The sequence below is a fragment of the Meles meles genome, chromosome 5 (assembly GCF_922984935.1).
Source record: "Meles meles chromosome 5, mMelMel3.1 paternal haplotype, whole genome shotgun sequence".
NCBI lineage: Eukaryota > Metazoa > Chordata > Mammalia > Carnivora > Mustelidae > Meles > Meles meles.
Window position 1 is genome coordinate 72,710,021 of NC_060070.1, and position 1,153,433 is coordinate 73,863,453.

The 1,153,433-nt window shown below is 37.1% G+C and overlaps 2 protein-coding genes and 2 pseudogenes across 4 annotated transcripts; 2 read left to right on the forward strand and 2 right to left on the reverse strand.

Annotated features, from left to right (window-relative positions):
- The first annotated feature begins 45,455 nt into the window (after positions 1 to 45,455).
- On the forward strand, positions 45,456 to 173,597 carry ARHGAP18 (Rho GTPase activating protein 18). Of its 2 annotated transcripts, XM_046004597.1 has the most exons (15): positions 45,456 to 45,636; positions 113,046 to 113,239; positions 117,685 to 117,920; positions 121,591 to 121,654; positions 126,362 to 126,540; positions 136,188 to 136,353; positions 138,746 to 138,837; positions 143,246 to 143,323; positions 146,446 to 146,605; positions 148,718 to 148,800; positions 153,433 to 153,639; positions 154,471 to 154,611; positions 166,428 to 166,552; positions 170,630 to 170,691; positions 172,082 to 173,597. In XM_046004597.1, exons 1-15 carry the CDS (start codon positions 45,524 to 45,526, stop codon positions 172,171 to 172,173), a joined length of 1,992 nt encoding a protein of 663 aa, XP_045860553.1. In that variant the 5' UTR covers positions 45,456 to 45,523; the 3' UTR covers positions 172,174 to 173,597. The 2 variants fall into 2 exon arrangements, with proteins under 2 accessions (XP_045860553.1, XP_045860554.1); XM_046004598.1 differs by lacking the exon at positions 166,428 to 166,552.
- A 65,805-nt stretch (positions 173,598 to 239,402) lies between these two features.
- Positions 239,403 to 900,482, reverse strand: LAMA2 (laminin subunit alpha 2). 2 transcript variants are annotated; one of them, XM_046006187.1, is made up of 65 exons: positions 900,306 to 900,482; positions 746,720 to 746,890; positions 739,744 to 739,856; positions 685,652 to 685,894; positions 641,752 to 641,931; positions 638,793 to 638,882; positions 637,276 to 637,393; positions 631,130 to 631,308; positions 624,585 to 624,684; positions 604,672 to 604,832; positions 591,439 to 591,579; positions 589,112 to 589,285; positions 533,118 to 533,219; positions 531,485 to 531,696; positions 521,955 to 522,066; positions 516,112 to 516,225; positions 511,765 to 511,892; positions 502,316 to 502,402; positions 493,943 to 494,154; positions 487,351 to 487,457; positions 481,897 to 482,077; positions 478,430 to 478,566; positions 466,519 to 466,755; positions 465,144 to 465,287; positions 464,294 to 464,473; positions 463,999 to 464,187; positions 463,785 to 463,918; positions 460,087 to 460,204; positions 452,209 to 452,343; positions 437,347 to 437,471; positions 430,584 to 430,670; positions 428,103 to 428,296; positions 403,583 to 403,725; positions 399,866 to 399,964; positions 377,333 to 377,444; positions 371,933 to 372,095; positions 370,238 to 370,448; positions 363,046 to 363,162; positions 362,186 to 362,349; positions 360,754 to 360,892; positions 338,321 to 338,423; positions 328,809 to 328,925; positions 326,756 to 326,938; positions 325,177 to 325,182; positions 319,898 to 320,052; positions 312,925 to 313,068; positions 311,792 to 311,925; positions 309,826 to 309,985; positions 306,681 to 306,805; positions 300,885 to 301,047; positions 300,056 to 300,200; positions 292,324 to 292,462; positions 290,216 to 290,227; positions 287,295 to 287,415; positions 284,482 to 284,658; positions 280,828 to 280,976; positions 275,126 to 275,302; positions 274,772 to 274,940; positions 264,499 to 264,611; positions 263,941 to 264,130; positions 261,838 to 261,993; positions 252,750 to 252,903; positions 250,267 to 250,397; positions 248,164 to 248,386; positions 239,403 to 240,343 (listed from the first exon to the last, which is right to left on the reverse strand). In XM_046006187.1, the coding sequence occupies exons 1-65, from the start codon at positions 900,427 to 900,429 to the stop codon at positions 240,186 to 240,188; spliced, it is 9,381 nt and encodes a 3,126-aa protein (XP_045862143.1). In that variant the 5' UTR covers positions 900,430 to 900,482; the 3' UTR covers positions 239,403 to 240,185. The 2 variants fall into 2 exon arrangements, with proteins under 2 accessions (XP_045862143.1, XP_045862144.1); XM_046006188.1 differs by lacking the exon at positions 325,177 to 325,182.
- LOC123941537 lies at positions 382,138 to 382,771 on the reverse strand (annotated as a pseudogene).
- A 165,208-nt stretch (positions 900,483 to 1,065,690) lies between the features above and the next one.
- Positions 1,065,691 to 1,065,846, forward strand: LOC123942598 (annotated as a pseudogene).
- The last annotated feature ends 87,587 nt before the right edge of the window (positions 1,065,847 to 1,153,433 follow it).

The following is a 1,153,433-nucleotide window of genomic DNA, read 5'->3' on the forward strand; positions in this document are numbered from 1 at the left end:
ATTGTAGATTTTAACAAGTCAGATCATGTGGGATAATTGGTGTTTTAAAATTCTGGGCTTATAGAAAACTTGGGTATTATCAAAATGACTAAATACAGAGTTAATATGCCCTATGCATAAGAACAGATATCTTTATACTTTTTGAATTCTGAATTAGATATCAAATTTAAACTTCTGTTGAACCGATATAGATAATTGTTAAAGTTTAGAACACCAATTAGTTAGACAATACAGCAGAAAAATTATGAGTAGATGTATTTTTTAAATTTTAAATAAATACATTTCTAGATTCATCAGCCAGATGTATTAAGTAAAAATATGTGCTTTAAATTCTGGTGTTTCCAGTATTTTGGGCCACCTGATCTAATCATTGTCATCTTATATGGGAGGGAAACAGGGACTTGGAGAAGTAAAACAATTTCTTTAGAATCGGGATTATTTCACTTTGAAGTATTAACGGAAACCGGTTTCAACCATTTCTAAGTAGAAAGGCCGTTTTACATAGTAGTTATAAACATTCCTGGATCAGGATTCTGGCTGGGTTTTTTCATTTGTTTTGTTTTGTTTGTTTTCCATACATACCAGCTCTGTAAACTTGGGTAAGTTACTAAATTTCTCTAAAGGCTTTAGTTCCTCATCAGTACAGTCTGGAAAATGGTCATGCCTTTCCCCTGGAAGCACTGTCCTGGGGATTGAGTAACACAACAGCCATAAGCATGTGGTGTACTTATATTGCAGAGAGGAAGAAAATGGGGGAAATTATTATTATTATTTTTAAAGATTTGTTTATTTATTTACTTATTTAGGAGAGAGAGAGGCAGCGAGAGAGGGAATACTAGCAGTCTTCCCTCCGAGCAGGGAGTCTGACGCAGGGCTCAATCCCAGGACCCTGGGACCATAACCTGAGCCTAAGGCAGCAATTAACAACTGAGCCACCCAGGTGCCCTGGGAAATTATTATTATATAAGACACATCCTTCAAAACCAATCAAAAAAAACCCCCAACCCAGAAATCCTTCTATCAAACAGATCTTTCAAGAGGACATTTTTAAACAATACTATTGTTAAACAATACTATTGTTAAAATATAGAAATGTTCCTAGTTATTTCAGATGAAGGAAATCAGCCTCTATATTAATCTTTTTTTTGAAAAATTAGGTTTAGTTAAATATCAGTTCTACAGCAGTGTTATAGCAGTTGTACCAATTAAATGACTTGTTTTAAGTTATAGCTAATTCTTAACAGAAATTATAAAGCACTTGCTATGTGTCAGGTACATATAGCAACACATTTAATCCTCACAAAAAAAAACCAATGAGATAGGTATTATCATCATCCCTGTATGAAATGTGTTAAAACATTACCACAGAGAAGTCAAGTGGAAAGTCTGAGGTCACTTGGCCAATAGGTGAAGGTGGGGTTTAGACCTACCTGAGCACTAGACCACTAATCTCACACATTATGCTATATGGAGTATACCACCAGAGGCAGATTGCTAGTAGAAAGGATCCTCTAGTTATTCTACAAATCCAAATTTGATTTGCCAGGATGGGAGCTGATCCAATGAAATACTGGCTTCTGAGAAGCCCATTTTGTAGGGATACTCATACAATATTAAAAATGGCTGCCACTGGGGCACCTGCATGGCTCGGTGGGTTGGGCCTCTGCCTTCGGCTCAGGTCATGATCTCAGGGTCCTGGGATCAAGCCCTGTGTTGGGCTCTCTGCTCCCCAGGGAGCCTGCTTCCCCCACTCTCTCTGCCTACTTGTGATCTCTCTCTCTCTCTCTGTCAAATAAATGAATAAAATCTTTAAAAAATGGCTGCCACTTGGGGGCACCTGGGTGGCTCAGTTAATCCTCCGACTCTTGATTTCAGCTCAGGTTATGATCTCAGGGCGGTGAGATTGAACCCTCACCAGGCTCTGTACTTAGCACAGAGTCTGCTTTTCCCTCTTTCTTGGTTCCTCTTTCTCTCTCTCATAAATACAATCTTTAAAAAATGGCTGCCACTAACTGACTACATCCATGAATCATAAACTCTACTAGGGACTGCACCCATTTTTCTTTCTCTATAATAGCTCCCTGAGATAGATGTGATGATAGATATAATGATGTATATTTTACAGGTGATGGAACTGAGACTGAGTGAAGTGTATGACCTTCCCCAAATCAGAGTTATTTGTCTCCAAACCCACTGTAATGCTTAAGTTTCTATTCTGAATATTGTGTAATCTCAGTTGTGTGCCACTGAAACTGTTCATATGATTATGAACAATAAAGTCAGTCAACAGGGTACTATGTCCCCCACTATTCTAGAATAAAATCGAATCCCATATATATCAGCAGTTATCTGCATTTCACTTCCATAGAGCAGGGTGAATGCCTCATGCAGAAAACGAGGGCAGGGCTTTGGATGAAATGGTCTCTTTCCACACTAAGGCTTTCATCTTCTCAGCAAGGACGAAAATTTAGCTGAATATTCCCTTAAACAACACTAGATGGCGCACGAGAACAAAAGAGATAGAAGACATTTGTAGGACACATGCAACCCTTATTTCTAATTGCCGAAGAATTCATTTTCTGAAGTGAATCATTGCGGATTTCAGACTACCGAGAACTAACAGAAGGAACACCTGACCTGATATTTTGCCAGTATAAAACTCTGCCTTATCTCCAATTTGGAGTAGAATTTTGATAAATCTAACAGAAAACCAGTTCTCTATTTTTGGCAGAACATTAACCAAACCAATCTGGCATTATTTCGATTAAGTAACTCTGGCTCTACTGTAGCAAAATTAAATTAAACTGAATATCTGAAAAAGTAGGTATAGTCAAGAACTACTCTTGTGAACTCTATAAAATGAATTTCTGTGCTATTTTGGACATTACAATACATGTTACCAGGAACACAGGCTTGTGACATTATGCAAGGCACAAGAAAATAGCCAGAAAGGGTACACATTTATTTCTAGAGCTCTTTTGTGGGGTCATCAAGCTTCTAGACTTTGGCCTCTATTCAATTTATATTTTTAACTAGTACTAAATTATTATTAGCCTGAATATTAATATTACCAAATTTATTTTGTTTCTCTTTTGATCATCTATGCTTTCTTTGAGGAATTGCAGAGCCTCATGAGATAGAATAAAGCACAAGGTAGAAAACAGGAAAGAAATTACAAGGGTAAAGACAAAGAATGAACTATTCAGGTTAGATGCTCTAATGTGACCCAGGTCGATACCATTTCACCGCATTTTCTGGATTTCTCTGAAGAAATGAGAAATAATGGTGGACAGAAATATGAGTTTCAGCCTTGTACCTTCAAATAAAACATTGGGAAGGGGTACACTAGCATATATTAATTTTAAAAACAGCTTCCCTGGAGGGGTGCCCAGGTGGCTCAGTCGGTTAAACAACCGACTCTTTATTTCATCTTGGCTCATGATTTCAAGGTCATGGAGTCAAGCCTCATGTCGGTCTCTATGCTCAGCCCAGTCTGCTTGACTTTCCCACCACCCCACCCCCAACCTGCTTGCTTGCTCTCTTTCTCTCTCTCAAATCTAATAAATTATTCCAACTAGTCCAGCCTAAGTCTGGCACTCAAATGGCACATTTACCTCAAAGAAGACCACATTGACATTCAAAGCTGGACATTAAGACTCAGACCCGACTCCTCCAATTCAGTAACCATGTGACCCTGCGCTTGATACTCTATATCATTAAGCCACAGTTTTTTTTTCTGTGAAGTGGGGATAATAACTGAATCCCCTCACAGAACTGTTGGGAGAATTAAATGAGCTAATACAAATAGTAGTAATGTTAGGCACATAGTAAGTACTCAATAAGGTAACTCTTAAACATGCTTCAAAATAACTGGACTATCTTTACCCCAAGCCCTCAGCCCTTACTGGTTTATGCAATTGTGAAGAGCAAAAACACTCATGAGGCATGCCTTTAATTCTACTATTTTTCTTCTCTCCAGGAAAGCATTGTTGTTGTTGTTGTTTTTAAGATTTTATTTATGTGAGAGAGGAGGACAGTGGGGAAGGGGGCAAACAGAGTGAGAGGAAGAGGAAAGGAGTCTCAAGCAGACTCTGCACTGAGCAGAGCCGGATGTGGGGCTCAAGTTCAGACCCCAAGGTCATGACCCTGAGGTATGACCTGAGCCGAAACCCAGAGTTGGTCACTTAACTGATTAAGCCACCTGAGGGCCCCATTAATTGGAGTATTTTTTAGATATGCTTTAAGTGATGCCCTATTTCTCTCTCAGTTATACTCTTGTGTCCTTACCTCCCACCCCGGTGGCCTCTTCTTCCCAGAGAACCTTGGGGACTGTAGGTCACTTAAAAAAAAAAATACCAAATCTTCTTCACCAGTTATTGTGACCCCTATCAGATAACCTAATGCTTAAACCCAGTTGTTATGTTACCAGCCAGATCAAGTATACTTTTTGATGTTCGGAGGCTGCTTTCTTGGGCTCAAACGTAATTTATCTCCTCTGACTCCAAAATTATATGCAACTCATCACATGGAGATAATTGACCTCATGGTGATTACCTTCATTTTGAAAAAGTGAGACAAATATCAAACATTTCAGGAAGGAAAAATATGTTTAGGCTCCCAGACCATTCCCACCTACGTGCTGGCCTTGTCTCTAAGAAAGTTATCTGGAAGTTAATTTTTTTAGTAACTTAGGTGAGCGTGTAAAAGATTAATATGAGGTATGTTATTGTGGCACAAGCTCAAGTGAGGCCTTGGAGAAGAGGATGTGGTTTATTGTATGCTGAGTCTGCTTTGTGGCTAGCAAGGTGAAATCCGGCATGCCCCTTAACTTCTGTAATCTTAGAACCTCATCTATAAACGTGAAGTGGGGCCCGATGGGTGTTAACATCTGTCCAAGCTCTAACCTTCTAAGATTTTTTTTTTTTTTTGTAAGCTTCACCTGAAGAGAGTAACCAAATGTAGGGCACGTAATTTTAATCACAGCCCCAAATTATTTCAGGACACTGTTGGTATAATTAATATTCAAAAGTTCTTAGAGATACTTAGATGAAAGCTCAAAAGGAAAGATGATCACAGCTTCGAAAATTCAATGAGTAATTAATTGCAAATGACTAAGGCTCTTCCTCCTGCTTCAGGAGCACAGGAATAGGAAAAGCAATAAAAGCGACTCACATTCTTCCTGGCATGCCTTGCGGAGCCCAAGGAAATTTCTGATGCGATTTAGCATGCTTCGTTTTCCCCTTGTTAATTATTGTGAAATAGAATCTGTTTCATATCAAATAGTACTTCTAACCTCATTTGTAATTCTGAAAAGCCTAATAACATCCTTTGTCAACTGTATCAACGAACCACAAATTTCACTGCACCCAGAAGTTGGTCATTGTCCATCTCTCCTTCCTCAGGTCTCTATTTCTTCAAAGTGCCTGTATGATCTCCCTTATGTGAGAATTCTAAAAAAAAAAAAAAAAAAAAAAAATTTAAATTAAAAAAAAAAGGACTTCAGAAGTGATTGCTGGGGGTGGAGGAAATGGGTGGAAGTGGTCAAAAGATACAAACATCCAAGCATAAGATAAATTAGTCTCGGGATGTGCAGTATAGCATGGTGACTATAGGGAACAGTACTGTATGGTCTACTGGGAAGAAGACCTGGCTAAAATCTTCAAAGTTCCCTTCACAAGAAAAAATATAACTGTGAGGTGATGGATGTTAACTAAATTTGTGGTCATGATTTCACAATGTACACATCTATCAGATCATTATATTGTGTGCCTTAAACTAGGATGATACTGTATATTGATTATATGAGTAAAACTGGGGGGAAGAAAGTAAGAGTAGAAGTTTGGTCAGTCCTGTAAGGGGACTGGTCTTACAGTCCCTTTACAGAGTGGTCTTCTTCCCTCCCCCCGCGCCCTGGCCTCTCTAATGAGGATGCTGGACAATGATAACAAAAATTCCAAATAAAAGTGTCAAGTAAGAAAAACAGAGTTTAAAGTAGGGAAGTATTATTATAGGTTGGGTCATGGCCTTCCACACAGAAGCTAGAATTGGAGAGGGTTAGACTGGAAGAGGTTTTAGAAGTTCTTGGTTTGTCTTTCTTCTCTTTCCCCTTGTAAGGAAAGTAAGGAGAGAAATTAAGGTACGTGTCCGTGGTCCTATGACAGGTTAGTATTAGAGCCAGGACTAGAATCCGGGACTCCTGGTGCCCAAGTTCAGAATTCCTCCCCTCCCCCACCCCGTTGCCTGTCTTTGCAGTCACTTGATATGGGGAAGAAAAATGGAAAGCAGAGGATTTGCGAACTGTGTAATCCTGCTGTATTAGTTATTTTTGTGTTTGACTTCTACTTTTGACACTGAGACTGAAAGTTCTGGTTGCATGCGTTACAGACTGCGTGGCATCTGAATAATCTCATTATTACTTCCAGGAGAAAAGGTATGTGGAGTTAACCATATTTTCTTCCCAGTGAGAAATAATTGTATTTTTTGTTGGGTTTAGAATAATACTCTTGATGTTAATATTAAATATAGCAGTGACTTAATAATACACTTGTGTGGTGTGTGTTTTAGTGTAAGTGAAACTAAAACCAAATGAATTACTAAGACAGTCTGAGGAGAGCCATGCCTGATCAGCGTCTGTCAAGACTCTTGCATAAGCCAAGCAGCAGCACTGAGAGACACTCCAGTTTCTACCGCCAGGAGCCTCTTAATGAAATGGCTTCCATTACAGTCTGGTATGAGCGAAAGCACCCTATCAGGAAGGTTTCTTCTCAGCTGTGATCCTTTTAACTCCAAGTGCATGGATGTGTTTTTGCAGTGGGCTAGGAAAATTGATGTCAGTCCAGCATTGCTCAAGAATACTCCATTTTTATTTCTCAGATGCCCTTGGGGGAAATTTAGAATCAAACAGCTCTAGATCACAACCAGGGTGATGGAACTCCAGCCCAGTAAACCTGAACTTGCAGAATCTGTTCCTAAGTTAGATTTTGATTAATTGAGCTACTAGTAAAAACAGAGGATTGGAGGACTCATCTCCCTATCTTGGACACATTACACCTGCTCTCATGTAGAATCCAGGGGGTTCCAGAGATGTCCAAATTCCAGTTTGACCACTTATATCTGTAACATAGAAACACAAGTTTGATAGTTTCCTGTGAGCCAGAATTCCCCCTGTATATGAGTTAATCTTAGGTATAGGATTTGATACACATCATATGTGTAAATGGGAACTGCTAGGTTACCTACCTAAGAAATAATTAGAGAAGAAAAAATACTGTGAAAAGGGTGTGGGTTTCTTGTATTTTTTTTTTGTTTGTTTGTTTGTTTTTAAGCAGCACTGAAATCTAAGGATTGAGATTTATTGGAAAAGGGAAAATGTTAGAAAAAAGTGTTCAAGAATACATGAATGGTCACTTCCCAAGAACTCCAAAGAATTGCTAGAACATAACGTAGTAAGAGGAGTTGGGTTCTTCTCTCTGGTCCCAGATCTTGCTGAATTATTAGTTTGCATTATAATGAAGTTTTAATTTTTAAAAAAATTCTTTTATTTGACATAGTGTTACATTAGTTTCAGGTGTACAATATAGTGACTCAATAATTCTATGCATTCTCAGTGCTCATAAAGATAGGTGCACTCTTATTAGTCCCCTTTATCTATTTCCTCCTTAGTTCTCCCACTTCCCTTCTGGCAACCACCAGTTCTCTGTATTTAAAGAAACTGGTTTTTGGTTTTGTTTTTTTTGTTGTTGTTTGTTTTTGTGGGGGGGCTGTTTCTTTTTTTCCTTTGTTCATCTGTAAATTTCACATATGAGTGAAATCATATGGTATTTGTCTTTCTTTACAAAATTATAATTTTTCTTTGAGAATTTGTTCCCTATTAGCTTTTTCTTTTAGGTGAACTTTAAAAAAAATTAAGATTTGCTAAGGTGGGGTGCCTGGGTGACTTCGTCAGTTAAACGTCTGCCTTCTGGTTGGGTCATGTACATAGGGTCCTAGGATCAAAGCCCTGCATTGGGCTCCCTGCTCAGCAGGAAACCTGCTTCTCCCTCTCCGTCTGTCTCCATGCCCCCCATCCCTGCAGTGCTCTCTCATGTATGTTCTCTATAAATACTACAAATACAAATACAAAATACTACCAAAAAAAAGACAAATAAATAAAATCTTTAAAAAATAACAGGATTTGCCTAGGATTTTTTTCCTCTTATGTATGTGGAATTCATCATTGGAATTTAATGTCCCCTAACCCTTGCAATTAACACCTTCCTATGTGATGTTCCCTATCTATTGGGGTTGTCAGAGGCTTACAAATAAACTGTAATATCTAATACAGGTTGCTTGAATGAAACAGTTTCAAGGTTAAATACTGAAAATCCACCAGAGGGCAAGCTGACTTGGAAATTGCAAGTAGGGCTCTGAGAGATCTACACACAGATATATATATATATATTAGAAAATGTGGAGCTGAGGCCAAGTGTTGCCAACTGAGAATGTAAGATGTTTGAAACAACAGATCACTTGGTTCCTTGAAGAATGAATTTTGGGTGATGGGAAGTGGATGGTAGAGGTGTGGTTCCTTCCCTCTGCTGTAAGAAGAGGTCAGCAAGGACCAAAAGTAATTTTCATGCAATGTGTCATTATTGATTTTTTCCCCCTAAAATTAGTCTTATGATCTCTTCTCTTTTTTTGATAGTAAAAAACAAAACCAAAAACAAAAACTCCAAAATGAAAAATAGCCTCTTTTTTCTTGTGATTATGTAAAGCTCTCATAAAATATTTAAAAACATAAAGAAATGTTTGGAAGCTAAAATTGTTCCAAGATAACTACTATTAATTGTTTAAGGACCATCCTTTCATGATTCTTTTTATACATAGTGTTTATTGTGTAACTTTTTCCTCATAGCCTTTTTTCTCTTCTCTCACTCCCATGACTGCTTTCAAAATACTACAAAAACAGGAAATCCCTATTTACAACCTGGTATGTAATTGTATAGAAACATATGGGTGTTGTGTATTTTGAGGTGTGTTTTATAAAACTAAGAATCTTATGATACTGGAGCTTAGAATCTCTTCTCAATGTATAATTCTAGATTTCTAGATTTCTATCCATTTCCCTCTATTTTTTTTTTTAAATAGCTTTCTCCCTCTCACCTAATGCACCAGCATTTTTCTTGGCATGCTGCCTTTGTAAAGGATTCCCAAGGCACTGGGCTTGGTTTTTAATAGAAACCATTCTTTCTGAACTTCTATTTCACCAGTTTGAATAATATGTAGTTCAATTCCTTAATTAAAATAACAGGTCCAACTAGTCTGAATAGCTTACTAGCTCTTGGTCATATCATATGTAACTCAGATGGTAAAAAGGGAACTTCACCAACCTATACAGAAGCCTGCAGGTTTCCAGCATTCTGCTTCTGCCCATGGGCTGTATGTGGGTTTGGGAGAAGTGTTGTATACATGTTTGGCATGAAATGGTAGAGACTATCCATGCCATTTGGTGATGTCTCCACCATTACCCTGTGATATTCAGAGATTCTTTTAAATCTGTGATTGTATGAAGAAGACCAAAAGCTTTGGTGAGAATGACCAAACTTGCACCCAATTTACTAATTTTGTATTTTTTTTTAAAAGATTTATTTATTAGAGCAGGGGAGAGGGAGAGGGAGACAAGCAGACTCCCTGCTGAGCAGGGAGCCCAACACATGAGGCTCGATCCCAGGACCCTGAGGTCAAGACCCGAACTGAAATCAAAAGTCTGATGCTTAAGCAACTGTGCCAGCCAGGTGCCCTAATTTTGTGTACTTTAAATAATATACAGTGTTCTGATACCAGTTCCCGTTTGTCTTTACTGATATTTTGATGATCAACCTTATTCAGTATGTCAAATATTAGAGTTCTATCGAATCTCCTGCATGGTTGAGATTTTGCTAAGAAGGTGTAGTCTTCCCCTTGGTATATGTCACTTCTGGAATTGGAGTCCTTACCACAATGCCTGCATCTTTGGTTCCTCCTTCTCGCACCTGCCAAAGCAGCGTGGAGCATTACCGCAAAATAAATGCATGCTCATTATTTTATGGGTTATCTAGTCTAGAAGTCATAATGAGAGTGACAGGCTGGGGGTGCCAGCATCAGGAATTGAGTCAGCTAGAAAATAGGCTGATTGGTCTTAGGTGTCCGGCATGTCAGGAGTCAAAGTTTGGGGCAAGTTGACCAAACTGGGAGGGATGGGCCAGGACCACAGTCCAAGACAAACTGTCAATTCCAAGAAATCAACAGAGAGATGAGTCAAAAACTCAAGTTTAGAATGCTGTGGAGAGAAGGTCATGGCACCAGGCAGAGAAATGAGCAGGGAGGAGGATGGAAGATGTATTTGAGGAGTCCATGTGTCAGCATCTAAACACTAGGCTTTAGGAGCAGATCACGTAGCAGCAATAAAATGGCACTTGATACTGGAGTCATTTGAGGAAAGTTATGTCCCCATGATGAGGGAAAGAGCATGAAAGGTCATGCAGAATTGATAAATACTCCTCTCATTATTTATTTAGATACCTGCAAAGTTTATGTCTCTGGATAGCCTTAGAGGGGTCAGAGCAAGAAGCAGAAATGAGAGGTGGTGATTTCAGTTAGTGTCCGTGGAGCTCAGCTGCTCATTAATTGCTCAGTAGGGCAAAGAGGAAGCAGGTGATGGCCACTTGGCTGTCCTTACTTTTTCTAGATGAACTGGTTTCTCCTCATTTATGAACCTGGATTATCAATCTGCAAAAAGTAAGGGAAAAGATAAAGCCATTAATTCAGTGTAGCCTATAGCAGATTATGGGGGAATGACTAAAAAGTACATAAATTCTTGGCCTTGGTTTCAATAAAAAAGTGACAGAATATACTAAACTTACTGTTTCCTGCGAAATCATGAAAGTAAATGGATTATCATTTTTCTTTGTCTTTTCACATTTAAGAAAATAGCTACGAAATATGAGCAGAAAATTTTAGTATTGTTTGTGTTCTACAAAGTGGTTGTTAATGCTGTTTACCTGTAATGCTTTAACTGTTTCTGGGAAAGCACTTAGTGGTGTTGGTACATTGTATGGGATGAATTGTATTTCTTCATTGATCACTTTTAATTATAGTTACATGTTACCTTCTTATAGGGGAAACCTGGAAAGTCTTAGTTAAGCCCATTTCAAAAGTGCTTTATTTTTAGGGATAGCAAAAGTAAAAGTACCAGAGTGTGTCCGATCTGTGTGTTTATAAGTCATGTGAATAATGGATTAAAGTTTAAAATGTAGTGGCTTTTCTGCATATCTTATAAATACTGGAGCTTTTAAGATTCTAGAATAAAGAAGCAGCTTGCCTATAAAGTTACCATAGATTATTCTAAAACAAACCAGAAGTGTTGTCCCCTTTGAAGAAAAGTTATGAGAAAATGCCTTGGGGTCCTGTTATTACAAGCGTGTCCTGGATCAAAGTCCTCCAGCAACCTCTCTACTGGAATATCTTTGGAATAGGCTTATGAGCCACATAAAAATCTCTCGCATAGACAGTTCTTTTGCAGTATCAGAATGTGTTTTATCGTAAAGCCAGTGGACTTACTTTATAGTCACTTGTGAGCTGTAAGCTGTCCCTGGCAATGTAAGTGGGACTAATGGGGTTTTCATTTGTAGAAGTGATTCTTTGTTTTCTCTGGTTAACGGGCTCTTTGTGTTTTAATTACATAATAAAAACTCGTATCTTCGCTTATTTGACTTTTTCACTTCTGGTTTTGTTCCTTGTTACCCTCAGTTTTGTTTTCAATGTCAGCTCAACACATCTTAAAATTTCTGGTTTCTCCAAAGAAATTGGGTTTTTTGTTTTCGCTTTTTTTAAAAATGTAGTTAATGGTGTTCCTCGCCCAACAATCCGGGGGGGGGGGGTATAAATACTTTGTATTTCCATTTGCTTTTTAAAAATCGTGGCAAGTTATATGGAATATAAAATTGATTGCTTTTTTTAAAAACCATTTTTAAGCATACACTTTAGTGCCATTAAAGCCATTTGCATTCCCACTGGATGAAAAACGGAGGAATCTGGAGCCATTCCGAAGGATACTTTTGGTAGGAATTCTGCCTCCACAAATCAGTTGCTGAAATAAGAATATAGGTACTTTAATCTAACAGTTATTTCATTTTGATTCCCTTCTGTGGAAAGAGCTGGTGTTGTAATCTACTATTCAATTACCGTTCATTGAGCTAATATTTGTGAAGAACCCATCTGCCCGTCTCCCTTAACAAAAGACAAAATATACTCTATTGCGGAAAGGTCCGTGAAGATGTAAATTATACCAGAAGATGGAAGTCTAAAGGAAGGTTTGGCTCTGGCTCCTTAACTAGGCGGAGAGCTGAGCAGCGTGAAGGATGAAAATGCGTTTACCAGCTAGGATTCTGAAGGAGAGTAGCGTGTCCCTACTCTGGAAATGGCGTGTTCCAAGGTGTGGCTTTTGTGGGACACCAAGGTGTCTACAGGGAGTGGTGGTGGCCTTGCTGTGGTGGAAGTTACCTAGGGGATTGTAGAGGTTGGGGTGGAAGGCTAATGGGGATCATCATGATGAACAGATAATGCTAGTGTTTCCAAGGTGTGGCCTTACTCTGACATTCTTAGTTGTTGATGAGTGTTGAGGAGATGAGTGGCTTATGGAGGCAAATAAGTTTGGGAAATGTTTAACAAAAAGAAGGTTTTTGTTTCCCGTGGTAGGACATCTGAGAGTGTCACTCTACTGTGTAAATTTTCCTAGGGTAAGAAATGACATAGCCTGTTTCCTATTTTTTATTTATTTTTTAAAAATTAATTTGGGGGAGGGGAAGGGAGAGAGAGAATCTTAAGCAGGCTCCACAACCAACATGGATTCCAAAGCATGGTTTCATCTCAACCCTGAGATCATGACCTGAGCCAAAATCAAGGGTTAGATCCTTAACTAACTGAGCCACCCAGGTGACTTGAGCTTGTTTCCTCAATACACTGGCCAGAGAATGCCTAACCTCTTTCCCACTCCTGACCGGGAAATGCTGCTGCTGCAGGCCATGGGGACCTACGGAAACACTTTATTCTTAAGAATGACTCTGGTTTTGCCCCATTGTCTCTATAAGGTTGGGCATGAGCCCTTCACATATGGCAAATTTCCAAAACCAGTGACTAAAATCAAGGATCCTCAAAGTCAAAAATGTTTCATCCAACTTAGTGTATTTTTTAATGTGACTGAAACTTATTTTGTAAATGTGCATAGATCCTTATTTCCTTTATTTATTGTGAAAAGCTGTACATAATATCTGTTCCAGTTGAGTTTCTTGTTTTGTTGTTTGTTTCTTTAATGAGAGATGAATTGATCAGAATGGAAAATTTCAGAGTTAAAGGGATCCTGGAATTTATGGTTAGAAACTCCTTGTTAACTTGCACGTAGCCCACAATAGAATAAATAATTTATTTAGCCATTATAAAAAGAGAATAATCTCTGTGGTGGGATTATGGGTAATTAATATTCTTTATGCTTATTTGGAATTTCTATGTTTTCTGAAATGAGCATTTACTACTTGCGTATTAAGAAAATGTACTAATAAAGACATTAATCTGTAATAAAAATAGGAAATCAACAAGGACTCCTTTCGAAAGGTTGTCATTCAGTTACATTAGCTGTGTATTTTACTCTGGTCAAAGAAGTTTAAAATCACAATGTGTTATTCATTTTTTCTCTTCTTTATCACACAGTTTTGTTTATTGCTCTATCCCCAGTGCATGGACTAGTGCCTAGTACATTTTCTTACAAATACTGCAGATAGTTTTTCCTTTACCTTTTGAGGTATAATTTACCAATGGGAAATGGAAGCATATTAAGTATGCAGCTTGATGAATGAGTACAGATGTATGCACCTGCGTAACCATCATCTCAGATTAAGGTAAAGTTAAACCCATCATCCCAAAGGGTGCCCTATGCTCTTTTCGGTCAGATCCTGCCACTACACTCCCACTATTCTGATTTCGATCACCATGGATTATTTTGTCTATTAATGAACTTGATTTAAAATGAAATACATACAAGCTTTTGTGTCTGGCTATCTTTTTGGGTATCTGGTTTTTTTCTTAATATGATGCTTTTGAAAATCACTTGTGTTGTTTCGTATATCAAAAATTAATTTTTAAAATGTTGATTGTATGAAAATACCATAGTTTGACCATTTTTCTATAAATGGGCATTTAGGTGGTTTCCATTTAAAATTTAGATATCCATCTAAATTGGATAATATGAATAAAATCAGGATCTCATCTAGATTTAGGTAATTCAAGAAAGAAATGGGAAAATAAAAAGGAAAATGTCAGAGGCAGTTTTTTTCCCCATTTACTCAATTAGTGTCTAAAGATAAAAAATTTCAGAAAGTAAGGCTCTTTGGCTACAAAGTATACAAATATTTATTGAACACATATTCATACTGCATTAAATACAAAGCTGAGTAAAGCTTTATACTAACTTATCATTTAATAATGTAGCTAAGACTTGGGGCGCCTGGGTGGCTCAGTGGGTTGAGCCGCTGCCTTCGGCTCAGGTCATGATCTCAGGGTCCTGGGATCAAGGCCGACGCGCGTGCCCAGAAGGTCTTGATACCAACTGAAAGTAATGGCCGTATGAAGAAGAGGTCCTGTAGTGCCTGTGGTGCAATGTCCCCTGTTCATCAGAACCTGGAGCTTCACAGGTATCTCCTGTGTATGTGTGTGTTGTGTGCCCTACTGTTGTGGTACTCCCACATGTGCCTTCAATCTATTTGCCTGTGATGGCTCTCATTACCTGTTGTGGGCAGCGTTTTGTCCCTGTGTTGTAAGTAGGCCAGTCTGGGATACCTTGGGCTGGAGTTGGGTCAGACCAGCTGTTTGCCAGAGATGTGGTAGCACTGAACTGCAGGGCACTCTCCCTGTGTTGTTGCCTGAGAAGCTTTATTGGCGGGCAAGCCCTGTAGTCAGAGCAGATGTCTGCCCCAGCCCACTGCTGGGACTGCAGTCTAACTGGTGTATGTGGTCATCTTTGTTTGTTCCTGAGGCAGGAGTCATTTTGGGGTGGTGCTGACGCCATTCAGGGCTGCTTGCATCCTGCCACGCTTGCGGTACTGCTTCAGATGGACTCTTGCCAGTTCCACAGGAGAATGTTGGTGTGCACAGTGTTAGCAAGGTTTGTGCCAGTCTGCTGTGGGAGGCGGCCGATTGGGAGGAAATGGTTCATAGGAGAGCATGGGATGGGGCACATGGCATTAGCAAGTTTTGCACAGGTCTGCTGTCAGAGGGGACTTGGAGCTGATGCTGGTTCGGAGGGGACAGATCTGCTGAATTGTGTGGGGGTTAGCAAGAGTTAGCATGCTGTTAGCAAGGTGTATGGGAGTGTTCACACTGTGCTGCTTCCCTCAGGTGTCTGTGTATCTATGCTGGGACACAGGGGAGGGAAATGGTACCCACCAGCTCATTTGTTCTTGAAGTCTTCTAAAGATCCCCATCCCTCCAGCACAGACACTGAGATTAGCAGACAAATCTCCCTCCTGTACACCCCAGGCATCTTTCAAACTGTTGCTTCGGTACTATATCTCAATGGTGGTGTTTGTTGTGCCATCTCTTCAAGGGTAGGGACTCAGTTTCCCATTGCCCTCTGGATCTCCCATAGCCAAGCTCAAAGATTTTTAAAATTCTAGGTGTTGGGGCACCTGGGTGGTTCAATCAGTTAAGCATCTTTCTTCAGCTCAGGTCATGATCTCTGTGTCCTGGGATCAAGCCCCATGTTGGGCTTCTTGCTCAGTGGGGAGTCTGCTTCATTCTCTCTCCCTCTGTCTCCCCACCACTTGTTTTTTTCTGCCAGTCTTTGGGTAATTTTCTGGGTTATTTACACTGATGTGGGTATCATCTAGGTGTATCTGTGTATGATTCTAAGCCAGAATCTCTAGTCTTCTTCTACCATCTTCCCTTGAAGTCCAGATTTCTATATACTAATTGTGTATCCTGCAAATTTAATGAATTAATTTATTCAAAACTTTTTCATGGAGTCTTTAGGGTTTTCCATATATATATTCAGTATATCATCTGAAAGCAGGGGCAATTTTATTTCTTCCTTAAAAATTTTTTTTTTAAGATTTTACTTAGAGTGAGTGAAGGGAGGAGCAGAGCAAGCAGGCTCTGCACTGAGCATGATCCTGATGTGGAACTTGCTCCCACAACCCTGAGATCAGAAACCTGAGCTGAAATCAAGAGTTGGATGCTTAACCAACTGAGGCACCCAGGCATTCTTCCTCCTTATCATTTTGAATGCCTCTCATGTCTTGTTTGATTGATTGATGGGAAGTCCAGTACTTTGTCGAATAAAAGTGGTGAGAGTGTACATCCTGTCTTGTTCTTAGAGGAAAAGTTCTGTTTTTCACCATTGAGTATGATGTTTGATTTGGGTTTTTCATATATGGCCTTTTATTATGTTGAAGTGTATTCCCTCTAAACCTACTTTGTTGAGAGTTTTTTTTTTTATCGCAAATGGATATAGAATTATGTCATGTGTTTTCTCTATCTATTGAGATGATCATATGGTTCTTATAATTTATTTTGTTAATGTGATGTATCATGTTGATTGATTTGTGTATATTGGCTTGATGATCCTTGCATCCCTGGAATAAATTCCGCTTGATCATAGTGAATCATCCTTTTAATATATTTTTGAATTCCGTTTGCTAATTTTTTTTTTTTGAGAATTTTCACTTCTTTTTCATCAGGGATATTGGCCTGTAGTTTTGTTTTGTTTTTGTTTTTTTTTTTTAATTTTGATTTTTTGTTTTTGTTTGTTTTTTGAAGTGTCTTTATCTGATTTTGGTATCATGGTAATGCTGGCCTTGTAGAATGGATTTAGAAGTTTTCCTCCCTTTTCTATGTTTTGGAATGATTTGAGAAGAATTGGTCCTACTTCTTCTTTAAAGAATAATGGTAGAATTTACCCATGAAGCTACTTGGCCCTGTACTTCTGTTTGTTAGTAATTTTTTGATTACTGATTCAATTTTATTGGTACCTATCAGTCTGTTTAAATTTTCTATCTCTTCCTGCTTTAGTTTTGGTAGGTTATATATTTCTAGAAACTTATCCAGGTCCTCTAGTTTGTCCATTTTTTGGCATATAATTTTTTGTAGTAGTATCCTATAGTCCTTTATTTTTCTGTGGTATTGGTTATTCTTCTCTTTTCTGGTTTTATTTATTTGAGTGTTCTTTTTTGTTGATGAGTCTGGCTAAAGGTTTATGAATTTTGTCTTCATAGAACCAGTTCTTAGTCTCATTGGTCTTTTTTTTATTGTTTTTATTTTCGTTTTTGGTTTTGTTTTGTTTTAGTCTGTTTCTTCTCTGATCTTTATATTTTCTACCTCTACTAACTTTGGGCTTTGTTCCCTTTTTTTCCCCCTAGTTCCTTTAGTTGTAAGGTTATATTTTTGGTGACTTCTTGCTTCTTAAGATAGAGCTATACTGCTGTAAACTTTCCTCTTAGAACTGGCTTTGGTATGTCCTCCAAATTTATTTTTTTTTAACACTTAGTCAACTACATTTTAAAGTAATTTCATGTGTTTTTGTATTTATTTAATGCATTTAAAAACATTGTCCTGAAAAAATGCTCACAGATTTCACTAGAGTCACAATGGGACCCAGGGCACAATGTTTGAGAACCTCTGACTCTTGTGGATACTTGGGCCATTTAGGAGCCTGATTCACTCTATCCAAATAACACTCACAGAAGGCTGAAGTAAAGATCAAAAGGCCAGTCCATTAATTTGCAATAAGAAGTAACTGCCACATAAAATTTATAGAACTGCAATGAGAAATATACAAATCCAGAACCATAGGGGGGATTTTAACATATCTTTTTGAATAACTACTAGAATAAGCAGGGAGATTAAAACACACACACATCATAAATGTGTAGAAAATGTGAACAATATCATCAGCCAAACTGATTTAATAAGAATATATGGATTCCAACAAAGGCAGCATAGACCTTTTCAGTATATGCAAAACATTAAAATTGACTATATGCTGATTCAAGGACAGTTCCCTAAAATTTCAGAGGATTCAAATCCTACTCAGTATGTATTCTGATCACAATTTAAATAAGCTGAAAATGAACAGAAACAACAACAAATACTAGAAAAATCTCTTATATTTGGAAATAAATACACTAAGTAACATTTGGACCTAATCTAAAATTAGATAATATTTTACAATGATAATAAAAATATAATACTAAGTATTGTTTATTTGTGAGATACAGGTGAACTTAAGTCCTTTAGACTTTCCTTTAGAAGGAAATGGATAGCTTGATATATATATGCTAGAATAGAAGAAATGCTGAAAATCAGTGAGCTAGGCATCTAAGGTGAGAAACTAGAAAAAGACTAGAAAATTTGGTCAAAACATAGAAGAAAAAATAAAGCTAATAATATAAATTTAATGACACAAAAATAACATACAATAAAGAATAAAGAATAAAGTCCCTTTGAAGGGACAAATGAGATGTAGTAACTTCTTTGCAATACTAAGATTAAGAAAAGAGCACAAAAAAAACAGTATCAAGAAAAAAAAATGACATAACCACAAATTGTCAGGACATTAGGTAAAGGGATATCATGAACAACTTTATATAAATGTATTTGAAAATTATTTGAAAGAAATTTCTAAAAATATAACCTAAGAATTTTTTAAGCCATTTTCTTAGGTTGTGAGTTTGAACCCTGTGTTAGGTGTATAGCTTACCTAAAAAAACAGAACAAACAAAACCTTCACACAAAGAACACCTTTGGTCCAGATAGCTTCAGTGATGAATTTTACAAAACACTTAAGAAAAAATGAGTATTTTTCAAATGCTTTGAGATAGGAGAAAAAGAGGGAATGTTCAACATTTTGTTTGAGATCAAAAGAACCTTGATATCAAACACTGAGAAGGTTATTGTAAGAAACTAATAGGATAATATGATTATTTGCTTTTCTTTGTGGAATTCCACCTAAGCTCATGTAATAGTTTTCTATTGCAGCTGTAACAGATTACAATAAAGTTAGTGGCTTAATACAAATGAACTTACAATCTTTAGATTAGAAATCCAATTCTGTTCTCACTGGTCTAAAATTGTGTTAGTGGGGTTGCATTTCTTTTTAGAAGTTCTGGGGAGAATCTTTGCATTTACTAGCTTCTAGAGGTCTGCCAGCATGCCTTGGCTCTTGGTCGCCTCTCCCATCTTTAGAGTCAACAGTAACAGTTGAATTCATATCATATTGCATCATTCTAACCTCCTATTACGTCTCCTTCTTTCACTTTTAAGAACCTTTACGATTCCAGTGGGCCCACCTAAAATTGAGGATATACTCCCTATTTTAAGGTCAGCTGATAAGCAACCTTAATTCTACCCATAGCTTTAATACCCTTTCCTGTGTGATGTAACATATTCACAGTTCCAAGGACTAGACTTTGGACATCTTTGGGAGGAGGGTATTATTCTGTCTACTGCAGCATATGTTCCTATTTTACTTGTGACACCAGATGCAAAAGTCCTTAAAGTGCTAGCACACCAAATTTGGTAATACATGAAAAGGGTGATACGTAAAAACAAAGTTGAGCCTACTCGAGAATGGTAACGTTGATTTAATTAAAAAATTCAATCATTAAAACTTACCGCATTAACAGAAAAAAGGAGAAATTGTTGGATAAAATTCAACTTTTTATAATTCCCAAAGTTTACCACCCAACAAATTGACTAAAGTGCAAAAGGCAACACCGAGCGCTGACAATGGTGTGAACAGTAGGAACTCTCCTATAGTGCAGAGCCAATGTATGGGCATGCATGTACCCTTTGGAGAACTGTTTGGTGTGCTCTGCTTAAGTTGAAGGTGATGGCTATTACCTATCTCAGCAGTTCTACTCCAGAGTAGTATTGAAATATTTATACTTCATTTATACTTCACTGAAGTATTTATACTTCAGTGGTAATGTGTTCACATATGCACCAAGAGACATGTAAGTATTTTCATAGCATGCTATTTGTATGGGTAAAAACTGGAAGCAACTTTCAATTCACAGTAGACTGGATAAAGTTTGATCTATCCATGCAACAGAGTACTCTACAGAAGTGAAAATAAATGAGCCATAGTTATTTGAACAATGTGAGTGAATCTGATGAGCATATATTATTATTATTTTAAAGATTTTATTTACTTATTTGAGAGAGAGAAAGGGGCAGAGGGAGAGGAAGAAACAGTCTCTTTACTGAGTGGGGAGCCCAAAGTAGGGCTTGATTTCAGGACCCTGAGATCATGACTTGAGCTAAAGGCAGACCTTAACTGACTGAGCCACCCAGGTGCCCCTGATGAGCATAAACTATAAACAACAACAACAATAATGCCAGACAGTAAAGAATAACTATTATATCTTTAAATTCATATAAAGTTCAAAACTGAGGTAAAACTGAATCATGGTTTTACAATGTATGTGGAGGTGGCCATTCTCAAAAAAAAAAAAAAAAAAGGCAAAGAATTGATCATCATAGACGTTCAGATAGTAGGGTGTAGTGAAGGAAGGAAGGAGCCCAAGGTTTCTGGGGGCTGGCAGTGTCCTCTTAACTGGGCTAGTGGTTACTTGAGTGTTTACATTGTAACATATCAGTGCAACAAGTTGCAGAGATTTTATGTATATTCTGTTTCCTTCATCACAGGATGGAGTATTAAGTCCTGGCCAATTCATGCTCTGTGAGTCAAGTCAGTTAGAAACCATGTTACTGACCTGTTATTAGGGATTAGTATGGACATAAAAATGGGAAATTCTTAAGAATTTGACTAGCACAGGGGCACCTGGGTGGCTCAGTGGGTTAAAGCCTCTGCCTTCGGCTCAGGTCGTGATTCCAGGGTCTTGGGATCGAGCCCCACGTCAGGCTCTCTGCTCAGCAAGGAGCCTGCTTCCTCCTCTCTCTCTCTGCCTACTTGTGATTTGTCTGTCAAATAAATAAATAAAATCTTAAAAAAAAAAAAAGAATTTGACTAGCGCAGTATCTTCTAGGCAGACAAATGTGTGAAGCCATGCCATTAAAAAAGATTTTTTCAGTAAAAACAAGAGGTGTTAGATGCATTAGACTTGAGAGGTTTCTCTCAACGACAAGGTCTATTTAGCTTTCACAACCAGTTGGTAAGGTTCTTGGCCTCCTGGATGTCATTTGGACAGGTATTGCCATTCCCTGCAATTTATTGCCATTTCCATGCATCTGTCTGTTCTATCTGCTTGAACCAAGTCTATCCTCCCTTAGCCCTTCAATCTTAGCTTAAATATGTTCACTCAATAAGATTATAACTTGTTTCACTGGCAAGGTCCGGCTATTCTGAGAGTTGATTGGTCTTTGAGATTACTTTGGATCAGTAGACCTAGGGCTGCTCATTGCAATAATTTTTTTTTAAGATTTATTTATTTATTTGAGACAGACAGAGAGCATGAGTGGGAGGGGCCAAGGGAGGAGGAGGCAGAATCTCAAGCAGATTTTGTGCCATGTGGGGTCCTCCACGGGGCTCAGTCTCACAACCCTGAGATCATGACCTGAACCAAAATTTTGAGTCCGACATTTAACTGACTGCCACCTAGGTGCCTCTTGTTGCAATCATTTCTAAAAGTTCTTTAGGGGAGGAGCACCTGGCTGGCTCAGTCTGTAAAGCCTGAGACCCTTGATTTCAGGGTCCATGCATTCAAGTCCTGCCTGGGTGTGGAGCCTACTTAAACAAACAAACAAACAAACAAACAAAACTCTTTGGAGGCATTTGTCTGTACTCTCCATAGACCAACAACATGGGCATATACAGCATTCAGATATTGAAGGAATGCCCAATAAGAGATATTATTAGCAGGTTGCAGAATGCAAGACTGGCATATTGAAATGGAGAGACTGAGGATAGAAATCAAGACTGCAAGTCATCTCTATAGAATGATCATGTTTAGAGTAGAATGACTATATAACATGGATTTTTCTATAAGTCTCTTAATTTTTTTCAACCATAACCTTAGTTTGATAACAAAATAAATCTGTCACCTAAAAACTTCTGAGAATGTACTGTTCTGATAAATACTCAACATGAAGTTTTTTTTTTGTTGATTATGGATGTTTTAAAACGTTTTTCATTAGCACTATCAAGTTATATAGTTAAACTATTTGAAATTATGGAAATATTTTAGTATTTAGGGGATTCAGAATTTGTGTAAGTTTTTTGAAAGGCACCGCCTTGTGGGGAGAGGAATGCCTGGGTAACTCAGTCAGTTGAATATCCAACTCTTGGTTTTAGCTCAAATCATGATCTCAGGGTTGTGAGATCAAATCTGCATAGGGCTGCACGCTTAGCAAGGAGTCGGCTCGAGATTCTCCCTCTCCCTCCCTCTCTGCCCCTTCTCCCCCCTGCCCAAAATAAATCAATAAATTAAAAAAAAAAAAAAGAAAGAAAGAAAGAAAAGAAAAGTAAGACACTGCCTTGGGACTCCTGGCTGACTCGGTCCATGGAGTATGAACTATTCATGTTGATTGTGAATTCAAGCCCCATGTTGGGTGCAAAGATTACTTAAAAATAAAATCTTAAAAAGAAAAGACACTACCTTGAATAGAGTAAAAATATAGAATGATAGAAATATACATAGAAATACAGAATAAATAGAATAGTAAATTCTATTTAAATAGATAAATTACAAATAAGTAAATAAATAGAAAATACAAAATTATTTTAATTTACATATTCTCTAATGCTGAGATTCTCCATTTTATTCTTGAGTTGTATCAGAAACACCCATATATTCTAGACAGTCACTGAGTCATTTCATTCATTCTAGTTCTGCCATTTAGACCAACACAAAATATATCCTCTGTGAATATATTTTCCAATATTTCAGGTTACAGAATTTGAGCTATAGAAGATTTTAGCAAATCACCCAAACTCCTATGGATGAAAGCAGTCATGTATTGAGGTGATAATTTACCTAAAGTCATATTTCCCAGGCGATGGCCACAGTGATACAAGAAGAGCATCCTCTAAAAGAGAGGCTGGGACATTGTCTCATAAATTGTAGTCACTATAGCAGATTGAACTAGATGTTAGGGTTTAATGTAAGGCAGACCTACAGAGAGGTTTTACTTTCTCCATTTGTCAGCTTGTGATCTTGGGTCAATGTTTCTTTTCTTTTTTTTTTTTAAGATTTTATTCATTTATTTGACAGAGAGAGCACAAGTAGGCAGAGAGGCAGGCAGAGAGAGAGGAGGAAAAAGGCTCTTAGCAGAGCAGAGAGCCCGATGCGATGCTCCATCCCAGGACCCTGGGATCATGACCAGAGCAGAAGGCAGAGGCTTAACCCACTGAGCCACCCAGGCGCCCCTGGGTGAATGTTTCTAATTCTCAGTTTCCTTGTAAAATAATATCTAGCAGGGTAGCTGTAAGAAATAAATGAGATAATGCATGTAAACTCTTTAGCACAATGCCTGGTCTATAATACACATTCAGTAAAAAAAATGTTTGCTATTATTGTTTCTGAATATTTTTTTCCTTTTGAGGACTAGCATCCCTACTTTCTTTTTCTCATACATTTGGGATTTTTATACCATCCCAATCGTCATCTCTAGGTACACATTTTTCTTGAAATGTGGCATTAGTGCTTAAAACAAATACAGTTTATTTAGCTCAGGGACAGAGCATGATATATCTACCTTCAAGCTATTGGCAATGATTATAAAGATTTTTAGAACAATGAAAATGATAACTCACTTGTAAAATTCTCTATGGAATCACCTGCATTTACCAGAGTATACTGTTCTTTTCTCCACTTACATTTTTCTTCCCCCACCCCCTATAGCCTTCATAAAGGCAGGGAGTGGAAGAAAACATGGAGCTGTATAAATATTAATTCCCTGAGAAATTGAATAAAAAGAATCACCGAAGAGGGGTGCCTGGCTAACTTAGTAGAGCATGTGACTCTTGATCTCAGGGTCGTGGGTTCAAGCCCCATGTTGAGCGAGGAGCCTACTTAAAAAGGAAAAAAAAAAGAAACAAATTCCTTTAGGTCTCCTTGTCAGTGACCATCAGCCATGGCTTTGCCTTTCTAATTCTGTACAGGGTATTTTCCAAATTTATCTGTGTATCTTGTTATACATATACAGCTTTCAGTGCTAATATTTTGGTTGGTGGTAAATACTAGTTATAACTGTGTTTTCCAATTATAGCAGTATTAGATGAATGTGAGAAATGGTTATATAATAATGTTATTTCTTCCAAAACTTCCAAGTAATATTTCGTCCAAGAATAATGATTTCGTGTAGGTGTTACTTCTGTAGTGATATTTGGAGTAGATTGTAATTCTCGTATTTTCCCAATTGATTCCAGAATGTAAAGCTGCCTTTTAAATTTGCCCCCAAAGTTGGTGATCAGTTGATGATCATTCTAGTTTGATCATGTAAATGGGAGTTCACGTGCTTCCTCAAAGCATAGGGTCTATCTGAGATGTCTAGTTAATCATTTCTCCCCACAGAATGTTACTTTGGGTCAGACCATTTAGAGCTACCAAGATAGAGGAGGAGTTCACAGCCTAGTGAGAAATCACTCATGGCCTCCAAGCAGCCTCACTTGGAATAGGCCTACCCCATAGTCGTCACCGTTACCAATTCTGTTCCCAAAAGTTGACCTTGAACTACCCTAGTTGATGTGGATGAATCTTCTCCCTGCTCGTTGTATCCTTATTCCTGTTTTCAGGAGAACAGGATGGTAGTAGTTGAGAACTGGACCAATGGTTGGAGAGAAAGTTTCATTTCTGACTGCTTACCTGTATGACTTCTGATAAGTCACCTGAATTTTATGTTCCTGTTCTTGAAACCAGGGCAATCCTACATCTCTTAGAGGCTGTATAGCCTTGTCTTTATAAACTATGGAGCAAAGTGCCTGGGTTTGAACACTGTTGTGTTACTTAAGAGATCTCTGTGATTTTAGGCCAGTTGTCCCCTTGCATCAGTAAAAGAGGTCAAAGATAGCAGTTATCACATGCCGTTATATGAAGATTAAGTTGGCTAACGTATGTGAAGTTAGAGCACTGTCTAGAACGAGCACTCAAAACACTAGCCATTGTTTTCAAGGATAGTGCCTAGTGCTTCTCAGAGGAATGAGATGGTAGATGAAAAAGGGGCTCAAGAAAGGGGCTTAGAGTACAGAAGTTCTCTTTGTATTGGTGTTCAGCCAACTGGATCGTGAGCTCCTTGAGGCTGGGAGCTAGGCTGTATGTGTGTCCCACTGGCACCCAGCACAGGTGGTACCAAGGAGATGGATGTGTTGATGACTGTTTCCTAAATGGATGAATGAAAAATACCCAACCCTCTTTTTTTCAAAAAAAATTTTTGGGCTGAAGGATTGAATATTTGAAATTATAATTTCCAATTCATTATTTTTGGGGGCGCCCAGCTAGCTCAGTTGGTAGAGTATGTGACTCTTGATGTCTGGATTATGAGTTCAAGCTCTACACTGGGTGTTGTGCAAAAACAATGAATACTGTTATGCTGAAAAAAATAAATAAATCTCCAAAAAAAATAAATAAAATAAAATCTTTTTTAAAAAAGTAAAAATAGAATCCACTATTTCTTCTGATCCCCTGAAGTTGCTTTTATTGATGGCTCTCACAGTATAGTCATTCTCCCTTACTTGGACTAATCATCGTTGGGTCTCCCTGCCAAGTTTACAAAATGTTTATCTGGTTGTCTCTTCTCAAACTGTGAAACAGCACAAAGGTTTTGTGACGCTAGGCAGTGAGTTGTAGCTCTGTTTCTAAGCATCAACTCATCAGAATTTTCTTTGTATATAGTATGGGATTTCTTGGAGGTAGCCCTATAGAGGAGAATCACAGCATAATGGAAAGATTGTGGGTTGATGAAGAAAAGCTGATGTCTGAGTGAGACCTGGCTTTGAATTCATTACCAGTCTTCGGTTGTGCAGTCCAAAGTCTGTTGTTTTCTCTAAAAGAGTGTCATTGATACTTAGCTCAGCCACATGGTTGGGGGCTGATTAAATGTAATTATAGATCTCTAGCGTCTCACGCACCGTGAACACTAAATATTAGTTTCCCTTTAGAAAACAACCTGATGTCATCCAAGCTTGCTGGGCAGTTGATAGAGAGTCCGTTTGTTAACTGACACTGGTCCTCAGTAACCAAGCTGGTTTTGTTGTAGAGGGAGGATTTTTGTCTTTTAGCCAGCAGGTGGCAACCAAATTAAAGCTAAAAGTTCACCTCATTATGATAACTGGTAAAAATATTGCCTTTTCATATTAATGCATGATGGAAATGACAGGTAGATGAGAAACGTTTGCCTCTGAAGCGGAGTCATCCCTGGCTAAGGCATTTTTAACACGAGCCCCAGATGCAAGTTAGTTTCCTTAAGGCTGCTTCTGATTCCAATACCAATGCTTCCCAGCCGTACATCTTTTTAGAAGTTTGTCAAGGGAATCATCGAGATTTATGCAACATTGTGTTTAAAATAATGAATCCATTCACTTGATTTGGCAGTTTAAAAAGCAGAGTAAAAAGTGAAGCCATCAGTTGATAAAATAGAGCGCTTATAAAAATACCATTTCATTTTCTTTTCAGTCTGGTTGTATAGGATTTTGTTTGGTTCGCCCTCTGTGAATTTGTGTAAAATTTTTAAACTGGTACACGTTTTAACTAAAAAGACTTTCAGAGGCATAAGCAAGACAGAACCCTTTGTAAACTCTGCCTTCGAGTCTTAGGTTTTTTGTAGGGTTTTTTTTTTTTAATCCATAAAGTGAAGACGATATCGTGCCCTGTTATAAAAAATAAAGTAGGTGAGGGGCGCCTGGGTGGCTCAGTGGGTTAAAGCCTCTGCCTTCAGCTCGGGTCGTGATCTCAGGGTCCTGGGATTGAGTTCGGCGTTGGGCTCTCTGCTTGGCAGGGAGCCCCTCTCTCTCTGCCTGCCTCTGCCTACTTGTGATAGCTCTGTCTGTCAAATAAATAAATAAAATCTTTAAAAAAATAACGTAGGTGAGCTGTGAAGAGCACTTAGTGTGGTGCCTAGCACACAGTACGTAGAATAATAAATGGTGCTATATAGAGGATTTATATCATCACAGAATCACTAGAGGTGGGAGGGTTCTGGGGGGCCTATGTTCTCTAACCCCTTCATCATACAGATCCCCCGAAGCCACTGTTCTTTTTAACACGGATACCCCCAGATTAATCCATCGCTCTGGCTGGAGGTGGATGGTAGAGAGCAGGGCTGCTGATTGGCTACCCCTTTTATAGCAGCTGGGGGCAATGTGGTGGGAATGGCAGGTGCTGTGATAGCTGCATTTACAAGAGACGTCAGGATCAAGTCACAGCCACACGATACATGCTGCTGCTATGCTTTGAGAAAAGTTAACTTTAAATAGTAAGATAAACAACTGTTACTTCTTTTTTGTTTTTTTGTTTTTTTTCCCCAGAGCAAGTCCCCACGTGCCACCTTTCTCTCAACAGCAAGACCATCTAGCCATTGTACTTGACATATGCATCCTGTTCAGCATCCTGGGATGGTCAGGAATGGCTAATTGCACCTTCACTACCCACGTTCTAGAAAAAAGAGTTAGCCGGCACCGGCTTTGCTAAAGCTGCTACCTTGCAGCTCCCTTTAATGATCTGCATTTTCCTCCAAAGGCCTTTGGAGGAGTAGGAGGCCAGAGGAGCAAACCTTTCCTGCTGCTTGTCACTCTCACCATCCAGTAGCTCTAGAGGTCGGGGATTTGGGGGGACACCACCTTGAATCAGTTGATAAGGCACCATCGTTTCTGTGTAACTTGCCAGTGTGGGAGTGCGGTCCATCACCCGGTCAGGGAAGTCCTGCAGTGACACACCACAGACCTGAGAGGTTGAGGCTGGAAGGAGAACAGAGGCCCCCATGTGCCATGTAACCCTTCATTTTCCAAGTCCAGAAACTCAGCGGGACATCACTGGGCTGTCCGATTCTGAATACCTGCCATGGCTTCTCCTTCCTCTCTTCCCCCAGTACTTTCACCTGACAAAGATACAACTTTAGTTCAAACCCAGCCAAAATACAAGTGGTAGTGGTTCAAAGCTAGGAGCGAGGGGCTTACATGTACTCGGGACTCTGCCATGCACTTGGGTATGGTCTGCAACAGGCTTGTCTCCTCCTTTTCTGACACTTTTCTCATGTCAGGGTCCTCCCTTTGTCAGGTCTTTGTTAAACTGATAGGGCTTGGATTTACCACATTTCCTGGGACTATTCGTACCAAAAATCACAGCAAGACCTCAGGGGATCAAGATTATTAAAAGGTACTCCAGGGGTGCCTGGGTGGCTCAGTGGATTAAAGCCTCTGCCTTCGGCTCGGGTCATGATCCTGGGGTTCCGGGATCGAGCTCCGGGGCTCTCTGCTCAGCGGGGAGCCTGCTTCCTCCTCTCTCTCTGCCTGCCTCTCTGCCTACTTGTCATCTCTCTGTCAAATAAATAAAATCTTAAAAAAAAAAGAAAAAAAGAAAAAAGGTAATCCAAAATGGGATGCCTGAGTGGCTCATTCGGTTAAGCATCTGCCTTCTGCTCAGGTCATGATCCTTGGGGTCCTGGGATCAAATCTCGTGTCAGACTCCCTGCTCAGCAAGGAGCCTGCTTCTCCCTCTGTCTGCTATTCTCCCTGCTTGTGAGGTCACTCTCTCTCTGTCTCTGTCTCTGTCTCTGACAAATAAATAAATAAAATCTTTAAAAAAGAAAAAAAATCTAAAACCCAAAGGGATGTTTCAGGTGTAAGAGGAAGAGAGATCTGGGTAGTAGCATACAGTTAGCTTCTCAGAGATGCTCCACTCATACCAAATGGTCACTGCCGCTGACCCCTGGAAGCCCGAGGTAAAGGATGCCAATTACAGGACTGGTTCTAGACCAGATATGTGAGGCAAGAATGCACGAAACTTTTCTTGCCCTGGAATCATTTCAAGTAGCTAAGTTAATAACGTCTCTAATGTCTAGGATTTATAAAGCAAAGGTCTTCTAAAATTAGATACTTGTAATTTATAATTAGGCTTAATTATGGTTGTTGATTAGTGACGCTGGTGGTGGTTTAATGCTGTGCTGTGGGGAATTACAGACTTTGTTCTCTCCCTGAGTTTTTATCACACATCCCAAAGCTCAGTAAGATAAAGACTGGTTGAGACTATTGACAATTTAGTCAATTCTGGTGTGATAGTGATTCTGCTTTCTTTGGGAAAAGGAAGGTAAAGGGATACAGCGAAATGATGACTTTTTTCCCCTTCCCATTTCACAATGCATAGTTGGCATGGCTTCATGGGTGATATAGGGTTGTATTAACAATGACTGATTCAATACAAGAGCTTATTTTTACCACAGACTTCCAGCATTTATCTTATCAGCTAAGCAACTGTTGTAGCAGGGATAAAAATCTATAGCATGTGGTTAGAATGCCATTCTCAGCCTTCACAGTGATGCCTCCAGCCCGTCTGTGGGAAAGCCAGACTGCTGAAGCTTTTACTCGTGTCCTTGGTCAAGCCAGTGGCTTTAACTAGGGTAGTTCAGCATATCCAGTAAGTAAATACTAATGAGTGTCTCTGTCCAAATTTTGAGAGTATCATATTTTTTTTTTTGAGATTTTATTTATTTATTTGACAGACAGAGATCACAAGTAGGAGAGAGGCAGGCATAGAGAGAGGAGGAAGCAGGCTCCCCGCTGAGCAAAGAGCCCGATGTGGGGCTTGATCCCAGAACCCTGGGATCATGACCTGAGCCAAAGGCAGAGGCTTTAACCCACTGAGCCACCAGGCGGCCCGAGAGTATCATATATTGAGAGTACCTCAAGAACCTATAATTGTACAGGACGTGTGTGTGTGTAGGGGAGGGAATTGTCAGGAAAATAAATAACTTCAATGTTAAGAGGATGAGTGGCAGACTCGAGGGCCAGACATCCTTTTTGGGAGCGTGTTCTAGCTGAAATTACCATATACCTCTGTGCTAGTCCTATTTCAGTAATTCAGCCTCTCTACCGACTGTCCAAAGGAGATCTACATTAATACCTCCTAGTTCTTCCCTGTGAGAAATGAAGGCTTTTACTTTTTAATATGCGAGGCTATGTATATGTCTTACAGTACACACTTAACTAAAATGTCTGGAAGAACAGCCTCTACTCTGTCTTAGAGTAGGACAGGGTACAGAGAGAAAAGGAAAGTAAGCAAGTAATCAGGGTTTTGCTACAGAGCTGACTCTAATCCAAGGGGGTTTAGTGTTTGGAACTATTATCTGTGTCAGCGTAAGTCACCTTTGGAACAATCCTTTGTTATGAACCAGGATTCATTGTTAGGAGGTTCCAAGGACTATAGTATAACTTTACATATAGACAAAGTCTGAGAACTATTAATAAATTCACTTTCCCTGGAAAGGGTAAGATTAGCTCACACTTGTGTGATTAAAATATGGATCCATGGTATTTCTTTTGTCAAATGAAAATAAATATGAGAGCTGAATGACATCTTAGTCTTCCGAGTATTATAGCTCTAGTACTATGCTCAGCTGCTAGTAATTTGTGCTCTCAGTTTCCACTAATGATGCAGCAATGCTCAAACCAACAAAATGCAAATCTGCTTGAGATGGGAACTTCGAACAGCACCCAAATATTCCTTTTGCCAGATGCCGTAGGCAACATGCCTTAGTAAAAAGACTGTATGATTGATTTGAAGTCAGGAGACCTGGGTTCAGATGTGAACCCCACTAGTTCTCTCTCTCATAAACTGCTTAATCTTTCTGACTCATCTTTCTGTTTTCTCGTTTGTCAAAGAGAAGCAAAGAAGTGAGGCTATCTGAGATCATACAAATGAAATAGCGCAGAGTAACATGTAATTGGCATTTAATAAATGGTTGTTTGTTTGTTTTTTTTCCAATTGGTGGATCTAAGAATTGGGGCCCATTAGCTTTTCACAAGTTCATTATCTCATTCTTCAGTTTATTATCATCTACAGTTACGGTAGCTGGCCCTAGTAGGTGTGGCCCATAGTATTTGCTGAATGAATAAACTGATGAGTAGCCAAGGAACACATCCTCATAGAACAATAAACAAATGACTGACAGTATTTATGCCATGAGTGATATTCTGGGGCCAATCTAGTGACCCTCACATGAATCCAGGAAGTGGAGAATTAAGAGGGAATTTCACGACTCTACTCAACAAGTATTTAGGAAATTTCCTCTTTTACTAATGAATGTAAAGTTTACAGTACCAATCAATGGAACAGGTAAGTGGCTTTGCTGTTGAAAAATGAATGTTTGTTTCTGAAATCTTTCAGGCTACAGTAAGTTCAGTCTTTGGCATGAACCAGAAATCTAAAAGGAAGTGAGCCGTGTCCTTGCCAAGTTATCCCAGGGCACATCAGACGGTTTCGAGGACTTCCCTGGGAAGCTCATGTGCACTCCTAGAGAACCCAGAAGCTCTTCCAGTAGGACTGGCTTGCAAAATTGCTGAAGTAGAAGTTAGCCAAAGGACAGTCCCAGAGTCTTTGCAGGAGCCCATCCAACAAGCCAGGGAATATAATAGGTACAGATGGGGACATGTGAAGTCTGGAAGATTCCAGGCCTGGGCAGGTTCCTGTGAAACCATGCCCCACTGCAGGGACTTCTATGTCACTCTGGAAGGCCATGAGCCTTTTTAAAGGTGAAGAAAGATAAACAGATGACCACATACATCCAGAGAGGGGTTTTCATCCTAAGGATGAGAACTTTGCCTCTGAAGCCAGCTATTTTCAGAGAGATGAGAAGGTAACTGCTAGCGAGTAACTTAGCCTTCATGTTCCCCGTGAAGAGACTGAGGACTGGTTTCATCCCTGAAAGAGCGGAGGACTCTCGTGCTTTGTGCTCCTGCCCACCTTTGCAATCTTCTACTCCCATGCCCTGAGCACTTTCTTGATTGCTATTTTAGGTAACATTGCTATTTTCTGATAACATGTTTAGCAACCTGATTGTTATTTTTTGGTAGTATGTCTTTGATGGTTGAGACAGTGCTAAGCACATAGTAGTTAAATAAATATATAAATTCATGACTAATGACTGTATCAGAATCATTTATTAACAATTTGAAATACCTGACCGATCTTTAAAGAACCGAATTTGTGATCTTTTGGTGAAATTAAAAAAACATTGGTTCTAATTGATTATTTTATCTCTGTATTTCATTGATTGTAAAATGTGTATTTCATGAACATTTAAACATCTCTGAAATTGGGATACAACTTAGAGTTAGTGGTGTTTATAATATTTTTAGTAGCATTTGTTTTAACCAGTGCTTTGCAAGCTAATGAATGGTGAGTCAAAAAGGGATAGATTTCTTAGATATGATAAACTTATATATATATATGTATGTATCTCACCTTCATAATGCATATGTTGCTTTATACAAGGATAGGATAAGGGGGAAAGCATGGCTTTTATATCAGAGGAATTTTATTGTGAATCCCGGTTCTGCCTTTTTTTCCCCCTTTTATTTATTTATTTTTAAACCTGAGCAAAGAGTTTGGCCTGACATTAATCTTTAGGTTGCAGTGTTCTCAGTATGATGGGAATAAAGTATTCATATTAAGGTTTTGCACTAAAGGCATTCAATGAAGAAATTTAGTTGAATGCCTTTCCTTTTTTCTCTCTACCTTTTCCATCAGCCTATTTGTACCTCGGGACAGCTCTGTCAGGTAAGAATGTGTAATTTCCATTTTACAGGTTTAGAAACAGAGGTTTAGCAGCATGAGTGAGTTAAGAGAAAGACCTCCCTGGAGCCTTTGATTTTCCATTATTTCCCTAGCTCTATTAGGCTTCTCACAGGTAACTATTGACGTAGGTGAGAGCTTAGCTACTTTTTTGTTAATAAATTTCTGGAGGCAGCACGTGTAACAATTTTACACAATACCTTAATAACAATGTCGCACAACTACATCCTTTTTGGAAAGGAATTTACCTCTTGCCCTCATCCTGTAAACAATGAGCTTCTATTTAAAGAAGAGGAAAAGGAAGAGGGAAAAGGATATTATATCACCTGGCCTAACATTTTTGGGAGCAGATGTTTTCCTTGTCTCATTGTTCACAGAAAATTGGTTCAAGATGGTATAAACCAAATGTTGAAAAATACTGTGATCCATAAATCAATTCATACTTTTCTTTTGTTTGGCTAGAATGAAATGATGCGTTGAAATTAAAGATCAATCCTAAAACCTTAGGGCTTGGTACAAAACCAAAAGCAAGTTATCATTTCTGTCCTGTGATAGACCAACCAGACAGTAGATATTAGACCTCCAGGCCTAATCCAGGCTGGAATCACAGAGGAGCTGTGGAAATTGCTTTTATGCTTTCTCAGTTTTGCCTGAGAATTTTCAATTACAGGGTTTTCTTTTCTTTGCCTCAGCATTTCTCTTTCCTATTTGGCAATCACATTTTTAATTAGGTTGCAAATGGATCAAATAGCAAGGAAATAGTCTTATTTCAGGAATAAAATATCAAACTTAAATGAAGAGGAGATGAGTGGGTGCCTGTTGTTGGAAACTGCAGTTGGGTTTCTGAATGAGCCTGATCTGCTTCCAGACTGTTCCATGGCTGCCTGGCTGGCTGGCTGGTTGGTGTGGGCATTGCACTGATGGGTTTTAAAAGCTTGGAGACCCTGTATGGAAAATGGGGGACTGAGAGAGAGAAGCAAATTTAAAGAGTTGAGCCAGTAGACTCTGGAACTTGACATGTGCTCAATAAATTCACCTTTCTCATCTTTCTTCTTCCTTTTTCTTTTCAGTCCTTTATCCTGATTAAAAATATTTATTGTCTGAAACAGTTATCAAGCTTAAGTGTTCTAAGTGGACACCCAGGGCCACTGTGAAATGAGTAAAGGCTACACTCCATAAGGAGGCAGGCACAGGAAGAAACTCTGGGGGCTACTAGTTCTCTTGGGGAGGGCTGGCTAGGGATCCCAAAGTTTAAGTATGGAAACAAAGTTTCCATCATTTTTTCTTGACCTACCTGCTATCTCCAGGTGCTTCATGGCCAAATGTTGCTTTTGGCTTTCCTATTGTGGGAACACATGAGAGCCTGTCTTTGAGTTTTGTTTTGTTTTGTATATGTTTTAGATTCCTTTCTTTCTTTCTTTCTTTCTTTCTTTCTTTCTTTCTTTCTTTCTTTCTTTCAAGAGAGAAAGCAGGCCCTCATGAGCACAAATGTGGGGAGGGAGAGGAACAAGCCAATTCCAGTCTGAGTGCAGAGACTTGCGCTGGGCTATCCCATGACCCTGAGATCATGACCTGTGCCAAATCAAGAGCCAGAGGCTCAATCCCCAAGCCACCCAGGTGCTCCTAGTTATTTTTAACCATTTGTCAGATCTCTTGATTCACCAGGGTTAGCGATGGCGGGTAACTGTGGACTCCTGCCTTCTCCACACATCTACCAGGTTCTTGAAGATTCTCTTGTTCCGTCTGTGTGCATTGCCACTGCCGCATTCCAGTATGGGCTGCGAGCGTAGATGAAGAACACACAGGGCTGCCACCGCTGTAATTCTATAGGAATATTACAGCAACTCCTCACCGATAGGGTCTGAGCACAGATCTCTGTTCATCGTTTTCCTGCCTTCCATGCTATTTACAGCCACTGGAGTGTTCTTTCTCCTGGTAGAGCTGATTATGTTACTATCTTGCTCAGTAGTCTGATTATCCCTTGCTGTTTGTGGAATAGAGACTACATACTTGCAAGGCGCTAGAAGTCCTTAAACATCTGGCACGGATTTATATTTTTGTAGGTTCCTTCCCCCTCTCCTGTCTCCCCTTCCCTGATTTGCATTCCTCCTAGCACTGGGGCTGTGAACACGCCTTGACTCAGGGAAGCAGTCAGCTGGATTCTGAGCCTTCGCTGCTTTTGTTCTCCCTTCCCTGTGGGAAGTCCTGCTCCACCCTGCCGGATTCCAGACCTAACGGGTGGTTATTACTTGATGGCTACTTAGTAGCAAGTTCTCTAGTTGTAAAATAATAAATGTTTAATAGTGAAAGCTTGGGGGGAAAAATCACACATACATATTACTTGGGTCGTGCCCTCTTCCTTGAATTTTTCATAGATCTTAGAATTGTATGCCTCATTTTAGTTGTTCTAGCCGTTCCCTTGCATTCGTGTGTGTGTGTGTGTGTGTGTGTGTGTGTGTGTGTATTTACTTTTGCAGTTATTATGTAATGCTTTCCATTACGAATACATACGTATGTGTCCATCCTAACTAAAAATACCCTCCTGGGGCTGGGTTGTGTCTGACTCACCTGAACCTCCCTCAGGTTATCTGTTTGAAGTGAGCCAGTGGCCTTGCAGTATGACCCCACATGTGACTTCAGTGGTGAAACCACAGGCTTTTGGAAAATTTTGTTCTTTGAGAGGCAACCTACTATTGTCCTTCAAAGGGCCCAGCAGGCTGTGTATGTGCTCTTGGGACATTCAAGGAATCTACAGAGGGCTCCTTTTTTGCCTGCAGATCACATCAAGGTGCTAGAATGTTTGCTCTGGACTGAAAATCTTTGCAAGTATTTTTGTTATGTTTGATGGCAACTCTACCAAGCTTCTCTCTATATCCCTCCAATATGTGAGTGCTCAGAGTGCAGGCAATACTGTGAACATACTCTCTCTTGAAAGAAATAAATTCCTAGAGGGCTCTGCCCTTGTCCCTTTGTTTTCTGTAAGCGACTTAGTTATTGGTTCACCATAATTTTATTTTGATGATCTTTGCAGGAAAGACAAGCATGCATTTTCGCAGGGGTAGACACACAGTAAGGGGATATGCTGATATAGGTCTCATTTTCATGACCAAAAATGGGGATTGATTCGAATCCTTCATCATTTATAGTGGTATAAATTTCCAGAACATCAGAGTGGGATTTAAACTAAAAAACTCAGCAAGTTATATTCACCATCGGAAACATTTTTAAGAACTAATTTCGTTTAGTTTGTTTAGTTCGTTTAAGAATTAATTTCGTTTAAGAGGAAGAGGCAATGTGATAGACCGTGTGTGTGCGGAAATGCTGAAAAAATAATCTAACATTGTCACACTGAGGCACTTCTCTTCCTGCTTTTCTTCTGTCTCATGCCAATTTGTGATAAAAGCTGTTCCTTGCAAATATTTCTAGTCTACACTGTTTGTGGTTATTTTGATCTGGAAGAACGATGACTAAAAGAACTTTTATGGTGTTTGTTGTTACTTAACCTTACCTGTAGGAATTTGACATCTGATATTAAACATATAATTTTATTATCGGGAAAGGAAGGTAGGTATCTTACGTATTTTTAAAGAAATGTTAAAAAATGAAACATAGTTGGAAGATAGGTTGATGCAAAAGAATATATTTTCTACCCTAAGTAGTGAAATTCAAATTTTTTCACTAAAATTGAATGGTAGAGAACATTATGGGGTTTTTTTTGGGGGGGGGATGGGTAAGGTAGGCATTTTGGAGGCATTATTTAGAAGCGATTCAAAAGAGCTAGACATCAGTTCTTACAATAGACACTGTGAGCCAGGGACTGTGTGTTGAGGCGGTCTCTGAACTTGAGCCATTTGGACTGCAAGGAAGTATCCTGGTGCCAGGATTTGTTGTCTTCCTCAAATCTTTGAGTCCTGGCTCTGTTACCATCTGCCTGACCAGCATTTGTGTAACCTTCCTTTCCTTAGAGCAGCTGCTTCTACAAAAGAAGTCATTTGGATGAGATATAGATAACCTCTAGACAACATCAACCCTATAATTTTAGGTTTTAAAATTTCAGGAGACCACAGTTCTTGTGAGTATAGCTATGTTCTTTGAGGTTTTGAAACAAACTAGCCAGCCAAATTATTAAATAGAATGAAGACAAACTCCCGGAAAACTCTCAGAAAATATTTCAGGAACACAAACAGTTAGGAGCCAGGATCTAATGTAAGGAGAACTTTCTCAGTTAGAGTGAGGTATGGGGCATTGGGGTGAAAATTGTTCTCCATTTTTTGTGGAGGCATATTGAGAATGTGTTGAAATTTATGGACTCTAACTGAAAAGAAAAAATCAGTACAAACAATTATACTCAAAAATTTGCATATAATTGACTTCTTTCACTAGAAATTTATTCTTTCACAGAGAAATTTCCAATGAAATGAGTAAATTGTAACCGATGAAGCACATATATTATACCCAATGAAGTAAGTATATTATACAAAAATTTGCAGAGACTGAATATTTTCATGATACTAGATTGCCATTTATTGTAAAACAAGTCAAGTTAGTAGTTTTGGGAAGTAAAAGTGTTGCCACCTTATGAAATAGCCTGGTTGATATCAAAACTATTAAAGTCTGTGTCTCAGAATTGAGAGAATATGGTATAATTTTTTTTAAACCAGGAACCATGACTCACTTACTTGAAAAAAAAATTAATTATTATTTCCAAGGAATAAAATGGTCAAATGGAAAACAAAGTAAGTTCTTCCCAACATAATTTTAATGAAAGGCTGTTTTTCTACAAAGTAATATGTGCATTTCTTTTATAATTTATATATATAATTAATATATATTTGTATATTTTATAAATGTATATATAAATTTATATATATAATTTATTTTATGTAATTTATTTTTATTTCATTTTGAAATTCCTGAAAATGCTGATCCCCAGAGATACGTAGATATAGTAACAGCAGAGAATGTTAGAATTCATATAACTTGCTAGACACCAGCCTATGTTAAGGCAGGCCTATCTAGACTCTTCTAAGGCCCTAAGCTGAAGTCATGTTAGGAAGTCAAAGACTGTTTGTTACTGTCCCATTCATCCAAGTAGAGGCGAACTTGAAAAAGGGTTCTCCTGAGATTTTTGCATGTGGCAAAACAGAGAAGTAGTAGATCCTCTCTACACCAGCATTCATTTATGGCATTCAAAAATCTGTGTAGTATTTCAATTTCTGATCTCGGCTAGCATGATAGCTGTTTGTCTAAAACACTCTGCTTATCTACATCCTTGAAAATGGAAAGATTTACTCATTCAACTGGCCAGCTATAATTATTGTTACATGAGCCCAGCTCCCTGATTAAACACCTCTTTAAAATTATTGTGAGGGTTATTCTTTCTCTTAAAAACTAAAACTTCTCCGGGAAATAGAATTAGACATATATCAACATCCTCTGAAAAACTAGGGAAGCTCTGTGTAATCAAAAGCATACTGATGTTTTTTTATTGTTTCTTCACACCCCTTTCTGAAAAGACAGTGCTTAAGGCCCAAACTCTTATCACTATGAGAACCTGCCTGTTTCTAGAGGCCTTGCTTTTGCCCTCAGGGGCTCACTTACAGACAACATGTAAATCTAATTTCTATCTTGACATTTGAATCTAATTTCTGCACCAGAGAAGCAAAACCCAGGGTTGTTGCTGAACATTTTAGGTGCTCCATCTGTAAGTAAGGTACCAGGGTTTTGGGTTTCTTCCCCCACCCAGGAAAATTATGCTTCATCATTGTTGAAGTCCTTTCTAGCCTTAGCAATTTCCCCAAGGGCTCACAAAATAGAAATTCTTCTTTGATGACATATCTCTGTGCAGTTTTATCAAGTATTTTGGTCAAGAAAAATAGAGTAGTTTCTGGAGTAGTTATACTAACATATTAGAAGATCCGCTTTCATTATGGAGTGGATAACCGCCATTTCTTTTTCCCAGTAGAACTACAGCTTCTACTTCCTCATTTTTCCCCAAGCCACAAATCACCTGAGTTCCTCAGATATTCCGCTTCATCAGGTCTTCCCCAGTCCCACTGGCTTCTTTTACTTTATGAGAAAAATAAGTGTTCTTCATAATCTACTTCAGCGAGGCTTTTGTATTAAGGCAAGCCTGGGTATTGATACAATTCCAGATGTTTCAAATTGATCCTTTATTCACAATCAAAAGACTACCTTTCCAGAACATACCTCCCTCCAGAGAATACACTCCAGTCTTCCTGACGTCATACTTCCTGTTGGAAGTGTATGCAGTATGGGTCTTACTGTATTCAGCAATGAAGAGAAAAACCAAAGGAAAAGTTAGGTTTATTACATCTTCTTTTCTTGGCTAATTTCCAGATTAGGCAAGCTTTGATAATACGTGGATTTATTTTTTATTTATTTTTTAAAGATTTTATTTATTTATTTGATAGACGGAGATCACCAGTAGGCAGAGAAGCAGGCAGAGAGAGAGAAGGAAGCAGGCTCCCCACTGAGTAGAGAGCCTGATGTGGGGCTCTCTGTGGGGCTCGATCCCAGGACTCTGAGCCGAAGGCAGAGGCTTTAATCCACTGAGCCACCCAGGCACCCCAATAGGTGGATTTATTATGAAGCTAAATGAAGTTAAATTCTTAGTGTTTTGTTCTTGCGGGTCCCCCTCCTACAACCTGTTAGATACAACCCTATATCTAACAAATTCTTAAGTTTTAGGTCTGTAAACCTAAGTCCTTTCCTAATATATTAGGAAAAGACATATATATAGATATCTATTTATCTATATATATAATGTTTATAATCGTAAAGTCCAGAGTACTTTTCTTTAATTTTTATCAGTAAGAAATAATTTTAGGTAAGATGGTATAATAATGATGATCTCCTCCAGTAGTACGTGTACTAAGCGGTGCTCCCCCAGTAATTTGACATAAAAAAGAAGCTTCAGAATGCCAGAAAGGAAAATATTGTCTGTGCCTATCTGAATGTAAACTTCCGTAGCATTGCTATTCTATTACATATACTGTTCTATTTGGTTAAACAGTTTAGATATACTGTAGCTTATTTTACCTCATTAATTATTCATGTGGTTTTTTCATAAGCCAAAGACAGTCAGTTCCAGGATGGCTGTAACCTTTACAGTGTTTAAGAGTTCAGGCTCGATGATTATGTACACCCTGGTTTACCTGCCTATTGGCTACGTGACCTCACATTCCTTATCTCTAAAGTGGGCCTAATTATAATCCATCTTTGTTTTTTGATACAATTGAATGAGACTGTGTATGGCCTATCTAGTAAAGAATAGACACTCAAACATTAGCTCTTATTATTTGTTGGTCATAAACTCTTTAACTGTGAGAGTAGTCTTCTCTAGATATTCACCAAGAAGCCTAAACTAGCCTCTGGCAATAGCAGTTACAAATTATCCCAGGCATGGCTAGTATTTTCTCCCAGGAGGAGCAATTATGAAAATAACTTTGAGGGTAGAGAAAGTTTTAGAGTTGTCCGGAGAGAAGCATCAGGATTTTTTTTTTAACCCCTTATTGTTCCAGAGGCAGAATTAGTAAAAACGAATGCAATTTCCAAAGAGTAGGTTTAGATTCTGTATAGGCAATGATTTTCAGTAACAGTTTCCCATTACAGAATTGGCTTTCTTGTAAGCTCACAAGAACTATTCATACAAAGGCTTAATAAAACATCAGGCAGGGGAGATTGGAACACTCTCTTAATTAGTCTGTGCTAGCGTGTAAATCTGATTTTTATCACTTACATAAAACTTTAACTTCACAGTTGATTAATTTATCCAAGTTCTTATTATATTATTATAAATTGAGTTTTACTTGGCCAATTGAAAGGTCAGTTTTTACATGGCCTTGTGTCTGTTTATAGGCTTTCAATAATCTGACAGTGTTTGAGGGTACACATTCACCTTAGTTAATTCCACTTAAAGCAATAAAAATGACTGAGAAAATTTTGGTAAATATGTTGATTCTTTTTAAAAATATTTTTAAAAAATTTTTATTTATTTATTTGACAGACAGAGCACAAGCAGGCAGAGTGGCAGGCAGAGGGAGAGAAAGAAGTAGACTCCCCGTCAAGAAAGGAGACTGATGCAGGACTCGATTCCAGGACCCTGGGATGATGACCCATGCTGAAGGCAGCCGTTTAACCAAGTGAGCCACCCAGGTGTCCCAAATATGTTGATTCTATTTCAGTTTTAATTCCATACTACTAAAAAGGCCTCTAAATCAAAATATGAAAACCAGTTAGTAAACTTTTTCATATTACAAGCACTGAATATAATAGCTTTTCTTTCCATTATTTTTTTAACATAACTGTCAAATTGTCAGAGGTTATGGTACTATCTCCACCCTATTTTTAACAACCTATTTGGTTTGAAAAGTCACAGCTTCCTACTTCCTCCTTATGCCATCTAGTATGTCCCATTTAAAGAGAATGAATGAAATGAATGTTTAAACTGTCTTGATGTTATTAATTACTTTGTAAGAAGTTTCATAACAGGAAAGTGTTTGGCATGCAATCAATAGCCTGGAATATTAACATCTTCAAGGACATCAGGTTCTCGGTGTTTGTTTAAAGTGATTGCGGAAGGGAGGAAAATAGTATTTTTTTTTTTCATAAAATCTGCTTCTAGCAGGAAGGGAGATGGGGTATACGGGAGGACTCTGGTTAAAGCTTGGAAGGGCTTAAGGTATGAAATAAGAAAAGCATTTTCAAGGGGACATATTGATAATGAGTTTTGCTTCTGTGATGGTCATAAGAAAATCTGAAAATCATTTTTTATCTACTTGAGCCTGTATTTGAGGCCATGTGTACTAGGGCATGGTGTGTGTGTGTGTGTGCGTGTGCGTGTGCGCGCCCATACATCTACCTGTGACAAGTAATATCCTTAGACCAGTAAGGACAGGGCTTAGTGGGATGAAAAAAAGAGCCAAGAGGATTTATATGTACCTGGCAGTTAAATTAATAGGATTCAATCTTATGCATGAAACTATGTAAATCAACTTGTGCCACGTTTTCTGCCTCACAAAAATTTAAAAAGCCATGGTTATTAGTAACCCAAATATTATTCTGAACTTATGAAATAGTTATATGTTAATGTGCATATTGTGATTTATTTGTAATTAAACCAGTGAAGAGAATGTTATTAAAGACACAACTTAATCATCATTTTGGTTAAAACTGGGCAAAGATTCTATCATGAATTGTTTCTTGAGAAATGGCAGTGCTCATGGCTATGAGTGGGTATGTGTGACTGACAGCTTGATAATATAGCAAAGGAAGAAAGAAAGGTAGAAAAAATAAAGGAAAAAGATAAAAAGGAGGTCCAGGGAATTAAGGGCAAGGAAGGAGTGGGGTGGCAAGAAAAACAGACAAGAAAAGTATTTCCAAAGATAGAATGTACGGCCTACTACCATTAATTTTAGAAGGTGATGATTTGTCCATTTTTGTATTTGAGGAAAGATAGATTAAAAAAAGAAGGTGACTGTGGGGGTATTAATCATTGTTATATATTTCATGTTATATTTTACATACATAAGGACATTAAAAAAACAAAACTCGTATGTTCTAATTGACTTACCTTTCACCTCTCTTCCTGCAGTTTTCTTTTTGTCTTAACTCTTCAATATTTCATCATAGGTTCAATCTGTTTAGTATTCCCAGTCAACTGTTTAATATTACCATTTTTTTAACTAGGCTCCACACTCAGTGTGAAGACCAACATAGGACTTGAACTCATGACCTGGAGATCAAGACCTGAGCTGAGATCAAGAGTTGGATGCTTAACTGACTGAGGCACCCAGGTGCCTCAATCTTACCAATTTTGACTAAAATGTTCAGTAATCTTTCTTTTTAAAAAAAATTTTGAGAGAGCAGGAGCAAGTGAGCATCGGGGGAGGGGCAGAGGAAGAGGGTGAGAGAGAGAGAGAATTCAAAGCAGACTTCCCACTAAGTCGGAGCCCTGTGCATGGTTCAGTCCCACAACCCTGAGACCATGATCTGAGCTTAAACCAAGAGTCAGATGCTCAACCAACTAAGCCACCAAGGAGTCCCAGTAATCTTCTTAAGGACACAAGAAATTCAGTTTTTTATTCAGTCAACATTCATTAAAGACCTACTGTGGGGCACCTGGGTGGCCCAGTGGATTAAGCCTCTGCCTTCAGCTCAGGTCATGGTCTCAGGGTCCTGGTATTGAGCCCTGCATCGGGCTATCTGACCAGCAGGGTGTCTGCTTCCCCTTCTCTCTCTGCCTACTTGTCATCTTTCTTGCTGTCAAATAACTGAATAAAATCTTTAAAAAAAAAAAGGCCTACTATGTGGAAGGATTCAGTTAGGTGTGGAAGGAAGAGAAAAAAATGACAGTGGGAACAGAGGGAATGGTGTCAGGCAGATGAGATGGAAGGTGTGTATGTGAGTAAGGTAGCAAGAATGTTCAGTGGTCTGCTCAAAAACTTTGGAACTGGTTCTGTTAGCCATGGGAGCCAGTGAAAGCTCTTGAGCAAGGAGAGACACCATCAGGGCTGTGCTTGGATGTGATAATACAGTTGAGCCTTGAACAACTGGGGGTGGGTGGCCATTAGGGGCACTGATCCCACACCCTCATCCTTGCAATCAGAGACTCCCATATAACTTTGACTCCTCTAAAACGTAACTACTACCAGCTTACTGTTGACTTGAATCCTTACCAATAATATAGTTGATTAACACATACTTTTTGTTCTATGCATTATATACTATATTCTTACAATAAAGTAAGCCAGGGAAAATAAAATTAAGAGAATTATAAGGAAAGGGCATCTGCATGGGTCAGTCAGTTAAGCATCCAACTCTTGGTTTCACTCAGGTTATGATCTCAGGGTCATGAAATCAAGCCCCATGCTGGGCTCTGCTCTGAGTGTGGAGCCCGCTTAAGAGTGTTCATTTCCTTCTCCTTCTGCCCCCAACCACACTCTTGCTCACTCTCACTCTCACTCACTTGCTTTCTAAAGAAAAAAAAAAATTCATAGGGAAGAGCCAACTCTATTTGAATAAAAAAGACTAAAAAAAATTATAAAAGAAAATACATTTACTGTATTTCTTGAAAAGACTTCACTTATAGGTAGACCTTTGCAGTTCAAATCCATATCATTCAAGGGTCAACTATAATGTGCAAAATAATTTAGAAGAGAAGGCAAAGAAGTTGCTAAAAGGGCTGTTGTAATATTAGAACTAAGACCTAACTATAAGGGCCCAGAAGGGACTCAGGCAATGAAGACAGAAAGAAGACCGCAGGTAGAGCCTTTGGAGGTGGAAATGCAAAGGTTGTGGGGCGGGGGGGATACAGATATACTTTGTCCCCCCCCCTTTTTTAGGAAGACTCTATAACTAAGAGTTCACTGTAGACAGGGAAGTGAGGGTTTAAAATTTTTTAAAAATACTTTAAGACTGTATAAGTACGAATAAAGTACTTATTTCTAACAATGATTTTAAATAATGAATAAAGTGTAAACAGAACATTTATGGAATGATGATGTTGAGAACTTGCTTATGAGGAAATCTTAGATACACTGACTAATAGATCATCAAGATCAACAACAATCCATTTCAGGCTCCTGGGTATAGAGAAGAGAGTAGCCATATTTTTGAGGGGGAGAAAGAACAGGAACATCCCTTGTATGTTTCATAACTTTTGAGCTTGTTTCCTAATCTACAAGATAAAGAACAGCATGCTGGTTAAAAAGAAGGGAATTTAGAGTTCTGTTCAAAGACAGCCTGTGGCACAGAACAAACGTGTTCTCTTAGCCAACAGAACTTACTTAACCTGACCCCTCAGCTTTACTTTTCTTGGGTGATAGGGTGTGTAGGGTGTGTGTGTGTGTGTGTGTGTGTGTGTGTGTGAGAGAGAGAGAGAGAGAGAGAGAGAGAATGAGTGAGAGAGAAAGAAATAATTGAAATGAATTGAAAGGATAGGACTCGTGAATCACGTGTCACAGAGGGCCTGGCATATGGTAGGTGCTCAACAAATGGTAAGAACGGCTGCTATTCTCAGCTTTAACATTTAACAGAGTATTGGTAGGTGTTTCTTTGTAGCCTTGAAGGGTCTGTTGACAAAAACAAGAGGTAAAGTTGGCATTGGCTTTTTATGTGAAAGAAGAAGACATTCCAGGATACACAGTCATTCCACGTGGACATTTTAAACCAGATGCAGAGGTAAAGCTTTGCTTGTTACCTGTATTGCACACTTCTGCTCCCGGCTCATTGGTTTTTGCTTTGGTTCATTTTGACACTGAACGTGAAGGGGTTAAGAAATGCCCTTATTCATGTTACATGAAGTGGCAGAAATTATCAGATGGAAACAGAAATTGGAAAGAGGGGGCGGAAGGCTCTGTAGTAACTCATTGTTGTCTGACCAAGACGGCTTGTACTTGCATCTATGAGCGGAGCCCACAACCCGGCAGTTTCATCGGAATGATTCAGGGCTGGGGGCGAATTCAATACCCCCCAATACCCCCACCTCTGCACCCCCCCCCGCACCCCCACCCTTCCTTAACTAAAGCCGCCGGGACTGGAATTGCCCCGGGTTGAAACAATACTCTGAGTCACAGCTTCTCTCATTGGAGAGCCAGCCAGCCCGCCCTTCTCCAGCGAGGCCCCGCCCCTCCGCTGCCAGTCACCGGCCTCGAGAGGCGGAGCCGGCCAATGCTAATGAGCGGAGCAGCCCGGAGGAACTTCATTCCCCGTCTCCGTGTCAGGATCGCAGAAATTATGCCCCTTCTGTCACCATGAACTGGCTCTCCAGTTCCCAGGGAGTTGTCCTCACTGCCTACCACCCCAGCGGCAAGGATCAGGCCGTGGCGGGGGACCATGGCAAGGGAGGGGAGGAAGCCACCGCAAGGTAAGCCCTGGCGTTGGAAAGCTCCGGTGCAAAACAAAACCTCCTACCTGCTCCAGGAAAAAAGTGACAGGGAAGTTGGTGCGGGGAGAACGGAAAGGCATCGCACATCGAGCCTAGCGTCCTGCTGCGGAAGAAGTGTTTGGCCTGGGGGGGTTTGTGTACTTTGCGTCTCCTCTAGTCCACGCCTCCAGTAGCCCCTATGACTCCTAGTGAAGATAGATGGGAAGGAACTGGGGCTATGGCTATCAGGCTTGCTGCTTAGCAGGTGCATTTGCAAATGTTGAAAGATCAAATGACTGTGTTTGAAACACTTCTATGACATGGAATTCTTGAATGGGCTCAAGGCGCAGCCGTTGGGACTGCTAGTTGGGGAAGTGTGCCAACAAGTAACGAGGCTGTTCATTGTAGAGTCTGTTGTTAGAGTGCGGGTTTCCACCCCCCCCCCCCCCCCTCGCTGGAAGCAAACTTCTTAGGCAAAAAGCCCAAGACACTGGCCTGTGGCAGTGTGTTTCACATTATTTTGTGTATGTGTGAGCATGGGGCAGAGCTTTCAAAAAGGTGTTTTTTTGTTTGTTTGTTTGTTTGTTTTAATCAGGAGGTAGTTCGCTGGGGCAGAGTGAAATGTGGTTAATGTTGACTCACTTTAGACGCAGAAAGGCAAGTGTTCTATAGACCACTGAGGCAAAAAGAGTAACTTTCTCTCTGTGTACTTTGTTCTGATTTTTCAAGAGCTTTTTTTTTTCTTCTTAATGACCTTCTTCCTAGCTGAACATTTTTTACCTCCAGACTTAGATATAAATAGTAAATATTGGCTTAGAAGCTTGCAAAAAGTGAATGCTTAAGCTAGTAATGTAGCATAACCTCAATTAGTTGTCAGTAAGCATATTTCCTCCTTGATGTTCAGTGTGATAATAAAACCTTCTTTGTTCTTATATGACTTAATGCCTACAGCTGAAATAATGCCTTCTTTCATTTGTTTAAAAACCCTCATATGTGGGGGAGGGGAATAAAAATCAAAGGAATGGCTGTAGTACTCTATTAGATTCTCAGCCTGACCAGAACTTTTCCTCACGTAGCTGCCACTGTATGTATTCATTGACTGAATTCATTTTTGGAGATAAAAGGGAATTGCTGCTTGTGCTTTGCATGTGTTCCCATTTTATTTTCTGTCACTTTCAGTGTTTTGTGTGAGATCATTGAGCACTTTCATTTTTTTCTGTGGTTCACCAGTGTATTAGTGATCTTTTAGCGGTAAGCAGCCTGTTAACACCAGCCTTGTATCTTCTCTAACTGAGAATCCACATCAGAGTCATAATTGCTGGAATAGTACAAACCTAGTTCATTCTGCATTGACTTTACTCTGGAGTGGCCTGGGTATTTGAGCCAAATTTTGGATCTTGGTTTTGAGAGTAGGAAGAAACTTTGGGACATAGAGTCCAAACCTCTCATTTTCCCCTTGAGTCCTCAAGCCCCAGGAATTATTAGGGTGTTGCAAGGCCCATGGTTCTAGGCCTTTGCCAGGGGACTGCATATTCAGTTCTGGAGGCTTTATTCTATATTTGCAGTTTTGCAGTCTGTTGTTGTGGCCTGTAGTTGAGTGGGTTGAGAGGACAAAGACAGGACAAAGTACTCTGAGACTATGCTGAAGCAGAATCTGGAGGTGCTAAGGCAGCGGGGTAGCAGCTGAAGGTGCTGTGAGTGCTCCCTCTGGGGCCGCAGCACCAGGTCCATTCCCACCTGCTTCCCCTGTGGGCTGCCATATTGTTTGTCCATACTGGCCCCAAACCTTTACCACTATATTAGAGTTGTGGGGACTTTTTTTTCTTTTTCTTCTTCTTTTTCTTTTTTAGTAGTCTCCATGCCCAGTGTGGAGCTTGAATTCACAACCCTGAAATCAAGAGTCACAAACACTACTGAGCCAGCCAGCCAGCCAGTTCTTTCTATTGGCTGAAGAAGAAGAGAGGCCTGGTTTGAGGGCTGGGAGGAAAGACCGGAAGGAGGGGGAAGGGACAGTCTTGAATGGAATTTATCATTAAGTATGGAATAATTTAGCTCAGTGTTATTTTGGGCCTGGAGGGGTTGAGATACTACTAGTGGAGGAGGATGGGGTTGGATGGAGGCAGGGAGCAATTCAAGGATGGGATGGGGTCAGGAGTGACCCCTGAAACAGAGGAGCCAGGCCCACAGGGGTTTCACTCTGATCAGATTGGTCACCTGGTGCCTTAAGCACTGGGAAGCTGCTCAGAGGGGCAGGGTTGATGGTTGATGCCTATTTTAAAAAGCTCTTCAAATGCAAACCAAACCAAAACAAATAAAACTCAAAAAGAGGCCAAGTTAGACTCTGTACTTTCCCACCCATTCAACAGTTGGTGAAGAGAGCTTGGGAGTCTAATTTGGCTTATTACAAGATTATGTCTTTTCCAAATAATGGGCACTTTGAACTACTTAATCGAATGTTTAGTTCAATAAGATGAACTCATACATGTTACTTGAAAAGTATAAAGGGCGGGGTGCCTGTGTGGCTCAGTGGGTTGAGCCTCTGCCTTCGGCTCGGGTCATGATCTCGGGGTCGTGATCTCAGGGTCCTGGGATCTAGCCCTGCATTGGGCTCTCTGCTCAGCGGGGAGCCTGCTTCCTCCTCTCTCTCTGCCTGCCTGTCTACTTGTGATCTCTCTCTCTCTGTCTGTCAAATAAATAAATAAAATCTTAAAAAAAAAGTATAAAGGGCTATGTATATGATTTAGGATATTTATAGAATGTGTTTGATTTTTAGCTTTACCTAACCAAGTCTTTCCTACTTTTATTTTGGTCTTTGGAGAAGCTGGGGTCGTAGGGAATTAATATTTTTGTAAGTAATCTCTTAGTCTAAAATTCCTTCCATTCCATTCCGTTCCATTATCCCTCTTTATCAGGATACATTCACTGGATGACTGATTAAGGAATTCCTCCTCCTCCTGGTTAGAGTCTCTCAAATATTTACAGAATCCTGTTTTCAGTTTTTTGTTCTATTTCTTCCTTAAAACATTAGGATTTGAAGAAATATGCTAACATTAGTTGTTCCGACTGACTTATACACAGATATTTCCAAAGGAAGCCACTTTTTATGACTAGCTGTATTTATGAATATTTACTTGCTAATTTTCAAGCAGGTTTCTTACTGTTTGCTCTAGCAAAGCAGTTTTTAAAACTGCATTTTGTCTACTTTTATTATTCTCCTTTGACTTTTTTTTTTTTTAAAGATTTTATTTATTTATTTGATAGAGTAAGAGCGTAATCCGGGAGAAAGAGGGAGAGGGAGAAGCAGGCTCCCCTGACGTGGGGCTGGATCCCAGGACTATGGGATCATGACCTGAGCTGAAAACAACTGCTTAACTGACTGAACCACCCAGGCACACCCTTTTTTGACCTTTTTTTTTTTTTTTAAGATTTTATTTATTTATTTGACAGATCACAAGTAGGTGGGGGGTGGGGACATGGAGAAAGCAGGTTCCCTGCTGAGCAGAGAGCCTGATGTGGGACTTATTCCAGGACTCTGAGATCATGACCTGAGCTGAAGGCAGAGGCTTAACCCACTGAGCCACCCAGGCAGCCCTGCCCTGATTTTTTGAGAAAAACTTACTTGTTTTATCTCAGGTTTTCATCAATATTTGATAAATATTAATGTTAAATGATATTTTCTTATTGAAACTCTTAACTCCAGTTGACACGAGGTATTTTATGCCTTCCGTGAACAAAGGTATGGCATTCATCATGTAAGGTCTTGTTTTGTTGACCCCATTTGCAAACCATTGGAATTGGGCAGAACCAAGGGGCAGTGTGTCATGGTGACATAGGCTCTGAAACCCCGGGCTCGGGCACTAACCTGCCTGGATTCACATCCCAGCTCTCTAGCTCATTAGCAGTATGGCCCCAGAGGGGTCTTTAACTCTCTTCCTGTAAACTGAAATTAATAGTACTTGCTTCATTGGAGGACCAAGTGGGCCGTTCCCTGTAAAGCCCACAAAATAGTCAGTGTCTGCTTTATAGCCAGGTGCTACTCTCTTTAACATTAGGTAAAGTAACAATGGAGCTTTGCAGTGTATGAAGCATTCTTCCTCATTTCAGGAGCATTTTCACGAGTATCGTTTTGTCATGCATTCTGAAATATGGGCATGATTTATGTGCTTAACTGAAATTGGCATAACTGAAAATTAACCATAATGTAAAAGTTCAGGCCTCTGATGTTTGAAAGACCTTGGAAATGACCTTTTGATCTGTAGCAATATTGAGAATTGGAACTAGTGACAGTGGCTTGGAGTGAACCTGCCTTGGGGCATTGATGGGCCCCACAGAAGTCTGTAAACACTGACTTTTATGGCAACATGGAATGTGGGCGGGTCTTCTTTAGGCAGCTGAACTCCTTGCTGTCCCAAACTTCCTTCCTCCTCCTCTAAGAACTACTGCCCAGTGTGCCCAGTGGAAGAGGGTGGCCATCTTCACATGCTTTGTTTAATTCTAGACTTTTTCAAATTCTACCCATTTCTTGGTTCTATTAAATTATGTCCTAATGTAAGCATTTGGTCACTCAGTCATTCCACATATAATTACTAAGCTCTTACTGTGTGTCAGGCAGTCGTCCAAGAGCTGGGGCTGTAATGGGGGAAAAAACCAGACAAACGTCTGTTTGTGGTAGTGGAGTGGGGCACAGAGTAGAAAGTGAAGGCCTTAGCAGGTGAGCCTTGCCAGATATCTGGGGACAAGAGTTGGGGGAAAAGCTTTTCAGGTAGAGCCATGGAGGGGGTATAGAAGCGATGAGCCTGGAGTAAGCCCTAGAGCTAGCCCCCAGAGGAACAAAGAGCTTTACTTAGCTGGAATGGTTGGGAGTCAGTAGCTCTGAGTAGGAGAAAACTTGGTGGTGTAGGTAGATCTATCTGATGGTTTTGTAGACCACTTGAGGAATTTAATTTTTGCAAGAAGGGAGATGGGAAGCCAGCGATTGGGGAGGATAGTGAACATGGGAGGGAGAGAGCATGTTTTGGTTTTGAAGAGTATCTCTGGCTGTTGTGTAGATTGTAGACTATAGAAGTAGGCACATGACTGAGGAGGGTAAGGTGATGGTAGCCTTGGCCAAGGTTTCAGTTTGGGTAGTAGGTCTGGTGGGTGGTGAAATATTCTGAAGGTAGAGCTTTTGCGATTTCCTGATGGTTTTGGTACATGAGGCAATGGGAATAAATTGTAGCAAGTTTTGGGCTATGCAACTCCATTTTATTTAGATGGGGAAGGCTTCTATAGTGGAAAGAGGATGGGCTGGGTAGGATATGAAGCTCAGTTTTGGACCTACAACTTGGAAACTTATTTTTTTTTTTCCGCAAAGAAGTGTTAAGGGAAGAACATGCTTGTCTTTCTTGATGCATTCCGAGTTTTTACGTGAGTGTACGGCACTCAAAAAAATTATGTACTGTATCATAAATAAAGTTTTTCTCCTCTATATTTGTGAGCTATCTGAAATTGTGTGTATTTTTTGGTGAAGAAAAGGATGGTCAAGAATTTTGATAATGCAGTTATGTAGTAAGTGAAATAACATTTCTTATTATTTTTCCCACTTTAGGTTTTAGGGCTTTCCAGTTGCATTTTTAAAAAAATATTATTTATTGGACTGATAGAGAGTGAGAGAGCACAAGTAGGGGGAGCCGCAGAGGCAGAGGGGGAAGAGGGCTCCCTGCAGAGCAGGGAGCCTGATGGGGGATTCAATCCCAGGACCCTAGGACCATGACCTCAGCCGAAGGCTTAACTGACTGAGCCACGTAGGTGACCCCAAATGCATTTTCTACCTGACCATATGGATAACTGCTTCTAGATCAATCTAGTCATCCATTTCATGACATTAGAGCACTTTCTGAAAACTTCTTTACTGTGTAGTTTAGAAGCCTTATCTATAATTTTCTCTTGAATTATTAGAAGACACAACTCATACTCCAAAGGGCTGGTCTCACCTTTATTTAAAGTTATGTGATAGTTGCCTTTTAAAGGTTTTTTTTTTTTTTAATATTTTATTTATTTATTTGACAGACAGAGATCACAAGTAGGCAGAGTGGCAGGAGAGAGGAGGAAGCAGGCTTCCTGCTAAGCAGAGAGCCCGAGGCAGAGCTTGATCCCAGAACCCTGGAATCATAACCTGAGTGGAAGGCAGAGGCTTTAACCCACGGAACCACCCAGGCGTCCCTGATAGTTGCCTTTTAATTGCCCTCATTTGTGAAGTTTGTGATTTCCGTGGGCCTGTCCAAAGTGATCTTCGTGGTACTTATATTAGGTTTATGTCTTTCAAATATGAGAATTTATAAATCTCAAGAACCTCTCCCCTAACCACTTGCAAGACAAAAACCACGACAAACAAAAACAAACAAAAAACCCAAGCCCTGCCAAAACCCTTTTGTTTTCCATGATATACTTATTTTGCTGTCCACCTGCACTGTCTACTTTTGTCTCTCTTTTCTGAGCGGGACTTGTGCTTATGGAAAGGTTTATGTTCTTGGGGCTCCTGGGTGGCTCAGTTGATTAAGCAACTAACTCTTGATTTCAGCTCAGGTCATGATATCAGAGGGTCCTGGCATCCAGCCCCCTACAGTCCTGTCAGGCTCTGCACTCAGCGGGGAGTCTGCCTGTCCCTCTCCTGCTCCTCCCTTGCTCTCTCTTTCTCAAATAAAATAAATAAAATCTTTTAAAAAATAAAGACTTACGTTCTTTTTTTATGTTTTAATTTCTTGGTATTTGTCTTGCTTTCAGGAGTATTGCCACAAAACGACCTCACAAAAATTGATGTGATTAATGATGGACTTAATCGCTACCAGATTGCATGCCCATTAGGCTTTAGTTGTTTTAGCAATTGGACCTCCAAAATTAATTATTTTTTTTTCTCTTTAAATTCCTTGTCATCTGCACACATGAGTAGCATTCACACGTGAGAAAAAAGACCCGCATCTTAGAGGCTGAGCCTGCATTGTCGAAAGTGGGGGGCTCTCTGTGCTGTGTGGTCATGGATTCGTGATGTCTTACTTCCTTTTGCTGCCTTCTCTCATGTTTCTCTCCTGCCTTTTTTTCATCTAGTTCTGCCCAAGCATCCTGAGAAGCCTTTCTGCTTGTCACCCTAGTGGTGTCTCTGGGAGAGAGCTTGGAACAGCAGAAACTTGAGGCCTCCAGGCTGTGAGGGTGGTGGGACAGGGGTGGGGTGAGGGGAGGTCCACAGAACCTTCTCCATGCTTGGTTTGGGGACATGGGGGCACTAGATTAGGTGTGATGCAATTGTCTCCTGAACTCTCTCCTCTAGATGACTCCTGATCTAAATGCTTCCCTTCAAACAAATACTCTGAGAAGAAGTTGCTGTAAGGGTTTAGTGGGTATTGGTATTTCTTGACTTCTTTGCTCTTTCAATAAGAGATAAAGCATGAATCTCCTTACTTGCGGAGAGTGGGGACGGATGAAGGTGTTGGGAGTGAATTAGGGTAGGTGGAGCAGAAGGGATGATGTCTGGATTATCTGGAAGACACATTCTTTTGACTGCTATGTTTGTTGCTGTGAGCCAGCCAAGTTTGTCCCGCTTTTTACAAGAAGTAAACAGAAACCATGGAGACCGGTGTGGCCAATGCAGTTACTACATCTGGAATCTCTTCCAAACTCAAGTGCACTAAGTATCTGAATTTCTGTGCTGAGAGAGAATGTGAGACGTCATCTCCTTTGCTCATGCTGTTTGTGGTTGGCAGAGAACCCTTCAGTGTCTTTAGGGAGATGAGGTTTATTACAGGCAGCTGGGTCCTGGGGAGAGGAGGCTTTGCCTGTCTTTTTCTCTCACTGAGGGGTCATGTGGTATATGTCTGCTCTCTCTCTCTGGACACTCTCTTGTTCTTTTCTGTCTGCTGGCTTTATAATCTCATCATTTTAAGCTCGAGCTTGGATATTAATGGATGCCCAGCCTTGTTGCCCTCTATCAACTTGTATCTCATAGCAAACTGACCATCTCTCTATTGCCTAGTTTCAAAGTTTTGAAAGGGGACTCGAATTGTGGGGTTAATTTTCTTGAGCTGCCTCAGGAATCCTATGATTCTTATGGTTTGACCCCTCAGGGTCTTTTTAGTGAAGCAGGTTCAGTGGGTAGGGCAGATTCTCAGAAGGGATGCGGCATCTTTGCTAAGCTGTTGAGGGCATCCTACCTTTCACTGTCTCCTCCTCTGTGAAATGGGTGTAATAATGCTGTCTTCTTCACAGGGTTAATTATAAAGATCAACTATGAGGCTTTTGAGAGTTAAAAAAAAATAGATGAGGAATATTACTTTAATCCTTCTTAAAACAATATCTTAGAATTTCCCTAGACATTTTACTTAATTAGAATTGTCATATTGAACTTTTTGGCTTAATTTGCTTTTTACTTCTGCTGTGTACTAAAATGCAAGTTCTTTGAAGTTGGAGACCTTGCATTTTTTTTTTTTTCCTTACTTTTATGGTCTCTTTATGCCTAGGCCTTAGCAAAGTGCCTCAGGCAGGTAATGAAACTTTTTTAATGAATGAATGAATGAGTGTGAGAGCAAATAAGGTGTAGTGATTATTCACACAGACTTTGGAGCTACATGGTCTAGCTTGGAATCCTGGCTCTGTTATTTAAAAGCTGGAAGACCTCAGACAAGTTGTTAAATGTCACAGGGCCTCAGTTTTTTCTTTTCCTTTTGCAAACAGGAGAAAAAAATTCCTAACTCAAGAGTTAGGAGGGTTGGATGAGTTAATATATGTAATGTACTTAGAAGAGTGCTTGACTAAATGCACAACAATTTTTCTATGATGATGTAGGACAGTAAAATTATCTGTTGGTGAATTAATTTGGAAATGCTCTTAGAATGCATTTTTGACATTGATTTGTAAATGACTTGGGGAAAGTATATTTGCTTTGGTAGAGAGTATAACTTCTTGATTTTAAAAATAATTATGGAAAAAATTAAAAATAATTGTGGAATAAGTTATGAAAATATCTCAGATTATAATTATTTTAATGACTACCAAGAATACAAAGAATATATTAAGGGTTTAAAGGTATTGAGCCCTTGTTGGGCTCAGGTGACTGTTTTGAGTAGTTTTTTATAGTTTGGGCAGATGTGCATTTCTTCTCTGTATCGTTCCAATTTTAGTATATGTGCTGCCGAAGCGAGCACCAGATGTGCATTTCTAACTCATTTATTACTCTTAATATGTGAAATCATCCCATATAGAGGAAGGAAGACTTATTTGCTTGTGTTCCTCAAAGAGCAAATTGACTTCACATTTGAATACTTACAGGTAAACATATTGATATGTTACTATTAACTAAAGCAAAATTTTTGAGGAAAGAATACTTCTTACTTTTTTTTCCCCTTAACATTATATGTATGTGCTTTATGAACAACTGATGATTTCATAGCAGATGGGGGCACCTGGATGGCACAGTCGGTTAAGCCTCTGACTCCTGGTGTCCGCTCCAGTCATGATCTCAGAGTCATGAGATCCAGCCCCACATCGGCCTCCACGCTCAGCACGAAGTCTGAGTTTCTCTCTCCATCTCCCTCTGTCCCTCTCCACCATGTGCTTGCTCTCTCTCTCTCTCTTTCTCAAACAAATACATGTATTTTTTAAAGATTTTAGTTATTTATTTGACAGACACAGCGAGAGAGAGAGAGAACACAAGCAGGGGGAGTGGGAGAAGTAGAAACAGGCTTCCCACTGAACAGGGATCTTGACGTGGGGCTCGATCCCAGGATCCTGGGATCATAACTGAGCCAAAGGCAGACGCTTAATGACTGAGCCACCAGGCAACCCCAAATAAATAAATAAATCTTTAAAAAAAAAAAAAGTGATGTTTCATGGAGCAGGTCTCTTGAGGGTATGATATCCATGGCACAGATCTGGGGGTGGGGAATGTATTCCCCCCGACTCAATTCCCCCTGAGTCCTGAGCCTCATCCCCTTTCCCATTTAGCACACAAATTTGAAAACTGTTCTGCTGGTTGTTCTCTTCATCTGTGTCATACATAATAATTTTACTTTAAATGACTACTGGGCCTTGGGCCCTAGGCCAGAAACTGTCTTCTTCAGCACTTCTCCAGTCCCTCCCTGCATCTGCATTTCAAATTGCTAAAAACTCTGCAGCTCCTGCTTACCCAAGGCTCACAAGAGCAGATGGTTTTGGTTCCACCTCTAAGAGACTGGGGACTTTTTGGTGGAAGTAGAGATATTAAAGGAAGAAATGGGAGGGTGAACTGGTGGGAGGGGAGAGACGGATACCCGTTAGAAAGGCAGAAGCTGTTTTCCATGGGAAAACGATAGCATAAATGATGTTTAAATTCCACGGGCTGCAAATTCTCCAGTTGTGGCATTTCATAGTTTAGTAGATTTATTTTCACTAGCCACACAACTCAATGCACTATTTATTTGTAGCATTGTTGCCATGGGGAAAATGTGTTCTGAGCTTCCAACAACAGGTTCCCAAATACATTTTTCAAACTCAAATAAAATCTTCAACTAAGTTGGTGGTTATTGCTCAGTATTTTCTTTGGTGCCTCTCAGGACCTTTACGAATTGAGAAGTGAGACTTGCATTTTTAAATTTTATTTATTTCTTTATTTTCTGCTTGTAGATTTGTCTTAGTCTAGTACAGTGTGCCTTGCAAGGCCCTCAGGAGCTTCACGCATCCCTGCAAAAAAAAACTTTCCACATCTCCTATGCATGTGCCTGTCTTTCTTTAGGGATTATGCTCTTGTTTCCATTTGTCATTTATTTTGGAAGAGTTAGGGAGGTGGAAATTGATATATGTTCTTGTGATCCTAGTTGAATCAGGTGAGAAGAAAATATGATTAAGTGGGAAATGGATTAATGTCGTGCTGCTATGAAACTGGAATTACGTGGGAGGATATTGGATTCTTATTAACACGTATGTTTTGGTTTGGGTGGTTGGGCTGTAGAGATCTGGTTTATCTCTGCATGCTACTATCTATCAGATATCATCTGAGGAAAGTCATAGGAATGATACTGATAAGCATAAAATTGAAATCTTACCTAGAAAGATTCAGGTAACTTAGAAAGGTATTAGGACATGTTAATATGCTATATGTTAGTATGTTAATATGTTAAATTTTGAATTATTTTAAACATTTTAATAGATACTTTAGCTAAGCTGTGAAGGTCTTTTTTGGGGTGTAAATGATAAGCCTAAAATAAAATAAATGTAAGAACTCCTGCGCTGGGGGTGCCTGGGTGGCTCAGGTCATGATCTCAGGGTCCTGGGATCGAGTCCCGTATTGGGCTCTCTGCTTAGCAGGGAGCCTGGTTCCCCCTCTCTCAGCCTACTTGTGATCTCTCTCTGTCAAATAAAATCTTAAAAAAAAAAAAAAAAAGAATTAATGCTCTGAGGGAACTTTTGATATAATTCAAATGGATTCTAAAATAATTTTTTTCAGTATCCTATTTAGGAAGTTCTGGCGTGAAGTATAAAACTTTAAAATAATTTGTTGTTGAATAATTGAGATTTGGTTTGAGTAAGAAAAGGTAAATTGGCAACTGAAAGTTGAAAGGAACTTGTGCTATTTATAGGTGGTCTAGAAACATGTAACTCGATCAACTTAGTCTATAATTAATGTTTCTACTAGAGTTACTTAGTGTGTGTCTGTTATTTCTCTCTGATCCAAATAATATGGTCAAGGATGCAACCCACCATCTGATAGAAGTTATTTGGGTCAAGGTAGAAGTAAATTTATGTAGTGTTCTATTTTTTGAAAACAACTACTGTTAACTGTTAAAATTTATTGAAAATGAGTATATATGTATATTTTAATATTTGCAGACTAAAATTCTTTTGAGTTATAACAGTTCGAGTCATTCTGTGTTATAGTTTAATCACACAGTGTTACCACCATGGACGTGTTTAGGTGATTATATAAGTGTGTTAATGCTTTGCTCTGGATTTTTAAGTGAGATTTATATACTTAAGAATTAATGGGGGGGGGCCCCTGGGTGATACAATTGGTTAAGCATCTGACTCTTGATTTTGGCTCAGGTCATGATCTCAGGGTTGTAGGATCGAGCCCTGCACCAGGAAATGCCCTCAACTCAGAGTCTACTTGCCCCTCTCTCTCTGCTCTCCCTTGCCCAATAAATAAAAACAAATAAAATCTTAAAAAAGGAAAAAAAGAATAGAGGGTTGGCAGGTTATATAATAATCGAATGAAGGGGATGACTAGAAAGTGCAGGCCTCAGAAAAATGTGGGTTTGGATAGAAAATTTAACTAGAAATAAAAAATACCAAACCCCCCAAAAATCCTGCCTGTAGTTTGGATCGGACTCCGGCACCGCTGGTTTGTGACCTCTCTCCTAAAAACCAGGTGGTTGTTTCAGTTGTCTGTTGCTCTGTAATACACCACCCCCAAATTTAGTGGCTTAAAATAAATTTAATAGGCATTTGAAGTTTACTAAGCAGGGTGGGCTGAGGGTGGACGTCACCAGAGGTTTTTTCACATACAGGTTTGGTACCTGGGCTGATGGGTCATTTCTTTGTGAGCCTCTCCTCTGCATGACTAGTGTGGGTTTCCTCTCCTGGCAGGGGTAGTAGGTGAATCTGACTTCCTACACTCTTGCTGGCTTACCCAGAGTCAGCCTTCCAAGACATGAAGGGGGAACCTGCCGGGCTTCTTAGAGCCTAGTCTCGGAAATCACTCAGTGCCACAGGGCCATATGCTATTGACCGGTTAATCCTAGGCCAGCTGTGGTCCAAGAGCATAGAGGAATAAGCGTTACCTCTTAGTGGGGCAATGGCTTGCATGCAGGGAGGCCATCTTTGAGAGCAAACCACTCCAATAACATTCCAGTCTGTGCTTGGCCCTCCCTGCCTTTTGGTCTTATTGCCTACTACTCTTACACAGAAATCTCTGTCCCCTGGAGCTTGACTTTTTATAATTCTTCACTAGTATATACACATTCTTTGTGTATTTATCCTTCTGCCTTGCCTTGTTAGGTAAGTTTATTTTAAAGAATCTTTTTATATTCGTAGACTGTGAATGCCTTAAGGGGGAACTTAATTTTTCTTATAGTAAGCACTAGATGGATCCAGTGGTCTGTATGTGATAGGCATTCAGCTATATTTGTGAACTGACTGATATTTGATATTTTGGGAGGATTAGATTTTATTGTGTAGGGGACAATTTATTATATGGGCTTTTCTTCTTTCCGTAAGTACAAAAACAAAACAAAACTCGATTCTCAAAAAGTGATTTTCAAAATAGGATCTAAATTTGAATTTGATTTTAGGCACAAGTGAATTTGAATTTGAGAGGAGTATGTGCTGAGAAATGAGCTACTCCTTGTAAAGAATGTGTTCTCTCTCTTCCATATCGCCAGAGTTGCCAAAGGCCCTTGTTTGTTTACATCCAATGGTATTTTCTCCAAGGGGCTGTTGGGCTCAGATGTAGTGTTTTGGAGTACATAATATTTTTGAGATCACATTGTACGTATGGAAAACCTCCCAGAGGCGCTATTGAAATTAATTGCTAGTGTTGGAGCCACTTGTTTTTTTCTAGTCCCCGTATGTTAGTTACATTTGGCTGTCCAATAACTCCGAACATCGAGCCTTAACATAACCAAACAGCATCGCTGTAGGATTTCTTTTCCTGTTTAGAGACTTTTGCTTTACTAATGTATTACTAAACTCTCTTGGCCTCTGGCCACACTTTCTTCAAAGCAAGGAGGAAGATAAGTGGCCAGGACACCTTATGAACTCAGGGTGTGGAGTGTGTTTCTCTTAAGGAAAAAGATTTTTTAAACAGTACTTTAAGATTAGACAATGTTTCTCTTTCTTTAAAAATACTTCATATCTTCCACTTAGGGCTGCTCCTGTTTTTGTGAGAACCTACTGCATACATTCAAATTACTTGTCTATACAACTGATGGTAATGCTTTATTTGTCAGGTCATTGAATTCCTAAGATTTTAGGATCATTTTGGAGAAATACAGTTTCACCCACTTTCCCATCCCTAGATGATGGATTGAAATTGTATCATTTCCATTTTTTCAGGCAAAAGAAAGAGACTAATCCCTTTTCAGCTTACTTTGCAGCTTGAAACTTGAAAGCGGAGTCCGTGTTAGGTGTCCTTAAAACGAAAAGCCTGTTCTAATAGCTTTTTACACATTTCAGTAGAGACTAATACTTTGTTAATCTGCGTAAAGCAGATTTCTTCAATAAATAAGCCAAAGTGTTAGCTCTGTGTTTTTGAAATTGTGTACGGAATCTAGACACTAGGTGTTCCATTTAGAAAAGGTTTGTGTAGGGGTGCCTGTGTGGTTGACTCGGTTGGGCATCTGGCTCTTGATTTCAGCTCAGGTCCTGGTCTCAGGGATGTGGGATTAAGCCCTGAGTCAGGCTCTGTGCTCAGTGGGGAGTCAGTTTGGAATTCTCTCCCCCCCCCACTCATGCATGTGCTGTCCTCTCTAAAGAAATGAATAAATAAAACTTAGAAAAAATAAGTAGGGTTTGTGGTGGTAATATTTTGGCATAAGCCACATTTGCTATGGGATGTCTTTTTTTTTTTTTTTTAAAGATTTTTATTTATTTATTTGACAGAGATCACAAGTAGGCAGAGAAGCAGGAGGGGCAGGGGGTGGGGGGAGCACACTCCCTGCTGAGCAGAGAGTCTGAGGCAGGGCTCCATCCCAGGACCCTGAGATCATGACCTGAGCTGAAGGCAGAGGCTTAACCCACTGAGCCACCCAGGCACCCTGGTTTCTTGTTTCTTAATATACAAGCTTTACAGAACGCAAGTTTTTTAATACAACATTTTTTAGTTTATGTGTTGATGGGGAAAATGTGTATGTATGCCTCCAAACCCAATATGTCATTTTAAACACATATGTTGGGGAAATATCTTGAGTTACATTTGTAGGATGATGTGGCCATCTTGGAAAACATACCCAGTGTCACCACAGGGGGTCTGTGCCATGTCACTGCCTAGAAACAGCACTTTACCCTACTAATCATTTGATTTTCGTTGAACAGCATTTTAAGCATTTTCCACGTAACATGGTTTGTTAATTATGTATTGGAGGTTTACTGAGTGTTACATTTTAGAAAACCAGTTGAGGGTCTTGGATAGACCCTCATATGTGGCTTTTTCCATTCCAAGTAATAGGACCATCTCCGTGTTTTCTTGCAGAACATTGGTTTTCTTCATGTCAGGATTACTACCGGTAAGTTAGAGAGGCTAGCTTAATTCATTGACTCCTCATAACAACCCAAGCAGTAGGCGGGATTAGCCCCAGTTTACAAGTGATAAGGTAACTTACTTTGGGTCTTGTAGCCGGTAAGCAGCAGAGCTGGGATCTGGACGTAGGCAGGCTGGCGCCGGCGTCTTCACCACTCGGCCATTCGGAGAGATGACTTGTCTCCAACTTTTGTACACGCAATGTGGTTTCTAGAAGCATAGACAGGGGAAGTTAAATTCTAGGAGAACACTTGATTTGTAGTGGTGTGCATGTTTATAGCAAAAACTCTTTCCTTTTTGGTATTGAGATAAAGTTATGCCAATCTGGAGTCAAAGCAATTCACTGACAATAAAATAGCTACTTCGGGAGATCATTGAAACTATTTTCAGGCCCTCAGATACCCTCTGCTGCAATGAAGGAGTAAATAGTTTTACTAAATTCTTCCATTTAGTAAATAATTTTGTGTGGCCTTGAGGTGTCTCTTGGCATTTTGTGGTCAGCTATTCATGTAACTGGGGCAAATTAAATCACAGAGGAAAAGAAAAGCAAATATTTATTGAGTACTCTATGTGCAGAGCCCTTTAAAATGGAATTTATTTAATCCTCATAAGGTGAGAATTATTATCCTTTTCTTACAAAAGGCAGCTCATGTATGTAGAATAACTAGTCTCAGATCACACAGTTGGTACGCAGACCAGTTCCGAGGTGAAGCCTGGTCATTGTCTTTCTACTGAGAGGCGTAGAGTAAGTGCAGTTCTCATTTTTCTCTCTTAAGGCATATGTGTCTGAATGACTGTGAGGCCTTCATTCTTGGGAAGGATTTCTTCTGTGGCAGACTTGATCCGGGTCTTTAAAGCAGCAGCCTGGGCATGCCAGGGATGTAGTAGGAGCCACAGAGGCTCATGGGGAAAGGGAAAGGAAGGTTCCTGTAGATAGAGTAGAGGAGAAAGCCCTGGATGGGAAAGCAGGGGGAGGGGAGGGGGGGCTCTTTTCTCTCTCTCTCAGCGGGTGTTTTAAACCTGAAACTGTCTTCAGGTGCTCTGAAAATCTCCCAGAGGCAGGATGACACAGTAACAAAACATGCTTCTGTTAAAACACCACTACCACCACCACCATGGTCTTTGCCATTAGGTGGTTGTACTTTTTTTTTTTTTTTTTAAGATTATTTGTTTGTTTATTTGAGAGAGCGAGAGAACATGCACAGAGCTCGAGGGAGGCACAGGCTCAACAAGGAACCAGACGTGGGGCTCGATTCCAGGACCCTGAGATCATGACCTGAGTCAAAGGCTGATGCTTAACTGACTGAGCCTCCCAAGTGCTCCTAGGTGGCTGTAGTTTTCTAGAAAAGCAGAATAATCAGTTTTTCCTTTGCCTCAGAAATAGGACAGTGAGACAGCTGGGAATCCATGTTGTCTGTCGGTCTCCCCAGCCATCTAGATGGTCTTAGGTCCCTTTCTATTGCATAAGAAATTTCCTCTGAAATCTGAATGAGCATTCTCTCTAGCTGTGAAAGTGTGGAATTTCTCACAGTTGCTAAGAAACAATTCAAGGCATTCAAATACTTCAAGGGGCTGCAAGGACATTAAAACCTTGACCCACCACAGACTCAAAAGTCTCCAAATAAAATGTCCTATTTGGTGTTTCAAAAGCACTTTTGATTCAATTACTGAAGATATTTAAGACGGTGGTGAGTGAGGGTTGGCTGGCTGGGGAACATATGCTTGTAACTATCTCTTAGCCATGGCTATTTTTCATAGCAAATAGGTTTTCTCAGCTTATAACTATTAACCAAATGATCACCTCCCCATAGCCCTCTCTGGAGCTTCTCCTTTGTAGACAAAGTAATTTGAAACTTGCCAGAAAGCTGCAGGTTTGGGACTGCCTAATCCTTGGTCCTAAACCTAGACCTGTTTTATAAATAGATGATTTCCAGGCCAAGGTGTCCCTGCATGACATGTTCCTGTAAATGTCCCGCTGCCACAAATCGCTAATCTTAGCAAAAACAGAATTCTGTGTCCTCTCAAAGTGTTCGCTCTTTCCTAGGATGCTATCCCCAGATCGCTTGACCAGGGAGAGTTCTTTGGGGGACGTCTGCCTGCTTTCCTATTTGTCTACGAGCAGTCTGTGCCTTTTTGAGCAACTTGACATCACACTCTGTCTCTGCACCCGGGCAAATGGTTTGCACAGAATGGTCTTACCTAAGCGCACAGTGTGCAGATCAAGCGTGGGAGGGACAGAGAGGGGAAGGAAGATGGGAATTGTGTGCTGCTGAGGAGCCCGAGCACGATGGAGTGCTTTTGAGAAGGGGGCCTCCTGAGGCTGGCTTTGCCCCCTCCTAACCTGCCACCCTGGGGAGAAGGAGGGAAGGAAGCCTGCATTTTGTAAAGAGTAAACCTTTGACGATATACAAACAAAATTGACAAAAAAGCTGGGGCGGCCCAGCTCTCCTGTGAGGCTGGTGGGCCCAGTGGTCTCAGTCTAGGGAAGAGAGGTAGGCCTTCAGTGTCTTCAGGGTCAAGAACAAGAAAGCAGGCCTAGAGCCTGGAAGAGGAGAGCAGTTGTGGAAGTGAAGGACAGTGGCTCTTGTCACCTTACAGGGTGTGGGGTTGTGTCAGCCCTGAGGCTGTGCCTGGGGCCCTGGAGGCACTGGAGGTGGGCTGCAGGACCGGCCAAGGACCCAGGAAGGCGGCTGTAGGCTGACCACCTGTAGGAGCATGGTGCTGGTGCTCATAGAAGTTACTAGAGCTCTTGGCTACAGGGAGGCATGTATGTGGCCACTTGGCAGCCTTCTGGGCCTGAAAGCAGACTATGGCAGGGCGGGGGGAGATTACATGGATGTTCACCAGAGACCATTTGTTTGCTGCTGTTGTGTGTGGCGGATAGTTGACACCCCCTCCATTATGCTTCCTGGGTGTGCGGCCAGGGAAGCACCCGCTCTGATGTACCTTCTTTTGTTTTTTAATTGATAGCACTGAGATGAAAAATGTCTCTTATTCGATTTTGTCCCAGGAACCCTTGGCCAGTGAGTTTGAAAGGCTGGAGAAAGCCAGTCTTCCGATTTCCACTGGATAGCCCAATAATCCAAGCATCTTGAAGGAATTATTGAAAGGGTGAATTTCAAAGGAAAAGCCAGCTTACTGAGCAAAATGGCAAGTTCACAGAACTCATTGTAGGGTGGAGAGAGATCATCTCAAAGTGAAGGCTAAAGCAAAGGGTCTGCTTTGTTCAAGGTCTCCCTGCCCCCATCCCCATCTGCTGGCTCTTTGAGTGGAATCACCAGGGTTCCTAGGGCCTCAGCTGATAAGGGCTGGGGCCAAGGTCTGGGCAGTCCTTTATCAACCGGCATAGGGAAAGTGTTGGTATCTTTGTACTGTAGGTGACCATTTCTGGGTCATTCACTGCCTTTCCTCTGCCTCACGTTCTCCCTACTTCTTCCCCCACCTCATTTTTTCTTAGTGAACTAAAGTCATGATTGAACAGCCTGTTAAATTGTGAGGGTTTGTGTAGTAATAGAACATGTCTTACATAACTCATCAAAGAACAGCTTACATGGCGTCCAATACACAGATGTTGAAAGTGCAAAGTGATTTTTCCACTGTGTTTTTGCGTATCACTGGCATCTTTTTCCCCAGTAACTCAGAAGTAGTTTATATTGAATAAATGATAAGTGAATTTACAGTTTTGGAGATTTTAAGAAAACTTCCAAATGTTGTGAAAGCATGTAAGATTGATTTGATCCCTAATTAATCTTCTAAATTGTGACATGTATGAAATCATAGGAGGAAATGTTTTCCTTCTTTTGGAGAGGAATAGTAAATGCTACAAATCTACCTATTGTTTAACTGTAGATACGTTTCCTCTTTCCCATGCGTCAATATTTTCAAGGTGAATTTATGCTATTTAATATTTTATTTGCATTACATCTCCGATAAAAAGTGAGCAAGGATAGTATTAACTTGTTTGAAAATGAGCCTTATCTACAGATTCTAAAATTGTCCTTGAGAGCAATGCAAACAATCAACTGTTTCTTTACTGTCTGATTTATCGTCGTGTTTTATTGTATTTGAAACATGAATCATTTTCTATTTGGGGAATTTACATATTGTATGTAGGGATAGAGTACTTGACCCTAGGGTAAAAATATCCCATTTTGGCATCAGCCATGTCAGATATTTAAGACTTTTTTATTTTAAGTATGTGTCACCTTTGTAGGACTATATCTGGTAAGCATGTATTTAGTTCAGCAGTGGTTTTATTCATTTTAACAGCATGTGCCACTTTAGAAACTGCACATATGTGAGGATGATATTTGTACTTTATGAATAAGTCATTTGGTTTATTTTCATTTATAATTTCCATGCAGATTATTTTGTATACACACGTCCATGTGGATTTACATGCACAGGAAATTTGTACTGATTTCATGATGAATAAAATGTTACAAATGGACTGTTTGGGCAAAGCAATCATGTTTTCTGGTTACTAGCATTAGATTCATCATTTAAATTTAGGTTGGTTGGTTGGTTTGTTTATAGTAAACTCTAGGCCCGATGTGGGGCTTGAACTCAGGACCCTGAGATCAAGAGTCCCACGCTCTATCAACTGAGCCAGACCGGTGCCCCAATTTATGTAATCATTTTAAAAACAGATATTAACGAGTCCCTTTTTAAACTTACATGACAAGTTGACTTAAATAGTCAAACCTCTGCTAGTTCCAGAATTCAGAATGGAAATGTGAAGGCTGGGACATGGTGGGGGTGGTGGGGTGGTGAGGGAGGTCTGGCAAGAATTGTTTTTCCAGGGATTCTGTTTTCTTAAGTCCCCATGAGAAGCAAATGGAAACGTGTGATTTTTCTGAGGGATGACATGGAGGACCAGAAGATGTCTATATGTATGTGCTTTGTTTGCCTTCACACTTGCAGTGATTTCTGAAACTGTGCCAAAAGAAGGCATCTCTGGGCAAAATAATGTGCACCATCCTGCAGCTTTCCTCCAAGTCTTACAGTGATGTTTTTCAAATGCAAAAACGAGATCTCCCCAATTCTGTTTCCTGGGGGCCACTCTCGTCTTCATCAGAGAGGGGAATCCTCCCGTTTCAGCTGTCAGATTTCTCGTCTTTCGTTCATCCCCAAGCTGCTGAAGAGGCCTCGGAGGCCTGGCTGGGAAGCGGGCAGCAGTGAGAAATGTAGCATCTGCCGCTCTGGTTCTGCTTGTGCCGTAAATTCCGGACATAGAAGAACAGCACATATGTTTTTGGATGTTAAGGAAGTACTGAGAATCTACCTCTTTTTGGTCTTGTGACACTGAGATCCTCAAAGAGGTAGAAAGAAAAAAAGATTTTTATATTGCACAGTATTTTTTTTTTAAGATTTTATTTATTTATTTGACAGACAGATCACAAGTAGGCAGAGAGGCAGGAAGGGAAGCAGGCTCCCCGCTGAGCAGAGAGCCGGATGTGGGGCTCCTTCTAGGACCCTGGGATCATGACTTGAGCCGAAGGCAGAGGCTTTAACCCACTGAGCCACCCAGGCACCCCTATATCGGACAGTATCGGGATGCTGTGCACTTCGCCTTAGTCTCCTGAATGTCCGCGAGATGGGATCCTCATCACCGGCAGTGACTGCGTTTGTTTTCATTACCTAGTGCAGCGGTGATGAGGGGACATCTTTAAAATACAAGCAAACAAGCAAGCAAACGGTGCTGTCCTAACTCCTTGATGTTGATGGAAGGGGTGCTTTGCGTTCTGTCTTAAGCTACATGCACACCGTGCTATTCAGAGCTAACCCCCTGCAGGGAGTTTGCAAATCTCTACTAAGGATGACATGCCCTATCACATATCTGTGCTACAGGGCAGGAAGTCCCGATCACTGCAGTAGAGGTTAAAAAAACCCAGTCTTGTTATGGGTACTTTCAGAGGAAGGACATCTTACATTCAACTAAGAGGATCAGAGCAAGTTTCAAGTTTCAAATTTCACCTTGTTAGAGTGGTTTAGGTAGGATTTGGTTTCAGAGAAAGAGCATTCTGAGGCCAAGGAGGTTCCTGTAGGGATCGAGGGCAGCTAGCCTTAAGATGGGACACTTTGGCATAGATTATTTTGAATTAAAAATAACCCCAACCCTGTAGATGCAGGAAAAGCTTTCTACCTCCCCTTGGGCTGCCTGAATTTACTTTGGAAAGAAGAGCCTGTACCAGGAAGGGAGCGATTAACAGACTCCCCTTTACCTAAGGAACTCATCTGCATATTAGGGCAACCTTGTTTTTCTAAACATCTCCTCTTACTAGGAGGAAGTGAGCTAGTGAGCTTTCTCCCTTTGTAACCTCAGGTCCCTACTCCTCTCCTTAGCTCCTGTAAGCTTCCTGTTGCTTCATTGTCTTCAGACTTTCAGGCCTGTGTGGATTCCCTGTATATACACCTATTAAATTTGATTTTCTCCTGTTAATCTGTCTCCTGTCAGAGGAGACTTATTTGATTCTAAGTCCGGCTAAAAGGACTGTAGGTTAGAGGAAAGTTTCCGCTTCGATACTCAGATGGAGGTTGATTGTATGAGGCTTATAATTTGGCTATACAACAGGATGCTGGAGAGAGGTGGAAGGGATGGCTGGAAGGCGAGGTTGAGGCCAATTTGTGGCAAGCCTTAAGGCTCAATCTTGACTGAAGAACTTGTATTTCTTTTGACAGTGTTAGCTTGTGACCTGCCCACTTTTCAGAATACCCAACTGGCCATGGGTTTTTGGATCTACTGAGCTGAGACAGGTATAATGTAATGGCACTGTGGTGAAACGAGAGAGCTCTGTGTTGTGTGACAGCCTGGTTTCATATCTTGAATCCATCACTTCCTACTTATATGACCTTGGGCAAGTTGTGACCTCTGTGCCTCAGTGGTGGTATGAAGAGTAAATTAGGTAAAACACATAAACTCACTGCAACGAAAGAAACACGTTTGGTCCCTGCTGAACTTCTTCGGCTATCTGAGAGAGAAGACTTCTCCAGCTGTCCTAGTCCATCTGTCCTCACGTGAGCTACGTGACCACGCATGAGATGGTCAGCACAGGTAAAGATGGAGGTTAGAAGGAAGGGCGGCTTTTCCTGTGAATGTCAGTACCTACCTACAAGTTCATTTCCTATAGTGAAGTCTGCCTTCCCAGCACAAAATGCTTGTCGACCTCCTTCCCCAGCTCAGAAAAGAGAACGGAAGAAACATCCTTAGGCCTGGCCTACTCTGGTGGGCTTTGAGCCTGTGCCTGGGGTGTCCTGAGGAACACTGCCCGATATTTGAGGAAAGAGAGTAGGGCTTGTCAGTGCCAGATAGGCAGGAAGCGCTTTCTTAACTCCCTGGGAGTGAGGTTTCAGCCGCAAACTCTTGTCAGTAGACGCTCAGACCTTTGCATATCCAGAGTTGGCATTTGTAGCTTCTACCATTCCCAGTAATAGGGAAGATGGGAACTGTGGTAGTTTAGTTTCTCCAAGACCTGTGAACTAGAGTTGCAAGTCCTGAGGGTGTGGTGTAGAGAAGCCGATGCCAAACAATTGAGCCTAATATACCCTTAGCACTTGCATCTTGAAGTGATGAAACAATGTGCTTAGGAAGAATGTTTTTTGGGGGCACCTGGGTGGCTTGGTCAGTTAAGCACCTGCCTTCAGCTCAGGTCATGATCCTAGGGTCCTGGGATTGAGCCCCATGTTGGGGAGTCTGTTTCTCCTGCTTCCTCTGCTCCTTCCATGCCCCCCACCATTCATGCTCCTCTTTCTCAAGTAAATAAATATAATCTTAAAAATCTTTTTTTTTTTTTTTTTAAAGGGAGATAATTCAGTGAAAGTTGACAAGGCAACTCCCCTGACTTCTGAAAGTAATGGGAATCTGGAGAAAACCAGAAATTTGTTATAAGTACTTAAGGGTTGAAAATCTGAGAATTCGGGAAGTTCCTAGGCCGTATTTTGCTGGAATATCCAGGTGGTTGACTTTCTTGGTATCCCAGAGAAAAGGCTGAGCTTGAAAGAATTTAGTTTTATATGAGGAACCAAGAGAATTCTGGGTACGCCTCTGGCATGTGCCAGCTTACCCAATGAGGAAAACTTTGGCCTGGCATCTTACTGGTAGTGTGCTAGGGTAGAAGCTAAAGTCATTGCCCAGACTGGGGGGTGGGCTTTCTAGGGCTCCCAAATAATAGAAAGTAGAATTCTCAGAGAACTTGTATGAATGACTGGACAAAGACAAGCTCCCTAGGAGATGAGCAGCCCAGTCTACAGAGGGCAAATATAGAGGACACCATGGTCTAGGGAGATAGCAGTTACCACTGTGTGTGTGTGTGTGTGTGTGTGTGTGTGCGTGCACGGCTGGGTGTTGGGGGTGTTGGCTCTCATGGAAGTACGTATTTCAGTTCGTCCATAAGTGGATGGCCCTGCTGAGAAAAGATTTTTTATCCCAAGAGGTGACTTGAGGAAATAATCAGAGTGTGGGCTCCTAGAGACTGGGTTGCACAATGGGAGATCTAGTTATGAGAGCCTTTTGTGAAATATACATTTATTTAATTTTCCTTTACTATAGACTTTTTTCCTTTACAGTGAGTCAACTTGCTTTTGATTTTAGAAGTCGTTGTTAACACATTGGGGTTTTGAGTAAAGAATTTTCCTTGGTGTCCTAGGGGAGGGCTTGGGCAGGGAGGGGCATGATATAGCTGGAGGAAAAAAAAAAAAAACCAAACAAACCCATCCAGGCCTCTTACTCTTGGGATGCTGTTAATTTTGCAGAACTCCTGTATCAGATGTGTTCATCTCTGTATGTAGGTCAGGAGGGAAAATAAGAGGAAGTAGGAAGGAAAAAAGTAACTTTGTATTTGTGAATATGGCAAAACTGTCCAATGATTTCCAACATCATTTGCACAATCTTTGGTTGCATCTAAGTTTTGAGAAAGTTTCAGCACCTCACTCTAGGGTGAAAAGATACTGGTCAACTTCTGTACAGTGTCCTGTCATTGCCTAGTACTGTAGTGTGTGCTTCACAATGTCCTGTATGTGAATTTTGACTCCTGTAGATGTCACAATATCATGAAGGTGGGTATCATCATGGTCTCTGTTTACAGTTGAGGATACTGAGGCATGCATGGCGGTTAAGAGATTTGCTCAAGGCAACACACTAGGAAAGTCATAGAGTTAGGCTCAGAATGCTGGCAGTCTGGTTTCCAGAGCCTGTTGTCTTAATCACTGTTGCATGGCCATGGTCCACCGGCGGGGTTTAGGGGAGGAATAATGACCGTTGTCTGTTTCAGTGATCCTGCATATTGGATTTGCCCAATTTTCTTTGGAAATATCCATTCCACTTCTTTGTCACTATGGGGTGCTTTATTTAATACTGGAAAATCTTAAGGGCTGAGATCTGATATAATTCTAGAAGGATTTTTTTTCACAGATCTCAGTGAAAAATTCTTTGTGAGATTGGTCTTTGGGAGTGTCAGGCTTGAGGTTAATAACTCACATAGTGGGCAGAAATCTCTTGGCTTTAGTGATTCGCGTGGCTGAAATATGGTGAATCGGCATACTTCTGATACCTGTGGCGTATGTGAGAGTCACCAGACGGCAGACCATTAACATCTGGGTGTCTTCGTGCTGTTTTGAAGTGCTCCCAGTGTGCTAAAAGCTCTATGATACCTAAAGCAGGTGGATGCGTTTTGTGTGTGTGTGTGTGTGTGTGTGTCCAAGAAACTTACAAATGAACACACAGCATTCTAACCTATTTAGTTATGAAGTCCCAAAAATTCTACTAGCAAAATAGTGTTCCCATTAGAGCAAATTTGGGGAAATAAAAGCGCAAAGAATAAAATGAAAGGTCCTTTATACCACTGCTCCATGGCTAGGCACTACTGAGCTTAACTTTCCCTTGGTTTTTTTTTTTCCCCCTACAGGCACATTCCTAGACATCCATGCTAAAGCAACAGTTTGTGGAAAGCAACAGTTTGTGTCATTAATAGGTTGTTATTTTCCCAGTTAAATTTTAACCAAGGTGTAGAATGCAGACTGTTTCACACATGCCTTCTTGCTGGAGAGACCACAGGCATGGAGCTATTTATAGTGGTTCTTAGCTATCTTATGCATCATTTCCTCCTCTCTTACTTCCTCTGTGCTACTGGCAGTCCTGTTGCTGGCCTGCCTTTTCTCCACTTGTGACATCTGAGTCATCACTGACATCTCCCTCCCCAGGCCTGCTCAAGTAGCTCCTTACTGAGCTTTGTTATGCCCCTCTCCAAAATTTCTGATTGGCACTTTATTTATTAGTTGCTCCAGCCCTAATCTATACTTCAACCATCTCACGCTGTCAATGCCTGTTTCTTGGCCTCTAGCTCCTGCACTTTCCAATCCACACTTTAAAAAGTCATTTTCTCACCGGTGTTTTCTCAGCATCGCATTCTGAGCAAAACCCCTCCCATGGTAACACCTCTGTATTACTTCCCAATTCTCCCAGCATCATTTTTAAGATTCTTGGTGCTGTCCTCCTTCCCCTCATCCACTCCCGGCTTTGCAGACAGAGATATGCCTTGCTTCTTTGTATCACATTGTTAAAGGTAAACCGGGCTGGCCCTGGTGAGAACCTGAAGCAGGGAGCGGCTTTGTCCTCCCCAGCCTGTTCTTCCTTACTTTTTTGATCCCTTAGAGTCTCTTTTCCAGTTTGTTATGTGGTGTCTTCCTTGCTCTATAATGTACACTTCTTTTTACTTATTTTTTTTAAGATTGATTTATTTATTTGAGGGGGGAGGGGCTGAGGGGGAAGGGTGAGAGAGTCTTAAGCAGACTCTGTGCTGAGCGCAGAGCCCCGTGAGAGCTCAATCCCATGACCCTGAGATAACAACTTGAGCTGAAACCAAGAGTTGGATGCTTAACCAACTGGACCACCCAGATGCCCCTATGAGTCACACTTCTTACCAAATATGAAAGGCTCTGATATTGGTGGCTTATACTGAAATGAATGTGATCACCTTCTTTTATGTGATCAAGTGTCTTTGCTGGCATGCAGCTAGTGAAAGCATTTCTGAAAATGCTGTTCTTTGGCAAATAAAAAGTTTGCAACTCTTGTGTTGATTCCCTTCACCCCAAAGTGATTTTTTTCTTTTTTCCTGGAGTATGCAAGACTGGGAATAACTACTTTAAACCATAGGAAGAAGGAAAAAAAGGAAAGGAGTCACAGAGGCAGGAGAGAGAGAAATAGAACAGCCAATAGTAGATAGTAATATTATTGAGCTATGTCCTTTGATAAAAATGTATTATCGTGAGTATGTTTTTCTTTGATAAAATGCTTTATGTGAGCGAGGTCTTCAAGAACACCACATTCTCTTTTTTGTTTTATTGTGTGGTCCCTTGTGTTTCTTCTCAGCTACAGGTGTACATTTCTTGTATGTGTCTAGAATGTTAACCATAAAAGCATTGGACGTGATGTTTTCTCTATCCCCACATCTCCACATCGCGCTAATGTGAGACATGCCCTGTACACGCTGTACAATCAGTCCACGATTGCTGGTTATGTGACAGTGTTTGCGGGCACAGTCATCTCTCTTTGTGTCCCTAAGATGTCAGCTTAATGTGTTACCCAAATATGAAAGAATCTGACTCTCAAACACGTCAGGAAAGTAAGGAACACGTAAGGAACGTGTCAGCGATCCTTATTTTCACGGCTATCCACATATACGGCATGCGGCTGTCCAAGAGATTTCATTTGCACCCTGTGTTGGCGGCAGATCTAGTCTGGCTCCTCTTGTGCTGCTGTTTGGTTCCTAGACCTCCTCTGTTGCTTTGGGGACTGGGCCAGAAAGGGAAGTAGCCCAAGGCCAAAGGGAAGTAGCCCGAGGCCACGTGGAAATGAGACAAGTGTGCATCAGTAGTCCTGTTACTGTATTCTGGCTCAGCAAAGAGAAATTGGACAGGTTGCTTTATATTCCAAACCTGGGGTTCTCTCATTGGTGGTCTGACATGCCTTCACACTTACACCAACATTGTCCTTGCCTTGCTTCAAGTATGATAGGGATTGATGCTGTGTCTGCTTTCATATGATCTCCCGGGGCCCTGCCTTTTTAAAAAAATTCTGTGATTCTGTTATTTCAGTGTGTTCTACAGGCACAATTGTTGCATTTTAAATTTAGTAAGTTACAACGAGTTCTGTAAGAGAATCCAGGTTTTTCACTGCTGGGGAAAGTTGCTGCATGATGAGATAGTGGAGGAGACGCAGTACCCGTTAGGTAGCTAGCTGCCTGTCACATCGGCTATCTGAGGCGAGCCGATAAATGATAATCTATTATCGTATATAGATTATGTAACCTAGGAGATTGCTCACCATACTCTTAGAGCACAAGAGGGTGAAATTTAATTTTTTTTTAATGTCTTTAGACTGTCCCATGGTGCTTGCCCTACACGAGGTAACCCTTGAGTAAACTGTGGGTTTTAGTTTATTGTTCATTTTGCGTTTGCTTTCTTGTGGCTATATTTTAAGCCAATGCAACAGTGAAATGTTTTGTTTATTCTTTTTATGAAAGCAAAAAATGTTCTTAGTTTAAATAAAGTAGAAATACATTTGTAATGGTGTCCTAGGATATGAGGTGTGTCTTTATTCCTGCTCGAGAGGCTAAGCATTTATGTATGGGTGCAGGTCTGGAGTGGGAAGAAAGGAGATGGGGCTCGTATACACACTATTATTGATTCATGTTAAATATTTTACATCAAGGGGCGCCTGGGTGGCTCAGTGGGTTAAAGCCTCTGCCTTCAGCTCAGGTCATGATCCCAGGGTCCTGGGATCGAGCCCTGCATCGGGCTCTCTGCTCAGCAGGGAGCCTGCTTCCTCCTCTCTCTCTGCCTGCCTCTATGCCTACTTGTGATTTCTGTCTGTCAAATAAATAAATAAAATCTTTAAAAAAAATATTTTACATCAAAATGTTTTCATTTTTTGGATTTGACCTTATGTATTAACAATCTTAAATACTTCTGAATGAGAATTTTAGCTAAGGATCACTGGCTTAGTGGATTCTGGAATAACAATTTTTCCGTATCTGGGTGACCAGATAATGAGGCAGGACAGGGTTAAGTTGGTCTGTGCTATTGTTCTACTCAAATGGCTTGGTCAGGAAAGCAGAGATTTGGCCTAGCCTCCAACAGTGGAATTGCTAAAGTACAAAAGGCATAATACCTCTTCGGTTTTTTGACTGAAATCTTTTTTTTTTCTTTTCCTGGAAATCTGGAGGTTTCTCTCTTCCACTCTTCTTGTCCATATGATTTTGGCCTTAGACTTTTTTTTTCCTTTTTAAAGTAATCTCTACCCCCCAGCATGGGACTCAGACTCACAACCCTGAGATCAAGAGTCCTGTGCTCTGCCAACTGAGCCAGCTGGGCACCCCTGACCTTAGACTTAAGTATCTGCAGCCAAGACTTCTGTAGTTATAGAAGAGTGGCTAAAACTAGAATGTCCCCAGCATGAATGCCCATGTCACTTTTCTTATTCTAGAGACCAGGTACGTTCTGGCTGCAGAGTTCCACCAGGACTCTGGTTCTAAAGATTCCCAAGAACCAGCTCTGTGTTGGGCTGCCTTGCTGAACATTTCTGGGCTCTTTCTCCCCATACTGAATATAGTAAAGAAACAAGCCAGAGTCCTGAAATGGGTAAGTGAGACTTAAAGGAGCTGTTTTGCCAAGATATTTGAGGTTATGACTAAGGAAGCAGAAGAGAGAAAAATGGTAAATATTATTTTTAGTATGTATGGTCCTTTCCCATCTCATTTAATTAATTTATCCCTATAAATACACGGATGTAGCAGAGGAGCAAGCAGCCTTGCATTTCGGGACCTGTATAGAAGCCTGCGAACTCTTCAGATGTGTTTGGAGCAGAGCCCACTGTAAATGCTCTGTTTTAGTCAAGCTGGCTTTTCTCTCCTTGTCCTTTTTCTCTCTTTATCTTTCTATGTGAGTTGTGGCCCTCTGATAAAGACTCCTAAAGATTTAAGGCCCTAATTCTCAGAATCTGTGAATGTTACCTCATTTGGAAAAAGGGTCTTTGGAGATGTGATTCATTTAAGGATTTTGAGATGGAAGGATACTCTGGGTTATCCAGGTGGGCCCCAAATGCAATCACCATCATCCTTAGAAAAGACAGAAGAGGGCAACTTCACAGACATGCCCAGAAGGCACGGGACAATGCAGATCCCAACTGAAGTCATGCATCCTGAGCCAAGAGCCAGGGAATGCTGCTGCCAACAGATGCTGGGAGAAAGCAAGGAATGGATCTGGAAGGAGTACAGCTTCATTGTCACCTTGGTGCCAGTGATCACGAGTTTGAATGCCTAGCTCCCAGAATTATGAAAGAATAGATCTTAAGCCACTACGTTGTAGTAATTTACAGCCACATGGAACTAGGACGGTAGGGAGAAGAAAAATGAGATGGAAAGCAGCTGGGCCAGGAGGACTATACCATTAAATTTAGTTTCCAGAAAGAATCTCCTTTTATTGTGTACATTCTACACTTTTGATGCAAGCCTAGTCTAGTCTATTTTAATTCTGATCATCCTATTAACTTTTCAGAAGCAACATTATTTTTTTTTAATATTTTATTTATTCATTTGACAGAGATCACAAGTAGGCAGAGAGGCAGGCAGCGGGGGGTGGGGGGAAGCAGACTCCCCGCTGAGCAGAGAGCCTGATTTGGGGCTCGATCCCAGGACCCTGAGATCATGACCTGAGCCGAAGGCAGCGGCTTTAACCCACTGAGCCACCCAGTGGCCCCGAAGCAACATTCTTAACTGTGTCGTGCATGCTTGTCTGTATTCCCAGCATGACCACATTAAGGATCCTGTTTGGCTTGTTCCTGATGCTATCTACATGGCTGGGTGCATAGTAGGTTCTTAGTAAGCACTTTACAGATGAGTCCAGGCTTAAGTGTGGCTGTCTCTCTAATCAGGGCTCCAATCTGCTTTTCCAGCTATATTTCTCACTATTCCTTTTTATGTTCTTGCCAGGAAAAAAAAATCAAGTTGGTAAGATATAAATAATGAATTACAACTACAGTTTCCCTTATGAATAATAGCTGTCCAGATGACAGATGGCACGAGAATGGACTGATTCTATAATATTAATTGGAACATTTCGTGACTTCTTTAGGAGAAAGAGGCAAATTAGGGCAGATTAAATGTAAAGATTTGTTTAAAAATGTACTTTGAAGTGTGTTTTTTGGATCAGTATAGATAAAATCCAAATGTACTCTGTGCCTCCAGCCTTCTAGAGAAGCAGCCGATACTCAGAATAACATCAGTGAGGCACTGTTCCTTCGAAGATGGGATGGTTTTGAACTAAAACTTTAAAAAACATTATAAAACAAGTGCTGAAACAAAAGGAGTTTATAGTAAAATGATTGTAGGAAGCTCAAATGAACAATTCACTTGGTGAATTCTGAACAGTTCCTGGCCTCTGGAAGTAGTTTTCTGCTTGGGAACTGCTGAATTTTGTAGTCAGGAACAATTGCTTCTCTAAGACAATCTAGTGAACACGATGACTGATTCCGTTTCCCCCACTTTTCTGGTGAAATATGTCAGCACTTAGAAATGTTTTAAAGTGGTAAATGAATACACATAAATCTGACATCTGGATTCGGAGGTTTAGTTTAAAGAAGTTTAAAATGCCAAAACCTAAACCATACTCCAGACTAATTAAATTGCAATTCTCGGATAGGTCAGTGGCATCAGGACTGACTGATTGACTGGCTGAATCTCCCAGCACATTTCAACGTGCAGACAAGTTTGGAAACCACTATACTATACTATGGTCATACCAGCGATAATTATGGTCTACTACGCAATCCATATTAAAGTTTCCACGGTGTTTCCCCAGGTTCCTTTTTATAGGTGTTTCGTTTTCCAAACTGCAGTGTATTTGCTACACAAGGACAGGGATTTTTGTCTGTTGTGTTCACTGCTGTATCCCCAGTGCCTAGAAAAGAGACTAGTGCAGAGCCGGTGATCAGAAGACATGTGTAGGTTGCAGGACTTTCATCAGTGACTCCTGCCTCTTGCTGGGCATCTGTTGAGCACATTGGATGTGTGTGAGCAACATCTTTACCTGTGCAGTTTCTCTTCAGCACACATGCGTCACCCTGGATTTAGAAGAAAGATTGATGGAGAACTGCAGCTTTTCAGCCAATGATACATTTAGGTTCAAATACATGCCCAGAGAAGTAAGGTGGGATTTTATTTCGTGCTTTGTGTAAACATTGCTGGAGAGATGGGAAAGGGCCCACCTATATGGATCCCTGGAGTTCAGTGGGTCATAGTTTGATTCTGCCTTCTCCCCCGCTTGGGAATGCCTTCCCTCCCCCATGGGGAGCCTAGTGTTCTTGTATGCACAGATGACCTTTTCATTTTCTTATCTCCATGGGCTTAATTCTACTTTGTGGAAATGTGAAGCATAATTGGTAAACAAAATATGGATAGTACTCCTACACAAGTTTTTGTTTTGTTTTTATTTATTTCAGAGAGAGTGAGAGAGTGCATGCACAAGCGTGAGTGGGGGTGGGGGGAAGGGCAGAGTCCCTGCTGAGCAGAGAGCCCCATGGAGGGCTCAATCCCAGGGACCTGGGATCATGATCTGAGCCAAAGGCAGCCTGATTGAGCCACTCAGGCACCCCACATAGAGAAGTTTTATGTTTTATCCTTAAGTTGCTGCTAACTTGTATTCCCTTTTCCCTTCTCACATTAAAATTACTCCTAGCTTTGATGGAGTTTTGGAGTTTGGGAGCAAAGGTTTTTGGAGGGACAAGGAAAACGTGGTCCTAGGAAGAAGCAAATCCTGAATGGCATTGGGAAGAGACAAGAAGATGGGGACTGTGTGTCTAGGGAAAGAACCAGAGAGCCTCTCTCTCTTATTAGTGACAAGATTCTGAACAGTGTTTTCACCATTGCTGTTTTTTGTCTGTCAATGAATACCCCCCAAGTGTTCAGCATTCAATTTTAGGCTGGCTCTAGGAGTTTGAAGAATAGTCCACGTACGTCTAATCTAACGAAGAGGTAGGCTCTAATCACGTTAAAACAGTGCCTTATTTCTCTTACAGCCAGAATTTTTAAGTTGTTATGCTTAGTGAAAGTAAGAGTTCGCCAAAACAGCTAAGACTAGCTACTCATAACTAAAAGTAAGTATGATTTTTTGAATTAAAAAAGGTGGTGAATATATTGGCTAATGAAAGTAACTATTTAAATTTGATCTTTGGCACTAGGATCCTGACAATCTCTTAATAGAGTTTCAGATCTAGCCTTGTGATTTACTTATTTGGTTCAGAGATAAAAATTCAGTGGTGTTATTGCCTCTGAATATTCTATTTTCCTTTTTCTAATTTTTTTAAAGTAGGCTCCATGCCCAGTGCGGAGCCCAGTGCAGGGCCCAAACTCATGACCCTGAGTTCAACACTTGAGCTGAGCTCAAGAGTTGGAGGATGCCCAACTGACTGAACCACCAGGTACTGCCCCCCAACCCCCGCCACTTTTGAACTTAAAAAATGCACAAGCAGTTCTTCATCTGTTTTCAGATAAATCACTGTTTCTTAAATGATTTTCAAGGATGATACTTTTACGTTTTAATCCTGGGGATTTCAAATGTCATTTGGCTTAACTCTTTTCCACATGAGCAGACAGAGGTTGGGAGAGCTAAAATGGTGGTTGGAGGGAACCCACAGCCAGCTGGTAGTGGAACCAAGAACAGAACCTACAGCCGCTGTTGAATGTTTATTTTATTTTTTAAAGATTTTATTTATTTATTTGACAGAGAGAGACAGCAAGAGAAGGAACATAAACAGGGGGAGTGGGAGAGGGAGAAGCAAGCCTCCTGCCGAGCAGGGAACCCGATGTGGGACTTGATCTCAGGACCCTAGGATCATGACCTGAGCCAAAGACAGATGCTTAATGACTGAGCCACCCAGGCACCCCAAGTGATGAATGTTTAATGGTGGTCAAGGTTACTCACACATAGCTGGTGATGGAAGAAACAGAACCTGGAATCCCTGATGAGTGTTTTTAAGTAAAGTGCCTGCTGCATGCCTTTTATTTTTCAAGCATTCTAAAAAGTATTACTGCAACAGGGGCACCTGGGTGGCTCAGTTAAATGTCTGACTTCAGCTCAGGTCATGATCTCAGGGTACTGGGATCGAGCCCCATGTCAGGCTCCCTGCTCTGTAGGGAGTCTGTTTGTCCCTCTGCTCTTGCTCCTGCTCATTCTCTCTTTCTCTGTCTCAAATAATAAATAAAATCTTAAAAAAAAAAAGAATATTACTGCAACAGTCTAATATTGAAATTCTACAAAGTGTAGTACTTGTTTAGAACCCCACAGATGAGTCCATCTTCATAACAGATCGTAAAGGACTGTTTTTAACATGATCTCTGACTTGGGAGATGGCAAGGGCATGATAAGCAGGTTCATGGCATGCACACAATTTTTTTTTTTTTTTTTGAGTCACTAGTTGATTTTGGACAGTTTGGTGGTTTCACACACTTGTGAAGATTCAAGGAGTACCTTAAGCCGTATTTAATGGATGACTCCGTGCTGTAGTTTCTAGAGGTAGTATTTGACCTGTTGGTCCCTCTGCAGCTCATGGTGCGGGTGTGTGTGTGTGTGTGTGTGATTGAACACTTATAGGTGGTCAGAAAGCAGGACGAACAGTACTTACCACTTTCATGTGTAAGCAAACATTGACTACACTCGCCAAAGCTGTATTTCCCATCTGCCACAGAAACACTGACCGACTGTGTCAGGTGTGAGGAAGCTTGGCCTCATCTGCTCACTCCGTTCTCTCCCATGTTTTTCTCACCATTCAACAACACCCTCTGGAGTGTAGCCAGGAGAGAATCAGAGCCTCACGCTTGATATACCACATCAAGTGCTTGACCTCAATGGTACCAACCAGGGTTTTTTGGGTGGATCTGTTTAATACTTGTACCAGAAATGAGAGCTGCCATTAAAAATGGTCTCTGGGGGGCACCTGGGTGACTCAGTGGGTTAAGCCTCTGCCTTCGGCTCAGGTCATGATCTCAGGGTCCTGAGATCAATCCCCGTATCAGGCTTGCTGCTCAGTGGGGAGCCTGCTTCTCCCTCTCTCTGTCTGCCTCTCTGCCTACTAGTGAACTCTGTCTGTCAAATAAATAAATAAAATCTTTCAAAAAAAAAAAATGGTCTCTGGCAGGATGCTGGGGTGGCTCAGTTGGTTAAACATCTATTACTCTTGATTTTGGCTCTGGTCATGATCTCAGGGTTATGAGATTGATTCCCACGTTGGTCTCCATGCTGGGTGTGGAGTCTCGCTCCTTCCTCCCACCCCTTCCTTCCCCCACTTGCTTCTGCATGTGCACAAGGGTGTTCTCTCTCTCTCTCTCTCTCAAAAAAAAAAAAAAAAAAAAGATCTATGGCCCCATATTGATCAGTCCTTACATGGGATCTGATTACTCCTTCAGTGGTGGGGCAAGCACAAGCAGAGTGGAGTGGCATAGGGTGGTGTGGGTAGCTGTTGGTTGAACTTGGAGTGGGAATTGGTCTGGCCTTGAGAGCAATTGATTGGCAGTCCAGGTAGTCCTCAGGTCATAGGGAAGGGGATTGATGACCATATCATAAAAGGAGCAAGAGGTATGGAAAAAACAAGTCTCTGTTTCTCATTCCTTCTGAAATACTTTCTCATATCTCTTAGGTCTGGCAACCAAGGCTGCTTCCTTGGTTATAGATCCATTTGTATAAATTAAGGAAAAGAACAGCAGGTGGCTGTGCTGGGAGAGAAGCTCCTGAGAGAAATGCCAGTCTTTCTGGATGTCTGTGGTAAATACTTACATGGAGTTGTCCAGATTACAACACCAGGTTGTGGCGTGCTAAAGCTGTTCCAACATCCATTCTCATTGTCGATGTGGACGTTGAGTTCCAGGGACCCGTAGCCTGTGTCAGACTGAGCTAACCTCCATATTGTCACTCAGCCTCTTTCATTCAAGGTTGGAAGGTGAAGGGGTTCACCGCCTGTGTGAGCGGAAGATGCATGGCCAGATCCAGGTCTTCTACGTAGGGTATAACCTTGTTCAGTTCCTTAACCACTTTGTCCCTCTGTTCCTCAACTGGCAAATCAGAAGAGTAAAGTTGTTGCGAAAAGGAAATGTAAAAATACCATGCAAATGCTGAACCAAGTTCTGCTAACGGTGAGAGCTCAGTAAGGGCAAACTACTGGCGTCATTGTGATTGTTATTCCCTCTTGGCTATTTTGCTCTTTTACTAGCAATTTTGTCAACATTTACACAACGAAAAGTAGAAGTGACACCTTATGAAAATGAAAGGGATTATTTATAGATTCAATTGACCACATTTAATATGCGATGATGTGCTGATGTTATACATAAAAGAGTCATAGTTTAGCTCTCATGAGAGGCTAACTGTGTGTGTGTGTATTTAAGAAAAGTACATTTTCTTCATTTAGGCATGTAACAGAAAAATGTCAATTTGTTTGGTAATTTCCTAGCACCGTAGGGGTTGGAAACTTAAATAAATATGATGTTCACATTCGCTACTCCCTTGACTTATAAGGAAAGAAGTAGGTCAGAGAGGTAAGTGACATATTCAAGATTACACTTAATAACAGAGCTAGGCAGGCAGCTTGTGGCCTCACTGCTTTGTGTCAGAGACATGTTTTACAGATTTTCATGAGTATCACCTGCTTAGTTAGCATCTGACACTAGTTTGCTTCCATATCGGATGGTTGTAATGAGAATTTCACTGAACACTTCTCATGCAGATAAAAATAGGTAATTGAAAATTTTTAGATAGTTTATAAAATACTTCAATAAGGTGCATTTCCTTAATGATGGAGAGATGAAAAGCTTGAAGCAGGGTTGAGAAGAAGCTAAAAACAGATCAGTGACGAAAAACCTCTTTCAAAGAGAGGAGTGAATGTGAGTTACTCTGTGGGTCTGGAGATTAAGAAAATGAAATTTGAGCCAGTATCTTTGAAACCTTTTCCTATTTTGTCATTCAGTTGAGTGGCTTCGGGAGACTATCACTTTCTGTTTCCACATTTTGATTGTGTTTAAAATAGAGCATAAAATAACTTCGAAGGATAGAAGCTCTTCAAAGGATCGAAACATCAGATTTTTAAGGCTGGCGAAGTGCACTCAGGAGAGTGATATTTACCGGCACGTCTGAAATGGGTTGCTCTTCTGGGTTTTGGTTGTGGTTGTCTTCAGATACCATTAAAATGAATCAACAGATGGCCCATTAATTTTAAAAAAGCAAATAGTGAAAAGAAGTTTTTGGAAAGAATGGAAATAATCCAGTCATTTAAGGCATTTATCACTCAAATGACTGAGGGTTGAGAAATTGCAAGGAGACAGCTATCCTGAGCTGTGTGAATCACTGCTGACTAATTAATAGTGGTTAAGGCAAGCAAGCCACACCGCGGAACTTTTAAGAAATGATTTCAGATTAAATATTGTGATTTTCTGTACTTCATCCTTCCTATGTAGTTATAAAATAGAGGAAAAACAAATGTAAAATAAACCTGGTTGGAAACCAAAATGTTATAAAACTTAAAAAAAAAAAAGCTTTATTTGAGATACTCATTTGGTTGCTCCATTTAAGATCACTTGGCATGGCTATATTATCCTTGAAAGCAAACTGGAGGTGGTTTTGACTTCAAACAAACAAACAAACAAAATGAAATGAACAAGGGAAAATAGGAACTGGATATTTGCATGCAATTTCCATGTAGTATGAAAATATGTAACAAATAAAAACATTTCCATTTTAAGTACTGAATGAAGGACAGTATGAAGCAAAGTAAAATAAATCTGAAATTTATCCAAAAGCATGCTTTTAAACAAAAAAAGTTTTGGTTTTTTTTGGGGGGGTGGAGGGAAGATGGGGAAAGTTGTGTAAATGTTACTCATAGGTGTATTTGAAAGAAAGCGGGCAGGAAGGGACAGAATGGAGCTGCAGCCTGTCTGAAAGCCATCAGCTCTGAGACAGGAGACTGTTTCCTTACCTTCATGGATCCCGGTTCCTTCATCTGAAAAATACAATGATTTGACTAGGTCTTCTAAAGATGACGTTCATCTCTGCAAATAATCTGTCATTAATAGTAATTGAAGAATTCCGAGATCAATACGGGCTGGAGCTTGAAGGCTTCCTTGCGGATGTTAACAGGAACAGATTCTGAAGGAAATCTAAAACTCCTTTTTCCTCAAGAGGGTATTTCTTTTGGACATAGAGCATGAACAGAGACATTGGCAGGGGGCATCCTCATAACTTATTGCCTGATTATTGGACAAGCAGTAGGCATTGACTCTGTAGGGGGATTAGATCAGGGATTACCGCAGATTTGGGGCAGCCGTTGAAAGAAATTTTCAAGCCATCAGAAAAAGAACACTACTTTGAATAGAGGTACATTGAAGTTGATGAATATGAAGGATGGCGGATCTGCTTAGGTGTGGACTTTAACATACTTCCCATTTTTATGAAGTAAGGACTAAGGAAAAAGCCCACGGGGTGGGTGGGGCGTTAAAATAAGACTGAAGGTACATCTGCCGGGTTGGGCAGAGGGAGCCGAATGGAATGGGTTCTCCTGGGCGCTGAGAGGGACGTGGGGGAGGAGAGGAGCTGACATAATGGGCTGGCCTGGAGCTGGAAGGTCCCAGAGACTGTCAGGAGGTTGGCTCTGCTTCAAGATGGGGAACACTGAATTAGAAATCTTTGTGATCTGAGTTAGTAAAGCTTAGGCTGTGACCACGTGAACGAGACATGATGTGCAATGGGGACAAGTCAGCATACTGAATTCGGGGGTGGGGGGGGATGTGTGAGGTGTGGGAGCAGAGTGACACAGTTGTTGAAATGCTAAGGCTGATGACTTCAGAGTGCAGGGGTGAAAAATCTGAGCCAGCAGCAGGAGAAAGAGGGGAGGGGAACAAGTGCGGATGCCTTGATTGTGAGACTAGTTTCTGAAACCGGCTGTGTCATTGTGAGTAACCTGCTGTGAGTGTAATCACTTAGCCTCACAGGGCCTCAGTGTTCTCCCAGACGAAATGAGGGTGAAGAGAGCTGAACTGTGTCTGTGCTTCTCCGTGGGGGCAGTATTGCCCTCTAAAGGGCATTTGGGAAATTGGTGGGGTTGTTTATACCATCTCATTGTTTGTAGGGCAGGCTGCCCTTGTGGTAGATATCCTGCGGTTTCAGGACAGTCCTGCCAAACACAGAATTGTCTGGTGGCCTTCGTGCCTTTAGAATGACCCAGTTGGCATTCCTGAAGAAGAATGTCCTGTAAAAATGTTTCATCTCTGCTTATCTTTTTTTTTTTTTTTTTTAAGATTTTATTTATCCATTTGAGAGAGAGAGGAAAGGAACAGGGGGAGAGGGTCAAGAAGGCTCTGCACGGAGTGCGGAGCCCCACATGGGGCTTAGTCTCACAACCCTGAGATCACGACCTGAGTCAAAATCAAGATTCAGGTGCTTAACTGACTGAGCCACCCGGGCCCCCCTCATTTATGCTTATCTTAACTCAAGTATTTAATTCCATGTGCCACTGATCCTTTTGAACTCTTATTTTCTGTTCTGTTGTTTTTTTTTAAGGGGAATTTTTTCTGATCTTGTTCCCCCCTCCCCCAATCTAAACTCACTCATTATAAGCAGATCTAAGCAGTTGACTACTTCCTTATGTCTTTTAATATCTGGACATCCACTTACTGAAATACCTCATGTTTTAAATTTATTTTTCCTCAATATTATGATAAAAGGGCATATGCACATACACATATATCTTATTAAATTTATGATCAAAATTTCTCTCTAGTACGGTAAAGGCAGAGATGATAAAATATGTATTCTCTTAAGAGCAAGTCTGTTAAGTTTGAGAACTACTTAACTGGAGAGATTTCAAGGTTTCTAACTTCTGACATCTCTGAAATACTGTGGCTCTGTGAATGTTATGATTTGAAGAGGTAGGTTTTCTGTACTGGGAAATCTTGAAAACTGACAGCATCAGGATTGGAATTGAGTGGAAAGCAGCCACTCCATGTGAATCCAGGAAGTCCTGAAGAGGTTGAGATCTATCTGGAGGGGAAGCACATGATGGGTCCTTGGGGAGAGAGTGTTTCCTGCTGCTGTAGGCAGATAGGGTGAGGGGGGAGGAGTGTGTGTTGGTTTGGCAGCACACAGCGGGGGGGGGGGGGGGGGGGGGGCATTAAAAAATAGGAGTTACGACTTCACACTCATTTTTTTAGCTTCATTTGGATGATTCTCCTTTTGATATGAAGTACATGGTGTAAGAAGTTTTTCAAGTAATTTAGCTACCCTCCAGTGTGTATCCCTTTCTTCTGCAAGTTTATTTTTTTTACGTTATGACATGGTATCATCACTCATTATTGTGAAGGTCCTCCGCTGGAAGGCAGGAAGAAAGTTACCCATGATATGCAGTCTTTCTTTCTATTTCAATAGGCCCACTATTGCCACTTCAGTTTGAAATGGAGAATTTCTCTATCTTCCACTTGTAAGCTTGAATAATATATGAAAGCATACATAAAATAGTAAAACTACAAGTGACTATAGATACCTGCCATGAGAAAAAATATAAATGTCAAAATAATGAGACCTCCTTTAAAATACAGTGTGGGATTTCTTGGGTTTATTTCCTTTTCTTTAAAATTTATTTCTTTTTTAAGGAATTTATTTAAGAGAGAGAAAGTGAACAGGGGGAGGGGCAGAAGAAGAGGAGGAAAGAAAGTCTCAAGCAGACCGCTCTGAGCACAGAGCCCAATGTGGGGCTTGATCCCATGACCCCGAGATCATGACCTGAGCTGAAATCAACAGTTGGACACTTAACTGAGCCCCTCAGGCAGCCCTTTAATTTATATTTTTAATTTTAATTCCAGTATTGGTAACATACAACGTTGTATTATTTTCAAAGTATGCAATATAGTGATTCAGGAATTCCATGTATTACTCAGTGCTTATCAAGATAAGTGTACTCTCCATCCCTGTCACGTAGTTTATCCATCCCCCAACCCACCTCCTCTCAGTTTGTTCTGTGTAATTCAGAGTCTGGGTTTTTGTTTTTGTTTCTTGGTATGTATCCCCCACCCCTTGTTCACTTGTTTCTTAAATTCCACGTATGAATGACGTCATTTTGCTGACTTATTTTGCTTAGCATTTATACTGTCTCAAGCTATCCATGTTGTTGCAATGGCAGGATTTTATTTTTTATGGCAGAATAATATTCCCTTGTATATGTAGACCACAGCTTCTTTATTCATCCGTCTCTCACTGGACGCTTGGACTGCTTCCATAGTTTGGCTACTGTAGATAACACTGCTATAAACATAGCAATGCACATATCCTTTGGGATTACTGTTGTCTTATTCTTTGGGAAGATACCCAATAATGAGATCACTAGATTATAGGGTAGTTCCATTTGTAAATTTTTATTTATTTATTTATTTAAAAATATTTTATTTATTTGACAGAGAGAGATCACAAGGAGGCAGAGAAGCAGGCAGAGATAGAGAGGAGGAAGCAGGCTCCCCGCTGAGCAGAGAGCCTGATGTGAGACTCGATCCCAGGACCCTGGGATCACGACCTGTGCTGAAGGCAGAGGCTTTAACCCACTGAGCCACCCAGGAGCCCCTCCATTTGTAAATTTTTGAGGAACCTCCGTATAGTGTTTCACAGTGGCTGCACCAATTTGCATTCCTACCAACAGCACACAAGTGTTCAGGTTTATAATATAGTGATTCAGCACTTCCCTAGACACCCAGTGCTCATCACAGCAAGTGTCCTTCTTTATCTCCATCACCCATTTCTCCCAGCCTCCCTCTGCCCCCCACCCTCCTCCTCTCTTGTAAAAACCATCCGTTTGTTCCCTGTAGTTAGGAGTCTGTTTTTTGGGTTGTCTCTTTTTTCTGTTTTGTTTCTTTAATCTCACATATGAGTGGAATCATGGCATTTGTCTTTCTCTGGCTTATTTCATTTAGCATTATACTCTCTAGATCTATCCATGTTGTTGCAAATGGCAAGATTTCATTATTTTTTTTGGCTAAGTAGTATTCTATTCTGTTGTGTATATATAAACCACATCTTTTTTACCCATTCATCTATTGAGGGACCATGGGCTTTTTTTTTTTTTTTTTTAAACTTGGTTTTAAACTAGAGAAAGTTTGAACTTGATACCCAGTGCTCACTGTGATCACAAGTGAAATTCTGAGGGGATATTTTGGACTCAAAAATTTTTAAAGATTTTATTTATTTGAAAGAGATAAAGAGCATGAGCAGGGAAGGGGCAGAGGGAGAGGAGGAAGCAGGCTCCCCACTGAGCAGGTAGCCCCATGGGGGCTGGATGCCAGGACCATGACCTGAGTGGAAGGCAGACGCTTAACTGACTGAGCCACCCAGGCACTCCTGGAGTCAAATTGAATAACAACTATTTGAGTCCAGCTGTTTAATGTAGGTGCTTGAGGAGAAAAATTAGATGAAGTTTGAAAGGATAGATTTAAAATCAAGTGAAAATGGAAACAATTGATACAACTTCTGTTTGTGATGTGTGATGGGGTTGGGGCTCCAAATTTATGGTGAGATACTGAATACACTGAGCATGGCTTTTGTAATATTGCTCACTCTAGAAAATTGAGTTAATAGGGGAAAGCGCAAATTAAAAAAATAAATAAATTGCCTCTAAGTCAGTGCTTGAGGATAGTTATGTTAACGTTTGGTGCATATTATTTTAGTCATATTTTTCTGTTGCTTTTTAAAAAGTGCCATTAAATGTGAAGCACAGTGGGGGTACCTGGATGGCTCAGGCAGTTAAGTATCTGCCTCTTGGTTTAGGCTCGTGTTCCAAGGTTTAGGTTTAGGTCATGTTCCAAGGTCCTGGGATGGAGCCCCACATCCAGCTCTCTGCTCAGCGGGGAGCCTGCTTTTCCCTCTCCTGCTCCCCTTGCTTGTGTTCTCTCTCTCCCTGTCAAATAAATAAATTAAAAAAAAAATGTGAAGCACAGTGCATAGTACCCTAAGTTCACAGAGGGAGAGAAGGGCACTGCCCCTGCTCCCTAAGGACTGAGAGCTGGTACCACAGCCCCTCTTGTGATGGCTGTATTTCTCTGCACTTGAGGCGCTCAGTGTTGTTTCCTTTTTGAATCATGATCTTGGTTGAATGAGTATCTTTTTTTCCCCCCCAAAGATTTATTTATTTATTTGTTTGTTTATTTATTTATTTATTTATTTATTTATTTATTTATTTATTTAATAAAGAGAGCAAGCACAACTGGGAAGGGCTGAAGGAGAGAGAGACAGAATCTCAAACACAGAGCCCAATGTGGGCTTCATCTCATGACCGTGAGATCATGACCTGAGCTGAAACCTGGATTCGGATGCTTAACTGACTGCACCACCCAGGCACCCCTTGAGTCTCTATTGTGTAATATTTGGCCCTTTGCATATATTATTTCCAGTCCTCATAAGCCATGCAAGGTAGATATTTGTGCTTAATTTTACAGATAAGGGAAGGGATGGCTTCAAGAGGTTAGACAGTTTGCCCAAGACTCTCTATGCAGCAAGTGATAGGGTTGTCAGATTCAAGGCTGTACTTGTCCCCATACCACTGGACTGTCTCAGGACAGGACTCCTATCAGAATCTGAGATTGTATCATGTATTCCTGGTGGATGTCAGGGAATGTAGGAGTGTGAGATAGGATGGGGTGTGTGCAGACAAGGCACTTGGGAAAGGAAACGTGCTTGAGTCAGATGGGCTTGGCAAGTGCTGTTGAGCAGAGTAAGGTCTTTGAAGGAAGATGTAGGTTGAGTCCAGAGTGGGGAGAGAAGCTGGGGCAGAGGTCCCCGGGTCTCAGCTCCCAACTCCTGAATGGCAGACCAAAGGGTCTGGAGACCGAATGAGCCAGATTGCTCCTGTACTGACTGTTGTTAGGGTTTCCAAAGAGCGTTAGAAGAGAATTTGGAGATGACAAAACCTGTTGAAATGTTTTTCCATAGTTTGGGGTGAATATTTGGATAAACCGACAGTTTGAGGTTGAATGGTTGAGGCTGCTACATTGATAGTGCCCTCCTGCTCTATCCTGCAGTGATGACTTTGTTCAATAACAAAAAGATTGTTCTCAAATAGATGATGGTGAAAAGCAGTGTGTTGCAATCGTTGTCTTGGCCTGAAAAGCACAATTCCCTCTACCTCTAGAAAAGGACTACTTGAATGAGGAAAAATGAATGTAACAACACCAAATAAACTTTTGTATGATAATTCCAAAAGGATGGTAGGTAGTGACTAGGGGACTTCAAATGTCTGTGGTGTCTGCACGTTGCCTCTGTGCTCAAATTCCCAGGGGTGGATTTGAAAGCCAGCAAAAGAAGAGAGATGGGAACTCTTTTCTTCGCCTCTTTTCTCATTCTCTGTTTGTACTTCTTTTTTGACTGATGTGCATGTCCTTTTTTCCCCTGGAAGAAAGGATACCAATGGTACTTCCTCCTCTTGCTTTTCCGGTGTTCCATTGTCTCTCCACCCGCCTCTCCCTTCTTGTTTTTTGCCTCTTTTGCACACACATATTTCAGGATGCCTGGTGACCTTCCTCCTCTTGGCTAGGAGCCTGGGCAGACATGATCAGTCTCTAGTCCTTGGCTAGCAGCCTGCTGGGAACCACTGGGTTCTTGTCAGTTTCTCTTTGCCCTTCACATATATATTGCTTTGTGCTTGGCAGACCCTGGCTTGATGATAGTAGCCAATACTGTGCAAATCACTCTGGATCTCAAGAGAGGGTTCCTGAATGTGTTTGCGACTCACTGGAAGAAGAGAACCCTTTCATGGGAAGACTTCCTCCTTAGGTGTCTGTGGATCTAAATATATATTTCTTTTTCTGTAGAACTGGTTGATGCCTGACTCGGTATTGCAGGTTTTCAGTTATTTTAAATTTATAAGTGCTCTGTATAGAAAGCATTTATTAAAGTCTTAGGGAACCTCTGGTTTATGGACCAAATTGAGGTTGTAATTGAATTTTATTTACCTCTGAAAACTATAGAGACATCACAGCTCTGAAGATGTCACCATGATTTTTGAAAACATTAAACAATAGTGCCCACAAGATGGGGATGTTATTCTATGAAGGGGAAAAGCTGCTTTTTTTTTTTTTTCCCTTGGTAAAATTGGGGCAGTGTGGGATTCCCCACTTTCCAGAGTGGGAGATAGTGTTTTTTTAAAATCTGAAACTAAGGAGTAAAAATGATTTTTCAAAATGATTATTATAATTTTTGAGTGTTTCGTTATTTTCTGAAATTTATTGACACTGATTAATTTCTCCATTCTGTATGGGAGTTTGAATCTATTTCTCTTTTTCCTTTTTAAAGATTTTATATATTTGTTGTGGGGCAGGGAGCTCACAAGCACAAGGAAGAGGAGTGGGAGGGAGAGGGTGAAGCAAGGGCTCCCTGATGAGCAGGGAGCCTTTTGCAGGACTGGATCCCGGGACCTGGGATCATGACCTGAACTGAAGGCAGAGGCTTAACCCACTGAGCCACCCACGAGTCCCATGAATCTATGCTTCTTAACAAAAGAATATTTGTGTGTAAATTAGGTTTTTGACCCTCAGAATAAAAACTGTGCTTCCGCTCAGGCTTAAGGGAGGAAATATTCAGCACAGCAAAGAACAGGAAATAAGACTTCCAACAGGTACAGGAGGAAAGGATGGTGTTTCCTGTCAACAAGGAGTTATAACCTCTTTTGTGCATTGAGATACACACACATGAAATGACTAGAGCACCAGCTAGTGTTATTTATAACTGCGTTTGCATTTGTTTTTAATCTCTACCCTGTGGGCTCCCCAAAGATTGGCGTCTGTTTGTATATGAGTATTTATAGTCCAGGTGTAAATCAGTTTATAATGAGGTACCTTGTAAGAGAATTAGCTGGGGAAGAGAGGAAGCAGGTACCAAAGTCGGGTTGGAAGGCTTCCCGGAGCAGGGAGCCTCCAGGCTGGGGATGTCTGAGGGGTGCTGGGGGCTTTCTTGGTGAGGGAAGCCATGTGAACAAACCAGTGGGTGCTCCAAAGGGGTTCAGTGGGAATGTAACAGTGGTGTACTGGAACACCGGCCATTCTTTTGGCGGCTCAACAGGGGAGCATCCATTCTGATTGGGGAACTCCTTTCTGAGCTCTGCCAGGTGGGGGGCAGGGTCTGGTGGGTATTGGCGGTGTGAGCTGTGTCACCTACTCCTCATGTCCTTGGACCAGTCCATGGCCTGATTTGGGGTCATGATTCTTGGCTGCAGGATGTTCTGGGGGCCTCCCAGGAGGTTTTTCATAAAATGGTCTTGGACTTAATCAGAACTGACGTCAGTAGCTCATAATCAAAAACTCTATTAGAAATAGATACACATTATTGAGCCCTGTTCTTTAAGCTGAGAAAGTTTCATGTGTTTTGTGGATATAAGCTCACTCTGACTTTGAAAGGAGGTAGTGATGTGGGGCCCCAATTTACAGTGAAAAAATTGAGATTTGGGGAGGCTAAGTAACTTGAGCAAGGTCATACAGGTAGCAAACAGGGAGCTAGGATGTGATCCAGGCTTTTCTGACAAGGAGACTATGCACTTAACCTCTACACTCTGCCACCCGCCCTTTAAGGAGAGCAGATCTTAAATATTTACTACCTGTATGTATTTGGGAATATACTTTATTATGAAAGGATTTTCCGCAAAACGCAGTTGAACGATTTGGTTCCCTGACTTGGCTGTCAAAAAACAGGTTTTAACAGGCATGGGTTGTCAGTGGTTAAACATGGAATTAGAGGGGAGGCTTTCTCGTCCTTGGCCTGCTTTGCTTTCATATGTTTGGTGTTGATACAAAGGATGGCAGCAGGTCCTGAAGACTATGCCCCTGTAGAAGGGGAAGAGATGGAGAAGAAATGAGCTTATCACTGCTCTGGTAAGAGTTCTGCTTGTCACATCATTAAATTTTAGTAACGCCTGTGTGTTTTATCTGGAACAATCTGTCCCCAAATATCTATATGACTAATCATACCCCAACTCCATTCAAGTCTCTGGTCATGTGTCTCATCAGAGAAGTTGTCTCTTCCATCTTTAACATGCACCCTCCCCTCCCCCACCCTCTTAACCCACTTAATTTATTTGCGTAGCATTCCCTCCACCTCCCACCCCTCGCTGATAGGTTATATTTTCGTTTCTTTTCTGTCTCTTTAACACTAGAATGTAAACTTTGTGAAAGTGGAGGCTTGATTTTGTTCACCACGGAATTCCCAGCATTTAGAAAGTACCTAATATGTAGTTGATGCTCAATAAATCACTTTGAGTAGATGAATGAAGGGGAGGAAACTGAGGCTGTCAGAGTTTTAGATAATTTGCCTAAGATCGCATGGAAAATGATATAACATATCAAGCTCTATTTATGTGACTCCTAACATCTTTCATGGTGCCCCTTTTATTAATATCCCTCCTTCTGGGAAAAATTCCTTTATTTGTACACGATCAGAGTCAGAGACCTCTCACAGGATTTTTTTAGAGGGGTGTGGAAATCTTAAGTGGCCATTCCAACTTTCCGATTTTACAAATGAGGAAACAACCATGATCCGTCGAGGTTAGGTGCATTGATCAAAGTGATACTGTACTTTGCTGATGGAGGAAGGACCAGAATCACGATACCCAATCTCCAGTTCATCTCCCCCTCACCCTGTTGCGGTCCCTTTCTTCTTGATAGAATGAGCCCCATTTTGATGCAGAATTCATATATCCGTCATCCATGATGGCTTTGAAATAATGGGATCCCGTTATTTCAGTGCCTTAATATTAATGCAGTAAAATGGAGACCGCGAACCAGATCACCCCATGAACCAGCAGATAGCATAACATCCTGGTAGCACTAGTGGGAACTCCGTCAAGCTGGAAGCATATCCCTTGATCAAAGGGGCCAGCCTCACAGCACCTGCTGCCTACCCAGAGAAACACGCTATAATAGAAAGATGCGGTAAATGAATCTAACAATGTTGGAAACACCTTGCTGACCAAACAAAATATCTCCACCAGCCGGGTCTAGCCTGCGGGCTCCCAGTGTGGGACTGCTGAAGTTTTAGTCTGACAGCTTTTTTTTTTTTTTTTTTTTCCTTTTCAGGCGAGTATGTTTCAGTAAGTGGGAAGATGTTGGAGATTATATGTGAAGTACTATCACTGTAGTTAGTTGGTCTTTAGACCAGCCAAAAGATCAATGGGTTGGGCTGTCAAAGTTCACAGAGGGAAAATAAGTATCAATAAAAGAGTATTTATTGCCCGTCTTTATTGCCCTGGTGATAAAGTTGAAGAGTAATGTGTTTTCTCTGTCATAGTACCATCTGTCCTAATGGAAGGTACTTGGTTATGCTATTTACTGACTGAGAATCAAAAAACCTTCTTAGAGATTTGGCACGGCTATTAACCACCCGTATGCCACTAGACACATCACCCAGTTTTTCTGCTCTGCCATATTCATGTTTGAATCCTTAAGAGCTGGACCTACGAGGCCTAGGAAGCAAAGGATGTGAACTCAGTTCTTTGTCTTTGTCTCTTTATAGAGCCTGTGTTGGGGCAGTTGGATGGCTCAGTCAGTTAAGCATCTGCCTTCTGCTCCGGTCACCGTCCTGGTATCCTGGGATGGAGTCCCACGACAGGCTCCCTGCTGAGCAAGGAGCCTGCTTTTCCCTCTCCCCTCTGCTTGTTTTCTCTCTCAAATAAATAAACAAAATGTTAAAAAAAAAAAATCCCATGTTAGACAGGGAATGGACCATTTCTATATTGTATAGGTCTATAAGGATATTGATAATTATTGGGGATTTGCTGCTGTTCCTCTCCTGTGCTGACCCGGAGGCTTGACAGGTTTGAGAATGATTTGACCTAGTGATTGCTAGGATCATCCATGCTCCAAATTCCACTACAATTTGAATTGCCCTTTTTGAGGACAGGTTTGAGAGGCTTTTATCATGTAGAGACTTAGAGCCTAAGAGCATGGGTGGACCCTGGGGCCTTAAGGCGGGTTGTAGCCTGGCTTTCTTGGTCAAGTTGACCAATTTCACTAAGCTGCAGTTTCCCCAACCCTGAAATGGGGATGATGATACTAGTGACCACCTCATAGTCTTACTGTTGAGATCATTGCTCCTGGCAAATTATCAGATACTCCTTTTTTATTCTTCTCATGGAGCGACTGTGCAGGACGGGTAGAGAATGTTTAATATTACATTTGAAATACAGCGTGAGAGTTATCCCGCCTTTCCTGGCAGATTTGGACCCTTTAAGTGTCTCTGGAGCCGAGATGTGTTGGAATTCAAAGTCAGCAGTTAAACGTGCTGCTTGTGCCCCTCGGGATTGGAAGAACATGGATGGATGAAGGCTGGAGGTAGAGACACATGAGCCTTGTATCAGCGCGGGTGTCAGGTGTGGGTGTCCTGATGTTAACCAAACAGCTGCATTTGGGACCTGTGGCTGGGTGGGTGTGCCCGTGAACCGTGCGCTGTGAAAGCCAAGGCTTTCCGTGTGGATTGGGTGTTAGCTGAAGGAGACCCGCCGAGGCCACCAGGCTGCGGGGAGAAGAGCTTCCTGCAGGACGAGATGCTGCGGTGGCTTTTCTGCTTCTAGTGGGAAGGGTGTTCGCACTGGAGGAACACAAAGCGTCTTCAGATCCATACTGGGGCCTGATCGAAGGCAAGAGGATGACAGAAGACAAATTGCGCCCACTCCAAAAGGAGAGGTTGGGTTTACAGTGAGTGAGTGTTCCGAGTTGCCCAGGAGCAGGCGTCGTGCCCTCTTGGGCCCTGCAGACGGGGCTGCTATTGCTGCTTGGAAGAACAGCCTGTCTGCATCAGCTGCACTTTCATCTTCTGCCGTATTTGTATTCATGGACACTGGCTCCCACATAAAAGCACAGTTTGCTGTTCCTGGCTTTGCTTCTGTGACCTGCAGGAAAACCAAATTAAAAAAAAAAAAAAAAAAATATATATATGTATATATAAAATATATAATTATTATATATTATATAATAAAATATAATAAATTATAAATATATAAAATATATATTATATATAATAATTATATATATGTATATGTATATAAAAGTTAAGGCTTTATATACATGGGCTGGTAATTACACACAGCGGTTTTTAATCATTTGACCATAGCGAGGCGTTGAGAGGAACAGTGGCTGGCACGGGTCTCGGGAGGGGCTCATGGTTGCAAGGCCTTAGCATTCTGGGTACGTGTCTGTGGCAACACCAGGCAGCGACGTCAGTGTCACCTGGGAAACAAGACACAGAAGAGCGCTGGGTGGACTTGAAATCAGCTCTGCACAGCTGTTGGAGTCTGGACAAAACTTCAGGAAAGTTGTTCGCTGGGTGAGATGGTGGGATGAGGTAGTTGGGACCTGCTGAGGGTGGCGAATGGAATATTCTTCATGCTCTTGATAGGGAGTGTTTGGAGGACATAAACAAGTCTCACCTTCCTACCAGTTTAAGTAATAGACAGTTGCAGCCGGCAATCGCTTTAGAGGAGAAGGTCTTGTTCTCAGTCCCCCTCATTATCAGGCTGAGGAGACAGGCATGTTGGGGGTGGGCTGGGGAGGGGGGGGCAGGGCAGGTGTTTGGGGGTGAGATGTTTGCCTGGTGTGGTGGGATCCAGTGAAGCCTGCCTGGAATCCCGGCCTTCTGATTCTGTCACTCTCTCCGGTCACCTCTATCCCAGCAAAAGGTGACCCCAAACTTTCCATTGAATTCTGCCTCCACTCACATCAGATTTGTTTTTCAACAAATTTGTTCAGTATTTTTGAATATTAAGAAACGTTAATATGCTTTTTTCTTAATCATAAATAAAAGTTCTTCATAGCTTTAATGGGGATTCACCATTGTCCTTCTTTCACTATTTTTAAAGGTTTTGTTTCCTTTTTCTCTTCTTCCTCTTCCTCGTGAAGGTTGAGTTTTTATTAAATGGACTGAAGAAGAGAGCACCATTGTTTTCCTTTAAGTTGATTGTTTTCATTCCAAACATGTGGCCTCCTCCTCAGCACACAGCTTCTGTCCTATTTAAAGTTCTCTGTTTTCTGTACGCTCCCTTTCACACCCGTGGTTCAACTCAGGTATGTGCTGCTGACTTCTAAACTGATCCTCCTTTCAGTCAGTGGTCAGTCCCTCTTTCATGAGCTCCTGATCTCAATTTTTCAGATATTCTAGCAGTTTTCCTCTAACTTGATATGCATGGAAATTGCCTGGGAATTTTGGTAAAATGCAGATTGGGATTCAGCAGGTCTGGAGGGGGGTCTGGGATTCTGCCTTCCTGACAAGCTTGCTGCCAAAACTGCTGGTTCTGGGAATATGCTTTGTACCAAAAGACCAGTGAGTAAGGTACAGAGGTGAAGGCAAGTGAAACTTCTAGAACATGGGTGTGAGCCATAGGTATCGTGAGGTTGCCGAAGCGTCTCTAACATTCAAATCCGGCACATCCAAACTGAACACATGTTCTACCAAGCCTGCCCTTTGCTCTGTCGTCCCTCTCCCAGTGAGTGACAGCTGTCCACTGCGTGTCAGAGAACAAACTATATGATCATCTTGATGTCTTCTGTTTCCTTCATTCACTTTACGTTAACTTTGAGTCTCCTTGGAAGAAACTTCTCAACTTTGTCCTTTCACTTCTCTTTCTACCCATACCGCTAGAATCAAATACTTACCATCTCCCAGGGACCCCTGGACTCCAGAGCATTGTAACATCAGGCTGTCTCTGTGTATTTTACTTCTTAAACGTTGTTTTCTAAGCATTAATTTGGTATGGATATTTGCTTGTTTAAAAACCTTCTACCATTGCATTCCACATGCCTCTAGAGGACAAGCAATGTCCAGCACAATTTGGCTGTAGCCTTTTTGCCCCGCAGTGCCTAACACACCCCCCCAACCCTTCCAACGAGTTGCAACTCCCTGCATGTCAGTGTGTCTGTCTGCATTGGTCTACTCAGTTTCCCAGCCTCACTGGATAGTCTTCTCTTGCTTTGTTGACGTGGTTACCACTGCCTTGAATGCCTTTCTGGTCGTGTTCTACCTAGCAAAGTCCCATTTAGTCTTCAAGATCCAGCTCCTATCATTCTGGCATGAAGCATTTACCAAGTTGCCAACCTAGTGCTTAAGACTTTGGCAATCTGTGTTTCCGTAGCAGTTATCACTTGCAATTGTTTTTGGAGATCCCATTGCTCAGGTCTTCGTTGCCTACTAAATTCTAGATCTACTGTGTCTGAGATACTGTGTCTGAACTCTATATCTTAGCATAGTGTGGAGTAAAGTAGTTTTTCACTAAATATTCTGAGTCCATGAAAAAATGAATATTCTATAGATAAACAGGCATTGACTTTTGCATGTGGGAAGGAGGGGGAATTACATCATTTGTATATATTGGGCTATACAAAGAGAACCTGCCTGCCGTCTCATTTGTTCTGCAGCTGCAATGTCCAGAAGCTTGCCACCAGCCACCTGTGACTGTTGAGCTCTTGAAATGTGGCTAGTTCAAATTGAATGCAAATGGAAGTTATAGGATTTTGAAGACTTGGAATGAAAAAAGAATAAAAGATCTCATTAATAATCTTAATATTGATTACATGTTGTAGTGATAGTATTTAGGGATATTTGGTTAAATTAAGTGTACTATTACACTTGCCTGATTCTTTTTACTTTTTGTTTTTAAAGATTTTATTTATTTTAGAGGAGTGAGGGAGAGAGCAAGTAGGCAGAGGGAGGGGCAGAGGGAGCGGGACAAGCAGAGTCCTCTCTGAGCACAGAGCCTGTTGTGGGGCTCTATCCCATGACCCTGAGATCATGACCTGAGCTGAAATTGAGTCAGATGCCTAACCAACTGAGCCACCCAGGTGCCCCTCTCTTTTCCTTTTTTAATGTGGCCACTAGAAAATTTTTAAATTAATTTTGTGGCTTGCCTTTATTTTAGCTGGGTAGCAATGCTTATATAAGAATTTGTGACATTTAAAATAATACAAGAAGATTTCCTACCACCCTCCAACTGTGCTTCCTAAGATTCAGTCAAGTATTTAATGTTTAGAATCAAAATTTCAATCATTATGAGTTATTTAGTTAAAAATAAAATCGTGGTTACCTTGCTGGATCAGCTAGTAGGATACGTGACGCTTGATCTCAGGGGTTGTGAGTTCAAGCCCCATGTTCGGCATAGAGCTTACGTTAAAAAAAAAAAAAAAAATCACTTAAATATACTATTACTGAATTCAGTTTTTAAGTTGTAATGTCTTTTGAGAGTGTTCTCTTGATTCTTTACTGAACTGCCAAACTAAATCCCAGGGACTTTACCATATTTCATCTATATATTAGTGTCACCTATTCATGAAAACTCAATGTTTATTTTTTTACCATTGTCTGTGGAGTAATAAATGGAAAGTGATAAATTTTATTATAAAACTTGCAATCCATGTCCTCACCTCTACTGCCTACATAGTTTCTCACTACTTGTGCTGGATCCAAATCACATCCGTTGCATACCATCATTAAAAACTTCTGCCTAATTAATTTTTCAGTGTTTAAAGCTTAAGGATTCTATAAAAGTTTTTTTAAGACTTGAGATGCCTAGGGCAGTTGTTTTTCTAGTTTTCTGTAGTCATAAAATACTTTTTCTAGTGCATTCTTAAATGGATCTCAAATCAAAGAGACGCCTCTGTGGCTGATGGGTAAGTGGGGGACCCAGAGAGGCCCTTCCCACCACCTCATTTTGCCCTGGTTTGGAAAATGAAACACTAAGGCAAAGTGGCAGGTTCAGTTAAGGCTTTAAATGTGGAAAATCAGTGTGAACAGATTATAGTTCTCTAATTTTTAAAATTGGAAGAGATGTGAGGTATTATTCTTCATGTTGTAGAGTGAGTTACCTGTCATGCTCACAAAAAGAACAGCCGAGCTGGAGATAGGCCGACTTCTGTCTGCTGGTGAATCTTCTTTCCTAAACTGTCCTGTTATAATAACCTAAGAAGTATTCTTTCTTGGGACATTAATGTGGCCTAGGAGTGATGACAGCTCTTCAGGAGGGAGTGAGAACCTACTGGGCGTAAGGTGAAGTGTGTACATACACACACACACACACACACACCCCCCACACACACACCCCCACACCCACCCACCCACCCCCACCCCCCGAATCACAGGTGAGGACTGGGCAAATGCTTAGGAAGTAGCCAGTGAATGTGTTTGTCTTCTCCCTTCTCTCCATAGCTCATTGCAAGTCCCTGATTAGAGTTTAAAATGGCCCAATGAATTATGCAAAAGCTGTTTCTGCCGTAGGGCCTGTCTTGCAGCCTAATGCAGTGCAGATGGAAAGATCTTCTTTGTCATTGTTCTCACGATACTTGGGAGCTTTTTGAGGAATAAGCAGTCAGAAGTGGAAGTGAATGGCCTTCAACAGTAAATGAATTCCTTCTGCAGAGAGGAACTGAAATGTATTTATGATGCAGATGGTTGCCCTGTGTTTGAAGGCTCATCCTTGTCATCTGATAGTCATGCTTAGAAGCAGAATGTATCCTGAAATACTTGGGCTTTCGATGGTTCCACTGGAGAAATTACTCCTGCTCAGGCTGGCCCTACGTGTATTATTATTTCTCTTCAAAAATGGTTATGAGTATTTAAATGCCAATTCGCTCCAATCATGAAAATATGCAAATTACCATTTTCTCTCTCTGATCTTTAGTTATTACTAAAGAGACTGAATTAGTTAGCATTCCCTTACTTTTATTAGCATAATATTAATGCAAATGATCAGCAAAGGCTTTTTTTAAAAAAGCAGAACCATGGAAAGCAATTAATAACAGTGCTCACTTGCCTCGATGAGGAGAAAACATTTATGATTAGGTTTTTAACTTTGGTATCTGTGCCAAGGACCACCCACCTGGGCCTAAAAAGGTTCTTGTTCCTAAAATCAACATCAGTTTGGAGGTTTCAGTTGCAGGGCAAAAGCCAAATCCGAAAAAGGCCCAACAGGAAATTTTTAGGATGATACCGAGTTATCTGTGGGTAGTTCTTCACCATTCAGGTGCTCTCAGATATGAGTGTGATAGGGTGTATTTTTAAGACATGGATGTTTAAACTGTAGGCAGGAAAAGTAAAGGAATGCTATTCAGTGGTATCATCAATGTATATAGTAAGGACTGAAAACTATTCCCAGCAAAGGGGTTTAATACAGAGAGGACACTGATGAATCCTTTATTTGCTCAGAGGAAATGGGCTTAAATTAGAGGGAAGTAAATTCGAATCAAATAACAGGAAGACATGGTTGGCTCTGGGGAGAGCTTTATAAAATTAGAATGAGGTATAGCAAGAGATTGCAATCTTCCTGCTTACCTACGCTCACTGTGCTGCAAAGATTTCTTACACTTTCTGGCATCTGGGTCTTTGTTTCACCGGAAGTGACACAACCTACTAGCAACAACACTCATAGCACGAGGCCAATGTTGCCTTGTCTTATTTGGCTATGCGATTTATGTCCACTGTCAGAATGTGTGTCTCTCAAGGATCAGAGGGGAAGTCCTGTGTTTCTTTGGACACCCGCATGAATAGTGCCTTGCAGTCAATGGGCAGTTGGTATTTCTTGAGCGAATGTGTGGATCACAATGTTGCGATCAGTTTATTATTAATAAGCAGGAACCCAAGCTCTGGAGTATCGTTCTACCAAAACACTGAAGTATGGATTTCATTCCTGTTGCACTGTTCTTCTTAGTATCTACTTTACTACTTCAAATGGAAAATACACTTCATCATGTGGATTGATATCATTATTAAGTTATAGTCACAGTGATTTTTTTTTAAAAAGATTTTATTTATTTATTTGATAGAGAGATCACAGGTAGGCAGAGAGGCAGGCAGAGAGAGAGGGGGAAGCAGGCTCCTGGCCGATACTAAAGGAAGCTCATCTTTGATGCCATCATTCATTCTGAGTGTTTTGGTGTTCAGTGCACAAATACTGCCTTCTGCTCTGGTGGGAGCAACACCCTCTTAATCCTTTCATATTCTCCTTCTAGAACTTACTCAGACTCTGTTCTGGTGTCTAGAGGCTCTATTCTTTGTTCAGTAGCTCATTGGCTAATCTCTTCCACAGTGTTAGCTTCCTGAGACAAGAGTTCTATCTTCCACCACTCTTTTCTGGCAACAGGCATCCTTGGTATAAGACTGGCTGGGATGTGGGGTCTTGGAAGCCTTGGGTAGTGCAGAATGCAGGGTTCACAGAGGCCAGCAGGTGGCCTTTAGGGGGAAAAAAATAGAAATCAGTCAACCTGGATTGTTTCTTTGTAGGGAATATGCAGAAAGGATAACCCAGGACTAGAGCAATGGGGAAGGTGAAGAGACCAAGAGAGATGATAGTGGAAGACCAGAGGTGGGAATCCTCGAGCTGAACATTGGTTTAGTGTCAGTTTCTACAGAGTGCCGGTAGCCTTGGTTGTGTCCAGGGAGGGAACTCTCAAGGGCATTAGCTTCTTATGGATTTCTTGGCCTATTTCAAATTCCTGCATGAAACGGTGTTTTGGAACCAGATGCCATTTTTCTTTTGGTTACGTGGGAATTTTGCTGCCCCACATAAACAATAAGTAAAAAGTAGGCTAGCCTAAGCCTGGTGATGAGCAGGAAACTCAGATTCCTTTCAAGACAGCAATTAAATTAGGCCAGATTCATATACTTGCAGTTTGGAGGATCTAACCCTCTGAGAATTTGATGTGCCTCTGGGTGGCATTTACCAGAGCTCAGTGGGCCCATAGCTCTGCTGGATGATGAGGTAATGTTAAGGAATAGCTTTTGTAATGTTTTCATATTAAATTTTTTTTTCTTTGCCTTCTGCATTTCCTCTGCTCACCTCCTGAAGGTTCCCTTAATTTCTTCTTATAAAACCCTTACCCATCCCTCATGGTCACATTAGGCCTCACTGCCCCCTGAGCTCTGTTCCTGACCTGCAAACAGAGCTCAGTTGCTTTTACTAAAAATACTTAATGTTTGTTAGTGGGATTTTTATTTTGTTTTGTTTTTCTTCAAATGTTAGGCTGAAAGTGCCCCTCTGCAAGCAGTATGTTACAATTCGAATTGCCCTTTAGTTCCCTATGTTCTTATTTCTCATGTATCTTTCAGGTTCCCTGCACTCACATGTCTTGTGTTGGGTCAGCTGAGATTCCAAAACCTACTAGGAAAAAAGGGGTCTTAGATAATCTCATTTAAAGAGGAAAAAATTGCCCCTTAATATTCACATACTCTACTTTGTAACTGATTGCAGAAGACCTGTAGTGAAAACAGTATGGATGGATTATTTCCAAGCTTGGCTAAATTATTTGATTAGCTGGAAATTATTTCTCCACCCCCTCCATCTCCTCAGCACAGCTGACTTTTAGCACCTGGCTTATAAAAATACTTCCTGGCCTTCAGTACTTATCTGCAGAACATTATGGCATTTGAAGGTCATTCAGAACTCTCCATAAAATTACGCGTTGTAGCCTACGTGAAGCAGATTTCTTTTCTCTTACTCAAGTATTTGCCATACTCTTGCTGTTGTTTTCAGTTGTTTCATTACTACTCATTAATGTTCTTTGAAATAATGTATAAATATCCTCTTCCTGTTTATCATATGTAGCATAAACACAAAGATATCCTTTCACTTTTAACATTTTCTTCCAGGGTCTGTGGCCTTTCTTCTACCGGCTGGGGAGGGTTGGTTTTATATTTTTATAGCCTCACTGAAATATGAGATGATTTCTCTATCTTATTTCAATAAATGATCACAACATTGGAGAGCCTGGTGGTTCAGTTGGTGAGGCGTCCAACTCTTGATTTCTGGTCAGGTCATGATCTCAGGGTCATGAGATTGAGTCCTGTGTAGGGCTGTGTACAGGGTGTGGCATCTGCTTAAGATTGTCTCTCCCTCCCCCCTCCCTCTGTACTCCACCCCAGCTCATGTGACCTTGTGTTTTTTTCCCTCTCTCCCTCAAAAATAAATAAAAAAGCAAGAAGAGTTTAATAATAATGCCCACATTTCTTCCAGAACATGCTCCTGTATTTGTCTTTAGTTATTATCAAAAGGTTTTTTTTTTTTTAAACTCCAGCTATGCCTTGTCCAATGGGTTTTTTTCTTTTTCTAAATCCTGCTATGCCTTGTGTCCATGTTTTTATTCGCATAGGAAGCTGATGTTAATATGTATATAAAAGTCTTATGAAAGGCAAGAGGTTTGCCCTTAGGCAGTAAGTAAAACCAATATTATATTCCCTACTATTCCAACACTAAATTAAAACTATTAAAGTTCATAGTTCAGCGTTATAGCAACAAATACTTTGTTAGTACCTGTGTGATGATAGGCACTGTATATCAAGAGCAGCCTACTCTATGAAGTAGAGGGAGATATTGGGAAATTGAAGTCCGTCAACTGGCCAACAGTTGAACATCTCTCCCGGATCCCAGATTCCGAAGTACATTATTAAGTTTCGTATAAGACTGTTGCGTGTTGGTGTAAGGTTTTTTTTTGTTTTTTATGATTTTTTACTTTTTTATTTTACAGAGAGAGAGATCACAAGTAGGCAGAGGCAGGCAGAGAGAGGGGGAAGCAGGCGTCCCACTGAGCAGAGAGCCCGACGCGGGGCTTGATTCCAGGACCCTGAGATCATGACCTGAGCCGAAGGCAGAGGCTTAACCCACTGAGCCACCCAGGCGCCCCTCATTGGTGTTAATCTATCTGCGTGTATTAATGTATGGTTAAGGCACATTGGCACAGCATAATGATGAGATTCTAGTCCAGTACAAGGCTTGCTAGGGAGTTTTTGAATGACAAGTTCAAGAGTACCAGGGAAGATGAGAGGACTTCTGACTTTCGTCAGTGAATCTTCTTCATTTCACCTCTGGAAATGTGTTGAGAGCTTGAAGGATTCTTTAGAAAGCAAAGAGGAGCACAACTTTGAGGCAGAAAAGGCAAAAACTTTGATTTGTTAAGAGTCATAAAAATAAATGGATAAAAATTTGACAAAAACTTGGGGATGCTGGTAACTACCATTGAAATCAATGACTGTTGTACGGTAAGAACCAGGTATTAGACAGTAGTGAGGAGGAAGCTGGGCTCCATCTCAGGAACAGACAGCCTTATAGACAGGCTGTTGAGTGGGTTTCCAGCAAACCCACGAGGACTGTGAGGGACAGAGCAGGAGAGAGAGGGAGGGATACCCAGGATGGGCTATGGAGGTGACCTCAAATTATTGGTTTCTACAGAAATGTTTGTTTGGGGAGTGGTGGGGGACATGAGATGGAGGTGAGCTGATAGCAGTGACAGAGAGGAAGTGAGTTTCTGTCTGAGGAAGGAATGGTGAACCGGATGACCTGAAGCGTGTTAGGTACCGAGCTAAAGCAGAGGTCATGACCCAGAAGCTCATGCTGGAGAGTTGTCTGGGCCACAGGCTTAGTGAGGAACTGGAAAATTCCACCCTTACTTGGTGTTAGTGTCATTTATAATCTATCTCATGACAAATGTTTGAGTAGCTTGCTTGAACAGACATCTCTGATAAAGTACCTGATATATACTAGGCATTCAACAAATATTTTAAAACTTGTTTGAGAGATTGGTTGACAGGATAGAAGTAGGGGATGTGAGCTTAATAAAATGTAAACCAGTGTTTATTTATGATTTAATATCAGGTATAGTTTAATATGAAATCAGCTCTTTATTTCGTAACTTCTATTCCCTCATAAGGAAGCCTCCTTTCTAACAAAACACTCAAGAACTACAGAGGCATAGAATAATTACTTATTAATTGCCTTTTAGGGTTTCCTGATGACTAATTTCTTCACCATCTACCTTTCATGTTCCTGTCTTGCTCCTTTGTAGTTTTGTGCAATTAAATAAAAACCACCTTAGAAATTAAAAGGAGCTGGTGGTTTTAGAGGCAGCAGTAACTGAACAATTAATTAATAATTAATTTATAAGCCTCTACTAGGGCAAGCAGTTTGCAGAATTTAGGGATACTCAGGTGAACAAAACAAAATGAAACACAGATTATCGCCCTAAGCAACCCGCTGTATAGTGGTCAACAGGCAAGGAATGAGCATCACATTGCAGGGTGTGGTAAGGGCTGTGGGGAGACCGAAGAAACTGGGAAATGCTTTCATTCCAACCGAGATAGGACATGGAGGAACAAGTGGAAAACAGACCAGAGTGAGGGTAGTTTCTGGGGACGAATCTCCAGGTGGCTCTACTACTAACTAGAACAGGAAAAGGAAAGCGTCCTGCAGTAGAAATGTTGTGGGTAGATGGAAGCCATGCGGGTAGATAACTGAATGAAGTGTAGACATGAAACTCAGTTTGCTGTGCTGTGCGCCCTTGTTCCAGGATCTTGACATTTTATGTCCAAGCCCCACAGCAAATCTCTCTACCCTTTTCTGGGAAAATGATTTTGGCCTTGAGATTCTGTGCCTCCCATTTGGTTATTTGTTGAGTTGTCCCTCGGAGTGAGGAAGAGGACGTGCCTCCTGAAAGACGCTTGGGGAACTCAGGAACCCAGGGAATCTCACTTCCACACAGAACCAGATCTGAAAGAGGAAAGGCCTGTGTCTGTAACCACGGCCTGTGAGTTCCCCTTTGTATACCCTGCCTGTGTCTGTACTGGAGAAACCAAGAGGGTTTTTCCTACATGCCTTGGCTGACCCCTGACCTTCCCACAAGACTTTCGCTCCTGTGTCTTCACTCCTTTTCACCAGACAGATTGGTGGCAGCCGCCTGTATCCCTGTTCCTTTGGCATCGTTCGCATATGAGTTGGTTTTGCCCTAAGTTTTCTGTAAAAGTGATAAAGCCAAGTTCTGAAAACTAGCTCTTCACAGGGTGCCTGAGGGGGCTTCTCTCCTCAGCTCTGCTTAGGCAACATTGTGTCAATAGAGGGTAATCCGTGCCTTTCACTCCTTGTTTTGCTGTGTGTGGGAATGTGGAGGATGCTCTGCGGAGACTGAAATGTGCTGTACAGATACTGACTCCTATGTTTAAAAAAAAAGAATGCTGAAAGAAATAATGATGAATTTTAACTCCACCTCCCCCTCCAAAGGAAAGGGGTAATATATACAAAGGGGAAAAGTAAATTTACTTGAAATCTGAAATTTGACTTCAATAGATTATTAAAACTATAGCAGTTGGGATGGGTAGAAGAGATGTGGTTGGTGGGATGGGTTCTGAAGGCCGCCTGGGTGTGGGGAGAGGCCCTGGGGTAGTGCTTTCTGATCAACTTCTTACTGCCTTCCGGCATCCTCAGTGTTCTTTCTCCCTGGATGTCAGCACCACTTCTGATAATTACTGCTTCAGCTAAACAACAGTAGGCATTCTCTTCCTAGGGTAAAAAATGACTTGGGTCATTCATAGGCTGCAGCTCTTCATAGTCATTCAAATTCAGTGTATTCTGATGGACACGGCTATCACAGGGTATTAATAGCTTCACCATCTCCTGATGGCAGTGATTACTTCTTCAATGCCACTGGCCCCTTGAAAGAAATTCACACAGTAGAAACAGGGTTTTCATTTTCTTTTCTTTTTATTATTTTTTTTTAACCCAGAGATAATGTAAATGGAGAAACACAGTGAGTTAAACATTTTTGAAAATTTTCCAACTTCTTCAAAACAAAGTGTTTTAAAAACAGGTGTACTTGAAGTCACATCCCAGAGTGACACAAAGCATATTCTAGCAAGTGCCCTGGCAAAGATGTCTCTTGATTTTAAAGAGAGATGATTTGATTGTTAAATGCTTTTTTCTCTAGATAAGTACACTGGTCGTTTAAAAATGTTAATTATAGACTGTGGCAACATGATCACTTTTGGGTTTTGCTGTGTGCTTTACAAAGAGAAAGATTGGAGTGCCTGATGCAAAAAAAAAAAAAAAAAAAAAGTAAATTCTCTGTTCTATTTGGCTATAATAAAATGACTACCGAAGAAGAAGTAAGGACACTAATCTTGGTTCTACTGTCACTTTACTGGGTGACTTTGGGGAAAATTTTACCCTGGGGCCTCATTACCGCATCTAGAAAATGATGGGATAGGTTTAAATCCCTAGGGTCTGTTATCATTCTAAAGTTTATGCTTCAATAAATATGGCTTTATCTAAAATATCCTGGTCATTATGATTAATGGTAAGTTATGGCATAAGAAGTTTTGTTGTTGTTTTTGGTGCATTCAAAACAGAACAAGAAATGGAACAAAAATAAACCTTACTCTTCTGTTTTGTGTCTCCCAGTGCAGTCACTGCTTTCTGTGCCTTGGAAATGAATGTTGGGATAAGGAACATGAAAGAAAGTGTAGTTCTTTTAGAGAGGATCTTGTAAGAAAGTAAAACAAACACAACTGAATCCTAGCATCAAAGGACTTGAAGAAAGCAGACTTTGGGCCATAAAAATGTCTCTAGAAGGGTCAGAACAGGACACAGACGGATGAGTGTAGCAACAGGACTCTTGATGGGGTGGGGGGGTATGGAAAGTAGAGATTGGACCACATAGTTAAATATGAGTTCAAAGAAACATCCTGGTTTCAAATAAATTTGCCTTGAGATGGTTGAGGAAGAGGTATGGATGACAAAGGAGTGTTAAGGTAAATGCACATTTTCAAATGCACTGGCGCAGAGGGAAGCTTAGAGAGAATTTCTGCCCCTTATATGTGATAAATAAAAGCAAATGATGAAAGACTTCGGCAAGGCAGGGGTTTTTAAATGATGTTCTATTTTTTGTCATTGAAATATAAATTAAATATGGTTATATCGTTGGACTAAGTCCCAGTTTTGATGAAAGGCTATAAAACTAAACTAAAATAAACAAAGAGGTAGGTCAAGAGTCACCAGGAAAGCATGGCTCTTTCTTTCAGTAAGGCTTTCTGGAGCATTGCCCACAGAATTGAAAAGTGCTTTTTGAGATCCATTAGGTGTTGTTTTTGAGAAATCCTAGAACGGTGGTTTTCAACGTGTGGTCCTGGAACACCTGGGGGTTTCAAGACCCTTTTAGGGGTCTAGGAGATCAGAACTGCTTTCATAATAACACAAAGACTTTACTGGCCTTTTTCAATCTCATTCTCTCGTGAGAACACAGTGGAGTTTCCCAGAGACTACATGATACGCAGTATCACAAAAGATTGAATGCAGGAGCAGATGTGAGAATCCAGATGTCTTCTATTAAGCCTGACATTAAAGACAGTTTCAAAAAATATAAAACAATGCCACTCATCTCACTACATTTTTTTTTTTTTTTTTGATACGGAAAATAGGTTTCTCCCCCTACCTCCCAAAAGTTATTTATGTTAAGGTGTTGATTATTCTCATTAAATGAATTAGTATTTTACTTATTCTTTCCAACTTTAATAGCTAATAGTGTACACCTCATTAGCTATAACCTATAAAAGCAAAAGCTCCTCGGAGGTCCTTGAAAATTTTTAACTGTATAAAAGAGTCCTGAGACCAGGACTGTTCAAGAATGTCTGTCCTAAAGGTTAAGTAATTTTTCTGAACCTTAGAAGAGGGCAAAGGTGACCTTATTAAACTATGGGAGGGGTGATTGTTTATAGTTAGTGGTTTTACATGTTAACAGTGGTACTAGGTTGCAAGCCCTCTTCATGGTTACTTACCCAGGAGGCATTTCGGGAGGAATTCTCACTCGGTAACTCACAACACACATAGCAGTCAAGGCTACTGGTGTTCTTCCCATTCTATAAGTAGGAAAAGTCTGGGTTAGAGAAATCACATGATTTTCCAAAATCATAGAGATAGTTAAGTAGAACCTGAGTCATTGGTACTTAAGACTCCCAGCCCCATAGAACTGCATATCATTTCTCATCATTGGTCCTAGGGTGAATCATCAATCAGCTTGTTTTTTTCCCAGCAGACCACAGTCTAATGGATGGCACTGTCCGCCTCCCCGAAAAGAACAAACTGCGTTAGACCAATTTAACATTCTCTATGACAAAATAAAAAAGAGGCAGGAATGGTAGTGTTGTGTTTGAAATTCATTGACCGGGGGAACAAGTATCACAGAAAAATATACCTCGGGAAAATAGAACAAAACCGCACTTCTTATAAACCCAGTGTAAGAATATGCGAGCAAGAGGAAAAAGAAGGGACATTCGTTCCATGCAGGCCCATAAGTGTCAGTTAGCTAATAATGTTAGTACCCAGGGAGAAAAGACATGGAGAAAACACTGTGACTAGTGGGAATGCTCACAGCACAGGGCACGAGTCTGCAGCCTGCTGGAAGCCACTTCTTTCAGGTGACGGTGTCTAGTTCTGTGGTTAGAGCTGTCAAAGGTGAGAAATGTGAGAGTCTCTGAAGAGTGGCCCTGGGATGACTGGCACGTGGGATTCTGGAGGGCAAGTAAGGAAGACTAACATAGGACAGTTGTTTGCCAGTAAGTCAGGAGAGGGTAATTGGTAGTTGCCTGTGGTACAAACTGCGTGTTTCTTTGATTTCAGCACCACGTGTTGGCTTGCGTCTTTTGGAAATGTAAAAATATTTCTGCTCTGCACTTCATTATGTCTAGCAGATGTTACTTTATGATCTTGAACCCAGTTTGGAGAATGAATGTGGTATCAGATAACGTCGTCCGAGAAACAGAAGAAAGGAACGAGTTAACGGGCTTGGAACCAGGACAGTTTTAAGAAGGGCCACACTTTTAGCCATTGCCTGTCTGGAGTTCAAAAGTAGAGTACATTCTAAGAAAAGAAGTGACACCACTGGTTTATTGATGTAAACTGTAATTTTAAAACGTTCAGCTGCATTTTTAGAGAAAATGTAACATTTATGGCATGCAAGGAGGGCAGTCTACCACTGAATGCTTGCCTCCTCTCTCCTCCCCATGCTCTAATGTTTAAAAAAGAAAACACTTTCTTCCAACATTTACCAATGATCCAAAAAGAAAAAAAAAAAAAATCCTCCATTCCATGACTCTGTATCATCAGGTTATTATAAAAAACCTATTCAGCTTTGAATCTTATTAAAGTAAATATATTGAGTCTATTCATTAGCACTAGGCGATTAGGTTTTTGCTTTCTGCCTGTTTTGAAAGCAGGGCTTGATATAGAAGGTATATTTACGTAACAATGCTGTTGCTCAATGCCCTTGCGTTTTTCTGCACATGCTATCTTAATGGAAATTTACTGGAAAATTCTTGCCAGAATAAACACATTCCTTCAGAAGTGAGAAGCTTAATGTACTTTTGGTTCAACTGCACCTCTTTTCTGTGAGCAGATAAACCAAATTATTTGGCCTTGGTCGTTACACTTCACACATTCCACAGTATTTATTGTGGTCTCCCACAGAATTAAGGGTTGCAGGAGATAGGAATTAGGTTGACCAGAGTCTTATATTATAATGGGAGAGAAGACAAAAACAAGGATGGGGCATCTACGTATTTGACACGAAATAAACCAAAAATGAATCTGGTAGACATTCAGTCAATTAGTTTAACGATCCTGGTAGAGCAGGATTAAGGAATAGAATGTGTGGATAGATTGAGCTGCTGATCACAGGAATAAAAATAAAATTTATGTTCTTTTTTCTTAAGCTTTTTTTTTTTTTAAAGATTTTATTTATTTATTTGACAGACAGAGATCACAAATAGGCAGAGAGGCAGGCAGAGAGAGAGAGAGAGAGAGAGAGAGAGAGAGAGAGAGGAGGAAGCAGGCTCCCTGCTGAGCAGAGAGCCTGACTCAAGGCTCCATCCCAGGACCCTGAGATCATGACCTGAGCTGAAGGCAGAGGCTTTAACCCACTGAGCCACCCAGGCACCCCTGAAGTTTTTGTTTTTAAGAGAGAGATAGCTTTCCCATTTACATTTTAACTTAAGAGTCTAAATTTAAGAGTCTGATTTATTAAGTCTGAAAAATTAAGAGTCTAATTTAAGAGTCACTAAAATGACAACACTGAAGGGGTGGCCAGTGGGGCAAGGTCAAAGGACCAGGATGGGATATAGGGATGTAAACAGGACAGTTGGGGTAGGGAGGGAGGAAGTGTCCCTTGAATTAAGGGATGAAGGAGGCAAACAATGGACAATGGAGACTGAAGGACAGAGAAACACACTAATATGTTTAGACGTCCTCCTGCTGGCCCTACTCCTGACGCCAACCCATCACCACCCAGACTTGCTACTGGGGAGATAGAGCGATTGTTCACTCATGCAACTTGCATTATTAAAGTCCATAAGCAGGGCAGAGAGAACCATCTTCAAAGAAACAAAACTGGCCTGTTAGCATATTACAGTTCAGTAGTCAGTTACATTGTATTTATTTGTAGCAACAAGCAAGTAAATGTTTTGACTTTTTCTAAGAAACCAGTTGGAATTAAACAGGTAGAAATGAGCAAAGTTTAGTGACCCTGTCCGTTATGTAGTATTAAATCCTTCTGTTTTAAATAATTATGGGAAAAGTCCAGTTTAAATGTGGAAAATGTTCACATAGTATTAAAGAATGTTGTTTTATGGTATTTTTTATTTTCATATGTGTAGTAAGAAAACCAGCGTAGCAAAGTATTATTTCCTAACATCCTCCTGGGAGATAAAAGAGCAATTTGAAATTAGAATAACAAAACTCTAGTTCCCTGATTATTGTCCCCACTCAAATTATATTTTCTTTTAAAAAACTATTTATATATTTGAGAGAGAGGGAACATGAGCAGGGAGGGCAGAGAGAGAGGGAGGAGACTTCCCTGGTGAGCAGGGAGCCCAATATGGGCCTTAGTCTGAGGACCCTAGGATCATGACCTGAGCTGAAGGCATGTGCTTAACCAACTGAGCCACCCAGACCTTTCAAATTATATTTAAAAAAAGGGGGGGGGGGCGCCTGTGTGGCTCAGTGGATTAAAGCCTCTGCCTTAGGCTCAGGTTATGATCCCAGGGTCCTAGAATGGAGTCCTGAGTCTGGCTCTCTGCTCAGCAGGGAGCCTGCTTTTTCTTCTCTCTCTCTGCCTGCTTCTCTGACTACTTGTGATCTCTGTCTGTCAAATAAATAAATAAAATCTTTAAAAAAAAATTGAATACAAAGAGGAAATGCCATAATCAAAATTTTCTTTTTTTAAATAGGCTCCCCATCTCAATATAAAAAAAGATTAGAACAAAAATTTAGTATTTCTATTGTATATGGGATTTTACATATATATATATATATATATATATAAGCTTATTTATTATAGCATCTTTTAATTCACTTTAGTAGTTGGAATGTGACTTATAAAAAATATAGTTAACTTCAAGTCATAAAAATACTTTCACTTATTCAATTTATCCTTTTCTTCACAGATAGTATTTGAGATCAGTGTTTAAGAGGTAATTCCTAGCTATTTATTCAGAATTGCCATAAATGTTTTCTCCTGATAACGTTTTGCCATATTTTAAAATACATATTAGCAATGGACACATTTTCAAATAAAGGTTAAGAGTTGTTTCTATAGTAGGATATAACAGCAAATGTAATATGACATTCTCCTATTTATGTTTTGGTTTCAAAAATAAAAAGAAATTCAAATAGTATTTCATTTATTGATTGCAGATATTTGTTATATAAAGGCTGACTGACTTGTTTGTAGGTGTAAATGACAAATATGAAATGCTGTATTAAAAAAATCTCAATTAACTAATGGCCTCTAATCAAGATTTAACCTGTTGCTTTCTAAGAACAGTTATAGGTTTAAAGAAATCTTAAAATAGGGGCGCCTGGGTGGCTCAGTGGTTTAAGCCGCTGCCTTCGGCTCGGGTCATGATCTCAGGGTCCTGGGATCGAGTCCCACGTCGGGCTCTCTGCACTGAAGGGAGCCTGCTTCCCTCTCACTCTCTCTGCCTGCCTCTCTGCCTACTTGTGATCTCTCTCTCTGTCAAAATTGATAAATAAAAATCTTTGAAAAAAAAAAGAAATCTTAAAATAATTTACATGAAATGAAGAGGAAAAATGGTTTATCACACTGCTTTTTTCTTTTTTTTTTTTTTGGCCAGTGAAAATTTTTGTTCATTCTGCAGGCATATTATAATTACTGGTATCTCTAGGTAAATAGCTTCAAAATACATATCTCTTTGGTTTTATTAAGGGGAACTTATGGAGTTTCCAAATTGTTCAGTCAGTACTCTGATGTCTTAGAACTTGTACTACTTCCTCACATATTAAAATGAAGCATGTCTCCTTTTGAATTTATAGCCGCAAATATGGTCAGTACACCATGAACCAGGAAATCACCAAAGTTCCCGAAAAACCGCCATTTGACCGATCAAGCTCTCAGGATTCTTTGGATGAACTATCTATGGAGCCCTATTGGATGGAAATAGAAAATATCGAGAAATCAAGTGAGAACAGACAAGATCAAGAAGTGGTCGTTGTCAAAGAACCTGATGGTAATAACTAAATAAAACTTCTGTTTGTGTGCATGTTTCTGGGAGATGATACATGGGGATAAAGAGGACGACAGCCTCAACAAAAATTAAAGATGGGACAACCGAAACAAGATAATGCTAGTTGTTTCAGCTTGAAAATTACTTGTTTGCCACAGATCTATGGATGCAGCAGCCACGTTTATGTAGCACGAGTAAATAAATTCACTTGGTCTGAGAGATGGCTAGAATCTTGTTGGCTAGACTTACCTTTTCATAGACCCCCCTAGGATTCGACTTGGTCTTTGAAGTGATCTAACCTTCATTTTGTGGTATTCTAGCCACAAGGTCGATTGTTCTCTAGTGAGTATAAATGTGACTGGAAATCTCACTACTTTGCAGTGATGCTGTTTTTCCGTTGGTTAGTCAGCTTGAGTTGTCTTGATGTACTTTATCTCATTGATTCACGATCTGTCATCCTCTACCTTGGACATTTTGGCTTTTGGAAGATCAGAACAAGCCTGTTCTCTTATTATGGGATAACCTTTCAAATGTTTGAAGATGCTTATCTTGTTCCTCACCATGTCCTTCCAGAAGGAAAAGAAGATTTGCCTACCAGTCCCTCTGGTGGTTTTTGGACCTTTCTCAGCCCTGGTCATTTTGTACCCCTGACTGGATAAACGCTGCAGGTTTAGCCAGCTAGCCTGTGGGTATAGATTTGGACAGTGTATGCCATTAGCATTTTCAGCCTCCATATTTGCTTTTTTCTTCTGTTTGGTCCATAATTTGTCTCCAGTTTCTTTCTAGCTATATTTCCCACAATCTCTATTACTATATTTGCTATTATAGAAGAAACATATAAAACATTTTTTCCCCTTAAAATTTATACTTTTTTTTCAATCTCGTAAATTCAAGCAGTCACTAAATTTTTGATGACCAATTCTGACATCTATCATATTAGCTTTCTTTTTTTTTTTTTTTTTTTTTTTTTTTTAAAGATTTTATTTATTTGACGGAGAGAGAGATCACAAGTAGGCAGAGAGGCAGGCAGAGAGAGAGAGAAATAAGCAGGCTCCTTGCCAAGCAGAAAGCCCGATGCGGGACTCGATCTCAGGACCCTGAGATCATGACCTGAGCCGAAGGCAGTGGCTTAACCCACTGAGCCACCCAGGCGCCCCTATTAGCTTTCTTTTTAAAAAAAATTTTTTTTTTTTTTTTTAATTTTGTTTTTAAGTAGGCTCCATGCTCGGCATGGGGCTTGAACACACAACCCTGAGATCAAGGGTTGCCTGCCCTACTGACCGAGCCAGCTAGTGATCCCATTTTATCTTTCTTTCTCTGCCTTGTGCCACCCATATGTTTGTAAGTATGTTTTTGGGGTGTCAGTTGATCAGCATGCCAAAAAAAAAAAGAGTCAGTGCCTATTAACCCACTAATAGTGATCTCCTTTTCAGCAGAGGACTTCTTATGTAAATGACCTAGCACTGAGCTGTTAAAGAGAATCTACATACATAGATTTTTTTTCCCCTTCCTGTGACATTTCTTTGAAAAAAAAAATACCAATAATACTTTAAAAAGAAAAATAGGAGATGTTTATTAATTTAATGTTTCTTTTTTTCTCAAATTTATTTCATTTTTTCAGTGTTCCAAGATTTATTATTTATGCAGCACACCCAGTGCTCTGTGCAATCTGTGCCCTCCTTAATACCCACCACCATGGTCACCCATCTCCCCATCCCCCTCCCTTCCAAAACCCTCAGTTTGTTTCTCAGAGTCCACGGTCTCTCATGGTTCATCTCCCCCTCTGATTTCCCCCAATTCACTTTTCCTTTCCTTCTCCTAATGTCCTCCATGTTATTCCTTATGCTCCACAAATAAGTGAAACAATATGATAATTGACTTTCTTTGCTTGATTTATTTCACTCAGCGTAATCTCCTCCAGACCCATCCGTGTTGATACAAAAGTTGGGTATTCATCCTTTCTGATGGAGGCGTAATATTCCCTTGTATATATGAACCATATCTTCTCTATCCATTGTCTGTTGAAGGGCATCTTGGCTCTTTCCACAGTTTGGCGATTGTGGCCATTGCTGCTATGAACATTGGGGTACCTATGGCCATTCTTTTCACTGCATCTATTTGTTTGAGGTAAATACCCACTAGTACAATAGCAGGGTCATAGGGTAGCTCTATTTTTAATTTCTTAAGGAATCTCCACACTGTTTTCCAAAGTGGCTGCACCAACTCGCATTCCCACCAACAGTGTAAGAGGGTTCCCCTTTCTCCACATCCTCTCCAACACTTGTTGTTTCTTGTCTTATTAATTTTGGCCATTCTAACTGGCGTAAGGTGGTATCTCAATGTGGTTTTGATTTGAATCTCCCTGATAGCTAGTGATGATGAACATTTTTTCATGTGTCTGTTAGCCATTTGCATGTCTTCTTTGGAGAAGTGTCTGCTCATGTCTTCTGCCCATTTTTTGATGTGATTATCTGTTTTTTTGAGTGTAAGTTTGAGGAGTTCTTTATAGATCTTGGATATCAGTCCTTTGTAGCGTCATTTGCAAATATCTTCTCCCATTCCATGGGTTGTCTCTGACACAAAAGCGAAAATGAACTTTTGGGACTTTATCAAGATAATTTAATGTTTCTTAGATATATAAAATTATAGTCAAATCATTCTTTTGTTTGGGTTCTTCTTTATTTTACTCTCAGTCTTTCTAATTTTCCAGTAAAGTTGAGCTTACTTATGATAATCAGTGCATGGCCCAAATGTTCTGTCTCAGTGTTTCAGGATGGAAGCAGCGTAGCTGTGGTCTGCTGAATAAGGAGAAAATATTCCCCGAAAATAGCATTCAGGTCTGATACATAGCCGTGTGTCATTATCTATTTCATAATTTTCCAAGAATAAAATGAATTTATAGATTGTTGTTCATAGTGTGATTATAAAGAAGGCCCATGCCTTTTGTTTGACTTTAAATGGTTTGAGTTTTACCTCTACTTTTTAATGGGTCAAGTGACTCTGTATTTAGATCTTGTTTTCTTTACCTAGCATGTCAATATCTGCTTTTTTTCTCCCCCCACCCCGGCAGGTTGTTTTCATACATGTATATGGCATTCTACCTTAATTGTAGTCATAATAATGGATGGCTTTTTAATGTCCATAAACAGTTTTATTACCCAGAGTGCAGAATGCCTGGCACTACCTTATGTTTCTTTTTCTTTCTTTTTTTTTTTTTTTAAAGATTTATTTATTTGACAGACAGAGATTACAAATAGGCAGAGAGGCAGGCAGACAGAGAGAGGAGGAAGCAGGCTCCCTGCTGAGCAGAGAGCCCGATGTGGGGCTCGATCCCAGGACCCTGGGATCATGACCTGAGCTGAAGGCAGAGGCTTTAACCCACTGAGCCACCCAGGCGCCCCAACCTTATGTTTCTTAAAACTGAGGATATACTAGATTTCTGCCCTCAAGGAGTTTATACAATGTGGAAGGATACACAGGCTGTAATAGAGCTCCGCAAAGCTCTTCCCATGGAACGTTCTCTCATTCAAGGTTACACGGCAGCCAGGACTGTTATTCTTCAGGTTGCAGATGGGAGAACAGAGTAGGCTTGAGGCTGAGAGAATTGTCCAAAGTCACCTGGCTGTCAACGTGGAGAAGTGGTGTGTAGATGAAGGTCTTTGACGTCTCAGGTCATCAGTGTTTCACTTTCCTCTATAAACTTCGTGCTTGGAGGGAATCTATTCTTGCTATCTTTCTGTTTTTCTATAATTTTCATACATCTTATACAATTTTTGCTTTACTGTTTACTTTCTGCTTTCAGTGTTTTGAATTATTATGTAATTAGTTTCCTGTAATAAGCTATTTTTTTTGTTTAAAATAGTGTGCTTTTCTTTTTTAATTTGTAAAAAATGTGAATCTGATGTGCTTACAATGGGCATTAAAAACTTAATTTGAAATTGATTAGTTCCTGATGTCTAGATGCTCTTTACTTCTTTGCAATAGTCCATGTCAGCTACAGTGAACAGAGAAAACAGCCCTTTCCATCAATTACTGTTGTACTCTAGGGCAGTGTTGAATTAAAGCCAAGAAACAGGGCTTTAATGGATATCTCCAGCATTGACTTCCTTCTGTAACTTGATGGAAGTAAGTTATCTTTTCATTGCTTGCTCATCTCTAGAAAGGGAGCAGTCCTATCTTGCCCTAGTTAATCTGCAGGGATGTTATAGAGGTTAATCACATGTAAAGTCATTTAAAACTTTTAACTGAGTATACACGAAATGGATCTAAAATTTGATATCCTTGTGGCTGGAGTTGATGGCTGTTGTCCAAGTTTCAGATAATGATTCTTAGCACTGCATTTTGATTTCAGTAGAAGAATGTCAGCAAGCATGTTTGGAAAGCTTAAAAAATGTGAAAGTTTTCATATCTTGTGATTTTTAAACCCCATTTTTCTCTACTGCCTTTAGAGGGAGAACTGGAAGAAGAGTGGCTTAAGGAGGCTGGTTTGTCCAATCTCTTCGGAGAGTCTGCTGGAGATTCCCAAGAAAGCATGGTGTTTTTGTCAACACTGACCCGGACCCAGGCAGCTGCTGTTCAGAAACGAGTAGAGACGGTCTCCCAGACCTTGAGGAAAAAAAACAAACAATACCAGATTCCTGACGTCAGAGACATATTTGCTCAACAGAGAGAGTCAAAAGAAAAAGTAGGTTTTTTTTGGTTTTTTTTTTTTTGATGTTAAAGCAAAGGAATAATTGCTTTGAACCGGTTGGACCAATCCAGTTTAATTCAGATAATTAAAAACTTAATGAGCACTCGTATACCAGGCACTAAAGCTCTGTGCTGGCAGGGATCAAGAGAGACCTAGTCCCTGTCTTCTAGAAGTTATACTGTTGGGGCAGAAAATCAAACAAGTTAAAATTCAGTGTGATAATCCTTGTTAGTTGTCCTGACTACTGATTGTTACTTACAGAAAAGTAGGAGGTAAGGGATTCTTCCTTAGTTATTAACTCCTGTTTGAGTATTTGCCTTTCCTGAGACTCATTTGGGGATGAACTGAAGTATGTGTGCATGTGTGTGTGTTGTGGGGGGAGGGTTGGTGAGGGAGCTAACTGAAGTGTAATAAGAAAGCAGGAACCCTGAAATAGGAAATAACTTCCCTTTTGTGTCGAGTCCTTAACACAGTGCCTAGCATGTAGGAGATTTGAATAAATATTTGTCAAGATGGTTAATTTATAAGGAAGCTGTTGGAAATGGCGGGGAGGGGAGAGACTGTGGGGCTGATGGATTGAAGAGATAACAGGGCAGGCATGGTGAAAGTGAGAGACCTCCGTTGCCTAGAACAACCCCTTGGTGGGCTGTTGTTTACTTGTCTATGAGGACGCAAGGAGCTTACACAAAATGTGAACTAGTATCATCTCGTCCTTTATCAGGAAAATCTTGCTTCTAAAAAAAAAAAGCTGAATTAAATGGTATTCTTAGGGTTAGAGTGGATTTACATTCTGGATTATTCTCAGGTGTACTGAATAGTTCTGGCCTAGAAGACCCAGGAGGGTTTTGGAATGAGAACAAACAAAAGGAATCTTGAACGGTGATGATAGTAGTACTAATTTCTGCCACCACAACTGAACACTTACTGTGCTAACTACTTTGCTTGCTTATTTCATTTAATCCTTACAGCTGTCCTGTGAGTGAGGTATTACCATTTCCAGTCTATGGCTGAGGCTCATAGACTTTAAGTAACTTGCTCAATGTCCCGTAGATAGTAAACCCAAATCTGCGTGACTTCGAAGTAGGCGCTTTTAACCACTGGGTGTCCTGTTGTATTTGGGTTTCCCTATATGATTCTGATATTAAGTTATCTGAACAGGAGATCCTATTTATACTATAAATGAAGGGTACCAAAAATCATATGATTCTTAAAAAAGAAAAATACCTTGTACTTAAAGTATCTTTCTGCCATGTAGAGGTTTTCTTTCTGTAGACATTTTATTCTTCCGAGAAATCCTTAATGGCTTCAGATTGCTACTCTGTTTGAATGGGCGATTTTGGATCAACTCCAGTCTATTTGATAGGAGTTTTGGGGTCACTGGATATCTCGAGGCAGGTCTCTCGCTGCTGTGAGGCAGTTAAACACTTGCATACCACCCAGTGGTTATTTGGGACAGCCACTGGGGTTGAAGGACTGGACTAGTTTTCCAGATGTAGGAAAATGAATGGTAAGGAAATGCAGTATTATGACATTTCCTTCCCAATTAAAGAACCCTCCCTAAGGGAGTTAAGAGGAAGTAAAAAGGGGGAGGGGGAGAGAACTGAGTCTAAGTAAAATGTCTGCTGTGGGATTCCTGCCAGTCTCCAAGAGGATGTTGCTACTCATGGCTAGAAGCAGCAGTTTTCAGCAAATTCTTGGTAATATCTAAGCCACATGGTTTGATTCTTAGGTAATGGGCAGATTGTATCATCTGATGGCACCATTAAAAGAGAAACAGCACAAGTAAATTAAAATCACGTTAATTTGTGTACACTGCATGCCTTTAATCAGAACACTGCCACCCATTAGAAATATGTCTCCCATTCCTCAAGGAAACAGGGGCCAAACATCTTCACTTGCAGTTCTTCTGTTCTCAAAGAAGTACAAATTTGGCTCTTCCATTTTAAAATGCTTCCTCACGAAGCCCTTGCTGACATGAGGAAATATTATACAGAAATGAATACCGTTGGCACTGTTATCTTCACTTGCTAAGGAAAACAGTTCTGACCACATGCTCCAAAATATGTGTTTGTATGGAAGATTAGCTCTGCTCCCTGTGTTCATTGTGCTGTGGAGGGCTGGCCTTCCACAGGCTTGTGGGCAGAGAGAGGAGGACGGTATTTGCTCTGTCTTGAGGGAAGCTGAAGTAGCATCACGACCCTCATGCCACTTTTGTGATTGAGTCGTCACTGTACACTGTCCTCTAAGAGCTGCACCAGTGGGCTCATGCTTTTCTAGACTCTTCGTAGGCTGCCGGTGAAGGGGAGAGTCCTTCCTGGTCAACGGCATGAGGTGAAATGAAGGCTTTTGTCATCCTTTCAAACACTTCATTTGACTGGAGATGAAAATCCAATAGAGTGATTATTTAAAAAATAATTCTTTCAAACACACCTCTGTGTATGATTGAACTAGACTGCCCTTCCTGATTCTTGAATTCCTTCCAAAGACTTACTTGGAACGAGGAAGTATTGCCTGGCCACGCTTCCTGGCGAGGGGAGCCAGCCATGTTCTCCTTTGTCTATAAACCCTTGGAGGTCTACAATTTTATTTTCAGGTGTCACTGCCTCAACGCCTTCAAAAAAGAGTTTCTTTGACTATCTGAGCTCATATTACCTGCTTGGTAATTTAGTTTTAATTTAGCTCACATTTATTATTGGCTTTTTTTTTAATTTGAAGAATTTTGATTTTATTTCCTACATGTCAACTTGTAATTTTGTTTTATAACATCATTATCAAAATATAACCCAAGTACCATCTAATTCACCCATTTAAAATCTACAGTTCAGCGATTTTTGGTATATTCACAGATTTATAACCATCACCTCAGTCAGTTTTAGCACTTTTTCATTATTCCCCAAAGAAACCCATTAGCAGTCATCCCTGTATTCCCCTCCTCACCCTGAAGCAACCACTAGTCTACTTTGTATCTGTATCTCTATCTCAGTCGCTTATCCTGGACATTCTGTAGGTAAGGAATCCTGCCTTGTGATTGGTTCCTTTTACTTAGTCTAGTGTTTTCAAGGTTCATCCACATTACAGTTTGTATCAGTACTTCAGTTCTTTTTATTGCTGAATAATATTTCATTGTATGGATAGACCAGTTTCTTTATCTACTCTGTAACTAGATATTACCAGTTTTTTTAAGTTTGTCGTTACCACTCAACTAAATAGTGGTATGCTTGATGGACACTTTTTTTTTTTTTTAAGACTTATTTATTAGAGTGTGGGGAGAGGAGCGGAGGGAGAGTGAGAATCCCCAAGCAGACTCCCCGCTGAGCACAGAGCCTGACAGCCTGAGGTTGGGCTCGACCCCATGAGCTGAAAGCAAGAGTCAGGCAGTTAACCCACCGAGCCACCCAGACATACCCATGGCAAAGACTCTTAATGTTTTTCATGTTCCTTACAGGGATTAGTATTGTGCCTTTACAAATTGGGGGCAACCTAATATTTGTTGGATGATTGCTTGTTGATTATAAATACAGTACTTTTTTTTTTTTTTTTCCTGTGGTGGTTACAATTCTGAGTGTGTTTCTTATACTCTGAAGGTTGGTAATGGAATTATGTACAATACCATTTCTCTGGTTGTGAGTTGGAGATGACTCACTGGCCCACTTTCTATCTTTAGGTTCCAGATGGCATCGGCTCACAGTCAGTCAGAACAAATGAAAATAAATATCAAGGAAGAGATGGTATGTTGGACCTGTTCTCTTGTATTTTCCTGTTTATTAGCATAACAAACAGATACAACCTTTTAAAACATTCACCTTCGATTCTAGGAAAACAAATTTTATTAAAATGCTAATACAAAGTTTCCAAGTAGATAATTATATAAGGCTGGAAATATAGTGAGCCTTTGATTTTTTTTTAAATGTTTGTGCATTTCTGTATAAACATCTCTATGCATAATCAATTTTCCCAACTGTTTACCATGTGCCAGGTACTTTGTGAAGATGTTTATTTTACCTAATTTAATTTACTCAAGAACTCCACATAGTAGATACTGTTCTGAACCCGTTTTACAGATGAGAATATGGAGGTTTAGAGATATTAAGTGCCCTTCCCAAGGACATACAGCTACTGAGTGGAGCCAAAGGATTTCATTCTGAAATCAATAAGTTCTTAATTCATAAGTGGATTCCTTTTTAGAAAGTTTATAAAAACTTAAAACATAATTTTGGGAGCATTTCCTTATCATTCTTTTCATATTTTTTCTCTTCTATACGTGTTATTTCTGAACCGAATTAGAAATTCATGGCATGGGTGAAAACAAGTATTAAGACTTCATTAGCACTTAATCAAGAAAGAATTTGTAGCTTTCTCCCTTATTTGCAAAAAGAAAAAAAATATTCCAAATGAAGCTTAAAAATTTAATCTGTACTGTGTTATTTAAAAACTGTTAACAGAGGTGGTCTGTGATTGCCAGATGCTGGCTCGGGGACTTGTCCTTTTGTTTTGTTTATGATCTTCAGACCTGGCACCTGGAGTGCCCATGCCATTCATAGTGTTGTATTGGGATTAGAGGTAGTAGGGGAGGAATGTCAGGCAGACTGTGGAGGACTGGGAAGTGTTTCCTGCCTTCCCCTCATAATCAGGTTAGTCCAAGATTACGGGGATGTCTTGGAGTATTGGAACATCAGTATGTCTATTTTTCCTACCATGCTTTTCTCAGAACTTCTCTCCTGTACCCTTGCTTTTAGAAATAAGTAAATAGGGGCGCCTGGGTGGCTCAGTGGATTAAGCCGCTGCCTTCGGCTCAGGTCATGATCTCAGGGTCCTGGGATCGAGCCCCGCATCGGGCTCTCTGCTCCGCAGGGAGCCTGCTTCCTCCTCTCTCTCTGCCTGCCTCTCTGCCTACTTGTGATCTCTCTCTCTGTCAAATAAATAAATAAAATCTTAAAAAAAAAAAAAAGAAATAAGTAAATAATTGTGTGCATGTATGTGTATGGACACAGACATGGCTGTGTTTCTGTCTTTAAAAGCACTTGCTATTATGTGGAGGTTTCTTTAGTTGTATGTATTATATATGTACACATACAAATATATATATATAAAATACATAATATAGATATAATATTATATATACGTATATATTACATTTCTATCAGAATGAAATTGCTGGGTGTTTCCCCAAGTCTGTGAACCAACAAACACTGAAGTGACAAGCCAGCTAGAAGAGTCAGTGCTGGCCTGCTGGAAGCTAGGTAATCGAGAGAGACGCACGACCCTTGTGTGCCAACGGCAATATGCACTGGGGAAGGGTGCCTGGCAATTGGTAAATGAATATTGGGGAAAGCATTGTCCTTTCTTGATGCTTGATGTTTCCCTCTTTTGGGCAAGGTGGGGATGTAGGCTCTATACCCCAAAATTCTGGAAGACAAGTTCATTATAGGAGTACTTTGAAGTGTCGCTTGCAGCCACTGAGGAGAACATGACATCTGCTTTAGCCAGAGTGCTATGAGGCAGGCACAGAGCCTCCGATCAGAATCATAAGAGATCTGAGTCGCTGAGGTTTTACCACTTCACCTGTTGTAGGCCACAGTCTTTCTGCGGTCAGCAAAATAGCCAGTGCCGTGTACACACTGAAAGGTTCAGAACGAAGGGCATGGAAACACATTGTCTGGAGTTCAGAAGTGGAGCTCTTTGTGTTTGAAATCGGAAGGTGTGGGTGACCTTGTCCATTTTAAATGTTTTTATATATGTTCAATGAAAGAGATTTATTCTAAATGAAAAAGTCACAGAAGTCTTAATGTTGTAAGGGTTGTCCCATTTCAAATTAATTAATTGGCTAAGTACTATTCTTTTCATTAAATTATAAAACTCTATGCAAATGGCCCACTGTTTTTATACATACACTTAGAAACATTAATAATGCCCAAATAATTTTTCAAATTTTCATCTTAGTATGTATATTTACTTATTTTCTCTTGATTTCAGTGGAGGAGGGATAATTCTTTTTAAAAATAAAGGCACTTTGGAATATTTTGAACAGTTGAAAAACTCTAAGGAGTTGTGTAAAATATTTATAACCCAGGGGTATTGTTCACTTCAAAACCAAAGGAGAATAAAGAAATTATACTATTTACACTTTAGGACTTTAAGAGTTGAAAGATTTATGTCAGAATTCTCTGTTAACTTTTCTCTATGAGAGTAGATCATTGATTCATAGATATTTTTATTAGTCAATTCACCATCTGTTTCTTGCAGCTGTGCCTACAAACGAAACTGTTTTTCCTACTGTCTACCTTTACTTGATCTACCATTTGAACTCAGGCTTTATTTATACTCTAGGTTTTTTGATTTTTGTTTTAAATTTTTGCCATAGTTAGGAGGAAATTCATATATTGTAAATATGTTTTACCTTAATTATAATTTCTCTACTCAGCTTTGAAATTAGCACAGGGCATTTTTTTTTTTTTTAAACAGGGCTACAGGTCTGTGATTCATCAGTCTTCTATGATATCCAGTCCTCATTACAGCACATACTCTCCCCAGTGTCCATCACCCAGTTACCCACCCCTCCACCCCTCCCTTCCAGCAACCAACGCAGGCTGTTATTTTCTATGTGGAGCAGTGGTGATATGGCAGTATTGAGGGAGAAAAAAGAGTAGTTTTAAAATCCTTGTCCATAAACACACTACTTCTGGAAAGGTAGCTTCTAATTTAAGAAAATGGCTAATCATCTTTTTCCCCCCTCAGACTGGTTTCCTAGGAAACCAACATACATATTCACAGTAAAACATACAGCAGTGGAAGCCGGTGGAGAAGGAGAACTAAAATTGTGCTTTGACATTTAAGTTAATACTTTAAAAATTAATTGTAAAATGGTTTAGTTATTCTAATTAAAAGAAATGTCGCAGGCTATTGGAATAGCAACATAAATAATATACAGATGTGCCAAAGATGGCAGCAGTAGGTAATTACCATCAAGGAGCATCACATTTATTCTTATTTTTGGAATTGGCATTGGTTTGTGTTTACTTACTCTTAACTGGGAGATGCTACCAGGCCACTGAGGTAGTCTGCAGGGCCCAGTGCAGACTGAAAATGTGGAACTTCTTGCTCAGATTCCAAGGTGGCAACAGCAGGTGTTAAACCCAGGAGGGTTTAAACCCTCTGAACACAGAGGCCCGAGACTGCACAAGTCACATGCCCAGAAGTCTGCCCTGCTTATCAAACAGAATTAATGAGGCTAGAGTTATGTTTATTCCTAATTTTCTATTGGGTGAAATAGAAACATATTTTTAAAAATTTAAATGACTATAAACAGATTTTTCTGAAGGAAGCGGTGTTAATAACACACACACACATACATATATATATGGCATGCCTTTATTGAATTTTTAAATTAACTTTACCTTCTAGCACCTCGCTGTGTTAGTGTAGAAGCATGTAAATGCACTATGTACGTTTATTTTTATAATTCAGAGCTGCTCACCATGAATTAAAAGTCTGCAATGAGAAAAAAACAAAAAAACAAAAACCAGTAATCCTGTCATTGGTTCCAAGGTTTTTCTAATATGAGTTATGTTTAAACCAAAAACTTATTAACAGATTGTGTCAATTAGAACTATTTTCTCCAAAGCTCTAAAGCTAGTGTTTTGGGCAACAAGGATTTCCAGTGTTAATTTTTTCCTAGAAGATTAACAACAGACAAAAAAATGTTGAGCTTATTATATACCCTTGAAATGTTGATGTAAATATCCAGAATTTATTTCACTAGGTTTATAGTTGTGAGAACCTTAATGGTCTTTGATATAATTGGTTACAAAACCTATTGGTTCCTGTACCAGGTACTACCAGACCCGACTCCCTCTGTGGCAAGTGTTTGGCACTAACTCTTATTTTGGAATTCTTCTTCTGATAGGTAAATAACATTCCAGAAAAGAAACACAGGGTGTGGAAGAAGTCTATTCCAGTAATGTATTTCCCTGTGAGAAAATGAAATGGTGTATCACTAGTTCTAAGAGAGAGCGAAACTAACTTCTTTGAACTCCCCTCCCCCCATCTTTTTTTTTCTTTTGCTTTTACTCTCCCATTGTGAAATAAAACAACAATTAAGTCTACTAAATTTTTGTGAGGCTTCTCATTCGGAGTTTGAGATCATCTATCCATGTTGGACTCTCGACCCAGTCTAAGCACTGTGACCTCACAGACAGATTCCACAATTGAAGTATGGTTTCTAGTCTCCACCTTCCCTCCTATACCCTCCATCCACCATTGGTAGGATTCTTGGAGTAAATGTTTGCCTTTAAAATAACCATTAATTATTGACCATAGTAAATAATATTTTCCCCAAAGGTTTTTATGTAGTTGATTGAAAGAAGTAAAGAAGTAAAAAAAGAAATAAAGAAAATATATTAATTGAACCTTTTTGTTTTTGTTTTTTGTTTTCCCAGACCAGGCATCTAGCCTAGTTGTGGGTGAAAAAGAGCTGATTCCCCTGGTTCCTGAAGAGGCACCTGCCTCTGAAACCGATATCAACCTGGAGGTATCGTTTGCAGAGCAGGCCGTCAATCAGAAAGAGAGCTCCAAGGAGAAGGCCCAGAAGAGCAAAGACTGTGATGCTCCGTTATCTGTACGTAGTACACTATTCAGATTTCACTCATCAGCTTTTTATTTTGGAAGTTTCAGATCCGCAGAGAAGCTGGAAGAAGAGTACAGCAAATACCCCTGCAGGGGTCATGTAGACCTATTTAACAATGAACATTTTATAACCTTTGCTTTTCTCCTTCTGCATCTATCTATTTATATGTTGTGTTGTCAGCTATGTACTCACTTTTTTTTTAAAAGACTGATTGATTTATTAGAGTGTGGGAAGGAAGGCAGAGGGAGAGGGAGGAGAGAGAAACTCAAGCAGATTCCCTGCTGAGCTCAGAGCCGTGGGCGGGGCTCCATTTCCCAGTCCTGAAATCATGACCTGAGCTGAAACCAAAAGTTGGATGCTCAACCAACTGAGTCACCCAGGGACCACTCACTTCTTTTTTTTTTTTTAAAGTAAGCCTTATGTCCAATGTGGGGTTTGAACTCATCACCTGCTAGAGTCCCATGGTCTACCCACTGAGCCAGCCAGGCACTCCCTCCCAACTTTTTCTTTTTTTTTTCTTTTAGCTTAGCAAAGACATATGAACATTGCTGTAATACTTAAGAAATTGAACACCAAAGCAATAATTATATTTTATATATGGTCTATTAAAATGTTCCCAATTGCCACAGTATTGTCATATATATAGCTTCCATCTTTTCCAACCCCATCTGGAATTCAAATAGGGGTCCAATGTTGCATTTGAGTCGTATCTTTCTGGTTTCCTTGAATTTAGATCACATCCCCTGCTTTTTCTTTAATATTTTGAAGAGTGGGAATCAAATTTTGACTTTGTTCCTCATGACTGGATTCAAGCTACACATTTTTGGCCAAACTACCGCATGGATAAGGTTGATGTCTGATTGCATCATCATGAGAGGGGCATGGAGTCACACAGTCCCTTTGTTGGTGATGGAAATTTGACCTCTCAGTTAGGGAGATGTTCACCAGATCTCCCTGTTACAAAGATAACTTTCCCTCTGTGCAGTTAATACTGATTTGTGATCCTTGGGACTGGGTGGATATTCTAATCGTTAGTAACAACCCATTGCCCACTAGTATCACCGTACATTTGTGATCCTTGCCTGAAATGGTAATTAAACTCGTGTTTGAGAAATGGTGACTAATTTTCTTATTCCTTCTATTTTGAGTGGTTGGCAATCTTTTGTAATCATTGATTGCCCTTCCTTTTCTCTTTTTATTTTTGAATATCACTGTGGACAGAGGACTACCTTTTTTCAGTGTTTTATAAATCATTCTTGTTTTTCTTTAAAATTTGTCTAAATTTAACCCGTGGGAGCCCTTCAGGCTGGTTCCCGTATCATTTTAACATGACTTCATTCTTTTACTTCTTTGCTTTCTTGTGTAAGATGTTCCCAGGCTCGCTTTGTACTTTTCTTCTCTCCGACTTGAGGGAATCCATTTCTTCAAGGAGCCTGGTTTCTTTTAGTAGCAGATAGTATTTAGAAACCAAGCTCCGTGTACTGAGTGTTCCTGTTACTACAAAACATGTCTTACATTTTTAAAAAAATACATGTATTTAGGGGCGCCTGGGTGGCTCAGTCATTGGGCTTCTGCCTTCTGCACAGGTCATGATCCAGTGTTCTGGGATGGAGCCCCGCATTGGGCTCCCTGCTCAGCAGGAGTCCACTCTCCCTGCTTGTATTCCTTCTCTCCTTTTCTCTGTCAAATAAATAAATAAAGTCTTCTAAAAAATTCCATATATTTATTTATTTTGTAGAAATTCACACCCTGCAAAAACAAAACAAAACAAAATTGTGTAATGAACTTTCCAGTACTTTCCCCAACATTCATTAATCCCTGGCTAGTCCTCACCTCTCCACATCCCCAAACAGTGCTCCATTCTGTGTTATTTTGAAACACATCTCTGAATTATATATTGTCATCTATAAATATTTCAGTATGTAGTTCTGAAAGAAGGGTTTTTAAAAATGTGCCCAGATTCCTCTTACTGTACCTAAAAAATGCTAACAATTCTTAACTTTCAGTATCCACTCAGCGTTTGAATTTCAAATTGTATCCAAAATTTCATTATTTTTTTTTTTCAGATTTGTTTGAATCCAGATCCAAATAAGGCTTATGCATTGCAATTGGTCGATATGTCTTTCAACACTTTCAGTCTCTCCCTCCTTCCCTCTCTCTCTCCATCTCTTATTCTCCCTCTTTGTCCCTCAAAATTTATTTGTTGAAGAAACCTGATTATTAAGTTGTAGAGAATCTTTCCCTCTAATTCCTCATGTTCTTCTGTTTCTTTTACATTGTTTGACTATAGATTTATCAGGTTCAGTGTGTTTTCTTTATTTCTTTTTAATCAGGATTACTTCATATGTGATCATGTATCAAGAGACACAAAATATCTGATCATTTTTCTCTTTTTGTGAAATTAGCAGCCGCTGCTAATTAATGCTTGATTCATTCATTCATTAATGTTGACAAGATGATGTTTTCATTTCTTCTTTTATTTATTTATTAACTTGAATACTTGTTTTAAGAAAAAGTTTCTCAGAACTGTGTTTATTTTTCAGTGTTCGTTGTTTTGGTTCCTGAGCATCTTTTACTAGTGAACAGTTGGTGTTGTTGTATTTTAATTTTCTTGCAAAAATAGAATTAAGCTCATAGATGTAGCCCTATTTGATGTGACTCTAGACACAATTTCCCATGTGTATCTGCTACAATTTCTGCTCTAGATCTAGAATCATCTGTCTCTCCAAGAGACCGTGGTTCCATTTAGTAAAAGCATACTTTTGTAACTGTGATCAGGAATCTAGGACTGTTCGTTTTCCATGGGTTGGTCATTGTTGAAAGCCTTTCCCGAGGCAAGAAGTACATCTGTCTGTTCTTTCTTCCATGCTGAGTATAGTTATTCTCCGGATACCCCAGGTGATATAATTAGAACACATATAATTACTTGTGTGTTATATCCTCAGTTAATGCCCAGTATTCTCAGAATAACAATGCTACCCCTGCTATCAACAATATCCTTACTAGAAAAACAGCTTATACTTGTTTTTCTTTTCGTCAGTTGTTTGTGTCCTTCAGATATATCCCAAAAGGACTGTAAGAATAAAATTACTGTGCTTGAGCTTGCATAGGATAGTTTTTCTCCATATGGTTAAGCTACCAACTGAATACTGGGTTGGCTTAATGGTTTCATTTTATTTTCAATTTTTAGGCATTGCTTTTTTGAAATTCAATTTTGTTTGTAAACATGTAAAATATTTATGTGGTTCAGAAGTCAGATTTAAAACCAAGATGTATTAAAAGTCTGGCTTCTGTCTTTGAGCCCTCACTCTCTGTTCTCTCCCTCCCCTCACAGGTAAATTTACCTTCTATGTAAACTCCTTTTCATTTGAACCTTATGGTTTATCCTTCCATTCTTAGATAAATGGTAGCCCACTATACACACTTTTGTCAACCTAGAATTTTTTTTTTTTTGACTTAGTATATTCTGGAGATCACTCCGTAGTAATATATAGAAATATTTCTCATTTTTTTTATAGATATGTCATACTCCATTGTGAGGATGCATCAAAATTTATTAAACCATTTCCCTAATGGTAGACATTTAGGTTGTTTCCAAGTTTTACCATATATTATTAGGAATCTATTTATATACCTAATGGGAAAAGTAAAGGAATACATACCATTTGACTTGAAGAGATGACTTACACTCCCAGACTCTCAGAATAGTGACAGTCTGTGTCTTAACAGATGGAAGGGGTTATAAAGGAAGGACAGGAGAGTCTAATTTAAAAAAAAAAAATGAAGACATTGTTGACGTTTAAGTTGTTAATTCAAAAGTGGAATGAAGTATAAGTTCATATCTATTTCAGAGACTTAAGGCTTACTCTCTTATTTCATTCTCTGCTTAACATTTGTGCTGACCTCCCTTCTAGGCTTTATTCATGTTATGCCTCAAGCTTGAAATGACCTTCCCATTTTTACCTCTCTGTTGTTCCCTGTTTACCAAGGAATCTTACCCCCTCTTTTGGGGTCTAGTTCAGTATCTAAGTTTATTATTCGGTTTTCCCTGGCTGTGAATTTACATCAGATACAATATATAAAATAATACTTTAAGCTGTTAAGATGCCATGCTTTCGATAATTATTGTCAATATATTCTTGTATTTATTTATGCGTATATGCATCTGTTCATCTATACAACCATTTATCCATATGTCTTCTGGAGGGCATGGGCGTGTAAGCTTTTCACAAGTCCTCAGCATGGTTGATAGAATGAATATTTATATTCATCACTCTGAGGCAGGTGTCTAAGCAGATAAACCTTAAATTCCATTTCTACTCTATGCTCCCCTGCTTCTGTAAATAAGCAGTAAGCTTTATGAAATACATTGTTCTCTGTTGACTTCATTTTTTAATTCATTTCCTTTTTTCTTACAGCATTGGGTAATCTTTGTTAATTCTTTACGATCTCTCAGCAGATTCAAATTTCTCTTAAATGTGGAGCTCAGGTTTCATAACCTTTAATGGGCTTCAGTTTGAAAATGTAGCCACTGCTTACTGTGTTTTATGTACCCACTCTATCTCAGAAAATATGCTCTGTATTTATTTATCAAATGATCTCTATGAGGTAGATATTTCAATTCCTATTTCTCATACAGGGAAACAGGTTAGACTCTATATGGGATGCTAAGGCTTGGCTTAGATGACTCAGGTGACTCAGCTTTTGGATCTGGAGTTTTTTCTGGAAGACCATGTTGACTCCACTTCATGCGTCCTGAAGGTATAAATGCATTTAATTTAGGTGTGAGTGTAGTGACTCTTATTAGTGCTGTTGACAACTTGCTCAGGATAGCTTGAGATATTATATAAATAAGATTCTGAATTGTTGGGTCCATCATATACAAGAGAAATTTAATAATACTCTTTCATCCTGCTTTGGAGACTGAACATTAAGGGTTTAATGCAGAAATTTTTAAGATCATAGTTTTAAAATTATAACTGGTTAAGTCTATATCCTAGATGCACACCTATATTTAACTCTTACGACTTTATTTAGTGTCTTTTGGATTCTTACTGAATTATGTTTTTTTTTTTTTTAAAGATTTATTTATTTGACAGATAGAGATTACAAGTAGGCAGAGAGGCAGGCAGAGAGAGAGAGAGAGGAGGAAGCAGGCTCCCAGCCAAGCAGAGAGCCCGATGCGGGGCTCGATCCCAGGACCCTGGGATCATGACCTGAGCTGAAGGCAGAGGCTTTAACCCGCTGAGCCACCCAGGCGCCCCCTGAATTATGTTTAATTCAAGTAAATTCATGTTCTATAATGACTTTGGTTTTCTGGTAACACCGTTTCAGAGGCCAAAAACTAGGCATGCGGACCCATGTTGGCAGTTTGCTAGAGAACACAACACCTCTGGAGGAAGCTGAATGACAGTGGAAGAGGTGTTGTTTCAGGATTGAATGAAGACACTGAAAGTCGATAGCAAACACACCCTTGTACACAATACCAAAATAGATGTTTAGGTTATGGCCCTGAATTGTCAAGAAAAGGTTAAACTATGGCTCTTTGCTCTCCATTTAAAAAAAAAAAAAGTTTAAGAAAAATAAAAAGGTAAATTCAAAAGTTCATTTGTCTAGAAAAGTATTCATCCTTTGGAAATAACAATGAATGAAATACTGTCAAAAAATCACGTTTTGCACGTAGAAAAATCTTAGGTAAGAAATGCATTTTCTAGCAGATCAGAAAAAAAAAGTCATCTGTGAAAATTGATCAGGTGAGAAGAGATTCTCTTGCTTTCCAAGTTGAGGCTAAAAGTGACTTAACATTAAAGTCAAGTCCATCAGGGTCCATCATTACTGATGAAGTGCCTAAGGGGCCCTTTGTATTGTGAGATCGGCAAAAGAGGGGTGCAGTCTGAGAGAGCTACCTGATTAATTTATGGTAATACATGGGAACTGATGACCTTATAATTTCTGAAAAATTTTATTTCACTTCGTTCTTGAAGCACATTTTTCAAAAGGCAAAGAGCCTTTCTTTTGCTGAAATTGCATTGCCTTCTCTTAGCCAATGAACTGAACCATCCAGTCTATTAACTAAACAAAAATGACAGGAAACTTCATAAATATTTAAAGCTGCTGCTATGAATTAAACATTGGAATAAAGAACTAACTCCTTTCATTAAAGTACAATGTTAAATAAATAAATAAATAAAGCTCATGACATAGATTGCGAGGGAAATCAAATGTTTGAACTAATAATATTTTAGGTTTCTCTAAACAAATCTTGGCTAATGGTTTAAAGAATTGTATTACATATGTTTGGCTTATGAGATCAATAGCAACTGATTTTAATGAAACATTTAGAACTTAAAAAAAAAAAAAAAAGGTTGGTAAATAAGATTGGTTCAGCCATTTAGAAAACAATGCAATGGGCAGAACTCGGGGGCCAGACCTGAAGAAAACGTGAGAAGTCTTGTGTGATTTTGAACGCGAGGCTCAGTGGGGAGCCATCCAGCCAGTGGCTCCATACCTCACTGACCTTGGTTATGTGCTTTCCTCCCTGTAGGGTGTGTGTCTTCGCTCACTGAGTAGCCTGGGACCGAACACCTGCAGTGCGCCAGGCCTGTGCTCCAGTAGGGCTACCGAGATGATTAAGACATGGCTCTTCTCTTTGGGGGCTCCTGTTCCTCTATCACTACTGACCAATCCAGATTCCTCCCTGCGTGCTGTGGTGGATAGAGAAAATGGAGCAGAGCTGAATGGTTATTGCTGAATTTAGCATCTAGAATATCTGAATTTGCATCCTTATTTTGTCACTGGCTGTGTGGCCATATTTAGTCTATTAGTAAGTCTCAATTCCCCACTGAGAATGTGCTATAATAATTCTCATCTGTGGGGACTTTTGCAGGATACGACCAAAGACCATTTATCAAATGAGTATTATTAGCCTTGCTGTTTTTTTCCTTGCCTTACAGTAATATTTAGGAGAAGAGGAAAGGCATGAAGTCTTGAAATTATTGAAAAGCTCTGTGAAAGAAAGGTAGTAGTAACACTTAACCCTCTCTGAATGGGTTCTGTTGTTATTCCCACTTTACAGGTAAAGTGGCCGAGGCGGCATAAGGGTGATGTAATTTGCCAAAGGCCACCTAGCTCGTAAGTGATGGAGACAGGATGGGCCACCTGCGCTCTGGCTCCATGTTCTCAACTCCATGCGCTGCCCCATTAACACTTATGCTGGAAATTCACTTAGACTGCATGTTTAATGATGTTTATTGCTGTTTTATTTCATGTTCTCATCAGGAAAAAACATATTGCAAAAAGTTAAGAAAGACCTGTTTTCTCCTATCGTGAACTCTTTTTGAAGCTATAGCAGATTCTATAGAAGTTTCTGTAAAGAACTATGTAAAGAGGTTCTCTCTTTGAGTGGAGTGTGCTGGAAAGAATTTAGCTACTCAGTTACCAAAAGTTGTAGGCTTTAGGAAATGCTCTAAAACAATGATATTTAAACGATTTGGTCTCAAAACCCTGTTAGGTTCTTAAAAAGCATGGAGGACTTCACAAAACTTTTGTTTCACCAGTCAGGAAGTATGTTGGTATTGAGAACAGTAACTACCACAGCTTCCAGCACTTCGACAAAACCCTGGATATGCAGCGTTCTGGCCAAGAATCTGATTTCCTGCTGTTGGGGCCTCTGTTGTCTCCCTGGTCTTCCAGCTCTGTGGAAGTGTTTTGTAGCTGAACCAAGAAAGAAAGCATACTCACAGTTCTATAGAAATTAGGATTTCATGAACGATTTTGAGGAGATGAAGAAGACTGCTTTCTGTGATTTTGGAATGTGAAGAATTTCTTTGGATTGAGTTCCATGGAAGTTTGTCACTGGCCTGTGTTCTTGAACTATGGAACATGAATATGTAGACTAAGGAATTATTTCTCGTGATAAGTAAACAACAGAGATAGTGGGAGTAGAGGTTTTGTTTACATCAGTTATACCTATGGGTATTTACCATATTGGAAATCGAAATTGAGAAATTAAAAAATTATTAATCCACTTTACAGTATTACGGTTAGCATAAGTAACATTTTTTAATGAAAAAGAGCCCTATTTTCTAAAACAAATTATTAGTGTGTCATGGTTTTACATTTCAACTTCCTAGCATCTCACTTTAGTAGATGTCAGTTGGGTTCTCACATCTACGTCTGTATTCAATCTGTTGGAAAAGCAGCTATCTTACACCTTTGGAAACCTCCAGTGTGCAGTCATGAGAGAATGGGAGTGAAAAAGGCAAATAATGTCTTAGGATTAATTATTAACAGTTTTGACCTCATAGGCTCCTTGAAAGGGTATTATGTAACTTCTTGGTTCCCTGGACCTGACTTTGAGAAGGGCTGTTTGAAGACATGTCTTTTGTACTAGATTTTAGACCAGGAAGTATTAATCATATGGTGAAAAAATGAGCAAAGTAAAGGGAATAAAAGAGAAACAGTTAAACATCGTTGACCATTAAATGAGGAAGTCAAGGGTAAACCCAAAAGGTACAGCCTTTATAACCCTTTTTTAATCAAACCATTAGAGAATGATCACGGTTTTAGTAACCAGTAAATACAGTGGGACTATAATTTGTGTTTGGTGTATTAGAGAAATTCATGTTTTTACTTTGTGGTTTGTTTCTTTATATTTAATATGTTTAATATTAAAAGTGGCTGAATAGGTAGTAGATAATGTTGGAGAAAACAATAAATTGGCAGAAATGTTGGCAAATATTGGCAGAAAACAAAATACCACTTTACTCGTCTGTGGTAGTAGTATCTCTAAGTCTCTTTATTTAGCGGTGAAAGTAATAATAATAGCAACCCTATAAAGGTACTGGGGAAGTGCCAGGCATTAAGCCCCGCAACAGCCCTCTGAATAAGGTGGCCTTCTTCCCCACCTTCTCCCCATCTGTTTGCCCCTCATTCTTCCCCCACTCTGGTTATGCCCGGCTCCTCCTTCCTCACCCACCCCTTCTGCCATTTTGTAGAAAGAGTAGTTAATCAATTACCAGATTGTTAGTAGCTGGTTGGTAGTGAGATGACTGGTAGGCATTCTGGCTTTAAAGTCCATGCCGTTACTATTCCTTCCATATTCCCTGCCACCCCAATGCTATACAGACCTTCTGGGGTTTTATGATAATGTTATAATATATATTGCGTTATAAATATTCAATATTCCACATCATATTATACATATTTGTGACAGTAGCATAGGTAAAGTGTACCTTGCACATTCTAAGTACTCACTCATAGCTACTATTCCTCTTCCTCTTCCTCCTCATGGTTTCTCTTGACTCCTAATCTTCCTTTATTGTCAAAGTTCAGTAACTAGAGTTCTTTTTCTCCTTCAGTTTTACTGTCTCTTGTTGTGCTCTCAGCCACTGGGATTAGTACGCCTGGTCCACAGCTGGTCCCTTTGTCTGTTGGACTTCATGTACAGACTCCCCTGAACCTTAAGGATCATCATCATGACAAGATGGCTCCTCATTCGGACTGGAGCGATTTTGCCATGGCTTTCATTGTCACTACTCTGAATACAGCTTCTTTCTATAGTAACGGTTTTGTTTTCTTTCACTAAAAATGAGGTTAGACCCTATAAACCCTTACTCTATTAATGGTACTTATTTTAGAATTTCAGATGCCCAAAAGACAAAACAGGCATCACCAGAATTGGTGACCTAGCACCCCAGGACATGAAGAAAGTTTGCCGTTTAGCCCTCATTGAGCTGACTGCCCTCTATGATGTATTGGGTATTGAATTGAAGCAACAAAAAGCTGTGAAAATCAAAACAAAAGGTAATTTTGAAATGAAAAACAGTTGAATTTACTTCAAAAGAAGCAAAGATGAACTTGGCTTCTGAGCAGTATTCTTGGGGAGGGGGGACACCTACAAAATAAACCAACACTTGAATACTTCTAAAATTCAGAATTTAAAACATTGCCTTCAAAAATTTTGTAACTTGATATACATGCACTATTCTCTTAGACTATAAAAAATAAAGAGATAATAAAATATTTACCTTGGAAGGAAATTCTGAATTAAGGATTCTTCTTCTTCTTCTTCTTCTTTTTTCTTTTTCTTTTTCTTTTTTTTTTTTTTTTTGTATTGAGGAATCTTAACTCAAATGCACTTTCCTTTGAAAACTACGTGTAAAAGATACTTTTGGTACATAAACTTATTTCCAAAATCAGATCTTGAAAAATGACTTTAAGATAGTTGATCCTAGTTCATTGCTTTTGCTTATTTATTTGATGGGAAGTACATAGGGTAGTTAGTAGCCTATCCCTTTGCTCATTTACATTCTACTTATAACTATTTTGCAAAAACCTTCTTCAGTCTATTAAGAAAATAATGCCATTGTGGCACATAATACCACCAAATTGTACTCCTCATGGATATATGTAGTTTTTCTTTTGTAAGCAACTTGTTATACCCATTACATAAACAGACTTTATTTTTTATAATCTTATAGAAAACAGACACCTCTTAGTTTTTATCCAAGATTTTATTGGTCTAGAAATGCAGATAATTATCTATTAATTTAACAGAGTTTAACTCTTTCGGAATCTCTGGCCTCTTATTTAAGTTCTCTCCTAAAGAGATACCAAGAATGAGGATTACTGAGTTGCTATGGTAACATTAATAAAGACACATATTCACCTGATTTAAGTTATAGAGGCAAAATCTCTGTAGGACTGACGTATACCTTCTCTCAAGGTCCTCTCTCCCATGCTGGGCCCCAGAAGACCTCATTCTGTGCTCAGCTCCTCTTGAGTATTATAGCTTAAGGCATGGGATGGTGAATTTCTGAGTTAAATGGTGCTTCTGATTTTCCGCAAGGCCATTATGGATAATGAAAGACTTTAGATGTTTTTTCAGAAGCTTGTCACAAAGCCTTTTCCAAATATAAAATAGAAATATAATTTAAATAGCTGTGACTCAGTGCTTAGGACTGTTAAAATGGCTTAGAGAGGCTTTTTGTGTTTTAGAATTGCTTCCTAGCAGAGAGAGAAGTATTAAGCCATTCTCATTTAGAGTATAACTATTAACAGAATAGATTTTCTTTCCATTTCTTAAATATTTTTGTAGCTCCTCTGATATATTCATCTCATAAACTAGACTTGACATTTTTGAAGATTACATTTTTTTGGACAATTCTTTTTTTTTTTTTTAAAGATTTTATTTATTTATTTGATAGGCAGAGATTACAAGTAGGCAGAAAGGCAGGCAGAGAGAGAGAGGAGGAAGCAGGCTCCCTGCTGAGCAGAGAGCCCCACGCGGGGCTCGATCCCAGGACCCTGGGATCATGACCTGAGCTGAAGCCAGAGGCTTTAATCCACTGAGCCACCCAGGCACCCCTTTTTGGACAATTCTTAAGCTACAAATTATTAGGTTACTGGTACTCACTTGAATGGCATCTCTATTGAGTGTCAGTTTTCAAGGTCCTCATTCCACAATATAAAGCCCCGTTTCCTGTTCACAAATGATTTACATCTCTGCTGATGACGTGTGTTACACTTCTGTGCTAACTGTTCATTCAGTGATGGGAGTGAGGTAGGAGGTACTAAGCAGAAGCTATGCTCACACAGACTGAAGGCATATGATTTTAATTTAGAAAAATTTTAAGTTATTACCTTTCAGTTCTTCTGGAGTTATTCCCAAATATATGAAAGTGCAAATCACAATTTAAGAACTACCAAGTGTCTGTAGTTTCTAAAGAAAAACTCTTGTAAAACAAGATCATGAGGTTGACTGATTTGTCGAAGAGCTAACATTTCTGTTTTGCTGTATTGTAGAATGTTAAATGTCAGTTACATATAAAAGAGATGAGTAATATTTGCTTTAGCCAAAACGTTTAATTTGTTACCTTTAGTAAGTTCTTTGTATATTTCACATACTCCCATGGCATTATTTTTCTTACATGGCAGTATAACTTCCCTAATTATTTTGGTGATTTGTTGCAATCATTTACTTAGCTGTCTTTCATTGCTAGATTGCTATATAAGACAGGATCAAGATTTCCTATGGTGATATGGACCTAATGGCTAGACAATGTCATTCACTTAGTAGGTGCTCAATAAATAGTTATTTGTTTGAATGACAGTATCAGAAATCCGATGTCTTAATATTTTTGCATTAATATTTTATAGATGGATCGAAGTTAAGAAGTTTTCTTTTTTGTTGCAGATTCCGGCCTTTTTTGTATTCCATTGACAGTGTTGTTAGAACAAGATCAGAGGAAAGTACCAGGAACTCGAATACCCTTGATATTTCAAAAAGTAAGTAGACCTAAATCGGTCAGCACAGAGAGAACATACTTGAACTAATAGAAGTTTTTTCTTTTTTGGCATTCATAATATTATAATATAGTTTTCCAATTGATGTGCTCTTCTATTTTGTACTTTGATTTTCTATTCAGGAAACAAATTTGTTTCAAGGGCTCATAATTTTTATTTTATGGTGATGTTTTCTGTGTTATTACTATAACTGTGATTACCTGGCATCATTTTCCTGTCTTATATTAGCTAGCTTTGTATAATTGAGATTTCAGTTCTATAATACACGGGAGCGGGAACTGCTTATAAATTTCTAGGGAATTGAATCCTCATGAATATTTCATGCCTGCGTGTGTTTCCCAAGCTTTCCTATTTACAGTGAGGATGTCCAATTTAATTTACCAATGCCTACTTCCAAAGTAGGCAAAGAAACCATAAAGTAGAATTAGAAAGTGATTGCTAAACTATCAAGTCACTGGTGTCATCAACACTCAGTTATTCATAAGGGGATTATCTACAGCAATATAAAAATTTCAGTCTAATCTCTGAGCCATCCTTGTTCAGAAACACAGATGACACATGACGAAAGCCAGGAATGCGCAGTGAGGAAGGTAGGTCAGATCAGTTATGGACTACCCGAGCTATAGATTTTTTTGCAGCAGCCCCAACACATCACACTTTCTGGAAGCTCTGGGGATAGTAAGAGTGGTAGTGGGAACTTTCCCATCAACTGGCCCAAAAAACTCATTCAATACAAAGCCCAAGTTCCTTGGGACTGATTCTTCCACTATTCCAAACCAACGCTCAGCTGTCTTATCTATTAACCTCGGGTCCCATTATTTCTCATGATCACCGTCGCTTCCAAACATGTATCTCATTGTTTCTCCTGATGAACTTCATTCTGTGGAGTTTGTTCTTCTCACCAGCTTCTGCTGGCCACTGCCTATAAAACTTGTGTCTGTATGGATAGTTGTCAGCCGTGCCTGTGATGAGCTGGGAAGTGCTGACAAATGTGGGTCAGATATTTGTATTAATTTAAGTAAATTAAGTAAAATGTAAACGTAATTTACTTAAATCAAGTAAATTTAAGTAAATTAAGTAAAATGTACACCACCACAGATGACTGTGCAAGGCAAGGATCTCACCAGCATCTTTTCCAAGTGGGTAAGGATTCTCCGAAGAAACGGAATCAGTATGGGGTGTGTGTGTGTGTGTGTGTGTGTGTGTGTACGCGCGCGCGCGCACACACGCTCACACATGTTCATAGAAAGAGACTCATTCTAAAGAATTGGCTTGTGTGATTGTGGGGGCTGGCAAGCCTGAAATAGAGCAGTCCAGAGGCTGGAAACTTGGGCAAGAGTTGATATTGCAGTATTGAGTCCAAAATCTGTAGGTTGGAAACTCCTGTGGGTTTTCCGTGTTGCAATCTTGAAGCAGAATTGCCACTTTTTTGGGAAACTTCAGTCTTTGCTGCTAAGGCCGCCAGCCCACTGGATGAAACCCGCCCACGTCATGTAGAGTAATTTGCTTTACTCAAAATGTACTGATTTAAATGTTAATTACCTCTAAAAAAAAAAAAAATACCTTCACAGCAACATCTAGACTGGCGTTTGACCAAAAACCAATGATGTGTCATGCTTGACTTTATCAAATTCACCACCACATCAGTGAAGGGTACGTTTTGGTCTCCACAAAAATTCAGAAATGTCTCCTGGTCAGGCTGAGGGCTGCCTGCAGTCCCATGTCATTTTCTCTTGAAATTGTTGTATTTATGTAGTTATTTTACCTTTCTGGTCTCTTCAATATTCAGAAGACTTGGGCTTCCAACTAGTTTGAAGTTGTTTGGTAATAGCCTTAAAGGCTCTTTTGTTCACACAAAAAATAAAAGAGGGTATAAAGAGTTTACTATCAGATAACACTCATCTATATGCATCCCCTCTGAATGATAAGCAAACACAGGACAGGGATCTAGCATTGGAAAATACTTTTTCCATGGAGCAACTCTCACCTCAATTAGGTATTTCTCAGTTTTGTACAAAACAAAGAATTGGAAATCGCTCATTTGCAAAAAGGTTTATCACCAGTTTTTAGAGGATTATACTTTCTCCTTTATTAAGAATTATACCCAAAAAAGAGCTTTAGCAAAGCTTATCTGAGATCTGTGAATTGTATCTGTTGTTTTCTTGTTTGTTTTGTTTTTGCTCAGAGGCACATTGTTTAAACCATATTCTTAGAAAACGTCAGGAAAATAAAGTACTTTTAATTTTTATCTACAGAAAAATTCTGACAAATTAGCAAATTCTATTCTCACTGTCAGACTAATCAGCCAAATCAAAGATACTTTGTGTCAGAAACTTCTGACTTCATTTTCAGTTCATAAATTCGTATAAGCATATAATCCCTCTTAGGAGATGCTGTGAACATTACTGATAAATTATGCAATGTCTCTTGTAAGATAAATTACTAAAAAGGAGCATGATTAAAATATATAGAACAATATAGTTATTTTCCATTTTTAAGTCTTGAAAATAAAAGAGCTATAAAGTATTTCTTATTTATATTTTAATAATGAAATATAATGTGGTGGCCAAAAATGTTATTTTTAAAGTGAGAAATATGAAAAACCACATGACATTCTTTCAGGCATTATATATACATTTCTCTATTGAATTTTAGTATTCCGCGTTCGAGAGGAATAAAAAGAACTTCAGTATAAAATTCAGATCATACTCTCATTCAGTTGTTTAGAAATCTCCATTTTTCCTGTGTATTTGATGAAAATGAAAGGCATGTACTATTGCTAAAAACTAATTTGCTCTAGCAGCCAGCGTAGAATTTTATTTTTTGCTAATGGAACGTTTTAAACATTTTATAAAGTGAAATAAAAATGAAAATTGCTCAAACATTGAATAAATTTTGCATGGTATTATTTGTTAAGTTTAGTTTTAAACCCTTTATTGAGTAATGCCCATCTAATCTAAAATAACTCTTGTAAGGTTTTTAGCTGTGGGTTCATTATCTAGTGTAACTTGAAAAATGTAGTCTTGGAAAACATTCCACTTGAATTTTTAAAAATCATGCACTGCTTTGACTGGTCAGAGATGGTTCTCACTTTATCTAATAATAAATCCTCAGGAGAATTTTGAGACTACTCTTCGCTTTATTCTTACCTGACTCCCTGAAGATCCGAGCATTCTTTGGCCTTAATCCAGGGATAGGAGAGATGAGGTCATTAAAGAAAAATTGCCTCTCTTCCAGTGTCTACATGCTACAATATATCTGATTTCAGAACATCTAGACAAAGGTCAAAAGAACTCATTTTATGATACCTTGCTTTGCTCCTAATAGACACTTTTATAAGCAAGGAAGAAACAGCTTTATGTAGTTTATAGAGCCTTGGTAAATCATTAAAGGAGGTTTCCCTGAAAAAAACTAAAATAAAATTTTACATCCTTTGGCATTCTGGAAGATTTTATGTCTTAGGGTGTGCAGAGAGATTATAGTAAGTTTGGGGATGAGTGAAGAGTAGGTCTGTCTTTTAAAAAGTAGAAGGCTATGGTGAATGGGGGTGGGTGGTAGGAAGGAAAACCTATGCGATGCTAGTAATTGCCTTATATTTAGCCTGAGGACAAAGAAATTGATTTCCTTAAAATAGCAGAGTACCCCCTATAAAGCCTGTGTGCATTTCCCGGGGAATACATATTTCAATTGGAAGATGACTCTGCCAAGAAACTAACCACTTTTTTTTAATCATCATCCTAGCTTCCAACAGTATGTCTTTGTAATTTCTTTATTTGCCTATTTTTGTGGGTTTCTGCATTATTAAAAAAAAATCTTTGTTAGTTTAGTGGAGTTCTAGAGATAGATCTGTGTATATTCATTGGGTATCAGGTATGATTTAGAAGCCCTCAACAAGAACTATTTTTTGTCTTGGTTTACCACTAAAAGCTGCAAAGCTTAAAAATGAATATTTACAAACAGGTTTTTTTTTTTTCTCCATAAACAAGTCTTTGAAACAAACTAAAAATGAGATGTAAATCTGCAAATAATGGAATTTAATAAGATTAATTTGATTGCAGATTTCTGGAAAAGCAGAAGACATGGATGGTCTTAGTTGCTTTTAAGCAGTGAACAACTTCAGTCTCCATTTATTTGGAGTACAGCAGCTGTTGTGTGAAATGATTACACTTCTGTAACAAAGGAGAATAAGACCCCACTTCTTCTCAATTAGAAGTAAAGTTTTGAGACTTTCTGGTTGAAAGGATAGTGCTAGTGCAGTAGCATTCAAAACTTCGTGAAAACCCGCTTACCCATCATTGTAATCATTTATCTCTATGTGAAGCAGATGTTCAATTTGGAATTGTACCTGTTAGGAATCCCCAAGTCAGAATGTTCTTCTGTTTATACACAGCTGATTTCCCGAATCGAAGAGGGAGGTTTGGAAACCGAAGGCCTCTTGAGAATACCTGGAGCCGCCAGTAGAATCAAGGTAATCTCTTGGTTCAATTACACTTTTGCATTTTAAAAGCCCCCCCCCCCCCCCCCCCCCCCCCCCCCCCCCGCCCTTTAGTCAAGTAGATACAAGATAAAACCTGAAGCTTCAGTTTATATTTAGTTTTTCTGGAGTCTTTGCTGATGGTTGTAAGTTTTCATTTTTCTTCAAAATCACCATATTAGCTGTAATATTATTATGATGTTCGGGAAGCAAATGATTTAAATCTCTCTGCTGTGCAGAGGTAAAATAGGAACAAAAGTCAACAAGCAAAAGCCAAGAGCAGTTCCATCCTTCTGGTGAAAAGAGAACACGATGAGTCAAAATATTCATAGGGGACTGGTGATAGATTTAGTCAGTGTGATTAATAGCAATTGAATTAAAAAAAAATGTGGATGAGAAACTCCACCAGGTGATCAGAAGAGGAGGATGTCACTGTCGTCTCCATACACCAGTCTATGGGAACTGAGGAAATGAGACTTTCCCTCAATTCCTTTCCCGATTTTCACAGTTCCTGTCACACCCACTGCAGGGTAGCCAGAGTCTGGCTTGTGAAAGAGGCAAGGCGATGCCCAGACTTACCGTTCTCCCTCCCGCTGCCACCTTTTCTGGCAAGCTGGCATTTTGTTCCCACTGTCTTGGGATGCTGGTATCTTCCTCCTTTCTCCCTGGCGCCCATCTCCTGCTCTGGGGAATAAAGCATCCAGTAAATGCACGGCAAAGGTAGAATTACCCCTACAGAGGATGCATAATACATAAGCGTCCCAGGGGATTTGCATTTTACAGGGGCCTCATGCTTGGAGCTGTAGCTCTATCTGGAGAAAGCTTTGGTTAGCTGCCATTAACAGCGTCCGGAGCCTCTAAATTCAGCTTCTGAGCCTCTAAACTCAACTGAGGTGGTGCAAATGATTGCCCTCGTCCAACTTATTGTCTTCTTGAATTTGCAAATCCACTTGAAAATAGGACAGGGCAAATAGATTTTTTCTGTTCATTTCCTTAAGACCTATTCTGTATGACATTTTTAGAGCTGGATCAGAGAGAACAGACTGTTGGTGGGTGCACACGCTCCGGGCTTGTGACTGTGGCCGTGGGGCTGCCAGGATTGGAATTACTATTGAGACCTTGCACGGTTTATAGCACCTGCTTATTTTGATGAGTTTTGATGAGTTTCCTCGATGCAGAATGCTAGTTCCCGCCTACTAGGCTCTCACTGCATGGAGCGACTGCTCACAGAGTTCATTCAGCTTGTGTTCCCTGGGTTTGGTGTCCAGTTCACAGAGGTCCCTGAAACCCTTTTGGGGCCCGTGTGAGTTTGGTAAGCTGCCATTGTCTCACTCCACTTGTTAACATTTAGGGAGATTTCACCAACAGTCAAACACAGGCATTGTGTGGGATTCTGAGGTAAGTCCTGTTGAGAGGCGCTTTCGAGAACGAATCCCTCAGAAGCTGGTCACGTGACTTTGTAGTACCCACATGGGCAAGAATACCCCTTCTCAGTCCACTGGTCACAGCACTGATTAGCAGACTGTAAGGGCCAACGTCTGAGAGTCATAAACACGTTTACTTGAGTACACAGTGGTGAACAGAAAGCATATTTTAGGGGCTCGTGGGTGGCTCAGTGGGTTAAAGCCTCTGCCTTCAGCTCAGGTTATGATCCCAGGGTCCTGGGATTAAGCCCTACATCAGGCTCTCTGCTTGGCCAGGAGCCTGCTTCCCTCTCACTCTGTCTGCCTCTCTGCTTACTTGTGATCTCTGTCTGTCAAATGAAATAAAGTCTTAAAAAAAAAAAAAAAAAGAAAGCATATTTTACACTTTTGACTGGATAGCTGGCAGAATCTTGAGTTCAACTAAATGTAATTTCTAAGAAGGTCAATTAAGTGGATTCTGTTGGCTCAACTCTTCAACCTGGCCTGTTGTCACATCCCAAATTATGCAGCAGCTGGTCCATTATACATAATTTAAAGATAATATGCAAAATTTTTGGTTGTCTTTCTCCTCTGCCCCACCAAATTTTTTATACTCTTCTCTCTCCTTCCCCCCTCTCCCTTTCCTTTTTTTTTCCTCTCTCCCCCTTCCCTTCCTTTTCCCCCCTGCCTCCCTCTCTCCCTTTTTCCCTCTACCTCTCCTGTCTCCTCTTTCTCCCTCTTCCCATTCCTCCTTCTCCTTCCCTTCCTCCCCTCTCCCTTCTTTCATTCCCCTCCCTTTACCTCTCTTTCCCCCACCCCCCCCCCATTTCTAGAGTCACCTTTATGTTCACCAATTACAGAAATAACTGGAGGAGGGGGATGGAGTTGTGTAGGGAAGCGAAAGTGTAATAAATTCATCTCACGAGAAAAACAAAGCACAGTCTTTGGGAGAATAGTTCAACATAAGGAAGTAACAGAAACTTGAAAGGATTTCTCACCTAATAGGGTTGATGCCACAGTGAAAAGGCCCCTGGAAAATAGTAATTGTGAAACTAAATTGATTACTAATAGTTTGTCTGGCAGATCTTGTAGAGTCCTTGAGGTAGACAAACTAGGTGTTTCTGATTCTGCATGGACTCACACTGTTCTCTGTGCCACTTAGGGCTTGGGCCCCCAAGACAGGTGTATTGATGTATTTTCAGGCCTCATTTGCTTTAGAATTTGGTTTTCCATTTCCCAGAGGGGACTAATCAAGAGGCAGCCTCCTCATTTAGGCCCAGAGATTGATTATGTATTTTGTTATGTCATGTACTTCTAAATAATTTCTAACAGACTTTTTAAAAGATGATTTTTAGAATCAAAGGAAAATTTACAGCATCTGAAGTAAAGCCCCCACACAGAATGATGATTTTCACCAATCTTTTCCTGATTAAACCTTGACCGCTTAAGGTCTGTTGCAGATGCAGGAAAATGTATGCAGTTTTTGAATTCTGCGGCCTTGGCTATCGTTTGTCACGGAAAAAGTGTACTTGGCCGAGTAGTATTTTTCTGAGTGACAGAGAAGTGTTGGCCTTTAGTACTTTCGGATTCTTTTCTAAAGAGTAGAATCTCTTGGAAAGTGGGAAGTGTATCACACTCTCAGCAGGGAAAAAAAAATGCACTTACTGGTAGCTTTTCTTTCTTGCCTTTTTTTTTTTTTCTTCTGCCTTTCAGAATCTTTGCCAAGAACTGGAAGCAAAGTTTTATGAAGGGACATTTAATTGGGAAAGTGTCAAACAGCACGATGCCGCCAGCCTGCTGAAGCTCTTCATCCGGGAGCTGCCCCAGCCACTGCTCAGTGTAGAATATCTCAAAGCCTTTCAGGCCGTCCAGAGTAAGTACCCGCCTCTCTCTGAGGCAACCCATGTGCTGGTGCCATCCGTGTTAATTGTTTTAATGACACTTTGCCTCACAGAAAGTATCACTGGATATTCGGAGAGACGTATTGACTCTCTGTCAACGGCAGCTCCAATGCCGTACATTGTTGTCCTTTTCCTTTACAAATACACATCTCTGAGTAGACAGATGACAGGGTGTTCTCCTCCGGGACAGATTAATTGTGTGTGCATTGAGCCCTGCAATATACTTTCTTGTTAAAACCTGGAACTTCGCATTTCTTGTATAATAGAATGAGTCACGTAAGATGTGATACATTTTTCTTGCCAAGTGTTAAAAGCAACACTTACTGGAGAAGCTGTGGATTAACAGTTATCATAAACGCACAAGGAGATGAGCAGAGTCTGTGATTATTTCCTGAAAAATGAAGTTCTGAAATTGTCATGCAGAAACGTGGAACAAATTATTTGGCTGCCTCCTTGGAGGAAGGTTACAGACTTCTACCTTGCCATTTTGTGGTATTGCGCAAGCTCCAAATTAATGTATCAAATAGTTCTTGATTCTTTTCCAGTGAACACAGAGATCTTATAAGGTTTGGATACTGGTGTAATTATTCCTTTTAGTCCCAGAGGTCATCAAAAAAGGAAAAATGCCATCACTACATTCTAATGACCATATCTTTAACTTTCCAACTGGGACACCTTGAGGGGGAAAAGGTGCCACTATTGATGATTACGGTGAGTTACAGTGTCCGCCAGAACACTTCTGGGTCATTCCAAATTTTTTTACTGAGAGATGATTGACCTACAACATTCCGTACAACATAATGGTTCAATATTTTTATGTATTGTGAAGTGGTCATCACCGTAAGTCTGGTAACATCCATCACCACATATATTTACAGAATTTTTTTCTCTTATGATGAGAATTTTTAAGATCTACTCTCTTAGCAACTTTCAAATATGCAATATATTGTTGTCAACTGTAGTCGCCGTGCTGTACCTTATGTCCCCATGACTTAACTATTTTATAACTGGAAATTTGTACCTTTTGACACCCTTCACCTATTTTTCCCACACCCCTTCCAACCCTAGCTTCCACTAATTGTCCTGTATCTATAAGCTGATTTTTGTTGTTGTTGTTTTTCTACAATTCCACATATAAGTGAAATCATATATTTGTCTTGTTTTACTTAGTATAATGCTCTCAAGATCCATTCATGTTGTCGCAAATGGCAAGATTTCTATTTTTATGACTTAGTAATATTCCATTATTTCCAGCATATTCTGAGTAATACTCCATTGTTTATCTTAAAGCATGTAATATTAAGATGATTCTCATGTGTCTTCTCATATCATAACATTTCTTCAGAATTTCTAAGGAAGACATGACTAAAATCATCTTGTGTTTAAAATATTTGTAATGGCTAAGTTATGCTCTTTTGCATACATTCTTTGGATATGGATTCAAGGACAAATCCACTCCTTAGGAACAAAGTACCAGAATGATTCCAAATATCCATGAGTATTACTTCCATGGATCGAGGGTTACTGAAAGTGATAACTATCAATGATCATTGTGTACCTCTTTGGCTCAGTCATCACTGGTTGGTTTTCTAATTCATTCCATAGACATTTATCTACCACTTACTGCGTTCCAGGCTCCATTTTACTTCTTCCTGTTGGAATCAGTGGACTCTTAGCTTGTGATTTGTCCACTCACCAGTGAAGAAACAACCTTCACTGTTACAGAGGCACCCTTACACCATACCGTGGAAGGACTAACTTTCTGTGTCTCTTCATTGGGGAATAATTATCACGCAGAAGTTAAAATTATTTCCAAAGCACTGTTGTGTGTCTGCAAACATAAGGCCGCCCGTCATATGATCACAGTTGGAAGTGAGCATTCTGAGAGGAAGCTCTAACGCAGCAGCTGCTTCTCCTGATCTCTCTTAAATACACTCTCAAGAATGCTCGCTGCTCAGTTGTTGTGTCTTAAATTTCACAGGGATGTTTATGCCAAATACCTTTTTTCTTACAAAATGAAAAAAGGAAGTAAAAAAAAATGTTTGGTAAAGAAAAGAGTTCCGATTTATTTAATCTGTCTGCAGATCTTCCAACCAGGAAGCAACAACTACAGGCTTTGAACCTTCTTGTCATCCTCCTGCCTGATGCAAACAGAGACACACTTAAGGTCAGCGGATTCATTTACGTTAAATATCCCTCAGAACTTAGAAGAGTAATTTCTCATTATTTGTGGTAAAACAAGGTGATGTTTTCATGGAAATGTTCCTAGTTAAGTCTCTAAAGGAAAGACTGACTTTTAAAGATAAATGGTGGAAGTTTTTAACTCTTCAATAGTGTATGTACTAGACTAGTCATGTTAATAGTATTATCAGGTGTTTAATTTTTGCTGTAATGCCTCTACTGAAATCAATGAGTGAGGTTCATTTTTTTTTTTTTTTTTTTGATGGAAGTTTGGGTGCTTTTGGTTTCTCCTTTTTATTTTTCTATGTTTTCCAAATTTAATTTAATGAACATGTATTAAGTTGGAAGTGGATGTTTAAAAAGAAAGTTGTAAGGCTCATCAAGTAAAACCTACTTTGCCTAAAGATGTTACATTTGTAGTGCTAAGCAGTAGAGTTTGAAATAAGTCATAATGATGATTTTTGAAATGTTTTGGTTAGCCAAAAGATAGACTCAAACAAATTCTAGTACTTTCTCTATTGGCTTACCCTGAGTTTTTGATTTACATCAGCATTTCAAAGTGGTTTGGTCTATATGATTTAATACCATTTATTATAAGCATTGTTGGAGGTTTTTATAATAATCAGTAGATTGTTCCATATTGATTTATTTTCTTAACAGCAAAAGTTTACAGAGTAGTTGTAAAGGTTTCGTTATAAACTTACGAAAGAAAAAGGAAACTTCTAAAATATAATTTAGAAAGAGTAGTTACCTTAAGTTTTGTCATTGCCTCAAAAAATTGTTTTTATATAGCCAATGGCAGAACCCTTGCCCCTCTACCCTCTATATTTCTTTCTATTTAAAATGAAAAATCATGCCAAGAAATTTCATGTCAAGAAAACAAAGCCAGTTGTTAAATCTTGGAAGTTTTTCCTGTACCTCATTAAGACTCCTTGAACTGAAAACTAGGTGATAGTTCTTTTGTGCCCAAGGAATTGAATGTTAATACTGAACTTTTCTGGATGAAAGAATTTGTGAGGATTACTGGAGTAAAATCCCTGCATTTCTACAGGAGAACTTCCAAAGAGTTATTCCCTTTACTAAGTCAGGGGGAAAAAAAAGGTCTTGTGCTTCACTGATTGTTACATGCTGAAAAGGCTGTGCGTTGGGTGGAGGTGTTTTGAAGAGAGAGGCCAGCACCAGAAAGGGTTACATTTGAAAATTGTGTGACCAGAGTTGGCTGTGTAAGGGTAGATTGTGGCTGAAATAGGACAGCATGGGGACTGATTTCCAGTCTTCTTGTCAACGATGCCCTGACACAGAGCCCTGAAAGAGAAATTTAATCCATCTTTTTCTTATTCACATAGAGGTACCTGTCTGTGATGGCTCTGTGAATGACCAGCATAAGGCAGGCATTGAAAGACACATGATTTACTTAAAACATGTCTGCATTCAAATCAGTTCAAATATTTGTGAGAGGAAACAATTATTTGAATATGGTTTCTATTGGGGCAAGGCTGGTCTACAACTCAATTTTGGAATTTGCCTTCAGAGTCCACGGCACACTTTTTTGAAAATTCTGTTGAAAGAGATACTTTTTAAAATTTTAGAATAGTTGTAATTTTTTCATATAAGGTTACTAGGAGTACAATTGTATGCATCAAGAGGGAAATACTCTTTTAGAATAAAATATTGGAAAATGCAAAAAAATGTAAATTTAATAATTAAGCTTCATTTAAAAGCTTAATTAGCTAGCCTTGATGGATGTTTCAGACAAGAACTCTAATAATAGAAACATTGAAACAGGAATGCCATAGGTACAAGAAAATAAACCATTTACATTTAGTTCAAAGTGAAGGAAAACTCTGTCACAGGATAATTTCAGGAAGCTTAATGCAAACTTCTCCAATTTTTTAACGAGCCTAGTGCCACTCTTGCATTTGCTGTTTGGAGGAACGGGATCAGGTGTATAAACTTTGTAGACTACAGCACACTGAAGGGTTAGGAGGCACCATGTCCTACTTTAAGCCTAAAAAGACAGATGTCTAGACAAACTGCTTGGGGGGGATCTTTTTGACCTTGGATTATAATATATTTGGATCATGATTGTAACTACTTTTTACATGGAGGAACAATGAAGACCAGTATTAAGATATCAGCAGGAGATCTGCGTTAATATAATTATTGGTATTTGTTTGTTTGTTTGTTTGTTTATATTTTTCGGAAGATAGCTGTACACATTGTCTCGCTCAGTCTTGGCAGGCTGGAAGATTAGTATTCCTGTTTCATGAATAAGAAGAGTTTAAAGGACAGAGATGTCAGAAGTTTGCCCTAAGATCTCATCTAGCTAATTAATGACTGTGTTGGGAATCAAGCTGGTTTTCAGGGAATAGGTCCAGTGAGACTTACATAATAGCAGACTAGTGATACTTTTTTTTTTTAAGAGGTGGGGGAGGGAGAGAATCCTTTAAGAGGGAGAGAGAAAATCATAAACTAGGCTCCATGCCCCCTTGTGGAACCCAACGTGGGGCTCAATCTCATGACTTTGAGCTGAAGTCAGGTGTTGGATGCTTAACTGACTGAGCTACCCACGTGCCCGGACATTTTTTGAAAAAAGTCAATTCTTCTATTTCAGGTAAAGAGAAAATATATCTAAAGATGAAGTGCTTTCAGTAAGGGCCAGGTTAACATTTTTTTAAATTTCATAATCTACATACACAGAAATACATACATTCTAATATTCTGACGGTAATGGTTTAAATAATCTTACTGCATATATGCGCCACAATGAAGGTGGTTTATTACCTAATCTCTATAATTTATGCTTTGTAAAGAAAGAGATACACTGCTCCCTGAATAATTATTCTGGTCTCTGGAACAAAATTTAATTTTTTCCCCCAACCCTCAGCAATTAATCTTTTGTCCTCAGTTGAGAAGGTATTGTTACTATCTAACCTTATGCTTGGATTACAGTGTAACTTTCTGCGAGCTATACCAGATATTAGATACATAAATCTTATGGTTAGATATTGAGGTTGTGCTTTTAGTTTGTTTCAAATTTTTGAAGTCTATATAGCAACTAAACTTGATTTAAGATCCACCTGTTAACATAGGAATCCCCCCCCCCCCCCAAATCTTGGGAGAGATGAACAGCTTCTTTTTGTTTCTTTCTTTTTCCACTTCGGTATCATTTATTTGACCTCTTTCTGATTGGGATTTTAAGCTAAATATGAAAACATGATTCTTTTTGTAGTTTTTTAAAAGATTTTATTTATTTATTTGACAGAGATCACAAGTAGTCAGAGAGGCAGGCAGAGAGAGAGGGGAAAGCAGGCTCCCTCCTCAGGAGAGACCCTGATGCGGGACTCGATCCCAGGACCCTGAGATCATGGCCTGAGCTGAAGACAGAGGCTTAACCCACTGAGCCACCCAGGAGCCCCGATTCTTTTTGAAGTTAAGAGTTCAGAAGCAAAAGCCAGAGAGACCTTCTCCACCATTTGCCAGCTCTATGATCTCTGGCACATTACTTAAATTCTCTTACACCTTGTTTCCTCATCTGTAAAAGGGAGATAATTATAGCTTCTCTCTCCAGTAAGGATTAAGTGAGATGATGTCTATGATATGCTTAAAAGCAGGCCTCACCCACAGAGAACATCGAATACTTGTATTGTTGTTGTTACTGGTCTAGACCAAAATTAATTCAAGGAAGAAGGCAAAAGAAGAACTTAAAGCCCTACGTCCTGTCAGTGGGAGGGTGATCTAAGTTGCCTGTGGCTGTTACGGAGGGCAGGCTCAGAGGACCCAGGAGTGTTGGCAATAGAGGTGGGAGGTGGGTGGTATAAAAATGAGCATAAAACAGCCTGTTCTGATGAAAAGTTCCTTTTTATTTACACATTCAGTTTTTTTTTTTTTTAAGATTTTATTTATTTATTTATTTATTTGACAGAAATCACAGGAGAGGCAGGCAGAGAGAGAGGAAGGGAAGCAGGCTCTCCGTTGAGCAGAGAGCCGGATGTGGGACTCGATCCCAGGACCCTGAAATCATGACCTGAGCCGAAGGCAGCGGCTTAACCCACTGAGCCATCCAGGCGCCCCTACACATTCAGTTTTTAAAAAACTCTTCCTTGGTCTCTGTTCACCCCTTCATCCCTCCACATGACAGTCTCCATTCTTTTTAGATTTCTTGTCCTCTAGCTATTGAGTACCTTAAAGCAAATGAAACTGAGGTTAAATGAGCCTTTCTAAGGGGATTTTTTTAACCCCTAAAGATAAAAGCGAAGCACTTCCTGAAGCAAGTGAATATTTGTAGGATATTTGAAACTGCTTTTCAGTGCTCCATGGCTCCCGTAGGCTCTATGTCTGACGCTTCTCCATTCCACTCCCCACTGCCTAGTTCAGAAGGGTGTCCTGTCTGCCTCATTCCCCTGCGCCATAGCCCTTCACAGAACAAAGCACCACCTCAGGGTGCTAACCAAATGGAGAAGCTTTGATGCTGAGGCCCATTGAACGTATCTAGCCGACTGTGGTTATTATGCACAATTTACTTGTTTTTAACTAAGTAAAAAATCCCATAGACTACAGTGTTTCAATCTCTTATCTTCATGAAAACACAAATCTAGAAGAGTCATTTCTGTTTCAGGCCCTGCTTGAATTTCTCCAAAGAGTAATAGACAATAGAGAGAAAAATAAGATGACAACCATGAATGTAGCCATGGTCATGGCCCCGAATCTCTTCATGCGTCCCACACTGGGTTTGAAGTCCAACGAACAGCGAGAATTTGTCATGGCAGCTGGGACGGCTAATATCATGCACTTATTGATTAAGTGTCAACAAGTTCTGTGGACAGTAAGTATATATTTTTAAGTTCTGTTAATGAGCGGTGATATCTAGTTTCTAAAGTCATTTTAGGTTTAGATTTTCTATAAAAAGCAAACCAATAGAGGTGATTTCAAGTGTCATTAAAAAAAAAAAAAAGAATGTCCATGCACTGGAAATGAATATAACACTGCAAGTTAACGACATTGGAATTAAAATAAAATAATGTCCACTTATTAAATCTCAATTTTTAAAATAGCAGTATTATTTAATTGTTTCAATCTTTTAACTCCTAAAATATTTTATTTTTGCTAGCGTAATTTCTGAGGATCAATTTTTCCTAGATTATTGCTAGAACCCTGTTGGCTTTTATTGGTGAGTTTTTCTTTCTCTTTTGAGGCGAGGCTAGCTGGTTTGTAGAAGGGACTGCAGGTTAGCTAAAAGCTGGGTTGTTGGCAGGTGGCTGCTAAAGGGACCAGCAGTCAAGGTGGTGGTCCCTAACGCCCGTCGCCTCAGGCAGTCTCTAATCTTGGCATATAAGGCAAAGAAGGTGGCCACTATGTCCTTGAACTTTACCAAGCCTCTTTTGAACCTCACTTACACAATGGGAGGTAAATTACTTCATGTGCATGCTCTGTACTCATAGTGAATGAATAATACGACGCATTTTTTTGCATATTTAATGAATAGTGCATGTAAAATAGCCTAATCTTATGATATGGACAAAACCTTGACTTCTCTCCACATTTAAAACATAAAGATAATTATTTCCGAAAAAAAAAAAAAAAAGATAATTATTTCCGTAGTTCATAATGGTACCACTTCTCTTTTCTCCCCAAACTTAATTTTATTTCTCCTTAGATTCCCAAGTTTCTTGTCAACCAAGTGAGGAAGCAAAACAGTGAAAATCATAGAAAAGACAAAAAAGCCATGAAGAAATTGCTGAAGAAAATGGCTTATGACCGAGAGAAATATGAAAAGCAAGATAAGAATACAAGTGATGTAAGAAAAACTTGAAGATATGTATTTATGCAGATATCAGTATTGTTTTTATGATCACGCGCACAAGAAAGAGTTTCTTATGTTTCTGTAGTAGGAGGACTTTCTACACACTTACTGGGCCCTTTGCTAATGCTAAGTTAAAGGCCTCAATAAGGGTAACTGTGCTCGTATGAACAATCAGTAGTAACAGTTGCTCAGGTGTTGGTGACTCAGCATAAGAGCTATTAGTGGGGAACAAAGGAAAATAACAAGACCAGAGTGTCTCAACCCCCCCCACCACACACACAAAGGACTCTGTGAAGACTCCAGCTGCCCACGGAATGTGTAATCTCTATGCAGTAAAGAGCCCCTGTGTGAACCACTGATCTTTTTTCTTCCATTGTCTCATCTGTAAAATGGGGAAAAATAACAAACTCAGATCAGCATATAGGTCAGTGGTTGGTTATGCCTAGCATCCTTCGTGGGTTTCAGTAAGTATGGAAACGGTTCCTCGTTGGATCATGTGAAGAATTTGGTGAGATTTGTGTTGGAATGAAGAAAATTAAGATGTTTTAAAAAGAAATACCTAAATACTACCATTTACAACCTGCTGTAAGAATATAAGGAATAGGTTTAAAATAATAAAATATGTGTGAAAACACATTTATGGAACACATTTCCCAAAGCTCTAACTTATGATCCTGAAATGAAAGGGTTTCTATTGTTCTGTTTATGGTGGAGACAACCCCCTCTAGCCACACCACCATTGAGGTTATTCGGTTACATGCTGACATCTTGTGGAATACTGTGGAAGTGCAATTATCAGCTTGTGGTTTTTGTTTTTTGCTTTTTGGTTTTTTTTGGCTTTGGCCTACTTAGAAAATTAATAATTGTAAAAAATATATATAATAATTTATAACTTTAAAATATATACATTATATAAATATAGAATATAAATATATATCTATAACTATCTATAAATATATATTCTATAAATATGGATAGATATGTATCTTATATATATGCATATTCTATATTATGGCTCTCACCATTACAAAATAATGTATTTTTGGCGTGAATATTTTTGGTATATTTTAAGTATCTTTAAGAGCATAAAATTTAATAAAGGGGAATTGTAAACTGTGTTATATTTTTTTGAGAAAGGGCTTGGTATTGTCATGGGTTAGAAAGGATTTTTGGCGAACCATTTTTGTTTAACTTAGAACAGTTTATTTCTTCTAAAACCATCATAAATATGTGTCATCTTGCTTTGTAGGTCTGCTTATTCATATTAACTTAGGTGACTTTATAGCCCTGTCTTTTATAACATGATTCTTGAGGTACATTATTCTATCTGAGGAAACATTTATGGTACTGTACTTTTATTTATTTATTATTTTTTTAATTTTTTTATTTGTTAGAGAGAGAGGGAGAGAGGGATCACAGGCAGACAGAGTGGCAGGCAGAGTCAGAGGGAGAAGCAGGCTCCCCACTGAGCAAGGAGCCCGATGTGGGACTCGATCCCAGGACGCTGGGATCATGACCTGAGCCGAAGGCAGCTGCTTAACCAACTGAGCCACCCAGGCATCCTGGTACTGTACTTTTAAATTATGAAACCATAGACAAAATAATTTAAAAGTTGTATTTTGGAGATGAGATGTTGACATGATTTTGTTATTTACAGAGAATTTGTGTTAACTTGGATTTCATTAGTTTGTACTTCGGGTTAATTAGATGAGAGTTGGTCTGAGAATTATTTCTGTACTAGTTAGAAGCCACATTGCAATTTCAAGGCCTGGGATTTAAACCTGGATTTACTCATGTATTAGGTATTACTCAAGGAGTAAATCCTATAGCCCGGGGTACCTTGGACTACAGAACAGGAAGTGGGCCTTAAAGAGGCTTCCCTGGGAAGCAGAGCTGAGATGTGAAGAACACGTAGGTATTATTTAGGCAGCAAATTGAATAGAGAAGTCTCATTAGCCGAAGAGGCCTCCTGATAGAATGGTAGCCCCTAGGTAATCATGACCCGTGATGGTGGTTCATTGGACCTGTCATTTTGGTTGAAAAATTTTAGTCACTTGCCAGAATTTTGTTCAAGGTACTGTCATTTTATTAGGGAGAATAATAATGCACAGAAAGTGATTATAGAACAACAACGATGTTATTGGATAGAACATGGGCCATCTACTTTGTTGATTAGCTGCCCAATCCCATTCTGTCTTGTTAGTTTGTGTTTCCTTACTTCCACTGCCCCACCCCCCCCCCCAATCCCTTGAATGTGTAGCATGAGATTATGGAGCACAAGACTTCCTGGGATATTTTATTCATTTGCTAAACAACTATTTAGTGTATGGCTGTCATGTGCCAGGCACTGCTCTAGGCACCTGAAAGACATTATTAAACTAAATAGATGAATATTGCTGTTCTTGTGCAGCTTTAATTCTGTAACTAAGAATTCATGAGTAAATACATGGTATGTTAGTATGTGGTAAGTCTCTAAAATAATAAAGATAGCACAGACAAAGAGGACTGAGAGAAGGAGCCCCTTGCAATATTCAGTTGGGTGGTCTAGGTATCATTTGTATGAAGACATGAAGGAGAGACAGAGAGCTGTGCTAGATGTTTTTCTCAGGAAGCACAGAAGGAGTAGTCTGTCAAAAGCCTTTTGGCAGAAACTTGCTCGGGGTATTTGAGGACCAGCAAGGAGTGCTCTGTGACCCGAGTGGAGCTGGCAAGGGGGACGGGAGAATGAGATGAAATCACGGACCATGGACCAATAAATCACATAGGGATGTAGGGGTTGTAGGCCATCTTTTAGGAATTTGAATTTATCCTAAGCGAAGTGGGACCATTGCAAGATTTGAGCAAGGGCTTGAAAATCTGTTTTAAAATGCTCCCTTGGACTACTGGGTTGAGAATAGACTCTAGGAGAACCAGCATAGATGGGGAGACCATAAAAGAGGAGAGACCAGGATGTTCTTAATGTCTTAAACCAAGTGAGACACCAGGATATTAGCAGTAGAGGCAACGTGTTCAGATTCTGTGTCTTTTGAAGTTAGAGCCATTGGAATTCCTTGAAGTTGAAATGATACAAGTTGTAAGAGAAAGAAAAAAAGTGACTCCAAGGTTTTTGGCTCAAGAAATTGGAAGGATAGAGTTGCTCCTTCAACGGGGAAGATCACAGTTTTCAGTTGGGGTGTGTTGAGTGTGAGATTTGTGTTAGAAAAGAAAGTAGGTATATTTGAGGGTGTCTGGTGGGAAAATTAGGTCATAGGGGCCATTGAGGTGCATGGAGGCGCAGGGGCAGAAGGAAGGCCAGAGTGCGTCTCTAGGGGGAGGCAGGCTTCTATGCTGAGGAAAGTCTTGACCCTAGGAGCTGCAGGATTATTTCTGCATTTTTAAGGGCTTTATTTATTTATTTATCAGAGAGAGAGAGAGAGCAAGCACACAAGCAGGAGGAGCAGCAGGCAGAGAGAGAAACAAGCTCCTCCTGAGCAAGGTGCCTGATGCAGGACTTGACCCGTGGACCTTGGGATCATGACATGAGCCGAAGGCGGGCTCTTAACTGACTGAGCTATCCAGGCGCCCCATATTTGCATTTTAAAATTTAAAAATTGCTGTGCTGTCAGATGAAGGAAAGTTTGGAGCAGTGAAAAATAGGAGGTTACATGGGAGATGCCAGCTAATTTCATTGCTGATGGGAGTGCATAAATTGGTAGGATCCCTCCGGAGAGCAGTTAGCCTGTGGCCAAGGCCTGAAAACCATGCTCCTCGTTGTATTCAAAAATTCCTGTAAAGGGATTAATAAGATGTGCAAAGAGTTATGCTTAAGTTCATTGTCATATTCTTTATTCTGTCCAGAATTAGAAATAGTCCCAAAAGGATATGCTTGGTTACATATTTTATAGCATGTCTGTGTAGTGAAATATCACAGAAATACAAATGTATATATTGACATTGGAAGATATTCCTAGTATGTTAAAGAAAAGCTACAAATCCGGGAATATTGCCATATTCGTAAGGGGCAATAATTATCATGAGGTCAGGCACGGTGCTAAGCATTTTGCAAACATCATCTCATTTAATATTTACAGTAGTTTAATTGAAGTACACGGTGTTATTTTCTCATTTTTTATAGATGAGGAAAGTGAGGGTCAGCAATCTTAAATAACTTACTGAAGGTTATCTGGATAAGAAGTGGGGAGCTGGAATTTGAAACCGATTCTGGAGGACCTTAAATCTGGTCTCTTTACTCTTATCCTCTATTTCCTTATGGGGGACAGAAAAACTCTGAAAAGGGTATGTACCCCAGTCCTGGGCTTGTGTGGAGTAATAGAGTGAACATGTATTCTGCCATTACTAACATGTGTTTATTAGATAGCTTGAAACAGTCCAGGGCCATGCCAACACCCAGCAATGGGACTGGAAGGGAGTGTTAAATGCAAGCCACGAGGACCCACCAGATGTGGAAATGAACTGGATATGAGGAATGTAGAATGGGGAGAAATCTAGAATGACTCGCTGATTTTACCTTGGGTACTTTTATCCTTGAGAGAAAGCATTAAGGAAAAGGAACAGGCTTTGATGAGAAAGTCAGTTTTTGACATTTGTGATTGACTTGCCTGCGTGAAAGTACTTTGGCTACATGGGCCTGAAGCTCAGAAGGCAGCCAGAGCTGGAGCTGTGCTTTTGGGACTTAGTATAGAGATTGTCCTTGAAGCCACAGACACCAGTATTTTAGTGGTGGGCCATGGGAGAGGAGCTGGTAAAAGTGGCAAGACATAAGAGGAAGTCAGAGGAAGTGGAAGATTATAGCATCTTTAGAAGCCCAGAGTGGGAGACCAGGGAGGTAAATGAGTTTGGTTAGTAGTACCCCATGCCAGAGAGAGGTTGAGGAAGGTAAACATTGGACAGACTGAAGGTCATGAAAATTCACCAAGGTAATATTTTTTAAAGCATTCTGCATGCTGTTATTCCTAACTATACGTAATCAGGATTCATGCTTTTGAGACATGTTTGACTAGATAAATTAGTAGTTTGAACCAGGTTGAAAGGGACATAATCTACTTAATAAGACAAATGTTTTTAATGACTACAGTGTATTAATTGCTTGATACAAATGTGACTTTCTTGAGTACTAAATACACATCAATTGCAGCAGGAGGAAACACTTGGTGAAAACAAAAAAATAACCATTTTGTGATAGCCTGCGACTTGCAGTTGGGATTGCTCTTACACACACACACACACACACACACACACACACAAGTTCATGTACCCATGCACACACACCACATCATCTACCAGAAGTCGTGTGGCTTGAGGATCTGGTTCCAGCTCTGCCATCAGCAAGACATTAATGACAAATTATTTTATCTCTCTAGGCCTTTCTTCCCTCTATAAAATGAGGGGTAAGGCCAGATTAATGCTGTCTTATCCAAAGTTTGCAATAGAGTCATCGGTAGAAGTATTTTGTATAAAACATGACTGGGCCACTCCCTGAACCCTGAGTCAGAATCTCTCAGAGCAGGACCTTGTATAAAAACTGTAAGTGTGATCCCCCACCATTTGGTATGTATGTGTGTATAAACATATATTTAATTGTATCATGGAATTTTTCTTACCTATACATGAAAACAGAGTAGTATATGAACCCCATAAACCCATCACCAGTGATCAAACCTGTTTTTCTAATCTCATCCCATTCTGTCTCCCACAACTTGTTTCCTTTTAGTATTTTTAAGGAAATCACAGACATTCCATCATTTCCCCCACAATTACCTCAAATTGCATCTCTGCCCAATAAGGGTCTAGGGCAGCTTTGATGAGCATCTGGTTATAAATTGCTGAATCATGCAGGTTTCAAGTTCATTGTGGACTTCGATCTGTATGATTTTTCTATTTCATCATTCAGGCTCACCTTTCAAAGTAAAGGGAAGTGGTACCTTTTTAAAGATTCATTTATTTATTGGGGAGGTGGGGAGAGAGTGAGAGAGAGAGCGCATGACCAGGAGGGTCAGAGGGAGAGGGAGAGAGAATCCCAAGCAGGCTGCTCTCAGCACAGAGCAGGACACGGGGCTTGATCTCACCATCATGAGATCAAGATCATGACCTGAACCCAAACCAAGAGCTGGCGCTCAACTGACTGTACCACCCAGGCACCCTGGGAAGCTGTACATTTATGAGAAAGATATTTTACAAAATAAACCGAGTTTTTCACATCTTCCTTCATTTGTGGAGGGAATGTTCCCTCTGTGGTCAACTTCAGTTTTAACCCAGGATGATCTCATGTCACACCCTTAATTTACTGTTGAGGAACTCAATTTTTAGAGAGTTTACATGACTTGCTAAAAGGTCCAAGATGATCTTAAAACATTTTCACATTTAGGGCTTCGGGCATGGAAAAGAAATCTGTTGCTGCTGCTTTCTGCCATTCTTCTCCAGAAGAACCCCAGAGTTGGCAGCAGTGCAGTGTCTAGTCTGTGTTGTTTATAGCTAGGGGTGCATGGCTTTGGTCACATCTCTGTCTAGAATTCCATCTCTGCTTTCACTTAACAGCTCTGACCCAGAGCATCATTGTAGGTATTGTTTAAAGCATCTGCTTTAGGTCTGGAAAGAGTGTCTGGATCTCCTTGGGGACTCATATGGAAAATCAAATTATAATATCAAGCACAAAATCGTGTTTCTTTTTAAGACATTCTGTGATTTTTTTTTTATAGTGCAAAAAATATCAGAAGAGAAAAATATCAACTTAATTTCGTTGTAAATTAAATCCATCTTACTATAGAAGTTATTTCAGGTTCTTCTTTAACAGTCTTTGAATCTGAGTTGGATAAAAGTTTAAGCATTTGAATGATAAAGAGCGAGTTATCAGGACTTAGGCAGTTCAAGATAGTGGGGAATGCCTTCGATATTTCCATCTCTAATCAGACTAAGGTGATGAATATGCCATTTTAGTTTAAGATACCTTGCTAAAATGTCCTTGTTTAATTTTCTAAAATATGTGTTATATTCTTTTTCTTAAGAAAGTTGTATTTCCAATTGGCCCTTTTGATGATAAAAGATTTTTCTGTAGCATTAAAAATGTCAGCTTTACTTTTAAGTTAGCTTTCAATGACAAAAAGAAGAAATAATATCACTTTTAAAGGTCTGACCTCAAATTCTAGAGTGCAGAAATACAAGCAACGTGGTGTTTCATCTACATGTTACAAAGAAATACTAAAATCATTTTCCATTTGACCAAATAATAATAAGAAATAAAATCTCATTTTAAAAATAAACTTTAGTTCAATATATAAAACATTGGAGGGCCCTATGAGATTATTTTCTCCATTATAACAGTTTTTGTGTTCATAAGACATTATTATTTTGCAAGTTGTAAAATCCTTTGTGACGAATTTGGATGGTGTGTTAGTGAAATATTTCTGTTCTCCAGTCTTGCTATATATCACTTAACTTCAGCTCACCAGCACACCAAAAATAAATACATTAAAAAAATAAGAGAGTCACAGCTGTTAAGTAAAAAAAAAAAAAAAAAAAAAGTGAAATAGGAAGGTTACAAAGATTATACTATTCACAGATTCAGTTATTACTATAGCTCAAGTTAAGAACAGAGTGGCTTAATGATCAAGCATGTTGTTTCTCTTCAAAGCATGGCAGCTCAGTGTAATCACTATACTCATAGCTAGAGTATTTGATACAGCATGATTCTGGAGCATAATGGTGGTTGTCATACACCATTTAAATTGGAGCTTTGACATCCTTTCTTATTTATTGTCTTTAGCAAATATCATTTGGCCACCCTTGTCAAGATTTCTGGAAAAATTTCCAGAAACAACTTCTAAACTCTGTCTTCCATCATTCTATCTATCGGTTAGCTACAGTTCTCCAACAGTGAAGGGCACAGCAGATTCAAAGTGAGTCGCACCCTTCTATGTGTGCACTATTGTGAGAATTTGGATAGGATAGCATTACAACAGAAATGAACACTCAAGAATCATTCCTGGTCTGTACTCTCACACGAATCCACATACACACACAAAATCACACACACATCTTCCCCACTAGAATAGTCTCCTTAGTCATCAGGGAATGTGGCCAGTCAACCTGGAAAGGCGCTCTTTGCCATTGTTGGCCCAGAAGGAAGGTTTCCACAGACACTGATACTCCAGTTCTATGGGAAAGGAGTCAAAATGGCAGTACAGTTAGTAGTTCGGGAAGGGCTAAAGCTGATCCAGAACTGGCCTAGCTTCACCCCCTACTCACTGAGAGGAAGGTGTGAACAAGTGTAGTTTCACAGCCAGAAGGAACTTGGCCCCCATACCTGTCCCCATCTGCTGGCAAGAGCCACAATATGGCGATCCCATGACACATCACACACCCATGAGAACTCTTGAGTGTCCTCAGAAGCTTGTCCCTGAACCTCTTCCTTCCAAACCCTATCAGAGAGACTCTGGATTCCTGGGTCACGTGGACTGCACGTGGGTATAACCCCCAACACTATGCTGACCTCAGTGTGGTGGTTTATGGAGAAGCATGGTTGTGCTCTCTCAAGCACGATCTCTGAACTTATGTAGAAGCTGTAGGCCATGGCCACAGTCCTGGAGGCCTTCAGTTCTTCATGGGGGCCTTGTGGGAAAAGTGGCAGCGTCCTCAAGCAGGTGACTGGTGACTCCTCAATGGTGGGAGTACGTGACTGAAGTATTTCTTATAACACCTTTAATTCCTTCCTTCCTCTCTTTTCTCAGTAGGACAGGAAATACCATGCGGTAGATGGAAGCTACTTGTTTCTTTTAGAAAATGTTCCTAAGGTGGGCTTTTTTGCTGTTTAGGAGATATAAGTTGGTGTATGTTATTTTATTCTAGAGAAATAACTACCGTGTTAGCATCACCATCTTAGAGGTATTCTTGAGAAATAGATCTAATCGATGAATGTTTGCTGGCTGGCTCCGGCTGTGACTCAGCTGTGTGGTGTGTAACTAGCAGGCAGGTGTCGTGTAGTAGAATCCCATCATAAGCGAGCTTCAGGGGAAGGAGGAAATTCTTTTTGACTCCGTGGATCGTGGCAGATTCTATGGAGTTTGATATATTTGAGTTGGGCTAGAAGATATCACAGGAGAGGAGTAGAAAATACATAAAGATAGGAAAGCCTGGGTGTTTGTAGCAAATTTCAGTTGGCCTTTTAACCCAAACCATAGAATGTAGCACAGGAACAGTGTGGTGGGGGATGGCAGGGAGCAGAGATAGGTTATCATGTCCCTCAACTCTGGCAGTATATTATTTTTTCCAGCTCAGTTGGGTTTTGTAACTCGTTTCTTGGGGACCTTCTAAATGTAAAAACTTAATTATTATCCTCTTCACTTTATTTTTTTTTAAGATTTTTAAAATTTTTATTTATTTGACAGAGAAAAACACAGTGAGAGAAAGAACACAAGCAGGGGAAGTGGGAGAGGGAGAGGCAGGCTTCCCCCTAAGCAGGGAGCCCAATGCAGGGCTGGATCCCAGGATCCTGGGATCATGACCTGAGCCGAAGGCAGATGCTTAGTAACTGAGCCACCCAGGCACTCCAACTCTTACTTCACTTTAAATGTCAACCTAGGGTTGCCTGCCTTTTTGATATTTTAGGGCTGGAGAAGATGTAATTATAGAGACAGTTTTTGTCACTTTTTTTTTTTTTTTTTTTTTTGGCCAAAGAAAACGTGTATGTAAGGATACCTGGTTCTATGACTTGAGCAGTTCTCATTCTTAAATGAGCGTGAAGTATTTGGGTGTCTGCAAACCCTAGCCTGCCATTCAGGGCCCTCCATAATGTAATAATAGACTAATAGGATCCAAAATACCAATAACTGTATCTTAATTGAGCGGACAAGGTGGATTAGGGTTTTATGGACACAGACTCGGTGCTTCAACTGTTGATATTACAATTCTACTCCAACATTCGTGTTTTCTGCCTGCACTGTTTTCCACCTCCTAGGAGGAAACAGACAGGTAAGCCCAGGCCAGCAGGTAGAATGAGCACAATGGGATCTCAGTTAGTGATGGAACCCAAGGCAACAGGGCATGGAGCGTGATCGCCGAGTTAGAAGATACACCATTGATTTAATATCGGCTTGTGAAAGAAAAAAAAAGACACATGACCACCTAAAAGTGCCCCATCCATTGTAAGAAGCAGCTCATTTTTCAGTGTTAGAAATGAAAATAAAGTGTCACAGAATCAAAGAAAAGGGGAACTTAGATTTGCATCCTAGGGGAGAGGCAGAGGTGAGAGACTAGACTGTTATCAGACCAAGATATATGCCCCCAAAATGGGAAGTCAGCAAGCAAGCCCAGGGGCAGGGCTGAATGGGACGGAAGCAGGTGTTGAGGGGTCTGGGAATGGGCTGGGATTGGCACGACCTTCAGGGATAGGTTGAGCACGTTACCCCCAGGAAGGGAAGTTAAAGGATATTAGGAACGTGGTCCCTCTTCCACCAGGATTGCCAGCGGGCACTGGAAGCATTGTCGGTCTTTGGCTGGAGGGAATGCTCCTGTGGCCCTTCCCTGAGGGCCCAGGTGAGGACAGCCGAGTGTCACCCATGGGTGTGAGACCCTCTGCCATGTCTCCACAGATTTAAGAGGTGCTTGCGCACTTTGGGGAGCAAAGCCATGGTTTTACACGATCCCATGCTTCCTTGTGTGTCTTGGATGAGTATCGCTTCTTTGTTATTCTTGCACTACATTCCACAGGTTACTGAGAAGAAAGTGTAACCCTTTCTGAGCCATCTCCGTTTTGATGTAGTCTGATTCTAAAGCCATGTTATTTTTATTGAACTTCGAGAGAAATCACCTTAAGTCCGTTCATGGTATATCCATGCTTTATGTTGGGGTGGGGGATAAAAGCAATTCAAGATCATGTACATTACCAAAAAAAAAAAAATGATATTGTGAGCACAAAAAAATAGTGGGTACTAAAAGACCTCTGTCTTACTTATCTCCCAGGTAAGTAGACCTAGCCCAATGCTTGGTACTCAGTCAATACTTGGTAAATTTCAGTGTAATGAAACAGAGTTTTATAGTATTATTCACTTTAAGCAGAATTTGTGCATGCTATTTGTCCTAAGGTTTGTTCATGACATATAGTTGTAAATAATAAATTACTATATATTATAGTAGAATGATTAGGAATTAATTAAACCTGGTATTTAAAATGTCCTAGATGATATTTTGATATTGCAGTCCTCAAAGTCTTTCATTGACATCTCACCAAACACCTCAACAGTTCTTAACATCTATAGGCACAAGATTTGGAATTGGTCATCTGAAGTTCAAAGTGTGTGGTCACAGTGTAAGCCTCACAGCCAAGCAAGAAGCAGACATGCGACAGATGGGTAGAAAGCGTGTTACGTTTTTTTCAAGGACGCTCAGGAACAAAAATTTCTGTGAGATTTGGTCAGTGCATGGGAAGATTTTTTTTTTAAATGCATACATTGCAGTAGCACACAAAGTAACTTCTTTCTGATTCAATTTCATAAATTGCTACATGAAGAAGCACTCTCTAGTAGATAATACTCAGAAATCAGCACTTAATATGGCAGTAATGGTTATTGCTGTCATTCTTTACATCTTTAAAAATAATTAAGCATTACTGCATAGGCATTATAAAGTTCCCCTATCACCATTAAGAGGATATTTGAGGTTTGATGTAATTTAGCAAATTACATTATACAGTAGTTAAGGTTTTTATGTAGTGAAGTGAAATGCATAGCAGTTAAGCACACTTCCCATATAATGCCTTGTACGGAGCTACATGTCCCAGCTGCTGCCAGCTTTGTTCCTGTGTCATCATTGCTTTGCAGGCTGACGTTCCTGAGGGAGTGATTCGAGTGCAAGCTCCCCATCTTTCGAAAGTTTCCATGGCAATACAGCTAACAGAAGAACTGAAAGCCAGTGATGTACTTGCCAGGTTTCTCAGCCAAGAAAGGTAGAGGCCTGTTTTGTTTTAATCATTGCATAGTATAACTCACACGCTCACACGTGCGGTCTCCCTTCCCCCTCTAACACACACATGCACATGCACACACGCGTGCACACACACACACAACTAGAGGTGATGTACTTCATCATTTTGTACTTCATCATTTTGTCTTCCCCACAGAAAAGAAGAACAGACTTAATAATTAGACAGTTGGAATGAGCTGGGTTCATGCGAGGTAGCTGATGGGCACATTGAGCCTGTTGGTCGCAGGGTGTCCGAACTTGCCTTCACTGTGCCTGCAGTGGGCTTGGCACACGAGAGCACTCGATATTCTTTACAGAATGTTTGGATTGGAGGTTAATTACTCTGTGGGGACTGTTAGGAAAATCACTAAATAAGGTACAGTGGGATTAAAACAAACAAAATACAACTTTTTCTGAAATATAATGAATAGAAAGAGATGCTGAAATTGAAAAACAAGGTCTAAAGAATTGAGAGAGGACAGGCAGTCCCTGGAGCTTTGAGGTCTTCTGGACACAGAGCACACCATCCCTGTTAGGGACAACAGAGCCTTCTCATCTGTTCTGGTGCTGCTAGGGTTGGAGGAGTCTTCTGGTAGCCTTTGGCATCCCTCTGATGATATTAGAGCATACGCATTCTTTGACATCTTAAAATAGCTTTTAAATTTTAGAGGTTTAACAAGTATATTGGGTTTTCAGTTTATCCTTCTAATTCTTATTTTTTAATTTTCTTTATCATGTTATGTTAGTCTCCATACAGTGCGTATTGCATGGAGCACTGGGTGTTATACTACATCAGAAACTAGTAATTCTTATTTTTTTAAACTGAAGTTACTATTTTAATGATTTCTCCCCTCATTTCTGCTCATTGAAAATTAATGCCTTGTACTTTTCAAAAGGGATATCTGGGCACTGGCCTCTTAGCTTATGAATTCTCCATCTTAGTCTTCCATAGAATTTCATCTCTGCATTGTAACATTCAAGGGCATCAGTGAAGTTTTCTGCCAAAACCTCTCCAGTGTGAATACAGTACCACCAGTATTTAATATGCCTCTGCCCTGTTTAAGGCCCTCTGTTAGATGTCAGAAGGGGTATAAAGATGTATTTTAAAGTCTCTTCCCTCAGGGTTTATAAATTGGGAGAAGAGATGAGCCTGAGCAGTAACAGATGGTGGGGAAATAGAAGAGAAGCTTATTGGTCTTATTCGGTAAGCCAGCATCAACTCCCCTCTCAACAGTACTGCAAAGTAAGCACTAGTCCTACTCCTGTTTTACTGAGAAGAAAACCGAGACTTTGCAAGGTCATGCATTTGATAGGTGGTGGTGCTAAATTCCAAATACGTGGTGGTTTCCATTACCAAAGGCTGCCCTTTAAACACCCTCCTTACAAGCCAGGGTCTAGCAGCCATCACGGATCTGGGGCCATTGGAGCAGAGTCTCAGAGGAGATGGAATTTTAGGAAATTAAACCCTGAAGCAGTTACGTGTCTTTGCTCCCTAAAGGGTGTCTCTGCTTCATGAAATCAATCCACTTCCTCTCTGCTTCCTGCAGTGACCTAGTAGATACCAACTCTTGCCAATCTGCTCACCAGGGATGACTGCCCGTCTTCTCCCAGATCTTCTTACCTGAAGATCGTCTGGCCAGACTTCAGATGCCTAAGCAGGTCTTTCAGCCTAGATGTAATTAATTTACACAGCATTTACCCAAGTGTTCAGTTGAGTCTACTTTTGTTGCTGTCCTTGCAGATGATGGAAGAAGTGACTATGCAGTCAACTGTGACTATAATATTTAGCGTATAGCATGATTGCTGTAGAAAGCACCAGATTTGTGACAATTATCCTCTGCATATTTAGATTTTCTGCTCAGGGTGCTTTTGTTAAATAAGCATTTGCTGCCCCCTGGAATGGAGTCTTTTTCTCTATCTCCTCCTTTTGCCCTATCCTGCTGTACCCAGATGGACATCTGGTAAACCTCTCTGTCCATTGCTTACCCCCCATCCCGCAAACATTCCTCAGCTCCTTTCTCTATGCTTGGGGATGCCGAAAGCAGAGGATCTGGATCCAGCTTTTCTGGATGTCAGCTTTTCCTGTTTCTTTCTTTCTTTCTTCTTTTTTTTTTTTTAAAGATTTTATTTATTTGACAGATAGAGATCACAAGTAGGCAGAGAGGCAGGCAGAGAGAGAGGAAGGGAAGCAGGCTCGCTTCCGAGCAGAGAGCCCGATGTGGGGCTCGATCCCAGGACTCTGGGATCATGACCTGAGCTGAAGGCAGAGGCTTTAACCCACTGAGCCACTCAGGTGCCCCAGCTTTTCCTGTTTCTTTTTTAAGCTAGATTTACAATCTCTTTAAGTCTCAAGTGTTTTATTTGTAAGAGTGGATCATAACAGGGCTTGCATTATAATCCTGTGATAATGAACCAGGAAAATGACCATGAAGCACATTAGCACTATCTGTTTGGGCCTTATAAGTGAAATTTTCCATGATTGTTTATATATATATATTCTCTTCCACCACGTTCTCCTCTTCCCCCCACTTGCATTCCATCAGCCTAGGGGCATTTGGAAACCAACCCTCCCCGATCCTTTCCCTCCCCTACTTTCTTCACCAAAGACAAGAACACATGAATGACAAAGTGAATATACAATAAATTTCACATTTACTCACCAGTTTTGATAAAGGCTATTGCCATTTCTTTAATTATGGATTTGTTCATTAGCATTGTGCAAAGCTTGTATTTCCCAGGAAATCCAGGTAGTGTGTGTGTGTGTGTGTGTGTGTGTGTGTGTGTGTGTGTGTGTTTAAAGTAGAACAAGACCACAGATACTGGAGAAACAATCTGAGAGCAATATCTAATTCATTCCCACCCCCCCCCCAACAAGTCTCCCAAAACATTCAGCTTACTTTTCATAGAAATAATGATTCTTTTTATACTCAAAGTTTATTGCATTATGTGCTATATTACAAATAAAAATAATTATTATTTAAATTTTAAAATAAGCATACACCGGTTTGAAATAAAGTGAGCTGTCTCTTGGTTAGCACACAACTCAGCAGGTGGCTTTTAAGTATGGGGGCGTATGCAGCCCCAAGTGTCTATCGTGTTCCAGACAGCAGAGTAGTTGAGTTGGATAATCCAGATGAGTCATGGGATCGATGGGTTAGGAGAGCTTCTACAATGCCATATGTAATGGTTTGAATCAAAGTCAGATCTGCTTTTCCCTTCACAGTTCCAGGGAGCATGTCTTCGGGGCCTTACAGAAGTGGTTCACAAACCCTTCCGTGCATCACAGTCTGCTAGGGAGCATTTGAAAAACAGATTCATTGGCTTGATCTAGACATACAAAATCAGTTTCTAGAGCCCTGGGTCTGAATTTTTAGCAGGTTTCTCAGGTAATTTGTATACAGCGTTTTGAAAACCACTGAATTTTACTGACTTTTATTATTTGAACCCAAAGTTTTAGAAGAGTTTCTTCTTTGAAGAGCATAACTCTGTAAATGCATCTCTTCCTTGTGAAACCTTCAAAATGACTATTTCCTTCCTACTTTGAGTGTGTGTAACCCCTGTATTTGAATGGCCAACACAGGAAGGGTTAGGAACCATGTCCCATTCTTTATATTCATCTTGCATACTGGGGCAGTTGTCAGCAAACACGTGATAAATACTTATTGAATAAATGCAGTGTGAAAACCAAGGTGGAAATATTTCTTTTTGTAGTTTTAGGAGGCTCTTTCTGGCCCCTATGCAAAGTAGTTGATCAAATTGATAATTTTATTGGCAGCTATAATGTTATGTTACTTTTCTTTTTGATTTTAAAAATTTAGATGCTGATGTATTATTTTGCCCTCAGATGTATGAGTCCATTTGTTTATTTTAATTTACAGGTGTGACATTTTTATTACCTATTTGGCACACTTAACAGATGGGAAAATACAAACGTTAGATAATTACAGTGTGTCTAAGTTATGAATTTCCCATACAAGCCAGAATTCCCCAAGCACATTAAAGTGATTTACTTGCAAGCTGTTTGATGATACAACTAATCAGTTTGTTTTGTCCCTAATAGTGGGATTGCCCAGACTCTTAAGAAAGGAGAAGTTTTTTTGTATGAAATTGGAGGAAATATTGGTAAGCGCATTTTGTTTCTCTCTGTGTTACATATGCTGATTTGACATTGCCAATGGTTATTATTTATATCTTTGAGGAGAAAAAAAAATCAGAAGTTAAATATAGCATGCTTTAGAAAGTTGATGAATTTTGTGGATTTGTTCAGTGGTCTGACTTTTCAGACTCCATTTGAGCTCCTCCATACAAATGCCCATCTGTGTTAAACCTCAGCAAGGGCAAATGGCCTTAAAATAGTAGCAGCTTCTAGAATGGTAATGAACTTTTTCAAAACTTCTTTCTTTTTTATATGCTTACATCACATCTTAATAAAGGAAGTAGCTGAGCTTATTTAAGGCTAGGATTACATTTTTATTATGGCTCAGTACTAGATATTTTTAGTGAAAGCAGAAGTTATTTCTGCCACTGTTGATTGCCTTCTAAATAATGCACGCTCGCACTCACAAAGACCAACACAGATATACACACATACGAATACAAGCACGTTGGTAACTTAGGGAATAGAAATTGAATGAATGGATTGATTCTGACCATGCCTTGAATTTTAGATGCCCATTTCCAGTTACCAGTCTGTTGTACTCACCTCTATTAAAATTTAAAGTAATATCTTCTCTTTATTTTGGGCCTTGAAAATGGTACAGGTGAAACTTAAATAAATGAAATAGTGTTTAATTCAAAATAATAATTGAAAATATTTTAAGATTTTTAAGTTTTGTGGAGTTGTTTCCTGGGACACAAAAGTGTTAGTAAATACTGAAACTTGAACATGGGCATATGAAGGCTTACTCTTAAAATAAACTGCTGGTGAGTGCTGTGTAGTGTGTAAACCTGACAATTCACAGACCTGTACCCCTGGGGCTAATAATACATTATATGTTAATAAAAAAATAAATAAATAAACTTCAACTCTGTTAGAAGCCTGGAAATGTCAACTCTGTTTGCAAAGTTTATTTAAAAATAATTTTTTTTAAAAAATATATATTTTATATATATATATAAATATATATATATTTATATATATAAAATATATATATATATTTGATCTTGCATTTTTACTCTTAGATATTGGGAATGAAGTACTGTTTCTCACTTAGATAGACCCCAGACTGTTGCCGCTCTTAATAAAGGTGCGTAAGCTTTTAATGAGCCATTGCAGAGCCCTTCACACAAAGTGTTTTCAACTTCCTAAATTAATTCAAAACCCATTCTTTAGAGAAAGCCTACGAACTGACTTTTTCAGTATTTTGGCCAAGTCTTACCATGTTCTGGGAGATGGGAAAGGATGAGACATATTTTGAAGTCTAGGATTTCAAAGTTAAACCATGAGGAGTAAGTTTAATATTGCATCCCAGCCTCTGCACAGTTTCTGCCTCATCCAGTGTCTCTTTGATAGGAGAACGCTGCCTTGATGACGACACTTACATGAAGGACTTGTATCAGCTCAACCCCAATGCCGAGTGGGTCATCAAGTCTAAGCCGTCCTAGGAGACTGAAGCAGCCAAGAACCAAGAGGACCTCCCGAGGCTCCTTGCTGGGGGCAAGAGAGCAAATAAAAGAAACGGCAGGACTCTTCTATTGTTCACATGTACCCAACTTACGAATAGTGACACTCTGAAGCCTTAAAAAGTTACAGATTTGTGCTGCTGCCAGAATTATGTTCATTAATAATAATACGATGAGCAAACAAAAGATCTCTAGAGTCAGAGGAAAAGGGGTTAATTAGCTTGGCGGCTCTTAGACTCTGTGAGAGGTGCCCGGATGTGACAGTTTGTTTTATATGAAAACATACTCTCTTCCCTCTCACTTTTTTTTTTTTTTTCCTAAAATCATATACATGGTAATACGTGCTTCCTCTCCTCTCCTCCTCATGTCTGCCTTTCCCCAACTAGGTTTGCTTTTTAACCGAAAAGATCACAAATACCAGGTATTTGGCAAGTCTTGAAGACAATGTATCTTAAAATAGACTGAATTCAACAGTATTCCTGTCACCATCGAATATTAATATTCCTCCCTTTGAATCATTTGTTCAAACAATAACATCCCACTTCTTCCCGCTGTAACACAAGAAGTGATTTGCATTGTTTTCAGTTCATCTGACATATGTGTGCAGAACCGTATCTGCGATCAAGCAAATAAAACTGTCAGAAACCGCCCATTATTACTGAACTCTTAAATACTTCTATATTAAGAATAAATAAAATATATCCATGTGGAATAACTGGATTATGGGTAACAAAAGAGTGAAAGCCAAATCACTTCATGTTGCTGTTTTCTCCTAAGTGAAATTTATGAAGTCTTAGCTGGCTTTACCTATGGTCATATTAGCATAAATATGCATGATAGTATAATCCGGTAATGATTACGAATGCATTCTACTGAAAGAGGGATTATTTTTTCTTTTTAATTCCTAAAGAAGGCTGCAGGAAGCATTATTTTTTTCTGGGTATGACACAGTCATATGAACAAAGTTTTTGTTTGTGTACTTTAGATAATCAGAGTAAATTTATTAAAATGCTGTGGAAAGTACTATTCCCAGGGAGTTTAATGCACAAACCATATTGTGACAAGAGATGAGCCTCTGAACCGTAAATAAGAGAAAAGAAGTGAGAAATGTTGAATATTTTATGAGTTTAGCGTGTAGTAAATAAAAGGTGATGTAAATGAGTGTTGCACACACTGTGTTTATGATACTTTTAGTAGTATTTTAGGGAAAATTACACATTCTCGGAAGCTCTTGATGTCATTCCAGTTAGGAGGGAAAATGCTGTTAATGAGAACAGTCGTAAATTTTTAGCCTGTAATTATAGGAGCAGCCTGTGGATATGATCACTTAAATAACATTGTGGTGATTTGTGCCATTGCTTTTTTATTTAAAAATTTTTTATAATTAAATGCATTTTTCTAAAGTATCTTGTCTTGGAATTATTACTTTTAATCTATGTTTATGAATTTCCTACATTTTTGTTTGTATTTGTGTTTTTGTTAAAAGCCACTTTTATTGTTCCTGTTGCTCCTGTGTAATGTTTAAATTGGGAAGACATGTGCAAGATAAAAAACTGTTTCCCTCCTTAGTTTTTTCCTTAGGCAAACTTTTGTTCTTTAGGATTTTTTAAAAACACATTGTCTTCTGTTTTTGATTTTGACAATATATATTAATTTCCTAAAATGTTTTAGTAATAGTTTATGTTAATGAGAGCAATTAATGATATAAACTTGAAATTAACTGCTTAATACATTGTAGGGTTGCACAACTTCAAAAAAAGATGAGTGAATATAATGATTTAGATAAATGACTTTCTAAAGCATATGTCAACTAACTTTTTACCATTTACTATTCCCCCAGTATGTGTGTTGGTGGTGGCAGTGGTGGGGTGGGGGCAGACACAAGAGGCTTTTGATGATGAAAAAAATGCCAGATCTTGGTATATAAATACAAAGATGCCATTGCATTTTAAGTTCCTAGACTCATGACCCATAATCCTTGATTTTGAACAATATTGCTCTTACACAATCAAGAAAGAGGTCTCTCTACACTTCTAAAGAGGAGAAACTTATTAGTGTAGAGCCTCAAATATAAATGGCCTGGAATTAACCCAAATGTTTTTTTTCTGTAATTTTTTTTTCTTAATGAACTTTAAATCTTGTGGTGGATTAATTTTTGTTTGTATGTGAGGGACCATAAAAGCAACAAATATATTTGTTAAGAGTTTCAGACATCTTAATTTTTTTTTTTTTAAGATTTTATTTATTTGACACAGAGAGATCACAAGTAGGCAGAGAGGCAGGCAGAGAGAGAGGGGGAAGCAGGCTCCCTGCTGAGCAGAGAGCCCTATGTGGGCCTCAATCCCAGGACCCTGAGACCATGACCTGAGCCGAAGGCAGAGGCTTAACCTTCTGAGCCACCCAGGCGCCCCGACATCTTAATTCTTAAGAGAGTTACTGTTGAAAAGTTGATGAGCTCGTTTATGATAGAAGACGTGTTGCCCTGTTAATATCTCAAAGATGTTTTCTCTTTTCCGAAGTGGGTTATAATTTTTTTTTTTTTTTAGTATATGTGCTGCCGAAGCAAGCACTGGGTTATAATTATTTAAAATCTTTATTCACTGCTGTAGAGTTCAACATAGACTCCCTGCTAGCACTTTTTTGGGAAAAGCGATTTACTTTACTGACTTCATGAACTTTTTCATGATTTTCTTTTCCTCGTTTTTGCTAAACTGGATTTCATTTTCTCTCTTGTACTGATTGCTCATCCTCTTGATCGGTAGGTGGCAGTATTGGTCAGGGATTCCTTTGCGTCTAAACTATGGGAAGTTTAAAAGTGAACCTGAGTTCATCCCCAGGGGTACAGGTCTGTAAAAATAAGTAAATAAAAAAAAATGTAAAAAAAAAAAAAATTGAGGAACTGAAGACATAGTCGTGGTTCCAAAAAATCCTTTAGGACATTAAACATCAAAGGTAACTTTCTTAAATGTATCCAATGAAGTCATAGTAAAACATATTTCTTAATGGGGGAAAAAAAAAAAAGTGAACCTGAGTTCAGAGGTAAGTGGTTGAGACTCACTCAGTGCCAGGCATTTAAAGGCAGTTTGGTAAGAACACCACGGATCTCTCGCTTTAATCACTGTTTTTGGAAAATTGTAAGTAATGATTAATTTCAGAGTTTCTGTGTTTCATTTATTAGTCTGCTTCTATTCTTAACCTGCGAATGGTGAGGGAGAGGTGAGGGGTTTTTTTTTGAACCAAAGATGAGACATTTTGACAATGTCTATCTCAAGCAGAGGATCAAGACAAGAGGAAAGACAGTGAACCAGGAAAGAAAAAAAGACTGTCTAAGAAGGCATAATGACATCTGTCATTAGTGTACATGTGGTTGTTTCTTCATTCAAGAAGCAGTTGCTGGGCATTTACAGATATGTGCCACTGAGATACATCAGTGAACAAAATAGTAAGTAAAAAAAAGAATCGGTAGAATTATCTAATATGTTGGAAGGATATAAGTGGAGTAGATACAGACAAGAGATGAAAAGATGAAAACAAACTGGTTTGAGATGCAGAGAGATTCCAAGTGGAGGGAAAGGTTCTCTGTTGGAGTAAACAGTCTCTCATTGAACCTTTAATAAAGACTTGAAGGAAGTGAGAAAATTGTCATGTGGTGATCTGGGAGAAGAGCATTCCAGACAAAGGGAATAACTAGAACAAAGGCCCCAAAGCAGTCGTTTGCTTGGCTTACCGAAGATTAGCAAGGGTACCAGTAGGGCTGGAGTGGAGTGAAGCAGGGAAGATTAATGGATGAGATCAGAGAAGTAACACTGGGATAGGGATGGGAGATGAGATCAACACCTTGTGCTAGGACAACTATAATTCATTGTTTAAGATATTGTTGAGAATGAAACCAGGCACCATTGGTAAGGGTAGTAGCTATGGAGTGATAAGAAGTGGTCAGATTCTGGATATAGTTTTAAAGGTCGAGTCTGTAGGGTTTCTGGTATGAGAGACAGAAAATGCATTGTTAATCAAGGCAAATCACAACATTTTTTACTTGAGCAATTGGAAGTATGGAGCTTCCAACAACAGAAATAGGGAAGATGAAGGCACATTGGATATTCTGAGGGAGTCAGTATTCAGGAGTTCCATTGTGAGTGTGTTGAATTTGAGGTGCCTATTGGGCATCCAAGTGGCAATGCTGAATAAGCAGTTATTTGTGCAGATGGTAGGAGAGTGGTCTGGGCTGGGGTCAGTGGCATCTACATGGACTTTTAACTTTAACCATGAGCTTGCCTGAGATCACCAAGGGAGAGAATGTGGATAATAGTAGAGAAAATCACCAAGAGGTGAGCCTTGGAGATGTCTGATATTAGAGGTTAGGAAGAGGAGAAGGAACCATCAAAGACACTAAAAAGAGATGACCCTTGAGATAATGAAGAGATTGTGAGGTACCAGAGACCAAGAGAAGAAAGGCAACCAAACAGAGGAGAGAAATTGTCGCGTCAGATGCTACTTACAACTGACCTGAGCAGATGTCTGGGAATTGACCGCTTGGATTTACTATGTGGAGGTCATTGCCAACTTGATGAGCAGTTTCAGTAAAGTGGTAGGGTGGAAGACAGATTATAGCCAGGTTGAGAGAGAACGAGAGAGAAATCCAAGTGTGAGTATTGGACAAATCTTGAAATTCTGCGATGTAAGGGAGCAAACACATGAGACATTAGTTAGTAGAAGAAGTAGAGGTGTACTGAGGGCCTTGAATGCTGGGCTAACTAGTTTTTGGAATTTATGCAATTACATAATACATTAAGAGGTGAGATGGGTACTGGAGCCAGACCACCTGGGTTAGCTAATGTGACCTAAGATAAGTCACTTAGGTCTCATTTTCTACTTTGTATAATGAAAATAATAGGAATATTTACTTCTTGGCAGCTTACAGAAGCAATTCATAAAAAGAGCCCAGGGGGCTCAGCAGCATATCTGCCTGATGGTATTCAATAAACTTGACTAGTTTTATTAGGAGTATAGCAATCAGTATTATCAGATGCAATATTATTTGCTCTCTCATTCGGGAATGTTGGTTTCAATGCCATATTACTTTTCCACCTAGAAATCACTGGCTGTAATACTTCGTCAAGGTATCTGTGATACTGTAAAGGGCAAAGAAGTAATTCCATAATAAGTTTTCTCTAGTTCAAGGTGAATGCAATTTTAAACAGGACTTGTTTCATTTAAAATAATCTGGTCTGGGAGACAGAATTCTCTCTGCATCTCAGACCAGGAAGTCCAAGAGGAAAACAAACAGGTTTGAGATGCAGAGAGAATCCTGTCCCCTTAGGCCAGGTCCCAGAAGAAAACAAATTCTTACCCAGTTTGTTTTTTTTTTTCTTACCTGATACCTTGCTTGCCCACAGGATAATCCTGGGCCTCTGCATTTGGTGTTCGCTGTTCCTGCTGACAGAGGTCCTACTCCACTGTCTTGCTTTTTCTGGGCTTGTGATTTCTCAAATTTTATTTTTAATAAATCTAGCAATAGTAATTTTCCTTCCATTTCACTTGGCCTCACATCTTAGAATCTGGACTTGGCATCCAGTTTCTTTTTCACTTCTAACCTGAAGTATTACATGGGGTAACTTGTTTCTGATACAAAGGGTATGATATAAAACATTAGAATTCCCCTCCCTCCATATATCTATTTCTTAAACTCCTTAAGATTTCTGAGAAGGGTTTCATGAGCTATTTTCACACATAGCTGCGTACGGTAATGAGAGAAACGGATTGGTTGCCAGAAAAGCCACTTCTCTGGTATTTCCAGAGAAAGCCAGTACTGACTGACTTTGTCAAAAGCAAGCTTTTTATCTTGAGATTTCAAGTCTTGATTTCTCAACCAAAGGAACTCGGATAAGCTTCAGCGAAAGCGGTCTGCTCTCCACTGTCTTAACTCTTCTTTTGATGTTCACCCCTTGTTGCATGTGAACATCTCAGTTCTTGTGGCATCTCCTATAGCTTTTACAAAATGGCGGCTTTTGTGTAATCTCTGCCTTAAGTCCCATTCCCCTTCATCCAGAGCCAAAGTGAACAAAGAACTTAACCCTGGACTGAAGGGCATGAGGACAGTCACAGAGAGTGGCCTAGTTCTGAACAGATCAGTTAACGTTTTCTATCTTTCACCTGACAGTAGTCTTTCACAAAAAGGAAGCGATTTAATCATTACATGTGTCTTTAAAACTCTCATTTCAATATGAGAACTCTTAGGGCATCTTAGCTTTGGTTGCTTGTATCACCCAATTTATATTAGGCAAGAGAAAATTCTGAGAATAGGAAGAATTAACTATTGAGAGATTATACATCACCTTTTGTCCAAGAACCTGGAAACACATTCTAGGACATGCCTCTTTCATCTTCAAGCTTGTCTTCAGGTTAAAAATGGGGAAGGGATTAACATTCTTTATTCTTAAATTATTAGGCATTATTAGATAATTCCTTAAAATATACTGTGAGTTCCTTAGAAAATGTTATTATAAGGAATATTTCAAAGGTTCAGAAAAAAAAAAAATAAAATGGTTCTCCATTGGTTCCCCATTTCCTCCTTTTCTTTCCAAACATATCAGTGCTTGCTATCTGCTACACTGTGGTTTATATTTCAGTGATGTAAAAATCAATCATCTGATGCATGACCACAGAACACCAGATTTAGATTTGTGAATACCATTAATATGGGCTGGTGATAGGGAACGTATCCTCAGCAAATGGACTCTGACTGGAGGGAGGCGGAAATGGGTGCAGCTAATGATTGATTACACTTTAGTGGGAGTATAGAGAAAAGATGCTTGTTGATTGGGAAATTGTTAAAGGAGGCTGTGGCATTTCAGCTGGAATCCCAGTTAGGTTGCCACAGAATAGACCAGGCCAGAAACAATGAGACTCAGAATAAAATGAGTGAGAATGGGTTATATTGATGTTCCAGAGTTGGAGTCAAGAAGACTTTTGATGATTCTATGGAATGGAGAGGACTGAGAGAGGGGGGTGTTAAATATTCCTGGGAGGACTGCTTAGTCGGTTAAGTGTCTGACCTCAACTTGGTTGTGATTCCAGGGTCCTGGGTTTGAGCGCCCATGTCAGGCTCCCTGCTCCATGGGGAGTCTGCTTCTCCCTCTTCCTCAGCCTCTCTCCCTGCTTGTGCTCTCATGTTCTTTCTCTCTCTCAAATGAATAAAATCTAAAAAAAAAAAAAAGACTCTTGGGAGAAGATGATAGTGTTTTGCATTATACCCCAGAATAGGAAGTACTGGTTTGGAATGAAGGGATTGGTGCAAAAGAGAAGGGAGTAGTATGAGTGTGGTAGGGAGAGATGACGAGGATATGTTGAACTTGAGATGTATGAAGAGCTTAAAGAGAAATGAGATCTCTTTTAAGAAATATTTCTCTGAGAGATATATATTTAAAACATACTTGCTTGGGGGGTGATGGTTAAAGCCACTGGAGCAAAAGGAATCATCCCCCAAACATGTAGGGCCACGAGAGGGCTAAGAACAGCTTTGAAGTATCCCACCACTTCAGGGATGCAAAATAGAAGAGATGACTTCGAAGGGACAGTTCAATCCAGAAGAGTAAAAATTAGAGGTCAGGGAAGGCAACAGATTCAGCAAGTAAGAAATGGTCAGTTGTGTCAAATAATTGAGAGAAGTGAACCAGATGAAGACTAAGTAGAAACCAGTGAAGCTGAAGTTTACATGTGCGGGGCTTGCTGACCTTCTAGAAAGCAAGTTGTTTTGGAATGATGGGAAGACAAAAGCCCATTGCAATAGGCCAAGATGTACATAGGGACTAGAAGCTATGAATTTAGTTGGGATTGTTGGGGAAGGGCCAAAACAATAAGGTTTATTGTGGTTTTCTTTTCTTTTCTTTTTTTTTCTTTCATATTTTGTCTGGGTGGAAGGGAGAGCCTTGATCATAAAATAGTTTTCACACATAATTCCTGACACTTGATATTACCCATATTTCTTTCTATAGTTAATTCAAGAACATCTTGCCTCCTATTATCTAAAATAATACTCAAAATAATTGAGTAACTTTTGAAGAAAACTGACCATGATAAATGTGAAAAAATGCCTAAGAATGTTGTTTGTCCTTAAGAGATGCCATTAATTTTGTTTTTGTGATTTTTAAATTTAAGGCTCTTTCCTAAATTGAAAGGCAATGATTGTTTTAACGTTACTTCATTTTTTTCATATAGTTTATATGCAATGTTACATTTGTTGCATGTGTACAACATAGGGATTCCACATCTCTACACCTTATGCTATGCTTACCATAGCTGTCGCTAACATCTGTCACCACTGAATGCTGTTATTATATCACTGACCGTATTCTCTATGCTGTACCTTTTATTCCCAGGAGTTATTCATTTCAACAGTGGAAGCCTGGGTCTCCCACTCCCCTTCCCCCTTTGTGTCCCTCTCCCACCTCCACCCGCCCCCCCCGCCCCCCCCCCACCCCCCAGGCAGCCAGCAGTTTGTTCTCTGTATCTATAGGTCTGATTCTTTAAAGCAGATGCTTTTAAAATAAGCTTGCTTGGAAGCTGGTGTCCAAGAGGCTGGTGATTTGATATACTGAGTCTGTCCCATGTTAGCAGCTCTTTGAAAATACCCTTCGTTGGAAGAGATCATTTTCTCTCTCACTGCTTTTCTGCATTGCTGCATGTAATAAGAGTCATTGCTCTGCCCACTATAATCTGTATAGCAAAACCTGGGAAATATATGTTGGATAAATTGGAAAACATGATGCTATCTGAAACAAGATGAAGACAAGTGTTGTAAGCTTCATTTCCAAATCTTAATTTTTGAGAAACAGAATGTGTTGAAGTGATATATAATTCTGTTCAAGTCTTTACTCACCCTCTAAAATGATTTTTACAAAGTACTGCATATTTTTACATAGGAGACTAAAATTTTTATCATAAGCTTAAATAACTGTGAAGGAATTCTAATACTTTAACATGTTTCAGGTAAAATTTAGTCCCATAGTGATTTGATACAGTTATCTGTTTTTTAAAAAAATACATAAAAGCTCTTCGTTAATAGCAAGAAATTCTGCATCATTGCTTTTTTTCCTATTTCCATTGTACTTCCTCCTTAGAAATTTATCCTAATGTAATATATTCAGTGGCATAGATTAATTACATTTCTCTGTAGCACAGTAAGTATATATTGAAGTAATAGTTGATCAAATAACAAAAATTATTACAAATCTTGATAGAGTTAATAAATACAAAATTTCAATTTTATTGAAAATGGGGTTCTTAGTGAGAAAAGGTTCTTAGTTTTTTCTTAACTGTCAATAGGTAAATAGAACTTACTCCTAATAAATTTAGCTCAATTCTATTTTTCAATTTTATTTATGTGTATATATATATATATATATGGCATATATAAATATGTAGGCATTGAGAAAGTTAACATACACATGTAAATCAGAACTTTAAAACTTAGTTATAACAGTGGTACAGTTTTTTAAACTCCTTTAAAGTTTATTACATGCTAAAAAATCACTGTAATCTTTACCAAAATTATTTATGATCTACCAGCTAATTGGTCCTTCTTCGTAATTGTTGAAAGCAAATGATTTGGAACAATTTGACTCATATACAGATTTGTTAACTCAGTTGTTACAGTGATTCATTATGTCAATTTCTGAGAAGTATTCCAGAAAATGATGACTGAGAAAAGAGTATAAAAATATTTGAGGTTCTTGTTGTATATATTGTCAAATAGATTTTTAGGAAAGTTGTACTTATTTTTATACTTCTATGAATGGCAGTCAAGTGATAATCTCAATGTCTTCTTCCTACCACTATTTTCTTTAACTTTCCTTAATTTCATGGTTGAAGAAGTTGTATTTCACTGCTTTAATTTACATTTTGTGGGTAATTATATCTAATTATGTGTCATATATTGTGAATTCACAAAATCAGGAAAGGTAGCTCTATATAGTCTTTGTTCCTCTATTATAGAAATAGGTATGTGTATATATGATATTTAACCTATTTACATAGAATATTTAGATTTATCATATTTTTGTATTAAATGAAAATAAATGTGTAGTAAATATTTAATATAAATATTATAGAAGGGCACCTGACCCATAGTAAGTAATAAAATGTCATTGGCATCGGCGTCATCATTATCACCAGTGGGAAATATTTTCCTTGGTTTGGGTTTGAATAATTTGATTTTTTTAAAACAAGAAATCTTCCTGTTTTTTTTTTCATATTGTTTATCTAGGTGTTCTTGAGTTCTTTTGAACTGAGAGGCCATTATTTAATAAAGACGGCTTCCTTAGAAATGTAGATTATCCATCCTTGGGAAGATAGTGTTTAGAATAATGATGATCCTCTCCATCTCCTTTAACGTGTTGATTTGAGTGTAGGAATTGCTAAAGAGGATTTCCTTTTTTAGGAATTCCTTTTCAGCTATTTTGCATTCAACTTGAGGTTTCCTGACTATCTGTCATTTTCTATAAAGTTACACAATATTTAAAACTGGGACATCCTATATCAAAAATAATACAAATAAACTCATGGGCATAGGAGTGATTCTCAAAGTTTAATCACCAGTGTGGCATGGGGCACTGACGCAGCAGAATGGATATGGCATTTCACTGCAGACCTGATTTTGCATTATATCACCTGAAAATTAGGCCAAATGTGGGTTAAGAAGTGCTTGAGTATTTGGGGAGTAGTATATATATTTGAGATGTAAATGTGGTTTCTCAAACTTATAAAAAACAACATGTATTTAAATGGGGTGTATTTAATGGGGTAAATGGGGGTATATCTGAATGCAATTTTTATGGAACTGTCCTTCATTTGGTTAGGGAATTATGGAGGTAATAATAAAGAATAAGGAAAATGAACTTTTCTAGGTAGAGAAATACAATGACTAAGATTCCAGAGATATGTGGTTAGTAAATTAAAAAATAGTAAAACAAACAAAAAGCACCAAAAAACTCTCAGCCTCAGGACAATATACGATAATTCCGGATTGAGGATCCTTTGGCATCTGACCTCAAACCATTAAGAAGAACTTGCATATCTCTGAATGGGTGCAAAGGTAGCAGATGACCTCTAAGGATGGTAAGTACAAAGACAACGATTTAGGAGAAACATTAATTCACATTTAAAAAGTAAAATATATTGCTCCGGGTCTGAACCTACAGTAGAAACTTGGCAGACCCTCTGAAGATTCCATGAATTTGTTCCATGAAGACAAAGACCCAGGGATCTTTTTGTAGCCAAAAAGCAAACAAACTGAGCAAAAGGTAGGCTTATCAAATACAAAAAAAAAAAAAAAAAAACCCAACACCCAGCAGAGACTATACTCCATGGAGCTATGGTAAACCCGCTTTTATGCGAAGTCCAGGTACAGTAAGTGTGACCATTTCTGTGAATGCACTGTAAATTGTACACATTGTCTAGTGAATAGCAGCTATGTTGATGGCAGTGGGGAAGATGCTGGGGTTTTTTTGTTTTTTGTTTTTTTATATTTTATTTATTTGACAGAGAGAAATCACAACTAGGCAGAGAGGCAGGCAGAGAGAGAGGAAAGGAAGCAGGCTCCCTGCGGAGCAGAGAACCCGATGTGGGGCTCGATCCCAGGACCCTGAGATCATGACCTGAGCCGAAGGCAGAGGCTTTAACCCACTGAGCCACCCAGGCGCCCCAGAAGATGCTGTTTTAATGTAACCAGAGCAAGTCTGCACTTGGGTTTGTAGTGGCAGCATCCCCCGTGGAAGAGATCATGATTCTCCAGCTCGGGAATATGAAGACCAAGAGATGAAAACGTTACAAATCATTACGTTGTATGAGTTGTGGATTGGTGAACATGCGGCAAGCATTAAGCTAAGTGTTAAAGTAGATAATGCATGGAGGAATGAGAATGTCAGCACATTAGAACACAGGCTTCTTTTGCTCATCTGGTATCTGCAATGTTTAATGCAGTAATTGGCAAATGGCAGGTGATCAGTGAATGTTGGGGGCTCATAAACACCTCGAGTTTATGTACATGTAGGTAGAATACGGAAAACGCTTCAAAGAAGACAGGTAGGTTTAGCCACAACCAAGGCATAGTTAGCTTAAAGAAGCTGGTATCTTTGTCATTTTTAAAGTTGTCATCAGGGAAGAGGTCCGTGCCACCCCATTAGGCATTTGGCAGGATTCTGGGTCAGGTGATGGGAGGCATTGTCCTCACGTAGCCATTTTTCTATTTAATTCATTTATTGTTTTTGTACATAGATACAGACAACATACTCAAATGTCAATAAGATACAGACTGCTCCTGCAAGAAATAACGATGTGATTAGCATTTGTTGGGTACTTCCTTCATACTGGGCCATGTGTCAGGTGTTTTATATACATTGTTGTTTAATTTTCACAGTACCTCTAAGAGGATGATATTTTTGTCCCCAGTTTTGTCAGTGAGGAGCTTTCTCCAACAAGTTCAGTGAAGCGGCTGCATCGGGATTGAAACTGATGACAGAGCACATAGGCCATAATGTTTACAAACCAAGCTGCGAGGTAAGACCAGACTGTTTAAGTCCTATGTCGCTTTAGAGGACAGAGAAGAGACGCCCTCATGAGATGGTGCTTGGCAGGCCAAGGCTGTCATGCTTAGTACCTTCAGGGGCTTGAGGCGCTGGAGATAAGAGATCGTTCACAGCCAGCGAGCATTCTGTGACTCTATTTATGAGATATTATGTCAACTGGGACTAATTCAACAATATAGCACTGGTGATCTTTTTTAAGGTAGTAATGCCATGAATGCCTGGCTGGGATTTAAAGAGACTCAAACTACCCTCGTCCCAGGCTTCCATGACACATATGTCAACATCCACATGTGTTTTCTGGTCGGGAACCAGCACATACCAGAGAAGCCCCACTCCGAACATCCCCAAGTGGACATCATCTTGTAACCTTTACTAAGATCCATGTCCTTTCAGCTTCCCATACTAAAATCTAATGTAAGATCTGGGAGTCTGAGCATATATTCTGACCAGTTCCCAAATCAAGTTCTTGAGGGCTGTCTGATTTCTTTTTCCAACAGGTAGATCTCAGAAAAAGGGCATTCCATGCTGAGGAAATCATGAGGAAGCCCACAGAAAGGAAGCAGAAGGAATAGCAAGTGGTGTGATGTGGCCGCAGGTAGGGAACGAGAGAGAGAAAAGGAAAAGGTAAGCTGGACACACTTTAGGATCCCTATTGAATCTCCAGTTTCCCTTCTCTGAGGCATGTTTGTGGTGTGAGACTTACCGTGTCTAATTGGACCAAGAGTGGACACTTGATTTGAGATGGGCAGATCCCCCCCCCCCACCCCGGGAATTTAGAATTTAGAGCAAGCATCCTCTTGTTAGTCTCCACACCTAACTGGGATTGTATTTGGGACACTTAGGGTTTCCTTATCCCATCATGGGGACTGTGCAGAGAAAGGGGAGGTTTTTCAAAATCAGGGTGGGTAATCGGGACGTAAAATCTTTTTCGTATGAGGGTGGCACGTAATGAATCATGTCTAGTCCGCCAAAGACATCTAATCTTTCTTAGTTCTGAAAATTGCTAAATTCATCTTATGTCAGCCATTCTAAGTGCCTCCTTTAAGGATGGCTTAAAAAGGATGGCTGAGATGAAACCAAAGTACTTCTTTTCCGTAGGATTAAATGCACTCAGCTCAGCCTGAGTTTATGGGGCATCAAAAAGAAAGAATGTCAGGTAAATGATTCTTCAGTTCCCCTCCATTCTGACGAGGCTTGGTCATGTAGACATCTTTCTTTTTCTTACCCTTGACTTACACTTACCCTTTGCTTTTGGAGAATTAGATTATCTTTTATTTTATTTTATTTATTTTTGGGGGGGGTCTAATCATGTGTGACTTAAAAGCTGTGGCAGTCCAAATCTTTTGGAAAGCTCCGAAACCTGGGCTCTCTGGGTCTTGATAACATCTAATGAGGTTATCTGCAGAATTTCATTTGTTGACAATGGCAGTCTTGTTATTTTTTAAGTGGTTCTTTTTCATACTCCAACAATGCCCTCTGGAGAAGGCTGCAGACAGCTTCTTCCCACGTTTCATTTAAGGAGGGTGAATGTGCCTATGTTTTCACAGAGAGGGCAGCTGCAGCCCCAAGAGTACGGCCAGTGTTCCCTTTTATCTTTCTCCTTGTGTGCTGTCAGATTCCTGGTGACAGGGAGCCAGACACTCTTGGAGATGAGCTGCTCTCAGCACATCAATACTGTCATTCTCCCCTTGGCTCCCGCCTTCATCTACCCTTGCCTGCTCTCAGTCTGCTCTTTGCTAACGCATGTTGACTGCAACACAATTCCTCCATCCTTGCTTGAGTCACGGGCAAGTATGTTTTGTCTTTGATAAAGATGACTTGGTATTGACCCTAACATTCCCTGTGCTGCTTCCTTGAGGCCTCTTTTCTGCCTCCCTTACCTTGCAGGGTGCTCTTTGCAATTCCTTGAAAGGTATCAAACTGATAAACTTTAAAAAAAAGAAAAGAAAAAAAAAGGACATGGGGTGCCTGGAAGGCTCAGTGGGTTAAAGCCTCTGCCTTCGGCTCAGGTCATGATCTCAGGGTCCTGGAATGGACCCCCACTTCAGGCTCTCTGCTCGGTGGAGAGCCTGCCCCCCCGCCCCGCCTGCTTCTCTGCCTACTTGTGATCTCTGTCAAATAAATAAAAAAAGAAAAAAAAAAGGACAGCAATAAATAACATTAGTAATAACAGTAGCCCTTTAGGTATTTATTCTGGTTCATCTACCATATTAACCCTTGGTAAGCATTTTCTCCTTAAATTCTGATGACAAACCATGGTGAGGTATTTCTATAATTATCTCAATTTTCAGAAAGAGTCGCTGAGACTTAAGAGTTCATGTGACTTTCCCACTGGTAAACCTAGTAAGTGACAGAGACAGGACCTGAAGCCATGTGTCCTGCCCACATCGATGCTTCCACACACAGTACTGTGATAGCTCACTGCTTGGGGACACAAAGAAAAACACTTTGGAGCAAACGATCTACGTTGTTCATTTTCGTAGTATTTGGTCTTCGGCAGCCAAGAGTCCCACTGGCAATTTTGTTTCTCGTTTTGCTGTCACCGAAATCCAGGAGCCAACATTCTCTCTGAGCTCATAATCATGTCTTATCTCCTTTAGCAAGAGGTATTGGAAAGATGTGTCTTCTGGGCCTCATAAGATGGTGTAGAGGTTAGCTACTACCTCACCGTGCTTGTGTCAATATTCTATTATTTTTAAATATGTTGTGTTAGATATAATCTGTACCTTTCCTTCCTTTGAAGCAGTCTCTTTGTAATTTTGTAATGGGAATGGGCAGTTGAAGTCTGACTCAGTGTTAACAACGCCAGAAGCCAGCACGGTCCGCACAGCCAGCTCACTGCTTTAGACGTGTGCTCAGTGGATCATTGCAAGACACAGGAGAGGCTAATCATAATACGATCTTCATTTTCAGAGAAGAGACTATAGCTCATTATAATAGCAAACCTCTGTCACCTGTTATTGTACATTCTCCCAACTGGTCTTTTCTCATGTCCTCACGCTCTCACTTTCTTTTTCCACATTATTACAAGAGTGATAGGCTTTAAAATGCAAATGCACACTTCCTTGTGTAAGTCCCCTGAGGGGTCTCCAGTTTCCCTTGGAACCAGGTCCAGAAACCTGAATGTAGTTTAGGAGAGTTGTTATGTCTCACCTCTGACTAAGTTCTCAGCCTCCTGTGTTATCTCTTTATTTATTTATTTATTCAACGTAAGAGTATTCATTGTTTTTGCACAACACCCAGTGCTCCATGCAAAACGTGCCCCCCCATTACCCACCACCTGTTCCCCCAACCTCCCACCCTGACCCTTCAAAACCCTCAGGTTGTTTTTCAGAGTCCATAGTCTCTTATGGTTCACCTCCCCTTCCAATTTTTTTTTTTTTTTAATAAACATATAATGTATTTTTATCCCCAGGGGTACAGGTCTGTGAATCGCCAGGTTTACACACTTCACAGCACTCACGATAGCACATACCCTCCGCAATGTCCATAACCCCCTCCCCCTCTCCCAATCCCACCTCCCCCCAGCAACCCCCAGTTTGTTTTGTGAGATTAAGAGTCATTTATGGTTTGTCTCCCTCCCAATCCCATCTTGTTTCATTTATTCTTCTCCTATCCCCCTAACCCCCCATGTTGCTTCTCCATGTCCTCATATCATGGAGATCATATAATAGTTGTCTTTCTCCGATTGACTTATTTCACTAAGCATGATACCCTCTAGTTCCATCCACGTCATCGCAAATGGCAAGATTCCATTTCTTTTGATGGCTGCATAGTATTCCATTGTGTATATATACCACTTCTTCTTTATCCATTCATCTGTTGATGGACATCTAGGTTCTTTCCATAGTTTGGCTATTGTAGACATTGCTGCTATAAACATTCGGGTACATATGCCCCTTCGGATCACTATGTTTGTATCTTTAGGGTAAATACCCAGTAGTGCAATTGCTGGGTCATAGGGTAGTTCTATTTTCAACATTTTGAGGAACCTCCATGCTGTTTTCCAGAGTGGTTGCACCAGCTTGCATTCCCAGCAGCGGCTGAGGTCGAGGAGGTTGCTGCCTGCGTTCTCCTCAAGGATTTTGATGGATTCCTTTCTCACATTGAGGTCCTTCATCCATTTGGAGTCTATTTTCGTGTGTGGTGTAAGGAAGTGGTCCAATTTCATTTTTCTGCATGTGGCTGTCCAATTTTCCCAGCATCATTTATTGAAGAGGCTGTCTTTTTTTCCATTGGACATTCTTTCCTGCTTTGTCAAAGATTAGTTGACCATAGAGTTGAGGGTCTATTTCTGGGCTCTCTATTCTGTTCCACTGATCGATGTGTCTGTTTTTGTGCCAGTACCATGCTGTCTTGATGATGACAGCTTTGTAATAGAGCTTGAAGTCCGGAACTGTGATGCCACCCACTTTGGCTCTTTTTCAATATTCCTTTGGCTATTCAAGGTCTTTTCTGGTTCCATATAAATTTTAGGATTATTTGTTCCATTTCTTTGAAAAAAATGGATGGTATTTTGATAGGGATTGTATTAAATGTGTAGATTGCTTTAGGTAACCCTACATGTAAAGGAGCTGGAGAAAGAACAAGAAAGAAACCCTAAACCCAGCAGGAGAAGAGAAATCATAAAGATCAGAGCAGAAATCAATGAAATAGAAACCAAAAAAACAATAGAAAAAATCAATGAAACTAGGAGCTGGTTCTTTGAAAGAATCAATAAGATTGATAAACCCCTGGCCAGACTCATCAAAAAGAAAAGAGAAAGGACCCAAATAAATAAAATCATGAATGAAAGAGGAGAGATCACAACTAACACCAAAGAAATACAGACAATTATAAGAACATACTATGAGCAACTCTACGCCAACAAATTTGAAAATCTGGAAGAAATGGATGCATTCCTAGAGACATATAAACTACCACAACTGAACCAGGAAGAAATAGAAAACCTGAACAGGCCCATAACCAGTAAGGACATTGAAACAGTCATCAAAAATCTCCAAACAAACAAAAGCCCAGGGCCAGATGGCTTCCCAGGGGAATTCTACCAAACATTTAAAGGAGAACTAATTCCTATTCTCCTGAAACTCTTCCAAAAAATAGAAATGGAAGGAAAACTTCCAAACTCATTTTATGAGGCCAGCATCACCTTGATCCCAAAACCAGACAAGGATCCCACCAAAAAAGAGAACTACAGACCAATATCCTTGATGAACACAGATGCAAAAATTCTCGCCAAAATACCTGCCAATAGGATTCAACAGTACATTAAAAGGATTATTCACCACGATCGAGTGGGATTTATCCCAGGGCTGCAGGGTTGGTTCAACATCCGCAAATCAATCAATGTGATACAACACATTAATAAAAAAAAGAACAAGAACCATATGATACTCTCCATAGATGCTGAAAAAGCATTTGACAAAGTACAGCATCCCTTCCTGATCAAAACTCTTCAAAGTGTAGGGATAGAGGGCACATACCTCAATATTATCAAAGCCATCAATGAAAAACCCACCGCAAATATCATTCTCAATGGAGAAAAACTGAAAGCTTTTCCACTAAGGTCAGGAACACGGCAGGGATGTCCATTATCACCACTGCTGTTCAACATAGTACTAGAAGTCCTAGCCTCAGCAATCAGACAACAAAAAGAAATTAAAGGCATCCAAATTGGCAAAGAAGAAGTCAAACTATCACTCTTCGCAGATGATATGATACTATATGTGGAAAACCCAAAAGACTCCACTCCAAAACTGCTAGAACTTGTACAGGAATTCAGTCAAGTGTCAGGATATAAAATCAATGCACAGAAATCAGTTGCATTTCTGTACACCAACAACAAGACAGAAGAAAGAGAAATTAAGAAGTCAATCCCATTTACAATTGCACCCAAAACTATAAGATACCTAGGAATAAACCTAACCAAAGAGGCTAAGAATCTATACGCAGAAAATTATAAAGTACTCATGAAAGAAATTGAGGAAGACACAAAGAAATGGAAAAATGTTCCATGCTCCTGGATTGGAAGAATAAATATTGTGAAAATGTCGTGTGTTATCTCTTAACTCAAAACTTCTCTAGCCCTCTTCTGCTGGGTTGCCTTCTCATCTCTAGTCTATGCCTACTCTTTTTTTTTTTTTTTTAAGATTTTATTTATTTGACAGACAGTGAAAGAGGGAACACAAGCAGGGGGAATGGCAGAGGGAGAGGAAGAAGCAGGCTTCCCATGGAGCAAGGAGCCGGTGGGGCTCGATCCCAGGACCCTGGATCTTGACCTGAGCCGAAGATAGATGCTTAATGACTGAGCCACCCAGGTGCCCCTAGTATATGCCTATTCAAGTAGAAATCATATTGTCTGGCTTTCAAGTTATCTGAAAACGAGCCTGAGCTTCTGTTTGGCTATCGCTTATTGTGCCTGATACACTGGCACATACAGCAGTTTTATCATGTCTCTTAAGCTGTTGGCTGGTAATGCTCTGCTTCACCTACCAACCCAGAAAAGCATCTTCCACATGTGCTAGGTTGAAGGATGACCTCTCAGAGAGGTCCAATCCCAATCCTCGGGATTTGTGAATGTTCCTTTATATAGAAAAAAGACTTTGCAGAAGTGATTAAATTAAGGATCTTGAGATGGGGAGATTATCCTGGATAATCTGGGTTGCCTTAAGGTATCACAAGAGTCTTTATGAGAGGAGGCAGGAGATGGAAGCAAGTGGTAGATGTGACAACAGTAGCAAGAGGTTGGAGTGATAAGGAAGGGGTGAGGAGCCAAAGATTATAGGCAACATCTAGAAGCCAGAAAAAAAAGCATGGAACCAGCTTCTCCCTGAACCCTCCAGAAGAACACATCTGTGCTGACAACTTGATTTTAGACTTCTAAGACAATAAATGTGTGTTGTCTTCTGCGACTAAGTTTATGGTTATTTGTTAGAGTAGCAGTAAGAAACTAACACAGTACACACTCAACTTTCAAGAGTCTTCATAACCGAGAAACAGAAGTCATTCATTCAACAAATACCTATTGAGTTCTGACCACCCTACTTTGGATATTGCCCTTAATGGTCTTTATATTCTAATAGAGGGAGATAGAAAATAAATAATAAATAGTATGTTGGAATTATAAGTGCTTTATATTTAGAGAGAGGAAAAAAGGAACAGGAGAATTATAATTTTAAATAAGGTGGTCAATATGAGAGTCAGTGAAAGAATGAGTAATATGAAGGAGTTAGACATATGGACATATGAAAGGGCATTCTCCAGGCAGATAGACAAACCAGTATAAAGACCATGAAAAGGGATATACATGGCATGTTTGTGGAATGGCAAGAAGCCAGTATGGCTGAGGCAAAGTAGGCCAGAGCAGAGTAGTAGGATAATGAGGTCAGAGACATAATAGTGGAGCCAATTTTACAAGGTATTTCTTTGGATAAAGAGGGTTAGTCTTGAAGGGTTTTGAGCAAAGGCATAAGATGTACTAAAGGGGTGCTTGGGTGGTTGGTTGGTTGGGTGACTGGCTCTTGATTTCACCTTAGGATCTCAGCTCAGGTCTTGATCTCAGTGTTGTGAATTCAAGTCCCACATTAAGCTCCACACCAGATACGGAGACTACTTTTAAAAAATGCATTGAAGCAGGTTTTAAAAAAGAATTACTCTGTTGCTGTTTTGAAAATAAATCCAGAGTTAGGGTGGGGATAGGGATAACACGGATGAAAGTGGAGACACAAGTGAGAAGGCTGTTGTAACAACCTAGGCAAGAGATATTGTTGGCTCAAATCAAAATGGTACCCGTGGGATTGGTGAGCAGTGGTAAGATTCTGGATATGCTTGAAAAGGTGGGGACAACAAGATTTCCTCCCGAATGGATATAGTAGTGCAACTCCAATGTATTTTGTGTAATCAGTGGGGGAATGGAATAGTCTTTAGCAAAGATGGGGAAAACTGAGTAAGTAGGACTGAGGGCAAAGATCAGGGACATGTTAAGTTTGAGTCCTGTTAGATATCCAAGTGGGGGTCATGAGTGGCAGTTTGATAATAAAGTCTGTCCATCAAGAGAGATCTGGACTGGAACTGACACCACGTGGATGGCATTTAAATGATCAAGCAAATGGAAAGCATAGGGGGTGGAAGCAGGCTGGGGACATGCAGAGGCTACCCCATGCAGACTAAAATACAAAAAATGATGGGTGATTGGGAACTCTAGGTTAGAAATGATTGCAACATGTGTAGGAAAATATAATATAGTTTACCTTAGAAAATTAGTTGTCTAGGGGCTCCTGGGTGGCGCAATCACTTAAGCATCTGACTCTTGGTTTTTGCTCAGGTTGTGATCTCAGGGTCATGAAATCAAACCCCGGGTTCCGCACTCAGCATAGAGTCTGCTTCAGATTCCCTCCCTCCCTCTGCCCCTCTGAAATAAAATAAATTAATCTTAAAAAAAAAAAGAAAATTAGTTACCTATTTTTACATAGAGGAAGATATTAATTTTCTGTAAAAACCCCACATTTTTGCATCAAATTTTCTGGTTTTTTTCTTTAATTAACTCTAACAAAATGCAATATAATGAGTCCACTTATGTGTCAGCATTTGCATTTATATTTCTTATACTTATGGCAGTAGTATCATTTTCTAGAGCCCCATAAATCTCCACAGATGATCTTTGAAGATATCTCTTCCTTAAGAAGTGAAAAATCAAGGGCTCCTGCTTGGGTCAGTCAGTAGAGCATGTGACTTTTGATCTTGGTTTGAACTCATTGGGTGTAGAGCTTACTTTAAAAAGGGGGGGCGCCTGGGTAGCTCAGTCGGTTAAAGCCTCTGTCTTCGGCTCGGGTCATGATCCCAGAGTCCTGGGATCGAGCCTGGGATCAAGTCACACGTCGGGCTCTCTGCTTGCGGGAAGCCTGCTTCCTCCTCTCTCTCTGCCTGCCTCTCTGCCTAGTTGTGATTTCTCTCTGTCAAATAAATAAAAAATATTAAAAAAAAAAAGAGAGAGAGACAAAGTAATGTATTCATGGTCACTAGTAAATTTTGGACTTGACAAAAACTTAGAACCACCAGCTCTTTTCCTACTTCATTAAGATACATGAGAATCTTTAAATTATTAAGCTTTTTAAAAAAAATCAGTTCATGTTAAGAAAGAAGGTAAAAGACATTTTCTGGGCTTATTAGATATGGTCTACTATCTGTTAAAAAGCAGTCTAAGGCTATATAAAATCTAAAGAAAATTAAGGTACTATTTCTTCTAAGAAATTACACTTTCTTAGTTCTTGTGTGCTTCTCTCTTGCAAAGATGACTTAACCTATAGGGCATAAATGTTCCTTGATTATTCCAAAGCTGCCTTTAGATTGGTCATAATCAGAAAACATCATATAACGGCCACTGAAGACCAGTTCTGTGCCCTGGCTCCCTAAAGTGGGGCTTGCTAATCATCCTCATTATCCCATTTTGTCTGAAATTTCCTGTCATTCTTCTCTTATGTTTCCTAAAGTCTGTACCATGTGACTGTGAATTAAAAAGCAGTATTTTAGGTATTTTTGGATAGATTTTATGATTTCTGTGAGAAGGAGAAGTAATAGTACTAGAAGTGGATAATACCATTGTTGTTATAAACAAGTTGGCATGGGGGTAGGTTTCTAACTTAATTAGTTGGGGCCATTGAGAGGTTTGGCTTTATGAAGATGAAGAGTGAGACTGCCTTAGAGTACTGAAAGAAAGGGGAGGCTTTGGGGAGCAAAATGAGCAGGACAAATAAAGCTAGGCCTGGTGGCTGGGAACCCAATAAGTAGAAGACATCAGAGGGAGGTGGGGATCTGGAAATGATGCTTATCAACAAGATACATATCTAATTGGAGAGGAAATACCACACCCCACATGACAGCATCTAGGTATATTTAGTTAGATGCTTCCATGTGAATGAAACAAGATGTCAGAGTTTGGTGACAGGGTGACTCGGGAGTAACCATTAAAGAGAACAATTTGGTAGAAGTGAGCTAGTGGATGGGGGGAGCATTTGGAAACTCAGAGTTAACATTGTTATATGATTCCTAGTCTAACTCCCACTCCCCAAATAGATAGTTATATACAGAGTATATATGTTTTCAGAGAATACTATCATTTTAGCATAATCAATATGCCCAACCTAAATAAAGTAGGATATTCCTGAGAGCAGTAAATGGACACTTTATGACACTTTGAGTCACCAAGGAGCCTATACCTTTATTATTGTTTTCTTAGGTTTATCTGTGACTGAAAATAATAGAAAACTGATATTTACTTAGATTAAGCTGGAAGGTAGTGAAAGAACATAAGACTAGGCAACTAAAAATCCTATTAAAAATTTATTCTAAAAGAAAGTTTATTCTGTTATAAAGAACAGGAAACCAAAATTCTAAGAAACTTTAATATTTGGGAAAACACTGATTTAGGAATTAGAAGACCGCTCATTAGTTCCATGATATTGAGCAAGTCATCAGATCTTATTTTTTTCTTCTGTGACATGAGGATAATTGGCCCATGTCAATGAGTCCACCCACTCAACACACATTTCCTGGGCGACCACCAGGTGCCAGGCCCTGTGCTAGCCTTCGTGGGTACAAAGTGGTCTCTGCCCACAAGGACTTCAGGGCTGACTGAATGATAGGGTTGTTGTAAAAAGTAACAGGTTTATGAGATGCATATAACAGCACTGCACATGGCAAGGCACTATATGAGTGTAAGAGAGGATTATTTGTGTCAGTGAACGTTCATTAAGCCCTGAATGTGATAGACTCCATGCAGAACATGGTATTCAACCGTTGTATAAGATCTGTTGTCTTACCCTGCTTCTAATTTTTCTTTCTATTACATGTTTGTGTTTCTAAGCATAACTTCCTTGAAAACAAAGACATTCTAAGAAGCAATTAGAATTTCACACCCACACCATGCCCTTTTATTTATTAGCTTTCTTTCTTTTTTCTATTATTTGAAAATACTGAAGCTGAAGGAGAGAAGCTGCCAAGAGGAAGTGCCAGGCAAGTGTTACAGCTGTCACATACAGAATGGCAGAAATTCACAAGCAAAATGCAACTGTGGGTGTATTATGAAGGTAGAACAAACAGGATTTTTCTGATGGGTTGAATATGAAGCACGAGAGAAATAAAAGATTTAAGAATGCTTCCAAAGATTATGGCTTGGGAATCCGGGGATGATACATTTGCTATCATTTAACACAGGGAAGACTTCAGGGAGAGAAAGTAGGGGAATAAAGTGGTAGAAGTCATGTTTGAGTTTGGAATATGTTATATTTGAGACTTCTGTTATCTTCCAAGTGGAGATGTTAGGCAGTTAAGACATGTGAATCTGAAATTCAGGAACGAGGTCTGGCCTGAAGGTGTAAATTTTGAGTCATCAGCATCTTTATAGCCAGGAGACTGAGTGTGATCACCAAAAGAATTGAGTATGGTTGAAAAGAGATGAGAGCAAAAAATAGACCCAGAACACTTCAGCTTTTAAGAAGTCAAGGAAAAATGAAACAGATGGAAGAAAGTCAGGGAGAGACACCCTAAAGCCATATGAAAAAGTGTAACAACTATGTTACCCTATGAGATATAACCTATCAAATGTTGTTAACAGGAGAACTGACAGTTAATCATTGAACTTATCAACATGGAGATCGTTGGTGATCTTGACAAGAAGGGATTTAATAGCATGGCAGGGAGAAAAGCTGGGTTGAAGAGGGTTTAAGAGAGATAAAGAGGAGAAGAATTAGAGGAGATATGTGAAAATACTTTCAGAGAGTTTTGCTTGTAAAGAAGATAAGAGACGGGGTGATAGCTGGAAAGAGAAGTGGGGCCAAGGGAAAGTATTTTCTCTTTTGTTTTTTAAACATGGGAGAAATAACAGAAAGGACATGACCCAGTAAAGGAGAAATTGATGTTGCAGGTAGGGGGAGAGTTGTTGGAGACATATTTTCCAGCAATGAACTGAGAAGTTTTAAAACAGGCAAATGAAGAGGTCATAAGACCAAGGCAACTTTACTACCTTGGTAGCCTATGTAAGCAAGCCAAAACCTAAACCAGAGTCACTTCCTATAAATGCCTCAGGGTGAATAACAACCACTCACAAACAGCTAACCAGGCTTTCCCAAATAATGTAGTTTAAACTATAACCAATCAAATAATTTCCTTGCTTTGATTGTGTTCCCTATAAAATCTTTGCCCCTGGCTCTCCTCAAGAGTGCTTTTCCACTGCCAGTGAGATGCTGTTCAGCTAGAATCAATGTTTGATCAAAAATTCCTAAAATTTTTAATGTGCTTCAGTTTATCTTCTAACAGAAAGAATGGGATATAGTTCACAAAACGGCTAGATGGGAAAGAATGGGATGTAGTTGGAGAGGGACGGGCTGTGGAGAAGTTCATGGATGGAGGAACAAGTGTTCCTTGGTAGTACTAGGAGGGAAGTTAATGGATGTGAGTGCAGATGCCAGCCAGTGGGAAGGTGGTGGTAGGAATCTGGGAAGTTCTTTTCTGGATGCTAGGTTCTTTCCTAGAACCTAGGAAAGGTTCTAGTGAAGCAGTGGGAACCCAGGTCATCAGTTGAAAGTGAGCAGAGAGAGGAAGTGTTGGAGGTTTAGGCAGTGTGAGTGTGTAGTTGTGAAATAGTCAACAGCAGAGCAGAAGAGTAAATGGATGAGAGAAGTACTGTGGGATCGCAAGGTCCCTAACAAGACCCTTTCTGGTTGGATAACCCACTGTCCCGGTTTGCCCAGGTCTCAGGGGTTTCCTGGGACCTAGACTGTCAGTGCTAAAACTGGGATAGTCCTGAGCAAACCATGATGGTTATTCATGCTAATGTTTCATCATGGATTGAAAGACGTTGATGGGGTTATTTTTCGGCAGTCAGGAACAGCTGCATGAGTGCAGGATTAAATTAGGAAGTGAAAGAAGATCGAGATTTCATCATAATTATAGTTTTACCAAAGAATACAACAAATACTATGAATCAACAGTGCCACTTGGAGGCATATACCCCAAGGAATCAAAAACAGAGTCGTGAAGAGAGATCTGTGCTCCCATGTTCGCAGTGGCATTATTGACAAGAGCCAAAAGGTGGAAGCATCCAATGTGTCCATGAACAGATGAATGGATGAACAAAATACGGTACACATATGAAAGGGAATATTATCCAGCCTTGAAAACAAAGGAGATTCCAACACATGACACAATATGGATGAGCCTGAAGATACTGTGGTAAGACAGCCACAAAAATACCAGCACTCACTGACTCCCTCCCCCTGTATGAGGTGGAATCTGAAAGAGTTAAGAGCCCTAGAATAGTCAAATGTATTGAGACAAAGGAGAATGGTGGTTGCCAGGGACTGGGGAGAGGGGGAAATAGGAAGTTACTCTTTAAGGGGTACAGATACTAGGTTGTTTGGACCAGAGGGCCAGCAAGCTGTGGTATGAAGGACGGCAGATTTTTGAGAAAGCAGGGAGAAGGAACAATGACAGGAACGGGTACCCCTTTGCTCAGGGACTGTTGTTTTTGTGAGTTGCTGCCCCTGTTCACACAGTTTTTTTTCTTTTCCCTTCTGGTAGAAATGGTTTCTGCTGGGAGGACGACAGAATGGCTGCTTCTCAATACTGCTGTCTGGAAGGAGAGGGGATTAGATTTGCCAACTGAACAGCCCTATTCAAAGGGATTTGTAGAAATGAAGTCCTAGATAAAGGGAAGTAGATGGTTAATAGGAGGAGGAACCTGTCCTCTTCCATGGAAATATGAGTCTGAATGGGTAATTTCCAGATTGTCTTTGCCTTCCATTACCATTATCCCCTCTGTGAGACTGCTTTAGTACCTCTGCCATTCCAGGGGCACTCAAGTGTATCTTCTATAAATGGTGCCCTTCGCAATTATGTCAGGTGGGATGCTTCTCTGTGGGCCCTTGGGTAGGGAGAGAAGTGTGAAGACCCTGACGTGCCTAAGGTGAATTGAATTGGGGATCAATAAGAATATAACAGACATAAAAATGAAACTTGTATTTCTAAACACTGCCAAGGCCAAGCCTCAGTACAATATCTGTGTAGACTTCAGGAACCAGATCTTGTGCCATACTCTTAAATGAATGAATTTCATATAAAAACCCAGCTCTGCTCTGCACCTTTTGTGGCATGCTTGGGGAACAGAATCTGGTCATGTATTTCTGCTTTTGGACAAAAATCCTTGTTTACTTCATATTTTATGCTTAGATTTTAATTTTTCAGATGAATTACTTTTTTAGCTAAGATTAAAGTGACCTGAAATATGAAGTGTGCATGCACCCCCACGTTTATTACAGCACTACTTACAATAGCCTAGTAACATAAGTGTATATCGGTGGATGAATGGTTAAAGAGATGGTACAGCCTGCATGGAGCACTGGGTGTGGTGCAAAAACAATGAATACTGTTACGCTGAAAATAAATTTAAAAAATTTAAAAAAAATTAAAAAAAAAGAGATGGTACGGCATATACCACGGAATATTACTCAGCCATAAAAAAGAACAAAATCTTGTTATTTGTGACAACATAAATGGACCTGGAGGGTACTTTGCTAAGTGAAATAAGTGAGACAGAGAAAGACAAATACTTTATTATTTCACTTAAATGTGAAAATTTAAAAAAAAAGAAAAGAAAAAAGAAAACAGAGACAGACTCATAGATATAAGGAACTAACTACCAGTTGTCCAAGGAGAGAGGGGTTGGGAGGCAGACAAAATGGGTAAAGGAGATGAAGAGTTACAAACTTCATAAAATAAGTCATAGAGATGTAATGTACAGCATGGGGAATATAGTCAATAACAATGCAATAACTACGTGTGGTGACAGATGGTAACTAGACTTATTGTGGGAATCATTTTGTAATGTATAAAAATATCAAATCACTGTGATGTACACCTGAAGCTAAAAAAAAAGTTACCTACAACTATAGGAATAACCAGAGCATATTTTTATTTGGGCCAAGAAGATAAAGGCCACTAGGGGTATCAGACCAAAGACATAACGTAGTATTTTTTTTTTTTCAGAATCTCTAACTGTAATGTCTTACTTATCTCTAGACTATTAGACTAGAGTTTTACTATGCATTTCTTTTGTTTATAGTCATCATGGGAAGTCAATTTGTCACTGCTCTGGTCATGCATTGGAAAATGATATAATGAGCACTGACTTTCTGTGTACTAGGGCAGAGATGGATTACAGTGTCAAGATCAGGCTACTGTGATTGTGATATTGTCCAATGCAATTCAGAAATTCTTGACTGACCTTCACATTATGAACAGATTTCTGCTGTTTCTCAGCATGATTTCCCAGGACTTTCACTAACTTGGCAATTTGCAATATTGATCAAGTCAGAGTTCTATTCAAGTATCTGCTACAAAATATCAAGTTGTTAATTTTTTAAAGGTCAGTGTACAGGTTTTACCTTAGTACATTTCATGTAGAAATTAAAGTGATTCTTCTTACCCACTTAGATGTGTCTAAGATGGCAGAGATGTGGGGAAACTTGGAGTGAGGGAGGTAGGAGTCACTAGGAGGCTAGCATTCAATGGGTATAGGCCAGTTATCACAATTTGCTGAGGGCAGCCAATGGAAGCAAGGGTGTTGTTAGCAAGTTGGGTACATGGGACAGAAATGCCAGGGGTAAAGCTACTCTTCTTTCTATGATACACTGAGAGCCCCTCTGAGGGCCAGTGTCCAACAGGAAACCGAAAACAAATTGAATAGAGAAAATTCAACATAAAGAATGAACAGGGGATTTCAGTAATGGGGGATTGGCAAACCCGACCCAAGAGAATGCTAACAAATACAAGAATAGCAGATGGTAGCAGTAGCATCACCCCTGGCATTGAGTTGGAGCACCCAGGGGAATGCCATGCTTCCCAGGGTGGAGATACAGACATTTCTGGAGAGGGCGCTGTCATGGCTCACTGGGTATGTGAAGTTCATTAGACGTATTCTCTCTGGAGTGCTGGGAGAAGCCGTCCTCATGGAGGTGGTGCTGTGCCTCAGAACTATGTAGATTGTAGTGGTCTGGGAAAGCTGTTTAAGGGGAGAAGCCATGTCTGCCAACCCTCTTCTGTGAAGTCTGTCCAGACTTCAGTCCCCCCACAGTGTGGGGAAACTGTTCTTGGAGAGGTGCTAAGCAGTGGCTCTCCCTTAGGAAATTACCTGGGGCAAGGGGAGGTGCTGAAAATCCAGCCTCAGTGAGAAGGACTACCATGGACATGTCTGAGGGGGGTGTGCCAGTAAAGGGGTCACTTGCTTCTGGCCAACAGACGTTGCTGAGAAAATCACACACACTGCAGGAGCCCTACAAGCTCAGTACTGTAGACCAGGCAGAGAAGCGTCTGCCTCGTCCAGCCTCACTCTCTTGACAAACGCTGGCCCAGCTGGCAATGGAGAGAGATTTGCAGAAATCATCTCTGTTATTGCACAGCATGGAAGGATGTGTGGATTTGGAGCTGAGAGGTAATATATTGATAACTCACACTGTGCTCTAGATGTCTCCCTACCACCTCTCATTCTCTGAATGAGGGTGACCCTGTGCTCCCTGCTTTCTGGAGAAAATTCTATTTAAACTAAAATGTTTGCTGCAAGGTGCCCTCTTTTGTGCTTAGAGCCAACTATGGGATTCAAAGTCTCTTAATGAAGAAAAAGACTTAGTGCACAGCCTAACATGCCCTGCACATAAAACAATTACAGCTCTGTGCCAGGTGTCATTACTTTGGACAAGCCCTCCCAACAATACCCAGAGATTGATCTGAGGCTCTGGTAGAGAACAGCAAGAAAGCAATTTAGAAAAGCAATAATAAAATGGATGGTGGCAGCCAAAGTCTATTCACAGGGAATTACCTTAAATATATTTGCCATTTTAGCTTTCTGGAGTGTTTCGTTTGTAATTACACGGAGGCCTCTAAGGGACTCTAGTTTCTTTATCAGCTCCTTCAAATTACATCTGTAGAAGACTAGGCAAATAGTTATTTAGGTCAGCACAGTTTTCGTATTTATTTGTCTTCTGCGTATATTTCTTAACAACACAAAAGAAAAAGGCACTTAGTCTTAACACAGGAAAACTGAAATCTAGTCTTTTTAATAGGATTCTAGTCAATTGAAATCAAATCAGAACCTATACTTCATCTGCGTATATTTCTTAACAACACAAAAGAAAAAGGCACTTAGTCTTAACACAGGAAAACTGAAATCTAGTCTTTTTAATAGGATTCTAGTCAATTGAAATCAAATCAGAACCTATACTTCATCATCTACTGAGGAAAGAGACCTCTTCTTTGGCAGACGCAGTAGATTGGCTGGTCTGTCATTTTCTGAGCTAAAGATCCCCCCTCCATGTACCCTGCTCTGATACATTCCCATGCCCACAAAATAGTGGAGCTATAGTCGTTACTACCCTGATAAGAAACCTGCAGGTGCAGATGTTTGCTACAGCAGGAGGTCCCATGGCTCAGGCACAAGGTTCTCACTGTGTAATACAGCACCTTGGGAGGGATAGCAAGAAGGCCATCAGAACTGGAGCTTCGAGTTCTATTAGATTTGGGCTCCTCTGATCTGCACACAAGGATTGACTTTTTCAGCCTCTTTGCTTTCACTACTCCTAAAGAGGATGAAGAACATAATCCAGAATGAAGGCAGAAGAAGTGATTTCCTTTTTGCTTAGAAGAGAATTCGACTAGCATCTTTCAGACATGAACTAGGAACCATGAGGGAGTTGGTCAGTGTGTAGCAATAGACAAATAGACAATAGACAAATGGTGCATTAGCACCTAAAAGCATGGTCAATTTTAAGTTATGTATAGATTTTATGAAAGAAAAAGGCAAGCAAAATGAAGAAAACTAAAAAAGAAATGATAACCTTGTTGCCAGTTAATAATAATGTTGTATTCTTTACAACATTTGGTTTTGTGTTAGTGATTTCTTTTCTCATTCTGAATGTTCACTTTATTAAGAGAAAGTATGGAATAAATATCACCAGAAAGCTAACAAACAGACTTTCCTTATATGAAAAAGTAAATATGAAATGAAAAGAAAATGAAAGGAAAATTTGGAGTAGGAAGGTTTTGGAGATATGGACGGGACATCCATAGGAGTAAAGACAACAAAAAGAACTCTAGGAGGTTTTATAGCTAATTTTTATTTAGGGCAATTATATAAAGGGAAATATAACTAATTTTAGAGTTTCCATGCAAACACAAGAAACCTTAAAGTTTTGAGAAAACATCACTGAATAAAAAAATGAAGTCTTTAGCACCTGTTAAACCCATCTCTAGGGGGATAATTCATTTAATAGAAATTGGTCTCAAATACCCAACAGAATAACACTAATCCCTCAAGAGCTTTTGAGTGATGAGTAATCTGATACTGTATCCCTTATCACATTTTATTTTTCTAGGAATTAAAGTATACCAATTTTTAAAAAAGATTTTATTTATTTATTTGACAGAGAGACGTCACAAGTAGACAGAGAGGCAGGCAGAGAGAGAGAGAGAGGGAAGCAGGCTCGCTGCTGAGCAGAGAGCCCGATGCGGGACTCGATCCCAGGACCCTGAGATCATGACCTGAGCCGAAGGCAGTGGCTTAACCCACTGAGCCACCCAGGCGCCCCAAGTATACCAATTTTTAAAAGCTTACTGCATGCAAGACTTGAAATTATTATTATTATTACTATTATTTTTTAGCCTAGAATGATAGGGTTCAGGGACTAATAATCAACTGAATTACTTTTAAGATTGCCTGGTACACATATTCCCAGGCTGGTAGTGACCAAAGTCCATTACTGTTGGACAGCTGTACAATAGACCATTATATTTATGTTTCCCTAGACTCAAGCCTGAAACAGGAAGAATTTTCTGCTTTAGGAACTCTCTCTGATCCTTAACTTTCCATAATTGTTTGCTTTCCCTAGCTACCTCTAATATTTGTTGTTTGCTCAGGTCCTGCTGTGATATCATTACATGTTCCATGAAACTTGATCCCTTAGCAGAGTTGGTTATAGCATACCCTGTATCAAGAGAGGATGCAGAATCAGAAATGCATTGAATCAGCTTCTCCTACTGCATATGCTGCTGCCCCAAAGGGAGGTAGGCTCCCTGGGAGTCTGTAATAATCCAGGCCACTAGGGCACCACTTTATAAATTACTATTTCTTCATGGTAAGCTTTTCTCTTCATTGCAATTTTCTTGGATACTTGTGGTAACTACTTTTAATATCCAAAAAGAGAGAAAGTGGGGCAATGACAGGGAAATAATAGAAGTAGGATCCAGAGCTTGAAATAATTTTAGGACAGCATTGCTGACTGTAAAACATGGTCTACTGAGTAGAGTAATGTTAGATGTTTTATCCATCCATCCATCTGTTCACCCAGATGGCAGAATGAATATTCTAAAAAAAAAAAAAAAAAGCCCAAACTCCATGGATATTATGTAGGGAAAGTTGTAAGATTAAATGTAAAAAGATTACACGAAACCTGGAATTTAGGTATGAAAAATGAATCGTAGAAGTACAGTATGGAAGAACCCTACCTCGAGCACTGCGCACATGTGTAAGAACACAATGGGTGATTAAAATGTTAACATCAGCCAAATAGCTGCTGAAAATCTTTGCAATCATGTAAACAGAATTAGAATGTCTGTCTCTGTGCTTTAAGAGTCATGCTTTCCTTGATTATGTTTGCCTTACACCAGGTTACTTGGTACTTTATACCACATTTAAGAGGAGCGTTGAACATTGGAATTCTCAGGCTGAAAGTGGTCCGGATGCTCCTGGAATGCGATCCTAGGAGCTACTGATGACCATTTCCAGGTACTATTCTGCAATATGAAGACTGAAGTCAACAAATACAGAGATGGGTATGGCTTGTCAGTACTTGAAGTATCTTCATCAAGAATCCATACTGTACCTGTGGGTGCTTAGCATTTCAAATATTATCAAATTATTTACCAGAAGGGTTATTAGTTTAAGCAGTGTTAGAAATAATTTCTTAATTGAAAAAATGAGCCATGTTCAAGATCGACATGTTTGATTAGGAACGTTATGAAGGTTCAAAGTATAAAACTTCAGATAGCTCAGGAGACTTCTACAAGTATTGAAGTCCTTGAGGTCTACAGCCCATCAGTTTAAGTTCCAACAGTTCATGGGATCTAGTCATCTTACCTAACTATAAGTCTAGGTGGTTTTGCCATGAAAATATTGTTTCTCTATTAAAGCAAGCTTTTCATGCAAGGTGCTACAAAGCAAAGACCACAAGCATATAACTATTTTTGTACTTCCTAGCTAATAAGTGTTTTCCTTCTCTTTCTGTGGGAGGCTGGTGAGCAGAATTTGGTTCAGGACTTGCTTTCTTGGTGATATACCATCGGTTACTGAGGTTACATACATGTGGTGTATGTTTGCGGTCATGTGTGGTATCAGCTGCTACCTACCTCCATCTACAGGAAGATAGCAGCATTTACCCCCTAAATCTGCTATTTGCTGAAATGATCAACTTGTGCCGTATCTATTTGCAACAATGGGAGTGGGTTTCAATACCAGTGCAGAGATGGCCTGAGGCTTCAGGCAGCATATGTGGTAGAGTGAGCTCTGAGCTCTGTTCACAAAGGTAAACAGAACTGCCTCTTGGGGATGCCTCCATAAGCCAGGGCACATAAGACTCTCATGATGGGCACATAGTCCAAAACTAAAAACACTTAAGGTACTTTACCGTCTTGAGGTTGTTAAGTGGCACAGAAGTTGGGAGCATTCCCACTCAAGGAATTATAAGTAATAGGGAAAATTGGAATAAATTAAAATATAAATATCTTTAAATGCTTAGAAATACAGAAGAAGAAATTGAATGTATAAGATGACCATAGGATACTGTTTTTTAAAAATTAAGGGAATGGGGTGCCTGGGTGACTTAGTTAAGCATATGACTCATGGTTTTGACTCAGTTCATGATCTTGGGGTCCTGAGAGCAACCCCATGTTGAGCTCCTGAGCTGAGCTTGGAATCAGCTTGGGATTCTTTCTCTCCCTGTTCCCCTTTCCCTGCTCTCATGTTCTCTCTTCTCTCTCTCTCTCTCAAATAAATAAATAAATAAATAAAATCCTTAAAAGGTAAATAAAAATTAGGAGAAAGTATGAGAACAACAAAATGGAAATTTTAGAAATGAAAACATTGAAAAAAACTGAAATGAAAAATTGAAGTGAAAAATCAAAATGAAAAAGTGAAGTGATGGGATAAATGGTACCTTCACTCCAACGAAAAGAAAACTGATGAAATGCAAACGAGAAGTGAAGAAATGGGAAATACATAGACTCTAATTTACCAAATTTATCATGAAACAACGGTACTGTAGGCTCTCTCCTTGCATGGGAGAAATATGTCTCTTCTTAGCTATGTGTTCACATTGTTACAGGTTTATATAAAATTAGCAAAAGTGGGATTTTAAACTACAATTGGTTAAGACTGCTGTGTCTTTCCATTCCGCTGCATCCCTGTCCCGTATTCTGCACGTTGGGTAGCACTGGGACGGCTATGTATATCTGTGGGAAAGTTGACTTGGGGATATTTGGTTTGTGTTTGTTGGGATGTATTTATGTGGTGAACAGTAACTTCTCTGTGTTGCTATGTTACTGTGAGGATCTTAAGGAAGGAACAGCTTCTAGGAATACTTACTACCACTAGGACAAAATACCAGGCATCGTGTCACAGAAAGGCAAGGCCAGTGGTTGTTTTATGATAGGAAAATGTCCTATAGCCCCTGTCACTGAGGCACTAAAACAAGCTTTCTGTTTCTTGTATTCTTATTCAAGCATAATTAATATACTGTGTTTTATTAGTTTCAGATGTAAATAGTATAATGATGTACTAATTCTATACATTGCTCGGGGCTCATCAACCCCGTTCACCTACTTCACCTATTCCCCACCTCCAGCTTCCCCTGAAAACCATTTTTCTGTATTTAAGGTCTGGGTTCTTTTTGGTTTTTTCTCTTTTTGCTTTGTTAGTTTCTTAAATTCTACACGAGCGAAATCATATGGTATTCATCTTTCTCTGACTTTTCGCTACTGAAGCTTTGTAATAAAGTCTGGAATTGTGATACCTCCAGTTTTATGTCTCTTTTTCAAGATTGCTTTGGCTATTCAGGGTATTTTGTGGTTTCATATGAATTTTAGAATTGTTTGTTCAGAGTTCTGTGGAAAATGTTGTTGGTATTTTGATAGGGATTGCCTTAACTCTGTAGATTGCTCTGGGTAATATAGACATTTAAACAGTATTTTTTTTTTTTCCCAACTCATGAGCATGGAACATCTTTCCATTTCTTTGTGTCATCTTCAATTTCTTTCATCAGTGTTTTATAGTTTTTGGAATACAGGTCTTTCACCTCCTTGGGTCAAGTTTATTCCTAGATATTTTATTATTTTTGGTGTAGTTGTAATTGGGGTTGTTTTCTTACTTTCTCTTTTGGCTGCTTCATTATTAGTGTGGAAATGCAATGAACATTGATTTTGTATCCTGCAACTTTACTGGATTCCTTTTTCAGTTCCAGCAGCTTTTTGTTGGTCTTTAGGATTTTCTTTCTTTTTTTTTTTTTTAGGATTATCTACATGAAGTATCATATCATCTACATGTAGTGAAAGTTTGACATTTTCCTTATAAACTTGGATATCTTTTATTCCCCTTTCTTAACTGATTATTGTGGTTAGGACTTCCAGTAGTATGTTGAATAGAAGTGGTGAGAGTGGACATCCTTCTTCCTAACCTTAGTGGGAAAGTTCTCAGTTTCTCACCACTGAGTATGTTGTAAGGTGTGAATTTTTCATATATGGCCTTTATTATGTTGAGGTATGTTCACTCTAAACCTACTTTGTTGAGAATTTTTATCATAAATGGAGTTGTACTTTGTCAAATGCTTTTTCTGCATCTGTTGAAATGATCATATGGTTTTTATCTTTACTCTTGGATGAGATGTAGCATGTTGTTGATTTGGGATTATTGAACCACCCTGCATCCTGGTAATAAATCCCTCTTGATTGTGTTGAATGATTTTTTTAAGAATGTTTTTTGGGTTTTGGCTTGCTAATATTTTGTTGAGGATTTTTGTATCTACATTCATCAGAGATATTGGCCTATAGTTCTCTTTTCTTGTGTTGTCTTTATCTGGTTTTGGTATCAGTGTAATGCTGGCCTCATAGAATGAATTTAGAAGTTTTCCTTTCTTTTTTATTTTTAGAATAGTTTGAGAACAATAGTATTAACTCTGCTTTAAATGTTTGGTACAATTCACCTGTGACGCCATCTGATCCTGAATCTTTGTTTTGTTTGGAGTTTTTTGATTACTGATTCAATTTCTTTGCTTGTAATCAGTCTTCAAATTTCTATTTCTTCCAGCTTCAGTTTTGGTAGGCTATATGTTTCTAGGAATTTATCCATTTTTTCTAGGTTGGCCAATTTGTTGTCATATAATTTTTCATAACTGATTGCTATAAACTTCTCTCTTAGAGCTGCCTTTGCTGCATCCAAATATTTTGGACAAATGTATTTTAATTTTCATTTGTCTCCATATATTTTTTGATTGCCTGTTTGATTTCTTGGTTGATCCATTAATTTATTTTTAAGATTTTTATTTATTTGACTGACAGATCACAAGTAGGCAGAGAGGCAGGCAGAGAGAGAGAGAGAGAGAGAGGAGGAAGCAGGCTCTCTGCTGAGCAGAGAGCCTGACATGGAGCTCGATCCCAGGACCCTGAGATCACGACCTGAGCTGAAGGCAGAGGCTTAACCCACTGAGCCACCCAGGTGCCCCTTTTGGTCCATTCATTGTTGGTAGCATGTTGTTTAACCTTCATGTATTAGTGCTATTTCCAGATTTTTCCCTTGTGCTTGATTTTTAGTTTCATTATCAGTGTGGTTGGAAAAGCTGTATGCCATAATTTCAGTCTGCTTGAATTTGTTGAGACTTATTTTGTGGCCTAACATGTGATGTTTTGGAGACTGTTATATGTGCACTTGAAAAGAATGTGTATTCTAGTGTATTGGGATGAAATGTTCTGAATATATTTCTTAGATCCATCTGGTCCAATGTGTCATTCAAAGTCACTGTTTTCCTTGTTGATTTTCTAACTAGATGACCTATCCATTGATATAACTAGGCTATTAATGTCCTCTAGTATTATTGTATTACTGCTGATTTCATCCTTTATGTTTATTAATAGTTGCACTATGTATTTGTGTGTTTATATGTTGGGTGAATAAATATTTATAATTGCTATATTTTCTTGTTGGGTTGTTCCCTTTACGATTGTGTAGTTTACTTCTTTGTCTCTTGTTAACAATCTTTGTTTTAGTATCTATTTTTTTTCTGATGTAAGTTTTGCTATCCCAGCTTTCTTTACATTTCCATTTGCATGATAAATGTTTCTCCATCCTTTCACTTTCAATCTCCAGGCATCTTTAGGTCTGAAAAGAATCTTTTCTAGGCAGCATATAAATGAGTTTTGGGGCTCCTGGGTGGCTCATTCAGTGTCTGGCTCATTCATAAGTGTCTGCCTTTGACATAGGTCATGATCCGAGGTCCTAGGATTGAGCACTGCGTCGGGCTCCTTGCTCAGCAGGGAGTCTGCTTCTCCTTCTCTCTTTGCCCCTCTCCCAGCTCATGCTCTCTCTCTCTCTCAAATATATAAACAAAATCTTAAAAAAAAAAAAATGGATCTTGCTTTTTAGCCAGTCAGTCACTCTATGTCTTTTGATTGAAGAATTTAGCCCATTTACATTCAAATTAATTATTGGTAGGTATATAGCTATTGCCATTTGTTACTTAGTTGTTTGTTTCCTCATCTGTTTCTTTCTTCTGTTGCTCTCTTCCCTTGTGGTTTGATGTCTTTCTTTAGAGATGTGCTTAGATTCCTTTCTATTTATTGCTTGCATCCCTATTAGAGGGTTTTGTTTTGTGGTTAACATTAGGCTTATATGTAACATCCCATGCATATAGCAGTCTATATTAGGATGATGGGTACTTAAGTTTGAACCAATTCCAAAAGCACTAAATATTTACTCCTTCCTCCATACTGCACACAAAGATGTCATATTTTATATCCATTTATTTTGCGAATTCCTTGAATATTATAATTGATTTTCCTGCTTTTGTGCTTTAACCACCTTACCAGTATTTTTGTTTTGTTTTGTTTTGTTTTGTTTTTTTGGAGCATGAGCATTGGTGTGGAGCAGAGGGAGAGGAAGAGAGAGAATCTTAAGCAGGCTCCACACCCAGCAGGGAACCCAACACAGGGCTCAATCTATGACCTTGAGATCACTACCCAAGCCAAAGTCAAGAGTCAGATGGTTAACTGACTGAACCATCCAGGTGCCCCTCCATACCAGTTTTATAAGTGATTAATCTACTACTTTTATTATGTTTGTATGTACCTGTGAATATTTTTCCTTTCTTAATTTTTTTTTGGCTCCTGATTATGACCTTTTATTTTCATCTAAAGAGTCCACTTACTGTTTCTTATAAGCCTGGTTTGGTAGTGATAAATCCAACTTTTCTTTGTCTGGAAAATTACTTATCTCTCCTGCTATTCTGAATGATAGTCTTACTGGACTATCATTTTTTTCCTTTCAGCACATTGAATATATCATGCCACTCCCTCCTAGCCTGCAATGTTGCTGCTGGAAATCAGTTGATAGCCTAGGGGGTTTCTGTTGTAACTATTTTCTCCTACTGCTTTTAAAATTCTCTCCTTGTCACTACTTTTTTTTTTTTACATTTAAATTTATTTATTTTTTCAGCGTAACAGTATTCATTGTTTTTGCTCAACACCCAGTGCTCCATGCAAAACGTGCCCTCCCTATTACCCACCACCTGTTCCCCCAACCTCCCACCCCCGACCCTTCAAAACCCTCAGGTTGTTTTTCAGAGTCCATAGTCTCTTATGGTTCGCCTCCCCTTCCAATTTTTTTTTTTTTTTAATAAACATATAATGTATTTTTATCCCCAGGGGTACAGGTCTGTGAATCGCCAGGTTTACACACTTCACAGCACTCACGATAGCACATACCCTCCCCAATGTCCATAACCCCCTCCCCCTCTCCCAACCCCACCTCCCCCAGCAACCCCCAGTTTGTTTTGTGAGATTAAGAGTCACTTATGGTTTGTCTCCCTCCCAATCCCATCTTGTTTCATTTATTCTTCTCCTATCCCCCTAACCCCCCATGTTGCATCTCCATGTCCTCCGAAGGGGCATGTGTACCCGAATGTTTATAGCAGCAATGTCTACAATAGCCAAACTATGGAAAGAACCTAGATGTCCATCAACAGATGAATGGATAAAGAAGATGTGGTATATATACACAATGGAATACTATGCAGCCATCAAAAGAAATGAAATCTTGCCATTTGCGACAACATGGATGGAACTAGAGGGTATCATGCTTGTCACTACTTTTTGCCGTTTAAATTACTGTATGTCTTGGTGTGGATCTCCTTGGGTTAATTTTGTTGAACACTCTCTGTGCTTTTTGGATTTGGGTGTTTGCTTTTTCCCCCTCAGATTAAGGAAGTTTTCAGCTATTACTTGCTCAAATAAATTTTCTGTCCCCTATTCTCTTTTCTTTCTGGAATCCCTGTGATGCAAATGTTATGCCTATTGATGTCTCTGAGTTCCCATAACCTATTCTATTATTATTTTTTCTTTTTGTAGCTCATCTTAGTGGCTTTATTTTTTTTTAAAGACTTTATTTATTTATTTGACAGGCAGAGATCTCAAGTAGGCAGAGAGGCAGACAGAGCCGGGGTGGGGGGAGCAGGCTCTCTGCTGAGCAGGGAGTCTGATGCAGGGGTCAATCCCAGGACCCTGAGATCATGACCTGAGCCAAAGGTAGAGGCTTAACCCACTGAGCCACCCAGGTGCCCCTCTTAGTTGCTTTCTATTACTCTGTTTTCCCAGTTAGCTTGTCCATTTTTCTGCTTCCTCTAGTCTACTATTTATTCCCTTTACTGTATTTTTAATTTCAGTTACTGAATTCTTTATCTATGATTGGTTCTTTTTAATATTTTCTATCTCTTTGTTGAATCTTTCACTGAGATCCTCCAATATTTTCTCAAGCCCAGTATCTTTATGACCATTACTTTGAGTTCTGTATCAGGCATATGGTTTATTTCCACTTCATTTAGCTCTAGTATGATTTTTGTCTTTTTTTTTTTCTTCCGTTGGGAATAATTCCTCTGTCTCCTTATTTTGTCCAGCTCACTGTGTTTGTTTCTGTGTATTGGGAAAGTCAGCTATGCTTCCTGGTCTTGATAGTAGTGACCTTATGAAGAAGAGCTCCTATAGCACAATGTTCCCTGTTCACCAGACCCTGGAGCTTGAGGGGTATCTCCTGCATGTGTTGCATATGCACTATTGTTGTGGTTGACTTGCACTTGCCTTTAGTCCAGTCAACTGCAATGGCCCTCTTTGTTTCTTATGGGCAAGGTTTGGTTTCTGTGCTGTTAAGGGGTCTGGGACCACCTTGGCTTGTAACTGGGTCAGACCAGATGCCTGGGGCCACCTTGGCTTATAACTGGGTCAGACCAGAAGCCTGCCCTCAGTCTCTTTGTTGGAAATGCAGTTATACTCAACTGCAAGGCACTTGCTGTATTATTCTTTGAGAGGCTTTCATTGGTGGGTAGGGCCCACAGTTAGATCCAGTGTCTGTCCTCAGTCTGTCTGTGACTCCAAACTACAGGGGTCTTTATTCTGCCCCCTGTGAGGTTTTTGTTGGTGGGTGGGACTGGCAGTCAAATCATATACGTGCCCCCAGCCTACTGTTAGGGCTAGAGTTGAGCCAGTGTGTGTGGTTATCTTCCTCTTTCCTCAAGGTGAAAGTCACTTTTGGTGCTGGCCACTACTGGGGCTGCTTACAGAATGAGAGACATCAGACACCACTTTGGAGGTACTACTGAACAGTGGGTCAGGTTGGATGAGGCAAATCCATAGGAGAGTGTTTGAGCGGGGGATGTGGTGTTAGTAAGCTAGGTGGCAAGTGTTCACTGGTTTCTGTAGGTGTCCTAGTATCTAGGCTAGGGATGGGGACTTGGGGGTTGGGGGAAGAGAAATGGTGATCATCAACGCTGTAGTTCTTGGAAAGGTCTCCAAAGGTTTCTGTGCTATATCTCAATGAGGTTGTTTGTTATGCTACCTCTTTAATGGTAAGGACTCAGTTTCCCATCACCCTCCAGTCTCCCAGAGCCCATCCTGATGATTTTCAAAGTACCCAGATTTAAGCCCCACTGATTGTAAAAACTCATGACTTTAAGGCCCACTGGTTTGCAAAGCCAAAGTTATGGGAACTTGTCTTCCCAGTGCAGGTTCTTAGTGCCTTGGGTGCCTGGTATGGTGTCTGTTTCTCTCCCTTCTCCATGTTGTGGTGTTCCTCCTATTTGTGGTTAATCTTACAGGGAGTTTGATTCCTGAGTTTCTGCCTTTCCTGTCATTTTCCGTGTGGCCTCCTCTCTAGGTTAAATGTGGAGAGTCTCTCCTGCCAGTTTTTGAGTATTTCCTGTGTTAGTTGCATTGTTGTGGCAGTTTTCTAGGTGTATTCATGAGACAAGATGCACTTAGGGTCCTCCTATTCTGGCATCTACTCAGGCCCCAAACGAAGAAAGAAGGTTTTGTACATCTAGAGTCAGAAGGTTTTCTTATAGTTTATATATGAAAGTAACTTCCTAGAGGTTTTCCCTAAATTTGATAGTAATCTTAAACACAGATATTACCAATGATGAGTTGTGGCCCTTAAAGGATACCTTTTTAAAGATAAATTATCAATAATAAGACTCAAACTAGAGAACAAACAGTAGGAACAAAATCTTCTCTTCTAGGTTCTTTGGCCGGTCTAATAATTAAATTGACATAACTATAGAGTAACAGGGGGAAAAAACCCAAACTTAATTGCACACATACAGGAGCCAATAAAAATACGAGACTCCCCAAAGTGACCAAAGCAGGCAGCTTTCAAAATTTTTGGACAAGGAAACAATAAATTTATTGTTTTAAGGAAACAATAAATTTACAAAAAATTGACAAAACAATGGGGTTTGGGCTTAGGGTAGCAAACTAGTGAAGCAACAGTTCTGTTTATACACTTTTTTCAGCTGTGGATTCCCTCTCTCTAGTGATAAGAATGCCCTTTACCTTGGTGGTATAGGGAGGTTACCCTCACATGGGAGATTTATTTCCTGCTTTTAAGGAAACAAAGGAGAGTCAGAGTGTCAGTTTTTACACTCATTGAGTAATGAGTTGTTTACAAACAACCTCATTGAGATATAGCTGTTTCTTAAATAACTTTAATTCAGAATAATGAATGTACCGAAGTGGCGTATTTTGGGGGTAGAATATATTGCTGTCTTTCAAGCCCAAAATATCTATTTCCTCAACTGAAAAAAAATATGATATAATTATTGTCATGGAAGAATATGCACCCAAAAATGAAGGAGAAAACAGGTATTATGGAAGTACTCCATCAGTTAATATACAAACTATATACTTTTAGAGTATGTTTTATTTATAGCATTTATTTCAATATACTTGTTTCAATTTGTAATTCGTGTTTTATCTTTCTCATTCAAAAAATTTATTTCGTGTCTAATTTTCTATTCCTATTTTTATTCTTCCTTTATTATTTTTTAAAGATTTATTTTGTTTATTTTAGAGACAGAGTGCAAACAGGGTAGGGGACAGAGGGAGAGAATCTTAGAGCAGACTCCCTGCCGAACACAGAGCCAATGTGGGCCTCTAGACCATGACTCTGAGATCATGGCCTGACCCAAAACCAAGAGTCAGATGCTTAACTCACTGAGCCACCCAGACATCCCTTATAGCCATCCTTTAAAAAACTCCCAGATTTTGTAAGTTGTAGGTTCTCAAAAGCCTGGATATGTCCATAGAAGTAGGAAAGACAAGTTGAGCTATGGAAAATAAAATGAGAGATTATAGTTTAATAAGTAAAATTCAAATGGAAAGAATAGAAGAATTTGGAAGAGGCAATAAAGATACATGTTAGAGAATTTCCCCAAATTGCAAGAAAATTTTCCAATACCTTAACAGTACTTTGAGTTAGGAACAGCACAAGGAAAACCAAAACCTTCACTAAATACACTGTAGTGAAACTACAGATTATCAAAAAAAAAAAAAAAAAAGAAAAAAGAAACAATTTTAAAAACTACCAGAGAAAAAAAGAAAGAAAATTTATAAGGATTCCAATCAGAATAAAAGTAGACTTGGAATCGGTGACAATTGATAAAGGAGGATGGTGAAACTATATCTTCAAAGTGTTGAGGAAAAAATGTTAACTTAGACTTCTAGCATTCAATGTTAAGAGTGAAGCAAACTTAAAAACAAAGAGGTTGACTCTCACTGAATGAGCTACTTAAATAATATTGCTCAACAAGAAAAACCAAAGAAATCAGAAGGAAGAGGTAGAATCCAGGAAGAAATGGTAAGCAAAGAAAAGTTTTTAAACTGAAGTATTTACAAAACAAAACAAAACAAACAACCCAGGTGCCTGGGTGTTTCAAGTTGATTGGGAGTGGGACTCTTGGTTTCAGCTCAGGGCCTGATCTGCTGGGGCAGGGGATCCAGCCCCAAGTTGGACTTCACACTCAGTGTGGATTCTGCTTGGGATGCCTTCTGCCCCTCCCCCAACTCATATGCATGTGTGTTTGCTCTCTCCTCTCTAAAATAAATTAAAAAAAAAAAAAAAAAAGATTAAAAAAACCCCAAAACAACAATTAAAAAAAAAATACCCCAAACCCAATTTTGGTCAGTTTGGAAGCGAAGTAGAACTGACACACTATTTTGTTTGTTTGTTTGGTTGGTTTTTTTGAACTGACACACTATTAAAAAAAACCAAACATATAAGATGGAAAAGATGTGGGTGCTTAGGTGGCTCAGTTGGCTAAGCGTCTCTCAGGTTGTCGTCCTAGGGTCCTGGTATCCAGTTCCTCATCTCATAGGGCTCCCTGCTCAGTGGGGAACCTGTTTTTCCTGCTCTCATTCCTCCTGCTTGTGCATGCTCACCCTCTGTCAAGTGAATAAATACAATCTTTTAAAAAAGAAAAAAAGATGGAAAGGATAAAGATGAGGCATTCTAAGTTCATTTAGACCTTTTTTTTTTTTCATCAAATCAAATTTAGACTTGAGCCTGAATATCTTTAAGGTTAAAGAATTAACTTTAATCAGGATTGTGAGATCAAGCCCTGCACTGGGCTCTGCACTAGGTGTGGAACTTGCTTAAGATTCTCTCTTTTTCTCCCTCTGCTGTTCCCCAACCCTGTTCACACGGGCAGTTTCTCTCTCTCTTAAAGAAAAAAAAAAAATTTTTTTTTTAAAGAATCTTAAAAAATTATGGGGCGCCTGGGTGGCTCAGTGGATTAAGCCGCTGCCTTTGGCTCAGGTCATGGTCTCGGGGTCCTGGGATCGAGCCCCGCATCGGGCTCTCTGCTCTGCAGGGAGCCTGCTTCCTCCTCTCTCTCTGCCTGCCTCTCTGCCTACTTGTGATCTCTCTCTCTGTCAAATAAATAAATAAAATCTTTAAAAAAAAAAAAGAATCTTAAAAAATTAAAGGAATAAAAATAAGAAGTATAATTGCAGAACCACTAGGGAAAAGTATTTTTTCAATATAATATAAGAAAAGAAGAGGGAAAGGGTGAAAGAAATCAAAACCTCTGGGTCAAGCACAGAAGAGGGATATTATTAGTTGTGAATGAGGCAAACGAGGCTCAAGGAGTTTAAATGATTTACCTTAAATCAAACATCTAAGTGGTGAAAAGCAAACTCTGGTCTTCAGCATTTTAGGTAGGTTACTTTTCTATCTCACCAAGCTGTAATGTTTCCTTCACTTCTAAAAGAAACTCTGAAATATCTCTGACATATGGTTATATTTGAATAATTCCAACTGACCTCAGATACTGGAGCTGTAACTCTCTGAGAACCAGTGCCTTTTATGGAGTGCTATAAGCTTGTTCAGTGTGCCAGCATCTTTTATCAGACTTGTGTCAACATACATATGTTCACGTAATTTAATGTTCTTATTTCATTTTACTCCTTTGGTGAGTGGGACAAATTTATATGCAAGACAAAAGGCTGACACATAATAATCTCTTTACAGAAAAACAGGAAATAATTAATTGACTAGAATTCTCTCTTTAATTTGTTTTCAATTCACTGTTCAAACCTGTTCTTCCTCCACCCGTCCACAGAAGCAGCACTTGTCAAGGTCACCATGTTGTCTACTCCGTTTATCTTTGAAAAACATCAACACTACCTGTATCTTGAAACACTCTTATCTTTGCTCTTCTGACATCACATTTTCCTGAAAATCTCATTTTCTGTTCCTTCTCATTCTCCTTTGTTGATGTCAGCTCCTATATGTCCAACCTCTAAATGAGGTGGATTCTTTAACCCTGGCCATAGGAACCCTCTCTCTCTCCTTAGATTTTACTAATCTCTATGGATTCTTGAGTCCCTGCCTTCCAGGTTCATCATCTCTCGCCCAGATCTCTCCTTTCATTGTCAGATTCACACATCCAACTGTCTAACATATTCATGTTATGCTTCCCATCTCAAATTCAAATGTATGAAAAGGAACAAGAGTTCTTTCCCTCCTCCATTATAGACACTATTAGCCACCTGTGCAACTCTGCTCATCTTATATTTGTTGCTGGCAAAACTCTGATTTTATTTTACTTCACTAGATGATTTTTCAAGTAATTTAAGGTTTTGTGAAAGTCTAAGCAGGTACAGAGAGTTCCCATACAGTCCTCCTTTGGCCCCCCACTTGCCAACAGTATTTCCCTACAGTTAAGATCTTGCGTTAGTGGGGTGCATTTATAATAATAGGACCAAAAGTGATAAGTTTTTATTAATGTAAGTCCATAGTTTGCATTCATGTTTGCATTTGTGCAGTACATGGTTGGCTTTAGCCAATGCGTAATGTCATATCCACCATTATGGTATCAAATGATAGATTTACTGCACTAAAAATCCCTAGCATGCCACCTATTCATCTCTCCCTCCCTGACCCCCTGGCAACCACTGAGGTTTTTTTTAAAGTTTTTATTCAAATTCCAGTTAATTAATATACAGTGTAATATTAGTTTCAGGTGAATGATATAGTGATTTGACACTTCCATACAACACCCATTGCTCATCACAGCGTGTTCTGTCCCTTAATCCCCAGCACCTATTTAACCCATCCCTTCCAACCTCCCCTCTGGTAACCACTAGTTTGTTCTCTATGGTTAAGAGTGTGTTTCTTGGTTTGCCCCCCTCTCTCTCTCTCTTTTTTCCCTTTGCTCATTTGCTTTGTTTCTTAAATTCCACATATGAGTGAAATCATATGGTATCTGTCTTTCTCTGACTGACTTATTTCATTTAGCTCCATCCATGTCCTTGCAAATGACAAGATTTCATTCTATTTTATTACTCTCTGTGTGTGTGTGTGTTGCTTTGACAAAGCAAGAAAGTATATCCAGTGGGAAAAAGATAGTCTCTTTGATAAATGGTTTTGGGAAAACTGGACAGCAACATGCAAAAAATAAAAAAAAAAAATTCCACAAAACTGGACCCCTTTATTACACCATACACAAAAATAAATTCAAAATGGATTAAAGGCTTAAATGGGACACCTGAAACCATAAAAATACTAAAATAGAACCCATGCAGTAATCTTGTTGAAATTGGCCATAGCAATCTCTAGATAGGTCTCCTTTGGCAAGGGAAACAAAAGCAAAAATAAACTATTGAGAATTCATCAAAATAAAAAGTTTCTGTGTAGTGAAGGAAACAATCAATAAAACGAAAAGGCAACCTACAGAATGGGAAAAGATATTTGCAAATGATATATCAAATAAAGAGTTAGTATCCAAAATAAATAAAAAGTTTATAAAACTCAACACCTGAACAAGAAAAAATCCAATTAAAAAATGAGCAGAAGACACGAATAGACATTTTTCCAAAGAAGGCATACTAATAGTCAATAGACACGTGAGAAGATGCTCAACATCACTGATCATCAGGGAAACAATAATCAAAACTACTATGAGATATCACCTCATACCTGACAGAATGGCAAAAATCAACAACACAAGAAGCAACAGGTGTTGATAAGGGTGTGGGGAAAAGGGAAGGCTCTTGCACTGTTGGTGGGAATGCAAACTGGTGCAGCCACTGTGGAAGACAATATGGAGGTTCCTCAAAAGGCTAAAAATAGAACCACTGATCTATTTAATGTCTATATAGTTTTACCTTTTCCAGAATGTCACATAGTTAGGATTGTAAGGGCCTACTTAGCTGGAGCAGCCCCACCTTGGTAGAACAGCCATTTTGTTGTTTATGCAGTGAATTTAGATTGACCCTGCCCCCCAGACAAACTCACTTAGAAATGGGTCTGGGAAACTGGTAAAATATGGCCGACCAGCCCCTGATAAAAGACCCCATATACCAGGACGTGTCAGGTCAGGGCGAGATAACAGAGCCCAGAATGCAAGGATAAGTCAGGCCAGGTGGAGACATCCAATCAGTAAAGCACACATACTGTCTCCCTGACTACCAAAGAATGTGGGCCCTACCTTTTGGGTGCCTTTTAGGTGCCAGTTCTGACTAAGGTGATAGGCTAGTTCAAATAACTACTATAGGGTGAATTGTAATTCAATTGGCCACCCGTGTGTGACCTAGCATGACTGTGCAACTTTCTCTGTGTGTAATCTCATTGGCCACCTGTGTGTGGCCAGGCCCAACCACATAGCCTTTGCTCTATAAAAGTTAGTCTGTAAGGCAGGGAGGGGTCGCCTTCTCTGTAAGAGGCAGCCCCCACCGGTTGATTTGGTTCTCAATGCTTGGCACAAAATAAAGCTTTGCTTTACCTTTGTTTTGTATTGGTCTCATCCTTTTGTCCATGGGCCCTTCAAGGATCCCATACTCAGACTGGCTTCTTTCACTAAGAAATGTTAACCATAACATTCCTTCCTGTCTTTCCATAGCTTGAGATCCCATTTCCTTCCTTGACAAATAGTATTTCATTATATGGCTATGCCACCGTTTTTTGGTTCATCAAAAGATATCTTGATTGCTTCTAATTTTTGACAATTATGAATAAAGCTGGTATGAACATTCTTATGTAGGTTTTTGGGTGAACATACATTTGCAACACATTTAGGTAAATTACTAGGTTCTGATTTTATTTTATTATTTGCACCTTCCTCACTTAATTTGGAGACAGGATTCTGCCCTCAGTCTCAGAGAAATATCCTGATCAATACAAAACAATACGGAGATCACTTTCTCCTTGCATACTGCTGGGTTCGGGTGGTCATATTCTGCCCTACTTACCTCTTTCTCCCACAAGAATGGAAGAAATAAAGGATTCCCCTTGTCTTGTTCCGAATGTCTCCAGCACCTAGCCAATGTATTACATATAAGATGCAGTATTCGGTGCTAGATGAAAGAGGAATAATAATAAACTTTTCTTTTATTTAGTTCTAGTCTAATTAACATACAACGTATATTAGTTTCAGGTGTATAACAGTGATTCAACAGTTTTTAACATTACTCAGTGCTTATCACTTAAAGTGTACTCTTCACCTATTTTACCCATTCCCCCTATCTCCCAACTGGTAACCATTAATTCTTTATGAGTCTGCTTTTTGTCCATTTTGTTGTTGTTGTTGTTCATTTGTTTCTTTTTCTTATTTTTAATAGCCATGTCTATTGATCTTAATCTGGCATTCATTAAGCTTTGATTCTTTTTTTTTTTTTTTTTTTTGAGGAGAGTGAGCATAGAAAGGCAGAGAAGATGGGAAAAGATTTAAAAATAAAAGGTAGGTGAGGTATTTTATGACTTAATATGCTATGAATATTAGTATCTTACTTTAGATAATTTGAAATTTAATTTAGAAATTTGAAAATTCTCACTTCTGAGATACTGGATTTAGAGAGAATAAATAAAAGTCATTATATAAGTTTCACAACTTTTATTTCATTTGAGAGGGAAAACAATCTAGTTTAGTTCAATAGAGATGACTGTGAATCCGGTGTCTTGTGTGAGTTTATAAAGGGCTTGCAGATAATGAGAAAGAGGTCACTGGGATTACTATTTGCTCTTGAGAAACATTTTTATTTAATGTCTGTGGTTATTGCCATGAAGAAAAGTACCTTTATTAATCTTTCAGAAATACATTAGGTGAGTCAATTATAGCCCTTCCATTAAGAAAATTAGATTTTTTTTTCATATTTGCACTATGTGGGCTACAATAAACACAGAAACCAACATTTTGAGTAGACAGTAGGCCTTTAAATTATGGAGCAATTTAGATTGATTTATCAAGCAGATGAGGTTGTTTAGAAGCAGGGGAAGAAAGAAGAAGGATTTAAAAAACTCATTATCATTTAATCAATGACTAAATATTTTTTAGTTGCAGTGATAAAACTTTCATTTCAAAACTGGTACCTAGTTTAGAAATTCATTTATCAGCTGTCCTTCTGAAAAGATTCTAAGAAACATCACATAATTCTTAAAAATCTCTTTGGGAATATCAGAGAAACTCTAGTTTCAACATGACAATTCATTTCTTTTCAATGTAGTTTCTGTTGATAAATACTTTATTAAAATGTGATACAGGTTTCAGGTTTCCCTATTAGTATTACTTTTCCTTCTCCATCCCAAATCCCTCATGGCCAAGTTCAAATCTGTGATATTGTGATTAATAAGAAGAAATATACATTTGGTGTTCCTCTGATTTCTGGCACTGAACTCCTGAAACCACTGGAATTTCCTAAGTGATAAGTACAGGAAAGATGTCCTTTCTTATGTTAATGAGGTGACTTTTCAAGGCACTTAGGTAACCTAATGAGGGGTTGTTTGCCAAGAGACCAAACCTAACCATGTGCTTAGAAGATCAGAAGTTTCAGTCCCCCATCCCCACCCATCCCCACCCCTGGACTTCCAGAAAGGAGTGAGGGGCTGGACGGTCAATCCAGTCACAGATGACTGATGATTAATCATCCGTGCCTATGTAATGTCATGTTCAGAGAGCTTCCAGGTTGGCAATCACTTGGAGATTGGGGGAGAGTGGCCCACTTAGAGAAGATGTAAAACCTCGATAATCTTACCCCATACTTTGTCCCATATATCTCTTCCATCTGGATATTCTTGAGTTACATCTTCTCATAATAAAAAAGTAATCTAGTAAGCAAAATGTTCCTAAGTTCTCTGAGTGACTCTAGCATGTTAACCAAACCTAAGGAGAGAGTCATTGGAACTTCTGATCTATAGCCAGTTGGTCAGAAGAACAGGTGACATCCTGGGCTTATGATTGGCACCTAAAGTTGGAGGGACAGGTTGTTGTCTAAGGACTGAGCCCTTAGCCTGTGGTATCTGATGCTATCTCCAGGGAGACAAAGTCAAAATTGCATAAAATCATAGGAGAGCCAGCTGGTCTCTGAGAATTGTTAGCTGGTGTGGAAAAAACCCTCACACACTGAAACTGGGTGTGGAATCATAGTTGTTGATTGGAAATGGAATGAGAGTTAGAATCTTAAAGTCCTGCCAGGGACTCAAAGTCTCTCCTGATAGCCCCACAGAGTCCCTTCTCTCCTGAACTTCTGTGTTCCCTAAATTTAGCACTGACTTTTTCTGGTTTTGTCTTGCTTCTGTGCTATAGTGGAACAGACTTTGGGGTTTCTGGTGTAATCCTACACTCCATAATTGCTCCTACCCCTGGGCCACTAAGGTGTGTTGTTCCTACACAGGTATGTTTGTACTAACCAATCCTTTCCATAGTCATATGGATTTGATCACAAGAGGTCAACACTTTATTCCTGACCAGCCCATCATGCTTTCTTTTTAGGAATTTAACATTTGGATGGAGAACAGCTAGTTCTTCTCTGTGGGTTCCTTGAAAATGACTTTGTAATTGGAAGTTGTCTATTTACATGCCATCCTAACAGGGGATTCCATCTGGAGAGAGAAGACTGGAGCAGCAACATGATGGGAAACAGATGCAGGTGAAAGAGCTGGGGTAGAACCTGATGGTTGTCCTTGATCACATGTCCTTATGAGGTAAGGCTTTTGTTCTTTCCTTACGTTCCATGAAAAACCCTGATATTGTGGTAATAAATACACTTGTGCTGATTTGGCTGGCTTAACAGTCTTAATATACTAGAGAATACACTAGAAAAGATATATGTTTCTCATCTCAATAGTGACTATATTCTAGGATTTAAAAATATTTGTGGGAAGAAATTCAGGAATGATAGCTTTACCTCTCCTCTCAAAGAGAATAGCACTGGGCTCACAATAACTACTTCTTAAACTTAATCTTCAAATTCCACTTATTAAAAATAATATAAGTGTAAGAAAAATAATAATCTAGGACTTTCCTTTCAGAAAGTATTGAGCCTCATGTGAATGTTTTCAGTTTGAAATTCATGGTTCCAGACTTCCTGCCTGGGTGACTTTGGGCAAATCCCTTAATTGTTTAAAGCCTCTGTTTTTTCATATCTAAAATGGGAATGATAACAATGATGCCAGAAAAGCTGTTGAGAGGATTAACTTGGAGAATGTGTATATAGGGTAGCATATAGTTAGCATGTCTGTAAGTAAGACTTGAATGTTCCAAGTGAGAGAAAAACTCTAATATTGGCTTTAACAATAATAATAATAAAAAAATATTCCTAGTGCACGTAACTCTGAATAGGCCAGAGTTGTGACAGTCTTCAGCTGAAGTTAACTCACTGAAGACATGATTTCTCTACTCTGCGTTTTGCAATACCAGCTTCATCCTCGGTTTCCATCCTGAGGTCCCTTGGCAGATGTGGGCACTCTCCACTTAGTAGCAAATTGGACACAACCATCCCAGCTGTCACATCCTTATGCACACTATGCATTAACTTGGAAGAGGGGTATATCTTTTCACACAAGCCTCACAGAAAACTCACTGGTTCTAATTGGATCCCTTAGTATGCCAGTCACTGTAGGTCAGAGGATGTGGTAGGATTTCCTGATTGATTGTTGGCACCTGTTTCTGATGCAGAGGTAGTGGAAGGGATAGGCCCCCAAAGGAAATGTAGGGACTTCTTTTCAGAATCAAGGGGAATAAATCTGGAATACATATCTTTTATAGCTCCATAAGTTCCATAAATGTACTTTCCTTTTACCTTTGGAAGGACTTTAAAAACCTACACAAAATAGAATATTATTTTCCCCAATATTTTGTTATGTATGAGCTTTTACAGTTGTTGCATAAACTTTCATTAGTTTGTCTCAGTGTGTGAAATGGATGCTAAGAAGTAGCTTACTCCTTTTTAAAAATTTTTTTTATTTATTTTAAAAAGTTTTTTTTTCAGATTTTTTATTTATTTGAGAGAGAGAGAGAGAGAGAGAGAGAGAGTACATGCAGGGGGAGCAGCAGAGGGAGAGGGAGAAGAAGACTCCCCGCTGAGCAGGGAGCCCGATGCGGGGCTTAATATCAGGACCCCAGGATCATGATCTGAGCTGAAGACAGATACTTAATTGATTGAGCCACCCAGGTGCCCCTAACATTTCTTTTTTATAAAAATATAGTTAAGACATAACGTTACATTAGTTTCAGGTGCACAACATAGTGAATGGACAACTCTGTGTTATGCTCACCACAACTGTAGCTACCATCATCTGTCACCATACAATGCTCTTACAATACCATTGACTATATTCTCTCTGCTGTGCCTTTTATCCCTATGACTTAGTCATTCCATAACTGGAAATCTGTATCTCCCACTCTCTTCCCACCCCTCCACCCGCTGACAACCAGCAGTTTGTTCTCTGTATTTGGATCTGTTTCTGCTTTTTGTTTATTTGTTTATTCTTTTTGTATTTTAGGTTCCACATATAAGTGAAATCATATAGTATTTGTCTTTCTCTGACTTATTTCAGTTAACATAATATCCTTTAGGTCCATCCATATTGTCACAGATGGTAAGATCTCATTCTTTTTAATGGCTGAGTAATATCCCATTGCATATATATATATATATGCCATAACTTCTTTATCCATTCTCCTATCAATGGCCGGTTGGGCTGTTTCCATATCTTGGTTCTTATAAAAAATGTTGCAATGAGGGGCACCTGGGTGGCTCAGTGGGTTAAGGCCTCTGCCTTCGGCTCGGGTCATGATCCCAGGGTGCTGGGATCGAGCCCCGCATCGGGCTCTCTGCTCAGCAGGGAGCCTGCTTTCTCCTCTCCCTCTCTCTCTCTGCCTGCCTCTTTGCCTACTTGTGATCTCTATCTGTCAAATAAATAAATAAAATCTTTTAAAAAAAATGTTGCAATGAACATAGAAGTATACATATCTTTTCTAATTAGTTCTTTCTTTTTCTTTGGGTAAATACCCAGTAGTGAAATTACTGGATCATATGATAGTTCTTTTTTTAATTTCTTAAGGAACCTCCATGCTAATTTCCAGAGTGACTGCACAAATTTACATTCCCACCAACAGCACACAAGGGTTCCTTTTTCTCCACGTTCTCACCAATACTTGTTATTTCTTGTCTTTTTCATTATAGCCATTCTGATGGGTATAATGTGATATCTCACTGTGATTTTAATTTGTATTTCCCTGGTGATTAGTGGTGCTGAGAATCTTTCCATTTGTCTGTTGGCCATCTGTATGGCTTTTTTGGAAGAGTGTCTATTTAGGTCCTCTGACCATTTTTTAATTGGGTTATTTGGGTTTTTATTCGGTGTAAAGTTGTAGAAGTTCTTGATATATCTAGGATAGTAACCCTTTGCTGATATGTCATTTGCAAATATTTTCTCTGATTCAGTAGGTTGCCTTTTTTTTTCCTTGATGGTTTCCTTCACTGTGCAAAAGCTTTTATTTTGGTGTAGTCCCAGTAATTTTTTTCTTTTATTTCCCTTGCCTGAGGAAACATAACTAGAAAAATGTTTTTGGTGTCAAAGAAATTACTGCCTATGTTTTCTTCTAGGAGTTTTATGATCTCAGGACTCACCTTTATTTTTGTGTATCATGTAAGCTGTCCATTTTCATTCTTTTGCATGTAGCCATCCAGTTTTCCCAGCACCATTTATTAAGAAATTGTCTTTTCCCCATTGTATATTCTTACATTCTTTGTCATAGATTAATTGACCAGGTAAGAGTGGGTTTATTTCTGGGTTTTCTGTTCTGTTCCATTGATCTATTTTTGTGTTGGTACCACGCTGTTTTGATTACTACAGCTTTATAGTGTATCTTGAAATCTGAGAGCTTCCAGCTTTGTTCTTTCTCAAGATAACTTTGGCTATTTGTGTTTTTTTTGTGGCTCCATACAGTAAATTTTAGGACTATTTGTTCTATTTCTGTGAAAAATGCTGTCGATAACTTCATAGGGATTGCTTTAAATCTGTAGGTTGTTTGGATACAATAGACATTTTAACAATATTACTTCTTCCAGTTCATGAGCATGGGAATAATTTATTCTTAGTTGAAATGTTGATTTAAACAAATAGTTCTTTGTCTTTTTATTTTATAAGGGTCTACTCTCCATAGTATTCTAAGGAAAAGGGATTTTGGCAAGTTTAATTTAAAGAAACTCCTTCGATTTTAGTATATGTGCTGCCGAAGCGAGCACACTCCTTTGATTTTAATATCTGGATCCTCATATCTCTGGGTCCTGTTGTATTTTTGTTCAGTTATTCCTTCAAGAAATTTGTTCTCCCATGACTCTTTTTTATTATTACTGTACCTTTTCAGAGATGAGCTTCTGGATGCACTTGAACCCATTGGTACCTAGTAGAGTGAGAACAATCACATTTGTGAAGCTATTTATTATCCTATACTTTTAAATATAATATTCTGGCATGGTTTAGGAATTCAGTGTAATTATATACATTACATTGGTTTAAACCAATATCATTTAGATTATTACATAATTTTCAATAAATTTGTTATTTTAATCTCCCTGAAAAAAAATTCTGTATTAATCCCCTTTCTTTTTTTTTTTTTTTTTAAGATTTTATTTATTTGACAGACAGAGATCACAGGTAGGCAGAGAGGCAGGCAGAGAGAGAGGAGGAAGCAGGGTTTCTGCTGAGCAGAGAGCCTGATGCGGGGCTCGAACCCAGGACCCTGGGATCATGACCTGAGCCGAAGGCAGAGGCATTAACCCACTGAGCCACCCAGGCGCCCCAATCCCCTTTCTTATATCCCCACATTATTGTTTCTGACAATACCAACTTCAAATTTTCAATTATTCAGTAGGTTTACTACCAAATAAAGAGATGCTGGGCACCTTGATGTTGTGACTGTAATGAAATTAATTTGTGCAAATTTTCCTCATCAGATTCTTAACTTATGTCATATATAAAAATTATATATGGTACATCATAATTATCTCTAATATATTAGAAACCAATTTATAAGAAAAAATAAATTGTTAAATTGTGTCTAGTTAACTATTTACTTACTAGCACTAAATTTTAAACTTTTTTTTTCCCACCCATTCTTTCAATTTATTTCTTTTTTCAACGTAACAGTATTCATTGTTTTTGCACAATACCCAGTGCTCCATGCAAAACGTGCCCTCCCTATATTACCCACCACCTGTTCCCTCAACCTCCCACCCCTGACCCTTCAAAACCCTCAGGTTGTTTTTCAGAGTCCATAGTCTCTTATGGTTCGCCTCCCCTTCCAATTTTTTTTTTTAAATAAACATATAATGTATTTTTATCCCCAGGGGTACAGGTCTGTGAATAGCCAGGTTTACATACTTCACAGCACTCACGATAGCACATACCCTCCCCAATGTCCATAACCCCCTCCCCCTCTCCCAATCCCAACTCCCCCAGCAACCCCCAGTTTGTTTTGTGAGATTAAGAGTCACTTATGGTTTGTCTCCCTCCCAATCCCATCTTGTTTCATTTATTCTTCTCCTATCCCCCTAACCCCCCATGTTGCATCTCCATGTCCTCCGAAGGGGCATGTGTACCCGAATGTTTATAGCAGCAATGTCTACAATAGCCAAACTATGGAAAGAACCTAGATGTCCATCAACAGATGAATGGATAAAGAAGATGTGGTATATATACACAATGGAATACTATGCAGCCATCAAAAGAAATGAAATCTTGCCATTTGCGACAACATGGATGGAACTAGAGGGTATCATGCTTGTCACTACTTTTTGCCGTTTAAATTACTGTATGTCTTGGTGTGGATCTCCTTGGGTTAATTTTGTTGAACACTCTCTGTGCTTTTTGGATTTGGGTGTTTGCTTTTTCCCCCTCAGATTAAGGAAGTTTTCAGCTATTACTTGCTCAAATAAATTTTCTGTCCCCTATTCTCTTTTCTTTCTGGAATCCCTGTGATGCAAATGTTATGCCTATTGATGTCTCTGAGTTCCCATAACCTATTCTATTATTATTTTTTCTTTTTGTAGCTCATCTTAGTGGCTTTATTTTTTTTTAAAGACTTTATTTATTTATTTGACAGGCAGAGATCTCAAGTAGGCAGAGAGGCAGACAGAGCCGGGGTGGGGGGAGCAGGCTCTCTGCTGAGCAGGGAGTCTGATGCAGGGGTCAATCCCAGGACCCTGAGATCATGACCTGAGCCAAAGGTAGAGGCTTAACCCACTGAGCCACCCAGGTGCCCCTCTTAGTTGCTTTCTATTACTCTGTTTTCCCAGTTAGCTTGTCCATTTTTCTGCTTCCTCTAGTCTACTATTTATTCCCTTTACTGTATTTTTAATTTCAGTTATTGAATTCTTTATCTATGATTGGTTCTTTTTAATATTTTCTATCTCTTTGTTGAAACTTTCACTGAGATCCTCCAATATTTTCTCAAGCCCAGTATCTTTATGACCATTACTTTGAGTTCTGTATCAGGCATATGGTTTATTTCCACTTCATTTAGCTCTAGTATGATTTTTGTCTTTTTTTTTTTCTTCCGTTGGGAATAATTCCTCTGTCTCCTTATTTTGTCCAGCTCACTGTGTTTGTTTCTGTGTATTGGGAAAGTCAGCTATGCTTCCTGGTCTTGATAGTAGTGACCTTATGAAGAAGAGCTCCTATAGCACAATGTTCCCTGTTCACCAGACCCTGGAGCTTGAGGGGTATCTCCTGCATGTGTTGCATATGCACTATTGTTGTGGTTGACTTGCACTTGCCTTTAGTCCAGTCAACTGCAATGGCCCTCTTTGTTTCTTATGGGCAAGGTTTGGTTTCTGTGCTGTTAAGGGGTCTGGGACCACCTTGGCTTGTAACTGGGTCAGACCAGATGCCTGGGGCCACCTTGGCTTATAACTGGGTCAGACCAGAAGCCTGCCCTCAGTCTCTTTGTTGGAAATGCAGTTATACTCAACTGCAAGGCACTTGCTGTATTATTCTTTGAGAGGCTTTCATTGGTGGGTAGGGCCCACAGTTAGATCCAGTGTCTGTCCTCAGTCTGTCTGTGACTCCAAACTACAGGGGTCTTTATTCTGCCCCCTGTGAGGTTTTTGTTGGTGGGTGGGACTGGCAGTCAAATCATATACGTGCCCCCAGCCTACTGTTAGGGCTAGAGTTGAGCCAGTGTGTGTGGTTATCTTCCTCTTTCCTCAAGGTGAAAGTCACTTTTGGTGCTGGCCACTACTGGGGCTGCTTACAGAATGAGAGACATCAGACACCACTTTGGAGGTACTACTGAACAGTGGGTCAGGTTGGATGAGGCAAATCCATAGGAGAGTGTTTGAGCGGGGGATGTGGTGTTAGTAAGCTAGGTGGCAAGTGTTCACTGGTTTCTGTAGGTGTCCTAGTATCTAGGCTAGGGATGGGGACTTGGGGATTGGGGGAAGAGAAATGGTGATCATCAACGCTGTAGTTCTTGGAAAGGTCTCCAAAGGTTTCTGTGCTATATCTCAATGAGGTTGTTTGTTATGCTACCTCTTTAATGGTAAGGACTCAGTTTCCCATCACCCTCCAGTCTCCCAGAGCCCATCCTGATGATTTTCAAAGTACCCAGATTTAAGCCCCACTGATTGTAAAAACTCATGACTTTAAGGCCCACTGGTTTGCAAAGCCAAAGTTATGGGAACTTGTCTTCCCAGTGCAGGTTCTTAGTGCCTTGGGTGCCTGGTATGGTGTCTGTTTCTCTCCCTTCTCCATGTTGTGGTGTTCCTCCTATTTGTGGTTAATCTTACAGGGAGTTTGATTCCTGAGTTTCTGCCTTTCCTGTCATTTTCCGTGTGGCCTCCTCTCTAGGTTAAATGTGGAGAGTCTCTCCTGCCAGTTTTTGAGTATTTCCTGTGTTAGTTGCATTGTTGTGGCAGTTTTCTAGGTGTATTCATGAGACAAGATGCACTTAGGGTCCTCCTATTCTGGCATCTACTCAGGCCCCAAACGAAGAAAGAAGGTTTTGTACATCTAGAGTCAGAAGGTTTTCTTATAGTTTATATATGAAAGTAACTTCCTAGAGGTTTTCCCTAAATTTGATAGTAATCTTAAACACAGATATTACCAATGATGAGTTGTGGCCCTTAAAGGATACCTTTTTAAAGATAAATTATCAATAATAAGACTCAAACTAGAGAACAAACAGTAGGAACAAAATCTTCTCTTCTAGGTTCTTTGGCCGGTCTAATAATTAAATTGACATAACTATAGAGTAACAGGGGGAAAAAACCCAAACTTAATTGCACACATACAGGAGCCAATAAAAATACGAGACTCCCCAAAGTGACCAAAGCAGGCAGCTTTCAAAATTTTTGGACAAGGAAACAATAAATTTATTGTTTTAAGGAAACAATAAATTTACAAAAAATTGACAAAACAATGGGGTTTGGGCTTAGGGTAGCAAACTAGTGAAGCAACAGTTCTGTTTATACACTTTTTTCAGCTGTGGATTCCCTCTCTCTAGTGATAAGAATGCCCTTTACCTTGGTGGTATAGGGAGGTTACCCTCACATGGGAGATTTATTTCCTGCTTTTAAGGAAACAAAGGAGAGTCAGAGTGTCAGTTTTTACACTCATTGAGTAATGAGTTGTTTACAAACAACCTCATTGAGATATAGCTGTTTCTTAAATAACTTTAATTCAGAATAATGAATGTACCGAAGTGGCGTATTTTGGGGGTAGAATATATTGCTGTCTTTCAAGCCCAAAATATCTATTTCCTCAACTGAAAAAAAATATGATATAATTATTGTCATGGAAGAATATGCACCCAAAAATGAAGGAGAAAACAGGTATTATGGAAGTACTCCATCAGTTAATATACAAACTATATACTTTTAGAGTATGTTTTATTTATAGCATTTATTTCAATATACTTGTTTCAATTTGTAATTCGTGTTTTATCTTTCTCATTCAAAAAATTTATTTCGTGTCTAATTTTCTATTCCTATTTTTATTCTTCCTTTATTATTTTTTAAAGATTTATTTTGTTTATTTTAGAGACAGAGTGCAAACAGGGTAGGGGACAGAGGGAGAGAATCTTAGAGCAGACTCCCTGCCGAACACAGAGCCAATGTGGGCCTCTAGACCATGACTCTGAGATCATGGCCTGACCCAAAACCAAGAGTCAGATGCTTAACTCACTGAGCCACCCAGACATCCCTTATAGCCATCCTTTAAAAAACTCCCAGATTTTGTAAGTTGTAGGTTCTCAAAAGCCTGGATATGTCCATAGAAGTAGGAAAGACAAGTTGAGCTATGGAAAATAAAATGAGAGATTATAGTTTAATAAGTAAAATTCAAATGGAAAGAATAGAAGAATTTGGAAGAGGCAATAAAGATACATGTTAGAGAATTTCCCCAAATTGCAAGAAAATTTTCCAATACCTTAACAGTACTTTGAGTTAGGAACAGCACAAGGAAAACCAAAACCTTCACTAAATACACTGTAGTGAAACTACAGATTATCCAAAAAAAAAAAAAAAAGAAAAAGAAACAATTTTAAAAACTACCAGAGAAAAAAAGAAAGAAAATTTATAAGGATTCCAATCAGAATAAAAGTAGACTTGGAATTGGTGACAACTGATAAAGACCCCAAATTGTGGGGGGGAGAAAGGGGATAAAAAGAGGTTCAGAAAAAAAAAAGAAAAAAATTTAAAAAATAAAACAAATAAAGAAAAAATATAAAAAAGGAAGAATATATATATATATATATGGGGCGCCTGGGTGGCTCAGTGGTTTAAGCCGCTGCCTTCGGCTCAGGTCATGATCTCAGGGTCCTGGGATCGAGTCCCGCATCGGGCTCTCTGCTTGGCAGGGAGCCTGCTTCCCTCTCACTCTCTCTGCCTGCCTCTCTGCCTGCTTGTGATCTCTCTCTGTCAAATAAATAAATAAAATCTTAAAAAAAAAAAAAGAATATATATATGTATATATATATATATATATATATATATATATATTTAGATAAACTAGTCAAAAAACGTTAAAAAAGAAAAGGGTAAAAGTTTTAAAAAATTTAGCAGAAGAAGAAAAAAGAAAAAAGAAAAAAAATTGAAAAAAGAAAAAAAAATTGAATTAGCCGCAAGACTAAAGAATCATGGGGAGAAAGCCATGAGTTCCGTGCTTTGCTTTCTCCTCCTCTGGAATTGCTCTGCTGTCTTAGGAATTGAACCTGCTTTCCCTGATAGATGAACTTCGTCCTGGCTGGATATTTTGTTGATCTTCTGGGGGAGGGGCCTGTTGTACTGACTCTCAAGTGTCTTTGCCCGAGGCGGGATTGCCTCCTTACCGGGGGCCGGACTAAGTAATCCGCTCCGGTTTGCTTTTGGGAGCTTCTGTTCCTTGAACGCTTTCCGTAGAGTTCCGGAGGACGGGAATGAAAATGGCGGCCTCCTAGTCTCCGGCCCGGAGGAGCCGTGAGCCTGGGGCCCCACTCCTCAGTGCGCCCCCAGAGGACAGCACCCAATCACTCCCGTATCCCCAGCCTCTAGCCGTGCTCCGAGCTCACCCAGCCCGCGACCAGTTCAAGGTAACCCCGAGCTGAGAGTTCAGTCCTCGGCTCTGTCTCTGCAGCCGGCTTCTCTGTTCTAATACCTGCGAGCTCTGCGACACTCCGACACCCACAATCCTTCTGTGACTCTGTGGGACCTGGGGCCACGCTGACCACGCGTGGGCTTCACCCTGGTTTAGCCTCTGGAGCAATGTCCCTCAGTGAAACAGACTTTTAAAAGTCCTGATTTTGTGCTCCGTTCCTCCGCCGCTTGCCGGGAGCTGGCCCCTCCCCCCGCGGTCTATCTTCCCGTCGTTTTAGATTCACTTCTCCGCCAGTCCTACCTTTCAGAAAGTGGTTGATTTTTTGTTTCTAGAGTTGCTGTTCTTCTTCTCTTCACTCTCCCGTTGGATTTGTAGGTGTTTGCAATGTTTAGATAAGCTATCGAGCTGATCTCCTGCTACCTGATGTAGTCTCAGCCTGCTAATTCTCCGCCATCTTGACTCCTCCAATTTTAAACTTTTAAGAAGTGATTGCATGTAGTAGTGGAAAACTTTTTTTAATTGTAATTGAGAAATAAAAAATGAAAAATGTTAAAATGAACCAATTGATGTTTTATACTACAAAAATATAAAAATTGCAAACATTAGAGCATATGGTTTTGATCCATTTTCGATGCCACAACACTGCTGAAATTTGAATCAAAATATTAATATGAATTCTGTATATTAAGATCCAACAAAAGGAATTTACCAATAAGTTTACTTTTACTATATATTTAAAGTGGGCATTGCCTTCAAAATGAGAAAAGTCTCAGTCCTTCTCTTTTTCTCTCCTTCTCTTCTTCCATCCCCATCTGTTTATACAGAAAGGCTGGCTGGGTTTATTTGATACCTCTTAGAAGACTCATGACCATCATTTATTTAATTAAATAAATCCTGAGAGTTTTAACCCTGAAAATACTCTATAGAGTTTCCAATGCAAAACACATCTCAATGAAATATTGTCACCTGAAATTTGTAGCATCGTTTGGTCAGTTTTGATTTGGGGCTCATACTTCATATTATGTGTTTTTCTTATTTATCCTGTTTTGTATATGTGGCATGTCTTACTCCATCTACAGTCAGCAGTCTTTAATGTTGATATTAAAGACTTTTTAAAAAAAGGTTTATTTATTTGAGGGGCACCTGGGTGATTCATTCAGTCAAGCATCTGCTTACTGCTCAGGTCATGATCCTGTGGTCCTGGGATTGAGTTCCACATTGGGCTCTCTGCTCAGCACAGAGCCTGCTTCTCCCTCTCCTGTTCCCCCTGCTTGTTAGCATGGGAGTGGTGAAGGGGCAGAGGAAGAGGGGGAGGGAGAGAATCTCAAGCAGATGCCCCACTGAGCAAAGAACCCAACACAGGTCTCGATCCCAGGACCTTGAGATCATGACATGAGCTGAAATCTAGATTTGGGCACTCAGCCAACTGAGGCACCCAGGCCTCCCTGATATTTTAGTTTTAGAGTTGATTTGCCCATTTCTCTAAAGTGCCTATTAGAGTACCTATGATGAATTCTGGGGTTGGTGCATAGCTTAAGTCAGCTAATTCAAAACATACTCTTCAAATTCAGTCAGTCTATTCAGATACTTCTTTTGTGATTTTTACTGGTCGGTTTGATTTCTATTATAGGTAAGATAACGGGCTTTATTAGAAAATATTGTATAATTGTATAAAAGGATTTTAATGTACTGATCTAATTTAAGTGTTTGATTTATCTTACGTAGTTCAAAAGTAACAAAATGATTAAAAGATTATATGCATGTTTTTATGATTAGGTGTTATATACAAGAGTTTGTCAAAAGTTTAGACCACACTTCTAGAAAGGAATTTTATTTTATTTTATTTTTTTAAGATTTTATTTATTTATTTGACAGAGAGAGATCACAAGTCGGTGGAGAGACAGGCAGAGTGAGAGCGGGGAAGCAGGCTGGCTGCTGAGCAGAGAGCCTCTATAAAGGAATTTTAAAATCAATAGTGTATCTGGCCACAAAGAATCTGTTCCTGGCTCCAACATTATTAAATACGTAAGACTGGATGTGTGTGTGTGTGTGTGTGTGTGTGTAAAAATCAGAGGCTGAACTAGCAGGAGAGAGAAATTATCAATAAAAAGTGAAATAAGAAGATGTTAACTGTTTTTTTTTAAGATTTTATTTATTTATTTGACAGAGAGAGAGAGAGAGAGAGAGCGCTCCAGACAGCCAAAGAGCCAGAGAGCAGGGGGAGAAGCAGAAGCAGGGAGCTTGAGGTGGGGCTCTATCCCTAGACCCTGGGGTCAGAGCCGAAGGCAGATGCTTAACCAATTGAGCCATGTAGGTACCCCTGTAATTCTTTTCTTAAGCTTTTTTTTTTTCTCTTAATATCATTTAAGTTTCTAAAGTAATTACTTCCCAAGAAATGTAGCAATGAAAACATAGGGTTAGGGAATTGGGAAAATTCACTTATAAGTGAACAAATTGTGTGACTTGATTTTTGGTTTTGATTTAAACAGGACAGATTCAGCTGGTTCCTCCTCCTCCCCTTCTGCCCTACTAAAGTAAAGTTTTCAAAAGGTTAAATATTTATGACTCTCAGGCAAATATAATGTAAACACATGTCAAAGATTTTATTTAACTCAATGAGGGAAGAAATAAGATGATGAACATGTCTAAAGCACATTTGAGAATTTATACACACACACACATAAAGGGATATTAGGATAAGATTACTCAGTTAGAAAAAAATTGTTACCTTCAACCAGACGATTTATTTACATTTCTATGAGATAAAAACCTATAGGATACCTTTGACCAGACAGAGTTGTAAAATAGTCCAGTCAATAGAAAGTCAAGCCCAGTACTGCACAGAGAGAACAACTTTCTTTTTCCTATTTTTAAGTTCTGAATAATTTTTATGATACCCATACTCTTAATACTCATAATTTTGGTGTGTCCATAGTCCTCTATCTACACTCACTCTCTTGGTGATCTCATTCAGTCATGTGGCTACAAATAACATCAATATTCTGATGACTCCCATGTTTCTATCTACAGCTCAGACCTGTTTTCTGAACTCCAGACTCATTATCCAACTGCCTATGGTACAATGTCCTTCAGATACCTAGTGGGTAGTTTAAAATTAATATATCTAAAACTGATCACCTGGTCTTCCTTTCTGTAAAAAGTCCACTTCAACTACAACCCCCATCTCTGAATAATGGCTACTCTATTCTTTCAGATGATCAGAACTTATCAGTACCTTATTTTCTCATACTCCATAGACAATCCTGCAGGAAACACTAAGCCGTCTTCAAAATATATCAGAATCTAATTACTTCTCACCACCTCCACTGCTACCACCTTTTATATTGTTAGCTATGTCCCTGCAGGGGGCTGAACTCCAGAGAGACAACTTTCCCAAATAAAGCAGGGCTTTGATTTGTCCAAGGGTAAATTAGTAGTTCTCTAAACTTGAATATACAAACCAGAAAAGCTCTCCAGAGAATCCATTCTGCTGAGAAGTTCAATAAGTGGTGTTATTGAGAAGAACATTATTTCTTTGATTTATAATTACTGTGTAACTATTCCTAATATCCCTAGGCACATATAACAACAACTTCCTCTGTTTAAGTATGTTGTGACTTTTATTTTTTTTTTTAGTCTCAATTTTTTTTCTTTTCATTTACGTAAGTGATAATGGTCACTGTTCAAAATAATTGGTTTCTCTGATGTACAGGTCATTCTGAAGGAAACAGAAATATTCTGATGCTATATGTATGTATGTATGTATGTATGTATGTATTTATGCAGAAAAGCTCTGTGTTAGTTTGCTGGGACTGCCATAGGGAAGTACCACAAAATGGGTAGCTTCAACAACGGACATTTATTTTCTCATAATTCTGGAGGCTAGATATCTGAGTTCAAGATGTTGGTAGTGTTGGTTTCTTCTAGAGGCCGCTATTCTGGGGTTAGAGGGCCATCTTCTCTCTGTGTTTTCACATGGTCTTTTCCCTGTGTCCTTTCCCTTCTTATAAGGACATCTGTCATGTTGGAGTAGGGCCCACCCACAAGACTTCATTGTACCTTAACGACCCCTTTAAAGCCCCACCTGCAATACAGTCACATTTTCAGGTACTGTGGGCTAGAACTTCAACAAATGAGTTTGGAGAAGGGGGAGCACAGTTCACTGTGTCATAACACTCTCATTTTGACAATGGGCACAAATTTCCTGCTCACTTGGGTATCTGGCACAAATGCACTAACTAACGTGAATTATCAAGATTCCAAAATAAGAGATTTCCAGGCCCAGCCTGAGGCATTCTTTCCCTGCCAGTACCCGTTGGATCTGAAGTATGTACTAATCTCGGTCAAGCAAATGAGTACAGTACATGTTTGTACCTTTCTTGATTCAACAGAGGTTAAATGACATTGAAAAACAGAGATGACGTTGCATGAAGAGGTCATATCTTTCACAAGTGGTAGTGAAAGACGATCTTTAGCACTTGTGAAAACTATTGCTTTGTTTCCATAATAATTGTAGATACCAGTTCATTCCCAGATATTTCAGCAAATAATTAACATAAAATTGAGATTTTCCATTCTTAAGTAGTCAGTTCCTCTGTTGTTAAGCAGAAAATCTAGGGGAATTCTGTAGTTAGAGATAATAGACTAAATCAAAGAAGGAGAAAATAGTTATGATTTTTTAAAACCACTAATTGAAGCTTTAAGTGTCTGGCAGTGTTCTACTGCTTTGGGGCTGAAATCTGCTCAGTTCCTTATTTTCCTTTGTCAGCCGTGTTCACCATGATAACTTCAATAAAACTCCCCTCCTAAATGTTTTTCTTCTGAAGTGCAAAGCACCTTCTTAAAGAAGAAGGCTGGCAACCTGGTAGGAGTAGGTGTTTGAAAAATAAATGAAAAGTATTCTGCTCTCTTCACGATTGCTGTGGGTGGAAGGAGGTGAGGAAATTATTGAGGGGATAAGATTGGGTGAAAGAAACATTTTGTTTTGGGCTAAGAATCTGATTATTGAGGTAGAGAATTTATTTAAAATATGCTAGAGAAATTTTTCCTGTTCCTAACATTTCCTTATTTCTCATCTTAGAATTTGGACAAACTTTGTCCATACAAATTCATGATCCATTTTGGAATATGGATTTTGTATGGGACACATTTAGCCAAAACCTGATTCCGTAAATTCTGCTTGGTTCCAGATTAGCTTTCTTAGGACTGCTTTGGCGTACTTAACTAATGTGGGACTTTGAGCACGCCATCGGCTCTCTGTGGGTTTCCTCCAGTTCCTCTCCATAAAAAATGGAGGCAGTAGAAACCCGAGTTCTCAGCCTTACTCACACATTAGAATCAGCTAGAGATGTTTAGAAAATGCCAGTATCAGGGCCTTATCCAGAGATTTAAGGTCTGGGGTGATATCCAGATATGATTCTTTTCTCATGTACCCAAGGCAATTTCAATGTCTAGCAAAGTTAAGAATCACTGTATTTGTTGATTTCAAAGGGTGCTTCCAACTCCACCATTTTTTTTTTTTAAAGAAAGTGTAAGTGCATAGGAGTGTGCGGGGGTAGGGAAAGGGGAAGAGAGAGAGAGAACCCCGCAGAATCAATGCTGAGTGTGAAGCTTGACATAGAGTCCAATTCCAAGATCCTGAGACCACTACCTGAGCTGAAACCAAGGGTTGGTCACCCAACCAACTGTGCCACCCAGGCGCCCCCGGACTCTACCATTCTAAGGTAGTCATATACAAATTGATTTTAGCAGGGCTTGACTCTCACAGGAGTATTAATTAGGTACCTTTATTTCAAATTTGTTATATTTCTTTCTATTCAGGCTCCAGGAAAGAAAGGCATTAACTTTTAATTTAGGAACTTAGCATCTTTATTTCTTTTTATCCACTTATTTTCCAGATAAGCCTAAATCTTGTCAGTGTTCAGTGCAGAAGTAACACCTTCACTTTCGAAACACCTTGGTTTTCAAAGAGTTTTATTGTTTAAAGATGGCTCAAAAAGCATTAACTTGATTCAATATTATTTTTTTGTGTGAAAAACTGGCCAAAACAAAGTCAACAATGGTTTCTCAGATGACTCTACAGCTTGAGGCATAGTGGATAATTTTCCTCTTTAGAACAGTGGTTCTCATTCCCGATGGCACTTTAGGATTGCCTGGGAAGACTTTTAAAAATCCTCATGCCCAGGCTACATCCTAGACCAAATCAAGCTTCCCAGGTAATTCCAAAATGGAGCCATGGTTGAGAATCACTTGCTCTAGAATGAGGCTGTGTAGGCAAATGGTAACAAGCAACTGGTCAATGATGAAATGCTAATGTGTTAGATACCTCCTCCGTTAGAAACACCTTCTTTTGCCTCATAGCACTGTCAGAAACGATTATTCTTTTGCTGAAGCTACCACGTGAACTGTTACTTTAAAGGATCGGCATTGTTAGACTCCAACTATTTCTACTGAAGAGGGCAAACGAAACACTTCCTTCTTAAACTGATGAATAAAATCTAGAGTGGTCTTCTCACAGACCCTTTTGAAGATGATTTAAATAGTGGATTAAAGAAGAACAAAACAAAGACATATTTAAAGAAATGAATTTGTCAGGTTAAATTACAACTCAAAAAGACTCAGGGATGTACTGTTATTATGTTTTCGTTTATTGTTTCCTGGTAAGTAAAAATGCATTTCACCTCTGTGATTATGTATATTGTGATATTCACTGCAAACTGAAGGAGCCCAGAGTGTCAACACTGTAGTATCAAATGTGTGCTTAATTATCATTCTGGAACTTGGTTCTGGGGTCTCCCCAAAGCCTATAAATCATTATCAAACAAGAAAATCAAGTAATTAAGCTCTCTGGCCTGAATCTGATCTATACTCTCTAAATATATGCTCAGCATAAAAAAGTATTCACTCATATGGCTAGTTAAACTCCTGTTAATGAACTTGCCTCAGGAAATGATTTGCTAATGCCTTCTCAAACACAAGGAGTAAAGGAGCTGATTTCCTCCCAATCAAACATGCCAAATCCACTATTGTTTTCAGTGGCCTGAACAGAAAGCCAAGACTGACGTACATGAAAAAGGATGGTAGATATATTAATAGGAGTTAGTAAAAATAAACAAAAAAGTTGCCTTCACAAATAACATCTGAGCTCTTCTTGAGATGACTCCAAGTCATGCTGCAAATTCATTAATTTGTCTTTCATTTTTAAAATCACACAAAACAAGCAATTATTTAGAATGAAACAATTGGTTTAATATTTATGGGCTTGAGGAAACTTGAATTTAAATTCAGTCTGGGATCTGAATTAGCACCATCTAAGTACAGAAAGAATTCAATACACATGCACAAATTAGGTTTAATAACAGATATAGGTAAGATACATTTGTTTTACTTGATATACTTGAAGGACCTTTCTTGGAGTTAAACTTATTTGTCTAGTTGACCGGGCATGATACAGGTTGAACACCCCACAGCTCCAGGGCCTTGGCAAAATTGACCTCCAGAGGCTTGCCCATGCCTTTGGTGAGCCTCAGAGATCGGATGCAACCTCGAAACCTAACGTTGGTTGTCAGACCGAACTGGTTGAGGCCATCTGAAAAAAATGAGAAATGGGCTCAGTTTTAAAATGTAGCTTCCATGTTAAAGGTATTTTTTAAAAGATTTTATTTTTTTATTTGACAGAGACACAGTGAGAGAGGGAACACAAGCAGGGAGACGGGTAGAGTGAGAAACAGGCTTCCCTCCAAGCACAGAGCCCTACGTGGGCCTCCATCCCAGGACCCTGGGATCATGATCTGAGCAGAAGGAGACCCTTAAAGACTGAGCCACTCAGGCGCCTCTGTGTTAATGGAATTTTTTAAAAATTTAAAAATTTTAAATCTCTAGTGTAAACATATAGTGTTGCATTGTTTTCAGGTGTACAACCTAGTGATTCAAGAATCCCATATATAACTCTGTGCTCATTGAGATAAGTGTACCCTTAATCCTGTTCATCTGTTTTGCCCATCCCCCTACCCACATCCTCTCTGATAACCATCTGTTTGTTCTCTATATTTAAGAATCTGCATTTTGCTTTTTGACTTGTCTTTTTTCCCTTCTTCTGTGCATTTGTTTTGTTTCTTAAATTCTACATATGAGTGGAATTATATGGTCGTCTTTCTCTGGCTGGCTTATTTTGTTTAGCATTATACTATCTAGATCTATCCATGTTGCTGCAAATGGCAGGATTTCATTCTTTTTTAATGGCTGAGTAATATTCCAGTGTATGTGATATATATATGTAATATGTATATACACACATACATATTACATGTTCTGGCCTCCTTTGTTAAATATTAATTGACCATAAAAAGGTGGGTTTATTTCTAGGCTTTCCATTCTGTTCCATTGATCAGTGGGTCTATTTTTGTGCCAGTATCATGTTGTTTTGATTACTATAACTTTGTAATATGACTTGAAATCTGAAATTGTGATACCTCCAGCTTTGTGTTTCTTTTTCAAGATTGCTTTCACTATTTGGAATCTTTTGTGGTTTTATATAAATTTGAGGATTGTACAAGTTCTGTGAAAAATGCAGTTGGCATTTTGATGGGGATTGCATTAAATCAGAAGATTGCTTTGGGTATTATGGAAATTTTAACAATATTTGTGTTTCCAATCTATGAGCATGGGATGTTTGTGTCATTTTCAATTTCTTAATGTTTTGTAGTTTTCAGAATATATGTCTTTCATCCCATTGGTTAAAGTTATTCCTAGGTATTTGATTTTTTGTGCAATTATAAGTGGGGTTGTTTTCTCATTTTCTCTTTTGGCCACTTCATTATTAGTGTACAGAAATGCAATGGATTTCTGTACATTGATTTTGCATTGTGACCTTACTGAATTCCTTATCCATTCTAGTAGTTTTTTGGTGGAGTTTATCGTTTTCTATATATAGGTATCTGTCATCTTCAGATAGTGCAAATTTTACTTCTTCCTTATCAATTTGGATTGCTTTCATTCCTTTTATCTTACCTGAATGCTATGGCTAGGACTTTTAGTACCATGTTGAATAAAAACGATGAGAGTGGACATTCTTTTCTTGTTTTTTTACCTTAGTGGAAAGCTCTCAGTTTTTCACCATTGAGCATGATGTTAGCTGTGGGTTTTTTACATATGGCTTTTATTATGTTGCTGTATATTCCCTCTAAACCTATTTGTTGAGGATTTTTATCATACATGGATGTTGTACTTTGTCAAATGCTTTTTCTGTACCTATTGAAATGATTTTACAGTTTTTATCCTTTCTCTTGTTGATGTAATGTATTATACTGGTTGACTTGTGGTTATTATATCAAAATTGCATCCTGGGAATAAACCCTCTTGATAGAGGTGATTTTATAAAAATATATTGTTGGATTCAGATTCCTAGTATTTTGTTGAGGATTTTTTTTTTATCATTTTCATAAGCAATACTGGTCTGCAGTTCTCTTTTTTGGTAGAGTCTTATTCTGGTTTTGGTAATTCTGGCCTCATAGCATGAATCTGGAAGTTTTTCTTCCTCTTCTATTTTTTGGAATAGTTTTTTTGTTTTTTGTTTCCTTTTTGTTTGTTGTTGTTGTTTGTTTGTTTTTGGAATAGTTTGAGGAGAGTAGGCATTAACTCTTTAAATGTTTAAATTTTTGGTAGAATTCACTTGTGAAGCTATCTGGTCCTGGATTTCTGTTTGTTGGGAGTTTTTTGTTTACTCATTCAATTTTATTCCTAGTAATTGGTCTGTTCAAATTTTCTATTTCTTCCTGACTCAGTTTTAGGAGGTTATATGTTTCTAGGAATTTATCCATTTCCTCTAGGTTGTTCAATTGCTGGGATATAGTTTTTCATAATATTCTCTTAAAATCCTTGGTATCTCTGTGGTATAAAAATCACTTCTGATTTTGAGTCTTTTTAAAAAACTAATGGTTTATTAATTTTCAAAGAACCAGCTCTTGGTTTCATTGATCTGTTATATATGTTTTTAAAGTTTCTATTTCATTTATTTCTATGATAATCTTTATCACTTCTTCTACTGGTTTTGCGTTTGTTGTTCTTTTTCAAGTTCCTTTAGGTTTAAGGTTATGTTGTTTATTTGAGATATTTCTTGATTCTTGAGACAGGACTATATCGCTATATACTTCCTTCTTAGGACCACTGTATCCCAAAGATTGTATCTGTATCCCAAAGATTCTGGACCATAGTGTTTTCATTTTCATTTGTCTCCATGTATTTTTTTTTTATTTCTTGTTTAATTTCTTGGTTGATTTATTCATTGTTTAATAGCACGCTATTTAACCTCCATGTATTTGTGGTCTTTTCAGACTTTTTCTTGTGGTTGATTTCTAGTTTCAGTGCATTTTGGTCAGAAAAGATGCATGATATGACTGGGATTTTTCTAAATTTGTTGAGACTTGTTTTGTGGCCCAATATGTGATCTATTCTGGAGAATGTCTATGTGCACTTGAAAAGAATGCGTATCCTACTGTTCTGGGATGGAATGTTCTGATTATATCTGTTAAATCCACCAGGTCCCCTATGTCATTCAAACCCACTTTTTACCTTGTTGATTTTCTACTTAGACAACCTGTCCATTGATGTAAGTGGAATGTTAAAGTCCCCCCACTGTTACTGCATTATTATTGATTATTTCCTTTATATTTGTTATTAACTTTTAATGTATTTGGGTATATAAATATTTACCATTGTTATATCTTATTGTTGGATTGTCCCTTTAGTATCATAGAGTGCCCTTCTTTATCTCTTGTTACAGTCTTTGTTTTAAAGTCTATTTTGTCGAATATAAGTATTGCTACCCTAGCTTTCTTTTCACATCCATTTGCATGATAAATGTTTCTCCATCCCCTTACTTTTGATCTGCAGGTGTCTCTAGGTCTCAGATGAATTTCTTATAGACAGCATATAAATATTGTTTTTTTATCTTGCTTTTTATTTTTTTAATTTTTTCAGCATAACAGTATTCATATCTTTTTTTTTTTAATCCATCCTGTTACCCAATGTCTTTTGATTGGAGCATTTAGTCCATTTACATTCAAAGTAATTATTATCTGATAGGTATGTATTTATTGCTATTTTGTTATTTGTTTTGTGGTTGTTTTTGCAGCTCTCTGTTCATTTCTTCCTCTTTTCTCACCATAAGGTGGCTTTCTTTAGTGATACACTTGGATTCCTTTCTTTTTTTGTTTTGCGTATCACTGGTATTTGATTTGATTACTATAGGTTTGAACATAACATCTGCATATGGCAATCTATATTAAATTGATAGTCACTTAATTTTAAACCCATTTTTTATTCGTCTCCTCCCTACATTTTAGGCATATGGTGTCATACTTCACACCTTTTTATTTTGTGAGTCCCTTGACTGATTTTTTTTTTTTTTAAGATTTTATTTATTAGACAGAGAGAGAGATCACAAGTAGGCAGAGAGGCAGGCAGAGAGAGAGGAGGAAGCAGGCTCCCTTCGGAGCAGAGAGCCCAATGCGGGGCTCAGTCCCAGGACCCTGAGATCATGACCTGAGCCGAAGGCAGTGGCTTAATCCACTGAGCCACCCAGGCGCCCCCCCTTGACTGATTTTTACAGATATATGTATTTTTAACTGCTTTGTACTTCCTACTTTTCTTACTCTTACTTATGGTCATTCCCTTCCACTCAGAGTCTCATTTAACATTTCTTGGAGGGCTGATTTTGTGGTCAGGAACTCCTTTAACCTGTGTTTGTCTGAGAAACTCTCTCCTATTCTGAATAATAGCCTTACTGGATAGAAAATTCTTAGATGCAGATTTCTTTCCTTTTAGCACTTTGAATATATTATTCACTGCCTTCTGGCTTGCAAAGTTCCTGCTGAAAAATCTGATAGCCTTATGGGATTTCCTTTTGTATAACTATTTTCTTTTCTCATGCTTCTTTTAAATTTCTCTTTTTATCACTATGTGTTTTGATGTGCACCACTTGGGTTGATTTTGTTGAGGACATTTGTGCTTCCTGGTCTGAATTTCTGTTTTTTTCCCCAGGTTTGGAAAGTTTTCAACTATTATTTCTTCAAATAAATGTTCTGCCCCCTTTTATCTCTGTTCTTCTGAGATCCCTATATTGCAAATGTCCTTACCCTTGATGGAGTCACTGAGTTCTCTAAGTCTATTCTCATTTTGCATAATTTTTTTTCTCTCACCTGCGTAGGTTGTTTACTTTCCATTACTCGGTCCTCCAGGTTTCTGATGTGTTCTTCTGCATCTGCTAATCTGCTATTTATTCCATCTAGGGTACTTTTAATTTCAATTATTGTGTTCCTCATGTCTGGTTCTTTTTTTAATCTTTGTTAAGGGTCTCATTGATGTTCTCCAGTCTTCTCTCAAGTCCAGTGAGTACCTTTATGATCATTACTGTAAATTCTCTATCAGGCATATTCTATATTTCACTTAGGTCTCTTGCTATAATTTTGTCCTGTTCTTTCATTTGGGACATTTTCCTCTGTCTCCTTATTTTGTCTAACTCTCTGTATCTCTGTGTTAGGAAAGTCAGCTAAGTCTCTTGCTCTCAAAAGTAGTGGGTGAGTATGTCCTTTTAACAAGGCAGAGCTGGTCACCTGCCAGAAGGAATGTGCCTCTGTGGCTGTGACCAGGCCAATCTGCCAAATGCAGGTAAGCAGGGTGCAGAGTTTTAACACATCACATATGCCCTCTGTGGGAGGTGACTGGCCACTGCTGCTGGCATGGAGGCCCTGCAAAGCATGAGGTTGGGAGATGCAGTGTTGGCAATGTTTGTGGTGGTCTTTGGAGGTAGGGAGGTCACAGAGCCAAGACTGAAGCAGGCCAGGCTGAAGTGTATGGGGCTTGGTGTAAGTAAGTTAGGTAATGAATGTTGGGTCTGCACTGGTTCCTGCCGGTGGCGGTGTGTTTGTGGTGGGCGGCAGGGGAGAGAAATGGCATCTGCTGGCTTCTTTGTTCCTGGAATAGTCTCCTAGCAATCTCTGTCTCTCTGGGACAGTAAATAACTCCCTCCTCTATGTCCCAGGTGTTTTTTAAATTGCTGCTTCTTTGCTGTTTTTTTTTTTTACAGGCTGTTTGTTGTGCTCTCTCTTTATGGGTGGGGACTTCTTACCATCCTTCTGGCTCTCCCAGAGTCAGGTTTGCTGATTTTTAACATTCCAGGCTTTACGTCCTACTGGTGGTTGTTAAGAACTGACAAAATTTGACCTCTCTGATTTTCAAAGCCAGGTATTATAAGGATTTGTCTTTCCTATGCAGACTCCCCAGTGTGATAGTCTACTCTCTCCTCTCTCCACACCTGTAGCTCCCTCCCTCCCTTCTGCCAATGGCAAACCCAGCTCCTCACTGGGTTTGTGCCCTTCCAACCCTCTTCAATGTGGCCTCTTCTTCACATTTAGTTGTGGAATTTTTCCTTCCTGTCTTCAGTTCATTTTCTGGGTTATTTACACTGATGTGTATGTTATCTAGTGTGTCTGTGGGACAAGGTGAACTTAGAGTCCTTTCTGCCATCTTCCCTGAAGGTTTTTTAAGGGAATTTTTTTTTTTTAAAGATTTTATTTATTTGACAGAGAGAGGTCACAAGTAGGCAGAGAGGCAGGCAGAGGGAGAGGGTGAAGCAGGCTCCTCGCGGAGCAGAGAGCCCGATGCGGGGCTCGATCCCAGAACCCTGGGATCATGACCTGAGCCGAAGCAGAGGCTTAACCCACTGAGCCACCCAGGCGCCCCATTAAGGGAATGTTTTAAAGTCAGCTGTTAGCTTCAGATTAAATTGGAAGGACATTTTAGGTAAAGTTAGTGATTTTGTTCTTTAGCTTTGCTCACAGTTAAACTTATAGCATTTCTATAGTTATGTATTCTGAAATCTGGAGACCTATAGAATTATGTATTTTTTTTGAGAGACTATTCATTTATTTCTTATTTTTTTTTATAAACATATAATGTATTTTTATCCCCAGAGGTACAGGTCTGTGAATCACCAGGTTTACACACTTCACAGCACTCACTATAGCACATACCCTCCCCAATGTCCATAACGTCCCTCCCCCTCTCCCAACCCCACCTCCCCCCAGCAACCCCCAGTTTGTTTTGTGAGATTAAGAGTCACTTATGGTTTGTCTCCCTCCCAATCCCATCTTGTTTCATTTATTATTCTCCTATCCCCCTAACCCCCCATGTTGCATCTCCACGTCCTCATATCAGGGAGATCATATGGTAGTTGTCTTTCTCTGATTGACTTATTTCATTAAGCATGATACCCTATGTATTTTAAGATAGCAATTTGGTTTGGAATGAACAAATTTATAGCTGTGATATATTATGGGATTTAATGAAAGAATTCAATCGACCAAATACTTTACTGAATTAGGATATGGGCTTTTAATGGTGACTTTATTAGTTTTTTACATTGTAAAAATACTAAAGGTTAAGTTGGTTGAAAACTCACAGATTTTGTTTTTGTTGCTAAGAAGACACTCCATTCTTTCAGCAGGCCTTGCAGATGCTAACTAGGATCCCGTTTCATAGACCGTGAATGGAGAAATACACTGTCTCCTTCATAGTATTTGGGGGTTATCCTGATTGAAGCGGAAGTAGGTTCTTTTCAAACTTAGAAGCAATTTTGGAAAAAGGAATTGTGAACTGGTCCCCATTGCTCCTGTATCTTTTTCTCCATTAACCACTGCTGAATATACATTTTGCTTGTTTTGTTAAGTAGAGGAGCTTTACCTAAATAGGAATTTATGTAAAGAGAAACCATTTTTCTCTTGCCAAAATGCTGAAAGACCATTCCAAGAATGTGTTATTACTGTTTGTAAAGAAGCAGTTGGGTTATTTCTCATCAAGTTGGGCACTCTTGTTTATGGGCAATTTTGGTAACTCTCTGTGGTTTCAATGTTATACTTCATGTGCTGGTTAGGGATTTTGAATGCAGATTTATTACTTGGGTTTCTTTGTAATATAAACTCTATAATAACCTAAGGGGGAAATTAGCTGGTTTAACCCAATGATTTCCAGAACTTGAGGAAATACGTTCCATTATATTTTATGATTCCTTTGGTATATTAATTTTCAAAAAATCAGAAAGAACACCAAGTCTGGCCTTCATTGCTGTTAAATGCCTCATATCTTTTATAAGCCAAATTCATTTCCTCTAGCCCCCATTTCCCCATGAATGAAACTTCGGGGGCTATCATGTAAAGTTTAGTCCCATGTGGTTTATATAAGTAATATGCTCATTTTACACACTGGAAATTTCAGGTAAGGTGTTATTTATGGGAGTAGATTCTAAAGCTAGGAAGTGTACTTAAGCACACATTCTTGGACATATTTACAGAAAAATAAATATTTTAAATCCAGTACAGCAAAGAAATTCTTGCTGGAGTAGATGGAACTCACCTGGGAAACCACCAACAAACACAGGGTCATTTGTATCAGCTGATGTAGAGGCTTGGTTTGGGCTCTGGGCTTCCACTTGATTCCCATCTACTGTAAGCTCAATGCGGTGTTTGATTTTGTTGGCTGTGACTTTATGCCACTTTCCATCACACAAATGCCCTGGGATCCCAGCATCATAGACAGCAGTGAATCGGCCGGCGCCATTGTCCACATGAAACATAAGCTAGAAGGTAGGAAAGCAAACAGTCACAGATGGTATCATTAGAAAGGTATCATGATGGTTCACATAGCAAAAATTGTTATGATTCTAGGAGAGTCATCAGCCGGAGAGTTAGAAATGAATATATCTGGGGCATTTTAAAACTTAAAAAAAAAGTTAACCGAAGTTAAAATACAAATTTAATAACCAGGAGTCACAAAGTATGTTTTTTGCTTCTGGGCATTGTTGGGAGCAATAGGCAAGATGTGTGAGACTCATAATAATTCTGCTTTCAGAAAATGTGACATATAATTTGAGGGTAGCCGACCAAAAAAAAAAGGACCTCATATGCACAGGGACAAATCCTACCATAGATCTTTACAGAGTGTGAGAGTTCTTAATGAACCTTACAAAATTTCTTAAAAGATGTTTAGAGTGATTCATTCATTCGATTTACAAATTCATTTTAGAGGATTATTTTTTTTAATGTAAGCTTTTGATGTTTTAATTGCATATATTCTTTTTTCCTTCATGGATTCCATTTTATATGCAGGATTGAGAATAACATCAATTACTTTCCTGGGCAGGCTTCATGTCACGGTGCCAAAAACTTTGAGCCAGGAGGCCAGTTAAATTCTTAACAATGAAAAATTTAGATTGGAAGTTCATGTCTAAATAAGAAAAATCTGTTTTCAGTAACATGGCACAGTCCCTGAAATTTGAGATGACAGAATTCTTTTGAAGCTGATGAAGGAAAGAAACATATTGAAACATTAAAAACAGTCAGTCTGGCAACACATTTGACAAGGTAAAAGAAAGACACAAGGGTTTTAAAAAGATGACAAACTGCAATAGGTGAAAAGTTTGTAAATTAAATGGTAATGTAAAGATTAAGATTTTACTACATTGGGTAGAGTTTGTAATAGCAGGACTTGGTGAGAAATACACGTGCATTGTATTGGAACTTGTTACTCCAACAAATTGATAATAACAGTGGTTGTAAGCAGGTGATGAAATGAAGCTTACTCTAAGATGTAGTGAACGTGTTTGAAAATCTGCAAAGCTATTAGCTCCCCCTCCCCCCCTTTTTTTTTTGCCTCTGATGATGGTTTAAAGACAGGAGGGGGAGAGGAGGCAACGGAAAGCATATTTGAGGTTACCATGTGGTCTTTCTTCTTGGGAGGCCACAATACTCTATGAGTGGAAATATGACCGGAGATGTAGTATGATTCCTATTTAAGAACCAGATAGAAAACTTGGGTAACTTCTTGCTTTGTCTGCCTCTTTACCTGCTGCCTGTACAAAGTATATACACATTGCATATATTGCAGGATGCTATTCATAGGCAGCCAGGGATTGGAGAGGTGTTTAGAATTAGCTTACCCATTGTAAGCAAATTGACAAAATTTATTATACTAATATAAATTTAGTATAAATCTGCATTCTTTTTGAAATAGTATCAAGATGATTTTAAACAACCACTAAGAAAGTGGTATGTCAGTTGACCCCCTTGACTTCTTAGAAGTGCCTACTGGGTTAGAAGAGGCAAAGACTGATTTTAGACAATCCAGGCCCCCTCCTCTTTTTTTCACTGGAATCTATAGTTTTACATACAGGGTATTCATGTACCTTTAACAACACAGTAAGAGCCAGAGATCTCAAACCATCTGGCCCATTATTCGTTAACACACGGTTGGCTTACTGTAGAATTAGCACATCAAGAGTTTACACTGGTCTACAGAGTAAGTACGCTGAAAACACACATTAGAGATAATCTAGAGGGGTGGAAAGATATAATCTAGTTTTTCCCAACAAAGAACACAGTAGGGCCTCACAAAGAGGTTCTTATATATGAACAACACTGCTGTAAGGAAATCAGAAACAGTTCGAAAACTGACACTCACCTTTTCATCAACCATTTCAATACCCATTCCATCCATTTTCTGACTGCTGATTCCCAGAAGAACTCCAGTGGTTCTAGTTGTGCGGAATTCAAATTCTACAAGAAGGTCCAATCCCACTTTGAACCCACCAACTGTAAAATGAAGATTTTTTTTTTTAAATCATGAATTATAGTTTAGGGATTGTTAACTCAAATTTGTACAAAGCCATGGTTTAGATTTCAGTTCAGATGTTAGTCAATTATAATAAGTTCCAGACTCTTATGGCCCATACTTCCAACCACTGTATCATATGACACCCTTTATAGTTATTGCTTATTTTCTTGGTTGCCTTCCCTCCTAGCATGTAAGTTCTGGGAGGGCAATTTTATTTTTGTGCCTACCAAAGTATCTGGCACATAGGGAGGTTTAATACATAGTTGTTGAATAAATAAATGGATGAACCCACACTGAGATTAACTCAAAGAATCTCACAGCACTGTATGGTTATGTTGGAAGTCCTACTGTTAGATTAAGTCAAGCATTTCAGTGATTATTCAGTAAAATTTTACCAGGTCACTCTAACATTACTGTGCCACAGTGATCTGAAAGGGTTCAAACTTTCCCATTTTATTAATAAAGAAAGGAATTATAAGCACAATTTTGAAGGAATAGAATCTGCAACACAAATAGATGTTTCCAGTTCATCCAGGGCAAGAATTTTCTATAATTTCTTATATTTGATACATTATTTAATCTTTTAGAGAATATTTAAGACCTGCCTCTTAGAAACAAAATCATTCATTAAGAGCAGGCTAGATCACATGAACTGCATGGAGTGCTAGGGAAGAACTCATGGAAATTTTCTGCATGTCTTTTATTTGTTAGGCAAGAAATAAGTGCTGTGTGTAACCACAGTTGTCTCTCATGAAGGGCAGTGTCGCTTATGTGAAAAACTTGTTCTACTCAGAACCTTGATGGCTTTGCAATGTGCACAGGCGGATTTGGAACAGATTTCAAGAGAAAAAGAAGCAATTGTTCTGCAAAATAAAACAGAAAGTGCTTGTTTTTGTCCCTGAAAGGGAGAAGTAAGGAACAACATGAAGCAGTTCAGCTGACGACAGAGAGAGTGAAATGGCCAGCAAAAGCCACAGTGATCGGGTAGCTGAAAAGTTTTTAAAGGTTTACTTGAAGTTGCATCTTTCCAGTGACATAAGCTTTTCTAACTGTCCAAGTCTTATATAAATCGTAGTACACTGTCTGTTGAGGGGATGGCAGGAGTTGTTGGAAATTGGGGAAGCGCCTCACTTTTTGGTCCAGTTTGATCCAGAACCAAAAGAGCCCAGGCAAAATGGCAAGTCAGTATATCAACTGCTGAAACTTGCCATCAAATTTGACTAAGAGAATGCCAGCCACCTGTGAGTTTGCAGAAATCTTGGGGAAGACTGGATTTTCACTGCACGGGCAACATTGGACCCATCATTACCCCGGTGTTTTAATGTTTAACATATCCTTTGTTTATCTCTTTTCTGCTTCTGCTATTGGTGAAATGTCCCTGCCCCCCATCTCTGAAAACTTTTGCATGTGAGTATTCATCTCACTTTTAGAGCCTAACTCAAATGTCAATTCCTGATTTCCCCAACCAAGATTAATTTTTCTTCTAAATATCCACATAAAATTTCTTGTATGTCTTTTATAGTTTTAAATATTTTTTTTATTTGACTTATGATTTCTGAACAGACCAATACTTACCTATTGATAGGATATTTTTGAAGGAAGGAACAATACCTTATTTACTTCCGTTTCCCATGATAACTTCTATATATTATGTGTGCATTAATTCTTTTCTAAAAATAAATGCATGTATCTATGGTAACCCTAGGACTAAATAGTCTATGTTAATAGTCTATGTTAATGTCTTTTTTGGTTATTATATAGAATTTATTTTCTTTCCTTTTTTCCAAATTGTGCATTTAATATTAGAGATCCAGACTTGGTCTGGAAATGCTCACTAGAAGGGGCAGATCCTTAAAGTCAGGGGAAAAGTACGAGCCATCATCACCATCAATGAGACATAGACACTAGTATGTGTGTATTGGATGTGTGAGTGGGTGATTATGACATGAAGCTTCACAAAGAATTGAAGAGAGGAAGAAAGAAAAATCCTATCTCATTTTCAGAAAGGTAGACAGGGAAACCTGGAAAGTAGATAAATTACATGTATAAACATATAGACCTTCTTGTAGAATTAAATTTATTTTGATATTGATCTCTAGGGAAGAAGATGAAATAAACTTTCCAAATAGCCTTTTATTTTCTTTTTCCTATTAGTTTGTCTAAGAATAAGATATCTTAATGTTTGACATTTTTATTATTTCTATACATTTTTATTTCTGGTTTAGGTATACTAATTTAAGAAATCCAGGGCTTTTATTTTCCCCTATAAGCAAGAAGTTAGTATTGGTACATACTTAATATTCAACAGGAAGAAAATGGGGGTGCCTCACCTGCTTTGGCAAAACCTGTTCCATCAAAATATGTTCCTTTCTGAGCATTAGCAAAACATGTTCCAACATGGAAGCTGGAGGTTGGCTGTTCGAGGTCAGCAGGGGCCTCCACCATCTGAAAATTCCTGATGCAGCCATCAATGCTATAGGTCACCTAAATATTCAGGTCAGAAAAAAACAAATATCAGGTTTTACCAGAACTTTGCCTTTATATGGAATGCAGCAATTTGTGGGGATGCTGTGTGCTTGCAGTCATTGGCCAGTTGTCTTAAGATAGCCCCCAAACTACCTAGAGCTGTACTATCACCCCGAGCTCCCTACAATGGGTGCAGAGAATCCCGTGCTGTCCTTTTCCACTAGGATGAATCTTGCCTGTGTCTAGATTGTTTTGATATTCTAAATAGTGTACACTGTGTCTCTAATGGGACCTCTGGTTTGCAGAACTATGTGCTCCATGTGAATATCATAACTTTTAATTATTCTCTTATGCTGGATCTGGTCCAAGATGGTGTGATGAAGGAAGATCCTGAACTCACTTCCATGGACCCACTAAATCTCTAACTGCTTATGAAGCAATTCCTCCTGTAGAAGAATCAAAGGCTGACTGCATAGCACAACGAAAGGTAGAATGGCAAGAGACATAGCAATGAAGGAAATCTCCACCCCCAACGCTATGAATAGCAGTGGTGAGGGATAGTGCTGAGGGACGGAGAACAGATTCCTCTACAGAAAAAGAGCAACTAGTACCTAAAAGGTTCAGCTCCAGAACCCTGCCAAATGGCTGGGGAGCTGCTGGAACTCTCTGGGTCAGTGGTCTGGTCTAGTGAGAGCCATGATTTATGTTCCCCTCTACCCCCCCCCTTTTTTAAGTTTTTATCTACTTATTTGACAGAGTGAGATGCAGAGGGAAAGGGAGAAGCAGGCTTCCCACTGAGCAGGGAGTCTGATGTGGGGCTTGATCCCAGCACCCTGAAGGCAGACGCTTAACAACTGAGCCACCCTGGTGCCCCTGTCCCCCTTCCATGTTGATAGCATGGAGCACAGCAGGAGCCCTTGCTGGCCTATTGCCTCCATGAAGCCCCAGGCCCATAGATTACACCAGCTTCAGCTGTCCCACCAAGGTGACCCCAGGGTGGTACACACTGGGACACCAGTGGTCAGCACTCCCTCTAGCTCCAGCCATCACACCAAGATTACACAGGAACAAAGCATACTGGAACACTCCAGGCCTGCACTACCTCAGCTCCAGATGGCATGCTAGGGCAATCCCGGCACAGACCTCTCCAAGATCTTCTGACTGATGGCTGACTGAGCACCACCAGGGTGCACCCTGCACTGAGTGCCCCAGGAACCTCCAGGCCATGCTTGATTTAGTTCCAGCTATTCCACCAGGGGACCCCCCCTCCATGGGGAGCATCCCAGGACTCTCCAGACTGCATCCAACTTCAGCTCTAGCCACCCCAGGAGAGCCACCCTCTGCAGAAAGGCCCCCAGCTTATACCTACGTCAGCGGTGTCTTCTGTGTGGAGAGCCCTGGGAACCCCTGAATTGTACATACTTCAGCTTCAGTTGTCCTATCAGAATACCCTCTGTGCATAGAACCTCAGGACCACCCCAGCACATACCCAGTTCAGCTCCAGCACAGAGTGCCTTGTGACACCCCAGCCCATGCCAGCCAGCAAGAGTCACCAGGAACACACAGTCTGCACAGGGGATGACCATACATAAGACCATTCCTTACAATTTAGGAGAAGTAGCTGTTCTGAAACATAAAGTCAAGCAAAATGGGGAAACAGAGAAATATGTTCCAAACAAAAGAACAAGACAAAACTTCAGAAAAAGAACTACATGAAACAGAGATAAGCAATATGCCTAATGAAGAGTTTTAACTAATGATTATAAAGATACTCACTAGACTGGAGAGAAGAGTAGAAGAACTCAGTGAAAACTTCAACAGAGATGGAAAAATATAAAAAGGACAAATCAGTTTTGGAGAATATAATAACTGAAATGAAAAACACATTGGGAATAACAGGAGATAAACAGAGGCAGAAGAATAGATCAGTAATTTGGAAGATGGTAATGGAAAACACATAAGCTAACAAAAAAAAGGAAAAAGAATTTTTAAAAAATAGGATAGATTAAGGGATCTCTTGGACAACATAAAGCAAATAAACATTTGCATTATAGGGGTGGCAGAAAGCTTCCTTAACCAAAGAAAGGAAATAGACTTCCAGGTTCTAGAAACACAGAGAGTTCTAAACAATAATTAAAATGCCAGAGATTAAAGATAAAGAGAGAATTTTTAAGAGGAGCAAGAGAAGCAAAATTATGTACTAGAAAAATCCCACGAGTCTATCTGCTGATTTTTTAGTAGAAATTTTGCAAGCTAGAAGGAAGTGGCATGATATATTCAGTGTGGAAAGAAAAATAAAACTTATAATAAGAATACTCTATCCAGCAAGATTATCATTCAGAATTGAAGGAGAGAAAAAGGAGTTCATCATCACTGAAGTGGCCTTGTAAGAAACGTTAAATGGACTTCTTTAAAGGGTAAGGGCATAATTAGATGTAAGAAAACTATGAATAAAAACAGGTAAAATATGACAGTATAGACATAAAATGTGGAGGAGGGAGTAAATGTGCTCCTTTAGAATGTGTTTGACTTTATTTATTTATTTTTTAAATATTTTATTTATTTGACAGAGAGAAATCACAACTAGGCAGAGAGGCAGGCAGAGAGAGAGGAGGAAGCAGGCTCCCCGCGAAGCAGAGAGCCCGATGTGGGGCTTGATCCCAGGACCCTGGGATCATGACCTGAGCCTGAGCCGAAGGCAGAGGCTTTAACCCACTGAGCCACCCAGGCACCCCATAGAATGTGTTTGACTTTAAATGGTGATCAATAGAGACTGCTATGTACTTGAATATTATATGTGAACCTCATGGTAACCACAAACCCCAAACATATAATAGATACACAAAAATATAAAGAGAAAGCCAACCACGACACTACAAAGAGTCGTCGATCACAAAGAGTGCAATAGAAGAAAGAAATAGAGAACTACGGAAACAATGAGAAAGCAATTAACAAAATGGCATTAAGTACATACTTAATAATAATTATGTTAAATATAAATGACCTAAATGCACAGAGAGTGGTAAAATAAGTTAAAAAAGCAAGACCCATTTATCTGTTATATACAAGACACTCACTTCAGACCTAGAGACACTTATGGACCGAAAGTGAAGAGATGGAAAGAGCTATACGGTGCAAATAGAAGAGGAAAAAAAAGCCAGGGCAGGGGTATCTATAATTAGACAAAATAGACTTTAAAACAAAGACTAACAGGAGACAAAAGGAGGACATCACACAATAATAAGGGATCAACCCAGCAAAAGGATATAACAATTGTGAATATCTATTCACCCAATATCATAGCATCTAAGTACATAAAGCAGATATTAACAGACATAAAAGGAGAATTGAAAGCAATACAATAATAGCAGGAGATTTTCATACCCCACTTATATCAACAAATACATCATCCAGGATGAAAATAGGGAAATAGTGTCTTTGAAGGACACACTCGATCAGATGGACATAACAAATATATACAGAACATTCCATCTCAAAACAGCAGAATACACACCCTCTTTAAGAGCAAATGAAATATTCTCTAGGATAGATCACATGTTAGGCCACAAAATATGACTGAAGAGACTGACATCATTTGCATCTTTTCTGGTCACATGGTACAAAGCTAGAAAGAAGTCACAAGAAAAAATTGAAAAAAAAAAAAAAAAAACACAAGTATGTGGACACTAAACAGTTTGCAACTAAACAACCATCAGGTCACTGAAGGTATTAAAAATGAAGATGAAAATACAATGGACACAGCAAAATCAGTTCTAAGAGGGAAATTTATAGCAATTGATAGGCCTACCTCACAAAAAAAAAAATCTCAAGTAAAAAATCTAACCTTGGGGCACCTGAGTGGCTCAGTGGGTTAAAGCCTCTGCCTTCGGCTCAGGTCGTGATCCCAGGGTCCTGGGATCGAGCCCCGCATTGGGCTCTCTGCTTGGAGGGAAGCCTGCTTCCTCCTCTCTCTCTGCCTGCCTCTCTGCCTACTTGTGATCTCTGTCTGTCAAATAAATAAATAAAAATCTTTAAAAAAAAATCTAACCTTATGTATAAAATAACTAGATAAAGAACAAATAAGAACAAAAGTGAAGAGAAGAAAGGAAATGATAAAGATCTGAGCAGGAATAAATGAAAGAGACAAAACAATAGAAAAGATCATGGGGTGCCTGGGTGTCTCAGTCGGTTAAGTGTCTGCCTTCGGCTTAGGTCATGATCCCAGGGTCCTGGGATAAAGCCTGCATCAGACTCCTTACTCAGTAGGGAGTCTACTTCTCCCCATCCCTCTGCCTGCTGTTCTCCCTGCTTGTGCTCTCTCTCTCTGTCAAATAAATAAATAAAATCTTAAAAAAATAATCAATGAAACCAAGAACTGGTTCTTTGAAAAGGTAAACAAAACTGATAAACCTTTAGCTGGATTCACCAAGAAAAAAAGAGTACCCAAATAAAATCAGAAATGAAAAAGAACAATTGATACTACAGAAATACAAAGGATTATAAGAGACTACTATGAAAAATTATATGCAAACACATTGGACAATTTAGAGAAATGGGCAAATTCCGAGAAATACACAATCTTCCAAAACTGAATTAAGAAGAAACAGACAATCTGGAGAGACCAATTGCTAGTAACAAAATTGAATGTGTAATCAAAAACTACCAACAAAGAAAGTCTTAGACCAGGTGACTTGGCAGGTGAATTCTACCAAACATTTATAAAGAAGAGTTAATACCTATTCCCCTCAAACTATTCTAAAAAGTAGAAGAGGAAGTTTTCAAATACATTCTATGAAGCCAGCATTACCATTATACCTAAACCAGACAAAGATTCCACAGAAAAAAGGAGAACTATAGGCTAATTATCTCTGATGAACATAAAAGCAAAAAATCCTCAGCAAAACATTAACAAACCACATTTCATGGAATATTAAAAATACAATCAAGTAGGACTTATTCTGGGGATGCAAGAATGGTTCAACATTCAAAAATCAACATATGCTACCTTTACCACAATGGAAAATAAAAATCATTTAATCCTCTCAATAGATGCAGAAAAAACATTTGATAAAATTCAACATCTGTTAATAAAAACTCTTAACAAGGTGGGGTAGGAGGGAACATACCTCAACATAATAAAGGTCATATATGAAAAACCCAGAACTAATACTATACACAAGGGTGAAAAACTGAGAGCTTTTCTCTAAGATCAGGATCAAGACCAGGATGCCCATTCTTGACACTTTTATTCGACATAGTACCGAGTATCCTAGCCACCTCAATCAGACAAGAAATAAAAGGTGTCCAAATTGGTAAGGAAGAAGTTAAACGGTTAAACTGTCATTACTTGCAAATCATATACCATACAAAAAAGAAAAAAAACCTTAAAAACTCAGCCAAAAAAATTATTAGAAGAAATGAATACAGTAAAATTAGAGGATACAAAATTAATACCCAGAGATTGATTACATTTTTATATACTAATTAAAAAAAGTAGCAGAAAGAGAATTTAGAGAATGATTCCATTTACAATTGCAATAAAAAGAATGAAATAGGGTGCCTGGGTGGCTCAGTGGGTTAAGCCGCTGCCTTCGGCTCAGGTCATGATCTCAGGGTCCTGGGATTGAGTCCCGCATCCGGCTCTCTGCTCAGCAGGGAGCCTGCTTCCCTCTCTCTCTCTCTCTCTCTGTCTGCCTCTCCATCTACTTGTGATCTCTGTCTGTCAAATAAATAAAATCTTAAAAAAAAAAAAAAAGAATGAAATACCTAGGAATAAAAGTAACTGAGGAGGTAAAAGACCTCTACTCTAAAAACTGTAATGCACTGATAAAAGAAACTAAAGATGACACAAACAAATGGAAAGCTATTCCATGTTCATGGATTGAAGAATTAACACTGTTAAATAAATACTGTTAAATCATCTACAGATTCAAGGCAATCCCTGTCACTTTTCACAAAAGTAGGACAAATAATACTAAAGATTTACTGTATGGGACCACATAAGACTCCAAATAGCCAAAGCATTCTTAAGAAGGAAGCACAAAGCTGTAGGTACCACGTCTAGATTTCAAGGATACTACAAAATTTTAGTAATCAAAACAGTATGACACTGGCACAAAAGTAGACGCGTAGTTCAATGGAAAAGGACAGAGATTCCAGAAATAATCCCACACTTATATGGTCATTTAATCTAAAACAAACAAGAATATACAATGGGGGAAAAGACTGCCTTATTGCTGGGAAAGCTGGAAGTAACATGTGAAAGAATGAAACTGGACCACTTAACACCATACACGTGAATATACTTCAAATGGATTAAAGACCTCAATGTGAGACCTGAAACCATATAACTCCTCGAAGAAAGCATAGGCAGTAATTTCTCTGACATCAGCCACTGCAGTATCTTTCTAGATATGTCTCCTTAAGCAAGGGAAACAAAAACAAAAATAAACTATTAAGACTACACCAAAATAAAAAGCTTTTGCACAGCAAAGGAAACCATCAAGAAAATGACAAGGCAACCTATCGAATGGGTGAAGATACTTGTAAGTGATATAGCCAATAAGGGGTTTATATCCAAAATGTATCAAGAATTTATGCAACTCAACACCAAGAATAATCCAATTAAAAATGGGCAGAGGATATGGGTAGATAGTCTTCCAAAGAAGACATACAGATGGCAAGCACAGACATGAAAAGATGTTGAACATATTAATCATTAGAGAAATATAAATCGAAACCACAATGAGATATCCTCTCACACTCTTAGAGAGGCTAGAATCAAAAAGACAAGAAATAACAAGTTTCTGCAATGATGTAGAGAAAAGGAACCCTTTTACACCACTAACAGAAATGTAAGTTGATAGAGCCACTGTGGAGAACAGTATGGAGGTTCCTCAAAAAAATTAAAAATAGAACTTACCATATGATCCAGTAATTCCACTACTGGGTATTTACCCAAAGAAAACAAAAACACTAATTTTAAAAGATACATGTTCCCCTATGTTTATTGCAGAATTATTTATAACTGCTAAGGCAGGAAAGCAAACTAAGCATTTTTACAGATGAATAAAGAAGATGGTATTTAAATATAATGGAATATTACTGGGTCATAAAAAAGAATGAGATCTTGCCATTTGTGATAACATGGATGGAGCTAGAGGGTTTTATGTAAAAGAAATAAAGTAGAGAAAACAAATATCATATGAATTCTCTTATATGTAAGATCTAAAAAAAGAAAAAAAGAACCCAAAACAAATAAATGAATGAACAAACAAAAAGCAGAAACAGACTCATAATAACAGAGATCAAATTGATGGTTGCCAGAGGGGTGGAGGTTGGAGGAAGGGCAAAATGGGTGAAGAAGAGTAGAAAGTATAGACTTCCAGGAATGGAATGAAGAAGTCATGGGAATAAAAGGTATGGCATAGGGAATACAGTTAGTGATATCACAATAGCCTTGTATAGTGCCAGATGGTTCTATACTTGCTGTGAGCATAGCATAATGCATAAATTTGCCGAAATACATGTGTATTTCACATATATATACATATATATATACATGTACATATATATATGTACATGTATATATATACATATATACACATGTATAAATACACGTGAAACTAATGTAACATTGTGTGTCAACTATACTATTTTTTTTAAAAGATTTTACTTATTTATTTGACAGAAGGAGATCACAAGTAGGCAGAGAGAGAGAAGAGAGAGAGAGGGAAGCAGGCTCCCTGCTGAGCAGAGAGCCCGATGTGGGACTCGATCCCAGCATCCTGAGATCATGACCTGAACCGAAGGCAGAGGCTTAACCCACTGAGCCATCCAGGTGCCCAACTATATAATTAAATAAAATTTTAATTAGCCCCTTATGTTTCTATTAATAGCTTAATAATCTTACTAAATATATATTTTGTCATAATCTAATTTCCAATTCCATTTGGGAAGGAGCATTAAGTTCGGCTTAGTGCTTCTTCCTTAGGAAAATCTAATGAAAGCAGTGAACTCTTTTCTAAGAAAAAGCGCATACACTTAGGACTTGTAAGTTTGTATGAAGCATTTAGAGTTTAGGGGCCATAAAAATAATGCAATCATACTGTGCTCCACTCTATTTCGTCTGGTTTTAGGGACACACGATAATCACTCTTGCCACTCTCCAGAGACTCTTATTTTGATAGGCCTGGGTAGCATATCCAAAAAGTAAGAAAGGAACATACTCCTTATCACCCACAGGGGAGCCAAAGGCTGAGAATTACAACTATGATGAACAGAGGTCTTTGATGAAGAACAGTGCTGCATTATCACATGACCTGAGTATAGAAATGTAGTACATTTCTTTTTAATATATTCTCCCAAAACACCAATTCCCCTGTATTTCTTAAAATCATGCTCTCCAAAGGAAACCAGGACACATGGTCCGACAAAACATTTTGTGAACACTGGTTTATAAAGTGAGAACTTCAAATTTTGAATCCTGTACTGTACTCAAACACTGCAGTGCAATACTGGACAAATGTAGTTTAAGTAACCGCATCTCTCAATATTTGTGAAATCTCTAGTCCTGAAACAATACCATCAACATTATCTTCCTTGTTTTCTAGTATTTCTATATGCTTAGTACTCTCCCAAACACTTTCAGTATATTACCTCATTTAATCTTTAGAGTAACCTTGTTTGTTCGGTACTATTCTCCTAGTTTACAAAAGAGGGAACTGTGTCAAAGGAAGATTAAATAACTTGCTGCAGGTCACAAAGCTAGTTAATAATTAAGTAGGTGTTCAGACCTAGGGAGTCCGGCTGCATGTCTAGAAAACCTGTCACTTCTCAGAAAAGTGACCTCTAATTGGTCAGGGGCCACTATGATCTAATAATTGAACACACATACATGACTCAGGTAGTTATTTAATCCACACACACACAATAAGTAAATTAGATTCTTACTGGACCGATTCTTCGGGTAGTGTAATTGATGGGTAGCCCACCAACATACAGCACTCCCACAACATCCAGGATATCCGCTTTCTTGGGGCTGATGGTTCTGTTGGAGGCATCATCCACGTAAATAATTCCTTCTTGCTTAATTCGCACGATCTTAATCTACAAAAAGAAGAGGAGTCCTTAAAGCCAATCATGGATAAATTTCAATTACGCAGAGTGTAAATGTAGGAACTTTTTGGATCTTTGTCAGGGAAAAAATGAAAGAATTTACTAAGTGCCTAATATGTGTGAAACCCATAAGTGAAATTAAACCAATTTTTACAGACTATTCCATACTCCGTCTTTTCCATGAGTACCATCTCCAAAAGGGTACAAAATCATCCTGGGTGAGTTTTAGATTAAAGACTTTCTGAGAGGTTGCCAAGGGAGCCCATGTATCAGGAGGCATGCGTGTTGCCAGAAGCCTTGCCGATTGGGAGCCCTGTCTTGAATTAAGTGGGTTGCAAAAATCATGTCTGGTTTTAAACATGCATTCGTTTGAGTGAAGTCTGGTCTCCCCCCGTACAATTTCAGACCTGCTACAGCCCTCTGCCTAATAGGCACTTCTCCCTCAGAATGGGATGAACGCATCAAGGCTGCACAGCCGTTTCCACAGCAGCCTCGATCAGTACAAAGGGAGGGAGGAAGATGGCCAGCTCCCTGATGCTGAAATTTCAGTAGTGGGGTGAATTCTCTTTGGGGGCAAGGCGAAATCAAGGGTATCAAGTCTGGCTTGGGTGTAAAAAAAACCTGAATTTGAGTTTAGGGAAAGGAACGGGTGACCCGATCTAATGCTGGAATACAACAATGGTTTAAAATGAATCTACATCAGGATCAGAATAATTAAGACCTCATTTTACACTTACCTATTCTGGTTTGGGAAGCAATTGTTAAAAAAACAAATCTTCAAAAATACATCCCTCTTTTCTTAATCCCACATGAATTGTGGACCAACAATATGTCAGTTTTTCAAGTGTCATGTTTATTCTATTAGCCAGAGAGGAGAATGAGCCTTAATGAGAGCTCCTTCATGAAGATCTGCTATTTGCTACTTATAAGTTCCCAGGCAAATAGGAAGATTCTGTTTCTTATTTCCAAGATAACAAGTTGATTGGCTTTGCATTTTTATTGTATTTTTTCAGGTTCTCTGACTTTCTATAGGCTATGCCAAGGCACAGTATGTTAATATATAAAATCCACCACCTAATAATATCAAACTCTCAAAATTAAACATTGTATTGGTCTGCCGAGGGAAGCTTTACTGAATAGGCGATCACAGGTGCAGAAAGAAATTCTGAGTTTTCATTTTAATCAGGCAGTATATTATCTATTTGCAGTCATGCCAAAGAGGACAGTAAGCTGGCAGATGAGTCTTCTGTGCCCATTATAGTACCAGTTTCTGGGTGTAAGGCCAATGTTTCAAAAGTTGTTCCAAATGGCTATCAGTGGAAATGCAGCCCTAGAGCCCTTTAAACCTGATCCGGCAGATTTTCAGACTCTTGGTTTTCACAGACCCGTATGGAGTATGACAGGGGAGGGGAGCGCAAGTGTTAGGGCCCATTTTTGTTTACCAGCTTTTAAGTTTGTCAAATATTATTTCATAAAAGAGAGGCCATTTTAGCACCTCAAAAGGAAGAAAATGTAATCTCAGAGTAACTATTACTCCTTTACATGGAAGACATAAGAGCTTTAAGATTAACATGCTCCATCGTCCCCCATTTCTCACTGAGAGTAGCAAAAATGTGTTCAATGACCTGGCCCTGGTGGGGGGTGAGGGGGGATGGACAGATGTTTGGGAACCACAGCTGTATAGCAATAATGGCATCCTGTGGTACCATGATGAAGCCTGTGAGTGATTGAACATAAACCTGTCCAGGTCCAATTACACTTCTCAAGGTTGGGCAGTTGTCTGTGGCACCGGCTTTATTTTTAGCCTCAGCCGCATAAGAGTAGCATCGGAGTCAGGATGGCCCTGGCAAAATTGTATCTGCACCAGGGGAATGCCAAAGGCTGCCACCCAGCTTCCCCCTCAGGGGACACTGCCGACCTCCCGCGGGCTATTATTACCTTGTGCCACTGACCGTCGTTGATTTTGGTGGGGATCATGGTGTTGGTGTCCCCACTTCCCAAGTCATAACTGAAATAGGGCAACCCATTTCTCAGCTGAACGGTAGCAAAATCCGCGTGATTGATCCGAGCCATGTAAAAAAGCAGGCCAGATTCAGCTTCAGTTCGCACTTCAAACTCGATTGTGAGGCTGGGAAATGAAAGCGCGCAAAATGAAACAGAGAAACAAAAGCATTCTTATTCTGAGATTAAGTTGCCTCCGTGGGTGAATTTTCTTAAAGGCCAATAAAACGTTCTCTGAGAGGAGGACTTTCCAGGTGATTTCCAAATCCACTTTTCCTGCTGATTTCCAAAACCGAGCTCCTCGGGCTCAGGCCAATAGAATTGGATTCTCTACTGTACTCTATGAATTAAAAGGCTTACCGCGTTAATGAATACGTGTGGTTGATTAAAACTTGAATCAGTGCACATACTCAGTACTTGCATTTATCGGTTCTTTTCCAATATCTCAGAAGAATACATACCGATTTTTTTTTTTTTTTTTTTTTTTTTACATACCGATTTTTAACTTTGGTGTCGTCAAAGGCAATTGCAATGTGGCTGTTTCTCGAAAGCCCAAACTGCTTGCTCCCTATCAAAAGAGCTGGTTCTGATTCTGTTCCACAAGGACCCTGCAAAATTACCCAGGAGAGAAAGAGGAGATTATGGACTCCGCTCTTTAAAAAATTTAATCCTGTTATCTAATTGTTTCTTCTATTTTCGCTTAATGTTCTTGTGTAATCTTACTGAAGCTCCTTAAGAGGAAAACTGGTCTCTTACATATCTCGGTCCTTTACTACATAGTAGGCACTTCCTGTGAAATGCTCAGTGAGTGGGAATCCGTTTTCTTACACTGCACCCTTGATTTGCCAAATCAATGTGCCCCCAAATATTTATGGATCAATTCATGTTTTCATTACCCTCTAAGGAAAAAAAAAAAAAAACCAAACTGTTGATGTTTCTGAAAAAAACTGAAATTTCTTTTTCAGGTTTACTTTACTTACGAAGAGTTATACTCTTTGAAGATGGGACCGGGAAAAGGACAAACTAGCCGCCAAATTAGAAGAGCAGAAAAGTGTGTTCCTTCTGGCCCTCCCCATTTCTGTCTCCCACTGTATTACTTTTTCTCAAAAATTATCCGTCTACTAGAAGGCTTCCATGAATTTAGACTTTCAAGATGGTGTATCTAAACTTGCACGTCAGGCCGTTTGGGCCCTGAGCCAGTCGCTAGGCAACCCAGTACATTTTTAATGTAACCCACCATAGACCGTTTCAACTGTCACTGTTCAAAGAGCCACTTCCTGCGGTTCTCAGGAGGGCGAGCTCGGCGCAGGGCTGGCTTACTTGGCTTAATGCTCTGCTGTCACCATCTTGAGTTTCTTAATACTGTTTTGAAAAAGGGGCCCTGTATTTTCATTTTGCTCCCAGCCCTGCAAATGACATAGCCAGTCCTGGTTGGCTGGACTGTCTTTGGCCAGCGTAACCCTTAGCTCAGTAGATAATCAAGGCTCCTCAAATGACTGAAGTTGTAATTCCTTCCTCTGTTCTCTGCTTTCACAAAAGCACTTGAAGTACAGGCTGTTTCTGCAGGCTTTGAGAACACACCGTACACGAGAAAATAAATAACCTGCATACTCTCAAACAACACATCTGTTTTTAAGATCTGCACTTAATAGCTCAGAATGGGCCAGTGCCCCAGTGAGCGCTGATTCAGCAGAGGTTCCCAAACCGCCCCAGGCAGGCTTTTGATGCAGAATGTTCTGCTCAGATAGAAGGTGAGATGAATCATCAGTGCACAGGACATTCTTACTTGATGAGGAAGGGCCTTGCTCTCTTTTCTCTGGAGCTTAGTCAAACGGAGCACTCTGCCACAGCAGGTAAAAGGCTTTAAGTGTTTGAAATGCTATAAAATTGGTCTTCATGGAAGTATTTCCCTTCTTGCTTCCCCAGGAGATGGTCAGTTATAAAGAGCAGACTGTGGCAGAAATTCACACGGATATGCAAAAACCCAGTGGGTAGAGCAGGAAAATGCTATTTATTCACATAGCTGAATGGCCTCTCTTGGAATCAACATGTGGCCCCTTTCTTATTACACTGCCTGTAAAAAGAGCCCAAATGGAAAGGCTTTGGTAGCTTAATGTCTCAGCTGGCAATGATGTCATTAATAGAATTGGGATCATTTATCAGCCTCTCACCCTATTTCCTGGCACCCACATTAGTGGCCTGCAGTCCTCCTCTGAAATCTCTAACAGAATCCTCCCTGCTGTGAGTCCCTCAGGGGCAAAATTTGGCTAAAACATCTCTAACCTGTCAGCTCTGAAATGTGGGAAATCGGAAAGGTCAGCGGATGCTGAGGAATTAGGGAACCATGACGTGTGGCTGAAAAGAAAGCCACCGGCAGGTTGTTATTGTTAATCATTGTGGTCACCTGTCTCGTTACTACATATAAATATTAATATAACTTTTCTAATAGAATTTCTAATGATTCAAGTGGAATTATGGAGATTAGGTATTTTATTGACAGTAACTGTAGGTCATGGAGAACTTTGGTCTTTATGTATTTTGGACACTGAGGCCCCAATGCCACGAGAAGCTTGCTTGCTGGTGGGCTGGACAGAGATTCCCAACACGGATCCTGAGCCAATCAGCAGTTTTCTGTCACATCCTGTCAGATCTTCTAGATGCTGAAGACCCTACTTATGTTATTTTAGGAAAATCTTTGATGAGGAAAGGACAGGGACTTTGTGAAGGTTCTTTAAGAAGCACTACATGGCATGGCCACTGGAAATTGAGGAAGAAGACTACCGCCCCTAGGGGCCCCAGGCTCATTTTTGTAACAATTAGAGCTTGAGCAGCAGGTAGAAGTGGCGGCTAGTAAAACAGTGTCTTCAGACTCTCCAGTGCTGTAGAAGAGAGTGGTAACAAACAGGTCACGCTACTCCGTAACCTCAAAGTTTAAATCCCACATGCGAAGTGCACTGTATGTTAAGGACACCCAAACTGAGGTTTTCTATAAATTTGCAGTAGGATGAATAATATGGATGTTTCTTGAATAAATCATCTATCATCTTCCTTCATAAAATAGGCAGTTGGAAGAGGACTGAGAAATGCTAGGAGAGGAGAATTTTGTATGTATGCACTTTCGGATTTAAATGGGAAGACAAATTCCCAGCCTCTTTTCTCATCATGTTTTTGGTGCAGGTGTAGCCCTCTCCTCTGACTTGGTTAAAGGCAAAAAGGACTGGATCTTGCCTGCTCTGCCTCACTTTCCCCAGGGTGAGTCTGAAACCAGGCCTGACTTGGGACACAGACCCCTGTGGTTTGCCTGGGACTACTTTCCCCCTACTCTCTAGTGCCCCTCACAAGGTCCAGCTGCTCCTCCTGCTGCTCAAGCATCTTTTTCTCCCCTCTGATATCTTAAAAGAGAATTTGTAAGATGGAACAGAAAGTGCCCCGTGCTTTGCACACGAATAAGGTGATCTTATTTGTTCTATCTGCTTCCTAGCAAAATCCAAGCTAAGGAAGAGGGATATGAGAAGAGGGTCTTCTTCTTCTTCTTCTTCTTCTTCTTCTTTTTTTTTTTAAAGATTTTATTTACTTTTTTGACAGGCAGAGATCACAAGTAGGCAGAGAGGCAGGCAGAGAGAGTGAGAGGGAAGCAGGCTCCCCGCTGAGCAGAGAGCCCACGAGGGACTCTATCCCAGGACCCGGAGATCATGACCTGAGTCGAAGGCAGGGGCTTAACCCACTGAGCCACCCAGGCACCCCAAGAAGAGAGGTCTTCTAATGAGGTAATTCCAAGGAAAATTTTTGTTTTTTAAATTTCTAAAAAGATCTTATATATTTATTTAAGAGAGTACAAGCACGGGGAGGGAGAGGGACAAGCAGACTTTATGGTAAGCAAGAGTCTGTGGGGGAGGGGCGCCTCAATCTCACCACCCCAAGATCACTACCTGAGCCAAAAATCAAGAGTTTGATGCTTAACCAACGGAGCAAAGCAGGTGGCCTTCCAAGGAAGATTTTAAAAAGAATGATGGTTGCAAGACAGATTCCTCCTCCAAGCTAATGTGAGCTTGAGGGAAGGCATCATCTTTACGGAGGTGATACTTTAGCTGTATTATTTTGGAAACACTTATCTTTGAAATGTATTAAAACAACAACAATAAAAAAAAAAAAAACAAACCACAGGCTCATCAATCTCAAGACGTTACAATATTGCCACCTTGTGGCGATTCTTTGAAGTACTGCTAGTGCATAAGGGGGAAAATGTGATCTGGAGAACATGGTGTGCTTGCTTGTACCCGGACAAGTTGTGGGCAGATGGGACTTGCTGGGGGATGGAGGCGGAGTATGATGGTGGCAGTGCGCGTGCTGATCAGAGCAGTGGCAGAGTGGGAGAGGGAATCCGCACGTAGGCAAATGGATAACAGTGAAAATTTTTCACGTCACAGTTACTCCATCTCAGGTCAGAATAAAGCAGTGGTCATTTCTAACTGCTGTTCGTTGGCTGACAACTGGACATGAGTTACTGGCTTCAGGGTAGCCTGTGACTGGTAGGCAAGCGTTCCTTGAGTTCAGATTGGTGAGAACAGGGATTTAAATTGCATTTATCAAAACTGGCATCTTTGTTCTTGAAAGCAACGAGTGATGAATGATCATAAAAACTGCATCATTTTCTCCTTTCACGAGTCAGTAATCCCTCTAACAAATGTGGGCTAAAATCACATCTGAGAAGTTGGAGGTTTCTTTGAGATGCTCCTTTTTATGGATGAATACTAAGTGGAAGACACTTTTTACAGCACTGACTTTAATGTTCTGAAATATAAAATCCCTGCTCAAGCTGTTTATTGAGAAAGTGAATTATGTTACCACCCTGCACGGGAACTCTTTTGGTAAATAGTGGGCATTTGCAGTAATATTTACACACAAATACCCGGACAGAGATTTCTTGTGGTATGGAAAATGGGGGTTTTCCCTTTAAATACGTATCCGTATCCAACTGATTCATCCTTTGGCATGGACCGTGCTTAGCTTTTAAAGTTGTAGTATTAAAGCTGTTAGAGAAATAGCTTTCCTTTGGTCTATTCTTTCCTTCTCTGCCGCTTCTTTCCCCCAACTCTCCAAAGCCCTTCACAGCACAGCGACTCTTCATAGCTATTTTTAGTGTTTACATTTCAGATTTCAAGGTTCAAAATTCAACTTTTCAATGAGCTTCAAGTAAAAAAAATAGAGCCAGTTCACCGTATACAAATCTGCATGGGCCATGCTGGCTCTAAAGCCTTGGTCTAAACACCATATACACCTGCAGATGGTGATCGTAGATGTCCACAGTCCTCTCTAACCCCACCTGCCATCCTCCCTGAGAAATCTCCACAAATACAATATGTAGGCATATTTAATGCAGCTCTAAATGGGCCAAGGAAGAAGAGAAAAGCATAAAGGGAAGATGGGCTACCACACTATCAAATGAGATAATGTACATACAACGCCGTCTGGTGAATGACGTTCTGGCATGTATCATGATGGGGCTGACATGGTCCATTTCACAGGACAGGCCTTTCTCAGGGAACTCTGAAAGGGTGCTGGGGTCTAGCGAATGCCGTGCTCATGGTGTAAGATGCTGGTGGGGAGGGATGTGATGGTGTAAAGGAGAAGAAGAAAGGAACTGAGAATAGGGGATGGTTCCTGTCTGCTCTGCTAGAACAAAGAGACGATAGTTCCTATGTCAGGGATTAACTTGGATGCTTGAGTTCTTAACTACATTCTTACAGTCTAAATTCTGATTTTAAAAAGGGAAGAATGGGCATCTGGATGGCTCAGTGGGTTAAAGCCCCTGCCTTCGGCTCAGGTCATGATCCCAGGGTCCTGGGATCGAGCCCCACATCAGGCTCTCTGCTCCATGGGGAGCCTACTTCCCTCTCTCTCTCTCTCTCTCTCTCTCTCTCTGCCTACTTGTGATCTCTGCCTGTCAAATAAATAAATAAAATCTTTAAAAAAAAGGGAAGAAGATGGTGAGAATGGAAAATGATGTGACACTTGAACTAGAATAGCCATATCCTACTGGAGTCTGAAATGGTTGAAACATGGAATCCTCTCTTTTTTCCCCGGCATTTGCTCTCCCACTAAAAGTGTGACAGGCTAACTATTCCCACAGAAGAATGCTGGGGTGTTACTGTGAGCCATGCAACGCGCTGGTGCTTTGTATCATTTATTCCCTCACGATAATCCTTGCAGGTAGATAGCATCCTCCTTATTTTCCAATGGGTCATCTTACAATTAGAGAGGACAGGTAACCTGCCAGAGTCCACTGAGTAAAAGTAGGTGGGCTACGGCAGGGCAGGCCGGCAGGCCCAGTTCTCAGATCACTGGAGTAAAGGCTCAGTATGCATCCTCAGTAAGCCTCAGTATGCGTCCAACTTGGAGGGGCTGAGGGGGGCCATTCACCACATCGCACTTGCCCAGAGGGGAAATCAGCTATCCAATGGGATGCTGCAGAGGAATAAAGGTTGAAGGCCTTTCCATGTCTTTTTTAAAAAGTTATGAAAACAAAATACATGTAAGAATTTTTTTTTAGATGATGAGAATCATTTCTAGTCCATACTCCATCTGCTGCTAGCATCTGATATATTTCTTGCAAGGGTTTTTTAATGCGTTTTTCTATCTATTGATGTAGATGGGATTATGCATTGTGTATGGTTTTATATCCTGTTTTCTCCATGTCACGTAATGTCGTATGTCATCATCATTTTGTATGTTTCAACGGAAAGATTTTATGCACAAGAGTGTAATGACATATTAAAATTTGCATCTTATAGACCTGTTTTTACACTTCTAGGTACCACTAACCATTTGCTTGAATGGAGTTTAATGGGACACCCTGCCATGTTTCCAATTTTCAATCTTGAAAGCTAGTGGGATGAGTTTGTAGCCCACACTCCACACTTTTCCTGACTGACCTCCACACATACTTGCTCACTCTGTCATTTACATTAATGTCTGATTCCTCAGATCTGCTTCTCCGTCTCTCCCTGGCTAGAATGATGATATCGTATTCATTTTTTCATTTAGGAGGCTCTTAAAAGATTATTTGTTATAAATTGTCAAACCTCTAACTTTTAGTCACCTTTAAAAAGCTGACACTTCTCTCCACACAAAGAACTAAAATAACAGAAAGAAATCAAATTAAAAGATATGTATAGTTCCAGGATCTGAAACTGTAAAAACGTAACTCAATGGGGATGGAAATTCTAAGAAATGTAATTATGACCACATAGCGCAAATAACTATAATGTTCAAGAGAAGGGGAGATACTGTTGGAATTTAGATACCTGGGTTTTAGTGCCAACTCTCAAAAATGTGTGTGATCACAGCCCATAAGGTATGTTCTAGGGCTTTGTTTTCCCATGTGTAAATTAAGAGTCAGAATCTTCAATTTTCTCCTAGCCCTGATGTTCTCTGAGTCTTTGTACATGAGCCCTCAGGACTGTCACTCCATTTCTCTTTTGCTTTTGTCTTGTCTAAGTGCATGCTCTGTTTTGGAGAAGTTAAAACATACACTGCTGAGAGAAAATGGAAATTGGAATTAGAACAGAAGGTTACAGGAAAACTTAAATGAGTTAAAATCTCCAGTCCCAGATGGGAAAGTATCTTTATTTTCAGAAAAAGGGAAAAGATGTGATCTCGAGAAACCACAGAGAGATAGATATGCTTGAGACTCCCTATAAAACAAAGTTTGTGTGGGCCCTTAGAAAAGAAAGGTGATCACTGGAGATCCGCAGGCTTCTCCACCAATTACCTAGACCAAGTCAAGATGGGCTGGCTGAGATACCTGACTCGAGAGAAGTTCGAGTGGTTCAAAGGCCCCCAAGATTGTGGTTGATAGAAGAGGGGACCTGATGATGAGCTAATAGCAGGATTTATCAGTTTAAAACATTGAAGTATTTTCAGGTGTAAAATATGAGGACAGACCAATGGAATGAGAGGTACTGCTGTCCCCTGTACTGGGCACTTTGAAGAGTATAATCTATTCTAGGTGCCGAATTTTGAAAGATATATTTCAAACTTAAGGATATTGATCAGTGCACATATGGGAATTAGAAATCAGGTCACATGAGGGGGTGCCTGGGTGGCTCAGTCAGTTAAGCATCTGCCTTCAGCTCAGGTCATGATCCCAGCATCCTAGGATCGAGCCCCATGTTGGGTTCCCTGCTCAAGGGGGAGTCTACTTCTCCCTCTCCCTCTGCCCCTACCCCCCAACCCATGCTCTCTCTGTCTTTCTCTCTTTCTCAAATAAATAAAATCTTTAAAAAAAATAAAATAAAATATTGAGTTCCTGGATGGCTCAGTTGGTTAAGTGTCTGCCTTCAGCTCAGGTTGTGATCACAGGGTCCTCTGATTGAGTCCCCAACTGGGATCCCTGCTCAGCAAGGAGTCTGCTTCTCCTTCTCCCTCTGCCACTCACCCTGCTTGAGCTCTTTCTCTTGCACTCTCTCTCTCAAATAAATAAAATCTTTAAAAAAATGTAAAAAAAAGAAATTAGGTCACATGAAGAATGCCGATATTATTGACTATTTACCCCGGGGGAAAACATTTTGCTATTTTTTTTCTTTCTTAATTGAAGTATCATTGATATACAATGTCACATTGGTTTCAGGTGGACAACATAGGGATTTGACAAGTCTTTATCTTATGCCGTGCTCACTGAAAGTGTAAGGACTTCGCTATTTTCAAATCCTGGAAGAAATGCTAGAGAAGTCATAAGCTCAAAATATTTCTAGTGACGAGGCACAGATTCCTCTACAGAACAACCAGTTCCATCATGGACACTAAGGAAAAAAATGAGACGTTCAAGGGTTTTCAAAATCTGTGCTCAAGACAGCATGTTCTGCACACCCATTGGCAAGCATGATACATAGGATGCATGTGCCGTTCAGTATATAGAGAGATCCACCCCCTTGGATATATTGGTGGTGGAAATGTAAATTGATGGAAATGTTGGAAAAAGCAATTCAGATATATGTTTTAAGAACCTTAGGTATGTTCATCATTTAGTCTTATAATTATCCATCCAAGGACCTATTTTAAGAACATAAACAATGAGAAAGTTTGGTATAGGGAGGCACTTATCAGAATATGGTTTCTAGAAGCACTCTAAATGGCCCATGATGAGGAAAAAATAGAATAAATTGTAAAGACAGAGCAGTGCAGTGATAAGAAGCCAGACTGTATAGTTAGACCTAATGGATGAAAATCCATTAGGATTCCCATCCTGCCATTTACTGGCTGTGTGGGTAGGTGGGTGACTGAGGCCAGATAATTCTTATCAACTCAACTAAAGATGGGAAGTTGTATCGTTCCCAGAGCCATTATGACAATTACATATAATGTTGAATGCCAGTTGTTTAGGTGGTGGCTGGCACATAGTAAGCACTTAGAAGCAGTCATTGTGATCATCACTATATAGTAATTATGCCATTTATTAAATGTTTTCTGTATACTAGGCATTTAACCAACATTATTTTTAAGTCCTCATGTTAACTCTTAGACTCACATGTTATTAATATTGCACAGATGAGGAAATTGAGGAATGGACTGGTGAAGTAGCTTCCCCAAATTCATACACATGGTAGACTGGAGTGCAGGCATTTCCACCCAGACTGTCTACTCAGGGACCCATGCTCTCATCAATGAAATGATGACCTCCCATACAATGAAATAACCTGTGTGTCTCTTTGTGTGTGTCACACATACACACACTCACACAGACACAGATGTCCTTGAGTTAGGGAAACTGAAGGATTCTATAAAAATCTGCTTTTTGCTCCTTTTTGCTCCTTTGCTCCTCTCTTCTCGCTAAGAACTGTGACCCCCAACCACTTTGCATGTGCCTCAGGATGCAAATAGTCTGTGCCCTCCTTGTACGGGGCAAAGAGTTAATCATTTCTTTAGAATAGATAACATTTAAGGAAGGACCAGGTGGGAACGACCAGACAAAGCTATCATTTTTGTATTGCAGATCACCAGTCTAGACACCTTGATGCCAGGGCCCGCAGACTCCAAGGAGAAACATCTGGGCCTTTGTCTTTGTTCTAACCAGTTCCTGGATGCCTGAGAGGACAGAACATGTACACTGGACCACAATCCTCGGTAAAAAACCCCCAGGCCCGAACAAATGAGACTCATACTCCTTTCCTTTTTGAGTCTCCCAGATGCTCCGAATGTATCTGCTCTCTCTGTATCTCCAATAAACTCTGCTCTCATTGCCTGCTGGTTCAAGTTTGATTTCTGTCCTGTGAGAAGCCAAGGACCCTCTTGGCTGGTCCTGTGAGACCCTCTGGGTCTGTGGACATGACCCGCCAGCATCATAATCAGACACACACATTTGTATGATGTCTAATTATGTATAACCAGTTTTAAAAAACAGAATACCAAACGATATACATGTATGAGATCTATTATTTAAAATGTGAATAAAAAGGACTGAAAATCAATATGGCTGCCTCTGTGCGTTGATATTACACGCGGATCTTGTTTTTGATTCCATAGACGTTTCTGTGCTATGCCAACTTTTCAGCTGAAAACACTTGCCATGTTATAAGGAAGAACTGAAGCAGAACAAATATGTAAATAAGAGTAATCCAAGAAAGATGTAAGGAGGACAGGTTTTTGTAGACCAGTTACCCTCCCTCTGATTCTAGAAGTAGAACATACCAGCTATCCTGAATTATCTTCTCTCTGAAAACAACTAAGAATACAGGTTAAAATTAGAAAGCAATAGAATATAAACACTTACATGTGCCACAATGGGGGTGGGTATAGGGAAGGCGGGGGTGGGAACTGGCTCTGGCTGCGTCACTATTTCAGCAGGAACGGCCCCCTCTTCCTCCTCACGGGGCTTCTGGTGGGCACAATGACCAATGTCTGCATTTTTGAAGGATACAGGCTGTGCAAAGTCCATGGGGCTAGTGGAATAGAATTAAAATTAGGTACTTTTATTTTTCATTGTCTCGTGTCCCTCAGGGCAACTTTTAAAATCTAATGAGAAGTTCTTCATTGTTTCCCACCTTGCCTTGGTTTTAGATAGAGTGTAGACTGATCCTCATACCAAAAAAAGAAAAAAAAAATAATAGCCAACAGGTGTACTTACACAGAGTTTATAACGAGGTTCCATACACAGCCTTCAAAAGAAGGAATATTCCTGAGTGGGGGAGGCTGAAACTCAGGTGGGGCACCCCCAACGAAAAGCTTTTTAACTTCGATTGCCTGTTCTACTGTCAGGTTTTGCATATGCCTTCTGTCTTCATCGACTTGAACCGTAAAGATGCTGATAAATAATGAAAATAAGCAGAATTAAGCACATAACTCCAGTATCCTTGGAAAATCAAATCTTTCCTGCTATGCCTCCCCCCTTCCTCCAGGAGCTTTTAAGGGAGCCAACCTTTGAGAATTAGGAATTCTACACTAAGCTAAAGATACTGTTTCTCAGCATCTTGTCCCTCTGCCTCCTTCGTCAGACCTCCCTGAGAGGTGATGGTAAGAAGCCGATGGTGGGCCTGCAAAGCCCACCTTTGGTGCTGTTGGTGACAGCGGCCCCACACAGAAGCCCGTAGAGCTGAGATTTCTGTACAGTGTGGTTATGTGGATCTGATAAGGCTCAGTGGGTTTAGCACAGCAGGGGGGCATATGCTCTTTGGTTCTTTATTTCTTGGTTTGTGCTAGCTATTATCTCCTTGCTGGGGGACAAACTCTGCTCCTGAGAGTTTGGATTGCAGGACACAACAGCAAACACTTACAGGGCATTTTATAAAAAACATAGCTGCTAGCTTTTTTTTTTTTTTTTTTTTTTTTTTTTAAGAGAGAGGGAGAGCATGGGAGGAGCACACAAGCAGGGGTGGCACAAGCAGGGGTGGGCAGAGGGAAAGGGAGAAGCACACTCCCCACTGAGAGGGGACACTGAGATGGGGCAGATCCCAGGACCTTGCAATCAAGACTTGAGCTAAAGGCAAACAATCAACTGAGCCATCCAGGCATCCAGCCCCAGTTGCTAGCTTTTGGAACAGAAGAGGCAGGCAAAAGCATCACGCTAATTGTTCCTTGATTTTCCTTAGTTAGTGTTTCATTCATTTCCCTAATTTGCTTATGAGAGATAAATCACACACTAGTCATTGAGAATCTCAAGCTACTTATTCACAACAATCCTTGGATCCTGGGGCAAAGAATCAAGGCAGACAAAGAGTTCTGATGATGAAAATGACCAAAGGCATTTTTTCTTTTGTTCTAGAAGAAGGTTTTGAATTTCAGTCCCACGCAAGGAACATGAGGCTATTAGTAAGTGTTAGTCACTAGCCTGAGGATCACGAATGGATTACTGAAAACTTACTACATATCTGGGCAGAAAACCAAAGTACTTAGATGGAAAACTCAGTCCTAAAATGTCATCTCACTTGATTTTATAAAAACCAAAAACCACATGTAGAACTAGAAATAGTAAACCAGGGCAAAGATGTTCTGAAATGGCCCTGAGCAACTGGTCCACTTCGGGATGGCTCAGATGTAAAAGAATGAAGAAAAAACAAAACAAAACAAAAAACAAAAGGATGTCATCGGTGCTCAAAATGTCATTGTTCAAGGGATGTAGAGGGAGCAGGTTGGATTTATTCTCAAAGGAAACATGGGGGGAAATGACATATTGGTTTTTTACCAGACTCTGGAAGAGTGTGTTGGTAAAAATCAGAAGGTTCAAACATTATTGCTAAGAATGTGAGTGGTTTTATGAGACTTTCAGAAAAACACTCACTTCTGGGCATGTGTGACTCACTGAGAAGTAGCCCTGCAACCCCCACACTTTTTTTTTTTTTCTTTCCCTAAAAGCAATTTCTTACTAACATGACATAGCAATGTTTAAGAGTTTTAATGAGGGGTTTGAGCCACTATAAAAGAATGTTCAGGAAGAGCAAATCTCTGCTCTTGATTAGGTTTTAGAGAGGCAGAGGCCCTCATGGTTCTGATGTAGACTCTCTGATCCGGTTCTGCCCCCAGGACCATTACAGTGATCCTTTCTTACTAGATCACAGGGTGGAGATAGAGAATGAGAATGAGCTTTCGGAAGGAAGAGACTGGAATTAAGTATTAGTGTAGAAGCTTACTAACCATGTGACCTGGGCCAGTTATTTAATCTTGCTCAATCTCACTTCATTCATTTCTAAAATGAGGATAAAAATACCTACTTTAAGCCATGGAAAACATTAATTAAAGAATTGCACAGAAGCTATATTACTTAATAAAGGCATTGCTGGAAGACTATAGCTAAATCCTGCTTGTATTTTACATTCTAGGAGCATCAAACTAGATCATGCATTTAGTTCTTTTGTAAAGAGGAACATTATTAATGTGTCCATTATGATTCTGGTGTATTTCCTCTTTTTTAAGTATTCATTCTGTAACTCTTTACTGAGGACCTATTATATGCAAAAAGCACTATAAGAAACCATTACTGTTGGGGCACCTGGGTGGCTCAGTGGGTTAAGCCTCTGCCTTCGGCTCAGGTCATGATCCCAGAGAACTGGGATCAAGCCGGGCATCAGGCTCTCTGCTCAGCAGGGAGCCTGCTTCCTCCTCTCTCTCTGCCTGCCTCTCTGCCTACTTGTGATCTTTCTCTCTACCAAATTAAAAAAAAAAAAACAAAAACTAAAAAAAAAATTAAAAATAAAAAAAAAGAAACTTTACTATTAGTATTACGACAAGCTAGCTATATTTTCTTACAACTTCAACAGTTGATTCTTGGAGTTTCATAATTAAACATCTCATTACTAATACTCGGTTTCTTGTTTGTTTGAAATATGGGTCCAAGCGTTTGTTTTCAAATGACCACCAATTGAGTTATATACGTGCAAGAAGATATTAAGAGAAGTAGGTGCCCAGACATTTGTAATTGACATGAAGAACAAAGTCTGCAATCTTTTAAAAAAGCAAGATTTATTTGAGAGAGAGCATGCACATGAGTCTGTGTAAGTGTGCATAAAGGGGAGGAGCAGAGCAAGAGAGAAAGGGAAAGAATCACAAGCAGACTTCCCACTGAGCATGGAGTCTAACACGGAGCTCCATCTCATGACCTTGAGATCATGACTTGAGCTAAAATCAAGATTTAGATGCTTAACTGACTGAGCCACCCAAGGGCCCTTGTAATTTTATCTTGATTGAACATATTTTGGATGGTAAGAAATACTTGGGTTACAGTGTCCTAATCATGATCCCCATTCTGGAAATCCCAGATTATTCCTGAAATATTTGATCTAACTTTGTGGCTTTCAGCCTAATTCTGTACCTGTATGAAGAATGCTCTCATAGAGGCGAATACTTGCCTATGCATCTACTCCAGACTCATAGGGGTTAATGCTTTTGTCCTGTACCGGCCACTTAGGTGGAGTCAGGGTCAGAAGATCAGAAGAGTTAGAGGGCAAAATAGTTACAGAAAGCAGGGATCACTGGATTACCACAGAATTAGACATCAAAGTGACTTAAGTGAGATTTTTACAGAGGAAGGGGTAGAAAAGGAGAGACGGTGAGGGAGGGAGGGAGAGAGGGAGGGAAAAGAGAGGCAGAGGGAGAGAGAATAGCGCAAGAACAATCTTGAAAAGTTTGCCTCTATATTTGATAAAAATCCAATCATTTTATAAGGTGGTATTCAAATTACAGTCTTATCCAGAGCTTTAGGAAAAGAAGCGATAATTGACATTTATGATCTGAATAGTGTTGTGAGAAAGCAAGTATTTCCAAATTAACAAGAGTATCATAATCAACGCGAAATAATACAATCTTTGAGGTCACACAAAAGGGTAAGAGTAGATAGTTGGCGAGCACAGATGGAGGTGTTAAAAAAAAGTGTCTAGTGTTTGACACAGGGAGTGCCATAGAATAGGCATGGGCATTAAAAAACGTTTCTAGGTGAAGTTCTTAGGATTGTTAGCGATCTCTGGTTAATCAGTTAATTGAAGCACTTGCTTAAAGGATAGGTGATGATTGTGTTTTGACCTCAGAGTTTTGAACGAGACATTATGGTAGCAAATGTGTTCTTGCTTTGCCACGGAGTTCAGGGACTACCCACTAATATGTCCAATGCATTATCCTTTCATTAGCATCAAATGGCAAAACTGTTTGTTTATATGGTCAATTAACCGAATGACCAGTTTTCAGGGATGTACTATGCACCGGACTTAATCAAATAAAGGTTGGATTAATGGCCAACAGCTGTGAAGTTGGCATAATAAAATGCCCTTCCTGAAGAGACACCTGTTAAAAGGACACCTTAGCACAACATCATAATGCAGCGGGGGACGGCAGAATCCTTTCTCTGTAAAATAACGTTATTCTGGATGACTTTTTTTGTCAACCATATTTTTCAAATCTGCACTTGTTTGTCGAGATACTCTAAATTTCAAAGATGTTAAAAAGTCCTTCCGACAACGGGAAGGATTAATGTTTTGCAAAGAACCTGAAATCTAGTCTGGGAGACACGTAAAACAATAGTTTAGAGAGGTCGCTAAGATTCAAATGAGAAAATTCAGTCTGCATTCCTCCTCAGAGACCATGAACACAATATCTGGCTATTAGGTTAGAAAAAGTTCTTAGTTTGTCCAAACATCCATCCCTCATTTTTCTTAATCATGGTTTCTAAACATCTCACTTAGTAGACATTCTGCAAGAAAGCTTAGTATCAATTCAGCCCACCACCTAATGCTCTCTATAAAAAAAAAAAAAAAAAAAAAAAAAGGAGCCAAGGAAAGCTTTATCATTTACTTAGAAGATAAAACCTTCTTATTACTTATATAAACTGTTTTACACACAAGAGGATAATTAGAAAATATAGGTCTATATAGAATAGCATCTGCTCACTGAACTATTGCTACACATTCTTATGGCTGTTTTTAAAAAAATATCCTCTGTGTCTTGAGGTTTCTCACATTTGATTTCCAGGTCTTTTCTATGTCTTCAGTCTAATTAAATGGCTTGCTCAAGGTTTCGAGGGCTGAAGTCTCTGGGCTTCTGTTTTCCTTTTCTCTAACTGTCCCTCTAAATTAATTACCTGAGTTGCCATACAACATTTCTATGAAAATACAGACAACTTTCCCAATAAAAGAAATATTAAGTGCCCCAGAATTCTGGAGAAATGAGAGATCAGTTTATAATGCAGTTACTGCCAATTTTGCGACTCAGGGCTGGGAAGCAAGTGCTCTCTTGGCCCCTCAGAAAGGTAGACTCCGTACACCGGGGAGGTGGGACAGCAGCGGCCTGTTCCCGTCTTTCTCTGGGGCTCTGTTCCCTCCTGAAGCCACTCTGCAAGGACCCCAGCACCCGTTGGTCTGGGGGGGGGAGGGTGCAGGGATGAGGCATGCACTCAGTGGCTCTCAGAAGGTCCTGCAGCTGCCTGCCACACTCTGGCTCTGTGACAGGTTTCTAAGCAGCTGCCATAACTGCTTTGGAACCTGAACGAAACAGCAGCTGCCAAAGGCGGCCAGTTCCAGCTGAGCTCTTCTGTGGGCTTCACTCTGCGCATACCTTATTTGAGAGGAGAATATTTGAGAGGTGCGGAGGGAGGGATTTTTCTTATCTATAGCTTCAGAAGATGCAGTCGGTTTCTCCAAAGTGAGAGTGGAGAACGGCACAGAATAAAAACGTGAAGAGAATTCCTAGAGGCCAAGTTAAATGAGGTTCCCAGAGGTACAAAATGTCAAGAAGATGGCATTACGCTGCTCAACAGCTCTGCCATGCACAGTATGACTACACATGCAAAGGTCCAGAGAGTCCTATGAGCAGGGGAGTGGATGGGAAGTTGTCTAGAGCTGTTGTTACCCTTTCGTTCTCTCCACATGAATGGAATGTTCTCTCCCGTCGTGAAACAGACTCGGCTCGGGTTTGATGACAATTTTCCTCATGGTTCGCGTCCCTGTGGAGAGATGCACTTCCAGACGACTCTTGTTCAGGAATATTGCGTAATAGGCCTGCAAGAGCAAGGGGTCATGGAAGGTTAAGGACAGGTGTCAACCGGGACAGCCTTACAGGTTCCCAGACAGAACTGTAGATTCCTTGGCTTGGAGATCTTACCTGGGACCTTAAGACCCAATTTTCTTAGAGCTGGAAATAGCTTTTGAGTCATCGACCATTTTTACTTGTTAGAGGATGTAGAATGCAGATGTGTGATACAGAGGTCTCTGCAAAGCGGATCTGCCACGCTGCAGGTAACGGCTGTGCTTGCACGGGGGTCTCTAACTCACCAAACCCACTGGAAACAAAGGGTGTCAATACCTCCTCTCTGCCTTATATTCGCAAGCGGACACCTCGTGTCCGGACCTTGGATCTGACTTCCCATCTCGTGGCATTCTGAGTATTTAGACTTCAATTTGTTCTCAGAGCTGGTTGAATAGATTGCTATCACCCACGTGTAACCTGTCTCCCACACTTAGAGAGAAGGAAGACAATTTTTCATCCACAAACATGACTGCTTTCCTCTTGCTACCGTTACTATAGCAACCAGGATGGTTTCGAGATCAGATTATGAACCCCAGGGAGCCTGAATGCAGTCCTCATTCCCAAAGCTGAAGCCACGCATGCTCCCTTTCTTGTGGAGCAGGAGGGCACATGCTGCACAATGATCTCTCCGTCCTCCCTGGGTCACCTGAGCTGGTGGAGACCGTTTCAGTCAAACATCAGAATGTTATCAATGACTTACTGAATCATCTAGGCAGCTGTGTGTCCAACACAGAAGGTCCAGAGGATCTGGACTAGTGCTCACCGTCCACCAAAGGGGCAACTAACTGCAAACTACTCACTCCATTAAAATTTGCTGGGCTGGACTGATTGTTCAAGATAATGAACTTCTTAGGCAGAACAGTCACAAATAACCCTATGGGATCAAAACGTTAGCTTTGGAAAAGCAAATAAGTCAATGTAACCAGCATTGGTTCTACAACTATTAACACTATTTAACACTGTTTCCTCTTTTAAATAGCATTGACTCTGAGATTTAAAAAAAAAAAAAAAGAATATTTATTATCATTAAAATGTCAAAACATGAATGTATTATTTCCAATTTGCTTCGCATTACAGTACTTAATATTTTCTTTTTAATTGTTTTAATGGGTCTATTTTAAGACCAATCCTGAAAGCTGGTGATTTAAGTCCATTTTCTTAGTGTCCAGGAGGAGAAATTTGGAGATAGTAGGTGGTGCTTAACCATCTGACAATGACCTAGGAAACACATATCCTTTAGTGAAAATCTACTTCAGAATGTTTGATCTGGTCCTTTTATTTATAACTAGCTTCTCATTTATAATAGTGAGAAAATAATTTTATTTTTCAGGATTTAAAGAGAAGGCATTTAAGAGGAAGTTTAAATATTATGTGTATTCAGTGCTTATTACGTATATTAAGAAATGAGAGAAAATAACACTTTTTCCTCCCTCTCTACTTTAAAGGATATTATTATGACTATTTGATAATTCCTCAAAATATAAGAGACATACATGTAAATCATGAAGCCATGTTCACAACTGTACAATTAAATGAATACCAGTAAAAAACTATATCCAATTTAAGAAACAACCCATTGCATCTCCTGTGAGTTTCCTCTCAAAACCATCCCCCAACTTCACCATCTCAGCAGTAACCACTAACATGGATTTTATGTTTATCATTCCCTTATTTTTTAAAAGTTGTTTTTGAAAACTCACATATATATCTGTGAACAATATGTTGTTTAGTGTTACTTTTTTAGAAGATTGTAAGTAATCTCTACACTCAAAGTGGGGCTCAAATTTACAATCCTGAGATTAAGAGTCACATGCTCTACTGACTGAGCCAGCCAATAGCACCTGTTTGGTGTTACTTGTATTAGAAGTCTATAAAAACGGCATCATATAGTGGGTAGTACATTTTTTTTCATTTCTCTTCAATTTCTAATATTCATCCATGTTGTTATATTGGGTTGTTTACTTGTTTGTTTTAAATGGAATGAGTATTAATTAACTATTATGAGTATTAGTATATGAGTATTAATTAAAAGGAATGAGTATTAATTTTTGCCAAATAGTTTTTTTAACCATCTATTGAGAGGTTTATATAGTTTTTAGATTTTCTGATAATGAAATACTCTTTATTCCTGAGATAACCCAAGTTACTTGTGGTTATACATCTTTGAAATTTATTTTGTTTCGTTTTTATTTTGGGGGGGAAGATAGTAAGATTTATTATATAATACTTTGGATAACATGGTTTTGAACTGTGAGGACCCACTTATATGTGGATTTTTTTTTAGATAAATATAGTATGGTATTGTAAATGTATTTCTCTTTTTTATGATGCTAATAACATTTTTTCCCTTGCGCTTACTTTTAGAGTACAGTGTACAATACAGTATATAATAAATATAACATAAAAAATATATGTTACTCTAGTGAGTATATTATGGGCAAGGCTTCCAGTCAATGGGAGGCTCTTTGCGATTAAGTCACTGGGGAGTCAAGAGTTATATGTGGATTTTTGACCAAGTGAGGGGGTTGTTGTCCCTAATTCCCACATTGTTCAAGGGTCAACCATATTACTGACTACTCAGTTTTAAAGGATAAATGTGATTTTTAAAACACATAAAATCACAAGCAACACAGCCTGGTTTATAAGGATGCATGCATATTTAAGAACATATTTGTAAAGCGTTCTATTCTTTGGTAATGGCAGCCTAGATAATTCCTATGAACTCTTTCACTGAGAAAAACAAGATTAAATGGAATAACACATATACTTAAAAGAAAACATAAGATCGAAAGTGCTGGAGGGATATCAAGGCAGTAAAGAGTTATGATGCCTAAGAGATCGCTTTTAACAGAACCAAATGGCTATGGGGTATGAAAATCGAAGTTCATACCTTACTCTGTGGGCTTTCTCTTCAGGTCATGAGTGAACCTGAGCCTAGGCTACTGTCTCTGCTTGTGTGGGCTGGGCTCTATTTGCCTTCTCCTACCCCAAGTCCATTTTCTCTGTGTCCAGAGAGGCTGGAGTGGGTCAGACTTCAATAGACTGCATCACATTGGCTAGCAAAACTGAGATAACCCTTTATCCTAGGGGATAGGATCCTAGAAGGATCCTAGAAGGAATTCAAATTTGAATTTAAGGGACCTTAGTAGGATATCTACAGATGCAGTAAGTAATTAGACTCTGAGACAAGAGAAGAGTATTAAAATCTGAATATATTTTAAGCTTTCTCTCCTTAAATATGCATATGCTAAGCCCATATGAAATATAGGTGCAAATACAAGTATCTACACACCTAGAGCTGACCAACAAGGAAAATCCTCATGGAGAGAACAGCCGTCAAAAAGACGAGATAAACGACACAAATCTAAAAATACCAAGGCCATTTATACAACCTAAATGTCTCACCAGACTCCTTATAAAATAACTGTTTTATATAAGTACTAGGGAAAATGCAACATCAACGAGGTCTGAGGGTACCTGTCCAGTTTGCCTTCTTTTCCTCCGAGGTTGTACTGGCGTCCCTCCGCTTCCCAAGAGAATGATCCCAGACTCATTCTTGGTGCTGAAGGACAGGTTGATTTCTGTCCCTACGTCAATGGGCACAGGGGGCAGCTCAACGAAACCAGGCTTGGGGAAGCTGACTGTGTAAACATTCTGTGGGTAAAAGGGATAAACAGAAGATAAGGTTAGAAATGAAAATTTAATTTAATTCTCTGTCTCAATTACCCTCCTCCAGGCATTCAGTGTCACCATGAAATACATTGTTTGGGAAAGTATGAAACTCACAGTTACATGGAGAGATGGGAGCAACTGAAAACATACTTCCAGGTGTAACTGAACTTTCTGAGCAGATTGGGTTGCAATAGAAATTCTGGTCTCTGTTTTTTTTGTTGTTGTTGTTGTTGTTGTTTTGTTTTAGGATTTATTTATTTGAGAGAGTGCAAGCAAGCAGGGGAAGGGCAGAGGGAGAGGGAGAAAATCCTCAAGCAGGCTTCCCACTGAGCACAGAGCCCAATATGTGGCTCCATCCCAGGACCCTGAGATCATGACCTGGACGCTCAACCCACTGAGCCACCCAGGTGCCCCAGATCTCTGCTTTTATTTGAGCACTTTTGATTTAAAATACAAACAATTGTCACTGACAGACAACATTTTCTTTTGGTCTAAATCTATCTTTCTAAATCTCTGTGGAAAACACTCTCATAATTCCTTGGATACCATCAATCAACTTATTGTTTATGGAGAGAAAGCAAAAATCACCCCATCTTGAAGCTGTGCAGAAGCATATAGCCTTTTTCTTTTTTTTTTAAAGATTTTATTTATTTATTTGACAGAGAGAGATCACAAGTAGGCAGAGAGGCAGGCAGAGAGAGAGGGGGAAGCAGGCTCCCTGCTAAGCAGAGAGCCTGATGCGGGGCTCGATCCCAGGACCCTGAGATCATGACCTGAGCCGAAGGCAGAGGCTTTAACCCACTGAGCCACCCAGGCGCCCAAGCATATAGCTTTTATCATTCATTCATTCATCTGTCATTACGCACACATTCATTCATTTATTTTTCATAACCTTGCTCTCTTATCCTCTCTTCCCTTCCATATTTAAACGGAATCCTGACAGGCACATTCTTTGGTAAGTTCTTTCTTTCACTGCATATGTAGTAGATATCTCTCTCAGAAAACAGATCTTCTCATCACATTTAATGGCAGGAGGACATTCCATCACAGGAATGCGCTAGGATTTAGTTAAGCAAGCCCATGTTGCTGGGCATTTTGAGGGCTTCAAATGCTCATTTTAAAAGTCCTGGATTTTGCTGGAGTAAAAGCAAGGCCTCCTCTAACAGAGGACATTTCCCCCCCACAGTCTCTCAGGCCCAGTTAAGTGACATAAGTGCTGTAAAATGTATCATCTATTTTCTTTTCCAATTTTCAAATCATTAGACTTTTGGATAGTTTAAATAAAACTACTGTGCAGACTTTTCAATATTTATCCACATCATTTCTGCCTTATATTTCAGTTGTAAAATAATTCCTGGTGACTGAAAAGTGCCTTTACAGAATTATCATTTTCACACATGCAGGCTATTCATTTTCGGGACAGTTTTCCATCCTCCTGCATATATCTTTTGAACATGGATAAAAGTTAGGCTTCAGAAGATTACAAGTCTCGGTAAAACTTTCTTAAAGAAGCCGGCGTGGATCCTTAGTTTCAGTTCTGTATTTCCCTATTTCTTATCCCCAAGCTTCTCACGGTGGATCTCTATGGCTGATTCTAGATTGAAGATTCTAACTATGAAGACCCTGAATGTTCAGTTTCAGTCTTTAACCCTCATGTCTCAGGGATGGATTCACTTTTTCTTTCTCCTCATTCTCCCTTCATTTCCCTGCATTCTATAACCATGCCTTAAAATAATTCCAGTTGGAGAAAACACTAAAATGAATAGTTCTGTCATATCAGGGTAATGTAAAATGTATAAACATGATATATTTAACATTAAAAAAACCCCAAACTTACTACTTTTAGGATGCCCATAAACTTCTTCCTAATATTTCCTGATGACTGTTGGCTCTTGCTTATGGACATTTTAAGAGAGTGGAACTGGACCTGTGTTTCTCTCTCTTGTGAGTCAGCCCCCAGTGAAGAGTCAGGGCAGAAGAATTAAATGGAACTCGGGAGCTGCTTCAGCAACAAAGAAAAGTTACTGAAGATACCTGACAGCAGGGAACTTTGCGGTCCTGTCAAAGATGTTCTTTGTAGATCATTCCTAATCCGTACCATTTTCAAAGAAAAGGAGGTTTGACTTTCAAACTATAGACAAGATGTTATGCACTAATATTTATGGTGTAAATGGCTACTTGTTATTTGTGTGACGCGGGTGTGGAATGTGGAAAAACTGTGGAAAAAAATTTGAGGTCGCTAATAAAGCTACATGGAAGCCACAAAGATAAAATCAATCTGAAAGAGATGACAGAAATGAGGAAAAAGGAAAAGTAATATTGGAAATGAAGAGAGAACCAGAAGAGAGATTAAATTAAAAATGCAGGCTATGAAGTATTACACATGTGGGAAATTGGTTCACAATATTGGGTCTTTATCACACCATTTCCTACGTTTATGTGATTTTGGTAATTTATAGAAGTGCTTCAATCTTGCTTTGTTATTTAAGCATAGCTAAGACTAGGGTTGGTAGGAATTTAAAATATATTAACAAGGGACTGCTCCCTGTAAGAGCACCAAAACTAAGTAGATGAAATCAGAGACAAAAGTGTTAGGAAGCCATTAAAAACAAACTAACCTCTAGTGAACATCCTTTGGTAACACCAACGTAATCAGGGCTACTGAGTATATTATATGGAGTTCTTGAAATTTCAATATCCTTGAGACAGCCAGAATATTTCTTCAAATTTACTTCTGGTCTGTTGAAAAGTTACATGAAAAACAAAAGTAACATCATGAGGGAAATGGCAGTACAGTGTTTGTGACTATGGGACAAAAGCCATAGAGAGCAAACGGCCACACGGGAGACACACATATCTCGAATCATGCACATGTGCCCAGCAAACTGGGCTTCTGTTATGTATTGGTTAGATTAAGGGCATGTTACCCCCATCCTGCAGAAAGAATCTTTATGTAGTTCTTCCTGCTCTCTTTTAAATAATCTCAGCACAGCATTTAAATTCAAGGTACAGGAATTAATGGATTTCTTAAATGTTTCATATGCGTAATGAAATGTATTTTTTTTTTTTTTGGTACCAAGGAGTAGACAATTGTGTAGGCAGCATAATAAAACTACATACCAAAAAAGTTTAAAAAAAATACAAAAAACAAAACCTCGCTCAAAATTTAGGGGAAAAAATCTGGACTCATTTATTTTGAGAAGAAAATATTTTTATCATTCAGACTTTTTTAGGGGGACAAGGAGCAGCTGCAGATTAAGATAATATTGTATTTATCTTTAAAGCTTTTAACTAAAACAAAGCCTAGGAAACATTCTTTGGGATTAAATCGTCCAGAAAAATACTTCAATGTTGGATTTACAGATTGAACCCAAAGTCCTTGTTTTATAGAAGTGCAATAACAAAATGAAGCGACCAAAGGTACAGAACATATATTTTTCCCAATAAGATTGAAAATGGCTTCAATACCCAAATCACATTTGAGAGTTTTCTTTTTATTCTTTACTCCTTAGGAAAAGACAAACACACTAGCACCCAGTAAGTGCTCAATAAACAGTAGCTAGGATAATGTCAGTGATGATAATTCTTTGGCTAGTTGAGAGTAGTCCTGTCCAAGAGAACTTTCTGTGGAGATGGAAATATTCTCTTCTGCATTCTCCAAATTAGTAGTTACTAGTCACATGTGGTTATTGGCACTTGAAATGAAGCTTATGCCAGTGAGAAGCTGAACACTGTTATTTAATTGTATTTAATTGAAACTGAACACTGTGGCTAATGGCTACCCTATTGAATAACAGTACAGGTCTATTGGGTTAAAAATAATACATTTTTTTTCCTGTTAAGAAGCATCTGTAAAACCTGTCCAACCAACATCAAGATAATTATTTGGATAATGATTTATTCTCTCCACATGGTCCCATGATGCCAGGATTCCCTTTTTTGCCTCGATATAGAACACAGGGCAAGAAGAAAAACAGGTGGGAAAGGAACTCAGACCCTGGCAAGTGTAGCAGGTGATTTATGTCAAGCCAGGTATCTGTTCTGCTACTTTTTTTTCTCTGTCTCTGGAACTGCTTCATTTTCTTTGATCATTTCCCTTTATTCCCAAGGTCTTCTCCTGTTCAGTCAGTCGGTTGTTATGAAGAACATGCCCAGCTGGAGGGTGAGTGAGGATGTTGCTTAGAATCTTATTTATAAAGTGAAAGGAATGGGTGAATTTCATTCCAAGTGTTCATTCTTCTCTAGAGGATGAGCAATTTATCACCATTTTTCCAGAGGTCTTATCAATAAAGTAAGTCACTTCTCAAAGTTCTGTACTCCACTGTTTTATGGACATACAAGGAACTGTTTCAAAACATGATGATTTAGTGTCTCGCTGCTAGGAAAAGCACGGGGGATAAGCAATCACATACGGAGATCAGCCTCCTAATGGTAACCACAGGCCTCTGTTTCCTCTGTTTGCCTCAAAGGCAGCATTACAAAGCGACACAGTGTCACTCCAGAGTTTTATATTCTTCCGCTGAAAGCCAGCCTTTGCCTGGGAGCCATCTCAGCAAACAGCATGACTGGGCTCATTGATATGTGGTGATAGAACAACTTGGATTATTTTTTTAACATATATATATTTTCATTTCTGAATATTCTATATTCTGGTACTAGAAGTCTGGCCTTTGCTTGAAAAGTTTCTTGGATAAGTTCAGTTGTATTAGCTCCTTTCCAGAAGGATGACATGGTTTAGGCTCTGAAATACCAAAGCACCAGGCTCTAGCCAGAGTGTGCCAGCCCTGCACATCTCCGGGGTTTGATCAGCTGCTTACAGAGGCCCGCTGCTCATAGCTTTCATGCTACTGCTTAGCTGCAAACAGGAATTACAATGCTCCTGGGAAGCTGGGAGGCCTGTCCACAAATCTCTTCACCATTAAGGCAAACACTTGTTTTAGGCACAGTAGTTCCAGAGGTTCCTTTTTATCTGACTTCATAGCTAATTCTAAATAAACACCATGATAGATAGCAGCTTTGCAAAGTGATGCAAGGGCCCTGTAAACGTGTGCATATTTGCAGGCTGGCAAAAAGCAGCAAGGCAGTGGTGAGCATTTGGGAGCACAGGCTGGTAGTTCAGCAGAAAGCATGGGGCTACAGAGATCGGGGTCCAGGATTCAACCCATCAGGCCACTTTGTTCTGTTCCACGGAACTACGCTGTGCCCCTAAACCTGACCAGCTGCCCTTTGCATGTGTGCTCCTGCGTATCGGTGCCAGGGGGCACTGTGCGCGGGCCACTGAGAAAAGCAGAGCGAATCTGTCCTGGTGGCTGTGGCTGGTGAAACAAGTGAAATTGCAGCCCAGTTGGTGGTGGGTGAGCAGCAGCATCTTTGTAAGTAAAGGACAGCATGAGAACTCTCAGAATGCATTACTTGCTCATGAAATGTACTAAGAATGAAGCTGCACAGGTGCTGCTCTTCTTCTCCACGGCTTTGATCTAAGAAGCCACATTCACCCAACCCATGCACTTGAGGAAGGCATGCATAATTTAAATTTTACCTTGCTTTCATACTAGGTCAAAGGGGAGAGAAAAACAAAACAAAACACAATTTAATCATAATTGCATTTTTGTTTAGTAAAACAATAAACTTTAATCAACAGTCTTCTTAAAAAGTATCTCACAGGGATCTTAAAAGGGAATGTACCAAAACCAATAGAACAGAAGATAGACATACGCCCTTGATCACAGTGAAATGAGAGTCCAATGACCATTATCCATACTATTCTCGTGGGAAAATTTTCATTTTGAAAAACACTAATTTTAATTTTCATTTTGAAAAACACTAATTTTAATCTAGTTTATGAATGAGAAAATGCACACGTTGCTATGCCTAGTATTCATGAGTAGCTGATAAGCATTGCCTCTCAAGGAGCTTGAATGTAATAGATGTAAAAATTATTTCTGTTTACCTCATCTTTTGAACTTCACCATATTAAGATCCTGTTGTGGGCAAAATAACAGCAATCTATGAATGCGTGGCTCTCTGCTTAATCACAGATATATGTTGTAAAGATTCTATTGGAATAATGCGCCATGCCAAAGAAATATTATAAAATGCTGAACTGTGCAAGTAAAAACATCTTAGTGCCAGACTCATTAGATATGTAGTCTGAAAACTAATACATAAACCCACCTCCACGTAGTCAACATATACACCTTCATAGATAATTCCTAAATATCACCTTATGGTAATTAAAACCAAGTCATCACTAGAATACATAAAGCAATACCTTGATAGCCTTATTTTGGCTATATTTAATTCACTTATAGGGAATTTACTTAATGATCTTGCAAAATAGATCTTAGACTTAAGGAACTGTTGGATCCCTCTGATGGACACAGAATAGATATTCAACAAACACTTGTTGAGTGAATACATAGATTTTTGAGCAATCACTACCTCACTATTCAAATATATTTGCTCTGCAATGATTTTTCTGACCAGACACTTTAAGTTTACATTCCTAGTACGTGTGGATGAATGTGGAATCAGTGTATCTACCTCATGAAGTTTATTAATGTAAACCCTGGAAAGACTGGTAATTAGTTGCCTGGTCTTTGAGTTTAGGGACAGGGAGAAGAGTAAAACTGTTTGTATGCTAGCTGTCATAAAATGAGGCTAAAATTCCTCTGCTCATTTGGAAAATAGGAGAACCACCAAGTATGCTAGCTGTCATAAAATGAGGCTAAAATTCCTCCGCTCATTTGGAAAATACTTTTCAATTATTACGACATTCCCTCCAATTGTGGTGTGTCTTTTTAGAGTAGAAACACCAAGATAGGACTTTTATAACCACTAAAAACAAACTAAACTAAAACTTAAAACATGGTAGTCTGTATTTGCAGCAAACTCTTACAGTTTAGTCAAATCAATTCATTCCATTCTAATTAAATTCAATTAACATTTATTGAGCATCAAGTGCTTTATAACTTTTATTTCTTATGAGATGTTTTACAACAAGCTGTAAATTAATTAAATACCATACGAAATATTTTCTGAGATTTTTTGGTTACTTACATTTATTTTTTGAATTAAACTTTGAATTAATTTTATCTCCCCATCCTGCTATCTATAAAACATATGTGAAATTTAAAAAAAACTGTTGGCATGGGTGTAAGAATACCTAATATAGCTTTAGCATTAGATATATGGGAAAGTTCCAACATACCACTAGTATGCTAATGCTTAGCAATAAATAGGTTATACTCACAGTATCCTGGAACACTGACTGATTTTTAGAACACTAAGTAGTGTCAGTGTGCCATTACCTCCAGCGACTGTGCAAGGAGAACGACAATTACAAGATGCACATTCAACTCTAGTTTCCACCTTTAATTACTTTTATAATTCTTTTCATCAGGTGACTATGAGGCAAACAGTGATTTCCATCCATCTCTTCAACAAAGATATCAAATTAATCCTTGGGTTTCTAAATCCTGGTGTTGTTCTAACATGTAACATGTATTGTTTTTTTTTTTTAATTAAGCCTTTCTGCAACTAAAGGTTATGTGACATTCCTGTTGTAATTAAACTTCAGAACTCTAGTGAGCAGAGTGGCCATTTAATTAAAACTTAATCCTGAGCTCTAAATATACACTAAATTACCTCAAGTTTCTCAGTGTTGGCAGACCACCAAAATATATTTTGTCATCTGCTTTCAAGTCAAGACCAAAGTTGTTTCCAGAAGATGAAGTTGCTATGTTCTCCTCCTGGTTAGAATCTATATCTACAATTGATATGTTGGCTGTAAAGGAAAGAAAATGCTTACTTGAGAAAGACCAACCACATCTGTATCATCACTGTTATTTCAAGATAAATTTACTTTCATTCTCAAATTGACATGGATGTTTTCAAGCATCTGTACTACATACATCTGTTTAATAGCTGCAGAAACAATGACATTGATAAAACAAATTATTAAACTAGCCACAAAAAGGGCATAAAAATAACAGCCAGGCAAGGGAAAGAAGAGAGGCATTTCCTTGTTTAAACTGTTTTGTTCAGAAAGCAGAAAGGAACCCCTTAGCTCATTGATTTTCTCCCCTTCATTTTTAAGAGTCGGGCTTGGCTCTTTCTGAACTATGTGCTTTCTCAGCATAATATTTGCTTAGGCCCAGCCTTTAACTGCTTTATATATTTTGGACCCTCGATGAATATTGAGGCATCAGTTCATTAATGTGACAGATTTGGTCTCTAAATCTTTGCCTGGTATTGGATCTGAATTAGCAAGGGTCTGAAAATGGCTATTTGAACCAATGGTTTATGAGGGTATTTCTAAATGTTTATTCTTTGGAACACTAGATTCCTGGATGTTCCTGGTTCAAATAAATATGACAAACATTGGGTTAGGCAAAATTAAGTATGTATTTTAATTTTAAGACTACCCAGATCTTTCAACATACCAATATTGAATGTAATGCTCCAATAGGGGGATATAGAGCAACAAGTATTTCCCAAATTTATTTGACCATGGAGCATTATTTTTTTCCTTAATTAACACATCATCTTTTAGAATCGTGTTCTTTGAAAAACAAAGAAAAATATCAAACTCTAAAATTCCACTGTAATCTGTAGAAAGTATCTTTAATAAAATCAAGCATAATTATCTTATTAGTAAATGACCAAAATAAAATACCAAACCAATGAATACCTCAAATCTTCAAGGTAGAGCTTTGTAAAAACAAACAACAAAAAAAGTTGTTAAATAATTGTTCAATTAAAAAATACTTAGCAAGTCAAGATTTAAAAATTCAATTACTTTAATACATATATTAATTTTATATGCACATGTTTTTGACCAGACCAGTGGCTAAAATTAAACAAAATTATAAAACCATTTTTAAGACTTTTTCAACATATTCCTTTTTATCCAGATCAGCAAAGAAATTTTCATATGGAGCTGTTGAGTGGAACGTGAAAATAGCTTCTTTCTACAGATATGGTGCATATTTTAATGGTGTCTGTGAAAATGAGATTCTGCTCTCTATCACAGGCAAGCCAGTAAGTGGAGGTAGTTTTCCCCCTTATCCCTGAGTGAATATATGCATTTTTAGAAACCATTCTAGGAAAAACTGATTAAAGAGTAGAAATACCTTGAAACTCACTGGCCCAAGTGTTAGCTCCAGCAGAGAGACATGGGATGGCATATTTTTACTGAGTTAAAGGAAGGACTTTTTTCTCTCCTTCGAGAGCGATAGCAACAAAGTGGGTTCTGCTGTGAAATGCTAACAGTTGCTCTTATTTCCTTCCCTGTTTCTTCCCCTTACAGAATAGCTGTTCACATAAAATTTCAGAGTTGACGAGTTCAGACATCATTTATGGGTAAGCAGGGAAATAAGGGTTTTATTAAATACTAGACAAAGAGTAGGATCTTAGCAAGTATTTTATAATCAGTGCTGAGTTATTTTAAGTGAATTGTTACTTTGGTAATTCCTTTCTTTCTCTCAGCTCAGTGAAAATTGAATGATCGTTCTCCATCTTGTGTCCATATTGGTGCACTTGAGGGATACGGCGCACTCCGCGTGACGGCTGTGGACCTACTAACTGACTCTCCGGGAAGATGCCCAATGCCCCCTGATGGAATGTTTCTGAATTTCCAGGGACAGTGCTTCTATAACGCAGTGGAGAACAACTCATATAAAACAACCAACCTGGGCACCAAAAGGAGGAAGGTTCACATGGCTGGAGGCTTATTTGAATTCCTATCCTACTGCTCCGAGCAATCTAATCTTGCTCAAATCTGCAGGGACCTCCCCACATCCAAACCCAGTGGGGTCTTTTGGTCTTTATCTTCATCCTTGTCTATGCAGTATTTGATGTTGTTCACATTTCCTTCCTTCTAGGAAATATCCTCTTTTGGCTTCCATAATGCCAGGTTCTCTGGCTTCTTGTACCTTTCCAGCCTCATTCTCAATTTCCTTCTCTGTGACTTATGTCCTTAAACACTTCTAAAGTGTTCTGTTCTCTAATGTGTCTTCATTTGGCCACTTGTCGGGTTTTAGCCATCCAGATAACCTCCAGTTTATATCTACTTACTATATGTTGTCATTTCAGAAATATTTATGCCTGGACCTGACTTTTGCCTAGAAACCCACATTCAACAGATGAGACAGCATCATCTGTATACCTTCTCAGTACTACAAACTAAACATACTCTAAGTCAAAATGATTATCTTTCTACTCCTGAATTCATATGATTTATTTGGTGACAATATGACACCCACTCAGACTCCTACATTAGAGACTCCTCCCACCTGTCCCCTCACCATTCCACATTTAATCAGACAACAGCCCTAATTTCATCTCCTAACTAACGGATATCTACCCTATTTTTAAAAGGTTTTACCAAACTGTGATTGACATAGTATAAGTTGCTTATGTTTAATGTATACAATTTAACAAATTTTTAGATATGTATACATCCATGAGACCATCACCATATCAAAATACTAAACCTATGCATCATCCCAAAAGTCTTCTAATGCCTCTTTGTCATCCCTCCTTCCTGTGCCTCCCTACATAACCTCATCCTCTGTAGTTTCTATCTGCTTTCTGTGACTCTTGGTTCATTTATGTTTTCTATATACTTGACATAAATGTATTCCTTTATGTCTGCCTTCTTTGGCTAAGATTTTTTTTGATAGTCATCCATTTTGTGTGAATATTAAGAGCTCATTAATTTTTATTGCTTAATAGTATTTCATTGTGACAACATACAATCTATCTACTAACCTGTTAATTGATGTTTTAGTTATTTGTTTTTTTGAATGTCACGAATAAAGACGCTGTGGACATCCTGGTACAAATCTTTGTATGGATATATGCTTCATGTGTCTTGGGTGAATGCTTACGAGTGGAATGGCTGGTTCATACATATATTTAACCTATTAAGAAACTGCTAACCTGGGACGCCTGGGTGGCTCAGTGGGTTAAGCCGCTGCCTTCGGCTCGGGTCATGATCCCAGGGTCCTGGGATCGAGTCCCGCATGGTCTCCTTGCTCGGCAGGGAGCCTGCTTCTCTCTCCACCTCTGCCTGCCTGTGTGCGCTCTCTCTCTCTCTCTCTCTCTCCTTCTCTCTGACAAATAAATAAAATTAAAAAAAAAAAAAAGAAAAGAAACTGCTAACCTATTTTCCAGTGTGACTATACATTTTCCATTCTCATCAGCAGAGTGTAAGAATTCCATTTGCTCCATATCCTTGCCAGCCCTGGGTATGTTCAGTCTTTTTAACTGTTGGCATTCTAGTAACTGTATAGTGGTATCACCTTGTGGATTTATTTTGCCTTTCCCTAGTGTCAAAGCCCATTATAACTCTTACTTCAAGCCATCATTCTTCTCCTGCTTGGACTATTCTTGAACCTAACTGGTCAATCTGCCTTCGGTTTGATCTTCTGAAAATTTAGCTTCCTCATTTCTCCTTTCTCTGATTATTTCTTTACAGCCTCCTTTGCGGGATCTACCTTTACTATACCCCTTCAATACTGCTGTTTGTTGCAGGGCTTTGGATCACCTCACTCTAGAAATGACTGCTTGGTTTTTCTCAGCCCTATCCAGCTCGAACTACTAATGGCATGATAATGATTCTGAACTGTCCATCTCTCCTACAGTTCTGCTAAACCTCAGGTACACACAACTGATCACCTGTCAATTACACAGCTTGCCTACGCTGCTGAAGACATTAAGGGTGCTTTACTACAATATGTCCAAAATAGAACTCAGCATCTTTTCCAGAATACATATTCTATTCTTTTTTATTTTTAATACCATGTGACTACACTAAAATATTTTTGTTCTTTAAAGAAAGGAATTATTCTTGACATCCCCATTTAAAACATTTGTCCTTCACACTGAATATATCACAAATCTCCTTGATTGTAAAATGCTTAATATCTTTCAATTCTACTCTTTACTCTCCATTCTCATGGTTTCCTTCTCCTCACTCTTCACTTGGTTTACTATAGACTTCAGTAGCCCTTGAAATTGTCATAAATCTACCCTCCAAGGTTTTCTAAGGAAACTTGACTAAAGCACAAATCTGATCTTGTCACATCCTTGATTAAAACTCTTAGTAGTTCCCTACAGCTTTCAGGATAACGTTGAAACTTATTAGCTTAGTTCACAACACCCCTTATGAACTGGCCTCTATTATCTCTAGCCTTATCCAATAATTCTTTTGCCAACATTCATCCTGTTAGGCTATGGATTTACCTGTATTAACTATAGAGGCCAGGGGCAGGCTACCCCAAGAAGGACCACTCTGACATGAAGATTATTTTGAGTTAAAAACCAATCAAAACCATTTGCAATGACATGGATGGAGAGAAGATTATACTTAAGCTAAATGAGTCTGTCAGAGAAAGACAAATACCATATGATTTCACTCATATGTGGAATTCAAGAAACAAATGAACATGGCAGGGAGAGGGAAAGACACAAACCAAGAAACAGACTCTTAACTATAGAGAACAATCTGATGGTTACTAGACGGGAAGTGGTGGGGGGATGGGTTAAATAAGTGATGGGTATTAAGGAGGGCACTTGCTGTGATGAGCCCTAGGGTATTGATGTAAGTGATGAATCACTAAGTTCTACACCTGAAACTAATAAATATAAATAACTGTATGTTAACTAGCTGGAATTTAAACAAAATCTTGGAAGGAAGAAAAAGCCATCAAAACCCAGTATTGGGTATGGAAAGAACCTAGATGTGCATCAACAGATGAATGGATAAAGAAGATGTGGTATATATACAATGGAATATTATGCAGCCATCAAAAGAAATGAAATCTTGCCATTTGTGACGACGTGGATGAACTAGAGGGTATTATGTTTAGTGAAATTAGTCAATCAGAGAAAGACAATTATCATATGATCTCCCTGGTATGAGGAAGTTGAGAGACAATGTGGTGGGGTTTGGGGGGTAGGAAAGGAATAAATGAGACAAGATGGGATCGGGAGGGAAACAAACCATAAGAGACTCTTAATCTCACAAAACAAACTGAGGGCTGCCAGGGGGTAGGGGGGTAGGGAGAGGGTGGTTGGGTTATGGACATTGGGGAGGGTATATGCTATGGTGAGTGATGTGAAGTGTGTAAACCTGGCGACTCACAGATCTGTACCACTGGGGCTAATAATATGTTATATGTTAATAAAAAATTAAAAAATTATAAAATAAACAAACAAACAAAAAACCCCCAGTAGGCGCCTGGGTGGCTCAGTGGGTTAAAGCCTCTGCCTTTCGCTCAGGTCATGATCCCAGGGTCCTGGGATCGAGCCCCGCATCGGGCTCTCTGCTTGGCGGGGAGCCTGCTTCCTCCTCTCTCTCTCTCTGCCTGCCTCTCTGCCTACTTGTGATCTCTATCTGTCAAATAAATAAATAAAATCTTAAAAAAAAAAAAAAAAACAAAAACAAAAAAAAAAAAACCCAGTATTGGGGAAGAGCCCTTTACCTCCCCAACTAATGCCTAAAAAGAAAATAGGTAGAGGACCTGCCCTAGGAAGAGCACTATCACCACAGATAACTACAATACTGTGAACAATGGTAGACTGGGAAAAACTTAGCAAGGCCTATTTCACCAAAGGCCCTTTGTCCATTGAATGGCTCAACCAACATTTATTTACCAAACATTTATTCTCTTTTGTTGTTTTTATCTTCCTACAAATTGCATTCTTCCTTTTGAAGTGCCAGACCCCTACCCTCTTCTTAGTTCAGAATGACCTATATACTTCATTTTGTCTGACTGTCTTTTGAATTTCTGTCTGTGTGTGTGTGTGTATTCCCTACCTGCACAAAATTAAATTTGATTTTGTTCTGTTCATCTACCTCATGTCAATTTGATTCTGAATCAGGCTGGAAGGACCCAGAAAGGGATGGGAAATTCTCGCTCCTCAGCATGAATTAAAGCATTTCCCAAAGTGTGTTCAGCAGAATGCTGGTCTTGCAGGAATGGAGAGATTTTGGAGATTGTAAAGTTTGGGAAATGTTGGGTCAAATGGAGTTAAACATTCTTCTTAACTATTCTGCAGAGTATCTCCCAAGCAAATGTGCCTGTGTCTCCCTTATGTGGCCGCAATGTATAAGGCAGTACTCAGCTTTTATAAGTGCTAACTGGTTTTTGTTAAAATGGGAAGAATTTCTCCAAGCCTCCATGTTCCAAGGAAGAACGATTGGAAAATGACAGATGATGCTCTCTGAGGTCTCCTGGATTTCACACAACTTTCAGCCCCTTGAAATGTCCAAAGGTGCTGTCCATCCAGTGAAGCCCTCAACCCTTGCTTGTGCCTCAGGGCCCTTTCTCAGGGAGCTGACCTCTGGGTGTGACTTCAACATCTCTCTCCTGAGATTCCTAGCCTACTGTACCCATTTTGACATAGCCATTTGATTTCTATCCTCTCACCATTGAGTTATTTACTATCTATCTCCCCAGCAGAGGCTCGTTCCTTGAAGAGAATGACTTGTCACAGACCTCACTCAGGTTTGGTGCAATAGTAGGTGGGTGCTTACCGGCTAATTGTTAAATGCAGGAAGTGACCGGTGGTGCAATGTTAAACCGAAATTCTCATGAGATGTCACACTGGCCTGGTCAAAACTAATTAGGTTTAATTTTATAAACAGAAGCATCAAATTTCATTTGCAGATATTGGTAATGATATAGTATACAGAATTAGGGGAATTATACCAAAATAACAGTAGCAGCACACTAAGACCTAACAGATTTGGATTTCTGCCTTGGTTGTAAGGGCTTACATTCATACGTTTTTGACCACATGTAAGTTAGAGCCTATTTTTCCTTTTCTCTAACACCAGAACAAAATACCTGCTTATATCAGCAAATGAAGTAATGTTTGTGAGTATATTTTAATGAGTTCCTGGACTGTAAAAATGTTACATTATTATTATTCAATTCCTTACTTGCACACATAAAAATGTTTGGCATTTTTAAAAAGCAAAGACCTAGTTGCTGTGTTCTACCACCCCTAAAAATTAGACAAGTGGGCCACTCTAAAGGCAACATCTTGGTAAAACAAGATGGAAAGCAAAGCACACAACCTTTTCAAACCTAGTACAGGATATCATTTTACAAGTTGTAGGACTGTTTTATGCTTTCAAATTAAGCTCTCAGTTTTTAAAGAAAATGACAGAGAACCATTTGGCTCTTCAATCAGTCATGTGTAACCCAAGTCACCTATAATCTAAGCTAAAGAAATGACTGGATCCATTTTTCACAGAATTCATGAGTACCTAAAATTACAGACAAGGTCCTCCTCATGATTAGGTACACAGAGTGTTGGATAGCATGATTAAGGTTCACAGTGCATTATTACTATAGAAACTCACCTTGTTTCTGAATTCTTGACAGGGTGAAGGATTTCCACTTCCCATCATTATGGTTTTGCTTGCTGACAACGGAAGCCATTCCTGAGCCCAGATCATAGCTGACTTTTACATGCCCATCAGTGAGCTCTACACTCATGAAATCTTTCTATTAATAGGATAAAAATATACCAGTGATTCAATACACAGAGAAATATCGGTATTCACTTTTTTGGTGTGTGGTTTACAGCAGGGCCTTATGGCTAAGTTACTGAATACGTTGATCTGTAAATGACATCCATTTTGGAAATAGAATTGGTGTTACTACTCTGTGAATGTTTGTGGGTGTGACATTATAGTGCAAATGGTCACAACCACATTACTAGGATGTATCCTTATATGACAGGAGAATAAAGGAGGTTCCTTTGAAAACATATTAAGTCAACTAAAAGGTACATTCTCTGGAAGAATTTACTAAGAAATATTAACCCGGAAAAAACAATGAGGACATTTAGAACCATCTTTCAATTTATGTCTTTAGAAGAAGACTAAGGGAGTAGTTTTGCTGCTGCATGATTCCATACTGAAGGAAACTCTACTGGGTGCTTCTCTTAAAGGATTATATGGGGAGCTGCACTGAAAATAAATAATAATTAAATTGCATCTGTAACTGAATTTATCAATGAAAATATGTAAGTACTTTCTGCATCACCTACTCTTGGCTATCACACAGCATCCTAGAATCCTCTTAATAATAATTGATAATTTAACAATAACTGATAATTGTACTGGAATCCTATGGAAAAGAGGCAAACAATTTTAATCATGGAAGATCAGCCATTCATGTCTTTACCAGATCTCTTGTGGCAAGGTACATAAGAAGAGCACTTGAAGAAAATGTCCTGAACTTGAACATGACAGTTGAGATGTTGGGGTACCAGCGAATGGGGCGGCTGACCAATGCGTACCCTTCTCCATCAAACTGAATAGTCCCTTCACTATCTTCTACCTGAGGACTGAAGAGAGACATTTCACATGAACCAATGTCTGCTTTGTCCATCAATATTAAACACATCAAATTATCTTCTGAGATTTGATTGTGAGCTGTTAGAGGACAGGAACCATCCCAAATAGATCTTCCATCCTTCCATTTCTCTCCATCTCCACTGCCATCATTCTAGACCAAGTAGCAATCATCTCTTACCTGGATTTATTTGATGTTCGATAACTAAGTCACTGATGTTTTAAATGCTTTATATTCTACTGAAATACTTGATGGATAATTACACTGGTATTTAAATATGCCTTAGTGGTGTGAAGCAGTGGGGTTTTGGATGGACTGAGACTGTCTTATTACATTTTGCATATATGTAACATAATGAGGGGGGCTTGGGTGTAATGAGTGAAAGTGGTCAAAAGATACAAACTTCGAGTTGTAAGGAAAAAAAAAAAAACCTAACTGGAATAAAGTCCCTATGCCCTGATTACTTGCTGTTCAATAGATTTTTCTGGGACAAATTAGATTAAGACAATAAAGGATGCCTTTATCTGTTTCAGGGGTTATCTGTTGTTCTTTAAAAGACTGCAAGCTCTATAAGACCCACTAGAGATTATGGGCCGGGCTCTCTGTCAGGCACAAACTCAGCACAAGAGTGGCACATGGCTCATAGTAGATTATGGTTTATACAGAAAGAAGGAGATTTTGGTATAGTAGATTGCCTCACAGAGACTATATGTTCAATCAGTGTTGGTTGAATAATTAAGATCTAAGAAAAATCTTGTAAAAATAACATTTAAGAACATTTCTTTTTCAAATGCAGTTACATATCACCTATCAATCAATCTACCCAATGATGTTATTACAGAGTGAGTCTTAAATTGCGGAGAGTTTTTAAAATTTTAAAAATCTGCATGTTAGCATATACTTGAATCTCTGAAGTCGGAGTGTTGTGTTAACTTGAGGGTAGAGAGGAGATATGGAGAAATATTATAATAATGTCTACGAAGGAAACAAGAACCTAGAATATCATTTGCACGATATCTTGGCTAAATGAGAAAAATGACAGTGTATGAACATTAACAGATTCATGAAGGAAAAACTGTTCCACATTTTAGACAAGTTGGCTTTCTTTCTGTTCCTGGATCAGAGAGAAATAAAACTGAAGACAAAAAAAGAAGGGAAGAGTCTTATTTTGCATCATGCATGGTCAGATCTTTGTAATTTTAAGTTATATCTAATTTGGAATAAGATCAGATGATGTTAGAATTTTTTTCTAATATATACTTAAAAAATGCTTTTCAATATTCCTGCAAAGTGCTAACTGAAATTTCGAGGAACTAAATCAGGCTATTAACTGTATAATTGGTAGTGAGTAAAGTGACTATGATTTGGCCTTTCTTCATTATTACGATAAATCCATTAATTTCTGGGTCACTTCATTAGAGAGAAGAGAATGTTGTGTGGAGTCTACTAAGGAGAAGTTCTCAAATACTAAGGTTTTGCTTTATATGCCGTCACACTATCATTGACAACCTTGAAGATGGTTGTGGAAGTCACTGTTGAGAGTTTTCTGGATGTTTTGACCCAATGCACTATTACTTATAATTTATTTTTTTTATTTTTTTTTAAAGATTTTAATTATTTGAGAGAGAGAGAGTGTGAGAGAGAGAGAACGTGAGAGGGAAGAAGGTCAGAGGGAGAATTAGATTCCCTGCTGAGCAGGGAGCCTGGTAAGGAATTGATCCTGGGACTCCAAGATCGCGACCTGAATGAGCCAAAGGAATTGCTTAACCAACTGAGCCACCCAGGCGCCCCTGTTACTTATAATTTAAACAAACCAACAAACACAAAATCTCACTACACAACTGTTTTGGTATAAGAATTCTGGCATATTTATAACCTGATGTCTTTATGTCCTTAACCTGTTAATTCCTTCAACATGAATAAAAGAATAGCCAAGTAGATGGCAGGTACCCTGAAGTCTGATGTGGAATCTCACTGAGACCCTGCTGCAAGCCACCTAACCTTTTGGGTGTCACCTTGAGATAACAGAGTTAGATCAGTGAATGATTCCTATGGTCTATTCTTACTTCAGCCTTTTACAAGATTCTCCTATTCAAGCAAAAGGCAAATTTTCAGGGAAGGGTTTTGTGCTGGGACCAGCCAAATACACAGATGTTAGATCAGTCTACTTCCCTTAGCTCATTGGCCAAACCCAGGTATGTCTGGCTTTAACTCGGTGACTTTGAGATATGGAAAAAAAATTAGTCCTTCTAGGTGTAGTTTATAATATCTCAATTCTAACATTATATTAGAGTGTTCTTATTCATGTTTGAATACATTTACCAATATACATTTATAATTTTTATAATTAACATTTGCCAAACTTGCCTTTTGTTTCTCTTTTGAAACTTGATGTCCGGTCAAGTTATTAAGGTTTAATTATGTTATATGGAACAGCCACACTCTTCCACATGTAACTTGTTAACTACAGAGCTAGATGTATATTGGGGTTTATGTAGTACATTTCATCATTGTTTCAGTGTTGAGCTAAATATGGTAAACTTGCAATCATTTTTTTTCTATTTTAATTTTAATGTGATTTTTAGAAGTTTAAGAAAAATAAGATGTACTTCTTTTTTATTGTCCTGGCAGATAACTCTTTTTAAAGCATAACAACAATTCTGTCCTTTATTCTGATTGCTGAATAAATGCAAATTTCCAAAATGGACAGTCTAAGATCTACATGTTTTTAGTCTATGTCTTACAGCCTTGTCTTTTACATCCCCCACCTATAATCATTTCTGCTCTAAAACCGGAACGATGGGTCTTTATGTTACAATGTGCTATGTGTTCTCTTGAACACAACCTAACAAACACCAGGAGTTCTATAAAAATTATCCCTACACATATATACCAAGGCTTATGGGAAAACAGTGTTGGTGCTGGTCACTCAAAACTTATGCAACTTTATAATCAGTGCACTCACAGAAACAATCATAATCTTGATCAAAATAGCAGCATAATTCAAAAAGGTACGCTATAAAATTTAAATTGAAGAATTTTTTCAGTAAATATAGAACTTTACCTGCAAATGAATAGGTGAAGGTAACTTGATGGCAAGGAGCTTAAGGAAGGGTTGACAGTGCTGAGTGACAGAGGTGGTAAAATGCACACTCTCTGGGGGAGAACTGAGCAATGAACTTCTAAGACAGGGTACTTGGCCAAGCCAAGGGCAAGTTCATGGGTGAAGAGGCACTGTGTGCAGGCTTGAGCTTGGTATACTCAGCTATGCTGGTAGACTTTACATTCAGGTGCCTTTGTTTAGTGGTGCAAAACCTTTACACACTGCAAAGAACTATATAGAAACCGACCTGACTTCCATACCTGCTGACATCATTCTCCCCTTCACCAATCCTGCCCGAGTGAACTCACCTTTGTGAAGCAGAACAGGTTTTACTTGTCCCTTCCTAAAATACTCTGGCTCTCCAGCCTTCTTACCTTTGCTCTCACTAGTCCCTGGAACTAGAATGCCCTTCACCTTCTATCTGCTAGCCCCTCCTTTGGAGTCTTACTCCATGGCAACATCCACCTCAAAAGCTACCTCCTTCATGAAGCGGATCTAACCCTATGTGCATAATCATAGTATACTCTGAGAGTGCCTTTTTTTTTTTTTAAAAGATTTTATTTATTTATTTGACAGAGAGAGAGACACAGTGAAAGAGAGAATACAAGCAGGGGGAATGGGAGAGGATGAAGCAGGCTTCCCATTGAGCAAGGAGCCCTATGCGGGGCTTAAACCCAGGATCCTGGGATCATTACCTGAGCAGAAGGCAGATGCTTAACCACTAAGCCACCCAGGCGCCCCTGAGAGTGTCTTTTTAAAAGGGATTTTTAATTATCCCTTGTATTTTGACTATTTCAGGGTTTGTTTTTTCCTCCCTGTAAATTACTTGATAGCTAGCCCCAGACTGTATTTATCTCTGTATCAGGAAGTTTTAGGTATGAATCTCTGACACCTGAAAAACATCCTACAAATATGTGTATGTGTGTGTGTATGCACACATATATGCTATTATAATTATATTAATTCATATAATACTTTAGAGACTAAGGTATAAGATCTTTGCAGAATTTATAATTAGCCTGTGATAGTCCTAACACATTATATGCACTGCTGACTGGACATTTAAATCCTTAGATGTTTTGTTCATGATAGGTTTTTGAAAATCCTTTTTACAAATTTACCAAATAAATATTGAGGGGAAAGGTGGCATTAATTTCTGCGTAGGGGGATATTAATGTGAATGAACCTCATCGTCCTTGTTATATTGAAAACATTTTATAGAAAACATTCCATATTAGATTTTGTTGAAGATTATTCACTAAACCTCTCTAAACTACGAATGGGTTAGGCTTTTATTTTTTTATTTTTTATTTTTTTTTAAAGATTTTATTTATTTATCTGACACAGAGAGAGAGAGAGAGATCACAAGCAGGCAGAGAGGCAGGCAGAGAGAGAGGAGGAAGCAGGGTTTCTGCTGAGCAGAGAGCCTGATGCGGGGCTCGATCCCAGAACCCCGGGATCATGACCTGAGCCAAAGGCTCAGAGGCTTTAACCTACTGAGCCACCCAGGCACCCTGGGTTAGGCTTTTAAACTGTCCTTAATGTTGCATTGACAAGTCCATGATGACAGAAATAAAGTGCGGGAAGTTAAACTGGAAGTAAAGTGTTCTCTGCTACCTTGATGGGGAATTTGGGGCCCTGGCAATGTGCATGTGCTCTTTAAATTGGAAATAAAAAATATGATCCACATAGCATCTAATGATTTGGAGTTGCTATGTGTGTCTATTCAGCATCCAGATATTTAATTTAAATTTTAGAGTTTAAATAGGCTTGGTTGATTAGCTGGGCTCAAGTTTTTTATGCTGAGAAATCATTCCCTTCTAGCTAATTGTTTTATATCCTCTCTTTAGGTTGGTCTGCTTGTTAAGTATTTTAGATTCCTAAACTCTAACCTGTATGTAGTAATTGATGATGTGTGTTAGGGCCCTTTCTCCTGGCCTATCTTGGTCCCTTCTTATCCTTCTCCACTTAAGCAGGATCTTCGAGTCCAGTGGGTTTCCACCTGAAGCCCTGCCAAGACCCTACGTGGCATTTGGAAAATTCCGTCGGAGATAAAACTTGCTCTAGGCTTCCATATTTTTTAATAAACATACATGGAGTGAATCCAGGCTCTGTGACACCTGAAGTTTCATCAGTTCAAGGAAAACTCGCTTTAAGAAAAAAGAAATTACAATGACAGCAGAGCTACAGCCATGAAAAACCCCCTGGTTCTGGACATGGAGGGAAACTGGGATGGAAAGAGAGAGTAGTTTCAGCTGATTGAGCAGAACATACCTTTCCTTGCAGATCTTACAGAAACATTGAAACTATGGCCAGGGCACCTCCCAGTGCCTTGGAAAGTTCCTGTACAAATGGGTGGAAGGATCTGAACTTTTATCAGCTTCATGGTAAATCACCCCCCAGACATAGTCCCATCCTTTCCGCTCCATACCACCCACACGATAACAGAATATTGCACAACAAAATGAAAGATTTTTGTGAGGCACAGGCCAGACCTTAGGGGAGTTCTCATTTCAGCTCACCTGACAGTACATCCTTTGCAGTCACCCTCTTTTTCTCGGAAATTCCACAAGCCTATAGGTTTGCTGTCGAAGTATGTTTCTCCCATACAGCCCGTGAACGTAATCACACGAACAGCATCTGCCTTCTGCAGAGAGAAACGTAGTATTTGTTAGAACTTACAATTTCACAAGGAGTCTTAGAGCATCCAGGAGAATTACTAGCAGTGAAATCTGGAGTAGTTATTGTCTATTCTTTGTGATATTCTTGGTTTGCATCTATTCATCTATTAATCATATTCTATCCTCACAGACCCTGATTAATTATATGCTACCCCTGGTAACACCATTTGTAAATAAACACTTCCTAGCTTCTGACTTGAGGTGAGCTGCTTATCCACTCTGAGATTCTATCTTCTTGTCTTGAGTTTGGGATTATTAGTATTAAATTGGGTAATTTATTTATGGAACCACAGCTGGTGCCTAGGCATTTAATTAATGTTAGTCTTCATGTACCATTAAGGAGACATCTCTTCAAAGATCTTGAGAAGGCACACATATTGACTACACAGAGGGAAAAAGCTTATCTGTAGATAAATTAAGGATAGTGGTGTCCCCAATTTTTCATTTCCTCCTATACCGAGGCAGGTTTCTAACGCAGGAGAATGAAAGGAAACAGTGAGTTTTGAAGAGAAGGGACCATATTGTGATTGTCTGCTGATATACACAGCACAGAGCCTATTAGGGCTCAATAAACATTTGTTGAATGACAGCTCTGGTGTCATTTTCACAGGGAAAGGTCTTAAGCTTGATACATAACACAGTCATGAAGGAGGGGAATGACCTTGTCCACTCTAGAGAAACTTGCTGTCATTTAAACAACTATTTTTTTTGGCACTGACACATTACTGATACATTCTATATTTGGGTACCTATAACTTTAGAAATGCTTTCCCAAAGGCCACAATTATCTGAGTAATCGAGGGTTAAGAAAATGAATTGACGAGTTGGGTTCTGGAAGAAATGTGGGAAGATGATCCCTGAACAGCTTAATGTTTGTAGTTACAATATCAGGTTAAACTCAACATGTGCATCTTTCTGTTGCTGTGTTCGAGGGATCTTCCTGCCTTGTAGGAAGCCACTGATATTTACAAGTCCAAACGGCCCTTGGAATTCTCTGTTGTCAGCTGGAGTCTCTTAATTTTCCAGAGGTTGATTACCCTACTTTTGGATTCTCTTGGCTTTTTGCTTTTCCTTCTTGCAGCCTAGAAACTAGACTTAGGATCTTTTCCTGCTCCTTTGAATCTTCATTAGAGTGTTGATTTAGTTACTTGTTTTCAGCTTCTGGTTTCTATTCTGATGCAGCAGGAGTCTTGACTCTCTTGGCCAAAATGATTAAGATTTTCTGTAGATTTCGGGTGTCTGTGTTCTTCTACCCTGAGACTAGCAGAAGAGAGTTTCTTTACACCTGGTGACAACTGAATAATCATAAGAATTATTTGAGATGCGATTTAAGGTGTAACTACCACGTCTTAGGCATTTGTTGTAAATTTTTATGCACATAATCTCTCACCACTCACAGTGGCAGTGAAACGCGGTGACCAAGAGTGGAGGCTTTTGTGCCTGTTGACCTGTGTTCAAATCCCAGCTCTGCCACTAACTGCTGTGTGACCTTTGGTCAAGTCATTTAATTCTTCTCTGACAGATTTCTTAACTGTGAAACGAGGAGGATATTATCTACCTTTTGGAGTTGTAAGTGAATTCATGTAAGTTACTTATAATATTACTTGGCATACCATAGGGTTATAATATGTTATAAGAGTTTATTATTGTATCCTTCACGGCAAGGTAGGTGTATTTTTTTAAAAGATTTTATTTATTTGAGAGAGAAAGATAGAGAGAGCGCCTGAGTGCACACTAACAGGGGAGGGGCAGAGGGACAAGCAGATTCTTTGCTGAACACAGAGCCTGCCATGCAGGGGCTCCATCTCAGGACCTGAGATTGTGACATGAATTGAAACCAAGAGTCAGATGCTCAACCGAGGCACCCCAGGTGCCCCCAAAGCAAGGTAAATAGTTTAACTCCCTTTTCTAGTTGAGAAAACTGAAACCCAAGGGGCTAACTGACTTGCCTAAGGTCATGTTTTATTACGTGAGAGAGCAGGGAATTCAACTTGGATTTGATTTCAAAATTCATGGTTTTCATACTACTCTGTGCTACCCCCATATTTATCTTCCTAGGGAGGAGAGAAAGTTGGTAATATGACTATATATTACTGTGTACCATTGTATATTTACATGCGGTTCTAAGAAATGTGGATGGTTTTAGTGTGTAATTGTAGAATCAATTCCAAGACTTTAGAGTCACATCTCATACACAAAGCAAATAAAACAACCTCACTCTATATGAAGGTTGAGTTCTCATAAATTTGGGGTCACCCTGGCTTTTCACATTTTCTGACTAATCTCATCCCAGGATGATTCTGACAAGCCCAGGATTATCCATCGTATTTGGTTGTGCTCTCGTATCTCACCTACAGGTCCTTTTCCAACACCTAATTTCATTTAATCAACATGAGCTCCTTTAAAATGCAGGCACTTAGCAATTTGAAATGCACAAAGACCTGTCATGAAGCAATTATGAATATTAAGTGCATTGCTCTAGAAGAATAAGGAGAAGAGCAACTTGAAAACTTTAAAAATCAGACCATGATTTGAAAGCTTATGACTCCTGTGGTATTTCCCAAGGTATTCATAAATCTTTTAATTAGATGTGAGTCTGAACTTTATAGCACTTCATATCAATAAATCATAAACTGATTCAGAAAACGGGGTATACTTAAAAAACACTTTGCTCTTGAGGCAACTAAAACAAGACTATTAAAAAAAACTGGTGCCATAGATAAGGGCAAAACAACTGTTTAAGTAAATACACACAGGCTTAAAAACATGGTGCTTGCAGATTGGATACTGAAAGAAGAAAAAATCCTTACTCCAAAGAAATGTATGTTTTCATAAACAAATTAAGTAAAAAGTTGCCGAGTTCTTGGAGAGCTTTATCATGCCTTCCCCCAGAGCAATTATATCAGGAGTTGTAGACAATAAGATGAAAGATGAAATAAACGCGCATAGGAGATGAAATAAACGCGCATAGGAGAGAACACACTACCTTCAGTTTCCCAGTCAAGCCACCAACGAATAGCATAGCATTGGCGTCCACATCAAGAATGGTGTACCCCGGAGGAGATGCCGCGTAGTAAGTACTGGGCACGATGCTGGCTTTTGGTCCATCCAGGGCTCTCACCGAAATGGTCCCATTCCTCCCAGTTCTTGAGGGGTGCGTGTTGAAATGAAGTGAAAGAAAATGCAGAACATAAAACACATACCACGTTTACCGTAACTTTAGTTTTTAAAGGTATGAAATGTAGGGACTTGTGGTGTTGAGCTTCCAAAGATCTGGATTCATTTAAGTTGCAAATCAGACCAAGAGCCTGATCTTTGCTGGCTGTTTCCTGGCAGATCTGGCCAGGACGGGTCAGCCACAGGAGAGTCTGATCCTGCACAGTTGAGTCCAGGTGAAATGACATAGCAGCAGTGAGTGTATGGAACGGACATCCCCTGCTTAAACAGAAGGCCTATTTCCACTGGCTTGCAAAACAATTTACTATTTACCGGCACATGCTCTTTAAACGAGCTGGTGCTACTTCCTTTAGCATTTTGTCTAATTTAATTCAGCAAATGAACCTCAAATGAGCTACCCTTCTGCATGATAAGCTGTATCATTTCTCCTAAAATCCCTTGTTATATCCTGGCTCCAAATTTGCTGAAGTGGTCTTCCTGGAATTGTGCATCTTTTATTGTTGGCATCCCATCTCAGTGTATACGGCGTAACATCTCGTCTTCACAGCTGTGTATACAAAGTGTATGGAAGAACTGCAATCTTACATTCAATTAATAGAATTTTGGAAGCTATTATTATTTCATTTCATTTTCTGAAGTGATTGATGTCTGTGAATTGTTAAATAAGAAAAACTGTTCTGTCTTCTGGGACAGGCAGTCATAACAAAACTTGAGTGTTCCTATCTCTCTCTGCTGCCTCATTTAGGTAATCTTTTTGTCTCTGATGGTGCAGTGTGAACTGAAGCACATGGAAACAAGAGAATGAATTTATCAAATAAGGTTCTTCCTCATCTTACCAGAATGTATCTCTTCTGATCAAAGAATTGGCCCTTGTGAATATAAACGTTCTTAAAGTCACAAAAGTACTTAATCCCTCCCCTACTCTCAGGCATGAAAGCATGTTGTCTGCTGCTTTCTCTCTCTCTCTCTACACACACACACACACACACACACACACACACTCACTCACATTCCCTTACTGAAGATCTTAAAAAGGAACTAAAAATATTGCTTCTCACTAAGTTTCCTTTTAAGCTTTTATGATGAAAAAATGTAAGCGTATACAAACACAGAGTAAAACTCTCTGTACCATCATCTGTATTCAACAACTGCTCTGTCCAGCTCTGGACCCAGGCCCTTAACTATACATACTCTCTCAACAGTTAGCTGCTTCGGGGTTTGTAGGTGTTGAGAATTAGGTAACAAAGAAGAGGAGGAAATGAGGGGAAAGGACTGAGGACAGGAATGGGTTCTCTATGGTATCTACACACTGCTAGAAGTTAATGGAATCAAAGCTTCAGACAGAATGAATCAATATCCTGTGACCATTTTAAGTAGCGTGGATACAACACCTTATATATTCGTGCCAGCATTTAGATATGCACCTGCCTGTAGGCAAGACTGCTGTGTAGACCAGAAGAGGAGCTAAGCACGAGTGGCAGCCCTCCCACATTAGCTTGTGCGTAATAAGGCCAGGCTCAGTGCTCTTTCTTTAGGGAAGATAGCACGTCTGAGGGTATGATAGCACAACTATGAGACAACCAGCTGAATAGTCCAAAAATGTCTACAAAGACACCCACTGAAACACATCTGTACATGTACGTATAATACATAAAATTTGTACACATGCTACCTCCTTGAAATGGAAAGAAGAAAGAAGAGTTTTCTTATAAATTGGGAAGCTACTACCAAATTCTGTCATTTAACTGTCTTATAATGTTTATTGAGTTGGTTACCTTGATGCCTCAATACGGTACCAATAAGAGTCATCAATAGTCAAATCTGGATACTCTACACGTCCAACTCCAGATCCAACATCCCAGAGGAAGCTTACTTTGCCTTTACGCATTTCTATAGCCAGAAAGTCAATCTGGTTCAGAGAAACACAAAAACAACAGATATCAGATGTCAGATAGCCCAGGGAGGTCAACAGAGTTCTTTTCAAAAGGTGCTATTTATAGATATGTGTAATAATTAGAAGTTTCACAATAAAAATTCCCAAACAATACAATCTATTATTAGATATGATTAAGTCATGTTTTATTATTGCATCTCTAAGGCAACACAAGTGTCCGTACTGCTGAGGCGTATGTGTTAATTTAACCAATTCTACTTTCGAAACAAAAGTCTTTTCTCATTCTGGTTCTTCTGGAAGAGACAAAAGAAAATATTTGGAGGTAGAATTCATTATTCTTTTCACCAAGAACACTGACATTTTTAAGGGGTCAGCTGTGATTTTTTTTTTTCTTTAGCTCAAGGTGACCTAAAATGTCTCAAATGAATGACAATTATTGACTTAAACAATGACTGGTCTGTTGAAAATTTTATTCATTTTGGAAGAGTCTCATGCATATGGAGTCAAATGTTCAAATAAAAGGAATGAAAACTTTTGGGGGTGAGTATTGGTAGATACAACTTCTGGTTTTTCAGTTTGAGTCGTAAATTCAGCATGAGTCAAAAGACTTCAGTGGTAGGAAAGAAGTACACGATTTGTAATTTCATTCAACATGAAAGTTCATTGCAATTTTTTAGAGACTTTTTAAAATAAAGCTTTATTCCTCTTAGTCCTCATTCTAAAATAGCCAGATCTGAAAACATAATTGTAAATAAATGCTTGACTACTCATAAATGAAAGCAGATGTGCCTAAATACCGCAAACAGTTTTCTTTTAAATATTCATTTTTCTTCTAACTTAATTTGACACTTCAGAACTTTGTGAGGTAAGATTCAGAGGTTTTCAAATCTGAAAGGCTACATCACACAATTTTGGGACCACGTTATTAGGTTCTATACATTTCCCTCACTATGAAGATTAACCTCTGTGTATTCACATATCCTGGAGACTGAAGAAGCTGAACATCAAACTTACAAATTTGGCACTTCCAAGATAAAAAAGGAGGTTGTCAGCAACAGCTGTCTTTACGTTGACAATGATATTATTGTAGCTTCCTTTCTTGATTTCCGGCTTGTATGTTCGAATGCAGTCACCTCCAGAAGACACAGATACTTTGATCTTCAAGAAAAACAAGGTACAAAGAACCAAGACTAAATCTCTCAGCAAGTTTGAAGTACTTCCCAAACAACCACAAAACCATCATCATCTCTTCTTTGAAGTTATTTTTTTATCATCAAATAGAATCATTAAATGCCCATATGCAGACACCATTATACTCATTAAGGAGGGCACGGACGATCAGCTTTCCACCAGGATTTTGACAATAAGCTGTTCACAGTCCCGTATCTTGTTAGCATGCTCCTCTTTTCGAAGCATGCAACTAACAAATTCTTACCTTCATACCTTCCTCCTTTATGAATGTGGGGACATTTCCCAAAAGGTGATTTTATATGAAGCTAATGATAATGATCTTCATTAAGGTTGTTTAATGAAATTTTACAGTTCAAATTTCAGTGATTCTGGTATCACTTACAGTAGGACACCATTTTTCTTTCCGTTTTCAAGAGGAAATTACCTACCCTCTCATGTTCTTACAGTTGGAAGAGGCCAAATAGATTTTGTTCTAGATGTTCTGACAATACAAAGAATATTAATCATGCCACTCAGGACATACATTTGAGAATAAATTATACCCTTTTATTAAGTTGCCAGGAAATGAAATGGAAATAATTTTCAATGGTTATTCCTACTAATGTATTTAACAGCTCCCTTTTCTCCTGACTAGTATTTTAAAAATTACTATAAATTGCTAAGAAAGGAATTCCTATGTGAATAGAAATGAAACTGTCACATTTGGGGAGCCTTTCTTCAACCACAAATAACACTGGCTGATTATATGATTTAATTTCCTTTGCTTCAGGTATACAATCACAGGGGCATTTTTTTTTTTTTTTTTTTTTTTCACAGGGGCATTTTTCAGGATAGCTTGCACCCCGGAAGAAGCTGCTGCTTTGCTCCATGAGCATGCTCAAAGGAGGAAGCAGAGACAGGGAAAGATGCAAAACTTTCCTTTGCCACTGATTTATAAGCTCAGCTTCAGGAAGCCTCCTCTTGGTTCTCACTAGCAGTGAATTTTCTAGCACTCTGTGCTACTCAAATAGTTTTTGCACTTGGAAGAAAATCTACTGGTTTTATTGCTCCTCCCATGAAGGGCACTTCAGACTCCAGACAAGACTGCCAGTCTCTATATTATGGTGATGTAGGAAGCGTCTCCTAAAGTCTCATGAGGGAATGGGCATAGGCAGCCCCAGGACTCCTCCCCAAGGGTGGTATAGACTACACCGAAGAGGTGCTGGATGAAAAACTCTTTTTTAAATTTAAATTCAATGAGTTAACATATAGTGTATTATTATTTTCAGAGGCAGAGTTTAGGGAGTCATCAGTTGCATGTAACACCTAGTTCTCATTACATCATGTGCCACCCCTTAATGCCCGTCACCCAGTTACCCCATCCCCCTAATGCCCTCCCCTCCAGCAACCCTTGGTTTGTTTCCTATGATTAAGAGTCTCTTGCGGTTCATCTCCCTCCCTGATTTCATCTTATTTTATTTTTCCCTCCTTTCCCCTACGATCCTCTGTTTTGAAAAACAGGTTAAGTTTTAAAAAGAAAGCTAAGGAGGGGTTTATGGTTCTGATGAATATGTAAATTCATATGTGTTTGAAAGCTCTGGGGATGCAGCATATCTGTTGCCTTTCCTGCAGACTCTGCAGATGTCATGCGTTTGTACATTATTGTTTCATCACCTCATCTGCTAACCGAATTGCATCCTCTGCAGAGGAAACACACACAGGAAAGAAACAGGGGCTCAGCCTAATGGAGCCCGGGATGGTGGCCCGGGGCTAGAATAACCTCAAAGTCTACTGTTTAGACTGTTTTCCTTGTCCTTGTCTTCCTCCTAAGGTTGGGACCCAGACTGTAACTCTGGTACCCAGAGTGTTCGCTCTGCATTCTGGGGGAGACAGTCTTCTTGGTAAGTGTGGTTCTCCACCAGGAAGTTAGTTCTTTACTCCACAAACGATGGGATTTTCCTTCCACATAAGGTGCTGAGAGTCGGTGAATCAAAATGAGTTGCAGGAAATGTGCAGCTTGTACTCTGGATGTTCATACTCTAGAGCGTATGTGCAGTGAGGGTTGGCAGAGCATGTTACATGGTAGAGTAGCAGCTATACAAAGGGCTATCCAAGGACCTAGAGATAAAAGTAATAGAGCAGGGGTGCCTGGGTGGCTCATTTGGTTAGGCCTCTGCATTAGGCTCCGGTCATGATCTCGGGGTCCGGTGATCGAGCCCCGCATCGGGCTCTCTGCTCAGCGGGGAGCCTGCTTCCCTTCCTCTCTCTCTGCCTGCCTCTCTGCCTACTTGTGATCTCTGTCTGTCAAATAAATAAATAAAATCTTTAAAAAAAAGTTATAGAGTAAAGCAAGAGAAAGATAATATGGTGGAGGGCAGATAGGGGAAATGCTGCGTTCAAATGTTTTTAATGTTCAGGAAAAGATATAGGATATGGTGAGTTTTAGGAATTGGCAGCAAGCAAACCAAAACCATCATCAGGAAAGACCTTGACACTGAGCAAATTCAGTATCTGAGGCAGAGTATAAACATCACTGACATCATAAGATGATCAAGGAGAAGAAGTCAAGGTCTGCCTGGAATTCATGAGTGAAGCTGAGTAGCACATTGAGCTATAGGAGCTATAGGAAATCATATCCGAATTCCTAGTGGGGCTGGCTTAGTAATCAAAAAGAACTGTGTGTGGGGCCTGTTTTATCTTTATTTCACAAATGCTTTATGGGCTTGGCCATTGAGCTGTATTATGGCTAATTGAATCACAATTAACCTTCACAACTAATTTATTTTTGTTTAAAGAATACAGTATGGGGCACCTGGATGGCTCAGTTGGTTAAGCATCTGCCTTTGGCTCAGGCCATGATCCCAGGGTCCTGTGATCAAGCCCCATATCAGGCTCCTTGTTCAGTGGGGAACCTGCTTCACGCTCTCCTCTCCACTTGTGCTCTCTCTCACTATCTCTGTTGCTATCTCTCTCTCTCTCCAGTAAATAAATAAAATCTTAAAAAAGAAAAAGAATATAATGTAATAATACTTCTTGGTTGCTCTTTAGAGAAGAAATAATGAATGTAGGTGGAATACATGACTCTTTGGTCACAGGGTTGGTTTCTGTCCTTGCTCAGGTACACCTGGTAGAAATGATAGGGACCTACATGACGGTGTGTTGAAAAGGGGATTACCGAAGTGTGGATGACAGAGCACTGAGTACTGAGGCCTAACTGAACTGATGAAACCCTATCTGAGAATTGAAAGTCTAAGAGAGTAGCCATTTTAAAACGAGGGTATTTAATGGCAGTAGGAGTTAAAATTAATCTACTTTATGGCATACTTTACATATCTAAAAAATAGGGTTCTCTGAACAAAATGACGTTGTTATGCCCTAAATGCCAGCACTTGATCTCGTAAAGTAGCCTATTGCTCAACTCTTACACATTTATTTGAAAAACTCTCGACTTTCTGTTTTCTGGCTTGCGGTTTTGAATATACCTTCAGTACTTGAAAAATTCAAGCAGCCCACACTGTTGGTCATCAGTCCATACCTACTAATCTCTCCTTTTAAATACCTGTTTTGATTTCTAATTAGAGACTTCTTAAACAAATTAAAACAGGTAAATCAAAATGCAGTATTTATAAATTTCTCCAGAAGAAGCTGCTAGGTCATTTCCCTCTCATGAAAAGGGAGTAACTTCTGAAACACAAACATGCCTTAGAATGTTTTGTTCTATCAATACTGTTATTTCTAATGTGAGCCCTTTGTAGACTTCTAAACAAAAATCACTAAGCCTTAGTTATCTCTAAGGCATTCCTCATACAACATTACCAATGAATCATTATGAACTCAATTAAACATTATTGAGGATCCCATTATTATATCTATTAGATTTTCACTGCATTTCTCTCATCCCGTAACTAGGTCATTTGTTTAAAAAGAGTATCATCTGCTCCATTTCAGAGTCAACAAACTAAAGAAAGCTACTTTCAGGGGTGCCTGGGCGGCTCAGTGGGTTAAGCCTCTGCCTTCGGCTCAGGTTGTGATCCCAGGGTCCTGGGATCGAGCCCCGCATCGGGCTCTCTGCTCAGCAGGGAGCCTGTTTTCTCCTCTCTCTCTCTGCCTGCCTCTCTGCCTGCTTGTGATCTCTGTCAAAAAAATAAAAATAAAATCTTTAAAAAAAAAAAAGAAAGCTGCTTTCAAAGAAATGTCTTTAATTTCTTGGTCATATTGAATATGTGGCAAGGCCACATACAGACACTACTGCCAGGCTCCAGATATATTTATAAAATCAGGCAAATGTCATCTTCAGTTAGTATAAAACTCACTTGAAAAAAAAATTGCCTTGCTTACATATTTCTAACATCTTATAAAAAATAAGACACTTTGTTGTAACTTCCATTTCAAAATAATGATTGAAAGTTTCCTTGAAAGGCATGGACAAGGGTTACTTTTTTGTATGGTTTCTTTATACCTGTCTTTCATTTTATGTTTTGAGGTAGGTTTTATGTATTTAACATGCCAGAATTTTCTCTTTCTCCCTGGGGGAGGAGAGGGGTAGGAGGGAGCACAGAAAACTGAGGAATATATGGCATATTTTTAGATTTCTTTACAAGAGGAAATAATAAGAATGACCAGATTTCCCCACATGATGACTAAGAAAATATGGCTAAGTGTGTGGTTTTCCAGAGAATATTTACTATTATTGTTTTTTCTTTTTTTAAAGATTTTATTTATTTATTTGACAGAGAGAGATCACAAGTAGGCAGAGAGTCAGGGAGAGAGAGAGAGGAGGAAGCAGGCTCCCCGCCAGGCAGAGAGCCCGATGTGGGGCTCGATCCCAGGACCCTGAGACCATGACCCGAGCCTAAGGCAGAGGCTTTAACGCACTGAGCCACCCAGGCACCCCACTATTATTGTTTTTTTAAATTAACATTGCAAACGATAGGAGTGATATCACAAGCTCTCCCTTTCTCTTGCTACTTCCACCTGCTACAGGTGGGACTCTAATTGAAGTTGTCTTGTTCCCGGTTCCCTCTCATTTATAACCCAAACAACTTCCAAATTCATATTAAAAAAAACACAGCTCTGAGGATATTACATTTCTTCTTTGAGAACTTTCAGCTTCTCCTCACCATTAAGATTCATCTCAGGAACCATTCTGGCTAAATGGAATTGCTTACTTCGCCATCCAAGGCCTAAGAAGACCTGGCCTCCAAGGACATTTCCAGTTCAATGTTCGCTCGACCAGTCATCCTGGAAAACTAGACCATGCTCTCATGAGACGAGCCCAAAACTTCCTTTTCTCTCTGCCTTGGTCATTCTCAGAATGCTCTCCTTCCTTACTCTCCCCACCAAATCCAGCACTTCCCCAGCCACTCAAGGCCTTGCTCAAATTCTTATCTTTGGGGGGGCGCCTGGGTGGCTCAGTGGGTTAAGGCCTCTGCCTTCAGCTCAGGTCATGATCCCAGGGTCCTGGGATCGAGTCCCACATCGGGCTCTCTGCTCAGCGGGGAGCCTGCTTCCTCCTCTCTCTTTGCCTGCCTCTCTGCCTACTTGTGATCTCTGTCTGTCAAATAAATAAATAAAATCTTTAAAAAAAAACCTTCTTATCTTTGGGAAATCTTTTGGCCCCTATTAGAGGAGTTCTTCTCTTCAGAACTTTATAGCATTTCCCATCGGTCAGGCAGTGTAGCGCACTATTTGGCATTACCTTGGAGTTATTTATGTACATGTCTTATTTCTTCTATGGTGTTATAAACTACGTAAGTAGAAGTTGCCTTGAAAGTAGGAGATGCTTTTTCTACACGGGCTAAATCTTAGCCAAAATCCCAAACCTCAAACTAACATCTACTTCTTTTCACTTTGTGCTTCATATGTACAATAATTGTATGTCATCATACTGCCCACTTGGTTTTCAGATTGTAACTCAATATAATTTGTTCTCAACCCTATCTGCTTCTTTCGCTTTGAGCTTATGTACATCATCTTGATGAATTTATCATTTTCTAAATTTCTCCTTAGTCAGGCATAAATTCCTTTTTAAAGTGCACCTTGAACTTATTGTCTTAACCTTGTTTAGAGGTATCAGCTATGTATAAGAAGGAGAAATGATATACTGCTCCTTGGGTCTCATATTCCTGGCCACTACTCAAAAAATTGTAAGTTGATGGATTAAGAAAGGGCATTTTTGGTTATTCTAGTTTCAAAGTTGCTCAGAAAATGGAACTTTTGAGACAGAAAACTTCGATATGTAAAAAGATTTGTATATAAACCTGACATATAAACTGTTATTTTTTTTCTTCTATTTCTAAAGTCATCATGGGATGAATTTATTAGTTTAGATAAAGTTTCACATTGGTACTTAGCAATTCTACCCGGGTTCACCAGGTTGCTATCTTCTAGAAAGTTCTTCTCTCCTACGAGTTTTCTAACTGGGTTAGTAAAGAACCAAATTTTGATACAAGTAAGATATTCACTATTGCTGGTTGGCCATTTTTGCTTTTAACAAAAGCATCCATGCCTTTTAAACATACAATAGTAAGATTTCCATTCTTGCTATTCATGCTACTCTATTCAAACAGTGATAACATATACCAAAATTCCCATTTCTAAAACAATAAGTGGTGATTATTCTTCCTATGAGATGTCTTTTGAAATTTATGGGGAAAAAAAACTAACCTTTTTTTCCTCTCCCCGCATAAAATTGCTTCAGGTTAAAGGAAAATAACCAGTGATCAGTCAACAGGATACACAGGGGGAGGGCATTCTGTCTGGGAATAATACCCCAAATTACAATCAATTACAGATACTGAAAATAAAAAGAGCTTACAGAATTAGCCTGTTTCCGGGCTTGGTTTATCAGTTCTTTTATCTCAGAGATGTTCTTCTTTAGGTTATCCTCAAGTTCCTTGATGGGTTTGAGTTTATCTATCAGACGATCAGCTTCTTGTTCTAGATTTTTCACAGTGGCATCGGCATCTGCAACTGCATTGAAAAAATGAGTGCATACCACACACACACACACACACAGACACACACACACACACACAGAGACACGAAAATAGTAGTATGCTTCATTAAATAATTGAAAGGCTCTCATCTTATCCACATGATAAAGCAGGGCCATGATTGCAGAAGCGCAGTGTGTGATGGCAAATGGAAAATTTCAGTTGGGACTCAGGCAAGCCAAACAGGAGGTGTTAGAGACAGAGGACCAACACTCTGGCTTTGTGATCAAGGTGAAAGTTAGCGTTGAAGGTAAAGAATACGATGACCTTAATTCGATCATTAATTTCTAGCTTCAGGCCCAAAGCTTACCTTTCTAGTAGTTTGGTCACAGAATCAAGGAAATGAAAGTGTTTTAAAATGTCACTTCATCTGTCCAAGCCAGAACCGTATTTAAATTAGGGTTCTCACCCAAAATTGATTTTCTTTCTTTTTCTCACAGTCTATCTTTGTATGTCTTAAAGAGGGAAGCTATCAAAATGTCTTCTGAAAACATTTCAGTGTTGAACAACCCTTAGACTGAAGGCCTATGTTAAACTTTAATTAAATCTTTTATGCTGCAGTTCATTTTCATTTTGAAGAACTGATTATCCTAATCTCTATATTAGGTTGAACCATATTAAATGGCCATTCTTATAGGTTCAAAAAAAGTTTGAATATCAACAATTTCAAAAGGGGTTTAACCCTAAGATAATTGAAGGTTATCATTGATCCACAGACTTTCAGCATGAGCTTTTCATAGGAGGGCAATGACACATGGAAAACAATTACTCTATCTCAAGGAAGCTGGTCATCTTACCTAAACTATGCCGTTTATTATCTGATTGAGCATGTATTGTTCTGATTTCTGTCATTGTGACTCTGATGAAAAAGTGAAACTGCTTAAAGACCAGTGCTGTGCGCTTTGCTCAGCTATGAATGATCAGCACTCTGGTGGCCAATGAACCACTGAGAACTAATCCTCAGGAATGAATCAAAGGTGCTCAAAAGGAAGGACATTATTATTTTCAAAGCTTGCTTGCTTGCTTATTATTTACTTATTTATTTGGCACACACATGCACACACAGGTAGCATGAATGGGAGAGAGAGAGAGAATCTTAAGCAGGCTCTGTGCCCAGAGCAGAGCCCAAGTCAGCGCTTGATCTCACAGACCTGAGATCATGACCTGAGCCAAAATCAAGAGCCAGCTGCTTAATCGAATGACCTACCCAGGAGCCCCGGAAATTATTATTTTTAAACTAGGCTTTGAATTGAGTATTTTGAACTCATGCCCATAAATATGAAAAATACTGTAAGGGTGTTTAAACAGGACATAAGTGTATCATCAAATTTAATTAAAAGAGTTGCTAGATCAAAGCCTGATATGCAGGTTCCTGGGGTCAAAGCTCTTGCTACGTAACTGGATATTCAGCAGACACAGTTGCCCTTTTGTTCTGTATACTTTTAATAGACCATTTGTCCATTTTTTCCTTCCTTTAATTCCCCAATATTATCCTGATATTCTACAAATTATCCTAGAGTTAAGAAAAAATTATTTAGATTTGGATTCGTGGGAAAAAGAAAAAGGGTAAAGCAGACTATTTCAGCTTCATCCAAGAATGCATTCTTTCCTTTGAAAGCTCTCAGATTCTTATCAAATATTTCCAAATGAAATTCAAAGCTTTCCTACCTCCCTTACTCTTTTTTTCCCCCCTTCTATCTTCTGGAGAAGTTGAAGTCTTTAGGAAATTATCTTCTTGATGGTTTTAAAAATAAAACCTCTGTGATACTGAGCCTAATGCTTTCTTAAATAGTGCTTTTTTTTAAAAGTTTGTGACTTTCTTCTATAATTATTTGAGTGTATATATTTTAAAATCACTTCTGAAGATAGATTATGATAATTCAATGTTTTCCTAGAAAATTATCGATCTCTTTTAGGCTCTAAAATTCCCTAGCATAGAGTTTTGAAAACTACTTTCTTTTTTTTTTTTTCCATTTTATTTATTTTTTCAGCGTAACAGTATTCATTCTTTTTGCACAACACCCAGTGCTCCATGCAAAACGTGCCCTCCCCATTACCTGTTCCCCCAACCTCCCACCCTTGACCCTTCAAAACCCTCAGGTTGCCCCAACCTCCCACCCCTGACCCTTCAAAACCCTCAGGTTGTTTTTCAGAGTCCATAGTCTCTTATGGTTCGCCTCCCCTCCCCAATGTCCATAGCCCGCTCCCCCTCTCCCAATCCCACCTCCCCCCAGCAACCCCCAGTTTGTTTTGTGAGATTAAGAGTCATTTATGGTTTGTCTCCCTCCCAATCCCATCTTGTTTCATTTATTCTTCTCCTATCCCCCTACCCCCCCATGTTGCTTCTCCATGTCCTCATATCAGGGAGATCATATGATAGTTGTCTTTCTCCGATTGACTTATTTCACTAAGCATGATACGCTCTAGTTCCATCCACGTCGTCGCAAATGGCAAGATTTCATTTCTTTTGATGGCTGCATAGTATTCCATTGTGTATATATACCACATCTTCTTTATCCATTCATCTGTTGATGGACATCTAGGTTCTTTCCATAGTCTGGCTATTGTAGACATTGCTGCTATAAACATTCGGGTACACGTGCCACTTCGGATCACTATGTTTGTATCTTTAGGGTAAATACCCAGTAGTGCAATTGCTGGGTCATAGGGTAGTTCTATTTTCAACATTTTGAGGAACCTCCATGTTGTTTTCCAGAGTGGTTGCACCAGCTTGCATTCCCACCAACAGTGGAGGAGGGTTCCCCTTTCTCCACATCCTCTCCAGCATCTGTCATTTCCTGACTTGTTAATTTTAGCCATTCTGACTGGTGTGAGGTGATATCTCATTGTGGTTTTGATTTGTATTTCCCTGATGCCGAGTGACATGGAGCACTTTTTCATGTGTCTGTTGGCCATCTGGATGTCTTCTTTGCAGAAATGTCTGTTCATGTCCTCTGCCCATTTCTTGATTGGATTGTTTGTTCTTTGGGTGTTGAGTTTGCTAAGTTCCTTATAAATTTTGGATACTAGCCCTTTATCTGATATGTCGTTTGCAAATATCTTCTCCCATTCTGTCAGTTGTCTTTTGGTTTTGTTAACTGTTTCCTTTGCTGTGCAAAAGCTTTTGATCTTGATGAAATCCCAATAGTTCATTTTTGCCCTTGCTTCCCTTGCCTTTGCCGTTGTTCCTAGGAAGATGTTGCTACGGCTGAGGTCGAAGAGGTTGCTGCCTGCATTCTCCTCAAGGATTTTGATGGATTCCTTTCTCACATTGAGGTCCTTCATCCATTTGGAGTCTATTTTCGTGTGTGGTGTAAGGCAGTGGTCCAATTTCATTTTTCTGCATGTGGCTGTCCAATTTTCCCAGCACCATTTATTGAAGAGGCTGTCTTTTTTCCATTGGACATTCTTTCCTGCTTTGTCGAAGATTAGTTGACCATAGAGTTGAGGGTCGATTTCTGGGCTCTCTATTCTGTTCCACTGATCTATGTGTCTGTTTTTGTGCCAGTACCATGCTGTCTTGATGATGACAGCTTTGTAATAGAGCTTGAAGTCCGGAATTGTGATGCCACCAACTTTGGCTTTGTTCTTCAATATTCCTTTGGCTATTCGAGGTCTTTTCTGGTTCCATATAAATTTTAGGATTGTTTGTTCCATTTCTTTGAAAAAAATGGATGGTATTTTGATAGGGATTGCATTAAATGTGTAGATTGCTTTAGGTAGCATAGACATTTTCACAATATTTATTCTTCCAATCCAGGAGCATGGAACATTTTTCCATTTTTTTGTGTCTTCCTCAATTTCTTTCATGAGTACTTTATAATTTTCTGTGTATAGATTCTTAGTCTCTTTGGTTAGGTTTATTCCTAGGTATCTTATAGTTTTGGGTACAATTTTAAATGGGATTGACTCCTTAATTTCTCTTTCTTCAGTCTTGTTGTTGGTGTACAGAAATGCAACTTATTTCTGTGCATTGATTTTATATCCTGACACTTGACTGAATTCCTGTACAAGTTCTAGCAGTTTTGGAGTGGAGTCTTTTGGGTTTTCCACATATAGTATCATATCATCTGCGAAGAGTGATAGTTTGACTTCTTCTTTACCAATTTGGATGCCGAAAAGTACTTTCTCATGTGTTAAGTTTCCCCCCTGTATCTAATTATAGCTCCTTTAGAACTTTGCCTATTTGTGTTTTATTATTCTCGGGTAAGTCTGCCAGGCATTAAAAATATTTTATCTTTACACTCCTAAGGATTCACCTCTTGTATTTATCAAGTATATTATTTTCCATCTTCTAATTCATCTATTTTTTTTTCTTATTTTTATTTTGTCTCACTTAGTGCTCGCTTTGGCAGCACATATATTTTGTCTCACTTATAGGGTTGATTACCTAAATTGCTCATTTCAGTGCTGGTTTAGTAATGTAATCACACCCATATTCCACTGAAGACAGGCTTGGTTGTATTTCTCAGGTTTCGATATGTTGGATTTTACTATTATTATTTTCCATTCTGAAGTTTAATTTTTGACTTTGAATTTAAACTATGAGATATTTAAGAGAGAATATTATTATATCCCAATAATTGCTCATTTGATAAGACCTAATTTTATTAGTTTTATTTTGTGCTTCTCCAGGTATAATTCTCTAGAAGTTGAGAATAATTATTCAAAAGAGGGAGGGAATTGAGCATGGGGTGGGGGAGGAAGTGATGACAACAACATATACTTAATCTATTTTAATCCTACTGCAAAGAAATCTTTTGAAATTCAGTTGCTGAATCTGTGTTTTCAGAAGAATCACAATTTGATTCAGTCTGAAGAAGAATTCTATTTTCCATTTTTCTTTTGGTATCATAGAGGCATTTCACTGATTTCTATAACATAATTGAAAGCATTTTATATCAACTACATTCATAAGCTAACTTTGTGTAAAAAAAAAGTCTTTTAAAAATATATCTAGTATTAATACTGTGACACTGAAAAGAATAGCTATAAAAGGTTAAAGCAATACCCAAACATGGTAACATGCAAAGCTGAAGCATTTGCAATAGGCAGTCAAGCTTAAAGTTACTGAAAAGTATGCCAGTAAACATATACATACTGATTTCTGCAGGTAATTTCATATGGAAGCAAAACAAAAAGAAATGAGAAAATTTATGAGGAAATAGTTTTATGAGTTTTATAAAGCAGTGATTATCAAAAAATGGTGCTTTTCACAATAGGTGCTAATTACCAATGCATCCTATTTTAAGTCAAACAACTGTGATCAAATAAAAATCCACAAACTTGTCAGTTAGCAGACTATTGTTCATACTGAAAGAAAGTGTACTAAGATGTTCTAATAAGATAGAAAACAGACCCAGTTTAATTACTATTACAGGTAACTATCTCTAGATGGAGGGTAAGATCAAAAAGTTAGAGAAAAATATTATGAAGAGACCACTCTCAGTTGAGAATCAATATGAAATTGAATGAAGTTGTGTCTTCAATTATAAAATAAGAGAATGATATTTACTTTGAAACTTATTTTCACTTGGGGGGGCATACATATTGTGATCTGGCATTCATTGGAACCATTTATTTTGATGGAATCTTTGAAGGACAGACAACAGCTATTTCTGGGCTTATATAAGAAAAAATGAAAAAAAAAAAGATTGTATGGCCTTTTTTTTCTTTTTTTAAGAAATAGCAAAGTATATATCCTCCCTAGCTCTGAAATGAATGCTATCTATGTTTTCACTTTTCCTTGCTCTTTAACGAATCATGCTAGTAGTATTTATTATTTTGTAGCATCATTAGCTTTTGAGGCAATGGTGCTGAAAAATCAGCACCTGAATTACAGAACACCTAATGTCAATAACTGTTTCTGTTATTACATGCTAGCAACATTTGGATACCCAATGGAAATGTTGGTATATAAACAGAGGGCTAGTCTCTTCAGAGTGACAAGTCCAAAAAAATCAAGCATCTCCTTTGGTGAAATCATATACTAAGATAATGTTGCATCACTGCATAGGATGGAAAAAAGATAAAAATCATAATGCTTATTGACTACAGTTAATATTTTAAATTATCATTATATTAAGTTCTACCATATTTTCTCAGTAAATCCTTATTAAGTTGATATAATTGAATGAAATATATAAAAGATGTGAAGAAGTATTCTTGATAAACTAGATACTTTAATTTCCTGCAAATATTTAAATAATTTAAAAATTTACATTTAAATAATAAAATATTAATATCTTTGAATTTTAGTGTGTTTCAGGTTGATGACATTTTAATATCCTGTTCTAACAGGCCTGCTGGTAAGTGTGCTCCTTGACCTCTATGTTCCATGGAACTTCACAAACTCAGAAAATGTAATTTCCCAAACACAACTGTATTTGCAATTACACTGAAGGATTCAAAGAAAATTGTATTTGGCACCCCTATACCAAAAATCATGCAGACTTTGAGAATTCCTGGACAAAATATGGATGAAGAAAGCACTAGTGCATGGCCTGAGGACTTGGATTCTAGCTCTGGAGCTGCAGCCCCTCCATTCCTGAGCCCAGTCTATGAGGAGAGCAGACAACATCACTATGGGGTCTCCTCCCCGTCTAAGTGTTAAGAGTCTAGATTCCTTTTATAGTGTGAAGAAGCACATGACATAATCAAAGTGAAAAAGGAGATCTTACTGTTCTTCGAAGGATCTTTTAACACAGCATTTGTTTTGGCTACACTGTCTGCTAGTTGATCGTAATTTTTCTTCAGGCCATCAAGGTTCCGGTGGAGATCTTTAATCTGTGCCAATACGTCTTTTGCGGTGTTGTTGGCTTGTCTTGCTTTGTCCTTAATGGCTTGCAGTTTAGCAGCTGTGTCTGTTAGCAGGGGAGGGTATGGGGAACAAAGCAAAGGGTCCAGAGTTAGTGGCTTACTCCGTGCCGGTCAAAGGGAGGCTGCGGCTGGCCCGCTTTGGGGACACACGCACAGAGGGAAAGGCTGAACTTTGTCTCACTTGATTATAGCAAATGAAGTAAATTTTTAGCTAAATTAAATTTTCTCAAGGACCTTTGCTATGAATACCTGATTAGTTCTTAAGATAGCAAAGTGATTATTCTAAATGTTCATTGCATAAGGGTATATTGTGATTTGCTGCCAAACATATTACAGAGAGAAATTTATCCACAAGCCATAGTTTCATCAAAAATAGACTTAAGGTTTAACTGCACATTCCAAAAGATGAATGATGAATGAATGTACTTCAACTTAAAGGTAGAGACACTGTTGGGTATTTTAGAACATGTGTTTATGTACTTCTATTAGTTTTCAGCATTGGAAATTTTCTATTATGTCCTTACTACTGAAGGAGATGACAAGCAATCCTGGACAGTTTGTTTTTTTTAATATTAAAAAAAGGAAAAATCATTAATATTTCTGGTGTTATATTATATAAATGCATGCATTAGTTTCCTTGATCATAATTTGTATAAAAACATATACTGAACATATAGGTATCTACTAGTATGTGTAGATTAATGGTTAAAGCCACAGGCTCTGAAGTTAAACTGTGGGGTTCGAATCTCATACATGCCACTTTTAACAATGGCTTTCAGCATTCTGTTTCATTTCTTAAATTTCACATACGAGTAAATCACATGGTATTTTCCTTTCTCTGACTGACTTATTTCCCTTAGCATGATACGGTGTCTCAGCTTGTTCCCTGTAAAATGGGAATAACATTATTAATTCTGTAGGATTACTATAAGGATTACATACACTTAACACACATATTGAGTAAACACTCAATAAACAGCAGATTTTGTTATTATCATTATCACATTATGAAAATATAAAGGATAGTGTTTTCAGGAACTAATACCAAACAATAACTTCAAGTACTTATAATAGGTAAGAAGATATTACAGACATGGTTCGGCTGTTAATGTTTTCAAAGGTGAAACATTTAAGGAACTGAACTTTGCCAAGAAAGATGTGCTAATGGTTGCCAGAGGGGAGGGCTGTGGGGAGAGAGGCAGAATGGGTGAAGGAGGGGTTGGGAGATACAGGCTTCCAGTTACAGAATGAGTAAATCATAGAAATAAATACACAGCATAAGGAATATAGTCAATGATCCTATAATAGTGTTGTATCAGGACAGATGGGAGCTACAACTGTGGTAAGTATAGCATAATCTTATAGACTTGTTTAATCACTGTGTTCAACACTTGAAAATAATGTAACATTGTGTGTCAACCACACTCAACAACAACAAAAAGAAGTAAAGAATGATATGGGGAAAGGCTCTCCTCTGTCATGTAGGTATTATAATCACCTGTGAGTTTGTAGTAGAACAACATTTTAGAGAACGGTACCCATGTGATTTTATACTTTCCCATTAACATGAGATTACAAATAATATTATTTATAATGATGATAAGAACCTTATTATAAAGAAGATTTTCTGGGCTGACACATGGATGAAAAGTATATAAGATGGTTATATTTATTTTCCTTTTTGCAACATCTACCGATGGATGTCAGCTAGGATAACAAAGCATAAGAAAAATCCGAGGAGAGAGAGTATGGCTTAGTTTCTCATTCTCACAAAGAAAAATTCACAAGTAAGAAAACCAATATCTAATTTCCTGACAACGGTCCAAGTGTAATGTCAGAAAAGATGGTAAACGTTAGAACATTCTTTAATAGTTCAGGTCAACTGACACAGTTTGCAGTGTCCCAAATGCTTACCGTTTGGAATGGCTGACAGCTTCCCCAAAGTGTCATTCAAAGCTCTCAGGAGATCCTCATTTCTAACATCTGCATTTTCTAATCTGGTTGTTAAGCCATTCAGATAGTCATTGTTTTCTGTGAATGGAAAACAAATAAGAATGAAACAATTTTAATCATCTCAGAGTTTACACATCTCTGATATGGATACATAATTTCAGATTGTTTTAATATAAGGTTTACAAAATGCAGGATAATTGATTTAATTCCTTTAATTTATTAGCATCTATCACTACATACATTTCAGTCCATAATATAAAATAGTTGCTTATGAAATGACCATTTCACTCTTTAACAGGTTCAATAGCTATGTTTTCCTCTTGGTGTCTGATATGTATGTGACTTAATTTTATGGTTTTTTATGGAGAAAAAAACTGCAAAAGAATCAACCTCTTACTGCATTTGTAATGATGCCCTCTTGACATTATTCCCATTAATGTTACTTATTTTAAAAATTTCATCACCAAAATGGATCACAGGGTTAGCTTTTAAAAATCTCAAATAGATATGATTGTTAAGTGGAATCTCCCAACTATGGTAAATATTGCATTAATACATAGTTGAAAATGAATGAAAAAAACTTCAGTGCATTTCTGATAAATGGTTTTTTTGTTATATATAGAGAACAATATTTTATAAATGGCTCTCAAATAGGCTTTTCAGAGGTTTGTTTTTTTTTCTTGCTACCTTAGCATGATTTCTTTAACGTTAAAAAAAATCACGTACTGGAGATAACTCAATATTACAAGTATAAATATTTCAGCTTCATTCCACTAGTTTTTAATATTGCCCAAACAGATATACCTGTGAAACTACATCAATATGTATCTTCCAGAATGTTCATGAGATCTTTAATTGGAGGTACAGATATGAGAAGAAAAAAAAAGATCCTTAAGATCTTTTTCATGAAAACGAACAAGGGACACAATACATATGGTGATACATAGACAAAAGTTTGTCAGGGTGGGATATGGTGGTGGGCAGGTGGAGAAGAACATATGAGAGAACCCTGATAGTACTTACAGCAGATAAAAACCAGGAACAGAACAAGCAAGGGAGTTTATGGTGGCGTGAGCACCACCATGGTAGTTGTGCTCATTAAATTGCTTCCTCTGGGTAGATAGTTCTATTCTTTTATTTAAAAGAGTGATTGATTGATTCATTGACTGCTTAATCAATCAATAAACAAACATCTAAAGGAACCTGAACTGGGGCAACTTGTTATTGTCAACACTAAGACTGTTGCTCTCATCACTTTCCTGGTACCCAGTTTGGGCAGCAGGAGAGACTAGGTCTCACACAACAGAGCCAGAGTGGTCTTGATTTGCTTGTCTGCATATTCCCTAGAGGCAGTGCACTTGGCTTCTCAGGGGAACTGAGCAGACCACTCTCAGCTAGACAAGCATCCCTGCCTTTATTGGCCTTCATCTGCAAAGAATAGCAAAGGGAAAGGAAGATGGATGAAGGATTCTTAGCTATCAGTATTCTGGATGTGAAAAAGAGGACTGAACATATTAATTAATGATCCACTTCATTTCATAGAAGGCTTTTATAGGCAGACAGATTAAACCACTGTTAAACAATAGTAATGTAAGCACATACTACAGTTTAACACATCTGCCTTTAAGCTCCAAGCCAAAGACCTGACATCATTGAAAAACAAAGCATAAAATATCCTAGCAAGGCATGGTTCAAAAACATCAATATGTCCATTTCAGTGACTAAGATGTTATTATTTTCAGTTCTAAGTGCCTCAAAATATATTTTCCAAGTAATTAGATTTTCTCCTCTGTCAATCATGATTCATCTTTCTTTTAATACTTCTGTTATTCTCAGTGTTTGTACTAAAATAAAATCTTTGGATAGGTTATTGAAAGTCTACTTTCAGAGGGAAAGCCAGTCTGATTATGACTGTGATTGCTATATGAATTCCTTGAGAATAAAGGGCTGTTCTTTTGATATTGCTTTGGACGTCTTCATCAATTAAGGAAAGGGGACAGTACAAATTTTATTTCTTAGCTTCTTGATTGGATTTGATTTTTTAAATAATGAAGCATTCAAAATGGTCTGGCAAGCAAGATCTTCGCGTACAGTGAAAAAAACCCACTTATTTAAAGGGCATTACTTGGTTTATATTATTTTATGCATTCAAGTCGCAAATACTGGCTGAACAGTCAGGCTAATTATTCAGAAGAAAGATTGATCCAAAGAACATTGTTGCTTCTGTCTTTCAAGTTCCAAAGCAGTAATTTTGATCCTCTGCTTTCTGTACTCGGAGGTCAGAATGTGAACATTCTGCCTGCGCTCTGATTTCTAGGTTTCACCTATTAGATGTGGATTCCTTCTTGATGGATCCTCTCCCACACTGTGATGATTTTTTTCTGAAGTAGTTTCTGGAATTTCACAAAACCAAATCTCAACACTTCATAGCTTTGTCAATAGAATTAGGTGAGTAGAAGCCATGTACAGAAACCTACGGCGGATTTCAAAATGGAAAACTTGGGAAACTATAGCAATGAATAGCTCAAAAAAGCAGCCCTCCAAAGTTGGCTTTAAATGAAAAGAGATATGAAGCCCAGCATATCTATAGCTGACATGTAAGGGAGACTGCATTTGGCCTAGTTTGAACTATAACATGACCAAAGAAATGGAATTATTAATAGTTAGAGAACATCCAACCCGATCCTTTAGTTGTAAATTTTGGAGAACAAGAGAAGGATCCGATTTATAATTCATAGCGACATGTTATAGGATTTCCTCTCACTTTTTCAGCTCTCATTCCCAGTAGCTGTAGTTAAGACATTCTCTTTAACTTCTCTCTAGGTATCACACCCACCAAATCTTAAAAGCTACACACACATGCTTTTTCCTCTTTGGTTCTCCCTTTCCCATCCTGTCCTCACACATTAGAACACAAATGTCCATGGGTTTGGCAGACACAGAGCTCGTACAGTACGAGAAAGAAGCAGAGCGGTACGGTCGACTGTGAACATTCCTGGCGATATCAGTTCCTTTTGTTACCTGTGCACTGACTGAGCAGGATAGACAGACTCAAACTGAAACTCAACAGGGTTGTAAGTCACTGCTACTCAGAGTACACATTTACTCATTTACCATCTTCCTGACGCCGTGCTGATTATGAATTACGGTTCAGTTAAATCAGAACTGGTAACTTTGAACTATGTTATGTAATATCTCAAAATAAAGCTGTTGTGTCACTTCTTTCATCATCAATAATGTCTTCTTGTGCAAAATTCTTGTCGTTAAAACTGGTATGGTGCAATGAACTCATCGTTAAGACTCAGAGGTGGAAGACGAGGTGGGCTCAAATGCCATTTCTTTCCCTTTTTACATGTATAAAATAAAGATAGTGCCTCCCTTCATATGACTGATATGAGAAATAAATCTGTGGATGTATGAGAAAATACTGGATTTACAACAGGCAGTAAATGGTAACAAAATAATTCACACTGGCTTGAGGATTGTGCTGGTATATTTACCAGTTTTCAATGATGCTGAAACAGGTTTCTACTAAATATAAGACTGCTTTTTATAGATTTTAATGAAACATTCTCTTGAAACTCATCTAGGGATGCCTGGTGGCTCAGTTGGTTAAGGGTCTGCCTTCAGCTCAGGTCATGATCTCAGGGTCCTGGGATGGAGCCTTGCATTGGGCTCCTTGCTCAGTGGGGAGCCTGCTTCTCCCTCTGCCTACTGCTCCCCCTGCTTGTGCTCTCTCTCACTATCCCTGTCTCTGTCTCTCAAATAAATAAATAAATAAATAAATAAATAAATAAATAAATAAAATATTTAAAAAAGAGGCTTATCTATTAAGTTTTTCAAATGCAATTTTTAGTTTTTGTTTAGGCACAAAACAAATACCTTGAAAGAATTTCTCATTCACAAGGGTGAAATTCATAGAGAGGCTATTAAATGGGTTTGGTTAAATGGAATCTCCTGCCAAGTTGCCATTCAGATAATATTTTGCAGTGAACTCCTTGATTACCGTGACATTTGCCTTATTATGAATTAATACTCTGATGGAATATTTACCACTTTGGATTTGCTTCTTATCAAAAAAAAATGAGGGGTGCCTGGGTGGCTCAGTGGGTTAAAGCCTCTGCCTTCGGCTCAGGTCATGATCCCGGGGTCCTGAGATCGAGCCCCGCATAGAGCCCGCTTCCTCCTCTCTCTCTCTCTCTCTCCCTGCCTCTCTCCCTACTTGTGATCTCTATCTGTCAAATAAATAAATAAAATCTTAAAAAAAAATGAAAGAATATCCTCTGTTTAGGATTTCTTTGTGAAAGAAGAATTTAATCCACATAACTTTCACTTGTTACAAATATATTTCAGATTTTGTTGTTGAGACACCTTTTGAACTAGAGAACAGATTAATCTCTGCAGCATTTCTCTGTGTAGTTCTGAAGCAGGAGGTTTGAAATAGGCAAAGGATTGACATGAAGTCACATAAAGTATCTTGATTGTGACCTTCCTGATAATGAGAGATTTTGGCTACACTTGGTTATTCAACCACTTATTCATTTATCAGGCATTTGTTAGGATCAAGACTATCACTGTGCCACCTTCTGGACTATGGCTGAAGCACAGTTGTTATGCCCAGCAGGAGGTAAAAGTATTAGCTTTGGAGCCAGACTAATGTGGGTTAAAGTGTTGGTCCCACTATACAAATGTGGTGCATTCAGATTCTTGGTGTTTCTTCAAAGCAAATGATTTTGTTTTAGACATGAGGTGGCCAAACTTATCAAATTATGAAATATGTGATTGCTTTACACAATTTTTAATTTTATTGTATTATATTATATATTGTCATTTTTTGATAGTTTAAGAACATAAGAGGTAAAATTTCCCTCAAGTCACTTTATTGTAATTTTTCACCCACCTATGTAGTCCTTTACCTGTTTAATATTTCCAGATTTTTAAATTTCCAAAGAGTCTGTCCCCTAAGTCAACCCCACAACCCAGGACAGGAACCTGGGGCCTTGCTGAAGGAAGGAGTGCTGCTTAAGGAAGGAAGCCAGGCAAAAGTGAGAACTGGATTCTGTACCCAGTCTCCTGTCAATTGACTTGAAGAGACTGTTAAACCCAGTTTGCCACTTTTTTGTATTTCTAGCCTTATTTCATGACTTTACTCCCAAACTTCCCTTTCTCCAGTTGTTGTCACAAGTTTGGGATGTGTCCTATCTCTTACTGACTTTTCTGCCCAGACACATGCACTAGAGTGACCGTGCATGGGAATCTCTGAGATCACTCAGTCGGCAGGTTTATAGGGAGGCGTGTTTCTGAGAAACCTTGTCCTGATCCCAAATGGCCAATTCAGTCTTGTTCCTCCATGAGGACAGTGCTTGATAGGCCCTCAGTAACCATCAGCTGCCACTGAATATACTCTTCCTTCCACTAGAGAGATGGTCATAGTGAGAAGTCTGAGGAGAGGAGGGAAGGGAGGCTTCTCTGGTGCAGGATCTCCAAAGACTTAAGATACCAGAATAGAGGGGAATCCTCTCCTCAACAAGTGTAATGAGAAACCAAAATAGCCAGATGTTGAAACCCACTTATGGTTCCACTAGGATAAGCTCTGAAGCCTGACTGTGGGCCTGCAGACTCATTGTGCTTTGGCCAGCAAGGTATTCTAAAAGAACTTGAAAAGAACCAGACAAGTACTGTCTGGTCCAATCGTTCCTACTTTTCTATGTTTGCCACTACTTTGTCACTTTCCATTTTAACTCCTAAACCAACTCCAATCTGGTTTCATTATTTTGATTTTCTTGATTCACACTCCAAAGGAGGTAGTACAGCTCTGTGTACTGTGAGAAATCAGCAATATCTATGGGGAAAGATTCTTTTGTTCTCCAGACTACGGTCAGCTAGGAGATCCAAGCTTGATTTCATCCATTTAGTCTAACATTATTTCTTGTCCATGAAATAGATATTGTTTGTCTTTCACATACTTATCTTCACAAAGGCTGATTCTGGCAAATGGTAGTATGTGAAGTCAAAAGGAGTCTCTCTTTAATAATGAAAGATGGCTTTGGGCAAAATTTAACTCTTGCATCGTACTTTGTTTTAACATTGAAGTATTCCTGTTTATTTATTTTTTCTAATCTAAAATAATAACAGAATCTTACCAGGTTCATCAATGCTACTGTACTAACATTCACAAAGGCAGAATCTTTCTCATACACTTGCCTGGACTGAATGCCTGCCTGAGTGTTTAGAACAACACAGTATAGAAAGAAAAGCACTGATTAATTTGATAAAAGATAATACGTGGAATAATTTTGGTATTGTTCTTTGTGCTGGACTGTACCTCATGTCATGCAATTCACTGAGTCAATGTCTTTGGGTTTGGAAATTGACCTTACTATTTCTTAGAAGTATCATCCAGTTTATAGAAATGTTATCTATTTGTTCCTAAGTGATTGAATGATTTCACTTATTTTGGCGAAGATAGAAATTAGGGCTAAATTGAGAAGTAAATAATATTGAGAAGTTATTCTATATAAAACAAGGTATAAAACTTTAAAATCTTAGTGTTCTCAGGCTTCTAATATACCAACCTCTGCTTCATTCCTTGCGTTGTACACATTCCGTGAGAACCTCAACTGGCCGTTTGATTGACAAGCTCTCTTGTCAATGGCAAAGGAGCATTAATTCACCTGCTGGTATTAATTCATCTTCTAACTCTCTTGATCATCAGTTTGTCCCAAGTTCCATATCCATCAAGGAAATGATTTTTACCTCCATAGACATTCAATCAGTGCAATGTAGACTGGTTTCAAATTTCAACAGCATACAAGGGCAAATTGACTTTTAACAAATGTATATTCAAAAATTAAAAAGCAAAACAAATTGCTCCTGGCAAGTTCAGACTCCCTCAAGGCAAGGACAGTATAAAAATGTCAGGGAGCAGCACTAAGTCATTCATGACTAAAGCTTGAACTCACCGGATTGTACTGAATTGAACCAAGTAACAAATTAGAAATATGGAGGGTACACTGGCCTCACCATTTTTATTCCTTCTAACTCCAGGCACCAGAGAAAGGGAAATGACTAAATCTCTATTTTAATAGCTGCTGTCAAGAGTTTTGCTCTGTAGGGCCTATTTCAGCAGTTCCTGGTGGTAATATATGGCATTTCCCTGATTAACAGCCATTTTATAACTTGTGTAATTGGCCACAAATCAGGGGAATGTCATAATGTAGCAAGAAAACATTCCCATCTCCGTCAGTCTCTTGGCTTGGATTTTTGGAGAAATTATTACTTGAGTAGTTTGTGGGTTTTCATTACTTTAAATAATGTACTACCTGAAGTACAAAAAAAGACATTTAAACTAATGAACGTTTCTGTCTCCTAACCCTTTCCACCAAGACTGTCTTCAGATTTCTTTCTTGGAAAAAAAAAACCTCTAAAAATGGAATTCTTTCTCCATTTTTATAATGCCAGTATTTTGGGGGGAAACAGAGGTGAGGGCAGAGCAAGGAGTGAGCTGAGGTGACTGAGACATTCACCTCAGGTATAAAATTTAAAGGGGCACCAAAACAGTAATCAAAAATATTTTAATGCAGTATTTAAAAAAATTAAAATGGATTAAAAAAAGATCAATGATGAACAAAATAGTAAACTTTTTTTTTTTTAAAGATTTTATTTATTTATTTGACAGAGAGAGAGATTACAAGTAGGCAGCGAGGCAGACAGAGAGAGAGGAGGAAGCAGGCTCCCTGCGGAGCAGAGAGCCCGATGCGGGGCTCGATCCCAGGACCCTGAGATCATGACCCGAGCCGAAGGCAGCGGCTTAATCCACTGAGCCACCCAGGCTCCCAAAATAGTAAACTTTTAAATAAAATAGGATCTAACCCTGTGCTTGTACAACCTAACCTCACTCACCTCACCTTAATCCTTCCTAGCTCTGGGCAAAGATACTGGATGGGAAGGAGTGGCCCAAAAGTAATGGGAACAACTCAACTTGCCCAGGAGGAAGATAGATTTTGACTCTACAGTGACTCTTCAGTTTAGAATAAGAGCAAGCTCCTGCACAAAATTATGTACATAAGGTTTTTCTTTTTCCCCTCCTGTGACACACAGTCCAAAGCATTTTACTATCCAAATACCATCACACAGACAACAGAAGTAGTAATTTCCCACGAGCTCTATTAGAGACCATAGATAATTAAAGCATGACCTATGTAAATGTTTATAAAACTTCTTTTCTTTCTGAAGTTAGTAAAGACCCATATCATTCCATTCTTCTCAAAAATACACTTCTTGCCTGATTTGAGCCAGTCCCTGTGAAATTAGACACTAGAAAAACAAAGCTAAAAAGAAGACCCTTGGCTCCTGGGTGGCTAGTGGGTTAAAGCCTCTGCCTTTGGCTCAGGTCATGATCCCAGGGTCCTGGGATCAAGCCCCGTATCGGGTTGTCTGCTTGGCAGGGAGCCTGCTTCCCTTCCTCTTTCTCTGCCTGCCTCTCTGCCTCCTTATGATCTCTGTCTGTCAAATAAATAAATAAAATCTTAAAAAAAAAAAAAGAAGACCCTGTGTCTGTCCTCCAGAAGATGGAATCTATGTACAGGCTTGCAGTCGGACAAGTCTGTGAGAAAGGCAGGTAGTGAGAGGGGCATGTAGTTCAGATGGGGTGTCGAGGTTCCTGGAGAAGATGACATCTGAGCTTAACCTTAAAGGTATGCTAAAAGGTAATTATATCAAAAAGAATGAAAGATGGAGAGGCATTCCAAGGAGAAGGATTAACACTCTGAAATATGGAGGCTTGGAATAAGAGTAGTATGTTTTGGAAGGACCATGAATATTTTAGAAAGTTTGGGGAGATGGATGCAAGCCAGAAAATGGTAAGGAGTGAGGCTGCAGAGAGAAACAGGAGATATTTGAATGAAATAATAAATATAATAACACCTAGAGAGCAGCTATAGTGAGTAATACATTTTTAATGCAAAACCCGTAATGGATTAGAGTAGATATTTTATGCACTTTGATGACTGAATTAGGAAGAAAATATAAGAAAAAATGTATTTAAAAAGTGTGAAAACTTTTCAGGAAATGTGACCACTAACAAATTGAAAATTTCATAAGGACATTTATACTATATCTTCCTAATTCATTACTTTGTGACTGTCATTTCTGAAGCCAAAACAAGTGGGGTTTGGTACCCTTAAAAACTTATTAAACTTTAATTTTAAAGTCACTGTACTTTAGCTATAAGTGAAAGATGTTATATAAATTACGTCTAAAAATTATGAAATATTACCCAATGCAAAATGAGATGTGATTTCAAAATGTCATAAAACTGGTGAAATAGTTTACTTGCATTAAATCCTGATAATAAAAACCATCATAAAAACCCTAGTGAAACAATTCCAATTTTCCAATAGTGTACTAAAATATCCTACCAAATAGAACCACAATCAGTTGTGAAAATAGTAACAAAGTGAGATCACACTAACCTTTTACGGCATTTGCCAATTTCTTGGCTTCATTAAGGACCCCAAAGCTTTTCTGAAGAGAGCCTTTGGCACCTTCCCTTAGTGAACCTTGAGGACCTGTTGCCTGTGGACAGAAAAAGAAGTGTCACATATCAAACCCCACAGAATTATGGAGTAGATATATCTGGTGGGCAGCTGATGTAAAGAGCTTACCTTCAGGAAAGCATTCTGGGCTACAGACGTAGACATAAATTATCAGCACATACTGGCGACTAAGTCAGGAGACTGTTTATTGGGAAAGAAGAACTGGAACAGAAACCTTATGAATCTCAATGTTTAAGGGGCAGGTAGAGAAAGAGGCACTGGCAAGGTAACTGAGAGTCTAGAGGGCAAGGAGAAAGCAGGAAAGCTTGATATCATGGAAGCCAAGAGATACAGAAATGTCTCAAAGCATGATGACTGGCAGTGTTGCAAGGACAGAGTTGGTCAGTACTGAATGCTGGAGAATGGTCAAGCAAATTAAGAACTGAACACATCTACTGACTTTATCCCTAAGCACATTTTACTTGAGTTATGTGATAAGTGGAGGAGCAGTTATTGTCCTCTTCTAATGAGGAAGAACATTGCTCCTTTTGAAAACATGTCTCCAAGTATGATGGCAAAACAAAATCTTCTAAATAACAACCTCAGAGCTACAATCATCTCCTAGCTAAGGTGTATCTGTTGGGGTTTGGATTAAAAAAGGTGACACAAAGATAGAAGAATGATATGGGAAAGGGATCGTTTAACTTAATGTCCTGTGATCCATTTTAATAGTGTTTGCTTTCCAGCAATCATCACGTATTACATTGATACAAGAGATAAATCAAATAGGATCTTACATGTACAGTTTAAATTGGAAAAATTATTTCAGGTGCAAGAAGAGCTAGAGAATGCTAAACCTACTGTTGAGGTTATAAAGCTGAATTCAGGTGATCCCAGACATAACACTCCAAATGACACCTGCAATGCCTCTGTCACATTATTTTTTATCAGTCATATTATTTGAGCATTAAACTCGGAGAGATCATAGAATATGTGACTGTTGTGGTAAAATTTACTTTCAGGTGTTATACTAACAGCTTGGCTGTTCACAGAACAGAATGATTGTGTAATATTAAGATATCTAAAAAAGGACATATTGGATACATCTACATGAATAAAAAGGGACATTGTGCATATATAGCTATAGCATTTGCAAAAAGAGCTGACAACCCTAGAAAATCAGTCTATGGAAAATGGACAGTTTCTTCAGCTGAGAATACAGAAATTTTTAGTCCTACAGTTTCCCTTGGAAATTAGATATACTAACAACACAAAGGGTCACTTACCTTAAAAAAAAAAAAAAGGAAAAAAAGAGCATTAGTATAAGTGGCACAAATCCAGTGCACCTTACTAAAACAAACAAACAAACAAACAAACAAGTCTTAGTTATCTACTCAGGTTCTATCTGTTCCAAATCTAAACACCATTCTTACTCCCTTGGTTACAGGTTTTCTGGATCAAAACCAGTCAGAGGAAGGAAATTACAAAGAAAGAAGGGCAAAGATCTCTAAATAGGCACAGGAGAACAGCAGAAGTGATAGCTGACAATCTTACAGTGAGGAAGGAGAAGCGATCAAAGTGAGAAAAAAATTGTAAAGCTCAGGAGTCCAGATCAATTTGGATAGGGATAAAGTAGGTTTCAGTAGATGCCAATGTCACTGCAGTACAATAATTAATGTTGGTATTGATGATCCTGAGTCACCACAGTGATATGGGTCACTCAGAGTACTAGATGAAATTAGGCAAAGATGGGGAAGGAAGGAGGGAAGAAAGAAAGGAGGGAGGGAAGGAAGGAAGGAGGGAGGAAGGAAGGGAAAGGAGAGAGGGAAGGGGAGGGGGAGGGAGGGAGGGAAGAAAGAGAAAAGTGAAGGGAGGGAGGAAGAAAGGAAGGAAGAAAGAAAAACAGCTTTTCCCACAGCCTTGAGATGTGAATGTCTTTCTATAAGAATATAAACTGGCAAGCATTTAACAACCACAATTTTAAAGCTAATCTTGGATATGCAGAGTCATGGGGGTAAAGAAGGGAGAAAAGTTGATTTGATGCAAGGAAGAAAATAATCAAATGAAGTGAGAGGAAAAGAGGAAGAAGGGTCAGACAACATGGAAAGAGGCTAAAGTTTGATGCGGGGAAATTACGGCACAATGGACAATGGTGGCCAATATTAATTTTTTTTATCTGCCTTTTTACACTTTTCAACAATTTTATTGAGGTATAAGTAAACGTCACATATTTAACATTTATAATTTGGTCAGTTTTGGCATATAGACACCCATGAAACCATCAAGACAATTGAGGTCGAGGAACTATCCATTTCTTTTTAATTTCTCCCTTCCAACCTTCCTTCTATCTCTACGCAAACAGTGCTCCTCTTTCCATCATATTAATTTGCATTTTAGAAAATCTTATATAAATTGGCTCATCTAGTTCTCTTTTTTGTCTGTTTTTTTTTTCCACTCAGCATAATTATTTCAACCTTTGTCCACATTGTGTTTGTATCAATATGTGGTCCTTTTTTAATTAAATGGATATGTCCCAATATAGTCATTCACCTCTTGATGGACATTTGGGTCATCTCCAGCATTGACCATTCGAAACTGAGTTGAAGGTGTATGTATGTATAAATCTTTAGATAAACATATGCCTTCATTTACTACTGGAGAGAATATCTAGAAGTGGAGTGGCTAGATGATATAATAGTATGTTTACGTTTTTTAAGAAACTACCAACTTGATTTCTAAATTATTTGTGCTACTTTAAATTCCCCCCAGCAGTGTAGGAGAATTATGTTTTCCTACATCCTTGCAGTACTTGAGGTAGTCAGTCTTGTAAAATTTATACTTGCTCATAGGTGTGTGTAACATTTTGGTTTTAATTTGCAGTTTCCTTGTGACAATCTTGAGCACCTTTTCATGTGCTTATTTTCCATCTGTTTATTGCCCAATTTTTATTTAGTTGTTTGTGGTTACTAAATTTTAAAAGGTATTTGTGCATAATTTGGATACAAATCCTTTATCAGACATGTAATTTGCAAATACATTCCCCTAGTTTGTAGCTTATCTTAATAAATGGTTAGATTTGATCTGTAATGATTTTGCCAAGAGTTTTCACATCTATGAGGGCTATTGATCTATAATTTTCTTTCATAATGTCTTCGGTTTGTATTAGAGTGATACCGGCCTCATAGAATGATAGAATGAGGTGGGACATGTTTTCTTCTTTTCAATTCTCTGAAAAATTTATTACTTCTTAAATGTTTCATGGAATTCACCAGTGAAATCAACTGGGGCTGAATGTGTGTGTGTGTGTGTGTGTGTGTGTGTGTGTGTGTGTGTATACAAAGGTTTTTAAGCACAAATTCAATTCTTTAATGGGCATTCAAGTTATTTTTTTGTGAGTTTTGGTATTTGGAAATTTTCAAAGACTGTCCATTTCATTCAAATTGTTGAATTTCTGGCATAAAGTCATTAATAGTTTTCTACCTTTAAAAATTCTTTATTATCTACAGAAATTGTACTGATTTTACCTCTTTTATTCCTGATATTGGATACTGGATATTAACTTTTTTCTGATTAGTCTGATTACCAACTTATTGATCTTCCATTGGACCTTGGCACCTTTATCCTATAACATGAATGACCCCTAACTGAAGTCCATCTCCTGACAGACTTCCTGCTTCTAATTTCCCATCTTTTTGTATTTATGAATGTCACCTCTCTTTTGCTCCCAAGCGTCTTGTCTTTCCTACTTTTCAGGAAGCCAGTGATTTCTTCCTGGATTTTTTTTTTTAAAGATTTTATTTATTATATGACAGGCAGAGATCTCAAGTAGGCAGCGAGGCAGGCAAAGAGAAAGAGGAGGAAGCAGGCTCCCCACAGAGCAGAGAGTCCAATGTGGGGCTTGATCCCAGGACCCTGGGATCATGACCCGAGCTGAAGGCAGAGGCTCCAACCCACTGAGCCACCCAGGTGCCCCTCTTCCTGGATTTTTGGTCAACCACTCCTTGCTTGGGTAAGAAAAGGAAAGGCAAGGATGCAGGAAAGTTTTTTTTTTAAAGATTTATTTATTATTTATTTGAGAGAAAGAAAGTCAGAGAGCACAAGTTGTGGGAGGGGCAAAGGGAGAGGGAGAGATTCCTCTAGCAGACACCCCACCAAGCGTGGAGTCTGACATGGGACTTGATCCCAGGACCCTGAGATCATGACCCAAGTTGAAATCAAGAGTCAGATGCTCAACAGACTGAGCCACACAGTGCCTCAAGGAGGCAGGAAATTTTGATGTGTGGAGAACAGAACAAGTATTTCAGTTGTAAAGGACTGTACAGTTTACGAAGGGCAGTATGAAGAACTAAGGCTATTATGTAGGTTAGAGTCAATTTCTGGAAAACTTGAATGTCAGGCTAAAAACACTGGGCAATATAAAATATGGAACCATTGAAAGCTTCTGAGTAAGACTGTATGGACAGAGCTTTAATCCAGGAAGATGAATGGGCAGGTGTGTGGGAGAAAAAGGAGACACTAATTATACTATTATAATAGTATACGCTACAAAAAAGAGAGTTGTCATTTCAGGCAAGGGCAGTGGAAATGAGAGGTTTGCGTTCAAGGGATGTGGAGGAATAGACAGGTTTTAAATGTTACAAGAGGCATCCAAAATGTTGAAGTATAGGGCTGATGACATATAAGTGTCAATCATAAACAGTATATCCACAACCCAGGTTTAAAAGACCAGCCTTTCATATGATAACAGAATGAAAACTACTAACACGTTATGGATGAATGGAACTGTTTCAACTCATTGGAATTAGCAGAGTTCCTTTTCCAGCTTTGCTTAGTAAGTCACCGAAGCACATCAACAATATCAGGACAGGTGATGAAGCAGCATTTTCCAAGCTAATTATACTTCATACATATTCATAAGCATCGCATCTGAGTTTCCGAGCTGTGTCTATGGCATATGTGAAATATAAATGAGGTCCTTAGAGTTGCAAGATATGTTATTTCTTGCTTTTTAAAAACTGTATTTTTATAAATAATAAGTTCTTTCTGTGTACATATGTGTATATATAAATTATATTAAAATGTTTATGAAAATATATCATACACAATAAAATACTATACATAGGCTGCTATAGGTTTTTATTACTTAATTATTTATAGAAAGTATGAGATAATTTAAGATATTTTTAGAGAAGGAAAGATACAGAAAAAAATGATATGATTGATAGTCTACAAAGATTTTACAGAGGTTTTGGCATTTAATTAGCTTTTAATATATGTTAGATTCGCCTTCCTACTATTTGTTATATATTCATAGTAACTCTTGTTAAAATATCATGTCATTGATTAATTGATGAAGGAATTAATTGATTTAGCCAACAAAAGTTTTTAGCTGTCTCAAGCACCAAAGTAAGATCTGATTATCCAAAGATGGAGATAATCTGCCTTCCCCACTGAACTGTAGTGAAGAACAAACAGAACAATCCCTTATAAAGAATTCCTCAAACTCAACACCCCCAACACAGATAATCATGTCAAAAAATGGGTAGAAGACATGAACAGACACTTCTCCAGTGAAGACATACAAATGGCTAGCAGACACATGGAAAAATATCCACCATCATTAGCCATCAGGGAGATTCAAATCAAAACCACATTGAGATATCACCTTACACTGGTTAGAATGGCAAAGATTAACAAGTCAGGAAACAACAAATATTGGAAAGGATGTGGAGAGGGGAACCCTCTTACATTGTTGGTGGGAATGCAAGTTGGTGCAGTCATTTTGGAAAACAGTGTGGAGATTCCTCAGAAAATAAAAAATAGAGCTACCCTATGACCCTGCAACAGCACTACTGGGTATTTACCCCAAAGATACAGATGTAGTGAAAAGAAGGGGCACATGCACCCCAGTGTTCATAGCAGCAATGTCCATGATAGCCAGATTGTGGAAAGAGCCAAGATGCCCTTCAACAGACGAATGGATAAAGAAGATGTGGTTTATATATACAATGGAATATTACTCAGCCATCAGAAAAGATGAATACCCAACTTTTGTATCAACATGGACGGGACTGGAGGAAATTATGTGATGGGACTGGAGGAGATTATGTTAAGTGAAATAAGTCAAGCAGAGAGTCAATTATCATATGGTTTCACTTGTGGAACATAAGGAATAACATGGAGGACATTAGGAGAAGGAAAGGAAAAGTGAAGTGGGGGAGATCAGAGGGGAGATGAACCATGAGAGCCTGTGGACTCTGAGAAACAAACTGAGGGTTTTAGAGGGGAGGGAGGTTGGGGAATGGGTGAGTCTGGTGGTGGATATTAAGGAGGGCATAAATTGCATGGAGCACTGGGTGTGCTGCATTAACAATGAATCTTGGAACACTGAAAAAATAAAATTAAATTAAAAAAAACAACAACAAAGAAATTGGTTACACCATAATGGAGCATGGAAATATGGCAGTGTTTTGTTGTCAGAGGAAGATCTATTAGGAGAAGAAGATGTGAATATGAGACCTGAAGTTAAGCTTATCAGGATGGTCTACCTGTCTCCCAGTGATTTATTATATAAAAAAGCAAATTTAAAAGCTATTGTTTAGGGGCAACCAGGGGTGCCCCTGGTGTCTCAGTTTAGGGGTGTCTCAGTTGCTTAAATGTCTGCCTTTGGCTCAAGTCTTGATCCCAGGGTCCTGGGATCGAGCCCTGAATCAGGACTTCTTGCTCCGTGGGGAGTCTACCTCTTCCTCTTCCTCTCCCTCTCCCTCTGTCTGCTGCTCCCCCTGCTTGTGTGCTCTGCCAAATAAATAAAATCTTAAAAAAAAAAAGAATTACAGAACTTATTGTTTATATTACCTTCTATATTATACTTTTATTACTTTTCTAAATGGTCCTCAAATAACTAGTTTATTAGAGACAGAATTTCTGAATTCATTGAAATCTAAGGACAGATATAGAACATTTCTTTTTGCTTTTGTTTTTGTTAGAGAAGTAATTGAAAATTCATCAGCATGGTTTATGACTTATTCTATTGTTCCCTCTTTACGACATAATTTATTTTAGAAGATAAGTCCTGCATATCTCTAAAGGAGATACCGTGCAAAGATATTACATAACCTAAATGATTTTAACTTTAAAATTAACTTAAAAAATTTTTTTAATAAAGAAAATGGTTCAGAATATGCAGGGACACATATAGGGGCTGGTGATTAGATGTAATGTGTTTGTATGAGGTGTTTATCAGAAGAAATTTATATTCAGGTATGTTAGACTATTGTTAAAAATCAGGGAGAAATTTCTTACTCTCATAAAACAAATTCTCAGAAAAATGGTGCAATCTTACCCTATATACATTGTAAAAGATGTAATTTTTGAAAATACTGAAAAAATGTACATGTGATAGTAATTAGATACAATTATATATTAAGCTACAAAACAGTTATGTAAAAATTACCCATTTGCAAAAAAGCTGTTTGTATGGGAAAAAGTTCATGCAGATAAACAACATTATAAAAGTGATCATTTGTGTTTGGTGCACATTTTATATTTTCTCCTTTTGCTTGTATTTTCCACTTTTCTGTAGCAGATAAGAACTGCTTTTGTAACAATTTAAAAATCATTATTTTAAAATAAGGAAATCACTATTCATTGATTTTAAAGCTACTTTAATAGGACCTATATTTTTAAAATACTACAGGATATTAAAATGAAATAGTAAATGAAAAGTGAGGAACAAACAACCCAGGGAGATGGCCTTGGTCAGAAATCTGTGGAAAGGCCGTAGATCCTGACATACTCTGTAGTTCACACACTATGCCCTAAGATGGGAGAGAGAAGAAATGAATCTCCGCAGAAGTCTGACAGCCAGTGAGCATACAGAGGAGACTTGGATGAAATAGGAATCCTTAAAATTGCAAGTTTAGAATTTGTGATTAGGAACTTTCAGCTTGATGAGAACACTGAGTAGGACAATCAAGAGAGAATTTAAAAATATATGACTAAGTGAGAATAGATTTTCACCAGTTACAGCCTGACAGTCACTGCCCCAGCACCTGTGGGTACCACTAGCCTACTGCAATGAGGCAGGAAGTGAACAAGCTGATGGGGGCAGAATGAGCAGAAAGTACAAGAAATCTTGATTTGGAGTCAAGGCAATAGAGAAACATCTATGGAGTTGGAGAACATTCTCAGAGGACCTAATTTTTTTTCCAGTTAATGTCCAAAGTCCAATCCATCATGGCCATTTTACCTCTTGATAACTGCACTTATAGGTGGAAATCCTAAAAATCGAGTCTGAGAGCACAACTGTCTTGAATGAAAATAATTCTCACATACGTTGCCTTATAGCATCACCCCTAGGAGTTGCCGTGTTTTGGACTGATGATACAAACCCTTTAATTTTTAACATTTTATGCCCTGAATTTTTAATATGTCTAAAGCTGGGTCATAAAACAAGTTTTTTTTTGTTTCTAACTTATTTTTTTTTTAATTATTGACTCCAATGAGCATATCATGTACAGAGAGTATCACTAAAATCAGGGTGGCTTAATGAACACTAATTTTACATACTGATTCAATATTTTTCTAGGTGATTTTGATTCTCACTGACTTTTTCGTATTTGCTATTGTATGAATCACTCAGTTGTTAGATAAGTTGCTGAACGGCTGATGGATAAAAAATGTTCACCAATCTTATAGGCAGATTTAATTGTCATATCAATTACGGGCTTATGTTATTTTCCCATTAATACTACACAGATATAAATTTTAAATTCCAATTATTGTAGGCATATTTTTAAAAAGATTTTATTTATTTATTTGAAAGAGAGAGAGAACCAGAGAGCACAAGGGATGGGGGGGAATGGCAGAGGCAGAGGGAGAAGCAGGCTTCCCGCTGAGCAGGGAACCTGACGTGAGGCTCGATCCCAGAACCCTGGGATCATGACCAGAGCCAAAGGAAGACATTTAACCAACTAAGCCACCCAGGCACCCTCAATGATTGTAGGTATTAATAAGAAGTTAAAATGACTATTTGACTAAATGACTATTTGACTAAAATGACTTTTAAACAGTGGCTGACACAATAAAATACAAAGTATATGTGATTTAAAGTGTACAACTTGACTAACACATTTTATTGAGTCTTTTGAATGCAATATGTACTCTGCTAATATTTGCACAGTCCTTTATGGAGGAAATAAAAACTCAAAAATGACCTGGCAAGTATTCTTTATGTATTTTGGTTCATCCAATTATACAAAGCAAATACTAAATAAGACAGACTGAAGAGAAGATATGTCCACATTTCTAAACAAACACTCATTAGAAATGCCTTAATGTTTAATCATACTATTGCAAGATTCATAGTGTTTACCCTTATGATTTATACACCAACAGCAATGATGTCAAGGAATCTTGCTACTATAAGGCCTCAAAAACTAATAAATAAAAAGAAATTATTAGGAATAATATTAATAATATTAAAGGTCAGAATAATAGTAAGAAAGAAAGGAAACCTTTTAATAAAGGAAAATAAATTATCTAGGTAAAAGTCAGAATGTATTATTTTTACTAGCATGACAAATTAAAACATGTAATGATTATTGCTAGCTTGTGGACAGGTAAGAATTCTAATTATCTCTAATTACCCTGTGTGTTGTGTTTTGTAATGCTATTTACACATTAAATATACGGTCACAATTTTTAAAAATTTAAAGAGAAAATGTAAAACGTGGATAAGTAGCTCATGAGTACCTCTTATAAGTACCATAAGTAGGCCAAAGAGGAGTAAGCAATGATCTTACATATTTGGAGATTAAATATTAAATCAGATGAAAGGATTTGGGCTCTATGGACTATATTTACCGTAACAATCAAGTCACAGGAGGGATCTGAATAGATCCTACAAAGCACTCAATTTGAAGGCAGATCTTCTAATTCCCAAATTCTATCCTGCTATCTTTTTCCCCAGCCTGATCGAGAAATTCTAGCACACCAGTGGAACCTAATTCCAACCCATTAAAAAAAAATCTCACATGACATGTACATTCAAACAGATATTCAGACATTCCCTCAAACTAAATAGGGAAAGAAAGTAATTTTATTTTTCCTTTGAAACAGTCTCCTCTCTTCAACTTTCCTACATCTCGTGACCATACAAATATCTTGTGAATTCTGAAACTCCGACGCATCCTGGCCATTCTAGATTTCTGACATTAGTGTTTGAAGATGGGAGGGTTGACAATCTACATTTAGTGAGCAGCTCCTGTGTATCGGTGTTACGTGTATGAAAATCACCAGATCCTGGGTGAGAAATAGAGAAGAGCAGAATACTCAGGGGGCCAGCTGTGGTGCTACACCTTTCTGTCCACTAGGGGGTCTACTATCAGCTTACCTTTTAATTCCGGGAACATTGTTTTCTGGAAAAAGCAAGTAGGAAAAAAACAAAACATCACAGTGAAATAGCATGGGAGTTCACCGTGCACAGCAGAGGGCAATCAGAGAGACTAGGCAGCTTCCAAAGGCGGATCTTGGGGCTGTGAGGACTGCGTCTGACCCAAAGGTTTGAACAGTGGGGCATGGGAACTGGCCTGCTTACTGCTCGCCACACTGTGGCCTGGTGTATCTCACCCACTGGGGATGACTTCTTCTGACTCTTCTAACCGCTGCATGGGTGAGGGGAGACCCTCAATCATACCCCTCCCACGACGAAGTAAAATAGAGGAAGAGAGCAAAAGACTCCTCAGACATATGAATTACTTTGTTTAAAATCTGAACTTTCACTCAATTCTACCTCTGAGACGAAAACTACACCATAGGTGAACAACCTTGAATTTAAATAAAATTTTGAAAAAGAAAAAAAAAATGGACATCTGAATTTTGAGCAAAAGACACTGCTTTCAGAAAACAATACCAAGAGACTAGATAAAACGGAATAACTGTGCCAGGGAGATGGTGGGAATTCAAAATATAATGTAAAGAAAAGGAGGTAAGAGAAAGTGTGACTTTAGCAGAGGAATCTTCACTTTAGCAGGATAGACACGCCTCCCTCACCACATCAACATGGGTCATTAGACACTTAGTCCCTCTCGACCCACTGTAGTCACTGGGCCTCACCTGACTCAGGAGCGGAGAACCCAGGAAAGAGGCACATAGAACCTGAAGGCAGCCCAGCTCAAAAACCACAGGTTAGGCAGAGAATGAAAGTCAGTCGTGAGAATGAAAACAGAGAATGCCCTAAAGTAATAAATCACATGACAGCATGATAATGATAATACCAAGAGAGCCAGAAGGAGAAGAAATCGTTGGAAGATTTAGCAATGGTTATCCCTGGGGGTGTGAGTTTAGAGGTGAGCAAAGTTAGGTCAGGGGATTGATCATTGCTTGAAATTTCCTGCTTCTCTTTTCAATTTAAAAGGAAATAAAATATGCATGTGTCATGAATTTGAAAAGAAAGAGAGAAATGTAGGACCTCTTGTTGGTGTGAAGGATGAGAGTTGCTCTTTAGTGGTTCTTTAAGAACCACCTTCTTTATATTTTTCAGGGCAGCTCTTCCTGCAGAACTGATGTTCAATTTCCTCTTTCAGTTTAGTTAAGACACTTAACTAGGAAATAATTTAATTATACTGATAGGAACAGAAATTAATATAGACACCTGTATCCCCATCATCCATATTTGACTAATATTAACTTTTTTACTGTATTTGTCAAGATCTTTAAAAATATAGATTTCGACTTGGTTTGATAATATTTTATTTTAAGTTTCACATCTCCATTTTTTATTAACTTACAGTTTTGCTGTTTGATCCTATCTCATACAGCTTTCTGCCATCAAGATTATATCAGACGCATAAAATAAGCCAAGGAATATTTGTTTTTCTGTTCTATAGAATGTTTTGGATATTGAATCCTTGAAATTTTGGTAGACATTATTATTTTGTTATGGGTAGATTAACAACTGACTCAACTCATTGAATGACTAGACTTCTACTCAGGTTTACTCTGAGTACATTTACATTTATTTTCTACTTCATCAAGCACTCAAATTTATTTTTTAAAAAGTTGCTCATGTACTCGAGTATACCCATATTAAATCTATATTATCTCTCTTGTTATGTCCCACTCTTCATTCCTAATCCTGTCCATATGTGTAAATAATGTGTGAACTCTGCTTACTTAGTCCTGTTTTTCCTTCTAAGAATCAGCTTCCTAATAATATTTTCCTTAGGCTGTTAATTTCTGTTTTTATTTTGATTCCTTTCTTTATATGTTATTTTGAACTTCTTGAGCAGAAACTTTAGATAATTGGGTTCAGTTCTCACCCTTTCCTAATAACTGCATTTCAAACTTCCACTTGCCTTTTTAGTGCCCCTGGATGTGATGCGTAGTTTTATTTCCATTTTGTTACAACATATTTTGTACTTGTAATTTCAAGCTATATTTTTCTTTGACCCATAAATTACTTTAAAGTATGATTTTTATTTAAAACACTTTTGGGGAACAATAAGCATAATTTTTTAATTTTATTGCACTGCAATCAGAGACTACAAGCTATGTGCTATTGGAGCGTTGGGATTTACTTATACATGCTTTGTGGTCTAGTTCATGGTTCTTTTTTTTTAAGTTTCATGAGTCCTTTATCTAATGGGGCATATAGAATTATCTATTCGATACAGAGTTCTGTAAGACCATTAACACAACTTGTGTAGTGGACTTTCCATATCTGCACCCTTACATCTCTTCACTTGACCTATCAATTTTTAAGAGAGAAATGACAAAATCTTCCTCTATTATTATAGATATGTTGATTTCCTCATTCTGAAATTTGCCCTTATTCATTCTTAGGCTTTGTAGTTACAACTCCGTGGGTTCAATTTTTTTTAAAATCTTCCTGCTAACTTGATCCTTTTATTAAATTGTGATGATGTTATCTCTCATAATTCTTTTAAAAAATATCTAAAGCCTGGGGCGCCTGGGTGGCTCAGTGGGTTGAGCCGCTGCCTTCAGCTCAGGTCATGATCTCGGGGTCCTGGGATCGAGTCCCGCATCGGGCTCTCTGCTCAGCGGGGAGCCTGCTTCCCTCTCTCTCTCTCTCTGCCTGCCTCTCTATCTACTTGTGATCTCTCTCTGTCAAATAAATAAAGTCTTTAAAAAAATAAAATAAAATAAAAAATATCTAAAGCCTATTTTGATTATTTAATATTAGTACACCAGCTTTCTTCTGATTAGTGTTAGCCTGGTTTATCTCTTTGCCTCCCTCTTTTTCAGTCCTCTGTACCTTTAGAGTTAGTGGTATATTTTGTATACACCATATATTGATGGCTGCATTTGTTCAACATTTTTAAACCAATATAAATATTATTGTCATCTAACTAGTAATTTTAATGTTTGCATTTATTATGAAGGCAACTTGAAAGAGAGACAGTTAAAGTTCATCAAAAATTCTATGTGCCTGGGGCGCCTGGGTGGCTCAGTGGGTTAAAGCCTCTGCCTTCGGCTCGGGTCATGATCCCAGAGTCCTGGGATCGAGCTCTGCATCGGGCTCTCTGCTCAGCAGTGTATCAAAACTGCTTCCCTTCCTCTCTTTCTGGCTGCTTCTCTGCCTACCTGTGATCTCTGTCAAATAAATAAATAAAATCTTAAAAAAAAAAATTCTATGTGCCTATTTTTCCCAGTCTCTCTTACAGTTAGATCGAGGTGTGTGACCATTCTTGATCAACAGACCAGATACGGTCAAGGCCAAGGCAGGGAAGAGTAGGCATGTCTCTTTTGTCTTTCTCTTTCCCTGCCTCAGAGGCTCCACGGTATGGTGTAGCTATGAGATGGAGAAGGGTTTTCTGATACACTAGGTAGGATATGAGACAGAAATTTGGATTGTGGTAAGCACAATAATTGATTTTTCAGGGCTTATTTCTTGAGGCAGCTAGTCATAATTACTCTGCCTGCTGTATTTTGATTAATATATTTCATGTTTTATATTTACCTTTTTTTTGGCCTTTTATAAAATTGATAGAAAATTCCACTCTCGGGTGCCTGGGTGGCTTGGTGGGTTAAGCCGCTGCCTTCGGCTCAGGTCATGATCTCAGGGGTCCTGGGATCGAGTCCCACATCAGGCTCTCTGCTTGGCAGGGAGCCTGCTACCCTCTCTCTCTCTCTCTGCCTGCCTCTCTGCCTACTTGTGATCTCTCTCTGTCAAATAAATAAATAAAATCTTTAAAAAAAAAAAGAAAATTCCACTTTCCACATTTTTTTCTCTTCGCTTATTTGGAAAGTATGGTTGTTTGTTATGGTTAAATTTTTTTTTTAATTTGTTTATTTTTTTCAGCATAACAGTATTCATTGTTTTTGCACAACACCCAGTGCTCCATGCAATATGTGCCCTCCCTATTACCCACCACCTATTCCCCCAACCTCCCACCCCCGACCCTTCAAAACCCTCAGGTTGTTTTTCAGAGTCCATAGACTCTTATGGTTTGCCTCCCCTTCCAATTTTTTTTTTTATAAACATATAATGTATTTTTATCCCTAGGGGTACAGGTTTGTGAATTATGAGGCCAGCATCACCTTGATCCCCAAACCAGACAAGGATCCCACCAAAAAAAAAAAAAAAGAGAACTACAGACCAATATCCTTGATGAACACAGATGCAAAAATTCTCACCAAAATACTAGCCAATAGGATTCAACAGTACATTAAAAGGATTATTCACCACGATCAAGTGGGATTTATTCCAGGGCTGCAGGGTTGGTTCAACATCCGCAAATCAATCAATGTGATAGAATACATTAATAAAAGAAAGAACAAGAACCATATGATACTCTCCATAGATGCTGAAAAAGCATTTGACAAAGTACAGCATCCCTTCCTGATCAAAACTCTTCAAAGTGTAGGGATAGAGGGCACATACCTCAATATTATCAAAGCCATCTATGAAAAACCCACCGCAAATATCATTCTCAATGGAGAAAAACTGAAAGCTTTTCCGCTAAGGTCAGGAACACGGCAGGGATGTCCATTATCACCACTGCTATTCAACATAGTACTAGAAGTCCTAGCCTCAGCAATCAGACAACAAAAAGAAATTAAAGGCATCCAAATTGGCAAAGAAGAAGTCAAATTATCACTCTTCACAGATGATATGATACTATATGTGGAAAACCCAAAAGACTCCACTCCAAAACTGCTAGAACTTGTACAGGAATTCAGTCAAGTGTCAGGATATAAAATCAATGCACAGAAATCTGTACACCAACAACAAGGCAGAAGAAAGAGAAATTAAGGAGTCAATCCCATTTACAATTGCACCCAAAACTATAAGGTACCTAGGAATAAACCCAACCAAAGAGGCTAAGAATCTATACGCAGAAAATTATAAAGTACTCATGAAAGAAATTGAGGAAGACACAAAGAAATGGAAAAATGTCCATGCTCCTGGATTGGAAGAATAAATATTGTGAAAATGTCTATGCTACCTAAAGCAATCTACACATTTAATGCAATCCCTATCAAAATACCATCCATTTGTTATGGTTAAATTTATGTGTCAGTTTGGCTAGGCTATGTCTACAGGTTTTGGTCAAGCAAGTATCACTTAGATGTAATTACCATTTGAATCAGTAGGCTTTGAGTAAAGTAAAGTACTTTCCATAATGTAGGTAGACCTCCTCTAATCAGTTGATGGCCTTAGGCGAAAAGACTGAAATCCTCCCAAAAAGAAAGAATTGTGCTTCCAGACTGTCTCTGAACTTGATACATCAATCCTTCATTGGTTCTCCATCCTGCTGGCTTGTCCTGCAGAACTCAGAGTTGACAGCCCCCCCAGTGGTGTGAGTCAATTCCTTAAAACGAATTTCAAAAACTTTCTAGATATATATATATCTCCTATTGGTTGTTTCTCTGGAAAACTCTGATTAACATTGTTATTTTTATTTCTCTATGATTATCCTCAATGTTTAATACATATACTTAACAAAGTTTAAATCTAATCAGTTGTGTTTTTTTTTTAACTCTCCTCCCAAAATTTCAGAGTTGAAAAACTTCTAACTCTGACCATCTGTCCATTTTCCTTGCTTTCTTGTTCTTTTGACTCAACTATTTAAAACAATTACATACATTTAGTAATTATCTTCATTATAATTTTCACTATGCTTAAGTTGTACACATTTACTATTTCTCTGTTCACTTAGTCTCTTTAATCTCCAATTTCCTTGATTTTGTTGACATCCCTTTTGAAGTTATTTTATAGTAGCTCAATAGGAGTCTATAGTCAGTAAACCCTCAGTTTTTCTCTGAAGATGCCATTATTTTGTCCTCAGAATTCTGAGTTGAGTGGCATATCATATCATATAATTATATAATATATGATGAGCATATTAGTGCATTGTCTGACTTCCATTGTGACTTCAATGGGAAGTATGCTAACTGTAAAATCTTATTCCTTTGTAGATAATCTGCATTTTCTCTCCAGATTATTTTAAGATTTTGTTTTCTTTTTCTTTTTGGTTTCTGTAAATTTAACAGTTATCTTTTTATGTGCAGACTTATTTTTATTTAACATAATGGTTTTCCTTACTTTGTGGAATCATGTTTTTCACCAGTATTTGAAAATTTTCAGTATCTCTTTGACCATTACTACTCCCTATTTTCACTCTTTTAATTTCTGGAACTCCTCATAGACTTACTTTTTTTTTTTATTTGACAGACAGAGATCACAAGTAGGCAGAGAGGCAGGCAGAGAGAGAGGGGGAAGCAGGTTCCCTGCTGAGCAGAGAGCCGGATGTGGGACTCGATTCCAGGACCCTGAGATCATGACCTGAGCCAAAGGCAGAGGCTTAACGCACTGAGCCACCCAGGCATCCCTGGACTTAAATTTTTATAATCTGCATTCCTTGCCTCCTAAACTCCTTTTATAGTTTACCATGTTTGTTACATTCTGGACAAGTCAACTCTAACTTATTCTCTTTTCATCTGTTACTAATGTGCTGTTTGGCCCTCCCCTTCAATTTTTAATTTTAATTCCTATATTTTTCATTTTTAGAAATTGTATTTGCTTCTTTTACAAATTTCCATAGTCTTTATTCCCTTTTCCATCTCTCTTTTCTATTCATTAATATTTTAATAATTTAAACAATTTTATATTCTCTTTAGATTTTTCAGTAATCTCAGGATCATGTTAAGTACTTTGCCTGCCTACCCTGACTTCTACTTGATTATTTATAGTGTATCAAAACAGAGTAGTTTTTTGTATCTTCCTAGATGCTCTAGCCATTAATTTCTCAGCTTGAAAAATCTTGTACCATATGCTCATCAATGAAGATAATCATTAATGAAGATAATCATTCTAGAGTCCCACGCTTTTGTATACTTCAATTAGAGACTTCTCTTAGAGGTTCAAGGTGATGTCTGTGATATCTTCTCTCCCTGCCTGGACTTTAAAATCCCAGCCCCTAGATACTATAATGCATATTTATGTTCCAAATTCATTGAGCCACTAAAGTGGCAGCTTTAGACTGTGCCATTTTATTTTAACGTCCCTCTGTATTTTTAGATTTTCTTTTGTTTCTTCTTTCTTATATGAAGTATGCATTAAATTTGGGGAGTTATAATTTATTTAGCATTTCTACGAATTTCTAACATCAGGATGGACCTGAATTAACTCAGGCTGCATGTTGTCAGAAATCTCTGGCTTTTCTTTCTAGTGTCCTTGCTTCCTATCAGGGTTTTTCTCCCCACTGACGTGCCACATAACAGTAAATTTACAAAAATCTAGTTCATTCCTTAGACTCTGACCCTAAAAGCAGTAAAAAATTTCTTTTGAGGTTTCTATAGATTTCTACTCTCTTCATGTTAAAGGAATAAACACTAAAAAATCACTTACAACAGCAGTTCCTGTATTTATTAGAATCAAGGCTTTAAACTTACTTAATTCCTAGGTATACTTCCTTCTATAAAATATATATTTTTTAGTCTTCTCCCTCATCTCTGTAGTTTATCTAAAGCCTACATCTTGCTTATACAGCACTGTTCTTTACTACCTCACTCTTCTTGTTTCTATGAAAAAAAAAGTGTCACTTACAAATTGCTTTCATTTTCTTCTGTATTATATATATATTTTTTAGAAATATCTGGAAAATACCACACTAAAGATTTTTAGAATTATGGCTCCCTCAAATGATGAGTAATTGTAGCAAGTAATAGAACTTGCATTTGGAAACTAAAAAGAAAGAACACAGTGTACTAGAGTTGAAACATAGTATAAATTCTTCTATTTCTAATGCTCATTCTGGTGAAGATCAGACTAAACACTGACACTATTTGAGAAGGGGGAACCTGGGCTAGAGGGTATTAGTGAATATTGCTGGTGTGTATGGGTGTGTGTGTGTGTGAGAGAGAGAGAGAGAAGCAAGAGAGAGAGAGAGAGAGAGTGAGAGATCTTAGAGAACCAGAACTATGGAATTCACTCTATATAACCCTTCTTTTCACTGTTGTTGCTGTTTGTTATTGGAAGGCACCAGATTCAAGCACACAGTACCTAAGATCTTTCCAGTGGAAAATGCAAAGGACCTCATGTGCCAGAGCCACTGAAGCCTGTTGCCTCTGCTGGTGATTCCAAGCATCCAATAGCATACGAGATCTATTTGTCTGATCTATTTACTTCTAAAACCTGATTTGGCTGATAACATAGGTTTTAAGTTCACCTATCTGGAATTTTTTTAAAAAAAGTTTTAATTTTCTGTTGTTTCAGCATCAGAGGACTCTTTATAGCCCCAAAGCAATTAAGATTAGAACAAAATAATCTTCATATTCTCTTTTCTAAGTGACACATTTCCCTTCTCCTTTCCTTGCACCCACCAATGAGAAGTACTAAACGGGATGTTATCTTGGAGATTGTGTGTCAGAAAACAGATGCTTTATAGTATTTATTCCACCTGACACTAACAGAAAAATAGTATTTGTTTCTTCATAATGTCTACATTTCCAAAATACTTTATTTTGATATGTAAATAAATGATGTATGCAAGACACGTACCTGTTACTCTTTATATAAGAATGCTCTAAAACAGTCTTTAATTGCATAAAACCTCCACCTGCTTATTATTTATTTAAGTGACCAACTTTCTCTCACTCGTATTTTCCTTTCAAAGACCTTCTTGATTTTGCGTGTGTGTTTATAAATAGGTAGACTTAAGCAGATTTTTTAAAATGGAAGTTCCTTTAAAAATGCTGTCAACTCATGAACAGACATTTCTGTAAAGAAGACATCCAGATGGCCAACAGACACATGAAAAAGTGCTCCACGTCACTTGGCATCAGGGAAATACAAATCAAAACCACAATGAGATATCACCTCACACCAGTCAGAATGGCTAAAATTAACAAGTCAGGAAATGACAGATGCTGGCGAGGATGTGGAGAAAGGGGAACACTCCTCCACTGTTGGTGGGAATGCAAGCTGGTGCAACCACTCTGGAAAACAGCATGGAGGTTCCTCAAAATGTTGAAAATAGAACTACCCTATGACCCAGCAATTGCACTACTGGGTATTTACCCTAAAGATACAAACATAGTGATCCGAAGGGGCACGTGTACCCGAATGTTTATAGCAGCAATGTCTACAATAGCCAGACTATGGAAAGAACCTAGATGTCCATCAACAGATGAATGGATCAAGAAGATGTGGTATATATACACAATGGAATACTATGCAGCCATCAAAAGAAATGAAATCTTGCCATTTGCGACGACGTGGATGGAACTAGAGCGTATCATGCTTAGTGAAATAAGTCAATCGGAGAAAGACAACTATCATATGATCTCCCTGATATGAGGACATGGAGAAGCAACATGGGGGGGTAGGGGGATAGGAGAAGAATAAATGAAACAAGATGGGATTGGGAGGGAGACAAACCATAAATGACTCTTAATCTCACAAAACAAACTGGGGGTTGCTGGGGGGAGGTGGGATTGGGAGAGGGGGAGCGGGCTATGGACATTGGGGAGGGGAGGCGAACCATAAGAGACTATGGACTCTGAAAAACAACCTGAGGGTTTTGAAGGGTCAGGGGTGGGAGGTTGGGGGAACAGGTGGTGGGTAATGGGGAGGGCACGTTTTGCATGGAGCACTGGGTGTTGTGCAAAAAGAATGAATACTGTTACGCTGAAAAAATAAATAAAATGGAAAAAAAAAATGCTGTCAACTATACTTTGAGGTTATTTCTATCATTCATTTATTTTTGTCCTTAGTTTATTCTCAATACTTTTTTTTTCTTCTCACATTATTTCATGTCCATTTTCTTCACAATAGTAATTGGCTGTTTTATTGTTTGTCTAACAGGTCTTAGCTCCCCTCATGTAAATTCCTGCTTTGTTTCTTTGTCGCTTCTTTCTGATCCACTGAAAACATTTTTCCTTCTTTTTAGGGAGAGATTCAAATCAGTAAAGGACTTTTCTGTATTTTTATCTTGAATTCTTTCATACATAAATAATGAACTTAGTCTCATTGTTCTACGTTTATCCATCAGTAATACCAGATAATACGTATACAAAATGCTAGTCCTAGCTATGTAATTGCTCAACTTAATGACTGGCAAATATATTTACTTTCTAGTAAAACAGAACTATATTATCATGACATTAAAATTAAAACTTTATTTATTCTGTTCAGAAAGTTTCAACAAACTTTCTGTTCAGCCCAATAAACTTTCTGGGACAAATCAGTCTTTGAGTTTGCAGATAGCCATTTAATCAATAGGTGACCCTCTTTAGGATTTCGTTTGCACTTTTTCAGATATTTAATTATTATTTATGTTGCATATGGAAAAAAGAGAAGGAATGATGATAACAAGAGGACATATGGCAATGTATTACAGTTCATCCCAGCTCTATGCTTGAGGCTGACTAGACTGTCATGTATAAGCATCAGTGTTAAGGAAAGAGAACATTTCCTGTCTGTATAAAAATGACAGCATTCTACATATAAAGTGACAGTATTATATTTGGGTGAAATTAAACAGCTCTATAACAAAAAATGTTAGAAGCTTATGAAGATGAAGCAGTAACAATAGTGAGGTTTTGACTGGTACAAGTGATTATAGATAGACTTGAGAGATATTACTTAGAATAACATTCATTCATTCATTCCCTCATGAGTGCCTAGTATCTGCCAGGCACAGTGCTAGATGCTAAAAATGGTCCTACAATAAAGCGGATGTCAGATAAAAATGATGAACTTGGAGATCTCAGTCTTTAAAATAGAAGATGAGAAGATAAAGAATTTAGATTTGAAAAATCTATTTTGAAAAGATAACCAGGCGTAAGGAAGTTTCTGCAATAACCGTATCACGCTTTTGAATAAGGAATAAACCCAACATATGGTATTATCACATATTCCAGAGGAACCAAAACAGTAGTAACTGCTGATGGAATATGACCTTTTCACTATGACCACACTATAAACTTTTTAAGAGTGTGGTAAATATCTTTATTATCCCTGAGATCAAAAAACAAAACAAAACAAAACACCCATTTGTGTCCAATACCGAAGCAGAGAAAACATTGATCTGTTTCTTTAACACTAATTCTTTATGTATACTTCATTTGCAAAGGTCCAATCTAGTTTTTTTTTTTCCCTGAAATTCTGATGCAAAGACCAAAGGAGTTCAGAACATTTTAACTCAGCATGTGCTTCCCATGAAATATTTTTTTAGCCTCAAATAGTATTATGAGGGTGTATCACATAACTTATTTACAAAATGTTGCTCTACATGGAAAGAATGAAGATTTTTCAATACTAAAGATACTCGGATAAGGTGCTATACTCAGAGCCCCCGAATTCTGAAATATTATTTCCAAATGTATTTTGAAGAATGACAGCAGCCAAACATTCCTTTGAAGGTACCCAGTTCCAATTGATACAAATGATATAAATAGTTCAGAAGCATAGGATCTCATGTGTTTTGTAGCATGCAACCAATTTGTGGGTGAGTATAAGCAGTGGTGTTAATTTTCAGGGCACTTTCTTTTTGATGATGTTTGGAACAATAGCAATAAATGTCCCTGTCTGGAGTCTTATGTTGCACTGTTTTTCTTCTGTGAGTTGGTGGCAAAACACTGCGGGGGCAGCTGCAGTAATTTCAAGGACCCTCATGAGTAGTGGGAAGCAGCGAGAGACTGAGAAAAGAGTTCTAGCATCACAGCACACTGAAAGTTATTTGGATACGATTTTAAAGGACCCTCTGAAAAGAATTCAAAGTGAAAATTCCAATTTGCTGGGATTTTTCCTGAGCTCATTTAAATTTGAGCAATTTTTTTCAGACCCTTATTTCAAAAGAATTGACCTGCATTCTTAATACATAACACTATTCAGTTCTTACCAGTTTTGTAGCTTCGTGCGCAAGACGTTTAGCTTCTTGGGCAATTTTCTCAGCTTCATCAATAGAGTCCTTAATATGGCTGTAGGCATTGAAGGCTGCAGTGGCATTGAAGGAGATGTTTTTAGCCTCATCAAGGATTCTGTTGGGATTGCCCCCAAAAAAGAACATCAGAGCAGTTGGTACTCAAATGAAGAACATTCCACTTATAACCAATATGGCTTCCAAATAATCACAGCCAAGATCACTATGATTCCAAGTCATAATGAGGTAGCTACTTATTGTATTATAGTTTTCAATTTAAACTCATATTCCTAAATAATTCAGCTATGAAATATGACCAACATATTTTTAAACACCCATAATGTCCTTCAAAAATTTCTGCAACCACATGTACGAGGCAACTGTGAGCAGGGAGATGAGCCTTTAGGTCATCTGTAAAGCATGCTGTATGTTTGAGAGCACCTATACTATAGTACTGGAATGAACTTCACACAATCTCTTTAGGGGTGTACTGACCAGATGAAGACAAATGAATCTCAGAAGGTTAAATAGCTTGTCCCAGATTACATGACCAACACATCCTTGACTAAGGACCTGGAGCCTGCGTCTGTGGACTTTTAGCTTACATGCTCAATTGGCAAAAGTCTACTATAAAATGAGTTGTGCCTAAATTGTGGCCAGGGTCTTCAAACATCAATATTCTCCTTTGTATCAATGATATCGAGTCTTGGAATAGAACCTTTACACATGTTATATATTAAATAATAGATCTGAGGCAATTATTCTTGGGGTTTATAGGACCGATATTTATTATGACAATCCCAAAATTGTAGCGGAAGCATACCAGTTAGACCTAGGAGGCGATTTATAGGTCAAACACACTTTGCCACTTGACCCTCCCTCCTCTGACCCATTAAGAGTCCCAGCTACAGTGAGCTGTTACTTCACAGGGGAATATGTAGTGTTTCCATGGAATTTGAAAGAGGAAAAAAAAAGACTTAAATGCTATTTATGGGACCACATTGTCAAAAGCCACTCTTTTAGCAACAGTTTTGATTTCATTAAAAATATAAAACTAGAATTTGAAGCAGAATGGGTGTTTATATATTATTATTTAAAATGCTAATAAAGCAACCGTTGTGCTCTCTTTAATAAAGAACAGAAAATATTTTTTAATAAAGAACAGAAAATCTATGTTCCCTCCCTACCCAGCCTTATTTGAATCCACTTTTAACTCAGACTTTTGATGCTGCCTTCAGTGGAGCTTTGCCCAGACCCTCCTAATTAGGCTCTCCCACAGAAAGGCCATGTAGCTCGTATGTTCCTAATTAGAGAAATCAAGATTTGAAAGAAATGCTCTACCATTTCTGCTCGTCACAACTTTTGGACAAGTGTCAAGATACACAGACATTTCCAACAACAAATGACATACCCATCAAGGACAGCAGATGAGTCATTCAACTGAGCCGCATGGCTCTCAGCCCGGGATACCTTCTCAGCCAGGTTCCTGTCCTTTATTTCCTGGGCAAGGTCATCAATTTTATCTTTAAGCTCTTCAGACATGGGTGGCAATTTAGTCTGAATGTCTTCAACATACTGATATATAAGAAGAGAGGGCATTTTAAGTAAGTGAATCCAAGCTTCCTCTCCGTTACTAATTTCTCTAGGAGATATATTTACACACTTTTTTTTAATGAAACTTCAATTTTACTAATATAGCAAAAAGAGAATATAGAATCAAAGCTGTTATTTAATGAGAGAGATTAGGAAATACATGGAGCCAATTTACACCAAGAAGAACCTATCTTTTTCTAAGAAAATGCTTCTTCTTAGGTATAAATGCATAAATGATAGTCATTAGAATTTTTTAGACCATATGTGTTTCTATTGCCATACAGTACAGTGTCTACTGCATTACACACTGTACTGAAAGTCTGCTTACAGGTTTACATTTCTCTTTTAACCAATGTTATAAAAATATCAAAGCAGATTTTAAGAGCTATCCTGGGAACAAGAAATGCCCTTCATCACTGTGGAGAAAAAATAAAGGTTTCTAGGAGTGTTGTGAATACTCTCATACAGGCACTCATGTCTGTTGGGAGAACAACGTGGAGTTTTAACTGTTGCCAAGAGCTTGCACGGTCACAAGGCAATCAAGCAGAAACGATCTGACACCCAGAAGAAAACAAAATAGTATTTGGTTATGTTGCTGAGATTTATCACTGCTTCCCACTTATGAAAGCTTATGCCATTATTATTTTCTTTTAACTTTGGCTTTTATGAAATACTCACATCTATGACTGAGTTGATTTCGCCTGCAAGACGGTTGGCTTCATCAAGTATGTCATTGCCTTCTTTTAAAGTGTTCTCAGTTTGTTGTTTGCCACGTTCAATAGCCTCCTTCTTTTTCTGTAGTACAGTATGAACAAAACATTAAAATGCCCTTTGGACGAAACCCTATCCCGCCCGGTATTCCTTCCTCTGACTTCCCTGAGGGGACTGAATACAGGATTTGCAAACAAGGCATGTTGGGTTGAGATGAGGCTGGATGAGAATGATTTCAACTACCTGGCCGGTCCTTCAAGAATTATTTTATTTATATGCCTATCTAGATACTTTCTTCCTCTCAGTGTGAGGAAGTCATCCAAGAGAAGAAAAGTTATGTGATGTTAGTTGAGGAATGAAGAACTATTTCTGAAGCAAGATGGACACCCATTATAAACTCAAGTGTAAGTGCCAGATATGAATTCCCGAGCATGTGGCAGCACCCTGAATTACACGGGAACTAGACATTACATTCCAGAATCAAGGCCCAAATGAGTACTTTGTGAGCATAAACATAAGCAGATTTAGTCTAGGGGAGTTCTGTAAAAATTGGAAGAAGTGAGACTTTTAAGGGAACTTAAGGGAAGTGCTTTTCAAAAAAAGAGAAATGAACACATGGAAGAATAAATTTAATGGACTGTTCCAGAAAAAGAGAGCAAGCTCTGGTTTTTCCTTGATGCTGAGAGCTTGTCTCAAAACTACATGGAACTCATTCCTAGCCTAGAAAGGCAAAATCAGTGAGAGAGAAATATTGTTATTTTTCTTTTGGAGTGTACCTTGGCCTCTTCTCTTGTTTTTTTTTCCTTGATACATCTCACTCATTCTCTCAATCACTTGTGCATTTAACAGCATCCATTTTAAACCACTGTCATTTTATGTTTTTATATAGATAATAATGTTAGTTTCATATTCATTTATATCTCAAGATGTGCCAGGTCATTTATCAGGTTTTCTCATTAAATTCTACAATAACTCATCAGGTCCTGTGTTTACCACCTTTTCAAATAACAGGAAACTGAACAAACGATTTGCTCAAGGTCACACTAACTATGCAGTAGAGGCTTGGGCCCTGGTCTAGCTAATGATAAAGCCTGGGTCTTGGTGTATCAAAGCACGGTCTCTCCTATTATGGAAATCACTTGTCTTATTTGTGCTGGGACAGCACTGATTTCATACCTTCTTTTCCCGTCTCTTCACCAACCACCGCAATGGGCTAAGAGCACACACATCTGGGTCTGACCTGTGACCCTCGTGGTGGCAGTTCCCTCCCCCATGAGCTCTCCCCCAGTCCTTTGTCTTGTTTCTTCCTCCACACTCCGTTCCTGGTCACTTCTCTGACTACCTCTCTAAAATAGCAGTCATCCTCATCCCAATTATTTTCTACATGCTGCAGCACAGTGATTACAAACTAGATGCCTGCACTAACCTGCCTGAGACCGCATCCCAGCTCTGCCCTATCCACAAGCTATGCAAAACTGGGGTGAGTTATTTAGCTTCATGTAAAACACTTAGTCTCTCCTTTCTCCAATGTGGCCCATTGTCCAGCAGGAGCAGCAACACCTGGAAGGGTATTAGAAATACACAATCTGTCTTTTCAAGAACTACCAACTCAGAATCTACATTTTAACAAGAACTCTAGGTGATCACAGCAAAATCTAAGAACAGACTTAGAACACTGCCTAGCACACAGTAAGCACAACGCAATTGCTAACTTATAATTACTTTATTTTGTTCTTTGTCTTAGCACTCATTTATCTGAATTCTATTCTACAGGGTGGCCACAAACTATAGAAACATAGATAATGTTATTTTATTTTTTCTGTGGATTGAACCCTCTTGATTGCTTCTTCTGGGAGTTGCTGAAAGCACTGTTACTTGATGAAAATCAGGGACACCAATTCATCACAAGATGCATATACAGGATAGGGACCAATGCAAATGCACAGCCTGTTGAATTGTACATAACTGAAGAAGTATAACATACTGAATACACCATGCTATATCACTGAACATATCACTTAGTATGTATAGTAATCCATGCTCCAGACTTTATGTCCATATTATATACTTATTGGTCTAGTGACTTTCTCCCTCACTATAATATAAATGCTATAAAGACAGTCTATATGTATCACTGTACTTTCCGGACCTAGAAAAGTTTCCTCCATAAACATTTTTGAATAAATAAATGAAATTAGAGTCCATTCCTGGGACTTACTTGCACTGGTGACACTCGGATCATTCAGCTAGTCCCATCCCTGGCTAATTCAGAGCAAGTCTCACTATGCCATTCTTATTCATGGACAACACAGGTAGGGGTACTTCTGGTGTTGCTGTTTACAAGTCGTATCTTATCTTCCAAGGGTTTAACATTCTTTTCCCTAACTATCAGTTTTAGCGCCTAGCTTTTATATGAACTGATTTAAAGCCCTGCTATATTCTGACACTTGATAATCTTTTCAGCTTGACTTATTTGTATCATGAATCAAGCTAATTTAAAATGCTGTACCAATCGGAGGGAGAGAATATTTCCACATATATGTTAGGTGAAGAGCTATACCCATTCTGATTTCAATTAAGTAGTGAATGAGAATCTTCCTAAATGCTCTATTTGAGTCACTTTAGGGAACCAACTGTTATGCAAAGGTAAAAATGTGTTCTTTATCATCCTAAAGCAGAAATGATAATCCAGAGACTAGGGAGATTTCAGAGGTGGCTAATTTTCAAATTAGACACTAATGGAATCTAGCTCCGAACTATTTGGAGCTCCCAAATATTAATGAAAGAATTGAGGCAACTTTTTTTTTTCTTTATGGCACTTTATTCACTGGAAAAAAAATTCTGTCTGTCTTTGTGCTAGACACTATTCTTGGCCTTGAGGGTACTGTGGGCAGGAAATAAGTGTTCCTCATGGCTTGCCTAGAGGAGGGAGTAAATGAATGAGTAAATTAATATAATAATATTTTTAAAATAATTCTGAGTGCCACAAAAGTAAATAAAGAGAGGGAATGGATAGAGAATGATTTAAGATAAGAAATACCTAAGGGAGGAAGCTTCAAGGAACAAAAAGGGAGCCCATGGATAAAGGGAATTCTTCTCCCAAAGTATACTATATGCATAACTATTAAGTTTTTCCACTTAAGATCAAAGTTGATTATATTTCTACTTTTAACTTCTAATCAGATCTTAATTCATTCCAGAGCTCTCTAAATCTAAAACCTTTCTGGGGGTGGGGGGCGGGTAGAAGGATTAAGAACACACAGAAGTTTATTTCCCTTCCTGTCTAGCAACTAATTACTTTCTCTGAATCTTTCCTTTGGCAACCTTTTGATGATCAATTTGGGGACTGACTCTTGAGCATATGTTACCTCACAAAACTGAATGGCTCATAATCTCAGGGTCCACCAGGTGCATAGTCCCCGCTACCCTCTCTGCATCTCCGGAATTTCCCCTCTAAGCCTGTGCCCCTCTGGAAGGCTGCATTCAAAGTCTTCTATAATCCAAATGCTATTTCCAGAGCCATCTTCTGGTATATACTGCTGGAGCTGGGCAATGAATTCTATGGCTCTCTTTGACATTTTGTAGGATCACCTTGTGCTTCCAGAGTTCTGCATTTGGGCTCATGTGACTCCAACATTTCTCTTAGTCACTGCTATGACGCCATCATTTTTGTGACTCTTTTGCAGATGCTCCTAGCCATATTAATCACAGTAGTATGCACTGTGAAAAGTTCAACTGCCTCAATTATAAGGTATATGAGGCCAGGAATCATTCCTAGTCAATGTCAAACATCATGGTTACCAACAGCACCTTGTTGTGATAGGTATGACAGATATTTAATATTACTACTGCCTACTCTCCTAACTTTATACCACACTTATTTCCTAACACAAAACTAATTCTCCAGTTTATACAAACCACTCACACATTTTCCAAAATGTAACGAATCCATGACCCCAGTATTTCAATTGTTAATGAAAGTTTCCAGGATAAGACCCAAATACCTTAACTTGGTATCAGAATGCACTTGGTCTTTCATGACTCAAGTTCTGGACCTTGTCTGTCTTCTCTGGCTCTCTATCCCTGATTTGTTCCCATGCAGTCTTCATTCTAGTCCTATCAATGTACTGAATTTCCCCCCAAATGTCTTATGCTTCCTTTCCCCACTCCCCCATGTCTTTACAAATGGTTTTCCATATTTTGGGGTGTTCTTCTTTTTTCTACTTTAACTAAGTAGTGCTTTTCCTTCAAGACTCAGCACATTTATCATGCCCTCTGTGAAGCTCTCCTTAACCCATGGGTGATTTAGGTTCCCTTCCTTTGCTTACCTCTATGATAATTACTGTAGCGCATAAACAGTGACTTACTTATGTGTACCTCTCACTAAATACAAATCACCTAAAGCCATCAGAAATGGCTTCTTATTCTTTATATCACGGGCTCTCAAACTTAGGGCTACATCTGAATGTCTGGAGGGATTTTTAAAACACAAGTTGCTGGGCTCCACTCCCAGTTTCTGAGTTGGTAGGTTTGGGATGGAACTCAAGAATTTGCATTTTTAACAAGTTTCTAGTTGAGGTTCACCTTACTGTTCTAAGGACCACACCATAAGGACCAGTCTTTGATATAATCAATTTTTGTGTTTGGCACACTTCTTGAACTTAGTAGGAGCTTAATAAGTCTTTTTATTTTATTTATTTATTTTTTTAAAGTTTTTTTTAAAAATTTATTTGACAGACAGAGATCACAAGTAGGCAGAGAAGCAGGCAGAGAGAGTTGGAGGGGGAAGCAGGCTCCCCACCAAGTAGGGAGCCCGATGTGGGGTTCGAGCCCAGGACCCTGAGATCATGAACTGAGCTGAAGGCAGAGGCTTAACCCACTGAGCCACCCAGGTGCCCAATAAGTCTTTTTAATAATAAAAAAAAATACTTATTTCCTTAAAATAAAAAAAATAACTTTTGAGCTGGGCCTTAACTATAGTACCTTCTTTATGAACATAGGCACAAGGCACTTATATTATTCAAAATACACTGTAACCATCATTTGACTGAATAATAAGCTGTATCAGTTACTCTCAAACCAGTATGCACAACGGATTAACCTAAAGAGAGTTTTAGAATATGAACCCTGGACTACAGCCCAAACTAACCAACAGACACATTCTGTAGTTCAGGAAACCTGCCTTTGAACACAATTTTCAGGTGATTCTCAGCTAGCTGGTCTACCAGGAAACTTGGTAAGCAACCTAATCAGCCCTCGCGATCTTAAGTAAGCTGTGTCTTATTCATGGTCATTTAGTCAGTTTTTCTATTTACTCCAGTAAGTTTTTAACAAGCCTTTAGTTAAGCATGACACACAAAATGAAAATACAGAAAGAACTGCTTAGAATCCATTGCAACAGTGACTACATAAGCTCCAGGCATCTCTAGGGGCGGCCAAGAATGATGGCTCCTGGTTTTAAACATCACTAAAAGGAAGGAGTAGCTGAAAGGACCATTTACTGAGCCACTATAACTTTTCTTGAAATACTTCCCAAATGCTTATTATGCTTTCCACACAGGTAATTTTAATTTCTTAAACTGTTGCCATAAAATGGAGAGGTGCACCTCTGGATAAGTTACACCACTGGTGTGTCACCGAGCAGGATGAATCATGCTGGTGCTGGGGACAGGACGGTAGCCCAGCATCCTGCCTTACAAGATGGTGCTATTTCTTTAATATTTCTAGCATGTCAGTCAACTCCAAATTGGTTAAGATTAGATACTTCAGTTAAGAAAAAAACGAACCTCCTCAGTCTTCCATCAGAATGACAAGGATAAATCCCAGAAGAGGGACTAGGAAAAAAACACTTAAAAAAATTAACTCATCAGGATGTCTGGGTGGTACAGTCAGTTGAGCATCTGCCTTTGGCTCAAGTCATGATCTCAGGGTCCTGAGATAGAGTTCTACCTCTGGCTCTCTCGTCGGGGAGCCTGCTTTTCCCTCTCCCTCTGACCCTCCCCCAGCTCATGCTTGCTCTCTCTTTCTCTCTGTGTCTCAAATAAATAAATAAAATCTTTATTCTTTTACTTTTTAATCTAAAGGAAAATGGTAAGAAATGAGGAGATGAAAAGAAATCCAGATTTTTTCTATTCAACTGCCATTCAAGAATATTTTTGAGCATAATAAATGCCAGGGAGTGTTCATTTCTCGTTGAGGGTGAGATGATACACTTAGAAGAGATAGAGGTCTGCTGCTGTTTTCAGATCTTTTGGGGTTAAACACTTTGAAAACAGCTAAGGTAGGTTTGTTCCTGGAGAGAAATTGTTGCTGTTGTTTCAATACCAAATACAGGTTGTATCGTCAAATGTGCTGAATTTGCTCTTGGGAAAAGTGCTCAATTTGCCATGTCAAGTATTAAGGACAGAAAGAAGGGAGGAAGGAAGTAAGGAAGATAAAGGAAGGGAGGGAGAGAGGGAGGGAAGAAGAGAAGGAAGAAACTATTTTAGTTCTAGCCTCATCAGTTGTCTAAAAAAGGCAGAAGCTGCCCATCATTTCTTGAGGAGAGAATTACCTCTTATCTGTGAGGAAAAAGAGGGAAAAATCACTCATACTTGATCTGTTCATGGTAGTCCCTTTTAAAATTTCATTTGCATAGAACACATTAGAAAGAAAAAAAGAACCAAAATCATCCCAAACACTGGACTTTCAATGTGCCAGATTCCATTAGGGAATACTTGTTACTTTTGTGACCGATGGCAGCTAGATGTTTAAACAATGGTGCGTGGGCTACCGAATCATCTGAGGTCAGTACTCAGAGACACCTTGGGTGTGCTCTAGCATAATGCACTCTTTGGGTAGCTTGAAGACTGAATCTTTGAGAATGCAGTTGCCTTGCCCAAAATGTATTTCTAGAGAGTGACAAGTTGTCATTAAGGTCAAGGTCACACTGTCCTCAGAATCTTTAATATTTTGTTATCTAAATTTTATCTGATTCCATGGAAATGGTCATTGAATTTTCTTGAAAAAAGATCACTACCTGTTCTGCTCTTTAGAAGTCTCCTTTCAGAGCTGTTCTTGATTTGAGTAAATGTGCATCAACTTGACTTATCCAGCTATGTTTAGCCCCTAACCCTCTACCCCATCCCTACAGATTCAGGTGAGAATCCCTAAGACTCACCTCTAAAGCAGTCATGTTCTTCTGGTTGGCTGCAGATAAGCGATTAGCCTCTCTGATTTTCTCCATGGCTTCTCTCAACAGGTCCCAAGCATTATCAACTTTGTCTTTGTAGTCTGCCAATATCGTCTGGAGACCCTTCTCCATTTCCTCGTTTTTACCTCGGGACTCTCCAAATAACTTCTTCACTTTCTTCAGAAGGCCTTCGGCAGCTCTGCAAGCAGCCCAGCCCAATAACAGACAATAAGCCCTTGTCACTGCCTCACGGTTTATTGGTATTAAAACCGTGTTACAAAAAGATGTTAGCATTCAAAGAACAGAAAAATAAGACAGTATTTAAAGAAGATTGACTATACTAAATCAAGATGAAAATGGATACCTGAAAAGTGGTAAGACCATTTATCATTAATATTAAAGTACAAAAATATACACATTTAAAATGTATTAGTAATAGAGTATTTTCAATTTGAAAGAGCACGTTTTTCTCATAATCTGACTGATAAAGTAAATTTTATGATCCACTTCACATAGCCCTGCCCAAAAAAGCCCCCAGGGTCACCACGTGATACATTTCCTCCATTCCTTTGAATATAAGGTATGAACGTTGATATATTCGTTTAGAAATTGTGAAGAGAACCATTCTTGATGTGCTAATACAATATCTTTTCTTTTTTCTTTCAGCTGAGTGACCTGGGAGTTTCCTGATTTTAACTTAATGGTTTTCCTAATGTGATAACATTCTGAGCCTTTAAAAAAAGACCAAACACTTGGACAACAGTAGTTCTCAAGCTAACCGGCATCATAATCCCCGACATGCTTGCCAAAACAGATTGCTTGGCCCCATCCCCAAATTTCTGGATTCGGTAGGTCTGGGGTAGAGTTTAATAGTTTGTATATCTAGGGGCACCTGGGTGGCTCAGTGGGTTAAGTGTCTGCCATTGGCTGGGTCATGATCCCAGCATCCCGGGATAGAGCCCCACATTCAGCTCTCTGCTCATAGGAAAGGCTGCTTCTCCTTCTCCCTCTTCCTGATGCTCCTCCTGCTATACTCTCTCTTTCTCTCTCAAATAACTAAAATCTTTATAAAAATAATTTATATGTGTAACAAGTTCTCAAGTGTTGCTGATACTGTTCATAATATATATATATTATTTAAGTATTAATATCATCACTTTGAAGTTAGGTGACTATAAAAGTAAACAGCTATTTTTTTATTGAATGTATGGTCACATAATTCATCTGCATTAGTAAAATTGCAATTATTATTCCCAATCTCAAATTTTCAGCCCTAAATTCAAAGTAGTAGGCATTTATTATTTGATGACTCTTCTATTCAGCATTTCCTAAAATGACAAAATGCTCAAAATGGATTGCTAAATTCACAACTCTATTTATCCAGAGATATTTTCATTAAAAGAACAACAACAAAAAACTATTGATGGTTTAGAAGTCCCTAATGCAAGCAATTAATAAAGCAAGTCCTAGTTATGGAAGGGATAGCACCAGAAAAGATCATTTATTTAATTGTTTAAATATAGGAAAACATGCTTTAATCCATTTTAGAGCAAGATAAATAATAACTAAGTGAAAAATAATGAAGTCTCTTCTACTCATAAGTGTGATGAAAATTTTAGAAAACTGTTAGCAATCTGGAAAGCTCACTGTATCAAATGAAAAAATAATAAAGCATCTACTCACACTAACTCATCTTCAGCAACTTCCTTTTGTTTGTCTAGATTTTTCCTTCTCAGTTCTGCCATCATCTGATCAATCTCTTTCTGAAGCGCTTGCAAATTTCTCTCAAAGGCCGTGTCTTGAGTTCCGAGAGTTTCATTTAGTCTTACAGCTTTTTCATTTACAGCTGCAGGGGGTAAGACAAATTTTGTAAATTAGTAAACAAAAGAGCCACACGCAAAAATGGCAGCAAGCATCTGCTCTTCCCCAAGATCTCCAAATTAAATGTAGTTTGCCACGGGTGTTCCTGCTGGGAACAGAGAGGTAGTTAATAACGATCCATAACAACAGGGAAAGGTGACATATTTGTCCAATTATATTTCTTTTGTGGGGCACAGTAATTGAAGCATGGTGTTTCTATCTCACAAGGAAAAACACGCTAATAAAGAAATGGCCCAAACCTTCTTCAAGTAAGAGGTAAACAATGAGACACAAAGCACACCCCTCGGAAGATGAAAACACAAGGTCTGTGCTACTGCTAAGACACAATCATATTCAGTCAATCTGCAAATAGCGAGCACAGAAAAACCTCTCAGTGATGAGGTCTCTGAAAACAAACCTGCCCTTGCTCTTCCACACCGTTGTTTAAAGGAATGAGGGAGGAAGCACTGGACTTGGGATGAGGGTTATACATTAGGGCTCAAAGCTACCTTCTAGCCATAGCACTCATGGTAAGAGTCTGTGTTTATTATGCATTGAATAAAGAAAACTTCAAACTGGGATCTTCAGAATCTAAGGATTCTCTGGGTGCTTCAGGTATTCTACAAACAATGTCTATTCTGTCAAGTATCTATCTGATAGGTTAGAATTCTGGGCAAGTTTCATTTGAAAAAAGAATTCTATTTCAAATAAAAGTCAGAACAACCGGTGCGTTGAAACAGTTATGCAATTCTACCACTGGTTTTAGGCCAACTTCTCCAGAAGTGTGTTTTATGATGCATTAACTTAACAAGGTGAAGGGAGGTGTTTTCTCAAAGTCTCGTGTGCCAATCCCTTATCTCTGTAATATCACCCGTGAATGTCCTTAGAATAAGGCCCTGCGTTGGCCAAGAGACATTTTCTATTATTCCATGTTATATCCTAAGATGTCATTTAGGGCATAAGGAATACTGAAAATTCACTTCTACTCTTGGAGAAACTTTTCTGATTAGCACTGGGTGGAGGTGTTCCAAGGGTACTTATTGCAGGTTCCTTTAACAGGTGCACACTGGCTGAACAGAGCTGCCATGAAGGTGTGACATAGTGGTTCTGATCAGCCTCACCAGGGAACTTACTAGAAATGGAGATTCTCAGGCCCTACCTCAGACTTACTGACCTAAAAATTCTAGGGCTAAGGGTCTAGCAATCCTTAGTTTAACAAGTCCTCCAGGGGCTTCTCCTCTGTACTAGAGTTTGAAAATCATGGTTTAGAAGAAAGAATTGGGCTTCAATCTTGAATTTTACCCTTCCCAAAATGCATGTTTCAAATTCTCTTTTCATGATTAAGGTATTTGGTTAGAAAGTTGCTGCCATCAACCACTTAATCTGACAGCCACAATCCAACCAACAGAACAATTTAAATAAGCTGTTTTAGAGAAAACACATGGCCACTCCTAGCCCTGTGGTAGAAATTTTTGTTCAGGTGCCATATTCCTAGAAGTTAGTGAGGCTAGTTTGCTCTTTGTCAACTCCTTAATAGTCCTACTTTGACATACACCGAAGAACCTTCTCAAGAATTCACCACTACAGTTGCTAAGTTATCACTTAGGCTGCATTGTGTTTCTTAAGGAAAAACAGTGATGATGGACTGATTAACTGGAAAGCTCCTCGATCCAGTAGACTTTGTGAGAACTATGGCAGAATGCTAATTATTAAAATGTAAGGTTTATACTTCTTAGATCTCAGGAAAGGTGGTAGATATATGTTGATTTTAACTAATTGTATCATGTAACTAACACTGACCTCATTTGCATTCAAAAATCCCACTTTTCAAATTGCCAAAGGTGTAGGTTTTTGTTTTTTTATTAAGTGAATATATAAATGAGCTTTGATAGAAATATTTTTTGAAATTTGATTGAATTTAGGTCCTGGGCCTGTTATTTTTTTCTTTGATAAAGTGAGTATATAAAAGAACTTTGATTAGAGATATTTTTTGAAATTTGATTGAATTTAGGTCCTGGGCTTACATAGTTCTAAGGGGGTAATGTGAGAAATACAGACTTGCTTGTGGTTGGTCTATTCTCAAAACTAAACTTCTGCAGAGAAGAACTTGCTGGAAAAAGAATAAGAGAGAGGAAAGGAAAGGAAAAGAAAAAGATGACTGTACCTTTTGAAACATAAGCATCATGTTTTCAAAAATGAAAGTACTATGTAAGCAACTGGAAGAAATTATTAAGCCACACAAAAACGATGTTAGCAAAATGATACTGAATTTTAAAAAAAAGTGTCATTTTAGTAGGAGAGATGTGATTGCTCCCCTACTTTTATATTAACTTGGAAATTCTCTGAATATTTTTAAACTGAAGATGAACATGTCAGTCTCTTAGATTCAAAAGTATACACTATCAGCTCAGTACATGTTCAACAGAATTGAAAATAATTATGACATTAATATAGCTCTGAAATTTACTTATTTCTACTTTATTTCAAAGAAAATTTTAAGTAGTTTTGAAATATCTTTAAAAACAAGATAAAATTAAAATAATAGGAGATGAAGTAAAGATAAAAAATAATATCCAAAGACATATTAATAGTGTCTCAGTAACCAAAGCATAGAAGAGAATATAAAAGGGATACTTAAGACGTATACAGTATCTGTAACATACAAATACATTAATCCCTCAGGAGAAACAAAGTTGTTTTTCATACTGAACAAAAAAAAAAATCCTCTGATGGATAAATTCATCATGAATGACAAGTACTACTATGACCTGAGCAACAGGAAAGAAGGTGTCTAGCATTTAGTAAGTCCTAGTATATCTCAGTACAATGATAATGTTATGAGTTGTTTTTATATACATGTATACATATGTGTGTGTGTGTGTGTGTATTCACTCATTAATTCTATTAGTTCATGGAACAAAATATAGAGTATTGGTGATCTAATTCGGAGTCATAACAAAGTAGATTTTAAAAATTATAGGGAGATAAGAATGCCTTAGATTAATAGACCTTGATAATTTATGAAGAGATCATTACTTATAATGGAAGATAGAGGGAATAAGGTATCCCATCTATCTAAAAATAAAACTCGACAAATGCCAGGCAAACACATTCACTTTTCCCACAGCAATTTATTGTCACTAATAAAACCTAAAAGTACTGCTATTATCCGCAATTAGTGTAGTTCGTTCTAAGAAGGAAAAAAAAAAAAATGGGTGTGGTTATGTTGTACAACCCACTCATGGCTTTCGGGGAGTTTTCTTTTCTTTTAAAAAAAATCTACTGAACTGCCAAGACTTGTGGTACATATAAACATCTCAGTCAGGGTTTCATTTGCCTCTGGCATATTCAGATTTAAACATTCAGGAAATTTTTTTTTTAAAGATTTTATTTATTTATTTGACAGACAGAGATCACAAGTAGGCAGAGAGGCAGGCAGAGAGAAAGGAGGAAGCAGGCTCCCTGCTGAGCAGAGAGTCCCATGCGGTGCTTGATCCCAGGACCCTGGGATCATGACCTGAGCCAAAGGCAGAGGCTTTAACCCACTGAGCCACTCAGGCACCCCTAAACATTCAGGAAATTTCAACAGTTGGATTAGTTTTGCCAAAGTTTTTATAAAGCGCTGTGCATATCATGTGTGTTACCATTTATATCAGTGGCTGCCGGAAGAAGGGAGCAGTGTCCACATTTCTCCCTGGTACAGGAGCATAGCTATCCCACATGGACCTTCATGTAAATTAGGAAAAAGTTGTCCTGTCTGGACAGACACAACCAGGCTGCCTGACAGATGCACAATTTAGAGAAGGGAGACACCTTTGATGATACCTATCCCTTTTCTCTGATGGATGGACTGTGGGTGATGAGCAAAACCTGGATGAAAACCCATCTCCACCTGCCCCCTCCTGGTGCCTTTGTGCAGTGCACAGACTGGATAGTGGGTACAAGGCAGAGTGAACCCATGAGCAGTGCTGAAGTTGGAGTCTATGGAAAACATGGGCCAGCATTTATCCTTATACATGGATATTTGATTGAAATCATTTCAAAATAAGTTTCCAGGACTGGCTGTGAGTATTGAGTGCTTGAGATTGAGGTAGAAGGAAAAGGGAAATTACTTGGGTATTGACCAGTGCCTTCACGGATCCAGGCAGAAATTGTTTTACCTGCAATGGGATTTTTTTTTCTGTGAGGGCTGAGTGGAGAACATTTCAAGTCGCATTAATGGGAAATAAAACTGGGGAAAGCACAAAAAACTCCATAAAGCAGAGGTAAACCGTAATGAGTAATTGAGAATTTGCCAGTAGGCGTAACTTCTTTTTCAGATCCTGATATGTTTTGCCTCAGATTAAAAACTCTGTTGCTTCTTTCAGTGGGGAATCTTTGGGAGTTTCTGTCTCTTCCTGGCTAGTGATTCCTAAGAATTACCTGTCAGGATCTGCCTTGAAGGTTATCTCACATTCTTATTTATTTGGTTATATTTCCAAGCAAAATATCTAAAACACGCAACACTATAGAGTAATCAAAATATTTTTAAAAGAAAAAGCCCAAAGCATTTTTCCTACTTTTTAAACCTGCATATTTGTTTACTGTTTAATAATAGAAACTTACGATTCAGAGTTTTTTAGTATCTTCTTTAAGAGTTCTTAATCTGGGGTTTAACCCCCAAATGGCTTCTACTTTGATCCTCCATCATATCGGTAGAGGCCAAGCACTAATTCCTAGAGAATTATGGACCAAATGCAGTGAAGCTTCTGGTAATATAGGAAGTTCAGACTCTAAGCAACAGATGTTCATTGAAACCAAGTATTTTAAAAGCCATTTTGAGAAACTAAAGCGCTGCTTTATTAATATACTGTGTAAAATGATAAAATTAGCTTTTTAAAAAATTAATCTTTCCAGTAGTTTTGAATACAAACAACAGCAAAGCATAAGTTTATTGATTATCTACTGCTCAAAAACTAAGGCATTCCTAAGGGACTGCATTCCATTCACCATGACCCCGGCCTCATAATGACTAACTCACTGCCTGTTGTCTCTTATTTAACACTGTAGATTGTAGATGCTCCACAGATCATGTCCTTGACAATCCCAACCAAAGTATTTTTCAAAACCCGACCCTCAGATTGAGAAATGGCATTTCTTACTAGAGAAATTCCAGTCCTGTGTAATCCCTTTTTCTATTTTTCTGGTGGGAAACATAATGATTAAATTAAAGGATTCTAATACCTTCCGCATCCTGGGCAAGCTCCTTAATGAATTCTCCTAAGGAGTCTGCTCGCCTGTTGGTCCTCTCAGCATCCTGTCCGGTTTGCTCGCCATCTGCTGTCACTTTGGTAGCCTAATGATCCAAATTCAGGAAAAGCATAATTAATTGAGATGATGAAGCTACAGTGAGATAAGCTCCCACTAGCTACATTTTCCTTCACATATAACTCTGAGCCAAAGGCAATCGATGAATTATTGATCAGATATACTGGAAATGACACCCCGTGCTCAAGTATACAATTAAACTTTATTACTTCTTCCATTAAATGGAAATCAGAGAGCTGTATTGGGTCTTTTTAGAACCCTTGCTATATGCAATGACACAGAAGAAGCGATAAAACACAATTATTTTTGAAGTATCTTTGAGGTAGTGTTGCCAAAAGTCTTTAATGGATTTTTTAGCCTCCACATGTTGCAGTTTTGTCCATATTTTATTTACTGAAAAAGTGTGGAGCGTAGCAATGATCTCTGGAGGAGGCCCAGGCAGTCTGTCTCAATAAGCTTGATCCTATAGATGCAGTCGAGATCAATACGTTAATTAAAGAAACAAAGAGGGAGAAATGCTTAGCTACTAAGTAGTAAATGCTTATTTTATAACACTCCTAAAGATGCCAGGAACACGTTAAAGAAGAATAAAGGCTAACTCTTCCCATACGTCATCATTGGAAAAGACGGCGGTTAAGCACAGGACCACACATCATGGTCAACAAAGTGAACAACTCCGCAAATAGCTTCATCTCCCAAAGAATGTACCCACACATTTGCGCCTTCCTGCACATTGAAGTGCCACGCAACACAAAGGAATCCATTTAACGTGTTTATCGTTAAGATATGCTATATTTAGTTAAACAAAAGGGGCATATGTAACATTCAGTTTCTTAAAAGATACAAGGTTTAGAGCACCTTGAAGTGGGTGTACAGTTTCTCTCTTGATGCATGTGCATATGCTAATAGGACTTCCTTTTTTTTTTTTTTTTTACTAAAAAGATAGGGATAATCTAACTATAGATAATGGATGACAGAATCACAAACAGCCTTAAAATAATTTGAGAAAGGTCCAAATTGGCAGAGTATTAATTCTCTATAATCCCATACAGAGTGTTTGCCTTCTAGACATGCCCAGAGATTCTAAATTTTTTTCTTACACATAAGTGGATTTTAGATAGAAATTAAAATAGAACTAAACGTCTGGCCAACACAGAACATCGTAAGAGATGCTATAGAAATTATACTGCCTTTTGTGATTTCCCAGGGGGCAGTAAGAGGTTTAGTTCCTGACCACTTTCAAGATTTTACATGAAAGGTAGACTACAAAGTCCAACTATCATCAACTAGTTTCTCAACCTGTGAGTGTTACCATCACAAATAAAAAGATGAAAGGGTAAGATCCACGGGAAGTTTTAAAAATCTCTCTTAACAGTCTGCAGTAAATATCCAGAATTATTTGGAGGGTGCTAACCAATTGGTCAAGTAACTTTTTACATATACACTCCACGTGCATATACACATACCTACAACTTTTTAAATGTTATTTTTAAACTACTAAAGTCAGCTGCTTAAGAGGCTGGCCGTCTAAGCTATTATAAATGTTTATCTAGAATGAATTGACTGTACTCTACAATATCACTCCCATTTTCACATATCACAGACGATACTAAGGGATTTGATCTACATTATGGTCGTTTTTATTATCTTAAATATTAACGTATTACCAGCACTGTATTGCCACACCTGGTGTACATTATAATTTAAACTTAAAATTTATTCCTTGCTTTATCAATATCTTATACTACTAAAAGATCGTAACTTACATATTCACACGACAAAGGCTGCAAATTCGATGCATAGCCAAAAGCATTTAATTTTTAAAAATAAATGTATATTGAGGCACTGCCTCTTTTAAATTCTGGATGATCATGAACTGGTCATGCCTTTAATTCTTCTTCCTTAATTTATACAACGATATATAAGAGTCATCGTTAATAAACTTGGTACTGATTATAGGAACACTCCAATAGTAAGATGTCAAGAATTCTAAATGATCCATGGTAAGAAACAAATTAGAAGAGTTATCACGAAGACACTATGCAATCAACCTCCCAGGCTTCTGTTTAGTATGTAAAACTATGCCAAACTCTTCCTTTCTTAGGCTCGGATCCTGCTGTCTTTACCTGGAATCAACTTCCCCTCTGTCCTTTCAATGGCTCCTTCTCTTCTGTCATCTTTCAGCTTCAGTGTCCCATCTAGCTGTGGTCATTTCTAGGGCACCTAGCCGGGATTCCAGACTTTCCACAGAACATTTTCGTGATAGCACCATGCATTTTAGAATTACTTAGGACTCCCTTATTTATTGGTTACCTCCCTCACTAAAGGGTAATCTGTAAGAGAGCAGGAACTTCATCTGTTTTGCTCATCACTTTATATCCAGCTCCTAGTGTCCTAGAGTGATGCCTGAGTGAAAATATTCAATGAATGTTCAATTAGTGATTAAGCAATTACCTAATGAATCTTGCCAACCTTATTACCATTCTCTTTCTTTTTTAAGATTTTATTTATTTATCTGCCAGAGACAGAGAGGGAGAGAGTATAAGCAGGGAGGGCAGCTGGCAGAGGAGAAGCAGGCTCCCCACTGAGCAAGCAGCCTGATGTGGGACAGAATCCCAGGATCCTGGGATCCTGACCTGAGCTGAAAGGAGACACTTAACCAACTGAGCCACCCAGGTGTCCCTTATTACCATTCTTATTGCCTGCCTTTCTATGAACACTCCCTGTTTATAATGTTGTTCCTTAACTCCTCTCCAATTAACCAAAATTAATCCAGCCTTCAAGAGTCAGTTCCAACTCAACCTTCTCAGTGAAGCCATCCTTGATTATTTTGGCTTATGCTTTATTATATTTTTTCCCTTTTCTTTTCTTTCTTTCCTTTTAAATTTTTTCTTTTAATATGCCATGAGATATTGTGATTATATATCTTTCAAAGAACTTTCCCAGCTGCATCTTCCAATTCTTCCAAAAGACTACACCAGTCTTTCCAGTGCAATAAATTGGATTCTGTATTATACTTCTGCCTTCCTTCTCTTTTTGAAAGAAGTATCATCCTAATGACATCAATGGTCATACATTCTTATCTAATGAGGAAAAATATTTACAAACATCAGAAACCCAGTTCTGAAACATTTGCATTAATCCTGAACTGAATTAGCATTTTCTGGCTTTAAAGAAAGGCAGCAGTTTGAACTTGTGACTTGTTGATAAACACATTTTCACTGAGGGAAGGGAAGGAGAGTGAATGCTGCATTTCTCTGTTGGCCCCAAAGTGCTAAATCTCACAAAGGGATACTTGCAAAGCAAACAAGCAATGGTGATTTTAAAACTTTTCACTGCATCACAACAATAAAGCAAACAGTAATTAAAAACCTACCATTTTTTCCCTCAAAACAAACTAAAAAACAAAACAAAACAAAAATGTAAACAGGAAGATAGCTCTATTTTTGCAGTTCCTCCAATCATGTTAGAAGGGTCTCAAATTCAATGATCAAAAAAATTTCAAATAGCAGTATTTTCATTTTCAGATGTTCCTCTTTTCTCCCACCCCCCCAGGCATTTAACTGAAAGAATAGGCTTTCTTACATATTAATTTTATACATATGTGAAGCAGCAGGAACTATCAATAATTTGGCATTTCTGTTTATAGTTGCTCCAATAGTTTTTTTTTAATTTCATAAAGCTATTATCCAGTTTTGCTCCAAAATAGAGATTGTAGATTCTAGGTAGCAAAGATTTTTTTTTTTTTAAGATTTATTTGAGAGAGAGAGAGAGAGAGAGAACATGAGCAGGGGAAGAGAACCTCAAGCAGACTCCCTACCCATTGGCCAGCCAGATGCAGAGCTTGATCTCATGACCCACGAGATCATGATCTCAGCTGAGACCTAGAGTCTGACACTTCCTGAGCAACCCAGGCACCCAACATAACATTCTGAAATCAATGTTTAGTCCAAGAAATGTGAAGCAGGGCGTTACACTAAATTTTTGGATTCGATACACGAAAAAAAAAGGTGAAACCTAGGAAAAGTTTCCTCACATTTTGTAGCAGAAAGAGACCTGCAAAATCTTTGATTTGTGTGAATTTTACACACTGTACAGATCTGTGGCATCTGCTAACTGCAGCAGAGGTGCACATATTTATCCCTGCCTTGTATCCCCACCCCCAACCGTCTCCTACCTTATACCAACTATCATGCGTAGGAGCCCAAGTCATTGGAGACAACCAGTAAATGCAGTGCGGTGACCTGCTGTGAAACATCAGAGAAAAAAAAAAAAGTCCCTTTCCAGCTTCATCTAAGTTTTGGTGTAGAAGAAAATTGACAGCCAAGTTCTCATTCTTCTCAGAAGAAAACTGTGTTCATAGCACAAGTCCTTCAGGAAATCCTAGTGCCTTTAAGCTTTCTGTGACTTCTTAGTCTGGAGTTGCTCATTGAGTGTAGCTCACAGACTCACTTCCACCTACTGCAACTCGACCACTGTCACCCCCCCTCCCCGGCTCCTTGACCCACCTACATCTTTTTTTTTTTTTTTAAAGATTTTATTTATTTATTTGACAGACAGAGACCCCAAATAGGCAGAGAGAGAGAGGAAGGGAAGCAGGCTCTCTGCCGAGCAGAGAGCCCAACGTGGGGCTCGATCCCAGGACCCTGGGATCATGACCCGAGCCGAAGTCAGAGGCTTTAACCCACTGAGCCACCCAGGCGCCCCGACCCACCTACATCTTAAACTAGTCCATTTAACACCAGAATCAAATGTTCCTGGGTTTGGCTAATTTGCTGCAGGAGTTGAGAATGTTCTTGGCCTCATGCCGCAATGCTAGAGGCAGGGAAGGATTCTGTTGAGTCATTTGTCTCATCTGTTGAAACTGAGGCTGATCCATAGGAATTCAAGTGGTCTTCTCCAGAACTTGTTGTAGGGTTGCTGCAGCTGCAGCCACTGCAGACTGAGGAGCCAGACCCCGTGCTAGCTGCTGAGGAGGGAACCAACCACAACCCAACTTTCTCTGTCTCCAGGATTCCCATAGAAAGAGGCCCCACTACTCTGTCAGGGTAGTTAGAACAAGCTCTCAGAGCTGCAATCATTTGCTGGCCTTCATGACCCATAGACATGATCTTGGTTACCATGTTCTCACAAGACTGCCCTGTGACACACACACACCTCTTGCATCTTCAAACGGTTTGGCCAAGAAGACTCTCCTGATCTACCCTCCGTTGATGGTGGACTTATAGCCACTGCTGCTTCTGCTGGCTTTTCTGCAGGATTTTCTTGTTTCACTGCCCCAAGAGGTACAGGTGTGGGAGAAGGAGCTGAAGCAGGGGCATGGGTGTGGCCCCAAGCCACAGCCCACGCCACCATAAGTGCCTCCAGGTTTCTTCATCAACTTGATATTCTTTTAGTATCATCAAGGAGGACTTTGCCAGAATAAATTAATATTTGACCTACTATAGGAAAGACATCTTTCTCCCTTTTCAGACTCAACCTTCTCGTTGGTGACTTCATTGTCTCCCGGGGGTCAATGTCAGGCTTGTTGCTGGACAGTCTGAAGGGCAACCTGCTTGGTGCAACCAGGCAGCTCCACACTGGGTCTGCTGGCCACTGGGTAGGACCCTTTCTTAGATTTTCAAAAACAACTATCATTACCACCATTCATGATGATGTTGAGTAATTACTTTGTTAGGTGTTTTGCCATGTCTATCGATCTCTGTCCTTGGGGCTGAGGCTAGGTCTTATTTATTCATTCATTCATTCATTCATTCATTCCTCAGAGTGCCAGGCATAGTAGATATTGAGTGATTAGCTGGACTAGTGAATTATCTACAAATCCCTTTGAAGTTCCAACATCTGTTGGAGGAAACAAACAAACAAACAAACAAACAAAATCTCTATGCCTGCCCAATACCATGCAAACTGGCCTTCTGCCAGGTGCTAGGCTTGCCAGTGAATGTGGATGGCTGGGCAGTTTCTGGGTATTTTTCAGAGCCTAATGGGAAGCTTGTTTAGGAGGAGAGCCAAGCACACTTCATCTTGTCATTTGCCTCATGGTCATTAAAGACTAACCTGCAGTTACACACCAAATAGCACGTGGGTGCAGGCAGGGGTGGGGTTGGGATGAGGCAGAACTCTTTAGGGCCAGCACAGTGCTTACTGGGGGAGAAGGTAGCCTTCCCCTGCAAGAGATAAGAAGAGCCGCCCCTCTCGGCAGTGCTCCAGAAGCGGAGGAAATGTGAGGTTCCTGGCAAAAAAAAAAAAGGCATTGACTCATGGTATTAGCTCTCTAAAAGGTGAGTGATAATGTCAGGCTCAACCATACCCTGGATTGATATGTGTTTTCAGAAGGGCCTGTAATATTCTCTTGTGTCTCATTTACTCTTCCTGACTTTAAAGATACACAGAGGGCATAATCCCTATTATTATACTGATGAAAGAGTAGTTATGGAGAGGGTAAGTGACTCCTCTGAACTCATACAGACAGGGAATTGGGAGCAAAACACAAACTTTCTCACAGCTTTATATTTTGTTCATTTCAAGCACTAACTTATATTATGCTAATATCCGGGAAGACTAGGAAAATACATGAAAAAGTTGAGCATTCTGGATGGGAGGAGGGATGCTGCTTGGGCTCAGGTAGTACTTGAAGGGTAGTACTTGAAGTGTATCACCTTAAGGTTTTAGTAAATTAACATATTTAAAAATCCATGGCAGAACATCATATACAGACATTTTTAAAAGTCATGTCTTATTACACAGTAATTAAATTGAAGAGTCACCCTTGTCAAAACCACCCATGAGAGACTCCATAAAGGAAGCCTATGACAAATGCACTATCGCCTATGCAGAGTGGTGACAGATAGCGGTATCATGGTGAAATTCATGACAATCAGTTTCACCCAGGACAGGCTATCGATAATGTTACAGATGAATGCTAACTACTACATGATAGGAGCTCTCTGTCTGATTCAGTTTGGCTTTTCTTGCATCTTATTAAATTGCCATTCCATCCCTTAGTCATATTCCCTCCTATTCACTATTATCTTGTCCTTTGAGTATTTGACAAATGTCTTTTCATTTATCCTACTATGTTGTACAATCTTCCGTTCATTCTCTATCTTTGATTTTCTAATTTTTAAATCCTCTTACCTCAGTTCTACAATCTTTCCAGTGTTTCTAACTGATGCCTTAAGCAATACCTTGTGTATCTCTTTTACCTTGGATGATCTTTTTTTAAATTCAAGTTCGCTAAGCTACGTATTTTTTCCTTCTATTTTTCTTTTTCCTTTTTTTTTTTTTGGAGTATTTATATTAGACAGCATGCATTACCATTAGGCATGCATTAATTTACTTCTGAACAATGTAGCTGTTACTTTCTTGCTTTAGCTCAAGCAGTTCTCACTGTGCCTCTTGAAATCTGCACATAATTTTCTTGGTTGGATATTACTAGTGTCTTTCATTTTCTGCTTTTTTATGTTAAAACTAGAATTTAATGGGGCAAATCTAACTAGTGAATAGAAAACATTGCTTAGATGCCATTTGCTTTTGCATTTGCAGACTTATATGGTTTCCTGCTAAAATTAAATTTCAGATCTAATCATTTATATGATATTCTCAAGAGTCATCTTCAAAAACTACCAGTTTTGTATATCTAAGAGTCAGTGAAGTACTCCTCAGGCAAGCTATTAGGCAATACACAAAGAAAGCGATAGGGAGAATCCAGGTGGCTCTCTGGAATGGTAATAAGTGACTTCTATACAATTTCTCCCTAAATAGTTCAGGTGTCAATTTTAAGAGTTCCAAACTGAACAAGTATGATGTGCTTGATATTCTCTTTCTCTCTCTTTTAAAATATAATAGCGGAAATAAAAAAACACTGCTGACAACTTGAACTTCTTAACACTATAAATAAGGTAAACATACAATATTGCTGGCACTTAAGTCATTTAAAAAGTAGTTCATCATTTCTGGAATAATTTGATTTAAATTTGATTTTAAATAGGCAGTAAAAGACAATGGAAATAAAGCTGAATTCTGATATTTTATGTAGTTCAGTTTATTACATATTATTCTTACCTTATGGATAAACATTTAGGAGATGTTTATCAAAGGAAGTAAAATATCCAACTGAATATAATTATAAAAACATGCCTGATTTTAGTGTATTTTTGAGACATTAAAAAATCAATGTTTATTTTGAGTTTTTCTACTTGTCATCTAGTTGTTCAAATGCTATTAAATTAGTCACAGTTAATTAATTAAACAAATTACTGAACTACTGTGTGCATGACATTGGTGATACTGTAGTGAGAAAAAAAATTAAAAGACATACCTCCTGTGCTTTTCAAGCCTATAGTCTGATAGAGTAGAGAAGTATTTGTTGAGTGATCATGAAAATAAATTTATAATTACAAACTGAAGAAAAGGTACAATAGTATAAGACAGTAATGTAAGACACCTAAAATGTCTCTCATAGGGCAGGGTTCCATAAGCTGAGGTTTGAAAGGTGAAATGGAATGAATAGAAGTTAACAAGATACAGGAGAAGGTGATTTACTTCAAAGGTTAAGAAAACATGTGGAAAGGCTGTGGTGGGATGAGGTAACTGAAGGGCAGTATGGCTGGAATGCATATTGCCAGAAGCATAGGTGGCAGGAGATGTGGCCAGCAAGAGGATTTGAAGCTTTAACTTAAAAGCAATGAAAAGTTGGGAGGATGAGTTTAAGCACTCAGGTGACATCTTCAAATCTGGAATAGCAAAAGTGTATTCTGGCTATAGTGGAAGGAAAACAAGAGTAAAAGCAGAAGTAGTATCTAGAGAGCCATTGTGGTCATTTCAAACTAAATATTATGGAGATGGAATGAGAGTTGGGTAGTGGAGAGGAGATCTGTACAAGAAGAGCAATCCCCTGCATTTGGTAATAGGTTGAATAAGTGGGAGTCCCATGAGGAAGAGAAAGGACCAAGGAAAATTTCTAGCTTTCTGGCTTATATGTTAAATGCATCAGGGTCCAGACAACCAGGTTGCAAATATGGGGAAAGATGAGGTTGGGTAGCTAAGCAAGACTCAGATCACAATGGAAGAGCATCATATGTCATACTAAACAAAACGGAGAGCTGTTGTAGAATCTGAAGGAGAGTGACATGATGAGATCCATGATTTGGAGAGTTTACTCTGTCATATGATTAATAATTGGTTGGAGTTGGAGATGGCTTAGAAGGAGAGATCATACAAGAAAACTGAACTGGATTTGGTTGAAAATGAAGGTAGAGTAAAGGGTAACTTATTAACTTGGGTGGGGGAGAATTGGCTACATATTGAAGGACAAATTACTGAGATGCTCTAAACAGGAGAAAGTATGGGTTTTAAGAGGAAGATGATGAGTTTAATTTGAGATGTCCAATCAGAAGCTTGGTTTTTGGGACTGAAGCAGAATAAAGTCTGTCTTGAAAATATAGATTTTGGGGGCACCTGGGTGGCTCAGTGGGTTAAGTCTCTGCTTTCAGCTCAGGTCATGGTTTCAGGGTACTGGGATCGAGCCCCACATTTGGGCTCCCTGCTCAGCGGGGAGCCTGCTTTCCCCCTGTCTCTGCCTGCCTCTCTGCCTACTTGTGATCTCTCTCTGTGTCAAATAAATGAATAAAACATAAAAAAAGAAAATATAGATTTTTGAATCATCAGCTTATATATGGCAATTAAAGCCCAAAGAAAGAATTTACAAGTGAGAAAAGATGTAGATTGATGACTGCACCCCAAGAAAACCAACTCTTAAGGGATGGGCAGAGTAAGAGCCTGAGAATAAAAGGACAGAGAATTAGGAGTAAACTAGAGGAGAATAAGTCAAGGAGGAAGGAAAGGTCAAAAATGACAATTGCTAAAGTGGGTTCAAGTAAATTAAAGTTTTCATTGGATTTAATGACCAACTTGTCATTGGTTATGATCTAGAAATAGCTTTAGTAGCAAGCTTGGAGAGGAAATTTAAATTGCAGTGGAGTGAGAAGTGAATGCAGAACTGTCTCCAAGGTTTTCAAAAACTTTGGCTGTGAAACAGAAGAGAGAACTAAGAACAGTAGCTCTGGAGGTATGTGGAGTTGGCATCAAAAAGCATCTCAGTAGTTACCCACATTGTAGGACAGTTCAAATATGCTGAATTTAATTCCTATGTTCAAGAAACTTACATTTCAAGAGGGAAATCAGATGGCAATAAATCAGAATACACTAAAAGCGGTATGTGATTATGTAATATTTTGCCTATGTAATATTTCCACTATAAATTATACAAAATGCATGTTAAGTGTTAGTTTGGGGAGGAATATGATTCTCTTTATCACAGTATTAGAGAACTAGATTTCCCCATGAAAAAAATGAGCATAAAATATATAAGCACTTGTAGGAGAAAGGGCAAGCTCCTATACCAGTTATGTAGGATGAGACTCACCAAATGCTTTAACAAATCTAACGAATGCATTATTCATAAAGCAACTGGTTAACAAACAAAGAAGAAAAGAGCATCAAAAAGACTGGCTGGTCTCCCTGCATTTTACCATCAGCTGGACAAAGGATTAGTCTATTCAACTGCCAAAACATAATGTTTTAATTATTCAGAAGTCATAAAGCTCTTCAAGGATCAGGACATAGTCTAAGCTATTTTAAAAGATGATTTCCCCAATAAGAGAGTACTTTCACAACTATTCATAACACTTTGTGAAAAGAAAGTTTTATGCAGAAGGAGCCAAGATGGCAAAGGAGTGGCAGACTGAAATGACATCAGGTCCCAGGAGTTCAGTTAGATAGTTATGAAACCATTCTGAACACTTGAAAACTCAACAGGAGATAGAAGAGAAGAAGAGCAGGAATTCTACGAACAGAAAACCGATGACTTTCTGGAAGGTAGGACATGCGGAGAAGTGAATCTGAAATGACGGGAAGATAGACCATGGGGAGGCGGAGGGGCTCGCTCCTGCATGCAGTGGAGCAGCAGGGCACAAAATCGGAACTTTTAGAAGTCTGCTCCACTGAGGGACATCGCTCCAGAGGCTAAGTGGGGGTGGAACCCTTGTAGGGAGAGTGTGGTCTCAGGTCCTGCGGGGTCACAGAAGGATTGGGGATGTCTGAGTGTGGCAGAACTCCCCGGTATTGGAGCAGGGAAGCTGACTACAGAGATGGAGCTCTCAGATTCTGGTTACCTTAAACCAGATCCAAGGCACAGTCAGACCACTGCTCTTCGAGCAGGGACCCCACAAGTGGCAGATCGGGGAGACCCCCTCCTTCCTTCTCTGGGAGGAGTGGTGCAGGAGTGTGTGGTAGGAATCTGCTGGGTTTGGAGACTCCAACCAGGGTTGTATGCCAGAGACAGAAATGCTCAGTCACAGGCTGAGTGAACTTGGAGTGCAGCCAGAGACCAGGGAGACGGGAGGGATCAACTACTTTTCTCTGACGGCACACTGAGAAGTAGGGCTGCAAGTTCTTGGCTCCTCCAGGCTGGAGATTGGGAAGCCGCCATTTTCATTCTTGTTCTCTAGAGGTCTACAGAAAGCATTCAGGGAACAAAAGCTCACAAGAGTGAACCCGAGCTGATTGCTTTAGCCTGGCCCTTGGCAAGGGTGGTACATTCCGCCTTGGGCAAAGACATTTGAGACTCATGGCAACAGTCCCTTCCCCTAGAAGATCAGCAAGAACATGGGTGGTACATTCCGCCTTGGGCAAAGACATTTGAGACTTCCCCTAGAAGATCAGCAAGAACATCCAGCCAAGACCAAGTTCACCAATCAATGAGAACAGAACTCCAGAGCTAAGGGAAAGCAATGCAGAGAATTCGCAACTTTTTCCCCATGATCCTTTAGTCTTGCAAAGTTAATTTTTTAATTTTATTTTTTCTTATTCTATTTTTTTAACATCTCCTCTTTCCTCTTTTAATGTTTTTTTAACTAGTCTAACCTAACAATAACTTTAAAAAAAAAATCTTTCTAAATCTTCATTGTTATAGCCATATTTTATCCCTTCATTATATTTAACCTTATTTTTTATATACATATAGATTTTTTTCTTTAAAATTTTGGTATATAATTTCTTCTACTAGATCAAAATATACCCTAAATTTAGCACATGGCTTTGTTCTCGTCTTCAGCCTGTTCATGTTCTCTTCTTTCTTTCTTTTTCCAGCCAACTTATCAATTCCTTTAAAAATTTTCTTTACATTTTCATATTTACTGTCATAGTCCGTCCCTTCATTGTGTTTACCCTTATTTTTGTATATATATATATGCTTTTCTTTCTTTAATATTTTGCGAGGTTGTTTCTTCTAAGAGACCAAAACACACCCAAAATCAAGTGGCTGGCTCGTAATATTCAGCAGTCTAATATATAGATAGATAGATAGATGTATATATATATATATATATATTTAAAAAGTGTATATACACTTTTAAAAATTTTTTTATTTTTATTTCTTTTTTCCCCCCTTTCTTCTCCCCCCAGTTTTGGGTCTCTTCTGATTTAGTTAGCATACATTTTTCTGGAGTCTTTGCCAGCCTTTTAGTATTTTATTCTCCCATGCATATAATCTTATCTGGATAAAATGACAAGACAGAAAAACTCACCACAAAAAACAAACAAACAAACAAACAAACAAAAAAACCAAGAGGCAGTACTGATGGCTAGGGACCTAATCAATATGGACATTGGTAATGTCAGAACTAGAGTTCAGAATGACGATTATCAAGGTGTTAGCTGGGCTCGAAAAAGGCATGGAAGATATTAGGGAAACACATTCTGGAGAAATACAATCCCTTTCTGGAGAAATAAAAGAACTAAAATCTAACCAATTGAAATTTAAAAAGCTATTAATGAGGTGCAATAAAAAATGGAGGCTCTTTCTGCTAGGATAAATGAGGCAGAAGAGAGAATTAGTGATATAGAAGATTAAATGACAGAGAATAAAGAAGCTGAGCAAAAGAGACACAAACAACTACTGGACCACGAGGGAGGAATTCAAGAGGTAAGTGAGACTGTAAGATGAAACAATATTAGAATAATTGGGATCCCAGAAAAAGAAAGAGAAAGAAGGGCAGAAGGTATATTGGAGCAAAGTATAGCAGAGAATTCTCCTAATACAGTAAAAGGAACACACATCAAAATCCAGAAGGCACAGAGAATTGCCCTCAAAATCAATAAAAATAGGCCCACACCCTGTCATCTTATAGTAAAAGTTACAAGTCAGAGTGACACAGAGAGAATCCTGAAAGCAGCTTGGGACAAGAAGTCTGTAACATACAATGGTAGAAATGTTAGACTGGCAGCAGACTTATCCATAGAGACCTGGCAGGCCAGAAAGAACTGGCATTATATATTCAAAGCATTAAATGAGAAAAATATGCAGCCAAGAACACATCCAGCTAGGCTGCATTGAAAATAGAAGGAGAGATTAAAAAGCTTCCAGGACAAACAAAAATTAAAAGAATTTGCAAACACCAAACCAGCCCTATAGGAAATATTGAAAAGGGTCCTCTAAGCAAAGAGAGAGCCTAAAAGTAGTAGATCAGAAAGGAACAGAGACAATATACACTAATAGTCATCTTACAGGATACATGGCACTAAATTCATACCTTTCAATCGTTACCCTGAATGTAAATGGGCTAAATGCCCCAGTCAGAAGACACAGAAGACACAGGATAACACAAAACAAAACAAAACAAGACCCATTGATATGCTGTCTACAAGAAACTCATTTTAGACCCAAAGACACCTCCAGATTTAAAGTGAGGGGGTGGAAAACAATTTATCGTGCTAAGAGACATCAAAAGAAAGCTGGGGTGGCAATCCTTGTATCAGATAAATTAGACTTTAAGCCAAATACTATAATAAGAGATGAGGAAGGACACTATATAATACTTAAAGGGTCCATCCAACAAGAAGATCCAACAATTTTAAATATCTATGCCCCTAACATGGGAGCAGCCAATTATATAAACCAATTAATAATAAAATCAAAGAAACACATCAACAATAATATAGTAATAGTAGGGGACTCTAACCCCCTCATTGAAATGGACACGTCATCCAATCAAAAGATCAACAAGGAAATAAAGGCTTTAAATGACACACTGGACCAGATGGACATGACAGATATATTCAGAACTTTCCATCCCAAAGCAACAGAATACACATTCTTCTCTAGTGCACATGGAACATTCTCCAGAATAGATCACACCCTGGGGCATAAATCAGGTCTCAACAGGTACCAAAATATTGGGATCATTCCTTGCATATTTTCAGACCACAATACTCTGAAGCTGGAACTCAATCACAAGAAGAAAGTGGGAAAGAACTCAAATACATGGAGGCTAAAAAGCATCCTACTAAAGAATGAACGGGTCAACCAAGAAATTAAGAAGATTGAAAAAATTCATGGAAACAAATGAAAATGAAAACACAACTGTTCAAAATCTTTAGGACACAGCAAAGGCAGTCCTGAGAGGAAAGTATATAGTGATGCAAGCCTTTCTCAAGAAACAAGAAAGGTTTCAAGTACACAACCTAACCCTACACCTAAAGGAGCTGGAGAAAGAACAGCAAAGAAAGCCTAATCCCAGCAGGAGAAGAGAAATCCTAAAGATCAGAGCAGAAAACAATTAAATAGAAACCAAAAGAACAGTAGAACGAATCAATGAAACTAAGAGCTGGTTCTTTGAAAGAATTAATAAGATTGATAAACCCCTGGCCAGACTTACCAAAAAGAAAAGAGAAAGGACCCAAATAAATAAAATCATAAATGAAAGAGGAGAGATCACAACCAACACCAAAGAAATACAAACAATTATAAGAACACATTATGAGCAACTATACAGCAGCAAATTTGACAATCTGGAAGAAATGGATGCATTCCTAGAGGAATATAAACTACGACAACTGAACCAGGAAGAAATAGAAAAACCTGAACAGAGCCATAACCAGTAAGGAGATTGAAGCAGTCATCAAAAATTTCCCAAAAAATAAGAGCTCAGGGCCAGATGACTTCCCAGGGGAATTCTACCAAACTTTTAAAGAAGAATTAATACCTAGTCTCCTGAAACTGTCCCAAAAAATGGAAATGGAAGGAAAACTTCCAAACTCATTTTTTGAGGCCAGCATTACCTTGATCCCCAAACCAGACAAAGACCCCACCAAAAAAGGAGAATTATAGACCAATATCCTTGATGAACATGGATGTGAAAATTCTCACCAAAATCTTAGCCAATAAGATCCAACAGTACATTAAAAGGATTATTCACCATGACCAAGTGAGATTTATTCCTGTAAGGAATGCTTTATTCCTGCAAGGAAGGCTACAAGGTTGGTTCAACATCTGCAAATCAGTGAATGTGACACAATACATTAATAAAAGAAAGAAAAAGAACCATATTATACTCTCAGTAGATGCTGAAAAAGCATTTGACAAAGTACAGCATCCTTTCTTGATCAAAACTCTTCAAAGTGTAGGGATAGTGGGTACGTACCTCAATATCATGAAAGCCATCTATGAAAAACCCACAGCGAATATTGTTCTCAAAGGGGAAAAACTGAAAACTTTTCCCCTAAGGTCAGGAACATGGCAGGGATGTCCACTATCATCAGTGCTATTCAAAACGATACTAGAATTCCTAGCCTAGCAATCAGACAACAAAAAGAAATAAAAGGCATTCGAATCGACAAAGAAGAAGTCAAACTATTACTCTTTGCAGATGATATGATACTTTATGTGGAAAACTAAAAAGACTCCACTCCAAAACTGCTAGAACTCATACAGGAATTCAGTAAAGTGTCAGGATATAAAATCAATGCACAGAAATCAGTTACATTTCTTTACAACAAAACAAGACAGAAGAAAGAGAAATTAAGGAGTCAATCCCATTTACAACTGCACCAAAACCCACAAGATACCCAGGCATAAACTTAACCAAAGAGGCAAAGAATCTGTACTCAAAACTATAAAGTACTCATGAAAGAAATTGAGGAGACACAAAGAAATGGAAAATGTTCCATACTCATGGATTGGAAGAACAAGTATTGTGAAAATGTCTACGTTACCTAAAGCAATCTACACATTTAAATAAAATATAAATTTTATATTTAAATAAAATATAAAAATACCATCTTTTTTTTCCCAAAGAAATGGAAAAAAAAAACCCATAAAATGTTTGTGGAACTAGAAAAGACCCCAAATAGCCAGAGGAATGTTGAAAAAGAAAGCCAAAGTTGGTGGCATCACAATTCCAGACTTCGAGCTCTATTACAAAGCTGTCATCAAGACAGTATGGTACTGGCACAAAAACAGACACACAGATTAATGGAACAGAATAGAGAGCCCAGAAATAGACCCTCACCTCTATGGTCAACTAATCTTTGACAAAGCAGGAAAGAATGTCCAGTGGAAAATAAACAGTGTCTTCAAGAAATGATGTTGGGAAAATTGGACAGCCACATGGAGAAGAATGAAACTGGACCATTTCCTTATACCACACACAAAAATAGACTCCAAATGGATGAGAGACATCAATGTGAAACAGGAATCCATGAAAAATTTTGAGGAGAACACAGGTAGCGACCTCTTCGACCTCAGCTGCAGCAACTTCTTCCTAGACACATTGCCAAAGGCAAGGGAAGCAAGATAAAAAATGAACTACTGGGACTTCATCAAGATCAACAGCTTCTGCACAGCAAAGGAAACAGTCAACAAAACCAAAAGACAACTGACTGAATGGGAGAAGGTATTTTCAAAGGACATATCAGATAAAGGGCTAGTATCCAAAATCTATAACAAACTTATCAAACTCAACACCCAAAGAACAAATAATCCAATCAAGAAATGGGCAAAGGACATGAACAGACATCTCTGCAAAGACATCCAGATGGCCAACAGACACATGAAAAAGTGCTCCACATCACTCGGCATCAGAAAAATACAAATCAAAACCACAATGAGATTCCACCTCACACCAGTCAGAATGGCTAAAATTAACAAGTCAGGAAATGACAGATGTTGGAGAAGATGGGGAGAAAGGGGAACCCTCCTACACTGTTGGTGGGAATACAGCCACTCTGAAAAACAGCATGGAGTTTCCTCAAAAAGGTGAAAATAGAGCTACTCTACAACCCAGCAATTGCACTACTGGGTATTTACCCTAAAGATACAAATGTAGCTATCTGAAGGGGCACATGCACCCGAATGTTTATAGCAGCAATGTCCACAATAGTCAAACTATGGAAAGAACCAAGATGTCCATCAACAGATGAATGGATAAAGAAGCAGTGGTACATATATACAATGGAATACTATGCAACCATCAAAAGAAATGAAATCTTGCCGTTTGCAATTACGTGGATAGAACTAGAGGGTATTATGCTTAGTGAAATAAGTCAATCAGAGAAAGACAATTATTATATGATCTCTCTGATATGAGGAATTTGAGAGGCAGGGTGTGGGGTTTGGGGGGTAGGGAAGGAAAAAATGAAACAAGATGGGATTAGGAGGGAGAAAAACCATAAGAGACTCTTAATCTCACAAAACAAACTGAGGGTTGCTGGGGGCAGGGGGTAGGGAGAGGGTGGTTGGGTTATGGACATTGGGGAGAGTATATGATATGGTGAGTGCTGTGAAATGTAGAAGCCTGACAATTCACAGACCTGTACCCCTAGGGCAAATAATACATTATATGTTAATAAACATAATTAATAATTAAGAAAAGACTGACTGTACAGTGAAAGAACTCTCCTGCAGAATTGTGAATTGTAGCTGAAATTATCAGGTGAGTATAAGCTCACAGTTTTCAACCCTGGCTGACATCAGAATCATTGGAAGAGGTCTTGAAAATCCCAGTGCAATGGGGTGCCTGGGTGGCTCGGTGGGTTAAGGCCTCTGCCTTCGGCTTGGGTCATGATCTCGGGGTCCTGGGATCGAGCCCTGCATCGGGCTCTTTGCTCAGTGGGGAGCCTGCTTCCCCCTCTCTCTCTGCCTACTTGTGATCTCACCCTCTATCAAATAAATGGAAAAATCTAAAAGGAAAAAAAAAAAAAAAGGAAAATCCCAGTGCACTTACTGCCCCGCCTCAGACCAATTACATCACAACCTTTGGAACTGAGACCTAACCCTAAGTAATTCCTATATGGGCTCCTAATTTAAGGCACTGTCTCCTCTAATGTAGCCATGAAAGTCATGGCTACCACATCCAATGCTGGATCATTCATGTCCATGAGATAAAGGTACTGGTGGTCTCAGGATAATACTATTGGATATTTCAGTAATGTAGCCTTCTAGTGATGATTCCATATGTATCAATTCACCTTTTGATTTCATGCTGCTTGACCACAGGGGAAGAATTGATCATGTTGACTTCAGTATTTAAAGTCTCCATGATAATTATGTTTCTAATTATAAATGTGATAGAGAGAAGTTTAATTAATAAATGAGGATTTTCATTTCTTCCTCATCCTCACTTCATTAAAGAGATCTTTGCTTTCAGTAGTCTTATTTCTAGGCTTTTTGTGTTATAAAATCTGAAGAATATACAGATAAAAATGGTCTTAGAAAAAGGGTAAGTTTACAGTGGACAAATCTGGTAAACATTATCTTAGCAGGTAATCAAGATAATAAGACACACTGATTACATGGGTTCTTAATTTGATGTAATAAAAATGATAAAATGATAAAAATGATACTTTACCCTCTTTAGCCTTTCCCACAAAAACCCATAACTCCATACTTATCACAAAAACATGAGGCAAACCCCAATGAGGGACATCCTACAAAATACATGAGCTTGTCAAAACTACCAAATCGTAAAAACAAGGAAGTCTAAATCTCAGTCCATAGCCTAAAAGACATGATGACTAAATGTAATGCAGTGTCCTAGAATGAGATTCTGGAATAATATAAAGATGGTAAGTGAAAATTGAAGAAATCTGAATAAAGTACAGTTTTTAGTTAACAATAACGGAGCAATACTAGTTCATTAGTTATGATAGATATACCGTACCAAGAAATTAATAGTAGGGGAAACTGAGTATGGAGTATAGAGGAAATCTCTGTATTACCTTTAAAACTTTTCTGTAAATCTAAAACAATTCTAAAATAACAAATTTATTTAAAAATAGTATTGAAATTAACTGAAATTGGATGCTGGACCTAAATGTAAAATACAAAACTATAAAACACCTAGAAGATAACAGAAGAAAATCTATATGACCTTAAATACGGTGACAACTTTTAGATACAACACCAAAGTCAAATACATGAAAGAAACAATTGATAAACTGGACTTCATTAAAATTAAAAACTTCTGCACTGTGAGAGATATTGTCGAGAATGAGAAAGCAAGCCACTGACTGGCTTTGTGAAGGACATATCTGAGAAAGGGCTATGATCTAAAATATACAAAGACCTCTTAAAGCTAAATAATAAGAAAACAAACAATGCAAATAAAAAGGAAATGAGGAAAGACTTGTCTTAGTTCATCTGGGCTGCCATCACCAAATATTATACATTGGGTGGCTTATAACAACTAAAGCTTATTTCTCATAGTTCTGGAAACTGGGGGGAAGCACAAGATCAAGTCCCCTGTGGGTCTGGTGTCTGGTGAGAACTCACTTCCTAGTACCATTTTTCACTGTGTCCTCATAAGGTAAGGAGGCAGAAAAGAATCTTTTTTCTATAGGGGTTCCTTTTGTAAAGGCATTAATTCCATTCATGAGGGTTCCATATTCATGACCTAATCACCTCTCAAAGGCCACACCTCCTATTATCATCACCCTGGCAGTTAGAATTTCAACACAGGAATTTTGGAGGGGACATAAACACTCAGTCCAAGGCAAGACCTTAACAGACATCTCACCAAAGATGATACACATATGATGGCAAATAAGCATATAGGAAGATGTTCGGTATCATATATCATTAGAGAACTATAAATTAAAACAAGAAGCTACAACTACACACATAACAGAATGGCAAAAATTCAAAACAGTGACAACACCAAATGCTAGTGAGGTTGTGGAGCAATTGGAATTCATACTCATTGCTGGTGAGAGGCAAAATGGCACTGCCACTTTGGAGGACAGTCTGGTGATTTCTTACAAAACGAAACATGCTTTTACTTTATGATTCACTGATTGAGCTCCTTGTTACTTACAAAAATGAACTGAAAACTTATGTACTCAAATGTTTATAGTAGCTTTACTTGTGTTGCCAAAACTTGGAAGCAACCACGGTGTCCTTTAGTAGATGAATGGATAAATAAACTGTGGTACAATCAGACAACGGAAAGTATCAGTCAGTACTAAAAAAGAAATGAGTAATCAAGCCATGAAAAGATACAGAGGAAACTTAAATGGATATTACCAAGTATAAGAAGCCCATGTGAAAAGACTACATACTGTATGATTGCAACTATGTGATACTTTGGAGAAGGCAAAACTATAGAGACCGTAAAAAGATCATTTTACTAGGGGTTTGAGAGGAGAGAGATTTGAGTAGGTGGAGCATAGAGCATTTTTAGGGCAGTGAAACTACTCTGTATGATACTATAATGGTGTACACATGTCACTAAACATTTCTCAAAACCTATAGAATATACAACACCATGAATGAAACAAAAAGTACACTATGAACTTTGAATGACAATGATTATCAGTGCAGCTTTATTGTAATAAGCATACCACTCTGGGGTGAGGGTGTTAATAATGGGGAAGCTATGTATATGTAGGGTTAGGCGGTATATGGGAACCATCTGTACTTTCCAATCAACTTTCCTTGTAACCTTCAACTTCTCTAATATATGAAGCCTATTTTTAAAAATTTATTCAGTATGGGAGATTCTGCTGAGAAGATAAAAAAGATGTAGGCTAAGACATTATAAAGGGCTGATTTTCCTAGTAAAATAGCTCTTGTTTCTAGGTTTAAATAATTAAGCTATAATCAAATCAATGAGAGCAATGCTTGTGTCAGTTTTTCCTGTTCCTCTATTCCCAGTGTCTGTCATTTTGACAGAGTACCAAGAACATGGTAGTTGCCCAATAAGTATTAATAAAATGAATGAATAAATGAAATGCTTCCTGTTCCATGGAATTTTCCCAAATTACCCTTAAAGAGATTAAATCATCCCATTTATGTTTCTCAGGTACATTTCTTGTTCCTTCATTTTATTTCATGTTTTAATACGTATTTGCATGCAGTTGTTCCATATTACCCTCCACACATCTACATACATAAGTATGGGTGGTTCACTGGGCTAAGTGTCTGCCTTCAGCTCAGGTCAGGATTCCAGGGTCTGGGGATGGAGTCTGCATCTGGCTCCCTGCTCAGTGGGAAGCATGCTTCTCCCCCTGCCTGCTGCTCCCCCTGATTGTGCTTTCTCTCCCATTGACAAATAAAAAAATCTTAAAAAAAAAATTATTTACTTAAGATAGAGAAAGAGAGTGCCTGTGCACGAGTCAGGAGTAGGGGGCGCAGAGGGAGAGAAAGAGAGAGAGAGCCTCCAACAGACTCCCCACTGATCATGGAGCCCGACATGGGGCTCAATCCCAGGACCCTGAGATCATGACCTGACCCAAAGACAGGTGTTTTAACTGACAGAGCCACCCAGGTACCCCTGGAGACTGGGTTCTACTTAGGTCCCTGAGTTTAGTGAATTGTATGGCCAGTGGTAATTCTTTTCATTGTCACGACCGGAGGTATATCTTTTTGAACAAATAAACAAAAAAATGAACTAGATAATATGTAAGGACATTCTAGCTTCAATATTCTTCATCATTTAAAGCTCTTAGATAATCAAACTGGATCCCTAAATTACAGGCCAGGTTTCTGCTCATGCATTTTTCTGGCCACAAGATGGCGGACTTTGTGTTGTTTTCTTCATTCTCTAACAGCAAAAAGAAATGACCCTCTTCAGGTTTTGAAAGTTTAAAACACCCAATTCCTTAAAAAGTCTGATAAATGTAACAGGGACTTTACATTCTAACTTTTCAAACTGTCTTAAATGCTTTGGATTTTCACAATAAAGATTTCCTCTTTTGTTAGGAATACTGATTTCCACTGTATTTCTATACAAATGCAAATATCCCGTGATAAGATCAAAGCGCCTGTAAGTATTTTCATTTGTTTTTCTTTTTCCTTACATAGTCAAAGACAGTGTTGTTGGAATTCAAAACTGATAAAAACTTTTATGTGTGACTAGATAGAATTTTCAAAATACACCCTCGCTGATATTTTTTGCCCTTGTCCTGGACACTGCCCAAGAATCACAACTTCTGTTGATGCTACTGAGCTTCAGGATTTTCTTTGAGGCAGAAGTATCAAGTCAAAATACATCTAATTCTCCCCCAAATTGGGAATTAGAAACAACAAGATTTGCACTTCAGAAATTTGATGTAATTTTCCTTAATATACATGATCTATCTGCTGTAAGGACATTCATGATCCTCCCAACTTACCCTGGTCAGAAGCTCATTCATTTCCGACACGAGCATGTTCAGATTGCCTTCTGCCAATTGAATGAGCCTCTCTGGGGCCCGCTGAGGTGAGAGCAGGTGCTGAAAGAGATTTCATCCCATATACATTTTAGTAAATGGTTTTGCAGTGATCATGGGGTTGCACATTTAACACAACAGTTTTCCTTTATATACAAAGTATTTCACCTTCTTGTCTTCCAAGAAAAGATAAAGAAACCAGTTCAACTAGAAAAGATATACATCTATATATCTATATATCTCTAGTGCTATGCAGAATATCTTGGCAAGCAATGCAAGTTGCAGTCATTTTCTGAGAAATTAGTATGTGCCAGGGTCCCCCCCAACACACACACACACACACACACACACACACTTAATTCTTAAAACAGTTCTATGAGGTAAATATTATTTTGTTTTGTGTCTGAGGAGACTGTAGTTCAAAGGAAGTTAAAACCTACACAAGATCACATGGCCAGTAAGGGGTAGAGTCAAGATGAATTTTGCCCAATTATTCAAGGCACCCATTTCAATGAAGAGAGATACAGTTTACAGAAAAGAGAGGAGGGAGCCTGGCTAGGCACTCATAGAGGGGTCATTTTCCTTGTTGAACATAGTCAATGTCACAGAACAGTAACATTAGACAAGGTCATCTTGTGACAGGGATCTATGAAAGAAAAAAAGACCACTCCATAATCATCTCTCAGCACAGACAAAGCCATGGTCTCAAAGGTACCAAAGATCCATTTGCTGTTGAATCTGAGTGACCACTGTCCCTTTGGTCATTATAGCTTAGCTAACCTGTGTTCTTCCCTCTTCTCCATAAACTTCATTAGAATCATCCATTACCCCCACTTCCTAATAGCACCCAATCCAGCCCAAACCCCTGCTTCCTTACAGCTACCCCAGAACACCCAGCACAAACTCAAATACTCAGAGTCTTTTCTCTGACCTTCTTTGGAGACATGCCCACATGCCCCATGGTGGGCAGTGTCTGCCTTGTTGCAATGAGCTCAGAACCTCAACTCTGTTCTCAGTGATCTCAGGCTGGAACCAGATAGCACTGACACAGAGAAAGGAAACAAACAAGGAAGTGAAATAACTTGCTTACTATTTTTAGAATATTAGGATAGGATCCCAAGCATCCAGGTATTAAGTAAATTGTAAAAGAAGGACACAAACCCAGACTCAAGGAAGACTGGAACTGAAGGAAAATCAAGGTGGTTTTGACCAACACTCAGCCAGTGCTCAGGAGGTAGAAGACTGTATCTCTTGGCTCAGGTGGTGGTCACAGATGAAAAGCTCTTCCATTAGGGCATTTCACTACTTCATCCAGTGCTTAGGTAGTATTTTCAAAATTATTTATGTCCTACTGAAGTATTTGCTTTTCTAATTCAATTTCCTTTCTTTGTAATCTTCCCATGTATAGCCGTTCCCCCTCATCCATGGAGGGTTATGTTCCAGGACCCCTAGTAGATGCCTGAAACTGATCCTATTGAACCCTGATATACTGGTGTTTTTCTTATACATATGAGCCTAGGATAAAGTTTAATTCATAAATTAGACTCATAAGAGATTAACAACGATAAACTAGAACAATTATAAAGACATGCTGTAATAAAAATCATGTGAATATACTCTCTCCCTCTCTCAAAATATGTTACTGGACTATATGCACCCCTCTTGTGATGATGTGAGATGATGAAATGCTTACATAGCGAGGCACTGTGGCATACATGAGGGTACTACTGACCTGTTGATAAGTCAGAAGGAAGATCATCTGCTTGTGAACCATTGCTGACCATGGGTAAATGAAACCATGGATTAGGGGCGACTAAGGAAAATATCCAGTCAGCATCTTCCTTATTAAAACTCCTGTTACTGCAAGGTAAACTCAAGATTCCTCTGTCTAGCTTTCAAGGTTGTCCTTCACATCACCCTACCCCACTCAAGTTTCTAGCCTTATCTTTTACTAGCCTGCCTGCCTTCTCATGTCTGATAAACCTGTCCTATGAATTCACAGCTCTGATCCAGCTCACACACTCTCTTAGACTCCACGGCAAGAGTACAAGGAGGCTGGGCTAGGCCTTTCCAGGCAAGTTACTTTCTCTCTCTCTGAGCTTGACAAAGGTAGTTTCATTCCCCTAGCCCTAGAGTCATAGTACCTTTTTCTACTCAAATCCTGGCTCTGCATTCAGTACCTGTGTGATCTTGGGTCTCATATGTAATTTTTCTGTGTTTCGGTTTCCCTACCTGAAAAAAACATGCATGATACAGTACTCTTTCCTACCTCTTGGAGTTTCTATAAGATTTATGTATGATAATTCATGTGAGGCTTTAGTCAGTTTATTACTTTGCACAGAGCTACTCATCAATGAGTGTTAGTTATTTTTGCTGTCATCATTATTGGCTTCCTCTTCTGGAAAATAGGACTAATAATACTTGCCTTGAAGGCCATGGTTCAGATTACAGAATATACTCCCTAGAAGAGTGTCTTCCAGTGTCTAGTGAATAAACCGTCCTTGCCAAAAATTTCTCTGCCTATTAAATTGTGTCTATCCTTCAAGTTCCAACACGAATTACACGCTCATTAATAATGCATCCCATAGTAACTCTGAATATTAGCTGTTTCTCCAATCTTTGTACAATACGGTAAGTCAAAAATGTGTAAAACACATGATGATTCTCCTGATTCTTAAATTATTGCTATAACCACATAGACTGAGGGTAGTGACCACAGCATAGGAGCTGTAAAACTCCCAGGGAATCAAGCACAATACCGAAATTCTCCAGGATTTCTCAAAATTACGTGATCATTGACCGATGGTGTATTGGGAGTTACTTCCATCTTTTTTCATCAGATGAAATCTCAATTTCTTTAACATTTCCTCCTCTCCCACCCACTACCAAAAGTTTTAACGATGTTTTAGAAGAGTGTTTTTCAAATTAGTTCTCAGTGAAGTGTTTTCAAAGGTCTCCTAGCTCTCTAGTACAAAATTTTAATCCTGTGTTTTCATTTTGACAGGAAGCTTAAATGTTAATGTAAGCGTTTCTGGAAGTCAGGCTGGGCCTCTGAGAGATGGATCAGGCCACTTGATCTCAAAACCTGCCTCTGCACGCATGTCTGGTTGTGTGGTGGACTGGACATGTAAATCATGTGGCCTTGTCAAGTGATGCCAAGGATCCCTTGCGCGGGGCTCTGTAGTTCATACCGTGGAACAGTAGGGGTTACAGGTAACATACACACTGATGAAAGAACCTGTGTGGAAGTAGTTAGGGGCATATTCTTGTCGCAAGCACAATTTGCTCTCAACAAAAATCATCTGTTATTTTATATTAATGTTTTTAATTTTAATTTTATTGGTTTTTTAGGCTTTTGTGAGGATTAATGTGTTTTGATTTTATAGAGCTATAAGTATAGGGAACTATACCTGATTTTATATTGGTACATATTTAAATAACATAATAAAGCTGATTTAGGCCAAGCACTGAGGGCACATAAGCCTCTTTCCCTTAATAGCAATCTGTTATAGTATAATACTCAAATTTGAAAAACACTGGTTTAGAAAGTCTCTGAATTTCCCTCCTGGCTGCTTGCCTTGATTTGGGGCAATGGGAAGAACATTTACAATTCGGGCCACTACCCCTTGGGAAGCTTCTGTCATCTATTCCCGGGCTCTTGATGTTACTGCTCCAACCTACCTTTAGTTCTTGAGTCATATTTTCAAGACCATACAGCATTTTATATGGAGCAGGTAGTGGGCCAGTGAGGTTGATACTCATGGCCATCTGCTCCAGGCGAGCCAAGTCACCAAGAAGAAGGCCTGTGCATTCATCTCCACAAACTGTGAAAGGGAAACAACAAGGAATATTTATTTCCATTAAGCATCCCTGGAAGATATTCAAAGGTCTCAGCTATGAAATATTTTATGGACCACATATAATTCCATGAGCGATGATGCTACCCATTTTAGATAATTAATACTTTCAAATAGATGATGGTTGAAAAAAAGAGGAAACGACCAACAGACGAGAAGACATGCCTTTGACCAGAAGCTGAGATAGGGACAGGGACATAAGCTGAGGAACCAAAGCAAATGGATTTTGAGGGGGACAAGCATATTGCAGAAGTATGAGAGGTAAGACATGGGACAGAACATTAGAAATGCTTCAGCAATTCCCACATAAGCAAACTAGAGGACATCTGTAACTAGAGAATAAAACATGCTCCTGTGTCTAAAACTGTATTCAAACTCCCCTGGAGTTCCCTGGAGAGCGTCTATAGCAATTGGGTCTTCAAGTGTTTCACGTAAAATGGATGCCGCCTCTCCCAAATTTGTACAACTTTTCTACTTGACATCTACTGAAAAGAATTATTAAAAAAAAAAGTCAAAAGAAAGAACTTTTCTTTTTATAATTTGTGTTTTTTGGCTCATGATACGTATGGATTTATTTACTTACTGACTTACTTGCCAACTTTTCCTCTTTAGCCTTTCAACATGTTATTGCCCATCATTACACGCACTCCCACAAATTCCTGCTTTGCTAATTAACCTCATCCAGTCTTGTGGATAAATAATTGCTAAGGGCCAGGAAAATGTTATTCCTTAAGTAGCCAGAAGTGCTAATGTTCTATGTATAATCTTCTCGATAATGAGGAAAAGCGAGTATTCAAGCTTGGTGTGGCGGAAGGGGACTGTTGGTAGAGTTAGTAGAGAGAAAAAAAAATGTTTTTTTCATTATTAGACTAATTTCATAAACAGTAGAATTTCTAAAATAAAAGTACATGAATTCTTCTGGATATTAAATATGTACATATTCAGTTTGAAGTTTTTAGTTCTTTTTATTTTTTCCTAACTCTTTGCAACAGAGCAATGAGATGTAGCTTCTCCATGCCAAGGAGTATGAACTACCATATTTATAATATGCATTCATGTAGACAGTTATAATTTCTGGCATATATTCAGCAGAAGGAGGTATCAAAACTATGCATATGAGAAGAGAGGTAAATGCATAACATAGCAAATACCAAGACTTGGAGTAGCTTTCGACCATGCCCAAAATTGGCAAGAATTCAATTAGTCCTCTAACTAGCACTCCCCTGAGCTGCCTGATGGAGAGGAAGCCATTAACTAAAGCTCGCAAAGAGAAGTAGTACAGTGGGTGGTTTTTTGATAGGACAGCAGTTAGAAGTGAGTTACAAGAGCCCTACACAGGGGTTCAACTGCCCCAGCAGGGCTTTCAGTAAATCAGCCCGGCACTGGTGCTACCTGCAACTGTAGAGTGTCACCTGCAGGAGCTTCGCCAGCTGAGTGAACAAAGAGGCTTTGGAGGCAGGAGCCCCAATGTGGAACTAGAGCTGTATTCTCTTTCTCTTCTGCTAACGGAATGAAAGGGAATTTGCTCTGCATGGAAACTCAGTAAAGACAACAGAGCATTGTGCCTTCCCGCTCCCAGTTCAATGCGAGTGCTTGAGAAGATTTAACACACCTGTCTACGTGAAACAGTTACAGGAAACACAACGTGCAACACAATTAGGTGTTGAATTGAGTCTGTCTAAACATCAAGACACAGTCTGGTTCTCAAACAGTAGTGGGTCTCAGAATCATCTGGAGAATTTTCTTAAATCACAGGAGATAGCTATACCCCCAGTGTTTCTGACTCAAGGGGCAACTGAGTTGGCTGGCTTCTGATTCTCCAAGAATGTGCTTTTTCGTCTCCGGTGAACGCTACTGCTTCTGTCTGTACGGCACAGTTTGGGGGTAACAAGATTGGCAGTGTTGCCATCACCTGGGAGTTTCTTAGATGTGCACCATCTTGGGCCCACTCCAGATCTTGTGGCTCAGAATCTGCGTTTTACAAAGATTTTCATGTGACCTACACATGTTAATATTTGAGAAGCATTGCTACAGGTTGGTTGGTCTCAGTTCTATCTGTACATTAATATCCTATGGGGATTTATAAAATACAGATATCCAGGTACTTCCCACCCCCACCTTCAGAACATCTGATTTCTTGGGTCCGGGGTAAGGCTGAGGCATCAGGATTTTTAAAATATTACAGATGGTTCTATCATACAGCTAGGGTTTAGAACCACCATTGCAGATGATAAGCTTTAGGGATGCTCAATCCTAAGGATGAAAGTTGTCGTTTTGCTCATTGTCTCCACTGCCTTGGTCACTTCTCCCTGCACCTTCCCCTATGTGGCTCCTGGATGTTCAGGTCAAGGGCTCAAGTGTCACTTCCTCATAGGGGAAGGCCATGATGACTCAGAAATGACTGTCTCCACCAGTCCCTACTGCATTCCCTTGGTCTTGTTATCTTAACACTCATGTGTGTTGAGCTATCTTATTACTTTATTTATATATTGCTTCTTCCACACCAGAGAAGAGACCTTAAACACCTTTGGTCACAGTGTTTAGGATAGTGTCTTGCACAGAGTAAGTATAATAAAAAAAATATGTGCTTACTACTATCTTTGTGAAAGAAGAGCAAAAAATATTTTGGAGTAGAGCAGAGTACTAGAAGGAGAGAAAAGAGAGAGGTAGCTAGGGAAAGGGAGGGAGGGAGAGAAGAATGGTCAAACAGGAAGTGTATAAATGGGAGGAAGTGATAATGAGAAAGGAACTGGAGAACAACACTGAGAGGTGAGGAACAGGAGAACAGAATAAAAACAATGGTAAGAGAAAACTGTCCTGTGACTGGAGAGGCAGAGACTGATTAATGTCAAGACATGGTTGTTATGATACCTGTAAAAAGTAATTCAGGCTCTTGTTTGTTTGTTTTGAGGTAATTTAGTTTTGAACCAGGAAAGAGTTATTGGAATGGAGGAAGGGAGGGGAAGAAAAAAGTTACAAAATGTTATCAAGAAAGAAGCACAGATGGGTTACTGACCAGATAAAGGCAATGCCCAGTTCTGGGGAGGTTTAAAGCATTACCACTTCCTTCCTGTTCTCTCATTAAGAGGTAGAGTCTGTTTCCCTTCCCTTAAATCTGGGTTGGATTTTGACACACTTTGACCCAAGGAGTGTCTCAAAGGAGTATTGTATGACTCTTGAGCCTCAGCTTCAAGGGGTTGAACATTTTCTACTTTCACATTCTTGGAACTCTGCTGCTTTATGAATAATCCCAGATGAGTCCTCTTGAGGAAGAGAGGCAGCTGTGAGCAAGAGAAAGGAGACCTGACCATTCCAGCTGAGGCCCTATCATGTGAGTGGGGCTATCTGAGACTCCCCAGGCATGATAACAAAATAATTATCCATTGGAGTCCAGCCCAAACTGTCAACCTACAGAAACAAGGATATATCCAGTTGTTGTTTTAAGCTATTGAATTTTGGAGTGGCAGCAATACATAACTAATACACTTTCCCAAATTTTGCAAATATGATTTAGAGTTCAAATTCAGATCAGACTTACAGGTTGCAATTCACAGGCTAAGAACAAGTATTAGTAACAATTCTTAATTTTATTAAAAGTTAGGAAGGATACAAAGTTTCCTCCCCACTGAGGCCAAGTTTATCATTGTTATAAAGTTCCATTCAACTTCTAGTGAAGATGGATTTTGGGCAGATGTTCCCAGGATATAAGCAAAAAATATGCTGCTTTTACTTTCAAGATCTTGAGAGATATTTCATAATAGGATGTCTCACCATGCTTTTTAGGGCAGTGTGTTCTTCAGGAATCCTTTGCTAGCCCCTTCTCTAAGGTATTTATAATTTATAACTTACCTACTTCCAAAAAGAAATTGAATCAGGTCACTGATAATAGTGTAGCTAGAGGTTCCTCACTGGTGGCTCCAGAAATTTCCAGGGAAATGCTTTCTAAGTTTTTACTTCATATAAGAATAAATCAAGCACTGGAATGCAGAACTAGATCTGATTTACTGTAATACACTACGGAGTAAATTGGTGAGCTAGAATGCCAAGAAGCATGATGAATACTGACTTTTCCCTTGTTCATTCTATCTCCTGCCCATCTGTTTTGGCTCCTCATCTTCAGTTGTTGAAATAAAAATGTATTTAATTGCTCTTTCAAGGACTCATACATCCCATTTTATGTCTCTGTGTCTAAAGGTCTATTATTGTCCCATGTCTCATGGTCTTTGTATTTGCTTTTTGATGAACAAAGTAGAAGCACATTTCCATAAGTGAAAGGTAAGTTTTATAGTATGCTCCAAGTAATACACTAACATCTGTCCAAGTGGGTCAGAAAGACTTATGGATATGACAACCATGGGGAGTTTTCCAAAGCTTCTATGTAAGTCTAGTTCATGCAATTAGACAATAAACACATGGGGAAATGTGCCTTTTACATAATGGTTTGCTATTTTATTCTGACACAAAATATTTTACTTATACCACAAGCTACTTTTATTTGTCCTCAAAAAGTCTGGACTGTCTGGCAAAAACACGGATGCAAATTAAAACCACATTTAATTCACTATGAAGGGGAAGATTTGAAGAGTGTAGAGAGACATAGAATATTCACATTATGTAAACAGTTGTTCTTTGGTAAGGGTGCAGTAACTGCTCAGTGAAAATTAATACCTATCTTATAATCAGGACCCCCAAAGAACCTCATCCAACCATTCTATTCAGCAAGAGATAAGGTTATAAAGTGAGATCCTGGCTAATCGGCATGGGAACAAAAGCAAATATTTCAAGACTATGATTATATTTTACATGACTAAATGTTTCTGAGGCTTTGCCTATAAAAGTGTCAGGATAAATTTGTGTCTAATATTAACAAAGGCAGTACTAAATTCAGATTGTTATAGCTAGGCACATGTAAAGGACAAATCATGCAGCTGATATTACAGATCTTTCTGTTAGCAATTAGTACAAAATACTGCATTTCTACCAGAGTCCCTCATGCATAATAACTACTGGCTTACTGTCACAAAAAAAGTCACACACTACGCCCACACCAAAGAAGCTAACGCTGAAATGAGTGCATTGAGTGTTTTTGAAAAGGCCAAACCCATTAACCAATTTTAGGTAAAGATACATAAATTGTCTGCTCTAATAAAATAAGGATAAATGGGTAAATATTCATTTCTAACAAAAGACAAATTTGTGTACTTATATTCATATTTTAACTCATATATGAAGGCCATTCATAATTCTTAGAGTATGGATTTTATATTTCTCTCCTTTCTTTTTCCCCTTCAAGAAGAAACTTTTAGATTGGCATATATTTAGGGCTTATTATTATGTAGAAATATCTTCTAAAATAAAAATTTGGTTTGAAACTGATTAAGAAGGCTTTTTTTTTTTTGCCTATTTTCTCTGAATAAAGGGAAAGGTATTCTGTAGGCTTTAGATGAAGCTGATGAACCTGTTCATGCATAAAGTTGTTTTATATATTATATGTAATTTGTATATTTAATATATCATGTAATACATAAGTATAATTATATAGAATACATAATATAAAATTTATAATTTATATATTTATATATGTTACATAATATAAATTTTTTATTTTAACTTAATTTTTAAATGTTTTTGTATAAATTTTATTTTATATATGTTAAAATGCTGTACATAAGTGTGTGTTGTTTATATCTGTATGTATATATAGATATATATAAAACACAAGTTCAATATGCTTAAGTATGGCATAACTGTTCAAAAAAAGGGTAACTTTTTTGTAAGCACTATAATATAATAATACTGGGATAGTAACTTTTATCTATATAATATTCATTATATAGCAGGCAATATGTTCTTTCTTGCCTCCATTATCTCATCCACACTGTTCACAGCAATTCTATAAAGTGCTATTAATATCCTCATTTAAAATATCAGTAAAATAGTCAAAATAATTGTATATATGAGTCTATAAATATTGCCATGTGAAAATTTAAAGAGAGGAGAAAATATAAGGTGGTCATAAAAGGGGTTTTCAGTGAGTTGAAGAGCCTAGAATGAGACAGAATTATAGAAAACCATGTTAGCCTAACAAATATTTCATCAGAAACAGATGAGCTGTACAAAATATGTTTTTGGTAAAAAGTGGTCAAATACTAACCATGATGCTAATAATGCCTAGAATTTACTGAGCATCTATTATGTTTAGGTGCTTCACATACATGTATATAGTATTTCTTTTCCATTTTACAGATGACGAATGAGGTTTAGAAGAGTTGACTAAATGGCATCACACCACATGTATGTGGCCAGCCAAGGATTTGAACCTTCTGGAGACACATCATGACAGCATGTTTCCTGGCATCGGAAGATGGCCTGCTTCATGGATACCACAGAAAAGGCAATCATACTATCTTACTCAGACTTCCTTTGACTCAAAGATCTTATGATTCTATTGTTCTTTGAGGTCAAAGAATCTTGGATCTCACAGAGTAAAAACTGTAATCAAATGGAGTTTACTCTTGGGCTCCAAGATGGCAGAGGAGTAGGAGACCTAAATTCATGTGGCCCCTGGAATTCAGCTAGTTATCAAACCATTATGAACATTTCCAAACTCAACAAGAGATCAAAGAAAAGAATAGCAGTAACTCTATGGACAGAAAAACGAACATTTCCTGGAAGGTAGGGCAGATGGAGAAATGAATCTAAGGCAATATACAGGAAGATAGACCACAGGGGAGGGAGCCTCCATCAGCTGCCTGTAGACAAGGGATAGAGTAGGGGAGCACAAAGTTGGAACTTCTAGACATCTGGTCTGGTGGAGGGACATTTCTCCAATGGTGAAGTGAGGGGTGGAATCGTCACTGGGACAGTGTGGTCTCAGGACATTCAGGGTCACAAAAAGAATGATGATGCCTTGAATGTGGCAGAGCTCCCAGGTATCAGAGTGGGGAAGTCAGCTGCAAAGACTGAGCCAAGGAGTGGGCTCTTAGCTCAGGGTTGCCATAACTGTGATCCATGGTACAATCAGGCCTCTGCTCTTGGAGCAGGGACCCAAAAAGTGGCAGATCCGGGAGAGTCCCCTTTCTCCCCCCGGGAGGAGCAGTACAGGAGCACACTGCAGGAATCTGCTGGGTTTAGAGACTCCAAATGGGGTCGTGGTCCAGAAACAGAAATGTTCAGTCACAGGCCAAGTGAACATGGAGTGTGGCTGGAGAACAGGGAGAAGGGATTGATTGACTGCTTTTCTCTGGGGGAACACTGAGGATGGGGCCCTGAACTCTCAGCTCCTCTGAGGCCAGAGATCAGGAAGCTGCCATTTTCATTCTTGTCCTCAAAAGCTATACAGAAAGCTTTCAGCGGACAAAAGCTGCCAAGAGCAACCCCTAGCAGGTTACTTAGCCTGGACCCTGGCAAGGGCAGTGCAATTCTTCCTGAGGCAAAGACATTGGAGAATCAGTATAACAGGCCCCTCCAACAGAAGGTCAGCAGGAACATCCAGCCAAGACCGAATTCAGCCATCAATGAGAATAACAAAACTCCAGTACTAGGGAAGTACAACACATAGAACTCATGGCTTTTTCTTGATGATTCTTTAGTCTTTCAAAATTAATTTTTAAAATTTTCTTTATTTTTTCTCTATTTCTTTATTTTTAAAAATTTTTCTTCTTTCCTCTCTCTACCAACTTATCAATTCTTTTTTTTCAATTCTTTTTTTAAATAATTTTTAATTTTCATTTTTATAGCCATATTCTATCCCTTCATTGTCTTTAACCTTATTTTTGTGTATGTATGTGTATATACACACACACACACACACACACCACACACATATACATATATGAAACTAGAACCTGGTTCTATAAAAGAATTAATAAGATTGATAACACCAACAACAAGACAAAGAAAGAGAAATTAAGGAGTCTATGTCATTTATAAATGTACCCAACACCATAAAATACCTAAGAAGAAATATTACCAAAAAGACAAAGAATATGTACTCAAAAAAACTATAGAATATTCATGAAAGAAACAGAGGAAGACACAAAGTAACAGAGAAATGTTCCACGCTCATGGATTGGAAGAACAAATATTGTGAAAATGTCTGTGCTACCTAGAACAATCTACACATTTTAAATCAAATCTCTAGCAAAATACCATCAACTTTTTTTCACAGAACTGGAACAAATAATCCTAAAATTTGTATGGAACCACAAGAGAGCCCAAATATCCAGAGGAATATTGAAAAAGAAAACCAAAGCCGGTGGCATCACAATTCCAGACCTCAAGCTCTATTACAAAGCTGTAACCATCAAGACAGAAAGATACTGGCACAAAAATAGACACATAGATTAATGGAACAAAATAGAGAGCCCAGAAAAGGGCCCTCAGATCTATGGTCAACTAATCTTCAACAAAGTAGGAAAGAATGTCCAATGGAAAAAAGACAGTCTCTTCAACAAATGGTGTTGGGACCATTAGACAGCCACAAGCAGAAGAGTGAAACTGGACCATTTCCTTATGCCACACGAAGAAACAGACTCAAAATGGATGAAAAATCTAAATATGAGATGGGAATCCATCAAAATCTTTGAGGAGAAAACAGGTAGCAACCTCTTTGACTTCAGCCGCAGCAACTTCTTCCTAGACACATCACTAAAGGCAAGGGAAGCAAGGGCAAAAATGAACTATTGGGACTTCACCAAGATAAAAAGCTTTTGCAAAGCAAAGGAAAGACAACATACAGAATGGGAGAAGGTATTTTCAAATGACATATCAGATGAAGGGCTAGTATCCAAAATCTGTGAAGAACTTATCAAACTCAATATTCAAAGAACAAATAATCCAATCAAGAAATGGGCAGAAGACATGAAAAGACATCTCTGCAAAGAAGACATCCAAATGGTCAACAGACACATGAAAAAGTATTCAACATCACTTGGGGTCAGAGAAATACAAATCAAAACCACAATGAGATACCACCTCATACCTCACACCAGTCAGAATGGTTAAAATGAACAAGCCAGGGAATGACAGGTGTTGGAAAGTATGCAGAGAAAGGGGAACCCTTCTACACTATTGGTGGGAATGCAAGCTGGTGCATCCACTCTGAAAACAGTATAATGGTTTCTCAAAAAGTTGAAAATAGAGCTACCCTATGACCCAGCAATTATACTTTTGGGTTTTTACCACAAAGATGCAAATGTAGTGATACAAAGGGGCATGTGCACCCCAATATACATAGCAGCAATGCCCACAACTGCCAAACTATGGAAAGAGCCTAGATGTCCAACAACAGATGAACAGATAAAGGAAATGCGATCAAATATGATGCAGCCACCAAAAAATTTAAATCTTGCCATTTGCAATGTCATGGATAGAACTAGAGGGTACTATGCTAAGCAAAATAATTCAGTCAGAGAAAGACAATTATCATATGATCTCACTTATCTGCAGAATTTGAGAAACAAGGCAAAGGATCATGGGGGAAGAGATGAAGAAATGAAACGGGATGAAACCAGAGGGGAAGACAAACCATAAGAGACTCTTAATCTCAGGAAACAAACTGAAGGTTGCTGGAGTGGAGGGGGATAGGAGGGATGGAGTGGCTGGGTGATGGACATGGGGGAGGGTATGTGCTATGGTGAGCACTGTGAATTGTGTAAGACTGATGAATCGCAGACCTCTACCCCTGTAACAAATAATGCATTACATGTTAATAAAAAAATAAAATATAAAAAAAGGAGTTTACTCTTAAAATAGAACATGACAGAAAACAAAACACAACTCCTTCTTTCATTATGAGAATGCCTTTCTCAATATGATAGACAAATTGTTGGGACTGAGTGCCAATAACTAGGAAAATTACCTAGAATCAGAGTGATGGTTGCTATTCTACAATCTTGTAATCCTGTACCTATGCTAAGAAGGTTGACAAAAAACTCAAAGCATCTTTTACTAACAAAACAGATGCAGATAAAGTACAAACAGGGTGAATAGAAGTTGCTTTTATAGATTCTGTGACATTCAGATTTGATTAACATGCCACAGCTTGGAGTTGCAAAAAAATACAGTAGATATACTGACCTTTGGATAGGAAGTAGAATTTGGAGATTAAATGGGGGCAGAAAGAGAATGGCATTTAAGAAGTAAGGATGGAGGGCGATCCCTTGTCCCAGAAGCAAAGCCACAGCTCATTAAATAGCACCTAGAGGTCCACTGTTGCTTTATCGTCATCTTTTATTATGGAAAGTCTCATTTTCCTTACCGTGATCAGCCCCATTGCACTATTTTGTTCCTGCTCTCATTTACAGGGAGCAATAATTGCCATTAGCAATCATCTTTGATTTATAAGAGTACAACAGTGTTCTAGTGATGATATATAAGGGTCACTGCATTATTGTGATAAGATACTTGCTGGCTAAAAAAAATAAAGTAAAATAAAATAAAATAATTTTTAAAAATTAAAAAAAAAGATACTTGCTGGCAACTAGATACTAAAAACAATAATCTTGACCATCTCTGCAGATCGGTGTCAAGGTAGGATAAAACTTCAGATATTAGCTTTCACCAAGTGGCTGAAAAGTGTGTATTTTACAAAATTAAGGTGCACTATCACATTTAGCTATCACACTTCATAACTTCTTTTGCAACACTGGCAAGCAAAACCTTATCACAAATGTTATATTATAGATAAATTGTGACCATAAGCAATAAAGCTTTTATATTCTTATTATTTTATAGGCAATGAATAACAATAGGAAGCGTCAATTTGATATTTATAAAATGCTATTTCAGGTACTCTTCATGGAATAACATCTTGCCAACAGCCTCTAATTTTAATTTCTGTTCTCTATAAGAGTAATATATTTTACTATACCACTCATAATCTATTTTAAACATTACATGAGTTGTTTTGTGCTAACTACTGATCTGTAGAAAACAGGATATGCACAAATCCAAGTTTTGTGATTCACCATTCAGAAATTTACTGTTAAATAATGTCTTTCTTGCTGATTCTCAAATTTCAGAAAGGCAGGTGATTGTTCTCATTTTATAAAATGATATGTAAATTGTGAATGAGGGTTGGAAGAGGACATTGAATTTTTATTAACCCAACATACTAAGGAGAAGTCCATCCTGCTTTGGAAAGTCCAACAAATAGATCTCTTCAGAACTCACCAACATTTGGAAGGGAAGAACTCACAGAAAGTTACCCCAAATTACTCCTATTAGAAAAAAATAAAATGGTCTAGAAAGAAACCTGAGCACCCAGCTAGTGTGCTTTTCACTTGCATAGAAAGTAGGACTCTACTTGACAATTCCTGATGTATAAAAATCTATAATAACTCCAATATAACTACCATAATATTTTAAATCTTAGAGGAAAAAGTCTCAAGAGTTTGTAGGGGAAAAAGTATGTACCCATTATATAATTTAAAATTTTTCATCTTTTAGCCTATTTTATCTTTATTCTTTATTGAGGTAACATGGGCTTTAAGCACAAAAAGTAAATGAATAAAGAGCTGAGTTAATTAATATTGAATATACTGGGGAAACCATGTCTGCTTTAGGTGTCTTGCATTGGCAGTCAGTGTAAAAGAAAGTAAGATTTGCAAGGTACATCTAGGTTGAAATCATAGCTCTCTGGGCGCCTGGGTGGCTCAGTGGGTTAAGCCGCTGCCTTCGGCTCAGGTCATGATCTCAGGGTCCTGGGATCGAGTCCCACGTCCGGCTCTCCACTCTGAAGGGAGCCTGCTTCTCTCTCACTCTCTCTGCCTGCCTCTCTGCCTACTTGTGATCTCTCTCTGTCAAATAAATAAATAAAATCTTAAAAAAAAAAAAAAAAAAAAAAAAAAAAGAAATCATAGCTCTATGGAAAAGTCACTGTAAGATATGGAAAAGTGACTTAAATCACTTAATTCAGTTTTGTTATCACACAGTGGCAACAACAATGTATAGGGATGTTACAATCATTTAAAAGCATATAAAGTGCTTAATATAGTGTCTGATAAATGGTAAGCTCTCAATAAAGGTGAACATTTAAGGAACCACTATTATGATGAACCAGGTGGGGTAAAAGGGGCTTTGGAGAATGCCTAGAATCTGAAGACAGGTGTATTGGTTAGGCAGGCACTGATTCTGACTGGGGAGGTTGATAACCTTGGTGGGTTGAATTTGGCTCAGCTGCCTAAATATTACCTATTAAGGGCATATATTATTTGTATAAATTCCTCATGACAGTAATGGAAATTCCATGTATAAAAGGCCATGTCCCACAAGAAATCTACCATTTTGGATCTCATAAAATCCAGCTTGCTCATTGGCAATTGTCCATGGCAGCTATAAGTTTTAGGTGCTCTAGAGAAACTCTTCCATAATTTCTGCATTTGTTCTTACTGCCACAATCTCTAAAGCACAATTTCATATCCTCTGTTAAATAAATTAATTGTGTAACTAGCTTTACAGGAGGTATATAGATTCTTTCCACCAGTATACAGCTCTCTTGAGATAATGAAATGAACATGCCTACATCATTTATTGTGTTTTTAAAAAATTTTTAAAAATATACAAATTCATAATGTGGGCCAAATTAAGTCATGTTTTCTAGAGAATTAATCAAAGAGAGAAAAATTAACTATATAATGGATGCTACTAACCAGAGTGCTAAATTATAACATAATAGGACAAATATTTTAATTTTTATAGTCAGCACCATCTTAACAACAAGCACCAGTTTATTTCTTTTCTTCATCAATGTAACATGTGCTTTAAGCTCAGAAGAGATTTTTCTCAGAACACATTTCTCTTACTAAACGATACGTATTCTCTTACCCAAACCAGGCTACCCTCATCCACACCCATTCACAGGCCTTATACAATTCTACTATAGTCACACATGTTAAAACAGACTCTGCAGATCAAACAGGCCAGGTGAATTATTGTTCGTATCTTGCTCTTATTTAGCTTTAGGATATAGAAAGACCTTAAAAAGAGATTTGAAGATAAGTCAGTTATGTCCTTGATTAATTACCTTATTTCAAAACTAGAAGTAGAAACTGATTCCTGGGAAAGGTCAATATAATAGAAATATGGCATGTTTTTCCAAAACAGGAGAAATTTTAAAATATGAGAAAAGGAGAGAAGTTTAAAGATATTCTATGCAAGAATTCTAAGAGTTAATCTAACAAAGGGTAAACATTACTAGAAATGGAAATCACTTTCAGAAGAAAATAAAATTTATAAAATAAAAATATTTCTTATAAATATCTTAAAAATATAAAAGAAATATTTATAAAATAATTATAAACACTTAAGAAAAAATGTCTACATATAAAAATCCCCATAACTTAGCACTTCTTTTGTACAAGAAAAAAATCCATTATTTAATTCTACAGAAGAATATTAAAATTTTCTGGATATAGCAACTGAACTGAATATCATGTACAGGAATGGGATGTACATTTCTCTGTGGAGCAAGAAAAATGCAAATGAACATTATAAGCCTGGAGTAACTCTGTAATTGAAGGACTAGCACCTTTGCTACCACCTGGGACTCTGGGAGGTTTAAATTTCACTGATGTGAAGGACAAAAAAAATGAGTTTTCTTATAAAGCTATTTAAACATATATAAAGCATTAATCACCAAGAGAGTACGAACTTAGAGACACTGTTGTTGATGGGAAGAATGACAACTCCCTTTAAAATAAATGGTCAGAAAGTAATCCCATTATTTTATCTCTCACAGTCTTTAATGTGTTATTGCATTTTTTTGTGATGCATGTCAAATGTGGCATTTTTATTTCAAGTTTACTTCTAGATAATTAAGAAAATCGATGATTTAAAATTCAAGGACTGTTTATATTAGCGTTTATATTTGGAGCATCTATATATTATCTTGTTAAATACATCAATGTCAATAATCTAACTTGAAAACAATAATAAAACTAATTTGATTATATTAGAAGTACACTCTGATTATAATTAAAATACATAATATTGAAAGAATGTATATGCATATAAGCAATAAATAAATATGACAATGTATATGTATGTATATCATGTATTACATTTAATCTTTCTCTCCCCTCGACCTTGAAATTTACTTTTACTTTAATGTGATACATTTTTATTAAAGATGATAGAAATACATTGAAAAAATGGTTTAAAACCCATATTAGCATACATACCCAGTTTTCACCTTTTCTGGCACATTTTAAAAGCTAGCCTTAATACATGGAGACTAAACAATATGCTACTAAACAATGAACTGATCAATGTCTCCATACATGGAGACACATAAAAATGAAAACAGATGGTACAAAATCCTTGGAATACAGCGAAAGCAGTTCTCAGAGGAAGTTTATTGCAATACAGTTTTACCTCCAGAAACAAGAAAAATCTCAAATAAATAACAGTTCTTTACAGTGAAAAGAAAAAAAGAAGTAGAATAGAGGGAAGATGGTGGAAAGGTAGGGCACCTGCATTTATCTGGTCCCTTGAATTCAGGTAGATATCTATCAAATCATTCTGAACTCCTATAAATTCAACCTGAGAGCTAAGAAAAGAACTGCTGCAATTCTACAAATAGAAAAGCGGCCACTTTTTGCAAGCAGTATGAAACCCTTCAGGGAACAAAAGCCACATAGAGCAACCCAAAGCAGCTTACACTGCGCTAGGCTCCCTGGTAAGGGAGAGAGAGGTGCAACTCTGCCCAGGCAAAGACACCCGAGAATCAGTGCACCAGGCATCTCCCCCAGAAGACCAGCATGAACATCAGGCAAATATCAAGTTTATGGATCACAGAACTGAAAAACTCCTGTGCTAGGAAAAAATACTATACAGAATTTAAGATTTTTTTCTCATGAGTATTTATTCTCTCAGTTTAAATATTTTTTATTTTTTTCTTGTTTTCCGTTCCAACTAGTTTCTTTTTTCCTTTTCAACTAGTTCTTTCCTTCTTTCAACTAGTTTCAACTAGCTTCTTATCAACATTTGTTTTTAAGTCATTTTTAATCTTCATTTTGATATTTACATTTTATAGATATATTTTTCATTTCTGGCTTCCTTTTACCATACTCATTTTTGTGTATATATAAGTTCTTCTTTCTTTACAGTTTTGGAGTTTAGTGTCTTCTAACAAACAAACCAAAATATACCCAGGACCAAATGTATTACCCTGTTTTTTCCACTTGTGCGATTATATTCTTTCTTCCCCCACCTTTTCCTTTTTCTCTTCTTTTCTTTCTTTTTTTTCTTTTTTTTTTCTTTTTTGATTTCTGACCTCTTCAGATTTGTCTAGTGTGTTGATACAGTTTTATTTTGTTCTCTTCTTCATCTAGTCTCTGGACAAAATGACTAGAAGGAGAAATCCACAACAAAAGAAAGAACCAGAAGTAATATTTTCTGCCATCCATCTAATAAATATGGATATAAATAAAATGTCAGATCTAGAATTCAAAATAAATGATTATAAAGTTACTAGCTGGGCTTAAAAAAAGCATAAAAACTCTAGAGAATCTCTTAGTGCAGAAATAAGATCTAATCAGGCCAAAATTAAAAATGCTTTTATGGAAACACAGTCCAAAAATGGATGCTCTAACAGCTAGGGTAAATGAGGCAGAAGAGAGAGTCAGTGACATAGAAGAGAAAATGATGGAAAGGAAGGAAGCTGAGGAAAAGAGAGGAAAACAACTAATGGACGATGAGGGAAGGCTTTGAGAAATCAGTGATACCATAAAGCAAAACAATATTAGAATTATTGGGGTCCCAGAGGAAGAAGAAATGGAGAGAGGGACAGAATATATATTTGAACAAATCATAAGTGAGAATGTCCCTAATCTGGGGAAGGAACAGGTATTCAAGTCCAGGAGGCACAGAGAACCCCCCTCAAAATCAACAAAAATAGGTCAACACCCTGACATTTAATAGAGAAGTTTGCAAATTTCAGAGATAAAGAGAAAATCCTGAAAGCAGCTTGACACAAGAGGTCCTTAGAGTACAAGGGTAGGAACACTAGACTGGCAGCAGACCTATCCACAGAGACCTGGCAGGCCAAAAAGGGCTGGCCTGATATATTCAGGGTATTAAATGAGAAAAACATGTAGCTCAGAATACTTTATCCAGAAAGGCTCTCATTCAGAATGGAAGGAGAGATACAGAGCTTCCAGGACAAACAGAAACTGAAAGAATTTGTGATCACAAAACCAACTCTATAAAAATATTAAAGGAGATCCTGTAAGCAAAGAGAGAGCTCTAAAGTAATACAGATCAGAAAGAAACAGAGACAATGCACAGAAACAAGGACTTTACAGGCACCAAATTCCTACCTTTCAATAGTTACTCTGAAAATAAATGGCCTAAAAGCTCCAATCAAAAGACACAATGTATCAGATTGGATAAAAAAGCAAGACCGTCCATATGCTATCTACAAGAGACTCACTTTTGACCCAGAGACACCTCCAGATTGAAAGTGAGTGTGTAGAGAACTATTTATCATGCTAATGAACATCAAAACAAAGCTGGGGTAGAAACTTTTTTTCAGTCAAATTAGATTTTAAACCAAAGATACAGTAAGAAATGAAGAGGGACACTATATCATACTTAAAAGGTCTACACAACAAGATTTAACAATTATAAAAATTTATGCTCCTAACTTGGGAGCAACTAATTATATAAGCCAATTAATAACAAATTTAAAGAAATACATTGATGATAATAAAATAGTAGGGGACTTTAAAACCCCACTCACAATGGACAGATCATCTAAGCAGATGATCAACAAGGAAACAAGGGATTTGAATAACACACTGGACCAGATACACTTCACAGATACATACAGAGCATTCCATCCTAAAGCAACAGGATGCACATTCTTCTTGAGTGCATGTGGAACATTCTCCAAAATACTCGGTCATAAATCAGGTCTCAACTGGTGCCAAAAGATTGTGATTATTCCTTGCATATTTTCAGACAACAGTGCTTTGAAACTTGAACTAAATCACAAAAGGAAATATGGAAAGAGCTCAAATATATGGAGGTCAAAGCACATCCTATTAAAGAAAGAATGGATTGACCAGGAAATTAAAGAATTAAAAAAATTCATGGAAACAAATGAAAATGAAAACACAACAGTTTAAAACCTTTGGAATGCAACAAAGGTGGTCCTAAGAGAGAAGTATATAGCACTACAAACCTTTCTAAAGTAATAAGAAAGGTCTCAACCAACCTAACCTAACCTAACACCTAAAGGAGCTGGAGAAAGAACAGCAAACAAAGTCTAAACTAAGCAGCAGAAGAGAAATAATAAAGATTAGTGCAGAAATCAATGAAATAGAAACCAAAAGAACAATAGAACAGATCAATGAAACTAGCAGTTGGTTCTTGGAAAGAATTAATAAGATTGATAAACCACTGGCCAGACTTATCAAAAAGAAAAGAGAAAGGACCCAAATAAAATCATGAATGGAAGAGGAGAGATCACAACCAACACTGAAGAAATACAAATAATTATAAGAACATATTATGAGCAAGTATACGCCAACAAATTAGATAATCTGGAAGAAATGGACACATTCCTAGAGATGTATAAACTCTCAAACCTGAACCAGAAAGAGAAAGCCTGAACAGATCCGTAACCACCAAGGAAACTGAAGCAGTAATAAAAATAAATCTCTCAACAAACAAGAGCCCAGGGCCAGATGGCTTCCCGGGGGAATTCTACCAAACATTTAAAGAAGAATTAATACCTATTCTTCTGAAACTCTCCAAGAAATCAAAATGGAAGGAAATCTTCCAAGCTCTTTTTATGAGACCAGCATTACCTTGATCTCAAGACTGACAAAAACCCTACTATAAAGGAGAATTACAGATCAATATCCCTGATGAACATGGATGCAAAAATTCTCACCAGAATACTAGCTAACAGGACAGAATCCAAGAGTACATTGAAAGGATTGTTCACCATGACCAAGTGGGATTTATTCCTGGGATGCAATTTTGGTTCAACATTCATAAATCAATGAATGTGATAGACTAGATTAATAAAAGAAAGGAGAAGAACCATACGATCCTCTTAATACATGCCGAAAAAGCAATTTACAAAGTACGGCATTCTTTCTTGATTAAAACTCTTCACAGTGTAGGGATAGAAGGTACATACCTCAGTATCATCAAGGCCATGAAAAACTCACATTGAATAACATTCTCAGTGGGGAAAAACAGATCTTTTCCCCTAAGGTCAGGAACATGGCAGGGATGTCCACTATCAACACTGCTGTTCAACATAGTACTAGAAGTTCTAGCATCAGCAATCAGGCAACAAAAGGAAATGAAAAGCATCTGAATTAGCAAAGAAGTCAAACTCTTACTCCTTATAGATGACATGATACTCTACGTGGCAGACCCAAAGACTCTATCCCAAAAACGCTAGAACTCATACAGGAATTCAGTAAAGTGTCAGGATATAAAATCAGTGCACAGAAATCAGTTGCATTTCTATATACCAACAGGGAGACAGAAGAAATAAAAATTAAAAGAGTTGATCCCATTTACAATTGCCCCCCAAAACCATAAGATAGCTAGAAATAAATCTAACCAAAGAGGCAAGAGATCTGTAAGCAGAAAACTATAGAATACTCATGAAAGAAATTAAGGAAGACACAAAGAAATGGAAAAACATTCCATGCTCATGGATTGGAAGAAAAAATACTTTCAAGATGTCTATGCTACTTAGAGCAATCTACAAATCCTAGAGGAAAACATAGGCAGCAACCTCTTTGTCCTCTGCTACAGCAATTTTTTTTGCTGGACACGTCTTCATAGACAAGGTAAACAAAAGCAAAAATGAACTACTGGGACTTCATCAAGATAAAAATCTGCACAGGGACACCTGGATGGTTCAGCTGGTTAAGCGTCTACCTTTGGCTCTGGTCATGATCCCAAGGACCTGGGATTATGTCCCACATTACACACTCCACTCAGTGGGGAATGTACTTCTTCTCCCTCTCTTGCTCCCCGCTGCTTGTGCTTGGTCTCTCTGTAAAAATAAATAAATAAACTCTACAAAAAAGAAAAAAAAAAGAAAGAAAGAAAAAAGAAAGCTTCTGCATAGCAAAAGAAATTCAACAAAACTGAAAGGCAACCTACAGAATGGGAGAAGATATTTCGCAAATGACGTATCAGATAAAGGACTAGTATTCAAGATCTGCAAAGAACTTATCAAACTCAACACCAAAAAAACAAATAATCTAGTCAAGAAATGGCTAGAAGACATGAACATACATTTCTCCAAAGAAGACATCCAGATGGCCAACACACGAAAAAATGCCTCTCATCACTTGGCATCAGGGAAATACAAATCAAAACTACAATGAGATATCACCTCATACCAGTTAGAATGGCTAAAATGAACAAGTGAGGAAATAGCAAATTTCAGCGAGGTTGCAGAGAAAGGGGAACCCTTTTACACTGTTGGTGGGAATGCAGGCTGGTACAGCCACTCTGGAAAACAGTGTGGAGTTTCTCAAGAAATTAAAAGTAGAGCTACCCTACAATCCAGCAATACATATTCCATTTACATATATATATATATATAATATAATATATAAATATTATAAATATATAAATGTAATAGTACTCAGCCAGCAGAAAGGACAAATGTTCACAATTTGCATCTATTTGGATGGAACTGGAGGGTATTATACTGAGTGAAATAAGTCAGTCAGAGAAAGGCAATCATCATATGGTTCTACTCATATGTGGAATATAAGAAACAGCACAGAAGATCATAAGAGAAAGGAGGGAAAAATGAAAGGGAAGTCCTTATAAAGGGAGAAAAACCTGAGAGTCTTTTAACTATAGAAAACAAATTGAGGTTTGCTGGAGGGGAAGTGGGCGGGGGGGATGGGGTAATTGAATGATAGGCATTAAGGAGGGCACGTGATGTGATGAGCATGGAGTGTTATATGCAACTGATGAATTACTGAACTTTGTATCTGGCTAATGATGTACTATATGTTGGCTAATTGAATTTAAGTAAAAAGAAAAAATGTAGCTAGAGTAATAAAACAAATGTTACAAAAGATTAAAAAAGAACTATAAAAAGAAGAAAAGACAAAGCCCAAAGGTAGTAGAAGAAAGAAAATTAGGACAGAAATAAGAAAAACAAACAAAGAAAAAAACAACAGAAATAATCAATGAAATCAAGAACTGGTTCTTTGAAAAGATAAACAAAATTGATAAATTTTAGCCAGATTCATCGAGAAAAAAAAAAAAAAGAACCCAAATAAATAAAATCAGAAATAAAGGAGGAGAAATAACAACAGACTCTGGAGAAATACAAGGAATTATAAGAGAATATTATGAAAAAGTGTATGTCAACAAATTGGTCAACCTAGAAGAAATTGATAAATTCCTAGAAACATATAACCTTTCCAAACTAAATCAGGAAAAAATATAAAATCTGATTAATTGATTACTAGTAATGAAATTTAATCTGTAATCAAAAAAACTCCCAAAAAACAAATGTCTAAGGCCAGATGGCTTCACAGATGAATTCTACCAAACATTTAAAGAAGAGTTAATGCTTACTCGCCTCAAAGTATTAAAAAAAAATATAAGTGAAAACTTTCAGATTTATTCTATGAGGCCAACATTACCCTGATACTAAAACAAAAGATACTACAAAGAAAAGATTAAAAAAAAAGGCCAATATCTCTGGTGAACATAGATGTAAAAATTCTCAACAAAATATTAGCAAGCTAAATTCAATAATAAATTAAAAATATCATTCACCAGAATCAAGCAGGATTTATTCCAAGTGTTCAAGTATGGTTTAATATTCACAAATGAATCAGTATACTACATCACATTATAAGATAAAGGAAAAAAAAGGATCATTCTGATAAATGTAGGAAAAGCATTTGACAAATACAATATTCATTCATAATAAAAATTCTCAATGAAGTTTATTTAGAGAGAATATGCCTCAACATAATAAAAGTCATACATGAAGAACCCACAGGTTCTCACACCCAATGGTGAAAAACTGAGAACTTTTCCCCTAATATCAGGAACAGACAAGGATGTCCATGCTCACCACTTTCATTCAGCATCATACTGGAAGTCCTAGCCATGGCAATCAGACAAGAAGAAAACAAAAGGTAGTCATTGGTAAGAAGGAACTACAACTGTCACTATTTGCATATGGCATGATGCTATATACATAGAAAACCCTAAAGACTCCACCAAAAAACTTCTACAACTGATAAATAAACTCAGTAAAGTCGCAGGGTACAAAATTAATATATAGAAATATGTTGCATTTCTATGCACTAATAATGAAGTGGAAGAAAGAGAAATTAAGAAAACCACCTCATTCACAATTGCACCAAAAATAATAAAATAATTGGGAATAAACTTAAGGAGGTAAAAGGCCTGTACTCTAAAATCTATAAAACATTGATGAGAGAAATTTAACATGACACAAAGAAACATCCCATGGTTATGGATGGGAAGAATTAATACTGTTAAAATATCTGTACTACCCAAAACAATCTACGGATTGGATGCAATCCCTATCAAAATACCAATAGCATTTTTCACAGAAATAGAACAAATGATACTAAAATTTTCATGCAACCACAAAAGACTCCAAATAGCCCAAGTAATCTTGAGAAAGAAGAACAAAGAGGTATCACAATCCCAGATTTCTAGATATATCACAAAGCTGTAGTAACCAAAACAGTATTGTCTGGCACAAAAACAGACACATTGATCAATGCAACAGAATAAAAAGTCCCAAAGAAAACCCCAGGTTTATATGGTGAATTAATCAACAACAAAGGAGACAAGACTATACAGTGGGGAAAAGACAGTATCTTCAACAAACGATGTTGGTTAAACCAGACAGCTACATGCAAGAGTATAAAACTGGACCATTTTCTTAGAAAACACACAAAAATAACCGAAAAATGGATTAAAGACCTACATGTGAGACCTCAAACCATAAAAATCCTTAAGGAAAACATAGGCAGTACTTCTTTGACATTGACCTTAGGAATATTTTATTAGCTATGTCTTCTCAGGCAAGGGAAACAAAAACAAAAACAAACTGTTGGGATTATACCAGCATAAAAAGCTTTTGCACAACAAAGGAAACCACCAACAAAACTAAGACAGCCTACTGAATATGAGACGATATTTGCAAGTGATATACGTGATAAGGAGTTAATACCAAAAATATACAAAAAAGTTCTACAACTCAACATCAAAAACCCAAATAATTTAATTAAAAATGGACAGAGAACCTGGATAGACATTTTCCCAATGAAGACCTGCAGATGGCCAACAGACACATGAAAAGATGCACAACATCACTGGTCATTAGGGAAATGCAAATCAAAACCATGATGTGATATCTATCATTTTTCACCTGTTAGAATGTCTAGAATCGAAAAGACAAGAAATAATAAGTGTTGGCAAGGTTGTGGAGAAAAAGGAATTGTTCATTGTTGGTGAGAATGTAAATTGGTGTAACTGTTGTGGAAACAGTATGGAGTTTCCTCAAAACATTAGAAGTAGAGATACCATACAATCCAGCAATTCCACTACTGGGTATTTAACCAAAGAAAATGTAAATACTAATTCGAAAAGGTATATGCACCTCTATGCTTATTGCATTATTTACAGCAGCCAAGTTATGGAAGCAACTCAAAGTCCATTGATACATGAATGTGTAAAGAAGGTGTGGTATATATATACAGAGGAATACCATTCAGCCATAAAGAAGAATGAAATTTTGCCATGTGCAACAACATGGATGGAGCTGGAGAGTATTGCATGAAATATGTTAGACAAATGATCATATGAATTTACTTGTAAGTGGAACCTAAAAAACAAAACAAAAAAATGAAAAACTTGACAAATACAGAGAATAAGCTAACAATCGCCAGAAAGGAGGTAGTGGGGGTTGTGTGAAATGTGAAATAGGGTAAGAGGTACAAATTTCTAGTTATAAAATAAGTAAGTCATGGGTATGAAAGGTATAGCATCGGGAATGTAGTCATTTGGTGACAGATGGTGACTACACTTATGGTGACTATTGAGAAATGTACAGAATTGTTGAATCGCTATGTTGTACACCTGAAACTAACATAATTTTGTATGTTAATTATACTTCAAATACATCCATACACACATCCATGCAGGCCAGCCTTAGCTTTTGAGGTAACTCTTATAAAATTGGAACACAAAGAAAAATTCTAATTAAAATGCTATTAAGATTAACGCACACATAAGATGTGAAAACTAGAAATATTGGTATGCATAAATACACTAAAATAGGTAAGTATTGAAATCAAAGCTACTCAAATATTTTATATTTCTATTTTTTTAAAAAGAATTAAGACCACTAATGTAAATTCCCTCAAGATAAAAAAGAATGTAACAGTCCCTCCTAAATTTATAAATAACCTAATTTTAGATTAGAATTTATATAATCTAATTATATTTAACTACTGATAGTCAATGTACTTTCTATATGGCCTATGGGATTACTAAAGCCAGCAGCAGTTTAAATTAAAACAAATTTTTTTTAAAGATTTATTTATTTGACAGATCACAAGCAGGCAGAGAGGCAGGCAGAGAGAGAGAGGAGGAAGCAGGCTCCCTGCTGAGCAGAGAGCCTGATGCGGGACTTGATCCCAGGACCCTGGGATCATGACCTGAGCCGAAGGCAGAGGCTTTAACCCACTGAGCCACCCAGGCACCCCTAAATAAAAAAATTTTTTAAAAAGCAAATTCTTTACTGTTTATTGCACCTGTGAGTAAAAATACTTGAGTTCACTGTCACTGCTTTCAGGATCTGCAGTTCAAGAGAAAGTTATGAGGCAGTATGCCCGTGGATTTCCCTACAAGCTAGGAAAGAAAAGTCAGTTATAATTCAAGGCCTAAAGTGCCTGTCCAGCCGATTACAAATTCAGGAGGATTCTGAAAAATTGAATGAACCCAGGTCTTTAATCTGTCACAGAGTCTATGCCAACCCTGCGTAAAACTGCAAACTCTGAGCTGGAGAAAATAAAATAAAATATGCCTCTAGAAGCTTGGTCGTAGGTCTTCTGTGCACTGACTAAAGCATGCTGAGGATTTTCTCAGCTGTTCTGGACTCCATGGGACAGAGACAGAAACAGCAGGCAAACAGCATAAGGTAGATAGATAGTGTCAGGAAGAATGACGAGTAGCATTAGCTATTGCAGAAAAAGAAAAAAATAAAAGAGTTAGTAGTTCTCATTGGAAACAAGACCGAAGTGGAAGAGGGCCCCCAGAATGAATGGCGAAGTTAGTGTACGTACACACACACTCCATGCCCTCGCGTGCATGCCAATGCTTGCAGCCGTCACACTTCGGCCCCGTGGCTCCGGGGCGGCATGTGCAGAGCCCTGTGATGGGGTCACAGGGGACAGGCAGCGAGCCGTGGGGGTCACACTCACATTCTTGGCAGGAACCTCCAGGGCTGCTGGGGCTACCAGTGTAGCCAGGGGCACATCTGGATTTAAACATTGAAAAAGCAGAATAGATTAATAATATGTCACGTCTCTCAATTGTGTTTGTGTTGTGTTGGATGGAACCAAAGTGATACCAAGAGTCAATAGATCAGGAGCCAGTACACTTTTCCTGTAAAGAATGAGCCAGTGTCGATTTTACACTTTTCCAGATCAAGATGCAAAATCAAAATCATTCGGTCAGGAATAAATACATTTCTAATCATTTTTTTGGCTGATGGAATTCAAGACATCATCATCATCATCATCATAACAATAATAATATTTGAGTACAAACTACTTTTCAATAGTAATGTATTAATGTAAAATCAATCTACTAACAAGAAGGAAGTTCTTATTAAGGTATCAAATTTAGTGCTTCCTATCATCACACTGATTGTAAACGTTTGGCTATAACAACCATTGTTAGCTTATAGTGCCATACAGAATTAGGCAATGGGCCAAATCCTGTGGGTCACTTTGCCTACCACTACTCTAGTACATAAACATTGTTTTGAAATCTTCTTTTTAAAAAATTATAAATAAATAAAATTATATATTGACACCTGGGCTTTCCTAGACTCATGCATTTTAAAGATCAAAATGACCAAATAATTTAACTCACAAATTTTGAACAAAAAGAAGCTAAGTGGCAATAAACTATTAGATTTTCTATTTAACTTTATGGGTCTTTCTATCATATCATCCTCAAGATGGATATCCCATCTTGAAGTGGGTTAATGTTATGGAAATAAATTATGTAACATTAATTTGAGATATTATAAAGAAAATCCAACTGGATGAACCCAGTATGAAATCAATTCATTGACACTTCCACTCATTCACACATACATTCACCTAAGTATATACCACTGTGGGTTATGTTACTGGAAACCTGGTAATAACAAGATCCTAGCAGGACCATATGCTCTGGGTTGCCCAGAATGGTCCCAAATTCCCTGTTCTCCTAATTTAATTATTAAAACACTTCCTATCTCTCCTTAGGGTATCCCAGTTTGGACAATAAATTATATATATGGTCAGCTAACTATAATCAACACCTACAGTTTTTGTTCCAGAGACAAGCATGGGAGGAAGTTGAGAGACAGTAGGAGACTGAAGCCAAAAATTACAAACATTAGGCAGATAATCCTGAACTATCTTCAGTGGAAATTTGCACAGATAATTGTGAAAATTAATATACCTTTGCTGGTTAGAAAAGGCAATGCAAAAAAAAAAAAGTTATCCATAACTAAGCTTTTACACATTTGTGGTTTTAATTGTTATTTTCAATGTAAGATTATAAATGCTCGACCATTTAAATAAGTCTACTTAAATTATTTCTTAACATTTGCAGGTGAAAGAATTCTATTCTAAGCAGACTGAGATTGATTAAATGCTCAAAGAGTTAATTAGAAAAGTAACAAAGATAAAACATGGGGAGGAGTTTCCTACATTACAGGGACACTCAAAACATGTAAGCAATTTTAGACCTGAGCTGATGAGCTTAGGCAGGTCATAAGGTGATTCAAATGATTTAAGAAGCTCTCAGAAGTGGAACAAATTCATTTGGAAAGTTACAATAAAAATTTAACCAAGACCTTTGGTTTAATTAGCTGAATAAAAGCAATTTTTCAGGGAAATATAACTCGATCATTTATATGTTAGAGATGATGAACGTAAAGCTGTAACAACATCTGAGAACTGCAAAAATAATTCAAGACATTCATATTTGATAATACATGCCCCATTCATCTATAAGCTATATAAACTGTCAACTCCTATTGATTAAACATTAATGGATATAAAAAAATAAATTTTCTATAATCACTTTGGCTTAAGACAGTAATTGTCATTTCAGTGCACCCTTCCAGTCTTTTCCATATACATGCATTCATAGATAGTGGGAACATAGATATTTACATGCTTACATAGATAAATGTAGTATACTACTGAATATTTTTTTCATAAATTACTTCAGATAACAGCCTTGGTGTCCAGGGATGCTTTTAGTCATCGTCCTTCTGGTATTTACAAGGGCATGAAATGAATATTAGCCTAACCATGAATACCAAAGCACATTTTTATATATACACACATACGTGTATATATATATATATATGGTGGAAATAAACGACTATCTTCGGAGATAGTTTCTATAGATATAAAAATAAAAAATTGTGTGGAAAGCATATGAACTATTAGAGAAAATGAAAATAAATTATGAAAATAATGAATACATTTCTACTGTGATCCTTTATTAGATGATCTCTAGGTTTCATGACTGCATACCGTTCACAGTACTGGCCTTCGTATCCCCGTGGGCAAGCGGTGCAATGGTAATCATCAAGGCCTTGCATGATACAGGAAGGGCTAAAACTGAGTTGGAAAGAAAAAAAAAACACTGTAAAAAATCTTTTAACCTATTTATTTTATATATTTAAATAATTTTGTCTATTATCCAGATGATTAGAACTTATTTGGGGGTAGTTATAAATGGCATATTTATAATTATGTATACGTTTCCAGTCAAGGGTAGGATAGCACAACAAAAAATCACGAATAATAGTTGACAAATAAATATGGTCGTTTTTTAATGAATTTGCAATGCCTCACACTATGTAAACATTTTGAAATTTTAATAATTGCATGACATCCATAAAAATATTAAACATCCAGCAAGTGTCCTGTTTTTCATGAATTGAAAGAAAAGTAGGAGTAGCATTCACACACGTTTGTCTGATAGCAAAGTATTACTATTTTTCAATTATAAAAACTGGTCCTAGAAGCTATATATTTTTTTTCTGAAAACTCAGCCCAAATTGCCACTAGCCCTTCAACACATGAATTGTGAATAAATATTTCACTTAAAGTAAGAGTGCTTTTTCTAATTGACATATGGATTTAAAACTAAATTTATTTTAAACACAAAGGAATGTGATTTCTTGTGAGGAAAGATGGGGAAGCTCTCTACATGAAAATGAATACGATTTTCTGACAATTTTATGATCTTTTCTACTAAGTAGGTCTTATATAACTTGCCCTGTTCTCACTCTGGCACTGGTAGACCACAGCCAGCCAGGCTTTGCCAGGTTTTCTGATCATCTTACTCTACAAAAGAAACACTTAGCAAGACTTGAAAACTAACCTGTACTAACATGTAATTTTAGGTTGTTACAAACTTCTTTCAAATGTAAGTACAGGATTCCCACTACACAAAACTGCATGATGCATCAGAAACTTGGAAGGAAAAAAAGAATATATTTGTTGCAAGACGGTAACACTGTGAAACCCTTTTTCTTTGTGTTGGTCTGCTAAAGAAGTTGATGTTGAAAAGATATGTTGCGTATAGACCAGGGCCACAAGTCCTATCAGTCAGGGGCCATGATGACCCTATTATAACTATCTTCTAGTGCACTGAATCAATAGTACATGAATGAGTAATGAACTCTAACCTTTGCGAAGTACGTGAACAAATTGATCTACTACTCACAAACTCATTATCCAACAAATTTATTTTTTGCCTTCGCAAAATAGATCCACAAATACATAACTGACACATTCTGGCAAGCTTTTAGCTCTTTCAGTTAAAGCTTGATGCTGAGAGAATCTGTACACACACATACATACGTGCGCATACACACACTCATATATCACATTTTGAACTCAAATATATATATATATATGTATATGTATATATATAGGCACTTGGAAGCAAGTTTTAGACATTTCAAGTGAAAATCTAGAGAGCCAACCTAATTAAATTATAATCCTTTATAGTAATATATCTGTCTCAATTACTATGCAAGAATGTTATAATTCTCCTTGAAGAGTAGATATAAACTTTTCTGCATTATGATATATTGAATCCTTTCCTTAAATCACATGTAAGGACTTATGAAGGAGGGCGTAGGGATCACAACTTTAAGTTAGAATTGATTCTTTCTGCTCACAACTCCCTCATCTACACTCCATTCCCATATTATCTGCAGGGCCACTCAGAAATCCTGTGCTTTTCTGTTGGTGGCCTTCTTAGACATTTCCTTATGTCTGCTAACTCCAAATTTGCCTCAAGAGAGTTTCTAAGATTTGGAGTCTGTTAGTCTGTGTTGTTCCTGTGGATACTAAAGAGATGAAATGGCTTCCTGGATCCCATCCTCTTCTTGTTTTTATCCCAGTTCACTGGTTGTTCTTTTTCAGTCTCCTTTGCTGAATATACATCATGTCCTTGACCTCTTTATGTGCCCTACACTTCAGTCTTCAGATTTCTCCTAACCTGTCCTGCCCTCTCTCCCCTCAATGATCTCATTCAGGCTTAAAAACCTTTGCATCTACCCTAACAGATCTAAAACTGAGTTTCCCCCTCTAAAACAATCTCACTGACCTTTCCATAATTTTCCCCATCTCAACTATGATCATTCTCTACTTCCATTTGTTTGGCCATAAGCCATAGCTGTCTCCTTTCTCTCACATTCCACATCCACTCTACCTGAAACTGTTGCTCCCGTTGCCATCACTAACATCATCACATATCCCTGTTCCAAGCCACCCCTTGCTATTGGAAGACTGTTAGCAGTTAGGGCATTTCATTAGCCACCAGAGATTCCCTGAAATGTATCTTGGTCATGCTTCTCCTGGCACCATTCCCTCTGCACCAGCTGCCCTGGATCCATGTTGTCTGCCAAGCATGGGCCAGGTTCCAGAACAGTGCACTCGCTTTTTCGTTTGGTGGACTACTCTTTGTCCAGGCAGTCATGTGGCTCTCCCCATTACTCCCTTCGTCTCTGCATAAGCCTTTGTTTACGAAGTCTTCATGAACCCCTGGATAACAGGGCACCCCAGCCACTCTTGGTTCACTGAGGTTGCTTCATTTTCCGTGGAGGCACTTGCACTGCTTGATATCACGTGATGCACCTACTGTGTTTTGCTCAACTTTATCGGAGTGTAACTGGCAAATAAAATTATAACTAAAGAGATAAAGTGTTATAACTAAAGTGGGAGGATTTGATATACATAGATGTACAAATTAATTAATGCATCTATCACTCCTGCATACCTACCTTTTTTGGGGGGTGAGAACACAGGTTCTATTTGCTTAGCGAGTTTCAATATAATATAAGTTTCAATATAATAAATATTATCAACTATGTTACCATATTATATATTAGATCTTTAGAACTCATTCATCTAGGGGTGCTTGGGTGGCTCAGTGGGTTAAGCCTCTGCCTTCCACTCAGGTCAGGGTCTCAGGTCCTGGGATTGAGTTCTACATCCAGGTCATGGTCTCAGGGTCCTGGGATCGAGCCCCGCATCTGGATCTCTGCTCAGCAGGGAGACTGCTTGCCCCCCTCTTGCTGCCTGCCTCTCTGCCTACTTGTGATCTCTCTTTCTCTCTGTCATATAAATAAATAAAATCTTTAAAAAAAGGGGTGCCTGGGTGGCTCAGTGGATTAAGCCGCTGCCTTCAGCTCAGGTCATGATCTCAGGGTCCTGGGATCGAGCCCCGCATCGGGCTCTCTGCTCCGCAGGGAGCCTGCTTCCTCCTCTCTCTCTGCCTGCCACTCTGCCTACTTGTGATCTCTCTCTCTGTCAAATGATAAAACAAAACAAAACAACAACAACAAAAAAAACTCATTCATCTTATAACTGAAAATTTGTATCCTTTTACCAGCCTTTCCCAATTTCCCTCACTCCCTACACTCTGGTAACCACCATCCACAGTCAGTTTCTAGGACACCATATTTTTAAAAAAATTCCCAATGTAAATGAAACCACACAGTTTCTTGTCTTTGTCTGGCAAAAGATGGCTGGCATGTTTGGGAAAGAACAGGGTACTCCAACGTGACATCACTGTGGAAGGGAAGAGAGGGCATTGAAGGGGAGAGGTGGTCAGACTGCAGAGGGCTTACGGTTTCTTCTACTCTGTTGAAAAGTTTCTAACTTTTCCTTGAGTAGGTGGTAGAAAACCCTGAGCCAGACTGCACTGTCATGGTAGTTGACAGTTTGTCATGGTAAGAAATACTGAAAAACTAATGTGTGGAAGGGAGTTAGTAATCACTAACCATGACTTACTCCTTACTTTTCATTGGCTGCATAGATCCAAGCCACTGAAGAGGGGTATCTCAGCTTCCTCCAACAGTCAGAATTTATTTTTGCATCTGGGAAGAAGGGCCTCTCTCTTTGCCCTGGCTTGTTTCTTTGCTCCTTCTTAGCACACACAGGTCTTTGCTTTATTAATTAATGTGCCAAGCTTTAGGTGGTCATATGAGTGGTCATGAAATGACTTTAGTAGGTTTGGAATAAAATTTCTTCTAATAATGTGGGAGAATGAAATTGGATAAAAGTTATAGGATATATAGATATTTATAAACATTTTATATTATATACAAGAAGTTCTGCGTGTACCAACTTAGGATATTAAAAAGCGATTTCTTACAATGGTTGCAGTTAAGGAAGTTTGAAAACCATTGAACTAGCACTTGGATTTGGTATTTTGATTCTTAGAGGGTTCTTTCCATAAAAATGTACTTAAATTATACAAATCATAGAAAACAAAAATGAAAACACACCTTTCTATTAATCCTGCTAACCGATCAAGGTAGCACTATTTCTTTTTCCTTCTTGAAAACTCTGAAAGCTATAAACTGCCATCCTTGTAACATAACGTCTGTGTTCTTGGATTGATTGTCAAAACTCACAGGTCATGGCTCCCCTGTGTACTCAGACTTCTCTGAGAGCAGCTTCTTTTCTCCCTGGGGGTACCCTTAGCTGTGTGGTCTCCATTCCCTTGTCTCCCTGACAGTTCCCATCTTGGCTCATCTTTCTTTTCTGGTTTCTCTAGGGTAAGGAATTCCATCTTTCCTTCTTTCCACACGCTCCCCTTGGGAGATATAACCCCGGGAAATCTTATTCAATTTTAATTCATTTATTAACATATCTCTTCCTTCATCTGCCCTTCCAATTCTATTTCCATTTTCTGCAGCTATTTGCATATTTCCATTTGGACAGATCTTTCATATCAATTTTAACCTATTTGGAACATAAATTGTCTATCCTCTGGAGCAGCTCTTTCCTGGTTTCCCTATTTCGGTTAAACGCACTACCATTTTTGAGGTCAACCTGGCTAACAACCTTTGGGTTCAATTCCTGCCTGTCCCGAACTCCTCATGTCTAATTAGTTAGCACTCCTGGAGAGCTGCATTCAACAGTGCTCTTACACCTGTCCCCTCCTCTCCCTTCCTGTTACTATCGCCTACCTTTATGTTCTCATTATCTTTTGCCTAAGTTTGTGCAATAGCTTATATTAATCGCACTCTTTGCTTTTTTTCTTTGCCTGTTTTAATTCATTTTACACAGCTCTCCCCTAATAGTCTTCTTAAAGTGTGGCTCTGGCCACATTAACCTTTTTGTTTGTTTGTTCTAACTAAAAACTTGCAGTGTTTCTTCATTACAGAGAAAATTAAATAGCAATTTCTTAGATGGGTATTCATGGATTTCTATAACATGGCCTCCATTCTCCTGTTCATTTGATCTGCTCATTTTCATCTATTTAAACTCCATGCTCCAAACTCTTACTTATTAGTTCTTAAACGTGAAGAACTGTGTTTTCTATTTTCTAAGTTTTTGTTCATGTAATTTCCTGCTATCTCCACTAGTAAAAACCTTTTACTCTACTGTTTATGATCTATTATAAATGCTACTACTTCTTTCAATATGTTCCTAAAGATTCCAAAATTAAGTGTGGTATTTGTACCTTTTAAGTCCCTCTACATTTAGGTTGACTTCTCTTAAGACACATTTTATCGTGAGCCTTTTCAACAGATGTTATGCTTCATTGTTATCAAAGAAATTATCAGTTAATTACTGAATCTTTCTAATCCAATGACTCACATTTTAATAACAATACAATAAATAACATTCTCTTGTTTAAAATCTAGTCATCAGAGGGAGTTTAGGGAAAGGAAAATAGAAATAATGTTATTTTTCATACACCTACCACTTGGTGCTTGCATGAACAAAAAGAACATGTATTTTATCCTTGTCTATATCCCACTTGCCTAAAAATTCACATTTGACAAAAATACCTTTGATTCTCCTAAGCGGGGGAGGGGGGGGAAAGAGGAGCTTTCAGAAGAAAGGGAGACCATTTACATGAAAATGTTTTCAGAATGTACATAAAGCCAATGATGAAGGGAAAAAAAAGCTGAGTCAGCAGAGGGGGAATAATCTATCTCAACTGCTTTGTGGCTCTCATATACTCAAGAAAAGGAGTCCAGGATTCTAATTCTGAACAAACTGCCCTACATTCTTTTCAAAAGTAAATTCTTAGAGGAAAAAACTGCCCTACCAGGTAGAGATTGAAGTCTATAAATCACTTGTACTTTCAAGTATAGACAGACTTCGCAACAAGGGTTTTCTTCAAAGATAAACCAGTGCAGAATGTGCAGACAGCACTGAAATAAGATATTCTGGTTTTTGTTTCCCCTTATGGCTGTTTCCATGGTACCAAGCTCAGACCATCTTAACAGAATGGGACTGTGATTCTGGGAAATATGGGCTTATTTTGGAATGTAAAAATAAGTCACCCTCCTTTAGCTATTTTTTTCAATTATTTTCTTAATAATTCTTTACAAATTGTGAATTTGTAACAAAAGTAACAAAAGTCACATAATATGCACCTAAACAATCCTTCATAGTTGAGTTTATGTCAGAACCATACGCAAATACAAGATACTTATAAAAGTGTGTAAAATTACAAACATGTGTACATAGGTATCACTTATTGCATAAACATAAATCATGTCAATATGAGTATTTACATTTTAATTAATATTATTTACTTGGGAGAGTAAATATTTCCATTATTTTCTAATGGAAAAATAAACCACAGAGCATTATGTGCTCACTTTTGTCATGTTTTTATATTGTTTAAAAAAATGTCTATCTTAAACTGAGATTTTGTCTATATGGAAAAAAATAGTTAAATCCTAGAAGCCCCTGTGCTACACAGATGGTACTAATGATTGGGAAATTTGGTAATATTTCTTAACCTTACTTGTTACTGGAAGAAATTAGAGGGCAAGCACATTGCTGACAGTCATTTGGCAATCCCCTGACAATTCCATAATATCCAAGAGCGCATCGTTCACAGAAGTCACCAGCAGTGTGATGTTGACAATTCTGTAAAGGAAAAGAGAGAAATTTGTTTCTATTTACTGAGAGTTAGAATGTAATTTGTCATACAGCTCTTCACCTATGAGTATGTGTTCTCCTGTGAACACACACATATCATTGAAGGAGTTCTTGATATATATATATATATATATACTTTAGAGAGAGAGGGAGAGGGTGTGTGTGTGGGGGGTGGGCGGCAGGGTGTTGGGGGAGGGGCAGAGGAGAGAGAGAATCTTAAGCATTCTCCATGCCCAGCACAGGCCTTGATTCAGGCCTTGATCTCATAACCCTGAGATCATAACCCTGGGATCATAACCTGAGCTGAAATCAAGAGTCAGACATTTAATCAACTGAGCCACTCAGGCATCTCTTGGTATACATATTTTTAAAGAAGTTCTTTCATAAGAGAAACCAATACTAGGCTGTTGCAGCTATACTGACAATAGGAATTTCCTTTCTTTTTTTTCCTGTATCAATCTCTGTATAAATTTTTCTCTTACTGTAATCTGGGGAACATACTTCACACATTCTTTTAAAGATTTTACTTATTTATTTGAGACAGAATAAGAAAGAGAGAACAGGACAGAGGAGAGGGTGAGAGGGAGAAGCAGACTCCCTGCTGAGCAGGTAGCCTGATGTGGAATTTGATCCTGGGACTCCAGGATTATGACCTGAGCCAAAGGCAGTCGCTTAACCAACTGAGGCACCCAGGTGTCCCTACTTCACACATTTCTATAATTTATTACATCATCTGGCCATTTATGTTTCTTCTAGAATGGTGCTAGCTAAGTACTAAAAATCCTGGGACCTTGGTGAATGCCTGTCAATGGACTTTCTGAAACCAAACCAAGCATATATGTTTTAAGAGGCAACAAGAGGCAAAACAAAACAAAACAGAACAAAGGTCACCCAAGTTACTATACTAATGTTACTACTAATGTTACTACTATTAATGTTACCCATCTAATTCTTGCCAGATGTTGATAACTCTTTATAAATAGAGTGGACCCAATGTGAAACCAGGCATCCCAGGTCAAAATTTTCTTTTTCATGTTCGCATAGTAAGAGGAACTTGGGCTTAAGACATTTCCATAAGGAAATGAGAATAGTTTCAGAATACTGTGTAGTTTTGTAATTAAAATTCTCATAAAGCAAATTATACTTAACACATTGCAATAATTCATGCAATGAGGACTTAGGGAGAGCTACATGTCAGGCACTGAGAGGAATCAAGCAAGAGAAAAAGGTAAAATGACATCCAACTCTATACTAATTTACTTCTACTTTGGGAAAATTATTTTTAAAAATGCCAATAAGAAACAAGGCAGCAGGAATGCAATACTGACTGTTATGTAGAGGAAATGTGATACTTGATTTGGGGAGTTGAGAAAATGGAGGAAAAGGAGGAATATGGAGTTGCATTTTAGCTTGATTTTTATAACACAGGGTTTGGAGTGATTTATAAGGATGACTTCTTATAAATAATCCCAAAAGAAAAGTTGAGAAGCAAAGAAGTCAGTAATAAAATAGCTGTCTATGTCATGGAACTGATCTGAGCAACTCAGCTGGAGCTACAGAGATGCCTGTGGGCTCCATGTTGAAGTTTGCCCACATCCCCTATGCTGGGCTTTTGGCTTCATTCAATAGAGAAGCATATTTACTTTTCATGTGTGTTCTAATGGCCAGACAATGTTTGGTATTGTATGTGTGGTCATCATAACACACAGTAATTGAAGTTAGTTCCTCCACACTGGAATTATAATTTTTTTTAGGACTTCTCTTGACTCTCTTTTTTTTTCAGTTTCTGCTCTTGCATAGGGTGAAATCATGACATTACCATGATGAATTTTAGGCCATTGTTTTGGTTTTTACATTTTGTGGGCTATATTTGAAAATGCATTATACCATTTACAGATGTCTTTTATAATAATGTAAAAGTTTCTTATATAATAGGATATTTACCTCAAATACGCTCAATCTCCACCTCTCAGCAGACGACTGGCCCCTATTTTCAGAGAAGAGGAAGCACTCATTCGGGTGTTCCCTCAGATTCCTGTGAAAGACTTGCCATCTGTCTTGCAGTACTTTCCATCCTTTTAACATTTATTTCTGTCCATAGGAAGTGGTGTTTGTCCTTTGTCTGAAGCTACTCTCTTCCTAAACTGGATTCCTTGCCTTTCTGCCTCCCCCTTTTCACCAGCATCTGCATTTTTCCTTTCTTTGCTCATTTTTGCTATTAGCATTTGAGGATGGCCCAGACTTTTCTAGCTCAAATACATCTCTGGGGCCTCAGATCTCTGGAAATTTCCATCCTATCTTTGATAAGCATTTTAAAAGTATTGTTTACATTCCTGATTTCTATTTCCTTATCTCCCTTCAGCACTCCCTACTTGAAAAAAGTCTTCTCCTGTTACCCTGACTCCAGGCTCACTGATAAGGTCTTTGTTGATAAATCCAAATTTACTGATAATAATAAGTCCTTATGATACATGAATTTTCTGCAGCAGCTAATATTTCTGGCCGCTCTTTGAATTTTCTCTTCCTATGGTTTCTTTAATGGTATGGTCTGCTGATTTTTCTTCTAACTCTTTGGCTACTGTTTCTTATGATCCTTCATGGACTCTTTCTTCCCTTTCTGTGTAGTAAGATTGGGTTCTTTATTCTACTTTGGCTCTCACTTCTTCTTTTTTCTTTTCTCCCCTTTTCCCTACACACTCTACATTGGTGATCTCACCCATTACTATGACTTTGGTTATCATCTATTTGCCAAAATCTCTAAATTTTATATATTCAGGCCAGATGTCTCTAATGAGTACTAGACTTACATTTCCAAATGCTTCCCAGATAGATCTTACTGCATAACAAAAGCACTTTGATTTGAAATATCAAAGATTAAGCTCATCTCTCTTTAAACCTGCTAACACTTCTGTATTGCCCGTTTCATCTGGGGTCACTATCACCTGCTCAGTTGCCCAGGCCAGCTATTGAGAGGCCTCTCTCATCCCAGAGAGCCTATTTGATCAGTGTGTTCCATGATTCTATTACTCTCTGTTTCTTTATTTCCTTGCCCCTACTATTTTTTATTGGGCTAGTCTCATTTTTACCTGGCTTACTGGAACAGAATTTAGCTAAAGGTCCTGCTTCTAATTTTATTTTTTTTATGCAATGAATTCACACTGCAATCAGAATGATCATCTTACAGAACTTATCAAACCATGCCTTCTCTTGCTGGAAAGTCTGCATTAGTTCTCCATTGCCCTCAGGATGAATTATACACTTTCCAGCATGGCAAGAAATACCTTTATCATCTGCTTGCTTACCCCTCCAGCCTTACCTTTAGCCACTGCCACCTTTGTATGCTGTGTGAGTGCCAGAGAGGAAGATCTGAAATTCTCATATTATGTCATGCTCTCTCTTTCCTCTGGGACTTCTTATATGCAAATCCCTCCACTTACCTGTTTAGCAGCTACTCATGTCAGCTCTCATTTTTTTTTAAAGATTTTATTTATTTATTTGACAGACAGAGATCACAAGTAGGCAGAGAGAGAGAGAGAGAGAGTGGAGGAAGCAGGCTTCCTGCTGAGCAGAGAGCCGGATGTGGGGCTCGATCCCAGGGTCCTGGAATCATGACCTGAGCCAAAGGCAGAGGCTTTAACCCACTGAGCCACCCAGGTGCCCTGTCAGCTCTCATTTTAAATGCTGTTTTCTCTAATAAACTTTCCCTGATGTCCCAAGTCTGGGCTAAATGCTCCTTCTAGCTCAACACAGTGACTGAATCATGGTAGTCATTTGATGACTACTCTGCATGACTGAATGTACAATACAGGAAGTATAGATCAAACTGGTCAGTCTCCTTAAGATGAAAAAGGCCAAGTCTCAGTCTAATAACTTTATAGAAGTATGGTTAATAGAACAAGATAATTTGTTGTATTCTGGATTAAGATTTGTTGTATAAATACCATGATCTTCTTTTATTCAGCTATCCAAAAGAACCAGTATTTTAGCAATAAAATAGCCATTCCATAGTTAAGAACAGCATGGCAAGAGATAATGGTTCTGAGATAAATTACCCATAAATTCCAGTCTAAATCATTCAGCAAGGTGTCACATTGTGAGTTAGCTGTGTAAGGACCTATTTTATATTTCTATTTTAGCCAGAGGCTTCCATTGAGGTTAAACAATAACTTTGTTGTTTAACCCTTAAACTGTCCCTGCTCCCCTTCCTCCAGGGGACTTAAAAACAAGTCCTGGAAACCAGTTCCAGGTGTGGAGGCCAAGAAAAACAAGGCTGTACCCACCTGAGTCTAGCCCTGACATAAGTACAGCCATGTTGGCAAAGCAAAAGCTGGCACCTTGCACTGTAAGAGTGGGTTAGCATAAGAATGGCCATCCTGAAGGCCGGAAAGCCATTTTATTGAGCATCCCTAACAGGCCATACTGCCTACATGACTTGAGATAAGAGGAATTAGCTAAAACCTGAAAAAACAACTTAATCATACACCACCAGGGCGGTTAGGTGGTGGCGCCACAGGGACCAGATGTTAATAAAAAACAAATAGTTAACTTGCAGAGATCACAACAATCCTGCAAGACAAGAGTCTCCCTTGGTTTACAAATGTCCTAGTGATTTACAACAAAGAAGCTATCTTCTCAATAGTCCAGTTTCCAGAGACAAATAGCTCAGTTCCTTGAGACCTAAGGTCGCCCTCCCCAACATAAAACTGAAGGAGGCTGAGGGGGAGGGAAAGGTAAATAAAGTTAAATTTCTTCTAAACCTAAATCTCACTTAACTGCCAGGGTGATGCTGGGGTGGCAAAAAGTTAAACAAAGTTAAACTGTCAAAGTGAGCCACAGGATATGTATGTAGCTATGAAAAAGTGCCTTGAAAATGCTATATAAACCCTTGGCTTTGAGTGCTCGGGGTCCTTGTTGAAACCCGCTGTGCCGGGCAGATACTTGGACCCCAGCTAGCTGGAAATAAACCTTGCTGTGTGACTTGCATTATCGAGAGAGTTCTCTGTCTCATTGAGGGGTGGTCGACTCCGTACCCTAACAGCTGGAGAGTGTTTTAAGAACATACGTTACAGTTAAGTGAATAACCATGTCCCCAAAGAATAGGTAGGATCTTGAACAGTTATCAGCATTTTGCATTTAAAGATTTTATTTATTTGTCAAAGAGAGAGAGAGAGAGAGAGAGAGAGAGAGAATGCACAAGCAGGCAGAGTGGCAGGCAGAGGCAGAGAGAGAAGCAGGCTCCCTGCTGAGCAAGGAGCCTAATGTGAGACTGGATCCCAGGATGCTGGGATCATGACCTGAGCCGAAGGCAGCGGCTTAACTGGCTGAGCCACCCAGATGTCCCAGCATTTTACATTTAAAAATAAACACACCGCATAATGAATTATTTTACATAACCTAACATAACATTAATAATTGACTCAAAACGCTTAACGATAATGTTGATCATTACCAGAAATACAGAGATACAAAAATGTGGTTTGCTGCTCTTACACCTGCAACTCTATATATTTCTTCACAGATCGAGTAAATATTTTAGCCTTCTCTGGACAGTCAGTCTTTTACAGAGTTGCTGACATACTAAACTTGGTTAACAAAATCAAATGTTCTGTTTAGATCCACAAACAACACATAAATCATGATGCTATTTTTGAAACTTTTTGACAGAGACCTTTCAAGTGACTTTCCTGTCTACTTTGAAACACAAGATGAATATCTTGTATAGAAATTAATCTCTTGGAAAATATACTGTATTTTAGATGTCTGATAAGAAGTTTAATTTTATTCTCAAGAGTGGTAGTATACCTTCTAGTACCTTTTCAATAATAAATCAGAATATATGATACTGGTGGGGGGTTTTTGCACATGAGAAAACTGGTGGTATATATTCCTCTACTAAATCAAAATAATATAACATTAATATTATATATACCTTAGATCTGAGGTAAGAAGTTGCTTAACTTAGCCCTCTTTCCTTAAAGGGATGCCTACCCACTTTTTCTTCAATACATTATTGAATGAATGGATACTCATAAGGCAGCCCTTTTCATCTTGTACAATTATAAGCTATGAAGTTCTTCCTCGTGTTGAATGAAAACATATCTCATTCTTACTTTCAGTCAATGATCCAAGTTCTGCCCTGTGAAGCTACGAAGATTAAGTCTAATTCCCATTTCTCAAGGAAAGTCCTCAAATGTCTACAAAATACAATTACTTCCTAAATCTCTTCAAGTTAAACATTTAATAATCTTGATCACTCAGAATTTCTCTTAAAATAGATATTAAAGTCTCTACCTGTGATTCACAAATACAGTGACTGTACTCTCTTCCCCGATCTGGATCTTGCATACATGACTCTCCAGTCAAGTAAAAATGCCTGTTTCACAGGAATTGCTACTATACATCATTTCCTCTGCTCTTTCCCTAAACATGAGAATATAAGCTCCTAGAGGGCAAGTCCTCTACATTCTTGATCTCAGTATCTTTTCGTCAGCTACTGCAATACCTGCACATTGGAAATATTTATTAAGTGCCCAAGAATGAATGAACAAGAAGAATGAAATGAGCCTACCTACGTTCAGAAACTTCTATATTGTTAATTGTGGTTCGTACATCTACCTGTCAGGCTCTTTCATCTTCTTGACCACCATCTAATACATTAGGTAACACTTCCAGCTTTCTTTGATACATCTCATCCAGATCACTGATCATGATTTTGAACAGGACTGGCTGAAACACAAAGCTTATGTCTCATCATTGGAGACGTGAACCTAGAACCCAGCACACCTTCTTCAGTGCAGAGAAACTTCTACAGTCATCAAATTTGTTAACAAATTACTATCTGGCCCATCTCTTCAAACTTGTTTGTGAAAATATCATGAAACATTCTGTCAAATGCCTATTTAAACAAACCAGAGTTTGGATCACAGATCTGCTCTTTACTGGCTTATGACTTGAGCAAATTATTTAATTTCTGTCATCATTAGTTTATCAACTGTAAAAGAGGGAACAATTCTATCTACCACATAAGTTTCCTGTAAGAATAAACGAGAAAAAAAAATCTATCTACAGGGATCAGCTTTGGGCCTGGCACATATATAAATAGGGTTGAACATTTGGGGGCTACTATTATTTTTGATAAATTTGAGATATGATATATCATACTTTCTGATGAATTTGATATCATAATGGGATTCAGGAAGGATTTCAGATATTATACATATAGTAACCCTAGCAATAAGTCTCATATGTTTATTTTGAGTGAAACTATACTGATTTCTAATGAGCAATTATTTTTTCTACACTTGACAGATATTAGTTAAGTAAGCAATCCTTAAGTTTTACTGGAGATCAAAATCAGTGCTTGCAAAAAGAAAAATCAATGCTTGCTACATTTTACTTTCCGTTATAAACCTGGAGTGGCATTTTATCCTATGGCAAATTTCATATTTCCATGATTTTTGCAAATATTTTTCATGCTGCAGATTTTATCAGTACTCTAGGATAGAATTCACCTAGGCCTTCAAAATCAAATCATTTAATCAGATAACAGTGTGTTTATTCTCTCTCACACTCTGTAGATAGCATTTTATAGTGGATTGGAAACCCGATTCTAATATATTTTAGCTAAGGCTCTGTAGGTTACTTAAATTTTCTACGCATTAATTTTCAGAGTTGTAATGCAATGCTAACAATCCCTATTTTAGTCAGATTTTTAGATAAATTCAGTAAGATAGGGTTTATAAAGTACCTTAAAAGCAGTAGATTTTAGTTATGAGTCTATTTACCAAATACAGGGCTAACTACTTAATCACAGATGCTTGTGGTTTCAGACAACAGAGCTGGTCAATAAGAATTTTTTTCCTTTTCATTTTAAAAAAAGAAAATAATATTTTCACAAATTATTTGGTCTGAAAAAAGTTATGTGAGCTTGAGGAGAATTCAATATTCCCTTTAAAAAATTTGCAAAAATAATACTAACCACGGGGGTACAGTGTTGATACATATAAAGAGTTATAGATATAGACAGATACAGATGTGTGTGTTATATTAACTTGGAAATGCTATCTTTCTACCTACCTATCTATATATCTATCCATCCATCTATCTATCTATCATCTATCTACCTATCTACCTTCCTACTACCTGAGGTTATCTATTGGGTGTATGTGTATATACTGAATGGCATTTGTTTCCTCACCTCCTCTTCCCCCTGGCTTGGGGTTCAATACCACATAGGTTTTGCTCTTCCACTTTTCTTAAAAGTTTCCTTAAGGAAAATTTTCCTTAAGGGACAATAGTACTGGGCTATTAGTAGTAACATGTTCATGTGTAGGATATATTAATGCCTAGAGTGAAGCAACAGTTCTCTGATAAGTATCATTAGGAATTATGAAGAGAATATTTACTAAGTGATGTGGATTTTATTTAAAAGTTGAAATATTTAGACTGTAAAGTTTTCTATAGTGTTATTCTTCTCTACTCCATATTTTTGAAGAAAGATATGAGGAAGGGAGGAATTCTAGCATAGCACTGATAGTGATTTTTACATGTTTTGATTAATTATCCCCTGATTGATTCTTGGACTATAAATGGTGGATAACAGGTAGGGTAATTACTATCTTCATCATCATCATTATCATCACTATCACTTCTCTGGAGCTTGCCATGCACTAAGTAGTGTTCTGCACCCTCTATACAATATTTCATTGAATCCTTACAAAAACTCTGAGTAGCTACAATTATTATCTTCATTTTATAAATGAAGAAGCTAAGATTCCACTGATTTGACATAACTGACTGGGCTCCCACAGCCCATAAAAGATGAAGTGAGGATTGGAACCAAAGCAATCTGACCCCAGAGTCATGCTTATGATCACTCTACCCAAAGTTGAGGGTATTGCTCTGTGTAATGGTGTTCATATTAAACTGGGATCCACACTACACATAGCAAAGAAATCACTATGCTTCAGGTTCCCTCAGTTATAGCATCAGAGTAATAATAGCTATTTCCTATTTGCCTCCTGGGGCTATTACAAAGATGAACAAAGTTGCCTAAATTCAAAAGTTATGTGTTCCCTGAAGGAAAATATAAGAATTCAGAGCATAGCAATTTATACTAGCTGTGCATGTCTGATGTGCACATGTATTTATTTTTCACTCCATCTGGGGATATCTCAAAAAAATAAATCTGTAGCACAAAAATAGCTATAATAACCAATTGTTCTAAAGAAGACAGTATAAACAATTTTTATCCTAAAAAATGAAGTTAAACTGTATCCTTTATGAATGTGTTAAAATTAATCATATGGGGGTGCCTGGGTGGCTCAGTCAGCTAAGGGTCCAACTCTTGATTTTGGCTCCAGTAACGATCTCAGGGTGTTGAGATCAAGTGTTGTGTCAGGCTTTACACTCAGCGTGGAGTCTGTTTGATATTCTTTCTTTCCCTCTCCCTCACTGACGCTTTCTCTTTTTCTCTTCAAAATAAATAAATCTTAAAACAACAACAAAAATCATATGAATTAAACATAACCTGTTAAAAAAATACCAGTGAAGATTACATAAGAAGGAAGAACAATGCATTTAATTCTCACTTAAGATACATAAATTAATCCCTCTCTTGAAATTATTTATTGAATTTTACAAGCCAACAGATTAGAGAGAGAATGCTACACTGAGCATATAGTAATTGTTTCAAGAATTCAAGGATAGTTAATACTATTCAGTTATTCATCTAGTCAATAATATCATTCATCATTCTGTTTAAGGTAAAAAGAAATATATGCTCATATCTAAAATGCGTATCTTTAATGCATCTTTACCTTTATTCCACTTCTCACAAACTCATAATCAGTTTCAATATCCTATCTTGACTGAAAGGGAGTATCCTTAAGAAGTCAGGAATAAAAAGTTTTCTAAACACGATAAAGAATAATTGTCTTCAGCTAACCACTAGCATCATACTTTGTGACAAAAGACTTGAGGCATTCATATTAAAATTAGGAATAAGATAGGAAACTGATTACCCTCCTATTTAACATTTTTAGAAGACTTAAGGGAAAAATATAAACTATTATATGAGGTACACCTCTGGGAAGGAAAAGCACAATTATAACTATCTGTAAATAATATTATTATAAATATAAAAATAACTGAAAGAACTGAGAAATTTCTAGAACTAAAAACAAAGTGGTTGGATATCAAAAATCTATTCTGTAAATGTTTATCAGTCGTGACAAGTTAGTAAATATATTGAAACAGAAAAAAATGTAACGTTCACCATTGAAGTAAAAATGCAAGATATATAGAAATAAGTTTAAGGGGCGCCTGCGTGGCTCAGTGGGTTAAGCCGCTGCCTTCGGCTCAGGTCATGATCTCAGGGTCCTGGGATCGAGTCCCACATCGGGCTCTCTGCTCAGAAGGGAGCCTGCTTCCCTCTCTCTCTCTCTCTGCCTGCCTCTCTGCCTACTTGTGATCTCTCTCTGTCAAATAAATAAATAAAATCTTAAAAAAAAAAAAGAAATAAGTTTAATATAAGAAATGTGTAATTTATATAGGTAATAATAAAAACAGTATACTGTGAGACACAAAATGTTTTGAATAGAGAAGAATATTATACTCCTATGTTGAGGGAAGATAACTGATTAGTAAAAACAGCAATTCTTTACATATAGGTTTAATGCCATTCCAATAAAAATTCCAGTAACATTTTTTGGTGAAGAGATTGAAACTGTGAATCAGAATGTTGTCTGGAAGGATACATAATTACATTTAGTCAAAAAATTAGAAAAAGAAGAAATGGACTTAGTTTGCCAGATTTTTTAAAAAAGATTTTATTTATTTGAGAGAGAGAGAGTATGAGTAGGGGGAGGGAGTGGAGGAGAGGCAAAGGGAGAAGCAGACTCCACTGAGCAGGGAGCCCCATGTGGGGCCTAATTCCAGGACCTGGGGATCATGACCTGAGCCAAAGGCAGATGTTTAACAGACTGAGCCAAGCACCCATACTTTGCCAGATATTATAACTTAGTATAAAATGAAGTTGATCAGAACACTATAATAAGAACTAGAAGGTAAATGGTTCAGAATAGATGATCCTTTAAGCATATCTTAATATGGATAAAACAAATTTGTATAAATTCAGAAACCATGATGTATCAAGGAGAAAAGGAAATGTTAATACATGGAAGTTTCTTTAAAGTAATATGTAACGGGAATTAAGGAGGGCACATGATGTAATGAGCACTGGGTGTTATATGCTATTGATGAATTACTAAACTCTACATCTGAAACTAATGATACACTTATGTTAACAAATTGCATTTAAATAAAATAAGTAAAAATAAAATTTTAAAAAGTAATATATATCTGAAGAAATATACTGCCTCATACCAGAATAAATTCTAGAGAGATTATATACTTGGACTAAAATTTAATCACAGAAACAATGGTAAATACCATGGTTTCTCAGTGTAGGTACTGAAAGGCATGTGCCTGGGTAAGACAACCATGCGAATGAGTGTAAGTTAGAGAAGCAAACTGTTCCAAGGATTAAATCTTAGGACCCCCGGTATGTAGATTTCAGGTACGGAGGAAAATACAGCAATGAAGACAGAAGGAGTAGTCCCCTGATTTAGAAATCCCTGGAAGAGCATGTCCAGGGAAGTCAAGTGAACAAAAAGTTTTAAGAAAAGTGGATGATTTAGGGGTGCCTGGGGGGCTCAGTGGGTTAAAGCCTTTGCCTTCGGCTTGGGTCGTAATCTCAGGGTCCTGGGATCGAGCCCCAGCATCAGGCTCTCTGCTCAGCAGGGAGCCTGCTTCCCCCTCTCTTTCTGCCTGCGTTTCTGCCTAGTTGTGGTCTCTGTCTGTCAAATAAAAAAATAAAATCTTAAAAAAAAAAGAATGGATGATTTAGAGTAGCAAATGCTGCTGATTGATCAAGAAAGATGAAGACTGATATCTGAATGTTAGTTAACTGGTTAGTGTAGTGGTCAGGGTAAGTCCTGATTTTAGGAATTCAAGAGAGAATGGAGGAGCGAAACTATAGAAGGAGTATAAATAACTCCTCACTGTATATAAGGAGAGGAATGAAGTGTTAGAAGTCAATAGGGAAAGTGAAGTCAAGAGAGTTTGTTTTTGTTCTTATTTTTTAATTTTATGTTTTTAAAGATCCATCCATTTATGGGGTGCCTGGGTGACTCAATCAATTAAATGTCCAACTCTATTTTGGCTCAAGTAATGATCTCAGGTCCTGGGATCAAGCCCTGAGTGGGGTTCCATGCTCACTCTGGAATCTGCTTAAGATTTTCTCTTACTCTCCTTCTGCTCCTCCCCCTGCACATGCTCTATCTCCAAAATAAATAAATTAAATCTTAAAAAAATTCATCCACTTATTTTAGAGATAGAGAGATCACGTGCACATACATGCACATGGTGGGAGAGGCAGACAGAGAGAATCTTTCAGCAGATTCTTCACTGAGCATGGAGCCAGACATATGGCTCAATCCCATGACCCATGAGATTTTAACCTGAGCAGAATCCAAGAGTCTGTTGCTCAACCAACTGCGCCATCCAAGTGCCTCTATTTTTGCTTTGTGTTTTTTGTTTTGTTTTGTTCTCATTTTTATTATTTTTTTAAGATAGCAGAAGAAACAAAAAGTGATGATACAAGAGAGAAGAGGAAATAGGGATGGGCAGAATGATGTCCTTGAGAGAGAGAAAGGGCTGGGATCCAGAGCATAAGCACAGATGTGGTCTTTTCTAGAAACAAGAAAAGTTCATCCAAAATGATGAAGAGTCAGAGTTACTGCACACAGATGCAGAATGGTGGGTGCATGTAGTAACGGGGGATCCTATTAGTTCTCTTCCAACTACTTCTAATCTTTCAATGAAATAAAAGTATGACCGTCTATTGAGAGTAAGGCTGGAAAAGGGTTGGGGAGGGGTTTGAGGGCTTGAAGGAGAAGGTATGAAATAATCATCCAGAAATGTGGGAGAGGGAATGGACTGAAGTAAAGTGATATGATTGCAGAGCACACAAAGGGTCAATGTGAAGTGAACAATAATTGATTTATGGTGAGACTAGACAGCATAGTTACCTGTTTTTCAGTAGCCACATTCAGCTTAGAAGGCACAGGTATGGAGCTGGAGGATTTAATGAGTGTTAGAATTAACTGAGTGAAAACAAGTAAAGGAGTTGCAAGAGAAATGAACATTATAAGGAAGCGATACTAAAGAGGGGTCATGAATATTAAGCTGGTTGAGAAAGGGAGGACCCGAGAGAGCCAAGGAGCAATGAAAATCTGTGAGCATCAATGGGGAGACCAAAAAGGTTGGAACTGATGTATCAAGAAGAAGTGAACTAGAGAGAAAAAAGATGGTGGCTGAAGAAGAGGACAGTTGACCTGGGACTGTGGAGGCATTGCACTTTCTTGTAATGACAAGATCAGGAACAGCACCATGGAGTGAGGACAAGAAGCAGGGTTAAGGGTATGAAGAGTTAATGTCATGAACACCAAAATTACGAAGGATTATGATAAGAATAGTGCTAGAGAGAATGGCAATGATACCGAGGAAAAATCTTCAAGGAATGAATGAGGTGGATGACCTGAGGGTTAGTAGAAAACATGAACGAGCAGGTGTAGTGGGCAAATAGACAGGGGCATGTGATTCAAAGCCATGTGTTGTTATGGGGAAGAAAGAAGATGAGAGGCAAATGGTGGTAAGGAGTAAGGACTCCTGCTTCCTTTCAGACTCTGGTAAATGAAGAGTGTGAGGCAAGAGCTACCACTTGGAAGGCTCTCGGGGGGAGCAGTATGTCGGGGACAGCAAAAAGAAGAGAACACTAATGGAAGAGGGAGAATATATGGTGGATTTTGCTAAGTTTCCATGTTGAGTTCCAGAAGCCTCACTGGAGGGGTTTCAGTAGATGAGCAGAGGTGGGAAACCAGTTTAGCAAATCTGGTGTCCAGATCTGTGTGAGGATTAGAGTCTGGGGAACTGTATCTGGTGACATGGCAAACCTAAATTTCTTGAGAGTCCTGATTGTTTCAAGGTAGGATAGCAGTGTTAGAGGGCAGGCTATCAGCATGAATATAGCAACAACAACAATAAAAACAAGAGTATCTGGAATTCTATGGGAAGTGGTTAAATTATGGGATATCTAATCAAAGACATTTCAAAGAACATCCAGCAACCTAACACGTTCATAATAGGTACATTTAAAAAGTGGAACATAAAACAGCACCTATGGTATTATATAAATCTTATTTATAAACACATGCATAAAATTCATAGAACTCTAATACCTAAAATATTAAATGTTTATGTTGAATTTTGGATGACTTTTATCTTTTCAAATTTTTTTTATCATTTCCAAATTTTTAGTAAGTTTATTTTTGCATGTAATCAGAAAAAAACCCCTCATATGATTTTTAAATAAATCGCAGTGTCCTCAGGTGTTCTCCTAAACTGCTGTTAATATTTTATTTCTTGACACGAGCAGTGGCTTTTCCAATGATCAATTTTTAATTACTTTAAAAAATGTATAATATGGTTAAATGTCTTTTTTCCCATGTTTCATTTCACACACACACACACACACACACACACACACACACCACACACTTAAGTTCCCTATCACTTAGATCGTTTGGCTCTGCACATGGTCTCTGAGCATGTGTAAAGATAAATGAGCACATGGACCTTATTCAAGAAAGACACAGGTAAATACCTGGCATTTGGAGGTTTCAGGGTCACACAGGGTGCTGTGTCCATTACACTGACATGGAATGCAGGCGCCCAGAGTTGGTCTAGGAGTGTGGCTACCTGGCTCAGACCGCAATCGATAAAATCCTGGCATGCATGTCTAAAAGAAAAGGAAAGCAATTAGGACAGTCAAATTATGAATCTTGGTTTAGCAATACTTGGGTTCCTTGGTGGTGAAAAAGGACTTCTTTCCCTCTACCTGAATTAAAGGCAACATCACTTCTAAACACAAGGACCAGTTTTGATTCCTAATGTGTATTTCTGTGTGGTTCTTAACGTATACAGGAGGCATCCTAGACCTGAGACCTTGGCAAAGGAGTACTGTCATTTACATATACCACTCAATCTGAAAAAGATTCAAATAGTCTTTTTCTTGAGAAAGAGGTTTGTTTTTTAATAAAATTGTCATTTGGACTAAAGAGAGAATTCCAATGTCCTTGACAACCTAAAATCTGCTTCTGCTATGCTTGATGGATAACTAGCTAACATCCAATGAGACTCAGAGAAGTATTAAATAAATAGAAAAGTGTCACGGTTGCATTTTTTATATTGATATAATTTAAAGACGATAAAAGCAAGAAACTTAAAATTCTCATGTCTTGGGAATATTAGGCCACCAATAAAATTTATCTTTCCCTGATCTATTTTTTTCATTTTGCAATAAAAATCCAAGAGCAAACAGAAAACTGCTAGCAAAGCTGACATATGCAGAATCAAGACTTCCATCTTCATTCGGGTTTATTATGCAAATGTATAAAAAAAAATCTCTGGCCTTCAGGAAGGAAGCCGGTAGCCCCTGAAGAGGTAATGAGAGTGGTCTTGGGTTCCAAGCTCAGTCCTCTTGATATGCAAAGCTACTGCATTTATTAGACATTGTTTGATTTATGAGTGAGAAGTAAGACTTAGTTCCTCAGATCCTAATGAAGATTATAAAGGGTCTGTTTTAACATCTTGGCTATGTAGAATTTTTTTTTTTTTTAAATAGCATATCTTATTCCCATTGATGAAAGAATGATCGCTGAATAAGCAGGAAAAAACCATGAGCACTAAGAACTTCCTAATGCCTCTGTTTCTTTTGGTTGTGGCCTAGGTCCTCCAGAGTTGTATTTGCAAAAAGGCTCCTTGGAAAAAGAAAAAGATCAATAGTCAGTCTTCCCTCACTTATTTTGATTTAGATACTGCAAAAGTACCTCAATTAAGCATTCAGCTGAGCCTCTCTGCTTTTATCACAGCCTACAAGAAATTTTAATGAGATTAAATAATATCCTAGCTTTGAGCAAGCTGATAAAGAAAGTCAGGGAGAGTATTCAAAATATTTTGAGTCTCATTTGTTTTGTGGTGGACTTCAACATATATTTTAATATTTATTCATATTATTTAAAATCAAGGATCATGTTGTTCTATTGTTACCAAATAAGGTCTAGAAATTATGGCTGAGGAATTAATTTAAGAAACTGGAGAAACCAAAGTATATTTAGAGATATTTCACATTATGAGTTGCTCCAGTTCTTTGATATGCTGATTATAGAATAAAACAGGATTTTCTTTACCTGGATTTCAACCTTGGATACCTATATAATTATTGTTTTCTTACGGGTGTATTTGCTTTGGTGTGTATGTGTGTCTATGTGTCTGTGTCTGTGTGTGTAAACATGAAAATCACACAGAGAATTTTTGTAGCTCCATTTTATACCTCAAACAGAAGTTTAAAACAAGTCTCGGAGGAAGAATAAAGTTCAGGAATAGAACTTTTCATTGAGGAATTACATATAATTCAGTGTTATAAACTGAAATCTGAAGGTGAGTGGGCAGGTGAAGTTTACTCTAACACACACCCAATTACCTTTATTACCATGACCGTTCCCAGGAAAGAGAGCAGGACCAAGCAGAAAAGTACCTGTGATAGGAGTCTGTGCCTGAGCTCCCAGTGGAGCTCTGCACTGAACCTTCTAGACCTGTCTCTGTGGTTCCCAATCCTGGTGCACATAAAACCATCTGAGGAGTTTTAAAAGCCACCTGGCTCCACCTCCAGAAATTCTTTTTTTTTAACTTTTAAGTTTTTTCAAAAGATTTTATTTATTTATTTGAGAGAGAGAGAGAGAGTGGGGAGGGGCAGAGGGAGAGAGAGAATCTCAAGTAGACTCGGGAGCGAGGATGCTCCCGTGGGTCTTGATCCCATGACCCTGAGATCACCACCTGGGGAGAAGCCAGGAGTTGGATGCTCAACTGGCATCCAATCTAAGCCACCCAGGTACCATCACCTCTAGAAATTCCTACTAAACTGGTAGAAAGTAGGGTCAGGGTTTGTTTTAAAACTCCTAGATGGGTGTAATAAGCAGTCAGACGGAGAATCACTGGCCTGTGCCTCACTCTGCTGGTAACGTGTGCCTTTGAAAGGGCTGTGACACAGACAGTGACACAAATGAATATGGAAGCCTTGATTTTACAAGTCAACGTTTTTCTAAGGGATACAGGCAAGTTGCATGGCATCATTGAGAATGTGGTTTCCCCACCCGCAATATGAGCAGGTGTCTTAATTCCGATGATTTGCTTATCTTTTAGTTTTAACACAGTAGGTTAAATTTCTAAGAGTTGGCAAAGCAAGAGACAATGCAAGAGTTAGAACCTTAAAACAGGGGCGCCTGAGTGGCTCAGTGGGTTAAAGCCTCTGACTTCGGCTCAGGTCACAATCCCAGAGTCCTGGGATCGAGCCTCACATCGGGCTCTCTGCTCAGCGGGGAGCCTGCTTCCCTTCCTCTCTCTCTGCCTGCCTCTCTGCCTACTTGTGATCTCTGTCTGTCAAATAAATAAATAAATAAATAAATCTTAAAAAAAAAAAAGAACCTTAAAACACTCTTTAAAGGAATTGGATGTGTTTATTCCATCTTAATCCCCTCCTTTCTTGGATCTGTTTTGTATTTAGTCTTTCCACTTTTTGGTATTTTTGAGTCTTTCAATATCAAATGTTCTCAGTGAACTGAGGCAACATTTATGAGAATGATCATGCTTGAGTCAGAATAAAAAGAGGAAAAGTAACAGCATTTTTTCAAGTCCTATCTACAATCCTTTCTGAAACAAGTGGAGAATTTTAAAAAAGCAAATAAACACTGTTCCTTTTTTCCTAACTCAAACTTTTACAAAGTTCTCTTTCCTTGTGCTAGAGTTATTCATAGCGCAATTGTCTTCTGCTGTCCTTCTATCTTTATTTTCATATTATGGCATCCCGTCAAAATGTTCAAATCTCATTTGCATAAAAATGTGAGAGGATGGAGACAAAGAGAATAGAGAACCCACAGCTCCAGGTGCAGAGTTACACAACATCTCCCACCTCTCTCCTCAGACTTTAACAAGAACAACTCTTGTGCCTGTTGCCTATGGAAACCCTATCTTATATCTTCGTGTGGGTTTCACAATCAGGCAATCCTCAGTTTCATTCTTGTTCATCACTTACTAATATGATTTTACGCAGGTGTTGAACACTGCGGGTTTCAGTTTCCTCACCTGGGACATGAGGATGTCGTAGAACATTAGAGTTAAGGATGTCAGTGCATCTAGGTTTTTTGAAACAGACTTCATCATGCTCAAATTGCAGTTTTGCTGTTTTCTAGTTGTGTGGTTGTGGGCAGGTTCTGTAACTTGCGTGGGCTTCTATTTCCTCATTCATAACATGGAGATCATAATAGATCAAGTACCCAGTGCTTGGTGTTGTGCAGGATACAGTAAGCATTCAGTGAATGGTAAATTGTTTTTTTCTTTTATAAGCTTGTTGTGAGGATTAAAGAAGATAATGTATGTTTAGAGCTTCACATACAATAAATCAACAGAGATACCTCTATTCCAGATAATTTTTTAAATACAGCCATTGAAGACAGACTAAAAATAAAAACAGCAGTAACTGTTTTATATTGCATTGGGTAACAGAATATCCATGTCTGCCTACTTATCCATACCATGTGCCTTCATATTTTTATGCACGTGAAAGCAATCTTTGTGTTTTCTGTGTATAATAAAATTGGTAAAGGGTATCCTAAGAAAAATGAGCATATGGAAGAAAAAATGTCTATTTTCACTATTTTGTCTTTTGAGTTTTATGACTTGATAATAGGTGTACGTTTTGGGGAGATGTAAAAAATTATTTTTTAGTAGCCAAAAGTTACAGCTTCTCAGTGGTCACCCAGTAGACAACAGCCATTCAGTGGTGAGCCAGAAGCCCTGTTACAACATGAGGGTGAGGAGAGAGAGGCTGAACTGCAAACATATGATCTAGAGATCATCTGCAAGTATTTGATCAACGTGATCTAATTGTAGAGAACCACATACTCACTGCTGACTATTTCCAGTTCTACCTACAACCTAACCTGAGTTTAGGTCAGTTTAAGTCAGTTTAAGTCACAATGATGTGAACTCAGACAATGGTGAGAACCGGCTATAATCTCAGTGGCTCCCACACCAACAAATGTGGTAAGGAAACTGAGTCTTATTTGACTTCTAAAGGTAATCTGATCTTTACTTTAAATCATAGGTTGTAATAAACGGGTATTTCTAGAACTAACATTCTCAATGAACAGGGCGCCGAAGCATCACGAGATGACAGGTAACAGGCAAAGGGTAAGTGTCTTCACTTGGCTATTATTGGCCATAACTAACACTTAATTCTATTTATTTGCAACCACATTTTGGGTGAAAACAGGAAATGAAGAGCTTGTAAATACAAATGTCTCTAGAATACCATACATTTGGCAAAAATATTGTAAAGGAATTGCTTTGTGTATTCAAGACCCAAAGCATATGTTACTGGAATGGGAGGTATTATTTCAGAACTGTCCTTAGCAGTTGCTTCGATGTTTAGATTTTATGCTTGGGTAATTACACTTTAGAATCAAGATGAATTATAAATAAGATGTATAATGGATTAGAGGCAATGGGATGTGGAGAACACCTCAGGCACCTTATTATGAGAGATAGGCCTTTATCCCCATAATCTCAACACTAGGATATTACTGTAATTATTGTCTGTAAATAGGAGCTTAAGTGAAATTCACAGGACATAGGTGAAGCCACCAATGCACATGCTGGTTTGTATGTGTTCCTAGTTTTCTTAATCTTCTTCATTTATCAGTTTCTTTATTTGTACTAATATGTATTTTCACATAATGATGGAAAATTACTAAGATTAATGGAAAAGCATGTTTTAGAATATGCTATTGCAAAAGCCTACCAATCACAGCAAAAAGAGTTTTTAACATTTAAAATCTGGAATAGACTTCATTAAAATACTTTGCTACTCTACTCATATTTTATTGGTAAGTGAACAGTATTCTTTTTAAATACATGCAGAAAAAAATATAGCTGTGGTATAGCTTTCTCGTCAAGATGGCTTAAGGGCAATCTTGACTACTTACTCAATACCTTTCATAGCTAAATAATATAGCAGAACCAGAGAATTTTAGAACTTCAAACACAACCTGTTATTTTATAGATTGGATAACTATAGAGCAACGAAGGCCTATAACAATTAACGAATTGACCAAGGTCAAACAGTAAACCAGCAGAATAGCCATATGCTCCTTGGGATAAAATTCCACTTGTGTAGAAAAATCTCAAGTTCTTTCTGTCTTCTTCCTTTAAGCCTTTCATGCTCATTGGAAAGGCAGCCACATTCACTGTCTCATTGTTCACATTTACACTGTATGTGACTATGTGTATTTTGGTTTGTTATGTATCTAAGTGTGATATATATGTGTATAAGTGCCTATATGTATAGGTAGGAGTTATGACTTCAAAATGAGATAGATTTGATTATTTATTACATCAAAATAGACACAATCATATGAATATTGCCTTTTGGAGCAGCCACAAGTTATAAAATTATTCCAAGTATGTTTCACAAATATTTGCAGTTGTTCTTATGAAATTGTTCTCTGAACAACATGGAATTTATATAATGGTAATGAAGTTGAATAGCATTTCAGTTTATAATAGGGCTTTCACACACATATTTGTTTTAATTATTATTTTTTATTATGTTATGTTAGTCACCATACAGTACGTCATTAGTTTTTTATGTAGTGTTCCAGGATTCATTGTTTATGTATAACACCCAGTGCTCCATGCAATACATATTCTCATTTAAATCAATCCTCATGATGATTCTACAGGTAAAAATCCTAAGGGCCAGTAACAAACCCTGAATGCCCTGTCCCAGCCATGGAGCTAGGGAGGATTCCCTGAAACCAAACTCCTTTTCTTTTCATCGTAGCATGCTACATCTCAAGAAAGTTATATCATTTTTAAGTTACTTTAGATTTGAGCTGGTGCCATCACCTGCCTTATGAGCCATACTGAATAAAACTCTTCAAATCCTGTTTACAAAAGATGCATACTGTTTTCTATAAAGAAATCAGTGCATGGATATATAACTAATTATTCCATAATAATACTATTAACATCAACCAGCACTGACTACTACCGTAATAGTGCTCTAGGGTCATAGCTCATTTTGTCTTCATATGATTCATCAGCTGCTGGTAGGAGAGGTATTAAGCATATCTAACCAGCTAGGCCATGAGCCCCAATCAATGCGCCTACCAGGAAGGCATCTCCGCTGCAGGGCTGGAGAAGATCCTGGTTGCCCTTCCTTTGCTTCTGGTTGCTGCACTTTGGGGAGGACTACAGGTCTGCAGGAAACAGGTGAGTATGGTAGCAGTAAGGGACTTGGAGGTTTACCAGCTGAAGCCTAAAGAGGTTAATAAATCATGCAAGGTCTCAGTCCTGGTAGGTAGTGAAGTCGAGATTCCAACTCAGGCCAGTTTCCCATCTATTCTTCTTTCCCCTATATTATACTCTTCCTATTAATACTTAATATTTGCAAAAGTTAAATAGACTTCCAGAGGATAAAGATCTAGAAAATATGCCAGTTCTAAATATAATCAGGGGAAACTCCCAGAGAGCAAAAGCAATTTAAAAAAAAATATAACGACTGAAACAAGATGGGATTGGGAGGGAGACAAACCATAAATGACTCTTAATCTCACAAAACAAACTGGGGGTTGCTGGGGGGAGGTGGGATTGGGAGAGGGGGAGCGGGCTATGGACATTGGAGAGGGGAGGCGAACCATAAGAGACTATGGACTCTGAAAAACAACCTGAGGGTTTTGAAGGGTCAGGGGTGGGAGGTTGGGGCAACCTGAGGGTTTTGAAGGGTCAGGGGTGGAAGGTTGGGGGAACAGGTGGTGGGTAATGGGGAGGGCACGTTTTGCATGGAGCACTGGGTGTTGTGCAAAAAGAATGAATACTGTTACGCTGAAAAAATAAATCAAATGGAAAAAAAAAAAGAAAAAAAAATATAACGACTGGATGATAGTGGCATTGTGGGAACAGTACATGTCCTTCTGAGAAGCTTATGTTGAAGGGAACAGTCTGCTATTCAGTGCCTGTGTTTTGTCATGTTCCATATAAAAACAATCTTTCAAAACCAATATAATCCTATCTCATAATCTTTAGCTTAAATGTCTTTAGCCATTCAGAAGAGGTGCCGAGAAAATGGCTCAGATATAATAAAGGTGCCTTATGAAAACATTCTTATTTCTTGACTGCTCTGTATTTTTACAAATCTTTTAATTTTCATCAAATATTTCCCTTCAGATGTGATTCCTACTTCTGGGTCACAATAACACCATCCTCATCTCACGGTGTTTCATGCTGTGAGTGGAAGTTAAAAAAAAAAAAATAGGATATGCAATGAACAAGGAAAACTGATTGTACCCAGAATTGTTCTGGAAGTTATTTCTGTTTGGCTGGTTAGGTGAGTTGAGCTTATGCAGGTTAGCAGTAGTCAGCTTACCTCACAAGACAAACCAGAATAGCCTGGGGGACAATCACATCTTTCTATCAAGTGAGCTGGAGGAGTCACCGCTGTTATGCCTCCTTGTTCCGCTACCTCCATCGAGATCTCAGAAATCCTGCGAACAGTGAGTATACTTAGATGATCACACCAGTAAATTAAGCTCATGTAGTAAACACCTAATCCTACAAAGAGTCTTCTCGAGCTTTTGTCAATAACCTCAAGCTTGTCTTACGGTTTTCAAGCTGCCTAAATCCAGGGACTCACGCGCAACATCATATCCCTGCATCTTGCCTTCCTCAAAGGCTGGGATTACACATTAGCAAAATATTCACATAAATCATAAGGAGTTTAGTAAATTAGATGTCTGATGTCCTGTGGAGAAGTTATTATAAGGATCTTTTCCCCCACATTTTAAAATGCGAGTGGCTTCAGGTAGACATGGGCAATTAATTAGACATTTATATTCCTTCAAACAGACAAACCAAGGTCATTCCCCATTAGAATATCTCCCGTGGTCACTAGTGAAATTGCTTTTAATTTACAACTAGCCCGATTTCTTCCTCTTGAGTCTGGATGTCCTTTCAAGAACTTTAGAAAACCGTCTAGAAAACGATTGAAGATAATCCAGTAATATTGATCTTACTGGATAAAGGATGAGGAAACTTTCAGATTAGTGACCTTGTTAATTTTATATAAATCCTTCAACTAACTTAACTCACCCTTCCTATCGGTAGGAAGGTCCTTATAGTTGAAAAAAATATATTCCTAGTGAAAATGTTGATACCTTTTACATTCACTTGAAATGAAGCATTAAAAAATATATGCGGTCCATAAACTCAGACTATTTCATGACTGACTAACTGGTAACACGAAATGTTCTGCAAATAAACTTTTAAATGAGAAAATGAATAGTTTTTCTTCACCAAAAGTCACCTCCAATAGCTTGAGGAGCTTGAATCATAAACTTTATAACAAGCATAGGTAGGTTTTATTGACACTGAATCATGAAAGCACACCCTGACTTCATAGATTGTAATCTGCGCTCTGGAGATCAGCCAGCCTTTATGAAACACACGTTCAATTAAAATTCAGATTTCACTCTCCCCTCCTTCTAGTTCACAGAGCCCTTTGATCTACAAACAAGCCACGCCCCTCCCGTAGGGAAGACTCTACTTCATGTCCCCCTGGATTCTCTGTGGGAGTGAGAAGGTCACTTGAGTTCTGAGTCCTCTCTGTCGGCATTGTGTGGTATTTCACAACATGAGGAGTTGCTAACATCATCTCCTCTTCTCTCCCACACGCATGCACACAACAGGCTAGTGAGTATTTAAAAAACTGAGTAAAACTTGAATTGTGTGTCAACAACAGATATTTCGGCAATGCACCTGGTTTTTCTCAGGGGATGAAAGAGCAATTGTTTTTGCTTGAATCAGGGATTTGGGCTAACTCAGGCCTCTATTTAAGTGAATACTGAAATGCAAAGTTGTTACATCCTTGAAATGAATGTGAGAAAAGACAAAAGCAAAGAAAAAAAGGCAATGTCAGCATTGACATTATGTAAGTCCCAAACTACATGTAGAACTCTCAAATGCTCTACTTCTAAGACTATTTTATTTGTAACTGAACAAAGATGCAGGGTTATGTTCTAACTATCTTAGAGGGAAGATTCAAATATATTTTTCACTATATATTGACTATATATATTTGACTATATATATTTTTATATATTGACTAGATATATGCACATATATGACTATTAGCTATATATAAATATATATATTTCACTATATTTGACTATATATTGTCACAATTCTACTGTATTAGAAAATTAAGTGCTGATCCATTGCTTTCTTTATTCTTATTGTTGATAGACAATGGCTTTAATTTTTATTAAGCTTGGAACAAGTGATGTATTTATTTATTGATCCTTAAGCTTCACAAAATGATCTCTTAAACCAAAGAATTTTATTTAGGGAGGTCTGTGAATAATATAAGAGAAAGGACTTATGGGGTTGGGTGGGGAAAGACCAAAATAAAGGTGATCTTTCCCCCATAAAATGGAATCAGTATGAGGGAAGCAACGAAAATAAAATGAAAAATGCATGACAATATATTTTCTATCAGTTCCACAAACAAAATGTTCCACGTGCTACCAAACTTACTGTGGTATGGAAGAATTTGCAAAATAATTATTTATTTCCACCCTCACAAATTTACCTACTGTCTTCCATGACATACAAACATGCCTTGGCTTCTGCCACTTGATTTACACTTGATATTTTAATATAATTAATGATATTGCTGACAGTATATTTTTGGTGCATGCCTTTATTTTTTTATTATTTCACATAAAATAATCTTAGAAGTGAGAAATACGAAAAAAGCATGAAAGAGATACAAATCTGAAAGTGAATTTTGATTTTTGATATATTCTTTTACCCAAAGTCCCTACTTATGGTACAATCAGAAGAACAATATGGCTCTTCTGCAACAAAGAAAAAAAATCTATGTTTAGCATAGTTTAAACATCCGAAATATGGGATTTATATATTCACTGGTTTGCCAATAAGGGACTTCACAATTACTTTGTTTTATTTTGTTCTAAACTGATCTACAAATTTATTATATAAGATTATTTTCAAGCAGGAAATGATAGAGAAACCAACATGCCAGAGAAAGTGAGACCATATGTCTGAACTCAACTTTCTTCTTCCATTACAGGAAATTTAACTACATATGAGCAATTCCTCATTTTAACTCATTGGCTAAATTGTCCCTTCCACTCTAGAAAATGATCATGTGTGCTCATATTGAAATCTCCTGGCTTCTCCATTATCTACTTTTTCTTTATCCTATCCTTTCTAATGTATATCTTGCTATAAACCCCTTTCCCTCAGGGTTTGTGAAAATGTTTACTCCTTATTATCTCATTCCTCCCTTTTACATTTATGTTCATGAAAAATAATAGTCTATGCCCATCCTCTTAGGGTCACTGTATCCCATTCATAGCTCAAAACTTTGAGATTTGCTCCAGGATTCTACAAAAATTGGTATAATGAATGGCACCCATGTGATCCTAAGTGTCAGTCTCAAAAGCCTCATTTTAATTGGCCTCTTTGGGTTAGACGAAACTATAGTCCCTTGTAATATTCTTATCCTTTGGCTTCCATGACATCACATTTATTATTACTACTCTTCTGTTCTTCTTTATTTGGTGTGATTCCCAATCTTTTCACATAATGATGCACAGTGAAAGGGACAATATTGTAGGGCACACTGGGATGAACCTTGAGAATGCTCACAGTTGGAAAAGAGGAGACCAACTTGACCCTGCCCGGTTCCCCTGAAGGTTGAAGGGGGTGAATTTCTCAGCAATCTTGTAATCTATTTATAGCACAACAGTTACTTATCTCTACTCTGCAGGGCTTTTTCTTCTGAATTTCTGACTGGCATCTAAAACTCATAAGGTCAAAGGTAAATTTGATGCCCCCCGCCCCCAAACTTGCTTCAATTCCTATTTTACATTGGTTGGAATCAGTAGTTTCTTCTACCAGATGACCTGGAAGCAATCCTTGACTTGTCTTCTATCATCACACTCCCAAACCAAACACTTCTAAATCTTTCATTGGGTGTCTTATTGATCTTACCTATAGAATCTAAAATAAGAATTGAACTTTGATTCTATTACAGTTTACCTGCTTTGTCTCATGATATTTCCATAGGTTGCCTTGATAAGAATATAATGAATATCATATAGAATATCCAAGAAATCTTCACGGGTCACCGTTCTCGTGATTCGAGGATCATCACCATAATATTTCCATTCTTTCTGTTAATAGGAAAAGAAATCACTTCAATGAAACTAAATGCAAAACCACTGGCATCCTTGCACCAAACTAATAAGCTTACCTCTGTCATTTCGATTTCATGCCGTGTCAGCTGGCCAATTAGAGGAGCAGCCATATGCCTGACAATAATTCTAGCATGTGTCGGGGTACCACCTCGAATGATAACTTGAGGATTATAGGTAGAGAAACCTGTCTCTTCCCGAGCCTCAAAATAGATTGCGTACTTGAGTTTGCCGCCATAGGCCATCAACTACCAAAATAAAATGAGGAGTGACATGTCAGATAAAGCCCCAAATGGCGTGATTCCAAAACATATTTTACTTTTGCTCCTATGACTTCAAAGTTCTCGTCCTTACCTTCTTTCCTTCAAACTGTTCTGGAAGCTTCCAATAAAAAGGTTCCAAACGGAGTTCCTGTCTCACCAGGTCCATGTGTGCCACAATCTCCGGGTGTTGAAAAACGATGCCTTTGGTAGTGGTGTGCTGCAGGGCCTCGTCCACTAGGGGCAGGATGGTCTGCTCAGGCTTCAGAGTCACCTACAGCGGCATCAAAACACAGCAGGGGGCTAAGCTCCAATCCTTTACACCCCTTGAAAACTAAGTTAGGGACTGTGTCTCTCTGCAGCCCCATTCTTGATCTGAGGAGGTGTTCTGATGAGAAACAAAACTCGTGCCCCCTGCCTTGTTTGCACAGTAAGAACTACATCTGTGAAAATTGGTCTTTTCCACTAATAAAAGGTGGAACTTAAAAGTGGGAAGAGTTAGAGAAAAACGAAAGTAGGAATGAAAACGCTGCTCCCCTAAAAGGCTGCGATTCTCTAAGGCAGATTCAAGGGAACGTGCAACAAGTTCTGGTTTTCGTGACTGCCTTAGCACCTGCCCGCATTCATGCTCAGGCCCTCACTCTCCCGGATTTAGCTTCCGCCCATCCCCAGACTAAAATGCCTCGGTTGCAACATCTCCCTTTCTCCCTGGGCATCGACTTCCTTATCAACAACAAGCGAGTTATTTTTAGGATTAAAAAAAAAAAAAAAAAAAAAGCACTTATCCCAACCGTCTAATGTCACAGGCCCCCGTTCTAAATGTGCACATGGGAAACGCTTACTTAGATGTTTTCCTATTGCGTCCTATCCCTCAGTGCTTGGCTGCAAGATATAAGCAGGAACTGACATTGTACCATTACATGGCTCAGCGGTTCCTTACTCACCCACGTGCGGATCAGGCCTTTTGCTTCGGAGCACTGGGTAGTAACCCCGAAGCAATAGCAGTTGCTGCAGCCAAGTGGGTTCTTGGCATCAAGTCCAAATTTGCCCGGTCGGCACCTATCACAGTGGACGCCTTCTACATTCACCTGAAGGGAGAGCAGAGTTCTTCAGGGTCCATAACGAGATTATGAGAAAAATAAACTTGAGAATGAGTAATGCTTCTTCTTAATTAACCAAAAAGAAACACTGAGTAGGAGACTCACATCTCAAATGGCACATGTAGTTAATTTCATTGTTAGGATTTCAGAAGTCTAAAAAAGGCTTTGTTTATATATAAATACATTGCAGAGGCTACTGTGTATTGGTTTTAAGATCTAAACAACACATTTCCTAATATCCTCTGTGAACGATAGGAAAGAGTCATGAGAATTTCAAAAGCAAAACAGAAACATTGATTCCCAGTGGTGTGATACAAAGTTGTAAAAAACAGGCAGGGTGTTAAAATATAGGCGTCTAGAACTATCATTCTACAGTGTATATATGCACACCAAATGCATATTAAATACGGTTTATAATTGTAATATGTAATAATACAGCATTGGGCTTTGTGTTTTGTCTGGAGGCTTCAATGGCAAATGCTGCCCTTTTCCTAAATTTGGACAACTATTTTAATAATCGCTTTCTGGATTTCATTTTCCTATGTCCTCTGTCCCTCTTGCATAGACTCTTTTCATGAAAAGATACCTCTGACACAGTATTCACTGCATTTATCCTGGGACTGATTTTCAGAAATATCTAAGGGGGAAAAAATCCCTCTTATCCTTTTTAATTGGCTGTTTTTCTACATCATTTAACAATATTAATGAGCTGAATTTTGCATGTAGTCGCTGTTTGTTATGTCAGTGTTTATACGTGATGAAATTTTACTGAACTTCCACAGCAGTAAATATATTTTTCAGTGGACAGTGATTGTGGATTAATTTGAAGAGAAATGGTTTTTTAGAAGCCCTATTATCTAGCTGTGATTTTTCTCTGATGATGCTTAAGAGAACATTCATTTTTTTCCTCCCAAATTATTCCCGTTTAAGCAAAGCAAATACGTAAAGAAAAATTCCACTTTATCATTAAAAATATATCATCTCTATAGACTGGAAATGAAGTTGGATTTGGGTTGAAAATAAGTTCTTAGAGAGCGGTGCTTATCTGTACGCAAATGAATGTATATGAATAAAAACTGTGTCTGGCAATGAATTTTTGTTTATTTATTTCTTTAATGTAGTGAAGCATGAGTCATGACCACCGAGTGAAGTCAAATGTGGGCAATGGAAAGAGAACCCAGGGAAGGTTTTTCCTTTAGTGTATTTCGACAGCACACACCTTACAGGTGCATTGCCCAGTCTGATCAGTACAGGAGCACTTTTTAGTCTCTGAGTCACAGGTCCTGTCATCAGTCCCGGGCAGGAAGCACTCGCAGGGACTGCAGTGAGGGTAATTCCAGTGACCTCGGTTGCACTCTGTACATCTGGCACCAGAGAACTTGGGGTGACAGCTGCATTGGCCGGTGTTTACATTACACTGGAAATCCAAGGATCCCACTGTGCTGCAGTTACAAGCCTATGGAGGAGATAAAAACAGCAACCATTAACACTACTTCATGGGAAATAGCTTAAAATTTTCATTTGAATGTTTCTATGCTTCCATTAAACACATATTCATCATGTGTCTATTACATGCTTTGTACCGTGCTAGTTTAGTCACTTGGGAAACACCAATGCACATAACATTAAAACTGCTTCCTGCATTTACTAAAATAGATGAGCGTCCATAAACCATAATCCTATTGAATAAGAGAGAGAATGTGTGGTTTTTTTCCTGTCTTTGTGGCAAGGAGGAGGTAGACAGGGTTTTCCTCAACCACTTTTTGTTTCGAAGACTGAACTTTAGACCAGAGTCATTTTACCTTATGATCTCATTTTTACAGAATTTAAGCTGTAAAGAGACTTTTCTCAGAATCTAACAGAGGGAGACAAGTGAGTAAATACATATACAGCAAAATGAAATAAGAATTATATAATAGAAGTTCAGAAGTCTCCGAGAACACACCAAGAGCGCCAAACTAGATTTGGGGAAGGCAAGAGAACTCACGAAAGTGACATCTAGCTAGAATGTTGTTTTCTGGCATTTTGTTTTGCAGACAAGCCTGATTTGAGGTACTTAGCTGGTAACTTATTTTCTTCTTCCTAGGCCTGCATAGGATTGTTCTCTTTATTTACGTAATTCAAAACTTTGCTAGAATTTTTAAAAGTTTGAGTCTTTTTTACTAATATACTGGAATCTGATGAGTTCTTTCAGTTTGAGAACAATAGTATTTTTTCATTTAATTTTATTTTTGATTTTTACTTCTGCCCTCATTTTCCCATTTGCTTCTTCAGGATCGCCTACAGTTTTCAAACTACACTTCTGTGGTCTGTCTGCCCCATCCGTGATATCCTCGTGTTCTCTGCAGCCATTTTTCCGACTTGCCTCTCAGATCTGTTGACCATTTTATAGTGCTCATTTTCCACAGGGAAAATTCCATTGTATGTATTTGCCACCAATGCATTTTTAATTACACTACTGCATTTTTAGCTGAATTTCAATAATTTATTTTGCCTCAGTCAGTTTCAATTTGTGCTTATCTGTGTGTCTTTTCGTCTTATATTCTTTAAGTCTTTCTGCTCTTGATTTACAGAGCTCATCTCTCATCACAATTTAATGAAAATGCCAAGCACATTTTAAAATGCCATTTAGGATCTTGGAATAAATAATTTTCAGAGATCAGCAGTAGCAATGATCAATCTACTGTCTCTGAACTCTAAATTCCCTCCTTCCTTGCCCTGCTTGATGATACTCTCGTTGGTCCCTGTAGACATTTCTCTGTGATTAGGTAGTAAAATGTTAAGTTTAGTCAACTGTGGGTCCTGGAGAGACCTAACAAGGCCATAGTGGTCTTCTGTTCTAGGTTCTGGTTCATTACCATTGTCATTATTATTATTTTACTATTTAGTATGGGAACCGAGTAGTCCAAATAGAATCTCAGCTGACCAGTCTCTCCCCACTGGCAGCTTTCTGAGTAGCTTTGGTCCGCACACGTGCACTGACCATGACAATCAGCTCCAGGATGCTCACATCCTACAACAATGATGGACAGCATCTATAGACCAGCCCTTCCCCACAAACTCTGTTCACCCTCACTCAGCCTAAAAATAGTAGCTACTCTTTTTTACCTGTTACTTCAGGTCTCCCTACATCCTTCCTTGACGCTTTTTGAGTAACTAAGCACCTTTAACCAGTTAACAATTCTTTATATTCTACTTTCCCTTTTTATTTATTTTTTAAAAATATTTTATTTATTTATTTGACAGAGAGAGAGAGAGATCACCAGTAGGCAGAGAGGCAGACAGAGAGAGGTGGGGAAGCTGGCTCCCCACTGAGCAGAGAGCCCGTTGTGGGACTCAATCCCAGGACCCTGAGTTCATGACCTGAGCCAAAGGCAGAGGCTTTAACCCACTGAGTCACCCAGGTGCCCCGATACTTTCCCATTTTAAATAACTGTTATGGTTTCTGTCTTCTAAGGAATTCCTGACTTGGTATTCACGTGGGTACAACCTCTCTTTGTGTCTGAGTTTTCCACCATGCAGTGTTTGTTTGTCATGAATGACTGGATTCTTTTGGTGCTGTTATATTATCCTTCTCAGATCTATATCTGTATAGCTCTATAGCAGACTTACATGCATTACAACTTGCCAGATTCCCAGATCCAAGTCTGATTGGATATCCCTTTGCATTTCTCACACTTTCATTGCTCAGCTTAATCCCTATATCCACTACTACTGGGGATATTCCTGCCTCTGCATTTGCCAACAGTAGTCTACTTATGAAACTACTCTTTCTAGGACATGATGTACAATCACCATTTTCCATCTATCATCTCTTTCCTGTCCAAATGTTTGCTGAAATACCTTCCCAGATTCTGATATTAAAAAAAATCACTAGGCCTTATTATTTTTAATATTATTTAAAATTATTTTAATTATTTTAAAATTATTTAAAATTATTTTGGTGTCTTTATGATTAAGTATTTTTCTGTCTTCAATGCTATCCAGTAAAAAAAAAAAAATGCTACTCTAAGTTATTTTAACCCCCAAAATCCAAAATGTGATTATTTATTAAATTATAAACATGGACATAGTTTCCTAAGCATAGAATAACCCACTCCTGTCACCACAAGTAACTCATCCTTATAGGAACATCAGATGTAGAATGAGATTTCAAAATAAGAATAATAAGGGGTGCCTGCGTGGCCCAGTCAGGTATTCACTGACTTTTGATTTTGGTTTAGGTCATGATCTCGGAGGTTATGGAATGGAGCCCTGTGTCAGGCTTCATGCTCAGTGCAGAGTCTGCTTGTCCCTCTCCCTACCCATGCTCTCTCACTCTCTCTCTCTAAAATAAATAAATAAATAAAATCTTTAAAAAATAAGAAGAATTAATCCTTTCACTTAAATGACTTTTCCTTGACTCACTTAAAGAAAATGGGCCATAATCAGAAACAGAAAATTATGATATATTATGGAAATTATAGTCATGCAATACATTTTAAAATGTCTCATGAGACATTCTTTTTTTTTTTTAAAGATTGTATTTATTTATTTGACACAGAAAGATTACAAGTAGGCAGAGAAGCAGGCAGAGAGAGAGGAAAGCAGGCTCCCTGCTGAGCAGAGAGCCCGATGTGGGACTCGATCCCAGGACCCTGAGATCATGACCTGAGCCGAAGGCAGCGGCTTAACCCCTGAGCCACCCAGGTGCCCCCTCATGAGACATTCTTATCCTTTAACTAAAATATGAAGTGTCTGCTACCCAATTTATTATAGAACACCAAAACACTAATTCTTAAAGACTAGATGACAATCCAAGTAGACATTGGGGCCTTTCCAAATCAGGAAGTTTATTCAGGAAGTTATAGTGGAGAATAAAAGGGACCATTAACCATATGTTTAGATAGCACTATAGCCAACATCAAACTTAAATCATAATTAGATGTAATGTTTGTTTAGCAATAGAGGATTTATGCACTATTCCCCTGCTAGTGAAACATGGCAGGCTTTGTATTCTATTTCAGTGAAAGCTCAAATGATGTGTATGCTCACACTTCAGCACAGAGAAATTACCCATGACACAAAGAAAAAGAAGCTATAAATCTCAAATCACTGTTCATTTAGATTATAATCACCCAAATTTTTCAGTAGTAGAATACATGCTCATAAATATTTGTGAGGACTCTATGAATTTTTTTGTAATTGTTAATAATGATGAAGTGTGTAGCTATTCAGAAATTCAGATTTTTAACAGTGGTTCAAGGTAATCAAAAATTTTCAATCAACTTCAATCAACATAATGTTTATTCAACAACCAGTAAAAATAATGATATCAAACATAGAACTACTTTTTTAAAGGAAACTTGGTCTATATTCCATTTTGATTTATATCCTGATTAGGCATCAGCTTTGAGGTGCCTGGGTGGCTCAGTGGGTTAAAGCCTCTGCCTTCGACTCAGGTCATGATCTCAGGGTCCCGGGATCCAGCCCCGCATTGGGCTCTCTGCTCCGCGGGGAGCCTGCTTCCCACCCTCCTCTCTCTGCCTGCCTCTCTGCCTATTTGTGATCTCTGTCTGTCAAATAAATAAACAAAATCTTTAAAAAAAAAGGCATCAGCTTTAATTTCAGGAGATTATTAGAGTTTGGCCACCTCACAGGGTTTTGTGGATAGAATGGAACCCTCTTAAGTTTCTTTAGGGTTTATTCATGAGTCCAAGGGAAAGGGTAGATGCTTGGATTCAAAGCTGAACATGCAAAAAGTCAGTCATAGAAACCGACAACACTGTTCATACTCACAAAAAGCTTTGGAACTCTTGAGAAGTTTTTGTTTTGTTTCAAAAAATGTACTTGAAACTTAACAGTGTCATTGGCACTAAAAAAATGAGTGCCCTGTCTAGTTTTTATTTAATCATATGACTAAATGAAGTCATATCTCTAAACCTTCTTGAACAATCATCAATATTCTCATTTTCCTCTAGATTATGTATTCTGGACCAGTGCATTCAAATGCTTTATCATATATGTAAAGATGATTAGAGTCTGCATGTGTGCTAAGTCAGCAGGAAAAAAAAAAAAAGATTTACAGCTCTATAGGGCACTACCATGGAGTCAAACAGGCCAGATTTGGTCATCATGTTCTAATATTTCTCAGCCCAATGTGACTGATTAGAATGACTCTCACTAACATCAAAATGACCTTATTTAGTGCTCTTAATGGACAGTCAACCCTAATCTTATTTGACCTCTGTCTTGCTTTTTTATTTAATTTTTTTTAAATTTTATTTTTCCTGTGTTCCAAGATTCATTGTTTATGCATCACACCCAGTGCTCCATGCAATATGTGCCTGTCTCACATTTAATATGAAAAAATATTCCTTCTTTTTAAACAGTCTTTTAGTTTTTAAAGCACTTACATGATTTATCTTCTCTTTTTAAGCTGTCAAACTACAAAACCAAAAGCTAAAGAATGAAAACTAAGAAACAACTATTTTCTGACAGTAGATGCCAGGAAGCACAGGACTGTGATTTTTGAGAGAAGGAAAGCAAATGAAGCAGGGCATGAAAAATTTTCTAGGCTGCAACCCAGAAAGGGGGAACCCGAATAAAGCTACCACATAGCTGGCTTGAGAAATACAGAGTTTAGAGAAGCTAAGATAGAATTGATGGGGCCAATAGAATATGTGTCTAAAAATGAGAAAGTCGTACACAGAGTATTCCAGAAATCTGCAGAAGGGTCCTTTAAATCTTTGGCTGAGTACGGATCTGTGTATCATGGGATAAAAGTCTATGTGGCTGAGGGGGCAAAAATTGGAAAGCCATAAGCTGAAAAAATTCCTAGAGCTAACAGAAAGCTTGAAATAATTCATATTCCCAACAGCCAGAATAGAAAGACATAGTAATGCATGGGATAGTGCTCTCAATGCACTTAGCCCCTTAGTAGTGGAACTAAATGACCCTTGGATTAAAGCCTGCTCTAGACCCTCTCTAAAACAAAACAAAACTAAACTAAACCAAAAACTTAAAAGCAAAGCTTAAAAAGATCCAAGTATCAGTGAGTAATTAACCTGTTTGCCAACGTAAAGTTCAATACTCTTTAAAGGAATACAATAAAAACCAATATGCAACAATGAAAAATGTACATCTGGCATCTAAGTCAAAATTCTCAGGCATGGAGAGAAGCAACAAAATATGATTGATAATCAAGAGAAAAATCAACCATTAGGAATAGTATTAAAATTACAAAATTGTGGAATTAGCAATCATTGTAAAAGCTAATATTTATAAATATTATTAAATATTCTAGAGAATAAATGGAAATGTGAATATAATAAGGAAAGAAGTGAAAGATATAAAAATATCCAACTGGAAATTTTACAGATAAAAAATGTGAAATGAAAAAAAATAACCAACTATATTAAAAACAGATTAGACACCACAGGAACAAATATTAGTAGACTTGGACACTTAACGATAGAAACTATCAAAAATGAAGAATACAGAAAAAGTAATAATGAAAAAAATAAATACAATCTCAGTTAGCTGTGGAAAAATATAAAGTGGACCAACATACACATAATGAATGTGTATTCATTACCTCCATGTAAAGAACAGGAGGTAAAGAACAGGAAAGTATTTGAAGACATAATGGCTAGAAATTTTCCAAATTTAGTAAAAACTGTGATCCCACAGATCCAACAGGTGCAACTCACCACATGAGGAATAAACAAGAAAACCACAAAAAGAGCATAATCAAACTGCTGAAAACCAGGATTTAGGGTTTTAAACCTAGAAAAAAAATCTTTGAAAACTGAAGGAAAAATAGTTTTTGAACGTAATTGTTCATAAATTTGAAATAATCATTGTCAGTAGACCTGAAATATTAGAAGTAATAATGGCAATAATTAGGATGTAACTAATGGAAGAGAAAAAACATGATGCTAAATATAAAGTGTATATTAGTATTTTAAGATACATTATGAAAAGTTAAGATGTACATCCCTAGACAAAGACAAAAAACGTAAAATAAGTATAGTTAATAAGTCAAATGTGAAGATAAAAAAAAAAGAATGCAAGAGCAGATAAGGCAAAACAAGCATTGAAATGTAGACTTAACCCAATGATATTGATATTTACATTAAATGGAAAGGTGTTAATAATCCAAATAAGATCGGAGCAACAACAAAGATATAAATATATTCTATATAAAAGAAACATTAAAATATTAGAAAAGAGATAGAATTAATGATAGTTTGGAAAAACGTAAACCAGACAAATACCAATCAAAAGAAAGATGGGTGATAAGGAGGACACATGTTGTGATGAGCACTGAGTGTTATATACAACTAATGAATCGTTGAACACTACATCAAAAACTAATTATGTATTAGATGCTGGCTAACTGAACATCATAAAAAAAAGTTTCTAAAAACAAAACAAAACAAAGACAGAACCATGGCTATATGATCCTCAGAAAAAAATTTTTTTCAGAAGAAACATTACTTGGGATAAAAAGGAACATTTTATATTCATAAAGGAACAAGTTTTCAAACAGATATAATAATCCTAAATGAGTATCCACCTAATAATATTATCACTCCAAAATACATGAATCAAAACCTGAGTGGACTCAAGAACAAAGAGACAAATCATAAGCATTAAAACTCTTAGTTATTGATAGAATATGTACACATAAAAATTATTATGGATAATTGACTTTTATAGATTTCATCCAATGATAAAAATATAACATTCTTTGATAGTACATTAATCAAAGTGGACACTATTTTTTTTAAAGATTTTATTTATTTATTTGACAGAGAGAAATCACAAGAGAGGCAGGCAGAGAGAGAGGAAGGGAAGCAGTCTCTCCGCTAAGCAGAGAGCCTGATGTGGGACTCAATCCCAGGACCCTGAGATCATGACCTGAGCTGAAGGCAGCGGCTTAACAAAGTGGACACTATTTTAAGACATAAAACAAATCTCTAGAAATTCAAAAGAACTGAAATAATACAAAATATGTTATATGTTTTATAATACAGAAAGAACAGAAAGATATAGCATACTTCTAATCAATGAATCACAAATAAATAATAAAATAAGTAAGAAGATTTTCTCAATGAAAATTTAAACGACATATCAAAATGTGTGGAATGCAACTAAATTAGTGCCTGGGAGGACATTTATGACATGAAATGCTTGTATTAGTAAAAAGAAGAGGGGGGGGAATCGGAGAGGGAGACGAACCATGAGAGACTGTAGACTCTGAGAAACAAACTGAGAGTTTTAGAGGGGAGGGGGTGGGGAATGGGTGAGCCTGGTGATGAGTATTAAGGAGGGCACATATTGCCTGGAGCACTGTGTGTTATATGTAAACAATGAATCTTGGAACACTACATCAAAAACTAATGATGCACTGTATGGTGACTAACATAAACAATAAAAAGGAGAGATCTCAAATCAAAGATCTAAGCTTTCATCTTAAGAAACTTGGAACACAAGAAAAAATTAAACTCAAAGTAAACAAAAGGAAAGAATTTTTATTTTGTGTAGTTATCAAATTTATTGATTAAAGTTGCTCATATTATTTTCATATTATTCTTTTAATGTATGCAGGATCCTTATGATGTCCCTTCTTTTATTCCTGATTTTGACTATTTCTTTCCTCCCTTTCTATTTTCTTGATCAATCTTCTTAGAGTATTACCAATTTAATGAATAATTTCAAAGAACCATTTTTTGCCTCATTGTCTTTTTTCTAAAGTATTTTTGTTTTCATTGTTTTTTACTGATTATGCAAATTCCTTCAGAAACTGAGAAAGTTTCCCAATCTATTTCATGAGGCCAGCTGTACCCCAATAACAAAATTAGACAATAAAACTACCAAAAATCCCCCAGACTATGAAGCAATATTCCTTATGAACAGAGGCCCAGAGATCATTTACAAAATGCTAGCAAACATAATCTAAAATAATTTAAAGTAGATAATCCCTCATGATCAAGCAGGATTTATCTGAGGATTATAAAGTTGGGTCAACATTTGAAAAGCAATTAATGTGATTTACCATATTAACAGCTGAAAAAGAAAAAAATCATATGATCATCTCAATATATATAGAAAATGCTCTTTGTTATAATTGGACATATATTCTTGATAAAATTAATTAATAGCTAGGGATAGGAGGGATATCCTCAACCTGATAAAGAGCATCTGTAAATAAAATACAGCTAACAGGGGAGCCTGGGTGGCGCAGTGGGTTAAAGCCTCTGCCTTTGGCTCAGGTCATGATCCCAGGGTCCTGGGATCAAGCCCCGCATCGCATCTGGCTCTCTGCTCCGCAGGGAGCCTGCTTCCCCTTCTCTCTCTGCCTGCCTCTCTGCCTAGTTGTGATTTCTCTCTGTCAAATAAATAAAATATTTAAAAAAAAAATACAGCTAACAACATACCAACATTCTGAATGGTAAAAGACTGAATGCCTTCTACTTCAGGTAAGGAATAAGGCAAGGTTATTAGCTCCCGGCTGTGCAAGTCAACATTTTACTGCAATAGGTCAAGAAAATGAAACAACATTTATACCGGTTGGAAGGGAAGAAGTAAAACTCAATTTGCAGATGGTATGATTCTCTACATAGAAAGTCCTAATGAATCTACCAAAAGTAACTAGAATAAGTGTAGCAATGTTGCAGCATAAAAAGTTAATACATAAAAATAATTGCATTTTAATGAAACAAATAACATTTTGTTAAAAAATAAGCATAATGATAAATTTAACAGGACACGTACAAAACTTACACACCAAAAACTATAAAACATTGCTGAGAAAAAAAATTATAGGCAACAAAATTAAAAATTACATCATATTCATACATTGTAAGATGCAATATTCTTAAATGTTTATTTTTCCCAAATAGAAATGTTAATTTCTATTTGGGAAAAATAGATTCAGTGTAATCCCAATCAAATCCTAGAAGGCTTTTAATAAAGAAATTGACAAGCTACTTTAAAATTTATATGGAAATGCAAAGGATCCAATGTACTCAAAAGGTCCTGGAAATGAAAAACAATTGGAGAGATTACGCCACCTCATTTCACACTGTGCTAGAAAGCTGCAGTGATCTAGACAGTACTGTGTTAGTCCAAGGACAGACATAGGTCAACAAAACAGAATAGAGTTCAGAAATGTCTGAGAGACATATACAGTCATTTTATTTTGACTGAAGTAATTCAATGGGGAAGAATAGTCTTTAAAAAAAAATTAGAAAAATTGGATATCCATTAAAAAATGAACTATAACCATTACCTCAAACCATATAGAAAAATTAACACTGAAAATGAAATGTGGACCTAAATGTAAAAGCCAAAACTCTAAAACTTGAAGAAAACACAGGAGAAGTATCTTTAGATCTTGACTTAAGCAAACATGTACTTCTTAGAAAATAAAAAGCATGCCATGAAAGGAAAAGACAATAAAACTAGTCTTCATAAAAATTTGATGAAGATACTATAGAGGGAATAAAATGCAAGCTATATAGTGGGAGAAAACAGTTATAGACCATATATATGTTAAAAGACTTGTATCTAGGATACATAAAGAACACTTACAGCATATTACTGAGAAAACTAATAACTCAAAATAGAACAGATTTGTATAGATACTTCCCCCAAGAAGATATATAAATGGAAAATAAATAAAATTATTCCCAATATCATTGGACATTAAAGCAATGCAAAGATATAAATAAACACCCCAATGATGTGTTGGGAGGGATGTGGGGTATTCTTGTGATGAGAAATGAAACTGTACATCTACACCTATGCTTTTGAATTATACACCTGTGTTCATAGCAAAATTACTCGTAATAACCTCACACTGGACAATGACCCAGATGCCCCTTAAATGGTAAATACATAAGCCATAGCATCTCAGCTAATGTAATTAAAATTAAAAATACCAATTAAAAATAAGAAGCTACTGATAATATGCAACCATGTGGATAAATCACAAAGGCATTATAGGAAGTAAGGAAGCCAGACCGAAAATAATACTCCCCCGAGCAAACAAGACAAAACCCGAACAACAACATGGAATATGGCTCAATTTCTATGAATTTGTAGAAGTAAGAGAACTACAGTGATAGAAGGAGAAGCAGTAGTTTCCTGGTGCTGATTGAGGGGTAAGGGAATGTGGACTACAAGAGGACACAAGGCATGGTTCTACAACTATAATCACTGATCAAAACTTACCACTTTAAGTGAGTGAATTGTGTTTTATTTAATTAGTATTTCATAAAACACTGACAAAAATCCTGATCTCATCAACTTTCCTACCTAAACTTGAGTCTCCTATAATCCTTCTAGCAGTAAAAATATCGTCTAATTTCCTGAAAAGCAAATCCCAGGACTCGTCCTTAAAACGTCTCTTTCTTAGCTTGCAGATCTATGAGTTTATCAAGCCGTCCCAGCAGTAACATAGCCCACTCCGTCTTCAATGAGACTCAGTGACTGGGTGCACACTTCCATCATCTCTCACCGATATAACTGCAATAGCTCTTATGTACGTAACATAACATTATGGAATCTGGTCATGCCACGTTCTATGGTATGTCCGTGGGAAAAATGAGGAGTCTTTCAAGCTAAAGGCTGTTAATAGAACTCCAAAGAATCCTCTCAACTGCTTCTTAAAAACTGAAACCTACTTAACACGTATTGATGGAGCACTGGGTGTGGTGCATAAACAATGAATTTTGGAACATTGAAAAAAAAATAAAAAAAAAATTGAAACCTAGTCCTGACTGAGGAGGGGCAATTACTATAGATTTTTGGCAAATTCCTCTAAGTAGTTCTAATTTCCTTGTACTTTGCAGATAGTTCGCTGGCTTAGGTATGAAATTGTTGCTATTTCTGGTTTTATTATAATTTTCCCTCTTTTTTTGTAGGAATCATGAATGAAGATACATAAATTTGTACTTACTTCATCGTATCTCCCACAGGTAAAATGTAAGATAGTGATCCATATTTGCAATCCCTCTTTGCTGATAGTTCTATATTGTTTTAAAATATAATATTGGCTTTGAAATGCCCGCCTATAAAGCTTTAAAAATATAAATTTCTTAAAACATGATTGGATAAAATAAAGCAATCAATTAACTCACCTTACAACCAGTGGTGATGCTGTGGCCCCAGGTATTAGGTGCACATCTAGAACATTTCTCTCCAATGGTATTGGGAGGGCAAATGCACTGACCAGTCTTTGGGTCACAGTTATTTCCCAGATGGGAACAGGCACAAGCTTCACAGGTAAAAAGGAAAGAATAGTAAAATAGTAAAAATCTGATAGAAAGTACTGAGTTTATATGGGGATTTGTGTCGTTTTATTTTCCATATCATGGGTAAGGATCCTCGTTCATCTTGTATATCACAGTATTTTCCACAGAACAGTTGATCGATAAAATTATACGGTATTGTTTTTAATAATTTCAAAAAGTAACATATTCTTGGTTTTTCAACTAAGTTTAAAGAAAGAAAGAAATGGAATATCAGATCCTATGCTAACTGTATCTAGATACCATAAAGTTTAAATTTTTGTTTCTATAGTTATTCTAAGTTCAAAACTATTTTTTCTATGCTGTGTAGATTTATATTTCCTTCCTGCTGATGACTCTGTTTTGCAATAAAAACCAGTAAGCACAACAGCCCTCTAAAACTCAGTGTATCAGGTATATAGTTATAGTTGCCATACATCAGGATAGTCCAGTTTTGTAAAAATTTAAAACAGCTGAGTTATGTGTGTGTGTGTGCTTGTGTGTGTATATGAAGATATTTTTGAATTTTATTTACCACCAGCCCATTCTTCTCAATAGATTTTTCATTTTCTTAGCTATGCTATATGAAAAGTACAAATTCTCAAAGAATGCAAAACTAAGATTTGAAAAAAATTGTTAGAGAGGCACTTGAAAGTCACCTAAGATGAGCATCGCACGCTACTTATTAGCTATAGTTGACTCAGTAAGTATGTTTTAGTGCAGTGTTACAAACTGAAGTGAAAGGGAGAAATACCACAAATACTCAGTTTAAGACAGAAGAAATGAATGTTTTAAGAAACCTTGGCATTGGTTATATGATGATTAAATCTTTAAATGAAATACATTTAGAATATCTGAGTAAGTTCAATTTTTAAGGGATCACAATTGTCATTGTTCACAGCATTCCATACCAACTGTAAAAAATGTTTACTATGATACTGGACATAAACACAAAATAAAGGTTAGCTGTTGTTTTTATTATTATTATTTTTGTTGATAATTTCATGCCAAAGGACTTAGTTTGTACATACTATTTATCAAGAAGAAAAATAGTTCACATTATGTTCAAATTTATGTGCTAAAAAAAGAGTCTTGGGGGGCGCCTGGGTGGCTCAGTGGGTTAAAGCCTCTGCCTTCGGCTCAGGTCATGATCCCAGGGTTCTGGGATCGAGCCCCACATCGGGCTCTCTGCTCTGTGGACAGCCTGCTTCCTCCTCTCTCTCTGCCTGCCTCTCTGCCTGCTTGTGATCTCTGTCTGTCAAATAAATAAATAAAATCTTAAAAAAAAAAAAAAAAAGAGTCTTGGGACGGTTCGATTCATTACCAGCAAATAGAAATTCTCTAAGCAGTTCCTCAGTAGAATTGTAAAACTGAGTAGGGAGAAGATATGAATGATCAGCTAGTTTTTCCCTTAGCTAGTTTTTGGGGCTGTTTTCTATCTTATTTTTCTGGATTTGAATGCTACTAAGTTTGCGCTTTTAATGTTATCCCCATTTCATGATTTTGGATAATGTTCTCTGTCTTACAATTCTGGTAGTGAATGTATTTGAATGCACTGTGCATATCATTACATTAAATCACATTAACTGAACACGTTAGTAAGAGTTAGATTTAAAGAATAGTAAATTTTAGGGGCCCCTGGTTGGCTCAGTCGGTTGGGTGTCCAACTCTTGGATTCAGCTAGGATTGCATTCTCAGAGCCCTGGGATTGAGCCCTGCCTCAGGTTCAGCGCTCAGAGGCTGCTTGAGATTCTCCCCTCCCCCCATTTTCTTTCCCCTCTGCTCCTCCTCCTGCTCATGCTCTCTCTGTCTCTCTCTCACTCTCTCAAGTAAATAAATAAAATCAATCTTTAAAAAAGAACAATATATTTTAAAATGCAGCATTTTAAATAAAATACAGAGATGATATATAGATTCTTAGGTCTGCAGTTATAACTTTCAGAATAACATAATGGCTTATCTTTATGATACAAAGTGTATACTGAAAGGGGTTGAGAATATCTAAAAGGTGTGGTTTTAAAAACACTTTGAGGGGCGCCTGGGTGGCTCAGTGGGTTAAGCCGCTGCTTTCAGCTCAGGTCATGATCTCAGGGTCCTGGGATCGAGTCCCACATCGGGCTCTCTGCTCCACAGGGAGCCTGCTTCCCTCTCTCTCTCTGCCTGCCTCTCTGTCTACTTGCAATCTCTCTCTGTCAAAAAAAAAAAAAAAAATTTAAAAACACTTCGAAAGGGGTGTCTACGTAGCTCAGTGGGCTAAGCCTTTGCCTTCAGCTTAGGTCATGGTCTCAGGGTCCTGGGATCGAGCCCCACAACAGGCTCTCTGCTCAGTGGGGAGCCTGCTTTCCCCACTCTCTTTGCTCGACTCTCTGCCTGCTTGTGATCTCTCTCTCTGCCAAATAAATAAATAAAATCTAAAAAAATAAAAATAAAATATAAAACAATTTGAGATATTACTCCTGCCACTTCTTACATAAATTTGCTACAGTAGTCAATAATGTTTTAAAATCTTACCATGCACTTATCATGGTACTGAGAGGAGTATCATCAGTGTTGGATCAGTGAGTTTAGTAAGCAAAGGTGATACTCATCTGGTGAATGTTGGAATAAGGGTCAATTCCAAATTAATGGCATATAAATCAAGGCTAATGTTCAATCTTCACTTTCATCCGTAGTATGCTAATTCCTATTTTCTTAATTCATGATTTGTGGGAAGAACATGAGAACACTTCTTGTGGTAAATCATGGTTAGAAATCTTCCTGCATTTCCCCAAGAACTAGCAAATACCTAGCACTAATCTGTTTCTTTCTTGGACCATCATAGATTTCAAGGCACATGAAAGTAGAGGAAAATGTATTTTTTGTACCTGAAAATGGTATTCACTTCTCTGATCCTTGCACCAGGTTTGCAATATGGAAAGGGAACATAGAACTGCAGTAAGTTGAGAGTGAAGTTTAAACTAAGAGAACACTGGAAAAAGAAAAACTGAACATTTGACTTTCAGGCTATAGCAGCCGTTGAGTGAGTGACTGGCAGTCACAGACGGAGGCATACTGCAGAATTGAGACCTGCTGATGGATTTTTTGAGTACTTGCAAGCAGTTATTTATAGGGCAGTGTTTCACACTGCAATATACTTTATTTGTTAGTTTATTTAAAATAAATATACATTACTTATTAGTTTAAATATTCTGGATCATGTATTTGTTGTCAAGGTGCCTTTGCTTTCAACTCCGGGAATGTAGAAGAACGAAATGCTACAGTTGCCAAAATGCCAAAACCAGAGAATGAAGGCGTAGGGCTTAGTTTTATTTACAGACCTGTGCAGCCTCCTTCTTGGAAGTTGAAATAGCCACGGGCACAGCGGTCACATTTCTTTCCTGTCACTCCAGGTTGGCACCAACACTGACCGCTTTCTTCACAATCAAATGATTTCGACCCAAAAGAATTGCAATTGCAGGGAACACACCCCCTCCCCGATTGTAGGCCAAAGGTTTCAGGCTAGCATAGAAAAGGAAAGAGAAAAATTAAATTTAAATCGATTAACTCATTATGAAACAAGATGCGCAACACGGAAAGATAAGGTAAGAAAGAGGAACCTATGGTTGTTGAGGTTCTTCACTGATATTAGGACAATGAGGTTGTAATTTGACTAATGGATCCTTTTCTACAAAATCCAAAAAGAAAGTATGATTACTTTAAAATTTGATCAGAGTTTACAGCAGAATTAGGGTACTATCCTTTCTTTCTGCTGTATTTTCACCAGTCTTTCCCTATACTTTCCAAGATTTTAACAGCAGTGTGGGGAACTAATCTAGGGGGTGTTACTTATATTTTAATTGAAACGTTTACTTGTTTCATTCCTAATAATCTGAATTGATTAATTTGAAACCTTATGAACTCCTTCTGCTTGTTAAAAATGTTTTTGATATTATTGACCGGAAGCCTACAGTTAAAATTAATGTTTTTCCTCTAATATTTGATCTAATTTTTATCATCTCTCCATAAACACTTCTAATTATCATTCTAGGGCTTACATTATAGATATAACTTAGAGATTTATGTCTATGCTGACAAAATAATTGGTTTACGAACATCTAGTTTCTGGGGTTTCATTTTAACAACGAAATTGATTTGAGAGGGCAACACACCAAAGCACCAGATTAGGTAGATGAAAGAAAACTTTTATTCTCTGTTGAGTTATTCTTAGGCATATCTCTTATCTATGCATAACAAATAACTTTTCTATGATCGGTTTTCATTACCAGCTTTGGCTTTAAGTATATGTTATCTGACCTACAGTGACGATGGTAGAAAGTGTGGATGGATTAAAAATTACCTCTACTCGAAAAATGAAAAGTACATATCCTACTTAAAGTACAACAGGGTTGTATTTTAAAATATGATGTGTGTCACATTATTATGATATTTTAATCTGGGAAATTAGTCTTGGTAATTACTTCTTTGTAAAAAAATTATTCCTATTTGGGATTATTAGACTTAACAGTTACTTCCTAGTATGAATAAATCTTGCTATTTAATGTGAGCCACCCAAAGAGAAACAAATAAGGCTCATTATATATTTTTGCCATTATTGTTAACAGTATGAAAAACAGTTCTAGAAAACAAAATCACACTGAAAATTACTCTCTTAAAAAGCTAAGAACAGTTTTGGTTTTTAAGTATAAAATGGGTTGATGGAGTTTAATAATCATTTAATCTTTGTAGTTACTAGTGGCTTTATTTTTATTTCCAGTTCAAATTCAGATGTCATCATATGATTAAAAAAGAAAGTGTGTTTGTGGAATCACTATATTGTACACCTGAAACTATTGTAACACTGTATGTTAACTCTGCTGATACTGAAACAAATTTTAAAAAATAAAGAAGAAAGTATCAGTTCTAACAAATGGCTTAACACACAATTTTGAAATTAAATTTCACTATATAAGGAAAGAGTAAGACATGTATGATTTTTATTTATAAAAAGCAATTAGCTGTAAAAGTCTAGATACCTGATCTAGAGAAATAATCAGAAATTGAGAAAATGGGTTAAAGTATGAGCATGCCCATTATAGTATTATTTATGACAGTAACTTCTCAGTGTTAGAAAGTTGAATAAATTATGATACATTCATGCTATAAAATAATATGCCAACATTAAAATCCTGTTTTGAAACAGTTTTAATGATAGGAATATGCTTAGGACATAGCATTATGCAAAATTTCAAAAAGCAGAATACAAAATTATATACACATTATTATTCCAATTATATACCTCTAACAACACACACACCATTCAGACACACACAGCTAGAAACATATGTACATAGAAAAAAAGACTAGAACATACTACATTAAAATTGTTTTTAAAAATTCAAATCATAACTATACTTGCATTTCTTATGCAAAATATTTTGCATATATTTCCTAAATTTTCTTAACTTAGATATCTGAATTGCAGAGAAAATACTTTAAGTTCATCTTTATTTCTTAAATTTTTTTTCACTTGGCATATCTATATATCTTTAATGGATATATCTATACAGTATTAAATAAACTTCCAAATCATAGTTATTAAGAAAATTTCAAAGTTCATTATGTAAAAAATGTAAGAAGAAATATCTCTACCATACTTTTCAAATATTTAAATAATGTAACGTTAAGGAGCTAAGTTATACCATAGAAACAAATTTCATCAACAAAATTTTAATAAAAATGTACAAAAATTTAATTCAGAGACTAGGAAAAATCTCTGTAGTAAACAAATTCAAAAAGCAGACATTCCTAGTCAGTAATCGAGATTAGTGAGGTAGAATGAACATGAGAAACAGTCCCAATCCAGTGTCAATGAGAAGTCTGATGATCTCCCAGAAATTATTTTTACTTGGGGTAATAATGACAACGAGCACTTATGTATTGTGCTTGCTGGGTGCCAAGCATTGTTCTAAAGCCCTTTGCAAACATGAATTCATTTAATCCTCCAAACAATCCTGGGAGATAGTTATTTCTATCACCTTTCAACAGAGTGAGGAAACTGAGGCCCAGAAGGGTCAAGTAATCTACCTAAGGTGACCAGCTCGCCAACTGCAGAGTCAGGGTTCCAGGTCAGCCAGCATGGCTTCAGAATCCATGCTCTTTACTCTCATACATACTGTCCCAGAGGACAAATGGTCTCAGGACAAAACACCACTATAGGATATGCAGGAAAAGGGTATGAATAAGGGTTGAATTTCTGCTAAATTCCTATTTTGGAGACATTTTGATCTGTTCCTGTACCTTTCTTCTACTTTAAATGTATGCATTTGTCTTTTTTTAAAAATTTGTTTCTGAAAAACAATCTTTTTAAAAGATTTCTTCATCTAATAGGAACAATAATAATAACAGTAATAATACTTAACTATTCACTAAGATATGGGCCTTATACACTGTTTCCCTGACAGTCCGCAAAGGGCCATGGAGGTGCCTGGACAGATCTCCCTACAGGAGAATCGGCAGTGGGAATGTGGTGGGCTGACATCCTCCAGTTTTTCTCTTATGGATCCACTGGAGAGCTCACCCCAGGTCATGCTTCTCCAAGTCAATGACTGATGACAATAAATTACTAGAGCCTTCCTGACCAATCCAGGATGCCTCTCTAATGGCTAAAGGGTGCTCAGGCACTCCCCTTTGGCCTGGCAAACATTTGGCATTTTGGAAGAATTTAAAGAATGAGGCTACTCCAACCCAACCTTCCTTCCCTTTCTCTCCTTTCACTTCTGTCTGCACAGGAGAAGGCTCCCTGCTCGTCATGCTCTCTCCTCCTTCATCTTTTATAGGCATTTCCCCCCAAAATCTCTTCACATCTGCTTCTTGAAGGATCCAACTGACACAAACCCTACACAATAGGTCCCACTACAGATGAAGCAGGTGAATTACAGAGAGTGAAGGAGCAGTCTTCCAGCTAGGATGGGGTAAGACTGGGATTGGACCTGAGGCAGTCTGATATCAGAACTAGTGTTCTTAAAATATCAACAAAGAACCTAGAAATAATGCATTTTTTTTTCTTTTCTACTCCTTTGCTTTTTACTTTACTCTCACTTCTTCTATCCATTACCTGCTGCTCCCCCCGACAGGCTGTCATTCTTTCCTGGCAAGTCTTGTGTCCTGTAACTCTGCAACAGGGTCCTGGACCTAGTTTTCCTCCTTCCTCCTTCCTTCCCTCCCCTTCCTCCCTTTCTCTCTTTTAGTATTTGCTCTCTTTTGCCTTTTAAGATGGGGGCGGGACGGTGGAGTGCTAAACTTCTGTAGTAGAAAACATGCTTCCTTACTTTATGTATGTGGTACACTTGCAGGATGTGAAAACGTGTGACTTGTGGTAACTACGGGCAAACTTATCATGTGGGACAGTCCCAAAGCCATCAATTATGATGAAATGTTGCAGAATGTCAGACCAATGGGCTACATTTTCTTGGGAAAATCACTTTCTCTGCTAGATATCCCTTCATTTGTTCATTCATAGAAGTCAATTTGCTCCAAATGATGCTTGCAATTCCTCCCACTTCTAAGATCATAGGCTTCTACAAATAAGCTTTCCTTTCTCCAGATCCATGGTTAGTTGAAACTTTTATGAAACTTGAATATACGTTTAAAAATACGATATAGCTCCTTCCAAAGGCAAGGCTGGAAGCAGGAATTGCCTGGTGTTTACATTTACAGCTGGCACACGGAGCAACCATGACTGGGGAGCAAGACCACCGGGGAAGGTCCGCCGCAGCACACGCAACACGACATGCGGAGGCATGAGCCATGCACTGCCTCAGGGATTACCGGAGCAGGGGCCCGATAGGCACCCCGAGGGCACCCGCTGGAGCTGCTGACAGCCCACCTCTGAGGAGGCCCCAGCACCCGCTGCGCTCTCTGTGACCGCTCCTCCTGCCGCTGCACCTGTGTGCTGAGGTGGCACTGTCGCCCTACGAAGCCAGATTTACACGCGCATCTTCCTGTCCCATCACACCACGGCGTCACAGAGCCAACGGGATTGCAGTCACACAGCACACAGAATTGCTTTTCTGGCTCCCACCACATACCGGGCTTTAAAAGCCAACAGAAAATAGAAAGAAACAAAGGAACAAAAGAGCATTTGATATTATTCAAGAGATCGACGCAGATGATATTTTCAAACTGACTACAGAGAGGCCGCTTTGCCATCTGAGAAATGCTTGTTCTGTTGAACAGTCTTTATGACCAAATACATATTTATAAGAAAGAGGTAGTGTGGTTCCATTGCCCTAATGGAGGGATGGAAGGTGTCCGGAAGGCAGGGCAATATGCTCAAGAACAGAGAGCAACATATTTGGACTTTTTAATTTCCTTTTAGGAAAAACAATGTCTCTAAAAATATGTGAATTAGCTTCTCTACTGGAAACTTTCGTTAAGTAGAGTTTGCTAAACACAAAGGGTGTGATGCATTTCATTCTGCCAACGTAAGAGCAAAGAGTGTTTTATTCACCATAGACTGGGATTAAACTGATGCGCTATTTGTTTCAAAAACATCTGAATTACACAAATATTCCACAAATACACTGCCAAGGAAAGATACGTTGAAGGTCAAAAGCTAGAGTTCAGCAATTTTTTTTCTATTTTGGCAAAAACATTTCAATGATCACAGTGCTGGTACATATAGAATTGGATGATCCTGAACTCCTCTCTCCATATATTTACTATGCACATCGTTGAAGGCTCATAACCACTTTCCAGGAGGAAATGATTCTTCATCAGCTCCTGCTCCTTACCTTACACTCATCACATCGCCGTCCCTGCACGTTAGGTTTGCACTCACACTGTCCCGTCCTGGCATCGCAACTCTCAGAGAAGGAGCTGTTGACATTACAGCGACAAGCTGCAAAAAACAAGAGTGATCTGTTGCTGGGAAAACACTTCCTGGAGAATTAATAAGATTACTAAATAATAATATCCCCCAGATGGTAACGCTGGAATTGAGTTTTAGTGATGATACATGTAAAGCTATATCATAGTGCCTGGCATATAATATGTTGTTAAAACATTATTGTAATCATTATTATCCCAACTTTGAGAGTGAATTATAAATGTTATACAACCTATATTATTTTATACATATATTGTGTGTATACACACACACATATATGAACACACAAACACACACACTTTTAAGATTAGAAAAGTATATAAGACAGAGGAACTAAGCAGACCTTTTTTCCAAAGAGGGCATCAACATGGCCAGCAGACACAGGAAAAGAGGTTCAACATCACTAACCACCAAAGAAATGCAAATCAATAGCACAGTGAGATATCACCTGATACCTATTAGAATGGCTGTTATCAAGAAGACAAGAAACAACAGATGCTGGCAAGAATGTGGTGAAAAGAGTACTCTTACACACTGTTGGTGGGAATGTAAATTGGTCCAACCACTTGGGAAAACAGGGTGGAGTTTCCTTAAAAAATTAAAGCTAGAACTACCAAACAATCCAGTAATCCTACTACTGGATATATACTTAAAGGAAATGAAAACAGAATTTCAGAGATATATACACTCTCATGTTTACTGCAGCATTATTTACAGTAGTCAAGATCTGGAAACAACTTAATGTCCCTCAAAGATGAAAGGATTAAAAAAAGAAAAAGGTATGGTATATATAAATGGAGCATTATTCAGCCTCGACAAAGAAGAATATCCTGCCATTTTCAACAGCATGGATGGACCTTGGCCACATTATGCAAGGTGAAATAAGTCAGACAAAGAAAGCCAGCTACTGCATGATACCATCTATACGTGAAATCTGAAAAAAATCAAACCCATAAAGAACAGGTAGTAAAATGGTGGTTTACCAGGGGATGGATGGTGGGGCATAAAACTGCTGTTGTTTAAGGGTTCACACTTGCAAGTAGTAAATAATAAGTAGTAAATAAGCTATAGTGCTCTAATACACAGTATAAGGAATATAGACAATATTGTATATATTGTGTAATAGAATAAATATTGCTACAGTGGCAATCATATTGTAATATATAGGTATATCAAAGTTACATGTGTATACCTTAGATTTACACAATGTTATATGTCCAAGATATCCAGTTAAAAAGTATCTAAGATGAAGTTGTGCAAAAACAATGAATACTGTTTTGCTGAAAAAATAAATAAATTAATTAAAATTAAAAAATACAAAAAAAGTATCTAAGATGAAGACACTGTGTTAAGTCTATTAGGAATATACTATTATAATTTTTAAAAATCACTTTGTTTTACAACTTATATACTATTTTCAATACTTTTGGTTTAAGTACTCTTTGGTCATTTCTGTGTTGTGAAGTTGTTTGATGCTATTCTGAGATATATAATAAATCAGTCTAAAAATTAAATGGCATTTTCACAAACAGAACATAATCAATGACTCACTCTGTACCCTATAATTGTATTTTTAATGGTACCTATAAATACATTGATACCAGAATAAAAATGTGAGGGGGAGATGACAATGGAATTTAGAATATTCATAGATGGTTTTGGTAAATTTTGTACAATGCCTCATGTCTCTGGATACTTTGATTTTGAGCACAACTTATAAATACATTATAAATAGCTACTCCATAGGCCTATGCTATTTTCCTGCTCATCCGACTCAAGGTTCTACTTCTCAAGGTTTTCCTAAAAATGGCTGGATTTTTCTCCTAGCAATTTGGTCTTCAATGTCTGCTAACTTGATTCAAGTTGGGTGGCCATTAAAGGACTGGCCTTAGCAGCAGCTGTGATTTTCCCTAAGGAATAACAGCTAAGCATACTCGATAGCAGGGGTGTGAGAAAAAGCTAACACAATATTTTCTGTAAATACCTATTTCACTTGATAGTAGAACTGTTGCATATACTTTTAATTTCTTTTGTAAATTAATTATTATTATTATTTTTTAAAATGAGAGTAGTTGACATGCACTGTTACATTAGATTCAGGTGAACACCATAGTAGTTCAACAAGTTTATACATTATACTATATTCACTACAAGTGTAGCCGCCATCTTTCCCCATACTTCCTTATTAAAATATAATTTTAATTTCTTTATGTGAATTTCATATATGCTATAGTTCAATTTTTAAGATCCCACATAATCTAGAAGTCATTTTTTCTTAGAATGAAGAATACAGGATTAAATTTACCATAAATTAACATCATCTTAAAAATATCAAAAGCAGTTACAGGATACAAAATCAATGTACAGAAATCTGCTGCATTTCTGTACACCAGTAATGAAATGGCAGAAAGAGAAATCAAGGAATCAATCCCATTTACAATTGTACACAAAATCAGAAGATACCTAGGAATAAACCTAACCAAAGAGGTAAAAGATCTGTACACTGAACACTATCAAAACACTTATTAAAGAAATGGAAGATGATACAAAGAATGGAAAAACATTCCATGCTCATGGAATGGGAGAACAAATATTGCTAAATATAGCAATAAATATAGCAAAAAATAAATTGCTAAATATATTAAAAAATAGATATCCTGCCTAAAACAATGTATACATTTAATGCAGTCCCAGTCAAAATGCCACCAGCATCATTCACAGAGCTAGAACAAGTAATCCTTACATTTTTATGGAACACAAAAGACCCCAAAGAACCAAAGCCATCTTAAAAAAAGAAAAGCAAAACTGGAAGCATCACAATTCTGGACCCCAAGTTGTATTATAAAGCTGTAATCATCAAGACAGTATGGTACTGGCACAAAAATAGACACATTGACCTGTGTCTATGTTCTTCAGAACAGAATAGGAAACAGAATAGGAAACCCAGAAATGGACCCACAACTATATGGTCTACTCATCTTCAACAAAACAGGAAAAAAATATCCATGGAAAAAAGCCAGTCTCTTCATCAAATGGTGTTGGGGAAACTGGACAGCAACATGCAGAAAAATGAAATTGGACCACTTTCTCACACCATACACAAAAATAAATTCAAAATGGTGAAAGGCCTAAATTGAGACATGAAACCATCAAAATCTTAGAGCAAGACACAGAGAGCAATCTCTTTGACATTGGCCATAGCAACTTCTCACTAGATATGTCTCCAGAGGCAAGGGAAACAAAAGAACTACAGGGACCTCATCAAAATATAAATAGCTTCTGGGGCACCTGGGTGGCTCAGTGGGTTAAAGCCTCTGTCTTCGGCTCAGGTCATGGTCCCAGGGTCCTGGGATCGAACCCCACATTGGGCTCTCTGCTCCGTGGGGAGCCTGCTTCTTCCTCTCTCTCTGCCTGCCTCTCTGTCTAGTTGTGATTTCTCTCTGTCAAATAAATAAAATATTAAAAAAAAAAGATATAAATAGCTTCTGCACAGCGAAGGAAACAATCGACAAAACTGAAAGGCAACCTATGGAATAGGAGAAGATATTTGCAAATGATATATCTGATAAAGGGTTAGATCCAAAATCTATAAAGAACTTATCAAATTCAACACCCCCCAAAATAACCCAGTTAAGAAATGAGCAGAAGAAATGAATAGTCATTTTTCCAAAGAAGACATCCAGATAGCTAACAGACACCTGAAAGGATTCTAAATACACTCAGCATCAGATAAATACAAATCAAAACTACAATGATATATCACCTCACAACAGTCGGAATGGTTAAAATCAACAACACTGGAAACAACAAATATTGGCGAGGATGCAGAGAAAGGGGAATCATCTTACCCTGTTGGTGGGAATGCAAGCTGGTAAAGACACTCTGGAAAACAGTATGGACTTTTCTCAAAAAGTTAAAAATACAAGGCTCTACTACTAGGTATTTACCCAAAGGATACAAAAATACTGATTCAAAGGGACACATGCACCCCAATGTTCATAGCAGCATTATCAACAAGAGCTAAATTATAGAAAGAGCCTAAATGTCCATTAAGTGATGAATGAATAAAGAAGATGTGGTGTATATACAATGGAACATTGTTCAGACATAAAAAAATGAAATCTTGCCATTTGCTACAAAGTGGATGGAACTAGAGGATATTACGCTAAGTGAAATAAGTCAGTCAGAGAAAGACAAATACCATATGATTTCACTCATATGTGGAATTTAAGAAATGAAATAGATGACCATAGGGGGAAGAAAAGAGAGAGATGCAAACCATAAAACAGACTCTTAGCTACAGAGAACAAACTGAGGGTTGCTGGAGGGTAAGTGAATGGGGTTGGGAGGTAGGAATGGGTTAAATGGGTGACAGGCATTAATAGAGGGCACTTTTTGTGATGAGCACTGGATGTTTTATGTGATGGATCACTAAATTCTACTTCTGAAAGTGATATTATAGTATATGTTAACTAACTGGAATTAAAGTAAAAACTAAAAAACAAAACAAAACAAAACAAAAACAATATAAATTTTTAACTGGCATTTTTAAGTGAAATATATGACCCAAACTATAACATATAAATTTAAAAAGAAAAAATGTATTTCTTTGTAGTGGTATACTTTCCATGAACAAACCTAGAGAAAACTAAAATAATGATTTATCATGAATTTTCTCTTCTTGAGGGTTTACTACCTTTGCACAGATGAGCTATCAAATATATGAAAAATTATGAAAATAGATATGTTTCTTATATTTTTTATGCTGAAGAACATTAAAAACCCTAATCATTTCTATATGTACCTCACGGTAAGTGGTATAAAAATGGGTGATAGTTTAAGAATGTTTTTATACCATATTCTCCTACGTGTTCTTATTCCACAGATCCCCAATTTACCACAATAAAATGAGTGGAAAGATCTCCTCAACTCTATTGAGGGAATTATGGGAAGATAGAAAAAGAGGTCACACAGCCCTAACATGAGCCAACCACAGATACAACTACCACGAGCACTACTGCCAAAGTAGCTACCATGTGTGAGCCTCCCAGGCCTCCGCAGGGCACTGGGTACTCCCCATGGCTAGATCCTTTAATCCCCACAGAAAATCATGACCTTTTATGTAAATGAGGAAACTGAATCTCCATGAGGCCAACTGTCCTGTCCAGGGTTACATAGCTAGAAACTGTAGATCCTAGATGATGTCTTTGAATGGGAGAATTTCTGAAGCTTCCTGTGATTTTACACAAGTAAACCTACAATGTTCAAAGGCACTTCTATACCTGTTGGAAATTTCGCTTTAAAAAAAATTCCAATTTATAGGTGATAGTCATCAATGCTTATTGTTCTAGAGAGCGATTTATGGATTTTATTTGTTGCTTTTTAATAAAAGGTGAAAGGTTTACTCAATCTGAAGAGAGACCGGAGTACGAGAGTGATTTGTTTTTAATTTAACAAGCTGTCATTTTTAAAGTACAAAAGGCTGGCACTCATCTTCCAAACCTATGAGAAGAAAGGTGCATTTGTTATTGAAATAGGTCTCCTACCTGGCCTTTGGGTGCTTAGAGCAGGGACAATAGCAAGACACTACAGTGGTTTCTATAATTTTGCAGCTCCTAGGTCCCAACGGAATGACTGGAAGAACCCCTTCTTACATAATGAAGCGGGCAGAAGTGAACTGTGGATATCATAACCTGACCTACGTACAGATTATGGCAGCAGGTGAAGTCGAGGATGACATAAAATGCTCAGGAGCAGACACGGACTCACCTTCCACTGGACTCTGCACAGAAAGCTTTCCTTTGCATATTATGTTACTGCTAATACGAAGCATTAGTAAATTATATGCAGTGTCAAATAAGACAGCTAAGGAGGGAGTGACAGGAGAAATGAACTGATTAACATGGGTGAGGCCCTACAATAGCCAATTTTGTGAAAGGAAATGTGGAAATAGCATTCTGTGAATAGTCCTAAGGTGAAGGTCAATCATTCAACAATTACAAATGCCACTGCGTAGAAATATGGGCAGAATTTGACACCTGTTATGAAACGCAAGAATGTAAAGTTCACATATGAAAGCATAACAGATGAACACCTACAAACAGGTGCCAAAGCAGTAATAGGGACAGATAAATTCATTTTAAGAAAACGATTACCATGAGATACACAATAAGGATAAATGGGGCTTACCTAATTTCTAAGGTCTTCTCTCCTATTGTGGGCATAAGTTTGTTTTACTCATCTTCATTGCACATGTAAACAAAAATGTGTGCATCATTTAAAAAACAACCCTTTGATAAGGCAGCAATTTTCAAAGGATGGACTCTACTTGTACAAAGAAATATTTTAGGAGCTGCAGACTCTGTGTACAGGCTCTGCTTCTATGATACATGTATCCACCTCATTTCCTTCCCTCCAATCCCCAATCAAGAACTCATCAGCTGCTTTGAGGTGCAATGCATCAATTCTGTCAGGGGCGTCAGTAGTTCAGGACTTACGCTGACAGTTCTTTGCATCAACGGCGTCTCCAAAATACCCTTCAGCGCAGAGCTCACAGAAGCGGCCTGTTGTACCTGGCTTACATATCAGACAGGAGCCAGACAAGCTGTCACAGCTGCCAGGGATGGAGAAGTCAAGGTTGTCATTGCATTGGCATGGCTGACATGATCCTCCAGGTACAGAAGGTTGTCCAAAATAGCCTTCTGCACACCTACAGGGAAAAATTTCATCAGTGAGTATCTGGGAGGAACTCACAAAACCCACTGGGGGCAATGTTTATATATTTTTCACGCTACCCTCTCCCAGGATGATAAGCTTTCCTTTTAAGTGCTCCTTCTCTCGAATGCAAGGTGATTAAAAAATGTTTTTCAATAACTGCAGTGCAGATACAAGATGAAATCCTGCCAGCCCCACTAGTAATTAGATTTCAGCCAGGAAAAAAAAAAAAAAAAATCTTGTCACTGGCACCGAAGACGAGACCAAAGCATAATAAGAAATCTGCTGTTGGCACTCGGGAGGAATCCAGGTCCATGTTGGAAAGCCTTTGTAGTGCAACCCATCACATGTATCTACTCTAATTGGTTGTTTTCTGTACAAATATGTAAGGTTCACATTTTTTGTTGTTGTTGTAACAAAAGCTTGTTATGAGGAAACAGACTTGCAAGGAAATTCAGCAGCGAGAACTCAGAATTTATTAAATAGAAAATTGTGACTCAAAAGTCTCATTATTATTCACATGGGGGCTGTGGGTATTTCTGGGTTAATAATAGGTTTGTATATATTTGCCTTTCCATAAAGAGGCAGATTTTCACTGAAGAGCCTTTCCCAAGAAGCAGGTATGCCGGCATCTTGGGATAACAGGCTGTAAGGTGATGCTTAATTGTGCCCACAACTTGTATTAGCAAACTCTAGGTCTCTCTCTCTCTCTTTTTTTAAGGACAAAATACTATTTTACATATTATTGGAAAAAAAGTTTGTTTATTACAAGGCATAGCAGAGATGATTTTTAGAATTGTATTAAATTTCCCTTTATCCATATGTTGTTTCAAAATGCTACTTAATGTCACAGATGCACAGATACAGGGTTTCAGGAGGCATCTATTTATATTCTGCTCTGTCTTCTCTTTCAGTTACATTTGTTCACACTTCATATTAAACCACACTTGCCAAAGGAGAAACAAAACAGGGCCTTTCTAGTCTTACAGTCGGGCTGGCCCTGTCATCTGTGCCACCTTTGCAAAATAAAAGTCTTTTGCGGCAAAGATCAAAATTGAAGGGGAACAAAAACAATGTGGGAGAATATCATTTCAATAGTACACTACTTTTATGCTCATCCACTTGCAGATATATAAGCCACTGTGTAGAGAAATGCTCTCTACCATTCAAAATAGAAATTATTTAAATCCATTACATCATGTGAGGGTATTTTAATAACATCACAATTATGGGCCAAAGTCATTAATGACTCTGCATTTTCTAGAACATTTATAAGTGCCATAATAATCGGTTTTTTTTTAGAGGATTAACCTTTTACCACCATTTTTTAAAAATGAGATTACTAGTTTTAACTATATTCACAAAATATTGTATAAATTGTAAAAGTCACAGTATAAACATTGTTTGGAAGAATACATCACCCACAAATATGTTTGCTTATTAATTATCTACTGTAAAATATGAACTAACATTGTAGTGCATATAATTTCCCCACAATCTCTTCAGAAGTGGTATTCCATAAAGATAATAGGAAGACACTTTTGAATTTTAACCCAATTCTGCTTGCCTTACTTGATATGCAGAGCTTATGATCACATCCACATATACTCGCATCTCATTTTGTTTACCATTAAGAGACAGACTTTGCTCCACTGGAATAACGATATACAATGATCATTATCGCAGCCAACGAAAACCCATTATTTTCAGCTCACTTTCCTCAAAATGACTTACTGCCCTCAGGAGACATGGCACTATATAGTAAGATCTGGGAATTTTTCTCAACCCAGATACCAATTAGTAAGCCCCCAATTCTCCCACAATAAAAAGGAACCCTTTGTTCATGAGAAAATAATAGCAATCAAGTAGATTAATGGAAGAAGCTTCTTTTCTTTTTTGTTGTAGAACATGTAAGAAAGCATATTGAATATACATGATAGATAATTCATATGCTGCTCTATAAAAAGTGTGTACTCGGGTTCTATTACTGGTATGTATATGTATGTGTGTTTCCATACATAGCATAGTAGTTTTAGAGACATAAAAATGTGTCAGTAGAAATTAAAAAGTAATTCTAGGGTCAGAGAATATAATACTGGTAATCATATAATTTTTGTTAATACATGTTTTATAGTCTGATCAAGTTGGAGTCACTTAATTAAAATTAGTGTGAATGACAACCCTTTAAACCTTGCCAGCCTCTCAGTTTTTCACTCTACAAAAACTATTTGTAATTTGAAATCTCAGGGTCTCTCACTTTCATACGCAAGGCAGAATGAGGACAATTCCTAGCAGAGTTTATTGGGTTCCTTGCTACAGATGGACATACATTGACATACTTTGACAATACAAAGTCACTGTTTCTTTCCACATACGCTGACTTTTTTCATACCAAACTGCAATATTTTAGAAAGAGAACCTTTAATGTAGATGAGATTCTAGATGCCACATGCCGTTCTGTAATATGGTTCTTTCTGTTGATGACTTAGGAATATTAGACAGAGAGAGATGACAGAGGGAGAGGGAAGATAGCAGAAGTGAAGAGAAATGGCAGTGAGAAATGCAGAGCAACACTGGCAAGATTTCTTTTCCTCCTCTGCATCATTTTTTTCAAGACCTTTTGGCTAACATATGTGGCCTACAGTCTCAGTCAGTATCTATAGACTAACACAGTACTTCAGTATCTATGAGCATACTAGAAAAGCTCTCGCTCTTTTCCTCTCCTGCCCTTCCTCAAATACCTACAGAACATTTCATCACACTAATATAAATAAGGCACAGTCTTGATGCTGCAGTCCATGGAGAAGAAAGACGTACTTTTAGGGTTGAATTGGAAAACTTGAGCAGGGTGAGTCTCACGAGGAGAGCTGGAAGAGCTCCTAGTCAGAGGGAACAGTATTGGTGAAGTCACAGAGGAGGGTTGGCTGGAGTGGTTAAGCAACAGGGACGTATTCTTACTACTTCCCCTGTGACTGAATCAGTTAAAGACTGGGTGGGCTTGCCTGCTTATGTGGTTCCTTTCTGCAAATTAGGAGAAGAAAAGGGTCCTCTTCAAGCATATGCAGAAAAACAAAGAGATAGTGGTCATACTGAGCAGCCGGGACACAAGCTCCTAAATTCCCCTCGGCTGAGTACTTTTGTGCATTATACAAACTGCACAACCACATAGAAGCAGACTTTGAAACCTTACTTGGAGTCACAATATTGCTAATGGTATTACTAAGTATGACTGTCTTGCTTTTTCTATTTCTGCGACTATACACTCCACATCTGAGACTCAAGGGCTCAAGGAGACTCAGGCATGAGTAGAAATTCTCAGCAGTATCATGGTAATATGGCAATTAGACTCAATTCAAAGTCAGGAATTTATGAAGCAGAGAATATCTAAATAGGATTTTCGAATTGAAACTTAAAAAGCAATAAGAAATATTTCTGACCTAGAATATGAATCATACGGATAAAACTACAGGTGAATTTTCCAAATTACAAGCAATTAGGTTCCAATACCTTCTGCACTCTCAGTGGCCATTGTGAAATGAGTCTTGACTTTGACCTCTCTCTCCTTACATGAGGAGCTGTTAAAAATTTGCCAGCTAGGGAGGGGACAGGGCTTTGGGGGTCCCTGTACCTCATTAAGTTTCATGTGGTCCAATATATCCTACTGGGTCAACTTGCCACAGTCTTTTTCCTTAAGATTTATTTATTTATTTTTGGGTGCGGGGGGTGGGAGGAGGTGGGAGAGAGAATCTCAGACTCCCCACTGAGCTCAGAGCCCACCCATATGGGGCTTGATCCCACAACCCTGAGATCATGACCTGATCTCAGCTGATCTGAGCTGAGACCAAGTGTCAGATGCTCAACTGATTGTGCCACCCAAGCGCCCTGCCACAGTCTTTTTAAGTGTCTCTCCATTAAGTATGATATATTGCTGAGTATTATATACATGATATATACTTTCAGAATAAGATTCTGGAAGTAGCTTAGTGACGAGTAGAGCAAATGTGACCAGCATTTAGCTCACTTTTTCTCCATGGTCTTTTAAATTTTTCCTGATGCTCCAACACTCATCCCTTTTCAACCTTCAAGGTATTTTCTTTGTTTTTCTATCTTTTCTCCTCCTTGACAATGCTTGACAATGACAGATGTCCAGAATCTTAGCAAAGTGCCATGATGAATACCTCATTCCCTCATTCTCTCTCTGTTTCTCTTTTATTTAAAATATTCCCCAGAGGAAAGCAGCAATATCTGAAAGTATGGGTGCTTTGGCCCCAAGCAAAAGTTTCTGAAAAGTGTAACTAGTGTTGTACATTATAGACTATCAGTCAGTATCTTAAATGAATTAAAAAAAAAAAAGCAGAATCAGATACTATAAGTACAGAGAACACAATGGTAGTTGCCCACAGGGGTGGGGGCTGGAGGTTGAAGGGAAAGGAAGATACAGGCATCCAGTTATGGAATGAATAAGTCACAGGGGTGAAAGGCACAGCATAGGGAATATAGTCAATGGTACTCTGATAGCACTGTATGGTGACGGATGGGAGCTACACTTGTGGTGAGCATAGGATAACCAATAGAGTTGTTGAATCATTATGTTGTACACCTGAAACTAATGTAACATTGTGAGTCAACTAAAAAAAAATTAGTAATATTTTGTCATATCTTGTTTTGCCATCCTCTTTATCATGATTGTTTCTATTCCCTCATTTCTAGCAGCAAGACCATCTTGTGCTACATGACTGAGTGAAAAGATCTGACAAGGATGAAAGCAGAAAGTCCAGGAATCTTCTGGACTTTGGGCTTCAGAAGTCACAATTTCTATGAATTTGGCCCCTCTTGCTGCAATTCATCCCCAACAGAAAAATGGGATGAAGTTAGAAAAGGCAGATGGAGAAGGGATGAGAGTACAGTGTTGGTGGGTGCCAGGGGACTAAAGGCAGCAGAATGAGTCCCACACCCCTACTAGTGGTATGGAAGTAGTGCAGAGTTATTCAACCTGAAGGGAAAGGCAGTTGGGAGGACCAGAAAAAGGAAGAGGTTGGCAGAAACATCCTTGGGTGTTTGGACCACCATCTGTCCATTGCCCCCCACAACACACAGACACACACACACAGAGCCACGCACTCACACAATCTCACAGCCACACATACACTTACAGAGCCATATACCCACACTCACACAGAGCCACACACATAGTCACACAGACACACACACTCACAGAAACAGATAGTCACTGAGACAAATCACACACTCAGCCAAACACACTCATAGTGGTACACACACTCACAGCAACACACAGACACACTCATAGCCACAGACACATACACACAGAGCTACACACACTCACAGTCACATAAACTCTCATAGACACACAAACAGTACCATACACATAATCACTCACTTACTCACTCACTCAAGTATTCAAATTTCTTGGTTCTAACTAAGCTTGTTAGAATTTGGTTCAAGCCTGAGAGATGGGGAGGGAAGAAAAAAAAATTTTAATTGAGATATAACTGATATATAACATTGAGTGAATTTAAAGTATACCTGACTGAAATTATGTTTCTAAGCTCTCACAGCTCCCACATATAGAGATTTGGTCTCAAAATAGAAATTAAATTGAGATAAAGAATATAAAGTTATAATTCCTGTCCACCACCTGAGTTCTTTATATATATATAGATGGTCACACAAGAATAGAAAATGCTGAGTTATAGCATAATGTGTAGAGTGGTCCAATCACTACGTTGTATACCTAAATCTAATGTAACACTGGGTGTCAGCTCCACTTCAAGAAAAGAAAAGAAAATGCTGAGTTAAAGAAATTAAACAGATGTCTTCTATCCAGGACATGTCAGAACTTTTAACATGCTAATAGATACTTCATATACTTATGCGATCGCAGAACTCTATTTCAAAAACATCTACAGTTTGGGAAACACTGCTCTACTTTTCCAATGCTGATTTTATGTAGATGATGTGCACAAACTGATTACACCAATCACTTGCAGAATAGTTTTGATTACAAGATTTTCAATGCAACCAGGCTCCTCTTCTTCCTCTGAGCTGTACTTGCCTCGCCTTCCACCTCAGCCTGCACATCCTCAAAAATGTCTCCCCTAATATTTTGAATTCCTCTAATCATGGACTTCTGAGCTCATATAAATACACAGAAATGATAAACCCTAAATATTCCTGGAAAACCCTATTCCAAATTCTGGCTAGAAAAAAAAAACATAATATTCCATCTTCCATATAGTAATAATTTAAGATGATTTTTGACTGAAAAACTTGAACTGGAGAGAAGATACGCCATTTAGAAACAGCATATGTCCATTTCCATTTTTTTTAAGCCACTTAATAAAGATTTTAAATAGAAAATCATGCTCACTGTCAGGTATTTCTTTCTTCAGCAACTTTGATTATTCAGATTAGAATTGCCTCTGGAATACCTTCCACCGTTCTCGTTCACTTTAGCGATGTGAGCTGCTTGAAGGTAAGGACAATACAAGGCATCTGTTTTTATCCTACATCAAGCCCCATGCCTGGTACATGATAGTTGCTAAACTGATGTTTTGTTAAATAAAATGCAGAACATTCAGCTCTACCTGGTTCAAAAAGGATTGTCTACCATATACAGAAAATACAGAGCATGAAGCATAAATACATCAGACACTATGCTCACCTAGATAAGTGGGATTTAATGGCATTGTGTGATAGAGCAGCTATCATTTTCCAGTTGCTTAAAAAAAAAAAAAAAAAGACTGCCTGTAGTGAGCCAGGGGGTTAGGCATTTGATGTAAGTCTGTTTCAGCAATGATGTGTCCTACGATTATAGTAAGTAATATACAAGTAATATACACGTGCCCTCCAGGTTTTTTTTTTCTTTTCTTATTAATACAAAGACCTCCAGTTCCTCAGTTGCATATAAATCCTCCCTGTTTCAGTTCTATTCTTCCTTTACTCATTTACAGATGTTGCCATGCTCACAAACAGCTCTTGTTACGCTGGGAACCATCCCTGGCACCTCGTCCACAGATGGTTAGCTATTGGCTAAACTCTATTCTCTCCTCTGGTGATTGGGTCCTGCTTCATTAACTTTATGCACCCTGGCTGAACTAGGGTGACAAGAGGACAGGAAAGGAGAGGCAGCAATAGCCTTCTGTAGTGTCTGCCTTGGTGATAATCAGTAAAAGCAGGTCAGGTCACTTCCTCTGCTTTCCACATCCCCCAGTAATGGCAGCAAAAGGGGATGATTGCCAGGGCTAAAACTGGAGAGATGTTGGTGTACTCGTCAATGATACCATGGGAGAATTTTGTACCATTTTTATACTGGGACCAATACAGAAGAACCTTTCCTTCAAAAATAGTTCAGGGGACGCCTGGGTGGCTCAGCTGGTTAAGCGGCTGCTTTCGGCTCAGGTCATGATCCCAGTGTCCTGGGATCGAGTCCCATATCGGGCTCCTTGCTCAGCAGGGAGCCTGCTTCTCTCTCTGTCTCTGCCTGCCACTCTGTCTGCCTGTGCTCACTCTCTCTGACAAATAAATAAATAAAATATTAAAAAAAAATAGTTCAGGGAAAAAAACACACACACAAATTACATAAAATAATATTCCTGGTTCCACTGCAAAACAACCTAGTAAAATCAACAGGAATTAAAATACAGGCTTAGAATTAATTAGAAGAGGCTAGACATTGTGATAATAAATCACATTTTATTTCTATTTTCAGATACATTTAAGGTAAATTATGGACCGCTTGCTGAACTATGAACTACACATTTAAGCCACATTTTAAGAACAAAAAACTAATTATGAAAAATAAATGGTGCCAACATGGACAGTGAGATAAATCTTAAAGTGCATGACTTTCCACTTGAGCAGTACTTTCTAGAAAGATTGTAGGTTAATGCTTAACCTTTAAGATTAAAACATTCATCAAACACTCTCTGAGTGAATGGAGATTTATAGAGCAATTTCTAGAGAATAAATAAACTATAAAAATGAAATGCATGTGTTTGACAAGTACAGTGAGAAACTTTATTTCACCTCGCCGAGTGTGGCGGCATTTCTGAAATAGTGCGAAGGATGATAATGCCTGTGGTTTTATACCTCCCAAGGTAGAAATCCTCGTGAAAGACGGTGAAGTCCATGCTTACCTCTCACAGCGTGGTCCTGAGTACCCGACGGGACAAGCATCACAGATCATTCCGAGACTTCGGTCTAAATGGCATGTTGGGCTAAAGCTGTGTCGATATTGTTGGGGAACAACAGAGACAAGGAATAAGCATATACACAAAGTCATTAGCAGCGTATTTTCATCTCTGCGTCTCCAGGACTGCTGTGACAAAGGGTACACAGGCTGGCCATTCTTGTCTCACAGATGGAGATGAGGGCCTGGCCAATCGAGGATGAAATGACATTGTTATTTCTGCAGACGGGAATACAGCCCAGTGGAGAGCAGGAGCCTTGTGGCATGTTATTAACTGACTTTTGACTGTTCTGGGTCTGTGATCATCAGGAACAAGTGGCACTATAGAGTCGCTTTGTACGGATTGCCCAGGCCTGGCAAGACACGGCATCGTACAATTTCTTGCTAGCCAAAATCCTTCTGAATTTGAAGCAGCTCAGAAAAATCTGTTAGAGATTTTGAAAAACTCAGTATGTGATCTTGGAAGTAGTGGTGGTAGTGGTGGTTGTGATGGGGCTCCGACTTTCAGTCCTGGTGCTGTGTGTGTGGAGGTGTGTGTGGGTGCGTGGGTACGTGTGCAAGCATGCGTGCATATGTGTAAGAGGCTGCCCGTGTGGACCCAGGGGGATGCTATTTAGGCAGGTGAAATCCTTCCAAAAGTTTTCAGAAGAGACAAAGCATGCAGATTTTGCTTAAAAATGCAATCAACTAAGCCATCCCCCAAAACCTTGCCATCACACGTCTTCTGGTGTTCCGAAGTTGGTCACTCTCTTTGTACATATTTCCAGTTTGGGTCTGAAGACCAAATTAAGATCCAGCAGAGTGATTACAGAATTATATGCCAGCCTTCAAAAACATGTATGAGCCTAGACATCCTTCTTTGCCTTGTGAGAGGCACCCCTCATGCGTGAACTCCTACCCCAAGATTGACATGCTCGCTCTCTGAAAGGCCATCAACCCTTCTGAAATTCTGTGAGTTCTGCTGCTCTACCATTTAAAAATAAAATGCCCCCCCCATTAATTTCTCTCCCATTATGTTTCCCCTAAATAGACTTACTTTTCTGTTTTATAGGACAGGACAATTCAATAGAGGCTTGCTTGATAGCTAAATGAATTAATGAGCGAACAACAAATTAAAGCGAGTAGGATCTTGTTCTGCTCCTGACACTTGAATCCCTTTGGAATACTTCCTTGACTTTTGTGCAGGTCAGATCACAGGTACGATTTCTGAATATTACTCCTCTGGAGTAATTCAGAGCAGTGCTGCAAAGATTTAATAATTACTTTTTTTTTTTTTGATAGTAGCAAGCTATTAGAACCAAGGACTTCTATCAATTAAAACATTTCAACTTAGTGGAAAAGTCAAAATGAATCTGTTGAGGTAATGCTGGGGGGAAGCCTGGGTTGGGCTACCTTGAATTACAAATATCACCCAGATAAAAGAACGCCATGTTAAGGGGTTGGGGAGGCTGCCACGAGCAGCAGAACCAAGTCAACCAGCCTGTGCTCAGGGACAAGAGGGCCATCTTTTGGAGAGCAGCCTGGTACCTGCCCCCAAAAGGACCTCCCCAGGAGTGATTTTCTTGGCAGGTGAATGACTGGACAGGAGAAAACAAGGCCCATGTAAAAATGGAAATAGATTTTTTTTCCCTCCTCACCTTGTGATTTGCTATTGTTTCCAGACATAAAAGAGAAGACTGGATTTTGACAAATCTCTGGAATACATGTATGTCTTATTTTAAAATTGGCATTCTATAACTGTCTCATTGTCTAGGGACAAAATGACTCTAACTAAAAGCCCCGGGTCTCTCACTCATATGGGACTCCAGCGATTGAAAGAAAACCATACCAATTATTTTTTAAAATCCTAAATCAGTTTACCATAAGTCATGTCAAAGGAGCTTGACAGGGTTTCTGACACTTTAAAACTGTAAAATAGATTTCAAATTCTTAAATATACTCGTGTCAGTTAAAACCAACAGAAGTAAAGTAAAATGCACCTACTGACAAAAATCAGTAATTTTTCAGGAAAAAAAAATAAGGAATAACAATATACTGGATTTGACTAGCTCTTTACATTTTCAGAGGACTTTTACAAATACTTTTATCAAATTTGCACAAAAATCTTATAAGCAGTTTGGGGCAGGCATCATTTGTCTTGCCCAAGGTCATAGCTAATATCCAAGAGCCTTTAGCATGGAATCTAGGACTTCTCATTTCTAATTTGACATTCTCCTTTCCCTGTAACCAGCCAGCATTCATTCTACTGGTAAGAATTAAATAAGTTTAAACTTTTGGCAATACGTCACTTGACATGATGCATTTAAATAAAACATCCTCATAAATTATGTATTTGTGATTCAATATTCTTTAAACAACATAAACTAAAGGTCTACTCCCTTGCCGCTATAATTACAGTTACTAGTATAGGGAAGAGGTCATTCAACAACAAAAATAAGAAGAGAATGGGAATTAAATATGTACAATAGAAAATATCTACAGAATTTATTTTGGCAAATGTAGCAAGCAACTTGACACTGATTTTGGCTAAAATATGAAGCTAACTATTCTGTGACAGAAAGAGGGAACTATAAGATCATCGTTGGCTTCCAGTAATTCCAAGATTATGTCACTTAACTCTAGTTGGCTAGCTCTCCATCAGAAGAGAGCTTGTATTCTGCTTCCTGAATTATCCACTTCATGCCACAGAAGACACATGGGATCCAAGAACAGCAGGCATTTTCCACAAATAGGAGGAGGATGAGAAGTTACTGGTCGACTACCTAATAAGGATCTGCACATGGAAATAGTTCTTTTTAATGGCTGAACATAGATTCTTAGATTTATAATGATCCATTTATAAGTATGTAATCTGTGTATATTTATGTGTATATATATATGAATATATATGCAAATATATATATTATAACATGAAGGTGTTTGTGCTAACACATGTGGATATATACATAAAAATACAACTGGCCTTGTTCCAAAAAGGATTTAATTCTACCTGTCAAAATATGTACATTAAGATAAAATGGTACTTTAAGGCTCAAGGGAAAAAACACTTAAAAATTAGATAAAATCAAGGGTATATTTAAAGCACAAAATGTATACATATCATAAGGTATGTTCTTTTGAAAGTGGCAGTCAACATATGGCTTTGAGCATTCTCACAGCTAATGCAAAAGGGAACTGCACCGCCTCTTGGGAACTGTGATGTGATATGAAATAACCACCCCTTTTGCCACCAGCACGAAATTTCCAGCACTATAAGATGAGGGTCATAAAATCAGGGCATGTTCTAAGTTTGTGAATACGATAGGGGAGCAGGACTCCTGCTAACCAACTGCAACCTGGAACATTCGGGTCAGGGAAAGAGAACCCAGAAGGAAGAAGGTGTTGTGTGTCTGAGGGAGGTGCAGGGAGGGGAGTGAGAATGACCAGTCACAGCTGCCCAAGGAGCAGAGGACGGAGAGGGAAGGGAGAAAAACGAAGGGAAAACGCCTTCACTTGGTGACTGCTGTTTGGGCCCCATGAAATTCTGAAGAGTCTCTGTAAGATTTTCTTCTTTCAGGTCAATAATCTCTATCTTTATTCTCAGGAGAACCATTGAGCAAACACATGTATTTCTTTAATTACCTTTAATAATTTTACTCCGTATTCATACATCATAATCATATATCATAATTCATTTCATATCAGATGATATGAAATCTGATTTAATGTCCATCCCTGAATTTTGTCATTAGAACTGTGTTATTTTCTATGTCTTTGGATGCTCTTTGTCCTCTAAACTTGAGTTTCTCATTCGGCAAAATGAAAGAATATGATCGACCTAGTAAAGCCTTTCACTCTGATCAAATGTGAAAGCAAAAAGCACGTCACAAAGTGCCACGATAAACTGTAGCTGCCATTTAATAACACTTTAGATTGTTTTTGGCAAAGTATGTTGATTTGTTTCCATTTTAAGGTATTTTATTACTTGTTAATTAAGCCTGCATTATCTCATCATGCCTAATCCCTTACATTTGTGTTAGCCTAACTGTTGCCAAACCCTGGGATCGTTTCCTGTGATGAATATTTGCAGTGGTCTAACATGAAGTTGTGTTCATTTTTCTTTTCTTTCCTTTTGTTTTCTTGCTTCTCTTCAATGTCTCTGTAATTGTTTTTATTTCTATAGCCCCCTTGGAAGAAGTACGGAGAGGTGAATCAGAATATATGGGTTCTAATACTGGTTCTGCCACAAGCAAGCTGTAATGATCATGGTCAAGGCATTTAATTTCTCTGGAGTTTAGCTCTCCCTTTTGGTATGATGGACTGGTAAAATACATCATAATTGCTCATGGAGACATACAACAATGTGTACAAAAGTGCTCTGAAACATCGAACACACCCAAAGATTTCTAAAGAATGTTGCTGAGTATTTTCTTAAATTTACCTTCTGTCTTGGAACAGTTCTATTTCTCTATTAAGAGTACTAATTACATGGTGCACCTGAGTGGCTCAGTAGTTAAGCGTCTGCCTTCTGCTCAGGTCAGGATCCCAAGGTACTGGGATCCAGCTGCGCATGGGGCTCCCTGCTCAGTGGGGGGGGGTGGAGGGGGGCTGCTTGTCCTTCTCCCACTCCCCCTGCTTTGTTCCCTCTCTCACCATGCCTCTCTCTGTTAAATAAATAAATAAAAATCTTTTTTTAAAAAAGTACTAATTACAACAGCAATAATTCGAAGTCAGTTCTAGGAGTGTTCCATTCTCTTAAAAATTGAAATTCTAGCATTCCTGACGCACACAAAGAAGTGGTGTTCAAAACGGTATTAGTAAATAGGCCACTATTGAGGGCCTACACTCTGTCCAGTCTTGTGGAAAGAATATCTTGAATTTTATTATACAAATGATTTCAGTGATATTATCTACTCAAACACATTCTAAGTGTTCAAGGGCGGACATTCACGTGTCTCTTTCATATTATATTTAATTTATAAGTTATACGATACTAGAAATTAATGAGTATAAAACATTTGAAATATTTGCATATTTATTTGCTTCTCTAGAGATAAATTTCACTACCTAGTTACAATCTATAACTAAAATATATACATCACCAAGATGAGAGGTGTAAGCAAACAGTGGACACTGTGAATAGTTGATGAAGTTGATATATATGTATAATTTAAATATTATATGCTTGTCTGTATTCATATATCATAATAATTATACCAATTTATCTTTATCTCCCTACATATTTGATTTATTTAGCAATATTATCTAAGAAATTTGCAGCCAAAATGCTTGTGATCTGTAAGATTTATGATCAGGGATTAAATAGATAAATCACCAAAGCAAAACGATCACTAAGCCTTATACTTCTAGATGAAGGTTGCAGCAACCTTTAGCTGATTTTTTTTTAATAACCTGCGAAAATTTGAATCCCATCTTCTGGATTATTTGTGAATATTCAATTTATTCCTCAGAGTTTTCAACTCAGATTATAATAGTAATGACTTTTTGAAAAAAATTTTTTTAAATGGAGAGTTTCCCTGTCTCATTATTTAGTGATTTCAAAATAAAACATTTCAGGTCATTAGATTACAGAGGATTTTTCTAATCACAATTACACAGCTAAACAATCTTATTGTTTTGTGTTGTTTTAAATTTAAAAGTCTTTACAACTTTAAACCCAAAAGTAGCATTTTTAAACTAAGTGGATTATCACTGTCTCCTCTTTCTTTCTGGGGAAAAAAAAGCTATATTTGAAGCTGGAATTTAAAACTGGTTGCCACTCTATTTTCCATTCTAAAGATAAAATTATTATTTAATAATTATTTAATATAAGTGAGACATCTCAAAAATTGCAGGATCTTTAAATACTTGGTGTCACAGATGTTACAGAGTTATTTTTTTTTTTTAAATCAAGAGCTACATAATTATACAAAATTGGAATATATATACTTTAGGAAATACCATCCTTGGAACTGGACCCAATCCCTTTGTTGATGCTGGATGGTGATGCTGATGTCCTCTTTCCTTTCACAATTAGACACATTCCTTTCACAATTAGACACACAATTAGAGCACATTATTAAAATTAAAGTAGAAGCACAGCAAGCAGAGAAGGATGGGCCATGAATGCCTATAATTACCCAAGCAAAGTTCTCTAATGGTCCCTCTGCATTTATAGTAATGTTGGCCAGACTTGAGGATAAGTCCATTAGATGTACATATCCTATCAATTACATAATTCTCCAAATGTATTATGCTAGGATTGACACTGTACAATCAATGGCAGCTCTGCTGGATTGATAGCTCTGCTGGTGACTATGACATTTTGCCTGAGAAGAAAGGAGTGCAAAAGAAATGAGAGGCCAAATGCGGTCCCTCTGTTTTACCCAGTGAAAGTGAGTGTTGAACACTGAGTTTTGAGTATATTGGATGGTTCTGGAGAATTTCACTCAGCCACAGTGAATGAGCAGGTTCTCCATTCTGTACCCTTCTCAAGTACACCAGCGAGCAAGAGTTGTGTCATATTATGGCCAACACTGGACTGACTAACCATAGATTATGAAGAAATTTAATTTGTTCTCATATATTCGTTATTTTCCAGTATATTTCCCATTAGCTTCTTTTTCTGACACCTTTTGTTGTCAAAGGATCTTCAGTTTTGTGTCCATCCAGGCTCATGCCCTATACTCTGGAAATATTTTGATCACTAACATATGTTGACCTAATTTTCCATTTAATTGCTTTTATCGGTATCACTTAAAATTCAGTGTGCTCTTTAAGGAAGTTCTCAATGTAGACTGCAGAGGACTGGAAAGCACATTGACTTGAAACGTAAAGTTCCAACTCTGATACTTTAATATTAGGACTGAGCAAATTAATAATAATCAGTCCTTGGATTGGACTCATCATGTCCAATCATTGTTTCAAGTGCTTGGTGAATTTTAATTTACATAAATCTCACAACAACCCTATAAGAAGGTCCAATTATCACAACTAATGTTGAAAGAACTGAGACCCAAAGAGTTTAAGTAGCTTTCTTGGAGTCACACAGCCAGAAAGCATAGAACTCAAAATTTGTATCAAGGAATTCTAGCTCCAAAATTGGTTCCATAATGCTATTTTCCACTTGGAGAATTTTTCTTAATCTGTTAAATGGGGGTAATATTCATCTTATTGGACTGTATGCTGCTATATCTAGAATATAGCAGCCTGTTTTATTTTATTTTTAAGGACTTTATTCATTTATTTGAGAGAGAGAGACAGAGACAGAGAGAGCAAACATGAGCAGAGGGAAGGATAGAGGGAGAAAGAAACAGACTCCCCGCTGAGCAGGGAGCCCCATATGGGGCTCAATCCCAGGACCCTGAGATCATGACCTGAGCCAAAGATGGATGCTTGATCAACTGAGCCACCCAGGCATCCCTAGTAGTCTGTTTTAATAAAATATTATTATATTATTATTATGTTATTAATATTTTATTTTATTAAATATTAGTTCTTTTTTTCCTTCTGAAGGAGCAGGTTTGTTGGAGAGGATGATAAAGATTTCAAATGGGATGAAAACTAGGAACCATAATTTCCATGAGGACTTTTAAACTTAGGGACAGAATAATTCTGTCTTTAGCTTGGGGTATTCATTGACTATAAAAAAAGACCATTTTCACTGGCAGTGTCTTGGATAAGACCTCATTCAGAATATAACTAACTTGATAACCCCTTTACATTAAAAGACTGTAGCTGATAGATTTAATTTTAAAAATCACTAAAAATTTAAGTTCTTCAAGCATTATCACAAAATTTAAAAATAGCTGGAAAGTACCTAATATAATATGGACATTATTATACACTAAATTTACCTATTTTTTTAAAGATTTAAAAAATTTATTTATTAGAGAGAGAAAGAGAGAGTATGTGCGTGCAAGAGAGCATGACTGGGGGGAGGCCCGGGGGGAGACTGCAAAGCAGACTCCCGCTGAGCAGGAAGCCTGAGGGGATCATGACCTGAGCGGAAGGCAGAGGAAGGACTAAGTTTACCTTTATGAAGAGTCTCCAAAAGATCCCTTTCTCCTAAAATCATCATTATTTACAATTTTTTACTAGTTCAGAAAGGCTGGGTTTTGTTCAACATATTATGCCCCATTAAAATAATAACATTTATGAGGCAGGGTTTTACTTAGGTAGTGGTTTAAGGGTGGTCACTCAGAGGGAATGTGAATTAGAGCACCTGGAAGAGAGTATTCCCCTAAGAGGTAAGGGGAAGAGGCAGACAAAATATGCACTCTTAAAAGTCTTCTCCAAGATTCCAAGATTATTTTTCTAGGTGAATAGTTAGAAATTTAAAAAAAAAATAAAGAATAAAAACTAGATGACTAGAAAAATTGTACGAAGTTTCATTAACCTTTTTTAAGGTTTAGTTTATGCAAAATAAGGTACCTATATCACCCATATTTCAATACTCATATAATTCAAATATAGTCATTATCACTATAACTGTCTTAGTGAGATAAACTGATATATATGTGATACATATATATCATATCTGTATGATAGCATATGATAATGTGATAAATGTGATAAACCATGTGATAACAAAGGAATAGAATGGGTGTTGAAAGGTTAGCTAGACTGATCTCTTTTACTTTTTCTAGAAGTTTATGACTTGCCTGACATTCATAAATAAATAGTGTGAGACTGGGACCCAAATGAGCAGTAAATGTATTAGTGATTTTTTAAAATTACTCATTTATTTATGTATTTACTTTAAAGATTTTATTTATTTATTTGACACAAAGAGAGCACAAACAGGGGTAGCATCAGGTAGAGGGAGAGGGAGAAGCAGGCTCCCCACAGAGCAGGGAGCCAATGCAGGGTTCAGTACCAGGACCCTGGGATCACGACCTGAGCTGAAGGCAGACACTTAACCAATTGAGCCACCCAGGTGCCCCCGAAATTATTTAAGTAAACTCTATACCCAATGTGGGGCTCAAACTCATAACCCCAAGATCAAGAGTCACATTCTTCTACCACTGAGTCAGCCAGCTGCCCAGTATTAGGTCTTTTTATTACTATATGAAGATATGTGTATGTGTGTGTGTGTATGTGTGTACCTGTAGGCAAGGATATACGTTTGTATAAAATAGGTCTGTCCTTTACAGTTGTTTTAGAAATTCTATTTGAGTTCTGTCGCTTAGATATTAAATCACCAGAACCAGAACTAAGATATTAAAAAGTCTGCAGAATAACTAGCAGTAACTTTAAATATTTTATATTTAGAAAAACTCATATTACCTTCCAGAGAAATTCATGCATATATTTATTATTTATTTATGTGTGACGAGAGAAAGAAACATTCTATATCAAAAATGCACTTGCAGAACTGGATGCCCAAATCATTAGAGAGGTAAGTTGGTTACTCACTTATTGGATGGAATATTGAGTGGACAGGCACAGGGCTGACAGTCTTCAGAGGTTCCTTTAGTAGGATCACCATAGTAACCAGGGAGACATTTATTGCAGTATGGGCCACCTGTGTGATTCTTACAGTTCTGAGGAAGAAATGCACATCAAAGATGATTATTTCGGTCTCAAGCATCAACATATTACCAAAAATAGATTTACAGAGTTATTAGTCCATTCCCTATTAGGAAGAATAATTTTCCACATTAAATAGTCAATTTTGCAGCTGGGAAATAGCACTGAAAATTAATCTAATATGTAGCTTATAAACAGCACGTCAGTTTCAGCATATGCATACTTAACAAAAAAACAACTTAAGTTCCTCATAATTTTTTTTCATTATACAAATCTTATTTCCTTTTTCTGTTAGTTTTCATTTTTTCCATAGCAAATACATGTGATTGTGCATATGTGTGTACAAGTGCATAGTTACAGAATCCTAAAAATATATATTTAATAGAAATTATAGCTGATGCTAGGTAAAAGTCAATTGTTCAGTTTAAAACTGTAGATTTAACGAGAACAGTGGCTACTCATACAAATCCTCTGGGACAATGATGCTCTTACCTCATCGATTAATTTGGACCTCAGTGGGCTCTGGTGATTTGGACAATACACTAACATATTATATCTGTGAGAGGCCTGCTTGGCTCCTAATTAAACAATGAGAATACTGAAAGATTTTTAAACACATCAATATGTAATGAAACCACAAGGCACATGACAATATTCTCCAAAACTTTTTTTTTTTAAGTGAAATGGCATTTTTCTACAAAGTAGTAATTTTGGGTCCAATGTCCTTTCCAAAAAAAAAAATCAAACTACACTAATTTATATTTAGATTTCTTCATATTAGTTAAAGTATACTTATCAACTCAGGCTGTGTTCGCAAAAGGCTGGTATAAGGGTGAACAATCCAGTTAGCCAAACACTGGAATTGTCTATAAAGCTTTCAATAGCACAATTTGATAAATTTTTATGTTTTGGCACCATGTAGACCTAACTTCTTCTCCCTCCAACGGTACAATAAAATGTATCTAATTGCTTTTTAAAAATTGTCCAATATGGATTTATTATGACTGAAATACATTTTTATTTTTATAACCATATAAAATTAAAATATTTTTCTCATGTTAAAAAGAGTTCATCAGTGCTTAGGGGTTCAAAATCTTTATCTTTATGATCATTAATTAAATATGCAGAAGAAATACTTAAAATGTAAATTCCCTTTAAGGATAAAGCAAATATTTATCAGTCTGGATGACCACTGGAAAGACCAGCCTAATTTAATGAAAGGTCTGAAATATTATTACATCCGTGTATTTTTTAAAGAAGCTCATTTTAATTACATTTATTTAACGGATAATAAAAACACACAAATAAACACATGGTTTTAAATGGTGCTTGTTAAATTATTTGGGGAGAGGGACAACTTCTTTATTGAGTAGAAAATAGTAAATCAAAATCCAATCATTTAGTGCTCTGAATCTCTCACATTCTGTAAAATGAGGGAGTTAAATCCTATGATTTATGAAGTTTTCAAGCTCTGAAATCCCATGACAATTTCATCAACTACAAATGAATAGATATTTCTTTAGTATCTGGTGATACTTAAAAATGGTTTTTTCTTTAAGGTACTTTAATTTCTCTCTCAAATACATATAGCAAGACTTTTTTCAAAGAGAGAGAGGCTAACTTCTAAATAGCATGTATTCAGATGGAGTGTACAGAACATGGACCAATGTGAAGAAAGGCTTTCTCCTCTTTGACTTCATCTTTGTATTAATTCCTTTCAGTCTTCAAGCTTAACTAAGATTGGCTACTACTAAAAAAAAATGTGTATTTTTTGCAATATTCTTTGCATATTGTCATGATCAAATTACAACTTTCGAAGACTTAGGGTTTTAAAAAACAAGATCATGAAATTGATTGTCTTAACCATGTTTCAAGGGGGTATTTCTGAAATTCCGCTGAAAATCTTGCATAACCCAGACAGCCTCCTTTTCTTTAACTACTGATCTAAAAGAAAAAGATAATCTAGAAGTTGCTTTTATTTACTGATGTCATATTTCTTCTAGAGGACATCATAAAATTAGTCTTCACACTGAATGTTTTTGCAAGTGAGCCTATGAAACAGCATTAGACAACAGTACAGTGGAAATCGGAACTGAAAAATCTAAGATGAGAAGTATTCTCTGATGGGCTGGATATTTTCACAGGTGTCCTGATCTAAAATGCCTTCCAAATGTTCATTCACAGCACTTACAACAATAACAATGAAAAGGGGCAAGTATACAATCTTCCCATGTGGCTTTGAATGTTTTCTGGGTCACTTCAAATGTACTTTGAGTTAAAATGACCTTTTGATATAGGTCCACACTATAACAGAGGTCTGGATTTTGATCTGATATCAGAAAAAGAATTTCAGTTCATTTCTAATCATATTTCAAATCAAGCCAACTGAAAAGCAGTTTATCTGTAAATTTCATTAATTCTCTGCTTAATGCTAGGGGAAAAATACACAATAAAAAAGGGATAAAATGCATGTTAAGTAAACATTAAAAATGTCTTTAATGTGCAACATTCACATATTTTTCTCTGTGGCTCATATTAGAAACAACATGCTCAAAATGGGGTATTAGCACTTACTTCATTATCAATATCATTTCAGATAAAAGACATTTGAAATTCTCCAGAAGTATCTTCTTACATGATCACATATTAACCAGCCACAATGGAAAACCGAGAAAACACCAGATTCTACTTCTGTTGCAAGATCTCTATTGTTTCCCTAGGATTTCCTCGGTTATTTGAAGGTGGCCTCCTATTTTTTTCTCCATGAAACGTAGTCAATAAACAAGGTTTCAACAAAAGATCTCAGATAATTGTTGCTCCCTCCCTTCTTCCTCCTCAAATTATGCTGAATGAAACTATTTTATTCTAAAAATAGGGCTTCCATTCTCAGAAATATCACATAACCAAATGGACCAACAGCATGATCTGATTTACTCCTCATCAACCCAACATGAAATAGGACTATTGGAAACATTATAAGTCTGGTATTGTGATCTATTTAGTTTGTCTTTTTAGATTTAAATAAAGCAAATCCATATCAGCTTTGGGCTGAATAGTACCTAAAGCGTGTTAGCAAAGCATTTAAAGGTAACTCAACATTTTTCCCAAGGTACATTTTAAAAGACGTGTGGTATAATTAAAATGGAAGTTGCTTAGTCTCTCTATTTTTCTAGTAGGAAAATCTACTGATCCACAAATTAAGGCTATCATGCTTTATACTGCAATGCCATTAAACAAAATCTTGTAGAGAGAAACCAGAAAGAGCATCAATAAACCTAAATGCCAAATTGCATTGAAACAAAAGCCCTGAATTTTCATTTGGGGTTTTTCCCAGAAGCTTTTAAGTGGACAAGAAAGGGGGTAAAACTGAGCAAGAGGAAGAGAAAATATTAAGAAATAGAGATAACAGAGTCTGCCTTAAAATATACAGGGAAATGAGAATATGATATCCTCCTAAATTGGCACTGTTTCAAATTGTGTTTCTGCAAGACTAATGAAATGAGAAGTGTCGCTTCAAGCTTCATGCCATGTCAGACATTATGAAACGAACCTGCCCTTGAGTTCACCAGAATGGTCTATGTAGCGTACATTCTCCAATCTAGAGGTTTCTTAGCAGGATAAGAAGTACTGGCCTTTGCAGAGATTTTCCTCTGCTGAAAAGTTTAGACTTAATTGCAGCAAGGAGAAGCAGCTCTGGTGACTATGTACCGCATATATTTATTATTTCTTAATCTATATATGATACTTTGTTTTTACTTAATTGTTGAAACTTTAAAATAAAAAACACAGAGCATACCCTCATTTTTTTTTCACTGTGGAAAAAACTGAATTATGTCTATTATAAAGATTATATTTATATTTTGATATTATGAGGATACATATCATTTCCTGTTATAGAAATAGAGACTATCTTTGATCGATTTATGGAAGGGATTGAAGCCATATATCTTCATGGTAGATAGGTATCCCAGTCGTTTGGTATATTTTATTATAATATATCTAATTCTAATTCAATTCTTAAACTAGTATGGATAAACATTTCCTAATACTTTTTAGTCCGGGAGACCACATGTGAAAGAGCATTGTCAGCTGTCAACTCAGTTCAATATAAAGACCCCTGTTGAGTCACTTCTTGACTCAAGAGTTTGTTCCACAGGTAACAGTTGAATTGCGGGGCCTACGAAGCTGATTTTAGCCTTGCGAGTCAGCATACCCAGAGGAGAAAGCACTTACCAGGCATTCCCCGGTGATGTCATCACAGGATTCGGCATGACTGAAGCACTGACATGGTTCACAGATGCCACCAAAAATAGTTCCGTTCACTCGTCTGTGCTGAGGCCAACAAGACTGGAAGAAAGATAAGGTTCCAAGTCTTAGGGATTTTTTTCTTTAATTTTGTTTTTTTGTCCTTTTTAGAATATATATATAGATAGATATACATATATATGTGTGTGTGTGTGTGTATATATGTGTGTGTGTATATATGTATATATATATATAAAATATATATAAAAATATATATATAAATATATATATAAATATATATATATATATATATATATATATATATATATATATATTTAGGTAGCACACTCAGCAAACATGCTCATCAAAGTGTTGCCATTGTTGAAACATTGTTACAGAGCTAGATCTGACATTTGGGACTTGGTACTGACCTTAGTGTTACTGGCAGGTATGAGATTAGAGGAAGCATTAACTTGGTATCTTTTCTGAAATGGTAAAATAAAGAAGAGATATAAAGAATTGAAATGTGACAGTCTCAAAGTAAAAAGCACAGATAGGAAAATAGGAGAAAAATTACTGAAAAAAGGCAGCAGACATGAAAGGACTTTCAGAGAACCTCAGCCGAAGACAGCATCTAATGTCATCCAAATCAATGTCGATTTTCCTGGAATGTGTTCCTTTACCCACATACAACTGCCCTCAACTTGGTCAGCCTGGCAATCATTTGGAAGAAAGGTAGTGCCCCTCCTCTGACATTTGATCACATACACAGCTGACTTCTACACATGAAGAATTCACTTCTTTCCTTCTCAATTCCTCACATCCTAGTACGTTTTCTCCAAATGACATTAAATAGTTCAGGATTTATTTACTACATATTCCCTTGATACTTCATTGCATTATTCTACCAGAACTCTACTTACACTCATCATTCCCTTTTTAAAGTGTGGAATACTGTACCATACAAAAATGGAATTCTGATTCAAAGAAACGTTCGGGTCTTAGAGCTTGGTGTCAGTGTCAACTCTAGGTCCACCATCAACCTTGATGAAGTTTCCCTTCCATGGGGGTTAATATGAACTGTACGGGATGCAAAATGGGGGGGGAGGCAAACACGACTGCCCTCTAGAAGCTTCTGGTCTCCCTCAAGTTAGAACTGCATTTTGTGGGTTATTTATTATATTTCTGGATGGTTAACCATAATGTAATATATCATGAAAAGACCCCCCCACCTTTTTTTTCCAGTTGAAAATGGAAACGAGAAAAACCACTAAAGTAATAAAGTATAGAAAATTGTGTTGTGTACTGTTGGAAATGTTCTTTCTGCCTCAGGGTGTGAAGACTCTTAGATTTGAACATCAATAACAAACACATAAAAAAAGGGTTTGCTGATACTTCACATCTGAAAGGGAAGCAAAAATGACTTTCCTCTTAATTTGGTCAGAAACAAAAAAGGTGTTGATTTTCTATCCCTTACTTATAATTTCTCCTCATTAAAATTTTTGCCACCCTAGCTTCGTTGTAGAAGAAATATCCTTCTGTAATATGTATTTCTAAAAACTGGTGAAGCAGCAGACCCAGAAAGGGTAGAAATTAAGGGTGTTGATAACAGGGAGATAACTGATTAACTGTTTCAGGACAGATATTCATTGAACTGTCATTCGTAAGCTTCTGTATACTCTGCAAATGTACTACTCATATCATTTTCTCATTGAGTCCAAAAGCATCAGCAGTGTCTCCATTTGTATCTCCATTCGCCATGTTCCCCTCTAGAACAATGGGGTGGTGCACGTGAGATTCTTACTCCCCTCAAAGGAGTATTATTATACTTATAATCCGCATTCCATTATCCGTTGTCTTTCCAGTATTCTCTCTCTGGGCTGCATCAATAACAGCTTTCTTTTCTACCAGATCACTACTGTCAGCTCAAAAATAAGATCCAGTATCCCCATTAAAAATTAACTAAAGTGACAAAATTACTTCCCTAATGTGATGAAATTATTTCCTTAATATCCCATAACTTCCAGTTACCTACCTGTTTTTCTTTTTAGTGTCACTAATAAAAAAGTCTTTTCTTCCTTACTTCACTCTCATGCTTCATTCCATTCTGCTCTGTCTTGTGCTGTGGCCACTCAGTTAAAACACTTCAGCTATATTACCACATTCCTGGTAGCCAAAGCCAGTGGACAATTCTATGACTGCCTGACCTCCCAGCAACACATGGCTTAGCTGACTCCTCTCGCCTTCAAATGCCCTCTTCTCTCAATTTCCACGATATCACAGTTCCATTTCTGCCATAGCTCTTTGCTTGCTCCCTTCTTTAACCCAACTTCTCATTGTCAGGAGTTCCTAGGAGCTTTTCTCTTGATCACCTTCTCTTTCTCATCACACCGTCTCCTAGGTAATTTTATTCAGTCCCATGGTTGATGATCCCTTCCAAATACATATCTCTAGACCAGAAAGGTATTTCAAATTCAAGACCTGCATATTCTAACTGTACATTCACATCTATACTTTACACTTTTCAAATCCTGTATTTCTAAGATGGACTATTGATTCTGTCCTCTCCCTACAGCTATTCCTCCCCAGTCTTCTCCAGCTCAGTAAATGACATCATATCCAATTGTTCAAGCTGGTAATTTGCGACTCATTCTTAAACTCCTTAGTTCTTTAAACTCTCGCCTGGTATGTAGTCTATCAATAAATCCTACTGGTTCTACCACCAAAATATATACAGAGTAAACTCATATCCTTCTCCATCCTCTGCCATTAGCCTACCACAAACCAACAGCATAGTCTACCATAATAGCATACTCTACCACAGTAGCATATGAACTATTCTTCCTCTCATTCTTGCCTTCCTATATTGTGTTCTTCAGACTGGAGCCATAAAAACTTCTTCAAATAATAAAACACAGATCATGGGACTAACCACCTTAAAATATTCTCATCAATTTCTATTGCACTTAGAATAAAATCCTAAATTGTTATAATGCTGGCAAAGCTCTGAATGGTCTGGTTCTTCCAATCATGTCTCATGCCACTCTCTCCCTTTCTTACAAAGCTTTAGAAATCTTTGCCATCTTTCAGGTCCTTGTGGACTCCAAAAAGCTCCTTTCCACTCCCTCCTCATACTCTTCCAGCTTCTTCTACGAAGCTGACTTTCTCATCCTTCAACACTCAGATTACATATTTCCACTTCAGAGAGCCTCTCCTGACAGCCTTTCATAAAGTAGCCCCTCTCATCTACTCCTCCAACACCCTTCCTTAGTAGTATCAAGATACCTTGTGAATTTTCTTCATGGCATTTATTACATTTATTTAAATTTGTTCTCTGGCATATTATCTAGCCTACCACTAAAGGTAATGTCCTTGAGGGCAGGGATCATACCTGTATTATTCATCACCTTATCATTCATATCAAGAGTCTTGATTGCATCAAAATATATGATTATCAGTATCAGTTAAAAAATATATGAACACTTCCATGACGTAGTTAATGTTATTCCCATCACATAGAAAAGAAAGCTAAGATTTGAATTAAAGTACTTCTTTTTCAGTACCCCACTTCACTTTGATTTGCTCACCTGTCTCACCTGTGAAATGAAATGAATTATGATAGTACCAGGAAAGTCAGAAAATATTTGAAAGATTAAACTGTGGAGTGATTTATAAGAAGTTGGGTAGAAATGAGAAAATAAGACTTCGAATCAACATTGTGGCTCCAAATAGTAAAAGAGAATGATATTATAATGAGAGGTTCGACCTGTTTTTTGGCAACCAAGAATTATGACATTCTGGTCTTTTTAGTTTACTCAGCTCTTAAGTGGTTTGTGGATATTGGTGATAGGAAAGCTAGCATGACTGGCCTTATAAACTCAATAAAAAGCAAATGAAATCAGGAAAGGATAGGAATGAATAATAGTAAGTCTAAAAATTGGACGTTTTGATGAGGAAAAGAAGGAATTGTTAGTGGAAAAAATGAAAAAGAGAGAAATCCTGGAGTTCAGAATTCATTGTCTCTTGATTCAACTAAATTCCTTTATGGGCTTCTAAGCACCTTTATTTATCAAACAATTATTGTGTAAGAATCACAGGAAGCTTTCATTTTCCCTCCTCTGTTTCTTTGACTCTTTCATGCTTCTCTCTTTCTACCTAATTGTTACCATTAATTTAGCATCCAATCTGACGTTTTTGCACGCAGGGATACTTTCAGTGACACTGAGCTGTACTGGAACTGCTCATCTCTCTGAATGATTATTGCACTTATGTTCTGTACCACTTACTGGTCCTTTAATTATGTAGTGCTGAGATCCAATTTTTCATAGGTGTTTGTTCTGGCTCTCAAAATAGATGGTTAGTTCTCTAAGGACAGGGATTATGATGTAACCTTCTAGATAATCCCCTCAGCATCTAGTACAGAATTTACTAAAGATTCACAATAAATACCTTTGAAGAGAGGAACGAATAAGCAAAAAACATAGCCAACTGAACAATTCTAATATTCAGTTTTATATCAATGGACGTTTGGAACTCATAAAGATGAAGAAGAGTACACAGAATAATGAATCTAGGGATAAGTATTAAAGGAAGAATAGAATCAAGGTATTTATTATTCCAATTGAAATTGGAACTTAAGGGTTCAAAGGGAGCGTTCTGGCTTGAATAAAAACTAGTAGGCTCTTAATAAAAGAATATGTTTCATCAAATACAGCATGTATTTTAAATGTAAAATCAAATTTAGGTTGACAGAACAAATTTATTTCCACAATTATTTTTCTCTTCTTTAGATGAATTTTGTAAAATCAAGTATGTCAATGAATTTCATTTAGTTTTATTTCTAGATAGGTGAATCTGAGCCTTGTTAAAGAAAACACATTTGTCATGAATATGACTCTAAATCCTGTGTATCCTCTAAAAGCATGCATTATTTTAGGTCACAAAAGAACTGACAAAGCAATGCCTAGAGTATTTCTATAAATGGTTTAATGGGATAGTGTGTTGAAGTGGAACATCTTGGTACACTCAAATGATTCCTTAAAGGCACCATTTTTAAAGAATTTAAGCTTCTATTTATCTGCAAGCCATGTCCTCTATCAGAAAAAATTTTTGGCCAGGTTTCAAGTAAAGCCAATTTCAAACTACCGAAAAAAAACATATAAGTACAGGAAAATGATTACCTTAAAATGACACATTGTGGTATTAAATAAGAAATGTTAATCTTATTACAAAACTAGAAGATTGGGGTAGCAACAAATATCTCAAATTTTAGGTGTTAAGCAAATCAAAGCCATGTAGGAAAATTTCCAGATCAAGGTATTTCTTCCATATATTATATTCTTGGTATTTTAAAGAGTGCATCCTTCCGTTGCTTGCAGTTTGGTGTTCTTAGAAATAAAGTAGAGAAGGAGTGTGATGCACAAGATTAAAAACCAGAGGCAAGGGGAAAAAACAATGCGAATTCCTCTAAGTATGGAGATAGAAATGAAGGGAAATTATTTTGAAATATTAAATATGATTCTGCTATCATTCATCTTATTTTATCAACCAATTAAATAGGAAATAAACACTCAGGAAAAGATCAGATTTTCAGCTGTCGTAAGGTAAAAATATCCAAAACAGAAACATCATTTCAAGATGATATAACGTGAGCAGTACTCGATTTGAAAGCCATGATTTTTGGCAGACACTCAAGTTTCTTCTTTAAGGAAAACATTATCATTTATTTGTGCAATCATTGATGGAAGAACTAAACTACTTTTGAAACAGTGTATTGAAAGCAATGTGGGAGGAACTTGGAATGCACTGAGGATTTATTCCTGCACACTTACCTCGCAGGAGGAGCCCGTGTATCCAGGAGGACACTGACAAACTTCCACAGCTGTGGCGAGGCTTCTGTCAGTAGGATAGGGCACCGCGGATTCAAGGCCCACCGAGCCTAACCTACAGTGGGAAAGAAAAGAGACGGTACATAGCTTGAGGACTCTTAGAGAAATAAGAATGTAAACATAGGTAGGGGCGCCTGGGTGACTCAGTGGCTTAAAGCCTCTGCCTTCAGCTCAGGTCATGATCTCAGGGTTCTGGGATGGAGCCCCGCATGGGGCTCTCTGCTCTGCAGGGAGCCTGCTTCCTCCTCTCTCTCTGCCTGCCTCTCTGCCTAGTTGTGATTTCTCTCTGTCAAATAAATAAAACATTTAAAAAAAAAAAAAGAATGTAAACATAGGTAAACTGTTCGTGTTGAGAAAGAGGGCCCACAAATATCCATAACTTGAAGCTCTGGTCATTCCTTAAGTCTGTCCAGCACTCGCAAGCACTCCCACTCTGAAATGCTGAAAAGATACGAGAATATTCCTGCTCACGTCTTGGGGTTCTGGATGTGTTTTGATTTCCTTTTTGGGGGGAGATAGTTTAAAATAACACAGTTGAAGGTATTTTTAAAACAGAAAACATTCACATGACGGTTCAACTCACTTTAATATTTAAACTAGAAAAATCGAAAGAAGACAATATTAATTATCCAGCTCAAGCTTTTAAACTGGAAGGAAAGGGGTGCCTGGGTGGCTCAGTTGGTTAAGCTTCTGCCTTTGGCTGAGGTTATGATCCTGGGCTCCTGGAATGGAGTCTCACATCAGGCTCCCTGCTCAGTGGGAAGTGTGATTCTCCCTCTGCCTGCTTCTCCCCTTGCTTGTGTTTCCTCTCTGGCTGTCTTTCTGTCGAATAAATAAAATTTTTAAAATAAATAAACAAATAAATTGGAAGGTAAGATGGAAGAAAAAAAGGAAGCTATTTTGACTTCTTTTTTCTCAGAAACAAATCTGCACACTGATTGTTAAAGGTAAAAGTTTCTTTTAAAAAAATTTTATTATGTTATGTAAGTCACCATACAGTACATCCTTAGTTTTTGATGTAGTGTTCCAAGATTCTCGTTTGCATACAACTGGAACACTGGGTGTTATATGCAAAGTGAAACTTTCACATGCTATTTTTCTTAAATTTGTTTTTGCCTCAATTAAAGGCATTGTTCTCTGTATCTGTGGGTTTCATTTTATCAGCACTTCTGTATAATCCAGTATTTTAGCAGAGTGATTCGGAGTCACTCATTATTTTGGGGAAAAGCTGGTTTGGCCAAATTGAAAAATGTCATTATATTTGCTTTTTATTTCTATATGTGCCATTTATGTACATTATGTGTATATGTACTTCCCATATATATTTCCTTCCAAAAATATGAAAACTTAATATGAATCAACAATTTAAATAAATGTTATTGTTGTCTTATTGGCTTTTTTCCATTTCTTTTTCATAAAAGAAATTTCAAAAGCTTCATTATTAACAACACAGACTCAGGAGTCAGACAGACCAAGACTCATATCCTGTCTCTGACATTTACCAGCACTGTAGCTTACAAAAAATTACTAATTTCTCTAGGTCTCAGTATTCTCCTCTACGTAGTGAAGATTATATAAGAGTTCATACATCATAAGCTTGATTTAAAAATTAAATGCAATATAATGAATATATAATGAATGAATATAAAGTTCTTGATATAACATATAACACATAGTAGGTGATTATTAAATAGTGGGCATTGTATTAACATTATTCTCATTGACTGTGAGACAGTATAGAAAATATCTACAGGAGTACTACAAGAAATACTACTTGAATCTCCAAATCTAGCTTTTACCATTTTAATATATTAAAACAAATTTTAAGTAAACTCTAAGGGTACAAAATTAATTGATGGCTATTGACTAGTGATAAGTATTATTTCTTAAAATGATTGATAACCTCTCCTAACACAACATTATGTGCCTTCCTTTAACCGCAAAGAAAGATGTAACCAACTCTTGCATTTTCAGTTGCTTTCCAAAAGAGTGGTGGTAGATTTTTATTAATCGGTGATTCATGTTTATCAAGGAACTTTGGAGATTTGGAAATCTATGCTGTAATCAATCCAGACAACAAAGCTAATAGGCTCATTTAATGAATCTTCAAAAGTAACAAACTTTAACCAAATTGTAAACTTTTCAGCAAATAAGTTTCTAAAAATATTACTGTTTTGGGGCACCTGGCTGACTCAGTCAATAGAGCATGAGATTCTTAATCTCAGGGTTGTGACTTCAAGCCCCACGTGGGGCATGGAGTTTAGTTAAAATTAAAAAAAAATACATTAAAATATTTATTGTGTTTACTCTCACTTTACTAATACCAGACACTTGATAGTACCTTGGAATGTGTCTGACCTCAAACATAACCAAGAAGTTGAAAAGAAAAATCAAGGCAATTGGATGGGATCTTCTTGGGTGCTGAGTACTAACTGGCATCTTCTAAAGGTAAGAGACTTATCTTTAGCCACAGATTAATTCATTGAACACTACTTCTTCAATATTTTCTTCTTTGGGGGTACAGTCTGGACAACCTAGTAGAAGGTCCTAAAATGTTAAGTCTTAAAAATCACTCTCCTATAATACTCAGTTTATGTAGAGATTTTTAGGAAAATCCCTAAATGGTCATTTTCTAACTAACACCAAATAAACTTGTACAAGAAGTATCACTGGCAATTCTGTTTTTTTCCACTGGGGTGAAATTGATATAACATAAAGTTAACCATTTTAACATGTTCATTTAGTACATTCATAATGTTGTATACCTATAACCTTCATTTCGTTCCAAGCATTTTCACTGGCCCATGGGAAAACCCTATACCTATTAAGCAGTCACTTTCTATTCTGGCCTTTCTCCCAGCCCCTGGTAAACCACAAGTCTGCTTTCTGTCTCTATGGATTTAACATGGATAATTCTGGATATTTCATATAATTGGAGTCATACAATGCATGACCTTTTGTGTTTTGGCTTCTCTCTGTTGGTATGTTTTCAAACTTCATCCATGTTATAGCATATATCAGGGTACCATTCCTTTTTATGGCTGAGTAATATTCTACTGTATAAATACCACTCAACATAGGGTTTGAGTTACTAAGGAGAGTACTTGCTTGTGTCAACATGAGCTTATGAGCTACTTCTCATAAAGACCCTGTTGCGTCATCTGTATACCTCACCAGATCATCTCAATACATGCTCAATACATTTTTGTTGGATGGATGAATGAATAGATAGATAGTGGATAGATGGATAGATTAATGAATGGATACAAGACTACATACAAAACATCATGCATGAATAGATGAATGGGTAGGTTAATGAATAGGTGAATGGAATGTAGTTGTATTATAAACACTAACTAACATATTCCCAAATAAATGATAGACTAAAGCCTAGTATCAACCTTCCAGATAAATAAAGTCAGAGAAGTAAAAGACAAATTACTTGTTTGATCTGACATAAATAAATAAATAGAAAAATGTTAGAGTTAGAACTTGAGGTCAGAGGTCAGAACACATCAGAACAAATCATGACATCTTATTGCCTGCAATTAATGGACTGTCACAAGATTCACTTGGATTTCTGATCACTTTAATTTCAGAATTAGATGATTTCAGGATTGCTATACTAGTTTACTATCACATAAAGGACTGCCACAATTTACTAAACAGTAGACTGGTCAATTGTATATATAGTCCTAGGATTTTCAATATAAAATTGAGTATTGGAATGTTTTAAAATAGAAAAGTGACTAATGGACTACTTTAAGGGAGAATTTAAAATATAACAAAACAAAAACAAAAATATTTCCAATGAATTGCCAAATTTCATTCGTCTTTTGAACAACAGATGTTCCTCTCCTTAATCTGTGTAACCATTTTGAGCTATGAGAAATTTCAACATTCAAACATCTTTCCCAGCAAAATCCCACATTAGCATTCACTGAGCAGACCCAGTGTTCACCAGGTTCTGCTGTTGGTAAATGGGATTTTAATGTGTTTAACAGTTTTAAGTGTTACTCATAAAGAAGGCTGCAGGTTTTCTTTTTTTCTCCTTCAATATGGACATGTTCTTTTCTTGATACCAGGCTGCATTCATTTAAATACATAATGTTGGTAGGAATGAGGTACTAAATTTTAGAAGTGCATGGACTATCAAAGATTTGTCAACTAAGTCACATGCTTTAGTTGGCTCTTTCCCTTTATTCTTATGACTTGGAAATATGGATAAGATGATGAAGAGAAAAGACATAATTATATAAGCTTGTACTGGAAATATTAGAATCATATCAGAAACATTATCCTGCTAAAGATCATTCTCAGTATTTTTGTTTCACTATATTTCCACCAGAGTTAGATAGGTTAAGCTTTACTAAAATAATAGTAACAATAATATGTAAAATAAATTATTCTTTGAAGCAATAAGAACTATGATCATAAAACTCTTTTAAATAATTTTTCCTATCTTTTTTTTTCTATTGAAGGCATCCATTTAATTCTACTTAAATAAGTGTAACTTCGGGTGAGCCACCAGAGGAAGATTTTATTGCTATTTCATGTGCTTTATTCTATTTCGTTTCTGTCAAAACCTAAGATGATGACTCAGAACTTCCCATAGTCTCTACCTTGTGGAAGTTCCATCAAGCACCACTCAGGGTGAACTGATAAATGTTACTCCACTCCTAAAAAGGCAAAGAATCATTTAGTGGCCCAGGCAATGTCTGAGTGGGCCATCTGAACAAGACCTAGACATTCCTACCATCATTTTTAGCTCCCCATCAAGTAAGGGAAATAACTGACAAGATTGGATCCCACTGAAGCCATTCACAGACATTATATTAAATGATAATATGATAATTCATCTCTTCCTTCTTAGCTCTACCAGTATGTACTGCGCACATTTCTAATATACTATTTATTATACTACCGTAAATGCACCTGTCTGCCTTCCATTCTGGAGTATGCCTTTTTTTAATTCAGTGATCATTTATCTACCATCGTATGCTCTTTGCTTAGCTTAGAACAACCACATCATAATAATTACTGCTTACTGAGTGTCTGCTATAACGGGGCTTGACAGACATCTCATTTAACTATGAGCAAATGCAGTGTGGTAATTGTGTTACTGTCTGCATTTACAAACAAAGAATCTGAGACTCAGAGAAGGGTTGTGCCCAAGATAATACAGTTAGCCAACAGTGCAACAAAGAATCAAACCCAAGCATGACTACAAAACCAATGATCATCTTGTGACCCTACATTGTCTCCCAACATATTACTAAATACTGCGTCAGGTGTTTTTGGTACATGATTTTCTCACCTAGCTTTCAATCTTGAAAGTTAGACATTGCTTCTGCTATTATACAGAGGAGGAGACTGAGACTTAGATATATATAAAAGGCACTGAGTAAATGCTGGCAGACTTAATGAATCCAATATTTACAGAATTGATTTGGCTGGTAGTCCAAGACAATAGTGGGGAAACACAGGTGGGTTTAAATCCCTTACCAAGAGCCCAACACCTAGTGAGATGCATAATTTTTAAAAAAATTTTAATGGCTTTATCAGTATAATTTCTTCAAAAAATGATACCTGTATCATTAACTTCAAAAGGTAGATGTGTTTTATGCATCTATCAACACTATTAATATAATCATCAAGAGGCTCCTTTATTTACAAGGGTTTTTCTAGATTATTTATTACATAAATTCTGTGTAATGTTTTTGGTACAACCCCCAACACACATTTACTCTAAAAAGTCATATGAAGGTATCTTGCCTTGAAACAATTCTGAATTCACTTTCAAACAATAAAAACACATGAAGTGTATCACGATAAAGTTATGATGGGGGTTCAATTATGCTGTGGTAACAACTCCATATTCTTAGAGACTTAACAGAAAGCAAAAAGTTTACTCATGCAAAATCCTCCACAGGTCTGAGTGAGTTAGGGGCGGCTGACCTCTATATGCTGTCAATACTTCAGGTTATTTTTATCTTCTAAAAAGGTAAATAAGCTCCAGAGAGTTTCATACTAGCAATTCAATGCTTTTCTTGTGTGTGTGTTGGGGGCGGGGGAGGAAGACAGCTGGGAGGACTCACTCCCACTCACGTACCATTGGCCAAACCAAGTCTTATGACCATATCTACCCTCAGAGATTAGGGAAATGTAATACTACAAAAGGAGTTGTTTGGATCTGGGTATTTACCCAAGGAAAAGAAAAACACTAATTTAAAAAGATGTATATATCCTATGTTTATTACAGCATTATTTACTACAATCAATATATGCAAACAACCTACGTGTCTAACAACAGATGAATGGATAAAGAAGATGTGGTAATATATACACAATGGAATACTACTCAGCCGTAACAAATAGTGTGATCTTACCATTTGTTACCCCATAGAAAGCCCAAGGGGATATTATGCTAAGTGAAAAAAGTCAGACAGAGAAAGATAAATACCACATAATTTCATTTATATGTGGAATCTGAGACACAGAGCAAAGGGACAAATAAACAAATGACAACAACAAAGATGGAAACTGGCTCATAAATACAGAGCACCAATAGGTGATTGCCAGAGTGGAGGGAAGTAGGGGATAGGCAAAGTCAGTGAAGGGAACTGAGGTACCAACTTCTGGTTATAAAATATATAAGTCATGGGGATGAAAAGTATAGCATCGGGAATATGCTCAATATTATTGCAATAACTTTGTATAGTGAGAGATGGTAACTACACTAAACGTGAACATTTTGTAATGTATATCATTGCTGAATCACTATCATACAACTGAAACTAATGATAATATATGTCAACTACACTTCAATGAAGATTTTAAAAGTAAATGAGTAAATAATAAAATAAAAAGGGAGGGGATCAGAAATTTTGATGAATTGAACTCATGTTTGCCATAAGGTAAAAGAAAAAAAAAACAAACACAGAGCTAACACCTGAGATATTTAAGAAAAGCTGAACAGATTCCTTGGCTTGAGTTAAATATCAAGGGTGCTACTAAAGCTAATGTTAGACAATTTAGAGGAGAAAGATGTATGATTTGGTTAGGTTAATTTCTATTTCTAACAGAAGGATGAAATTTTTCTGTTTTTATCCTCATCTTACCAATGAGGGCAAGGAGAAAGAAATCAATTAATTTTATTGTATGAGCCTCTCAGCATTCTGGAAAAGAATGACAGTAAAAATTGTCACCATTTTGGAGCTATCACTATGTGCTTTATTCTCCATGTCTCCAAAGTCTCAATGGTACTTGGAGAAAATGGTACTGCTTGCAGTGACTAAGGTCAGATAGAAATGCTTCCAATTTGTGTGCCTGTTCACCATTAGCAAAATGCTTTTGCCGCCCTCTAATTCTATTCTCCTGGTGACCTTTGGAAGTTGGCAAGGCAATTGTCCTCCTCTGTATTTCACAGACGAGGTGATTGAAATTCAAAGAGGTCAAAGCTACACTTATGTTTACAACTATTAAATAGCTGAATTGAAAACAGAAGTCAAAATCCTGACCCGCAGGCTAGTTCTCCTTCAACTATTCATCTGCATCTAACCACAAAGCTGGAGGAAGGGAAGTCCCCTGTGCTGAGAACTACCAGGGAAATAAATCTTCCTTAAATACCACAAAAACAACAAGTTTTGTGGAGATGGCTTTAATTTACTTGTGCTTACATACAAACTGGATGCCAGGTCTGAAGCCTACTGTGCAAGACAAGTTGAAATCAATTCAAGCGATGTTGCACAAATATGACTCAATCCACTTGGAGATCTGAGATAAATAAAATATAACAAGTTCATGGAGTGGGGATTTAGGCTGACTGTTTACCTGAAATGGGTAGGCATTTCAAATCTGACCTTGGGTTGTCCTTCTAGAAGGACAGTGCTTTAGGTAACGTAGGCTGCAGAAAGCAGCCACCTACTTGGATTAGCTCCAGTGTTGTTCCCATACCCTTGCTCTGTGAACATGCCACTCATACATGGGAACGCTTCGCAAGGCTTCAAATGAAGCCAATGATTTTGATCGGTAGACGCTGAAATTACCTGATATAAATCAGGAGGAAATGCCTTTGGATTAACTAGTCTGAGAAGCAAGGCTGACAAAAATAAATAAGCCCCCTAGCCACTTTTTGTCAATTTGGTTGTCATTCACATTGAAAACCAGAGGACTCATCTCTCTGTACTGTTTAAACATCATGACAATCTCTATTTACTAAATGGGAGAAAACATAATTAATTCCTAAGTGCTGCTTCACATCTTCATGGCATTTTAACCCAGCTTCCAGCAGAATTGCCTATGCAAAAGAGGTACACTGTTTGACAATAGTTCTGTTTATGAATCTGCAGTCCTCTCCTTTGGGAGATGTTAATGATGATTACACTTAGTTGAAATGGTACAAGTGAAAGACAAACTAAGCAGCAGCATGAGCAAATGATTGGGAGTGGGGGAGCATCGGTATTAAAAACAAAAAACAAAAAACAGACCCTCCTGTAGGTAAACCAGTATTGGAGACATTCCTTTGATCCTGATTATGTCATGTTGTCAGTTTCAGGTCATGTTTCATCATCAAACTCAATCTCATTTGGGGGGAAGTTGGCATGCTATCTTGTGTATATGCAGGAAAAAAGCTCATTCAGACATAGTTGAAGTTCATAGTTCGTTGGACAAATACATCACTGTTTTTAAAATGAAAAGCATAGCAGCCTACAGTCAGTTGGTTATGAGCATGTTTGATTCCAGTCAGAAGTTCTCTCTTTAAAGAATGGAAAACAACCAATTCCAGTTAATGAGCACTTTCCATAATTACCACATATAATTTTCACAACGACCCTGAAAGGTAGACACTATAATCTCCACTTTACACTTGAAGGAACCAAGTTTCCGCAAGGACCAATAACTTGCCAAAGGTCACACATAAAATAAACACTTGAGCTCACTAAATTCCTAGTTAGGCTGGCTTGTTCCTTTACATCACACAGTCATCCCAGCCTTTTATAAAGAGACTTGTGATTATACAGAGGAAAGTGTTTAGATTTCTTATTACAAAGTATATACTATTAACTAGATACATGTTAATCAATTCATGGAAGAAAATACTTTACAAACTACTTTCTGAATATGACTACCCTGGAGTTACACCACTTTAGTTTCCCACAATCTGAGTCATCATAATGGAGATTTTAACTTCCAGTATAGAATTTCTCAGAATGCAGATTATTTTTCATCATACCCTCTGGCCAAACTGTGAAGGAATCGTCAATACTAGAAAAGACACATTCCAAAAACACATTCCTTCTGAGTATTTCAATTTTAAAGTTTTACTAGAAACGCTTTTCAGAAAACCAGTGCTCGACTCTTATCTACTATCTGAAGGAAACCTACAGATCTTCAAAGTCACTCTTCTACCGCAGGCCTGTTTGGTCCAAAGGAAGTGTGCCAACACGGGGAGATGTAGTTCTTGAGTTTACCTGAAGATGGCATCCATCCCAAGGCTGTACGTGATTTGTATGAGGACTCTCTTCAAATTCGCAAGCACAGTCATCAACTCTCTTCTACTGACTGGGAAATTTGTGCCATGGATGATAAACAATTCTTCTTTAAGTGACAATATATGAGCATGTTCTTCATACGCTTGCAGATACACCTCATCTTGGGCTGTGCTAATTCTCAAGTTATTTCCCTAAAGGGAAAAAGAAAGTACAAAAGGGTAAAAGTGTGAAAGGTTTAAAGGGTACAGAGTATGCATATTTGGATTTGCCACTTAGTGAATTATCCTCAGTAGATTTTTAATTCCAGGTTGGCTTTCCTTTCATTCAGTATATTTCTGGCATACTTGAAAGAAAGAGAAGGCAAATTAACTGTTAGCCTTAACCAGATGAAGGACTAAGTATAAGCTTTGTTATGCATGACCTTGCTTCCACCATTAACTGAAAGACTCTTGGCAACTCATACACACACGTGTGATTACAAATACCTTGATTTTACGCAACTGCACAGTAACTGCATATTTCAAATATATTATTTTATGGCGAATGTGGGTTGTATATAAAAATAGGGAAGAAAACTTACCACAGTATAGTGTCATAAGCTTTCATTTGAAAGAACTTTTCTCTATGGGAAAACAAAAACAAACCTGAAAAGCTCTGGACTCTAGTGTTTCCAAGAAGATAACACATCCTTACAGGGAATGTACGGACTGACCCATGACATTTAGGTTATCCTTTTTCCCTGAGTTCCTTTTTACTAATAATATAGAACTTCGTAACATTTTACATTTAGAGAATCCTTTTTATCTTGAAGGAATTCCTAGACACACTTCTAGTTTCATAGACACACACACATGCATACATAGCTATGTAGTAATATGTATCACCCAGATCTCTTCACCTAATATTGGAAATATGTATGTTAGGGGAAGAATTCTGTCACTGATTTACATGCATGAAATGTTCAAGGCAAAGAACAACAAAGCATGGTACTAAATCAACATCAATCCATTTGGAATCACAAATGTGCATGCAAGTGTGTGCCTTTGAGACTGTGTGAGTGTTGGAGGAAGAGTATGAGAAAAGGGGCAGAGAGCCTCTAAGATATCTTTAGGCCTTCAGCATTTTGAAATTGTCCATGGCCCCCAAATCCTGAAAGCAGTTCTCCTATGTCTTTCTTATCTAAATTAAGGGTTTTGAAGTCAAGATTTAACTATACCTAAATAAACAAGTTTCTTTCTCCATTTGCCTCTGCCTAACATAAACAAAGAAGTAGACCATAAAATCTATTTGGAAGCAAGGAAAGATGGAAAAAATTGAACTATGTAAATCAGCATTTGCCTAAACACTTCATCATACTTATAATCTTGGGAATATGGTCAGTATGTCTTTATTTTAAATTCTAAGTCTGGTCTGAGGGTCTACTTTATCATTGGAATCTAATGAATATGCTCAGTCTTTTAGATATATTTCAGGGTGAAACATGGGCATAAAAAAATTTCCCAAGATAAAATATTCCCTAAGTCACATGTAAATTAATGTCAAAACCAATGAAGTAAGGAATAACTTAAGAGAGTGAAACAGCTGAACATAAATGATCTGCTCCATACGCTACCTCTAAGATAACCACAATCTGGAGTACACGTTCTGTATCTTCTTCTTCTTCTTCAAAGTCATATGATATGGTAAATGTCAATTGTCCTCCAGCTGCTGTAAGCTACAAGAGAGGAGATACGTAATCATTACAAGATAGGAGATGGGCTATTAACATATTTTACTTATTATTTCAAAATCATTTTATTGTTCTAGAGGGTAGGATTTGGAAGAAACAGAAATTACAAGAGTGCAGAGTGAGAATGATAGACATTTCTTTAGCAGTAACCTTTATACGAACCTTACCCATCAACAGCAAGCCTGACATAAATATAAATTCATGTATTGTTTTTCCCAGTATTGCAGGCTTGCTGAAATAGGTTAAGCTCCATGAAACCAAACACAGCCCCTCCTGTCATTTTCCTCATCTATAACTTAAGCTTTACAATTCCCAAGCAGAGAAGGATCTTTGTCAAAATTGGGAGATTTCTACCCATCCCTGAGGGTCACTCACTTTCTGTTGGTATGAACACTTTCAACAAAGACATCACTCCATTTGACAGTGACTTTCCATAGACTATAAGCTAAACTGGGAAATGCTGTGGGTCAGAGCAAAGTAAAAGAATAGCAGCAAATTTTATATTATGATACACAATTCAATCAAAACTCCCCAAGAAGATATGCTTTTCCCTGTGCAATCAAAATATACTTTATTGGAATGAATGTTTTATCCCTTTTCATTAAACAAACTTCTTTTTTTCCACTATGCATGCCAAGTCCCATATAATGGATGCTGAGGTTTACATCTTTGACATTGACAGTAACCTTGCAGAAAGGGGGGAAAAAATAGGAAAGCAAGATCATTTATAGGACAGGAATCAACACTGGAGCTTGAGTGACAGATTTGATGCAAATACTGCAGTCCTTTTTTAAAAAATTCCACTCCAGCATTGTAAATAAAGACATTCATAAAACAAGGCTGATGATTTGTATTCTGCTGTTTCCTCCATGCTGACACACAGAGCCCCAGCTCGGCAGCCGTTGGCTCTCCATGGCTTCTTACTGCGGACCCTGACCACAAAGCAATTCCCGGAGATGCACCGGATGGAGGAGGAGGAGCCCGGATTCCTCTCAGAGTTGTTCCGTGGGGAATGGCACATAGCTTGCCATGGCTGATTAAACAGGGTTTCCAAATTGCAGCTCTGCAATGTCTTCTAAGAGTTCAATACATTGAGCTCTAGTAGGAACTGGTATTCAGAAAACTTTTATTCCCCTGTTCCACTGAGAAATAGCACTCCTCTAATGTCTTTTCATATATAAAATAATAAATATCTGCCTGGACTATACCACTTGCCACTATTGTGAGTAATGAAGGGTGAATCTATGTAAAAGCTTTTTGGTTCTATTAAGATAAGCATCCTAAATATTACCTTGCATACTTGTTCAAAATCAGCCAGACCATTTTCTCAATGAGAAGAGTCTAGACAGGCAGCAGGAAAGAATGCTTTATAGATTTCAAAGACTGAACTACTTAGAATTTTCTTCATTTATAAAAATATTTTGTAGGACCTAGGTTTGGAGTTTGGGAAAAACACTAGGATGTAGATTTATAATGTTGCAAAAACTTTTGAGCTTCCAAATATATTTTCATCACTTAAAATTTGGACAACATGATTTTATTTATTTATTTATTTATTTGGGGGGAATGTGTTTCCCTAAAAGAAAAGGAAAAAAGATCAATTTTAATTCATAATTTCTTTTTTTTTTGTAAAGATTTTATTTATTTATTTGACAGAGAGAGACACAGTGAGAGAGAGAACACAGGCAGGGTAGTGGGAGAGGGAGAAGCAGGCTTCCTGCTGAGCAGGGAGCCCGATATGGGGCTCCATTCCAGGACCCGGGGATCATGACCTGAGCCGAAGGCAGACGCTTAACGACTGAGCCACCCAGGTGCCCCTAATTCATAATTTCTTAATTTAAAATTACACAAATGTGAGGAACTCAGAATGAAACGTAATGCCTATTTTGCTTGTAAGCACCGAAGCGAGTGTAATTTGAACATCCAAGCTTTTTTTTAAAAATTTATTTATTTGAGAGAGAGCACAAAAGCATGCACACACATGCACAAGGGAGGGGTAGACAGAGAGGAAGAGAGAGAATCTCAGGGGACTCTGCATCGAGCTTGGTGGACTGGGGACTTGATCCTATGACCCTGAGATCATGACCTGAGCCAAAATCAAGAGTCAGACATAAAACCAACTGAGATATCCAGGAGCCCCAGAATATCCAAGCTTTTAAGACTTTAGATGGAACAGAAAAATGTTTGATTTGTTGTAACATTTCATTTGTTTATGTTGTTTCTATACCTACTCATAATAATTATAAAGTCAAATAACATACAAAATAATGAGAGAGGAATGAGGATGGAAATGCGAAAAAAAACAAATACAGAAAAAGAAAGGGCCCTTCCGCAGGTCAATCATAGTATAAAACAAAAACTAAGGAGTAGAATTAATTCATCCTGTTCTTCTGAGGGCTTATAATAATAACTAATAAAAATGTAAACTTGACTTTTCACTCACATTTCACAAAGCAAATTTTCCCCAACTCTTCCATGCATCTTTGATACCTATACTTTGGTACTATTAGAGCCAGTTTTGAATCATCTAAAAATTTGCAGGAGTAAATCCATTTTCCTTCCACCTAAGTTATGTGGAAGCAGACCATTTTAAAAAGATGTACGATGATGTTACCAGCTTCGTTTTTTTCTCCAGCTCACAAATTAGTATTAGGATCATTGCCTTTTTCATTCACTTTAAAGCTATATATTTACGGCCATTTCTTTTTCTTTTGTTTAAGATATTTATTTATTTGAGAGAGAATGAAAACCCGAGCAGGAAGGAGGATTGATCAGTGGGTGAGGGATAAGCAGACTCACCACTGAGCAGGGAACCCAATGCAGAGACTCAATTCCAGGACCCTGGGATCATGTGCTGAGACAAACACAGATGCTTAACCAACTGAGCCACCCTGGCGTATGGCCATTTCTATATGGCAACTTAGTCAACTCCTTATTTAAGTTATTTTCAAAAAGGATTGCTTAAGATGCCATCCCACAGTTTAAGAAGTTGTCTTTCCCAACAAGTACACACCATTATGCGAAAGTCTTTGCAATGAGTCAACTATAAGACAGCATCTTCTTTTCTGAGGGATATTGGGATTTGGGGGAAAAACCTGTGAGACTATTCAGAGTATAAACTGTCCATTCCTATAGCTTTGGGTGAAGAAGTCTCTGCCTCTTCTCCATCTATCCACCACTCCATATTACAAATTTCACCTTCACTTGGCTCTTCCACGTCCTTGCTTTCCCACTCTCCTATAATCCCTTTGTTATCCCAATCTTCAATCTCTCCATCAAATCCAATGTACACAGAGCTGCCAATCATCAACCAACTTTATTGTCTCTCCTAAGTGTTATCTATGATCTATGGTTATTTATTATTTTCACTGTCAAACTCAGATGTAGGATATTGCTTTCGCTTTCTTTATTCTTACCCATCCAACCTTTCTTATTTTACCTACTGCATCCTTTCACCCCTAGTACTCCATTAAAAGAGTTTCTTGAAAGGTCATTTATTAGCTCTATCTAGCAACCACAAATGGACCTTTGGTTCACTTTTAGTCTTTATTTGTATGTGGCATGTAATCGCTCTTAAAATCCTCAACTCCTTTGTCTCCTATTGCACCAAACTTCTGTGATAGCCCTTCCTCTGACTTGGTTATATCACTGTCTCATTCGTAGATACATTTTCTTTCTAATTCTATACTCCATGTACGGATGTCTCCAAGACTCTTACTCTTTTGGTTACTGTTTCTTATTATTTCTTTGGTGGATTTGTAAGATTTTATTTATTTATTTGAGAGATAGAGAAAGAGGCAGAAGAGAGCACAAGCAGGCAGAGAACAACAGGCAGATGGAGAAGTGGGCAGGGGGCCCGACATGGAACTCCATCCCAAGACCCAGAGATCATGACCTGAGCGGAAGGCAGATGCTTAACCAGCTAAGCCACCCAGGCGCCCCCTCCGTTGGATTTAACTATGTTTATACCTGGTTCCTCAATCTGTATCTTCTATCCTGTGCTGTGCTGTGTCTGTGTTAGTTTACTCAGGCTCCCATAATAAAACACTGACTGGGTCCTTAAACAACAGAAATCTGAGATCAAGGTGTCAGCAGAAGTAGTTTCTTCTGCAGTCTCTCCTCTTGGCTTGTAGATGGCCATCTTTACCCTGTGTCCTCACATGGTCTTCTTTTTTGTGTTCATCTGTGTTCTAATTCCTCCTTTTTAAAAGGACACCAGTCATATTGAATGAACCCAACCTAATTACCTCATTTTAATTTATTTTAATTTTTAAAAAGATTTTTATTTTATTTATTTGACAGACAGAGATCACAAGTAGGCAGAGAGGCAGGCAGAGAGAGGAGGAGGTAGCAGTCTCTCCGCTGAGCAGAGAGCCCGATGTGGGGCTTGATCCCAGGACCCTGAGATCATGACCTGAACCAAAGGCAGAGGCTTTAACCCACTGAGCCACCCAGGCGCCCCACCTCATTTTAATTTAATTACCTCTTTAAAAATCCTTTCTCCAGGGATGCCTGGGTGGCTCAGTTGGTTGGACGACTGCCTTCGGCTCGGGTCATGATCCTGGACTCCCGGGATCGAGTCCCGCATCGGGCTCCCAGCTCCACGGGGGAGTCTGCTTCTCTCTCTGACCTTCTCCTCGCTCATGCTCTCTCTCACTGTCTCTCTCAAATAAATAAATAAAATCTCAAAAAAAAAAATCCTTTTTCCAAATAGTCACATCCCAAGATTCTGAGGGTTAGGACATCCGCATATGAATTCAAGGGCAGGTATACAGTTCAGCCTATAACAGTTCTTTACTGAGTGATTTTTTAATAATGTCTCAAACACTCAACATACCCAGTTAATCTTATTATCTGGATATTTCCAGAAAACAAACTTGATTATTTCCCCAACTTCCATGATTGGGTCAGGTCAATTGTTTTCTTTCTCTTTCAAATTAGAAACAATAGGTACAACATAATATTGTTTTCTCTGTGTTATTTGTATCAAATTAGTCTCAATATTATTCTAGTGAAATATTTCTTGTCTAACTTTCTATTTTCACTACTACATCACAGTTAGTAGGCCCTCAAGTCTCTGACCTCACTCATTACTTCTTTTATTGCTTCCCTTAATGAAGGACCTCTAGTGGTTCTGGGACCACTTCATTCAAGTTTCTACATTTCATTCAAGTTTCTACAGAGTTTCAATACTCTCTAGGATCTATCTAGCCCCTTTTCACAAGCTCTGTGCAGAGGTGGCCCACGGCACTGCAGTAAACTCACAAAGGCACCGTGGGATACTGTCAATATTTAAAGGAAACATAAGCAATACTATGTATCTGCTGGATACCACACTAACAACTAGCTTGAGGTACTTCATAGTTTTAACGTGGGAAAACTTTATATTCCTTTCAGTGATAACTCTCAAAACGTCAAGTTCTGTTTTTGCATTTTCAGCCATGCTGTATCTTTGTCAAGAGAAGTCTTCAGTGGCTGCTGTGATAAAAACCAAATATTGCACAAAAATCAATGTGAAAGAGGAATTAAAGGTAGCAAACTTGATTCTAGGTTTAAGAAGTTGTGTATTACCCGGTGGGCACACAAATCCCCTTAGGAAGTCATCCTCATTATTTATGGGGGAAAAAAGAAATTATTATATTGCCTGAATTTGTGTGCATTATCTTTTTAAGTGGTTGCTCAGTTGTTAAAATGCAAATATTTGTTAAGTTGTTTGGCCCTCACTATTGTGGCATATTTCAATTTGTCTAGGAGACACTGCAAAACAACAACAACAATAACAAAACAAAAATAGTAAGAGTACCGTACCACAAATTGAAGTTTGGGGACTTCAGACTTAGCCCCTACTTGTATCTACCCATTCTCCTACTTTGATTTGCTTCAACTCATTTTCCTGCTGAAATTCTCACTCCTACTCTCTGACTATTCAAATGCTGCTTTTCTTGGGGAGCCTGGGTGGCTCAGAGGGTTAAGCCTCTGTCTTCGGCTCAGGTCATGATCTCAGGGTCCTGGGATCGAGCCCCACATTGGGCTCTCTGCTCCGTGAGGAGCCTGCTTCCCCCTCACTCTCTGCCTGCCTCTTTGCCTACTTGTGATCTCTGACTGTCAAATAAATAAATAAAATCTTAAAAAAAAATGTTGCTCTTCTTTCTCTGGTTGGCTAGTGTCCCGCTGGTCAGAAGACTGAGGAGGTAAAAAGGGTTTCTCGGTGGTATTCTCAAAGACTCAGGGGCAACCACAGCAAATAAGAGAGCTAAAGGACTCTAAAACAGGGACAGCTTTGCATCAACTGTATCATCCATTAATGCTGGAGAATGCATTCTAACAACACATCCCACGACATTGGTAAGTTACGAGTACCATGTATAACTTCAATTTTCCACAATCTTGGACTCTGTAGACTCAACTTATTAATTTTATCTTTGAGAATTTCAAATTCATCCATTTCGGGGGACAGCACTAGAGCACTGCTTGTATTACCAATAGAACATTTCATTTTCTCTTGCTACTGAGAACAAAACTGCCACTCTTCTATTGGCCAGAGAAATACAGTTTTCCACAGATAGAAGTTAAGTGTAATTCCAGCTCACATTTAGAAATTCTTCCATTTACTGGATAGATTATATTTATCAGAGATGAATGTTGTATTCCTTTTCAATACAAAGAGAAAGTGAATTTAAGCAGATTAGTTCATTTCATGAAGGTCTCCAAAGACCTAGTGTTGTGTTTTTTGTTTGGGGGGTTTTTTGCTTTGTTTTTTTGGTTTTGGGGTTTTGTTTGTTTGTTTTGCCTTTCTTTATATCCGATAAGCAAAATTCTCTTCAGGAAGATTCAGTTATCAAATTGAGAGGCACTGCAATGAAAAGGAGTCATTCACTCCCAGTGATGGTTAATTCTAAGCCCTTCACTCTCCTGATCCTCAAATTCACCCCATTAAGAAAAGAGCAACATAAGTAGCTGTTTCCCACGAGTACCTGTTTTAATTCTACCTTCAGGGGAAAGAAACAGCTTGTTTGCAAGTAACATTACAGTTACTATGCGATATATAACCTAATGTCACACATAATAATGTAGTGTGCATGCAGCACATTGCATTAAAGATTTAATGAGGCAGGAAAGTTCTCCCTCATGAGTGGAAAAGGCTAAAGGTAATTCATAAAGCTAAGCTTTACATCAGTATTTAGTATTAGGCTACCTGTGTTGTAGCCTCCCCTACCCCCAATCTTGAGAAATGTGAATTGAAGGGTGAAGGGTGGGTGTTCTATGGTGGACACTATATATGGGGAAAATTCTTTCTTAAAATAGGATTGGATTATTGGGTTGTCTGCTATTAGAACATCATCTCTCTTATTCCATTAAATGGGGTGTAAAATCTAATATTTACTTTCGCTAACCAGAGCAAATATTTCAGGAGGGATATACAAAAATCAAAGAGGAAAAGTCTTTGTAATATGGAGCAGGATAAATGAAACGTATATGTTAATTTCAATTTAGCATCACAAACATGGCGAGTGGTTCATCTTTCTAGATTTTGAAGCTCCATAGCCTTAAACTCTGAAAATGTGTCCCTCCCTCCAAAGTGTTTACTGATGCATCTGTTCATGGGGCTCTCCTTTAACATTGAAACAGAACTTCATGTTTTGTTATGCTTTTCTGTACATTTATAACATTGAGATAAGAGCATGTTTCTCTTCTTTCAAAGTTTGATAATTAGAAAAGAATGCGTGCAAGGGGATGTTGAATTAGAGAATGAGCAGAATTTACATAGGAGGTCCTAAAGTCATATCACCTTAATGTGTAGAAAAAGGAGTATGAATTTTGAGGGTCAAACAGAAACAACGCATTCTGGAAACATTGGCTCGGAAGGCAAGAGACCATGTTAGGTAGTCTAGGAGATACAAAGAGGAAAATCTTGAGGATTTTCCTGCCTGCCTGCCTTTATTCCTCCCTTGCTTCATTTCTTCCTATCTGCCTGGTTTTCCTGCCTCCTTCTTTCCTTTTATCAATCTTCTCCTTTTTTTCCTCCCCTTCTTCTCCGCCCCACTCTTCTTCTCTTCCCTGCCCTCACCAGCTCCAACGCGTCCTCTTTCTGATTATTTTTTCACCTATAGACATGGCCACATCCAGCTTGATAACTTTGTGTTCCTTTGTGTTTTGTTATCAGCTAAATTTCTAAATTTCTTCAGTATCCAAAATAGGGATGAAAATTATGAATGTGACTGTGCCGAGAACAGTTTTATGACAGGCACCCATCAGAGATATTCTCTCAGTGTGACACCAACTGAACAGTCATTGTCCCTGGAATCCAGTCCCCTAACTGCTTAATGGAGAAATCAGTATGAACTTCTTATATGAATTTGTATAAAATAAAATAACGCCAACCTATCTTCAGCATGAGCTTCATGTCTTCTATATAACAAAGTAAGGCCCGATTTTACGTTCTCTATACTCAGTTATGATTCAAAGCAAATGGAATTGTAAGGGTTTGATTGGGTAAGAATGTTTCTGGCTGTAACTGAAAGCCAGACTGTTTGTGGTACTTATATAACAAGAGGTCCAGAACTAAACAGATCAAGTTTTTAAATACAACAAACAGACTATTCCCTCCTCCACCCCACAATCCCCAACTTCACATATTTTCTACAAACACTTAAATCCATTTGGGAACACTTAAAAATATAAACACCCCATAAAAAGATTTGCTAACCATCATATAGAAGATGATGGAGTATGGTATCCCGTACACAATTTAAGATTTAGTGTTTCCTCTAGGTTTTCTGACTGAGAGAACTACTTGTTACTTTGTGACATGCACTGATAAGTGTTGAGTTGAAATAACACCATTTCAACAGATGTAAGTGAATGGTAGCAGCCAAATTCTCCAAACTATTTTTTGTTATCAGGTCCAGACTCAAAAACAGGATCTTTGCAACAGCTGCTTGTCTTCTGTTTACTTACTTAAGTTTGGATGGAATGTTCCATTAGTACTCTTGGTATGGGTTGGATTAACTTATGTGTAAATATTCAGTACAAAAAAATACATGCAATCCATAATTACGCATTGATCTAATCAAATAAGCCGTAAATTATGGTTTTATATATGTAAGTTTCTTACTGACTAGGAGCTTAATATTTTTTTTAAGTTCTCTGCCAAGAAAACAGAAAACTGCATGCTTATGACATACAACATGAATGTTGGTTAAAATAACAACATACATTTTAATCCAAGTTCCATTAAGTTAAAGAGAAACAGGCTTACTACTTTCACATAAATGATAAATGAATATACATATTTTATACACTTATGCACACAAATTCTGGTAAAAAAAACTTATAAGAACTCTATAAAAGGGAGATCAATAATGCTATTTCCTATTTCAATTAAAAGTTTAGCTAACTCTTAGTGCTTAAGCATTTTGTCCTATAAGAATATTATTAACTTTACATAGTATATGGCTATTGTATAGCCTTTCCCTTCTAATTGCAAAAGTAGGAATAAGCAAAATTCTGTTATAAACAGAATGTCTATCTTTCCATAGGCATTGCTCAATATTTATACTTTCAGGAACATTAAATATGACTAGAAGGGCTGTATGCTTAAATGAGCTCAATTAATTCCAGGTTATGTTAGTTCAACAGAGGTTATTTTGAAATAACAGTCAACTTCCCACAAAGGCAGATGCCAGAATGCTAGTCCTAGAATACAATTTTTGATTCAAAATTGATCTACCACTCTTCCTTACCTATTTTCCCTTATTCATGAACTCTGCAGGTGATTCTTTATTACAGCAGTAGAAGCTGGTTATGAATTTGGGAAGAAAAGATTCCCAAAGATGCAAAGGAAACTAAGTCACACCCCAGAGGAGAACCAATAGGCAAATAAAATATACTCAAGTGTCATCTTCCAGAATGAACAGATAAAGATTTGCATTAGTTATCTAACATGTCTGTTAACAGGGAAATCAGATGTAAATCACACAAAAGATCAAGCTCATTCCTAAAGATTTTTCAGACCTGGTTTTGGATTCTGGTTCTGCCTTTAAATGTTGTATGGCCCTTGGGAATTTATGGTTTTAGAGTCTCCACTAATTTTCCCTAAAATGAGCTGAATTACACCTATCTGTGAAGTTTGATCTTAGGGTGAAATGAGGAAATATACACAAAGTTCTCACTTGGTACTTAGCACATAGTATATAGTCAATAAATACTGTAAATTATACTCTTTTAATAAGGATAATTTTCAAAATTAAAATACGTACACACTTCACACTAAAAACATAATCATAATGATATGTATTTCATGATTCTAAATGCACTTTTCAATCCTAGGGTTTCTAGAAGAGATCACACTGTTGGCAGGATTCAGACCTTATTCATGTTTTAATGTTTCCCTATGGTGCTTTGCATAAGCATCTTACAGACAGTAGATATTGCATAAATATCATCTGAATTTTAATCAAATTCAACACCATATATCATTTCAATGTATTATAGATGGAGAAGGCATAAAAAACGAGGACAAATTTGTACTACCCTCATGATATAACTTGCTGGTTATTATTCGAATAAGCCTTTATTGGTTTCTCTATTCTTATTTTTGTCAGTATTAAAAACAGACCAAAGGAAATATGTCTATTTGAGTTTTCTGGTGATTTGAGCCTACTGCAGGAACTTACCGTACTGCTGACTGGCAAACTCTAAGTGCATTTATTTTAAAATAAGGCCCTTTAGCATTTGGGAAGTTTGATCTGAAGTTGGAAGGAAAAATCAATATTTAAGTCATTTAGACATTTACACACATACAGCAACTATATGTCATTACTTTTCACCAGATTCTATATGCTAGGATAATAGTGTAAATTCCAGCACCCACTAATACATATTTTATAAGTTACGAATACATTTTCGATTATGTTCTGATATATTGGCAAACAATGTACTCTCTGTATTAAAAAGACACCTAGCATACAGATTCCAGGAAGCAATGAGCCAAATGCTCTTAACTAGTCAGAGCACATTCTTGACCCCACCGTTTAAGGGAGTAGTTGACAAATTAGAGGTTACCCAAAGAGGTGTGACCAGGATGCTGATGGCTCAAAAAGCAGAACAAGAGGTTTAGAAAGGAAATGGAGATCTTTAACCTTAAAAATAGAAGACGGAGAGAAATCATGATTGTTTTCTTCGAATGTCTAAGGGTCTATTATGTATAATAAAAAGAAAACTTGCTCTGTCACATAAAATTGAAGTCCATACAAGGAAGTGGTGGCGGGGGGGGGGGGGGGGAGAGGACATTTTTTGATCCTGCATAAAAATTAACTTCTAATATCTAGAACTGTTGAAAATGGAATGAGCTTTGTAGGGTGTCCATATCTTTATAGATGTATTAACAGAGGTCTAACTGTCTGGGTGTTGGAGAAAGAATGCCAACATCTGCTAAGAGTTTGGATTAGATTTGATATCACCAGCAATTTGCAATTCCAGCATGTTAAATTTTACAGCTAATTTACTAATAGTTGGTTAATTAAGTATCAGGGTAACTCTTTTCAATTTCTATTGTAGAGTACCAAGATAGTAATTAGCTTTATACATCTCTGCTCCTTGCTCTGTGGTTTCAGAAATAAAATACTTAAGTGACAGGGCAACATATGTCATTAAGAGAATAGTACTTGCATAGACATATCAGAGATTCGGAATGGCATAGTGCAAAAGAGTACAGGTTCTAGAACTATTCTTCTTGGGGAAGCAGGGAGTAGTCAGATCTGCCACTTACTAGCTTTGTGTAACTAGGTAGAGCAAATTATTTAATCTTTCTTTGTACCAAGTCTACATCGGGAAAATGGAGAAGATGCAATAGTAAATGACTCATAGGGTTGTTGTGAGAACTCAAATGAACAATCTAGAATAGGGTTTGATACTTTATCAATGTTTAATAAAGGTTAGCTGCTACCATTGTTTTGTTATTGTTGCCATTTTGAAAAACAATCTCCAAAATTTTTTAACTATTCAGAGCAAGTTTCTCCGACTACCACCATATCATTGGGACACATCAATATGATCTGGATGTTTTAAGCTTGAAGATAAAAACATTTGCCACTTTTTTAAAGCAAGATATAGATAACACAAAAATATGGTATGTTTCAAAATTTAAGGGGACTCAATAGCTGAGCCATACAAAAATCTAGTTAATATTTGTATTGAACTTTAGAATTGAAATAGCATTTTTGCATCACTTTATTGAATCTCCAAAAATCTTATAGTGTAGGTTTATGATTATTGTTATTATATTGTAGACACAAGGAAATTGAGGCCTTAAGAGTTTAAGTTTTACAGTTACACTATTATTTTGGTGATACTAAGATGTATTCTTGATTTATGCTTACTTTTTAAAATACTCCCCCCTGAAGACATCTCTCAAACACACACACACACACACACACACACCACATTCTCACTCACTCTCAGTGCGCAAGGTGTCTATAACACAAAGATCATGTGTTTCAGAATAAGATTAACTATTAGAGACTAAGACTGACCTATTAGAGAATCTTGGCCCATATATTTACTGTGTGACTTTGAGCAAATTAATTTAATTCTGGAGTTACTCTATGCTATGTCAAAAAGAGAATGAAAATACCACCTTCAAGGGTTTTTATAAGGAATTCACTAGAGGAACCATATAAAACCTATTCTCCATGTTCTATACCAAGCATGCAGAATTTCACAAAACATGATTTCATCTTCCCTCCTAATTACTGTGAGAACTCACTAAATTCAAAATAGGTTTGCTAATCTGAATCGAAGTATTTGTGTAGAAAAGAAAAATACTCTGGTTGCTGAAACATGAAAATATACTATCTTCATTAATAATAAGAAAACAAGGTAAACTTTTCTAAAATACCATTTTTTCCCCATCAAACTAGTAAAGATCTCAAAGTCTGACAGTGTACTCTATTAGTGAGGGGATTAGGGAAACAAGTACTTTCATGCCTTTGTGGTTGTAGGTACAAAATCTATGGGGTCAATTTGGTAATGTCTATTTAAATTATAAATGCATGTACACTCTGACATAACAATTTTAGCTCTGGCAATTTATCCAACAGTTCTACTTGCACATATGGGATATAGCGAGGCACATGATTACTCACTGCAACATCTGTAGAAAAATATTGAAAATAGACCAATGTCCATTAATAGTGATTGCTAACAGACATATTAATAAGGGATGCCACTCTGCAAAGTGGTTTTATATACATTAACTCTTTTAATCCCCCAAACAATATGCACACAGCCTTACATAACAGCTATATTACTATTATCACATTCACTTTAAAGTTGAGAAAAACTGAAGCATTGATGGATTCCTTAACTTGCTTAAGGCTGACAGATGGTGAACCCAGGATTTGAACCTCAAAGCCTAGCACGAGAGTCAATGTTTAGCCTCTTTCAAAACAGCTGAACAAACTTGGGTGCATCCATTCAACAAAAGACAACCAACCAATCAAATAAAACAAACTTATACCACACAAACATACATACACACAGAAAGCAAATCTTTATTCATTAATATGAAATGATCTTGATTAGTAAAACAACTATAATGTGCTTTTATAATATGTATGTCATGTAACCATTTGTGTAAAGTGAGGGAAAATTATATATAGGTATGTAGATGTGTGTGTATATTCATATATATATTCTATTAAAACAGAACCGTAGAAATAGAGAAAATAAGAGTTAACCCAAAATACCTGATAGTTACCCTTTTGATATTATTTATTCTTAAATTAATTTTATCAGATGGAATGACTAATAGAATCAGCATTGCTACTGGGAATATCTAAAAGAAGTCAAATATTTGTGATTTAAGCACCTGAAAAATATTAGAAGTATGTTTCATAAAGAATGCCTTAAAATATTTTTATTGGGGTTTCTGAAAGAGGAATACTGAGAAAACAGTGAAAGGGGGATCAGACCTGAGTGTTAGCCAGCCTAACCAGAAGTGTAATTTTTAAAGTATTTTTTCCTTAAGAATGAAGTCAAATCCAAAGTATAGACTATGGAAGTAAAGAGAGCTGACATGATGTCTCAGTTCATGGGAATCTCATGGAAGTATAACTTTGAGCAAAATTTGTCTCTGTGAGCTTTAAAAATCATCTCTACTGTGCAAATTCCAACACTTTCCCTGCTTATTTTACTGTGCTAAAATTTATACAATGTACTATTTATTAACACATTCTGGAGACTACATATATTCACACTTTTATTATTTGATACCTTTAGTTCTAAAATCCCCTGACCTAAATGATAACAGAAATCTCATGCCTATCAGATCATACAATTTCAACTAGACATTTATGACTTCTTGCTTTAGTAGGGAAACCCTCTAATATGCAGAAATTATTGCACTCAAGTAAATATATTACATGGTATTTTAGATTTTTCTTCCCTTCATCCTTTTTTTGTTTCTAGTAGATAAATCACTAGAATAAATTATCCTCACCAAATTCTATAAGTTTCATGGGGCATTTACTAGAGGCAGGTCAGACTATGGCCTCCCTGACTAAAAACTATAAAACAAACAAACAAAGCCCCCCCACCACCACCAAAAAAAGACAGAAAGAAAACTATACTATTAAGTCAAGGAAAAACAATGGCCAAAATTTCAAAATGAAGCTGAGCATTTTTCATAAGCTATATGAGAAAGTTTGTAATTTTTCTACTAAGCTCCCCAATTCCCATAAACTGTAGGTACAAAGGGAATACAGACAGTGTTCTTTACTATTTTCTAAGAAAACAGAGTTCCTGCCATATAAAGGAGACAGACCCTCAGGACACTCCAAAGTTCCTGCTAAGAGTTCAAAGAGGGCCATAAAAGCAGTCCTATCAATCACAACATGAAACACTTTCTCATACTCTCATGGAGGTGTCATATTTATGCAGCTTTGGACACTTATTTTCTTCATGTATTTTATATCAGCTCAACAACTGTATGCTTCTTGGTGGGGGGACAACATGCATTCTGTGAACTTTAACATATTGCACTGAATTTTGTATGTACTTCATTTTATATACTATTTCTAAAATGTTTTTAAATTTCTGTTGTTTCTTTTTCTTCTCAATCATAACTGAACATCCCTCCCACACAGACCAGCTGTTTCTCCATTTAAAAGAAGGCAAGTAATTTAACATCATAAATACCAAACTGCATCTCGAGGTCAGAGTCAAAAGCTTTTATGTCTCATTAATTTTCAAGCTCTTCATCAATTTTTCTCATTGAGCTACCATTTATATCTTGGTATGTGGAAATACATAAAACTTGTGTTATCAGTTAAAATGGAAGGTTCTCTCCAGCTATTAAACTAATATAAAATATTTTCAATTAAATGGGCAGTAGTTCGTATACTTTGTAAATGGCAATAGCAAAACTTCAAAAGCTTTTGGGTCCATTTACCAGGAACTCTTCTCCCTCCCACTCCCTCCACTGCCCCCACCGCCAACTGAGGGAGATGAAAATCATCTCCTTGAGTCAATCCATGCTCTGGCTGCTGAGACATAAAAATCCTTCATCTCCTAAATCAAATCATTTAGGTCACTCATGTAATGCTTAGAAATGATACATTTTAAAATATTAGCTATTTCTTAGAAATTCACTAAAAGGGCATAATAAAAAAACCTACATGCATCACCATCTGATTTTCAGTAGTCATTTATTCAATAACAAACAAGCAGTAGTTCAATAATATAAACAACCTTGCATCAACTTAGAATTTAAGCAGTATGCCTGAAAGTAATCATATATATAGAAATTAACTGGAAATCTTACTAACTTCATTTATTTCCTCAGCTATCAAAAGACTTAATTTTTTTAATCCCCAAAGCACTTATTTTCCATTAAGAAAACATGGCCAGAGATTATATCTGATCTGTCCAAGGCCAAATTGCAAATAATGGCAGAGATTCTGGGTGTTGGCTTTCACTTCTATGTCTCCACATGGGTTTTTAGATACTATTGCTTAGAACAACATGTTTTCTGTTCTATTTTATTTTGTTATAATGTTTTTAAAGCAAGGTCCCAAATTATTTGACACTCATCCTATTGAGTGTCATTGGGGTCTTTATCTCCTCTTTTGAATCTGGGTAGGTTTCTGACCACTTTAACCTGTGAATTATTGTGTGCAACTTCTGAAGTAAGGTTATTAAAGACCATTGAGTTTTTGCCTTGTTATCTGGGGACATTTTCTATTGGAGCCGCACACTGCCAATTACCCTGAGGCCACCATGCTTGGAGGAAGCCCAAACTGCATGTACTGTTCATACATGGGATGTCTGGTTGTCTGTCTCAGGTGACTCAAACTTTGAGTTATTGTATTCCAGGCATTTGACGTGTACATGAAGAAGCCTCCAGCTTCTTCAACTCCCTCACAACCATTCAAATTGACTCTGCTGGGCCCCAAGATATAACTGAGGAAAGAGTACCTATCCTTGCAATGCCCTTTCCAAATTTCTTACTGTAACATTTGTAGGCATATTAAAATAGTTAACACACACTATAAAGTTTGAGATGGCCTGTCACTCAGTAAAAAATAACTGGAAAACTCTTAGAAGATCTTAATTCTCTCAAATATGGGTTAAGCACCATTGGCTAGTTTAATAAGTTCAGCCACCTCAGTCAAAAGCTATGTGGTTCTACAGCTTTGCTTTTCTTAATGATCTTTCTTTGGAGCTATAATTGTGTCATCTTTTTATACACTATTTTTATAAGCATGGAATAGAATGGCTTTGAGCAAATGCTTTTCTGAGTCAAATTTCTTCTTTAAATTCATTCATTCACTAAACATTTACTCAATATATAATCCATGTTTTTTAAAACTGACATATTTCAAAGTTCTAGAGATGAACAAATATGAATAAAATAATTATTCTTGGTGGGAGATAAGGGGAGAGAGAGAATTGTTACTTAATTTCTCTTTCTTTTCCTACACTTCTCACTTTATAAGGAAAGCATTTGGGACTTTATTTATTTTTTTAAGATTCTATTTATTTGTCAGAGAGAGTGTGGGAGCAAAAGCAGGGTGAGCAGCAGAGGGAGAGGGAGAAGCAGGCTCCCTAGTAAGCAAGGAGCCTGATGCAGGGCTAGATCCCAGGACCCCAGGATTATGGCCTGAGCCAAAGGCAGACACTTAACTGACTGAGCCACCCAGGCATCTCAGCATTTAGACTTTAGATTTACTCCTGAAAAAGAGCTTTTGCTTCACTTCAGAGTTTTGGCTTTCTGATACTTTGTTGCCAGAATAATAGTTGTCTAAGTTTAATTTTTTGTGGCCAGAATGGTTTTTTTATAATATGTTCTCAAGTTTTTAAGTGGTCTAATTTATTTTTTCAAATTTATACTTGACCACACTGTGGTCACAGAATAAAAACTAAATATTTTCTGGTTTTAGAATGTTTGAAAAATGTTTATGTGTGCCTGAGTGTGTGTATCTGGTCTCTCCCTCATGAGACTAATTTTTAAAATATTCCTTTGGCATAGGCCCTATTTATAAATATAAGATTAAGAGAGTACTATTATTTGTTTTTTAATCTTCAGTACAATTTATTTGCTAAATGTTTACCTCCTCTTTCCTCACATTTCAGAGACTGAGTAATGCATTAAAGTCTATTGCTACAACAACTGTTTGCTTGCATAGCAATAAAAAGTATCCAGGAATATGAATATTCAAATGCAAGAAGAAATTCATGATATGTTATCATGATCTTCAATTATAACAAAGAACTACTGGGGGAAACCTAATGAATTGAATAGTTTCATAGCTGTAAGATGAAAATAAGAGCACTTCTAATTAGCAACCTATTCTAAGAAAATATACTAATAAGAAAAAATTGCCTCCCTGTTTAATCATGTTATTTACTTACTTAAAATAAGAATCAAATAATTTTTAAAAGAATAAAACACTTTTTAAAAAGAATAAAATAATTAAATGACCTAAAATAGCCAAGGAATTTCACTATTTCCAAAAAATGTGGTCAAATCTGACAATATATTTTAAATATATTAAAAAGTTTAAAAATGAGAAGGAATATCCAAGCAAAGTATTCTTTATTCAAGATACATTGGATAAAGAATTTTTAACAAATTAATGTCATAGTAGACATTTTTAGAGTTATATTATATTTAGCTAATGAGAATTGAAGAAATATTAATGTGTATCATAATCATCAGGCAAGCACATTCATCATTTTATTAACTTTTTCTAATGTCTTATTTTTAGACACCTGACATTCAAGAAAATGTGATCATTTTTCTTGACAAAATTCTGTTATAATTTTATTATTACTAGGTAATTTAATAAGCATAGTTTTACATATGGCTCGGTGTTAGGCTTGGCCTTTTTAAAAAGCAAATACAAATCCAAAGATATAGTGAAGAGAATTATATATTTCTCTCTTGGTAGAATTTACAAAATCTCTATTTTTTAAAAATAAAAATAGAAATTTAGGGAAGTGTGATAGTTTTGTCAATAGGTGAAAGAGGTGAGGAGAAGCAAAGTTTGCTCTTTTGGAGAGGTGCTCACATACACAGCAAGTGAGGGGAGAAAGAGCACAGAGGATCTTTGAGTCTTGTTAAACTCGTTGGTTTCTCATCACAGCTTGATAAATCAAAGCAAAACAACCCCAAACTACGGATACTCTAGCTGCACAACAATTGGAAAGAACCCATGTTTTTTGTCCACAAACTCAACACACTGAAATACATAATGATTCTTTTATTCTAATTCAGTTCTAAGCTTCCTAGTCCCTGGAATTTTCTTGCTTGTCATTCATATCAGTGTGAACATTCAAAAGTGAATGTAAAACATTTTCAGATGAGTCAGTAAGTTCTTGTAAAAGTTGAAATTATGAAATTGTCTTTTTAACATTTCAGAGACATGTTTAAGACTTTACTTCCAGTTCTAAGTCACACATTTTTGTCTAAAATAAACTAGAATAAGACTAACTTAATTTACTGTACTTTGTTCACTCAAATACATAGGCCACAATCTGTAGTGGGCTACAAATGAGCCTGAGATTAATTCAGTTGAGTTGATTGGCAAATTTTTCCCATACATATAGTTTCATAAAGACACAGAATCAATGAGGAGTTTTATGCTTCCTAGTATATGGTCTAGGTGGTTTAATGCTTGAATATTTAAAATACATTCTATGTAATTGCGTTTCCTAAATAGCATGAAAGTACATAAGCAATTAACAATGAGTATATGAATTTTAACTTATTCATATCCATATAGCTTAATTATAAAAATGAAGTTTTAATTTTCCAACTACTCATAAATGTACTCTCTTAAGTAAACAGTTTGTTGCTTTAATGAAGTCTACTGATCTGATTTAAACTATATCCATGTCAATGGAGTTCTTACTACAAAATATAGACCCAATACAGACAGCCCCTGAGTTATGATGGTTTGTCTTTTGACAGTTTTTGACTTTGCAATGGTACAGAAGGGATATGCATGCATTCAGTAGAAACTGCATTTCACATTTTGAATTTTGATCTTTTTTTCTGGGCTAGCAATATGTGGTACAATACTCTCTCATAATGTTGGGTAGCAACAGGGAGTCACAGGTCCCAGTAAGCCACATGATTGCAATTAAACAACCAATACAACTACTCCGTACTCACACAACCATGGAAGAAGCAAAGTTTGCTCTTTTGGAGAAGAGAAAACCTGTTTTTCCCTCTCATTTTTGTTCAACAAATTACATGAGATATTTAATACTTTATTATAAAATAGGCTTTGTGTTCCATGATTTTGTCCAACTGTAAAGAGTTCTAAACACGTTTAGGGTAGGCCTTATGCTAAGTTAATAGGCTAAGCTATGATGTTCCATAGGTTAGGAGTCTTAAATGCATTTTTGACCGAATGACATTTTCAACTCAAAATAGGTTTATCAGGACATAACCCTATCCTAGGTTGAGCAAGATCTGTGTAACATGTGTATGGAGAAGAAATACCACTGCGCATTCTTCTTTCAAGTTACCTCCCATTTTTCTGTTTTATTTTCAACACCCTGACTCTGTGATGTAAGTGAAAAATTCATAAAGGTCAGCAAGACCAGGTGGGCTCTGAGGGTCTTCTCCATGATAACAAATAGCTAGACTGGTAGAAGTATTATGATGGATGATTCACTTTTTGGGTTTCCATTGGTATGTGCAGCATTATGTATACATCATTTAAAATGGCTTAATATTTGGATATTGATTACTTGAGGCTATTCTAATGATAGTCTTTAACACAATGCACATCCTCTGAGGCCTCACAAATCCATGGACAGAAATGAAGACTCCTGACACTGATGTCCAGTAAGAATAATTCATAGGCCCCTTTATATCTCAAGAGTAAATCCAGTTTAGTCCATCTCAATAGATCTTTGTTACGTGGCTGTCAGGAGCCAGAGTGGGGACCCAGCTTTACACAAAGCTGCCTTTGGCCCTCAGTCAGATGGGGGAGAGTGGGCTTACCTTCACCCTGTGTCACAATCTTTCTCACAACATCTTTAACAAAAATATCACCCTCACTTCCAGTCCTCTGCCTTTATCCCTGTTGAAGTGAGGCTTCACACCAGATTCTCAAGGCCCTACAAGGAGGGGATAGGAGAAAAGGGACACACCCCATGACATCTTCTCTATTGATTTTTTTTTCCATCTCATTATCTCCTCCTGGTCTTGACAAAAATAACTCACACTTTCTTCTCTCCAAAGATAGAAGCCTCCATCTATACTGTAATTGTTTCTCATTGCTTTCATACTAAGCTGAGCAGCTGGAAGCAACACAAAGTTATCTCACAGTTCTACGGGTGAGAATTTCAACACGGCTCTCACTAAGGTATGATGGTTAAAATCCTGGTGGCAGCAGGGCTACATTCGTTTCTGGATGCTCTAGGGGAGAATTCGGATTGTTGGCAGATTCAGTTCTTGCAGTTGTAGAACTGATGTTCCCATTTCTTTACTGGGCACTGGCCAATGCCCATTCCTAGCTTCTAGAGCTCATTCACATTTCTTGGCTCATAGGCTCCTCCATCTTCAAAGACAACGATGATGGACAAAGTCCCTTTGAATCTGTTCTTCATCTGCCACCGTCACATCACTCTGACTCCCTTTTCTGCTTTCCTCTACTTTTAAGGCCTTATGTGATTAGATTGGGCCCATCTGGGCAATCCAGGATAACTTTCGGGTTCTCAAAGTTAATCACATTTGTGAAGTCTTTTTTGTTATGTAAAGTCACATATTTATAGGTTCTGAGGATGAGGACATGGACATGTTTAAAGGGATCATTATCCAGACAACCAATATGTCAGTAAAAAGATATTCCTGAGGAGTCCCTACCTACCAGCTCTACAAACAGACCCAGATTTGCAATTTGCAATCAGTTGCAGTGACAATAATTTTGAAATAATAAAAAAAAATATTTTAGGAAGGAGAAGTAAGAAGGAAAAAGAAACTTGCATATATAGATTTGCATACTTGTATATATAGATTATGGTCCCAGGTTTGCACAGTTTTTAGGGAGCAATCGAAGCTACCAGATTAAATCATAACACCCAGAAAAGGAAAGCTTGCATTGAAAACTTTGGCAGGTTTCTAACAAAAGGACTGTAGCCGTAGCAGACACAGCTATAATAAGAGCATATACTTGTTCTCTGTATCCAATGTCATTTTCCTGAATTTCAAGCAGGAAGAAACTGCGATCTCCCTAGAATATAAATCATGTCAAAAGTAAGAGTTAAACTCCAAAATAAATTAAGTAAAATTTAAAGTGATTTTCCTAAGCCTAGCACAGATAGACACAAATTAAGACCATATTGTACATACACTCTGCGATCATAATATTCTGCCAAACAAGAAAATGTCTTCTTTAAATAGACAGCTATATTTCTCAGGTTATTGAGCTGAAAGGAAAGAACATTGTACAATGCACTTTCAATCACAGGGAACTTAGTGACCGCTATTCCTTCTATATCCTTTTTGTGCTATGTATTTGGAACTTTGTATATATTGCACTGATACAGAAATGGCAACTATATAGAAATAGATTATATCTATTCCTCTGTAAGTAAATGTCACTAATATTTAATGCATGGCACTTCAGATGTTGATAATTTTCTTTAAGCAACTGAATTATTTTATGTTTAAGATGCACCGAACAGTATTTGGGACGGCATATTTTCTGTTGGCTTGCTTTTCATTTTAAAAAGAAAGTCTAACCTCTCAATTTTAATCATCATAGTAAAAGGAAAGATTGGAAGAAAGTGCATGAGCAGTTTCAGGAACTATAGGACAAAGAGATAAAGTGTGTTTATGCCTGGAAAAAAAGGATGTGCTCTACAGTGTTACGTTAGTAGCTAGAAACTACTTGATGTCAACATATACAGATGAAAAGTGAACAGCGATACTATAATACTGCAAAACATTGTTCCATTCTCCCAATACTAAGCGCATCTTAATACTGTTTGCTGTATAATAGGAATAATGATAATACATAATTCAGAGCACTGTGTGAAGCTCTAATCAGATAGCTCAGGTAAAACAATCAGCATGGTGCCGGGTATGTATATGAATACTTAATACATTCCAGATATACATGTTAATACTTGGTATATTTCAATTACTATTATTATTTTACCATTTATTTATTTTAAATTTATTTTAATTCTAGTATAGATAACATAGTGTTCTATTAACTTCAGGTATACAATATAGTGATTCAACAATTCTATACATTACTCAGTGCTCATCATAATAAATGTATACTTAACTCCTTTGACCTTTTTCACCCATTTCCCTACCTGCCTCCCCTCTGGTAACCATCAGTTTGTTCTCTATAGCTAGAGTCTACATTTTTATTTGTCTCTTTTTTTGTCTCTTTTGTTTCTTAAATTCCACATATGAATGAAATCATGTATTTGTTTTTATCTGATTGACATATTTCACTTAGCATTATACTTCCTAGCTCTATCTATGTTGTTACAAATGGCAAGATTTCATTCTTTTTTATGGCTGAGGAATATCCATTGCATATATACAATATCTTCTTTATCCACTCATCTGTTGATGGACACTTGATTTGCTTCCATATACTGGCTATTATAAATAATGATGCTATAAACATAGGGGTGTGTATATTATTTTAAATTAGTGTTTTATATTATTTGAGTAAATAAATACCCACTTGTGGAATTACTGGATCACATGATACTTCTATTTTTAATTTTTTGAGGAATATTCCTACTGTTTTCCAACATTGGCTGCACCAGTTTGCATTCCCACCAACGGTGCAAAAGGTTTCTTTTTCTCCACAGCCTTGTCAATACTTGTTTCTTGTGTTTTTGATTTTAGCCATTCTGACAGAGGTGAGGGCATATCTCATTACAGTTTTCACTTGCATTTCCCTGATGATCAATGATATTGAGCATCTTTTCATGTGTTTCTTGGCCATACATATGTCTTTTTTGGTGAAATATCTGTTCATGTCTTCTGCCCATTTTTAAATTGGATTATTTAGGGGTTTTGTTTTGTTTTGTTGCCCCCCCCCTTTTTTTTTGCTATTGAGTTGGATAAGCTCTTTATATATTTTGGATACTAATCCTTTATTAGATGTGTCATTTGCAAATATCTTTTGCATTGAGTAGGCTGACTTTTAGTTTTGATTGTTTCCTTTTTTGCACAGAAGCTTTTTATTTTGATGTAGTACCAATAAACATATTTTTAGTTTTGTTTCCCTAGCCTGAGGAAATACATCTAGAAAAATTTTGCTATGGCCAATGTTAGAGAAATTACTACTCTTCTACAATTTTTATGGTCCCAGTTCTCACAGTGAGGTCTTTAATCCATTTTTATCTTATTTTTGTGTATGGTATAAGAAAGTGGTCCAGTTTCATTCTTTTCAATGTAAATGCCCAGTATTCCCAATACCATTTTTTGAAGAGAGTATCTTTTTTCTGTTGCATACCTTTGCCTCCTTTGTCAAAGATTATTTGACTGTACAAGCTTGGGTTTATATCTGGGTTTTCTATTCTGCTCCATTGATATGTCTATTTTTGTCAGTACCATCACTGTTTCGATTAGTACAATTTACAGTGTATTTTGAAATCTGGGATTGGGATACCTCCAGTTTTATTCTTTTTCAAGCCCACTTTGACTATTCAGGGTCTTCTATGGTTCCATACAAATTTTAAGATTACTTATTCTGTTTCTGTGGAAAATGCTGTTGGTATTTTCATAGGGGTTACATCAAATCTGTAGATTTGTTTTGGGTAGTATGGACATTTTAACAGTATTTGTTCCTTCAATCCAGTATGGAATTATGAAGTATGGAGTATGGAATGTCTCTCCATTTGTTTGTGTCATCTTCAACTTCCTTTATTAGTGTTTTATAGTTTTTGGAGTACAGGGCTTTCACCTCCTTGGTTAAGTTTATTGATAATTATTTTATTATTTTTGTGCAATTGTAAATGGGATTGCTTTAATTTCTCTTTCTGCCACTTCATTATTACTGTATAGGAATGCAACAGATTTCTGCTTATTGATTTTTCATCCTGTGACCTTACTGAATTCATTTATCAGTTCTGGTAGTTTTTGGTGGAGTCTTTAGGGGTTTTTTATATATGGTATCATATCTGCAAATAGTAAAAGTTTTGCTTCTTTTTTACCAATTTGGATGCCTTTTACTTCTTTTACTTGTCTGATTGTTGTGGCTAGGACTTCCAGTCATATGTCGAATAGAAATGGTGAGAGTGGACATCCCTGTCTTGTTTTTAACCTCAGGGGAACAGCTCTTAGTTTTTCACCATGAGTACAATATTAGCTGTGGGTTTTTCATGCATGGCCTTCATAATGTTTATATATGCTCCCTCCAAACCTACTTTGTTGAGAGTTTTCATCATGAATGGTTATTGTACTCTGTCGAATGCTTTTTTGCATCTACTGAAATGATGGCATGGTTTTTATGCTCTCACTGATGTGATGTATCACGTCGATTAATTTGTGAATATTTAACCACCCTTGTATCCCAGGGATAAATTTTACTTGATCATGGTGAATGATTTAAATGTTGGATTCGGTTTGCTAATATTTTCTTGAGGATTTTTGCATCTATGTTCATTAGATATATTGGCCTATAGTTCTCTTTTTTTATAGTCTTTATCTGATTTGGATATGAGGGTAATAATGACTTCATAGAATGAAATTGGAAGGTTTCCTTCCTTTTCTATTCTTTGGAATGGTTTGACTATAATAGGTATTAACTCTTCTTTAAATGTTTAATGTTTCATAGTAATAACCTCTGAAGCCATCTGGTCTTAAACTTTGTTAGGAGTTTTTTATTATTATTGATTTATTTCATTATTGGTCAGTTATTACTATTATTAACATATCTAAGAGATAAGACAACTATTTAAATGACTGATAAAAATTCTTGTGTGTCCAATAAAGTATAATTTCAAAACACTAACCTGTGTTTTACTTGTTGGAGTATTTTGTACAGAATATAGCAAATAATTAGATGACTAGTTTGGTTTTGTGTTTGTATAAACATTTTAAAATTACATAAACTATCCTTTATTTTTGGAGCATATAGAAAAAAGTCTATTTCAAAGAAGGAGAAAGTGCAATGGGATTAAAAAACTGTTAAGAATTACATACTGTTCTTTTAATTTTGGACAAGTGCTACTGATACTTAGGGTCTGAGGCCAAACTATACTAAATCTTTTCTTTCTTTCTTTCTTTCTAAGATTCATCTATTTGGGGTACCTGGGTGGCTTAGTCGATTAAGTATCTGCCTTCAGCTCATGTCATGATCCTGGAGTCCTGGGATAAAGTACCACATTGGACTCCCTGCTCAGGGAGGAGTCTACTTCTTCCTCTATCCCTCACCCTACTTGTGCTCTCTATCTCTCTCAAAATCTTAGTTTAAAAAATCACCTATTTATTTGAGAGAGAGAGAGCAGGCATGTGTAGAAGAGTGGGGGGAGGGGCAGAAGGAGAGGGAGAAAAAGAATCTCAAACACTCCTGGTGAGCGCTGAGCTAGACACATGACTGCATCCCATGACCATGAGATTATGACATAAGCCAAAATCCAGAGTTGGATGCTCAACTGACTAAACTACCCAGGTGTCCCAGATGCTAGATACTTTCTAATACTTTGTTTAGTCCCATAAAACAAATATCTAAAATATTGATAGCATTAGGAGGAAAAAAGTGAGTCCATAGTCACTATGGACTCTGAAAAACAACCTGAGGGTTTTTGAAGGGGCGGGGGTGGGAGGTTGGGGGAGCCAGGTGGTGGAGCACTGGGTGTGGTGCATAAACAATGAATTCTGTTACACTAAAAAGAAATTAAAAAAAAAAGAAAGAAATGATTTAAGTTTAACATCTGTAATGGAAAGACCAAAAATAAACTAGGAATAAGGAGAAAAAGAAAACAAAGAAGAAGAAAAATGAGAAATTGTTATAGCCTGAGGCTTTTCCATCACCATATTGAAGTCCATTGTCAATAATTTTAATCTCTCTTTTGTATGTAGCCTTGACTCCTTTGCCCATCTCTAGTTTCACCATACTCTCTTGCCTAATCCACACTAGAGTTAAATCTGTTTCTCTACCTTCACTGCACCTGCAACTGTTGAATTGGACACACTTGAAGAAATACTGCATGGTCCATTTTCTCTCCTATGATCCTGGATGCTACTTCATGCTTTCTTTTTTCTTCTCCAAACTCCAAACTCTCCTTCCATAGCCTCATGCCCAACTCTCTTCTATCTATTTATTTATTCATTTATTTTAATTTTACTGATTTATTTGACAAATACAGATCACAAGTAGGCAGAGAGGCAGGCAGAGAGAGAGGAGGAAGCAGGCTCCCTGCTGAACAGAGAGCCTGATGTGGGGCTCAATCCCAGGACCCTGGGATCATGACCTGAGCCAAAGGCAGAGGCTTAAACCCACTGAGCCACTCAGGCGCCCCTATTTTTTTTTTTTTTAAGAATGTAAATGCCAACAAAAAACTTCAGTGCTTTCCAGCACCACTTCAGTTCACATACAAGCATGTGTGTCCTTATTTTCTTCCTAGAAACAGGGGTCTGGGCTTGATGTCTTCAGATCTTCCTCCTCGTTCTCTCATAAAGCTACACTAACGAAATTTTTATCCCCATCACTCTACTCAAAATACACTTTTCAAGCTCACCAGTTACATTCATTGCTAGAACCCATGGTCAGTTCTCATTCCTTATCTTATTTGACTGACTATAGTATTTGACAAAGTTGAGCTCTATTGATTAATTGGCTTTCAATATACCATTCTTCTGGTGTTCATTCTACCTTTCTAGCTACTCCTTTTTCATTCTCCATCCTGGTTCATCCTCACTTCTCTAATCTCTAAGTGTTGGAGGGCTGCAATGCTCAATGCTCAGATCTGTCTTACCTTCCCTTACTTATTTTCTTGGTTATCACATCTAGTCTCCTAGCTTAAATGACATCCGTTCTGATAACTTCTTTTAAATCTTCAGTTCAGATCTCTCCCAGTAGCTACTGAACTTCAGACTTGTAGGCATTATTATTTTAACATATCACCTTACATGTTTAAAAGCCATTTAAACAATAAACTAGCAAGGCTGAGCTCTTGATCTTCATCAGAATTTGCTCTTCTCAGCCTTCTCTAACTCAGTAAGTGGCAACTCTATTCTTTCAGTTGTTTAGGTCCATAACTTTGAAGCCACCCTTAGCTCTTCTCTCTCTCATTTTTTAATATTCCACAGCCAAACTGTCAAAATGTCATTTGGCTTTAGCTATAAATACATCCACAATCAAATCACTCTTCATTACCTTCACTGATACCACTCTAGCCTAAGCAATCTATCTGCTAACCCAAAGATTGCAAAGCCCCTGGTCTCCCTATTTCTGAACATGTCCCCTTCTAGTCTGTTATCAATGTAACAATCATGTTCATTCTGCTAAAACACAAGTCAGATAAACAAACTTTTGTGCTCAAAGTACCCCAGTGGCCTCCCATTTCATTGTGAGAAAAATATGAGAAAAATTATAATGGCCTAAAGTTCTAAAATATCTTCCTCTTCCCTATCTCCTTCTACTCTCCTCCTCGCTCGTCCCATACTGATTTTTTTTTTGACATACTAAGCATCCTTATGTCTTAGCACATTTGTAGTTGCTTTCCTCTTGCCATAGGACCTTCTTGCCCAAGATATCCATACACTTTGCTCCTATAACATCTTCAGTTCTTTGAATAAATATTTTACCTAAAATTAGAGCACCATCCACCTGCTGTCACTCTTTCTATTCCCTCCATGCTCTATTTTTCTCCTTAACATTTATAATCATCTTATTATACTTTATGCACTTTCCTAATCAACTTTTTTTCTCTTCTAACTAGAATGTAAGCTCCAGGAGGGCAGAATTTTTGTCTGCTGTATTCACTGCTCACAGACTGGTATGTTGCTGACAAATAGTAGACATCAATGAATATACACATCAGTCATCAAATGGTAGTTTGCAACAGCACTTTCCTTAAATGTCTATTTTGAGCACTTAAGACTATATAATGGTAAAATAAAGAGCAATAAGAGAATCCTAGATGACCATCAAGAGAGTAAGAGCCACAGTTGGAATAATGTTAAATATGCATGAAACATAAACTTCTCATCTATTTCACAGATTTTTCTCATGGTTGGATTTACTATGCTGTTCAGTTACTTAGAGCAGGGATTACCAGACTTTTGGTTTTATAATTTTATCAATAAATTTTTGTATATATGAGAGTGCACATTTATAGTACATGTTGTATCTATACACTATTTATTTATATATTACATAATATGATGTGATAATAAATATTTTTTTAAAACAAAGATAAAAACTTACAGTATGAGAAATAAATGAAACACTATTTTAAACTACTTAATTTTTATATAAAACTCTTCTTTACTCAACAATGTAATACTCTTTTTTAGAAAGAGCAACATAATTAAAAATGTCCTTATATTTTTGAAAATTTTGGCTTACTATTTAGAGATATTTTATCTCTAAATAGTATTCACTTACAATAGTAAGTGAATAGCACTTCACTAAGTGCTGCAATTTTTTTTTTTAAAGATTTTTATTTATTTATTTGACAGAGAGAGATCACAAGTAGGCAGAGAGGCAGGAACAGAGAGAGAGAGGGAAGCAGGCTCCCTGCTGAGCAGAGAGCCTGATGTGGGACTCGATCCGAGGACCCTGAGATCGTGACCTGAGCCGAAGGCAGTGACTTAACCCACTGAGCCACCCAGGTGCCCTAAGTGCTGAAATTTTAAGCTCTGTTTCTAAGTTCCATTTAATAGTGTTAATCAGACTTTAAAAACAGGTTAGAAAAATTCCACTCTCTAGTTCCAAAGTGCAGATGAGAGTATTCATAGTTAATAAATAAACATGAATTTGAGCCACAAAACGATAGAAACTTTCTCAACAATTGTTTTCAAGTTTATTTCTGTAAAATAAAAGCTGATTTTGCTAGGCAATTTTCCACTCATTGACCAACTTTTTGTCAGGTTTGATGTTGTCCTTACTAGCTCTTCATTTTGTGAAGCAGAACAGCTCTTACACAGAGTCATGATAAGCATGAGTATATTCTTGGTTTTTACTTTTATGTTCATGTAGTTTTTCTTTTAAGGGATACATATTAAATTGTCTTCACTGTAGTTTTTCTTTTTAAGCAATACATATTAAACCCATGATTGGGGTGCCTGGGTGGCTCAGTCGATTAAGCATCTGACTCTTGATTCTGGCTCAGGATCATGATCTCAGGGTTGTGAGATCAAGCCCCACATCAGACTCTGTGCTGAACATGGGGCCTGCTTAAGATTCTCTCTCTCTTCCCCTTGCCATCTCCCAAAACCAAAATAAAAAACAAACAAAAAACATGCATTCATTTGTTGAATCTTCATTAGTTAAAAAAAAAAAATAAGAAACATAACTTATAAACCAGCTTAGCTGAGCAAAATTATAGTAAAATATGTCATAATATTTCAGTTAATGAACAAGTGACATTACTACAAATCCTCTCACCTTGTAAATGCTAATTTTTCCTTCAGAACATCTTCAGAATAGTAGCTCACCAAGTGAATGCATTAGTGACAATCTATACATTGAATATTTAAAATGTTTTTACACTTTTCCTGTTTTTTAGATTAAATAAAATATGTATATTGAAATTTTAATGTTCCTATTATAAACACTTCTATGGATTACATACTTCCTGGGTTCTTGAAGACTCCTAAATTAGAGTATTTTTTTTAGCCACATATTTTGACATGAATGATTTAAGGCATTGTTAGGATGTCTTACCCCAAACTCATGAAAACTAGCAAATTACCAGAAATTCTTGAAGGAATAATTGGCAAATTGCTACTCTACCTAGGTACATTTTTCACTTCTATTAAGTTATAAATTTGTGGCTTTACATATAAATTTTTAACAATAAATAACTACTGTTTAATAAAGATGATTAGAGTTTTATACATATATCTAAATTTAAACATCTACAAATTAAAATTTAACACAAAATATGGAAAATGAACACTAAGATGTTTTAGAAGTAAGTTCTTTTTTCTAACTTAAATGCTTTCTGTATTTGAATCGCCATAATTCTCTCATTTATTTTACCTATGACGAGATGATAATTTTATAATGGCCAGGATCTCTTTATTGTAATCAATTTTCAGAAAGTACAGAATTATAATAGACATTTAATAAATGTACTGAAAAATAGAGAAAAATCATTATCTTAACTTGGAGCCTATCACTATTTTATACTGTGGAGGTAGTTCACACCTAATCACATTTCTTCCCCTAAAATTTTAACAACTTAATATGCTTTATCCAGTTTTCATGAAAGGCTTTATAATATGCACCAGTATGTTGTATATATAATGAACATTTTAAACGCAGATTTATAAAACTCAATTGAATACAGTAAATATGGCTGAATAGCTATTATGTCAAAGGCAGGATTAAGAGGGAGGGTTAACACTAGACAAATGAAACAGTGTCCCTCTTACCAAGAAGATTAAAGTTGAGGGGAGGAAAAACACTGCACAAATGAATCTTTTTCATGATGAAATAATACATTCAAATGAAAGTCATTATTACATTACTTATAAGAATATGGTTGTATTTTGATATATTGATTTAATTGCTATGCCACCTGTGGTAATAACAAGCCTATTCCTAATGTCATCTGCAATGATGATTTTGCGGATATTATCCATCTTAATCTAGTTTACACTTTATGTTTCAAGGATTTAAGCCTTGATTCATTACTCATAGTTTCTACACTTATATTAGAATATGCCATGACCCCTTCACAATAAAAATTTGGTATTACTGATTGAAAACAACAACTATGATTTCTGGTGATGTGAACCAAGAGCTTTCGGCTTTGGGATAATGTTGGCTGGCCTATAAGTGACAATTACTTCCACCTTTGTACACTTCTAAGAAGCAAATTATGAAAGATACTTCTTGCCTGGACTAGGTTTATATGTAGTCTTCTGAAACACAAAATGCTGGCTACTGGCCTGAGTTTATTTTTCTCAAGGAACTTTGAGAAATATTTTGTGAAAATTCACAGGATCCATTTGTATCTGAGCTTCAGAACCACCTCTTCAGTTACAGAGGCTGGATTACCCCGAGCTCATGAACAGGAAGCTGGTACTTGTTCATGAATGACAGTCTAGAAGAGAGCACATCCTGTAGTTTCTCAGAAACTGACATTTAAATTTGTTTTCCTTTTTCTCTATGAGAAATACTCAAAAGGAATCCAACAGGATCTGTTCACAATCTGGTTTTGAAGGAGGAAACATCTCATGTTTTAATAGGAATAGAGCATTTTAAAAAGAGAAAGGTTTGAATTTACTCACAACTTGATAATAGATGATCTCCAAGGCAAACATCATTTATAGGAGAAAGATTCATGGGTAAAACAACGCAGAGTTTCCCATTTTATTGTGGTGTCTTACTACAGGTAGTTTATTGACATTTATTCCTCTAACTTAAAGGAAGGCTGAATTTAACACCAAGAAGAGTAGGTAATTGCCCAAAAAACCCTCCTAAGATTGACCAAATGACTTAGCATTCATATAATTGACACTGGATATAGAAACAAGACATTGGGATTTGTATATGAAAAAAAGTAACTTAAGGATATAAGATTCTAAAAATACATATTTTGTATCCAAATCACACTCTTTGTATTACCTGTATTTTTTTTAAAGATTTTATTTATTTATTTGACAGAGAGATCACAAGTAGGCAGAGGCAGGCAGAGAGAGATGAGGGAAGCAGTCTCCCCACTGAGCAGAGAGCCCGATGTGGGGCTTGATCCCAGGACCCTGAGATCATGCCCTGAGCTGAAGGCAGAGGCTTAACCCACTGAGCCACCCAGGAGCTCCTGTATTACCTGTATTTTAAGAACACATATTTTCTTGCTTCAAAATCTAATTTCAAAATTAAGGACTTAGTTCATGTTTAGGTATATTATGTGTTTCTGATAATAACACCGTCTTCCAAGTATTGCCAATAACTTTATTTTCTAATTGTTCAACCAAAATCATGCCTTGTAAATAAAATGTTAAGAATTGCACTTTAATATTAGTATTCTTTTATTACTTATTAAGTTACTGTGCATTGTATTGAGAAAATAATTTCCATCAAGAATAAAAGTGGATCTCATATATCCTTCCATGATTCGAGCCTGACTAGCATTTATCATGATAAATACCTTTCGTTGTAATGTAGATTATTACATAATCCCCCCAAATTGTCTTTTGTATTTCAACCATTAATTAATACTTACTTGTAATACAGCATTATTCATTACATATTCTAGAAAAGTAAAAATCTACTTACCAAAAGTAGCTCAAGGCTATTCAGATAACCATGTGTCTCCATCCTCATTCCAAGGAACATCATTTTAATTATAGGGATTACTTAATATTTATATAATGTACCAGAATATGCTCTAGGCAATATTAATGTATGAAAGGCATGTTTTGCCCTCTAGGATAGTCTTCTATCCTCAAACTGACATGAAAACAAAGGAGAATAGTTTTCATAAAATATCAACAATAAAGTTGCCATCTCTACAATGATGCTTATTCCATACAATCTAACTGCAGATTACAGTCGTTTTCTAACTAGAGACTGTTTCCTAGTTGTTTTGTGCTTATTTATAATTCGTTAAACAGAATTTGCTTTCTGATTCATGATTTCTGTCATACATTGAGTTCATGTTTGTCCTGCACAGCAGGATACAGTCCACCATTATTGCCCTTGCTTGTACTGATCAGGAGGCTGTAGTTTGTTGGTAGTCAATGGTTCTATTTCTTTCATAGGTACTTTTGAAACATAAGAGGGGGAATAAAGTGACAGAACCTCTTCCTCCAGATTTAGTCAACTGGAATTCACTGTATAATTTTGGATACTGAGTCAAGTTATTTGTTTTCCTGGAAATATCAAGTGAAGAAAAGGGGTAAAGAATTGTCCAGCTCCTGTTACATACCAGATGTTTTACATTATTAAATGAAATCATCATGATAATTCTATGAAATAGCATTTAAAATCTTCATTACATATCTAAAGTGGCAAAAAAACATATAAGGTGAAAGAATTTCTTTATGATCTTACAGCTAGTAAATGCTAGGTTCTAAAACGTTACATTCTAAAAATTTTACTTAGCATAATACTCTCTAGCTCCATCCATATCATTGCAAATGACAAGATTTCATTCTTTTTTAAAAAATATTTAATTTATTTATTTAAGAGAGAATGTGTGTGTGGAGTGAGAGAGAGAAGGTTCAGGGTTAGAGAGAGAGGGAGAGGGAGATTTCTCACTGAGCAGTGAGCCTGATGTTGGGTTTGATCCTGGAACTCTAGGACCTGAGCCAAAGGCAAACACTTAACCAACTGAGCCACCCAGGTACCCCAGGCTTTCATTCTTTCTTATGGTTCAATAATATTCCACTGGATCTATATATCACATCTTCTTTATCCATTCATCAGTTAATAGACACTTGGGCTGTTTCCATAATGTGGCTATTGGGACTTCATCAATATGAAAAGCTCTGCACAATGAAAGAAACAATCAATAAAACCAAAAGGTAACCTATGGAATAGCAGCAGATATTTGCAAATGACATAGCCAAGAAAGGGTTAGTATCCAAAATATAAAAAGAACTTATAAAACTCAATACTCCAAAAATGAAGAATACAATTAAAAAATGGGTGGAAGACATGAATAGACATGTTCTATACATGTCTACAGATAGCCAACAGACACATGAGAAGTTATCAACATCACTGATCATCAGAAAAATACAAATCAAAACCACAAAGACATATCACCTCACACCTGTCAGAATGACTAAAATCATGTGAAATTCAAAGTCATCAAAAAATGGTGAGGATATGGAAAAAGGGGAACCCTCTTGCTCTGTTGGTGGGAATGCAAAATGGTACAGCCACTGTGGAAAATAGTATTGATGTTCCTCAAAAAGTTAAGCAAACAAACTACTCAACTACCCAGCAACTGCACTACTAGGTATTTACAAATTACAAAAATACTAACTCAAAGGGATACATGAACCCCAATGTTTATAGCAGCATTATCTACAATGACACCATCACATTTGCTATTACACCGTACAGCCTTCAGAAATATATTTTGGCTGGGCTGAAGATATACCCCTCAGCATCCTAGCATCCCCCAAAACACAGTCATGTGCCATAGAATGGATAAACATTATCTCCAGTTTCTTCTTTTAGGGTTTAAAAACAAGCAAACAAAAACTTCTAGATATAGGGGAATGTCTAAGTCTGAAGTGTGATAGTAGGTTACATTTATAGCTAACACACTACATATAACCCTGTATGAATTCACTAGGAATTAAAAACTCTGACTTGAATAGTTTCTTGGGACCTTATTCATTCTTTTTGATGATAAGCCTTGCAAGGGCTTTGTAGGCAGCATGTTACCCATAACCTTGAGATGCACAGGTTTTGTTTCTCACAACAAAGTGGAGAATTTTCAAGATAGTTGCTGTAGCTAGAGCAACATATTTAATTTCTAAGTCATTTGATCCCATCTGTCTAAAGAAGAAAATGGTACAAAAGTCAATTGTTTTCCTATACACTAGCAATGAAAATTTGTATTTGAAATTCAAAGCACAGTATCATGTACATTGGCCTCCCCCCCAAAATTTAAAATGCTTAGGGACAAATGTAACAAAATATGTACAAGATTTTGAGGAAAACCACAACACTCTGATGAAAGAAATCAATGAAGAACTAATTAAGAATATATCCCATGTTCTTGCACAGAAATATTCAGTGTTGTTAAGATGTCCATTCTCAACTTGGCGAATTGATTCAATGCATTCCCAAATCAAAATCCTAGCAAGTTATTTTGTACATATCAACATATTAAATTTATATGGAGAGTCAAAGACCCAGAATAGGCCAAGACAATACTGAAGATGAATAAAGAAGAAGGGCTGCCATTACCAATCTTTAAGACTTTTTATAAAGCTACAGTAATCTAGACAGTATAGTGTCAACCAAAGAATAGACAAATAAATCAGTGGAAGAGAATAGAGGGCTCAGGAATAGACTCAAACAAATACAGTCATTTGATTTTTAATGAAGAAGCAAAGGTAGGGGCATCTTGGTGGCTCAGTTGTTAAGTGTCTGCCTTCAGCTCAGGTCATGATCCCAGGCTGCTGGGAGCAAGCCCCTCAGGCACCCTGCTCGGTGGGATGCCTGCTTCTCTCCCACTCCCCCTGCTTGTGTTCCTGTTCTTGCTATCTCTCTCTGTCAAATAAATAAAATAAAATCTTAAAAAAGAAAAAAAAAAGCAAAGGTAGTTCAATGGATAAATCTTTTCAACAAATGGTGCTGGACCAACTGGACATACACATGCAAAAGAAAAAAAAGAAGAAGAAGAATCTAGATATTTAGATATAGACCTTAGACCCTTCACAAAAATTAACTAAAAATAAATGATAGATCTCAAAATAAATTATGTGAAATTCAAAGTCATAAAAACCTAGAAGAAAGTATGGGAGAAATGAGGTGACTTCAGGTTTGGTGATAACTTTTTAGATACAATATCAAAGGTGTGATCTGTGAAAGTAAATTTGTTTAAGTTAGAGTTTGTTAAAATTCAAAATAGTGTTCTCTGAAAAAGACACTATCAAGAGAATGACCAGATGAGCCACAGTTTGGGAGAAAATATTTGCAAAAAACATAACTGACAGAGAATTTGTAATCAAAATGTACAGAGAACTCTTAAATCCCTACAATAAGAATATTAACAATCTAGTTTTTAAAATATGGACACTTCACCCAAGATTGTATACAGATGGCAAATAAGTATATGAAAAGATGCTCAATGTCATACATCATTAGGGAACCACAAATTAAAACAAGGCGATACCACTACACCCCTCTTTGAATGGCCAAAGTCCAAAACACTGACAACACCAAATCCTGGTAGAGATGTGGGGCATTAGGAACTCTCATTTATTGCTGGTGAGAATGCAAAATGGTCCTGCCACATTAGAAGGGCACTTGGGCCATTTCTTACACAGTTAAACATTCTCTTTTCAAATGACTCAAAGGAGTTGGAAACTTAGGTCCTCACTAAAATTTATGTTCACATAAAAACCTGCATGCAAGTATTTATAACAGCTTTATGCATTGTCATCCAAACTTGGAAAGCAATCAAGATGTTCTTTAGTAGGTGAATAGATAAATAAACCACTACCATCCAGAAAATAGAATATTATCCAACACTAAAAAGAAATGAGCTATCAAGCCATGAAAAGACATGGAGGAACCTTAGATGCATATTACCAAGTGGAACAAACCAATCTGAAAAGGCTACGTACCATGTGACTCCAACTACATGACATTCTAGGAAAGGCGAAACAATGGAGATAGTAAAAAAGAAAGCAGACTCTCCTATATTGTCATTTCTTCTAAAAATTTTAGATTATGAAAGGAACAAGTCCACTGGGAAATATGCCAAAGCAAAGTCATGTCTGCTCAGGGGATGCAGAGAGCTAGAAAGACAGCCAGACCTAGGACACCATAATAAACATTTTACATGCTTTAAAATGCATGCACTTCTCTTGCAGAGAACATCTTGGAATCCAGCAGACTAAACTATACTAAGTCAAACATTTAAATTAAAAGCCACAGCTGACCAAATATTATTATATGTGTTTATTTTATTATCTTGAAAGGCAGCTGCTTCCCCAGTGAAAGCAAATTTAACTTGCTTAACAAACTTCTTTAATTTGAAGGCATGAACTCAAAACTGTTGTCTGAAAACAAGAGTCATGATTTTAATGCACCTTGACTGTAAAGTAAATAGCCTACTCTTTTTCCTGCCTTACAAAGAAAAATGGAAAGAGATCTGCAGTGGAAATCAGGGGGGTCATAAACTTAATGTCAGCCTGGTCTCTGGAGAAGCTCTATGTCTTTGTCTAAGTGACTTAATCTCTCAGGATCTCAGTTTCCATATTCCATTCCAGGTATTCTCAATGTGCAAAACAGATAAAGGCACTCTGGTTCAAGAGGAAAAGGGGTTCCTTATCTTTTCTCTCATACCTCCTGCCCTAACACTAGAAGGACCACACAGAACACAGTGTGAAAACCACTTCACAAAATATTGCCTAAATTCTTTCCAGTTCTGAAACTCTTTGTTTCCATGTAAATATTCAAAACATCTTAACTTCCTCCTGATTCACAAAGAACAAGACTATTACCCAAACAATATTGCTTAGGCTCATAAAATTTGAGAGCTGGAAAAGAATTTGGCAGACTATTTGGGCCCTTCGCCTGGTGCTGAATGGACATGACCTTACATGATCCAGATTTTTTTAATCTCAGACAGGCAATTCTGAAAAAAATTCAACCAAGTATTTTCTCTAAGGTTTCTTTCTTTCTCTCTCTCTCTTTCTTTCTTTCTTTCTTTTTTTTTTTTCTTTAATTTGGGCCATTTCTACCTCTTTTTCCTCTAGCTCATCTTATGGAAATAAAAATAATTACTATCCACTCAGAGCATTCATTTATTCACCCAACAGGGAATTTTAAGCTCCTATGCTATCCAGAACAATCTGCTAGGCTCTACAGGGACAAAAGGGAACAGAATATTTATTTATTTATTTTATTTTTTTTATCCTTTTTAAAAATTATTATTTTTTATTGTGTTATGTTAGTCACCATACAGTACATCATTAGTTTCTGATGTAGTATTCCAAGATTCATTGTTTATGTATAACACCTAGTGCTCTATGCAATATGTGCCCTCCTTAATACCCACTACCAGGTTCACACATCCCTCCATACCCCTTCCCTCTAAAATCCTCAGTTTGTTTCTCAGAGTCCACAGTCTCTCATGGTTCATCTCCCCCTCCAATACCCACCCTCTTAATTTTTCCCTTCCTTCTCCTAATGTCCTCTATGTTATTCCTTATGCTCCACAAGTAAGTGAAACCATATGATAATTGACTTTCTCTGCTTGACTTATTTCACTTAGCATAATCTCCTCCAGTCCTATCCATGTTGTTGCAAAAGTTGGGTATTCATCCTTTCTGATGGCTGAGTAATATTTGACTGTATATATGGACCATATCATCTTTATCCATTCACCTACTGAAGGGCATCTTGGCTCTTTTGACAGTTTGGCTATTGTGGACATTGCTGCTATGAACATTGGGGTGCTTGTGGCTCTTCTTTTCACTACATCTGTATCTTTGGGATAAATACCCAGCAATGCAATTGCTGGGTCACAGGATAGCTCTATTTTTAATTTTTTGAGGAGCCCCCACACTGCTTTCCAAAATGGCTGAAAAAAATGTTCATCATCATTAGCCATAAGGGAATAGGATCTAGTTGCCCCCAGGAAGTCACGGTTTAGGGAGGACTATTTCTCATGTCGGATGGTCAGAAGTCTCAGGGGAAGAACTCAGGAAAGGCCTGACTCAGCCAGTAGTAGTAGAAGGAGTACTGAGAGAAGTTTCTTACACAAGTCGATGCTTGGACTGCATTTTGAAGGATGAATAGAAGTTAGTCACTGGGAAAAACAGTAGAAGCGAATTTCAGACAAAAATCAAAAATAAAAACCGTGAAATAGGAAAGTACAAGAGAGTATGGGATACGTATGGGCATTTTATTAGCCGGACTCCAGGTTTCCTCCTGAGCTAAAAGTCTGGACTGGTCTTAGAGCTTTCACTTTATCCTTAAGGCAACAGGATTTTTAAACAGGAAACTGAGGCAATCAAATTGGAGTTTCATAAAGATCTACCTCGATCAGGCATGTAAGTTAAGTATTAGATTAGGGAAGCTTGAGGTAGAATGAAATTCTATGGCTTTTTCTTTAATCTAGGTAGGAAATGATGTGGGCCGAGCAGCGACTATTCAGTGTCTTGAATCATTTTAGTAGCTTTGCTCTGACACATCTCAGATTTTCTATGTCTGGGCTTATGTATCATCAGTGCATCTGGATATGGACAATAGCTCAGCTGAGACACGTTTGTTTCTTTTCAATTAATGTCATGTAGTCACCTTATTATACTTTATAGAGTTACTATGTCATTGTTAGGAGTCAGCCCATTGCATGATTCTCCTTGGTATTAGAATCATAAACTTAAATCTGCAGGAGACCTTCTAATTCATCTGGTCTGGTTTTGTACCATGTTTCTCCAAATCCTAGGCTTCTTCGGGGGAAACTGCAGATAAGGTCATAGGGATATAGTCAATAGAGACAGAGCTCCTAGCCCTTCACTCCCTATAACCAGAACAAATTCTGCCAGGAACACCATTGCCATCGAAACCATTGCCTATCCTACAACAGCCAGCACTGTCCTGTCACCAACCTAAACCATTGTTCTTGTTTTTGCACGTTCTGATTTAGATTGTGTTTGAAAAACAGTTTCTGCTGCTAAGGTCCTATAACCTTTGCTCCCCCAAATTCACCAGTGAAGAATGGAGGCCCAGTGAAGGGAAGGGTCTTGCCTGTGGTTATACTGTCTACTGGGCTAGCTGAGCTCTCGTGGCAAAACTGTTAACCCCTATTCAGGGAGAGCTGGAACCTCTTCTAGAATCTGAAAGTGTCCCCAACCCCCATGTTATATTCTGGTCCTGTCCAGTGTCCTTATTTCAAATATTAATGGCAGTACAGCTTAGATTTCCTATTAAAGAAGAAAACAGCTTCTAAGATTCACTTTTTCCTACGTGAGTATGTATAGTTGTGTGTATTACAGGTGTGTTTCTGTTTGTAATGAGATTGATAAATAGATTCAGATTTACATATTTTGTGGTGACAAAAGAGGGGTTATTTTAAGGTTTCCTTGTATAGGTTAAACTACTGAGCAAGAAAGTCAACCTCTGAATTCAGACTAAGGCATGCCACATGATTCTTTTTTGTTGTTTTGTTTTAAGTGTTGGGAATGTTAAGTTCAGGAACCCTCTAGAGATGCTTAGCACATCATTAGCAGTTTCTCAAAGGAGTCATAAAAGAGTGGCCCTCAAAATTTTACCGGTCAAGAGTCACTTAGGGAGATTATTAAAGTGTAGATTTCCACCCATCTCCCCCAGGTCTTCTGACTGAGTGAATCTGGAATGGGTGGGGGGGGGGGGGGGTCAATAATCCGTTTGCTATAAAGACCCCAGGTGATGTGATGTAGAGGGGCACCAGACTTGAGAGACTACTGTGGCCATAACTAGACCTCAGACAAGGCTAGCTTATTGGTGAGTCTGAACTTTCTAACCTGACATATCTGCTTTAAGTGAAAAGATGCCACTGCATGTCAGGCACATGGAATCAAAGCCATTCCTGCTACGTCATACGGGATCTACCTGACTCGGGTTTCTCTGCAGGACAGCTTGCACCTGCCTTGGCCTCAACGTCTTTCACCTGGCACAGAGTTCATGTGTTTGGCACAACTGAAGATTGTTTCTTATTTCAAACATTCATTCCACCTGTCATCCTCCAACTATCTGCTAGAGAGTGACATACAGTAAATTTGCTCCAATGTTTCCTGTGTAAAGTTTTGAAAGAGTTTGGGATCAAGAGCAGAATCATGATTGGATAGTAACATAATCAAATTGTATCTCTCTCCTTGTTTTGAAAGTAAAAGCAAAATAAAGCATTTTGACTTTTATACAAAATCATCACAACTTCATTTAAAACTATTTGATATAAGAACAATGCCCTACTTATTTCTTTTCCTGTGATGATGAGTAGAAATAAGCTTAAAGCAGCAAATGGCCCCAGGGACCTTCAAGGGACTATAAAGCTTTTTGCTTGTCAGCTATTTCCAGTGCTATTTCATCATAAAGGACTTACTTCCCGAACACCGAGGCTGATGATCACTTCATACCCAGCCCCAGATGAAAACTGGAGAAAAGGCATTTACTCAAAGACCAGACTAGCTCTTGATAAATTTGGGCTAAAAGAGAGAGATCCTAATAGACAGTTACTTTCTAAATTAAAATACACTAAAAATTAAATATATATGAACAGATTCTTTCTACCCTTTCCTTTCCTGCTCTTTCTTTCTTTTTTCTTTCGTATCTCCTTTCTTCTTTTCCCTTCCTTCCTTCCTTCCTTCCTATGTGTGTATAGCCTTCCTTCCTTCCTATGTGTGTATAGCCTTTCTAAAATTTCGATGGAATATTGTCTGACTTCAAATTAGGTCCTTCTGGAGTTAAGGATAATTGCTAATACCGAGTGTTTATTATTTACCACAAGGCACTGTCTTGAACAACTCTGTGAAGTGGGTATAACTATTTCTACTTTATACAACAAGAAACAAATGGCACAGAAAAAAACAAGTCAACTACATTATGCTCACACAGGTCCCTTCTCTGAGAACGAAAGCCAACACAACTCCCTATTCTTGTGTTAATGCTGGGAATAAGCATAATTCCTAACCCCTATTTTAAACCCTTCTCCAAACAAGCTCCAAGAAAACGTGGTTCATAGGCTGTGATCCACCCAAGCAGGCTCACTCATAGATTAACTGAACACTTACTTCAGGACTCTTGTCTCACTCATTTTTGACAAAGTCAAGGCTATGGTATCATAAACTCTGCCCAGTTGCCTTCAGTGAAAAAAATCACGTTGAAATTACCCAACCTTTCCCTTAAAACCAGTGAATATCCTCCTCAGATGTTTACCCTCTAAGACACTACTAACACTCTGTCAAAGTGGCTGTTGTGTTCCCCTTACTGTAGTACCTTCATAAACTTAGTTTTGCTTGGTCAACAGATTTTTTGGGGGAAGTTGGCAGCTCACATCTGTCTAATACTTACAAGGACTAGAATATCATATTTCGTTATAGATGCAATTAATAACACTTTCTCCTCTAATTCTTTTCAAACCAAAATATCACTAGAGCAGAAAAAGAAAATTGGTATCAAGCTTCAATAACTGCTTAAAGAACTTTTGGCATTTTTTTAAAATAGAAAATGAGAAATTAAAATATTTATACTTGCATGATTCCGAAACCAACAATTTTTACAAAAGTTGTCTACAAATAAAGGAGTCTGAGTGATTCCCCCAGCCCACATGAAATATAAGCTGTGGAATTTAATAAGATTAAATTAATTAAAGATACATATTCCTAAATTAAAAAAATATATGCTTGTGTGTATATTACAAGCATCTTCAACGAAAGAAAGTATTTTTATTCCGATATTTTACTCCACCAGGAGACCAACAAGAATAAGGAATTCAAACACTGAAAACAGCAAACAAAAAACCTGGGAGGGGAAAAAAGCAAAACCTAGTTATCTCAGAATGATGATATAGCCAGGAAGTAGTTCTTCTTCTTAATAAGGGAAACATCATTTGGTAAATATTTCAGGTGTGAACACTCAACATACAAGAGTTCCCATTTCCTTGGAAATAGCTGTAAATATATTCATCTGAGTAAAACAATCATCTGTGTCTAGTCATGCATGCTCTCTGCTCCTGTGGTTGTCATTGCTGTCGATCTGAAGTTGAAAGGTAATGGCCTCATGATTCAAGGAAACTGCTGAAGTGTGTACTCAGGCTTCAGTTGGAGAGATGGGTTCATTTATCATCATAATAAGCTATTACCATCGAGAGGTCACAACTCATTGAAGAGACAGTCAGTCTAATTGGCTCAATTCCATTAGCTTTTGACGTGCCTCAAGGAGATAAGCACTCTTTTGCAGGTAATTTTCAATCACCCAACAAACAACTTGTTTAATAATTCATCACATTTCAGATTGGGGTCTTATCACATAGCTCCTTTTTCCATGTGGCAAATGTCGGATTTCAACTACTTGGAATAAGAGACCCGGGTAATAGAAGAGTTTCCAACAAAGTAAAGTCAGACAGCACCTGCATGACTCAACTCCTATTGCTGGAAGTGATGAGAAAACCTTGGGAATAAAAATGTGAACTTTATGTTTCTACAGTAGGCATTACTGACAATAACAGAATTTCCTGAAAGTATCTGGAAAGATAAGTGTGCTATTCCAACCCTTGCAATTAATTAAGCTTGTCAACCAATTTTTAGATCATAAGATTGGGACACTTAATACTTATTTCAATGATCACATTAAAGCAGTAATTTTCACAACAAAGTCTAGAATAGAGAAGCAATAGTTTATAATAGATCAAATTAAAAATAAAGGCTGTTCTACTTAAAATACCTTATTTTACATATTTGATAATCTGTTCACAGAGGGCCTAGACACTTTCTAGAGGCAAACTCCCCTCAGTTCAAATGCTAGTTGTGAGTCTAAACAGCTAACCTTATAATTGTAAATATATATTCTTGTTCTTCACTAGTTTTGGCACAAAGGGTGAGCATATATATACTATTCTTCTCCCAGGCTTAATTACTTAACAATATATTTTGGATCATTCCATATTAGCCTATTTAGAATCTCTTTCCTTATTTAAAATTTTATAGCATTTGGTTACATGTATATACCCAAACTCATTTAATTTGTCTCTCAATGAAAGACATTTTTATGGGCACCAAAAACATTTATGAATGAATGAATGACTTGCATTTCTTACGTTATATACAGTTGTAGGATAAATTTCCAGAAGGGAAATATGCAAACACAAGTACATTTGTAACTCTGGCGAAGATTTCTAAGTTGGTTTTCTTGGATAGCATCAATGCATATTCTCACTGCCAATATAAGGATCTTTGCCCCCTTTTGTTTTAAAGATTTATTTATTTGAGAGAGAGAGAGCAGGAGGGGCAGAGGGAGAAAGAGAGAGAGAATCTCAAGCAGCCTCTGAGCTGCAAGCAGAGCCTGAGTTGGGGCTCAATCCCAGGACCCTGAGACCATGACCTGAGCTGAAACCAAGAGTCAGACACTTAATCAACTGAGCCACCCAAGCGCCCCAGGATCTTTGTCTTTTTAAAGTCTCAGTAATTCTGTGCTATCCATTTTTTTTCTCTTTCCTAAAATAGATGACAAATGATTTCCTGGTGTAGTTATCATACTGAGTCAGGTTAAACACTGTTTCATATCTTTTCAGTTTTATGGAGTAATAATTGGCAAACATCACTCTATTAAGTTTAAGTCATCTAGCATATATTCCCTCTTCTATAAACTGTATCTGTTGCCCATTTTTTTGTTGGAACTATTGGCCTTTCTCATCAATTTCAATAACCTCTTTAGATATTAGATTAGCCTTCTATCTCTGTAAATTATAAGAAGGAAATGTGGAATTTTAAAAAATAATTGGTATCTTATCAGTTGTATACTTTTGCTAGCGCTGCCATATGAACGTAGGACACATGGAGTGTCCTAAATAACAGAAATTCATTATCTCACAGTTCTCGAGGATTTTAGTCCTAAGTCAAGGTGTTAGCAGGGTTGGTTCCTCCTGGGGCTGAGGGAGAAGCCTCTGTTTTAGGTTTCCCTCTCTGGATTGTATCTGATTGTCTTCATGCTCCCATAGACATTCTTCCTGTACGAGGGTCTGTCTCTAAATTTTCCCTTTTTATAAGGACACCAATCTTATTGAATTGGGATCTATCTTAATGATCACCTTAATGATATTATAGCTGTAGGCTGTTGATTGTGTTTATTATGCTTATAAAATTTACTTCTCTAATCAGTTACTGATGGGCAGAAACTGCAAATTCCTTTACACACTAGGCCTTCAGTGAAACAGGAATAGTGAGATACTTACCAAGTCATTTGCTTGGAATGAGATGAAGTGATGATTTTTAGCTTTATTTTGGTACATTCGAGATAAAGTACAACACATTCTGCAGGTTTCTCAAAAATCTAGTTAACTGATCAAATTTCTTCACATCTGCAAATGCACTGCTTAATTCATATAATCTACTTATTTGCTAAAATTAACTCTCTGTGATTATTCATTTTTATCTTTAATGGTATCTTGTCCCTTGCCACCACCAGATGCTCCGTCAGACAGTAGGAAACAGGGGATAGAGTGTTCTTCAACAAACATTTTTAATTGATACAGACTACCTCTGATATAAATTCCTACAGTGCACAATTACAGAAAGTTCTGAGGAAATTGGCATTTATTGAACAGCTTTTGAGTGCTAAGGGCATTTTAGAGGGCTTTGCACAATTCTAAGGCTGGAGCTCTCATTTTGCAGATAATGAAGGACTCAACTAAATCATGGAATATGTCCAAGATCATAAGACTAATAAGGTAGATATCTGGAATTTGAATCAGATCTGTGAAAGGCATAAGGACCAAAATGCTAAAAATAACTGACCGTGACTTCTCCTTACTTAATTAATCCCCTTTAACAATTCTCATGAAAGGCAGAAAGAAAATAATGTAGGAGTTTGCTAGCCAATGATCAAGGAGTCAGCAGGATGGTCTTTTCCAAGGGCTGTGATGGAAGAACCTGTTCCAGGTTTCTGTCCTTGGTTTCTAGACGGCCATCCTTTCTGTGTCTTTATGACATCTTCCTCTTAACACATATCTGTCTTCCATCCTTCCCTACCAACTTGAGCCACTGTATCAAAACCAACAATTCAAAAAAAAAAAAAACAAAAACCAACAATTCATCAGTTCCCTGTGCTTTTCCACTGAGCTCCACATAGAATACCCATAAAGTGTTATTAATAAAGATAGAGGGAAAAAATGTAGTTTTACATTAAGATTTGATGGAAACTCTTTCAAATTGGTGTTGATTTTGCTTTCTTTGGTTTGAGATGAGGAATGGAGGTTGAAGAAGGGAGAACATTTACATTCTTATTATAGCACAGTCTTTTCATAATTTCAATGAAAATTGTATATAAAGGGTACTTGAAATTCTATTTTAAGTCTGTGTGTCTTGTTACTATTCAGTAACCACCATGTTAAGCCCGGGGCTAAAGAGATAACTAGCCTGAGGTCCTGTGTTAGGCAGCAATCAGTGGAGAAAACATTATTTTATACTGTTTGGATACTCTTAATTTCATATTGTAGGAACAAATTTCCCTCTGGCATCATATTTCTTTCACCAGAAGAACTTTCTACATTTCTTCTAACTATGGATAGTTGGTGAAAAAAAGTATTTAAGCCTTTATTTCTCTGAAAAACTCTTTGTTTGCCTTCCTTTTCGAGAATATTTTTCGAGAATATCCAGAATTCTGGATTGACTTTTTTGTATGTTATTGCTTCTTTTTCCTCTGATACTTTAAAATATCTGTGTACTATATTCTAGTTCACATCCTGTCTGACAAGAATCTTCTATTTTTCTTATCTTTGTTCTTCTATACATGTTGTACCTATTTTCCTCTGACTGCTTTTAAGATTTTCTCTGTCTTCCTCTTTTTTTTTTTTTTTTTGCTTAATTCAATTCATATATGCTTTGGCATGATTTCTTGTTATTTTAAGGCCTGTTTTTGTTGACCGATTTTCTTCCTGGTTATGGTTCAGCTGCCCTGGCTTGTTCACATGCTTGGTAATTTTTTATTTGATGCCAGACATGCTGAATTTTACATTGTCGGGTGTTGGATTTTGTTGTAATTAAGTAATATTGGACTTTGTTCTGGCATGCAGTTAATTTACTTGGGACAAGTTGATTTCTTTTAAGGTTTGCTTTCGAGATTTGTTAGGGTGAACTTAGAGCAGTCTATAATCTCTGGGTTAATTTGACTCTTATACAAAGACAACAGTCTCTGAGCACGTTACCTGACGTCCTTCCCATGATGAAGATGGTCCTTTTTAGGTAGTAGGAAAATGAACTATTACCCACTCTGTGTTAGCTCCAGGAATTGTTTCCGCTTGTTACTTATTGGTATTTCTTTCACCAGCCTTCGGGGATATTCTCCCATCCAGCTCAATACTTAGCCAGGCTGGAGGTCTTGCCTTATAGCTTTATAGATCTCTCTCTCCGCATCTCTCTCTGGATATCTGTTGGTTGGTTTGTCTCTCTCCCTCTCTCTCCTCATATCCCTTTTCTCCAATATCCTGTTCCACAATTTCTAACCTCCGTAACCTCCAATCTCCACCTTTCAAATCCTGATAATTGGGTTTTCCCTCCATACACTTGGAACTGCAGCCATGCAATAATCTGGGACAGTTGTAAGCTTTACATCATTTGTTTCTATTTTCTCAGAGATCACAGACCCCATACAATTTGTTGTCTAGTGTCTAAAAATTGTTGTTTCACACTTTTTCTTAAGTTTTCTTGTTTAAGGCAGGTGGGTAAATTGAGATTCTAGTATTTAGTTATTGTCAGAAGCAAAAAATCCAATGTATTATTTTTGATAAGCATTTTTAGAATGATTTTTGAAATTACAGTCTTTGCTTCAATCAGAATTTCTTTTTATGTATAATGTAGGGATGCAAAGATTTTTTTTTTCTTCTGTCTTTAGATAACCAATGCATGATAGCATTTACTACATGCCCTATTGTATTATCACCTGCAAAGTCTGTTTTGTCAAAAATCAAGTATTCATGGGATAATTCTGAGCTGTTTTCTCAGTTCCCTTTCTTTCTTCCTTTCTTTCCTTCTTTCCTTTTTTTTTTTTTTTTTAAGATTTATTTATTTATTTGGGTAGGGGCTGGGCAAAGCAAAGGGGAGGAAAAGCGTAGGGAGAAGGCAAGAGAGAGAAAGAGCCAGAGCCCCACACAGGGCTTGATCCTACAACCCTGAGATCATGACCTGATGCTTAACTGACTGAGTCATTCAGGCTCCCTTCTCAGTTCCATTTTATCTATTTTGCATTTTTTATCTTTTTTCACACCAATTGCCTTTTGTCTTATTCTATCTTTTTAAAATAAGTCCTAAGTCTTTATATCAGAAAAGTTTTGATTAAAAATCCTTCTCCAGGGGCGCCTGGGTGGCTCAGTGGGTTAAGCCGCTGCCTTCGGCTCAGGTCATGATCCCAGAGTCCTGGGATCGAGTCCCATATCGGCCTCTCTGCTCGGTGGGGAGCCTGCTTCTCCCCCTCTCCCTCTCTCTCTGCCTGCCTCTCTGCCTACTTGTGATCTCTGTCTGTCAAATAAATAAAATCTTAAAAAAAAAAAAAAAATCCTTCTCCAGATTTTGTTTTAGAATTTTCTCAGATTATTCTTCTTCCTTTGCTTTTCCATATAAATTTAATCATTGGTACTTTTAATATTTTTTGCTATTATAAAGGACTGATTATAAAAAGTATTTTGAACTGTTTTTTGCTGATATAAAGAAATACAATGGACTTTCATAAATTAATTTTGTATACAGTTCCCCTTTTGATTCATTTATTAAATATTTTATCTTTTATATTTGATCTTTTGAGATCACAAAACAGATAATCCTATCATCTACAAATGGTGGTTTTATTTCTTCCTTTCTAATCTCCATATCTTTTATTTCCCATCTTGCTGCACCATCTAGGTCTTCCAGTATAATGTTAAATAACAGTGATCGTAGTGAAAATTGTTTCATGTTTCATGTGATCTTAAAGAAGTCGTACAGCATTTTATATTAAGTATTTGCTATTCCTTTTTGTGTAGATACTCTTCATCAGTTAAAGAAGTGCCGTTCCAAAAAAAAAAAAAAAAAAGACTGGAAACTGTAAAAGGAGTAAGTTTGGGGAGAAAAAAAAACGGAGAGATGGGGGAAATGTTTTCTTATGCAACATTACATAATAATTGATCACAAATAAACTTAATTTACTGCATGGATCCTCCAAACGCAGTTGAATATCAAAAAAAAAGAATTGCCTTTTCAATCTTTGCAATTTTTAAATTTTTATTTATTTTTCTTTAAGATTTTATTTATTTATTTGACAGACAGAGATCACAAGTAGGCAGAGAGGTAGGCAGACAGAGAGAGAGGAGGAAGGAGGCTCCCCGCAGAGCAGAGATCCAGATGTGGGGCTCAATCCCAAGACCCTGGGATCATGACCTGAGCCGAAGGCAGAGGCTTTAACCTACTGAGCCACCCAGGAGCCCCTGCAAGTTTTTTAAAAACCTCATGAATCATTTAATTTTGCCTATTTCTTTTTCTGCATCTACTGAGATCAATCATTTTATTTTTCTCTCTCTGTAGTCAATATGGCCAATTACTTAAACTGTTTCTGATATTTAACCAACCTGAACTCTTATGACAAAAGCAATGTGGTCAATTTTGTTTTGTCATTTTTATACATTATAAATTCAGACTGGTTATGCTTTGTTTAGGATCTATTGCATGAGTGACTTTGGATAGGTATTTCTTTTTCATACCTCTCTTGAAGGTTTGATATCAAGCCTATCGAGTCACATAAAATTGCTCAAGGAGTAATCCCCATGATTCTGTTCTCTAGAAAACTTGTATAAGATTGGTTCTTATTTTTTAGATTCGAATAGTGATTGAAATCACCCATAAACAAAATAGACCTGGTGGTCTCTTATTGGGAAGATTTCCTTGACTATTAATTCACTTGTTTTTTGTTTTTTTTTTTTTTTGTTTTGTTTTTTTTTTAATTTATTTATTTTTATTTGCTTATTTACAGCATAACAGTGTTCATTGTTTTGGCATCACACCCAGTGCTCCATGCAGTACGTGCCCTCCCTATTACCCACCACCTGGTTCCTCAACCTCCCATCCCACCCCACCCCCTCCCACCGCCCCTTCATAACCCTATGGTTGTTTTTCAGAGTCCATAGTCTCTCATGGTTCATCTCCCCTTCCAGTTTCCATCAACTCCCTCTCCTCTCCATAATTCACTTGTTTTAATATTGATATGATTTCCAGGATTTTCCCCTTGAACCAGGTTTATTAATTTTTATTTTTCTAGAAATTTGTTTATTTTTATAAGTAACTAAATTTATTGTGTGTAGAGTTTTCATGATTTTATTTTTTTTATTTTCTGAAGTAATTTTAGTGATGTCCATATTTACATTTCTAAAATCATTTATGTATATCTTTACCCACTTTTTTTCCATATAAATTGTGCTAGAGCTTTGTAATTCTTCTAAAAGCAACTTTTTCGGTTTGTGGCCTCTCTATTGATATCTGTTTTCTATTTCATTAATTTGCATTTATATAAACTCATATCTTTATTGTTTCATTCCTTATGCTTCCCTTTGGATAAGCTGCTTAAGCATTTCTATTCCAAAGCCAAATGCCTTACAAGTACTCATAAATATAACGGAGTTAAAAAAAAAAAAAAAAGCTAGTAGAAAAGGGCTCAACACATGTGGATTCCAGTCTTGAGTGTCATACTACTTGAGATATCTTGGCTTATCAGCTGATAACCTTGGTCATGTATCTTAAGATAGATGAAAACATAAATGCACAAGTTGAATATTTTAGTTGACATGTTTTGTGCAGAATCTGTATAACCATTACCTCTCTTGACCTGGACTACTTTTGTTAGCAACCATATCCCAAAGTTAACTGAGTCCGATATGACTGTTAAGTAAACTCCTTAATTTTCCCAGAAAATTGCTGTTAAACTGAATGCTCCCCTATCTGGTACATATTCAGTTGCTCAGTTGTAAACACTGATCTTTGTCCCCACTGCACTTTGTTATAAGGTGCTGCAAACAAAATGATCCATATGAATATTAAAATGCTCTTTTATGACAAAATTTGAAATGTTAGAATTAGTGCTTAATCCATTTAATCAGGAAAAATATCAAGATATCAAGATAAATACTGTTACGATAATGTTAGGTAAGTTTGTGAGACCTTGAGTCCTTGTAGGTGGCATAATTTTGCATAACAGACTTTACCATAGCTACGGGAAACAAGTGAGTTCTTGGCTTTTTTTTTTTTAATAAATATATTTCTTCATGTACCCCTAACACTTCATTTGGTTAGTTCTACACTTCTCCATTGCCAAATCATTCTTAATGAGATCTGATTTATGAAATAAAAATTCAATTATAGTTGATTGGTCCTATTTACCTTTTTGGCCATGCCATTCTCCACCTACACAGTATCTTCTCGATTAATCCATTTAATCCAAGGCTTGAATTGGAGGAAGTTAAGGATGGGAGATTGGGTTTGACCTTTACTTTTGAATAACTGTAAGTCACAAATACAGATTCTGCTGTTGAGAGGAGAGGGGATCATGCTTATCAGTTTCTAATTTTTTTCATCATGCTTGAAGTCATTTCTCAACCCTGATAAATCCTATGTTGATAAATCAACATAAATCCTAAGTCAAGAGTCATTTTTGAACAAACTAATCAAAACTACTTCCGTTGTTGTTGTTAAACACGGAGCATCAATCACAAAGTATTCGTTGAGCTCCTATAATATGCCAAGAACCACCCTGTCCTGTGAATCTCAAACATCAATCTCCTTCAAATCCACAGCTTCAATTTGAGATCTGAGAGACAGAACTGAAAGTCAAGCAAGCACAACAGAGAGGTACCAGAGATTACTTTTAGAAGCCAGATGCTATTTTGTCAGCAGACTCATAATGTGCATCTTAAGCTCGGCCTTAGGTACTCTTGGCAACGACATGAAACCGTTTACAAGCTTCCCTAAGCTAGAAACAGAAAAAGACAATGTAATGTTGTAGAAAATAAGCATTGTTCTGTAAAGAACTAATCACATAAGATTAATAATGCTCCAAGACAGGACTGTAAACCTTAATGGTAATGGGGGAACAGTAGACAGGCCAAGCCAGATTCTCAGGGCACTTTACAGATATGGAGAGAATTGTTTTTGGAAGCTGCACTATTTCAGACCACTAGGGTAACCTTAAGTAAATGACTATTTCGATGTTCCAATAGCACTTAGTTTACTAAAGCAGTCAATTATTCCAACTCTGAAATACCCAAACTGTTTCTGAATAGTTGCTGTAGCCTGTAGCAAATCAGCAGGATGCCGTTCTCTAGTTCCTTCCATTCCTGCCTAGTCCCCAGCTTAAACTGACGCCCTACAACCAAGCATTAACACTTGCCAAGCATTTTGAAAATGAAATGCTGCCTAGTACACAACCCTGTGGGTGCCTGACTAAATCCTCTTGGACTCTCTTGAGTGAGGGGTGAGGGAGAATTAACACTGGATCGCGCCAATTGTGCTAAATAATGACCCACATGTGAGGGAAAAAAAACCAACATTTTCAAGATTGCTGTTGAGGAATTAATTCATAACTGAGATAGTGGAAATATTTAGATGGGCAGTATAAAAGTGTGCTATGTTCTTCCAGGCCTCATGGACTACCCCTCCACACACTTACATTCAGTTATGTGTGCCTCATGATTCCAAAAAGAGTCTACAGCCAATAAAAATGTTTCTTAGGATAAGAAATCTTCCTTCGCTAAATTGGCGAGTGTGCTTGAGTTTTATCACAATTGGGCTGGACCTCTGTGTCAGCAGAGTGTATCCCATGTGGGAGCAGTTCCATTATTTGGAGTCAGGTTTTTAAAAAAGGAAGGATGCCATGTGGCAACTTCATTATGCTAGAATATAGCAGCACATCTCCCTTCTGTTTTAAGTAGCCTTATAACCAAGTGATTCGGAAAATGTTTGAAAATTGGTTATACAAATATTTAGCAAAGCTAATAGCATCCCATAAATATTTTTTGACTTAGGAATTAACACTAAAAAAGCGGAGGAGGGATGATATACCCACAGCCTCCTGGTCATGGATGTAAATGAAATTCAGTATCAAAGCAGATGCACCAGTTTCTTGATATACTATTTCTGTCAGATTCTGGCAATGGCTCTGATTTGAACAGCAATTACTGGTAAAGAATTTAGCCTCAACTGTTTAGGAAAGTGGCTTTATTGAATTTATAAACAAGGCCCTACAATTTTCCATTTCCTTAGCAAGATATTAAATCAACCACACTAAGCATGTCATCATGACTATAATTTACGTGATGTGACATGGCAGTTAAGATGTACTGAGGTAATTTGTGAGAGCTAGCAGTATTATTGTAGTATCAAAAATTTATATGGTTCAGTTATTAAGGCAAATTGTTTCATTCATACTGAGATATCTGACAGTAAACCACCAAGGGCTTCCACATTACATTAAAAAATGACTTCCATATTCAAACAATTTGCACACCCTGTTACCATTATTTTGTTCACTGAGTGGAAGTCGAAGCACAGGCAATACAGCTATTTGATGTGGAAATGATCTGTGGGGAATATGAAGTGCTTCATTGTGGGTGGTTCTAAGAAATAGTTCAGCCAGGATAAAGGAAGTTATCTTTGGGCACCAACAACTAGGAACAGGATGTCCAAATTCTTTGCTCTGGTGCTATTTAGTATCCGATTTGCTTGCTCTCCTTATGTCAGTTTGATTTTCAGCCAACAGAAAGAAAAAGCATATGACCGAATAAAAAATATGGAAAAAGCTGTAAAGAATGTTCTATTATAAGCTGTTCTTACATAAATTTCACCATTGTAAGAAAAATAAGACCTTTGAAACACATCCAATTTTGACCCAAGGCTCTTCTCTGAACTCCTCAGGACAGGGGCAAAAAATTTAACAGTTTGTATATTTATCTTTTTTTTCAAGCAATTTTAAGCTGTTATATGCTATTTTATTCTTGTTAGAAATACAGGAGTTTCCAAAATAGAACAGGATAGAATGAATTCTTGTTGTAAAAGGCCTTACAAATACAAGTTTAATTGGATTTTTATTACAGCTGTAGAATTTTATGCCATATACACTGTCTCTTTTAAAGTACATATTCATTGAAAAACGTGTTTTATTCATTAACACATTTTTCATAATAGCATTTAGAAGTCTGCTAAAAATAAGAAGCTGGCCACTGGTTAAATTCTTTTTTTTTAATCAGCTAAAACCACCAATTCCCATTCACTGAATATGTGAACTACTAAGTTTTTCTTTCTCGATATTCATACTCTGTGCAAGAGAGCCACTAACAATAAATATATTTTGCTTGTTTTGTCAATGAAGATTTCATCAAAAACATCACTGTATTCTTACAGGTAAAAACTCAGAAGCTTACATAGCATCAAGTTGCTAAGGGATTTTTCTGTCACCGTTACAATTTCTGGTGTGATTAGTTAATTAAACTATCAGCTGATAAGGTACTAACTTCTGCAGAACAAGCAGACCATTTAGAATTATTATACCAAATTTGGTTTCTGACAAACTCTTAGGCAAAATAAAATAGTATGATAAAAGCCAAGACCTCTATCTAGATAGAGTTCATCCACAAAAGAAAAAAAAAAAAACCATAAAAACAAAACCCACCGCATTTCTGAGGCTGCTACATTTGTTTATCTGTGTATATTTTTATGTATGTTTCAGTGGGCTTTAAAAACAAAGATGCTTTCAATCTGGCCCTACTTTTAGCGTAGTTTTCTTTTGAGCTCCAGAAAATACGTTGTTTGCATAAACATCATGGCAAGTATTAAGTTAGTTATCTAATAAATTTCATTTCCAATTAACATTCATACAAGGTAGAAAAATTAGCTGTCTTGAATATCAGCTTTGAAATAAAATAGAAACAGAGGAGGAAACTTCAGTAAGTATCCTACCACGGACAACTCTAGAAAAAACAGCTATTTTGGGGCACCTGGGTGGCTCAGTGGGTTAAAGCCTCTGCCTTCGGCTCGGGTCATGATCCCGGAGTCCTGGGATAGAGCCCCACAGGGAGCCTGCTTCCTCCTCTCTCTCTGCCTGCCTCTCTGCCTAGTTGGGATTTCTCTATGTCAAATAAATAAGAAAAAAAAAAAAAGAAAAAGAAAAAACAGCTATTTCAAGTAAACACAACACAGTTCCTTCCAATATTCATCATTTGTTTCACAAAAATATCTTCAAGGTTTTGCAAAAATATCCTAGAGTCTTCATCAGCGTATTCAGTCATTCAAAAAGCATAAAAATGACTTAGACACTACCTCCCCCTGCCATCCCCCCCAAAAAGTTAGCACAGAATACCAACTGTGTAAAGTTGTATATTAAGGATGCTATAGACCATTCACTTTTGGTATACATACTTCCCCCAGCAGGCCTGGGGGAAACATCCAGCTTAAACTGATTTAGTTGCTTCTGGCTTCCTGATGCACCATGAATTTGTTCCGACCTTTATTTAAAAAAATACTTAAGGGACATCTGGGTGGCTCAGTTGGTTAAGCTGCTGCCTTCGGCTCAGGTCATGATCCCAGAGTCCTGGGATCAAGTCCCACATCGGGCTCCTTGCTCGGCAAGGAACCTGCTTCTCTCGTTGCCTCTGCCTGCAACAAGGAGGTATATACTCTCTCTCTCACTGACAAATAAATGAATAAATAAAATCTTAAAAAAAATTAAAAAATACTCAATAAAACCCATTCTCTGTATTGATCGGCTAGAGCAAAGCAGCAAGAAGCTGGCACTGCGAGGACTTACTTTGTTTCCCAGGTACGGAGCTGGTGCACTCCAGTAGTGACCCTGCGGCAAGGCACGGTGGACTTCCTCACTGCGGATGCTGATCTGCTGAGGCGGGTCTAAGTCATCCTGCTGGGGAGCCACTCGAACGTGGCCAGAGATGTCTGTCAGGTACCAGCCACGCATGTCTTGTATCTTCAAGAAAACACACGATCATCTTACTTAAGAAAAACAAAACCAAAAACCACCTCCACTTTTTTCTCTTTCCTATTCTGTATAGCGTCCAATCTTTGGAAATTAAAACAACAACAACACAACAACAACAACAACAACACCTATTAAAGTTTACAAAAATAGGAGAGCTGTGGAAAATGTGAAACTTATCATATGTACTCATCATAGAGTCTCATTGTGTTCTTGTTGATTCTAGGATTTGGATAGTAATATGTAATCATCTGTTTTTATTGATACAATGCTTTTTAAGAAGTTATGACTCCAAATACTTCTCTCTTAAAAACAGAAATTTGTTCAAAGCTACACAGGGATTATACTGTTATATAAATTATCTGATAGCTGGGCTCTAAACTGCATATTTTTCATTCCACTAATAATTTCCTATTGCTTATGAGAAAAATAATTACAAAAGGTTTTACATATGTATTTGTAAAACATAGGAAGAAAAGAGATAAAATATGCAAGTGCCTGAAAGGTAGCTTTGCATTGTTTCTCTACCCCTTTCATTTAATTAAATTTCAGTTTTGAGGCTTAAGGACATTTGAATCCACTAGCCTGTTGCTATGGCCACAGCTCACAATACTATACCTAGTCCTTCCCGTGGGGTTTGAAGTGCTGTAGGAATTCATAGCCTAGATCCTTGGCCCAGAAAAGGAAGGAGCCTTAAAGGAAAAATTAGGAAACACATGATGATTTGCTCTTCCATCTTTACATTCCGGCCGAGGGAGGGCATACAGCTACAATTCTGATTTAGACTGCCATACCTAGTTGGGACAAAACATAAGACACAGAGGTTTGTGGCTACCAGGGGCCCACTTAGATGTGTGTGAGTGGCTTAGTGTTGTAGGTGATGGGGAGCAGAATAGTGATGATGAGAATATGTGGATGACATTAAAAAAATTTTTTTTCATGTAGAGGTCATTTGATTCTCCATCTCTCAAAGTTGTGGAACAGCTGGGACTAGACCTTAAGAAATGTGTTACTTCCTTCTCTTCTTTCCAACATCATCCTTCAGGGATTCTAAGCACAGTGAGATTCAGAGGAAGGTCTTTCCAGAAGGCTTACTGACACGCAAATATCATTTGGACCTAACTGCTGAGAAACAAGGCTAAATTTGAGTTCTGCTCTTCTGCTGGCCATGAAACTTTGATGTTAATGGAACAGTCTAGAGCGTGGGGTGAAACTTTACAGACAGGAAGGGAAGTGGGCTAGATGCCTAATTGCTGTTGGTTCTATGTAATCTGCTCTGAAAGCAAATGCATTTGATAGTGTACAGATTCCGATTTAGATATGAGAGGACAATCAGAAACCACTCATGGTATTTTAGACTTGACATCAAAGTAATTAATACAGGCAGAAGAGAATATTGTAGCTATGTTAAGTATTCCTTATCTGACTAAAGTTGAAGGGGTGTTTGGAAGGTAGTTTACTGCAAATGTGATCTTTGTAAAGCACAACCCTGGTCCTATCACTCCCCTGATAAAATATCCCAGTGGTTCTCCAAGTATAAGAATCTAACTTAGCATTCGAAACCCTGGCTAGTAGAGTTTCTCATTCTCTTCTAGGCTTCTCTTTCTCCAGCTTGCAACCAGCTACTCTGTAGTCTTAAGACCTGCCATTCAGGCTATTTGAAATTCCCTGAGGGTCCCATTTTCCTCTCCTACATCCTCTATCAGGACACAAACCACTGTCTGTGCAGAGTTGAAAAGGCAATGGTGAGCAATCCTTCTTAATTTGTATACCAAAAACATTGGTGACTGGAATACATAATTCTGCATAGCATATCTGATGCTTTCTCAATTGAATCCTGTGCCCTTGGGGTTATAATCACATTAATCCCATTACTGCTTCACATAGTAATCATGGACACTGAAAAGACGAATATTTACTATTTCTAAGAGGTTCCAGGCTCCACACCGCTACAAACAAAACCTTTAAGTCTTTGATCAAAGATACATAAATAGCATTTGAAAGAAAATTCAATCCCTTCTTCATGATAATGGTAAGTAGAAACTTACTACCAGAAAACCATTTTTTAAAAAAATTTCTTACAAAAGAACAATAGCAAGGAGGTTCCATGGAGCAGCATACAGAATGAAAAGGCTATTGCTTACATGGCCGTAGGTCCAGTAGGAGCTCTGACATCTGTTTGAAACCCCGGAACAGAAACACTCATCACAACCTTTATGATTATCCTCTTGCAAATTGAAGAAGCCAGCTTTACAGCGACTGCAGTCCCCACCTTCAACATTCTCCTACAAATAGAAGCAGAGATACCCTTCAAGATAAAGAACTGTCTCTATTTAGTTCCGTGAAAGGAAATTATAAACTGGATATTCTTCATTTTACCCTTCAACCATATTTAAAAGATAGGGATTTTTTTTTAAAATCTGCTCAAAATCTCCTTGTTAAGCTATCTCCTTTCTAGCCATACTGACGCGAAAGGATAGTGGATACTCATCTACTGTCGTAAAAGCTACAACTTGATCTTCATGTATATCAAGAGCGTGGTGTAAACGCCATGATAAATACAGCAGTGAGTTTCACTGACTAAAATGGGCACAGGCTGCTTCACAACCTCTGTTGTTGAACCACTTCCTCTTAGAACACATGATATATGATAAAATTAGAGAATTAAACTAATGGACGTGGAACAGCATGTTGATATTATACAGAGGACAAAATACTTTCCATATTACATATTAAAAAAACATACACTTGGGGCAACCATGAGAACCTGACAGGGAGAAAAACTGGAGTAAGTGGCCATAGATTTCCTTGATGCAATCAAGCAGGAAAAGAGGAAAGTTTTTCTTGGTTAATTTTCACAGTGTTTCTTTAATACATTGGTGTAGCCAGTTAATCATATAGTAATAATATGGGAAATATAAATCTCGTGTGGTGACTGCTTTCCAGATTGGTATCATTAATCCTAGTCCCAACATACTGAAAAATCATTTGTTTATAGATGGGCCTATACTGTGGACTCGGGCTAGGGAAAGCTGATTATCTGACGAAAAACTGGGAAGGTTGCGGTCTCTCAATTTAAAGAATAGTTAATCTTAACTAGTAACTTCTAAATGAAGGCTCCTTGCTTTGTAGAAACAGATTCTCAGTATTCCCTACACCTGAATTTGCTCCACATTTCTTCTCTCCTTGAATTCCTTCATCACGTTAATTCTGAGACTTTCCTTCTCCTTAGAGAACTTCTCTCTCAGCTGTGCTTCCATAGTCCTTTGTACATTGCTCTATTATAACCACCAAAAAACCCCACATAGCTGTATCTTATGAGTTTGTTCTCTCTAGGTATATCCTAGTTATACCCCATAATCTATTCAGAGGTAGAAACCTTGTCTTACTTATTGTTACACTACCAGAAAATGCTGAGGTTCCTGTTACAACACTGAGCACTAGCTAAAAAAAATTTTACTAAGTTTAAATAAATTTCTTGGTGGTTGTGTTTTTCATCCACAGCAAAGAGCTATGGATATAGTAGATGTTTAACATAATTATTTTTTAGTAGATGTTTAATATAATTATTTTTTTAGTAAACCAAGATTGGGCAGAAGATAGGGTTGATAAGATCTGAGAACATAGGAGAAAAAATAGGAGAGAGAACAAGAGTGTGAAAAAATAGAAAAATTTGTAAGAATAAATAAATAAAGAGGTCCTGCTTGTATCTGAGAGAATAATTTATTTGAAATTAACTTTTGACTCTTAATTTCTATGACCCACTTAAGAGACCACAGTCACTCTATATTGCTGGGAACCTAAACAAAGGGCTATCTCCTGGCCCGTTTCACATGTCAATTTTTAGCAATTTGATAAATACACAAATTGAATTATTGCCACAGACATTCTTGCCAATTTTTATTTCTAAGGTAGATTTCAGATATTTTCAGATGATAAGTGTCAGCAAAACTAATCAAACTAATTTCGGACCTATGGTGACAAATAATTCCCCAAAGCTCTGAAGCTGGGAGTCCTCAGAAGAGTATATAGCCAGGAAAGATGAAACATCTCTATAATTGTAGTTTAGCTTATCCCACTGAGGACACACTATAGCTGTTCTGTAGACTGTGCTTTTATGCACTTGGTCTAATCTACTTTTCATTTACTCTAATTTGGAAACTGTGATACTACTTTTCTAAGATTCAGACTAAGTTCAACAATTTGAAATTTTTAGACATTACATTTTCCTTATCTCTGTTTTTTCCTGGTAATATAACCTTGAAAAAATAGGATTCAATAATTTCAATATTCAATTAATTAATAACCTGAAGCAACAGAATAGAGAAGGAATTCTAGGGACTCTAAAGATGGACAGGTCAAGGTCTCTGTCTTTAAAAGTCAACATCTAGAGCCAGGTAAAATGATACATTTACAATCCACTATAATGCTAGATGGAACAGGATTGTGCCTCTGAGAAATCAATTATATTATGGGAACACAGAGGATGAAGGACTAATTGTGCTACAAAGGCTTAAGGAGGCTTTGTGACAGGAGTGGCATCGTTTGCCATTTTGCAATTTTGAAGAATGGTTTAAAAATTGAACCTGTTGGAGAAGATAAAATGAGAGACCCATGGTTAGCAAAGAGATTGGAAACAAGAAATAATTCAAAGGGTAGATGATTCATTCATTATTTATTTTTTCAAAACAGACACACTGAATAGTTCCTGTGTGCCAGGGTCTGCCCTTGGTACTTGGCTTCCAGTGTCTTTGCCCTCACATAATGAACTTTCAAGGCTACTCTGAGATATTGATCTTTTCTCTCAGGAATTGGTAAATCATTATAGGTCATTCAGGAGGAGGTAAATCAAAAGAACTATACTTGATGCACCTAAGTTGGCGGGAAGAGGTAAAATGTCTAAGAAAGACGAGACACTGGTCAACTCTTTCATCACCATATGGTGCAGTAAAGTGTTAATTCAATAGGCCTGGAGTGCTCAAACTCTGCATACTCTAAACTAAAAAGACCATTGCTCAACCAGCTCCTGGGAGATAACCTATAAGCCCTTGGAATATTCTGCTTGATAAGAGTGTCTTTGTATACCTGGGGTCAGGGGTCACATCAAACAGTTTATGCTAATAATCCCATTTATGGAGAATGTCTAGTTTTGTTTCACCATGACATTGCACCACATTTATCAGCTTACAATACCATTTATAGTGAATGCATAGTTTTGTCTACCTGGGGCCCTGAGTCACAATGTATCAGTTTGATCTCTGGGGGACCTGGAGACTGGGTCAGTCATATAAGAGCTTCATACCTCAATGACTGACCTCCCAATAAAAATCCAGAATAGCAAGAGTTGGGTGAGTTTCCTTGGTTGGAATACCTCGTAAGTATTGTCATACATTGTTTCTGGGAGAAATAAATACTTTCCATATGATTCCATTGGGAGAGGATAGCTGGAAGTCTGCATTTGGTTTCTTCTAGACTCTTTCCTATGCACCTCTGTCTTTGCTGATTTTAATCTATATTTTTTTGCTGTAATAAACCATTAGGGTGAGTACAAAAACGTTTTAGAATTCTGCGAGTCCTTCTAGTGAATCACTGATAATGAGTGTGGTCTTGGGGGCCCCCAACACACCATAGTAAAGATAATAGGATGTTTATACCTAGAAAAACAGGCTACCCAAAGTGATAGTTTTGCTTTGTTGTGACAAATCTTCAAACCAAAACATTTTAGAACTCTTTATAGGTCTTCAAGCTAATCCGATTCTACACCACCATGCTTACTTCGACCCTCCTCACAAGTAACAATCAACTTCTGTAAGATCTGCATAGATCTTACACACGACTGGATAGGATGTCAGCTTCATGCCACAGCTTTAAGTTCTAGACTCCTACTTATTTAGTCCTGAGTCTGCACCACATTTTTTTCTTGAGTGAGTGGTAGCTGGGTTCATTGGATTGAAAAGTGCTTGGTTCTGATTGTTCTCAGGTTCTACAATAGACAAATACTAAGTCAAATCTAAATAGTAAATATGTTGGATATAGTACCAACTTATGTATCTGTCCTCATAGCTTAATTAAAAGGGCCTTTCAAAGCTGACAGGATAAATTGAGGATAAAATCTTTTTAGATAACTAGAGCTCTGCTTTCTGGTCATGCCTCCACTTGCAGAGAATAAATTAGTTATTGCAGGTTCTACTTCCTCCTTTTCCAATCTTCCTTGAGAGTATATCTAAGTAATTTCTTATTTAAGGATTGTGTTTCCAAAGTTTTCTTTTGAATGATATTAGCTTCAAAACAGGGAAAACATCACAGTTTGATATTTAATGTATTTTTAGAGTGGCACAATTCAAACACAAAGGCATAGTGTTCCAGGACTTATACTGAAACTTCTAGGGAGACAAGTTCCCCACCTTCTAGTAACTTGCTCACATAGAAAATCTTGGTAGCTTTCTTCTCAATTCTTTTTATGGGCTCTAAGGTACATAACTGCTTTTATGAAACTTCTTCGTAGTTCATCAACAATGCCATACATGAAGTGGCTATGATTATATTCCTGATTCATTTTTGGAAGATCTTCCTGATTTGAATTTTTGATTCTCAGATTGAGAGTGAATCTTCTGCTTTATGGGTAAGTTCCTTGAGCAGTTTAATTTACTATGCTGTCAGTATCAAATTATTAATAAAATCTATGTTATTTTTCACTATTCCCTTACTTGCTATTTTTACTCACTCATTCATCAAATCATGTACTACACATAAACCATTATGCAAAACGCCTGAGGGAATATAAAAATATTCAGGAGGATTATAGCAAAGGAAGTAAGGGTATGGACAAATAAGTATACAACAAGGCAGAAAGAAGTCACTTCCCCAAAAGGGTTACTGAGAACATGTGAGTCAGACACCAGATTCATCTCCAGAGTCCTCCATCTCTCTGAAGGAAAAATAAGACAGAAAAATAAGATGGGTGACGAAGAAATTGATCTTAAGTATCTAATAATGGTAAGTTTGCAACCTGCAGCCCAAATGTTATTTTGGTTGTGAGATTTCTCTCTGCTATAGCTATGATTCTATTATTTCTTTGTACTGATCAACTTCAAGAAGAGTCAACATATAATTTAATAAAATGTTTAAAGTTTTTTCTGTTTATTTAAACAAAAGGGGGTCTAATCTATTCTCTTTCAGCATTCAAATGGACATTTTTGTCAATCCAGTAATTTTAATAGTTTATTTAGAGTCTAATAGAATTCCACTAGACTGGAATTCTATTTCCAGTCTAATGTACAAATTTACTGATCATTTTTACACCTCAGCCCAAGAAATAGGTAATTTCTAGAATGCTCCTGACTTCTATTCTAGAGATTAATACTCCCTTATATCTCAATATTTTCTTAAAACAAAATAGTCCCCTTTCTTGGTGTCTAAACCATTACTCTAGTTGGTTCCATTAAAATAACTAAATAATAACTAATAATAGCAACCATTTTCCATGCTAAATTATCCATGCAATAAATATATTTATCCTTATATAGGCTGATGATAAATAGGCCTCTTCCCTTTAGACCAGCGCTTCCCAGCCTGATTTTTATTTTCAAGCCCTTAAGGAGCCTATTTCATTACCTTTTTTATTTTCATACTATCCTTACCATGAAATCTTCGTTCCACATGTATACTCTGTGTACAGGTGCACTGTGTCCATATGCTTGCCATATACATAAAATGAAAATGGTATTTTCACCCCTCTTAGAGCCAATTTTCATCCCCTTCCGGAGACATGCATGCTTAAGACACATATTTCTATTGCACATATTTAACTGAGTAGATAAGTAGGTATGTTGTGGTCTACCCTACAAAATATTTATGATAACTGCCCTTTCTCCTTCAGCAGTTTTTTCTTTAAAAACAAATCTTAATTAGAAAACCCTTACTAGGTTCTTTTTTCTTAGAGTCAGACATTGTTGGGTTGACACCAATTTTCTTTTTGCTAGAGTTCCCTCGGCAAAGGCTCTCTCTAGAGAAAAAGAGTCACGATCCATTCCCTGTAGCCATTCTCAGGAAGTCGCCTTCTTATAAATTAGGTACAACTCCAGTGGTACATGTTTAACCGTGATTGTTAGTCAACTGGGAATTCTATTGACAAGGTTACCCGGAGTATCTCCAGTGACATTTAAGTTATTTTTGGTGATAATTGCTCCAGAAATGCTGTAGTCATGCCTGTTTTTGGGGGGCATTTGTAGTCAATTACAGATTTTCTTCTGTTATGGCCTTCATTCTAAGGCATCCAAGTATTAAAAGACGTTAACAAAAGAAGGATAATTAGCTAATTAGCAGTATTTGTTGAGCGCTTACTCTTTAAATACACTGTTCCGTGGCTAAATAATAAGTGGTTGGTGGTTAGAAGCAAGAAGAAAATAGAAGAAAATTAGTTCCCACTTCATATAAGTTTATTTAGCCTTTAATATTAAAAATTGAATAACATAGTATTTCTCAACTGTTGCTGTTGCAGGAGACAAACTCTGGAATGCACTCCTCATGCTAAGAAATTGACATCTGTAATTTAGATTCAGGATCAAACATATAAATTGAACGCCTTTTGTAGAAATGCCCAGGGTTCGAGCCTAACAAGTTAATGAGGTGATCACTGCCATATATAAATGGGAAAGGGAAATACAAAAACAATAAAAATCTTAGCACACACCATGAAAATCCCATTATAGGAAAAGAGTAGAAACTTACTTCTACTCATAAAAAGAAATATAAATAAACAGAAAAAGTAATTAGTATGTATTTATGATGATCCCTTATACTTTCAAAAGGCTTTGATGTTATAATTACACCTATGAGAGTTAGGCAAGAAAGATTTAATATCATCATTTTATAGATTAAGAAATAGGTATCAACCAATCTTAGTAACTTTCAAATCTCTGCAATAGTTTCATTTTCTTTCTTCCTTCTTTTTTTATGTATGAGCCACTGTCAGCTTCTTATTGATTGATGAAAAAAATAACAGAAGTGAGGCTGACATTAAATAGATTGCAAGTTGTGAAAAGATAATAAAGGAAAAGACAAAGATGTTATAAGTGATTACTGCAGGAGAATGATTTCTATCAGGGGAACCAGGATCCCAGCTTTGCTAAGAAAGTGAAGATGAACCTTGAAAACTGCCTAGCATACAAAGGGCCAGGGCCAGGGGTGAGGTTTTCCCACCCTTCTAAATAGACTCTGAAATTCCAGAAAGAGCTTGGTGCTCCTGAGGAATGTAATGCAGGCTAGAAGACAGGGACTGAAGCTCCAGAACATTCTGGGAAGATAACCCAAGGTCAGATCACATAAGCTTGCTGGCCAATAAGGACTTAATGGAAAGTGCAGTAGAAAACCCAAAGCAAAGCACGCAAAAATACACACTTTGATTTCTAATCTTTTACTTCACTATTATCTTTCTGTTATAAGACTTTGATAAAATAAAAGCACATGTTACAACCTAGATCAAGGTCAGTTTATATTATGTATCAGAGTCTGTAATCCAACAGCCTTTGAATGGATAACATGACACCAAACTTCAAAAGAGCCAATTTCTAGCATGTGGTACTTAAAATAAATACCAAGAGTCTGACCAGCATTTACATTCAACTGACTCATATATCTGGGAATGCTTCCCTCTTGTAACTCACAAGAACATAGAGGAATTTCAAAAGTGTTAATAATGTATAAAAATTAGTAAGTATTTTTATGTCTTGAGCTAACATTGTTTTCATATTTTGAAATATAATGAGGATGATGTTCACTAATATCATTGAGTAAATAAGATATAACAGATATAACAGAATATCTGTGTAAAATTGATAGCAGTTGATACATACTAATTTCATTTACCTCTTTTCAAATCAGGAAATCTTTTTTTTTCCTTTGATTAAAGAAATTTTAAATTAGGAATTATTTTAAAGCACCAGAAAAGTACACATGACATTTATCCACTACCCATAACCTAGAGGTTGAAAAATATTAACATTTCTCATGTGTGTTTCAGATATATTTTAAAGGAATATTTAGTCACATTTGAAATTTATTTCATGTCTATCCTAATCCCTTCCCCTTTTCTCTAGAGTTAACTAGTCTCCAAAATTCTACATATCAGTGTATTTAAAAATTTTTAATTTAAGTAAGTGTGTGTCCACACAATATGAAACTGTTTTATGTCTTACAATGTCACATAAATGACAGCACAATGACATTGGTTTTCCTCACCTCTCCTGAAGTTTCTGAGATTTATCAATGCTTAGGCATGAGGACCTATTTCAAACTCACTGGAACAGCTCTCCTATCATATTTCATGAATGTATTGCACTTCATTTTTCTTACTGATATATGGATATTTCGATTTTTTTCTAATTTTTAAAACAATTATGTATATGGCGGACCTCTTTTCTTTGCTTCTTCCTGCACAGTGTACAAGTTTCTTTAGCGTGAATGTCTAGATGTGGAGTTGCTGAGTGACAGACTTCATTATCTTAATGATACCAGATACCCTACTGTACTCCTAAGGTCGTAGTACTAATTTACCCAAATGACAGCAGCACTGCTCTTGGTTTTCACCAGGATTTGATATTATTTGCTATCTCCCAATTTAAAGTTTTATCCTATGTTCTTCAATAATCTTCTTAAAAAGTATCTCCATTTTAAAATACTTATTTCTAAGTATCATATAGTTTTTGTTCCTATTCGGAATATTTTCATTCTATTTTCTAATTGGTTATCACTGACATACAGAAATGCTACTCTTTTTTATAGACAGATTCTTGCATTCTTCGAGCCACTGGAACGCTCCTCTGGTTTCAATATTCTCCTTGCTAAAGGATGTACATCATTGAGCAGTGTTTTCAATACAGTTGGACTGACAATGGCAAACACACACCGTGATATTTGTCTCTTGCACATATGATATGATATATGCAATAAAAACATATCTAACACATATAAAACTTTTTCTCTCAATCTTGACTCGCGGACAAGTTGCCTATTGGGAGCTTAGGAGGTAGATTTCTTTTTTATCTTCTTCAAATGGAAAACACTGAATTTTCTTTAATTCTTGACAATTCTTCTTTTCATCATTTTTGGATATTCTTTCTCATCTATTTCATCTAGTATCTTCTTTGGCAACTCCTGCTAATTTTGTTAAATTTTATCCTTCTATGAGCCATGCCACTTAGCATCTCATGTTTTCATGTCTTTACTTCCTATGTCAATGAATAAGTGATATTCTCAAGTCCACATTTCTAGTTCTCTATTAAGCAGTTTCTAATCTGCTCAGCCCATTCACTGAATTTTAAATTTCAACTATATACAGTTTTTATTTCTAGAAGTAAATGATATTGACTTCTTTTCTAAAGCTGCTTATTTATTTTAATATAGGGTCCTATTTTGTACTGTTTTTCTCATTCTTTTTTATTCTTTTATCTTCAAATCATGTTTTATGATTATACATTTTCATGTATTTTATGATTAATATGATAAAAGTATATACTTTGTTGTTTATATGAATTCTTGCAAACTATCTTATTCTTCTAGATCTTGGTGTACCAACATTCTGACTTCTGTGGCTCCTGATTTCGTTTTGTAGTTATTTTTCTATCGTGCAGTGAACTGCTTTATGGCAAGCTCATCATCAGGTGAGGCGGCACTTTCTTTCCTGTGGGAATACCACTTACCTGACATGCTGAAGAATTCTAACATAAAGAGAGAATAAAACTGACCCCATTCCCATATGGCACACAGGTTTGGGTGTTTGCTTCCTCACTGCACACTAATTTTTCCCCGCCTGGAGCCCCAAAGGAGAAAGAAAGTTACTGTTGCCACTGCTAGCTTGCAGGTAGAATTTTCTAGTGCCTGTTTCACTGTCAGGGGACAATTCTAGAGTCTAAGTGTAAATGAACTCAATTGTAATTTCCCTCCTTGAGTCCAAACCTCAATGTCAAGTCCTAGAGAGGCCATTAAAACTTCCAACCTTATTTCCATTTGTAGATTAGGACCTGTCTCCTACCCCCCACCCCACGACCTTCGTTGTTCAGCTCTGCTTGGGCTTATGCTTGTTAACTTAGGTTTCTCTTTTGGGTCTGACATATAGAAATTTCCCTCTCTTTCCTGAATTGACATAATTACAAATTTATTTACTCTGTTTCATCCAGCATACTTGTACTGGAAGTGAAAGAACTGGTGTCCCTTTTTCTCAGTATATCTTGATAGAATGTTACCCATTTAAAATTTACAATAGAAGTATATATATACCCAAGACTTCATAACCAAGTTCTTTCTTAAAGTATCTACATAGTTCAGTAAGGACAAAATTTCTTCCTAATGAAAATTATTTTAAAAAAATTACATGTGGGGCACCTGGGTGGCTCAGTGGGTTAAAGCCTCTGCCTTCGGCTCAGGTCATGATTCCAGGGTCTTGGGATCAAGCCCCGTATCGGGCTCTCTGCTCAGCGGGGTGCCTGCTTCCTCCTCTCTCTCTGCCTGCCTCTCTGCCTACTTGTGATCTGTCTGTCAAATAAATAAATAAAATCTTTAAAAAAAAATTACATGTTATAATGCAACCAAGTAAATGTGTACGTGTTTATTGGTTAATATGCATTTTGGAAATGAGCATTTATGTTAATACCATTTTATTTGAATTTAAGTCTCCAGTATCTTAGCTTCTTAATGAAGTATTACTTGTTAAATAACATTTTGATCAATCCATATTGTTTCAAATAACCAGCAGACACACCTATGTCTCATCATGTTTTCGTAAAAGAGTGGCCTACCACATTTCTCTCTACATTAATAAATGTCTGTTCAGTATTTAAATTGCATGCATATTTTGTTGGAATACTATGTACTTATTATTCTTTTTAACAAGAGATTATAGGTACTTAATTATAGTACATTACATGCATGCATATTATGATATAATTCACTTTCTGTATGCATATAATGAGTGATTTTTAAAACTATGTGGATGTCTATTGAAATCTGTTTTCTGCAAGTTTTTATCCTAAAAGAAAAAAAACATTGAGTTTTATCTAAGCGGTTATAGTTATCTATTTAAAATGTCACACAGTTGAAAGGCAACTCTTTTAATGATGCTACTTACTTATTTATTCTTTTATGATTCCTTAATTGCTGTTTATTGTCTTTTAACTATCTGTGTAGAGCTTCAGATGTGTTTGTAAGAAGGATGGTTCTTCCTTTTTGTTTTTTTATATATTTTTATTTATTTATTTGACAGAGAGAGACACAGTGAGAGTACACAAGTAGAGGGAGTGGGAGTGGGGAGAAGCAGGCTCCCCCCTGAGCAGGAAGCCTAATGTGGGACTCAATCCCAGGGTCCTGGGATCATGACCTGAGCCTAAGGCAGCAATTTAACCACTAAGCCACCCAGGCACCCCAAAATGGATGCTTCTTAACTGGGACTGTAATTGCTCGGTACAAGACAGAGGCAGACAGAGAGATGGCAGAGGGCAGGCAGTGGCTCAAGTAGCTCTCCCTCTGAGTCCTCCCAGTGGCTATAGCTCACTTATTCTAGCCTTTCTCTCTATATTTACCAAAGAAAGGAAAAAATGAGGCCTGGATCCCTCCCTCACTTGTTACTCTTTCCTTGCAAATACTAGACATCTCCAGTGTATGAACAGTAGGCATATAAAAACATTCCTTTTCTTTTTTCCCATTTGATGTCCTGTATTCTAGAGACTGGGGAGATTTCTCTTCCATTCTAAGCTCAGCTTTGCCTGTCCTTTACTTGAACAAGTGATAAAACTCAGAGATTTCCATGGAGTTTTGTAAGAGAAATAAAATGCACACAAGCAACATTTTGGTAAGTATCAGAGAAGATGAACTAAGCCGGTAGGATTGTCCAAAAAGACACACAGAATGAAGAGCAGAGGTCTCATTAAACAAGTGATCATAAACAGATGGCAACACAGTCTTGGTCTGTGCTACAGCAATTTGTTACTTCAAATAATATTGGAATAAAATGTCCTATATCTAGGAAATTTACTGTTTCAGTATATGACAGCTTTTACTATAGATTATGGACTTTCTGCCAGTTTACAGAGACAGGAGTCGTGCAGTTTCAGTAGGCAGAAAAAACACCTAAATGACCCATGATACAGCATACACTTATTATGTAACTATTATAATATTTAGCTTGTTATGTCAGACATTCTTGTCCCAATCAATATACACTTCGCATTAATACTAATATTTACTTCTTGTGCTATACTTTAATGTTTGTATGCACATACACATATAACAAAGGGAAGCATATAATTTCATGTAATTTACAGCTTCCTAGATAAGACTAATGATTTATTTATTTTTTTCTTTTTTTAAAGATTTTATTTATTTATTTGACAGAGAGAGATCACAAGTAGGCAGAGAGGCAGACAGAGAGAGAGAGAGGGAAGCAGGCTCCCCTCTAAGCAGAGAGCCGGATGCGGGACTCGATCCCAGGACCCTGAGATCATGACTTGAGCCGAAGGCAGTGGCTTAACCCACTGAGCCACCCAGGTGCCCAAGACTAATGATTTAATAAAGGTTCTTAAGAAGGTTCCAACCATGATTGAGAACAAAGGAAAAAAAAAGTAACATTCATTTTTATATCAGTATGGCATTCTAACTTTTTCAGTGGATTTTGTCAACTAATATAGATAACACTGTTTAACCCCAGTGTTTTGGAACTGATTAGCACAGCTAAAGGAAATCAGTTCTGTCATTTTAGACTTGTGCATGCCTCTGTTTCCTCTATGCATACAAGCTGTGGTTGTAATGCCTCCCTCAGTATTAACACGATGAGCTATCAGCTGAGTATGTACAACAAAAAAGGTCATATTTCTGAAAGTACTCTTAGGAGGAAAAATTGAGACTTTAATCAATTCCACTAGGGTTTCATACATTTTTAGAAATAAAACAGAAGAATCTGAATGTAATATTTTCAGACAATCTGGGTCTAAACTTCAAAAGATTATCTAAAATGCCAGAATTTAACCCCTGGCAGAATTGTTTTCAGAGGTATATATGAAGCTATGAAAGGTTTGAGTGTATCGTTGCTGTTTGTAATGCTATTTTGCAATTCACAGACTAGCTGGGTAATGGGGAAAAGGGGTTTTTGCCATGAAATGACACCTCTTCCTAGGGTGACCAGTCCTTCTTGAGTTCGTAGAATTAGACAAACAGTGGATGTGTGGACGTCCTGGTTGTAAAGACACTTACGAGGAGGATAGGTAGGGGATATTTAAAGTAGAAGTTGTTACAATTGACCTAAGGTCAAACAGACAGAACAGAACAGAAAAGAAAGGGAAAAGGACCTTCTGTCTTGACAGCAGACTTTACCGGCATACACAACACACCTTGCAGTGACAGTGTCCAAAACAAGGGTCTTCATTTGTGCTCCCTGCACCACTGCAGTTACATGGCTTGCATTCTGGGTAGCCAGTGTAGCCTCTGGCACAGCGGTCACAGCTCACACCTCTGAAACCAGGTTTGCAATGACAAGACCCAGGTGCCAAACCTATGGGAAGACAAGCCACATATTAACAACTGAAACACACACAAATTCCTAAGATTTTCATGATACTAATATTTATAATTCTTTTTTGACACAAAAACTAATAAAGAAAAGTTAAACCCAAAGGGTATAAGGTTTAATTGGAAGTTGGCTACAAGTCTCTAACACAGCATCTCTTACATATCTTTACAAATATAAAGAATGAAAAAAATAAGATAAAATCTTGAAGCTCCTACCAAAATTGAGGCCACAGAAAAACTGTCACAATGATCAAGGACTCACTTTCGTAGCTGATTAATGATACTCAAAGAACAAGCAGCGACCTGTGATACATGTTGCTTCATAGCTTAGACTACCATGAGATGGAAAAAGTGCCTGGTGGATAAAAATATACTGCTTAAGCCCAAAATTAAACAACAATCATTTAAATATGACATCATTGGGTACAAGAACAACAAAAAGACCAACAGTTTGTGGGAATAGATATTTTGAGAACAAGATATGGAGAAAAATGAAAGCAGTTTAAATTTACTTTTTCTTTTTAAATCATCAAAAAAAAATTTCTATTCTTCTCTCTGATTAAAAGAATGGAAAATTCAGATGAATAAGTACAAGTTATTGACTTTTAAAATCTGGAAGAGTGTAAGAGCCAAACAGCAAAATATAGCCCACTCAAGAAAGGAAAGGAGGGAAGAAAGAAGCATTACAAGGGGAAACACACAGCAGAATGGGAAGAAGACTGTCAAACCCACATGCTAATCATATGTCATATGTTTGTGGTCTTACTGCTCCTGTTAAAACTATGTGTGGAGAACTTTTAGAAGTCTACTTCACTGAAGGGCATTTCTCCAGTGGGTAAGTGGGGGTGGAACCCTCGTGGGGACAGTGTGCACTCAGGATCTGTGGGTCACAGAAAGACCCAAAAATCTGAATGCAGCAGAGCACCCAGGTATTGGAGCAGGGAAGCTGACTACAGAGACAGAGCCAAGGAGTGAGCTCTCAGCTTGGGGTTACCTTAAGCTGTGATCCAAGTCACAATCAGGCCACTGCTCTTTGAGCAGAGACCCCACAAGTGGCAGATCCGGAGAGACCTCCTCCTTCCTCCTGCACGAGGAAAGGCAAGGGAGCACATGGCAAGAATCTGCAGAGACTGAAGACACCAAATGGGGCCATGTGCCAGAAATAAAAACAGTCACAGGACGAGTGAGCTCAGAGCATGCCCAGAGACCACGGGGATGGGAGGGACTGACTTGTTTTCTCTGAGGGTGCAGTGAGGAGTGGGGCCGCAAGCTCTTGGCTCCTATAGGCCGGAGACTGGGAGGCCACCATTCTCATTCCCATTATGCAAAGTAGTATGGAGAGCATTCAGGGAACAAAAGATCCCGAGAGCAAACTCGAGCAGATTGCTTTAGCCTGACCCCTGGCAAGATGGTACAATACCACTTCAGGCAAAGACATTTGAGAATCACAGCAACAGGCCCCTCCCCCAGAAGATCAGCAAGAACATCCAGCCAAGACCAAGTGCACTGATCTACGAGAACAGTGGAACTCCACAGCTAGGGGAAAGCAACATATAGAATTCATGGCTTTTTCCCCATGATACTTTAGTCTTGCAAAGTTAAATTTTTTAATTTTATTTTTTCTTATTCTTTTTTTTTTACTTTTCCTCTTTACTCTTTCAACATTTTTAACTAGTTTATCTTAACAATAACTTTTTAAAAAAATCTTTCAAAATCTTCAAAACTCTCTCAAAATCTTCATTGTTATAGCCATATTTTATCCCTTCATTGTATTTAACCTTATTTTTTTGTATACATATAGATTTTTTTCCTTAAAATTGTGGGATACAATTTCTTCTAATAAATCAAAATATACCCTAAATCTAGCACATGGCTTTGTTCTAGTCTCCAACCTGATCACAGTCTCTCCTTATTTTTTTTTCTTTTTCCAACCAACTTATCTTATCAATTCCTTTTATAGAATTTAAAAAATTTTTTCATCTTTATAGTCATATTCCATCCCTTTATCATGTCTACCTTATTTTTGTGTATAGATACGTTTTTTGTTCCTTAAAATTTTGGGAGGTAGTTTCTTCTAAGAGACCAAAATACACCCAAAATCAAATGGGTGGCTCTGATCTATTCACCAGTCTAATATACATATATATACACATATATATGTATATATATAATTTTTATTTCATTTTCTCCCCCCCTCCCACAGTTTTGGGTCTCTTCTGATTTGGTTAGTGTACATTTTTCTGGGGTCTTTACTACCCTTTCAGTATTTTATTCTCTCATGCATATATTATTATCTGGATAAAATGACAAGGTGGAAAAACTCACCACAAAAAAAAGAACAAGAGGCAGTACTGATGGCTAGGGAACTAATCAATACAAACATTGGTAATATGTCAGAATTAGAGTTTAGAATGATGATTATCAAGGTGCTAGCTGGGCTCGAAGAAGGTATGGAAGATATTAGAGTATTCCCTTCTCGAGAAATAAAATCCATTCTGGTGGGGAAAAAAGAACTAAAATCTAACCAAGTTGAAATCAAAAAAGCTATTAATAAGGTGCAATAAAAAATGGAGGGTCTTACTGCTAAGATAAGTGAGGCAGAAAACAGAATTAGTGATATAGAAGACCAAATGACAGAAAATGAAGAAGCTGAGCAAGGGAGAAAAACAACTATTGGACCATAAGAGGAGAGAATTCAAGAGATAAGTAATACCATTAGATGAAACAATATTAGAATAATTGGGATCCCAGAAGAAGAAAGAGAGAGAGGGGCAGAGGTATATTGGAGCAAATTATAGCAGAGAGTTTCCCTAATACAGTAAAAGGAACACACATCAAAATCCAGGAGGCACAGAGAATTGCCCTCAAAATCAGTAAAAATAGGTCCACACCCTGTCATCTAATAGTAAAACTTACAAGTCATAGTGAAAAAGAGAAAATCCTGAAAGCAGCTCGGGACAAGAAGAAGTCTGTAACATAACAGTGGTAGAAATGTTAGATTGGCAGCAGACTTATCCATAGAGACCTGCAGACCAGAAAGAACTGGCATGATATATTCATAGCATAAAATGAGAAAAATATGTAGCCAAGGCTGTCACTGAAAATAGACGGAGAGATAAAAAGCTTCCAGGACAAACAAAAATTAAAAGAATTTGCAAACACCAAACGAGCCCTACAGGAAATACTGAAAGGGGTCCTCTAAGCAAAGAGAGCGCCTAAAAGTAGTAGACCAGAAATGAACCGAGACAATATACAGTAATAGTCAGGCACCTTACAGGCAATACAATGGCACTAAGTTCATATCTTTAAATAGTTACCCTGAATGTAAATGGGCTAAATGTTCCAATCAAAAGACACAGGGTATCAGAATGGATAAAAAAAAATAAGACCCATCAATATGCTGTCTACAAGAAACTCATTTTAGGCCCAAAGACACCTCCAGATTTAAAGTAAGGTGGAGGAAAACAATTTACCATGCTAATGGACATCAAAAGAAAGAGGGGGTGGCAATCCTTATTATCAGATAAATCAGATTTTAAGCCAAAGACTATGATAAGAGATGAAGAAGGACACTATATCATACTTAAAGGGTCCATCCAACAAGAAGATCTAACAATTTTAAGTATCTAAGTCCCTACGATGAGCAGCCAACGATATAAACCAATTAATAACAAAAACAAAGAAACATAACAACAATAATACAATAATAGCAGGGGACACTAACCCGCTCACTGAAATGGAAAGCTCATGCAAGCAAAAGATCAATAAGGAAATATAGGCTTTAAATGACACACTGGACCAGATGGATATCACAGATATATTCAGAACATTCCATCCCAAAGCAACAGAATACACATTCTTCTCTAGTGCACATGGAACATTCTCCAGAAGAGATCACACCGTGGGTCATAAATGAGGTCTCAACTGGTACCAAAAGACTGGGATCATTCCCTGAATATTTTCAGACCACAATGCTCTGAAGCTAGAACTCAATCACAAAGGAAAGTTAGAACTCAAATACATGGAGGCTAAAGAGCATCCTACTAAAGAATGAATGGGTCAACCAGAAAATTAAAGAAGAATTGAAAAAATTCATGGAAACAAATAAAAATGAAAACACAACTGTTCAAAATCTTTGGGACACAGCAAAGTGGAGGAAAGTATATAGTGATGCAAGCCTTTCTCAAAAAACAAGTAAGTTCTCAAGTACACAACCTAAACCTACACCTAAAGGAGCTGGAGAAAGAACAGCAAAGAAAGCCTAAACCCAGCAGGAGAAATCTTAAAGACCAGGGCAGAAATCAATGAAATAGAAGCCAAAAGAACAGTAGAACAAATCAACGAAACTATGAGCTAGTTCTCTAAATGAATTAATAATATTGATAAACCCCTGACCAGACTTATAAGAAAGGAAAGGAGAAAGGACCAAAATAAAATCATGAATGAAAGAGGAGAGATCACAACCAACACCAAAGAAATACAAACAATTACAAGAACATACTATGAGCAACTCTATGCTAGCAAATTTGACAATCTGTAAGAAATGGATGCTTTCCTAGAGGAATATAAACTATGACAACTGAACCAGGAAGAAACAGAAAACCTGAACAGAGCCATAACCAGTAAGGAGATTGAAGCAGTCATCAAAAATCTCCCAACAAGAGTCCAGGGCAAACAGCTTCCTGGCGGAATTCGACCAAACATTTAAAGAAGAATTAATACCTATTCTCCTGAAACTGTTCCAAAAAATAGAAATGAAAGGAAAACTTCCAAACTCATTTTATGAGGCCAGCATTACCTTGATCCCAAAACCAGACAAAGACCACACCAAAAAGAATTACAGATCAATATCCTTAATGACCATGGATGCAAAAATTCTCACCAAAATCCTAGCCAATAGGTTCCAACAGTACATTAAAAGGATTATTCACCACGGCCAAATGGATTTATTACTGGGTTGCAAGGTTGGTTCAACATCTGCAAATCAATGAATTTGATACAATACATTAATAAAAGAAAGAACAAGAACCATATTATACTCACAATAGTTGCTGAAAAAGCATTTGACAAAGTACAGCATCCTTTCTTCATCAAAACTCTTCAAAGTATAGGGATAGAGGGTACATACCTCCATATCATCAAAGCCATCTATGAAAAGCCCACAGCGAGTATCATTCTAAATGGGGGAAAATGGAGAGCTTTTCCCCTAAGGTCAGGAACATGGCAGGGATGTCCACTATCACCAGTGCTATTCAGCATCGTACTAGAAGTCCTAGCCTCAGCAATCAGACAACAAAAAGAAATAAAAGGCACCCAAATCAGCAAAGAAGAAGTCAAACTATCACTCCTTGCAGATATGATACTTTATGTGGAAAACCCAAAAGACTCCACTCCAAAACTGCTAGAACTCATACAGGAATTCAGTAAAGTGTCAGGATATAAAATCAATGCATCAGAAATCAGTTTCATTTCTATACACCAACAGCAAGACAGAAGAAAGAGAAATTAAGGAGTTGATCCCATTTACAATTGTACCCCAAAGCATGAGATACCTAGGGATAAACCTAAGCAAAGAGCCAAAGAATCTCTTCGCAGAAAACTGTAAAGTACTCATGAAAGAAATTGAGGAAGACATGAAGAAATGGAAAAACATTCCATGCTCATGGATTGGAAGAAATATTGTGAAAATGTCTATGCTACCTAAAGAAAACTATACTTTTAATATAATCCCTCTCAAAATCCCATCCATTTTTTTCAAAGAAATGGAACAAATAATCCTAAAATTTATATGAAACCAGAAAAGACCCCAAATAACCAGAGGAATGTTGAAAAAGAAAGCCAAAGTTGGTGGCATCACAATTTTAGACTTTAAGCTCTGTTACAAAGCTGTCATCATCAAGACAGTATGGTACTGGCACAAAAACAGACACATAGATTAGTGGAACAGAATAGAGTGTCCAGAAATAGACCCTCAACTCCATGGTCAACTAATCTTTGACAAAGCAGGAAAGAATGTCCAATGGAAAAAAGACAGTCTCTTCAACAAATGGTGTTGGGAAAATTAGACAGCCACATGAAGAAGAATGAAACTGGGCCATTTTCTTACACCACACAAAAAAATGGACTCAAAAAGGATGAAAGACCTCAATGTGAGACAGGAATCCATCAAAATCTTTGAGAAGAACACTGGCAGCAACCTCTTCTACCTCAGCTGCAGCAACTTCTTCCTAGACACACGACCAAAGGCAAGAGAAGCAAGGTCAAAAATGAACTACTGGGACTTCATCAAGATCAAAAGCTTTTGCAAAGCAAAGGAAACAGTCAACAAAAGCAAAAGACAACGGACAGAATAGGAGAAGATATTAGCAAATGACATCAGACAAAGGGTGAGTATTCAAAATCTAGAAAGAACTTATCAAACTCAACACCCAAAGAACAAATAATCCAATCAAGAAATGGGCAGAGGATATGAACAGACATTTCTGCAAAGAAGACATCCAGATGGGCAACAGACATATGAAAAAGTGCTCCACATCACTCGGCATCAGAAAAATACAAATCAAAACCACAACAAGATGCCACTTCACACCAGTCAGAATGGCTAAAATTTTAATGAGTCAGGAAATGACAGATTTTGGAGAGAATGAGGAGAAAGAGGAACCCTTCTACGCTCTTGGTGGGAATGCAAGCTGGTGCAGCCACTCACGAAAACAGCATGGAAGTTCCTTAAAAAGTTGAAGATAGAGCTACCCTACAACATAGATAGCCTTTGCACTACTGGGTATTTACCCTAAAGATACAAATGTAGTGATCTGAAGGGCACATGCACCCGAATGTTCATAGCAGCAATGTCCACAACTATGGAAACTATGGAAAGAAACTTGATGTCAAACTATGGAAAGAACCTAGATGTCCATCAATAGATGAATGGATAAAAAAGATGTGGTATATATATACAATGGAATACTATGTAGCCATCAAATGAAATGAAATCTTGTCATTTGCAATGATGTGGATGGAAGTAGAGGGTGTTATGCTGAATGAAATAAGTCAGAGAAAAACAATTATCATATGATCTCTCTGATATGAGGAATTTGAGAGGCAGAGCGGGTTGATGGGGAGTAGAGAAGTAAAAAAATGAAATAAGATGGGATCAGAAGGGAGACAAACCATAAGAGACTCTTAATCTCACAAAACAAACTGAGGGTTGCGAGGATAGGGAGAGGGTGGTTAGGTTATGGACATTGGGGATGGTGTGTAATATGGAGAGTGCTGTGAAATATGTAAGCCTGATAATTCACAGACCTGTATCCCTGGGACAAATAATACATTATATGTTAATAAAAATAATTTAAATAAAAAAACAAAACTATGTGTGTATAATGTTTAGCAGAGATATGCAAAATGGTTAGAAAGTTTTTAAAAAAAAGGGATGTAAATCGACATTAGGAGAGCATACAGAGTTGTAATATTAGTAATGAGCAAAGTAGAATCCAATGAAAGCAGATACACTAGGGGGCTCCTGGGTGGCTCAGTAGGTTAATTGTCTTCCTTTGACTGGGGTCATGATCCCAGGGACCTGGGATTGAGCCCCAGGGCAGGACCCCTGCTAAGTGGGGTGTCTGCTTCTCCTTCCCTCTGCCCCTCTCCCCTTCAACCCTGTGCTAGTGCTCTCTCTCTCTCTCTCAAATAAATAAAATCTTTAAAAAAATTGATTCATTTGGATAAGCCCTCATTTTACAATGATGACAATAAAATAAAAAAACATGACTTAAGATATTCATACTCCATAAAAACACTAATTTTAAGTACAAAAATATATAGATAGACAAAAAAAGATTTGAGGGCTCAAAGAGAAAGTGGCCAAAAATCCGTGGCTGAGAATGACATTCACCTACTCCTTTCTAATATTTATAGATGATTAGAAAAAAAAAAAGACACAGAAAAACATGAATCATCTACTATTGTTGAATTATACATTATATTGTATATATATCTATCGTAGTTCATTAATCTACAAAAATGCTCAATTTCTCAAAGCAGAAGTAATCTATGTCTTCTTTCCTTAACATAAATTACTATTTCTGTATTTGTAATAAAAGTCATTATAAATTAGGATTGAGGTAACATGAAATATCAACCATGATAATAAAGTCTTATACAAAATTCCACCACTCTAAAAATGAGTAATACTTCCCCTTTTAACTCTTGAGTGAAAGAGAAATAAAGACTTCAATTGTGATTAAATAGTTTTCTAAGTATATATATAACAGCAGTGAGAAAAGAACTTAATGTTTATGAGATATAGAAAAAAAACAGTAACCAAAGGTTAAATACATTAAAAAATGTAAATAATTAAAATTTAATTCATGTAATTATAAGAAAAAAAGAGAAAAAACAAATGAATACCACAGGAAAGAAGGATGATTTGAAAAATAAACAAAGAAAATAAGGTAAAAGAGAACTTAAAAATAATCAAAGATATCAAAAGAGGACAAATGGTCAAAGATTATCATAAAAGTATTTTAGTAGCAGTTAGTTTTTACAATGTTTTCAAAGTTTGAAACTGTAATGGAGTATCTAAAACATAGAGGGCTATGTAATTTAGTTTATGAAGCTAGTAAAACTTAGTATCAAAATCTAACTAAGGTAGCCCTAAATAAACCTAATAACAGCTTATAATTAAATGGTACTCATTTTGTGTGAGGTATTATGCTTGGCACTATATACGACACATGGGTTAATTTAGTTAATACTCAAAACCTCAAAATGAGATAAGTACTATAATGTTTCCCATTTTACAGATGAGAAAACTAAGGAACAGAGAAATTAATTTGTTTGCCAAGATAGCACAGCTGGCAGATGTCATAGCCAAAACCAATTTACATATGAATTCAGATGAACAAGTCCTAAATAAAATAAACACCAACTGAATCCTCAAGTACATTAAAAGGATTTTCCATAAGGACCAAGAAGATTTTATTCTGTTAATTTAAATATTGTTTCATATTAATAAACATATTTTAGCATATTATATTCATAAGTCAAACGAAAAAGAAATCTAGTAATTTCAATAAAGGCTGAAAAGCATTCCAAGAAATTAACATTTACTTCTCATGTTAAAATCCCCATTAAGATTGCGTGTAGACATATTCCATATAAGGACCATGTCTATCTTAACATTTGTAAAAATCCTATATGTTATAACATTGTAATATTGTGAACGAGATGCCCAAATATGCCCTCTTGTTCAGAACATTTGACATTTGACAACACAGGATAAGACAGAAAGAGAGATAGACAGACAGACAAATGGCTGTGCTGGTTTAAAATAAGGAAACTAGTTGAAGATCAGAAACTACAAAATCTAAAAAAGAGAGAGAGAGAAAGAGAGAGAGGAGATTCTAAAGAAATAAGCTATCTCTTAACCAGTATCCTTTCCTGGAGTTGACTGACCGATTAACTGAGCATGGCTTTGTGGAACAAAAGAAAAATTGTAGGTACTATTCAAGTTAGAAGACAGTATCAGAGATTATACAAACTCAAGGATCCTGAAAGGATAAACTAGAACTTTTACACAAACACACACACAAAATCATCGAACACAAAGAAAATAGGGCCCCAATGAATAAATTAGCAGAAAAATCAGCCCCAGGATTAGGCTTATATAGGTAACAGAGAACGCTACTAAGAGACACAGAATATAAAATAAATATACGTAATATGTTTAATGAAAAAATTGTATTAAATATAGATCAATTTAAAAGAGACTACTAGAAAAACAAAATATAGCTAGAAACTTTCTTTATAAAACATACCAAATAAATTCCATACTGATTAAGGAACTAAGTATAAAAAGGTGAAACAATAAGAATTAAGGAAATGAATTTGCGACAACGTGGATGGAACTAGAGGGGATCATGCTTAGTGAAATAAGTCAATCAGAGAAAGACAACTATCATATGATTTCCCTGATATGAGGATGTGGAGATGCAACATGGGGAGTTAGGGGGACAGGAGAAGAATAAATGAAACAAGATGGGATTGGGAGGGAGAAAAACCGTAAATGACTCTTAATTTCACAAAACAAACTGAAGGTTACTGGGGGGAGGGGGGTTGGAGAAGGGGAGGGGGGTTATGGACATTGGGGAGGGTACGTGCTATGGTGAGTGCTGTGAAGTGTGTAAACCTGGCGATTCACAGACCTGTACCCCTGGGGATAAAAATACATTATATGTTTATAAAAAATAAGAAATAAATAAAAAATTAAAAAAAAAAGAATTAAGAAAATGAATACATTTGTCTGATCTTGGATAGGTGAGAGTTTTAGAATTCTAAAGGCATATCAAAAATTCAATTAAAATATTAAAGCATAACAATCCTGGCATAATGTCTTATAGCTAAAGTTCTTTAAGTTGTAATAGGTGATTATATAAAACATTTTAAAGTTTCATTTATAAAATAATCTTAACAATAGTGAGACACAAAATCTGGAATGTTTATAACAAATTTAACATACAGTTGTTTTTCATATTTAAAGCACTCTTATAAATCTTTGGAGGGAAAATCACCTTATACCAAAAGTAATCAGTTTTTTAGTAATCAAGTTAATGTCATAAAATAGCATTTCCCACTATCTGGTTACTCATACCAAGAAGTCCAAAGCTTTACACTGTAACTTAGACTCTTTCCTAAGAAATCATCAAGCTAAACATGAAGATAAAAATTTATCATGGGAAATGTGTCTAGTTTGGTAACCCAGGTCTATATTGAGTAATATATATCTAATTATAAATTTTGATTCTTACATTTCAGTCTTAAAATTAGAAGAATTAGGTCTCAAATTAAATATAACTATGATTTTTGAAAAGATAAAGATGCAATTGGCAGACATTGTCAAGTGAGTTGGAAGACCAGTGGAGAGTATAGGGACTTACACATAGTAGGACCTCAAAAGAGGAGTCTAAATTTAGTAGATCATAAAATCATAACTTAAACTTTTTATTTAACATGATAAATATACCATACTTAAGAAAAATGACTAGTGGAGAAAAGGAATAAATGAATGAATGAAACATTTCTTTTTAAGATGGAGAGTCAGTGGGCAATATTTAATGGTGATGAAAGTACTAAGAATATTATTTAGATATTGTCTGGAAGATGTGTTTTTCCAGAATTTAATAGAAGAAATGACTCAATGTGGTTAAATTTGAAAATGAGATTGGGGGATGAATAAATTGAAGAGGATACTATTGCTATTTATTTTATTCTCTTCCCTATTGTTAAAATTTGTTTTTACTATGTATGGTTTTTATAATAATTGAAAAATATTTATACACAAATATCCTCACTAAAGCATTGGTTACAATAATCAAAATTAGAAACAATCTCAATAGCTATATAAAGTTAAATTATGGTATATCCACATAATGATGATTCAGGTGTTAAAGCCAGATTTCAGAAAAATGCTCAATAGTTTGGGGCAAACTCATGTGAAGTTAGCATAAACATGTTAATAAGAGTACTTATAATGGACCTACCAAAGAACTCCGACCACCCATGAAATCAGCCTGAGATCAGAATTATACACGTCTGGATCTCTACAGGAGCAGAAGACGCCAGTGGCAGGTAAAGCCGACTGGGAACATCGGACTGATATTGGAAGATAAACAAAAGGGGGAGGGAGCCACCAGAGGTGACCGATTGGAAAGTAATACCCCAATACGAGAGTGCCCTGCATCTGGGAACCAGCATTAACTTGGAGTCTGGTTGAAAGCACTCAAAAAACAAAGAGCAAAGGATCGCGGGGGGGGGGGGGGGGGGATAGTGGGAACCTGGGTGGTTAGGGTCAGGGACCAAAGTCCCCGGACCCAGGACAGCCTCCGCTGGCGCTGAGCCAGAGAGAGTGCAGCGGAGAAATCAGGTATCCATCCCTGAGCCGCCAGTGCACCTGACCCGCCAGCGCACCCGAGAACGAGTGGGGTCTGGCTCCCGTGAGGGGCTGGGAACCTGGCCAGACGGCAATCCTGAAATGCGTGCATCCCACACTGTCCCTTGGGAGAGGTGCTCATAGGCGCTAGCCTGGAGCTCTGGCACCCGGAAAAACCAGACATTCCCAGCCCGAGACAGCGGGAAAATCTCAGTGTGCGATCTCTGCTCAGAACCTCTCTGGCAGTCTGGAGCTGCCTAGACAGCCACCGCTGCCCTGGTTTTGGGTACAACGAGGAGCTCCTGCATCCCCAGGGACAGTGACTCAGAACCGACTCTGACAGCAGCTCTTGCAGAACATTCTGAGGCTTCTCTCTGAGAGGGAGGTCAGGGTGCAGTTTGCTCTCCTATAAAACTCCAAAAACCATCAAAAGCTGTCAAGGCGAGAGAAAACAGATGAAAGAACATAAAAACCCCCAGAGAACAAAAGCCTGAAAAAAACAGTTTCCTCAGAGCCCACCCCGTTGAGGGGAGCGGGAGGACCTAACTCAGGGAACATCATTGTCTGAAAACCCACGTGGCAGGCCCCTCCCCCAGAAAACTAACCAGGAAGGAAGAAAAAAAGAAGAAGAAGAAAAAAAAAAAAAGACTACAAGAGAACAACCACCACTACTCCATAAATACAACTTTTGTTTTTAACTCTTTACCAATATTCTGGTTCTTTTTTTTTTATACATACAGATAATTTTTTTAACCTATTTACCATCACACTGAGATGTCCAGTACATCAAATTCTTTAATAACCTTCTAACCTGAACTTTTTGATACATACACCTGTGTTTTTCTTTTGCTTTTCTATTTTTTTTAATTTTTTAAATTTTAACTTAGTTTAGTCTAGTTTATTCTTTTTTAATTTTTATTTTCTACTATACATATAGAGTTAAACTTCAAGGTAATCCCCTTTCCCCAATCAATGCTACCCCTATAGGCAAACCAGTTTCTAATCCCCCTGTAACTTAGGAAAGTTGAGTCCCTTAACAAAAACATCAAGATACCTTCAGGAAGAATCAAAATACTCTTCCTCACCCACACTGAGAATTTATAACCACTCTCCCAATTTTTCCTTCTGTTAGTGTTTCTGTGAATTTGTGTTTGTCCTGATAATATATAAATCTTATACTTGGAGTTCTTTCTGATGAGGTTCTTCCCTTTTTTTTTTCATATATATGTATTTCTCTTGTCATATAGTTTTATCAGTCTTTTTGTTTGTCTGTTTTTGTTCGTATACTTCACAAATCTTACCTTGTGGCCCATTTGGGCTGAGCCTTCTCTTTTATCTTCCCTTTTTTTCCTATCTGTCTCTCTCTCTCTTTTTTTCCTTTTTTTCTTTTCCCTTTTTTCCCCTTTCTTCTTCTCTATTTCTTTTTCTTTTCTTTTTTCTCTCATTTGGGTGGGGAACCCTGATTACACAGAAGCATTCCAGGGTGCACCTTGACTGCACCACAATCGATAAGTCCAGCTGCATCTGTTCAGTCATCTCTTACCAAAATGACTAGGAGGAGGAATACCCAACAGAAGAAAAATACAGAGGATGGACCTTCTGCAACAGAGCTAATGGCTATTGACATAGACAATATGTCAGAAAAGGAATTCAGACTAACAATTATCCAGGCAATAGCTAGGTTGGAGAAAGCCATGGATGACCAAACAGAATTGATTAGGGCAGAACTGAAAGCCACCAGGGATGATGTTCACAATGTTAGGGCAGAACTGAAAGCCACCACGGATGATGTTCAAAATGCTCTCAATGAGTTCCAATCTAATCTAAATTCTCTAAAAGCTAGGGTAACTGAGACAGAAGATAGAATTAGTGATCTGGAGGACAAACAGATAGAGAGAAAGAATCAGGAGGAAGCCTGGAACAAACAGCTCAGAAGGCACGAAAACAGAATCAGGGAAATAAATGATGCCATGAAACGTTCCAACGTCAGAATTATTGGAATCCCTGAAGGGGAGGAAAAAGAAAGAAGTCTAGAAGATATAGTGGAAGAAGTTGTCTATGAAAATTTTCCCAATCTCACGAATGGAAACAACGTTCATGTACTAGAGGCAGAGAGATTTCCTCCCAAGATTTTAGATTCTCGAAAGTCCTCATGACACCTTATAGTTAAAATGAGGAATTATGTTTCACGACAGACCCTCTTAAAAGCAGCTAGGACAAAGAAGCTCCTTACATACAGAGGAAAGCCCATTAGAATAACGTCAGACCTTTCCACAGAGACCTGGCAAGCCAGGAAGGGCTGGCAAAATATATTCAGAGTACTAAATGAGAAGAACATGCAACCAAGAATACTCTATCCAGCAAGACTGACATTTAAAATGGATGGAGAGATAAAGAGTTTCCAAGACCGGCAAGGCTTAAAAGACTATGCAACCACCAAGCCGACACTGCAGGAAATATTAAGGGGGGTCCTATAAAAGAGAAAATATCCTAAGAATATCATTGAACAGAAATATAGAAACAATCTACAGACAGAAAGACTTCAAAGGCAACACGATGTCAATAAAAACCTATCTCTCAATAATCACTCTCAATGTGAATGGCCTAAATGCACCCATAAAATGACACAGGGTTGCAGATTGGATAAAATGACAGGACCCATCCATATGTTGTCTACAAGAGACCCATTTCGAACCTAAGGATACACCCAGACTGAAAGTGAAGGGATGGAGAAGCATCTTTCATGCCAATGGGCCTCAAAAGAAGGCCGGGGTAGCGATTTTCATATCAGATAAATTAGATTTTAAACAAAGGACTGTAGTCAGAGATACAGAAAGACACTACATAATTCTTAAAGGGACTATCTGCCAAGATGATCTAACAATTGTGAATATCTATGCCCCCAATATGGGAGCACCCAATTACATAAGAAAACTATTAATCAAGATAAAGAGTCATATTGATATGAATACAATAATAGTAGGAGATCTTAATATGCCTCTCTCAGAAATAGACAGATCATCGTAGCAGAAAATAAAGAAATAAGAACATTGAATGAAACATTGGACCAGATGGACCTCATAGACATATACAGAACATTCCACCCTAAAACAACAGAATACTCATTCTTCTCAAGTGCACATGGAACCTTCTCCAGAATAGACCACATACTGGGTCACAAAGCAGGACTCAACCGATACCAAAAGACTGACATTATTCCCTGCATATTCTCAGATCACAATGCTTTGAAACTGGAATTCAATCACACGGAAAAGTTCAGAAGGAACTCAAACACCTGGAAGCTAAAGACCACCTTGCTTAAGAATGCTTGGATCAACCAGGAGATCAAAGATGAACTTAAACAATTCATGGAAACCAATGAGAATGAAGACACTTCGGTCCAAAACCTATGGGATACAGCAAAGGCGGTTCTAAGGGGGAAATACATAGCCATCCAAGCCTCCCTCAAAAACATTGAAAAATCCAGAATACACCAGCTGTCTCTATACCTTAAAGAACTGGAGAATCAACAACAAATCAAACCAACTCCACACGCAAGAAGGGAAATAATCAAGATTAGAGCAGAGATCAATGAGGTAGAAACCAGAGATACAGTAGAACGTATCAATGAAACTAGAAGCTGGTTTTTTGAAAGAATCAATAAGATCGATAAACCATTGGCCACACTAATCCAAAAGAAAAGAGAGAAAGCCCAAATTAATAAAATTATGAATGAAAAGGGAGAGATCACAACTAACACCAAGGAAATAGAAACAATCATCAGAAATTATTACCAACAGTTATATGCCAATAAGCTAAGCAACCTAGATGAAATGGATGCATTCCTGGAAAACTACAAACTCCCCAAATTGAACCAGGAAGAAATTGACAACCTGAATAGACCGATATCTAGTAATGAGATTGAAGCAGTGATCAAAAACCTCCCAAAAAACAAGAGCCCAGGACCTGACGGATTCCCTGGGGAATTCTACCAAACTTTCAAAGAAGAAATAACCCCAATTCTCCTGAAGCTGTTCCAAAAAATTGAAGCAGAAGGAAAACTTCCAGACTCTTTTTATGAAGCCAGCATTACCCTGATCCCCAAAGCAGGCAAAGACCCTACCAAAAAGGAGAATTTCAGACCAATATCACTGATGAATATGGATGCAAAGATTCTCAACAAGATCCTAGCAAACAGGATCCAGCACCACATTAAAAAGATTATCCACCATGACCAGGTGGGATTCATCCCTGGATTGCAAGGTTAGTTCAACATTCGCAAATCAATCAATGTGATTGAACAAATCAATAAGAGAAGAGAGAAGAACCACATGGTCCTCTCAATTGATGCAGAAAAAGCATTTGACAAAATCCAGCATCCGTTCCTGATGAAAACGCTTCAAAGTATAGGGATGGAGGGAACATTCCTGAACTTCATAAAATCTATCTATGAAAGACCCACAGCAAATATCATCCTCAATGGGAAAAAGCTTGCAGTCTTCCCGTTGAGATCAGGAACACGACAAGGATGCCCACTCTCACCACTCTTGTTCAACATAGTATTAGAAGTTCTAGCAACGGCAATCAGACAACAAAGAGAAAAGGCATCCAAATTGGCAAGGAAGAAGTCAAACTCTCTCTCTTCGCAGATGACATGATGCTTTATATGGAAAACCCCAAAGACTCCACCCCCAAACTACTAGAACTCATACAGCAATTCAGTAACGTGGCAGGATACAAAGTCAATGTACAGAAATAAGTGGCTTTCTTATACACTAACAATGAAAATACAGAAAGGGAAATTAGAGAATCGATTCCATGTACTATAACACCAAGAACCATAAGATACCTGGGAATAAACCTAACCAAAGAGGTAAAGGACCTGTACTCGAGGAACTACAGAACACTCATGAAAGAAATTGAAGAAGACACAAAAAGATGGAAGACTGTTCCATGCTCTTGGATTGGAAGAATAAACATGGTTAAAATGTCTATACTGCCCAGAGCAATCTATACTTTTAATGCCATTCTGATCAAAATTCCACCGGTATTTTTCAAAGAGCTGGAGCAAATAATCCTAAAATTTGTATGGAATCAGAAGAGACCCCGAATTGCTAAGGAAATGTTGAAAAACAAAAACAAAACTGGCGGCATCACGTTACCCGATTTCAAGCTTTACTACAAAGCTGTAATCACCAAGACAGCGTGGTACTGGCATAAAAACAGACACATAGACCAGTGGAACAGAGTGGAGAGCCCAGATATGGACCCTCAACTCTATGGTCAAATAATCTTCGACAAAACAGGAAAAAATATTCAATGGAAAAAAGACAGTCTCTTCAATAAATGGTGCTGGGAAAACTGGACAGCGATATGTAGAAGAATGAAACTCGACCATTCTCTTACACCGCACACAAAGATAAACTTGAAATGGATAAAAGACCTCAATGTGAGACAGGAATCTATCAGAATCCTAGAGGAGAACATAGGCAGTAACCTCTTTGATATCAGCCACAGCAACTTCTTTCAAGATATGTCTCCAAAGGCCAAGGAAACAAAAGCGAAAATGAACTTTTGGGACTTCGTCAAGATCAAAAGCTTCTGCACAGCAAAGGAAACAGTCAACAAAACAAAAAGGCAACCCACGGAATGGGAGAAGATATTTGCAAATGACAGTACAGATAAAAGATTGATATCCAGGATCTATAAAGAACTTCTCAAACTCAACACACACAAAACAGAGAATCATATCAAAAAATGGGCAGAAGATATGAACAGACACTTCTCCAACGAAGACATACAAATGGCTATCAGACACATGAAAAAATGTTCATCATCACTAGCCATCGGGGAGATTCAAATTAAAACAACATTGAGATACCACCTGACACCAGTTAGAATGGCCAAAATTAGCAAGGCAGGAAACAACGTGTGTTGGAGAGGATGTGGAGAAAGGGGAACCCTCTTACACTCTTGGTGGGAATGCAAGTCAGTGCAGCCACTTTGGAGAACAGTGTGGAGATTCCTGAAGAAATTAAGAACAGAGCTTCCCTATGACCCTGCAATTGCACTGCTGGGTATTTACCCCAAAGATACAGATGTAGTGAAAAGAAGGGCCATCTCTACCCCAATGTTTATTGCAGCAATGGCTACGGTCACCAAACTGTGGAAAGAACCAAGATGCCCTTCAATGGATGAATGGATAAGGAAGATGTGGTACATATACACAATGGAGTATTATGCCTCCATCAGAAAGGATGAATACCCAACTTTTGTAGCAACATGGACGGGACTGGAAGAGATTATGCTGAGCAAAATAAGTCAAGCAGAGAGAGTCAAGTATCATATGGTCTCACTTATTTGTGGAGCATAACAAATAACATGGAGGACATGGGGAGATGGAGAGGAGAGGGAGTTGAGGGAAACTGGAAGGGGAGATGAACCATGAGAGACTATGGACTCTGAAAAACAACCAGAGGGTTTTGAAGGGACGGGGGTGGTGGGGTGGTGGTGGGAGGTTGAGGAACCAGGTGGTGGGTAATAGGGAGGGCACGTACTGCATGGAGCACTGGGTGTGATGCCAAAACAATGAACACTGTTATGCTGAATAAACAAATAAAAAAAATAAAATTAAAAAAAATTTTAAAAAAAGAGTATTTATAATGAATTACCACTGCATTGTATGCTTATTTTTCTACCTTTCAATATTTTATCAGTTTTTCAAAAATAATACATTTCTTTACAAAGTAAAAAAAGTAAAAAAATAAATAAGTACAGAAAAAAGTTAAAAGACATTACTGAAAATAACATGATTTAGTTGTTACTACAAAAAGATAAGGAGCTATAAAATGAAAAACGACCTCAATAATTCACCATTTGAGATTTAAAATAATCAGACTTTTAATCTTTTAAGATTTAAGACTGTAGGGTTTATGCTGATAATCTTATCATTTTATAAAGAAAGCAGGTAAGCTACACCATGCCAAAGAAACATTGCCAGTGTTTTAACTTGAAAGCCATTGGAGGAAAAACCCTATATTGTAACCATGATTTATTTTAGTTTCTCCCAAGAGAAGAATCCACTCTTAGCGATATAAAAAAACTGCTGCAGATATGTCCTAATGTTCTACTTAACTTTGGCAAGCAACTCTCCTGGACATAACTCCTCGACATTTTTTATCAAGGAGTTATTTTGGCATTTGATTCTTCAATGTTTGGACCTCATCATGAGTTCAATCCTCAAAGAAAGTCTTTGGCTTAAATACTGTCAGCTTATTTCCCTTCATTAACTTATGACAACTACCTATTTTTCGTCCTTTATGTACACATTTTGCTTTCTGTACTATGGACTCATCTCAGTGTATGAAGTCTGTTCTATCCTCCCCCTGCAACCCACACATCCCTCAGTGAATGCTGTCTTTTCACACTAGAAACCACAGAAACTACAATAAACAATTCAATAAAGAACAAGACACTAAAAAATTACATACATCACAGATTTCTGATTAACCAGAAGATAGACAGGCATAGCTATATAAATATGTATATATGAATATACACACATATGCTTATAATGCAAAATATCCAACTCTTTTTGCTTTTAAAGCATAATTAATTAGTTATAATTAATTTACAGGAAAATAATTATTGAGATGAATAAAAAACTGTTTCCTGGAGGGAACATTGATAGATATGAGAATAAAATTATTAAGTAAAATTTACTATAAAATATTACCCCCAAAATAATCATATCTGGCTTTTCATTGTCCTTTTATCAGAACAACAGTTCTTTGTTCTTGCTCTTACCTCGTTGAGCGTGTTTTTCATCCTTCACACAGACTTCATTTAAGGAACCAATTGGATCACAATGGCATGGCTGGCATGGTCTTGGATAATTTGGAGATACCTAACAAGTATATTAAAGGGCTCTTAGCCAAATGTAATAAAAACATAAATATTTTTTAATTTGGCAAACTTTAAAGGACAAAATAAATTTAATAATACATAATAATAAATTATATGGAGAAAAGAATATAGGAAATTATCTTCAATATATATTTGCAATTTCTAAAATCCCTTTCTTCTAAACAGAGCCACAAACCTAAAGCAGATAGTAAAATACACTTGTATTTATTTGCTACCTATATTCAGGAATTATCAAGATTCGGCCATATGAGTTCCATCATTTTTCATTCTTTGCTAAGTTTAAAGAAAACTGCAGATAGGGGTGCCTAGGTGGCTCAGAGGGTTAAGCCTCTGCCTTCAGCTCAGGTCATGGTCTCAGGGTCCTGGGATCGAGCCTCGCATCAGGCTCTCTGCTCGGCAGGGAACATGTTTCTCCCTCTCTCTCCCATCTCTCTGCCTACTTGTGATCTCTCTCTCTGTGTCAAATAAATAAATAAATAAAATCTTTAAAAAAAAAGAAAACTGCAGATAGAGTACTTTAATCCTTAGATATTTCAGGATGCATCTTTTTTTTTTTATAATCATGATATCATTATAATAAACAAAAAAAACCTTGATAGTCTCTAATATATATATTCCTTAATAAAATTCTTCTGATTGTTTTTTGTGTATGTTTTTCTTTTTTTATACCAGAGTTCAAAATTAGTAATTTCCCCAAATTTACTTTTTAGGAAGTTTGTTCATGTTGATGATGATGTGACTGACTAAATAGAAATTTATATTTGGTGCTGAAAAAAAGATAATATTAAGTAGGCAAATTAACCATTGGCTTCCTGGAGAGGCAGCATCAGCCAAATGCACATGATGTAGTGTCTCCACTATTAGGAAAACGTGAGCTTGCATCTCAGTGTGGGTGCTGACTACGTGGCCTCATTTAACATCTCTACTTCCTTGTGACATGAGGATATCAGTAAAAACTATAGTAACATTTTAAAAAAAAATTTTTTTTAAATACTTTATTTACTTATTTGACAGAGAGAGATCACAAGTAGGCAGAGAGGCAGGCAGAGAGAGAGAGGAGGAAGCAGGCTCCCTGCTGAACAGAGAGCCCGATGTGGGGCTCGATCCCAGGACCCTGGGATCATGACCTGAGCTGAAGGCAGAGGCTTTAACCCACTGAGCCATCCAGGTGCCCCACATTCTTAAGCTAAAATTAAAAGAACAAATAAAGGTTCTGATAAGATTCCTCATATTTATTATTCAATACAACTAATTTTAATGTTAAAATATTTTAATTAAACAAACCTAGACTGTGAAAATATGCTGTAATTACAACATTTGGTTTCTAGATGCAATAGGATAAGAAGGGAAAAAAAAGCATTTGCCTAGGGTATACCTAAACACTGTGCACATGCTCTCTCTGTCTCTCTCTACATATAAATAAATCTATTCACATAAATATATACACTTCCCCCATAAAATGTATGTATATATCTATGCTTAATTTAGAAATGGAAACTTGTTTACTAATACAAATCAAAATGTTATAACTAGTTATTTACATGTCTGATAGAATATCAATCAACTATATTCACAGATCAGTTTTAAAACCATAATTTTTAAGATACATTTATTCATTCCCCATTATGAAGTAAGAATTGTACAAAGCACAGATAGGTAATGCCTGGCATCTGCTTTAAATAAGCGTACAGGAATAACAAGCTTGGAAGACACTGATTAAGTAGAATGTGCCAAGTGATAAAACAGACATACAAACAGAGCATTAGGGCACAATAATACAACACAATGAAGTCAACAATATTTCACAGAAGTGACATTTAGACTGAAGCTTAAAGTATGAGTAACAGTTTCAGAGTAGGGATGGCAGAAGGGCTCTCCCACTAGAAAAACAAAACAAAACAAAACACTAAGACATGAAAACAAAAAATGAAAAAAAAAAACCCTCCGTGGGTTAAAGAAAAAAAATTCTTTTAAATGAGATCTTGGCTATAATAAATATGATTTATGATTCCAATGATAAGCTTGGGTAAATCAAAGTCCCCTAATTCATTATCTCTCTGTGGTAATTGGGGAAACTTGCCAGATTGCTGACCAGGAAACTTTCTAACATGAGATCCTATAACTATATCAACTTTGCACATGATTTTTAAATTTATTAAAATAATTTTATTAAATATTTATTAAAATAACTATTAATATAGATTAGTCAAAATAAACATTGCATTATATATATTTAACTATTAAGTATATGGATTTAGTAAGTAAATCTTAAATCAAATTTCAGAACAATAACTTTTAAAATATAGAGATGTTATTTATCTGAAAACCTCAATGCAAAAAATTTTTCTTTTTTTTTTTTTTTTTCCCCATACCATACTGGCTATTCCATTTTATTTATTTTTTTCAGCGTAACAGTATTCATTCTTTTTGCACAATACCCAGTGCTCCATGCAAAACGTGCCCTCCCCATTACCCACCACCTGTTCCCCCAACCTCCCACCCCTGACCCTTCAAAACCCTCAGGTTGTTTTTCAGAGTCCATAGTCTCTTATGGTTCGCCTCCCCTTCCAAATTTTTTTTTTTTTAATAAACATATAATGTATTTTTATCCCCAGGGGTACAGGTCTGTGAATCGCCAGGTTTACACACTTCACAGCACTCACGATAGCACTTACCCTCCCCAATGTCCATAGCCCCCTCCCCCTCTCCCAATCCCACCTCCCCCCAGCAACCCCCAGTTTGTTTTGTGAGATTAAGAGTCATTTATGGTTTGTCTCCCTCCCAATCCCATCTTGTTTCATTTATTCTTCTCCTATCCCCCTACCCCCCCATGTTGCTTCTCCATGTCCTCATATCAGGGAGATCATATGATAGTTGTCTTTCTCCGATTGACTTATTTCACTAAGCATGATACGCTCTAGTTCCATCCACGTCGTCGCAAATGGCATGATTTCATTTCTTTTGATGGCTGCATAGTATTCCATTGTGTATATATACCACATCTTCTTTATCCATTCATCTGTTGATGGACATCTAGGTTCTTTCCATAGTTTGGCTATTGTAGACATTGCTGCTATAAACATTCGGGTACACGTGCCCCTTCGGATCACTATGTTTGTATCTTTAGGGTAAATACCTTGGCATCAGGGAAATACAAATCAAATTTTTCTTTTTTTATCTTTAAAAATGAAGAATAAATGAAATAAGATGGGATTGGGAGGGAGACAAACCATAAATGACTCTTAATCTCACAAAACAAACTGGGGGTTGCTGGGGGGAGGTGGGATTGGGAGAGGGGGAGCGGGCTATGGACATTGGGGAGGGGAGGCGAACCATAAGAGACTATGGACTCTGAAAAACAACCTGAGGGTTTTGAAGGGTCAGGGGTGGGAGGTTGGGGGAACAGGTGGTGGGTGATGGGGAGGGCACGTTTTGCATGGAGCACTGGGTGTTGTGCAAAAAGAATGAATACTGTTACGCTGAAAAAATAAATAAAAAGGGAAAAAAAAAAAAAGAGGTAACATAACTAAAAAAAAAAAAAAAAAAATGAAATGGACTTTTGCGGCTCTTGGGAGGCTCAGTCAGTTGAACGTCCAAATCTTGATTTCAGGTCAGGTCATGATCTCATCAGTCTTGTGTTGGCTCCATGCTCAGTGGGGAGTCTGCTTCACTCACATTCCCTCTGCCCCTCCTTCTGCTCAGGAGCTCTTTCTCTCAAATAAATAAATAAAACTTAAAAAAAATGAAATGGACTTCTACCCAAATATTTGGCACTTGAGTGATTTGAATTTTTAACATATAGTGTAGCATAATTATTTTTATAAGTATTAAAACACCATAATCTAGGCTCCAATTCACTTAATTACTTGTAATAAAAATATGAAGTCTCCAGGTTTGATCATGGCAGTGTCTTGTATGGTCTAATCTACTCTCAGATAATAATTATTAATTCTGGATAAAATATGAAAGTAAAATATTTAAGGGCCTGGAATATTAATCAAAAGCAGGTAGAACCTAGGCAAATTTGAGTTTGAAAAAAAAAATAAACTAGTTGAGATCTATGGTCAGATATGGGGAGCACCAGAATCTGCATATCAACACCCTTCAAATGCTTAACTGATCCCTTAATCTTACATCTGTTCAGTAGACTCCAAGGAATCCATCAAAAAGAAACAGCTGGAAAGCTCAGTGATGGAGTAGAGTTTTCCAGTCTGTATACCATAAAGTAAACAGAGATTGGAGTTGTCTACCAAGTTAGCCAAGATTACACAACCACCTTGAGTTTACTGTTAATCTGTCCTAACACGGCGTAAAGCAAGCCTCTAAATAATCTAGCTTAAAGCCACTAGGACAAATAAAGGAACTTAGGTATGGGATATAACATCAATATTTGAAAATCTTGATAATAATAACATTAAACAATTTTAAAATTATTTTTTATAATAAATATACTGAGAACTAACAAAAGACATGCAAGATCTCTGTACTAAAAACACTGCTATGAATATTTAAAGGACGTATAAATAATTGGAGAGACATACTATGTTCATTGATTACAAGACTCAATATTAGTATTAGTTCTCTCCATACTTGAATTTAGATTCTATACAAGAGTCTCAACTAATATTTCTGTCATTGATTTGTACAGCAATAAAAAGAGAAATTGTGATCCAAAACAATCTTCAAAAGGAAGACTAAAGTTAGTGTATTTATGTTTCTGAATTCAAGACTTATTCAAGGTAAACCAGTCAAGATACCATGCTATTAATGCAAGGATGGACAAACAAATCCATGGGACAGATCTAGGGCTCCAGAAACTGACCCATGTGATCAAACCACATGATTTGCAACAAATGCCTCAAAACAATTTATTTATTTCTCAAGATTTTACTTATTTATTTGAGAGAGCAAGCAAGCACAGGTGCCCTGCCTCAAAGCAATTTAAAGGAGAAAAAGAATATAAAATCTTTTAAAATAAACAAACAAATAAATAAAAATAAAATCTTAAATAAATAAATGACTAAGTAAATAAAATCTTGAAAAAAAAGGCAGGGGGATGCCTTGGTGGCTCAGTGGGTTAAGTGTCTGCCTTTAACTCAGGTCATGATCCCAGGACCCTGGAATAGAGTCCTGCATTGTTCTCTTAGCCCAATGGGAGCCTGCTTCTTCCCCTGCTTGTTCTCTCTGTCTCAGAAAGAAAGAAAGAAGAAAAAAAGAGAAAGAAAGAAATGGAGAGAGAGAGAGAAGAAGAGAGAGAGAGGGAAGGAAGGAAGAGAGGGAGGAAAAGAAAGAGAGAAAAAGGAAGAAAGAGGAAAACAAAGAACTTAAAAAAAATGGTCTGGAACAACATTAACCATGTAGATCTCAATCACTGTTTTATACCACATCCAAAGATTTACTTGAGATGGGGCATAGATCTGAAAGCTAAAATTATAATGTTTCTGGAATTAAAAAAAAAATACTTTGGCTTGAAGGGAAAGTTCACAAGACAAGATATAGGAATAGACAATAAGCACTTAACAGGAAATTACACGCAAAATGGGATCAGCTGTAAGGTTATAATAGAAGATCTGTGGTAGCACCAAGCATTGATGGGAATGACTTATGATTTCCAAATACCCACTCACCACACGTGCGGTACCCACTAGAATAGCTAATAAAAAAGACAGTCCAATACCAAATATTAGAAATTATATGGAAGAACTGGAACTCACACATTTTTGGTAAATAGGTAAAATACTCTTTCTAATTTGGCAAAATGTTGGCAGTTTCTTATAAAGTCATATAAAGATATATTAATATCCTATAAAACAAGTATTCTATCCCTAGATACTTATGCAAGCAAGGTAAATAAAACTTGACCACAAACACGCTTACATAAAATATGTCTTTCTGTGGTCATATTGTATTTAATATAAGCAGTGTTTTATAGGAGCTAGCCAGAAACTGAAAATGACACAAATACCTACCAACAAAATGGATTAAAAATTGCAGTACGTTCACGCAAATGAATAATATACTCAGTACTATTTTTTTTTTTTAAAGAACTACAGATGCACCCACTATGGATAACTCTTTAAATGTTATACTGAGTGAAAGAAGGAAAACAAAATTGTATTCATTTTATGATTTCATTTTCATGAAATTCACTAAGACGCAAAACTAATTTAATGTTCTAAAAATCAGTTTGCCAAGGGGTGAGGATTGATAGGAATGGGGCACAATGGAACTTTCTAGAGAGATGGAAATGTTTTATACCACATCCTCAAAGATTTATCCAGTTTTTATTCTGAAACATTCCTAGTCACCTCTCAGATTTGCAGTCAAACTGTTTAGAAAAGCTTTCAAAATTATTTTTCTATATGAGACGTCTCTGTTTGAAAAGGCCAAAAATAACACTTTGTGAAAGAAAAAGAATACTTTACCCCTTTGGGTCTGAAGAAACCATCAATGCATGTCTCACAGTTTATACCAGCAGTGTTTTGAGTGCAGTTAATACACACACCCCCTCCGATGTACTTTCCATGTATATTTAAACTCAGATTTCTTCTGGCAACATTTTCATCATAGTAGCATTCTTCAGCTTTCCCATGACAATTGCATGCTGCATTAAGGAAAAATAAATTCATAAACATTAATTTCAGGTTTCAAATTTACTTAAAAATCATTTTCTGTTATATAATATTTTTTATATTCTATGAGAAATTATGTTGCATTAGTGTATATATATATATACAAGCATTAGTGTGTGTGTGTGTGTGTGTGTGTGTGTGTGTGTGTATACACACATTACAAAAGTATCCAGAAAGTATTTGGGTTTATTGAATGTAATAATAAATTCATACTTTTTAATAGAACTTGAAATAATTAAAACCTATAAATTAAGCTGAATCATATGAAATTGCCAATATTTGACTGATTTTATCTTATAAAACTGAAATTCCTCATGGTTCAATCCATAATTTCCTATTATGACAAATAAGAAATTATTGAACTATGGCACTGAATGATTAAAATCCAGGTAATCTGCAATGGGTATTATTACATGTGAATCTCAGTGTTAGATCCTATAGGTAAAAAAGGACACTTATGACACATTTGCTTTTTTGCACTTCTGATAACTAAAACTTGGGATTTTTTTTTTTTATATTCTACATTCTGTTGTGTTTTATATCTATTGCCATAGATTTTAATTCTCAAAATAGCTTTATCAGTTAGGGGCTCATATTAACCTCTTTTCATCTGCCAGGGATGGAGACAGAAGTGAAGTGAAGTAATTATAGAAGGTAACCAAATCAGTCTTGCCAACCTCACTCTGAATTTAGGCTCCTGAGTCTACAGGGCTAACACTGGCAAATTCCTTCAAGTTCTATCTGATAAGAGAGATGAACTCTATCATAAGTGCCAAGGAACCAGGGCAAAATGAGAGTCGGTTTGCTTAAGTGCCTGAGATCACATGGTGTTGCACCAGTCATGGCTATCGAGTACTTAGTCATGTGATATAGGGAACTTCTTAATTTCACTAAGGCTCTGTTTCCGGAAACATGGAGAGGTCAACAGTAATTACCAGATTGGAATATTTAAAAGCATTAAGTGAGAAAATGCCTGTAGAATCATTAGATAATGCCTTGTAAATAAGTTCTTAATTGATTTTTCCAACACCCTTCCCCCTTGATCCTCCTTGTCTTCCAATCCCCTTCTCTTCTTCCTCCTTCTCTGTTTCATGTCATATTATAGGAGATCAGAGATGTGAAAAAATTATTCCCCCAGAAAGAATTGGGTAAGGCTTTAAAATAAATGGGTAAAATTCATTTTAGGATGGGTACTAAGGAAAAAGATATATTATGCAGAATCTCCTTCCACAGATGTTGAGTTTCTCAGGTGTTTTTACATGATTTCCACATTTGTGTGTGGAGGGGTGCATGTGTGTATACGGATTTATGTGTGGGGCACACAGCTCAGTCTCCCCCACCCCACAAAGGGAAAGATTTATAAACTGTTCTGAACTATTCCCAAATTTTACTAACAGTAAAAAGTATAGCTCTTTCTCTCTTAGCATGTTTCCTTTATGGCTACACAGGGTATTTCTTGAGTGGGGTGTTTAAGATCCTTTTAATGGGTAATTATTCTGTTTCCAGATTTCTCTTTTATAAGTAACACTGAGTAAGCAATAGGAGCCCAAGGAGGTGGGGGATGATTGGGGGTTCTAATGTCATACCAATTCCCATTTACCAGATGAGTGACTCTGAGAAGACAATTTAAATCCTGGTGTCATTTTTTTTTTAAGATTTATTTATTTATTTGACAGAGAGAAAGAGAGCACAAGCAGGGGGAGTGGCAGGCAAAGGGAGAGGGAGAAGTAGGCTCCCCCCTGAGTAGAGAGTCCAACGTGCAGAGAGCCCAACATGTGGCTCAATCCCAGACTCTGGGGTCATGACTTGAGCCAAAGGCAGACGCTTAACCCACTCAGTCACCCAGATGCCCCACTTGGTGACATGTTTATGCTTCCTTTTTACGGATGTTGTGAGAGTGCAAAACACCCAGTAGAATGGCTGGGACACAGGAAATAGTCCTGCTGCTATACAACCACATCTCTAGGCTAAATTCCTACAAGTGTAAGTTCAAGTGGAATTTCAACTTCAATTAACTTGAAAAATTTCCCTCCAAAAATGTGATGTCAGATTACTTTCCCTCTAACAGATATGATAAAAATTCAACCGTAGCCTCACCAACACTATGTATTATCAACCTTCTTTATTTGTTCCTGGACATAGTAAGTATTCAGGCATTTGTTAAGTGAATGAATGATAAGCTTTGCCAAATTAAAGAGTGTTTTCATTGTTTTAATTGGTACTTCTTTCATTATGAGTAAGTGTGAGAATCTCTTTAGATGGTTTTAAGTCTTTTCTATTCCTGTTTTAATCTTTGCTCATTTTTAACCTGTTTATTGAATTCTCTCTCTCTTTTTTTAATTCTTTCTTATTGCTATAGAAGACATCTTAATATTGTAAGAATACTATCTCCTTATCTTGTTTGTAGCAAATACCTTCCCTGGTCTATTGACTTTGGTTTAGAATATAGGATTCTTGCTATACTGATGGAAAGTTTTCAAACTTTATTCTAGGGAACCTATAGTCATAAATATAAAATTCTAGGCATTATAAGTGGTTTTATACCTTTAGGACAATACACAAGAATTCTTATAAATCCTGTTGTAAAAATATATTGCAAGAAACAGACAAGATTTCTGCTTCCAGTGTAAGTAAAGGGAAATATAGAGGAATGAAAATTGATTCACACATTATTTAGATTTAATATTTATAACCATGAGCTAAGTAGGTAAAACATGGATGCTTGGGGAGCCCTGCTTTTCACATTCCATGCCAGGACCCTCAGCCTACAGCTCCCATGGCTCTTTTAAAGGCACTGCACCTGCAAAGCTTCCTATGTATAGCCTCAGAGAACACAGATAGTTCCCAGTCACAAAGAGCAATTTTTCACTCTGCCATCAGCAGTTTGCTATTTCACAGAATAACTAAGAGACGTGATAGAAACGGTCTTTAGTATAGGCTTAGCAAGGGAAGAAGTATTCTTTGCTTTTTAGAGATATATCCCGCCTTAAGTAAGCCAGATTGATGAAAATCCAAATTAAACTCAAATGAATTAGTAGGTAATTATTCATTTCATAGAAGGATTTTTCATGTTACAGAAGGGGTTTTCTATATCTTAAGGTGATTGGAACACAATTCAACTTGGAAAAGAAAATTTTCATACAAGCTTTTAGGAATGCATACATTGCCAAAAGCATGATATTTATGCAAGGTTCCATGGTTTGGATTCTTGTGTCTAATTTGTGGACAAAAAAGAAAAAACTTTTTTTTTTTTAAATTTGGAAATACCGCCTCCCATCTGTTCCATAAGAAAAGATGATCGTTTCACAATTCCACTATTTAAAAAATATATATATAGTAACAAGTGGCGATGTGCTTTTGTATTGCTTTATCCATCCCTGTTCCTCACAAATTTAAGCTAAACCTTTTGTTTCCTTGTGTAAACACACATATACAAGTGGAGTGAGCTAAAGGATTCTGCAGATCACTTTACAAAATTAGAACTGTGTGGGATAATGTCAGGGGCAACAGGAAGAACCCCTGCCCTCAAATGCTCCTCCCACTTGTGATTGCTGATATTCCACCAGAAGAAGAGAAGTATAATTAAATTTACAGAAGTCTGAGAACATGAGTGGCATTTCACTCTTAGGAATGAATGTCTGCTTTCACTGGGAGCAGCTGTGGAGAACCTGAGGGATGGTCAGGAATGGGGTAGGGGATATGCAAAGAAAATAAAAGTTGGGACTCTGGATGCCCCTTTTACCACAGTGGGGGGTGGTGGCCCATTTCTACAGATATAACTCAGTAACCATGGGTGATTTCTAACAAAACATCTTCACAACCAGGCAGACACAAATCAAAAGGCAAAAAAAAAAAAAAAAAGGGAGCACTTGGGTGGCTCAGTCGGTTAAGCGCCATCCTTGGTTTTGGCTTAGGTCATGATCTCAAGGTTGTGAGATGGAGCCTTGAATGAGGCTCAGTGCCCAACATGAAGTTTCCTTGTGATTCTCTCTCTCCCTCTGCTCCTCCCCCTCTCTAAAATAAGTAAGTAAATCTTTTCTAAAAAAGGGCAAAAAAGGTGACTACAGAAAATGGAGGGACTCAAGACATTGATAGTATGTTAGTATATGCAGAATCATAAAAATTCAAAAGAAAATATTTTGTGGTTGGGGGGATTTTATGATGAACGTTTGCTATAATTCAATAGTTTTAAGGACCTACCATGTCTGATACATGATACATGATAAATTCTTTTTAATAAATACACAAAGTTGGTATTAGGTTAAAACGTCTACCAAGCCTGTTTTGGGGGCTATGTATACTTATGAAAGTAAAAAAAAAAAAAAAAAAATGTAGCTAGGACTCAATAAATATTAATATTTGAATTCAATTGAATTGGGCATTGTGGTTATTTTGGATTTATAGCTCAGTACAAGTCTTTCATTTAGGTCTTGTCTTGGCCTGAGCAGATCTCCATCACAGGTGTCTCTAGCATCCCTATCACCACGTTGGGCCAGATGACAATTTTAGGCTAGAAAGTCATCTGCCACATACTTCTTGAGTATTTCCCTTCTGAAAAAACTGGACATACACAATTGTCTTCTAAAGTGCTAACATTCAAGTATGAATGAGTATTTGTTGACACGTGTTTTCACAGCCAATTGTTTTACTATTTTTCATCACTGGCTTTTTTTCTTGGTTGTCACCATCCCATAATCAGTACAGGCTAGTTTATGCTAATGATTATCATTGGTGTCATTTCTAATATTAGTATCTTATATTATTATTAATGAGAAACCATACATTTAAAATATTTATTATCACTATTAAAATATTTATTTGCTATAAATTTGATTGATTTTTTTGCCTTCTCTGTTACCTTTTACTCTCATTTTCTTCCCAGCTAATGTGCCCAAACACCACCCTTTAATAAGTATAACTAATGAATCAGAGTGTTTTTGTTTTGTCTTTCAGGTAACAATATAGCTCTAACTGGAAAGGTGTAATCTCTCCCCTCTGTTTTTTTCTCCATTAGATGATTGATATACTAGAGCTGTTTACAAGGGAACTAGCTACAACGGGAGAAAGAAGCAGAATCTGGAGCTCTACTGGTTTCAGAACCACTTTACAATCATATAAATATATTAGAAAATTAGTCTCTATATAGTGTATGTAGGTTTTGTGGTTTATTTGCATTTCTAGTGGAGTGTGTGTATGTGTGTACATAGTTGACCCTTAAACAACATGGGTTTTTAAATGGTGTGCATCTACTTATACATAGACTTTTCTCAACAAATATAGTGGAAAAATTCTTGGAGATTTTTTACAATTTAAAAAACTTACAAATGATCCATATAGCCTAGGAATACAAAAAATATGAAAGAGTTAGATATTATGGTAAGAATACAGTATATTATACATTATATTATATATAAAATACATGTTAATTGACTGTTATTGGTAAGGCTTTTGATCAATAGCAGACTATTAGTAATTAAGTTTCTGTAGAATAAGAAGTTATACACAGATTTCTGACTGTGTGTTGGGGTTGTCATCCCTAACCTCCATATTATTTACGGTCAACTGTGTGTGACTGTGCGCGCGCGCGCGCGTGTGTGTGTGTGTGTGTGTGTGTGTGTGTGCATGTTTATATAATGCTATAAGCCTAAGATTTACTCTGATGACAGTAAGTGTACTTTTGTAAAAAGTATGCTTTTATTATGCTTTTGTCTATTTCTCGTAATTCCCACACAGTGGTAAAATTTAGGTGTTTAGTAACATTTATCAAATTAAACAAAACAAAACTGAGTAAAATAGTAGGGTAAAAGAGCCTACCAGCTATTGCCTTAGATAAAATACATAAACTGGAAATATGCACTTACCTAAAATCACCACATTTATATTACCTGTGTCCCAGAAAAGGAGGAACAATAGATGTTGTTGAATTCTAGGGATCATACCTTCACATTCTGTTTTAGTCAGAAAAGTCCCAGCTCGCCAAGGTTTCTGATGGAATCCTGGACAGCACTGATCACAGCTATCTCCACATGTATTATGCTCACACTCGCAGCGGGATTTCTAGTCAAAAATTGGGGGAAGCATAATTTTAGTATTTTTGGAGCCATTAATGAAGGGCTTTCCCTAGAAGGTAGAAGGAAGAGAGGAGAGAACTTTTCTGAGAACAGGTGCCAAAATGTGAAACTCCTATCCATCTGGAAAGGAAGAAGTACCAGCCTAAGGAGTAGATATATTCGGTCAACACCAGCCTGAGGAGGTCCAGACTAGTTCTGGAGTCACTGGACTCAGGTCTGGAAGACAGCACAGGCCCAACTGAGGACTGTCTTGAAGACTGAACTCCCTTCTCTGATTCCTGAGATCTATAGTGTTTCTGGTTTGGATGTGTCCACTTTAAGGCAAAGTACTAGTAGCATTTAGGGGTGTGGGAAGAAGAGAAGATTCCTAGGCACTAAAGGTCATAGGTCTAATAGAAATCTAACGTCCCAGGACTGAATCTCCTGCCTGTGTGTGCTCCGAGTAGAGTCCAATGCATCGTGTGGAACGGGGCCTGCAAGGCTGCCTTGTGGGCTCTCACAGCTTGAGGAACACATGAGAGATAACACCCACGTCTTGCAGAAAGCATCATAACCTGCCCCCAAAGAATAGGCTAGGGCATTTGAACCTCCCCTAGGAAGTAACATTATGATGCATTAGTCAGAAAGCCAGCTTTGAGAGAAATACCATTTGTATCCTGGTTTTAAAGGAAAAAAAAAAATCCATACATAAGTAACTACGCTCACTGATCTTACTACTCAGTATGTTTCTTCCCTATTATATACAATAGATGATTTTGTATTTTACCAGTTTATGACTGAGAAAAACAGATATCCATTCATCTTCTTTTTAGGTGGTGCTTATGTAATATGAGAGCATTAATGAAAAATTCAAGCCAAAAGCATTCAAGCATTTTCCGACCCGGTGGTTTCATCACTCTCTTGAAGATGCTCTTCAATTCCGCGCCCTGTCGCCCAGGCCCTACTGCAGCCTCCCGCTCCACGGCCATTCCGATTTACTTCCATGCGCAGTCTTCATTTGTTTGCATTAGTTTCTTTGATGAAAACTTTTTAAAAAGAAATGGTCAGGTTGACTGATGGCAGGCATTCTCTAAAGCTAAATCAGGCAGCAGGCTGTCATTGCTAGAGAGGTTTCAAAATAGACCAGTTTGGGAGACTTTTGGGGGGGAAAAAAAACACAACAACAAAAAAAAATCCCAACTAATCCGTTTTCTGATACTGTGGTGGCTGACTTCAAAGTCTATCATCCTAACTGCTGGCTCTATTTCACCCTGGCATGGCTTTCTGTTACACCGTCTAAGTGAGGATCTGACACCCATTCACAGCATCCCTGTCAGCAAAGCGGCTCATGAAGCATTTGACAGTTGAGAGTTTCATCTTGCTAAGTATCCTATAAATATACATACATTTGTCACCGGATCAAGCGGACAAGCCCTGGCATGACCATAGCAGATGCACATCCCTCCGACCGAAATATCCTTGACCGAGTAGTAATACTGCAAAAAGCAAACCAGAGAGAAATCCTGTTAAGATGACTGCAAGGTGTAAGTAACAAAAGGGAACATTTGCTTAAAAACATTACTTTCTGCTTTCATCCTTAGTTTGAAGCAGGAGGGAACAAGGGAACAATGGAGGGCTCACAAAAGGTATCAAGTTAGCTCCCTGGCCTGTGATCAGAGCCCAGAGAAAGACCACCTCTGATTTACATGTGGGGGGGGCATTTAAGAAATTTCCTTCCCACAGCCATCCAAAGTCTGTGCTGGAGTATTTATTATTGAGAGCAAGTTTTTATGGCAGGGTGGGGGTTGGTCAGGGCAATTACTCTTCATAAAAGTTGTTTTATGTACTTTTGTGAAAGAAAACTCCCTTTATTGCCATTATAGGAAGCTCAGTGTTCATTAATCATATGCGGACTGTCTTACTTGATGGATTTGAAGAAACTCAACATATTTAGAGGAAATCATGCTCAAAACAAAACGTTTCTTAACTATATTAAGAGGAAATAAAATGTAATGAACTGCAGGATTGATTTAACATAACATAAGGAGTAAACTACATGGGAGGGACACTTGTTATTTTTTTTCATTATTATGTTAAAATTAGTCCATGTGATTACTTTCCTATTTGAAATTAACATAAGGTTATGTTTTTAATTATTTTAAGCTACCCACCTATTTTCAAAGATAATTTATAATGACAGTACTGGATTATATATAAATTTTAATTAATATGCATATAACATTTTGTAATCATGAGAGCATATTATCTTATAGAATCCAAATAACCATTTCAGTGGTAAATAGTTCTGTTATTCCAATTATTCACATTACAAAACCCAGCAAGAATAAGTAGGTGAATACAAATCTGAGTTCCCTGGCTACAGATTTCCTTTTTCCATTTACTTCTTTTTTTCCTATTTATTTTTGTTGTTTATATAGAGTATCTTTTATAATATTTTTTGTCACTTTTGTTTCTTGATATACTTAGACCTGGAACTTGAAATGAAACTTGCCAGAAGTTTAGGTAATATAAAAGTCTGTTTTTCACTAAATTCATCACTTAATAATATAGATATGAATAGGGATATTTGGTCAGAAAGTTGATAGAGTATTTTTGTAGATGCTTTTAAAACTGGGAAATTTTCTTTAAATATAAATAAATGCCTAATGCTTCACTTTTGAGTCATGAAGAGCTGAAATTCAATATCCTATTTTTATATATTTAAATTTATATGTAGTGTTTACTGAACTTGAGCACTTTCAAAAAGCTTATTTATATGTTGCATTTTATTGCACTATTTTAAAGGCTCATGTACAATGAAGTTATAAATAATAGATGTGAATCCCAACCCCCACTCTGCCTTCTGCAAAAGATAACAAAAGGAACATATTTATTTACATTGATTTTTTTCCTCCATTAGATATACTGTTGAAAAAGATTAAATTTCACTTCAAAATTACTCAGTCTTCCTCAGTGTATATTTTTAAGTCATGTTAAAATGATAATTAAACGTGATATTTTAAACATGTAAAGAATCTAAACATTGCAGTAAAATAATATTTCTGCATAGGATTATTTACAATATGCTGAAATGTAGTGCAAGGTAAAATTATTTCAGGTTTGGAAAATGCAGGGTACTAAAACATCCAACGTGTGTTGTATGGGGATAATCAAACTTTAAAAGTTATTTTTGGGATGATGGAGTGGTTAGGTGTGGGTGAGTTAAGTAATGAGAAGAAAATATACATAAGGGGTATTCATGAACTGTGAAAAGTGGTGCCCTTCGATATTCAGTCTGCTTGTTCAGCCATTTGTAACTGGTAGAATAGTCAGACCTTTTAGAACTAAGTGCATCCTTCTAGAATTAAGTGCTTTGTCTCACAATCTCCGTTTCTCTCTATAATCTGATTTCAGCTTTCACTCTATTCATAAAGTAGATATTCTCTTAGCATGGATTTGCTTTATGGATTTATAGCTGAATTATAACAATGTCTTGGTTGTACAGCAGCTTCTCAGGAATGGGACGTAAACTAGGGATGTGGTGAGTGCTAGGTAGGAAAAAAGGCAATTATTACTTTAGTAACCTGGACTGATCACCTATGTCATAATCCACAAATTCTAGGTTAACCCTGGAAAACACCACTTCTCTTAGCTCCTGTTCCCCCTGATATCCTATTTATAAAAGACAATAAACTAGGGTACACGATCGGTTTCCTCCCACAGTAGCACATTTTAAAATTATGGGTTGCGATTCATTAATGAAACATAAAGTTAAATTATTTGATTGGGCAAAATGGTTCACAGAACAGCAACACTTACGTCACCTAAAAACTTGCTAGAATTATTGTTTTTCAATTCTGCCCTAGACCTACCAAGTCAGAATGTTCATTTCCACAATATCACCAGTTAATTCTATTCACATTAAAGTGTAAGACATACTGAGATGTGTATGTGCATATGTGTGTACTGAGTTATGATAGAAAATACATTTCTTAGTGTGGACTGTGGCCAAAAATGTTTCAAAGTCATAGCACCTCCCGTGGTAACCTCTCAGTGCCAATGGTGATAGGAGTTCAGATCCCCTCAAGTGACAGCAACAAACTCGGTCACCAAAAATAAGACGATGAACTAGGTACTGTCATGCTCATTTTACAAATGAGGAAATTAAAGTTTAGAAGTGTTAAAAAGTTTGATAAATGCTCCATATCAGAAAAGGGGCAGAGGTTGGCTTTGAACAAAGGGAGGTTATGTTGAATAGGTGTCTGGTAACAGCCACTCCTATGAATCACTGAAAGGCACTTTTAAATGTTATTTAACAATTACCAATATCACTTACAGGCCGTGATAGGATTCATCATAACTTACTCTTCGGGTGACAATCGGGTCAATTTCTCTTGGGTCTCTGTGGGCAAACATCATCAAATCAGCATTCAAGGTCCGGATCCTCTGAAATCGCAGGCGAATGTAGCGAGCAGAGGTAAATTCTAACAGTTCCGGAGAGGGGTCATCAGCACTTGGTCTCCCATTGATCAAAGAGATGTGAATCTACACAATACGGGAAACAATTTAACAATTAAGGTTACCAAAAATGAAATATCTGGCTTTTTCTGATTTTTCTTGGGGAAATAAAATTAAGCTTCATCCCTCCCAATGAGGCAGATGCAGGTTGATATTTACTCACTGGAATATAGTGAAGTAATTGAGGAAGTTTATGGACTTTCTAACAGATGTGTAAGACATCTAATAGATGTATAAGTAATTGAGGAAGTTTATGGGCTTTCTAACAGATGTGTAAGTCATTTCTTTATATTTTAGGCATTCTCTATATACTGCAATTCCCCTATATTCTTTTGTTTTAAGGCATTACCTCTACTTGATTTTGCTAGGATTTCCATAAAATCTTAGGTCAATCATTCTTTTTCTAAAAAATGTTATGCCCTAAAATTATTTAAGAATCTGGTATATAGTGGGAAACGAGAAAACCTGGTTTTTGAATAAGTTACAAAATTTCAGATAATACAGGAAATTAAAGTACTTCTAAAGTTGAAAGTATCTAATTATACAGCCTTAAACATATACAGCAAAAATTGACGCATTAGAAGAAAACTAGACAAATCTACAATCACAGTGAGAGATTTCCAAAGGTGGTTTTTTTGTTATTTGGTTTTCAGAAATTGATAGATTAAGAAGACAAAAAATTACCAAAGCTTCAACATATTCTATGAAAAAATACACTCTATGAAAGTGCATTGAAACCTGGATTGAAAGGTGAAATTTTTAGGAGGCTAATTTAGCACAATTAACACCAGAAGAAATAAAATCTAATCATGAAAAAAATGGAGAAATTAGCAAAGAACTACCCTCTAGAGGTGCACAAAGCCCATATTCTCCACAGTTATCTCATGAGAACAGAGAATTTCTGATGAGGGAAACTTGGTAAAACCAAAAGTACTTCTATTATAGAAAAGAAATTATTTTCCTAATACCTGAAGAGTTCCTATAAATCAACAAAACAAAAAATACCAGCAACTAACACAAAAACACAGAAAATATAAAGGCACTACTTATTAGTGGCTGTTAAGCTTTCAATTAGAGAGTGAACCTCACTCATAATAATAGGACTGCTCATTTAAGTTTTTAAAAAGATTTTATTTATTTGAGAGAGAGAGAGTGAGCATGAGTTGGGAGGTGGGCAGAGGGAGAGGGAGCAGCAGACTCCTCACTGAGCAGGAAGCCTGACTCGGGGCTCAATCCCAGGACTCTGGGATCGTGACCTGAGCCGAAGGTAGACGCTTAACCACCTGAGCCACGAGGAGTTCCACAATTGCTCATTTAAAATATTGTAATAAACATTTTTCATTTTTTAATGCTGTCAAAACCTCAAAATACTTGTAATATTCCCTTATGGCAAGAGTTAGGAGATCCAGGCATGCAGACACTCATAGGTATGAGTGGCACAAACCATTATGAAGGTAAACTCAGCAAAGCTATCAACATTACAAATGCCTAAAATTTTGACCTAGAAATTCTACTTCTGGGAAATATCCTACATATATTATATATATATATATTCCTATGGGATTTTTTGGTAATAGCAAAAGACTAGAAACAATCTAATACCTGTCAATAATGCATGACTGATTAAATAAGTTATACATCTATATAATGAATTATGTGCACGATAAAAAGGAATGAGGAAACTCTTGATACACTCAAAGGAACAAGTATAGTATTTTTACTTTTTCTCTCCTTGGTAAATGAAGTACTCCCTGTGTGATAAATCAAAATGGTTCAAAAAACTTGAAACCGGCAGGTTTTAGGCAGAAAACATATACATGGAGAGAGAGAGAGAGAGAGAAAGAGACAGATACACACACACTTACAGGAGGCTAAAGAGATAGGAATATAAGAGAAGAATGTGTGCTAGGGTAAGGGCTGTCCCAGAACATGACAGTCTGTACCTACACTGAACAACTATGACTTGAGGTCACCCAATGGAATTCTCATCTACTTTTTCAAAACGATAAATCATGTGTGTTAATTATGTTTTTTGACAGGAGAGGCAATGATATGTGTTTTCATTCCTAACATCCTGCATTTAGATAATCCCTGAGAGATTTTAAAAACTGACTGCCAATAAACTACCGAATCACTAGAAAAATAAATATAGCAAACTCTGAGATGAGAAACTAATTCTGATGCCACAAAGAATAAATTCAAAATGGTTCAGGATAAAAATATGAAATGTCCCAGCTAACTGAGTCTACCTTGGATATTTAGTAGAGAATAAATTCACTTAATACATTTGGGAATGATAGAAAGCAAAGTATTCTAAAACACTGAATCTCACTATACCAAATACCCTCCCTCTAATGTAGGAAATTCTGGAAGACTTAAGTAGGTCTTGCATATTCCATAGTTTTGGTATCTAGCAGGTGAGCCAGAAATATGTTTAAAATTAAGTTGTCTCTATGACTTAAAAATGTATCAATTAAAGATAGAACAAATAGGTGCATGAAGCAATTAAAATGAGTTCCCTTTAGAGATTCTGGCATCCAGGAAATTGCCCATGCCCTTGAATTCATGCTTACTTTTGTATCTTATCAAGCTCTCCCTTCATTGCTCCCAAAAGTGTTATTTGAAAGAAAGGAAAATATCACGTCAGGATTCGTGTTTCTGAAAATTAATAAGGTTTATTTGGTATAGATGCTGTGGGAGCCATATATGTACATGGAATCAGTAAGTTCCTCATTTAAACATACAGGAACTTAAAAAATTATGCACGTGTTCTCATTTAGGTTAATAAACCCTATGATAGTGACATAAAGGATTCGGCAAAAGAACACTTCTCCTCACAGCTTTGGTATTTTCATCCATTCCTTCTGCCAAGAGATCGTGTGAGTAGAGTTAGTCCCAAGCTGTTTCTGGAATATAAAACCAGCTGTTTGGCTATGTTGTGTGCAGCTTTCTTCCATCATTTTTCCCACTCTCCTTCAGAATAAATCCTAATATTAGATAGGTTATGTCCACTGGCACGTTGCTGTGTAATTCCAAGTCCACTGGATAGCTTCACATACTTCCTGATCTCCTGGGGGAGGGTAACAACTGGAGGGTGTCTATCTTCAAAAAGATGAAAAGTGTCAGTCCTTAAGACCACTGCTGCCTTGCTGAGAGACCGTGGGAAGTCTGTGGTGGTGTGGTGTCTTCTGAAATGATTTCCATTACAGACATGTTGGAGAGTCTATGTTCATGCTGTCAAAAGAATTCATTCCAGCTGAAAATATCAGCCTGATTAACAGCCGGCTTTTTAGATTTTAAAATTACACTCTTCTTTGAAATTAGTTTTCACAGATAAATAAAAAGAAAGTAAAAACTCATGAGAAATATCTTTTTTATAACCAAATGTCTAAATCAATATTATACTCTACCCATCCAAATAATTATGTTTTTATTAGTTGTAAGCATACTATTTGAATCACATCTCCTTTGCAGATGGATCAGATCTCTGTGCCTCTATGGTGCTTTTATTTTCATGATTAGAATACAACTTAAAAATAGTTTTCACAGCAAATAATCAATTTTCTAGTATGGATAATTGTCCCTTATTATTATGTTTCTCTATTTATATTACTGCATCTGCTTTAGATTTAGATCTGCCCTTCAACAGGCATATGGATACACAATGGAATATTACTCAGCCATCAGAAAGGATGAATACCCAATTTTTGCATCAACTTGGATGGGACTGGATGAGATTATGCTGAATGAGATAAGTCAAACATAGAAAGTCAAATATCATATGGTTTCACTTATTTGTGGAGCATAAGAAATAACATGGAGGACATTAGAAGACGGGAAACTTGAATGGGAGGAATCAGAGTGGGAGATGAACCATGAGAGACTATAGACTCCAGGAAACAAATGGAGAGTTTTAGAAGAGAAGGGGGTGGGGGGAATGGGTGAGCCTGGTGACGGGTACTAAGGAGGGCACAGATTGCTTGGAGCACTTGTGTTATACGCAAAAATTGAATCATGGAACACTACATCAAAAACTAGTGGTATACAGTATGGTGACTAACATTATACAATAAAAAATAAATTAATTAAATAAATTAAATTTTAAAAAAACAAAGTATCTTGCTGCAGAATTCTCAATCATCCAATATGATTATTGTTCAAAAAACTAATAAAACACCTCCAGAATTAAAAATATATATATATACACATACACACACACACACACACACACACATATATATATATATATATATATATATAATGTTTCAGAGATGGAGAGTAAGATTTTAGTAACTTGGAAAAGGGAGCCTAATCACTTTTATTTTATCCAGTGAGAAAAAAAGGGCATATATTTGGAGAAAGGGGGTGAGCTGTGTGAATCTTAGGAAAAGGAGATAGTGCAATAATTCGCCACTGTGTTTCCAGTGCAGAGCAAAGGCTCTGGTTCTGGCTCTGGGTGGTCAACAGAAACCCCCAAGTGATCAATTTTCAGTCCTCACCGTACTTGATCTGTTTGTAGCATTTAAAACAATGGGTTACTCCCATGATTTCCAGGACACCACGCTGTCCTGGTCTTCCTATCCCTCCAGCTACCTTTCTCACTCTCCCTCACTGCTTACTCCCTCCCTCCTTTCCTCTCTGACTTTCTAATATTGGAGCTTCACAGTATCTGAGTTTTTGGCCTTTTTTTCTTGTCCTACCCATACTTACTCACTTAGTAAGTGAGATCCCATCACTTAGTAAGTAGATCCCATCAAAACTCACCAATGTAAATACCATCTATAACTCTTTATGATTAATGAAAGTAAAACACACCCATGGCAAAAATACATACATACATGCATACCATCTATACTGGTATCTCCCATACCTGGCCTAACCTCTCCTCTAAACGTCAGGATGCAGAATCCAGTACACTGATGTGGCTGCCAAATAGGTATCTCAAACTGAGTTTGTGATGTTCATCCCCATAATTTTCCTAACCTCACTGAATGTAAGAAGCAGGGCAGAGGATCATAGGGGAAAGGAGGGAAAACTGAATGCGAAGTCTTCAGGGAGAGAGACAAACCATACCAATACGAGACTCAGCTATAGGAAAACCACCTGAGGGCTGCTGGAGGGAAGATGAGTGGGGGGATGGGGTCATTGCATGATGGGTATTAAGAAGGCACATGATGGGATGAACACTGGGTGTTACATACAACTGATGAATTACTGAATTCTTTATCTGAGACTAATAATGTACTGTACGTTGGCTAATTGAATTTAAATTAAAAAGAAGAGATAAGGAATAGCACAGAGGCTCATAGGGGAAGGGAGGGAAAACTGAATGGGAAGAACTCAGAGAGGGAGACAAACCATGAGAGACTCTGGACTCTGGGAAAAAAATTGAAGGTTGCGGAAAGGGAGGTGGTAGGGGTATAGGGAAACTGGGTGATGGGCATTAAGGAGGCATGTGATGTGATGTGATGAGCCCTGGGTGTTATATGCAACTAATGTATCACTGAGCCCTACACCAAAAACTGATGATGTACTTACTGTATGTTGGCTACTTTAATTTAAATTAAAAGAAAAGAAAAGAAAAAAATTCATCCTTTCACCTACTCAGGACTCCAAGTTGCAATCCTGCTTGACTGCTTTTGTTTTCTGTCTTTGGGCAACCAATTTGTCTTAATCCTCTTGGCTTTACCCTCAAAATATATCCAGCATCCGAAGACCCTGGGTGGCTCAGTTGTTGAGCGTCTGCCTTCGGCTCTGGTCATGATCCCAGGGTCCTGGGATCGAGCCCCGCATTGGGCTCCCATCTGCTTCTCCCTCTCCCACTCCCTCCGCTTGTGTTCCATCTTAAAAAAAAATATATATATATATTAAATTTATATTTATATATATAAATATATATAAATTTATAAATTTGTACATATAAATTTAAATATATATATTTATATTTTATTTTATATATATTTTAAATATATATTATATTATATATATATATATATATATCTCCAGCATCCAAACGCTTCTTACCACCTTCCCTAAAACCATACTGGAATAAACTTTCATCACCTTCCCCCATCCCCGCCGCCCCAGGCACCACGATAACTTCCCAGCAGTTTTCCCTGGCACCACTCTTACTTCCGTACCGTGTATTTGCTACCATTGCAGCTAGGTTTGTTTTTTTAAAGTCTTTAGTAAATGTTTCCATTGACTTATTCCCTGTATTGTCTAAAAACAAAAATCACAAGTTTAATATTAATGATGTAAAATACTGTGCACCAGAGCCAGCTCGCACTATGCTGCAAAGTTGGTCTGTATTCTCTTCACTGCTGTTTGCCAGATGATCTCTAGCAATTTCGGCAGAGTTTCCTCTTCAACAGATCACGTGCTAGAAGCAAAAGCTGGCCAGGAACTAACTGCAAATAGTGTGAACCACCGCAAAAGAGGTCCATTCCCAACTTGAGCCCCATGCCATAATCACATTCATCATTAGCAGACTGAACAAAAGTCCTCATTTCCCGAATGGGAGGGAGCAAAAGCTTTTAGTGATGCCTCTTCACTTGATGCCCCAGCAACTGTCTTGCAGATTCTTGAGGTCAGCATCTGTTTCAGGGAACTCTCTGAAAATGCCTTTGAAAATATAATTCTGCTCACATCATTCTTTTCCTGAAAACTTTCTGATGCCTTTCTATTTCATGACCAATAAAAGTCAAAACTTTTGCAATGAACTATGAGATCCTAAATTACCTCAATGCCATTTCCACCCTGAAACACTGCCAAAGAAAACATTAACTTTGAGAACTCTTTTCCTACTCTTTCTCTATTCACATTGCTCTGGCCAGACTGCCATCTTGGCTAGAACATTCCAGACAGGATTTTCTCTCAAGGGGTTCGTTCACTTGCCTGGAATGTTCTCTTCCCAATACTGCAACGCTCGGTTTCTCATCTCTTTCCAACCTTGCTTCAATGAGGTCTTCTTGGTGAGTCTTTCAGTGACTATCTAACTACAGTGCAAACTTCTTCCTGGCGTGTACTATTCCTCCTTTACAAACCTAAGCAAAACAATGACTCTCCATGGTTGATGACCACTGAGCTACTTGAAAAGTAATATTCTAATATATAAAATGTCAAGGACTGTGTATGACTTTAACTTCCTTAACTAACCTATTTCAATACAGGGAAATGTCAGCTTAATGAACCATTTAACAAATATGACTGTATCATTGACTATGCCACCCTTGACTTAATCTTAATGGGTCTTTCACTCTCCTGTAAGACGATATTTTGCTTTTGACACCTACTTGCTTCCAAATGCCCCTGAAACTTAGACTGTTTTTCTTTCTTTTCCTTCTCCTTCTTCTTAGAATTACATTTCTTGCATTTGCCATTTCTGGATATAAGCTTTCATAATTCCATGACATTTAAACAGATTCTTCACTATTAAAACAATAGTCATGAATAAGTTATAGCATTATAATAAAATCAGTTCTCTCCAAAGAGTATTTGTCATGTTTTAATTTTTTTCTCTCCTAGTGAAACTAGTTAAAATATTTCACTCCAAAGGTTTGCATAGCTTCTCTACTGGTTTCTCCCTCTCATCTCTCTCTCTCTCACGTTGTATCAGTTACTTACCCTTTCTACCCACAGCTCATCTTATGTGGCAGCACCATCTGACTCCTATGGGTATAGAAGGGTAAAGTTTCTTAGAAAAATAAAAAATTGAAGCAAAGTCGCTGCTTTAGGAGTTTTAATTTTCTCAAAGTCTCAAAACTGGTGTGGTCCTTTTTAAAAAAAAGTTTCTGGTGGTCTTCTTGCTTTGTACAACTCAAAGCAATTCAGCAAAACATTTATCTCTAATCCACTTTCTCAAAATGAGCTTAAGTTACCTTCCTCTGAAACATGCTCAGATGGGTAAACTATAATCCATCATAACTGAATGAAAGATCCTGATACCATTCCCACTGGTCATGATGTATAAAAGGAATAAGGACAACTACGTCACTAAAATTTTCAAAGAGAGAAAACTATTACTAAATATAAATATAACTCCCCCCACCCTTTTTTGTTTGCGCTGAAAGAACCTTGACATGCAGGTGCTCATTGTACATCTATTTTAAAAATTTATAATTCTTTTCAAATAATAATTTTTAAAACTACTCCAAGTTAAAAAATTTTAATTACTTGTGTTTTTCTTTTTCTAGTTAAAATAGTTAATATTTGCAAGGATAAAAGAAGAGCTGTCAAAATAGGTTTTCTCAATCTCTTTTGAAAGCTTCTCATTTAAATTTTATCAAATGCACATGCCATTACTAAATCTTTGTGCTGTCAAACAGAGACTATATAGGGACAAACACGTCATCTGAAATTCATAGCCAAGAAAGAATCTAAGAGGAGTCACTTCAGAGCAGGCCATGAGGGAAAGTCACCAGAAGGAAAGTTCTCTAACTTTCCTCTAACATTTGCTTTGCTCCAAATTTTGTTTGGGGTGTGGCTCAATCCCAGAGAGACTAAGAGAATAGTTTCATTAGTCATCTGTTCCAAGTTCATAGCTATTTCAGAAATTTTTTTGCAATATATAGTACCTTGCACACAAAAATAATAGTTATTACTGTGTCCTTACCGAATACAGATATTCTTGCCTGTGATCTGTGTATACCAACTCATAGAGTAGTAAGTCACTTAAAGCTTGCAGTAGCTGTTTTTGAAGCTGATGTTATTATTATCTCTTTAAGAAGATAAAACAGATATGAACCTTCTAATGAGTAGGGCTAAGTTCATATAGCTAGGGTTTGTTCCAGTTCTAGTCTAACACTGTTGGTGGAACTCCTCAGCTCAAACATGGCACAGAGTAGAGGCTGTGTGAGCATTTGTTGAAGAAATAAAAGCCAGTCACTGAGCCACTATTTGCAGACTCCTAGCAACAAGAAGCTTAGCACTGCAGACAGAACTTTTTCATGTACCTCCCTCCATTCTTTTATTTGCTTTATTTCCATTCTGGTCCTATCTGTGACTAACACAAGGATTCTAATTCTATTTTCTCTTGTTTGTCCTTCTGGTCTTCTGGAATTATCTCTACTGTTTGATTTCCCCAGCTCTTGGCTTTTCTTCATAAATTTGGATAAATTTATCCTAGTAGTTATTATCCACTCTGGACTTCCTGAGGTAGACTGTGTACCGTGCTCCAGGGCCCGACTCAGGACCCACCACCAGACTGGATGCCCCACCTCCTGAGTTCACCTAAGGACAAAGGGTCACTAAGCTAAAGCCAGGCTTATACCTGGTTAACACCCCCTGGCATTGATCCATAGCAAGAGAGATCCTCCTGGTAAACAGATGCAAAGCTCAAAACCAGAACCAGAACATGTCTGAGAGCTGAAGTCTAAAGCATCATTTATCCAGAAAAGAACTAACAATCCCCAAGGTCTTACTAACATCATAATAAATTAAATTGGTTTGACAGGTTTAGTATTTAAGTATTTGAGTAAGTAAAAGCCATTCACTGGTGTGCAAAATAATTAGTTTATAGTTTATAGTAAAATCTACTAAGTAGGAAAGACTGAACCTCAGATTACAGGAAGAAAGGGAAAATAACATGTTAATAACAAAAACAAATATCTGTGAAACTAACATGCTTTTATTTACTGTGGAGAGCTCTCAGAGAAAGTCCCAGACAGAAAAAAAAAAAAAAAAAAGCAACTGAGAGTACGGTGACCCACATTGGTAGGACAGAACAATCAGTACGCTTGAAAGACATATAATAAGAGCACAAAGGAAAACTTAAGCAACATTTTCCTGTTTTGTACTCAGACCTCATGTGGGAACACTTGTTTAAAATTAAAATAAAATCTTGGACCGGGAAGTCTAAATACTGCGCCAGATCCTGTGTCATTAGATTGGAACAAATCTTGCTTGACCAAGAAATTCAGTCTCTCTCCTCCATTCTTATTCTCTGACTCAAGGGTTTCTCAGAGAGCAATTGTGTGTGTGTGTGTGTGTGTGTGTGTGTGTGTGTTGCAAGTACATAAATGAAAAAGTGTATAAACACATTATTTCAATTTTTTTTCTCCCATAAAAAAGCAGCATTCTGGGGTGGCCATTGATGACCTCAACTAGATTATCATTCTGAAAGCTGCTGCCTCAAACAACAAGATAGAAACAACTTTAGATTATGGAGTCACACCAATACTTAAGAGAAGAGTCTGAACATAGATACAAGGTTCTCAGGTTTGTCCCCTAGGCTACCTGTATTTCTAACATCCCTCACATATATGTCTGCAAACTGGACTCCCTGTGGTGGCTGCCCACGTGCCTTCACCCTCCGACACTTGCCTATCCCCTCCTTACTCTCACCAATATAGGGACAGGCTCATTCTCTAACTTCTCCCTTCTTTGCCACCTTCCTCTCTCATCTTCCTTTTGCTTTCATGTTATTAGTTTTTTGTTGTCTTCTTCCCTAGCCATACCTTTAGTTCTCCGTTCCTCTCCCTCCCTCCCTCTCCCTCTCTCACTCCTTCTCTGTCTTTCTCTTAAACTCTTGTCCTGCTTCATTTCATTTTACCTTTAGAGTGAAATTGTACGTCCATGGTCAGTCAAGTTCCTAGGCTTTCAAGTGAAATCATGTGTTCTAATATCTAATTATGCCCTCTAGCTTAGCTTTGTAAGAGGAAACTACAGGTTTCCACTCTCCAATCTTAAGATTTTTCATTGCACAAAGAATAAAATAATAAACAAAAAAATTAAGTTTTTTTTTGCAGAACAAAATTTCTTCTTTCCATAACTGGGGGATTTTTATTTCAGTGGGTTTATAAATCTGAGTACCAATGAGTCTGCATATAAGATGGTGAAGGATGTCTGTACATGTATGCTTTCCTAATTTTGGCTAAGCTTGTGCCTGAGGCTTGGTACACACATTTGTGTGTGTATATGTGTGTCTCTGTGTGTTTTCAGATAGATAATTACAGTTTAAGACTTTAATTCTGGAGACAGATGACCTGGATTCAAATTCTGACTCTGTTACTGACTACTTTTATGAATTTAGGCACTGTCATCTCTGTGTCTCAGTTTCCTATATAAAAGGCAAACATTAACATGCTGTTTGGTGAATTAAAAGAGATAATCCATATAACCTGAAGAGAAAAATGCCTAGCACATAGGAAAAACCATTAAGTGCCAGTTGTTGTTACTCTTGAGAAAGTAAGAAAAATAATAATACAGATGGTGTGTGTATCTCCGCTAAGCAGGATGTGTTGCACCCTTTACAGAAATTACCTATTACCCACCTGGACAGCCTCAGACAACGTAAGCAGTGGTGGCAAGGTTCTCTCCTACAATGGAAAGATGATTCTGGAAATGCTAAGAAGGATACCCATCCGTGGGAGATTAGGCATCAAGAAGAATAGGACATGTGCCTGAATTTTGCCTCCTTACTCATGACCAATTTCACACCAGGGACAAAGACAAAGAAAGATCAGAGGGCTGCCGGGTCACATCCCCTCTAGCTCCGGGCTGGGCTGTGGCTCTGGGGATGGCCTGTATTTCCATCTGCTGATACAATGGCCACTGACGACACAGAAGGTGACCAGGTACCAACACAAGGGTTCAGTTAGAGAAGGCTGCAGAACCCCTGACATGGGGGCAGTTGTTTGTGAGAAGACTAAGATGAAGAAAAGGATGGGACGTGAGAAGGGACATTCTGGAAATCTGACCTCATACTGAAGATCTCCTGGGAGTCACCGGGCTCGCAGCACACACCGCAAAGTGCACAGAACATTCAAAATTATCAAGGTTTTCAAAAAGGGCTTCATCCAGGAGGCTCAGTGTGAATGTTGCATGCTTTCTGGAGCAACAGCCCCACAAACACAATCTGTGTCCACAGGCTCCCAAGTTCGGCTTCCTCCCATTAGTCTGTACAGAGTTAGATCATAATCATTTATTTACTGCATTTATAGGATACTGGCTCTGGACACCCCTGACATCTGTACAGCACCAACGGATCTCCAGTCCCTTCAAAGAAACAGAGTGCACCAAGGGACCTCTCCTCCCACACAACCAGGCAATGAAGTTTTCTGTAGATTTACTGAGTACACAGTGTTCTTGTTCCTTTGCTGGACTCACACTAATAACTGACCACAGGAAGCTGCAGGGCCCTGGCCTCAAAGAAGCTCAGATACAGCTCGTGATGCCAGTTAGCTGGCAGGGGGTGGGGACATGCTGAAAGCCAGGTTCTCATTTTCTGCAGGAATTCATGCAGACTCGTGAATATTAGAAACATTAAAGCTGGAGAAAAATGAATAAATAGCTGATACGAGGTCATTGATCATTATCGTAAGTTATTTGTCTAAAGTGGATTTTGGTTCACAACATTCCCTTTTTTCTTTCCTCTTGACAAACACAGTGTGAATGAAAGGTAAAGGGAATCAAACATTTAATCAATCATCCAGGGGCCAGGGCTGAATTGCTTTCTGTTATACATTTGCTGCCAAGTTCACAGAATCAGGTTTGTTTTCAATTATTTGTAATATGGTTTCCCAGAAGAATTTATAATAGGCTGTTTAGGCACTGCTCCCTTTCCTATTAATGACAAAAATACAACTGTTTCTCCTTAGCAAAAAAAAAAAAAAAAAAAAAAAAAAAAAAGGAGTTAAATTGGGAAAATTGTTATAAATGTTGCTGCTGGGCTAAAGAGTGTTTGGGTTTGTTTTCATTCTAAGCTGGCTCCAATGAGTAATGGCAAGAAGATGGTTTCATTTCTTCTTCCCTCTTGCTGTGTTTATTTCCACAGTAAGAAGCTAACAATCTCTTTTGGAGATAGTTTATAATAATGACATCTATACATTGTTAACAATAAGTGTATGTCATGACTGTCCATGTTGCCTTTTGTGGTTATAACACTGTGAATGTGGTTCCTTGGAAAAGAAGGTAGAATGTAACTCCAGTGAATATTTATGGGTCAGAACACAAAGGTTTCAATCTCTCCACTTCTCACTCATCTCAGAATTCCCTGCCCTTCATCTTTTCCCTAGGCCTCCTATATCCTACCACTTTTAGCATCCGGGCCATTTCTCAGTATCTTTAAGTCTGATAAGTTGTGAATTAAAGCCATAGACACATTAATAGGAGATTCCAGTCCTTATTAAAGGTCTGGGTATAGCAGTATCGTGAGAAATACAGTTAGAAGATCTGAATTCCTATGTATATGCATTCACAAGGGGCTGATTACTTTGTGGAAAGAGGATGTATAGACTTTTCTATTTCCAATCATCTCACTCTGTAGCACAGGGCCAGAGACCACAATGGCCATGTGCCAAAGCCCACCTGTATTCACAGTGTACTAGATTATACCTCTAGAAAGCTGGTTTTGAAAAAGTCTTGACCTATGACTAGTGTTAGTATGGAATGGATTTCTTTGTAAGTGCTGAAATCTGATCAATATTCTGTCCCTTCTTTAACTTCATTTCTGATAATTCACCTTCTTTTCTATTTTTCACCTTTTCTTCTTTAGTATAATTATATATGATTTAATGTATCTCATGACCTTCTATCCTCCAGTAATGTGTTTTGACTTAAAATAGTCTTTCATCTTACTGCTACATCTATATCCCTATTTCTTTAAAATTCTTTTACTGAGTCTCTAAAGTATTTTTTAAATAAAAATTTAACTTATTCTCAATTCTAATTCACCAGGTGTTGTATACATCTGACTTTCTTCTCTCCCATTTATTAATTCCTATTTCCTTCTAGTGGTATATTGAACAAACAACGTGGCAATACTGACAAAGCGAAAGGAAAAAATTCTCTTAAGACATAAACATCATATCAAGTTACACAATTTATAGAGAAGTACATGTATGCCACCAAAATCTTGTTTCTTTTTCAAGGAAAAAATACAAATACATGTCGGTCAACAAATTAGTGAACAATTCAAAAATAAGCATCCCAGAATTTATAACTCCAATTGAGTATTATTCTTTCTCAAAATGATTATTCTGTGGTACACTCCTTATAGCAATATTGCTTTATCTCTAGCCATTTTAATACTCCTTGTATTTTTTATTATTCCTGAGAATTGCTTTAAGTGGTAAGAGGAAGACTATTTCAAAACAAAGATCACTGAGGGAAAGGAAAATAGGTCACAGAAATTAAAAGAATAAAAATAGAAAAGGCAAGCTGGAAATAGAATAAGGTACAGCTACAGAGCCTGCCCGCGTACTTCCTCTACCACCCAGAATTCCAGGGCTCCTATCAGCTGCAATATACCTTAGTAATCAACCACAGGGAAGTATTGGGAAATACTAAAATTTGGGAAAGGAACTGGGGACCACAGGTAGTATACTTGAGAAATCCCTTCACTCATAAAATCAAATCCTTGCAGCCCACTGAAGACAAATAATCATTCACTAAGGACAGGATTTTACTATGTCAATGTCACTTATGAGAGAAGATTTAGAGTTAAAATGCAAACAAACCTGGGGAAAATATGCAAATACTTGAAACCTAAGTCTAATTAATAATTCTGCCTGCTGTTGTTTTCAGTCATTAATAGAATTAAAATACAACTGGTGAAATCAATTTCAACACATTATCATTTCAGTATAAAATCTCGAATTTATAAAGTAATACACCCTATCTTTACACACCACTGAATGGATTATGTTAATAAATTGTGTTTCTTTTTAACTTGAGAAGCAGAACAATTATTGGTCACCTAAAATGTCCTTCCAGCTTGCAGGATAGGTTGTGTTTGTATTTCAATGAACATCTGTTTGACAAATTGAAATGCTAATTATGATTTATCATTTCCATGACATCAAACATCCACATAATAATAAACATTGATGACCGACTTTTTTTTTTTTTTTTTTGTTTCACCCAGATGTTTGGCAACCCATAAGATACCACCTTACTTTTACATAAAAATAAAGTATTTCTGGAGTTCTGGCATGTATAGTAGGAGGCAAGGGATATGAATGAAGTGGTGGGTACTTCATTTTCTTTTCAACATGTAAAATTCAATTGGCAAGGCTTTTATAATATCATAAATGAAGTTATATGTCCATTAAGACCCATAAAAGTGTGTACACTCTTTTGTTTGCTTTTGCTTGATATATACCAGAGCTTGGCCTTCTCTACACTCTGCCTGGGAAAACCTGGTCAAGTTCTTGATGGGTCTGAAGCCCCTTCTCCTATAATTGTTTATCATTATTTTTTCTTTCTCTTAGGAAGCCAATGGAATTAGCAAATAGTCAGTTGCCTATTAGATAAATCACATCAAGTTTTGAGTGTACATTTCCTGAAAGATTATTTCCACATCCGGCAACAAAGAGAATCTGTAACACTTGCAATGTTCTCACAAGAAACCTCTGTCCAAAACTGTGTTTTTGCTCTTTGATGTGACTAGTTTTACCTCATCCGTCTGACCTCTCCAGGGTCAAGTGCCCCCGGACTCAGTCCTAGGAGTGTTTCTCTTCTTGTACTTCCTGGGTGATCTCATGCAGTCTCACGGCTCTAAATTTCTAAATTCATATCTTTAAGCAGTATTTCTCATCTGAGCTCTAGGATACTATTTATGGTCTCTGCAACCTCACTATAATGTCTAACAGACATTTTCAGCTTAATCTCATTTAAGCATAACTCTTTCTCCTCCCCGTCAAAACTTGCTACACCCACAGTCTTCCCCAATTCACTGCATGGCAACTTAATCCTTCCAGCTGCTGAGGCGAAAAATGGCCAACTCATCCTTTACTCATTTGCTCACACGGCATGGAAAATCCATCAGCAAATCCTTCTGGCAGATGCAGTTGGTCAGGAAATCCCATTGGCTGTACTTCTAAAATAAATCTTCTCCACAGACACCTCTCACCTTCACTAAGTGCTACAAAGCCCTCTTAACCATGATCCTGCTTCCACCCTCCCCTCCTACCCTCAAACATCAGCCCAAGGCAGCTGGGAGAGGAAGGGAAGGAAGGCAATGGGAAATGACTGTTGATGGATATGGGGTTTCTTTTGGGGATGTTCAAAAAGTTCTAAAATTAGATCATGATGATGGTTTGCACAATTCCATGAATATACTAAATGCTACTGAACCATATACTTTAGATTTCTGAATTTTGTGGTATATGAAGTATGTCTTAATAAAGCTATTTTTTAAAGATTTTATTTGAGAGAGAGAGAGTGTGTTCAAGAGAGAGTAAAGGTGAGGGTGGGGGGAGGGCGGAGGAAGAGAGAGCAGCAGACTTCCTCTGAGCAGGGAGCCTATGCGGGTCTCGATCCTGTGACCCAGGGATCATGACCTGAGCTGAAGCCAGACACTTAATCAACTGAGCCACCCAGGTGCCCCAAAGCTATTTTTTAAAAAAAGACTAGGAAGGGTCAGAAATGTTACCTGATTTGCAAGATAACAAGTCAGCCTGACATAATTTTATGGCTACTGGCAAAACATATGACACTGTTAAAACAGGGTCAAATGACTGTATTCCTCACATCACAGGATCAGTATATTTGGTCTGGGAGGTTCAGAGACTCTGTCCTGCAGAGACGTAAATCAAGGATCCGTGGATATATATACTCCAGGGGGTTGTGTTACAGATGAGGAACCTCTGGTGTGAAGAAATCTTTTACTTTCGGCAGAAAGAACACTTGCCCCCCCCCACCCCGGAGGGAGATACCATCTGTATCTTCCAAGGCTGTATGCAAACCCAAGCTTTGATTCACAGGGAGGCACTAACTTCACTTGCTAAGGCTTTTCGCTTGATAAACAGCCTTGAAACAATAGTCCAGAACAAAGACGATCTGTGCCTCTGGTTTCGAAATTCATAACCACTGGCTGAGCTTTGTCATCTGACAATCAGGTTTGCCATTTGACAATTCAGGCCTGAGCTTTTGGATTTTCGACCAGTAACCAAAATGTAACTATTATTTCAAGAAACATCACATGAATTAGATGGCTTTAAGCGGCAATATTTTTTAAATATGTCACTTATATGCCGATTTTATCGTTTAGGTTTATCTCATTTAATTGTTAAGTATCAAGAATACATTACTGTGCTTCATGTTTGCAGATGAGGAAACAGGCTCAGAGAGGTTAGTGAACTTGCCCATGAGCAAACAGGTAGAAAGCAACAGAGCCCAGAATTCAAGACCCACAGTAAATGCATGTGCGGGGCCTATGCGGGTAAGCTAGACTATGGCAACCTGGGGGGGAATGAATGCTGCCACAGACACCCACTCTGCACAACCAGCAAACCTGGAGAGCATTCAATCTTCATAAAAATACAAGTTACAAGTGTTCACATAAGTAGCATTTGGAAAAAATCTGGTGGTAAACTTTATATATAATCCTATTTCCCAATGTTCCGTCTAGTGCTGTAAAGCCTCCCACAGATTTCCAAAGGCGTGAAGCAAAGAATAGTATGAAGGCATTCTGGGTTCTCTTTCCCTGAATTTTCACTTTGGGCCGCAAGAATTAATAAGGCTGTGTTTAGGATAATGAGCACATTTACACACTGAAGCTCCCCAGAAAGAAATACAGAAACTCAGAAGTCTACATTGGTGCCATTTCAGGCAGGAGCATTTGACAAATGGAATAAATTCTGATATAAGATTTTTTCAAAAATCCTATTTTGAATGTTGGTTGCACAAATGTGATTAGAAAAAAAAGAATCCCTTCAATATTCTATTAATCATTTAAAAATTATCAGTTGAAAGGATGAAAGATCTATATAGAGTGAAGCCTAAAGTTCCTGTAGGATATTTACCTACATATCCAGGTAGAGCTTAATTGGTTTAGGGTAACTTCCAAGTTTTGCTAATTTTAAGTTTTAGGGAAAGACTAAAACAAGTGATCTTTTTTCACAAAATTTTAAGGGCTAACTGTTATTGCAATAAACATCCTCATAATGAGTAATAATCACAGATTTGTTTTTTTCATGTTGGTTTAAGCAGTGAAGCAGCAAATAAGATACCTTTCCTTTATGTTCACTGAAGCGATTACCTCAGGAAAGATTTGAGATTTTAGGCAACTCATAAATCTTTAATAGCTCAATGCCTCAGAAAATTGACTCTGGTTAATTTTAATCATAACTTCAAAATATATTATGTACAATTTGCTGCTGCCTTGTAATTTCTTTGATCCACAGCCTTTTCCAAAGTTTGCAGAGGCTCCAATATAATTTTCTTAAAACCCATTTATAACAGTATTAGAGGTTCTAATCTAATCTCAAGAGTCACTAACAAGATGGTTTTATTTTTTCTAAAGTATATAGTTTCCAGCTTTGAGGTTACTTGTTAGCACTTTCTTCCAGAGATTCCAGCTTTTAACTCCAGGTATCATGGGGTTCTGCTAGTTCTCATGTGTAAACTTCAGGGAAATCTTTGGAGCTGCAAGCACATCACTGAAAACCCAATGATATCACTAGATACAACTGGAAGAGAAAGTTGTTAACCCATAGGAGTGACTCATGCTAAATTAAACTAACAAATTAAGTAAAAATTGCATCGTAAACAACAGCATCAAGGAGGTTTGTAATAAAAATTGCAAGCGTATTTGCAAAAGATTCTGAGGTCTCCAAAAAGGTAGTAAATAATTTTCTTACTAGATTGGTAAATCTCCCAGTTTAACAGTTTACTAGACAAACTTCCCCAAAAGTGAACAAGCACAGTGAAGAGGGTGATTCATGTGTTTTTATAAGTGCTCTGCAAGTAATTATTTCTGAAAACACATCCCAGGCCCACCATCCTGGAGAGGGACAATGGGGAAGGCGGTCTTTGTCTTGCACTCAGCGGGGCCTCTCGCCCATTATGTATTCCCACCCACTATTGCCACATCACACATTTTGTGCAATTTTGCTTCAGATATTGTTAATCATTTCAGTATTCAAAAAGTCTCCTAGAAAAGTCCAGCTGAAGGAGCACACTGATTCATGTGGTTTAAAAAAAAAACCCTTGCAATTTAGAAACAATTTTTTATTAAAGGCAATAAGGAAGTGGCATGAGAAGACATCAGGCACCTTTGTATTCTAGAGTGCTCACTTCTACTTTTCCTGTATAGTTCACCTGTGTTCTAAGTCACAGCAAATGCGATATAGCAAAAGACTGTGTAGACCCCGGAGGATAATAATTTCCTTGAAGATTTCCCAACCCAACTGGAAGAGATAGACTGAAAAGCTTTAGAAGGACCCCTGACGGAGGATAAATAAGCCCTTATTTATTTATTTTAAAAGATTTTATTTATTTATTTGACAGAGAGAGAGATCACAAGTAGGCAGAGAGGCAGGCAGAGAGAGAGGAGGAAGCAGGCTCCCTGCGGGGCAGAGAGCCCAATGCGGGGCTCACCCTGGGATCATGACCTGAGCCAAAGGCAGTGGCTTAATTCACTGAGCTACCCAGGCACCCCAAATAAGCCTTTAAATAAAATAGCTCTGAAGACAGAAGTGAAGTCACCTATAAAGGAGGTTCTGACTTCTAAGCCCAAATAGATCATATCTAAAGTCAAATGCTTTGTAACATACTAATTATTATCTTTTAGTAAACATTGTAAAACTATTTCACTTTTTAGATTTTTTAATCTAGAATCCCATACATTTTTATTTACACAGTAATTGCACATTTTTACTCACTTTGATTCTCCTAAAATCCTGCAAGTTCAAAAATGCATTAGTCCAATTGTGTCAATTTTTATGCAAGGCAATATTCCGTGGACAAAACTTACTTGTTATTTCATTTGAATCTGGCTTTTCCTTTTTTTTTTTGAATAATAACCTATTAAATTTTTACAAATGATTACACTATAGATCCTCACTGTGTTCAGAATTCCTCAAACATTTAAAAAAAGCTCAATTTTCAATCTATCCTTACTGTATCAACGATGACTCTTCAGGATAGAGAGGTAGACAGAATGTGATTTTGGATATTTATTTAATTTCTTTTGTTTTTTTTTCCTTAAATGCACCAAAATATATATCTGAGAGACTGAGGCTTGGAACATCCTGAAATCTGCTCTGACAACTTTAAAAAAATGTTCTCAACATATTTGTTTTTCTTATGAATGTGACAGTTTCTGGTTATAAATAAAACTTGTTTATGACATTAGTATATAGATACTGGAAATTATATTTTAAATGTGTATATGTCCTTTGACCTAAGATTCATCTTACCAGACTTAGTTACAGAAATATTCATGGGAGAACATAAACATGTTTATATAAGTTGTCCATTATAGAATTGCCTATAATCATGAAAAGCTAGAAATAGCTTAAGAGGCCAAGAGTGAGGATATGATTAGATAAATTCTAGGACACCCACATTTCAGTGAAGTAGCACATGACAATTAAAATAAAAACAATGTAAATCTACCAATACTGAAGTGGGGGAAAATACTGCAACATCATAAACACTATGTATAGGATAATTCTATTTGTGAGAAAAATCAGACTGCATAATACACTTTTATACCCTTTCTCATACATGCATTTAAAATAATACTTGAAGAAAAGATATACACCAAACTAGTAGTAGTTGTCAGCAGTGCAAAGAACAGAGGGAGAAAAAGGACTCTGTCTTCCATCTGCCTACTGATCATGGTGCAATTCTCCTCATATAATTACTTTATATAATTTATAATTTATATAATTTTATACCATTTCTTTCTTAAGTGTCATTCAAAAATATTAAAACAAAACTTTAAGTGTTGTTTTTTTTAATATTTTATTTATTTGACAGAGAGAAATCACAACTAGGCAGAGAGGCAGGCAGAGACAGAGGAGGAAGCAGCTCCCTGCGGAGCAGAAAGCGGGACGTGGGGCTCGATCCCAGGACCCTGGGATCATGACCCAAGCCGAAGGCAGAGGCTTTAACCCACTGAGCCACCCAGGCGCCCCAAAACTTTAAGTGTTTATAAGACTTTTTGTTCCCTGAAGGAATTTCAGACTGGGTCGCTCATTCTTACGCATTGCCCATTAGGAGCAACGACCCATCAGCATTACTGCTGGTCCTGGCTTTACTTCCATTCTTGAGGGACATGGTTAAAAACAATAAGGTACTTCTCATGGCTTTCAAAAGTTTCTCCTTAGCTTTTTATTCTTAGAGAGATTCTGACCCTATCTACTCTTGAATATATTCCAGTCTATTAAAGTTTCCTCAAAGACTGAATGAGAGTAGTTAAGAACAGATTTATAACAGACAAAATTCCAACTTGAAATGCCATGAAATTGGCCTATAGATAAGCTACTTGTCTTTTTAATTGAACTAAAATAACTCGGTACAGCTTGTACATTAATTGGATGCATGTCTTTCACCCACGGCAAGTATGTGTGAACACTGGGCATCTGCAGACTGCTTTAGAATCCACCGGGGTATGCACTTACAGTATTTTATTTGGCATCACAACAAAGCTGGGGGTAGGGGACAGAGACAGCAAGAATTTTAAGCCAAGTTACAGGTTAAAAAAACTGAGTCTCTAAGAAGGTATGTTCAAAGTAGAACCTAGGAAGTTGAAGAGAATATGAGAGGTAGAGTGGGGAATTAAACCCTGATTTTATCCATTTGTCTATTTCAATGCACTCTCCCATAGACCACAACCACTTCCTTAAAATGAGCTCTATTTTCCCGTCTGATACCATGTGAAATGTTAATCCATTCATTCACCTACTTCAAAGGATTTATTAATGTCTTCACTTTAGCCTGCTGATCACAATACAATTTCTTCACAATCGGATACTTGGCAGGAAGTCACACTGATGTTCTTTAATGGTTAAAGCAAGCAGATTTTAGTTAGTGCTCCTATTATCATTGTTCATGTCCTTCTGTATTCCATGAAACCGTCTAAAGTATCCATTCTGCAGAGTCCACAAGCTGATATAAATTCACAGGCAAGTTGAGGGTAAGTTCATGCCTGTTGCTGAGCGCTCAGGCTGTGATTTTAAAATTTTGGCTTTGCCATTTATTACTATATAATCTTGAGGAAAGTAATACTGCTCATTGGTTTCCTCATTCATAAAACAGGAACACTGATAATGTCTCCTACGTGTATTTATTGTGAAAGTTTGATGGACTAAGAGAATCAAAGCACTTAGAATGGTATCAGGCATGTGGCAAGTGATCAGTAAATGCTAGCTATTGTTACTTAAAATGAATGTTGGGTAAATATATTGGTTCTAACCACAAGTCTCCCAACAATGCACTTCTGCATGGCGGTGAGCTAGCTCTTCATTTGGTTAGAAATACATTCTCTATGGTAATCACCTGGAAGACTATGCAGCAACAAGGAATACTGATGCTTAAGTCCCTGTAAGTAATTCAGTCCTGTGGATTTGCCTTTGCATTGACATTTGAGAGGGACATCAAGATGGACAAATTACCCATCCATCCTCCAAGCTCCTTCCTGAGTTATATTATCACAAAATTACGGATTTAAATCATATTATCTTAGTTGCTAAGAGACTCACAGATCATCATTGAGTGAAAATTTTAAGTTTATATCCTTAGTTTTCTTATGTGGTAGAAATAAACAAGTGATATTATCCTCTCTGCTAGTTTTATCCTTGAAAATCTTGTACTTTTTGCTATCTGAAGTCTTTACATACGGATTTCATTAAAATATTCTCTGAGAATTCTCTGCCAAGAAAATGTCTGTTCTGCAAATTTGGATGCTCTCTTTTGTTAGACAAGGAAACTACATAATTTAACATTTTCCCTTTTTTGCTTTAATTGTCTAAAAATTCCAAATTAAATTAAGAGTTAAACTACAGTAACTTAATCCAGATGAGCAGTAAATAGTATTTCTCTTTAATTTGTTGTTCAGTTAAATTTTCATTTTTGTCAGTTTTAAGTGTTTTGTTATATATGCCACTTTGATAATTTTCCTGGGAATAAGTGGAGGCAAAGGGGATATTTCTTAGATAAATAATAGCAATAAATTCATTTATTTTAACATCTCTTTATTCATTCATTCATTCACCTAGTATTATCTAGTACTATTGGACTACTAAGTATTGGGGAAAGAGCAAAGAATGAGACAATCTACAAACCCTCAATTTCTTTTTTTTTTTTAAAGATTTTATTTATTTATTTGACAGAGAGAGATCATAAGTAGGCAGAGAGGCAGACAGAGAGAGTGAGAGGGAAGCAGGCTCCCTGCTAAGCAGAGAGCCCTATGTGGGACTCGATCCCAGGACTCTGAGATCATGACCTGAGCTGAAGGCAGCAGCTTAAACCACTGAGCCACCCAGGCGCCCCAAACCCTCAATTTCTTTAAGGTAACATAAGAACACAGGAAAGTATACACTTAAGAAAATTGTTGGGTTTTCAGATTCAATATGTGAAATCCATGTTATTAAAATCATTTCTCTGAAACTGTTAACTCATATTGCCTTGAAAAATGCCTAATCTGTGAATGTAAAATGAAGCTAACGTTTTAAACAAAAATATCAAAAGTTGTAAAATCAAGTAAATGAAAACCCCTTTGCATTAACTGCATCAGTTCTACACATATCCCAATAACACGCAAGAGATTCTGAACAGTTCAGAGCTGTACTCAGAACCTTCAGTGCATTCCTCTAAGTAAATATTACAAATTTTATTTTTGAAGGTGAATAACTGGGGGGGGGGTGGGGGATAAAACCAAGTCATTTAGCCTCTTCCATGAAGAGTTTCACAACATTTGGAACATTTCACTTATGGCAATGCATTCTTATTCCCGCCACAACAAGAGCTGAAACTTAGAGATTTTATTTTAAATGTTTGTGAATTCTGAAGGCTTGAACAGTCAAGTTTCTTTACACACACTTCACAGTCTTTGCTGGAGAAGCTCAGAAAGGAAGTTTTCTCTGGCTTCCACTACAATGTCTTTAGCCAGCTTGAGTCCTTCGGTCTCCTTCCACTCAAAGAGTAAGTTTTTTAAAAGACGACATTCAGCTGCAGATCTGAAAAACCTTGTACAAATCACCAAACTGCCAGTCACATAATAAAAGCCTTAGAAAGTTAGGAAAAGAAATTGCATTCTGTACATAATACATTAAAATAAATGATAGTAACAGTTGCCATTTATTAAGTACCCACCTTGAGTCAGATATTTGATATAAATTGCTTCATTTAGCATGACCTATGTTGGAAGGCATGTATTTATACTTCTCCATTTTGAGATCAAGAAACTGAATTTCAAAGATTTTGCCCAAGGTTACACTGACTAACAGACCAATGGTTCCAAAGCAGGCCTGATTTCCAAGGTCCATGCACTCAACACCCCCACCTGTTACCATTCAAAATTTTTCCTTCCATGCAGATCTCTACCACTTCTGCCATGGGAAAAGCTGGTTGGAAAGAGAACAGACTGGCAGGACTTTGTATTAAACATGCTTTGTGTTTCCTCAGGAATTTTAGAGGCTGTTACACTCACTTAACCATGTCTCTTTGAAATGAATAAACAGCAGCTGGGGAAAATACATTTCTTACAGAAGTATTCTATATGCATCAGACAAATAAAAAAAAAATCTCAATTCCAGATGTTAACATAAAATTATCCAGATGCTACCAAATGATCCTCTAGGACACCAGAGGCAAAAGGAAATCAAACCGGAGATTAATTTCAAAAGAGAAATCAAAGTGAGACAACAATTTGGTTTTGTGCGTTGTTATAGGACAGGGATTCTCTCACTATTTTTTGCAAAGTGCTCTCTTCAATGATGGACTGGGGATACAAAATCGTTTCTTGATTTGAGTAATGAATGCACAGTCTTTGAGATAAGATTTTGTTCCCCCCTGTAGCATTTTGCTTATGTGTTATTTTTGAATTAAAAAAGTATATTTCTCTTAGGTATCCCAAGAGATGAGAGGGACTAAATAAAAATTATTATGGTCCATATACATTTTGCCCATTCATGTTCTTACATGAATATTTATATTTTAATCCAAATATTTAATCCAAAATAACTGACTGCCTTTTCGTCCTTGATTTTCCTGGGAGTTTGGTGTCACCCCAGCACATGCATGAATGACACATGAAAATACCTATGAAACTCTAAGTGTTACCTTCCTGTCACAAATTTGAAAGCTAGCTGGCTGATTCATCGGGACAGTCATACTAGGTAATTCAAGTCCCACTTTCTACTCCCAGGCAAGAATGATCTGATTTGGCTGTTGGCATGGAAGACTTTACACATATGTTTATGGTATGGAAGCTGAGGAGTAGAGAAATGCAAAAAGAAGTCAGTCACTGTCCCCTCCCTCAAGGGACTCAATAGCTAGCTTTTAGCAATGCCTAGTAAACAGCATCCTTCAGCCACATGATAATCTATGAAAAGGCAGTAGGAAAAATTCTGTCAAATGACTGCATATAGGATATAGAAATACTTTTTGAAAGCAAATACAACCTCCTTTAGCGAATCTTCATTCTTGTTATCTGATTCTAAAACATACAAGCAAAAGGTATTTGTATTCCTATCTCTAGAAACATCCTTTTGTAGTTTTGCTTTAGGGAATTATATGAGCTATAATCATGTCACTGGGAAGCAACAAGAATGTCACTGAGTATTCGTCTTTGCTTGTTCTTTAACCTTGCAGTCTTCCAACAGGATGACTTGTTTACTTCTCTTTCTGCAGCTGGGAGTTCTGGACGGAGTCGTAGTGATGTGATTTTTCAAAATAACCCCAAATCCTTGTTCCACAACAGAATATCAAAGTATTGTTTAGTTTGGCACAGATTTTAATGATTGCTCTTGACCTAATTGCTTTGTATCTTTTCAACCTTGATTTGCATTTACCTTATGCTTTACAGTTCCCTCTCTCATATATATATACACACACATACATATGTACATATATATATATATATATATATATATATATCCTTTTTTGTCATAATTTGATCTGTTTCCAATTTTGAAACCTCAAGGGCCTGAAGGTACTATTTCTTTTATTATTGTAAAAGAAATTTTAGTATCATCAGAGGCATTGACATTAGCTCCTCTCCATAGTCTACCTTTGTTTCCTCTTTTAATAAAATTTCACTGGGCTGAAAAATTATCTGTGCTATTTTTAGAAATGAAAGTTGGGCACCAACTGTGCAATTTTTCCAGAGTTAGGGATAAAATGCCCAGAACTATCTCTCCTCTCAGTTCTCATATAGGGCCTTAACCAGGGCAGGGCTGAGAGTGACTGCAATCAGGGGCTCCCCTCCCTGGGGTACTTAGAAGATACTAGTGAGCCTTGACAAATTTCAGCTGCATGGCTCTGTGGGTAAGAAGATGGGTCTACACACATTATGTTGTCCAGGACACCATTTGCCCTCATTTTGCTACTGTCCTAATGATTTGGCTTCCAGAGAACATCATTTGCAATCCACTCTCCAACTTGAGATACTCTTCCTGTGGTCACAGAGAGGTGCTTTTATCCATTGCTTGCCTATTTTAAACATCATCCACATAAGTAGTTCAGCCTTGTTAGCAAGCATCAGATACTTAATGAAATGGACTAGTTGAGATTAGGTCCCAGCACCCAGACAACATAATGTAAGTGCTGACAAAATGGGTTACTTTGTTCTTGACTTTTCTCTCTATAGTTCTACCCCTTCTCTCTTTTCCATCAGTTCTCTAATGCTTTCATCTAGTCATTGTCTCAAGGAAAATGTGTATGCTTTTTTTTAGCACAGAACCCATATCCTACCAGGTAGCCCACTCCATCTGTGATGGTGATATAGAGACAAATATTACCCCGTGCTTGTGCTGGGGAATTCTTACAAGCTACCTCTCAATAGAAAGACTGCCCAAAACACTTGGAAAAAATGATGGACTATGCATTGCAACTCTAGTAACAGGTTCTTCATGCTACAAAGTGAATCTCCCATGACATGAGACTTGTCAGAGGAGAGTATTACAAGATACGTCTTACAAACTAAAGCAAAGACAAAAACAAACCAAAAAACGAAATGCTTTTATTCCTTGTGCTGATAAACACCCTTATTTATTTTTTTAATTTTAACAAGCACTTAGTCATAAATATCATACAGGGAAGGAATTCTGTTTCCCCTAAAAGCTGTTGCTGTGAAATGTTTCTGCAAGGCAGGTGTTGGGGTCTTTTCCTAAGTGTAGTTTAAAACTGAATTTTCTCAGGGCACCTGGGTGGCTCAGTTGGTTAAGCACTGGACTGTCAATTTCAACACAGGTCATGATCCGTGAAGCCTGCTTAAGATTCTCTCTCTCTCTGCTCTCTCCTTTCGCCCCTCCGCCCAAAATAAATAAAATGAAATTGAATTTTCTCATTCTGAAACTGTTTTATAGCTCTGTCCAGATAGCCTCTCTACTCAACTTATTCAGATACGCAGTAACTAAATAACTAAAAAAAATCATGGTGAATCAAGCAACTGTTTTGAACACAATGGGTATCCCATCACTTGCTTTCACATTTCCTGTGTGGCAACCCTCACGTTCCCCAACCAGGTCCCTGCCATTTTCTTACTCTCTCAATCTCTCTCTGTCCCCGTCTCTTTCTTCCTCCCTCCTTTAAATCCATTCCCAGTAACCAAGGCTGTTCTGTCCTAGACAGGCCTTTACAACCTTGTCCAAGACTTTAGATGTTTTCCCTGATTTATTAATATATCTTATATATACCTCCCAAATATAATGTCCTTTGTTCCCTGCACCTGAGATAGAGTTTGCTACACAAGTAGTGCTCAGTGTTTGTTAAGGGGGGGAAAAAAAGGCTAAATCTGGAGCACTACTGATTGGTTTTATAAACTCACAACATTTCTTTGTAATACCAGGTCATTTGGTGGTTGAACTGAAACTGTATTCCTGCCATATTTTTGATGTCCTATCTTTTTAGTAATGCATTTACTCAGGAGTGATTAATGTGTGAGCCGCTGTATCACAGCTAATTCAACACCAGAGTTTATCTTATTATAAGATAAATGGAATGAGCAGAACAAATCATAAGGAGGAAGAACACAATGTTTCTCATCCACTGATAAAAAGAACAAATGTAAAGATAAGAAATAGCAAAATTAAATCATTACTATGATTTTTCTCTTCAAAAAAACAATAAAAGATTTTCCCCCCTTAACATAATTTTCAAAAATTTTCACCAATAGTCTTGCAGTAAGGTAATTCATCCTGAACAAAATAGTGAATAACTGCTATAAACTGGACATCAAGTTTAAAAATATTTGAAATATGGTTTCACTCATATGTGGAAAAAAAAAATAGTGCAGAGGACCATAGGGGAAGGGACGGAAAACTGAATGAGAAGAAATCAGGAAACCATGAGAGAACCTTGATTCTGGGAAACAAGCTGAGGGTTGCTGGAGGAGAGGGGAGTGAGGGAATGGGTAACTGGGTGGTGGGCATTAAGGAGGGCACATGATGTGATAAGCACTGGGTGTATATGTAACTGATGAATCACTGAACACTACATCTGAAACTAATAGTGTACTATGTGTTGGCTAATTGAATTTAAATTAAAAAAATATTTGAAATGCCTCTAAGAAAGTGGCAGCTAGCACTTCCAATACAACTACTGTCTACCCATGTCATTATTCGGCACATATAAGGGTACTGGAATGTACAGATGTAAAAACACAGACGTGTGCATACATGCTGTACACTCTAGGAGCCAAAACAACTCAGTTCCCAAACTTCTTACTTGTAACGACCTTCAACTTCCCCATAGTTCTCCATGCTCCTAAGTAATGCCTGATTATTCATATGAAAAGGCCATTTGCTATTCTCTCCTCCACCAAAAATTAAGAAACAAACATAGGGTGACCCATTTTTAGTTCAATATTCACCATATCACTAACAAAGTAAGGAAAAACCTTCACAAAACAACTAGTATAAGTTTTATACTTATAAACTTTAATTTCGCTGAAGAGACTCAATTTCCCTTTAATGCTTTTGCTAAAATAATGTGTACAGGTGAGGTTATGCCGAGGACAATTTAAACTTCTGCAAATATTTCTATTCATGCTTTGGCATATATTAGCTTAAGCCATATGAAACTGCATATTTATTGTCTAAAAATAGTCAAATATTGGCAATTCCATATGGCTCAACCTAATAGTAGGTTTGGTTTTAGATGGCACTTATCTGTTGAATAAGAAAATAAATAATTCTTCCTGAATGAAGCTGAAGAGCAAATTTACACAAGGGGAATATAATTTTCTAACTTGTAATCTTGCCAAGGTTGCCATTCTCCTTTGCAAAACGAGTATCATAGGACTTTTGCTACCCATGATTAGAATTTAAATTGTATGTCTTATGTGAGTCCCAGGTAGCAAAATTCAGCAAAGTTATTCATTTACATATTTTCAATGAAAATACATATTTGGCTGCAGTCAGTCTGCCATGACACAAAATAATACACACCCTCAGTCTAGAATGCTTTGTAGATTTTCCTCCTGTTTTTATTTCATAGCAGGGGACCTGATAAAGCAGCTCCTGGTATCTTTTTAGGTTTGCTTGTAAAGTGAAATCATAACCATTCCACTCCTAGGTTACTTATCTCAAGGACTTTTGATGATGGCTCTAGTGTAGAAATAGTTTCCCTAGGGATCAGGAGCTTATTCTATTAGCTTCAAGATCCTTTGTTGGAGTTTCAAGTATACTTCTGCAATAAAGATAATAGTAGATTATTTTTCCCATGTGAGAGTGATTTTCTGATATACCCTTAGGTTCTTCTCAGTAAAGATGGTGGATGGCACTTAATTATCCACAGTGTCACACAGCCCTTGTGACCAATGGCAAATACATATTTAGAAGATGACTTATTGGACCCCAGGGTTCAGTTTAGGAAATGAAGTGATTATGAAATTTGCCATCAGATTTGAACTGGACCTGGACCAGAGATTAATGTTGAACATTCACCTCTGTGCCACCATAAACAAGTTATTTAATCTCCATCTGCAAAATCAGAATAAATAATACTTGGCTTCAAGTGTCCTCAAGGCTTTGGTGAAGGTGAGACAGCAGAGTGTCTGACACATGCTTTATAATCAATGAAGTACCATATACAAAATTATCACGGTCAACGTTGCTTATAACAATAACGATAGTTAACCCACTAATCCTCTTCCTCTCCATGGACGTTACATTTTAACTGAAAAGCTCAGCCCCTATGACATCAGCAAATCGAGCATGACCTGCTATCCCGTCACGAAATGTTTGCTCAGGACTTCACTCCTGGTTTTAAAAGACACAGATGAGTTTCAGTGCTCTTAAGTGCTTCTTATAAAGTCCAGCACATTTAATAGTTATTTTTCCCTCTTTCAGTACACAATAAATATTATTCCTACTTCATAATTTTATAATCTCAATATGCTTTAGAACTGATACCCAAATAACTGACAACATTTATAATTCTCAGTTCAGAGAACTGAACATAGGAGCTTCCTATGACAAGGTGCAATTAATATAACAAGTGGAACTTGGTTCACCCAGCTTTTCTGAAATTCTTCTATAATGTGCTACCATAATTAAATACTCATGTACTTATATCTCCATAATATTTACATGGAAGAAAATAACTAGTATATGTATAAGCTACAAGTTCTGTATAATATTAAATCTTATTCCATCCTTTGCAAATTTCCTTACATAATGATTTTAGCACTGTCCAAAAGTGGAGTGTATGAAAATACTGTTTTTCATACAAAAAATATGACTTGTCTAAAAAATAAAGTTTGAAATTTACTGTGATCAAAACTAACAAAATTGTTTTTTTGCTTTTGTTTTTAAGATTTTATTTATTTATTTGTCAGAAAGATAGAGAGAGCACAGGTAGGCAGAGTGGCAGGCAGAGGCAGAGGGAGAAGCAGGCTCCTTGCCGAGCAAGGAGCCCGATGTGGGACTGGATCCCAGAAAGCTGGGATCATGCCCTGAGCCGAAGGCAGCCACTTCACTGACTGAGCCACCCAGGCATCCCAAACCTAACAAAGTTTTGAAATGTCCAAAAGACTAAGAGGTTAGCTAATTTAGGGTTTTTTTCTAACAATGAGATACTTAATGTCAATTAAGTCCAGATAGGATTTTACCTGATAATAAAAGTAACAGTTTTAAAGAATTATCATGAATCAAAATAAAAGAAGAACACAAATTTTGAAAGTTTTGGTGAACCAAAAAAATAATTCACCTAGTCTTTTCCTTAATATTTTTAATACAATTACCTGTATAATGGGGAATTGCTGTATCTCTGCCAAATGTAATATTTGAAATAAATGTCTATACTTTGGTGAAATGAATTGCTTCAAAGTTATTTAAAACCCTGTTTTCTATTACCTCTTTTATAAAGTGGATGAAATTGGTAACTATTTTCAAAAAATATAATTTTATTATTGATGTTAAGTCAATTTTAAAGGTTTCAGAAAAGTATTACTGTATTAGGATATTTGAGAATTTTATTTTAAAAAGTAACTGTTATTATGATGGATCTCAAGTCTGTCTAGTATAGCACTGTGTATTTTCTTATGGAAATGGAAAAATAAGTAAAATTTTCTTATATTCAGAGGGCTTTTGATGGGGGCATTAAAGCATGTCATTGAAAACAAACACATGTATGATGCTTGAAATACTGTTGTTTATGAAAGTAAACCACTGTTATGAGCTATTTATGTCCCACCCAAATTCATATGTTAAAACCCTAATCCTAATGTGACAGCATTTGGAGATAGAGCCTTTGGAGGATAGTTAGGTTATCAGGGGTGGAGCTCTCATAATGTAGGATTAGTGCCTTTCTTTATAAGAAGAGACAGTAAAAAGCTTCTTTCTCTGCCTTCTCTAGCACGTGAGGAAATTGGAGGTGAGTTCTCAGCAGGACCCAAACATCCTGGCACCTTGATCTTGAACTTCTTATCCCCAGAACTGAGAAATGTTTGCTGTTTAAGCCACCTGGACTACGGTGTTTTTGTTATAGCAGCCTGAACCAAGACACCCATGGACAATCAGTGAATTATGTCCCTAAGATACTCTGGTGATGATAAATCTTACCTTACCTATTTGTCACTGACCTATTTAATATGGGTAGTCTCTGGGACACTCACAGTCTAGAATAATCACATCTGGAAGCAGGTTATATGGAATACCTAATGCCATTATGTATAGAAATTATAATCAATATTTTTTTTCTAAAACTGTCTTAATATAGTTTCTATTAGGTCTCCTGAAATGTGATTCTTATTAAAATCAAACCAGATATGTTTTGAGGATTCTTCTCTTAGTAAAACCTGTACCATCTTCCTTATGTGTTTAAAATATTCATTCACTATTTAGCCATTTCATACAGTAAAATTTTAGAGTAACTTGTCTTAAGATCCTGGAGAATTTTCACAGTCATGTGTATAAATTTATAGTATTATCTTGAGAAGTTTCTATTGGTCAGTGGATCTTCTGCATTGCTATTACATTTTTGAAGTTCAGCTTTGAAGGGAAACTCTAAGTTCTAGGGGAACTCCTTTCAGTAGCTAAAAGGGCTACTAACCATCTAAACTGGGGATAAGAGATACAAGGCCCCTCTTAGTTTGGTTACTCTTATTGTGGTCTATATGATCCCATTTCCTGTGGGCCATGTGAACACAATATACCAAAACAACTAAATGCAGACACGCAGAATAGTATTTAAATAATAAAAGTACAAAATAAGCTCAAAATAAAATGAACAAAAATAATGTAAAATACTTTAAAGTATAGTTACAGGAACGCCTGGGTGGCTCAGTTGGTTAAGTATCTGCCTTTGGCTCAGGTCATGATCCCAGGGTCCTGGGATCAAGTCCTGCATCAGGCTCCCTGCTTCTCCCTTTTCCTGCCTGTTTCTCCCTTTGCCTATGCTCCCTGATCTTGTGCTTTCTCTCTCTCTCTCTTTCTCTCTATCTCTCTGTGAAATAAGTAAATAAAATCTTTTAAAAAATTAAGAAGTTAAACATAAAATATAAACTACAATAAAACTGATGAAATTATTTTAAAAAGTTACTTGAGATATAAAAGCCAAATTTTTCAAAAAAAATGAAAAACAAGAGAACAATTCTGACAAGTATATAATACAATTGGAACCCATCAATTTTTTTTTAAGATTTTAGTTATTTATTTGACACAGAGAGAGAGAGAGACAGCAAGAGAGAAAACAGCAGGCAAAGGGAGAGAGAGAGAAGCAGGCTCCCCACAGAGCAAGGAGCCCGATGTGGGGCTCAATCCCAGGACCTCAGGATCATGACCTGAGCCGAAGGCAGCCGCTTAACAAAGTAAGCCACCCAGATGCCCTGGAACCCACCAAATTCTAAAAACAATAATTACAGGTGTAGGGGTGTGTGTGTATATAAGAGATAATATAAAAGAAATTTTACTGGAATAAAGTTTAAAAAAGAAAAATAATATATGATAAATTAAATATACCACGATAAAACTCTTAAAACTGGAAATTAAAAATCATTAAAATGGTTAAAAAAATTAAGCAAGATAAAAAAAGATTACAAAACTAAGAATGCAAATTTTTAAAAAGTCTACTCTTTAAGTTACTATCAAAAAGATAAAAAGGAGAGTGCAGAATTTTTTCATAACATAAACCATCAAAAGATTAAATCCCTCAAAGCTAAAAACAAGGCAGCAGCCCAATCCCAGGTCTGTGCAAACTCATGTAGAGAGAAGCAGAGTCTGCTAGGAGGTGAGGCCTCTTGGGTTTGCAGTGCCCAGATTTGCCAAGAAAATCCCGGACACAGAAGAAAATTTTTGTTCTTCTGCCTTTCTGGTTCTCAGAGGATACACTGGATTCAAATCATAGCTCCAAAAATTACTAGCTTGGAAGCGTAGGCAAATTATTTGAATTCTTTGTACCACATTTCCCTCAACTATAAAATGAGATAAGCATTAGTGCATATGAGTTTCTACTTATAAACCCTTGGAGTAGTGCCTGCCATAAAACAAGTGTGTGATCAATGTTAGCTATTTTTATCATAAGCTCCCAGGCCCCTGACTAACCCATGTCAGCACTTGAGACCTTCATCTATTCTTCTGTCTCTTTCAACTCCAGTAAACTCGTGGTTATTGCACTGATTCTTCTTTCATTCCTGTTTAGTCACCTCCCCTCGCAGTGCTGATCATACAAAACAGCACAGCAGGGCTCTGCTACTTCCATGCACCCTAGTCTTAATCCAGGCTAAGCCAGCTCAGACACATCACAACCAGGGATGAGCTTAAGCCAATACTAATGGGTGAACTAGAGAACTTGGACTCACATTCTGCAGACAAAGGAGGCAGTACCATAAACGACCTACTTTGATCTTTACTATATCAGGTGAACTGGCTGGCACACACAGTGGACCGGATACTCATCTGTCTGAGCGCCATGTTTAATCAATGGCAAAGCTATATCTGAAAGCCAAATCTAGTGAATACCCCAAAAGACAGCAAGCTATACTTTAGCGCCTTCTACTACAACCCTGTGCTACCTTACCTAGCTTAACAGAAGCATAAGTTTCTTCTGTTTGTTTATTTTAACACATCTTGGTATATTCTCTTCCATAACACTGATATAACCAGCCCCAAAGTATTGGTGTTACCTCCTCAAGATTCCATTCTTGCTTGCTTTCTCTGGCCTTCATGATTTTTCAATAATACTGTATTAACTTGACAAGCATTTTTTTTTTTCCTTTTTATTAATTTTTTCAGCGTAACAGTATTCATTCTTTTTGCACAACACCCAGTGCTCCATGCAAAACGTGCCCTCCCCATCACCCACCACCTGTTCCCCCAACCTCCCACCCCTGACCCTTCAAAACCCTCAGGTTGTTTTTCAGAGTCCACTGTCTCTTATGGTTCGCCTCCCCTCCCCAATGTCCATAGCCCGCTCCCCCTCTCCCAATCCCACCTCCCCCCAGCATTTACTAATACTTTCTAAGCACAACACTGCTAGGGGAGACTATAAACTGATCAACAGGAAGAACACAGTTGTCTCAATTTAATCTTTATTACAAAGGTCTGTTTTTTTTTTAAAGATTTTATTTCTTTATCTGACAGAGAGAAATCACAAAAGAGGCAGGCAGAGAGAGAGGAAGGGAAGCAGACTCTCCGCTGAGCAGAGAGCCCGATGTGGGACTCGATCCCAGGACCCTGAGATCATGACCTGTGCTGAAGGCAGCGGCTTAACCCACTGAGCCACCCAGGTGCCCCACAAAAGTCTGTTTTTTAAATGAATTATGAACTTTATGTGTGTGTAATTCCAAAATATTTCAAGTACTCTGTGTATTCTAACTAGAGTTGAAACTTGCTGTTTTGGAAGATGCCAGGTGAATCTCACTGTAATAAAGTACTTTCTCATGTTGTTCAAGATACTAACTGGCACGATGTTGGTCAATACAAGAATTATTTTTAGAGAAAGGGAATCTGAAACCCTAAATAAGCACTTCCCTAAATTTCTATTCATAACAAATTAGTGGTATCTGGATGCTTTTCCAAAAAGGAAGAACTCCAAGGATAATTGTGAAAGGCTTGCTCCTCATTTCCACAAAAACTGAATCAGACAATCATGCTATGGCCTTAACAATACTACGTCAAAGAAAGATCTCAGAAACAGTTTTAAATACATGGTTGGGTTCATTTCTTCATCCTCCAATATTTGCAGTTCTAAGAACCACCATAATGTCAGGTGATGAAAAGAAGAAGAAAAATATTCTGTCCGTGTATATAAAATTCTGTAACATAGGAAATCAAAATTGTATCAAAGCTCTACATATAGTTTACAGGGGGGAAAAGTATCTTTAAGAATTAATGATGGTTTCTCAGGGATTTTTATGTAAGCCTGCCATGTTTCAAAAGCAGAATCTAAGTTCCATTTGAGCTGCAGTCCAGAAGACTGGTAAGGAGAGGAAATCATATGTAAATAACTTTTCCTCTGTATGAGGAAATTGAAGCAAAAATTACTATGGTAACCATGCATATGTAGTTAGTAGTCTACTGACAACCCCAAGAAATTAAAAGGAATAATCCCAGCCAGAGAAAGGGGAGAATCTCATAGAAAAGAAAATCATTTATGATGATTTTAATCCTAGGTCTCCTAAAGTAGTGCCCCATCCATACATCCCCATTCTTGTCCATAGTAGTTATGTGATTCTCCTCTTTCAGCCTCTTCTTCAGCCATCCATAACCTAGTTACAGCTCAAATTTTATTTACTCAACTTGAACCCACCCAGAGATTTAGTCAGGCAAAGCCAATCATGTTTCTTGACAGAAAAACACAAGTCTCTTTAGTTAGAATTATTGCAGCTAGAATGACTGATACTCTTTCCATAAATAGCTGATGATCAGTTCTTCTCCAAGGTTTGGGAAGGCTGAAAATAGCTGAACAATAAGTGAGGAGGAGGAACACTAAAATCACCAGGACTACTTGTTTAAAAAATACCTATAGCTTCTTAAACCCTTCCCAAATCTACTGAATTATAAAGCCTGAACCAAGAAATAGCTCTTGCAGATGCCCCCGGTGATGATGTCCAAGTAAAGCCAAGCTTGGGGGGGACCAGTGCTGCAAGCATGGTCTTTAGCAGTGTCTCTAAGTAGCAGTTCTTATTAGCAGGTCTCAAAAGCAACTTGGGGCAGATGTTTCCAGCAGAGGCAACACTTGAGTTAATAGCTCCTGATGGAATTGACTCCCTCTTGCACTCCTGGAGAGGTATACCTATGTACATGTTCCCACCAAAGTTTTTCTCTTTGGCCTCAAAGTAATGGAGTAATGGAGGGTCCCTGGAGTCCGTTGCTTTATACCCTACAAGTCCTATTAGCAATCTCAGGATCATTCTCAAAACAAGGAAAGGCATTGCCTGCTAAGCCCTCTCTTGGCATTACTGATAAACAATTTTTCTAAAATAAAAATCCTTGAAGGCTTTTGCTCAAAGCCTTCTGTTTACAGTTTGGGTAACAATATACTGGGTCAAATTATTATACCTCCATTGTCCTCTATTGTCTCTCTTTTGGCAGGCCCTGAGACTTGATCATCTCATAGCTCAGAGTGAACTCTTCTCCCTCTGGGTGCAAGCCCAGGATGCTAGACAGCAGGACTAATCTCTTTTGTGGAAGTAGTTGATTCTAGTTGTCTAGGGGACGGAATATATGCCCTAAAGTATCCTTCTGGTGAATCCACATGATCAACATTTGTTGATCTCTCTCAGGAAATGTGAGGTTGAGGGCAGAGAAGGGGCCGAGCCAGAGAGTGGAGGGAAAAGCGTGGGGGTTGCTGCAAAAACAATTCAAGTAGAAGAAATAAGCAGAGATGATGCTGCTAAAATTCAAGAGATCAGAAGGAAAAGTCAAATAGTTTCTAATAATGACATGGACAAAGGGCAGTATTAAAGTGTAGATACAGAAGAAGGAGAAGCTGAGGGCTATAATACTCAAAGATATTATTAAAGGATTTTAATAGACCAATGAGGAATTTACCTAAGGTACTATTCAGGTCTCAAATGATGGAATTTTCATCTGTAGTATAATATTCGAAAATTTTCTAAACATTTTGACACATCCCCAAAATTCTCCAGACAAGTAACAATGTAATAAACCTTAGACTCCACAGATTTGATATTTGTTACAGGAAACTATTTTCTATAAATATTCTATACCTATAACATAAACATTATTACTTAATTAGTGTGATAAAATTAAGATATGTTTATTTTATAATGCCTTGTTTCATGGGTGGGTCTTAAAAATACTTTGTTCTTACTTCTCTTATTCTCTGACTTAAATTTGTATTTAAAGGGTACTGTGACGGACTGGAAGCAAATGATCACCAATGCTTAGTCAAAAAAATGTATTTCCAGTCATAGCAAATATTTAGAGACTAATAAAAATCTACCTAAAAGCACAGTAAGACTGGGGCGCCTGGGTGGCTCAGTTAGTTAAGCGTCTTGTTCTTGATTTTGGCTCAGGTCATGATTTCAAGGGACCTGAGACTGAGCCCTGCATCAGGCTCCTCACTGGGCATGGAGCCTGCTTAAGATGCTCTCTCTTTCTCTGCCCCTCCCCACCTTTCTCTTTCGAAAAGACAAAACAAAACAAAACAAAAAAACAAAAACAAAATCACAGTAAGACTCATAAGCCAATAAAAGGGAAATAGACAAAAGATGTACAAATACAAAGAAATAGCCATGATACAGTGAAAAAAACTGTTTCACCTCTGTGATATTCTTCCTCAGAAGCCCAGTTTAATCATGAGAAAACATGAGAGAATGCAAAATGAATTATACGTCACAAAACACTTGACCAGTCTTCTTAAAAGTGATAGGGATGGATTGGGAGGGAGACAAACCATAAGAGACTCTTAATCTCACAAAACAAACTGAGGGTTGCCGGGCAGGTAGGGGAGTAGGGAGAGGGTCTTTAGGTTATGGACACTGGGGAGGTTATGTGCTATGGTGAGTGTTATGAAATGTGTAAGCCTGATGATTCACAGACCTGTACCCCTGGCGTAAATAATACATTACATGCTAATAAAAATATTTTTAAAAAAGTGATAGGGAAAAATAAGGGAAGATTAGGAAATTTTCATATATCAGAGGAGGATAAGAAGACACAATGACTAAATTCAGTTGGATATCCCAAATTGGATCCCAGAAAACAAAAAAGACATTAATGATAACATGAATGAAATCATGAATCAGTGTATCAAGGTAATGTATCAATATTAATTTCTTGGTTTTGACAGATGCATGATAGCTTTGTAAGGGTAAAGTAGACATGGGGATTCTCTATGCTCCTCTTACATTTATGTAAATCTAAAATGATTCCAAAATATTTTTTTAAAAAACGCATATGAGACTATGTTTCTTTTTATGGTAGAATCTGTAATTAGGGTTAATATACCCAATGATAACAGCTAGACCAAGCGGAGAAAAATGTCAAAACATTTACTTAAAGTCATTAGGGAGTTACCAAGAGGGTACAAAATCACCTTCTCAATATCAAGAAGAAAGATGTCTAAAGAGGTCATTGGTATACTGTGACAGCTTCTGTCTGGTGAGCATTTCCCTGTCTAGAAGGCATGGCTGAGAGAGGAAGCAGCATTTTGTCGGCCTTAGTGTACTAGGAAGACAGGACTTGTACGGGTGGACTTGGTAAATCCCACAGGCTTTGGTTTAGATTCCAAAAACAGGAAGCCTTAAGTAAACTGGAATTAAAGCAGCTGTTACAGGGTTACAGCACAGCTTTGAATCATCTATGTCCTAGGAATTTTACTCACTAAAACTGTATTTTTTTACATTTTTTATTTAAATTCAATTTAATTAACTTATAGTATATGATTAGTTTCAGAAGTCGAATTTAGTCATTCATTAGCTGCATATAACACCCAGTGCTCATTTTATCAAGTCCATCCTTAATGTCCATCACCCACTTAGTCCATCCCCTACCCACTGCCCCTCCAGCAACTCTCAGTGTGTTCCCCAGAATTAAAAGTCTCTTATGGTTTGTCTCCTTCCCTGATTCTGACTTATTTTTCCTTCCCTTTCCCTATGTTCATCTGTTTTATTTCTTAAATTCTGCACATGAGTAAAATCATCTGATATTTATTAAGGTCATCCATACTGCCATTGCCTGGCAGAAGCATCAGAAAATCCTCACAATATCTTAGGCCTCAAATTATTTCTACATACACATTTTAAAATATAACTTCTGTTATGCAAAAATAATCAGAAACTTGAGGATGTAAGAATCATAAAAAACATCAGATCAGATAACAGATATTCACAGAGGTCAGATATTAGAATTATCAAATAAAAACTCCTAAGTAATTGTCACTTTATGTTCAATGAGATAAAGATAGAATACTAAAAATGTAGATATAGTCTTTTTAAATATGTATCTATAAATATAATATTTCAATATAAAACTAGATGCTAAACTATTTGAAAATGAAACAAAGATAAATTCTATGGGGCATCTGGGTGGCTCAGTTGTTAAGCCTCTGCCTTTGACTCAGGTCATGATCCCAGGGTCCTGGGATTGAGCCCCACATACCCCGCACCGGGTTCCCTGCTCAGCAGGAAGCCTGCTTCTTGCTCTCCCACTCCCCCTGCTTGTATTTCCTCTCTTGCTGCCTCTCTTTCTGTCAAATAAATAAATAAATAAAAATATAAAAAATAACCCCCCCCCAAAAAACACAAAAAACTGGAACTGATAAATGTAATAAATGAAGTTAAGAATCTTATTAATAGTTTTAATACCAAATTTTATATAGCTAAAGAGAGAATTAGTGAACTGGAAATAAGCCAGAGAAAATATCTAAAATGAAGAATGAAGGCCAAAAGGATGAGTGCATACAAAAGACAGTGTAAGATATACAGTGATAAGTTCCAAATTACTAACTGTATTTTTGGATAAGTTCCAAGATTACTAACTATATTTACAGAAGGAAAAGGAAAAGTATTTGGAGAGTTAATGGTTGAATTATATCCTGAGCTAATGAAAGATGTAACTTTGCAAATATACCAACCAAATAAATCTTAATGCAGTTATAAAAAGGTATCTATATCAGTGCTGCTCAAAATTTTGTGCAATGATGGAAATGTTCTATTCTGCATAATTCAGTGTGGTGGCTGCTAGTCACATCAGGCTATTGAGCACCTGACATGTGGTTGTGCAACTGAGGACCTGAGTTTTCATTCTATTTGAGTTAATGAAATCTAAATTAAATAACTCCACATGGCTAGTGACTATTGTATCGGGGAGTGCATATCTGGAGCATCATAATAAAACTACTGAAAAACAAAGATAAAAATCTTTAAAGAAATCAAAGAAAACAGAAAATAGATAATTACGCAATAGATAACTTTTCTAATATTAACAGTGGGAACCAGAAAACAAACAAATGTACTAAAAGAGAAAAAGCTATAACCCTACAATTCTATACCTAATAAAAATATCCATCAACATTGGAGGTAAACTCTGTTATATGCCTAGTTTAACCCGTACTCCATTTTGAAAATAAATTTGCATACTGGCCTCGAAATTGTGAGATACCAAAAGTTGTTTCTGGCTTACCTATATTCTGAGAAGTGATCTTCCCCTGGCTCACCTGGGGAAGTTTGTCATTCTCTGTAAACATATCTGTTGTAGGAGATACACACACACACACACACACACACACACACACACACACACACACACCCACCCACCACACATATATTTTGCATTTACTGATTTGTATGTTTGTTTTTCTAACTTGAGTATGACTTCACTTCTCTGGGAAGTTTTGAACATAAGCACTAATAATTATATTTCAGGTGGTATCTAAAAAGCATCATTTTGCAAGGAAAAGTTAATAATAGTAAGATTTATTTCACAGTCACTGGTCTGGGAAATATTGGAGGCCAACATCCAAAAATTTTATAATATTTCCACATGTTATATTGTAGATGATATCCAAAACTGTATTACTTTAAAACACAAAGATGTCCTAGGACAATTTATATATTAAACTAATTCGTGTATTAAAGAAATACAGTCTCAGAAAGATTAAGTGACCAGCCCAAGATCCCACAAAAACTAGACGTAAGACCAGAACCCAGTTTTCTAATCTCATATGCGTTCTTCCATATTATGAATTAGTCCAAATCAGAATTAGGACTCTTTCTACATGCCCTGGATCCAGCATCTCTATCTCCTCTAAACTCATGAGTTTATCAATTACCAACTTAAAAAAAAAAAAAAAAAGAAAAAAGAAACCAACTTCCAGTCTTACTAGAGTATGTAAGAAACATCAGTCTGGAAGGTCAGGGTGCCTAGATACTTGGATGCTTATCTCAGTTTTTTTTTAATCAGTGAGCTGGAAGAATGTATCTTACCTACCTTCGCTGGATCCATTTATTCCAAAAATAACATATTTCACAGAGTAAGCTATATATATTGAGGCAGGTATTTTAGGAGAGGTCTGAATTTAATTCTTAGTCTTAAATACTACCACTGCATTTTAAATATTTTGAATTACTTTCTTTTCCTAACATCCACTTTCTTATGAGAAAGAAATAGACTTAAATGTCATGGAGAAATTTGAGTAACTTGTTCCTAATAGCCATCATTGCCAAGTGGTTTCTAGTGAGTGTCTAGGAGTGAAAACAATATAGCCAGCTAAGCAAACAAACAATGTATTTGTTCCATGTTGCAGACTGACATGGTCTAAAGGATGGAGAACCACCATCAATGTAGGGAGAGCATGCTTCGGGGTTATGCATGTAAACTTGTAGATTACATATCCATGTAGGTACATTTCATATTATTTAACCAATTTTTGAATGGAACCATTTTTTTCAAGGAAAAAAATTGCTTTATAAATATTAGATAATTATTAGTTCTGGTAAGCACTAGATCCAGGGGGAAAATAATAAAAATTCAACTCAAATATATTCTCTCTGCATTTCCTCCCTACTCCCATAAACTCAGGCCAGTCTGGCCAGGAACCGGATGCCTCTGGGCACAAAGCAGGTTGAACAGCTGTTTGACTCACTGCATTTGACTCCTTGTCATTTGGCAGATTGAAATTTCTGCTGAGAGCACCATTTGGAATTTTTCTTTCCCGAAACTGATATTTTTGAACATGGAATTTGAAATACAGTGAGGCACTAGTATACATTCATAGAATAATAGTGCCAAACGGGAATGTGATCGATTTATGTCAAAAATCTAACCTTCCTGGAAAGTGTTGAAAAAGATAACCCTCAACTGGCTGATGTGGGCCTAATAGAATATGAATATGGGTTTACTGGAAATGTGAATATAAAAAATGATACTAGCTTCCAGTGTACACGTGAGGAGCAACAACCAGATTTGAGCATAAATTGAGATGTATATACGCATGTAGGACAAAAGTAGCCAGAGCACACCTATTGAAGGGAGACAAATTAGGGAAATACTAGAGAATCCAAGAGAATCACCAGGTCAAGGTTTGGGTATTTGAGAGCAGTACTGACTCCTACTACCATGAACAATAATGGCTATTCTTCTTATTATTTAACTATAAAAATAGTTAATGGTTACAGAACATTTAGTACAGGTCTGTCAACACTGTTGTACTGCTTCAAATGTAATGATTCACTTAATTTTCTTAATGATCATATGAAATAAGAGCTATTATTATTTTTCCCAATTTATGGGAGATGAAACTGAAGCACAGGGGATTACAGTCACTGGCTCAAGATCACACAGATGGTAACACGTGAAGTCATGGTTTGAGTAAATGTAAAATCTTAACTGCAGGGTCCGAGACACTACAGAGAAGCTGAACACTTTTGAATTAAGTACGTAAGAAGTCTGACCACAAACAAACAAACAACAGCCCAACTCTAGCCTTACGTGATGAGAACGAAAAAACATGCAAAACTCAACAGAATTCCCTTTCACTTAGACCCTTCATATCAACTATACTTCTCCCTAAATTTCACCTCTTTTGTCCCCATCTTGAGACCAGAGTACACACAGACCTAAGGCTTCTGTGAAAATCTCGTCTTTATCCAATTATTAGTAATCTCACTGTCAAAAAAAAGTCTCTTTATGTGAAATTAATCATTGACTTTCTCACTTAAACCCATTTCCACTTTTCTGATCTTTATTAGGTTTGGGAGACACATACTGGATGAAGGTAGTTAAAATTCCAATCACCTTGGGTTTTTCTTTTTTATTTAATAACTCATTTAAGCGTACTTCTGCTAAATCCTATTTTAAAATCTCCCTGACATTAATTACTAATATATTCACATCTTTCTGACAGGCCTACTTAAATGTACTTATGGTGAGTTTTCTCCTCTTACCTCTCCGTTTTCCAAGGGGTGTATCTTGGAATAAAAGGAAGTACAGATGACCTCATCGTCTTTGGCATAAGATGGTGGTCCAGTGCGGGGATAAATATTGTAGAGAGTTAGACACTCAGTGTCTGTCACAGCATGATACTGCCAGGGCTTGTATTCAACGTTATCAAGCGAGCGTTCCAAAATCCAGTTTCCAGGCCGAGGGGAGTTTGCTGCTTTCACAATCACATATGCAATCTGGAACACCTGGGGAAAAGTGAGGACAACAACAGGCAACTCTGAATTCCAAATTCTCGCCATTTTTTAGCAAATATAAGGCTTATTGCTACAGTAGATTTTATTTCAGATTTTATTCCTTAACCCTATTATGTTCCCTGAAATGATTTTACTGTCACATGTTCATGTTTAATACCTTTTGCTAAAACGAGATGTTTCATCTTGACAGCCATGGCTTTAAAGGAAATGGGTTAAGATTAGATTTTAGGTCTCTAACAAATCATTGACATCATTTCATCTGATTTTTAAAATTCCATTATAATCGTGATCACCTAAAGCATTCATTACACACCAATTTATTCACCTTACTGTGTTAGAAAGTATAAAGTATGAGTTAGAAATTCCATGTGTGGATAAGTGCTTTAGAGTTTAGAAAATATATTCACTGATATCAACTAATCCTCAGAAAAGCACCACGTAGGTAGAATTAGGTGCTCTTATGAAGAAAACAAAAAAAACAAAAAACACAGAGCTTTAGAGGCACAGTCCTGTGTTCAAATTGTGGTCTTAGCATTTATGTGACCTTGAACAGATGATTTTACTTTTCCAACATTAGCTTCCTTTTCTACAAATTAAGATAAGTAATAAGTATAGTACTAAGTGAGATAATATATGCAAAGTATCTGGCAAAGGACTTGTAAATACTCAACAAATGCCAACTATTCTACAACCCCCAAAAGGGAAATAATGGAGAAGAAATTTTAAGATCTGCAGACAGCAGATTGAAACTGGAACATTTAAGTGAAGGGTGATTACACTTTCTGTACAAGAAGTAAATATGTATTTTAAAAAAAGGAAAATAAAGAGAAAGACATGAAGTTACTATGTATCAACGGAGTGACAATTGAATGGAATGTGCAAAATCCTTTGTTTTGAAATCTACATAAAATATGAAGGCATAAAAAGTAAACATTCTAGATGCTTTGTGATAGTGCATAACCAATGTAGTCTGAAGGAATAATGCACAAACATTATCGAGTGACATTTATATGCAATGCCCTGGGTAGAAAGATAGATATAAACCAGTTTAATTTATAGTCCTACCATCCATGGGTTGATAATATATTGTAATGAAGAGACACATAAAAAGTACACTAATAATAAAGCAACATGATATGTTTTTGTTTATTAAATACTATGAAATATGAGGTGCCTAAAAACATTGAGCTATGCATAATTAAAATCACTGGAATGGTTGAGTGGGAGGATGGGTCCGCTAAAATTTGACTAAAGGACCCACTGGACAACAGAGGGAATTGTGAAAGGAATGTTCTAGAAATAAACTTCAACTGCTTCATAGTTTTGACATGAGATCTTCATGAATGCATGTAGTCCACAGTCAACTCCATGGTCCATGGTCAACTCCAAGGGACTAAACTTTAAAATATGAAAACCTGGTAGAGAAGGGGCAACACAAATAACTCTGATGCTGGGCTTTTGTGGTCTTTACAAGAACATGGGCACAGGTGCACTGTGAGGGAAAACATAAACCATCAAATGATTGAAAATAGAGCTGGTATTGGCCTTTTAGACACAGTTGTGGAAAAAGTATTTATTAAAATTCTGAGGTAAAACTTCTGTACTTGTTGGTAAATCACTGTTGCCCAAGCCTCCCAAATGCCTCCTCTCCTCTGAAACCACCTTGTGAACCTCAGTATAGCAAGGAACCACCAAGACATCTGCTCGGATTGGCCAGGCTTTGATGGTTCTGTTTTATTGCCCATCAGTCCAGGTGGAAAATATTATGAATTTATATTTACAAAGGGACACAGGTAAGTGTAAGTACAAATAGACACACATATCTATGTACATGTGTGTGTGCTTTGATATTTTGTGGAAGAATATGCATGTACATGTTAAAGCTATTACCACCTCTGAGATTTGAGAATAAGGACTCCAAGGGGAGGAGAGATTTGACTTTCCATCCAATATCTAGCTATATTAACGTATAACGTATATATTTACGTGAAAATATATCTCTTAGTTTTTAATATAGTTATTTTTAAATATTTTATTCATGTATTTGACAGAGAGAGAGAGCACGAGTAGGCAGAGAGGCAGGCAGAGAGACAGGGGGAAGCAGGCTCCCTGCTGAGCAGAGAGCCTGATGCGGGGCTCGATCCCAGGACCATGAGATCATGACCTGAGCCAAAGGCAGAGGCTTAACCCACTAAGCCACCCAGGTGCTCCAATAAAGTTACTTTTAAAATAAAGAACAATTAAAACCAAATTCTCTACCAGAGAAAGAACAAGAGTAGGAGTAAGATGGAACATAGTCTATTCATCCTTATCCGATATATTTGTTGTTTCTGCATTTTTGGTGTTATTCATAAGGAATTATTTCTCTTAGACTCTCCATATTCAACAACTGAGGTATGTGGAATTTTTTATATATAACTTCAGTGAGGAACATATCAATTGGGTTAATCTGATATAATGTGGAGATAGTTCTTTCTACCATAGACATAAAGCCCTGATCTCAATTTCTGGTAATCCTAAAGTATTTGTGGCAAGGTTTATAAAATGATTAAGAAAAAAGAAGTACAACTTAATTGTGAGCTCCTAAAGAGCAGATATTATAGCTTTATATCTTTGAAGATGTTACAATCCTTACTATAACTCTTTTGAAACAGTGGGCATTCACTATTAATTACATTTAGTTGCATACCCAGTCTCTGCAACACATTACCATGCTACTTCTGTTAGCGTAACACATTTTTTCCTGTTATATCTTGATTCCCAGTCAACACCAGCATCTTTTCTCACTGGCAGGAACCAAGACATTGGGTGTTCATCATATTGTATGTCTCTATGAGCCGAGAAAATTACTTAAACTCTTTTACCCTTGTTTCACAATGTTTATTTCCCAACATCAAAACCATGGAAGACATAATGAGATGATGATGAAAACAAAACACTGCATGGTTTTTGGAAAAGAATCTATATAAATATTTTAAATTAGCGAGGTTCCATTCAGAAAAAAAAATTGCACAAAGGTATTTTTAATAGAAAACCAAAAGAGAAGTAACAAGGCATGTTTAGGGATCATAGGTACACAATATAAAAATAACTACACACTGAGGTAACTGAAAAAGAACTTTATCAGAAAGCAGTTCAGCAAGCAAATATAGGAAGAGGCCAAATTTTCTTTGAGCTACAATGTGGATTTATGACTTCGGAACTTCTGTGGTGGCTCTGGAATAATAGATGGAATCCATGAAACAAAGTTATACTAGAAACCCCACAGATTCTCTCCATAATTCAATATAACAGCCAGCATTAAGTGACATGGAAAAGTGGGCACTGCCTTAGAGAATATTAGAGAAGAGCCCCATTTCAAAACAATATCCCTCTTTTCATTTATTTTCTATGGACTCTTTCACATTTCATGCAAAATTAATTAAATTAGTTGGCATGTAGTATTTTGAATAAACTTTTTGAAATGTGGTAGACAGCATTATTGAAAACACAATGAATAGAAGTATTCTTTGAAGGCATAAGAGAATGTTGCATAAAATTTTACAGTGATGTTCTAAGTACAACAAAATTTTAATGACCCTCGTAGAATAATTCTCTCGTGTACCTATGTCACTTGTATTAATTATGTCTTGTGTTTTCATATAAAGACTCATCAAAAATCAGTAATTATAAAACCTTTTTTTTTCAGATGAACAAAACCCTAATCTGTGCTGTACAACAAGGAAAGCAAATGCCTCATTATAAGAAGTACAAAAATGCGATGACAGCTAGGCTTCGATGAACCTTATATTGCAACACACAATACCCCAACTTTTTTTTGGTTAGTGGACATTTTTTACAAACTTCATGCCTTAAAAAAATCCAAATAACTTTTTAAATAATATCAAATGTTTGACATTTTACTGTAACAGAGATAACGGCTTTTTATTTCATATTCCATTCATATGTCACCTAGCAAAATATCATGTAATTACTTCACCGATGCAGCATTAAATTAGATGTTCCTTTTATCATGCACAGAGTATTAAGAACTTGATCTCATAGAGCAGAATTGGAGGACAAAATATTTCTGAAGAATCCTTCAGTCCCAAACTAACAAGTAATATATGACCACCATATGTAGCAATGCTTTTTACAATCACGGCTGAGATAAGATGACATTGGAATAGCACTGGGGTAAAAGAGGAAACCTCACAGACTGAAGTGAGCAACCTAGTAACTCTGGCTATTTGCTGAATATCTCAGCTCACCTATAACCCACGTGGATAAGTCTGACATGTACAACCAATCTCTAACACAGGAATTGTTAGATCTGGATTTTTATTTCAAATATTTTTTGCAATGACTCTCTGGAATCCACTGTATCCCAGCTGCTTTGTGTTCAGAAGAATCACAGATCTAGGAAAATGCTACCAAAGAGTACTACATTTAGTGAATTTTATTGAGACTTTTGAATGTCACTGGTATGCCGGTAAGAGAGCTAGGTCAAAGCATGGCTCCTTAATAATGTAACAAGACCGTAGAACTTCAGTTTCCTAGAGGCCTGATCCCCATGAAAGCTATAAAAATATTAATACAGGTCCCTCTCCATGGAGGATGACACTTCACCCTTCTAGTAGGACTTGACCTAAATTACTCTCTTCCATTTTTTCTTTGCTAATCTCTGAAGAGGACAACATGTGGTTATCTTACATCAGCTCACTGTTGCCCCCTGCCTCCCTCCCACACTGTTGTCTGTGTACTTCCTATAGCTGTTGTTCACTTCACAAAACTGCTTAATTTTGAGGAGGTTTTGCCATATTCTAGCATCTGCTTTTGCCAATGTTATGGATTTTGGCATTTCTAAATGCTGTGATATCAACTTTAATATATTTTAAAAACTCATCTGTATTCTTAGTTCTACTAATGAGTTTGTCAAGTTCTCTCATTTATCTATACAGGTATATTGGCTTTCAGGAAGCATTGAGAGCTACACAATTTCAGAACCAGAAAGGTCCTAAGAATCAGGTGTTTCCAGGCTTAGTATCCATTAGAATAATCTGGGAAGCTTTATAGATAGAACACATGTCTCTGTGTTTGAGTTGATAAATGCAGTTCATATGATTATCTGCTCTTTGACCTGAGACCTCAAAAGAGGTCTGATGTAGCCCAGGAGAAGACTGGGAGAACCCCACAGAGGCTGGTATGAACAGAAGGAATAAAAAAGTGGGGCTGAATCCAGGGAGTTCATCAAAAGTTTGAGTACAATATAGGATTCACTCAAAAAACCCACTGTCATCATACCATGGGTAACCAAGTCCTTACTCTCCAGCAAAAATTTCTAGGCAATCACAGAGAAGTATCTTATTATAGTATTAAAAATGCTCTGAAGAGATTATTCTACAGATTTTGATAATACTATTACTAGACCTTGCTTAAATCAAATTCCAAAAAGCAAAGGTTTTAAGTGTTGCTCTAAACTTAAAAAAAAAATGTAACTGGGGTGCCTGGGTGGCTCAGTGGGTTAAATCCTCTGCCTTCAGCTCAGGTTATGATCCCAGGGCCCTGGGATCAAGCCCTGCATCTGGCTCTCTGCTCAGCAGGGAGCCTGCTTCCTCCTCTCTCTCTCTGCCTGCCTCTACGCCTACTTGTGATCTCTGCCTGTCAAATAAATAAATAAAATCTTAAAAAAAATGTAACCTAGAAATACCAGTAATTATTACTTTCTGGGTAAGTTTGTGTATCTTATAAATTTGCACAAACTTCACTAAACCTAGAGTAATGTGATGAAGTCCAGAAGGATGCCCCCCTTGCCTGCTTATACTTTCTTTCAGACAAATTCATTTACAGTAGTTTTATGTACTAAAATGACTTGTAATTGTCACTCAGTGGTCCTTTAGAGCCTATTTATTCCACTTACCCTCCCACCCAGTGTATACTACAATTGCTGAGTGTCAGATTAATGAATTATAGGTGAGCGAATGTGTGATTTCAACTTGGGGTAAGTGCTTCCTGCATCATGACAGAAACAGAAAGCCTGGGTACTAAACTGAAACAGGTTTTTTAATATACTAACATTAAACTCACATTTAATTTGTACATTTGAAAATGAATTACACTACCACACTAAATTTCTAAGAAACAATAATCTAACTAAATGACTAACAGTAATCCTTTGAAGATAAAATGTTCAATTGTATGTTGAAATTGTTTTTAAAGGGGTTTTAATCAATGCTTAACTATTCATGGGCAACTACTCGAAGGACTTCTCTTCCTCTTTCTCCAAAAAGGAAAACCTCAACTTTTAGCTCTGGAAAATAATGAGTTACTTTTCAGCTCTTACTAAATTTATATATAAATATTAAGAAATTTCTTTTTTTTTCATTAAAAACATTTTTTCTTTTCTCCCTAGAATTGGACAAGTTGACTTAAAGTTGACTTGGAAGAATAATAAGCAAGAAAAACCAAGAAAACCTGAGATGTAAGAGTACTAAATGGGGGCATATATTATTAAATGAGAAAAGCAACATGGAGAAAATTGCAGTTATATAGGATACTGCTATTTACCTGGAAAGGATGGAAAAACAAATGGAAAGACATTCTATGTTCATGGATTAGAAGAACGAATATTGTTAAAATGTCCATACTATCCAAAGAAATCCACAGATTTAATGCAATCCTTACTTAAATATCAACAGCATTTTTCACAGAATTGAAATGAATAATCCTAAAACTTTCATGGAACTACAAACTACCCAGAGCCTAAATAATCTTGAGAAAGAACAGAACTGGAGGTCTCATAATCCCAGATTTCAAGACATACTACAAAGCTATAGTAATTGAACCAGTATGTTAACAGCACAAAAATAGACACATAAATCAATAAATTAGAACAGAGAGCCCCAAATAAATCACACACATATGGTCAATTAAACTAGGACACAAGAGGCAAAAATATACAAAGGGGAAAAAGTCTCTTCAACACATGGTGCTGGGAAAACCGGAGAGCCACATGCAAAAGAATGAAACTGGACCACTTTCTTGCATTACACACAAAATAAACAAACAAACAAAAAAAGGATTAAAGACCTAAATCTGAGACCTGAAATCATAAAACTGCTGGAAGAAAACATAGGTAGTGATTTGTGATATCAGCTGTAGAAATATTTTTCTAGATAGGTCTCCCCAAGCAAGGAAAGAAAAGCAAAATTAAACAGTTGTGATTGCACCAAAAAAAAAAAAAAAAAGCTTTGGTCAGCAAGGAAACTATGAACAAAATAAAAAAGCAACCTACTGAATAGGAGAAGATATTTGTAAATGATACATCCAACAAGGGGTTAATATCTGAAATATATAAAGAATTTCTACAATTCAACACTAACAACAATAATAATGATACAATGTAAAATGGGCTGAAGACCTGATTAGACATTTTTTCCAGACATACGGATGGCCAACAGACACTTGAAAAGATGCTCAACATCACTAATAATCAGGGAAATGTAAGTCAAAACCACAATGAAATACCCCCTAACACCTATCAAAATGGCAAAAATAAAAAACATGGGAAAGGCGAGGAGTCAAGATGGCAGAGAAGTAGCAGCCTGAGACTACATCAGGTAGCAGGAGATCAGCTCGATAGCTTATCTAAACATTGCAAACACCTACAAATCCAACGGGAGAGCGAAGAGAAGAAGAACAGCAACTCTAGAAACAGAAAATCAACCACTTTCTGAAAGGTAGGACTGGCGGAGAAGTGAATCTAAAAGGACGGGAAGATAGACCGCGGGGGGAGGGGCCGGCTCCCGGCAAGCGGCGGAGGAACGGAGCACAAAATCAGGACTTTTAAAAGTCTGTTCCACTGAGGGACATTGCTCCAGGGGCTAAACCGGGGTGAAGCCCACGCGGGGCCAGCGTGGCCCCAGGCCCCGCAGGGTCACAGAAGGATCGGGGGTGTCGGAGTGTCGGAGAGCTCGCAGGTATTAGAACGGAGAAGCCGGCTGCAGAGACAGAGCCGAGGACTGAACTCTCAGCTCGGGGTTACCTTGAACTGGTCGCGGGCTGGGTGAGCTCGGAGCGCGGCTAGAGGCTGGGGATACGGGAGTGATTGGGTGCTGTCCTCTGGGGGCGCACTGAGGAGTGGGGCCCCAGGCTCTCGGCTCCTCCGGGCCGGAGACTGGGAGGCCGCCATTTTCATTCCCATCCTCCGGAACTCTACGGAAAGCGTTCAGGGAACAGAAGCTCCCAAAAGCGAACCCAAGCCGATTACTTAGTCCGGCCCCCGGTAAGGGCGGTGCAATCCCGCCTCGGGCAAAGACACTTGAGAGTCACTACAACAGGCCCCTCCCCCAGAAGATCAACAAAATATCCTGCCAGGACTAAGTTCATCTATCAAGGAGAAAGCAGATTCAATTCCTAAGACAGCAGAGCAATTCCAGAGGAGGAGAAAGCAAAGCACGGAACTCATGGCTTTCTCCCCATGATTCTTTAGTCTTGCGGCTACTTCAATTTTTTTTTCTTTTTTCAATTTTTTTTTCTTTTTTCAATTTTTTTTCTTTTTTTTTTTCTTCTTCTGCTAAATTTTTTAAAACTTTTACCCTTTTCTTTTTTAACATTTTTTGACTAGTTCATCTAAATATATATATTTTTCTTTCTTTTTTATATTTTTTTATTTGTTTTATTTTTTAAATTTTTTTCTTTCTTTTTTTTTTCTTTTTTTTCAGAAGCTGTTTTTATCCCCTTTCTCCCCCCCACAATTTGGGGTCTCTTCTGATTTGGTTACAGCGCATTTTTCCGGGGTCTTTGCTACCCTTTTAGTAGTTTATTTGCTCCTTCATATCCTCTTATCTGGACAAAATGACAAGGCGGAAAAAATCACCACAAACAAAAGAACAAGAGACAGTACCGAAGGCTAGGGACCTAATCAACACAGACATGGGTAATATGTCAGATCAAGAGTTCAGAATGACGATTCTGAACATTCTAGCTGGGCTCGAAAAAGGCATGGAAGATATTAGAGAAACCCTCTCTGGAGATATTAAAGCCCTTTCTGGAGAAATTAAAGAACTAAAATCTAACCAAGTTGAAATCAAAAAAGCTATTAATGAGGTGCAATCAAAAATGGAGGCTCTCACTGCTAGGATAAATGAGGCAGAAGAAAGAATTAGTGATATAGAAGACCAAATGACAGAGAATAAGGAAGCCGAGCAAAAGAGGGACAAACAGCTACTGGACCATGAGGGGAGAATTCGAGAGATAAGTGACACCATAAGACGAAACAACATTAGAATAATTGGGATTCCAGAAGAAGAAGAAACAGAGAGGGGAGCAGAAGGTCTATTGGAGAGAATCATTGGAGAGAATTTCCCTAATATGGCAAAGGGAACAAGCATCAAAATCCAGGAGATGCAGAGAACCCCCCTCAAAGTCAACAAGAATAGGTCCACACCCCGTCACCTAATAGTAAAATTGACAAGTCTTAGTGACAAAGAGAAAATCCTGAAAGCAGCCCGAGAAAAGAAGTCTGTAACATACAATGGTAAAAATATTAGATTGGCGGCAGACTTATCCACAGAGACCTGGCAGGCCAGAAAGAGCTGGCATGATATATTCAGAGCACTCAACGAGAAAAACATGCAGCCAAGAATACTCTATCCAGCTAGGCTATCATTGAAAATAGAAGGAGAGATCAAAAGCTTCCAGGACAAACAAAAACTGAAAGAATTTGCAAACACCAAACAAGCTCTACAGGAAATATTGAAAGGAGTCCTCTAAGCAAAGAGAGAGCTTAAAAGTAGTAGATCAGAAAGGTACAGAGACAATATACAGTAACAGTCACCTTACAGGCTAATAATGGCACTAAATTCATATCTCTCAATAGTTACCCTGAATGTTAATGGGCTAAATGCCCCAATCAAAAGACACAGGGTATCAGAATGGATAAAAAAACAAAACCCATCAGTAAGTTGCCTACAAGAAACTCATTTTAGACGCGAAGACACCTCCAGATTTAAAGTGAGGGGGTGGAAAACAATTTACCATGCTAATGGGCATCAGAAGAAAGCTGGGGTGGCAATCCTTATATCAGATCAATTAGATTTCAAGCCAAAGACTATAATAAGAGATGAGGAAGGACACTATATCCTACTCAAAGGGTCTGTCCAACAAGAAGATGTAACCATTTTAAATATCTATGCCCCTAACGTGGGAGCAGCCAACTATATCAACCAATTAATAACAAAATCAAAGAAACACATCAATAATAATACAATAATAGTAGGGGACTTTAACACTCCCCTCACTGAAATGGACAGATCATCCAAGCCAAAGATCAACAAGGAAATAAAGGCCTTAAATGACACACTGGACCAGATGGAAATCACAGATATATTCAGAACATTTCATCCCAAAGCAACAGAATACACATTCTTCTCTAGTGCACATGGAACCTTCTCCAGAATAGATCACATCCTGGGTCACAAATCAGGTCTCAACCGGTATCAAAAGATTAGGATTATTCCCTGCATATTTTCAGACCACAATGCTCTGAAGCTAGAACTCAATCACAAGAGGAAAGCTGGAAAGAACCCAAATACATGGAGACTAAACAGCATCCTTCTAAAGAATGAATGGGTTAACCGGGAAATTAAAGAAGAATTGAAAAAATTCATGGAAACAAATGATAATGAAAACACAACAGTTCAAAATCTGTGGGACACAGCAAAGGCAGTCCTGAGAGGAAAATATATAGCGGTACAAGCCTTTCTCAAGAAACAAGAAAGGTCTCAAGTACACAACCTAACCCTACACGTAAAGGAGCTGGAGAAAGAACAAGAAAGAAACCCTAAACCCAGCAGGAGAAGAGAAATCATAAAGATCAGAGCAGAAATCAATGAAATAGAAACCAAAAAAACAATAGAAAAAATCAATGAAACTAGGAGCTGGTTCTTTGAAAGAATCAATAAGATGGATAAACCCCTGGCCAGACTCATCAAAAAGAAAAGAGAAAGGACCCAAATCAATAAAATCATGAATGAAAGAGGAGAGATCACAACTAACACCAAAGAAATACAGACAATTATAAGAACATACTATGAGCAACTCTACGCCAACAAATTGGACAATCTGGAAGAAATGGATGCATTCCTAGAGACATATAAACTACCACAACTGAACCAGGAAGAAATAGAAAACCTGAACAGGCCCATAACCAGTAAGGAGATTGAAACAAGTCATCAAAAATCTCCAAACAAACAAAAGCCCAGGGCCAGACGGCTTCCCAGGGGAATTCTACCAAACATTTAAAGAAGAACTAATTCCTATTCTCCTGAAACTGTTCCAAAAAATAGAAATGGAAGGAAAACTTCCAAACTCATTTTATGAGGCCAGCATCACCTTGATCCCAAAACCAGACAAGGATCGCACCAAAAAAGAGAACTACAGACCAATATCCTTGATGAACACAGACGCAAAAATTCTCGCCAAAATACTAGCCAATAGGATTCAACAGTACATTAAAAGGATTATTCACCACGATCAAGTGGGATTTATTCCAGGGCTGCAGGGTTGGTTCAACATCCGCAAATCAATCAATGTGATAGAACACATTAATAAAAGAAAGAACAAGAACCATATGATACTCTCAATAGATGCTGAAAAAGCATTTGACAAAGTACAGCATCCCTTCCTGATCAAAACTCTTCAAAGTGTAGGGATAGAGGGCACATACCTCAATATTATCAAAGCCATCTATGAAAAACCCACCGCAAATATCATTCTCAATGGAGAAAACTGAAAGCTTTTCCGCTAAGGTCAGGAACACGGCAGGGATGTCCATTATCACCACTGGTATTCAACATAGTACTAGAAGTCCTAGCCTCAGCAATCAGACAACAAAAAGAAATTAAAGGCATCCAAATTGGTAAAGAAGAAGTCAAACTATCACTCTTCGCAGATGATATGATACTATATGTGGAAAACCCAAAAGACTCCACTCCAAAACTGCTAGAACTTGTACAGGAATTCAGTAAAGTGTCAGGATATAAAATCAATGCACAGAAATCAGTTGCATTTCTGTACACCAACAACAAGACAGAAGAAAGAGAAATTAAGGAGTCAATCCCATTTACAATTGTACCCAAAACTATAAGATACCTAGGAATAAACCTAACCAAAGAGACTAAGAATCTATACACAGAAAATTATAAAGTACTCATGAAAGAAATTGAGGAAGACACAAAAAAATGGAAAAATGTTCCATGCTCCTGGATTGGAAGAATAAATATTGTGAAAATGTCTATGCTACCTAAAGCAATCTACACATTTAATGCAATCCCTATCAAAATAACATCCATTTTTTTTCAAAGAAATGGAACAAATAATCCTAAAATTTATATGGAACTAGAAAAGACCTCGAATAGCCAAAGGAATATTGAAGAACAAAGCCAAAGTTGGTGGCATCACAATTCCGGACTTCAAGCTCTATTACAAAGCTGTCATCATCAAGACAGCATGGTACTGGCACAAAAACAGACACATAGATCAGTGGAACAGAATAGAGAGCCCAGAAATCGACCCTCAACTCTATGGTCAACTAATCTTCGACAAAGCAGGAAAGAATGTCCAATGGAAAAAAGACAGCCTCTTCAATAAATGGTGCTGGGAAAATTGGACAGCCACATGCAGAAAAATGAAATTGGACCACTTCCTTACACCACACACGAAAATAGACTCCAAATGGATGAAGGACCTCAATGTGAGAAAGGAATCCATCAAAATCCTTGAGGAGAATGCAGGCAGCAACCTCTTCGACCTCAGCCGTAGCAACATCTTCCTAGGAACAATGGCAAAGGCAAGGGAAGCAAGGGCGAAAATGAACTGTTGGGATTTCATCAAGATCAAAAGCTTTTGCACAGCAAAGGAAACAGTTAACAAAACCAAAAGACAACTGACAGAATGGGAGAAGATATTTGCAAACGACATATCAGATAAAGGGCTAGTATCCAAAATCTATAAGGAACTTAGCAAACTCAACACCCAAAGAACAAACAATCCAATCAAGAAATGGGCAGAGGACATGAACAGACATTTCTGCAAAGAAGACATCCAGATGGCCAACAGACACATGAAAAAGTGCTCCACGTCACTCGGCATCAGGGAAATACAAATCAAAACCACAATGAGATATCACCTCACACCAGTCAGAATGGCTAAAATTAACAAGTCAGGAAATGACAGATGCTGGAGAGGATGTGGAGAAAGGGGAACCCTCCTCCACTGTTGGTGGGAATGCAAGCTGGTGCAACCACTCTGGAAAACAGCATGGAGGAACCTCCATGTTGAAAATAGAAATTAAAATGTTGAAAATAGAACTACCCTATGACCCAGCAATTGCACTACTGGGTATTTACCCTAAAGATACAAACATAGTGATCCGAAGGGGCACGTGTACCCGAATGTTTATAGCAGCAATGTCTACAATAGCCAGACTATGGAAAGAACCTAGATGTCCATCAACAGATGAATGGATAAAGAAGATGTGGTATATATACACAATGGAATACTATGCAGCCATCAAAAGAAATGAAATCTTGCCATTTGCGACGACGTGGATGGAACTAGAGCGTATCATGCTTAGTGAAATAAGTCAATCGGAGAAAGACAACTATCATATGATCTCCCTGATATGAGGACATGGAGAAGCAACATGGGGGGGTAGGGGGATAGGAGAAGAATAAATGAAACAAGATGGGATTGGGAGGGAGACAAATCATAAATGACTCTTAATCTCACAAAACAAACTGGGGATTGCTGGGGGGAGGTGGGATTGGGAGAGGGGGAGCGGGCTATGGACATTGGGGAGGGGAGGCGAACCATAAGAGACTATGGACTCTGAAAAACAACCTGAGGGTTTTGAAGGGTCAGGGGTGGGAGGTTGGGGCAACTTGAGGGTTTTGAAGGGTCAGGGGTGGGAGGTTGGGGGAACAGGTGGTGGGTAATGGGGAGGGCACGTTTTGCATGGAGCACTGGGTGTTGTGCAAAAAGAATGAATACTGTTAACGCTGAAAAAATAAATAAAATGGAAAAAAACAAAACAAAAAAAAAAACATGGGAAATAATAAATGGGGAGAATGTAAAGAAAAACAAACCCTGGTGCTCTGGTGGTGAAAATGCAAATTAATATAGTCACTGTGGAAAATAGTATGGAAATTCCTAAGAAATTAAATATAGAATTACCATATGATCCAGTAATACCATACTGAGGATTTACCCAAAGAAAATGAAAACACTAATTCAAAAAGATCATTTGAAAATGAAAATACCATGTTTAATGCAGTGTTATTTACAATAACCAAGATATAAAAGCGATTCAAGTATCCATCCATTGATGAGTGGATAAAGAAGCTCTCTCTCTCTCTCTCACACACACATACACACACACTGGAGTATTATTCAGTCACAAAAAGGAATGAGATCTTGCCATTTCCAACAAAATGGATGGAACTAGAGAGGATAATGTTAATCAAAATAAGTCAGTCAAAGAAAAAGGAATGCCATGATTTCACTCATACGTGGAAGTTAAGAAACAAAACAGACAAAGAAAACGAGACAAACAAAAGAAACAGACTCTTAAATACAGAGAACAAGCTGGTGGTTGCTAGAGGAAAGGTAAGCGGGGGATGCGTAAAACAGAGAAAGGTGATCAAAAGTACACTTATCTTGATGAGCACTGAGTAATGTGAAGGATTGCTGAATCACTATATTGTACACCTGGAACTAACGCAACACTGGATGTTCATTGTACTTCAGTTTAAAAAAGAAGAAAGAAATTGCAAGGAAATAAAAACTAATGAGGTTATAGATTAAGAGAGCCCCTAGAGATGTACTGAATGCAGTATGTGACTTCACACACACCCTGATTCGACCAAACAGCTGTTAAAACAAAATTGGAAGTAACTGTGATGAATCTGAATACTGAAGGGATATTTGTCAGTATTAAAGTAGTAGTAATAGTGCTAAATTTTAGATGTGACAATGGTTTTATTTACAGAAGAGTTGCATCCTCCAGAGGTACATATTAAAATATTTATAGAAAGAGTGATATATATGGAATTTGCTTCTAAAGAATCTGGAGGGCAAGATAGGGTATGGATAAGTGTAGAATTGCCACAAGAAAGGCTATGGGTTAATTCTTACAGGTGGGTAACAGGTATACCTGGGTCTATGATATTCTTTCTTCTATAACGTTTTGTGGGTATGTTGGGAAATGTTAATAATCGGAATTTAAAATGTTATTATTGCATCTTATTTTAATAAACAAATGATTATCTTCTACACAGTGGTTTTTAGCACTACCGGTAATTTAGTCCTTGTTCTTACTGAGCAAATCTTTCATGTGCTTTCTTTATTATCTTGATAAATGTGAACTCTGCTTCATACTGTGACTACACTGCATCCTAAGCTCAATAAATATATCTTAATAATTCTTTCAAATTAATTATCAACTCTAAAGGGCATTGGAGGCCTAGAAGGAATCAAAATTTTAGTTCAGTCTTAAGAAAACTAGTAACATGAGTGAATGGAATCCAAATTGGAATGAATAAGGTCCTCCCCCAGCTTATTAATGCCTTCAGTACTTCACGCTTCATTAAGTTGCTATCATTTTTAACAATGTTAGCTGCAGGTAAAACTCAGACAAGCATTTTCTTTCTCTTTAGCACTGCCCTTCACATCCTTCTCTCCTCACATATTTTTCTCTTATCTGAAACAATCTATGGTTTCAAAGATTGACCTGCCTCCTGTGAACAAGCCATTGGCACAGCATGGCTTTCACACCAGCTACTGGTAAAAGAGCAGGTAGGCTGGGTCCCCCATCGAACATGACAGTCCTTTCAATGAAGCCATCACAGAGCACAATATTGGTGTGAATCACAGACAATAAGAAATGTGACAGTTTAAAGCTTGCCTTCTAAAAATGATTCACCCTTGAGAAATACCCAGCATTGCCTTTGTTTTTGTGCTTCCATAGTTAGCAGGGTGAGAAGAATCTACACATTCTCCAATTTATGACAATGCAGACATGAACGAATCACTCTAGTTCAAAGCATTTGGGGAATAATAGCAAAGATTTGTAGTGATGAGAAGAGTTAGAAATGTAACGTTAACAGTGTAGAATAACAAATCAAAGACAGAATAAAACTTTTTGATCTTGGTTCATGAATTCTTTCAACAGATCAGAGTCACTTAACACTTACTCAATTTTAGCTATTACAGATGAAATAGAAAGAACTATTCCCATGTTGATATACTGTCCCACATTCTTGTTTTTCTTTAGGGACTTTCTTAAGCATAGTCTGTACCCTCTGTTGTTTATAACTTTATTATCCATTCTCTAGTTAACACCTAGCAGCCCACCTCCTTTAATCATTTTCAGAAGAGTTATCAGAAACCTGGTTGAAAAATTCATATTTTTTTCTTTATCTTCATCTTCTTTGAAGTCTCTACAGTTTTTGACTGCTGTTCTCCCCCTTTTGGGAACTCTCTTTATCTCTGGCGGGAAAAATATATTGACACTATTTATAATTTAGGGATCAAAAAAATGTGTTCCTTATACAGCTCTTCACCTAAAATGGAAAGTAAACAATAGGAGAGGGAGGGAAGACAGAAAGTGTTTTCAGAAGATAGCATGTCCTGAATTTCTCTCCAAACTCTATATGGGTCCACCTGCTGTGGTTCTTTTTAATTCAAGTTTCCTTAACAAAAGAATGACTCAATGTTCTACTTCTTAAAAATCTTTTCCTTGGGGAAAGTTACATTTTATTTAAAGCCTAGCATTTACGAGGCACTTCAGCATGCAGAACATTGTTTCTGCGACCAAGAACCCTATAAGATAGGTAAGAACAGATTAGAAAATTAAAATGAGAGGGTGTATAAATGCCTGGGTAGCTCAGTCAGTTAAGCATCTGCCTATGGCTCAGGTCATGATCCTGGAGTCCCAGGATGGAGCCCCATGTTGGGCTCCCTGCTCAGCAGGGAGTCTGCTTCTTCCTCTCCCTCTCCTCCCCACTTGTGTTCTCTCTCTTGAGCTCACTCTGTCTCTCTCTCAAATAAATAAAGTCCGAAAAAAATGAGAGAGGGTATGTGTGGTAGTGAGAATAATGACCTCTCAAAGATGTCCATATCTTAATTCCTAATGTGGAAAGAAAATACTGCAAATATGATGTAGTTAACGACCTTGAGATGGCAATATAATCTGGATAATCTGAGTAGGCCAAATGTAATCACAAAGGGTCCTTAAAAATAGAAGAAGAAAGCAAAAGAGGTCAGAGTAATCGAACACGAGAAGGACTCAACCCATTTCTGCCTCTGCTGATGGAGGAAAGGACCATGAGTCAAGGAATGCAGGTGGCCCGTAGAAGCTGGAAAAATCAAGGAAATGATTTCTTCTCCGGAGCCTCCAGAAATCAATGCAACCCTACCCACACCTAGATTTTAACCTAGCAAGGGTTATTTCAGACTTCTAACCTATTAAATTATAAAATTAATATATTTGTGTTGTTTTAAGCCACTATATCTGTGGTATCTGTTATGGTAGCTATGGGAAATCAAGTCACTAAGTAACTTGTTCTACTTCACATGACTAGTAAATTATAAAGTTTATAAATCTAGTTTACCTGATTTGCTTTCTGCATAATACTTTCTATGTCTAAGAATTTTTCAAGTAACTCACTTAATACAGATATTTCCCACAGCTCAACTTTTAATCTAGCCACATTCTCAAGTACCATTTCAAAATATTTCAAAATAACAATTATAATATTTCTTATAACAATTTAAATCTTGCTTTGTAAAGAAGCAATCTTGCCCTTGTTTTAAAACTAAGTTATAAGTTGCTAATAGTAGAAACTACAGAACAGTTTATAAATGTCTTTTAATGCCTTACATGTAATTGATTCTCAGTTTTGAATCAATTGAACAGGCGATCAAAAATAGAATGCCAATTCTGAAATAATTCCAGGGGCCTCTACAGTGATTTCTGCAAGGACCTACGGGGTCAACATACCTAACCATTTTATGACATTAGTATGTACATATGACACACCCCTCATCATTGACAGAGAGGTGTGACAATATTAATAAGCAAACATTCTGAAACAGATGTAGTGAAAAGAAGAGCCATCTGTACCCCAATGTTCATAGCAGCAATGGCCACAGTCGTCAAACTGTGGAAAGAACCAAGATGCCCTTCAATGGACGAATGGATAAAGGAGATATAGTCCATATATACTATGGAGTGTTATGCCTCCATCAGAAAGGATGAATACCCAATTTTTGTATCAACATGGACAGGACTGGAAGAGAGTATGCTGAGTGAAATAAGTCAAGCAGAGAGAGTCAAGTATCATATGGTTTCACTTATTTGTGGAGCATAAGGATTAACACAGAGGGCATTGGGAGATGAAGAGCAGAGGTGAGTTGGGGGAAATCAGAGGGGGAGAAAAACCATGAGAGACCGTATACTCTGAGAAACAAATGGAGGTTTTGGGGGTGAGAGGGGTTGGGGGTTGGGTGAGCCTGGTGGTGGGTATTAAGGAGGGCACGTATTGCATAGAGCACTGGGTATGGTGCATAAACAATGAATTTCGGAACACTGAAAAAAGAAAATAAAATAAAACTAGAAAAAAAAAGAGAAAACAATCTGAAATATGCCTAAATCACATATTCTCCCTCTGAAATGAGAATTTGCAAAAGAGAGCATTTTGCCAAAGTTTGTCAAGCTGGCCTTTACCCCAAATTTTAAAGAGGTGACCTCACTTGCCAGTGAAGTGTGAAGAGTGTAAATGAAATGAAAAATGAGAAATCTGCAGAGCCTGATGTCATTCTGGCTGTGATTTAAAATTAAGGGTAGGAGATGACACTCATATAACTATGTAGACATTTTCTAAAGACTGAGTGCCAAAAAGTTACGATAAATATGTCTGAAAGGCTATCATTTTAAGAGGACATATAATAAAATTCTTATAACAACCATACTGCAAATTCTTCATTTTTTCTATTCTGCCTAGATTTATGCTGATTCTTTTTGAGTGAGAAATGCACCCAAATCATGGTATAACTTTGCTGATGTCAACTCAAAAATGATTTATGAAGTGCTGAGAGCTGGATTTCTAAAGCTCCAAGAAGATCCACAACACACACAGAGAGTGCATAGAGGATTTTATTGTCTTCTCTATGCTGCCCTCACAAATAAATGTTTTGCCCTGGAGTCAAGTTTGACTGCTTATGGACTTTCCAAAGCTCTCCATGTAGGACTAATTAATTGCTTACACCAAAATAAAAAGTTCTTTTAAGGGGCGCCTGGGTGGCTCAGTGGGTTGGGCCTCTGCCTTCGGCTCAAGTCATGGTCCCAGGGTCCTGGGATCATGCCCCACATGGGGCTCTCTGCTTGGTGGGGAGCCTGCTTCTCCCTCTCTCTGCTTGCCTCTCTGCCTACTTGTGAACTCTGTCTGTCAAATAAATAAATAAAATCTTAAAAAAAAAAAAGTTCTTTTAAAAAGAAAACAAACCCCTTACCACTGGAAAAAAATCAAAACAATCAAATTAGGGCTCACAGTACAAAAAGGAAAAGGAATGATTAAAAAGAAGTGACATAGGACAATTTTTTAACATTGAAATTCTTCCAACTAGGCAGGTTACAAGCATCACAAAAAGTCATGGTCACAGTTGTCCAGAAAAAGAGCAAATAATTTCAGATACTTTATAGAACTAATGTCCTCCTGTGAGAAACCTATTCGCTCTTAACATGATTAATTTATATAGGATCCTTCACTAGAAAAAACCCACACACATTTCCATTTGAAGTACAACAAAGTGTTATAATTCTATTCTGATTTTGAAATCACTGTCCAATAGAATATTTAATCACAATATCTAGAAATAAATCACAAAGAATGATATATCTGTGGGAAACAGACATAGTATTTCACCAACGTGAAATCAAGTTCTATCTCGTGTGATACCCAAGGCATACGAGATAACCCATAGGGCTTCTTGAACAGTTTGACTGACTATCATTACTCAACATCAATTGGTAAAGCTGCAAGGTCATCAGTGGTAAAATCTGACACTATAAATTGAATCCATCTACACAGCAGAGAATGATGACAACAGAACATCTGTACTATTCCACCGTAAGCAAATATGGAGGAATAACTGTAAATAGAGACACTATAAACAACAGTTTAATGAAGTGTTTCATTATGAACCCAAGATTCTGGTAAGCCCAAACATGCTGTGGATTGTTGCAAAGTAACTGTAGCTGTTAGCAAAGCACTACAAGAGGTATGAAGAATGAGGCCTCCTTCCTTATCGCAGGGAGTATAAGAATGGTCTTGCAATTAGGAGGCCATAAACAGCAGGTAGTAAATACAGTCACTTTTTGGAAGCAGACTTTACACACATTTTGTGTGAAGGAGACTCTTCTCTCATCGTCTGCCCCCGTCAGCACAATATACTATCAAGTATCATTACCGATAGAAGTGAAGAATAGTCCTATCACTACTGAAATTCTGAATCTAATTTTTTGTGTGTCTAGGTCACTTTAAAATTATAACACAAACAAAAGAAGGTCATAATTTAAATTGTAGATATTCTTGACATGAACAACAGTTTAGACATGCATCAAATGTTTAAGGTATACAACATACTGAAAAACTTCAGATTAATTTTTGCAGACTAAACATAAATGCAATTATTTAAATAGGAATAGAATACATTTAAATGTCTACATTCTCAGTAATCTCTTTCGAAAGGTTTAGAGAGAATATTAAAATGGGGGTGGGGAAGGGTTCCTTGATTAAGGATGGGAAGGACAATTATACCCGTAGTCAAATTTGCTTCGACTAGCATTACTCTCACCTTTTCCCCTAAGATTCCTATTACAGATTCTAAAATTCTGTACATCCATACATATTCGAAAGGCCCACAAAGTGTAACATTAATTAGTTCATTGATTCATGTATTCTACATATCTTATTGAGTAACACACTACATATTCTGCCAGCCTTTAAAATAAGTGCTAAAATACAGAGGTTAATATAACAACATAGCTTTCTCCTGGGGATTATATTCTGAAAAGCAGGCAATACACCCGTGATGTGCTGAAGCCAGCCTGCACTGGCGTTCAAAAGTCAGTTGTTGGTGAGAATGTGGAGAAAAGGGAACACTTGTGTACTACTGGCAGGAATGTAAATTGGTTCAGCTACAATGAAAAATAGTATGGAGGTTCCTCAGAAAATTAAAATAGATCTACCATATGACCCAGCAATTCCACTTCTGGGAATATATCCAGAAGAACTGAAAATAAGATATTCAAGAAATATCTGCACTCCCATGTTTACTGTAGGCTTATCCACAATAAGCAAGATATAGAAACAACCTAAGTGCCCGTCAATGGGTGAATGCTTATGTATATACATATACACAACTGTATGTTGTTCAGCCATGAGAAATAAGGATGTCCTGTCATTTGCAACAGCATGGATGAACCTTGAGCAGATTATTCTGAAAAAAAGTCATACAGAGAAAAATAGCACAAGTTATGATATCACTTATATAGAATCTAAAAAGGCCAAACTCCTAAAAACAGAGAATAAAATTATGGTTACCAGAGAATGGGGGTAGGGTAGATAGGACAAATGTCTTAAGGTACAAACCTGCAATGAGTCGTAAATAAACCCTAGAGATCTAATGAACAGTATGGCAAATTCAGACAATAATATTGCATTATAATTATCAAACTTAAGAGATTAGAATTGAATTATTCCAGCCACTAAAAATGAATGATAATTACATAATGTGATAGAGGTTCTAATTATCACTTAAGTGGCAATCATATTACAAGATATAAATGTATCAGCCTAACATGTTGTATACCTTAAATTTTCACAATGTTATATCTCAAATACATTTCAGTTTTTAAAAAGAGCTGATTGTATGGATTTCTTCCCAATTCCTTGTTCAATATGACATCATATTGGAAACTTGAAATCAGTCCTGATTGGAGTTTTTATACCATGGAAATTGGCTATCACTACAAATCATGACTGTTTATCTTTACCTTCTGGAGAGCCAGTTGTTAAACACTTGCCAGGATCCCACTGTGCCAGAGAAGTAAGAGAATAAATAATACAATTTTAGGTAGAGGTTTCTACAATAAATGGCTATCAGGGAAGGGTTTTCTGAGAAGGTGACCTTTGCAGAAACCTTGGTGACATGAGAGATGAAACTATGTCAAGATCTTGGAAAGGGCACTGAAGGCAGAAGAAATGGCAAATACAGAGAGCCTGGCATAAGGATGAATTTGGTTCATCTCAAGGACAATATGGTGCGAATGAAACAGGATCAACAGATTGTGACTAGCTACAGTGTTGGGGAAGTACAAAAGGGCCAGGTCCTGCAAGCTCTGCAGGGTGTGGCACAGAGTACAGACATTAGTCTAGGTATGTCAGGAAGCCACCGAAGGATTGGAGCAGAGGGATGAAAAAATCCAATGTATATTTTTCAAAGATTATTGCGGCTTCTGTTTGGTAGTTAGGCTATAAGAGGAGATGTGAAAGCAAAGAGACTATTCAGGGGGCTGTTCTAGTCTTGGTAAAAGATGATGGTGGCTTAGAATAGTATGGGAGAAGTGCAGATAATAAATGGTCAGGTTCAAGATATATTTTGTAGCTCAGGTTTGCTGAACTTGAATAAGAGGTATGAAGGGAAAATAATCCAAGGTAGTTCCCAGAGCTCTTATTTATATTTATTTATTTATTTCAATAACTGGATTAAGAGTGGTGGTCACTGAGAAAATGCATGTTAAGGGCTGAGAAATCATCAAGACTGCAGTTCTGAGGTATATAATACGGGATGCCTCATTAGATGTTCATGTGGAGTCGCTTGTTGAAAGACAGACTCAGTATAGCAATAAATGGGCTCTAGCAACTTGTAAAAATTTCATAACCTTTCCATGCCTCATTTTTTTTTTTTTGCCACCTGGACAACGGAAATAATACAACCCATCACGAAGTTGTGAGGTTACAAAACATAGCATCCGTGAAGTGCTAGAGCAATGTCCAGCTCATGTTAAGTGCTCATTAAATATTAGTTATTATAATCAGTAGCAATACTTTCATCTATTTCCTATCTGATACACAAGATAAAAGTTGTTTGTTTTCATATAATCTTGAAAGGGAAAGAACACTGCCTATCAAGTGGCAAGAGGATCTCTTTTGAAACTTTTAACTGAAAGAGAGAGACAGAAAAAAATAATAGATTAGACAATAAGTATCTTCCAATTGAGGGTAAAGTCTTCACTCCCATCTATCCTTATAATTCACCAGCCAATAACATATTTGATTTTGAATTTTTTGGATTGGTTTGGTTTTATTATTGTAATGACTAGAATGAAGAAAAGGGATAGTAAATAATGCAATAATAGAATACATCTTTAAATTTATTTAATTATTGATTTATACCTTGTTTTGAAAGGGCATGTTACTTGCTCCTATGATATATGCAAGTACTATAAAGTTGATGGTATTTCCTGAGATCCTGCTGGTGTTCTCTCTCCCTTATATTACCTTTGTATTTTAGGGAGTCCACAACCCCAAGGAGGTCTGGAAACAGGAACATGATCTATGAGACCAGATGTCTGAGATCTAATTTTTAAATAACTAAATTTCAAAGACCACATAATTACATGAGGAAGATGTTCATAATATAATATTCAGTTAACAAAGCACGGTTGAAAAGGACATACAACTTTATCTACAGTATGTTACCAATTTAAAATGCATGTGTAGTATCCAGAATATATAAAGAACTTATAAAATTCAATACCCCCCAAAACCCAAATAATTGAATTACAAAATGGGCAGAAGAAATGAATAGGTATTTTTCCAACGAAGACATACAGATGGCCAACTGACACATGAAAATATATTCAACATCACTCATCATCATGAAAAAACAAATCAAAACTACAATGAGATAACACCTCACACCTATCAGAATGGCTAAAATCAACAACACAAGAAACATTAAGTGTTGGTGAGGATGTGGAGGAATGGGAACACTCCTGCACTCTTGGTGGGAATGCGAACTGATGCCACCACTCTAGAAAACAGTATGGAGGTTCTTCAAAAAGTTAAAAATAGAACTACCTTACAACCCAGCAATTGTACTACTAGGTATTTAACCAAAGGAAAAAAATACTAATTCAAAGAGATACATGTACCTCAATGTTTATAGCAGCATTATCAACAATAGCCAAACTATAGAAAGAGCTCAAATGCCCACTGACTGATGAATGGAAAAGAGATGTGGCATATATATAAACTAGAATATTACTCAGCCACACACACAAAAAAAATCTTGCCATCTGCAACAACATGGATGGAGCTAGAGAGGATAATGCTAAGCAAAATAAGTCAGTCATAGAAAGACAAATACCATATGATTTCACTAATATGCGGAATTTAAGGAACAAAAAAAATGAGCAAAGAAGAAAAAAAGAGAGAGAGAGAGAGAGAGGTAAACCAAGAAACAGACTATTAACTATAGAAGACAAACTGATGGTTGCCAGAATGGGTGGGGGGCTGGGGGGAGATGGGAGAAATAGGTGATGGGGATTAAGGAGTGCACTAGTGATGAGCACTGGGTGTTATATGGGAAGTGCTGAATCACTATGTTGTATCTGAAACTAATACTACATTGTATGTTAACTGGAATATAAATAAAAATTTTTAAAAATGCATGTCTATTTGTATATGTGCTTAGGTGTTGGTGTGGGGGGGAAGAAGAGAAATGAAATAAACCCAAATATTAATGCTGTTAACAAATCTTTATAAGACAATAAAGCATAATATCAATCAAAAAGTTAATTCATGAGAAGAGAATCCATAAATAAAGCTATACTTGCTATGAAATCTAGGTAAAAATCCCAAGATATGTATGGAAAAAAAATTAATAGGAAAGTTCAGTAGAAAAGCCAAATATTTTAAGAATTAAATTTAAAAATATCCACTTTAAACCATACTGGAAATGGTAAAATGTGATGATTTTTAAGAGATAAAGAGAAAGATATTTGATGAATTGCACTTTTATAGCAGAATGTCATTCACAAATTATTTTGGAACTGGATTTTTAAATGAAAATCAAGGGAATTAAAGCTAGCCAGTATGGTCAGTATTCTGACAGGTACAAAGATTATTCTTAGGAAACTGACAATATAGCTAAATTTGGGACTTTACATAAGAATCTTATTTTTACAATTTACAATATCATCTGCTATAACTTGCATTCTTAAAAAAGAATTCCCATATTATGTAATCAATAGATACAAGTGGTTTTTTTTCAATTAGTTTTAGTGGTAGAACTTAGTGACTCATCAGTTGCATATAATAGCAAGTGCTCATTCCATCAAGTGCTCTCCTTAATGCTCATCACCCAGTTAACCCCTCCTCCCACCTACCTCTCCTCCAGCAACCCTCAGTTTGTTTCCTAGAGTTCAGTATCTCTTTTGGCAAGAGAGACAAAAGCAAAAGTGAACTACTGGTCAAGATAAAAGCTTTTGCATAGCAAGAGGCAACCTGATGGTATGGGAGAAGATACTTGCAAACGTCTTATCAGATAAAAGGCTAGTATCCAAAATCTATAAAAACTTCTGAAACTCAGCACCCAAGTTTCAAGTGTTTTTTGTTGAAACTGAATCTTTTATAAAGCAGGCTCCTACTGGAAAAGTAAAGACGTTCCATCCTAATTTTATTGAATATTTATAAAATTTAGATTACTGAAAAGTTAAGTGTGGGAGGTTGGATTAGCCACTTATTCTATTCCTGAGTGAGGAATAATTTACATAATGCTATTATAGAGGAAGAAAATAATCTAATTAAGAAAGTAGTATTATAGCAACACAAAGAAGAAACCTCAGAAATATGCAGATTCAAAAAAAAAAAAAGAAGAAAGAAAAAAAAGAAAGAGGCAAGTTCAGCAAAACTGTCCATCAATTCAACAGCTATTTATTTGACACCTATTGTATGCCAGTCACCACAGAGATGTTCAAAAAGTAACGATAATGTGTAAAGGAATTACCAAGAACTCATATATTTCTACACTTAAATAGTATAATATGAAATGATGTCTTTTAATCCAATCTTCCAGTACAAATTTCATTTCAAGCACAAAATGTTATTTTGTCAAGGTTCTATGTTTTTAAGAACATTCTGATTGAAATATGAGACTTTGAAAAACCCCAGATATTTAACATATAGAGTAAACAAGTTAGTAGTAATTCATTTTTTCCAACAAGTTGTTTTAGCACCTTAACTTTCATTTTTTTACCTTTGAGAACAATATAAAAAACGTGTTATTTCTCGTGTTTAAAATGTTACATTTATTTTCTATGTCTTCAGAAATGTTTCTTTTGTAAAATTTAGAGTATGGAATTCTATTTAATGTTTTTATGTAATAAGTACTTTAAAAGTTATATGGAAAATTAGACAGCTATGTATAAAAGAAAGAAACTCGACCATTCTCTTACACTGCACACAAAGATAAACTCAAAATGGATGAAAGACCTCAATGTGAGACAGGAATCCATCAAAATCCTAGAGGAGAACATAGGCAGTAACCTCTTTGACATCGGCCACAGCAACTTCTCTCAAGACACGTCTCCAAAGGCAAAGGAAACAAAACTGAAAATGAACTTTGGGGACTTCATCAAGATAAAAAGCTTCTGCACAGCAAAGGAAACAGTCAACAAAACAAAGAGGCAACCCACAGAATGGGAGAAGATATTTGCAAATGACACTACAGACAAATGGCTGCTTTTCAAGATCTGTAAAGAACTCCTCAAACTCAACACCCGAAAAGCAGATAATCATGTCAAAAAATGGGCAGAAGACATGAACAGACACTTCTCCAAAGAAGACATATAAATGGCTAATGGACACTGAAAAAAATGTTCATCATCATTAGCCATCAGGGAGATTCAAATCAAAACCATATTGAGATACCACCTTATATCAGTTAGAATGGCAAAGATTAACAGGACAGGAAATAACAAGTGTTGGAGAGGATGTAGAGAAAGGGGAACCCTCTTACACTGTTGGTGGGAATGCAAGTTTGTGCAGCCACTTTGGAAAAGTGTGGAGATTCCTCAAAAAATTAAAAATAGAGCTACCTTATGACCCTGCAATTGCATGACTGGGTCTTTACCCCAAAGATACAGATGTAGTGAAAAGAAGGGCCATCTGTACCTCAATGTTCATAGCAGCAATGTCCACAATCGCCAAACTGTGGAAAGAGCCAAGATGCCCTTCAATAGATGAATGGATAAAGAAGGTATGGTCCAAATACACAATGGAATATTATGCAGCCATCAGAAAGGATGAATACCTAACCTTTGTATCAACATGGATGGGACTGGAGGAGATTATGTTGAGTGAAATAAGTCAAGCAGGGAGAGTCAATTATCATATGGTTTCACTTACTTGTGTAGCATAAGGAATAACATGGAGGACATTAGCAGAAGGAAAGGAAAAGCGAACTGAGGGAAATAGGAGAGGGGAGACAAACCATGAGAGACTGTGGACTCTGAGAAATAAACAGGGTTTTGGAGAGGAGGAGGGTGGGGGATTGGGTGAGACTGGTGGTGGGTATTAAGGAGGGCACGTATTGCATGGAGCACTGGTGTGGTGCATAAACAGTGAATACTGGAACACTGAAAAAAAATAAAATTAAATTAAAAAAAAAAGTAAAAAGAAGTTATATTGATATGGACACACTGAGGCAGACTTTTACTGTAATTACCAAAGAAAAGTTTAAAAGGCCTTCCTTAGGAAATTCTATGAATCATACTAAAAGTGAAGAAATAAGAATCTAAACTTCTGGAAATTACTTTGACCAAGTTGGATCAATGATGATTTTTCTCAAGTCTTCTAGAAGAATATTTACTCTATTGTAATTTTAATTGCCCAAAGAATTTTCTTATCAAAGACCCAAAAATTCTGTATGATTCATTAAAAGTACTTAAGATGACCAATAAATAGCATTTAATAATGTGATAACTCCTTCCAAAACATTTGAAAAGATCAAAAATAAAGACATTTAAATAGTCAACTCAATATTTCAAGTTATAACTACACATATATATCAGAGATTAGTAGTATTTTTGGTAAATGCTTAAATTTAATTTGAAGGTGACATTTTTAGAGTTAACACTCTTTATATTAATGTGTTTTTGTTTCTAGTGAGATTATCACAATTATTGGCATGTACACATGCCATTATATATGCCAATGTATACTATATACAGACAAGCCCTGATGCTTTTAATTACTGCAAGGTTCAGGTAAGGAGTTTGTTAAGTTGCATGAATGTCTATTTGGAATATAGACAGCAGGCTCTGAAATTAGGAAGAACTGAATTTGGACTCTGGCTCTATTACTTGGTAGATTAAGTTGTTAAATCTCCTTGATACAAAATGTTCTCATCTGTAACATTATCTTTCTCACAGAGTTTAAAAAAAAAAAAAAAAGATGATTCATGTAAATCATTTTGCCCAGTGCTCAGGAAAAAACTTTTTGATTGTCAAAAAGTGCCAGTAATTAATCCCTAGAGACAAAAGTACCTGTGTTGTATTTCTAGACACAAGTGTTCTATATATTTATGTGATTTATATTATAAAAACCATAATTTATACCAATAATAAGTAAAACTGTGTATTTCCTGACTCTTCAAGTTATCACTGGCCTTTTATTGATGAGTCATTTTAGCAAACTGAACAAATTGTTCAGAATTTAACTTCCTTTATGTAATTCTTGTACCTGCCATGTTTCTAGATTCTCAGATTTTACATGGGCACTCATTACTGCTATTCTTTCTGACAGCATATGGTCTAAGTTATTATAAAAGAAAATCTGAACCATTGCCACTCACACCCATTAAGATGTCATCTATCAAAAAAAAAAAAAAAAGAAAACAGGGGCGCCTGGGTGGCTCAGTGGTTAAGGCTTCTGCCTTCGGCTCAGGTCATGATCCCGGGGTCCTGGGATCAGGCCCTGCGTCGGGCTCTCTGCTCGGCGGGGAGCCTGCCTCCTCCTCTCTCTCTCTGCCTATCTCTCTGCCTACCTGTGATCTGTCAAATAAACAAATAAAAAAAAAAATCTTTAAAAAAAAAAAAAAGAGGGGGGATGGAAAATAACAAGTCTTGGCAAGGGGACATAAAAATTGGAATCTTTATGCACTGTTGGCAGGAAAGTAAAATGGTGAACTACTATGGAAAACTACAGTAGTTCCTCAAAAAAATTACAAATTGAATTTATGTATGATTTAGCAATTCCAATTCTAGGTATATACCCCAAAAGTCACAAAAGTAGAGACTCAAATAGATTTTCATACACCTATGTTAATAGCAGCATTACTTGCAATACCCCAAATATGGAAGCAACCCAAGTGTCCATGGACGGATGAATGGATAAAAAAATGTGGTATATACAACAAGGAAATATTATTCAGCCCTAAAAAGGCAGGGAATTCTGACACTTGCTACAAGATGAATGGACCTTGAAGATGTTATGCTATATGAAAGAGCCAGTCACAAAAAGACAAATATTTTTTAAAAAGACAAATATTGTATGATACCAATTATAGGACATGTGTAGTCAAATTCATAGAGACTGAAAGTAGGATGGTGGTTGCCAGGGGCTGGGAGGAGGGGCAAATGGGAAGCTATTATTTAATAGGTCAGAATTTCAGTTATATAAGATAAAAAAAAGTCTTGGAGCTGGACAGTGGTGATGAACTATAAACATAAAAATGGTCAAAATGATAAATTTCATGTTATGTGGATTTTACTGAAATTTAGGAAAAATGAACCATAGCCTCTGAGAGGCTGACTGTAAGGGAAAATATGGTCCAAAGTGTTAAATACTACTTCAGCTTAAGGGGAAAAAAGATAACCTTTAATGAAATGTAACTCAGGAACATAGAGTCTCTTCTTAAAGAAAGTGAAAAACATTATGTTGATTGCCAGAGAATACAATGATGTAAATGAAAACAACAGCTTTCAGAAAGGGAACTTTTCTAACATATCAAAACACAATGTAAAAAATGGTAACTTCAGGGATGAATTAGGAAGCCCCAGGAGGTTCTCTTAAAAGAAAGATATATAGGGTACTCTGTATTACAGAGGGTATTCTATATTCCATAATCCAATAGAATAACGCACTGCTCTAGTCTGTTTGTGTCCATACCTTTCTACCAAATTCATACACTGAAATCCTAATTCCCATGGTGATAGCATTATGAAGTGGAGAGTTTGGATGTGATTAGCTCATGAAGTCAGAGCCCATATAATTAGAACTGGTGCCCTAGAAAAGAGACCCCGCAGAGCTCCCTTCTACCACATGAGGCTACAGTGAGAAGTCTCGGACTTCCAAGCCACCAGAACTGTGAGAAATAAATTTCTGTTGTTTATAAGCTACTCAGTCTGTGACCTTTTGTTATAGCAGCCCAAATAGACTAAGACACACACCTACTCAATATCTTCTCCTCGGTTTCTGGTACATCCCCATATTAATCTAGTTACATTAATAAAATGGTGGCAGGGCTACTTGAAGTCCCCTAATGGCAGGTGGAGCCATGCTAATCATGACATCAGGATGTTATATAATTTATGAAAAAAAATTGTGTGAAACCTCAATTATACATACTATAAAAAAATAAAATAAATGGTAATCTTAAGTTAGAACTTACTTTGTGGCTAGTTTTAATTATCTTGAGTGTATTCTAAAATCAGTGGAAAACCTTTTTTTATTTTTTTAAAGATTTTTAATTTATTTATTTGACAGAGAGAAATCACAAGTAGACAGAGAGGCAGGCAGAGAAGCGGGGGGGAAGCAGGCTCCCTGCTGAGCAGAGAGCCCAATGCGGGGCTCAATTCCTGGACCCTGAGGTCATGAGCTGAAGGCAGAGGCTTAACCCACTGAGCCACCCAGGCGCCCCACCTTTTTACTTCCTTACTCCATTTCTTGATTTTCCTATTTCATTTTATAAAGATAGCCACAGTTTCAGAATCATTAATTAAATAAATTATTCTCAACATTGATGAATGAAAAAGCTTAGCATGTGAAATGAATTAATGGAGGATAGGTGGCAGTGAGGAGGAGGATGAAACAAAACTGCAAATAGCATTTAAATAATATTGCAGAGAAAAATCACATATTCCAGCCCACTACTGTACGATTTTCGGGCAGAAAAAGGGAACTCTATGAAGACCGACAGCTAAATTAAGTATTTACTCTGTATTTTGAAGATTATTCATCTTTGCTTCCCAAACTGACTTATTAAATTAATATAATCATAATAACCCAATGCAGAGAGGCAACTGCTCATTAGTGTTTTGGACTGATTTCCTTGACTGTAGTACATTATAAGGCCGATTTTTCTTCAGTTGACTTTATTGTTTTGCCTAATTTGAGATTAATCTACCATAATCTGCTGACAGCACACTTGGCTGAAAAGCCACATTAAAATACTTGTAAAAGCAAACAAAACTGAGGTATTTTGACAGGGAATATATTACATATACATATACATATAAATTATATATTTAGACACAATCTGGCTAATAAGGAAAGGGTGCTACAATTTTTTTCTGTATAGTTTTATTAGCTGTTACCTTAATTCAAAAATTACAATACCAATATGTGCTTATTTAAATAAACTGAACACTAAAAGGTGTTACTGTGGTGGGAGTTTCCAAAATAAATCTGTGTTTGGAGTCATTCACCTTTTATTAAGGATCTCTTAAAAGACTGTCATTCATTGAAATTTAATTTTTTTTTCTATATTCCGATATTTCCAATTTCTAAGTTCCTTAACTCATCCCTCTCAGTGGTACACCACCACAGCTGATCACTCCCTCATTCTTGATAGATTTTATCTGGGCTTCTCTGACTTTACCTTCCTCTCCTCTCTATTCCAGTCACCTCTATATCTGAAATGCCCATGATTCAATTTTAGCACATCCTTCTAACTCTACACTTTCTTTCTAGGTGATTTCAAACAAGGCCTTAGTGTCGTGTTTAATTTCTTTGCCAGTGATATCCAAATTCATAGCATTACTTCTGGTCTCTCCACTAAACTCCAGACTTATAAACCCAATTTTCTTTTAATGTTTCCACTTTGAGGGATAAGGTACATTTCAAACAAAGCATGTTAAAGAGCCCTTATTTACTACATAGCATCCCCATCTTGCTCCTCCTTCTGTCCATACAATCTTAGTAGAATATATTCTTCAGGCCAAAGTCCTAGGAGTCAACATCTCTGCCCCAGTCTCTCTATGCCATCAACTCTGGCCATATGAACCTCTGCTGTAAATCTCAACCTATGACTTCTGTCCATCTCTCCTTATACCATAAGAGTCCAAGTCTCCTTTGTCTTTCAGCTAGAGCACTTCAGTGCTTTCCTATCTGTCACATAACTTCCCACTTGTTTCACCACAATCATCCTCTTACCAGGCAGAATAATATTTCTATCAAGATAAATGAAATCATACTATTCCTGACTTAAATCTCATTCTAGGTCTCCTATTATACTCAGAATTAAATCTAACTCATTATCAGGACTGACCGCTCCCTACAGGAACTAACTACATCTAGATACCTTAGGGACATCATCTTGTAACTTCCGCTCTTGTTCACTGTTTTCCAGCCTCATAGGCCTTCTTTCCATTCCTCATCACACCAAGTTTTTCCTGCCTGATATATACCTTAGCTTTTTCCATGATTGGCATTTTTTATTATTCAATTCTCAGCTCAAATATCACTTTCTGAAAAATGCATAGACAGAACACACAAAGTAGCTACTTTTATCACTTTCTGTTATATTATCCTGTTCTTCTTTTTTCATAACACTTTCACTATTGTAATTATATACCTAATTTTCCATGTCTCTCCTCTCACCCCAGGAAATCACCATAGCCCCCCACCCCCAAATTAGAATGTAAAATCCTGAAAAACAAGGTTTTCTGTATCCTTCATGACTGGATGTCCTGGCTAAAAATAGTGAGTGTCAAGTAGCAATCATTCAATTAACATTTTTCAAATGCATCATAAAATTTTTATGTTATTTATATTTTATTTATATATTTTTCAGGATAGATTCCAGAAAGGACATGGTGCTATTTGCTTGGGATTGTACCTACTTTGTTTAGGACTGCTTTAGTTGCCAAATTCATGCATCCCAGGTTTTCCAAGATGATCCCAATCTTAAATATTCTTTCTTACTTTTTTCATAATCCATCAAAGTATCCCAACTAAAAAAGTGGGAATATCGCACTTTGAGCCCAAATATCTGTAGTAACATTAAACACAAATAAATTAAATATCCAATTTAAAGACAATGGTTGTCTAACTGGTTAAATAAACAATTCAACTACATCATGCTCACAAAAGATACTCCTTAAATATAAAGATATCAAGAGGGATGGAAATAACTATATTATGCTAATACTAACAGAATAGAAGCCTACTGAAGTTACAAAAGTCAACCTTAAGGATAGAATTATTGCTAGCAACAATATGGGAAATGATCAATTCAGTTCCAATCCTAAGTTTGTGTGTTCCTAACAAAACAGTCTCAATATATATTTTCAAAGACATACATAACTCACTGATGTATTAATAACACCACAGCCAACAACTACAGAATCCACATTCTAACACATCCTCAGTAGTGCAAAACTACTGACCATATATGCTAGATGAAAACGAGGGTCAAAAAAACTGAGTCTCAAAGAATTGAAAATACAATGACCATGGCAAAATTGAGAGAAAAAAAATAGACACAAAAACAAAAAACTGAGAAAAACATTCAAGAGTTGGGCAATGAAGCACTTTACTTCTAAATAACCCATAAATCACAGAAGAAATGACAATGGAAATTGAAAATATTTTTAAATCCATGATAATGAAAAATGCAACATAATGAATCTTAAATTATACAATTAAAATCACGTGCATGGGCAAATATGTACCCTTAAATAAAAATATTTTGAAAAAAGAAAGTCTAAAATATTGATAATTTAGAAACTTAAGAAGATAGAAAAAAGTTATCTAAAATAAAACAAATTAGAAGAAAAAAAGATTTATTAAAGCAGAATTCAGTGTTATATTCAATGCAATAATCAAAAATTGACTCCTCGAAAAGACTAATAAAATTATAAAAACCTATTAAAGCTGTCAAGGACAAAAAAGTTTGCAAAACAATGTCCCGAATTAAGAAAAAGGGCATCACTACAGATCATTTATACAATGAAAAGGTAGTAACAATATATCATTCACAACTTCATGGCAATACATTTGAAAATACAGGGAAAATGGATGAATTTATTGAAAAGCTCTACTCAACTAAACAGAGAAAATAAGAAAACTCTGAAGAGACTTTTGATGTATTAAAGCTATTGATCTTCAACTAACACCCTATCCAGAGAGAAAACTCCTGGGGTCAAAGGGCATCACTGTTGAATAGAAGTTATAACACTCATCATCTTTACATGGAGAGGGGAAAGAAGGACTTGCAGAAGGCATGAGGGTAGTTTCTGGGTTGCTGGTTATCTTTATCTAGACAGTACTTAAGTAGATTCACCAAGCTTTTCACTTAGGATTTGTCAGCTCTTTCGTGTACATACTTCACTTTGATAAACATGTTAGACATATACATATACATGGAAAATGAATGTTTTTAAAAAGACACTGTCAGACTAGATAAAATGTCAAAACTCATCTACATGGTGTTTATAAGAAAACCGTATCTAAATTGGAAGGAGGCAGCAAAATTGGAATGAATCAAAAGATTTTTATTTTTTTAATAAACAGATTTTTTTTTAAATCCCACAAATAACAAATTGAAGTTGATATAAGTAAAACAATATCAGACAGATAAAGATTTTAAGTAAAGAGCATACTAGTAATGAATAAGATGACTTCTTAATGACTAAATATTGAAGTAACCAAGAGGATATAATCAAACAACAAAATAGTACAGAAAGTGTCATAAAAGAGTTTCAATGTCCAAGTGACAGTTTTTAGGACTTCTATACCTAAATATTTAATTTTCATAAATTACTGTATTTAAATACAATAATTTTCTTTTTTTTTTTAAGATTTTTTTAATTTATTTATTTGACAGAGAGAGAGAGATCACAAGTAGGCAGAGAGGCAGGCAGAGAGAGAGGAGGAAGCAGGCTCCCCGCAGAGCAGAGAGCCCGATGCGGGGCTCTATCCCAGGACCCCGAGATCATGACCTGAGCCGAAGGCAGCGGCTTAATCCACTGAGCCACCCAGGCGCCCCAAATACAGTAATTTTCTTAAGTTATATACCAAATGAAACTTTAAGTGTTTCAGTAATTAAACTGCTTTTGGGCTTAAACTAGCTTTCATTTTACTTTCTGACATCGCTCCCATTATAACCCAAGCCCATTTGTTCTCTGCTTAACATTACTTCTTAATTTTTTAGGATTTATTTATTTATTTGTTTGACAGAGAGACAGTGCACACAAGCAGGGGGAGTGGCAGAGGGAGAGGGAGAAGCAGGTTTCCTGCTGAGCAGAAAGCCTGAAGTGGGGCTCCATCCCAGGACCCTGAGATCATAACCTGAGCTGAAGGCAGATGCTTAACTGACTGAGCCACCCAGGCGCCCCTAGCATTACTTTCAGCAGACATCCAGGATCTAATATCTACTGAGTATCAAGTAATGTAATGTGTAGCAGTGTGCTAGACTATTTGCCTGTATTACATCACTTTATCCTTTTAACACTCTTCTTCAGCAAGAAGTGGTACTATTAGCTCCATTCTACATGTGACTAAATTGAGGAACAAAAATATGGGGCGATTTATCAAAGGCAAATGAACTGATAAGTGGTATGTCAGGAAAAGGAGCTTGAGTACAATTACATCGACTCCTTTCTCCTTAGCCCCATCTCCTCCTTTTTGCCATTTTTGTTTTTTAGAGACTTGGGTCATATTGAGAACATGTATTATCTACAAACTAAAACACACATGCTATCATATAATTTAAATATGTAGCTAATCTCTAAAAAAATACAATATATGTGTATGTAATATGTAAACATATATAAGCATAATGATATATATAATTTTTAACATATTATATATTTATATATAAAGTATATGTATGTAAAGCACATCAAATAGACTTTATATATACATAAAGTCATATATATGTGTGTATGTGTGTGTATATATATATATATATATATATAAAACTTAGACTCTGAGAATAAAATGAGAGAATACACAGTATAGACCAACATGATGAAATGCAGTTGTGTTTTATGTGTGGAAACCATCAGAAAGCTGTGAAAAAGTGCCCACATTCAGTCTATTTTAGGCAGTGCTGTACAGACTTTCCATAACAGAATTAGTATGACTTTAAAATTTTAACATGTCTTTTCCCACAGATTTTTAACAGATATTTTCCTTATGTATTATTATATCTGTTTTTAAATAAACAAGTCTCATATTCCCTAGTTTTAAGAACCATTTTCCAGGGCAGTCAGCTTGAGACTACTTGAAATAAGATTTGTATCTCCAAAAAGTTCCCATTACCATGATGTTGCTAGAATTTATCTGGTCAGCATTTTATATCAAAATACATCTATCCTATGTCTGTACTCTTATTTACATAGCATCATGGTAGATTTTTGCCCCTTTTTACATCCATTTTTTTCTATTTCACTAAGAAATAACAAAATATCAACTTAAATAATTACAGCCCTAGACTTTTCTGTTACAATAGAAGAATTAAATTAAAACCTGCTTTTCCTACATAAAGCTATAAACATGTTAAAGTCATACAGGGTGACAAATATGACTAAGTTTAGAATATGGGAAAAGGATTAGTGAGAAAATTTACTTGGTTCTATTCATATGAGACTTAAAGAAAAATTCATAGATTAAAAAATATATAGGATATTTTATCATAATATCACAATGGGATTACCTCACCCTTTGTTTAATTTTTAGTTTTAATAAGTTTCTTACCACATAGGTTGTTTTGCACTGTTCAATTAATCCCTTATTCATTTAGCATAAATTTATTGAGTGCCTCATATGCTAGGCACTATTCTAAGTGCTTAGAACATGACAATTAAAAAAAATATATAACAACAAATATATCCACTCCCATGAAAATTGTATTTAGGAAGGTGAGGTAAACAACATTAAACATCAATAGTAACATATACATAGTAAGTTAGGCTGCAATATATTTTATGGAGGAGAAAAATACAGCAAGAAGTGGGTTAGGAAGTGGAGAGGAGTTTGCAATTTTAAATTGTATTATTAGAGAGGTTCTCACGAAGAAAGTGGCACCTGAATAATAACCAAAGAAAGTGAGGAAAAAGGTTAAATGTAAATTGGGCAAAATTATTCCAGACAGAGGTACCGTAAGTGCAAAGGCCCTGAGGCAGGAATAATTAGTACAAAGAAACCCTTAAGACCTGATAGAACACCAGCAGGGCAACTGAAGAGGGGAGATGAGACCAGAGATGAAATGGGGTAAAGTAAAGATCCTGTAAATCCTCATGAGCCATTATGCTTTTCTCACTGGGCGGGATGGAACGACATTAGAGGCTTTAGTGGAAGAAGTAATAAAACCTGATTTTGCACTAATAAGATCAATATGACTATAATGTTGAATGTAGACTAAAGCAAAGACAATTATAACTAATGTTCTACACAATATAGATACTAACTAAAGATGGTTGTCACCTTCCTTAATGATTAAAAGGTCAGCATAAATTTATTTAGAGGAAGAATACATTTTCTAATTAACCATAGATCCTACTTGTGACATTGAATCAATGATCTGAAAAGGAAAAAAAAAAAAAGAAGTAGGTAAAGAACAGTGATTTTAATTATATTCTGTTATTCTAAACAAGATGTATCCAAGTAGGACATCTTGAATGCATAGATTGTAATCTCTTCTACAGTTAGTTTTCTATTCATCAATTTAGCAGTGACCCAAACACTACTAAGAAAAAGTTCAGTGATTTGAAGAACAGCCGTGGACAATTCTTTCATCAAATCTCCTGAGTTCTTGCTAAATGCCAAGCTCCACGAGGTAATAAACAGAAACCTCTGACTTCAAGGTCTCAAAATGGAGTGGGAGTAGACAGTGGGAAATGAACATCTGATGACCACTCTGTGGGCTAATGCCTTTGTAGAGATCTGTCTCCAGGAGGAAATGCTTACGTCAAATAGACTGTGTTGAATAGAAGCAATTTCAACACTATTTAACACTATTTAATACTATTTAAATTTTGTATTTTTTAAGATATTACATGTGTATGTTTCCTTTGCTTATTTAGATAATGAGATATTAACTGTACATCATTTACACACTTTTCAACCTCCTGAATAATGAACTATGAACGACACCTATCACACTTTTTCTTTCTTGCATGCCTTAATAGGCAGAGCTGATGTTCTCTAAGCTACAGAACAACAGATTCTATTAACAGGAACAAGAAAGAAGACTGTCAGGAAAGAATATGCAATGAAAGAATTAGAATCTTGCTTTGAGGTTGAAAATCTGATAATCTTTATTATGTCTCTTTTTTGAAAGATTTATTTTTATTTTATTTGAGACAGAGAGAAAAATAGCATGAGCAGAATAGGAGGAGCAGAATCTTCGAGCAAACTCCCTGTTAAGCAGGGAGCCTAATACAGGGCTCAATCCCAGGACCCTGAGATCACAACTCTTGAGTCAAAATCAAGAGTTTGAGCTTAACTGACTGAGCCACCCAGGGTCTCCATCCTTTGGATGTTTAAACTACAAATACAAATACTGAATATATGAAAAAATTGAAAGTATTGAAATACTTCAATATATTTCATGCTTTATTATTACAAGAGTGTTCAAGCATTTCATTAACAGTTTAGAGAATATGTTTCTATGCTACTCACATGGATTCTAAAAGAACGGTATTTGCATAGAAATGCTAATTCAACCTCCTTCCAAGCCTCATTTAACATCGTTAATATAACTCACTAAATATGTCTCTATAAAATAAATGAATAAAATATTTAGGTCAGGATCTCTGTAGCTGTAAAACAATCTTTCTTGATAAATGAATTTTTAGTTTTGGGGGATAGACCAGGAAGAGAAGTGAATTGTTTTTTAAAGTGAAGGAGGTTCCTACACATGGGCATAACTAATTTCATGACATACCTGGATTACCCAGGAATGAAAATGACCTCAATTTATGTTAACAAAGTCTATCATAAAGGTGCCTCTGTATCTGATCCCACTTGCCACTTTCTTCCTAATAATCAGCTTTCTTCCTAAATAAATCAAAGGGAGAGAAAATGGCCAGTTTTTTATTTTAAGTCATAAACTGAGATCAGATATAAAACATATTGCAGAAAAAATCTGGTTGGAAAGGAGCTAAAAGTGGATATTTTGGATAACCTATTAAACTTCAAGTCCTCATTATTGTCTTCTAAATTATTGTGTATTTTTCTTTGCCATCATATGGGTTTTTGCATACAAATTGGTGCATTTAAGTTTCTCTTCAAGTTTATGCTGATACCAGGACCTCACAATACACAAAACTGCTATTTTGCTGTTAGCATCACTTCAAATTTCTTGTCATGATATTGTAATATTTATTATGCTAATCTAGGAATTGGGGCACAGCATGATTAAATCATTTGCTCAAAATAGGCTATGAGTAAATAACAGAATTGGGAAAAGTTAATAATCCCTCAGTAATAAAAATCTGAAAACAACCTATGTATAAAATAAATAGCCATTATCTTCTCAATAAATTATTATTTTTCTTTTTTAATGCCCATCTAGAATGTTAAAATGTAAAAGGAATTTCCCAGTGTAATCTATAAAGATTTGATCAAGAAAATTCAATGGTGACTGTTTATTTTTAAAATAGTAATATTAAGAAGTGTTTTCGGTCAACTTAAGACAGCACAGTAGTAGGGGGACCCAGGGCTTGCCTCATCCTCCAAACCCAGCCAAAACAGTACCAAATCATTTTGAAAAGCTAGGAAACTGATCTAAAGATTAAGAACACAGGGGCGCCTGGGTGGCTCAGTGGGTTAAGCCGCTGCCTTCGGCTCGGGTAATGATCTCAGGGTCCTGGGATCGAGCCCTGCATCGGGCTCTCTGCTCGGCAGGGAGCCTGCTTCCCTCTCTCTCTCTCTCTCTGCCTGCCTCTCTATTTACTTGTGATCTCTCTCTGTCAAATAAATAAATAAAATATTAAAAAAAAAGATTAAGAACACAGTCTGTACAACTAGAGGGAGAGAATGTGTCAGATGTGAGGTTCAGGGATGTAAATTGGGGAAGAGAAAAGCTGTGGTGCTGTGAGGGTAAGGAGGGAGCCATTTCCTTGGAGAGAAGTCAGGGATAGAGGGAGAAAGTGGGAGACAGAGCAGCACATAGGGTTCCTGCAAGACACCATGGTGTGGGGATCCCCAGGTCACACTGGGAAAGAATGTTTCCCTTTCTGGAGTACGTTTGGAAGAGGGTATTTTGCCTCTCCAAGGACAAAAAACCTGCCAGGTGGCACTGAGTGACAGTTCTACAGTGGGGGACAGAGACACACGCAACAGGCGGATAACCTAGTTGCAGCTTTTTGCTATGCATCACCATAGATCAGGTACCTGGGTGACCACGTGACTGCTTTTCTGGGACAGAAAAGTGCCTGGTACATTGTGGGGGAGGGGAGTGTGTCTGTACCTTGCTAGGTCCTTTCAGATTTATTATTTGGAATCTCAGGCATCATTCAGAAAGAAAACACAAGAGAACTGTGGCCCTGGGTGAGCCAATAACGTGGGCACAGACAGTTTGATGGCAGGGAGCTGACAAAAGCCTCGGACAGGAGAAGGAAGACTGTTTGCTTTTCTATGAGGGCCTCCTGAGCACTGGTCATTGCAAGTTCCCCTCCCTGGCCACAAGTTCCCCTCCCCGGCAATGAGAGGGCAGGGTGATGCCAACTTCCAACATCACCACCACCCCTCAGGGCTGCATAGCTGGAATTCAGAGAAAACATAACACCTCCAGGGGAGGCTGGAGTCACTTATACCAAACCCCATCCCCCTATGCCCAGCAAGGGCATATTTACCAGGGCAGTTCTGACTATGAGGCACTTCAGCAGGTCCCATCCCCAGAAGACCAACACAGGCACTGCTGAATGTACCAAGTCTATTTATGCTCCAAAGCATCAGCTTCAGTTTTGGTGGAACTATGACCAGCTTGCTTGCTTGCTTATTTTCTATTAGTATTTTGTATTTTATCCTTTTTAATTATTTTTTTCTCCCTTTGGAATCAGGCTTATAGTTTCTTGCTCATTTGTTGGTTTGTTTCTTTTTCTTGCTTTTTGGATTGTGCTTCTTTTCTTTGTTTGTTTTTTTTCTCCTTTCTTTGTTTTTCTTTGGAATCAGACTTAAAGTTTTTTGCTTGTGCATTTGTTCACTCTTTTTATTCCTTTTCCTTTTCTCAGATCAGGCTGCAGCTGCTGCTGCTTCTTCTTTCTTTCTTTTTCTTTTTTTTTAAACCCAGCTTATCATAACAAAGAAATCAAAGCACACCTAGTTAAAGGTCTAAACACTCCCCTCTGCAAGGAAGGAGGAATTCTGCAGAGGACTGACTGTGAGAAAGAGCAGCCAAAACACAGCAGCAGAGTGCACATAGCATACACCAGACATACTTCCTGAAGTGCCAGGCCCCGGGCAGTGTAGGACCCCTTCTTAAAATAGTATTACTATAGGAGAAGGAAACATAACAAACTTTCATAGCACACAAAAGCCAGAAACCTAGACATAATGACAAATTTGAAGAATTCTCATAGCTAGGGATTTGCTCAAAGAGAAAAAGGCAATATATCTGAACAAGAATTTAGAATTAAAGTCATAAGAATCCTAGCTGGGCTTGAAAGAAGCATAGAAAACCCAGAGAAACCTGGCTGTAGAGATAAAAGACCTAAAAACTAGTCAGCCTGAAATAAAAAATACTGTAAGTGAGATGCAAAATCAATTGGATGTAATTACAATGAGGATGGAAGGAGCAGAGGAATGAATAGGTGATATAAGAGATAAGATTATGGAAAATAATGAAGCTTAAAAGAAGAAGGAAAGGAAACTATTAGATCATGAATATAGACTTAGGGAACTCAGCAATTCCACAAATGCAATAATATGTGTATCTTAAGAGTTCCAGAAGAAAAGTGGGGAAAAAGAAGCCAGGGGTCTATTTGTACAAATTATAGCTGAGAACATCCCTAATCTGGGGAAGGAAACAGGCACTCAAGTCTAAGAGGCATAGAGAACGCCCCTCAAAAATCAGCATAAATAGGCCAACACCAAGGCATATCATAGTGAAACTTGCAAAATACAAAGATAAAGGGATAATTCTGAAAGTAGGTAGGGACTAAAGGCCCTTAACCTATAAGAGTACAAACATATGGCTACCAGCAGACTTGTCCAAGGAGAATGGCAGGCCAAAAGAATGTGCTAAATGCAGCTAAGAATACTTTATCCAGCAAGGCTATCATGCAGAATGGAAGGAGAGATAGTTTCTAAGACAAGAAAAACTAAAGGAGTTTGAGAACACTTAACCAGCCTTTGCAAGAATGAGGGCACTCTGAGTAGGAAAGAGAGGTCCAAAACAACAAAGACTAAAAAGGAACAGAGACAATCTACAGGAACAGCAGCTTCACAGGTAATACAATGGCACTAAATTAATACCTATCAGTAATTATTCTGAATGTAAATGAACTAAATGCTCCAATTAAAAGACAGGGTATCAGAATGCATTAAACACACAAGACCCATTGATATGCTGCTTACAAGAGATACATTTTAGACCCCAAAACATGTCCAATTCAAAGTGAGGGGGTGGAGAGCGATCTATCATGTTCATGGACATTAAAAAAAAAAAAAAAAAATCAGGAGTAGCCATACTTATATCAGACAAACTGGATTTTAAACCAAAGACTATAATAAGAGATGAAGAAGGGTACTATATCATAATAAAGGGGTCTATCTAACAAGAAGATCTAACAATTGTAAATATTTATGCCAAGTTGAGAGCAGCAAAATACATAAATCAATTAATAACAAACTTAAAGAAACCCATTGATAATGCTATAATAATAGTAGGGGACTTTAACACCCCATTCACAGCAATGGAAAATCATCTAAGCAAAAGATCAAAAAGGAAACAATGGTTTTGAATGACACACTACACTTGATGGACTTAACAGATGTAGTCAGAGCATTTTATCCTAAAGTAGCAAAATACACATTCTTTTTCAGTACAAATGGAACATTCTCCAGAAAAATCACATACTGTCTCACAAATCAGGTCTCAACCAGTACAAAAGACTATGATCATACTATGCATATTTTCAGACCACAATGCTAGGAAACTTGCAGTCAACTACAAAAAAAAATTAGGAAAGACCACAGATACATGGAGGTTAAAGAACACCCTGCTAAAGAATGAATGGGTCAACCAAGGAAAGTAAAGAAATTAAAAAAATATATATGGAAGCAAATGAAAATGAAAACAAGAAAGTCCAATACCTTTGAGATGCAAGAAAGTGGTGATAGGAGGGACATATATAGCAAAACAGGTCTTCCTCAAGAAGCAAGAAAACTCTCAAATATACAACCTAAGCTTACACCTAAGTATCTGGAAAAAGAATAGTAAATAAAGCCTAAAACCAGCAGAAGAAGGAAAATAATTAAGATTAGAACAGAAATAAAAGATACAGAAATTTAAAAAACAAACAAACAGTAGAACAGATCAACAAAGCTAGGAGCTGGACCTTTGAAAGAATAAACAAAATTAGTAAATCCCTGCCAGACTTATCAAAAAGAAAAGAGAAAGGGCCCAAATAAAATCATGAATGAAAGAAGAGAGATCACAACAAACACCACAGAAATACAAACAATTATAGGAGAGTATTATGAATAATTATGTTCCAACAAACAGGGCAATCTAGAAGAAATGGATAAATTACTAGAAACATATAAACTACTAAAACTAAAACAGGGTGAAATGGAAAAATCTGAACAGACCCATAGCAGCAAAGAAATTAAATCAGTAATCAAAAATCTCCCAACCAACAAGAGTCCAGGACTGGCTGGTTTCCTAGGGAAATTCTAACAACATTAATACCTATTCTTCTGAAACTATTGCAAAAAATGGAAATGGAAGTAAGAGTCTCAATCCACTCTATGAGCCTAGCATTACCCTGATTCCAAAACTAAAGACCCCACTAAAAAGGAGAATTACAGGGGCACCTGGGTGGCTCAGTGGGTTAAGCCTCTGCCTTCGGCTCAGGTCATGATCCCAGTGACCTGGATTCGAGCAGGGCGTCAGGCTCTTTGCTCAACAGGGAGCCTGCTTCCTCCTCTTTCGCTGGCTGCCTCTCTGCCTACTTGTGATCTTTGTCAAATAAATAAATAAAATATAAAAATCTTAAAAAAAATTACAGATCATTATCCCTGATGAATACCCATGCAAAATTTCTCAAGATACTAGCTAATCGGGGCGCCTGGGTGGCTCAGGGGGTTAAGCCACTGCCTTCGGCTCAGGTCATGATCCCAGGGTCCTGGGATTGAGCCCCACATCGGGCTCTCTGCTCAGCAGGGAGCCTGCTTCCTCCTCTCTCTCTCTCTGTCTGCCTTTCTGACTACTTGTGATTCTCTCTCTAAAAAAAAAAAAAAAAGATACTAGCTAATCAATTTCAACAATATATTAAAAGTATTATTCACCATGATCGAATGGGTCATTCCTGGGCTTGAGGAGTGGTTCAATCTATGCAAATCAATCAATGTAATATACCGCATTAATAAAAGAAAGGAAAAGAACCATATGATCCTCTCAGTAGATACAGAAAAAATATTTGACAGAATGCAGCATATTTTCTTCATAAAAACTCTCAAAAAAAAAAAATAGGGACAGAAGGAACATACCTCACCATCACAAAGAACATATACAAAAGACCTACAACAAATATCACCCTCAATGGGAAAAAACTGAGAGCTTTTCCCCTAAGGTCAGGAATATGACGGGGATGTCCGCTTTCGCCACTATTGTTCAACATAGTGCTGGAAGTCCTAGCCTCATCATTCAGAGAGCAAAAAGAAATAAAATGCATCCAGACCAGCAAGGAAGACATCAAACTTTCACTTTTTGCAGACAACATGATACTCTGTGTAGAAAAGCTGAGAGACTCCATCAAAACTGTAACTGATATATTAATTCAGCAAAGTTGCAGGATATAAATTAATGTACAGAAATATGTTGCATTTCTATACACCAATAATGAAGCAGCAGAAACAGAAACGAAGCAATTGATCCCACTTATAATTGCACCCAAACCATAAGATACCTAGGAATAAACCTAATCAAAGAGGTAAAAGATTTATATTCTGAAAACTATAGAACACTTATGAAAGAAATTGAAGAGGACACAAAGAAATGGAAAAGCATTTCATGCTCATGAGTTGGAAGAACAAATATTGTTAAAATGTCTCTATTACCCAAAGCAATCTACACATTCAATGCAATCCCAATCAAAATAACACCAGCATTATTCACAGAACTAGAACCAACAATCCTTAAATTTGTGTGGAACCACAAAAGACCCCAAATAGCCAAAGCAATCTTGACAAAGAAAAGCAACGTGAGAGATACTGCAATCCCAGTCCTGAAGCTCTATTACAAAGCTGTAATCAAGACAGTATGGTCCTGGCACAAAACCAGACACATAGATTAGTGGAACAGAATAAAGAACCCAGAAATGGATCCTCAACTCTATGGTCAACTAATCTTCCAAAAAGCAGGAAAGACTATCCAGCTGAAAAAAAGACAGTCTCTTCAACAAATGGTTTTGGGAAAACTGAACAGCCATATGCAGAAGAATGAAACTGGACCACTTCCTTATACAATGGATAAAAGACCTAAATGCAAGACAGGAAACCATCAAAATCCTAGAAGAGAACATAGGCAGCAACCTCTGTGACCTCAGCTGCAGCAACTTCTCACTAAATACATCTCCGGAGGCAGGGAAATAAAAGCAAAAATGAACTATTAGGACTTCATCAAGATAAAAAGCTTCTGCACAGCAGAGGAAACAATCGCTAGAACTAAAAGGCAACCTATGGAATGGGAGAAGTTATTTGAAGATGATATATCAGATAAGGGCTGGTATCCAGAATCTGTAAAGAACTCATCAAAATCAACTTCCCAAAAATAATCCAGTGAAGAAATGGGCAGAAGACACAAACAGATATTTCTGCAAGGAGGACCTATGAATGACTAAGAGACACATGAAAAAATGCTCACCATCACTCATCATTAGGGAAATACAAATCAAAACCACAATGAGATACTACCTCTCCTGATAGTTAGTTGGCTAAAATAAAAAACTCAGAAAACAACAGTTGTTGGCAAGGATGTGGAGAAAAGGAACCCTCTTGAACTGTTGGTGGGAATGCAAAGTGATTCAGCCACTCAAAAAAACAGTATGGAGTTTCTTCAGAAGGTTAAAAAATAGAGCTACCTTATGCCCTAGCAATTGTACTACTGGGTATATATCCAAATGATATAAAAATGCTGACTCAAAGGGGTACCTTCCCCCAATGTTTATAAAGTCGCTATCAACAATAGCCAAATTATGGAAAAATCCCAAATGTCCACAGACTGATGGATGGATAAAACATATGTGCTAAAACACACAGTAGAATATTACTGGGCCGTCCAGTAATATAAATAATATAAATAATAATATAAATGTGAAATCTTCACATTTGCAACAACATGCTTGGGACTGGAGTGTATTATGCTAAGGGAAATAAGTCACTCAGAGAAATACAAATATATGATTTCACTCATATGTGGAGTTTAAGAAACAAAACAGATGAGCATGGGGAAGAGAAGGTAATATAAAATGAGATAAAAGCAGAGAGGAAAGCAAACCATAAGAGAAGTTGAACTATAGAGAACAAAGTGAGGGCTGTTGGAGGGAAGGAAAATGGGGGTATGCACTAAATAGATGATGGGCATTAAGGAGGGCACTTGTTGGGATGAGCACTGGTTGTTATATATAAGTGATGAACCACTTAATTTTCCTTTGAAACCAGTACTGTACTATATGGTAACTAACTTGAGTTTAAAGGAATGAGTTTAAATATGAATATGAATGAATATTAAAAATAAAATAAAATAAAAACTATTTCACAGAGGAGCCAAGCATATATCAACAATAACAAAACTGGCACTGGCTGAAATCATACAGCTCAAAATGAAAAGAACTAAGGCCATCTTTCTTGCTGAATCAACAACAAACAAACATTTAGTGATATTTACCTATTCATTATAAAACTGCTGTCCTTGACTCCCGGTTGAGTAATAGCTCATTTTATGCTGAATAACCTATTAATCTTTCATGCTGTAGGCGGAAAAGACAGAAGTTATGCCATTTTAGAGGCATACTAAAATATACAAGAAAATGAAAACTCTAGTCTCCTGTTTTACAACAAAATAGTTGTTGGTTGTACTCTCTCACAGAAGCCAAGAGATCATAATGTGGTATTCCTAGAATCCAAACAATGTATAGACTCCTTAACATTATATACCAAAAGTTCTCTTGACCTCCCTAAGCTAGTCTTCAAATCCCAGTTCAGGAAAATCTAGTATAGTTTGGGGTCTGGATTCAGACACCCTACTGAACTCTCAGTCCCACCTGAAATAGGCTTTGTAAAAAGGCCAAGTCACTTGACTTTTCTAAGCCTAAGTGTCCTTTAACTATTAAATAAGGATCATAATTCCAGCTGCCCTTTTAAGATTTTTGTGAGAAGTAAATAAATAATAAGGATGTCCACGTTTTCTCTATTGTCAATGCACTGAAATATGCCTGCCTGCAACTTTATCCTTAGCTAAGTAAGTTCTAGGAACACATTCCAGTTTGTTACTCCAAAGCCTAAGACCAAATAAGAGGTTTAAAGCTCTTCCTCCTTGAGGAATTCCATTATAAAAATATCACAAAACCTTCTTAATGTTTTACATCATCAAAACACTGACTAAATTAAAATTGTGAGTCAAGTAAAAATAAAGATTTATTGAGTTTTGCAAATTGGGCTGCCTTTCTCTTGAACACACAGTAGGTTGATTTACAGGAAGTAGGCAGGGGCCAAAGTAAATGCAGACATTGGGCAGGGGTGCCACTCTGAGATATAGGAGATGTTCCACTTACACTAGGTGTAAGTACTAGGTGTACTCTAGACTTCGGATTTAGATAGTCCTGTCTTATAAATAGAAACCTACAACTTGCTATGAAGACTGAACTATGAAAGATGTCTTGGATTATTCATTCATCTTAAGGCTATTAAACTAAGCAGGAAGAAGAGTGAGTACGAAAAAAAAAATCCACATAACTCTTTAGATACCATTTGAGAATGCATGAGTGGGGAATGCAAAGCAATTGCATTTAGCAATTGCAAATAGGAAAATATAAATGGCTTCAGTGTAAAATGGGCTTTCAGGTAGACTCTGATCTGTTGAATAATGTTAAGTTTGAAACACTGAAAGAAGAATTAATACCTATTCTCCTGAAACTATTTCAGAAAACGGAAATGAAAGGAAAACTTCCAAACTCATTCTATGAGGCCAGAATTAATTACCTTAGTTCCAAAACCAAAGACGCCACTAAAAAGGAAAATTATAAACCAGTATCCCGCCACTAAAAAGCAAAATTATAAACCAGTATCCCTAATCAACATAGATTCTCACCAAGATATTAGTTAATAAGAATCAACAGTACATTAAAAAGATTATTCACCATGACGAAGTAGGATTTATTCCTTGGCTGCAGGGGTGGTACAAATCTTCAAATTGATCAGTGTAATACACTACATCAATAAAAGAAAGGACAAGAACCATATGATACTCTCAATAGACACAGAAAAGTATTTGGCAGAATACAGCATCCTTTCTTGATAAAAACTCTCTGCCATGTAAGGAAAGGGAACATACCTCAATAGCATAAAAGTCATACACAAAAATATCCACAGCAAATATCATCCTCAATGAGGAAAAACTGAGAACTTTTCTCCTAAGGTCATGAATATAACAGGGATGTCCTCTCTCACAACTGTTGTTCAACATAGTACTAGAAGTCCTGGCTCAACAATTAGACAACAAAAAGAAATTAAAGGCATCCAAACCGGGGCGCCTGGGTGGCTCAGTGGGTTAAAGCCTCTGCCTTCAGCTCAGGTCATGATTCCAGGGTCCTGGGATCGAGCCCCGCATCGGGCTCTCTGCTCAGCAGGGAGCCTGCTTCCTCCTCTCTCTCTGCCTGCCTCTCTGCCTACTTGTGATCTCTGTCTGTCAAATAAATAAAATATTAAAAAAAAAAAGACATCCAAACCAGCAAGGAAGAAGTCAAAACTTTCATTCTTTGCAGACGACATGACACTCCATGTAGAAAACTGAAAGTCTCCACCAACATATTATTAGAACTCATTCACTAAATTCAGCAAAGTGGCAGGATATAATATCAATACATGGAAGTGAGTTGCATTTCTATACACTAGCAATGAAATACAGAGACATAGGGAATAGAAAGAGACATAAGGAATTGATTCCATTTATAATTGCACCAAAAATAGTAAGATTCCAAGGAATAAACCTAATCAAAGAGGTAAAAAATATCTATACTCTGAAAACTATAGAACACATACAAAAGAAATTGAGGAAGACACAAAGAAATGGAAAAGCATTCCATGCTCATGGACTGGAAGAAAAAATATTGTTAAAATGTCTAAACTACCCAAAGCAATCCACACATTCAATGCAATCCCTATCAAAATACTATCAACATTTTTCACAGAGCTGGGACAAACAATCCCAAAATTTGTATGGAATCAGAATAGACCCCCAATAGCCAAAGCAATGTTGAAAAAGAAAACCAAAGCTAGAGGAATCACCATTCCAGACTTTAAGTTATATCACAACTTTTGCATCAGCTTGGATGGGACTGGAGGAGATTATGTTAGGTGAAATAATTCAAACAGAGAAAGTCAATTATCATATGGTTTCACTTATTTGTGAAACATAAGGAATAGCATGGAGCACATCAGAAGAAGGGAAAAATGAAGGGTGAGAAATCATATTGGGAGATGAACCATGAGAGACTATGGACTCTGGGAAACTGAGTTTTAGAAGGGAGAAGTTTGGGGGAATGGGTGAGCCCAGTGATGGGTATTAAGGAGGGTGCAGATTGTATGGAGCACTGGGTGTTATATGCAAAAAACGAATCATGGAATACTACATCAAAACTAATGATGTATTGTATGGTAACTAACATAACACAATAAAAAAAATTAAAGGAATACCCCAAATAAATAAATAAATAAGATAGCCAATGGGGGGGGGTAAAAAACACCCCCCCCCAAGACAAAGCTGTAATCATCAAGACAGTATGGTACTGACATGAAAATAGACACATAGATCAATGGAACAGAATAGAGAACCCAGAACTGGACCCTCAATCTTATGGTCAACTTATCTTCAACAAAGCAAGAAAGAATATCCAATTGAAAAAAGTCACTTCAACAAATGGTGTTGGGAAATTGGACAGTAACATGGAGAAGAATGAAACTAGACCATGTCCTTATACCATACACTAAAATAGACTTAAAATGGATGAAAACCCTAAATGTGAGACAGGAAACCATCAACATTCTAGAGGAGAACACAGGCAGCAATCTCTGTGACCTTGGCAGAAGGAACTTCTTGCTAGACACATCTCCAAACGTAAGAGAAACAAGAGTAAAAATCAACTATTAGGACTTCAACAAGATAAAAAGCTTCTGCACAGCAAAGGAAACAGTCAACAACTGAAAGTCAACCTATGGACTGGGAGAAGATATTTCCAAATGTCTTATCAGATAAAGGGCTAGTGTCCAAAATCTATAACGAACTTAGCAAACTCAACACTCAAAACAACAACAACAATAACAACAAAATCCAGCCAAGAAATGGGCAGAAGACATTAACAGACAGTTCTTCAAAGACATGCAAATGGATAACAGACACGTGAAAAGACACTCGACTTCACTCACCATCAGGGAAACACAAATCAAAACCACAATGAGATACCACCTCACACCTGTCAAAAATGGCTAAAATTAACAAGCTACAAAACAACAGATATTGGCAAGGATGTGGAGAAAGGGGAACCCTCTTGCATTGTTGATGGGAATGCAAACTGCTATAGCCACTCTAGAAAACAGTATGGAGAGTACTCAAAATGTTAAAATTAGAGATACCCTATGACCCAGAAATTGTACTATTGGGTATATGTCTAAAGGATACAAACAATGATTTGAAGGGGTACATGCACCCCAATATTATAGCATTATCCACAATAGCCAAAATATGGAAAGAGCCCAGATATCCATCCACAGATGAGTGGAGATACACACATACACACACACACACACACACACAAATATTACTCAACCATCAAAAAGAATGAAATCTTGCCATTTGTCATGACATGGACTGAACTAGAGGGTATTATGCTAAGTGAAATAAGTCAGTCAGAGAAAGACAAATACCATATGATTTCACTCATGTGGAATTTAAGAAATAGAACAGATGAATATAGGGGAAGAGAAGGAAAAATAAGGTAAGACGAAAACAGAGAAGGAAGCAAATCATGAGACTCTTAATTATAGGAAACAAATGGAGGGTTGCTAGAGGGGCAGTGGGGGGGGGGGTGTAGCAATTTCATGATGGGCAGTAAGGAGGGCACCTGAAGTAATGAGTACTGTGTGTTGTACACAACTTAAGAATCACTAAATTTTATGTCTGAAATAATATTACAGATGTCAATTAAATTGAATTTAAATAAGAAATTTTTTAAAAAAGAAAAAAAAGAAAATGCTAAAAAATTATAGATATGTGGATAGAAATGATTCAACAAAAGCTTTTAATTGGACCACCCAAGTTTAAATTAGAAGAAAAAACTGCTGTTAAGTTTAATAAACATATACTACTGTGGTTGAGATCAAAGAGTAATATAAATGATTTGAGAAAATTATACTAATTGACTCTTGCTCCACGTGCAATTTAAAGAATAAGTCAAGAGTTAACTAGAGAAATTGACCATCACTATTTATTAATTCCCTATCCCAGAACATGACACAAGGCAGCAGACAGCAGACTTACTTCTGATTGGGAAGGCTGAATTTCAATAACCACATGAACAAGGAGAAGCATGGTGACTGATAAAGGGCCAAGCTGTCTTTATCAGAAGAGGGATGAAGTGCATTTTGAGGGTAGGATCCTGAGGGTATTCATGCACAACTCTTCATTGACCTAATGCATGGTTGATTAGAGTTGTAGTTTGCCCTGTTATTCCCTGATAGTACTCAGACTTCCTGAGAAATGCCATTGACTCAAGGCTGACATTAACTGTTAGAATGAGTGGACATGAATCCATGCCAGCTGGTAATTTAGCTGCAGCCCTGAGCTCTGCTGTCACCTTGGTAAGGTCCTGAGTTGTCCTAGATGGGTGAGAGGAGGGTCTCCTATGAGACTCACCAGCCAGCAATTTGTAGTTCCTGAGTGTGTCTACCCTGGCAAAAAATGGACTCAAACTCTGGGGGGGGTGGGGAGGGGGTGGAGATTGTACTCCTGTTGATGACAAATAGCATCCATTTGTGAAACGATTGGTGCCTATCTGGTCTCCTGGGAATGTGACTAAGCCCATTGGCTGGTGCCTCCCTTCACTATGACCACAAGTGGAATCTCAACATCTACAACATATACAAAGTATCTATCACTAACTATCTTGGCCATTCTGCCTTCACTATCCCCACAATGTTTTGCTGCTCTGACTCCACTGGGTATGGAAGGAGTGACTGAGAGCCTTTCCTACACTGATTCCAGGGAAGGAGAAACAGGCTAAGATGCAGAAGTCATCCAAGTTAAACGCCCCCAGTCTCAGCCCTCAGTCAATTAAATTAGCTTTTGTGTTTGGAATAACAGCAAAATATGGGAACATTTTACCAGATTCCATTCAATTTTCAAGCCTAAATAATTTGGGGTGATGGTAATTCTTGATTAATAAGTTCAGCCTGACCTGAATATTGTGAATGGAAAGAAGAAAGAAATTAAGTGTAGAAGGCACCCAGGCCTCTGCCACACAAACTCTAATAACTTCAACATCAATTTTGTACAACTACAAGGCTTGTTACCTCGTTTAGTGGCCCAAGTTTAATTTAAGAACCAACTGTCACAGCTTGTTCAACTCTCAGTAATGAGAGGCAATTTACTCAAGAGCCCTGTTATCCAAGAACCTTTCAGTGCACACACCATGAGCAGAGCAGGAGTGCTGTGTTATTTTAAAAGTTAAAAATGTTACAAATATATTTTCTTTATGTAAAATTTTGTTGATCTATATTTTCATCATTCACTCTCATTAGTCAAAACAGAATCAGCTCCTAATCCAGTTCTAAACTCTTCATGGGAGCTCTTTTTCCTTGTGCTTTAGAAATAAATGTCAACTATTTCTAAATAACAATATCCTAAAGGAAGAGGCCCCTTTGTGCCTCATATTAATAACACAGGGCAATAAGAAAAGTATCCTTTCACCCAAGAACCACTAACGAAACAAATAGTAAATCCAAGATACAACTTTAAAAGTGGAAAATGATTTAAAAACAATAATTTAAAAAAAGGCACTATACCTGCTGTAAATCCAGTGTAATTGTCACATAGTGGTATTCAATTCCATTCTTAATACTGGGACTCTGCCACCAAGTGTTCTTTCCGTCAATAGCATTTGTAATCGGGTGTCTCTCTTTTGAATCAGCAGCAATATGTGAAAGGACAAAAAAAAATATATGTATGTATATATATAAAATGAATTTATAGCTATTTCTTTAAAGAAAAAAAGTAAAAACTAAGTTAAAAGCAGCATCATGTGACTATCAAACATCAAAATTATATAAAGAGAGAGCAATTCACATCTTCAACAGATTTCATTAATGCCGACTTTTCCACAGCACTCTATCGGGTAGCATGAAATGCCTCAATAGTTAGGCTGTAAGAGAAAAAGTGCTCAACACTGGTCATCAATTCAAATAGGCAACTTTAAAGATTACTACAGAAATTAAGTGTGAAGAAATAATACTGAGCTCTAATGGATGTGTCAGTCATCCAAAGAAGCAAAGCTCTACTGTCTGAGGCAGCTCTAGTAAGCCATCCACTTTGTGAACAAAACATAAAATCCTGAATTGTGGTTGAAAGGTACTTGAAGATTTATCCATCTGACACATTCATTATTACCAAGACTTGGGCAGTCTGGGGTTATCTGGGTTTAATATAAAATGCTGTCAAATCCATCCTATGAGACTTTTTGCAGTCAGCCTTTTACTGGCCAACTTCTAACCACTATTTAAAAATATAATGAAAGATGGGGTGCCTGGTGGTTCAGTCTGTTGAGCGTCCAACTCTTGCTTTTGGCTCAGGTCAAGATCTCAGGGCTGTGAGATCAAGCCCCACATGGGGCTCCATGGTCAGCCAGGAGCCTGCTTGAGATCCTCTCTCTCCTTCTCCCTTGGCTCCTCCCCTGCTCACATTTGTATGCTGTCTCTCTCATTAATAAGTAAATCTTTAAATATATATTTAAATAAATTAAAAAAATGTAAGATACTCCAAACGTCCCATCTAGCATTTGCCCATCCCCATCATCACTAACACAATGGAGAACAGAGAGAATAGCACACGAAACTCTGTCCTACCAACAAAACGTGGCTCTTCCCTCACCCTTACTCCAGGTAAATGAGAACAGAACTCAGTGTGCAAATTAAAAGGAAGACAGGAGAGTGGACAATCATGCCACCCCACTCCACCCCACTCCACTCCTGCAGTCTTTTCTTGACATCCCTTTCCTCACATTTCCTCCAGCGTAGCGCTGTGCATCTCACAACAGCAGCCATTACCCCTAAAGTGCCAAAGCCCTCATTCTGTTTTGGTTCTTAGTCATGGGTTCTTGTCTGAAATCCGTTCTCATTTTCCAAGTAACACAAAAATTCCTTTTTAGGTTTTTGGTTTTTTCCTTCTTCTCTTCTAAATAGGCCCAGCTCATTCACAGGTGAGGATGACAGGATTGGAGGTGGATGGAGATATTCTTATTTCTATCCCAAAGGGCTGCACTAAACTACTTAACTTCCTAAATTCTCACTTGAAAGCCAACATAGTTAACCGCAGAAATGTACACAAACTGGAGGCTAGCTTCCCTGCTACACTTCTGTACATTACAGATTATGTATGCCTTGGGGTGTCAGTCCTTGAGAACTTTTTAACACTACTTCTCTGGGGAGATGTTTCAAATAAATGGCCTAAGAGTAACCTTCTAGATTAGAAAACAATCTTTCTTGTAAATGGAAGGAATACTTCAAATAATGAGCAAACCATATCACTACAAACAATAATCATGGACCCTCCCTTTGCCTACATGATGTAGTAATGTAGACATGTACTCTGATGATAATGGTGATGAAAAAAGCATGAGATCTGGAATATGGAGAGTTGGAGGATGAGGAGCTAGATGTTACTCCTGGCTCCACCATTTGGTATCGAAACATGGCAACTCATTTAAATTGTGTGTGCAATTTCTGAAATAGGGATAAAAAAACTCCACTCCAAAGCAGTGATTCCCAGATTAATTTTCAGAAAAAAATTGAAAAAATGTAGATGAGAGATTTGTGGAATTGATATGAGTCTCGGCTCTTCAATGATGCAAGTCACAGTAACCTTCAGTCTACTTCACTGTCATTTAATACACCATCACTATTATTTCATCAAATAATGAACAACTGAAACCAACAAAAGCTTTAAAGAAACATAATTTCTAAATGAAGAACAGTCCTTTAAAATGTGTTCATTGTTGTCATTAAGAATTCAGAATTTCTCACTTTCTCATTTTTCCAAGGACCAGTAAACATACCTTGGATGAGAACTCTAAACTAACATGGTTACCAGAGGAACATTACAGCTATTAATATTCTAACCATTACACATGTACATAAAATAAATTATACATCTGTTCAAAATGTACACTGTTCTGAATCTTAATTAGAGCTGAAATGCATTTAATAAAAAATTTGAAAAGAACAACAAAACCAAGCAAAATGAAGTCCTCAATGCAATAGGAATTCCGTAATAAATGAAATCATCTTCAAAAGAAAAATTTTTATTCAAAACTGCATATTCACTAAATCTGCCATTTTTAGAGCAAATACTTTGACTATATTAGTTTTATTACAATAGCCTGTTATGACTTGTTTAATTAAAAACAGAGGCTTATGTCCTTGAGTTACTTATGGGAATATGAGAGCACAGGACAAGACAAAAATATTCTATTTTTATTGATAAATTATTTAGTTCAGCCAAGCAACTGGATGTATTTTGTTTTATATCAAGTCTTCTCATATTCGCAGTCCACTGAGATGGGGCATCCTATCTCATTATTGAAAAGTAAAACTGCTGAATGTATTTAATAATTGGCACTTGTTCTGTTGAAGCTAGGAAAGGTGTCAGGTCTTTATAATGACAGCAAATACCATAAGCAAAACCAAATATCAGATAAATGCCCTTGTGGTATCAGTGGTGCTGAAATTGGCACATTAGAAGTCAGAACCATGAGTGAAATATTTCTGGCATGGCTTCTGAAGAAAAATAAATATCACAGCAAACATTCCCCAAGCATCTTCAGGAATCTTCTTTACAGACTGTGGGTTTAATATGTGATCGAAAAACACACACAAAACCACATTTCCAAATCAAATTTGTGGCTCTTAGGTAATTCTGAGAGAAGCTATATAATTGGAAATTTTGATATCTGCCACCTCAGGTCAAATTGATATGAGAATTAGTCATGAAAATGAAGACTGGGAAATGAATCAACAATTAACCATAATCCCCATTATGAAAGTTTAATCATAATTAATTTGCAAATACTGATTAATTGTTGGCATACTTCCCTTATTTAGAATGAGATAGAAACGTATAACATCCTCAACAGGGATAGCTACACAAGTCAATCTAAGGGCTAACTGCATCAGAAAACTGGCAAGGGAATCATTGATGAGGTAAATCTTTCAAACTGCTAGCTTTTAATTGGGAAGCACAATCTATTAACAGGAAGTTCAAGTTTCCTTTTCTCTTTATGGCAATTGAGTACAGGCCTGCCATATTTATTCTAGCTGTTCAAGGAATTTGTAGAACTTTATCATCTGTTGCTCCAACTTCTCCTAAAATATATTCATGTAGTTTATTGCTAGTTGCTTAATCTTACAGGCTATTGTTCTTTCTAAATTTCTAGTTTCAAAACAGGACTTTGAAATGTAATGAAGTTGGTACCTTAAAATTAATCACACAAAGTAAATCCAGACTATAAGTTTAAAGAACACTTCGGGCAAATAAAAATGAGGAAACAGAAAGACTACCTCCTTTATAGCTTGCTTAGTTACTAAAATATTCTGTTCACCTATGTCTCAATATAAAGCTATGGGATGGGCTTGCCTAAATGTGGTGTCTTCCACTGAGACACAAGACTGAAGGGGGAAGTGACAGAGCCGCTCTTGGACTCAGTTTGGCAAATGCATCTCATCCATTTTTCCAGCCAAGAGTCTCCACTCAATTATTTTCCACCCCAATCTTTGCATCTGCTTTCTATTCTGTCTCGTGACTATATAGTTTCTTGTCTTTCTTCTTTCCTGGAATACCTCTCCCTCTAATCTCAGGCAATTAGGCTTTTTAATGCCCAACTAAGTCTCACCACCTTCTTGGAAACTTCTCTTGATACTTCAGTTCCCACTAATGTTTTCCTTCTCGGAAATCCTACATCACTTATAATATGTAACCACTAGGTACACAAGACCTGAGTTTATATTTGTTTAATTGCTTTTTATATCCAAACCTTATCTATTCTAACCTTGTACTTACAGGCAGGAACTATAAAGATGTGTATTTATATTTATTTACATACATACATATATACACACATATAAATACACATGTATACACACACACAATTTTAGATACTTTAACTCGCCCTCTCTACCCAGCCCATCCTAAACACACGTTCACACACTCCCCATCTCCTGCCTACCACTCCCACCCCATGCCGACCATTTTCATGCCTCCAGGGTTTCTCACATTCGTCATGAAATCATCAAGGCTACCAGTCTAAACCAATGGCAGTTTCATGGTATCAGGCTTCATTTTCTTCCCTAATGAACCTAAATCTCATAATCCTTTAATTCACTTATCTTCTGGCCTTTGCTTCCATTTTCTTGCCACCTTTATCCTTCCATTCCACTTTCTCTGTAAAACTCCATTAGGCTCAGTACAAATATTTGATTCCTCCATTTTACCCCATATGGAATTTTTACGTTATTCTCATCATGGCTCAGCAATTCTCCTATTCCCTGAAAGCAGTTAATAAAAAGTTACTTCTTTCCCAGACACAAATCTTCATGAGAAAAACAAGAGCATGAAATAAGAATTCCCTCCTAAATACTTCCTTCTATTTGCTTCTACTCATCGTCCCTCTTTCTGATTTAATCAGTTTAAAAGTATGTGTCTCCTAATTTAAGACTTTCCACCTGTTTGGTGACTCATCTGTTTTTACCTCTAGAGAACTACCACCCCCACCTTCATCCTCAACTTTATCCTCAACTTTCCTAACCTTTCCTTTCGGCACTGAAACTTGCTCAAATGCCTCCTGACTCTGAAAACCTTCAATATACTTACTACATGTTCCTCTGTCAAAGTCCTCCATTCTCTTTCACATCAAGGATATTTGCGAGAATAGTCCTATAATCCTTTCTTTCCTCTTTACCATTCATTTATCAACTCTGTGGTGTGACTTGCCACCATCAATCCACTGACTGCTTTAACAAGGTTCCCATATTGTCAAAATCAAGGAAAATCTATATTACAATTTTCTTACTCAATTTCTTGGAAGCAGTTAACATTAAGGATTACTCATTCTTCCTGATAATTCTTTCCTTCCTCACATGCATGGTACCTGAATCTTCTGACTTCCTTCCTTGGATTCTGTTTCTCTTTATTGACCTTCTAGATTCCACTTAACCTACCTCCCTTAGCTTTTGATGTTTCCACAGGGCTTTGACCTAGGTCCTTTATCCTTATTGTTTTATACAGAAATAAACAGACAGGTAAGATGTGTTCCATCACTCCCCACTCCTATGCCCATATCATAATAATCTACATCATAGAAATAACCAGAGCTGTTAAAAGGCAAGGAAGTTTTCTGATGGTCACCATCTTTTTCTTAACCTTTTTGTTTTAATATTCTGATACACAGGACCACCAACTTTAATCACAAAGGCCCCAATTCTCCAAATAAAATATTTTCAGCATCTCTAAATTATACAACAGAGAGGCGACTATGCATTCTTCCCTTTAACCTGTTCTGATAAAGAATGCACAATAACTTCCAACTTTGTTTTGAGATTAAAAAAATGTAGATTGTGAGAGAAAGCTTCCTTCATTTTATTAAGTTCTGCAACTTAAAAAGAGAAGGAAACTAAGCAAATTTTAAAACAAGGTACTTGTGAAGTTTTATCCCCACTATAACTCACCTCACTGACATTACGTATTTACATTACTAACCTTCCCAATATATATATTTGATAATTTCCCAATGTGTATCTCTAAATCAATCTCTATCTCTAGAATTCTTGCACACCATCCTCCCCTTCTCCATATAAGTTCTTTACCTGTTAAATCAAATTACTCGTAATCAACTGAATGTATCCTGCTGTTCCATACCTCCAACACTTGCACATGCTTTTTCTTTTATACTTTTCATCTTACTCTTATTTTTTCAGTACATGGGTCACTTTCTCCCAGGAATAATTAAATAACCTCTCTCATGTTCCCTTAACACTTACTTTATTTTTCTGCTTCTCCTATTTCCCCTCTAAGTCTATTAAGTCAAAGGCTATGTATGATTTACCATGATGCTTCAATATAACGCATTGCTGTAGTAGGTGTTCAAATGCTTGCCGAATAAATACATAAATGAATCAGGTATTTGTGTAGTTCACAGAAGTCAGCAAGAGGGCTTTGTATGACACCTGTCCTTAAAACACTCCTCTTGTGGTGTTTAAGAACCTCCATAATCTGGTTCCAATCTTTGGACAAAACCCTTCTTTTGGCTAGCCTTCACTTGTACCAGGACTGAATTTGTGACATTTCTGTCTCTCCTTCAGGCCCCTATACTGACTCTTTACCTTGTACTTTTTGCTCATGTCTTCATTAATAGAAGGGAAGGACCACACCTGATTCCTGCTGGCTCTTCACTGGAATACCTAGCACGTAAGTGACCCATGAATGACTAAAGCTTGCATTAATAACACATCCACATACTATTCTGGAAGCAGTAAATTTAATGACTGACACAGGTCTTCAGCTAGAAAACTTTCATCAAGCAATGCACCTGGTACATATAAGGAAGTCTGACAACGTTTGTCAGATGATAGAGAAGGAGTATAAAGGATTTCCCAATGGAAGAAAAATTCTAGGAATTTGGGAGACCACAAACCCTTGACTGATGCTACTTCAACTCAAAATCTCTCAATTACAGAGCATAGCCTGTGTCATGCAAATACATAATAAAATACATACGGTTTGGATTGCTGCTGTTTTGATTGCAGATTCGGCACTGGGGGTTCCTCACGGGCTGCCCAGGGACATGCTCTACCAATTTGCAATACATTTCAGGTCCTTTTTCTCCACATGTTGCATTTGTGGTGATAAGTGCATTAGAAGCAAGATTCAGGACAGCAGGGAATAAACCTGGAAAAGAAGGACAAATGAAGACTTGTGGGCCAGAAACAACATGGTAATGATTTTGCTGCATTTAAAGATGAAGTTAAGATAGGATATTTTTCAGAACATTAATTAAAAATTAAATAATCAGTGCTAATTGAATATTTGACTCAATTAAGTACTCTATACAAATAGCGTGTGTTCTCAAATGAATATTTCTTTTTGGGTCTTAAATGTAAAATCTAAACCTATCTTCTTAATTTTTAACCTCTAATACTTAATTAGGAAGAAAATCCCATCTCTAATACACACTGAAAAAAAAAAAAACTGTTCATGTTATCGGCAAAAGATCCATCTTCCATCTCAGCTATTTTATATCTAGCAGTAAACTATAATCATATGTAAAGATTTGTACAAGTTGCATTTATGTTTTGTGGTCATTTTTATGCTCCAATTATTATTTAGCATTAAGTGGTTGTTATAATTTCTTTATATCCAAACTGGAGAAAAGAGCAAATGAAGAAAAGATTTTGGAAAGCCATTCTTTACTGTCTTCTGTGCTATAGGGCCATATTATATGGCAATATATTATCAGAAACAATAAGTATAGTAGTCTGTGATCATACTACCACTTATTTCTGAGATACAATAGAAGTTTAAGCCTGCTCAGATAAAATCACAGAGACCCATTTGGTGTAGAGTTGAGAAGTCCCTTCATTCCATATGAACTCGGGTCTTTACTTTCTACAACTTAATGTCAATTTTGCTTCATACATGACTAGTATTTGTATTTTATGGATCTCTTTTCAATGACAATATATTAAAGACATTTATCAGAAGCCTCTCTAACTGAAAAACTTGTCTTGGAGAAAGTACATTTGAGATTAAAGATAATTTGACTCAATTTGTATAAGGAACATGCTAACCATCTAGGGGTTCTCTGCTCTATACACATGCCAAGTAGGTCTATATTAATTTAACCCCTGATAGAGAGTTCCTTATTGACAAAAATCTTATGTCCTCATGTGTTACTGAGATCCCTAGGGTTTTGAGTCATAAGTGTTTTCTTCCCTGTCTTCAAACCTCAGCACATCCTAGGTACAGAGTAAATACCTAATATATTTGTAAAATGAACGGATTATAAATACTGGCCACATAAATATTCTTGGCTTTATCTATATCCTCATCCTCATCCTCACCATAGGTGTTATTGAATGTTTATAATGTTTTAGGAAATATTCTGCAGGCACTGTTCTAGCACTCTATCTTCCTGGACTAATTTGCACAAAAGATACCCTTACAAGTTACATGCTATAAATACCCTTATTTTACTGAGATGCTTAGTAACTTGCCCAGGATTGCAGCTAGCAAATAGCAGAGCTGTGATCTGACCCCAAGAAATCATGCTCCAGAGTCTATCCTCTTAATCACTATACTGCATGTTCTCTACTATATCATATGAAACTACATAAATAATAGTGTTAACTTGTGGTCCTGGTTGACCTTAGAACTGCACTGAAAGAAATAACAGCATGTCAAATATAAAAGATTTTTAAATAATTTTGATCTCCTTTGTAATCACTTTCAAAGCTTCAAAGAGGTAAGTGAATTCAAAAGGCCATGCAAGACCACAATTATCATCTCAGTCACTCTCAGGGTATCCCCAAAAGTTGACTCCAAACAATCTCTCTCTTCCCTCCTTCACACACTTTACCAGTCTCTAAAATCCGTCTGAATCTGCTGCTCCAATCTTTCCATGCCCCGCCCTCCCAGCCCTCCTGACTTGTGCTTTTTTCCTGCTAATAGTTACTTGGGGTTTCCAATTTTTCCATGTTTGCCAGATGTTCAGAACTTTTTTTTTAAGAAATTTTTTTATTATGTTCGATTAGCCAACATATAGTATATCATCAGCTTTTGATGTAGTGTTCAATGATTCATTAATTGCATATAACACCCAGTGCTTATCCGATCATGTGTCCTGCTTAATGGCCATCACCCAGTCACCCCAACTCCCCCGTGTCCCTCCCTTCTACAACCCTCAGTTTGTTTCTCAGAGTCCAGAGTCTCTTACGGTTTGTCTCTCTCTGTGATTTCTTCCCATTCAATTTTCCCTCCCTTCTCCTATGGTCCTCTGCATTATTCCTTATATTTCACATATTAGTGAAATCATATAATAATTGTCTTTCTCTGCTTGACTTATTTCACTTAGCATAATCTCCTCCAGTTCCATCCATATCAGTGCAAATGGTAGGCATTCATCCTTTCTGATGGCTGAGTAATACTCCATTGTATATATGAACCACATCATTTTTACCCATTCATCTGTTGAAAGATATCTTGGCTCCTTCCACAGTTTGGCTATTGTGGACAGTGCTGCTATGAACATTGGGGTGCATGTGCTCCTTCTTTTCACTACATCTGTGTCTTTGGGATTAGTACCCAGTAATGAAATTGCTGGGTCATAGGGTAGCTCTATTATAAATGTCTTGAGGAACCTCCATACCATTTTCCAAAGTGGCTGTACCAGCTTGCATTCCCACCAACAGTGTAAGAGTGTTCCCCTTTATCCACATCCTTGCCAACATTTGTTGTTCCTTGTCTTATTAGTGTTGGCCATTCTAATTGGTATAAGGTAATATCTCATTGTGGTTTTGATTTGCACTTCCCTGATGGCAAGTGATGTGGAGCATTTTTTCATGTGTCTCTTAGTCATTTGTATGTCTTTGTTGGAGAAGTGTCTGTTCATGTCTTCTGCCCATTTCTTGACTGGATTATTTGCTTTTGGATGTGAGTTTGAGAAGTTCTTTACAGATCTTGGATACTAGCCCTTTATCTGTTATGTCATTTGCAAATATCTTCTCCCATTCTGTAAGTTGTTTTTCAGTTTTTTGACTGTTTCCTTTGCTGTGCTTAAGTCTCAATAGTTCATTTTTACTTTTGTTTCTCTTGACTTTAGAGACAGAACTTACTTTTTTACTCAACTGCAGTCACTATCGTATTCATTCTTCCTGATTAAGTTTATTTCTCCAACCCCCTCATTTTCCTCATCTGTATGCTCTGACCCGACTCAATGAGACATTCTACCAATGTGACATGAATACAGCTAATGTGATCAAATGATCACGGTCAGAAAAATATTAGCCATTCATAGAGATACTATTACATATTTCATGAGGAAATGTAGAGTGTTTTCTAAATGGTAAAGTACTGTAAGTACAAATGTTATTTATTATCTTTATTTTTTAGTTTTACTTATATAACAGGCTTATTGGAAACTATTTCAATTTTGTGAGGTTCACCACATTACAAATTTTAAAATAATTTGATCATTTCCAAAGCATTATTTTATTCTCTAGATTGGAAAGAGATACACAATTAAACAAAGTTTGTCTTTCTCTTCTGTTATTCATCACCATTTTGCATTTAACTGTACAATTATGATTTCACCGAATATGCACTGAGCATGATATACTAAATACCATAAAAGATTTGAGAATGAAAACACTATAAGATAGGCTTATTGCGAGAAGTGATCTGAGCTAATCTCAAAGGGGAAATAGTAGTTTATCTGGTAGAGAAAAGGAAGAAGAGCAGAGCAAACACAGCAGGCAGAGAGAACAGCATAGGAGTATGGACTTGTTTCTGAAAGCTTATGTGAATTTTGAGTGACTCATGGAGTCGTTGACTTTATAGTTGTTTTTTTTTTTTAGGATTTTATTTATTTATTTGACAGTCAGAGATCACAAGTAGACAGAGAGGCGGGGGGGGGGGGGGTGCAGAGCAGGCTCCCCGCTGAGCAGAGAGCCCAATGTGAGGCTCTATCACAGGACCCTGAGATTATGACCTGAGTCGAAGGCAGAGGCTTAACCCACTGAGCCACCCAGGTGCCCCTATAGTTGTTTCAACCTGTTAGATTAGGTGATTGTTTAGAGACAGATACAGATTCAGGTATATAGATATACAGATACAGATAGGGCTACAGATCTAGACACATATATATAATGGTTCACATACACATCAAAACAATCCACTGCCTATTTGTCACTGTTAGTAATTTGTTTTAGTGAGATTTTTTTTCCAGGCTTTTAGTGTATAGTGTAGAACAAAATAGATAATTAGAAGGAAGACATATGCCAGGCATCCCGTTTTCGGGACAAAACTCAAACTCTGGTCTTGCTGGCCTGTAGAATAAGTTTAGGTAACTTATAGAAGTTACCTAAACTTCTATAACCTAAACTTCTATAACCCCTTCTATAAGTCCTCCAAAGCCAGTTTACTTATACAAAAGCCATCTCAGGCAGTGGTCATCCAATTCTAATGCCCCAGGACACTGTCAGTTTTGTTCTGTGATCTTTGTCTCCTTCCTTCCTCAACTCTGTCTAGTTCCAGCTGTGACCCTGACCTTGAGTCCGTCTCACAGGTATGTGTAAGACTCCCCATGCCCTGCTTTGGTGCAGCCTGTGTGAGGCCTGATTTGAGCTGGCTCGACCTGCACATTCTCAGGTCTGAGTAATCATGGGAGGGGGCCAGAAAGGAAAGATGGCGGGTGAAAATTTTCTACTATATGTTGTGATTGTGATGTCTGAAAATACAGAATTGGATTATGTCCCAATTACCACACAGAATTAAATGAATAAAATGTGAGCGAAATGACATGATATAAAAGAATCACAGGTAGAGAAGTATCACTGATTCAAGCTATTTCATATTCATTAAGTGATAGGACTTAATTGCTCAGTTACCCCACTGTGTAGATATTATCAGTCTCATTTTACAAATGAAAAAAGTACAGTTCAGAGAAGATAAACAATTCACACAAAAATATGAATTAGTAAGATTGATAACTAAGATTTGAACTCAGCCCTTTAACATAGAAGACTTATTCTTCTCAGGGCATGAAGAAGAGCCAAAACCTGGTCCTCAGCTCATCAGCTTACATATTTAGTAGAAGAAACAACTTTCCCCATTGCCACCCCTTTGTTGCTTCATAGACTTTTCTACTCATAAACAAAGATATTAATAAAATTTACATTTATTATCTTTCCGTTCTTTCCATTGACTTGTTTGTCAAACTTACTGATCACGTACTCAAAATTAAGTTTTCAATTTAATTGCCCTGCTTTGTGGCCAAGGAACAGTTGCCTTCTGAAATTTTATCAGCTATATTGTTGTTTATTTTTTTAAAAAATCAGTAATTTATATTGGTCAGGGAAGATATCCAATTAGTTGCTAACAACCAATTTGAAGAGTCAGTCAATAGCTGAGTTTTTATTGAATCTTCAGTAGGTTGTATTATAGATTGCAGCCCATTTTCATTGTATGTTAAATCTATTAAGCTATACCTATTTATTCCTTTTCAAAAGCGGCAGAGCAATATTTATTGCTATATTCAATGTGGGTTGCTTGGTTAAGATTATATAAACACTGTGAGTGTAAATGAACTACAAATAGATAGTGAACCTTTATAGAGTATTGACTTAGAGCCCTTAATTCAATTTGAGGTCATGTAATGTTAATGACATAAAAGCCAGTCATCATTACCCATACGATTATGACTGACATTTTCTTTCTGAATAGTATCTAAACTAAGTAAATTTAGTTGGATTTGTGGCATAACAAAAAATGTCTGAACAAAAACAAATAACATTTAGGGGCACCTGGGTGGCTCAGTCATAAAGCCTCTGCCTTCAGATCAGGACATGATCTCAGGGTCCTGGGATGGAGCTCTGCACCAGGCTCCCTGCTCAGCAGGAAGCCTGCTTCTCCCTCTCCCACTCCCACAGCTTGTGTTCCCTCTCTCACTGTCTCTCTGTCAAATAAATAAACAAATCTTTGGAAGAAAAAAAAAAGAAAAACAAATAACATTTATTCTCCCTATATTATTATATATTTCATTAGAAATTAGAATATGATCACTATACAGAAAATAATATATATTCTGTTATATAATATAGACATTTAATAAATAATCTAGAAAAAGCTAAATTATAGCATGGAAAAATAGAAATTTTTTACAATATGGCAAATATTTAGAAAACTCACCAAATTTTCACTTGGATGTTTTTATACTATATTTGCTAGTCTAAATACTGTGGTGTGTTCATACACATATGCATAATTTTGCTGATCTGTAACCTCAAAATCCCACACCCTGGTTTCAGAGGGCAGAAGCACTTTTAAAACCTACATATAGAGGTTCTACTTTCAATAATTGTGGAGTGGCTCCCAGTGAATCAAACCCTTCACAGATTATAGCTATGAATTCTGAACAAAATATATTTTTTTAAAAAACCCAAATACCTGAAAACAATGGAGAACCACCCAAAACAGGTAAGGTGGGAGGGATACATATGCTTAGAAAAAGGAAGATATTGAATGTGTTTCAGACTGCACCAGGCACAGTGGTGAAAACTCAATGACAATTCCACAGTTCCTCTCATCTATCTTTTTCTAAACAATCTTGAAAAACCAGAGAACAGAACTAAGAACAAAAATAGCTGCAATAAACTGAGAAAAAAATGCTGGAAAAGAGAAAACCATATAAAGTAACCAAAAACATGTATATAATCTCTTCCCAAATCCTTCACTAATATCAGAACTGAATTTGGCCCAGCCTGTACTCCAAGTTGGGCTAAAAGAACAAAACACAGATCTACATTAGCTGCATTCCACAGGGGAGATTACAGTTTAGTGTTTGAATCCACACAAGTTAGCTAACTGATATAACACAAAAATAAAAATTGGAGGACTATTTTTCAGAAAAACATAACAGAATCTTGGGTTTTTACAATGTATCATTCACAAATGTCCAGACTGTATTTTAAAAAAAAAATTATACATACAAAGAAACAATAAAATACAACCCATATTTAAAGAAAAGCAATGAATAAAGACCAACACTGATATCAACCCAATGTTGGAGTTAGCATACAAATATTTTTCAGCTCCTTTAAACCTATGATCAAAGACACACAAAAAAATGGTTATAATGAAAAGACAAATAGGAAATCCCAGTAGAGGAATAGAAACTAATATATATATGTGTATATATATATATATATATATATACACACACACACACACACGCATACATATGTTTTTTTCCTAAAACTGAAAAATATAGTATCTAGAATATAAAAAAAAATATATAGCATGAGATTAATAGTAAATGGGAGATGAGAGAAAAAAAGTATAAACAAACTTGAATATAAAGTGACTTTTTTCCCAAGTCTTTAAGTACATTTTAATGTTTAAAGAAAAAATTATAATATTGCAGGGGGCAGTGAGGGTTACAATGTATGTTAATGTAATACAGATGATAATTATGATAAAGTTATGGTGGATGGAGAGATCATGGTAAGTAGATCTATATATTTCCAAGGTTCTTATACTTTACAGTAAGTGGTATATTATTAAAAAGACTTCAAAGGTTTGAAAGTTTGTGGAGCAACTGGAACACCACCTCATTGCTATTGAGAGTGTAAATTAGTACAACTACATTAGAAAAGAAAAATTTTTTGTTTCTATTTTTGTTTTTTAAATAAATTTAAATCAAGACCTACCTCTTGACTTCACATTCCACACTTAGGTAAAATTCTAAGAGAAATAACAGCACATGTCCATGAAAAAGATATATGCAAAATGTTCATGGAAGTTTTTATTATAATAACCAAGTCTGGAAACAGCTCAGGTTTTTATCAATGGGAGAACTGATACAAAAACTGTGGTTTATTCATACAACAGGATACTATTCAGCATTAAAGCAGAGCAAACTACTGATACATAAAACAACACCATGACTCTCAAAAGCATTATGCCAAATAAAAGCAGCTTTACCAAAAAAGAATACATATTCTATTATTTATTTGACTTTTTAGAACAGACAAATCTAATCTAATGGGAAAACAAAATAGAGAAACCTGGTTGATTTGAGGGGTAGTGACTGATGGAAAGAGGCATAAGACCATTTCTGGGGTGATGGTAATATATTATACAAGTGTGCACATCTGTTAAAGCTTATTGACGGTCACTCTCAAACAGTGCATGCTACACCCGGCAAGGACTGATGCATTTCACTGTTTAAGTTTTAGCTTAAAAAAGAAAGTAAACCAATACTGAATTCTAGTTAATGATATTCATGATGAAGAGTTAAGGCACGACATTTGCAAGGAATCAAAATATAAGACAGTTATGTACAGATGGATAGATGTATAATAAAGCAAATATAGCAAGATACTAATTTGAGAATCTAGATGCTGAGCATATGACTGTTTACTATACGATTCTTTCAATTTCTCTGTATGTGAGGAAATTTTAATAAAATTTGGCAAAGAATCCATAGAAGTGTTACATGTGCCTATATATGTGTATATGTAAATACCTATATAGAACCTTCTATACATATCCACATATATGTAGATGTACATACGTATATATATGATTTATATCATTTTTTGCCTTTTATAAATTGTCAATACCAGTAACAATAACATTTTAAATTGACATCTCTTAAATCAAATGTGGCAATGTTTTCTGGATACCACAGAGGAAAGCTATCTTTTCAATCCCTGTCAGAATCAGTGGAAACAAGCAAGAGCAAAGCATAGTCAGCCAAACAGCTGAAAGCCTCTCCAAGACCCCAGCAGGCCAGCAGTCAGCAGGTGACTGTTTCCCTTGTACAGATTTCCAATCCTTCCAGCTTTTAGTTCATAAAAATGAAGAACTTTGACTTTGAATCATATTTAATACATAGTGTTATCTTTTGAAGAACGACAAGTGAGCTGGAGAGGAATGCGTTCTACATGCTAGTAAGAGATCTACTGTGTGGAGTGGTTCAGACTGGTTTCTGTGGCTGTCGGTGACAATTCTCTAGTGACGAACTGGAAGGCTGTTATCTGGTAGCAAAAGGAATTCAGTTCAAAGAAGCCTCGTAAGAATTTAAATCTTATGAATGAAGAAAATAATTCCCAGAAACTAAATGTCACTGCTAATTTTCAAACCCAGTTACTGTAATCCCAAATGAACTGGAATTAATGAGACCCACCCGCCGCACTCCCCTCCCTGCTCTAAAGGAAAATTCCTTCCACCTCCTACACCATTCCTCAGTTTGGCGCTATCCAGTTGTCTTTTTCCCGTCCATATGCGTGCTCACAGGCCAACTTCCATCTTGGTTTGGTAAATCCTGACATTTATTCCCAAATTTCTCTTTTAAAAAAACACTTCTTCAGCCTTCTTATTGTAATTGAAGCCTTGATTTCCTCTGACAGTGACACTCTATAGCTCTCCCTGGTGGATCCCTAGAACCACTGGGAGAGGAAAAGTATCATCTTCCTGGCTTCTAACTGCTACTTATGAATCAACTCCTCTGGTCACTTGTATCTTCTTTTTTTAAAAAGTTCAAATCAGGGCACCTGGGTGGCTCAGTCAGTTAAGCGTCTGTCTTTGGTTCAGGTCATGATCCCAGGATGCTAGGATCAAGTCCCACATCATCGCTCAGGGGGAAACCTGCTTCTCTCTCTCCCTCTGCCTGCCACTCGCCCTGCTGTGCCCTCATTCTCCCTCTGTCAAAAAATGAATAAATGAATAAAATCTTAAAAAAAAATTTTTCAGGGGTGCCTGGGTGGCTCAGCCATTAAGCGTATGCCTTCGGCTCAGGTCACCATCCCAGGGTCTTGGGATCGAGACCCGCTTTGGGCTCCCTGCTCAGCGGGAAGCCTGCTTCTCCCTCTCACACTCCCCTTGCTTGAGTTCCCTCTCTTGCTCTCTCTCTGTCAAATAAATAAATAAAATCTTAAAAAAAAAAAAATTCAAATCATCCACCCAGTCCACATGCTCATCTCCATTACTGGCTGACTTCACGAAGCCCAACCACAAAAATATTACTAACTGATTCAGTTATCTTTATCCCCCAGTTTTCTGCCATTCTCACTCAAAAGGTGAACATAAGCCAGCTTTAATGTTATTTCACAGAAACCAGAAAATGTTAAAGGGTACTTTGAGAACAAATATGTCTTACTTCTCACCATGCTAAGATTTCTGCTTCCAATTTATTTTTTTACTTTTTTTTTTGTCTCCAGTTTAACATTCTCTCTCCTCATCTTTCTGTCTACACTTTTATATAAGAATCGCCCATCCCATCTTACCTCTACTACAGTAGAGGCCCACTAACTAGTCTTTCTGTATAACTCCACTTCTGTTCATCTTCCATGGTGTCATGAAAATTATCTTCCTAAGAATTCAGTCTGATCACATCACTTTTTTTTTTTTTTCAAGACCTCTATGTTGCCTAGAGTAGAGGAGCCACTCCTTAGTCCTCCAGACATTTATAGTCAGGCCCCTACCTACCTCTCTAAATTTATTTGTACATGTCAAGTGTACTGACACCTTACTCTTTACAACTATATCAGGTGCTTTGACAATTCTTTGCCATGCATGATGTCATCCATTATCTCGCCCCTTCTACAATATCTTTTTCTGTACGAGGGTCACCCACTCATCTTTCATGACCCAGCTCAAATATCCCTGCTCTGTCGAAGTGTTTCCTGACTTTGTCACAGAGAATTTGTTTCCTTCTTGGTGTCTACACAGTACTTAGTTGCTATTTTATTATAATCCTCATCATACTGAAACTTTAATATCCTTTACAAAATGGATTTCTACTATAACATCATTGAGTATAGAGAGGACACTGGACTGTAACAACACTCAAATTTAAATTTATAGAATAAAAGGAAACAGACACGGTTGTGTAATCTTTCTAGAAAGAAATCTGGCAAACGAAAGCCATTAAACTGATCAGCTCCTTGATTTGGTAGAAATGTAAGACTCTGTTTTGGCACTCTAGCTCAGTGAAATAATGCAAAGAACCCAAGCGATTTGAAAATATCGAGTATCTATCATTTCTTGCCTGTCCAACATCCAGCCTCTATTTCCATTCCTAGGTAACTGCCACTGTGTTTAGTACAGAGGGTATGCAGTACCCTCCTGATAAGGAAGTGGAAGTAGAGGAGATCTTTCTTCTTCCGTTCCTTTAGCAGCTGGGGCACGGGCACATGACTTCAGCCTGGGGCTTTACATATCGATCCCTTGAAGAACAGGGTTAGGGAATAAGAAAAATAAGGTAACAGTGACCGAGATAAAAGTACCAGTGGTGGTGGAGAAGGAAGGCGTTAAGGGCAATGTCTGTAAAAAGACCCTGACTAGATCATTTAGGCAGTGAAACCTGGAAATGGCCTTGATAAACACCATCTCTCAAGCCTTGTGTTGAGAATGTTCCAACAATTCTGCAAGTTATGTGATAAAGACATTCCAGCCTAAGTTAAACTGTGCTGGTGATTTCTGCTGCTTCCGGTCAAGAAGCCACATGGATACAAAGACCCTACATTATGTTTATACATTCTCCTACACCCACAAATGTACATAAATACACACACACAGACTTTTAAAAGTCCTGATTTTGTGCTCCATTGCTCCGCCTCTTGCCGGGAAAACAACCTGAGGGTTTTGAAGGGTCGGGGGTGGGAGGTTGGGGAAACCAGGTGGTGGGTAATAGGGAGGGCATGTATTACATGGAGCACTGGGTGTGGTGCAAAAACAATGAATACTGTTACGCTGAAAATAAATAAATAAAATTAAGAGGTAAACACACACACACACACACACGCAAGTGTGCACATATACAAAGATCAAGAGGGTAATTTTATTGTAACTAACTAGATACATAGCAGTTGCTTCACTTAAACATCTTTAGGATAAAATGTGAAGGAACAATAGTAGTGACAACCATCACAATTATTTACACAAAGACCCAATGCTTATACAATGATCATAATTTGAAGTGGTCACTTTAAAAATTCTGCTTCATGGTGGAAGGTTTTTTCTTGTTTGTTTGTTTTTCTTCTTCATGTGCTCCTTTTTGATTACCTTGAACTGTGTAAAGTTTGGTAAACCATCACTTTAAAATGATGATAACCTAACCCGTGTTTTTAAAGGAAATCTTTCTAATGCAGTCTGGCAAAAATAATTTCTAAATTATATTTCTTTTTTCATCAGCCTAAATATTAAACTAAATGAATATTGTGTAGTAGTTGTCTTCATTGTCTGTGCCTCACATATGACAGTTTGTTATTACTACTCAGAGATATTGATATATATGTTTATATTTGGCATTTATAATATATGTATTTTAATTTCTCAAATCACGCCTCTTGTTAACATCTATAGTCCAGCTTGCAAAGACCCTCACTAACATAATTAATAACAGATGGTATGTAGAAATTTGCTATGGAAAAGTCATTCAGTCAATGACTTCTCTTCAATATAATATAATATAGTCAATTTCTTAGTAACTTCAAAAAATCATCACATATTATTTACAACAATACATTACGTGACTCTCTCTCCTTCCCGTTTTAATCATCTTAATCTTGGTATATTGTATTTTTCCCACTTGTTCATGCCAAGCCCCTATCACCTCTCAAAGGGTAAGAGGAAACTGAATGTCTCTAACTTTGCGTTTAAGTCTTTCAGGTCTGTAGAGCTTTGTTAAAAATATTCATGCAAGCAAACAGAGTTGTTTGCAAGTGGTTCAGTATTTGAAAGACAAAAGAGAACCTGCCAATTTAAAATGTTCTAAGAGACATCAAGGAAGAAAAGGAGATACTTGTCTGTTGAAATTCTGAGCTACGTGGGTGTGTGGGAACACACTGGTATAAAACAAAAATGGGATAAAACAAAATGTTGCCTAAGAGAATGATTTCCAGCTGTGCACTGCAGGAAGTAACTCAATGCTCTTGATACATGATGCAGATGAAGAGTTTTAGAGAACTAGAAAATCAGTCCAATTTGAACTAATAGCCATCCAGACACAACAATGTTTGTGAGCTGAAAAAAAATAATAATAATTATGCTAAATACAGTGGTTCGGGGCTGGGGGGTGGGGGTGGAGAAAGAAAGAAAAAGAAAAGAAGAAACAGGGAGAGCATGTATTCTAGTCCAGACTCACATTTATAGGCCTTTCAAATTTGTCTTGTACTGTGGCTTAGTTCTGCCCTTTCCAACTTCCAAAATAAAAGAATATTTTTGGAGACTTCTGAGTTGGTTTGGTCTCTTTTCTTCTTTTTAAATAAGAAAAGAGTACATGATGCTATGTGGAATGAATTTTAAAAATTGTATACTCCCTTCCTTCTAAAGAGATTAAGATGAAAATGTAAGTATTTTCATTATCATTGGAAATAAAATAAACCAAATGTAACCATATGTACTCCAATGACTCTTAAGCCTGTTTTGCTTGTAGAGTAACAATATCACTCTATGTAGCAAATATTCTTACTAGAATAAGGACTATGAGGGCCATTATGAACTTGGCTCTGACAAGCACTGTAAGATTTTATTAAATTCCTCACAAGGGTATCATTTATCTTATTAAAATAGGATCATATCATGAATTTGCCATAACCTAAAGCTTGTGCATACACAAGATAATAACTGCCATTGTAACCCAGATCTCTGGTAAGAACACTAACAGATACACCAGGAAGGGACATAACAATGTGTCTCCATGACAATGACCTCAAGTAAGGCATTTGTACCCAAACTTCTTCAAACTCCTCCAAATAGTTTTTTTCAAAACCAACTCTACCTATCCTATGCCTGGTAAATTAAAGTTGAACACACTACCTCTGATCAATAAAGACTTCTTAAAATACTGAACAACAACAACAAAAAAATCACATTTAGCAAACCATCATTCTCAGGCTAGATTGAAAAGATTCTTTATCTCACTTTTAATTCACTTTCCCAAAATACAGGTTCCTGCTACTCCCATTTCCATCCTTACTGAGTATCCAGTGGACTGCTCTGATCACAAAACTTCTAGTCCTTTCACTTTGCATGGAAGTCTCATCCACTATCCATGTAAAATTAGAATCTACAAACTACTTTGTTTTGTTTTTTAGTGTTCTACTTGTAGAACAATCCTGACTCATCCTAAAGGTTTTCAAAATCCTATAATGAAAAATAATTATTATAGCTGGGATACTTATTTAGAATGTTCTACCATAAGGATACCCAAAATATTCCTTGAGGGGGTGGCAGTTGGGGAGAAATAGACTGCTTCCAACTTCTTCCAACCTCACTTCATCAATATCAGCGGAACATATGTTCAGTATCTGCTCTCCTCTGCCTGGCTTACAAAACCAAACCTATAAACTAGATGTCTCTTTGGCAGGTCTGCCTGCAAACTCAAAATGAGAAGCAAAAAGGCAAAAAAAGGAAATGCAAAAACACTTTTAAGAAAATGAAATGGAGAGCCTTAAATTGGCAATTACCCATTAATAGAGGTGTTTGTACCACTGAAAACAAATCGAAAACTTTGTGTCTATCTGCAGTTAACCATTCAAAATGTAAAAATAAAAATATGATAAATCTCGAAGCTAATTGCTATGCAAGGGGCATAAGCTTGCATTTGTATCCCTCAAACAAAAATATCAGAAGGGGCTCATGTAAGCTTTGAAGCATACAATGGCAGCAGGAAAGATGCTTTTCCTCATGGACCCTGCTCTTTAAGGACTGCTAGACAATTTTCTTATCTCCAACGATGAAACAGATATTTTATTTTTTTAAAGATTTTATTTATTTATTTGACAGAGAGAGGAAGATCACAAGTAGGCAGAGAGGCAGGCAGATAAAGAGAGGGAAGCAGGCTCCCTGCTGAGCAGAGAGCCCAATGCAGGGCTTCATCCCAGGACCCTGGGATCAGGACCTGAGCTGAAGGTAGAGGCTTTAACCCACTGAGCCACCCAGGTACCCCAAAACAGATTAAAAACCTCTTCTACGTTGTGTTCCCCTGGTTTAAAAGACTTAGGGAAAAAAAAAGGAAAGAAAAGTTAACATTCATTTGCTTTGTTCTTTTTATTTGTTTTTATTAATAACTATAAGAGTTCCCCAGGGCTTGATTCTGTATCTTTTCTCATTTTGTTCTCCTCCCCAAATAATTTCATCTGCTTGGAAGCCAAGTTTACATACTATCTGCAGAGTCAACAACTCCCAAGTTCTATCTCCAGGCCAGATATCTTTTTGAAGCTCCAGGCCTTCTTATCCAAATGCTGGGTTCATACCTTCCTTGGACATCTCACAAACATCTCAAACTTTACCCAAAGCAGAGCTCATGATTTCTTATGCTCCAGCACTACCAGAATCCCCACAGCCTGCCTCCTCCTCCCGGACCTGGCCCTGCCCCCAACTGGCTACTCCTAAATTCTCTCTAGCTGAGCACATTCTACTTTATCTACCTGGGGCCTCATACAGAAAGCTAGGAACCACTGTTGCCGCCACTCCACCACCAAATACTACGGGAATTCCAAAATTAATTTCCGATATATCTGCTCTCTAGTGCCACTACCAACACTTGGGGCCACGTTACAGCATTTTTAACATCTGGACTTCAGCAAGAACCTCTCAAGTGGACTCCTGTTTATTACCCTCTGCATTTTTTTGACCCTTTTTTTAACAAACTGGATTTTCTAAAGGCGCAAATGTGATTAAGTCACTGCTCTTAAAAATCTTTTCATGGATTATAATTTAGGTTTAAAAATCAAAGTTATCCTGGTTTACAATCTCCTCTTACTACATTCATGGAAAACTGTCCTTAGTTTCTAGACAAGGTTCTGCTTTTTCATCCCTCAGGACTTTGCCTAGATATCCCTGCTCCTTAACCTTCCTCTACTCTTCATAACTCCTATCTTTCATGAGTCTTTCCTCCTGATAGCTTACTTCCTCTGAGATCTTTGCTAACACTTTCCAACCCCCCATTAAAATCCCTGATTATGCCTTACTTTTCCTCTCTAGAACTTATCACATTTTGTAATGTTATGTAATGATTATTTATCCAAGGTCTATCTCTCTTGCTTGAACAGAAACTCCCTGACAGAAGAAGCTATGTTTGCTCTGTTTACTTTGTTTATCATTATATTCTCAGAATCCAGCAAGGGCCAGACACATAAACGTGCTCCACAATACTGCCCAAGGAAAAATCCACCTTAGAATTTAGGGCATACAGAGCATGCCTCTTCTGAAGAAGTGAAAAACTTCATTTTGTCAAAATATAAAAAGAATAAATCATGAAAAAAGCAAAACAAACAACATACCAAAGGGGGAAAAAAACCCCACAAAACCAAAGCAAAACAAAACAAAACACCCACACAGATTTAGTTCTTTCATCGTTTTGGTGATTTGACAACACAGAGATAACGTTAGCATCAAGGGCTAAAACCAATATTCCTTTAAAGTTTACCTTGTTAATTGTTTCCCTAAACTCAAATCCCTACCTCTGGGTAGTTTCTCAGTTTCTGTTTTAGAAAATAAAGAAAAGCATCTTTTGTGTTCTAAGTCACTTTGAATTCTCACTGGGATTAGGTTGGTTCAGTGGGTAAGTTTTTGTTTAGGAGTTATATTGATTGATTGATGTATTTCCCAAAACCCTATCTCCACCCACCCATCCCCCTCAATACTTTCCTATTAAAATAACAACAACAATAACAAACAAAACAAAACAAAACAAAATTTTGGAGGATAAAAATGTACTGTTCTAATAAATACAATGTTAACGTTACACCTACCGTTGGACTGCCCCTGTAAGTTTCATACTGCATTTTCACTTTCAAATTGTGCCAGGTCTCAGCCTGCTTTGCAGGGTGAAGAATTAGAATGAGAGTTGCATAAAAAAATACTCCACAGCTGACTCAAGCATCTAATTCTGTTTTATGCTTTAAAAGCAAATTCTATGCAACTTCAGTATATCTATGGAAATACTTGTTTTATAGACAAATTTTTTTTGAAGTGAGGTTTGACAGTGTTTATAGCAAAACACTTTGTTCTCTAGCAGCTGTTTGAACACACACATAAATATGCAGGAAAACTCACAAATATTCTGTTTGCTCTTGTAAATACTTGAAGTGAAAAAATCAGCATTTTGCAGTCATTTAGCATAGTGTTGCTAATAATACTTTTTATTTACCAAGCACATATAAACTCTCAGATATAAGGAGGTTTTTGTCAAATTTTTTTTTTACTATTTTATCAACATTCAATGACCACTAAATGCTAAGTTTCTTGAAGACAAAGACTATAATTTATTAATCTTTTTTATTCTCAGAGACAACTAGAATTATTGACATCAAATGGGTGCTCAGTTTACATTCCTAAAATTAATGAGTCTCACTAATGAATGAGATTCTGTGAATTGGTTTAGTCATACCAATTCTAACTTCTTTCTCAAAAATTCTGCATGGAGTTAGTATAATTGCTCTAGAACATCTGATCTAAAACAAAAACAAAAACCCTGCACTTTTGTCCTGGGGCATGTACCATTAATGTTTGTTTGAGCCATGCAATTCACTAATCATAATATATGTGTAGCACTGTGTATTACAAAATATTTTCACCTATCTCCTTAATCTCAAGAAACTCTAAGATATAGGATAGGCAATATTAGCTCAATTTTGTAAATAAAATAATGGAAGATCAGTAATGATAATTAATTCCCTAGGTAAGGAAGACATGTTTTTCATACTCAATTCCAGTTCCTTAACTGTATGTAACACATATTCACTGAATGCCTCCAACTGCATAAGGCACTCAGCTAGGCAGTAATTATACAAGAATAAAAAACACAGGCATGACCCCTCTCGTCGCAGAGCTTCAAACCACTGCAAGAGAATTATATGATAGAATTTCTGCACAAGGTTTATTAGAAACATTTCCATATTGGATGTGATAAATAAAAAACCAGAAGTAGGGGGTGACAGAAGGCAACAAGAAGAAAATTTCAGAGATGTTCAAAGGCAGTGTGGCAGGAAGTCAAGTCCAGAGATGAAGCTGAGAGAACGGTGGAAGTTGAGTCCAGAAAAATCAGATTAAGCTAATCTTTACTTTGCATACCTAGATAAGAACCTGGAATCTGGGTTTGGAGATGATGAAATTAAAGATAAGGGTATTGGAGAAAGGATCTGATTCTGAGTCAACAGCTTGCAGAAAGAAAAACTTATATTCTAGCCTAGAGTCAGAGGTCGCCTTCAGCAGGCAAGCACTTCTGACTCAATGGGTAGAGGCAAGAAGACTCTACAATGGGTTGGTCTAAGAAAAAAGTGACCATGCCTTTCCTAAACGTCAACTTGAGATTTTCAAAAATTCAAAAATTTCTGAAAAACTGCTTTCTACCACTCACTAAAGATTTCAAAAAAAAATTCCGTTGATTTTTGGGGGTCTTTCCCCCACCCTCACCCCCAGTTTTTCTCACAACTCGTCTATTTGGGAGCATGTCTCTTTTTTCCAATTATTAACAGGCAGTAAGGAAACAGCTCCTCACCATCAAGTTTACGCTCTGTAATAAGTTCAGTCACCTTTAAAAAGTTTCTAATTTTCATTAGAGTTCCCCCCAGAATAAACACCATTGCAACTATTTCCAGATCTTTAAAAAGTGTTTCATCTTCACTGGAATCAGTGAGTTGGGGACACAAATAGAGAAGAGAGGTATTACTATGACTCTTTATAACTTGCAGTGGTTACCAGTTGTCTACATCAAAACTTACTCAGTTCCCAATCCTGACTGGCAGTCAAATTGACAGAGGGAAACTGATGGGCTCTGGGATATAGATTATTGAGGTTGAAGGAGAACATCCCTACAAGCATCTGGGGTAGACTGGTCTTTGGAGTATCAATCTTATTATAAGCATAATATCCAAAATGAGACATTCTTGTTAAAAAGATATTACAGAAGGTGGCTGTGTAACTGTTCTCTAATTAAATATGCCTAATCAGTTTCCTTGTTCAAGAGGATCACTCCACTAAAATTCCATCCACTTCTGAGTTTTTATATGCCACCACACATGATACACTCTTATTTATACTCTAGTATTTTAATTGCATGGTAGTTAGCACTCTTCATTGCTGATGCATAATGAACTCTCAGATCACTACAGTATCAAAAGCTATTTTTTCTCCACACTTGCACACAGTGTAATTTTTTCTTCATCTCATTTTAGTGTCATGAGATTTTTGCTTTCAAAATAAATTGCTCTTCAGTTTTACCGATGAAACTTCTGATTGGTATCTGCTCATTTCTCTAAGTTATTGTTCTCTCCTTTAATCTAACAATATTTTATCCATTTTTTACTACTGATAAATGTAACCACATACTGTATCATCTAAAATAATATCTAGATAATATATCCTGGATTATTTTGGAAGGGAAATATATATTTGGTGGATTCAATCATGTCAAGATGCCAAAGGTAGGTCATTTTTCATTATTGACACTGAATCTCGAGATTGTCACCAGACTGGGTGATAGCTACAAGTTACTGGGAAGAGTAGAATATTTCAAAAGGTAATTCATTTATTGAAAATATGACAATAATAATAAAGAGTTGATAATACAAGGTGCTTAAACTTAGACACACATAGAAAATTAAATTTAAGGACCATATTTTTTCCCTCAGCCTCCAAAATTTACTCAAAACTCAAAAAGGTCACCTTATTGAATGAAATGTTTTCAGTATATAGATTTATTCACTCACAAAACTGTAAACATTAACTAGTCCCAAACATGTTGAAACAAGAAATTTAAACATTTCCAGAATGCTATATATTTTCTTGGCGACTGCAAGCATGCCCAGCAAAGTGTTACTCTTTAGCGATATATATTTTGTCTACCCTTTCAGTAATGAAGCAGGCTTGTAAGTCACGCTCATGAAACTGATAGATGGATTTAGGGCCTTAGGATTTCTAGACACTCATAATAGTATTTGTTTACTGTCTTTCTCTAAACTAAATTGAAAACTTGTTTAATAATATATCTGCTTAATATAATGATGGACTCAAGAAAGTGTTCAAGAAATGTTTGATAAATAGATCAATTAATGCATGAATACAACATCAAAGTCTGGTTTTCAATATAAATCAGAAAAAATTACACTGCAAAGAGCAATAGAAATAGTATGTCATTTAAAATGTAAGTAATACATGGTATTTTGTATGTGAATGTGTGCGTGCCTATTGTTTTAGAGGGAGCTAAGATAAAACCTTCTCTTTCAACTTCTAATTATCAGGTTTAATCCTTGTTTTTCAAAACTGCTCTAAATTCACATTATCTTTGATCAGTATTGATGCAGTTTAAAGCCCCATTTTTATTCAAGGCAGAAATGATCATTATTTGTTAGATTCCTGGGCATTATGGTCAGATGAAGGTCTGAAGATACCCGACCTTAATCTACACTCAGCTGGCGACAATTTCAAAATTCAAGTCCACTTTCTTGGCCCTCTCTGGATCCCCTGATACCTCTCACTTGACTCTTCAGTTAAATACAAATGTTTCATCTAGGTATTCCAAGTATCCCATAATTTGACTCTAACTTCCCTATCTAAATCTATTCTGAATTTGTCTCATTATTCTCAGTTAAAATTCCAGGCTCTAGTCAAAGATTTCATTATCTTAATCTGAAAACACTACCTCTCTAAGATTAGATTAGTACTAAGGATGAGGACTATAGTTAACACTGCTACACCGTGTAGGTGAAAGCTGTTAACAGAGTAAATCCTAAGAGTTCTCATCATAAGTAAAAAGCCGTATTTTTTCTTTTCTTTTCTTTTTTTTATCTACTAAACTTATTGTGGTAATCAATTCACAATATGTATAAGTCAAATCATTATCCCATACACCAGAAACATAGGGTACTGTATATCAATTAATCTCAGCAAAACCGGGGGGAAAACCACTATCTCACTACCCACCTTACCCAGGTTATGTTAATTGCCTTATCTGATTTATTATCCATAGTTCTCAATTTAATATTATCTTCAAAATCAGTTAAAAATCCATCCTCTTGATAAAAAAAAAAATTCCCCATCCTTCCCTACTCCTTATCAATTAATTTATATCACAAAATTATCATTTCAAAGATTTTCTAAATTTTATTTGGTTTATGTAGATATACTCATGACATTAGAACAAAATATTACATACTAGTTTTGAAAATTTAGAATGCCTAGCATGTGGTGTTCAAGGTACACAGTCAGTGCTCAAAAGTTCTCATCAAACTCTTCGATTCACTTGCACTATATAAACATACATATCACACATACATCTGTGTGTGTATGTACAACTCCACATATTAAAACCTATCAGCTGTTGGTAAAAATTTCTACAAACTATATATGGATTCTCACATATTAATTTATCATTCATTCAGCAAATATTTATAGAGTTCTTGTTATGTACAAGATGAGGCCAGCCTTGGGCTAATAATCACCCTGGAGTTATTCATTTCTGTAACTCTGTCAGTGTCTAGCTAGAGCCTTGTATGAAATTAAAATAAACTCTATTGATAAGAAATAGGGTACTGTTTCCAAAGTGCTTATTTGTTTTTGCATAGCTGTAACACATTCTCTTTCAATACAGGAGTTATTACTAAGCAAAAGATACATACCACTTTTTTATTTCTAATATTGAATACTAGTTTTTTGTTCTCTTATAATGAAGACTACCTGGAATTTTCCACTTTGAAAAATGTTCAGTTTTAGCTATGGCTGAATAGAGAAAGTAAGGCCTAAGCAGATGGCTGTCAAAACACCAGTGACTACATACTATGGCTGAGAACTTGAACACGAAAATATGCAACGTGGTACAGAGTAGACTTCTTCCATGTAAATGCCAAGGGACATCTGGCTTGAAAACTCTGAAAAATCAATTTGATGCTATTCTATATTTGCCCTGTCTTCCACGAATATTAAATTATATCAGCATCTGCTAGAATCCCTGACAGGAAAGGCTGTGTCCCCAGAACCACTTCAAACCCTAGTGTTTCACTTTCCAACATCAGAAAACATCTGGAAGTTAAAAACTGGCTTAAAGTGTTGTCTACACGAATGCAGCTTTTTGGGAAATAGAACCCTTATGTCTGAAAGAGTTAATGCATCCCCACTCACAATAAATTCTCCTTTCTCTAATAAAGCACACATGTACTAATTGCTTGTAAACAGCTCTACTCTTGGAGTTGGTTTCTAAATGTATGTCTGGTACATTCATCCTTGCTGTTAGGCTCAATTTAGTGCACATCTATGCAAGGGTCTTAATGCAAAATATCACTTTACTACTTGCAACCTGACAATGTCTTTGGGTTAATTAAAATGTTATGTAACTTAGCAAGGAAATCAAAATTCAAACAATTTAGTCGATATAATATGAATGTATTTAATTACCATAAGTACTTTTTCTATCTGCTCAAAGCCCCTATTTCATTCTGCATCATAGAAAGATCATTGATATCGTGATCTCATTTTCACATAACCTATCATTCTACTCTGTATCATATCAAATATGAAATCCTTAACCCATATACGGTGAGAGTAAGTGAAGGGTATTTTATCAATGAGGTAAATATTCATATTAAAGCAAAAATTCTAGTAAGTGTAACACAAACAAAGAAGTACACAGGTATTAATAAAATTTTGCATGTGTGTGTGTGTGTGTGCAGGTGTGTGCACAGCAAATACCTTTCTATGACTGGATCTGCACCGCCTGTTAAGTGTAGCAAGACTGGAAAATGATTCTGAGCTGAAAAAGAGCAAGTACTTTGTTCCACTAAAAGGAAATCACTGTAAAGTTTCTTGTGGCTCTATAATGTAGTCAGAATGTTTCAAATGTAATTTCCTTAAATGAGCAAAGGCTGCCGCAGGTATATTGTACCTGCATCCACCCTGCCCACAGAGCACACATCACTGGTGTTCAGCGGCTATGAAATTTCCCATTTCCCATTTAAAATGCATGAATTTGCACATCATACCAAAAAGAGGCAAAAATAGTTTCCTTGATTTAAATTTTTTCAATTTAATTTCAATTCTGATATGGTTAGTCTCTTTTCTCCATGGACTCTTCTTGTTAGGGATGATTTCTCCTTGACCTACTAACGAAGTTATTGATGAAAAGAGTAATTGTAGCTATATTATAGCAAAATGCAGTCTCTCCAGCTTTATGAAAGAACAATAATGTTTTCAGATCACTATTTTTAAAAAGTCCTTAATAAAAACAAAATTCATGATGTAAGCTTCTATTTGTCATATAGTAGCAAGTCTAAATACACACTTTTTTTTTTAAAGATTTTATTCATTTATTTGACAGACAGAGATCACAAGTAGGCAGAGACGCAGGTAGAGAGAGAGAGACGGGGAAGCAGGCTCCCTGCTGAGCAGAGAGCCCGATGCGGGTCTCGATCCCAAGACCCTGGGATCATGACCTGAGCCAAAGGCAGAGGCTTTAACCAACTGAGCCACCCAGGCGCCCCTAAATACACACTTTTAAATGTAAAGACAATGTGCATGGATATTTGTACTTTTCTTAGAAATAATAAATTAATAATAACTTAATACAGAAAAATAAGCAATCCAAGAGTGAGGGAAAAAATGGCTTTTTGTAAGTGGAAGGGAAAGGTCTATTTTATGTACAAATAGCAGAGGTGCACATTTCGTTTATTTTTCACATGCTGTAACACCTCAGTTCTCCCTTTACCTAATGATTCAAACTAGACTCAACAGATTCACTCAGATATGAACCCTCGTTATGTGTAACAAGAACTGCTGTCATTGTAATACTTATTTCTATACATTTTGAATCCTGAAGCTATTTAGCACTAAATTAGTTTTTAAATTTTCACAAATCAGAAGAAATTATTCCACATGGCCCTTGACTTCATTTTGATGGACTTCAAGCATACTTCTGCCTAATAAAAAATGGAAAGAAGTTTGGCTATCTCATTTCTATCAAGACCTAACATGAATTTATTTAGACAAATCTATAACTGTACACTAATTTATTGAATCTATGCCTTAGGCGTACTATATTTCCTCAAGAAACTAGTAATTTATCATGCTTCCTAAATGTTTTTACACATCATTTAACTTATTTATCTCATGTACTCAATATATAATATAGTTCTTCAGTAGATCCAACACTGAGATTGTATTTAAATTCTGTATTAAATTTCTGAATTACCCTGCTTTTAATACAGATCAACTTTGCAAATGCAAGGAAGAGATGGAGAGCTTCTCCCAGGCTGTTGGCTAAAGTAGCTGCTAAAAAACACTTCCAAACTGAAAGTGTAGGTCTCATTTGGTCACTACCATCTGGCTTTGGAACAGTTGGGACTATATTTATTCATGTACCTAGTCACCAAAAAAAAAAAAAAAAAAAGAAAATATTAAGCATTTATAACAGTACTATGATATGAAGTGAATGACAAGGACAAAAATAACAGTGATATAGAATTGTTACATAATGAGCTAATAATGAAGTACATGACTTACAAGCAAATAAGCAAAATCAAATACATAATACAATCTAATATAAATACAACAATATAATAAATGTTAAAGGGAGGGGGATTGGGGCACCTGGGTGGCTCAGTGGATTAAAGCCTCTGCCTTCGGCTCAGGTCATGATCTCAGCGTCCTGGGATCTAGCCTCCTGAGCCTCACATCGGGCTCTCTGCTCAGCAGGGAGCCTGCTTCCCTTCCTCTCTCTCTGCCTGCCTCTCTGCCTACTTGTGATCTCTGTCAAATAAATAATAAATAAAATCTTTAAAAAAATACTTGTTTAAAAAAAAAGGCAGGGGGATTAAAGGAATGACTGAATGAGATTGGTAAAATTAGGGAAAAAGAGCAAACCTGAGTGCTAGTCTAGCAATGCAAGCAAGACATAACCATGATTAAAGAGTACTCTAACAGGTACGGAGAAAAAAGGAACAATTTAAGAAATATGAGAAAGTAAAGTCAATGAGATTTAGAACTCATTATATGTGGCGGTAAAAGAGAAGGAAGACTCAAGGGGGGGTCTCCAGGTTTCTTTACTGGCACTCAGGTATGTAATGCAGAAAGGGCAACAGGTCAGGTTGAAGACCTGAGAATCTCCCTAGTACACTTGGAACAGATGCCAAGGGGATGTTTGCAGATGCACAGAGAAAGCCCGTGGAACTGAAAAGCAGCTAAAGTTTGGAATTCAGAAGAACTTCAGTATGGAAGAATTACACAGGGGAACTTATAAAGATTACCCAGCAAGACTGACCTAAGAGGACAGAAGAGAATTCAACATGACATGACAAATGCCACAACGAATTCAAGGAAGACAGGAAAAAATCTTCACTGAATTCAGAAATTCAGGGTGAACTTAATGAGAAGATCTTTATAGAGAGGTGGAAACTGAAGGCAGATTGTCACCTGTTGAGGAGAGAATGGATATGAGGCAGCAAGTGTGGACATGGATGCAAAGGAGGGTAACATATACATTTTTGTTTTTAAATCTTTAAAAAGGGAAAGAATTAAGCAAAGTGAAATTCCGAGAGGAAAGAGCTGATAAGGTGTATGTTAGAAGTGTAACTACGAGTGGGGCGCTTGGGTGGCTCAGTGGTTTAAGCCTCTGCCTTCGGCTCAGGTCATGATCTCAGGGTCCTGGAATCGAGTCCCGCATCGGGCTCTCTGCTCAGCGGGGAGCCTGCTTCCTCCTCTCTCTCTCTGCCTGCCTCTCTGCCTACTTGTGATCTCTCTGTCAAATAAATAAATAAAATCTTAAAAAAAAAAAAAAAAGAAGTGTAACTACGAGAGAAGAAAGAAACTGGATGGAGAGGACTCCAATTATAGGGAATATTCAAATTCAAAGTGCCAATCTGGTATCCGCATTGGATCCAGTGTTCCCACTTATCTAAACTAGATGCACTAAATAATTTTAGGGCCCACATTACCTATAAGTGCAACAGAGTTTTAAAGTTAGTGATTATATTTACTTTGTTATTATTTTGCCTCCGGCAAAGACGTATTATCAAAACTGTTTTATTATTCAAAGGCAAGGTCTACAGCTCTGAGTTATGTTAAGAAAAGCTTCTGAAGTATGATGGTTTTATTTGGGCTCTCCTCCTGTATCTGCCTATTGATTTTGCGCACATTTATCAAAATCTAAGAACATGCTGACAATATATGTCAAAGTACTATTTTTGCTTGACTCTGGCTAAGTGATTAAAGTTCAATTTCCAAGGCACCAAGAAAATTTTACAACTGAGAATGAATTTATAACATGCATATCATTGAACACTTAATTTTAGAGTAAATGAGGGTGTAGTGTGGTGATGAATACACAATGAGAGCTTGTCAATGGACAGAATTTCTTCTGAGTTTCATGAATAAGCAAAATGTAGAAAAAGCAAAAATGTGCAACATTATAACATTCCTTTTAGGTAAAACAAAATAGAATCTCAGCCTTAAAAACCTCAAAAATGTATGATGCTATATTGTAGCCTCCTGAAAGCTTACTTTATTTTCTTTTGTCAGCCTTGCAAAATTTTATTTATATACTAAAAATCGAGAAGAAAATAACCCGAGCAAACCATCCAGACAACAAAACAACATCAGAACTACTTAGGCTCTCCCATATAGTCATTTCTTACAGAAGAGATTTCTACTAGCATGGTTAATTTTTACTGTTGTTTCCTTTCTAAAACTGTTTAAAACACAGAGGAACTCTCCAATGGATGAAATTTCCCAGAACTTTGAAGTTCATAAAGCTGCCTGGCATGCCTTATGGCCTATTTTTGGTCCATGGCCTACTTATAACCATATTCTCGAGGAAAGTTTTTCTTTTGGAAACAGAGGTAAGTAGCATCCCAAATTAGTCCTCATCTCTTTGTAAAACCTGCAGTCCCCAGAGAAATGACATATATTTAAGTGGAGGAACACAGCAAGCTTTTCTTTCTTCTCTTTGGCTATTTACTGGTCTCTTGTTTCCCTATCCACAAGTTCTTATCAGGGCAGGACACACTTCCAATTACAAAAAAGTCACTTACAGTTTCCTCCTGGGATAATAACACTTGTTCTTGCCTGAGCTATTCAAAGAGATGTTCAGGGCATTCTTCCTCTTACCTTTTCTCTCCAAAGCTGCTGCTAATTCTTCTGGGTACAGAACTAACTACACTATATATACATACATGAGTATTTGTACCAAAAGGAGGAAAAAAAAAAATAAGTGCTTCTCAGCACTTAAACATTTTTATTTCCAGAATTTTGTGTATGTGCTGTATAATTTTAAGAAATAAGCTATGTTACATAAATAAGCTATGTTACATATGTTACATACATATATGTTACATATATCCAATTCTACCAGCCTATAATCTACTTGAAATCAATGACAACGTGATTTCAGCATCTGAATAATTTGCCTTTCCAAAATTATTTTAACTTTCATGCAAAGAAAAGTAAGCATAGAAGAGTAGTCAATTCAAAGATGAAATATTTTGGAATAAATACAATGTGCTCAATAATTCATTTGCTCGGTGCACGAGATGCTGCAATATAACAACCAGGTCTCTACATAACCAAATGGACTATAATTTTAAAACTGGGATTTTTCCCAAATCCTGGGATTTAAGCCTACTATCCATTGAAATACACATCCAAAAAGGCAAAACTTCAGAGAGTTACCAGGGGAATTAAAACTGCGAAGTTTTATTCAATGGATCACTTATGTGAAATAAAATTTATTCATAAAATGTTATTCTATTAAGAGACAAAATTTGAGAAAAAGAATGAAAAATTTTCTACATAGGTGAATACTTCTTCCATTTGTGGTCAAGAACATCTGTAGCCCCAAATACTGTAGCCATCTCTGCCCCATGGAAAGGTATGGAGGTTACTTCTCTCAAGAAACCACATGATACCAGGCAGGGGGTAAAAAAAAAAATCTACACATTCTTGCTTTTGACACTGCCCTAGCAAAAACAGCTGGTTCCCTACCTAATCAACCTGTTGTCCTTCCTCAACCCCTCTCAGTCATCTCAGTCAGCTCCTCAATCATCTCAATCAGCTCCTTAATCACGTCATTTTAGATCCACAGTGAAATATTAATAGAGAATAAAGATATGCAGAGTACCTCGGTGACTCAGTTGGGTGAGCATCTGCCTTCTGCTCGGGTCATGATCCCAGGGTCCTGGGATGGAGCCCTGAGTCAGGCTTCTTGCTAAGCCTGCTACTCCCTTTCCTTCTGTGCTCCCCCTGCTCTCTTGCTTGCTTTCTCCTCTCCCTCAAATAAATAAAAATCTTTAAAAAAGAGAGAGAGAATAAATATATGCAGTTTTTTTAATAGTGAAATGTATCTCATAGAAAAGAAGAACCGAGATTAAAGAGGAGAAAAATTTGAAAGACAAAAGATTATACAAATGACTGATGATAGCATTTTTTCTTAAAGGAAGAAATCTCCAATTACTATTCTTGAAGAAATTAAAAAAAGAGAAGAAGAATAGAGTAATATAAAAATGGAATCTTACAAATATTTCTAAAATAAAGTTTTAATACAACTTTTGGAAGATAGAGTTGAGATATTGCTTATAAAAGAGAAACAAAAGAAAAATAGGGTAAAATTAGAATGGGGAAAGATGACATAGATCAACAATACAGGAAGGCCAAATTTGATAAATATTTAAAAATAAGCTTCAAAAAAATAGAATGGAGTGGCGCCTGGGTGGCTCAGTGGGTTAAAGCCTCTGCCTTCAGCTCAGGTCATGATTCCAGGGTCCTGGGATCGAGCCCCACATCAGGCTCTCTGTTCAGCAGGGAGCCTGCTTCCTCCTCTCTCTCTCTGCCTGCCTCTCTGCCTACTTGTGATCTGTCAAATAAATAAATAAAATCTTTAAAAAAAATAGAATGGAGGTAGAATTTATATTAAAACACACACACACAGAAAAATTATCCAAACTTGAAGGATGAGTATATAAACTAAAAGTGACTATCATTTTATACAATTATTCAGACTTAAAAAAACTCAGAAAATTGATTGCCCATTCAACATTTCTTCAGAAACTACTTGAGGATGTGCTCAAGCCAAATGAAAAAAATAAATAAATAAACCAAAAAAGAGGAAGGTGTGAATTAAATGTAGGAAAACACTACAGTAAGCCTAGGGAACAATTACCCCAAATTCAACAAAACACAGAGGACTTTGGGCAGAGACAGCTTAAAAAAAATAGTGGGGATAGTTAGAATAATATACTGAAATATGTTTGGGGGATACAATATAATAGTACAAGAAGTGCAAGAAGAATTAGAAAGTCAGGAAACAAGTGAAAAATAAGCTATCAAGACAGGACATAGATAGTTCTCAAGACAGGAATAGTAGGTATTTTAACACTGAATATTACATCAAAAGACATAAATACTGATGATGCGACACCTGGTTGAGTCAGTTAAGCATCATCCTCTTGGTTTCAGCTCAGGTCATAATCTCTGAGCATGGAGCCTGCTTGGGAGTCATTCTCTCTCTCCCCCTCTGCCTTTTCCCTTGCTCACACTCCATTTTTCTCAAATAAATAAGTAAACAGAATCTTTAAAAAAATAAAAATAAAATTGTGATAAAATATACTAGGATAGTCAAGGAAGATCAGATGTAAGAAAACTAAATTGTAATTTAGAAAAACTGATGGTACCTAAAATTAACAAATTGAGAAATATGAATCAAAGCCTATCATTAGAGTATCAGAAGGTAGAGTTAAAAAATATTAACATTAGACACCTAAAAGGAACATATTGGGAGGGAACTAGGAATGGGTGGATAAAAATGTTTTGTTCTACTTCAAGCTTGTTAATATCATTTAACTTTCCTGTTTAATTTTAATTTAAAATTAATTTCCTTGCATTTTCAACCCCCTGAGAGTTATGGTATATGCTTCTTAAAGCAATGTAAAAGATGGTCATTACTAGGTTAAATAATGATTTCATCGATTCTATGGCAGAAAAAAACAAAACTTCATTGAATTATCTCTTTTTAGACACATAGGTAGCAAATATATTATCAATAATGGGATCATGTGCCTGACACAAGGCACATATGCCCAGTAAGTGCAGCTCTTAGTATCACCTTTATCATCCTCCCTGATGATGCATCCCAAGGGATTATAAAAAATAGTTTTTAAAAAGTAATATATCATGCATTTGAACATTAACATTTTGGTAGAATTTATATTACCATGTTCAGTTGTCAAGTGCCAGGCACATTTATAACAGTCTTCTACCTTTAATAATGCACTTTTTGAGCGGTAGGTAGGTAATCTATAGACTTACATACTTACTCACTTGCTACAATCAATAGTACTCTCATGTCCAAAATTTTCTAACTGGGAGGCCATATTAGAAATATTGATCATATAGAAACCATAGTGTGTCACAAATAGGAAGGGCAAAATAAAATAGGCCAACAAATGAGTTCAACATTTAACTTAAAGTTGAAATGTTGAACTCAATGAAAACCAAGAAAAATTCAACTGACTTGTGTTATAGAATCCTTAAAATAATGTTAAATTATGTTAAATTTGCTTATGGTTAATATACTTGAAGACTGTTCAGGAAAAGAAAAAAAGTTTCCATTTTAATTCCTAAAGGGACTAAAATGTAACTAAGTTCTGTTTTATGATCCATTAAAAAAAATCCTAAATGGAGGAGTCAAGATGGCGGAGAAGTAGCAGGCTGAGACTACATCACGAAGCAGGAGATCAGCTAGATAGCTTATCTAAACAATGCAAACACCTACAAATCCAACGGGAGATTGAAGAGAAGAAGAACAGTAATTCTAGAAACAGAAAGTCGACCACTTTCTGAAAGGTGGGGCTGGTGGAGAAGTGAATCCAAAGCTATGGGAAGATAGACCGCAGGGGGAAGGCCCGGCTCCCGGCAAGCGGTGGAGCAATGGAGCACAAAATCAGGACTTTTAAAAGTCTGTTCCGCTGAGGGACCTCGCTCCAGAGGCTAAACCGGGGTGAAGCCCACGCGGGGTCAGCATGGCCCCAGGTCCCACAGAGTCACAGAAGGATCGAGGGTGTCTGAGTGTAACAGAGCTTACAGGTAATAGAACGGGGAAGCCAGCTACAGAGACAGAGACGAGGAGTGAGCTCTCAACTCGGGGTTACCTTGAACCGGTCACAGGCTGATGAGCTTGGAGTGTGGCTGGAGGTGAGGGAGACGGGAGTGATTGGGCTCTTTTCTCGGAGGACGCACTGAGGAGTGGGACCCCCAGCTCTCGGCTCTTCTGGGCCGGAGACTGGGAGGCCGCCATTTTCATTCCTGTCCTCTGGAACTCTACAGAAAACGTTTAGGGAACAAAAGCTCCCGAAAGCAAACCCAAGAGGATTACTTAGCCTGGCCCCTGGTAAGGATGGTGCAATTCTGCCTCGGGCAAAGACACTTGAGAATCACTACAACAGGCCCCTCCCCCAGAAGATCAACAAGAAATCCAGACAGGACCAAGTTCACCTACCAAGGAGAGCAGGTTCGATACAAGGAAAGCAGCAGAATTCCAGAGGAGGAGAAAGCAAAGAACAAAACTCATGGCTTTCTCCCCATGATTCTTTAGTCTTGTGGTTAATTTAATTTTTTTTTCATTTTTTTCTTCTTCTGCTAAATTTTTTTTAACTTTTACCCTTTTCTAACATTTTTAACTAGTTTATCTAATATATATATTTTTTTCTTTGTTATATTTTTTCTTTATTTGCTTTTTTAAATTTTTTCCTTTTTTTTCCTGAACCTCTTTTTATACCCTACCCCCCGCCCCCCGCCCATGATTTGGGAACTCTTCGGATTTGGTTAAAGCACATTTTCTTGGGGTCTTTGCCACCCTTTTACTATTTTACTTGCTCCTTCATATACTCTTATGTGGACAAAATGACAAGGCGGAAAAACTCACCACAAAAAAAAGAACAGGAGGCAGTACCGAAGGCTAGGGACCTAACCAATACAGACATTGGTAATGTGTCAGATCTAGAGTTCAGAATGACGATTCTCAAGGTTCTAACTGGGCCCCAAAAAGGCATGGAAGATATTAGAGAAACCCTCTCTGGAGAGATAAAAGCCCTTTCTGGAGAAATAAAAGAACTAAAATATAACCAAGTTGAAATAAAAAAAGATATTAATGAGGTGCAATCAAAAATGGAGGCTCTCACTGCTAGGATAAATGAGGCAGAAGAAAGAATTAGTGATATAGAAGACCAAATGACAGAGAATAAAGAAGCTGAGCAAAAGAGGGACAAACAGCTACTGGACCACGAGGGGAGAATTCGAGAGATAAGTGACACCATAAGACGAAACATTAGAATAACTGGGATTCCAGAAGAAGAAGAAAAAGAGAGGAGCAGAAGGTTTATTGGAGAGAATTTCCCTAATGTGGCAAAGGGAATAAGCATCAAAATCCAGGAGGTGCAGAGAACCCCCCTCAAAATCAACAAGAATAGGTCCACACCCCGCCACCTAATAGTAAAATTTACAAGTCTTAGTGATAAAGAGAAAATCCGGAAAGCAGCCCGAGAAAAGAAGTCTGTAACATACAAGGATAAAAACATTAGATTGGCAGCAGACTTATCTACAAAGACCTGGCAGGCCAGAAAGAGCTGGCATGATATATTCAGAGCACTAAATGAGAAAAAATGCAGACAAGAATACTCTATCCAGCTAGACTATCATTGAAAATAGAAGGAGAGATAAAAAGCTTCCAGGACAAACAAAAACTGAAAGAATTTGCAAACACCAAACCAGCTCTACAGGAAATATTGAAAGGGGTCCTCTAACCAAAGAGAGCCTAAAAGTAGTAGGTCAGATAGGAACAGAGACAATATGCAGTAACAGTCACCTTACAGGCAATACAGTGGCACTAAATTCATATCTCTCAATAGTTACTCTGAATGTAAATGGGCTAAATGCCCCAATCAAAAGACACAGGGTTATCAGAATGGATAAAAAAACAAAGCCCATCAATATGCTGCCTACAAAAAACTCATTTTAGACCCAAAGACACCTCCAGATTTAAAGTGAGGGGTAGGAAAACAATTTACTGTGCTAATGGACATCAGAAGAAAGCTGGGTTGGCAATCCTTATATCAGATCAATTAGATTTTAAGCCAAACACTATAATAAGAGATGAGGAAGGATACTATATCATACTTAAAGGGACTGTCTAACAAGAAGATCTAACAATTTTAAATATCTATGCCCCTAACATGGGAGCAGCCAACTATATAAACCAATTAATAACAAAATCAAAGAAACACATCAACAATAATAAAATAATAGTAGGGGACTTTAACACTCCCCTCACTAAAATAGACAGATCACCCAAGGAAAAGATCAACAAGGAAATAAAGGCCTTAAATGACACACTGGACCAGATGGACATCACAGATATATTCAGAACATTTCATCCCAAAGCAACAGAATACACATTCTTCTCTAGTGCACATGGAACATTCTCCAGAATAGATCACATCCTGGGTCCTAAATCAGGTCTCAACTGGTATCAAAAGATTGGGATCATTCCCTGCATATTTTCAGGCCACAATGCTCTAAAGCTAGAACTCAATCACAAGAGGAAATTTGGAAAGAACCCAAATACATGGAGACTAAACAGCATCTTTCTAAAGAATGAATGGGTCAACCAGGAAATTAAAGAAGAATTGAAAAAATTCATGGAAACAAATGATAATGAAAACACAACGGTTCAAAATCTGTGGGGCACAGCAAAAGCAGTCCTGAGAGGAAAATATATAGCAGTACAAGCCTTTCTCAAGAAATAAGAAAGGTCTCAAGTACACAACCTAACTCTACACCTAAAGGAGCTGGAGAAAGAACAAGAAAGAAACCTTAAACCCAGCAGGAGAAGAGAAATCATAAATAACAGAGCAAAAATCAATGAAATAGAAACCAAAAAAACAATAGAACAAATCAACGAAACTAGGAGCTGGTTTTTTGAAAGAATTAATAAGATGGATAAACCCCTGGCCAGACTCATCAAAAAGAAAAGAGAAAGGACCCAAATAAATAAAATCATAAATGAAAGAGGAGAGATCACAACTAACACCAAAGAAATACAGACAATTATAAGAACATACTATGAGCAACTCTACACCAACAAAATTGACAATTTGGAAGAAATGGATGCATTCCTAGAGACATATAAACTACCACAACTGAACCAGGAAGAAATAGAAAACCTGAACAGGCCCATAACCAGTAAGGAGATTGAAACAGTCATCAAAAATCTCCAAACAAACAAAAGCCCAGGGCCAGATACTAAACATTTAACGATCTAATTCCTATTCTCCTGAAACTGTTCCAAAAAATAGAAATGGAAGGAAAACTTCCAAACTCATTTTATGAGGCCAGCATCACCTTGATCCCAAAACCAGACAAGGATCTCACCAAAAAAGAGAACTACAGACCAATATCCTTGATGAACAGGTGATGCAAAAATTCTCACCAAAATACTAGCCAATAGGATTCAACAGTACATTAAAAGGATTATTCACCACGACCAAGTGGGATTTATTCCAGGGCTGCAGGGTTGGTTCAACATCCGCAAATCAATCAATGTGATACAACACATTAATAAATGAAAAAACAAGAACCATATGATACTCTCAATAGATGTTGAAAAAGCATTTGACCAAGTACAGCATCCCTTCCTGATCAAAACTCTTCAAAGTGTAGGGATAGAGGGCACATAACCTCAATATTATCAAAGCCATCTATGAAAAACCCACTACAAATATCATTCTCAATGGAGAAAAACTGAAAGCTTTTCCGTTAAGGTCAGGAACACGGCAGGGATGTCCATTATCACCACTACTATTCAACATAGTACTAGAAGTCCTAGCCTCAGCAATCAGACAACAAAAGGAAATTAAAGGCATCCAAATCGGCAAAGAAGAAATCAAACTATCACTCTTCGCAGATGATATGATACTATATGTGGAAAACCCAAAAGACTCCACTCCAAAACTGCTAGAACTTGTACAGGAATTCAGTAAAGTGTCAGGATATAAAATCAATGCACAGAAATCAGTCACATTTCTATATACCAACAACAAGACAGAAGAAAGAGAAATTAGGAGTCGATCCCATTCATAATTGCACCCAAAACTATAAGATACCTAGGAATAAACCTAACTAAAGAGGCTGAGAATCTGTACTCAGAAAACTATAAAATACTCATGAAAGAAATTGAGGAAGACACAAAGAAATGGAAAAATGTTCCATGCTCCTGGATTGGAAGAACAAATATTGTGAAAATGTCTATGCTACCTAAAGCAATCTACACATTTAATGCAATCCCTATCAAAATACCATCCTTTTTTTCAAACAAATGGAACAAATAATCCTAAAATTTATATGGAACCAAAAAAGACCTCGAATAGCCAAAGGAATATTGAAAAAGAAAACCAAAGTTGGTGGCATCACAATTCTGGATTTCAAGATCTATTACAGAGCTGTCATCATCAAGACAGCATGGTACTGGCACAAAAACAGACACATAGATCAATGGAACAGAATAGAGAGCCCAGAAATAGACCCTCAGCTCTATGGTCAACTAATCTTCAACAAAGCAGGAAAGAATATCCAACAGAAAAAAGGCTGTCTCTTCAATAAATGGTGCTGGGAAAATTGGACAGCCACATGCAGAAAAATGAAATTGGACCACTTCCTTACACCACACACGAAAATAGACTCAAAATGGATGAAGGACCTCAATGTGAGAAAGAAATCCATCAAAATCCTTGAGGAAAACACAGGCAGCAACCTCTTCGACCTCAGCTGCAGAAACATCTTCCTAGGAACAACGCCAAAGGCAAGGGAAGCAAGGGCAAAAATGAACTATTGGGACTTCATCAAGATCAAAAGCTTTTGCACAGCAAAGGAAACAGTTAACAAAACCAAAAGACAACTGACAGAATGGGAGAAGATATTTGCTCCCATTTGTCACCAGTGATTCTTAGACTGGACTTTGATGATCTCAGGGCAAAGACACTGATAATTCTACTCAGCCTATACTTACCTATATGTTTTTAAGGGAGAAGACGGGGAACCCTGGAGATTTGATATGATCAAAATAACTTAACATTTGTGTTCTTGATTTGTACTTTCAAATATTGTCATGTATGCTTTCAACCTCTAAATTGGTATGTATGTACCCTTACTTAATATGTTTACATTTTTATGGATAAATGATCTATATATTGAGTTCAGTATAGTTGTTCTCAGTTACTTTAAAAAGCTACTTTGGAACAAATTATATGTAATTTCTTACTTGAATAGATTCCTGAGTTATATTTCAAAGAATTATGGCTTCATAATTCTCCCCAACAGAATATAATACCTGATATATTTGCACTTGGATAAAGTCTAATGACAATATTGAATGCTCATCATCTCATAAGTCTTACATCCTTAGTTTTTCATAGTAAGATTTTTATATTCCTTCTTTTAAAGGTGGAAGGTTAAATAATTTTTCCATGGCCAACTATTTAGTTAAGTGTGCACAGGACGAAGAGCACTTTTTTCTGCTTTGTACTCCAAAAATATAACTTCAGAGAATCTCAGTATCCCTAAAGGGACATCTCAATGGCAGGTAGCACTTATATATGGACTCTTCTGATGTAACTGAAATCCAGATGATGGAATGATGAAAAACTCAAGGTCACAATGATTACATGCAGTTTCTGCTACTCAAGAAGTTGACACAGCAAATATTGGTGTATGCATGAATAATGAACCACAAATGGCAGAACCTAGAATTAGACCTGCCCACTGAAGTCATAAAAGTGCAGAGGGGATAAACACAGCTCCAGCTTCCACTAGATTGTCCAGGCCAGGGTACAAAGCACACAGTAGCCAAATGTAAGATAACTGGAAAAGGCATAGATGAGGTATCCATATTTTTTTGTACTTCAAATGCACAAGATACTCCTCTACCCTATCTTATTTCCACTGTTGGCCTTGCCTCATACTCTTTCAGGCGCTTAGAAACAGACAGATACCCTCTCATGTTCACAACACTAATCTACCAATCTACCAGCATCTGTCCCAGGCACTAGTTTCCCTCCAGTTGCTAGAGATGAAACCATGCTCTTCCTATCAAAGACCAAGTTCTCCCCATGTGGTCTAAAATCTGTATCACAACCTTTCCCACCTTCTCAAGGACTTTGCCCTTAGATACCTAGAAGATATCTCAAATTCAATATAGCTAAAGCAGAATTCTTTATTCCCTGACATTTCCTCCCTAAAAATCTTACTCTCGTCCCAATCTATTCTCTCATATTCAATGATATCACCAGCTACATAACTGCTCAAGACCAAAAGCTAGGATCTATCCTTAATTCTCCTTCCCTAACCATATTAACCATCTCCCTTTTTTCTCATCACCTCCATTCAATTCACCAGTAAGTACAAGGACTCCACCTGCTAAAATATCCCATAACATGTCTGCTATTTCTCATTTCCTTGAAACCCACCCTATGTAAACAATCATCACACCTGGATTCCTACAGTTTGTTCTCCCTACCTCAGAATTTGTACCTGAATAATAATAATAATTTGTACCTGAATAATAAATTACCCATATGGCAGCCAAAGAAATTTTTCAAAAATATAAATCGAAAGACTACCACATCTCTACTTAAACCCTATTTAGAAGAAGATCCAAATGTCTCTCCTGATTTCCTAAATCCTACATGCTTGGGCACCTGTCCACATTCTGACAATTTGTTGTCTAGAATAGGGACATTCTATTCCTCTAACCCATATCTGCTATGCTCCAGCTATACCAGCATTCTTCTGACTCCTGCAATAGGCAATTCTGGATTCTTCCACTGAATCTTCCCTGAATACCTTAAGAGCTACCTAGTTATTTGCTATTACATTTTGCTGTTTATTAAAATCTTATTTAATAAATTGCCAATCACAGAGAAAAGTTGAAAGACCAGAGACATTTGGCCATATTTGTTTTAACTTTAAAAGTGAATTTCATACCATAACCCAATGGCTATAAATAATACTTCAAGAAGAAATGGGAATTTGCTGCTCTTTAAAGAATGAGTGTGCTCTGTTTACATTGAAGGGGAAAGGAGAATTACAGTACTTTCCTATTTAAGGGAAACATTTAATATTTTATCACACAAAAATAGCATGAGTACCACTGATTCTAAATAAATTCTCCAAAATCTATATTCCATAGGCAAAAACATAATTAGTAGGGCCAAGCACAACAGGTTTGAAAATAACTTTTCACTGTCATTTATTTCATTTAATAAGCTTAAATACATAACCTCAATGGAATATTTACTTTCTCTTTATGAACAATCATCTTGATGAATGAAAAAAACCAACCAACCAACCAAACAAGCATTACAGTATATTCTTGTTCTTCAGTGGGCAAACATTTTTTCCATTGTATCTTTCTGCTAGGACAAGAATCCATTATCTCTAATGAAAGTGTAGTAACTTAGAGACATATAAAAAATGCTAACTGACCATTTCCAGTAGATGTTAAGAAATAGGAAGTATTCCCAAAACAAATGAAGTCTCCTTATTGTGTAAATTAATGTGTATTATATCCATTGAAGAATCGTTTTTTTCATAATCATACTATTTTACTGATTTTAACTCCAAATTTAAACAGTTTTGAAGAATCAAAATAAGGGTGATGATAGTACAGGAGTTTAGGATTGTGTGTAGACAGAGGTGAGCATTCTAAATAAACCAACAGTGTGCAGTCTGATCATTGTACTCAAATCAGAACTATAACAGTGAATGAGCTAAAGAGATAGGTAAATTTATTATCTATATTCTGTGTTTAAGAATGCAAGAAAGTGCAAAATATAGCTCAACAAATTTTAAGTGTTCTTGCTGAGAAATAATAAAAACATATTCCCTAAAGGCTGTGGAAAGCTGAGTTTTGAACCATAGTATTATCTTTGCTCTGCAGAAAGACAAGGTCCAGTACAGAATTGCATGAAATGACTAAAATTAATCTTGAGAATTTATAAGCAGGTTCTGGGGAGGAAGGAACAAAAGAATAAAGGAAATAAGCAATAGTAGGGGAATCTATTGTCTTATTTGTCTCCTTTCAATAAATTTTCTGTATCCAATAATGTTAAACCTAGTCTTTCTTTAAAAAAAAATTTTTTTTTTTAAGAGAAAGAGTACACACAAGTTGGGGAAGGGGCAGAGGGAGAGAGAGAATCTCAAGGAGACTCCCCACTGAGCATGGAGCTGGACTCCTGGTTTCATCTCACCACCCTGAGATCACTCATGACCAGAGCCAAAATCAAGAGTTAGATGGTTGACTGAGCCACCCTGGTGCCCCAAAACTACTCTGGTTTTTACAATTTTTGTATGTTACCGAGTTAAAATTTATGGGGAAAAAAAAAAAGAATGGTAAAAGAGCCTTAGCACACTTAGAATTCTGTCTACTCATCTTTCTCCCTTCACCACTTAAATTACCAGGCATTGGAACAAATATACCAAGAACACATTTTTTTTTTTTTTTGAGATTTTATTTATTTGTCAGAGAGAGAGCACAAGCAGGGGAAGCAGCAGGTAGAGGGAGAGCAGGCTCCCTGTTGAGCAAGTCCCTATGTGGGACTCGATTCTAGGACCCTGGGATCATGACCTAAGTGGAAGGCAGATACTTAACTGACTGAGTCAACCAGGCATCCCTACCAAAAATATTTTTAAAAAGGAACCAGATTTGGGGCTCCTGGATGGCTCAGTCAATTAAGAGATGGCTCAGGTGGTAATCTCAGGGTCAGAATGGAGTTTCATCTTTAGCCTGGGCATGGCTGTCGAGGGAGGGTTTCTACACATAGCAGAGAACTTGCTTCTCTCCCTTTTGACTTCCCCCTGCTCATGCTCTTTCTCTCTCTCAAATAAATAAATTAATCTTTAAAAAAATTGTTGAAAAACCTTCCTACTAACCTAAAAGTCCTAGAGTAAGCAGCTGTAGGAGAAACAGGTGATCTTAGAATAGGAGATATTAAGAATAATCTCTGTGAATGACTTTTCTTTGCTCAATCTTGACATCAAGCACAGTAGGGTCACTCTCTACGCATGGAAAGACTCAATGATGGACAAGCCACAGGTGCACAGAATGCAACTCTTCCCCATGAGATGGAGCCTAAAATAATGAATGTTTGTCTATGAATATTTGGGAAGACACAAAAGACAAGTCACAGTAATTTCATGTGGAAAGGGGATGGCGGTAGCCTCAAGTTTCCCAAATTAAAGGCTTCTCCTCATGAAGAGTGTATGCAGCATTTCTTATTCCCTTTACCAAAAGATCAGGGTCTTGATGTTGCAAACCAAGTGCCTACCATGTTGCCACCAAAATGATGTATGTGGTTAATTTCAGTGACTCTTCTGAAAACAGACATAGCTGAAGGCTCTGTTAGTGAAAGATAAAAAGAAAGAGTAGGAGGGAGGTAATAAGAATAGCAAGGAGGTTTGCAAAGTAAAAATGAGCAAGGTAGGCTATTCTTCAGTTGGATAAAGAAGATTAAGAATAAACCTACTTTTCTCATAAATAAAACCTGAATACCAAAAACAAACATTTGAATGTATAGAGATATGGATGTATGTGTGTGTATAGGTAAAAATATAGGAAATAACTATACTAAATAAAAAGTCATATAATGCTTGTTTGAACTCTAGATCATTCACGTCCCCAAAAGAACCCCAAAACATCTTCTGAATTTTTTGAGGTTTTACTTCAGGGAAAACACATATTTAGACAACCAGGAACAATGGATTGCATAAAGTATGTATTACCATGAAAATAATAAAGTAAAAAACTACATTTCCCCTCCTCCCTCTTCACCCATGAATGTTTCTAGTTTGCCTTAATGTGAAATATCATAAAATGCTAGGAAGAGAGGAATCAATTCCACAGTATGACCTCAGAGTCACTTTTCCCTGTTCATTGAAAGACACATTGAATTTAAATAGATCATGAAAGTTTTTAAATCTCTTCTCTCTTGAGAAGAGAATTTTCTAGATTAGTGAAAATTGATTTCCTCAAATCCACGATGTATGTGAACATTTACTATATGAAATTCTAATTACCAGAGCTGTATCCTCCGTTTTACCTGAACCAAAGAGAAAAAAATAAAGAAATATCCTAACCCTTCCCATCTTTTCAACCCTGTTTGGCAGGGAGGCTTTCGATGTTGCTGTATTTCTGGAAGAAAACTGTCCTGGCTTCGGTGCATGTGTGATCACTATCCAGATTTAGAAAATATAAGTTGGTACCAAGATATATGCGGGTTCATTCTGGTTCACCACTTAGAATTAACATCTTCAGCTATAAAAAAGACTTTTAAGTCTTTTAAACAAACCCCTTCAGTAACCAGTTTAAATCTGATTTATTATTGTTGCCACACTGTTTCTGACAAGGAAACCGACAATAATCTCCAACAGCTGCTGGCCAACAGGTGCTGCTGAATGACTTTGAAACACGGAGCCATAAACTAGAATCAATTTCGTCTCCTCCACTGTTAACCATCGGGCAAGCAGAACAACTGGAACATTTTTAATCTTACCTTTAATATCCTTCAAAAACGGAAGTAGGAAACAGGACCCCACCATATAATCAAGAAAGCATACTCCCTGTCATGATAATTGTTCTCCAGAGCCGTGCATTTTATGAGTTACATATAAAGCTTATAGGGAAGGTCATCTTCTGAAATCCGAACACAGCTGGTAGGCAGTCAGAATTGCATTGTATATAGAAAGACTCACTCTGCGCCTAGATATCATATTCAAGGGTTTAAATTTTAAGAAGTCCTCATTTACAATCTATGAACATGTATCAAGGCAATTTAAATTACTTTTCTCCTCTTGCCCTGAATCTACATTCATATCTTTCCTTCTAACTGCTTCTATCTTTTTGAAAATGGACATTTGAGAAGCCACAAAAGGTCAAATATTTAATTAATGACTTCACACTTTTTCAAAAAAATTATTTCTTCATTTTTCTGAACTTGTTCAAATATCTATTTTCAGCCCAGATTTTTGAATAAAGCACATTTTGACTTCTTAAAATAGCTATTTTGATTAGAAGAGAATGTGTAATATTTGTCAAAATTCTGAGGTTTTTAGGAAACTAAACCCAATAGTCAGTTTTTAAAGAGTCTGAGCCTTAATTCCAAAGTGGTTAGAAGAACAAAAAGAGAAATTATTACTAACTGCTTGAGAGACTGTGGTCTGGGTGGGAAGACAGTTCATTTATTTCTAGGTGGCTCAAGCATTTTATAAACATTTTTTATATTAAGTCTTTCTTGGGGTAAACAGTTAGCATCTATCCTCCCTAAAGACCCTCAAGGGAGATCAATTCCCCCATCACCATCAGAGGAGGGCCCAATGGCTTGATTTTTTTTTTTTTTAATTATAGTTGGTAAAGATACTGGTATGTTCAATATGAATGAGGATACGCTCTTACAGGAAAGTATCTGTTTTATAGTGAAAGTGCTAAAATGAGCCTTTTTTTTTAAAATCTAGGTCTTTGGTTTTGTATGCTCAAAGGAAAATCATAGACCACACTGTAATAAGCACATTACATCCTGGGTACAATATGTGTTTGTGGTCCCTAAAATGTTTTCCAGAAGATTTAGTTGATTCTGTGTGAATCATTTGGAAAATTCTTACAAATGATTCTATCCAAAAAGTAATTCCCCATCCTGCCAAAGTTCCTGGCAATACATAGATCCTGACTATACCACCATTTCAGGAATATGTAAAGAGGTAGAAAAAAAAATGAAAGGATTATGCATTCTTCAACATACATTTTTGCCAGCATCTCTTTGCTTGTAGAAAATAGGGGGTTTTTTTGCATCTAAGTTTAATAAAGAATAAAAATTTAGTAAAACAAGTGCTTTGATAGCTATTTAAAGTACTAATTAAGAATGCATCTTTGGATTCTTGTAGACATGGGATCAAATACCAGCACACCTCTCAGTCTCTCACTGGTATAACAGGACTAACGATATTTCAACTTTCCCAGGGTTATGATTAAATTGGATAATGTATGTAAATTACCCAACAGTGATAGAACTCTTGTCTCCTGTGTGGCTTTGTACTCCTCATTTTCAGTACTGGAAGAAAATGAACACCTCTTGCCTTTCACTAACTTTAATTTTTTTTTTTTTTTTTTAAGTTCAGCAGGCTCACATTACCTTATATCCTGAAGGCATAATCTTAAGATCAAAAAGACGGACAGCAACACTTACGTCAGTGGAAGCACGCAGGGTTTCTGCAAGCTTTGGCACAAAGATTAATACCAGGGTATGCGGCAGCATCTGTGTCCCATGGTGCGGTTAATGACACCATGTTGCAAAAGCAAAATAAGCATGTTGTCATCATCTCCTGCGATTGCAGTCCTGAACTATCCTGTGTTGTGAATGTTTGTTCTTTTCTTTCGCACTGCGCAGGTACTAAAATGGTGAAGGAAGTTTCTCGAGGATGCATTTCATTAGGTTTAAAACCGCCCATAAAATCTGACCATCGGTGTCAGCATCACTGCTGGGAAGCCAATAAAGCCCGCATACCATAGCAGGTTGCAGGAAACACCAGCAGCATCTCCATCAGTGATGAGGCAACTGCACCCCAAAGACAAACTAATCAACACAGACCATTTTACTGACAATACACTTGTGTTCTCGTATTTCAAAAAGGCATCTGAGGTATGCCTGATGTGTTGTGGCTCTTAGGGGAAAAAAATGGCAGCCTAAAATGGAGAAAGCAAGCTTTTAACATTTCTAACTCAGAAGAGCACTGGCCACAGAGGTTCTTTTCACTAAATCTCCATTAAGGAATAAAATGCTAGACCAGGTACTTGTGATTATTTACATATACATGGCAGTGGTTTGGTTTAATCCCATCTGAGGCCACATATCTTCATCAAAAAGCATAGATCAGATATGTCATTTGGGGAGAAAAAAAAAGTTTCACTTTTCTTTTAAATAGGTTTCAATGCCACAGAGGAATTACTTTTTAAAAGCCATTTAACATGGGTGCATTGATAGCATCTAGAATCCCCAATTCACTTAATATGTATTAAGAGCCTACTATGTACAGGGCATGCAATCTATTTGCCAAACACTATGTGGTACTCAGGGAACACAGGGGACAGACGTAGTCCCTATTTCCTGGAGCTCACTCCACAGTATAGGAAACAGCAATAATAGTACCAAGAGAGGCCTAGGATCCCTCATACTCTGCTTTTCCCCAGTAATCTCTCTGAACTTCCCTATAATAATATAAATGAATTTCCCTATAATTTGTAAATATAAATGATTATTTATATTCTCATAAATATAATCTAAGTAAAACACTTATCTGCCGATATAGATCTTAGAGTCAAGTTTCCTTGGCCTCCTTCCACTAGACTGCTTCCTCTCAGCCCGTCTACATGCTACTCAGGCCCGTGATGGGAAACACACACTTGAAGTCTTTGTGGCAATATTCATGTAGTACATGATAGAAAGGCAAAGACTCAGTAGCCCAAAGTGGTGACTGTTAAGGGATTCCAATTTCAGGGAAAATTTTAGGAAATTCTTAAAAGGTGAGGACATATTATGCATGCAAATACTGGGAAGTTTAGGAGCAGAGAGGCAGAAGACAAAACATATGGCAAGTTCACTGCACAATAACTGTAAGGAGCTCATTCAGCCTGCCAGGAGGACAGTGTGTCAGTGGGAGAAGTGTCAAGGATTAGACCGGCCTGATGAGCAAACACCAGGTTGTAAAGGGGATGCAGGCCTTATGGAACACTTCAACATATATTTTAGATTGGAGTTCAGGGGATTGCTACAGGGGAATGAAGCAAGAGTGATAAGAGAAGGGGAGGAGCAAGGAGAAGGTGGCAGATGACTGATATAAGAAGTTGCTCAAAAATCACAGGAAGAAATACTTAGGTTCTGAATGAAGGTACTGGTTGTAGGACTGGAAAGAAGCAGATGGGTTTTAGAACGATATCAGACGCAATACATCCAGGATGTAGTGGCTGATTTGGAAGGTAATTAAAGGAGGGCTGCATGGAGTGGCTTATGGTGTGGATAGCTTGGTGAATAGGGTTCATCAGAGATTAGGAATACAGAGGACAGATAAGAGATCTCATAGCCTAGGGCCCAATCTCGAAGATCCAGATAAAACAAAATAAAGTTAAGATTATCACTCATTTCTTCCTTAAAATGTCTATTGACACAAATGGTAAAAAGATACTACAGTCTATTGAAAAGCAATTCAAAATAGCACTCTAAAATTGTGCAGAAGCATAATGCAGCAAACAATACCATTTTCTATCTGTGATAACAACAACAAATGACATGTCTCTGGTTCTCATTGAAGAACTGAAGAATCTTAAAGATTTTACAAGTTGGTTCTTATCTAGTCTGTGATGTTTGCTGCCAATGTTGTTTGTTTGTTTAAAGAAAGAGAGAGTGCGTAAGAGGGAGGGGCAGAAAGGAAGAGGAATAATCTTAAGCAGGCTCCTTCCCCAGGCAAGACCCTGAGACCTGCCAGGGTGCCAGCCCTGACCAAAAAAAAAAAAAAAAAAAAAAAAAGCCAGGCACTTACCCAACTGAGGCACCCAGATGCTCCACAATGTTATTTAATTATAGATTTATAGATTTATTTAGTATTAACATAACCTTTATGATGAATGTCTACCAGTAGACTTTGCTATAAGAGACATTGATGGATGCTTTTCAATCTTAGAGTTCTTAATTTTTTATTACCAAAACCTAGGAATAATTACATCATACTTAACATACACTTTCTTATAATACAATAAATGTCAAACTGATTTCTGAACAAAAGTATAAAAATAGGGAATACCTGAAAATATTATCTCCCCAAACAAGAAATAGTAATAGAGTTAATAGGTAGTGAAATAAATATACAAAAAGGCAGAGAAACAAAAATTTTATATATATATGTGTGTGTGTGTGTGTATTTTTTATTTATATTCTTACTCTGAGTTTATACTTCTTTGGCTCAATCTGTAGACCTCTAGAGCAAATTAAAAATGTTTCCAAAATAATATTGTAATTTAGCATATGAGCTAGAATTTCATTAAAACTGGATAATTACTATTAAATTACTAAAAATATTTGAAAGGAGTAAGAGGAAAAAAAATTATCAATATCCATCAGTTTGGTAAAATATTAGTATTAAAATTTGACAAGATAAGCAAGGTTTTTTTATATCATCTTAGTAAACAAAGTACAATAGATAATGTTAATAAACTTGTTTTCAAAATTTTAAGGATTAGCTATTAGAGTAATCTAATAATTACCCACCCTTCCTCTTATGAAATGTGTGAGAGGTATATGGAAAGAAAGAAAGAAAGAGGTAGGAAGGAGAATGAGCAAGAGAAAGAAAGAAAGCAAGTAAGGAAAGGAAAGGAAAGGAAGGAAGAGGGAAGGAGAGGAGAGGGACTAGGAAAGGGAAGAAAGGATGGATAGAAAAAGAGAGAGAACTTAAAATCACTGCCTTAACAAATCTAACCTCAGGCTCCAGTATAATCCCTGAGAATAAACTCTGGGAAAGAAATGCCATTTTTACACAAAAAGAACAGCAAAATCACAACCTATAGAAGTTTTTATTCAAAACAAAATAAAGTAAAATTTTCCCTCCAGTATATATATTTTTTTCCTTTCCAAAACAAATGTCTGAAAACTCAGCGCCTGTTTTAAAAACATTTTTAATGTTTGTGGGGAATTTGGTAATTCTATGAGGTTTTATTTGAAAATTTAGATCCCATAAATTGAAACCATGATGAATTGGTTTCTATAAGCACTAACTATAAATATATCTTGAAATACAGTTAGTGGGAAATGTGTTAAATGCCAATTAACAGAATGTTATGAAGTGTCAACAGGAAATTAATAATATTTATAACTTGGCAATAATTAGAAAGTATTCAAAATATGAGCATTATACTATAATAGCATGTAACAGAGAGAAATAAGGCCACAAAAAAGGAAAATTACATTGTTCCCAATTTGCAAATTAGAATCAAAGCAAGAAAAACAAGAAACTGAGATTATGATTTAGTCAATTTACTTAAGCCAATTTATATTTACTGAGAAGACAATGTTAGTCCCAGACTAATGCACAGTCCACAAAACAAACATGATCCCTGCTCTCACAGAGCTACATTCTTGCTAAATTACCCAGAAATACATGTGCTTGTGAGTCAGTGAGTACTGAGACATGTTTTTATTTGAAGGGAAATGGCCACTATCATCACACCTCTGATTTGGAAACTGAATTTTCTAAAACTCGTCAAGACTTTGAAATAGGTTGCATGTGGACCTTGTGGGTTTTTTTGCTGTGGGGCTCTTTGCTACTACCAAATAAGTTCCCACACTCGAAAAAGCTCAGCAAATTTGAAGCTTCTATCATCAGGCTACACCACCTACTATAACCCCCATCACATTCATAAAACCACCTTCCAGTCATGGATTAAAGTCATGGTGGCTGGTTCACCATCTTCTTTCCTACCTCTCCTTGGATAACCACAAAATCTACACCTGTGACATACCCTGGTGTTCAGGTCTTCGACTTCTTCATTGACTTCTTTTACACCTTTCCATCTCAGACATCCAGTCTCATTGCTCCTCCCTGACATGGCATCCACATCACCTTTCGGGTCACTCACTGTTGCACCACGTGACAGGTCTGGGTTTTTGGTCTTGTCTAATCTCCAGCCTGCTGTGATTCCATCCTCCCTGGCTTAATGACTCCATGATCCATCACTGAAATATCTGCATTACAAACCCCCGCCAGTCCTTTCTCTAAGAAAGCTGCGTCATTCATAAAAACACATTGGAAAATGTGAACTTCTTATCACAGGTATGAACTGGTGAATAGCAAGCTCATGTCTACAGTTCCAAACGTGAGTCCCATTATATTATTCCTCTCCCTTACTTTACCTTAGCCACACTAGCCAATTCTGGAACTCACCACCTTCTTACCAGTGTGCCTAGCCACCTGTTCATCATTCTGCCTGATGAACTTATTTCCCCAACTCTTGACATGCCCATCTCCTCATCCTTCTAATTTCAGGGGGACTGTCACATCCACAAACAGCTTTCTCTGACCATTTCATCTAAAATAACCTGACACAACTCCTTCTATTGCATTGCCCTGTTTATTTCCTTCACAGCACTTATCATATATATAATTACATTATTTAATTATTGATTGGCAGCCTACTGCATTAGATTTACAAGCTACGTAAAGATAAAGGACTTATCTGTTTTGTTCACTTTGATATTATTAGCAAAGAATGAATTCATATACAGATTAATAGAAAGAATAAATGGAAAGTAAGAGAAGAGTATGATTTGGCTATATAACTATCAAAAATTTAAAACCAGTAAAGAAAAAAGTGTAATATTTAGTCATCCATTAAAAAAAAAAATTGGTATATACCAAGTCTACTAATTATGATTTATTTTGGTTGATAGAGAGATATTAAACCATATAAATTATTTTTATGTAAAAACTGGTCATAACTGACATAAAAATTGACTAATTAAGAAGAGAATAATCAATAAAATAGGATGATAGCATATAATTAGGAAAATAGTATCTGAATTCAATTTTAAAAAAAATAAGTTCAAAGTTGCATGAGAAACAAAGATAGGGCCCAAAAACTCAGCTAAAGGAGAGTCAGATTTAAATTATTAAATAACAAAAAATGCTAAATCATATTATTTATAATAATATATATATTATTATTGACTAATTGAATATGTCACTGAAGATTCACAAATCATATTATTTATAATAATATATATAATATATATTATATATAAAATATATGTAACATATTATATATAATATATATAAATATACAATATATAATATATTATTTATAATAATATAATATATTATTTATATATATTATTTATATTATTATTTATATATTATTTATAATATTATTTATTTATAATATTATTTATATCATATTATTTATATTATGATATTATTTATATTATTTATTATCATATTATTTATAGTATTTATAATATTTTTATATTATCTATATCATATTATCTATATTATTATCTATATTATTATAATATTATTATAAATCATATTATTTATATTATTTTATCATTTATCATGTTATTTATAATCATATTATTTATAATAATAAATTATATATATAATATATATAATTTATTAATATATATTATAAATATATATTAATATATATTTATATATTATCTATATAGAGAGAGTTACTAGGTAGTGAATATATATTATATATAAATATTATTATTTATAAATTTATAATATATATAATGTATTATTATAAATATTATTATTTATATATTATTATAAATAATATGATTTGTGAATCTTCAGTGACATATTCAATTACTTAAAGATCTGTGAATCTCAGATATATAATAATAGTATATTAATATATATGTGTTAATATTAATATCATATTATATTATATTATTATATTATAATATATTAATGTAAATATATTAATATATTAATGTAAATATATTAATATATAATATATTAATATATAGTATAATAGTATATTATTATATATTGAGATTCACAGATATATAAGTATTTAATATAATAAGTATTAAGTAATTGAATATGTCACTGAAGATTCACAAATCTAAGGAATCATGGGATTTCTCTACTAAATATCTAGTTCTTATCAACACCTCTCAATTTCATCCTACAGAAATCTTAAGTATATATAGTATTATGCTAAGTATAATAATAGTATTATAGTATATATAGTATTATGCTAAGTATAATAAAATTATGCTTAATAATATGTAATCTGACATATAATATCAATGAAAAGTTATTTTTGTGGGTAGACCACAAAATAACTTCTATTAACTATATGCAATTTGATGTGATAAACTTTTACAGGCCTTTCATTCTCTCTGCTCAGAAAACTATACCCATTAAGGTACTTTTTAATTATCTCTAAAATTTCTACAGAGTATATTATATTAGATATTACATTAGATTCTTATAATAAATGCAAATTAAACAAATAATCTTGCTAAAATATACAAAACTTACATTCAGTTTTATCTCCAGTTTCAAAGATAAAACTATATACATTCAATCAAATGGGAATAATGCAAACAAACAAAAACATTCGATTAAATATTGATCCAAACTACTGTAAGGAACTCAAAGTGTATCAGACACTAAATGTATCAGATTCTCCATCTAGCATTCCTTTAGCATGGAGAATATAAACTCTGGCCTACTGTCCAGGAGTGGTTCCATAATCCTGGTGTGATAAACTAAAAATACCTTCTTTCACAAATTTGGACCATTTAGCTAGTTGGAAACCAAGTTAATAAATGATATATACTCCCAAATCCTTGGAGTTCTCCTTGAAATAAAAGTCCCAAGTATTCCTGGCTCTTCTTACCTGCCCTTCCCACAAAATTACAGATGTGTAATCATCCCACAAAGATTCCTAATCCTCCTTTTGATTTAGACCACCAATTTTCAGCAGTTTCAGCCATCACAATCCATTATGCATTATTCCTTAAGCTCTTTTGTTACAGATATGTAATTCTGTGGTTTGTGGCATTGATATAACATTAACTCTTAAAATGCAGTTCTCAAAACCACTCCAATTTTCAAGTATAATTGTCCCACCCACTTGAACTTATGCCACCAGTTTCTTAAGATCATACAGTATTTTTCAAAAAGCCCAAGTTAATTAGTCTTTAGTTTAAATATCCACAGTTTGGACCTTTAATAATTCACTGGATTTAAGTTGCCTATGCAGTTTTCTTCTGTATCTGTTAATTATTGTAATTAAATGAATAGAATCAGTTAGAACTAAGAGACTATTCCCTTCTTTCATAGATTTCTTGTTTTGGAAACATTGCTTCTCTCTCTCTCTCACACACTCTCACACTCACACACACACACACACACACACACATAAACACACACTGTAAAGCTTGTATTAAAAGAAAAACTCTTCATCCTACATCAAAAATGGCTACATATTTTCTTCCATGTAGCCACAATAGTCAACTATAACAATGCATATATTAGGGTTATGTTAATTTTCAAAAAAGGGAGAGCCAGGATTCACGTAGAGTGTCTTTCATGAATTTACTGTGGAGCCCACACAAAAGACAGAATGGAAACGTACAACCAGCCTTTAATGACGTGTATAATACATTCCCAATATAATATATATAAAATCTAACATATACAAGTAAATTTGAGTGTAAATTCCCCATCCCCTTTTGAGTTGCCTAGCAACACAGAGGCACCAGGAACCACTGTCAAGACAATGTTACTGAAATTTGTGAGAAATAACTGTTCACTCATTGTTAAGTCAGAACCTATCTACATTACATCTAAATTCTTGATGGATATTTTTCCAATTTCTGCTGGTCATTGACACTTCCATATGGAAAAAAGGGGGCTTTTTCTATTTTCTCTTCAGCCTTCTGTTCAGAATGTTTGTAGCATGATCAATGTATGTGCATAGAAATGTGGTTGTTGTGATTTAAAATTAATAATCTGTGGCACTCACTGCTGGGGTTAAGTGATTTCATCCACAGAAAGATTTCATGATGTGTCTCAAGGATGGTTCTCATTGACAAGTAGAGAAATTAAACAGGGCCCATGATATAGGTGGCAGATGAGGCTCAAAATATTTTTACTTAAAAAACTCAGCTCTCTTAAATGAAATTTCCATTCTTCTTTTGGATAGCCCTGTCCATAACTGAGAATTGGACTCAACTTCAGTTATGGTTGGTTTTTCTCTTTATACTAGTACATTCAATGAGATGACATAAGTGAAGTATCTACAATAAAACCATCAGTAAGAAGTGAAAACAGAAAGGACAAAGCCATGTGGGAAAACTGAAATGTCATCACACAAAATAAATACATATTTGTGTCTTCCTACTCTGACCTAGCTAATCAGGAATTCATTCTCTCCACTACACAAGTTAAGGTAATGGGATACTATAGAACACAGACATTTTATCTAAATTTAAGTACAAAAACATGCTATATGGTTATATGTCTATATACTTCTCTTTAAATGCCAATTCCTGAGTCCCATACCCACATACCCAGAACAGAAAAAAAAATTTTTTTTTTCAAAAACGATAAGTATGTCAATACCTTGCCAGGTGCAAATGATTTTTTAATACGCAATATTGCAGTGTTGGTACTGGGTAGTCAGCTGGACTAATTTACTGGATGCTGACTGACTGAAGTCAGAGCACAGATTTCTGTCCCTACAAATTTCAAACTGCCTTACACACCTTTGAGATTTCTCACAAATTTCTGAAACCAAAAGAGGTGTAACTGTAAATCCTAAATCTATAAATGCCAAGACTCCATCACTATATTATAATTTTTTAACAGCTGATCCTATCAATTATCCTAGACTATGTGCTATAATATTAAAAGAGCTAAGAAATGCACAAATAAATGTGCTCTGTCCTTAAAACACAGTAGCAAATCTATGCTCTGGTTTAAAATAATGTGGACATAAAAGAAAATTACTAGACTATGAATGTATTTCCCAGGGTAATACTCAACGGAGCCTAATTCCGGGATTTTGAGTTCACTGGAAATTAAACACATGTATAGACCTCATAAGCCCAGAGGAAATACTTATGAAAATTAAAACTTGAATGGTCACTTTTCCCAAATAGCTCATCATTTAATTAGATATGTAATTCCAGTATCATTTTACTTTGCCCTATAATAGGTTTCATTGCCAACCATAAGTTTCACCTAAAGAATTTTTTTAAAGAAGTTAGCAACTATTACAGACTTTCATATCCTAACAAAACAGGAAGAATTTTTTATTTTTTGTTTTTTTAAATCATGCTTTTTACTTCACTGTTTAATATAAGAAGCAGATTGCTTTATCTTCTTCCATTTATTGTGGGGAATTCTAAACAGAGTTTTTATGTGCTATTACAAACTTGACTGTATTTTACTTTGAAAAAATCTGTAAGGCAAATATGAAAATGTTTTTGCTTCCATAATCAACTATAGCAGTTTCATCCATTTACATTTTGGGGAGCACAAGTTTTACAAAAAAAAAAGCAATAGTGTTTCATATTTCAGAACTGCAGAACAATTTTGAGATCAACAGTAGAAGGAAAAGGGACTGTGTTAGTTGATGCAAATTTCTATTTGTAACCAATCATCACTGTCAGGGGGAAAAAAAAAATAAAAGGAAGCAAATCTAGGAGAATAAAATAAGCTTCCCAGCAGGAAGCTCTTCTCAGGGAAAAAAAATAATAATAAAAATCCCAAGAAGGTGATTTTTTTTTCCTTTCATGGGACAGATTGTGCAATACCCCAAATCCTAAGAATTAACTCTTTGAATCAAAATTCAACCTAAATGATCATCTCTATGTTAATACTTGTTTAAATTGATTGGATCACACTCTTCTGTACAACCCTAAAGAAATAAAATGGAATTGTCCCCTTTATAATGCTTAAAAAATAAATAAATAATACCTACATTCTCAGCTGTGGGTAGTTTTTGTAATTTTTAAATGTAGGGATGCATGCTGATTGAAAGATCCTCTTCATTATATCAACAATATATAATATTGTGACTTATGGCATATTGACAAGTTATCACTTGCAGCCCAAAAACATTTTTAGCTCATTTTTTTTAGGTAATAACATTCACATAATGAAAGTATTTCAGCTTAAAGCTTTTCTATGAACAACAAGCTCTCTGATTCAGGCAAGAGACACGAGTTGAAGGGGCCTACTTGAAAACAAAACAAAAAAATAAAAACTGGTCTTTTCCTATGTGCTTGGCTTAAGGCAACTGATAAATATTTCATCGCTACACGACAAAGAAGTCCACTTCTTCCAAGACGCAAAACTCTATGGGGTGCTATTACCTCTAGCTGGTGGACCCAGAGCTTCCATTTCCAGAATCTACTGTAACAGGAAGTTGAAGCACAGAACAACTGGTTAGGAGCGCTGGCATCCAGCCAGGCTCTAAATGCATATTCATATTTGAAGATGTATGTTTTCTTTGTTAGACACATTTATGAGATGTTTCCCAAGCACCTCATTTGTTGTTGTTTTATTCCTATGAGTTAGAATAAAATGGTTTCCCATTAAACCATCAATAATTAAAATAATTGCTTCCTTCGGGGAGCCAATACGAAATACCAAAGAGGATAATATTTTTTTTTTTCTAAAACAGCACCAGGCCAAGGACCTGAAAAACAGAAAAAGCTCACCACATACTGTATGTGGTGAAAGCCTGGTAAATAGAACACTGAGACAAAGTTATATGAGATATCCTGGCTGCTGCTGGAGCTTTGTGTTCGGTTTTAACAGGTGCCATAATAAAGAGAGAACGTGTTTAGGGGGCGCCTGGGTGGCTCAGTGGGTTAAGCTGCTGCCTTCGGCTCAGGTCATGATCTCAGGGTCCTGGGATCGAGTCCCACTTCGGACTCTCTGCTCAGTGGAGAGCCTGCTTCACTTCCTCTCTCTCTCTGCCTGTCTCTCTTGTGATTTCTCTCTGTCAAATAAATAAATAAAATCTTTAAAAAAAAAAAAAAGAGAGAACGTGTTTAAATAATATAGATTTACAATGACTCTTTGTTCTATTCATCAAATTATCTAGAAAACTGGCTTTTGTAAATATCAACAAAGCCTGATGTGAACTCAAACACGGTATGTTACAGTTTACAAGCACTTACTATGTGCCAGGCCCCTGGTATCTATTCTCTGCAATCCTCAGGACGGCTCTGCAAGGCACAGATTCAATAGACAGAGCACCTGAGGCACGAGAAGAAAATGTCTTGCTTTTTAGCAGCCCAGCTGAAAAATGTACATCAAGTATTTCCGTGCAAACTCAAAGGCCTACGCTTACATAGCCTGGGCAAACTATGTGAATCCTATTTTATAGACTGATGTTTTATATACTGAGCCATTTATATGGCATCATGCCTGATTGCACTTAAGAAAAAACAAAACAAATGCAAACAAAAGCTCACGTAATTCTCCCCTGCATCTCTCCATCCTCATACTTTATATTGGTTTTTATAATTTTTATAATGTAAGAACAAATGTTTCATATGTGTGCTTTACTACCATTCGGTTGTTAGAACTTTGGAGGATGGAGCCCTCTTTTAGTCATTTGTTTACATTTTTTAAATTGGAGAATCAATAAGCATGTTCAACTACATATTACAGAATTAGAGAAACCAGATGCAAATAGAATCCAAACTTCTGGAGAATCATGATTTTTAAGCAACCTGAATCCAGATACTACCACCATCGCCATACTCTATACATGTTTTCATGAAGACAAATAGTTCTTTGCTGTTCTAGAAACTCAATATATATTACTTCATAAAATAATTTTGTCCTTTTTCCTCATTTAATTGCTAGGAAAGGAAAATTTCATTTTTATTCAGTACCCTATTAATTTAAATTGAATCTAATAGGCTTGTTTAAATGAATAATATTAGACTGAAGAAATTTCTAAGTTTTCTACATCAAATGTCTCAGTCTCAATTTATTTGGCTCATCTCAGATGAAATTCAATCTCCATCAACATAGAAAATAAATGTGAAGAACCAAATTTCTCTATCCTATGATTTCAAAAAGAAAAAAAAAGCTCTTAATTCAGTCTAAATTCTAAGAACATATGAGAACCCCAACCACTGACTATTTCATTGTCCAGGTGATGCTTACATAGGACTGGGCTCCCTACTGCCTGAGCCCTTCTCATGTCCATGGTAGCATTTATGTACACATTAGTTCAATGCCTTAGTCTCACACTGGCTTAGCAGGTTTTTCTTAAGAAGTAAAATTTCCTTAGTAAAACATTTACCCAAATAAATATTTTACCTGTGTTTTATTTTTTTACTGAAAATATATTTTATAGAGAAAATTAAATGTTATTTACCCAAGATCACATCTCCACAGCCTCTGTGTTCCTTTTGGCATTGCTAAGCCTGTTTTATTAACACTAAGTGGACATTTTGATCTTCTCCATTAAGTTTGCATGGTTATGTCCATTCTTAAAAGTCCCTCATTTGTGCTTCCGTGGTGCCCTTTAAATAGACTAAGATCTCAGGGGCTGATTATCAGATCAAATGCTCAACAATACCTGCATAAATAAAAAAAATTACAGGATAAATAAAATAAAGCCAAGCAATGACTTAGGGAGATAGACCCTTTAGCCCAGGTTCCTGACTTTTCTGTTAAGAAACAAATGTAGGGGGGCACCTGAGTAGCTCAGTAGGGTAAGAGGCTAACTCTTAATTTTGGCTCAGGTCACAACCTCAGGAGCATGAGACCGAGCCCCATGCTGGGCTCTGCACTGGGCGTGGAGCCATTTAAATGTTCTCTCTCTCCCTCTCCCTCCACCCCTACCCGTCCCCACCTTAAAAAAAAAAATGTAGTGATAAAATTTGCATACACAGCTTCCAGTTGTAGTCAGTGCCATTTTTCTCTGAAACAAGAGAGTGAAATAATATGGAAGTACATGTTTAGGGGAGTCCTCAACTGAGGTGAGTACTCTGGTTAAGCTACCTTTCTTGACTTCTTTCACAATGGTAAGAGACAAAGTAAGGGTCATTGATCAGTCAAAAACATTACGTGATCAGTTAGTGCCACGTACAGATCTAAGCCTGGGAACATGTGGATTGTTAAAATGGAGGGAATCAGAGACCAGTGTTGAGAGCAGCCTGTTATTTTTCTTCTCTACAACCCCACACTGAGCCCCATGAGGAACTGGAGCTCTAAGGGGGTGTTTACTACAACTGCAGGCTGGATCAATTCTTAGCTACACTAAAGAAGTCAGCAGACCACACAGCAGGAGGATGGTGTTTTCAATGATCTTTCTTTAATTTAGGAAAGAAGATGCTCCCACTAAACACTTTGAACTACTATAATATTAAATCATTTCGTTACTTGCCTAAAAAGAGAGCCTCTTTTTACCCACCAGTACAGTGACATCTGAGAATGAAAGTTCGTGCTATTGCAATTATATCAAAGTATCAAGTATCAACCGGCACAGTCCCAGGCAAATGAGGACATACAGCCACACTACCTATTAGGCACTGAACTGGTCTCTATTTATGGCATTGAATATTTTCTTCCCTCAAACCCAAATATACAAAACACACACACACACATACACATACAGAGTTCCAATTTCAAATATTGACTGAACCATAATAGCTATATGATCTTGGGCAGGTACTGAGTCTTTCTTACCCCAGTGTACTTATCAGATAAAAAGGGGATAATATGAACCCTTATATTACAGTTTTGTGATAATTATAACTGTATAATTATTAATGCAGGAAAAGTGCTTGGCATGTAGTTTTGAACACATTACATATCAACTATTATAATTAATGTTTGCACATGGATTTGTGGCCTTGGAGGTGATGCCAGAGGTCATCATGGTATCTAGGTGGTAACAATCCGAACATCATTGGCCAATAAGAAATATTCCCTTATCTGTTCTCACCAAGGGACTTTTAGAAATTTCCCAAAACATTCAATAGATAATACTGATAATTTAGTAAATGTTTTTAAAAAGTTAAAAGTAAAAAACCAATTTCCTTTAAGAAAAAGAAAAATTTCCAAGTATTTTAAATTTTATTTATTTATTTGAGAGAGAGACAGCGTGAGAGAGCATGAGAAGGGAGGTCAGAAGGAGAGGAATACTCCCCATGGAGCTGGGAGCCTGATGTGGAACTTGATCCCAGGACTCCAGGACCATGAGCTGAGCTGAAGGCAGTCGCCCAACCAATTGAGCCACGCAGGCGCGCCCCCCCCCCAAGTATTTTAAAAATCTCAATTGCTTTACATTTGTAAAACTACATGCTGAGTAACTACATGGTAAGGTCTTCTGTCACATATTCTATAAATGTCATCTGATTCAGTCTTCATCACAGATCTTTAGGGCAAATGAAAAACTCGGCTAAGTTGTCCAAGGTCAAATAAGTAGTCATTGACAGGCCAGGAACTGAACCTGGATCTTTCATTGTGACCTAGGACTCTTCCCATCCTACTGAGTTTCCCCTTTTCCTCTTCCCAACCAGCTACTGGACATAACCTCAAAGGAGCTTTGGAATATAAAGTTTGGACACGTGATTTGCTGGAGAATCTATGGCGCGGGGAGAGGAACATACACTCTCATACACTGATCTTACAACTAGAGAATACTCTTCCTCATAGAAGGAATTTGACAATATTTAGCTGATTTACATCCATGTATACTCCTTTTCTGACTTACCACACTTCAAGAAATCTCTCCTAGAGATACACTGACAAGTACATAGAAAATATATAAAACATAAAAATATATATATACTACATAATAAATATAAATAATATATAATATATTAATATATAATAAAATATATAATTAGTATATAAAATATATATTTAAATGTTTTAAATATATAATATATAAATATAAAAATACATGTATAAATATATAAAATATTAAAAAATGATTATAAGATGACTTATAGCAGCTGAAGACTAGAAAAAAAACCTTAAGTGGATTGCTTGAATAAACTATTTTTATATATTCCTAAAAACTATTTTATATATTCCTAAAAAATGCAAATATATATATTTTTAAAAAGACGACACATCAGGGAGAAAAAACAGAATGGATGGACAGAAAGGGAGTCTAACCTTCTCTGAATATACTCCACTCTGTGGATTTGACTTTGGAACTATGTTTTGTATCATTATACAATGCAGAAAATCTAAAAATTTCTTAAAGCAAAAAATCATATGAAACAAAGTGGAATTACAGTCTGTGATTTAACCGCAGAATGACTTTTTCAAGTGAAATTTTTTTAAAGTTAATTTGACTATACATGGTGGTGCCTGTCTGGCTCAGTCAGAAGAGCATGGGACTCTTAATCTCAGAGTCATGAGTTCAAGTCCCATGTTGGGTAAGGAGACTACTTTAAAAAACAATAAAAATAAATGAAAAATTTAAAATTTAAAAAGTAAATTTAAAATAAAGGTAATTTCTGGAGTGCCTGGTATCTCAGCCAGTTAAGCATCTGATTCTTGATTTAGGCTTAGATCATGATCTCAGGGTTGTGAATCAAGCCCTGAGCCAAACTTGGTGCTTGGCATGGAGCCTGCTTAAGATTCTTTCTCTCCCTCTCTCTCTTCCCACTGTCCCCACATCCCACCCTCCTGCCCTGCCCCCTCCCCCATCCCAGACTCACATGCTCTTTCTGAAAAAAAAAAGAAAGAAAGAAAACAAAAGGAAAAAAGTAAGAAAAAAAGTACTTTGTACATGGCTAGAAGGATGTTTCAGAAACACAAAATAGTAACTAGAATATTTTAAAAAATCATTTCAGAACTACATTATATAGGATAATATTGGTATTATTCTGAAACTGTATATATGGAGAGAGAGCATGAAAGCAAATAAGTTATTAGGAATAAAAAGTTTCAGTGGATGAGAAAAGAGATAATATAAAATTTGAAGAGGTTAATTCTAAGTCCTATAATTGTAAATGTATATATCAGCACAAGTTCATTAGGAATTTGTCTATTAAAAAATATACATTTCTCATACGATCCCCTGAAAGACCTAGAAATTACTGACACATTTAACAGCCAACAGCTCTACACGTCCAGATGGAGTCTCTTAAGTATCATTTCCCACTAAAGGAACCAGAATTCCTCAAAAAAATGACTATTTCTAAGACTAGGGCAAGAAATAGGCAGGACAATCCAGCAATATCTTAATATACCAGAAAGTTTAGAGAATATCAAAGAACACTGATTTGAAAAGATTAGGAAACCACACTGAAGACACTCCTACCACAAAAAGACAAAAAGATGGGACAATTTGAGCACTGAAAAGAAGAGTAACTGTAATTCACTGAAACATGTATGCTAAAAATCCATGAGTTCTTTAAGATAGAAAAAGCAATTGGTCACCAATTAAAGAATACCAGTGAACCAACTCATCATTTCTAAAACCTGTGTAATAAAGAGAAAGTATCAAGTATTTGACCTGCTTTCCTACATGAACTCTATGTGAGGGTAAAAAAAAAAAAAAAAAAAAAAAAGAGTTAATGTTGGAAAGCTCTTCTTCATATAAGAATTTCAGCTACTATATTAAAGAAGCATGTTTATCTAGTTTACCTAGTAAAGATACTAGATATCTACTATGTGATGATATGAAATAATTATTCTTCATTTTTTAGTGTACAACAGTATTGGAATTATGTTTTTATAAAAAATCCTTGTCTTTTAGAAAGGTATACTTACATATTAGCAAATTGAAGATTACATAATATAATATCCAAGACTGCTTCAAAGAATACAGCGGGGTTACAGATGAGAAAAAAAATTAGGTGATGAGTGGTAATTATTGAAATGAGTAATGTATACCGGAGGGATTCCTCATATTATACTATTTAAAATATTTCCAAACAACATTTTATTTTAAACACTAGAAGCTTAATTCCAGATCCTTAAGAGGGTTCTGAAGTTTTGTTTTGGTTTGGTTTGCCATTTTGCTGAGATTTCTAGATCTTAAAGGAGTAAAAAATTCTTATGAAAGTCAATCTCCTCCAAAAAACAAAAGAATCATACAATGTTTTTTTCTCTATTTCTGCCTCACTTTCCAACAAAATGTCTATTCCTGTCCTGACATCAAAGGACCAGAATTTTGCCATAAGCACTGACTACTTGAAAATTGCATAGTGGTTTGAAGTGTTCAGGCTGGTAATAGCACCGTAAACCTTGACTAATCCGTATTTTAAAACAGCGCCCTTCAAAAGAGCCTGGGAAGCTATCAGTTTCTCCCCAATCTGCACAAGCAAACCATCTGACCCACTTTTCTTCACAGAGACCCATTCCACATTCAGGACCATGCACATCATGGACATAAATCTAAAAAGAATGAGACAGGCTAAGAACAAGAATTTTTTTTAAGCTATGCTTATAAGATACTATATTAAGATTTATATCAAAGGACTAAAAAATAATATAGCCTTTGAATACATAATAAAAAACACATATTTCAGATCTACCAACTAATTAATTTGTAGGTCTACACAGAAGAGTAAGAAAGTGATAGTTAGTAGTAAACTTTGAAATATTCATGAACCTTTATTTTCTGTCCTAATTCAATGCAGTCAAGTGATTCCCAAGGTACAGATAGGCAACTTACGTTGTTTTGTAATAAAAACACACCCACAGGTACTCCCCCAGGGAAAGTAAGGAATGGAGTAAAATTTAATTAAACTGTATCTGTTGCCATCAAAAGTGACTATCAAAATTAAATTAGAGACGTTCAGAAGGAAACCAGTAGGACTGGTGAAAAATATCTCCCTTTCCCATTGCAAAAAAAAAAAAAAAAATCCATTTAAAGTCTCATCTCTACAAAGAAACTTTGTTTCTTCCATAGAAAATAGCCTTTTACTATGAGAAACTTGTTATTTGGATCCTGCAGAATTTGTAAGACACAGCTTTTTTTTTTCCTTTAAAAGTGTCCAGAAAGTGACAACATTTTGAAAGAAAAAAAAATGGAGAAATTTAGAGAAAAGGAGAGTAGCAGAGGGAGTTCAAAGCTGGATGCTTTCGTGATCTTCATCTTTAAATACATACAAGTGCATCCCTAAGGGGAGAGGTAAGTTGTGAAATATCTGCTATGAAAAAAGAAGCGTTAGTCAAATCGGTGATAGACAGTGATGACACCATGGCAAGAACTTGACTGCCTGATGAACAGGAAGAGATCCCCTCAAACAAAACAGGAGAATTTTCTAGTAGCTCTGAATTGCACCAGCATCACAGCAGGAAACACAACAAAAAGATGTGATGGCTGAATCACACCTGGGGCATGGGGAAATAAGGATGACTGAAAGATAGGAAGGGAAAGGGTAGAGTTGGCAAGAATAACCACACTCCACAAAACACAGGTAGTCATGTCTAGATGTCCATTATATTTATTCACTGCTTGCTTTTTACGTGCTAGCACTGAGTATACAAGCACAGGACAATGTTTAATAGGGGTCTGATTACCTTACTTTTCAGTTTAATGAAGGAAAAATAATATCAGTGGTATACCTTAATTACGTATAATTAATATTTACACCATGTGTGTGAAATACCGACCTTTATACTTGATCTAACCCAAATCCCTAAAATTCGATTTCCCAAATAAATGGCAAGCACAGCCACGTCTCCACTTCTTCTGCTCATTTCAGACCATCACCATTTCTTGTCTGGTCAAGTGCAGTATTTTTCTCAGTTGTTTTCCCGCTCCAGTTCTCGTCCCTGCTGCCCTGACCTCTAAAGCATCCTTCACAAGCTCATTCTTTCAAACACAGCTCTGAAGCAATTGCTCCCCTCGTTAAAACCCATTAATAAATTCCCATCATTGGAGAATAAACTCCAAGATTCTTCACATCATCTTCCCTCCTTGTCTCCTTCTGCCACTCTTTCACAGTAAAGTGGGCACTGACTAAGCTGCCTGCCTATGGATCTTGTAACAGTCCCACCTCTTCAAGCCTATGGAATTTCACCCTTTCATTCTCTGGAGAAAAACATTAATATCATGTTCAGCCAGAAAAATCTGGCCAATGGGAAAAAGCTTGATCACATTATTAATCAAATGGTAAATGAAGGTAACAATGATATCCCATTTTTACTCTTAAAGTGGATAGAAATTAAATTTTAACATTCTACCTCTTGGTATATTCACACAATATTCACTCAATATTATGTCTATGAAATCTATACATGTCAACGAAATTTCAAAATACAATTGCAAGTAGCAGCTTATAAAAGGTATAAAAATTTTAATTGCAAAAATATGCACTATATACAATATTGGCTATAGATACATAATATGTATGTAGAAGTATTTTTAATTTATTCTCCCCTAACCCCCCATGTTGCATCTCCATGTCCTCATATCAGGGAGATCATATGATACAAGATGAGATTGGGAGGGAGACAAACCATAAATGACTCTTAATCTCACAAAACAAACTGGGGGTTGCTGGGGGGAGGTGGGGTTGGGAGAGGGGGAGGGGGTTATGGACATTGGGGAGGGTATGTGCTATCGTGAGTGCTGTAAAGTGTGTAAACCTGGCGATTCACAGACCTGTACCCCTGGGGATAAAAATACATTATATGTTTATAAAAAAAAAAAAATTGGAAGGGGAGGCGAACCATAAGAGACTATCGACTCTGAAAAACAACCTGAGGGTTTTGAAGGGTCGGGGGTGGGAGGTTGGGGGAACAGGTGGTGGGTAATAGGGAGGGCATGTATTGCATGGAGCACTGGGTGTTGTGCAAAAACAATGAATACTGTTACGCTAAAAAAAAATAAATAAATTTTTAAAAAAATTTGAAAATCCCTAAATTACCCATTTAAAAAAAAAAGTATTTTTAATGGAAAAGAAAATCACAAGAAACCCATGATGTTATTTGCTTGTAAGAAGGGCAGAAGAGGATTAGGATTTAGGATAGAAATAGGGATTAGGTATTTTTATTTCTTTAGTAAGAAAAAAATGGCATGGCAAAAGTTGTTATTTCAGGAGATGGGAATGTGGGTATTTATTTTATCATTTCTTTTTTCTGCATTTAAAATTTTTTCTCTGTATAAAAAAATGAATAAACAAAGAAGACACAGTTGGTATCCTCAAGGAGCAATGTAGTGAAGAAATAAAACAGCAATTTTGATAATATATGACAAATGCCATGTTGGAAGACTAGACTATGCCAAGAGCAGAGAGGTCAACTGCCTAATTGACAAGGAACTACAGAATGGCTCCTGAAAGGAGTCACTAGCAATTAAGAGATGAGGAGAAGTTGATGAACTGAGAGCAGGGGGTTGTGTTTCTGGGTTGAAGACAGTAAAACAGTATTTACAAAGGAGAGCCAACAAGAAAGAATGTGGTATTTGGGAGGAAATTGAGTCATTTTTAATGTCTCAGTTTCAGATGGTGTGTAGACAAGCAACAGGAATTGAAGGAAGAAGGCAGGCAAGGGTGAGCTCATGAGAGGATTGAGATCCAACTCTCAGGAGTTTGAACTGTATCTTGACTGATGGGGGGGTCATTTCAGATTTCAATTAGAGGAATATTACCAGCTGTAGATTATAGAAAGATCACCCCAGGGAGATGGAATAGCTTGACTTTACAATAGGCTTACAATAGCCTGAATTAATGAAGGAATAGTAGGGCAGAGGGAAGGGAATCAGGAGGTATTTAGGGACTGAAAACTATAGGACTAACTATATATGACAGTGAGGGACAAAAAGAATGAGAAGATGGCTCCAGGTTTCTGACTTGGCCATCTGGATGATGATGATGCCCTTCACCTGGTCAGGAAATATGGAAAAGGGTAGTATGCAGCTTGGTTTGGACGAAGTGGTAATCACGACTATAATTGGAAAGATAAGTACTAAGACCTTTTGAATACTATCTTGCACCAATTTAAATTTAAATTAAAATCCTACATTTTCCAATGGTTGGTTTCCCAGAGTTATGTTCATTTTATTAGTATTGGTTCAAAGACATCTTAAGATATACACACTAAAATCAAATCTATTGTTGTTATAAGTAGTTCTCAAGATACAAGAAAAATTAAAACACCTACCCCAATATTCTAAAACAGACACACAGTTCTGTAAGTATCTGCAGAGTACGAGAATAACAATCATGATATTTCAGCTGGTAGAAATATTTTTATATAAAAGTTTCATTATCTCTCTGGCACCATGGAAAAATAAGCTTATTTATTTATAGATGTGAAATTCCTTTAACTGATATGTGGACAGCTCAGTAAACAAAACTTTCCTCAATGTAACCTAATATGACCCATTATTCCATGAGAAATGTCCCTCTAAAAAAAAAATTAAAAAATAAAAAAACAAAACAAAACAAAACCCAGGACTTTCTTTGCCACAAAGAAAATTAAATCCCAAAGAGAACCTCTTTCAATCAGTATTAATGTCTAGAACCTGGCAAGTTATTATCAGCAACCTATTCATTACATGTAGAGTATTAGTTTTTTTTAAAGATTTTATTTATTTATTTGTCAGAGAGAGAGAGACAGAGAAAGAAAGATCTCAAGTAGGCAGAGAGGTAGGCAGAGGCAGAGGGAGAAGCAGGCTCCCTGCCGAGCAAGGAGCCCGATATGGGACTCGATCCCAGGACGCTAGGATCATGACCTGAGCCGAAGGCAGCCGCTTAACCAACTGAGCCACCCAGGCGTCCCACATGTAGAGTATTATTATTTCAAGTGGCATATAGTACAAAAAGTCAAGGTGTTTACAGGACAACTAGCAAAATATTTTAAAATACACGTCAAATGTTAGTGTATATGATACCAATCCAGAAAAGCAAAATAATCATTTTTCTCCTACACTGTTCTAATACTTGATATCAGAAATGATTGTTGACATCAAGTCATTAAATGTTTCTCCTAATAGCAAACAGTCTTTCATTGTTTTGTACCATAACAGAAGTGACAACCTACATTTATTAGGTCCAGACATGACACTAAGAATGCAATCTGTCTCATCCTTGACATTCTTCCTTTCATTTCATCATCAAATCAGTTATATGCATACTTTTTGCAAACCATGACTGAGCTACTCTATCTCATAGGGATTCAACATATCTTTTGTTTTCTAGTGAGTTCCACATTCAGGTTAAAACTGCCACAGTTGCGGGGCGCCTGGGTGGCTCAGTGGGTTAAGCGGCTGCCTTCGGCTCAGGTCATGATCTCAGGGGTCCTGGAATCGAGTCCCACATCGGGCTCTCTGCTCAGCAGGGAGCCTGCTTCCCTCTCTCTCTCTCTCTCTGCCTGCCTCTCTGCCTACTTGTGATCTCTCTCTCTCAAATAAATAAATAAATAATCTTTAAAAAAAAAAACTGCCACAGTTGCAAAGGGGATCTTCTATATATAAATATTTAGGTCTTTCAACTACCTCTGTCCAGATTATCTGTGTGTTAGTAAAAGTGGAGCCCTCCAAACATCCCACCTGCTCTCCTGCAGCACTCAGATACCTACATTAGCTAAGGCCAGGTGATAGAGTCTGGCCAGTGACTGTCACACATTAGATAGAAGTGGCATAGGCTATATTAGCCAAAGCAGAGAAAAAAATGCATGGGACCCTCTAGGTGTCCCTGCCTCAGGCAAAGTGACAAGTGACTTTCCATATAGTGGAACAGCCATTCATTTCAGTCCTCATCTGGCTATATGGAGCACAGCCCCTTTGCCTACCTCCCCAATAATCAAAATTGGACAAGTAGTATGAGAGACATAAACTCCCTGATGTATTAAGCCATGAAGATGTGGGTGGTTGTTTATTACAGCAGAATAATTTAGATTAGCATGAACCAATAGAGTAAACTTCCAAGGTCAAATATGCAGCATGAGAAAAGTCTCTCCTATTGCAATAGGAAATAGGTGACCATTTAAAAAATTTATCTTAGCTCCTTCTAAACTGTATCTGTTTTAAAAATACATTTGGGGGATGCCTGGGTGGCTCAGTCGGTTGAGCGTCTCCTTCAGCTCAGGTCATGATCTCAGGGTTCTGGGATCAAGCCCCTAGTTAGCTCCCTGCTTCTCCCCACTGCTCATGTTCTCTCTCTCTCTCTCTCATCTGCTCTTGCTCTCCCTCAAATAAATAAAATCTTAAAAAAGAGAGAGAGAGAGAGAGATTTGGGGATATTATTCTCAATTGTGATTTTCTATATCCTTAAAGGGTAATATTACACAGAACTCACATTCCTGATGAGTTTGACAACAAGAAGGGGTACGTTGTCTTGCAAACTCTATTATCTAAGAAGTAGACTTGATAGACCACTTCATCCACTTAAATATTTTTTGAACCCCTCATTGGGCCAGGCACTATTTCAGACAGAAGATAGAGGAAAATGAGGAAAACCCATCATAGTCCCTTCTCTTATGTAGCCCACCCCGTTAAGTTGACAAAATAATCATCAATGAAATAATTACACATGCAAATATAAGAATGTCTGTGACAGTCAAAGTTGCCAAATATTCCCGACTTTCTGCTTTCTGGCAACAGGGATGGTAAGGCTGAATATCCTGGCCCATGCTGGTTGAATGGAGACCTTTGACTAGTTCTGACCATTGCACTGTGAGAAAAAAAAAAAAAAAAACAAAAACGAACATATGTCACTTTAGACCAAGCATGTAATTGCTCCAGAGCTATCCCTTTCCTTCCATCATTGCCCCCCAACACTGAATTGATGACGGCTCCATCAGCGACTATGATTAGTAGAGCTCCCACTGACTACAATGAACACGTATTGTGAGTGGGGAAAAAAAATGCTGGTTGTTTACAGACACTGAGATACTGAGCTTTAGGGTTTGCTTGTTAATGCAGCATGACCTAGCCCATCTTGAGTAATAAATACCTTCTTCAAATTGTGTCCAGCATTCTAATTCCAAAATTTTTAAATACCCTATATGACTTGGATAAAAATTGTAGAAAACTGGTCAGTTCAGCATAAAAAACTTTTAGGAAATTACTCAAATAAGTTAGTACTGTGATTATGAGTTGGAGCCAAATCCACTTTTTAAAAGTCTCTTTAGCTTTTCCAGATTTCATCTGAACACTTTCATTACGGTATATCATTCTCTACAGCATGAGCACTAAACTCAATCCGTTTTAAGTACAGAGCCTGTTGTCTACAGAGACCACAGGTGCTGTATATCAGACAAGCTGGAGCAGAGCCTTGTAATACAGTTTGTTCTTGCAAGAGGTGAGTTAATGCATGCTTTGAACAAGTTCACCTCCCAAGTGATCCTTGCTTTTCAAGAAACCTTTTTAACATTTTCTTAGCACTCCTTCCCTCCAGTAATCCAGTTTCTGGCATTTCATTTTGTCTTTTATGCTCTTTCTCTTGGCAGATGAACCAGCCTGCTGCTTTCTTCTTATGACATGACTTCAAAGGAAAATCAAAGGAGTCCAATTTTTTTCTTAACCCAGTTTTCAATGTATGAAGTACATTGATGCTTGCTGACTAGGCACTGTTAAAGTCCCCAAAATATCCTTGCACCAGTTCAAATGGAGAAACTTGGAAATAAGGCAGTAACTTCAGGATTTATCTAATCAGAGAGTATGCAAGGTACTGCTCATACTTGTTTTTTGAATAAAACTTTATTGAAACAACAGCCACACCCATTCACACACCTGTTGTCTATGACTGCTTCTTCCTTACCAGGGCTGACTCCAAGAGCTGCAAAAATAGGTTTACTCTCTGGCCCTTTTCAAAGTAACTTGGTCAAACCCTGACTTAAGTAGTTAATACTACATAATTTGTATAATGCTCCAAATCCTTAGTACAATCCTTAAAGCCTTGCATGATTTGACATCTTCCGCAATTCCAACTCTCTTTTCCTCAACTTTGTGTCCCAGTCACAATGACATTTTCAGATCTTTAAGGGCTCCATGCCCACTCTGAGTACATGAGAAAAAGACTATGGTTATGTGATCTCTTTATCTCTCAGAACATCTTCCCCAACCCTCTCTGCCCACACGACTCTTCCTGCCCAGCTCCTACTCATTTTTGCAAGAGTCACTTTCTCAGAGAGTATCTTCTGACTGTTGTTTGTCGCAGGGTCCTAATTCCTTGGAGACACACCATCAAGAACCCTGTTCCTTGCCTTACCTCATATTAAATTATCCTTATGTTAGTTTGACTGATTAGTTTCCCCCTCCCCCGCCAGACTGAGCAGTGTCCTTAAAGAAAGGACAAGTTTTTTTGTTCAGTATCTGTGATTAAGGCACAGGGTAGGTGGTCAGAAAAAAAAAAGCAACAACCTGCTGAAAAAATAATTGGATACTTGACATACACAGACTTAATATGTGAAGTTTCAAATATTTACAATCCAACTCCAATAATTCATTACAAACATTCATTGGTAATTCTCCTCAGGCCCTGCTTTGAATCTCAAAATTGGTTAACATGAGTCAGTTAGCTAGTCAGTGAATGTGGTGGACACTTAGGATACTTATTTTACTGCCAGCTTGCCACTTCACACTCACCCCCTCTTACAGAGTAACTCAGGAAATAATTATTTAATAGGGTATTTTTGAAATAGAAGTTCCCTTTAAAGGAAAATCAACTGAAACTGCTAAGAGTGCTTAACCAGAATATATACATTTGGATTTATTTAAAAGTAAAATGTTGATTTTGCAGTAGTTCCAATATAGCCAGGGAATGAATCAACGATACTATCTGACAAACAGGAAAAATTTTTTAAAGTCTTGAAATTGTTTCAATACATTTTCCTCTGCTATAAAACTATCAAAACGGTGGTAAAATTAGACAGAGGTTGAAAATAAATTAATTTTGTGAAATGAGGACACATTCAGAAAATACTTGTCTCAACAGAAACCTAATTCAAATGAAATGTAAACTATATATAATCATTCCTCTAAAGCAACAGAGGCTGAGAACAGTATTGAAGCTAATGAGCCAGGATTTATCATATATAAAATTTGGTTCATATCATGTAAAAATGTGACTTTCAAAAAAAAATTTAAGAGGCTGAAAGTTGACCAGGTGAATTTCTTTCTAAATAAGGATTATCATAAAGAAAAAGGCTGTAAGACAGAAAGATATTCATCACAGATATTACCAAAATAGAATGCATCTGTGAATACATCCAAAGAGCAAAAAATAGTCAATTATGGATTATGTCTTTAATTTTGTAACTCTATCATCTGGAAACCCTAATTTGGAGAACAAGAATAATAATCTGTGGCCATATATTCTATTGGCTCACAAAGGTACCATACGAATCAGTTTAATAAGTGTTATATTTGAAGAATATCTTGCAACACAAACCCATGAAGTTAAGATTTTCAGAATTTCAGACAAACCATAAATGACTCTTAATCTCACAAAACAAACTGGGGGTTGCTGGGGGGAGGTGGGATTGGGATAGGGGGAGGGGGCTATGGACATTGGGGAGGGTAAGTGCTATCGTGAGTGCTGTGAAGTGTGTAAACCTGGCGATTCACAGACCTGTACCCCTGGGGATAAAAATGCATTATATGTTTATTAAAAAAAAAAAAATTTGGAAGGGGAGGCGAACCATAAGAGACTATGGACTCTGAAAAACAACCTGAGGGTTTTGAAGGGTCAGGGGTGGGAGGTTGGGGGAACAGGTGGTGGGTAATGGGGAGGGCACGTTTTGCATGGAACACTGGGTGTTGTGCAAAAAGAATGAATACTGTTACGCTGAAAAAATAAATAAAATAGAAAAAAAAATTTTCAGAATTTCTTGGGATTCGTATGTACCAAGATGATATTTACAGATTTGAAGGTCCCAAGACACATTTCTCATGAATGTCAATAGTATTCACATGGTTCACTCTTCATTAGTAAGATACCAATGTAAAAGAGCTTGAAACATGGGGAAAATGTATCTCTCAAACAGAAAAATCAAAATGTTCAGTATATTCTTATGCAAAGCATCTCTTCCTCTCCTGTTGATGTCTTTCACAGTGTTCCTACTATACGGTCTTTTCATCCTACAAACTTGTCCTGGGCAGTATCACTCATTCCCTTGGGTTCCAATGACTACTTCTTTGTGAAAATTTCCCAAATCATAATCACCAGCTAGAGTTCTCCCTGGAGCTTTGACTCTAAATATTCAACTGCTGCTTAGACACTTGAATGTGTATATCTCTCAGGCACCAGAAATGAAAAGAAAAACATATCCAAGTGGAAACTCTTGTTTTTTTCCTCAAAATCTGTGTTTCTTTTAACCAACTTGAAAATTAGAGTTTCATGCCCTTTTCTTCCTTATATTTGACATCTAATCTATTACCAAATTCTTTTGAATGAAACTACTAAAAAAGTCCTTCAGTCCATTCATGCCCATCCATCTTCACTGCCACCTTCCTAGTTCAGGTCATTATCATAAATCCCTCAATAGCTTTTTAATAAATTTTCTTGTCCTGATACATTTGATTCATTTTCCTCATTGTCTCTAGAGGGATTTCCTGAAACTCTTTAGTAAGGCTTACAAAGTGGTTCATGATCAGATTCTTGCATATGACTCAACTTTCCTCCATTCTCTTTACTCCTGATCCCTGATTTCTCCTTCTCTTCTTCCATCATTGTCTCCACATTTAAATCCCAAACATTCCAAACTTCTTTTAGTCCCTGGAATAGTCTGTACACTTTCTTACCTAGAACTTCCCTATAAACTGAAACACTAAATTATTTGCCTAAAACATTCTCCCCCATCCACCCATTCAGAACCATACTACAAATTCTAATTTGATCTAATTGTCCTTGATCAATATTCATGATAAGAGTTTGCTGGATGTCTCATGGGAATTTGAGGTTGAAGGAGGGAGAAAAATCTCTGATTTTTTTGTGACTTTCTCTGGGAAGTCTTCCCTAGCTCTTCTAAGTATCTGTTGTTTTTCTGTCATATGCTCCTCTATCTTGTTTAATTTATTGTTGTACTTAGCTCACCATATTTTATTTATTTTTAAATTGTTTTTAGTAGATTGTAAGTATCATAAGGCAGATATAATTCTTATTCGATTAATTTTTATATTCAAAGTTAATAATAAAATATTTAGTCCACAGGAGTGGCTTGATAAACATTGCATGGATGGATGGAAGGACAGATGGATTGGTCAGTGAATCTACAGGCTCATTTCCACTGGATTTTCTAATTGACTTACTCTGTAAATATTTCTCTCAAAATCAATGACAGTCTAAAGCAGTACTTTTCAAACTTTTTCCAGGTATTAATAGTACTGACAAAAAAAAAATGTCAATTAGTACCTCCAGGAAATATTAACTTGGGGGCTTTATCTGTAAACTACATGTGAACTTTCAGTTCCATCTCACTGTATGCTTGAATATATTTTAATACAAATCAGTGTTTTTCTTACCACATGTTTCATCAAAAGCTTTAAGTAGAATTTATATTCCACAAGATGATGTCATATTTATCTTGCGGTTTTGACTGTCTCCTGGCATGCTGATATACACCCCAATAGGTATGGATACTGGGGTTTAAGATACTATCTACATACAGAATTGACTTTTTCACAAGTTATAAAAACATGTCTTTTGAAAGAAATTAGATGTTAGTAACTAACAGCAAATATGGTATGATTTCAAGCAACAACTTTAGTAGAATGCAGGAGCAGCTTTTGTCCTATTGTGATCTCTTTGACCATCAAGTCTATGTTTTATAAAGCAACTAGAAGGCCAGCTGGTTGACTGGGCATAAATGGAATACCCTGGATTATAGGACAGGCCAGCTGATGTACTGTGTACAGCATGTTGGTGTCTGACCACTTACTTTGATTGGGCTACTACTGGGTGATATATTTAGACCTTTTAAATGGTGCATGAGATCAGTGTTACTGTACAAAGCTTTAAAAACAGTGAAGGGGGGGGCACCTGGGTGGCTCAGTCATTAAGCATCTGCCTTCAGCTCAGGTCATGGTCCTGGGGTCCTGGGCTTGAGCCCCAGATTGGGCTCCTGGTCAGGGGGAAGCCTGCTTCTCCCTTTCCCACTGCCCCTGCTTGTATTCCCTCTCTTGCTGTCTCTCTCTTGTTAATAAATAATTTAAAATAAATAAATTATAACTTTTTTTTAAAAAAAGGTGATGAAGGAGGAAAATGCATTTACTTGAAATATGAGTCTGCATTCGTGCTAGAAGGCAATTCTCAAGACTCCTGTGGAAGGGGCCATCAACTATATGGTCCCACAGAATTGCCACCACAAAGCAAGGACTCCATCTAGTCCCATGATTGGTGACCACTTGTAGTGGTTATTTTTGGAGACAGGTAAAACAATAGGGTTAATGCTATACATGAGCTGTCCCTTGTCTGAACAAAGTCCTCCAGTAGATTGAAAAATCTGTTTATCTTCTTCATCTACCCACCTATATTTTCTCCCTCCTTCAACCTCAAATTCCCATGAGAAATCCAGCAAACTCTTATAACGAACATTGCCTAAGGACAATGAGACCAAATATTAAGTCACAGAGATAGAGAAGTTTATAGTTATAAGAAGTAATTTTTTAAGATTGTATTTCTTTTAGAGAGAGCAAAAGAAAGAGAGAGAGAGAGAGAGAGATTGAGAGACCAGGGGAAGGAGAAGAGGGGGAGGGAGAAAGAGGGGGAAAGAATCTCAAGCCAGACTCCAGGCTGAGCGCAGAGCTAGACCCAGAGTTCAATCTCACAACCCTGAGATCATGACCTGAGCCAAAGTCAAGAGTTGGACCGTTAAGCAAATGAGCCACCCAGGCACCCCTCCAGAAGTATTTAAAAGTCATACCCTAAATACTGTTATAGTTTCAATATTTTAATCATCAGTGGAGTTTTTAAAGGCCTTTTGAAGAAAATCATGTAAAGAAAAAGACAGAAAATAATATGTTTCTAATCAAGCTTCTATTTTAAAAATAGTTTCCTGTTCTTTTTGATTCAAGGATAGGCAGAGGAAAAATAATACAGAATGTCAAACTCTGTTATCAGTGTCCTCTTTTGAATGTGGCTATGTCTTTGAGAGGTAGGAGTACTGAACAGTAAAGGAATCATGAATCCTGCTCTCAAATGAGCTCTAATGTCCTGAATTCATTAGCACCTGAGCCACACTATTAAGAGGTCTAGAGCATCTTATGATGACTTTGATTTAGGATTACCACACATAAAAATGACTTCAGCTATTAGTGCAGTAATTGTTGAATTACCAGCTTCAGGAACTATTTTTTTCCATTGTAATGTAGTAATTTTTAGTAACTGCTTTAATATTAAAAAAACAAATTGATTAATTTGTAATTTGTTGTTTTTCTATATATTTTCAATGCTTGCAGTTGAAATTTCACATCTCAAGAATAAAAGGATATGAAATTTAACATCTCAAGAATAAAAGGATATGAAAACTAAAGTGAAATACCGATAGCATTACTAAAACAATACCAATACTTTTCACGGAATACTGAAAAGCCATTACAAGAGGCACAGACATAGAGATCATTTGGGATTAGAGCTATTCTCAAGGTACTACCAAAATCATTTCATTATTAATATATTTCCCTTTGTAATGGATTTTATGGATGCTCTAGCATATCTATAAAACTTCATTTCCAATATCATTTTTTTTCTAATTCAGCATAAAGATTTACTTTCCAATGATGTTTCAGGGCAAGTGCTCTGGGACATAAAATTTAAAAACAGACTCACTCTCAAATCCTACAAACACAAGTATGCCCAAGGCATATCACATGTCTCACCCTGGTCCCATCTTTGTCAATACCCCCCAAAAAAGAATCAACAATAGCCTCAAATACTCTGTATTGAAAGAATAAAAGTTTTTTTTTTGTTTTGTTTTGTTCTTCCATTTTATTTATTTTTTCAGCGTAACAGTATTCATTCTTTTTGCACAACACCCAGTGCTCCATGCAAAACGTGCTCTCCCCATTACCCACCACCTGTTCCCCCAACCTCCCACCCCTGACCCTTCAAAACCCTCAGGTTGTTTTTCAGAGTCCATAGTCTCTTATGGTTCGCCTCCCCTCCCCAATGTCCATAGCCCGCTCCCCCTCTCCCAATCCCACCTCCCCCCAGCAACCCCCAGTTTGTTTTGTGAGATTAAGAGTCATTTATGGTTTGTCTCCCTCCCAATCCCATCTTGTTTCATTTATTCTTCTCCTATCCCCCTACCCCCCCATGTTGCTTCTCCATGTCCTCATATCAGGGAGATCATATGATAGTTGTCTTTCTCCGATTGACTTATTTCACTAAGCATGATACGCTCTAGTTCCATCCACGTCGTCGCAAATGGCAAGATTTCATTTCTTTTGATGGCTGCATAGTATTCCATTGTGTATATATACCACATCTTCTTTATCCATTCATCTGTTGATGGACATCTAGGTTCTTTCCATAGTCTGGCTATTGTAGACATTGCTGCTATAAACATCGGGTACACGTGCCCCTTCGGATCACTATGTTTGTATCTTTAGGGTAAATACCCAGTAGTGCAATTGCTGGGTCATAGGGTAGTTCTATTTTCAACATTTTGAGGAAGCTCCATGCTGTTTTCCAGAGTGGTTGGACCAGCTTGCATTCCCACCAACAGTGGAGGAGGGTTCCCTTTTCTCCACATCCTCTCCAGCATCTGTCATTTCCTGACTTGTTAATTTTAGCATCAGGGAAATACAAATCAAAACCACAATGAGATATCACCTCACACCAGTCAGAAAGAATAAAAGTTTTACTTATTTAGAGTAAACTACTAAATACCATTCATTGAACACTTACTATACACCAGGCATTGTGTTGAATGGTTCCCAAGGATTAAAGCCTTTAATACAATAATTATGAAGCATACATGATTACTCACATTTTGCACATGCAATCTGAGATTGGTTCAGGAACTCACACAGCCATTCATACAGCAAGGGCAAAGCTAGGGTCTGAGGCCAGATCTATCTGACTCGAAACCTAGGGTTCTTAATCAATCCACTGTCCTATCAGCAGAGAAAGGAATGATAGGGATCTTTTACAAAATTATGTTTTTTAAAGCCACGTCATTGCTTCAAAACATGAAGGAGCAACAGCTAATGCTTAATAAGGTATTACCAACTAGAAGTCATGACAACTCTGCATGAATGGATACTCCCCAGCAAGCTAGCTTCATCTCTCATACCTACCAACTATTTCCCCAGTGTAGGAAATTCTGCGGGTGCCATGCCCAGGCCCCTTTCCCAAGGGCTGGCTGCTATTGGCTTCTAGTGGCAACATTGCATTCTTGAGAACAGCCCGTATGGGTGAAATCCATGTTTCCCAAGGACACGCAACAAGTTATTCCACTCATTCTATCCCCACCCCTCTGGTGGTAGAGAGTGACTGACTGACCTGACACCCTGGTCCTTACGGAGGAAAACCATGTGTGGTGCAGATCTCTCTCCAGACCACACCATGTGTTAGGCTGAGGTTCACCCTCTCCTGACAGGACACCTTTGTCCAGTTTCTTCTTCCACAATTTGCTGCTTCTTTGCTGTCCTGAGTTTCTCCTGAGAGTACCCCCTCAGGAAATTGCTGACACAAAAATCTCTTCTACAGGCTCTGCTTCTAGACACTGCCTGGAAGACCTGCCTGTCTTCTCTCTACTCTTTCTCTATTTAATCCCAACACATCCTCCAAGTACCACTTCTTCTAGAATGCTCTCAGTCTTTACTCACCTCACAATGATTTTCATCCTCCTCTGTATTGTCACATCACTTATTTGCCTAAGTTCTCTATATTAGTATTAAATTATACATTTTTTTCCTGTGACAACATTCATTTCTTATCTCTGTCCATAATAAGACTACATACTTTCTTGAGGGCAAGTATCCTACTGCTTTTATACCTATGACAACACCAAGCACATTAAACAATATTATCTGCTAAAATAATGATTCGATTCTACATTATCAATTCAACTATTATGTTAAATTATAAATGTTGATAACAAAATGCTTGAAATATTTCCTCTCTGTAAGAAAATAAACATTTTTCCTCCAGTCTTCACTGTGCCTTTTCAACGCCAGGCATAGGAGGGCAAAAGAGATGAGCTTTTCCTGACTGTCAAAGCCATGGTCACACCTACCCTCTGAAGTTAATTAAAAAGGAAAGAGATCACATGCCAGGATCAGAAAGGAGTAGAATTGGCCCCTACTCTTACCTTCCCACACAGCCACCAATAAAACCAGCCCTACTGCAAGTGAATCTTACTTCAAGAGACATGCCAACAAAGGTTAGCGCTTCTCTTTCGAGACACATAGCTATCAATGTTCATGGCTATAGGCTACAGTCATTCCAAATTAGAATTTAATTCATTTCACCAGAAGACAGGTAGTGTAGACAATCCAATGGGGAAGGATCAACTTGGAGATGATAATTCTAGCTCTAATCACAAAACATGTTTTAAGTAAAAGCATCCTGACAAGAGAAACAAATTAACAGAATAAGGCAGAACGTGATTTCCATCAACTGCATATTCTATTCTATAATGCAAGCTTGTATGTTGCCATTCAGGAATCAATTTTAGAGAAAAAACTGTTAAGGGAATTTTAAAAAATATATTATTTATTCTTAAACTGTTTTTAAGTCACTTGAAACTTTGAACCTTATCCAATGTCAGTTATAAAGACCCAACTAAGTCATTTTTTTAACTGTGCCCACAAGGGGTTAGGAGAATCAAAGGCAGCTGAAAGACTTTTACAGACTTTTAACATTGGTAAGTCAAGTAATATAGAAGAGAACTATTAAAAGTGACAGAATATTTGAAGGACCTTCACACACTTTAATTTCTACCTTTACGTCTTGAACTCAGATTCCATTTTATCCCAGCAGAAATTTTTAAAAATACTATGGAGCATAATAAAAGTAACTATAAGTGTGCATTCTTTTAAAAACTGATTATTAGGGATGCCTGGGTGGCTCAGCAGTTGAACAACTGCCTTCAGCTCAGGTCATGATCCCAGGGTCCTGGGATTGAGCCCCACATTGGGCTCCCCGCTCACCAGGAAGCCTGCTTCTCTCTCTCCCACTCCCCCACTTGTGTTCCCTCTCGCTGTCTCTCCCTCTGTCAGACAAATAAATAAAATATTTAAAAAAAGAATTATTAAAATAAAACAAAAAGCCTTGTAGCTAAAATATGACATGGGGTTTAGAAGATTTCAATTTTAATATAAAATTCGATAATTTGTAATCATAATAATGCTGGTGATTTGCAGTTTATAACTTATACATTTTAAAGAAAATAATATATTTCTCCCTCTAAAAGTCAATCTTTAATTTACTCAATTTATTTAGTCCTGAAATAAAAATTATTTCCACCACTACCTACCCAAATTCTGTTTTCTCATAGATGTTTATTATCTCCTTTGAGACTTCAAAATAACTATCAGCTATCATGGTATTTGGTGTTGATCTTCATCCGGCATTAGATCTGAACCCATCTTCATGGGAATCAGTTATTTCCAAAGTACATGATGTCTTCAATGTGTAGAGTATTTTTAATTTTCTTTATTTTATATAAATAGCAACAGTGTTATGGCTTCTACATATAGAATACTAATTTGCTTCAAAATAAAGAAAATATTAACCCAAGTCTAAAACTATACAGAAAGCTTTAATATAGCAGTTGAAATACATTATCAAGGAACTGGGAATTCATGTGCATTGCCTTTGAACTGTCAGTGGTAAGCTAAGATTTCAAAATTTCTACTGAGCTGTATAAATGTGATTATCACAAGTGGTACTGTCATCATATGGAGACTAAAGAAGTTAAAAAAAAATGGTTTCCCCTCTGTCATCTGCCCTATAGTTATATTAATCCTATTCAACTGACCAAAGTGTAACCAGAATTAACATTAATTGTTCTCAAATTGTATCTGCTCAGGAGTCTTGGCCATAATGAATAGGAGAAACTGAGGAAGAAGGCCTAGTACTCTCTTTCAGAGTTTGGGAATTATAGAAATCAAATCTGGCCAAGTCTTCTGTGGAGTCTTTTACTGGAAAAATTGCCGGCCTCCAACTCTTCCTACAATCCATTTTTTCCAAATAGCAGGGCAACAAAGTATTAAAAAAGAATTAGATTCAAAATCTTCTAGCGGTTTTCCCTGCACGCAGAATAAAATTCAAACAAAGCCCCACAGTTTACAAGTTCCGACCCAGTATGGCCCTTGCATGTCTTCTTCTTTTATCTCACACCACCCTTAGCCTGGCTCCTATTAGTCTTCATGGCTTTGTTTCTGTTCCTCCAACCGTAGACGTTATCCCCACATGAGACTTTCATTCACATCTTAGGAGTTCATGAAGGATGAATTTTTCATCCATTTTCTGAGGACTTCTGAATTTTTCATCCATTTGGAATTCCCTGCATCTCAGATCTCTTGTAGCTGGACAGTCCCCCAGCTGGACTTCAGGTAAGATATTATCTCTTTCAGCAAGGCCTTCCCTGACCACCCAAGTGACACCCACCCCCATGAACTATCAAGACACCTGTTTCATTTTCTTCCCATTCATTATCATTATATGAAATTACTTTATTGATTTGTTTCCTTGTCATTGTCTCCACCCCCCTCCCAGTAACTATCCCCACTAAAATGAAAGAATCACAAAAACAGAGAGATGTCTACTCCATTTTTGGTTTTTTTTTTTTTTTTTCTCTACTGGTTAGAACAGTGGCTGGACATAAAAGCACTTCAAAATACTTGTTAAATGTATGAGTGAATGAAAGAATGACATGAACATGCTTTCGACCCTAATATATTTACTAAGCCCTAGTTGCCCAGAACAGACAATCCCATTCAGGACATCTCTGTTGCTACAACTTCACTTCAGTCTTTATAAAGACCAGTCAGCATGGCAGCTATTCCCACACTGGAGGAAAAGCCTTTCCTTTTTTTTTATATTTTATTTATTTATTTGACAGAGAGAGGTCACAAGTAGGTAGAGAGGCAGGCAGAGAGAGAAAGGGAGAAACAGGCTCCCCACTGAGCAGAGAGCCCGATGTGGGGCTCGATCCCAGGACCCTGAGATCATGACCTGAGCCGAAGGCAGAGGCTTAAACCACTGAGCCACCCAGGTGTCCCCGAAAAGCCTTTCCTTAATAGTTGTCATATACTGAGATCTTTCTGTTTGATTAAATAAACACATTTCAACTTTAGAATGAAACTAGAATGAATGGTATCTTTTTAAAAAATTGTATTTATTTATTTATTTGACAGACAGAGATCACAAGTAGGCAGAGAGGCAGGCAGAGAGAGAGGGGGAAGTAGGCTCCTGGCTGAGTAGAGAGCCTGATGTGGGGCTCGATCCCAGGACCCTGGGATCATGACCTGAGCCGAAGGCAGAGGCTTTAACCCACTGAGCCACCCAGGCACCCTAAATGAATGGTATCTTTAATGCAAATCCTTGAAGAGCAAAACTGGTCCTCACAGTTTAAGACCGATTTTGCACAAGGTATGGGATGTTGTCCTTGAGGAATAATGAACCTGGGACTAGGAATGTTTTGTTTTTAGAGATTGAGTAATTTAGAAATAACCTAAAGTGCGAAGCTCAGACTAACATGTCTGAGCCGCTGAGAAGTAAACTCTGTGCTTCCCTAGGGAGAGAATGGGGTCTTCTCGCTGGGAACCCAGGCAAACCTCATGCTCTTGATTGACAGGGATCCCCCTACAATCTTGAGCAGGGAGAATTTTAAAATGTCTGGCAAATACACTCCTCAGTTACAGGTCAGTATACATTCTGGTGGTCTCCTCAGTACAGTCTCGGACAGGAATAAGTAGCATGAAAAGTAAGTGATCAGGAGTGTGTCTCTGAATCTGACCTATAGCAAGTGAGCACTCCTGCAAAGCACCTGAGATCAACCTAACAGGGTCCACACAGATATCTTACTCAATGAATATTTAATGAAATAATTGATACTGATTGTTCTTTATGTTTTTCATTTGTACCTTTAAAAAAGTGTTTCCTTTTTCTTTAAAAATCGATTTAGTTAATATTCTCTTTTCATCAGTGTTTGATTTTCTAAGTCTTTGGGAATAGTAGAGAACTTGACTGTATGTGTTAATTAGCAGTCAGACAAACCCCATTGGGCGGAGATGGTAACTAATCTTCCCTGAGGCTGCTTTGTGTCGCAGAACAAGGCCTAGGCCTGCAAGCTTGTAGCGGCAAAAATAGATTGAGAATTAATGTCCTGGGTACATTTTTAGATGGTATTCATAACCATCTTGTTACTTCTCTAACAATCTGTGTAAAGCCTGAACAATTTCCTTACCTACACTTGAGTTAGTCATTCAAATTTGGACCCTAACTAGGAATGTAATGAAAAATATTTTTGCCCTTGAAAGGTGTCTTATGCAATACATCTACAATGAAATTTAATTAATCAATTCTAGATTGAAAACAAAAGGGCGGTTTTCCTGTATATAGTGCTTTCATTATCACAAGTACCTTATATGCTGAGCTGATCTTTGCTCCTTTTAAAAAATACAGAATTAACCATTTGAAAAAGAAAAGCTCATTTCTCAGCACACTGACCTACTTTTCTCTTAATTTACCTCATTTTAAAATGTGAATGAATGTCTTTTTATGAACATTTAGCATGGATATAACAATTGAATCATTAATCAAAATAATAAGGATTTTTCAATCTATTCAGCCAAACGGACTTTAAGACCTTGCTAAGGAAAATCCCTTGAGTTCAAATTATTTTTCTTTATTTCCAACCTTTGTCCTGATGTATTGTTTTATTGTTTTAGCTTACCTTTTTTTTTTTTTTTAATTTGAAGGTTCTCTTTGTTAACCAAGAACAGAGGAGACTTTCAGAAGTTCATAGAAGGTAAAAATTGTAGACAAAATGTGCATTTTCCAAAAATCATTTAACTCAGATTCAATTGCACTTAAACAAGCATCTAACCTCTGAACTTCTACTAACACAGAATATTAAGACAGTCACATTTTTAAATCTGTGGCCAATTACTTAGACCACTGCTTAGCCAAAATGTACATCAAAACATTTGAATTTCAGATACCAGGTAGTACCCAATGTGAAGTCTACTAATTGAAAAGCCTTTTTTTTTTAAATCTAGGTCTGATCTCTACTATTTAATATCAGAAATTCACTAAAAAATGAATTTTCTATTATAAGTTTACCTGTAGATCTCAATGTTCCTTACTGACAATTAATACTACTAAGAAGTGTTTTAGATTAGTCAGATTGTCTTAAGCATTAAAAAAAAAAAAAAAAAGATTGGTTTACATATCTAATCTTCTAAATAGCTACCTATATTTCAACAGAAAAGAGGAACTATGGGACTAGAAGTATAGGACTTTTTACATTATTTTAATTTGTTAACCCTTGAAGGGAAAACCAGAACAAACAATGACTTTAGATGGTTTCACATATTGCTATCTAAGGGTAGAATAAGAGTGGGAAACATTTCAATGATACATTTTTAAACATTTTAAAACAAATGTAACTCACCAGAATATATTTTTAAACTGTTTTTACATTTCTAAAATGTTTTCATTAGGGGCACCTGGGTGGTTCAGTGGGTTAAGCCTCTGGGTTCGGCTCAGGTCATGATCTCAGGGCCCTGGGATCGAGCCTGGCATCAGGCTCTCTCCTCAACGGGGAGCCTGTCCCCCTCCCCGATCGGCTCTCTGTCAAATAAATAAATAAAACCTTAAAAAAAAGTTATCATTAATGTAATACCATTGATAACTGCTTGTTTATTTACAGACACTCAAACTCTGAAATCCATACACTCTAGATTATCTCATTTCCTTAACCCCTTAGAGCATAGCCCATCTGAGCTGAAAGAAGAATAAAGTGAAGGTATTCAAATATACAAGAAATAAGATGGGAGTATAATAAAAATTGACAAATCTCAATTTTCTTTCACATCACTACCTATTTTGAATAATTAAGATTTTATTTTTATTTTATTTTTTTAAGATTTTTTATTTATTTGACAGAGACAGAAATCACAAGTAGGCAGAAGTAGGCACAGAGGCAGGCAGATAGAGAAGAAGTAGGCTCTCTGAGCAGAGAGCCTGATGTGGGGCTCAATCCCAGGACCTTGGGATCATGACCTGAGCCAAACCCAGAGGCTTAACCCACTGAGCCACCCAGGTGCCCCTATTTTGAATAATTAAATAAACAGAATAGTTTGGTTGATGACCATGTTACCAAATCTGATTCATATCCTCAGACCAATTTTCTTCTAAATACAACATAATATAACAGAGTTTGTGTTTTCCAAAATGCATATTAGCATTTAAAGAGTTTTATCAAACTCGCACAAGAGAATAAAATGATAGCAGCGCAGCCATCATTGCCCCCAAGTGTCTGACAGCAGAATACTTCACTCAGAGCAGAGACCACTGTCCTCCTTTTGCCTAGTTTCCTAATATACAGTCAGCTCAGGACTGCTAAAAAATATAACCTCTTCCTTCCAATTGTTATTTACAGAAAGATATATATTTGGAATAAGATTAATATATCTCTGAAAGTATATTTTTTTCATGATTTAAAGGAACTTAACAACACACCATTCACTGTACTTGCTTGTGCTACCGCTGAACTTCCATTTTATGATCCTCAGATATAAATTGTTCATGAGGGGACTCCTCTTCGAGACTCTTGAAACAAGAATGTATCCTGTACATTTATGTTACAGGTTTATCATGATAGATTGCTCTTGCCACAGAACTAGAAATTACCCAGCCAGTTTATAAAATCTGTTACTAAAAACAGTACTCACGCTGAAGCAGACTCCTTCACTGGGCAATCCCAGCCTACTCCATGTACATTCAATGTCCCAAATAAAACCAGAAATATCTTGCTACATGGGAAGTATAGGAGCAAACATTGCTGATTGTTCTCTTTCTTTTTTTTTTTTTCGAGATTTTTATTTATTTATTTGACAGAGCGAGAGAGCACAAGCAGGCAGAGCAGCAGAGGGAGTGGGAGAAACAGGCTTCCCACTGAGCACAGAGCCCGTTGCAAGGTTCCATCCCAGGACCCGGGGATCATGACCTGAGTTGAAGGCGGACGCTTAACCAACTGGGCCTCCCAGGCACCCCTGATTTTTATTTTTCTGACTTTGAAGAAGTAGCATGTTCTTTGATTTGCGGGGATATGTCTGTGAAACCCTTAAGGTTATATAATTGAAGGAGACAGAAGTTTTAGCCATCATGTGTTGTCTGAATGCCAATATTCATCTACTTAGCTTCAAACCTATTTTTTCATATTTGCTTCAGTGTGCTGACACTTGAAAGTAGAGATTCAAAACATGGCAGAAATTCTCTCTATGATGAATGAAAGTGGAGCAGAATAGGAGGACAGCTGAGCATGCTGGAGTCCCCTGTCCTAAAAAATTATGCCAACATCCACTAGGGGAGAGGTGAATTATATTTGACAACATATTCCCAGGCACTGTGTAATGAACCTTCAAACTTCAATTAGAACCTCTCAGAAAGAAAAGCAAACACAATTTCACTAAAATGCTGCCTTCATAAGAAAAACAAGTCAGTTGGAAAATACAGCAAGTTCAACATCATTGGCTACTCTTCAAGCATTCCCTTCCCATGTCAGGTATCCTATAACCTGCAGATTCTTTTAGTAATAATGGAGATCACTCCCATTTTAAAAATACCGGGCTCGACTCTCTTGATTCCCTTTCAATCAACAATTCCAGATGCGAGTCTCTAATGACTGCTCTTTCCCACTACTTACTCCACCAAAAAAAAAAAAAAAAGATTATTTTTTTAAGTGCACTGAATGACACTGCTTATTAAAGGTAATCAGCATATTCAAACCTCAAAAGGAAAAACACAACCTTGTGGAATGCCATGCGAGAAGCATATCAAACATCTGCATGTTGGTTTAAATTAATCTAGGAGAATGTGGAAGGTACGTCCCCCAAATGGGTTACTTTCTTCATGGATGGTAATTCAGACTATTCAGATGATGAATTTCCCAGTGCTTCACACAGATAGCACTTCAATAAATGTTTTGTCAGCGAAAATGCTATGGTTTGCCTATTTCTAAACTCTCTCTTTGCCAGGGTTCATAAGTGATTTGCAGAACTGGGGCCCTGGGAACAGGAAACTCAGAAGGGCCACGATGGTGAGACTAGTTAGTTTATAAACTGGGATGACAGTGCTGCCTCTGCTGATGGTTTAAACAGACGAGTGAAATGTTTGGTTGTTTTGAGGTTTTGCTGAGGTTCTTTTGATGAAAGTTTTCCTTTGATGTAACAGTTTAAGATTTTATAACAGTAAACAAAACACTCAGTGGAAAAATACTCCGTGAATTTTACACAACCCAGGGTCTAAAGATAACCAGATGTGAGGGATCTCAGTCACATGAGACATGGATTTCAGTTACATTTTGGATACATTTGAACTGGTAAGTACCTTACTAGGTAAGAAATAAAATTGTTTTTAAAATACTCCACATTACCTTCCTGTCTTCTACACTCCTTTTTACAGTAGTAACAATACGACCATGTGATATTACTTGTATGTTTGTCAATAACGTGTACCAATATTTTCACTCCTAGAATGTGAGCCAGTTGAAAACAGCAACTGTATCTTAGTATCAAGAAGAGGAGAAAGGCAACAACAAAGAAAGAGGGGGAGACTAGGAGGAGGGGGTTTTCAAAATTATCTAGTCCTGCACTTATCTGTGATCATACTCCGGAGACTAAAAACACCAGTTAGTGAAAGAACTGTACCAGAACAAGACCATTTATTTCTCAGGTCAGTAGTCTTCTCCCCAACACAACAATGTACTTTCTTTTTTTTCCAAAAAATAATGATTTAACGACAACAAAGATATATAAGTAATTAACATAATCTCTCATTATCAATTTATTTTATTGAGACGCATGAGAAATGTAGGTATTTGTTTGTTGCCCTTTCATCAATAGGAGAGGTAGCTGACAAGCTTTTTCTTTGCCATTTCAGAAGAGTCCACTTTCAAAGAAGGGGAAATAGAGCCATTGACCTTGAAATAATTTTTATTTGCATTTTACCTCTGTCATCAGTTAAATAAATACGTAATGTTTCAGAAATTATTGTGGGTCTGATTTGAATTCAGAGACCTCTTTAGGACCTAGAGGTCATGAACACACAAATTTGAACCCTTGGACTAAATCACTCAAGACTCTTTGTCTTTATAAACACATGCTAAAGACAAATTTTACTTGCTTAGTAAATTAAAAAAACACGATTCAACTTGCAACAAAACTCTTAATGTACTTAGACCAACTTTCATTGTCTTTATCTCTATGGAGCTGAAGAATAACTCATAAGCTTCCTCCTCACAATCCTCACAATAGCCCTGCCACTGAAAAAATCTGTGAAGTCACCATATACTTCTCCGTATTAGTGTAACACACGTAGAATTAAAAAGTTTAACACTATTTGTATGTAATTTGATTGAAAACACAGAGCTCAGATTCACAACCTTTCAAAAGTAATGGGATGGAAGTAATATATCCTTTTATGCTTCACATTAAAGCATGAAAACTTGGAACTTTGATGACAGATGGCCACATACACACCCTTAAATCCTACTTGCTTATGAAACATTTTAAAGTAAGAATAAAGTAATAAAAAAATATGTTGCTACTGGATAACTAGACAGAAGATGACAACAGAAAAGAAATGTCAATTAATTCATAGAGGATGGAAAGATGGTAGATGGAGTGAGTGGTACTGGCCCAGAGTAGAGAAAGCTGGGGCGAGGATGTATTTGTAAGGGGGAGGAGGAAATCAGAGCAAAAAGAGTAGTTTGAGCTGCTGAGACCCAGAAAGTCTCTGAAATTTGAGGCATCAAATAATTTATAAACCAAGAATAAGAACCAAAGCTGCAAAATCTATCTCTGACAATGAGATAGATCTTCAGATGCCCTCACCAACCTCCTAAAATCTAGCTGCTACACCACTGCTGACCTGGCAGGAGACCAGGAATTTAGTCTTCAGAGAAACTGAACCAGAAAGTCTTACTCTCAATGCAGTGAAAGATAGGGGTGAAAGTAGTGTTCCATATTGAAAACAAAAAAGCATACACCTACACGCTGAATAATGTGATTATGGTCATTCTAACTCTTAACCCTTACACTATTTCCAAATAGGAATGCTAGCAGGTAAGAGACTAGAAAATGCATATCCATAGATTAGTTACAGATACACTACTTGGAAGTCTCCCATTTAAATGACAACTTGATCATACTTGAGTGAGTTCACAAGATTTTCTGACACCCACAGATCTAACAATTTTAGCATCTCAGATAAATGTAATTGGATAGCCACATTTCCCCCAGATGTTTTACATCTACCATGAAAGACAGAAAACAAATCAGAAAAATGGAATGGAGCTCAGAGGAAACAAAGGCAAAGACAGGAAAAAAACTTTAACAACTCTTCCATACCACCAGAGAACTAGGACATTAGGTGGCATGAATGAAAGAAGGGGGTAATATAACAATGTTTAAAAGAGTATTCAAAGCACAGACGAGTTATCAAAAATAACGTTAGACTAACAAAAATATTGTAAGATAAGGGTGAGGAAATCTTCTAGGTAGAAAAAATAGAATAAAAAGAAAAAGGAAATCAAAATATTAGAAAAAAGATAAAAATTTAGAGAATCAGTCTGACGTCCAAATAAGACCCATAGATTGATACTACATTGTTAAATAATTAGTAATGAAACTTAAAATCCATGAATAAAAGGTATGAGTTTCCAGAGTCATAAAATTTACAGCACAAAGCATTATCATCATCAAATTGCAGAAGACGGTAGATCAGAATGAAATTGTAAGAGCTTATAGAGGAAAAAAATGTGATCACAAAGGCAGGAAGGGAAAAACTGGCATGTCATCTAACTTCAACATGGGAAATCAGAAAACCATTCAACAATTTTTTTTTTAATTCCTACCATGTACCTTATACTTTTCCAGATGTTTAGGGACACATCTGGTTGCCTTATATATGTTCCCCCATTTTTTTAAATGTAAGATACAAATCTATACCCTTTTAGAGTCTACATTTTGTCAGGGAATGAGGAGCAGCAGGGGGAGTGTAGACAGAGACAACAAAAAGGTGTATCCAGTATCTTCATTAGTAAAATATTTGATTTGGAGATGATAAGAAGAAGAGAAGAAATACTGGAACTTATTTAGGGAGATCAAGAATACCAGGAGGCAGGAGCAGTGGCAAAATTAATTAAAGCAATAAAGGGCGAAGGTGATGGGTGACTCAGTCAGTTAAGCTTCTGGACACTTAATTTCTGCTCAGGTCATGATCTCAGGGTGGTGGGACTAAGGCCTGCATCAGGCTCCACAATCGGAGTCTGCTTGTCCCTCTCCCTCTGATTATCCCCCTGCTTGCATGCTCTCTAGTAAATAAATAATTTTAAAATAAAATAAAAAATAATATAATATAAATAAAGGTATAAAAGGAGGATCATTGAAAATGGTACATTTTTGCAGTTTTTAAGGAAGGAAAGGATGTTAGTAATGTAGCTATATTGAGGAGAAGCACACCAGGCAGAGAACCAGTCAGCGAAAAAGATCTGAGGTAGAAATCGGAATGTTCAAGTGTACGAAAAATGCCAGGGTGGCTGAAGTGAGTCGGGAGCCTTGAAGCAATACTTTCAAAATTCTGAGGAGAAATGCTTTCTAATCAAGTCTAGAGCCAGATAATATTTAAAAGGGGGTGCGTTAAGACATCTTCAGACATGTGAGTTACTTTTCATTCACTTTTTCTAGGAACACTACAGAGGGTGTTATCCACAAAAATGTGGAAGTGAAGAGTTCCAGGATGATTATTAAAAAAAAAAATTAAAAAATCAACTAATATAGTCCCAAGTGTGATTTGGTGTATTGAGAGGGGTTTTACAATTCTGTCAAAGATCATGGTTTAGAATTATAGAAACATATATAGCAAACTAAGAATTTTTTTTAAAAAAGGCAATTATTCATGTTAGAGGAAAAAATGTACAAGAAAGAAAACATAGGCATAGGGCACCACAGAGATCAGCTATGAGTAATATTCATACAGCTTTAATGACAACATTAAATACTTTAAAATATAAATATATGTTGACAGATACAGGAAGAAGTGTGTATATGGGCTAGATAAGAGCTCAATCTTCATATCCCATAAGAAGAAAGGAAATAGAGTATCTAAAATTTTAAAATTAAGACATGGCTGTTATATGACTTAAAAATCTGGAGATAAATGCTAGAAGAATGAGCTAAGATAGATCAGTTATTCCTCTTAGAGTGAAGGAGGGATAGAGGAATTATAACTTTTTGTCATAAACTTTTCAGTATTATTTAATGTTTTAACTGGTATTCCTTAGATACAATTAAATGAATGAAAACACATATAACCTCTTACACTTAGAGTGATCAAAGCAAAAATATATCTAGTTGTTGAATTACTATGTTGTACACCTGAAATTAATGAAACATCATGTGTCAACCATGCTATGTTCAAATTAAAAAAAAAATGTAAAAAAAACAAGCAAAGATGAATGAATGAATGAATACAGTACAACATCCTGGAACTTGCTGGGGCCACAGGCAGGTGCTGATAAAACTTAAAGCACATCCATATTTCCAGGTTATAAAATCTATTATAAGGATGATGACGGGGATGGGGGGTGAAGGTGCAGAATAAACACAATTACCATAACAATTATTTGAAATAATTCATGACCACATATTACAAATTAAAACCGGTTTCCTCTGCAGGAAGGAGGAAGGATGTGATTGTGAGGAACACAATGAGCTTCAACTGTACACATAATATTTTACTTCATAATAATATAATAAACCCCATGGGCACCCAGGAACCTATTATTCTTCTGTTTTCAAAATAAATATATAAAAATACATTAACATAAAAATGATAGTTATAAGAATTGCTCTAAGAAACCTAGAGACTTTAATAATACCATGTAGAAGTCATGCAAAAATGTGTTATAGATCAGGAAGATGAGCTGCTGAAAAATTAAAATCAAAACACATGAACCCACTAATTATTTGGAAACACTGCTTTGACAATTAGCATTGATTTTTTTAATAATAAGTAAGCATTTTTAAACTTTATAATAAACTGAATTCCTTATAAACATAGTTAAGTAACTTAACCAAGGTGAAACTATCCCAAGCCTGATCTGGCTGAAACCTACTGACAATTGTGTAACAGGAAAACTGGAAGTTTTGGAAGGGGATCTGTTCATAAATTAAGTACTCCAAAGATTTTTTTTTTAAATTCACCTGGTAATTTTATTAAGAACACTTGATAATCTTGGAACAAAAGTCACATTCAGATAATAGAAGAACACAGATGAGAGATTGAAAGCCGTAAAGAAATACATACTTAAAATTGTAGGTAAAGAGTGATTATAAATAAGTAAAAATGTATATTTGCAAATAAAAAGATAACACATGCTAAATACTAGCAGACGTTGTTCTTGACTAGTGAGGTTACTTATTTCTGCCTTTATGAATTTTCCAAATTTCAGTATGGGTCTTTAATATTTTGTAATGAGAAAAAAAGGAATGCTTGGTAATTTTTAAAATTTAAATCTTTAATTTTAATTTAATTTTAAAAAACAATAAAATGGATTAGGAATAGAAAACAGGGAAGGGATAAAAAGAACCAAGTCAAAATAAAGTGAATTATCCCCTGCATGGGCTAAGAAAATTTTAAATGAAATCTCAATTCGCAGATGACACATATCTTCTTGATGGTCAAACACACAGAAGGAAATACATTTCAGGAAAAACTCTCAATAGCATAGGCGGGAAATTGGCATGAAGTAGTACAATCTAGGAAAAATACTATACTTAATGGAAATTGAGTTATCTATGAGCTCTCAGGAACCTCGTCAATACTGTGTAAACAAATCCATAAAGACAACAGATCTAAGTCACCTGAGACAGCCAATAAGATTATTAAAACACTGGGCAACACTGAGGAGAGTATTAAAAACAAGAGAAAAAGTATTATTCTACACTTCTTACCAAAAAAAAAGTGCCTTTCACATATTCATAAGTAACCATAACTTTGAGAAGACACTGACTTTACTGAGAGGTCTGGATAAAGGGAATGATTATAGTGGAGCACCTGCCACAGAATCAATTTTTTAAAAGATAAATATTTCAACCAGGAAAAAAAAATCTATAACAGAAATATACATTTGAAATCAATTGAATGACATAAAGACAGAAGACACAGTGTATCAAATACCAGCAGAGGACTTGAAATAACTGCTTAAAGTGTGGTGCAGTAAATTTAAGACAAAAGGGCATTCCAAGTATAAACCTATAGGATTTAATGGTTTATCAATGGACACAGAATAAAAATAAAGAATTTTATTCAAGAACTGTACTTGAGTCCAAATCCCTTTTATATTCAACCAGCAATTAGCCTTGTGCCTTGCATCTAATAACTATTCATAATCAACGCTCAACAATTTGAGTGAGTGTTTGGAAAAAATTTCCAATTTAATAAGACTGATACCATGAAGGCAAATCATTTCTCTCCCTGGCCAGTCTTTCGGTATCACAATCCAAAACAGAAGAGCGGCCTCAGGAATTGTGCCCCCCCCCCCCCCGATATTCTACTCAGACCACAGATAGAATGAAAGTGCAACTTTTAACTTGTGGAAGGGTTACACCGCTCGGATATTTCTATTCATTGTGTCTTACAGAGCATTTACTTTGCATTTCTCTTCCCTCCACACATGCTCAGTCACACGTAAAGTCCATCCCTGACATCATTCCATGTCAGCGTTCCTTTAAAAAAAAAAAATCTTCTTCATGGCCTTCTGAAACATTACTTGGGGTCTGATCTGAACATGAATTTGAACAACAGGACAGAATAGAAATAAAAGATGATAATATTAGAACATATTGTATTATCTTTACAGGCAGAGAATAAAAATCCATAAAACGATAATTGCCAAGATGAAAAAATTTACTAGGCACTCATGTTTTTCAATCCTATGCTGTGTACAATATCATGTAACTTTAATTTGTGTTTATTCTATATTAATTGTTCTTTATTTTCCTTCACTAATCAGATTATTCATCAATCTATCCTCTCTGATTAACATAGACTAGTACATAAAAGGTTTATAAAAATAACCAGCATGGCCACTCTTGGGTTCACAGTAAGCATCAAAAAGTTACTAACAATCTACAGAGTATCTATGGTAAGCTGCATTAACTCAGTGCTTCTCAAACTTTTTTTCCCCCCAAACATCTCTAAAGGTAGAAAAGAATAAATCGAATATACGCTGGGTTCTGGTGTAAAGCATCCATTTATGAGCCACAACTCTGAAATTTCTTTGAGGAGTCAGAATGGATCTTTCAAAAATTCAAATGAATTTTATTCTACTGCATAATATATTTATTTAATTATAAATATAGTGTTTAAAATTGCCCCTGAGTAAAATGCCATGTACTCGTGGCTTTATATATACCATAGTATATAGCATTGTGCATTTTTGACAGTTTTTGCTCCCCACATTCCAAATTGCGTGAATTTTTTAATAAGGGTGGCAGTGAAATTTATGATAATATATGATATATTGAATCATATGCATTCATGTGTTTTGATCAGCTGAGACATTATTTTTACTTTTTGCTTAAAAAATTTTACTGAAACTTTTACACACTAGAATCTATTTAGATCTACTGATTAAGCACTCTGCTTATACCCTATCCTCATTGCATTGCTCTCATCCAAGAAATAGAGGCATTTTAAATGTTTCTGTAACACTAAAGCTTAAAATTCTTTAGTCTATGATAGGCAGCTCTATTTTTATTACTCAAATTTGATAAAATTGCCAGAGAGAAATAAAATAAATCTTTTTATTTTAATAAAACCCGTATTTAGAAGTGCAAATGGAATCCAAAAGCCCATAATTGGCGTGGTAAAAGTAGCATAAGAGTGAAACGATTAAATTTTATTTTCTATTAATTTTATTCTATTGAAAAAATATTCCCAATTTTGAGTGCTTCCACATAGTTTTCACTTTTTGATTTTGAGTTTTAATGAAGCTAGGACTGTCCTCTCTATATAATTTTCTATAACTCACTTTCCGCAGTCATATAGACTAGTGGTGAAGGACCCAGATTCTAAAGCCTTTTTATGTGCCCAAATCCTGGCTCTGCCACTTACCAGCTGTGTGGGCTCAGTGTGCTACTTAACCTCTATCTCTGCTTTCTTGTGTAAATTAAGGATAACAATAACAATTAGTGAGAAAATTAATTAATTATATGTAAAGAGTTCATAATATTTCCTGGTAGAGAGCAAATATTATGTAAGACTTCACTTTTATTAGCCCTCGGTTCTTATATAAAATACTACAAAAAAGATTTATCACTACCTTAAACAGAATGATTCCAATAATTACTGCATTGAACTTTTTCTCTTTCAAGACAGTTCATATTACTGTGGGGGACAAAGATGTGTGTGAAGGTTTTCAATAATAATTTTATTATTTAGTATTTCCTTGTGAAGTGATTCTTACGCTTAGTAATTTCCTTGCTCCCACCTGTGTCTTATAGGTTTATCCAGCTCATACATCATAATCTTCCTCTCCTGACACACTGAAGAATGCACGTTAACAGGGCTGAAATTTAAATTCATGTGGAGAGTACTTAGAATGATAAAGAAAAATAAGTTGGAATGCACACAGACTCATCTCATACAATCCAGTATGTGGTGGTAGAATAGTTCTCTGCCTTAAGCCAAAGGATTGTTTTAAAGGATCTTAAATAGATCCCCTTCTACAGTTTTGTTAGCTTTTTCATTCAAATGGGTTCTATCTGGCTGTGTACTTTTTCACAACAGAGCTTTGCTGTAGTATAGATTTATCCCCTATGACAGGTCAGCTCTGGGAGTAAAAACTAAATCAAAGAATCGGTAATGTAAATGTCAACAAACCCCTCCTTCATAAAAACAACTGCTGTGTACTTAAGAAATATTAAATAAAATCAAATATGATGACGGTTGGCAATCTCCTGCTGATGCAGATACTCCTTTAAAGAGCTATAAAAACCAGATTCTTCTTCCACAAGGCACAAAGAATTTCCAGAGCTTGCAATTTCTTCCTGAAATAATATAGTACAAAAACAAATCCTAATTTAAATATTCATGGCTTTATTTTATTTAATAGTATGCTACGGTGACTGTAGATATTACACTTTAATGTCTCTGATGTTTCTTCCTGTTTCATAACACTAAAATAAGAGCCACCTTTGAGAGTCATATTATAAGGCATTGTTATGAGGCTCATATTTTCTGTCTTTGAGAGATGTGTCCTCCTACTAATAATGACAACACACTGACACTCAGAATAAGTACCTTCTCCAATGCACACACCACATTTTTTTTAAATTAGGAAATAATCCACTGGCCAGGGAGACAGACATCAAATTCAAACATACCTTCAAACAATAGTGACCTAACATCCCTACAGAACTGAAGCAGAAGAGATGAAACATGGTATTTAGCACAACAGTAACACAAAAACCTGCAGGATTTAATTTGGTCCCTGAACTTCCTGAAGATCAGGAAAAAAAATCAGCTGAGGTTCAACATTTAAAGGATACTGCCAATAAATACACCTAGGATAATGCAAATGTATTTCACAGAGTTGTCATTTTGACTAGAAACATCTAAGAAATGAGCTCCTTTTAAAAGTGCCCTCAGAAAAGAAACAAGGCTCATCTCCTTTAAATAGCACACCCAAAAGTGCTCCTTTATTAGTATGGAAGATAGAAAAAGAAACATTCAACAAAATGATCATAGTACATTAAAAAGCTAACATATGCTTTCCCTCTTCTCCTTGCCTCACTCACTCACACACACACACACACACACACACACACACACCCACCCCTCTACTCCCACATGCCACGTATATACACACATACGCTGACACACAGAAAACATACACATCTGTGCACACACACACACTCCAATGTGCAGACATACACAATACAGCCACAGGTTTGTTGTGGTTTTTTTTTTTACAAGGAGCCTATCTGGAGAATAGGATGCATTACCACACAGGCTGTCAATTATGCTAGAATCTAGGAGACATTAAATAATAAAAGATATCCTAATATTTTATAGAAACTGTTTTTCTCCCTCAAGATTACATCTATTAATGAAATCCACTCTGTGTAAAAGCTAATTTCTTTGTGAGAAGAAAATGTTACAGGACATTTTTTTATAGCTTTTACTTAAAAATTATGGTAATGTCTTTTCACACAAAATTAAAGAAACAAACCAGGAAGCAGTTTCAATTGAAAGGCTCTTCAAGCAGAAGGATGATCATTTGGAAGGAGCACAGCTTCCAATCCCAGCTGTCACTTATTAGCGATGGAAACCATATCAAGCAGTTTTACCTATCTGATACTCAGGGAAATGTGACCTAAGCTACCCAAGGTTTGTTGGTCCCTGATGGACAGGGTTAGACACATAACCCATGTGGGGTCTCCAGTGATTAATGGCTACCCTAGAGGTAGGAGAACTTTCTTCTGAGATTTAAAGTCCTAAGGACTATCTAACCCTGTAACTATTAAGAGCCTATTTAGGTGCCTTGTGGAGAGATCCTTAATCACAATTTATGACAAGGGAGGCAAGAATATACAGAAGGGAAAGGGCAGTCTCTTCAATAAATAGTGCTGGGAAAATTGGACAGCCACATGCAAAAGAATGAAACTGGACCACTTTCTTACATTACACACAAAAGTAAACTCAAAATGAGTTAAAGACCTAAATCTAAGACCTAAAATCATAAAATTGCTTAAAGAAAACATAGGCAGTAATTGCGCAGACATCTGCCTTAGCAATATTTTTTGAATACATCTTCTGAGACAAGGAAAATAAAAGCAAAAACAAAGTCTATCTACTGAATGGAAGAAGGTATTAGCAAATGAAGTATCCAGTAAGGGGTTAATATCTAAAATATATAAAGAACTTTTATAACACAACACCAAAACAACAAATAACTCAAAAGAAAAAACAAAACAAAACAAAAACAACCAAATAATCTCCCCAAATAGGCAGAAGCCTTGAATAGACGTTTTTTCCAAAGAAGACATATAGATGGAAAATAGAAACATGAAAAGATGCTCAACATTACTAATCATCAGGGATATACAAGTAAAAATCACAGTGAGATGCCCCTTTACACCCTCAAAATAGCTAGAATCCAAAAGATTCTAATAATAATAATAATAATGTGTATTATTATAACATACATATAATAATAACAAATGTTAGTGTGGATATGGAGAAAAAGGAACACTTGTACACTGTTGGTAGAAATGCAAATTGTGATAGCCACTGCAGAAAACAGTATGAAGATTATCCCAAAAATTAAAAATAGAAATACTATATGATCCAGTAATTTCACTATGGAGTATTTACCCAAAAGAAAAACAAAACAAAACAAAAATGGGCACCTCGGTGGCTCATTTGATTAAACGTCTGCCTTTAGCTCAGTTCATGATCCTAGAGTCCTGGGATCAAGCCCTGCATCAGTGTCCCTGCTCAGCAGAGAACCTGCTTCTCCCTCTGCCCCTCACCCCTCTCATGCTCTCTCTCTCAAATAAATAAATAAAATCTTTTAAAAATACATTCAAAAAGACGTATGCATCCCCATATGTATTGCAGCATTATTTAAAATGGCCAAGATATGGGAGCAATCCAAGAGTCCATTGATAGATGGATAAAGAAGAAGTGGTGTATATATATATAACATATATGTTATACACATAACATATATGTTACATATAACATATAACATATATGTTATACATATAACAATGGAATACATACATGTAACAATGGAATACTACTTAGCCATAAAAAACGAGATCTTGCCATTTTTGACACATGGATGGGCCCAGAGGTTACTATGCTGAGTTATATCAGAGAAAGACAAACACCATATGATTTCATTTATATGTGGAATCTAAAAAACAAAACAAAGCAAAAACAGAAACAGGATCATAACTACGAAGAACAAAATGGTGGTTGCCAGAGGGGGCAGATGTTGGGGTGAGTGAAATAAGGTGATGGGAATTATAAGGTACAAACTTCTAGTTAAAAAATAAACAAGTCATGGGGAGTACATGGCATAGGGAATATACTCAATAATGTAATAACACTGGTGACAGAATTGCATGGCACGTAGAATTGCTGTATCACTGTGTTGTATGCCTGCAGCTAGTGTAACACTGTAGGTCAATTGTACTTCCATAAAAAAATAAGGTAAACAAAGAGGATAGAGGGCAGAGTCCTGATGAACTGATTGCAGCCCCTGGTCAACAAGTGGCTAAATCAGACCTCCACTACACTCTCAGGGCAGAAGGTGAACAGAGGCTAAATTTGCATTTCTGCCACATGCAACTGAAGACCAATATAAGAAAAACTACCTATCCTTTTAAATTCTAGGCACAAAGTATCTAGGACAGTACATAGAAGGCATTCAACAATGTTAATAATTATTATTACTATTAATATAAAAGAGTGATCCTCTTTCTTTTACAGAAGGTCTGAACTGCCCTCTACTCAAAGTTTACTTTTGTTAAAGTCAACAACAATTACTTGTAATGAAGCCTATTATCTTAGTAAACTAAGATCATCAAGAGCTGAAATGATCTCTTCTCATATGTGGATCTTGACCATCTAATACAGTGCCTTATTTATGGTAGATGCTCAAAAAATATTTGTTGTTGGCAATGTATGGAATTAATTTCTATTATTGTTAGCTAATATCCAGGTTACCATAAACACTAGACCACTCAGGTGAATTTTCAAGAGCTGTTAAAATGTAATGCACAATAAGGAAAAATTTTCCATATAAAGAAAGTCATATTCCAATTCAGAAAATAATAATTGTTAGTAATTGAAGTGTTTTTTTTAAATAGTTGTGAGGCTTGGTATTGCTTATAAAACATAGAAACTTAAAAAGGTAAATTAAAAGGATAAAGGATTTTTAAAACAGAAAAGTCAAAATGGACAAACAGCCTCTCCATAGCACGTGGAGGTAAATTCAATATCAAAAACTTTGGGGACAATAAGAAACTTTTCTCTCTGTAAAGAAGACCTAACTTTGATGACAGAGATTGAAAATACCAGCAGAATTTATCCTACAATCAATGTCTAGGGGCTTGCATCTCTCCCTCAGATCACAAAGGATCACTTTGTAACTCAGACTCAAGCTATACTTCAATGGATGTGCTTGATACATTGATAACTTCATAACTCCTTTATTATGCATTATAAATGAAGACTTTTAATTTTAGACATCACGTTGGAAGGAGATTTCTTTCAAAGGATATTGCCCCTAGCACTGAGCCAGGATTTTGATTTGGAAATGGCACCATATTTCCTGTAGTATCTTCCTTTTAATAACAGTTACCATTCATTGAGGACTCTTCTCCACCCAGTGCTACTAGTCACCTGTTATCACATCTAATCCCCTTGACAATCTTGTGAGGAAAGAATCCCTTTTTCACACATTTAAAAAAATAGAGAGTTGAAGGCACTTGCACCAGGTCAACAGCTAGTAGATGGGAAAAAAACTACAGTTCAAATTCATACCTGTCTGATTCCACAGTCAATGCTTTTTACTGGCTCTGTGGAAATGGCCATCAGTGAAACCTCACACAGACCAAAAATAATAATAATAATAGAGTCACATTGTGGTTGAGACCATCTGCTGAACTTCAGATATTATGCTATTAGGTCCCTCCTTTTCTTCTCTATCATAAATACCCAAAAGTCTGACAAAATTTCAATAGCTGAAGTTTGTTATTTTCCATGTCCTTGGTGCTACACCATGTGAGTGTTTCAAGTAAACTAAATCATAATATCTAATATTTACTCAGTGTGTACTTGGTGTCAGGGCCACTGCTGAGCACCTCACATGCATATATCTACATATCTATATGTCAGTGAGTGTAGGCATATATGGAAAATAATATGTATGTGTACATACATGTGTATGTAATCTTCAAGATACTCTTAAGAGGAAGGTTCTGCTACCCCAGTTTAGCCAAGGCTCAGAGAGATTATGTAACTTGCCTGAGGTCACAAAGCTAATAAGTGAGAGAGGGGGATTCATCCCCAGGAAACATGGCCCTGTAACGCATTTAAATCAGTTTCTAACAATGGCGCTTCACATGTCACTGACTGGAAAACTAAGAACTTCCCACTAAAAGTTAAGTAAGCAAAATGTCTATAAGACTTAAGGTACTTCTAGTATTAGTAGAGTGTAGATGGATAAACACTGTAAATAAAGTCCACCCAGGGCCTCCTCTGAGGCACTGCTCTGCCTCGCTCCTCACCCATCTTCCTATTATGTGTTCTCCTTTCCTGGCTTCTTTGTGATGAGTTGCTTCAAAACTGATGACCCTTTCCCATAGCACTCACTTCTCTTGACCCATCGATGCCCTTTCTCCCTCCTGCCAAGCCTGTGCCAATCCCAGAGCTTCTCCCCTGGCTGCAGTCCAGTGTACCATTTTCTCTGTGCACCCCACATTCACTAGAGGAACAAGCTTGTCTCGTGTTATACTTCATTTTTTTCATTTCTCCATCTGTCTAAAAAATGTTTCTTGAGTTCAGCAATCATTGTCTTGGAACTTTAAGCATCATATACAGTACCTGATATATTTTAAGTACATAAAAAATATTTTTTGTGCTATTTTGAATTCCCTAAATTCTCTATGTAGCATTCACATATATTCATTTAGGATCAAAATATTTCAGAAATCATCAGAAAAAAACAATAAAGGTTCACATTTTTGTTGGCTGTCTAAAACCCTCAAATACACCAAAAGAGTTTTTAATTTTCTCCAAATTAGTTCATCTTTAACACTAGGTGGTAAATGTTAGGCTGTCACATAAAATATATGCCCTTAAGTTTAAAGATGTGATTATTTTTGTGAAAACTGAGCATTTTACCTGCATCTATAAAAATTTTAAAACTTTAAAGTAAGACATAAGCATTTAAAATGAATGCAAAAATAATCACCCTATTTTAAAGTACTAAATGTGTGAGGTTGGATTTTTTTTTAAGTAAATGCATCTAAATATACATACATTCAGTACTCCCCCCAAAAAAAGTTCTTTACAAGCTCATCAAATATTTCTCTTCCTTCCTGTCTTCCCTGTCTCTTCATCCTTCCTTCCTCTGTTTCCACCCTTCTTCAATGTTTGGTGGGTTTTTTTTTTCTGATTTTGATACTTGTGTTCTTTGTCCCTGTCTGGCATTCTTCTGACCTCCCACAGGGTTAATTCGTCAAGCAATTTGAAACGCTCTTCCCTCTACTTCACTTTAATTGAGAGAGCAACAGGTTTGCCCTAAGACAATGAACAAGAGGAGACAAGCAGGAAAAAAAAGACCCTTCGGCCTCATCTAGTTTTGAGTTCCAGCTCTCCCACTGGGAACTGTGTGACCTTGAGAAATTAAGTAACCTCCTCTTCATCTTTTTAATGATATTAAAATAAGACAGCCTTCACTGGGGTTATCGTGAGAACCGAATAAGATTAATTATTACTTCTTAAAAACATTAAAATAGTCCCACTATATTTATCCCAGATCTGGAGTGTGCCCTGGGAAATAGCATACTGGTAAATACCAAATTTCTAATTTCCATAATTTTGTAATTTCACACTAATGTTCAGATTTGGGATGACTGAAACACATGCACACTGTATGTATGGAAAGGGACAGTGGTGTGTCAAGAATGAGAGCAGACAGACTGGGTCAGATGAAGGAATAAAACAAATAAATCTGTGTTTTAGAAAGATAACCCAGAAGTATACATTGGAAAGTGACAAAGGCATTTTACAGGACTACTATAATCTCTGCATATGAAAAGAGAAATTGGTAATCCTGTAGAGTTCCCAAGACAGTTCATGGTACCCAACCTCAGAGTGACTATCCTATCTAAACACAAGTCTGATCACCCTTCTGACATTAAATCCCTTTCCTGTTATGTACTTTGTTTAGACTTTCCCAGCCTTCACCTCCCCAGGACTGTTCCCGTCCTATCCTTCTCTAGTTTAGCTAATGACCCGGCTTCCTAATCCAAAGCAAGAATTTAGGCCACATGCATGGACCCCTTTAACCTCCCACCCTCTCATCTCTGTGTTTTTATGGCTACATCAACTCTCATCTCCTCTCCTACAGTCTCAAAAGAGGTCTTCTCTCTCCTTCTCAAAGCTAAACCTGTCACCTGTTCAAATCTGAGTCATTCCTGCTTCCGGGAAAATCTTCCTGTGCTATTTATTTTTCTCCTTTGCACTTCAGCCTTTCCCTGCAATTTCTTCATTCTGCCCCAATTGTGACGATATTTAAGTCCCGCTTTTCATAGTTTTCCCTGTCAGCATCTCCCTCCACCTCCCACAATTTCTCTCTCTGTTCCTTCACAATCAAGTTGAACCAAATACATATATATGTGTACGTATATTATACATATGTGTGTGTAAGATTTGTACATACTACATATATGTGTGTAACTGATATTTATACACGCATGTAGCGGCTCAGAGAGTTAAAACATCTGACTCTTGGTTTTAGCTCTGGTCGTGATCTCCGAGTTGCGAGAGTGTGGAGTCTGCTTGAGACTTTCTCTCCCTCTGCTCTTCACCCATCTCACCACCCACTCCTCCCCGGCTCTCAAGTATGCACACTCCCTCTCTCAATTTTTTAAATATGTAAGAACCATGGTCTCATTTCCTCACTTTAAATTCACTCATCTTTTTTGGAAAAAAATGTTTATTTTTATTATAAAAGTAATACATGCTTATTATATAGAAAAATATAATCTTTTTAATTATCCACAATCTCATTAGAGATAAAACGCATTCACCTCGTGAGTAACTTACCTCCAACTTTTTTAAAATATATTTTTCTCAAGATGCTTAACTCTTTTTTTTTAAGATTTTATTTATTTATTTGACAGGCTGAGATCACAAGTAGGCAGAGAGGCAGGCAGAGAGAGAGGGGAAGCAGGCTCCCTGCTGAGCAGAGAGCCCAATGCGGGGCTCGATCCCAGGACCCTGAGATCATGACCTGAGCAGAAGGCAGAGACTTTAATCCACTGAGCCACCCAGGTGCCCCCCAACTTTTTTATATGTCACATATATGAGTACAGAAATATAAAATTGGGATTGTATATTGAATATACAAGTTTAAAATACTGTTCTTCACTCAGCATCGCATTGAAAGCACTATGTTATCAGATTCTACTGTTTATTTAATACTTTTCTTACAGATGGAGACATAAAGAAAGAGCAATTAATTTTAATGAAAGAGTTAAATCGAGCTTCCATTGGAAGCTCAGAAAATCCAAATGAAGCATAAGCGAAAAAAAATATGCAAACCCCATAGCTAAAATACTTTGCCACACTATTTCTTCATGTTTCTCTCCCCCACACTATACTAAAACATTCTATAGATTTGGAATCTTATTCATCTTATATTCCCATATCTAGCCTTCTATTTGGCACAGGATGATACCTAATCAAAGTTGGTGAACAAATTAATAAACAAAGCCTATGGGCCTGCAATGAGAAAAGCTATGTATGATATAACAGTTTATTTTCCACCTAAATGCCAAACAATTTAATAAGCCATAGAAGGTACAGATTATTAAATTTATATTTAATGCCTATAATTAGGGAGAAAATATAAATCATCATTCTATTTTCCTTTTTTATCTACAGTTAAAAAGTATGTCTCCCAATCTTCTTAAATACTTTACTTTTGGAATCCAAAAAGGCATACCTACCAAATGTTAACAGAATTATCAAAAAGAAAATCTCAACTTTCAGAAAGTTACAATATGAGAATTAAAATTAAAACTGGGCAATGTCCAAACTGGATGCTGATTTGGAGGAAAAGTAAAAACAAGCAAACAAAAAAACCAAAAAAACCTATGATCACTTAAACTTGTCGGCTCTGTTATCATCTGATCCTCTTTTTAACCAATAATTACAGACTATATAAACTGGAGTTGCATGTATTTTGAGAGAAAACATCCAGTGTTTGAGTAATGTGTTTTTGGTTGGTGATAATATTTTGTAATCTCGATGTATTTGGTTTCTACTATTGCATAACAAATTGCCACAAACTCAGTTACTTAAAAGAAAATGCCTTTATTATTACACATTTTCTGGCTCGGAGTTGGCATAGATTGGTCTTCTGCTCAGGGACTCAGAGACTGCAAACCAGGCACTGGCCCAGCTATGCTTTCTTGCTGGTTACCACCCAAGGGCTGCTCTCAGCTCCTGGAGGCCCCCAAAGTTCCTTGGCATGTCACCTCTCACAACATCGCTACATGGCTATTTGCTTCTTCAAGGCTAGCATGAGAATTCTTCTGACCTCTAGATGCTCTTTTTGAGCTCACTTGATTAGGTCAGGTCCACTCAGGATAATCTCCCTTTGAATTCAAAGTAATCTAATTAGGGACCTGAATTATATCTGACATTTCCCTTCTACTTTGTCATAAAATGTAACCTAATCAAGGGATTGACATGCCATCATATTCAAAGGTCCCACTCATAGTCAAGGCGAAGTGATTACAGTTGACCCTTGAACAACGTGGGTTTAACTGGGTGGGTCAATTTACAAGCTTTCTTTTTTAAGAATTGATAGCAAAGATCATAAGGCATTTACTTCCAACTCCCACCCCAGTCTCCATGGACCAAATTCAAGGCTACTAGTTCAGAGGTCATGCCTGCTGCCCTCTGAGTACTAGGGAGGCCCCACCAAGGATGTCAACAGCCTCTGGAGGCCCAGGGCTCCCAGTCACCTGATGTCTCAATGGGATGGTCATGTCAAGCTGGGGGCAGGGGCAGGAAGCTGGGCTGAAGTGTTAAAAGGTACCCAGAGGAACAGCACTGTTCAGGGAGCCCCATATGCCCATCCTTACCCCTGCCGGTCCCCCACCACTCCTCTGTGCACCAGGCTCCAGAGCTCTGCAAGGACAGCCATGGCCTTGGGTCCCTCCCAGGCCAGGCCTGGACCTCTCCCCATGCTGGTGTCCTGGTCGCCTTGTTTCTTCAGGGACAGTGCACTCACAGGTAGCCAAAACTAGATGGCCACGGGCCAGCTGTTCACCTCCATGTAGATGGAGGCAGCTACCCTGCACCTCCAGCAGGCCATCCCCACTCGAGGGCTGCCCAGAAGTCACCACTGCTGAGCCAAGGCCACCTAGGATACAGAACATGGCTATCCCAGGGCCAGCCCCACCCCCCCATGCTGCTGTTCCCCTTGCCGCAGCATCCCCTGCGCTGACCAGTGGACCTACACGCTACTTTTCTCAATAAATATACATACAGTATTGTAAATGTATTTTCTCTTTCTTATGATTATCTTAATGGTTTGTTTTCTCTAGCTTACTTTATAATATATATTACATGTAACATACAAAGTATGTATTATTCAACCATTTATGTTATCGGTAAGGCTTCTGGTCAACAGTAGGTTATTAGTAGTTAAATTTTTGAGGAATCAAAAGTTTTACATAGATTTTTGACTAGGACTAGGGTCAGGGGAGGCATCTCTAACATCCCTCCCACTCCTTTGCTGCTCTGTTAACTGTATATAGGACTGTATCCCTGGTTTTGGAACACTTGGGGGCCATCTTAAAACTAAATAACCTAAATTGTCCCACAAATGATTGTGTATACATAAAGTACTCAGTAATCCAGATTAGTCACTTAAAAAACAACCACAATTAAAAACTACCGACTCCATGGGCACCTGGGTGGCTCAGTCAATTAAGGGCCTGACTCTCGGTTTCAGCTCAGGTTATGATCTCAGAATCCTGAGATCTCAGAGTCGTGAGATCAAGCCCACATCTCTCTCTTCATTCAGCAGAGTTTGCTTGAGATTCTCTCCCTTTTTCTGTCCTTCCCCTTCTGCCCCCTCTCCACGCTCTCTTTCTAAAATAAATTAAATTCTTTAATAAAAAAATTACCAACCCCAAATATTTAATTTACGTGTCGCTATTGAAATTGACACTTAATTTTAACTTAATTTTGTGGAAAATGAGTAGAGATTTAAGCTCAAGCTATTGTAACAACTGCTTTTAGTTAAATGCCTATCCCTAGTTATTAGTACCTGGATGTCATGACAGCCAGAAGGAGAATGAAATAAGAACAGCAGCTGTTCCCCACTTGCAGCTGCAGGAGTGTGACATGGATCAGATGGATTAGTAGGCAAGCTGGTTGGTCAGGCTAATAACAGTGATGCTGATGAAAAAGTCCAGGAATGAGAAGCTTGCTATAACAAATATATTGTGCAGACATAAATTTTTCATAGGACTAGGTATTCAAAATTCTAACAGATAGTCACTAGAGGAAAAGGCACAATTGAATCTTCTAAAATGCATTTTTAATCAAAATTTTTAGGTAAGTGACACATTTATGAATATACTTCATACTGATATTCTCTCAGATATTTTAAGACCATGGATGCATCTTTGTTCAGCCTGCTCTGATACATGATAAATACTTGCCATCACTCCTGCTGTCCCTCAGATGACATGAAATGACAGGATGTTATGCCCCTCCCTGCCATGTCTACTTTTTTCTCAAAAGGTAACCTGCTTTCCCATAAGCAGTATGGCTTGGGAAGTTTGGCAATGGGAAAGTATGGCATGGGAAGTTTATGTTTTCCATATTTAACATAGCAAACCGAAGATAAATGAGGGCTATCACCTTTCTTACTTTAGGTCAGTGATTTGCAAACTTTGGGTATGCATTAAGGATTCTGTTAAAAACGCACATTTCTGTACTCAAATCCACAGATTGTGATTAATTCCTTTAATCTGGGTAGAGCCCCTTGAATGTGCATCGTTCAACACCCTTGATGATTTGGACTCAGGTGAATCATAGACCACTGTTTGAGAAACCATGCCTATAAAAATCATCAAAGATTTCATCAGCTCTTTTGTGATCCTACCACAGACTGACACCTAATGAACTTCCTATTCACTGAGCCCCCAGGGATAATAAATACTGGTTCCTATGCAGTATGAAATGATCAATTTCTGGGGAACAAATTACAAGAGTTTTGACATATCACTACTAAATTGCATCATAATAAAGGTATCACTCTAACCTTTGAAAAGCTTTCAAGATCTTCATCTCATCATACAAATACGTACCCAAGTTTGCCATCATAAATATATAAGTGGTCTCCCCAAATCTTTGTGAACATCAATGGCTCTTTCTTCATCAGATGCCCCCATCTGAGAACCTGAGATTTTCTTTGCATCTGTGCAATAGGTACTCTCACAAGGTAGACATGTTTCTCCTTCTCTTCTTCATCTATGTCATATAGTTGCACTCCTGGTTTTCCTCAACATTATTCATAAGTAGAATTTGGTGATTCCTTTTTAATATGATTTCCAATATTGTGGGGTTTTTTTCTGATACACTAGTGACTAGAAAAAACTTTTGAAACTCTCATTGTCTCCTGGCCATTTGGAAAAATGTATTCTATGCAAGACCTCAAAGAAAATCAAGAGTTATTTCCAAAAAGCAGAAGTTGCCCAAGACACATTCTCGATCACACAGTAATGAAACCTAGGTGCTTTAAAAAGTACACAGCTTATGTTTTTAAAGAAGAAAAAATATATATATTAGAGTATGTAGAAATGCAATGCAATGAGGGTCCTGTAGAGCAAGGCTGAGGAAAGCTTCCACAGAAGGCACTCTTCCACATCAACGGCAGCCTAGCCCGCACATTGTCCAAATGTCTCCAGAACATTCTCTCAACTCCATGCCTTGCCACCCAAGTGAGTTCCCCTTTGGTAAGTACTTGGGCTCAACTACAACCAAGGCAGTGATAGAAGAATCTTAAAAAAATGTAAGAGAACCATAGAATTAGTGATGAATAATTGCTCAATATGCCCTGTAATATAGAGGTTAAAAAAAAAGAAGTGATTTTTTAAATGTCATCTAAAATAACACTAAGTATTAACAATCCCACTAAAATGTTTTCAAAATTTTTTCAGTGTAAAACACTCTTTTTAAAGTTTTTTTTAATTATTTTTCAAAAGTTCTAGAGAATTTATTCTACTTATTCTTTTTTAATTATTTTTCAAAAGTTCTAGAGAACTTATTCTACAGATTCTACTGAAACTAAATTGTTTATTCCACAAAAGCATCAACTACAGAAATCTAGCATTCCCAATATACACAACTGGAAAACAAAAGTTTTAATCTTCATGACAACAGTGTTCAGACACATACACACAAATTTAGAATCAATTTAAATGAGTCAATTCATAATTTTAAAGACTAAATTAAAAGAATAATAATTTATTCAATGTTTTTCACTGCTGTCCATCTTTTTTTACTTTCCCTTTTAAACTGAAGAAGAGGAATTCTGTAGTTCAATGAAATTTCAATAAAGCAGCAACTTAAATGACAACAGTATAGATTCTTCTAAATGCTACTGGAGACATACAGCTATTTTAAAAGCACCTGAGTGAAAACATTTGTTGATCAAGATTTTTTCAAGTTTCTCTTAAAATAATTCAATAAAAATAGAAGGGGAAAAATAATATATGTGATGGGTGAATAACCACAAAAGTTATGGCTATGAACAAAGCTTAATGTCCAAACAGATCTTGAATAAATAAAGATGGAAAAGCAGAAGTCAAGAGAAGGTCACACTATTTGTGCTTCAGTTGTTTGGTTTGCTTTTAAACATATATCTTGGAATTGTTTTCTGAGCTTGTTTTAATGAGATTGTGTTTTGCTGTTCTTGTGTGGTAGAACACTTTCAACATAGCTAAATTTTCAGTTTTCTCTAGAGATGTTCTTTTCAAGCTAAGATGAACAGAGACCAACATTGGCCCCCTTCATCTTCTACCTCTGAACTTCTCAGTGACAGAGGTGTATGTGGACAAGGCGATGACCACTGGCAGCATGGTGTATTTGAAAAATAGAGGAGATGATAGCATGTCAGGCACACAGAATAAAACTACCACCTACACAAACATAAGAATATGTCTGCATTTAATGGTGTATCTTGTTAATGAAACTCATTATTACGTTTCTCACTTACATATTTACCACCTCTTTTTTTTTCTGTTCTAAACTCATTTCTTCAGCATGTCATTTTTTGCTTTCTGAATCTTAAAAACTGTATTTTAAAAATCTCTTTAAAAAAAAATAGAGGGGCATCTGGGTGGCTCTGTCATTAAGCAACTGCCTTCAGCTCAGGTCATGATCCCAGGGTCTTGGGATCAAGCCCCGAATTGGGCTCCCTGTTCAGCAAGAAGCCTACTTGTCCTTCTCCCACTCCCCCTGGTTGTGTTCCCTCTCTCACTGTGTCTCTGTCTGTCAAATAAATAAATAAAATCTTTAAAAAATAATAAAATAAAAATAAAAAATAAATAAAACTTTAAAGAACCAAATATAAAGTCAAATTTCACAGTCAAGAGAACCAAGCTAAATAAGAATGCACAGAATGTTCACAAAAAAGCATGGCTACTTTTTCATTTCATTTCATTTTGTTCATTCATTCATTCAACAAATCTCCTACCTATCTTAGGTGCATCTTTCAAAAGCTTTCAGATTAATCTTCCTAACACAAATTTTGATTATGTATTTTGCTTTTCAAGAGCTCACAATAAATCTCTCCTACCTCAGTACCTCAACTTCCCTAGCACCTCATATTATATGGCTGGGAACTAGTAGACATTAAGTCAGTGTTTGTTCAAAGTTTGAGATAAATTCATTTAATCTAAATTGTTCCTCCTTATTCTGAAAGCTTCCTATTCCCTTGCTCCACTCCAGCAAGCCTTATTTTCCACCATTGCCCAAAGAAAACAAGGCAATTTATCTTAAAAGCCCCATGCTTGTTCGATGACATAGCTCTTGACTTCTTTATGGAATATGTGGTCCAGTACTCCTATAAATATTACACATATCTCATATGTGTAATAATGAGATTATACATATCTCATTATAGTATATATAAATATACTATATAGTATAAATATTAATGAGATATTTATACTCATATGTTTACATATTTATACTATAAATATTTATACTATATACTATTTATACTATAAATATATATTTATATATACACATATTTTTATATGTATATACACATAAATATATACACATATTTTCTATGTATATAATAACATATATTATATATATGATCATGTTCTGCATATATAACATATACTTTTTGGTTCTGTAGCTGCCAAGTCATATCTCAGGATATGGCACTCTCTGTTGTAGCCAGGAAGGTAATCAAAATATTTACCACAAAAATATGATACATCCTTTATTCATTCATAAATGTATCATCCATTTGTTCCCTTGCTCAATATCCACTCATTCCAACAAATGCTTCTTAGATGTCTGCCAGTGCCAAAATAGTCTGCTAAGGATTAGAGAGAGTGATGCTAAGGATTAGAGAGAGAAATGGTAAGGAAAACAGAAATATGCTTGCCCTCTTAAAGCTTACAGTAGAGAAAAAAGAAACACTAATCAATCCACTCAAAAAGTCAACATCTATTATACATGGTAAGTGCTAAAAAAGGAAGAGCTTAGGAAACAACAGTACCCTAACAAGGGAATGTGATCTAGTGAGGGGGTAGGTGGCAATCTAATGAGATTTCTCTAAGGAAGTGATATTTCAACTGAAGTTTGAAAAAATGAGTAGGGTAGGTGGGGGTAATCTTCTAAAGCAGTAGGAAGCCTCAGAGATAAGGGCTTTGTAAAGCAGGGGAGAGAATGGAACATATTCAAAAATCAAAGGAATCCAGTATGGACAACATATCACCTGAAAAATAGTGGCACAACCCATCACAGGTCAGAATGATGAAGGGGTTTTTTTTGGTCTTAATTATGAGAACAATGGTAGACCATTATAAACTTTAAAATAGGGGAGTGACAACCATCTCTGGCTGCTGTGAGGAGAACAGATGAGAATGGGCAAGAATGGGGACGAGAAGTCTTAGAAGGCCATGATGGGTCTTGCTCAGAGCAAAACCAGGACAGGCAACACAATCTGCATAGGAGAAACACTTGTTTCTCAGAGGAGGTGGTGCTTGAGCTAATTAGCTTGTGAGAAGTAGGTGTTGGTCAATAAGATAATGGAGAGATGCTTATTCCAGTCTCTACTCAATCTGCTTGATCATTCCTTTTTTATTGACCCTCCTGTTCCTCTCTGCTTTTGATTATATCCCTGCACTTTGGACTCACTTCCCTGTAACTACAATATCCATTTGCTTTCTCATCCATGTGTAGGCTCCTGAATACTGAAATCTATCTTTCTGCCTCCCTCTAAATATAGATGCATTTAATCTTTTGTTTAACCATATGCTTAAGTTTGTACTATTTATTAAACATTCTGTTAATTACCAAAAAAATAAATGAATCATGAACAGTTGCAAACCTTATAAAACACAAAGTCAGTTGAAGAAGAGGAGGTTGTAAATAGATTCAAGCTTTCATTTAAGGCATCTTTATTAAGTAGCTGCTGTGTACTAAGCATAGGATACAGCAGTGAAACAAAAAAATGGTTGATCTCTTGGTGCTTACGTCTAGTGAGGAAGATAAATTATAACACATTATGATAAGGACAGGATAACATACAGAGACGGGAACAAAACAGAAAATTGTTAATATCAAGAGGATAGGAGTATACCCATTTTTGTTGAGTCTTGACAAAGGAGAGTTTGCCAAGAAAAATTGTGGAGGAAAGCCTTTTATAGACTAGGTGATGAGCATGTGAAGGATCTGAATGGAGTAGAAACATTAAAAGTTACACACCTTTAGTTTTTTGAAAAATAATTCTGAACTTAGTATAGAGTGGAGGAGTCTCAAAATAAAAAGGTTAAGCAGCAAGAAGACAAGTTAAAAGTCTGTAGTGAAAGTACAGGTGGAAAATACTGATATTTGGGTTCTGAAGAGGTAACAAGCAGTACAGATGGAAAGAAAAGAGTGGGTTCATTCTGAGGTTTCTGGAGCAGGTACCAGGGGTCATTCACTGAAAATAAGACTACCAGACATGGAATGGTTTCAGAGTCAAGATCACAGAATTCTCTTCTTTTTGCTTCTGGCTCTTCTTCTTCTGCTTATCCTGAAATGTTGGCACTCCCAGTACCTTCCTTGCTTTCTTTGTGATACATACAAAACTCAAACAGTAATTTTTACAAACAAACAAACAGAAACAAAAACCAACTAGGGTAGGAAGAGGAATACGAAAAACAACATACTTTGAGGAGTTGAGTTGGAAACTTTAATGTTCACTGCCTTGATCTTTCTTTATTTTGATGGAATCCAAGCATTTATACAAGTTAGGGGATGTGGTTGTGAACTGTTCAGTTTGTGAGCTAGATATAAAAACCCAACATTTGCATACCATCTCCTCCATGTGCTAACTGGTGACAGCTTCTATAACCTAAGTGTTCCTTTGTTTGAAACCTGGGACAACAAAACTTTCTTCATAAGATTGTGGTGAAGATTAAATAAAATAGACCATGTAAACTGACCCTAGCACTATAAGGACCTCATAAAACATTACTTAAAAATAATCATAGGGGCACCTAGGTGCCTCAGTCAGTTGTGTCGACCTTGATTTGGGCTCAAGTCATCATCTAAGGGTCATGGTTGAAGCTCCACATGGGGTATGGAGCCTTGCTTAAGCTTCTCTCCTCCCTCTGCTCTCCCCTCCCAGAGAAAGAAATTCCTTTCTACAATTTCTATAATTTCATTTGATCCTACAATTCTTTCTTTCTATAATTTCATCTGATCCTCACAAAAACTCTACAGGGGAGGTACTCATATGATTTTTATTATAACCATCATCTTCATATTTACAGGTCAAGGAACTGAGACATAGAGTTGTCATGACTTGCTTAGAATCATATAGTGTGCAAATGCCAAAGTTATAATTAGAACATAGGCAGCCTGGCTCTGAAGTCAGAAATCTTAATTCTAGCGGATCCTGACTTTCCCACAAGGATCCAGGAGATCCTTGTCGGATTCCACAAGCTGTCACCAAGTACTCACACCCTGGTTCCAGCTTCGCTTAAGGGCTACTTTCCTCTATCATCCATGTCCTTCACTGCTTCCTCTTTTTCTCAATTGTTTTCACTCATTGTCTATACAGTAAAATTTAGAATTTAATAATTTATTCTTACCTTCTTCTGTAATGGATGTAAGTCTTGTCTTGAGTGTAAGCACTTGAGGCAGGGATTATATCCCAGTCTTGGTATTCTCTTCAGTTAACAGCTCAACGCCTGAGTATCAGTAAACTCTCAGTAAATACTTGTGGAGTGATTGATTCTCAGGCTTCAAGGCATCACTACTGGAAGGAACAACAACTAGAGAGATTTGCATAAGGCTTAGTCACTCCTATTGAAGATTTCACATTAGCAAAAAAAATGCAGAGAGCATTTTTTGCAGAGAGCATCAATGAATGACACAGAGCTCCACTTGTGAGAATATCACTCAAGGGACCACACAGAAGAGGCCAAGCTTTTATAATCCGTTATGAGGAATGACCTTATCTTGTTCTTTTGGCTATTACTGTGAAGGTTACTTTTATAGTAAAAGATAGAGGAGTATTTAAGTATAATTTTGTAAAATAAAAATGCTTAGTTTTTTTTTCCTCTTTATTATTACAGTTAGAACAATTTATTTTTTTAAGGTTTATTTATTTTAGGGAGAGTGAGTGTATGAGGGAGAGAGAGAGAACAAAGCGGTAGGGGGTGTTGGCGGGGCCGGGGGTGGGGGCAGAGGAAGAGGGAGAAAGACACCCAAATAAACCCTGAGATCATGACCTGAGCAAAAACCAAGGGTCGGACCCTTAACTGACTGCGCCACCCAGGCATGCCAGTTAGGACAATTTAAAAGAATAGTCATTGACTTGTGTCCTTATATTATAAATTAAAAAAAAAAATCATTGGTGCATTTAAAGCAGCTTAGGAAAAATTATAGTAATTGTTATTTTTTTAAATAAAGTAATATATCTAAAATGAAAAGAGTAAGGATAGATTTTACAATAACATTCCAAGTACACTCTTTGGAAAATAACAGTTTGAACATAACAGTTCATTAAAGTATTTTTATTTGTTTAAAATGCTTAAGAACTAGAGTCACAAAGACAAGCTTGAAAGTCAAAATAAGTCAGATACAAGAGTAAAAGTCAAAAAATTGATTTTAGAAAAAATAATTTTAAGAAAATTATTTGAAAGGAAATAAGTACTATGACATTTACCTTTTTTAACTTAAGAATTATTAATTGGTGTTATTTGTCTCATTTTTGTTGCCAGTACCCACATGGTTTCTAAAGAGCAGAGTGGCAGTTTTAAAATCAAATGTCATCTTAATTTCATTCATTTATTCAACTTTAAGGTATTCATGAGGGCTTGTGCAATTGAATTTGAAACAATATGGAAGTGAAAGAAGACCATTTTTTCCTGAAAAGAACTGGAAACCTACTCAGAATAAGGAACTTCAGAGAGAGAATGCTTAATTCTTAATTAAGTGTAGACAAATGTTAACTTATATATCCTGGCAGGGAGATATGATTAAATATATCCAAAGGACAGTTGGAAATTAGGAGCTGAAGTTCACAGAAGAGTTCCAATACAGGAATAAGGATTTTAGAGTTATTGATGGAGATGTCTAAATCTATGGGCTTAGATAAGACTATAAATTATGCATCATTAGACTGATTTTACCACATTCTTGAGCGCATAGGAGAGAATGTTGACCTTATTTTACTGGCTTCATATTTCTGGAAGAAAACAAACTACTGATGATAAAAAATAATGCAGAAAAGAATTAGCAAAATTGTTCAGGAAGAAGGAGCACTGCTATTTCAATTATTAAAATTGGTGATAGTGGGGCTCCTGGGTGGCTCAGTGGGTTAAGCCTCTTCCTTTGGCTCAGGTCATGATCCCAGGGTCATGGTATTGAGCCCCACATCCGGCTCTCTGCTCAGTGGGGAGCCTGCTTCCCTCTCTCTCTATCTCTGCCTGCCTCTCTGCCTACTTGTGATCTTTTTGTCAAATAAATACATAAAATCTTTAAAAAAAATTGGTGATAGTTAAGAATTTTCAATCCTTCAGGAGTCTTTTGTTAATACAATCTTACAGCTTGTGTACCTTTTTCCTAGAAGTTTTATTTATCAACAGATAAATAAAAATGAAGACTACTAATCTCCACTAGGATAATAAGTACATACTTAAAAATGATCCTTTGCATGGCATTATAACAGTTCTATGTTTTTTTTTAAGAGCTTTTTCCCCCTTTACCTTAACATGTACAGACATGAACCTTTAGTAATGAAGTAATGAGGTGAATCTATTATGAAGGATTTCAAGCAAATCTTCTGGAGAAAGATTTCAGCTCAAGGAAGCAGTTTACTTGTCTATGCGAGTAAATATGAAGGGATCCATTACTCAGCCAACACATATTCAATTATTGCCCTAATGAAGTCAAACATAAGAAATGAAACACACTGGATAAGATTTTTTAAATTGTTATTACGATTTGTGAGTGGATATTGAAATCAATTTAGTAGGTTAAATCTGGTACTAAAAATAAAGAATACAGAGTAGAAATATTGGAATGCATTGAATGTAATAAGTCTAAGTATCGCTTGAAGACATTTTATGACATTTTCAGTGTGTGTGTGTGTATATATGTTAGAGAGAGAAAAAGAACTGGTCACAATTTAAATGCATTTCTTGCAAAAAATAAATAAACATAAAGGCCACTGCTTGTGAGGAGTTGAGGAGAGAGGAGGGACGCTGGTATGTTGACCAATGAGGAAACTTTCCCAGTACCCATAGAATATTCTCAGTCCCTTAAAATCCACCAGATCTTTGTGTTCTACTGCTTTCAACTTCACTATGTTAGGCTTGGTTGACGATTATTTACCCAAAACTATACCTTAGAGAATGAATGTATTCAAACTGGATGTCAACCTTAATCAGATTCTGCATATACATATTTAATTCTACATTTCATCTTTGTTAGCAGAGCTAAAGTGTACTGGGATTTGTTTCACAGTCTTACCAATAATACTACAACATTATATCTGTTGAATATTAAAATGCCTTACCAACTCTGAACTTTACTATGATACTCAATATCTCTCATTGGCAAAGTAGTCTTTATAGACTTCAAAAAAAAAAAAAAAAAAAGGACGGACACAGAAGAAAGTTCAGACTTCCTGAATTTATCTGAGAAAAGGTAACTGATTTTTAAAAGGAGCATAAATACTCAAAAGTATGGCCTATAATATCTTGTATTAATCAAGATACAATGTTCGTATTAAATAATGGTTAGACATGAACATCTCACTCTTATACTGGATTTCCCTATGTTGAAAAAAGAAACAAGATATAAACTGTCAAAGCTTGTCAAATCAAACTTGGGAGCCTATTAAAGCATTTGAGTTTTGAAACTTCTCTTTCCAATTCTACATCTTGGGTTCACTCCATATGCTCAGAACAAATCATATTACTATTAAAGTATAACAGAAATATTTGAGTAACCTCTGGGGGATAAATTTGTGGTATGATATGTTCTGATCCTTGAAACTGTAAACAGCTCATATCTGTAGATCAGACACCTAAAAGAGAGATAATATTTGTACTCTAATCCTAGTCCCACCACCACCAAAAAGCTTTTTTTAAAGAAAATCAGAACAGATTCAAACCTAAAACAGCTGAAGTGTTGTTAAAATCCAATTTTATCTTTGAAGTCCTACACTCCATTGCTTCCCCAGATAGATTAGATAGATAAATAGAGAGATGCATAACCTTCAGTATAAAAGAGAATTACAGGAGAAGCAATACTGAAATGGTAGAGTAATAGGTAGCAATCCTAGATCTGTTGGACCATGAAAAATTCCACCACAATGGCTCAATAGTGAAGGACTGATACAGAGTCTTGGTCCAAAAGAATTAAGACCATAAAGAGAGTAGAGAAGAAAACGAGAGGCTTCTTCATTTCTGGCCTGGGGAAGCGCTCCTGTCCCATCTCTCAGAATAGGACTTAAACATTGTTGGAACAAAGATGCACAAAACAGGACTGTGTGAAAAACAAAACTAATTAAAAATATATATATACTGCCATATGAGAATATATATTGTTCTAAACATATTTTTAAAAGACCTTATAACTGAACAATAAAGACAGTGATCTTCTTTGGGTAGAACACAAAGGTAAGAATGCTACGTTTGAATTCTTTTAATTGTAAAATACACATAACATAAAATTTACTATCCTGTCCATTTTGATACTTCTTAAGAAAGAAAGAGTAGGCGCACATGCAAGGTGGTAGTGGGGTAAGGGAGGCAATGAGGAGATGAGGGGAAGAGGGAAAATCTTAAGCAGGCTCCATGCCCAGGGAAGAGCTCAATTTCATGACCCTGAGATCATGATCTGAGCCAAAGCCAAGAGTTGAATCCTTAACTGATTGAGCTACCCAGGTACCCCACTACCCTGACCATTTTGAAATGCACAGTTCAGTAGCATCAAGTACATTCATATTGTTATGCAACTATCACCACTACCTATCTCCAGGACTCTTTTTATCTTCAAAGGCTGAAATTCTGTACCCATCAAACAATAACGGCCTGCCTATTCCTTCTACTCCCCTTACCTCGCAGCCCATTTTATTTTCTAGCTCTAAATTTGACTACTTTAGGTACCTCATGCAAGTGGAATTATACAGTATTTGTCTTTTGTAACTGGCTTATTTTATTCACCAAAAGTTTAAGGTCCATGCATGGTATAGCATGTGTCAGAACGTCCTTCCTTTTTAAGATTAAATAATATTCTATTGTATGTATATGCCACATTTTGTTTATCCTCTGACATCCTTAGACACTGGTGTTGATATTTTTAAAATTAAAATATATTCATATATTGCTTTTGCAAACAATATAAATATCTTAAGAATACAGGACTTAAAGCATATGTAATCTGTGAAAGGTTTTTTGATGCTATTTCTGGTTAAATGATGTTCTTCTCTAAAAAAAGGATGTAATCCTGTAAAGAGCAATTGTAATCAGATTGGTATGAAAGGGTAGTTGGCTTGTATTAGAGCTAGATAAACATCCACATGCAGGGAAATAACGCATCTGTATGAGCTCCACCTATAAGTCTAGAGGGGAATTAAATGCCTAGCCACCTGTGCATTCAGCTCTTACACATACCTAATGGAGGAATAAAGATTTTTTTGTAAGAGATTAAGGAGAATGTTATGTAAAGCTTTAGTTTGTTATATAAGGGAATTTTTTTCCTCCTGGGGTATATTTTCTTGAATTTTGATAACTGATAATTCACTCGATAGACAAAATAATACAATTAAAATGTCAGGATGTTTCTTTTTTTTTTTTAGATTTTTTATTTATTTATTTATTTGACAGAGAGAGATCACAAGTAGATAGAGAGGGAGGCAGAGAGAGAGAGAGAGAGAGAGGGAAGCAGGCTCCCTGCTGAGCAGAGAGCCCGATGTGGGACTCGATCCCAGGACCCTGAGATCATAACCTGAGCCGAAGGCAGCGGCTTAACCCACTAAGCCACCCAGGCACCCCTCAGGATGTTTCTTTTATTCTAAAAACTTCAGTGGATGCCTCCCCTTCCTGCTTTCTGTTCTCCTTCTTTTCTACATTTTCTTCACTTTTTTTTCTCTTCTTCTTCTCATTTCCTCCTCTACGTCATCCTTCTCCTTAAGCAGTTCAAACATATTAGAACTGAACATTATCAAACGTTTGCGTAAGAAATGGTCTGGGTGGAGGGCGTCTAGGTGGCTCAGTCAGTTAAGCATCTGCCTTCAGCTGGGGTCATGATCTTGGGATCCTGGGATGGAGCCCTGGACTGGCTCCCTGCTCAGTGAGGGGTCTGCTTCCCCTCAGCCCCTCCCCCGCCAAGGCCCTCTCTCCTCCCTTGCAAATAAAATTTTTAAAAAAAAGGAAAAAAGAAATGGTTTTGGATGGAGGAGAATTTTATTGCTGTTGTCAGTAGTTCTGGTCTGGACAAACAACACTGTGGACATGAAGGACTTGTGTAATAGCTATATATATATGAAAAGAAATTTTTAATAGACTATTACTAGCGGGAAAGAGAAACCAAAATAAGGGACAAGCTAGAGTCTTTGAAAAGATCATGTAATTGTAACAGATTGTGAAGAAAACTTTCTTTTGCCACTACAATTACACAGAGATAGGTGTTCCTGGGTGGCTCAGTCGGTTAAGTGTCAGCCTTCAGCTCAGGTCATGATCCCAGGGTGCTGGGATCAAGTCTCGCATGGGGCTATTTGCTCAGTGGAGAGCCTGCTTCTCCCTCTGCAGCTCCCCTTGCTCCTGCTCTGTCAAATAAATGAGTGAAAAATTTTTTTTAAAAGCAAATACTTGGAGAGAGTTCATACCAAACACCCCTTGGGTTCTCTATACTTCTCAGCCCCCCTCACTTTGGAGGGGGCCTCTGACTATTGGGTGATAATAAAATGTAGATGAGACTCCCTAGCTGAAGCACTGAAGAACTGGAGGGCCCATTCCACCCTCCTATTAGCCTCTGAGGCTGCAACTGTCCAAAGCCACCTGCTGAGTTAGAGACCTCACAAGAAGAAAACAGGAACCCTGAGTCGCCAGATAGACCTGTACTGGGCATCACGTGCTTGAGGACTACACCTCAGTAATATACATCTCTACTGAGATTGGAGGGGTCATGCTTTCCTACAACATGGCCTGCCACTGATCAGACCACTAAAAGACACCTGTAATCATGTTATTTAAAGAATCAGCAGTGAGACTGAGAGCAGTAAGAAAGCACAGCACAGCATTTAAACCCTAAAAAATTATTTCTGTAATCATTCTACCATTTCGAACTCCAATCTCGCCATATCAAATACGTTGAATATACTTATTTTTCTTTTTAAAGTAACTATATAGTTTCCTAGAGCTACCTAAATTACCTAAACTGGGTGGTTTGAAACAACAGAAATTTACTCTCGTAGTTCTGGAGGCTTAGAAGTCCAAAATCGAGGTCTCAGAGAAGAGGTGATCTCTTCTAGATGCGTGAAGGAGAATCTATGCCGTACCTCTCTCTTCTCAACCGGTGGTAGCTGGCAGTCCTTGGCCCTGTTTGGCTTGAAGAGGTATCACTGCAATCTCTACCTCCATTTTCACACAACTTCCTCCCTGTATCTCTCTCCCTTCTCTTCTTACAAAGACACCAGTCATACTAGATTAGGGCCTACCCTAACCCAGCCTGCTCTTACCTTAACTACATTCGCAGAGACCCGACTTCCAAATAAGGTCACATTCATAGGTACTGGAGATTAGAACTTCACATACCTTTTGGAGGACACAATGCAATCCATGACAAGGGCTTGCAAACAGTAGCTTACAACAATAGCATACAAACAGCTTCCCACTTTCATATTCTGGAAGTGAGTGTTATATGACAGAGAGAGAGATCACAAGTAGGCAGAGAGGCAGGCAGAGAGAGAGGAGGAAGCAGGCTCCCTGCGGAGCAGAGAACCCGATGCGGGGCTCGATCCCAGGACCCTGAGATCATGACCTGAGCCGAAGGCAGCGGCTTAATCCACTGAGCCACCCAGGCGCCACTGGAAGTGAGTGTTATAAACTGGATTTAGACAGCCCTACTTTTAGTCACCATTTCAGAAACTGTTTTGTTTTTGTTCAACATAACTATCACTAATGTTTAAAAGAGGAAATTATCTTAGTCCAGTACTTCCTCAAATGCAAACATAATCACATTTTGTGCTTACTGAAAATTATGTGACTATGTAAGATGTTCTAATAAGTTTGCACATGGTAGAAAAAATATACTGGGCTGCAGGAAGCTTTTGAAGTGCTCCTGCTAAGGTAAGTGGGAACAGTCCCGCAAAGCCAGGATCAGATGATCAGAAATGGAATGCCGGTGTCCATCCAAACGGTCAGTTCAAAGCCTCTCAGGTTTTTTTCCATTTGTTCTTTTCTGGATACTCAAGACTTGGTCCTTTTTTGGTCTTCCTTTCTCTTCCCCTTGTTATAGTGCTTCCTACTTGCTCAACATCTGTTTATTCACATAAAAAGTCCTGTCAAAGTACAAAGTCACCCTAAAATTACTTTTGTCTCATAAACTCATTCAATACATACATGTATAGTTTCAGCAACACTATGAAACAATAAATACTTATTAAGCCCTGGCAATACAGTTGTGAATAAAATGAGAGTCCTGGCTTGCCAGAACTAATAGTCTGAAAGGAAGCACAAAAATTATATAAAAACACAGTTAAGTGGGAAGAGGATTTGATTGGGGAGGTACAGAACAAATATGAGTACAGAAAAACAGGGAAATGCAAGCTGGTCTAGAGATCAGGAAGTGCTTCTTGCAGGAAGCATATAAATGCAATTGTGTGACAAAGTGACATGAATTAGGGGGTTAACAGAAGAATGCTGTAGACAGCAGTACCATCATGGGCCCAAGTTGAGACTGAGAGACAGTATGACATGCTCCATAAATCAAAGGAGTTCAGGATGGCTACAACTTAGATTATGACTTTAAAAAGTGGTGAGAGATGAGGCTGGAGAGAAATGCAGAGGCCAGATCATGAGGTACTTTATAAGTAAGGTGATCATATAATTCATCATCTGAAACAGACCACTTTGGAGAATAAAAAAGGGGTCATTTAATAATTAGGCATGGGCAGCAGGTGTAAGCCGGAGCTGTAAGAGACAGCTGGGATGTATGGCTACAAGACTTACAGACCACATTAATGGAGCTGGGGATTTATACTAAGGTCAATCAGATGCCCTAACAGCATTTTATACAGAGGAGTGGCTCAGTGCTATTATAATTTATAAGGCTTACTCTAGCTGAAGTATAATAAACAAATGGGAGAGGGTGAAATGGGAAGCAGAAAGATCCATTAAAAGACAGCTGTGATCACTTCTAGCTGTGCGGTGATGGCGGCCTCGATCATTGTAATGACTGTGAGCCTATAAGGAAACTGATGATGCAACATTAGGTTGAACCATATGAAATTGCTGTTATTCACAATTTTTAACCTACAGAAGTATCAGTTTAATAAGGTTCATCTAACAGATTTGCAGGAAATATGACTGAATGGATTTCTTTGGTAAGCATGAGGTAGACAGTGAACAACTTAAAACATTAATGTGTTCTGTTTTTCTTCCATGTGACGAACAACTGGTTGAATCTTAGGCTACGATGGTGTCCTTTTATTGTGGGAAGCCCGAGATTAGGGTCAGGGGAGAAAGAGAACAACAAATATAGACCCCAAATCTATGGTTTCTGAATCTTAGAAGTCAGAATTCAGGTGAGTCTCAGCAGTGTATTTGAGAGCGATGGAACATGTTTTCCACTGAATGAGTTCCTCCACCATCTCCCAGCACCATCCTTAGACTAGCCCAGCTTTGGCCCACAGAGGACAAAAGAACTGTTAGAGATGAGAAGAGGAAAGTCAGACATACAGGAGTCCCCGGCAGAGGTTGTAGTTTTTTTTGTTTTATTTGAATTTTATTTATTTGAGAGAGAGAGAGAGATCACAAGTAGGCAGAGAGGCAGGCAGAGAGAGAGGGGGAAGCAGGCTCCCCGCTGAGCAGAGAGCCCAATGTGGGCCTCGATCCCAGGACCCTGGGGTCATGACCTGAGCTGAAGGCAGAGGCTTAACCCACTGAGCCACCCAGGCGCCCTGAGGTTGTAGTTTAGAAATGCATACCCTCATGTCAGATTACCTGGATCTGCCAGTTAATAAGTACAACCTTTGGTGAGTCATTTGATATTATGGTCCCAGTTCCTCATCTACAAAATGAGGACAATATTATCTACATCATATTGTTCTGAGAATTATGTAAAATAATATATTTCTAACATTTATCATAGGACATGGCAAATATCAGTTACTATGTAATTGTTGGGTGACAGCAATAGTAGTAGTAATAAGAGCATTATTAGTATCAGGATGGACTGACATCAGTTGAACATTGAAGTTTAAAACACAGAATACCCAGGGGCACTTGAGTGGCTCAGTTGGTTAAGCATCCAACTCCTGGTATCAGTCAGCTCAGGTCATGATCTCAGGGTCCTGGGACTAAGCCCCACATCATGCTCCCCAGTCAGCAAGGAGCCTGTTTGTCTTCCTCTCCCTCTGTCCCTCCCCCTGCTCACACACACTCTCAAATAAATAAATAAAGATGTAAATAAATAAATAAATAAATAAATAAAATAAAATCTTGAAATTAAAAAACAAAAATAAAACACAGAACATTCAAAATTGCTACTTGTAGATAACAGAAGAGTTTATTGCATATGGCTCATGTACAAATAGGCACAAGCAGAGAACCTGCGTAACAACCCCCATGAGCTCCATGGTCCTCAAAAGGGGATGAAGAAAACTCCCAACATTCTTGTGAGCCCGCTATTGAAGAAAAAAGAGTACAAATCCATGCATCTGCTGAAGATCACCAGAAAGGTGATGACATGCAAAGGAGAAAATCATGGGCCAGATGGACTATATGGTTGAAGCTAAAAGAAGTTAACTGTGGGAGAACTGAATCTGTACTAGGAGGGATTCCTATCTCTACTAGTTGAAGCAATTGCAATCTACTGTCTATGTTGACACAATTCAATCAGAATCCAAAATGCTCACCTCCTGTCCTGATACCATGATGTTGCACGTTTCCCCCCTATCAGGAGAAAGATCAGGAGGCTGAACCTTGAAATGACTCAAGTTTAAATGAAAAAAAGTGTCACCCAAATTACTAAATTTAACTGAAATTACCTGAAAACTCCTAGTCATTTACCATAAGCAAACAAGAGGCTCAGGACCACAAATCGAGTTCTATACTAGAAAAACAAAATTTGCATTTTACACTGAATTTTACACCTGTTACAAAGGAATGTTGGGTGTGATAAGAATAAAATGAAGATTAGGATGACTACTAGGTTTGTGAGTGGCCAATGGGTTGGGTGACAGTTCTTTTCTAGACTGTGCTTATTGGAACAGAGCTAAAAAAGGAGATGATAAACGTGCAAAGTCTGACTTCCAACATTCTTTTATTAGGTCCAATATATATTTTATGATGAAATATATTTTCAGTTAAACACAACTATTACTGGAATGGATATATGTGTGTGCATGTGTGTTTATATATACATTCCTTCTAGCAACTTCACTTAGATCTCAAAACATATGTTTCCAATATTTCTAGAATCAAATACAAAACTCCTACTTCCCTAAACTGAATTATAACCTTAGAAGATTAACAGTAATGATAGGTTTTTTGGGAAACATCATCGAGTTGGGGAAAATAATTACTCTTGCTCACTCTCACAAGAAAATAACTAAACTAACTCTGGGTTGACTCATACCATTTTGTAACAGTGAGGTTAAAGGGAAGGGAATAAGGAGGACAGATGAGGGATACTGATATTTAAAAAACAACAACAACCAGGAAGTTATAGAGATAGGGAGTAAAATAAAGAGATAGATGTGTGCAAATGACATAATATTCAACATGGTACACATTCTGTAAAAGGGTTTTGGTGCAATCAAAATTCTGAGGAAGAACTCATAGATAAATGTTGATGTCAAGCTCTTCTCATTTTCCTTACATCCAAAAATAAATATAAAAATATACAAATCCTAAAGAAAGTGAGGGGAGTCTCTTTCTCCACAAGGTTAATAGGCTACATATAAAGAAAATAAAATTCAATTTAGCTTTCGTAGCATGGAAAAGGAGTATAGAATAAACTAAAATTAAAAAAATAAAATTACTTTTAAATTGAGAACATAAAACAAAATCTTAAATATCTAAGAAAAGTAAAGTAAAATAAATTTCCTTCCATATAATTATTATTCTTCAAATCATTTGATTCATTTCTGGTGTGGAATGATGGAAATTTTTCTCTGTTTTTCTTTATATGAATTTCTAATTATACAAGTAAGTAATAAGCATATACTATTCTATTACCAGATTTTTTTTTTTTTAATAGGAGACTTCATTTCATGTTCTGTTTCTGGAAAGAAAAGGGTAAGGAGAAATAATGAGACACCATGGAATAGAGGAAAGAAATCCAAAGCAAGGAAAAAATGAAAGAAAGAAGGAAGAACAAGAATTAGGTGGGTTGAAGTAGGGAAGAGATAATAGTAAACACAAGGACAATTGGGTTATCTTAAATCTATCTTAAATATAAGGTTTAAAAATTTCTACTTTCCAATACTCCACCCCATCAGATCTAATCTTACCATCATCACTGTGACTTAACTGAAATCATTTGTATTAAAATAGAGAAACTATCCAGTTTAAGGAGCAATGGGTTTCCATTTTTACCTGACGGTTGGGATGCAAGAGAAGTTGGATGGGAAAGCTATACCTGACCTTACAGCCACTGTGGACAGGACACAGCAGCTTGGCAGAGTAGTGTGATGACTCTTAGACTAAATAGGGGGGGAACCCCCCGCCCTATAAAGAAAGGATCATGGGGTTGTATGCAACAAGATTCTAACTTAAACGCAATCTTTGGATGAAAAAGAAATCACAAAGTGAACAAAACTTGAAATACCAGGTTTTTTACTGAAGCATGATCAGAGTGGTGGGATTTTTCAGATTTCAGTACTCAATTGCCATTCCCAATTATAAGGGCATTTCATATTACATTTTACAAGCAGTCACGTAACTAATGAAATATTCATGTATCAGAAACTGTGATTCAAATACAATTTTTTTCAGTTGCTAAAATTGGTATTTACACTTAGTGTTCTCTCTGATTATTACATTTATTCTCAAGTGTCTAGAAACTAAATGAATGAGAATATGAATCAACAGAATTAAATTCTTTTCAAAATTTACCAAGGACTTTGAATATTTGGCCTCCATTCCCATACTCCTACTAGCCAAAGATGCTTTTTGGTTACCTTGCTATTTACGCTGACCAGCTAGGAACATAAAACACCTACTGAAAATTTTCATTTGAAGTAGGACTATAGTCACCAGGAGAGTTGGATAGTGACACGCTAACAGCAAAGAATGGCATAGCAATTAGAAAATAAATAACAGCAGCCAAAGGCAAATAAATAATCAACCATCAGGTACATACTCAATTTTGATGAAAATTATATTTAGACATTTGAAAACAATGGTGACTTATTATTTTATGCCTTTTATTTCAGAAATAAAGAGCAAGGAAGTTATCTCTCATCATACCTATTTGATGGACTATGGCCTAATAATTGAGCTTTATTCTCCCACAAAGAATAATTATAGTTTTTACTACAAATACCCAAATAAAGACTTGGGTTTTATTATTGTGGCCTCAGAGGTCCATTTTTTTTTCCAAACTACAAATAACTGGAAGACTATCCACTTTCATAAACATTATTTCAAATTGTAATACAACTCTTGTCAGACAATGTATTTCACACTGTTTAAGTAATACTCCCTATGAGTAGAGTTATATAAGACACTGCCAAGTTTACCTGCAGAGAAACACACTTCAATAGTTCTCACGCAGCATGAAGGCATTTATCATTATTCAAATATAGAAGAAAAGAAAAGGTTCCGATGTTTCTGACATTATAACTGGCTTGTAGTAAACTGCTGTTAAGCAGCGTTCAGCGGGCTGTACTTACTCTCCACAATTGGAGGAGATCGCTCATGCTGTTCCACAAAATACTAAGAGAATCACAAATTCTCTGGGCAGAATTTTTCCTTAGCTCTTACCCTCTACTCCCATAAACTCTTCAAAGTCAACCACAGACTAATCTAAAAAGCAGATGAGCAATTAAAAGAGGGAAAATATGTATATAAGTATGTATGTATGTGTTTTTGTAGGTTTTTTAAGAAAACCAGTATTTTATCTTCTTCATGTGAGTCTGAGTGGAATGTTTACAAAATGTTTTGACAAAAGCAAATAAATGTTGATTTTCAGCACTTGCCCAAATACTGAATACATAGCAATGGCATTCTGGCAAAGTTTCACGTGAAGCAAAGCATTTCAAATTAGTTTAACTATTCTCCCATCTAAGCCTTATCTCTACTATGGAGTAGGGTCTAGCAACAAACTGCTACCCTGTTCATAAATGGATCTAACTAATGGTTTCAAGTGTTCTGTTACTCAAAAATCAGTAATTTACACAGGTGTAAAAACATTTGGGGGGAAATATTTTTGTTGTTTATGGTAAAAAAAATTGTTTTTCATTTGAAAAGTAACACATGAGTTTCCTATTGAATTTAGAACTTTGTAAAATCCTATACAATATGAATATCCTACCAAATTTAAGAACACATTTAGACATTATAAATGAAAACATATTTAGATTCAATAGTAATGAAGTAAAAAATGACTAACCCATGTTCAATCCTATTTGTTTAGAGAATTTGCTGTATTTACCTTAACTCTTGATTAATAGAATTAACTTAAGATTCATCGAAATGGAGGTGGTCAGGAATGCTGGCTTTGTTGTCTACCTAGATAGTACATCTTTAAAATCAAGACAGTAAAATAAATTAGAAATGAAGCAAATTCTTCTTTTGAGATGCGCACAGCTATTTCAAAAGTAGGCATCCTCAGGGCACCTGGGTGGCTCAGTAGGTTAAAGCCTCTGCCTTCGGCTCAGGTCATGACCTCAGCATCCTGGGATCAAGCCCAACATCGGGCTCTCTGCTCAGTGGGGACCCTGCTTCTCCCTCTCTCTGCCTATATCTCTGTCTACTTGTGATCTCTCTGTCAAATAAACAAATAAAATCTTAAAAAAAAACAAACTAGGCATCCTTGAGACTGGACTGGGAGGGACTGGGGCGCTATACTGAACTGAAGCAAATATTACATACATATATTAGATGATTACACAGTTAAAAAAAAAAGTGACCTGTATAATTTAAGATTTTTATTTATTTATTTGACAGACAGAGATCACAAGCAGTCAGAGAGGAGGAAGCAGGCTCCCTGCTGAGCAGAGAACCAGATGTGGGGCTCAATCCCAGGACTCTGAGATCATGACCTGAGCTGAAGGCAGAGACTGAACCCACTGAGCCACCCAGGTGCTCCTACAGGTCGCCTCTTACGTAGTATTTCTTTCTTGCTCACTTCATGTTTTATTTGCTAATTTCAACTTCCAATTTTCTAAGAAACTTGTATATATTTTCTAAAGTGTAAAATCAAATGCACCTGAATACTATTGATGCACCATTTATCTCCCTGTTTATACTAGGAAGCCAATGAGCACTAACCATTGATTTGAAATGTCAAATTAATATAGCATCTCCAAACTTTGTGGCTATTAGGAGTCAAGACAGTGAAAGAACTCAATCAAACCTTGAGCCATACAGGGCTAATTTTTAAAAATACAAATAAACCACCTTTCTATTTTTCCACAATTATTCAATTAGAAATTATTTTTGTTAACAATCTTGGGGGGAAAAAAGGATGAGAAAGTTAGCTTTCCTCTTCTCTTCTAATTTTTTTCTTTTCCATTTCCCCACAATCCTTTTTTTATTTCTCTAAATTTGGGGCTAGGTTTGCAATGTATTTGTACTCTAGCAGAAGAGGACAGCTGCATTTAATGGCATCCACACTTACTCTCAGAACATATTTAAGACTTTGTCTGTGATATTAAAAACATAGATAGTCTGCATAACAGATAAATTTCCTCTTTTCTTGCATACAAACCTCAATTATAAACTCACTTAATTTAGATTAACAATGTGCTGAGATAATTCCATTACATAAAAATATGTTTATGACTTGTATGTTTTGACTATATTTTATTGCTAGTAAGTACCTCTAATCTGCTCTGAGAGCTTAACTCTGATTGCTTTAATACTGCAGTTATAAAATATAGTATAGACAATGCCCACAAATCAGATTCCAAAGGAAGTAGTAGCTTTAGTCACTATTTTTCTATAAGTTACAAGAACACAATTTTAAAAGGAATTTTGTGTTAGAATACCTCGAGTTAATATGTAAAAACAAATTATTAATATCATTTAAATAACAAATAAAGAGATAGCTCAAGTTTATATAGATTTACATCCAATATAAAAAGTCTTAGGATTTCTAGGGAGTAAAACTAACCTCTTTTACACACACACACACACACACACACACACACACACACATACACACACACACACATGCACACACACAAATGTGTCTTATTCAGAGAAAACATACACCAGTGAAATAAATCATTTTGATAGTTAAATCAGTGATAGGGTAGCTTGTTTTCTGGCCGAAGTAATCAAATTAGAAAAGTTACTGAAAATATGAAATTTGGAAGTTAAAAAAGTGCCCAGCTACTGGGGTTCCTGGGTGACTGAGTCAATTAAGCATCCAATTTCAGCCCAGGTCATGATCTCAGGATTGTGAAATCAAGCCCCACAATGGTCTCTGCACTCAGTGGGGAGTCTTCTTGAGATTCTCTCTCCCTTTTCATTTGGCTCCCTCTGCGCCCCCTTCACACACAAACACTCTCATAAATAAATAAATAAATAAATAATAAATAAATCCTTTAAATTAAAAAATTAAAAAATGAGGGTCTCCAGCTACTGAGATGTGCTAACATAGTCATGACCTTTTTCATAGTTTACAAACTTCATCAAAACCGATGATTATTCTGTGCATTTCCTTTCAGTAACTCACTAGGCAACTCCAATTTAGTGTTCATAATCTCTAAGAAGGATAGATTTTCAAAATTTTGAGTTTCCCTTTTATCATCATAAACTAATCTCTTTCTTCACTAATAGTAAGCCTAAACTTAGTCTCTCTTCTCCCAGTTCATCAACCCTGTTATAAATTTCCTGCTTGTCTAATCAGCCATACCCATGGCTCATGCCTTCCTCTCGAACTGTTCTTTTCTGTATCTGCCCAGACAAATTATTCTCTTCTCTCAACAAGGTGAGTTTAGAGGAAACATACCTGAACATAATAAAGGCCACATATGAAAAACCCAGCTACCATCTTACTTGATGGTGAAAAGCTGAAAGTTTTTCCTCTATAAGAAACAAGATCAGTTCTTTTGATGGCTGCATAGTATTCCATTGTGTATATATACCACATCTTCTTTATCCATTCATCTGTTGATGGACATCTAGGTTCTTTCCATAGTTTGGCTATTGTAGACATTGCTGCTATAAACATTTGGGTACACGTGCCCCTTCGGATCACTATGTTTGTATCTTTAGGGTAAATACCCAGTAGTGCAATACTATGCAGCCATCAAAAGAAATGAAATCATGCCATTTGCGACGACGTGGATGGAACTAGAGCGTATCATGCTTAGTGAAATAAGTCAATCGGAGAAAGACAACTATCATATGATCTCCCTGATATGAGGACATGGAGAAGCAACATGGGGGGGGTAGGGGGATAGGAGAAGAATAAATGAAACAAGATGGGATTGGGAGGGAGACAAACCATAAATGACTCTTAATCTCACAAAACAAACTGGGGGTTGCTGGGGGGAGGTGGGATTGGGAGAGGGGGAGGGGACTATGGACATTGGGGAGGGTAAGTGCTATCGTGAGTGCTGTGAAGTGTGTAAACCTGGCGATTCACAGACCTGTACCCCTGGGGATAAAAATACATTATATGTTTATTAAAAAAAAAAAAAAATTGGAAGGGGAGGCGAACCATAAGAGACTATGGACTCTGAAAAACAACCTGAGGGTTTTGAAGGGTCAGGGGTGGGAGGTTGGGGGAACAGGTGGTGGGTAATGGGGAGGGCACGTTTTGCATGGAGCACTGGGTGTTGTGCAAAAAGAATGAATACTGTTACGCTGAAAAAATAAATAAAATGGAAAAAAAAAGTAAAAAAAAAAGAAACAAGATCAGTAATAAGTGGTTTAAGAGCACCTGGGTGGCTCAGTGGGTTAAAGCCTCTGCCTTCAGCTCAGGTCATGGTCTCAGGGTTCTGGGAGTGAGCCCCACATTGCATCGGGCTCTCTGCTCAGCAGGGAGCCTGCTTCCTCCTCTTTCTCTGCCTGCATCTCTGATTACTTGTAATCTCTATCAAATAAATAAATAAAATCTTCAAAAAAAAAAAAAGAAAAAAGTGGTTTATTATTACCACTTTCATTCAACATAGTACTCAAAGTCCCAGTTAAAGCAACCAGACAAGAAAAAGAAATAGAAGCCATCCAAAGTGATTTTTTTTTATTTTTTGTTTATTTACAGCATAACAGCATTCATTGTTTTGGCATCACACCCAGTGCTCCATGCAGTACGTGCCCTCCCTATTACCCACTACCTGGTTCCTCAACCTCCCACACCCCGGCTGCTTCAAAACCCTCTGGTTGTTTTTCAGAGTCCATAGTCTCTCAAAGTGATTTTAAAAAAAAGTAAAACTAACACTATTTGCAGATGACATAATACTATATATAGAAACCCTAGCAACTCCACCAAAAAACTATTACAATAAATCAATTCGGTAAAGTTTCAGGATATAAAATTAATTTGAAGAAATCTCTTGCATTTCTATACATTAAAAATTAAGTAACAAAAATAAATTTAAAAAAGAATCTCATTTATAATTTCATCAAAAAGAATAAAATAAATTTAACCCAAGTGAAAGACCAATGCACTGAAAACGTCAAGAAATTGATGAAAGAAATTGAAGATGTCACAAATAGAAACATATACCAATGCTCATGGATTAGATGATTTAATATCGTTAGAATGTCCATAATACCCAAAGCAATCTTCAGAGTCGAGAAATCTCTATTAAAATAACAGTACTTTTCACAGAAATAGAAAATATAATCCAAAAATTTATATAAACCACAAAGACCCCAAATAGCCAAAGCAATCTTGAGAAAGAATCTCAGAGAAAGCTTCTTGAGAAAGCTGAAGGTATTACAATCCCAGATTTTAAATATAAAACAAAGCTAAGTTATCAAAATGGTATGGTAATGAATCAAAACGGACACACATACCAATAGAACACAATAGAGAGCTCAGAACTAAATTCATGCTTATATGGCCAATTAATCTATGACAAAGGAGACAGGGATCTACAATGGGGAAAAGACAGTCTCTTCAATAAATAGTGCTTGGAAAATTGGACAACTATATGCAATAGAATGGAACTGGACCACTTTCTCACACCATACACAAAAATAAACTTAAATGGATTAAAAATTAAACCACAAATACCCTATGAGAAAAGTAATCACTTGGACATTGGTCTTAGCAACATTTTTTTTTCTAGCTAAGTCTCTTCACGCAAGGGAAACAAAAGCAAAAATAATCTATTGGGACTCCATCAACATGAAAAGCTTTTACACAAAACCATCAACAATATCGAAAGGTAACTGACTAAATGGAAGAAGATATTTGCAAGTTACATATTCCATAAGGGGTTAATATCCAAAATACATAACTTACATGATTCAACACCAAAATCAATCAATCAATCAATCTATGAAAAATGGGAAAAGAATCTGAATATATATTTTTCAACAAAGAATACATAACAATGGCCCACTGACACATGAAAAGATGCTCAGCATCACTAATCATCAGGGAAATGCAGATCAAAACCACAATGAGATACTGCCTCACACTCGTCAAAAAAGCTAGTATCAAAAAGACAAAAAATAAACAGTGTTGTTTATGTATGGATGTGGAGAAAAGGAAACCCTGGTATACTATTGATGGGAATGTAAACTGGAATAGCCACTGCAGATAACAGTACTGTAGTTCTTCAAAAAATTTTAAAAAAAGAAAAAAAAAAACAAAACCAACCACAGTTCAGTAATTTCACGATGGGTATTTGCCCAGAAAAAGCAACCTAAGTGTCCATTAATAAATGAATGATAGGGGCACCTGGGTGGCTCAGTGGGTTAAACCTCTGCCTTCAGCTCAGGGCATAATCTCAGGGTCCTGGGATTGAGCCCCACATCGGGCTCTCTGCTCAACGGGAGCCTGCTTTCCCTTCCTCTCTCTCTACCTGCTTCTCTGTCTATTTGTGCTCTCTCTGTCTCTCTGTTAAATAAATAAATATATATTTTAAAAAATAATAAAATAAAAAATAAATGATAAAGAAAATATACACATGGTATACATAAAATGAAATATCACTCAGCCATAAACTAGAATACAATCTCAACAATGTAGATGGACCTAGAGGGTATTCTGCTAAGTTAAGTAAGTCAAAGACAAATACCATATGATTTCAGCAACTTGTGGAGTGTAAAGAAACAAATAAATGAGTAAATAAGCAAACAAAAATAAACAGACTCGTAAGTACAGAGAACAAATTGGTGGTTGCCAGGGGGAGGAGAAAGCAAGATAGGCAACATAGGTGAAAGGGGTTAAGAGGCACAAAGTTACAGGCATAAAGTAACTAAGTAATGGAGAGTAAAACACAGCATAGAGAATATAGTCAGCAATGCCGTAATAACTATGTATAATGACAGACGGTAACTACACTTTTCATGGTGAGCTCTGCATAATTTAGAGAATTGTTAAATCACTATTTTATACACCTGAAACTAACATATTGTATGTCAATTATATTTTAATAAAAAATAAAATAACATGATTAAAAAATATTCTGCTCCTCTGTTAGGCTCAGCCAAATTTACCACTTCTGTGAAATTGCCTCGCCATCTATATATTGCCTTTATTAATCTCCCTGTATGCAAACATTTACTTTTCTACTTACACAATTCTTTTTTTTTTTTTTGAAGATTTTTATTTATTTATTTATTTGAGAAAGAGCAAGAAAGAGAGCACGAGTGAAGGGCAGGGGGAGAAGCAGGGAGCCCAATGTGGTGCTCAATTCGAGAACTCCGGGATCATGACCTGAGCCAAAGGCAGGCAATTAACCAACTGAGTCACCCAGGTGCCCCTCTACTTACACAATTCTTACAGGGGGAAAAAAAATATGTCTTGCTCATCTCTATATGTATGGTATAGAAAACCTTTTCTTACTCATAGGACATGTTCAACACATTCTTTTCTAATGAATAAATTGGGATTTTTCTTTTCACATTATTATTATTATTGCTTTACCCATGACCATTAATACTGTAAAATAATTAACAAGTAACTAATTCTGCTTTAAAAGTTGGAAAAGTGTATTTGTTTGTCTCCTATGTCTATGTAACATTTTTATAGAAATCTTAAATCTGGGGGCAAGTGGGTGGCTCAGTTAGTTAATCTTCTGCCTTCAGCTCAGGTCATGATCCTAGAGTCCTGTCATTGAGCCCTGAATCAGGCTTCCTGCTGAGCAGGGAGCCTGCTTCTCCCTCTTCCTTCGCTGCTTCCTCTTCCTCTGCTGCTCCCCCTACTTGTGCACTCTTGCTCTGTCAAATAAATAAATAAAATCTTAAAAAAAAAAAAGAAAAAAATCTTAAATCTGCCATAAACCCTCTTAAAGAATAAAATCTTCCCATATAGAAAAGCTCTTTAATCCTTATTTTTTATAGTTCTCTAAAAGAGAAAGAAAGGAGTAGAAAGAAAAATGATCAATTATAGTATCATTCCTCAACCCAAGTTAGCTTGCCCAACATTTACACTTGGTTTGTTCTCACTAGATCAAAATCATGACTTTGTTTTGAGAAAATGAAATGATACAACCTCTTTGGAAAAATATTTTCCCATTCCTTATAAAATTAAATGTATATTTACCATGCAACTCAGGAATTCCACTCCTAGATAAAATGAGAAATAAAAATATATGTTCATAGAAAGAAATGTACATAACTTGCATATAGCAAATTCATGCATAATATCTAAAAACTGGTAACTGTTTGAATGTCATCAACATCTAAATTAAAAATTGAGATCCATTTGTATATTGGAAACTCTTGGCAATTAAAAAGAACAAAAATTTGAACAAAAACATGGATGATTTTTTCAGACTAGGCTGAGAGAAAAAAAGCAGACACAAAAAGTACATAGTTGATGATTCATACAGAGGAATTTCTAGAACAGATGAAACTAATCAAATAAGGGGTTGTGGGGGTAGGAGGAGATGGCAAAGAGCAAGTGGGACATTTCTAAGAAAGCAGAGATGTTCTATTTCTTGATCAGAATGGTAGTCACATGGGCACATACATTTGACACACTTATCGATCCCTATACTTCCATGGGAATTCTACTGCATGTAAATTGTCTCAAAACAGTTGTTTAAAAAAAAAGACATGATGACTTTATGTCATTATGTAAATACCTTACGATCAGACAGGCCTGATTTCCTCAACTATAGACTTATACCTACAATAATACCAGTCTTCAGGGACCTCAGGAATTGTGGAAACAAAGCGAATAAAAAGCCTGACACAAAATTAGTACTACTTGAATGAAAAAAAATCAGAAAAATGATTAAAGCTTATGAAAGCTAAATGGAAATAAAAGGTTTAAACTCAAATACAAACCATATTTCCCAAAGAAATCTCATTACATGCATCTACAGAACTGTGCATAACCTAGATAATGATCAAAATACATATTTTGGAGCACAACAGTGCTTTCACTGAAAGGCATCAATGAGGCCGGGGCTTTAAATCATAGTTACCATGAAGGTAGATCTTGGAAATAGAGTTGCTTTATCTGGCTTAGTAGTTTATACTACAGGAAACTGTGACCCAGAATACAAGTCATATAGCATAGAAAATTTTCAAAATTATCTAGTTGCTGGAACTTTATATTGCCATTCAGAAGAGTACTGGTCGACTAATTTCCAACAAAAATTATAAAATTCTTTATTATTTCATTTGGCTCCTTAATTCCTTCATCAATTAAAATTTGCATATAAGTGAAAGAAAAACATACATCTTGAGAAAGAGGCATTATTCTGTTTAACTCCCACACATATACAGGAAGGGTAATCTTAAACAGCTGTCTTTTAACACAATTAACAATGCTTATTATATTCTGGCTTCCAGATGCGGAACAACATGTTTCATGTTAAAATGCCTAGTTTTGACCCGGCATTGAAGAACTCAGCAGGAAATTTGGCCTCCAGACACTCTTATCTTGGGAGATAGATACAAAGGAAAACAATTCTCTGAATTACTTTATTGTGGAATTAAAAATGCTCATTAAGACTGTTGTCAAGGGCATTTCTATTCCAAGTCTGTTACTGTAAGTTACAAACAGGATGCCCCCAAACCAAGCTGAAAAACTAAAACTGTGGGTGGCATAATGATGAAATACAAAGCTGTATCTTGAGGTCATTAACTAACTCTGTGACCCTTTTCTCCCAGAACAGAAAAGAGCAGGAAGAGGAGAAAGGGGAAGCAGTGGTGAGGTCCAAGTGCAGACTTACTGGGGGATCTGGACCTGGATGAATTTAAAATGTTCCTCTTCCCAAAGTAGACAGAGTAGATGTGGCCCAGGCATTACTCATTCCTGGCTCTCAGACCCCTGACATGCTTCTAGAACTAAAGTTTCTGACTCCTCTAGGGCAATTTTTCCCCTTTGGGTCTGGTCTGAGCCAAAAAAGGGGTTACCTGCAGCTGGATGCCTACTTCTGAGATCTAGGGAGAGATGAGGCGATCCCAGTGTGTGCCCTCCTAGAAATGAAGTCCCTCGTCTTTGTTACCTCCTTCAGCCCAGACCCCCTCCTTCCCCAGCCTCCACAGCAGCCCCCCTCCATCAAATGCCCCAAACAAGTTTCCAGATAAAAAAGCTTATTCCCACTAGGCTTTTGCCCCTGAGCTTGAGACAAAAGAAATATTTTGATTTCACTCTTTAAAAGAGAAAGGCATTCTAAGCACTGTGTATAATGCTTAATTTTCTACAAGGGCTTTCATAATAAAGTATAAAATAAAAGGAAGTTGCAAGAGAAAGCTACAGCTTAAGATCCACAAAGGTTTCATAAAGACTTACTGCTAAAGAGAATAGAGAAAACTCACACAAGCATATTTATAATATCTTAAGTTTTATCTCATTTTTATCCAATAGTTGCAAACACACTAAAAAATATTTTCAAATGATTTTAGAAGAAAAAAAAAAAAACCTACCATGAAATCAAGCGATGGAGTTTCACAGAAGTCTTCAATACAACAACTATGTAAATCAATAATACTCTCTTTGAAATAGAATTGAAGGAGCACATAATACATTTTAATGCAGAGTATAAAAAGACACTAAGATCTGTAATTCTACTAAATGTCAACGATACTGTAACCCACTTATTGTGGAGTCAGATATAATGAAATTCCATTTATAGTGAAGAAGAATGGAAGTTTAAAATTACGTCAATGGAATATAATGCACAAAATACAATTCCAGTAATGGTGAATGACTTATTAGAAAGAAATCTTGGTGAAATGATGATTTCACTGTAAGTCTCCCATAGCCCTCAAAGCAATATTCAAAGTAACATTAGATTTTAACATCAATATTTTACTAAGCAAATTATAATAAATTCAATTTATAATTCCCTAATATATGAAACCATACGCAAAGCCACTATGAAAGACAGAAAATACATGTGTGTTAATATAAAACAATACAATATGCATGTCCTAATTTGTGTCTGGTCATATTTATAAATGGAATATAAAAATGAATTAAACACATCAATTAAGTAGAGGAAGGAGTAAGTAATTTCTTAAGTACATAGATAAAATAAATTCAGGTTTTCCTCTGGAGAACCTGAGAAAACATCATTTCTGGACTAATAAAAAAAAACAGGTCATAGATTATTTATAGATTCCATTTTCAAAATTCCATTCCATTTTCAAAAATCATACCCCTACCATCCATAAGTATCATAATACTACAATTTTCATATTAGCTTTCTCCCTTTAAAAAATTTGCTACATTCCATATTAGAACAAAAATTTATATAGAACTGAATGCATGTCCTGGATTTAGAAAATGTGGGATTCTGTTTTCTTATATTTCTTTCTTTTTTTTTTTTTTTTAAACCCTTGTTCTTTTTTTATTGGTAACACAAACTTTAATCCCTAGGGTTCTCACAAACATTTTACTTTTGTTTTTGTTTTTTGTTTTTTGCAAAATCAAAACCTTTTAATTATATTAAATATTGCAACCCCCCCCCCAAAATATAAGTCTATAGGTGAGAGGAAGGGGTGTTGTGCAGCAGATGGGGCTCACGCACCACAAGTAGCCCAGGGGCCGAGGTGCAATGCTTGTTTGGCCAGTGGCCACGGGTTCAGCTCTGATGGTGTTATGAAGCCAGTTGTCCTGGTGCTTGTGTTCTGCTGGGTAACTAGGACCGGGGCTCCAGCCGGCAGGACAGGATGTAGCTCTCGCTGAGCCGCTCCACAGACCAGAACCAGGCCATGAATGGATGCTGGGGCTCTAGGCAGTAATTCTCTGCCGCCGCCTGGAGCAGCATGATGTCCGTGAGGACTCGGTATTCCTTATTCTTTTTGCAGTGGTTGATCTCATTGCCCTCCAGGTAGTCCTCCATTGCAGTATCCAACATCACCAGGTTAGTGAGGAAAGTGCCGAGGTATGGGACCACACCCTGTGTCATGAGGGGTAGGTTTGGGGTGAGTCCCTGCTCTGTGGTGCCCACAGGGGCCCTCCCCTGGAAAGGCTTCAGTGTCCTGGCCCCCTCTTATATTTATTTCTTATATTTACGAGTCATCCATTTTAAGTATTGATTCCCCTTCCCTCCAACCATGGGAGTATACTCGTTTATACAACATGATACTCAAAAGCCTTGTGTAGAGACATAGAAGTGATGATAAAACATCCTAGACGCCAAGTGCTACACAAATGTAATGTGTATGATAGTGGCATGGTGGAAAGGAGGCTGCAATTAAGACCATCAGATAGGAGTTGATTTTCTCTCTCCATGGAAATCATGATAACTGTATTATGTAGTTACTTAAATAAAGACATTTGCTTTATAGGATCTGCTCTATCTGAAAGTTGTATTAGCTGAGCTCTGAACACAAAAATTGTTTAATATTAATTCCTAGGTTAGGTGGAATATTTAATTTGAAAGAAATTTAATATGACAATAATTCTATAGTTGACTGCTTCTTTATTAATTGATTCCTATTATCTTTTCAATGATTTTACCATCTCTTTATCCATGAGGAACACATACCAAGAGAATAAAAATTAAAGAGCATGCCACATTCCTAGGATTTTTAAGTAAATTCCCAATTGAAAATGTTGCTGTGGCCTAGTGAGTTCACACAAAATTCAATCCAAGGTGCTGCAATTGGTGTTAAAAAAGAAGAAAACATATGATTTCAACACAAATTCCACCTATCAGCACATAAACACATAAGCAAGAAAAATGAGAAATCAAGTAAATGATATAACTTTTTATACTATACATAATGATCTAGGGGGTTATAATAACAGAAATGATCAAACATAGTGAATTCATCAGTGAGGACCTAGAGGAAATGAACTATTAACTCCATTTTAAAAGTAGAAAAAGAAGAGATAGGGCATTCAAACTTAGGATGTGCTAAGGAAAAAAGAAGTTTTCTTGATAGCTCAAATAGCTTAGTAAAGGCACAGTGGGAGGTAATTATCTTTCTCACAAAAGATGGACTAATCTAGAAAAAGTAGAGATAATTCTTTCCAAGCAACGAGCTTGGAAAATACGGATGAGTTGTAAAAGAAACATGTGGGAAGCCTTGAATATTAGTTTTTATGATATATTTAAAATGATAGGAGGTAAACTTCTGGAAGCATCACTTACATTTCACCATTTAATTGGAACATTATGTTTTAGCATTCCATGATCCTACACCTTTCTTCCATGTCTTAGTAAATTCTATCTTGAGTAGAAATTTTAACTGCCTACTTTTGATAGCATCATATCTTAACTATCTCCATTTTTTCCCAATACCTATCAGTATGTGTTCCCTCCTGAAAGTTAGCTCTTCTGTTATTCCATCATTGATTCTTTTTTATTTTACTTTTTTCAGTGTTCCAAGATTCATTGTTTATGCACCATACCCAGTGTTCTAATACCCACCACTAGGCTCACCCACGCCCCCACTCCCCTCCCTTTCAAAATCCTCAGTTTGTTTCTCAGAATCCACAGTCTCTCAGGCTTCCCCTCCCCTATTTCCCCCAATTCACTTTTCCTTTCCTTCTCCTAATGTCCTCCATGTTATTCCTTATGCTCCATAAGTAAGTGAAACCATATGATAATTGACTTTCTCTGCTGGACTTATTGCGCTCAGCATAATCTCCTCTAGTCCATCAAGGCTGATACAAAAGATGGGTATTCATCCTTTCTGTCCATCATTGATTCTTACTGTGATCACTCTACATGTCAGTCTCTGTCCTATACAGTAAGGATAAGGTACTAAGAAACAAAATCAGCTCCACCTGGCCTTAGAGCTCCATTCCTAAAATAAGAATACAGGCTGACAATTTTCTTGGACTACAAATCTTTTTTATTAATTCTAAGTATGTCACCACTTTGACTTTTAATTACTCCAAGAAAGAAATCACATTTAAGGACACAGCACATATTGTGGAGGCCTAGTGAATAGTTTTTCAAAAGCCTTTTTCCCCCCTAAAATATAAAAGGAGGCAAGGAAAAATGGAAACATGTTAATGAAGTCTCCCTGGGTAAGGGAGGCTTCATTCTATTCTTCTATTCTATCCCTAGAACTTATATCATTTTTAGGAAACATTTTTTTTATTTTATTAAGGTATTATTTTAATTCCAATATGTTAACATACAGTGTTATATTAGTTTCAGGTGTGTTATACAGTGTTTTAACAATTCCATACATTGCCCAGTGCTCATCACAAGTGCACTCCTTAATCCCCATCACCTATTTCACCTATCCCCCTTCCACCTCCCTTCTGATAACCACCAGTTTGTTCTCTATAGCTAAGAGTGCTTCTTGGTTTGCCTCTTTTTCTTTCTCATACATGTACATAGGGTACATGTACCCTTTACATTAGTGGTTTTGTATTTTGGTGGTAAATACCCAGCAATGCAATTACTAGAGCATAGGGTAGTTCTATTTTTAACTTTCTGAGGAACCTCCATACTGCTTTTGCTTAGTGGCTGTACCAGTTTGCATTCCCACCAATAGCACGAGAGCGTTCCTTTTTCTCCTCATCCTCTCCAACGCTTTTTGTTTCTTGTTTTTTTATTTTAGCCATTCTGGTAGGTATGAGGGGATATCTCATCATAGTTTTGATTTGCATTTCCCTGATAGGTGATGTTGAACACCTTCTCATGTGTCTGCTGACCATCTGTATGTTTTCTTTGGAGAAATGTCTGTTCATGTCATCTGCCCATTCTTAAACTGGGTTATTTGGTTTGGGAACATTGAGTTGTGTAAGTTCTTTATATATTTTGAATACTAACCCTTTATTAGGTAAGTCATTTGCAAATATCTCCTCTCATTCAGTAGGTTGCCTTTTAGTTTCCTTGATTGTTTCCTTCACTGCACAGAAGCTTTTTATTTTGATGGACTCCCAATAGTTTATTTTTGCTTTCATTTTCCTTGCCTCCAGACTCAAATCTAGAAAAATGTTACTATAGTCAATCTTGAAGAAATTACTGCTTGTGTTCTCTTCTAGGATTTTTATGGTTTCAGGTCTCACATTTAGATCTTTAATCCACTCCGAGCTTATTTCTATGTAGGGTATTAAGAAAGTCATCCAATTTTATTCTTTTGTATATAGCTGATCAGTTTTTCCAAATACCATTTGTTGAAGCAGAACTTATATCTTAATCTTATCCATTATAAGTCTTGTCCAAAAGGTTCTCACATCAGAAAACTTCTAAGCTAGAAATACTCATTCCTCATCCAAAGCTCAAAAATTGCTCAGCTCTTACTGGAATACCCTTAGGGGGAAAAGTATATCTTAAAAGCAAGATAAAGTATTCTAAAATACTTCTAAAATATTATATTTGTCACTTAAGTGTCATTGGCAACAACACCCTGTATCTGTGCCACTGTGTTTCAGTATTTATGGAAATTTATAGCTTATAAAAATACTAAGATATAAAAGCATTAAGAAAAATAGTACATGTGAAATTTTTAAAAAGGCACCCTTTGGGTCTAACCAAAGAGTGGCTTCTTCATTCATTTTACAATTATTTAATTAAATGCCAACTATATGCCAGACTGGAGACCGGAGATAAAGCAATAACTAAAAATAAAAGACAAATAGTTCTATCAGTGTGTAACTTAATGTTATTAATTTCTGATTATTAAAGACCTTAAAATCATAAAGGAGAAACTAACTGGTTAAATGTCTTTCTAGGTTTCTGCAATAGCAATAGTTTGTAAAGTTTGTCTGAATATGAGTGGTCTTTCAACTTAGTACATAAATGAAAATCATAAACAGGCTAGATTCATTATATACTTGAACCAAATTTAACTTAGTTCATGGAATTATATTTGGAATAACCCAAACATAGTCATGGGTTAATTAAAAAAAATTATGGATCTCCTAGGATATGGAAAATGGTCTCAAAGGGCAATATTTTGTCCAAAATTATAGCTAAAGCTTTCAAACCCTAAATGGATAATGAACTGTAGGACAGCATCACTTTCTCAGCTTATCTTAGGTAGCATCAAGTCAGGAACCCTTGAATAAAATCAGTTTTTGAAACCTGACAAAAAATATCTTATACAAGAATGAAAATGCATTTTTAATTTTTTTAAGATTTTATTTATTTGAGAAAGACAGTGCATGCGAGAGAGAGAAATTATGAGCATGGGGGGGGGGGGGCAGAGGGAGAAGCAGGCTCCCAGCTGAGCAGGGAGCCCAGTGCAGCCTCCATTCCAGGACGCTGGATCATGACCTGAGCTGAAGGCAGATGCTTAACTGACTGAGCCACCCAGGTACTCCAGTGAATTTTTAAATGTATTATCGTCTGCATATAAAGTATCTTTATGTGCAAAATCAATAAAGATAAGATATGCATTTTAAAGTATTTCCCTTCCATATGAATTAACTTTTTCTGTTACTGGGAGGTATAGAACCAAAAAAAAAAAAAAAAAGGAAAGGAGGAAAATGTGTCATGATTCTCAATACAGAAGAACTAAATACGGTAAGAGCCACTAGGAAGGGGAAAAAAAAAAAAATCAAAGGAAGGTGGGGGAAGCAGAACTTCATGAACCATCAGAGTCTTCGGCCAAACCTATAATTTACTCTAATAATGAGCAGTATTATTAATAATGTTATTTGTATTGTACATTTTAATTAACTCTTGTAACATCTCCATGAGATATATTTGAATGTTATACATTTTTTTTGGATGGAGAATTGAACTTCAGAATAGTTAGAAGACTTATCTGCTCTTTAAGGTGACATCTTTCTGAAGAGCTGGAGGCAAAACTTGTATCCTAGAGTTCTAGTTGGAAATCCAGTGATTTTTCTAATGTGCCAGATTAAAAAACCGGATGGTTGTATTACACGTTAAGCATGATTGAAACTTTTTGAAGAGCCAAAGGGCCTAAAAGAAATGTTTTTGTCTGAAGCTTTTTCAAAATCTGACATTACCAAGTCTAAAAAAGCAGGTCTCCCTAGAGATCTGTTGCAGTTATGCGATTTCCTAAGGTAGTTTTTGGTTTTGGCTTTGGTTTCTTAGAATTTCACCATTAGATTTAATGCGCAGGAAGACACACTAAAAATTTTCCCAATCTAGACTAGTATTGAATAATATGTTCCAAGACTATTTTTTTTACCTTAGTGAACAGAAAGAGTCCAAATAAAGAGGGTCTCTTTTGAGAGATTTTCTGTAACTCAATTACACTTTCCATTGAAGACCATCCCGACATTAACTTCCATTGTGTGTCAAAGATACTGAATTATTCTCTCTACTCAGGCAGATGTCAGTGACGACACGTATTTTATCCGCTAAGAATAATAACTAATCTTTATAGAGCACTTACTATGAACCATACAATTTTCTTACCTATTGCATATTAAAACCCTTCTCTAAAAAATAGTTTATCAAACCCTAATAAATGCATGCCCAAAAATGAGAGATTCCTAGGAAAAATGTTAATTATATCATATTTAAAATATAAATAGCCACAAAGTATTGCTAAAATTCCCATCCTGTTACATGTCTAAATCACTTCTCACATTGAGCTACCAACATAACTATTAGCTAAATATAGGACCTTGTGTTTCTTCCTATCTCTGTTACTGATTTGTTGTGTGACCTTGGTAGAATTCTTCCATCTCTCTTCAGTGACATAGCTTGCTATCTATAGTCTTTTAGGGTCTACTCAAAGAAGCTTCTAGAATGTTTCACTCCTCTTAAGCAAAAGTGCTGTCATATGTACTGCAAATATCATTTTTGAGCTTTGTGATCAAGCAATAAAGAAAAAAAAGACCTAATATTTACTGATTAGCTGCCAACTATTTTTATATGTATTATCTAATTTAATTCTACTTTAACTGGAAATTTAAACTCCATCGACTTGGGTTTTTGATCTTAATAAAAGAGGAGTAACATGACTATGAACCCCATTCTTACCATCTCCCAAAGACACTTTTTCTACTATTCAAAGTTCTCTCCGAAGCAGAGGAATGCATATGACAATTAAAGTTATAAAGAGGTATATCTTGATAGGTAGTTTCTGTATGCTAAGCTATAAAGTTCAGGCTGGCAAAACACTACAACAGAAATTCCAATTAAAACTGAATTCATACATCTGTGTTTTCCAGTATATAAGCAAATTCCTTCACACAGAGCCTCAGCTGAGTTTGGTATACCACAGTGTTGGAGGAAAAGTGCTGCTTTTTTTTTTAATTTTTTTAATTTTTTTTAATTTATTTTTTTTTCCATTTTATTTATTTTTTCAGCGTAACAGTATTCATTCTTTTTGCACAACACCCAGTGCAAAGTGCTGCTTTAAGACAGAATTTCTTGACACAAAGACAGTTTTTAAACTTAATTCAGTTTTCTTGAAGCATTTTGGAAACTCACATTTTTGAGGCCCTAATAGATGCTCCATGTTTTATATTCATTGTTTTATATACTCCTCACAACAAACCAATGAGATAAAGTAGCTCCCTGAAATGACAATTGTTCTACTTCATGTTCTGTTTCATACTCTCAGCCTTATTCAGTAATTGAAAAAGGCATAGCAGGCAATAAGCCAGAAAATTGAGGTAGCTATACAGGCTTTAGAAAAAATATATTCAATGTGGCAAACCCTACTAACCTTATTTCCCCTTTAGAATAGAACTTTATATGTTGCAAGCAACTTAAAATATAGTACACCTTAGAGTTTCAATGATACAGCTATTGGACTAAAAAAATATAATGATCCCATTTATAATTTATTCTGTAGCTCATAATCTTTTATCAAAGGCAACTAGACTTCTCTGCAATTTAATTCTTAGATTCCTTTATTCTAGATTTTTTTATGAAACTGAAAATCTGATTTAAGAAAACAAATCAAATGGCTAAATATCTTTGTATATTGAATATACTAATATAAATATACTAAATACATTAACTAGGTACTGTGAGTTTTAAACTGTAAATGGTACATACATATACACTCATTGTTGCCATACATACACCTACATTGTAGGAAGTTTGCAAAATTTTCTAACAGGGAAGTTCAATTTCAGATTGAACTCTTGAGATCTTTTTACAGAAATGCCAGTGCTCTACTTTCTTTCAAAAGGAATTTTGATATTAATTCTTCTCTGAGTCAGGTATACATGTTTGGTTCATGTTCATTTCATTCACTGAAATACACACACACACACACACACACACACACATATAGACCTTTTTTAAAGCATTCATTTTATAATAAATATCATTATGTTTCTAGCCCACTGACATTATGTATATAAGGTGACTTCAGGAAAGCCACAATCAGTTAATACTTTCTTATAGTCCAGTGTCCAGTAATCCAAATTCTAAGAATTTAAAGATTAAAATTTGACAAATATTTTTACATTTATGCAAAATTTTAAGCATTGTGGGTGTGTTCTGCATAGTTTTGTGTGTATTTAAATGAAAAAGATAATTAAAGACAACACTTTCCTTGTTCTTTCACAATACCCAGTGACTCTGTTTTCTAATTAGACTAACTGAACTCAGAAATGGAAATATGATTATTTCAAGGTGTTTTATAAAAGATAAGGAAGGAGCTAAAAGTCTAAAAGAGATGACAACATAGGATCCAAAAAATTGGGAGCAGAAACATATCTGGTATCTTGTTTTTTAATTATATTTAAGTAATCTCTACACCCAACTTGGGGCTCAAGCCCACAACCTGATATCAAGCGTTGTACACTTCCAAATAAGAGAGCCAGGCACCCCATCCTAATTTCTAATTCGAAAGCTTGCACTGGACTTTGTGTTTTTCCTTGACAAGTTGCAAGGCATCTATTTTCCTTCTATAAAATGAAGATAATTATATTAACCTACTAGACAACTCTACTACCTAAATACATGTGTTAATGCCCACAATGAGCATTAATGACTATTAAACCATCTAAAGCATCTGGCGCTCGAGATGCTGTTGTGTAAAAGAGACTTGCAGAGAAGCACAGCTTGTGGGTCAACTAAGAGGACCTTACACGGAAAGGCTTTGTTAACATTGCGCAAAGTGCCTTTCCTAAGTGCCAGGCACTAAATAGTTCCTCAGGTCTCAGTCATTCTTTATTTGCATAGATTAACTTGCTATTTGAACTAGATTATGACTGTCACAGAAAGCCAGTGGTATGAATAATAACCTCTAACACACTATGTGATCTTTTTCTAAAAGTCACATGTCTGAATAAAAACCAAATAGCATCAGATTTCCATGTTAAAATCCACATTCAAGAAGACTAGAAAAAACACCGTTTTATTACCCATATTATATATCTTTGACAAGCAAATGTCTAGCTTTAACTCACCATGTAAATTTAGGTTATGCCTCAAAGCTATAATGAAATTGTGATTATCTGGCTTTTGGTAAGATTTAAGTGAAGTTTTGTCTTCCATATCTTCTTAAAAGTTGTATTTGTTAGAATTATCTCTTTGAAAACCACATTTTATTCACAAGCAGGATATTAAAAGAGGAAGGGAGGAAAAGAGGGAAGAAAAAAGAGAGAGAAGCTATGCAATTTTCTCCACCTAACTCTTGTTCTAACTAAAAGAATGTAGTCAGGCCAAAATTGTATTACTTTACTCCAAAGGTTACTGCAAGACTTATAGCAATCCTTAAATAAGTTATAAAAATTGAAATAGAACATAGAATAAGTTTCTGATTGTAAAAATAGGTAACATTTCAAAGTTCATTTTATAAAAGAAGTCATTAGATCAGTACATCATTGGGTCATTTTTAACAATAATATCTAAACTTTAGCTCTGATACTGAAAATAATAAAAGAGAACTCTCAGATATACATATTTTTGTTTTTAACATCCATATTAGTTAAAATTACTCTAAGAAATCTATGACCTAGGGACACCTGGGAGGCTTAGTTGTTTAAGTGTCTGCCTTTAGCTCAGGTCATGATCCCAGGGTTCTGGGATTGAGTCCCACAATGGGCTCCCAGCTCACTGGAGAGCCTGCTTCTCCCTCTCCCTCTGCCCCAACCTCCTGCTCATGCTTTCTCTTTCTCTCTAAAATAAATAAAACCTTAAAAAAAAAAAGAAGAAAGAAAGAAATGGCTTATTTCTAGGAACACTGGGCAAATGAAGGGGTATGTAGAAGTTCCCTATACTTCAGTTGTTTAAGGTACTAAAATTAGTTTTATTTTTTGTTTTTTTCAATATTTGAGAGAGAGAGAGAGAGAGAGAACACATGTGCATGAGGTGGGGGAAGAGGGACAGACAGAACATCAAGCAGACTCTGCAGGGCTTGATGGAGGGAACTGGGGGGCTCAAACTCATGACCGCAGCCAAAACCCAAGAGTCAGACACTTAACTGACTATGCCATGCAGGCACCTGATACTGAAATTCTTTTAATCATAATAGGATGGAGATGCCAAAAGGAAAAAAAAAAAAGAAAGAAAGAAAGAAAGAAAGAAAAATTTACAAAACACCTCTGTGTTTCCCAGTGATAGACGGTTGACATATAATACTCTCAAATGGAGTCACTGAGCTATACTCTAAGAATGAGATGTATGGGGGAGGAAATGGATCTCAGTTAATACCACATTTGGATTACTGGTCTAGTGCAGTGGATTAAAGCCTCTCTGGGAAAAGAAATATTAGCTATCATTTCATTCATTCATTTAACTCTGCTCAAAACTCTCCAATTCCATCCATCTCCCTCCGACTAAAGGGCAAATTCTTTACAATGATCCAGCTCCCCAGTGTTTCCCTGACCCTTTGCATTGGGCTCCACCTGTAGACCTTTATAAACCTGCTCCCTGCACTAAGGGCGTCAGCTCTTTCACCTGGTGTTTGTATAAATCATTCCCACTTCACCTTCAAGGCTTTGCTCAGATGTGACCTTCTCAAGGAGGTCAACCCTTATCACTCTATTTAAAATAGCAACCAATCAGGGCGCCTGGGTGGCTCAGTGGATTAAGCCGCTGCCTTCGGCTGAGGTCATGATCTCAGGATCCTAGGATTGAGCCCCGCGTCCGGCTCTCTGCTCTGCAGGGAGCCTGCTTCCTCCTCTCTCTCTGCCTGCCTCTCTGCCTACTTGTGATCTCTCTCTCTGTCAAATAAATAAATGAAATTTAAAAAAAAAAAAATAGCAACCAATCTCTCTCTATTCCTAGACCGCCAACCCCTCTTACTCTGGTATATATGTTTGTGCATCACTCACTACATTCTAAAAATATAAGTATTCATATATTACTTATTCACTCTATATTCATCATATTTCTGCCCCCATCTCCACCCCAACTAGAATATAAACTCCAGAAAAGCCGGGATTTTTTTTCTGTTTTACTTACTGAGCACAGTCATTCATTAACCATATTCCATTACATATAGTCCCATGACCACCAACTTCTTGCACAAATTCTGGCCTTTGAACTCCATCTTAACTATTGGTACAGTCCAGAACTCATCCTCTTTCTGACTGACTGGTATACACGGAGCCCAGCATGAGTCTTAAGAACCATGGGACACTCTAATTTTGTCTTTCTCTAACCTCTACTTTGTTTTCCCAATCCCCACAACTGGACTTCTGCCTAAGTTCCTACCTACTCACCCAGTTTAAATTCGTGCTCCTAAACCCCAGTGTTGTACATTGGAAGCCTAAACAATTTGTCTGATCAGTGACAACACTTTCTTCCTGACCTTGTTCCTAATCTCCAGCTGCTAAAAAAGAACCTCCTGCAACCTGCACAGGTGACCTGGAGTTACTATTTATTGTTGTTATTATTATTATTATTACCCTGCTTGGAAACTTCCAGCCTTACTACACCCACACAGTAGAATCCTACTAAATAGTTATACTGACTGAAATCAAGCACTCATTTGCACTGACTAATTCAGACAGCTAGCCACCCCACTCATCTTGCTCTGCATGGGTTAGGTCGAGGTTAATTGTTCCAATTCTGCCAATTCTTCTTTGCTGGTGGCCCAGAATTCAGGTCCCATAATTCTAAAGCAGATTATGAAAGATGTGAAAGCTCAAAGTTTCAAAGTTTCAGTGAATTTTTTTTTTTATCATTTAATGCTAAATCTGTTTGGATTAAAAGGAGGAACAATAATCTGGTCTCCAAGGTCCAAGTTGAAGTCTATCACAACAGTCTTTGTCAATGAATAATCAGAATTTATTAAATGTATGAACAGAAAAATAGTGACAATGATCTGCTTTAAATAAATAGGGACTATGAAAATATAAATATGTTAAATCTACCAAAAAGTAAACTTTTTTGAGACATCACTATTGCAATATAAATGAATGGTATAAAAACTCTAAGTCCTACTACTTCAGAAATTCTTCTTCCAATTTAACTAAGTCTCTGCCATAAATATATAGACTCATGCTTTTTTTTTTAACAGAGTCATAGTTGGTATATCCCAAAGATCTATAAACTCTTTGGTTATTATTGGTAAAACTGTGGTTACTAAAGTATAGGAGACAGTTATCCCATATTTCAGAATGAATTAGGGACAAATTGGCAAAGCATGTGCAGTTTTTTTCATAATCCCTAGCAATTCTTTTTTTTTTTTTTAACTTATTTGAGAGAGAGAGAGCGCACAAGCACAGGAAGAGGGAGAAGGAGGCTCCCCGCTGAGCAGGGAGCCCCATATGGGACTCGATTCCAGGACCCCAGGACCACAACCCGAGCCAAAGACAGCTGCCTAGCCAACTGAGTCACCCAGGCAACCCATCCCTAGCAATTCTTGATGGAGATTTGGTTCATTACTTTGCATGAAAGCCTAGGATAGAAAACTTTAAGGAATAAGACCAATCAGTAATTTGGATACAATGATATGTGAGATAAATTATATAATATAAAATTTATATCTTTCAAAAAACTTCTACGACATCTATAATGTAATTGTTATTGTTGAATATGTTCTTATCCTCAACCCCACATTTTTTCTGTTATGAACCATTTTTACTGAACTATTAGGCCAGTGTGTAGTGACCAAACCAACATATATACAAAACTTACGTACGTAGAAAAAGTGATACAAAAAAAATTAATTCCAGGTTTATGGTTATAATAAGTCTCAGGTAATTTATGAAGCATTCTCATATTTTATAGCACAGGATGTTTAAGAACCATGCAATTAATGTGATGTAAAAATTCCATATGAAAATTTTAAGTGTTCTTGCCAAAAATGAGTGAGAATCATCTCAAACATGTTTTTATTTTAAATCCCAGAAGGCATCTAAAAACACATTTATATACATTTCATATTTTCTTGACATCTTTAAGAATTCAGAAGTTCAGGGGCACCTGGGTGGCTCAGTGGGTTAAAGCCTCTGCTTTCAGCTCAGGTCATGATCCCAGCGTCCTGGGATCGAGCCCCACATCGGGCTCTCTGCTCTGCAGGAAGCCTGCTTTCTCCTCTCTCTTTGCCTGCTTGTGATCTCTGTCTGTCAAATAAATAAATAAAATCTAAAAAAAAAAAAAGAACTCAGAAGTTCAAATACAAGTATGCACTCCAAAAACAATAGACTGTAATACTAGAATTTGGGGCTTAAGGAAGTACTGGAGATTTACTTGATGAGTTAACTGCGTCTCTGTAAAGGCATTTCATCCTAACTCATCCCTGACCAGTTGCACCTCTGATCACACATGGACATTTCTAGAAGTTAGGTGCTCCAGCATGACCCAGTAATTTCTGAGCAGCTCAGAACGGGGAGGGGCAAGAAGAAAGAGCAGGTTTCTTCTCATTTTATTTAATTCAAACCTTCCCCTTTGTCATATGCTTCTGTGGATCTGAGCTCAGGATTTAGAAATAATATTTTATCCTCTCTTCCACAAAACAGTCATCCCCAAATTCCAGGATATCGCTTATGATTTCCTAAGTCTGTCTTTCTCCAAATCAATAGTTTTCAGTTGAGATAGTCCTCCTCCGGAAATCTTTCCAGACTCCTAACTACTCTCTACTTCCTCCTCTGAATTGACCTACGTTTGTCAATGAAGCACTCCAATGTGTTCTAGAACAACAGCTCTCTCTGTTTCTAGGAGTCTTTTTATGAGTTCATTTTTCTGTCACCATGTCACACTATATGCTCATATTGAACTTGCTATAATTCAGACTGCCCTTTCTCCTCCTGTTTTTGTACTCATCCCTGTATTTATAATGGAAAAAAACATTTTCAGAAGAGGGTAAATGAAGTTATTTAATGCCTGCATACAAATTAACAAAGCCAGTTCTGCATAGGTTCTGTTCATGGTCCAGGCTATATAGACCTCCAAAATTCCTGAATCTGTTATTAACCAGTTAAGCCACATGAATCCAACTGCTGCTTGGACCACCAGCAGTTCTAATAAGCTTAGATTTTATGTTTTCCATCAGGCTATCACCGGGACAAATGAACATAAGGAAACCTCCATCATACTCCCAGAGACACCTTTCCAAATTGACTTTAAACCACTAGGCGATATTCTTCAGAAACTACTTCCAATCAGCTGCAATTTACTTACCATTAGATTCCCACTTCCACAAATTATTCATAAGAATATGAGGAAAAAATTTTATCTACTGCCTTGCTGAAACACAGAACCACTTTGACTACATCATTTTATTCTGTCAATCATACCTAGTTAAAAATTTCCTTAGAATATCATTTTTATTGAATCAATGCTATTCATACAACTCATTGAGCTAGAGAAGCTATGCAAGATTTTAAAGAAAAAATTAAAAACAAAAAAATATGGTTAAATTTCTAACTCAATTACAACATTTAAGAATGATTGCTTCTTGTCGATATTCTTTTTTTTTTTAAGATTTTATTTATTTATTTGACAGACAGAGATCACAAGTAGGCAGAGAGAGAGGAAGGGAAGCAGTCTCCCCGCCAAGCAGAGAGCCCAATGCGAGGCTTGATAGCTTGATGTGGGGCTCTGTCCCAGGACCGGGGGACCATGACCTGAGCTGAAGGCAGAGGCTTTAACCCACTGAGCCACCCAAGCGCTCCTGTCGATATTCTTAATAAAATGGCACCATACTATAAGGGAAAAAGGAACTCATTCTAAACAATCAATGCTTGGCCAAGAAGGTCAACATTAGTATAATCAAAAAGAGAAAAGTTGGTGATAGCCAAAAACTTGGTCAGTCACACTCATATCCAGTGCACTGAGAGTGTGCTTTAACAGAACCATGGTAAAAAGAAAACATGGCCCCCAGAATAAATGAAAGAAATCTTGGTACCATAAAAAAGGGAACTTTAACATATAAACAACCCTAGAGGTGTCTTTAGCTGTTAAAAATTAAATTATCTGTTGCATGAATTTAAGTCACAACTACTCCAAGTCTCCAGTTTAAAATTTGTCCAGTAATAATAATAGTTGAAGGTGAAATAAGCTAATGTATACAAGGCATTTTTAAATTAGGAAAGAGTATATAAATTTAAGATATTATAAAACATATCTTATATATACTTTTAATATTAGCAATTTTCAACCGTTTATCCCTGAGCCAATCTTGAAATATATCACAAATGATCTATAATAATAGATTAATAGGTTCTAGGATGCAGAAGATAGTCTATAGTAGATTCTATGTTGTAACTATTTTGCTCAGATTCCTTATTGTATATATCATTCAAGGGATCTCGAAATAGAACGGCAGTATAAACTTCCCCTTCTCCATTGACCTTAGCTAGTGCCTGGACCATAGAAATCAGAGTTAATTTTATCTCATATAAAACAGAGAGAGAGAGAGAGACTGAGAGACAGAGATGAGAGGAGGGAAAGAGAAAAGAGATGAGAAGAGGAGTAGAGGAAGAGAAGGAGGGAGGGAGGAGAAGAGGGGAGGGGAGGGAGGAGAGAGAATGAGAGGGTGGGCAGCACACTAGGAAATTTCTCAGGGACCCACTTGATCCCTCTTCTGCATGCTTTGAGCTTCTGCCCCACTCCAAGTGAACAGAAGGGTTGATCCTGGCTTCTCTTTACTCCCAGCTGCTTAACGGTATTAAAATAATACGTATTGTTAAAAGATATCATGTAACTAAGCAAGTCTAATATTTTAAAGCAGTATTTTTAAAAAATCAGCAGCCAGAGATATTCTCAAACTCACTCTCATAAATTCTATTAATTAAGCCACATTGACCCCATTTTACCTCACAGAGAAGGAAAAGCAAAAATAGAAGAAAAAACTTATATAGTGAACTTACGGTCATTTTTAATCTAGGAATTTTAATTATGGAGTTATTATTGTAGCAAGAAGATTGTACTCCTTTTAAGATAAAATAGTACTGCTAGAAATGTTAGATTATAAAAACTATCAGAATGCTTAGACATAACTTTATTCCAGTTAACTAAAAAGAGGGATTCATGTATTTCAAAACTTTGACAGATTCAGTCTCATCAAAACTTTCAAAAGCTGCTAACCTCCAGACTCTGTACTCTTAGGGTAAATATTTTGATATTTGAAAGCAAACCTTAAATATTTTTTACTTTAATACATGTTTTCCGACTCATAAAAATGTTTGCTAAAATGATGTATTATAAATTGTGTTTTAAAACGCTGCACATGTGCTTCTTTCAAAATTCATGAGCATAAAATAACTCTTCAAAGACTCCCAAGAGCATCAGAAATTATATGCATATAAACGCTACAGCACTCTGAAGAGAATAATTTGAGTTACATTACATAAAACCATTTTCCAAAGTCCCCTGAATGTGTATCTGGTCACTGTGGTCTTAATTAAAGTAACACATAGAAATCTTGTCTGTATTTAAGTCAGAGGAGAAATTTCACTATTTAAAAAAAAAAAAAAAAGATACCTGAGATAGGATGAGTCAGAAAAAGATGAGGCTGGAGGTCCCATTGGCATGAAAAAAAAACCACACACAAAAAAAAACCCACTTACTTAATTAACTACTTAACAAACTCGGTTCAAATAGTTAGAAACAAAGTCCTTAAAAAAAAAGTCTCAGCTGCCCTCCATAAAGTTCCAAGATGAGCCACAGCTTGGGAAACATTTCTCTGCGGGGATGGAATCGGATCTGGAAAAACTTTTGATTTTTCAACCGGTTAAAAGTTTGCCTCTTTGGAAGATTTCGGAAATCAACTGGCAGTATGTAAAAGCGATAGCAAGTTCTCTCAGAACGAATGAACAATGAAAAGGGCTTCATGTTCTTTGGGGGTAGGTAGCCAATCCCCCCACGCACCCACCACGATGTACTCAGGGAGTTGAAAGTGTACTCGCGTCCGGCTCAGCACCTCTCGCCCCAGTTACCCGAGAGCAGAGCCAGAAATCGGTCCCTGTCCCGGGACTGTTGCAAGAAGGGACCAGTGAGGGGCCCCCAGCCCCGCATAGGATGGAATCTAGAGCCCGTTCCTCGACTGTACCTCTTTGCTGATGTGCCTGGGACTGCCGCTGGCGCTGCTGCTGCTGCTGCTGGCGCTGCGCCTGGCCGCCCCCGAAACCCTCGCTGAGCAGCAGGACCAGGAGGACCCCGGCCGCTCCTGGCATTGCGGTGGCCCTGAGCGGATCCACGTCTCGGGAGCCAGAGGAGCCGCTGCCGCCCAGTCCCCCGGCCCGGGCTTGTGAGCAGAATGAGCAGCAGCTGCTGGCTAAGAGGAGGAGACAGCACCCCACTGGCTTTGGCTCTTCAGCCGCCGGAGGTGGGGGCAGAAAGAGGACACTCCCCTTCCCTCCCCTTTCCCAGGCCCTCGTCCCGCAGCCGTCCAGGCGCAGGCCCTTAAAGGGTCCTTGGTGAAACAGCCCTTTCCTATAGCCCTATAGTCGTCCTTCCCTCTGAGAAGGGATCATTCCTTAGCTTGATCTGTTAGCTGAACTTCTTTTAAATAAAGGAAGTAATTGATAGGAAAGCACTTTGTGATTCGTCAAGTCTCTACACATGGAAAGCATTATTTGTGGGAAGTCCGCACTGCTGGGAACTTGACCGAAGCTGAGTCGATGTACCTCCTGAGAAGGCCTGGAAAAGCTGTGTGCAGGCACTGTGTACCCAGGTGACCCAACGCGAGACACAGCCCCGTCCCAAAGGCCCTGGGGTGCCTGCGAAGTTACCAGGGGGCTGAAGGCCGCTCCAGGCCTCTGCAAGTCAGGCCAGGACACTGACCTACTGCTTGGTAGACTGAGGGCAGGACAACCACGGTGGAACAAAATTTTAAAATCTCCGTTGCTCCGCGGCAATGCTTATGACCAACATAAAGGTTAAAAGTAAGGTTTTCAGTTCAGTCAGGGGACCTTTGTTAAAATAGGATAAAGGCCTTAGCCAGCGATTCTTCTCAGGCTCCAAACTTCATCTCTTCAGTCCCTATTGCTTCTCTTTACCTCAGAATTTTTCTGCCACCCCAGCTTCCAATGACAGCTCCTTGCTAGCTTTTTTACTGTTTTTTATGGTCTGAGGTTCCCATTGTGCCTGAAAGCTCCTTACTGGGTCTTTATGGGATTTGCAGGCTGTCTGCTGGCTTACTCAGTGATTGGGAGTACTAATGACATCAGTGTACTCTGAGGTCCCAGAGTTAGTTGTGCCATGCTGGGTGGGACAATGCTATTAACCAGGGACTTCTGAATGGGCCACTGGGCATTCCTGTAGGTGAAAACCTTGGATTATATTTGAAGCCTAATTTAAATCTATGCTGCACATTAAATGTTTTGCAGTTTTTGTTTTCTGGCATGCAACTACTATGTAAGTGGATCAAATCATATACTTTCTGTTTCTGAACTTTACCAGGAAGTGTTTAACATCTCAGAAAAATCACATCATTGGTAATATGTCTGTTCATGGTAGTCTCCCCTGGACAGCATCAATACACATCTGTCGCATTGATGGTGAGTCTGGGAATAGGTTCAGGCTTCTATTTCACCTACTAAATATAGGCAAACTACTACATGTAAGTTTTACCCAAACATTTATGCATTGAGATGTACATTGTTTTATATAGATTACTTTTTTACTCTTTTATTTTATACCTAAGCCATTATATTGAGTTTTTAAATACTCTCTTGAAAGTAAGTGATATTATCTATGAATTTCTTTTCGATAAAATAAAGGAGGTATTGGGGGCGCCTGGGTGGCTCAGTGGGTTAAAGCCTCTGCCTTCGGCTCAGGTCATGATCCCAGGGTCCTGGGATCGAGCCCCGCATCAGGCTCTCTGCTCCGCAGGGAGCCTGCTTCCTCCTCTCTCTCTCTGTCTGCCTCTCTGCCTAGCTGTGATTTCTCTCTGTCAAATAAATAAAATATTAAAAAAAAAATTGCTGGCAGGTACTACTTTAAAAAAAAAAAAAGAAAAAAGAAAAAAAAAATAAAGGAGGTATTGTTCCTACCAGGACTGACTGAGAACATCTGGTCAAATGATGCCCAAGGAAATGGATGGCTCTCAATATTATCCATCTTCTTTAGTTCTGTTAATATTAGTTCTAAGAAACTCTATAATAGTTTTTTGTTGTTGCTGCTTTGTTTTGGTGGGGTTTTGGTTTTTTCGTTTTTGGTGGTTTTGTTGGGTGGAAATTGCAAAATGGAGTCTGGCTCAAGTCTTGAGAATAAGACTGTGATCTCTGCTATCAACTCTGCTTGTGATTCAACATAGGGAAAAATGTAAAATTATTTAATCAAAATTAAGATACAGAACCAGTATTATCAGAGCAATTTTTCTTCAACCTAATTGAGGTACAATTTACACAAAATAAATGCACCCATTTGATATGTTTGAAATATGTAATCTCCCAGGCCTCCTGGGTGGCTCAGTTAGTTAAGTGTCGGACTCTTAGTTTAGGTGTAGGTCATGATCTCTGGATGGTGAAATTGAGCCTGATGTTTGGCTCTGTACTCAGTGGGATTTGCTTGAGATTCACTCCCTCCCCTTCCCTCTGGTTTTTCCCTCTTTCTCCCTCTCTCTCAAATAAATAAAATCTTTTAAAAAATTTTTATAATGTAAACTCACATTTGACAATGGCCCCAGTTAAGTCTGTCACTTGCCCATGTTTCTGCCCATTTGCAATAATTTCTCCAGTCTCCCATCCAGAGCAGTAGCCACTGCTCTGACTTCTGCCACTATAGATTATTTTAGCTATTTACAAATTTCATATAAATGGAATAAGAAAAGGAAGGTCTTTTCATCACTTAGCCCAGTACTTTGGAGGTATGGCGATGCTGTTGCTGTATGTCAGTAGTACACTCCTTTTCATTGCCAAATAGTGTCTATTACATGGATTATCACAAGTTGTTTATACATTCACCTGAGCTGCATTTGAATTGTTCCTGTTTTGAGCTATGAAGAATAAAGCTGCCAGGAATATTTGAATATAGTGTTTGGAAGGATATATGTTTGTATTTCTTAATTCCTAAGAGTGATATTATTGGGCTACTTGGTGGGTATGTGAGAAACTATGAAACTATTTACAGTATGGTTCTATCAGTTTAAACTCCCCCAGTAAGATATGAGAGTTCCAGATGTTCTGCATGTGTACCAACCACTGATGCTATTTAATTTTATCTTCTCTAGAGGTTGCACTGTGGTACCTTACTGGCGAGGCCATTTGATGAGACTGGAAATGTTTTGATGGCCTTATTGGGCATTTATATTATTTTTTAAATGAAATGTCTACTCAGATCTTTTGCTCACTTGTTATATTATTGTTAAGTTGTAAGATTTGAATATATATTCTGGAGAAAAATTCTTTGTCTAATATACTTTATATAGTGCCTATTGTTCTCAGGCTGTGGGTTGACTTTTCAATTTCTTGACTCATGCTGGAGGAGGTCATCAAGAGGACATGACTTCCAGTTGACCTGTGGGATGGATTCAAGAAACCAGAGGCTCCTCCTCTGTCCTTAGAATATGCATTCTCCCTGCCCTCCCAAAACTACAGCTGCCTCAAGGACACAGCCTTGAGATAGTAGTATTATTGAGAACATCTGGACAGTAGTATTGTTGAGAACATGAGAACATAGGCCTGAACCTAGGAATGCCTGACCTCTATACAGACGCAAGATTCTGACAACTGGCTATGGCGATCTGCTTAAAGCCTCCTAAGACAAGCCTCATGGAAGTCCCTCGTTCATTAAACTTACTACCTACCAATCTTGGAGTACTCTGCTTTTCTTCTGTCTCTCCTTGACCCCTTTCCATGGGCACCCGTTTGCAAACCAACAGCTGCTGTCAAAGAAGAGAACTGTTTCATTCTGATTAAGTCCAATTTATGAAGTTTTTCTTTTTTTAATTTATGCTTAATACTTTTTGTATCCCATTTCAGACTTAATACTTTTTGTGTCCCATTTCAGAAATCTTTGCCTGGGCCAAAATGGTGAACACCATCCTCTCTATTCTTTCCTTGAGATTTTATAATCATAGCTACTACCTTTGGGTTTATGATTTATTTCAGTAAATTTTCGTGTTTACTATGAAGTAAAGTACTTTAGGTAAGGACTCTTTTTTTCTATGCAGATACCCACTCATTTCAGCACCACCTGTGGAGAAAGACATTATTTCCCCATCTGATTACCTTGTCCCTTTTTCAGAAGTTGATCATATGTGGGTCTATTTCTGGACTCTCTAAATAATATATTTACTTATGCCAATATCACAGTCTTTATTATTGTAGCTTTATAGTAGCTTCAAAGCTAGGTAGTGTAAACCCTACAATTTTGTTTTGCAAATAAAACTCTTTTGACTATTCTAAGTCCTTTACATTTCCATATACATTTTTCAGTCAGTTCATCAATTTCTACCCCCAAAAAATAATGTAGGAGGGAGTTTTCATTGAATCTACAGATTAATTTTGGGGGGACTGATATTTTAGCAATAGTGAGTCTTCCAATCCATTAATACAGCCTGTCTTCATTTATTCACATCTTTATTCTAAGCACTGCTCTGTAGTGTTCAATGTGTGTGTCTTAAAATTTACCTCTTAAGTGTTTTGTGTTTTGCTATTATAAACTGTATTTTTCAATTTAATGTTTCATGCTAATAGTAGTACAAGTGATTTGGGTAATATACATTGGATTCTGCAAAATTGTTAGAGTCACTTCAAGTAGTAGGTAGATTCTTCAGTATATCTCATGTATAGGGTCATGTTATCTACAAATGCAGTTACTTCTTCCATTTCAATCTGTATGCTTTTACATTTTTTTCCCTGCCATATTGTACTCGCTATGATTTGCAGTAAAAAGTTGAATAGCAGATCTTGAGGAGGGTTTGTGCTATGGTGAGTGCTGTGAATGGTGTAAGACTGATGAATCACAGACCTGTAGCTCTGAAACAAATAATACGTTATATGTTAATTTTTTAAAAAAGACTAAAAAAAAATGTTGAATAGCAGTGGTAAAAGTAGACATTTTTGCCTAGTTTCTGATCAGAGGGGAAATCAATAATTCACTGACTATTATGATGATGTCTTTGATGATGATGACTATTATGATGAGGTTTTAAATACATGCTTATTTTAAAGTTTCAGGAAGCTCTCTTCTTTTGCTGAGAGTTTTCAAAACAAATGCTAATTAAATTTGGGCAATGATTTTTTGTAGATCTATTTAAATAAATAATTTATTTCTTTATTTGGGTAATATGGTGAATTATAGTGACTTATTTTTTACTGTTAATAAATCTCCCAGTCCTGGCATAAAACATAATTTGTCATGATATAGTATCCCTTTTATATGTTTCTAGCTTACATTTACTAATATTTACTTATCATATTTATATATGATTTTGATATCAAAGTAATGCTGGCCTTATATAACTAGTTGGAATATGGTCCTTCTGGAAGAGTTTGTCTAGAATTTGTATAATTTTTTCCATAAATATTTGACAGAACTCACTGGTGAAATCATCTGGGCCCATAGTTCTCTTTTGGGGAAAAATTTTTTATTACAAAGTCAATGTTTTAAGTAGATATAGAATGATTCTGATTTTCTATCTTCTATCAGTTTGATGACTTGTAATTTTTAAGGAATTCATTTTATCTAAGTTGTCAAATTTGTTGGCATAAAGTTATTCATAATATTTCTTTATTATCCTTTTAATGTCTTTATGATTGACACTGAAGACCTCTTTTTCCTGATATTGTAATTTGTGTCTCCTCTATTTTTTTTTTTTTCTCATTTTATTTATTTTTTCAGCGTAACAGTATTCATTCTTTTTGCACAACACCCAGTGCTCCATGCAAAACGTGCCTTCTCCATTACCCACCACCTGTTCCCCCAACCTCCCACCCCTGACCCTTCAAAACCCTCAGGTTGCCCCAACCTCCCACCCCTGACCCTTCAAAACCCTCAGGTTGTTTTTCAGAGTCCATAGTCTCTTATGGTTCGCTTCCCCTCCCCAATGTCCATAGCCCGCTCCCCCTCCCCCAATCCCACCTCCCCGCAGCAACCCCCAGTTTGTTTTGTGAGATTAAGAGTCATTTATGGTTTGTCTCCCTCCCAATCCCATCTTGTTTCATTTATTCTTCTCCTATCTCCTACCCCCCCATGTTGCTTCTCCATGTCCTCATATCAGGGAGATCATATGATAGTTGTCTTTCTCCGATTGACTTATTTCACTAAGCATGATACGCTCTAGTTCCATCCACGTCGTCGCAAATGGCAAGATTTCATTTCTTTTGATGGCTGCATAGTATTCCATTGTGTATATATACCACATCTTCTTTATCCATTCATCTGTTGATGGACATCTAGGTTCTTTCCATAGTCTGGCTATTGTAGACATTGCTGCTATAAACATTCGGGTACACGTGCCCCTTCGGATCACTATGTTTGTATCTTTAGGGTAAATACCCAGTAGTGCAATTGCTGGGTCATAGGGTAGTTCTATTTTCAACATTTTGAGGAACCTCCATGCTGTTTTCCAGAGTGGTTGCACCAGCTTGCATTCCCACCAACAGTGGAGGAGGGTTCCCCTTTCTCCACATCCTCTCCAGCATCTGTCATTTCCTGACTTGTTCATTTTAGCCATTCTGACTGGTGTGAGGTGATATCTCATTGTGGTTTTGATTTGTATTTCCCTGATGCCGAGTGACGTGGAGCACTTTTTCATGTGTCTGTTGGCCATCTGGATGTCTTCTTTGCAGAAATGTCTGTTCATGTCCTCTGCCCATTTCTTGATTGGATTGTTTGTTCTTTGGGTGTTGAGTTTGCTAAGTTCCTTATAGATTTTGGATACTAGCCCTTTATCTGATATGTCGTTTGCAAATATCTTCTCCCATTCTGTCAGTTGTCTTTTGGTTTTGTTAACTGTTTCCTTTGCTGTGCAAAAGCTTTTGATCTTGATGAAATCCCAACAGTTCATTTTTGCCCTTGCTTCCCTTGCCTTTGCTGTTGTTCCTAGGAAGATGTTGCTACGGCTGAGGTCGAAGAGGTTGCTGCCTGCATTCTCCTCAAGGATTTTGATGGATTCCTTTCTCACATTGAGGTCCTTCATCCATTTGGAGTCTATTTTTGTGTGTGGTGTAAGGAAGTGGTCCAATTTCATTTTTCTGCATGTGGCTGTCCAATTTTCCCAGCACCATTTATTGAAGAGGCTGTCTTTTTTCCATTGGACATTCTTTCCTGCTTTGTCGAAGATTAGTTGACCATAGAGTTGAGGGTCGATTTCTGGGCTCTCTATTCTGTTCCACTGATCTATGTGTCTGTTTTTGTGCCAGTACCATGCTGTCTTGATGATGACAGCTTTGTAATAGAGCTTAAAGTCCGGAATTGTAATGCCACCAACTTTGGCTTTGTTCTTCAATATTCCTTTGGCTATTCGAGGTCTTTTCTGGTTCCATATAAATTTTAGGATTATTTGTTCCATTTCTTTGAAAAAAATGGATGGTATTTTGATAGGGATTGCATTAAATGTGTAGATTGCTTTAGGTAGCATAGACATTTTCACAATATTTATTCTTCCAATCCAGGAGCATGGAACATTTTTCCATTTTTTTGTGTCTTCCTCAATTTCTTTCATGAGTACTTTATAATTTTCTGTGTATAGATTCTTAGTCTCTTTGGTTAGGTTTATTCCTAGGTATCTTATAGTTTTGGGTACAATTGTAAATGGGATTGACTCCTTAATTTCTCTTTCTTCAGTCTTGTTGTTGGTGTACAGAAATGCAACTGATTTCTGTGCATTGATTTTATATCCTGACACTTTACTGAATTCCTGAACAAGTTCTAGCAGTTTTGGAGTGGAGTCTTTTGGGTTTTCCACATATAGTATCATATCATCTGCGAAGAGTGATAGTTTGACTTCTTCTTTACCAATTTGGATGCCTTTGATTTCTTTTTGTTGTCTGATTGCTGAGGCTAGGACTTCTAGTACTATGTTGAATAGCAGTGGTGATAATGGACATCCCTGCCGTGTTCCTGACCTTAACGGAAAAGCTTTCAGTTTTTCTCCATTGAGAATGATATTTGCGGTGGGTTTTTCATAGATGGCTTTGATAATATTGAGGTATGTGCCCTCTATCCCCACACTTTGAAGAGTTTTGATCAGGAAGGGATGCTGTACTTTGTCAAATGCTTTTTCAGCATCTATTGAGAGTATCATATGGTTCTTGTTCTTTCTTTTATTAATGTGTTCTATCACATTGATTGATTTGCGGATGTTGAACCAACCCTGCAGCCCTGGAATAAATCCCACTTGATCGTGGTGAATAATCCTTTTAATGTACTGTTGAATCCTATTGGCTAGTATTTTGGCGAGAATTTTTGCATCTGTGTTCATCAAGGATATTGGTCTGTAGTTCTCTTTTTTGGTGGGATCCTTGTCTGGTTTTGGGATCAAGGTGATGCTGGCCTCATAAAATGAGTTTGGAAGTTTTCCTTCCATTTCTATTTTTTGGAACAGTTTCAGGAGAATAGGAATGAGTTCTTCTTTAAATGTTTGGTAGAATTCCCCTGGGAAGCCGTCTGGCCCTGGGCTTTTGTTTGTTTGGAGATTTTTGATGACTGTTTCAATCTCCTTACTGGTTATGGGCCTGTTCAGGTTTTCTATTTCTTCCTGGTTCAGTTGTGGTAGTTTATATGTCTCTAGGAAAGCATCCATTTCTTCCAGATTGTCCAATTTGTTGGCGTAGAGTTGCTCATAGTATGTTCTTATAATTGTCTGTATTTCTTTGGTGTTAGTTGTGATCTCTCCTCTTTCATTCATGATTTTATTGATTTGGGTCCTTTCTCTTTTCTTTTTGATGAGTCTGGCCAGGGGTTTATCAATCTTATTGATTCTTTCAAAGAACCAGCTCCTAGTTTCATTGATTTGCTCTATTGTTTTTTTGGTTTCTATTTCATTGATTTCTGCTCTGATCTTTATGATTTCTCTTCTCCTGCTGGGTTTAGGGTTTCTTTCTTGTTCTTTCTCCAGCTCCTTTACGTGTAGGGTTAGGTTGTGTACTTGAGACCTTTCTTGTTTCTTGAGAAAGGCTTGTACCGCTATATATTTTCCTCTCAGGACTGCCTTTGCTGTGTCCCACAGATTTTGAACTGTTGTGTTTTCATTATCATTTGTTTCCATGAATTTTTTCAATTCTTCTTTAATTTCCTGGTTAACCCATTCATTCTTTAGAAGGATGCTGTTTAGTCTCCATGTATTTGGGTTCTTTCCAGCTTTCCTCTTGTGATTGAGTTCTAGCTTCAGAGCATTGTGGTCTGAAAATATGCAGGGAATGATCCTAATCTTTTGATACCGGTTGAGACCTGATTTGTGACCCAGGATGTGATCTATTCTGGAGAAGGTTCCATGTGCACTAGAGAAGAATGTGTATTCTGTTGCTTTGGGATGAAATGTTCTGAATATATCTGTGATGTCCATCTGGTCCAGTGTGTCATTTAAGGCCTTTATTTCCTTGTTGATCTTTTGCTTGGATGATCTGTCCATTTCAGTGAGGGGAGTGTTCAAGTCCCCTACTATTATTGTATTATTATTGATGTGTTTCTTTGATTTTGTTATTAATTGGTTGATATAGTTGGCTGCTCCCACGTTAGGGGCATAGATATTTAAAATGGTTACATCTTCTTGTTGGACAGACCCTTTGAGTAGGATATAGTGTCCTTCCTCATCTCTTATTATAGTCTTTGGCTTAAAATCTAATTGATCTGATATAAGGATTGCCACTCCAGCTTTCTTCTGATGCCCATTAGCATGGTAAATTGTTTTCCACCCCCTCACTTTAAATCTGGAGGTGTCTTCGCGTCTAAAATGAGTTTCTTGTAGGCAACATACTGATGGGTTTTGTTTTTTTATCCATTCTGATACCCTGTGTCTTTTGATTGGGGCATTTAGCCCATTAACATTCAGGGTAACTATTGAGAGATATGAATTTAGTGCCATTATTAGCCTGTAAGGTGACTGTTACTGTATATTGTCTCTGTACCTTTCTGATCTACTACTTTTAGGCTCTCTCTTTGCTTAGAGGACCCCTTTCAATATTTCCTGTAGAGCTGGTTTGGTGTTTGCAAATTCTTTCAGTTTTTGTTTGTCCTGGAAGCTTTTTATCTCTCCTTCTATTTTCAATGATAGCCTAGCTGGATAGAGTATTCTTGGCTGCATGTTTTTCTCGTTGAGTGCTCTGAATATATCATGCCAGCTCTTTCTGGCCTGCCAGGTCTCTGTGGATAAGTCTGCCGCCAATCTAATATTTTTACCATTGTATGTTACAGACTTCTTTTCTCAGGCTGCTTTCAGGATTTTCTCTTTGTCACTAAGACTTGTAAATTTTACTATTAGGTGACGGGGTGTGGACCTATTCTTGTTGACTTTGAGGGGGGTTCTCTGCATCTCCTGGATTTTGATGCTTGTTCCCTTTGCCATATTAGGGAAATTCTCTCCAATGATTCTCTCCAATAGACCTTCTGCTCCCCTCTCTGTTTCTTCTTCTTCTGGAATCCCAATTATTCTAATGTTGTTTCGTCTTATGGTGTCACTTATCTCTCGAATCCTCCCCTCATGGTCCAGTAGCTGTTTGTCCCTCTTTTGCTCGGCTTCCTTATTCTCTGTCATTTGGTCTTCTATATCACTAATTCTTTCTTCTGCCTCATTTATCCTAGCAGTGAGAGCCTCCATTTTTGATTGCACCTCATTAATAGCTTTTTTGATTTCAACTTGGTTAGATTTTAGTTCTTTAATTTCTCCAGAAAGGGCTTTAATATCTCCAGAGAGGGTTTCTCTAATATCTTCCATGCCTTTTTCGAGCCCGGCTAGAATGTTCAGAATCGTCATTCTGAACTCTTGATCTGACATATTACCCATGTCTGTGTTGATTAGGTCTCTAGCCTTCGGTACTGTCTCTTGTTCTTTTGTTTGTGGTGATTTTTTCCGCCTTGTCATTTTGTCCAGATAAGAGGATATGAAGGAGCAAATAAACTACTAAAAGGGTGGCAAAGACCCCGGAAAAATGCGCTGTAACCAAATGAGAAGAGACCCCAAATTGTGGGGGGGAGAAAGGGGATAAAACAGCTTCTGAAAAAAAAAGAAAAAAAAAAAAAGAAAGAAAAAAATTTAAAAAATAAAACAAATAAAAAAATACAAAAAAGAAAGAAAAAAAATATATATTTAGATGAACTTTCAGAAAGTGGTTGATTTTCTGTTTCTAGAGTTGCTGTTCTTCTTCTCTTCGCTCTCCCGTTGGATTTGTAGGTGTTTGCAATGTTTAGATAAGCTATCGAGCTGATCTCCTGCTACCTGATGTAGTCTCAGGCTGCTACTTCTCCGCCATCTTGACTCCTCCCCCTCTCCTCTATTTTTTTTATATCAGGCTTTTTTTATAGATGTCAGTCATTTTTATTTATTCTTCTATTTTTTCTTCTATTCATTCTATTCTATTCTTCTATTCATTATTCTATTCTTTCTATATTTATTTCCTTCTATTATTTGTCTGGTTTTTGTTTATATTGATTGATCCTGGTGTCTTTAAAATTCTGTTCCTTCTACTTATTTTAGGTTTACTTCATTCTTTGTTTTAACTTTTAATACTGGAAGTTTAACTCATTGATTAGAGACCTATCTTCTTATATAATTTAGGTAGCTATTATTGTATCCCACAACTTGGAATTTAAAAAAATTAATGCACAATCTTTTCTTTTCTTTGTGTGGCTTCTTATTTGACCTGTGTGTTATTTTGAAGTGTATTGTTGCTATGGTCTCAATGGTTGTGTCTCCCCAAGATTCATGTTGAAATCCTAATGCCCAAAGTGATATTAGAAGGTGGGGCCTTTGGGAGGCAATTAGTTCATGAGGATGGAACCTTATAAATGGGATTAGTGCTCTCATAAGAGATTTTAAAGGGCTCCCTTTCCTTTTACTGCTATGTAAGGACACAGAAAAATAGGACCCGTATGAACCAGGAAGTGGGTTCTCATTAGGTGTAATATGTGCCAGCCCCTTGATCTTGCATTTCTGTCTCCAAATCTTGAGAAATAAATTTGTCTTCTTTATAAGCCATCCAGTCTATGGTATTTTGCTATAGCAGTCAGAATGGATTAAGACAGTCGTTAATCTCCAAATTTCTTAGGTCTTACTAGGTGTCTTACTGTTATTCATTTCTAATTTAGTTTTCCTATGGGCAGAGAAGATATTCAATATGATTTCAATATTTTTAAATGCATTGCAACTTGCTTTTTATTCTAGCATGTGATCTATCTTAATGAAAGTTCCATATTCAATTGAAAATGATATCTTGCTATTCTTAGATGGAATAGTCCATAAAGGTCAATTAACTAAAATTATTTGATAGCATTGTTCTTTATACTTATTCTTTAGCTGTTTATTTGTCTTATCAATTACTAAGAGATAAATGTTGAAATCTCCAGCTATAGTTTTTGGTATTTCTATTTTACCTTTCAGGTCTTATATTAGTTATCTATTGCTTCATAACAAATCACCCCCACATTTAGAAGCTTAAAATACTAAACACTTAGTATTTTAAAGTTACTGTGAATCAGGAAATCAGAATAATTTATTTGGATGGTTCTCTTCACTTGGGTGGGTCTCTTTTGAGGTTGCCAGCAAGACATTAGTCAGGACTATAGTTACCCACAGGCTATAATGGGCTGGACTAAATTTTTTAAATGGTTGTCAGCAAGATGCTTCAGCTCTTTGCCACATATGTTTCACCATAGGGCTGCTTATGATATGGTAGTTGGCTTACCCTAAAGCATGTTGTTTCAGAGACACAGACAAGGAGCAGTCTATGTTACCATTTATGACCTAGTAGCATAAGTCACATAGCATCTCTTCTGATAAATGTTATTCATTAGAAGCAGGTTAATAAATACAGATCCTACTCAAGAGATGGACAATTAGCCTCCACCTTTTAAAGGATTAAGTACCAAAAATGTGTGGGTATATTTTAAAACCACCTCTTTGAGAGTACCTAGACCCAATTCCAGTGTAAGCAAGGGTTCCCCCATGTACATAAAGCAAAAATTCAACTCAATTCAACTCAATTCTGATACGATATGGTGATAGCATGAGATTCCACAGGTTAAGGGTTCAGTCCTACAAGACTTCCTCCCAACCCTACAAGCACCCTTCAGATACCAGGTGCAAACTCCAAGCTGTCACCTGTGCTTCTGACCTATTAGCCACAGATTGGAGATTCCAATGACTTCCTTTTTAGATTAACTTGCTAAAAGCAGGTCACAGAACTCAAGGAAGTCAAGGAAACACATTTACCAGTTCATTAAAGATGTTTTAAAGGATGTAAATCAAAAGCCTGATAAAGAGATACATAGAACAAGGTCCCAAACAAAAGACCTTCTGTCCTCATGGAACATGGAGCCTGGCTTGATGATGGTATATGGCATGTGTGATGTGAATGTTATGGTTCCCCAACCATGGAAGGTCTTCAGAAAGGGACCAAAATGCATAGAGACTTCCTCACATAGTCACAAATGGCTAAATCATTTGTTATTGGCTGATTCAACCTCCATCTACTTTCCCCTCCCCAGAGGTTGGGGGGGCAGGGAAGATGGGACTGAAAGTCCCAACCCATTAATCACATGGTTGATCCTCCTGGCAACCCGTCCTCATCGTTGGGTGGGCTCTAAAGGTCACCTTTATTAATAACAAGGCACATTTAATGTCATATTTTATGATAAGACCTTATTGTCTTATCATAAGAACTGCCAAGGATTTTAGAAGTTGTGATCCAGGAACCATGGACAAGACCAAATATATGTGAGAAATATATTGTGGTCATCTAGTGACCAGATATATATTTCTCATAAGTCACAATATCATACCACAGTTCCGTAGGATTTTGCTTCACGTAATATAAAGTTCTGCTATCAGTATGAATACATTACTACTGTTGATATCTTCTTCAAAAGCTTATCTTTTATCACTATTAAATGTCTCTTTATTAATGTTTTTCTGCTAAAGTCAATTTCCTATTATTCATATGTCCATTCTATATTTCTTTTTTTTTTTTAAGATTTTATTTATTTATTTGACAGAGAGAGAGATCACACGTAGGCAGTGAGGCAGGCAGAGAGGGAGGAGGAAGCAGGCTCCCTGCAGAGCAGAGAACCCGATGCGGGGCTCGATCCCAAAACCCCGAGATCATGACCCCAAGCTGCTTAATCCACTGAGCCACCCAGGCGCCCCGCCATTCTATATTTCTGATAATTAAGGTTCTCTTGGCATATTTTTCCATTCTTTCTTTTTCTTTTTTTTTAAGATTTTATTTACTTATTTGACACAGAAAGAGAGAGATCACAGGTAGGCAGAGAGGCAGGCAGAGAGAGAGGCAGAAGCAGGCTCCCCACTGAGCAAAGAGCCGGATGTGGGGCTCGATCCCAGAATCCTGAGATTATGACCTGGGCGGAAGGCAGAAGCTTAACCCACTAAGCCACCCAGGTGCCCCTATTCTTTATTTTTCAATCTGAGTCTTTATATATAAAGGATATCTCTCATAGCCAACATATAACTGAGTCTTGCTTTTTCATCTAGACTGATAACTTCTGTCAACTTTTTGGAATGTTTAGAAATATACTATTCAATGCAGTAATTACTAGCCACATATGGCTGTTTAAATTTAAGCTTAAATAAATTAAAATCAAATAAAATTAAAAACAGGTCTTCAGTCACTATAGCCACAGTTCAAGCGTTCAAAAGCCATTGTGGACAACATAAACTATATGTAGATGGGACATTTTTTCTGTACTGAAATCTCTATCATAGAGTTCTGGTTTAGCCACTTTATACTTAATAGAATTATTGATATAATTGGATCAAATATAGTTCTTTTTATATGTTTTCTATTTGTTCCACCTATTCTTTACTCTTTTTTTCTGCTTATTTTTGAATAATTACTTTTTAGCATTATGTTTTTATCTGCACTATTGTAAATATATATTTCATGTAATATGTATACATATATGTACTATATACATATACAATATTATAGATAACATTATTATAAATCATAACATGCATTGTTATAATATACATATACCTGTATTATAGGTATATGTATATAATATGATTCTAGCTTAACATACCTTCACATTATGTTACTTCATATATAATGTAAGAATGTTAAAATTGTATGTTCATTTTTCTGTCTGCCCTTTTACTGTTATTGTTTATATATCGTTGTTCTATATGTTATAATCCCCACACTAGTTCTTATTTTCTATAATAATAAATTATCTTTTGGTGAGAAATTCATCTTAACTTTTGTTTGCTAAAAAATTTTACTTAGCCTTTATTCTTCATATAGAAATGTAGCTTGAGAAGTTGTTTTCCTCTGTAACATTTTAAAGGTGTTTCATTGTCTTCTGGACTATATAATTCCTACCAAGAAGTGTGCAGTTATTCTTATTTTCTCCATTTCTATTCTGGCTGAATTTAAGTTTATTTTGTAGTACTTACCATAACAGAATATGCAGAAGAGACCCTGATCTAAAAATCACTAAATGGTGGTGGCTGAAATCATTCCACAACATACCTGATGGTTCACTGTTAACATCAGATTTTCACACCCAAATAGGCGAATCATGCTTCCTGATTGCAACCAAAGCATGTGGAATTTCAAGGCCGTATGTTACAGGGTTTCTAATTTGGAAGCTTTCAACTGTCCTGCTTCTGTACGGTGTGTAAATTTATTCTTTTAAAAATAGAATCATCTTTGTTTGGTCATGATTTCTTATTAAATGCTTTAAAAGCCCCCCACAAAGATTACTGGGTAATCCTTCATTTGCATAAATTTTATTATGTTCCTTCATATAAGTTCTTTGATATTTATCTTGCTTAAAGATTGTTGAGCTTCTTGGAATTGTGAACTTAGAGTTTTCTTAAAATTGGGGAAAATTTAAGTAATTTCTTCAACAATCTCATGTCTCCTCTCTACTTCTTAGATCACTTCACATTTTTTTTTAATTATTTTTTCTCTCCTTGCTTCAATTTGTTTATTTTATATTACTGTATTTGTGTGTCTTGTCTATTTGGGCTGCTATAACAAATTACTATAGACTAGGTGACTTATAAACAACAGAAATTTATTTTTCACAGTTCTGGTATCTAGGAAGTCTAAGATCAAGCTTCTGGCAGCCTGTGTCAGGTGAAAGTCAACTCCTGCCTCACAGGTTCCATGACAGACAGGGAAAAACACTCTTTGGAGTCTCTTTTGCAAGGGCAATAATCTCATTAATGAGGACTCTACTCTTATGAGCTAATCACCTCCCAAAGGTGCCACCTCCAAATACTACCACATTAGGGATCAGGTTTCATCATACGAATTTTGGGGAGATATAAACATTCAGCCCATAACACCATCTGTATTTACCTTTTCTTCTGTGGCATCTAATTTATTTTCAAACCCATCCAGTACATTTTCTATGTTTTATATCTAATTTTTTTTCAATCTAGAAATTCTATTAGTTTTAATTTTATGGTTTCCTTTTCTCATCTTCTTGTGTTCAACTTTAACTCTTTGAAAATATTTACAATGGATGTATTGAAGTTCTTATCTGCTTATTCAGATGTCTCTATCATTTAAATTTCTGTTGTATTTTTTTCTGATTATGGGTCATATTTTTCTGCTTGTGTGTCTGATAATGATTGGTCAATTGTTAAAGTGATGATGTGTTATAAATTTTATGCTGTTGAGCGTCTGAACTTTGTTATTGTCTATTGAAAAATGGTTTTTGTTTCGTGAATTAATCACTTCTTGACCTTTTGGCTAAGATCAAGTGTTTTGTGGACTAGCATGATCTTTTCCATGTTAGTCTTAAAGTTTTGTTAGGGTATCACTGAAGTAGACTTTACTCTAGGTTTGCTTTAGCTCTTCTAGTAAAGCATGACTCCTCTAGGGTCTTATTCAATAATATCTCTTCACGGGGCACCTGGGTGGCTCAGTGGGTTAAAGCCTCTGCTTTCAGCTCAGGTCATGATCCCAGGGTCCTGGGATCGAGCCCCACATCGGGCTCTCTGCTCAGCGGGGAGCCTGCTTCCCTTCCTCTCTCTCTGCCTGCCTCTCTGCCTACTTGTGATCTCTGTCTGTCAAATAAATAAATAAAAATCTTTAAAAAAAAAATCTCTTCACTATGGCTCATTGGAAATGACATGTCTCCCAGTGTTGAATATTCTTTCATAATTCTGTGCAGGGTTTTTAACTTTTGCATGACAAGTATGCTATTTAGTAAAAAATACAGGGGGAGTTCCCACATAGATTCCTGGAGCTTTATTTCTCAAAATCACCCTCCTCTAGTACTCTGCTTCACAAATTTAAGTTGCCTTCCCAAATTCTGATCTCTATCTCTCCAGTTCAATAAAACTTCTGGGCTTTGCTTAGGTTTTCTCTCCCTGTACTGTAGTCTGAGAGACAGTTTCCAGAGGGAAAGCTGGGTCAGTCAATCACTGGAACTATCAAATGTTTTCTCCTTTTTCAGAGTATACAGATATGTACTGTTTATTATCTAATGTCTTAAAACAACATTTTTGTATTTCTCCAGCACTCTAGTTGTTTAATATAAATTTAGTACCAATTAGTCCCTCATGGCTGTCGACAAAAGTCTCAAATATATACTTTCAAATGATTAAAAAAAAGACTAGATACCTATATAATGATGATTTACCCCAATATTTTAAGAAATGTAATGAGCTAGAACAATATTGAAGATCATAGCCTGAGACTATTCTATTACTCTTCATATTAATTATATGGACTTTAAAATACATCACAGTTTTTAATTTTATTTCAAATTATACTTTTTAAAAAATATTTTATTTTATTTATTTGACAGACAGAGATCACAAGTAGGCAGAGCAGCAGGCAGACAGAGAGGGGGGGAAACAGGCTCCCCACCAAGCAGAGAGCCCAACTCAGGACTTGATCTCAATACCCTGAGATCATGACATGAGACGAAGGCAGAGGCTTTAACCCACTGAGCCACCTAGGCACCCCTCAAATTATACTTTAATAGCTCCCTACGAGCTGTACTTTAAGAAAATATGAAAGACCAAAAACACGGAAAAAAATAATGTGGTTAACCCAATTAATCTTTTTTATTAAACTATAAAATTATGTCAGATTATTTAATTTATTATTGACCTTATAAATAATGGGTAAGTCTAGTACTATTTATGAACAAACTAGGGACTTACTTACAAAAATGTATTCTTTAAGTAATTAATCACAAAATACTAGATTGCAATAAGTATGGGAACATTTTATACTAGAAATCAGCATTAAAGGTCAGAAAATTAGAGAGTTGATCAGCAAGTAAGGAAATTTCTTACCCTACAAAGGAAAAGGTATCTTGATTATATATTCTTAAAAAGAAAATGTATAAGTGAAAACTGCATAGATCAGTTAAGAACAAAGTCTAATTCAAGATGACATTATTAAAACTTATTCTAAAAAGAGGAATGGGGCCGCCTGGGTGGCTCAGTGGATTAAGCCGCTGCCTTCGGCTCGGGTCATGATCTCAGGGTCCTGGGATCAAGCCCCGCGTCGGACTCTCTGCTCCGCGGGGAGTCTGCTTCCTCCTCTCTCTCTGCCTGCCTCTCTGATCTACTTGTGATCTCTCTCTCTGTCAAATAAATAAATAAAATCTTTAAAAAAAAAAATAAAAAAAAAATAAAAAATAAAAAAAATAAAAATAAATAAATAAATAAATAAAAAATAAAAAAAAAAATAAAATAAAAAGAGGAATGCCTGAGTGGTGCAGTCAGTTAAGCATCTGACTCTTGGTTTTTGCTCAGGTGGTGATATCAAGGTTGTGGGAGATCCAGTCTCATAGTCAGGCTTCATGCTCAGCACAGAGTCTGCTTGAGATTTTCTCTCCCTCTCTCTCTGCCCCTCCCACTCATGTTCTCTCTCTCTGTCAAATAAATACATTTTTAAAAAATTCTAAAAAGAGAAAAAACTTAGAAATATTATTTTATGGTTCACCTTACTAGGAATTAATTCATATCATTAAACTTCATAGCTTGTGGGTTTTTTGTTTGTTTGCTTGCTTGTTTTGTTTTTTTATTTCAGAGGAAAAGAGGGACAGAGACTGGGGGGAGGGACAGAGTGAGAGGGAGAGAATCTCAAGCAGACATCCTGCTGAGTGCTGACACAGGGCTTGATCTCACTATCCTGAGATCATGACTTGAGCCAAAACCAAGAGTTGGATTTTAACCAACTGAGTCACATAAGCACTTTCATAGTTCTAAAACTATGAAGTTTTAATATTCCATAGTTATATGAACTTCAGGGTTTTATATTCATAGTTTTATACTTCATAGTTTTAAAAAACTCTCACTATATTATAGGGCCAAAATAACATAGAAAGCTATTAAAAATGAACTACATGGCCAATACATCATTTTAATGCCAATTATGAATGATTTTTAAATTATTTCCACTTAAAGAGGAAAAGATATTAAAATGTAAGTTCCTGGATAACTGCCACACACAAACATGTGATCTGTAGAAGGGAGAAGAGCATGAGAGAAACTAAACCCACAGGATATGGGCTTTCTATAGCTCTACCTGGAAAAGGATATTGTTTAACTGTTAAGATTCTAAAATATAGAAAAAGAACAACAAAGTTAAAAAATAGAAAAAAATAAACATGGAAATTGAAAAAGTAGAATTTAATGTATGGAAATATTAGGTAAAAAACATCTATGAAGAAAGAATAGCTATAATCTATACAAATTTGTTTTTTTAATTAAAACTACAGAGAATGAATTTTTGAGACACTGAAAAAATAAAACAAAATTTTAAAAATAACAATAAAAAATCAAAAAATAGAGGAAAAAAAAGAATCAGATTTTTAAAATGCAGAATGAGGGGTGCCTGGGTGGCTCAGTGGGTTAAAGCCTCTGCCTTCAGCTCAGGTCATGATCTCAGGGTCCTGGGATCGAGTCCTGCATCAGGCTCTCTGCTCATCAGGGATGCCTGCTTCCTCTTCCTCTCATCAAGCAGGGAGCCTGCTTCCTCCTCCTCTCTCTCTCTCTCTGCCTGCGTCTCTGCCTACTTGTGACCTCTCTCTCTCTGTATCAAATAAATAAAATAAAATCTTTTTAAAAAATTTCTCTTTAAAAAAAATAAAATAAGGGGCACCTGGGTGGCTCAGTGGGTTAAAGCCTCTGCCTTCGGCTCAAGTCATGGTCCCAGGGTCCTGGGATCAAGTCCCACATCGGGCTCTCTGCTCTGCAGGGAGCCTGCTTCCTCCCCCTCTCTCTCTGCCTGTCTCTCTGCCTACTTGTGATCTTTCTCTGTCAAATAAATAAATAAAATCTTTTAAAAAATAAAATAAAATGCAGAATGTATGAATTTTATAATATTTATATAATTTATAATATGAATTTTATAATTTTGACCTAATATTGGAATTCAGTTCTACTCACCTCATTTAAAATAGTTTAAAATAATTCTATCGCTCTTTATAGGTTGAGAAAATTAATGTCTATCTTGTTCTTAAGGCTTTGAAAAATTTTAAGCTGGAAAGCAACATGATCAGATCTCTGTTTTTAATTAAAAAAAATCCTATCAGGGGCGCCTGGGTGGCTCAGTGGGTTAAGCCTCTGCCTTCGGCTCGGGTCATGATCTCAGGGTTCTGGGATCGAGCCCCGCATCGGGCTCTCTGCTCAGCGGGGAGCCTGTTTCCTTCTCTCTCTGCCTGCCTCTCTGCCTACTTGTGATCTCTGTCTGTCAGATAAATAAAATCTTTAAAAAAAAAAAAATCCTATCAGTGTGGATGGTTGGTAAGATAAGTAAGGAAAATGGAAGGAAATGAACCTTATAACAAGAGGGAATCATGTCATTCATTCATTCTTATAATAAATTATTATATTATACCTGCTGTAACCTGGAAACTAGATACTCTGTCTACCACAGAATACAAGAAGGTAAGTTCTTGCTGTCATGGCACTTAGATTCTAGTGGAGAAACAAACAATAATTAAGAAAAAAGCTCAACTGAGTCATTACAAATTGTTACAGCACTGATGAAGAAAACAAGCAAGATGATATAATGGTAATTGTTAAGTGAAGTTTTCTTTAAATAGGGTGTCAGGAAACCCTCTCTGAGGAGGGGACACTTAAGCTGAGATGTGACAGAACACGGTACTCCAATGAATGCAGTGTCAGTAGGGAAGAGAGAAAATGTTTTGGAGACATTTGAGAGAGTAAATTAGCAAAACTTGCTTACCAACCGGATATAAGGATTTAAGGATTATTCTTAAGTTTCAGGTCAGAGCAACTGGCCGTCTGGCTGTATTAATAACTGAGATAGGAAATACAGGAAGGCTGCCAGGTGCCAGTCAGATATGTTGAGGTAACTGCCCTTGGAAATACCCAGTTGGTTATTTTTAGCTCTTCTGAAGGCACTTCAGCCATCCCATATACACACCACAGTCAAGGGAATAAATTTCTCATACAGTTGAGGAATGGGGATGAATGGAATACTAAGACATAACTAGCCTAGGGGCGCCTGGGTGGCTTAGTGGGTTAAAGCCTCTGCCTTCGGCTCAGGTCATGATCCCAGGGTCCTGGGATGGAGCCCCCGCATCCGGCTCTCTTCTCAGCAGGGAGCCTGCTTCTGCCTCTCTCTCTCTGCCTGCCTCTCTCCTACTTGTGATCTCTGTCAAATAAATAAATAAAATCTTAAAAAAAAAAGACATAACTAGCCTAGAAGCAAGTGTAAGCATACAAAATAATTTCATGAATGCTCATTTGCACCATAAATTAATGAGACGAAAAAAAGGAATACCCAGCCATAAAGACCTAGACAATTGATAAGCACTTGGAAAAAGTAAAATTTAGTTATATCTTCACTAAATGCTGTACATAAATTCCCAAATAAATTTAATGATTAAATGTAAAAAGTGACAAATGATGACAGAGCAAGGAAGATACATATAAAAATACTGTGGAAATAAACATAGTTGTGGTATATACCCAAAACAATCAATTAGAAAATGTGAATCTATTCAAACGAGTTCTGAAAAATTTTATCTAGAAATAAATATAAGGAGGAATGTGTACAACTGATATATGAAACAATATTTTCAAAAGTCAGAATAACCTAAAAAGGAGACCAAAATAATAAAGGGTTTTAACATGTTCTTGATGGGTGAGAATTCTACCACTGAACCACCAAGGTTCATACCTTTGGAGAAGCATACCCTTGGAGAAGACTATTCAACATTATAATGAAGCACTCCAAATTCATTTATAAATGTAATGCAATTCTGTACAGAACGTTTTTTTTTGTTGTTTTTTTGGTTTTTTTTTTTCTCTCCCCCTCTTTTTTGACTTGTCCTTTTGGGATTCCAGCCGTTATTTGATTCCTAATAGGAGGAGTCTAGCTGCCCAAAACAGAAGACAACAAACTTTCTGGAAACTGATGAGGACAAGACTTCTAAGCACTGTCCCCAGGTGCTCCAACCACATCAGGCCTTTAACCTGCAACTAATAATATAAAGAAGCAGAGACAAGTACAAATTCATTGCCGTGGTGATGATGGTTACATTTAGTCAATAGCATTAATGCCACCATTCATTCTTTCATTCATTCAACTGATACTGACTGAAGGCCTTACTGTGTGTTCAATGTGCTTTAGTGTTGGAGATGATGCTGTCCATAAAACAGACAGTGAAGTTTGTTTCTCTATTAAGACTGTTTCTTAAGACTGTTTCTCTGGGGAAGGAGAGAAGATAAAAATATTAACGATAATAATAAAGATTTTATTCTGGGGAAGGAGAACAGATGAAAATAATAACCATGATGATTAAGTAAATCACTTGTTAGGTAGTAATAAATGCAGCAGTCAAGGAGATGTGGGGCTAGGGCTGTGAATGAGGGCTGGGGTAGACCTCAGTGCAAACGTGACATTTGAAACGAAACTTGTCTTAGTCTTGTATCTCTAGAAAACAGACTGTGAAGGAAACATATTTTGCTAGTATTTTATTGGGAAGTACAATCGCAGGGAAGAAGGAGCACTGGGAAAATGGAGTAAAACAGAGGATGAGATAGAACAAACTAAGGCAAAGTGTTACTGATCTGGACATGACTTTCTGGCACTTTGATTGCTCAGTTATACAAGACGTTTCCAGAGATATCCCATGAACCTATTCTGCCTCCAACACAAGAGAAAAGGGAGAATTCATCTACTCTCTCCCATCCCCCTTTTGTCAAATTTCATCATGTAGGGATCAGCCCCTCACACTTCTGAGTTGCATATGCGGGTGCCTAGTAAAATGGATAGCTAGTGCCCATTGTCTTGAAGGTCAGTGTAATACAGAACCTCAAAACAGGAGGTAAGAGAGAAGTTGTACCCATACGGTGGAGAGGCATGAGGAGTAGCAGGCATGGTGGGGACATCAATCTAAAGGAAGCAGTTGCCATACGAACAGCTTGGCTCCATGCCCGTGGGCCAGGGCAAGCCACTACTATCTGCAGAACGCAGAGCATGTGTGTAATCTGAGGGTGGTGTAAAAACTGAAGCCAGTGCACTCTTGAAGATGGCAAGGGACTGTAGAAGAGGTGGGCAAAGTGGAGAGAGACAAGTTGGGAATGATAGAGCCAGAGCACTGTAGTCATTTTAAAGACATTGGTTTTACTTGGAGTAAAAAGAGCAGCTATTGCTATATTACATTTTTAAAAGATGACTCTAGTTGCTGTGCTGAAAATAGACTGTCAAGAGCAGGTGTTGGCATGAGGTGATCAATTGGCAGTCCACTGCAGAAATAAATCCAGAGCTTGTGATGGTGCTTGAACCAGAGGAGTAGCGGAGGAGGAAAGAAGGAAAAGATTCTGGACATAGTTTAAAGGTAGAGCCCTCAGGGTTTCCTTGCTTCACACTTTTTGCAAAGTCAAATTTCCAGGAGATGAAGAAGCTCTTAAAACTGTTAAAAATAAAATCAGAAAGACATTAGATGGAACTACAGTCAGAGATAAGGAAGGCTCCTTAACATCCCTACATTCAAAATCCATAAGCAATATCAATAATAAATGAATAAAATTAACAGATAAGCAACAGAAAAGTAGAAAATACATGTTAATGTAGATGAGACCAAGTTTAGTATCTAGAATATAGAAGGTAGGGGCGCCTGGGTGGCTCAGTGGGTTAAGCCTCTGCCTTTGGCTCAGGTCATGATCTCAGGGTCCTGGGATAGAGCCCCACATTGGGCTCTCTGCCCCGTGGGGATCCTGCTTCCCCCTCTCTCTTTGCCTGTCTCTGCCTACTTGTGATCTGTCTGTCAAATAAATAAAAATCTTAAAAAAAAATAAAGATTGTTTAAAAAAATAGAATATAGAAGGTATTTCTAAGTCACAAAGAGAAAGTTGAACAATTTAATAGGGGAAAAAAAGGTAAAAAATATGCTGAGGATATTAGCTAGGGGAAATGTAAATAGCAATACACACGCAAAAAGGCACCCAACCTTGTCAGTTAGTGGGGGACACAAATTAAAACAGCAATGAAATGCTAATTTTCATCCATCAGGTTGGCAGAAAAGAAGTTGAAACATTCAAGTGTTGGACAAAGCATGATCGAGGGAGCTCAAATACCGTCTAGGAAAGTATATCATTGATCAATACACTGAGAAGTACAATAAAATATATTAAAGTGTAAAATAGCTGTCTTCTCAGCCCAGCAAATCCACTCGCAACTTATAAGAGAAATTTTCTCATATCACTAGAAAAAAGGCTATGTATGATTTTCACTGTGCTATTGAAAAATTAGAAGTTTCCTTAATTTCCACGAACAGAGGACTAGATAAAGCTGTGAAATATACACACCAGGTAAAAGAATAGGATATACCCATAGGTCCTAATATGGGAAGATATTTAATACATAACAAAAAAGGAAGTTGACTGAAAATGCATGAGGTAATAATATTTGCATGATAAAAGGGTATGGTGCTTATGATGTAGAAATTTTCTGAGTCCCCACAATTCTGAGGTTAGGTAGAGAAAAATATAGTCATTATTAGGTTACTGTGACATTAAAATAGTTCATTTTATTTGATTCTTTAAGATTTTATTTATTTGACAGAGAGAGATCACAAGTAGGCAGAGAGACAGGCAGAAAGAAAGAGGGGGAAGCAGGCTCCCCGCTGAGCAGAGAGCCCAATGCGGAGCTCAATTCCAGGACCCTGAGATCATGACCTGAGCCGAAGGCAGAGTCTCAACCCACTGAGCCACCCAGGTGCCCCCAAACAGTCCATTTTAATAGCTCAATTTTAAAATTGGTTCCTGGACTCAAGTGAAATATCTACTCCTACATGTCAAACTAAATTGTCAGTCATTCTCTTGCTGATTATCAGCTATGACTTCAAATAATACAATAAAAATGCAATGTAAATCAACTGCAGTATGAAAATGAAAATCATGCAAAATTTGTAACACTGCATGAAGTCCATTAAAGTGATTTGGGGAACACCACAAGTCACAGACCAGACTACTCAAAATTAGCAATTTAAAGAAGAGAAGATAAGGAAGCACAGTAATAAAATGAAGACTTTAAACAAAATGGTTTTAAGATCGAAATGTTTAGCAAACAGAGCTTGGATGCATTAGCAAAAGTGTTCTGCTTTAGAATTCTGCATTGAATTCTGCATAGAATTTAAATGTCGAATGTGAAATAATTGATTTCGTATCATTCTTTTATACAACTTTGTCAGAAAAACTTCTGGGAAAACACTATCAATTCATTCCTTAGTAGACCCAAAATAAGAGCAGTTAAAAATGATACTTTTTTTAGATAAAATAAAGAGAAATATTCCATTTTTAAAATTTAGTCTTATTTTCAAGATACAATGCCAATAAAAGCTTTTCCCATGTATCTACAATGACATATTGAACTTTTAGTAAGGAATTTACATTAAGTAACATCTCGTATAAATTATACTAAATCCATAGACAAAGTGTTCAAATGTCTTGGTGAAGTTTTAAACTTTGATAACTTTTGAGGTATAGATTCTACAAATCGACCCTCCCCCAAATTTGAAAGTATTTATTTACATTTCCAGTATATGCATTTAACTTTCTGAATCATAAATTTTTAATTTTGTTCTAGTCTTTCTCACTGAAGATGGGAAATATTGACTGAAAAGAATTTAAAACATATTATTTAAATTCGCAAAATAAATGTAAAGAAATTCAAGGGGCACCTGGGTGGCTTGGTCGGTTAAGTGTCAACTCTTGGTTTCGGATTTGGTCACCATCACAGAGTCCTGAGATCAAGCCCCACATGAGGCTCTGCACTCAGCCAGGAGTCTACTTGTCTTCTCTCATCCTCTGCCCTGCCCTCCACTCATATGTGCGCACACTCTCTCTTTCTTTCTCTCTCTCAAATAAATAAATAATTTTTAAAAATTCAAATAATTGAAGTTTTAAATTATGTGTTTTTTTTAAGTTTCTAATACTTCTGATGCTTCTAAATCTTAAAACTACTTACCTGTGTGTGCATGTGTAGGCATATATTCTTCCTAGAACTATAAAAGATAACAGACTTCTGTTTTTTTAAAGATTTTATTTTTACATAATCTCCACACCCTATGTGGGACTTGAACTCACAACCCAAGATGGAGAGTCACATGCTCTACCAGCGGAGCCAGCCAGATGCCCCCCAAGAAACGACTTCTAACAGATGTTTAGAAAAAGAAAAAGCAAGTTCTCAGAATCTATTGAAAGAGACATACAGATCATGTTTCTTGAAGAAAGAATCAAACTTAAAATATATCAATTCTTCTCAAAATTAATGCTAGTTAAAATTTAAGAATTATTTATGAAATCTGACACTTGCTAGAGCTCTCATCTAACCCCCACCAGCTTCATCACAATCAAACCAGAGAGAGAGCAGTAAGATCTGATAGAAGAGATCATTAAGGTCTTACTGCAAAAAGGATGCCATCTTGTGATTCTGATATTCCTTTGGGTCTCTGAGGAACACCTGGAGCCGTATTATATTAACCTCATTCTTCCTGGAGCTGGTTGGAACTAAGGGCTGGTGTGGCCATGGCGTGAGACAGCATGGATGCAGTGAAGTTGGGTGACTAATCTAGCAGATTCTAAGCCAGGTTCCATTTTGGAGGACTTCTGTATTCAAGTTGACACAGACATCATTCGTGGTAGTGATTCAATAAAAAATCCTGAAGAAGAAATCAGCCAATGATTTAAGCCTTAAGAATTGGTTGACTACATGTCTGTCCTTAAGACTGGAGGCATAGGGGCGCCTGGGTGGCTCAGTGGGTTAAAACCTCTGCCTTCAGCTCGGGTCATGATCTCAGGATCCTGGGTTCAAGCCCCACGTTGGACTCTCTGCTCAGCGGGGAGCCTGCTTCCTCCTCTCTCCCTGCCTGACTCTTCCACCACTCATAATCTCTATCAAATGAATAAATAAAATCTTAAAAAAAAAAAAAAAAGACTGGAGGCATAAATAAGAGGCTGTCTCCCTGGACACCACTTGATATGTCCCTGGATACAGCTCTTCATTCCACTAATCTGAAAACAACAGGATCAATGATCCTTTTGTAAAATTTATGAAGAAAAACAAAAAACCTTTTGGCTCAGTAGGTAGAGCATGTGACTCTTAATATCAGAGTTGTAAGTTCAAGCTGCATTTGGCGTATAGAGATTACTTAAAAAAATAAAATCTGGGACGCCTGAGTGGCTCAGTGGGTTAAAGCCTCTGCCTTCGGCTTAGGTCATGATCTCAGGGTCCTGGGATCAAGCCCCGCATCAAGTTCTCTGCTCAGCAGGGAGCCTGCTTCCCCTTCTCTCTCCCTGCCTGTCTCTCTGCTACTTGTGATATCTCTCTCTCTCTCTCTCAAATAAATAAATAAGATCTTTAAAAAAATAAAATAAAATAAAATAAAATCTTAAAAAAAAAAAAACTTTTGGAAACTGGGAAAAAGAAGAAGAAAGAGAAGGGGAAGGGAGAAGAGAAGAATGACCACCACCATGACCACCATCACCAGTAGTAAGGACGATTAAACATTGCAGCAATGAGGAAATAGATCAATTTAATAATGTATACTTAGATTTACAAATATTCGTGAATTAGTGGAGAAAGGATGGCACTGTGACCACTATCAATTGAGGGGAAAAATTGAAATTAGGTTGCTACTGCATACCTTACATAAAAGTAAGTACCACATGGATTAAAATTTTAACAACACAAAAGCACTTAAAAAGTATAAATAAAAGTATGAGAGAATATGTTAATAATATGGGAGTTTGAAAGTTCTTCCTAAACAAGTTAGAAGGTTTAGAATCACAAGAGAGAAATTAGAATTAATCACAGAAAAATGTGAAACTTTCATGTGGAAAGAAACCACATATAAATTTAAATTATAAACAAAGGACTGAGAAATTTTTTCAAAATGTTTAATGGGTAAATGGTTTATATACATTGTTTTTAAAAAGTTTCTATGAACCACTACTGAGAAAGCGAATAACCCAGTATAAAAGTAGGCAAAGAATATCAACAAATAAATCACAAGAACAAAGATTCAAATTTTTAAAATTTGATGAAAAACTTGTTCAATAGTTATCTAGAAATCTAAATGAAAACAATAATGAAATCTGGTTCAATTTGGATGGGTAAAGTAAGTTGATCAAAAAAATTTAAAACTCAATCATACCTAGTGCTTGTGAAAATACAAAAAAAAAAAAAAAGAAAAACTGACATTCTTATACTATGTGATAGTAAACTATTATCATCCTTTTGGGAACAATTTGTCAGAATCCTCACAAAACATGTATTGCCTTTGACCCAATTATTCCACTTGCAGAAACATATGGTTCATAAACACAGTCTGTTTTACCTCAGCCCATGTTTCTCAAATATGAATTACTCATACTTGATTCATAAATAAGGAGATGAATGCAAATATCAAACAGAAGTTGTGTAGGTTTGTATGTTATTTTTTTCCAGGAAAAGGAAGCTGGGAAAGCATGAGTAGAAATAAAAACTTTGAGGAGAAAAAGAAAAAGTCCACAGCTGGGCTGATACAGTAGTACAGGACTCCCATTCAGCTCTTTTTTTTAGAAAGCCCAATTCCTATTCCTACTCCCCAGTTTACCAACCAGATCATTCACTTCCTCCTCCCATGGAGGAGAGAGTGAAGACTGAGAGGGCAGGAGTGTTAATCCATGTCTCTCAGGTAGGAACAAGAAGGCAAGCAAAAGTGGGACCCACCTCTTCTTACAAAGAGTCCAAGGGAAAGTGGATATTTAAATGCATAATTAAGGAAAGTCACAGAAGAAATAGAAAGATTTCAAAGAATAATCAACTCACATTTATAAATATATCTATATATATATATGTACCATTTATATATAAATTTTTATAAAGCATACCTTAAAACCATTTCTACCATTTTAAAGAAAATGTGTTCTTTTTGGTTTTTTTAATATAACTTCTGCATGAGATAAACTTAAATCCCTTATATAAAATGTAAAATACATCTTTAAACTTGACTTACAGTTTTGAGAATATAGAATGTTCCCTGAAACAGTGATCCTCTGAAGAAAAAGAGTTGAAATTTACATCTTAAGTATCAAATAATATCCCTTAGAATCCAAATTTCCCACCAACCTATTTTACTTTATATCCTATCATAATTTAATAGAGATCAAAATTTTCCATGATCCACATGCAGGCAAAAATTATAAAAGGCAATATATAAAGAATGACAAACTACTTACAGATTCCTTATAACTAGTGGAGTACTATAGAAATTTTCAACTGAAAGAATATTTATGTCAAAAGAAGTAATGAGAAACAAAATGAATTGATAGACTCTCTTAATTTAAATTGGTAAGCAAAAGGCCTTTACAAATTCAAGCGCCCTGTTCTTATCAGGACACATATCCTCAAAATACCTTAACCAGAGTAATTTAGGAATGGTTAGAGATTATACTTAGGATAAAAAATCAATTTTAGTTTTTTTTATTTGATCCTTGCTCCCTCTTCCCATATTAGAGAAAGGACCAACTTATAACTAAAATTCTTGCACATTTCAGGTACAAGCCTGCAGGGATTTGAGAGAAGGCTTCTTCCGGTTTTATTTGTGATAAGTACTGCAAAAATATTCATCTACCCTGCCTGGGGAGGGGGGGATTACACTTCCTCACTGTGTTGAACGCTGGCTTGCCATGTGACTTACTTTGGCCAGTGAAATATGAAATGGGATATCTCACTCTGCTTGCTTCACCATACTTTACCCCACTATGTCATGAGGACTAGCAATGTTCTAGAGAAGCTGAATACCATCAACCTGGGTCTTAGAGTGGGATGATGGTGGAAGTGAGATTTATAAACATTTGCTGTTGTAAGATCTTGAGAGTTTAAAGTTGTTATTGACTATGTTAGAGCATACCTATCCCTACAAATACCAAGAATCATCAAGAGAAAGGAAAGGAAATGCCTTTGATCTACTTTCCTCTTCTGTATTAAAAGTAAGTAAAAATCACTCTTTTAAAAACTTCATCCTTAAGTGCTTGAATTGACTGATTAAAACAGAAAAATGATCATCTGCTCTAGTAATATGTAAACTTTATCCCTTACCATCTTTATTTCTGTATAAACTGGTAGCTACTTGCTAAATATGGAAACTTTATTTTAGTCCTGACTTTAGTCTTAAAAACCCATCATCTGACATGTGATCTGGATCTATGTGAATGGCCATTTATTAAAAGACAAAATAGTATCAACTTTTCTCCCATGAGGAGAAAAAATAATGCATTGTTTTTTAGTTCCTGACTCAAATAATCTTCTATTTCTTTTTAGTGTGAATAAGCATACTTTAAATTAATAAGATAGTGAATACTGATGGTACTTTTAGAAAACTATGTAATTTTCATATGAAAAATACTAACCTTAACACTTTCCTAGGTAAAGTAGGTTATGGCTTACCAAAATAGAGCTTGATGCTTTCAATTAAAATAACATTGTTGGAAAGAGTCTAACCACCTTTATTTGACTTGCACTTCTGTTGTTGGAGACAAGCTGCCAAATGTGTCTAGAATTGATTAATAAGGAGAATAATTGCTTCCTACTAATTTTAATCTTTTGTACAGCTTTGTCCCTCATGGGATAAACATGGGAACTATATGGCTTTATCATCAAATCTGAATCTAACCATCCCCTTGCCAGCAGCCAATGAGCTGCAAACATAAATTAAACTAGATTGAGGATTATATTGCTTGGCTGTTTGAAAATTTATATTACTGCAAAGCATGCAAGCAAAGAGTAGCAGATGGGCAATACTGAGCAAAATTTTCTTCCTGGATATTGCCCATCTGTTTTCCTTTTTGCAATTCTACTTCAAACTATTCTAGACGTACTAATTTTTCCTCCTTTCTTTTTTTTTTTTTTTTGTGGTTTCATAAATCAGTTACATGAATTTTCTATGGTCGAACAATTAATATAGAGTTGATAATTTCAATATAAGCAATAATAATAATTATTAATTTAATTATGTGCTTATTAGATTCCAGTCACTCTTCCAAAGCTCTATGCAACAAAAGATAACGTTTTTCTTATTTGTTTTAACATGGGCAAAGACAATCTCTTATTTACAGTGTCTTATTTATAGCCTTAAGCCAAGAATTTTAAAGTTTGAGCAAACCAGCCCTTTTTAAGGAGTCCTTGAATTTAGAAAAAAAAAGAATTTCTCATACTCATTGAACTTCTTTTCATACTCAACTGTAACAGCCATTGGTCTCTCACAGCCTTCCTTTGAATTGTTATTCTATAGTAGATGACCCCAGGGGATAATTTAATTAGTGGCTCAGGTACCACATGCCATTGGCTATCAACGTTCTATCCTTTAATATTTACTAGAACTCTTCTGCCTTTAGGCCAGTTCACAAATCCCAGATTTCTTAACGTGCCTTTGCTCATGTACTCCTCCCTGTCCAGGCCATTCTCCCTTAGGCTTGCTGATTGCAACCTTTCTGGTCCTAATTTTGTATTAGTCAGGGATCTTCACTGAAGGCATCAAAGACTGACATTGGCTGATTCAAGAGAAAGTAATGTTTCAGAAGGTATTCCAGATAGAGGCCACACACCAAGGGCAGCAGCCAGATCATCCCCTCTGAGCTGGCCACTCCTCATGCTGCTCTTGCCGCTGCTGGGCATTCAAAGCCACTGGAAGCACCACTAACAATACTGAATGTCACTGCCTGGACTGTTGCTACCACTGCTGCATCTGGAAGGTGGTTATTACTGCTATCGCTTTCTCTGCCTTCCACCAAACACATTCACTTCCTTGTATATTTCTTTGCATCATTATCCCATAATTCAAAGTATACGTACATGCATTTGGTTTCCAAGCCTAAGTACGTGGAAAGGAGGCTGGACATGCGAGCATCATAAATACCTGCCAATCAACTTCTATAGAGAAAATCAACTCCATCTTCCCCAGGGTCTTTAGGTAGGGAATTCCCTGTATATAGGACAACAGTATAATGGATAGCTGTATAATGTATAATGAATAGCTTAAACAAACAAACAGAAAGGCAAACATTCAATATGAATTCAATATAAACAAACAATTCTTCTCAATGCCAGGCAGTGTTTCATGAGCTTTCTATCTTTTTATTTTTTTTTTTTAAAGATTTTACTTATTTGACAGAGACAGAGAGAGCGAAAGCAGGAGCACAAGAAGGGGGAGTGGGAGAGGGAGAAGCAGGCTTCCCGATGAGCAGGGAGCCCAATGTGGGGCTCAATCCCAGCACCCTGGGATCATGACCTGAGACGCTTAATGACTTAGCCACCCACATGCCCCTGAGATTTCTCTCTTTTAATTCATTAAATTCTTACATTATTTTCCCCATTTTTGAAGAGGAAACTAAAATACAGTGAGGTTAAAGAGATTCTCTGAGGTCACAGCTAATAACTGACAGAAAAAAAATTATATTTCAATATATTTCAGGTCTGTCAGATGCCAAATCCACCTTCTTACCCATTACGGGCATTGTTTATAATTGCATAATTAACTTTCTCATAAGGTCCAAAGTGTATAGTAATTTTCACATACAATATTGCTTATCTTTTGGAGAAAAGTGATAAAGTGCTAAGGAAATGTCATATGAAAGAAGAATGTAACATTATGATTGAATTTTAAACCTGACCCATTAGATTAAGACTTTTGCCATAGGCTTAAAATTTCTTAGGATTCTGAAACTGGGTCAGAAGACTCTAGTTATAAAATTACACTTTACTTTAGAATATATTGTAAAGCTCAGAGCAGAAATCAGCAGACATTTTTTTTTTCTGCTTTGGGACAATGACTCAATATCCTGCTTTCTGGATCACAAAGATAATAAAGAAAGGGATATTGCCAGAAGTACTTTTTTCTTCATTGGACAACAAAATAGTAAAGTAATGGATTCTGACACTGATAGTGACTACACATTATAAAAGGATGCTACTTTCAAGGCTTAAATCATTAATTTAACAACATTTTTATGTTGTTTTTGAGTATTTTCATATTTTAGGTTAATGGTATCATTCATATAAATTTGAGGTAACTTGGCCAAAAAAATGAGAATGAAAAGACCAATATAAGGTAATAAGGTTGCATTATTTCCCAGATGCCATGGTCTCACTCTGTTTGTTATGTATGGGATATGTACATAATATGTGCTCTGTAATCATCAGTAGACTGAAGAAATGCCAATGCTTTGACTCATCAGTGATTACCCAACTACTAATCTTCCCATTGGTTTTGAAGCCTTCATTCTATTCTAACATATGTTTTCATGTTTCTTGATTTCAGCAGTTGATTTCATCTTCTACCTTACTGAAAAGAGCAAGAATATCTCTCATGAACTTTAAACACTCATCTCCATTTCAATTTTTCCTGTCATTGTACTTCTTCCTCCCCTCCTCATTTTTCTTCTCTCTCTCTCCCTGCCCCACCTCTCATTTTGTTCCCTGCTTTTCTCCCTTTCTTTTTCTGTTTCCCTTTCTTTTTCTGTTTCTGATGGAACACAGCCATCAGAGGGTACATTATTAAGCTATCTGTGAAAGAAACTCCAGGAAACACAGTAAAACACATACCTCAAGATTATTCCAGCAAAACACATTCCCACATTACATATCATTGTATGATACTTAGTAATTAGGGGCTGCTCCCAATGAATGTTAATTCCCAGGTATTTCTATACCTCATCTCTTCCTCCCAGTTCTTATTTTGTGAGGTAGACTGACTAGCAAGATGACAAAATAAGTCCAACAGCCCAAAGGCTGCCATTAAGCCCAAAAATGACCATTGGAAATAGGGCTATTGTACATGGAAAGAAATGGCAGAACCAAGGGGATATAGACAAAAACACAAATGATGTCCATTGCAAAAAGCAAGGGTCAGAAAAAGCTACAAGCAGAGGTGAATTTGAGTGTGGCCTTGAAATACAAGTGGGGTTTGTTGGACCAATAAGTAATGCAAGATCAAAAAAAGAAAAAAAATGCAAGATCATTCTAGAAAGAGAAAATGAGAAAATATGTGGTTGGAACACACTGTATGCATCTATAAATAGCATACATTTCAGAGCAGATAGAGACAAGACTGGAGAGGTAACCTGGAATCATTGTGAAAATTCCTGTATGCCATGGGGCAGATATACTCGGCCGGTTAAAGAAGAGTCATCAAAGGGTGCAGATCAAAACCATGTTTTATGATCGTCAGCATTATAGAATGCTGTCTTCTAAGTGCCTCCCGTAAATTTTCTTTCCTATTCCTTGCAACTAGGAACTACTGTCCCCATTTTATAGACTAGGAAACCAAGGAACAGAGTAGTTAAGCAATTTGCCCAACGTCAGGCTGAAAAGGAAGAGCTAGAATTTTAATGCAGGTAGTCTGACAGCTGGGTTGCGACTCTTTGTCATTGCACATATTAACTCCAATGCTTCTGGGAGGGTTTTGAACGACAAATTAAAAATGGAGACTCAACAGCAATGGAAACCCAGAAGAGACAATACCAAATGACTGATAAAAGATAATGGAATTCCCAGAGTAGGAAAATAAGAGTTGAGATAATCAGATAAGACTGGCTTTTGAGGTAAAAAGCATAGAATCTGACGAACAATTACATGAAGAATATGAAGTAGAGGACAGAGTTAAGGACAATAAGAAACTTTCTTATTTGGAATTCTTAATGGTATTACTAAAGTAGAGAATTTCATAGAACATGTTTCTACCCATAAAGATAATGAATTCATTTAATTAATCCATGCACCCTACCAACAGAAGCAAGCCAAAATCTCAGGTTTCAGGAATAAAGAAGTAGGAGCTGGATTAGTGCTCATGGTAATGATTCTGAGCCTCAATCTATTGAAAATCTATTGATAAGGAATAGATATTCTTATATCTATTCTATATCTATATTCCTATTCTATATTCCTTATAGATAAGGAGTATCTATTGATCCTTACTCTTCCTTCCCTTGTGTTTAAACCAGTTTTAGAATAAAGCTGGTGGAGGCAATGAGTGTGAAAGAAGAAAAATTGTAGAGCCGATGAACCAGTCCAACTCTGACAGCTAGTTCCGTACTCTAAAATAATATTATTAAAGCTGCATAGTTTTTTTTCAGCAATTTCATAGGAAATATGATCCATTTTACTTCAATGTCTGTTGTTCTGTATAAGGTTCTTGGTTGAATACCTGAAACTATTATTTCTACTATAAACAGAACAAGAACTATATGAAAAGCTATAGTATTACATACTTGAAATTTACTTTATAAATTTTTTTTTACTTAAAATCATTAAAAAATATTTCAGAATTAGGGCAATGATAGAGAAGTCATTCATGCCATCCATCAAAGACATTACATGTTTTCCTCACAAGTAAGTATTTCTGAAATCTACTGACTTTAAGCAATCTAAAGAATTACACTCTAAAGATTTCCAAATGTAATGCTAGCCTCCCATAACATAAAAGGGACCTCTGAGTCTTTCTTAATTGATTTAATTCTCCATATCTCTGGTGATCAAACTAACCTCAAACTTAAAGTAAGAAACTTACTATTATTTACATGACTCAAGTCAGAAGTAACTAAAATGAAAACAATGTGGGGAAGTAGCTCTTGAAATACATAGCATAAGTGGAATATACCATTCTTTGCCTTGAGATTCATGAATCATCTTTGTTTTGTTCTTTTTGTTTACTTTTTAAGATCAGAGAGCTCAGAACTGGGCTTTTGTCTGCATCTCTTCCAATATGAAATAATCTTACTAATGGCAATACTTCAAATACCTCTGGATCATGATTCTCTCTGTCAGTGAAAAATACTCACCACCCCCACCCAGCACGCCACCATCTGTTATCTCATAGATGCTAACAAATGATTTTCTGGTCTTAGTTCAACATTTCCCTGAAGTTTGTTATCTACCAAGGTACTCTATAGTGGCCCCTCACATCAGGGCTGCTCTTTGGCCCTCCATGAACATATTATTTCAGAATAAGAACAGCTTCTGTTGTGGCTTTCAAAGCTATAAACCCGCTAGAGAACAAAATGACACTGAGTTTTCTTCAGTTATCACTATGTATGTGTCATGCTGTGTTGCTCAGCTAAAATAAACAAGTGAAATGTCTCTCTCTCTCTCTCTGTCACATTTTAAACCAGAGTATTTAATCAACATGGCTGGAGCTTCCTTTGGTTCATGGAGTCCTTTATAGAAAGAGTCTAAGGGTCTGTCTCTGCGTGGTGTCAAGTTCCCATCCTAACCAAGTACAAACCACATCTAAGTCTTGTGCCCTTTGTGCAAATAAATTCCTGAATGGCCTGAATAAACAGTGACTCCATTAACATACAGTATACAGTATCTCAACTATCAGATTGTGGGTTGAGCCTGCCCTTCCCGAGGGTTTTAAGAAATATTAGAACTATAATCTTTCTGGGGAATTTAAGCATGGTTTGGCCTGAAGATACGTACACTATCGAGGTGTCCTTCCTGGAACTCTTTTCCAGGCTGAACAATGTTTCCTTATCCCTAATCCTTTGAATTCCTCCAAGACAGTCATATACCCATGTTTATTTGCTCTGTGTAGTTGTTACATGTGGATAAAATGCATAAAAAAATACTGAAGAAATTTGGCTCTAAAACCTTAAAAGGTTTGGTTCAGACTCTTATTTCGTTTATTTGAACTGTAAACAAAATTGCCTTTTGCAGTCCCTAAAGAATTTAAAGTAACTGTCAACTTTTAACACAAGCCATCCTGAGCTTGTGCTGTAATACTGACTTAATGTTCTCAAGCTCATTCTACTTGGAGTTTTGCCTCAGCTCATCCAGGGTGATTTGCTAAAACCAAAAAGACAGAAGAGAATGTTAACTCTTTGCCTCCTTAGACTCAGTTATCAGTTCTGGAAGTCTGTTTGAAAGAAGGAGGTGGGACTATTTGCTGCCATCAGAGAAGTAGGGGGAGATATAAAACCATGTACAACCTTGATATACATTATAGTTTGGCATACTTAAATCATTCAGTATTCAACCAGATCAAGAAATGCAATATCATTCATGCTTCCAGAAGAAAAGTTGTCTGAACTGAGCATGATGGAACCACATGACAAGTGTCTTCCAGATGTCATGAAGAGCTAAGCTGTATTTTCAAAACAAGTGTTCAGTTCTCATCCCTGATAATGCCCTCATTTGGGACACAGTACCCAATACAGACAACCACAGTCATTTAAGACTCTTAGATCTCAGATCCATAAACTTCAAGAAATTTTACATAGAAAAGTAGGTAAAACCTCTCAGATTAGAGGTTTTATGTGAGAAAAAAATGTCAAGCAATTACGGGAATATCTGTGGGTATTTTTCTTGGATGTGGTTTTATTCATTTCTAGTCATAATTTAAAGTACATAGCTGTATATACAAGAGCCTCAAGATTAGTTTCTATGATTTTTGTGATTTTTCTGGTTTTGATAAAAGTGGCTGTAGTGGATTTGTTAGTTATCTAGTTGGTACCTATTGGCTTCTTTCTCTTCCCTAAATTCATTAATTTCCATTTGGAATGGTAGATATACCATTCCACCATGCGGCTCATGTGTTCTGGGGAAAGTTAAATTTGAGGAAGTAGCAGTTTGTTGACCTAAGCCAGTAGGTATATTTCCATTCTTCTGCATAGTGACTGGTTCAAATGGATGTGACCTTAGCCAATCCAGCCAGAAATTAAATTCTAAAAAGTAAATTTTAGGACTTTGGTTTAAATCCTTGAGAAAAAAACACTTCTATTTCTGCGGGATGTGTAGTGTCAAAGACTGGGATTGCTGCCACTATTTTATCAATATGAGAAAAGCTCAAATAAACTGACAATGGAAAAGAAAAAGCAAAAAAATGTGTCCTTAAGCCACTTTCACTGGAATCTTTTTGTGTACATGTAACATAAAGAATAAAAAATGCAGTATAATGTAGTACACAAACCAAATCATATTACCTATTGATACGGATTTCTGATCTCTAGAAATGTCTTTCAATAGAGATTCTGCTTTTAAAATATGGCATTAGGCACAAATGGCTTTAGTTATTTGCTATTTTTATGTGATAAAAAATAAAATATCAATTACCCTAATAATTTATCTTCATTTTTTAGATATTTTTATAAATAGAAATAATAATAACGTCTTTTAAATTCAATCTACTGTTGTTGAAAGCCTACATGATTTTTGCTCTATCTTGGAGATTATATGTACATATACCACATGCTTCATGAATGATGGAAAGACCAAATGGAGATGTTAATATGTTAGAATATCTTAGAATTTTATTAGGGGCAACTCCTCCAAAAATTCACTCAAATTATTGTTATTATGTTTTGATATAGAGAAGGACTACATAATATTAAAACTGGAAATTGGAAGGGGAGGTGAACCACGAGAGACTGTGGACTCTGAAAAAGAACCTGAGGGTTTTGAAGGGGCGGGGTGTGGGAGATTGGGGGAACCAGGTGGTGGTAATAGGGAGGGCACGGATTCCATGGAGTACTGGGTGTCGTGCAAAAACAATAAATACTGTTACGCTGAAAAAAATAAATAAATAAAAATTTTAAAAAAGCTTTATCAAAAGTCATCAATATAAAAAATCACTAATAATAACTTTAAAGATCGGGGCACCTGGGTGGCTCAGTGGGTTAAAGCCTTTGCCTTCGGCTCAGGTCATGATCCCGGAGTCCTGGGATCGAGCCCCACATCTGGCTCTCTGCTCCGCGGGGAGCGTGCTTCCTCCTCTCTCTCTGCCTGCCTCTCTGCCTAGTTGTGATTTCTCTCTGTCAAATAAATAAAATATAAAAAAAAATAACTTTAAAGATCAATAATTGCAAAGGAGAAATAACAAGTTTTTAAAATACTTAGTTTACTATTATTCTTAGGAATATCATGCACGGAATTGTGTAACCATGTCACATTCTAAAGTATGAGAATGTTGTATATTGTACTGTGATGATAATATTAAGTTCTATAAACATCAAGTTTATATAACATAAGTTTGAAACATAAACAACTAAATATTATTTATTTTATTATTTATTATTTATTTATATTATTTGCTAGATTTTAAAATATCTATAATATATGCTATATGTATTAGTAGTAATTTAAAATTTTAAATTATTGACTAATCAGTAATCCATTTTCATGTATTCTTCATAATAATTCTTGGAGGTAAATACTATTATTACTCCTCATTTTCTAGATTAAGAAACTAAGGTTTATAGACATTCAATAACTTGGTCAAGGTAAACAGCTAGCAGACAATTAGGCTCAAATCCATGAAATCTAACTTCAACCCTTTGGGATTAAACATTGTATGACTTTTCCCAGAATATCAAACCTTTTCCAATTTAAAATTTAACAATATAAAAAATTTTTAAACACTACAAATGTAAGAGACAGATGATAAACAGTTAATTAATGAATAGCATTAAATCCAGCAATTTAGCAAGCTAATTATTTCCAGTAGTGATATTTTGTGCCACTGATAACTAAAGAAATAATGAGTTTCAGGTTTTGTAAGTTCAGATAGATTGAATTTAGAAATATTTGTCTGAGGAAATAAAGTTTTAGAAACTATTTAAAAGATTAATTTTCTTGTCAATCATATGTTGCATTTCAGAAAGCCAAGAAACTACGCAGAGATGGGAATAAATTGATCAGATGGTAGATTTTTTATTTATAATTATTCCAATTATTTTAAAAAATGATATAAAAATATCTTATAAAACTTTATAGTTTTTGCTGTTTAATGCGTATTCATACTTCGTAATTTCCTATCATTTTTCCAGGAGTCATTCACCTTATCACTTCATATATTTATGCTCACATAAAATATTTTAAAAATACTATCCAATTATACTGAATCCAAGTACCACTCAGCTACTTTAACAGTTTCAAAAACTGTACAACTCTTTCCAAAGATAGAAAGACTTTGTCACCAAAAACTTTGTCATTTGGGAATACTGCCAAGATCTTGCTGTCAAAGTCTTCTCAAAAAAACAGATTCCAGTAGGGCATATCTGCTGTATGGATTGGAAAAAGTACCTCACATCAACCATGGAATTATCATGACGCTGAGCAGAGGGTCAAAAAGAAAAAAAAAGTCACCATTAAATAAACTGGTCAGTTGGTTCAAACTGATTTTTGATTAAATATGTATTTGCAATAGCTCCCCACCCTGTGATCTCTCTCTCTGCCTGAGCCTCCAATTTTGGTTAATTACTTAGTTCATGGTATTTCTTACTCTTTATGGCTCAATTTTTTGCATGTCACTTAGTCTTCTCTGTGATTTGATATCAGAGGCAAAATATAAACTTTATTTCATAACAGTGCTTAACATACAAGTATTCTTGTCTGTAAATAACATACCCAAACGACTGTTCTAGCAACAACCTCAGTTCCAATGCAATCTCTATGCTGGTGATTTGCTGTTTTCCCCTGGGCCACCCCCCCCACCACCACCACATCTATTCTCCTCTTTCTCTCCTAATCCCAGTGGATTACATTATTGAATTTCCCTTTTCGTCTGGTTTACTGTCAGATTTGAACAATGGAAGACACTCTCAAGAGAATAGTGAAAAAGAAAGAGAAACTGAAATTTTTTTTTTCCTTACTGCTTTCTTATTTTGGGTTGTTTCTGAGAGTAACTTTTCCTCCAACCAACCCACCCACTATTTACAGCTCCCACTGTGTGTCACTTCCCAAATGATTCTATTTCTCACTGGGCTCCCATGCCAGGAGTTCCTTCCTTTGACCCTTTGGATATATACATAGATAATGGCTAGGATCTGAGAATCCCAAGATACCTTGTTTATTTCCTCAACACTGCCCATACCAGCATAACTAGTTCTTTCATAAAAGAATCTTCCTTTGAGTCACCTAATCAATCCATGAATTGTTACCTGACAGGACCATATAGTTACCAAACGGTTCTCCACATTATCGCTATGGATATCTTGATTTCCTTCTGCTGTTGGGCCTTCACCTCCCAATCACCTCCAGAACCACTAGTTCCATTCTAGCAAAGATTTTTCTTTCTTACACAATGCTGTATTGTAAGCTCTCAGACAATACTCTGAACACGAAGCAAGTATCAGTAAATGTCTATTGAATGAATGGATGGAAATTGCTGTTAAAGATCAGGAGTAAAATGTTCACAGCTATGATTAAAATTGTCCCTGTTTTGCCACTTGCATCAAGAAGGTCTGAATTATATCACAGAACTCTACCTCTGAAACTAATAATATGCTATATGTTAATTAATTGAATTTAAATAATTTTTAATATTTAGGATTCTTTGTATAAAATTTTTAAAAAGAAAAAATCTGAATTATATTTAGTTCATTTAGAATTTGCATTAGTTTGTGTTTGAGTTATATAGTAGTTCAACCTCATTATAAATTAAATGGACTAGGGGTACACGGGTGGCACAGTTGGTTAAGCATCTGGCTTTTGATTAAAGCTCAGGTCATGATCTCAGGGTCATGAGATTGAGCCCCACTGGCTCCCTGCAGAGTCTCTTAAGATTCTTTCTCCCTCTCCCTCTGCCCCTCCCCTCTGTGCTCACTCATTCTCTCCCTCTCTCAAATAAATAAATCTTTAAAAAAATAATAAAAAATTAAATGGACTTTTTTCGTTCTCCTAGGAAACTCAGCCAAATACTATTTCTAAAGGGCTACGCATCACAATCTGCAAATAGATATGTTTACACATAGACATTTGGAAATAACCTTCAAAACTGAAGGCAAAGTAAGCTTCCTCCCTTTGCTCCTATAAGAGTCCTGGAAATATTATAGCCTCTTTAATATATGCTTATAGAAAGACTGATTATGAGAAAAAGAATGATGATGTTTTAGGTATAAGTCAGGGGACAGTTTTAAAGTTGAATCCTCAAAGGTATGTTTTCTCATATCTGTGAATATCTGTATGGGATGAAATGTGTTCACCCAAAATTCTTATGTTGAAATCCCAAATCCCAGTATCTCAGAATGTAACCCATATTTGTAGATAGAGTCTTTAAAAGATAATTAAGGGGGCACCTGTGTGGCTGAGCTTGGTTACGCATCCAACTCTTGATCTGGGCTTAAGTCATGATCTCAGGGTCATGAGATTGATCCCTGCAACAGGCTCCATGTTCAGCACAAAAGATTCTCTCTCTCTCTCTCCCTCTACCTCTGCCCTTCCCCCCATGCTTTCTGTCTCTGTCAATCTAAAATAAATAAATAAGTCTTTAAAAAAATAAAAAGTAACATAAAAAGATAATTAAGGTTAAATGTGGTCAGATGGATGGGTCTTAATCCATATGACTGTATTTGTATTTGTATTCAAAGAGGTGATTTAGTTAAAATAAGGCTGATGGTGTGAGGTTTTAATACAATATGACTGGTGTCCTTATAAGAAAAAGACCCAAGAATGCTCAGACACTAGAAAAGGCCATGTGAGAACACAGTGGGAAGATGGCCATCTACTAGCCAAAAAGAATAACCTTACCAGAAACCAACCCTGCCAGCACTTCTATTTCCAACCTCCAGAACTGTTAGAAATGTTTTTGTTTAAGCTACCCAATGAATGGTATTTTATTATGACAGCCCTAGAAAACTAATACAACATCTCAATCTGTTTATAATTATAAGATCTTCAGACCTACTTGCTTTTTATATTCTGTGACATAGCTTTACACTTAATCCACTACATTTTTAAGTCTAATTGTTTAATTTTATAAACAAAATACTGATTCATTTCCCATGGGGAAAAAATGAGTGATGTAAAATTGATGTAGACATGTGAAATTGCAGTAGAAGCTGAAAACTGTCAATTATTTTGTGATATAAAGTTAACTTAGATTCTCATTTAGAATAATCCCCTCCAGTGAAGAAAATGTAGCCTCTGTAAGCCCAGAAATAAACCCATGTTTATATGGTCAATTAATCTATAATAAAGAAGGCAATTATTCTATAATAAAGAATATATAATAGGGAAAAGACAATGTCTTCAATAAATGGTTCAGGGAAAACTGGACAGCTACATGCAAAAGAATGAAACTGAACCTATTTGTTATACCATACATGAAAATAAACTAAAAATGGATTTAAGACCTTGGGCGCCTGGGTGTCTCAGTGGTTTGGGCCGCTGCCTTCGGCTCAGGTCATGATCTCAGGGTCCTGGGATCGAGTCCCGCATCGGGCTCTCTGCTCGGCAGGGAGCCTGCTTCCCTCTCACTCTCTCTGCTTGCTTCTCTGCCTACTTGTATCTCTCTCTGTCAAATAAATAAATAAAATCTTTAAAAAAAAAAATGGATTTAAGACCTAAATGCAAAACCTGAAATCATGAAACTCCTAAAAGAAAACACAGGAAATAATCCTTTGAGCATCAATCTTGGCAGTATTTTGGGGGATATGTCTCCCCAAGCAAGGGAAACAAAGCAAAAATAAACAACTGGGACTACACCAAACTAGAAATCTTTTGCACAGCAAAGGAAACCATCAATAAGACAAAAAGGCAGCCAGATGAACAGGAGAAGATATTTGCAAATGATCTATCGGATAAGTCATGGCTATCATGACTGTCATGACATTGTCAGTATATAAAGAACTCATATAAGTCCACACCAAAAAAGCTCAAATAATCTGATTTTAAAAATGGGCAGAGGTCCTGAATAGACATTTTCCCAAAGAGATATACAGGCAACCAAGAGACACATGAAAATGTGCTCAATATCACTAATCCTCAGGGAAATGCAAAGCAAAACCACAGTGAGATGGCTAATATCAAGACAAGAAATGTTGGCAAGGACAAGGAGGAAAAGCAACCCTCATGCACTGTTGGTGGAAATGTAAAGTAATGCAGCTACTCTGGAAAACATAGGTTTTCCTCAAAACCTTGGAAAAATGAGGTTCCTCAAAAAACTGAAAATAGAAGTACCATATGATCCAGTAATTCTCTGGGTAATTACCTGAAAAAAAATGAAAACACTTATTCAAAAAGACATATGCACCCATATATTTAATACAACATTGTTTATAATAGCCAAAATATGGAAGCTGTCTAAGTGTCCGTCAATAGATGAATGAATAAAGAAGATGGGACATACACACACAATGGAAAGTTACTCAACTGCTAAAAAAGAATACCTAGGGGATATTGTGCTAAGGAAAATAAATCAGACAGAGAAAGACAAATACCATATGACTGCATTAATATGTAGAATCTAAAAAATTAAAAAAGAACGAACAACAAAGAAACAAACTCATAAATATGGAGAACAAACTAGTAGTTGGCAAAAGGGAAGTGGAGAGGAATATAGGGAAAATAGGCAAAGGGGATTAAGAGGTACAAACTTGGGCGCCTGGGTGGCTCATGGGTTAAGCTGCTGCCTTCTGCTCAGGTCATGATCTCAGGGTCCTGGGATGGAGTCCCACATCGAGCTCTCTGCTCAGCAGGGAGCCTGCTTCCCTCTCTCTCTCTGCCTGCCTCTCTGCCTACTTGTAATCTCTGTCTGTCAAATAAATAAATAAAATCTTTAAAAAAAAAAAAAAGAGGTACAAACTTCCAGTTATAAAATAAATAAGTCACGGGGATAGAAAGTACAGCACAAGGAATATAGTTAATAATATAATAAATTTGTACAGGGCACCTGGGTGGCTCAGTTGCTCAAGCCACTGCCTTAGGCTCAGGTCATGATCCTGGAGTCCCGGATCGAGTTCTGCATCGGACTCCCAGCTCCGTGGGGAGTCTGCTTCTGCCTCTGACCTTCTTCCCTCGCGTGCTTTCTCTCACTCTCAAATAAATTAAAATTTTGAAAAAAAAAAAAGTTTTTACAGTAGCAAACAGTAACTATGCTTATCGTGATGTGTTCATAATGTATGTAATTGTCAAATCACTATGTTGTACACCAAAAACTAATCTAACATTGTATGTCAATTATACTTTAATGAAATATTTTAAACGAAAGAAAATATAGTTTCTCTACTTTTTTATCCCCAGATTTTGGTACATAGTAGATACTCAAATTTGTATTGAGGGGCTGAATTAATGATTGAATAAATTCATATATTTCATGGTAGTAGTTTTAAAATGTGGTTCTTGGGGTTGCCAGGGTGGCTCAGTTGTTTAAGTGTCTGCATTTGGCTCAGGTCATGATCCCAGGGTCCTGGGAGCAAGTCCCACATTGGACTCCTTGCTCAGCAAGGGAGTCTGCTTCTCCTTCTCTCTCTACTCTTCCTCCTGCTTTTGCTCTCTCACTCTGTCAAATAAATAAATAAATAAATAAAATCTTTAAAAATAAATAAATAAAAATAAAATAAATGTGATTCTTGGACCATCAGCATCCACTAAGATTTCTAAGAATTTCTTAGAAAGACATATTTCTGAATCCAACTCCAGATTTACTGAATCAGAAACTCTGGAGCCCTGGCAATCTGAATTTTAACTTCAGGTAATTCTGATGTAGGCTAAAATTCAAGAACCACTATTTTACATGACTATAAGTCCTAGTGCCTCAATGTGAAATAACTGACTTTGACAAAGTGCATGGGGAGAAAGAGTTCCTTAACTCAATACAAACTGCATTATTTCCTCTAAATATTATTGTAATAACAATTGATATTTTTAAAATGGAAAGTGTTTCACTAATTATTTGGATTCTAAATTTTGTAATATTGCAGATAGGAACTCAGATAGGAACTCAATAACTTATCAACATTAACATTGATATATACTAGTAAATTATAACTTTAAATACCTAATTTTTAAGTAAAATTTAAAATATTTAGGGTGATCCATCAAGAAATATATCAGGTAGGGGAGCCTGGGTGGCTCAGTAGGTTAAAGCCTCTGCCTTCGGCTCAGGTCATGATCTCAGCGTCCTGATATCGAGCCCCGAATCAGGCTCTCTGCTCAGCGGGGAGCCTGCTTCCCTACCTCTCTCTCTGCCTGCCTCTCTGCATACTTGAGATCTCTCCCTATCAAATGAATAAATAAAATCTTTAAAAATATATATATATATCAGGTAATGTGACACACTTATACAGTATACCATTACTAGTATTTATTAAAAATTAGCCATAATCTTATTTCATCCAATATTATTCACCTAACAATTACATGAAAAGAAGGACTTAAATACAATGCGAATCCCTAATGTTTATCACCTAAAATTTGATGAATCATTCTCAACAACTTAAGAACTCCCACAAACTTCAAATAAAATAGTAAAAAGGAATTATCTCTAACAGACAATACTTTTTCACTGTCCTTTATTTTCTTCAACTCCCAAGTGTCAGAGACGAGGATCTGCAACTGAGTTAGAACTATCAAAGAAATACAGCAGAATCCACTTCAACACAAACACTTCTAAGAATTCTCTCACATAGGTAATCAGCCTTCCTGAAATCAAGTTTTAACTACAATTTTTCAGTATGTGAATGTTTTTGTTTCATAATATGGTTAAGTACCCTTTTCAAAGGGTAGTAGAAAAAAGAATCTTATTACTCATAGAACTTAGAACAAATGAATAATCCACTATGCAATCTGCTTATACTAATAATAAACTACATTAAATAGCAAATGTTGTATTTACATCAATGGTAAGAGTTTTTTAACTTACGTGGTCTACGGGTGTGGCTTGTGCTCCCATTTGATTTATAAAAGGCTACCCAATTCTTGTAACACAAACTGAGAGTTTAGAATATGCATATGGCCTGTCCAGAACTCATGAAATCACTGTGTGGTCCCTGAATAATTACTAGGTCCAGGTTTGCCGCTGAGTAGTCCAGCCATATTTGTGGACAAGATGATTGTGATTATTTGGAATCTAATGGGATATATCATAATCACAGTAAAATTTTAAAGTTACGATGAAGGAAAATAATATTTCAAGGTCTCTGTAACAAGTGTAATATGATATGGACATAAAAACATCTATTTATGACAATAGAAATAAAAATCTATATAGTTGTGTTAATACATTGTGGTTTTTTGCTTATATTCAACATGAAGGAAAAGGTAAGTTTCTGTTAGAGGCATTAAGAAATATAAAGATGTCTGTCTTTTTTTTCCCCCAGCCCATATTCACAGACTTTTTTAATTCTATGGATCTGAGACACCCAGTTAAGAACCCTAGTGTGAGGGGTGCCTGGGTGGCTCAGTCAGTTAAGCGGCTGCCTTTGGCTCAGGTTGTGATCCTGGAATCTGGGGATCAAGCCCTATGTCAGGCTCCCCGCTCAGCAGGAAGTCTGCTTCTCCCTCTCCTTCTGTTCCTTCTCCACACCCCCTCCTCCTGCTCCTGCTTGCTCTCTCTCTCTCTCATTCACTCTCTTTCTCAAATAAATAAAATCTTAAAAAACAAAAAAATTCTATTGTGGAAGAATGTTACACAATACCATGAAATTATTATCAGTCAAAGGAATAGAGTGGGAAATTCCACAGGCCATTTGATTTAGTTACTTCAAAAAATAAATGATATGTGGGGCGCCTGGGTGGCTCAGTGGTTTAAGCCGCTGCCTTCGGCTCAGGTCATGATCTCAGGCTCCTGGGATCGAGCCCCGCATCGGGCTCTCTGCTCAGTGGGGAGCCTGTTTCTCCCTCTCTCTCTGCCTGCCTCTCTGCCTACTGGTGACCTCTCTCTGTCAAATAAAATAAATAAAATATTAAAAAAATAATAATAAATAAATGATATGTAACATATTTTTCAAAGACTTAGGAGGCATTCAACCAAATGCAATGTCGAGATCCCAATTCAAATAAAACAGCTTTAGAACGTATTTGGAAACTGTCGGGTGAAAATGAGCATGGATGGGATGTTAAATTTATTTGGTTAAATATAACAATGATATCATGATTAACTTAAAATTTCTTTTCTAGCAGAGATACATACTCAATTTACTGTGGATGAAAATTAATATGTTATCTTGGATTTGCTTTAAAATGCACCAGGATAAAAAGTGAGGGAAGGGATTGATGAAATAAGAGTAGCTGAATATTGGCAGTTGTTAAAGCTGGGTACATGGGGTTCTATTATGTCATCCTTAATAATTTTATTAATTTCAGAATGTCTCTAAAAAATAGATGTTTAAGGATGAAAAATCGCCAGAAGCCTTTAAGATGGGAGAAATTTAACCTAACTTAGTTAGCAATGAAGCTGCTAGAGGGGTGTATTGGGCACCTCTTTACCACACCTCACAGCCACTTAACCCACCCTTTTATTGCAGTTATATCCATAGCTACCAGCTGTGCAGTGGTGCAAATGACAGCATCCTGACTCAGTTACTTCACATCTCTCTCTCTCTTGCGATCAAGGGGATGATTTTCTGTGATCCCACTGCTGGATTGCCAGCAGGAATACACTCAGCATTTCTGTTACACAGGCAAACCTGGCAGGACAAGGGAGTTAACACTCAAGGCCAACCTTTGACTGATGAGAGATGGGCTAAAGAAAATTATTCCCTTTTCCCCCTTCCTCCAGGAGACAATTCTGCAGTGTTTGAATAGACTCCTCAACAGGTCTTTAATGGAACTCAGCCCTAGTAGCTCATAGCAACTACCTTTGGATTATCTGTTTCATGCTATCTGCTGCTCCACTGATGGAATGACTTAGCAAATTATGCTGGCTGGACATAAACCCTTGTCTCAAGCTCTGCTTCTTTGGGAATTAATCAAGGAAAATTAGATTATAAACTACAGCAATTTTTCAAGCATTTAACAAGCTACTTAAAATAATATGTTTGTTGGGTACTCTAGAAAGCAGACTCTGAGACGAAAAGTTTTATTGAACAGTAATGCCTATAAAAGATAAGAGTTGAAGGAAGTGAAATGTCACAGAGAAAAACTTGAAATCACAATGAGAGGAAAAGGGAGCAAAAAGAAGTATTAGGCAGGGAAAACTTCTAACAGTAATACGGATCTGACAAAATCTTAGCCAGTCAACAGAGAGCTATGTGCAAAGATGTTCCTTAGTGGAGTATTGGGCAGATATGCCAGGACCAGTTATGCTCAGTCATGACTCTGAGCTCGCTGAGAATACCATATAGTTGGACCAAAGGCTGAAAGAGACTGAAGATACAACCAGCTATACAGATTATCCGCTCACTGTGCTAACTGCAGTTGAACAAGTTCTCTCTCTCTCTTTTTTAAGATTTACTTATTTGAGAACATGTGTCTGCATGTGCAAGAGGGAGGTGGAAAGGGAGAGGGAAAGAACCTCAAGCAGACTCTGTGCTGAGTGCCAAGCTGGATGTAAGCTCAATCTCCCAACCCTGAGGTGCTGACCTCAGCCCAGACCAAGAGTCGGTTGCTTAATCAACTGAGCCACCCAGGGGCCCCTGAACAAGTTCTCTCTGGAAGAGAGATTCAAACAGCCCACCTCCATGACTGCCAAAGGTACATTTTGGAAAAGAATTTTTTTTTAATTCATATATTTGATTACTCTCTTCTTTGTAACCTCAGTGAAAAAGTCTATTAGAATAAATTGAAATGCGGTAATTACTGAAAAATACAATTATACATTGTTGGTCACCCATGCTGAAATCATTAAAGAAAATCTCTGCCAACTCTGTGAACTTTTAGAGCTATCTGTGGCAGTGTTTGGAGATGAGGATAAGAGTGACTACTAGTGATAAAAATAAGCTTGAATTAATATCCTAAAGGTAGAGATGGTGGACATGCTTTTACAGTACTATAGAAGCTTCTCAATGGTAGTGAAAGCAGTCACTCCAGCCAGATTATATGGACTTTCAAGGAATGGGTAAATGAAAATGTGAGTACATAAATCAGCTGAGTGACATCCTGTAACAGTGCTGAGGCTTAGAGACAGTTGTTTCTCTCACTAGAGAATCAGATTGTCCTCAAGGTTGTTGTGTCCCACTTCCTGAGGACAGACTAAGAAAGGTGGAGGAAGTAACAATACGTTATTAGCACCAACATGTTTCTCACAGACTGTGGTCCTCCTTTCCAAAAGCTTTTTTTTCTGGCTTTTAAAAAAAAATATCCACAAATTAGAGCCAATCAGAGGTGATGTGATTGTAATTCTTCGAAAACAAGATCAGTCTATAACTAACTGAAGAATTAACTGTTAACAGTTACAAAGCATGCATAAGTATACCACACAAAAAGTATCCAAGTATCACTTCATCACATGTGCCATGGTAAAAAAAAAAAAAAACAAAAAACAACAATCAAAACCAGTAGCATGGGGACACCTGCATGGCTCAGTTGGTTAAGATTTCAGCTCAGGTCATGATTTTAGGGTCATGATGAAGCCCCATGTCAGGTTCCATGCTCAGCAGGGAATCTGCTTGGGATTCTCTCTCTCCCTCTCCCTCTGCCCCTCATCCCTGACTCATGATCTCTCTCTCTAGATAAAATCCTTTTTTAAAAGATTTTATTTATTTATTTGTCAGAGAGAGAGAAAGAGAGGGAGCACAAGTGGGTGGGGGATGGCAGGCAGAGGGAGAAACAGGCTCCCCGCTGACCAGGGAGCACAATGTGGGCCTCAATCCCAGGACCCTGAGATCATGACTGAACTGAAGGCAGATGCTTAAAAGACAGGCATCCCTCTAAATAAAATCTTTTAAAAAGAAAGAAAGAAAAGTAGCATACAAGTCTGTATATGTTATATGGAATCTTTTTCCTTTTAAAGTCATGCCTCTCCTTATCACATCTAGTCAACTTTAAATAGCATTTTAAAAGCATATGACTGCATCCTTGGTCACTCACCAAGTATTTCCAAGTAGTCTTCCTAGTATTACCAATTTTCAACTCTTCAATTTTAGGACAAAAACCAGCTGAAGGGTACTGAGGGGTTAAAGCTGAGGCAGTAGACCCCAGGAACCCAGCAAAGCTCAAGGGAAAGTCTTCATTTGCTCAGAGTTCTCCATGGCTTTTGAGAGACTATCCTGTTGTTGCTCTTGTCATTGCTGTTGTTGTTATTTTGCTTTATTTTGTTTTGTTTTTGAGAAAGTGTAGAATAGAGAAGAGGGCCTTTAGGCAATTTCTCTGGGGAATAACAATCACATATATTCTTAAAGAAAAACGAGTGTCTTCCCCTTCCCTGTCACGACTCAGAAAAAATTTTTTGTTATGCTCATTAGAAGTAAAAACAGAACTCTGTCTGAAGAACAAATACAGAAAATACAGCATCTTGCCTTTCTAACATTCTAAGTTACTCATTAGAAAAATACTACCGTAATTCAGTTAATTACATTGTCAATTGTGTACATGATTCTCCTTTGCTGTTTAGAATAACTTAGAAAACTTCTGTATTCAGAAAGCTGGGTAATAAGGACATTGAGAGGGATTACAATTCTCTAGCAACAGTCCAATTGATTATATAGAATTTTTGTGCAATATTGATATCATTAATAATTTTCCAGTGTTCTTGCCTATGTTTTCTACGTTTATACAGCAGAAAAGGAAAAGTTCAACTAAGCACTATTCCATTCTTTATTTATATAACAGCAAAGATCCTTAGATATCTGATAACCAATTGACTAACTAAGACACTAGAGATAAGTCTATACTTAGTTATTTTATTTATATATAACAGAGCAAAAGATAATCAGCTATTTATGGTTACTGCTTCATCAATTCTGAAAATAAATTTGTAAAGTCATATATGCATGGTGTAACTCTTCCATTTTTGTTGTGCTCAGTAATATACCCAGAACGTTCCAGTGATTAAGGGCTTGCTGTATCACATTACTAGTGATGAGCAACATCTCTTATTCGGTGATAAGCAACAAATTCTTTCCATGTTTACCTCATGTCATTTTCTAATCATAAAGATCCCATAGATGCAGAATGAACAAATCCTTGATGGCAGAAGGAAAATAGTAGAATAATAAAAGGAAGGTCATAAAGGTGTCTGATAAGAAAATGAAGTGGAAGGTGCACCATCCGGCATTGAATAATCAGTTTACTACTCCCTATTCAGAAAGGTCCAAGTACTAATACAATCCAGAGACTCAAGAATTCTCCACACACATGTGGCCTTTCTTTAAGTCAGCAACCACAAGCTCTTAGTAAATATCTATCACCTTTTGGCTTTGAATTTAGTACTATATGGGATACAAATATACACAAAAGTCTCATGGTCAAGGCATTTATAATCTATCCATGACACCATGCATCAAAACCTAATGAGTGGCACTAATCTAATGGTAAAAGTAGTTTGACAGACTCTGGGTTGAAGTGATTTTAAGGACTAGGTAGAGCATGTGGTGGGCCATAAGTGTTGGCCACGATTTTGTGAGATGAAAGAAAAAACAATTTCAAGCATAGGAAATAAACACACAGAGTTAGGTTGACATTAGATATCTTGCTAGAGATAATCCTCAGATTTTTAATATAATCCATAAATATGGCTTATTGGACAGAATGTGGATAAACATTTTAGGATACAGGAAGGAGAGGAATAAATGTTTTCTACAAAGGAAAAGAAAAAGATAAACACTAAATGAGAGGCTCACTGATATAAAGCAATGAGAGAAAAATGGATACTCAATATAGAGTAGAAGCAATAAAGGCCACATATGCATGACTTGTGTGTTTGAGCACTGTGCTAAATGTCTTATTTAAAATCCAATTGCCTTGAGCATCAGATATCCATGATGATATCCCAAGGTATTGTCTTACTATTCCAGTCAACCAAGACCAGGCTGTAACTTTGGACATGACTCTTATTAAAGACTGGATGATAATGGGAGAGAATTCTTGAGCAGTAAGTGACTAACTATACTGTGATATTGAGTAGCCTGAATCTTAAAAGCTATTTACCCTGCCCTGCCTCCCCATGTCCAGAGGCAATCTAGACTTCACCCCTAAAACTCTCCTGACATCTCCAAGTCTCAGAAATTTCTCTGTCCTGATTGAGGTACCCATTCAAAGATTTTTATATTTTTAGAAAGGTTGAAAATGATATCCTTCAGGAAGCAAATTTCAGGCAAGTGATTGTCTTCCATTATCTCAGTAAATTTCCACGTCAAATATTCATATTTCTGATCCATCTAAGGCAATGACTCCTGCCCATCTCTCCAGGCTCTTGAGCTTTTAGAGAATTCATCTCTTTGGACAAGTCTGGCAGCCACTGCTGGCTATTGACCAATCAAGCTGCTTTATCCTTCTGTGCCATTGGGCATATTGGTATGCTGTTTCTCTGACTTTTCACTTTTTTTTTCTTTTCTTTTTTTTTAAAGATTTTTTTTATTATTTATTCACTAGAGAGAGATCACAAGTAGGCAGAGAGGCAGACAGAGAGTGAGGGGGAAGCAGGGTCCCTGAGCAGGGAGCCTGATGTGGGGCTTGATCCCAGGACCCTGAGATCATGACCTGAGCCGAAGGCAGAGGCTTAACCCACTGAGTCACCCAAGTGCCCCTGCCTTTTCTAAAGAATCAGTTTACGCATCACCTCCACAGTGAAATTTAGCTTAACACTGCAGAGCAGACCATTTCTTTTCATTCTTTTAAAAAAGTTTTAGTGTTATTCTGTGCCAGTCACTATTTTAGGAATTGGAAATATAGTGTTGGACAAAACAGGTAAGGTCTCTCTGTGTCATCCAAACTGAGCATCCATTCTGAGAATGTGAGACATAAGAGCTCTTTCATCAATATTTCATGTATGTACCATGCATACATCTCCAAACGTACATTGTTGTTTATTTTTTGTTTCTATATCTCTTTTTCACTGTATTATAAGCAGCTTAAGAGCAAAGACTGGCGGCCACCTGAGAATCTCCAGTCTCTAGTGCCTAACAAAGAGTCGGAACTTACTTCTGTTATTCAACACCCAACGACAGTGCTGTCATCAGTCAATGATGGTGGAATCATGTTTGACAAATTGACTTTTCCCATATCAGACGGCTTTTTAACATTATTGTTTTTGTCTTTTAGGAAAACAGCTCAACTGATAAATAAGTTTGATTGATAAACAATTGATCCCCTAAACCCAACACTGAAGAGTTTTTAATTTTTCTTCTAAAAATACTTCCCTCTAAAATTCCCTCTAAAAATACTTCATTCCCTCTAAAAGTACTTCATGAGTTGTATAAATATCATAAATCTTTTCCCAAATGATTTCTTAATTTATATTTATTGGTTTCAATTCTGTCCTTGCTCTCAAGTATTTTTCTTCGTAAATATTCATATAGAGGTTTGGTTGGAGAGGGTGTTGGTAGGGGTTTTTCACTCATTTCTATTGTTTTGTTTACTTTCTAACACAGTCAGTCTGTGTGTGGTTCACCTTTGAAAACTGGGTAATGACCTAAAGAGAACAAAGAACATCAGTAATCCTATGAAGTGTTCATTCTTTTTTTTTCCCCACTCTAACTCAACAGTTTCTGCTCACCTCTCCTCTAAGATTTGGATCTGTAGGCTTTGTAAACTTCTATATCTTAGTTTATATACCCTAACTTCTGAAAGAAAAAAAAAGTGACTTTATTCTATTGTATCTCCACCAATTTTCCATAAGCTGTCACTTTCAGCTGCCGAGTTAAAAATGTTCTGTGGGAATGATGGCAGCTTCTTCTGCACATCCCCTTTTCTCTCACACAGGTGGGGGCCAAAAGCACTGTGCAAAAAATGGAGAAAGATTTTAAGACATTATTTTTCTGGGACAACATGACTGATGTCACTTTGTATTCTTTCTAGTCAACTTACAACTTTATATTGCAATATATGTTTACTGTTTCTTTATATTCTAATATACTGATATGACATAGATCCTTAACTAAAAATAAGTACTTCTGTCTACTACTCCTTTGCAACTTCTAGAAATCTCAATAATGAGCCTGTATCTTCTTTTCAAATACCATCCCTTCGTTGTTGAGACATCTTACTGTAACTTCTAGCTTCCTGGAATTGTTCCTAGTGCATTTAATCCACTACCAAACATTTACTATTAGAACCATCTTGTCTCAGTCAAAATGCAATCAAAATGTAGCTATCCTGGATCAAATTCTCTAATTGTTAGACTAGTAATTGTCTATTTCAACTAATAATTTGCATTCAGGATTCCATTTGTAACTTTCACTGGTAAACCTTTGGCAAATCAGTCTCACTTGTCAATACCATATGGTTGTCTTCATCACACACGAATTTCAATTTCATTTTTACTTTAAAGCAACTTCAATTCATTTGTTTACCTTGAATATCAATATGGTATTTTTTTACATGACGGAAATGTAATTTTCTGTCTTCTTCTTGGCCTAACTGCTGTAATCTACCACTCCACTAGCTGAACGGGGCTGTGCGGCTTCTTCTTCCATGAGCAACACTTAGAAACTGTCTTAACCTTTTATTTTAAAATAGTAAAGAGATGTCAATCCTCTCAACAACCATATTAAGGAATTATGGGGATAGCTACTGTCTCATACTTTAAATAGGAAGATCCTGGGTTACAGATAAAAGTGTGCACTCTTTATACAAATAAGTTAGTGGTTGGTCTGGGAAATGAGCCCAGGGAATTCGCATCCCACGTTAGCGTATCAGTCAATAGACTACTTTTTATTTTCATTTAAAAGAAAATCTTAGTACTAGAAGAGCCTCGTTTCACTTATGTTCTAGACAGAATTCTATCAACACTATGCTGAAGGAAAGGTTAATTTCATAAATGCTTATAGAGGAATTCTTTGTAATATGACTCCGTGATTTTTTTTTTAAATGTTAGAGTCATCAAGCTATAATTGTGTGTCTCAAATTAGAATTTAGACTAACCAGGAAAAATGCCATGGACTTCTGGTAGGGAACAATTACCAGTGCCATTGTGATATTTATAAAAGCTTTCTTTGACCATGCTATCCAAGTCCAAAGCTATCTTGTTCCTAAGTTGTTATTTATTTATTAGTTCATTCAATAATTTGCACTCAACAGATATTATGTGCTTGTTTCCAATAAGCAACTTAGACATTATTCTTTTCACACAGCTTACAATCTTTCAGAGAAGACAGAGCAATTATTTACAGCATGTTAACTATTATGTTAAAAAATGTACAGAGCTCAATAGGAGGATTTGGTCAAGGCAACTCTGTAAGATTTCAGAACTTTTCTAAAGGAAGCAACATCTAAAAGTGGGACTTGGAGGGGGAAAAAAAGAGAGAGAAGGAGAGAGAGATAACCCAGTCAAATAGGAAGTATGGTGGTTGAAGAATATTGCAGGTGCAACACGTATAGCGCCACAGATAAAAGACAGCATGGTACATGACATGATCTGTAACAAGTTCATCATGGGTGGGGTGCAAGAATGGAAAGCGACAGAGATGAGGCCAAAAAAAGATCCAAGGCCATCTGTTTTAGAAAACAAAATAGAGCAAAGATCAACAAACTTTCTGTAAACAGCCAGGAAATAAATACTTTAGGCTTTTTGGGCATGTACTCTCTTACCTTAACCAACTCTTATTGCAGAGCTAAAGCAACCTGAGATAATATATAAATGAATATAATTCATTGCATATACAGATCAACTTGCAGAGAATTGACATCCAAAAAATAATCTTCCGACCCATGAACACAAATGTATCCATTTTTTTCATTCTCTCATTTCACTCAGCAGGGTTTTCTAGTCTTTCTCTTTTTTGGTCTTGCCCTATTTTGTCAGATTAATCTCTAACTATTTCATATTTTAGATACCATTATAAATACTATTATTTTATTTAATATTCTTATTTTGCATTGTGTGTATGTAGAAACATAATTAATTTTTAGATACAGATCTTTCATCCTGCCACATTGCTAAACTCACTTATTAGTTATAGTAATTTGATTATGGTTCCATAAAATATTCTACCAAGATAATTAAACTTTATACAAATAAAATTACTTTATTTTAAATCTGAATTTCATTTATTTATTTATTTATTTATTTATTTATTTATTTGCTTACCATATTGTACTGGCTAAAACCTGGAGTGTAATGTTGATTAGTAGAAGTGGGAATGAATATCCTTACCATTTTTTCATCTTAGGAGGATAGCATTTAATCTTTCACCATCAAGTATGAGGTTCACTGAGGGTTTTTTATAAAAGACTTTCATCAAGTTAAGGCTTTCCCTCCCATGCATTAATTTGATGTGTGGCTATGGTGCCAGGATTTTGGTCAAACACCAGCCTAGAAGTTAATATGAAGATATTTTTTAGATGTGATTCACATTTAGATCAGGAGACATCAGTAGTTACCTGAGTAGACAGATCACCCTCTTTAATGTGGTGGGGAGGGGTACCATCTAATCAATTATAGGCCTTAAAAGAAAAGATGCAAGTCCTCCAGAGAAAAAGGAATTCTGCCCCCAGACTGTCTTCAGACTCAAGACTGCAATATCAACTCTCCCCTAGGTTTTCAGCCAACCAGACTGCTCTGCAGATTTCAAACTTGCCACCCCCTACAATTGCATGAGTTAATTTTTTCAAAATAAATGTCTTCCTTTCTCTCCCTTCCCCTTCCCTCTCTCCCTCATCTTCATTTCCCTCCCCTTCCCCCAGAAAGATAGATGATAGATAGATGATAAATAGATAATAGATAGATAGATAGATAATCTTATTGGTTATGTTTTTCTGGAGAATAATAATATACCTTCTATTCCTAGTTTGCTAAATGTTTCTAATAGGAATAGATTTTACCAAAAGTTTTATCAAACATTTTTCTGCATGTATTGAGATGATTATATGATTTTTCTATTTACTTGTTCATGTAGTGAATCATATCTTAGATTTTCAAATGTTAAATCAGATTTGCATCACTGGAACAAACTGCAGTTAGGCATAATATTTATCATTTGTATGTATTAAATTTCATTGGCTAAGATTTTGTCAATAAATTTTACATCTGTGTTCAGAAAGGGCATTAGTCTACAATTTTCTTTCCTTGTAGTGCATTTGTCTGCTTTTGGTGTCAGACAAAGTGCTGGCCTCAAAGAATAAGTTGGAAAATATTCCTTCCTCTTCAATATTCTGGAAGAGTTTATGTAACCATACTAAATTTATTCATTGGTTCTAGTAGGCTTCGTTTTCTGTTTTTTGTTTTCTTATGTAAAATACATAGGATTTTTAAAGTATTGATGTCATCTTCCAATAAAAGTTTTATTTCTTGCTTTCTAATCTTACTGCTTTTCTTTTCTTCTAGCTTTATTCTAGTAGCTAGGACTTTAATTTCAATGGTGAAAAGAAAAGCGGTGACAGTAATAAGACTCTCCCCAACTTTAGACAGATTTTTCAGTCTTTTTCCATTACGTATGATGTTAATTGTAGGATTTTCATATATGTCCCCATCAGGTTAGGGATATCTTTCTATATTCCTAGTTTTGGGGGAGTTTTTGCTTGTTTGTTTGTTTAAATCATGAATCAGTGTTTAATCTTCTCACATAATTTTTATGTATACTCAGGTGATCCTATTTCTTTCCTACCTTTTTTCTGTTAATGTGTTGAAATTACAATGATTGATTTCAAAGTTGCTTTCCAACCTTTCCAGCCTTACATTATGGAATGAACTGTACTTGGTCAGCATCCATTACCTTTGTTATATGTTGCTGCATATGATTTCCTCATTGCTAGGGCTGCCATAACAAAAGACACAAAATGAATGGCTTAAACAACAGAAATTCATTGTCTCAGAGTTCTGGAAACTAGAATTTAGCAACATTTAAATGGCAAATTCTGTTTCCTGAGCAAGAGTCAGCTGTTGAAATCTCTTCTCATTTCCTAGATCTCCCAGCTTCTGCTTGCCTCTTGGTTCTTTGGAATCTTGCTTATCATGTGCATATTTTAGGAATCATCTAAAGAGTTGAAGATGATATGCACGTAGAACTGTCCATGCAGAATTTGGGGGTGGGCATCCTTTCTCTGAGCTTCTCCCTTTCTAAGAATTTTCCCTTCACTATCTATCTACTCCCATCTTTTTCAACCTCTGTCTTTTCAGTCCATAAGATTACATTTGTATTGAATTCTATTACTTGGTATATCCCAGGAAACTGGGAAGCATCCTCTGTGGGGAAAACCAAAAAATAAAGAGTATCATTTTGTTTACTTCCTTTCTTTTAAAAACTGTGTCTTATAGAGTTTCTGATGTTTTTAATTCCTTTTTAATATCTTTAAAAAGCTTTTTTAAAAATCTAGTTATAATAGCTGTCAACAGGAGAATTGCTTTAATAAAATTTAGTATTACTGGAACAGGAACTCTAACCAATGTTCTTTAAGTTAAAAAGGTTTTTGTTTTTTTTTAAGATTTTATTTATTTGACAGATGGAGATCACAAGTAAGCAGAGAGGCAGGCAGAGAGAGAGGAGGAAGCAGGCCCCTCGCTGAGCAGAGAGCCCTATGCGGAGCTCGATCCCAGAACCCTAGGATCATGACCTGAGCCGAAGACAGAGGCTTAACGCACTGAGCCACCCAGGTGCCCTGAGTTAAAAAAGTTTTTTAATGCAACCTCCCTTAATTCCTATGTATTAATTTGTTATTTATTAAAACAAATGTAATACATTTAATTTTGTTTAAAGTTTGCTTTTATGAAATTCTTAATTTTATAACATAAATCAAAATCAGTTTTAAAATAACATTCAATATTAGTAATGAGACTAAAATATATGCCTGGTGTTTTAATGTGATTCCATCATTTCAACATAATAACATAATTTAACAAATATTAACATAATGCTTTAACACAAATCCTTCATTCTTAACATTATTTAAAACATAATTAGGGAAACAGAGGAATATAGGGGAAGACAAGAAAAAAAAATAAAATAAAGACAGACAGGGAAGCAAACCTTAAGACTCTTAACCATAGGAAACAAACTAAGCGTCGCTGGAGGGGAGGTGGGTGAGGGGATGGGTAATTGGGTGATGGGCATTAAGGAGGGCATGTGATGTACTGAGCACTCAATGCTATATGCAACTAATGAATTACTAAATTCTATCCCTGAAACTAATAATACAGTATATGCCAACTAAATTGAATTTAAATAAATTTTTTTTTAATCATAATTACGGCCACACGGGTCGTTCAGTTGGTTAACTCTCAGACTCATGATTTCAGCTCATTTCATGATCTCAGGGTAGTGAGATCAAGCCCTGCATCAGGCTCTACACACAGCATGGAGTCTCTTGAGATTCTCTCTGCTTTTTACCCTACCCATCCCCCTGCTCACACACAATCTCTAAATAAACAAATAAATAAAATCTTTAAAAAACAACCCCCCAAAAAATTCAAAATAGTATATGTGAGAAACTCCTCACCCTGCCCAAGTTTTCATTGTCATTGGCATCCCTTGTTTCTCTTCCCTATTTTGTGCAGACAATACAGGAACATCTTTTTGTTATCCATAACTTGATGTAACTAAAAGAGGTCCAAAAATCACACTAAATGCAGAAACATTAAAGACCAGAAACCAAACCAGAGAGAAGGTGGAGGTATAATGGCATAAAATGCTATTGAGCTCAATTCTAGCTCCCTCAAAAGAAAGACTTAATTAGTAACTATTCATCCTCTTTTTCTTCTCTCAATTTTCTTTCTTTCCTTAAACTTCTCTCTGACTATAGTAAGTAGGAGATAACTGACCACTAACAAGAAAAATGACTAAAGAAATAAGTTTCTCTTTAATATATAAGACAAATAAATCTATAGATAATTATACTATTACTTTTTTCACCATTTACTTTTACTCTAGTGGGGGAAGCACAAAATTAAAGAATGCTGTTTTGACTTGCATAATACTAAGGTTTAGCATCGCATTCCCATAGCAATTTTTTTTTCAATTTCTTATACGTACTTTTTTGGTTTTTTTGTTTGTTTGTTTTGTTTTGTTTTAATTCCAGTTAGTTAACATATAGTGTAGCATTGGTTTCAGGAGTAGAATTTAGTGGTTCATCACTTACATGTAACACCCAGTGTTCGTCCAACAATTGCCCCATTTTGTAACCATCACCCATCTAGCCCATTCCCCACCTGCCATCCCTCCAGCAACCCTCAGTCTGTTCTCTTACCTATGGAGTCTCTTGGGGGCACCTGTGTGACTCAGTCTGTTAAGCATCTACCTTCTAATCAGGCTCTGTGCTCAGCAGGGATTCTGCTTCTCCCTCTCACTCTCCCTCTGTGCTCTCTCTCTGTCTCTCAAATAAATAAATAAAATCTTTAAAAAAAAAAACAAAACTGTTGAGTCTCTTGTGATTTGCCTCCCTCTCTGTTTTTATCTTATTTTTCCTTCCCTTCCCTTATGTTCATCTGTTTTGTTTAAGTTCCACACTGATATGTGTCAATCTCTGACTTATTCTACTTAGCAATATTTTCATTCTTTTTCATAGCTGAGTAGTATTCCATTATATATACATATGGAATATGTATATACGTGTGCCCCTTCGAGTCACTAAGTTTGTATCTTTTGCATAAATACCTAGTTCTGCAATTGCTGGGTTGTAGAGTAGTTTCATTTTTTGCTTTTTGAGGAACCTCCATGCTGTTTTCTATAGTGGCTATACCAATATGTATTCTCACCAATTGTGTAAGAGTGTTCTCCTTTCTCTGCATCCTTGCCAACATCTGTTCTTTGCCGAGTTATTAATTTTAGCCATTCTGACCAGTGTGAGTTGGTTTCTCATTGTGGTTTTGATTTGTATTTCCCTGACGATGAGTGATGTTTAGCACTTTTTTCATGTGTCTTTTGGCCATTTGTATGTCTTCTTTGGAGAAATGTCTGTTCATATCTTTTGCCTATTTCTTAACTGGATTATTAGTCTTTTGGGTATTGATTTTGATGAGTTCTTTATAGATTTAGGATAATAACCTTTTATCTGATATGTCATTTGCAATTATCTTCTCCCATTCCATAGTTTGGTTTTTAGTTTTACTGTTTCCTTTGTTTACCGTTCCCATTCCATAGGTTGGTTTTTAGTTTTACTGACTGTTTCCTTTGTTGACCGTTCCCATTCCATAGGTTGGTTTTTAGTTTTACTGACTGTTTCTTTGTTGACAGTTTCTATCTTGATGAAGTCTGAATAGTTCATTTTTGCTTTGTTTACCTGGCCACCAGATATGTGTCTAGTGAGAAGCTGCTGTAGTGGAGGTCAAAGAGGTTGTTTCCTGTTTTCTCCTCTAGGGTCTTGTTGGTTTCCCATCTTACATTTTGATGGCTACCTATCTTTCATCTATTTTGAATTTATTTTTGTATATGGTATAGGAAGTGGTCCAGTTTCATTCTTCTGCATGTGGCTGTTCAGTTTTCCCAAAACCATTTGTTGAAGAGACTGTCATTTTTCCATTGGATATTCTTTCCTGTTTTGTCTAAGATTAGTTGACCATCTAACTATAGGTCCATTACTAGGTTCTCTATTCTGTTCCATTGATCTGCCTGTTTGTATGTCAGCACCATACTATCTGGATGACTACTGCTTTGTAATACAGCTTGAAATCCTAGGAATGTGATACCTCCCACTTTGCTTTTCTGTTTGAACATTACTTTGGTTCTTCAGGGTCTTATCTTTTCTAAAGTTCCATACAAACTTTAGAATAGTTTGTTCTAGCTCTATGTAAAATGCTGGTGTTATTTCTATTGGGATTTCTTTGAATGTGTAGATTGCTTTAGGAACTATAAACATTTTAACAATATTTGTTCTTCTAATCCATGAGCATAGATTATTTTTCCATTTCTTTGTGTCTTCCTCAATTTCTTTCATAGTATTTAGAGTACAGATCTTTTACCTCTTTGGTTGGATTTATTCCTAGGTATCTTATGGTTTTAGGTGCAATTATAAATGGAATCAATTCCTTGATTTCTCTTTGTGCGGATTCATTACTGATGTATAGAAATGCAATAGGTTTTTGTATGTTGATTTTATATCCTGCTACTTTGCTGAATTCAGGAATTAGTTCTAGCAATTTTTTGGTGGAGTCTCTCAGATTTTCTACAGAGTATCATCTATATCATCTGCAAAGAGTGAAAATTCGACTTCTGTCTTGCTGATTGGGATGACTTTTATTTCTTTTTGTTGAAAGTTTTCCTCACATACCTATTTTTTGGAACAGCTTTGGAAGAATAGGTATTAATTCTTCTTTAAATGTTTGGTAGAATTCCCCTGGGAAGCCTTCCAGCCCTAGACTCTTGTTCGTTGGGAGATTTTTTATTACAAATTCAATTTCTTTATTGGTTATGGGTATGTTCAGATTTTCTATGTCTTCCTATTTCAATTTTAGTAGATTAGTTTTCTAGAAATTTATCCATTTCTTTTTGATTGCCTAATTTGTTGGCATAAAATTACTCATAATCTCCCATAATTGTTTCTTTTTCTGCGGTGTTGGTTGTGATCTCTCCTCTTTCATTCATGATTTTATTTATTCAGATCCTTTCTCTTTTCTTTTTGATAAGTCTTGTGGTTTATCAATTTTGTTAACTCTTTCAAAGAACAATCTCCGAGTTTTGTTGTTCTACTGGTTTTATTTTTATTTCTATATCACTTATTTCTGCTCTAATCTTTTTCCCTCCTTCTACTGTTTTTCAGCTTTATCTTCAATTCTTTTCCAGCTCTTTAGTTGTAAAGTTAAGTGTGTATTTGAGACTTTTCTTGCTTTGCTCTTATCACTGCCTTTGCTGCATCCCAAAGGTTTTGGACTGTTCTGTTTTCATTTCCATTTGCTTCCACATTTTTAAAAATTTCTTCTTTAATTTCCCTGATAACCCATTAATTCTTTAGTAGGATATTCTTTAACTTCCTGTATTTGTGGTCTCTCCAAATTTTTTCTTGTGGCTGACTTCAAGTTTCATGGTGTTGTGGTCTGAAAATATGCATGGTATCTTCTCAATGTTTTTGTACTGGTTGAAGCCTGATTTGTGACTCAGTATGTGATTTATTCTGGAGAATGTTCCATGTGCACTCAAAAAGTATATGCATTCTATTGCTTTAGGATGAAATGCTCTGAATATATCTGTTAAGTCCATCTGATTCAGTGAGTCATTTAAAGTCCTTGCTTCCTTGTTGGTCTTCTGCTTAGATGATCTGTTCATAGCTGTGAGTGAGGTGTTAAGTCCCCTACTATTACTATATTATTACCAATGAGTTTCTTTAAGTTTGCTATTAATTAATTTATATATTTGGTTGCTCCCAAGTTGGGGACATAAATATAATTTTTAAGTCTTTTTGTTAAATATACCCCTTTATTATAATATAGTGCCCTTCTTCATCTCTTATTGTAGTCTTTGGTTTAAAAACAAGTTTATCTGATATAAGCATGTCCATCTTTCTTTAGATGTCCATTAACATGATAGATAGTTCTCCACCCCCTCACTTTCAATCTGGAGGTGACTTTGGGTTTAAATGAATCTCTCATAAGCAGCATATCAATGGGTCTTTTTTTTTTTCTTATCCATTCTGATATCCTATGTTTTTTGATTAGAACATTTAGTCTACTTACATTCAGTGTAATTATTAATAGATATTAATTTAGTGCATTGTATTACCTGTAAAGTCACTGTTCCTATAGATTGTCTCTGTTCCTTTCTAGTCTTTGTTGCTTTGGACCTCTCTTTCCTGCTTAAAGAGTCTCTAAAATTTCATGCAGAACTGGTTAAGTGTTCACAAACTCCTTTAGTTTCTCTTGTCTTGAAAACTATCTCTTCTTCTCTTTTGCATGACAGCCTTCTTGTATCAAGTATTCTGGGCTGCATATTTTTCCCATTTAGTACAATGAATATATCATGCCACATTCTTTTGGCCTGCCATTTTTCTGGACAAGTCTGCTCGTAACCTTATGTTTGTACCCTTATAGGTTAAGGAACTTGTGTCCCTACCTGCCTTCAGAATTGTCTCTTTTTCTTTGTATTTTGCAAGTTTCACTATGTTATGTCTTGGTGTTGACCTGTTTTTGTTTTTGACCTCTTAGACTTGAACATTTGTGTCCTTCTCCACACATTCTTAGCTTAATTCATGTGACTAGACCTTCTTCTCCTTTTCCTTCTCTTCATCTTCTGGAACTCCTATGATACAGATATTATTGTGCTTTGTGGAACTGCTGAGTTCCATAAGTCTATATTCATGATCCAATAGTTTTCTTTCCTTCTTCTTTTAAGCTTCATTATTTTCCATAATCTTATCTCTTATATCACCTATTTGTTCCTCTGCTCCTTCTATCCTCATTGTGATTATATCTAGTCGATTTTGCATCTCACTTATAGCATTTTTTATTTCAGGTGACTGTTTTATGTCTTTTATTTCTGCAGCCACGGTTTCTCTGGATTCTTCTATGTTTCTTTCAAGCCCACCTAGTATTCTTATGACTATTATCCTCAATTCTTGTTCAGATATATTGTTTATATTTGTTTTGAGCAAATTCCTGGCTGTTATTTCTTCTTCATCTTTTTTGAGGGAGAACTCCTCTATCTTATCATCATGCCTAGGTTTCTGTCTTTTGTGTGCTATGAAAGCGTGTTGTGTTTCCTGCTCCTATAGTAATACTATATTGAGAAGGAGTTATACACTGTCCAGAGCCTGGAACTTCAGGAAGTGTTTCTAGTGTATGCTGTGTGCACTCTGCTGCTGTGTTTTGGCTGCTCTTTCTCACACATTTGTCCTCTGCAGAGTTCTTCCTTGCTAAAAATGAGGAGTGTTTGGACCTTTAACTAGGTTTGTTTTGACTCATTTGTTAAAAAAGCCTAAAGAACAACAACAAGAAAGTCCTGATCCAAGAAAAAAGGAACAAAAAAGCAAACAGACAAATGACAAACAAAAAAGTATATGCTTGATTTCAAGGAAAAAAGAAAAAGGGGGGCAGGGGGAAACCTGATTAAAAAAAAATGAGAAAAGTAAACAAATAAACAAGCTAACAAATGAACAAAAACTATAAGCCTGATGTCAAATAAATAAATAAATAAATTTAAAATGTTTCAAAAAATAAATAAAAATTAAAAACAAAAACAAGTCTGGTCCCATTTCCACTAGAATGAAGCTGGTATTTTGACGCACTCTATGATCAGTAGTCTTGATGCACGAGGAAGGCCTGCATTGTTCTTTTCAGGGAAAGGCCCACTGTACTGGCTCACAGTCAAAGATGTGAGCATCTGTCTATCATAGAGGTGGGGAGTTTGGTGTAAGTGACTCTGACCTCTACTGGGTGTTTTCACTCCGAAGTACTACCATGCTGGAGGGGAACTTGTGACCCCACCCCCCCCACTCCTCAGGAGGCCCTCACAGAAAGTGAACAATCTTCTCCTCTGTTTCCTAGGCTTTCCTGGAGGAGAGCCTCACAGCACTGCACCTGGAATCTTCTGCCCTGGAAAAACGTAGCATGCCTTCATGAGTGCCCAGAGTCTATGGTGAAGCACAGCAAAAAGCTGTGACCAGGTTATCTGCCCTCTTATTGTGCTTCTATCCCCTGCTGTTGAACAACCACTCAATGGCACCTGGAGAGACTTCTGTCCTTAGAGAGGCAATATATTCTCTTCCAAATGTACTCCAGGAATAGGAACATTCTCTCCCTGTGTGACCCAGGGGACCCCCACACTATGGCATCTTTCTGGAACCCTATGCACTGCCACACCATTCTCTCTCCCAATTTCTCCCTCTCTCCCTGACTTCTTTGTGTGAAAATGGCTCTCTCTCCTCCTACAGCACTACAGCTTTTCTCTCTCCCAAGTCACATCTCCAAACCTGCATCTGCCATGTTTTCTCCCGATTGTGCAGATTCTTTTCTTAATTCTCAGATCAATTTCCTAGTTGTTCAATATGATTTGAGGTTGATCTAGCTGTGTTCAAGGGATGAGGCAAGCCCAGGGTCCCCCTACTACTCTGCCATCTTAAGTTCTCCCATTCCATTCCCATAGAAATTAAAAAGAGGTCAGTCTATTTCCACTTTGTGCCAAACATGGGAGATGGAAAAATGACTAGATGTAATCCCTGACCTCAAAAATATGTGATTATTCACTAACTCACTCTCCTTCCTCAAATTTCTCATGCCTATCCTCTATCTTCTCATTGCCAAGTCTCTAATATATACCTTATAACACCTCTAATACTAGTGGCCTCTTGTGAGGTACAGCATGATAGTGGACAGAACATAAACTTTGATGTCAGAGAGACCTGAAGTCAAATTTTAACTTTAACATTTATGAAATATATGTTATTGAAGTGATTATTTCAATCCCAGGGCTTAATTTTTTCATTTGTAATATATGAAAATTAGCAAATACAGTAAAGTGTTTTTGCAGGGAGTAGATGAATTAACATTTGTGAAAACCTCCTTCAGAATTATCAAAGCCAAATGAGACTTCATTTTTTAATCTTCCATCTGCATTTGGAAAATGTATGTAAGCATGTTTTATAAACTGTAAATTAATCTACAATTTTCACCATATTTTGAATCTATCAAGCATACTGCAGATAGATTAATCTTGGTTTTGCTGTATGTCTTAAAAGCCTTGATCAGCTTTCACTTTCTTTCCTCAGATGGTCTGGTTCTTCTGCCTAACTTCCAAGGTTACCAAAAGTTTTTTGCATCATCACTTTCCAGTCATTTCCAATTAATTACAGAAGTTGGCTATAATCTGGTGGTCCTTTCTGTGCAAGGAGTTCAGCTAGATAGACAAACATGAAGATTCTCCCGCTTCTAACCCTTTGAATTTACTTCTAGGACTTCCAGCCTCCAGAACTGTACCATGCAGTCTATAATACATTGTTATGGTAACTTGGCAAACTAATACAGGCAGTTTTGAATCTTTGTTAATGTTCTCATAAAAACAGATGGGCACTCAGAGCAGCAAAATTAAAAACTATGGAAAACCTCTACATCAGTACTAGGTAAAAAGTTTGCCTCATAAACCTAAAATGTTAATGGGTAAAAATGCATACCTCAAGAACAAAACCCAAATAGTCCTGCTGCTTAAATATGCAGGAGGAAGCAGAGGAAAAGCACAGGGACTTCTGTGAGGCATGTGAATTAGAGAACCTTCAAATCACCAAGCTCTGGAAGGTTTGGAAAGAAAATACAGGAACAGTAACTAATTTGGAAAAGGATTTGACAGGGTCCAGTTTGTGAGTACAATGTAGGAAAACATGGTAAGGTCACATGGTATTGGAGTAGTCTGAGTTCTTTGAACTCTATTTAAAAACAAACAAACAAACCTAAAAAATAGAACAATCAAAGCTTCTTCTAAAACCTTCTGAGGGACAGAATCCAAATTTATCAGAACATGGGAAAGAAGTGGGAGGGACAGGGAAAAGAAATGATCATCTAATGTTGGAGAGGAGGAAAAAAACATAATATCTCAGAGAGTATCAATACATGTTTTTTAACACTTCACTAAACTAACAGAAGAGGGAAGTCTAGAACCATAAAGCTAGGAAATATAATATTATCCTTCTTCTTTCCTAATAATACAAGAAAAGTAACCTCAAGCATGAGCAATGAAAATAATTGTAGTCAAATCACAGATGAAATTATTGTAATAAAACTGAGATTAAAGTTAAAGTTTATGTCCCCACAGATAATGAAGGTGCACTAGAAAAACATTTCTAAAAACACTTACCTAAATTAGCCCAAAGAAATTAAGAAATTATTAAAAGCTATTAATTAATAGCTTAATAATTATGCATAGTTACAAATGTGATTACTGGATAAAAATATTGTTTGAAAGATTGCTGACAAAACTTAGAATTATAAATAAAAGAAAAAATCACTTTGGAAATAAAGACTAAGCTAGAAGGGATGTGCCCACCAGCAAGAATGATGCTTAAAGAGAAGATAGAGAAGAACTGATGTTTAAAAATCAAAATAAAATGGAGACAAAAAGAAATTCAAAATAAAAAGATAGGTATCACTGGAAGATAGTCAAGATCCAACATATGAAAATTAAGAGCATGAAGCAGAACAAATATTAAAAACACAATTCAAAACAAAAAGAGAAGTTGAAAATATACTGTTGGGCACACTGTATATGTGGATAAATGATCCAGAACAGGACATGCCAAGATTCATTTAGGCAAACTATTAAGTTTTAAGAAAAGGGGGGTGGGAGTGGGGGAAGAGAAGAGTTAAGCATCTAGACAAAAACATCAAAATATTTAAAGGGAAAGCAAATTAGACTGCTGTTAAACTTTTGACACCCGGCATTTTATGTCAGAAGACAACAAAGAAACATATTTAAGAAAAAGAAAGAAAGAAAAGAAAGTATGACCCAATGAGTTTTATATTCAGGCAAACTACCAAACATACATAGAAACATACTGCACATATAAACAAAAAAGCATCCAACTATTAGGAATATTTAGAACCCAGAGAATATTGCTTACAGAAGTACTTCTGAAAGAATCCATTAAAGTAACGCTTCAGGGCCACAACAGTGTCATGTACTCCATTAATCTTTGCTGTAACACGCGTGCCTGCCAAATGCCTTGTTTCCAGCTCAGAGTCAAGATGGTGGAGGAGTAACAGACTGAGATGACATCAGGTCGCAGGAGTTCAGCTAGATAGTTATCGAACCATTCCAACCACCTACAAACCCTACAGGAAATCAAAGAGAAGAAGAGCAGCAATGCTAGGAACAGAAAATCAACCACTTTCCAAAAGGTAGGACCTGCGGAGAAGTGAATCCAAAGCAACAGGAGGATAGACCACAGGGGAGGGGCTGGCTCCCGGCAAGTGGCAGAGCAAGAGAGCACAAAATGAACTTTTAAAAGTCTGCTCCACTGAGGGACATGACTCCAGAGGCTAAGCAGGGGTGGAGCCCTCCTGGGGACAGTGTGGTCTCAGGTCCCACAGGGTTACAGAAGGATTGGGGGTGTCTGAGTGTAGCCGAGCTCGTAGGTATCAGAACAGGGAAGCCGGCTACACAGACCAAGCCAAGGAATGAGCTCTCAGCTCACGGTTGCCATAAACTGTGATCCATGGCACAGTTAGATCACTGTTCTTTGAGAGGGACCCCACAAGTGGCAGATCTGGGGACACCCACCTTCATCCGCCAAAGAGCAGAGCAGCAGGAATCTGTTGCCTTTGGAGACTCCAAATGGGGCTGTGTGCCAGAGACAGAAATGTTTGGTCACATTTCCCTTTAAATATTTTGATGTTTTTGTCTAGATGCTTTAGCTTGGAGTGTGGCCAGAGACCAGGGACGGTACACTGAGGAGTGGGGCCCCAAGCTCTCGGCTCCTCCAGGCTGAAGACTGGGAGGCCACCATTTTCATTCCCGTCCTCCAGAGCTCTACAGAAAGCATTGAGGGAACAAAAGCTCCCAAGAGCAAACCCGAGTAGATTACTTAGCCTGGGGCCTGGCAAGGGTGGCACAATACCGCCTTGGGCAAAGACATTTGAGAATCACTACAACAGGCCCCTCCCCCAGAAGATCAGCAAGAACATCCAGCCAACACCAAGCTTACTGATCAAGGAGAACAGCAGAATTCCAGAGGAGGGGAAAGCAAAGCATGGAATTCATGGCTTTCTCCCCATAATTCCTTAGTCTTGCAAAGTTAATTAATTTTTAATTGTATTTTTTTCTTATTATAATTTTTTAAATTTTTTCTCTTTCCTCTTTTAACGTTTTTTAACTAGTTTGTCTTGACAATACCTTTCTTTTTTTTTTTTTTTCTTAACATAATGTATTATTAGGCCCAGGGATACAGGTCTGTGAATCGCCGGGTTTACACACTTCACAGCACTCACCATAGCATATACCCTCCCCAATGTCCATAACCCAAACAATACCTTTCTAAAAAATCTTTTTAAGCCTTCATTATTATAGTCATATTTTATCCTTATTGTATCTAACTTTATTTTTCATCTTTACAGTCATATTCCATCCCTTCATCATGTTTACCCTTTTATATATATATATATAAGTTTTTCTTTCTTTAAAATTTTGGGAGGTATTTTCTTCTAAGAGACCAAAATACACCCAAAATCAAGTGGGTGGCTCTGATCTATTCACCAGTCTAATATACATATATATTTTTTTAAATTTCTTTTTATGGTCGAAATGGTGGAGAAGTAGCAGGCTGAGACAACATCAGGTAGCAGGAGATCAGCTAGATAGCTTATCTAACCATTGTGAACACCTACATATCCAATGGGAGATTGAAGAGAAGAAGAGCAACAATTCTAGAAACACAAAATCAATCACTTTCTGAAAGGTTGGGCCAGTGGAAAAGTGAATCCAAAGCAACCAGAAGATAGACCGTGGGAGAGGGGCTGGCTCCCAGCAAGCAGCGGAGCAACGGAGCACAAAATCAGGACTTTTTTTTTTTTAATTTTTTTTTAATTTGTTTATTTACAGCATAACAGTGTTCATTGTTTTGGCATCACACCCAATGCTCCATGCAGTACGTGCCCTCCCTATTACCCACCACCTGGTTTCTCAACCTCCCACCCCCCCCCCCGCCCCTTCAAAACCCTCTGATTGTTTTTCAGAGTCCATAGTCTCTCATGGTTCATCTCCCCTTCCAGTTTCCCTCAACTCCCTCTCCTCTCCATCTCCCCATGTCCTCTATGTTCTTTGTTATGCTCCACAAATAAGTGAGACCATATGATACTTGACTCTCTCTGCTTGACTTATTTCGCTCAGCATAATCTCTTCCAGTCCCGTCCATGTTGCTACAAAAGTTGGGTATTCATCCTTTCTGATAGAGGCATAATACTCCATTGTGTATATGTACCACATCTTCCTTATCCATTCATCTGTTGAAGGGCATCTCGGTTCTTTCCACAGTTTGGCGACCGTAGCCATTGCTGCAATAAACATTGGGGTACAGATGGCCCTTCTTTTCACTACATCTGTATCTTTGGGGTAAATACCCAGCAGTGCAATTGCAGGGTCATAGGGAAGCTCTATTCTTAATGTCTTCAGGAATCTCCACACTGTTCTCCAAAGTGTCTGCACTAACTTGCATTCCCACCAAGAGTGTAAGAGGGTTCCCCTTTCTCCACATCCTCTCCAACACACGTTGTTTCCTGTCTTGCTAATTTTAGCCATTCTAACTGGTGAAAGGTGCTATCTCAATGTTGTTTTAATTTGAATCTCCCTGATGGCTAGTGATGATGAGCATTTTTTCATGTGTCTGATAGCCATTAAAATCAGGACTTTTAAAAGTCTGCTCCACTGAGGGACATCGCTCCAGAGGCTAAACCGGGGTGAAGCCCACGTGGGGTCAGCATAGCCCCAGATCCTGCGGGGTCACGGAAGGACTAGGGGTGTCTGAGTATTGCAGAGCTCGCAGGTATTAGAGCAGCGAAGCTGGCTACAGTGACAAAGCCAAGGAGTGAGCTCACAACCCAGGTTAACCTTGAACTGGGCAAAGGCTAGGTGAGCTCCGAGCACAGCTGCAGGCCAGAGAGATGGGAGTGATTGAGCGTTTTTCTCCAAGCACGGCCAGAGGACAGGGAGACAGGAGTGATTCAGTGCTTCTCCCTGATGGCGCACTGAGGAGCAGGTCCCCGAGCTCTAGAGCTCTCAGCTCCCCCAGGCCAGAGATTAGGAGCCTACCGTTATCATTCCCATCCTCTGGAACTCTATGGAAAGGCTACAGGGAGCAAAAGCTCCCAAAAGCAAACCGAAGAGGATTACTTAGCCTGGCCCATGGTAAGCGTGGGGCAATTCCGCTTCGGGCAAAGACACTTGAGAATCACTACAACAGGCCCCTCTCCCAGAAGATCAACAAGAAACAAAGCCAAGACCAACTTCACTTACCAAGGAGAATAGCAGAATTCCAGAGGAGGAGAAAGCAAAGCAAGGAATTCAAGGCCCATGATTCCTTAGTCTTGCAGTTAATTTTTTTTTCTTTTTTCTTTTGCTACATTTTTTTAAAAATTTTACTCTTTCCTCTTTTAACGTTATTTTTTAACTAGTTTATCTTAACAATACCTTACAAAAAATAAAATAATCTTTTTTGAACCTTCATTATTATAGTCATTTTATCCTCCATTGTATCTAACTAGATTTTTTGTATACACATATGGGTTATTCTTCTAAAAAATTTGGAGTAAAACTTCTCTTAATATATCATAATATACCCTAAATCTAGCTGCAGGCTTGTTCTAGTCTCCAGCCTGAACAAATTCTCTCCACTTTCTTTTTCTTTATTCTCCAAACCAACTTGCTTTGACAACTCATTTTTTAGAAATTAAAAAAAATTTTTTTTCTCATCTTTATAGGCTTATTCCATCCCTTCATTGTGCCTACACTTATATATGTTTTACATCCTTTAAAATTTTGGGAGGTAGTTTCTTCTAAGAGACCAAAATACCCCTAAAATTAAGTGAGTGACAATGTTCTAGTCGCCACTCTAAAATATATATATTATATATATATATATATATATATATATATATAATATATATATTATACATGTGTATATATAATATATATATTCTTTTTAAATATTTTTTCTATATTTGTTTTCTTTTTTCCTTTTTTTTTTTTTCTTTTTTATCCCCTTTCTCCCTCCCAGGATTTGGGGTCTCTTCTGATTTGGTTAAAGCACATTTTCCTGCGGTTGTTGTCACCCATTTAACATTTTATTTGCTCCTTTATACATTCTTATCTGGACAAATGACAAGGCAGAAAAACTCACCACAGAAAAAAGAACAAGAGGCAGTAGCAAAGACTAGGGACCTAATCAATACAGACGTTGGTAATATGACAGATCTAGAATCCAGAATGACAATTCTGAAGGTTCTAGCCGGGCTCGAAAAAGGTATGGAAGATCTTAGAGAAAACCTCACCGGAGAGATAAAAAACCTTTCCGGAGAAATAAAACAACTAAAATCCAACCAAGTTGAAATAAAAAATCTATTAATGAGGTGCAATCAAAAATGGAAGTTCTTACTGCTAGGATAAATTAGGCAGAAGAAAGAATTAGTGACACAAAAGACCAAATGATGGAGAATAAAGAAGCAGAGCAAAAGAGAGACAAACAAATACTGGACCGTGAGGAGAGAATTTGAGAGTTAAGTGACACCATAAGATGACACAACATAGAATAATTGGGATTCCAGAAGAAGAAGAAAGAGAGAGGGGGACAGAAGGTATATTGGAGAGAATTATTGTAGAGAATTTCCCTAATATGGCAAAGGGAACAAGCATGAATCCAGGAGGCACAGACAACCCCCCTTAAAATCAATAAAAATAGGTCCACACCCCATCACCTGATAGGAAAATTTACAAGTCTTAGCGACAAAGAGAAAATCCTGAAAGCAGCCAGGGAAAAGAAGTCTGTAACATACAAGGATAAAAACATTAGATTGGCAGCAGACTTACCACAGAGACCTGTCAGGCCAGAAAGAACTGGCATGATATATTCTGAGCACTAAACGAGAAAAACATGCAGCCAAGAATACTTTATCCAGCTAGGCTATCATTGAAAATAAAAGGAGAGATAAAAAGCTTCCAGGACAAACAAAAACCAAAAGAATTTGCAAACACCAAACCAGCTCTACAGGAAATATTGAAAGGGGTCCTCTAAGCAAAGAAAGACCTTAAAAGTAGTAGATTAGAAAGGAATAAAGACAATATGCAGTAACAGTCACTTTACAGGCAATACATTGGCACTAAATTCATATCTCTCAATAGTTACCCTGAATGTTAATGGACTAAATGCCCCAATCAAAAGATACAGGGTTCCAGAATGGATAAAAAAACAAAACCCATCAATATGCTGCCTACAAGAAACTCATTTTAGGCCCAAAGACACCTGCAGATTTAAAGTAAGAGGGTGGAAAACAATGTACCATGCTAATGGACATCAGAAGAAAGCTGCGTTGGCAATCCTTATATCAGCTCAATTAGATATTAAGCAAAAGACTATATAAGAGATGAGGAAGGACACTATATCATACTCAAAGGGTCTGTCCAACAAGAAAACCTAACAATTTTAAATATCTATGCCCCTAACATGGGAGCAGCCAACTATATAAACCAAAGAAACACATTGACAATAATACAATAATAGTAGGGGACTTTAAGAGCCCCCTCACTGAAATGGACAGATCATCCAACCAAAAGATCAACAGGGAAATAAAGGCCTTAAATGACACACTGGACTAGATGGACATCACAGATACATTCAGAACATTCCATCCCAAAGCAACAGAATACACATTCTCCTCTTCTCTAGTACACATGGTGCAGTCTCCAGAATAGATCACACCCTGGGTCACAAATCAGGTCTCAACTGGTACCAAAAGATTGAGATCATTCCCTGCATATTTTCAGACCACAATGTTCTGAACCTAGAACTCAATCACAAGAGGAAATTTGGAAAAAACCCAAATACATGGAAGCTAAAGAGAATCCTACTAAAGAATGCATGGGTCAACCAGGAAATTAAAGAAGAATTGAAAAAATTCATGGAAACAAATGATAATGAAAACACAACGGTTCAAAATCTGTGGGACACAGCAAAGGCAGTCCCGAGAGGAAAATATTTACTGAGACAAGCCTTTCTCAAGAAACAAGAAAGGTCTCAAATACACAACCAAACCCTACACCTAAAGGAGCTAGAGAAAGAACAGCAAAGAAAACCTAAACCTAGCAAGAGGAGAGAAATCATAAATAACAGTGCAGAAATCAATGATATAGAAACCAAAAGAACAATAGAACAAATCAACGAAAATGGGAGCTGGTTCTTTGAAAGAATTAATAAGATGGGTAAACCCCTGGCCAGAGTTATCAAAAAGAAAGAGAAGGGACCAAAATACATAAAATAATGAATGAAAGAGGAGAGATCACAACCAACACAGAAGAAATAAAAGCAATTATAAGAACATATTATGAGCAACTATACACCAGCAAATTTGACAATCTGGAAGAAATGGATGCAAACTGAGACATATAAACTACCACAATTGAACCAGGAAGAAATAGAAAACCTGAACAGACCATAACCAGTAAGGAGGTTGAAGCAGTCATCAAAAATCTCCCAATGAACAAGAGCCCAGGGTCAGATGGCTTCCCAGGGGAATTCTAACAAACATTTAAAGAAGAATCAATACCTATTCTCCTGAAACTGTTCCAAAAAAAAAAATAGAAATGGAAGGAAAACTTCCAAACTCATTTTATGAGGGCAGCATTATCTTGACCCCATCAAAAAAGAGAATTGCAGACCAATATCCTTGATGAACACAGATGTGACAATTCTCACCAAAATAACTAGCCAATCAGATCCACAGTACATTAAAAGGATTATTCACTATGACAAGTGGGATTTAGGGCGCCTGGGTGGCTCAGTGGGTTAAGCCGCTGCCTTCGGCTCAGGTCATGATCTCAGGGTCCTGGGATCGAGTCCCGCATCGGGCTCTCTGCTCAGCAGGGAGCCTGCTTCCCTCTCTCTCTCTGCCTGCCTCTCTATCTACTTGTGATCTCTCTCTGTCAAATAAATAAATAAAATCTTAAAAAAAAAAACAAAAAAAAAAACAAGTGGGATTTATTCCAGGGCTGCAAGGTTGGTTCAACATCTGCAAATCAATCAATGTGATAACAATATATTAATTTTAAAAAAGAACAAGAACCATATGATACTCTCAATAGATACTGGAAAAGCATTTGACAAAATACAGCATCCTTTCTTGATCAAAACTCTTCAATGTGTAGGGATAGAGGGTACATACCTCAATATCATCAAAGCCATCTATGAAAAACCCACTACAAATATCATTCTCAATGGGGAAAAACTGAGAGTTTTTCCACTAAGGTCAGGAACACGGCAAGGATGTCCATTATCACCACTGCTATTCAACATCATACTAGAAGTCCTAGGCTCGGCAATCAGACAACAAAAAGAAATAAAGTTTATCCGAATCGGCAAAAAAGAAGTCAAACTATCACTCTTTGCAGATGATAAGATACTTTATGTGGAAAACACAAGACTCCACTCCAAATCTGCTAGAACTTGTACAGAAATTCAGTAAAGTGTCAGGATATATAATCAATGCACAGAAATCAGTTACATTTCTGTACACCAACAGCAAGACAGAAGAGAGAGAAATTAAGGAGTCAATTGCATCTACAATTGCACCAAAACCTAGGAATAAACCTGACCAAAGAGGCAAGAATCTCTACTCAGAAAACTATAAAGTACTCATGAAAGAAATTAAGGAAGACACAAAGAAATGTAAAATTGTTCCATGCTCATGGATTGAAAGAACAAATATTGTGAAAATGTCTACGCTACCTAAGGCAATCTACACATTTAATGCAATCCCTATCAAAATACCATCCTTTTTTTTTTTTTTCAAAGAAATGGAACAAATAATCCTAAAATTTATATGGAACCAGAAAAGACCTTGAATAGCCAGAGGAATGTTGAAAAAGAAAGCCAAAGTTGGTGGCATCACAATTCCAGACTTCAAGCTCTATTACAAAGCTGTTATCTTCAAGGTGGTATGGTACTAGCACAAAAACAGACACATAGATCAATGGAAGGAATAGAAAGCCCATAAACAGACCCTCAACTCTATGGTTAACTAATCTTTGACAAAGAAGGAAAGATTGTCCAATGGAAAAAAGACAGTCTCTTCAACAAATGGTGTTGGGAATATTGGACAGCCACATGCAGAAAAATGAAACTGGACCATTTCCTTATACCACACACAAAAACAGACTCAAAATGGATGAAAGACTTCAATGTGAGAAAGGAATCCATCAAAATCCTTGAGAACACAGACAGCAACCTCTTCGACCTCAGCTGCAGCAACTTCTTCCTAGAAATATTGCCAAAGGCAAGGGAAGCAAGGGCAAAAATAAACTATTGGGATTTCATCAAGATCAAAAGCTTTTGCACAGCAAAGGAAACAGTTAACAAAACCGAAAGACAACTGACAGAATGGGAGAAGATATTTGCAAATGAAATATCGGATAAAGGGGTAGTATCCAAAATCTACAAAGAGCTTAGCAAACTCAATACCCAAAGAACAAATAATCTAATCAAGAAATGGGCAGAGGACATGAACAGACATTTCTGCAAAGAAGACATCCAGATGGCCAACAGACACATGAAAAAGTGCTCCACATCATTCAGCATCAGGGAAATACAAATCAAAACCACAATGAGATTCCGCTTCACACCAGTCAGAATGGTTAAAATTAACAAGTCAGGAAATGACAGATGCTGGTGAGGATGCAGAGAAAGGGGAACCCTCCTACACTGTTGGTGGGAATGCAAGCTGGTGCAACCACTCTGGAAAACAGCATGGAGGTTCCTCAAAAAGTTGAAAATAGAGCTACCCTATGACCAGCAATCACACTACTGGGCATTTACCCTAAGGATACAAATGTAGTGATCCAAAGGGGCACATGCACCCTAATGTTTATAGCAGCAATGTCCACAATAGCCAAACTATGGAAAGAACCTAGATGCCCATCAACAGATGAATGGATAAAGAAGAAGTGGTATACATACAATGGAATACTATGCAGCCATCAAAAGAAGTGAAATTTTGCCATTTGCAATGACATGGATGGAACTAGAGGGTATTATGCTGAGTGAAATAAGTTAATCAGGGAAAAACAATTATCACATGATCTCCCTGAAAAGAGGAATTTGAGAGGCAAAGTGGGGGGTTTGAGGGGTAGGGAAGGAAAAAATGAAACAGGATGGGATTGGGAGGGAGACAAGCCATAATAGACTCTTAATCTCACAATAGAAACTGAGGGTTGCCAGTGGGGAGGGCAGTAGGGAGAGGGTGGTTGGGTTATGGATATTGGGGAGGGTATGTGCTATGATGAATGCTGTGAAGTGTGTAAGCCTTAAAATTCAGAGACCTGTACCCCTGGGGCTAATAATACATTATATGTTAATAAAAATAAAGTTTAAAAAAAGAAGATTAAAAAAGAAGTAACGTTTCAAGCAACCTAAAAAAATCAGAAGTTATTAGCATGATGTTTATAAGATGCCTTACGTATACATTTACCTGTAGAACTAAAATTCACTGATGGTTTTAGAGAAAAGAGTATAGTTACAATCCTGTAAAAGGATAGATACACTATAGTTATTTTCTACTGTATGTGGAAAGAAAGAAGAGATACCAACTTATGTAGTCCAAAATTGGCACACAAAACAATTTGAACCTGATTATAAACTTCTACATTTAAATTCCAGTCTATAGAAAATACTGCATATGGATAAGCAAGCTAAATGACACCACAGGAAGAAATGTGCAAATTCCAGAATTCCTCAGGACACCTGACCTGGTTTCTTCAATAAGTCAATGGCATAAAAAACTAAAGGAGATTAAGATCATTCTATATCACAAATAATCTAAAAAGCATAACCAAATTCAGTGAAAATACTTTCCTTAGATTTTAATTCAAACTAATCACAAAGATATTTTTAGATAATTGATGAAATTTGAGCTAGGTATTAGATCATAATAAAAATTATAATTATGCAGGATGTGATAATGGCACTATGGTTATGTAAGAAAAATCTCCCCCTTTTTTGAGATGCATATTGACATTTTGGAGTTGAAATGACATGACTTTGAGATTCACTTTAAAACACTTTAGTAAAAATAATCAGAGAATAGTCAAGTAAGTCAAAATGTTGATGGCTGTTCAAGTTAGATGACAGGATAATTTTTCATAACAAAAATTATAGAAGGGGAAAAATGGCACTCAAATGTATTCCTATCACATCCTAGGAGACTGTAAATGTTATATCTTCCTTGGAAAAAAGGGTTCTGCAGATACAATTAAGTTGAGGACCTTGGGATGAGATCATCTTGGATTATCTGAACATTACCTAAATCCAATGACAGAATTTTTGTAGGAGAAACATGAAGGAGAACAGACAGAAGAGTTTTAGGTAATTGGTCATGGAGGCCAACACTGGTGCTATATAACTAAGGAATGCCAATTGCAACTGAAAACTGGAAAAAGCAAGGAATGAGATCTTTCTCGGAGCCTCTGGAGGAAGTACAGCCTTTCTCAGTTTGGATGTTGGGCCTCCAGAACTGTGAAAGTATAAATTTATTTTGTTTTAAGTTGCTAAATTTGTGATAGCATGTTACAGTAACCCTAGGAAACAAATAAACTAAATTCTTTAATATTCATATTAAAATACCAATGGCAATGATTTAAAAATAATGAAAAGTAAGATTATAGAATTGAAGATAATCATATTAATTGCATTGATAAAAGTGGACTTGCTTTTCCTTTTTAAATTATTCAAATTTGTTAACGAAACAAAATCCAACATAATCCTACAAAATCTTACATTCTGAAGTCATTCTTTACAAAAGTGTTTCAGAAAAGTTAAAGAAAAAGATGGAGGAAGACAAAGCTACATCAGGAAAATGAAAATAATAAGAAGGCAGATGATTTTAACAATGTAGAATTCAAAACAAAAACAGTAATGGAGACAAAGTAAGATATTTAATAAAGATTACAATTCACAATAGATGTACAAATTATTAATATTTATGAAAAAAGTAATACAACAGAAACTTTCAAGAAGTAGCATCCATAGATTTAAGGAGAAATAAACTACCAGTAAGAAATTTTAACATACCTCTATCGATTTGAGACAAAAAAAGTAGGAAAAAATAAATAAGAATGTAGAATGTTATAGACCACAAAGAAACCTCAACAAATTCCAAAAAGTAGAAATAATACAATCACCACTCTTTGATCATAATTCAAAAAAACCCCCAAATTTTGCAAATAATAATAGTCTTTACAGGATGTAGCAGAATAAAAATATATGAAATATAATTAGACAGTTATGATATGCCAATTAATCATATTATGTACTTAAATCAATAAAAACTACAATTAAAAATAATTGAATTTTTTAAATCCAGCTAAAAAAAGTTAGAGAAAGAACCATAACATAAACCAAAAGTGAGAAAGGAATTAATAAAAATAATTAAAGAAAAAAAAACAATGAAACATAAAAGTAGAGCTAACACACTCAAAGCCCAGACTTTTGAAATTATTAACAAAATCCATTAGCTGAAATAACCAAAGAAAGAAAAGTAGAAAAAAGGACATAGGGAAGACAGAAAATTTCATGAAAACTAGGAATGCCAAAAAATAGAGTACTTGGCATAATTCTATGCAAAGGTTATTTGCTCTATGAAAAGGATAATTTTATCCCAAAAGTGAAACTTAACAAAATTGACCCCAGTAGAAACAGAAAGATTAAACATACCATTTGTCAAAAATAAAAGGAGAAAATGGTTACAGTTCAACTGGGATCAATTGAAGAACAAACAAAATAACAAACAAACAGGGAATTCTACTAATCCTTTAATATCAGATTATTCCAACACAGCTACTCCAGAGGAAAGATAAAGAAAACTTCTAAATTACATTTTGAAAGAAATATAACATTGATTCCCAAACCAAGCAATGATTACAAACGAAAAAACAAAAATACTACAACTCAAACTCATCTACAAATACTGAAGAAAAAGAACCTAAAATATTAGCAAAAAGTTTGAAAAAATATATATGGTATATTAAAAAATGATATAGCATAAGCAAATGAGGTTTATTTCATTTTATATAATCCCCATATCTTCTGAACTAAAGAGAAAAATGAAGATCATTTCCATACATTAAGAAACAATATATTACAAGTTTGATATATTCTTTAAAAAAAAATAACTAGAATTAATTGGTACCTCCTTAACTTAATGAAATATATCTACCTCAGTCCAAAGTCTGTATCTTAGCTAATGGAAAAATATTAGAACTATTCCTGTAAATTTAAAAGTAAGACAAAATTTCCCAGTATATCCATTACTATTTAAAATTTTGTTGGAAATTTTAGCCAAATAAACTAAATACAAAGAAGCAATTAAAGCCATACTACTTGGAAAGAATGAGGTAAATTCTATTTACAAATCAAATAATTATATTTCTGGATAACACAAAAAAATAATGGAGAAACTACTACAAATGTTTAGACAGTTTGCTAACATAGGTTATAAAATCAATATCAAAATTTTAGACTTCATATATACAAATAAACCTGGCTAAAACCCCATCTATGATAGCAAACATGCATATTTAGATTAACAAATTATATACATAGATGTATTAATATACTTATGCATGTGCATATACATATAAATTAAGAAGTAAACTTACTAAGAAATATTCAAAACCTACACACTGAAATCACCAAAAACACAAAAGTATGTATGGACAAAAAGACTAAGTGCCATGAAGACATCAGAACTCCCTAAGTTAATTTGTAAATTTAATGTAAACTCTACACAAATATCATCAAGAATATTTTTTCTTGAGCTAGGTGACATTATTATAAAGTTCATTTGGAGGAATAAATAAATAAGAATAGACATGAAATCCCTGAAAAAGGATTAATGTCTAGAAACCCTCTCATATATCTATATATTATACAGTTTCTATAATTAAGGTCTTAATGTGCAAATAGACAAACATATCAATGACACAGAATTTTTTTGGTTTTTTTTTTAAGATTTTTAAAATTTATTTGACAGACAGAGATCACAAGTAGACAGAGAGGTAGGCAGAGAGAGAGAGAAGGAGAAGCAGACTCCCTGCTGAGCAGAGAGCCCGATGCCGGGCTCGATCCCAGAACCTGGGATCACGACCTGAGCTGAAGGCAAGCACTTTAACCCAGTGAGCCACCCAGACACCCCAAAGGCACAGAATTTTAACACACATACACACATGTTGCATGGTTGTAAATTTAATTACATATGAAAAATTATTGCACAGCAAGACTTTTTAATAATTGGTATTGGGAGATCTGGATAGGGAAAATAACATTGTATCCATTCCTCATACGGGACATGGTGGCAAATTCCAAATGGATCAAGTCCCAGCAGCAATTAATTTATGAAACCACAGGTGAATTGCAATGTGACCTAGGTGTGAGGGAAACTTTCCTGCTGTGATTTAGACACTGAAAGCTACAAGGACAAAAAGTTTTCATTTTTATTACATAAAACATGCATGACTGAAAAACATAAAAATAAAATGACAAAGTGGGAAAAATAACTCAAACATCTATCAAAGAAAATGTTAACATCACAAATATATAAAGTGCTTTTAAAATTGTGAAGGAAAAAGTCCACAAATTCTACAATAATTTCCTGGAATCAAGAACAGAGTTCATAGTAAAAAAAAACTGCAAATAGCACCTAACCATATGAAAAAAATATTCAGTCACAGTCGTGATAAAAAAAAAAAAAAAAAGCGCAAACTAAAATCACACTGAGATATTTTTCACCTATAGTATTAGCAAAAATCCCAAATTTAGTACTTACTTCTGGGGAAGCTATAGGGAAACAGGTGTTCTCAAATATTGCTGTGGGAAAGGAAAGTAATACAACCATTATGGAGGGAAATTTGAAACTATCTAGCAAGTCATATACTTACCACTCAACCTGCAAATTTGGTTGCTAGGAATCAATACCAAATATATATGAAAAGACACAAATTAGTTTACCAGGAGTTAGGAACCTGCAATGCCATAGGAAATATAGATGGCAATGATTTCCTCAGTCATTCTTCAGTGGGATCTATGACTATTTTCTTAAGTCTAAAGTCTCTGTACACTAAGAATAACCAGATATTGTGAGGCTATGAGACACAGAATCTGCATTGACATTGATATCTAAAGATACAAAGAATCACTATGGTCTCTTTTAGAGGCAGGGGCAAATGATTTGGGCACAGATGAGGTAATAAATGGCATTCTGGCTAAAATCTAGTTTATAGTGGTTTCACTAGACACACAGACCTACATGATCCCTGAATATATAATTGGGATAGGTATTCTTAGCAGATGGAGTAATCCTTGCATTGGTTCCTTGGTCTCTAGGTTAAGAGCTATTATACTGGGGATTACCAAAAGGAAGACTTGGGATCTGTATTCTCCACCTTTCTCACCTCCTAGATAAAATAGAAAATCAAAGAAAATACTGCATCCTGGAGATGGAGTGGGGTAGAAGATGGTAGATGATAGAGTAGTGGTCCCTATCATATCATATCCATTTATATCATTAGTTGGCTCCTACAAAAAACACGTATCCTGGAGAATGACTATACACTGCTGCTAACTCAACCAAGTAGTAGCCCATTTGTCATGTTATTTTTACTCCAGCACATTAATAAGCCCTCAAGTACATGGTATGTAGTAGATTGAGAGAATGTGTGAGTGACTCTGTGTGTGTGTGTGTGTGTGTGTGTGTGTGTGTGTGTGTGTGTTTATTCCAATCAGGAAAAAGAAAGAGAAAAGGTTTGCAGTCATATGGAATATCCAACAACAAAAAAACCAATCACAGTTTGCCTTAAATTTAAGTTTACTTCCTAGCTCCATATTATTATTCAGTCCAAAGAGACCTGAATCATATGGGGATGCCCAGAACATCACATTGATCCATTATATCAGTGATATCATGCGATCAGGCAGGATAAGCCAAAAGGTAGTTGGCACACTGCAAGCCTTGGCAAGACACATGAGCTCCAGATGAAAGGAAGAAAACATCTATGAAGATTTAGGTATCTGACATATCAGCAAAATTTTAGGAGATCCAGTGGTCAGGGGCATGGCAGATTAAATGGCATCTCCAGATTAAATGACAAATTATCACATCTTGCATCCTGAAGTACAAAGTAGGAAATACAGTGCTGCTTCAACTTTATAAGTTTCTGAAGGCAGCACATTCCTCACATAGGAATACCGATCTGGTCTGTATCCTGAATACCATAAATCCTGCTATCTTTGAATAGAGCTGGAGCACAAAATGGATATGAAACAGGTTCAGGCTATGATATAATAAACCTGCTGCTTAGGCTATTACAGGTTAGTAGAACTTAAAACAAAATTAAAGTCTCAGTGATAGAAAAAGTCAGTGAGAAATTCATAGCAAGCCCTAGTAGCTGAATCGCAATACAGGCAACTGGGGTAATGGAACAAGGTAGTGCCATTTGCGTGAAGAATTATGTACTTTTTGAAAAACAGCTCCTGGTGAACTATCACCAGGTAATCTGAAACACTTGACAATATAAAACCAAGTGACCATATATATAGAACTGCCTCTCATAAACTGTGTTTGATTCAGTCCACTAAGTCATAAAGTCAGGCAGGCTCAGCAGCAATCCATATTAAGATGAAAATGGTACATCTGGGATCAAGCTTAAATAATACTAATGCACATTAATTAATAAGACACATACGCAGACATCCCAGAATCACAAATCCCCACCACGCTTACACTATTCTGACAGCAATGGCCATAAGAGAGAAGAGAAGTCAAAAACAAACAACTGAAGAAGTAGGAGAAAGCCTAAACTTGATTTATAAATGGGTTAGATTGCTTTATCATTATATTTACAGATGACATGATGCAATATTGGGATATCCTTGAAAATAATCAGCAGTGGATAGCATATAGTTATGGAGATTTGTCATAGACTGACTATTGTTAAAACTGGATGACAGGGGGACCTGGCTGGCTCAGTCAGTTGAGCCTCTGATTCTTGGTTTTGTCTGGGGTTGTGCTCTCAGGGTCATGGAATTGAGACTGGTGTCGGGCTTTGCACTCAGTGGAGAGTCTACTCAAGATTCGTTCTCTGCAGGGGCACCTGGTGCCTCAGTGGGTTAAAGCCTCTGCCTTCTGCTCAGGTCATGATCCCAGGGTCCTGGGCTCAAGCCTCGAATTGGGCTCTCTGCTCAGCAGGAGCCTTCTTCCATCTCTCTCTGCCTGCCTCTCTGCCTACTTGTGATCTCTGTCTGTCAAATAAATAAATAAAATCCTTAAAAAAAAAAAAAAAAAGACTCTTTCTCTGCATTTCCTTCTGCCCCGCCTCCTATGCTCTCTCTTTATCCTTCTCTCTCTAAATAAATAAATCTTTTTAAAAAATTGCATGATGGGTGTCTCAGTCGGTTAAAGCCTCTGCCTTCAGCTCAGGTCATGATCTCAGGGTCTTGGGATCGAGCCCCACATCAGGCTCTCTGCTCAGCGGAAAGCCTGCTTCCTCCTCTCTCTCTGCCTGCCTCTCTGCCTACTTGTGATCTCTGTCAAATAAATAAAATCTTTAAAAAATAAAAATAAAAAACTGCATGATAATGATAAAAACTCCTTACTAAGTGGGTTTAGAGGGAACATATCTCAACATAATAAAGGTCATATATGAAAAACCTACAGCTAACATCATAGTGGTGAAAAACTGAGAGCTTTCCCTCTAGGATCAGGAATAAGACAAGGATGGTCACTCTAAACACTTTCATTCAACAAAGTACTTGAGTCTTAACCACAGCAATCAAACAAGAAAAAGAAATAAAAAGCATCCATATTGGAAAGAAAGAAGTTAAACTGTAACTATTTGCAGATGACATGATACTATAAATAGAAAACCCTAAAGGCTCCACTGATGATAGATGATGATGATGATAGATAGATAGATAACAGATCTATATGTATAGATAGATACAAAGTAAAAAATGAATTCAGTAAACTTGCAGAATAAAAAGCTAATGCACAGAAATTGAAAGTGTTCCTATACACTAAAAATGAAATAGCAGAAAGAGGAATTAAGAAAATAATTCCACTTAAAATTCTACCAAAAAGAATGAAATATCTAGGAATAAATTTAACCAGGAAAGTGAAAGATGTGTACTCTGAAAACTATAAAACATTGATGAAATAAATTGAAGATGACACAAAAAGTGAGAAGATAGCTCATGCTCTTGGACTGGAAGAATTAACATTGTTAAAATGCCCATACTACCCAAAGAATCTACAGATTCAATAAAATCCCTATCAAAATACCAAGAGCATTTTTCATAAAACCAGAACAAATAATCCTATAATTTGCATGGAACCATCAAAGACCTTGAATAGCTAAAGCACTCAAGAAAGAACAAAACTGGATGTATCACAATTCCAGATTTTAAGATATACTTCAAAATTATAGCAATCAAAATAGTATGGTACTGGCACAAAATTAGACACACAGGGCAATGAAACAGAACAGAGAGCCTAGAAATAAATCACCATTTAAACCATCAATTACCCTATGGTAAAGGAGGCAAGAATACACAATGGGGAAAAGACCATCTCTTCAATAAATGGTGTTAGGAAAACTGAACAGCTACATGCAAAAGAATGAAACTGGATCATTTTTCTTACACTGTACATAAAACTAAAGTCAAATTAGATTAAAGACCTAAATGTGAGACCTGAAAATATAAAACTTCTAAAAGAAGACACAGACAGTAATATTTTGACATCAGTCATATAATATTTTTCTAGATATATCTCTTAAGGCAAGGAAAACAAAAGCAAAAACAAACTATTAGCTAAAAAGCTTTTGCACAGTGAAGAAAATCACCAACAAAACAAAAAGGGCAACCTACTGAATGAGAGAAGATATTAAGCTATATAGCAAAAAAGGGGTTAATATTCAAAATACACAAAGAATTTATACAACTCAACAAAACAAAAATAAATAAATAAAAACAAAAACAAACAAACAAAACACCTCCAAATGATATAATTAAAAATGGGCAGAGGACCTGAATAGACATTTTTCCAAAGAACATATAGAGATGGCCAATAGACACATGAAAACATACTCAACATTGCTAACCATCAAAGAAATGCAAATAAAAACCACAGAGAAATCACCTTACACGTATCAGAATCACTTGAATCAAAAACACAAGAAACAATAAGTGTTGGTGAAGACGTGGAGGAAAAGGAAGCCTGGTGCACTGTTTATGGAAATGCAAACTGGTATAGCCACTGTGGAAAACAGTACGGGGGGGGTCTCAAAAATTAAAAACAGAAATACCATATGACCCAACAATTCCACTACTGAATATTTACCCAAAGAAAACAAAAACACTATTTTAAAAAGATATATGCACCCTTATGTTTATTGCAGCATTATTAACAATAGTTAAGATATAGAAGCAGTCCAACTACCCATTGATAGACGAATGGATAAAGAAGATGCAACACACACACACACTGGAATATTACTCAGCCATAAAAACAATAAGATCTTGGGGCGCCTGGGTGGCTCAGTAGGTTAAGCCTCTGCATTCGGCTCAGGTCATGATCTCAGGGTTCTGGGATTGAGCCCCGCATCCAGCTCCCTGCTTAGGGGGGAACCTGCTTCTCCTTCTCCTCCTCACTTGTGCTGTTGCTATCACTGTCTCGCTCTCTCTCTCTCTCTCTCTCAAATGAATAAATAAAATCTTGAAAAAAAAAAAGAAAAAAAAAAAAAATAAGATCTTGCCATTTGCAACAATATGGATGGGTCCAAAAGGTATTATGCTAAGTGAGATAACTCAGAAAAATACCATGATTTCACTTTTATATGAAATCTGAAAAAGCAAACAAATGAATAAACAAACAAAAAGCAGAATCAGACCTATGAGGCTTCCAGTTATGGAATGAATAAGTCATGGGAATAAAAGGTACAGCATAGGGAATATAATCAATGGTATTTTAATAACATTTGTATGGTGATAGGTGGTAGCTATGCTTGTGGTGAACATAGCATAAGGTATAGTGTTGTTGAATCACTATGTTGTAGACCTGAAACTAATGTAGCATTATATGTCAACTACAACTGCAATTAACTAAAAATTAACTAAGCAATTAACTAAAAAAAAAGAAAAATTGTGTGATGAATACATGGGAATTTATTATGTCATTCTGTTATTTTTTATATGTTTGATATCTTTCATAAGAAACCAATAATTTTCAAATGTGAATTAAAGGTGATGAGAGATGTGACAGAATATAAGGAAGTCCTCAGTAAAATCCCACAATATTAAATCTTCAACATAAAATATTTCTTGAAATGATATTCCATATTTCCAATTATCAAGCCAATTAGCCTACTAAGAAATTTACAGTGATGAATAGCAGTAAACTGGAATGTTGCATTCAAAGGATTATTTTGTACGTAAGGGTCATTTTGTGCCTATCACATTCACAAGGCGCCTACAGCTGAATTAAACCATAAAAATGAATAATGTCTTTATGTTCAAAATCAAAAGTCCACAATATATTTATTGTCCTGATGCCACAAAATGTTCAGTTTGCCATCCAGTTTCTTTTGCATTTAAGTAGAATAAATCTCTTAATTATGCAGTCACATAAGTAGAATCACAGCATGTTAAAGTTCAAAGAAAATTGAAAGATCATTTGCTCTAATTCTTGTATTTTACAAATGTGCAAACTAGATCTTTTGAAGTTCCCAAAGTTTCATGGAGTGAGCTGAGACAAAAACCTAGAACTGCCTTCCAACTTAGAGTTTCTTCTACTACCCAACCTAAAAACATGATATGAGACAGTGTCCCTTTCAAAGAGATTCATTCCGATTGTTGCTAATGCAAACTCTAGAATGAATACTGAAGAAAGATTTGACCCTTCACACTCCTTTCTAATAACTCCATCTCCACCACTTTCCTAATAGACAGTGAATGCCTTAAAGAAGACTTTGCATCTGCTATTGTTATTAACCTTGATTCCCCGAGATCTTTCAAGTGCCTGACATGTAACAGGCAGCTAATAATGCTCTCTGGAAATTAAGGGATGTGATGTGGTAGACCTGGATATTAAAAATTGCAAACCGTATCTAAAAGCAAAATGATGGGGCGCCTGGGTGGCTCAGTGGTTTAAGCTGCTGCCTTCGGCTCAGGTCATGATCTCAGGGTCCTGGGATCGAGTCCCACATCAGGCTCTCTGCTCAGCGGAGAGCCTGCTTCCCTTCCTCTCTCTCTGCCTGCCTCTCTTGTGATTTCTCTCTGCCAAATAAATAAATAAAATCTTTAAAAAAATGTTTAAAAAAAATAAAAGCAAAATGATTGTCACTTTTTGTCAAGGAGATGACAAAGGTGATATGATATGTTGCTGGTATATAGACGTAAATAGATATGGGGCACTATTGTTCATTTTTTATTTGCTTTTTATTTGTGAAACAAAACAGAACTCACTTCCAGTAGTCCAGGTTGGTATAGACAGTATGTAAAGTGTCTCTTGATTTATGTAAGGTTCATAAAATCTCAACATACAATTTTATTTAATCTAAGTAATGAAGAAAAATTGGTATAATTCTAATATATGAAACTTTTACAGTTCATAATTAGAATACATGCTAAGATCTTATCACTATTTTTCCCAAGTAATTAAAACTTTCTTAGAAAGAATAAAACTATTTTTTCAACTGCCAAAGAAATAAAAAATCCCTGACTAAATTCATTTTAATATCTGAAAAAATTTATGAAACAGTTTTAAAGACAATACTAAACTATAATAAAGAAATTCTTATTTATTGGTATTTTCCTTGTGAAGAGAATTCATTTTTTGCTCCTCTGCACAGTATCTCTAACAATGTAGGAAAGTTCTTTGAGTATGAACAGCTTCATGTGAATCAGTAGAAACATTTTACTGTTCTGGATAAATGAGTTATAGCAAATTAAATAGCTGATCTTGTGTTTATGAGGGCTTCTTAGTGCACCCTTGTGGTAAAGTAATAAGTTACAAATGCAACCTTAAAAATTTCAGAGCACAAAGTCAGCCCTAAAAGAAATGACTCTGAGTCATCTGTTTGGTGTTTTCAGGAAGCACAAGCCATTGTCCTACCTGGTTGTGGAAAAAAGTTTAGTGGGGTTTTATTTTGTAAAAAGGAGGTATAAAATAAATGATTTGAGTAAGAAGATTTAGGACAAAAAGATAATCTCGGTTTTTTTCAGGCCATTGAAAGTAAGGTTGAATAATATCAACACTGAACAGATACAAGTTGATGTATTTACTCCAAATCGCTTATTTAAACTTCTGTGCTCTAAGATACGAGAAAATGATATTCAGACAATGCTTCCTAGGTTTCCCAACTTGTCAAATCTAGTCACATCTCTTACCTTACTTTTTGAGCTGAACAAAAGTAATATTGTCCCATACAGAAATGGATGTTGTGTTCACATTAACTGATATGCCAGTGAGACACAACAGAGTACTTACCTTTTTTTTAAATTTGGAAGAGGGATATATGTTTTAAATAAGACAACAAAGAAAAACATTTGCAGATTGAATTTAATCTTTAACAGCAAATTTGAAATTCCCAACAAAATTAACTTTTTAAAAAAGGTTAATACTTTTAAACATGTATATATAATACTCTTATTATATTTCTATACACATGTACATCATAATAAATAGAATTTGTCTGGGATATGTAAGTTTACATAATAACAAAATTCAGTCTAAAAATGTTATTTTTTCTATAACTTCTAGAAAACTTACACTTAACTCAGATAATTTTGTACCAAAGAGAATCTCTTCCAAAGGTAAACCAGATTTATATGCAGAATGTTTATATCATTAATGTTTGTTATAGCAAAGGTTTAAAGACAGTAAAAAATATATTGACAAGTAAGTAGATGACTAAATTTTTATATATTTATTTATAAAATATAATAATGTCAAATAGTGAATAAATAAACATTACATACAATAACACTAATGAAAGTAAGCAATCTAAATTTAGATGAGAAAAGTAAGTACAAAAAGTTAAAATACCAGATAATATATTTTTATAAGCTAAAAATGTAAAACAATTAAATGTAAAAAAAAGGAAAACGGGTGCCTGGGTGGCTCAGTGGGTTAAGCCTCTGCCTTTGGCTCAGGCCATGGTCTCAGGATCCTGAGGTCGAGCCCCACATCAGGCTCTCTGTTCAGCGGGGAACCTGCTTCCCCTTCCATATCTGCCTGCCTCTCTGTCCACTTGTGATCTCTCTCTGTCAAATAAATAGATAAAATCTTTAAAAAAAAATGTAAATCAAAACAATCTGCTTGATAAAACTACTTAGCTATAACTAAGACATATTTTTAAAAGTATGATAATATCCATACATGATCCAAGATAATAGTAATAATTAGAAGGTGATGACAGGTAGGGTGCAGAAATGTCAAGAACCAGATCATTAGATGTTCTAATTTGGGTACTAAGTTAACTGATATCTGTGCTTGCAAACAAAAACAAACTAATAAATAAGGTTTGCAAGAGTCATTGATGAGAGTATGTGATGAAGATAAATACTAACCCAATTCTGTACCCCCAGGATACAAACAAAGAAACAACAGGATATAAAGGAAGCCACATTTTAATTTATATATCAGTTCTGCAAAGTAAAATATATATATATATATGTGTGTGTGTGTGTGTGTGTGTGTATAATAGTTACATAACATTGCTAGACATTGTAGATGTTCTAAAATTCTATAGTTAAGCTCTGAACCAGTAAGTGGACTTTTAGTTATTTATCCATACACACATACAGAAAGGGAGAAACTAATGTGCATTGTTGATGCATATGTGTACCCAAATCAAGCATTGTGCTTTGTACTACCTGCTCTTAATATTTTATGACAAATGAATATATGATTCAAATATTAACCCAGTCTATATTCAAGAATTTCTCAAAAATTAAAAGCAGGGGAAATTATTTTTCCAAAAGCATCATTGTACATATACTTCAAAGTAATTCAAATTTAAAAAATACCTTTGAGTTATGTTCCAAAGAACAGTTCTATATGTCAATAATTAACATTGCAGTTTTTTATGAGAATGTTCTTTTGAGGAACTTTATCTAAAGTATAGAGAAAAAGATTTTGTTTTTACTTTTATCCTCTAACCTTTTTAAAATTTTAAATGCCATCTTTTCTTTCTAGTTAAATAATTTCTGCTTGGTGGCTTGTAATAGGACTAGGAATTCTGCCCACCACCAGTCAAGACAAATAGCCTTTGCCTCATTAGAGAATCTGGTGTGTTATGAGAAAAAGCCAAGGCAAGAGGAACCTGGAACATGAGATAGGCCACGGATATTGGAAAGGATTTTAAGAAGATGCCAGCTGGCCTGGGGAAGGAATAGAAGGGCCTTTCCTGGAATAAAATCGAATGAGCATGCCAACCTTGAATGGGGTAAAATCTGGCACTAATCAGAGAGTCCTGGAGAAAGGCCAAAAAACTCAGTAGGAGTGATGAGAAAAGGGAGCAGGTGGATAAACTCCATTGCAAACTTGAGCTGTTGAAACAGCCATATTCCTAACTTTTCAGCAGAAATAGAAAGATGATGAGAATATAAGCATTAGTAACATAATTTTATTTAGAATTCATTTGATTTTTTTTAAAGTCACAAATATCCCAGATCAATTTCTATTTTCACCTCCATCCTCCCCACACCAACCCTAAATAACAATATGCTAAAGGAAGTTTGTATTGTGGGCCTGTTATGTGTTAGGTACTGAGTTAAACCTAGGGACAATATATTTTAAATGAGAAAGGATGAGTAGGAGACAGCTAGGAGAAAAGTGCAAGGATGTATTAACTATCTAAAGACACAAGACTATCCACACTTTTGAAGAGCTCCACACTGAGCATGATGGGAGTATAGGGTCTGAAAGGAAGTACTAGAAAATGTTGGATTAGATGGCTTAAGGCCAGATTATTTTTTTTACGATTTATTTATTTATTTGACAGACGGAGATCACAAGTAGGCAGAGAGGCAGGCAGAGAGAGGAGGAAACAGGCTCCATGCTGAGCAGAGAGCCTGACATGAGGCCCCATCCCAGACCCTGGGATCATGACATGAACTGAAGGCAGAGGCTTTAACCCACTGAGCCACCCAGGCGCCCCTTAAGGCCAGATTTTAAAAGAAGCCCTGTAAACTTTACTAAGTTTTATTAGATTTTATTCTTCATGTTAAATGCTTTGAGAAGCCATGAAGTTTTTCAGTATTTAACCAACTGCGTATTTTAAAAGAATTACTCTGATTGTAGCAAAAGGAAGTTACTAGAATGGAAGAAGGAAGAGAAGTCAAGAAATTTAAATGTCCAGAATAAAATAGAACTAAAGTAGAAATGGTGGGATTTTCACATCTGGCTCAAAAGGAGCCAGATAGCTCCTAAATAGCACTGCATTTACCCTCTTACTTGAAACAACTAAAAAAGGCAAATAAAATATATAAAACAATATTTTCAATATGTCAGATGAAGGATGGTCATCCCTGCAAGATGGGACACAAATGAGGTGAGTTCTACTACTGCCCCAGCTTACTAACTTGAAAGGATGTCCAGGCTTTTGTGCAAGCAGGGGTTACAGAGAAAGAGAATGGCAGACTCCCTGGGTAGAGAAAGCAGTACTGGAAATCCAGAAAGACCAAGGTGACAAGAATCAAAGGAAAGGGCACCAGTGAGAAGATAGCTTCTCAGAGAATGAACCCCTGGAAGTATCAAAGGTTTGCCTCCAGGATACAGACAAGCACTCACTGGTGCGTGGATGTGAGGAGACTACCCACGGCTGAGGAAAAAAACACTGAACTAGATAGAGCAGTCCCTGGTGCTCACCCAGGACCAGAAATACTGACATCTCCCACCAGCCAGAGTGGGAAACCTCATAGTTCAAGGCACATTGTGTAGAGTACTCAGAAGGGTCTTGATTTAGTAATGGAGTAGATTAGTACTAGGTTAAATGCTGCTCTTGTCCTGAAAAACAAATTGTAAAAACAAGAGCAGTATGAATTAAATTCTTTTCAAGTAACTTAACTTCACTGACAATAAAGGCCAAGAATATTTCTAGAAATGCAAAAATATATAGCACCCAACCAAGAAAGATTTATATTTCCTGTCATTTGATTTTTAAAAAATCAACAAGCATCCAAAGAAGCAGGAAATTATGTTTGGAGAAAAAGCAATCAATTGTAACTGACCCAGAACTGAAACAGATGTTAGAATTAGCAGACAGAACATGAAAACACATTCATCATTATAATTGTTTTTTTATATATTCAAAAGCTAGAAAGATTGGGCATATTAAATAGAGACATAGAAATGTATATATATATATATGTGTGTGTGTGTGTGTGTATTTAAGATTACATAGTGTGATTCCTCTAGCTTCATTCTTCTTTCTCAAAACTGCTTGGCCTATTCTAGTTCCTTTGCCTTTGCATATTTATTTTAAGATATATTTGTCTATGTTTACAAGAAAAAAAATCTTGCTGAAAATTTGATAGGAATTGTATTTAACCAGTTTGTGCAGAATTGACATCTTCATTATGTTGAGCTTTCCAATCCATGAACATAGTTTCCCTCTCCATTTCTTTAGATCTTCTTTATTTCTTTCATCATAGTTTTGTAATTTTTAGCATATAGATACATTAATGAATTTTGGTGTGTTGAACTAGCTTTGCATAATTGGAATAAAATCTACTTGGTCATTTTGTATAATTTTTTTCAATATATTGCTGGATTCAATTCACTAATATTTTGTTGAAGATTTTTGTGTCTATGTTCATGAGAAATTAGCTTGCTTTTTTCTGCAATCTTCATCTGGTTTTGGTGATAGGGTAATGTTAGTCCCCCAAAAGTGTTGGGAAGTATTGCTTCCTTTTCCCTTTTCTAGAAGAGATTGTATAGATCTGATATTATTTCTTCATTAAGTACATGATAGAATTCTCCTGTGAAACCACCTTGAAAATTGTTTTCCAGAGCTTTCAAATTACAGATCAATTCACATTATCTATTTCCTCTTCGGTGAGTTTTTGTGGTTTATGGTAGTTGACGTGATTGGTCTAGTTAATTATATTTTGCTAATATCAGTATTCTGATTTGGATAATACATTGTGTAAGATGTCACCATTGACAGAAGCTGGATAATGGGTACATGGACCTTCTCTGTTCTATTTTTGCAACTTTTGCTGAGTCTTAAAGTTTTTTAAGATTTTTAAAAATTTTTATGTGATCTCTACATCCAATGTGGGGCTCAAACTCACAACCCTAAGATCAAGAGTAGTATGTTCCACCCACTGAGTCATTCAGGAATCCCCCAAGTCTATAATTTTTTTTCCATAATAAAAAGTTGAATAAAAAGAAGTGCAGGGGCTCCTGGATTGCTCAGTGGGTTAAGCATCTGACTCTGGCTCAGGTCCTGATCCCCTAGTCATGTGACCAAGCCCTCCATCGGTCTCTTTGCTCGGAGTGGGGTCTGTTTCAGATTCTCTCTCTCTCTCATTCTCTCTCTCTCACATAAATAAATAAATAAATAAATAAATAAATAAATAAAATCTTTAGAAAAAAGAAGTACATACATTTTTAATAGTAATTATTAATAATTTGTTAAATTGTGCAAAATTCAACTATTTAGTTCTAGAAGAGAATTTCTATCATGTGATTTTTATTTTTTTTATTTTTTATTTTTTTATTTTTTTAAAAGATTTTATTTATTCATTTGATAGAGAAAGGTCACAAGTAGACAGAGAGGCAGGCAGAGAGAGGAGGAGGAAGCAGGCTCGCTGCTGAGCAGAGAACCCAATGCGGGACTCAATCCCAGGACCCTGAGATCATGACCTGAGCCGAAGGCAGTGGCTTAACCCACTGAGCCACCCAGGCGCCCTATCATGTGATTTTTAGATTGTTGTTTCTTTGATTTCAGGCCTTTCTGGTTTGAATTAACCAAAAATAAAAATAACAAAATAACTCTGTCTTTTCTATCCTCAAATTAATTTAATAGAAAATAATCCTCACTACTGCTGTCTGTAGTTACTTCTTATAGGTAGTATACCATATAATTGTATGTGTTAAGCTCTCTCAGATTGGAAGGGATCTTTTAGGATATGCTGATATTATCTCAGTTGATAGGGATTTATTTTAATTATAACCAGTATTCCCAAGCCTTAGCAGACTGTGATTTTTAAAAATGGAGAGATATTTAATTATGAGTCATCATCCTCTCTCCTCTCTGCCTAAGCATGAAATAAGCTCCCCTCAACTTGTTCTCCAAGTTTTTAAATTTTTTTCTGGAAGTACTCAAAGCATGTTTCAATTATACTTAGAAACCAGTCTGTCAGCTGCAGTCATCATGTCACATTTATACTCCTCTTCGGCTCTCCTTTAGGCTCACAAAAGTTCTTCCTCCCTGACTGTGGAAGCCCTTGAAAAAGAATCACTGCTTCTAGTCATGAAAACTCCAGTGCCCCAGGCTGTCGGCCTCTAAAGGACTAGAAGGATGTTGTGTTCCATGCATATGTAGAAATAACTTTTTCACTAACTTTGGGCTATACTTTGTCTGTGGGCAAAGACTGTGCTCTGCAGGGCCCCTGAACTCATTGCACGTACACAAACAATTCCATCAAATTTGGTCACAATCTCTTTCCCTGAATAACATACAGTTCTTTTAAAGGGATAGAGGAAATCATATCTCTTTATAATGCCTTTTGCCATGTTTAATTCCCTGTTAAAGGATAATGAGTTCAAAATTAATAGAATCATTTTCTCTCTTCTTTCTCTCAAAAAATTCCTACCCATAACTAAAATTCTACCTTCTTTCTCTAGTAGGAAACAAGGGTACTTTCCATATGTGAATACTGATATTTGTGAAAGGTAGAACTATGAAAGTGCTAACAGCATTTTTTGCACCTTCTTGGCTAGTTGAAATTTTTCTGTTCTAGAAGGATATAAGGGAAGAAAGGAAAATATGAACAGCCACAAGCCAGACCTCACAGACCCTATCAGTACAGTATCAGCTCTAACAGAGAATCAGATGCACCTGATGCTTATTGTTCTACAAACTAGGACTTAACCATTATGGTGAGTTAGCAATAAACCATCTCTCCATCCCACATTAATGAGATTAAAAATTCCCTCCTAGTATGTCTGATATTCAAATGCCCTAAAAGCAAGTGTGGAATTATTTACTTAATCACCATTATTCGTGTTTGGTAGAACTCATTAGGTAACTGTTCATCCCTTCTTGGGTCAGACACTTACCCATGATGCCATCAGCCATGAAAAACCATCCCTGGGAGCACTCACATGTGCAAATTCTCAACACAATAGATTCTTCTTCTGAAGTTGAGATCTTAGTGAGATAGATAGATAGATAGATAGATATATATATATATATATATATATATATATATATGATTTTATTTATTCACTTGAAAGAGAGACAGAGAGCAGGAACAAAGGGGAGGGCAGAAGGAAGCAGACTCCCCTCTGAGCCAGGAACCCAGTTTGGGTGTGATCCCAGGACCTAGAGATCTGACCTGAGCCATAGGCAGTTGCTTAACCACCTGAGCCACCAGGCACTCCCAGATAGTCATGTTCAACTTCTCCATTATCTTAAATAAATACAAGAAGACTGTTACTTCCAGCCATTGCTGGCACAAGCATCTGAATCAGACGGAACAAGTTTTCTAACCTGTGTGTGCCTCTTATCCACAGATATAGATCTGATCTATATCTGATCTTACATCTTGCTAAGTAAATATGTGTTGATTGATTGAAGTGATTAAGCAGCCTCAGTTTATCTTTAAAATAAAAATAAATATTAGTAGTACTGCTGTTATAGACTGAATGTTTTTGCTCCCCCTCTAAAATTCACATGCTGAAATCCTAAAACTTTAATGTGATGATATTATAAGATAGGGCCTTTGGATGGAGTAGCCGGGCCCTTGCAAGAGGAGACACAGAAGTTTGCATCTTCACTCTCTGCTCTCTACTGCATGAAGATATAAGCAGAGAGCAATCTATAAGCCATGAAATGGGCTCTCACAAGACATGGAATCTGCCAGCACCATAATCTTGGATTTTCTAATATCCATAACATGAGAAATAAATGTTTGGTGTTTAAGCCACTCTAGTATTTTGTTATAGCAGCCCAAACTGACCAGGACAACATTTAACACATAACCAACATTTGAGAATTAGTCAATGAATGATAAGTACATTATTAGCCACAGGCTACTAGTGGGTACTACATGAAAAAAGGATACCAAAGTCAAATTAAAATCACAGATCTTTTTAGAGCACTTATGTCAAGTATTACTCAAAAAACCTGATATATATTAATTCATTCAATCCTCACAAGAAACCTATGAGGCAGTTATTATTATTAACTTCATCTTGTACATGATGGAACTGAGAAACAGAAAGATTAAATAAATGGTCCAAACTCTCCAAGAAGCAAATGCAGTCAGGATATGATCTTGAGTCATCTGATTGCAGACCTTGAGTTCTTAACCAATGCACTAAACCACCTTTCAAATAAACTTGGGAACTACTTTGCCAAGCAGATTTCTTCAATAGGAAATATGAGAGAGATTATTATGTTTAAGTGCATTAAATATACAACCTAAGATATACTTTATGTTTATTACATGGCATTGTTTAAGCCATAAAACCCTTCATATTTCCGTGAATCATCCCATAGGTTATTATAGGGGTTTGCTTTGGAAAATGCTGCTCAAGTTATGAAAATTCATTCATTCCATAAAAAATTAGTCTCATTATTCCATTATAGTCAGTTCCTATTTATTAAATCCCTGGAGTTTGAAAGTATGGAAATTTAATGCATGGACCAGCACTGTGTCTTTATCATGTCTTTCACACGGAGAATATATATATATTATTTGACACAGAAACCAGTAAGAGACAAAATTCTAGAAAGCGATCATGAGAATCTTGTTTGTTTATTCATGGATTTGTTTGTTTCAGAGACATCAGAAAAGATTCTGTGGTTTGCTACAAAGAGGATCCAGTATCACTAGAAGTGGAATGAGTTCTAACATCATCAAAAAAGATATAGGGATCAGTCACGATAGCATGTGCCGGAAAGTGGTGATGATAATGCTGAGGCTTGAGAGGGAGAAGGAAAGAGTCACTTCCTTCAGAGTGACACATTTAAATATGAGAGTAAGTTAAACATTCTCCAAAAAATTAATAGCACAAGTACGAGACCAGCAGTAACTGCCTAATTCTAGTTGTTTTATTCTGCCAATGCTTACGAATTCATGAAAACAATACAAAGCTACTGATGATGATTTAGAATAGATATACAGTATTTAAATTTGATCTTTGGTTAATTTAATCCTCAATCGTAGTTTTTCATATAGAATTAGTCAGTTTATTACAGCTACCTTTAAGGTATACACTGAAGAACCAGGGGATATAGTAGTTACTATGTTCTCAAATGTTCTGGAAAGGAACTCCTGAGTCCCACTTTCACTGCGGAGGGAACTTGACATTTTATGAAGGCAAGAAAAGGCATCAATAATTAGGGTGGGCAAGATAAAGGAAAAGGGGCCATGTGGGTAACATGCAGTGGGAATCAATAGTATTGGTTGGAACTCATGAGTCTTACAAAGGGCACAGTTTCAGCCCAGGAACTTTGCATCTGACTCTCTTTAGTCTCCCATTCGTGATCTCTTTTGCTCCCCTCAGGAACTGTTTTCTTTCAAGCTCTTAACTAGGTAGAGTTTTGCTTTCTCAGGTTAAAGAGAAGCCTAAGAAAAAGGAGCAAATTCAGAGGGACAACCTATGTTCCGTTTTCTCTTTGATTTATACAATGGCAACCTTCATGACAATCTTTTTCTGTTGTTAGACTTGCTAGGTTGTTTGTTTGATATAAAATATATAAATACAATAAAGCATTATTTTTAAGCTAGAAAATATTGATGTTAGGCTTATATAATTTATAATATTATCATAGCTATTAGTAATGTTATAAAATATGTAGATCACATATCTATCATTAAGAGTATATATGCTCACCATAAAATATATCATTCGTTTTTGATGCAGTGACTAACATAACACAATAAAAAAAGCAAAAAAAAGAGTATATGTGTTATATATCTATATTATCACCTATAACACTGTATAAAAATATGATCTTTATGAACATGTGACTTCACTCAGATTAGAGGTCTTATATAATGTATATCCTTAACACATAACAATTGTTTTATACTGTAATTGCTAAGCTCCATAAATGTTTGTATATTGAATAAATTAATGAATGACCAAAGTTAAACAAATCCTTCTGCAGTCAAATGAGCAATTTCTCTTTTTTCCAAATATATCTCCTACATTTACATAAGGTTTTTAATATTTATATTCTTTCTACAAATAATTTCAACTATACTTTCCTATGTGAATTTTTCATATCTCTATTAGTATTACATTCAATTTCAAAAGTTTATACTTTTATTGGAATGTGTTTTATTTACTTAGTTCAGTTCAATATCATCCATAAGTTACTCAATCTTCAAAAATATACTTTATTGCTATAAAAACAAATCAAATCATGTTCTCAGTTCTCTATATAAATTATGTATCTTAAACCCTTAGATTATATTTAAAATGCATAAGTTAAAATTATTAATATTACCTTGAATTTATACAAGTTTTCTTACTAATAGCTGAGATATACAGCTCATCCTTTCATCTACAACATAGCATAGAGAAAATAGAACTTTTAATAAGGAATGATTTATTCAGACTAATCTTTTTTCTTCTTCATGAAATCTAAACATTAGTAAATAATTAAATTCATAATAACACATAGTTCATCAAAGTAGGGTTAAAGTATGTTTTTAAATGAAAGAAGAAAAACCTTTGTGTATTAATATATGTTAAAAATAAATATATGGCGCCTAGGTGGCTCAGTGGGTTAAGCTTCTGTCTTCGGCTCAGGTCAAGATCTCAGGGTCCTGGAATTGAGTCCCGCATGGGTCTCTGTGCTCGGCGGGGAGCCTGCCTCCCCCTCTCTCTCTGCCTGCCTCTCTGACTACTTGTGATCTCTCTGTGTGTGTCAAATAAATAAAATCTTTAAAAGAAATATATATATATATAAAATCTTATATTCCTATATTTTCCTCACATCACACACAGTCAATCACAAGAAAAGAAAGATAGAGAGTATTACACTACAAGACAAAACACCTCTTCACTAAAACAGACAAAAGACCTATCAAGTGTCCCACAAAAGAATACATATTAATGACCAATAAATACATGGAAAAAGGCTCAATGTGATTAATAATTAGCTAAATGAAAATTAAAACCATAATAAGTTACTATTATACTGAAGACGGATGTTTATATTCCTCAAAATTTATATGCTAAAACTTAATCTCTAATAAGATGGTATTTGGAAGAGGGGACTTTGAGACTAATTGGGTCATGATGATGAAGCCCTCAACAATGGGATTAGTGCCCTTATAAAAGACCCAGTTTTCTTTTACTCTCATCCTGTCATGTGAAGGTACAATAAGAACATAGTCATTTATAAACCAGGAATCAAGTCCTAACCAGACACTAAATCTGCTAGTGCTTTGATCTTGGACTTGCTATCCTCTAGAATTATAAGAAATAACATGTTTGTTGTTCAGTCTAAACAGACTATGGTATTTTTCAGCAGCCTGAACTAAGACATACTATTTACCAATTATTATGGCTAAAACAAGGTTGACAATACCAAGTGTTGTAAGGATGGAGAGCCCCTGAAACTCTGATATACCACTGGTAGGAATGTAAAGTGATTTAACCACTTTGAGAATTTCTTTTTTATAAGTTGTGCACATACCATACAACTTATTGATTCCATTCATTGTTATTTACCCAGTTGGGATGAAAACATATGTTCACATAAAGGATTGTGTTTGAAGATTCTTAATAGCTTCATTCAAAATAGCTATAAACTAGAATGACACAAGAAGCCCTTCAATATTCTACAAATAATTTCAACAATACAAAACAATACAATACAATATGCATTGGTAGATAAATGGATAAACAAATTTTAGTATATCCACATAACAGAATATGACTCAACAACAACGAAAATAATGAACTTCTGATAGATACTAAAAGATATATAGCCCAACAATTTTATACTAAGCAAAAGATCCAAAGAATAGATTGTATATGACTCTTGCAAGATAAATCTTTTTATAGTGACAAAAAGCATCAGTCGTTGACTGTGGCCAGGAGTGAAAGGAATTTGTGTACAAAAAGAAAGAACTGTTAAGTAAAACAAAAATCCAAAACTTGGAAATAAGCAATTGGATGATTGCATGTCCTTTCAATGTCACAGTAGAGTGTTATGTAGCAGGCTTATCTAACTAGGATTATCTAACCCCGAGGGACATGTAGGTTTGATTATAGTATTTTACAACTCTGTAAGTGTACCAGTTGGTGAGGAAAAAACTCATAATGTTGCAGATGATTCTGTTTCTATAGCAATGCAGATTAATTTTGTTCTATAGAAATGCAAATGATTTTTATGCCATAGGAAACTTTACATACCGGGTAGGGCATTAAAATTCTTTTATGTCATTTAGAAATCTTAATCTAGCATTTTTTCTTTCTAGAGCTATAAATAATCCTATCTACCCTACAATTTTTTTAATCAGCTTTAGCATACTGTTGGTTGCATCAATAATGAGTTAAATGCATCTTCGATAGACATCATTTTTTAAAAATGTCTTTCTCCAGAGATTCCTGTGGGTCAAAATATTCATATTACCACCTCATCTGCCTATTGCTGTAAAAGTACATACCTTATCTTTGATCCTATTTAAGCTTTGACACTTAGCTTCTGTCACTCTGGATCCCATCATCCCTAATAAAATCAGGGAACCAACTCACTGGCAGCATCTTCTGTGGTCATGACTAGACTACAGAAGACAGTCACCACAGGGCTTTCAAGGACACTGGTGTTCAATACCTTAGTTAAGCAAGAATCCTTTGGTCTCTTTAGAATATATAATGGATAGGCAATACACTGTCATGCATGATAAATATTCCAACACCCCTATTTGCTTAGACTTTTAGATTCCTTCCTTTACATTATACTAAGGAAGTTCTGGATATCAACTCTCAGTCAAAGTTTCCATCACCAGCAAAAGGTAATAACCTGCTGCTCAAGTTATAAAATCTATAATATCTAGTAAGTTATCCACTTCAAAAAATTGGTCCAATCTAGTGTTACATTTTGTCCTCTTTCATTAATACTATAATGAATTCCCAAATCTATCCCTTAGGTATCTACAGTGGTTTAGGCCGCTGCCTTCGGCTCGGGTCGTGATCTCGGGGTCCTGGGATCGGGTCCCGCATCGGGCTCTCTGCTCAGCGGGGAGCCTGCTTCCCTCTCACTCTCTCTGCCTGCCTCTCTGCCTACTTGTGATCTCTCTCTGTCAAATAAATAAATTAAAAATCTTTAAAAAAAAAAAAACTAGCTTTTTTTTTTTTTTTTTTTTTTTTTTTTTGTAAATGAGCTATTTCCTCCCTGTTCTTTCTACCTACCACCTGAAGCCTGCTAATAAATGACCATAGTTATGGGTCCTGGGGCAATAAGTAGTTGAGTATTTGAGGTAGATACTGTGATCTTGTCATTTTTAGGATAATGATGCCCAATGGTGCCCTGTCCTTATTCCCAGAAACCCATGCATATGTTGCTTTAAATGGCAAAAGATTTTTCAGATATAATTAAGTTAAGGATATTGACAAGATAATCCTCAGTTATTCCAGTGAGTTCAATGTAATCACGAAGTCCTTTTAAAGTGGAAGAGAGTGAAAGAAGAAGAGGTCAGTGTGCTGGAATGTGAGAAGGATTTGACCCCATTGCTTGTTTTAAAGATGGAGGAAATAGACCATGAACCAAGAAATGTAGGCAGCCTCTAGAAGCTGGGCAAAGCAAAGAAATAGATTCTCTCCTAGAACCTACTGAAAACTTTTATTTTAACTTAGCAAAACTCGGGTTGAACTTCCAACCTAGAAAAATGTAAGACAATACATTTATATTGTCTTAAGCCACTAAATTTGAAGTTATTTGTTATGACAGCAACAGAAAATGAATAGAGGGTAAGGAAATTCATATTCCATTTCCAACAACTGACATAGATGAGAATATTATAAGGGACTGAAGAAAGAAGAGGCTGGTCTTCTTGGAACAAGAAAAAAGGAGCTCTTCATTGGCAAGGGAATATGTGAAACACTCCATTTTAGTCAACCAAGTCCCAGGTCCTATTCCTTCCTTATTAACAGCCAAATCATATCAGGTTACTTAGAAAGTCTGTATGTTTAGTTACCTTATAATTCTGCAAACTGCTCAATTCAATTTTGCTTCTGATTCCAGCAAAATTTTTCTAGAAATAACCACCCATAAGAAGGCATTCTTTTGGGATGCCTGGGTGGCTTGGTGGATTAAGCCTCTGCCATCAGCTCAGGTCGTGATCTCAGGGTCTTGGGATCGAGTGCCACATCAGGCTCTCTGCTTGACAAGGAGCCTACTTCCTCCTCTCTGACTCTCTGCCTGCCTCTCTGCCTGCTTGTGATCTCTGTCTGTCAAATAAATAAATAAAATCTTAAAAAAAAAAAAGAGACAGCATTCTTTCAGGAATATAGAAAAGCTTTCAAACATCATTGAGTAGAATATAGAAGTAGCTTAAGCAATATAGATTAAAGAAAACTTTTTATTTTCAATGTTAATAATTTGAAGTAAATGTCAGTGCATACAAATAAGTTTAAAAAAAGGGGAAAGTTGATAGCAAGGGGAATAATCAACTAAATGGAGAACCTGCAAAAGTGGAAAAAGGAGAGATAGAGGTAGGGAATTTAGAGCCCAGGTGGGAAGATTAACAACTGAGATGAAGGAAGAAAGAAAATACAAGTACAAAAAGATTAATTTGTTGGCATGGTGGCAGGAAACTGAAAGGATACTTTCTTGAACTTCTATTTTTCTCTCTAAAGAAAACAATGACAACAACTCCAGAGAATAAGAGAAGAAAGAGAAGGACTAGAAGGAGAAAAGATGCAATAACTGTCATGGAAAAGAAAGAAATGATAAGGAATCAGTTTTATTTAGGAAATGGTTGGGGTCTATGGTGATTAAAGAATATGAGTTTATGACTATATAATTATCTCTAACAGTGCTCAGTAGCCCATATACAGGTACAATGAGGAAGCCAACTGGATTAACATTAACTTGGTATGTCAGGTCTTGGTCATCTGGCTTCCAAACACTTTTATTTACTATTTGGGAGAAAATTCTCATCTTGTGTAGTTGATAGGATATCCTGCCTCACCTCCCACTACAAAAGATAAAGATGAAAGAACTTTGTATTTACCACTCTTAAGATCAGAATATAAACATTTGAACCAGGGTCACTCTGATGTGGGAAACAAAGGCAGAAAGGAATTTAAATAAAATTAAATTTTCTTATAACCTGCAGCCTATTAACAAATACTTTAAATAGACAGAATATAATGTTTCTCCAGGAAGCTCCCAACTCTCTTATTGTTAATTCCTTACTAGAAGGAAAAACAACCTTAACGTGAAGAGGCCTGCAGTATCCTGAGCATATGAAAAGTCCTTTTGGACACCTCCCTTTGTCCTCACCTCCCCCAACCCCCATGTATATAATCAACCATTTCTCACAACCCTAGTGTAACAGCTCTTTCTGCCCATGGGTCCTCTCCTGTCCCTTAATAAAATCACCTTTTTGCTCCAAAAATGTCTCAAGAATTCTTTCTTAGTCAGTAGCTCTGGACCCCAGCTCTAATACTACTTAAAACTGTATCAATTCTAACATACTCTTCCATATGAGACTTTGAATCTTGAGTAAGTGATGCAAGGGCTTAAATCCAGTTTAGAAATTCTGTATGGCAGCAACACACCTCTGAAAATCCACCAGTATCAATATTGGGGTACTATAGCTGCACTATTCAGAGGCAGTCACATCAGTGTGGCTGGCAGTTTCAAAGTCAACATTGTAGAGGAGGAAAAGTTATCTTCAACCATCTTATGGTCTGGCTGGCTTAAGGTCTGGCTGGGCCCAAGATTTACACTAACAAAGACAGATTAATAGGAGGAAAGCATTCAAATTTTACTAAATTTTTACATTACTAAATTTGTACATGTACATGATGATGTAGGAAATGAAGACAGAAGAAAAATTATATTTCCTTACTATTACTTATAGCTCTTTGACAAGTCCTTGAAATAGGCATGGAGGCATTCCTTTAGGAACTCAGCTGCCTCCATGTTAATATTTTGCTAAGGGCAAAAGGCAATTTTAGCCCAACTCCCAGGATCCTTTACCTCTATAAACTTCCTTTATCTCTATCCCCCAAGATACATTTCAGCAATCATCCCCAAGCATATAACCCACTGATATACATATGAAGGGTCTCATGACTCAGGTTTTATTAGACAATAAAAAATGACCTTTTCCCAACAATAGCTAGCTCCCTCAAGTTCCTGAAAACTTTGCTTCCAAAATTCCTTAGAGACTCAATGCTATCTTAATCCCCTCCCAACTTAAACGTTTTATAATGTGCCATTCCTCCTGACCCAAGTGCAACTCTTTCTTATCAAGGGTCCTGTCTCCATGCTTTTATAAAATCACTTTTTTGCACCAAAGACATCTCAAGAATTCTTTCTTGGACATTGGCTTTGAATCCTAACATCCTACGTCATATGGGAGCCTTCCTACATCACGTGGGATCCTTCACAAGAGAATGAAGATCTGAAGAAATTAACAAAGCAGGAAGCTTTTATGCCTTTTAAACAAAGAAACAATAAATTTGTGATGAATTCACAGGACAAAAGAGATTGGCCTAAGGGTAGTAAATGGTGAAGAAGTAACTAGGAAGATAAGACTTAGTTTAACAAGGTTTGCTATACAGAAGTCTTGCCAGCCTAAATTCTCTCTGGTGATAAAATGTCTCTCTTCTGCTACAAGGAGGGTGCCTTTCACATGTAAAATTTATCTCCTATTTTCAGGAAACAAAGGCAATAGGTGGAAGGTTCAGAAAGACCTCACTGCTTCTCAGACTCCTTCAGTTTAAGGTATTTGTTTGCCATCTTGCATATTTTGGGATAGCATGTCCTGAACCCCATCAGAATCCTAACCAGATGTCCCTGTAAACTGCCCTTGCTTGAGAGCTCATTTTAGAGTCTCCACCAATGCCCATCCATTTTCTGTACCCTGTTCGCCTATCTTCCCACCAATTTGTAAGCTATTCAGTATCCTTTCAATAAATTATTTTCTGCTGTAGTGATCCAGAAGTTTGTTTCTTATAACCAGGATTCCTGAGGCATATGTATCATCATGGTTTGCCCAGCAAATAGGGTGGAAGAAGAATTTGATAGGAGATACAAGTATTTGAAAGACCATGAATAATCACCAAGATATCTGCGCTAAGAATGCACTTGAAGGCAGGAGCAGGCAGTGAAGGAAAATTAAAACATCCAAATGTGGGAGATCCCAGGGAAGGCAAAGAAAATATATATTTTCTTGGAGGGGCTCAGTGAGAAGAGACTGTGGACAGAAACTGGAATTTGCGATTGAATACTAAGAGATGGGTAAGTCCTGGGAGGTATAAATGTCTAGGATATTTGAGGGAAATGAAGAAAAGTAGAGATGAGAACATTAAGAAACAGAGGTTATACTACTGCAAAAATCACCCATGTTTGCTGCAATCACCAAGGACTGTGGCATAAAGCTAAAAACTGTCATCCATTCAATGAATGGAAAGGAAACACTGGAAAGCCTGATCACGAAAGCAATGAGGAACATGTCTAGGAGTCATGGTAAAGGTTTCAAAAGCAGGAGGGCATTCCACATGGTGCAAAAGAAATAATGGTTTGTAGCTGAAAGAGAACAGTCCTGCTTTCTGGTAACAATGTGAACGGAGTAAGTGATAAATTCTCAGTGAAAAATTAGATATTTCACAAATGAGTTTAAAATAACATTTAAAAAAAATTTTTTGGAGACATTCCTGCTTTTAGGAAGCTGGAAATTCTTGATTTGTGGCTTTTTTTCTTAAATAAGTGGTAGATTTGTTTTCAAATATCTGATAGCATAACCATTCTTTCAGAAAAATAAGAGATTGCTATTGGAGCCCCTCATGTAGGATATTAACATAATACACAAAATATTGTATCAAAACTGGAAATGTTTGAATTTTGGTACACTATTGTATTTTTTAAATTACTACATCCATTTCCCCTAGCAAAAAAAAAAAAAAAAGTCCTGGATTTTATGAAATGCAGACATATAAATCAAAAAGCATACATTCAGATGAAAAAAAGTCCAATTTACAAATCTGAAGAATGATTTTACATATTATTTTTAATTTTCTGTTAAGTATCTTTTTCTAGTCATCCTGTTTATCTAATAATTATTTTTCTGTCAGTCTGATTATCATCAGTATATCTAGTATTTCTAGATTTCTCCTTTCTACATTCAGGACTGAATGAACAACAAATATTCTTCTGGTAATTAAAAAGTAAAAACTAAATTGATTTAATTTCCAGCATTTAAACATTTAGTATTGATACAAAATCCTACTACAGAAGGTGGGGAACCTCCCCAATTTCTTTCATATTAGCAAATAGATAATGAAGTAATGAATTCTGTGGTAAGATTGACATTCCTCTTTTTTTTTTTTTTTAAGGTCACTCCCAGCCCCTAAAGCCACTTAAGTAGTCATTGTTTCTACCTGTCAAGCAAGATAGTTGTTAGCCTCTGTGAGTATTTCCCTAATAGCTCCACCAATCATTTTTATCTTGGCTGCCAACCTGAGGTTTCATTAGCAAGGGTGAAAAATGCTCAGGAAGTAACATAAAGAGGTATTCAACCAATTCAGTCTTTTGGAAGCATTTTTACTTATATCCAGCAGGAACTGTTAATCTACTAGGTAAGATTCTAGAAATCATTACTTACCTAAGACTATTTTTACCTCTCAATAAAATATCAATAAAATGGCTATGTCTATTCTTTGGGAATCTTGGGCTAAAATCTTGGAGTTGTCTTAGTTCTTCTTTCTCTTGGATTTCATACCCAAGACATCAGCAGAGCCTGTTGGTTCTACCTTGGAAATATACTGAAAATCTGACTCCCTACAGATCTTGTATCAGTCCAGGTACCATCATTTTTTGACTGTATTATTTTGACAGCCTTCTAATGTGTTTGCCTGATTCTATGCTAATTTCACTACAGTCTATTCTTTATACCACATACATTACATTTTTTTAAACATAAACCAGATTATGTTCTTCCTCAATGCAAAACCTTCCAGTATATGGCCAATGAATAAGAATAAAACCAAAAAAATTAAGGCAACAAAGGCCCCAAATGACCTGGATCTTCACATCTCAGACTTCATCTCTTCGTAGTCTACACTCACACTGTTCTAGCCACACTCCTACTTTCTAAACCATCATTCAGACAAAGTAAGCTCCTCTCCTGGCCTGAAATACTCCTCCTTCAAATATCACCCTGGCTTACTCCTTCGTTTAATCTATATTTCTGCTGAAGTGCTACTTCATCAGGGAGGCTATCTCTGACCAACTATTATCCTTGTGAATTTCTCTGTCCCCTCACTCATTTTATTTTTCACAGCATGTATCACCAAACACACACACATATATATACATCTACATGTATGAAGACGTGCATATATGTTTATAGAAATATATATGTGATATATGTATGCATGTGTGTGTGTACCTAAAATCTTTATCAACTACAGTATAAAATTCTAAGCTCCAACCAGACTTTAAGTTTCATGAGAACAAAGATTTTGTCTTATTGACAGCTCTGTGCCCATGACCTAGGATGTCTGGCACATAATAATCACTCAGTGATTTTTTTATTTCAATAAATGAATGAGTCTCTAATAAAAGAATATAATCTGATAAGCATTTATGTACATACAAATTTAGGAGATAAAAATGAAGTTAAAGACATAAAAAAGAGTATCATTCAAAGCTCAGACATTAAACTGAAGGACATGAGAGAATTCACATGGTGAGTATATGACTGAAAGGAATATTCATTTTGATCCAACTCATTTCCTTGTGAACTGAAGCTCCTAGAGATTCATCCAAGAAGCAGGTACCTGGAGCAGACACTGACAGATTGCAGCTGTGTAAGTATGACTCTTTTGTCACCTACTTGTGCCTAGCACCAGAAAAGTAATGTAATCCTCGCTGTCTGCTGTCCCCTAAAATTATCCTTCTAGTTATAGCACTGTCTGAATTTGTGAAATTAGTGAAACCACAGTATGGAAATGCAAACCACACTGGTTGGATGAGTTCATCAAAATTAGTCATTAGGGCAAGAGCTCTGACATTTTTCATCTTTGATTAAACATTCTAACAATATGTTCAAAACCTAAAATGATAAAAGAAGATAAAATCTGCTTAAAGACTGTTAAAACTGTATTGACACCTCCGGGTTTGTCAGGAAGCATCAAACTCAGAATAACTCGGCAATTCATATTTGAGTATTTCTCTGCCAGAGACCTTCTGTTTTATAAGAGTTAAGGTAAATCAGGTTTGTTTGTTTTTTTATTTTTTTTTGTTTTGTTTTTTTTTGTTTGTTTTTTTAAAGGAGGTCAAAGAATCCATAGGTATTTGTGAACTGAAGTGATAAATCATTACTGACACTAAGATGATTTTAAGAGGGGTGCATTAAAACATGATACATTAGTAAGTGCTCTACATTAGCAAATGAGAGACATGGGTTCCAATTCTAACTTCTTGCCTAATTTTCTAGACATTGTCAGACAACTCAATTGCTTCATTAAAAAAAAAATTACATTAGAAACAAGATCCTTTTTTTTTAAAGACTTTATTTTTTTATTTGACAGAGATCACAAGTAGGCAGAGAGAGGAGGAAGCAGGCTCCCTATGGAGCAGAGCCTGACATGGGGCTTGATCCCAGGACCCTAGGATCATGACCTGAACCAAAGACAGAGGCTTCAACCCACTGAGCCACCCAGGTGCCCCCAAAACAAGATCCTTAAGGAAGGAAAACAATATCAGAATTTTTTACAGAACTCAATCAAACTAGCCATGCCTCTCTGTAGTCTCTCAGTCCTTTACTAAGTTGATGAACTTGCCTCCAACAAAGTAGAGATAGAAGAAACATACCTCAACATCCTAAAGGCCATATATGAAAGACTCACAATTAATGTCATCCTCTGTGGGGAAATACTGAGAGCTTTTCCCCTATGGTCAGGAATAAGACAAATATGTCCACTCTTACCATTACTATTTAACATAGTATTGGAAGTCATAGCTTCAAAAATCAGACAACAAAAAGAAATAAAAGTCATCTAAATTGGCCAGGAAGAACTCAGACTTTCACTATTTGCAGACGTGATACTTTAGGTAGAAAGCCTGAAAGAATCCACCAAAAAATTGCTAGAACTAATTCATGAATTCAGCAAAGTCACAGGTTGTAAAATCAATGTGCAAAATTCTGCTGCATTTCTATACACCAAGAGCAAAGCCACAGAAAAAGAAATGAAACAATTGATCCCATTTGCAATTGACCAAAAACGATAAGATACTTGGGAATAAATATAGCTAAAGAAGTAAAAGACCTATACTCTGTAAATATAGAAAGAACATTTACGAAAGAAATTGAAGAGAACACCAAAAAAATGGAAAGGCATTCCGTGTTCATGGATAGAAGAACAGACACTGTTAAAGTGTCTATACTACCCAAAGCAATCTACACATTTAATTTAATCCCCATCAAAATATCACAGCATTTTTCACAGATCTAGAAAAAACTATCCTAAAATTTGTATGGATCCACAAAAGACCCAAATAGCCAAAGCAATCCTAAAATAGAAAAACAGGGTGCGTAGGTGGCTGAGTTGGTAAAGCATCTGCCTTCAGCTCAGGTCATGATCCCAGGGTCCTTGGATCAAGTCCCACATTGGGCTCCTTGCTCAGCCAGGAGCCTGCTTCTCCATCTCCCTCTGCCTCCTTCTTCCTCTTTCTGACTCTCCCCCTGCTTGCGCACACATGCATGCACACTCATTCTCTCTGTCAAATAAATAAATAAAATCTTTAAAAAAGAAAAACAAGGGGCACCTGAGTGGCTCAGTGTGTTAAAGCCTTTGCCTTCGGCTCAGGTCATGATCTCAAGGTCCTGGGATGGAGTCCCGCTTTGGGCTCTCTGCTCAGCAGGGAGCCTGCTTCCTCCTCTCTCTCTCTCTGCCTGCCTCTCTGCCTACTTGTGATCTCTCTCTCTCTGTGTCAAATAAATAAATAAAATCTTTAAAAAAAAAAGAAAAAGAAAAAAGAAAAACAAAACCAGAGGCATCACAATTCCAGATTTCAAGCTATATTACAAAGCTATAGTCATCAAGACAGTATAGTACTGGAACAAAAACAGACATATAGATCAAAGGAATAGAATAAAGAACCCAGAAATGGACCCTCAACTCTATGGTCAACTAATTTTGACAAAGCAAAAAAGAATATCCAATGGGAAAAAAAGACAATCTCTTTAACAAATGGTGTTGGGAACACTAGACAGCAACATGCTGAAGAATGAAACTGGACCACTTTCTTACACCATACACAAAAATAGACTCAAAATGGATGAAAGACCTAAACATGACAGAAAACCATAAAAATCCTAGAGGACAACACAGGCAGCAATCTCTTTGACCTTGGCTGCAGCAACTTCCTAATAGACCCATCACCACAGGCAAGGGAAACAAAAGCAAAAATGAACTATTGGGACTTCATGAAGATATTAAAACTTCTGCACAGCAAAGGAAACAATCAATAAAACTAAAAGGCAGCTTAGGGAATGGGAAAAGGTAGTTGCAAATGGCCTATGTGATAAAGGGTTAGTATCCAAAATTTATAAAGAACTTATCAAACTCACCCCCCAAAAAAACCAAATAACTCAGTTAAGAAATAGGCAGAAGACATGAATAGACACTTTCCAAAAAGGACATTTAAATGTCTAACAGACACATGAGAAGATGCTCAATATCACTCATCATCAGGAAAATATAAATCAAACCCCAATGAGATATGATCTCATACCTGTCAGGGTAGCTAAAATGAATAACATAAGAGTCAACAGGTGTTGGTAAGGATGCAGAGAAAGGGGGAAAATTTTGCACTGTTGGTGCAAATGCAAACTGGTGCAGTCACTCTGCAGAACAGTATGGAGTTTCCTCAAAAATGTTAAAAATAGAACTACTCTATGATCCAGCAATTGCACTACTAGTTATTTACCCAGAGGATACAAAAATACTGATTTGAAGGGGTACATGCATCTCAATGTTTATAGCAGCATAACCAACAATAGCCAAACTATGGAGAAAGCCCAAATGTCCAAATGTCCATCAACTGGTGAATGGTGAAAGAAGATGTGGGGGGTGTGTGTGTGTGTGTGTGTGTGTGTGTGTGTGTGTACACAATGGAATGTTACTCAGCCATCAAAAAGGTATGAAATCTTACCATTTGCAAAGATGTGGATGGAGCTAGAGTGTATTATGCTAAGTGAAATAAGTCAATCAGAGAAAGACAAATACATATGATCTCCTTACTCATAAGTGAAATGTAAGAAAGAAAACAGATGAACATATAGGAAGGGAGAAAAGAAAACATGGAGAGAGGGATACAAGCTATAAGAGACAATGATAAAGAATAAACTAAGGGTTGAAAGAGGGAGGTGAGTGGAGAATGGGCTAGATGGGTGATGGGTATTAAGGAGAGCACTTGTTATCATGAGCACTGAGTGTTGTATGTTAATGATGAACCACTGAATTCTACTCCAGGAAAAAAAAAAAGAAAAGAAAAGAAAAAAGAAAATTGGCAGTTTCTAATAAACTTAAATAAATGCCCTAAAAAAAAAAAATTTAAAAAGATGCTGAATTTGCAGCCACTAGGGACCTTTCACCATTTCCATCAACTATGTTGAGTAGGGGAGACATGGTTGAGGATCACAGGAAAAATAATCCCTTTTAACTCTAACATTGGATTTGTTGTAAAGAAATGAATCACAGATGAGGCTTTTTAATATACAAAATCATCAAGAAGATATCCATGCCAGAGTGATGACTATTAATGTTCTTCTCAAAAGTGTCCACAGCTATTTTTGCCAGTTTATAGACTCCAAATACAAGTATTTCCTTATATTCAATATAACAATTGTTTTTGCTATAATTTGGAATCTCTATTAGCCCATAAAAATAAAGTGTGTTCTTAAAACACTCATAAAAATTCTTCTTATTTTACTTGAAAATATTTCATAATTTCTTTTTTTATCCTCTCTTGTAATGATAATACTTTCTGAGAGAATTAACCTAAATCTAAATTGCTAAATGAAAGGGTTCACCTTAGGTCCAAATGCAAAAATTCATCTAGTTAGATGAATGTTAGATAGCAGTTTATTTCTTCTTGATTCTAATTGTATCGTATCTTATGTTCTGATTTTCTGCTTAATTTAATAATAAGGAAATTTTGCTATTCATTAAGTTTATATGATCTGGAGAGAAAAAAACACTGGTCATGTGCGTAATTGTGTGGGTTTAGTTACTGGCTTCAATTGAGTTTGTATAATAAACTTTCACTTAATTTTTAGAACCTAGACTGCAAGGGATCATTTGAAATTTTAAAGAATTCCAAGAAAATTCTTTAAAATATTTTTAAATAACAACACTCCCCCTCAAAAAAGTTTTTAATTTTATTAGGACCGGGTAGCCAATAATCACAAAGTCTATATGTTACTGAGCCCAACAAGGAGGAAGGGCTCCTCCTAACATAGGTGTCATTAACAGCCATGTTACTAGGATGTTTTGAAGACAACAAACTTCTCCTTTGCTTTTTAAAAATACCTGTCTCGGTTTGAAATTTCCATTAATAGAATCACATTTTTTGGATTATGATACTGACTCTAAAACACCACAATTATCTTGGGCACATGTTTCATGAGAGTTGAACATTCCAAAATTAACTCCCTATTATTCACTTACAACACAGCTTAGTTTTGTCAGTTTGCTAATTGTCATCTTGAGAAACAGGAAGAAGAATACAGAGGAAACCGTCCTCCTGAGAGAAGTGGGATTCAAGGGGAGATCGTTACAGTCCAAGGAAGCTATACTTAGGAAGTGTTTTTGCTTTTTCTTTGTGGAAATTATCCACATTATTACACTCTCCATACATCAGTTCCTCCATCGAGTGAGAAGTGCGTGCAGTGTATGGTGTCAGGCGTGCACACTGATCTAAAGAATGTAGGAAAAATCTCTTCCTTCATTGAAATTTTATTCTTGTAGTGCAGGTAGGACAAGCATGCGAACTAGCAACAATACAGAATGATACAGGACAGAACATGTTAAGTGTCATGAAAGGAGAACTGAAAGTACTGGTGGGGTTCAGAGGAGGAAAATTAGTATTTCCATATTGTGTGGGTTAAAGGATAAAAACTACTGAAAGCCTAGGAAGTGACTTATATTTTCCATCAGTATAGCACACTCGATACTGTCCAACCACAGAGCACTTGGACAATGTATAGAAAACAAGCATCTATAAGCAGGGTTTAGCTGGCAAGGGTAAGGCAATTCTCAATGGTTGCTAAGAGAGTGAGTGAGAGAAGAAAGAAAGGAAAAGAGAAAACACTGACAACCTGCATGGTATGCTAAGACCTAATGATGAGTCTTCATGAAATATTTATTGATTTTAATGAGTGAAAGTCTAGGATTTTAAGGCACAGATGAAAATAAGAGACAAGATTATGGTCATAACCAGATGCTGGACCATTGCAGGACTGAATGGTGAAAAGGTTTAGTAGGAAACAAACACTGGTCTATCAACAAACAGATAATAAGAATAATTCTGTATCTGAACAAACAGGAAGCACAATATAAGATATTTGAAAGAATTTCTGCTTCTGAGTAGGATGTAGAAGGATGTCAAGCAATATATAATTTTCATGGTAGTAACAAGAAAAGGTGAAAGGTAATAAACTCATACCTAATATTTTATGAAACTATCAAAGGTTGATAGATTCATGGAATATTTGAGAAGCAGAATCCCAGCAAGAAATGAACTATACATACATAGAGAAGTAGCAAGCCAAGACAGCTTCTATGCCTGAAGGCACATGACTTGTCTGGGTACAAATGGGCAGTAAGTGGGTCTGTCATAGATGGAAAGATTGCAGAAATGAGGAGAAACCAGCTTAGCTTTTAAGAACAGTTTATGCTGGCAGAGAGGACTGAAATCTGAAAGCACCCAAGATGCAAAAAATAAGTTCATGTGCTAGACAATTTGTCCCACAACTCCTTGAATTTTATTGAAAAGCAGTAGTGAAAGAAGAATGTGAAACAGAATTCATGCAGTCTTATGCATTTTGGGGTACAGGGGTTCCAAAGCCTTGTTGGAACATGCACATTAAAAGCAAAGAGAATTATAGAACAGTATCTTTCATAAATATGGGTGCAAAAATCCTTAACAAAATATTAGCAAACCTAATCCATACACAAAGATATGTCCTGACTAACTGGGGTTTAACACAAGAATGCAAAGTTGGTTTAATATTTGAACATTTACCCATGTAATTCCACATTAACAAATTAAGCCATATAATCATGGATGTAGAAAATCATATAGATGTAGAAAAAACAACTGACAAAATTTAATACCCATTCATAATAAAAATCCACAGCAACTATAAATAAAAGACAACTTTAATCTGATGAAGGATACATACAACAAACCATAGCTACTTTTGTAAAATATCAAATGCTTTCACTTAATATATGAAATAAGGCAAAGATGCCCTCTTTCAACACTTCTACCCAGAATTTTACTGGGAGTCTTAGGAGATATAATAAGGTGAGAAAAAAAAATTTAAATAAAGATATGAAAACAAGAGGTAATATTATGCTTATTCACAGATTACATCACTATATACAGAAATTTAAATTAAGGAAACAAACTACTATAATGATTAAGTGAATTTAACAGGGTCATAGAATTCAAAGTCAATATAAAAAATCAGTTCTATTTTTCTATATTAGCAACAAGCAATTGTGAAAAGAAACTTTCAAAAATACACTTATGCACTGGGTGTTGTATATAAGTGATGAATCACTAAATTCTACTCCTGAAACAGATATTACACTGTATGTTAACCAAATAGAATTTAAATAAAACTTAGGGCACCTGGGTGGCTTGGTGGCTTAAGCCTCTGCCTTCGGCTCAGGTCATGATCTCAGGGTCCTAAGATCTCCTCTGCTCAGCGGAGAGCCTGCTTCCCCCTCTCTCTCTGCCTGCCTCTCTGCCTACTTGTGATTTCTCTGTGTGTCAAATAAATAAATAAAATCTTTTAAAAAATAATAATAAAATATAAATAAATAAAACTTAAAAGAAAAGGAAGGAAGAAAGGAAAGAAGGAAGAAAGAATGAAAATATATTTATATAGGCATTAAAGAACATAAATACTTGGGAAGACATTCAAGATAAAATAAGCCAGTCTGACATTCTGAAAAGTAATCTGAGAGAAATTAAGGAAAACAAATAGAAAGATAGTCTATGTTCATGGAGGAGATTGATTTTGTGACAGGCTACTACAAGGCATTTCTCATTTGTCTCCCTGGTTCTGGTGAATAAATGAGATTCCATTTCTGTCTCCCTGCTTTCCCCTCATTTCCTTAGTAAAGCTATAAGCTATGGAACTACTTAGCTATAGTCTAGGTACAAAAAAAAATCTGAGACAGAGTCATTGCCCTCAAGAAATGTGTAACTTTTACAAATGATCAAAAATTTTTTTAATTCTGGTAATGAAATGTACACATTGTTTTCCAGTGTTAGCCTTGAGGACAAAACAAATATCACACACACACACATACACACACACACACTACAAAAGAAATCATTGTTACTGGTCTTGGCAGTGATTTTTTTTTTTAAAGATTTTATTTATTTATTTGACAGAGAGAGATCACAAGTAGATAGAGAGGCAGGCAGAGAGAGAGAGAGAGAGAGAAGCAGGCCCCTGCTGAGCAGAGAGCCCGAGGCGGGACTCGATCCCAGGACCCCAAGATCATGACCTGAGCCGAAGGCAGCGGCTTAACCCACTGAGCCATCCAGGCGCCCCTTGGCAGTGATTTTTGAACACAATGCCAAAAGCACAAATAAAAGCAAAAACCAACAATGGGACTCATCAAACTCAAAAGCTTTTGCATAGCAAAAGTAACAAACACATACCTGCTGTCCGTGTCTCTTCCATCTAGCTGTTCCTGAGTTATATCCTTTTATAATAAACCAATTACTTAGTTTTTTAAAAAATTAACAAAACGAAAAGACAACCTACAGAACATGAGAAAAGTTTTGCAAACCACTTATTGAATAAGGAGTTAATATCCAAATCATATTTAAAAACTCATACAACATAAAAACCAAAAAACTGATTAAAAGAACTAAGTTGACATTTCTTTTGTGAATCAGTGCTTATTAAGTATTAATACAACAAGTTTTAAAGATTTATTTATGTATTTATTTATTTGACAGACAGAGATCACAAGTAGGCAGAGAGGCAGGCAGAGAGAGAGGAGGAAGCAGGCTCCCTGGGGAGCAGAGAGCCCAATGCGATTCGGGGCCTGACCCCAGGACCCTGGGACCATGACCAGAGCCAAAGGCAGAGGCCCAACCCACCGAGCCACCCAGGCGCCCCTAATACAGCAAGTTTGAAACTTTTCTGTATATTTCTTGAAAATTATAGTATGATCTTGGTCATTTTTATTTTATTTAAATTCAATAATTCAATATTGAATTGAATAATTCAGATTCAATGATTAACATAAAGTATATTATTAGTTTCAGAGGTAAAGTTTAGTGATTCATCAGTTGCATATAATACCAAGTGCTCATTGTATCTAGTGCCTCCTTAATGTCCATCATCCAGTTACCCCATCCCCCCACCCATCTTCCCTGAAGCAACCCTCAGTTTGTTTCCTACAGCTAAGAGTTTCTCATGGTTTTTTTCTCTCTCTGATTTCATATTGTTTATTTTTCCCTCACTTCCCCTATGATCCTCTGTTTTGTTTATTAAACTCCACATATGAATGAAATTATATGATTAAGTAGACATTTTTCCAAAGAGGTCATCAAAATGGCCATCAGGCACATGAAAAGATGTTCAACTTCAATGATCAACAAGGAAATGCAAATCAAAATTATAATGAGATATCACCTCACACCTGTTAAATGACTATCATCAAAAAGACAAGAGACAACAAATATTGGCAAGGATGTGATAAAAAAGGCAATTCTTATACACTGTTGGTGGGAATGTTAAGTGGTCTAACAGCTATCAAAAACAATATCGTATTTCCTCAAAAAATTAAAAATAGATTTATCATATGATCCAGCAATACACTTATAGGTATAAACCCGAAAGATTTCAATAAGGAATATGCACTCCCAGTTATATTGCATTATTCACAAGAGTCAAATATGAAAACAATCCAAACACCTATCAACAGATGAATGGATTAAAAATATGTTATATATAACATATTATATATATATATTCAACCATAAGGAAGAATGATATCTTGTTATTTGTGACAACATGATGGACCTTGAGCACATCATACTAAGTAAGATAAGTCAGACAGAGATAACAAATACTATATACTATCACTTATATGTATGTAAATCTAAATCTAAGATTGAAAGGGCTTAAGGGTACAAACTTGCAATGAATAACATATGAACAATAAAAATCTAATGCACAGCATAATGAATATAGACAATATTGCACTGCAATTATGTAATTTGATAAATATTGCTATAACAGCCATATAAATGTATATATGTATCAATATAATAGACTATACACTTAAATTTATATGTTACATGTCAAATTTGTTCAATAAATAAATATACAGATAAATACATAAATGCATACCTCACAGGTAGGTCTTTATCCACTGTGTCTTTTCAGAAAACTCCATTGTGAGCTCCAAATTAAAATCCTGTGTCAAACAAAAGAAAAATCAACAGGTTGATTGCAGTCTTAATGATTATTATAAAGTTTAAATCAATTCATTCACTACCAACTATAAAAAAATGCAACTGCTATATTCAATAATAAATCAAGGACAAAATGAACCACAATAAAAATTTAATATGTATTTGATCAGATCTAATTAGCATTTAATATGATGTTTAAAACTTTTTAATGGTGTCTTTATTATGTCATACTGGAAGGTGCCTTTTGAACAAGAACTCAATTCAAGTGAATGAACTCGTGCTTTATAGACATAATTTTTCAGCGCTAATTTAATAAGGATATTGAAAATGGATAGCTGGTGAGAGGTTTTCATTAAAGCTAAATGGGTTGAGCAAATTAATAGGAGGCATAAGCTCAGTATATAAGACTGAGCAGTTTCTAAACAGCCATTTCATTTGATTCTGAGCTGCAAATAAATATATCCATGGATGAATGTAATTGTTTTAAATGTTTCTATTTGTAAACTTAAATCTAAAAAGTAGTGCTTCTGTATTAAATGGTTAGTATGAATAATCAAGAGTTGATATTTAATTTAGATTTAATGATATAAGACACATTTCTGAGTGCTATATTGTTATTACATCTCAGAAAATATGTTCTCCAATTAATTGGGCTTGATACTGCAGCATGTATCTAATATATGCAAATAGCCTGTAAGTTTGAATTTACATTGTCAAAATAGTCATCTCTCTCCTCTGGAGGTATGGGCTTGGGTCACAGATGATAGGACCATAATTATCATTTGTTTCTTTTAGTGTTAAAGTATGAGTGATTTTGAAAAATTAAGCATTTCTGCACAATCTCTTTAATTATGCACATTTTTATTTGTTGTATACCATCCCATATTTAAGAGGAGTGAGTTTTGAAAGGCTAATTTAAATCTCAAAAGTTTGTCTAACAAGGATTCTTTTGCTTTGCAGGCAGAATTCAAGGAAGATTCACACGAGATCCACATATAAAACACTCTCACCAGTACCTTTTCTTTATTTCTGGTATCTCTAACCATTAAATTAAATAAATTGTAGATAGATTTAAAAACCAAAATATTTCTTTCAGGTAAAATGTATGTATTTTCCGACAGATATGTAATTGATTAAATTATTGTACAACATACAGTTAACACTTTAGTGATAGATACTCCTAGACAAGTGATTTAACTGAATTTTCTCATAATGGCACAAAATATATGGCATTTCCATCTGCATGGTATGGATACCTCATTAATTCTATTTAATTATGACAGTGGTATAAAGTTACACTAATAGGAGGTCAGCTTTGTTTATAAATTCATAATCCCTCTGTTAGTTATCCATTCAAAAGCCTTCTGTGATAGAACTGGTTAAATGTCCAACGAAAATGTATGATCTGTCTTTACTAATGTAGGAGTCACTATGGGAAGTCTATTGTCTATCCAAAGTCCTCAATTCCAATTCCTTGCCACCTTTAGGCAGTGACAGCAATGTAATGTGAGTCAAAGTGATGTCTCCTCGGGGTGAGAAATAGCTCTGCTTTATGCACACTCTTTTTTCCTATTTGCCAACTAAATGCAGAGGACTTTGAAGTTCTAAAGGGTGTTAGAAACATAAGATGAAAGGAGCCTGAGGTCATGAATCATTTGATACGAGACGAATTATAAACTGAAAGTGCTTGTATTGGATATTACTTAAGCAAAAAAACTTTCAGTTACATAAATCCAACAAAATTTTGTTTTGCATATGTTTTGTTTATTAATTGTATTTAGTGTCTGCTAAATTATCTTATCAAATTAAATTATCTTAACATAGATATTAGTAATTTGAAGTGGGAATTATTACAAAGTTAAAAAATACCTTGTATGTAGGGTATAGGGGCCAAAAGGTAGGCTGCCCTAACTAACATGGGTCACTTGGGCATCAACACTATTTTTGACTTAAAAGCAACCAAAATCCAGCAGGAGCAGGAAAGACTCTTCAACTCTACCCCTCCCCCATGACTGCATGCCTGTACCAGGGAAAGAGCTATTAACAGATTCCTCTTTACCTAAGAAATTAACCTGCATAATGATAAGGCAACCTTTGTTTTCCAAACATCTGCTCTCATCTTACTGTTAATGGTCCTTCTCCCCTTTGTATCCCCAGATTCCTACCATCTCCTTAGCTTATATAAGCATCAATGGGCTCCACTGTCTTTGGAATTTCCATGCCTAAGTGGATTCGCCATATGTACACTACTAATTTTTATTTTCCCCTGTTCATCTGTCTCATGTTAATTTGATTCTTAGTCTATCTAGAAGGTCCTTTGAGGAGACAGGAATTCTTCCTCCCCAAAAGTGGCATTCATTGGCTTAGTGATCAGGCAATACTAAGGAAACTGATATTAGAAGTGAAAAAGATGGAGGACTATCACCCAATGGTAAAATATTTGGTAAAACTGTCAGTATCAATTTGTTGGAAGTCATCTAGCTTGTAGCTCTAGAGAAAGAGATTAGAAAAGTCAGAATGTTAACCATATAAGTTGATTATTACTTGCTCTTAATTTTTTATTATTGTATATTTTAATTCTTCACATTTCCTAGGCATCATTAATCATTACTTTTATTTTGTATGAACAGTGTATGTTGGAACTTACCCGCTTATTTTTATCTCCTAAATTTCCATATTTCTATCTGGAATTCTTTTACTTCCAAATATTTCTGTTCATTCAGATGGGCTGGTAGGACCTTTTCAGTCTTTGTTGATTTAAAAATGTTATTACTTTGTCTACCTTGAGGATTATTTTGCTTGATATAAAATTCATGTAGGCATTTTCCCTCCTACCTGACATTTTTAAGATACCATTCTATTGATTTCTGGCCTCCCACATTTCCACTGAGCAATTAGCTCTAAGTCTTTGAACATGAAGTATCTTTTTTACTTTTGCTGCTTTTGAGATTCCTTCTTTGTCTTCAGTTCTCATGGTTTTGCTGTGATATGCCTGGCCATGTTTTCTTTGTATCTATTCTGCTAGAGATTTTCAGTAGACTCTTTTCTTTTTCTTCAGTAGTCTCTTTTCTTTTTCTTCAGCAGACTCTTTGAGTCTTTTCCTTAAGTCTTCCATCAGTTTTAGAAAACTCATTATCTAGTCGAATATTGCCTCTGCCACATACTTTCTCTCCTGCTAAACTGTATCCACGTGTACTCTATATCTCTGTTGTTCTTTCTCTTTCAAGGATTCAAATCAGATTATTTTCATTGAATCCTATCTTAATTTTAGTCCAAAATACCATTTTTCTCAGTTTCTAATTCTACAGTAATATTCTCTAACTTTTCATCTTGTCACACACATTTTCCTCTAGTTTATTGAACATATTATTTGTAGTTATGTTAGTGTTCCCATCTGTTAACTTTAAAACCAGATCAACTATGAATATCCTTCTATTGACTACTTTTTTCTCTTATGATCATATGATCCTATCTTATAACATGCTTAGTGTTAGTGAAGTAGCACAAACTGTGTGTAAAAAAAAAAAAATGTAGTGGCTTCAGATAACACTGAGTTCCTCCAAAAGTGTTTTTTCTCTTCTCTTTGTTTACCAAATAGCATTAGGTGGGGTAGTCACCATCATAATCTAATCAGAGGCTGAACTAAGTAGGGTCTAGATTACATTTTGTCAAGACTCCTCTGATTTTTACTCACTACTATGGTGAGCCCCTCAGGGTCTCCATCTAAGATCTAAGTTTGCTAGATCCATTTCATGGTAGATCTTGAATGTTATTACTGTGTAAGAGACATAAGAGTAGGCCAGGTCATGTAGGTATTTATGGACCATTATAAGAACTTCAGCTTCTTATCCAATCCAAGAAGTGAACCAATGGGGAGGTTCCCAGCAAAGAAATGATATGAAAGTTATGTTTTAAATGCATCATTTGGTTGTTGCAATGGAAATAAAATGTAAAAAAGCAAGACAGGAAGTAGCAAGTCCATTAAGAAGTTGATACTTCATGTGTAGTCTAGTTCTAATCTAGTCTCAAACAGAGAAGTCATTATATACTTTGAAATTATTGCAAACAGTTTTCTGGTAACTGGATGTAGAATAAAGGAAAGGGGAATTGGGGATAAATCCAAATTTAGGGGCAAGAGAAATTAAAAGGATTAAGTGCTATCAATTAAGACATATATGACTTTAACGGAGTTTGGGTAGAGAAAGGTGAGGGAAGACCAGATTGGGAGTTCATTGGAAATTCATTAATTATAGGCAGACAGATACACAGGCAGATATTCAGGGGAACGATCTGGCGAGAGAGAAAAATTTGTGAGTGGTGTCTGACAACAAAACTGATCTAAATAAAACATTAAGACTATCTTCTAAGTGCATGGAACCAAACAGAATATTTACTGCAAGATCTTTTTTTTCTTTCTTTCTGTCATCATTTTAAGGCTACATTGTCCATGAAGAGCTAATTGCCTAAATTCCAATAAAGAGAATATTGGTTTTGCTAGAAGAAGCAAACTGAAGAAATTTTGAAATCCTCAACACATATTTTTTAACTGTCTTTAAGACAGGCTGTCAAACTCAAGCTGATGTGAAAGATGTTTGATACGGTCAGATTTCTATCTAGGATGACTGGATTTTATCACTATGGTGCATCCACTCTCTATTTTTATATTTACTTTAATCATTTCCATTTCTGTTTTTCCATTATCACATCACTTCTTACAACCTCAAAAAATTTTCAATATGTCTTTATGTCAGTAGACGGCAATAAGCTGCTTATGACATAATTTTCAATTGTTTCGAAAGAAAATAAGCTGCTAAAATAGAGATTAGTGTAAAAAATGAAAAAGAAAACACTAGACACCTTCTCATAATTGTGAGTCAAAGATCTAGAGAGCAGCTATATGTGAAGTTGAATGATTGTGACAACAATGTTAAATAGGTTGGTGATACTTGATTTGTTTTTCAATATCTGACCAGAACTGGCACTTAGAGAAAAGGGAAAAATGTAAGATCATCTGCAGAACCTTCAAAATGTCAGCCTCCTCTTTTCGAATAAGTAGGTGATAAAAGAGAAGAAATAAAGTTATTATTTGTTTAGGAAGGTCCATTTAAAATATATATATATATATGTGTGATATATACATATATCACACATTTTTACACATATATATCAACTTTTTAAACTCTGATGTTTATTTTGAAAATAAATTTTAAGTTATAATTTAAAATGAGTTACAGTATTTCTATAATTAGTAGATATGTTTATGCTTAGGGTGCTGAGAAATTATATATCATGGGAGAGTCAAGTTCATCTTAAAAACTAATCCATGTGCAGTCTGTGAAATACATCTCTAATCATTTATCATTCCCACTTACAAAATGACATTTCTGTGTGTGAGCATAAGCCACATAAACTTCCAAATCTTTTTCATGTTAAGGAAGAGTAGCAAATTGTGTCTAGAAATACTACTAAGTATTAACAGAACCTTTCAAGATATGATTTCTATCCTATGCAAAGAAAGAGAATACTTTTTTTAATTGGAGTATAATCGGCATACAATATCTTTATTAGTTTCAAGTGTACATCATAGGGATTTGGTATTTTTATACATTACAAAATGTTCCCTATCTTAGTTCAGTTACCAAATGTCATCATATGAAGTTATTACAATATTATTGACTATATTCCCTATGCTGTACATTATATCTCCATGACTTGGTTATTTTATAACATTTTTATAAAAAGTTGCAGGATACAAAATTAACATACAAAAAACAAAACAGAATACTTCTAAAAAAATAATGATAAAAATTTTAAGGGTTCTGTCTTCAAAAAATATATTTGGAATTCTACCAGGTGAAAACCTAGGGTTTGGATCACCATCATTTTATTTATTTTTTATTTCTCACAGCCTCCCTACTGTTCTTTCCACTTCATTCTTTGGCCACATACACTTTATTCTCAGCACAGCAACCAGAGTGATCCTTTTGAAATGTTGAGATCATAGGACTCTACTGCTCTGACTTCTCTCTTTCTAATACTTCCTTTGGTCATTCAGCTCTGCCTCCTGGTTCCCTTGCTACCCTCCATCATCCCAGGCAGATTACTCAGAAACTCTAGCCGTTTCCTCTCCACACCATACTCACCCCCGACCTCTTTCAGGGTTTTGCTCAAACACCACCTTCCAAACGGGACTTACTCTCAATCTAGTGTTCCCCAAACTACCAATCCTTCTTACTCTCCTTTGCTTCTTTCTCCATACTGCTTATCATCTAACACACTATTGTTTATTTACTTCCAACATTTGTTTTTTAATGTTTATATCTTTCCAGCTAGAAGGTGAACTTTGAGAGGCCAGGAATCTTGACTGTTTTATTCACTGGGATATCTTGAATGCTTAGACTCATGCCTGCCTTTTAGTGTTTAGTGAACACTGAAAGAATGAATAAAAAGTTTAGCTCCAACTGGAAAACACTGTCAAAACTACTTTCTGAAAGTCAGGAAAATTAAAACTGGCCGAAATCATTCCCCAAACCCACCAAAAAATCAAGCGACCTCACCCAGCATGTTATGTCTGTTTCTTTTGGATCTAAACTCACTCTACCACTTAAATCCCATCCATACACTGACTCTGCTTTGCCTAAAATTGCTCCATAAGAAAACACAATAGCAATAAAAGGAAAAACTGCAATTCGGCTGAGTTTGTTTTGGTAAAAAGAAAAATAAGAAAAGGTGAAGTTGAAAAATAGTGTTCTATTTAAGGACAGAGGGGGAGTATTCTAATGGATACATTACCACATTATATATGTTTAGTGTTTGTGTTTATTTCAAAAGAGCCCCAGTCCTCTTGTTTCTTCATAAGGTAAAAATAGACCAAATATCATTTTTTTCTAAATTTCTTTATATCTTATTTCTGAAGTACTATGAAGTCTTACTACATAAAATGTTATAAAAGAAAAAGAACTGAATAGATTTAAAAAACAAGTCATTGAAAATAAAAGTTTTGGAAAATTGGTTTGTAGCCCTGACAAAAATAATTATAAGTAAATATATTCCTTATTTTTAAAATACGGCTCAGTTGGTTGAATATCCAACTCTTGCTTTCCCCCAGGGCATGATCTCAGGGTTGTGAGATCAAGCCCCACCTTGGGCTACATTCTGAGTGTGGAGCCTGCTTAAGAGTCTGTCTCTCCCTTTCCCTCTGGCCCATCCCCCCATTTGTGCATGCACACACTCTCTAAAAATATATATATGTATATTGCTTTTTGATAAAATAATATTAATATATCCAAAGAAGGTAACAGCAGCATTTATATTTCATGGAAGAAAATATTTTCAGTGTACCAGTCAGAAAAAAATGATAGCATGCTTAATTGTATTCCTATGCCCAAAAATCATAATGTAATAACAAATACATGAGGAAGATTCAGCCCACCTGACTGACTCAAAAGAGTAAATTATTCTCACTATTCCTACTATAAAAATACCAATTAATGTCCATGACATTTTGAATGCTGTCAACTGTTCTTTAAACCTTTTATACTTCTGTTCAAAGAGCTCATGCTGGAGAAAAGCATTAACCAATATACCTACCTATGTTGCTCAAAATGCTTAAAAAAAAAAAAAAAAGGTCATGGTGGATGGAGAAGGCAAATGAAAAGACTGGTCACATCTTCAGCTAGATCATCTTTTTCAACTTCAGAGAGTTAAAATGGAGACGAGTCCTTTGAACACATTGAATGTGGGAAGGGCCATTGTGATAACTTTTAATTTTAACATCAGGGATTTCAGGCAGGGAAAAGACTATAGGCATGTTGTGAATGTGTGAAGGTATTCAGGCAGAGAACATCACGATTTGTCATAAGAGAGGCAATAGTTATTTACTAAACTATATATTTATTTACTTACTAATCGATCTCTTCAGGCTGACAGGGATTCTCATCTGTTTTATTCACTCTTGTATCACCAGGACAAAGTACAGAGCTCAGTACCCCTAAGTACAGAAGGGGTTCAGAACACACCACCTCAAAACATGCCACTGTGGTATACTGATTTTTGTGGGTTAAAGCACTTGAGAAGCAGCACATAAAGGAAGGGCTCGCTAACCTCCCACTTTCTATAAAACAGGTCATAAAATCTCCCAGGAGAAAGATGCCCTCTTCGTGATGGGAAGAGAAAAACAGTCCTGTCACCAGAGATTAGGAGTTGAACCAAAAGAATGACCTGCATAGGGACGCCTGGGTAGCTCAGTTGGTTAAGTGCCTGACTCTTGATTTCTGCCCAGGTCATCATCTCAGGGTTATGGGATCAAGCCCTGTGTCTGGCTTCCTGTCCAGTGGGGAGTCTGTTTGAGATTTTCCCCCTCTCCTTCCTTCCCTCCCCCTGTTCACTCTCTCTCTCTCTCTCAAATAAATAAAAAAATCTTCCAAAAAAAAAAAAAAAGACCCACTTAAGAACCTACTAGAAAACCCTTTTCTTCCATTAATTTCCCCCACGAAAAAAAAAAAAAATTTCCCCCACGAATTTCCTGGGTCATATTGCTATCCTACCTGCCCTTAGCTCAAGCCCCATTGTCATGTCATGCTTCCCAAATTACTTTTCTTATTTAAAAAGGTATATAAGACTTGGGCCTGACAGCTTGTTTAAGCTTTCGTTTTTCTTTGGAAAACTCCTATGTTCATGTAAAAGTATTACATAAAACGTGTGTGTTCTTTTACTGTTAATCTATGTCAGTTTAATTCCTGGGTCTGGGCTCAGAATGTAAAAGAGCATAAAAGTTTTTCTCCCCTGTAGTAACCAGCAAATTTCTTTAAGTGCATATGCTCTCAACAGTAGTTTGCTGTATGCTTACCAAGATTCACTTGGATTTCCTAAGTTGTTTATGCCAGTTGTACTTGTTACTACAATTATGTAATTAAAATTTATGCAAATCGATGAAATATGACTGATGAAGTGTTTGCCATGTAAAGTAAGTTAAATACTTTGAAAGGTTTCATAATTGTGAGTCACTAACATAAATTTTGCGCTGTATGAAGTATAGACAAGAAAACTGTAAAAAGTTGACAGACTTGAAAAAAAATCTAGAAGGCATTTGTACTCAATTTTTTTGCAAGTACATGAGCTCTCATTCTAAGTGTAAGGAACCAAAATTGGAAATCACCGAGCATGTTATAGGCGTATTTATATAAGAAAGAAAAAGTAAAATTTCTCTCAGCAGACCCATGAAAAGTAAAAGTCTTGGATCTCCATCAACAGATTACCAGATGAATACAAATTCACTTGTTTAATTTATTTTATTTTATATTTTGAAGATTTGTTTATTTGAGAGAGAGAAAGTGTGAGCAGGAGAGGCAGGCAGAGGGAGAGGGAAAGAGAATCATAAGCAGACTCCAAGCTAAGTACAGAGCTCAAGGAAGGGCTCAATCTCATGACCCTGAGATCATGATCTGAACCCAAACCAAAACACTTAACTGACTATGCCACACAGGCTCCCCACTTGTTTTAATTTAAAGTGAAATGTTAAAATATGTGTCTTTTTTTTTCTTATATCCACTTTAAACTAAACAAGTATTTCAGTTAATTTTCACCTACCAGTCCTGAATTGAGTAGGAGGGATATCATTATATATCATTATATAAGGTAGAGAACATGTAACCTAATACTTAACTTGGAAAGTTATTTTTTCTTAAATTAGTTTATGTTGCTGATGAAGGTAACCAAATTTTGTTAATCATGATGAACCTTGGTATAAAAATATTTTAATTTTAATTTATGCTTTAACTGGGACAAACTATTAATATCTTCCTTCCTTTGGAAACATTAACTTTGATGAAAACATTGTTTATGTAAATAACTGTTCCAGACAAGGAAGTTTCCAAGGAAACATGCTTTGAATTCTTCAACAGAATATGCAAATGAAAGCCTCTTTTCTGTAAAAATTGCCTGAGTGAATGGCAAAACCTAAAACAATAAGCCAATTCAAAGAGATAAAAAGAAACAACAATTGACAAAGTTATTCCAGGGATTTTTTTTCAAAAGTCATGAAAATTATTCTCTTAGTCTTACAGACTTTAGTGGCCAGTGCCAATATTTGCCTATTACAGACTGGGGAAAGATTAAAAGTAAGTGGGGTTTAAATGCTTTTGAATTTGCTTGGTGGCATCTTTGCCTTTGAAGGATATCCATTCAGCTAGCTGATTATTGAGATAACATTGCCTTGTAATGCAGTTAGTGACAGTATCTAGACTTCTTTCTATGGCAGAAATCAATGTGACTTCCCTGCCAAAAGAAACAGAAAAAACAGAGACCAACACAAAACAAAACAGAGGAAACTAGAAAGTTCCTGCCAGTTGTGGCATTATAAAAGTTAGTTATGTCTGCAGAACACATTCACAAAGATTTATCATTTTACTCATTAAACAACTGTCCTATCACTATACAAGATAAGGAGGAGAAAAAGGAGAAAGAGAAATAGTAATCCTATAAGATACCACTGCCTCTGAACTCTATAAGTCAAGCATTCAATCATACCAGCTGCCCTCTATTCTTTTAATTTCTCAAGTCAGTCGAACAGGTTTAGTCTTCTATCCCCTAAACACACCGTGAAATTATACCTTTGCTGACAAAAAGTGAATCAACTCATAGAATCCATTTTGGAAGAGAACTTTAAAAACTTGCCTATGCCTGCTCCAAACTGCAACATTGGTTGCAAAGACCACACTGTGAATTTAGCTTTTTTTGCTTTTTAGCTTTTCAGTGTTTTGAAAGAACAATAAGAAAGACCAAAATGAAGAGCCCTTTCAAAGAATTTCAAAGAAAACCAGAGCTAGACAGCAGGTTTTATTCAGGACTACTGCAATATAGAGAAAAAAACCTCCGTATAGAACTGGGCTCAGTTCTAAATACAACAAAGAAAAGTAAATAGCAGGAATAATAAACAGCGGGAAGGGGGATCCTCTGGATGGAAAATTATTAAGAGGAAACATGAGGGTTACATAAGGGAGGATTCTAACTGAACTGACCTAACCGAATTTTTGTTGAAGTCAGGCCAGGGTTATCAGACTTCCCCTGGGGGATGGCGAAGCTGAAAAACCTAATCAGATATCAAGGGTAGAGGGGTTTTGGCTAAATGAACTTAGTATAATTCTTGCTAAAATTGGACAATGCAAAGAACACAAAAGTCTAAGTGAAGGCCCATTTGGGAAAAGGATTCAAAGGAGCCTGACTAAAGTTTGATCAAAGAGAGACTCTTTATCAGGCCCTAGGGGTCGGTAAGGGGAAATTTTACTAAATATCACTGCTAGGATCCTGCACATTTTGCAAAAATAAGAGCATTTCTTTTAAGGAGTAGGTAAATAGTTCAGTATATAGAAAAAGTGGACATGTGTGTAAAGGGCAAATTAAAACATTCAAAGAAATAGTCAAAATGTGCTGCCAATATCTGCTATGAGATCAAATAGGAATGGATGAACATAGAGTATGTAGACAAGATAGTTGATATATGAGTTTGAATTATCCCAGAAGTAAACCCAGGCAGAAGGGTTAGAATATAAGTAATTTGTCTGGGAAGTGATTCAGATCAATACTTACAGAAGAGTGGAGAGAAAAAAAAAGACAACAAAAGATGCAATACAAGTAAATTACCACTACGGGCATACAAAATCCTACTAAGAAACCAAATCTTACTAACGCACTAGGAGAGAGGGTATAGCACATGCTTTAGAGTCATCCCAAACGAGAAGCAAGGAACCTGTCAAAGCTCCCTATCACCTCATCCAGTGTTTTTGAGAACTGCATCTGGAGACATTGACACTCCAGCACTTTTGGTATGTGCTGAATTGGGGCCAAGCAAGCTACCACAACGCATAAAATGCCTGCAAGGGGAGAGTCATGTGTGTTTGCAAAAAGCAAACCTCAGCATTTAGAGTAAATTCCAAGAGCATATGGATGAGCCAAGGTTAGAATAACAGAGATATGATCTAGTCACACTTAACAAGAACACATCCCATAAAATCAAGGGCCCTGTTGTCAGGCGGCTAAAACGGAAAATCCTTAAAATAAGATCTATATTTTGGTGATTAATAGAAAAATTTTTTAAATGCTACATTTCAGAGAATATGCAGAACATAGTAAAAAGCACAAGAGAAGAACAGAACATGGCACAAAGTGAAGTGCAAAGGACCGGTTGGGCCCGGGGGCAGTGGGTAGAATAGCAGCTTTAACACTATACGAAGGACTGTAAGAGGGTGGTAGTTTCTCATAACTCAATAGGCAAATGTGTAACAAATTTAAAAGAAGCTTGGAAGACCTGTAGCCAACTTTCAAAAATGATCAAAATCCCAAGAAGACAGAATGTGGGTCAGGACAGGAAAGAATGATGAAAAAATGAATATTAAGTTGAATAAACAAATACCCAGGTCAAAAAAGTACAAAGGGTACACCTTTCATAAACTTCCCTCATGCATGGCAATGACAAAGCATAGAGATCCAAAATGAGATAGCCACTTTCAAATTCAAGATAAATATTTCCATTGACCAGAAATAGAATATAAATGTGAAACAGTGTGAGAAGCTGATGTTTCAGAACTAGAAAAATAAACAAAATAAATACAACCTTGCTTCAGGAAGCTGAACCAAACTAATCACTGGCTTTGTGAATAGATCTGATATTGTCAATATCACCATCGGCCATGAACTACTAATTGTCATTATCTGACCTGCTTCTGAAATAGAGGATCAGAGAACCAGCTAGAAGTAAATGAAAAAATGCTTGGCAGGGTGGTGTGGGAAAAAGAGAAAGAGAAAGAAAGAGTAAGAAAAAGAGGGAAAAAGAGAAGAGAGGAAGTAAGGGGGGGGTGAAGAGAGAGATGGGGAGAGACAGTGAAAATTCTAAAACACATAAAGAAATATAACATTAAAAGACAGCCAAGGACATCAGCGGTTAGAATGTAAATTCATTCCAATTAATTTCAGTCTCTTTTTAAAAATTGGGACAAGAGTTTTAAAATAAATATGTTGAATATTTGCAACAGAAAAAGGAGACCTAGTTCCCTTTAAACTTAACAAATTGCAAAACTTAGAAATCCTTAAGAAATAAATTGTGAATATAAAAAGATCATTTAAACATACAAAAATGAAAAAATAATGTCATTAAAATAAAATGCAATATGTGTGATTAAAATAGAAATGGAAACAACTATGAAGTGATTAGGAAAATAAACATAAAGGAAGGAACTCATCAAGAACACAATTCCGAAAAGGAGGAATAAAAATGGCAAAGCAGTGAAGAATATAGAAGAGACTGAAAGGCTTAAACCACTTGTCCAATTGGGGGAACTGACAGACACATAATATTTGAAGAAATAAGTACTTCAGAATTCTCCAGAATGGGAAAAAAGCATGAGCCTTCAGACCAAAAGGACACTGATTTGTTGCTAACTTCCATACGTAGACTGAAGGTACTGACACTGCAGAACATCGGGGATAAGGTGACACTCTTGAAACTACCAGAGCAAAAAGGACAAATTACTTACAAATGACAGTCAGAGAGAAGACATATTTCTCATCTGCAACAATGCATTTCAAAATTCTGTGGAATAATTATAGCTGAGGACAGAAAGAAGAAAAAAATTAGAAAACCGTCAACGTAAACTATTACTCAAGAGTGAGGGTGAAATAAAGGTGTTTCCAGACATAAAATATCTAAGTTCATTTAGCTGCTCTAGCCGTATTCTGAAAGAAACTCAAGCCATGTATATTATCAAAAGAAAAATGAACAAGGAAGTAAGGTAGAGAAAATAGAAAAAAATGGTCAGCATTGAAACTGATAAAATACTGTATCAATTTCGATTAACTACACTTGGAAAATAATAATTTTGTGTTTTAAAGTGGGGAATTAAAATTCTTTGCTAAAATAAGATAAGGAAGTTTCAGAGATTGTTCAATGAGCAAATCATGCTAAGATCTTTATTATTTTGTGGTGGGAAAGAGAAATACTAAAAAGACAATAGATTTGAATAAAAAATTGTACTTATTTATGTTAATTTAGGATTAAACAAAAAATTAATTTCAAAATCCATATAAGAAAATTTATATATATATATATATATATTTGAACACATAGATGTTGATCTGTATTCTAGGCTACAAAGCAACACAGAAAGTTTGAAAATAAAGGGGTAAAAAAGCTATATCACAAATAGTAACAGATACAAAGATGTTGAAGCATATTGATATTGATATCACTGAAAATAGAATTGTAAGCAAAAAACATTAATAGGAATAAAGAAGGTTGTCATACAGTCATAAAAGAATCTTACAAGAAAAAAAATCGTGAAATTGTATGTATGTAACTATACAGGCCTAAAATATAAAATGCAAAATCTGCTTTAATTATAAACAGAAATCTTAAAACCCACAAACATCATACTTTTTTAATGATACCCTATCAGCCTATCAGAAATAGATAGAATAAGCATAAAACACAAAAGAAAGTCTATAAAAATTTTCGATATAATTATTTAGACTATTTATTAAATATATGGAAATAGGCACCCAATCAATTTTCCTCAAATTAATTTTTCTCTTCTCCCTTTAAAATAGTCATCACTTTTGGGGCACCTGGGTGGCTTTAGTAGATGAAGAATCTGCCTTTGAGTTGGGTCGTGAGCCCAGGGGATCTGTGGGGAGCCTGCTTCTCCCTCTGCCTTTCTCTCTCTCTCTGTTTCTCAGGAATAAATAAATAAAATATTTTTTAAAATAACCATCGCTTCTTATCTGAACACCAGAAATAACCGTTTTTGCTGTAATAACTCAGTAATAAGTAGAAAAACTGAAGAAACCAGTAACAAAGAACTTTATGTTATAAGAAGAAGAAAAAATATATATATACATATATGTATGCACACACACACACACACACACATACACATTTACCTACTCATTTTCCACCCAACAAGGTGACTTCCAGTAAAAATTCAAGGAACAAAACATTTCTAAGATAGAATACCCTCCAACTACTTTAAGAGGGTAGTGCTGATACTAAGACTGGTCTAAGACAGTTAGGAAAAAGGAAAATTAAATACCAATATTGTTCACAAGCATATTTGCAAAAAAATTTTTTTTTAAATTCTAATATCAGCAAGTCATAGTTGGCAGTATCTTAAACACATACACACATATATCCAGTTTGACGTTACCATAAAGATAATTGAATATTAATGTAAGATAACCTTGTCTCAAGTCAAATGAGTAAACACAAATGACAATCTCAATAGAAAAATACATTCAACCAAATTCCACATTAATGGTAAAAAGAAACAAAGAAAACAGACTTTAAAAAGAATTATTAGATCCTGGGAAAGGAGTCTTATGAAAATTAAATATTAATGGAGGATACCATTGATTCAAATTAAAAGAATAAACCCATATAACAACCTCAATAGAGAAATACATTTGACCAAATTCAACATTGATGGTTTTAATTTTTTAATTTTTATTTTTTTAAGATTTCATTTATTTATTTGAGAGAGAGAAAAAGAAATAGCGAGAGAGCACAAGCATGGGGAGGGATAATAGGAGAAGGAGAAGCAGACTTCCCACTGAGCAGGAAGCCCAACATGGGGCTTAACCCCAGAACCCCGGGATTATGACCTGAGTCAAAGGCAGGTCCTTAACCCACTGAGCTACCCAGGTATCCCAACACTGATGGTTTTTAATAACACACACACAAAAAATAGAATAGGAAGAGAATTACTACATACAGGAAAAAGAAGACTTACAAAAATTCTTAGGAAACATAATAAAATATTGACTTTGAAATCAGAAGGAGAACAAAGAAGCCTGTTATTACTATTCTATTGAACATCATACTGGTGGCTTCAACCATTTCAATAAGACAAAAAAAAAAAATCGGAGTCACAAGAGTATGAATGGGAAGATAAAACTAGCTATATGTTTAGAAAATATGGTTGTTTAATTAGAAAATCAGAAGCAATCTAGGGTCATATTGTTAGAAATAATAAAAGGCATTGTAAAAAAGTAGCATCAGTAATCATCCACTATAAAATATAATAGAAAATTATTACTTATATTATATATGTTGTTTCAATAGCACTAAAAAATAATCCATATTGGGGCACCTGGGTGGCTCAGTGGGTTAAGGCCTCTGCCTTCGGCTCAGGTCATGATCCCAGGGTCCTGGGATCGAGCCCTGCATCGGGCTCTCTGATAGGTGGGGAGCCTGCTTCCCCCTCTCTCTCTGCCTGCCTCTCTGCCTACTTGTGATCTGTCTGTCAAATAAATAAATAAAATCTTTAAAAAAAATAATAATCCATATTTTAAGTGCAATTCCAAACAAAATCCTGATCATGGAATTTGATTATTCTACTACTAAATTTCATATAAAAAGCCAATGGTTTTACCAATAAAAATAAAGTTTTGAAGAAGAAAATCAATATGGGGATATTGCACTACCATTGTTTTTACTTAAAAATCATAATAATTATGTCAGTATTATCTCAAGGCAGGCATAAACAAATAGAGAAAAAGCCTAGAAATATATATTCACATATATATCTTATATATGGAAAAGATATGTAATAGATGTAATGCACATCAGTGGAGAATGAAAAAAATATCCAATACTGAGTTTGTCCAAGTGATTGTAATGATACCGGGGGGAGTATCATTCTGTGTTTGTTAGATCAAACCAATTAATGTGACATATCTTTACTATTTATTTTGTCTCCTCAAACTATCAATTCCTGGAGGAATCAGTTTTTAAATCTTCTAATAAGACATTTGTTCATCTACTATTTTAATGTTTTTGTTTTATAGTGCAGGAAGATCTTGCTTTGCCCTATGGTCCTTCTAGCCAGATTTAGAATCGAATTGACATGAGACAGATTAACAAGAGAAAATCAAATTTAATAAGCGTACATTTAGGGAATCCACACAGCCATGAAATGCCAAAGACAATGAGGCTATAGGAAGCTTATATGAGCTAAAGCTGGAGGGTGGGGGAGTTGAGGACACAAAAGGGAGGCAAGAGGAGAAAGCTCATTAGCAGGAAGGTGAAAGAAAATATGAAATGTTTGGAAAAACAAGGTGCTTTCTTCCTGGTACAGACTCTCCTTTCCAATGTAAATTGAGGCAGTTATGGGGAAGGTAGAGAACGTTTCCTGAATCTGCTGGTTTTTATTACTTTTAAGTCAAAATAATCTTTATTCCAAAGTGACATCTTTGAGGGTATCTCATCCATGCCCCGTCAATAACATTTTGTACCTTTTTCATATCTAATGCTTTTTGCTTTAAAAGCCTATCTTTTCTGAAAATAACATAGCTTTCTTTGGTTTCATTTGGCAGGGGGTGCTAGCATTTTCTCATTTTTTTAATTGTGCATCTTTATAGTATTAAGTTATCTCATATAAGCAGCAGATATTTTAATTTTTACTCTCACTCTGTATTTTTTGTATTAACTAGAAATTTGGTCCAATCATTTATATTTATTGTGATTATAACTGTGTTGGATTGACTTGCATGACCTTCTTAAGTATTTTTACTGTCCTGTTTACTTTTTCTGTTTCTTTGTTCCTCATGAATTTCTAGGCTTCTTTTGGATTAGAATCTTAGAACCTCATTACATTCTCCTGTTAGTTTGAAAGATATATGATTAGAGTTTAACAAGTTTATATTTGTTGTGATTACTTCTATGTTTGAATTAATTTATACCAACTTTCTATGTGTTGCTATTGACCTAAATTTTTTAAATTTAAATTCAATTAATTAACATACAGTGTATTATTAAGAGGTAGAGATCAGTGATTCATCAGTCTTATATAACACCCAATGCTCATTATATCCCATGCCCTCCTTAACGTCCAACAATTCCAGCTACTCTCAGTTTGTTTCCTATGATTAAGAGTCTCTTATGGTTTTTCTCCTTTTCTGATTTTGTCTTATTTTTCCCTCCCTTCCACTATGATCCTCTGTTTTGTTTTTTAAGTTCGATATACGAGTGAGATCATATAATTCTCTTTCTCTGATTGACTTATTTCACTCAGCATAAACCCTCTAGTTCCACGCATGTCATTACAAATAGCCAGATTTCATTTTTTGATGGCTGAATAATATTCCAGTATGTATGTATAAATAGATATAGATATAGATACAGATATAGATATAGAAATAGGTATAGCTCTCACACTTCTTCTTTATTCATTCATCTGTTGATGGACATCTGGGCTCTTTCCATAGTTTGGCTATTGTGGATATTGCTATAAACATTGAGGTGCAGGTGTCCCTTTGGATCACATCTGTATCTTTGGGGTAAATACTGAGTAGCGCCATTGCTGGGTCATAGGGTAGATCTATTTCCAACTTTTGAGGAACCTCCATACTATTTTCCAGAGTAGCTGTACCAGCTTGCATTCTCACCAACAGTATGAGAGTGACCTGAATTTTTTTTTCCTGTTTTCTTTTCTTGCTTTCACTAGTTTCTTATATTCTTTGAGATTAGAGTTTGGTTTTCTTCATCATATTTTTCCTTCTCCTCTATATGTATACAATTTTCCAGTTACCCTTACTATTTTAAGATGCATATTTAACAAAGTCTGAGGTATTGAATCTGATGGTGAAGTCTGTTGCTTCATCTGGGTCTCTTCTCTGGTCTCTTACTTCTGTGTGTGTGTGTGTGTGTGTGTGTGTGTCAGAGAGAGATAGAGATATTGAGGGGTTTTTTTAACTTTGTACTCATATTTCTGTAAACTTGATATGAGAAAATTCTTTGAGGACCTGCTTGAAGTTTTATTTCTCTAGAGAGAAATTGTATTTGTGTTTGGAAATTGCCTGGAGGCACTACCAACTCTAAACAATTTAAAACTACATTCTCCATTTAAATGTTTTAGACCAACATGATATGAATTTGACCTTAAATCTGTTTGATGGTTGGTTTTGGATATAAATTCTCATATTATTTTTTTCCTTCTTCCCAGAACAAAGGTTGAGATAGGAAATAGGAAAATGCCCTCACTGTTCCCTTCAGCCATGTAGGTTCCTTTCTCTTTACCCTAGATCCTTACACAAGGGTTTCAGCCATGTGCAAATGTCTCCAAGAAGAATGTGAATCCTGCCGGGGTTCTAGCCTTTATATCCCATTGTCTATAATCCATTTATCCTTCCAAGCGTAGGCTTTAGATCTTTTGGTGTAAAAGCAATTTCGGCTCTTCCTTACCTCCAGGTGTTTTTGGTTTCACTTTTTATTTGTCCTTTTTAAATTCCTTTCCTTTGGGCCAGCTAAGCAATACATCTCAAGATATTTAAATACTCAAAAAAGCATTGTAATTATTTTGTTTGGGAGGTTCATTTAGGGTATCTCACCCATCATATTTTTAGAAATAGTACCAACATGTAATTTGATTGAGATCATTTAGTTAATATTTATTTTCTTAAGTTCCCAGTAAAAGCTTGCTTTATATTTTGCAAAGCAAAATCTGAAGTTAGACCAGTGAGATTTCTAGAGATAATTACATGAGTTCCAGTTGGCAGAATAAATGTGCATTAAAAAAATCAGTAAGCTAGGGGCACCTGGGTGGCTCAGTGGGTTAAAGCCTCTGCCTTCCGCTGGGGTCATGATCCCTGGGATCAAGCGTCTGGCTCTCTGCTCAGCAGGGAGCCTGCTTCCTCCTTTCTCTCTGTCTACCTCTCTGCCTACTTGTGATTGCTTTCTCTCTGTCAAATAAAAAAAAAAATCAGTAAGCTAGTGTTTATACGTGGTTTCAGAATATGGACTGACTGCTTGAATAGTCCAGTAACGTTGAAGTTGACAAGCCAGCACTCTATTTCTCTGTGGTTTTGATTTGCAAAAATTGCTAAATCAGAAATCATGAAAGACAAAAGTCCTGAATTCTTTGTAGAACTGATTTAAACTGAGCTTGCTACCTTTTTATGACACTTCAAATATTGTTTATTTTTTAAATTCTGATCCCATAAACATAATAATAGCAAAGGACCATTTCATGATTATTTCTTGTTGATAAATAATTCATAGCCTGAAAAGTTGTTCATTCTAATTCCCGTGACAAACTACTCAAAATTAGTAACTTATTTCATTGAAATTAGGTGTTTCTACCTGTGGTTTAATAGGCTTGTAATTATATAGAGGTATGTGTTTTGTACTTCAGTAAATGCATTTAACTTTGTACATTTGTGCTACTATAACAAGTCTGGCTTGACCAATCCATAGTTCTCACTGACAGGGAAGAATTGCAAAAAATAACTACAAAAATCATCCTTCATACTAAGATTATAAAACTCAATTCATTCATCTAAAACCAAAGCCAAAACAAAACAAAGCAAAACAAAACCAACTGAATGCCTTTAAAGATCCTTTTTATTTTCTGCTAATTTCTGTTTAGTAAGATGTCATTAAAAATACATAGGAGCCCTTACTGTTACGCTGAAAAAATAAATAAAATGGAAAAAAAAAATACATAGGAGCCTTAACATTTATTTATTTAGAAATACTATATACTGAAAAAATATAAAATTATTAACAGTTAAAGCTCAGCTTTCCTCTGAATTTCCTAAGCATATGTGTGGATTTGAGAAAGCTCTACCGTGAACATGAAGTTATCTCTGCCTTTTATATTTGCTCATCTCTTCCTTAATTTATCTGTCCCCCAATGTTACTCACTCTGTGAATCTGAGAATATAGAGCCACTCAGAAGTGCTTTCTACATTGTTTACTCAGTTGATGAATTTGAGCAAAGTTTGATACGTCAAGAAGCAAGCTCATTAAAGAACAAAAATCAACAGATCTTAGAATCTTTTGCCAAGAAGATGCTACTTTCCTTCAGCTACTGATTAAAATGAAGTCAAATGTAGAGCCAAACAGAATTTAATAGCCTTGCATCCATATGGATTTTGGTAACAGATTTATCTGATGGAGAAAGAAAGATGCGAAATAATAATCATTCAATGGTGGACACACTGTTCATCAGTCTCTACCCAACCAGTTGGAGGTACACTAAGAATATAACTCTGAAACTCTCTGCACACATGACCAGGACTAAACACTGAAAGCAGTGGAAGAGACGATACTATAAAATACATGCTTTTAGAATATCTTATAGCATACAGGATAACATGTCTATTATATTATTGTTTATTGGTAGGTAATAATTTCAAAGCATTAACTATGAGCCAGGCCTTTTCCATGAATCAATTCCATTTACTTCTCAAAGAACTAACAGGATAGATAGTGGCATTAGTTCCATTTTATAGAGAAGAATACTTCCCCAGCCTACACGTGCCACTCTTCTTAGTTAAAAAAACAAAAGAGGGGTGCCTGGGTGGCTCAGTGGATTAAGCCGCTGCTTTCGGCTCAGGTCATGATCTCAGGGTCCTGGGATCGAGCCCCGCATCGGGCTCTCTGCTCCGCAGGGAGCCTGCTTCCTCCTCTCTCTCTGCCTACCTCTCTGCCTACTTGTGATCTCTCTCTCTGTCAAATAAATAAATAAAATCTTTAAAAATAAATAAATAAATAAAAATAAAAAACAAAAGACTGAAATACATTTTGTAAAACATATGACATATATCATTTCATTCTTTCTGATTAAATGAGATAATCTCAAAGACACATACTAGGCTTTAAAGTCACTGACTCTTAAATTACACCAGTAAAAAACTATTATGAGGACAACTGCATGAAAAGAAGCATGTGAATTGTATATACATCGATACTTCCCGAGATTAAATATTTTCTAACCATAAAGGTAATATATGTCTATTTTTAAAATTTGGAAACACATAAAATATAAAGAAGAAATTATCAATCATTTAAAAATCCCATCTATCCAGGGAAACCATTGCTAACATTTTGGTACATATACAGTATCCTCTCAATTACATGAATATACACATGCTTTTTATATTTCTTACAAAATTGGTTATGTATTATTTTGTAACCTGAATTTTGCCTAATAAAAATATTTTAATATTTTACCTTGACAATAAGTATTCTTCATGGTGATTATTAAGGCTTACCCAGTATCCAGTCACATGATAAAGATATAAATATGGTTCAGCAATCCCTTAGTATTGGATTTTAGACAGTTTCTGCTATTTGTAATGATTATTTTTGTGCTTAAATCTGTGGGGATACCAAGTACTTCTCCTTAGCATGAATTCCTGGAAGTGGAGGTTTTAGGTAAACAGATATGGTTTTTTTGGCCTTTGGTATGTGGATCTTTTACACTGGCCTCCCTGTTGCAAATACAAATGTGTCTAATATAGTGTGATAACACATGTTAGGAGGGAGTTCTACTCTCCTAACTGTTCTTCCTTTAACAGCTGGGCTAGAGGAGTGGAGGGAGCTATAGCCAGTTCTGTGGTACCCTGGTAGTTGTCCTCCAGTCTTCCAGTCCTCTCTCTCTTTCCCACAGCCCCTCAGCTGTCCACATACTTCCCATTCCTGGATCTCTGAATACTGGTGCTTTTTTCATTTAGCCAACAAGGAAAGTTCTCCCTTTCTAGAGGTTTGCTCTTCCACATTGGGTGCCTGATAACATCGTTCTCTCCTTTCATTATCACTGACCTTTTTCTCAGATAATAGGCAGGAATGGGGGTGGACATACTGGTGGCTTAGTGGATGGTCAAGCATGCCCCACGCATGGACTCTATGCCTAGACTCCTACCTAAATTAAGTTCCTACTTTCAGTGCCTTGGAACTCAGCAAGTTCGCCTGACCAGACAATGACAACCGCTAGGGGGCACTATTGCCTAAAGCCACAAGCTAGCTTGACTGTCTTAAGGGAACCCTGCCTAAGGACTGCTTCCTAGAAAAAGTGATGTCAACAGGACATTCATGTACTAGAGTGTCTATCTCCCCACACCTTTGCCAACATTGCTATTTCTTCTTTTCCTTTTCCAAATCGATCTAAAAGACAATGATATTTCATGCTGTTTAAATTGAACTTTTAGTATTACTAATAAGGTTGTACATTTCTAAAACTGACGATACAAACAAAATGCACCCTTTAGAAACATAGTCCTATCACATAGGAGTATACAAGGAAAGGACAGCCTGTCATAATTCCACCTCCAGAGGAAACCATTTTTATGTATATGCTGCCAGAATCTCTCCTTTGCAAATATGTATATACATTGATAAAAAATCTTTTATGACTAAACATACAGACTCCAACCTACCCTATTATTTTTAATAGCTACAGGAAACTTTTACACAATGAATATCATAACTTATACAGCCAGTTCTATATTGATGAACTTTAATCTTGTTTCTAACTTTTTACACGACTAACAGTACCACAAACAATAGCGTCTTACATAAAACTTGGTGCACTCGAGCAAACGTCCCTATAGGATAAATTTCTAGAAGTATAGTTATTGAGTCAAAGGATTTGCACAAGAAGTGTGATAGAATGAAATTCTGAGAGGTCTGACATTTTTATCTATAACATTCATTGTTTTTTTAATTTTTTTTATTTTTTTTTAATTTTTTTTTAAATTTTTTTTAAGGATTTTATTTATTTATTTGACAGAGAGAAATTACAAGTAGGCAGAGAGGCAGGCAGAGAGAGAGAGGAGGAAGCAGGCTCCCTGCCGAGCAGAGAGCCTGATACGGGACTCGATCCCAGGACCCTGAGATCATGACCTGAGCCGAAGGCAGAGACTTAACCCACTGAGCCACCCAGGCGCCCCAACATTCATTGTTTTAACGCTAGTGCCTCAACCAGTACTTGGGACTCAAGAATTTTTGAATGAATCCAGGTTTTGAGTAGAACTTAAAAGTGAAATATTTATACAAGAAAACCCATTAGATATAGAGGAGATGCTTGAATATAAGAGAAAGATTGGAGAAAGAAGGAGAGGGTATTTGAAGAGCCTCATGAACTACTCATGAAGTCTAGCAAGCCATAAACAGAACAAAAATCTCTGGTCACAAAACATGCACACAGCCTGGGAGTAGAAAGACCTTGATTGGAAGTATATTCAATACACAATAATGTGAATATACTTAATGCCACTGAATTTTACACTTAAAAAATGGTTAGAATGACAAATTTTACATTATGCATATTGTACCACAATAAAAATAAGTAGATTGTTCCATTTGTAGAATAGTAACACTGGGCAAGCATTTCAACCACGTGGAGGTTTAGTTCCTTTTCAGCATATTAGCACAAGCCATAACTTGATTAATAGGATGTTAACCGAACTGTCGTAATCTCAATTTTTTGCCAAGGCCCTGAGACCACCTATCAAAGTCAGGTGCAAGACTACCTCTCCAAAAGGAGATTTGCAGAAAGTGCTGAGAGGAATTGGTTTGGGGGGAGGGGGAGGTCTTTCCTCACCCATACTGAGTGTATAAAAGAGTTGGAGAAACTTAGTGATGAATTTTTGGAGAGTTGGTTTGCTGCACTTCCCCTCAACCCAAGGGAAAGGGAATTGGGGATTCTTTTGCCTTTACATCAAAACCAGAGGATGCCTTTAAAGAAACCATTTAGAGACTTTTGCCTGTTTAAATATAAAGGTGAGCAATGAACTCTCCCTCACAAGGAAACTGCAGGTGTGAGACCCTCAGCAATGTGAAGTGAAAGGTGGGGAGTCTATGAGGAACCCCAAAAAGTGCCTTCTAGGGAAAAGGTAGTTTGAAAGCACATCAGGTCCCAGGGAACTCACTGTCAGCTCATGGAAACATTAGCCATATCGAATTTTTCCTGTTCAGCTCTTCTCTTTGCTCCACCTGCTAGTGCCAAGGCCACACGAGGCAGAGAGAAGGAGTTAGAGGAAAGAGGAGAGAAACAGGATGAGTTTGCTGGAGAGAGTACAGCCAAAATAGAGTGGGCCTGTGACTGGTCTTGATGGCCTCATCAGTCCTGAAGAGAATTTCTAAACTAAAAAATACTGAGTGTGAGGGGAAATTTTGTGGCAAATATGGTAAATTGGCCGATTTCATGGGTAGATGAGTGCAAAAGAACAGAAGCAGCGCATGAGGATACAGAGGATACAGAGGTGCCTCAATAGGTATCAGATGGCAAAGCCATGCTTTCTCAGCCCCCACAGCGAGTTTCAGTCAACTCTGAAAATGAAGTGAGGAAAATTTCATCACTTATATCAAACTCAATTTGGCAAAAGATTATTTTAACCTTTCAAGTACAATATAGAGACTGACATCTAGAAATTAACAGAATAGCTGCCTTGGTCCAGGAATGGGACGGGCCTCACCACTTCCCTTCCCTTTCTGAAAACTTAATTTGGGTTTGCTCTCTCTCCTTGTCTCTCTCCCAATTACCCACAGCCTGCTGCATTTGCATGCTCACACGCACCCTAGCCCCAAACCACTTTTTAGTGTTCAGCGATACTTTAGTTTCATGTTGCAAAACATGGCAAAAAGAGTCCTTTAAAAATGGAGAGTTCATTTCTTCATACCCACTGTTTTGAGTTTCTCATACGTCTGACATTATGAAACATGTCAGGAATGTCGAAAGAATAAGACATTGTCTCAGCTTCAGTGAGTTAGATTAAGTGCAGGAATAGGAAACTAAAGATATAATTATGAGGTAATGAGAAAATTACAGTAAATATATATATACACACATTACTATAGGACCCCAGAGGAAGGAGACATTTGTTCTTCCTCTGGATTTGGGAAAGCCTACCCAGAGGGAAAAAATTAGCTAAAGAACCAATGAAATGTCATCCAATCTTCATTTAACCACTACCTCCTTCCTGTTCAACACACTGGACCATCGCTGCAAACAAGCAACAGAATCTGCACCTGGTTATTGCTGTGGAAGCTATCCCTCTTGTCAACACCTGAACCAGACAGACTCGTTCTTCTAAGTTGATGTGGAAAAAGCCTAGAGTGTGGTGTGATCTCCATTGTCCTCAAATAGCTAGCTGCCCTATTCATCCCACTACTAGGTCCAAGATCCCCCAGCTGGAATTATTCCTTTGAAATGGCCTCACTATCTTCAGAGGGTTACAGATAATCTTATATGTGCCACTTAATGGGTCCCTAGGTGCTCTTTGTGTATTTCTATATGTGTGACTGATAACACTGTCATGTGGTCAGCCGCAAATTTGACACAGTCTAAAGCTTAGGAGAAGTTTTCTGCAGCCAGCCAACCCCAGTCAGAGCTGACCTCCAGCCCTCTTACACTGCTGAGTCTCTGCTTCTCCACCTATAACATAAAGACGTGAAGACTTCATGCCTAGCACATAATACACATTTAATAATGGAACATATTATCTTTATTAGCTAGATGTCTAAAACGAAAGATCAGTGGGGGTCAGTTCACAACCAGGAAGAAACATAAGGGAGAAGCAGGCAGAGGTAAGAGTTATAAAGGAAAGAAAAAAGAATTTAAGGTTGTTAAACAAAATTCCAGGAAGAAGTACTCTCTCCGATGCTAAGCAATCTTTTTTAGAGTCACATTATGTGTGAAATATTCCGACTGAGAAGAAATAGGTACTGAGAGATACAAGCTTCCTAATAAAACTGTAAGACCTATCCTCAAAATTGAATCTATGAACTACTGATTGCAAATCTACATAATCTTAGCATTATTGTAGATGGAAGTACTCCCTTAGTCAGACACACAAATAGACTTAAGAAAGCATGACCAAGCAACATGATACAGTTAGGATATGCATAATCATTAATTACCTAACTCCTCCCATTTTTCATTTTATTTTATAAAGATATTTGTACTGTTTTATTAAGCAAAATTATTGTCATAAGTAAAGTATCTAATTTAGAACTAACTTTTAAATTTAGTAATTTCAAAGGAAACCTTAAATATTATGCCTAAAATGTTTATTGTCTATAGGGTCCTACTTCAAATCAACTGAGTTAATTCTTATGCTCAAAAAAGTATTTGTTCCCGGAAAAAAACTCAATAGCATTCTTTCATTCATAAAACTCTGTTACAAATCTGGGCTCCATGACAGAAAAAGAACAAAAAGCAAAATTACTAACAATGGAGCCAAAAGAGTTTCGCTTTCCTTTACAAAATTGCTCACTTTCCTCTGAGATTAATGGGCTGTCAGTGGGTTCTAGGCAACGACTAAAACCTTAAAATAAGGAAGGGTGACCCCTAGTGTTGGCCTTTAGAAACCAAATTCATGTAAAACCAGAAAGCTCCAAAGATGTGGGGAAGAATTCAATAGCACACGTTATAAGGCAAAAACAAATCAAAATACCTAATTCACTCACCTTAACTGTCTGTAGACACATAAAATCACTATCATTAAAGATATTACTAAAATCCTTCAGGAAAATCTTTCAAACAACCCATCACCTCCTGCACTCCCTTTCACTCATGGCAAGTGTACGAATCGGAAAAGAAAAAAATAAGAGGAAAAGGCACAAGCTTCACTTGAATGAGCAAAGAGAGAACCGGCCAAGGAAAAAGTAAAACATTCACCTAAACATTAAGCCCACGTTGCAGTGAAGATGACAAATTATACCGAAGCCATAGCATTGGACCCACGTGAAGTATTGAGGAAGGAAATCTTGAGAGAATCCTTTACTTCCGCACTAGTGTTTGCATAGACAAATTCACCTTCCACAAACTCAAGGTCACCAGTCCTGCAGAAAAAGGAAAATAGTTTGACTTAAACACCTGTCCCTTGTGACAAAATGAAGTGAAATGAGGGGTCAAAGGTGACTTACTGCCTCATGTGAACTCATTGTCACTCAACCAGAGGAAGATTTGGTGAAAAGAGGACATGCTGGGACAGGGAAATCTTATAAGTGTGGAGGAATTGTTCCTGAAGAAAAAAATATAGTGTGCAAGAATGCCATGAAGTTCTTTGCTGAGAAGTTTTATTGCCGTTATTTACGAAGGCTCTTGACTGGAGCTGGCTTGGCACCAGCACAGAGTAAACAGAAATTAGACATGTAATGGTCTCCTTTTGAGTTTCAGGTGCCACATAACAGAAGATTGCCTCGGCAAAGTTTGTGCTGAGGACAGCTCTGCCACTTCCCTTCACTCCTATGGGCTTAACAAGGAAAAAATAAAAGAATGAAGGGAAAAACAAGGAATGAGAAGGAAACCAAATATGGGGATGAAATGGCCAATATGATATGGGCCATAGAACTTAAAAGGACAAGAGAACTGCAGTTATCACCAGTGACTGCTGGTACCTCAGCCATCAGCCATCCAACACATTTGAACTAATTCTTAAGACACGGATTCCTTCTTTTGCTTTGTTCTAATGATTCTATGGAAAGACAACCTTCTGCTCGGCGAGACCTTCACAGCCAGCATCTTAAGCTTTCTGAGTGCCAGTTCTACCAGCAAACTATTTCTGTTAGTCATTTAAAACCCTCGGGCTTTATCAAAGTCCCTCAATTTGTTCAAAGTGGGTTTTCCTTTTGATTTTCACTTACATCTTCTGACTTCACCCTGTACGTGCCCCCTCACCTTTATCCAAAAAGATATCCCTTTTTTGTTTCACATAAATGGTTCCCCAGCAAACATCTGTTATCTAACTCGTAACTATAAATTATTTAGATCACACACACTAAATTATTTAAAATAATGCTTTGAAAGAATTGTATTTGTATTAAAAAGAAGACTACTCTCTGAGATGACTTAGTACTAAAAGATTTATTTTATTCCTTTTATCTCTGTGATTTTAAACATTTGGAAGAAAGTAAAATACCCTTTCTTAATCTGTGTTTTCAATATTTTTATAAAAGGAATTCATTCAAACAGGTTGTCGCAAGTTTTAGCTGTCATTATGCTCCCGCAATCAGGGACTTTCAATTACAAGCAATGTGTCTGTCATAAAATTTTTCATTTATTTAGCAAGAAGGTAATCTTTAATAGGTGCATACATAATTTCATTTTGTATGACTGATTTACCTGCCTACTGAAGCTCATTCTAGCAGAGCATTAGCACTCTCTGGGAACTTCCATTTCTTTTAAATCTGCATCAATTCCTTCCAGTGACTAATTTCCTAAGACACTGAAATGGCCTCTTTGAAATGCAGCTCTCAAAAGTGCACAGAATCCTAGGAAGGAGCTTAAACATACATTTTGCTTTCTTTGCATATAACTCCTACACGTAAGCATTGGGGGTCCCTAAGAGACATTGGGAAGGCGATCTTTCCTTGCCAATTAATAATACAAAATAATACCCTACTTACACACACACACATATACTCCCAAACACAAAAGCACATGAAACGAAAGTAGTAAATACTCTGCTTTGGGAAGGTGGTGTGGAAGGAAGTGATGGTATTAACAGAATACATCTTGGGAATGGTGAGTCAATTTTATTAAAGATTTTGTGGAATAAATGCTTCATTTTATTTTATATTTGAAGCCATAATTTCATATTAAAATAAACATATATTATGAGGTAGAACTCAACAATGCTTACATTATAAACCATGGGGCTTCAAATAAATTTAGTATTTGCTGGGGTGTTTTAGGCTATTTTCCTAAGTCCTTTGGTTTATACAGATCTTACTTTTTTATTTGGAATATCTCTATGGAAAGATTTGCAGTTAAATTCTTTGTTCAAATTTAGACCTCCTGGGAGAGATAACATGTAAAGCTGTTAAAAGAAAAGTGTTTATCATATTCCATGTGAAAACTAAGGACAGTTGCCTGTATTGGGAAAAAAAAAAAAAAAAGAAAACAAATGAAAGATCATGATAGATGGGAGAGCAATTTGACAGAAGGTGAGGTCCATACCTAAGGGCTGGGTCAGGAAGCAGGAATAGCTATGGGGACAAATTGGGGAAGAATGGAGAGGACAATGCTTCTGGATGGAAACAGAGCATTTTATTTTATCATATGACTAGAAGATAACGCAACAAAAGGAAAGACTGTAATGTGGGAAAATCTCAAGGGTAAATGGCTGACATCACAGTTTTGCATAAGTGTAACTTTCTTTTAAAAATATAATTGAAACAAGAATTTTTTCTTATCATATGAGTATAGGTGATGCACAATGTTACATTAATTTCAGGTGTACAGTATAGCGATTTGACAAGTTTATACATTATGCTATGTTCACCACAAGTATAGCTACCATCTGTCACCATACAATGCTATCATTGACTGTATTCTTTATGTTGTGCCTTTTATTTCTCTGACTTTTTATTCCATAACTGGAAGCCTGTATCTCCCACTCCTCCTCATCCATTTTATCTATTCCCCCCGACCACCCTTCCCTCTGGCAATCATGTTTCTTCTCTGTATTTATCTCTGATTATGCTTTTTGCTTGTTTATTCATTTGGGTTTTTTTTTAGATTCCACATATGAGGGAAATCATATGCCATATGTCTTTCCCTGTCTGACTTATTTCACTTGGCATAACACCCTCTAGGTCCATCCATGTTGTCACAAATGACACAATCTCATCCTTTGTTATGACAGCATAATACATATTATGTGTGTGTATCTCACATCTTCCTCATCCATTTGTCTACTGACAGGATTAATATCCAATAAATAAAAAAGAACTTCTGCAACTCAACACCAAAAGAACAAACAATCTGATTAAAAAAAGAACAGAGGACCTGAATAGATATTTTTCTAAAGAAGACATACAGATGACCAACAGACACATGAAAAGATGATCAGTACCACTGGGTGCCTGGGTGGCACAGAGGATTAAGCCTCTGCCTTCGGCTCAGGTCATGATCTCAGGATCCTGGGATTGAGTCCCTGGGCTCTCTGCTCAGCAGGGAGGCTGTTCCTCCTCCTCCCTCTCTCTGCCTGACTCTCTGCCTACTTGTGATCTCTCTCTGTCAAATAAATAAATAAAATCTTAAAAAAAAAAAAAAAGATGACCAGTACCACTAATGATCAGGAAAAAGCAAATCAAAACCATAATGAGATGTCACCTCATACCAGTCAGAATGGCTAATATCAAAAAAGACAAGAAATAACAAGTATTGGCAAGGATATGGAAAAAAAGGAACACTCGGATACTGTTGGTGGGAATGTTAATTGGTATAGCCATTGTGGGAAATATTTATGGGGGTTCCTCAAAAAATTGAAAAGCAATTACTATATGATCAAGTAATTACCCAAAGAAACAAGACTTTTAACACTAAAACTCCGAGTATATTCTGTTCTTAGTTCTACATAGTGAAACCATTTCAGTAATAATATAGATAAATATGTATTTTGTCACAAAACTAGAAAGAAAAATATGTTGTTTTGATTTACCCAAAGTTCCCAAAGCATCTGGATTAAGGCGAGGATTTAATTGACCTGGTAACATGAAATGAGACCAATATGAAGTCTTATACTTAGGTCTAAATATTTGACTGCAGAAGGTATAGTATGGTTTACATGAAGTGAGCGTGAATTGGTTTCTAACACAGATCTGTCTCTAATTACTACATGGAAAGAGTCTGTGAGAAGCTAATTTTTATGACTTTGACTTGTCTCCATTGATCTATATCTCCCTGACTGTAATTCCAAGCTAAGTAACATGTTTATCCAATAGCCACTGTCAACCTATGATTTTTCCCAAGACCTGACTTATTTTAATTATCAAAAATTGTGTTCTTGTTGTTAAAAAAAAAAGAAAAAAAAACAGAACTAATGTTATAGAACTGTATGCAGTTCTATATGCAGGTAGTAGAGCATTCTCAATGTCTCATGAGTTAACATTAGGATGTGCATCTTTTGAGATATTTTCCTCTGTATATCCAAATACATCTAACTATATAAATATGGATTTTTAGTGAAATGAGATGACATTAAACATAGTTTTCATTTGCTTTCTTCCCTTACTAAGATCCTTACCAATCAGTTAACATCTACCTCACTGCTAGATCAAAGACTGCGCACGTTATTCACCTACATATGTGTTATGCCATATTAGCCTCCTCAAAATACTGTAGCAAATAGCACTTCCACCAAGAGGGTCCAAATATGCTCACTTCTTTGCATACATTGATAAATTTAATTCAGATAAAATTTGAAATCATGATTACACTGAAATTGTATTTGAATCACACCCCATTTTAGGATTAACTTAAGGAAAATTGAGCTTTTCCATCCAGGAATATCCTATATGTTGCTATTTCTCACATCAGCAGTTCTCAATATAAGTATTTGGCTTTCTGTTTTTCTTAGTCCCATGAGAGCACCAGTTTCTCTAACATGTCAGTATGGTTGTATTCCTAGAGTAAACTTTGATTTTTAAATCATATTTTAGAGGTGGGATTTGTTGTGTTTGTGTGCATGTGTAAATGAGTTCTTTGTGTGATAGGTTTTGCTATCAGTATCATGCTGGTATCAATATAGCAATTTCCACTATGTCCTGTTTTATTTTTTTAAGTTTTTTTTTTAATTTTTAAGTAATCCCACCCACCCAGTGTGGGTCTGAACTCACAACCCCAAGATCAAGAGTCACAGGCTCCACCAACCGAAACCCCACCCCTACCTTGTCCTGTTTTTGGAGCCAGTTTTTAAAAACATAAACATCTTATACAAGTTAAAAGAATTGTTTATCAAATTAATCAAATCCCAGTATCTTTTCAGGGAGGAGTTTCTTCTATAATTGTTAATCTGTTCAGGCTTCCTACTTTCTACAGGTACAAATTAGCAAAGTGTATTTTCTTAAAGACAAATCCAATTCAGTTTTTCACAATTACTTTTTCAATCACTTGTTTAAAATACTCTAATATTCCCTTCTATAACCTTAATTAGAGCCCATTTTTTCATTATATTAACCACTGATATTTCAGATTCTTCCTGTGTGTCAGGCACTGTATTCCTTCAACAGCTTTTGAAATAGGCATTGTATTTTTTCTCACCTTTCAGCAAAGAAACTGAGGAATCAATAAATATTGACTTGTCCAATATACAGAAAGCAAGTAGCCTATTGAGGGTTCAAGCTCAATGTTTATAGGTCCTTAACCTGGACAGTATAAAAATCTGGCACCTGTTAAGGCTCTATTCATTGCAGATGTAACTTACTTTGTGAAAGGAAGAGGCTTTCCCCGGACCTCTGTAGCGTAGTTTCCAGGGTTAGGTCTTCTCTCTAAAAGAGAGGTCATAAAACTTTTGCTTACATATCTCCATAAGAACTTTTTTATAAGATACAGTTGATATATAACATTAGTTTCAGGTGTACAACATCATGATGTGATATTTGTAAAGAATTTTTAAATTGAAAATTAAGATTTTACATTGTAAACTCAAGTAATTACAAAAAGATAATTGTAGGTATATACTGTAAATACAGAACTTGAAAAATGAAATCGTTTTATCACGTTAAAAGGTATCCAGGAAATCTAAATACCATCATGATATGACACCTGCCACAAACCATTTTTTTTAAAAGCTGTTATAAGTAAAACATTTTACATTATTCCTTTTTTCCCTTTTGTTATTTCACTTAATCCCATAAAACTTTATACCAAGGTGATATATATTTTTATGCTTAAGCATTTTTTATTAGTTTTTAATGTTTTTTACAAGAAAACTATGCTTATAAGTTTAATGTTTAATTTCCTTTGACTCTGGGTTCCTTTTTTTTATTTTTTATTCTTTTAAAGATTTTATTTATTTATTAGACAGAGATCACAAGTAGGCAGAGAGTCAGGCAGAGAGAGAGAGAGGGAGGAGGAAGCAGGCTCCCCGCTGAGCAGAGAGCCGGATTTGGGGGCTGGATCCCAAGACCCTGAGATCATGAGCTGAGCTGAAGGCAGAGGCTTTAACTCACTGAGCCACCCAGGCGCCCCATGACTCTGGGTTTCTAAGTGTTAAACAATTTTTTTAATCATTACCATATAATTACTAGTTGCTCTCAATTGATTTAAACAACAAATTTACAAGTTTTGGCAGTTATCAATCATAAAATGTAAACTTTAATTAAAATTGCATTTCTTAGTGAAAGGGATGAGACTAAAGGTTTTGTTTTGTTTTGTTTCCATTTTTATTAATTAATAAATTCAGTGATGAGTGTTATTATTAGTCAAATGAGATAGGGATCAACTTTCATATTACTCCTATTTTCATTTTCATAGATATAAGTGCTGAGAAAGCTTATTCACATACATTCATAACTGGTCTAAGAAGGAGTTTTGGTACAGTGAAGATATTTAGTTCTTTGAACTCATTATTGGTTATACGACAAAAATGACTTACTGATATATCTTTAAAATTATTTTTAATGATTTATCAATGGAAATTCTATTAGATTTTCCTTAAATTTTGTTGAATTCAATGAAAAAGTAATTCCCTGATTTGCAAGAGCATTTGTTATCCAATTATTAGCTATTTACTTTCTCAAAACCAGCATTAATATTTCTAAAGTTCTTTGCTTGGCACTTTAGTGGTTTTTACACATTGGTGCAGTTCATCACTGAATGAGGTATATGTCTTTTTTTTTTTGTAAAAGAAAAAGGCTATCATGAAAATAAAATGAGGAAAGCATAATGCTCAGTCTCTCTCAAAATTTTATTTTTTTCAAGATTTTATTTTTAAGTTTTTTAAAGTAAACTCTATGCCCAACATGGGGCTCAAATTCATGATCCCAAGATCAAGAGTTATGTTCCACAGACTGAGCTAAGTGCCCCATACCTCTCATAATTTTAAGTGCTAAATTTCCAGGAGGGGAGAAAAAAACATAAATGGCCCAGCTCAGGGGAGTTCTCTAGTCCTTGCGTAATGAAAGGCAGCACAAGCCACAGATGAGGCCACCAAGAATCGATCACTCTACGGTGGAGGCCAATCCTAGAAAAGGCGGAATTGTAAGGTGGGCAAGCCTCACAAAAGTTACCTGTAACAGGAGTTAATGTGTCTTCTCCTTCAAGCTTTCCAGTTTTCTCCTCCTCACTTGTCCTTTCTGGGAACCAGTTTTTAGTCTTCTTTTATTTATATTTAATTCCTGCTTATTTCTTTCTCCGTCCTTCCCACCTAAATTATGTTATCCTACTTTCTTAATCTTACTCTTGCTTAGCTAAGTGTTCAATTCACTTTCAACATTTTAAATAGATGCTTTTATTGTTATGAATTACTCCCCAAGTTCCACTTTGCCTGTGTCTTTTAGGTTTTAATACATAGTAATGTCATTAATGTCTTCTGGAATTTCAGTTGATTTGCAATATCAAAACCCGTTTAGGAAAGTATTTTTACAGCTTCCTTTCAGCTGAAACCAATAAATATCTTCCCTGCTTCTTATGTACTTGTCTGTTGTCAAATCTCAACAGACTATCCATAATAGTCATTTTAAAATGTGAATAGTTTATAGCATGGTCTGCTCGAAATCCTACAAAAGATTTTCAGTAAGTTGAGAATAAAATCTAAACTCTTTACCATGGCTTAAGTCACTCTCCTTGATTTAGCCATATACCTCCCTGGTAGCCCCACTCCCATGACCTCATCTGCACTCTCCTCAGCAGACCACACTGGCCACCCTGCTTCTCCTAGAGCACAGCAAGCTTGCTGTCACATGAAGGACTTCACAATTGTGGTTTGTTTTACCTGGGATATTCCTTCCCCAGATCTTCACCCAACATGCTCAATTGCTTCATTCACGTTTCTGTTAGAATATGACCCCTACAGGGACAGCTTTAACATTCCCTTTGTTATTTGTACTCAAAAGAGGGGTGGAAAAGAGAGGAGGGGAGTCCATATATAATATTATTTATACATAAAATGTCTCTGGGAGCTGAGAAATGGGTAGTCACTGAGGAACAGAGGTTTCATATACCATGTGACTAAATCATCTAGTTCAGACTATTTTAAAAGACTATATAATGCTATTAAAAAAGGGGGAAGATTAATAGAGGAGTAAAAACATTTGTTGGCTCATAGAGTTTGGGTAGATTTATGTAAGGTGATGGGAGAGAAGAAGGCATTCCAGGAGACTTAAATGGCATGCATAGAAGCATAGAAGGTAAGAGAAAAATACGGAACATGCTACTGAATATTTTATGCAAATTTTTATCTTCAGGGCCTAGTTTACTAGAGACAAAAAATATACCTGTCTCAGTAGGGCAGTGGAAGCTTGTTAAGGAATAATGGAAAATAATATTGCCTAGGAAGAGCAGAAACAGATGGAGGATTTTAAAATTCAGGGGAGAAGTTTAGCTTTGTTCTGCTAGGAAAAAAACAAGCCATTGAAGGTTCTTGAACAAGGGCATGGTATGGCCAAATGAGTGTTTAAGGAGGATTTTTCTACATCCTGGTAATGAATGGATGAATAGAGTTAAAGGCTGGAAGCAAGGCAGCCAAGTAGGCTGTACTTAACAGTTATTCTCAAAGGAGACCAGGGCCTGATGAGGACAGTGGTTTTGGGTTGTAGGGGAAAATAATAAAGATAAGAGGTTTTTTCTTAATCAACAGAATTTGGAAAGTATCTGTATTTGAGAAACAGAGAATTGAAATCAAAGTTAATGTGATCAACAACCAAAGGCTTTTTATGTATAAGTCGCTCTATTATTCATGTTTGTTTATTGTTTGTTTATGTAACTGATGTTTGTTCATCTAATGAACAAAATGTGAAGATATACAAAACCTGATTCCTCTGTTCAAGTGTTCATTTTAGTCATTGTTTATATTTTACCAATAATCTTAGTTTATGAATATCCTTACAGAAAAATTTATCATCCCACAAATACTTATTTACATCATAATTCATCCCACTTTGTAGCACAGGTAATAAAAGTGCTATGAGTTTAGTTATCATGACCAGGTCATAGTACTATAAAGCCAAAGGGTACAAAACTGGTAACTAGATTTTCAAATCCCACATTTGGCATATTTTCATAATATGCTGTAGAAGATGAGTTAGCCAATAACTTTTGGAGCAATTATGATGTTCCAGCTATGTGTAATATCTCATTTAATCATTTTAAACATTACACAAATGAGGCATTATTATTATTGACATTGTTCACCACTATGGAACAATGAAGCTTCAGAAAGTTAAGTGACTTGCAACGAAGTCATCCGGCTTGTAAGTAGCACCAAGAGGATTGGAGCAGGCCTGGCTGACCCAAGATCTTGAGCTCTGACAGCCACATTATTCAGCAATATTAGGACAGGGGCAAACAAGTGCCACAGATGAGAGTTATGAGCCGTTCCTGGGAATGTTAGGATAGCGTAAAGGATTAAAGGTTTGAATGGGCTTTTAACGGATGAGTTGATAGGTAGTGGAGAAGGCCACTGTGATCATGTGGGGCAATGAGAAATGCATCTTTAGTCTTCATTCCTGGTTCCTGGCTCCTAAAACCCTTGGAATTTCCTGAATGCTAGTGTGAGAGGCGTATCTTGTGATTTATAATAAGCCCCTTTCAATGATATCTGTGTTCATGTGAAGAAAGGCTCTTGATGACTCTTAGTGGGCCCCTAAATAGCTTCAGAATGCTGGCTGGTTGCCAGAGGAACCAACCATATGATTAGAGGTTGGAACCTACCTTCAGGCCCACTCCCTGACCTCCCTTTTCAGAAGGATGAGGGACTGGAGGATGACTCAAGCACCAATGGTCAAGGATTTAATCAACAATATCTATGCAATGGCATCTTCATAAAAACTTTAAATGGAAGGGTTTGGAGAGCTTCTACATTGGTGAATGTATGTATACACATGCCAGGAGGGTGGGGCATCCCAAACTCCTTGGGGATCCTACCCTGTGTGCCTCTTTATCTGGCCATTCATTTGTATCCTTTAAAATACTCTTTAAATCCCAGGAATATAGAATATTATATACTGGAATATCACCTCTTCCCTCTTGATAGCACCTTCTTCTTGGGTGTTGGAGAGACAGTGGGGGAAGAAGAGTAAACATCTTCTTACCAAACAGCCAGCAGCTTGTGTTCTCTGCTGTTTTTCCTGCCGGGGTGTGTGTGTGTGTGCGCGCGCGCACGCACGCACACATACATGTATGCATATATCCTTCATAATAAACTGGTAATAATAAGTTAAGTGTTTCCCTGAGTTCTGTGAGCCATTATAACAACCTGAGGAGAGACTCGTAAGAACCTTTGATCTGTAGTCATGTTGAACATGACCTGAGAACCCTTTACATATGATTGTCATCTGTAGTGGAGGGACAATCTTGTGGGACTGGGCCCTTAATCTGTGGGATCTGCATTAACTCCAGGTACTTAGTGGTTTTTTTTTTTAATATTTTATTTATTTGACAGAGAGAAATCACAACTAGGCAGGCAGAGAGAGAGGAGGAAGCAGGCTTCCCGCGGAGCAGAAAGCCCGATGTGGGGCTCGATCCCAGGACCCTGGGATCATGACCTGAGCCAAAGGCAGAGGCTTTAACCCACTGAGCCACCCAGGTACCCCCAGGTACTTAGTGTTTTAATTGAATTAGATTGTAGGACACTCAGTTGAGTCCACAGAGAATGGGAGAACTGTTTGGTGCAGAAAACCCACAGATGTAATGTCAGGAGTCCTGTGGGTAGAAACAAATCATAGTTGGGATGAAGAGATGATGATCCAGATTAATCCCATTGGAAGCCGCGACTATTTGAAAGGGAACATAAGTCCAGATTTTGAACTAAATGACTTGGCTAGTAGTTATATTATTAACTCCAATAGGGATGTTGGGGAGAGAGGACACTGGACAGGAAAAAGATTATAATTTTAATCCTGAATATGTTACTGCTTTGTATTGAATCCCTAAGTGCCATATATAGCTAGTTAAGTTTTGGAATGTGGCCAGGTAGTTCGAAACTGAAAAATATAAATCTTGTAGTCTATAAAATGAGTGTAAGATCTACCGCACAGATTTGTACTGGAGATTAAATATAATTATCCAAGCAAAAACCCTTTGAAAAGAGGAAACAATTGTTACTTTAAGATTATTTTACACAGAAGGGAAAGTTGCATTCCTGGGGGAGATGAGGTTCCTGACATGTAGTATTTAATATCGAGAAAAGTGGAGTGAATAAGAATATTTGAAAAAGACAGCATTTAAAAGATAAGAAGAGAAGAGGAATTTGAGTATTGCAGAGCTTTCCTAGAAATTGAGAAAGAGGGCACCTGGGTGGTTCAGTGGGTTAAAGCCTCTGCCTTCGGCTCAGGTCATGATCCCAGGGTCCTGGATGGAGCCCTGCATCGGGCTCCCTGCTCACCAGGGAGACTGCTTCCTCCTCTCTCTCTGCCTGCCTCTCTGCCTACTTGTGATCTCTGCCTGTCAAATAAGTAAATAAATAAATCTTAAAAATATCTTTAAAAAAAATTGAGAAAGACCAATTTTCAGGGGTGAAATGCATTAAAGAATTAAGTAGATTGAGAATGAATAAATGCCAGTTAGAGCTGACAATGAGTAGGTCTCCCAGTAGAATGGGAAGAGAAAACAATTAAATGAATTTAAGGTCACATAGAGAGAGATGAAAGCAACATTGAAGATGTTTTGCAATAAAGGGAAAGAAGGAAAGAAGACAGTAGCAAGAGAGGGATGCAGGAATGAATGCGTATGTTAAGCAGGGTGTGAGATTCTAGACTAGAAAAGAATATCTATAAGAATAATACCCCTTCTGAAACAGAAAGAGCTAAGTCAAGGACAAAGAGCCAGGTTGGTTTCATAATAGAATCATCTCTTTCTCTAAAACTGAAGCAAATCACAAACTGACAAGCTGAAAAAAAATGCCCTGAATCTCTGAATGTTTTCAGATTAAGTAGGAAGAATAATCATTTGTGAGAAATACGATGAAGCCTGAGGAAAGGGGGAATATGGAATTAGAAAGACAAGGGGAGCTACTCTTGGGAGTATTTAGCTAGTGACCCAGTAAGAGACACATTTAAAAGGAAGAGCTATGGACTCAGTTAAAATTAGCATGAAATTGTGGTGAGCCCGAACTGAGCAATTCCTGGTTCTGTCCACATGGAGTTGTGCAGCCAGGGATCAGAATCAGATTACAGAGGCAGAGTAGAACCCTGGTAAAGCAGAGATCAAAAGTGTTCAACCCATTTTTTTTTCTTGCAAATAATGCATTGAAGTTAAGGTCCAGATTTCTACACCTCAGTTTCATTATGAGATAGATAAACCAGTTTCAGGATCATTCTTGGACCAAGCCCCATCCTTTTCATATCATTGCAGTGGAAAAATGATTTCCAAGATCTCTAAGCAACAATCTTATCAGTGAAATTTTTTAAATCTCATTCATAAATCAATAATTCCCTGTGAAGGTGATCTTTGAAGACTATGTTTAATAACCACTTGGAGAAATTAATTATGGTATCTTTAAATTTGCAGTCCCATAGCTGGAACCCTGAGAAAGGTATAGGGGGCACCTGGGTGGCTCAGTTGGTTAAGCCTCTGCCTTTGGCTCAGGTCATGATCCCATGGTCCTGGGATCGAGTCCTGCATTGGGTTCCCTGCTCAGTGGGGAACATCCCTTTCCCTCTCCCTCTTCCCCTCCTCTCTGCTCAAGCTCTCTCTCTCCCAAATAAATAAAAATCTTAAAAAAAAAAAAAAGTATTATAGGGAGGTCTATGTGTGACTGCATTTCAAGTTAAAATAAGTCAATAGAGGGATTTCTGGTATAAAATTTTAAGAAAAGAATATGACCACAGAGATTCTGAACTATTTACTGCAGCTTTGTTTCCAAACTATGTAGAATTTATATAAAATGTTAAGCAAAGAGAAAGTTAATAAATTCAACTTTATATTTCAAATTTTCTTAGAATAAAAACTTCTCTAATACACATACACAAACACACACACACATCTTGAGCCTGCAAAACTAAATGGAAGATCACTGACATTCCAAAATACTTTCCAGAGTGGAAATATCTTATTTGTAGCAAAAAGTAATTTTGGTAGAATAAAAAAAGAAAAGAAACAAAGAATTGAAAAGGGAAAGAAGAATTTAAAGAGGAAAACAAAGGAAAAACCAAATATTAAAAATTACAATCTAAAAGCCTTATAGCATTTGCCAAATACAAGTGTTGGCTATGACATTTCTCTCATTTCTATTTTTTTTTCTCAATTTTAGTTCGTTTGGGAGTAGTTTGCAAATAGTCTCACATTTTCTTCCACTATACCTATGTTCCCATTAGAGTCAGAAGAAAAAATGCTTTGAGTATAACAACTTATCCTTCAAAGATATGCTTTGGGAATTTACTACCTGCTAGTAAAAACCGGTGAATTTATATAGCACAAATATTAACCATGAAATTCTTTAAATCAGGCATAGTTCTAAAGTTTGAAACGTTGTAAAACATCAGCTAAGAATATTATCTTATTCAATTGTCATACTTATTTTATTTTACATACGAATAGAGAAATATTTCCTAAAGTAAAATAAAACAAAACAAAACAATACAAAAAACACTATAACAGAAGAAACAACCATGACATTGGATTTTAAAAAGTCGCAGAATGTAACGGAAGCTTTCTGTACCAATTATTATGAGTCCAATACTTCTTTTTAATCTCAGCAAAATCAAATATTCTAATTTAATAGCTTCCAGATAACTAGCTTATTAGCAAATGATATAAAAGTAAAAAGCTCCAGGCATACCCACAAGCCTTCTCAAATAATACTTTACTTTTAGAAGGCTATTAACGCTGACCCAGATGTAGTTTTCCATCCAAATAAATGAATCACCTCCTACCATTTTCGGCTCTTAAAAAAACAAGAATAAATTAAATCTGCACCCAGAAATGACAATGAAGCTTGTTTTTATTATAACAAGCCTACTCCTTGATTATGAAGTCTGATAGCCTTTAAGCTGTTGATATATGTTTTTAATCACATCAGCATTAAATTTTAAATAGGAAATTTCTTTGTTTTATTTTATTTTTACGTCTTTTCATGCACATAAGTTGTAGAGGATTGGCTGTTGTAATTTAATAACTTTAAATTGTGGTTAAATAGCCATGATTTACGAAGACCACAAAATGCAGGCACACACTTGCAAAAGCCACAGCTAAAGGAAAGCATATTTGTAAATACAAAGTTCTTGCCCTTAATGTTTTTCTCTTACTCCTTCTTTCCTTCTTACTTCCTTCTTGCTTTTTTTCTTCTGTATGGACAGTTTGCATCTCTCCTGGCCTAACACATGCTCTTCTCCACCTTCACATCACTAGATTGCAACTTATCTTGTCATAGAGCTTGGCTGTTAAACAGCAAAATTCCACTTACATGTCTATAGGCTAAAGTAAAGAAGGGTGGGCAGGAGAAAGAGAAGCTCAGAAGATGATGCTGCTGGCACCTGGTGTAAAAAAGCTATTATCCCAGTGTTATCCCTGTGTACAGCTCCTGGATCATGACTTACAGTCAGCATGTTCTTGTCGCACTTGTCAGTATTTAGAATTTCATCTGTCTCTGCACAAGAGTTACACGTGAATTAATTTTATCTGCAAATTATACCATACACTCATACCCTGCTTTATTACAAAGACACTTCAAATAGAGATTATACTTAATTAATTTATTTATTTTTTGTTTAGAGAGCAAGAGAGAGTACGTGAATATGAGTGGGATGGGGAGAGGGGCAGAGGGAGACACAGAGAGAGAGAGAGAGAAAATCCTAAGCACACTCTCTGTTGCACGCAGTGTTCCACAACCCTAAGACCATGACCTAAGCAAAAATCAAGAGTCAGAGGCTTAATTGACTGAGCCACCCATGCACTCCTGGGATTATACTTTAAATGCTGATTCCCTGTGTATATCCAAATTTTCAAATTTATGACCAAGTCCAGTCTGTTCAGTTTTTTCATCTATTTCATTTTAGTTTTCATGGTAAAAACTTCTTATCTGATCAAAATATATTAAGGTCCTAAAAGAAATTCATACAGTCCAGTGAGTTTGCAAATTGAAATAATTTTCAATTACACCTTTCATAATCTTCCTTTCATAAAAGGGAAGTCAGGTATCTGTTGAGCTACACATTCTTTTTGTCCAGATGCTTAAGACAAATTTTATACTACAACCCTCACCCAAGGAAAGACACCCAAAGGAAAAGATCATTAGTACCTTTCACTCTTCTTTCAAATGCCGGGGAACCTGGGTCTCATCATGAGCATTCTGCTGTCTTGTCCATTTCCTTCAGGTACACATGCAGGAATACTTCATACTTGGACATACTTGTGGCAGCTGGTTTCCTCTCCAAGCTTCAGTTGTTCTTAAGTGCCCTTCCATGTAAGTTAGGCTTATACTATCTGGGCCACATGGGCCAGATCAGCCACATCAATGGGGCAACCATGAATTTTACTCTTTCCCTTACTTGTTCAATTGAAGATAAGGAAGTGGGGAGTGGAGGTGATTGGTTTTGTTGAAATATAAAAATACTTATGTTCTTTTAAATTTAATTTATGGCCTAAAAGTAATAATATATACAAGGAAAGGATTCTGAAAAAAAATTGAAAGAAGACTGCTCAAATCTAAAATTTTTTATTCCTCTTAAAAATCTTAAATACATTAGAAAAATATATAATTCTATGAAAATTGACTTTTCCTCTCATATTATATCTTTCTAAGACCCACAACAGATAATTTATTTTTCTGAATTTAATTTCCAATCAATACATCCTTCACTTTATAAGCTTTGCTCTGGGTAACATATTAAAATCCACAAAGTTTAGTAGTCAAATAGACTCCAGAAAAATTGAAAGAAAAATCAAATTAGTTTTTCTGTGTCATGTTGACCAAAATTATATATATTTTGCTAATAATAGAACTTATTATAGACACACACACACACACACTCTCTCTCTCTCTCAAGGTATTCATTTTAATAAACTGCTGAAAGTAAAATTGATAATATGTAAAGAATTTTTAAAATAATAAAAATACTAGTAATTGCTTAAGTAGGCAAAGGCTCTGAATAGATACTTTTCCTAGAAAATATACAAATGCCCAAAAAGCATCAAGAAATTGTTCAACATCATCAGGGCAATACACATCAAAGCCACAATAAGATACCCTTTACCCACACTAGGATGACCACAACCAAAAAGACAGACAATAACAAGTGTTGGCAAGGTAGCATAGAAATCAGAACATCCATACATCACTGGTAGGAATATAAAATGGCACAACCTCTTTGGAAAACAGTCTGGCAAATCCTCAAATGATTATTCATAGAGTTACCATATAATCTAGCAATTCTACTCTTAAGTAAAAATATATACCCACTTAAAAACTGTACAGGAATGCTCATAGCAGCATCATTCATAATAGCCAAAAGGTGGAAACAACCTAACTGCCCTTCAACTGATGAACAATAATATGGTATACCCATATAAGAAAATCTTATTTGGTATTAAAAGGCATTAAACCTTTTCTCTGCCAACATAGTGTGTGAAATTGACTGTTCTTTGCCATGTCTTCTCAAAAGACTTTCAGGGTCAAATGATTTCTGGCCAAGAAACAAAAACAGAATCACCCCATTCCTCAGTGGATTTAGATGAAAAGCTATAGTAAAATCAGTCACAACTCCAGAAAGAGGCATTGGATAAGAACCAAGCTGGGTCTATAAGGGATCACACGTACATATTGATGTACATACGTACACGTATGCACATGTACATACTGATGCCTCATGAAGGTCAAGTGCTTGTATCCTATCACTCTATAAATATCACGACTAGCTGAACAATTGATATGTTTTATTGGGGAAATGATTTTTCTATGTTACTATGTTTCTGCACCAGTAGGTTGGTTCATTAATAAATATGTGAGAACTTTGGCAAAAATTTGAAAATAATTTTTTAAAAAAGCAATAAAGTACTGATACATACTACAACATGGATTATCTTGAAAATATTATGCTAAGAGAAAGAAACCAATCACAAATTGGTTGACTGGGATTATCTGATTGTGATTTTGAAATGTCCAGAATAGGCAAATCCATAAAGACAGAAGGTAAATTAGTGGTTGCTTAAAACTGGGGCAGTAGGACAGTAGCTGAGAGGAAGTAGGAAGTCACTGTAAAGGAGAATGGGATTTCCTTCTGGGATGATGAAAATGTTCTAAAATTGATTGCAGCAATGGTTACATACTCTGAATATGTAGAAAATGTTGCATTGTACACCATAAGTGGGTGAATTTTTTTTTTTAATATTTTATTTATTTGACAGAGAGAAATCACAACTAGGCAGAGAGGCAGGCAGAGAGAGAGGAGGAAGTAGGCTCCCCACGGAGCAGAGAGCCCGATGTGGGGCTCGATCCCAGGACCCTGGGATCATGACCTGAGCTGAAGGCAGAGGCTTTAACCCACTGAGCCACCCAGGCGCCCCAAGTGGGTGAATTTTATGTCAATAAAGCTACTACAAAAAACAATGTTAATCACTGCTGAAAATATCACATCACTTTTAGTAGTCCCCAAAAGGGACCTGGCATGTTAAGTCACACCAAATAAATAACACTGTCATTCCAGCACTATTATCACCAATGTGGTGAACAATCCTTCTGCTTCCAAAAGAAAACCAAAAGCTGATCTCTAAAACTAAAACCAGTCTTGAGGTTATTTTCTTGCTCTCCTAAATAAATATGAATTTTGGAAAAAGCTTTAACTGGGTTACCTTTCTTCCAGTGAAATCCAACAGGCAATTTAGACTTTAATCCAGAGAGTATTTGCAGTAGCAGAAATCCAGAAACGATGGTAATATTTCTGTCCTCCGTTTGTAAGTGTGCCTTCAAACCAGTGTTATCCAGCTCAGATGCAACATTTTAGGGTATAGACTAAGACCAGAAACAGGCACTTATTTAGTAAACATACATTTAATAATGTAAATTTTTAAAATTAATTGCTATAAAGTTCCCTTAGCCTATTTCCTGAGATTCTTGTCTGCATGAGGAAGCATTCTGTTTGGTTTATGACTATTAAAAAGAGTTTTTTATTTGAAGTATTTAATATGTGGTTTGCTTTTCTTATTACATAGAGTAATGCTATTTGAGTTTCCATCATCCACGAAAAATCAGTTTTACAATTTATGATAAAGTGAAGCAAAATTAAGCAAAACCAGAAAGAATTTATGTTTATTCTTAAGAAATACTAAGTAAAGATATCAAAGTTATAACTTATACTATACTGTATACAATTTATTATGATAGGTATCAACTCATAAAGGACTCCATTAAACACATATTGTTTTACCTTAAAACTGTGAGTTAATTTAAGTGATTAAAACAACCTAAAAGAAAAAATTTAAATTTTCACGATAAGTAATGTCAACCCTTATCAAATTACATTGAATTCACCAATCAACATAAAACTTGGACATGATATCTGTCCTCTAGTAACCTACAATTTACTTATCAATAATATTTCATGCAAGTCAGACTTTGAAACAGCGTAAGAAGTATTTGGACAAAAAAAAATCCAATTCCTTATAATTTTGATATAAGCAACTAAAACTCATTTTAAGTCATATTTTTGAGATGTGTAATAGCAGAGATCTGAAGCACAATGTGATAATTGAAAGAGTATTAAAATAAATTCTTGTACAAAGTTACAAGTATCTATAGAAATTTTAGTACTCGTTAAAAAGGAACTATAGTTTTCAGATGTCTGTGAATTTATTTAAATAACAATCTTTCTCCTTAAGAAATAATATAGCCTTTTTATTTTTATGCATTATGTACAATAAAAGAAAGAAGCACTGTGTGGTGATGTGGTTGAAAGGTTATTATTACTCCAATGATAGAAACAAAAGTATATTATCACTTGGATGATGTCAATGAAAGGGTATCATTACTTTTTCTGAGGAGAACATTCTGGTAAGTAAACACACAAGTGCAGTATTTATTACATTTTATTCTACGTGTGTCTCCAAAGAAATCAGAAAGAAATGCAATTAGTTTGTAATATTGGGGGAAAAAATCTTTGGTTTCATTTGTTCAAGAAAAAGATCTCTGAATCAATTATACTTTCATCAAATTTCTCTTCACATTATAACATTCTATTTTGCCAACCACCCTTTATTTTCACACATATCTCAAGGTTAGCTTGCTACAGAGAAAGAAAATAGAAATTCCAATTCTGAAAAAAAGTACTTAAAATTTTCAATGTTAACTCCATCCATGGTTATATATATCAGACTCCTGTATATCGCATCCTGTGTCTCCAAAAATAAGCATGTTTTCCTACGAAATGTCATTGTAATATCCAAATAAATTAATATTCCCCAAATGTTAGACTATTATAAACTAAAATTAAGTAAGTTTGCTATGTAAATTACTAACTTCTTAGAAACTACTGCTCATTGTGCTCTGCATTTGTCCAAGTGAACTGTCAGGCCTAGAGACATTTAAATACCACTAATGATGCTATAGATACAACAGATCATACCTGAAAGAATATAGCTTAAAAGTGAAGAATCACTTTTTAAATATGAAAGTTAGCAGCTGAATCTTAATACATGTGCACATTAATGTTTTTCTCACCAAACTTTTTCTCTCCAAATCTAAGAAGTACCAACCAAAGAATAATAATAATTATTATAATAATTAGATAGGAAACTACAAACTCCAAAGAATATGCATGCCTTACCTCTGTCGTCAGTCTGGTATCTAGAATAAAATATGAAGTCTCTCTATAGACGAAGCTTTCATCATGAACATCAAGGAAGATCCAGCTGGGCATGCTGGCTAATTGACATTTTCCAGTTGCCTATTGTTGCTCCCATTAAGTTGAGAAATGTCTATGTAAATAATGGTCAGAAAAAATACATACTTCAATTTGCAGTCTTACAGATGCTATTCAATTAGCATATTGGTGGGTGAATCAATTCTGAATAATCACTTTTTATTTTTTTAGTTCCTTTTTTTGGAGATTTCTTCTTTTGAGCTTCTCCCCTCACCCATAACTGATAATTTAACTCTTCTCTTTTTCCTTCTTCACAGAAATCTGTCCTTGATATTTTGATGTCTTTATCTTTTACAGAGTGTTGTTCTACTCATTTTCAATTCTCTAGGATAAAGATCATGACTGTTGCCTGTCTTTATTTTAGAATAAGTCTATCCCCAGGTTTCTTCATAAGCTTTGAAAATGGACCATCATCCACTGCAATTATGGCAAGAATGAACTCCCAACTTTCCCAACCACTTCTTTATCTACTTATCAAATATGCGTGCATAACAGGTGCTACATTTTTTTAAACAATTTTTTAAGGATTTTATTTATTTGAGACAGAGACAGACAGACAGAGAAAGCATGAGCAAGAGGAGAGGCAGAGGGAGAGGGAGAAGCAGACTCCCTGCTGAGCCAGGAGCCTGATGTGGGGCTTAATCCCAGGACGCTGGGATCATGACCTGAGCCAAAGGCAGACGCTTAACCAACTGAGCCACTTAGGCACCCGAATAGGTGCTAAATTATTTAGGATTATAGGGCACTTACACAGTCAGCACTGCACATGCCTTAGCTCATTTAATCCTTCCAGCTACTCTATGAGATATATACTACTGCAATTCTTATTTTACATATAAGTAAACTGAGATACGAAGTAAACATAACCTACTCACACAATTGCTCTAAGGCAGAACTGGGATTTAAAACTAAGTTCTCATCCAAATGTTTCTAAAACTACCATATTGCTACCATTTATCAGTCTTCCAAGCCCTCATGAAGCTAAAAAATCATACCTGTGGAATAAATATGGACTTGGAAGTAAATTATGATCTCTTTTATTATTTAGGGTTGTAAAGCACCAAGGGAAGAAATTAATGTCTATTGAAAGTGATTTAAATTAGCATTGGACCAAAGGGCCTAACATAAACAATTCTGGAGTCAAATTAAAATGCAAATAAACAGCACTATTCTGGCTTCCCTTTGGCTATGATCATACATGCTTAAAATACACACACATGCTTAAAATATCTATGCACTACTAAGTGTTGAAGATTGTGGTGTGGGCAGTAAATTAAATTTTCTCTCTTTCTTCAAGTACTAAACAATTCAGAAATAGAAGAAGGTATCAAAGAGATAGATATCAAAATATCAGCATCACTGTTCACAATGCTAGACTGGAGGATTCATTTTAAACATATAATTCCATGGGCTTCCTGGTACTTGCACCTACGTGCAGGTTTTGAGATGCCCCTCCAAAGGATGATTTAAGTCTATGGGAATAGACAATCCTACCCAGACAGCTGGACGCAGGATACTTCAAACACTTAGTGTGTTGCAAAGATAGAGTCCACATGGGTGAGTGACTTTTAACGCCCAGCAAGATGCAGCAATGGTATTCCACACTTGCCCCTCGCCATCAGTTCATTCCTTTTGCCAAAGGAAAGATAGAGTAAGAAGTGGAGAGAGTTACTCAAGATAATATACATTTTTTTTGGTATGTCCTTGAAATTCCTACAATGCATATCAGGTACAAAATGGCAAATTCAAGTACATTTTCAGACCATATTCTTTATAAAAATGTGATATATATTACATAATACATATACTTACATAAAATACATCCTGTGTCTGTGTGTGTATGTATGTATATGTATACACACACTTCAAGAAACATTTTAGAATAAATTATTTTTGCAGATTATACAAATAAATCTTTATTTAAGTGATTGCAACATAATGACATCTAAATGGTAGAAAACAGATGACATGCCTGACTTCTATCTAGATATATGCGTTAGAAAGACTCATGCATTTTAAGTAGTGTGTGCCACAGCAGCATATAATATAATAGCATCAGGATAACCAATTTTTTAAATAATTCTCTCTTACATGTATATGTTTTAATTATTTTGTTGGTAACAAAAACAGTATTTTTTTTGTTGTTGAGCACCAGGTGGCATAATGAAGAACAGTAAGTAGTACTTAAAAGATTTTCATTCTGTATGAAGACTTTGGCAGCATTTAAAACCCACATTTTTGTACATTTTGTAAAACCTATCTTTAAAACATTTCAGCTCGGGGCGCCTGGGTGGCTCAGTGGGTTAAAGCCTCTGCCTTCAGCTCAGGTCATGATCCCAGGGTCCTTGGATCGAGCCCCACATCGGGCTCTCTGCTCAGCGGGGAGCCTGCTTCCCTTCCTCTCTCTGCCTGCCTCTCTGCCTACTTGTGATCTCTGTCTATCAAATAAATAAATAAAATCTTTAAAAAAATAAATAAATAAATAAAAAATAAAATAGAATAAAACATTTCAGCTCACATAACCTAATAAGGACATGCTTCTACTATCACAATGGAAAAAACTAATAATTTCAATGTCATCTCATTTAGTTGTTACCCAATTTAGTTGTTACCCAGATTTCCCCAATTACACTCAAAAAAATATTTCACAGTTTTTTTAAGCTCCAGTATCCATTTAAAAAGTCATATATTGCAAGAAAGATTCTTATGTCTCTGAAATCACTTTTATTTTTTATTTATTTTTTTATAATTTAAAAATTTTTTTCTTATTAACATATAATGTATTATTAGTCCCAGGGGTACAGGTCTGTGAATCGCCAGGTTTACACACTTCACAACACTCACCATAGCACATACCCTCCCCAATGTCCATAACCTCATCACCCTCTCCCTACTCCCCTCCCCCTGGCAACCCTCAGTTTCTTTTATGAGATTAAGAGTCTCATATGGATCTCCCAGATCCAGTCTTGTTTCATTTATTCTTTTCCTACCCTCCAAACCCCCCATGTTGCATCTCCACGTCCTCATATCAGGGAGATCATATGATAGTTGTCTTTCTCCGATTGACTTATTTCACTAAGCATGATACCCTCTAGTTCCATCCACGTCGTCGCAAATGGCAAAATCTGAAATCACTTTTAATCCAGAGAGTCTTCCTACTCTTTTAGAGAGCAATTTTTCTTTTCTCTTGACTTTGACTTTCTTACAAAGTCCAGACAGTTGGCTTTGAAAATGTCCCAAATTATGCATTTATCTGATTATTTCAAAATGATGTCATTTAACTTTTTTCTCTAATTCCAATGCTTGTAAACTACAAGTTAAGTATATGCTTTATTCAGAAGAAACATTTTTGTCAAGACTACTGTATTGGTAATGATTTATATACTTTACATTGCATAGCAGAAGAAATCAAAACTGTCAAGTGGTCCTATAATTAGGAAATGCTAAGACTGCCTACTTGGATGGAATAGTGACAGCCAGATCTTTCTATAATAAAGGTACATTTTCCCCTTCACAATTAGTAAGAAACCTATGGAGTAATACTTTATCACTGAGAAACTGTCGTCCTCCCCAACAATCTATGGGCCACAGGTTTTGGCTTCCCTGGATCTTTCTGCTTAAATCGGATATGATATTGGTGCTTTTTAAATCTACCTTTTTCCCCCCTACATTAGTTTCTCTTTCTCTGTCTTTTCTTTCTTTTTTGGAATATATCTATTGACTCATGGAAATTTTTTATTCAAATATTTTATAAGCATTTATGATCATTGCTATTTGTTCTCTATTTTTAATGTTCAATTTTTTTTTCAAATTAGATCAGTGGGAAAGACTTCAATGTGATTCCCCTCTTTTGATATGAGCTCATTAGTTTCTGAACAACTTCTCACTTTATTGCACCATACAATAATCAGGACATGACTGTATTTTCCTGGTCACAAACTACTCACCTCAAAATATTAGAAAAGGATTTTAAAATGTATTATAAGAGAATACAAGTATTTTAAGGAACTACATGAGTGTAGAGATGAAGATTTTCTTAAGCAAGACCAAGAGCTATAAAATTTAAAAATTCTTACAGCCAGGAACACCAAAAGCAAAACCAATAGTCAGACAATATGACTGGAAGAGATATTTGTAATTCAAATTTTTTCAAATTCAAAAAATAATATGTGTAATATCCAAACACACTTATTCTGAAAAGAATAAGGCAAACAACCAATGGAAATATGCATGAAGGTTTAAATGGAAGTTAAAAGATGAGCAAATCCAGACAAGCAGCAGACATGAAAAATGCCCAAATTTCATAGTCATCATAGAAATTCAAATGTCCAGGCACATTTTACTTTTCTCACTAGCAAACATTTTTAAACGGACATCTTCCTGACTCATGTGAATAAGGGATAAAGGATGCTCAACCACCTAGTAAAAAAGTGAATTATCATATCCATTTCAAAAATCAATCCAGCAATATCTATCAAAATAAAAATTATCTGTCTTTGAGCCAAATTTCGAACTCCTGAGCTCCAAGTTATAGAAAGAAAGGCACCACTTCTCAGAATATACATACACGGATATGAATATGGTTGTGGCTCCACTGGCTATTGTGGAGGAAAAAAATAAACCTATTGTGGAGAAAAAAATAAATTGAAAACTCATCAACAGAGGAATGCATACCAAAGAACACTATACAGTCATTAAAAATAATGAATTAGGACCAGGAGAAGAGTTTCTGTAAGGTAATGTTGAGTGAGATAATTGTGATGCTAAAATGGATGTAGATTCAGATTCTAATTTATTGAAAACAAAAAGGCCAAATAATCCCTCCTTATATTGCTTATAGATACACATATTAACCTAACAGGGCTTTAAAGGCACCCTTAAGAAAAGAAAAAGACAAGCCACAAGCTGTGTATGCTTTCTTCTAGGAGTCTCACATTGGAGCTTTAATCCACTTTGAGTTTATTTTTGGGTATGGTATAAGAAAGATGTCCAGTTTTATTATTTGGCATATAGGTACTCCGTTTTCCCAACACCCTTTGTTGAAGAGACAGTCTTTTTATCATTGTGTATTCTTGCCTCTTTTGCCATAGACTGACCATAAACAGGTGGGTTTATTTCTGGACTCCATTCTGTTCTTTTAATGTGTTTGTGTGTATTTTTGATCCAGTCCCATGCCGTTTTGATTACTGCAGCTTTGTAGTATAACTTGACATCTGAAATTGCAATACCTTCAACTTTGTTCCTCTTTTTAAAGTTTGCTTTGGGTACTCAAGGACTTTTGTGTTTTCATACAAATTTTAGGATTCTTTGTTCTAGTTTTGTGAAAAATGTTGGTATTTTGATGGGAATTGCATTAAATCTGTAGATTGCTTTGGTTAATATGAACATTTTAACAATGTTGGGACTTTTAGTCCATTAGCACAGAATTTCTTTCCATTTTGGGGGTCATCTTAAATTTCTTTCATGAGTATTTTACAGTTTGGGGACTAAAGGTCATTCACCTCCTTGGTTAAGTTTATTCCTAAGCATTTTATTCTTTTTAATGCAATTTTAAATGGGATTGCTTTCTTAGTTTCTCTTTCTGCTCTTTCATTATTGGTGTATATAAATGCAACAGATTTATGAATATTAATTTTGTATCCTGCAACTCTACTGAATTGATTTACAGTTCTAGTAGTTTTTTGGTGGAATCTTTATAGAGTTTTCTATTTATAGTATCATGACATCTGCAAATAGTAAGTGTTTTACTTCTTCCTTACAATTTGGATGCCTTTTATTTCTTTTTCTGGTCTGACTGCTGTGGTGAGGGCATCCCATGTAACACTGAATAAAATGGTGACAGTGAACATCCTTATCTTTCTCTTGATTTTGAAAATTTTTGGTTTTTCACCACTGAGTATGATGTTAGTTGAGTTTCACATATATGGCCTTTATCATATTGAGGTATGTTCCCTCTAAACCTACCTTGCTGAGAGTTGTTACCATGAATGGATGTTGTACTTTGTCAAATGTTTTTTCTGCAACAACTGAGATGATCATATCATTTTTATTATTTCTCTTGTTAATGTGATGTATCACACTAATTGATTTGCAAATATTGAACTACCTTGCATCCACGGAATAAATCCCACTTGATCATGATGAATGATTTTTTTTTAATGTATTGTTGGATTCTGTTTGCTAATATTTTGTTAGGGATATCTACGTCTATGTTCATCAGAGATGTTGGCCTGTAGTTACCATTTTCTGTACTGTTTTTTACCTGGTTTTGGTATCAGGATAATGCTGGCCTTGTCTAAAGAATTTGGAAGCTTGGGGCGCCTGGGTGGCTCAGTGGGTTAAAGCCTCTGCCTTCGGCTCGGGTCGTGATACCAGGGTCCTGGGATGGAGCCCCGCATTGGGCTCTCTGCTCAGTGGAGAGCCTGCTTCCCTTCCTCTCTTTGCCTGCCTGTCTGCCTACTTGTGATCTCTGTCAAATAAAAAAATAATCTTAAAAAAAAAAAAAAAAAGAATTTGGAAGCTCTCCTTCCTCTTCTATTTTCTTTAATAGTTTGAGAAGAATAGGTATTAACTCTTCCTCAGTAGAATTCACTTGCAAAGTCCCTTAGTCCTGGACTTTTGTTTATTGGGAGTCTTTTCATTACTGATTCAATGTAACTGCTAGTAATCAGTCTGTTCAAATTTTCTATTTCTTCTTACTTCAGTTTTGGCAAGTTATATGTTTCTAAGAATTTATCTATTTCTTTTAATTTGTCCAATTTGTTGGCATATAGTTTTTCTCTTTAATCCTTTGTATTTTTGTCATGTCAATTGTCATTTCTCTTCCTACATTTCTTTTTTTTTTTTGGTAAAGATTTTATTTATTTGAGGGGTGCCTGTGTGGCTCAGTCAGTTGAACATCTGCCTTTGGCTCAGGTCATGACCCCAGGGTCCTGCGATCGAGACCCACATCATGTTCCCTCTACACGGAACATGCTCAGCAGGAAGCCTGCTTCTCCCTCTACCTCTGCCTGCTGCTCCCCCTGCTTGTGCTCCCTCTCTGTCAAATGAATAAATAAATTTTTTTTTTAATTTTAAAAAAGATTTTATTTATTTGAGAGAGGGAGAGAGTACAAACAAGGGGGGTGGCAGAGGGAAAAGCAGACTCCCCGCTGAGCAGGGAGCCCAATGTGGGGCTCAATCCCAGGACCCTGAGATCATAACCTGAGCCAAGGGCAGATGCTTAACTGACTGAGCCACCCAGGCTCCCCTCTCCTCCCACATTTCTGATTTCTTTGAGTCCTCTATTTTTTGATAGGTCTAACTAAAGGTTTATCCATTTTATTTATCTCAGCAAAAAACTAGTTCTTGATTTCACTGTTGTGTTCTATTATTCTTTTAGTCTCTATCCCATTTCTTCCTGTTGTTTGAGAATTTTCTTGCTTCTTGCATTACTATAATCTTTCCTCTTAGGGCAGACTTCGCGGTATCCCAAAGATTTTGCACTATTGGGTTTTCATTTTCATTTTTCTCCATATATTTTATTTCTTCTTTGATTTCTTAGTTGACTCATTCATTGTTTAGCAGCATGTTATTTAGCTTCCATGTGTTCATGCTCTATCCAAGTTTTTCCTTGTGACTGATTTCTAGTTTCATTCTATTGTGGTCAGAGAAGACATATGATATGATTTCTGTATTTTTGAATTTATTGAGATTTGTTTTGTGACCTAACATGTGATCTATTCTGGAGAATGTTTCATGTGCACGTGAAAAGCATGTGTATTCTACTGTTTTTGGATGGAAAGTTCTGAATATATCTGTTAGCTCAATCTAGTCCAATGTGTCACTTAAAGCCAGTGTTTCAGGGAACCTAGGTGGCTCGGTTGGTTGGGCATCCGACTCTTGGTTTTGGCTCAGGTCGTGATCTGGTGATCATGAGATTGGGCCCCACAATGTGCTACACACTCAGCCCAGAGTCCACGTGTCCCCTTCTCTCCACTCCTCCCCCCACTTGCACTCTCTATCTCTCTCATTCTCTCTCAAATAAATGAATAAATGAAATTTTTGAGAATAAAAAAATAAAGCCACTGTTTCCTTGATTTTCTTTCTGGATGATTCATCCATTATTGTAAGTGTACTGTTAAAGTCCCCTACTGTCAATGTATTACTGTCAATTTTTCCCTTTATGTCTGTTAAGATTTATGTATTTAGATGATCCCATGTTGGATGCATATTTACACTTATCATATCCTCCTGTTGGATTATTCCCTTTATCATTATGTAGTGCTTTTTGTCTCTTGCTATAGGCTTTGTTATAATGTCTCTTTTGTTCATTACAAATATTGCTACCACAAATTTCCTTTTGCTTTCATTTGCATGCATTTTTCCACCCTTTCTCTTTCAATCTGCATGTGTCTTTAGGCCTGAAATGAATCTCTTGTAGAGAGAACACAGATGCATCTAGCTTTTTTATCCATTTAGTCACCCTATGTCCTTTGATTGGAATATTTAAACCATTTACATTCAAAGTAATTATTGACAGACATGTACTCATTGCTGCTTTGTTACCTGTTTTATGGTTTTTACTTCTCCACCCCTTTCTTCTCTTGCTCTCTTCACTTGTGGTTTGTTGACTTTCTTCAGTGATATACTTGGATTCTTTTCTCTCTCTTTTTTTTCCTTTTTGCATATCTATTACTAGTTTTTTCATTTGTTGGTTACCATTAGGCTTGGATATAATAGTTTATGCATCTGGCAATTATATTGAATTGATAGCTGCTTATGTTTGGACCCATTCTAAAAGCACTAAAATTTTTCTCCACCCATCCAAATTTTCTGCATATATCATACTTCACATTTGTTGGGAATTCCTTGACTGATATATATGAATATAATTGGCTTCACTGCTTTTGTGCTTTAACCTCTGTACTGGTTTTATAAGTGATTTATCTAGTACTTTTATTATGTTTGTATTTGCCTGTGAGTTTTTTTCCTTTCCTAGTTTTCTTAAACCTGAAAATTTCTTTCCACTCAAAGAATTCCCTTTAATGTTTCTTATAAGACTGTTTTAATTGTTTTAAATTTTGTTTATCTGGGAAACTCTATCTTTCCTTCCATTTTGAATGATAGCCTTGCTGGGTAGAATATTGTTGGTTGTAGGCTTTTTACTTTCACCACTTTGAATATATCATGCCACTTTGTTCTGGCCAACAAAGTTTCTGCTGAAAAATCAGCTGATAGCCCTGTAGGATTTCCCCTACATGTAACTGTTTTCTCTTGCTGCTTTAAAAATTCTCTATCACTACCTTTTGCCATTTTGATTATTATTTGTCTTAGCATAGACCACCCTAGGTTGATTTTGCTGGGGACTCTCTCTGTCTCCTGGACCTGGATATCTGTTTCTGTCCCCAGATTAGGGAAGTTTTCAGCTACAATTTCTTCAAATAAAATTTCTTTCTCTTCTCCTTCTGGAATCCCAATAATGCAAATGTTATTACTCTTGTGGATGTTGCTGAGTTCCCTTAACCTATTCTCGTTTTTTTTATTATTCTTTTCTGGTTTTTTATTGTTTGTTTGTTTGTTTTTGTCATTCAGCTTGGTTGCTTTCCAATACTCGTCTTCTAGATTGCTGACCAGTTCTTCTGCCTCCTCCAGTCCACTATTGATTCCTTTTAATGCATTTTTAATTCCAGTTATTGAGTTCTTCATCTCAATTTGTTCTTTTTTATATTTTCTGTCTCTTTGTTGAAGGGCTCACTGGGATCCTCCACTCTTTTCTCGGGCACAGTGAATGTCTTTATGACTACCACTTCAAATTCTTTCATTTGAGACATATTTCTCTGTGTCCTCATTTTGTCTAACACTCTGTGATTGTTCCTGTGTATTAGGAATACAGTTACATCTTCTAATCTTGAAAGTGGTAGCCTTTTGAAGAAGAGGTCCTGTGGTGTCCTTTGGTGTAATGGCCCCCGTTCACCAGAACCAAGTGCAAAAGGGGTATCTCTTATGTCGGTTGTGTGTGCCCTACTGTTGTGGCTGAGCATTGTTTGCCTTCAGTCCATGGAACAGCAATTGGCCCACTTTGCCTGTTTGCAGGGTTTGGTCCCTGTGTTGTTCAGGGACCAGTTTGGGGCCACCAAGGGATTTTAATTGGATGGTGTCAGCAATCAGATCAAATGCCTGCCTTCAGCCAGTTTGTCAGTGCTATCGTCATACTGGACCACAAAGCACTAGCTCTCTGTAGTCCCCTGAGAGGCTTTTTTTGGTGGGTGGGGCCAAGAGTCATGTCAGATGCCTGCCAGGGCTGCAGACACCCTGATTGGCAGGGTACTCTCTGCACTGGGAGTTAAAATGTTCAGCTGCTATAACTATGAGTATACCAGTGTGTGTGGTTATCTTCCCTTCTCCCCAGGGCAAGAGTCACTTTGGAGTAGCACAGTCCCTAGCAGGACTGCTTGCAAGATGAAAGGGTTTGGAGGGTCTCCTACCCAGCATTATCAAGTTAGGTGGAGAGGGTTTGCAATGTTTCCTTCAGGTTCAGCTATGTAGGCTGGGAGTGGGGTAGGTAGGGGAGAGAAAAAGGCCCCTGTTAGCTCTTTCATTCTTGGAGAATCTCCTAAAGATTCCAGCTCCTCTACCATGCATTCTAAGATTAGCAAATAAGTTTCCTTCAAGTATACTTCAGATGCTTTTCAAACCACTGCCTCTATGCTGTATCTTTGTGGTGGCTTTTTTGTTTGTTTTGTTTTGTTTGTTTTTGCTACACTGTCTCTTTAAGGCAAGGACTCCATTTCCTATCACCCTTTGGCTTTCTCAGAGCTAATCCCACTGATTTTTTAAGTACCTTGTGTTAAGCCAGTTATAAAATTTTTAATATATATACTTTATATTTATCTATATTAATTTTTAATATTTACTATTTCATATATATTAATTTTTTTTATCTTAAGTTGCATGGGTTTCAAAGCCAAATTTTATGGGAACTCATCTTCCCAGTGCAGGTCTCCCATGTCTAGAGTACCTGGTATGGGGTCTGCTCCTCTCCTTTCTCCATGCCTATGGCTCCCCATAGTCCCATTTGTGGCTAGTCTTTCCTGCAGTTTGGTTCCTGATCACATCTCCATCCCTTCTATCTTTTTATATGTGTCCTCCTCTCTTCAATTAATGGTGGCAAGTCTCCTCTGCCAATCTTCTCATTGTTTTTTGAGTTCCATGCACTGACATAGCTGTTGTATGTAGGTATGTCCATGGGATAAGGTGACCTTAGGATCCTCCTATTCTACCATCTTTCTAGAAGTTAAAAACAAATTATTTTAAAACAAATTATTTTAAAGATGAGCAAAAGATGTATATGGATACTAATAAAAAAAGATATGCAAACATCCAATAAGCACATGAAAAAAGTTCAATATATGTAACCATTCAGAAAATACATATTAAAATACAATTCAGAGGCACCTGGGTGGCTCAGTCAATTAAGCATCAAACTTTGGCTCAGATCATGATCTCATGGTCTTGGGACTGAGCCCCACCTCCTCAGGCCTCCTGCTCAATGGACAGTCTTTCTCCCTCTCACTCTCCAGCTGCCCCTCACCCCAACTCATGCATTCTCTCTCTCTCAACTAAATAAATAAAATATTTTAAATAAATAAATAAAATAAAATACAATGTGAGGGCACCTGGGTAGCCCAGTTGGTTAAGCAACTGACCCTTAATTTGGGCTCAGGTCATAATCCCAGGATTTTGAGACCAAGTCCTACATCAGGCTTGCTCTAAACATGGAGCCCACTTAAGATTCTCTCTTCCTGGGGCGCCTGGGTGGCTCAGTGGGTTAAGCCGCTGCCTTGGGCTCAGGTCATGATCTCAGGGTCCTGGGATCGAGCCCCGCATCGGGCTCTCTGCTCAGCAGGAAGCCTGCTTCCTCCTCTCTCTCTCTGCCTGCCTCTCTGCCTACTTGTGATCTCTCTGTCAAAAGGATAAATAAAATCTTTAAAAAATAAAATAAATAAATAAATAAATAAAATCTTTAAAAATAAAAAAAAATAAAAAAAAAGATTCTCTCTTCCTCTCCCTCTGCCCCCTCCCAATTAAATAAAATGGATAAAATAAAATGTGATACCACTGAACATCCACTAGAGTATTCAAAACAACTGACAATATCAAGAATTAGTAAGCATATGGAGATCTATTGCTGGTAGAGACATACAATGGTATAGTACTTTGAAAAAATGGTGGTTTGGTAATTTCTCAAAAAGTTGAACACATACTTACCATATAACCCAGAAATTCCAGTCCCGGGTGTCTACCCAAGAAAAAAGAAAACATACGTTTACAAAAACACTTGTGTGTAAATAAGCATTATTTGTAAACACTTATTTAGAATAATTCATAATGGGCAAAAAATAACAATCCAAATACCCGTCAACTGGTCAATGGATAAGAAAAATATAGTATATTCACTACTCAGCAATTAAAGGAACAAAATATTAATACATGAAGCAATATGGATGAACTTCAAAAACACTGTATGAAGAAACTAGAAACAAAAGAGTATGCAGCTCATTTTTAAATTAAAATTTAAATAAATTTCTAGAATAGGAAAAATTTTACAGAGAACAAGATCAGTGATTGGGGCTATGGTAGGAGCAGGAGGTAACTAAAAATGGATACAAGAGAATTTTTTTTTTAAGTTAAATGTTATAAAACCAGATGGTGGTGATGGTTGCAAAGTGACATGAAATTACTAAGCTTCATTGAATCATATACTTTATTTATTTTTTAAATGATTTTATTTATTTATTTGAGAGAGAGAGGAGGAACACACAGAGGGAGAGGGAGAGAGAAACAAACTCCCTGCTGAGCAGAGAACCTGATGAGGGACACAATCCCAGGACCCTGAGATCATGACCTGAGCCAAAGGCAGATGTTTAACCAACTGAGCCACCCAGGTGTCCAAATTATACACTTTAAATGGTGAATTTTGGGCGCCTGGGTGGCTCAATTGGTTGAGTGACTGCCTTCGGCTTGGGTCGTGATCCTGGGAGTCCTGGGATCGAGTCCCACATCAGGCTCCCAGCTCCATGGGGAGTCTGCTTCTCCCTCTGACCTCCCCTCTCATGCTCTCTCACTCCATCTCTCTCTCAAATAAATAAATAAAATCTTTTAAAAATAAATAAATAAATGGTGAATTTTGTGGTATGTAAATTATACTCCAATGAAGCTGTTAACATATGAGGGGATACGTACATCACTGGGAAAGGGAGGTGGTGTTTGGTGGTGCTGGTGGATAGAGGGGAAGAAGGGTTGAGACAGTAACAGAAAAAGAACTTAGAGATGATCAAATGCATAGCTTCAAAAATAAATTATAATTCCAATTCCTCAAATTCAGTTGACTGTCGAACAATACAGGTGTAAACTTCACAGATCTGCTTACTACAAAATTTTTGCAATAAATACAGTACTATAAATGTATTTTCTTTTATGATTTTTTAGTAACATTTTCTCTTCTCTAGCTTACCTTATTGTAAGAATACAGTATATAATAATTATGTTATTGGTAAGGCTTCTGGTCAACAGTAAGCTACTAGTAAAGATTTCAGGGAATCAAGTTATATGTGGATTCTTGAGTCAGTCCCTAACACAGCATTGTTCAGTGGTCAATTATATTTATTTGAGTATATCAGATATGATACACAATAAAAATGTTGTTGCTTTCAACTTTCAAGAGAAAAGTATGTGACTAACAGATGTTTTAATCAGAAATATATCATTCAGACTAAAAATGTTAATAATCCTTAAAATTCTGTAACTAAAACAGACACTGGCCTGATAGTAACTTTGTTATACAACCTTAAGAATAATCCCTCAGGACACAGCATTAACTAAAAGGAAATACCTCCCTCTTTAACGGGGGAAAAAAAAAGAGAGAGAGATGCTCCAAGGTTAGTCCTCAGAGAGTATCCCTTGATGAGCAAGAATCACTGTATCACACCAACCAGACTCACTTTGTTCTGAGACTCATACTGGTCTTTGGTTTTCTTACAGCTTACTGCTATGACCACCATGCTAATCAAGAAGGATTCTTCCTTTTATCAAGTTGGATCAATAAACTGTTCTTTGGTTCCCCATAGCATAGTTGAGACACAGTTGGAAAGAAAATTATTAACAGCTGCTTGAAGGCAGAGACCATATTCTTATTCATGTGTGTATCTCTTAGAATTGATGACAGTGATTTGCAAGTATATTGTCCAGTAAGTGTAAATCAACTCAGCTGAACAAAAAAGAAAATACAAGGAGTACAGCTTGGTTCAGCTAAATACATCTCCCCCACCCCTAGAGAGTAAAGACTTACTTCATCCTAGGGGGACCCTAAGACAATGATATTTTCCTAAATCTCTTTGTAGTCCCTCTCCATGTAGTCCATGCAAACTACCATAGGTTCTTCTTGATGTAGAGATACTTTAAAAAAAATTTTTTTAAGATTCTATTTATTTATTTGTCAGAGAGAGAGCACAAGTAGGGGGAGCAACAGGTAGAGGGTAGAAGTAGGCTCCTCACTCAGCAAGGAGCCCATTGCAGGACTTGATCCCAGGACACTGGGTTCATGACCTGAGCCGAAGGCAGACACTTAACTGAGTGAGCCACCCAGACATCCCTGTAGAGACATTTTGAAGATGAAAAGAGGGAAACGAGTCCTTGATACAGTCTATTCAGGGACTGCCTTTGAAGTTGCAGTTTCTTGCAAAAAGAATCACCTTTTCTCCAGTTAATTCACACTAGGAATCTCTTTCACCATTAACTGAGTCTCTATTTACCTAAAGCATTATTGTGAGGACCCAGTGTCCTAAACTCATCTCAATAAAATTCTAACCTCAATATTCATATGAGATAGATAGAATTGGTAGCTTATAAATATGGCATTCAGAGGAGTTTGTTTCTTTGCATCATGTTTTAAATTTTCATTACCACCTTTCCCTACTTATCCTACATCAGCATTCTGCACTACCTATCCAACAAGCAAACTATGCTAACATGCTCACTTGTTCATTCTTGCCTTCCCTATCCATGTTAACACTGAGTCCTTATCTTGACTTTTTAAAGTACTATCTTTATTTCTTGAGAATTAAAAAAAGGAAAGGGAAACTAGAGGAATAAAATAATAATTACTCAGTATTGATTGTGTATCTTTGTTGCTCTCCTTGCCTCAGTAACTTCTTCTCTCCTTTGCAATACATCCACTAGAATAAAGCATAGCTTTTTGGAGCTCACATCACTTTTCAAAACCTTCATTTTTTTCTAAAACCAAATATAGCAAAAGTAGAATTACATAGACAAAATCAAAATGGTTATGTGGAACAGACAAGCCCCTGAGCTGTGCCACATTAAAAGTAAGCCAACAAATAAAGAGGTAAATTCTTCAATAGCTTCTCATGGGTCATGATATAAAATTTAAACTTTGCTGGACTCCTTGCTATGCAGACCTTAGGCAGCTGCTATGCAGCTACCACGTGAACATGTTCTAAGTTATGTGTTCCATACATAACAATGAGGTCTTAGATGGGTAATTTGAGGAGGACTTAATAAAGGACTTTTTAATAAGTAGACAGGCTCATAAAGAGGGATAGTATAGAATCATAAGACTTATACAAGGTGTGGAGCATTGCCAGCCCTAGGTCTGAAGGGGTAAAGAGAGGGAACAGTTACAAGAACCCAGAGAGGGTGGCTCTATGAGAAAGGCCATTTGATAGGAGTTAAGGATGTAGAAAATCTGTGGTGACCTGGTTTCTTGGAAGAGGAAGTCGAGAAAGACACATCCGAACTGCTCTTTCCTCTCACTCTCCTCTCCTGTGGTTGCAAATGTCCCAGTTGAGCCAAACACAGGGGCTCTCAAGCATGGAATCCACAAAGGTCAGCATCCTGGGCATCGAAGAGTGTAGAGGAGTGGGGAGTGAAGGGCCAACCAGTGAAAGTGGGCCAGCACATCATAGGTTGCTAATAGTTGTTATAGAAAAAGAGAGAAAAGGTGCAATAGCAAAATAACTGCTGGTTGAGATAAAACCAAACAGATATATAGAGAGAGACTGAGACACAGAGAGAGATATATACCCCTTTTATGTAGTCTCAAGGTATGCAGAAGGATGTAGTACACTGTCTTTTCAGAACTTCATTCTTAATGGAACTCTTCCAAAAACGCACTTAGAATTGGTGTTTCATAGAAATCACCAGGCAAAGATTCACTGAACATGCAATGGCTGGTTTACCTGACTCTCTCCAGCTATGCCGTAAACTCCAGAGCAGGAATCCGTTCTTGCATCTCTTTGTCCACGTTGCCTGAGATAAAAATATTTACTGAATGAGTAAGTGAAAGAATAAATGAATTAAAATTATTCATTTTCATTTTCAATACTATCTAGCTCTATTTCTATACTCCCAATACATATTCTATACTTTTTCCATCTGGTAGCTTTGATAGTTCTCTATCATGAACAGAATTTCTCAAGTTTGGCCCTATTGAAACTAAGGTCATATAATTCTTGTCACAGAGGGCTGTCCTGTGTATTGTAGGATATTTAGCAGCATTCCATTACATACCAGTAGCATTTCCCCCACTGTGACAACCAAAAACGTCTCCAAATATTGCTAAATATCCCAGGAGAATGGGGTAGAGGGGGAGAGGAGGAGCCAGGTTCCTTGTTAAGAACCACTGTTATTACTCCTCTTATCAAATATAAAGACATTTCTAAGATATTACCTTTACAGAAATTTTGTGTTTCCTGAAACCATATATGATGTCTTTGCTTTTTGCAGCCATTATAATACTGAATTTTAACCCATCATTTTCTACCTTAAATTTAATTACTTGAATTCTTTCAGTAGATGAAAATGCCATGAGAATGAAACATTCTATATTTCCCAATGTACCTGGTGACGTAGCTTTTGTAGGCTATAGCATATGTTCAATAAATATTTTTAAATGAATTAATAATGTTTTTTCATATGCAGAATTGCCATCATATAGTTACTTTGTCTTTGCATTAAGTGAAGGCCTTTAGAAAAAGATAAATCTTAGAAACTCTGACATGACAGATATGTTTTTGTAATAGGGAACTGGGAATAATACTTGCTCACTTGCTGAGATACGACAGGCTTATGAATATGAGAAAAACAAAATTCATAAAAGCAAGTTACATATGATTTCACAGTCTAACATCAAGATCCAAAACAAGATTTCGCATCCTTTTCTTAAGTGTTATTTTTTCAGTTCCTAATTAACATAGGATCCAAATGAAGCACTAAAAAATAAATTGAGGAGACCAAATGCATGACTTTGGTTGGATAATACTTACCATAAAAATTTACCTTTAATACCGAAGCCTATAAAATTGTTTTCATCTTCAAAGTACTTTAAAACATTAATTATTGCAAGACTCCTGTGCAATAAATTATTAAGTATTATTATCACTCTCTTTATTGATGGGAAAATGAAACAAAACTGTTTGAGAACACTCTCCAACTTGTTTAGGTCAGCTATAGTGTTAGAGATCTAATTTCTTCCAGTGATTCTTTTTTTCCCCACTCTAAAACCTGATTTAGGAATCATTTTTACAAATATATTTCATGAAGTTTGGTAACAGAGACCTCAAATAATATTATCAGAGATATAAATAATAAACTCTCCTCTTTCCACTAAATATTAAATCAAACTTCAATCTTCAGTATCCCTGTTCATGAACTATAAAACTTTAAAAAGTGGTAAGTAATTTCTAGAAATTACATTTCCATTCCTTCAGCATCATTATTAGCAAGTGGATGAACATTTTCTTCAAGAAAATACATAATCTTTTAAAATTCTAGTTCAAAAAGAGATGAAGTTCAAAACACAGTTTGATGATATTCTAGGATTTATAAACATAGCACTTCCTTTAGTGAATAAAATGACATGAAATTTACTGTGTTCTGTCATATCTTATAATATATTCAGAAGTGAACCACTGGAAAAGTTTTATATATTTCTGCAATTTTGTGTTTGTAAATTTGCTATTTCTGATGCGTTATAGGGTCTGTTCACAGATTTAGGTAAACGAATTGCTTGTCCCCTTCATTCCATACAGAGTGTGGATGTGTCTTTGTATTTGCTCTACTGACTCATAATACAGATATTCAAAAGGATATCTGCAGCCACACACTCAGCACAAATGGATCTACATTTCCTTGGGATTGTCAACCACTCTTGTGCCTCTTTTCCAAAGTGGTCACTTAAGTAGAAACTTCTCACTAGGCACACAGTTTCTATAACCGTAAGTTGCCCTCTTTTGAGTAGTTTTTACTTCTACATAACAGGTTAACCTGTAACAGTTTCACTTCTTAAGAAAATTTGAACTAATTCATCAGCTTCAAGGTTGTATGCTTCAGGGGATACCTGGCTAGCTCAGTTGGTAGAGCATATGACCCTTGATTTTGGAGTTGTGAGTTTAAGCCCCATGTTGGGTGTAGAGTTTACTTTAAAAAAAAAAAACACACATTAAAAAATCATATCCTTCAGTTGCATAATAGTTTAGTGTTAAAATGTGCTTCTTAAGAAAGGAAGGAAGCAAATAGAGGATGGTGAGAGGGACACTGAGTCAGTGCTTAACATTTTGAATAAATGTCCACTCAGTATAAAGGAAAGTGAGGGAGAGTAAGAGACATTATGGGGAAGGACTAGGAGTTTCTACAGTATCAGGGAGGAGGATTGCATTAGGAGCAATCATTGTCCATGATGTTATTTTTTCACTAGTGGGATGTTTCATGACTATGACCTATCACGGAAGTCTTGAACTTTGTCAAGAGAGAGATAAAGTTAACTCCCACAAAAAGAGCCACTTCAAAAGCCTGCCTTGAAACAGCCTCTTACTTACTATTTATACATTTTTAGGCATCTACATGCTTGCCACCACTATGACGTTAATCAGGATGTGTAGGCGAGTGAAATCAAGAGTGGAATGAGAAAATATTCCTGAGATGATACAGAAAGAGCAAACGCTAACATTTCCCCTAAGTTCACACTGAACATGCCAGTATAAAAATACCCATAGTCAGAAATACTTTGTTTGCTCCTTTGTTTTCGTACAGAAATCATCTGAGTCTCCAGTGATTTGAATAAAAATTTGGCAAAGTGTGAGTTAAGAAGTGTACTTTAAGTTAAAGCTTAGATTAGGATACTGTTGTCTGTTAAAGTACGAATACGTTATTTTTTTTTTATTATATTATGTTAGTCACCATACGGTACAACATTAGTTTTTGATGCAGTGTTCCATGATTCATTGTTTGCATATAATACCCAGTGCTCCATGCAATCCATGCCCGCCTTAATACCCATCACCCGGCTCACCCTTCTCTCCACCCCCTTCCCTTCTAAAACCTTCAGTTTGTTTCCTGGAGTCCATAGTCTCTCATGGTTCATCTCCCACTTCAATGTCTCCCCCTTCATTTTTCCCTTCCTTCTCCTAATATCCTCCATGCTATTCCTTATGTTCCACAAATAAGTGAAACCACATGATAACTGACTTTCTCTGTTTGACTTATTTCACTCAGCATAATCTCCTCCAGTCCCATCCATGTTGGTGCGAAAGTTGGATATTCATTCTTTCTGAGAGCTGAGTAATATTCCATATAGACCACATATTCTTTATCCGTTTGTCTGTTGAAGGGCATCTTGGCTCTTTCCACAGTTTGGCTATTATAAAATGCTTCTACACAGCAAAGGAAACAGTCAGCAAAACAAAGAGTTAACCCAAAGAATGGGAGAAGATATTTGCAAATGATACTACAGACAAAGGGCTGATATCCAAGATCTATAAAGAACTTCTCAAACTCAGTACTCAAAAAACAAATAATCAAGTCAAAAAATGGGCAGAATACATGAACAGACACTTCTCCAAAGAAGACATACAAATGTCTAACAGACACATGAAAAAGTGTTCATCATCATTAGCCATCAGGGAAATTCATATCAAAAGCCATGTAGATACCATCTGACTCCAGTTAGAATGGCAAAAATTGACAAGGTAAGAAATGACAAATGTTGGAGAAGTTGTGGAGAAAGGGGAACCCTCTTACACTGTTGATGGGAATGCAAGTTGGTGCAGCCACTTTGGAAAAGAGTATGAAGGTTCTCAAAAAATTAAAAATAGAACTACCCTATGATCCAGATGTAGTGAAAAGAAGGACCATATGCACCCTGATGTTCATAGCAGCAATGTCCACAATAGTCAAACTGTGGAAAGAGCTAAGATGCCCTTCAAATATGTTATTTTAGAGAAATGAAGGGGAAGAGGGAAGCTGGAAGGACAGAGAGACATAAGAAATAAGGACAGAAGGAAAAACCATAGAGACTCTTTAAGATGTACCCATTGACCATTTTTTGTCTTGTTTTTACAGTTTTAAAATTTTAATTGAAGTATAGCTGACATACAATATTAATATTACTTTCAGGTGTAAACATAGTAATTTGATAATTATATACATTATAAAATACTCACCACAATAAATATAGTTACCATCTATGTTACCATATAGTTATTACAATATTATTGCTTACATTGCCTATGCTGTACTTTATATCCCCATGTCTTATTTATTTTAAAACTGGAAGTTTGTACCTTTACCTCTTTCCATTAACTATTTTTATATGTGTGCGATCATTTCAGTTCCACAGCATGCTTGTAACAGATGTATTTATATACTAATTTTTTAAAATAAAAAATGTTTAAAGCTGTTAGATAAACTGCCCAAGATTACTCAATTAATATGAATGATTTTAAACCAGATCTAGTGTGAAGATCTAGATCTTGAATCTAGAAAAACAACACTTTTGTACTTTGCAATCCTAATATGTTATTACTCATTTATACTCATGAACACTTTAAAATCTCATATCTTAGTGATAGTATCAGAACCAAAGAAAGAAGTAGTAAAGGAAAAACAGTGGGGTAGGTGGAAGGGACCATTCAAGTAAAAAGGGCAAGAACGAAGTTCTTGAACTAAGTTGTGTCCTCTTTAAAAGTTTTTAAAAATAAAGAAAACAGATCAGGAGTTTGTAAAGGAAACTTGCAACCAGCACATTTATAAAATGCAGCTTCATGGAAACCAAATACATTGAAATAAAGCAAAACAACCAATTTATGATCAACTCATGAGTTAATAATAATTAACCAAAATTCTTGGTTAGCACAACAGTCCAGGATACAATATAGATTTATTAATTGGTTAGAATATGACATGATACTATCATTTCGGAAGACTAATAAAAATGTGCTGAGAGAGATAAAGAAGAGAGAGAATCATAGCACTGACTTGTTTCTAGATAGCTCTGCCAAAATTCAGTGCAATGTCACTAATCTTACCATGCATTTATTACCCATAAGACAGTTTTCAGTTTATTCAATGCCACTCATTTCTCAACCAAAATGACAGTGACAATTCAAATTAATTTCTCAAATATTTCTTCAGGTACTTCTAATGGTTTATTAAATTCCAGGAAGTACATATTCAATATACTGTTTTTTAGCTATTCTCAAAGTTTGTAATTCTCCATGAACTACCAGTTTCAACATGATTTATGCTTTATGAGATTATGTTATTTACTGCCTATTGATTCCATTGCCCTCTAAATTTTTGAAAATGTTCTAGCCTATAGGAAGAACAGGTTTACCAGAATCGGTAAGTTTTTTATGATCACATACTCTTTTTATTTCACCTTTCACAGAATCTCTATATTTCATATAGACATAAAAATCTAAAAACAGAACTTAGAAAAAGTCTTAGGTGATGATTTTCTGAAGGTATCAGTTCCTTAAATACCTAGAAGTCAGAGAGGTTGTTGCTCTTACAGAAAGAAAGATAACAGGAAGCTCTTGATTTTTTTTTAATTTTCTTGATAAAATAGATTATAATTTTGAGTAGAATGAGAATGACAAAAAACAGAGGTTACATTTTCTATGTTGTGTGTGTGTGTGTGTGTGTGTGCTTTTGCTATCATGGAATTTTTATGCTTACCTGGAAAAATCGGAAATATGAAGTATCATATCTAGTTTCATTGTGCCATTTTTTTTTGTTTGTTTTAAATGTTGATATTCCTTGATGTACTATTTAGGATTTGGACCAGCTGCATGAGACAGAAAGAAAACAAAAATTAATAGTGGCTTGAATAAAATAATAGTATAATTTTCTCTCCTGTAAGAGGATTCTGAAAGAAGGCAGAGCTTTCAAAGACCAAGACTTCTTTCAGTATCCCCACATGTGCTTCCCATCCCAAAGGTCAGCTCATAATTCAAAAAAGAAAAAAGATGAAGAGCAGAATTCCTTTTTTAAAGGAGACCTTGCGGAAATCTCACAGAACATTTCCACTTATATATCAATGGAAAGAAATTAGTCACGTGGTCATACCTAATTATAAGGAAACGTAGAAAATACTCATTTACATGGGCAGTAAATCAGTTTTGTTACAAAAGAGGAACAAATGGACAATTAAGAGACCATTAAAAGTCTATGCTGCAGACTTTCTTTTTTGTCTTTTTCTTTCATTTTTAAAAGCATTCTTTAAATCCTTCCTTTTTTTTTTTTTTTTTAAGTAGGATCCTCACCCAATGTGGGGCTCAAACTCATGACCCTGATCTCAAGTTGCATGCTCTACCAACTGAGTCAGCCGGCACTCTTTACATCCCTTTTTAATCATTTGCTATGTTGATCTTTCTTTGGATAATGGCTTTCATTATCGAACATCAAACTAATCAACCCTATTTCATTGTCACTGTCTTCCAAAACTATCATTCTGTCCTCCCTCCTAAGTTCCTAGTTTCCAAATGCCTATTGTCATTTTATTAGATATTCTGCAGTGTGACAGAGGAAATGCTATGGATTTACCAAGCCCATTCTCTCTCTTGGAGGTCCCACAAGAAGACCACACTTCTTAGGCCACCTTTACTATACAGTTGAAGTCACTCTATTAAATTCAGACCTAAAACACTGACAGAGGTGATATATTCTTTAAAAATCTCATTTGATAGTTCATTCTTTCTCATTCTTTTGAGGCAGGAAGTGATAAAATCCAGATGGCAGAACTACATAATTAAAGGAACCGACATCCCTAAGTATTGCTTAAAGGTGCAGTCCAGGAAAGATCTCTACCCAAATCTCCATCAGACCTCATGTTAAAAGTCTGAGATTTGCAGGGTGCTTGACTGGCTCAGAGGGTTGAACATGCAGCTCTCAATCTTAGGGTTCAAGCCCTACCCTGAGCATGGAGCATACTTTAAAAAAAAAGAAGAAAAAGAACTATGAGATTTATAAGATTATTTGTTCTAGTAATAAGCATTAATTACATTCATCAATGCAAATAGGTATCAATAATTTTGAGAATCACTATATTCTCTAGAGCATCAAATATAAATCATACTAGATTAATTTGGTAAAGAGAACAAATCGTGTTTGGAATTACAACTTTTCTTCATATGAACCAGATTTTTTAACATCCAATGTCAATCAAATTATGAAAGATAGGAGAAATATATATATAATAGTGTAAAGAGACAATTAAAATCAGGGCAAAATTCTCAGCACTCTTCCAGAAAGTCTAATGACTTTGCTTAGCATTCCTTCATTGCATTGTACATCTACTGTTTCTACTCCTGGATCATAGCATCCTTGCAAACAGAGCTGTTGTCTAATCTGGTCACAGCACAAAGACAGAATATCTTGCTTTGTATGAAGTGGGTGCTCAATGATAATGATAATAATGCTGATGAAGACAATAATGATAATATTGGTAGCGTTGGGGTAAAATGTACACTGGTGTCATTTTATCAAGATTAGGAAATATGGAATCAAATCATATGTACTTTCAAATGAGGAGCTTAGATTTGAAATTAAGTTATTTCCTCTTCATTTACTTTATCCCATTTCCCATTTCCAGTGTAGAATTTATAGTGCTAACTTCAGTTTTCATTCTTTCTCCTCCCCACTTTTTTTTTTTTTTTTTTTTTTTTTTTGCTGCCTTACCTCTGATCACTTCCTCTGATCACTTTCACTAAAACCTTCATTTGGGGCTTTCCTCTAGATATTTATTTGTAAAATTAATCAACATATAAAATCTTACTTAGCACCATTATCTTTTCATAAAAATAAAGTCCCTTCTCCAGAAATCCAAATGTCAACACTTGATACTTCACTTTTTTCCAGCTGACACCTAAATAATTAGTCTTTTAATGTCTCCATGCCCTGAAAGAAGTCACAAGGATTCCCTACTCAAATAAAGAATTACGATAAATAAGCAATACTGCTAAGATAAGGTTCTATGCCCACTTTTTAGGCACTTAAAGGTGAATTACAATACAGATAAGTGTTTTCAGATGGGAAATACAAGGACAGTCTTTTTAATGCTATGCAATGTGTGCAGAAATAATAGTGATATTTGTTCTAGTCATTTGGGCAGAGACTACATTAAAGTCTTATAGAAGATGAGACAATGGGTAATGAGGAGAAATTTTATACAAACATAATAAGACTCGTTTGAAAAATAGTTTTAGAAAAATTAGAAGGTTTTTACTGTTAACTAAGACAAGAAGGACAAAAGAGAGGAAAGAAAAATGAAAAAAAGGTATTCAGGAGAGAAGGAAAAATATGGACAAAGGATTTTTTTTTTTAAGTAGTGCAGAAAAAAGACCAAAAAAAAAAAGAGAGAGAGAGAGAGAGAGATTACAAAGAGCACAAAATAACACAGACTTATCCTGTTCTACTTTCTTCCAATTATCCCTGAAAGGAGAAAATGATCATAAACACAGAAAAGAGAGGGGGTTATCCCAGGAGCGAAACTGCTGGGAAGCAAGCACGTGAAGTGCAGGGACAGTATCAACTACGAAGGAGATTGCTGCAAGTACAAAAGAGAAAATAACCCACCCTATTTGGTGACAGACCACACCCCACAAAAGAAGATTTAGAAAAAAATTCTTCACAGTTCCACAGAAATACAGCCAGTTGATCCAGAATTTAAAAGGCCCAAACATGCCTCTGTGTGTGTGTGTCCACACCTGTGTTCCCTTCCACTAGCCACCCCGAGACTCCAGCCTGAGTGTCCACCTTACAAAGAGCGCTGGGCATAAAATTCCCTGTCACTAAGTGGCTGAGGAAATGCTCATAATTTGAAGTGCTATTCTAGAGAGGGGGACAAAAAACTTTCCTTATGTCCAATGATGCTTTATAGTTGGGAACTACACAGCACTGTTAAGTTTATGTAACTTATTTTCATAAAAATCCTTTTTCTTAGGAAGTATCTTTATAGTGTCAGAGATTTTGACTTGAAAAAGAACAGAAATGGAACAGTTGAGGAGAAAAGGGTTAATCAGAAAACAAATTAATTGAGTCAAATCTCCCTCAGTGATGAATGGAATGATAGATGTCAGTGCCAAATCACCCTCATATACGTGGAATCAGGGTATTGCTTTGCAGGACATGTTACTATTGATACAAATATATTAAAGAACCAAATTAGATGTTCATAATACAATCATTTTTGACTTGCTGAGAGTGAGTGTAGGTATGAAATAAAAATCACAGTTGGCAATTCTATTTAAAAAAAAAAACTATCAAAAACAATGAATTCTGTTACGCTGAAAAGAAAAAAAAATAATAACAATCAATTTTGGGCCACCTGGGTGGCTCCGTGGGTTAAGCCACTGCCTTTGGCTCAGGTCATGATCTCAAGTTCCTGGGATCGAGACCTGCATCGGGCTCTCTGCTCAGCAGGAAGCCTGCTTCCCCCCTCTCTCTCTGCCTGCTTCTCTGCCTACTTGTGATCTCTCTGTCAAATAAATAAAATCTTAAAAAAAAAAACTATCAGTTCTATATGATATGTTCCTTAAAAACCTAGGATGTCAGAGCTTGCTTATCTGACACAAAAGAATATAACAGAGAGCTATATGAGGTTTTTTTCCTCTCTGAAATAGATCATAATTTCGAGTGGCTTGAGAATGACAGAAAACCATAAGCTATCTTCTATTGATTTGTTATGCTTTTGTTAGTAGGTACTTGGGATGACTACCTAGAAGGTGTCAAAAATATGCAATATCAAATCTGGTTAGAGTGGGCCATGGACTTAGGTTAAAGGAAGCACAAGATCTATAGAATTTAATCTTTAAGAAATTTATCTTTAGAAGAACAATGTGGGAATAATATAAATCAGGAAACTATGAAGGAAATCATAATGGAATAGATATCAGTGTAGAGTACTCTGTTTAAAAAAAGGAAGGAGCAAAACCTAAACCTACAAGGATTCCAGACACAGGTCTTTCACAATTTAGCTCACAGAGACGTCATAATCACCCACTGGAGATAGGACATTGCTGGTCAAACAGCAGGAGGGAACTGAGGAAGAGAGTTGAGAAGGAAGAACTTCTCCCTGAGGAAACAGATCAAAACTTAAAAGAAGGATATCTTCACTGCCTTATGCCTCTACAAAGGGAATTGAATAAGCTCTTCCACTTTTAGCTCTACTTTGTATCTCTTCCCTACTGATTTTTTCTCCTGAAACCACTACAATCTATTTCTATATCTAGTATTCTACTGACTCTGTTCTCAAAAATCAGCTAGGCACTGTAAAATGTTTTTGTGAAATACTTGCGACAACAAAAAATTACGTCTATCAACACTGCATAATTAATTTTTTATGACAATCTTGTTCAGCAAAAAATGTTCTTGGCCTTAGTTAGAACTTTTAACCATTATTCTATAACAGAATACAATTTCAGTCTCTATAATGTTTCCAATTTTTCAAGGCTACTTCACTTATGTTCATATGCTCTGTGAGATAAGATAAATATAACTTCTTCTGGTTTTGAAGAAGTTGAAGAAAATAAAGCACCAAAGGGTTGCATGGCTAAATCTTGGAACACATCTCATGGTTCCCAGCTCATTAAACAATGTAAGAGTTAAATTCTCTGCCCTGTATATAACCCAACCTGTACCCAGCAGTACATTTCACCCACAATACTTAAACTGGTTCATAATTAAATGTTGGTGAGATGTTTTAATTAATCTCTTGCCGTACAAAAATAATCTCCATATGTCTGTTTATATCTCCACTCTCCACAAAGCATGGTCCCTGGCATGATAGATACTTGGTGCATGAATGGGTGGATGATTTTCTTTTCATCAAATGGTATCTAATCGTTGTTCCTTCATCTAATTATACTTCAACTGTATCTCTTGCAATTCCTTGATACACTTAGATGTGGCTGTATGCACACATCTATTTCTTTCTGCTAGTCTGTATATTCTTAATATTGCAGCCATCAAGAACCTAGGACAAGCCTCTCTCCTGTGGTGGTATCCAATAAATTGTTGAGGAAGTGAAGTTTTTCTACACATAATCTCAGAAGCTGTTAGAACAATTTTTAAAGTGCTATGATCACTTGTTAGGCCAATCACACAGTAAACATTTGATGAATTTCAGGACATCAAATCCTACACTTACAACATTTTACAAGTGAGTGAATAATTTTGTCTTAATCTAGAGCCATGATACATATTATAGGAGCTATGCCTTCTGTTAATCCACAGGAGTTCATAATCTTTCTTCTAGAAGGATCCTTCTTAAGCCAGTATCACAAAGCCAATAAAGTAAAAAGTGAACAGACTGGACATTTGAACTCTGACATCTCTTGCCAATATTGCCAGTAATTGCTCTCAAAGGATACTGAATTCCCTAAAATAGGTGGAGATGTTTGTGTGTGTCTGTGTGCGTGTGTGTGTGTGTGTGTGTGAGATAGAGAGAGAGTTCTACTTCTTGTTTTCACATGGACATCAAGTCCTTATGCTTAAATATGAAAAATGCCAATAAATACAAAAGCTTGACCTAACATTCTGTACAAGTATAAGTTGCACTGGGTGGAACTAGAAAACTGAACATTTCTAAAAGATTTCCTCCACACCTCATACCTTAAAGGGAGAAGTGACATTTTCAGTTCTTGCTTCTCAATCGGGAATAAAGTTCTCCAAATTTAAGAAGGGAAAACAGCAGTAATTCAGAGACATTTTAAAGGTCAGTAATATATGACATAGAATTGAAGTCTGTGAAGAAAATCACTACTTTGAAAGGATAAAACTCTCAACCAATCTTCAAATACACCAATTAAAATGATATCTTCCTAAAGAAAAAATGCTAAGTCAGATACTTCACAAAATAAGGTCTAGTTTCACTGCAATTCAATTTTATATGACCAAGAGGTTCTTTTTTTTTTTTTTTTTTAAAGATTTTATTTATTTATTTGACAGAGAGAGATCACAAGTAGGCAGAGAGGCAGGCAGAGAGAGAGGGGGGAAGCAGGCTCCCTGCTGAGCAGAGAGCCAGATGCGGGGCTCGATCCCAGGACCCTGGGATCATGACCTGAGCCAAAGGCAGACGCCTTAACCCACTGAGCCACCCAGGCGCCCCGACCAAGAGGTTCTTAAATGTCATTCAAACTCCTACACAAATGTATCAATAGTGATGTAAAAAGAGACATCTTATTGATCATATGATTCAAATCTGAATTTCCTTACACCCAGGCTGTATTCATTAAGGGTTAAATTTTGTCTCATGTATATGTCTGTTTTAAGGGTCAGTTGGTGAGGGGGTGGTCATCCAGTTCCTTTAACTTCTCTACAGACTGCATTTATTTTATACTTGAAAAATAGCTGTCTTCCCCATCCAGCACTAATTCTTGATCACCTGCTTTTTGATCTGTTTTTTAGTCGTAAAAATAAGAAAACTGCCTGAATAGTAAATTGTTAAAGACTTAGCTTAAAACCTGCCTGTAAATTGTTTTGATTTTTTTAATTTCTCATTTATCACCTCCCCCTTCAATCTGATAATTAAAATTGGTTTTAGTGCAGACATTAAAATTATTATAAATATGTCTAACATGAAAACTAATCCCCCCCCCCATCCAATTTGCTTTAACTCCTAAAGAAGTACAAAGTGTACCCACGAGCCTAAACAAGAGGCTCAAGTTCAACCTCTGAGAACACAAGACAGGATGTCTTAATTCAGGCTGCTGTAACAAAATACAATAAGCTTACAAACAACAGAAATCCATTTCTTACAATTCTGGACACTGGAAGCCCAGGAAGAGGGTGCCAAAATGGCTGCATTCTGGTAAGAGCCCTCTCCTGGGTTACAGACTTATTGCTGTATCCTCACAAGGAAAGCAGACAGGGAAGTGGCCTCTCTTTTGACTGTTTTAAGGGCTCACTTTTAAGGGCTCTACCTTCATGACCTCTTCTAATTCTAATTACCTCCCAAGTTCCCAATCCCTAATACATCACTTTGAAGGGTAGGGGTTCCACATATGAAATTTGGGGAGACACAACATTCAGTCATAACATGAAATAATTGCCACATTAGGTAGGACATTGAAAGGGATCAGAATATACCATTCCAAAATATGTTATTTGACATAAGGATTATTTTGAGCTAAAGGTAACTGAGAAGCAGCAAGTTTGGGAAGAACATTCTGCCCTCCCCCTTTCTGCCTAAAGGTGGAGCATAAATTTCCTTTTGTAAATGTGTCAAAAATTCCTATTTATAGATATGCTCCCCTTTCCAGGAAGAGGAAAACAACTCTTATCTGCATATGAAACCATACTCAAACAATCCTTATCTACTATACATTTCCTGATCAACTTCCCACAATTTATTGCCCCTGGTAGCCCCAAATCCCTTTACCTTTGTCTAATCACTTCTCTGCAGTTTATTACTCCTTGTTAAAATGGTATAGATGGCCCAAATCTAACTGCCTTTTTATGTTTTCACTATTTTTCTATGGGGCTGCATATACAGAAGACATTAATGTCAAGAAAAATTTGCCTTTCCGCCTGTTAATCTGTTTTTTTGTCATTTTAATTCACAGGCCCCTCAAACTCTGATCCTAAAAGGGTAGAGGAAGTTTTTCCACCTCAGCAATGCTTTTGGCTGCAAGAAAAAAAAAAAAGCCACTAAAACAACTGACTTATTAGTAAAGACATTTGTTATGTTACATGTGAGTTCACAGCTGTGGCAGGGCAATGGTTACTTGGTTAATTCAAGAATCCATTATACCACAAAGACCTTGGGTTCTTTCTGTCTCACACTGCCATCATTAGAATGTAGACATATGTCCTTGGGCTTGTCCTTTTAGGATAGCAAGATGTCTGCAGCAGCTTCAAACATTACATCCTCTCACAACAATATCCAAAAAGACAGAGTAAAGATGGGACATATTCTCTTCCTTATATCCTTAAATAAGAAGGGCTAAAACTGTCCCAGAAGCTGTCCAACTGATTTCCTTTTGCATCTCACTTGCCAAAATTCTGTCACATGCCCCTGCCAGAATGAATCACTTGGCAGGGGTATGGAATTACCATAATTGGCTTGGACTAATCAAGCTTCACCCCTAGAGCTGGGGAGGAAGCCAAATTCTCCTGATGCTCAACCTCCCTGGACAGAGCATGAACAAAACCAGTGCATGCAGAGCATGGAGACCACCAACCAACACTGTCTGTCACGGTTTCTAATACTACCTTTTTTGTTCTGCTCATGCATTCTTTTCTCTCTTACTTTCATTATATACTTAAGTACTGACTTATTTTTCACAGCCCCAAGTTTGTAGCACCAGCTTAAAGAGTTCCCACTAGACCACTTTGTGGCATGTCTTATAAATAGGCTAACATTCAGTTCACAAAAGAAGCACTTACAAGCACATTAAGAAATGCAATTGTCCATTAACCTTCCTAATCTTTGAAGATCAGCAACATAATTCACTCAAGATACCCAGGGGGCAGGAACTAGCCACAACATCACTCTGTAGATTCTATTACTTTAGCTCTTCAGACTCAAAGATTATAATGTTTGTGGTATCTTATAAACTGCTCAAGAGCAGAACTCTCATCTCCCACAGTGATATGTTATGGACAGTTAATAAATATTTATTGGATAAATTAATAAATTAGTGTTATTCTTTCTGTGATTCTCTTTTATATTCTGACTAGGTGAGGACTGCCTTTTGGAAGCTCGTTAAATGTCTTTTATCTATTTATGGTCTGACTCTCCTTTAACCCAGAGAATCTGGATTCGTTCTACACCATTCTACACCACTGGCTCTACATTCGACTACACCTTCCTATTTCACAATACTTCATAGATTTGTGTTATTGCTTGACGTATTATGTTTGGAGATTTTAATGCTAGCATTATTTCTCTGAATATCACAGGGTTTGAAGGACTCTGCTTCAGGATGCTCTCTAACATGTGCTGGTGTGAAAGGCCTTTCATGAGCTAGCTTTTGCCACACTCTAGGATTGTGTCATGACTGTTGACAATTCTGCCAACATTCTGCCATTTAGTTTGCAATATCCTTAACGTTCTCAACTTTACACCTCTTTGATTCATTTGTCTTACAGTTTCTTCTACCTGCCCTTTTCTACCTGGTCTACCTTTGGGACTAATCTTGAAATTCTGAAGTGTTTAATATGAATATTCTTGTGTTACTTTATTCTTTAGTTCAAATGGAATATTAATGGCAAATAATGCATCTCTTTCAAACTCCAATGAACAAATTTCTTGCCCATTGTTTTAGCACAAAATTATGAAATTGCTCCACTGTTTTATAACAGTTTTCCCTTTCACAGCTAATATTCTGTGCCACCATAACTGCTCCATTCACTAAGGATTTCCTATCATTCCCTATGATGGAAACACCTCAGAAGTGGTAACCTTGTTCTATCCACTGATGTATTTCAAGTTCCTAGAACAGTGCCTGGCTCATAAGACAGGCACTCTGCCATTTTGTTGTTGTTGTTGGGATAAAGGAATGTATTTATAGCTTCTATGTTCATGCACATCTAGTTGAAAAGTCCTTGCAGGGTTTTTTTTTTTTTTTTTTTTTTCCTTATCATTTTCTCTTATCCTTGTTTCTTCTTTTTCTTCCTCATATTAAATCTTTTATGCACTTATATATGCTATGTTAAAAAAAAAAAAACCAACTTCATCTCTTTTCACTTTCCAATCTGTTTTATACACCACAATTTCTACTTTCAAAAATATTTAAAGTTCCCATTCTACCAATATGTCTTATTGGAAGCCAAAGCCTTCTATAATTTGGCCCAATTAATTTAGCTCTAATGCAACTTGGCTGTCTAATCATCATTTCTGAACAAATTTATTTTACACTCTCCTGCCTTATATCATCCATTCATACTCTTGACCTCTCATTGAATGCTCCTTTTTCTTCTGTATACGTCCCTACCCATGGGCATCTTACACTACATTTAGGTCCCACATTTATCTTACTTCCTCTAGAATGCCATCCCTGATTATTCCAACAGCTCCCCAAACAATGAGAGCAATCATGATTTTAAAGCTGAGGAAAAACTAAGGAATGTAAGACTTCTTTTTACAGAGAACAATGCATATCCACATCTGCCCAATATCTGAGAGTCAAAAATGCCTCTAGTCTTCTGTGCCATTCACAAACTAGCTTATATCTTCATGGTATCAGCTGTTTTTCTCTTCAACTAGATTATAAATCCTTGGAGGGCAATGTTGTGAACAAGTGTACGTTTCCATATAAGTGCCACATGTCTTGATTAGAGCTTAACATTTAAAAAAATCAAAAATCTGTAGCTTATTGAAGTCCTTCTTAAAAAAATTTTCAATAAGATTATTAACAACTAAGCTTCTACATTTTTCTACTCATGCCAACTACTGCAAATATACATGTGTTCACAAATAAACTTTTAAGAATCTCCAAATGATATTTAATTCCATTTCAATTTGGGAAATTCCAAAAACATAAATATAATTTTTATAACACTTTGATTACATAGGAAAGAAAAAAAAAAATGAAGCAATCCTCTGGAGAATTCTGTGCCTTAAGTTGTTCCATATCTTCACTTAGCCTTACTCTTTCTTCTCCAGAATCAGCCATATGTGTGTGTTTGAGAGTGTGTGTGTGTGTGTGTGCATGCACGTGTGTGTGTGCATGTCCTCAGTATGAAAACAAATGGATATATCCCTGAAGTCAAAATTGTAGTAAAATGCTTATGTGCCAAAGTACAAAAATGTGATGAGGGCTAGAGAAGGAAATCAGAAAGAGAGAAAAAAATCTCCAGGAAGGAGAAAAATAATTTTGTCTTTAAAATTTCATAGTAACATGTAAAGAAAATATGTTTTTAAATCCCTAATGGATTTATTTTATGTTATGAAATACTCCTCTCTAAAAGAAACTAAAATCCTTTTTCTATTATAACTTGTTTCTACAATCTTGTCTTTGCTATTAAAAATACGAAATATTGTAGCTTTTTAATATACAGCATCCAATTTGTAGAGAATTCATAGAATCAAAGATAAAGCAAATTTCAAAGGAATAGGTAACCATATTAGGTTTCTTCTGCAAGACTATACTTGTTTCACTCAGATTCTCCAGAGGAAATAAACACATTTAAAATATACAAAGAACCATTCATCATTTTGTTGAAAGTATAAATAATCCACTAGGGGAAAATGTGGGGAGAAAAACCCAAGAGCAATATGTGACTCTGGAATACAAAATTAGTTTGGACAAATAATTTGAAAACATACTGTAAAAAATAATCCTTTGCTCTCCATAGACTGAACAAAATGACATAGAGAAAAATTCACATTTTTGTCATCCAATAGAACTCTCCCCATAGAATTACAGAATATATGAACTAACCTTTCAATAGGACAATTTATCATTTCTTAATCTGCATCATTCTCTAACTTCAACAAAATATGTTCACATTTTTAGGACTCTCCAATGGATATATCATAGACTCAAAGATAGAATGAGACTTTCAAATGTCAAAAAGTGACTTCCAGGTGCTACCCACAAAAGCCATACAAATCACAAGAGTCAACTATTCATTAATGAGTCAAACATGTGTATCAGCCACTGAAACGGCTTTAAAATCCTTTTAGCTGTTGTGTTTGGCCTGTTTGTCTAATCTATGGACCCATGTGGACTGTGTGGTATGGTATTTTTATCAGAAGTCCCAAAGTTTCTACACCTGAAGATTAGTAAGTCTCCTGGAATGAGAAGTTCTGTCCAAATTTTGCTAACTCAAGAGTGGATTGGGGGTCATAACAATTCTTGTGCCTCCAAATAAGAATTTGAAATCTTAGATTCTTTTAACAATTACATGCCTGAGCTTACAAGATATCCAGGCTAATTTGGCATGCTTGGGCAAGAACTGGATTGGCCTCATAAAACTAGAGGAAATAAATTCTAGATCCACTCCTTCCCTTACATACCGCAAACCACACTTCTAATCCAAACCCCAATAACCAAGCATTTGCTTTTGTTTATAATGGTAGTACTTACCATTTCTGTTATGAACTGTTTATGCATATAGTCTTTAATTTTAAAATATATTTAACAACCATTTACTATCAGCCAGGCATTATTCTAAGCACTTTACAAATATTATTTCAATTGATCCTTATTATAATTCTATGAGGTGTGTACCATTATTTTCTTCACGTTAAAGATAAGAATACTGGGACACAAAGAAGTGAAATAATTTGCCCAAAGTCACATAATTTATAAGCAGTAAAGCTACAGTTTGAATCCAGGTATTCTGACTTCAAAGTCCATCACAACCAATCAATTGATTTCTTTTTTTAATTTACTTATTTATATTAGAGAGAGAGAACACAAGCAGAAGGGCAGAGGGAAAGAGAGAATCTCAGACTTCACCCTGAGCATGGAGCCCCACACATGGCTTCATCTCACAATACTGAGATCATGACCTGAACAGAAACCAAAAGTAGGACACTTAACTGACTGCATCACCCAGAAACCCTAGTCAGTCAATTTAAATTAATGCTGTTGACAAGTGCCCACCCTGCTCAGTCAACTCCACCATGATCCAGCTAATGTTCACTGGTGAAGACGAAAGGATTTTGTTTCTTATAGTGAATTTGTTTTCTTTAAAGACCCAAGTCACTAATTGTGCCTTCCTTCTTTTGACCATCCATGCTCTTTTTCTGCACCGTGCACTTTCTCTCATAAGGATCTGCTAAAAGGCCAGATAAAAGTGTGATTTGTTTGTAATTTCCTTACCTGAGTCATGGTCTAATTGATCCTCCCTCTACTAGCTGGAACTTGACTTCTTGCTGGCTAGACCTACAGATCGGGTCTATTTTGGACTTGATCCTAAATAGCCAACTTTGCCCTGATTTAGTCACTGCCCACTTATGATACTTCCCCTCCAAATGTATGGCTCTTCCCTTCCTCAAATATTGTTCAAAACTAGTCTTATTTTAAGGGGCGCCTGGGTGGCTCAGTGGGTTAAGCCGCTGCCTTCGGCTCAGGTCATGATCTCAGGGTCCTGGGATCGAGTCCCACGTCGGGCTCTCTGCTCAGCGGCGAGCCTGCTTCCCTCTCTCTCTCTCTCTGCCTGCCTCTCTGTCTACTTGTGATCTCTCTCTGTCAAATAAATAAATTAAAAAAAAAAAAAAAAACACAAACCCCACGCCTGCTTTAAAAAAAACAAAAAACAAAAAACTAGTCTTATTTTAAGATTTTATTTATTTATTTGACAGACAGAGATCACAAGTAGGCAGAAAGGCAGGCAGAGAGAGTGGGGAGAAGCAGGCTCGCTGCTGAGCAGAGAGGCTGATGCAGGGCTCAATTCCAGGACCCTGGGATCATGACCTGAGCCGAAGGCAGGGTTTTAACCCACTGAGCCACCCAGGCGTCCCTGTTCAAAACTAATCTTAACAGTACTTTTAATCTAAGAAATACTTGCATTTGTTTACATGGCAATATATTTGTCATTACATTAATACATTTTATACTCAGCAAGCTCTCAGTAAATATGTGTGAGTGGAAAAGAAGGAAAGAGGAAATGACAGATGACAGGCAGAGGTCAAGAGAGGAAAAAAGACATAGAAAGACTTACCCATTTAAGGTATTATCCAACAGGATAATCTTACAACAAATGTCTACTGCTCTTAAATTTTTACCTAAATTTTGACCCTCCAAGTGACAATTACAACAATTAACGCTTTAATTGTAAATATGGCCTCAAGACAAAATAATGTAAACTAGGATAATACATGCACCACTACCATCCATGAACACTTTTATCTAATAATTTTGAATTCCATTTTAAAGCCCAATCTTTTAAGTAATGATTTATTTTTTATCATTTCTAGAAATGTTATTCCAGGGGGAAAATGAGACCCAAAAAGATAAATGTTAGCAATTAAACTAGAATCTTCTATCTTACACTAGATGGTGCATTTATAAAGCCACATAGAAAAATATGAATCATCTTTATGACAATTGTTACAAGAATCATTAGCACTAGTCTCACATTAAGTAAGGAAATAAATTGCTTTGTAAAAATTTAATCCAGCTAGTCCTTTACGTATTTGCTAAAGTGAACAACATTTTACATGCCAGAAGTGCAGCTAAGGATCCTAAACTTCTTGCAGCAAACAATTAATATGCCTTACTATTATGAAACATCTATGTGTTGACAGTATAATTAGACTGGATAGAGTGTAGAGGCTTGTTTCATTGTCTTGATTGATTTGACCTGTCAAATCAAGTCAAAACCATCAAATAATACTTGACATGGACAAACAATCATACACATGTGAATCCTATTTCATAACCCATTATAGTAGGGTTTTTGAACAGTGTAAATAAAAGAAGACTAAAAAATAAAGACAGGGGCGCCTGGGTGGCTCAGTGGGTTGAGCCTCTGTCTTCGGCTCGGGTCATGATCTCAGGGTCCTAGGATTGAGCCCCATGTCGGGCTCTCTGCTCCTCAGGGAGCCTGCTTCCCCCACCCCCTCCATCTGCCTCTCTGCTTACTTGTGATCTCTGTCAAATAAATAAATAAAATCTTTAAAAAAAATAAAATAAAGACATTGTATATAGCAATAATACTAATTATAACAGGAGTCCCTATGTTCCAAACCTCATGACATCTTGTCTTTTCAAGTTTCAGTTATAGAAGAAGTAACTTATCTTTTGATATGTTCCTTATTCACATATTTTTCCTTTTTCTACAGCCAGCTGCTTGTGGGATATTTATCTAATAATTTACATTATGTCTGCTTTTGAAGAACAGTCAAGTAAAAGAGACAAAACACAAACCAATTGGTTTTGCCCTTGGCCATGGACAAAACACTGATAGCAGAAACACATATTTACTTTAAAAAATAGGATTTTAGGTTATAACGGAGTTAATTCATCAACCTGATGGACCTCTCTAGCAACATGTAAAATAACAATTTGGACATATGAAAACGTTCCAAAACTTGCAAAAAAAAAATTTTAGATATATAAACGTTCATCAAAGAATGATAAACTTTTAAAAATTAGGAGTGCACAGTCATCTTTAATCTTCATACATCTTATAACCTAGCAGTAAAACCAGAATTAGTATAGGTCAGTTTTAGAGAGAAATAGCAACATTCTTCCTAGAAAAACACATGGATTTTTTTCTTGCTTAAAAAAGAAAAAATCTCATATCACTACCATTTCTGTATAATTGGCTCTTCTGCCAGCCTGTTCCTGTTTAGTACAACCTCCACACCATCATTTTATAATCTATTTACAAAAATCTATCAATTTATATCAGTCCTCTGCTTTTAAGATATTGGCTAGCTCTCCATGCCTACAGAATAATCCCTTACCATGGCAAAAATATCCTTAATTTGATCTTAGATGAATTCTACACCCTTTATTCTACTTCTTCACTGTCTTGTTCCAAATTATTCAATTCCATGGGCTTCAACTTCCCAGCCTTCTCTTAACTCACTCTATTATTTCATACTATTTTGTTGTTGTTGTTGTTGGAATGTTCTTCGTTGCCTGGTAAACTCTTATGCATCCCACAAGGCCTAGTATAAATGTTACTTCCTCTGTGAAATTATTATCTACCATTCAAGAAGAATTAGTAGCTTCCTCCTGTTCTCAAAACAGTGTTTATTCATAATTATTATGCCATGCAAGTTGGGTCATGGATATTTGTTTACAGAAGAGCTCTGTGGTATACTGACAATAACTACCCATGCTGAGTCAGCCTCAGTTCACAGGATTTCCACACCAGCTGATGTAGGTGAAGTAACTGCCCCATTATGTTTCATTAAATGGATAAATAATTTAAAAATTTTTCACCTCCCTCTATTTTTGAGGTGATAACTTAAGGAGATACTTCAAATATTAAAAATAGTGGAAAAGAGAATGCACAAGAGTAGTTATATGAGGTTTGGTCTATTTACATGTTCAACATTAATCTCTATGAAGTAGGGATTCTATATCCCATATGTTGACTATAATGTCACAGAAATTAAAAGTAAAACACGTCATCTCTAATGACTTTAAAATAGTTCATTTTTTCAGTGCTAATCATGAGTCTTTCAAAGGCAACCCCAAGTCTTTTTTAAAAATACTTTTGTTCAGATTTTACATTTTTAATTTTCTATCTCATCTTTTTCAAGGCCTATGATTTTGAATAAAAGGCAGTTAAAGCTATGAAGCTAATAAAATATGTTCATAGCTGGAGGAATACTAGTTATTTCAGGGAGAAACCCCCACAGGTGGCATGTTAAAATGAGTAATAAAAGGAATATAAAAAGTGGGATAAAACAGAGGATATGAAAACCAACCCCCACCTTCCCCTCCACTAGTAATGAATAAATCACTACACCTAAAATAAACCTAAGATAAAAAAATCTAAAAAAAAAAGTCCCTGAAATAAGTGGATTGAGGGGTTACATGCAGACATCACTACTAATTTAAATATTCAATATCTTTGGTTTCCCAGATCCAGATTGTAATATAATCTTTATGCAAATTCTTCGAATGTATATTTTGTGAAAAATTTCTGAAGTTTCTACTGTAGGGAAAGAGAGTTGAGGGTGCAAATCTAACTTGCCTATGCAGGACAAATACAGTATTTTTCCTGTAAATTATATTTGGATTGGGGCCACATTATTAAACCAACATCACTTGAAATAAATACCAGAAAGCAGATTTTGTGTTTTGCAATAATTTTACACTGACTGAAAAGCTGTAGAGATTGGATCATAAGCACTGAGACCTTGGTAGAGCAGATGGATTCATTATCAAAGCACACGAGTTAGGCCAGCAGAACCCAAGAATCTTCCTGCCCGTGGCTGTTTATAGGTCCTTGTTAGCAGGTAGATTTTCTGTATGATTCCCAATAAAATGTCCTCACAGACTGCATTGTAAACAAGGACAAAGTAGATGTATACTTACATGTGTATATTCTCTGTATACAACATTTCAAACTTATGCCTTGCAAATCACTTAGAAAAAACCCTGTATTATAATTCCAGATGGCTGCTTAATTTTATCATGAAATTTATTTCAAAATCTTCAAACATTTTACCACTGATAAACTATATTGGCAAAGATATACGTGATTGATTAAAATTGATGTTTATAGCAGGTGGCCAAATTACACAAATCTGCTTTGCTGGGAAGCTGTATTAAAAACACCACTACTAAAACTAATCTGCCATTTTAAGGAAACCATTCAAGCCAATCCACTGGCAGTTGTTTTTTTAAAAATTTTGACCATGCCCTACCAATATGCTAATACCCATCTGGGACACAATCCATTAAAATAATCCAAAGATGCCAAATGCAATGATAACCAGATTCTTTCATTTGTTCCCCCCCACACAAATGGCTGAAAACACTCTGAAAGCTTTCTTTTCCTTACTCATTTTTAGTTCTGTATTATGTTGGGAACTTGTGAACAAAATGTCATGCTGAGGGGCACCTGGGTGGCTGAGTGGATTAAGCCTCTGCCTTTAGCTCCGGTCGTGATCTCAGGGTCCTAGGATGGAGTCCCACATTAGGCTCTCTGCTCAGCAGGGAGCCTGCTTCCTCCTCTCTCTCTCTTTCTCTCTCTCTCTCTCTCTGCTTGCCTCTCTGCCTACTTGTGATCTCAATCTGTCAAATAAATAAATAAAATCTTTAAAAAAAAATGTCATGCTGATCTCAGAAACTTCCAAGTCCTTTTAATACTAGTGTCTGTTATATACTTGCATAATACTGGTGAATGTTTCCCCATATGCTATTTGTCACTCTAGTTTTCAGAACCCAACACTATTTACAAAGACTGTATCCAGGAGGTAACTCAATTATGTAGATGATAATGGTCAGAAAATAATTGACTCACATTGCCCATCTCATGTTTAGTAACAGTGTTGATGGATACGGGACCAGAGATCAAGATACCTCATCTATATCTGGAGAGTAATAGGCTGACATCAGCTTTGTATGAGCACAACCAAGTGGATTATTTTGTTAAAGCTCATTACTAAAAATGAAGTCTTAATAAAACAAACCAAACAAAATAAAACAAATCAGTTTATATTTTAAAAGTCATCAATCTAACGTCAAGGAAATACTTAAAAAACTTGAATTTCTATCAGCAACTCTAATAAGCTAAATTTCATCACATGGAATTTTTAAAAACCTAATTAGTAGTATGTATATGTGTGTATTACATTACCATGCTGGTTTATATATGTGTTAGTGTATGCACATATGTTACTGTATATATATGTTAGTGTGTGTGTGTGTGTGTGTGTATACATATATATGGCATTTTGTTTTTATCATTCTAGCAGCACCTGATATTGTCACAACTCTTGCTGGTCTAATTTAAAGGCTTTTAATGTCACAAGAAAAAAAGGTGCTATTAGGTCTGAGAAAGATGGATTGGTTATAGTTCATAGGATACTGAACCACCAAATTTATATCCAAGTACAAGATGTTTTGAAGTTTCTTTATCATTTATTTGACTAACTCCCTCCAAAGCCTGTGGGCAAACATCACATAAATTTAAATATGTACAGTGTTGGGAAGGATTTTCTCTTTAAACCTGAAAAGTTGTGTCAGTTCCCATCCATCTTACTAGTAACTTTGCTTGGTCTGTCAAAAGAACTCTAACATTTCTGGTCACAAAGAGGGAAACATACCATCTCCCTAATAACTACAGAATGAAGACTCAAATCCTCCATTAAGTATGAAGGCTCTTTTTCATTCATTCATTCAACATATATTGAGCATAATTATGTCTGTCACTATGAAAGACTATAATGTGCCCAGTTTTGTGACTCCAATTTTTTTACACTTGGTTCACAAACACATATACACACATGGCATTCAGATGGACTGACCTGTCCACTCCATCTTTAAATATACTCTATTCATTCCCATTACTATTTTCTACATGTTATTTCAGACAACAGACACTGAACCAAAGCACAGACTCAGAGTCCTCACCTTCAAGAAGACTACAAGCTTCTAAGGTTGGAGACTGTGTTTGTTAAACTCTTAAAATCACCCTCTCAACAGCTCTCATTATTTCTCAACAATTAGTCATTGCAGGAAGAAATATGTATCATATACAGGATTATAAAAAATTAACATAATGTGTTGCATGCATATCTTTAAATGAGTTCTACATAATAAACCATAACACTACTACATAAAAATGTTTTGAGGGTTTTTATACAGTATAATATCCCTTTTAAATCTAATTAAAATAACTGCTCTGCAAATTACTAAATCCATAGATTCTCACTGTCAGTGTTACTGAGATTATTGTTCAATGAAAAGAATAAAATATCATTTCAGGCACATCGTCTTAATTCTGAATTTGCTTAATGCTATGAGTAACTGTGTAATCCAGTGTCTCTAGTTTTAAACCAAATCATGTTTCTATGCTTCTAAAAGTCAAATTGCTCCCATCCCATCCCATCCCAGGGTGATAAGTAACACCTATTAGTTTGTGGAGAGTAAACTTGCATTTGTACTAGTTCTACTAAACATTCAGTATTCTCATCGGCAAATGATCAAGAGATCAGTTTAGCTGGATACAGAATATCACACTTTGAAATTCAAGACAGCCAGTAGGATGTTGGGATGACCATTACTCTTCCCCGAAGCAAGTCACCTTTTCACGTCACTTAGCCCAGCCTTACAGGACATACACTGGCCAGCACTCATGGACAATTTATCAACCTGTTAGCTTGTGTCCAATTGTGGTGCATCAAAGCAAAGTAGAGTGAGCCAAGAGATTTGTACTCCTTAAAGTAGAAACCAGGAGAGATTAAGTAGATTGTAGGAATGAAGCTAAAGATTTAAACTGAAACTCTTCAAATGGCACTTTTATTTCTTTTCCTTTTTCTTTTATTTAAAGAATAAGCCATGATAGTTATGAGGGAGGAAAAAAGGACAAGGATGTCTCTTTCTTAGCTCTTTCCCCCAGTGACTATTACAGGTACTTACTTAATGCAGAGAGCCCCTGTGGCAACCTTAGTCAATGTTATATAGCTCTTTATGACAAAGCCTCTTACATCAGTCAACTGCAAGACTTAAAATTTGATATCAGATACGCCCCAGAGGAAATGTGGAGTAGGTATCACTAGATTCCTATGTGGGTTGGAGGAAAACAGGTACTGTTGTAAAAAAATATTCATAGTTTTAGGTTTAAACCATCAGTGGAACTCTCCTCACGTTTCAGTAGGACATTTTGTCTTTCTAAATCTCTACCAAAAACTAATTTACAGTGTTAGAAGTCATGATGATAGAGAAGTGGGTAAACAGTGAGTGAATAGAGGGTTTGGGGGTGCTACATTTGGGTGTTTGTTACACTGGCATATTCACTCTGTGAGAATTCATCAAGTTCTCCACTTATAATTTGTGCAACTTTTAATTTACATGACATATATGTGTGTGTTTTCTAAAAATAATAAGATAAAATCAGCTGCTAAGTTAAAAACCCAACACTTTCTCTACCATCACATGACTCAGAGCCTTCTTGTCATTTTATCTGTCAGTACAGAATGGCCATCAGTCTTGAGAAGAAAAAAGAATGATTCAACAATGTGAAAATTAATAAGGAAAATAAGGCTCTTTTTTCTATCCTGGTATTACAAATGAAATGTATCTTCTAATATAATTAATATGGAATGGTACACATCTATTTATTTTTCTTTAAGCCACCAGAATAGAATTATAATATTCTAAGAGTATCTAACATTCTTCTCCAAGGAAAAATCTCAGCAACAGATATTTTAGACCTTTTCAGTGGGAGCTGTTTCATTCCCTCATCCATGTCCTTGAAAGTTAGCAAGTATGAATGTTTAGTGCCCGTGATCCCCTGTAACACTAACCTTGCTGTATGGGAAGAGTCCAGTTATAAGGCAACAATTTCAACAGTAGAATCCAGCTGAGCACACTGGAGAGTAGAAGTGTTGTGTTGTTTATATCTCCTTGCAGCCTTCTGTGCTCTACCGAAGGGTGTTGATGGTGATCTCTTTTAAAATATCAGATTTCATTGCTATTTATTACAGGAAAAAGAAATTCTAGTTGAAGATAAATCTACCTTGTTTGCTAACAAGGGAGGGAAATATCTATTATTATACTATCAGCATAAAAGAAATGACCCATGGCAGCTATCTCTAGAGTGTGCCTGGCTGGATGACCACTTATGCTGCCTTCACTGTCTTCTCTTCAGATGGTGAAGCAATACAGATAGAAAGTGGATTCTGTGTAGAGTTCTCAGCATTTGAAATATAGAAGCACCCAAGGTGCTTTATGAGTGTGGAAACAAAACACATTTTATTACCTAGGACAGTTCTAGTTATGAGAAACATAATCATGCAAGTCATGGTGTCTTGTGAAGATAAAGGGTGGTAATCTCTAGGGTCAAGAGTCTGAACATTCAGAAGATACCAGATCCAGTGGCTCAAGTTATAGCAATAAGGACATGGTCTCTCTTCCTATCTCAGGTTAGCTTTTCTCTGTATGACCTTTGTGCAGGCAAGACTATCTTAGGGAATAGCAAGAAGGCAGCTAGCAGCTCCAGCCTATTTCCTACCTTTAGCAATCACAGTGGAAATAGCTCCTCCTCTTCGATAGTTGAATAGTTCTGATAAATGTGAAACCCTAATTCCCTACCCTACCCCAACCATATTCTGTAGGCACAGAGATTGAATAATTATCTATGCCTGGATCACCGCCATCTCCAGATCAAAGTTACTGGTCATCCCTTTCAAAATACAAGTTGTAAAAGTGAGAGCAGGCTAGTTTCCCAAAGGGAGGGAGAGGTAAAAACAATGTAAAAAAGAAAAAGGTAATGGGTTCTAGGTAAGCAAGAGTAGCAGATATATCCAGATAAGTATTTTAAAATATAATGTCAACTTTCTAAGGACAGTGGAAAAAGCAAAGCTATGTCAATTTACAAATTAGGTAATCACAGCTATGTTCAAAGTCCTGTAGCAGTCTGAATTGATGCTCTCGGTTCACCTGATCCAGAATGTTCTCTAACAAAGACACTAGTCTCCCTCTCCAAGATGCCTCCTATCCTTCCTTCTTATTTGAGCAACTACTTACTCAAAACTCTTCAATTCACTCTGAAGTCTCTCATTCAACTTTAAATCTATTGCTGTTTTAAATATCTTTCCTCATTATTTTTTTTTCTAAACATTGTCTAACGCCAAAGAGGTTGTTTTGTAGAATATAAAAGAAATCACATGATCTGGGGATATAAGTTTACACTCTAAATAAAACTAAGAAAGGAAATCTATTTATCATTTCTGAGGTATAAACTCATGTTCCTCCTCCCGGGGTCTATTTGTTAAAGGGCTAAAATGACATGATACTGGCATGGGCTGTTGGCATCCTGTACCAGTACTATATTGAGAAAAGCCTTGGAAAAAGCATAATCTTTGAAAATGTATCTTAAAATAGCCTACCAATTAGATGCTTTCCATAGAGCCTATAAAGGGAAGACTGTGGTCTCTCTTTCACAAAAGAACCAAGAGTGATGTTTTTAAGTTAGAATGCTGTTGGGCCTGGAGTCAAGAAAATAGACTCTCTATAAGCCTTCTCAGCCTATGATTCAAAAACAGTCAAACGACTCAATGATGGGATAATCTACAAACCAATTGTTATATGAGACGTTCAGAAACAGGCTAAGTAAAAAACTTCAAGACAAATTATAGGGTAAAGTTCTGGACTGCTAGAAGATGGAGTCTTTTGTCCAATTTTACCTGTTGTTCTTGCTGTTTTACTAGTTGTTATATGGTAGACTCTCTTTGGGAAAAAAAAAATAATGTTCAGTACCAGCTATTGTGAAAATAAAATGCCATATAAAGTCTGTATGATGGTGTCCTTATTTCTTTAGAGATCTGAACATTCTAAGCTTTCAGGCTTTTGTGTGGTTTTCTAACATTCACTTTTCCTCTTTAACGCTTAGTATCATGAAGATTTAGGCTTCATTTTTCTCTTAAAGTTTACAATTTTTATATTTGTCTTTCTGCCAAACTTCTCTTGATTTCCACATTTCTACTTTTACTTATCAATGTTAGAAGGTAATTTGTAGCTTTATTCTTCACTGATTTTCTAAGTCTCAGATTGTTGTTAGATTTGGTTTCCCTTTTCTTAGTGAACAAAATCTAAATTAAGCTTATTTTTTCTCCTTGCATTCAAAAAGACGTTACAAAATTTCCAGCCCAGAAAATGTCATTAGTAGATTTAAACTAATTAATTCTTTTACTATTAGCTAATATTTTAATTTCCTACTTCATTGATTTGGGTCACGTTGTATGTTTTGTTCAAATTACATCATCACTAAATTTTACAGTGTAAAAACTACTATATTTATGCACCATTGCTCCCATAAGACCCTATTACTTGCTCTGCGTTCTCTCTTACCACCAGTATTGTGATTTTATTCACTTGATTTCCCAACTGTTCTGTAAACACTTTGAGAGTAAATACTATGTCCAACTTGTTCACTGTGGAATACTAAGCTTTTAACATAATTCCCAATATACAGTAGTACATGCTCAGTAAATGCTGCACACTTTAAAGGAATAAATTAGTATATTAACAAATTGTTTTAGTGCTTGGCATACAATGGGATCTCAATCATTTGTTTAGCAAATGGATATAGGTGGTGTTTTCTATACATGGAACCCATATTCAGTTACCAGTGTGTAATATAATATGGGTGATATATAGGAATAATAATGATGTACCCCATCGAGATGTTAGAAGTAAGAGAAAAAAACTGCCACCTGAGAATAACTATAAGCCAACACACAACTGATTTAAGCACAGTGATGAAAGCTAACCAAAAAGAGAATAACGCCAAAATTGACCAGCTCTAACGGTCACCTAATTGAAGGTATTATTACACCAAAAAGGGAGGGGGAGGTCCATCTGAGGTGAGGATTGTTAGGACTATAATCCTAGAAAAGTAAGTGTCTCAGAGGTAAATAATAGAAGTGCTCATGTAGGTATTATTTAGGGAGTTATCCTATCCAATTCCAGTAACAGGTGCATCACTATTGTGCAGATGGATGTATCAGATTCTTTTTGTCAGAGGCCATTAAACATCACATTATGTAACTAACTCTCCTTTCCAGTCAGGTAGGCTCCTAAGTCTCTGGTTATGTACTAGGATATAGTATCCAGAGAGCCCAAGATGGGTACAGGGATTGTACTGCAGTGCTTGAAAAGAAAAATTACTCGAGAGGCAACATCCAAGGGAAAAGTTGACAAGAATGTCCAATCAGACATTTGATAAAAACATCAATACAAAGAGATTCTCCAAAAAGGGGGAGGTGGGAAGAGGCATAATATGGGAAGAACAGAACTAGATGAGAGAAAACATGTTCACAGAGGAATACAGGTAGAAAGTTGAAAGCAGAACGTCTGGAAAAACATCCTTAGCTGAAGAGTGTAGCAATTTCCAACTGATATCTGCAGTCTCAGGTGGAAGGGAAAGCAATTAAGAGGTAGCCATTCCATGCTTTCCACAGTCTTGGATAATGAATAATGAACACTCTGTAAAATGTGGCCTTAATGAATCTAATTTTATACACATTTTCTGTATGTTTGGTCAAAATGAGTTCACTGCTGGAGACTGGTCTGTTCTTGATGTGTGATGGATCGGGAATCCTGCCAGAAAGGCCGCAGGGCAGACCCGATAATGGTGATGATCACACTAAGGCAAAAGCTGTCCTCTGGGTCAGTAGCCTGCTGAACATCTTTCTCCAAGCTCAAGTCTCAGGGCCATCTTCTTTTTATCATAAAAATGTAGAGTATAATTTTTGAAGTTCGTAATGAAGGTTGCATTGTTAACATACCAAATATTTATTGCACACTGACTCTTCAATAAACTTTCTCAAAACTCTTTCTGTATCATGTCTACTTTCTTCTCTCCTCCACCTTAAAATATCAGTGCTCTGCCTAAAACACAGAAAGTGTTGACTAAAGCAAATATAAATACAACTTGAGGGACTGATGGGTATGTGTATTATTGCTCTGTTCCTATTTCTGTACTAGGTTCCCCTCCCATGAAAACTTTGGTTCAGTGCTAGCTGCACATGTCACCATGCTTCCACATAGAAGGCACTGAAGAAAGAGTTGGATGTATTAGAATGTCCCTACTCCCACTTTAAATTTCTAACACAAAGTGCTGACATTATGAACACAGTGAGAGAACCAAGGTTTATGTGACTAAAAAGGCAAAGATTGGTCTGAAAAGAGTAAATTCAGTTGCTTTATCTGCATGCTTTCCCAATCTGGAACTGGTGCCCTAGGAATACCCCAGTGTGAAACAAAATCTCGATCAGGAGTATTTTGGGTCGGTATGTAGAATATTTCTTAAGCTTTGGTTAGGTGATACAGGCTTGAAGTTCCAGTTCATAAATGAATTGGCTACAAGTGGGAATTTTCCTCTTTGGTTTTTCTCACCTTGGAAAACAGAAGCTAAAAATACACCAAATTGCTGTGTTCAAAGAGTAACTATGTTGTGGTTCTAAATTAGGACAATTCAAAGATAAATTTGGGAAAGAGAACTCAGTAGAATGTTCTGATTTCTTAATCTTGTTTCCCAAAGAAATATAAAGTAGATAAACAAATAGAACAATGCCATCATATATAAATTTTGACTGAATTATGAGGAAATAAGCCAAAAGAATTATGCACTCTTTCTTTCTTTCTTTTTTTAAGATTTTATTTATTTGACAGAGATCACAAGTAGGCAGAGAGGCAGGCAGAGAGAGAGAGAGGAAGGGAAGCAGGCTCCCCGCTGAGCAGAGAGCCCGATGCGGGGCTAGATCCCAGGACCCTGAGATCATGACCTGAGCCGAAGGCAGAGGCTTTAACCCACTGAGCCACCCAGGTGCCCCTGCACCCTTTCTTAATGCATGCAAAACTCACCCAAATTCCAAGTTTCTCCAAGCTCTTCTTTGATGTAACAGATTTGGAGAAGGGGAATCAGTTAGCAGGAGAGGCCACATTAAGAAGTCTTGCTGGAAGTAGACACTTTTAAAAGATCTAAAGCCTAATCATATAATTGGACAGCCACAGTGCGGGGTACATCCACATCTTCTCTTCCAAGACACTTTGAAACCTAGCTTCCTTCCTCCCCAGTCAGGAAAATATGGTGACTTCAAGACTGAGCCATGGTCCAGAAGAAGGCTTTATATACCAAAATTCAGTAGCTTATCAAGATCCAATGTTTGTCTGAACTAGGAGGGTATTTCTGAGAAAGGTAAGAATGTGTAAATAGGCATTCAACAGACGATTTTTCCTTTTTTAATAATTTGTATAAGGAATATTTAATTGAGTTAAGTTTGCAGTAGGGCCAGGAACATTTGATTAAGTTTTTATAAATTAGTTAGCAGTCCAAGAAGTCATTCTGCAAGAAAAAGTCATTCTATCAATTATATTCCACTAACCCACTCTATTCCAACTCAACCAGTCCAAAGGAGAAAAACATCAAAGTATTATTTCCTACACTTGAAGTATTTGTAAGTACTTTTGATGGAAAGGAAAAAAACAAGATCAATATAAAATATTCAGTAACTAAGCTTCTTGCTTTAGAATCTTGAACTCTTCAAACAAAATATGCTTCAAAAAAAACAAAATAGTGTTTCAAATAATTAAAAAAGGATAAATAGAAATTCTTATTTGTACAAATGATATGCAAGAAAGAAGGTGTAAAGCTAAGATAAAACAGCCAGCTTATCTTTCTTCCAAAAAAACCCACATTTTTTATTCCCTTGTTTAATAAGAAAAATGCTTCAGAGGAGACATCGTGTTCATGTAGATGAATATTGTTTAAATGTTCTTTATACAATACAGGTCTCTTATGTAAACATTTTTTAGAAATATGATAAAAAATTTTCTTATAATTTAGGCTCCATTTCTTTTTTTTTTTTTAATTTTACTTATTTATTTGACAGAGAAACAGAGAGAGAGCACAAGCAGGGTGAGAGGATGAGGGAGAGGGAGAAGCAGGCTACCCGCAAAGCAGTGTAAGCCCGATATGGGACTCGATCAGTAGTTTAACCAGTTGAGCCACCCATATGTCCCTAGGTTCCATTTCTAAAAATACTATCTAAAGGGTGCCTGGGTGGCTCAGTCAATTGAGCGTCTACCTTTGTTTCTCAGGTCATGATCTCAGAGTCCTGGTTCTCTACTCAGCAGGGAGTCTGCTTCTGCCTTTGACCCTTTCCCCCTTATGCTCTGTCTCTCTCTCAAATAAATAAATAAAGTATTTAAAAAACAAACACACATATAATAAATAATAAAAATACTATCTAAGAGTGGAATACAATCTTAGAATTCTAGAAAATTACTTGTTATTGATTCAATAGAGAAAAAAATCCTCAATTTAATTCAGTGATACATTCAAACTCTTGAAACATGAGATTATAATATATAGGAATTTCATACAATCTTTTAATTTCAGATCATTTCCACAACAGATCAGCTTTAAAAAATCCCATCTCTACCATCAATCTCCTTAGTTTATTTCTTCTGCTCTATTAATGCCCACTAATGGAGATATACATTTAATCAGAATTGTGGACTTTCGTTAAAACCTTTAAAATAATTTTAAAGGTTTTAAAATTTCTTTTAAATTTTTAAAAGAAAATTGCTTTTCTGCTTGATGATTTCAATCCCTTGTATTTATGGCTAGTGTTTTCTGTTCCATTTACTGTTTATTTCAATCTGCTTCAATATCGATATGAGTCTTGGTTGTTTCTATTATGTTTTAAGAATATAAAAGTTTCGTAGGCACTTTTCCAGTTTCTTTAATACAGTAAAAGCCATTCAATAACCCTGAGTTAATATTTATCACCATTTGACAAATTATATAACTGAAACTAATAAAAAGTTAAGTATCTCTTTTTAAAGATTTTATCTATTTATTTGACAGAGACAGAGAGATAACAAGTAGGCAGAGAGGCAGAAGCAGGCTCCCTGAGGATCATGACCTGAACCGAAGGCAGAGGCTTTAACCCACTGAGCCATCCAGGCGCCCCAAGAAGTATTTTGCCCAACATAGAGCTCCATCTCTCTGATTTCAAAGTATCGTGATTGTGTTTGCGATTCTCAGGCAAAACACCAAAAATATGAATCCTTTTAAAATGTGAAAGTCATGATTAATCATTTTAAGTCAAAATAACTATTAAAATGTCACTTGTCTCAAAACTGTGTTCCCTTCTAGGTGTCATCTCGACTTGCTATGTATTTCTTTCTTACCACTCCTCCTCACTTTTCCTATCTTAGTGTACCTTTCTTTTCATCATGATTTATACTGTACCTCACCTTCTGTAATGCTATATTTTCAACAGCTCATCTTTATCTAGATTTGTCCTTTTTACATGAACATCCTTCATCCCACATGCCAAATTTCTTCCCACTATAATTTATAGACATCATCACTTGGTTAGACTTGACCCTACCTGTCACAATGGCCTTCAAATACATTTTTTTTTTAAAAGAGGGCACAGACAATATTCATGTTGTGGTGCTCTGTCACCAAGATAAAACAGTTACAGTGCAGAACTTCTTTAAGTCTGGTGTTTGCAGTTTATGTCTGTTTAGTGCTGTGTACACATAACCGAAAATCAATAGGAAGTTAATGGAAAGCAAATACCACAGGGAGAATCAGGCACTACACATAACATACTTATAGAGCAAAAGAGAAACATTTCAAGCAAATGGATAAAAACAAGTTTGGAAAGTTGAAGAAAAAATGGATTGCTTGTTTTATATGATGCCTACCTGTAGGGAATCTATAACTTGGCCTACATTCGATATGCTTTCACTTTCTCATACTGTTAAAAATGTCTGTTTGGGACACCTTGAGGGAAACACCCAGATTAAGATGATTTTCCAAGGTGTGCTTAGGACATTCATATATCTTCTTATTCTCAAAATTATAAGAAATGAGCTCTCAAAGGTTTGAGTATCTCTCTATGACTGATGTAATGAACAGCTAAGATAGAAATAGCCAAACTCTAGGATGCTCCAACCACTGACACCTCTGTCCAGGAAGGTAGAATAATTCCAGCCTCCTGAATATTCTACTGATGAAAGTACTTCTCTTCAAGACATTAAGAATTGGATTCTACTAGAAAATTCACTTTATTAATTATAATATGGATTATTCACAAGCATCTTCTGAACACTTCATTATGTGCTCTGTATATACGCAAGTTGGCTTTACATATCTCTATCATTCATTCAATGATTTATAAAAAGAAGATTGTATAGCATAGTGGTTAAGACCATAGGCTCTGGAGTCAGAGCTTGATACAAAACTTACTTTTTCCCTCTGCTGTAAAAGTCTAATAAAAAAAGTATATTAAGTATTTAAGTAATCATTCTTGGCATAGTATATAGAAGTAACATAACCTAATGCTATTATCCCTACCAGATAGTGTGTATTCAGTTTCCTGTTCTTTCTGTAGAAAATTATCACTAATTTTACCATTTTTATCATACAAATTTACTATCTTACAGTTCTGGAGGTCAGAAGTTCAAAATGGGTCTCACTGGGCTAAAATCAAGGTGTCAGTAGGACTCCATTCTATCTGGGGGCTCCAGGGAAGAATCCATTTTCATGCCTTTGCCAACTTTTAGGGGCCACCGGCATTCCTTGGCTCATGGTCCCTCTCTATCTTCATAGCCAATGATAGACTACTGAGTTTCTCTTATCGAGTCACTCTGACTCTGATCCTTCTGCCTTCTTCTTCCACATTTAAAGGCCTTTGTAATTACACTGTACCCACCTTAAAAATATCTAATATTTTCCTTATGATTTTTTTTTTATTTTTTAAGATTTTTTTTTATTTTAGAGAGAGAGAGAGATAAAGAGAGAGAGAAAGGGTGTGTGTGTGTGTGCATGCACGTGTGTCAGGGGAGAGGAAGAGGTAGAGAGAGAAAAGCAGTCTACCTGCTGAGTGGTGAACCTAAACTCTTGATCCTAAGACCCTGAGATCATGACCTAAGCTGAAATCAGGAGTAAGTCACTTAACCAACTGAGCCACCCATGTACCCCACAGTAAGGGAGAATGAGATCACAGATTGAATTAAATCTAATAATCAAGTAACTTTAGGATTTCCTTATCCTAAAGTTAACTTGATTATTAGATTTAATTCAATCTGTGATCTCATTCTCCCTTACTGTGAAATTATTTCAACATAATTTATTCACAGACTGTTGAGCATTAGCTGGTATGTATTATTGGGATGCTACTATTCTGCTTACCACATACTGAGTAAACAATATTATTTAATTTACTAACTATACCATTTTTTAAAGTTAGGCATAATAGGAAAAGATTGACATTTATAAGAATTATTTTCAAAATAAACCAATGATATTAGGTAATAACAAAGTCAACTAACTGTATGTGTATTTTTCATTAAACATTTTTATTGATTTTTTACAAATAAAAATATTTCTATAAAAAATAATTGAATGCAATTGTAAATTACAGAAATGTAGAAATATATGATGGTAAATAAATTTTCACTAAAAATTCTATTTTTTTAATTTTGAGGAGCAAGGATTTGTTATTTTTAAAAGAAATTTTAATTACTCTTTAAGATTAAATCCCTGTGCTAGAAGCTAAGAAATTTACAAAATACATAAAAACTATATCTTTAGGAACTCTCTGTCTGATCTGCAAGAGAAAATATTCATTTCTCAAACCAGTAAGAAGCACAAGCATCAGTTTATGTTTAAGCACATTACATCTTTCAGAACCGCTTCCAGAATGAGATCAATGTGGGATAGAGTTTTCAGAGACGAACAAGGTTTTTTGGGAATGGTTGCCTAACAATTTTGACTCACTGCTTTCTCTTAAAACTGGTAAATATTATGGACTCATTTTTCTTGTCCAATCCTCACTCCAAAATACACTTGCAATTATGTATATAATTTCCAAGTTTTCACTGACTCCTGAAGCCTAAACACAAACTCCAAAGATCCATGGCCTTGGGAAAAAATAGTTCTGTTCTGTTGGCATTAGATATGACTAGATATGATTCAATATGACTAGATTGGTGAATAAAAGAATGGATTTCTAAGGATAAGGAAACAGCCAAAAATGGCCAACCTCTCCTCTATAAGACGGCACATAATTCATGCTTAAAATCCTGTCTTCTTTCTCTTTCCAGTGCCTGATCTTTTGGAGAGAAGTCTGATCAATGTCAGTTGTACAGCAGAAAGAAACAAGTCTTACTAAAACAATGTAAGGAAATATATATAAGCAGCATTGTATTTATTTGATAGTCCAAGCCTTTCCACTTAGAATGGTAGATTTCTAAGGCAGGATAAGTCTTTGCATTCACTACTTGCTTCTGACAAAACTAGATAAAGTGTATTATTCTCTGCATTTTATGTCACAAGACTAACACTTATTTCAAGAAGAAAATTAATGTCAAAGGCACAAAAAAAGAATTCAGAAATTTATACTCATACACTTTTACATTTCTGCCACTTTTTTGTTACAAGAAATTATAAAGCGATTTTTTTTTTTTTTAAATCTGCAGGCCCATTGGAACAAGTCTGGCACCTTAGCATCTGGCTAAGAAAATATATACAAAAACACTTTATTTTAGTTCCTCAAAAAATCATTTCATATCATGCAGCCCTAGTCAAATTCCTTCTCTTAATGATTCTCTGAATAGCACTCATCATAATAACAATGAAGTAAATAACTAAGAAATTAATTATTTAAGATCTTCCTTTTCAATCCCCTCAAGAATATGAGCTCCGTAAGGAAAGGGCGGTATGGTATCTGTTGGTTTGTGTGAAATATCCAATGTCTTATGCATTCAAAACTGCTCAGTGAAAAAAATAAGTGGTTAACTAAACTCTGTATCCTTGAGATGCATCCTAGACCGATTCTGTGTGGATTACCTCATTTTACTAAATGATACTTCCAGTCTTCTCTTACTACTCATACATTTTGCTCCTGTCCCTTCTCCAGCTATAAGGTCCTGGTACTTAAACTACCCACACAGAAGTTTTGGGTGGTGTTTTTGGTTGTGTTTGTTTGTTTAACTCAGCTCAAGTACAATCTTCTTTTTCTTAGAAACTATAGAATCTGATAGATTTCTTCATAAGCAGGCTCTGACTTGACCTTAGTCCTACCTCTGCAAACTGCCTTTACGTGCTGCCCAGAAGATGGCATATAGTTTGCACAGCTTCTACTCTTATGGTGGACGTTGGATAATACATCTGACAGCTTATATCAAAATAATTACTGAAAAAAAAGTTTGAATAGTTTATTAGTGGAACTCCTGTGTTATTAGTACTATAAGTTTAGCTAGATAAAGCAAGCAAATGAGAAAGAGAATTTATTATAAAGATACAGCTACTTTTCATTAATGCCTAAGGACAAAAATATAGGTTGGCTTTGGAGAAAAAATGAAATAGAAAAGAGGAAGACATCAAAACCCCAGAAAATTCCCTTTCTTCTCCTCTCTCCTTTGCTTCTCACTAAGAACTAACTTTATCCATTCATTTTTCACTAAAGTCCTCAAAGATACCGTGCAGAAAGATGTCCATTTTGCAGCATCTTAGGAATACATTATATCCATTCAAGTGGTTCCCCTTGTTTCCAATTTTAATTTTAGAGCTCATATTTAAAATCCTAGGAAAATAATGCCAATTAGATTGTCTTGAGTTAGATGGCCTCTGAGTTATAATATACCATCAACAAAAAAAAAAGAACCATATTGTGCCAACATGGCTCTCATGGACCCATCCCAATGATGTTACAGATTACCCAAATGGTGGGGTGGGGACAGCCAGGAAGCAAGGAACTGGCCTCATTATAGAGGGAAATATGCTAGATGAGAGAGCGCTCTAAAATATCTGCCAATCTAGCAGAAAATAGTATTTAATGATTATCGGGTCTCTGGATTAGAGATTAATTCATTCATATGCATTGAAATGAGGGAAGGAATGATATAACTGTAAAGACTAATAACTTTCACTGTATAAGAATTTAAATTTTATAAATAATGAAATATAACTGAAACAAAAAGGGAAACAGCAAACCACGAGGTGTTAACAAGTAAATGATACTACGCCCCAAAAAATCTAGATCATAAAGGAGTTCATACAAATTAGATAGAAGGCCTAGCAAAGTTTTTTTTTTTTAATTGGGAATATGTTCCCAGATTCTTTTTTTTTTTAATATTTTATTTATTTGACAGAGAGAAATCACAACTAGGCAGAGAGGCAGGCAGAGAGAGAGGAGGAAGCAGGCTCCCCACGGAGCAGAGAGCCCGATGTGGGGCTCGATCCCAGGACCCTGGGACCATGACCTGAGCCGAACGAAGAGGCTTTAACCCACTGAGCCATCCAGGTGCCCCATGTTCCCAGATTCTTAATTCACAATAATTGTAGTCACAATCTTTACAATGGAATTAATCTCTGAAAGGAAAACTGTTAAAAACCAACACATAACTACTGAATTACTCATTTATGGTGATGACTCATGTGACTATCAGTATATATATGTAAAGAGTTTTGGAAAACCCAAGTCAGATGACTACTTAACAAGATCGCAATGTGACTAAGACAGAGCTATAAAATTATCACTAAAGAAAGAGGGTTTATCAAGCAAAGTATGTCCGCATGCAGCAAAGGCAAAGGAGACTGAGAACCAGAGTCACAGGGGGTTTCTAGCACTATCCCTAAGGGAAAGGACTTCTAGTCAGCCGACAAGAACTTTCTCCCCTGCCTAAGAAATGGTGCCCTAAAACTGACTGGATAGCCACAACAACATTTCATTTCCCATAATTTCAGAACAAGTGTACTCAAATCGTTGACAAATTCCTCAGGTCTCTTTGGAGAAGGCTACATTTTGCTGGTCGGGGTGCCAGAGTGGAAACAGTTGCACCCAGAGAGATATTCAGTATCTTCAGAGGATATCCCTTCCCTCAAGTCCTTGGCTGAGTCCTGGTGAGTAGAAATGTGTGAGGAAACAGAACAACCCACAAGGATTTGAGGGGAAAAGTCACTAGGCTCTCACACGGTCAGGAATAATCCTCTCACAAGCAACAGTGGAAAATAGGGCATTGGGCAGAATACCCATAATGGTTTTCCCTTAGCAGTGTGGCAAAATCAGCTGCTCTTATCCCACCTACCAAAGATTAAACTCAAGACCTAAAAGAACCAATTTGTTTCCACATAACTTAATGTGTCTTAGAACAAAGCTCAAAAACATTTATGGTAACATAAAAATGTCCAGCATTCAACACAGTAAAATTCATAAAATCTGTTCTCCAAAAATAAAAAGAACAGAAAAATAAGACTCATAATAAGGAGAAAAATATCAAAACTCACCCAAAATTATAAAGATGACAAAGTTTATAAACAAGGACATTAAAGGGGCGCCTGGGTGGCTCAGTGGGTTAAAGCCTCTGCCTTCGGCTCAGATCATGATCCCAGAATCCTGGGATGGAGCCCGCATCGGGCTCTCTGCTCAGCAGGGAGCCTGCTTCCTCCTCTCTCTCTGCCTGCCTCTCTGCCTACTTGTAATCTCCTTCTGTTAAATAAAATAAATAAAATATTGTTTTTTAAAAAACAAGGACATTAAAGCAGTTACCACAATTATGTGTTGTAATATAACCCACATGTTCATATAACCATAGGAAAGACTGAACATTTTAAACAGAGACATGGGTAATATGAAAAATACCTAAACCAAACTGGAGATGAACCCTACAATGTACAAATAAGCCTCAACCCTTACCTCAAACCATATATAAAAATTAGCTTGAAATAGATCATGGCCCTAACTATAAAAGTTAAGACTAGGGGCGCCTGGGTGGCGTAGTGGTTAAAGTCTCTGCCTTCAGCTCAGGTCATGATCTCAGGGTCCTGGGATCGAGCCCCGCGTCGGGCTCTCTGCTCGGCGGGGAGCCTGTTTCCTCCCTTCTCTCTCTCTGCCTGCCTCTCTGCCTACTTGTGATCTGTCAAATAAATAAATAAAATCTTTAAAAAAAAAAGTTAAGACTATAAAAATCTTGGATAAAACATGAGAAAGTCTTTGTGAACTTGGAGTACTATTTTTACCATTTCTATGTACTATTTTTAGGTGGTACATAAAAGCTAGATGATTAAAAAAAATGATATTTGTACTTCATCAAGATTAAAGATGATTGCCTTTGGGGAGACCTTTACAAAAATAAAAAAGCAAGCCATAGCCTAGGAGAAAACATTCAAAATACACATATCTGACAAAGGACTTGCTTCCAGAATATATAAAGGCAACTTACAATTCAATAATAAGAAAAATAACAAAATTATAAAGGAACAAAATATTGGAATTGATGCTTTACAAAACAAGATACATAAATTGCCAATAAGCATTTGAGAAATCACTAATCAGGGTGCCTGGGTGTTCAGTTGGTTAAACATTTGACTCTTGATTTCACCTCAGGTCATGCTCTCAGAGTTGTATCCAGCCCTGTGTCAGTCTCCATGCTCAGGATGGAGTCTGATTCTCCCTCTCCCTCTGCTCCTACCGTTGTTCACACTCTATCTCTAAAATAAATAAAAATCTTAAAAAATAATATAGTAATCACTAATTATTAGGAAATGCAACTTAAAACCAATCAATGCCCAATAGAAATTGCTAAAATTAAAAAGTCAGACAATAGTACAGGCAAGAATATGTAGCAATGCTAACACTCATATATTGCTGGTAGGACTGAAAATTCTACAACCATTTGGAAAATAATTTGAGAGTTTCTTATAAGGTGAAAAATGCACTTGACATTTGAATCATTAATTCCATTCATAAGTATTTACCCATGAGAATGAATAACAAATTCTCATAAAAATCCATCATGGTGGGGTGCCTGGGTGGCTCAATGGGTTAAAGCCTCTGCATTCGGCTCAGGTCATGATCCCAGGGCCCTGATTCGAGCCGGCGTCAGGCTCTCTGCTCAGCCGGGAGCCTGCTCCGCCCCCACCCCCGCCTGCTTTTCTGCCTACTTGTGATCTCTGTCTGTCAAATAAATAAATAAATAAGAATCTTTAAAAAAGAAAACATCAAAGTGATGGCAAAAGAAGATAAGATATATTCATAGAATATTACTCAGCAGTGAAACAGAACCAAGTTCTGATCCATGCAGCAACATGCATGGATTTCAGAAATACTACAGAGGAAATGAAACCAGACACTAAATATTATATACCACATGATTTCATTGATATAAAATTCTAGAATAGTCAAAATTAATTCATGATTTCATTGATATTAAATTCTAGAATAGTCAAAATTAATTCATGATTTCATTGATATTAAATTCTAGAATAGTCAAAACTAATTCATAAGTAGTCAAAACTAATTTGGAAAGCAAATCAGTATTTGTTTGGGAAAAGGAGTAAGTGGAGTTATTGATTGTAAAGTGGCACAAGGTTATTTTTGAATGAAGGAAATATTCTGTATTTTGGGTTTGGGGGAGGTTACAATGTACACATCTGCTAAAGTTCATCAAATTATATACCATATTCTCCAAAAATGGATGAATTTTATATGTAAATTAATGCATTCAATTTTTTACTTTCCTGGAGATGACAGATCTATGTCATGGGAAATGGATAACACTTTTCCCACTGCTCTACACTTTGAAAGAAACAAAATAATGGATTGAAAGCAAGATCAGAATAAAAAGTAGGAAACTTCCGGGAATGGGTAGGAGTGAAATTATTATTATTTTTTTTTTAGGAGTGAAATTATTTGTATCTCGAGGAAGTGTTCACAAAAAGGCAACAACTGTGAAGAATATTCTGAATAATTTTTCTTCACTTTACTGATAGTGAAAAGATAACACTTTCTGTGGATACTAGCCACCCTCTTTCCCCAGATACTCTAGCTTGTCAATGGGCTCATGAGCAAAATAATCAAGCATCAGGGATAGAGGCTATGCACGGTTTTAAAAACTTGGTCTTACCTTCAGCAAGACTATTCTGGCTACCATTATTGCTAAATATCCAGCATGCTATAAGCTGAGTCTGATGCTGATTTCCATTATGATACCATACACCAGGGGATCAACTAGCAAGGATGAATATTCTACCTCTTCTTGGAAAAGGAAGCAACATGTTTCATAGGAATAAATGCAAAAGATATGGTTATGCCTTTACTATTTGCCCTTCTTTGAAGCACCACTACCCAAAGTTTAATGGAATTTCTAGTTCTCTATCCTGAATCCCACAAAACTTTGCTTTGGACCAAACAATGTGTTTGCCAGCAAAGAATGGGAAAAAGTTTGAGGAGTCAAGATGGCGGAGAAGTAGCAGCCTGAGACTACATCAGGTAGCAGGAGATCAGCTCGATAGCTTATCTAAACATTGCAAACACCTACAAATCCAACGGGAGAGCGAAGAGAAGAAGAACAGCAACTCTAGAAACAGAAAATCAACCACTTTCTGAAAGGTAGGACTGGCGGAGAAGTGAATCTAAAACGACGGGAAGATAGACCGCGGGGGGAGGGGCCGGCTCCCGGCAAGCGGCGGAGCAACGGAGCACAAAATCAGGACTTTTAAAAGTCTGTTCCACTGAGGGACATTGCTCCAGAGGCTAAACCAGGGTGAAGCCCACGCGGGGCCAGCGTGGCCCCAGGCCCCGCAGGGTCACAGAAGGATCGGGGGTGTTGGAGAGTCAGAGAGCTCGCAGGTATTAGAACAGAGAAGCTGGCTGCAGAGACAGAGCCGAGGACTGAACTCTCAGCTCGGGGTTACCTTGAACTGGTCGCGGGCTGGGTGAGCTCGGAGCGCGGCTAGAGGCTGGGGATACGGGAGTGATTGGGTGCTGTCCTCTGGGGGCGCACTGAGGAGTGGGGCCCCGGGCTCTCGGCTCCTCCGGGCCGGAGACTGCGAGGCTGCCATTTTCATTCCCGTCCTCCGGAACTCTACGGAAAGCGTTCAGGGAACAGAAGCTCCCAAAAGCGAACCGGAGCCGATTACTTAGTCCGGCCCCCGGTAAGGGCGGTGCAATCCCGCCTCGGGCAAAGACACTTGAGAGTCACTACAACAGGCCCCTCCCCCAGAAGATCAACAAAATATCCAGCCAGGACGAAGTTCATCTATCAAGGAGAAAGCAGATTCAATTCCTAAGACAGCAGAGCAATTCCAGAGGAGGAGAAAGCAAAGCACGGAACTCACGGCTTTCTCCCCATGATTCTTTAGTCTTGCGGCTACTTCAATTTTTTTTTTCTTTTTTCAATTTTTTTTTCTTTTTTCACTTTTTTTTTTTTCTTTTTTCTTCTTCTGCTAAATTTTTTAAAACTTTTACCCTTTTCTTTTTTAACGTTTTTTGACTAGTTCATCTAAATATATATTTTTTTCTTTTTTATATTTTTTATTTGTTTTATTTTTTAAATTTTTTTCTTTTTTTTTTCCTTTTTTTTTTCTTTTTTTTTTTTCAGAACCTGTTTTTATCCCCTTTCTCCCCCCCACAATTTGGGGTCTCTTCTGATTTGGTTACAGCGCATTTTTCTAGGGTCTTTGCCACCCTTTTAGTAGTTTATTTGCTCCTTCATATCCTCTTATCTGGACAAAATGACAAGGCGGAAAAAATCACCACAAACAAAAGAACAAGAGATAGTACCGAAGGCTAGGGACCTAATCAACACAGACATTGGTAATATGTCAGATCAAGAGTTCAGAATGACGATTCTGAACATTCTAGCCAGGCTTGAAAAAGGCATGGAAGATATTAGAGAAACCCTCTCTGGAGATATTAAAGCCCTTTCTGGAGAAATTAAAGAACTAAAATCTAACCAAGTTGAAATCAAAAAAGCTATTAATGAGGTGCAATCAAAAATGGAGGCTCTCACTGCTAGGATAAATGAGGCAGAAGAAAGAATTAGTGATATAGAAGACCAAATGACAGAGAATAAGGAAGCCGAGCAAAAGAGGGACAAACAGCTACTGGACCATGAGGGGAGAATTCGAGAGTTAAGTGACACCATAAGACGAAACAACATTAGAATAATTGGGATTCCAGAAGAAGAAGAAACAGAGAGGGGAGCAGAAGGTCTATTGGAGAGAATCATTGGAGAGAATTTCCCTAATATGGCAAAGGGAACAAGCATTAAAATCCAGGAGATGCAGAGAACCCCCCTCAAAGTCAACAAGAATAGGTCCACACCCCGTCACCTAATAGTAAAATTGACAAGTCTTAGTGACAAAGAGAAAATCCTGAAAGCAGCCCGAGAAAAGAAGTCTATAACATACAATGGTAAAAATATTAGATTGGCAGCAGACTTATCCACAGAGACCTGGCAGGCCAGAAAGAGCTGGCATGATATATTCAGAGCACTAAACGAGAAAAACATGCAGCCAAGAATACTCTATCCAGCTAGGCTATCATTGAAAATAGAAGGAGAGATAAAAAGCTTCCAGGACAAACAAAAACTGAAAGAATTTGCAAACACCAAACCAGCTCTACAGGAAATATTGAAAGGGGTCCTCTAAGCAAAGAGAGAGCCTAAAAGTAGTAGATCAGAAAGGTACAGAGACAATATACAGTAACAGTCACCTTACAGGCTAATAATGGCACTAAATTCATATCTCTCAATAGTTACCCTGAATGTTAATGGGCTAAATGCCCCAATCAAAAGACACAGGGTATCAGAATGGATAAAAAAACAAAACCCATCAGTATGTTGCCTACAAGAAACTCATTTTAGACGCGAAGACACCTCCAGATTTAAAGTGAGGGGGTGGAAAACAATTTACCATGTTAATGGGCATCAGAAGAAAGCTGGGGTGGCAATCCTTATATCAGATCAATTAGATTTTAAGCCAAAGACTATAATAAGAGATGAGGAAGGACACTATATCCTACTCAAAGGGTCTGTCCAACAAGATCTAACAATTTTAAATATCTATGCCCCTAACGTGGGAGCAGCCAACTATATCAACCAATTAATAACAAAATCAAAGAAACACATCAATAATAATACAATAATAGTAGGGGACTTTACCACTCCCCTCACTGAAATGGACAGATCATCCAAGCCAAAGATCAACAAGGAAATAAAGGCCTTCAATGACACACTGGACCAGATGGACATCACAGATAAATTCAGAACATTTCATCCCAAAGCAACAGAATACACATTCTTCTCTAGTGCACATGGAACCTTCTCCAGAATAGATCACATCCTGGGTCACAAATCAGGTCTCAACCGGTATCAAAAGATTAGGATCATTCCCTGCATATTTTCAGACCACAATGCTCTGAAGCTAGAACTCAATCACAAGAGGAATGCTGGAAAGAACCCAAATACATGGAGACTAAACAGCATCCTTCTAAAGAATGAATGGGTTAACCAGGAAATTAAAGAAGAATTGAAAAAATTCATGGAAACAAATGATAATGAAAACACAACGGTTCAAAATCTGTGGGACACAGCAAAGGCAGTCCTGAGAGGAAAATATATAGCGGTACAAGCCTTTCTCAAGAAACAAGAAAGGTCTCAAGTACACAACCTAACCCTACGCATAAAGGAGCTGGAGAAAGAACAAGAAAGAAACCCTAAACCCAGCAGGAGAAGAGAAATCATAAAGATCAGAGCAGAAATCAATGAAATAGAAACCAAAAAAACAATAGAAAAAATCAATGAAACTAGGAGCTGGTTCTTTGAAAGAATCAATAAGATGGATAAACCCCTGGCCAGACTCATCAAAAAGAAAAGAGAAAGGACCCAAATCAATAAAATCATGAATGAAAGAGGAGAGATCACAACTAACACCAAAGAAATACAGACAATTATAAGAACATACTATGAGCAACTCTACGCCAACAAATTGGACAATCTGGAAGAAATGGATGCATTCCTAGAGACATATAAACTACCACAACTGAACCAGAAAGAAATAGAAAACCTGAACAGGCCCATAACCAGTAAGGAGATTGAAACAGTCATCAAACATCTCCAAACAAACAAAAGCCCAGGGCCAGATGGCTTCCCAGGGGAATTCTACCAAACATTTAAAGAAGAACTAATTCCTATTCTCCTGAAACTGTTCCAAAAAATTGAAATGGAAGGAAAACTCCAAACTCATTTTATGAGGCCAGCATCACCTTGATCCCAAAACCAGACAAGGATCCCACCAAAAAAGAGAACTACAGACCAATATCCTTGATGAACACAGACGCAAAAATTCTCACCAAAATACTAGCCAATAACATTCAACAGTACATTAAAAGGATTATTCACCACAACCAAGTGGGATTTATTCCAGGGCTGCAGGGTTGGTTCAACATCCGCAAATCAATCAATGTGATAGAACACATTAATAAAAGAAAGAACAAGAACCATATGATACTCTCCATAGATGCTGAAAAAGCATTTGACAAAGTACAGCATCCCTTCCTGATCAAAACTCTTCAAAGTGTAGGGATAGAGGGCACATACCTCAATATTATCAAAGCCATCTATGAAAAACCCACTGCAAATATCATTCTCAATGGAGAAAAACTGAAAGCTTTTCCGCTAAGGTCAGGAACACGGCAGGGATGTCCATTATCACCACTGCTATTCAACATAGTACTAGAAGTCCTAGCCTCAGCAATCAGACAACAAAAAGAAATTAAAGGCATCCAAATTGGTAAAGAAGAAGTCAAACTATCACTCTTCGCAGATGATATGATACTATATGTGGTAAACCCAAAAGACTCCACTCCAAAACTGCTAGAACTTGTACAGGAAATCAGTAAAGTGTCAGGATATAAAATCAATGCACAGAAATCAGTTGCATTTCTGTACACCAACAACAAGACTGAAGAAAGAGAAATTAAGGAGTCAATCCCATTTACAATTGTACCCAAAACTATACGATACCTAGGAATAAACCTAACCAAAGAGACTAAGAATCTATACACAGAAAATTATAAAGTACTCATGAAAGAAATTGAGGAAGACACAAAGAAATGGAAAAATGTTCCATGCTCCTGGATTGGAAGAATAAATATTGTGAAAATGTCTATGCTACCTAAAGCAATCTACACATTTAATGCAACCCCTATCAAAATACCATCCATTTTTTTTCAAAGAAATGGAACAAATAATCCTAAAATTTATATGGAACCAGAAAAGACCTCGAATAGCCAAAGGAATATTGAAGAACAAAGCCAAAGTTGGTGGCATCACAATTCCGGACTTCAAGCTCTATTACAAAGCTGTCATCATCAAGACAGCATGGTACTGGCACAAAAACAGACACATAGATCAGTGGAACAGAATAGAGAGCCCAGAAATCGACCCTCAACTCTATGGTCAACTAATCTTCGACAAAGCAGGAAAGGATGTCCAATGGAAAAAAGACAGCCTCCTCAATAAATGGTGCTGGGAAAATTGGACAGCCACATGCAGAAAAATGAAATTGGACCACTTCCTTACACCACACACGAAAATAGACTCCAAATGGATGAAGGACCTCAATGTGAGGAAGGAATCCATCCAAATCCTTGAGGAGAATGCAGGCAGCAACCTCTTCGACCTCAGCCGTAGCAACATCTTCCTAGGAACAACGGCAAAGGCAAGGGAAGCAAGGGCAAAAATGAACTATTGGGATTTCATCAAGATCAAAAGCTTTTGCACAGCAAAGGAAACAGTTAACAAAACCAAAAGACAACTGACAGAATGGGAGAAGATATTTGCAAACGACATATCAGATAAAGGGCTAGTATCCAAAATCTATAAGGAACTTAGCAAACTCAACACCCAAAAAACAAACAATCCAATCAAGAAATGGGCAGAGGACATGAACAGACATTTCTGCAAAGAAGACATCCAGATGGCCAACAGACACATGAAAAAGTGCTCCACGTCACTCGGCATCAGGGAAATACAAATCAAAACCACAATGAGATATCACCTCACACCAGTCAGAATGGCTAAAATTAACAAGTCAGGAAATGACAGATGCTGGAGAGGATGTGGAGAAAGGTGAACCCTCCTCCACTGTTGGTGGGAATGAAAGCTGGTGCAACCACTCTGAAAAACAGCATGGAGGTTCCTCAAAATGTTGAAAATAGAACTACCCTATGACCCAGCAATTGCACTACTGGGTATTTACCCTAAAGATACAAACATAGTGATCCGAAGGGGCACGTGTACCCGAATGTTTATAGCAGCAATGTCTACAATAGCCAGACTATGGAAAGAACCTAGATGTCCATCAACAGATGAATGGATAAAGAAGATGTGGTATATATACACAATGGAATACTATGCAGCCATCAAAAGAAATGAAATCTTGCCATTTGCGACGACGTGGATGGAACTAGAGCGTATCATGCTTAGTGAAATAAGTCAATTGGAGAAAGACAACTATCATATGATCTCCCTGATATGAGGACATGGAGAAGCAACATGGGGGGGTAGGGGGATAGGAGAAGAATAAATGAAACAAGATGGGATTGGGAGGGAGACAAACCATAAATGACTCTTAATCTCACAAAACAAACTGGGGGTTGCTGGGGGGAGGTGGGATTGGGAGAGGGGGAGCGGGCTATGGACATTGGGGAGGGGAGGCGAACCATAAGAGACTATGGACTCTGAAAAACAACCTGAGGGTTTTGAAGGGTCAGGGGTGGGAGGTTGGGGCAACCTGAGGGTTTTGAAGGGTCTGGGGTGGGAGGTTGGGGGAACAGGTGGTGGGTAATGGGGAGGGCACGTTTTGCATGGAGCACTGGGTGTTGTGCAAAAAGAATGAATACTGTTACGCTGAAAAAATAAATAAAATGGGGGAAAAAAAAAAATGGGAAAAAGTTCAACCCCATGGAATCTATTGATCTTATCATGTGCAACATCACTTCAAGTTTCTTTACCTGATACGACAGTGGAATACCCTATTAAAGACCTAGTTAGTGTACCAGCTAATAATACCTTGACCAGCTTAGTGCTGTCCTGCAAGATTTTGTGTATGTTTTGAACCAGCAAATGATATTGTGCTATTTTTCTTATAACTAGAAGACATGAATCAAGGAACTAAGAGGTGGGAATGGGAGTGGTTGGTTCCTCTCACTGTTATCCTAGGGACCCAATCACAAAACCTTTTCTTCCCATTTGCCATCATTGGCTCTAGTGGACCTGACAATGATTCCACTGAACTTGAAGTTTAAACTTTCCTCTGTCACTTTGAACTCTTCACACCACTAAGTCAATAGGCAAAGAAGTGTTTGCTGTACCAGCTGGAGTGATTTATCCTGATTATCAAGGATAAATAGAGTTGTTGCTATATACTGAAGGCAACAAGTATTCAAGGGATCCTTTGGGTTGCACTGTAGTACTTATAGGTCCAGTGAAAATGGTTAATAAAAGAATGGAGTAACCCACATTAACAGGGCCACTAAGTACTCCAGTCCTTTAAAAAGAAAGTGTTGTATCCCCACATCAGGTAAAGAACCATGGCCAGATAAGGAGCTTCCTGAAGGCAAATGGAATGGATAGTGAGAGAAGAAAATTATAAATACCAGCTATGGCTTCTTATTCACTTGCAGAAATCAGGCGTGTAGAAAGTAAGCTCATTTCCTTTTCTGCTTTATGATATATATATATATATATATATATATATATTTGTGTATATCAACCAGTTTGTTTTCCAGGCTTCCTCTTCCTCTAATATAAACTACAATAGTAGAGATTAACCTTGCAGTTCAGAATAAAGATATAAGAGATCAAAGGAAAATTCAAACCAAGTTTGAAAAAGAATGGACATCATCCAGAGATACAGTGATTCATGGAATTGTGAGTCTACCCTTTTGATGAAAGAGTGAGTTGTATATGGCCATATGCATATGTGGCTATATAATGCAGATTTACTTCGTATCATGAGGAAACCTGAGGTCAGATGGCTGTTATTTTTGAAGGTAACATATGGGTAGAAGGGCATAAGTGGATACAGAGGTGACAAAGGATGAACTAAACAGATTTATGTTTTAACTTCGCATCTCTCCTGTGCCTGTTTGCTATGGACTGAACATTTGTGTCCACCCAAAATTTATATGTTGAAAACCTAATCTGCAATGTGATAGTATTTAAAGATATAGTCTTTGGGAAAGAATTAGAATTATATTAGGTTATGACGATAGGGCCCTTGTAAAACATCAGAGATGTAAGAGCTATCTCCCTGTCTCCCTGTCATGTAAGGACACAGCACAGAGATAACCATCTGTAAACCAGGAAAAGCTCACTCACCAAACACTGGTTCCGCCAGCACCTTATTCTTGGACTTCCCAGCCTCCCAAACTGTGAGAAATCAATGTTTGCAGTTTGAGTCACCAAATCTACGGTATTTTTGTTATAGCCACCCCATCTAAGACAGTATTTTATTTTCCAGTGTGCTTCAAAAGAGGAGAACCTGAAACTCCATTTCCCAGACCCAGTCCCCCTTTAACTGAATGGTTCCAGGTTAGTCAGCAAATGGTGAGCAAGCATTAAGATGTAGAAAGGAGCAGAAAAGAAAGTAGCATTCTTTTCTGACAATAATTTTAAAAAGATGAGCAGACAACATGAGACATAGTGAGGACTTCCAAATCATCCACTTTGGGCACCTCAGGTAACAGAAACATTAGTAGTCATGTTTTGGAGAGTCTTAAAATTCATAGTAACATCCAAATGAACTCTTGAGAATCCTCTCTAGGTCTACTGGTCACACAGACCGGCAGGTTGGCTTCCCTTACTTTTACTAGCCAGCTCTAACAATGGTTATGCCTGTAATTCCTGGGACAAACCCCTACCTGTTCGAATATCTCGAGAGAATTCTGATCTTCTGGCTGAAATCTGTAATACAGGAAAATACCACAACTTTGGTATGTCCAAAAAATGACGAAGAACTAACCCTTTAGAAAGTTAAAACACAAAGAAATAAACAACAAAATCACCCTTCTGGTGAAGCCATAGATGAGGGTTTTTGCTACATAATGATCTACTAAAAGGGCTACTTTTATGGGAAATAGAAGGGCTATTTTTAATTTACTATAAGAAATTATTCAAAAACATTTTATTTTGGTTATACTTTTATTGATAGGAATTGGAGGAAAAGAGGTTCACCACAGGAGCATAAACTCAAAGCTTGAAATGAATGAATGAACCATCACTTGGGTTCTTATCTAAGTCAGGAAAAACTCCACAGGTAGATCTCACTTTGGTTTCAATTAATCTCATCAAACTCTTTACCAGTGAGCTCATGTTACTATATTCAGCCTACTGTACCTGGTGTTATAACAATAAAATTGAAATATTTTATAAATCATGCATCATTTTAGATTATTGAAAATATGACATTTAATATCAGGGGGCACTAAATGATGAATGAGTTCGTGCTAGAGGAAAGCAAATTCCAGTTTCCTACTCCAAGAAACATTTCATACCAGTAACTAAAATTTAGAGTTTTGTTTCAAAGTTAATCATGAAACTAATTCTGATTTAGAAGAGATCTTCATGCATGCACCAGTTAAGGAAAACACCTCCGTGAGCAACCTGAGTAAAAGCCCACTTCAAAGTAATAAAAAGTTCAAAATATAGCTGTGTTTGTGATTTTATGTTTAGCTTAAAAAAGATCACTCTCACTTAATAGAAAATACTTGCTGTTGTCAAAAGAAACGTTATGGTCCATTAATGCTCCTGGTAAGAGCATTTAAATATTTCTTTGTTACGGAGAACCCATCATTCAAATCACTGAATATTTATTCCCTTTTCATCTGTTAAAAACAAGGTTAAATTACAGAAATTATTCATTAAAGATTTATTTAGCCTACAAGAAGTAAATGAAGCTTTTCCAACTAAAAATAATCCTGGCCACTTGCTACATTTTCAGCATGCTAGCAAATGACATACTGACATGTGGAGAGCTAGACAGTTACAGTGAACCCAGTGTGCTTTTGGCACAAAGTCAAACAATGTTCTATCAGGCAACACTACTGCCTACTATATAATGTGACACCTAACTCTATCAGTAACATCATATTCAACTTCCAGATAAGTTTTACTATGAACATGTTCCTCTTAGCATCAGGTGACAAGAGAATGTGTCCAGTAAAAAGTTCTGAACCTCAGACACACCAGAGGCATGACAACCTAATCTGTGTTCCTCTGAGCATTTTGGCCAACTGATAACAAATGTTGCAAGTGACAACCAATTGTGGGAGAAGTTGATTCTAAGGCAATTGCAGAGGGCAAAATCCCTCTGATGGTTCTAGAACAGGTTACAGTCCGTCGGAAACAATGCATGAACAAGTAGAAGAGCCAGAAAGTGATAGCAGAGCAGCTATTTTTGTTAGAGTGGAGCAGAGGAGAAAACTTAAGTTTGAGAATGACTGCATAAGCTATGATCTACGAATGATCTTCAAAGCAGCAGCATTTTTCTAAAGGACAGATACTGGTAGAGAAAATTGCCTGGATATTTTCAGGTAATATTACTTAATTTCTTGAAAATGTAATATGACTTATGAGAAAATAATGCTAATCTCCATTTGCTGACACCCACCAGATACCAGACATTGTATCATATCCTTTATTTCTTTAACATATTTAATTCTGGTAACAACGCTTCCAAATAGTCATTATTATCGTCATGTTTTAAATGCGTAAGCTTCAGGAGCTTAGCTACTAGTGGACTTCCACTTAGCTAGCAAGTGGAAGAGCCAACATTTGATCCCAAATGTATATGGCTCAAAGTCTAAGCTTCCTCCCTATTCAAAAATGTGTGAATTACATATTTATCATTGCTTATATACATCTATAAACAAACACGTATTCACACTGTGAATACACCTATTTTTAGAATATCATTCATAAACAATTCCTTGGGCATTTTGAAAACTCTAATAGGCACTTTAAGGGGGAAAGCTATGTAGACCGTATTTCTGCTCTACTATTATGAAAGACTGAAAAATCATAAAATCATGAAAATAATGGAAACTCATTTAAGAGAGAAAAGGTTTTCGGTGCAGACTAAGAATATGTAAATGATTTAATCAGTTTTCTGGGACTGATTTTCAGAGTACTGAAAACAATCTCCCTAGGAAAGGTTAAGTTTTAAATATGGTTATTATAAGATACAGAAATAGAGAAAGGAACATTCATGAGATTATTTTTGAGGAAAAAGCATCAGCACTTAGTAAAATTTTGGGTATCTCAGAGAAAATTCAAAAATTCTTTCACATTATTTGCCATAAAATAAGCAGCTTTGGGGAAGCTGCAGAAGATAGATTAGCAGGATGTAGAAACCAGCCAAAACGATGCAGAGACTGGAGGCTGATTTCCTCGAAAAAAAGCTAAAAATATACTTCTGCATCAAACAAAGAAAGTTCTGGAGATTGGCATGTATGTTTTTCCCCTAGTTTGAAAATCAGAATGGAACCCTCTTCAACTTACTGAGATTGATGATTCAATCTTAAAATACCTCTTCATTTGATTACTTTAGGAAGCTCTCTTCAGCTGACCTGACTTTTTTTTGTCTTGTTTTGTTTTATTTTTTTAATTTCTTTCTTTGCTTTGTTTGAGTCAACCTAGTAGGAGGTTTAGAATATCTAGGATGTGTGTCCTGGTAGCTCAAGAGAAAAATCAGCTGAATAAAAAGCATTTGTATCTTTAGGTGACATGTGAGCAAACCAAGATCATTCTCTAATGAGCTTGGCAAACTTCACCAACTCAGTGGCTTTGTTTCTGCCTCATTTTCTCCCACTATAAAATAAGGGGACAGGTTGGATGACATTTTCAAATATATCAACTCTAATTTCTAGAATTTTGTATACCAAGCTGACTTCAAGGAGTGGAGCTTGGGACTGTCACCCTCCATGTTACATGCCTTGATTACAGCTCTTCCTGCCTTATTTCTTAAATAATGATATGTATTAAACTTTCATTAACAAACATTAATATCAATTCCTTAACCATTATTTTGTGATAGTTGACATAATTCTATTATCTTCAGTGCACACCACGGCAAATATCCACTAAGTGCCTTCTAAAAATAATCCTGAGTCCACACATTTTGAATACCTAGCAGAGTACTCTCCCTTCCTCCTTTTACACTCAGAGGGGATTGATTTCATTGGTCTTTTCAGTAAATAAATACCCCATTCTTTTCAATCTTGTCCTTTCTTTCCCAACTTATTTTACATACTCTAACAAGTGACTTAACTGGGCCCCTCACACTATCTGACCAAACTCAGTGTGACTTGAACCTCTGAAAAGAAAACCTTTGCATTTACTCTTTTGATCGTTTTAAGAGTATGTCAATCTCTGCATATCACTTTCTTGTTCTAGCAAGGGTAAGTCTGGTCACAACTGCCAGGTCCTTATCAAATTTCTCTAGCTTTTGTGATAAGCGTTTGGGATTTCAACTGCCGGAGGGAGGCTCCCTGAGACCATGGCTGCAGGTGGATTCCGTGAGTTATCTTCATCTGTCCCACATCTCTCTGCATCAGTGGAGCTGGATTATAATGTTGCCTTTGTGTAACAAGGAAAACTTTTCTATTTGTCTGTCAAATGTAAATTTACTAGGTCTGGCAGCCACAAGGTGGTTTTGAGGAAAGAATGCTTTGGAGTGGATCAGGTTTGAGTTCTGAAGCCACAATTCTCTGTTTTGTTTTTAAACAAGAAATTTAAACCATTTTCTTCTTCTTTTTTTTAATTTAAACCATTTTCTTAAAAATGATTATTCTGCAAGTCCAGAAAGATGAGTCTGACAACTTTCCTTCCATTGGCTCCCATGGTGATAAATGATAACATAATTTCTATTTACCCAGCTATGAAATTTTGAAATATAATTCAGGATTTGGGTAAATAACCCAAAGAGTATCAGGGTTCAGTTTCCATCCCCCGGTATTGTAACTAGAGCAATTTCGGCTCACCTAGGTGGTTAGATTTAATGTTTCAAGTCAGAGAGAGACTGGGGCACTCATATGCTGTTTTGCCAGCCAAGTCTTCAAAATAGATTGGTAGGGGTGTAGAAGTACAACCACTCCTCTGAAGGCAAAGGAGCACCAGACTTCCCCTGTTGGTATCCCAAGATTTCAAGTACTTTTCAAGACACTCATTACATCCCCAGAAGTCCTATCAGAGTACCATCAGTAAAGCATGAAGCTAACCAGGGTGTCAGTGAGTAACTAAAGGTAGAATGGGATAGTTTGTACCTGAAGGAGGCCTTCACCAAAGGAAGGTGCCACCATCAACAATATACCATGGGGAGTGGTTTCTTAAGAGGAGGGAAACTAAGTACTCAAAGTCCAGAAGAAAATCAATCTAACCTGAGATTCAAAAATTACCTCAAAGACAATATCAGATGGGAAGGAGTTCCCATTGACAAGGTAGTTGGGCAGGGAGACAAGTGCAGGGAATCTTCCTACAGAGAAGCCAAGAATTATATTGTCAGAAAATTTCCTAAGCTTAGTTTTCTAATTATAAATTAATGTATTACTTGTGGAAAATTTGCAAACTACAGAAATGAATTTTAAAAGATTTACAAAAGTCATTCATAATTCCTATCACCCAGATAAAACCATAACTAATGTTTCAGTGTATTTCCCATAAGTCATTTTATAAAAATACATGTTTATTGTAACAGAGAAGATAACTTATATATATTATTTTGCACCCTACTTTAATTTTGCTTAATGCTGCATGGAGACCATTCTCCAATTATATTAGATACTCTTTGTAAACATGATTTCAATGAATGTATGTTATCTCATCATATAATTTTACCTAAGCATTCTTCATTGTTGGACATTTGTTTCAGATTCCATGCTGTATAATGTTGTAGCAAACATTCTAGTGCACAATGCTTTATATGGATCATTAATTATTACTATAAGTTCCTCGATGTAAAAATACCAGGTCAAGAAAATTAACACTTTTAAGACTCCTGACACATAGTAATAAAATTATATATAAATAACTTAGCATAGTTTCTGGCATATAGAAAGTACTAATTAATGCTAGCCAGTGTTTAATAATAACTTTTCATTCAAAAAGATGGTAGCAATTTATACTCCCGTTGCCATCCCCCTTTAACTACAATTTTGCTAGAAACACATCTCTGAATCTCCTTTGAAACTGGGAGGTGGATTCTAAGTTCTGGTCACCCACCGAAATCAACTACCTACTCCCTGATTCTGTACAGGTTTCAGGTGTGACACTTGCTATATTTCAATCTCTCCAAACAACTTTTAGAAATGTTCTAATGCTCAGACAACCCCTCTCTAAACCTGATCTATTACAGCCATGCTGTACACTGTATACATTTTCTGAAATCTGGGAATAAAGCAAAAGGAAGGGATACCAGCACTGAACAGATGGCACAGATCTCTCCATCCAAATGAGAAGTATTCTATGTGGTTTGATATCCTCTAGGGAATAACTTTCTATTTTATCCATATCTTGTCCAATGAGAAACTACCAGGGTAAATTTTCTATTTCATCATGCATTTAGCATATTGTCACTATGAACATTTCCTCTTCTCTTCCCTATTTTGGAAAGCACTTTCAGTTTGATACACAGAGTTGTGTTATAGTTGTTTTGCTTTTGAACATGGGGATGATTTATAAGGGTTTCATACAAGTGTGTGCTGGACAATCTGAAGGGACTGACCTTTCATCAGTCCCCAAACTGGGAAGGAATTTGTTCATTAAAAGCAATATCCTGGGGCACCTGGGTGGCTCAGTGGGTTAAAAACTCTGCCTTTGGCTGAGATCATGATCCCATGGTCCTGGGATCAGGCCCCACATCGAGCTATATGCTTGGCAGAGAGCCTGCTTCCCTTCCTCTCTCTCAGCCTGCCTGCCTGCTTGTGATCTCTGTCTGTCAAATAAATAAATAAAATCTTGAAAAAAAAAAAAAAAGCAATATCCTATCCCTTATTCAGCTGTCATGAAGTTCAACTTGAAATACAATGATTTTAAGCCTAAGCATGTATGCTATCCAAGTATGGATTTGATATTATACTTCATATTATAATGGTAGTTCAATATGTTTTATGTAATTCCATAAAATTTCACCCTAATGTTTCTTATAGTAGAAAAGATTCAGCTATACTACAAGAAAATCATGTACCCTCACTTAAAAGTTCATTATGAATTTCTCTTATTTGATCACCAAGTCTACATATAGCCATTATCAAAGTCTCTCAGATCCACTATTACATGTGAATTCTACTGTATAACATCATGAACTACAGGCATTACATCAGTTAAAACAGTCATTTCAGTTTGAAGGTCGGGGTGGGTTTCTGCCCATAAACACGTAACTCTTTACAACACAAGCCGTATGTTCAGTATTAGATTAAAGAACTAAGAGCTCTGTTTAGGCAGGAAACACATCTTACTCATTATTACAATAAGTGCTTAGCATGGTGCACATAGTAGAAGTTATTTTTTTCTTTTTAAGATTCATTTATTTATTTGAGAGAGAGAGCAAGAGAAGGGAGGAGCGGTGGAAGAGAATCTTCAAGCAGAGTCCCCACTGAGCACAGAGCCTAACATGGAGCTCATCCTCACAATCCCAAAGATCACGACCTGAGCTGAAACCAAGAGTCACATGTTTAACTGACTGAGCCACCTAGGTGCTTCTACGTGATTCTTCTAAAAGGAAGGGAAAGAGGGTAGGAGATTTAAAAATGAGATAAGGTAAGAAGAGAGAGAGAGAGTGGAAGGAAGTCAGGCAGGGAAGGAGAGGGGAAAAAGGAAGAAGGAAGGAGATTGAAGTAGCAACCCACATCATGCAACAATTTACTTTAACCTCCCACTCACCTCTTTCTGGCTACCTTTGGTGCTGATTATATGGATTCATGACCATTATCATACTTGACCTTGATTTATTCACCAGGCTTTGTCTTTTCTTTCTTTTGTTCTTTCTTCTTTTTCAATTCATTTATTTCAGAAGGAGAGATGGGGGAGAGAGAGAGAGAGCACATGGGGTGGGAGGAGGAAAGGGAGAGAGAGAATCTCAAGTAGACTCCCCATCAAGTGTGGAGCCCAATACAGGACTCAATCTCATGACCCTGAGATCAAGACCTGAGCCAAAAATCAAGGGTCAGACACCCAACAACTGAGCCACCCAGACGCACGATTGTTTTCTTTTATTGCTGATTTTGACTTTGTAATACAAATCTTAGTAGTTGTTTGTTGGGCTGTGATTTTCAGGTCCAATTACTACTTCTACTCTCTTGTTCAAATAGATTTCTTTCTTTGTTCCAGGATTGTCTCTGCACAGCATTGGTTTGGTTTGGAATTTTCTAACCTGGATCTTGGTAAAATTCCCTTGAAGTAAATATTAATGTCACAAAAATTCTGGCTGGTCCACCTATTCTAAGAGGATCTATGCCAAAATTTGCCTAGAACTCTAAATTCTTAAATGCTCTGAAAGTAATTATAAATATATTTATGACTTTGCAGTAGCAGCCAACAAAATTTAAAAATATCCTTATATGCAATTTGGAAAGGGCTTTCAGATCTGCACAAATAATTAGTGTGAAGGTAATCTAACATGGACAACCAAATGTAAACTCAAGCTTCTTGGGATTTCTCTCCTTCTCCTCTTCTCCCCCTCTCTGTCACACATATGCCCACACACAAACATACACCAACAAGTGTTTGAGTTTTTTTCCTAAGCTTAGGTAATCCATCTTCGATGATGGTAGAAAGAATATAATATTAAACTTCAAATCTGAGCTTTAATATTTATAACTGTGTGATATTAGGGTGTCATTTTTTAATAAAAGATTTATTATAAAGAAATTTACTTTATAGGGTATAATTAATTTTTTTAAGATTTTATTTATTAGAGAGAGAGAATGAGTGAAGGGAGGAAGATGGCCAGAGACAGAGGGAGAAGCAGACTCCCCACTGAGAAAGGAGCTGGACCCCAGGCTGGATCCTGGGACCCTGGGATCATGACCTGAACCAAAGGTAGATGCTTAACTGACTGAGCCACCCACATACCCTGAGGATATAATTAATTTTATAATTTGCTTTAGAAGTTATAAAAGAAAAATTATTCCAAAATTAACTTATTCTGTTTATTCAAATAAAATAACATTAAGGACATCATCATTTTTACCATGCATATTCAAGTTTTTTAAATCTCTAATTTACTTTCTTGCCAATTTATTTTTACTCATATCTTTATTTCCTAAAAGCTATGATATAGATCATCAGCGAATATCTCAAGTTTCTATATACCTTTAAAGGCATATAAAATCAGAGGATTTTTGAGGATCAAAATACTACTTTTTGAAATTTCATCTCCTTTGATTTTGAAATTCCATGGAAATAAATTCTGTCCTCCAGATTGAATCAATTAATTGCTTATAACTTGATTGTGAACTTTTACTTATGAGTATTGGAAGTTATAGTCAATTAGGAATCACGAAGATAGAAACCCCAAGTTTTGAATCTTCTGGACTAACTTTGATCTATGGAGATCATTATAGATGCAGAAGGGGCCCTAAAGACGATTTCAGGACCACTTGGCATAGCAACAATGATCAGGCAAAATACAGGACAAAGACAGCATGACAATAATCACATAAATTTTTTTAAGGTTTTATTTTTAAGTAGTTTTTACACCCAATGTGGGGCCCAAATTCACAACTTCAAGATCAAGAGTCACATGCTACCCTGACTGAGGCAGTCAGGTACCCCCAGAATCACATGAATTTAGGTAACACTTAAAGGCAATCAAATTTATTTTCTTTTGTATTATCCTCCCACCTACCTTTCTCTTTAATCTAATAAAAATACCTAAGAAGAATCTTACAAAGATCATGCCAGGGTTATGAGTTACTGAGAGAGCCAAGAGGGATTTGGGATCCAAAACTCTCAGAACTGCAGGTCCTAAAATGGGATCCAAAGTGAGAAGGAACATTACTTTCAGAGGTTGAAAGTATACAAATTCCAAAGATTGAGATGAGCTAAATAGTTGATTAAAGTTCAGGGGCGGGGTACCTGGGTTGCTGAGCCAGTTAAGCATCTGCATTCTGCTTAGGTCATGATCTCGGGGTCCTGGGATGGAGCCCAGTATGAGGCTCCCTGCCCAGCGGGGAGTCTGCTTCTCCCTCTGACCCACCCTCCTGCTCTTGGACACTTGCGCTTGCTCACTCTCTCTCTCTCAAATAAGTAAATAAAATCTTTTTTAAAAATTCTTAAAAGTTCAGGGGTGAGGTGGTCCTCAACTTAAAATAAGATGGACTCCATAAATAAACTCCTAAACTTTTCCTCCTCTGGTCAGATTGAGACATGATCATTCTAGGACACAGTAGTATAAGGCATGCAAATTAACATCAAAATATAATAAAAAAGCTATTGTGACAAGAGTAAAAAGCATGTGTTGACCAAAAAATGACCTAGTTCCCACATGGACTGGCATAATACTTTCAATTACAGACCATTAGTATATATATATATATTTTTTAATATTTTATTTATTTGACAGAGAGAAATCACAACTAGGCAGAGAGGCGGGCAGAGAGAGAGGAGGAAGCAGGCTCCCCGCAGAGCAGAGAGCCCGATGTGGGGCTCGATCCCAGGACCCCGGGATCATGACCTGAGCCGAAGGCAGAGGCTTTAACACACTGAGCCACCCAGGCACCCCCAGACCATTAATATATTGATGATGATGATGATGATCTTTTTGGCCACTGCATGTCTTCTCTTTCAAAATCCCTTTTTGTCTGCCTGCTTCTCCTCCAAATAATTTCAATTGAAAATAAGATATTCAAACATCAACTATCTATTATCTATCTATCTACCTCATCGATCTAATATTGGGCTAAGGAGATAGACAATAATACAAAGCTGAAGAAGAAACTCTGTGACTTCAAGGAAATTTGCCACAAAATATTGTGACAAATGAACAGATTAAATAAGCCTACCAACGTGAAGAGTAGGGCAGTTGATAAAGTCAGAGGAAGGAGAGATTATATTCATTTGAAAAGATTTAGAAAAGTCTTCATGAAGAGGTGACATTCAAGAAAGAACCTTAAAATGATTACGATTACACTGGGGGAAGGGTTATTTGCTAGCAAATATGTAATCACTGAATATTTTTGAACAGGAATTGTAGGCATCTGACAATAGGAGGATGTCATCCTCTATACCCAGGGTTTGACAAATAACAGCTAAGGAAGTACCTCAACCTTTTTTAGTGGCAATTTTATTCATTCCAAAGGGAGATCTAATTTTATTTGTTTATTTGAGAATGAGAGAGAGAGATCACAGAGGGGGGATAGGCAGAGAGAGACAAGCAGACTCCCTGCCAAGTGTGGAGCTCCACAAAGGGCTCAATACCAGGACCCTGAGATTATGACCTGAGCCAAAGTCAATCCCTCAACTAACTGAGCCACCAGGCATCCCATCCAAATGGAGATTTTGACACTCTACGACTGTTTAATTCTAGCAACCCTCGCATATTTAAAACTGGTAATAAATTTTATGCAATAATTAGCTATTCCTATGACATTTCGAAAGATCAAAAAGTTTGAACAATTACCTGTTCCTTCTGGATAAGCAACCTTTGGTTATCTTTTGGTTGATGGTCTTTCTAAGGAAGTATGTGTTTTTTCTAAAGTAACTTTGCATTGTTCTTATAAAATTTCTCTACTCAAATCTAGCAAGATGGAAATTATTCTATAGATTTAAATATCAGAAACCAAAATTTTCCATTACAGAGTATAACTCTGTATTTCCTTGGTTCACACCCTGAAAATCTTATGTTCATATGTATGTGATCTATGTACTTATATGGACATATGCAGTGATTTTCAAGGGTTATCCCAAGTCAGATGCACAGTGCTAGATTATTGAAATATTTAGGTAAAAATTCGAATTGGTTTCTACATAGACCATTTCTTTTTTTTTTTTTTTTAAGATTTTATTTATTTATTTGACAGAGAGAGAGATCACAAGTAGGCAGAGAGGCAGGCAGAGAGAGAGGAGGAAGCAGTCTCCCCGCAGAGCAGAGAGCCCGATGCGGGGCTCGATCCCAGGACCCTGAGATCATGACCTGAGCCGAAAGCAGCGGCTCAATCCACTGAGCCACCCAGGCGCCCCTACATAGACCATTTCTTAAATCAATGAGAATTAAAAAGGAAATTCCTACTTCCAAATATAGTTTCATGGGGAATTTCTGGAAAGTTTTGTGCATCTAACTGTCACTTAAAGCCTAGAGTAGAGTACCTCTCTGACCTTGGAGAGACAAGAGCTCTTCTGTCCCTCACAAGTTGGGTTACAGGACATCAAAGCCCTGAGGATGTTCCAAAGGCCAATAGTTTCAACCGGCTCTACTAGATTTTTCAGAGAATAAAAATTATCTTCTTTAGTCTCGTGTCTGCCCATTGTGTGAATAAGAGAGGACAGAAGTAAAAATACATCTTCCCATTCACAAAGGAGACCCTGGTTTAGGAAGTGCCACATTTTCTGGAACTTTCCTTTGTTAATTTTGGAGATATTCTATTTATTGAGAAATGCATACATTGGCCTGGAATGAAATAAATAATCAATTCAACTTCTCCAAAATGCCTAAACATCTACATTGCAGGTGCTGTATATCCAGGAAACACAATTCACACAATCCTTGTTCAGGGAGTAGGTAGCCTCTTGGAAACATCCTAGTCATTCCTAGGCCCAAAATATTACTCCTTCTGCCACATTTTCACCTGTTCTCCTCATGAGATTTCATCTTTGGCATCGAGTTCAGTGCTTTCTCGCCTCTCCTGTATTGCCTAAGGCTAGTCTTAGCTTTTGTGATCATTTTACTTTGAAATAGAAATTAGTCTATTGCGTAAAACAATACTGCCAGGTAATACAGGTAAGTCTTTATATTTTTTTCCTCTTCTTATCTTCATTGTCACCAGATTGAAACTTGATGTACAGTGTTTCCCACACTTAAGAGTTAACTGAAAGCCTAAATGAGCTGGGGAGAAAACCAGCCCTGGCATAAATTTTCCCTGATGCTTTTAATTTACTGATTAACTTAGGAAAGCTCCTCTTCCTAAGAGATTCTATGGGTTTGAAAAGAATTAAATTCTCTTAGTTTCATCTAAAGTTAGTGTTAAATTCCACATCATATATATCATCTCACTTCTGTTAGAATGGCTATTATCAAAAAGAGATAACAAATACTGGCAAGTATGTGGAGAAAAGTGAACGCTTCCTCACTTTTGGTAGAAATGCAACTTGGTGCAACCACTATAGAAAACAGTAGGAAGGTTCCTCAAAAAAATTAAAAATAGGAGCACCTGGGTGGCTCAGATGGTTAACCATCTGAGTTCAGCTCAGGTCATGATCCCAGGGTCATGGAATCAAGTCCTGTATGGAGCCGCCTGCTCAGCAGGAAGTCTGCTTCTCCCTCTCCCACTCCCCCTGCTTGTCTTCCCTCTCTCGCTCTCTGTCAAATAAATAAATAAAAGCTTAAAAAAATTAAAAGTATACCTATCATAGGATCTAGCAATCCCACTTCTGAGAAATGAAATCACTATTTCAAAAAGATGTCTGCATCTTTGTGTGTTCATTGTAGCATTATTTAAGATAGCCAAAACATAGAAACAACCAAAGTGTCCATTGATAAATGAATGGATTAGGAAGATGAGCTACATGTATAATGAAATATCATTCAACCATAAAAAAGAAGGAAATCTTGCCATTGGTGATGTGAATGGAACTTGAGAACATTGTGCTAAGTGAAATAAGTCAGAGTAAAATACGGTATAATCTCATTTATATGAGGAATCTAAAAAACAAAAACAAAAATGAATTCATAGAAACAGAGAGTAAGGGGCACCTGGGTGGCTCAGTCAGTTAAACATCTGCCTTTGGCTCAGGTCATGATTCCAGGGTCCTGGGATCACACCCACATCCAGCTACCTGCTCAGCAGGGAGCCTGCTTCTCCCTTTCTCTCTGACTCACCCCACTCTCATGTGTGTGTGTTCTCTTTCCCTCCCTCTCTCTCTTAAAGAGTTTAAGAAAAAAAAAAGAAAGAAAGAAAAGAAAAACAGAGTAGATTGGTGGTTGCCAGAAGAGAGTGGGACAGGAAAATGGGTAAAGGTGGTCAAAGGGTACAAACTTCTAGTTATAACATGATTAAGTTCTGAGGATCTAATATATAGCATGGTGACTACAGTTAACAATACTGTATAGTGTACTTGAAAGTTGCTCCAAGAATAGATCTTAAAAGTTCTCACCATAAAAAAAAAAAAGTTAACTATGTGAGGTGATAGATATGTTAACTAACTTTATTGTGGTAATAATTTCACAATATATACATTTATGTCAAATCATCACATCATACACCATAACTTACACAGTGTTATATGTCAATGATATCTCAAAAAGGCTGGGAAAAAAATTCACCCTATAATACCTCCATTATAAATTTAAAAGCATTAATGCTATTCTAGAAAATGACACTCAGGTTTAAATTTAGAAAAGAAATACAAATAATATAATGAAAAGAAATAGAATCTGAGAGGCCAATTTCATCATTTTGATTATACAGATTTACTAAAATCAACACTGAATGAATAAGGATGTTGGTACAGCAAACGTAACTCCTCCCCTTCTTTTTTTTTCAACCAAATGACCAAAGGGTCTTGTAACATTTAGAAAAATAAGTACAAAGAAATAATTTGCTGGTACCAAACTATTTTTAGTTTGGTTTGGTTGGTTATATCCTTTCAAGAGAAATCCTTTTCTTTAAAAATCGTTACAATGTCACCTGACTTTTCACATTGAGGTAATCTAGTCAACAATGGCTTTCTTAAATTTTTATTGAGTATAGTTGATAACGTTACATTAGTTTCAACTAATATATATGAGATAACATAATGTTACATTAATTTCAAGTGTACAACATAGTGATTCAACAATTCTATACATTATGCTATACTCACCACAAGTATAGCTACCAACTATCACCATTAAATACTATCTACAATATCACTGACCATGGTATTTCCTATGCTGTGCCTTTTATTCCTGTGACTTATTCATTCCAAAACTGGAAGCTTGTATCTCTCACTCCCCTTTACCCATTTTGGCCATCCCACCAATTCCTACCCCCAACGCTGGCAACCATCAATTTATTTTCTGAATTTATAGGTTTGATCCTGCTTTTCCAACAATGATTTTTTAACTCCTAACTTGAAGGGACACTTATAGATCCTCATCTTCCTTGACCTCACAGTCACTTTTGTCCCTGTGATTACTTCTTCTACTTTGAAATTATTTCCTCAATCATGTTCCAAGATTCTGAATGTCTTGGTTTAATTCCTACTTCAATAATACTCTTGGGGCACCTGGGTGGCTCAGTTGGTTGGGTGACTGCCTTCGGCTCAGGTCATGATACTGGAGTCCCAGGACTGAGTCCCACATCAGGCTCCCTGCTCAGCAGTGAGTCTGCTTCTCCCTCTGACCCTCCCCACTCTTGCACTCTCTCTCATTCTCTCTCAAATAAATAAGTAAAATCTTAAAAAAAACAATACTCTTTCTCAGTCTCTTTCAAGTTTCGCCTTTCTCTCTTCCCTGTAAATGTGTGTTTTTCCCCAAGATCCTTTTCTTCCCCTTCTGATTCCAGTTAACCCTGTGTCCTAGAACACCTTAGTCAAGTCTCTGATTTCAGCTATGAATCTCAGATCTATATTTGCCTCTCAGATCTCCCTCCTGAGCTCCAACCCATATACCCATATGTCTACTCCACATCATTCATCTTTAAATCAATAGATCCCCAGTTGAACTCATCATTTTTCCTACTTGTTTTCCATACCCATTCCTTAAAAACACTTTGATGTGGGTCACCATCTAACTATTAAAGTAAGCCAGAAACTGAGCAATCAACTTTTACCACTTTATCTTTTCCATCCCCCACTCCCTCTCTCATCCAGTCTTACAATCTAACTTCTTAAATCAACCCCAATCTCTCAGTTCCTATCACTGCTCCTGTAGCTCAAGAACTTATCACTTCTTACTTGTAATAACCTGATAATGTCCTAGCAGATCCTCCCCGTTTATTCTGAAACTTTATCTGCATGCACAGATGCTAGAGCTGTTGTCTTAATGGAGTGACTGGAAGGAAATCATATAATCCCATCCAAATGTTACAGAAGACAGGTGAAAAAAAGAAAGACTTCTTTAATTAAACAAATCATGTTTATGACAATTTGGAAAATCTTATTGGAGATTATAAGATGATACCGATTGCAATAATAATTTTTATTTTGAACTTCAAAATATTTTAAAGAAAGCCATATGCTTATGTATATTGAAACATGGCATGTGGGTTTTGTTTTTTTTTAAAGAAAGAAAAAAGAAACTATACTGTAAAAAACTCTTCAGTGCTTCCACATTCAGCTTAGAATTAGCATGTTTTATAAGGTTCTCAATGATCTGGCTCCTATTTATCTCCCCCAGCTTCTCATTCATGATCATTAAACATTAACACTACATAAAGCTACAAGTGATAAAGAGCTATTTGATGCCTTAATATCTTTGCACATGCTATTTTCTCTATTTGAAATACCCAAACCATAGGCTGGTATACACACAAACACACACACACAATTTCCTCCTGGCTGGTATCTTCTTTTTCTTCAAGAAACACATCAAGTGTAACCACCTTTAGAAAATCTTCTTTGACAACAAAATAAATTATTTTCAGGATAAAAAAAAGTATGCCTCTAACGCTCTGCTCTCATCTTTAAATATTATGTGAATTCCTCCATTATATTACTCATCACACTGGAATGAAATGCTTGGTTTCCTTATCTATATTCCCTACTAGATAGTGAGGTTCCGCAGAACAAAGATTACATTTTTCATCTCTATATCCCAATATCCAGCCTGGATTTAAATAAATGTTTTCTGGGGCACCTGGGTGGCTCAGTGGGCTAAAGCATCTGCCTCTGGCTCAGGTCATGATCCCAGAGTCCTGGGATTGAGCCCCGCATTGGGCTCTCTGCTGAGCAGGGAGCCTGCCTCCCCCTCTCTCTCTGCCTGCCTCTCTGCCTACTTGTGATCTCTGTCTGTCAAATAAATAAATAAAATCTTAATAAATAAATAAA

Bases quoted from the DNA above. Each gene is read 5' to 3' on its own strand.
- LAMA2 (XM_046006187.1), bottom strand. From the start codon at position 900,429: ATGCCAGGAGCGGCCGGGGTCCTCCTGGTCCTGCTGCTCAGCGAGGGT. The intron at 399,965-403,582 runs GTAGGTTGGAGC...AATCTCTTTCAG, and splicing joins ATATGACTCAAGAACTAAAG to CACCTGCTCTCACCTCAGCG. The intron at 326,939-328,808 runs GTAAGCATTTGG...CCCTGCTAACAG, and splicing joins GCTGTCAGCCATTCCAAACG to ACACAGCTGCTAAACTGCAA.
- ARHGAP18 (XM_046004597.1), top strand. From the start codon at position 45,524: ATGAACTGGCTCTCCAGTTCCCAGGGAGTTGTCCTCACTGCCTACCAC. The intron at 136,354-138,745 runs GTAATTTTGAAA...TTTTTGTTGCAG, and splicing joins TGTGAAAATCAAAACAAAAG to ATTCCGGCCTTTTTTGTATT. The intron at 166,553-170,629 runs GTAGAGGCCTGT...TGTCCCTAATAG, and splicing joins AGGTTTCTCAGCCAAGAAAG to TGGGATTGCCCAGACTCTTA.